The sequence below is a fragment of the Coccidioides immitis genome (assembly GCF_000149335.2).
Source record: "Coccidioides immitis RS genomic scaffold supercont3.4, whole genome shotgun sequence".
Lineage (NCBI taxonomy): Eukaryota > Fungi > Ascomycota > Eurotiomycetes > Onygenales > Onygenaceae > Coccidioides > Coccidioides immitis.
In genome coordinates, this window is record NW_004504311.1 from 36,266 (window position 1) to 872,182 (window position 835,917).

The window sequence follows — 835,917 nt, forward strand, 5'->3', positions numbered from 1 at the left end:
ATATCTATATCAATTAACTCCCCTCTTGCCTCATCAAACAAGCTTACCAGTTTTCACAGTGAATTTGAAAGTTGGCTTTCTTTCATAGTTTGGGCAAATTCATAAGCAGTAAATTCTATTGACAAGATCCCATATCTCTCTTGCCTTTATCTTACAGTCAATATTCAAGACATCTAGTTTCTTTTAAGCTTGATATTTGACTACTGCAGTCTCTGATTGTTAAATATGACAGGGTTCCTTCTTCTTGTATGTAAAGCAGCTCTAAAACATGAAATCTAAGAACTTCTTTTATCATCAGTATACAGATAGAATCATAAGCTTCTGAGGATTTTCTTCATACACAAACTGCTTCTCTTTTATATTCAAGAATTACAGAAGTTTCATCAGTTCAGACAACATTTTTCCAGTTTTCTAGAGTCTAGTTCTTATAAGCAAGGCAGAATCTGAGCTTTTTTTTTCTTGCAGATTTAGTTAAATCTGATTTTCAAGTTGGTTTGGTAATAACAAAGCCATATTTCTTAAAAATTCATAAAATACTTGAATGGAATATACCAGCTTCAAATACCAGAATTTCAGTAGATTTCTCCCTTCTTGAGCAGCTCTTAGTCATAAAGACAATGATTTCAGCTTCTTTAGTGCTTATTTCCTTCAGCCAGTCTGATCTAGAAGCATCTTTTATATAACTGAGAGAAATTCAACAGTCATTCTTAGAATTAAAGCCACAGTCTTTTGCTTGCTTTTGAATATTGTAGAGAGTAGAAAGAGAAATCTGGAAAGTATGAGAAACATCTAAGATAGAAATTCTATAAGAGATCAAAGTAAGAGCTTGAATTTCTATAACAAGCTTATTATGGAGAGAGATTTCTCTGGAAGGCATGGTGGACAGATTTGATGTTTGAATTTGGAGAGATTTGAATGAAAAATGGGAGCCAGGCTGTTTATTGAATAATAGGAGATACCTGCTACCCCACCAAATTTTGGTGGGGCAGCAGGTAACTGCAATACATTGAAACAAAATAGAGTTTCCGGGAACTTTTGTTCCACACCTCCGTACACTCTCTTACTATTAATTGCTTGATTTTGTAGATATATTATAATCTTTAGTCTTGTTTTCTGTCATGTTTACTTTTCTTTTTATATGTAGATTTATTTATCTTTTGATAGCTGTATTTCTTCTTTAGATAATTCTTAAGAGTTTCTTGTACATTTTTGAGGTTTTTTTTTTTAGATTTTCATGTCAATTTCTTAATAGAAAATTCTTTCCACTTCATCAGATAATACTTCTTGCAATAGTATATCTTCTTATTTAAGATTTTATCTATTTTCTATACATGATAGTTATCTATCAGTACTACAGGAGGACACATTAGCACCTTACTCTTTTTTATGTAGTATGATTTTAATAATAAAACATGAAAGACATTATGAATTTGATAGCTTGAAGAAAGCTTCAGTTAATATATATTATTTTTTATAGCCTCCACTACTGAGAAAGATTCATACTACTTATTATCTAGCTTCTTACAGAGACATATTATATATAAGTTCTTTAATAACAATATTATTTTATTATCAGATGCATAGATCTTGTCTTGATGTTTCTGATTATAGAATTATGCTTGATTTTTCTTTGCTTTTGTTAAATATTCTACCAGACTATTTCTTAATATAAAGATTATTTTCAGTCTTCTGTCAGATATCATCTGTACATCATCAGTTAACTTCTGAATCTTGTCTGATCTTCTAGATTTAAAGCTATATATTACTTTAAATAAGAACATGTGTATTGTAGAGTGTTCTAATCTGTTGTATACAAACTCTATATATATAAGTTAGTTCTCCCAATCATCTTATCTACAATCACAATAGATACAGAGATATCTCTTCAAGATCTTGTTCAGTATCTTTATTTAGCTGTCTGTTTGTAGGTGGAATATCATACTAAGTTTTTATGTAATATTATCTGAAAATCTGAAGTTCTTAAACATCTTTTTTTAGCAAGAGATTTTACTATCTTCAGTGCATTAATCTTCTTTCTATATACAAGAAAACATGCAAGTTTTATAAATTAATTCACAATAACCAGAACTATATTATATGGATTTCTCTTCTCTTCACTCAGAGAAAGATCTGTTATAAAGTTTATGAATATTAAATGTCAAAAATTACTAAGTGTCAGTAATGAAGCAAGCAGTCTATATAATTTGTGTATTAAAGTCTTCTCTTATTAACAGATTTGATATTTATATACATACATCTGAATATCTTATCTTATTAAATATTATTTGTATTTTTGCTGGAGCAAGGCAAATGTCTTCATCATATTAAAGTAATCTGCAAATAAGTTATTGTAATGAACTTGTAGTAGTTTCTGCCTTAGAGTCAGATTACTTGAAATATAGATCTTGCTACTCTTTATTAATAGATCTTATTTGTTAATTTTCCACTCTGACTACTGAGATTCTATCTCAGTAAATCTTGCTTGTACAAAGAGATTATTTCTCTGTGTCTGTAGCAATAGATTTAACACACTCTTAATTAGTTTATTATAGATCTTTTCATCTTTTATTACTGTGTTCACATATATACAGAAAATTCAGAATCTTCTGCAATTTCTATATTGAGTCTTCTCAGCATCTCTAACTAGTGTTTCTTGGACTAACTTAATTATTTTAACGCTACTAGATCTCTCCTGCACTATTTCTACCCTACTGCTTTGGATAGTACAAGCAGCACATACTTGAATATCTTCTTTATTAAAGAAAGTTTCTTTGAATGAGTTTTACTCTGGAATATTATTTACATATTATTATTTAAGTGTATATATAGAAAGACCAATATTCTCTTCTAGTTTGATATAGTTCAGTCTTCATAATAATGCATCAGCTAAGTTATGCTTTCTAGAGCAGTAAAGAATCTTAAAGTTATATACTTCAAGAACGTCAATCTATCTTACATGTTATTATTATGGTATCTTATTTGTGAACTTCATGAATAAATAAAGATTTGCATAATCTGTAATAATCTCTATAGAATACTTCGTTTCTTCTAAATACTGTCACTAATAAATAAATGCTCAGACAATGGCCAACATCTTCTTATTCAGCATACTATAGACTTGTTGGGCCTGATCAAACTTGAATAACTAGTAGACAACTGAATACCACTCATTTTCAAACAGCTATAGCAATATTATATCTGTAGAATGTTCTGAAGTATCTGTCTCCAGGTATATTCTTATATTCTGAATTATAGTGACAGATAATAAACTCTTCAGCGAAGACTGGCTGCCACTTATAAAATACTTCTCTAGCAGCAGATGTCAGAAGATATTTAATAGTCTCTTCTTTTATTTATTTTCACTGTCTTTTAAGAAATCTGTCACCAGCATCACAATAACTGAGTACTTTCATATAAACTTTCTATAGAAGTTCATAAAACCTGGAAATATCTGAATATCATAAAAACTTTGTGGCAAAGACCACTTTATAATTATCTGTACCCACTTTGAATCTCTGAAAAAATATTTTTATAGTCTCTCTACTACTCAGGCACTTCTGTCAGGACTTAATTATCATCTGACATGAAAATAGTATAAGAGAGTTTGTTCTTGATGTATACTACTTGGAGAAATCTACCTGCATTCAGAAGTTCCACTGTTTTCTCTGAGAATTAGTAATGCCACATCTTGTTCTTCCAGTTAATGTCCAGATTAAAGTCTTTCAATCATAGTATACTTAGAACTATATTCACATTAACCATGTTAATCACTACAAACATTTATCTTACCATCTTTGTGATCTCTATAGAGTTCATCATCATGAGTTGGGTCTTGTAGATATCATATCAGTCAGTCTCAGCTTCATTCAACATCTTGATAACTTCTATAAGCATCTCTGGTTGATTTCAATTCAATTAAGACACCAGTTTGTAGAAACTACTGTTTATTGTGATATCTGAATTCAACAGTATAGCTTGTTCCATGAAACCACTTAACAGTATAGTTAGTGTAATTAACAGACATATACTACATCTGCTTATCTTTTCTATTAAGTTAATACCCTGTCTTTCTAATGTTTAATCTAGATCTTGCATGAGCTTTACTGCTCTAGCCTTCATCTGATCTTTATTTTGTGCATCTGTTTACTGAGACTTATTAAAGCTATTTATACAGAACTTTACTTTATGATCTGATTGATTATATCTCAGACTGAGTTCTTTATTTATTTGTTATTTATATTTCTCTTTTAATATTTCAGAAGTGATTTTACAGATATCTTCTTTATTTGTAGAAAGCTTTCTTTATTATCTTGTTGTAACATATTTTTTTTTGAAAAGTTGAGATTTTCTGTTTCTTCTTATTTAAGTTCTTGTTCCACTAACTTTGTTTCTTCTTTTCTAGAATGAACTTAATAAGAATTACTTGTTCTTATAGTTTTATAACTATTTTTAATTGGTGTTGCAGTTTATCAAGTTCAGCTCAGATGATTGATCTGAGCTTTATTTATAGAAAGAGTACATAAAAGAATTCATCTAATAAACTGTCCAGATTCTGTTCAAGTTCAGTAATGTATATAAAAAATAAGAGTATAGACTGGTTCTCCTATTAAGTGATATCATGATATTACTATATTGTATCTTGACTGCAAGTTATCTTGAGTTCAACATCATTCTTACATCATATTTCAAACTTGTTCTATAATATAAGTAATTATTCTTCTTTTATTTTCAACATCTGCCAGTGTATCTGAGATTTATCATAAAAATAGCTGGACACTTAATTCATTCTGACAGCATCTGTTGCTCTGTATAATAATTTTCTTAAGTGAAAGTGCTGTTTTATTAAGACTAATCACATTTTACACTTGCCAAGTAATTTACTGTGGTAATAAGATGCTTTTAAAGATTTCACATTTTCAAAATTATCTGATTCCTTCATCAGTCATATCTGTAAGAGAAACTCTAAAAGGAAATTATTGTTTGCTAATCTCTGTTTATGTTTGATCTGTTTTTGCAGTCTGTATATTTCATTTTGTTTATATATATCTGCTAGATTCTTTTACAGATGTATCTTCTTTTCTTCAAGAGTTTCTTCTCTTCTAGTTTTATCTGATGTGTTTAAGAATACATTTTCATCATCTGTGTTGTTTGCTGGTGTTTCACTGATGATCACTCTACTACTTTCAACATCTTCATTGTTATTCATCTTCTTCATGTTGGTATTTATCTCTATCAGATCTGCAACATAGAGTGTTGTCACAGTTTGTCTTGTAAATCTTGTCAGCATTGTACCAATCTAGGTAATTATATATCAAAGAGTGTTCAGAATGTTAGGGGAGTCTGATATAGATCTCATGAATTGTTCTAGAATTTGAGATATAAAAGATCTAAGAAGATTTGATGTCCACAACTAATAGAAGGGAGTCATGCATAGAATGTATAGATCTACTAACTAGAAGACTGAATACTGAGATTCCCACAATCTATACAGATTGTGTGATTCTTATATGTTCAGAGTTATAGATTATGTGATGTCCTCTGAACATTTAATGTTGTCTGATGCTGGGTTGGTCTACATTTGTTTCGTGCTTGATTGGTCTATGTTTGTAACAAAGAGAAGAAATGAATCTATAATTAAAGATACAGGCTGATTCATACTAATTTAGTGAGATTCAATATATTTCTGGTACTAGTCTAATTACTAGCATGGTAAAGACTTTTAAGACACACCTCTATATATAATCTAAGAAAGCAAACAATCAGCTAAAAGGTTAACTAAATAACAAGCTTTTTCAGCAATCAGCAGATTAGATTACTTCTGCAGAAAGAAATATTCAAGATAATAAAAATACAGATAAAGATATGGCAAAACTTCTCTTATTTTATTTCTTTTCTTCAATACAGATTTTATTAAAGAATGCCAGAAATCTGAGATATAGACAGTAACAATTAGACAAGTAAATAATATTAACATCTTTACAACAAGTAAATCAACAGAAATTAACTACCACATACTAAAGAGAATATACAAGAGATGCAAGAAATAGAAACAAATATACAAGAATGAACAAGACACTCTTTTTATAACTTAGTCAATTCTTGTTCAAACTGGATAGAACTATTTCTTTATTTAAGAAGTTTTCCAATTTTTAAGTAAATTACTCTGCTGATTGCTGAGATATAAATGAGAATAAATAGTGCAAACTTTGTGCTTGTCAGAAATACTTCTCACACTATTACTCAGCAATTACAAGATCTTTTCATTTAAATTTTAAGAGACAATCTTAATAGTATTCTTTAAACAAACTACTAAATTTTCCTTATTATAACTCTATTATTTGTTGTGTTATTACACTTTTTCTATCTGAAAAATCTCTTACCAGATACTCTTTTATTTTGATTTTTCTTGTCAAGGCTCTTACTTATATTGAAATATGCCAAGTAAGCTAGAGTTCTTATCTTATCTACTCTTATCTTATCTCTCTACCTCTTCTTATTTGATCTTTGCTCCTCAGACTTCATACTAGTACTAAATCAGCTCTATTAACTTGATACTCTTGATATAGCTAAGTCAAATTAATCTCTGCAAGTTCTTAATCTCTATTTTTTGAAGAGTAGGCCATTCTTAATCTAGATTTTCATGATATTCATTCCAATCTATTGATGGATAACTTGATAATTCTCTGAAAAGAGTTTTTATAAAAGCATTGCATTTCTCTTTAAATGAGATAGCTTTATTTTCTATTTTATTTTCAGAGTCTGAGAATTCTAGAATAGAAGGTTTTTCTACTCTTTTTTCTTTAGTATATTTATATGCTTTAAAAATCTCTTTTTTCTTAAGTATTCTTTAGAAATTTATTCCAACAAGATGACTTTGCCTCTTAATAACATTAATTTAGTCATTTCTAGTTTATTGAAAGAACTTTAAGCTAACTTGCTTATTTTTTAGTTCTCTAAAGACTTTTGTTATAGCTTTTCTCTTAATTTTTAGCTCATTATTCTACTAAGACGGAGATCTTTCAGTTATTCTCTTTTTTGAGAATGTGTTTCTCAATGGAGATTTGAATTAGATTTCTTAATTTAATTACTTTAAATTCAAGTTCTGATGGAGTATTTTCTATTAAAGTTCATTGGAACTCTTCTTTTTTTAAATTTTGAAGAAGAGATTTATTTACTTTATCTCAATTAGCTTTCTAAAAGTTGTATTGATTTGAATAAAGTAAATTTTTCAACAAGATTTTCAATATTTAGTTTAACATTAAATTGAATAATTTTATAATTAGAATCAGAGTGAAGAGCTTCATCAATTCACCACTCATGTATCTTTTGAGTTAAGTTAGTGGAGAAGAAGGTCAAATCTATAATTAATTTGAATAATACATTTGGTCTGAAGAAGATTTCTCTGTTTATCTTATTTATTAAATTTGTATTATTATTCTCAAGCCATTCTACTGGTTTTTCTAACTGAATTGACTATATGTAAATTCCACCATAAATGATGAGCATTCATATCTACAGTAATAATAGAGTATTAAGAAGCTAAGATATTTACTAGTTCTCTCTTAATAGTTCAAAGATTTGAGTTATTCTTTAAATCTTTTTAATTATAGATATTTATTAGTTGTGTAGTTTCAAACTGATCGTATTTATTTTTGATATTTATAACTAGAAGATCATTACTAGAGCATATATCAGATCTTAAGCAGGATTGATATCTGAACTGTTTTCTAGCAAAAATAGCTACTCTAGATCTCAAATCTTTGTTTTCAGAAAGAATATAATAATATGTATTATAAGAGACTGTAAACTGATTATCTGAGCTGATTTATGATTCTTGAAATAATCAATTTTCTTTTCAAACTCAATATCAAGATATATATATATTGGCTTTTCATTTCTTCCAATATTATTCTGAAGAAAAATTAATTTTGAAGAAGTATTTAAAGTTTTATTTAATATAAATTAATAAATAATAATCTAGCTTCAATTTTCTTTTTAGAGATTACAACTTGATTTTTATCTTCAGAATCTGTTCATAAGATCTCTTAGAAATAGTTTTACTTGTGAAAAGATTCTGTTTAGCTCCACTAGTTACATCAATTTACTAGTATTTTATGCTGAATGATTAGATTTTTGGAAGAAAACACACTCTGTTCTTTTAGTTATATGATTTTCTAAACAATTACCATATTTTAATATAGAGTATATATATTTTCTTTTAGTAATCTTACAAATTAAGTATTCATATATAGTTATTTAATGTTTCTGAGCACAGATATCATATCTAGCTTCTTTTTTGCAGTTTAGTACTGTATAATTATAAATTTAATAGTTAAAGTATTATACAGTACTTCTAAATCTCTCTGACTATTTATATTTATATACTGTAAAAGTCTATCTAGTAATTATAACTATTTTCAGATTTTCAGCTATAGTAGTATTTTAAATATAAAAAGCAGCAGATGCATGTTTTTTCTGTATTTTAATTTCAGCAGAATATAGTCAGATTGAAGTTCTTTTTAAAAAACTATAATTAAAGATTTCTATCTCTTCTTGTAGAAGAGATAATTTATTCTCTATATTGAAGATTTCTGTAGAGATATCATAAACTATAAAGACTCTCTAGTATTTATCTTTTGTGAATTTTCATACTCTCTATATTAAGATTTATTAGATCTGAGAATATAGATATTGAAGTCTGCTTGTATTTTTAAAGAAAATTAGCTGAAAAGACTTCTGTTATTATTAGAATTAGAGATTAATCTTTAAATAACTTAGTAATTAAAGAAATACCTGATTTTTCAGTAATACTTACTTTAGTGAGGCTGTTATTTATTCTATTTCTAAAGAAGAAGACTTTGTTACTAATCTCTCCAAGTAATTAAGTATTTATCTTGACAACTAGTCCTTTTTTTCTTTAAAGAGCTTTGACTCAGAAGACTCTTTTTTATCTTCTTTATTATTTAATTTAGAAGATGAAAAAAGTAAAGAAGATTTAGCTGAAGATTTAGTATTTAATCAGTTTTTAGAGCAGAAGAGTATAATTTGAAAGTATTACTAGATACTTTTTCTTGAGAATAGATTTATGAAGTATTATTATTATTATTTTTAGTAAATAGTGCTTTTTGATTTTCAGGCTGTGTAATTCTTTTCTTAAGATTTAGCAGTTCAGAATTCTTAAAGACAGCAGTATCTTGTGTTTCTTGAAAAAGAAAAGATTTTTGAATACTCAAGATACAAGTATTTAGTTCTTTTTACACAAGAACATAATTCTTTTTCTAAGATTCTTTAGTAAGAAGATTAAGAATTGACTTTAAATCTTGCTGTCCAGATTCAGAAGAAGAATCAGAAGTAAAAGATATTTTCACTATATTTCAAGAAATACCTTCTTAAATAAGAAAAACAGAAAATAATCTTTTAAAATTACTTTCTTAAGAAAATCTTCTGAGATTATTTTATATCTTACTTGCTGAACTCAAACTAGTTCAGTTATTTTACTGAGAGCTGAAAATCTCAATATAATAGATTTTTCTTTAGTCAGAGTTATACTTACTAAATTCTGAACTAGTTTTTTGAGAGAACTAGTAAACTATATAGTTTTTTTTAAAAATTGTAATCACAGGAATAGCTTCTAGAATAAAAACTATAGAAAAACTATTGAAAGAGTAGAGAGCAAGAAAGCAAGCTAGTAAATCTAAGAGATATAAGTAATTATATCTTAAGAATCAGTTAGATTAATACTAGCAGATATACTTTTTGAGAAGAAATATTAAACTAGAGAGCTTTTTGCAGAGAAGCTTTCAGAAATCAGCTGAGAATATTCTTAAATTTAGTAGTAAAGACATAAGAATACTAGAGTCAATACTATAAAAATAAGATATATTCTGAGCAGAAAAGTAAGAAGAACAGCTAGTTTTTTCAGATGTAGCAGCATCAGAAAGCTAGTATATTTTTTATCAGATGAAAAAAGATAGCAAATCTGTCAAGTTAGTAGAAATCTAGCTTGATTTTTTTCTTAAATGCAGAAAAATTAATAAAAACTGCTTTGATTTGGAAAGTAATCTATATTATAGCTTGTTCCTAGTTCAGAAACTTAGTTACTATAAGTATTTGAAAAGCTATTTTTCACTAATTGATTCTGATTTCTCAGCTACCAAATAGTATAAAACATACTAATATTTACTAAAGATTGGTCAGAATTTTTTTCAGACTCCATAAGTACTCATCTGGCCCAGATAATATATTTTTTCTTATACTACAAAAAATCTATCCAGTACTTAAAGATAACTTATTTAAGCTATACTCTATACTATTTGAAAGAAGATACCCATTCTGAAATCTGGACAGAAGTTACTAAAGTTATTCTAAAGAAATTAAATAGAAAAACTTTAATATCAAAATCTTACAGAATCATCTCTCTACTTAATTACTTGGAAAAAATTATAGAGAGAGTTATTGCTTCTAGGCTTTCTTATTGGGTCTTCCAAAATAAACTACTATACATTAATTAGTTTAGAGATAACAAGCAATACTCTGCTATAGATACTTGTAATAGGTTTAGTATATGATACTTAATTAGCAAAAGTCAATAAATTAGTAGCTTCAGCTCTTTTTATTGATATAAAAGAAGCATTTGACTATATTTCACTAAATAGACTTTTAAAAGTCTTCTCTGATTTGCAACTATCTAAATTCCTAGCTATATAGATTTTTTATTTTATGCAAACAAGAAAAATCTAACTAGTTTTTGATGGTGAGAAACAACAAGAAAAAATATCTATAAATATTAGAATTTCTCAAGGTTTATCTTTATCTTCAATACTTTTCTCTATATATACTATATTCTTCTTTAAGAATGATAATGATTTAGATCTTAAGAATATCAGAATTTCTAGTTATATAGATAATACTGAACTTATTGTTTTCTTCTTCTTAATAGAACAAAACTGCTCTAAGTTAGATAAAACTTTACAAGCAATATCTAATAGACAAGATTCTTATGTAGTTCAATTTGATATGGAAAAAACTAAGTTAATCCACTTTACTAAATTATTTAGTGAAGATAACTCAGTTAAACTACATGATTAAGTTTTCAACCAAAAAAAAGCTAGTGAGATAGTTAGATATTTCACTTGACAATACTCTTACTTTCAAGAACCATGTTGAAATTAAGATATCAGCTGCTGAAAGAGTTCTTAATCAAATAATTAGACTTTCAAATACTGAAAAAGATTATATTTTTCAAGCTATAAGATAACTTTATATAGCTTGTATTATCTCAGTAGCTGATTATAGTGTTCAGATTTGATGAAAGAATTAAAAGAATCTTTTTAATAAGTATAAGAAACTTCAAAACTCTGCTTTTAAGAAAGATTCTAGAAGTTTTTAAAACTTCTCTAATTTATACTATAGAGATTGAAGCTGCTATACCTCCTGCCAAAGTAAGATTTAATAAACTATACAGAAATTATACTTATAGACTATTAAAAATATTAAAAGAATATGCAATCAAAGAAAGAGTATCTTCTAGCTTCTATCTTATAACAATGGTGTTGACCTTGATTGTAGAAGGTTTTTGGATTGGAATTAATCAGAATTAAATAATAAATATATTAAACAAACATCAACTAAAAGAAAAAGAAGAAAAATCAATAAACAAAAAAAATATTCAAGTCAACTATTCAGAATTTGTTCAATGATTTCAAATATATTATTCTCTTTAAAAACAAAGAGAATTAAAGTAAAATAAAATGCACTTTGGTCTGAAAATCTAGCTGATTTGATAGATATTCAAATTGAAAATTCAGATAAGAAAACAGCAAAAGATAATCATATAAATAGAATTAAAAATCTAGATAATAGATCTTTAATTCTCTATTCAAAAAAATTAAAAGCTGAAAAAAATTAATACGCTAGTACTGGTATATATAATCTACAAGATAATATTAGATTTTTATAGAATCTAGATAAATATTTTGAAGTCTTTAATACAGAATTGTTTGCTATAAATAAAGTATTTAAATTAACAAGTTCTATCTCTTAGTCTTAATTAAGATCAATATCAGATATCTGGATGTTTTCTGATAGTCAAGCTGGTATTCAGAGATTCATGAATCAAGATCTTAATTCTGGCTTATATTATCTTTAATCTATAAGGAAAACTGTTAAGTATATTAAAAATCAGCAAATTAATCTACATCTTCATTGGGTTCTTGCACATATAAATATATATAAAAATGAAGAAGCTAATCTAGCAGTAAAGAAAGCTACAGAATTAAATCAAGATTGTTCTGAGAGATATATATCTCTGACTTATATAAAGAGACAAATAAAAGAACAAGCAATAATAAAATAATATAAAAATCTTTTTAATAAAAAAAGTTGTACAAATTACTACTTTTAATTCAAAATAAAACTCAGATGATAGATACTCTTTCTATATCTAAGAAGATATAAGTCAACTATTTAATTAAAGCTTGATTATAAATATTTTAGATCTTATCTAATAAGATTATCTGACTACTCTTTTAATTTATGCTATTTCTACAATTATGTTGAAAATTCAAAGTATCTACTATTAGACTGCTTAGCTTATTATACTGAAAGAAGAAAAATTTAACAAGAACTTGATATTTCTCAACTATCTTTAAATTTTATTTTTGAAACTGAATTAGGCTTAAAATGGCTAGTTTTATTTCTGAAATGTACTAGAATAGCTACTAGATAGTGGCTTTCCCAAATATGCTAATTTTATTTCTTTTTGATTTGTATCACATTGCTACAAGAAATTTTATTTTTCTTTGAAATTAATATTATGTACTATCTGTTATTTAACTTTTGTGATGAAAGAACATCTTATATTATCTTAAAATACTTTGAGTTTTTTTTCTTTTTTCAGTTTCTACAATGTATACTAAGTAAATTCTAACAGAAAAGCTGTTAGGTAGTCTTTATAGTTACTGACTGCATAAGACTATAATGAATAATAATAATAATAATAATAATAATAATAATAAGTGGTTCAGTATTTTATTAGACTCTGCATATGCATGAACTAAAATCTTCAACAAGTTATTTATTATAGTCAGAATGTAGATCTCAGCTAGCTAATCACTCAATAAATTCTCTAGTTGTAAATGAAAATCAGAATCTTCATTGTTAATCAGATGCACTGAATATGACATAATCTGTAATCAGAGTTCAGATTCAGACTTTTTATACTGTTGTGATTTATTATTATTAACTGATTCTATAGATAGAGCTGCTACTGCTTCTTGTATAATCTTCTGCACTTTGATATCTTCTGGTTTAGAATAAGCGTCAGATAGAGTATCAGACAGAGTATTAGAAATATCTGAAAGACTTACTGTATTCTGTCCACAGTAATTAAAATAATACATACTAACAGAAAACTCATTCAACTTTAACTTCTCAGTTTGATTCTTCAGCTGAATATGAGATTTTACTAAAGATAAAATATAATTACAATCTTGTAATTCTCATAATAAATAAGCAAGCTATTTGTATCTTTAAAACTGTAAGACTGAGAATAATAAATAAAGTTATCTTCTTCAAAATATATAGTTCTGTATGCATCTTAAGTATCTTAAATATTATATATTTGCTTAAGATTTATAGATCAGTTTCTGTAGTAGTTAAGTTTTAAGTTACAGAAACAGTGAAAATTGCTACAGAATTTCTTTAAGATAAAGTATATAGAAATTAAAAAGAAAATTACTGTTCAATTGAGGAATCAGATATATTATAGCAAAGTTAAATATTAGAGCAGCCATAAAATATATTAAGTGTGCTACAGACTAACTGTAATATTCTAATCATCTAGACCTGTAGTTAACTCTAAGAGATACAAGATCAGCAATAATCTGCATTCTTCTGAGTAATCAGCTTATTTCAAAGAAATCAATTACTTAGTGGTATTGAATTTTAAAATGCAGGAGAATATGAATACAGATTTAAATAGTAACTTAAGCAGTTAAATGCACTTCAAGTTAACTAACTATATAATAGATAGTAAACTTTTTCAAAATTCAAGCATTTACTTTTATTCATTTTCAGTTCACTCTGAATTACAGTAATCTGATAGCCAAAATATCAGACATACAGAGCATGCTAGCACTAAAAAAGACAGCTCACATCTTTCTATAATCTTAATTATACAGTACTTCAAAAACTTAACATGTATTATTCAGTTCAAATACAAGACCAAAATCAAAGCATTTTCTGATTATATAAAGATTAAAAGACAGGTTCAAGTAGTAAAGTACAAGATATAAAATCAGATGTAATAAGTCTATATATTAATATTAAATACTAATCTGATTCCAGATATTGTTTAGAAGATGTTAAGTCTTGAGAACTGAAAAGTCAGAAATAACTTATATTTTTATGAAATTTTCAGGCACATATTAAATCTCTGTAAAGATTGAAAATGTAAGATCTTGAATAACTTAAAGATTAAAATAACATCTTTAAACTTTTAGTTATAATATAAACTAATCTTATTTACAGAATTATGTCAGAGAATATATTGAACTCAGCTTGACTAAGAATTTTAATTTCAGACTTTATAAAATAACTAATCAATAAAAGCTGATCAGCTATTTTGCTTAATTATTCAAGTGAAACTAATTCTGTAAAGTTTTTTACTGAATTAAGCTGTGTGTTAATTTTGAAAAGTCAGCTCTATAAGAGAAATACTATTTTGAATATAAGTTAATAATAAATCTTAATTGTCATGATTTCTGCTCTGATAGTTATAACAATAGAGGTATGTACAAATTTAGTAGCATATATAAAGCTATATCTTGATGATAATAATTTAAAATAGAGCACATTTACTTTATTAATCTATATCTGAAATTCTGTACTCAAGCTCTGAGACTGCTTAATACAGAAATTAGAACTAAGATATATTAATTCTGACAACTTTATTCAACAGAATATCTAATTAAGAAAGTTAAAGATTATTTAAGTTAAGACTTTATCAGAAATTCTAGATAGAGTTCAGTTGATATCTAGAATACTATTCAGAAAACTTAATTTACATTCAGCTTAGGCAGTATAAGCTCTGCAGAAGCCAGAGAATAATAATTCAGATAAGAAAAATTAAACTTCTTTGCAGAATATTATAGAGAATTATTTTAAGACTGTAATAAATTAGTTTGTCTGTTTAAAGAGAAAACACTAGCTACAACTAGTTGCAAGCCGCCAAAAAAATACAGATTCTAGTTAAATACATAAAAAGATGTCTTCTTAGATCAAAATTAATTATTAATTTGTGCTTTAAAATAGATTTCAGAGTTTAATATCTAGACTTTAATGCAATACTCTGTTATATCAATGCTTGCACGCACCAAATTTCACTATATTCAATATATATCTCTTTATTATTTGATGTAATCAGTTATAGAAGCTCTAAGCAAAATAAGTTAGTACTTAGTAGTATATAAATAAATACATTTTTAATTAGAAAATCTAATAAATCAAGCAGATATATTAGATATAATAATCTCTTCTCACACAAAATTTCTCTCTTCTTCTCTTATTTTCTTTCTTTTTGTTTCTTAAGCTTATTATATTTCTTATTATATTTTTCTTTTTATTCTAATATTAAGATAAGTAGTAGATTTCAGAATAAAATAAGAAACTGCAGCAAACTAAAAAATAATATATGTAGAAATAACAAAAAATAACTTCACAAATACATAAATTAACAGCAGCTCAGAACAAGTACTTTTCAATATTTATAAAGAAGAAGTTATAGTGAAAGCTCTCAGCTATTAAAGAAGAGTCTGCTATAAATAAAATATTTTGTAATTGCTGTTTATAATATATATATATAGTACACATTAACAAGTCTTATTTTTATAAGCAAGAAACTACAAAGATTTGCACTAATTATATAGAAGATAAAAAAGTCTGTACTTCTGTTTTTTTTAAAGCTATAGAAGAAAGTGACAGCATTATTATCTGATTATAATAATTTTTTCAAACTTAAAAACACAATACTCTAAAAAGAATTGAAACCAGTCTAGCAGAACAGATTACTAGTCTTAGTGAATTACTTGTCAAAATAATACTTCTGTCAGTTCAAACTAACAAATCTCTTTCTTTTTTCTTACTTCAAGTCTGAAGCTGGTGCTGTCACTTTAATAGTATTAAAAAAACTCATGTTTATTCAAGTTAAATAAAAAGAGCTTACAGAGCACATATTCTATTCTGTTAAGATAGATTAAACTGATTAAAGATTATACATTTAACTTATACTAATATAGTTATATATATAGAATATTAAAAGAATTTTAACCAATATTTACCAGAACTTAAAGTTTAATTATTTATCTTCTGCAGTTAATATACTTGATGTAATATCAGAATAAATTGAACTAACTTTAATATTAAATAACAGAAAAAGTAAAAGATAGAAGAAATTATCTGCAAATTAGTAATTAAGATAGATTAATTTACTGCTGCTCTGCTCTCTGCTGCATCTGCCTCTTCTCTTCTTTTCTTCACTCTAATCATATATTTGCTCTTTATTCAGTCATATTTGAACATATCTGCATTAGGTCTGTCTTTAACTAAAGGCAGTAAAGCTAATTTGCTCAAAACTATAATCAAGCAATCTGAATGAGCTCACTCTGATAATTTTTCTGCACTAGTTTTACATTCTGTTCTTAAACCAGAGACTTTAACCAGTGAGAAGGCTTCTGCAATTTAAAAAAAAAAATTATTACAATACAGGTTGTGCAGGTGTTGTATAAACACTTAATTAGTTTCTAGTAATTGAAAAGCTTTTGAATCAGATTCAAAATCTTCAATGGATTCATCATATATTTCAAATTCTATATGTTTCAGATTCTTTATATGTGCATTGTAAATATATAGTTGATCTATGGTTTCAAGCTTGTGATCTATAGTTTAACAGGTCATATCAGATAAATGTTTTCTGATAGTTGCTCAAAAAGCTCATTTTTCTGGTATGGGTCTGTATTTAGAGCATGTGACTGAGCTGGTGATCACATGAGATCACACCTGCATAGCTGCTTACAAAGCAGCTGGGATGGTGGATGACATAATCAATCAAGCAATCAATCAATAACTAATGTATTCCACAACCAAGTAGGACAACCAAGTGAGCAGGACACCAAAATACACATACAAATCTCAACTTTTTGCTTTCTTATATCTTAATAATATTGTTGAATATAGACTTTAGAGTTTAGATGTAGAGTATATAGACACTTAATAAACAGTATTATCAATTTGATTTATTTAACTCTATTATTTGTGAAGATACTTTGATACATGCTAGTAAAAAGATAATAAAATACTATAACTTAAGAAATAATTATTATATTTAAATAATTCTTATAATTTACAAAGTTTATTATATCTGTATAGTATCTTCTTCATTTTATAATGATCAGACATAGACTTGTTAAGATATAAGAGAGCAAAAAGTTGAGATTTGTATGTGTATTTTGGTGTCCCAACTCACTTGGTTGTCCCGCTTGGTTGTGGAATATGTTAACATTTTTGCTTGATCCCAGATTGTTACTATAAGTCAACCTACTGGCTTGTATTGCTCGTGCCGGCTTGTTAACCTGAAAATTCTAGCAGATGATGTGTAAAACTACCAGGACCTAGTGTTGAAGGAAAATACTACTACACTCTCATGGAGATCTTTGTGGAATATTCTGATCCAGATTCCGAAAGTGACTCAACAGTGTCAGCAATATACCCTGAGACTAGGACCCTTTTGCATTCTCTAGGGTCATCAAACAAGAATGTTTCTATTGTCTCCTCACCTTTACCATCATTCCCTGCAGAGTTGCATCATCTGTATTCTGCTTCAACCCGAGCAAGCATTGAGGATGACCCCGACATTCATGAGGGAAGACAGCGTACAACCCCACACAGTGTTGGTAGCTGGCCGACCCATATCTACTTAGAATGTTAGTTGGTCCTTTCCAATTTCCATAGCTTTTTGATTTTAACCGCAGAGTAGGGTATCCACCAACCACAGAGTTAGCCGTTCTTTCTACAATAATTTCTCAATATCAAGTTCAGCTCCGAGGCCAAATTGAAATCCATAGCCTACTATGCAACAATCTTGGTGTGCGGCTACCACTCCATGTTAGTTTATCACATCCTGTGGCATTGAAAAGTGAAGAGCATCCAGTGTTCAGTCACATTCTTAGAGATGAAATTCATGGTTCTGGAATCGAGGCGTATGTGCACATTTACCAATGGCATTGTTGTTGATTTGTTCAGAGGTTGCTGACTATGTATCACCCAGTTTTTATGTTCATATTGATGGGGTGGGCTGGGAGCCCAACTTCGAGAGGACACGATGGTTTCTTGTCTTGCGTGTTGGCTGTTCACCATCTGATGCTCTGCGTTGCTTGCTACAGATCTCGAATAAATCCCTTTCGATTTTTCATCAATCATCCCTGTATGAAACCTGTCATCAGGCCACAAATAGAAATCAAGGCAGGGATATAAATGTTCCCCGTGTGGTAGGAGAGCATCCAGGTTGTTTTCATATCTCCATTGCATGGAGTCTTCTTCAACCACCGTCTGAGGCCATGGGAATGCTCGAACATTCATCCTTAACGCAATTACTCCAGATCAGGATTCCCTTCACAACAGTCAAACTAAAGGTTGGGAACCGAATTGTAAATATTCCCCTGTTAAGTTCATAAAAATTGAGGAGTATTAAAACCATACTGTGTTCTAATATCAGGTTTCCGTATATATTGATTAAGGCACAAAGTCTAAACTACCGTATCAACTTCATACACGTCTGGACTACCCCAATATAAATGGATGGAGTAGAGCATGGACAAAGACCCTTGACTCTTGTAAAGGGATTGACCAAACTTCATGACTAAATAATGGTACTGAAAAGGCCCGTAACCAAGGTACACTTTTATGCGCATAATGCTCAATAAGTGTCGACTTAGTGATTCTTCAGTCTGCCACTTTCTAGGTCAAATTGACTGTCCAAAATATCTCGGGTCCCTTCGCTGATCTGTTGGTATAACCCTTTAGATGCTGCTAGCGAATCTTTTCTGATTGTCAGGCAATTGATATCCAAGAAAGTCGTGATTCGATGAATAACAAAGAAAGCCCAGTGCATATATGTCACGAAGGCGATGACCAAGTAGGCACGCAAGTACCAAGCCTCAAAATCTTTGTTTACCATAGGCAAGCCAAACCTCGGTAAATTCCCCAGAAAAGCGCCTCCTAACAAAGGAGCCATGAGCATAGTCCAAAATGGGAACGATTGACGGGTTAAATGAGCCAGTATTATTTTTGTCGTCATACGGCCGAAAACAAAAGATATGGTAACCGCGAAGAGCACAAGATGGTTTTCTCTTAGGAGGGTCGAGTGTGGCGAATAGAGCCAGGCAATGGTCGAGATTGAGGAAACAACGATTGGGGTCCATTCCAGGAACACGGGCAAAATAGGGAGGTTTCTGCGTTTCCGAGACCGAATAACATTGAGGATGCATGCGGGAAGGTGTGCAATCAAAAAAGACCCCAAGAGGACGACCACCCAGAGATCCAAGAAACTATAGTCGGCCAAAACTTCTCGATGGCCAAAGCATTCAGATAAGGAACTAGAATAAATTTCGGGGCCATAATAACCTGCCGCGATCATAACCAGGGTGGCAATAATCAAGCCTTCGGTTGGACCATTGAAATAACCCAAATATAATGTATGAGTATGATATGTCTCCCACGTTGAGAAGAACATGGGCAAGCAAGGAATTAGTGTAGTAAATGCACCGATCTTTGACGACCCTTGACCCATGGCTGCGGCCTCCAGGAGGCTAGCTAGTGTGCAGTTTAACGAATCAATTCCATGGCTGGGACATTTATGTATTAGTGTCTCATTCCTAAACAAAGAGTGACTAACACATACTCAAAGAGTTCACCAAGCCCACTAGAGGTACCGGTCCTCCTTGCCTGCTTGCCGTCCACATTGTCCATTGTGGAGTACCTAAAAGCAATTAAATGGAGCTCTAAATTGCAAATGGGGTTTAAGTGCAGCTCACATCCAAAGCCCAAGCGCAAAACTGTAGTAAACCCACGGTGGTGCCTATCATAACAAGTGACAACTTAGCAGCAGATATTGTGGTGTGAGAATTATTAGATGAGGATAAGAATATGGAGAACACACTGGCCCAACCAAGTCTGGTACAAAGACTTCAAGCACAAGCAGGTTTCCAATAATGAACATAAACCCAATCAGTGTAACCATATTTGGCGCGAGCCATAGGGGAAGCAACTCAACAAAAGCATTCCACTAGCAATCAATCCCATTAGCTAGAGGAGATGTAGGCTTTGGGATAGGAGAATAACATAGTGCTTCAAGATATATCGAGATATGAACGATTTATCAATGCTGGAGTATTTATATGTTTTTAAGGGTGATAATATTTCGTCCGACAAAGAGTCTGGAAACCCTGCAGTTTAATATACAATAAGCTGATTCTGTCGACATCACAGTTAATATCATGGCAAAAGTAGCTCACTGGTCATCCTTTTCCAGGGGTTCATTTTTTCTTAATAGTTCAGCAGACAGAGCCTTTTTAAAACTCAATATCATAGATGCCACAGGCCAACATTGAAGATTAATACATTTCAAATGAATGTGTCTAATAACGAAGGTAGAACAAGCAAAAAGGAACTGGGAGAAAGAGTTGCTGGAAAAGGGGATTCCTCTGAAAGTCTGGTCAAAATTTCATAAGGTCTACGGAGGTACGGAGTACGGAGTATTGGGATTCCAGGCCACTCCTATACAGCAGCCTGAAGAATCCATCCCGCTAAAATTTATTTCTGGCCGAGAAGTCTTTGCGCGCTAGTAACGAATGATTCTGGTTGTCACCAGCCAAAGCTGGCCTCTTGTTCTTGGCTGGGCAAAGGCCTGGAGGAGCTTACTAAGCTAACTCACTAACTTTAAATGTCTACCGAGCTTGTGGATGTGGTTGCAATCAACAACATCCGAGGTATCAAAACACCCCCATTCTCATTTGGTTCCTTCTAAGTTTGATTAGAAACTGATGTGAAAAGCAAAACTGACTCTTACTTGTATATCATCACAACAGGTTGTCATTTGTGGAACATTGTGGTTATTTATTTTTTTCACTATTTTCTCCCTTATATCCCCATATCGATAGAATGTCCTTTCTTGGTGGCGCGGGGTGCTCAGCTGCCGGCAACCCGCTGACACAGTTTACAAAACATGTTCAAAATGATACTTCCCTTCAAAGAGATCGACTTGTTGGTAGAAGCCTGGGCGGACTCCAAGAAGGCATGCGCTCACAAAGTATCATGGTTGGCCAAGACCAAGTTCGTGCTTCTCGCTGCCTGTAATGCAAGCTGGGAAACTAACATTCAATGCTACTGCTATTTTAGATGATGGATGAGTTTTTGCAACAAGAAGATCAGATTCCTCCGGCTGCGACACACCCGTTTTCCATGGAACAGATGCGACTGGAACTTGAGAATTTCCAAGCTGGTCCTCCGAGGACTGGATCCTCAGGTTGGGCTGCGGAATTTGACACAGTCAAGAACGCAAGAATGGACCCCGCTTTTCCGGGTCCAAAATCACAGTTGATGCAAGGAATTGGATTCTCTGCCAAAGAGTTTGCACATTTTTCGCACCAGAGTAGTCCGCAAAGAACCGCAAGCCCCGTCACATCAACTCCCGCAGTGCTGTCATCGTATCATCCGCAAAGGGGAATGGGATACCGAGGCGTTGGAGGTAACTATATGCCTATGATGGGCTCATCATATGGGCATATGGCGATTCACCAACAATCCTCAGCGCAAGAGGACAAGGGTAAAGGGAGGATGGTAGAACTTGATGATAAGAACTGGGAAGCCCAGTTTGCAGAAATAGATGCTGCAGGAGAAAAAGCTCTGGACGAAGAAGCAACCGCCGCAATGGAAGCTGAGCTTGATGATTTGGACAGGTCAGTTCCCGCTGAAACGGACGAATTTGGTCATTTTGAAAGTATTTGGAACGGGATTCAAGCTGAGACTGCAGAGCGCAGGCGAATGGTCAATGAAGAAGTCAATTTTGAGAACATGCATCTAGGCGAATTCGGCGAATGGGATAATTTTGACGGCAGCCTCAATACGCACAGCTTTAGGGACCCGCAGCTCGGTGACTACCTTTTCGAGGAGGAAAACAGTTACCGGCTGATCCCAAACCCTTTCGAAGAAGGGATTCGAATGATGAGAGAAGGTGATAACCTCTCTCTCGCTGTCCTCGCATTCGAGGCTGCTGTGCAGAAAGATCCTAAACACGTCGAAGCATGGACCATGTTAGGCTCCGCCCAGGCGCAAAATGAGAAAGAGAGCCCGGCCATACGTGCATATGAACAAGCTTTAAAACTAGATCCTAGTAATCTAGATGCTCGTATGGGCCTTGCTGTTTCATATACGAATGAGGGGTACGACTCTACAGCGTACAGGACGCTTGAAATATGGCTTTCCGTGAAATACCCTCAAATCATCAATCCGAAAGATATTACCCCGGACACCGAAATGGGCTTCACTGATCGACACTTGCTTCAAGAAAAAGTCACAGATCTTTTTATTCGGGCAGCCCAGCTCTCTCCGCAAGGGGAACATATGGACCCCGACGTTCAGGTTGGCCTTGGTGTTCTGTTCTATGGCGCCGAAGAATACGATAAAGCCGTCGATTGCTTTTCTGCGGCTTTAGCATCCAACGAGTCGGGTACATCAAATCAACAGGAACAACTGCACCTTTTATGGAATCGTCTTGGGGCAACCCTGGCGAATTCTGGCAGATCAGAGGAGGCTATCGAGGCGTATGAAAAAGCCCTTACTATCCGTCCAAATTTTGTCCGCGCAAGGTATAATCTTGGTGTCTCTTGTATTAATATTGGATGTTACCCTGAGGCTGCTCAACACCTCCTGGGGGCATTGGCCATGCATCAAGCGGTTGACCGCGGGGAGTCTTTCCCATTCTCTGAAGATGAAATCGCGGACTCCCATAGTACGCACAATCAGAGTACAAACCTATATGATACTCTGAGACGAGTTTTTAATCAAATGGGTCGAAGAGACCTTAGTGACATGGTAGTCAATGGCATGGATGTGGAAGTTTTCCGGAAGGAGTTCACTTTTTAATCAAAGTGTTGAAGCACACAATTGGTAACTCTAGGAGGTTCATTTGTTTAGCAGTGGTTACAGGTCATGACAATCTTATTAGAAGCAGTGATAGAATGGTGTGTTGAATCTAGTGTTAGTGGCTAGATCTTCAATGATTCTCAAGTTCCTGGTAGCCAAGTGTTCTTCAAGTTTGTTTAGATTGATTATTGGTACTGGAATGAGATTTCAAGCTTAATTACCTACCATTAGGCTTGATCTTGAATTTCTAACACTATATGCATAAAAGTAAAATCAACATGATTTACTTATTACTACTACTTTGCAGAAGTGTGTTAGTCTTTGCCATGCTCGTAATTACTTCTGTACCAGAAATACATTGAATTCTACCAAATTAGTATAAATCAGCGTGTATCTTTGATTATGGATTTATTTCTTCTCTTCTACGGAGTATATAACTTAGTATCTCACAAAGTACACATTCACTCCCAACATCTTGTGAGTGACTCCCAGCCCTTGCAAATGTTGTTCATCAGTGTAAGGGGTTTGTAGGTGAATCCTTACAGTTTTATTGACTCTATATTTTAAAGCTGTATATCTATAATTTGGAGCTTCTTTGAGATTCTAAATTCTTTACTCCGTATTGGTTGCTCAATTGCAGCTTCATTGACCATTTTATCATGATTGGAAGGCTAAGGGTTGGATTTTGAAATTGCAGTCATTGGGTGGTAAAAGTTGGGTGGGTGGGAAATGTTAGTTAACTAATTACTAGCGCGGCAAAGACTTCTGGGACGCACCTCCGTATTCATAGAGGCGCGTACGAGAAGTCTTTGCCGCGCTAGTAATTAGGCTAGTACCAGAAATACATTGAACCCCACCAAATTAGTATGGATCAGCCTGTACCTTTGATCATGGATTCATTCCTCCTCTTGTACGGAGTACATCCTCCCAAGTATTCATATCTCCAAGATGTAAAGCTGCTAGAGTCTCTGCAGCTTCTAATCTACTAGCTAAGCAATCCCTTCCTAGATCCTGCCGTTTTGAGATCAGATTCTTTACTGGAATCTATCTCTTTAGGGCGTCCTGATCACTTTGCATCTTTAACAAATGAAATATCAATTTGTTGGTTCTCTTGAGGCTTATAGCCGCGGTCTTTGGTTCGTTTTTCAATCACATGGAGGGTTCTAGCAGGAATTCCTAGAGCAGTAGAGACTTTGTTAACTGGTATTCCTCAAGAGACTAAAGAGCTTGGATGCGAATAGCAATTGGATGAAACCGATTATTTTCAGGCATTGGAAATTATAATTGAGATGAGATTCAAGGTGGTGATTGTTTTGAAATCAGAAAGGTACAAGTAGGTCTGTAGTAATTTGGTTGGGGGGTATTGTACTTTTGATACAGCTATAATTACTAGCGTGAGTAAAGACTTCTGGGCACCTCCGTACAGAGTACCCCTTTACTCGGTACTAAGTGGCGACTTTCCTCTTTCTTATTTTGGGGACTTTTTTGTTAAGCTCCCATCTACCATTTAACCTTCTCTATCTTCTATCATCCTGTATAGATATGAGTCCGCCGACCACATGTCCTACTGTTGGTCAGAGCAAAGCAATTAGCCCATCTTCTCGGGGCGTCAATATCCATGAGGCGCGACGAGCGAACAACTTACGCCTCAAGTCACGCTTGGAATTGATATATCAGAAGTATGGTAGAGATTTCGGTAATATTGGCGATGAAATTAATCTTCGGACGGGACAAATTGTGGTTGATAATGGACATCTTAATCAAATGGAAAATGAGCAAGATATTGGCGGGTGCTTTTCGAATAATCTTCATCCCCATGGAAAGACACATCGTGAGAAAGATATTACTGAACCTGTTACCCGTTTCACCGAGACGATTACCAGCTTACAACCGACTAAATCTCGCCAACCGATGAAGATGCACCTGCCCGAACTTGGTCGCCGCTGTCGACATTCTCAGCCCGCTTTGGCTAACGCCGATCAAGGACCAGATCAACTGCTAGATGGGAGTATTCTGAAAGTCTCGGCTGACTCAAATCCTGGAGAATATGAGGGTTATTGTATCTTGACGGGAAGTCGGAGTCCAACCGCGTTAGCCCCCGCTGTAGTGGGTGAACCCTTTTCTGCTGGTTTCCCAAAGCTCGAACAACCACGCTCAGAACAGATTGAGTCCGTCTGGGCAGCCCCGAAAAGGCTTCCAAGGGGTAGACAGCGCACGGGCTGGGCTGACAGAAATGCTCGCGCCCTCTTGGCGCCACAACCTGGACCAGATTCGGATTCCGACGATCCTCTACAAGAGAATAGTTCAAAAGCTAGAACAGTATCTCGTCGTCCATGCATATCTAAATATACCCACATGCGTCTCTCAACAAACAGGGGCTATGGTGGCGCCCAGCTCCCTCAAAAGAAGGGTTCTGAATTCCACTACAATGTGCTTTTGTGCGGGAATCAGCAAATTTCCGCTAAGCAGCACCGGAGCAATGCGCGTACTACCTTTGATCCTATTTCAAAAGTAATTACAATGGACAGCGAGTTTAATCAAGAGTCAGAAGAGTCCAAACGGCCTCTGTTGCAAGAGCGACCAAAAGTTGGGCCTCTTACTGCAGAGGAGATTAACTACTTGCTAGATCTACGGATGGTGAAAAGAAGATCATGGCCGGAAGTGCTCTCTGCAATGCCGTGGCGTAGTGCCAGGCTACTTAAGCACTGGTACTCTAAGCATTGCATCGAAGTTAAGAATATTCGGCCTTTGGATATCCGTGACTGGGTTTCCCAAGAAAAGGAGCGGCCACCGTCCGTTCAACAAGTCTCCCCGTTTTCTTTGGAGTCCGTACAACCCTATGACGTGTCCGTGGATAGGGTCCAGGGCAAGTGCAATCAAGGGAGTGGTGAAAGACAGTCTGGGACTATCAAGTTTCGGGATCCTTCTGTTGAACAGGCTATCACCAAGGAAGTGAGAATGGACGAGGATGATAACCTGAGGTCGCCTGTCCATTTATTACGGTATACCCAGGTGAAATCTTCAGCGCGCGCAGCAACGGATATGATAAAGTCTGAAAGCCCTGATCCGCTCGTCGACACATCGTGACGCAAGCAGCTCATTACCCAAGTGGGAGTGCAAATGCATTGCTCACATAGCTGTTACTGGAACAGAATGCAGAGTCTCGTAATCATGCGTTGTGATCCGGCAATTTTTGGAGGCTTGTTTCCTCAAGGGCCAATTCAACGTGCTGACTGATACTAAAAACATTGCTGTCGCTTCCATTGAATGCTAATTTCAAGAGGGTCTAGTGGGAGGTTAAGTGTCACTCTCAGCAGCAGTTGCCGTCAAAACGTCCTCGAGCTTGGTATTCATGGCACCTTCCACATTACCAGCACTTTCCCAAAATTTGGACAGATGCCGGGTTCCGGAGTCACACAAAATTGTTGCTATTCTATGGCCAGGGCCCAGTTTGATAGCTGTTTTGACTGCCGCAAAGCCTACATTACTTCCAGAATTAGTATATTCACTGCTAGAATCAAGCTCTGGGGTATACAGAAAATGGGCGTACAATTCACAGCGCTGCTGCTCCCCACAAAAATCCCATCTTTCTCCACCAACCATCTTGCCATAGCTATAGCTTGTGCATCGGTGACTCTAATGGCATCGTCGATTAACTCCCGCCCCGCTTCGAGATTCGAAGTTATCCGATTTATACCTATCCCTTCAACTACTGTATCGACTTGTTGTCTCCTTCTCGTTCCTTCTTTCTCCATAGTGTCAAACATCACCCCAAATTGTATCCGATTAAACAGTCCACTGCCTTGCGGGTCTGCAAGAACGACAGTCATGGCTGGAAGTCGAGGTTTCAGATAAAGCGCAACTCCGGAAATTGTACCTCCAGTTCCAGCACCCGACACAAACGCATCCAGCTTCCCCTCGCATTGCTCAAAAATTTCGGGCCCAGTTGTTTGAAAATGAGCCTGCCAGTTTGCGGGATTTTCAAACTGATCAGCAAAAAAACCATGGCTGGACTTGTCTGCTGCCATGGATGCCGCCGATTCGTAGTTGGAGATCTCTGACTTTCGAGATATGGAGTCAAAAGAATACGGCGTGGAGGCTGAGCTATAAGATCTCGACAGACATCGGGCCCTGTTTACGAAGTGACCCACTTCTACAATTGGGGCCGGGGGTACTTTATCGACCACGGCCCCTAGTTTCAAGAGCAGGTTCGATTTCTCCGCTGATTGATCCGAAGGCATGCAACTTCAAGTGGGATGAGCATACTTTATATGCGGCGCCCAAGAAGCAGAGGAACACGTACATGTGTGCTAAGTACCCTTTCGCTCTGGCCAAAGTTGCTAGAGATATGCCAGTAGATCCCACAGTACCTTCGTAAATTGCATACCCGGAATATGGAATCAAGAGCCCTTGTCTTTCGGCCTGTTCTCCCAACCATTAATATATGATTTCAGCCCGTAAATAATCACAGAATAGGGATATTCGCTTTACCGCTTGTATCATACTTAAAGCCACGCGGTCCTTTGGACTGCCTCCAGCACCATTGAGGAACTATGAAAGGGTCTGAGACACAACTGACCTTGGAAGGGTCACCGGGGCCACCTCATTTGGCATACCTCAGCTTTTGCCAATATATCACAGCCTGTTGCCTCAGACAAAGATTTTATGCGAATAAGTGGCGTATTACCAATGCAGCCTTCAATGCCATTGGAAATCGGAGGGGGCCCGTGGTTGAGGGAAAATCCAGCTGTTTTACTCTGGTTGCAGTCTGTGTCACGTTGTTTCTGCTGGCTAGACGAGCAGTAATAGATATCCCTCAAGCCAATAGTAGCTATTACACCAGCCAGAAATGCTACAGCTGGTATATAGAACTGTGAATAGTTTGACATTATCAATCTTAGAAGCTAATATTGATAGTAGCTTCAGAAATTGCTTTTCAAAATTTGCAGGTTTGAAGTTTTGTACATTCAAACTAACAAACATATTAGATTTACCTCTGTATTTAACAAGTCCAAACAAACTCTAAAACGTTTTTTAGTGCAAAACTGACTTTGATTCTTTGCCTTAAACAGTTTAAAAGCTACATTATGACCTCTTCATATATTTCTGCTTGTAAAAGCCTTGTAAATGAGCCAGTAAATTCTGTGAAGAAAAATATAATTATAATTATTATTATTCATTATAGTCTTATGCAATTAGTGACTGTAAAGACTATATAATCTAATAGCTTTTCTGTTAACTAGATTTTAATTAGTGTATATTATAATAACAAGATAATTTAGAAAACACAAAAAAATAATAAGATACTTTAAGATAATATAAGATTTTTGTCATGGGCTAGGCTGAAGTTACTAGCTAAATGAATGTATTACTTGGAGAAGAAAAGAAAAGAAGATAGACAAGCACATGTACTCTGTATGAGCATGATATATATACAATGTTTGTATGTAGCACTAGGCCAAAAGAGAAAGTAGGCACTAGGCTAAAAGAGAAGTAGTATGGAGATCTTTAGCATGGTATGAGATTAAGCGCTTGGCCTGAGAGAAATAGAGGTTCAATCTCTAATAATACTCTTTGTTAGAAGCTCTGAAAATGTTGTGAATGTAGGTCAACCAAGCATTGAATAACATTAAATGTTTAAGAGAATCCACATGACCTACAACTCTGAATGTATAAGAATTGCATGATTTACCATAAGGATTCGCCTGCAAACCCCTTACATAGATGAACAACACCCGCGAGGGCTGAGAGCCTTAGCTTGTGAGCTGTTGAAAGTTGCATGTGTCCTCACAAGGCACTAAGTCACATGCTTGCGAGCACACATAAAAGACCACCACTGCGTGAACCTCTTGCTGGGAGCCAGTGGCAATCTTGTCTACAAGTTGTATATAGCTGCCAGAATACCAGACCTTTTACCTTGTGTACTCTTTTGGAGAACTTCTACATTCTATGCATGACTCTCTTTCACAAGTTGTGAGCATCAGACCTACTTAGCTTTTTTGTATCCTCAATTCTGAGAATACTTACAAAATCTATGTTGGGTTCCCTAACAGGAAATGAACTTCAGTTGTCAGCTAGATAGCTATACAAATAAAACACTAAGACAAACCCTTGAAAATAAGTTTGGAGTAGGTGCTTGTCATATACACTGAACTTACTACAAACTTGACACAGACACTTCTTTCACAACCTAGTTAATTCTTGTTCAAAGTAGACAAAACAATATTTATTTGAAAGCTACTTTTTACCTAAGAGACTCTCTAATTTTCAAGTAAATTGCCCTGCTGGTTGTTGAGATATAAGTGAAAATAAATGATGCCAGCTTTATGCTTATCAGTAACACTTTTCACACTATTACTCAGTAACTATAAAATCTTTTCAACTGAATTTTGAGAGACAAACTCAATAATATTCTTTAAACAAATTATTAAATTTTCTTTATTAGTTATTATGTTATTATACTTTTTTTATCTGAAAAATCTCTTACTAAATACTTTCTTCTTTTAATTTTTCTTAAGACTCTTACTTACTTATATTTTATTAAGATATGCCAAGTAAGCTAGAATTTTTATCTTATCTACTTTTATCTTCTCTTTCTATCTCTTTTTATCTGATTCTTGCTTTTTACACTTTGTGTCAATATTAAATTAGCTTTATTAACTTAATATTCTTGATATGTTATAAATTTTGTAGCACAACAGCAGAGAACAAAAAACAATTGAATAAGACCTGACAAGATAAAATTACAGATTATTGTAGAGGAACTTTAAGATAAGAATCATGTAACCAGTAATAAAACTGATAAGCTGACTGATTATACTAAGCATGATAAGATTAATTGAAGAATATAGTAAGTGTACTGTAATAAAATAAATAAGATAGCTTAGTAAGTCTATTATCAGAGAAGTATTATGTATATAAGAATGCTTATTATCAGATATCTGATGAACTTGTTTATTGTGATTAATCTTCTTATCTATCTACCAGATATCTTTAAATTAGATACTTTTATATCTTGATTACTTTTTATACTATTGAAGTTCTGTAATACTGTATAACTGTATCTGATTTTGCTACTCTTGAAAAGATACTATAGTCTTACTCTGACTCTGGCATATTTGTATAGAAACTCTTTGTTATTAGAGCAAGATTGCTGACTCAATCAGAGCATTATAAACTATTAATTACTATTATTAGAGAAGCCTGATATAGATTTTGTAGGTTTTCTAAAATTAGAGTATGAAAAAGTTAAGTAGATCTGATGCTCACAACTGATAGAAGAGAGTTGTGTGTAGAGCATATAGATTTACTAACTAGAAGACTGAATACTGAGATTTTCATGATTTGTAAGTATTGTGTGATTCTTATATGTTCAGAGATATAGATTATATAATGTTCTCTGAATATCTAATATGATCTGATGCTTGGTTTTGTCTAGATCTATGTTTCTAACACTATTTCCCTCTTCAGATGCCTTAGTCTCTGAAGTATAGAACTACTGAGGTGGTTTTTCATATATCATTGTAGCTTCCCTATCATTGGTGAAGTATTATAGATTCTTGAATGTGCAGACTTCTGCATCTCTACTGCTTGACTATATAGATATTCTACATGTGTATTACTATCAGTTGCAGTAGACATTCTTCATATTCTTTATTATAGAATATTGATTGTTTTATTATAAAAGTCCAGTATTTTATCATATTATTATTTCTTTGTTTGTTTGCTTGTCTGATTATTATATTATTTATTATCTGTTGTTGTGTTTGTTTATTAACAAGTTATAGAAATAGCAACTTTAGTATATTATAGTATAAATATAAATAAAGATTTTCTTGCTCTTGTTCTTCTCTTCTTCTTTTTCTTGTTCTTTTTTAATTATGTTTGACTTACAGCTTTAATAATATTAATAATTCAGATTCCTGTCTTAAGTAAAAATAAAGATATCTTTCTATATTTTATGTATGTTTATTTCATGTTTACTAATTGCCTGAACAAAAAGTCACTATATATATAAAATATGAAAAAGAACTCTTGTAAGCATTACTTAAAATATGCTATCTGTAAATACTGTAATATATAAGATTTTTGGCTTATTTTCTTTGCTATTCTAATATAAGTATAAATTTATGAGTCTGTAATCAGTCTTATTCAAAAGTTGTTGTATCTTTATAAAAATTACTTAGATCTTGCTCTCATGAATTCTTGTTAAGCAACTCTTACAAGAGAGATGTATAAATTAGTATATAATTACTATGATTTGGACTTTAATATTATAAAGTATCAGAAGAGTTCAGTCAGAAAAATATATACTTTATATTATTATATCTTATTTCTAATTATAGATTCTTCTATAAAATATTGTTGTTGTTTAATATTATTATCAGATAAATTCTTAATATTTCTTCTGATGCTGTTTGCAATAAAAATGCTTGAGAGTCTTCACACTTTCTTACTCTTATTTAAACTGAAATGTTGCAGATTCAAGTTAAAGTAAGAAATATACAAGTATCTATTAATTAACTTGCTGTATGTTTGACTAGTGAAATGAAAAAGCTTTATGATATAATTAAAACTGGTTTTATATATTTACTTTATTATTTTTACTTGTTCTCAAACTAACTTCTGTGTAGATTAATATTATATCTTCTATTAATGATCTGACTAATGCTTTTACTTCTGGTTTTTATAGTGTTATGAAAGTACTTTATTCATCTTAATATTCTTTAACTGCTGTATCTTCTTCTGTAGCTGCACTATCTGTTGTGGTGCTGTCTGTAATCATATTATCTGTTTTTGTGACTCTGGAACCTTGTACATTATTAGCTGGTGTGCCACTATTACAGTCACACTTTGGAGACTTTTGTAGTATCTCTTCTTGTTACTAGTTGTTTGATTTTATGAGATGTAGTGGTTTTTGATTTTGCTTTTAGCCATATTTTCTTCTTTTGTATGTAGATTTATTCATCTTTCATCTCTTTTATAGATAGTCTTTAAGAATCTCTTGTGCATTTTCTAGATTTTTCTCAGATTCTCATGTTAATTTCTTAATAAAAAATTCTTTTCATTTTACTAGATAATGCTTTTTGTAATAGTACATCTTGTCATCTAGAATCTTGTCTACTTCTCACTTATGATAATTATCTACCAGTACTGCAGAAGAATATATTAATGTTTTACTCTTTTTCATACAATATAGTTCCAGCAATAAGACATGAAAGATGTTATGAATCTGATAGCTTGGAAAGAGCTTTAGTTAATATATATTATTTTCTATAATCTTTATTACTGAGAAAGATCTATAGTACTTGTTGTCTAATTTTTTACAAGAGCATAGATTTCTTGATAACAACATTACTTTGTTATTAGATATATATATTTTGTCTTGTTGTTTGTAGTTATAAAACTGTGCTTAATCTTCTTTTGCTTTTATCAAATATTCTATCAGACTATCTCTTAATATGAAGATTATTCTCAGTCTTCTATTATTATTATTATTATTATTATTCATTATAGTCTTATGCAGTCAGTGACTATGAAGACTATCTAACAGCTTCTCTGTTAGAATTTATTTAGTATACATTGTAGAAACTGAATAAAGGAAAAAATTTAAAGTATTTTAAGATAATATAAGATGTTCTTTCATCACAAAAGTTAAATAACAGATAGTACATAATATTAATTTTAAAGAAAAATAATAATTCTTGTAGCAATGTAATACAAATCAAAAAGAAATAAAATTAGCATATTTGGGAAAGCCACTATCTAGTAGCTATTCTAGTACATTTCAGAAATAAAACTAGCCATTTTAAGCCTAATTCAGTTTCAAAAATAAAATTTAAAAATAGTTGAGAAATATCAAGTTCTTGTTAAATTTTTCTTCTTTCAGTATAATATGCTGAGCAGTCTAATAGTAGATGCTTTGGATTTTTAACACAATTACAGAAATAGCATAAATTGGAAGAGTAGTCAGATAATCTTATTAGTTAAGATCTGAAATATCCATGACCAAGCTTTAATTAGCAAATAGTTGACCATATCTTCTTCAATATAGAAAGAGTAGATGCTTTCCATCTGGATTTTATTTTAAATTGAGAGTAGTGATTTGTAGAACTTTCTTTATTAAAAAGATTTTCAAACTACTTTATTATTGCTTGTTCTTTTATTTGTCTTTTTATATAAGTAAGAGATATATATCTTTCAGAACAAACTTGATTTAATTCTGTAGCTTTTTTTGCTGCTAGATCAGCTTCTTCATTTCCATGTATATTTACATGTGCAGGAATCCAATGAAGATGTAGACTAATTTGCTGATTTTTAATAGACTTAGCAGTTTTTCTTATAGATTGAAGATAATATAAGCCAGAATTAAGATCTTGATTCATGAGTCTCTAAATAGCAGCTTGACTATCAGAGAACACCCAGATATCTGATATTGATCTTGATTAAGACTGAGAGATAGAACTTGCTAATTTAAATGCTTTATCTATAGCAAACAGTTCTGCATTAAAGACTTCAAGATATTTTTCTAGATTTCATGAAAATCTAATATTATCTTGTAGATTGTATACACCAGCACCAGCATATTGACTTTCTTCAGCTTTGGATCCATCTGAATAGAGAATTAAAGATCTATTATCTAGATTTTTAATTTTATTTATGTGACTATCTTTAGCTGTTTTCTTGTTGGAATTTTCAATTTGAATATCTATCAAATCAGCTAGATTTTCAGACCAAGATGCATTCTATATTGCTTTGATTCTCTTTGTTTTTAGAGAAGGTAATATATTTGAAATCATTGAACAAATTCTGAATAGTTGACTTGAATACTTTTTTTGTTTATTGATTTTTCTTTTTTTTCTTTTTCTTTTAGTTGATGTTTGTGCAACATATTCATTATTTAATTCTGATTGATTTTAATCTAAAAACCTTTCTCAATCAAGATCAACACTATTATTATAAGATGGAAAGCTAGAAGATACTCCTTTTCTGATTACATATTCTTTTGACATTTTTAATAGTCTATAAGCATAGTTTCTGCATAGTTTATTAAACCTTACTTTAGCAGGAGGAATAGCAGCTTCAATCTCCAGAGCATAAATTAAAGAAGTTTTAAAAGCTTCTAGAACCTTTCTTAAAGCAGAGTTTTGAAGTTTCTCATACTTATAAAGAAGATTTTTTTGATTTTTTCACCAAATCTGAACATCATAATCAGCTACTGAAGTAATACAAGCTATATAGAGTTGTCTCATAGCTTGAAAAGTAAGACCTTTTTCAGTATTTGAAAGTCTGATTATTTGATTAAGAAATCTTTCAGCAGCTGATATCTTAATTTCAATATAGTTCTTGAAAGTAAGAGTATTGTTAAGCCAAATATCTTTAGTAAAGTAGATTAACTTAGTTTTTTCCATATCAAATTAAACTACATAAGAATCTTGTCTATTAGATATTGCTTGTAAAGCTTTATCTAACTTAAAGCAGTTTTCCTTTATTGAGAAAGAGAAGAGAACAAGTCCAGTATTATTTATATAACTACAAATTCTGATATCTTTAAGATCTAAATCATTATTATTCTTAAAGAGAAATATAGTATATATAGAGAAAAGTATTGGAGATAAAGGTGAACCTTGAGGAATTCCAATATTTATAGATATCTTTTCTTGTTATTTCTTACCATCAAAAACCAGTTGAATTTTTCTTGTTTGCATAAAATAAAAAATCCATATAGCTAGTGATTTTGGTAGTTGCAAATCAGAGAAGACTTTTAAAAATCTATTTAGTGAAACATAGTCAAATGCTTTTTTTATATCAATAAAAAGAGCTGAGGCTACCAATTTATTGGCTTTTGCTAATTGAATATTATGTACCAAACTTATTACAGTATCTATAGCAGAGTATTGCTTTTTTCCTCCAAACTGATCAAAATATAGTAGTTTATTTTGAGAGGCCCAATAAGAAAGTCTAGAAGCAATAACTCTTTTTATAACTTTTCCCAAGCAGTTAAGTAGAGAGATGATTTTTGTAAGATTTTGATAATAAAGCTTTTCTATTTGATTTCTTTAAAATAACTTCAGTAGCTTCACTCTAGATTTCTGAATGATATTTCTTTTCAAATAGTATAGAGTATAACTTGAAAAATCTATCTTTAAGTACTGGATAGATTTTTCATAGTATAAGAAAGAATATACCATCTGGGCCAGATGTACTGGTTTTGAAGCCTGAAAAAATAGAGTTCTTAATCTCTATTTCTTGAAGATTAGGCCATTTTCAATCTGGATTTTCATGATATTCATTCTAATTTATTAGTTGACAAGTTGGTAGTTTTCTGAAAAGAGTTTTTATAAAAGCATTGCATTTCTCTTTAAATGAGATAGCTTTATTTTCTATTTTATTTTCAGAGTTTGAGAATTCTAGAATAAGAGTTTTTTCCACTTTTTTTTCTTTGATATATTTATATACTTTAAAAATCTCTTTTTCTCCAGCATTCTCCAGAAATTCATTTCAATAAGATGATATTGCTTTTTTAATAGCATTAAAGTAGTCATTTCTAGTTTGTTGAAAGAACTCTAAGCTAACTTGCTTATTTTTTAGTTCTCTAAAGACTTTTGTTATAGCTTTTCTCTTGATTTTTAGCTCATTATTCCACCAAGACTTAGATCTTTCAGTTATTCTCTTTTTGGGAATATGTTTTTCAATAGAGATTTGAATTAGATTTCTTAATTTAATTGCTTCTAATTCAAGTTTTGATGGAGTATTTTCTATTGAAGTTCATTGAAATTCTTCTTTTTCTAGATTTTGAAAAAGAGATTTATTTACTTCATCCCAATTAGCTTTCTGAAAGTTATATTAATTTGAATAAAGTGGATTTTCAACAAGATTTTTAGTATTTAGTTCAATACTGAATTGAATAATTTCATAATCAGAGCCAGAGTGAAGAGCTTCATCAATTCACCACTCATGTATCTTTTGAGTTAAGTTGGTGGAGAAGAAGATCAAATCTATAATTGATTTAGATAATAGATTTGGTCTGAAGAAAGTTTCTCTGTCTATCTTATTTATTAAATTCATATTATTCTTCTCAAGCCATTCTACTAGTTTTTCAGCTCTAACTGAATTGACTATATTTGAATTCCATTATAAGTGATGAGCATTCATATCTCCAGTAACAATAGAGTATTGAGAAGCTGAGATATTTACTAGTTCTCTCTCAATAGTCCAAAGATTTGAGTTGTTCTCTAGATCTTTTTGATTATAGATATTTATCAGTTGTATGGTTTCAAACTGATTGTATTTATCTTTAATATCTATAACTAGAAGATTATTACTAGAGCATACATCAGATCTTAAGCAGAGTTAATATCTGGACTGTTTTCTAGCAAAAATAGCTACTTTAAATGTCAAATCTTTATTCTCAGGAAGAATACAATAATATGTATTATGAGAGACTGTAAACTAATTATCTGAGCTCATCCATAATTCCTGAAATAAAATATAATCAATTTTCTTTTCAAACTTAATATCAAGACATGTATGCATTCACTTTTCATTTCTTCTAACATTATTCTGTAGAAAGATCAATTTTGAAAAAGTATTTGAAGTTTTATTTAACATAAATTAATAAATGGTGGTCTAACTTCAATCTTTTCCTTAGAGATTACAACTTGATTTTCATCTTCAGAATCTGTTTCATGAGATCTCTTAGAAACAGATTTAGTTCTGGAAAGATTCTGCTCAGCTCTTACTAGTTACATTGATTTACTAGTATTTTGTGCTGAATAGTTGAATTTTTTGAAGAAAACATACTCTGTACTTTTAGTTACATGATTTTCTAGACAATTAGCACATTTTAATATAGAATGTATACATTTTCTTTCAGTAATCTTACAAATTGAGCATTCATGCATACTTGTTTGATGTTTTTGAGTACAGATACCACATCTAGCTTCTTTTTTACAGTTTGATGCTGTATGTCTATAGATCTGACAGTTAATATATTGTACAGTGCTTCTAAATCTTTCTGACTGTTTATATTTACAAACTTTAAGATTCTGTCCAGCAATTATAACTGTTTTCAGACTTTCAGCTATTATAGTATTTTGAATATGAAAGACAGCAGATGCATGTCTCTTCTGTATTCTATTTTCAGCAGAAGATAGCCAGATTGGGGTTCTTTTTAAAAAGATAAAGTTAAAAATTTCTATCTCTTCTTTTAAGAGAGATAATTCATTCTCTATATTGAAGATCTCTGTAGAGATATCATGAACTATAAAAACTTTTCAGTGCTCATCTTTGTGAATTTTCATGCTCTCTATATCAAAGTTTATTAAATCTGAGAATATAGATGTTTAAGTTTGCTTGTATTTTTGAAGAAAATCAGCTGAAAAGTCTTCTGTTGTTATTAAAATTAGAGATTGATCTTTAAATAACTTAGCAATTGAAGAAATAACTAGTTTTTCAGTAATATTTGCTTTAGTAAAGCTGTCATTTATTCTATTTCTGAAGAAGAAAGCTTTGTTACTGATCTCTTCAAGTACTTGAGTATTCATCTTGAGAATTAGTCTTTTTTTTCTAAAGAGCTTTGACTTAGAAAACTGTTTTTTATCTTTTTTATCATTTACTTTAGAGAGTAGAGAAGATTTAACTGAAGATTCAGTATTTAGTTCAGTTTTTAAAGCAGAAGAATATGATTTGGAAGCATTACTAGCAGATACTTTCTCTTGAGAGCAGCTTTGTGAAGTATTACTATTGTCAGTAGCTGTATTTTTCTGATTTTCAAGCTGTATAATTCTTTTCTCAAGATTTTGAAGTTCAAAGTTCTCAAAAACAGTAGTATCTTCTTTTTCTTTAAAAGAAAAATTTTTTTGAATACTCAAGATACAAGTACTTAGTTCTTTTTGCACAAGAATATAATTCTTCTTCTGAGATTCTTTAGCAAGAAGCTTGAAAATTGACTTTAGATCTTGCTCTTCAGATTTAAAAGAAGAATCAGAAATAGAAGACATTTTGACTATATTTCAAGAAGTATCTTCTTGAATAAGAAAATAAAAGATAATCCTTTGAAATTACTTTCTTAAGAAGATCTTCTGAGGTTATTTTGTATTCCACTTGCTAGTTAACTCAAACTAGTTCAGTTGTTTTACTGAGAGCTGAAAATCTCAATATAGTAGGTTTTTCTTTAGCCAGAGCTATATCTATTAAATTCTGGACTAGTTTTTTGAGAGAACTAGCAAACTATATAGTTTTTTTGAAGACTGTGATTGCAGGAACAGCTTTTAGAATAAAAACTATGGAAAAATTATTAGAAGAGTAGAGGGCAAGAGGGCAAGCTAGTAAATTTAAGAGATATGAGCAATTATGTCTCAAAAATCAGTTAAATTAATACTAGTAAGTATACTTTTTGAAGAGAAGTATCAAACTAGAGAGCTTTTTGCAGAGAAGATTTCAGAAACCAGCTGAGAATATTTTTAAATTTAGTAGTAAAGACTCACATTTAAGATGCCAAAGCCAATACTATAAAAATAAGGTATATTCTAAGCAGAAAAGTAAGAAGAGCAGGTGATTTTTTCAGATGTAGCAGTATCAGAAAGCTAGCATATCTTTTATCAGACAGAAAAGATAGCAAATCTGTTAAGTCACTAGAAATCTAGCTTGATTTCTTTCTTAAATACAGAAAAATTAATAAAAACTGCTCTGATTTGCAAGGTAGCCTATATTATAGCTTGTTTCTAGTTCAAAAACTTAGTTAATATAAGTATTTAAAAAGCTATTTTTCACTAATTAATTCTGATTTCTCAGCTACCAAACAGTATAGAACATACTAGTATTTAGTAGAGATTGGTCAGAATTTGCAGGGATCAATTTAGCTCAGCTATATCAAGAGTATCAAGTTGATAGGACTGATTTAGTGCTGGTGTGAGGCCTGGGGACCAAAGATCAGATGAGAAGGGGCAGAGAGATAAGATGGAAGTAGATAAGGTAAGATAAGAGCTCTAGCTTAGGTTGATATACCTTAACAAAATGTGAGTAAGCAAGAGTCTTGACAAGGAAAATCAAAATAAGAGAGTGTCTGGTAAGGGATTTTTCAGATAAAAAAAGTGTAATAACACAACAAATAGTAGAGATATAGTAAAGAAAATTTGGTAGTTTATTTAAAGAGTGTTATTGAGCTTGTCTTTCAAAATTCAGATAAAAAGATCTTGTGATTACTAAGTAATAGTGTGAGAAGTGTTTCTGACAAGATTGAAGCTTGCACTATTTATTTCCACTTATATCTTAACAACCAGCAAGACAATTCACTTGAAAATTGAAGAGCTTCTTAAGTAGAGAAATAGCTTTCAAATAAATATAGTTTCAACTATTTTTAACAAGAGTTGACTGAGTTGTGAAAAGAGCATGTGTAACAGAAAGTTACATAATTGTCAGACAATAGTTAATATCTTCTTATTCAGCATGCTATAGACTTATTAAGCATGATCAAACTTGAATAACCAGTAGTTAACCAAATGCCACTCATCTTCAAACAGCTATAGTAATATTGTATCTGCAGCATACTTTAAAGCATCTGTCTTCAAATATATTTTATATTCTAGATTATAGTATTAGATAACAAACTCTTTAGAGAAGATTATCTGTAACTTACAAAATACTTTTCTGACAGCATGTATTAGAAGAAAAGATTCTTTCTTTTATTCATTTTTACTGCTTTTTAAAAGATCTGTTAACAGTATCACAATAATTAAGTACTTATATATGAATGTTCTATAGAAGTTCACAAAACTCAGAAATATTTAAATATTATAAAAGCTTTATGACAAAGATTACTTTATAATTATCTGTGTTCACTTTAGATTCATCTTAATATCTTTGATATTAATGATATATTCAAGATACAAGATTATTCATTTTTTGAAAGTATACTTAGCAAGCTTTACAAATAACTAATATTTCCTCAGATACTTTATAACTAATCTAACATATTTCTCATGCTTTTTTTCTGAAGCCAAGAAGATAAGAATATCATCTAAATAAACTATACAATATACATCAATCAGGCCTGCCAGTACTCTATTAATATAAGACTGAAAGATCACTGATGTATTTAATAACTTAAAAAATATAATAAGATACTCAAAACTTCCAAACTTTATACAAAACATGGTCTTCTATTTATTCTCTTCTCTGATTCTAATTCAGTAGTAGGTATTATATAAATCTACTTTAGAAAAGTAGCATGCTTCTGCTAGCCAGCTTAGCATTTCATCTATTAACAGCAGAGAGTAATAGTTCTTTACCATGACTGTATTAAGATTACAATAATTAACACAAAGTCTGAGTTCTTTATCAATCTTAGATGCAAACAATACTAGAGCCCCTACCAAACTTCATAACAGATATATCTAACTATTACAAAGCTTGTTCTTAATATACTCTTATAGAATCTCTGTCTGCTTGGGTGATAGTTTATAAATTAGCATGTACAGAGGTTTACAGCTATTTTTAAGAATAATCAGATGACTAATCTTTATTCATTCTGGTAATTCTGCTACTTTTTCTTCTGAGAAAACATTTTTATAATCTCTTAATTACTGAGGCATCTCTGTCAGAACTTGATTGTTATCTGACATAAAAATAATATAGAAGAGTTTATTCTTGATGCATATTACTTAGAAAAATTTATCTGCACTCAGGAGTTCTACTGTTTTCTTTAAAGATTAATAATATTATATTCTATTCTTTCAGTCAATGTTCAAATTGAAATCTTTCAATCACAACATATCTAAAACTACATTCACATCAATGATATTAATTACTGCAAACATTTATCTTATCATCTTTGTGGTTCTCATGGTAAAGTAAATTAACTTAGTTTTTTTCATACTAAATTAAATTATATAAGAATCTTGTCTATTAAATATTGCTTGTAAAACTTTATCAAACTTAAAGCAGTTTTCTTTTATTGAGAAAGAGAAAGTAACAACTTTAATATTATCTATATAACTAGAAATTCTGATATCTTTAAGATCTAAATTATTATTATTCTTAAAGAGAAATATAGTATATATAAAGAAAAGTATTAAAGATAGAGATGAATATTGAGAAATTCTAATATTTATAGATATTTTTTCTCATTGTTTTTCACCATCAAAAACCAGTTAGATTCTTCTTGTTTGCATAAAATAAAAAATCTATATAGTAGTAATTTAGATAGTTGCAAATCAGAGAAGACTTTTAAAAGTGTATTTAATAAAATATAGTTAAATGCTTCTTTTATATTAATAAAAAGAGCTGAAGCTACTAATTTATTAGCTTTTGCTAATTGAATATTATGTACCAAACTCATTATAGTAACTATAGCAGAGCATTGCTTCTTTTCTCTAAACTAATTAATATATATTAGTTTATTTTAGAAGGCCTAATAAAAAAGTTTAGAAGTAATAACTCTTTCTATAACCCTTTTCAAGCAGTTAAGAAGAGAGATAATTCTGTAAGATTTTAATATTAAAGCTTTTCTATTTGATTTCTTTAAAATAACTTCAGTAGCTTCTCTTCAGATTTCTGAATAATATCTTTTTTCAAATAGTATAAAGTGTAAGTTGAATAATTTATCTTTAAGTACTGAATAGATTTTTTGTAGTATAAGAAAGAATATACTATCTGGGCCAGATGTACTGATTTTAGAGTCTGAAAAAGTAAAGTTCTTAATCTTTATTTCTTGAAGATTAGATTATTCTTAATCTGAATTTTCATGATATTTATTTTAATCTATTGGTGGATAACTTGATAATTCTCTGAAAAAAGTTTTTGTAAAAGCATTATATTTTAAATAAGATAGCTTTGTTTTCTATTTTATTTTCAAAGTCTGAGAATTCTAGAATAGAAGTTTTTTCTACTTTTTTTTTTTAATATATTTATATGCTTTAAAAATCTTTTTTTCTTAAGCATTCTCCAGAAATTCATTTTAATATAATGACTTTATCTCTTTAATAATATTAAAGTAGTTATTTCTAGTTTGTTAGAAGAACTCTAAGCTAAGTTGCTTATTCTTCAGTTTTTTAAAAACTTTATTATAGCTTTTTTCTTGATTTGTAATTTAATATTCTACCAAAGTTTAGATTTCTCAGTTGTTCTCTTTTTGGAAATGTGTTTTTCAATAGATACTTGAATTAGATTTCTTAATTTAATTACTTTTAATTCAAGTTCTGATGAAGTATTTTCTATTGAAGTTTATTGAAACCTTTTTTTTTTCAGATTTTGAAGAAGAGATTTATTTACTTCATCTTAATTAGCTTTCTAAAAGTTGTATTAATTTAAAAAAAGTAGATTTTCAATAAGGTTTTCAGTATTTAGTTCAATACTAAATTAAATAATTTCATAATCAGAATCAGAGTAAAGAGCTTTATCAATCTACTACTCATGTATCTTTTGAGTTAAGTTAGCAAAGAAGAAGATTTCTCTGTCTATCTTATTTATTAAATTTATATTATTCTCTTCAATAGAGTGGTATCTGGTTCCAGAATTTCCTGTTCCAGTCCCAGATTCCTGTCCCAATTCTCATCCCAAGAACAGGATTAGGTTGAAGCTCAGCTCAACAGAATAGGACCAGATTGTTTAACAGCATATTGGGATGGTTCCATAGAAGCTGGAATTGGAATGGAATTGAGACCAGAATCAAAATCTAGCTAATAGAATGAGCCTGGAACCTGGCCATGATAAAATAAAATAGAACCAGGATTTCAATATTGTATATGGGACACAACCAGTAAAGTATAGAATGAAACTAGAAATTTCAGTTTGATTTATATTATTAAAAGATAATAAAATTTAATAACAGTTCTAATATAATTTTATTAATTTATTCAACTTTAGAAAAGTAATAAAGTTTAGTAATATTCTTTATATAATTGAATCATATTGCAAGCTATTAGACTTTAGCTACTTGAGTCTATTTATTAATAATATTAATGCATTTTCTGTTTCTTATCTAAATTAAGTAGTGAATTTAGCAGGCTTGCAATCTCTTTCTGTACAATCTCTAAAGTATCTTGATCATCTTGATTATCTTAAATGACTTTCTTGATTAACTTCTCATGTAATAGGAGTGCTTTATCTAGTATATACATCTTGTCTCCATGTTTAAGTAGCATGATTCTCTTGATTGTAGATGCATGAAGCTGTAATTATTAATAATAATATGTATTTCAAGTAATATTGAAAATCTATTCTACCTCAATATTTGTTAAAGATACAGCCAGAATGTTTCTTGCTATCTGAGCAATAGTTAAAAAATCAGACTCTAGTATTATCTACTATTTCAGAATTAAAGCTTGAAATGATGTCAAATTCTTATTATTTAAATATTACTGTATTTTATTTTGGAAATTTGCTTGTCTTTAATAAGATCTCTCAAAAATTATTCACTTAATATTCTAGAGAAGTTAGTAGAGAGAAAATCAGAATAATACTTATAATAAATATATTGTTAGTATATTTTACACTTATCACTGGTTCAATTCTCTGAATTATATGCTCTTATGCAGTATAATAGATCAAGAGCAGTAACTACAGCTAGCAGCTCACTCTTTAGATACTTAGTATTATTATAATATTCCTGAAATTTCAAGTTGGCAGCTTTGATACCTTCTTTAATATTCTCTCTTATTATTAATTGTTAGATCTTATTCTTCTCTCTTTTTAAATACTGAAAAAGATAATTGTAGATTGCTTATACTAGATAAATTATTGAGTCTGTTGTTTTGAATAGTATCTTGATAAATTAACTGAATAACTGTAATAGTTCAATTATATACTCTATCTACTTTCAGTCATAATTCAATAAGTAAAGTCTTTAATATTTTGGTGATGAGTTCTGAATTTATAAGTTTACAGCTTGTTGAAGCAACAAGATATAAATATACATCTTATAGATAAAATTTCATCTTGTGTAAATATCTTGAATTATCTTGCACTGATTCTCTTGTTAATATTCTCAGAAATATGCAGCAAGTTAAGAGAAAATATTAATTATATTAGCAACAAGATAAATCTATTATTAAGCAAAACTTAGTAAATTAACTCAAGTATATCAAGACTGTTATCAAATTTTATTATCTTTCTAAGAGTATTTGCAAATGTGTTTGTTAATGATAGATTATTAGTAATTAAGCTCTTATTAAATATAGTAGATAGAGTATTATTATCTAGCTGAATCTTGAGATTGCAAACCAGCTCCCAAATTACAAGTTAAATTATATAAGTATGACAGAGTATTATTTTACTGTCTGCATTCTAATTAGTTATCTTGTTTAACTGCTGCAATGCTGGCCTTAACTAATATATAAGATGTACTCACATGATATTATTGTTTGATATATTATTACTTATAATTATAAGAAGATTGCTCTCAAGCCTTCATGCTGCTAATAATTATTAGAGAATCTCTATTATATTCTTGCCAGTATAAGTACTTTTTAAACTTTTAAAATTCAGTAAATACTTACAGTACTTTCAATTCTTTATAATATAATAATCATTAATTGCTATAAAGACAAGATTATTGAGACTTGTTCAATTATTTAGTGCTAGAGATATCTTGATTATTGAGTTATAGTTAAAGAGAAGACTTTGAATAGCTGATTGTATATATTATTTATAATCTGATATAATATTTCTTATATAAGTATCTGTAATATTATTATAAAGTTGAGCATGATTATTAATGTACAGAATGCTGAACTCTCAATAGTATAAAATAAAAGATTCAAGAATATTAATATTTGCACAGGCTGCTGAAGAAAATTATCTTAATTGCATTCAGAAACAGACAGATCTAAATCTGTTTAAAAATGTTTTGAAAACTGTTACTAAGATACAAGAATCATTACTAAAATTCATTGTATTTAAAAAATTAAAATTCATAATCTACTATCATGTTAATCAGAGTGTTACTCTGTTTGTCACTGATTTTAATATAATCTTTGCTAATTAAATACTTCTTCAGACCACTTGTGTTGTTTCAAGAAAAGCTTGAATAGCTAAGAAAGATTTAACAATACTTACAAATTATTTCTGAAGTACTCTTAGAATACTCTGTCATCTGATTAAATTTTGACCAAAAATCAGAATAATATTGCTTTATTTTCCAGTCAAGATTACCATACTTCTTATTCTTAACTAACTGAGCAGCTTTAGTAGTTAACTATCAAGTAACAAACAACTTATAATACTGCTCCTTCTACAATATAAATTGTTTTTTTCCATATTAAACTACAATTAATTCTGAAGAAATCTCTGTAGATTTTACTTGTTTGCTAGCTTCAGTTATTTAATTAAGTTTTTTTTTTTCATAATTAAATTAATTTTTCTCTGAGTTTTGTCTTAGTTAAAAAAGTAATAAAATTTGGTAACAGTTCAAGTAAAATTTGATAACTTCCAGCTAGTTAAATCTATTCTACTTTGTACAGTAATCAACTACAAAATCATCATTATTTACAAAATGAAACATTTTACTAATTTAATAGCACTCTATTCTCAAATTAATATAAAAAAAGAACTAAAAATCTAACTTTTTTCTCTAAATATTAATAATCTAATTATTATTTCTCTTATCATTTTTCTTACTATTGTTCTCATCAGAGAACACTACAATCTTAAAATTATCTTTCTTTATTTTCTCTGAAGCAGGCAGACTATTATTGTCTTCAATTAGACTCTGTAATTAATTCAGAAATTCTCTTATCTTCTTCTTAACTCTTTCTCTTAATATACTGACTACAGCAAGATAATCATGACTATAATTCATAATCTTAATCTCAAGCTTGACTATTATTTGTTGAAACCAGGCCTGCTTCTATACAGTAGTAGAATGCTGTAGCTAGCTTGTTTTAATCTAAATATGTCAGAACTGTTATCAAATTTTATTACTTTTGAATTCTATCTTCTTGTTCTGCTAAGCTTCATTCTTGACTTCTGTAATCTCTTTTTAGCAATACTTCTTCTCCTGTTCTCTCTTCTTTTGCTGAGATACCATAAGCTGGTGCTTATAGTACTTTTTTAACTTGCTTTTGATAAATTACTTGACTATCAACTGTTCAATAACTTTATTATAATTCTTTTCACTGCTATTCTGCCTGCAATAAATATTAATATAATTCAATACAAACTACTAAAAGTGCATACCACTTGTATTTAGCTTGAATTTTCTTTAGTATATTATAGTGTATCTTGTAATCTATCTCTTCTATCTTGAATATGTCTTTTTGATGATCTTTCAAGATCTGACAGTGCTCTCATGCCACACAGATCTTTTTTCTTGTTGAATATTATTTTGATCTCATCTTCATGATTGTATGCAATGAGTTAAATTAGAGACACTGTATAATAAAATTATAGAGTGTATTAACTAACTACTTGTATAAAATAATTACTATATATATTGTTTACATTCTACAGGCATATTGCTATAGGCAAGCTCAACACATTATTGCTATACTGGCTGCAGAATAATAACATAAAATCAGTCTCTCTTCTCTTCTCTTTCTCTTTCTCTTCTTCTTCTTTTTCTTCAGAGCTACTGTTGATAATTCTTTTCCTCTTTCTGATTATTTACTGCTCTGCAACACCTTTATACAAGAATCTGTACTATAACAAAATGAGTTGCATTAAGAAATAAGTGCTTGCAGAGTACTGCTCTGGCACATATTATTTACTGACAAGATGTTAGTTTTTCTTATGTGTGTCTATTTTATACAGCTGAAGAGAAGCAGCACAAGATCATATTGAAAGGATAGACTTTAAAGAAGAGTAATTAATATAAAGTTAATAAAGATATTAATCTTGATTAACTTTAACCAGAAGAACTTTTACTTCTGCTGCTCTGTTTATAATTGGAAGTCCAGTACTTGTATGTCAAAAAGTAATAATTTTTGGTAATGATTTTGATGCTAATTAATGAAATAGATACTATTAAGAAGATTTGTTACTTTCAGAGCTCTACAGAGCTAATTCTTCAGGTGACTCTGTTCCAGTAATTGATTCAGAAAATTACTTTATTCTGCTATCAAGAATATGAATATTGCTGGCAACATTCTGTTATTAAGTTACTTCAGAAGACTGTTAAAGCAATCTTGTACACTTTATTTAAGTGTAAGTTATTATTAGTAATAGTACTAATAATTATACTGAGTAATATAGGCTCTGTTATAGTAATAGTGCACTATAAGCATATTATGATCAATGCTAATAATATGAAGCTCATTCTTAATATCAGTATCATGACTGGATCAAACTATTTTGATCTGATTGATGCATCTAATTACTTTACTTCTGCTGCTCCTGTCTCTGCTATCATTATCTGCTGTCTGCATTCTGCTCCTGCTCTGCCAACTACTGCTGCTGCCCTATCATCACCATCACTATCCACTACTGTCTCTCTGCCTCTCCCCAGCACCAACAGGGTCTCCACCCATCAAATAGCAGGTATTAGAGTCTCTGTCCAGTTCACAGAGCCAGTTCTGGAGAAGCAGGAGAAGAAGAAGAAGAAGAAGAAAAAGAAGAAAGAGAAGAAGAAGAAGAGAAAGAAAAAAAAGAAAAAGAGAATTATAATAATAACAAGAATGATAATAATAATAAGAACAATAATAATAATAATGATAATAAACTTATCATTTAGACAGTTTCTGATTATTTACTAGCTTTAGTTATTACTTAGTTTTAATACTTTGTTTTTTTCTTTTACAATTAAATTAATTTTTCTAAGAGTTCCATCTTTATTAAAAAAGTAATAAAATTTGATAATGGTTCTACATAAAATTTGACCAGTTTAACTCTTGACATAATAAGACTGGAAAATTCAGTTCTATTCCAGTTCCACTATAGATCTGGCCAGAATGGAAAATGGGAGCCTATCTTCTCTGCTGGAATAGAACATGGAATATAATTTTTTATTTAAGAATAAGATCAGGAAATAATTTATGAGATAGGAATGGGAACAGAACCTCAAGCTCTTGAGTGAGATGAAACATAGGACTGAGATTTCATATTTAGGACCCTGGCTGTTTCTAAATTCAGGACTGGAATGAGCTTTAATAGAAAATGGAATCCCATTCTGGTCCTGAATACCAGCCTACTCTTCAAGCTATTCTACTAGTTTTTCAGCTCTAACTGAATTGACTATATTTGAATTTTACTATAAATAATGAGCATTCATATCTCCAGTAATAATAAACCATTGAGAAGCTGAGATATTTACTAGTTTTCTCTTAATAATTTAAAGATTTAAGTTGTTCTCTAGATCTTTTTAATTATAAATATTTATTAGTTGTATGGTTTTACACTGATTATATTTATCTTTAATATCTATAACTAGAAGATCATTACTAGAGCATATATCAGATCTTAAGCAGAATTAATATCTGAACTGTTTTCTAGCAAAAATAGCTATTCTAGATCTTAAATCTTTGCTCTCAGAAAGAATGCAATAGTATGCATTATAAGAGACTTTAAACTGATTATCTGAGCTTATTCATAATTTCTGAAATAAAATATAATTAATTTGCTTTTCAAACTCAATATTAAGATATGTATGCATTAACTTTTCATTTTTTTCAATATTATTTTTTAAAGAAAGATCAATTTTAAAGAAGTATTTAAAGTTTTATTTAATATAGATTAATAAATAATGGTCTAACTCCAATCTTCTTTTTTGAGATTATCATTTAATTTTCATCTTCAGAATCTGTTTCATGAGATTACTTAGAAACAGATTTAGTTATAGAATGATTCTGTTCAGCTCTCACAAGTTTTATTAATTTACTAGTATTTTGTGCTAAATAGTTAGATTTTTTAAAGAAAACACACTCTGTACATTTAGCCACATGATTTTTTAACCAATTAATACATTTTAATGTAGAGTATATATATTTTCTTCCAGTAGTCTCACAAATTGAGTATTTATATATACTTGTTTGATGTTTTTGAGTACACATACTACATCTAACTTCTTTTTTACAGTTTAATGCTGTATAATTATAGATTTGATAGTTAAAACATTGTACAGTACTTCTAAATCTCTCTAACTATTTGTATTTATAAACTTTAAGAGTCTGTCCAGCAATTATAACTATTTTCAGATTTTCAATTATTATAGTATTTTAAATATGAAAAGCAGCAGATGTATGTCTTTTTTGTATTTTACTTTCAGTAAAAGATAGCCAGATTGGAGTTTTTTTTAAAAAGATAAAGTTAAAAGTTTCTATTTCTTCTTTTAGAAGAGATAATTTATTCTCTATATTGAAGATTTCTGTAGAGATATTATAAACTATAAAAACTTCTTAGTGCTCATCTTTATTAATTTTCATGCTTTCTATATCAAAGTTCATTAGATCTGAGAATATAGATATTCAAGTCTGCTTATATTTTTGAAGAAAGTCAGCTGCAAAGTCTTCTGTTATTATTAGAATTAGAGATTAACCTTTAAATAACTTAGTAATTAAAGAAATAACTGATTTTTTAGTAATATTTACTTCAGTAAGACTGTCATTTATTCTATTTCTGAAGAAGAAAGCTTTATTACTGATCTCTTCAAGTACTTAAGCATTTATCTTGAGAACTAGTCTTTTTTCTCTAAAGAGTTTTAACTTAAAAGACTGTTTCTTATTTTTTTTACTATTTACTTTACAAAGTAAAGAAGATTTATTTGAAGATTCAGTATTTAGTTTAGTTTTTAGAGTAGAAGAATATAATTTGAAAGTATTATTAGTAGATACTTTCTCTTAAGAGCAGATTTGTAAAGCATTACTACTGTTATTTTTAGTAGATAATATTTTATGATTTTCAAGCTGAGAGATTCTTTTCTTATGATTTAGTAGTTCAGAGTTCTCAAAGACAGTAACATCTTCTTTTTCTTGAAAAGAAAAGATTTTTTAAATACTTAAGATACAAGTATTTAGTTCTTTTTGCATAAGAACATGAGTCTTTTTCTGAGGTTCCTTAGTAAGAAGATTAAGAATTAACTTTAAATCTTGCTGTTCAGATTCAGAAGAAGAATCAGAAGTAAAAGATATTTTAACTATATTTTAAGAAGTATCTTCTTGAATAAGAAAATAGAAGATAGTCTTTTAAAATTACTTTCTTAAGAAAATCTTCTGAGATTATTTTGTATCTCACTTGCTAGTTAACTCAAACTAGTTCAGTTATTTTACTGAGAGCTGAAAATCTTAATATAGTAGATTTTTCTTTAGCCAGAACTACATCTATTAAATTCTGGACTAGTTTTTAGAAGAACTAGCAAACTATATAATTCTTTTGGAAGACTGTGATTGTGGAAACAGCTTTTAGAGTAAAAACTATAGAAAAATTATTGAAAGAGTAGAGAGTAAGAGAGCAAGCTAGTAAATCTAAGAGATATGAGTAATTATATCTTAAAAACCAGTTAGATTAATACTAACAAGTATACTTTTTGAAGAGAAGTATCAAACTAGAGAGTTTTTTGCAGAGAAGCTTTCAGAAACCAGCTGAGAATATTCTTAAATTTAGTAGTAAAGACTCACATTCAAGATACCAGAGCTAATACTATAAAAATAAAATATATTCTAAGCAGAAAAGTGAGAAGGGCAGCTGGTTTTTTCAGATGTAGCAGCACCAGAAAGCTAGCATATTTTTTATCAGATGGAAAAGATAGCAAACCTGTTAAGTCACTAGAAATCTAGCTTGATTTTTTTCTTAAATGCAGAAAAATTAATAAAAACTACTCTGATTTGCAAGATAGCGTATATTATAACTTGTTTCTAGTTTAAAATCTTAGTTACTATAAGTATTTGAAAAGTTATTTTTCACTAACTAATTCTGATTTCTCAGCTACCAAACAGTATAGAACATACTAGTATTTAGTAGAGATTGGTCAGAATTTGCAGAGATCAATTTGGCTCAGCTATACCAAGAATATCAAGTTAATAGAGCTGATTTAGTGCTGGCATGAGGCTTGGGGAGCAAAAATCAGATGAGAAGAGGCAGAGAGATAAGATGGAAGTATGGAGATGCATCTCAGAAGTCTTTATGCACGCTAGTAATTATAGCTGTATCAAAAGTACAATACCCCCCAACTAAATAACTACAGACCTATGAGTACCTTCTGATTTCAAAATAATCACCAGCTTGAATCTCATCTCAAATAATTTCTAATGCCTAAAAATAATCAGTTTCATTCAATTGCTATTCACATCCAAGCTTTAGCTTTAGTCTCTTGAGAAATACTAGTTAATGAAGTCTCTACTGCTCTAGAAATTCCTGCTAGAACCCTTCAGGCAATTGAAAAACAAGCCAAAGACTGCAGCTATAAGCCTCAAGAGAATCAGTGAATTGATATTTCATTTGTTGAAGATGCAAAGTGATCAGAACACCCTAAAGAGATAGATTCCAGTAAAGAATCTGAGATATTGGATTTGATTCACAAGAATAGAGCTGGCTGAGAGAAATCTACTGAGATTTTTGCCTTTAAATCTGGTATATTCCAAGCTGATTCCCTTTGCAAAGAAGTACCTTAAAGATCAATTGAAGACTCTAGTGCAAGAAGATAGAGCACCAGCACATATTTATTTTGTGCAGAGAAAGTTATATAGTTTACATGGAATAAAGCAGCTGCTTTGGCCAGGGAATTCACCAGATTTAAATGCAATTAAGCCTGCTTAGATGTGGATGAAAAGATGTATGACTTCTTGTGAAGCTCCATGTGAAACCAAGACTGCAAGGGAGATTTGGCTGCAAGCCTGGAATGAGCTTTCACAAGAGAAGATTCAACAGTGAATTAAGTGAATTCCACATCACATTTAAGAGATTATATGGCTTGAGGGAGGGAATGAGTATAAAGAGGGTGGTTATAAGAGTTCTTGAAAGTATAAAGGTCAGTATTTAAAGGGAAAGATCTCAAAATAGCAGAATCTAGAAAGGAATTGCTTAGCTAGTAGATTAGAAGCTGCAGAGACTTTAGCAGCTTTACATCTTGGAGATATGAACACTTGGAAAGATGTACAAGAGAAGAAATAAATCCCTGATCAAAGGTACAGATTGATTCATACTAATTTGGTGGAGTTCAATGTATTTCTGGTACTAGTCTAATTACTAGCATGCGTAAAGACTTCTGAAACACACCTTTATAGATAAGATAAAATAAGAGCTCTAGCTTAGCTTGACACATCTCAACAAAATGTGAGTAAGCAAGAGTCTTGGCAAGGAAAATCAAAATAAGAGAGTGTCTGGTAAGAGATTTTTCAGATAAAAAGAGTGTAATAATACAGCAAGTAGTAGAGATATAGTAAAGAAAACTTGGTAGTTTATTTAAAGAGTGTTATTGAGCCTGTCTCTCAAAATTCAGATGAAAAGATCATGTGGTTGCTAAGTAATAGTGTGAGAAGTGTTTCTGACAGGCGTGAGGCTGGCACCATCTATTTCTACTTATATCTCAACAACCAGCAAGTCAATTCACATGAAACTTGGGAGATTGTTAGGTACAGAAATAGCTTTCAAATGAATGTAGTTTCATCTATTTTGAACAAGAATTGACTGAGTTGTGAAAAGAGAGTGTGTGTGTGCTTGAATGATCTTTATATTAAGAGATAATCTGGTAGAATGTTTAACAAAAGCAAAAGAAGATCAAGCATGATTCTATAACTATAAATAACAAGACAAGATGTATGCATCTGATGATGAAGTGATGTTGTCATCAAGAAACTTATGAATGATAAACTCTTGTAAAAAGTTAGATAACAAGTACTATAGGTTCTTCTTAGTGGTAGAAGCTGTAAAAAATAATGTATATTAACTGAAGCTCTCTCTGAGCTATCAGATTTATAATATCTTTCATGTTTTATTGTTAGAACTGTATTGCATTAGAAAGAGTAAGATACCAATGTGTTCTTCTGCAGTACTGGTAAATGACCATTATGAGTAGAAAGTAGACAAGATTCTAGATGACAAGATGTGCTATTGTAAGAAATATTATCTAGTGAAATGAGAGAGATTCTCTATTAAGAAATTGATGTGGGAATCTGAGGAAAATCTTGAAAATGCACAAGAAGTTCTTAAGAAATACCTATAAAAAAAGCAAAGTCATTCTAAAATAAATAAATCTATATATATTAAGAAAGATAGATATGATAAAAAACAAACATGAAGATCACAACATGCCTACAAAATCAAGAATTCAATAATGACAAGATGTATTATAAGTGTGCTTGAGATGTAGCTGTAACAGTAATAAACTGGCTATAGATAAGTAAGGCTTCAAAGTTGTGAGAATGTTTGGTATGATGACAGATGATACTGCAATGAAAGTAGATATAATAGACAAAGAATCATAAGAAAAATGAATTATGTCTATAATACTCTGAAAATTAAAGAAGACAATATTAGCTAGATAGTTAATGGAAGATATAAGATTGACTTAAACAAAAATTAGTCTGATAATAAGTAAAAATAGTAAAGAAAATCTACAAGACTGATTTCTATAATACTCTGAAGAATTTTGACTTTATCTATTAAATAAGTGATGAAATGATTAAGTGAAACTTAGATGTTTCTAATCTCATTCTCTATCTGGAACAGAATGGTACAGACTGAGATTGTTGGACAAGAAAGCTCAGAGAAACTATCTTTGATAGATTCTTGAGGTCCATGATCTTGATTTCATGATGTGATGCAGAATGACAGTGCTTTATAGAAGATTCTTTAAGATAAAAAATAGTCTGGCAGCAACACATTGGCAAATCCTGATCAGGCCCTCTATGCCCCACAAATTTTAGTCTAATTTTTCATGCTGTGGACAGTCTTAGTGCTCTTGACATCATATAATTGTTCTGGCTTTGCTCCAGGCCACATTTTTGATTTTCTTATTACTCTGAATTTGCTCTGGATGAGTTTTTCTACTTGTAATGGCTCTGGACCTGCTGGACTTCATCAAATTATTCTTTAATTATCTCTTTTACTCACTAGATCAAGCTTCTACTTCTAGCAGTACTTTGTACTCTTAGCTACTTGAAGTTCTGACTTTACATAATTAAATATAAGACAAACATTTTCATTTCTGTAAGAAACTCACTAAGATTTAATTTAGTTGTAAGTAACAAATCAAACTGTAAACATTATAAATTCTCAGAAACCCTTAATTATTTAATACTATATAAAAACTGTATATAAACTAGAATTTTTTTGCTTTCTGTTACTATCTGGTTTCTCATTCTTCTTATTTCTATCATTCATTTCATCTTCAGTTGAACACAGCAAGTTGCTCAGATTTATTAAAAGTAATTTATCAAGATTCATGCATTTCTCAGATATAATGAATGATGATGTATCTGATATGAGAACTCTTTTAAATAATGAATAATTTTGTAAAGATTCTTGCAAGCTTGAACCTGCTGGACAGACAAAATCTTGTAGAGACAGATCTGTATTTATCTCTAAAAGCATTTTAATAGAGTTTTCAGATTCTGTAGTTAACTACTTAACTGGTGATTATGTTACAAGAACTGCTTTGCTGATTATCACTAACTTTTTTAATGAAAGTAAGTCAAGTATTTGCTGGATTTTTTGCAGTATTAGATTATCTAAGCTCAGATTTATCATGTCTAACTATTCTAATTGCAAGTAAGTCTGTTCAAATACTTTGTAATAGAAGTTATTCACTTGTTTATATATAATATTCTCACTCTCATTTACTGTAGTATCATTCTTTATCTTAATATTATTCTCTGTCTCAGCATTAATAAAGATATCTGCATTCTCTGAAGATTCATCTAGCTGTATAACTAGTTTATTCTTATGCTTGCTAAAGAAATTCTGTATCATACTAATAATTTGAGAAATTATTTTATTCACCTGATTAAACTTGACAAAATAATTAAAGATATTTATATCATAAAAAATTCAAATCTGCTGTTTTTGTATCTGACTGAGATGGTCAACTCTATTTATAGTCTAAAGAGTTATATTTGTGTTAATTGCTGGTTTAATTATGATAATATCTAAGCAATAATAATGAATATTAATGCTGAGTGAGCAAGTACTATAAGTTATCACAAGAATTTTAATATTGCTAGTAGAGTTATTGAAGATATCTTGTATCTCTTGGTGTTTCTGAGATAACTGACCAGTCTATAAGAAAAGAATATTATACTTTAAAAACTTTAAAAAGACTTTAATATAAAATTTAACAGTCAGATATACTATAAAAACAAGAAAATAATGTTTCTCAGTATCAATAATCTTTTAAATAATCTTGAGAAAAGTTAGATATTTTGATATTGTAGCATAAAGAAATTCTGCAATCTATATATAGTCTGCTAGAATTTAGAAAATATTAGTATTAGTAATCATTCTGCTTATTAATTAGATGATTCCCTGGAATGAATGCTGTTTTTAATTAATATCTTGAGAAAGATTGTCTTTGTGCTTGTGGACTATTGACATGAATAGATTTTTCAAGATAAAAGAGAAGAACACATGTCTAAGTTATTAATAGATAGCTATATTAAAGCCTCTGCTGATATTATTTTCATTCTCAGAAAATTCCTGTATATTGCCAGCAGATTCTTTTTTTAGTAATGTAACAAGATGTAAATATACTTGATAATACTGTGTGAGTTGTCTAATCTGTATTATTTGATATTTAATTATTTGTACAGTATAACTAAAGATATTTCTGCTGATAGTAATGATTTTCTGTTTACTCTCAAGATTCATTATGTGGCTATAAGTTCACTCAAGCTGAATATGATTTAGAATTTGAGACTAGACAAGCATTATAAAATAAGATGACTTTCTTAAGGCATTTACTGTATTTGTTTGAGAAATGTAAAAGCAATTAAATATTACAAAATCTGAAGAAACTTGTGCTTTCAGTAATAAATGAGAGTCTTAATCAGATTAAGTTAAGATATACTGTCTTCAAATTTACTAATCTATCATAACTTGGAAACTGGATGGAAAGAATAACTCAAACTTAGAAAGATTAGTTAAGAAAATTATATGTTGCTTACTAGCATAAATGGGAAAAATAAATTTCTGGCAGCAGAACTATGTTTGGGTTCAAGTGCATGAACTATTCCAGACAAGTAGATTTATATTGAATGGCAAGATGATTGACCAGCTTGTGGTTATGATAACAGTTCTTAATTATTAATGAACAGAATATATAAGAAGTCAAAAGATTAATATATTATCTGCATAATCTGCAATATACAGTGGTGCATTTATTAATATATTACAAATTTATACTGGAATTCTGTATAAGATTTATAGTATAATTGAGGTGAAATTACCTGTAATATCTTAAAAGTCTTTGTCAAAAAGCTGTAATCTTGATAAATAATAAATCTACTTCATAAACAATATTATTTGTAGTGCACATGTTGTTCCAGCAACAGAAGACAAGTTTTTGCATGAAGATAAAAGACTTTTTTATATTAATAACTATATTAACTGAAATCAGTATACAAGTTTATATGATCTGAATTTTATAAACACTGGTACAGTACTAGCAAATAAGTTTTTCTCAAAACTTTAACAAGAGATAGCAAATAGAAAAGCAAAATCTGATAGAGAATCTGAGAAAGAATTAACTGAGTAATTAAAATATTCAAGAATACTTATCAGTAACTGAAAAGTTTCAGTAAATTATTAAATACATTCTTTTTACTGTTCTACTTAATAATATTGCAATGAATTATTTATATTAAAGATGAGATAGAACATCTTTATGATGATTATATAGTTAGTTGGATGGCCATAATATCTAGCTGTATGACAGATGTGCATATCTGTCAGAGTCTTGCCATACAGCTAGATATATATTTTAACATGACTTTAAGGCTCTGTCATCTATACTCTGTAACTATATTAGTGAAGATTAAAGTATTTTCTGCAGCTATATGAAATATAAAGTAACTAGTTATCTAACTGGCTAACTAGTTACAGAGTACTCTGTAACTCAGTTAACTAACTTGTTAGTTAGTCAGTTATATAATTCATAACATCTCTTAACTTCTTACAGTAACTTTACAGGCCCCAGTTCATGTTTTGCATTCTGGAACTTGATGAGTTGCATGGTTTTTTTTTAATTATTTATTACATGTGATTTAATTTGAGAATCTGTTATTTACTAAGTGATTTTCTTGAGTAATACTAATAATAATTCTCAGGAATACATTCTCCAGGCAAAGCTGTACAGCTAGCACCAGATTACTGAAAGTTAAAGATTGAAAAGTGTTAGTGATTAAACATAAACTGAAAATTAACTGTAACACATATTAATTACTATATTACTTTATTGAATGAGAGATACATCTACAACAGATATTTAAGAAGAAGCTTAGCATATAAAAGAACAGAAAGAAACTACTTGATATTATTTAATAAATAATTACTTAATATAATTCTATTTTTTATGATTATCTGACTCTCTAGACACAATATTATCTAACAGCAATAGCTCAGAAATGCAACAACAATCAAAAGTACTATTTATTCAGAGAAGAGCTTGCACATTTAAACTTAATTTCTTTATCAGATAGTAATTATTCTTAGTCCAACTCTGTTTCTTCTAATATTAATGTTGAAGAAATTATTGAGATACATAAACAGACTTGAAAACAACAGTTTCTAGATGCTACTGCAAAGCTTTAATGTATAGTTCTTACTGAGCAGAATACTAGCAGTAGCAGAATGAATGATACTTTGCTTGAATTAACAAATATAATTGTTCAATATTTAGAACAGAGAGGCACTATAATATATAGTGTAGAAGATCTTGTCAGCAACTATAAAAGTATGTCAAAGAAAAGAACAAGTATAGCAGATGACTCAGCTCTAATTTCATGTGTCTTCTTTTCATAATTAAGAACACTGCTTTAAAATAAGCTTGATCTTGACTGAAAAGATACTTAAATTTGGTACTTTGAGCTGCTGGACAATAAGCTGCTGAAAATCTGTAGAAAGTATAGCTGTTTTCTGATTTAAATCTTGACAGAGTATCAGATGATCAACTGATACTGCAATCTGAATATCTTGTCAATACAGATTAATTTAGTGAAATGATTGAGAGTGTCTGAACAAGAGTAGTGCAGATATAATATAATGGCAGATGTAATATCAGTAATATATCAAGTACTTCATCTAATAAATTAAATAAGATAAAAGCTAGAAGAATAAGTCTTATTATCTTTGTAAGATATAACAAGTTTCTAACATTATATGTTAGCTTTATGATATTGCAAGTTTTGTACAGAAGCACTTCATGAAAAAGACTTGTAATATTATAATGAAAAAACTCTCTAAATTAATAGCTAAAAAGTAGAAAGAGACTGCTGTAGATCTTCTTTTCAAAAATAGCTTTACATGTTTCAATTCAGAGAAAAAGATATATAATGTCTTTCTAAAGTGCCTATCTGATGAAATCTGCTATTAAGAAGCCTGGAATAGCAGAATGGCAAGAGATGCTTTCTGAATCTAATAGTATATATTACTGTCAGTCAGTTTCTCTATAATAGAAGTATGTACAGCTCTGCTGTAAATACACACACTATATATTTCTTTGATTCTCTGTCTGCTGGTTACATTATTTAAGTGTTAACATGTTTGTGCCACACTATCAAGAAGTATGAGACTGGTAGTCATGAATATATCAGATTTGAGAGCCAAGCTATACAGAGTAAGCTGCTTTACAGATGCTGAGTTAATTACTTTAAAAGCTAACTAGTACTGTACTTTAATAGATGTTTTTGAATATCTATAAGCTGTTTGAAACTGACAGACAGAAGAATAACAATTATATATTTGCAAAACTATTCTTGATAAAGTAAGAGCTTATATAGAATAGAATGCTTAAAAGAAGAGAAAGTCTGCTGCTGCTAATATTATTAATAAGTATGAGAATAGTTTGAATAATTTGGTGAAGCTAGACTTTGTGAAAGATACTGACAATAGTAATGAGTGTGCATTGCAGTATAGTGATATTGGAATTCTGAATAATAGTACTTTAGTTGGTCTGACATGAAGTTAACTCCAGTTTGTTAAATTGTACTAACAGATGTGAATCAAAAATATAGAAGCTTGTTGACATTAAGAATATTGACTTGGAGTATATCTATAATCTTACAAACAAGATATCTGATATTAATAAAGACAATAGAAATGACAGAAATAATAAGATTCATAAAGCCAACAGAGATAATAGAGATAATAAAGATGATGAAGATAATAGAAAGAGTAGTTCTCATGTTCTTGAGAATACAGAGTGTGAGAAGGCCAGAAAATAATAATTGATAGATAAAGCTTGCTAATCTAGTTATACAGCATAAAATAGTCAGGCTGTATAGTAAGATTAATAGTATTGAAGAGTGTATATAAGATTCTGTGTAATTGTGTTTTTCACATCAGTAGTAGTGAATTACCTGGCTGCATTACTAGATTTATTTTCTACAGTAAAGTTAAAAGCAGCATATTCATTATCACTTCTGATGTTAGCAGCAGCAGTATGAAATAAGATATTAATGCATTTGATGATAGTATTGTTTATATTAATTGTAATAATAATTATATAAGCAACACCATCAGTAGAGTGAACAAAAATATCAATAACATCTTTATTGCTATCATTAACATCAATATAAAAGAAAGCAGCTTGTGTGAATCAATAGAAAATAACAGATCTAGTAGATACAACAGAGTTGTTGAAAATAATAGCATTCACAGAATATACTAAATTAACAGCAGATATAGCAAAGGCACTTATTATATTAGAAGTTGCTTGGAATCATTACAGAGAAAAATACTTACCAGGGTGAGTTCAGGAAAGTGACATAAGCACAGACACTCTGGCTGCCCAGACACCCAGGGCTAGCCCTGGGCCTGGTAGGGATTTGCCAATACAGCATTTAATGGCTTCAGAGTTAAGTCTATAAAACTCTTACACAAGTACACTCATATATTTTATGCTGTATAGATGATGTAGATTGACTATATTAAAACTATAGTATTCTTCTTGAAGTCTTAAAAGCTGATAAATAAGTCTGATAGTGAATTCTGGAATCTATATTCATATTAGAATAACAAGAGAGACAAATAAAAACACATGTCACATATTATGACAGATTTGAGTCTGATGTTCTAAGCAATACACACATGATTCTTGACCGATATTCTATATATATGGTGTGAATTTGTCTAAGCAGTCTGTAAATATCAAGTATATGCAGATGGAATATAGAAGACCATCTTTCTTATTATAAAAAATAGAATCTTTTGATGATAATATTATAATGAGCTAGATTGAAAGAAATAATAATGCTTGCATCCAGACAGAGTAAAAGAAAAAGAAGAAGAAAAAGAGTGAAGAACTCTTTATTTATATTCATACAGCAATGTACTAAAATTGCTAGTTCTATAATTTGTTAATAGACAACACAATAATAAATAACAAGTAATATAGCAACCAGATAAGCAATCAAACAAAGAAATAATAATATGATAAAATGCTGAACTTTTGTAATAAAATAATTAATGTTCTATAATAAAGAATATGAAGAATGTCTACTACAACTGGTGATGATATGCATGTAGAATATCTATATAGACAAGTGATAGAGATGCAGAAGTCTGCACATTCAAGAACCTATAATACTTCACTAATAACAGGAGATAGCTATGATAATATATGAAAAAACCACCTTGGTGGCTCTATATCTTGAAGTGTAAGGCCTCTGGAGAGAAGAATAGTATTATGAATGTAGGTCTAGATCAATCTTGCATCAGATAATGTTGAATATTTGGAATACCATGTGGTCATATCTCTGAATGTATAAGAATTGCACAATTCTCATGAATTATGGAAATCTTAGTGTTCAGTCTTCTAGTTAGCAGACCTATATGTTTTACACATGACTCCTTTCTATCAGTTGTGGGCATTACACCTATTTAGCTCTTTCATACCCTAAATCTAAAATGAGCTATAGAGTCTATGTTGGGTCCTCTTCCAACATATTATTTAATATTATTAGCTGATAATGTTGTTCATATTTCTTCTAATACTGATGTTTAAAAATCTCTATATCTTCTTACTTCTCTTCATGGTAAAATGTCACAAATTCAGATTGAGATTGAAAATATGCAAGTATTTATTAATTAGCTTGCTACATATCTAACCACTAGAATAAAAGAACCTTATAATACAGCTGAAACTAATTTTGTATATTTACTCTATTATTCTTGTTTATTCCAGACTAATTACTGTATAAATAAACATTACTTCTTCTATTAATAATCTAACTGATGCTGTTACTTCTGGATTTTAGAATATTGTGAATGTATTTTGCATAATTTATTATTCTTCTGATTCTGTACCTGCTGTTATATCTTTGTCTGTTGCCACACTATCAGTTATAGTACTGTTTGTTGTTATATTATCAGTTCTAATAACTTCTGAATTATGTCTGTTTTTGACTAGCTTGCCTCTATTATAGCTGTATTTTAAGTGTTCTTGTAGTATCTCTTCTTATTATTAAGTCTTCTTTTTATATGTAGATTTGTTTGTCTTCTGGTAGCTATACCTTTTTTAAGGTTTTTCTCAGATTCATATATTGATTTCTTAATAGAGAATTCTTTTCACTTCACTAGATAATATTTCTTATAATATTACATCTTGTTGTCTAAGATTTTGCTTACTTCTCACTCATAATAATTATTTATCAGTACTATAAAGAGATGTATTAGTGTCTCACTCTTTCTTATATAATATAGTTTCAATAATGAGACATAAAAAATATTATAAATCTGATAGCTCAGAAAGAGCTTCAGTTAATATATATTAGTTTCTATAGTCTCTACTACTGAAAAGAGTCTGTAGTACTTGTTGTTTAACTTTTTATAATAGTATATTATTTGTAAGTTTCTTGATAATAATATTACTTTGTCATCAGATACATATATCTTGTCTTGTTGTTTATAATTATAAAACTATACTTAATCTTCTTTTACTTTTATTAAATATTCTACCAGACTATTTTTTAATGTAGAGATTATTCTCAGTCTTCTATTGAATATCATCTGTATATTATCAGTCAACTTCTGAATCTTATCTGATTCTCTAAATTCAAAGCTGTATATTACTTTAAACAGAGATATATATAATGTGAAGTATTCTGATCTCTTATATGCAAACTCTGCATACATAAGTTACTTCTCTTAATTATCTTGTTTATAATTATAATAAATACAGAGATATCTTTTCAAGATCTTGTTCAGTGTCTTTATTTAACTATCTGTTTATAAGTAAAATACTGTACTAAGTTTTTATCTAACTTTTATATGAAAATATAGCTCTGACCAATATTGGCTTGTAAAGACAGATTTCTAGTCTAAGATAATATTATCTGAAAATCTGAAGTTCTTGAACATCTTTTTCAGTAAGAGATGTACTATCTTTAGTGTATTAATCTTCTTTCTACACACAAGAAAATATGCAAGCTTTGTAAATTAATTTATAATAATCAGAACTGTATTATATAAATTTCTTTTCTCTCTCTACTTAAAGAAAGATCTGTTATAAAGTTTATGAATATTAAACATCAGAAACTACTGAATATTAGTAATAAAGTAAGTAACTTATATAGTTTGTGCATTAGAGTTTTTTCTTGTTAGTAGATTTGGTATTTATGTATATATATCTGAATATCTTATCTTATTAAGTATTATTTATATTTTCACTAAAGTGAGACAAATGTCTTTACTATATTAAAGTAACTAGTAAATAAATTATTATGATAAACTTATAGTAGTTTCTGTTTAAGAACTAAATTACTGAGAATATATATTCTGCTGCTTTTTATTGAAAGATCTTGTTTATTTATTTTTTACTCTGACTGCTGGAATTCTATTTTAGTAAATCTTGCTTGTATAAAGAAATTGTTTCTCTATATCTCTAGTAACAGATCTAATATACTTACAGTTAATTTATTATAGATTTTTTTGTCTTTTGTTACTATATTTACATATATATAAAGAATCCAGAATCTTCTCTAATTTCTATATTAAGTTCCCCCAGGATTTCTGACTGGTACTTCTTGAACTAACTTAATTATTATCTTGATATCACTAGATCTTTTCTGCACTATCTTTACTCTGCTGCTTTAAACAGTATAAGTAGCATGTCTTTAAATACTTTCTTTATTAAAGAAAGTTTCTTTAAATAAGTCTTATTCTGAAATGTTATTTGTGTCATGTTGTTTAAGTGTATATATTGGCAGACTGATATTTTCTTTTAGTTTAATATAGTCTGGTCTTTATAATAATATATCAGCTAGTTTATACTTTCCAGAGTGATAGAGAATCTCAAAGTCATATACTCTGAGAATCTCAATTCATCTTATATATTATTATTGTGCCATCTTGTTTGTGAAGTTTAAAAATAAACAAAGATTTGTATAGTCTGTAATAATTTCTACAGAATACTTCATCTCTTTTAAGTACTACTATTAATAAATAAATACTCAGACAATAGCTAATATCTTCTTATCTAGTATACCATAGACTTATTAAGTCTAATCAAACTTGAATAATTAGTAGATAACTAAGTATTATCTACCTTCAAATAACTGTAGTAATATTATATCTGCAGTATATTTTAAAGCATTCATCTTCAGATATATTTTATATTCTGAATTATAGTGTCAGATAATAGACTTTCTGAAGAAGACTGTCTGTAACTTATAAAACATTTCTCTGACAGCAAATATCAGAAGAAATAATTCTTTCTTCTGTTTATTTTCACTACTCTTCAAGAGATCTGTTAATAGCATTATAATAACTAACTACTTATGTATAAATCTTTTATAGAAGTTCACAAAACCCAGAAATATCTGAATATTATGAAAACTTTATAGTAAAGTCTACTTTATAATTATCTGTATCTGCTTTGAGTTCATCTTAATATCTTCAGTATTAATAATATATTGAAGGTACAAAATTATTTATCTTTTGAAAGCATACTTAGCAAGTTTTGTAAATCACTAATATTCTCTTAAATGCTTTATAACTAGTTTAATATGTTTCTCATACTCCTTCTCTAAGACTGAGAAGATAAACATATTATCTAGATAAACTACACAGAATATATTAATCAGATCTGCCAGTGCTCTATTAATATAGAACTGGAAGATCACTACTACATTTGATAATCTAAAAAATATAACAAGATACTCAAAACTTTTAAACTTTATACAAAATATAATCTTCTATTTGTTCTCTTTTCTGATTCTAATTCAGTGATAAACATCATATAAATTCACTTTAGAAAAGTAGTATGCTTTTGCTAGTTAGTTTAATATCTTATCTATCAACAGCAGAGAGTAACAGTTCTTTATTATAACTGTATTAAGATTATAATAATTAATACAGAGTCTGAGTTCTTCATTAGCCTTAAGCACAAATATGTTATGAATCTTGCAGCACAATGACAGAACACACAGAATGATTGGATGACACTTGACAAGGCAGAATTACAAACCATTGTGAAAGAACCTTAAGATGAGAATCATGTGACCAGCAATAGAACTGATAAGCTGACCAATTGCACTGAGCATGATAGAATTGATCAGAGAACATAGCAAACATATTATGATACAATAGATAGGACAGCTTAGTGGAACTATCACCAGAGAAGTATCATGTATATAAGAACACTTATTATCAGAGATTTAATAGACTTGTTTATTGTGATCAATCTTCTTACTTATCTACTAGATACCTTTGAATCAGATACTTTTATATCTTGATTACTTTCTATACTACTGAAGTTCTGTAATACTGTACAACTGTATCTGATTTTGCTACTCTTGAGAAGACTTTATAATCTTGCTCTGACTCTGTTATATCTGCACAGAAACTTTTTATTATTAGAGCAAGACTGGTGGCTTAACTAAAGCACTATTGAATTATTGATCACTACTCCAATCTGTTATTACTTACTGTGATACTCTTTGACTCTCAAAGATTCAACAGTGTCACACAAATACATAACATATTAATTACTTCTGACTCAGAAGAGAATATACCTGAGATTTCAGAGATTATATATAAAGAAAGAACTTTCTGTATCATGTTAAAAGATAAAAATATAATTCCACTTCATATCAAGATCTAACAGAATATAGAAACTATGTCTGCATTCAAAGCACCAGCTATTAATACTCAAGATCTTATAAATAGGATCTTGCAGCTTGAACAGATTATCAAGAAACTTGGAGAGCAGAATCATGAATTGAAAGATCATAATAAGCAGCTTGAGATCCAGATCATGATTATCTTATTCACTGGACAACAGAAAAAGAAAGATAAAGCTAAAGTTAATTCACCAGAACTCTTCAAGAGCAAACAGAGAAAATTACAAGCTTTCTTGAGTTAACTATACATCTACATGAATATGAAAGGCAAAGAACTCAACAGTAACAAGAACAAGATAATGATAGCAGTATTATATCTTTGTGAAGCAGTATTCAATTAGTTCATCATCTATCTGCAGAATTACTACAAGAAAAATGAAGATAATCAGAATAACAACATACTCAAGATTATTAATAGTTACAACATCTTTATTTAAACATTGAAAACCACTTTCAGAGAAGTCAAGAAACAAACTGTAGCAGTCCAGCAGCTATATCATATATGACAAAAAAAATCATCACAAGACTATGCTGTAAGATTCCAGCAAGTCTGTATTAATACTGATTAGAACAACAAAGCCTTAGCTAACACTTTCTATCAAGAACTATTTAATAAGATCAAAAACAAAATAGTGCAATTGGAAAAACAACTATACATTCTGACTAAAATAATTGAAGTGGCAGTCAGAATCAGAAACCAACTTTATGAATGAAAGATGAAAAAACAAGAAAAAGTACTATAAAAGAGAGCTAGTCTGTTAAATCATACAGGAAATCAAGATCAGAACAAGCAAGTACAATCAGATTCTTATAAATATACACTTATAAAGCTAGACACAACAAAGTTTAACACTCTTGATGAGAAAGAGAAAGAATGAAAGAAAAAGAAAAAACTATGCTTCTACTATATCAAGCTGAAACACTGAGCAAGATAATGCAGAGCAAAGAAGACAGATTAAAAAGACAAGAAACTCAGAGCAATCTTAAAAGAAAATGGAGAAGACTTTAAAGTAAAATAATATCTTTAAGTAACAACTCAGAAAGAGCAAACTGAAGAAGAACTTCAACAACAGTTCAGAAAGATATTCAAAGATCAAATTATGAAAGCTTATCTGAAGCTACTCCAGCAGCCAGAAAGTGAACCAAAATGTCAAAACAAGCTGAATGATGAAAAATGAAAGTTATATGAAGAATTATGTACAAGAATAAGAAATGAATCAAGTGATGATTGAGAGATTCAACTACTTAACTGCAAATATTATTACAGATAAAAAATGAACAAAATTCAAGATCCAAAACATAAGAAACATACTTAATACTCAATCTATAGATGTTCATGCAAACTTCACCAGAAACAACAAGAAGAGTTTAAATAATAGATACAGATTACAGAAGACTTTATGTATTACAGAGACTATAGCTGCAACATCAAAAATTATCAGCATTGCAGATGTAATACTGAGAAGAAAGAATGAGAGATATCAGACTTACAGAATATCTCATATATAAAATACTTAGATCACACCAGAATTTATTGAAGCTTTTATTACAAGACTAATTGCTCTATTCATCAAGATAGAAAGAATAATAAATATTATTCACAATCACTAAAGAAGCTGCAAGCAACCCAGAAACAAGATAACAGCAATGACAAAGAATATTGATTGAACAAGAAAGAAAAGCTCATACTAAAATTAAAAAAAGAGCTAAGCTGGAAAATACTAGAATTTAAGAAACATAAAGAAGATATCATAAAAAAATTAAGTCTTATAAAAAGTGAGATACTTGAAGAGAAAAAATACTTAACAGCAAGAACACTACAGATTCAAGGCAATCAATTATACTGAACAATATGTGAAGAAAACAACAGATTATTAGTGATAATAATGTGTGAACAGTACTGGAGTGAAAAACAAAAAGAGATAAAAGAATCAGACTACTCTTGCCATAACAAATTTAAGTATGAATGCCAATGCAAATTCCACAAAAATAAGAGATTTTGGAAAATGGCAAGATTTCTGCATGATTTAGAAGAATGTGAAACCTGTACAGAATGCAGAGACAACAAGTATATATAAAGAATACACAAGATCTGATATACTAATAAAGAAAATTGCATAATATATAAACAGGCACTCAAGACAACTCTTGTTAATTCAGAAAACAAGTAGACTATCATAAACAAGAGTCTGTAAGCAGTATGAATAGGCAAGCAAAACTGTTAGCCATTAATAAACAAATTTGTCATCTCAGAGTTACAGTAATCTTACTTGAATCAAAATGTGCAACAGTCTTAGTGAACTCAGAAGTAACTGGACTATTTATTAACAGAAGATTTACCAAATAAGCTGGTATTGTGAAGCAAATAAAGAAATACTTCTATCAGTTATCAGAACTAAAAGAAGGAACTCTGAACAGAGTTGAAGAAGAGATATACTTCATTAAAATAAGAATAGAACAATATTATGAGAAAGTGCATTTCAAAGTAACAAATCTAGAGAACTATAATATAATCTTGAAATACTCTTAATTGAAACAGCACAATCCAGAAATAGACTGGCAAGAAGAAAAGATTAGACTGACAAACTATAGATGCTCTCTTGAACCAGAAAGTCATGATCAGAGATTCATACTCAGAAACAACTTAGATAAGATACTGACTGTAATAAGTCAGGTCAATCAGAAAATACCACATGAAGAACAATCAATTAATATTACAAAGACCTATGAAAACCTGACTTATAACAAAAAAGCAGATCAAATAATAAAGAAATTCAATAACTTAGTGCAGCTGCAAGTACAAAAGAATGACCAGAATGAAGAAATCAAAAAGACTCTATCAAGAGAATTTTGAGAATACATTAATATATTTAGAGAAAAAAATCAGAGCAACAGCTTACCAAAGCATGAATTCTGAAACCATAAAATAAAGCTACAAGAAGGAAAGCAACTAACAAAACTGCTAATATACAGGTTAAACAAAAAAGAATCAGCTGAAGTGAAGAAATATATTAAAAACAATCTTCAAAAAAATTACATAAGAGAGTGAATATCACCAGCAGAATACTCAATACTGTTTGCATCAAAGAAAGATAAAACTCTACAACTATGTATGAATTATAGACAGTTGAACAGCATTATAGTCAAAAACTGTTATCTGATACTACTGATCAAGAAAGTGCAAGACAGATTGAGAGAAGTAACATGGTTTACTCTAATTAATATTAAAGATACTTATCATCAGATACAAATTAAAGAAAATGACAAATGGAAAACAAATTCCAAAACAAAATATCTTGATGATGTGGTTATATATACCAAAGAAGACTGAAAGAATCACACTGCAAAGATTAAAAAAGTACTAGAAAGACTACAGAAATATAATCTACCAGCAAAACTGAAAAAGTATGACTTCCATAAGAAAGAAATTAGATACCTCAGACACATCATATTAATGGAAGAAATACAGATGGAACCAGGAAAAATTGATAAGATACTATAGTAGCTGACACTAAAAGAAGTCAGAAAAGTGCAGATGTTCTATAGACTAGCAAACTACTACTAATAATTTATACATGAATTTTTGAAGGAAGCAAGACTGCTCATACAGCTATTCAAAAAAGACAAACTATTTAGATGAATAACAGAGTGCAAACAAGTATTTAAAGCAATAAAAAACAAATTCAGAAAAGAAGAAATGAGAAGGCACTATAATCTGACAAAAAGATGTATAATTGATACAGATGCATCAGGCTGCATAATAACAGAAAGACTATAATAATCAGATAAATAGAAAGACTGAGATTAGTCACATGCTATACAAGAACAATAACACCAGCTGAACAGAACTACAATATTCACAATAAAGAACTACTAGTAATAGTAGCATTACTAAAGAAATAAAAGATTAAACTACAAGAAAATTAATATTAAACAGAAATTATTCCAGATCACAACAATCTGCAATACTTTATGACAACAAAAGAGCTTATGAGAAGACAAGCCAGGTGGTACACAGATGTACTGATACACTATAACTTCAAGATAAGACACTGCAAAGGCATGGAAAATGCCTGAATGGACATGCTAAGCCAAAGACCAGATCTGATGAAAAAAGAACAAGATTCAAGAACACTCTTTAAAAAATTGAAAGAAATAAAGAATATGATTCTGGATCAACAGACATTAAGAGCAACAAGAATTATTACAGAAGAATCAGACATTAAAGAAAGAATTAAAGAAGCAATAAGAAAAGATGAATACATAAGAAAGATTGACAAAGAAAATAAAAACTTCAAGAAAGAAGATGGAATGATACTATATCATAAGCTGATATATATACTCAAAAAGGTCAGAAAACAAGTAATGGTATAAGAATATGATACAGTTACTTCAGAATATTTTGGAACTGACAAGATGATAGAGAAGATTATAAGAACTTACTATTGGTCAGAAATGTAGACAGATATTCAATAATGTGAGAATTGTACATATGAATTGGCGTGACAATGAATCTATAGAAGAAATTGTATGTGGAAAAGAGTATACAAGGTAAAAAATCTGGTATTGGCAACTATGTATGACTTGTAGACAAGATTGCTACTGGCTCTCAACAAGAAGTTCATACAGTGGTGACCTTTTATGTGTGCTCACAAGCACATGACTTAGTGCCTTGTGAGAACACATGTACTTCCAACAGCTTGCAAGCTGAGGCCCTGGGCCCTTGCAGGTGTTATTTATCTGTGTAAGAGGTTTGCAGGTGAATTCTTACAAACAATATATTAAAGAATGTGAGATGTGTGCATGAAGCAAAACCAACAAAAATCAACCATATGAAAAACTGCAACCAATACTACAACTGCAAGAACTATGAAAATTTATAGCAATGGACTTCATCACAAAACTTCTGAACTTAAAGAACATGAAAGAAAAGAAGTACAACTCAATACTAGTAATTATTAACAGATTAACAAAATACAGATACTTTATATCATTCAGAAAAGCAACAACAGCACCAGACACAGCAATGATAGTACTATAAAATATACTTGCTAATTACAGAATGCCAGAAGAGATAATTACAGATCAAGACACCAGATTCACAAGCAAATTCTGGACAACATTAATGGCACAACTGGAAATCAAACAAAAAATATCAACAGCCTACTATCTATAAACAGATGAACAGACAGAATAATTAAATCAAATCTTGAAGCAATATCTGCAAGAATATGTTAACTATCAACAGAATAATTAAGTTATGCTACTGCTCATGGCATAATTAGCTTACAATAGAGCAAAGAATGCTATTATAGAGATAACACCATTTTATATAAACTACAGCAAAGAACCAGAGATATAAAAATAATCAAGAATTGCATAACAAAAAGCTCAAGAAGCAGAACTTACAGTAATACAACTACAAGAACTGCAAAACCAGATAAGACTGGATATCAAATTTCTGAACAAGAGAATGAAGCACTACTACAACAAAAGATATTAGAAGGCATCAATCTTGAAAAAGAGAGAAAAAGTATTTTTAATTTAATGAAATATCAAAATCAAAAGATCTAGCAAAAAACTTGATTTCAAAAAATTGGGACCATACAAAATCACAAGATAAATCAGAAAAGTCAACTACAAACTTCAACTATCTAAAAAGATAAGAGTACATCCAGTATTTCATGTCTCATTATTGGAGAAAGCACTATTATACACTAAAGAGATGCCCACAGAGATTAACAAAGAACAGAAATATAAAGTCAAACAAATACTGAATTATCAGAAGATTAGCAGAAAACTTCACTATCTAGTGAAATAAAAAGAGTATAATATCTCAGAAAACATCTGGAAACTAACAGAAAATCTCAGAAATACCCAGATAATTATTACAATATATTATTAACAATACTCTCATTCAGCAAAGCATTAACAAACAAATCAGAGACAACCAGAAGAGAATCTGAAAAAGAAAGATTACTTAATAAAGCAAGCAGACTCTGAATCTCTACCTGCTTAGCTACTCTTTTCTACTTCTTCTTCTCAAGACATTTCAAGTTCTCCATGAACTTTGACTCAGATTCAAGAAATTTGCCAGCTCAATCACAAAGCAGCTTTTTCTGTTTTTGAAGATAAAGAAGACAAGAGAGAGTTTCTTACTCAGTATGCTTTAGCTTGTCCTGAGTCTTAAATAATTTCTGCCAATCAGCAGCAGAAGAACTATTATTATGAATACAATAATAATCAGCACAAATACACTTACTACATCAAGAAGAATGACTCAATTTTAAGCAAGTTTTACTTAATAAAGAGCATCAAGAGCAAGAAGAAAGCATTACAAATTCAGATTACTTAATAACAGAAAGAAGATTATTCTTGTGAATATTAGAAGCAGATAACATGGTGAAAGAAAATTATGAGAACACTCACTAAGAAGAAAGACAAGAGAAAACCAGAAACTCAAGAAAGAGAAAACACTCTTTTATACTCTAAAAAGTAACAGGCAGAGCAGTTGAGAATAATATACTGTAAAAAAAAAGAATAATATTATGAATTCTGCAGCATAATAACAGAACACACAGAATGATTAAATAATATCTGACAAGACAGAATTACAGACTATTACAGAAGAATTTTAAGATAAGAATCACATAACTAGCAATAAGACTGATAAGCTGACCAATTATACTAAGCACAATAGAATTGATCAGAGAATATAGCAAACATATTACAATAGAACAGATAGAACAGCTTAGTGAAACTATCATCAGAGAAGCATCATGTATATAAGAACACTTATTACCAGAAATCTGATGAACTTGTTCATCATAATCAATCTTCTTACTTATCTACTGAATATCTTTAAATCAGATACTTTCATATCTTGGTTACTTTTTATACTACTGAAGTCCTGTAATACTGTACAACTGTATCTGATTCTGCTACTCTTGAAAAGGCTCTATAGCCTTGTCCTGACTCTGTTACACCTGCACAGAAACTCTTTGTCATCAGAGCAAGACTGCTGACTCAACCAGAGCACCATTGAACTATTAATTACTATTCCAATCTGTTATTACTTACTGTAATACTCTTTGACCCTTAAAGATTCAAGAGTGTCACACAAATACATAACAAAATAATACTGAAGTCTCTGCCAGATTTTATAATAAATATATTTAACTCTTACAGAGCTTGTTCTTAATATACTTCTATAAAATCTCTCTCTGCTTAAGTGATAATCTATAGATTAGCATGTACAAGAACTCACAGCTATCTTTCAGAATAATTAGATAACTAATCTTTGTTAATTTTAATAACTTTGCTACTTTTTCTTCTGAGAAAATATTTTTATAGTCTCTCAATCACTCAGGCACTTCTGTCAGAACTTAATTATTGTCTGATGTAAAAATAGCATAAGAGAGTTTATTCTTAATTTGTACTACTTGAAGAAATTTACCTGTACTCAGAAGCTCTACTATTTTCTCTAAAGATTAATAATGTTATATCTTGTTCTTTCAGTTAATGTTTGAATTGAAATTTTTTAACTACAGTATATCTAGAACTATATTTACATCAATTATATTAATCACTGTAAATATTTGTCTTACTATCTTTGTAATTCTTATAAAGTCTATTATAGTGAGTTGAATCTTATAGATACTATATCTGTCAGTTTCAGCTCTGTTCAACATCTTAATAACTTCTATAGATATCTCTGGCTAATCTCAGTCCAATTGAGATACCAGTTTGTAGAAAATACTATTCACTATAATATCTGAGTTCAAGAGTGCAGCTTGTTCCATGAAACTACTCAACAGTATAGTCAGTATGATTAACAGACATATACTGTACTTGCTTGCCTTCTTTAGTAAGTTTATACTCTGTCTTTCCAGTATTGAATCTAGTTTGTACTTGAACTTTATAACTCTAGTTTTTATTTAGTTTTTGTTTTTTTTGTCTATCTGCTGAAACTTATTAAAGTTATTTATACAGAACTTTATCTAGTAGTCTGATTAATTATATCTTAGACAGAGTCTCTTCTTTATAATTATTTATATTTCTCTTCAGATATCTTTGAAAGTAGTTTCACAGATATCTTCTTTATTTTTAAGAGTTTTTCTTTGTTATCTTGTTAAAACATACCTTTTTCTTGAAAAGTTAAGATTTTTTATTTCTTCTTACTCTGATTCTTGTTTCAGAAAATTTGTTTCTTCTTTTCTAGAATAAATTCAATAAAAGTCACTTGTGCTTGTAGTTTTGCAATTATTTTTAATTAGTGCTGTAAGTTATCAAGTTTAATCTGAATAATTAATTTGAGCTTTATCTGTAGAAAGAGTATGCAGAAGAATTCATCTGATAAATTGTTCAGATCTTGTTCAAGTTCAGTAATATATATAAAAAATAAAGATATAGATTAGTTTTTCTGCTAAGTACTGTTGTGATATTGCTGTATTATATCTTAATAGCAGATTATCTTGAGTTTAATATTATTTTTATACCATATTTCAAACTCATTTCATGATATGAATACTTATTCTTCTTCTATTCTCAATATCAGTCAGTATATCTGAGATTTATTATAAAAATAGCTAGATATTCAGTTAATTCTGACAATATCTGTTGCTTTGCATAGTGATTTTCTTAAACAAAAGTACTGTTTTATTAAGACTAACTACATTTTACACTTATCAAGTAATTTGTCATGATAATAAGATGTTTTTAGAGATTTTATATTTTTAAAGTTATCTGATTTCTTTATTAGTTGTATCTGCAGAGAAAATTGTAAAGAAAAATCATTATTTACCAGTCTCTGTTCATGTTTACTAATCTGTTTTTGCAGTTTACATATTTTATTTCATTTATATATATCTGCCAGATTTTTTTACAAATATGTCTTCTTTTCTTTAAGAATTTCTTCTCTTCAAGTTTTGTCTGAAATATTAAGAAATGCATCTCTATTGTCTGTGTTCTTTGCTGATATCTTACTTATAGTAACTCTACTGCTATGAGCATCTTTATTAATATTCATTTTCTTCACATTTATTTCTATATCTGTCAGATCTGCAACATGAAGTGTTGTCATAATTTATCTTATAAGTCTTGATAGCATTGTATCAACTTAGACAATCATATATATAAGTGTTCAGAATATTAGAGAGAATCTGATATAGATATTATAGATCATTCTAGATTTTGAAGATATAAAAGAGCTAAATAGATGCAATGCCTATAACTAATAAGAGAGAGTTGTGCATAAATATATAGATCTGCTAATTAGAAGACTGAACACTGAGATTTCCATAATCTGTAAGAATTGTGTAATTCTTATACATTCAGGAATATAGGCCACATGACATTCTCTGAATATTCAATAGTGGTCTGATGCTGGATTGGTTGAGGCCTACATTCATAACACAAAATAAGAACTTCAAAAAAGAAAATGAAATAATACTATATTGCAGACTGATATATATACTCAAAGAGATCAGAAAGCAAGTAATAGTACAAGAATATGATACAGTTACTCCAGAACATTTTGGAATTGACAAAACAATAGAAAAAAACACAAAAGCCTACTATTAGCCAGAAATGTAAACAGATATTCAACATGTCAAAAAATGTGAGATGTATGTATAAAGCAAAGCTAACAAACATCAACTATACAAAAAACTACAGCTAATACTGCAACTGTGAAAATTATAAAGATTCATAGTGATAAATTTCATTACAAAACTCTCAAACTTAAAGATTATAAAAGAGAAGAAGTACAACTCAGTATAGAGATGTAGAACAAAAGTTCCTGAAAACTCTATTTTGTTTCAACATATTGCAGTTACCTGCTACCCCACCAAAATTTGGTGAAGTAGCAGATATTTTTTATTATTCAATAAACAGCTTGACTTCTTTTTTTTTCAAATCTCTTCAAATTTAAATATCAAATCTGCCCAATCTGCTTTCCAGAGAAATCTCTCTCTATAATAAGCTTGTTATACAAATTCAAGCTCTTACTTTAATCTTTTATAAAATTTCTATCTTAAATATTTCTTATACTCTCCAGATTTCTCTTTCTACTCTTTATAATATTCAAAAGTAAGTAAAAGACTGTGACTTTAATCTTAAGAATTTCTCTTAAATTTCTCTTAGTTATATGGAAGATACTTCTAGATCAGGCTGGCTGAAGAAAATAAGTATTAAAGAAGCTGGAATTGTTATCTCTGTAATTAAGAACTACTTAAAAAGAGAGAAATCTACTGAAATTCTGATATTTAAAGCTGATATATTCTATTCAAGTATTTTATAAATTCTTAAGAAATACAGCTTTATTATTGTCAAACTAACTTAGAAATTAGATCTAACTAAATCTGCAAGAAAAAAAAACTCAGATTCTGTCTTGCTTATAAGAACTAAACTCTAGAGAACTAAAAAGATATTATCTGAACTAATAAAACTTCTGTAATTCTTAAGTATAAAAGAGAAGCAGTTTATATATAAAGAAGATTCTTAAAAGCTTATAATTCTATCTATATATATTAATAATAAAAAAAGTTCTCAGATTTCATGTTTTAAGACTACTTTATATATAAGAAGAAGAAACTCTGTTATATTTAAGAATTAAACACTGCAGCAGTCAAATGTCAAGCTTGAAAAAAACTAAATATCTTAAATATTAACTGTAAGATAAAGATAAGAGAGAAATAAAAGCTTGTTAATAAAATTTACTATCTATAAATTTACTTAAATTATAAAACAAAGTCAACTTTCAAATTCAGTATAAAAACTGACAAGCTTGTTCAACAAGACAAGAGAGAAGTTAATTAATATAGATATCAGAAAATGTTAAGATTCTATTATCTTACTATTAAATTCTTTAGTTAATCTGATACCTTTTTTATTTTAGAAGATTTTTCTTGCTAAATTATTCTCTTTTGTTAAGAAATGCCTTGAATTCTAATTCAATACTATTATTCTAAAAGATAAAGCTCCAGCATATACTTATTTTTACTAACAAGAGCTCTATAATATACATAAGATTAACTACTTACTTTAGTCTGGCAATTTATCAGATTTAAATATAATTAAGTCTGTCTGGATGTAACTTAAGTAATATACAACTGCTGAAGATATCTTACAAGAATTTAAAACTGCTGAACATAAATAAAACAAGATCTGAAAAGAGCTGCTATAAATAAAGTTTCAACAGTAAATTAAGCAGATTTTATATTATATTCAAGAGATTATATGCTTAGAAGAGGGTAATAAGTATAGAAAAAGTGGTTATAAGATATCTTATGTATGAAAGAGTCAATAGCTTAAGAGAAAGCTTTTTTAACAGCAGAATCTTGAGATAAAGTTTTAAGCAGCTGATCTAGAGACTTTGGAAGCTGCTGAAGCTCTAGCTGCTTTATATAATTTAAGTAGAGAGAATTCTTAAGAGAATACTGAAGATGAGAATTTGAAACAGCATTCAGATAAAAGTGACTAGTTAATTTCAGAGATACTTTGAGTTTTCTAGCATATTTGATGAAGTAGTAGATATTTGTAAAACAGTATTATCTGTATAAGCTTTCTGGAAACCTTTGTTCTACACCTATATGCTAGTAATCACTAATATGAGGACTGCAACTGCAACTCTTTGAATGCTGACAAACTAGTAGAAGGTTGTTCTAGAGTAAAGCTTTAAACTCTAGACAGAGAATTTGCTAAAGAGATAAATATTTATCTGACTCAGAAGCCTATTATGTATACATAGTGAGCCCTCACCCTGAACCCCCTTTCTAGAGCCTGTCTTAGTATTTTGTTATTATAGATACCTAGTTGGCAACAGGGATTCTCTGTCTACAGCATCTATTTGAGCTTTTAATATAATACTAAGATCTACAACATCTTTAGCTCTTTGGAGATTTACAGTTAAAGCTTTCAATAAATAATCAAACAAACAAACAATTAACCAAACAAACAGACAAATAAATAAAGAGATAGAAGTATACTAGAATGGTAAGCTCAAGCTTCAGTAAAGAAGTCTGAAGATTAGACTAAAGGTTTATAGCATGAAGATCAGAGAACATGAGTTCTGCAATAGTAATCTTAAAGAAAGACTTGCTCTGTGTTCTGAAGAAGAATACCAACTGTATGTATATAATGATATTGCAGGCTATAGATAGTGAAAGATTTAACATGCAGTGACTGTGAATTAAGAGAAATGAACTACAGAAATGTGTTCAGAAATTAGATATACAGATCAATATCTTAATACTGGAAAAGAAGAATCTCTAGCAGACAGTTCTTAATCTGGTGATGCAGTCTTAAGCTAGTAGTGTTGAAGGTATTGGTGGGAAGAAAAGCAGCAAGATAACTGATTCTAATTCTTTCTCTAATAAGAAGAAGTCTGTATTTGAGTATTAGATCTTCTGAATAAAAAACAAGTTGCAAATTAATAATGATCACTTTGCTAATAAGAATAGCAAGATTGCCTATATTGAGAGCTAACCAACAGAAAATGCTGTGAAGTCTCTTATCTCTTGAATGTAAATTGATCATCTAGAAAGATTTACTATAGTAAATAAGATTTTTTAATATCTAGTAAGCATATATAAGAATTTAAACAAGATCTAAAAGACAAAATCTAACTACCAACATCTCTACGTAAAGAATAGAGATAACTATACAGGCTTTGTGACCAAATTCCTTTACTTAACAGATGAAGCTAGAGTTAACAAGAAGAATTATCAAGATGACTTTTTGAACAAGATTTTGGATAAAATAGTAGTACTGTTCATCATATTTTGCACAAATCTAACTACCTTTCAAGAGATTTAAAAAATATGCTTCCAGATAGCTTACTTATTGAGCAGAATCAGCAGTTGAAAAGAACAGCAACAACATATATATAAAGCACATGGAGTAAAACTTTTCTACTTAAAGCTTGTTAGCTTAAAGTCTGTTAATTCAAAGTTCACCATTCTCTTATTCTGTAGTACTATCTCTAAGTGAGCAGATTTCTCTATAAAGAATGATTAAATTAAGAATGCTATCTGTTACAAATATAAGAGGAAAAAGCATTTTTTAAAAAACTATTCTCAGAAATCAGATGCACAGACAGTTGTACAAGAGATTAGCTTTGAATCTGAAGTTAAGTTAGAAAAAGAGAAAGTCTGAGAAAAGTCTTTCTAGATAAATTGAATTTAAGCAGATTGATAGATGAAAGACTTTTTGTTATATCTAATAAAATAGTTATTAATAGACATACTATAATCATAAAATCACTAGTTGACTCTAAAGCAAACAGATACATATTTATTGATTAAAGTCTTGCAATAAATCTTTTTGCCAAATAAGATAGTTCATCACTAAACAGGCTACACCACTCAATGAGCCAAATTTTCCACCACTAAATTTCTCCAACATTCAACATTCAATATGTGACAACATGGTCAACAATGCCTCAATTAGGCTTGCAATTGAAGATCTTGAATTGCAAGTGATCCTAAATTACACTGTAACTGTGAGAAAGTACTCAGTTAACTAAGAGACCCTGCACCAATAGTATAAAGACTTGCAACTTGCTCAGAATGAAGCAATCTCCTGATATAAGAAAAAGCTTTCTAATATACAGAAGACAGAGCTTCTGAATTATATAAACAAGCTCTCTAGCTGCAGCCTTGTCATTACATCTCAGATTCTACAAAATATCATACAAGAAATGACAGAAGAGAATGTTGAAATCAACTAAGTTAATTAATTTTACAAGCAGCATAATAACAAGATTAAATACATTTATCTCAAAGTAATTAATGAAAATAAACAGGTAGCAGATAACTATCAGTGCTTTAAGCACTTCTATATGCTTGTAATTTGATGATTTATTTGATTAATTGTGATTGCAGTTGTTGATGCTGGTTAACTAGTTAACTACTTACAGTTGGAGCAGAAAATTAATTAATATAATTTTAAGCACTCAAATATCTATAACTTTAATAAAAAAAAATTTCTTTTAAACTTCTGTTATGCTTTAAAGCAATTAGTCTCTATTGAAGCTCTACAAGCTGAAAAGAATGCTGCCACCTAGAATAGTAGTCAGAAATTTCTCTTATTGCTCTGCTCAGTTTCTGCTGAAGAAATTACACTATCTTCAGCTCTTATTTACCAGAGTGAATTGTGAGATCTCCAGAATATATAGTGAAGTGAGGTATGATGGGATGCTTTGTCAAAGTAGGCAAGTTGGTTGAGATGGTGAGAGTGCAAGAATGAAAAATCACAACATAGTAAGGATGATAATAGCTGAGTAGTAAGAACAGAGAAGCATGACTTAACAGACACCTAAGCTCATAAGAAATAATAGTACTAAAGAGCCTGTACTAATACAGGCAGCTTTAATGAGAAACAGTAGCAAGCTTCATGAACAAGAGATCTTCATATTCTCTAACTAATAACCAAACTAGCAATAAAGAATGAGTGTGTAGAAAAGTACAAAGGTGCACAAAGGTATTGAGTGAGATGCAGGAGCTATAGATGATTTATATAGCTCAGAGATAGTAGCTGGGGAAGTTTTGCACCTCAAACTAGAACAATCTTTGTTCTAATATGATATCAGAATTCCTACTACATTTTCTCCTGGCTTTTAATATTGGCATTCTCTGACAACAGGCAACATATGAAACAAAACAAAGACAATTTAGTAAAGAAAATAAGAGGCTAAGAATTAGTAACAATCTGGTAAGAAAAGAGATAGAAAATAAGAATAAAGAGAGTAACAGCAGTAATCTCTAATAGTGATTATCATGATTCTCTTCTTCCATCAAGTTCTCAGAAGGAGAAGAAGGCTGAACTGATGCTGGATTAATATTGTTGTGCACATAATGCTAATAGAATTTGTTACCAAAAGCTTTCTTTTTAATTTGATATATCTTGATAATGGCATCCAAAGCAATTTGTGTAATCTTTGGATACCAGTTATTAATGAAGTTCTGAGTCTTCTTCTCTTCTGGTCCAAAGAGGGTATCAAGCTCCTCAATCACTATAGAGTTGTTCCATCTAATTTGATCTATCAAGGCATCTGATATAGCTTCTAAGTCTTGCAATTGAATAGCAGTAGGGAATTAATATGGAACTGATGCATAATAGTTTGAATGGCCAGAAGATAATGATGATCCTGAAACTAGATTTCTATATGTAATGGAGAGCTGTAATCAGATACCAGCTTTATTAACTTCAAGATGTTCATGGTTCTTCTGGATTACCACATACCAGAGTAGTATAGTACACCAGACTTTTTTGCATGGACTGTGAGCTCCATGGGGCAGCAGAGAGCTTGTAATTCAGATATTGCCAGATTTGCAAATGATGTCAGTTCATCTAATACCAAATTTTCTTTCATCATCTTTAGTATACATTGTATTCTTAATGTGGTGAATATAGTCATTGGTGGATAAGCCTCATTCTTTAACTAGTTCTCACCAATTCTCTAGATGATTATGCATTCCTGACAAGATTTCTGTGCAGTCACTGGACTCTTCTGCTGTTAAGATCAAGAATTCTTGTATCATATTAATGCCTCTTCCAGTAGTAATAGCATCTGGAACATTAATATTGATATGGCAAAATCCAGTTTTATCTTCTGACTTAGCATACTTGGTGTAATATGGATAGGAGATTAATTTCCAAGCATGGTCAAGTCTTGTCAGCATGTATTATAGATAGTACACAGGGTTCTGGTGCATGAGTTGTTAGCCAATACTGTAGTACATTGTTCTCAACCATCCATAATTGTCACAATCTCTCATCATTCACTAATGATAGTAGTACATATTTTATTCATTATTGACCTGAGTGAGTACTGTAGTAGTGGCATCTTGTAACTTATCATTCCACCAGCATATTAGCTGGAGAATAATGACAGACTCAGTAGTCTCCCATTTCTTCTGAAGATTGCTGGTAGTGAACTTGTTAACTCCAGTAATCTGCATGTATTAGTTAAAGTTGAATGTTCTCATGTTTGCAACCAGAGAGATAATTGACTGATGTTTGAATTTGTAAATGCCTAAAGCATCTTCAGCTCTAGCTGATCTATTTGCCAAATGAAACCAGAGGTAGGTGCTGTTATTGATCTTGACTGAGCCAATATTGCAATAATTTCTATGAATATGAGTCAAACAGTTGAGAAGCTTCTTTCTATTAAGTGTGTGAGTCTGCAACCTAAGTTTTGAAGTTATTAGTTTTGCATGATTATAGTATAGATAGATATCAGCTTTCTTATCACTAAATGCCTTTTCTAATTACTTCAGGATGCAAATAAGCTCCAATTCTGAACATGTTTTGATACTCTTTATCTTTTACAGAAGTTACTGTTCAAATTCACAGCAATAGCAAGTATCAAAGTGTACTGTTATGACAGATTCTTTATGCTTGTGTTGAGATATCTCTTCATCACTTTCAGAAGAAATAACAGACTTGTTATTGTTGCCTAAGTCTTGGAGAGTTTGATGTGCCAACATGGCTGCAATTCTTTTACTGCAGTACTTCAGAGCTTTTGATTAACTGAATGAATTAGCCAGCATGCTGGTGAATTCAAATGGCAGCTGTGATTGGCCAGTTTCAAATCCACATGATCTAATCAACATTGTGCTATATATAGAAACTCTCAACATGTTGTGGCTATATGACATAGATATTCCACTCATTAAAACATCTCTTAATGATCTTGAAGACTGTGGTTCTTCCAGTAGATCTTGAGAGCTGCTTGCAGTGAGAGAACTCCTAGCAATATTCTGAATTAAATATTGGGAGCTAGATGACTGTAAAAGAGTTAACAGCTGTAGAAGATTATAGTTGCTAATAGTAAGACCCTATCAGTATAAAGCATTTCTTGAAGAAAGTTTGCATATACAGTCAACTTTTTTGTCAGCTGTAGTATAATTACCTGACAATATAGCTAAGCTCTAGCAATGTCCAGCTTCTGTAGTATCTAGTCTTCAGAGCACTGTGCTGTTAATATTATTGGTGAACTTATCCCAATTCTTATAGACATTTAGAGTATGGCAAAGCTTTTGTGCTGCCCACAGACTCTCCACTTTTGATTATATTATATTAATTCTGTCAATACCTCATGTAGTAACAAGTCTATTCTTGATCTTTTACATATCAATACAATATTATTTGACATTCAAAGTAATCTTTCAAGCATTATGGAAATCAGCTTCAAAATTGGCATGTGTAACATGTTGCCAAGCTCTGGATCTTTCAACATATTGATAGAAATGGGCCACTAAGTCAGTAATCACATCAGTTACTTGCATCAGTGCATTCATTAGCTTGATCTGTAGGCTGTAGCAAAAGTGCAGAGCTTGATTATTGATGTATTTCATAGCTGCTGTTAGATTATTGAAGAAATGGCCATCCAGATTGACTTCACTGTCTCTGGTAATAACCAGGCCTTGATTTTCAGATACAGGAGCTAGAGAAGGCAAGTTGCTTCATCCAGCCATTTTGAAGAATATCAGTAATTCAAAAAGAATTGCAAATGTCAGAATAACAAAATAGAAAACAAGAAGAAGTGATGAAAATGTTGAATCTGTAAAAAGAATTAAGCTTGAATGTAAAAGACAGTAAAAGCTTCAGAAAAGAAAAATCAGTCTTTAAATATCTTCTGAAAAATTCAGAAAAAGTGAAGACTTCTGCAAATAATAAAGAAAGAGAAACTTCCCAAATAAGCAAGTAAAAACTTTACTTTGCAGGCAAATAAAAGAAATCTTCTAAAAGAGCAAGTAAAAACTTCACTTTTGCAAACAAAACACAATAAATTAAATATTTTATGAAGATATAATAACAGCAAAGCTTCAGTCATCTGGTATAACAGTTAATAATCATGTTTGCTCCATTTCTTCTTAATCATTTTTATTTTTGCTCTCACTCTGACCTTGGTCATCCTCTTTATTCAAGAAGCTAACATCTAAGAAACTGCTAGAGAGAATATTAGGCTGGCTTCTTGTGATATATCTTTAAGAAACATTCTCCATCTCTTTATCTGAATCTGCTGAACTATTACTGAGCTGCTTCATTCCAGATCTTATAAGATACTTCTTTAATCTGCTTTCTGCAATAGATTCTTTAATTTCAGTGCTGTCTAACTCTTCAAGATGATAGAAATCTAGTTCTTGATTGGCAGACTTAACTCTATAGAGTTCTAGTTATTAAAAGTGCAGAATGTTGTTTCTAGACATATTCTGTTCTTTTTTGATATTGTGAAGCAAGACAAGATCTCTGGATTGAAGAGGGTTAGTCTAAATATTATAAGTATTATTAAAGTATTTCTTATTCTTAGTGTACATTTGAAGCTGATGATGTGCTGCTTTCAGAATATTCTTATCTTATCATTCAATTTAGCATGCATGCATCAGAAGAAGGTCTTCAGTTGTTCAGATATTTTACTATAGAATTATTTGCCAAGTGAAAATCTCAAGTTCAACTGGAAGAACTCCCTTCTGGCCTATTAGCAATCTATAAGAGAAAATACCAGTACTAGTCTTAGTAATCATTTGATCTGTCATCAGAATTGCAGAAAGGTATTTAATTCAATCTCTTTCAGTATTATTGATGGCTTTAGCTAATCCATCAGTCAAAGGCTTATGACCAACTTCCACCATACCATTTACAGAAGAATTATAGAGCAAAATAATAATATGTTTGATGTTGAATTTCTTTAGTAAGATCTCCATAACATTCTTATTTTCTGGTCCTTCATCCATAACAAATTTGGCAGGCAGGCCCCATCAACAGATGGTATTCTTATAAAGAAATTTGGCCACAGCTTCAGCTGTTACCTTCTTCAATGCTCTAGCTTTCACTCATTCAGTGAAGTCACATCTTGCAACAACCAAATAATTTCATCCTCAACAGAAAGACATGTATTTGATATTCACTCTAACTTTCTTCTAACAGATAGAAATTCAGATAGAATAAAGCTCTTCACTTAATCTTTGCAAATCTCTTTATTAATATTGAGAACAGTGCTTCACATAAGCAGACACATCTTTATACATTTCTGACCACCAGTATCAAGCTTGTAAGATAGAGTATGTTCTCTCTCACTCTTTATGGTCAAATTTGTCATGCATTATATGTAAAATTTGTTCATATTGTTCTTTGTTGTTCACAACACATCTTAGAGATACACCAGATTCTACTTATCTAAATAATTAATTAGTCTCCATCATATATTTAATTGCTTTCTTTCAGAATCTCACATACTCTTTTTCTTCCATGCCCAATAGTTTTAATAGAGTGATTAGATATCATGCAATTTTCTCCAATTCTTCTGAATATGTGGAGTCCAGTATTCTAAGGTCTTCACTATTGAGAGCTTGGCCAGCTAAAACTCTTATAGAATTTATAAAGGCAAACAGATCTTCATCTTTTTTAGATTCAGATTATTCTCCAGTATCTAGTTCTTAGCAAGATAGTCTGTCAGCAGCTGTGTATTTCATTCCAGAAACATGTTTAACAGTAAAGTTAAAGAGGCATATCCAAGCTATTTAATTAGTAATCAAAGCTTCTGGAACATCTGTAGCAGTTCTATTAAGTTGGGCAACAAGAGTTTTTGCATCAATTTTCAAGGTAAAGGGTACTTCATAAATATGGTGTCAGAATTTCTTGAAGGCTTTCAAAACAGCTCTGCATTCTCATTTGCCAGCATCATATGTTTTCTCTGAATTATTCCATACTCCAGATTCATATTATGCAGGATGTCAAGCCCCTCATTACTTCTGAATAATGCATTCTCCCTATTCTAATCTACTGGCATCAACAGCCACAGTAATAAGCAAAGAATCTTGTCCATAATTGATTGGAAGAATGATAGAGAATGAACATAACTTTTCCTTCAAAAGCATAAAGATATTGTTTTGCTCTTCAGTTCATGACCATATAATATTTTGTCAAAACAGATAATATAAAGGTTTGATTATTTAACTGTAATGCTTTATGAGTATTCAGAAATATCCAGCAAGCCCTAGAAATTCTTGTAATTCTGTAACACTTATAGAAGTAGGCCAATTTGCAATTTTAGCCATCTTAGCTTTCTCAGGTTGTCATCTATCATAGTTACAGATCCATCCAACAACATTAACTCCAGACATGCAGAATTGAGATTTGGTGCCAGAGATTCTAGTTCCAGAGATTTCAACAAGTTATAAAATATAGTTCAGGTTCTGCAGATGATTATAAACAAATCTTCTTATTTCTGAAAGCACTTTAGTTTCATCTTTAATATACAATCTCTTTACTTCAAGATCATCTATAAAGGCTCAAGCAATCTCTGGAAAAACTTCTTATATAATCTTCATTATTCTGTATTGGGCTTGAGCTGGCAAATTTATTGTTACTTGAACTAAAGTTGTATAGCAAAAGAGCCCAATAGAAGTTACAATGGCTGTCATATCTCTGCTCTCTTCAGCTAATAAAAAATTATCATATCCAGAGAACAAGTCATATAGGCTAGCCATAACAAGTCTGCTGAAGTCTTTAGCATATTCATCAACACTAGAAGAAATAAAAGCATCTCAAATAGTAACTTTATTGTACATATGTGCTGTGTTGACTAAATAATATTTGCCTTTCTGTTTTTTTGTAACCAGAAAATAGAGATTGATATATGAACCATGGCAAGACTCTAATGTTTTAGCTTCTAACTTGTCCTGAATAATTTTAATTAGCTTATCATGTAGAGCATGAGAAATTTGGTAAGTCTTAGTCTGTCAAGCTTCATGAGACTCTGTCTTAATAACCTGCAGAGGCAAGCATTCAGGATGAACACTATATAGCTTTGAATAACCATGCCAACACCCCTTCACATTTATAAAGAACTGATATGAAAAATTTCTTCTCTTAACTTGTTAGTTCAAATCTAATTTTGAGCTTCTTAATTCTCTCATTTGTTAGCTGTTCTCCAACAGGAAAAGGCACAATTCTAGACCTAATATAATCATCAAATTTACAATTAAACACAACACATTTCTTCTCAGAATAATACTTATTCAAACAAACATTCACTCAATTATCTAGGTCTTTCAGTTTGCTTCCATCAGATTTTCCAGATGCTAATAGTTTTATCTTATCAGCTTTCTACTTATAAGCAGTGCACACTCTCCAGACTTCTGAAGAAGACAGCTTGATGTCTCAGTCACTATTAAAAATCTCAACTTGACACAATTTCTTCATAACAAAATCATGATTTTTGTTCAGAGATGTGTAAATTGATCAAGCACTTTATGAAATAGGTTTTCAAATTAAGCTGGAATTAATATCACATGTGTAATGTTCACAGTGAGCTATAACACTGTCCAGATTGGGAAGCAGAGGACAGAAAATCCAAACTTCTAATGCAAAATTATTCTTGTCCTCTGATTGGTTCATTTAATTCATCAGCACACTGGTCAATTCAATTAGACTTAGTATGCTTTTGGATTCACCATCACCAGAACTATGTTTCTTCTTATCACTATAGTCACCAATGCCAGTACTGCTGCCAACACTCCTAACTTCTCTATTCTTTTCAACCTCCTGATCTTCAATCTTCTCATTATTAATTCTTATACCCATCATCTTCATCACATTTTCTTCATTCTCATCAGGTCTTGTATCCACAGGCACCTGCCTGATTAAATATCCATTGAATGATTTAAATAATTGCTGTTCAATTTATTAGTTACATATCTTATGTTGCTTGAGCTTGGCTTAAAGTCTTCAAAAACTAGGCAACATATTCATTTCTTGTTATAAATTTCACAGTTCACTTCTCCATTATCTGAGGTGTTGCATCCCCAACAGATAGCAAATTGTCAAGATCTTTCAAGAATAAGTTGCTGATCCCCTCTCTCAAATATAAGAAAAGAAGTATAGATAATAATATCTCCAATCTGAACAGATACTTTGTCACAAAATGTGTAAAAAGAAGCAACTTCTCCCATTTGAATAATCATGGTCACTTGCAGCTTATTTTCCATCAGCAGATTCAACATTTCAGCATACTTTCAAGATAACAAATTAATTTCTGAACCAGTATTGATCAACACCATTAATTCTTGTTGGTTTATAGTGACTGGTGCATATAACAAACACATTCTATATACTGTTTTGAATTTTGGTACCATGGGCTTTAATGTAAGTTAACTGGAATTGATCTTTAGCTCAGGCTGAACCAGTTTGGAGACTCCAATCTTTGCATGGCTTTTGCTAGTACTGTTATTCCAATCTGATCTGAAGAACACTTGATAAAGCTTTGGTGATACATCTATAAGCTTCTTAACTGACACTTCAACCTTTCTATTGAGAATTTGACCCATTAATTCATTGGCATCTGTTGAATTACAGATCTGAGAGAATAAATAATCTGTTGCAAAATATCTTGATCTTTGTTTCTCTACAGTCTTGTTCTGAATTTCAGGCTTCTTCTGATTGATCAGTTCAACATCTTCCATGATATCATCATCAACACTAGCTTGATTATCCTGGTAGATAATAAATTGTCCAGTACACTAAGTATAGAGTGTTGCAATCTTAGCTTTTTAACTGTTCTTAGCTTCTCCAACAGTTTCAATATTGACTAATGTTCTTTCTTCCAGTGGTTCATATTTCTTATCTGAATTAGATTCTCCATCAGACATTAGATATGCAAGTTGTTCTGCTTGAATCTTTACACTGATTGAATTTGCTGGAGATGTCTTTTCTTACTGATTGATCTTCTTTTTAGAGCTTGTCAACTTTGGAATCATCCATTCATCCTCTCCCATAGACTGTACAATATACATGTTTGGTATTCCAGATTTAGGAGTGACAACTTGATAGTTTTAACCAGGGAAATCCATGCACAAGTTCCCTTTATCATCAATATAACAGAACCCATTATTCACATCAGATTGGTATTTGTAATACTGAGATTGACAGTGTTCATGTTTTCCACAGTAAAAGCATGAGAAATATGTTGAAATTTCTTCAGTTCAAGCTTCTCCTCAGCCACTAGAACAATAGCTTGTCATCAGCAAACTATTTCAAGTCACATAAGAATTGACTAATTGCAGTTGGGTGTTCTCTTGTACCATTACAGAATTAGTAGTTACATTTGTTGTATAATTTGATATGGGTTTTGAAGGCTCTTCTCTCTGCAGCATATAGTACTGATTGGAATTCTCTTGTATCTGATTTGACTGTACTCTCATGGTCAATGTCAAATTTGTAAACTTGTGGGTCATCTTTTCAATTGCAGCTTCAATATTAGTGCTCTTAGAGCTCTTGACTTTGAATTTTGATTCAGATTCTTCAGTCTTTATAGAACTAGCTGTTTTCTTTGGAGCCTCAACTGTAGAGGGTTTGTTAGCTAATTGATATCACTCACCAAGCTTTTTCATTTTCTTCTACTTCATTTTATCTTCTTTAAAGATCTTCTTATTCCCTTTATACTGGTCAATCAAATTCATGGTCACTCAAACAACCTTTCTAAAATCAATAGATGACATATCATCTAAAAGATTGAGCTTTGCCTTGTTAATAATCTTATTTCAGAGCTTCTTGAGCAGCCTCTGAAGAAACCAAAATATCTTAGTAAATTCATCAAGCCTTCCATTGGCTTGTACTGTACTGGTAATAGTAGTGTATTCTCAAACATAGGTGTGAATGTTGCTATTTCAAGCATGTAGTTTCTTTGTAATTGCTTGAAGATAATTCCAACAGTGAATCTTGTAAGTAATGTTCTGATCACAAAATTCATGAATAATCTCTTTAGAGAATACTTCCCAATTATCTTTCTTGTAGTCTTCTGAGATCTTCATCCATTTTCCAATCCATGTAACACAGTACCTAGTCAACCATTTGATAATGTTCTTAAAGTCAATTATTCCATGATTCTTGCACATTTGATAAAATCTTTCAATAAACAAGGTAGCATCTCTGCCATCAAATCAAGGTGCATTTGCTGTGCCAGAAAAAGGCATAGAAATATGGGAGTGAACCATAATCCTTCTGTCCTCATCTTGTAACATAGTCACATATAATCCTGTAGTATCTTCAACTATAGTTGATTCTGATCCTGATTTCTTGATTTCTTGATCTTTAGTCATGTCACACAGTATGTTCTGTTATTTCTTAATGATTCAATATCTTTTCAAAAAACCTATTTATCAGGCAAGCTTTAGATAAGAGCTATTCAAATCTAAGCTTCTTAACCTTATTTCTAAACAAAAACCTGATTAGTACTGTATTTCTAGTTCATAAGATCTTACCTTGAAATAGTGTATTGCTTCATGTGTCTCAGAATTTGTTTTTCTTCCTTGGCAGCCACCAAATCACCACATCATCATCTTCAGATCTCAGCTTGGTCACCAAATAAAGCAGAGTATGATGGGATGCCTTGTCAAAGTAGGCAAGTTGGTTGAGATGGTGAGAGTGCAAGGATGAAAAATCACAACATAGTAAGGATGGTAATGGCCAAGTAGTAAGAACAGAGAAGCATGCCTTAACAGATGCTTAAGCTTATAAGGAATAATAGTACTAAAGAGCCTGTACTAACACAGGCAGCTCTAATAAGAAACAGTGACAAGCTTCATGAACAAGAGATCTTCATATTCTCTAACTAATAATCAAACTAGCAATAAAGAATAAGTGTATAGAAAAGTACAAAGGTGTGTGAAGGTATTGAGCAAGATGCAGGGGCTATGGGTGGTTTATATAGCTCAGAGATAGTAGCTGGGGGGGGTTTTGTGCCTCAGACTGGAACAACCTTTGTCCTAATATGGTACTGGAATCCCCACTACAATAGCTAAATAATTATAATAAAAGCAAATAAGTCTACTTTGGAGCTTTAACAACTGGTTAGAGCAATAATAAATATGAACTGAAGTGATTGAAACAGATTTTCAATCAGCATACTAAGAAACAAGCTGGTTGAAAAAGATATCTGCTTCTACTAGATAAGCATTCCTCTCATATAAATATGAAATTTATTGAATATACTGACTACAAAGATTCTTCTTATAATTCTTTCACTGCATTCAACCCATCATTCACAACTTCTTGATATTGAAGTCTTTAGACCACTGAGCAAGGCATATTTTAATAAGCTGAAAGCACTACTACATCATGAAATAGACTATATTTAAATGACAAAAAGAGATTTCTGAAGACTATTCAATATGGCTTAGAAGAAGGCTTTGACAGTTAAAATATGCTTGCTGGCTTTGCAAAGACTGGAATTAATTCTCTGAATTCTTAATATTAACTATACTGATTTGAAACTGCTCAAGCTTTTATATTGTCAGTTAAATCTTCTATTTCTAGTAATATGCAGTGATGCACCAGCTCTGACAAGAGATTAAGACTATATGTCTCTGATACAGTCTAAATTCACAGAGTATTAAATAGATTATCTAAGCTAGTAAGTAATTTGCTCTTTATAACAAACTGCTGAAACATAAGAATCAGTGATTAAGATTAAGTCTAGTGATGAAGAAGTAACATCACAAGCAAGGCAAGCCCCTAGATCTACTTAATAAGAATAATTCTAGTCAAGTATAGTTCTAATCTCCAACAAAGATTCTTAAGACATGCAAGTGTCTGGATGAAATAGAGACTGAAAAAGCTGATAAAATTACTTAAACATAAGAAATAAAGCTTTAACAGAAGCTTCAACAAAAGCAGACTGCTAAAAATATTAAAGAAAGATAAATTAAATAGAAGAATGCTTGTAAAAAAACCTGCAAGCAATAAGAAAATGAAAAAATCAAATATACTAGATAAAAAGAGACATAATATATTACTTGTGAAAAGAAGAAGACTTTACAACTAGCAGAGAAGAAAAAATAAGTAATTGAATATGCTGCTAAACACTAGTAGTTAGAGCTTCAAGCACCAGCTTTAAAGTACTGTCAGAAGAATTCTTCTACTAAAGAGTCTTATTATAGAGAGTCTATACAATCTTTTAAAAGAGGAAGTAAGAGCTTTACAAGCCTCTCTAGCAAGATATTAGACTCCCAAGCTGAGAAATCTACTGTTGACATTCTTTTAAATTCTTTTCTATCCACTTTCTAAATCTCTTGCTCTGGCTGCAATATTAGGCTGTCTATCTGTTTATTTTCCTAACTATACTAACTTCTATACTTCAAAGAACATATTCATTTAATTTTAACAGCTATTTAATAATAAAGATCTGGTTGTTGAGATATTTAATAAATTTGTTGTGTAGAGCATTTGGCAAAATTTAGCTTATTAGTGGTGTGGCTTGTTTAGTGGTGAACTATCTTATAGATTGCATCTGAAAAGACTTCCAGAAGAATGTTAGACAAAAAGCTTTGAAGAGAAGAAAGAAAGACTCATCATGCATCTTATTTAAGTTTATCTTTGAGTAGATAGAAGAAAGTCTCTGAACATTTCCATACTGCTAATAAATTGTTGTGTATTCACGTGACACTCTGAAGTTCTTGAGGTATTACAGTAAGTAATAACAGATTAGAGTAGTAACCAATAGTTCAATGGTACTTTGATTGAGCTAGCAGTCTTGCTCTGATAATAAAGAGTTTCTGTGCAGGTGTAACAGAGTCAGAGCAAGGCTATAGAGTCTTCTCAAGATTAGTGGGATCAGATACAGTTATACAGTATCACAGAACTTCAGTAGTATAAAAAGTAATCAAGATATGAAAGTATCTGATTCAAAGATATCTAGTAGATAGATAAGAAGATTAATTACAATGAACAAGTCTATTGAATCTCTGGTAATGAGTATTCTTATATACATGATACTTCTCTAATGATAGTCTTGCTAAGCTGTTTTATCTGTTTTATTATAATATGTTTGCTATATTCTCTGATCAATTCTATTGTGCTTAATACAATCAGTCAGCTTATCAGTTCTATTGCTGGTTACATAATTCTTGCCTTAAGATTCTTTCATAACAGTCTATAATTTTGTCTTGTTAAATTTTATTCAATCATTCTGTATATTCTGCTGTTGTGTCACAAGATTCATAACATTATCTTTTTCTTTTACAGTGTATTGTCTCCAACTGCTCTGCCTGTTAGTTTTTAAAGTATAAAAAAGTGTTTTTTCTTTCTCAGATTTCTGATTTCTCTTGTCTTTCTTCTTAGTGAGTATTCTCATAATTTCTTTTCACTATATTATCTGCTTCTAATGTTTGCAAAAATAATCTTCTTTCTGTCATTAAGTAATTCAGATTTATAATGCTTTCTTCCTGCTCTTGATACTCTTTATTAGATAAGACTTGCTTAAAATCAAGTCATTCTTCTCAGTATAGTGAGTATGTCCATGCTGGTTGCTATTGCATTCATGATGATGATTCTTCTGCTACTGATTAGCAGAAATTATTTGAGACTCAGAATAAGCTCAAGTATACTAAGTAAGAAACTCTCTGTCATCTTCTTCATCTTTAAAAACAGAAAAAGCTGCTTTGTAACTGAGCTGGTAAATTTCTTGATTTCAAGTTAAAGTTTATAGAGGATTTGAAACATCTTAAGAAAAAGAAGCAGAAAAGAATAACTAAGCAGACAAAAATTCAGAGCCTGCTTACTTTATTAAGTAATTTTTCTTTTTCAGATTCTCTTTCAGTTGTCTTTAATTTATTTGTTAATGCTTTACTAAATGAGAATATTATTAATAATACATTATAATAATCATCTGAGTGTTTCTGAGATTTTCTGTTAGTTTTTAGATGTTTTCTGAAGTATTATACTCTTTTCATTTCACTAGATAGTAAAGCTTTCTACTGATCTTCTGATGATTCAGTATTTGTTTGACTTTATATTCTTGTTCTTTATCAATCTTCATGAGCATTTCTTTAGTGTATAATGGTGCTTTGTCCAATAATAAGACATGAAATACTAGATGTATTCTCATCTTTTTAAGTAGTTAAAGTTTATAGTTAACTTTTCCAATCCATCTTATGACTTTGTATGATTCTAATTTTTTAAAATTAAGTTTTTTACTGGATCTTTTGATTTTGATATTTCATTAAATTAGAAATACTTTTTTCTCTTCTTTCAAGATTGGTGTCTTCTGATATCTTTTGTTATAATAATACTTCATTCTCTTATTCAGAAATTTAATATCTAGTCTTATCTGGTTCTGCAGTTCCTGTAGTTATATTATCATAAGTTCTGCTTTTTGAGTTTTTTGTTGTGCAATTCTTGATTTTTTCTGTATTTTCAGTTTCCTGTTATAATTTATGTAGAATAATATCATTCTTATAGTAATATTTCTTGCTTTATTATAAGCCAATTGTATCATGAGCAGTAACATAACTTAATTATTATGTTAATAGTTAACATATTCTTACAGATATTGCTTCAAGATTTGATTTAATTATTTTGTCTGTTTATCTGTCTGTAGATAGTAGGCTGTTGACATTTTCTGTTCAATTTCCAGTTGTACTATTAATGTTGTCCAGAATTTACTTATAAATCTGATGTCTCAATCTGTAATTATCTCTTCTGGCATTCTGTAGTTGGCAAGTATATTTTGTAGTACTATCATTACTGTGTCTGGTGCTGTTATTGCCTTTCTGAATAGTATAAAGTATCTGTATTTTGTTAATCTGTCAGTAATTACTAGTATTAAGTCATACTTCTTTCTTTTCATATTCTTTGAGTTCAGAAGTTTCATGATGAAGTCCATCACTATAAATCTCTATAATTCTCACAGTTGTGATATTAGGTGCAGTTTCTCATATAATCAGTATTTGTTAGCTTTACTTTGTGCACATATCTTACATTCTTTAACATATTGTCAAATATCTGTTTATATTTCTGGCCAATAATAAGTTCTTGTAATCTTCTTCATTATCTTATCAGTTTCAAAATATTCTGCAGTAACTGTATTATGTTCTTGTACCATTACTTGTTTTCTGATCTTTTTAGATATGTATATGTGAGAATCATATGTGTGGATCAGTGTGACAATAAATCTATAGAAGGAATTGTATGTAGAAAAGAGTACATGAGATAAAAGATCTGATATTAGCAGCTATATATGACTTGTAAACAAGATTGCCACTGGCTTCCAACAAGAAATTTATACAGTGGCAGTCTTTTATATGTGCTTGTGAGCACATGACTTAGTGTCTTACAGAAACACATGTACTTCCAATAGCTCACAAGCTGAGAGTCTGAACTCTTACAGATGTTATTCATTCATGTAAGAGATTTACAGGCAAATTCTTACAGATTCTCTTCTCTTGTAAGTCTTAGTCTCTTAAGACAGCTGTTTCATTAAAAATCTTCATGAGTAGAAAAACAAAACCTCTTGAGAAAAATAAAAATTTTCTCATAAGAAAAAGAGTACAGTCTTACTAGAGATGTAATATCAATACAACTCTAATAGTACAACACAACATAACAACACAACAGAGCTCAATAACATAATAATATGTAGAGAGTCTCTATTGTTCTTACTAGCTCTGTATTACTATTAGATAATAAGTACTAGCTTAAGAGAGAGCTTTCTCTTGCTTTCTCTTTCTCTTCTTTTCTTTTCTTTCTTCTCTAGTCTACATTATGATTACTGAGATAAGTGAACTCTTCAAGCACTGCTTCATATAGAAGACAGACTTGCAGAAGATCTCTGATAATTAGAAGAATCAAAAATAACTTTACTTAGATATTCTGTATGCTTGATCTTGTGACCACAAGTTGATGAGTTCACTCTTGATTGCATCTTTACTTCATGTGGTTATAAAGTTTTGTTTTTGTGTAGAGTTTGATTTGCAGGAAGACTAATACTTGCTAGAAGTTTCTGCAGGTTTACAATCTTTCTCTCTTTTCTCTTGTAAGTTATCACTACTCTTCTCTCTTAGAAGAATCCCCATTCTCTTCTTTACAGAAGAAGTTAGGCCTTCAGTAAGTAGTCTTGAGAATTTGAAAAGTGTTTGTGACTGATAGTTCTAGAGTATTATTACTTCTCTCTCTCTTTCTTCTTCATCAGTTGTTACTGCTCTCTCTTCATCAGCTCAAGCTGTAAGTACTTCTCACAAGCTGGTATTGATTTGCATGCTGATGAAGTTAGAATTCTGCTCTGTCTCTCTTCTCTACAGTTGTTGCTGCTCCAGCTCTAGCTAGAAATGTAAGTATTCTTTATTATATTTCAGTTTACAGCTAACCTTCTCTAGATTATTGTTGCTGTTTCCCCTGCTCCAGCAAGGTTTGTGGGTATCATAATTTTGTAGAGTGCCTGAAATTGTTCAGCACCTCTTTTGTAAGACTGAAAATAATGATTTCAGATCATCTTCACTCAAATACTACCAGCTACTACTTTTACTGGTGCTTTGCAGGCCAATCTAGTGATTCTCTCAGGCCTTCCATCTCATACTGGAGCACAAGCTTTGTCTGTCTGTAAAAGAGTATGATGTTGCAAGCTTATTTAAAAACCTATGCTTATTACTGGTTTAAATAATTCAAACCAGTTAGCTGTTCATGCTCAGCTTCACAAGAGTATTCTCATGACTCAAGCTGGAGTCCAGTTATCATCAGGACAGAAGTGCTTCACCTGCAAGAGAGCTTAGCAAAACTATAATAATATAGTCTTTATAGAGTGCATCTCTGCAGGCTTGAATCAAAAATATAATAACTATCTATATTATAAGCACCTTGCTTGCTCTTTCCAGCAGTAAGATTATAGATAGTTGTTACAGATCTTTACAGAAGAAAGCTAGAGACTTTTATATAGTCTTTAGATAGTTCTTTTAAAATTAATTTAATTTGATTTAATTATATTTTTTCTCTCTCTAACTTATTTTCTAGTTCTACTACCTTCATCTATCTCTTTTGTGAATCAGACTTGTCTGAATTTCTACTATGGAATTGTTGGAGTAGCTTTCTCAGTGAACAGACATTACTTACAGAAACTCATGTCTTGTTCTTCTTATTATCATAATCTTTCTAATGTACTCTGTACTACAGCTTGTAATTTTCTCTCTTTAAGTTAATTATCTTACAGATCTAATACTTCTTTTTATTCTTATTCACCTCACAAACTTCATGATAAGATAAGCTATTAATTTCTTTGTGGGTCTTGTGCTTGCAGAGCAGAGATACATGAAAGATATTATGAGTTTGCAGATCTGGAGACAGCTCCAGTCTGTAAACTCACAAGCCTATCTTCTTCACAATTCTACAAGGCTCATGCCTCAACAAATTTAATTTTTTGTTAAACTATATGGTCTTGATATTATAAAGATCAAGCTACATCTTATCTTTCATCTAAAAAGTCTTTACAGTGTGCTTCTGATTATAGTACTTCTTCTGATAGACTTGTTCTTTACAAGTAATTTCTTGACCTTCTTACAGAGTAATCTTATTGCCTCTGCCTGATTCTTTAAATTCTTGCACATATAGTTATACTCATCAGAGTCCAATAGATCTGTTTGTGAATTCAATCTATATATCAGCTGAAAAGATGATTTCTGTATGAAGATCTGTTATAAATTATTGTATGTGAACTCTGCTATTGGCAACCACATCATCCAGTCATCTTAATTATAACTAATATAGCTTTACAGATACTGCTCTAGCACATTATTCAGTCTCTCAGTTTGACCATTAGTTTGCAGGTGGAATGCTGTACTTATTACTCTCACAATCTTCAAGATGTGAGTTAAATCACCCTAAAATTCACTTATAAACAGAGATTCTTGATCTGTTACTATACTTGCAGGTAATTTATGTAATCTCACTATCTCACAAACAAAGAGATAAGCTAATTTCTCTGATATTAGCTTCTTTATTGTAGAGATAAAGTGAGCTATCCTTGTGAGCCGGTGCACTATAATCAAGATACAGTCAAACTGCATCTTCTTAAAATTCAGGCTCACAGGGAGATCTGTAATAACATCTATGCTAACAAATTCTCAAGAGTAATTCAGAATTAGTAAGAGTGATAGTTCTTCTTGAAGTTTTCTGCAAACTCTTCTTGAGTTCTGGCAGATTCCACAGGCTTTACAGCACTTCTTTACCAGTTCTCTTATTCTTAGTCAAAAATATTTGTAAGCTATAAGCTTATACATTCTTGCTGTAGCAAAATGCATTACAAGAGATAGATTATGATGATATCTGATCAGCTCTATTCACAAGATCTCATTCTGAGGGATGTACATGCAATCATTTCTATAGAGAATGCTCTTCTTCTCTTTTCACATTATGAATTTCTTCATGCCCATCTTAATGTCTTTGTGGATCTCAGCTGCATAGTTATCACTTTACAGTAGGTTTGGCAATAATGCTAACAGATTAGAGCTGCTCTTCTTATAAGAATTCTTCTTACAAATCAGATCTTTAATCTTTTGAACCTGTATTGCAATCTTCTTCACTTTGCACATGTCTTTCAAGACAATCTTTACAAGTAGTTTCTTGATTACAATTCAAAGTTTTGTGGAGATAAGTTGTGCATTCTCATCTTCTCCCTCTTCTCTCTAGTTAAGAGAAACTTGAACTGTCAGTTTCAACTTTTCTGTAGTCTCTTGCTTCTTCACAAGCATCACTCTTAGTTGATTTGCAGTCTCATAACCCTTCATGTTATCTAAACCAGTCTTTTTGATATAATTAGGTCTTTATAAGAGTTCATCTGCCAGGTTCTTGGTTTCTTTTATATGGTCAACCATGAATCAAAAGGCTGTTAGTCTTTGTATCCAGCAGATCTGTCTTTACAAGAGGTCTTGAGTAGTCTGAAAATAGCACAAGCTATCATGATCTGTAAGAACTTGAACTGGTGTTCACAAGCCTTTTAACCAGCAGCATTAATATCTAAATAACTCTATAATCACAAGCAGTTCTTGATCATAAATGCTATAGTTTATCTCCACAGATTGCATCTTTCACAAATAAAACCTAACTGGAACCCAAATGCCATTCTTTACCAGCTGTAATAGAATACCATATATTATAAAGCCAGATGCATCTGTTTTCAGTCTGATCTTCCATTCTATATCAAAATAGTGAAGCATAACAGCTTCTGTAAATACTTTTTTTAGATCTATAAAGACTTTACAATCTTTCTCAGTCATGAAAGTGTTAGTCTTTCTTCTTATTTTTCTTCATGTACACCTGCTTAGCTTTGCTTCTCCTCCCTTTAGAAGAGCAGTCAGGCCATGAGCTATCTTAGAGAATCTTGAGATGAAGTGCCTGTAAAAGTTCACAAATTCTAAGAAGACCTGAATCTCTTTCTTACTGGTTGGCTCTGGTCAGTTAAGAATGATGTTCATACAGCTCTTCTTTATAAGAACACTCTCTGGTGTTATAATATATTCAAGATAGTCAATCTCACAAGCATTAAACTTGCACTTCACCAGCTTATAATAAAGATTTGTATTCTTGAATATCTTAAGTATTAATTTCACATGCTTCTTATGGTCTTTCTCACAAGTTAAGTACACAACCACATCATCAAGATAGACCACTGTGAACACATCTAGATATTCACTAAGTGTCTTTACAATATATGATTGGAAGGCTGCTAGTGTATTCACAAGTTCAAAAGACACTATCAAGTACTTAAATAGTCTCTGTAGAGTTCAAAATGCAGTCTTCCACTCATTCTCTTCACAAATTCTTAATCTATAGTAGGCATTCTTGACATCTAACTAAGTGAATATTACAGCTCCCACAAGCTTATACAACATATCTTCAATTAGTGGTAGAGAATATCTATTCTTGATCATTTTTGAATTCAGATCACAATAGTTTATACACATTCTTAGTTCACCATTTTTCTTGAATACAAACAGAATGAGTGCTTCTACAAATGACTTGAAAGAGCAGATAAATCTATAAATTAGTATACTGCTCAGATATTTATAAAGAGTTTCTTATTCAGCTTGCAAAAGTCTGTATGTTCTTTCAAATTCTGGCTGCTTTTCTGGCTCAAGATCTATAGTCAAATCATCTTTACAGTATTGTGGCAGCTCTCAAGCTCTCTTATTACTAAACACTTTCACAAGTTTACAGTAGGCTTCCAGTATCTGAAGATCTAGATCTGCTGTCACCACCTGTTCTGATTTACAGAGAGTTATTACATAAATGAGCTTCCCTCTCTTTACTAGCTCTGAGAGATTAACTGGTTTAATCTTCACAAGCAGATTACAACATACAGTTTGGAACTCTAGTCTTAGTTCTCTGAAACATATCTTGAGATTGTGTTGCTGCAGTCAGCTCAAATTTATTAGCATCTTATCTTTTATATTTACAACTATTACTTGTTTATGGAATAACTGCCAGTTTTTCTGAGAGTTACAGACTTTAAAGAATATATTTGCAATCTCTTCTGCAAGAGAAATATTCTTATAATCTATAGCAGTTTCAATCTCTATAGATATCTTGTACACCTCTAGTGCTAGCTTCATAGCTAATTGTGAACTAATTACTAGAAATTGACAATTAGAGTCTATTAGTGCTGACCAGATAATACTTCTATCAGTTGGGCTTTACATATCTAGAACAATGAGAGAGAGAGCAAAAAAACTTTTCTTGAACAACTTTATTATATTAATTCTATCTACTTACAGCCCTTTAATTTTTTATTTACTACTCTTCTTCTTGAGACAGTCTTTTGCAAGATGTTTTTTTTGATTACACTCAAAGCACTTTTCTTCTTTTCTTAAAACTATATAATTCTTGATAAGATCTTTTCTCATCTTCTGAGCAGATCTCTAAAGTTGACTTCATCTATTTGCAGTCTTGAGTCATCAGTCTTTATATCTTTACAAGCACTTCTAATTGAATTAATAGATTTTGTATGCAAGACATTCTTTTCAAGAGCTGCTATCATACTTGATCAGAGTCAGATAGTCAGTGCTACTATCTTATTAATATCATCTGATATTTCCAGCTGTTTATCCAGTTTAGCTTGCATGGGCTCATTCAAGTTCTCTATATATAGATTTTTCTTTATTTTTTTAAAGCTTTCAAATTCTTCACTAATTTCTGTTGCAAGCTCTAGAAATTATTAATAGTAAGCTTGGTCAATTTCATTCAAGCTCTTGCAAAGATTAAAGATTACTTATCAAGAGTTTCACATATAGTTTGCTGGATCTCCTAGTCTTATATATAGAAATTTCTTGAGATTATTCCAGTTATTCTTTAATGAGTTATTTTTACAGTAAATCTTTCAGAGACCTTTTTCAATGTAATCAAGTTCTGTAAGAATATATACAAAAGTTTCCTCATCATTTAATTTGCTTGTATTATGAGTGAATTCAATACTGGAGATAAACCACCAATATTTTGTATAGAAGTCAGTCTGATAGAGCTTTGTGTATTATAATGGTCTCAAGACTGACAGACAATTCACAGGTGTTGAGTTGAAGATAATCATATCAAGAGATTCACTTCACAAGTGCTTTTGAATGCTCTGGAGAGTATTTAACTTTTCTTGCTATTTCATCATTCTCTTTAGTAGTTTGGTTTTCTTGCAAAGTTATTGGATTTTATCTCTTGATGCTAAGATAGACTCTCTCTCTGAGGTCACAATACTAGTTTTAGTTTCATTCATAGTTGAGAGAGCTGAGATAGTTTCAAGATTTATCATCTTCTTGTGAACTTGGGTTTGTTCTTCAGATAGATTTTCTGCTGGTGTCTCAGGTTCACAAGCTTCAGGAGATTGGCTTCTTCATGTTGATACCATTATCAGGCATTATTAAAGAAGAGTGGCAAAATGTGAGAATCATACATGTGGATCAGCATGACAATAAATCTATAGAAGGAATTGTACATAGAAAAAAGTACATGAGGTAAAAGATCTAATATTAGCAGCTATATACAACTTGTAGACAAGATTGCTACTGGCTTCTAACAAGAGGTTCATGCAGTGGCAGCCTTTTATGTGTGCTCACAAGCATATGACTTAGTGTCTTGTGAAGACACATGTACTCCCAACAGCTTGCAAGCTGAAATCCTGGGCTCTTGTGGGTGTTATTCATTCATGTAAGAGGTTTGCAGGTGAATCCTTACAGTATATCAGTCTATAATATAGTATCATTCCATCTTCTTTCTTGAAGTTTCCATTTTCTCTGTTAATCTTTCTTATATATTTATCTTTCTTTATTGCTTTTTTGATTTTTTCTTCAATATCCAATTCTTCTGTAATGATTCTTGTCACTTCCAACATCTGTTAATTCAGAATCATATTCTTTATTTCTTTCAATTCTTTAAAGAGTGTTCTTGAATCCTGTTCTTTTTTCATCAGATCTGGTCTTTGACTTAGTGCATCTACTCAGACATTTTCTGTATCTTTACAGTGTTTTATAATCCTGAAGTTATAGTGTACCAGTATGTCTGTATACTATCTCACTTGTCTTCTTGTAAGCTCTTTTGTCATCATAAAGTATTACAGATTGTTGTAGTCTGAGATAATTTCTGTCTGATATTAATTTTCTTGCAGTTTGATCTTCTATTTCTTCAGTAATACTACTATTACTAGTAGTTTCTTGTCATGAATATTATAGTTTTGTTCAGCTGGTGTCATCATTCTTGTGTAGCATGTGACTAATCTCAGTCTTTCTTGTTTGTCTGGTTGTTATAATCTTTCTGCTATTATATAATTCAATGCATCCATGTCAATCACACATTTTTTTATCAGATTATAGTGCCTTCTCATTTCTTCTTTCTGAATTTGTCTTTTATCACTTCAAATACTTGTTACTATAGCACTCTATTGTTTACTTGAATAGTTTGTCTTTCTTAAATAGCTGTATGAGTGGTCTCACTTCCTTCAAAAATTCATGTATGAATTATCAGTAGTAGTTCACTAGTTCATGAAACATTTGCACTTCTTTAACTTTCTTCAGTATTGGTCACTATAGTATCTCATCAATTTTTCCTGCTTCCATCTGTATTTCTTTTATTAATACAATATGTTCAAGATATCTGATTTCTTTCTTATAAAAGTCATACTTTTTTAGTTTTGCTGGTAGATTATACTTCTGTAGTTTTTCTAGTACTTTCTTGACTTTCACAATGTGATTCTTTCAGTCTCTCTTGATGTATATAATCACATCATCAAGATATTTTATTTCAGAATCTTTCTTTCATTTGTCACCTTCTTTGATTTATATCTGATGGTAGGCATCTTTAATGTCAATTAAAGTAAATTATGTTACTTCTCTCAATCTGTCTGGCACTTCCTCAATCAGTAGTATCAGATAACAGTTTTTAATTGTAATGCTGTTCAACTGTCTGTAATTCACATACAATTATAAAGTTCCATCTTTCTTTAATGCAAACAGTATTGAGTATCTTGCTGGTAATATCAACTCTCTTATATAATCTTTCTGAAGATTATTCTTAATATATTTCTTCACTTCAGCTGATTCTTTTTCATTCAACCTGTATATTAGCAGTTTTGTTGGTTGTTTTTCTTCTTGTAGCTTTATCTCATGATTTCAGGGCTCATGCTTTGGTAAGCTGTTGCTCTGATTTCTTTTCCTGAATACATTAATGTATTTTGAAAATTCTTTTAATAGAGTCTTTTTAATTTTTTCATTTTGGTCATTCTTTTGTACTTACAGCTACACTAAGTCATTAAAGTTCTTTATAGTTTGATCTGCTTTTTCATTATAGATCAGGTTTTTATGAGTCTCTTCAGTATTAATCAATTATTCTTTACATGGTATCTTCTGATTAATCTGACTTATTACAGCCAGTATTTCATCTAAGTCATTTCTGAGTGTAGATCTCTAATTATGACTTTCTAGTTCAAGAAAGCATCTATAGTTTGTCAGTCTAATCTTTTCTTCTCACCAGTTAATTTCTAGGTTGTGTCATTTCAACCAAGAGTATCTCAAGACTATATTATAGTTCTTTAGATTCATCACTTCAAAACACACTTTCTTATGATGTTGTTCTATTTTCATTCTAATAAGATATGTTTCTTCTTCAACTCTATTCAGAGTTTCTTCTCCCAGTTCCAATAACTAGTAGAGATATTTCTTTATTCACTTCACAATGCCAGCTCATTCAGTAAATCTTCTGTTAATAAATAGTCCAGTCACTTCTGAGTTTACTAAGATCATTGCATGCCTTGATTCAAGCAAGATTACTGTAACTCTGAGATGACAGATTTATTTATTAATGACTAACAGTTTTACTTGCCTATTCATGCTGCTTACAAACTCTCATTTATGACAGCCTGCTCATTTCTCAAATTAACAAGAGTTATCTTGAGTGCCTGATTATATATGATGCAATTTTTCTTGTTGGTACACCAGATTTTGTGTATTCTTTATATATACTTATTGTCTCTGCATTCTGTACAGATTTTACATTCTTCTAAATCATGCAGAGATCTTGCTATTTTTCAAAATCTCTTGTTTTTGTGAAATTTACATTGATATTCATACTTGAATTTATTATAGCAAGAGTAATCTGATTCTTCCATCTCTTTTTATTTTTCACTCCAGTGCTGCTCACATGTTGTTAGTGAAGATTGATTTAGAGAAAATTACTATTATTAGTAACTGGAAGATTCTCACTACAGTTCAAGAGATTTAATTCTTCTTGAGCTTTTGCAATTTCTACTGAAGATTTATGTAGTCATACAGTTTAATCTCTAAGCTGCTTCACCAGCTGATCTGAAAGAATTCATTATTTAAATGAACAGAACAGTGCAAACAGGCCTTTAATTAGCTAAAGAACACACTAGCTAAGACTTCAGTTCTTTGATATTATAATCTAACTCTTGAAACAAGAGTGGAGACAGATGTATCTGACAGTATAATTAATTAGTAAAGTTCTCTCTTAGAAGTTTGAAAATAGTTAATAGTACTCAGTTATCTTCTATTCAGTATCAATAAGCAGAGCAGAACAGAACTACAAGATTTATAACAAGAAGATATTAGCTATAGTATATACTCTATCAGAATAATATGCTGAACTAGAACAATTATGACAGAAGAAGAGATTCAAGATCTTTACTGATTATAGAGCATTAAAGTACTTTATAACAAAAAAGAAGCTGAATGTCTGACAGGCTTGTTAAACTAAATTTCTATTCTGATTCTACTTTGTCATTCAATATTGGCCTGGAAAGTAGAATACTCTTGCTAATACATTAAGCTACTTTAAAATTCAGAGATATCTGAAGAATTTTCACCTGCAGCTATTACTAAAGCCTGAGTGCATTAACTTCAGAATTCAAAAAGAATAACTGAAGAAAGTTGACATGGTTATTCTGAAAGAAGAGAATATAGTGCTGATAGATCAGATTCTGACTGCAAATTGCACAGCCAAATTATTAAAGAAATAGCAAGACCAGATAAAGAAGAACAGTAAATAAAGTATAAAGAATGAACTACTGTACTTTAAAAGCTGTCTTGTCATTTTAACAAAAGAGAACTTTAGTCTGAGAATCTGGTTACTTAAAGAGATTCACAATCAACTCTTTATTGCACACCCAGAGAAGAAAAAGACTATAGAGCTAATTAGTAAAAGATTTTATTAACTTAATTACTAGATAACTATCTAATCTGCTAGAGAAGTAAAACACTCTGAAATAAGACTTCTGAACTATTGAAGCTACTGCCAATCTCTAAAAGACTTTAGCAGCACATCTTTATGAATTTTATAAAGACTTCTATAACAAAGCAGAGTTGTAATACTATTCTAGTTATTGTCTGCTGACTAAGCAAGAAACTAATATTATTGCTAACAATCTGCAAGATAAATGCTGTAGAACTTGTCAAGCTGTTTCTGAAAGAGTACTACTGGTATTATATAGTTCTGAATATCATTATTTCAGACTGAGAGTCTTAGCTTATTTTGAAGTTCTGAAAGAAGATTATAAAGATTCTGGATGTTAAGCTGAAGCTCTTCACAGCTCATTATACTTAAACAGATAGGCAGACTAAAATCACAAATTAATATCTAGCCACATGTCTGAGGCTATATGTTAGCCACTACTAGAATAACTGAAATGATCTTCTATCTATAATAGACTGCCTGGCATGGGTGGCTCAATGGCAACAGCACCACCTGGCTCAGACTGCCCTCTCCCAGGGGCGGGGGTTCAAGTCCCTCTACAGGCGCTACTAATGCTTTTTTGCCTGCCAAAGAAGGCAATAAAATTCACATAGTTTCAGCTCTATTCTCAACTAAAAGCCAGGGGCCCCTAGAGGCCACCTTTAACTGGGGAATAGCTTTGAAAACCACCTGACTGGTTGAAACCCTTGCTACCCCACTGTGTGCAAGGTGGGGGGGGGTGCTTGGCCACTAGCTGTGTGCTTGGTTAGTGGCTGGCAGGAGGAACTAGCTAGACAGGGCACTCTGAACCTATCTTGGCCCTCCAGAGCTGTGTGTGTAGGTCCTAGGCCCCTGCTTAGTGATAATATTAGGGCTAAGTCTTAGATACAGCATGGAGAATAGGCTATAGGATAGGTGGTTAGTTCCAGGGGGTGACTGGGCCCCCTGGGGCAAGACTGCAATAGCCAATTGGTAGGCTGGGATGCTGAGATTGGTAGCTAGAAGCCTAGAGCTTGGGGGGTTCCAGGTGGGCAGCGGCCCCTAGCTAGGGAAGCAGAACCTGCTAGGAGGCCTGACAGGATAGATGTAGCAGTTGGTTGCTATAGGCATTGTATATAGCAGCTTAAGGTGCAAAGCCTTCAATAGAAGAGTTCTATCTCTCAGTCTCAATCAAGATCAATATCAGATATCTGGGTGTTTTCTGATAGTCAAGCTGCTATTCAGAGACTCATAAATCAAGATCTTAATTCTGGCTTATATTATCTTCAATCTATAAGAAAAACTGCTAAGTCTATTAAAAATCAGCAAATTAATCTACATCTTCATTGGGTTCCTGCACATGTAAATATACATGGAAATGAAGAAGCTGATCTAGCAGCAAAGAAAGCTACAGAATTAAATCAAGTTTGTTCTGAAAGATATATATTTCTTACTTATATAAAAAGATAAATAAAAGAACAAGCAATAATAGAGTGATTTGAAGATCTTTTTAATAGAGAAAGTTTTACAAATCACTACTTTTAATTTAAAATAAAATCCAGATGGAAAGTATCTACTCTTTCTATATCTAAGAAAATATGATCAACTATTTGCCAATTAAAGCTTCATCATGAATATTTCAGATCTTATCTAATAAGATTATCTGACTACTCTTTTAATTTATGCTCTTTCTGTAATTATGTTGAAAATTCAAAGCATCTACTATTAGACTGCTCAGCTTATTATACTGAAAGAAGAAAAATTTAACAAGAACTTGATATTTCTTAACTATCTTTAAATTTTATTTTTGAAACTGAATTAGGCTTAAAATGGCTAGTTTTATTTCTGAAATGTACTGGAATAGCTACTAGACAGTAGTTTTTCTAAATATACTAATTTTATTTTTTTTGATTTGTATCACATTGCTATAAGAATTATTATTTTCCTTTAAAATTAATATTATGTCCTATCTGCTATTTAACTTTTGTGGAGAAAGAATATCTCATATTGCCTTGAAATACTTTGAATTTTTTCCTTTATTCAGTTTCTACAATGTATACTAAGTAAATTCTAACAGAGAAGCTGTTAGGTAGTCTTCATAATCACTGACGGCATAAGACTATAATGAATAATAATAATAATAATAATATCTATAATAGATCATGTGGCAGGCCTAGGCTAGTACCAGAAATACATTAAATGGTGAATTCTGCCAAATTAGTATGAATTAATTTGTATCTTTGATTATAGATTTATTTCTTCTCTTGTACATTCTCTCAAGTATTTATATCTCTAAGATATAAAGCTGCTAAAGTCTCTGCAGCTTCTAATTTACTAGCTAAGCAATCTCTTTCTAAATTCTGCTGTTTTGAGATCTTTCTCTTTAAACACTGATCTTTATACTTTCTAAAACTCTTATAATCACTCTCTCTATACTTATTCTCTTATTTAAGGCATATAATCTCTTGAATATGATGTGGAATTCACTCAATCTACGGTTGAATCTTCTCTTGCAAAAGCTTATTCAAGACTTGCAGCCAAACTTTCTTTGCAGTCTTGATTTTGTGTGGAGCTCCACAAGAAGTTATACATCTTTTCATCTACATTCAAGCAAACTTCTGATAATATTCTTCTAGTTATCTAGAGTCTAATTCTTATAAGCAATAGCAAATTTCAGCCTTTTCTCTCTTATAGACTTAGTTAGACCAGGTTTCCAAGTAGGTTTAATATTAATAAAGCCATAATACTACAGAATTCACCAAATACTTGAGTGCAATATATCAGATTCAAAGACAAGAATATCAGTAGGTTTCACTTCACCAGCTCTATCTTTGTGAATCAAATTCAATATCTCAGATTCTTTACTGAAATCTATCTCTTTAGAACATTCTGATTACTTTGCATCTTCAATAAATGAAATATCAATTTGCTGATTCTTTTGAGACTTATAGTTACAATCTTTAGCTTGTTTTTCAATTATATAGAAAGTTCTAGCAGAAATTTCTAGAGCAGTACTCTGTACAGAGGTGTGGAACAAAAGTTCCCGGAAGCTCTATTTTGTTTCAACATATTGCAGTTACATGCTGCCCCACCAAAATTTGGTAAGGTAGCAGGTATCTTCTATTATTCAATAAATAGTCTGGCTTCTACTTTTCATTCAAATCTCTTCAAATTCAAATATTAAATCTGCCCACCATGTCTTTCAGAGAAATCTCTCTTCATAATAAGCTTGTTACACAAATTCAAGCTCTTGCTTTAATCTCTTATAGAATTTCTATCTTAGATATTTCTCATACTCTTCAGATTTCTCTTTCTACTCTCTATAATATTCAAAAGCAAGTAAAAGATCATGACTTTGATCTCAAGAATAACTCTTAAATTTCTCTCAGTTATGTGAAAGATACTTTTAGATCAGGCCAGTCAAAGAAAATAAGTATTAAAAAAGCTGAAATTATTATCTCTGTAACTAAGAGCTACTCAGAAAAAAAGAAATCTACTAAGATTCTGATATTTAAAGCTAGTATATCTCATTCAAATATTTTGCAAATTCTTAAGAACTATGACTTTATTATTATCAAACTAACTTGAAAATCAGATCTAATGAAATCTACAAGAAAAAAAAAACTTAGATTCTGTCTTGCCTATAAGAACTAGACTTTAGAGAACTGAAAAATATTATCTGAACTGATAAAACTTTTGTAATTCTTGAGTAAAGAAGAGAAGCAGTTTATATATAAAGAAAATTCTCAGAAGCTTATAATTTTATCTGTATATATCAGTAATAAAAGAAGTTCTCAGATTTCATGTTTTGAAGCTGCTTTATATACAAGAAGAAAAGACTCTGTTATATTTGAAAATTAGAGACTGCAGCAGTTAAATATTAAGTGAAAAAGAAATTAAATATCTTGAATATTAATTATGAGATAAAGACAAGAGAGAAATAAAAGCTTGTTAATAGAATTTATCACCTACAAATTCAGTCTTGCTTTGCTTTTTGTGGAAACTCAGAGCTAAGCTGAGCAAGAGAAAAACTTTGCATCAGATTGGAGAAAATTCAAGACAAGAAGCTTAAGGCTAACTACATAGAGACTAGTGTCTCAACACAATGTCCAAAAGTAACTAAGTAATCCCCCCAAACCTAAAAGGGTTAGGGTGCGCCAACAGTGGCTTGGTACTAACCTGGGAAACAGTCTGAGAGAAGCCTGACAAAGGTGGTGACTTTTCTGTCGTGGTTTGAATAATCAGGTAGTTTCGCCGACACAGGGATTTTTCTGATTTATGCCCAGTTGCTGACCCAGTATCTCCTGTTGCAAATTCACGTGTCCTGATTTGCATTCTCAAACAGAGCGGCACTCTTGATTACCCATGACCATTTGTCTATGAGTTATCATCGTTAAGTTGTCAAATATGCCTCAAGCACAGCCAGAGTTGAAGAAGGTATTACTGGTCCAAGCTATGCTTAGCCGGATTGCTGTGCTAATGCTGCTGTACAGTACATGGAAAAGCGGCTCCTCATCCAAATCAATGGTAATCGCAGGGTCATTGGTGTCCTTCGTGGCTATGATGTTTGTGATTTTCTTGTCTACTATTTTCCCTCCTAATCACATTTGCAGATCTGACTTCGCGCTAGGTATTTATGAATATAGTGTTGGATGAAGCGATTGAAGAAAAGACTGGTGGCGAGAAAGTGCGCTTAGGCATGGTGGTAAGGATCGCATTGAAATTATGTTCATGGCATGACATGCTGATAAGATAGGTAATTCGTGGGAATTCGGTTGTTATGCTTGAGGTAAATATTCCCCGTCGTGCTCTCAAGTGTTCAGGATGGGGATGCTTATTGTACATCACAGGCTCTCGAGCGAATAGCAGATCGATAATGCATACTCCGGACTGATTCGGCAGGTTTTGGTGAACAACATTCAAGAAAGCGCAGCCATGCGTTGACGAAACTCAGACGCGTCGGGAAGCTCATTCGCGAAGATTATCGTTCCAGGTTGACAGGCTACTACATTCGATAATAGCTATAAAGTTTTAACAAGGTTTCAGAGGCCCTTTAAAGTGATATATCAAAATGTCATGTTGATTGAAATTCATACGACAGGGCAAGCTCGGCTTTTATTCGCCCGTCACTAAACAAGCCATCCATGCATAGCTCCACGCGCCGTCCATGAGGCATCCTCGAGGAAAGAATTGAAGAGGATGCACTATGTGTGGGGGATGTCAGGGTTATAGGGTGCTTTTATCTTGAGTTTAAGTTTTGGAGGCCTTAATGGCGAAGACACATCAGCGTTCGAGGGCGAAGGCATAAACGCAAGTTTTGGTACTTTAAGCGTTATCTTTCGGCTAGTCACAGTCGCATTTCCATCATCGCGCTTTCTTTTATCGAGCACCTGATTAGTCGAAAAACCCGTATTTATTTTGGACTTTGCGATGGAATATGTTCGAGGTCGGTTCGATTTTGAAAACCTGACCTTGCCCTATAAATAGCCGGAAGTCAGCCTATGCAAAATTGCCATTCTTTCAAGCCTTTAATGACCAACCTTTCCTATATGTTCCGCCTTCCAGTATCTCGGATATTTCAGAACTACCATGACCTGGTGGGCAGGTTCATACAGAATTGTACAGAGATAAAGGAAATCGCTGAGTTCAGTAACACCAATGCAAATCGAATTGCAGGCCGCCCACAGACCCTCCTTTAAAGCCGCATTCTCTGAAAGCTCTTGCTTCAAAGCATGAATTGCACCAGGAATGGTTTGTCTGCGTGCAAGCTTGGCTCTCCGGGCATCAGTGGAGGACTCTTGCTCAACAATGAGAGAGTGATCAAGGGGTGATTCGGTGAGATCATCATCTCTACCAAACGCGACAGTTGCAAGGGTTATGCCGAAGGCACGATATAGCTCCCGACGCATCCATGCTGATGAATCCGTGGACATTACATATAAAAACCACTTCAGAAGTTCAGGATGCTGGAAATTATCCAGGTCAAGTAGTATCCGGAACGCGTCCAGGCGAACTAAATCAAAAGTACCGATACGAGTGTACGGGAGGAACTGTGCCACGTCGAAGTCAAGCACCCTGTGTTCTTTCATCAAACGTCGCAGACAATCAAGTGCCGTTCGCGTATACAAGTTCTGGAAGGAGCTTGTCCACTCATCCATTCGCTTATATCGGTTAATTTCCGCTATGCAATCTAAATAAAGCTGGTCCTCAGCTTGGCGCTCGAGTTCCTGGGTCATATCTAGTTTGGATTTGGTGTGAATGCTTTCCTTGCCGCCGATCAAAGCATTCGCAATAGACCGCATGAGCGCAGCGACATAGTAGCAATCAGAAAACTAATAGTTGTGTTAGCATGCAATATTGCCACAATTATTATGATATCCATACCTCATTGTTCGAATTGTCATTGAATTTCAATTTTTCATAAAGAAATCTCTTTACTCGCATGGGGCATCTACCATTCCGGTTTCTCACTTTTGAGATAGCATTTGGTATCGCTATCTGAAGAGCGTAGGAAGACCGGTCCGAAAAGTTATTTGACCGCGTCATCGGTGAATTTGGCAGGCAAAACAGCTCTTGAAAGGCAGTTTCAAGGTGAAACAGACCGATCCAATCCACGTCCTCCTTTGCATGCTTCACCAACGCATGAGCCGCAGCTGTTCGAATTCCGTGGAAATATCTGCTATCCATTAAAGTGCGAGCGAAAATTGTAGATATCAGAGGATGTTCTCGTTGAGCGGCCATGTATTGTATCGACTGTATGCAATTAGCAGCAGCCATAAATCCAACCCGAGAATTACTCGCCTCAAGTTGTGCCACAACGTCACGGTCTTGTTGGAGCTGAGAGAGGTACATATATCCCGGCATCGTAAGGGACATTTTGCAGATCCATTCAAAATCCGCATCCATACGAATCCATTCATATGACTCCTGGCCCATTCGGTCCTCATCTTCTTTCGTCCATTCCACGAGTCGCCATTTCAGTATTTCCTCCTCAGACTGGAGAACATCACCTAGACAATACAGTAAAACATCATCCTGAGCCTCGGAATTCGGATCAACACCTGACGATGCCGCCGCTCTTTCTCTTTGCCGCTTGTTGCGCTTAAGGCGTTTGTATTTCGTATTGTAGGGGATGTCAAACTTGGTGACAGCTTCTTTAATCTCCACGATGTGTTCATATGGAGTGCCATCCGCTTCGTGTATTCGGATTGTCATAGATCCGGTAAAGACATGTTGCAAGGTTCCGGCATAAATATTTTGGAGCTCCTCTTTTACATCTCTCATGAACGTAGACTTCTCAAGGTCGCGAGCACTCAACTGTTCTGACTGAACTTGTCGAATCATCATCTCAACAACAAGTTTCTTCTTGTTAAACCTCTGTGTGGCCACAAAACGGGGACATCCTGCGCCATAGACCCACTGTTGAAAAAAGGCATCTAGTTTAACATGTCCAAACCTTTCACAAAGCTTTTGAAAAAAGATTGTTGTTAAAGCACTGTTAGGGATATCACCCATTCGGCAATTTAGGAATATGCGAGAGAGAATTCGCGAAACAGTTGCTTTGCCACTTGCCTTTGATAATCGACGCTCCAGGATGTAGAGAACCAGGGGCGCCTTTAATGAAAGAAATTCATATTCAGACGAATCCAATTTGAGAAGTGCTCCTATGTGCCAGATTGAGGGACGAGCAATATCAAGGTCACAGATTTTATCTGAAGTTTGCTTTAGCCGGAACCTGAATTCGTTATTTCCACACAGCTTCTTCATGAAAGTATCTGTTATGTAATATGCCACACCAATGGTAACCCAATTATCTGTTGGCTCTTTGGGAATTATGTTCACCCCCATCCACTGAGAGGCTAATGCATGAACTAGGCATCGGGTAGAATCGTATAATGGATCAAGAATCTCATCGGGAAAGAGTAGTCGATTGCTACACATCGATAGTGCAGCATACGGAGAAGTGTCCCACGGAGCACTATCAACAAAGCACAACTTGTAGCTTGAAAAGGGATAAGAACCATAGGTTAAAGAGATAAAGTCCACAGCCTTTGCGAGAGGAAAACAAGTGTTTCTCACTTCATCTGCCCGACCTGGAAGGCAAAATGCATGGACTGGGATGGCATTCTGGCCAAGCTGCTCGTCTTCATCGCTTTCACGAAACTGTGTGAGGTTGACATATTCAAAAGGACCAATTGCGAAGCCAATTTGCTGGGCGGATAATGGCGTGTTGCAAGAGAACGAGGATACTTTTTTGGTCAAGTCATTCGTGTCAATAATCTCATCAGTCATATCACCGGAGCAAACAACAACCATGTCCATGGATTGATCATCACAGGTTATTTCCCTTCCAGTTATGTTGCCCTTTTGACGGGGAACATCGCGCAAAGTGCGGGGGCACCGTATGCAAAAATCCCATGTGCACCGTACTGACAGGTCTTGAATGCAAGGAAATAAACAGCATCCATCACCAGTAATGGTTGACACCGTCGTAAAGGCATGTGGATAACGCCGATCAAAGCTATCCATGCCAACAAACTGAATTCCATCTCTAGGGCGATCGAGTGAAAACTCAACTTCAACAGTAATTGGAGTAAATCTCGCAATCAAGGTATCTGGTGGCTTCGAACCAATTGGAATATCTGCTGATTCCTCAATATTACCACCGGCTCGTAATGGAATCTGAGTTTGCCCGTCGAGGGACAACGGGTCGAGCTCTTCAATTCGGATTGATTTCGGGATGATGACAATAATCTCGGGTTCTGGAGGAATTGACAACAATGGATCGACACGCGATGACAGTTTGCGGTGTTGATGGACACCATAGAGTTGCAAAGATCGATAGGGGTCCACGTATTTCACAGTTGCTGGTTTGCCGTTTATGCTCAGGCGCTTCAATTCACCCTGACGAAAATTCAATCGTATCGCTTTTAAGTCCTTATGGAGGGGATGGATGATAATTTCTGTCCTGCCTTCTAACGTCTGGTTCCCAAAGTCGACATCAAGCTCGACATTTTGGTGTGCCACAGAGTAGCCCAGAGCTGGGCTTGCTTGGGTTGGCATATCTCCCACACTAGGCATCCTTATCACCTTTCAGCTCGGATCACATATGAAACGGAAGTTCACATTTTAAGTGAAAGAGTGACTCTGGAAGAGGTAATATGAGGCAGAGGATTTAGAAAGTATGGAAAAAGAGAAAAAAGCCAAGAGAAATGATTTGTATTGAGCACTGACAAATTGAAGAATAGCACCATAATTACCCCTTACAGAGTACTCCATACTGGATGATGCATAACTAGGTACAGAGTACGGAGTACTACGGTGTCCAGAAGTCTTTACCCACACTAGTAATTATGGCTGTATCAAAAGTACACTACTCCGTACTCTGAACATACAGAGCTTATTAGTATAGTTACTTCTATAAGCTTAGATGTTTATTAGAGTGCAATCTCTCTTGTTATTACTACTCAGCCTATGACTACTACTATACCATTGATGCACACATTTCTTGAGCACTTCATCCTACTCACCAAGTTGCCTTCTTAGAGTCAATCAAAGATTGATCACAAAATAAGGGGGGCCAATAACATTTCTCTAAGGTAGTTACTCTATCTAAGATAATCGAATACCATGTAGTTACAGACCTCAGCCCTGTTTTAAGCACTGACATGGCTTCATTATCATTAAGGCCAAAAAGCTTCACATCATCTTAATACCTTTATCAAATATTTTCTTCTTAAACCATATCTTTCTAAATCATGGCTGCCCAGGATTATATCCGGGAACATCAGCTTCAGGAGTCATGTCCATACCACCACCGAAGCTGCCAGCTTCCAACGACTCGAAAAACCCCGGACTATTGGGATATGTCCTTCTTGGCATGGGATTTGGTCCATTTTCGGTCCTCAGAGATCCTATCGTAAACTGCGACTGTTGAAGCTGCTGTGGATCCGAGCTTGTCCGAGCTTCGGTAGTTGCATCAAATGCTGTTGATTGGATATATGTGTCCCACGCCTCCTGTACATCCAAAATTAGCGACGTCAAAGTCTGTCTAGGTGTGTGGTGGACCATTGAAACCAGCAACAGGAGGGTGAATATACAAAGGTCGAGACATATGCGTGGAGACATCCAACATACCCAGTCTAGGTTAAATGATTGCATGTCTGGCATATGTCCAAATATACCGAAAGGGGTTGCGGAGGTGTGGGGAGGGCCGTGGTCAATGCTCTCTATGCTGCTCCGTTGCAACTGTTGCTGGATGTTTGGATCAATTTTGCCCATATTCTCACAGACCTGGGGGGGGCTTGTTGGACCCAAAGGGGTTATGCCACTGCTAAGAAGCCCCAGTGTCATTGCAGCAGTTTGCTTTTCATCTTGTGCATCAAGCACTTGCTCTGAATGCGATGTTTCGGAACATTTAGAACTTTGATTCAGCTGCTCCAGCAACATACCCAAGACGACCGCCGCTTTCCATGCATCTATGGACTTGTCTTTTAGCTCGTCCCATATATCTCTGGACCTTCGAAGGGCCGCCAGCATCTCTTGTTGCCTCTGAACATCCTTGCTGTATGCCGTATTATACAGTGGTTCAGAGCTATGAGATCGATAATCGTGATATAAATCGAGGGCTATAATTGTGCTGGCCATCAAAAAGTCGTGAGAGCTAAATGAGCTAGAGTACCATGTCCGATGGCGCAATTTTCCATTAGGGCGTGATGCGCCATGCAGCATGAGTTGGAATCTCAGTAGCTCCATGGAGCTGTCGATACATGTACGACGAGAGTAAATGTAACGCGGGTTTTCGCGTGCGTGGTTAAGGAACGGTCGGTGGAGGACACATTGAGCCTTGTGATAAATACTCATAATCTAGGTGATAGCAATTAGTACAGAGGACGTCCATAAAAGGCTACACAGCAACGTACACCAAATCTGCTCATGATCAAATACGCGGGATCTTTGTCACACTCGGAAATTGGCTGGACGTGGAGATGCTCTGGGACTAATTCCCGCGCTTGGCGCAAAGCCTTGTCTATTTCCATAACTTCTTCGTATGTGGAACCTTTCACTTTTTGGGAGTGCTCCAACACGCGGCCGAAAACAAACGCAAGGCGAGTTTTTGCAACGAGGTATGAAACTGGTGTTGGCTCATTGAAGGGTCTTCCGGGCGGTAGAGCCGTGCTATTCTCATCAAAGTCATCGTCATGTAAACTTCGCGGAATATCGGTGTCGCTATCCCCAGAGCGGACCATACTGGGCAAGCCTACTTGAAAAGAGAACAAAAGATCTGCGCATCGAATAAAACTCCAAAGCCGCCGACGCATTTCGCCTTGAAATACACTGATATTTGGGAACATATTTGCATCCCGATGGTAGCCCATCCGCATTGCTAAACGAACAATTATACCGACTAGAACCCATAGTGAGACTTGCGCATCACTAGTTTGTGAATATTCACCCTGAAGGTGGAGAACTAGAGCCTCAAGGACGTAGCGGTGCGGTTTTGTGTAGTCGGCTAAAATGAGACATTGGGCCATTGAAGATTGATATGATCCAGCAATATCCAATGATTTCTCTCGAAATTCAGGGGGTTCATCTTCGTCTCGGTGGTAGGACAACACTGCTAAGCGCATCATTGCAAAGACCATCCCTATCCAAACAATGCTCGTGTTTGATGGATCTTGCCAGTGCCTCGCATACTTCGAAAGAGTTAGCTCCTTGACAGCAGCAATGGATGATTAGCCCTTCACCTCTTTCTTGAAAGTCGGCGCGTGTATAAGGTCTGAAAAGGTCAGTATGTCGATTGCAGTATTTCGGACGGGGGAGCGCACGTATTGATGGATCGTAGGTATTGAAATAACGAGCAACTAGGATGTCAGTCGTATATTTCGATGGGAATGATGACATTATTTCAGCCTTATTCGAAGGTTTCATGGCACCAAAAATAAGGGCGGAGCTTGGTAAATCTTGCTCGCTATTCGCAGCTCGTACCTTTTCCATCTGCTCTTCGATTTGTTTCTTGTGTGTCGACCAAAAGTTCTTAACTTCTACTATCTAGCTAGGGTCAGATTTGACATGTAAATAGTCTTCAATCCGCGAAACTTACATCGTTAAGAATGGAGGTCCAGTGAGCCTCGCTGACGTAGTAGGATTTCTGATTTTGAGCGTCAACCTTCATTATCCCAAACGACTTAGTTACCTGCTCCGTGTCACTCTCTTCGTCCCTAGCAGTTGCCTCACGATCATCTCCGCTAAGGCCGGAACGATGTCTATCGTGCAGCGAGGAGAAGCCAGGGTCTCCTGATCTGCCTTCCCTTACCGGTGCGGCACCGGTGGACTGCGACCCATTCCTCATCAATGATAGTACCAAGCTTTCCAAGCGGTCGATACGACTTTGCATGTCATCCGGTGTTCCTAGCTGTAGTTGGCTGCCATGATTCCGTCTCCTGGCATTAGGTTGAGCATATGTACAGGAAAGGGCATCTCCTCTCTTTACGCAATTCTCGCAAGGCACCGCGCGGTTGCACTTTAGCCTAGTTAATAATTTAAACCTGGCTCAGTTTTGTATTTGGACATCTAAACGGGGGAGGGTCTAACTTTCGATTTCTGCATGGGGCGCAGGACAATGGGACACGGTTCCGTCTTCGCACCACTCGTCCATGCGGAGAATGAGTACTTGCGTTCGACGACGTGACAGATGGTGGGGTGGGTGCCATTTCTCAGTCCCACCTTTTTGGCATCTGGGAAGGTCGATGTGTGAGAGAAAATTTGGATGAATAAACATGCAAGGGATATGTCTGCCTTTGAGAGAAACTTCGACAGACCAAAGAGGATACGGCTTCCTGGCCAACTTTGTGAGCTACACACGAGGTCATCAGCGACAGGCCAAGCAGGGATAACTAAATGGTACATGGAAGAACGGTCATGGCCTTGGCTTTGCTCAAAGTGAACATATGCAATCCTGGGGTAAAGTAGTTATCTTCTTGTTTCCACATCAACTCATGGTCAAGATCTCCCATGCATAGCCCCAAGGGTTGGACGATAATTACAAGCAAGAAATTGTGAGGCTATAACTAAGTCTCTGGACTAGTTAACTAGTTAAATGGGAATTATGGGTTATATGAGGCGGGTCTTTGTGAGGTTCTGACACACCTTACTCTGTCCAGCAGTTATGCCAAGCTTTCAATAAGTTCTGTAAAGTTTGATAATCTGCATCAATTTTGTAAAATCTCTTGATCTATGAAGTGTAGACAGTAGGAAGTACAGACAGGTACCTGTGTACAGTGCAACAAGTTGGGGAAATATTAGTGTGAGAACATAGCAAGTTAACATTTCCAACCACCCAATGACTTTTACCACCTGGCACCTAATAACTGCAATTTCAAAATTCAACTCTTAATCCTTCTGGTTCTTTCAATTACAATAAAATAGTTAATAAAGCTGCAATTAAGAAAGCAATAAAAAAATGTGAAATTTTAACAAGCTTTTATTGCTGATTTATAGCTTTAAAGTATAGAGTTAATAAAACTATACTTATATAATAATTTAAAATCTTAGAAGTCTTTTAAAGTAAAGTTTTTTCTTTTCATTACAAATTCTTAACAAATTTACAAAAAAAAATTCTTCTTGATTATTTCTTTATCCAGAGATTCTGTGCAAATTAACATGGTTTCTAAGATAAGTTTTTAGTATCTAATTTATATATTCTGTAGATCTATTAGTTTCAAAGTGTATAAATTTAGTTATAAAGAAATATCTCTTAATCTCTAGAGGCTAACATATATAAGCTTATAAATTACTTGTAAATTATAATTATTTCTTAGAGATAATAGCTATAAATAGTTTATAGTAATGAAAATTTATTTACTTTACACAGAATAATTAATTAATAATTATAATACTGTATTAATAAAAGTCAGCTTGGGTTCTTCTTAATATACAGCTATAATATAAACTTCTTGAACTTTAAAGTTAATATTATATCTATAAATTAATTTTTATATAATTCTTACAGAAAAGTTATTTGAAGATTTATTATTATTGTTTTTTATTATAGTCTTATACAGTTAGTAATTATAAAAACTATCTAACAGCTTCTCTGTTAGAATTTACTTGGTATACATTGTAGAAACTAAAGAAAGAAAAAATTCAAAGTATTTCAAGATAATATAAGATGTTCTTTCTTTATAAAAGTCAAATAACAGATAGAATATAATATTTAATTTTAAAGAAAAACAAAAATTCTTGTAGCAATATAATACAAATCAAAAAGAAATAAAATTAGTATATTTAAAAAAGCTACTATCTAGTGGCTATTTCAGTATATTTTAGAAATAAGACTAGCTATTTTAGACACTTCATACTCAAACAGAGTACACAAGATTGCTCAGTCAATTCTTGTTCAAACTGGACAAAACTACATTTATTTGAAAGCTATTTCTTATCTAACAAGTTCTCTAATTTTCATATAAATTGCTTTGCCAGTTGGTAAGATATAAGTGGAAATAAATGGTGCCAGCCTTGTGCCTGTCAGAAACACTTCTTACACTATTACTCAGTAACTACATGGTCTTTTCATCTGAATTTTGAGAGACAAGCTTAATAATACTCTTTAAATCAAATTCTCTTTATTATATCTTTACTATTTATTGTGTTATTACATTCTTTTTATCTGAAACATCTCTTACTGAATACTCTCTTATTTTGATTTTTCTTGTCAAGACTCTTGCTTACTCACACTTTGTTGAGGTGTGCCAAGCAAGCTAGAGCTCTTATCTTATCTACTCTTATCTTATCTTTCTATCTCTTCTTATCTGATTTTTGCTCTCTAGGCTTCATGCTAGCACTAAATCAGCTCTATCAACTTGATATTCTTGATATAGCTCAGCTAAATTGATCTCTGCAAATTCTGACCAATCTTTACTAAATACTAGTATGTTCTATACTGTTTAGTAGCTGAGAAATCAGAATTAATTAGTGAAAAATAACTTTTCAAATACTTATAGTAACTAAGTTTTTAAACTAGAAACAAGCTATAATATAGGCTATCTTGCAGATCAGAGCAGTTTTTATTAATTTTTCTGCATTTAAGAAAGAAATCAAGCTAGATTTCTAGTAACTTAACAGATTTGCTATTTTTTCCATCTGATAAAAGATATGCTAGCTGTCTGATGCTACTACATCTGAAAAAATCAGCTGCTCTTCTTACTTTTCTGCTCAGAATATATCTTATTTTTATAATATTGGCTCTGGCATCTTGAATATGAGTCTTTACTACTAAATTTAAGAATATTCTTAGCTAGTTTCTGAAAGCTTCTCTGTAAAAAGCTCTCTAGTTTAATACTTTTCTTCAAAAAGTATACTTGCTAGTATTAATCTAACTGACTTTTTTTGAGATATAATTACTCATATCTCTGAGATTTACTAGCTTGCTCTCTTACTCTCTACTCTCTCAATAGTTTTTCTATAGTTTTTACTCTAAAAGCTGTTTTCACAATTACAGTCTTTAAAAAGAACTATATAGTTTGCTAGTTCTTTCAAAAAACTAGTTCAGAATTTAATAGATGTAGCTCTGGCTAAAGAAAAATCTTCTATATTAAGATTTTCAGCTCTCAGTAAAATAACTGAACTAGTGTGAGTTAACTAGCAAGTGAGATATAAAATAATCTTAGAAGATTTTCTTAAAAAAGTAATTTTAAAAGATTATCTTTTATTTTCTTATTCAAGAAGATACTTCTTGAAATATAGTTAAAGTATCTTCTACTTCTGATTCTTCTTCTGAATCTGAACAGCAAGATCTAAAGTCAATTTGTAATTTTCTTGCTAAAGAATCTCAGAAGAAGAATCATGTTCTTATGCAAAAAGAACTAAATACTTGTATTTTAAGTATTCAAAAAATCTTTTCTTTTTAAGAAAAAGAAGATATTACTGTTTTTGAGAATTCTGAACTTCAAAATTCTGAGAAAAAGATTATACAGCTTGAAAATTAGAAAAGAGTAGCTACTGACAGTAGTAATACTTTACAAATCTGCTCTCAAGAAAAAGTATCTACTAGTAATACTTTTAAATCATATTTTTCTGCTCTAAAAACTAGACTAAATACTAAATCTTCAGTCAAATCTTCTTTACTCTCTAAAGTAAATGATAAAAAAGATAAGAAACAGTTCTCTAGGTCAAAACTCCTTAGAGAAAAAAGACTAATTCTCAAGATAAATACTCAAGTACTTGAAGAGATCAGTAACAAAGCTTTCTTTTTCAGAAATAAAATAAGTAACAGCTTTACTGAAGTAAATATTACTGAAAAACTAGTTATTTTTTCAATTACTAAGTTATTTAGAGATCAATCTCTAATTTTAATAATAACAGAACATCTTTTATCTGATTTTCTTCAAAAATATAAGCAGACTTGAATATCTATATTTTCAGATCTAATAAACTTTAATATAAAAAGTATGGAAATTTATAAAGATAAGCACTGGAAAGTCTTTATAGTTTATAGTATCTTTACAAAGATCTTTAATATAGAGAATGTATTATCTCTTCTAAAAGAAGAGGTAGAAACTTTCAACTTTATCTTTTTAAAAAAAACCCAATCTGGCTATCTTCTGCTGAAAATAGAACACAGAAAAAATATATATCTGCTGTCTTTTATATTTAAAATACTACAATAGCTGAAAATCTGAAAACAGTTGTGATTGCTGGACAGAATCTTAAAGTTTGTAAATACAAATAATCAGAAAGATTTAAAAGTACTGTATAATACTTTAACTGTTAAATCTATAAGTATACAGTATCAAACTATAAAAAAAAAGCTTGATATAGTATCTGTGCTCAAAAACATCAAACAAGTATGCATGAATGCTCAATTTGTGAGATTACTGGAAGAAAATATATATACTCTACATTAAAATGTGCTAATTATCTAGAAAATCATATGACTAAAAGCACAGAGTGTGTTTTCTTCAAAAAATTCAACTACTCAGCACAAAATACTAGTAAATTAATGTAACTAGTAAGAGCTGAGCAGAATCTTTCCAGAACAAAACCTGTTTCTAAAAGATCTTATAAAACAGGTTCTGAAGATAAAAATCAAGTTATAATCTCTAAGAAGAAGATTGAAGTTAGACTACTATTTATTAATCTATATTAAATAAAACTTTAAATACTTTTTTAAAATTGATCTTTCTTCAGAATAATATTGAAAGAAATGAAAAGTCAATGCATATATATTTTAATATTGAATTTGAAAAGAAAATTAATTATATTTTATTTCAGAAACCATGAATGAGCTCTACAGTCTTTCATAATGCATATTATTGCATTCTTCCTGACAACAAAGATTTGAGATCTAGAGTAGCTATTTTTGCTAGAAAACAGTTCAGATATCAACTCTACTTAAGATTTGATATATGCTTTAGTAATAATCTTCTAGTTATAGATATTAAAGATAAATACAATCAGTTTGAAAGCATACAACTGATAAATATCTATAATTAAAAAGATCTAAAGAACAACTCAATTCTTTCAACTATTAAGAGAGAACTAGTAAATATCTCAGCTTCTCAATACTCTATTATTACTGGAGATATGAATGCTCATTATTTATGGTGAAATTCAAATATAGTTAATTCAGTTAGAGCTGAAAAACTAGTAGAATAGCTTGAGAAGAATAATATGAATTTAATAAATAAGATAAACAGAGAAACTTTCTTCAGATCAAATTTATTATCTAAATTAATTATAGATTTGATCTTCTTCATCACTAACTTAGCTCAAAAGATATATGAGTAGTAGATTGATGAAGCTCTTTACTCAGGCTCTGATCATAAAATTATTTAATTTAGTATTGGACTAAATACTGAAAATCTTGTTGAAAATCCACTTTATTCAAATCAATACAACTTTCAGAAAGCTAATTAAGATGAAGTAAATAAATCTCTTCATCAAAATCTAGAAAAAAAAGAGTTTCAATGAACTTCTGTCAAATAATAGTCAAGCTTGAGATCAAGATCATAACTTATAATTATGATTATCTTGCTGTAGTTAATGTGTCAAGAGAGAGAGTTAAGAAGAAGATAAGAAGATTTCTGAGTCAATTATAAAGTTTAATAAAAGATAACAACAGCTCACCTGCTCTAGAGAAGATAAAGAAAGATGATTTTAAGATTGTAGTATTCTCTGATAAGAATAATAAGAAGAACTATAAGATGAATGATAATTGAGTTGTTGATATCTAGAGAAGAAAGTTAGATTTTTAATTCTTTTTTTATATTAATTTGAGAAGAGAGTGTTATTAAATTAGCAAAATATTTTATTTTTCTGAAGAAAAATGTTTTATTTTGTAAATAATGATTTTGTAGTTAGTTATTGTACAGAGTAGAATAAGTCTAACTAGCTGGAAGTTATTAAATTTTACTTGAACTGTTACCAAATTTTGTTACTTTTTTGACTAAGACAGAACTCAGAGAAAAATCAACTTGATTGTGAAAAAAAAAATCTAATTAATGAACAAAGCTAGCAAATAAGCAAAATCTACAGAGATTTTTTCAGAATTGATTATAGTTCAACATGAAAAAAAATAATTTATATTATGAAAGAAGCAGCATATTTGTTACTTGATGATTAACTACTGAAGCTGCTTAGTTAGTTAAGAATAAGAAGCATGATAACTCTAACTGAAAGATAAAGCAACATTATTTTAATTTTTGGCCAAAATTTAATCAGATAACAGAGTATTCTAAGAGTACTTCAGAAATAATTTGTAAGTATTGTCAAATCTTTCTCAGCTATTTAAGCTTTTCTCAAAATAGTACAAGTAATCTGAAGAAGCATTTAACCAGCAAAGACTGTATAAAAACTAGTAACAGATAGAGTAACATTCTGGTTAATATAATAATAGATTATGAATTCTAATTTCTCAAATGTAACAAATTTTAGTAACAGTTCTGATATCTTAGTAATAATTTTCAAAGCATTCTTAAATAGATTCAGATCTGCCTGTTTCCAAATATAATTAAGATAATTTTCTTCAGCAGCTTGTGCAAACATTAATATTCTTGAATCTCTTATTTTATGCTATCAAGAATTCAGTATTCTGCACATTAATAATCATCCTCAATCCTGCAATAGTATTACAGATATCTACACAAGAAATATTATATTAGATTATAAATAATATGTACAATTAGCTATTTCAAAATCTTCTCTTTAACTATAATTCAATAATTAAGATATCTTTAACAGTTAATAATTGCACAAGTTCCAATAATCTTGTCTTTATAGTAATTAATGATTATTATATTATAAAGAATTAAGAGTACTGTAAGCATTTACTGAGTTTTAAAAGTTTAAAAAGTACTTATATTAGTAAGAATATAACAGAGATTCTTTAATAATTATTAGCAGTATAAAGACTTGAGAGTAATCTTCTTGTAATTACAAGTGATAATATATTAAACAATAATATCATGCAAGTATATCTTATATATCAGTTAAGACTTGTATTGCAGCAGTTGAACAAGACAATTAATTAGAATACAGACAGTAAGATAATACTCTATCTTACTTATATAATTTAACTTGTGATTCAAGAACTGGTTTGCAATCTCAAGATTCAGCCAGATAATAATACTCTATCTACTATTTTTAATGAGAGCTTAGTTACTGATGATCTAGCATCAGCAGACATATTTGTAAATACTTTTAAAAAGATAACAAAATTTGATAATAATCTTGATATACTTGAGTTAATTTACTAATCTTTGCTTAACAATAGATTTATTTTATTATCAATACAACTAATATCTCTTTATAACTCACTGCATGTTTTTGAGAATATTAACAAGAGAACCAGCACAAGATAATTCAAGATATTTATATGAGATGGAATTCCATCTATAAGATGTATATTTATATCTTGTTGCTTCAACAAGCTGTAAACTTATGAATTCAGAACTTATCATCAAAATATTAAAGACTTCACTTATTAAATCAGGACTAAAAGTAAATAAAGTATATAATTGAACTGTTACAGTTATTCAGTTAATTTATCAAGATACTGTCCAAAATAATAGACTCAATAATTTATCTAGTATAGATAATCTACAATCATTGTTTCTAGTATTTAGAAAGAGAGGAGAACAAGATCTAATAATTAATAACAAGAAAGAATATTGAAGAAGCTATTAAAGCTGCCAACTTGAAATTTCAGAAATACTATAATAATACTGAGCATTTAAAGAGTAAGCTGCTAGCTATAGCTACTACTCTTCATTTATCATATTATATAAGAGTATATAATTCAGAGAATTGAATCAGTAACAAGTATAAAATATATCAACAATATATTTTGAGATTTTACAAAAAATATTATAAGAAATATGAACAGTCAAGAGAAGTAATACTTAATATAAATAATATATATTTATTATAAGTATTATTCTGATTTTCTCTCTGCTAACTTTTCTAGAATATTGAGCAAATGATTTTTAAGAGATTTTATTAAAGACAAGCAAATTTTCAAAATAAAATAAAGCAATATTTAAATAGTAAAAATTTAATATTATCTCAAGCTTTAATTCTGAAATAGTGAAGAATGCTAGAGTCTGATTTTTTAACTATTACTCAAATAGCAAGAGATATTCTGATTATATTTTTAACAGAAGTTAGTGTAGAACAGATTTTTAATATTACTCAAAATACATATTATTATTAATAATTACAGCTTCATGTATTTACAATCAAGAAGATTATACTACTTAAATATAAAAATAAGATGCATATATGAAATAAAGTACTTATATTATATAAGAAGTTGGTCAAGAAAGTTATTCAAGATAATCAAGATAATCAAGATATTTCAGAAATTGTACAGAAAAAGATTGCAAGTCTGCTAAATTTACTACTTAATTTAGACAAAAAACAAGAAATATATTAATATTATTAATAAATAAACTCAAGTAGCTAAAGTCTAATAGCTTGCAATATAATTTAATTATGCAAAAAGCATTATCAAATTTTATTATTTTTCCAAAGTTGAATAAATTAATAAAATTATGTTAAAATTATTATCAAATTTTATTATCTTTTAACAACATAAATAGAATCAGAATTTTCAGTTCTATTCTACACTTTACTAGTTCTGTCTTATATATAATATTGAAATTCCAGTTCTATTTTATTTTATCATGGCCAGGTCCCAGACCCATTCTATTAGCTAGATTTTGATTTTAGTCCCAATCTCATTCCAATCTCAGCTTCTATGGAACTGTCCCAATATACTGTTAAACAATCCAGTTTTATCTCATTAAGCTGAGCTTCAACCCAATCCCATTCTCAAGACAGGAATTGGGACAGGAATTCAGAACCAGATCAGGAAATACTGGAATCAGATACCACTTTAGATCAGATCTTATAATACAAATCTGCTTTTATACTTTATCTTGATACTTATAATATTAAGCTCAGCCACAATCTATAATTACTATCTACATCACACTAAGATTGAAGAAAAAATATACAATAAGAAATAATAAGAGAAATAAATAGCTTCTGTTAAAAAGCACTTGTAGTTCTCTTACACCTATATTGTACAGTATAGTATGTTTCTTTCTTTAGTTACATCTTATTGAGGCCTACAAACTCTGATAGATTCTGATACTTTTCAACATCAGTCTATAGTCATGTATATGTAGATAGCTTAGTTCCCTTTAGTTCAGAGAACTCAAGCAATTTTATTCTCAGATCACATCTGGTAGTATATTAAAAAATTACCTTTGTCAGACATGTATCTTTATAATACATCTCTGACAGAGTGGTCAAGATCTTGTTCTATAATTTGAGAATTAATATGCAATTAACCTTAGTTATTCTCTGATACAGAATACATGAATGTCTAATAAAAACTCTTTATAAAAATCTGCATTCTTATTAAACTCTACAAGAGTATCTCTTTACAAGATAAATATTTATCTTGTTTCTTTTAAATATTTGATCATCAGAAAACAATACTATTGTCTATAATAGCTTTATAATTCTTAATATCTTTGCAAAACTTATTTATTGTTACTTTTTTGTGAAATCTCATCATGGCAAACCTTAACTAAAACTTCTTAGTTTCTATCTTCAACTCTTCTGATATTATCTTATTTTCTACACCTGAACCCAATACTTTGAACCACTCAGTATTAGCTTTTACTATAGACATCCTGTGTGCTGTGCTTTCTGATAACTTAACATCACATGCAGTTTATAGTCAGCTTAACACAGTCATTAATACTGCCACCACCAAAAGTTAGTATATTAGTCTTCAAGAGAGAAGAGTGAGAGCTGATATGGAACAAAAGTGTGATTTAAAAGAAGACATTCAACATCTGAGAAATGAGATGAGTGAGAACTTGAATTATCTAGTGAAACTCCAAATAATAACACTTGCATGATATAGTGCTTAACTAGAGAAGTTAAAATCAAAGAACAGCAAGTCTTCTGCTTAAAAGTCTCAGAATTCAAGAAACTCAAAAAATACAGTAAAAAGATAACTGATAATATAGCTAACAAGTAGCTTTTCTAATACTGATTGTACTGGAATAAAGAACTTATCTTCACTGAAAAGACTGCAACTAACACTCAGAAAGTTGCTTTAGTATTTACTTGACTTACAGATGATGCTGCAAGAAGATAAGCTACTGAAGAAGATTTAGCAGACTGTAATTCAAACAATTATTATATGTCTGATATATAGCAAGGTTTTGAAGACTGGATCATCATCTAATACTTAGAACTCAACATTAAAGATAATAAAAATAATTAATAAGTGTTAAACAAAAGAGAGATGTCCAATCATATATTATTAAGCTTGATCAAGTATATATTGAACTTGAGTACTTACTACTAAAGTTTATCTATATTCAGTTACTGTTAGAAGAACTAAAAAGTAACATTTTAACAAAGTAAAAGAGGGAATATTACAAGTCAATAATAAAAGATAAGATTGTGAAACTTCTGAAAGAAATTAAAGAATTTCTGAAAACATCAAGAAGTAGAACTACTCAGAGAGATCTTGACAAATCTAACTTTAATATAATAAATCTTAGTGTGTTGGCTTCTATTCTTAATAAAGAGAAGATAGAGAAGATTAATACTTTCTATCAGATCTTAAATTTTTCAAGAAAGAACTCTTGAATCTGATAACTCTAGTGCCACCACAATAATGCATGTTATAATTGTAGTGTGAAAGATCATAAATCAGTCAAATACCTGAATGAAACTGACAAAAAGAAGAAAGAGAGAAAGAAGAAGAAAGCTAATACTAATTCTGAATCAGAAAAAGAGTAGAGCTAGTAAATATAGAGATACTTACTAATTCTCTATATAAGATCTCTACTTCTGATGAGATTTCTGATCTTTCTGATCTACTGAACTTAGCAGAGACTCTCAAGACTAAATTGCTTACTATTTCATTTGATATCAAACATGTTAATGCTGCAGAATCAGAACAAATGCTCTATTGCATAAAGATTATTGTGTCTAGAACTGACAGAAATGTCAAGATAAAGATCTTGTTAGATTCTAGAGTATTAATCAAGTTTATTAATAAAGTTCTAGCAGAAAAAATAGAAGTTAAGTTAATTCTCTTTCAGAAAGCTGTCAAACTACTAAATGAAAAATATATATAATTAAACTACAGAACTTATTTCTATCTTAAACTCAGCATTTTTAAATACTGCATTGCTGCTAGAGTTCTTGATAACTTTAATTATAAACTGATCTTGAGAAGATTGTGGCTAGAAACTTGAAATTCAGACATAAGTTAGAAGTCAGTGTGCATGAATATCATTAATAAGTAAAAACAAACACACATAATATTGCCTTGTAATATATGATAGTATATTAATGCTAATAATCTCAAGCTGAATCTAATAATAGATTATCAGTTAGCTTGTATTTTGTAAAAAAGGTTAACAAAGTGTTATCTTTATGTTCTAAAGATAAAAAAATAAAGAAAAAAAAAAGCAGAAAAAGAAGAATACTTCTGTCAAGAATTTAAAGTTAAGAAAGTTACTTAATAAGTATAAGAATATCTTCTGAAAGAACTTACTATCAAGACTTCTATCAGACCAAATATTCAAGCTCAATGTTAATACTAGAGACACACTATTAATAAACATTCATGTATACTCACTATTGCAGGTGCTTCTCACCAAACAGAAGTACCAGATTAACAAGATGTTGAAACAAGAACTTATATAATCTTTTGCAAGTTCATGAGAATTTTCTGTTCTTTTTGCTAAGAAGTCTAACAATGTCTGATGATTGTGTGTTAACTATCAAGCATTTAATAAAGTCATCTGGAAAAATACTTATCTGCTATCTAAAATCCAGAAGCTGTTAGATACTATCAGCAATGCTAGAGTTTTATTAAAGATAGATCTTGTTACTAGTTTCTGGCAGGTTCAGATTAGTAAACTATCAGTAGAGAAGACTATATTCAACACACAATAGAACAAGTACAAATTTCTTGTGATATCTTTTAAATTTATAAATGCTTTACTCTTGTTTTAAATAATAATGAATATCATTCTTTTGAAATATATTGATAAATTCTGCTTGATGTATTTGGATAATATTATTATTTTCTCCTAGTTAGAGAAGAAATATTTCAAGCATTTTTCAAAAGTTTTTGACAAGCTTCACATACATATACTATATGCAAAAGAGAGTAAAGTGTATATTTCTAAAGAATGTGCTTGAGTATTATGATTATATTGTAGAAAGAGAAGTAATACAACTCTTATCTGCTAATGTGAATGTGATTACAAAATAATCTGTATTAAAGAATATGCATAAAGTCTAGCAGTTCTTGAATTTGGCCACATTCTATGGATAGTTTATTAAAAACTTTTCTCAAATTACAGCTTTTTTGCCAGATCTGTTGAGAGAAACCAACAAAAGAATAAGAAAAAAAAAGTTTCATCTAATAATCTGAAATACTATCTGTCACTTAGTATTTCTGGAATTATATGAAGTTGTGACAAAAGATTTTGTCACAATTTAACCAGATAGAAGCAAGTCTTACATGATTAAAACTGATGCTTTGAAATAGGCAATTGATTGTGCTTTTTATTAATTAGAGAAGAATGGATTTCTTTATTCTGTAGCATTTAACAGCAAGAAGCTTTCAGAAGCTAAGCTCAACTACTTAGTTCATAAGAAAAAGCTGTTAGTAATTAAATACACTCTAAAGATGTTCAATCAGTATATTAATAATAAAATACAGACAACTATAATTACTGATTATGAGAGTTTGCAGTATCTTCAGATAACTTACAAAATGTTAAAAAAACTTGCTTGTTAAATTACTGACTTTTAGAAATACAATCTTTTAATTTAATATCATCTTGACAAGAAAGCTATTATTTCTGACACTATTAGCAGGTGTTCTGATTTTCTCAGAACCAGCTCAGTCAATATTACTTAACTTAAGACCCTTTCTGCTCTCTATAGTAGTGGGAAGAAAGAGTGGCATGATATTATAATAATCTATCTTCAATCAAAAAAGCTGCCTGATAATCTGTCACTTCATCAAATAGTTTTGAAGATGAGCTACATATTCTAATATAAAAAATTAAATCTGTCCAATAGATATAAGAATATGCTTATCTGTATGTTTAACAAGAATGTGAAAGCACTGTATATTGCAAAACTCTTTTACAATGACTTGATCAGATGTATGCATAACAAATTCAGTTATTTAGAATGCTCTAGATTATTGGAAGTCATCTGATCTTACAAATATTAGTCTGATATGGAGAGAGATATTCAGAATGCAGTTAAACAATGCCTGTATTGCTAAGTCATTAAAGAATTGAAGAAGAATTTAGAAAGAGAAGAGACTTAACATATGATTGATATTTATATAAAGTCTTTTGAAAGATGAGATATTGATCTTATAGAATGATTACCTACAACATCTAATAAAAACTAGTGAATCATAACTGCTATTAACTACGCAACTAGTTAGCTGTTAGTGAAGTTTCTAAAAAAGGCAACAGATGAAGAAGTTATAAAGTTCATCCACAATAAGATATATATTAATTATGGTGCATCTCAAGAGTTGTTGTCTAATAATGACATCAATTTTCTGTCTGAAGCTGTTTATTACTATACTATACAGCTTCAAGTAAAGCACTGTATGACAATACTCTACCATTCATAAACAAATAAAAAGATTGAGAATCTGAACAGCACTCTTGATAGAATATTAATGAAATATCTTCTTAGAAAACTTACATGTCTTTGAGATAAATATCTCTTGCAAGCACTGTTTGCCATATATATTTGCCTTCATATTACAAATAAATAGAGCCTTTTCTATCTTCTATATGATGTTCACTCATGTATTTCTTCTGATAACAATGCTTCTATCTCTGACAACACATCTTTAGAGAATGCAGAAGAGAGAATTTGCAATATTATACATGTCAAATTAATAATAAATAAACTTCTCCTCAATCAGACTATTAAATTGAAGCATATAAGAGATGATATGGTCTGGAAAACAAATTTCAAGATAGAAACTTGAGTTCTTATACAAAATGAAGATTCTGAGAAGTTTTAATCTAGATAGTTTGATCTGTATAAGATGATCAAAACACATTTACTAGAAACATACACTCTAGAGAAATCTGGCAGCAGAGTTCTAAAAAATCTTATCAACAGTACAAAATTAGTGAAAGCTTATATAGAGAATTCTGAAATGTTATAATTTTTGTCTGCAGTTAGTTGTACTCTAAAGAAGAAAGATCTGTCAGTTAAAAGATCTTTAGAGATAAGACATATTATAGATATATATAAAGACAATACTACTTTCTATTAAAAGCTGTCTATAATCACCAAGTACAAATAAAAGAAGCTTGAGAGTGAATTAGATAATAAGTCAGAGCCTAAGAGAGAGAAGAGAGTAGTTACATATAGTATTACCAGAAATAAAAGCTGACAGAAAGATGATAATACATTCAGTAGTAATCAGCTTTCTTACAGAAAGAGTAGTAGATGCAAAGCTTGTTCTTGTAAGAATGAGAATGATGAATTGAAATATTCATCACAATCAGAACAGAAGAAATCTGATAGTAAGCAGAGAGATATTTCTGATACTGTAGAATCTAACAAGAAAGAAAGTAAATACCAGTCTACTAACTTGTTTAACAGATTCTTTGCTGTTGTGGTTTAGTTAAGACTTATAATTACTATAGAGATTAGTAGTTGAATATTGAAGCCATGATAAATAGTGGAAAAAATACAAGACACTGGTAATCTTAAGAAAATTTCTATTATTTTCTATTAGCTAATTACAAATGAATATATTGAAATGAAACTCTGAAGAGCATAAAGTAAAGAAGTGATTCTGAAGAGTACAGAAATCAAAAGAAACAACTCTAAAAGAGAACCAAAAAAAATTAGCATGATTTACTATCTATAATCAGATAACAAGTCTTCAGTCTTCTTCTCTAAAATATTACTAAGTTCTTCAAGATAATTATTAATCTTCTGTAGAACAGTTTGAATGGCAGCATAAGCATTATGTAATGTCTTAATATTATCTTTAGTATTGTGCAAGGAAGAAACAAACTTCTGTAGATAAAAATATAGCTTTAGAGAAATCTGCTTGAGAGTAGAAGAAGATTTTGATGCTCCTCTATCAGAATCAAAAGCAGCAACAAGTTTAGTCTTTTAGTCAGAAGAAACATGTGAAGAAGTATCAAGAACTTTCTGAAGAGAAGAAGATTAATGTTCAGTAATTCTGAAATGTAGCAAGCAAGCATGAGAGAAGTTAAACCAGATACAGAACATACAGATGCTCTTTCTTACTACAAGATCAGACATACTTTTAGCAATAATGTATTGCAAAAAAAGACCATTATCTTTTATACAGGCAGTGCAAGAATAGTGCTTAGTACAATCTCAGATATAGATTATTACTGTGTTCATTTGACACCTCTTTCTGATAGACTTTACATTCAAGAACCTATTGTTGACAGAACTGCTTTGCCATTCTATCAGACAGTAAATGCTTAAGCTACTGATAGTGGTAGCAGCCTGAGTTGACCTCAAAATAAAGAAGTGATATAAGAGCAAGGTTTGATAGGTAAGCATCTTATAGATAAGAATTCCTGAGCTGGATATGGAATGCATTATATCTATAACCAGTTAGCAATAAGAAACTATTAGCAATAAACAAATAAGAGATTCTCATAATCTGGTAAGATAGTACAAAAGATTGTGCTTGGAACTGTCAGAGTAATATAATTATTCATAAAGTAACTAAATATTTTGTTTATGAACTTCTTTTTAAGATTAAGTAAGTGAGGATCCTGTTTCTTTAATCATAACTTTATGCTATAAGAATGTGTTGCAGGTGATAAATCTGCCTTCTTTGAAAAGTATGAAAACTCAGTTTCAGAGAGAGCTGTAATTATAGTCTGAGCTATTCTTTTAGTATTCTTTTCTAACTCTTCAATATGAAAGAGATTTGAGATCAGTTTGAGAAGATCTGAAGAAACTTCTGATTGTTTTTAAGATATTCTAACAGAAGAAGTAGAATCTTCTCATATATCTGAAGTTAAGAGAACTAATAGAGTTAATAAATATTTTATCAATAAACTATCAGATACTTACTATCATAGTTATAGATAGCTCTGCTATTTTTAGTGATCTTGATAAGATTGATTCTAGAGCAGAAGATTTAATGAAAGTCTTGATAGAACTTGTAATAAGAGTTTTGACAGAAGTTTTGATAGAATCTTTAACAAGAGATTTATTATTATCTTAAATTTTCTGTTTCTTCTTGAGTTCTGGCATGGGAGATTCTATAATATCTGTGTCAGATAATAACAAAAAAGAAGAGCCAGATAGAGACTCACCATGAGACTTTGATTAATGATGCTTAAACTTATACTTGTGCTTATTTGTTGAGAAAGTTTTTACTTCTGTAGAAGCTAGTATTGCATACGAGAAAGTGGATAGTTGGTCTGCCATAGTGTCTTTTGTTATAGATTTTGATAATTTCTGTTTATTTTCATTAGTGAAGATTCAGGAAAAAGAGAAGACACTATAGAGAGTTCATACAGTGATGATTGGAACTTCTATAGCCAAGAATAAATATAAAATTGTAATAATATATGTGATGATGATAATGAATAAAGTGAAAGAAGAGAATGCAATAAGAGAAGAGAAAGAAGAAAGAAAGAAGAAGAAAGAAAGAAAATATTATTAATATCTTATATATATTACTGGGCAGAAAAATTTCCTCACTAAGCAACAGTAACATCTGTAATAACACTTATTAATAAGTCTTATAAGTAATCATATGCACATATCAACTCTTTATAAACTTTTTTCTATCAGAACCCTTTAGAAGCTCAGCTAAACACTGTAGAAAGAGAATTCCTGTTGCCAACTAAGTAGCTATAATAATGAAATACTAAGACAGGCTCTAAAAAAAGAGTTTGGGGTAAAGGTTTGCTATATACACACAATAGACTTTCATGTCAGATAAACATTTATCTTTTTAGCAAATTTTCTGTCTAGAATTTAAAGTCTTGCTCTGAAACAATCTTTCACCAGTCTGCTATCTTAGTTTACAGAGTTGTAGTTCTCACATCACTTCTCTATAAGCTCCAGATATGCTCTTATACCAGCTGGTCATCAGTCTTCTCATCTGAAAGATATTTCTCTAGCTTCCAAGCACTCTGCCATTGCTCTAACTATTTTGGTGGTTCTGGCTTTGTAGAACTTATTATATGAAAGATATGAATCTTGTGCAGGCAATCTTTCAAGTTCTGAGCAGAATATCATGCATAATCTGAATCAAACCCTACTAGCTATTTAATTTAGTATTGAAGCTTTTTTCTATAGATTCAGCTCACCAGAATCTCATCCACTTCCTATTTATTCTTGTCATGAATTATAACAGAGTTAGAAAAATCTATACTCTGGTCAGAAAGCAGGTTGTTCACAGCTTTTCTAAGCTTATTCAGAAAGAACACAAAGTGAATTCTTATAAAGCTTGATGGTTACAGCTAGTAACTATTATTTATCTTCTTTACTATCTTAAAAAAGTCTTTATTCTACTCTGCTAGCTTTCTGCTTGGCCAGTCAACATTATAGTTCTTTAGTAATAGAAATATCTTATCCCTAATACTGAAATCAGATTTATGATAATATCTATTTACCTAAATCTTCATGACTCTCTGTATCTTTTTTATACTCTGTCAGATCTTACACTATATCTTCTGCAAGAATCTTATTTATTTCTAAGTCTTTTTCTGGCTGATTTTTCTGTTATGAGATAGTAAGATCTTCTCCAGTAGCTACTTTTTTCAATTAAAGAAGATTTTTAGTTTGTATTCATTCACTACTTGAAATGACAAGATTCTAGTACTAGCACTAATTATGACTGCTGCATAATCTATTATAGATAGAAGGCCATCTTAGTTATTCTGGTAGTAGCTAACATATAGTCTCAGACATATAGCTAAATGTTGATTTGTAATCTCAGTCTGCTTATCTGTCTGGATATGATGAGCTGTGAAGAGCTTCAGCTTAATATTCAGAATCTTTATAGTCTTCTTTCAAAACTCTGAAATAAACTGAGACTCTCAGTCTGAAACAATAGTATTCAGAGCTCTATAGCACCAGTAGTATCTCTTCAGAAACAGCTTGGCTAGTTCTACAGCATTCATCTTGCAGATTGTTAGCAACAATATTGGTTTCTTGCTCAGCCAGCAGATAATAACTAGAATAGCATTATGATCTCTCCTCATTATGGAAGTCTTTATAAAATCTATAGAGATGTGCTGCCAGAGTCTTTTAGAGATCAGCAGTGGCTTCAACAGGTCAGGAGCCTTATTTCAGAATGTTTTGCTTTTCCAGCAGATTAGACAGTTACCCACAAATGTGAGGATCATGACCCCATGAACTAAGATGGCAGACCAGTAGAAGGTTGTTCTGGAGCAAAGCTCTAAACTCTAGACAGAGAATTCACTAAAGAGATAAATGTTAATCTGATACGGAAGTCTATTATGTGTATATAGTAAACTCTTGCCTCAAACCCTCTTTCTAGAGCCTATCTTAGTATTTTATTATTATAGCTATCTAGTTGGCAACAGGAATTCTCTTCCTACAGCATCTAGATGAGCTTCTAACATAATACTAAGATCTACAACACCTTTGCCTTTTTAAAGATTCACAGTTAAAGTCTCCAACAAACAATTGAACAAACAAACAGATGAACAAATAAACAGACAGAAGTATATCAGAATAGTAAGCTCAAGTTCTAGCAAAGAGATCTGAAGATCAGACTGAAAGTTTATAATATAAAGATTAGAGAACATAAGCTCTGCAACAGTAATCTTGAAGAAAGACTTTCTCTGTACTCTGAAGAAGAATACTGACTGTATGTATATAAAGATATTACAGTCTATAAATAGCAGAAGATTCAACATGCAGCAACTGCAAACTGAGAGAAACAAATTATGGAAATATATTCAAGAATTAGATATACAGATTAATATCTTGATACTGAAAAAGAAGAATCTACAGCAGTATTACAAATATGGGCCTAGATCAATCTTGCATCAGATAGTATTAGATGTTTGGAACACCATGTGGCTATATCTCTGAATGTATAAGAATTGCATGGTTCTTATAGATTGTAGAAACCTTAGCATTCAGTCTTCTAGTTAGTGAATCTATATGTTTTATGCATGACTTTTTCTTATCAGTTGTGGGCATCATATCTATTTAGCTCTTTCATACTCCAAATCTAAAATGATCTATAAAGTCTATATCAGATTCTCTTCTAACATTCTGAATACTCTGACATATGGTTGCCTAAATTGATATAATGCCACCAAGACTCACAAGATAAGCCATAACAACACCTCATATCAATAGAGATAGAGACTAATATGAAGAAAATGAACATTAATAAAGATGCTAGTAGTAGTGAAGCCACCATCAGTAAGACACCAGTGAATGATATGGATAATGAAGATGCACTTCTCAATATTTTAGATGAAACTCAAAAAGAAGAAACTCTTGAAAAAAAGAAGACATGTTTGCAAAAGAATCTAGCAGACATATGTAAATGAAATAAAATATGCAGATTGTAGAAACAGATTAAATATGAACAGAGATTAACAAATGATGATTTTTCTTTAAAATTTCTCTTGCAGACATGACTAACAAAAAAATCAGACAACTTTAAAAATGTGAAATCTCTAAAAGCACCTTATTATTATGGCAAATCACTTGACAAGTGTAAAAGATGGCTAGCCTCAATAAAACAGTATTTTCATCTGAGAAAATCATTATAAAAAGCAACAGATGCTGTTATTATTATTATTATTATTATTATTCATTATAGTCTTATGCAGTCAGTGACTATGAAGACTACCTAACAGCTTCTCTGTTAGGATTTACTTAGTATACATTGTAGAAACTAAATAAAGAAAAAAATTCAAAGTATTTCAAGACAATATAAGATGTTCTTTCTCCACAAAAGTCAAATAGCAGATAAGATATAGTATTAATTTTAAAGGAAAATAATAATTCTTGTAGCAATGTAATATAAATCAAAAAGAAATAAAATTAGCATATTTGAGAAAGCCACTATCTAGTAGCTATTTCAGTACATTTTAGAAATAAAACTAGCCATTTTAAGCTTAATTCAGTTTCAAAAATAAAACTTAAAGATAGTTGAGAAATATCAAGTTCTTGTTAAATTTTTCTTCTTTCAGTATGATAAGCTGAGAAGTCTAATAGTAGATGCTTTGGATTTTCAACACAATTACAGAAATAGCATAAATTAGAAGAGTAGTCAGATAATCTTATTAGATAAGATCTGAAATATTCATGACCAAGCTTTAATTAGCAAATAGTTGACCATATCTTCTTAGATATAGAAAGAGTAGATGCTTTTCATCTGAGTTTTATTTTGAATTGAGAGTAGTGATTTGTAGAACTTTCTCTATTAAAAAAATCTTTAAACCACTTTATTATTGCTTGTTCTTTCATTTGTCTTTTTATATAAGTAAGAGATATATATCTTTCAGAACAAACTTGATTTAATTCTGTAGCTTTCTTTACTGCTAGATCAGCTTGTTCATTTCCATGTATATTTACATGTGCAGGAACCCAATGAAGATGTAGATTAATTTGCTGATTTTTAATAGACTTAGCAGTTTTTCTTATAGATTGAAGATAATATAAGCCAGAATTAAGATCTTGATTTATAAGTCTCTGAATAGCAGCTTGACTATCAGAAAACACCCAGATATCTGATATCAATCTTAATTGAGACTGAGAGATAGAACTTGCTAATTTAAATGCTTTATCTATAGCAAACAGTTCTGCATTAAAGACTTCAAGATATTTTTCTAGATTTCATGAAATCTAATATTATCTTGTAGATTGTATACATCAGCACCAGCATATTGATTTTCTTCAGCTTTGAATTCATCTGAATAGAGAATTAAAGATCTATTATCTAGATTTTTAATTCTATTTATGTGACTATCTTTAGCTGTTTTCTTGTCTGAATTTTCAATTTGAATATCTATTAAATCAGCTAGATTTTCAGACCAAGATGCATTCTATTTTACTTTAATTTTCTCTGTTTTTAGAGAAGATAATATATTTGAAATCATTGAACAAATTTTAAATAGTTGACTTGAATACTTTTTTTGTTTATTGATTTTTCTTCTTTTTCTTTTTCTTTTAGTTAATGTTGTACAATATATTCATTATTTAATTCTGATTGATTCCAATCTAAAAACTTTCCCCAATCAAGATCAACACTATTATTATAAGATGGAAAGCTAGAAGATATTCTTTTTCTAATTGCATATTCTTTTAGCATTTTTAATAGTCTATAAGCATAGTTTCTGCAAAGTTTATTAAATCTTACTTTGGCAGGAGGAATAGCAGCTTCAATCTCTATAGTATAAATTGGAAAAGTTTTAAAAACTTCTAGAACCTTTCTTAAAGCAGAGTTTTGAAGTTTCTCATACTTATAGAGAAGATTCCTTTGATTCTTCCATCAAATCTGAATATCATAATCAGCTACTGAGGTAATACAAGCTATATAAAGTTGTCTTATAGCTTGAAAAGTAAGATCTTTTTCAGTATTTGAAAGTCTCATTATTTGATTAAGAACTCTTTCAGCAGCTGATATCTTAATTTCAACATGGTTCTTGAAAGTAAGAGTATTGTCAAGCCAAATATCTAACCATCTCACTAGCTTTTTTGATTTAAAATCTTGATCATGTAGTTTAACTAAGTTATCTTTACTAAATGATTTAGTAAAGTGAAGTAACTCAGTTTTTTCCATATCAAATTGAACTACATGAGAATTTTGTCTATTAGACATTGCTTGTAAAGCTTTATCTAACTTAAAGCAGTTTTCTTCTATTGAAAAAGAGAAGATAACAAGTCCAGTATCATCTATATAACTAGAAATTATGATGTCTTTAAGGTCTAAATCATTATTATTCTTAAAGAGAAATATAGTATATATAAAGAAAAGTATTGGAGATAGAGGTGAATCTTGAGGAATTTCAATATTTATAGATATCTTTTCCTGTTATTTCTCACCATCAAAAACCAGTTGGATTTTTCTTGTTTGCATAAAATGAAAAATCCATATAACTAGTGATTTAGGTAGTTGCAAATCAGAGAAGACTTTTCAGAGTTTATTTAGTGAAACATAGTCAAATGCTTTTTTTATATCAATAAAAAGAGCTGAGGCTACCAATTTATTGGCTTTTGCTAATTGAATATCATGTACTAAACTTATTATGGTATTTATAGTAGAGCATTGCTTCTTTCCTCCAAACTGATCAAAATATAGTAGTTTATTTTAGAAGACCCAATAAGAAAGTCTAGAAGTAATAACTCTCTCTATAACTTTTTCCAAGCAGTTAAGTAGAGAGATGATTCTGTAAGATTTTAGTAGTGAAGCTTTTCTATTTGATTTCTTTAGAATAACTTCAGTAGCTTCTCTCCAGATTTCTGGATGATATCCTTTTTCAAATAGTATAGGGTATAACTTGAAAAATCTATCTTTAAGTACTGAATAGATTTTTTATAATATAAGAAGGAATATACCATCTGGGTCAGATGTACTGGTTTTGAAGCCTGAAAAAATAGAGTTCTTGATCTCTATTTCTTGAAGATTAGGCCATTTCCAATCTGGATTTTCATGATATTCATTCCAATTTATTGGTGGATATCTTGGTGGTTTTCTGAAAAGAGTTTTTATAAAAGCATTGCATTTCTCTTTAAATGAGATAGCTTTATTTTTTATTTCATTTTCAGAGTTTGAGAATTCTAGAATAGAAGTTTTTTCCACTCTTTTTTCTTTGATATACTTATATGCTTTAAAAATCTCTTTTTCTTGAGCATTCTCCAGAAATTCATTTCAACAAGATGACTTTGCCTTTTTAATAGCATTAAAGTAGTTGTTTCTAGTTTATTGAAAGAACTCTAAGCTAACTTGCTTATTTTTCAGTTCTCTAAAGACTTTTGTTATAGCTTTTCTCTTGATTTTTAGCTCATTATTTCATCAAGGCTTAGATCTTTCAGTTATTCTCTTTTTAGAAATATGTTTCTTAATAGACATTTGAATAAGATTTCTTAATTTAATTGCTTCTAATTCAAGTTCTGATGGAGTATTTTCTATTGAAGTCCATTGAAATTCTTCTTTTTCTAGATTTTGAAGAAGAGATTTATTTACTTCATCTTAATTAGCTTTCTGAAAGTTGTATTAATTTGAATAAAGTGGATTTTCAACAAGATTTTCAGTATTTAATTCAATATTGAATTGAATAATTTCATAATCAGAGTAAGAGTAAAGAGCTTCATCAATTCACCACTCATGTATCTTTTGAGTTAAGTTGGTGGAGAAGAAGGTCAAATCTATAATTGATTTAGATAATAGATTTGGTCTGAAGAAAGTTTCTCTGTCTATCTTAGTTATTAAATTCATTTTATTCTCCTCAAGCTATTCTACTAGTTTTTTAGCTCTAACTGAATTGACTATATTTGAATTCCACCATAAATAGTGAGTATTCATATCTCCAGTAATAATAGAGTATTGAGAAGCTGAGATATTTACTAGTTCTCTCTCAATAGTTTAAAGATTTGAGTTGTTCTCTAGATCTTTTTGATTATAAATATTTATCAGTTGTATGATTTCAAACTGATTGTATTTATCTTTAATATCTATAACTAGAAGATCATTACTAGAGTATATGTCAGATCTTAAGCAAAGTTGATATCTGAACTGTTTTCTAGCAAAAATAGCTACTCTAGATCTCAAATCTTTATTCTCAGGAAGAATGCAATAATATGCATTATGAGATACTGTAAACTGATTATCTGAGCTCATCTATAGTTTCTGAAATAAAATATAATAAATTTTCTTTTCAAATTCAATATCAAGAGATGTATGTATTGACTTTTCATTTCTTCCAACATTATTCTGAAGAAAGATCAATTTTGAAAAAGTATTTGAACTTTTATTTAATATAAATTAATAAATGGTGATCTAAGTTCAATCTTCTTCTTAGAGATTACAACTTGATTTTCATCTTCAGAATCTGTTTCATAAGATCTCTTAGAAACAGGTTTAGTTCTGAAAAGATTCTGCTCAGCTCTTACTAGTTGCATTGATTTACTAGTATTTTGTGCTGAATAGTTAAATTTTTTGAAGAAAACACACTTTGTACTTTTAGTCACATGATTTTCTAGACAATTAGCATATTTTAATGTAGAGTGTATATATTTTCTTCCAGTAATGTCACAAATTGAGCATTCATGCATACTTGTTTGATGTTTTTGAGTACAGATATCACATCTAGCTTCTTTTTTACAGTTTGATGCTATATATTTATAGATTTAATAGTTAAAGTATTGTACAGTACTTCTAAATCTTTCTGACTGTTTATATTGATAAACTTTAAGATTCTGTCCAGCAATCATAACTATTTTCAGATTCTCAGCTATTGTAGTATTTTGAATATGAAAGACAGCAGATGCATGTCTTTTCTGTACTTTATTTTCAGCAGAAGATAGCCAGATTGGAGTTTTTTTTAAAGAGATAGAATTAAAAATTTCTATCTTTTCTTTTAAAAGAGATAATTTATTCTTTATATTAAAGATTTCTGTAGAGATACCATGAACTACAAAGACTCTCTAGTGCTTATCTTTATGAATTTTCATGCTTTCTATATCAAAGTTCATTAGATCTGAAAATATAGATATTCAAGTTTGCTTGTGTTTTTGAAGAAAATCAGCTGAAAAGTTTTCTGTTATTATTAGAAATAGAGATTGGTCTCTAAATGATTTAGCAATTAAAGAAATAACTGATTTTTCAGTAATATTTGCTTTAGTGAAGCTGTTATTTATTCTATTCCTGAAGAAAAAAGCTTTATTACTGATCTCTTCAAGTACTTAAGTATTTAGCTTGAGAATTAGTCTTCTTTCTCTAAAGAGTTTTGGCTCAGAGAACTGTTTTTTATCTTTTTTACCATTTACTTTAGAGAGTAAAGAAGATTTAACTGAAGATTCAGTATTTAGTCTAGTTTTTAGAGCAGAAGAATATGATTTGGAAGCATTACTAGCAGATACTTTCTCTTGAGAGCAGCTTTATAAAGTATTACTACTGTCAGTAACTGCTTTTTTCTGATTTTCAAGCTGTATAATTCTTTTCTCAAGATTTTGAAGTTCAGAGTTCTCAAAAACAGTAGTATCTTTTTTTTCTTTAAAAGAAAAGATTTTTTAAATACTCAAAATACAAGCATTTAGTTCTTTTTGCACAAGAACATGATTCTTCTTCCAAGATTCTTTAGCAAGAAGCTTGAGAATTAACTTTAGATCTCGCTGTTTAAATTCAGAAGAAGAATCAGAAGTAGAAGGTATTTTAACTATATTTTAAAAAGTATCTTCTTGAATAAGAAAACAGAAGATAATCTTTTGAAATTACTTTCTTAAGAAGATCTTCTGAGGTTATTTTATATCTCACTTACTAGTTAACTCAAACTAGTTCAGTTGTTTTACTGAGAGCTGAAAATCTTAATGTAGTAAATTTTTCTTTAGTCAGAGCTACATCTATTAAATTCTGGACTAGTTTTTTGAGAGAACTAGCAAACTATATAGTTTCTTTTAAAGACTGTAATCACAGAAACAGCTTCTAGAATAAAAACTATGAAAAAACTATTGAAAGAGTAGAGAGCAAGAGAGTAAGCTAGTAAATCTAAGAGATATGAGCAATTATATCTTAAAAATTAGTTAAATTAATACTAGCAAGTATACCTTTTGACAAGAAGTATCAAACTAGAGAGCTTTTTGCAGGAAAGCTTTCAGAAACCAGCTGAGAATATTCTTAAATTTAGTAGTAAAGACTCACATTCAAGATGCAAAAGCCAATACTATAAAAATAAGATATATTCTAAGCAGAAAAGTGAGAAGAGCAGCTGGTTTTTTCAGATGTAGCAGCACCAGAAAGCTAGCATATTTTTTATCAGATGGAAAAGATAGCAAATCTGTTAAGTCACTAGAAATCTAGCTTGATTTTTTTCTTAAATACAGAAAAATTAATAAAATCTGCTCTGATTTGCAAGATCACCTATATTATAGCTTGTTCCTAGTTCAAAAACTTAGTTACTATAAGTATTTGAAAAGCTATTTTTCACTAATTAATTCTGATTTCTCAGCTACCAAACAGTATAGAACATACTAGTATTTAGTAAGGATTAGTCAGAATTTGCAGGAATCAATTTGGCTCAGCTATACCAAGGGTATCAAGTTGATAGGGCTAATTTAGTGCTGGTACAAGGCCTGGGGAGCCAAGATCAGATAAGAAGAAGCAGAGAAATAAGATAGAAGTAGATAAGATAAGATAAGAGCTCTAGCTTTGCTTGGCACATCTTAACAAAATGTGAGTAAGCAAGAGTCTTGGCAAGGAAAATCAAAATAAGAGAGTATCCAGTAAGAGATTTTTCAGCTAAAAAGAGTATAATAACACAACAAATAGTAGAGATATAGTAAAGAAAATTTGGTAGTTTGTTTAAAGAGTGTTATTGAGCTTGTCTCTCAAAATTCAGATGAAAAGATCATATGGTTGCTGAGTAATAGTGTGAGAAGTGTTTCTGATGGGTGTGAGGCTGGCACCATTTATTTTCACTTATATCTCAATAACCAGCAAGGCAATTCACATGAAAATTAGAAAGGTTGTTAGGTAGAGGAATAGCTTTCAAATAAATATGATTTCATTCATTTTGAACAAGGATTGACTGAGCTGTAAAAAAAGCATGTGTGTCTTGTTTGTTGACAGATGCTGTTAGAATTGACTGAGTATTCAGCTATTTTCATGATAAACTCCAGATGCATTAGCAGATATTGAAAATAAAAGAAGAACAAATATCTACATTATAGAAAAAGTTTAAAACATGATATAAGAACAATGTTAAACTCAAGATAACTTACTGTCAAGGCATAATATAATAATATCATAATACTACTCAGTGGAAAGATTAATCAATATCTTTATTTTTTATGTATATTGTCAAACTTGAATAAGATCTAGAAAATCTATCAGATGAATTCTTCTGTATACTCTTTCTATAAATAAAGCTCAAAATAATTATTCAGACTGAATCTGATAAATTACAACACTAATTAAAAACAGTTACAGAACTATAAGAACAAGCAACTCTTATTAAGTTCATTCTAGAAAAGAAGAAGCAAAGACAGAATAACAAGAACTTAAATAAGAAGAAACAGAAAATCTTAATCTCTTAATAAAAAGATATATTTTAACAGAATAACAAAGAAAAACTCTTACAGTTAAAGAAGACATCTGCAAAATCACTTTTAAAAATGTCTGAAGAGAAACACAAATAATAAATAAAGAAGAGACGCTGTCTAAGATATAACTAATCAGATTATAGAGCAAAGTTTTGTTCAAATAACTCTAACAAGTTCCAGCAAACAGATGAAAAAAACAAGAATCAGATAAAAACTAGACTTGCAAAGCTCATGTACAAATCAGGTCAGATGCTGGAAAGACAGAGTATCAACTTACTAAAGAAGGCAAGCAGATACAGTATGTGTCTGTTAACTATACTAACTATACTGTTGGATGGGCCGGGTTCATGGAACAAGCTGCAATGTTGAACTCAGGTACTACAGTGAACAGTATTTTCTATAAACTGGTGTTCCAATTGAACTAGAATCAGCTGGAGACACTTATAGAAGTTATTGAAATATTAAATAAAGCTGAAACTGACTGGTATAGTATCTACAAGATTCAACTCACTATAATAAACTTTATAAGAACCATAAAAGTAGTAAGATGAATGTTTGCAGTGATTGATATAATTAATGTGAATATAGTTCTAGATATGCTGTAGTTGGAAGATTTTAACCCAGATATTAACTGGAAGAACAAGATATAATGTTATTAATCTTCAGAGAAAACAGTAGAACTTCTGAGTACAGATAAACTTTTCTAAACAGTATATATTAAAAACAAACTCTTCTATATTATTTTCACCTCAGATGATAATCAAGTCCTGATAAAGATGCCTAAGTGGTTGAGAGACTATAAAAATATTTTCTTAGAAGAAAAAGCAGCAGAATTGCTGGAATTAATAAAGATCAGTTATCTCATTATTTTTAAAGACAGCTGTAAACCTTCATACATGCTAATTTATAGACTATTACTCAAGTAAACAGAGATTCTATAAGAGTATATTAAAAACAAGCTCTGTAAAAGTTGGATGCATCTGTCATGAAGTTCAGCAGAGTCCTCAGTATTATTTGCACCCAAGACTGATAGAGAACTCAGGCTCTGTATTAATTATCATAATCTTAATACAGTTACAGTAAAGAACCATTACTCTCTGTTATTAATAGATGAGATGCTAAGCTAGCTAGCAGAAGCACACTACTTTTCTAAAGTAGACTTCTATAATGTCTACCACCAGATTAGAATCAGAAAAGAGAATAAATGAAAGACCATATTTTATATAAAGTTTGGGAGTTTTAAGTATCTTATCATGTCTTTTAGATTGTTAAATGCACCAGCAATCTTCCAGTTCTATATTAATAGGGTGCTGGCAGGTCTGGTTGATGTATGCTGTATAGTTTATCTAGATGATATTCTTATCTTCTCAGTCTCAGAAGAGAAGCATGAGAAGTATATTAGATTAGTTATGAAGTATTTAAGAGAATATCAGTTGTTTACAAAGCTTGCTAAGTACACTTTCAAAAGATGAATAATCTTATACCTTGAATATATTCATCAGCAAATTCCTACCAGGCCCAGGGCTAGCCCTGGGTGTCTGGGTGGCCAGAATGTCTGTACTTATATCACTTTCCTGAACTCACTCTGGACAGGCACAGAACTCACTCTGGTAAGTATTTTTCTCTGCTATGATTTCAGATAACTTCTAATATAATAAGCATCTTTACTGCATCTGCTGTTAATTTAGTATGTTCTGTAAATGTTATTATTTTCAACAACTCTGTTGTGTCTACTAGATCTATCATTTTTCATTAATCTACACAAGCTGCTTTCTTTCATATTGATGTTAATGACAGCAATAAAGATATTATTAATATTTTTGTTTACTTTACTGATGATGTTGCTTATATAATTACTGTTACAATTAATATAAATAACACTATCATCAAATACATCAATGTTCTATTTTACACTGCTGCTGCTAACACCAGAGGTGACAATGCATCTGCTGCTCTTAACTTTACTGTAGAAAATAAATCTAGTAATGCAGCCAGATAATTCACTACTACTGATGTAAAAAATATAATTATACAGAATCTTATATACACTCTTTAATACTATTAATCTTGCTGTACAACCTGACTATTTCATGCTGTACAGCTAGATTAGCAAGCTTTACCTATTAATTATTATTTTCTGGCCTTCTTATGTTCTGTATTCTCAAGAACATAAGAACTGCTCTTTTCATCATCTTTATTATCTCTGTTATTTCTGTTGTCTCCATCAGTTCCATTATTTTTGTTGTTCTCATTATCTTCATTAACATCAGACATCTTGTTTGTAAGGTTGTGAATATGCGTCAAGTTAATATTCTTGATATCAACAAGCCTCTACATTTTTGATTTATATCTGTTAGTACAATCAAACAAACTGAAGTTAACTTCATGTCAGACTAACTAAAGTACTATCATTTAGAGTCCCAATATTACTATACTGTGATGTGCACTTATTACCATTACCAGTATCTTTCACAAAGTCTAGCTCCACCAAATCATTCAAACTATTCTCATACTTATTAATAATATCAGCAGCAGCAGGCTTTCTCTTCTTCTGAGCATCTCATCTCATATAAGCTCTTACTTTGTCAAGAATGATTTTACAAATATATAATTGTTGTTCTTCTGTCTGTTGGTTTTAAACAGCTTGTAGATGTTCAAAAACATTTATTAAAGTACAGTACTAGTTAGCTTTCAAATTAATTAATTCAGTATCTGTAAAGCAGCTTATCCTGCACAGCTTAACTCTCAAATCTGATATATTCATGACTACCAGTCTCATACTTCTTGATAGTATAGCATAAACATGTTGATGCTTAAATAATACAACCAGCAGACAAAGAATTAAAAAGATATATAATATATTCATTCATGGCAGAGCTGTACATATCTCTACTATAGAGAAACTGACCAACAGTAATATATATTATTGAGTTCAGAAAGCATCTCTTGCTATTCTGCAATTTCAGACTTCTTAGTAACAAATTTCATCAGATGAGCATCTTAGAAAGATATTGTATATCTTTTTCTCTGAGTTAAAATATGTAAAGCTATTTTTGAAAAGAAGATCTACAGCAGTCTTTTTTTGCTCTTCAGCTGTTGATTCAGAGAGTTTTCTCATCATAATATTACAAGTCTTTTTCATAAAGTGCCTCTATGCAAAACTGGCAATGTTATGAAGCTAACATATAATATTAGAAACTTGTTATGTCTTGTAAAGATAATAAGACTTACTCTTCTAGCTTCTGTCTCATTTGATTCATTAGATAGAATACTTAATATACTACTGATATTATGTCTGCCATTATATCATATCTGTACTGCTATTGTTCAGACACTCTCAATTATTTTACTAAGTTAATCTGTATTGATAAGATATTCAGGCCACAGTATCAGTTAATTATCTGATATTCTGTTGAGATTCAAACCAGAAAACAGCTGTACTCTTTACAGACTTTTAGTAGCTTGTTGTTCAGCAGTTCAAAGCATTAAATTTAAGTATCTTTTCAGTCAAGATCAAACTCATTTTAAAGCAGTGTTCTTAATTGTTGGAAGAAGACATATAAAATCAGAGCTGAGTTATCTGTCATGCTTGTTTTTTTCTTTAATATGCTCTTACAGTTGCTGACAAGATCTTTCATACTACATATTATAGTGCTTATCTGTTCTAAATGTTAGACAATTATATTTGTTGATTCAAGCAGAGTATCATCTATTCTGTTACTGCTATTATTCTGCTCAGTAAGAATCACATATTAAAGCTTTGCAGTAGTATTCAGAAACTATTGTTTTCAAGTCTGTTTATGTACTTTAATAATCTCTTCAATGTTAATACCAGAAGAAACAGAGTTAAACTGAGAATAATCACTATCTGATAAAGTAATTGGGTTTGAATGTACAAGCTCTTTTCTGAATAGATAACACTTTTGATTATTATTGCATTTCTAAGCTATGGCTGTTAGACAACATTGTGCCTGAGAAGTTGAATAATCATAAAAGATAGAATTATATTAAGTAATTATTTGCTAAATAACATCAAGTAGATTCTTTCTGTTCTTCTATATGCTAAGCTTCTCTTCAAATATCTGTTGTAGATGCATCTCTCATTCAACAAAGCAATATAGTAATCAATATATGTCATGGTTAATTTTCAGTTCATGTTTAATCACCAACACTTTCTAATCTTTAACTTCTAGTAATCTGGTGCTAGCTGCACAGCTTTATCTGGAGAATGTATTTCTGAGAACTATTGTCAGTATTACTCAAGAAAATCATTTAGTAAATAACAGATTCTCAAATTGAATTGCATGTAATAAATAATTAGAAAAAAACCATGCAACTCATCAAGTTTCAGAATGCAAAACATGAACTGGAGCCTGTAAAGCTACTGCAAGAGGTTGAGAGATGTTATAAGTTACATGACTGACTAACTAACAAGTTAGTTAACTGAGTTATGGAGTACTCTGTAACTAGTTAGTCAGTTAGATAACTAATTACTCTGTATTCTGTACAGCTGTAAAAAATGCTTTAATCTTTGTTAATATAGTTACAAAGTACAGATGATGAAGTCTTAAAGTTATATTAAGATATATATCTAGCTGTATGGCAAGAGTCTGACAGACATGCACATCTGTTGTATAGCTAGATATTATGGTCATCCAACTGACTACATAATTATTATAAAGATGTTCTACCTCATTTCTAGCATAAATAATTCATTGCAATATTATTAAGTAGAGCAGTAAAAGAATGTATTCAATAATTTACTGAAACTTTTCAGTTGCTGACAAGTATTCTTGAATATTTTAATTACTTAGTTAATTTTTTCTCAGATTCTCTATCAGATTTTGCTTTTCTATTCACTATCTCTTGTTGAAGTTTAGAGGAAAACTTATTTACTAGTGCTGTATCAGTATTCATAAAATTTAGATTATATAGACTTGTATACTGGTTTTAGTTAATATAGTTATTTATATAAAAAAGTCTTTTGTCTCTGTATAAAGACTTGTTTTCTGTTACTGGAACAACATGTGCACTATAAATGATATTCTCCATGAAGTAGATTTATTATTTATCAAGATTGCAGCTTTTTGACAGAGATTTTTAAGATATTGCAGGTAATTTCATCTTAATCATGCTATAAATCTTATGCAGAATTCCAGTATGGATCTGTAACATATTAATAAATATGCTACTGTATATTACAGATTATGCAGATAATATATTAATCTTTTAACTTCTTATATATTCTGTCTGTTCATAATCAAGAACTGTTATCATAATTACAAGCTGGCCAACTATCTTGCTATTCAATATAAATATACTTGTCTGAGATAGTTCATGCACTTAGACTCAAATGTAGTTCTGCTATCAGAAATTTGTTTTTCCTATTTATACTAATAAGTAATGCATAATTTTCTTGATTAATCTTTCTGAGTTTGAGTCATTCTTTCCATCTGGTTTCCAAGTTGTAATAGATTGATAAATTTGAAGATAGTATATCTTGATCTAATCTGATTGAGACTCTTGTTTATTACTGAAAGCACAAGTTTCTCCAGATTTTATAATATCTAATTACTTTTGCATTTTCTGAACAAATATAGCAAGTGTCTCAAGAAAGTTATCTTATTCTGCAATGCTTGTCTAGTCTTGAATTCTAAACTGTATTCAGCTTGAGTATACTTCTAGCCACATAATAGATCTCAGAAGCAAATAAGAAATTATTACTATTAGTAGAGATATTTCTAGTTACACTGTGCAAATAATTAAATGTTAAATGATACAGATTAAATAACTTGTACAGTATTACTGAATGCATTCACATCTTATTATATTACTAAAAAAAGAATCTGCTAATAACATACAGAAATCTTCTGAGAATGAAAATAATATTAGTAGAGACTTTAATATAATTATCTATTAATAACTTAGATATGCATTCTTCTCTTTTATCTTGAAAAATCTATTCATGTCAACAGTTAACAAGTGTGAAGACAATTTTTCCCAAGATATTAATTAAAAACTGTATTTGTTTCAGGGAATTGTCTAATTAATAAGCAGAATAATCACCAACACTAATATTTTCTGAATTCCAGCAGATCATGTATGAATTGTGGAATTTCTTTATACTATAACATCAAAATATCTGACTTTTCTCAAGATTATTTAAAAGATTGTTGATACTAAAAGATGTTGTTTTCTTGTTTTTATAGTATATTTAACTATTGAATTTCATGTTGAAGTCTTTTTGAAGCTTTTAGAGTACAATATTCTTTTCTTACAGACTGGTCAGTTATCTCAGAAACATCAAAAAATACAAGATATCTTTAATGACTCTACCAGTAACATTAAAATTCTTGTGATAACTTATAGCACTTGCTTACTTGATGTCAATATTCACTACTATTACTTGAATATTATCATGATTGAACTAGTAATTAACACAAATATAACTCTTCAGACTATAGATAGAGTTCACTGTCTCAGTCAGACACAAAAATAGCAGATTTGAATTCTTTATAATGCAAATATCTTTAATCATTTTGTCAAGTTTAATCAGATAAATAAAATGATCCCTCAAATTATCAGTAGAGTACAGAATTTCTTCAGCAATCTTAAGAATGAACTAGCTATATAGCTAGATAAATTCTCAGAGAATGCAGACATCTTTATTAATGCTGAGACAGAGAATAATATCAAGATAAAAAATGATACTACAGTAAATAAGAGTGAGAATATTATATATAAATGAGTGGATAACTTCTATTATAAAATATTTGAACAGACTTGCTTGTAATTAGAATAGTCAGACATGATAAATCTGAGCTTAGATAATCTAATACTGTAAAAGATCTGGTGAATGCTTGGCTTACTTTTATTAAAGAAGTTAGTGATAATCAGTGAAGCAGTTCTTGTAATATAATCACTAGTCAAGCAGTTGACTAAAGACCCTGAGAATTCTATTAAGGTGCTTTTAAAGACAAATACAGACCTGCCTCTACAAGATTCTGTCTGTCTAGCAGATTCAAGCTCACAAGAATCTTTACAAGATTATTTGTTATCTGAAAGAGTTCTTATGCTGGGTATGCCATCACTTATTGTGCTTGAGAAATACATGAATCTTGATGAATTACTCTTGACAGATCTGAGCAACTTGCTGTATTTAACTGGACATGAAATAAATAATGAAAACAAGAAGAATAAGAAACTAGATAGTGATAGAAAGCAAAAAATTCCAGTTTACATACAGTCTCTACATAATACTAAAATGATTAAGAGTTTCTGAGAATTTATAATATTTACAGTTTGATTTGTTACTCACAACTAAATTAAATCGTAGTAAGTTTCTTACAAAAATGAAAATGTTTATCTTATATTTAATTATGTAAAGTCAGAACTTCAAGTAGCTAAAAGTACAAAGTACTGGCAAAAGTAGCAGCTTGATCTAGTAAGTAAAAAAGATGATTAAAGAATAATTTGGTGAAGTCCAGCAGATCTGAAGCTATCACAAGTAGAAAAACTCATTCAGAGTGAATTTAGAGCAATAAGAAAATCAAAAATATGGCTCAGAGTAAAGCCAGGGCAATTATGTAGTGCCAAAAGTGTTAAGACTATTCACAGTGCAAAAAATTAAACTAAAATTTGTGGAGCATGAGGGGCCTGATTGGAATTTGCTGATGTTATTAATATCAAAGATATCAAGATGAATTCAAAGCAGGTACAAATAATTATAAAGTGGTTTTTGCCATAAAGCTTTCATAATATTCAGATATTTCTGGATTTTGCAAACTTCTATAGAAGATTTATGCATAAGTACTTGATTATTATAGTACTGTTAACAGATCTCTTGAAGAGCAGTAAGAATGAAAGAAAGAAAAAATCTTTTCTTCTAATATCTGCTGCCAGAAAAGTGTTTTCTGAGTTACAGATGATTTTCTTCAGAGAGTCTGTCATCTGGCACTATAATTCAGAATATAGAATATGTCTAGAGATAGATGCTTTGGAACATGCTGCAGGTATAATATTACTACAGCTGTTTGAAGATGAGTGACATTCAGTTGTCTACTGGTTATTCAAGTTTGATCAGGCTCAACAAGCCTATAGCATGCCAGATAAGAAGATGTTGGTCATTGTCTGAGTTTTATTTATTGATAGCAGTCCTTAAAAGAGATAAAGTAGTCTGTAGAGATTATTATAAATTATGTGAATCTTTATTTGTTCATGAAGTTCATGAACAAGATAGCATAATAATGATATGTAAGATGGATTAAAGTTCTCAAAGTATATAACTTTGAGATTCTCTACTGCTCTGAGAAGTATAATCCAGCTGATACACTATTATAAAGACTGAACTATATCAAACTAGAATAGAACATTAGTCTGCTGATATATATACTCAAACAATATAATGTAGGTGGTGTTCTAGAGTAGGACTTATTTAAAGAAACTTTCTTTAATGAAGAAGATATTCAAAAATGATGTGATATGAATGATGTTTCAGAGTGAAGCTTATTTAAAAAAACTTTCTTTAATGAAGAAGATATTCAAGAACATGCTACTTGTACTGTCTAAAGTAATGAAGTAGAGATGATACAAAAGAGATCTGATAGCATCAAGATAATAGTTAAGTTAGTTCAAGAAGCACCAGCTAGAGATACTGCAGAGGCTTAATATAGAAATTGCAGAAGATTTTGCATTCTTTGTATGTGTGCAAACATGGTGATGAAAGACAAAAAGATCTATAATAAATCAACTGTAAGCATGTTGAATCTGTTACTAGAAGTACAGAGAAATGATCTCTCAGTACAAGTAAGATTTGCTAAGACAGAATTCCAGTAGTCAAAGTAGAAGATAGACAAATAAGATCTTTTAATAAAAAGTGGCAGAATTTATATTTTCAGTAATCCAGCTCTTAAACAGAAACTACTATAAGTCTACTATAATAATTTATTTGCTGGTCACTTTAACATAATGAAGATGTTTGTCTTGCTCTAGTGAAAATATGAATGACACTTAATAAGACAAGATGTTCAGATATATATATGTAAATATCAAACCTGCTAATAAGAGAAGACTTCAGCATACAAACTATATAAGCTGCTTGCTTTATTGCTGACATTCAGTAGTTTCTGATATTTAATATTTATAAACTTTATAATGAATCTTTCTTCAAGTAAGAAAAAGAGAAATTCATATAATACAGTTCTGGTTATTATGAATTAATTTATGAAGCTTGCCCATTTTCTTGCATGTAGAAAAAAGATTAATATACCAGAAATAGCAAATCTCTTGCTGAAGAAAATATTTAAGAGCTTCAGATTTCCAGATAATATTATCTTGAACTGGAGATCTGTCTTTATGAGTGAATATTAATTAGAACTATATTTTCACATGAAAGTTAAACAAAAACTTAATACAGCTTTTCACTTACAAACAGATGATCAAACAGAGATACTAAACAAGATTTTGAAGAAATATCTCTGTATCTATTATGATTATAAACAAGATGATTGGAAGAAATAACTTATATATGTAGAGTTTATATATAACAGATCAGAATACTCTGTAATACACATGTTTCTGTTTAGAGTAATGTATAGCTTTGAATCTAGAGAATCAGATGAGATCCAGAAGTTAACTGATGACATACAGATAACATATGATGAGAGACTGAGAATAATCTTTGTATTAAGAGATAGTCTGATAAAATATTTGATAAAAGCAAAAGAAAATCAAGTACAGTTCTATAACTGTAAATAATAAGACAAGATGTATGCATCTGGTGATAAAGTAATGTTATTATCAAGAAACTTATAAATAATATGCTCTTGTAAAAAGTTAGATAACAAGTACTATAGACTCTTCTCAGTAGTAAAGACTGTAGAAAATAACATATATCAACTGAAGCTTTCTTCAAGCTATTAGAGTCATGATATCTTTCATATCTTATTATTAAAACTGTATTGCATGAGAAAGAGTAAGATATTAATATATTCTTCTGTAGTACTGGTGAATAATCATCATGAATAAGAAGTAGATAAAATCTTGAATGACAAAGTGTGCTATTGTAAGAAATATTTTCTAGTAAAATGAGAGGGATTCCCTATTAAGAAATTGATGTGAGAATCTGAGAAAAATCTTCAAAATGTACAAGAAGTTCTTAAGAATTATCTATAAAAAAAGTGAAGTCATTCTAAAATAAATAAATCTATATACAAAAAGAAGACTAGATGTGCTAAAAACTATCACATATAATGAAATCAAACAACTAATAATAAGAAGAGGTACCATGAGAGCACCTAAAATGCAGTTATAATGAAGATGAACTAGTCAAAAATGAACATGGTTCTGGAGTTGCTGGAACTGATAATATAATGATGAACAGTACTGCAATAGAAGTAGACTTAATGAATGAAGAAGTATAAGAAGAATAAATTATATTTATAATGCTTTAAAAATCAGAGAAGACAATATTAGCTAGATAGTTAATGGAAGATGTAAGATTAGTCTAGGCAGAAATTAGTTTGATAATAAGTAAAAATAATAAAAAAAATCTACAAGACTACTTTCTGTAACATTCTAAAGAGCTTTAGCTTTATCTGTTAAACAAGTAATAAAATAATCAAGCAAAACTTGAATATTTCTGATTTCATTTTCTATCTGAGACAGAATGGTACAAACTGAAATTATTGAATAAAGAAGCTCAGACAGACTGTCTTCAATAGATTCTGTTTCAGACACAAGATTCATAATCTTGTTTTTATGATGTGATGCAAGACAATAATGCTTTCTAAAAGATTTCTTTTAGTGTTTTGATGTACCTGAGTCCAGATTATGGTAATCATGCACCAAACTGCACATCTTCTGTATAAGAATAGCTTGTTGAGAATCAGTGAGATCAAGATCTAGATAAATCTCACAGAGGCACAATAATTTGTAGATGAGACTATTTACAGACTTATGAATCTATATTCACATTAGAATAACAAAAGAAAACAAGTTAAAATCTTGTATATTACAACATTTCTGTATAATATGCTCTAAGCAGTATTTACAGGAATTCTTTTCTTTATTTTACACACAAGACAATTTTTCTCCAAGATAATCTATAAACATAAAGTATACATAAATAGAGCAGGGAAAGATATCTTTGTCTTTATTTGTAACAGAAATCTGGGTTGATGACATGATAAAAATTGTGAATAAGAATAAGATTGCAAAACATGAAGAAGAAGAGAAGAGAAATAAGAACAAGAAGATCTCTATTTATGCCTATCTCATAATGCACTAAAGTTACTAGTTCTATAACTTGTTGATAAACAAACATAACAACAGACAACAGATAATATAGTAACCAGATAAGCAAACAAACAAAGAAATAGTAATGTAATAAAATACTGGACTTTTATAATAAAATAATTAATGTTCTATTATGAAAAATATAAAGAATGTCTACTACAACTGGTAGCAATACACATGCAGAATGTCTATATAGACAAGTAGTAGAGATACAAAAGCCTGCACATTCAAGAATCTATAATGCTTCATTAATGACAGAGAAGCTACAACAACATATAAAAAAACTATCTTGATGGCCCTATATCTTGAAGTCTGAGGCCTCTGGAGAGAAGAATAGTGTTATAAACATAAGTCTAGACCAACCTTGCATCAGATAATATTGAATATTTGGAACACTATGTGGCCATATCTCTAAATATATAAGAATCACACAATTCTTACAGATTGTAGAAATCTTAGTGTTCAGTCTTCTAGTTAACAGATCTATATGTTTTACACACAACTTTCTTCTATCAGTTGTGGGCATTGCATTTATTTAGCTCTTTTGTACTCCAAACTTAGAATAATCTATAAAGTCTATGTCAGACCTTCTTCTAACAAGCAGAAAGTTCTTACTGAAAGATAAGTCAGTTAAAGATGTATGAGATTCAGATGTTGCAGAAACAAATAGCATAATTACAGATAGCACCACAACAGATAATGCAGTTACAAAGAAAGATACAGCAGCTGAAGAATGTTAAAATAAATAAATGTGAGAATCATACATGTGAATTGGCGTGACAATGAATCTATAAGAGAAATTGTATATGAAAAAGAGTACATGAAATAAAAGGTCTGGTATTGGCAACTATATACAACTTGTAGATAAGATTGCCACTGACTTCCAACAAGAAGTTCATGCAGTAGTAGTCTTTTATGTGTGCTTGCAAGCATGTGACTTAGTGTCTCACAAGAACACATGTACTCTCAACAGCTTGTAAGCTCAGATTCTGAGCTCTTGTGAGTGTTGTTCATCTGTATAAGAGGTTTGCAGGTGAATTCTTACAGATTCTCCCCTCTTGTAAGTCTTGATTTCTCAAGACAGCTGTCTTATTAAAAATCTTTATAAGTAGAAAAACAAAACCTCTTGAGAAAAATAAAAATTTTCTTATAAGAAAAAGAGTACAGCCTCACTAGAGATATAATATTAACACAACTCTAATAACATAATATAATATAACAACACAACAGAGCTTAATAACACAACAATATGTAGAGAGTCTCTATTGTTCTCACTAGCTTCATGTTATTATTAGATAATGAGCACTAGCTTAAAAGAGAGCTTTCTCTTGCTTTCTTTTTCTCTTCTTTTCTTTTCTTTTTTCTCTAGTTTATATTATTATTATCAAGGTAAGTAGACTCTTCAAGCATTGCTTTGTATGGAAGACAGACTTGTAGAAGGTCTCTGATATTCTGGAAGAAAAATAAAAATAGCTACATCTTGATGCTCTATTTGTCTGACTGCAAGATTATAAGCTGGTAAGTTTACCTCTCATTGTGTCTTTGCTTTATATAATTATAAGGTTTTGTCTTTATGTAGAATTTAGTTTGTGAAGAGACTCATGCTTGCTAGAAGCTGCTGGTTTGCTCTCTTTCTTCTCTTTTTCTTGTAAGTTGTTGCTGCTCTTCTTCCTCAGAAGAATCTTCATTCCTCTTCTTTTTGAAGAAGAGTTGTCTGGATCTTTAGTAAGTAATCTTTAGAGATTGAGATATGTTTGTAACTAACAGTTCTAGAGTATTATTGCTTTCTCTTTCTTCTTTTCATCAGTTACTGTCTCTCTTCTGCCAGCTTAAGCTGTAAGTATCTTCTTGTAAGCTGACATTTGATTTATATACTGATGAAGTTAGAGTTCTGTCACTTTGTCTTCTTCTTCTGTAGTTGTTGCACCAGCTCCAGCTAGAAATGTGAGTATTCTCTATCACATTTCAGTTTGTGACTAATCTTCTCTAGATTATTATTGCTGTTTCTCCTGCTCTAGCAGAGTTTATGAATACTATAGTTCTATAGAGTGTCTGGAATTGTTCAGTATCTCTTTTATAAGACTGACAATAATGATCTCAGATCATTTTCACCCAATTACTGTTAGCTGGTACTTTTGCTGATATATTTTGGGTCAATCTGATGATTTTTTCAGATTATTCATCTTATACTGGAGCACAAGCTTTATCTGTCTGTAAAAAAACATGATATTATAAGTCTATTCAAAAACCTGTACTTATTACTGGTTTAAATAATTTAAATCAGTTAGCTGTCTACATCCAGCTCTGTAAGAGTATTCTTGTGACTTGAGCTGAAGTCCAGCTGTCATCAGAAGAGAAGTACTTCATCTGCAAGAAAGCTCAGTAAGATTATAATAATATAGTCTTTGCAGAGTGCATCTCTACAGACTTGAATCAAAAGTGTAATAATTATCTATACTGTGAGCATCTTGCTTGCTCTTTCCAGCAGTAAGATTATAGATAGTTGTTACAGATCTTTACAGAAAGAAAGCCAGAAACTCTTATATAATTCTTAAATAATTCTTCTTTTGAAATCAATTTAATTTGATTTGACTATGTCTTTTCTCTTTCTAACTTATTTTCTAGTTTCACTACCTCTATTCATCTGTTTCATAAACCAGCCTTGTCCAGGTTTCTACTATAGAATTGTTAAAGTAGCTTTCTCAGTGAACAGATATTACTTGTGGGCACTCATGTCTTGTTCTTCTTATTATCATAATCTTTCTAATATACTTTGTACTACAGCTTGCAATTCTCTCTCTTTAAGTTAATTATCTTGTGGACCTAATACTTCTTTTTATTCTTATCTGCCTCACAAACTTCATGATAAGATAAGCTATCAATTTCTTTGTGGGTCTTGTGCTTGTGAAGCAGGAATACATGAAAAATATCATGAGTTTGCAGATCTGAAGACAGCTCCAGTCTGTAGACTTATAAGCCTATCTTCTTCACAATTCTACAAGGCTCATGCCTTAGCAAATTCAATTTTTTATTAGGCATACAGTCTTGATATTATGAAGATCAAGCCACATCTTGTCTTTTATCTGGAAAGTCTTTATAGTATGCTTCTGATTATAGTACTTCTTCTGGTAAACTTATGCCTTCACAAGTAATTTCTTAGCCTTCTTGTAGAGTAATCTTATTGTCTCTATCTAATTCTTTGAATTCTTGCACATATAGCTATACTTCTCAGAGTTCAACAGATCTGTTTACAGATTTAATCTATATATTAGCTGAAAGAGTGATTTCTCTGTGGAGGCCTGCTGTAAGTTATTGTACACAAACTCCACTATTAGTAACTACATTACTCAGTTATCTTGATTATAACTGATATAGCTTTGCAGGTACTGCTCTAGTAAACTATTCAGTCTCTCAGTTTGATCATTAGTTTGTGAGTGAAATGCTGTACTTATTACTCTTGTAATCTTTAAGATATAAGTCAAATTACCTCAAAATTCACTTGTGAATAGAGATTCTTGATCTGTTACTATACTTACAGATAATTCATGCAATCTCACTATCTTGTGAACAAAGAGATGGACTAATTTCTCTGATATCAGCTTCTTTGTTATAGAGATAAAGTGAGTTATTTTTGTGAGCTGGTTCACTACAACCAGAATACAGTCAAATTGCACCTTTTCAAAATTCAGGCTTGTGGAGAAATCTGTAATAACATCCATGCTAATAGATTTCTAAGAGTAATTTGAAATTGATAAGAGTAATAGTTCTTCTTGAAGTTTTCTGTAAACTCTTCTTAAGCTCTGACAGATCTTACAGGCTTTGCAACACTTCTTTATCAGTTCTCTCATTCTTGACTAAAAGTATTTGCAAGCTATAAGCTTGTATGTTCTTGCTGTAGCAAAATGCTCTGTAAAAGATAGATTATGATGATGCCTGATCAGCTTTATTTGCAAGACCTTATTCTAAGAGATGTACATGTAATTATTCTTATAGAGAATGCTCTTCTTCTCTTTCTATATTGTGAATTTCTTTATATCTGTCTTAATATCTTTACAGACTTTGGCTGCATAGTTGTCACTTTGCAGTAGGTTTAGCAATAATGCCAACAGGTTGAAGCTGCTCTTCTTATAAGAATTCTTTTCACAAACCAGGTCTTTGATCTTCTGAACCTGCATTGTAATCTTCTTCACTTTGCACATGTCTTTCAAGACAATCTTTGCAAGTAGTTTCTTGATTACAACTCACATCAGCAAATCCCTATCAGACCTACTACGCCTTACAAATTTTAGTATAATTTTTCGCGCTGTAGACAGTCTTAGTGCTCTTGGCACTACATAATTGCTCTGGTTTTACTCCAGGCCACATTTTTGATTTTCTTGTTGCTCTGGGTTAGCTCTGGTTGAGTTCTTCCACTAGTAATAGCTCTGGGCCTGCTGGACTTCACCAAATCATTCTTTAGTTATCTCTTTTACTTACCAAGCTAAGGTGCCACTGCTGCCAGTACTTTGTACTCTTAGCTATCTGGAAGTTCTAACTCTACATATTAAAATAAATAATTTCAAGGCTAGTAGCATTCTCATTTTTTGTAAAAACTCATGAAACTACATTTAGATGTGAGTAAAAAACTAAAGTACATCATGAATTCTTGAAAACTCTTGATCTCTTAATGCTATGCAGAGGCTGTATATAAAGTGAAGTTTTACACTTCCAACTATTAGTGTCTGATTTCTTAATTTTCTTGTTGTTATTTTCTGTTCCATCTTCTGGTGCCTCATTTTTCTTGTTGTTGTTGTCTGTTTTATCTGAAGATGACAAGCTGTTAAGATCTATCAAGAGTGAATTGTCAAGATCCATATGTTCAAGCTCAACAATAGGTGGTGTACTGAATATTAGAACTCTGATGGGAAGAGCAGAGTCTTGTAAAGATTTGTGTAAATTATCTGGTGTCTTTAAATTGTCTTCTGTAATTTCTGTAAAAGCCTTATTTTCTGATGGATCTGCATGTTGTAGAGGCTGCTCTAGATCTGGCTTAACAGATATCTCATCACTAGGTTTCACTGATGATTGTGTTACAAGAAGAGTCTTGCTGGTTATAACCAGCTTCTTTAATGAAACTAATCTGAGTATTTGCTGGATCTTTTTTATAATGTTGTCATCTAATTGTAAGTCTGTCATGTCTTTATATTTTAAATGCAAACAAGTTTGTCCAAATATTTTACAGTAGAAGATATCTACTTGTTTATGCACAATATTCTTGATCTTATTTAGTGAATTTGCTGTAGTATTGTTCTGTATCTTGTTATTTTTCTGAGCCTTAACATCTTCTGGAAGTTCATTTAGTCATATGACTAGTTTGTCTTTGAGATCACCAAATATGTTCTGTGCCATGCTAATGATTTGGGGGATCATCTTGTTCACTTGATTAAATTTAACAAAATAATCAAATGTATTTGCATTATGAAAAATCCAGATCTGTTGCTTTTCTGTTTAATCAAGATGGTGAACTCTTTCCATAATCTGTAAAGTGATATTTATATTAATTGCTGGTTCAAGCATGGCAATATCTGAGCAGTGATGATAAATATTGATATCAAGAGAGCAAGTACTGTAAGTAATAATCAAAACTTCAATATTACTGTCAGAATTATTGAAGGCATCTTGTATTTTTTGCTGTTTCTGGAATAACTGGCCTGCTTGCAGTGAAAGAACATTATACTCAAAAAGTTTCAAGAAGATTTTAATATGGAACTCAACAGTCAGATAAGTGATAAAGACTAAAAGATGATGTCTCTTGATGTTCACAACTTTTTAAAGAATCTTGAGAAATGTTGAGTATTTCAGTATTGTTGAGCATAAGAATTCTGTAATCTATATGTGATTAGCTGGAATACAGAAAATGTTAATATTGATGATTATTCTGCTTATAAGTTACATAATTTTCTGAAATAAGTGGTGCTTTTGATTAATGTCTTGAGAAAGATTACTCTCACACTTTGCAATGGTTGAAGTAAAAAGATTTTTCAAAGCAAAAAAAAATAATGCATGCCTGAGCCAGTAATAAACAGTCATGTCAAAACTACTGCCAACATCATTTCTGTTCTCAGAAGATTCTTGAGTATTACTGACAGTCTCTTTCTTTAGTGTTGAAACAAGATGTGAGTGAATGCTGTAATACTGTGTCAGCTGTTTTATCTGTATTATTTTACACTTGATTGTTCATACACTATAGCTTGGAATGTCTCTGCTAATAGTAATAACTCTGTGTGTACTGTCAAGATTCATTTGGTGATCATATATCTGATGAAGCTGGATGCAGTTGAGAATTTGATGCAAAGTAATCATTGCAGAGTATGATGATATTAAATCATATTGAAAAAGCTGATTGTAGAGCAATGGGTGCAGAATATATAAGCAATTCATACTAGATATGAATGCTTTCTTGTAAATTTTGAGTGGGTCATTAATTGCTTGAAAATTGAAATCTGTATGTAAAGATTTCTTATTAATAAGCTGCATAAAATCAGATAAATTGGAGGCTCTATTCATTATAGAGATTGCTGACATAATCTAGATATGATCTCTTGGAATCAAGACAATGGTCTTGTGAACAGAGATTCTTAAATTCTTAACTTTGTGTTCTTCATCAAGTATCACATGTTTGAAGAAGTTTTTAGTTGGCTAATCAAGTTTTCTGTAAAGCTGCTGAAGCATGTCCCTGAATACATCAGGAGGTTCATCTAGCTGTATGATGGCATCTGAAGTCTTGTATTGTATGGCTAGATTATCAGGACTTAAATACATGTACCATTGCCATATTGAATATAATGTGATGATAACTGTTGTTATGATTTTTGAATTATTTTTGTTGAGCTTTTTGAATTTGGATTTCAATATGGTTTTATTGATAATGAACTTCTTGAGAATATTATTAATGATTTCTCTGCTGCCAAGAATACTGTAAAAAAGAATCAGTTGAATACTATCAGAGAAGAACTGAATAATCTGATCAATTCAATTGATGATCACTCTGTTCAGACAGATAATCAGAGTTAAATAATATGATTCAGTTGACTTTTGTTTTTTTGCTTTGAGAATTAAAGTGTAGTATTATACAGTTTTTTCCAGTCCTGCTTCATTAGTAAGAATTCTGTCTTTCACTGATGACAGCTCTTGTATTAATTTTCAAGCAACTCTGATGACTTGTCAAGGTTTCAGTATAAGATTTGCAATCATTGAGTTGTCAAAATCTACATTCAAGTCAGAACAAGTGATAAGATAATCTGGAGCTTCTGCTCTAGTTGTATTGAGTGTGTAATTCAGCTTAAAGAGAGTCTTACTGGTATTCTCAATAAAATCTTTGTTGTTATCATTGTTGTCACTTATTTTAAGATGTTCCAGATGTTTGGTGTTGATTATTAGCCTATTGTTAGATCTGTGCTTTTCCACAAATAGCATTTTGATATTGACAGCATTTTTAGTAAACTCTTCAAGTAAGGCTTTTCTCATGTCTTTATCCATAGAAGGCAAAGAAATATTAAAGCTAATTCTATGAATAATCTTGTTCATGGTTTTGATGGCATTGTTGATATTCTTCTTGAAATTAGTGTTAATATCTTTATTGGTAGAACTAATTTCAACATCATCTTGAAACTCTTTGCCAATAGCTATAGTAATAGCAGCCTTGGCTTCTATCTTTACAGCAGAGTCATCTTGTGCATTTGAGTCTGCATACTTTAAGATGATTACTTTATTATCTTACTTATGATCTTTTTCTTGTTTAAGCTGCTAACTGACAGATCTCATCTATACTATATATTTCAATAGAAGAAGAAGTCTATATATATTCTCAGAATTATCATCTTTAAATCTTCTCTTGAATTTTGCAATTAACTGCTGAACAGCTTATAATGATACTACAGTAGAAATGTCATCAGTAGACTCAAGATTCTCAAGATCATGATTAAGTGAAGAAATTTCTGCCTGTATTGTTAGAAGCTTCATTTTCTTCATTACATTAATATGAATTGAGATGTTAAATCTGTATGCAGGGCCAGTTCTACTGAAGAAATTGCTGTATTTCTTGTGAAATATAGTCAAAATATAGTTAATTTCATCTGATTGCATCCATTCTTGTAATATATCTGTTATTAGAAAGTCTAAATATTCTGCAAGCTTTACTTGATTTTCATGAATTTAACTATCATCAAGTACATGAACTCTGAAGATTGTACTTGAGTGAGGATCTTCAGTCTTGGCTGTCTTGCAGGTCTTTGGTGTACTTATTTTCTTTAATAAAGTTGAAGAATCCATTTCTCAAGCTAGACTAAACTCTATATTAGAATGATAACAAGTCACTTAGTATAGTAGATATTGGGGCATACTAGCTGTATGACAAGAATTTCAAGTTAGAAGATGTATTGCATATCTAGATATATAACACATAATATTATAAAAGAAGTCTTTAAATGATACCTAAGTTTAATATTAGCTTGTTGCTTATAAGAAAGAAAGTGCTTATAAAGCTTGTTTTGCAAAAAGAATCTTACAGAGAAGTCTGTATATTGCTAATCTCTAGTTAGCAAGCTTATAAGCTTTTTCAAGATTGAAATTCATGACTGTAGAGAGCTTACCTTTACTGATTTAGAGAGCTGGTGAGCTTGTAGCATAGCTGATGAGACTGTGTAGATTAGTAGTTAGAGAGAGAGTTGGAAGAAAAATTATAGCAACAAAAATAAAGTGTAAGCTCTTAGCCTAATTAGAAAATCTAAAACAACATGTCTCTGTACCATATGACTAGAAAAGTAGCATGAGATCTAATATTCTCACATTTGAAGTAGAAGCTGTAAATCTTCAGCAGTATTTCTAAAATACATGCTATATCTTATGACTAGATAACAGCTCAGTAGATCAAGTAGGCAAGCATGGCAACAAGAAAATAATATAGAATCTCTATATCATATTACAATATCTCAATGCTACATGTGTATTTCAGAATAACAAGTATAAGAAACTCTATAGCAACTAACTTCAATTCAAAGTCATGCATAATTATGATGATATTAAGCTTGTTCAGAGTATAAAAAATGTTAAAATCAGTAATAAGACTGGCATTCTTGGTAGCTTGATGCTGGAAATTGTTGAAGTAGACTGGCATGATTATGCCAGCATTGTTAATGATGCCATCAAGATGAGATTTAGCTGTCTCCCCCATCTTGATCAAGGTATGGAGGAGATCTCTCCCAGTGGAAACTGCTTTGTTATTGAAGTAGACTGGCATGGTCATGCTAGTATTGTTAATGGTGAAGATGATCTTCTCTGGTGTAAATTGTTTGGTCTTGTCTTTGAATTTAAGATAATGAGCTTGCTGCTCTTATTGATAATCTTGAAGAGAAAGTGTTTCATGTTGGCTTGAATCTTAATATTGTTGAATTTATAACTGATGAGATACTTGATATTAAAGTCTGTATTTACAGAGTTTATAGTAACTTGATTCTTTACAGTATCATTAACCAAATGCTTGATATCTGTAAAGGTAATAAATAATGAGGTAGTGTGATTTCTCTGATTATTTGCAATAGTTCTGATATGACAGAACCTCTATAAATATTAGCTAGATTTCTATAAAAGATGCAACATTGGTAGAACTTACTAAATACTGCTGTTAAGTAATCAAGCTAGTAATACTCTCTTTTCTGCAGCAGGAGCTGCAGCTGCAGCTGCAGGTTATAATTACAGCAGCAATATGACTAGATGTAATATTAAAAGTTATGAAAGACAGAAGAGAAGAAGTATTTATATCTTGCATGATACTATCAAGCTAAGTCTAAAATAAACTAGCTTGTAAATATTATTGTAATATTATAATAAAAATACACTACTCTGTAAGTAAGGCCAAAGTAAGCATAAAGTGAAGCCAGAGCAAGTATAAAGTAAAGTTTTTATTATTATATAACAATTTACTAGTAACTAAATTTTTAAATGATGTTTTTCTATTGCTGTTGTGCTGCTTGTAGCAAGTGAATCTTTATATTAAGTAAATTAGAGAGACTGTGTGCAAAATGTTAAGTGTTACTTAACTGTCTTCAAGAATTCCAGTCTTCTCAGACTGAATTAGCCACTTCAACAGACTCAGAGATTCAAGAACATGCTGATAATCTTAACACTACTGAAATCTCTACTGGTGAATGGGATTTTGTCCATGACAACTATAGTGACTGGTTGGCCAATATGAGGAAAGAGAACATTAAAATAAATAAGCCAGAAATCTTGTTACTTGAAAGTGCTGTAGCTAGCAATCTTTCATCACAAGAAGATTTGATTACAAGTAATATTAATACTGATGGCAAGAGAGAATGTACAGAACCTGCTATCAAAAAAAGCTCAAACTTTTATATTCTGGTTTCATCAGTTAAGCTTTCTGTTGCATCCACAACCCACATCATCACATATGAGATGACAGGTTAAAGAGCAGGTGTATCTGTTGATATTTAAATTAAATCTGATTCTGAATATCTGAAAGAACATAATCTATTTTATCCATTTTGTAGTAAGATTAATTATGAAATAGCAAGTTTCTTTTTTAAAGTAAAACTCAGCAAGAGAAATATTAATAACTTCTTGAAGAGCTCTTCTCTATATAGTATCACTACATAACTGAGTTTTCATAATGCAGACAAGTTCTTCTTGAAAGTTGCTGAGATCTTACATGGTCATACTGCAAGAAATTGGGTTCAGATAAATGTAACAGTTCTTTTGTCAGAACTAGATTTGCACTTTAAGATATACAAGCTTCAGTATCAGAAAGTTGAATATATTATTTGACATCTTCTTGACTATAAATTATTTCAGGAACATCTGATATATGAATTAGTACAGTACTTTAATCAGAGTAATGATCAAGTGTATACAGAAATACATACTGGAAATTGGTAGTGAAATATACAGAAGAACTTTTCTGATAATGCAACTGTAGTATTAGTATTGATTATGACAGACAAAATACAGCTTACTAATCAACATGAAGACTTAAACTTATAGTCTGTATATCTCTTAATTGAAAATTTAAGTAATATGGCAAGACAGTCTTATAATATAAATGGTACAATGCTTGTTGAATTTCTCCCATCACTAAAGAATGCATCATGGGAACTCAAATTCTGAGTATATTATAAGTTTATAAGAATTATACTGAAGTGTAAGTCTTACTTTAAAGCACTACAAGTTCCTGTTATTGCAACATATAATCTAGCTGTATAGCTAGATATATGCTGAATCTGTTGGCAAAATTGACTGACAGTTGGTTGAGTTAATTAGTACTTGAATACTTGTATAAAACAGGCTTCATGATTAAATGTGCTGATGAATAAGTTTGAAACTGTTTTTCTATTCTTGCTGGAATAATAGCTGACTATAAAGAACAAGTGTTGATAACTGAAGTCAAAAGTGGTAGATACTACATCATTTGTACTGTTCCACCTAATGCACAAGAGAATCTGACAGAATTCTGGCCAATGAGAATTCATGAATACATACTGGCAATGCTTCAGAACCAGCAGGATACAATAATAACCAGAAGACTTGATGAAATTTCAACAAGAATTAAAGAAATATGAATTCATGCTGTTCTGAACTTTATATGGCACCATTCATTGGTAAATGTTCACAATATTATGATGATTGACATTCTCCACCAATTGCTTAAAGAGCTAGTGAATCATTTGATTAACTGATTAAAGACTTTAATTAAGAATGTCTTCAAAGCAACCTGTCAAGAAAAGAAAGACTCTGATTCTATCATTACTATATCAGATGCTGGAGGTATTGCAAGACTTGATAAGTGATTTTGACAGATTTCTGTATATCATTCACTAAAGTACTTTAAGAAGTTCAGTACTATAAGTTAATAGACTGGAGTTCAACAGAGAGTAGTTGTGTAACAGTTAATTGTAGTAATTACTTCAATACTGATAAAGATAAAGCCAGCTGCTGTACTATTTGCTTGTGCTGTACTTGATCTGCTTTTTCTTGTGTGATATTGGTTGCATGATAAGAATACATTAAAATATATTGAACATACACTGTATTGAATTGACAGACTTAAATAAGCTTTTAGTAACTACTGAACAAATAACAAAGATTCTGCTGAGAGTGAGCATTTTAACTTTCTAAAGTTCCATGTACTTGTTGACTATATGTAATTTATCTGTAAATTTAGAAGTCTTGATGAATTTGACACTGAGAATTATAAGATATTACACAAACATTTAGTTAAAAAGCTGTTCAGTAGAACTAATAAATAAGAATTATATCAGAATCAAATAATTAAACACAACATCTGCTGCATGAACATAATATTAATTGAGAATACAATGCTTGATGATAAAATCCTGAATCAAGAAGCAGCAAGAGCAGCTAATGAGCTAGAAGTCAAGAACACATGCCTGTCAGAGACAGTATCTATATGTGACTTGGGATAGCAGATGTCTGAACTGAGTTCTAGAAATCTTCTCAAGAATCAACTCACTGCTGCAGATCTAGCCAGCCAATTGAAAAGTCTGAATAATGAATTTCTTGAGACACTTGCTGTATTTGTTTAGAAAATGTAAAAGCAATTGAATATTATAAAATCTGGAGAAACTTGTGCTTTCAGTAATAAATAAGAGTCTTAATCAGATTAGATCAAGATATACTGTCTTTAAATTCACTAATCTATCATAACTTGGAAACTGGATGGAAAGAATGACTCAAACTTAGAAAAATTAATCAAGAAAATTATGCATTGCTTACTAGCATGAATGAGAAAAACAAATTTCTGGTGGCAGAATTATATTTGGGTTCAAGTGCATGAACTATTTCAGGCAAGTAGATTCATATTGAATAGCAAGATGATTAGCCAGCTTGTGATTATAATAACAGTTCTTGATTATAAATGAACAGAATATATAAGAAATTAAAAGACTAATATATTATCTGTATGATCTGCAATATATAGTAGTACATTTATTGACATGTTACAGATCTGTACTAGAATTCTGTATAAGATTCATGATATAGTTAAGATGGAATTGCCTGCAATACCTCAAAAGTCTCTGGTAAAAGCTGTAATCTTGATAAATGATAAATCTACTTCATGAAAAATATCATCTGTAGTGCATATGTTGTTCCAGCAACAGAAGATAAGTCTTTATACAGAGGTAAAAAACTTTTTTATGTGAACAACTATATTGACTGGAACCAGTATACAAGTTTATATGACCCAGATTTTATGAACACTAGTACAGCACTAGCAAATAAGTTTTTCTCTAAACTTTAACAAGAGATAGTGAATAGAAAAGCAAAATCTGATGGAGAATCTGAGAAAGAATTAACTAAGTAATTAAAATATTCAAGAATACTTGTCAGCAACTGAAAAGTTTCAGTAAATTATTAGATACATTTTTTTTACTGCTCTACTTAACAATATTACAATGAATTATTTATGCCAGAGATGAGATAGAATATCTTCATGATAATTATATAGTCAGTTGAATGGCCATAATATCTAGCTGTATGACAGATGTGCATGTCTGTCAGACTCTTGCTGTATAACTAGATATATATTCCAACATGACTTTGAGATCCTGTCATCTGTACTTTGTAACTATAAAGTTAAATAAAAAGAATACATATACTTAACATGAAACAACACTATACTTATAAAGAAAACAGTAGCTCTTAATAAATAAAAGTACTCTGTATATTGATGAAGATTAAAGCATTTTTTACAGCTGTACAGAATACAGAGTAACTAGTTATCTAACTAGCTAACTAGTTACAGAGTAACTCTGTAACTCAGTTAACTAACTTGTTAGTTAGTCAGTCATGTGACTTATAACATCTTCCAATCTCTTACAGTAACTTTACAGGCCCCAGTTCATGTTTTGCATTCTGGAACTTGATAAGTTACATGGTTTTTTTTTGATTATTTATTACATGTGATTTAATTTGAGAATCTGTTATTTACTAAGTGATTTTCTCAAGTAATACTGACAATGGTCCTCAGAAATACATTTTTCAGGCAAAGCCATGCAGCTAGCACCAGATTACTGAAAGTTAAAGATTAAAAAGTGTTGATGATTAAACATGAACTGAAAATTAACTGTAACATATATTAATTACTATATTGCTCTGTTGAATAAGAGATGTACCTACAACAGATATTTGAGAAGAAGCTTAGTATATAAAAGAACAGAAAGAAACTACTTGATGTTATTCAGCAAATAATTACTTAATATGATTCTATCTTTCATAATTATCTGACTTCTCAGATACAATATTGTCTAACAGCAATAGCTCAGAAATGCAACAACAATCAAAAGTGCTGCTTATTTAGAGAAGAGCTTGTACACCCAAACTTAATTACTTCATCAGATAGTAATTATTCTCAGTTCAACTCTGTTTCTTCTAGTATTAATATTGGAGGGATTGTTGAAGTACATGAACAGACTCAAAAATAATAATTTCTGGATGCTGCTGCAAAGTTTTAATATGTTGTTCTTACTGGACAGAATAATAGCAGTGACAGAATGAATGATACTTCACTTGAATTAATAAATATAGTTGTCCAACATTTAGAACAGAGGGGCACTATAATATATAGTGTAGAGAATCTTGTCAGCAACTGTAAGAGCATGCCAAAAAAAAAAACAAGCATGGCAGATGACTCAGCTCTGATTTCATATGTTTTCTTTCAACAATTAAGAACACTGCTTCAAAATGAGCTTGATCTTAACTGAAAAGATACTTGAATTTGATACTTTAAGCTGCTGGACAATAAGCTGCTAAAAATTTGTAAAGAGCATTTGTTCTGAACAGCTCTTAAACAAATATATTGCTTAAAATGGCACTGCTTTCAGCTTTTTCTAACTGGTTTGAATAGAATTGAAGGATTGCTTTCCAATAAAAGTGATAGTTAGATGTGTATGTCCACTTCTGATAGAATAACTATTTGGCTGACTTTTTGAGTTTGTGTTATAAAGCAGATACATAGGAGTTCTGGCTTTAAAATAACTTATGATTGATGATTATTACCAAAAAGATTGCTAGTCTAGTTGCTAAATACTGAACTAGCATTTCAGAGACTTTAATTTCTCCAACAATTCTTCTTTTTTATTTCAGCATTCTGATACTGAGAATTCTCCTCTACATCAATAATTAATGCAAGATATTTCACAAGTTAATTCTCTTTAACTTGTTGTTGTTCACATATATTATACAGTAAATTAAAAGGTGTGTCAAACTTGAATTATTTTATATTAATAAGATTGAATACTGACTCTTATGTAAGAAATTATATACAATAGCACTCTTGATACAGAAGCAGAAGTTGCCATCACAAATCTAGTCAGACACTACTTAGTACAGAAGTGCACCTGCCACTTCTCAGATAGCAAGAAAGAGAATCAAACCAGTAAGTACTGCAAGAACTTTTCTGAGATTAAGTAAATAGTTGATGCAAGCAATAGACAGTTAAATACAATACATTAATCAAACAGTCAGTAGGTTCTCTGAAAAGCAGACAGAGTTAGTCAGATTTTAATAATGTGCCACAGAGATAATTGCTAATTTAAATGCAATTAATAAACAGAGATGCATCATCAATGTTACAGAATAGTATGATGCAAGAAGCAATAAACTTGATAAAAAATAGTAATATTAATATATTATTTGAGAAAGTAAGTTGCAATTACAATGCATCTGCTAGTGCTAACAATATTCAACATGATAGAAGCTATTGCAGATGGCTAAAGAACTTTAGTGGAATTTTGATACTAGAGCCAGAAGTACTGCAACTCTAGAAAATACAGTAGATATATCTTCCAGTGTCCAGCTGCCTGCTTCAAAGCATGTGATATGGCATGGTTCTAAGTAGTGTTGCCTGGTCAGATTACTGAATGCAGTCAATAAAGCAGTACTTTTTATTACAGAGTAATTGTGGAGAGTACAGCTGTTTTCTGGTTTGAATCTTAACAGAGTACTAGATAATTGACTGATACTGTAGTCTGAATATCTTGCCAATACAGATTAACTTAGTGAAATCATTAAGAGTGTCTAAATAAGAGCAGTGCAGATATAATATAATAGCAGATGTAATATCAGTAGTATATCAAGTACTTCATCTAATAAATCAAATAAGACAGAAGCTAGAAGAGTAAGTCTTATTATCTTTACAAGACACAACAAGTTTCTAACATTACATATTAGCTTTACAACATTGCAAGTTTTGCACAGGGGCACTTTATGAAAAAGACTTGTGATATTATAATAAGAAAACTCTCTGAATTAACAGCTGAAGAGTAAAAAGAAACTGCTACAGATTTTCTTTTTAAAGATAGCTTTACATGTTTTAATTCAGAGAAAAAGATATGCAATGCCTTTCTAAGATGCCCATCTGATGAAATCTGCTACTAAGAAGTCTGAAATAGCAGGATAGCAAGAGGTGCTTTCTGAATTCAATGATATATATTGCTGTCAGTCAGTTTCTCTATAATAGAGGTATGTACAGCTCTGCTGTAAATAAACACACTATATATCTCTTTAATTCTTTGCCTGCTGATTGCATCATTTAAGTGTTAACATGTTTATACTATACTATTAAGAAGTATAAGACTAGTAGTTGTGAATATATCAGATTCAAGAGCCAAGCTGTGCAGGATAAGCTACTTTACAGATGCTGGCTTGATTAATTTGAAAGCTAACTAGTACTGTACTTTAATAGATGTTTTTAAATGCTTACAAGCTGTTTGAAACTAACAGACAGAAGAATGATAATCACATATTTGCAAAATCATTCTTGACAAAGTGAGAACTTATATAGAATGGGATACTTGAAAGAAGAGAGAGCCTGCTGCTGCTGATATTATTAATAAGTATGAGAATGATTTAAATGATTTGGTGAAGCTAGACTTTGTAAAAGATACTGATAATAATAATGAGTGTACATTACAGTATAGTAATATTAGAACTCTGAATGATAGTACTTTGGTTGATCTGACATGAAGTTAACTCCAGTTTGTTGAATTATACTAACAGATGTAGATCAAAAATGTAAAGACTTGTTGACATTAAGAATATTGACTTGAAGCATATTCATAATCTTACAAATAAAATATCTGATATTAATGGAGACAATAGAGATAACAGAGACAATGAAACTGATGGAGACAACAGAAATAACAGAAATGATAGAGATGATAAAGATAATGAAAAAAGCAGTTCTCATGTTCTTGAGAATACAGAGCACAAGAAGGTCAGAAAATAATAATTGATGGAGTAAAGCTTGCTAATCTAGCTGTATGGCATAAAATAGTCAGGCTATACAGCAAGATTAATAGCATTGAAAGATGTATATAAAGTCCTGTATAATTATGTTCTTCATGTTAGTAGTAGTGAATTACCTGGCTGCATCACTAGATTTATTTTCTACAGCAAAGTTAAGAGCAGCATATTCATTGTCATCTCTGGTGTTAGCAGTAGCAGTGTGAAATGGAACATTAATGCATTTGGTGATAGTGTTATTTATGTTAATTATAATAGTAATCATATAAGCAACACCATCAGTAAAGTGAACAAAAATATCAATAACATCTTTATTGCTGTCATTAACACCAATGTGAAAGAAAGCAGCTTGCACAGATCAATGGAAAATGACAGATCTAGTAGACATAACAGAGTTGTGGAAAATAATAGCATTCACAGAATATGCTAAATTAACAGCAGATGCAGCAAAGATGCTTATTATATTAGAAGTTGTCCAGAACTATGGTAGAGAAAAATACTTACCAGAGTGAGTCCTGTGCCTGTCTGGGGTGAGTCCAGAAAAGCAACATAAGTACAGACACCCTGGCCACCCAGATGCCCAGGGCTAGCCCTGGGCCTGGTAGAAATTTGCTGATGCAAAGCTTTACAGAGATAAATTATATATTCTTATCTTCTCTCTTCTTTCTCTGGTTGGAAGAAACTTAAGCTGTCAATTTCAACTTTTCTATAATCTCTTGCTTCTTTGTGAGCATTACTCTCAGTTAGTTTGCAGTCTTGCAACTCTCTGTATCATCTAGACCAGTTTTCTTGACATAATCAGATCTTTATGAGAATTCATCTGCTGAGTTCTTGGTTCCTTTCACATAATTAACCATGAATCAAAAGGCTGTCAGTCTTTATATCCAGCAGATCTGTCTTTGTGAGAGAACTTGAGCAGTCTGAAAATAGTGCAAGTTATCATAATCTGTAAGAACTGAACTGGTGTTTGCAAGCCTTTCAACCAGCAGTATTAATATCTAAATAACTTCACAATCACAAGCAGTTCTTGATTATGAATGCCATAATTTATCTCTGTAGGTTGCATCTTTCACAAATAAAACTCAACTGAAACCCAAACACCATTCTTCACCAGCTGTAATAAGATATTATATACTGTAAAGCCAGATGCATCTGTTTCTAGTCTGATCTTCTGTTTTATATTAAAATGGTGAAGTATAATACCTTCTACAAACACTTTTTTCAGATCTATAAAGGCTTTGTGATCTTCCTCAGTTATGAAAGTATTAGTCTCTCTTCTTATCTCTCTTTGTATATGCTTGCTTAGCTTTGCTTCTCCTCCCTTTAGAAGAGCAGTCAGGCTACAGACTATCTTAGATAATCTTGAGATGAAGTGCCTGTAAAAGTTCATAAATTCTAAAAAGATCTGGATCTCTTTCTTACTGGTTGGCTCTGGCTAGTCAAGAATAATATTTATACAGCTCTTCTCCATAAGAATACTCTCTGATATTATGATATACTCAAGATAGTCAATCTCACAAGTATTGAACTTACACTTTGCCAGCTTGCAATAAAGATCTGCATTCTTGAGTATCTTAAGTACTAATTTCACATGCTTCTCATGATCTTTCTTGTGAGCTGAGTACACAATCACATTATTAAGATAGGCCACCACAAACATATTCAGATATTTGCTAAGTATCTTTATGATATATGATTAAAAGGCTGCTGGTATATTTGTGAGTTTAAAAAGCACTATCAAGTACTCAAATAACTTTTGTGAAGTCTGAAATGCAGTCTTCCACTTATTTTCTTTATAAATTCTTAATCTATAGTAGACATTCTTGACATTTAACTAAATGAATATTGCAGCTTCTACAAGCTTATACAATACATCTTTAATCAGTAGTAGAGAATATCTATTCTTGACTGTTTTTAAATTCAGATTATAATAGTTTACATATATTCTTAGTCTGTTATTTTTCTTGAATATGAACAGAATGAGTGCTTCTGTAAATAACTTGAAAAAGTGAATAAATCTATAAGTTAGAGTACTGCTCAGATATTTGTGAAGAGCTTCTTGTTCAGCTTGTAAAAGTTTGTATATTTTTTCAAATTCTGGCTGCTTCTCTGACTCAAGATTTATGGTTAAATTATCTTTGTGGTGTAGTGGCAGCTCTCAAGCTTTCTTGTTGCTAAACACTTCTGTGAGTTTGTGATAGACTTCTGATATCTGGAGATCTAGATCTGCTGTTACCATCTGTTCTGATTTATAAAGAGTTATTATGTAAATGTGCTTCCCTCTCTTCACTAGCTCTAAGAGATTAACTGATTTAATCTTTGCAAGCAGATCACAATATATAGTTTGAAACTCTAGTCTTAGTTCTCTGAAATATATCTTGAGATTATATTACTGCAGCCAGCTCAAACTTACTAGCATCTCATCTTTTATATTTATGATTATCACTTGTTTATGAAACAACTGCCAGTTTTTCTGAGAGTTACAGACTTTAAAGAATATATTTGCAATCTCTTTTGTAAGAGTGATATTCTTATAATCTATAGCAGTTTTAATCTCTATAGATATCTTGTGCATCTCTAGTGCTAGCTTCATGGCTGATTGTGAACTAATTACTAGAGATTAACAACCAGAGTCTATTAGTACTGACTAGATGATACTTCTGTCAGTTGAATTTTGTGTGTCTAGAATAATGAGAGGAAGAGCAAGAAGACTTTTCTTGAACAACTTCATTATATTAATTCTATCTACTTGTAGTCTTTTAATTTTCTATTTGTTACTCTTCTTCTTGAAATAGTCTTTTGTAAGATATCTCTTTTGATTACACTTAAAGTACTTCTCTTCTTTTCTCAAAGCTTTATAATTCTTGATAAGATTTTTTCTCATCTTTTAAGCAGGTCTCTGGAGTTGACTCCTCTTATCTATTTGTAATCTTAAGTTATTAGTCTTTATATCTCTGTAAGCACTTCCAACTGGATTAATAGACTTTATATGTAAGGCATTCTTTTCAAGAGCTGCTGTTACACTTGATTGAAGTTGGATAGTCAGTACTACTATCTCATTAATATTATCTGGTATTTCCAGCTGTTTATCTAGTTTAGCTTGCATGAACTTATTCAAGTTCTCTATATATAGATTTTTCTTCATTTTTTTAAAGCTTTCAAATTCTTTACCAATTTCTGTTACAAGCTCTAGAAATTGTTAATAATAGACTTGATCAGTTTCATTCAAACTCTTGCAAAGATTAAAGATTACTTGTTAAGAGTTTTATATGTAGTTTACTGGATCTTCTAGTCTCATGTATAGAAATTTCTTGAGATTATTTTAGTTATTCTTCAATAGATTATTTTTGTGGTAAATCTTTCAGAGATCTTTTTTAATGTAATCAAGTTCTGTAAGAACATACATAAGAGTTTTCTCATCATTCAATTTACTTGTGTTGTGAGTGAATTTAATGCTGGAGATGAACTGCTGATATTTTATATAGAAGCCAGTCTGATAAAGCTTTATATGTTGTAGTAGTCTCAAGACTGACAGATGCTTTGCAGATGTTGAATTAAAAATAATTATATTAAGAAATTCACTTTACAAGTACTTTTGAGTAATCTAAAGAGTATTTAACTTTTCTTGCCATTTCATTATTCTCTTTAGTAGTTTGGTTTTCTTGCAAAGTTGTTAAATTTCATCTCTTGATGCTAAGATAGACTCTCTCTCTGAAATTATAATGCTAGTTTCAGTTTCATCCATAATTAAGAGAGCTGAGATGGTTTCAAGATTTGTTATCTTCTTGTGAACTTAGGTTTGTTCTTCAGATAGATTTTCTGCTGGTGTTCTAGATTCACAAGCTTCAGAAGATTGGCTTCTTTGTATTAATACTATTGTCAGGTGTCACTAAAGAAGAGTGGCAAAATGTGAGAATTGTACATGTGGATTGACATGATAATGAATCTATAAAAGAAATTGTATGTGGAAAAGAGTATACAAGATAAAGAATCTGATATTAGCAACTATATATAACTTGTAGACAAGATTGCTACTGACTTCTAATAAGAGATTTGTGCAGTGATAGCCTTTTATGTGTGCTTGCAAGCACATGACTTAGTGTCTTGCAAGAACACATGTACTTTCAACAGCTTACAAGTTCAGGTTCTGAGCTCTTGTGGATGTTGTTCATCTGTATAAGAGGTTTATGGGCAAATTCTTACAATAAAGTACTTCTATAATACTCTGAAAACTGAAGATAACAGCATTAGTTAAGCTATTAATAAAAGACATGATATTAATCTATATAGAAATTAGTCTGAAATAAGCAGAGATAATAGAGCAAATATATAAAACCACTTTTAATTATATTATAAAGCTCTTTTATTCTGCTAGTTAAACACATAGCAAGTTAATTAATAAATACTTGTATATTTTCTACTTCAACTTGAATCTGCAATATTTTAGTTTGAATAGAAGTAAGAAAGTGTGAAGACTTAAGTATCTTTATTATAAATGGCATCAGAAAAAATATTAAGAATATTATCTAGTAATAATGTCAAACAATAATAATATTTTGTAGAAGAATCTATAATTAGAAATAAGATATAATAATATAAAGTATATCTTTTTCTGACTAAATTCTTCTAATGCTTTGCAGTACCAGAGTTCAAACTACAGTAATTATATATTAATTCACATATCTCTCTTGCAGGAGTTGCTTGATAAGAATCTGTAAAAGCAAGATTTAAGTAATTTTCAGAAAGATGTAATAACTTTCAAACAAGACTAGTTGCAGATTTATAAATCTATATCTATATTAGAATAACAAAGAAAACAAGTCAAAACTCTTATATATTATAATATTTATAAATAGCATGTTCTAAGCAATACTTACAAGAGTTCTTTTCTATATTTCATATATATAATGATTTTTTATTCAGGTGATTAATAAATAAAAAATAAATATATACAGAATATGAGAAGATATTTTTATTCTTACTTAAGATAAGAATCTGAATTATTAACATTATAAAAGCTGTAAGTCAAATATAATTGAAGAAGAACAAGATGTAAGAATTCCCCTGTGAACCCCTTACATGGACAAACAACACCTGTGAGGGCCTAGGGCCCCAGCTTGCAAGCTGTTGAAAGTACATGTGTTCTTGCAAGGCACTAAGTCATGTGCTCGTGAGCACACATAAAAGGCCATCACTGTGTGAACCCCTTGTTGGGAGCCAGTGGCAATCTTGTCTACAAGTTGTACATAGTTGCCAATATCAGACCTTTTACCTCGCGTACTCTTTTCTACATACAATTCCTCCTATAGATTCATTGTCACGCCGATCCACACGTACGATCCTCACACAAGAAGAAGAAGAAAAGAATAAGAGTAAGAAGGTCTTTATTTATATCTGTATTATAATACACTAAAATTGCTAGTTCCACAAATTATTGATAAACAAATATAATAATAGATAACAGATACTAATATAGCAATCAGACAAGCAAATAAACAAAAAAACAATAATGTGATAAAATATTAAACTTTTGTAATAAAATAATTAATATTCTATAATAAAGAATGTTTACTGCAACCAGTAGTAATACATATACAGAATATTTATATAAACAAGTAATAAAGATGCAGAAGTCTGTATATTTAAGAATTTATAATACTTCACTAATAATAGAGGAGCTATAATAATGTATAAAAAAACCATCTTGATAATTCTATATCTTGAAGTTTGAGGCCTTTGAGAGAGGAGATAGTATTATGAATATAGGTCTAGATCAATCAAGCATCAGATTATATCAGATATTCAAGAGATATCATATAACTTATATCTCTAAATATATAAGAATTATATAATTCTTACAGATTGTAAGAATCTCAGTGTTCAGTCTTCTAGTTAGCAGATCTATATGTTTTACACATGACTTCCTCTCATCAGTTGTAGGCATCAAACCTACTTAGCTCTTTTATACTTCCAAAATCTAGGACAGCCCATGAGACCTACATCAGGCTCCTCTAACACATGGCATTGAGAGCTCAGTTCAAGAAGAATAGAGGTTCAACTCTCTACATTTTAGCTTTACTAGAATTTTATATTATTCTATTGTAGATTGTGATCTGGAAGTAGATATTATTGTCTGAGAATTCTTAGTTACTTATGTATATATTCATGTTAATATCTTATTATTCAGAGCTGATAGTAGATTTTTTATCTGAATTATATTCTTTCTTATCTTATTTTGTATCTTTCTCATTATAGTAATTTCAGCTGCTGACTCTTATATTATTAATATATCTCTGATCTTCTTTATATATAACTCTACACTGTCTAGTAGAGCTTTTATTGTACTTTATATTAGATTTCTATTCTTATCTAACATGTTTAATCAGAATTTCTTAATAGCTTTGATATCTGTTTATATTTAGATTGTGTGATTGTAAATATTTTGAGACTGAAGACTTATCTGAGAGATAGTTTAGCTGCTTGCTATGCTTTTCTTGATATTGGGTAATATCTTGAGCTCTGGCAAGCAGATTGAGCCACTGTGTGAGCTGGATAGGAAGGCGGTTGTGGAGATATTTCAAAAATTATGTCTCGACAATATGAGGTAGTCTGCTACCCCGCTCGGGGGTGGATTACGTTAGCTGCTGACAAAGTGGCTGGGATGGTGGATGACATAATCAATCAATCAATCAATCAGCCGGAGAACACATCATATGAAGTCTACGGGGTACTCGGGAGTGTTTTCATAAATACATTGATGCTGGAGCTGATACTTTGTACCCTCATCACCTGTTCCAATTGCTGGGTGTGATGGCACCATGAACAACCACCTTGTTTGTCGACCAAGTTAAGCAACCCATACTAATCAAAAATAATGGAACATCTAACTGGTGCGCAACTAATTGCTCGCTCCCTCCATGACATTGGGGTGACTGTCATCTTTGGGATTGTTGGTATCCCTGTCGTTGAGATTGCAGAGGAAGCCATCAACCTTGGCATACGTTTTATTGCATTTCGAAATGAGCAGGCATGTAGCTATGCCGCCAGTGCGTATGGTTATATAACCGGCCGCCCAGGCATTTGTCTTGTTGTGGGTGGGCCTGGGGTGTTGCATGCAATGGCTGGGGTAGGCAGATCGCCAAACGGACATTCTTTCCGATCGTATTGCTGATGCAGCTGGACGAATTTAGATCGGAAATGCATCCGCAAATGCCTTCCCCCTAGTTGTCCTTGCAGGTTCTGCAGAAACCACCAGTGTTACAAAGGGAGGATTTCAAGAAATGGATGCAATCTCTCTTCTCACTCCGCACACAAAGTTCGCAGTCCGACCACCTTCGCTTGGTGCCGTCGGCGGCGCGGTTCGAGACGCATATCGGATGTGTTGGTACGGACGTCCGGGCCCGGCCTTCGTTGACCTTCCTGCAGATCTAATCCAGGCGAAATCGACTCGACCCCCTTTTTCTGTGTCTACAGTTCAAAGATTACCACCTCCGCCTAAATCAAGCGCTAATCCTGAGATGGTCCTTAAAGTGGCAGAAATTCTCAAACTGGCACGGGCGCCATTGGTGGTAATTGGGAAAGGTTCTGCGTATGCTCGTGCAGAGGTGTCCATCTGCAAGTTCATTGAACAGACCCAAATACCTTTCTTACCCACCCCAATGGGCAAGGGGGTGGTGCCCGATACCCACCGTTTAAATACGTCTAGTGCAAGAAGTACAGCATTAAAGCACGCAGATGTTGTCCTCCTCCTCGGAGCTCGTTTGAACTGGATCCTCCACTTTGGAGAGGAGCCTCGCTGGTCGTCATCAGCGAGAATTATCCAAGTGGATATCCACGCCGAAGAGGTTGGTCGCAATGCCGGGGATGCAGAATTAGGGCTAGTGGGTGATGTCGACCTTGTTGTCGAACAACTTTTGGCAGCTCTCGCGAATTGGCAGTATCGGTCGCCATCCGCTAGCCCCTCCCAATCATACAAGTCGCTTCTTAAAGTCTCTTCTATAAAAAACGAAAATAATTCCCGAAGGCAAGCACTCCAACGAACGCCTGCAAATGGGTTTTTGACGTTTCAGCGTGCGTTCCATATCATTAGAACAGTATTCAATTCGCTATCCTCAGCTGAGGAAGGAGATATTGTGTACGTTTCCGAAGGCGCAAACACTATGGATATTTCTCGCTCTCTCTTTCAACTGGAGCATCCACGACAGAGACTTGATGCAGGAACATATGCAACCATGGGGGTTGGCCTGGGGTACATTGTCGCAGCTCACGCTGCGTATAACCTATCTTCGACTGGTGAAAATCTCCAAAAGCAGAAAAAAATTGTAGCATTTGAAGGCGACAGTGCCTTTGGGTTTAGCGCCATGGAAATTGAAACACTTGCTCGGCAACAGATTCCTGCATTGATCTTTGTTATGAACAATTCAGGCATATATCATGGGGATACCAAGACAGAAGAAGAATGGCGGAAGTTGCAAAAGGAGACTTTCACGAACCAAATAAGATGCAGCGGCATAAGCAATGGACCTTCCTTTCAAACCAAGAAGGGACTTCGATCTACAAGCCTCCTTTACAATACCCGCTATGAATACTTAGCTGCTATGTGTGGGGGGAAGGGATTTTTTGCCAGGACTGAGGAAGAATTGGAAAAGGCAACACGGGAAGGTTTCTTGGAGAATGAGAAAGTTGTCATTGTAAATGTTATTGTGGATCCTGGAATTGGCCAGTCCATTCAATTTGGTTGGCAGACATCAAATGATAAAGGTAGTCAAGGGATGAAGTTGTAACAAATAGTGGACAAGAGTATAATTGGATACCTAAATGTGAGATTCAGTAAGCTACAAGGAGCATGTTTTGCACAGTGGATAAAATTTCTAACAATGTAGATTGACCATATCTTTGCAAAGGACTTATCCTGTACTCTCAGGCTGAGTTGGGATGGTAATGGGAAGCAGACTTAACTACAGAGCATTAGGACTGTTATTATGGGTTCCTAGTACTAGACAGTTTTCGTTGCTGGCCGAGAACCCTGTGTCTGATGTAGCTCTAAAACAGTTCACTGTGTAGAAATCAATACAAGAACATACCAATTGAATGTTTACAGTTTAATAAAGAAGCACTGTGCACCACACCATAAGCCTTGTGTAAAGTTCATACAAGAGTAACCCTACTATGTACTCCGTACAGAGGACTCTGTACCCTGTAGCGAATTTCATTTTCTGACTACCAAACTTTGCAAGACCATTTTTTGGTTGGGGTGTACGGAGTACGGTATGGAGTAGTTACGTAGTTACAGAGTAAACTTTGACATGATGTAAAAAGGAAGGTTGGAACTTTTTTTGATGTCACATGACAAGCTGTGGGCATTCCAAGAAACCGAAGATTTTTCTTCATCATATCAATTATTTCATTTCTGGCTTGAGGTTGTCAATTTTCCTCCTAAATTGATTGGATTGCTAGCAAATACTTGTTCTCCAACAAATATCAAAATGTTTAAAAATCCTTCCCCCCTTTTGTTTTGTACTCGATCTACTGACGAGATTATCTCTAGGTTTTCTCTCAGGCATGCTCTTTGTCGGGCTGTCTGTGCTCCTTACTCACAGCTTGCTAAATCTCGAACTATTACCACAATTCCTCATCGTTCAACAAAATTGGATCGGATAATTACTGCAGCCACTTTCCAGCAGAGATGGCTTAGTGGCAAAGTTCAATCCGAGCAGCTTAACACTCCCCTTCCCTACACACAAGAGCAGCAAAAAAAGGAGAATGGAACACCTTCCGAAGAATCTAGTTTTGCCATTTCTAGTGGGTCCCTTTCTGGTGACTCGAGCCGTGTGAATGCTACTCAGACAACTTCCGATGAACTTGACTCCGCGAAGGCTACTGAAACACCTGTTGACTCTCGTTCTGTGGGCCAACCACGCTTCTCAATAAGGCGACCGAAACCCGACGGATATATCGCGCCGAAATCTACAATTTACGTTGGCAACCTGTTCTTCGATGTAACTGCTGGAGACTTAAAAAATGAATTTTCCAAATGTGGCCCAGTTGAAGGAGTACGGTTGCTATACGATTATCGTGGGGTTAGCAAAGGGTAAGATTCCTCGCGGTCTAGTTATATTGTTTCAAGTCCATCTCCGTTCTATAATCTCTATTACCCTTGAAAGGACTAGGGCTAACGAGATAATTTAACTATAGATTCGGCTACGTGAAGTTTCACGATGTGGAAACTGCTGAAAAGGCAGTCGCTCTTATGCATGGCCAGCTTTTTGAGGGCCGCCACCTCGCGGTCAATTTCGCCAGGGTGGAGCTTGACAAACCTATGAACCATGACCCCACAAAGCCTCCTACGAGAACGTTATACATTGGAAATATACCATTCGAGATGACTGATCGCGATCTTAATGAACTTTTCAAGGATGTTGATAATATCATCGACGTCCGCGTTGCTGTTGACCGCCGCACTGGTCGAGCAAGAGGTTTTGTTCACGCCGACTTTACTGATATTGAAAGTGCCCGGAAAGCTTTCACCCTCCTCAGCACCAAAACCCCTTACGGCCGACCCCTTCGAATAGACTACAGTCATAGCAACATCAAGATACAGCCTGCCGGGCCTCCCAAACGGGATGATCCTGGAGCTACATTTGGCAGTGATTAGCCCATGCGCTCGAACTGATAGCATCTAGACAAGTTTATCAATAAGTCAGGTGTAAGTTCGGAACATGAACCTTTTGTATGGCTGCGGCAGCATTTTTTCCCCTTTCAATGGAGATATGAGCATTTGCAACGTGGCACAGATCAATGGACTTACACTATGGCGCATGTTCTATATGTTCTACACCTGATGACTTCCTTGCTTCATTGTAACATTTATTATATATGGCGCAGCTTCCCTATGATATTTTGGCATCTCCCTTTCATTAGTGTTGAGTAATTGACCTATATATGTATAATAAAATGGTTCTCGCTTGAAATAACTATACGCCTACAGCGTAGGTATGTTTAGCCATCCTCCAAAAGAGTTTTGCAGTGAAAGAGCCACTAGTAGACTAACTGTTGAGACTGGGACAGGTCAGGATTTCCCAACTGCCCTGAACTCAAGGTTAGGGTAGTGTCCGTTTCCAGGATTTCCCAACCTGGCCCCTGTCCCAATTCCTGTTTCATGGACAGGATCAGATTGAAGTCCAGCCAACAGAATAGAATCAGATTGTTTAACAACATATTAAAACAAATCTATAAGAACTAGAATTAGAATAAGATTAGAATCACAATCAAAATCTAAACTACAGAGTACATATTATTTTTTTGGATAATACCTGTGATACTTTTTCTCAAATATCTTGTACTATAATATTATAAAATATAATACTCTTCTCTGCATCTTGTCTTGCTTGTAACACTTTCTTATATTATATTATCTTTCTTTTAAGTTTCTCTAAAATGATTTATGCCTCTATCTTGTTAGGCTTCAGGCTCAGTTATCCAATTGTTCTGGATCTTCTCTTGTTATGCTACAAGATCTATAATACTTTTCAAAATTTTAAAAACCTACATCATAAACCTGAAGCAAAATTCTTAGATGTTGGCTTTTCTTGAATAGTTCGGCAAGAATTGCTTAATTATTCCAGAGCAGAAGAACCTCAAATATTGAAGGTATAAAGTAGATGTATATGTGAAGTAACTACTCCGTATACAGGGTAAATTACCTTCCAGAATCAGTTACATGTTATCCCAGGGACTTGTTGTTTGATTTTTACAAAGTAGTTTCTTGTTTTTTTCTTGGTTCTAGGTCCTCCCTGTTGCTAGTAAATCTGTAATAGTGTTTGTTGTCTTTATGGATAAACAAGCTCAAGGGTGAGTGAGCCATGATTCAGGCCTCGAACAACATCTCATACTAGTCTTTGTCAGGTATAATCCGGCCTTCCTTCCACAAGGCACTTTGCGTTTCAGCTCACAGATTGGATTGTTAATATGCTGTCGCCGAATTTCCCCGGGATCTCCTGTGATACCGAAATGGATTGGCAACGACCGTACGCGTTTTGTCGATGGGAGGAATACGGCCGGCTGACCCACGCTGTTAAACCTTTTTTTTGGAACATTTACGATTTTGGTGATTTTCCCGAGCAGGATCCCTCAGAAAGACTACAAAGTTCTATCATGAGAATAGACGATCAGCAGAAGAACAAAGCATGCGAGGAAGTGGAGACGAACCCAAGATAATCCTCCTTGATGCTCCCAATCGCAAACATATTTCGGACGTCATTTCGAAGTCCGATTAATTTGATCCTCAAGTTAGTACCCTTCTCAATTACCTGGTCCGCATTATCTGTATACTGCGGGGGAGTAGCATCTGGATCCCACTTGATCTCCGGAGGGATTAACTTCGGCTTGTTAGTATATGATTAAGCGCGACTTCAGCAAGAAGCCTAGACATACATGCTTGGATACAAAGACAGTGAGAGGGCCAACTTCTGCAAAAATACCTTGATTCTTGACAGATGTGACAATAGCATCCACCTGGAGTGTGTCCAAGTCAGCAAATACAACAAAAGTGATGAACAGTAAAGAGTAGACATACTGTTTCTCCCTTAAAGGGTTTCCACACAATTGCTCGATACATAATAGTGTATTCTGCCATACCACTACCAGGGATGATCCGTCCCTCAGATATGTCGTATGTATCCATCACACAAACTATATAATAATCTCCAGTGCAGATGCCTTCCACATCATCCAACAGCTTCTGAGTTAAATATTCTTTAACATGAGAGCCAAAGAATGATGGATGGAGGGTGAGAACATGCTCCAAAAAGTGGATGAAAAACATGATAAGCCAGGTTTAGGGGGGTGAAGCAGCACAGGTTTGTGGGCACAGTTTGGAAATAGCTATTAATGTAATCAGCTTTGCCCCGAGACCCCTAAGAGAGGAATCTGATGGTTCCTATCAGCCTTACTTGCACTCTGCAGAGTGACTGTAGACTCCGAAGGCCGAAAGGGTGTTGGGCTTGTAAAGAGAGGGAAGAAATCATTCACAGCTTGTCAATCTGAGCAAGGATTGTGAAAAGACATTTGTACTGACAAGGGTACCAAAGCTGAAAATACTTTCAATGGGGGGTTTAACATATAGAGATAGTGTTATCACCACCATAAAGAGAGGAATAGAAGTAATAATTGTATCAATGAGGAAATTCCTGGGCGCTCTATCCCAGCAAGGATCACTCAAGATTCATATCACATGATCAGTTTCACATGACTAGCTAGTTAGGTGATTTGGTCTTCCAGCACCTTGTTTGTTACATAATATAGCGTTCCAGGCAGGTAATTGTCATGTTAGTTTGGGTCTTTAGTTAGTTACCTCGGGCGTTGCACACATTAAGTCGGGCGGGCTGCCATCGTCACCGGAAATACCTAGACCCCCGATTACCTGGTTTCGAGGGATTACCACAGCTATTGTTGGCATCTCAACAACATTGACACTCACCCATTTCCATCAACCCTAGGCACAATCATCATATTTATACTCCATATTGTGAGAGACAGCCCAAATCTCAGTCATAATGCTCTTGAACCTTGAAAAGCAATTCAGATTTGTAAGTATTTTTGAAATCTCAAATGTAAATTATGGCCAATTGACTAATAGAAACTCCAACAGTATGGCTCATATCACCATAACCCTGTAAGTGTAGCCTTTTTTTTTTTTTTTGGCAGAGGTATTCCTGTTAACTGAGTAATCAGGTCAATGTTGTAATTCACATTATTTGTGTTCCCGTCATAATGCTTTGTATGCTGCTCCTGGTAAGTCAATCTCTGGACATTCCTTCTAGATCACAGCTGACACATGGTATTTCAATCAGGGGACTCTTGCACAGCCTTTGTTCCCTGTCCCAGAAGCTGTCGCTATTGAGAGTTTCCCCCCAAACCTTGCCACTGTTGCCGGTGTTGTTTATACCATTTTATACATCCTGATGGAGCCGGTAGCCGGTGCTCTTCTTGCGCCGCTCCTCCTGGCGGGTACTGCATTCGTAAACCATCTCAGCAGCACCCACGGGAATACAGCGATTTATTGGTCTCTCGCCGTTCAGGCCGTAGCATGGATTGCCCAATTCGTAGGGCACGGAGTCTTTGAAGGGCGCGCCCCAGCTTTACTTGACAATCTCGTTCAAGCGTTCTTCCTTGCTCCATTCTTTGTCTGGCTTGAGGTCCTCTTTTCTCTTGGGTATCGCCCGGCATTGAAAGCCCGTATTGATAAAGCAGTGGAAGTGGAAGTGGCTAGGTTTAACATATCGAAAAAAGGACTTTCTCCCAAGGCGCCGCAAAAATAACTATTTGTATCGGCAACTACTCACATTTGACACCTCCCAAGCGTTCGGGTTAGCATGCGACGTGGAACGCTTGCTGAGTATTATGTTCCACATACTCCGTATTGAGTATTCAAATTAAACCATGCCGCCTTTGCGTCATTTTACATTCTTTGACAGCTATCGGTTCCATGACTCTGAATCCTAGCAAATGTTGTTTGGAGTTCCGGAGTTCTGACCAAAACATAGTGGTTACTGCTCTCCCTCAAAAAGGATTCTTCGCTCGATCATCACGCCATTACTTGGTTATAACGAAATGCACCCAAATCCTCTCGTAGTTTCTCCCCATCAAAGCCCTCTCAAATATGCGGCTCTAACCAAGTTCCTTGCATAGCCGAGGAAAGATGCAGATCCAACCCAAAGGGTTGGTGGTTACTTCAAGGTAACATGGCGGGTTCACTTATGTATTAATTACCAACTGCTACTATAATTTCCATTGTAAAATTTACCTTCACAACCAAAATAAACCCGCTAGATTGATCAAGCCATCCTCCAGACACATCAAAAATTCCAACCTCTCCCGTCATATTTATCAAGCAGAGCTAATGTTAAATGCAAAACAGTTTCTGCTTTAATCACAAACGGTCATATGTTCTGTCAGAAGGATAAACTTGACTCCTGATGACTACTCTGTACTGTAAACCTGTTTGTATGGAGTATAATGTATATATATGTCTGGTACGGAGTACATACATACACAGGTGAACGATAATTATTGGTGGACTCTGTAATATTGTTACCCGGAATGAAAAATACGCTGTAGAGGTGAAGGCGCCTCGTCTCGGCAACGACAATTTTCCACTAGCTTATTTTCAGTTGCTCCCCAGACGACACACCTTATGTCTTCGAACATCCACAATCCTTTCTCTTCAGCCATTCTGGCCCCAGTCACCTTCTCCCTACTCAACACCTCATCTCTACTCCTATCTGATACTCGTCACAATGTTTAGAAACGCCTTACGGCAGTCCAGCCGCACAGTTACGGCAGTTTCTGCCACAGGAAGGATCGCAACGGTAAGAAATTCTCATCACAAAGTTCTACACCTTCATCGGCACATCTCCAATTGCTTCAAATTGTATCAAAAGTGGCATTTATGGAGGTCAATTGAAGCATTGTAGAGTCATTGAACGTGTTTTCTTTTTCTTTTTCTAATATATGTGTACTTATCTTGATAAAACTGACAATTCTTGATTTCGAATGCTACAGGTCCGAGCCGGTACCCCGAGCCCTTTGGCATCTGTGTCAAAGCAAGTTCGTTCATATGCTGCCGAGGCCAAGGCTGCGCCTACTGAGGTATCCTCTATCCTCGAACAAAGGATTCGTGGAGTCCAGGAGGAGGCCGGCCTTGCCGAGACTGGCAGAGTTCTATCTGTTGGGTATGAGACCATTTTGCCGCCCAATATCGGCCTTGATATCTCTTCCAGTTCATGTTCTAGACTGGACTCAGCTTAGGATTGGAAATGTACTAATTGTCTAAAACCAGTGACGGTATCGCTCGTGTTCATGGAATGACTAATGTTCAGGCTGAAGAACTTGTCGAGTAAGTTTAGCTATCATTCCTGAAAGCAAATTCCTCACCATATTTTCCTTTTCCCCCTTTTAGATTCGCATCCGGCGTGAAAGGAATGTGCATGAACTTGGAAGCTGGCCAAGTTGGTGTTGTTCTTTTCGGCTCCGATCGTCTTGTCAAAGAAGGCGAAACTGTCAAACGAACCGGCGAGATTGTAAGTGGAACTGGAGCCTTAAGATACGTTAAGTATCTAATAACTTGTTAGGTTGACGTCCCTGTTGGTCCTGAAATGCTGGGGCGTGTTGTTGATGCTCTTGGTAATCCAATTGATGGAAAAGGTCCCATCAAGACTACTGAAAAACGTCGGGCTCAGCTCAAAGCGCCTGGCATTTTGCCTCGCAAATCAGTTAACCAACCTGTTCAGACCGGCCTTAAGAGTGTGGACTCCATGGTTCCCATTGGCCGTGGTCAGCGTGAGTTGATCATCGGTGATCGTCAAACCGGAAAGACTGCTGTTGCCTTGGATGCTATGTTGAACCAGAAACGATGGAACAACAGTTCTGATGAAACCAAGAAGTTATACTGTGTCTATGTTGCTGTCGGTCAGAAACGCTCGACCGTTGCTCAGCTTGTTAAGACATTGGAAGAGAATGATGCCATGAAATACTGTATTGTTGTTGCTGCTACCGCTTCTGAGGCCGCTCCTCTTCAGTACATTGCGCCCTTCACTGGTTGTGCTATGGGTGAATGGTTCCGTGATAACGGAAGGCATGCTTTGATCATCTATGACGACTTGTCGAAACAAGCTGTTGCATACCGTCAAATGTCTCTCTTGCTCCGTCGACCCCCAGGTCGTGAAGCCTACCCTGGAGAGTAAGCAGTTCATTGATCCAGACTGCTGTGTGGCACTTCTGACATCCATTTAGTGTTTTCTATCTTCACTCTCGGCTATTGGAGCGCGCTGCCAAACTCAACGACAAACATGGCGGCGGATCCCTCACTGCGCTCCCTGTTATCGAGACCCAGGGTGGTGACGTATCAGCGTACATCCCAACTAACGTCATTTCTATCACCGATGGCCAGATTTTCTTGGAGTCAGAATTGTTCTACAAGGGTATCCGACCTGCTATTAACGTTGGGTTGTCTGTTTCCCGTGTCGGCTCGTCCGCCCAACTTAAGGCTATGAAACAAGTCGCAGGCTCTCTGAAATTGTTCTTGGCCCAGTATCGTGAAGTCGCCGCTTTCGCTCAATTCGGTTCCGACTTAGATGCTTCAACTAAGCAGACTCTCAATCGTGGTGAGCGCTTGACAGAATTGCTTAAACAGAAACAATATTCTCCAATGGCGGTGAACGAGATGGTCCCCTTGATCTACGCTGGCGTCAATGGCCATCTTGATTCTATCCCTGTCAAGAAGATTTTGCAATGGGAGGCTGATTTCTTAGCCCACTTAAAGGCCAACGAGGCGGAGGTGCTGGAGAAGATCGACAAGGAAGGGCAGCTCAGCAAGGACTTGGAGGCCCAACTCAAGGATATCATCGTCGCATTCAACAAGAGCTTCTCGTAAAATGATGTCAACCCGTTTTTCTCGAGTGTATAGAAGGGTAGCTCATGTACAATCCTCAAACAAACTGTTTCTTTAGCTGACGCCTCATACTTGACCAAATTTCTATCCTTGAATGGTTTTCCTTTTGTATTGTAGCAACCATAAAACTGAATTCCAATGTCCACTTTCTGTTGATAATTTTATTTGGCTCAAAAGGAAACCATTGTGCGCCGAATGTGAGTATCCTTATTCTAAGGTAGTAAAATGAAATAAACTAAATTCCAATGTACTGCAACTTATCAGGCCCAATATTGGGGCCGCTGGCTTGACGTAGACAAATATGATGGTGTCACAGCACTGGACGTAGGGCCACCAACACAACTACTTCAGAAAAGTTTGTTTTGCAATCATACAATTGCAATATAAAGCGACATGACCTCTTATTCCCACAAAAGCTGCAGACGGATTGCAATCCATTGACAGTATTCGATGACCTTTAAAACCATGGCAACCGATCCTGAATCAATTCCTGCTTCATGCAAGGTTGTCTTGTCTGGAAATGTTGCAAAAGGTTTACTCGAGGAGGTGCTGGAGGGCCGCAAAGCCCTTGAGAAGCCACCCCACCTTGTCGGCTTACTGGCAAATTCTGACCCGGCAGCGCGCATGTATGCAAATTGGACAGAAAAGACTTGTAAAGAAAAGTAAGCAACTATACCACCGTGTCTATAGGTTTCCCATACCTCCTTCAATTCTTTATATGGCAACCAAACAACCTTTACTGAATAAATTCTGCAGTGGATTCCGCTACTCTCTCCGTGAAGTGCATCGTGATGACATAGAGGAGACCATTCTCGCTGCCAACTTAGACCCTGACGTTGACGGGATTATTGTCTATTATCCAATTTTCAATAACAGACAAGATCAATACGTGCAGCAGCTTGTAGACATCTCGAAGGATGTTGAAGGGCTCAGTCACCGATACATTTTTAATATGTATCAAAACATACGATTTTTGGACCCTAAGCCGGGCCCTCAGCGGCAAAAGTCCCTCCTACCCTGCACCCCCCTCGCTGTGATTAAAATTCTTGAATATCTACAAATTTACAACACAATCCTACCATATGGAAACAGACTGTTTGGCCATACAATTTGCGTCGTGAATCGATCTGAAGTCGTGGGTCGCCCCCTTGCAGCTTTACTGGCCAATGACGGCGCGCGTGTCTACAGTGCGGATATCACTGGTATCCAGCAGTTTACTCGAGGGGAAGGCATAAAAAAACGGCGACATGAAGTTGTTGATATGGATGGATGGACGTTGGAAGACGCGGTGCCGCACTGTGATGTTGTTATAACCGGAGTACCGGGGGATTCATTCAAGTTTAATACCAGCCTACTGAGACCCGGAGCTGTCTGCATAAACTTCTCTAGCCAAAAGGTAGGAGGAAGTCAGGGACCCCTTGGTTTCCTAATATGCAGTCTGTTTTAAGACAGGAACCCAATTGCTTACTCTTTTTTATAGAATTTTAACCCAGATGTCAAGGATAAGGCATCCATATATGTACCTGCAATTGGGAAAGTAACAAATGTGGTTTTGCTGCGCAATCTTTTGGTACTTCTCCTTGTTCTTTCAAACCCCAAGCTCATCTAACATCTTTTGCAGCGCCTTGTGCAAAATCGAAGAGTTGATGATGTCCATCCAGCCGATGCGGTTGAGAAACCTGGCACACTTGAAGGTGTCAGCACGCCATCAGGGTGAGATGTTATGTTTTGAGTGGAGATTGTCCAGGTTGGCATATAAAAGGTGATTTTGCATGACATTCTTGTAATTGACTTATTATTCAAACGCGAGTGCCCCTTGTTATTGGCACTCAAACTTCTACAGGGACGGCGCTTGAATAATCATTCCCATTCCTCACCACTTCGGCTTCCAAGATACACAGGCATTAGCACCTAGGTAATAATCCTTATCACAAAAGAGACCTCAGAGAACACAGCAATACATTGTTCAATTAGATTGGGGAAGCAAAAGGCATGCAAGGACAAGAGCAGGAATTATGCTAAAAAGCATGACTTTGTGGATGTCATTTTTCATATTTTGCAGATAAAAACAAAAAAGAGCCCTAGAACCCCTAGCTATTGATTTGCTTCCTCGCTTTCTTGTTACATATTCAATTTGCTTCTAGGAGCTGACCATGGGATGCCAATCTCAGCTGCAAGCCACTGCCTGAATGCTTCACAATGAAATGTACCATCTCCAGAAAACCATTGTGTGAATGGCGCCACAGCTGTTTTCTCTTGCGGCATATTGCTTAAAGATGAGGTATGATGAATGTGAAGATGATATAAGGGAGAATGCTTTTTGGTCGAAGAGCAAATGCGAAGCTGTGTAGATGAGCAGTGTTAGTAGTGTAGATTTGCCCAAGTCAAGAACCAGGGTGAGCCTTACTCTTTCAATTTCATCCCCCGATCCCTCAAAAATCTGACCACCTTCCACTCCCCAGATCCAGAGAGTCAGCGCAAGGTTCAGCACAAAGTACGCAATTACTGCCGGGAGGATCCATGGTTTTGTAGCCTCCCAGCCTTTGGTATAGTCGATATAAAAAGAAACAGCTGCGATGCTCACGGCACCATAGCCTAATAGTAGTCTTATGTTGGACTTCGAATTATTTTCAACAAAGGTGTATGGATTCGGCAGCGAGGTGAGATACGGCGCGATAGCATCATCGGTGGTGCTCTTCAATTCTAGGACAATTAAAATAAGCCAAATATCCTGAGGAGTGCTCCTGATTCTAGCGATAGTCAGGAGCGTTAGACCAACCATACCATTGAGGGAGTATATAGGGACCTTGGGCAGGCTGGTGGCCATTTGTATAAATCATATATCTGTCCAATATGGCCAGTTTAGGAGCCTTGGTAGTAAGGAAACAACAGTCTTGATAGCAGCAGAATAGTTCAGGCAAGGAGAGTGGGAAACCTATGCTGTTATCCAAGGTCTTCCTTTGGAGTGCAAACCTCCAGCTGGCCTTCTGATTTTCCCAAAACAGTTAGCTCTACACAGTGGTGATCATTACAGTGCAGTTCGTCTCCCGTACAGCCAGATACGAATGAAGGAAATCTCCACGCAAGCATATTACTCCTTCCTTTATGCAGCTAATATATCCTGTCTTCATATATAAAGTACACGCTGGACTATCTCCTCATGTATGTGCTGGAAATGATGAACATCACACAGTACCTTCCAATCTGTTGTTTTTGCTTTCAGCTGCCTAGTAGTTATGGAGTACAGAGTACAGAGTATAGAGTACAGTCTGCCCATCTGCAACAAAATATAATAATCTATCGAATGCCAAGTACTCTGTATAAGTTATTTCCATAGTTTGGGTGAGGACTGTGATGTTGTGCCTCTATACCTTCAAAGTATGGAGTACAGAGTACTCCGTTTAACAGGGTAAAATTGCAATCCGCATAAAAATTACCGGATAATCTTTCCCTTCACTACGGAGTACTCCGTACGGAGTACTCCATAGCGTACCGTACCCTGTATTCCATTCTTCAAATGTCTTGGCAAAGGAATGTAATGGGCATACACTGTGGCTGTCCTCTGTACCTGCATCAGTTCATACTTATGTTACCAGGTGGTATGTTATTCCATTGATTACACAGAGCACTGGTCGCTTTGGCATTTGTGATTTTGCCATTGGGACTGCAACATTTCCTGGCCTGGACATTACTCGATTGCCAGTCGCAATGGTGTCTCAGAGCTCTGAGCAAATGATTCTCCGGGATCCAGCATTGTTGTGAGTAATGTCTTCTGCTTGCTGCGAACAGAACTAATGTTCATCTGTGGAGTTACTGGATCCTAATCCCTATTACTATTGTCATGGTATGTTCACTTCTTAACCCCCAGGGGTGTGATGATTATCTCAGCTAATGGGATTGTTTAATTCCTCATGCGATTAGATATTAACTGGTATCCTTCGCCACTATGCCACCGTACTGATGGCAACTCCGCCAAAACCGGCAGCAAGCCTTGCAGAGTACCGTGAGCGTCTGGCGCTGCTCCGTGGGGTTAACCTCCGCAATAACGCTTCTGCTGTCCTTACACCTTCTTCCCTTAGCGCCCGAAAGGCCTACCTTATCTGCTCGTATCAAAGCGGCGTCTTCCTGAAAGACCCTGATGCGCGAGGCAAGGGACCCCCAAATCCTATGACGGATCCAGCCGGTATGGACGCGATGATGGGTATGATGAAAGGGAATATGGCTATGATGATACCGCAGACCCTTATTATGGGGTGGATCAATGCGTTTTTTTCGGGCTTCGTTATACGTATGTCTTCATGTCTTGAACGACATTCTTAGCCTTCTTTGGCAACAAACTCATATTCAACTGAGCATAGTGAAAATGCCGTTCCCATTGACTATTCGGTTCAAGTCGATGCTGCAATCGGGGGTCATGACTCGTGATCTCGATGTGAGATGGGTGTCTAGTCTTTCTTGGTACTTTCTTAACTTGTTCGGACTGCAACCTGTTTTTGGTTTCATCTTTGGGAGTGATCATGGTGAGTCCGACTTCCCGCTTCCACAGATGTACGGTTCTTGGTTTATGGGAGATATCATTGGAAGTTAACGTGTTTGTTCTTTCAGCCGCTGGACAGATGATGCACCAAATGGGGCCGAATAATCCTGCCGCTGCAGTTAACCCGTTCGGTCCTGGACAAGATCCAGATAAGATGTTCTTGGCCGAAGCAGAGAACTTAGAGGTCATGGATCACCATTGTATTCTTGATGGAATTGAGGACCGCCTCCTCCAAAGGGTATCGTCCACTTAGGTGCATACAAGAATAGATAGTAGCAATATAGCAATTTCCAATTCCGTCTGTTCAGGGATAATATACACCATATAATAATAAAAGGTGGTGCCTTGCATGAGGTTTGCTATGATCAGCTTCTTACGATGTGGGCGTCAGTTTCCTTTCCGCTGAATTTCTAATTTCTGGCTGTGGATGCTCGATCACACCGTCCAAGATCCAAACCTCACCGTTGGAAACTTGGCCGGCAATTCTTTTGACTCCAATGTGGCCGGGATAAATCTAATTCAACAAAGTTAGTTCGAACCCAAACCAAACCCCCCGGGGGGGGCCCGGAAGGCCCTTATCAGTACAAAAATTGGGCTAGCTGGTGAGATTTTATCGAATGGGACCTACGTAGGATTTTCCAGTTTCGTCCTTTCGCCAAATCAATTTTTGACCTGCCAAAGTTGACGCCTCCTTTTCTTCAGACCATGTTTTAGAAGGTATTATATGAGCTTCGACAAACGTCTTGAGATTATCGGCGGCTCTTTCCTCGCCATTCTTCCCCACGTAAGCTTCCCTTTCTCCGAAATTGACATAGTGCCTAGTGCTTTCCCAAGGTTTGTGTGATAGATTCTCTATGGCGATATTCGTCGGTGCCAGAACTATTGCATTCTTCGACTTGTTCTCAAGCTGATTGGAAAGATATTCAAATTCGCGCGTTAAGGAGGCGAAAATATTGACTTCCCTAGTTTTGCTAAGGATATCCGATATGAGAGGACTATCGTGGGCAAGATCCGGAAACCCGCTTTGACTAGGCCCTTGATTGGAGACGTGAGGTATATCCGCCAGGTCTTCCATAGTGATCGGGAATTGGTGCATGATTTTCTTGGACTGCTCGTCGTCGATATGGTTTTTCGGAATCAGTCGACTTGGTTCAAAAGATTCAGTTCGGAGGATCCGTCGGCTCGACACAGATATCACCATAAAGAGTTTGAATATCATATACACAAAGAACTTCATGGTTATAACATGTAATTTGTTTAAAGAAGCTGGTGTGATGAGAACATAACTATGCAAAGCACAAATGGAGAGGTTATGACGCAATGAAAACACTTGCGGGCGGGAAGCCAAAAATATGGTCTTTGTTCGAGTTGCAACTCTTGTACGAAGTAATGTGCCCTGTACAGAGTACTCTGTACTGTAGTTACACTGTATAAAGTACAGAGCACAATACGGAGTAGGTTCTCTCAAAAAGCATTAGAAATCTTGGCATGGTACTCCGTACGCAGTATTACAATTCTAAGTCCAATGTACGAAGTACTCCGTAGATGATTTATGTAACCTTTGCACTTCGTAAGTACTCCGTATGTAAGTATGTATGTATTGTAGGAGTACGGAGTACAACTTCTGCATACCAGTAAGAATATACATTCGCCACAAGGAGTATAGAGCACAACCAGAGCCACTGCTCGGTGGTTGACTCGTTATCGATAAGTGATACCGCCCCTCACTTTTTCCTGACGCCGATTCTTACCAAGGGTTGATTCGCGGGGAATAACAAAACTTTTGAAGGAGAATGGCCGAACTACAGGAATTCCTATTACTGACTGAATCTGACAAAGCCGAGTCAATTCGACTCGCCGACATAACTGCGCAAAGTACGCTTCATTCCTGCTCTGCTGTCGCGTTTCCACGGCTGATCCAGACCAGAACTGGTCACAAAACAAGCAACCCTGATCGGCGTCGTGCAATCACTAGGCGAATACATTAATGACGAGGACTCCATTATACGGGGCAAAGCTGTCTCGTATCTAACAGCAGTGATAAGGGCGCTCCCGTCTAATTTCCTCTCCCGCCAACAGATCCAAGTTTTGGCAACCTTCTATTGCGAGCGGATTGAAGACGAGGGTGCCATTGCGGGCTTAAAGTCACTACAGAGCCTTAACCGCTTGGATAAGAATATAGCACAATTGATTGCTCGAGGGTAATTACGTCGTTACCAGCCAGGTTTCTCCCGTGAACCCTCTCTTTTAGCCGCTCCTCCCGCTGTCCGACCATCAGTCCGCTAATATACGAACAGGCTTTTTCAGCATGGCTCAAATCTCCAAAAACGCTCACAGTCTCAGCGTTTTCAGTTTCTTCAGCTTCTCAACGAGCTGATGCTCGGGCATCGAGAAGGTACCTCGGCATTCTGTCGCCTGCAAAACACCGCTGGGACTAACTGTCGACAGCTCTTCGAGACATGAAAGACGAGTCCCTTGTCGGTATGGTTAAGCTCATGGATGGAGAAAGGGATCCACGAAACCTCATGCTTGTGTTTTCCATCCTTAGGGTCGTGATGGTAGAGTGGGACATATCTGGTCATGCGGAAGTATGGCACCCCTTATTTCCAAACGGAATATTGCTAAATCTCCTTGAAAGACTCTCTTCGATTCCGTATACAGATACTTTCCTGTGACGTTCAGGTCGCATCCAAATGACCCTTACAAAATCACGGCCCAAGATTTAAAGGACCGTCTCCAAGATTGTCTTGCCTCGAACCAAGCCTTCGCTTCCCATGCATTTCCAACCTTACTCGATAAACTTGACTCAAATTCAAGCAACGTGAAGGTACCAGATGCCTACCATTTTTCCGAAGTCTTCTAACTTCGGGGTAGAGGGATTCTTTGAACGCCCTAAAAGCTTGTATTCTCTCGTACGAACCTTCAGTTTTAACGCGATACTCCATCACTATCTGGGATTCGTTGAAATTCGAAATCCTCAACGCGCAGGAAGACGTCCTTGCTGAAGAGTCTTTGCAAGTCCTGCAATCATTATCAAAGAGGCTCTCCTCCCACTCCAAAGCAGGAAACCGGTCATTTCTAGCCCATTATTTGAAACCCATTTTACAAGAATGCAATGAGCAGTTGCGGGAACCTCTTCAAAAGCAAGCGAAACCTGCCCAGCGAATATTAGCGTCACTCTCATCTGTTTCCTCCCCAGCATTTCGATTGATTTCGCAAGGCGCGATTCCTCCGCTGCTTGCGAATTATCAGAATGCCGACGGGGTATCAAAGCGGCGTGGTTTACTAGATGCTCTGGTTGGGCTATTTGACTCCGCCATTACTAATTTTGGTACGTGGATTGCTGCGGGCCCTGCTGAAACACCTGACAACCCGCTCTCAGAGTTTCGAGACCAGCTTATCAGGATGTTTAGTCAGGCCTTAATGGGTTCTGGGAAGGATGAATTAGCACTGCTGAAGGTAGCGCTTCGCGGAGTGTTACAAATTTGTATCCTCCGAGATTTTCTCCAGGACAATGAGGTCGGGATGTATGTGCAAGATCTTGGCGATATATTGCTGAACAAACCGTCCATTGAACGCCAAACAAGACAAGAAGTTGTTGGCACCCTCGCAGAGATCTCGAAACACAAGCCGGCACTGCTCATAAACATAACAATTCCAGCTTTCATAGCCAATCTTCCGAAGTCTAATAATACCCCGACTTCCAAGTATCTCGGCACTTTGGAGAACCTTGCACAGGTCGCTATTGACCAAGATGTGTTCTACACTCTTGTTACTGCACTGTTGGCTAAGTTGGAGACTATCCTTACTCCTGGAAATTCGAGCACACCGGCATATCCCAGGTCCATATTGATGACTATTTTGTATGCGATGGACCGAAAGGGTCTGGAGAACGATCCCCATATGGAATTGTATTACGAGGGGATTGTCCGCAACTTATGTCAAAAGGCCGCATTGGCAGCCCTTCGGGACGAACAGACATCGCTTCTAAGAGATTCTACCGTTCTTGATACACTTGGTCGTCTTTGCAATCTTATCGTCCGCTCCCTGCCACACCACAAACATCAGGAGGTTTGCGACAATGTGTACCGTTTATTTGTGGAACATGACCAATTCCCTACGGTCCCTTTACACGAAAATTCGACAGTATCCCAGAGACAAACTATGATTTTGTCGACATATCTTCTTGCAGGGCTCCCGAAGAATGGTATTAGTCTGACACATGACATGGCGGGTTTGCTCAGAAAGATCGCGCTGCTTGCTACGTCCGAGGATAGCTCCCCCATTCAGTTTGGGCTTGTTAGGCACCTGGCACTGCTCATTAACAAATTTCTGCCTACTCCCAACTTGGAGATAGCCTCCAGAATTCTATTCTCCTTAATGCCGGCGTCGCAAGAACAAGGAAAGGCTACTTCAGGTTTAATTCGGACAATATTTTGGATCTCGAAAGCTATCATATCAAGACTTCCTCCAGAAACTCCCCGAATTCTCTCGTCTCTCGTGGAATTACTCGCATCCTCGGATCCCCTTGTACGGGGAGCGTCATCTGAAGGCTTTCGCATGTTGCTAAGTGCGGACGATGTCTTGTGTACTGAGAATGGCGCTAACATCCGCCTACTTGCGAAACAGCGCGTATTCATTACGGTTGTTCCGCTTATTTCTGAAAAGGTTCGTGCACTTGCCACGTATGCGGGTGATAGCGCAGTACCTTCATCTGGACATGCTTATAGGAAGCAAGCATATCTTTCAGCTTTGTCTGGCATTTTACGCACGGTGCCCTCGTCACTTGTAATGACCCAGCTCTCAGTGCTTCTCCCGCTTCTTCTCCAGAGTTTAGATCTCACAGGCACCGATTCCCAGCCAATCAGAACAGCCACACTCGAAACACTCGCTGTAGTCATTCGTGAAAGCGGTGTTCATGTGATTGACAAAATCGGTTACCTGGAAGATCTAGTTACGAGATTGCTGCAAGCTGCGGGAACAACGGCCACTGATATCAGCAGGGGCGGTTATAACCAGGCCATCTCGAATACCCCAGAAGCCCGCCTGCGTGCCCTCCAATGTCTCCTCATCCTAGCGCTACCACAGCCAGCCGAAGGAGGTGGAGTCGCAAAGCCATCAGCTTTACTCCCATTTAAAAATCGCGTCCTCATAGGCCTGAAATGCATACTCGATGACCCGAAGAGGGATGTTCGTAAAACAGCTGTGGATGCACGCATGGTGTGGTTGAAGCAGGGTGGTGACAACCTAGGGAATGATAGTTAGGCTGCGAAAATTATTGACCCATGTGCACAAAATCATGAGTAGTTCAACTGTTCGTTGAACTTCTTTGAGGCTTGATATGGTTATTTAATAGTTACAATGCATGTGCTTAAATGGGTGTGTTTTAAAGAAGCAAAACAATTCAGGGATTAATATTGATTGAGTGGCATGAATGATGGTAATGATTCAATTTCACAATCACCATCAATTCAGACCTTAGGCATAGCTAACAGAAAGCTGGCGAAAAAAGAGCAAGCAAAGCATTGATTAACTTGTCAACAAAGCGACGTCGTGCTAGAGCCTGCTGCAAGATCTCGACGTGGTTGGTTAGTTCCTCGTCAAGACACAAGGTCCATTGCGTCACAGACATCTACCAAAATTCTCCTACATCCCCTGTATCTCTGCCGCTAATGCTTTCCAAGCAGTCAACCCCTTCCTGGAGCATACGCCCCTCCATGTCCCTAAGCGGCTCAGCGATCCCCACATTGGGATCAGCTGCAACAGCGAGGTTGGACGCGGCGGTGGCACTTGAAGCTGGAAAGCTTGTTCTTGCTTCAGCAGTAGGCCATGAATTAGCCCACCCTACCCCATCAATATGCACTGGAACTTGGGACGCAACCCGGTACATACTGGCCAAGCCATTAGACCCAACCCTTCGCTTGGTTTCAGACGGGTATTCGGTCATGATATTAGCGTCAATTCCCATCAGGTCCGCTGGTTGCCAATCCCATACACATGCACCCACAGGAAGGCTTCTGTTTGACTCCAATACCTTGTCAACGGCTGGGCTAACAATGCACGCTTCGTACCACAGTCTCGAATTATCAACCATTTCATCAGGGCTAAGAGCGCGAGCACGAATCAAAGTCTTATCGGTCGCCATCCGACCAAGGAGCAAATTCTGTACTTCCGTAATTTGCAGGTATAAGCCTCGCTCTGACGAGGAAGCACTTGTCATGTTGGATGGCAGGTTACAATGATTTTCACTCCATGGTTGTGCTTGCGGGTTGTACTTCACGTTCCTCACGTCTTCGAGGCAACGATGACGAGTTGTTCGCCGCATGAAGACCTTTGTAATATGGAGGATGTCAAAGTTGTCAAGTCGGGTGAACAATAAGACCTTTGCTCTACCAGGATAGACATAGAGGTTGGAAATGAGGGCCTCCACGGCACAATCGATCTCCTTATCAACCCCCGGAGCATATTCCTGCGCCCCCTTGATAACAACCCTCATATCCCAAATTTGCTGTGGAAAGTGTACGTTCACCGCTCCGAGAACAATCTCAGGCCTGGTAACAACAGTCATCCCGGTCTCGTTGACATTAATCACAATCGGTTGGTTGTTCTTGGTCTGGCAATGAAACTCATAGCTTACAAAGCGAACGGACGGATTTCGCGAAAACAAACTATGGCGAGAGTCGTTTTTCAAATCAAGCATATAGTCAATGTCTGCGCCGGACGAGGTGAGTAAATTCATGAATTTCGTGCCCGGCCCTCGAAGGCCATGCTGTGGTCGAAACAGTTTTTCCCATGTCTTCACATCAATCGCCTTGTCGACATAAATTTTGGGTACATTATGTATCAAAATTAACCCAAACTGGATTTCAAGCGAGACTATGCCGCTGAAGCATTGTGCTGCGGCGAGAAGAGGGTTCAGGGCAGTGTAAAGATCAGCTATGCGATTATTCTCACTAGCTCTCGGTTCTGCCAATTGTTCTCTCTGCCACTTACTATATTCCGGTGACTCTGCCCGTTTGGCGGATGCAGAGCGCCCTGTAGGAACAGGAGTTCCCCAGGCTTCCGCAATTGCGGCCTTTTTTTTAGCCTTTCGACTTGCTTTTGAACTGCGCCCGCTCCCGATATTTGAAGAGTGTTGCCTCATTATTTTACAGAAGACCCTCGTCTCCACTTCACTGACAGGTTGCAAACGCTCTACGATATGATCAGAGGATAGCATTTCACATTTAGAGCGGGAACAGCGACGTTGAACCCCACCGACATTTTGATCTGGGTTGTCCAGGGAATGGCCTTCTTTATTTCCGTCTGCAATCTTCGCCAGGTCCTGGCCAGGTCGTTCCACGTTCTGACTTTGTATGGGCCTTTGTAGAAACCCAGCCCCTTGTAGACCAAGGTCTGGATTCAGAAACCTAAAGCTCGTTTCCAAGTTAAAACTGGAAAGAGTCGAATCTCTTCTTTCTGTACCAGTCATATGAGAGATGATGACCAATTCGGAAGATGTGGGTAGTGGCACAGAATTATTAATCAGTGCTGCGTTTGGGAGGTCTGGCTTGTCAGGCGAAAACGTGGCTTGGCTGGGACAAGCGGGAACAAGGGGCGCCTGGTCGAATGCCAGCGTTGGGACAGCAGCGGCGATGGTATCAGAAGCATACGAGGTATCGATCAACTCAGATACTTTCGTCTTCGAACTCCTCAGAGCGTTTGATTGTGCGTTGAGCTCACACTGAGTGGTAGATAGATTTGGCTGAGAGGCCTCAGCGCCGGTTAGATTTGATCCAATGGACACAGGCATTGGGGCCTTGACGCCAAAGGAGTGCGGCTCTCGAGTTTGATGCAAGGAGCCTGCAGAGCTAGTAACCATGGCTACACGTTTTTTAAGGCCGGGGGCAGCAAGTAGTGGCGGAGTTGGTTCTGGTGAAGAATCATAAGCACGTAGAATATTCGGCCCAGAACATGAAGGTCCCACAACCCCGGCTTCGAAGCCATCGGCAACCCACTTATCAACGAGTGACACTTTTTCACGGCTAAGAAATGGATGTTTATCTCCTTCCGTCTCCTCCGATAACGTAATACGAGGGGCTGAATAGGTCTGGTAACACTGTGCTCCGTGGCGAGTGGTGGCTTCAGCAGTTGAAGGGGTATCCGGGAGATTATCAACATCCCCGAGTTCCGCAAACAGAAAATCAGACCAGATGGTTGGGCGCCCTTTTCGGAGCAGCGTGGGTCGTGGAGGAGCAGCAATATTTTTGGGCATCTCGCTGGTTTTGTTTTCTGAATTTGGAAATTCTATGACTGTCGCATACATTTTCTCAAACTGGGTTGCTCCCTTGACACGTGGGTCAACGAGAAGCCGTCGGAGAGCCAGATGGTTCAGACTCGCGTAAGTACGCAATCTCAAAGTGAAATCTTTACTGTCAGTCACATGTAGCATATTCTCAACATGAGACGATGTTGCAAGGGACTATTATTTGGCGACCGAGAGTCAGCCTTGCTCACTTCCAGTTCACACCGTAGGATAAGAGAAAGGGAAAGAAGAGATAACCAGCTTGACAGTCTTTACTTACTATAGCCCTATCCAGATTATCGAGCTTATGAACAGCGTCTTCAACTCGTGCGGGAACGATACTTGCTACTCGAATTCGCTTATTTTCCGCCTCCAAATCAATATGTGCTCCCGTTGCATCAGCAACTTCAGCCAACACATCATATGGCAGCCTTAAAAAGCATTCTACCCCGCCGGCTTTCGATTCCCAATGTTTGCCTGGGAGCGACATTGGAATCTCTTCTTGCACATCACTAGGCGTTTCCATGAGGGAAGCTTCATCATTTTCTGAGCTTGATTCGAAACCCCGCTCCTCCATTGACGGAGGTGCAACAATGCGGGTGATTTTGGGCCTCTGCCACAAGGTTATTAATGAATAACTACCCCATGCATGTTGATCAACATTGAAAAGTAGCGCGAGAAATACCTCTAGCAAATCATTGTCCTTCTCCTCGTCAATAAAAGACGCTAGTAGTTGACCGAGAGCGGAAATTTTTTCGGCGGTCCCGCTGCTGTCAACGATAAAGACCTGCAGTGACCCAGTCAGGGTGGTCATTCCTTAACACCTAAAAGGACATCTCTCACATCGCCCGGCTGTTCATATCTACAGGATATCCCTGTATCTTCGATGTTCCTTTAGATAATATTTGTGAGAAAAGATTTCGTCTCCTTCTCCTTTTCCTTTTTGGTTCGGGAAAAGCATTTGGTATGTGGAAGCTGTCATACTTAAGATTGTCTCTTATTTCAAGAATCTGGATATCAAAACCACCAAGCCAATCGATTAGCAAATTGTCTATTAAAGATAGTGTAGAATGTGCAAGAGGAATAATACCGCTTGAGGATTAAACTTCCAGGTAGAAGCCACGGTCAACTTCTGTCTTTCATCCATTTCAAATGGCTTGCAACTTCAAGCAAGTCGGGTGGATGGCTGCAAAGAACACAGGCCAAACAGGCTAGAGCACACCTTAAATATATAAGGTCACTGGCTGTAGGCAAACACCGAACACCGGATCTTGTGAGGGGGGCAACAAAATTAATGCCTGTATGACGACCTGTTCTGTTTAGGTAAGCGCTGAAGGGAGATTCGATATTGAAAAGCTTGCGTCAAGGGAAACTCCCGCTGTGTTCCTATGAATCACCTTGACATGCAGCAGTTAGGTATCTTTATGAGGGCACTGCAGATGGGGAATCAGAATGCATGAGAGATAGCCTTGAAGCTCTGCAACCAAAAGTAAGGAATTTCCCAGTGAGACAAATCAAACAAAAGTTTGCTTTAAGGTAATAAACAAGAGCACACATGCTGTGAGGCTTTTGGAAAGGGCAGGCTCAATTGCCAGAGTGAACTGTCCTGCTCATTATCAGCATTGCAGCAAACTTGCCTCCAGAGACAGAAATACCAGCAGTAGTTCTTATCGACAGGCTTTAACCCCAATTTTCAGGATTAGGATAATATTTGATTGCAAGAAAATCAAACACCTCATAAAGAATCCCCTCCGTGCTCAAGTGTGTGCATAGAAATGTAAGCAAATATATGGTTTCATAGTAACCCAGCGGGTTCGTACATGCCAACGTAGGGAGACCTTACAAAGAAAGGGTGTCCTTTCGGGTGGGCTGTTTCAAGGCACAGAAGATCCAAACATCATGGGCAAACCCAGTCCATTCCCGGAAGAAGAGCTCCCTTGTCGCGATAAGGCATGAATTGCCTTTCAACCCTCTCTAATTCTGGAATATTCATGCGGCGCGGCTCACCATGCCACACGCTAGTGTAAGCTCTTTCCACAGCTAGTTGCGGTGATCTTACACTGTGGAAAGGATGTAATTGGTACGTACATAAAAAATAGGAGCCTCGATTCCCGGGAAAGAGGTGGGTGTCCGAAAAGGCCACATCACCTTGACTTTTAAAGGGATAACAATATTGCCGAGACGGCGATGTCTGGGGACGCCATGAAGTTCGCAGTGTCGACATCGCTAACTATAGCGTAGTAGTTTCTGGTTCCATGGCCAATTTCTGATGTTCAGCCAACCTCCTATCAGCCGGTTTTTTCGAGCATATATATGCATTTGATGATCCAGGAACGTTGACAGAACACCAAGCCATCAGAAAATAGATATCCTGAGGTAGGGTATATAGGCCGAGATGTCTACTTGTCTTGGAGAGAGGCAGATGTGAGACGTAAGTCTGCCCTTTGAAACGACCCTTCACGGTCCCAAGGATGTTGTAAAATGACTGGTCTCTCAATGATGCCTACTCCAGCCCTTTAACCTCCTTCTTCACATTCATCGTCCATTTCATTTTCTCTGTGGTTTCCTTCGCCTCTGCAACAGCCTCATCGATCCTCGAGTCGTTCCGATACCCTCTCTCAACGATATCCCTAATCTCCTGCTCCCTGTCCGCCTTGTATTCTTCGAATATTCGACTGAACCGTTCCATACGATCGCGACCTGCCGCGATTTCACGATTTTTCTGCTCGATGATGACGTCAAATCGATTGAGCTGATCTTGTCTTTCTGTTTCTCGAAGGGAAAGTTCCCCCAATTCTTTGCGAAACGTGTTGAGTCGGGACTGATATTCCCGCTTATCTCTTAACCGGGCCTGGGACAAAGTTTCATACTGGCACCGTGCTTGCTGGGCTGTTTCTTGGGCTTCGGCGAGGGCCCGACGGTGTTCATTCCGCTCTTCTGTGGCCAATTGCGTGGTCCTCCGAGCATCTTCTTCGGCCTTTATACGTCTTTGTTTCTCGTTGAGAACTTCGGATTTTAAGTCATTGATCTTCCTATCCTTTCGCTCAACAGCTGCCAGATTCATTTCATACGCCTGCTCCGAGTTCCTTAATCGGTCTATCACGGTCTGCAGTTGTTGTTTTAGAGCTTCATTCATCCGCTGTGCTTCTTCGGCGCGAGACCGTTGGAGGCTACATTCACGAGTTAAGCGTGCAATGTCTTCTTGGAGGTTGTGGATAACGCGGCCGGATTTACCGGTCATGGCATGCCCCACCGCTGAGGACCATTCTGTCGCCGTAGACGTTCCGTTTGTCATTGTGGACGGTGAGCGAGACACTGCATCTGACCGATTGAAAGAGTCACTCGTAAGCTCCCAAAGAGTGTAAAATTAGTCGTACAAATCGGAAATGCGCACCCACCAGATATATTATCCGTTACAGTACTGGCGTGTCTTTCAGATGGCGAGTTCGTCGTGTCAAACAGGCCATTATATTGGTGCATATTTAAACGTGGTTCAATCGTATTGAGAGAGACTTGGGGCGGGGATTCTGCTAGGCAGGTGGTAGCGACCAATCGAGCGTCAGTAGAAACTCTTCGAATACCGAATAAGTTCTTGACCATTCTGACATGGTCCATTAAACTTAGGCAATGTGGCTCCAAAAAAAGAAGCAACAGAGCTGAGAAAGCGAAATGATGATCAGAGTTCTACTACCGCGAATTGAGTCCAGCTTCCACCTTTGCAGTTGAATCGATCAGGTACGGCGACTAGTACTTTCAATTCATTGTATAGACACCATTATAGAGGACGTGAATTTGTACTTCATCCAGACGATGGACGATATAAAAGGTAGTGCAAAAGAATGAACGTAGGGCTTGCATGCAAGTAAGCCTTGTAGGGCACGCGATCCCGGAATGTCCGGTGGAATCAGCAGGCCAACAGACCAAAAGCACTAAAGCATCAGGGAATGAATGTGTGTCAAAAAAAAGAGCGAAACCTGATATGTATTTATCTGCAAGTATTGTGACGTGGAGGAAAGTTTGGACAAGAAGAAAATGGTTCCTCGCTACTTTGTACAGAGTTCAGGTTCTTAGTAAATACATGCCCAACCTACATTTACACATATGTATCTAAATTGAGCGGCAGATGTGTATATACTTCCTGTAACTACATAGCAGATTTGAAATCTTGGGACTATGGAAACAAACCCATTTGCTCCATACATGTTCAAAAATCTTATGACAGTGTCAGTTTTAGTTGTTTCGTTTCACCCGCAAGGTGCTTGCATGATAATATAGCAAAGTGTAACATTAGAGCAAGGCTGTGAAATCAACTGACCAACTGCCAAAGACAAGCTTCTCTCAGTCACCACGGCGGTCATTCACTCGGCATAGGCACCAGGATAACACATGTCCGTAGTCGCCAGGGCTCAGAGGCACGGCTGCGACAAGCAGTGCTAATGAGATGCATTAATTCAACCGCCAATTGTCCTCTGTGCTCTATAACACCATACTTGGTTAATCAATTGTAACTGGTTTGTTTCTTTGAATATGGATTCACTCTACAGAGCACTCTGTATATGTATGTATAGAGTATTTGTAAACCAGTTCATAGATTTCAAACACCTATCTGATGAATGCCTGCATCAATTTGCTCCACAAATCAGTATGCTCAACCAGCCCATTGGCTCTTTTACAGTGCAATGCACCTTGTCCAAGCATAAAGTTTCGACCAGAACTACCCTATATTATGAAATAAAAGGTTTCCTACATCATGGAGAAAGATGAGAATCAAGAGCATCAATTGCGCATCTTCTGTTCTTTGATTAAAATAAAACACCGCAAAGCGAAAGCCTAAAGAGGGAGTTTCCATCCCCTTCATTTTCAATAAAACAAGTAAGTGATCACAATCCATAAATAAGCCCCATTAAGCACAGTTTCTCGCGAAAATAGCCATTGACAAAGAGGTATATCATAACAGAGATAAAACGAAATAAAATAAAAGTAACACTACTCTGGGAGTAGGAGGAAACAAAAGTCGACTAAATAATTCCTAGTTTAAATAAACAAATGCGGCAAGGCCACCAAGCGCAAGAGCAACAGGTCTGGACAGAATGGCCGGGGCGGCATTTGGAGTGGATGTGGGAGCAGAAGGTTCAGATTCCGTCGGAGCAGCAGTTGGAGTCAGGGTAACAGCCCTCGTGCTGCTAAGAGCAGGGGTGCTGATGGTCGCGTTCCGGGAAATGCTCAGGCTTGTACCCCTACTGATATGCGAAGTGGTGACACCAGTGGTGAGCTGAATCGTAGTGGGCGTGGCAAAGGTAGAAGAATAGGGGGTTGCACTCAAAGTTGCGGAGTCTGTGGATGGAATAGCACTGCCGGAACCACCCGAAATGGAGAAAAGGTTGGTATAATTGATGTCGGAGCCCTGGTTAATCTGGAGAGCATAGTCATCGCCGTCGACAAGCGAGGACGAAGGGGTCCAAGTATAGCTTCCTCCAGTAGCAGAAGCTACCGAGCAGCGCAGTTAGACATTTTATTGGGGTGTTTGAGGATGCCAAATACTTTGTATACTTACAGGTCAAAACAGCAATATCCTTGAGGTCATCACTAGGTCCTTTTCGCAATTTGATAGTGACAGGCTGTGAAAATTAGTATTGGCCTTGCAAGAATGAGGCAAGTGAGGTACAAGTATACCTTTGTCGCGTCGCCACCAGCCCATGTCACAGCCACTGGCTTGCCAACCTGGACATCACTTGGGAAAGATGTGAACGCCAATTCACTCTGAGCAACAGTGGAAGCAATCAGGGCAGCGGCTGCAAGCAAGGTTCTAAAGAAATGCATTGTCTCAACAGCTGAAAGGAGTGACGATTAGAAAAATTAATCTACGGTTTCGTGAGAATGATTGGGAGAAAGCGAATGTGCTAGATATAGATCGATTGGTCTAAGTGAAGGAGCGTAGAAGCAAAAGGAGCGAAAGTGCAAAGCATGCGAAAAAGGAGCGACGGTGCTTTCAGCAAAAGAGACACATGGGTGAAAGAGTAAAAGGTGCGAAGACCAGGAGCGTGCAGAGTTTTTGAAATTCCCTCGAAGCCTAAGATTGCACGAGGCATGGCAGGCTGGTTGCTGTTCCGCCCACGACGCTGATTGGGCTTTTCGCCCTGGTCACGCCCGACTTCTCCGCTATGAACGTTCAATAGCGGGAAGCGGACCATGGCGACGCGGAGTGGCTAGTCCCCATCCGGGAATCAGCGTGCCTGGGGAAGTTAATCCCTGCCGTTGGGGGACTCGCAGCTCAGGGGTAGTTGCATGCAGGCGTCGGACGGGCAGACGGCAAGGGACCCGACAGCTGCGTTCTCCGACGAAATGAGAATCGCCTGCTTCCATTTGGAAGAAAGGATAAAATCTCTTGACGACAGGGAGTACGGAGTATGTACGACATTCAACCCTTGGAAGAAGTTCAATGCTCCCTAATTAGTTGGGCCGACTATTCATGTACCCCTGAGGACTGGCCGGAATTCGAGCGATTCCCAGGTTTGTTGCTGTTGACCAACTTAACTAACCGAGAAGTTGGTCTGGCCGAAGGGTGGCGGCCCAGCAGCCTTGTGGGTGAGTGAGAACCGTCCAAGCATGCCTGTGTTCGGAGAGAAAAATATGAAAAAGCTCTTCCGTTTCCTCTCCAGCTTTCAAGGACGTTGGACATGGATAACTAGAGCACTGATGATAACCGATTGTGAATCGGTATTCGACTGGAGACGAGTTAGATCCTCCCCGCGCTGCAGCCAAAACTTTTTCTTTCTTTATTTCGGCTGGACTGCCTTGGTTAAAAAAATCTTCAACTGCCATGGACTGCCCCGCAAAACGCTTTTCCATAAAGTACCAGTCCAACCACTTCCATAAAACACCTTGTGCTTTGGCTATCGGCTAAATGCACCGAGTAGACTTGAGGAAGTCCGTAACCGTCGCCGTCAAGCTCAATGGGATTTTCGAACCTGGATTGCTGAAGCAGAATAGCTCTGGCTGGGTCTTGGAATTATTTATCACCGCGTTCTCTGTATGGATCCGAAAACGAGGAGCTGTCGGGGGTCGAAAGCAGACGCCCGTCAGCGTGTCCAGCTGCAGCAGCGCATCCGAAGCCCACGCCTCCTCGGCATTTGGGATTTGCGATCCTAGCTGCCTGCAACGCAGACAGTCCAGTGCTCTGCTCTTTCCGAAATATAGGGCGTACCTTCGACACGCGCCATCGCTGGCCATTGTCGATGGTCGTGTTCCATCTCTTTCGGCTTTTCATGCTGGTGTCCTAAGACATCAAGGATTTCACTCGTTTGTCCTGCATTTCACCCTATTCATGCCTCCGTTAACTCCATATCTATATTGTCATTCGCTAACCGCCATGTAACTGTGATATCCTATTGCCTGTTATTTCTCCCTCCCCGAAACAAGGGATCTTGATTGTTGGTCACTAGCTCCATGGATTCTGTGCAATATAACCCTCTTAACCCCAGCCTGCACCTTTCTCGAGGTACCATTCCGTTGAACGCACGGGCCAGATATTCTGAGGCCCATATCGACCGACCCCCATGTCCTTTCGGAGACCCGTCTCCTCGACATGCGCCCGATAGCGATCCCCTGGCATCGCCCACGGTCTCCGGAATGAATACGGTTACCTTTAGATCAGAGCCGTCCGAGACAATCATAAATATCCGCCATTATGCAGCTCAAGATCTAGCCACATGCCGCAAAATCATCGTTATGCTCGAATTGACCCGAATGCGCAAAGCTCGAAAAGGCATAGGACATTGGATTCTTTTCTGGAGACAGATCTACGACCCGGGCCTTGCCCAAGCAATGACCAGAGCCGTTACTCTCGTGTTTCTAGAAGTAGAGCAACTTTTCCGTACAATGGCACAACAAATGTGTTTCATAACCCGCAATGTTGGCAAGCGAATGGCACATTTGCGAACTATCCACGAAGCGAGAACCATATGGCGCCAGCTGGAACAGCAAATCATCTGGTTTAGAAAGATAAGACGATCTTGCGCGCAGATTCTCTTTGATAAATTGAGACGTGGCCTGGAGAACATCCCCGTCGATGTTCCCGATCACCTTTTCGATGACGTGAAACGAGGTATTTTTGCACTTGATCCTTTCGGCGACTATCATCCAGGAGACTCCATGGCCGAAGAATGGGATAAACACGCTGTCGGGAAAGAGTATGCAGAAGTCTATCTCAGGCAGCAGCCAGATCTGCCTTCCAGGCCGGGGTTCAACGGTGAATTCCAAGGAGCTCTCCATGCGGCATCCACGGGGCTTGATTGGTTCAGCAACGATGTTGGAATGACGTGAATATTCGCCGGAGCAATTGGGATGATTCAATGGGTGAATGCACAAATGCCGACGGATTACTCGATGCCTCTTCATTTTCGGTAATTATGGATCATATTTGGAGAAACGTTGATATTTCAAGACAGGGAAACACTTATTATTACCTTCTCCCTTTGTGGTTCGGCTTTACAATTGGTGGGCAACTGTTTGTATTAGTTATTTAGGTTTCCCTTTATTTTATTTTTTTCTCTCTCGCAAAGGAGCTGTTCTCGATTGATGCTTACGACACTAGGGGCTATTAATCGGAGAAATAAATTCTTCAGAGGCTTGAAACCTTTCCTTGACATCCACTGAATTGTATGTGCCTATTTGTACCGAGTACTTCAGATGAGATGTTAATATTAATAATGCATTTATTCAAACTCTTCAGCAAGACCTAGTTTTCACGGGTATAACACACAAGAAGATCAGAAAGTCTGCTCACTTCTCACTATTCAAAATTCCACAGCTGTCTGAAGATGTTTCCAAGCTCAGTGTCATTCCCACCGTCTTCCTCAAGTAGGCGATCTGTAAATATTCTCTTGGGAATCTGAAACTCCACCACAGGAGGTTTCTTAAACTGCTTCTCCTCGTTGCCCAACTCTGCGACTATTAAGGCCTGGTAAGAATGATCCAGAAAGTCTTCTAGATTATACATTTGCTTAGTGAACTGCTCGGATATGATTTTCGCTAGCGCCGCCACATTGGGATGATAGTGGGACTGTAACATTTCAATTTCCCAAAGACTGCTTTCAATAGCATCCGTGAGAGTTGGGTCCGATTCTAGGGGGTCAAAGGGATCGTCGATCCCTTCAGCGTCAATTTTAGCTCGGAGCGACTCATCACGGAGTGCACGATGTACCATGAATGTACACGATGGATGAGACTTGAGGAGGTTATAGATCCATGGTACGACTGCCACGATCGCTGCCGGGGGAGCGTTGAGCGCCAGCCGGGAGAGTCGCTTTATAAAACTTGCGACTAGCGTCGCTGGGAGGTGAGTTGATGATAGGAACGTATCGAGAAGTCGGAAAAAGCGGGATCGGTGTTTGGAGTGCAGGAGATCAGGGTCAAGGAGGGAGTACAGCTTAGGGTAAAACTGTGGATAGTCGAGATTCTTGTTCTGTATAAGGTAGAACAGCCCCGAAAGGGATAGGAGCGAAATCGAGCCACCCTGGTTATAAGAATCGGTAAGGAAGTCCATCAGGAGTTCTGGTTTCATAAACCAGGGGGCAATTTCGTGTGTCATCATTTGAAGTAGCCTCTTTCGCACAGATCGTTCTCGACCATTTAAGAGGACAAGCAACCAGGCGGATTGAACTCGTTGTTTATAGGAATTTACGGACATTAATGGGCCTTTGACCTTTTGGCTAGCTTTGGATATGTCGGTGTAAAAATTCTCGAACGTCTGATTTGTGGTAGGAGGTGTCCCGAGTTCAGAAAGAAAATAGATAACGTTTGTCAATGCAATTGCAGACGGTTTTACAGATAAATAATTTCTAAAAAAAGAGAAAAAGGGTTAGCAGAAGCCAGCAGGAAAGGAGACATTAGCGCACGTACGATAGCCGAAGTACTGTAAAGACACTGATATCATGATATTCCTTTAAATATTTTCTTGTGAACTCAGCTCTAGCTTGGTCACCGTCATCAGCCTCGATGAGAGCTGTGACGACGTCGTTGAAATACCCATCATCCCATACATTGTTCTGACCTCCAGCATAATGAGTGGAATGCTCTTTTGCGAGGCGCATACATAATGAAACTGCGGCGGCCTATAATGCCTTTAGAAATGCTTTCGAAAGTGTGAGCAATGAGTAACATACCTGGCTTGAAGGCCCCGAGTGCCGCAAAATGGTTATCAATGCCTTTTGATACTCCTGATATCTTTCTCTCAGCCAAGCAACCAATATCGAGTGCTGTTCGCTGGCGCCCTTTTGCTTATTGAGATGCCCGCCGGCCAACAGCCGACAAAAAACCCTACAAATAGATATTGCCACTGCTAGATTTGGACGGTCAACATTGAGCATCGACAAGAGCGTCGCTATATTGTTGTAATATTTGCGTGATTCCGAAATCTGCTCTTCTAGTTGCTGGATTGTTTCCCTTTCCGCATCTTCAATATTGCCGGTTGCTCGGCGCTTGTTTGCGATGGAGGTTGAACCCTTGCCATGCTTCTTCCTTTTTTTCGGAATGTGGATCGCATTTATCGAATCAGACATAGCTGTGACAATGGTCGAATCTAGCCTTCACGCGCCCACAAAAGACTGTGTGGTATATATGTACATGCTTGCAACGAATAATTCGGTCCGGGACGACTTTGTCACTGAAAAAGCGATAACGCGCCTTTCCATTTGAGGTTAGCGTCCTCCTCGACATCCGAAGTTCAGAACCAAAACCATCAACTTACACCCGTCCAACGATCAGTCAAGTTTACCGAATTCCACGCATCACAATGGCGTCGCGATTGGCAAAGAGCGCTCTTGGTAAGTTAGAATGCTTTATTAGGGACAGCTGCATTACTCTCTTCTAGTCTGCTGATGCAATTGGGGTCTAGGCGCTTCCCGTCTCCGGCCTGTCCTTTCTACCCGAACACTTCCCGCCGTTTCGCCCGTCACCGCTCGATTCGCATCCAATGTTCCGGTGGAAGACCCAAAAACCAAAGCTCAATCTATCATCGATGCTTTGCCAGGAAGCTCCCTTGTGTCAAAGACCGCCATTTTATCCGGAGGCGCCGGTCTGGCCATAGCCGCGATTAGCAACGAACTTTACATCGTCAATGAGGAGACTATTGCCGCCTTCTGTCTTCTCAGCGTGTTCACGGCCGTATTCAAACTCGCCGGCCCTATGCACAAGCAATGGGCTGAGTCCCAGATTCAGAAGCAGAAGGACATCTTATCCGCTGCTCGTGCTGACCATACCAATGCTGTTACGCAGCGTATCGAGAATGTCAAACCATTGAGTGAGGTTGTTAACATCACGAAACAGCTCTTCGAAGTCTCAAAGGTACTGTCGTCCCAAAGTGGATGTCTAAAAGTAATTAGAGTCGTGTAGCTCATTAGGTTCTAGGAAACCGCACGACTGGAAGCTCAAGCCTATGAATTGGAACAACGCACTGCCCTCGCCGCAGAGGCCAAGAGGGTCCTTGACTCCTGGGTCCAATACGAGGGCCAGGTCAAGCAACGCGAGCAACGCGAGCTGGCCGAATCTGTTATCGCCAAGATCCGGAAGGAATTGGAAAACCCCAAGCTCCTTCAGCAAATTTTGCAGCAAAGTGTTGCCGATGTTGAGAGTAAGTGATTTCCAAACTTATTTTAGAGATATTCTTTAACAACAGATGTGACAGGGATCGTGTCATCCAAGGCTCAATAGGTTTTCTAGGTTATGTGATTCAAAGCACCAAGGCTTTCATTTTGTGTACAAAACTTCAGAATTAGAAAACCATCCTAGATTTATATGAATCTTTGTTTTGACAATAAGGGCATTGAACATGGTTTTCTTTCTTCTTTTCTGCTGTTGCTATCTCATGATAACTAACGAGAATTCCAAACACAAGCCACCAACACTGTTTCCAGAATTGAAGTCAAACTAATATTCCTATGCTTGCAAGTGTTTCTTTATCATCCTTGTGCTTGATACACATTCAAGTTTTTCTGTCAGTTTATAATTCAATGTCGCTCCAATTTGTTTCGAGCCGCTGGGCGATTAACTTTATCAACTGGGTCTGACTCTACTCTCTGGGTGGACAGTCCTCGAAACGTGCGTACTTGCTCAATTGGGAGCTGTATTTGGTGCAGAAGCATTCTACTCACCAGTGTCGCAGTGTAGGATGCCTCAATGTGTCTAGCACAGTGGAAAAAGTGGGAAATCGACCCCGAAAGATCAGTTTTATTTATAGACCGGCCAACTTAAGAAGTTGAAACCACGGTGAACAAAGCAGTTGACTGGACTCGAGCCCTAGTTAAATTCCACAACGATCGTCGTACGGGCCCGGCGCCCACAAGTCCTTGTATAGAGGTGATTGTGTGACACTCGAGGACCCGTTGATGGAATTGAATAGAGTACGGAGTAAGTACACATTTACCTCGAAAGGTGTGGGACCGAGCAACTTCAAATGCTGATATTGAAAGAGACACCTCCATGGTTACAGAGTGAGTAGGCAGCAGCCAGAGGAGGATGTGATACTGCAAATACAGTGACTGATATTTAGCTTGTGATATAGCGAGTGTAAGGCTCAAGGCAAATAAATAATCGAAGATGATTTTCGGAACTTTCTGACAGCGTCGACCGAATATTCACAGGGTGCCAAAATAGTTGCTTATTAGCTTTGCATGAAGGTGGGGTTCATAGCGCCCATCCTCCGCATATCAGACAAATAACTCCATTAGGTACGGAGTACATCGTTAACAACGTCTCGCTGCGCCATGCCGCCATGGCCGCTGCAGCGTAAGTGCTTATGGGCTGTGGCTGGCAAGGATAGCGATACCACAAGCTGAACGCGGTGTTGTTCCTCTTTTAAATAACTGATGACGACGCCAGTTGGATCCTTTTTGTATTTTCCTGTCTTCTCTTTTGCCCCATTCGCGTCATATGTTTAGACACTCTTTACTCTGTACTGCGCTTGAATATAAATCTCAGGGCCTTCGACGTATTATTTAGAGACTAGAGAAACCCATTTGTCGCAGTTTCGTCTTTGAGGAGAAACTCGACCCGTTAGGCGCCAATAGCTAAATATGTCTTTGAAAGGTCTTCTACGAAAGAAAAATAAAAGTGACAACCGCCCGCAGGCATCCTCTACTGGTCTACTGGCGCCACCGGAATTCAAATTCATTAGATCGGATACATATACGCAGGAAGACATCGAGCCACCTAGTTTTGGCGACTCGCCACTGACAAGTCACTCGGAAGCCAGATATGCCGGTTCCTTACACTGTTCGTCCAGTGCCTCCAACAATGGATCTCTTTGCCATGAGCAGTCGCCGCAAAGGGAGAAGGATACGAGGCGTATCTCTCACCGTCTGCGTTTGGGTCGAAGGTCCAGATCTGGCAGCGCTTCTTCCGTGAATATTCCCACCGACCTACCGTCGGTCGCAAATGATAGTGATGCACAGGAGCGAGAGGCTCAATGGGAAAAGCGAGCGACACTGTTGGCGCAGGGGCCCATTAGCGTGAGGCCGTCATCACCTCTGTCTCCCCATCAGCGACCGCGAAGCCCCAGCACTGGAAGATTAAGTGGTCGGGAGGATGATGTAAGTATCTACGTTCAGGCAGGCAGATGTCAAGTCCCATGTTTTACTCATCGCTGGATACTTGCAGGTGGATATCCAAGAGGCTATTCGACTACACGAGGCAGGGGGTAGGATGCACCACAGCTGCGTTGTCTTGGGATGACTAGCAATTAATATCGAAGCCCATTACTGACGTCCCTGGATTGGCAGAGCTGACCAGGTCAACCGAGATGTTCAAGTGCCTTGCCGACCCAAACGGCCAAAATAATGCGCTGAGCCAAGTCCTTTACGGCCTGGCGCTCAGGTCAGATTCTCCAACATACTAAAGATGGCTATAAATCGCTGAATGATTTCCTTTAGGCACGGATGGGGATGTGAGCGTAATCCTGAATCGGCTGTCACATATCTCTCGGCGGCGGCAGCAAATTGCGCCTCCATTGAAGCGGAAGCGTTAAACGCCGGAATAAAAAAAGGCGGATCAGCAAAAGGCGAGCTAGTTCTAGCCATTTTTGAGCTAGCCAACTGTTTGCGTCATGGCTGGGGCATAGCAAAGGATCCAGTGGCTGCCAGGCAGTATTACGAAACTGCGGCCAATCTAGGCGACACTGATGCGATGAACGAAGTTGCATGGTGCTATCTTGAAGGATTCGGGGGGAAAAAGGATAAAGTAAGTCTAGGAATACACCTCGGAGAGAGGTGCGCTGACTCCTCGAATAGTACGTAGCTGCAAAGTACTATCGTCTGGCAGAAGAGAATGGAAGTAAAACTCTTGGTAACACATGGTAAGTGTATTAATGCCTCAAAATTTCCTACAACTAACAAAAATGTTACCCATATCAGGATATGGAAAGAAAAATACAATTCCAAATGAATAGACCCGTTTCGGTCATGGTATATCGCCATTTATTTTGTCTTGAGAGTTTCGGGCGTATATGCCTCGGGGTTGCTTCACTTGGAATTTGATTTCAATAAGCAATAATGACTTGGCATCTGTACACATTGAAGATTATTTCATTTTTGTTGGGCGTATTCATGTAGGCCTGCAATATTGGGAGACTTAAGGGTGGTACAATATCTTTATGCATAATCATTTTTATATAGTCTGCATGACATTCTTTTGAAAGCATACCTGAACAAAGTATTCGAGAAGAGTAAAAAGCTAGTGAAACTGGGGTGGCAAGCTTATCAAAATAGGCAAAACAAGCCCAGCCTATCTAGGGACGTGGGATGGTTAACTAATAGAATGTTATTCCTCCAGGACATTGGCGATCCTCCCAGAAGATTCACTACTTTTATGGATATTGTTGTCCAATTTTCAGTTGTGAGGAGGAATCAAGGGCGACAACCAATCCTTTCTAACCTGCAATTTATTTTTTCTTTGCAGGTTCCACAAAATTTGATGTGAATAAGTGTTCAGAATGGGTAGGAGACAACCATCGAAGTATCATCCATCCTAGGGAGTCTCCTTTCTCCTGAGCATTGCCAGCGAGAGATAGTACAAAGGTGCAGGCTTAATCTGACCTGAAGTTATTAAAAACAGACGCCAATCGTTTGTAGTCCTCAAGAAGCTTTGGGATTTCTCCAAGTGTGAGTTGCGCAGCATCTTCGAGCTCCATGAATCTCTTTATTGGAGGAGCCACGTCGGCAATCGAAACCTTTTCTTTTCCAAATCCAGGTTGTCGCTCCGGTGATCGGGAGCTTTCCTCCGGAACGCCTATAACTTGACTGGATTCCGTTGAACTCCTGCTTAAACCACGGATCATTCCAGGGATATGGTTCAAAGGATTAAGGGTATTACCAAAACTTCTCATCGAGCCAAAGGCAGGGCTAGATGTTTGAGCGTTTGACGAGGCGAGACTGGGCGTTGAAGGCTTGCTCGAACTAGGGTTGGAAGCATCCGAGTCCGCTTCTATTGGTCGAACAGTGCGGTCGCTAGGTGGCTTCCGCCCGGCAACAAGGCTAGCTAACCTATCATCGAGTCGAGGTCTTGGAGAAGCTGATTCTCTGGCACTGTTGTCACATTTGGCAGGGCCGTCTGCATAGGGGAAGTCAACCGATACCCCGACTGGATTATTGACTAATCGACGGGCGTCATCAAGGGTTTTCGGCACTAGGCCAACATCCTTTGTTCCTTCTCCTTGTTTAACCTGTACTTCCTTCAGTCGGCCAAACAGAAATTTGAAACTGTTGTCAAGTGTGTTGCTAATATTTTTGATACCTAGATCAGCGGTATTGCGTACTATATCATTTGCCGCCCCTAAGGCTTTTGCCGGAGGCTGGAAAATACTGCTTAGACGGTGATGTGGAGCCACTGCTGGTTGTGACTTCGATAGGGTGTCTGTTTTCAGATACGAAGAGACATCACGCTCCTTGTCAGGGACTGTACCTATTGTAGTCGACGGAAGTGGTACAAGATCGCCGGTTTCAGGAGGCAGGTCGCAAGTAGTCGAGACCAGAGTACCATTCCGTATTTCATCCGTGCTAGTCAGATCAACGTTCTCCAAGAAGCTAATGGCCGCCTCCAGATTTGTGAGACAATATGCAGTTTCCCCATCAATTCTGTTGGCAGCGCGGAACCGTTGAATAAATAAGAGGTTGCTGATAACGTTCATTCCTTCCGGTGGCGACGTGACGAGGGCGAAAATGAGTGTGGGAAGAATTTCATCGGCTGAGGAGGACGAAGGCAAAACTCTCGTTAAACTGTCGACAATGGCCTTGTGAGCCGTAGTGAGATGCTGCAGCTTCCCTAAGGGAAACTTTGCATCGTTCATCTGCATTAGACTATGACGCGCAGCTGCAAGCCAGTCATCGGACTGTGTGGTTTCCTCGTTCTTATCGTCGATATCGACCCCAAGATCTTTCAAACCAAACCCTATGACGGCCAAGGCGGCAGTTTTCGAGCGTAACTTCTCATCCCTTACCTCGTCTAGCGTGCTTCTATGACGCCAGATTTTGTCATAGACGGATTCACACGCACGTTTTTCTATGGCTTCTTCTAACGCTTGGCGCTTGTATTGGAATAATTTTCGCGTTCGTCGCCTTTCAGTGACCTCTGTCGCCGTAAGCATTTGCTGTTCTCCAAATATTTTACCGGAACTATTTCTATCTCCTTTTTGGGAAGAAGCAATTTTCGATGTAAACGAATATTTGGAGTTGCTTTGGGAACGGCTGGGAGACGGAGATTCACCACGGCGAAGACGAGACGCTAAAATTGAAATATGAGTCTCAACATGCGAGGAAGCACGAATATAGAAGTCCTGAAATAAACTGGAAAGTTTGTCTATTGAAGGTGGAGTGTCGTAGACCTTAGCGCTCAAGGATTCAACAAATCTGCAAGCCAGGGTCAGCCGGTTGTGATTCCAGTTCTCCAGGCTCAGGAAACTAACCTATCAGTCAGGCTGATCATTTCAATAGGAAGATCATCAAAGCGTTCCAAACAGCTTTTGTCTTGTATTTGTAGAAGTTCATCCTGTTCCTTATTTCCATTGGCCGACTTGATTGAATCCTGCTTCTCAAAGACATCGGGTTCTCCATCAGCGGGAAGCGGATTGAAAGGTGCAGCCACAGGATCCATTGATTCAAGCCCCACGACTTGGTCAACAGTCGGTAGGGTAATTCTCGAGAACGGATTGGTCATGGAGGGCATACTTTGGGTGCATGAAGATTGACCGTTGGATTGCGATAAGGGAGCATCAACCCGAGCTGGTGACATAATCCCAAGTGATTGTCGAGATTTTAGCACGAAAAGGTGTTTCAGACTATCTTGAGACACTCCGTGGTAACTCGGGATGGTACCTTGCTCCAGGACTTATCGAAGCTAAGGAAAGACAGAAGTACGTTGTCGTACCACCGGCCATCACATAGCAACAACAAAAGAATTAGGTTGGAACTCCCAAGGCGAAATGATACCTCAAAACCCGACCCTCCTGGTGCATCGATTTAACGAGGAGAAAGACTTAAAAGATATCCTTGGTACGGAGGAGAGGACTCGGTCGTCGGTGAAAGGCACGCGTCGTGTTGAAGCTTCAGGATGCACGCGAACGAGGGAGCTCAGTTGGCAAATTGGGTAGATCAGGGAGTTGGCAAGTTGCATCATGTTCTCTATCGGACTCCGGGCTCCTGGCACGAAGTTCGACCCGCGTGCGAACAGAGGAACTGATCATGGGAGTATGCCAGCCGGTTTGGCTTTGGCAGGCGACCCAATGCCTGGTGGATGACTAATATAATACTAACATAGTGGTTAGCAGAATACCCCGTACTCCGTATGTTTTTTAAATATCTTGAGAATTTATATAATGTTGCTCAGAAAATTTCTGACAATTTCTTTTAACTTTTAAAGCAGGAATTGTAAGTTCCAAAGTTTCTTTTATTTTTATTGCAAACTCGTGGCATCTTTACATGTCAAAGTGGGTAGATTGGTAAATTAGATATACACACTTGGATTTGGTGAGCTGGGAAGTATAAGCGATTACCTAAGCTATAACGCCTTTGCTGGTTACAAGCAGAGCGGGTAACGGAGGACAGAGTTCGGGGACGACTCCGGAGTAATTCCTCCGTACCTCAAAGTTCTGTTGGGGTTGTTAACGCCCAGGCAAGCATGTCGTCACTCCATCTTGGCAGGATATCTCCCTTCAAATGCACCACCTAACGGTCCTTTCTCTTAACAAAGTCTATGCATGGATGATATATGATGACACCGTCTCAATGGAAAGACGATATCTGCACCTCTCAGCTCGCCATGGTGGCCTGTGCGATCTTTCTTCTTCTGCCTATCTTCTCACCGGTTGTTTTTGCAACCGGCTTAGAAAGTCATCGAAATCTTCAAGTCCCTTTTGTTCAGCCGGAGGATCTAGGATTCCTTCCGCAGCGATCACCGCAAGGTCATGAGTTTGTACGTGATTTTCTTCGCCCTTTTTTTTTGCCGGTTCTTTTTTTGGTTTTTTTCTAACCCGAACCTATTATCAGGCGTTACGCCACATCTTTCATCACGGCACGTATCAATACCCACTTCTACATAAACGGCTCGACGTTAACCCCGAAACGAAAATATGGGTGGCTTCTGAAGATGGCGCGAAACTGGAGTTTTCTCCCCATTTCCGGGTGTCGTCACAGCCCTCCCAGATCCAGCGGCTTACCGATCGACGTGTTCAGGTGATGGAAGCACGACTCTCAGCTGCAAGGACGCCAGAAGTATTCAGCACTTTATCCCCGCCAGTATGGACGATAGATGAATTGCCTGGACCTAATATATCCGATAAAACGACGGTCCTTAACCTCGCCAAGATGACCGCAAATGCATATATTATGGAACCGGGAGCAGAGAGATGGGAGGACGTTTCCGGTCCATTTAACCAGTCATTAAGCTTCGGATGGGAAAAGGACGGCCTCCGTGGCCATATATATGCCGATCAGACAAATTCAACAATTATCATCGCATTGAAAGGAACTTCCGCCGCGTTGTTTGACGGTGATGAAACTACCACAAATGACAAAATCAATGATAATTTGTTTTTCAGCTGCTGCTGTGGTCAGGGAGGTCAATATTTCTGGAGACAGGTTTGCGACTGCTATTCTTCCGCCTATACTTGCAATTCAACATGCTTGGTCTCGGCTCTTGTGACTGAAAACCGGTACTATCGGGCCTCCCTTGATCTCTATGCTAACGTGACGGATATATACCCGAATTCGACTGTATGGCTTGCTGGTCATTCTCTTGGGGGTGCGGTATCGAGTCTCCTCGGGCTGACTTACGGTTTACCCGTTGTAACATTTGAAGGAGTCCCCGAAGCCTTACCTGCTTCACGACTGGGCCTACCGGTGCCTCCAGGAACCGACCCCAATACTCCACAGGCGCGTGAATATACTGGAGCCTATCATTTTGGCCATACAGCTGACCCGGTATATATGGGCACGTGTAACGGAGCCACTTCCTTCTGTACCTTGGCGGGTTATGCCATGGAATCAGCTTGTCATACCGGGCAAAGATGTGTTTACGACACTGTTGGAGACCTGGGTTGGCGTGTGGGTATCGGGACGCACAGGATTCTCAACGTGATCAGCGACGTCATCGAGAGATATGAAGATGTCCCGACTTGCGTACCGGACACGGAATGTCGTGACTGTGCTCTATGGAAATTTTTCGAGAGTAATGGCTCACATCCAATTCCACCAAGCAGCTCAACAACGTCCCCCACTCGAACGCGGACGTCGACTTGTGAAACGCCGGGATGGTGGGGTTGTCTGGATAAAACGACCACAACTGGAACAACTACGAATGTAATCACTACCTCAACAAGCACATGCAAGACCCCAGGATGGTTTGGTTGTAAAGATCCCACAACTACCTCTTCCGTCCCATCCGCCACCCCTTCTCCAACTCCAATCATCACCTCAATTTCCATGCCTACTCCAACCAGTACTACATGCGAAACTCCGGGGTGGTTTGGCGGCTGCAACGATCCCCCTACCACTGCGACGAGTAAACCTAACTCGTCTTCCCCTTCAACTAGCACCACCTGCACCCGTCCGGGTTTCTTTTGGGGCTGTTGGGATCCCACCAGCTCGTCGGAGACGCCCACAGCAGCATTCTCCTCCACCGCAACCCATACAAGCTGCGCTTCTAAAACCTGGTTTGGTCGAAGTTGCACAACCCCAGCTCCCCGGTGACAGTTTCGCCACGTCAAAGTGAAAGCTCAAAGTAGACCGGATAGTCGGGGAGAGATGGACATCTCAAAGAATAGGGCTGATTAGACGACTCCTCGTTAGCCTATGTGTGATGATGTTACGACTTTGCCGCCGTGGTGCCTTGAACCAATCTATTGCTGCTGTGTGTTTTGAATATACCCCTTTTTCCTCTGAGGCGTTTTGAGAGCGGTTATGCCCATCGGATTTTAAATATAGCGCGATGATATATTGCTTGTGAATCGCGCTATTTCGGGCAGATTGCTTTGGAAGAATATGAACTCTTATTGATTATTTGTTTAGATTTACAATTAGATATATATGTTCAAGAAACTCCAATGCAAGAAAAGGGAGTTGCCAACCATCTTCTCACCCTTGGGCTCCTAGAGGGATCCTCTACTTTTTTTCGTTGGGATCAATACAGAGACAATTTTACTTGACGGAGTACTTATCTTCAGCGATCCAGAATCTAACTACACATCGTAGTTTCAATTTGGTGCGATTATTTTTTTAAAAAAAAAAAAAAAAAATATTGTACCATGGTTTTTGTCCTAAGCTTGGTAGATACTCAGGACACAACCCACACCGTTGTGCCGAGTATGTTCTCCCCAATGCGGCAAAGAAAGGATGAAAGTGACAAGATAGTTCAAGGGGCGGGCCTCTGAAATTACTTTCTGTCACCTGCCAACGACAGAATCCCGCCCCATTTTCCTCCTGCAGATTTCGAGTCCGTCTCGGTGATGGAATGGTTAATTCATTAAACTGGAGCACTTCTTGTGTGCAGGATACGAAGCGCCACGCCAACAAAGACTAAAGATCCGCGAATTCTCGTGGTGTTGTTGAGCATTATTGAAGCTTGGCCTCGATAAACTAAGTGCGTGACATTGCGGTTGTTAACTCCGTGCTGTACTTACGGAGTAGACATGGTCGGCGTTTGTCCAGCACGGCTGCGGGGGGGTTCAAGACTTGATCTACAGTTAAGGGAGCTAACTACCTGTCACAATCGCTAGTGATGCCCCTAGCAGTCGGGAACTACGCTATGTGGAATCATCATTAGGATAGGGGAGAACTCTTGCATCCTTGGATTCGAAAAATTCTCCTTGAGTAACAGCAGCGTCAGAAAACACATTTAAAATAAGGCTTTCGTGGTCTTCTTTGAACCCTGCTCGTTGGAGCTGTGCAGCATAAATCCAGTTGTCTCGCCGAGTGGTTGGGTCATCGACTATTGAGATCAAGAATTTTAAAAGGAGCAGCTCCAAGACAGTGTCAAAATCTGGCTTGCTAAGTGATTCTTGGCTTCCTATGAATTAAATAGCTATGGAGATTGCCTTCATCACAATATCTGGCAAGTTCACTTCTCACAATGTGTCCTTTGCAACATGGATTTCCTTTTGTCCTTGGAACTGACAAGATGCAGATTCTTCTCAAGATGCTCGAATACGATATGTTTCCAATTCAATCGAGGATCTTCTTGGATATCAGCCCCATGAAGTCATCAACAGGTCTGGATGGGAATTTTTACATCCAGATGAAATTTCACTGGCAAAAGGGATTTATCAACGTGCAGTCCGTCAAGACAAAGCTGCAGCGTTGAACCATTTCCGTGTCAGACACAGAGCGGGCTTTTGGGTTTCTTGCGAGTGCGTATTTACCGTGGTATGCAACACTCTTTTCGCACGGACGACAGTTTGCCGAGAAGGATTAAAATGTAAAAGTAAGCACTTGTGCAAACCGTAACTTGTCTATACCGGATATTAACAACCAGCCAAAATTCCTTTCGATTCGAAGAGCGTGTCGCTGCTAGTTATGTGGTGAGAAGGCTTCTCTCCTCTTCGCCATACGATCCCCATTATCGTATGGTCTGTTCTCTTTCCAGCAAATTCTCACGGTCATCAAATTCTTCGGTTCCTGAACCACGTGCAGCCTTGGTTCTAAATCGGTTTACCCGGTCCTCAACTATCGTTTTTGCGACTAGTAATGTAGCAGAGATCCTAGGTGTAACTCCAAACCAGCTTGTTTCACGGAGCTTTTATGCTTTCGTGGAAGAATGTTGTTTGACACAAGCGGCCCGATGTCTGGAGGAAAGCAAAATGCATGACACAATTGCATACCTGCGCGTTCGGTTACGAACTATGCTTGCAGAATACGATGATGAGCCTGAAGTTATTGAAAAGGTCGACGAACTCATTGGAAGAAATGGTTATGAAACCGAAGGTGGCTCTCCCGTATACTTGCCCGGCACGATCATTAGGGATAGTGATCGGAATCCTTGCAACTTCCGCCAACACGACCTCCATTGCAAAACATGCAGTACGACATCGGAAACAGCTCAGAGCGCTCGGGAATCCTCGTGGCCGGAAACGTCACGGCATGCGGAAATCGAAGCCGTAATTACTTGCGCATCGGATGGCATAATCGTTGCTCTAAGGCGTGCCCGACCACTCATCCCAGGGCTTATCCCACCGGAGAGCTAGTCAGTGTAAGCAAACGATGTATCCAATTTACACTCAGCGAGTCGGCCAGCCCTCGACTAACGTAGTGTCAAAAAGGCTTTAATGCGAGCCACCATAGAGTTTCATAGGGGAAAATTTCACTTTGAATGTGTGAGGGAGCAGGAGGCGTTAGCAGTTATAGAGGGCCCTCCGCCTCCCAATTCCATGGGTCGTCATGCGCTTTTATATTAGAAAACCAAGATCTTCAAGTTTTGGGGTTCGATCTTCCAGCATTAATGGATGTAGAATGACCAGATAATGCTTAACTATATATGTACAGTGCTTCGATAGGGATAGCAAGAGCATCATCCTGGGCCTTTTTCTTGCGGCTATGCGACAGCTCCATGCTAAATACTCTGTACCTCGTTGGTTTGGTAACTAGCTTTTTTCCCTCCAGCTGTGACGTAAGAAGTTACTGACTAATTAGTAAACGAGTTACTCGTGATCACGCCAAGCCTCCGGGCCTGAAGTTTATTTGTAAGCATGTGCTCCGTAAACAAGGTTTTAAGATCTGCGTCCCTAGGGCAAAGACTTTCCCGCCAATGCAACTGCCCTCTGCCTTTGCCTCTCAGAAATGCCCTCGCCCGTTTGATTTGGATTTTTCTGTGCCTAACAGTGGCCACCGGTACTCCGTACAAACTTCTAAAGTCGATGGCAAAACCGCGAAATGTTATCAATTCTCTGTGGAGCTGCCATCTCCAGCCATGAATTGCTTTGAAATCAAATCCCCACCCGCGCAATGCAGCGCCGCTGGTTCCATTGTTGGCAGTCTCGCCTTCGGGGACAGAGATCGAGCGAAGTTCCGATAATATATAATAGTGAAATAGTAGAAAAGATATAAAGCCATAGTTAACACCATATCTGTAGAATCTCGGAAAGTGTCATTCTGTCGTTTCCTCTTGTTCTCGAGAAAGAAACTCGCGCACCCTCTCCTCTCCCCTTTTGCACCGGTCTTCCCCCCGAGAAGCAGTCCGATAAATCTCAAGTTTTTATCCAGCATCATGGTATCTATACCGAAAACCGTTGCTCTTGTTATTGGAAGTACACGAGTTCCTCGTGTCGGATCTCGTGTGGCGTCTCTCCTCCTCGACAATCTCCGGCCGAAAGCCGAAAAGTCCAACATCAAGCTCGCAACCGTTGATATTGCTGAATTCAAACTACCCGTTTTCGACGAGAATGTGATTCCAGCAACAGTTCCTGCAAAAGCATCGTTCGCCCATGATCACACCAAAGCTTGGAGTTCCGAAATGGAAAAATACGACGGGTATATTGTTTTAAGCCCAGAATATAATTTTGGACCACCTGGAGGTCTCAAAAACGCCATTGATTATTTGTACAATGAGATCAAGGGGAAACCCGTTCTCATCGTTACATACGGAGCAAAGGGGGGCATTTTCGCGTCCGAGATGTTGGACAAAATCTTTAGCGGGATGGGGTTACAAGTTTGTGCAACGCGGCCATCCCTACCTTTCCAGGGACCAGATATCGCCTCCGCTATGTCAGAGGGGATACTGGCTGATGCGACGAGACAGGCGTGGGATCAAGGGAGGATGACAGAAATTTTCAAAGGGTTTACCGAGTTGGAGCAGGCGCTCAAGGCGAATTCAGCATGATCAGCGGGGTTCAAAATTCAGTCAGTCTAGATATGCTGCTTCAAGCATTTTCATCATTTGGGATCCTGTTTGGAGTTATCTGGGAGCACCTGTGCACATATTACATTAGATGTGGGATGGATACACCATAGGTGCAAGAAATGGGGAGTACCTACTTACAGTGGATATAATTATAACATGCTTCATCCATAGAAGTGTCGAGGGGTGAATTTTGTTCCTGTGGGTGTACATATTGAAAACCATGGCTGGACCTTGGACAGAGGAATAGTATCCGTTGTCCGCAATCATGTTGCGAACAGGTACTCTGTACTCCGTACCGTGCATACACAACGACGTGGTGACCTTGTGGCTGGTGATTGGTTGGAACAACTTTCGACCCTGTCCCGAGCACGTTGCCAACTAACTAGCTCACGGCGGGAAGCGCCCTTCCTGACATCTCACACCCGTGCACACAAGCCCCGCGAGTACAAATCGCACATGGCGGCATCAGAAACTCTGACTCGATGAAATCTGGCTTTGCGATCGAACATCTTATCGTGATGCCGGGTACCTTAAAGCTTACTCTGTCGCCCTGCTGGCCCCTGTACGGTCCTGCACGCGGTGAACAGGGCGGCATAAGACAATCACTGGGACAGGAGGCATATGCTACCATTGAGACCGGGACGTCTGATTTCTCCGCTCTGCTGCAAGATACATGTAGCTCCGTCCCCGCCATGTCAGTGGCATGTGTTCATTTGATAGGACGAAGCTCAAATCCAGTTTTGTGGTGTTTCCGCAGCGAAGATCCAGTCGCGGAACCATCTTACCCAGCACCATTAAATTGGATTTGATTCCCTCAGCCCCTATCGTCCTTCTTTTTGTCTCTAATATTTTGTGCTCCTTGATTCTCCTGTTGCCAGCCACGCCAACATCCTGCCTGGTCGACTTTGCAGCAATCATGCGCATCGTTGGCAGCATCTTCTCACTCCTAGGCCTACAAGGCCCCAGCACCTTGTACATTAAAATTGCCGCTGCTGGCATTTTAGTGGTGGGGTTCATTTTTTTCATATTCTTGCTTAATATTCGCAATCCAAAGACAAACTGTAATGGCTTTCTGTTCTCATATGCCACTTTTTTTTACGCCAACTTCCTCAAACCATTTAACTTTGCAGAAGGGAGGAGTCAGAAACATGCGCTGGAAAGTTTCTACGGAACGCAGGTGGCTATCATCCGGAGAAGAGATCGATCTATGCAACAAGAAGTCCTGAGCCGCTAATCTCTAGTCAGGCCAATATCTATGATTCTACCCGCAAACGTCTTCTCAAAGGTAGAGAAGATATGCTCGGGTTGCTGGCTGGCCAGTTGGAGTTCCAAGCTAGCCAGAAAAACGACCCTCAAAAAAAGCTGGTTTGGGTGGATGTGAGTTAATATTCCGTGTACGCATAGGACGCGGTTACTTACTGTAATCGAAAACAGATCGGTGGTGGAACCGGGTATGCTTGAAAGCTGGATATGGTTCCAGGGCCGTTTTTAACAGTTCCCCAACAGTTACAACATCGAGGCCATGGCCGCGTTTGTGCCTGTTGAAACCTTTTTCAGCCATGTATATCTGGTTGACCTCTCGCCATCGTTGTGTGAAGTTGCGCGACAAAGATTTGCCCGGCTTGGATGGAAAAACGTATCCGTAGTCTGCCAGGATGCACGGGAGTTTCGCCTCCCTACTGCGCCCAGTGGACATGGAACTAGCTCAGACGATATGAAGGCGAATTTGATAACCATGAGCTACAGCCTGTCTATGATTCCTGGTGGGTTTTCAATGCACCGCTTAAACCTAAAGCCATTTGCTAAGGGTTGGATCCTTGGTAGACTATTACAGTGTTGTTGATTCCTTAACCTCGCTTCTAAGTCCATCGGGAATTGTCGGCGTATGTGATTTTTACGGTGAGCAGCAGATCTCTTCCTAGAGGAATTTAGCAGCTAATGGGCACAAAGTACAAAGCATTGTTGATTTATCAGCCAGAAATTATACAGGTGGTTCATTTAATCGCCATGTCAATTGGCTTGGAAGGGTATTCTGGCGCGCCTGGTTTGATGTTGACCGGGTTGGACTCGAGCCGGCGCGAAGAGACTACCTTGAATACCGATTTGGAACGGTCATATCTTCTAGCGAAAGAAACTATCTCCTCGGTGGTATTCCATACTACATATTCATTGGATGCCACAAACAAAGTACGGAAAACCCCGAGGCATTGGCGAAGCTCGATGCTGCTTACACGGAATCACCTTACCTTTCGCCCACACGTCACCGCAAAGAGTTGTCCAAAGCAGTTGAGCAAAGCGTTCCCGGGATAAGATCCAAAGCATACGAAGCAGCCATTGTCAATCTAAGCTCCAACTTGCCGCTACCTTCGTCGTTCTACCAGCATCACCATTGGAGGATCTGGTATGATGAGCTTCATCCCAAACATACCCAGTTCAATAATGAATATATCTACGCTTTCACGTGGGAGGACCCCCGGGTTGACCACCGATTACTGAGAATTGGTAGTGACGACGTGATTTTGGCCATCTCAAGTGCTGGCGACAATATACTTGACTACTTGCAATACAGCCCGCGAAAAATCCACGCCGTGGACCTCAACCCGAGCCAGAACCATCTACTTGAGCTTAAAGTAGCAAGTTTCACGGCTTTGAGCTATCTTGACGTCTGGAAGATATTTGGGGAGGGCAAACACCCTCACTTTAGAGAACTCCTGCTTTCTAAGCTTAGTCCTCATCTCTCCAGCCAAGCTTTTCAATTCTGGTTAGACCACTGCAACGTTTTTACCTCTACCTCTGGAAAAGGTCTATATGAGACCGGTGGCTCACGTTATGCTCTCAAAATGGTTCGCTACCTTTTCAACATCTTCGGATTGAACTCTGAGGTTAAAAGGCTCTGTGAGTCACAAACCTTGGACGAACAGCGTGAATTATGGCCACGGATTCGAAACATATTGCTGAGTAAACCACTGCATTGGGCCGTCGTTGGGACAGAGTGGTTTGCATGGAAAGCGGCGGGGGTCCCACCACCCCAGAGGAATATGATAATATCTGATTACATGACGAGAAATGGCCTATCCGGTGGGGTAAAACAATCATCAGATGTCAGCGGTCAGGCTATATGGGAATATGTCGTTGACACGCTGGATCCCGTTGTCAACCACACATTAATCAGCGACGATAACTACTTTTATTTCCTATGCCTACAGGGCAAATATTCAAGGCGGTATGTTCCCTAGCACCGTACCCAAAATTCGGTGCTTACAATGCCCAGTTGTCACCCAAGCTATTTAACACCCAAATCACACTTGAAGTTGTCCACTCCGGGAGCTTTTGATGGCTTGCGTATTCATACAGATGAGATTAACGAAGTTATCGCGAGAATAACTCCTGGAACGCTTACTATTGCTGTGGTAGGTTTACAATTTACTCCCAATCGTTCCATACTAAATCTGACTCTGTGAACTTTAGATAATGGACTCGATGGATTGGTTTGATCCGGAAGGTACCGCAGCAGCTTCACAGGCAAGAGCATTCAATCAAGTCCTTAAAATGGACGGTCGTATCCTACTACGGTCCGCGTCGATTGAACCCTGGTATATTAAAATTTTTGAAGCCAATGGATTTTCAGCCCGGCGTGTAGGAGCTAGGTTTCCCGGATCATGCATTGATCGGTGAGAAAAAATATTTTCCCCTATGTTGAGCCGATTCAAGCGGTCGTTCTGACAACAAACCCGCAGTGTGAATATGTATGCATCGACGTGGATTGTAACGAAGACTGTGGAGTTGTTTCTAAATTCTACAGAATCAGTACGCCCGCTGAAACAGAGAACTATTAGTGTCTCATCAAGCAGTGTGGATGATCTCGAAATCTGAATTTGCATGGGCAGTATTCCTCATACTTCTGAGAAACGTTTTGCGGGGGAGTCTGGAATCATGGTTCTGTTTTTACACTGAGCTCGACTTTGCTGTGCACGGATTATGCGTCAACGCTTCAATAATCAACTCTCCCCCAAAATTCCAGCAAAGCTTTGTCTGTTATTTACGGCAGTCTGTGTACACGTATGCATGTCATGAGCAAAATACGTCAACTGGTGTCTTGCAGACTGCACTCCTCGGGGAACTTAGGTATAATGCTCCATAACCAGCTACATATAGTACCTACGTCTAGATGTCCTTAGTCATGGAGAACTGTTAACCAAATTGACACCTTTCTTGAAGGAAATTTTTGATTTTTCCATGCAAGGTGCACACTGAGTCTGCAGATACAAAGAGATTGTCATTCTTTGTCCTTGATAGTGTTGATCCAGGGGCAATGTGCTTGGAGCCGACGCTCGCCAATATCCCTTTCGCCTTTCCAGCGAGGGCAAGTCCTTAGCCTACATCGCCTCACTCCCACCCACGGGTAAGTTCCGAGTCGTTTGCCACTGCATGCAAAGGAGGAGGAGTCATCTCGGACACATGAGTTAGAGTTCCAGCACCCGAACCCACGGGTCGGGGTCCCTTTCCTGCCTAGCGCCTTCGCCAGCGTAACCCTGACCGCCGGCCAAGTTCAACCAACGGCCCCGATCAGCTTGTGAACCAACATTTTTCAAAAGAACTACTCGTCAAGTCGAACTCCGACCCCTGTCGGCCTGTGAATACAACCATGCACAGAGAAAACATCCCGTTCCCGTATCAGCACATTCGGACTCACAGGAAGGCCAGGGCTTCTGGGCGGCGAACCCTTTTGAGTTTACGACGGTGGTCTCCACAAGTAACCATCCGCTGTCGCCGAACGAGAACTTGAAAGAGACCGTGAGGCTCTCAAAATGCACCCTTGTCTTATATAGACCCCCTCTCCCCCGTTATCCCAAGGCCGTAGAAACACGCTTCTACAATTATAAACCCTGTTCTCAAATCTGATCCATCATACCGAAAATGTCATCCGCAACCTACGAAATACTCCCGATCTTAGAATCCGATCTCGCCAGTATCAGCGAAATCGAAAATCTTGCCTTTGAAGGCGAGGAAGTCTCGCGGATAGTATTTGCTAGCCCCAATTCAGCTACAAAAGAGTTCCGCATACAACGGTTGAAGAAATCATTGACCGAAGATCCTACTACTCGGTTTGCAAAAGTCGTGATTGGCGGAAAACTCGCCGGAATTGCTCAATGGAACCTTCATTTAGATCCGAATTGGCATTTGAAAGATGAGAAGAAAGAGGAGGAAGGGGGCGCTGACTCGCAAGATAAGAAGAATAAAAATTTCCCCCCGGGTGCAAATGTAGAAGCCTGTGAGGAATTCTTTGGCTGGATGTATGGAGCAAGGAAGAGGATAATGGGGGGACAAAAGTTTCTTCGTATGTTTTGCCCTTTTACTCTCTTGGAATTTTGAAAAGAAAGAGGAGCGAGCGTTCCTCCCGACTAACATTATCGTTGGTAAGTTCTTGCGCTCCTAATCACGCGGCCGGAATTCCAAGGTCGTGGCGTCGGATCCGCACTATTGAAAGATGGCCTTGCCGTTGCGGATAAATACAATATTCCTGTATGGCTTGAAGCTTCGCCTCGAGGGTACCCTGTATATAAGAAGTTCGGGTTCCAAGATGTTGAACATTTCGATCTGGATTTGTCCAAATACGGTGGAAGCACCGTTTCGAGAACCGTAGGGATGCTGAGACCCTCAAAAGGAGCCACTTCAAGTGCTTAGTCCTTTGCTCGTGGAGAATCCATGCCAGCAGCAGAGTATGCCCGCTCGATATATGTTGATGGTAGATAGTACAAAGCAGCCAGATCTAAGTGATCAACGCATTCCATTGTCTAAAAAATGCCTACCGACTCTAAAGATTATGGTGAAATAGAGTGAGTGACTATAGAGCGAAGAAACTGATGTCCAGTATTCCCCCGGATGAGAGAGACCTTACAAATACATGGGTTCACATCAGTGTTCAAATCCGGCGACGATGACCCATCTGAACATTGAGACATTAACTAATTCGATTCCATTTTCCCAAATTCATCCACTACCCACTGGCAGAATTCTTCCCACGAGGCTTTCCACTTCTTCATTCTATCCGCGCGAATTCCGTTCCCACCATATCCGTTATCAATGTCTTTGACCCAGTCCGCCTCCGTCTGATCCTCATGTACTGCCCAACGAACACTATTCTCCGCAAGGCAGCCCAAACCAGCAAGTCCAAGATTCTCCCATGACTGGAGGGCTTCCCAAAAGTCATGGGTCATGCCGGAGGTTCCTTGACCTAATAATGCGGGGTCATCATTGCTAAGCGACGCCGAAATCCCTCTCGCCAGGAGCGCGGGTAAAGGATGAGCTAGCACTGTAGATGTCAATCTAAGAACTTCATTTGATATAGGGCAACTTTCAATTAAAATCCTCTTCTCTTTGACAATTTCGATCAAGTCAGGGTGTTTGAAAAGCGAAAACCCATGGCCAAGCCTTCGAGTCCCAAACAAGATGGCATCAAAGAGATTCTCATCTGTACTATCACCATCTCCAAGGCATTCACCAGCGTGGAAGAGGAAGGGAACCTCAAGCTCTTCTTCAACACATTTCTGACGGAACCAAAGGATTTCATAGGAGAGTTCCTTGAGGGTTTTACCAAGGTCTTCCTGCCCGACGAGATCGAATCCGGCTATCAAATCTGGATACTGCTTTTTCGCCCTGATGCAGTTTTGCATGCCTATGAGCCGTAAGTATAAAAAGGGAATGAGAGAAAGTATAACAGAACGCATACTTCTTAAGATTGCTTCTGCCGAATTGAAGCGTAGTGCAGTCCAGATGATTCGTGCACCCCAGAAATCTCTCCCTTCCTCACTAGCTTTGAAACTTTCAATTTCTTCGGCAATGACTCCAATCATTGAACAAAAGTCGTCTTCCGTGGTGTCGCTGTTTGCTTTTCTATATGGACACGCAAATGCATCTCTAATTTCCACCCACTGAACGCCATCCTCTGCGAGGGTCTGGAGCAATTTTCTTATAAGCTTTCGAAGGATTGGCTCGTAATAAATTATGGAGTGAATGATAGGAAAAGCGCCTTGCATCTTCCGCCAAATAGCATCGACTCCGAGGTGATGCTCGATCGCTTCCTTTTCGACGATAGAGCACCGGTCTTTCAGCCATGTAATGAAGCCGGCACGTCCGTCTTTCGGGAAAGTTTCCGCCGCGACAGCCGCTGGGATCAGGGTATTTGGGGAATATTCGGGAGTCCAAATCGACAAGCCTGGTTTAGTTGATGCCTTTGAAAAACCAAAAAAAACGGAAGCAGCCTGACACGCCGTATCCGATGTCAACGGTTGAGAAGCATAAAATTGCATCCCCGGAGTGTCTAAAGCCACGTTGAACAACCACCCCAGGTCAACCATAGCAGGCAAATGAGAATGTAGTAACGCTCCTTTTGGGAGCCTTCTGCAAATGCGCCAAAGATTCGTGGACTCCATCCGCTCTTTGGCGAGGCTAAACATCATACCCGGGAAGAGTTCAGCATCATGATCTCCCTGGGTCCCGGTGTGACGCCATAGTCTTTGTTGCTCTTCTGCACGGATGTGATGGACGATCTCGCATGCTTTTCGGGCTGTTGGGCTCAAAGTACGACGGAATTCGGCATCTAGGGGCATATATATTAGATTAAGAGCATACCTAGGAGAAGCCAACGAGGGCTAACCGCTCCGATGCTTCTTCTCCTGGGAAATCAGTTCCTTTCGCTTTATAAGGTGCTCTCGCACAGATGCGGATACATGATGTGAAAACCCGGCCAGAACAGGGTCTTCCATGCCGTGCACCAAATGAAGTATAACACCCGAGACTTTCAGTTGGCAAGAGAAGGAAGAAAACCGACGGCTTCTTGCAGATATGTGATAACAAGGAGTTAGATTTGACTACTTAAATGTATCCTCTCCGCAGCCAGAACTGAATGTATTTTTGTCAGTGCCTTGGGGCTGCGGCAGGGAGGAAGCTATGAGTTGTCATAACTTTGTTGGATGGATCCTGGTACGAAGGAGTTAAATGCGAAAGCCGAGTTGCATTTGACTCGTTGGGGGTATCGCGTTCTCGCTCTGCGGCCTGATAGTTAGATCCACATATAGATTAGGTTCGGAGTATCTACCCCGTACAACAGTTACATTTGCTTGAGTCAACTCGAGGTCTTCGTAGGCTTGTCAGCTGGTGAACACACGGCGAACTCCGCAGACAGCCAGCAAGGTCTTCAACAATGAGCGGATAATTAAGTTTCTAAGTACGGAGTAGTTCCTCCGCAACAACCGGTAACTAGTTAAAAGCATCACACATTGGCTGAGGCTCTCCAATTGCCGATCGTAACTCGTAGTGACCCCATTGTGAAGCAACTCTGCGGAAATGTTAACACCTGCAAATTGGAAGTTGGGTCTATGTACCCCGGACTTGACAACATAACTTTGCTAGGAAAGTGGACAACATCTCCAAACGTTTCTGTATCCAGTCGGTGTTAGTACGACGGGTGATCTTTGCTATTGGACGCTGAAGTTGAATTCTACATGATTTAGCCAGCGCCTAGATCTCATCAAAATAGAGAGCCGGTTTTAAAGAACGTTTGGGCGTTGCAGTTGAAACTTGCGAGCTATGATATCACTATTTGCCATTGACATCGCTCCTATAAAATACCCCCATCTGGTCAAAAAGAATCGAAGAGGTTCAAACCGCACACCTCCAGTTTTTGAAATAGCAGCATTGACCATTTTCAGTTCTCAAAAAAACGTCCTTCTATTTAATCGTCTTAACATAAGCGAATACCGGACTAACAGGTCATGGCTGGCTTTGGAAACACCTGGGGTCCCGGCGGACGCCGCGACCAGCCCAACTGGGAAGATGAAATGCAGAGTGGCACCCAGCAAGACTATAATGCTGACGAGGGCATTCGGTCGGATCCCATGTCCGAATCATCGCAAAAGTATTCCAGCGGCCATGGCCAGGAGTACGACCAACAGCACACCGCCATGCAAGGAGGTGGCAGAGCTCAGGGTGAAGATTGGGGTGGAAGATATCAAGGCGGAACTGCCCAAGCGTATCCGCAGACTGAAAGCACACAGGGTGGATATGGTCAGAGAGGCATGGGCGGACAAGGAATGCACAGTTCGTCCAGAATTGGAGAAGATGAGCCGAGTGACGAGAGGTTTATGGGTGAGCATGGCAGTCAGGGGTTCGGAGAGCACCAACAGCAGGCTGAGAAAGACTCCAAGCCTAGTAATGAACCTGTTACCCAAATAGAGCGGATAGTGGATAGATACTGATGACTTATGTGTAGGTGGTATTCTCGGCAGTATCAGCAGCCTCGGGGATAGGGCACAAAGGGCTGCGGAACGCAGGTTTGGTGGCGGTTCTTAATTAGCCATTGGTGCGGAAAACAGAATTGTTTCAAAAACTCTTTATATTAGTGTATATCACCACGATTTCTTGATGGGACCGTTTGCCCAGGACATTGAATGAAGAATCAAAAATCCGTCGAGAACTGCAACACGGGATGCTTTCGGCTCCCTTAGTTGGCATGTCGAAAGCTATATTTTTATTTCCAATGCACAGAGCATCCCCCTAACCACTGTGGGGTATATTGATTATATACAGTCGTAAAAGATACACGCCGCAATCCAGCGGTTACTCATTGGACCATTCTGGCTTCTTCTTCTCGGCAAACGCAGTCATTCCTAATCCATTTTTAGTAATTGCAAACTTTACCTCGAAAGTACTCCCTGGGGGCCAATGGTAACATACCTATCTTTTGATCTTTGCTGCCGAATAACCCGTGGAAAAGGCGTCTCTCGTAATCAACGCCCTCTCCCAACGACAGCTCCTGGCTCTTGTTGACAACTTCTTTTGCGGCAACGACAGCGACACGACTGTATCCGGCGATAGTGCTGGCGGTTTCCAGTGCAGCTGCGAGTAATTCATCTTTTCCACCGTCGACGACCTTAGCGGCCACCCCCCATTCTCCGGCCTCTTTCCCACTGAAGGTATTTCCAGTCAAAATCAATTCCATGGCCTTGCTCTTTCCAACGATCTTAGTCAAACGCTGAGAGCCACCAGCACCAGGGATGGTACCCAATTTAATCTCGGGCTGGCCGAAGGTTGCCTTGGATGTGCAATAAATCATGTCACACATCAGTGCCAATTCGCACCCACCGCCAAGAGCATAACCAGAAACGGCGGCAATGACGGGAGTGCGGATTGAGTTGGCCAGATGGGACCAAGGGGCAATAAAGTTGTTCGAGTATGCTGCAGCGAACGTTAAGGGTGCCATTTCCTTGATATCGGCGCCAGCTATAGCATGTCAGCTATACATGGAACTCTCTCGTCTGATCTCCAGAATGGCTAAATACCAGCAAAGGCTTTTTCACTGCCAGTGATGATTATGGCACCAATGTCTTTATCTTCGTCATATTTCGTCAGAGCTTCATTGAGTTCATGGAAGAGGGGGCTGCAGAGTGCGTTTAAAGCCTTGGGTCGGTTAAGAGTGACTGGAAGGACTGTGAGTTGGAATTCCAAATGTATACGCGAGCTGCCAGATTGGCGATTCATTCAAAAATATAGCAAAGGGCCGTCACATACTCAATCCCACTCCCGGCTTTGGTGTAGAGGTCAAGATATATTCATACGCTGCAGAAGCTGGAGAAGCTGTGGAAGAGAACCTCGCCCGGGCCAGGTATGACGTCAATGGGACTGACGTTCGAGAGGCAACAAGCCTTGCACATCGGTTTGAAAACATTGTGATCGATTGCGCCGGAAAGACAATACTTGACAAATTCAACGGATGCTCAATGGCTGCAGTCCAGATGCTCTCATCAACAAAACAACCCGGCGTCCATCCATGGATGTTTCTCCCGGACCTACGGGGAGATTATCCGAGGCCAACCGAACCCTTGGCATCATCACGTGAAACTTCCAGCCACGTATTATATAATCCAAAGTGAGCCACACTAGGTCATATTTGGCCAAGTGAAGCTTGTGGTTGAGTGGCTGATGTTCTGTTATGTGCTTCGTGGCCACGCCAGGGCCGCCCAGGAATTAACTCCTTGTCAGCAATCGTACGGAGTAACTCGTGAAATTATCGCTTTCGGAGACGCCTGTTGTTTCTTCATCGTTGTTTATTCATTGCGGAAGTATTGTTCTAATTTAGCCTTTCTCTTCTCGCTTTACTCTTGTTGAATCTAGGCTCTGAGCCGGGACCTTTTTCGATTCGAATAAACAAAGTGGATTGGCTATAATTCGTTTCTCTCGTCTCCAGTAGCCATGGATGTGCCAGAACCCGATCAGACTCCTTTTACCGCAGTGACGGCACAAACATCGAGAATAGCGCAAGTAAGCTCCATTCTTAGCAGATGCGCTTGCCCTATTCCCCGGGCGTGACATTCTAGCCTTGTTTTACGAAGCCTTGAAGTCGTCGAGCTTGCTGATGGTTCCTCTGTGATAGCAATACCAAGCTTATCTCGATGCATGCACACCATTCACTCTTTATCGATGGCTGGGAACGGGCGCCCTGCTTTGTATATTCTTCCTAAGGATTGTTCTCGCGCAAGGCTGGTATATTGGTATGCGATTTTCCGCTCTCTTGACGGCCGTTTGAGATCGATTGTTCTGTGGGGTATCTTTCGCTAAATCTCGCACGATGTGCTGCAGTTGCCTATACCTTGGGAATCTACCTTTTGAATCTCTTCCTCGCTTTTCTACAACCAAAATTCGATCCATCCCTCACCCAAGATGAAGGTCTGGAGGATGGTGAGGCTCATGCGTCTTCGCTTCCAACAAAGCAGGATGATGAGTTCCGCCCCTTTATCCGACGACTCCCCGAATTCAAGTTTTGGCATTCCGCGACGAGAGCCATCACAATTGCTTTCCTCTGCTCATGGTCCGAGATCTTCAACATTCCCGTTTTCTGGCCGGTGTTGGTGGTCTACTGGTTAATCCTCTTTAGCCTGACGAGTAAGTCTTCATGGGTAGTCCTAGGTTGCAACGAGCGTACTTCTAACGGTAAATGATTCGATCAGTGCGACGACAAATCCAACACATGATTAAATATCGCTATGTTCCCTTTTCTTTCGGCAAAACGAGATATGGCCGGACTTAAACGCTATGGAAAACTCAGTAAGGATCAATCAGTTTTTGCAGACTGAGCGGCCTTGCTTCAATCTGGCGCCCGCTTTCAATATTACGGTTTTGGTTATGGGTGAGGCACACGCATTATGAATATTCCGTTTGTTCTGGGCAGACCACAAGCAAGCAAAATAGAGGGTCATTCAACTTTCTTGTACAATATGTTCACGCCGACATGCTTTACATGAGCAGGATTCCTAATATCCTGGTGGATGCTTGTGCGTTAATCTTCTGTGTCTGCTTCATATTTTCCCCCACCCCCTTAACATTTTGTTCTGTTTCAATCCTTGAGGGTGGATTTATTATTAAGTTTCTTAATTTCTTTCTCTTCCCTTACCCTTCAAATGAAGTTACAATTTTCACTTTCTTCTTTGATGTTTACGACAGGAGGAGTTATATTGGATTTCCATCTGCAAACACTGACAGAGATTATCTTGCTCGGACTTCTGTATGACTAAGTTCACTGTGGGCCATATTTCTGAAAGCCCGCTTTATCTCCCTGGGCATATCTTGGGACAAACCTGGAACAAAACAGTTCTCACAGTGACTGTGAAACAGAACGTCAGTTTCAGAAGCAATGGGCCTACTCTGTCGGTCCCAAACCCGAAAACAAGACTTGATTCAAGTTTACACGAATCGATAAGTGGAGGAAGCTTGTTCTAGGGCCAGGATCCTTGCCTGGTGACAGTCTATTAAACAGGTCAGCCTTGAACCTGATCTGGCTGCATTGTTAGTCAGACTCTTGGGTACAAGTGCCCAAAATTCCAGCTTCTCACCCTTGGTTGCTATCAGGATTATAAATTTTCCCATCGTCATACCTAGAAGTTACCGCCATGTTGCAGGGAAGAGAACGGTGCATCCAGCTCAACTTGAGAGAGGGAGAGAGAGAGAGGCCCATGTGCAAAGGATATGAGTAAAAGCCACCCTTGACAGGGATAGTTCCCCTATCTCGCATCCGCTTGTATTTGCAATGGTAGCGTGGGTTCCCTAACTCTTTCATGGCTTCTTTGGGTTCAACGCTCGCTGGCGCCCATCAGATAGAAACTTGGAGTAGTATTCCATGGAGGAGAATGATTGCTAGCCTGGCAAAGGATATTTCCGCTTGTGAGACCCGTTCTTTTGTTGGTGTTGTAGTCCATAAAAACAGCAGGGATGAACCACCCTGCAAAGCCACAATAACTAGTCAATGCACACCAGCAAAAGCCAAAAAAAAAAAAAAAGGAAAAATGCTCAATCTCAGCTACAGCCAGCTTTTCTCTCTCCTTAAATTTTGTTGGCATTCGTTTTGCACTATGGAGTAATAATTACCAAACCTGATTCAATACTCCGTTTTCTACTGAAAGGGTTTGTCCCTACCATCCCGAGACCGGTGGATTCGTTCTCTTGAGCCACTTTGGGCCATCTTTCTACTATTATTTCCGATTTGTTGTGGATACCATGGCACTTGGCCTCATCGATGTACCGTCATGGTTGGCATTGGTCGAGATCTTCATAATGCAAGCTACCACCGTGGCGGTTCTGGCATATGCACCGAAATCAGCCATAAAGATCCGTATTAGTGTGACTATCTTGACTGTATTCCTTGCAGCACATATCCACTGGATTTTTCCATACAACAACTCTGCACTTAACCACATGGTACTTCCTTCGGTTTGGGGCCAGGTTTTGCACCTAATCAATGCTTTGCTGGTAACAAATATCGAATATGTGAACGAAATGAAATGGAAAATGAAGGCGGGAAAGGTCAACGCGATATCTAATAGAGGGTGGGACCGGATTGTTTGGGCATGGAATACAATTTGGAACGGCCGCTGGATTGGGACACGCTGGGAGGAAGAATGCATACGTCGAGATGTGAAGGAAGGAATCAATGGTGTTGAAACCGTGAACGGGAGCCACAAGAAGGGTAAGGGTCAAAGTATTGGTCGCGTAGGGTTTGCCATGCGCAGATTTCAAATATCAGTTGCAGCGTACTTGGTTTTGGATTTGCTTGGCTGGGTAGCCTTGCCGCAAGAAATCATAAATTCGACCTTTACGGTGGAAAAGCAGTATGTCTTTCGCAGAATGACTGAAATATCCCTCGAGGAACTTGCGATTCGGACCGGATCAGTGATAGGTTTTGCTGCGGCCGCCATGGCCATGATTGTCCAGCTGCATGCCTTCGCGTCTGCAGTCATCGTGGGATTGGGAATTCACGATCCGGAAGAATGGCCATTGATGTATGGGCGTATCTCGGATGCCTGGTCTGTCAGGCGATTCTGGGGGTAAATGCTGTTCCCCGGCTCTCTTGTTAAACGAAACCAAACATAGCTGACAACTGCACAGTTTGGTCTGGCATCAGCAGCTGCGTCGACCCTTAGTATCATACTCGGAGCTTCTCACATACAAGGTACTACGCATCCCGAAGCGCAACGGGATATTGGCCAGATATGTCCGTGTAGGTTTCGTGTTCGCATTGTCTGGGATTCTGCACGTGGTGACGGACCATACGATGGGCATCCCCGTTCGAGAGTCGGGAGCCATGGATTTTTTTTTGACCCAGGCTTTGGGAATAGCTCTCGAAGATATATTGTTTACCACTCACCGATTTAATGACGAGCGGCTTCGACGCGGCCCAAAGGTGTTCAGGTCCAAAGCTTTGGGCTATCTCTGGACCATGGCCTTCTTTGGCTGGACAGCGCCCGTCTGGACGTATCCGGCCATGAGACACTCTTCTCCCCAGAAGATCAAACCCGTGCCTTTCTCGGTGTTCAAATATTTGTTCGGATGAAAGAAGGTGAAACCAAGCGACAATCCATTCCCTTTTTTCTTATTTCTGCGGGTAAGCTTGAATGCATGAAAAGGATGGCATGATGCTAGAGAGAGAAATATAGACGACAGGAGAGTAGCCAGGAATTGAACACTGTAGAATTCTCAGCAATCCAAACCTCGCCTCTCACATGATTGAATAATATGAAGCAATTGGCTGTGAGGAATCGGAGTGTGCTCTATTAGGATAGGAATGATGTGAGTGGTTGATAACTCGTAATTGGACAGTGTTTCATATAACTACATATTGCCATTGTGTCATCCTCTGCGGTTCATGTTCTTCCTGCGCTGACAGCTGGACTGAAGTTAAGTTAACCTTTTCAATTCTCATTAACATCATCCCAGCTAACCAACTTAAATTGCCTAGTTAACTACATAGTTTGAACTAAGCCGGGAAGGCTGTGTGTGATGGGCAGGAACCCCTGGTCCCTGTTCCAAAGTTACCTAACCTAATCTGAATAACTAGCAAGCTTCAGGGGCCGTGATATAGCAATATAGCTGCCCTGTCCTGCGTGCAGACTGGGGAACATATATATATATATATCTAATGAATGTACGGAGTACGGAGTACTACATTAAGTTTACCCACATGTAGTTGTATATATAGCACATATACTAGAGTAGGGTTTATGGTACTAATTTCCAGGTATTAGGCACTGAAGGCCGATACAGAAAAACATCGTGGCATTATCCTAGATTAAGCAATTACCTCGTCTTATTACACAGTAGAACATACATAGCAACTTGTCACTAACCCAGTTTCGGTCTTTTAGAGGGGAGAATGCAACACAGGTCATTTGTAGGGAGACTTGATTAAAGAAAAAAAATGGCAGCTATACCAGTAAGGTTCATAAGGAAAACCAGCACAACTTCCATGCCTTATTCAAATCTCTTCATAAGTTCTTCTCCGCATATCAGACGTTTTAAAGGCGTGGCTGGGAAATCAAGGCCTCGGTGGCTTTCTCGATGCGAGCACCCAAGTCCTTATTCACGCGGCTGAACATGCCATAAGTTCGCTTACGGACAGTCTCCTGAGCATTGCAAAGGTGCACAGAGACATTGTGGACGAAGTTGTCCTGCTGCCCAGGTTGGCGGCCGAGGACATTCCAGAGTCCGTTTGCTTGCACATAGTCTTCATCGGTGACTGGAATCTGTTTTGCAAGGACTGCTCCGGCCCACTTTTCATGTTCTTGACTTGCCTTGACTGCATTGAACTGCAAGCGACGGAAGGAGGACGGATAGTTCGGGTTTGCACCGTAGTTTCCATTGACGACCATAGCACCATCGCGTTGGTAAGGACTGAAGGCCCGGAGTGGACAGTTGACGGGGATCTGGGAGTAGTTGGTGCCCAAACGGTGTCGGTGGGTATCAGGGTAGGAGAATAGTCTGGATTGCAGAACCGGGTCGGCAGATGGCTCGACACCGGGAACCATGTGAGACGGGGAGAAAGCAGCCTGCTCGATCTCGGCAAAATAGTTTTCGGGGTTCTTGTTGAGGGTGAGGCGTCCGAAGCGTCGAAGAGGGACTTCACTCTGGGGCCAAACCTTGGTCAGGTCGAAAACGCTCCATCGGAACTTCTCGGCCTGCTCAGGACTCAATACTTGGACGTAGCAAGTCCAAGATGGATATTCACCCCTCTCAATAGCCTTGAAGAGATCTTCAGTGTGCCAGTCGGGGTTTTCAGCTGACATTTTGTGTGCCTCCTCGTTGTTAAAGGTTTTGTTGCCCTGATCGGTCTTGCAGTGAATCTGAACGTAGTTGAAAGTGCCATCGGGCTTAATCCACTTGTATGTGTGGCCAGAGTACCCGTTCATATGGCGGTATGAATAAGGAGTGCCTCTGTCGCTGAACAAATGCATAACTTGGTGGATAGCCTCCTGATGGGTCGACAGGTAGTCCCAGAACATGGTTGCATCCTTCAGATTGGTCTGCGGGTTTCTCTTCTGGGTATGAATGAAGATCGGGAACTTCGAGGGGTCACGCAGGAAAAAAATAGGCGTATTATTAAACACCCAGTCCCAATTGCCCTCTTCGGTGTAAAACTTCACGGCAAATCCACGAGGGTCGCGGGCACTGTCGGCGGATCCCTTCTCTCCGCCAACGGTGGAGAAGCGAGTTACAAGCTTAGTCTTCTTCCCCACGCCCTTCAACATATCGATAGTGGTCTGTCCAGTCCACACGTTAGAAGGCCCATCATTCGTTTCTGGTCAGGCAACTGCACTCACAATGTCACTAATATCATCGGTAACTTCGAATTCGCCATAAGCTCCAGCTCCTTTGGCATGGACTACACGCTCTGGAATCCGCTCGCGATCAAAATGTGCCAGAAGATCGATCAGGTGGAAATCCTGGAGCAGGAGGGGTCCGTTTTCGCCGATCCTCTGGGAAGACTCCGGATCCATAACCTGAGCGGAAGACATCAGTACACTGATGGATAGGGAGAAGCATTGACCTGTATTTAAAAGGAACTCACCGGGCAACCCTGCGAGGTGGTATATACGGGAACCTCATTGTAACGGTAGGTGGCTGTGTGAAGAGCAATATGAGCATCAATGGCACAAGAGGGTACAAATTGAATCTACATACAATGGTTGGCCTTGTCGTCTGCACCCATGGTGGCGGCTCTGATGGGAGATCTAGCTCACAAAGGACCGGGGAAGTAAGGGGATAATATATATGTATGTATGTATATAATAATACGCAAAAAAAAAGGGATGATATGCTGCTGCCAAAGGGGCCCGATAGATCAAATCTGCCTCGAGGAGAGAATGAGAAGTCAAGCAAAGGGAAACCAGGCGCTGGAGGAAGGCGGGCTCTTTATAGTCGATATTTCCATCAGAGGCGAAGGTTTGGCTTGATGTTATTTTTATGCAGGGAGGAACGGATGGTCGGGGGGAAGGCCAACCACGGGTGGGGCCAGAGTGCGGGGAAAGGCAGATAATACTTTTCCTTTTTTTTTCCTTTTTTTTTTCCTTTTTTCCTTTTTTGGGAACAATGGAGAGCCGAAAGCGCACTCCGACCTCCGGAGGCTTGGGGGCTTGAGCGAAAGTTACCTGGCGCCTTATGGCAGCACACTGCACAATCTGTGTTGTCTGCCCACGAGAACATTACTCCAAGGGGTGATGAGCGCCATCTACACCCTTTCCAGCAGGGTAGGAGGTATGGAGTACTCCGTACTCCGTACATACGTGTCGCTTCCATGCGGTGGAGCATCAGCAAGTTACCCGCGGCAGTGAAAACTTCGAGCGGAGAACGGCAGCACACAGCGCGTTATAGATTATCCCATACTGTGCGGAGAAGCTCTTTATAAAAAGGGGCAGCCAGACCTACCAGACAGTGCCTCATGGCCAGGGCAAGTTATTTTTTTTTTTTTTTTTTCATTTTTGTTGTGTTTGGGGACGCCAATGTCGCCGAGTTAACGGCGAGCTCGTTGCGCCCGTCCGGCGTCATGTCAGTGCACGAAATCGCCAAGGGCTTGAGAGTTCGGAAGGGTGCTACCGAGAGAAGTAACTCGATCCCCATCCCCGTCTTGGAGGTTGCTCGCCCTTTGCCTTCACCCTCTGCCCAGGCGGGCCAATCAAGTGAGAAGGAATTGTCAGGCCCCGCAAGTCCCGCGTCGCGCTCCACACACCACTGGCAGAACCGCGGGACTTCATTGGGGGCCGGAAGCTGATGAACTGGCGTGCGATCTTCCGTCCCACGGCGCGCGCATCCTGTCACCGTCTTTAGGCGTGAGACTTGCCTCAGACTCTCCACAGACACGGTTCGTGTGTTGAATTGGTTTTTGGGTTTTGACCTTGCCCGATCGGCCCGATTTTGGGGACCCCTATGCCTATCTTCGGAGGGATGACATCACTTATCCCCTTTTTAAGCGTTGGTTGTATCGAAGGTGACCTCGAAGATATGGACTGGGCGCCTGAGACACGTTTGAGCGAGACAGGAGTCACGCGTCAGCATTTCTCAACGTCGCCTGATTCGTCAATCGGCTTTCAGATTTGACTTTCCTTTTCGCGCCTTCGGTCCTGGCTCAACTCAAAACATCCAAGCGCAGAATTCACTCTCAGTCGAAGTACTGCGGATGGCGTACGGGACATTCCGCTTCGGACGCGCCGACAGAGCATGGAGGGCCGTTCACTGAATCGGCTTCGCGACTTCTCTGTACCTCACAATGTGCTCTGGAACTACTCCGTACCCTGTAACTAGTTGAATGCACCTTCAACAGGCGCCGATTAACTGCTAGCTAGGTAGTGAGCTCTACCTCAGCAAAGCGTTACAATCAACACAGAGTATCTCCAAATGTTCTTGTCCACGCCACCCTTACTAATTCAAAAATTCACAAAGGTCCGGAGCTTGGAGTACGGCGGCCGGGAGAACTCTGTTCAAACCATAGTTACCCAAGAAAGAGAAGCGTCTATGTAGTGGGAATTGTTTCATTTGAGCCGCAAGTTGGGGTTGACCGTTGAGGGGACTCTCAACGGTCAACAGGACCCTCTACGGAGTACGCACCATTGCAGAAAGGACATCACCATCCACCCACAAGGTATCGTTTGCGGACCTTCCACGCCGAATATCTTTATAGTGCCGATTAGCTATATGACTAAATTACCCGATGGCGTTGAGAGCCTCTCTTGGCCACCGTCAGCGGACGCAAAATAAAACTTTGGAAATTTGAAATTTGATCAAACTTCGTAGAGCAAAGCTTCTGCGTTTGACATAAAACAAACACTCAATATTTGGGCTTGCCGAACGGGGTACGGAGTCGGTGCTGCGTACGGGGAATCGCGATTAATAATTCACAGAGCTCGAATCCTTCTTCCAAGAAAGAGATTACTTGGGTGCTTGGAGCTGACTGGCTAATCAATGATGGCCACAAATTCTAGATCAGTCTGGATCATCATCTCTTACATGAAAAATGAATGAACTTCTTGTTCCAGCTTTCTCCCCTGAGGGCCATATGCTGGGTGCTCACCCTGCATTGCAGGCCGTCACTAATTATAGTGCATACATACCCCGTACGGAGTACGGAGTATGGAGTACACGGTGAGTATCCTCGCCACCTCAAAGCTTTGAAACCGGAAACTTTGTTGCCTGGTCAGCCCATTCTAGAATCGACCAATGTCGCACTCTCAGTTTCGCTTCATCGAGTGAGATTTCAAATCATCGTTCTGGAAGCCAGCGCGATTTGACTTAGAGTTCTACGGGTCAAGCCTAAAAGTCCCAGGGCGCAAATTATTCCTACAACTGCTCCTGACGGAGTAATCCATCAGCACTTCCCTCGTTTGGATCAGAAGAAATGAATATAGAACTCAAGGCAATATCTCGGATAAAAAATTTATTCCACGGAACAGAAATACCCGGTCGGATAAATTGCTCTTTCCTCCCGGTCGCCGCACAATACCGGCTCTTAACTGATGGGTTTTCGTTGGAGACGGCATCTAGGCTTGCCGACATTCGAAGCGATCAATTTGGGACCGTGGATGCTTTGCTTTAAACCCAAACTTCCTATATCTAGCATCAAAAATCCCTCCGTATGTGTACTCGCTGAGGCGCAAGGTCGGATATATAAAGACGGATATAGTGAATGTGTCATGGCCTGTATTAAAGAAAACGCGCCTTCACAAATGCAGGAAACTATGCGGTGGAATAACCGACAGGAGCTATGCGTAATAGTTCCTTAGTGATGAGCAATGCAGAAGCTAGGTAACCTGGTCTCATGAATTTTCTGACTGAACAGTTTGCTGTAGGCCCGTCAGCCGTAACCCGAAACAGGAAATAGCGAATATACTTACCACCAACCAATCCATACCTTCGTCAATGCCTTTACCATCAATAGCAGAACAAGCAACTATACTCCAATTCCTGTCTCTCAGTTCACCCAACTTCAACGCCTCTGAAATTTCTCCAGCGCCCTTGGCACCTGGTTGATCCTGCTTGTTTGCAAAAACCAAAAGGGCCGCGTCACGGAGTTCCTCTTCATTTAACATTGCTGCTAGCTCATCTGACGCTGTGCCTAGTCGCTCAATATCTGTCGAGTCAATGACGAATATAACGGCGGCTGTATTGGCGTAGTAGCATCGCCAGTAGGGGCGTATCGACGTTTGTCCTCCGAGATCCTATATGAGACACAAGTTAGCCTTTGATTACCTCAATATTCCAGCCTCAAGCTTTAATGGAATTGCCTAAATGGCGGAGATCACATACCCAAACGTTGAGATTGAGATTCTTATATGTGACAGATTCGACATTGAATCCGATTGTAGGTATCGTGGTTACAACCTCGCCAATCTAAAATAATTCATAGCTTCTGTCAATACTATACGGCTGCCTGTTGCTCAGCTTCAAAATGCAGTCTTGTGAATCTACCTTGAGGCGATAGAGAAGTGTCGTCTTCCCAGCATTGTCCTAGTTTCTTTGTAAGCACCCTTTGCTCTCGGCTTCTCGGGGAAGAGTGCATGTATCGTACAAGTCCCAGAATCAAGATACGTATTTCTTTCTTCGCCCACCATCCAAAGGACAAGAGTCTGGAGAGCGATCCACCCATCGTTGGACGTTGTGCAGCGAGAACTATAGGAAGGCCGGCGGGCTCGCACCGAAAATGACAGGTGTTTCTTAGACAGTCCAACGAAACGTTGAGAATTCTTCTATTAGTCCACGCCGTTAGCTTTCCAGGTTAGAAAATCGCACGCTGCGCAGGCTACTATGTATCGGGTTTTTGGGGCAGAGGACGGTTTAGGGGTACATTCAACACGCCGGTCGGTGACGGCAGGATATCCCTAAGGTGCGGATGAAAGTCGGAGCCCTAAAGGAAAGCGTCAAAAGTGTTGCCAGATTGTAATAGCAGGAGTGATATGAGAGTGAAGGTTGGCCTGGAGCTAGTTTGTATAGTTTTCTGTCTTTTTCGGAAGATGCCGAATGATACTTTGCAGGAAGCTGGACCAAAGCTTCTTGCTGGATGCCGCACCAATCAAGATGGTTCTACCGACCTTTGTCTCGACGTTGTTTGCCAATGGGACCTCGTTCACTTTCAAGCCCATTCACTCTACATCTCCTTGAACTTTCCGTGCCACAGTAGTGATTCTGGATTTTATTCTCATTTTGCATAGCATTGCAAGAGTCTCACTGTTTATCTCCTACGTCGATTTTCACCTCCATTCCTCCATCCGGTATCGCGCCGGCGTTCGCGGAGGGGTTCTCGAAGATCCGGCTGTTCATCATGGTGGGAAAAAAGTCCGGGAAGGCCATCCTGAAGGAGGAAGGTTAGATTATAGCCTACCCTGGATCAATGACGTTGGAACTGACTCCTTATTCCGCAGGCCTGGAGCGGACTGATAATAATATGGAGCTTACGAGCTGGCCGCAGGTCGTCGCCATCAACCAGAAGAATTACTATACGTGAGACTTACCCGGAATGGCAGCAGTATGATTGCTGTGGACTCTCTAAGTAAAAGCTGCGGCTAAAACATAATGATGCTGATTCTCCTCTCCTATTTTAGGGAATACCTGAAACGAGACGACCAGATCCTCGCTTATCGTCTACAAAATGAAGCGGCGAGAGATCGGATGGCAAAAAATGCTAAAGATCGGGATAGAGCCCTCGCGATCAAAAATGAAGTACCACTCCCTGAGCCAGAAACCGAAGCCGACGGGGATACCACGATGGTCGATGCGAGCGGAGAGAAGGTGCAGGAAGTAGCAGGATCCAAGACGATCGTGATCCATGTTGGGAGCCAGAATTTGCGAATTGGTCTCGCAAGTGACGCCTTGCCAAAAACCGTCCCAATGGCTATAGCGCGAAAAGCAGAGGAGAACGAAGCGGAACAAGATGGTGGAGAGCCCAAGCCAAAGAGGTTGAAGTTAGATGATGGTCTACCTATGGAACCTGAAAAAATGTTCGGACCTGAGGTAAGGATAGCCAGAAGCTACGGACTTATTGATTAGCTTTGTTGACATATGCTCGTACAGTTTGCTTCGAAGTACACAACGATGTGCGCGGAATTGAAGGCGCATATGCGCGCCAACAAGAGGAGAACACTTCCAAACTCAAAAGAGATGGTTGTCAACTACAACCGAAGAACGCCTCCAGAAACGATCTCGGAGCACAATGACCCTATGAGGATTGAATGGACTACAGTTGGGCCAAATGATGCACCTGAATATATTGTCGGAGAGGCCGCCTTGAGAATTCCAGACTATTCCCAGCCTAGATATAAACTCTTCTGGCCAATTCAGAGTGGATGGTGTAATGAGAGAGATTACGATGACAAAAATATGTTGTTCTTGGATATTTCTCTTATCATGGAAGACGCTATTAAAACTCAGCTAGGTCTCACGCGCAAGAAAGATTGGGCCCAATATTCATGCGTTTTCGTTATACCGGATCTTTACGAGAAGGCGTACGTCACGCAAATCCTTGACATGTTAATGCGTGAATTTGGCTTTGGTCGAGTTTGTTTTGTGCAAGAAAGTCTCGCGGGCACGTTTGGTGCCGGATATACGGCTGCTTGTGTGGTTGATATCGGAGCACAAAAGACTTCCATCTGCTGCGTGGAAGAAGGAATGTGTATCGAAAATTCCCGTGTTAATCTCAAGTATGGCGGAGCAGACGTCACTGACACATTTATCAAAATGATGCTTTTCGACCATTTTCCATATGACGAGATCAACTTGAACCGACGATACGACTTCTTACTGGCCGAGGAGCTCAAAAGAAATGTCTGTACATTGAATGAAACGAATGTTTCCGTTCAAGTATTTGACTTCCATCTCCGAGCTTCAGGGCAGGACACGCGGAAGTACACGTTCAAGGCTTATGATGAAGTTATACTAGCACCAATGGGGTGGTTCCAGCCCGAAATCTTTGATCTCTCCAATAAGTTAAAAGGAAGGAGAAAACTTATTGCCCGAACATACGACCTCTATGATGGACAGCCGAATGATCCCGTGTCCGCAGCTCAGACAGCAATCCTCACAGCCATTGCTCCACCTCTTCCAACTACTAACAGCGACCTCTCACTGAATGGGAGCTCAAACGCGCCCGCAGATGTCCAATCTACACCAGCTAGGTTTCAACATAGCAACCCTCTAAACCGCCTCCAGGATCTTGAAGCGACCCCACGCTCATCGGCGGCAGCTTCGCCAGCTCCAGAAGTCGCTGCAACTCCTCAGGGGGGCACGTCGACACCTATCCCTACGGGGCAAAGTACAGCTGAGGTGAACCCCACCCGACGGCCAACCGTCGATGAAAGGGACGATATTTTACCTATTTTCCCTCTTGATGATGCCATTTTCACCTCGATTACTCATGCGTCGCGCCTTGACAACCGACGGTTTACTGACTTCCTGGGAGGAATATTGGTTATCGGGGGTGGAAGCCTTATCTCGGGATTCCATTCATTCCTGGAGGAACGGTTGCAAGCCAAGCATCCGGAGCATTCCAACTCCGTCCTTGTTGGAGCACCCCCGCGAGAACTTGATCCCCAGGTCGTTGCATGGAAAGGGGCCAGCGTTTTCGGAAAACTTAACGCCACGAATGACAGCTGGATTGGCAGCCTGGAATATGATCGCCTTGGCAGTCGAGTAATGACTTATAAGTGCATGTGGAACTGGTGATAGGTCTGTAATATTGATCTGCTTTAACTAGATTATTATTGTTAAGAATGTCATGCTCAAAGCTTCTGGACACCAGTCCTTGCACGCCGGAGCCGTCCACCCGGTCACCAGTGGGACAAGGAACAATTTATTTCCGGCACCGCTCTCTCGTGAATTGCGTTAAACTCCTTTTGGGATAGTCACTATAAGCGGTATAACGAGGCAAAATATCTGGGATCAACGGCCAGCGACCACAGTAAAGCTCGACGACAAACTGCGATCGGCCAGTAATCGCTTCGTCCTCCGTCCCCATTAGATTTTCGACCTCCTTGCCTAGAGCCTGGTTGAACGAAGCTACATAATTTTTGACCTTTATTTTTATCTTCGGCGGTAGCTCTCGGCACCTTTGTCTGCGAATTACTTCGTCCTTGATCCTTCCCCTCGGCCACAAGAGCTTGAACTTAATTGCGCTCGTTGCCTTGTGCTCTTCTTCACATTACAAGTCGGCTTCCGCGACCGCACAATGTCAAAGTCAAAGAACAGCGGCCCCGGGGGCTATCATCAAGAATATATCACTTCACTTCGCTATCGCAATGATCTTCCCGTCCCTGATATGCCTCCTAAATTCCTGGAGGTCCCGCATGAGGGTCTAGAGCACTTCCTCAGTCCCGGGTTTGTAGCGAATATGGTGCGTCGCGAGGAGCTAAATATTGATGTTGATGCAGAAGGAGGAATGCCTATTGACCTGGTCGGAATTCCGGGTTTACACTTGGGTGATGAAAGTGGTAAGATACTGCTTTGGCCGCCTCCTTATACTTTTTACATCAATTTTAACGTATTCCTCTCAACTAGCTATCATGGCTCCGGAGAACCCCCCTCTCCTTGACCCAGCTGATCTGCCTCTACTTATGACCCCTGACCAATTGAGGAACCCAGCCCCAAGGAATGCGAATGTGAGCTTTCTTCGCAGAACTCAATATATCGCCACAGCAGGATCTGGACGGAGTGTGGATTCGAGGATTGCGCCGGGAGGATCCAAGCACAAAGTGCAGAAACCGAAACCATCGCGAGACGACCCGTCGCACATCAAAAAGTATATTATTAAAGGATTTGACATCGCATATCCAAAGAGTAAGCATACAGGAGAGGATACAGAATCACAGATTAGAGGCTTGCCTGCCACTAAGGCGGAGCTCGATGCCTGGGCAAATCTCGTGCATCCAGATAATCCAAACTTAAAGCCAGTGGGACTCTTCCCTATTATTCCAGATCTTGACGGCTTTCCGGACCCTGGTGGCTTCTTACAATTTAAATTCGATAAAGCCCCGGTTCAAGCTTCCGCAGGGAAGCGTGATGACCGTATGGATGTTGCAATCCTGCTCCCATCAGCCCCAGAAGAAAGAGTTTGTCAAGAACATGCTTCAAAAACGGCCCTCCACAAAGCCAACCCGAGTCTTTACCCCGACCCTGGACCGATTCCTTGGGATTATGATCTTTTCCTGGCTGAAAAAGAGGGCTCAGCGAAGAAAATAAAGAATAGTCTGAGCCTCTCAAACCCCAACAGAGATGATGCTGATAACTACACCCACGAGGGACCAGACGGAACCAAATACCACCGATACGACCGTCTTCGCACTTACGCGACTAGTACACAGGTCCTAAACACCGACCAAAAGTACAAAGATATCGGCCTTGTCCTCTTTGATCCAGCACAGGCAACCCAAGACACTCGTCTTACTCAGAAAGCAGCATACTACTACCCAATCTTGGGCAAGACTCGCTTGAAGCCCGAACGTTCCCGCACGATTGCCCAGGCTGGCTTGGCCCCTACTCGCGCAAAAGCAAAGGAAGAGCAAGTGCATCAAATCCAGGTTTCGGTTCGTGACCCGAACCCAGATGAAACGTACAAGAGAGCCAGCCATCGGGCGCAAGTAGATTCGAAGTTTGCAAAGAATATGCCTTCTCCGCCAGCCTCCGCTGAGGAGGTGATCAAAGACGATATTGATGCAGAAGGTGATGAGGTTCACTCGCCGTAATCGGTCGTTAAATTCTCTTTTTTGTCTGTGGAATGACAGCATTGATCTCCTTCCAAGAGCTTTTCTTTCACTAACTTTTCTCCATCGAATTCCGCTGAAGCATTTGATCTGGGGAGGCATTTTCATGTGGCCTTTTTCGTACTTATCTAGATAATTGGCGTTATTTCCTTTCATTTTTCAGCAGGAAGTCGTACCGAAATGCGTGTACTATTAGTGAAGTCGATTCTCACTGGATTTAGGGATGGGTCTGATTTAAAGGAGAATCAAATATTTATTCCGATGTTTATCTGCTAGTGAGCAGTCCTTTTCCTGCCCGTATTTAAGCAGGCTAAAGTAGAAAGGGACGCTAGCTATATTGAAACCGTGATGAAGCTATAAGTTTCCACGATTCCCCGATTTTGCCAACCTTTCCTTGACTAGATATTCTCACTAAAGTTGCTATTATCCTGAGAAGAGCCGTCACGAGCCCTATCATTTGTGCCAGAAGAGACTTCCTGACTAGTCATCTGCGTCGCCTCCGAACGGCCGGCGGGATTCTGCCCATGGATGGTATCGCCGAAAGTGATCGGGCGACCAGCGGTAGCCTCATTTAAGAGGGATCCCAAGCGGGCCTCCCGTCTCTGTAGCCTCTCCGCCCTATCTCTTTCGAGCCTGACGACCTCCACGACGCGCCTGACAACCCTAGAAATGCACAAAACAAATATAGCCCCTAACACAACCGTCTTAGAGATGTACTCTCTATCCATAAAACTGGGATTAACAAAGCCTCGGCCCTGGTTCATATAATGCTGAGCTCGTGAATGGTGTTGTTGTCCTTCCTGGGCAGCTGAGGGTGGAGAAGAAGATTGGTAGGTATAAGTAAAGGAAAAAGCAAAGGGTAGAATAGAAAACGAAATGCTAGAAGGACCGGGGAAAGAGTCGCTCCCTTTAGTGGCGAATTTGTAGATCAAAAGCAGCAAGACAGGGACGAAGAGAGTGCCAAGGACTACTTGCAGAGTCGCTACAAGGGATGAGGATACGGGGCGAAAAGCGGAAAGGAAGAGATCGGCCCGGGGGATAGTGTAAGGAGACTTTAAGGCCCTGGATGGTGGCATTTGTTAGCCAAAATCATTCAGCCCAAATCAAGTGCGGTGGCAATGCTTCCAAAGCCTTCGCGACAGGACAGGAACATATCCTTACCATTCTCCAGATTCGAGCTTTTTGATCCACCTGGTAATAATCTTGAGTCTGTCTCTCGCAGTAGTAACTGGAAGAAGGGTATATCGATCCTCCTCAGGTCTCGGGAGAACGTTGGCAAACCAGTAAGAAAAAGTTCGCAAATCCGGCGGAGGTGGTCCATATAACTTGTAAATTCGATCATCAAGCCAGGTTGCTTTGCTTGCCCGGCATTTAGCAACATACGTTAATCCAATTTGGAATAATCGATGGGTGGAGAGACGGTCAATTTCGTCTTTGGGGTCATGCTCCACGGGCACTGGCAGCCCAGTCTCGGATGCCTCATAGGCTTCTTCTTGTGCGATCGACACGTCTTCAACGCGTTCTATCTTTCCCACGGCATAGCCATCAACGACGGTGCTTTCCAGCACCTTGAATCGATACTTACCCGTAGAGCGTATGATACATCTTCCATCCGGAAGTGGGCTAAACCGATCTATTTCAACCAGTGTCCCATATTCCAGAAACGGTGCGTCATCTGCGACATCGTCTTGCGTTGATGCCGTACTCTTTGGCGCCACTATGCCAAACCTGCGATTTCCACTCTCCATAACACGGCGAATCATCAGTCGGTACCGAGGCTCGAACACGTAGAGGAAAGTTCGTGTAGATGGGTAAGCAAGGGTGCAGATAAACAGTGGCACATTTGTCTCATCAAGTTCTCCGTTTCCGTCTACCTTCAATGCTTCTCTCCGTTCTGCTAACTGCTCAGGGAAGAAAGATGAGATTAGCCCGTCAAGACGCAAGTTCACTGGGCTTGAGTGTAAATAGCCAGATAGCTTCCTGCGACAAACAGGGCACAGGTCTGAATGGTTCAGTATTCGCGCCAGGCACAGGCGACAGAAGCTATGACCGCATGGAGTCGTACACGGGTCAACCATGAGGGCCAAGCATATGTGACAGTCCAGCTCATTTTTAATAGATCGCTGCACGTCCCGGAAAACCTCCAACTCGAACTGGTCCAGCGACGAGACGGGTTCAACCTCGGAGACATACGTGATATTTGCATCATATGGTAATTGGCCCTGCCCTGCGAGTCTGTACATCGCAGCAAACGTGCTCCCGTTGGCAGAGGACAGCGGCAGGGCTTGATCGTCAAGTTTCAGCCCCAGACTTGTAGGGTCAACGGTTTCGACTGCAAATGCCGTATCATGGCTTGAAACGGTGTTGCTTAAGAACAGTTTATTCATTCGTCCCGCAAGGTTCTCGATGACTTTGTCTAGGGCCACAACAAGACCGCAATCAGCCAATGAATGCTCTGCCCTACATTCCATTGGGTTTGTCTCCAGGCCACCAGTTTTCTTGAGTGTACAGTAAAAGCCTTGCTCTCGCTCTTTGTTAATGGGATAAGTGATATGCTTCCTGGTATGAGAGGGAGGTAAACATCCTTGACAGACGGTCTCCTGGCAAGGTAGCCTCACGGGGGATTTCAACAGGTGAGAGCACAGCCTGCATTGGATCAGGCGAATAATTTCTCGAAGCTCATTGACCGAGGGTGTCGTATTATCCAAATTCCTATTGCTTGCCATGCTTTCCGCCAACAAATGAGAAAGGATCTGGGGAATCTCCTGAAACCTGGAAATGAGAAAGAACAGAGCCACAGCATATGTCAGCAAAATGCTGATAGAAACAGGTGCTTAACCAGTGCGAGACTGGACATCAGGGACGCTTGGTGACATGTTGATTGTTTCCAACCGGCACTGACGTTTGCAAACATTTCAATTCATCTGTTGAGCTACGAGATGAGTGCCTGATCACGTGCAGAGAGACAGAAGACAGCGCGGAGCAACATCAGCGCATCACCATATTGTAGTTAGTAGTTCGATAGTATGGAGTAACTAATCAGGGGTAGCTTTGCCCTGTTTGTAGGTAATTTCCTGGCTGTCATGCTAAAGTACCATCTACTTTTTTAAGGATACTCACTAGGGAGGCTTGTAGAGAAGTAACTACGTATGAATAGTGCAGTTTGTTTGCGAAAATGTTCCTTAAAGTACGGAGTACTGGGTTGGTGAACAATATCGTCCTCAGCGGATGTTGGTTAGTTAATTGCGTATACGCGTTCATGGATGGCAGCATGACCGGCTTAGAATCAAGAACAAGCCGCTATTTTTGAGTGACTATGATGTCGCCTTGGGAACCTGCGAATGTCGGCCGGGCTGATCCGCCCGTTGGTCCAATGCCTTGAGCTGCGATCTGATGGATGCATCACGTGTTGAGAATTCACGCCTGGGTGAGGTCGCATCCCATCGCAGCCAGATCTTCCCTCCAGTTCAACAAGAGTATCAGCTTCATTCACCTCTCACTCCATTCGCTAGCACATTAATCTGTTGAGGATCTCTTCCATTTTGACTCTTACTTCAGATAACTGCGATCTCCACAACTACCATCTTTTATTCACAATCCCCCACCAGCATCCTCTCTTCCCCTCATTATATCATTGACTAGCAGCCTTGTCTCTCGATTTCGGGCCGAATCATCCACCCAAACCCTGCCGGTTCTTGGTAGCTCCAATGCGACACCACAGTGCTTCCGCCAGATAACCGCGACACCGGGGTTTCTGGATGGAGACCCATGGCTGCAACGTACAATCGTACTTCCTCCGCTACGCCGACTCAGAACCGGGCCTTGGGCGACAGGCGGCCTTCCTCTAGCGTGGGCGATGGCTCGACAGATGGGAGCTGGCATGACGATGTATCCGGATCTCAGCGAAATGCCTACCCGCGGTCTGTCGGGAGTACCACCAGTGCTCCACAGGTTTCCCTCGCTCCCTCCAGCATCCGACCCGGGAGCTTCAGTTCGGAATTAAGAGTCCCAAGCGTATCGAGAAGTGCGACTCCAAAACCGGATTCCGTGTATAACTACCGAAGCAACGGCGCAGCCGACGATGGAGAGCCTGCCACCTCAGAACAACGACAAGCCATCATTCGCGGAAAGCTGGAGAAAGAGCTCAAAATCAGGAATGGGACGGAGAACATGCTGGAGGCGCTCTTGGCAAAGAATCTGAAGCAGACAAAAGAACAAAGACTACGGGTCGAATCTGAGCTGAGTTCATCAAATCGCAAAATTGCACAGCTTCAACACGAGCTCGAGGAGGAACTACAGAGAGCGCACACTCCCGATCCATTGACTTTCAACCGCCCATCGAGCCTATTCGGCGTGCCAGTAGGCCGATCCCCTTCGCGAGCTACTCAAACCACTGGCGACACCTTCGACGACGACGAGGAGGATGATGTCAGTGAGAGCGAGTCGCCCACGTTCGTCCTTGCTGAGACTCTTCAAGAGCTGGAGGTTGAGGGGATGTCACCAGGATATTACGTTGAAAGGGCAAATAACCTTGTGGAACTTTTCAAGCGCCATCCGACTTTGAAGTATGATTTGAAATGGTCTGTTTTTGGCCTGCGGATTCAGGTGATGTTGTTGAGCGATAGTCGCCAAGTCGTGGCAGCTGGCTACAGACTAACACGCTACGCAATTGCTGATCGACACTCCATCCAGATAATCAGATCGTTTAATACAGATGCGCTGGCAATCTGTTCGCTGGTCAAGGAGTCAAAGGCCAGCATGGAGCGCGAGCAGGCGCTGAAATTCATTCGTGCCTTCCTGGATGTTAAAGATGGGGTTTATGAAATATCACGGGCTGTCGTCCGCACGCTGGTATCTCTTGCAGAGCATAGGGACGATCGCCTGAGGAGTATATGCATTATGACCTTGGCTGAGATACTAGTAAAAGATCCTGGGCTACTCGCTTCTGCCGGTGGAATTGGGGTGTTAAACGATGCATTGTGCGATGGTAGCTTTGCTGCATCCGATACTTTGGCCGCAAGCTTCATCCACGCACTGGATTCTCCCAGCACTAGGCAGTACCTTAGATCAGGATCGGAACTGGATGGGGTGTTTGCTACCTTTACTGAGCCCATGTCTGAAGCTGAAAGAAGCACCAGACTTAATGCCTCTGCGAAGGCAATTTCCACTATGTTGAAGACTTGGCCAGGACTCCTGACGCTGGCTCAGAATAAATTCATGCCTCTCAGATCTCTGATGGACTCCTTGGAATGCCCAGAAGCTTCGGTACGACACGTAATTCTTGAACTTCTCTTCGACGCTTTACGGATCAAACCTCCTTCATGGTCTTCATCTTTCCTTGCTGGTCGGCGATTAACCACATACGGCAGAGCTGGGGTTGCGAGTGTAAGGGGCTCCGAGCAGGACTTCAAATTTCACACATTCTATGAGCCGGAAGATGGCGTATTTGACCTCACTGCGCATTTTGCATCCTTAGTCCTTGCAATGTTGATCGAAGCTGGCTTGATCAAGGTAACCTCCCCGTCACAGAATAAATGCAAAAATTTTGCCGTTTGAAAGCGCTAACTCTGTTTTGCCCTAGTCCCTAGCTGTCTTGGTTGAAGATGAGCAGGACATAGGCCTTAAACGGAAAGGCATATTGCTCCTAGCAGAGGTGCTAAAGCGTGCTTACCGCTCCCTACCGCAATCGGTATGCGCGCATCTCCAGGTCCTCCCTGACAATGTACCTTCACGAATGGCGAACGATATGTATGTTCATCGTGTATCCGCCTCGACTATTTATCAAATGGAGAGCATCAATCGTACGATGACACGATCAACCTGGATGTCATCTGGGCCTGGGAAATACAACCCAGAAGCGGATATATCGGCTTCCTTTCTCAATGCAGAACAAGGGAAGCCGAAACTAAGCCCAACCATGGATGAAGCTCAGTTCCGAACAGCCATTATGAGCACACATGTACTGAACTCTGTGAATTTTATGAAGTGGAAATGGGATTTGATCCACAACATCATTGAAGGCCCGCTGACCAACCCAAAACGTCTTGACGAAGCTATTAAGGGATCCAAATTCATGAAACGCCTTGTAGGCTTTTATCGTCCCTTCAAGTATAGATTCTCAATGATCCGCAACACCAAGCCAAATCAGCGCTACGTTAGGACCGGCTGTGCCTTAATGCGAACATTGATCCAGACTCCTGAAGGGTCAAAGTATCTCGCAGAGAATAAATTATTAAGGCAAATCGCGGAATGCCTAGCTCAAGTGGATCGAACGAGCGGCCTGACTTCCTCTTCACCTGTTTTCTCTCGGAATCAGATGATGGATACCCTAAGCTGGGGTTATTTTGCAATGTTGGGCACTTTAAGCAGCGATCCGAATGGGCTCCATATGATGGAAAGATGGCATATGCTCAATATGTTCTATCACATAGTTGAGTTGAACGATCGGAGTGACCTCGTACAAGCAATACTTGCCAATATGGATTTCACACTAGACAGCCAGCTTCGGTTAATGCTACTCAAAGCCTTGACAATTGGCACGAAAGATATTCGCATCTTCGCAACGCGGGTTTTGCGCAAGTATGTTGTGGGTGGCGTGGAGCTTACGCCGGCTGTGGAATGGATTATTATGCTTCTTATCTCCCAACTCTACGATCCTGATGTTGCCGTATGTCAGATCGCGATGAAAGTTCTTGAAGAGGCTTGTAACCAGAGAGATCTGCTCGAGTATGTGGTCCAATGTCGCCCATCTCTTGACCATCTCGGCGAAATTGGGGCATCTTTATTGCTTCGATTCCTTTCATCTTCTGTCGGGTACCATTACTTAGATGGCCTCGACTTTGTCCATCAAGAGATGGATGACTGGTTTCTCGGCAGAAATGACGCATATGTTGGCTTGGTTGAAGCATCACTATGCCGAGCGTATCTTGATCAGCCCCGTCGGAACAGCTCAGTCATTGAGGATCTCGTAGATATGCACGATACGGGCAGGGCGCCACCACACTTTTATAGAGAACTGGCTCGCACTAAAGAAGGTTGCAGACTGTTGGCTGATTCTGGTCAGTTTGACGAGTTCGTGGTTACAATTCAAGACTACGATATACAGGAAGAAGACCCCGAGGTGCTGCAGAGGGTCAAGGGGGCATTGTGGGCTGTTGGACACCTTGGGTCGATGGAACTTAGTGCCCAATTCTTCGAAGGAAGCCCTGTTTTTCAACTAATCATCAAGATTGCGGAGCATGCAGCTGTGCTGACTATGAGGGGTACAGCTTTCTTTGTGCTGGGCCTTATCTCGACTAGTAGACATGGGCTTGAGATGCTCATTGAAGCTGGATGGGATGCTCCAGTGGACTACAAGGGTCAGTCTCTGGGTTCATGTATGCCTATCAATCTGGAAAGGATGTATAAGGTGCGTTATTCCGACGTTGATGGACTCCGAAAACGTTGAGTAATGGGTTATTAATTGATGTCAGATTTCCTTTGGCCCCGTTGGATCCAATTCCAAGGTGAACGGGACAGCAAACCAGAGATACAAATCCGCTGTGACCGATTCGGATCCGATTAACCAAAAAATCTTGAACCTTCTCGTGGATATGGGAAATACGGTCCTTTCAAAGCGGGCGGCTGCCGACCTACAGAGGTGAGACGAAGTTATTGATAACCACATCCTCATTTTTAAACATTTTGCTAATTGAGTTCAAAATAGCATCAAAACAAAACATCCAGATCACTTTCGGCAAACACAGCTTTTTCGAAACACCTTAGTTATCCTTGAAAGCCATCATTTTCGACTCCCCGCCCGCCGTTTTGCGCTAGACCTCTTCGATAAGAGCGTGATGGGGCGAATTGTTTTAGAAGATGATTTAGAACTCGATTCGGACAGTCTCGCATCGGACTAGACTTCTTCACTGCCATTTTGCCATATTCGTCTTTACGTATGTATTTTATTTGAGGGTTCACGTCATTGTTGCATGCACGTCTTTTTTGTAACGATGATTTTCAGGTCGTCAGATCAGATTTCTTCTGGTTGCTTGTATCTATTGTACCTTAGCCCTGGCGGTTTGGCGTTTGGTGGCTTTTCGCGGGGATTGTGGCCTTGGAGTGATCAAGGGATGGAATGGTGTGATGTATGAAGCCTACGGAAACGATAACGTTATTTATGCATGCCTTCTCCGGGATGAGGGATGGGTCCTTCAAGGATTTTGAGGAGTCGATCAGAGGGATATCTTTCATGGCTCCTGAATACTTCCCGCTGTGTCACTGGACAGATTTGATGCGCTATAGACCAAATCTTTGTCAACTGATGAATGTAGTTAACACCATCCTTCCATTGGAAGGCTCTTGAGTAAAGAATCATGAGTTGCGCCACCGTTTCAGTGTCGTAGGTTTGAAGAACTCTAAAATGAAGTCACTAACTCCGGAGTACGGAGGTGGGCTTGGGCCATTCGCTTCCTCTGGTACGGCCATCGGCGCTCGCCGACAGCTCATCAGTGCCCATGCTTGCCCCTTTTCCACCCTCCCGCGCGCCGTGCTCCGAATTAATACCTTGTGACACGATAGACTGTGAAAAGGTTCGGTCTTTATGGCCACCTGCAAGTTCCAAACCTGACATCCCCGTTCGCGGACGTTGCTGGCGCTATTAGCGGGATGCCAAAGGCCCCTTTATGCTACTGTACCTTCCGGCATGCCCTGCAGTCAACCAGATCGAGTTCATTCCAGAAAGTGCGTGTTGGGAATTTTTGTTTCAGCATTTGATAGAGCTAGTTAAATCTCCTGACCAATGTGAGCTCGGCGGTAATCGTCCTCCGCTGTACTTTATATAAAGGGCTATAGCTACATCTCTCCTTCTCCCCTTTTCAAGCTTATTCCTCGAGACCCGGTTGATACCCTGCTGCAGATTATATTTAAAAGCCCAGACCTGGCCTTTGTCACTTCACCAAGCCCTATATATAACTCAAATCACCAGATCTTTTCTGTTTGGCACGATATTAGAGTTACTCTGCTCAACGATGGAGACCACCCTAGCCGCGGCACGATATGGAAAGGAGAATGTCAAAGTGTGCAAGGTTCACCGTGATACCACAACTGGTTGGCAAACAGTCACGGAAATGACAGTCAGTGTGTTGCTGGAGGGTGATATTGAAAGCTCGTATGTTTCTCCAGTGTTAGCTGCGCAGACCAAGCATTTACCTAGGAAGCAGATACACCAAAGCCGACAATAGCGTCGTTGTTGCAACGGATTCTATGAAAAATACCATATATATATTGGCCAAACAGCATCCTGTCACTTCTCCCGAGCTTTTTGCGTCTATTATCGGGAGTCATTTCATAGAGGCATATAAACATATTCATGCGGCGCATGTCCATATCGTTGCTCATCGGTGGACAAGAATGGCTATCGACGGAAAGCTACACCCACATTCATTCATGCGCGATGGTACGGATGTCCGAATCGCAGACGCCGATGTCATTGAGGGCAAGGGGATTGAAATCAAATCTTCGATCTCTGGCCTTCTCCTTCTCAAGAGCACAGGATCCCAATTTCACGGGTTCATACAAGATGAATTCACCACGTTGCCTGAAACCTGGGACAGGATTTTAAGCACAGAGATTGACGCGAATTGGACTTGGATGCCATTTGAAAACCTCGACCATGTCAAGTCCGTAGTTCCTAAATTCGACCGGGCCTTCTCTTCGGCGCGAGATATCAGTTTAAGGCTCTTTGCGCAAGATGATAGCGCAAGCGTGCAAAACACAATGTATAAAATGGCTAGTGAAATCCTTGGCACTGAGCCGTTGCTGAAAGCTGTGTCGTACTCGCTTCCTAACAAGCATTACCTTGAACTAGGCAAGTCACATCATTCGAACTTTGGTGGTCCATTCTGTTTCGCCGCGCTAACGATGCAAAGGTCTGAGCTGGCACAAAGGACTGAAAAATGTTGGTAAAGATGCAGAAGTATATGTGCCGACCTCGGCGCCGAATGGCTTAATTCAATGCACGGTTGCGCGTGGAACTGACCGCTACATACGGGCGACAACTTCAAAGCTCTAACCAGGGTCCTTGAGCCGTGATGCTGGACCTTTTAAAAACCTAAGTAGGAGCGCTGTACACCTGACTTGTTTAGTCCCGTTCGTAAATCAAATATCATACAAGACTTCAATCAAAAATCTAAGGTCAATATACAATACAATTGACCAAAATGTGATACTAGTAATACATAAACCCTCGCTCCTAGATACTCCGCATGTGATGCATTGAAATCAAAAAAGTTCTCACTGCGCTGCAGCTACTTCTCGCGTTCGCTGAAAAGCTTTCTTAATTTCAGGCAGTTCACCCAGTACGCTTTTTCCGCCGAATTGGACAATGTTTGCTTTGTATGGGTGGGCATGGCCTTCGAAGGCTGTAAAAATCCAGTCAGCACAGTTTCCAAATCTATCAAAGCTTCAATTTGCCCAGTCATCGCCCTCTAAAAGTCTTGAAGATGAAGACCGACAAAAGCGCACGCACCTTTTAGCCTGGCCATCCTCTTTTCTCTCAACTTATTCTTAGGTAGCATTCCCCGGACTGCTCTTTTCAGTACCTCCGCACCACCCCATTTCTCGAACATCTTATCCATCGACATAGATTTCAGACTTCCCGGCCTCGTCGAATGAGAATAGTATAGCTTCTGAAATCTCTTTTTACCCGTGGTGTGAATGTTCTTGCACCCGACTGCCACGACGTAGTCACCGCAATCGGTCGAGGGATCATAGATTGGCTTGTTCTTGCCCATGAGGAAGAGTGCTATCGAGGAGGCGACGCGGCCCAGACTCCGTGGATCGGAGCCTACATCTATATAGTGCCATGTTCGAGAGTAGGCGAGACGGGTCTGAACGCAGAAATATGGTCAGTAAGCTAATGGCTGGCTATTTTAATCTGGCGACATACTCGTCCAATGCTTTGCGACATAGCGAATTCAAGCGGTATTATTGACACATAAAGAGAATGCGGGACAAAACAAAAAGCACTGTGCACGGCAAAGACCTTCAAATGCTGCAAGCGACGAGCAAATGCTCAATTGACCGGGTACGATTCGATTATTCCTCCCGCCACTGCGTGGACTGGGCGATGGGGCACTCATTTTCTCCTTAGTATCACGTGACTGCTTAGCTAAGCTGCCCTAGGGGCACACTAAGCGAGCGCGCCCACCATCTCCGACTTTTGGAATATCGATTTGCGGCTCACCAGCGCGACGGCGACATCGACCTTTGACCTTCGACAACCTCCGATTTCTGCACGTCGAACCCAAGCCATCCGCCATTATATCTGCAAACATGGCTGCTGTTCCAAGCGTGCAATGCTTCGGCAAGAAGAAGACAGGTGCGAACTTTTTGTTACCCCGGTTATCTTGGCTTGGGGAAAATGGATTTTGTTTGACTGACATATAACGAGTTTAGCTACCGCTGTCGCCCACTGCAAGGTACGATGAACCCGCCGGGAGAAGGGAATTTTGGGAATAAAAACGGGTCTTGGTGGAATGTATGCTAAGAAGATGCAAATAGCAAGGCAGAGGGCTCATCAAAGTGAACGGCCAGCCGATCTCACTTGTCCAACCAGAAATCCTCAGATTCAAGGTACGCGCATGCCCCCGGAATACATAAAGAGGAAATAGAGTGGCAATAGAGGAAAAAGACGGTGTCGAAGCGAAAGCTACGATGGGCATACTTTACCTTGGGGGGCGCTACTGGGAAATCCGTTCTAATGCAATTCGGCCCATCTGGGATAAATAGGTCTACGAACCCCTCCTCATAGTCGGCCTTGACAAGTTCGCCAATGTCGATATCCGCGTCCGTGTCACCGGTGGTGGTCACACTTCCCAGATCTATGCCATTAGACAAGCCATCGCCAAGGCTTTAATCGCCTACTACCAGAAATACGTCGATGAGCACTCTAAGAACCAGCTCAAGCAGGCCTTTGTTCAATTCGATAGAACCCTTCTTGTTGCCGATAACAGACGGGCTGAACCAAAGAAGTTCGGTGGTCCAGGTGCCCGTGCTCGTTTCCAGAAATCTTACCGTTAAATCTACCTCCTGCGTTTGCGATGTGGTGGGGTTCGACGACTGGAGATGTGCCAGAGGATTGGTTGTTGGCGCTGGGACGGACGGGAAGAAAATGTCATGTCTCAAATTATTATGTTTTGTTCCTTTGTATGAAAAAAAGAGGAACGGAATAATGCTATCTGCGCAATGGCAAAACCATTTTCAAATCCAATAAAAACCCATTTTCCACCGTGGGAATTTATAATGTCGCCGCTGGTATACTATTGCCCTTTTTCTTGGGGTTCTTGCAACATACAGAGCCTGCTCAGGTCCCTGCCTCCCGGCAGCACCAGATATGCGACGGAATAGCGCTGGATTGTGGCTGATAGAAGGTATATCGGCTGGCTCTCTCACTGAGAAATGACGTTATAGTGTTAATATGTTATAGCAATCTGCTTATCCGTACACAGCACCCATCTCCAACGGGTTCACTACCTTCATCTGAAGATAGGGATCGTTTGTAGATTCAAAACCACTTCACATGATAAACCTAAGGGAACTACACCTACTATTTAAATGTGAACCAGAAGCATCGAGGTGTATCCCATTCATTTTCTCGTTGAGTATATCAATTTTTTATAGGCTATCAGATCATACCCTATCATTCATCGCTCGCGAAATTGTTTGTCGCTATCAAAATTGGTTAGTTGCGGCATAGATGGGTTTTTGGCCAAGAAACGTTTACTCCACGTGCAGGCGATGCGCTTATAGCTTTGATGAGAGAATATGTCATTGGTGCCTCGAAGTGTGAATTTGCGCGTAATTTGAAAGTAATGGCGACGCTAGAATGTGTTTCCCACGCCTTCTTTTGACACCATACGTCTAGCCAGAGATGCATGGTAAAGCGATGGTTGACCATGGAAAACCCTTTGCCGGAATCTTCATTGTGACGGCGTGTCTGTCATATCTATGTCTTCTCCTGGGTGTTCTGCAAGGACCGGCTCCTCAAGGTCGACGATAACTGGTGCATATTCGCCAGTTTCGTCCTCTTCCTCAGCACCGCTGAGCTCCATCTCTACCTGCTCTCCATCTTCCAGTTCCAGCATACCTCGCCGTACTATGGAACGTCTTGATAGCTCCCAGCCGTATTTGCTTTTAATCCAGTTCTCCAAACGCGCGAACTCCTTCTTGACCCTCATTTCTCCAGAGGCCTCGGATTCATCAACGGACTTTTTGAATTTAATGAGGAGACTCTTGAGGTAATTTCCACCATCATCTCCATCCATTTCGAACAGCCCCCCTTCGACATCTTCGAAATGGCACAGTTGAAGCCTGAGCAATTGTAAAACCTTGACGAAAAAGTCTTCTCGCTCCTTCATTGCGCTTTTGCAAGTGAGTATTAGACCCAGAAGCCGTTTCCACTGTTCTAAACTTGAGAAATTCATCAGGGTAAGCACCATCAAGAAGGTAAATTGTAGTTCACCCAGCACCTGCTCCTCCCCTGCTGCATCACTATTGACGTCGGATAGCTTGGGGGCTGGGATACCATGCTTGATTAGATCGCCTAGAGCCCACGAACGGTCCTGCGCAGCCTCCGTCCGCTCACGGCCTATAGCACCCTCTCGCCAAGTTTTCTTCAAATCAACAGGGATAAAGCGTAATTCTTTCTCCCGCTCTCCAGCAACCCCCATTGAATTCGCCATATCCGTGGTCGATAGCCCAGGGATATAATCTGTATCCCTCGATGCAGAGCTTCCGGATGTAATTGTCCAACGTTGGTCAAGAGAGTCAGACTGGCCCAAGATGCGGTCTAGGACCGATGGCGATATGGAACTTGAGAGTCTCTGCCAATCGCCTCGAGAAGGGGCACGCTCATGTTGATAGCTTATCGTATTCGCGCCATCTCCAACAGTCGTCGTCGGCCTCGCGTTCAATTGCGATTGGTAGGCTAGGAAGCCTCCAGAAGCCCAAATCCTCCCCAGATTGGCTCTTTGCCGCATCGCCTGTTGTCTCCCAGCATCACTATTTTCATCAACAGGAACGACCGCCTCCAGCGCCTTGTCCCATTTTCGCAATCTTATATCGATATGACTTTGGCGGGCGAGCTGGTTTGGACTGCCATTCTCTCCGACATAGAACCATTCACCGCTTCTAAGTGAGAAACTTTCCGTTGTACTTGTGTAGAGAAAGTGTGCGCCTGGAGGTAGGTCCTTCACTCCGTAGAAATTCGGGGTAGAGTTGAATGAGAAGAGGTCGATGCCGACAAGCGTTGTTGGAGGGAGGTCGCTGATGACAAGAGTAGGAGTCGGTCGAGGAGAATCCGACATTTGGCAAGATGTGGTGGCTAAGCCGTTGTCGACTCGAGTGATGGTGTGGCGACTAGGGACCAGCGCAAGATGTATCATCAGACTCCCGACAGAAAATAGCCTCCTGATGATTGGATAAATGGGAGATGGGAGAACTTAAGTGCAAGACAGATATCGGGCTTTATAGGGAAAATAGGTCCATTCCGGTCTATAGATCAAACGCAGACGGTGAGCGGCGGTATGTACTCCACAAATTGAGGAACTTGGCTGAGATTAAGACGTGAGCACAGCTACATTATTACCAAGGTTTACCTTAGGATAATATCCGGAGTACTCCATGTATAGGGCCAATATACAAAACACATCCAGTATTGAATAACGATTTAAAATGCTCAAGTATCTCGTTTGATTGGATTATATGAGGGCAGTACTAACACCCACATAACGTACACGAGCAAGAAATTTTGGGATAAAGAAAAAAAAGAAGACCAGGCGTTACTGCCGTTCTTCGCGTTTATTCCATCCACGTAATGCAAAAGGATAGCGCCAATGTATCCATGCATTCCATCCTCGCTCCAGCCGCAAACAGAGGTACGCAACATGGAGGCGGAAAGCGAAAGTAGACGACTCATAGACGACGACCACGGCGACCACCCTTGCGGCGAGTAGAATCGGAAGGAGTCGGGGTAACATCCTCAATTCTTCCAATTCTCATTCCGGAACGGGCGAGAGCACGGAGCGCAGACTGAGCACCAGGGCCAGGAGTCTTAGTGCCGTTACCTGTGGAGAGTAAGATGTTGGCATGTAATCATAAAAAAGTTTTTGTAGCTCTGTATAAATTGTCTGCTTGCATACCTCCAGTAGCACGGATCTTGATGTGAAGAGCGTTGATGCCAAGCTCCTTGCAGCGAGCAGCAACATCCTGGGCAGCCAACATAGCAGCGTAGGGGGAAGACTCGTCACGATCAGCCTTGACCTTCATACCACCAGTAACACGACAGATAGTTTCGCGACCGCTGAGCGCAAAAATCGGTCAGCATTCTCCTAGATTATTCATAATTCGGCCGGCGTCCACAATTTCTACGAACGCCGCGAGCACGGATGGAGGGCAACCAACCTGAGATCGGTGACATGCACGAAAGTATCGTTGAAGGAGGCAAAAATACGTGCGACACCGAAGACGAGCGAGCCTAGTCGGAGTCAGAGGGTATGATTGGCGAATTGAAGAGAGTAGGGGACATTACCATCTCCGGACAGAGGTCCAAGAGAGACGTTCTCGTTGGCGGGTCTATCGGTCTTCTTCTTTGGAGGCATTTTGGCTGCGATGGATGGAGGATGTTGTGGATAGCACAAGGAAAAGGGAGCAGCTCGAGTTCGTCTTCATGAGCATTTGATTTCGCAGTGGTCCGGGCATAGGGCTTTTCCCCGTGTGCCCTAACTTTCCAAAACGGCACTAGCTTAGTTAGTGAACTAGATGCTGACTAATCTCGCCGGCTTAAAATCGAGAACTAGCAAATTTTCTCCCTCATCCTTTTTTTTTTTTTTTATCGTCGCTTGTTGACTTTCATCCAATTGCCTCCTCTCTTTGACCATCACTGCTCATGTTGGAAGAGAATACCCAATGTTGGAGGAATGGCTTCCGTGCTTGGTATTACACAAAGACAGTAGAATTTCCGCTATGAGTCACTGAGTTACACACAACGTGCACGTTACGCAAGTTGCTGGATCTTAGGGACTCTGTTGGCTTCTTTTATTTCTTGTATACCCTTTTTATCTCTATCTCTGCTACTGAATTGCGGTCTACAAAAGTTTTCTTTTCTCGTGCAGACCAAGGTTACAGTCAAGCACTCCTCAAAATGGCGGGCCATACTTCTCACCCAAGATCCATTGGGATCATTGGGATGGGTGATATGGGAAGGATGTATGCTCAGCGCTTGAGCCAAGCGGGTTGGAGGTAAAACCCCCCCTTGCTGAGCCTCCATGCTCTCGTTTTCCCAACCAATACTATCTCTGGTATATGGTAAGTTCTGGCTTTCTTTTCATATCTTTCCTTTTACATGATGACTTGAGTGCATTTGGCTCGAGTATGGCTTGTTGTCGACTATGCCACCTTTCTGGTGTGCATGGAAGATACCTCGCTGTCACTGATGTAAACGCTCGCTACCTAACTTTTACCTTGTCTGATATCTGCATCTACTCTAATTATCTATTTCCACCCTATCTATTCACAGTTATGGATGCTAATCGAACCTGCTGGCTTGCTTAGACTTAAAAGACCCTCTAATACCGTGGGCTGATGTATTATACTAGCATTAATGCGTGCGACAAACCTACCAATTATGACACACTGAGGCAAGAATTCATATCCCATGTATGTCCACTACTACCATCAATCGACATTGATGCTCAATTCCTATTTTTTCTTCGAGTAGACAAATATCAATATATTACCCAACGGACATTTGGTCTCCAGAGTTAGCGACTACATTATCTACAGTGTAGAGGCAGAAGCCATCAACAAAATTGTGGCGGAGTATGGCCCATGTATGCAAATTTTATCGAATTCATAGTCTGTCAACAAATTTTATCTGACAATTTCAAAGCAACCAAAGTTGGCGCGATTGTTGGTGGTCAGACTTCCTGCAAAGCCCCAGAGCTGGCTGCTTTTGAGAACCATCTTCCTGGGGACGTGGAGATTATTTCGGTTCATTCCCTACATGGACCGAACGTGAACCCTAAAGGACAGCCGTTGGTATGCATTATTGCCGAGATCACAATCCGCGTCAGAGGCGTCAGTAGTAACCTCGCATATTTAGGTCTTGATTCAGCACAGAGCCTCTGACGAGAGCCTCAGGTTTGTTGAAAGTGTGTTTGCGTCTTTCGAATCCAAATACGTTTACCTCACCGGGGAGAGGCATGATCGAATCACAGCGGACACTCAGGCCGTGACGCATGCTGCATTTTTGAGTATGGGAACTGCGTGGCAAGCCAATAACCAATTCCCGTGGGAGATATCTCGATATGTGGGTGGAATTGAAAACGTCAAAATTAATATCACATTACGCATCTACTCGAATAAGTGGCATGTCTATGCTGGCCTTGCGATATTGAACCCTGCTGCCAAAAGACAGATCCGTCAGTATGCAGAATCAGTGACCGAACTATTCAAATTGATGTTAGGCGGCCATCGTGATGAGCTTAAGCGCAGAGTCAAGGCTGCCAGGGCGGCTGTATTCAGGTCTGATGCAGTGAAACAAAATTTGCTGCTAGAAGATGAAGTGCTTGATCGGTTCTCCCTGTCCCGGGGGCTGACAGAGAAGACGCCGAATAACCATCTCAGTCTGCTGGCAATTGTTGACTGTTGGTGGAAATTGGGAATTGTTCCCTACGACCATATGATCTGTTCAACTCCAGTTAGTCTGCTCTACTTAACCCCTATTCCAATCTTGATAGTTCCGAATTTTTAATGTTCTGTCCAGCTCTTTCGGCTTTGGCTTGGGGTGACGGAGTATTTATTTCGAAAAGAGGACCTGTTAGACGAAGTCCTCGATATTGCCATTGATGACAATACGTTCCGGTCCGACGATCTCGAGTTTACATTTGCCGCTCGAGTCAGACAGCCCTCCATCTCTGACCCTTGAATTCTTTTGATGCTTACAGTTTGCTGACAAATTTAACAGGCATGGTCTGACTGCGTTTCGTTCGGCGACTTTGAATCTTATCGAGATCGTTTCGAGAGAATACAAAACTACTTTGCACCTCGGTTCCCCGAAGCTGTCAGACTTGGAAATGAGATGATGAAAACGATCCTGGAGAAAACGGAGAAACCAGACATCCCACTCGCTGCACGTCAAAAAGTGCCGCAATAAGGATCTTCCACCAAAAATATGCTCACGCTACTTGCCACGCAGTCGGTGTCATTCCCGGCCCTCTACCTGGTGTAACACTCGCAAGAACCGCATTCGAATCCATACTCCGGTTTTTTCTGCAGTTATATCTCGGGAACTATTATGGTTTGAATGAATCCATGAGCACGGGGTTATCCTGATGACGGGATCTAATGGGAATAGCATCCCTGGCTGCCCTTTTGTATATTTTATGACTTATATATAAGGATTTTATGTGGGAGAGTACAGAGTGCTATTATAAAAACAGGGCAGATTGTTCGTTCTCGAAGCATTGGGCTCTTTGGACTGAATATAAAACGCGGCTGTTAAAACCGGAATAGAAACCACTTAGCCCTTTCATAACTCAGTCTGAACGACACAATGTAAGCAAGATATGTGGCATCCCAATGGTAGGGTGGCCTGGTGCTGTGCCAGGCCCGATACCGGTAGCAGGATATTCAAATCAAAATGAGTTACTTTGCCTTTATATATCGCCCTTGGAGAAAGTATTCCAAAAGACGACTTTTTGTTTAGTGCATGGGTCGAAAGCGCATTGACCCAGGCGCGATCGATTTCAAGGCCGCAGGCCCCACACAATAGAGTGTTTATTCTTACAGTAAAGCCTCTATATAACAAATCAATTTTGGAAGTCTTTTCAGTTCGTTATATAGAGGGATCCGTTATATAGAGCTAGCATACAAATACACTCTAATATCCTGCTGCTGCTGATTTTCAAGCCTCCGAGCCCCTAATCTTCTCTCATAATGATTTAACTGTTGAATTAGCTCTGTATCTCCCTTATCCTGCCGCTCTTCATACAAGTGAAGCTTTTCCACAATGTCATCAAGGCCTTGTTGGAGAGAGAAGGATTAAGAGCCTTGTGGGAGTGTAATTTCTTCTTCTGCCCAATCAAAATTGTGGTTCGGTGGGGCATTTTGGTCTTTTTGGCCTTTTTATAACGATATATTAAGAAATCTTGAGAGATATTCCACGAATCTCGTAGTATACAGGTTAACGAATATTTTGTATGGAGATTTAATTTTGGAAGAGATTTTCGTCCGTTATGTAGAGGATTCGTTATGTAAAGTGATCGCTATATAGAGGCTTTACTGTAGTATATCTTTGGGCAACTGGCGGTTTTCTGGCTTGTGGCTTAGCTACTGAAGAGAGAATTCCAGACAATTGAAAAGCGGTGGGAACGAGTGTCCAGGGATTGATGTCACAAACTACTTAGGCTGCATGCAACTGATCATCTGGGGTCCCTTCCGGGAGAGGATTGTCCCATGAATAAGGTCACTGTAACCGCTCTGTGCTCTCCACGGCTATGCTCAATCTCCACAGTTAGACAGATGCCAAGTTCCACACTTACGATTTCCAGGGTTGCACCATCACATTGGCAGGCCGAAGGTGCATCAGTATGTACACGAGCCGAACAAGGGTAAGGAAACACACACAGAGCATGGGGTACGGAGTACAGGCCACCCCTATCAAGGGATTCTCTTTCTCTCAAAAAAAAAAAAAAAAAAAAAAAAAAAGAAAGAAAGGAAAGGGGAAAGAAAAAGAAAGTAAAGATAAGGTGTTTGGTTGGAGAGTGCTGGAACAAAAATTATCGAACGTGAGATAAGCCCGAGATCTTTAACAATTGAACTGCTGGAACCCCACTGCGTTAGAGGCTATACTTATAGTTCAACTAAAATTGACATGGATGTCATCGATAATGCATCACTCTCCTCGGTGACGATCTCGCAGGGTTTGGCCGTGTATGATCCTTATCTGCTCCCCCTTGCCAGGGCTGGGCAAGCCAGACAGTGAACCTAAGGTCGTCAGCCTCGAATTTGGCGTAACCACTGCGTCCTGTTGTTGAGGCTTCCCCGTGTCAGGCTCAAAGGCTATGCTGTGGCTGAGATCTCGACTCTTCTTTAACGAGGAATTCGATAACTCAACGCAATAATGTTGAGTCCTATAATCCAGCCTATCCTCCGAAGCTTCGGTGGTTGCGAAAGGGCGAGTTTCAATCTGGATTATGGCTGGTTGTCGGAGCCCCTGGCGATTAGTGAATGAAAAACGCTTGACCCCCCCCTTGAACTCTTCTCTCAGAAAGCGGTTAGGAGGATGTTTCGTCCTGTTCGAACTCAGTGTCTTAAAACTTCCTGCGATCTTGAGCTGGAGGAGTTGCTGGGTTCGCAGTTCCTCCGGGAATCTGCAAGTAACACGCTGGGCTTGGCTTTGGGCATTATGGTCGACTTCCGCCCCTCCTGGAGTGAGCATCAAGCAGGGACACCACATTTAAAATGGGATAGGGTTAGCCAATTCTTCACATTGCATCGTACTCCCAGGTGAAGTTTCCATAATTTCGTACACGCCATGCGCCATGGATTATATTTGTCCCCCTCTTGATTCGCGGTCGAGGCCGCAGATCCTCCCAGCCGAAATTACGTACTGTATGTATGTACTCCGAGCTCCCTGCAGATATGATTTTTTTTCTTGATTGTCCTTTTATACCCCGGATCCAGGGTGAAATTGAAACGCGTCCTCCTCTCGACAGGGCTGCTCTCACTTAAGACCCAAGAGCTTATTCCGTCGCTGATCATTGGGATGTCAATACATAACACTCGTTCGTCTCCCAGAAGAGCCGCCATTTCTTCTCCTTTGTTGATTTTTTTTCGCTCGCAGTTTGAGCTCTTACCTTGTTTCTTTTCTTTTCTTTTCTTTTTTTTTTGTTTGGTCATTGAACCAGATACCCTAAGCCCGTGTGCAAAATGAGACTAGAGCCCTTGGGTTGGCCGACAGCGGTTTTGGCCTTTGGTAAGCCACATTTTCATTCAGTGCTATGGGTCTAAGAGCCTCCGTTGATGAATTGAGCCATCTAATGCTCGTGTTAGCATCGAGCGTTCTGGGCAACAGCATTCAATTCAGTCCTGGAGGCCGAGCTTCTGGGTTGAGCTTCCGTGTCAACGTTCCAACATCTACGGCTTCCTCAAGATCAGGCCCAATTTACTTTCAAATTTCAGCCCCGAACGATGTCCAATGGGTTGGCCTAGGCCAAGGAGCCGGCATGGACGGTGCCAACGTTTTCATGCTTTATTCCGCATCCTCCACAAATGTGACGCTGTCGCCGAGGTTAGCCGCGGGCTACTTCGAACCTGAAGTGAATCCGGATGCCAAAATTTCGCTCCTCGAAGGCACGGGGATCTCAGACGGCAGGATGGTTGCAAATGTCAGATGTGACACCTGCATGTCGTGGGAAGGAGGGATGATGGATCCTACAGATACTGCTAGCCCATGGATATGGGGTCTGAAAATGGGATCCTCCATTGATTCGTCGGATACTGACGAAGACCTCCAACAACATGATGTTATGGGCACGTTCACTCTTGATCTGACAAGGGCTGTCGGCGGCAGCTCCGACAATCCGTTCCAGGATATCCCTTCAAATGACCCCCCGCCCCCGACCTCCACCAATTCCAACGGCGCCGTGCCTGTACAGGGAGGAAGATCAGCAATCGAAATTAAACGCATCGCTCACGGATTGATTATGTCTATCGTCGTTGTGGTCCTATTCCCTCTTTTCGCGCTGAGTCTTCAAGTTATCCCCTCCAGAGCCACCGTCCCATATATCCATGCGCCACTCCAACTGGTCGCACTATGTTTGGCAATCGCAGGTTTTGGCATCGGAATCTCTTTGGCATTGGATCTAGGGGTTATATCTGGTTATCATCCGGTTATAGGCCTTATCATGATAGGAAGTTTGATCCTTTTCCAGCCCGCTCTCGGTCTACTCCAGCATATGCATTTTCGAAAGACAGGCGAAAGGAGTTCCTTTGGTGATCTTCACCGATGGGGTGGTCGACTTTTGATTGTCTTGGGCATCGTCAATGGCGGTCTGGGCTTCAAATTTAGTGGAATTGGTAATCCCACCGTACCGAGAGCAGGTGTCATTGCATATGGAGTGATCGCGGGCGTTATGGGCCTTGTATATGTCGCAATCGTCCTGGTGAAGTCTTTGAAACAGGGAGGCAATGCTCAAATGAAGCCCATTGGGTCGAATGGCAACACGCCCCCAAAAGGTTCGGCCGAACAAAGTATCACGCATGATACATAGTTTTCTCATACATGCTGTTTATTTTTTTATATTTTTTGTTAATGGCAAAACTTCGTTATCGCGCACCACTTCTGTATATATTCATGTTTTCTTTCTTCCCTATGGATAGAACCATTTGTCTTATCTAAAGCTATTTCAAATAGGAGTACTCCTGCGAGTATAATGGGTGGAGTCTGCTCGCTAGGGTTGACACAATCGATGCGTCGCAAAGTAGTTGGAAGTGGCATCAAAGCAAGGTTGCCGAGAGGAGCACCCCGATTACTCTGTACGGGATACCTGCCAAACAAGCTTAAAATTAAGCTTTGTGGGAAGTGGGCCTTGTGTTGCTGTTGCTCAAAGAGGTTTCCTTGAAAAGGAGAGTACCCGAAAAGATGGAGTAAAATGCGCTTTTGCCAGTATCATAACACCTGTGCATTTCAGAGCGCCTAAATCGCATGCAATTTTCGAGAAATAGACAAAAGAGGTACACACTACTTATCCCTGCTGCGACAGGTGCCTGACAGACTTTTTGCATGCACTGGAGCTAGTTATTTTAGTTGCAGAGCTTCCCATTCCAAATTCGCAAGCCTACAAGATGGAAAGCTTGTGCTGTTCCCGGTCCGCCCACACTTATATTCATGTATAGGGTATACCAACAAAGTAGGAGTGAAAGAAGTACTTTAGTAGTCTGTATAAAGTGTATAAAAAGCTGCTACTATGCGGAAGCTCCTAAGGAACAGTTATCAGAAGTTACTCATTTGGACACCTCAAACTATGGGAGTTACCAGAATCTAACGATATACTCCGTACGGAGTACAGGCTAACAATATACCCTCGGGTCAAAAAAGGACCACTCTCTCCACTCTAGCATTGAGTTAGTTCCTTGATCCTAAAACTATCCACAAGTTGAATCATTTCGATGCTAGCGGCCAGATAATGTCTTGTGGTTGATAGTTGCATATGCCAGAGAGTTGTCATTGGCAAGGGGAACCCCTGTTCCAGATTTGCTAACACTTGATTAGTTAGTGATTAGGACTCCATAGTTCGCCACCCGGTGCATCTTCGGGTTGACATTGAGCTGCTGGGTGACGGGGTGTGGACTGCTGTCTGATGTACTCCGTACCTGTTGCCCGAACCTACATCTTAACCCACTCCCATCATTACTCTTTGGTTAGTTAAGCAAGCAACAACGGCCCAACAGCCCTGCGCTAAGTTAACCTCCCGGGCTAACAAATATTTTGGGTAGCACTGAAAGCTCCCTGTAACTTCTCCAGATTGTTTCTTGTTCAGTTCAACTTCTTCTCACTATTGTTATTACTTTCTTCTCTTTCAGGGGAAAAAGTGGAAGGTATTCCATGCCTGTTGGTGTAAGTAAAAAGGCGGTCCGTTTTTTTCCCGGATTAATGATGTAGTTACAAGTCAACATGTTGTTACCTTTCACTTGCTTATAACCCAACGCCGCCTTCCTCTACTCCGTACTCCGTACCCTATCTCCTTTTTTCTGCCTTCAATTTCAACCTTGCACTGCCAACACTGACCATCTTTGATTTATCATGCCATAGATGTGATCAGGGAATTAAAACAATGGCACCCCGTCATACGAATGTAAAAGGCTCTTCTGGGTCTCTCCCAAGGTACGCGAAGCTCCCTTCATACGGCCCCGTTTTCATCTAGGTTACTTCTCTCGGAGCTCTCTCTGCTCCTGACACCATCCCCTTTACAAGATCAAGGCGAAGGCTAACTTTTGACCGCATACAGCTATAGTACTTTGTTTGATAGCGTAAGAATACCCGCAGTTACAATAACAGCTGACAGACACTTCCATGCTAATGGCATTCATCCCCTGCCAACACTTTCAGCATGAATTGTCTTCAGCCTCGCGACGTCCTGATGTTGCAACTGTGACGATCCTTAAGTCTGAATACGACTCATTGGTAAGTATGGATCTGCTAAATATTGCCTTGACCTATGAGGCTAACAACGAGTGGTGAAGGCGCGTCGGTCCTGTGAATACGGTATGTTTATGCCCCATTATCTAGGCCCTCCCTCGATTTCCGTCTAAATACATGTCTGCGGCGCCAGAGAGATTAAAGCAAGCTTTGATTCGTGGAGGCATACCGCAGTCATCTCTTGAAGTGAGGGCATCCCGCTTTAGACTGTCAGGAATTATCAACGCTTACTTCTATGCAAGACATTGATCCGTAGTCCCGATAATTCCTACGAGGTATCACAAGAAAACGAGAATAGTTCGAATTCCACTCTTCGCCATGACCAAATTTCTGCTTGTAGCTCTCCGAAGACTACCACGACCAAAAATCACACTGAGCGAGATGCTGCGTTATACTGCCATCCACAACGAAGCTCAGCAGAGCCAACCACCCGTTCCATAATTGACACACCAGGTCGCCCAGATTCTGATGACCATGACAATGTTTCAACCCCAAGTGATGGGAAGTTGGATTCACCATATTCTGGTGACGGGCATACGGTTGCAATGAAATGCCACGGGAATGGAAGTGATAATCGTACCATCGTGTTAAAAGGCATTCCAGATCGAACAACCCATTCCCACATTGTCGCTGCTGTTCGCGGAGGCGCGCTGGTAGATGTCTTTCTTCGCTCCAGGGAGCGTACTGCGAGCATCTCGTTTGCTGACAGCAGAGCTGCCCAGGAGTTCTTCACATATGCGAAGCGGCAGCATTTGTGTATCCTTGATAAGCCTGTAAGTTTGAGAAGGACAGATTTTTCGTTTTGATAGCTCACACCGTTGCCTTTTAAGGTTGATGTTTCATGGAGTGACCGCCAGTTCATTCTGTCAAACTATATCGCCTCTCAGGTGTCAAATGGGGCTTCCCGCAATATCTTGATTCGCGGAATCCACCCCAATTTGACCGAATCCCAAATCCGAGAGGATATGGAGCATATACACAATTTGGTGATTATTTCAGTTACGTTTACCCAAGGCAATGCATATATTTCCACAAACTCGGTTCAAAAAGCGTCATATGCTCGCAATTGCATGAGATCCCGCATGCCATATAAAGTTATGAGAATAGAGTACTATCCCGATGAGTGCGCAGAGCCGTTGCCACGGATCCAGCATATGCTAAGGAGGGAAACTCCTCGACCAGCCAAAAAATTGAATCCTATGGCCAATCGGTTCGAGATGCTGCATCTCGATGATAGTGACGCTGACTCTGACGGAACGGAGGAGTTGACAAGCTGTGCCTCTGTTACAGGCGGAGTCAACTGGGCGAATCCGATTGCTGTCTAAATGCTTATCTGGACATCTGCTGACATTCAGTTTCCCATTTTGCCCTCTCGCTCACTCTTGCATTATTGGAAGCATCAAGCTACTATTCAAAACTAATGTTCGGCCATCATACCCACCCTGTTCTATTCATCTAGAATGCCCTACTCCGTACAGCCCTTCCCTTTCTTTCTTCTCTCCAATGCCTTGCACTGGGTCAAAGCACCAAAGCTGTCCTGCCATTTTTGAAATTCTTCCTGTTAGATACCCAATATCTCTGTAGCTTTCCTGGTTTTATCATTCGAGGTGAGGAAGTTACTTGGGAAGGATGATTGCATTGTTTAATCTGATATTTCTTGTCCTGCTCTTTTCAGCAATAGTTTTTACTTCAATATATGTCATCTGCAGCAAGGCTAAAGAAGAGTGTGTTCATGCAAAAATATGATTCTGATTAACTATCATCAACAACAGACACGATGTGGAAGGGAGCAATATCTTCTTGGTAAACCTAGTATCACCCTCAGCTCTGGTTACACTTATCACACAGGCTTCATCTTCCACTGTGTACAGCTCCTCCTCTAATCAAGCAGCACAACATTGCCGAGTTGCCTGGAGCAGAAGTTGACTCACGTGACATTGTGAGATGATTGGGATGCACGCTAAGATAAGATAAGCACAAAGCACTCACATTGAAGCGAAAATCGAAAAACTGAAGTTCAACATCAAAAATTCAGTGTGGAGCAACCTCGACGCCAACAACTGCAAGCAACATCTTAAGGGTTCGTGCTTACTCCAAATAGTGTGTACCAATCTTCGCTGGGGATCTACAGCAATGTCCGTCGACGCTCGCACAGCGTACCCGGGGAGTCGCCCACCGGCCAATATGCAGGACGAATCAGACGTTGAAGAAGAGGCCCTCGTGAACAACTATAAAGAACAAGTGCACTTTGATGATGGAATGAGCGAATTGGATCGGACTACCTCACTGGGAGCTGCCTCGCAGACACAGGGCCTCCAGGCGCAGCTGGCAGCAGCAGCGACTCCATTGGAGTTTCAGGCCACCCTTGAGACGAAGTTCGCGAGCTACGATAATTACTGCAGTCTATTCCATTATATCTTGAACTCGGATGGACCAGTAGATCTGGAAGTCCCCTCTGTATGTTTTTTTCCTACTTCTTCCCGCGAGCTCGCGCCTTAATTGACTTGCGAGGTCGTGGGTCGCGCTCCTCATGTGGCTATGAAAGGGCGAGGCTAATCTGGATTTTATTTCTAGTACTACTGGGCATGGGACGTGATCGATGAATTCATCTACCAATTCGAGTCTTTTTGCCGCTATCGTAACCGGGTTGCTCGTACCGGCTCGAACGAGGAGGAAGCACAGCTTTTGAGAGAGAATCCCAACACCTGGGGATGCTACTCTGTCCTTAACGTCCTCTACTCCCTTATTCAACGATCTCAAATTAACGAGCAGCTGGCTGCTATAAAGGCCAATGAAGATCCCATGGCCGTCGCCGGAGACTACGGATCTCGCCCCCTCTATCGCATGCTCGGATATTTCTCTATTATTGGGCTGCTACGTGTCCACTGCTTGCTAGGTGATTTCAGCTTGGCTCTCAAGACTCTTGATGACATCGAGATGAACAAAAAGGCCATGTTTGCTCGAGTAATGGCTGCCCATTTCACAACCTACTACTATGTCGGTTTCTCATATATGATGATGCGCCGCTATGCCGATGCCATTCGCACCTTTAGTCACATTCTCGTCTACGTTTCGAGAACGAAAAACTTCCAGAAGGGCAGGGAGAGCTACGATGCTATCGCCAAGAAGAACGATCAGATTCTTGCGCTCATCGCAATCTGTGTCTCTTTCCACCCCACCCGATTGGACGACACTATCCACTCAGGCCTTCGCGAGAAGTATGGTGACCAGTTCATTCGCCTTCAGCGCGGTGGGCCGGACGCCCTTCCACTCTATGAAGAGCTTTTCCGCTCGGCATGCCCAAAATTCATCAGCCCAACCCCCCCGGATTTCGACAATCCAGCTCTTAACATCGATCCTGTGGATCATCATACGGCCGTCTTTATGGATGAAGTGCGCAACACGTTATACAACCCAACTGTGAAATCATATCTTAAACTATACACCACGATGGATTTGAAGAAGCTCGCTGGGTTCCTGGAAGTTGAGCCAGAGCAACTCCGCTCGTGGCTTCTCGTGAACAAGTTGCGGAGTAGACAGGTGAGATGGTCTGAGGGAGGCTTGTTGGAAGGTGAAATCGTCAACTCCAGTGACTTGGATTATGCCATCGAAGGCAATCTGATTCACATCAGCGAAACTAAGGCGGGTCGAAGATTAGTGGATTGGTACCTGCGCAACCTTGCCAGAACATACTAGATTGACCATCGAAGGGAGGATTTCATGAACGGATTAGGTGGTTTTTCAAGTTTACTCTGCATTCTACGAGATACAAGTCTGATGGTTGCCTCATGAGAGCCTGCCAGCTATGGATCTTTGTCTGATAATACTCTTTTGTACCTGTCATGAAGGGAAAGAAAATGTGGAGTTTTGCTTGGATTCTCGTGTCAAAAAGCGGTTTCCTATCCCCAAAAAGGTATCCTATAAAGAAGGTCATGGTTATAGTCCTTCTTTACTTCTTAGGCGCTTATGGTCCATGTTATTATGCTAACGAGTCTTGGTTTCATTGTTCGACGCCCTTCCAATAACAGTTTACATTGTACGGAGTAATTTTCCTGTTTTGGTAAAATTTTGATTGTTCTTTTTCTTTTTTTTTTGCGTCTTTACTTGGTTGTCTATGTCATGTACTATACAAATGAAAAGCATAGGAATAGATTGCCCAGATGCATTCCCAGGTATCTTCGATCAGACTGTCCCAATCGCTTTGGTACCTGGAGGCATAAGAGGGAGGAGAATGCGCCCTTAGGCAAATCCTGTAAATCAGTGTGAAGGCATCTGTCTCTTACATACAGGTCCTCCCAAACAGGTCTTTTGCTGTAAATTCCGGAGTATACTATCTTTTATCATCACTCAGTAACGTCGAAACTAGTACCGCATCCACAACTACTCGTCGCTCTTGGATTATTCACGACCTTGAACTGACTTCCTATCAGTTCAACCGTATAATCAATGGTGCTGCCTTTAAGCAGCTCAAGAGATGCAGAATCCATAACGACTTTCGCTTCTCCCGCGGATGTTTTGGAAGTGAGACCGGGGGATGACGATGCTTCCATGGGCGTGTCTTGGGTCTCTTCTTCAAAAACAGTATCTTCTTCTGGGTCGATTTTGGACCGTGGGTCGAGAGACATTATATACTGAAAGCCATGGCAACCGCCGCTTGTGACAGTGACTCGGAGATGGTCGTATGGTTCGGACTTAGAGTTCAGGGAGGATTTGGACGACGGGTCAGTTAATTGTCGGAGACGCTTATAGGTAGAACTTGTTAGCAACGGCAAGGCTGAACAGTGAAATGCCCAACGCAAATCCGGAATGCGAAGAAAATCTTTTCTGGGAAACTGAACACAAAAAAAAATAAAATAAAATAAAATACAACAGCCGGGATTCGCTGGTAGTGAGCCACCCAACTACTAGCCAGCCGGCAAGTGGCTTAAGTACGGCTGAGCGGACGGGAAGCCCTGTTTTCCACTTCCTATGGTCGTATGTGATTGTTCTAGAAGTGAATCCACAATATCATAGCAGTATGCTAAATCCCCTCTTTCTAAAACAAAGGCTTGAGATGGCCTTCCGAAGGCGGAATTTCTCTCTGCCTGAAAACCAAAACTAGTACCCACAAAGAGCATTTTAACATACCTTCGCTGCGCGGGGAGATATTTCAATCGTCATCGGATTTCCATCATCATCAACTCTAGGGTTTAGAGCCACTATTGTTGTGTGGTTCAAAGCCGTTGTGGAGAATGCAAGTCTGCGATCGAGCAAGGTGCGGTTGTCCCTCCGATGAGGGGGAAAGATTGGAAACTCTTGGGCGGCCCGCCAACGTGAGGAGGACAGAGACACACGGCCGGTGCCGGAAGGCACTCCCGACGATTTGAAGCCAGCTCTTGAGCTGCTCGATGATGCGAGTCGCTGAAAATGACGGGAGACGGTTGCGGCGGGGATGTTTTGGCACTGGACAAGGCGGGTGCCGGTAGAAAGGAGCGTTGGCGGTGACATTGTACGGGAAGAGCCACGCTCAGATGCAAAACAAGATACCTTCAGCCGAGCATCCAGAACAAGTGTGCCATGAAGTTGGTGTGTTTTGGAGCTTGAACTCCGCTCCTCAGGACGCCCAAGAGATGGGATTTTAGTAATCCCCGGCATTTTTAAGCTCAGTCCAACCAAGCGCTCCGATTGGATCCGCCGCCACACCGCCCTCTTGGCAACGGTTATGGCATTTTGGGCTCCAGCAATACAGAGGCAGAGAGATCATCAGCAGAAGGAATTGAAATTCAACTGTCAACAACTAGCAGCTAGAAATACATCTTTTTTTTTTTTTTTTTCTTTTAATGGCTCATAATTATACCTCACATTACCCTTTACAAAACTTGAATATGTGCCTTTCCGTCATCATTACTGTGAAAACCTCAAAACGATCGCAGGTGTTTTCCAGCAAGATCAGACCCCAGAATTAGCTACCCCTAACATAAGGAAGTACCTCGGTCATGGATAATATTTGCAACATCGTTTCTTAAGCAGCAGAGTTCCTGCGTCAGCTTCAAAGCCAGTTTTGGCTCACGATTCGCCTTCAGTTGCCCTAAAACTCGGGGAATTCTCTCCACATGATATCTGCAATACGATCCATTGGTGCTTGCATAAAGGCAATTGCTGTTTCAAAATATGGCTGAGTTGGCGCATTTGGATGGGCGCGTGTCGGCATCAAGATCTTAGTCCGCTCAAACCGCCTAGAAATGGTTTCGGATTCCGCCGGCTCCAAGACAGATTCCAGGGAAGGGATATCCTCTTCCTGTTCTTCATCAAAATGCTTGTTCAGATTATCCATGATGGAATCTAGCATGGGTAGATATCGCGGGTCACTAGGCTTCATATCTTGGAACTTGGCCAGCAACTCTTTGATCTAGTATATATTCCCCGTTAGGCATCCGACCAGACTCCAGAATCTCGAGCAGCATACCTGCTGGTTTTCACCCCTATCCTTATCGGCTATAACCTTGCCATGGTCCATGTGAGACTCGAGGGCCGGATACACGACGAGCTCCTCGGCCACGGCATAGCGGGCAAGCTCCCAGACGAACTGTTTTGTTGCTGTTCAGCGTAGGAGATATTTTGAAGTTAACTTCATCAAGAGCTTTACCTGGTTGCCCCAACGCTTCCTGGTGTCGTCATCCTGGGCCTCGATGATTTTTTGGTAGTGATCTCGCATCTGCTGCTGATCCGCCCTCATCACATCTGAAATGGAAGCCATTTTGTTAGCAGGTGCTTGTCAACCTCTTTGGATCATGTATAATCTGTGTTGTTAATGAGACGCAAATTTCTTTGGTGCCTTTGCCTCCTGATAAGAGTCTAAAGTATCCCGGAGCTCACCTCCTATCCCCGAGGGTGCTGGCTAATATAAGGTCATGTCGCACAGGTCAGCAGGCAACGAGCTCCGGGTCTTCACCTGGTATTCTTCTACCATTGGTAGATATTTCAAGGATAAGCTCTCATCACGTCATTGCTGTGAAGCTTCCAGAATTCAGTGATTGAGTTCTCTCGGGTCGTGCAAAACAGGTTCTTCTGCATGTTATCTGGATCACCACAAGCTTGTTGAGGAAAGGTTTAAACTTTAGTCCCATGGAGAAGTTACACTTTCTGCCGAGGAGCTCCTTAATCCTTTTCTATTTTTTTTCTTTTTTTTTTTTGAGTGCAGCTCCAAATCTGTTCTACCACTCCATTAACAGAGTATCCGTTGGGTTGGCAAGTCAGTTGCTGCACAAGATTAAGCTAGGCATACTTGATAGAAATATCTCAAATTCCAGCTGGAGTTGCCAAAAGTAATTCGGTATTGAACAGGAGAATATCGCGCGGGGCGGCGTCCGGCAGCGGATGGCTAAAGCCCACTAATATAAGGAGGCTTAACTGTTACCAAAGCCACATGTACAACACCCTTCTCCAAGCACCGTTTCACTCATCTGCAGACTTGAAATTGTTGTGCTGTGCACCCGAGTGAAAATGACACTTGTTGAAGTTGATTCTCTAGAGATTGTCGTTATTGTTGACAATGAGCTGGATGTCATGTCCCCTCCCCCACCCGATACCGTCCAAGCGACTGGGTTGATGGGCAATATAGCACTCGAATCTCCATATGACTTGCATCACCGAGGCGACGCTTCAAAGGAGCTTCGCATGGACAGTATCTGCTGCTCTGCCCATGGACTTTCAGTGATGATTGTAAGAACAATGCGTGTGGTACTTAAGCTGAGTGATACATGACTCTACTCATCAATATGTTTTCACAGACGGCGACTAGAGGAGATGTCAGGCATACAATATTGTTTGACACTGGCCCAGAAGAAAGCGTCTGGGAACGCAATGTTAAGCGACTCAGGGCCGATATTTCGACCATTGAGCGTATCCAATTATCGCATTGGCATCGAGACCACTCAGGTAACGCATATAGCTTGTCCCTATTTTAGCACGGTAATGAGACTTGAATATGTAGGCGGTATGCTTCGCGCGATACAGATGATTCGAGACGCACAAGCGGCGAATGGTCGCAGCGGTCAGGATCTCGTGGTCGACTTGCACGAAGCACGCCCAGACTACCGGGGATTCAGCATCGGGTCTGAAATAATTTCGCTTGAGGCAGACCCCACATTTGAGGAGATCGAGGATGCGGGGGCGAAGGTAGAAAAGACCACCTCCCCTCACACAGTCCTGGACGGCATGTTCCTTATCTCAGGAGAGATTCCGCGCATCACGGAATATGAGACCGGGTTGGCGCATGCGGTGCGCTTTGAGAAATCAACAGGTCAATGGGACAAAGATGAGATAATTGCTGATGAGCGGCTTCTTGCATGCAACCTCAAGGGTAGGACTGTTTATTGAACAGCCCATTTGGAGAGGAATTGACCTCCACCTTCGTGCGGCTGAGCGGAAGGCTAACGAATTGTCGGTGTCCACAGGCAAGGGTCTCGTTATATTTACCGGTTGCAGCCACGCCGGCGTCGTCAATGCATCGAGACACGCAGTGGATTTGGCCGGGAAGAATATTCCCGCCTACGCAATTTTCGGCGGATATCATCTTGCTGGAAGCGAAGCAGCCCAGATTGAGGCCACGGTTAAGGATCTCAAAGCACTCAACCCTAAGATTTTGCTTCCGGGTCACTGTTCCGGCTGGAGAGTAAAGTATGAGATCGAAAAGGAAATGCCCGGTCGTTTGGTTCCGCCGTCCGTCGGAGCCAAGTTGACATTCTGAATGAAGATGAAATCCAACACTCTGTGGCGGGGGATTTCTCTGGTAATGTAGAGATACTACTACCTAGCTGTTATACGATACTGGGAATTTAAAGACGGTATCCCAAACCCAGGTTTAGGAGGTGCTGCATGGAGTAGATACTACAGATCAAGAGCGCTCCCAGAATGAATTGTGGTGTTCAATTGAGGACGATAAACTTCCCTAGTTCACGGCTGGCAACGGCTATTGGGGCTTTGGGAGGTTGAGTTGGTCGGTGATTCATAGCGTGTGCATCCCTCAGAGACACGGAGTGCCTGGACCAAGAATTTGCCGAAAGTCAAAGAGATGACGCCTGTAACGGTGGATGTGGGGGTTGCAGAGTCAACACTGCCCTCTATGTTCTGCGACCGTCACCGTATATATCCTCGCGCTCAGAGGGGAAGGATAAGTAGCAGATATCTATCCATCGCCTCCTGAACGAGTTAATTCCTCTGTCCTGCTAAATCTATCAGCAAGAAGAGAAATCTTCCGTACTTAAGCTGGTTGTCTATAATAACAAAAAGGAAAACATGGTCGACAGTTCGAAAGCCCCTCTTCCTTTCAGAGACAGTGCTCTTTCATTCAAGAGGGAGTACGCAGAGTCTCTAGATGCTCAGGATCCGCTTCGCGAATTTAGGAATCAGTTCATCATTCCCTCAAAAGCAGATCTAAAAAGAAAATCCCTTGCCGTTGCCGAAGGAGGTGAGCTCTGCTTTTCCCCTTTGCCCCCTTGCTTCTGGCAGCTCAAATCCACACAAGCAGCGTGACTTACAGGATTTATAGAAAGCCCATCTTCAGATTGCATATACCTTTGTGGAAATTCCCTTGGCCTTCAACCGAAAAATGCTCGCATGTACATTGATCGATTTTTACAAACATGGGCGACCAAGGCCGTTCTCGGACACTTCACTAAGCTCGAAGACTCCCCTTTCCCTCCGTACATGGACTACGATGATGTTACGTCGAAGCTGATGGCTCAGGTCGTGGGAGCGCTTCCGAGCGAAGTGGCCGTTATGAGCACGTTGACAGGCAATTTGCACCTTCTTATGGCGAGCTTTTACCGCCCGACAAAGGAGAAGTATAAGATTATTCTTGAAGGGAAGGCTTTCCCTAGTGATCATGTATGGGCCGACCCTGACTCTCAACGTAATGTGGACTGTCCGAATTGCAGGCAATGGCTGATAAGCTGCGCTTTAGTATGCCGTGGAGTCTCAAATTCGGCATCATGGTTTCGACCCGAAAGATGCTATGGTGCTAATCGAGCCGAAGGACCTTAAAGAGCCTGTCCTTCCGACAGAAAGGATACTGAAAACCATCGACGAGCATGCATCCAGCACTGCTCTCATCTTACTCCCCGGCATCCAGTATTACAGCGGCCAGTATCTTGATATTCCAACTATTACAGCCCATGCGCACTCTAAGGGCCTACTTATAGGATGGGACTGTGCACATGCTGCTGGAAATGTTGAATTGAAGCTCCACGATTGGGATGTGGACTTTGCCGCTTGGTGTACGTATAAATACGTGAATTCAGGCCCTGGTTCCATGGGAGCTCTGTTCGTGCATGAAAAACACGGCCAAGTCAACCTGGAGAATAAAGAAGATCCATACAGACATCGCCTAACGGGCTGGTGGGGCGGGGATAAGAGCCTGAGATTTCTCATGGATAATAGTAAGTTTTTTTTCCAATGGCTTCAGGGCGCGGTTGATCGTCGGTTGATTAATGCAATGTCGCTAGATTTTGTTCCTCGCCCTGGTGCGGCTGGATTCCAACTTTCGAACCCTTCGGTCCTTGATATGACTGCTGTACTCTCTTCTCTCGACATTTTCGACAAGGCTACTATGCCTGCGCTTCGAAAGAAGTCCCTTGAGTTAACTGCATATCTGGAACATTTACTCCTCAACTCCCCGGAGGGTGTCCGACCCAGCGACGATCCATTCTCGATTATTACTCCATCTGATCCTGAAGCACGGGGTGCGCAGCTGAGTGTGCTATTGAAACCCGGGCTTCTCGACAGCGTATTTAGTCATCTCGTTGACAATGGTGTTATCCTGGATGAAAGAAAACCTGATGTCATCCGTGTCGCCCCAGCACCACTATACAACACATTCACAGATGTGTGGGATTTTGTTCAGATTTTCTTTGATGCCTGCCGCAAGGCAGCTCAGGAAAAGGATACAACAAGTTAGGTTGAAAGTATGTACATATAGTCCATTGGCTGTTCAAAGCGAAGTACAGTCCAAATTCCTTTAAGGGGGAACCTTTATTGACTGGGTGCTGGTCTACTTCAAATGTTATTTTCTAATAAGTTTCCTGTATGTTAGGCCACGGATAACCATGAGGTGTTGGTGTTATAATTCCACCATTAGAAGCCATTGAGGGAAACTGATCAGTCTCATCTATTCTCCAGATCAGAGGTTATCCGAGAAGGATTGGTTGTCCTAGTTTCTTACGGAGCTAGCTTGGTTATCATCAAAAACAAAAAAAAAGAAAAAAAAAGGAAAAAAAAAATGTCATACACTATATCTCTAGGAAGATCCTGCAAGGTGGCTGAGCGAGGTAATTTGGGTGAGCTTCTGCCCAAATTCTCACCCCCTTTGTCCTGCATTTTGCCAGCAGCGATGCCTGCAGATACAATGGTGAACGGAGTGGTACAACAATGGACCTGCATACATCGACAAACCCTGGTTTCTACATTGCAACCACTCTGTGTATGATGGGTAACACTCGACCATCTCCTCTTCCTTTAAAGTGTGGCCTGCAGTTTTCTCAGGCAACGGACCGGAAAGCGGCTTGCATGGACCCGAATATATGCCTAATACAGTACTACTCACTTCGCAGTAATGGAAAGACACATCCATCAAACATGTTTGTATGTATGTACAACAAGCCAGGTCTTGATCTTGCATGCTTCTTTCTCTTGTTTTGCGAGTCTGGCGCGGGAATGCATCGGCGGCTGGTTTCTCAAGGTCAATTATACCTTGTTCCCACGAACGCGGGACTTCAGGGTACTTAAGGTCGGGACTCTTCTCAATTGCCAATTATGGACTCCTCAATTCCTGGCTACATTCCGGTTTTGAACATGCAGTATATAAGAAGGCTTGAAACCAAGGCTTCCATCCATTTTCAAACCCAAACACGATGGATCCTCCTTTTCAGAGCAGCAATGGTACCACATTAGGGGATATCACATCAGCTGAAACAGAGTGTTCTCGCAGTTACACGTTTGTTGAGAAGGCCGAGCACAATTATAACCCTAATCTTCAGGAAGAACGTGTATAATCTACTTTTCCTTTGTCATTACGTCTGCATATTGTCATTTTGCGCATCATGGGCTGGGCTTTTTTCTCTTCTCCGGAAAACACCTTTCAGCACTAAATGTTATGGGGAGGAGCTTGAATGTTTCGCATGGGAGATGGACCTGACTGTCACCACCTATATGGTATGAAACTTGAAAGAAGCTGTGTTGTTGTTTTCTTGCTAACTAAGGGTATCCTGCTCTCCATCTAGGCCATGCAAGGATTGTCACCAACGTTCTTGGGAGATTTTGCAGATGCTGCTGGCAAACAACCTGCATACATCATTTCCTTCATCATATATGTTTCTGCCAATATTGTATTATCATTACAGAACAATTTTGGTGTTTTGTGCTCCGTTGCTTGCAGAGTGCTGGGAGCAGCAAGACGATTGCCCTAGCATCTGGGGTAGTGGCTGATATCGCTACTGCGACCCAAAGAGGATCATATATTGGCTATATAAGGGCAGGTTCGTTAATAGGACATTCAATTAGGCCCAAAATTGGCGGGGTTCCTACCCAATATTTGGGCTGAGAGCAATATTCTGGTTTCTTGTTATCATGGCATCCATTTATATTGTTCAATTCGCCATATTCGTCCCCGAAACGTCAAGGAATATTGTCAGAAACGGGTCAATTTCACCACCAGGATAGAATATCTCCCTGACATCTTACCTAGCCGAATGCAAATTAGAGCGACGTCCGGCACAGCCACCCGCGAGAGCGTAATGCGGAATTCCTAACCCGCTGAATACGCTTGCGATAGTGATTAGAATGGTTACTACGCTGATTTTATTAAGCAACGCGATCATTGTTTGTGGTTACTACGTGATTGGAGCCTCGATTCCAAAGATCTTTCATCACATATATGGACTGAAAGAGTATCAGAAGATCGGCCTTTCTTTCCTTCCCTTGGGGCTGGGCCCTGCGTTTACCTCGATAGCCAACAGCCATGTAGTCGACTAAAACTATAGGAGAATTTCCAAGAAGCTCAGTCATACCATCCACAAAAATAAGGAACGAGACCTGGGAAATTTCTAATCGAAAGAGCTAGACCAAAAATTTCTCTCCCGTTGCTCGTTGTCGCAACCTCTAGCATTCTCGCCTTTGGCTGGACCGTGAATTTCAACTTGTCAATCACTTTCCCGTTGACTCTGCTCTTTTTCTTCGGAGCTCCAACCCTCGCAGCGTAATACTCGGGACTCCAATTGTTGATCTGCATCCAAATAATGCAGCCACAGCCACGGCTGCGAACAATTTAGTTCGGTGTCTGCTTAAGGCGGGGGGGACGGTGGGTATTTTGCCTACAGTAAACTGGTTGGGTCGTGGATGGGTTTTTATTGTGGTGGCCCTGGCCTTGCTTACCACGGCTTCCATGATGGTCGCTGCCATCTATCTCAATCCAAGAAGAAGGGGTTGCGATGGTGCTGGTAAAGCAGAGAATTGACGCTCGGGGAAGCTGTTTATCCTATGGGAGACAGTTTGCTTGGGTGATATAATCCAGGAACCCAGAAATGTTATGCTCAAATATCATAGCGGCTGGCCAAAAATAACCACGTTTATGGTTCTCACGGAGAAATATTTCGTGTTCCTTTCTTATCTAAATGCAAAATACGCCCTTTCTAGGGGGACCCTTTCCGTCTCCCAAGCAAGCCAGTCTGACCTCGTAGTCCTAGTACATTTATTAGCTGTATTCAAGCTCTGGTAGTGTGGAAAGTCGGACATACGGTAACAAACCCATCGCATTGACCTTCCACACGCCCAACGCCAATAGCATAAGTTGCATCAGAACATATACTATCTTCACTCCAATCAATTGCGCCTTAATCCCTTCCGCCTCAAATTTGGCAAAGGCGGAATTTGTCGCTATCAGACCTTGGATAGGTCCCTTGAATAGCATGAAGACCATCATAATGCTAAAAATCTGTAGACTGTTCCCAGACATGTACATCATTATTGCGTTCATAGGTAATTGCTTTGCTGGTGCAAAGGCAATCTCCCACGCCTTCTTGAGCTTGAGAGCGTCGGTTTCACGGGATTTCTGTGCGGAAATGCTAGACGACGTCGAAGATTGCTGGGGGGATTTGGGCTGCAAAGGCGGGGTAGGATTAGGGGGATGTACTTGAATAGCACGGGAAAAAGGACCAAAACTCACTTGTTTTGAGCTGGATCGTGGTGAGGACGAGTAGCCTGGCGGATTCGGGATGTTCGCTTTTGATGGTGGTGGAGGCGGTGACTTCATGTCGATAGCCCACGGAGGTAGGGATACAGGTGGAACCATGGTGGTCGCTCGGGGAATAAACGTTTCGCAGATTCTTCGTGCAAATGTATAGGAGGGTAACGTGTTAGGTAGGATCGATAGCCGTGAGCTGGGGTTGCCGGTTGTCGCGTGTGGCCACGAGTTGGTGAGGTGGTGATGTTTTCGATCTGGACTGCGCCGGGGCCCCTTTGTCACTTGAAGGTTCCGTCTCAAACCAGCTGCTCGCTCTGTTCCTATTGTCTCACCGTCCACACCGAATTGGATCGGGAATCAAACCATTACCCTGATTTAGAGGCATGGAAGTGGCAGCTACTTTGTCCATCTCTCCGTCTGGCCATTTTTCGGTGTGATTTGCCCGGGCGAAAGCCAGAGGCAACCTTGCGATCTACTACGTACTTCCTTGTCACTACGTCCCTTGACGCAACCCCAGAGCTTTCTCCGCGGTTAAGCAGCGAACGAAACAATGTCTTCGAGCGGGGGAGATGCTAAGCTATTTGCGAGGGTAGGTCATCTGCCCATCTCTCCTACTGCCGTATTTTATCGCCCCCGTGCCCCGTCGGCCTTGTTCATCTTGACCACGCTTTACCGTTCTGCTTTTGCGGGAGTCTGGACTGCAGACATCTTGATCTTCTTCTACCTGCCCTTTTGACGACGCCTTTTCCTGGGATCCCCATGTTTGCTCCGAAGCTATTTACGCCACCGGCACATGCTGTTATAAATTCATGGACTCACAGTTCGCAGGGAAAGGTCAACGAGCTCCGTATGGAGCTCCATGGCGGAGGCAAAAAGGATAAGAATCACTCCGGAAAAAAGATTGCGTTGAAAAGGATCGTGGCAAATATGACAATGAGCAACAATGATATGGTTTCATTGTTCCCTGACGTGGTTGAGTGCATGACGATTCCGAGTCTTGAGATTAAGAAGATGTAGGGGATTCTACACTGCGAGAACTAGGCCAACGATGGATCAACGTGGCTAACGGAACGTTGAACCAGGTGCTTTCTGTTCCTCGTCAATTATGCCAGGACGAAACCTGATGTAGCATTGAAAGCGCTACCGTTATTGCTGGATGTATGCTTTTCCCGTAGTACCAGTTCATCCTGATGTGTTTACGAGCTAACAGAGAGTGTAGGATTTGAACGATAACAATCCTCTTATACGTGCTCTTGCCCTGCGAACCATTTCATATGTCCATGTTCGTGAATTCGTCGAGGCTACCGTCCAACCAATAAAACGGCTGCTCGATGACGGAGACCCATATGTCCGTAAAACTGCGTGCTTTGCGGTTGCGAAGCTTTATGACCACGACAGGAGAACTGTGGAAACATCAGACTTGATTGATAGGTTGAATAGCATGCTTAAGGATGAAAATCCAACCGTAGTATCCAGTGCCTTAGCCGCATTAATGGATATATGGGAAAGGAGTGAAGCCATCACTCTTACAATTGATTATGCGAGTGCGTCGAAGATGATATCTATTCTTCCAGATTGCTCCGAGTATGTCTTTCCCGCTTCAGACATGATGTCCCAAACTGACTTGCGGTTTAGATGGGGCCAAACTTATATCCTAGAAGCGTTAATGTCGTACGTACCACGAGAGTCATCAGAAGCGCTCTTGTTGGCTGAGAGAGTCGCTCCGCGTCTCTCGCATTCAAATTCTGCAGTTGTACTGACCTGCATCCGCGTCATTCTCTACTTAATGAATTATATTGCCGACCAAAGACAGATCGCATCCTTAGCGCGCAAGCTTTCGCCTCCGCTTGTGACTCTTTTGTCAAAAGGTCCTGAGGTCCAGTATCTGGCCCTTAGAAATGCAATTTTGATTTTACAAAAGCAACCAGAGGTTTTACGAAACGATATTCGCGTGTTCTTTTGCAAATACAACGACCCGATATATGTCAAGGTCACGAAACTTGAACTAATTTTCATGTTAGCAACCAGAGACAATATCTCCGTTGTGCTAACGGAACTGCGGGAGTAAGTCTTTGCTATTGTGCCGTTATTTATACAGTATTTTAACTTTCCATAGGTATGCCACGGAGATCGATGTGCATTTCGTTCGCAAAGCAGTAAGAGCGATTGGAAAATTGGCGATCAAAATTGAATCCGCTTCCAATCAATGCATCGAAACGTTACTAGAACTTGTCAATGCCAAAATTCCCTATATTGTCCAGGAAGCAACGGTGGTCATCCGCAACATATTTCGAAAATACCCCAATCAATACGAAGGCATCATTGGAGCTGTTATGAAGAATATTGATGAGCTTGACGAACCAGAAGCAAAGGCAGCTATAATCTGGATTATTGGACAATATGCAGACCGAATAGAGAACTCGGACGTCTTCTTGCAAGACTTCTTGGCAACTTTCCATGATGAGCCGGTGGAGGTCCAACTCGCACTTCTCACGGCGACCGTGAAATTATTCATTCAACGACCCACCAAGGGCCAGCAGATTGTGCCGCAGGTATTAAAGTGGTGCACTGAAGAGACAGACGATCCAGACCTCCGTGACAGAGGCTTCATGTATTGGCGTCTCCTTTCTACCGACCCTACGGCTGCAAAAGATATTGTAATGGGCGAAAAGCCACCTATCACTGCCGAGAGTGAACGGCTGGATCCCCGTACGCTTGAGGAATTATGCCTGAATGTTGGAACCTTAGCGACTGTCTACCTAAAGCCTGTACAACAAGTTTTCCGGAATTCAAGACCGAAGAAACTAGGAAACAGCCCTGCTCTACAAAAACTACCGGCAAACGAGAGTACGAATACGCCATTCTCGATACCAATATCTACTCTGCTTGCGGCGGGAAATAACACCAGTCCTCCGAACCTTGGTACCAATTCGGGGCTTGTGACCCCAGGAGGCGAAATGTCTGCTGCTGTGAATGCCGCGGATGTGTACTTTGCTGGAGTAGGTAGCCAGCAGATGGCAGCTATGAGTTTGTCTGGTGGTGATGCAGCAGGCGATGGGCTAAATGGCTCACAGCAATCGCCATACATCGTGAATCAGGCCGGCCAACATGCATACCAGCCGCAGGCAGTAGGTGGAGCGGCGACAGGTGAGTTGTTGCTTATCTGAGACTCGAGCTGAATTGTGGAGGTAATGTGCAGGATGAACTGGATAATCAGGCGGAAATCAGTTGTATATATAGCAAGCAATCCCTTGTGGCCTGTCCGATTTTGCATGGGAATGGCGCAACGATTTCGCAGGCGTGTTTAGAGTTTGTAATCCCTTTAAAGTACTCTGTATTGTGCCAGTAATTGTTGCTGGTCTTTTGAATTCCAAGAGCTTGCAGTAGGCTGTATTGTCCTGTGCGCACCTTTTGAGAGGCGTATGGTATGGCCTGTACAATGACAACAGCAGCCTCCATTCTTTTAACCCCCAAGGAAATTCTGTTATGCGGCTAAGAGTAAAACTAGATACAAGCCAGCTGTACAGGAAGAGGTATGATGATATGTCAATATGCATGCAGGGAGAAAAAAGAATCACAGAATACACACAAGCGGGAAAAGGCAGATTAATTCCAACTGGTGCCAGCGAGTGAATCAGAAAATTGCATCGTAACAACAACAGGATTATGCTGAGCTTGATCAAAATGATTCTTCAATTTCATGTGGTCTCGCCATCATTCTTTATTCCAATGTCCAATACATTGGGCATGGTAAAACCCTGAGAGCTCATTAGAGAGCGAGAGAAGACATAAGATCATGAAAGTTATGATTTCTCTCCATCCCAGCCAACCCAACTTCGAGGCATAACTCTCCAGACACGGCATTCTCCACTCTTTAAGTCACCCAACTTGAAACTTTCAATCTTGACTTTCTTGCTCTCTCGGCCTTGCTCCCACGCTCTAATTTTCTTCTTTGTCCCGTCCCAGTCAACAACAACTCCAACGTGATCAGGCTTTCCAACCTCAACATTATATTTTTGATGCATCGTTCCCCGATGACCTTGGAAACGAGCGTTGCGAAATGTGACAATATCACCGGGACGAATCTCATCATATTGCTGGACGGAAGCGTTGGCTAGATTGGAGTACACCGCAGCTCCGAATGCACGGGAACCAACCGGGAGAAGGGCATCGGAAAAGGGAGTGAGGAGGGACTGTACTAAACTATAGGACGTTCCGTCGCCGACAATTGTGTTTTGTTTGGAGGCTACAGATTCCGAAAGTCGAGATCCAAACAGAGCGTGGGCGTTTTCAAGTTGATCTTGACGGAGGCGCGGTGGCGGCGCCTCATGACGCTGTTCAAGGATAACGTCACCAGGATTCTTCGAATCGAACTGAACTGTGATAATCGTTTGGGAATAATCCATAAACAAAACATAAACGTCTTTGGAAATCGTGGTCTTGCCCCCTCTTTTGGTGGATGACGATTCCTCAACTTCGTACATTATATCTCTTCTATTTTGAAAGACAGGGGGAGGAGTATTGGGTTGTGTCCACCAAAATGTGCCTTCTCCAAGGTCGACATCACTTGCAATATAACCTTCCATAGGCGGCCGTTGGATATCCATAGACCTACGAGTATTGGATTGACTTCTGAGGAGGTCAACTGATCCACGAGAAGGCTGGCTCCGAGATGCACTTTGCAGAGAAGGCGGATTTGGAGGAGGAGAAGAGTGAATGGACTTTCTAGGCGATGATTCAGGATAGAAATCTTCCCCACCAGCTTCTTCTGAGGGTGACTTCGTGGCGGTCGGTGCACCCCGGGAAGGTGGGGCGGCTGGATGGGTATCATATCTATATGGATCGTATTCATCCTCATCGTGTGCATGATTCTTAGGAGGCGGGATAGGAGGGGGAGGCATTCTTGGCATGTCGATAGATTGTCGCATGGATCTTGGAGGGGGCGGAGGAGCTGCGCGAGGAGCCATGGTAGGAGGGGGAGGTGGGCGTATATCCACTGGACTTTGAGGAGATTGAGTGCTGAATTCATCCGTAATGGTGCCTTCGTCTACACTTGAATCACGTCCGTGCGCCTTCAGAGCATCTTTATGTTTGGCGCTAGAAGCAATGTCGGTATCATAATCTCCCTCATATTCTGTGATCTCCTCTTCTGTGTCATGGCCTGGGAGGCCGGTTTGCGTGCGCACACTCATTCGACTGTCGTTCGTTGATTTACGACTTACGGGAAAGGGCGGAGGCGGTGGAGGCGGGCGAGTTTGAGCAGCCGATGGCAAAGTAGGGAGCACCTGTGGAACAGGAGGTGGATGGCTTAAACGTTTCTCAGAAGTAGGGGGTCTCAAAGGTGGTGCCGCATCGTTCTTTCGGTCAGGTAGAACCGCAGCTGTACAGCCGTCGCTTGACTGGCTCTCTGCTTGTAAATTACCAGGTGCAGCAGAGAGTTCGTCGTCTGACTCTTCGCCGAGACTTGGAGACATTGTTCTCCTTGTTGGTGGCAGTGGGGCGGGGCGCGCTAAACAAGTAATCAGTGGCAGGCCATTTGGGCGTGATACTCAAGGGATCACTTACACTCTGGAGGCGGAGAAGGGCTGATTGGTCGATCTCCTGGCATAGGTGGCAGGACTGGCCTGGAATGGCCGGGCGGAAGCGGCGGGGAGCGTTCTGTTAAGACGGTTAACACAATGGTTTAAAATCTAATCAGGGACATTTAAAAATACCTTCTTGTGGTGGAGGCGGGGGTGCCCTCTGCATCTTGGGCTGCGAAGGATGTACATCGGCCTCTTCAGTGGTCATTTTGGGAGTTTGGACGGCAGTTGTCAACTGTGTATCTATCTCATCTCCCTTGATTTCAGTGGGAGACTTTATTGATTCTTGTTTGCGTGACTGCATTCCCGGCAGAACCATAACTGGGACCGGGGTTGCATATGCTGGAGTCGAGCGCTCTTCATCCGGAGATTTGGCTTCAGCACTGGCTGAATGGCTGGGTTGTGGCTTTTTATATCCACTACCTGACATGCCTGGTATGCCAGGTGGTGGACCAAACATACCCATCATGCCCATCCCGCCACTCATTTTCGCCATACGGTCACGAAGTTCCATTCTCCTTTTGATTTCAGGGTCAATATCCTCCTCTTCCTCCTCTTCCTCTTCTTCTTCTACGTCTTCGCCCTTAGCACCCCCTTGGTCGATCTGGTCTTCTTGTTCACCTTGAGTCATACCTAGGCCGTGCTTCGCTAGTTTCTCATCACCATCCTCCTTGCTAGCTGAAGTTTCCTCCGCTTCTTCGGTATCCCCTGTGCCGGAGTGGTCAGCGTCATTGGGATCACTTGTATGTTCTGGCGAAGGATGTGCAGCGCTCATCGTGGAGGGCAGAATAGGCGCCCGGTGTTGGGGTGGACCGGTATCATCACGGTGCTCCACCCCTGTGTGAGATTCCTTGGCTGTTTCCGATGTATCAGTTCTTTCTAATTCCGCACCAGGAACGGAGTCCACGTGGTCCGGAGCTTCTTGCGGTTCCACGCGTTTTTTCGGAGGTGGCTTCTTCGGCTTCTCTTTCTTTTGAGCTGCTTCTGCATGCCGTGCTGCCTGCTCAAGTTGCTGCTTTTGCAGGAGTGCAATTCGTTCTTTTAGAGAGGTAGGCTTGGGCTTGTCCTCATCATCAGCGGCTTCGGGTGGAGGAGGGGGTGATCGATCTGTAGCTAGTCTTTCTTGGTGGGGTTCCATAACCTCTGGGTCTTCTTCCCGCTTATATACCCTCTGGGGAGGCGCTTCGACTGGCATCGGAACGTAAGCATTTTTGCTTGGAGGCGGCGCAACAAAAGGCTTCTTGATAAAGGCGCTCGAGTTTAAAGTTGCTGCGCTTGGGTTAAATGGCGCTATTGGTGCCGCTGCAGGCTTATTAAATGCTGCAATTCTATCCCTGAAAGAAGTTCCTGTAGGCTTCTCGGCGATTGGTGGAGGCGGGGGTTTAAATTCCGTTCGCTGCGTGGCGCTCGTAGGTTGCTGCTGTGATGGTGCCTGAGGAGGGGGAGGAGCAGCTAATATGTGAATCTCTGCGGGTGGAGGAGGAACGGGATGAGGTGGTTTGGATTCGGTCTCCCTTTCAATCGATGGTGGGGCCTCAAATTCCGGACTTGGTGGTGCGGGGCTGCTGGCGACTTGAGGTGGTTGGGGAACGGCCTCGGCATGCAGAGGGTGTTCAGAGTCCTTTTTTGGCTTGCTTGGTCTTGAAGGTCGGGGTGGCGCTGGCGGTTCGTATCTTTCCACGAAGTTCCTAGGAAAGATGCCCTCCTTCTTGGTTCCAGCCTCATCTGTATACTCCCCATAATACCATTCTTCATCCTCCTCTGCTGTTACCGTAATGATTTGTCCAATCGAAAATGTAAGATCATCTTCATGGTCGGAGGTGTATTCAAATATTCCCTTAACAGTGAATGGAACTGCGGGCATTTGGGGCAGCGGGTCTGCGTGATAACAACTAGGAACCAACAGATGTCGCGTAACGGTTATGGAGCCGGCCTTCTCCTGGTCCTGCCGCCGAGATCAAACAACACCAGAGTCAATTGTAATTTGAGTCCAGATAGCAAGGCTATTCAATGATCAGAAGAAGATGTGATCCTGTGATTACTCTGAAACGAGGTCAGCGCGATTTTAGAACTAAGAAACTCCAGGAGGAAAGCACTCACATTTCAGACCAAGGTTTGGTGCTAGTGACAGCATGAATGTCAAAAGATCCAAAGGAACGCGGGTCCAGACTGACTTGCTCTCAGATATACCACTCTGTGATGTGCAGCAATGGTGAGGGAGGTCGTCGAGGGGTGAGGTGTTCGGGCGTTGCTCCACCAAACCAAACAGCGACAACAAGATAACCTAATCTGTGGCTCAGGCCATTACGCCACCTTCTTTTCCCCCCAAAAAAAAGGAACTTACGTCAGGCCAAACACACACTTTCACAGCTGTTACTTGTTTCTCGCCTCACATGGTTCTTGGTGCTTATTGGAACTGGCCCTCCCAGAGCTCCTTGATGCTGCTCACCGATCTTTCATTTTGTGCTTCTTTTCCTTAAATGGCTATCCTCTCCGGATAAACATCCGTTTCCTGTTCAAGCGGTCATGGATCCAGCGACCGATTCTCCTTCGACCAGCTCATCGGTCAAGACCTCGATCCCTGCCGTCCATGCTTGTTCGAGCACCGCTCCTAGCTCCATGAATTACACCCCGCCTCGCGGGAATACCCCCAATCCCCGTCACTTGGCCATCGCACTACACCATGCCCGCCATATCCAAGCTCGCAAAGACACAGAAGCGGCAATTCTATCTTACATTGAACTCCTGATGACCTTGCCTAGCGATCCTGATGCGGACCCCGCGTCGCCATCCGAAGAAGACGTGTCTACTTTCAAGTCGGCGCTGGTCCCGTTCCAGCCGTCAGATTACGATAATTTGATCCTGGAAAGGAACATCGACGGGCGATGCGGTTATACACTTTGCCCCAAAGACCACAGAAAAGAGGACCCGAAAGCGAAATTCCGCATAGTGTGGGGTCCAAAGGGGAGTGGACCAGGCGGGCGTGGGAAGGAGATGAAAGTCGTACCGAAAGAACAATTGGAGAAATGGTGCTCTGACAAATGCGCTGAGCGGGCTCTCTACGTTCGCGTTCAGTTGAGCGAGGAACCGGCCTGGGAAAGGATAGACAAGAAGAATATGAATCTGCTCTTGTTGGAAGAAGGGAGGGAAGGCCACCAGATAGATAGGAAGGGCAAGCAGCCCGTTACGAGCATGCCGACCGTGGAAGATAAGTTTCGGAATCTAAACATCGGCTCTTCGATAGAGGCGGAACAGGATGCACTTGGCTGCCCGCCGGGTAGACTGACCGTGAATGATGGAGACAGTTCCAGAGTGCTGGCGATGGAACGGGGTGACTCTCCTACAATTGCGTCTGACAAGGAGAGGGTGCCTGTACGCATCGTTGAAAAGGACTCAACAGCAGCGTCCGCGCCAACATTGGAGTCGGGTAGCATGCAGGGTGGTTCGATTGAGGGATTCCATCCGCAACTGCATACATACCGCCCACGCACCGAAACATCATATGACAACAATCCTCTAGAGAACGATGACATGCTCTTTTAACCGTAACGACACCCATGGCGTTTGTTGATGCGAAATACTCATAGCATATTCGGAGTTTTTGAGCCGGTTGGGTTAAGGACTAAGATCCAATTTCGGAAATGGCGCTTTGTTTCCAGGGCTTTTGAAATTCTTTTATGTACCTACCGTAATCACCCTACAAAGCGACGCAGCCTCGGTGCAAGACGAGCCAATCGTCCTTAGAGAAAAACATGAGGGATTCATTTTGGCAATCAAGCATCATCCCGTAGGGAATCAGCGACACCTTGAATTCATGGAACGTCATTGTATTTCATCTGCAAGCTACTACCTATAAAACGCCGCAGAAATCAAACGACATTTTCGTTAAACAAACCGCCATGATAAAGTCAGAGAGAGTTTATCTGAAGCGGCGTGGGCGCTCAGCCTGCTGGGCCTGGCCAACAGCAACAACGTTGACCTTGAGGGAATCGAACTGCTCACATTTAAAAGTTGATCATTAGCAAATTATCAATATTTCGTCGTCAGACAGCTTGTATATTCGGGTGAGAACCGAGTGTGAATGGGAAGTGGGAAACATACACCGAGGCTCTTGAGGAGATCTTTGGTATCAGTATCGACCTCGAGTTGACCGCTCTCGGTCTGGGAGATGTCCAAAGCAGAGATCTCTGGGACGTATTGATCCTTGCGCTCACGCTCCTCTTCTTGCAGCTTGAAGGAAATACCGCGGACTGGACCCCGTTGGATACGCTTCATCAGATGGGTAGTGTAGCCAGCGATCTACATTTGAAATTTGCACATTAGGCCAGAGGCTCTTGGAGAAGCCGAACATAGCGTCTCCAACATCTGAAAGGGCACTCACCTTGTTACGAAGACGCTTGGACGCAATGATGGCGATCTCATCGCAAATTCGCTTGTTGGTCTCGAAGTCGAGAGTGAGCTTAGGGTAGTAGCGCTCAATAATGACCTTGGCGGACTTCTTGACTGTCTGTAGATTTCACAAAATAAACGGGTAAGTCTCAACATTCAAATGCTCAGTGATGGAGCTATGTTATTCTCACCTTCGTTCTAACGCGACCCATTTTGGCGGTGTTGGCTGACTGCGCTGCAACGGTTGAGGTTGTCGGATCGTTCGTGAGGTTGCGGCAGTCGAGGTCAATATCTTTTTCGTGCTGTTCGCTTAGCTCACCACAGCGGACAGCCGATCACGTGGAAAAGCCCTAGGTTCATCACGTGATACCAGCGGGTGCCCAAAGTCCGCCCGCCAATGGAGGTTGGACAGATTGAAAGGCATGCTCAGATAATATAACAGTCAGGGCAAGAAAGGACCCGTCGACATGGCATCGTAGATCAAAAAATGAGGTGGAAATACGTTGCTTGCTTATAACTACACACTGACACTATAGTACATATAACTAAATCTGACCCTCAAGTGTCAAGCCGAGGGACGGATCTAAAGAGATTCTTTGGCAAAGAAACCGACGACTGTTGTGCGTCGGATACTCCGATAAGAGACTTAGCTGCTTCGGATGGCCGCCCAACCTGTAGCTCAACTCTGCCGTCTGATCGTATAGCGGCTCTTTCAGCCTTAACCCAATACTTAGAGCCACCAGGAGCATCCGGATCAGGACCGACAGGTCCCCCAAGCGACCTATTTTGTCTCCATCCCTGCGATTTAAGATCATCGACAACAATTCCACCAACACCAATCACCGTTCGTAATTTTTGAGCCCTCTTTGCGCTTAGAACACGGGCCTCGACTGGTTTGGGTTGCTGTTGCGGTCCAACAACTGGGTGGTTGTCCATATGCGCCTTAGTGCGAAGGTAGGATAGGCCCGCAGAAGGATGTGTTGTTGGAGGGCCATGCGTTACATATTCGGTAGAAGATATGTTTGACGGTCCAGCGGTCCAGCGACGTCGCGTGAGGTATTGATCAGGTACATTCGGCGGCGTGGCCAGATCCAGGAACTTGTGAATTTCTGGGCCGAGGGCCTCAGGATTTGCGCGCAAAGCTCTCAGAGCTGTTTCGAACTCCTCGTCGCTCAGTTCTTGCGACACCTGACGCTCTCCAATGGGTTCACCCCGATCTAAAAGGGCTTTTCGGGATTCCGAGGCCTTTCGTTCCGCAAGGACCTGACGTAGCCTCTGCAGAAACTGGGGTCTTTGCTTTCTAACGGATTTTAGATAATTCTGAAATTCAGTTTCCGTCTGACCTGCCAGCCACGGCCCCTTGAATCTGAATCGTTTTGCGTTTAGATCATCGACATTCTTGCTTTCGTGGGTGTTATCTGCACTTTTCTCAAAAACGCTTAAATGTCGCCCGCCCCCGGCAGCAGATGGAATACCGGTATTCAGCACGGTTGACAGCGGAAGAAAAAGTTCTTGCCATTTTTTCAGCGTGGTAGCGTGATCGGCAGCGGATTCAAAATCCGTGACATGCTCGAAAGTATCTAAGTGATTGACGCGAACGACGGGGGATGATGAGCTCTCGGTCGTGGACTTCGCCGGTAGGGGTCTCTTGAGACCCCAATCGCCTCTTGCTAATGATGAAGGTGGTGTTGCAATGGCAGCGCGGATCGGAAAAGGGAGTGTTGCCGTGTCGGATTCAACGACGGTAGAAGAAGAGGTGGGAGTAGCAGGATGCGACAGGCTCTGGGGTAAGGAGAAGAGACGGGACTTGCGAAGCAAATTCGCCGTTGGAGACAATCGGCCCGCCATCCTCACCGGGAGTACTTGCTTTCCTTGTTCTCCGCAGCTCGTGACCTGTCGAGATGGTCAAGATTCACAGTCTCCGATGCTCGATTTGGATTTTTCTTCGGCTGTGCACAGTGACCGGATGCGCCATATTTGACGCTAACCAAGCTCCTGACCACTTAACTTCGAGAGTCCATCGGGCCGATTGCCGCCGCGTCCAAATCAAACGCCCGGCGCCGCTCACATGCTTACGAAACAACAGCGATTTAAATCTGGTCACGGGGCGGTTATCGTTACCTGCCCTCGTCATTAGCAACAAATCCCATAGTGTTGGGGACATCCGTGTAAATGCCTTGCCCCTAGCTGCCTCCATTTAATGAGTCTTTCAATGCGGTAATCAATGTTTATCTCCCCAGAGGCAGATGCACTGCCGGTATTGGGGGTGTGATTTCCAACCATGTCACAATCATCATCTGCAACCGATGCGCTCCCGAAGCTCTTCCTAGAGCTCAAGTCGAAAAACGAGGAAACAAGGCTGCGAGCAGCGACTGAACTATACGATAATGTAGTAGCAGCGTCGAGAGGTGAGACCGATGAAATCTCCCCGGCCTTGTGCGCGCGATATTAACGAGCATTGTATTTTAGAGCTCCCGCAGGATAAATTCCTCGAGTATTATAACACGGTCAGCCAGCGAATAGCTCAGCTCGTGGTTACAGGGGGCGACGCGAATGAGAAGGTGGCCGGACTTCTTGCGCTTGATAGGTTGATCGATTTCGACGGTGTTGATGCTGCCCTAAAGACAACGAGATTCTCTGGCTACTTGCGTAGCGCATTGAGGAGTAACGATAATGCAGTGTTGCTTTATGCAGCCAGGTCGCTGGGGCGCCTAGCAAAACCTGGCGGTGCATTAACTGCAGAATTGGTGGAAAGTGAGATACAATCGGCACTAGAATGGTTGCAATCGGAAAGACAAGAGAATCGACGTTTTGCTGCCGTGTTGGTCATCAGGGAACTCGCCAAAGGCTCCCCAACTCTCATCTACGGATTCGTTGCGCAAATACTTGAACTTATCTGGGTTGCCATCCGTGATCCGAAAGTGCTTATCCGAGAGACGTCTGCTGATGCTATCAGCGAATGCTTTGAAATTATTTCGGCTCGAGATAGCCAGGTTCGCCATCAGTGGTTTGCGGGAATCTACGATGAGACGCTACTTGGTCTAAGATCAACGAACGTGGATTGGATCCATGGCTCTCTCCTTGCGCTTAGAGAATTGCTCCTTAAAGGGGCCATGTTTATGAACGAGCACTACCGCAACGCTTGTGAGATAGTTCTCCGGCTGAAAGACCACCGAGACCCCAAAATCCGGACCCAGGTGGTCGCTACAATCCCCGTGCTTGCATCATATGCTCCATTAGACTTTACGAATACTTATCTCCATAGATTCATGATATACCTACAGGCGCAGCTAAAGCGAGAGAAAGAGCGGAATGCCGCGTTCATCGCTATCGGTAAGATTGCTAGTGCTGTGGGGAACGCGATTGGTCAGTTCCTCGATGGCATCATTGTGTATATTCGTGAGGGCTTGACTCTGAAAGCGTAGGACCCCCAGCGATATCCATTGGGTTAGCACCGGCTGATGATATTTTAGACGCAATCGTGCTGCAGTGAACGAAGCTCCAATGCTAGAATGCCTCAGCATGCTATCTATGGCCGTGGGGCAAACTCTCAGCAAGTATATGGAATCTCTTCTCGACCCTATCTTTGCCTGTGGCCTGAGTAAAGCTCTCACTCAAGCTCTAGTCGATATGGCACATTATATTCCGCCTATCAGAGCCACGGTCCAAGAAAAGCTGCTCGACATGTTAAGTTTAGTTTTGTGTGGAAGGCCCTTCCAACCCCTTGGCTGCCCTGACAATCGCGCCCCGCCTATGCCGTCTTTTGTGAAAGAATCTGCACCGCCACCCCAAGAAGTCACTGACAGCGAGATTACCCTTGCCCTGCTAACACTAGGGAGCTTCGACTTCTCTGGTAAGTTCACGCGCTTCTATAATTTCTAGCTATATCTCACTCGAGTAGGCCATATATTGAACGAGTTTGTCCGCGATGTGGCTATAAAATACGTGGACAATGATAACTCCGAGATCCGCAAAGCATCCGCCTTGACTTGTTGTCAACTGTTTGTCCATGACCCTATTCTCAACCAGACAAGCAGCCATTCTCTCCAGGTTGTCAGCCAGGTTATCGACAAGCTCTTATCTGTAGGAGTTGGTGACCCTGAACCCGAAATCCGCTGCACGGTATTACAATCACTGGATCGAAAATTTGATCGTCATTTAGCCAAACCGGAAAATGTTCGCTGCCTTTTTCTCGCTGTCAATGATGAAGTGTTCTCCGTTCGAGAAGCAGCAATTAGTATAATTGGTCGTTTATCAAACGTCAATCCTGCTTATGTTTTCCCACCGTTGCGAAAGCTGCTTGTCAATCTTCTAACGGGGCTTAGTTTTGCAACGACGTCCCGTCAAAAGGAAGAAAGTGCTCAGTTGATTAGTTTGTTTGTCACAAATGCAACCAAATTGGTTCGCTCCTACGTTGACCCAATGGTCACGACTCTATTGCCGAAGACAACAGACCTCAATGCCGCAGTGTCAGCGACTACCATAAAAGCAATCGGAGAAATCGCAACCATTGGCGGTGAGGGCATGAAGCAATACCTGGCTCAGATTATGCCTATTATATTGGAAGCTTTACAAGATCTGTCCTCGCCCTCAAAACGAGAGGCCGCTTTGCGCACTCTTGGACAGCTTGCGAGCAATGCCGGCTACGTTATCGAGCCCTATAAGGAATACCCACAACTCCTTGCTGTCCTCATTAACATCATCAAAACGGAACAAGCCGGGTCCCTTCGGAAAGAAACTATCAAGCTCATTGGCACCCTAGGAGCTCTCGACCCCTACAAATATCAGGTACCACATTTCCCCATCTAATTATAAGTCCTATGCTCATTCATGAAAAGCAAATAAGCCAAGATACCCCAGACGTTCATCACATCAATGAAATCCAAGCAGTGTCCGATGTGTCACTAATCATGCAAGGGCTTACCCCTTCTAACGAGGAATACTATCCTACAGTTGTTATCAATACCCTACTACACAATATCCTAAGTGAGAGTTCCCTTGCCCAATATCACTCCGCCGTCATTGATGCTATCGTCACGATCTTTAAGACTTTGGGCCTGAAATGCGTTCCTTTCTTGGGACAAATAATCCCAGCTTTCATTTCGGTGATCAGAGATACGCCGGTCAGCCGCCTGGATACCTACTTCAACCAGCTTGCAATATTGGTTACAATTGTCAGACAACATATTCGCGCATATCTGCCAGAGATTATTGTTGTTATCCGCGAATATTGGGATGCGTCCTATCAGGTCCAGGCGACAATACTGTCTCTTGTGGAAGCAATATCCAAGTCTCTGGAGGGAGAGTTCAAGAAATATCTAGCCGGATTGATCCCCCTGATGCTAGAAACAATCGAAAAGGACAGTAGTCCACGGCGCCAGCCATCAGAGAGGGTTTTGCATGCATTTCTCGTGTATGGATCCAGCGCAGAGGAATATATGCACAGAATTGTCCCGGCGATTGTTAGATTATTTGATAAACAGCAGGCTCCCCAAAACATCAGGAAGTCGGCCATCGAAACCCTGGCGAAACTATCTCGCCAAGTCAATGTGTCTGACTTTGCATCCCTTATGATCCATCCATTGGCAAGGGCAATCGGCTCAAGTGACCGCACTTTGAGACAATCTGCTTTAGATTGCGTTTGCACCCTAATTTTTCAGATAGGTCAGGACTTTACGAATTACATCCAGTTGATCAACAAGGTACTGTATCCTTTTCGCAGTTTACAATTTCTAGCTACTAACGTTCAGCAGGTGCTCAAAAATAATCAAATTCACCACCACAACTACCAGATCCTCGTATCGAAGCTCCAGAAAGGCGAACCCCTACCCCAGGACCTGAATCCTGACGAGCAATACGGTTCTTTTGGTGACGACCAATCCTTTGGAGAGGTTGGTCAAAGAAAGATCCTTGTAAACCAGCAGCATCTCAAGAATGCGTGGGATGCAACTCAAAAATCAACTCGAGAAGACTGGCAAGAGTGGATGAGACGTTTCAGCGTAGAGCTTCTTAAAGAATCCCCGTCTCACGCCCTTCGGGCTTGCGCCAGCTTGGCGGGTATTTACCAACCATTGGCAAAGGATCTGTTCAATGCCGCATTTGTGTCATGTTGGACTGAGCTTTACCATACTTATCAAGAAGAACTAGTTCACTCGATTGACCTTGCCCTTACGGCTCGAAATATACCGCCGGAAATTCTTCAGATTCTTCTTAATTTAGCAGAGTTCATGGAACATGACGACAAAGCACTTCCTATTGATATCCGCACTCTTGGGAAGTATGCAGGCAAATGTCACGCTTTTGCGAAGGCCTTGCATTATAAAGAACTTGAATTTGAGCAAGACCAAAACTCCGGCGCTGTTGAAGCTTTGATTAGTATCAATAATCAGCTTCAGCAGTTCGATGCGGCGATTGGGATTCTCCGCAAAGCGCAAGCATATCGAGACGTGGAGCTAAAGGAGACGTGGTTCGTAAAGCTTCAACGTTGGGAGGAAGCTTTAGCCGCGTATAAGCGACGTGAATTGATTGATCCTGATTCTTTTGAAGTCACCATGGGAAAGATGCGCTGCTTGCATGCTCTTGGGGAATGGAAGATGCTTTCGGATTTGGCTCAAGAAAAATGGAATCAAGCGACCAACGACCACCGGATAGCTATCGCGCCTCTTGCCGCAGCTGCTGCTTGGGGCCGTGGGCAATGGGAACTCATGGATTCATACATCGGAGTAATGAAGGAACAGTCGCCTGATCGATCGTTCTTTGGTGCAATTCTTTCCTTGCATCGAAATCAGTTCAAAGAAGCGGCGGAATATATTGAGAAAGCTCGCAACGGTCTTGATACGGAGCTATCTGCACTGCTAGGTGAATCTTATAATCGCGCTTACAACGTGGTCGTCCGTGTCCAGATGCTCGCTGAGCTCGAAGAAATCATTACTTATAAGCAGAGTGCTGGTGATCCTGAGAAGCAAGAGGCCATGAGACAAACATGGAATAAACGGCTCCTAGGTTGTCAACAGAACGTTGAAGTATGGCAACGAATGCTTAAAGTCAGAGCGCTTGTTATTTCACCAAGGGAAAATTTGGATATGTGGATCAAGTTTGCCAATCTCTGTCGAAAATCGAATCGAATGGGACTTGCAGAACGCTCTCTCGCGTCCCTCGAAGCCGTTGAATCTTCCGAGTTTGGAATTCCACCAGAGGTGACTTATGCTCGCCTTAAATTTGACTGGGCCGCAGGCCGCCAGCAAGAGGCCCTCCAAGCACTCAAAGACTTTACTGCCTCTTTGACTGAAGAATATGGGAAATATAATTCCCTAGTTAGTGCCGCACGGGGCCAGCAGCAGCAGGCTGCAGAAAACAACCATATGACTAACGGGCAGACGGAACAAAGAGAAGCGGAGATAGCTGCAATCCGTCAACACCTTGGCGACCTTGGCAAATTCCGGCGGCTTCTTGCAAAGAGCCATCTCAAACAAGGCGAATGGCAGACAGCCTTACAAAGAGGGGATTGGAGATCCGAGAATGTCTGCGATGTGCTGAATGCTTATTCCGCCGCCACGCATTATAATCGCGAATCCTACAAGGCCTGGCATGCTTGGGCGCTCGCAAATTTTGAGGTGCTGAACGCCTTGAGTCCTCAGTCCAACAACGAAACAGTATCGATACCTCATCACATTATTAGCGAGCATGTAGTTCCTGCTATCCAAGGGTTCTTTCGGTCGATCGCACTTTCATCATCAAGCGCCCTCCAAGACACTTTGAGACTTCTCACACTCTGGTTCACACATGGTGGTGACGCAGACGTAAACTCCGTTGTGACTGATGGCTTCGCCACTGTTAGCATTGATACGTGGCTTGAAGTGACTCCCCAACTTATCGCACGCATCAACCAACCCAATCCTCGGGTTCGCGCTGCAGTCCACCGCCTCCTCGCGGATCTGGGGAAGGCTCATCCACAAGCTCTCGTATATCCCTTAACTGTGGCCACGAAATCCAATGTGGTTCGCCGTTCGCAATCCGCGATCCACATCATGGATAGCATGCGTCAACACAGTCCCAGGCTCGTCGAACAGGCCGAAGTTGTCAGCCATGAGCTGGTTAGGGTTGCCGTCCTTTGGCATGAACTTTGGTATGATGGTTTGGAAGAAGCATCCCGACTGTATTTTGCAAACCACAACGTTGAAGGAATGTTCGCGACCCTGGCGCCACTACATGACATGCTAGACAAAGGCGCTGAAACTCTGAGAGAGGTGTCCTTCGCTCAGGCTTTCGGCCGTGACCTAGCCGAAGCCAGACATTTCTGTCTTCTTTACCGTGAAACACAGGAAATTGGAGACCTCAACCAGGCATGGGATCTGTACTACACTGTGTTTAAGAAGATTGACCGGCAGGTCCGGCATATGAGGACCCTTGATTTGAAATACGTTTCGCCTAAGCTAAAGGATGCTGTCGACTTGGATCTGGCCATACCAGGCACTTATCAAAGCGGAAAACCTGTGATTCGAATCCTGAGCTTTGATCCTGTATTAACTCTAGTTCAAACAAAGAAAAAGCCGCGAAAGATGATTGTTAAAGGCAGCGATGGCAACTCGTATATGTACGCCCTAAAGGGTCACGAAGATATCCGCCAAGACGAGAGAGTCATGCAACTGTTTGGGCTTGTCAATACTCTCTTAGAAAAAGACAGTGAATGTTTCAAACGTCACTTGACTATTCAACGCTTCCCTGCCATCCCCCTATCCCAAAACTCTGGTTTGATAGGTTGGGTAACAAATACTGACACACTACATGCCCTGATCAAAGAGTATCGGGAAAGCCGGCGCATTCTCCTTAACATCGAGCACCGCATAATGTTGCAAATGGCACCAGACTACGAGAGTTTAACTCTTATGCAAAAGGTCGAAGTATTTGGTTACGCTATGGATAACACGACCGGCAAAGACCTTTATCGGGTTCTTTGGCTTAAGAGTAAAAGCTCCGAAGCCTGGCTTGAACGGCGGACCAACTACACTCGCTCGCTCGGCGTTATGTCAATGGTCGGATATATCCTCGGTTTGGGTGATCGACACCCATCCAATCTTTTGTTGGATCGGATCACGGGCAAGATCGTTCACATCGATTTTGGTGACTGCTTTGAGGTTGCTATGCACCGCGAAAAGTACCCTGAAAGGGTTCCATTCCGACTTACTCGTATGCTCACCTTTGCCATGGAAGTCAGCAACATTGAGGGAAGCTACCATATCACCTGTGAAGCCGTGATGCGGGTTCTTCGAGAGAATAAAGAGTCTTTAATGGCAGTGTTGGAAGCTGTAAGTTCTTCACTTGCCTTTTTGTTTTTTTATTTTTATTTTTTTTTTTTCGGATCGCGTGCGGTTGCTGACTTTCTTAACCTTTAGTTTATCCATGACCCATTGATCAATTGGCGACTGGGAGCCCGCGAATCTCCCGCACAGCCATCTTTCGCTGACCGTCGCCAATCAGGTGAACTCGATCTCGATCATCCACTACAGCCCGGTAACTTTACACGCCGCCGTCCCTCGATTCTAGACGGTGGCATTCTGGACGCTCAACAGGGTATTCCCAACGAAGCCAGAGAAGTGCAAAATGCCCGAGCTCTACAAGTGCTTGGCAGAGTTCGGGAAAAACTCACTGGTCGGGACTTTAAACCACATGAAGAACTTAATGTTAGTGACCAGGTGGACAAACTTCTTGTTCAGGCCACAAGCGTTGAGAACTTGTGCCAGCATTACATTGGGTGGTGCAGTTTTTGGTGATGGATGCCTCTGAACCCTTTCTTTTTCCTTTTTTTCTTTTTTGTATTTCTTTTCTCTTTTGTCCTTCTGGCTAGGAGCAACATTTCTTTGTGGAGTTTCGGATATCGTTTATGATGCCCATTTAAGCAGGCGACGGTATTTTGACGATAATGACATTTTATTTGCTACACCAAGGAAAGCTGCAGGGTGAGCAGTGCTCAGCCTGTCAGCTACTTTATTGTCCTAAGAGCGCTAACACAAAAAGTCACCATATGGTATGCAGGATGGCATTTTGTAGGATTTCTGCCACAACTTATCGATTTCAGAGCTGTAAGAGCGAGCAAAAGAAGAAGACTATAGACCATGCATAGGATCCATAGGTTAGATCGGTAAGGACATATTCTTCGATGTGATGGCTTTTACTCCATTGGAGTGCTGTGGCTTGCTAATTCCTGGTATGTACTTCGCATGTCACTTGTGATGGGCATGACAGACAATTTGTGATGGACCAAAGGCTCTCTCTCCTCAAGTTATCAAGTAGAGTTATCTTTGTTAGCACAGCAATGCCTGCACTCACCAAAGACCGCATTGGCTTTACCTAGTAGAGAGAATTTGTCTTATGCCAGTCCTTCCGCCATTTGTATTCTGGACTTATTATCCAGGTCTTGGTGCAGTGGACAAGCCAAATGAGATTGAACCAGGGAGTTAAAGGACATACGTAGAAGAATACTAAGCTGCTGGCGTTCGCATCTGTTGAACCTCCCAAGACCCCCCTAATCGTTGGTCTCTTGCGAACAGATGCCAAGACTGCCCAAGCAGCCAACTCATCGTGGCCGAGGCATGGGCGAGTCTGGATGTTGCTTGGGTCGTGATCAAGGACTTTGAAATCTAAAATTGTCATTTAAAAAGAAAACAAATCTCCCCCTGTACCATTAACCTTGCTGCTGTCAAGAAGTTGGACCTTGAATCTATCATCTAATAACTCGCTGATTGCTGCCCGCCCACCCCCTATGCCACCGTCCTCTCTCTGAAGATGAGTTCACATGCAACGCCAGAGCCCCCTTCTGGCTCTTCTAGCATCAAGCCGAACCCCATCCTAATCCGCGCCCTCTCGCTCTCCCTTTCTCCCAGGGAATACGAGCTCATCCACAACAGCTTGGTTAAGAGACTTCCCCCAAAGCTCAAAGGCCGGACGATCTCCCCTGATACTGTCACTGCTATCGCCGAATCTCGCGACCAATACACTACCGAAGCGTTCCGGTCTTCGTTGCGAGTATTCCTGGTTACGGGCGCCATAGGGAATATTGCGGAGATTCTCGCGAAACTCCTGCTAAAAAACCCGTAAGGATCTTGTCCAGTCTATTAAAAATACTACGTATAAGACAGGGAGGTTAACATAATTTGCAAGGCAAACTGCACCGAAAGGTACCATTTTCCGGCTGTCGCTTTCTCATTCTCTATTCGTCCTTGCGAATCGCCTCTTATATCGATTCTTCTCTCGATTGCGTGCCAATCTTCGCACCGAAGATGCCCGTCCATTTCGCAAACGGAATCCGCGCATAGCGAAGGCTTTGACTTGCAAATACACACCCGCCATCGGGGCCAGTCTAGCTTGCTTTATCCTTGGACTCTATCCACGGGCCCAGCTTCGCATAACGGCTGCGATATATACGACGACGAGGGCATTGGAGTTCGTATACAATGCGCTTCGGGAAAAAGGGTGGTTCCGGAATAAGCCATGGTGGGTTGGAAGCTGGCTACTCATGCCGCTCTCTTGCGCACAGTTGTTCCATGCATTCATTTTCGACAGAGAAACAATACCAAAGGTAGGCGGAACCAAAACTCTCGAGAAGCCCACATGTGTTCATTTCTTACCTTATGCGGTTACAGTGGTTCGGTGATTTTATCCTGAGATTTTCACCGGGATATATACAGGACCGTCCAGAGGGCTTTCCCACGGAATTACGCTGGCCAGACAAATATGAGACTGTTGACGCGTTGGCAAAAATTTCGGAATTGAAGTGGCCGTAAGTCGTCAGCCTGTCCAAAAATTTGCTTTCACTAGCTTATAGAAAGAAATAACAGCGCATTCATATCGCCTATTCTCCATCCTAACAATCCCAACACGCTACCTACGTCTCTCCAGGGAATATCGCTCATTACATCTCCAGCACATCCAGCGATGTCATCATTATCGTGCGCTCTCCTCCACCCGAAAACCCCGTCATGCCTCACTGCGTTTCTCCAGCAAAATCTCCTCTCCATCCCCCTCCTTGCGCGTTCCGTCAGCAAGGTTGCCCTAGCCTTATCTCTCCTGAAGCTTAAATCCTTTATAGTCCACCCAATCGCTAGCATCAACGCTTTATCTCGCAAGATCCTGTCCTGGACGGCAGTTCTATCAGCCGCCATCGGATCCGCCTGGGGTAGCATCTGCTTCTTCAACGGCGTTCTGCCGCGCTCTGTCCTCCGAACTCAGCGATTCTACCTTAGCGGCGCGCTCGCCGGGGCGCCATTCATGTTCTTTGGTGCCGCAGGCTATCGGTCACATTTTTTCTATTTCTTCCGTCTTGCTATAGCCTCGGCGTGGAAGGCCGGAGTCAAGCGAGGGCTATGGCGTGGATGGAAGGGCGGAGAGCTGTGGGTCTTGGCCGTTTCGTGGGCAGTGATAGGCGCTGTTTTGGAGAGTCATCCAAACGCGATTGCGGGACCAGGATTCAGAAAAGCTCTGGCGTGGATTCGCGGGGACGGATATACGGATCTAGCAGAGCTTCGGGCGAAGAAGAAGGGAAAGAAGCCAGCTGTGGAGTAAGAAAAAGCCTGAGTCTTTTTTGTTGCTTCCCGAATGTACTATTTAATTAATGATTGTCGATGTCGAAGCATTGTTTCACTTGGGAATTCTTTAGGCGTTGCTTACTTGTTCTCTTGGATTGTTATGACGAAATCGCAAATACATACTGTGAATATTCTCGGTCTATAGACTTTTTTGTTTTCTACGGAGTACTCCGTACAGCAGATGGAATTATGCAGAGCTCCATGTTCAGAGTTGACGGCCATTGGGACTGGCATGGGTTCATCAGGCAGCCATCTTGGCTCATTAGTTTGTTCATCGTCCCCCCTCCCCCCTGTTTTCTTACTCCACCCGAGAACAATTTCATCGTGCACATTGTTCAGAAAGCACCTGAGAAGTCCCACAACGATGAATGAAGCCAGTCTGTCTGCCTGGCGTACAAACGCTCCATTCTGGGACACCAGCATGGGCTGCAGTGGAAATGACTACTTCACTGTGCTTGAAGTACCCGCCCTCGAACGCATGATCCGAGTCCCTCCAGGCGAAGAAAAGTTCGGGAACGAACTCCGCGTTCTCGATCTCGCGACGGGAAATGGTCTGGTTGCTCACTGGCTGGCACGAAAGGGAGCGAGTGTTGTGGCGACTGATGGATGCGACGAGATGGTTAGATTGGCTGAGAAGAGGGGTGAGGGCGCCGCAAACGTGAAGTACCAGGTGCTAGATGTAACAGACAGCAAGCAATGGGAGGCATTCATTCGCGAGGAAGTTGAAAGGGTATAGATTATCTTTTCGCTGCGTCTTCCTTTTTTTTTTTTTTTTTTTCGAATAATGTTACCGTGATAACCCGATTTTGTCTATCTGACAAATGAAGCAGGGAGGCGCTTTCGATACTATCACCATGAACATGGCGTTTATGGACGTGGCTGATTTGGAGCCGCTAGCAGCAGCTTTGCCTAGAATCCTGAAGAGAAACGGAGGGATGTAAGTGCTCTCCATTTCAGCGAGTCTTTGGCATTTTAGGCCAGGGGAAGGGAAAAAAAAAAAAAAAAGAACAAGAAAGATGGCACACAACCTCAAGCAATTGTTTTTTTCCAAGAGGAGAGCATTGATGTACGTTCTGATAGCTTCGTGGCCACCCTTTTGCATCCTTTTTTTACAGCTGGCGCGATCAGAAGCGTGGAATACGCCGAAGACACAGAAACTGGACAGGAGGTGGCGACGCAGTACATCAAGCTGTCCAAATATCTTCATGTTCCACCCTACAAGGGTGTCGCGATGCAGGATCAACCTGTTTCACAGGTACGAGCTTGAACCTTTGTTGAATTGTTTTGACCATGGTTTCATCAACATTTGATGGCTGAGGTGAGATCATGGTTCCCTGAAGCCGTACTTCCACCGCCCCTTTCACCAGCTATTTTCGACCTTCTTTCGTGCGGGTATGGTCCTCGATGCACTGGAGGAGCCAAATTTTGACGCTGAGTATCTGAAAGGGAAGGATCTGGAAACCGCTTCGCTCCGGCAGTGGACTCAGATACCAAAGATTTTGGCTTTTCGTATGAAATTTGGTTAATCTTGCAATATATTAGATCCAAGAAAATGCTTCACCATATCTATACAAGCAGATGGCAGCCGTAAAGGGAGTAGGATGGCTTTAAGCTCTATTCGCTGGCCCAGATAAATCGATTCTGGTTAACAAGTAGAACAGAATTTTGAGATTTTGATAGTAAGAAGACAACAGGTTGCATAAAAAGAATCCAACTCATCAAAGAAGAATCATGGTTCGCTTGTCCTCGGGCTCTTACAAGTAAGAAAAGCCAGCCAGGGTCGGAGGAACGGAATACGACCAAAGAAAAAAAATAAAATAAAATAAAATAAGATAAAATGGCTCACAGGCATTATGCTGCTGGACACCAGATGCAGAAATGCATGGGAATATGGGGGGATCAGTAGCAAATAAGAGTGAGTACACATTGATGCACGCTCGGTTATTGAACAGCGAGTTGCTCTTGGACAAGCAGAGCCAAGGGACAGGGTTTCCAATTGCCGACGGACTGTTCCATGGCAGCAGCGAGCCCGTGTTGACAAGGGAGAGCCATCACTGATTAAGAAGGGCTGTCATTAGCTGGTTTTACTCTTATCTGCTGCCCAAAAGTCAACTATTTGATTGAGACACTGGTGTTCACAAAGCCAAATACATGGTGTCACTGTTGGGGGTATGGGAATGCGATGGACATCCATGGCGCCATCACGCACCGCAAACTTGATATCTCTTCGTTAGCTTGTCGGTTAACTGCACTAGCATCAAGCGAGATAGGGCCTAGAAAGGCAATCTGAAGAATTGAAGGGAGGATAATACTTAGGGTGTCCAAGCTTGTCAAGACAAGTCATGTAGCCTTCACGTCGATGGCTTGTTATATGTAGACTAACAGTCAAACCAGATGTTTTCTTTCTTTGTGTAAGTAAATACAGCTGTCATTTGCTTTCATCTAACCCGGTGCCTCCTTTTGGTGTCGAAGGTAAGTTTCCAATGACTCCTAGCCAAAGCCGGGGTATTCTAAAATTTGGCTTCCCCTCTTTTCAAGGGAGGGCCGCAAATATGGCAGGCCACTGAACACCGTATGTCTTCATCAACCAATTCGCATATTTCTTTTTTTTTTTTTAAAGTGTGAAGAGAAGTTAACTTATACTCAATATCCTGCTCGACCACTTTGCATTCCTGGAGTTCGTCTCGTGCCCGTCACTCGCAATCCTCATCTTCGGCTGCACCGGCCTGTGTGTCACATGCGTGGGCAGCATGCATGAGACATTGCGCATCGAGCTCTCCGCGGATTCCCGGTTGCAGTGTCCAGCCCATAACTAGTCGATAGAGACGAGGAAGCGTGGGAGAACTAGGGCCTGGAGCTATATGGGCTTGTTGTACACAGCGCTCCAAATATGGCGGGAAATCAGTGTGATGCATAGTTCTGTATGAAGGCTTGGATGCGGTGATTGTTGTCTCGAGTCACAACCGCTTCTGCTGACAAGTCGCTCAAAGCCATCAGTGTCAACAAACACCAGCGTGAGAAAGTCATAGTCAACTGCAGGTGAGGCGGTGAGCAGTGACTTGTCTGTTCATATGATGCACTAATCCTTTTCATTCCTTTTTTTTTTTTTTTCTCCCCCTCAACCCCCCCTTTTACTTATTGTCCAACCCATCTTCAACGAGCCGGGGCACCTAATCGGCACCTGTCGCAACCGCAGTCTGAAGCCATCGTTAACTAGTGGATGCGGCCAAGACAAAGCCTAATCTTAAACAGCTCCGAGGGTTCTCTCGACGATTCGATTGCGTTTTACCGAGATGCATGGAACACGATGGTGGATGGCCTGATTGGCCGCCCCGAGTGTTCTCCGGAGCCAGGCGTGTGACAAGCACGATCACGGCGGCTTCTTTGTGGCACGCTTGATGATCTCTTATTGGGGTGTGGGGGGTGTGATGCTTGTTGTTGTCGATTTAGGAATACTTTGATTCATGGCATTTGACACACACACAGGTGGTTCTCTGGCAAGGACATCATGTTGAAAATCAATCCGGGCTCTGCCGGTGTGACCGCAATTCGGCCGGAAGCTCTGCAGGACCAACGAATCGTGATGACGCCATTGAGATCGCAAGAGTTCTGCTGCGGGTGGGTTGCGTGTTTTCATGCCCGGCGGATGGCGGTGGTTGGGCAGGAGGGCTCCACGGGGATTGCTTGGGACGAAGGGAAAGCTAGTTAACGGCGAACATCCAGCCACAGATGAAGCCTGTCAAGGGTCGATGACGGCAATGGCGTCGGGTGCAAGATTCCTTAGCATGAGTTGTTACATATTTACGACGACCGGTTCGAACAGGCCTCTGCTGTGGCCAAAGCAAAGGAGTTTCACCGCTGCTTGTCTGGACGGGACTCGGGAGGCAAGTGATCAGTCGGTGCGGATTGCTTCGGCGCTCCATGGAGGCGATGATCACGGACAAGAAGAAATTCAGGTTTGATTTGACGGGGCGGGCAGCTCGAGCAAGCAGGTGGGCGGTTGCTGCTTTGCCCCAAGCCTTTCAAAACCAACTATATCTTTTTACGGTAAATCCTGCAGAATCGTTTTGAATTGCGCCGGCGAATATTCAGGGGGGAACGCCTGACGGGCGGTTTGTTTGAAGATTGTGCGTTCTACAGCCAAAAATTTTATAGTTATCTTAACTATGGGAGTATTATTGTGATCTATTTCGGTGCTCCATAGCAGATTCCTGTGCATTAGACAACGGGTACTCCGTACATTTTTAAACTCAGGGCTTGGGAAGAGCCAGGATCGGCAATTCAGAATGACGGGCCATGTAACAGCATCGGCAGTCAAAGTTGCAGTGTCATGATGGCCCTGTCCATGTGTTTGGCCGGCAGAAGGGGAGGGAGTTACATCTTATTTAACTCTTTGATTCCGGCCGCTCCGTGAGGCGGGCCATGGCTTTGTATTTATTTTTCGCTTTTTTTTTTTTTTTTTTTTTTCATTTGCCCTCTCCCCCAGCCAGTGCGCACGTTGAGGCTGCGGAGCCAACTATTATTTAGTTAGCGAGCAGTGCTGCAGCTTAAGGTTTGTCCCCCTTGTTGACCGCTAGTTGTGCTGGCTGGGTTGATGCCATCATCTTGCAGCAGTTTATCTCGCTCAGGGAAGAAGGGAAAAAAAAAAAAAAAAAAAACAAAAAGTTGACAGGAGAGCACAGGAACATACAAAACACCAATTGCTGCCCACTCCCCCGGCCCAAACAGCCCATTTGGGTTTCTCCAGGGAATTCTCTTCTGAGGTAATTAATTAGCATACATTTCCGACAATGCTCACCTGAAAATCAGCAGCTAATCAAATCACTAACTGGGAAAAAAAAGGGAGAGAAAGGGAACAAGAAAAACAGCAAGAGAGAGAGCGAGAGAGGGAAAAAAAAAAAAAAAAAAAAAAAACAAAAAAGTAGAAAAAAGAAAACATCTCATCCTGCAGAGTCCGGGTCATCACCAAACCACCCAGCCCTCATATGGCACGGCCGCGGCCAAAGCTCTCCCTCTGGACCCGCATCCGTCGCTTCTTCTACCTCTTCAGCAGCCCGCTCAAGCTCCGGGCCAGCATTGACCGGCTGCGCGCCCACCACAAACATCCCTACCTCGCCCTCCTGCGCCTGTTCATCCCCCTCCCGACATGGTACTTCCCCCTCCCTCCCGCCCTCTCTATTCGCGAACTATGGGGTAAACCAGACCTCCTGCGCGCCCGACGCGGCGACATCCACAACCTCTGGAGCATCCCTCTCTGGAGCGCGCGCGACACCCCGCTCCGCTCCCTCTACCGGCTCTACGAGTGCATGGCGTCGGGCGATTACATCCCCATGGGCACCGAGACGGAGTACTTCTGGTACCAGTCGCGCTGGTCGCTCAACCTCATCCCGGACCCGCAGGACACCGACCCGATCCGGTATGCGATACTGGCGTGCCTGGCCGAGGAACTGGTGCACGCCTTCAACTGGCGACTGAGTCTGGGGATGAGGCGCGACGGGAGGCACTTGTATCGCGAGAGGGACGAGGATCCGTATCCGCCGTATGATCCGGAGACGGTGGCCCCGTGGACGAAGAACGTGCCGCCAGTCGATGCGCAGTGGACGGTGGATTTGCCCGCCGACGTGGTGGATGCGGCGGGGAGGCTGGTGCTGGAGGAGGGAGGGGTGAACGAGACGTTTGCGAAAAGGAATATCGTGACGAATGTGGGATGGCTCTATACGATATGAAATGCTCTCATCTTTACATGTGTTTCTGGCGAATTTGTCTGGGAGTTGGGTGTGATTTGTGCAGCCATTTGATACCCGATGGTCCTTTTCGTCTGCTTGGTTGCTGGATGCATGTTTTCTCCTACATAGACTTTTCCTTTTCCTTTTTCCTTTTTCCTTTGGTTTTCTTTTCTCTCTTTTTTTTTTTTTTCTGAAGCACTCCTGCATATATCTCGTGTGTGCCTGTACCTTGACTCTATGTGTCTACCTTTTTAGTTCGTCTTCAATATTTCTTTGAACGAGCAGCCATGTCGTCACGCCGCCTCGAGGTGATGCGGGGCAATAAACTGGGCGAACTCCATCAGACCACAAGCTCTCCAACACGCTGTACATACACACATCTGCAAATGAGAGCCGCTTGCTCGATTGCTTCAGCACCGCCGCCGTGTCCGACATATTTCTGGGCCCAAATGTGTCGATGAGGCCCCCGTCGGTGTTCATGTACGAGACCGTTTTCGGGCGCCAACCTTGCATTAGTTACGCCAAAGCGCCACACCGCGCATCAGCAGCCAACCGGTTTCAGATCGATAGTCAAACTACCTGCATGCGAGGCCCGGGACTGAAGGAAATGAGAGGAGTACCTTTTCAGCTCGAAAGAGCCTTTTCTTTTCCGCCCCCCTCCCCCCGCAAACCCGTCAGCTACGCAGTGGTGCTGACCATTTGGTGCTACAAGGTAGGGCGGCGGACAGGGAAGAGTCGTCGTACGGTGATCTGTAAATTCTAAAACCCATCGCGTGCCGTATGACTTACTCTCTCCTCCAAAGCCTAGTCCTTAGAAGAGAATACTCACACCAACGGGCTGGGAGATGAACTACTCTTGCTACCGTCTCCTTGGTGCCGAATAGGGAGTCCGAATCAAGGACCCTGTGTTTTGAAACGCATTGACGATCCTTCAGTCCGGGATATCGCGTTTGTTCTTCCTCCGTCGGTTCGGCTTTCTTTTTTTATCGTGACACCGCTCCGGTTTCGTCGTTGACAAATACAATCAGCGCTCCGAAAGGTAGTGTCGATGCATCCCAGAAGCAAAGCCAAAAAGTCCACTACACGAGTTTTCTTTGTTCCCACGACCGACACGCGAAATTTCTTTTGGCATATCCCTACCATCCTGGAGCGTAGCGCACTTCTGGGAGGAAAGGAATAAAACCTTTGAAACCGGCTCTCTCTTTGTTTATCTCCCCTTCGACCCCAGTGACGGATACCAAGACACCATGCCGCTAGTCACTCTTGTCGTGTTTGCCTTTGTCACATTAGTTCAGACATTAGCTGTTTCGTCGACGGGCGATGTTTGTCAAATGCCGGAGGTATTATAAGACTAAATTTAAATTTCTTTATCATATCTTTAATAGAGTATAGGATGGTGATACTTGCCGGGAAATGACCGGTTGGGACGGCATCAAAGGAAAAGCCACAACCCCTGCCAAAGGTATGATAGCACTACCAAAGACTGTTATGGTTCAGGGGACTCACCATCAAGCTAGGCGGAAGTATCAGACGTTACAAGCACCCCGACCGAGGGTGCGACGGAAATGGATTTGAAGTCTACGGACAACGTTCCACTGCCATAACACTTAACATCACTGGGGTGGATCCCCGACACAGGAGAAATGGATGCGTTGACTCGTCGGAGTGTTGGAGCCAGGCGGAATACAGCCGCCGCGAGCGTCATGACTCCTGCTCAGAACCCGTCAGGAACACCTGCACTTTCTACGAAACCTGCCTCGAAGAGAGGGTCAGGTGCGGCCCCACGGGTTATCCCGTCGCCTACGGCCAGCACTACTGCCAAAAATTCGCCACGGTCCGCGGCAAATTCTCCGACAGGGGCCAGGTTTGGCTCACTGACACAATGTACTGTCTCCAGAAAAAGCTCGTACCCTACGCCACAGGCCAAAAGAACGAAAGCTGCAGTGAACTGAAGAAATATGCTTATGCGACGCATTCAATTTGCTATGTCGAATGCGGAGTGTGCGCGCTCCCACCGTCGGATTGGGTCGCCACCGTCGATACCATAGGCTTTAAGGAACTATTTGGTAGTGTGGATGCTCTCATTTCGATGCTAGAGACTGCTGATGGATGCAAGGACTTTTATCTATGGTTGATCAAGAAACTATAAGGTGATCGATGAGATACCTCGATAGAACGGAAACATCGTGCGTGGGTAGCAGACAAGCCACGCTAACAGGGCAATGAAGGAATTCAAGTGCAATGATGACGCAAAATTTGCGGAAGACCTCATCCTATCATGCAATCAACAAGCTCCTTTGCAAGATGCCCCAGGGGGAGGCTTATATCAAAGGACCTTGGAGGACATGGTGCAACGGCAAGGGAGAGCAGTGGCCCCTTCTACGCCATGGATACTCTTCTGGCCAGAAGTTTCCGCCATCACCGTTTTTTTTTTCTCAACCCCCAAAAAAAAGAACCAAAGCTCTCAAGGCAAAGAGAAGAATTTATTGCTGTATTTATGTCACTTATCTTGTTCAAGCAATTGTTTCTCAACAATAACCTGGGAAGAAGGTTCAAAACATAAAGTTTCATTAATAAATTCTAGACAACCAAGGCTCAAGTCCGGCCAGCAATGGTATCGAATCGTCCCACACAGCAAATCGCTTTGAATGCAAAATGTCGAGTTCAACTCATCTTTCAGACAATAGAAAAGGCCGTCAATGCTCGTCTCCACAGGGATGCTCCTTTTTTTTTTTTTTTTTTTTTTTTAAAATTAATACTTTTTCCCCCTTAATATGCCCGACAAAGAATGCATCATCGAAATATTTTCTCGTTAAAAGTTCGTTGGTATTCAGCTTCCACCCGATCCATTGTTGTGGCATCCGGAAGCACATCAAACGTATTCACATTCATTCCAGCAATGTAAGTCCGGTCCAACGGCCCACCATTTTTATCCCTCAAATGCTTCAGCATGGCAATGGCGTCCTGCATATCATGACTGGTCTTCCGGCCACGGTCGGCATGATGAATTCTCCTCAATTTCCTCTCGAGAGCCCACTCCATCGGGGCGGCCATGACGCATAGATTTGTGCCTTCCCAGAGAATAATATTCTGCTCTTCAGCTTTGCGGAAGAGATACTCTCTTGAGTTTCGCGTGACGAAAAGGGCCATGTCTTCATTGATCCAATTCTTGTTGAGGTGGAGTAGGTGCGCGACTTTCTCCATGGCGCCGCGCAGTGGTCGCTTTATATCCTCGTCCTGGGCCCATTCAGGATCAAGCAGATAGTCGATGTCATCGGTGCTCTTGCGGCTTTTCAGGTAAGACACCGCAACGAAGCCACCGGCTGTGATAATTTTGATGGGAGCAAAAGCCGAGAGAATGGGATCTTTTCCCATCTCCGTATCAAGTTTTGCAAGGCCTATGGACATGATGAGCAATCCGTTTGTTTCTTTCCCTCATTGTCAAAGAACTAAGCCTCTCCGGGGTGGGGGGTTTTCTACGCCCGGGGGGGAGGAAGTATGACGCATCAACCCGGCTCACATTCTTTTTAAGATATAAAAAGGGACAGTTACGAACCTTGTTGGAACTCCTCCGCATTCAATAATTTTCTACTGCCTGCTTCACCGTCCGCCATCTCGCCTTTCACACTTTCAAGCCAAACTTTCCCGCGGTTGCTAGCGGGCGGGCGTGCACAGACGCAACTCGCCAAACCCTGATCGGAGACGGGTTGCAACTAGATTGACCTACCTATGGTTTCTTTTAACTTCAGAAATATGTACACACGAACACAGATGAAAAGCGACCATGGGTTCAAACAGAAGAGAAAAGGGAAAAAGAAAAGAAAGAAGAGGCGTTTTACAGGGTACCTTGCGAGCGCAAGAGGAAGAGCATTGAAGAAAAAGAGAGGAAGACTCTAGGAAGAAAAAAAAAAAAAAAAAAAAAAAAGAGAAGGAGAAGGAGAAGGGGAAAGAAGGAAAAAAGAAATTCAAGCCAAAAAGAAGACAAGTTTCAACAGCCTCCCATCCGCCAACACGCTCACTCACTTCACTCGTCCCACGATCGTAGGAGTACCGATTCCACTGTCGATCTTCTCAACCCCCCTCGTTCCTTTTCTTTTAAAGTTCGAGGGTGTATCCCGTATCATGAATGGAAATATACATATATATATGTATATGCCCACACTAAACAAGGGCGAGAAAAGGGTTGGAACCTTGAAGGGTCGAAACCTAATCCTCGGGTATTTTGGCTGCGGGCCGGGCCTGATAGGGCTGCGAAGGTTTTTGTGGAGGAACGAAGAGATTGAAGTTTTGGGCGGGAGAGGGGGGAGGAAATTAGGGTGGGCGGGTGTTAAATGTCGGAAACAGCGGTTGCTCGAAGAAGAATCCCTCTTTTTACTTTACTTTTCTTTTCTTTTTCCCTTCCCCCAATGAATAATTCAGAAGAGAGTTGTCTGGCTGCGTTGGCTGTTCTTTGGCCTGGGCTGGTTCACATCGTAATCATGGTTGGCGTAGCCATGTGCGAGGATGGGATGATCTGATATGATAAGATAAAAAGGCGGGGCGAAAGTCACACGAGCCACTAATGGAATAGCCAAGATACAACCGTAACAGATATCCCCAAGATACACCGGCAAGAATGGCCGTTGGCGAGAATCGGAGTAAATGCGGACTCAATATATGACAGCCATGGATAGCCGTTGCGAGCAGAAAACAACGAAAAAGCGGCGAAAAATTCCACCGCATGAAGCAACCCCAACCGGCGTGCGGAATGGCGTCATTTTCCGGCCCCGAGGCTGATGTCATCCCGCACAGTCAAGGCAGGGTTGCTATTAATAGGCGGGATGATGAATCTTCCATTTCTATCCCAAAAAAAAAAAAAAAAAAAAAAGGGAAAAATACCAGCTGCTCACGACATACAGTGACTCGCTAGACCTGATTGCGCCAGATGGGTAGCTATCTAGTTACATGATGCCCTTGACCTAGCAAACACACACACACACACACACAAGGTTCAATCCTTCAACGTCTTGTCGGGGAAGCCAAAGTCTATTCCGAACGGCGGATAGACAAACCTTGTAAACCCGTTTCGAGATACCGATTCCGCCGTAAATTTTGCAATTATTTTCATATCATCCTCGTCCAGTTTAAGGAGATGGAGGTTGGCTTCGATGCGCGATGGTGTGACGGACTTTGAGAGGACGCAGGAACCACGTGCAACTGTGTAAAATAAAATTGACGACCCGAGTTAGACACCGGACAAGACGAGAAAGGAGATGCGGGGGATGCAACACATACCATGCCAGCTCAACAAAATCGTCGACGGCGAAACGCCTTTTCTCCTCGCAACTTCAACCACCGCGTCGCTCGTCATCAGCGGTCCGCCTGTGCTCCCCAGAGGGCTATATGCCGTGACCATGATTCCTTTCTCTCTGCAGAAATCAACAATCTCTTGCTGCGGCAGAAGTGGGTGGTTCTCGATCTGATTCACTGCAGGCACAACCGAAACGTGCTCAAGGAGCTGTTGAAGGTACTTGAGGCTGTAATTCGAAACGCCAATCGCCTTCACTTTGCCGGACGCGAGGAGCTTCTCCATGTCCTTGTAGCTATCGATATGGGACCGTGACCAGTCAATATCCCGGGATCCATCGGGGAGCTTGGGAAAAAGCGGGTGGTTTCCTGCAGCAAATCGAGTTAGTTTTACTTGTCGTGGACTCTCGTCGATGCTCGAGCGAACCGGGAGCTTTGCACACTTACCATTCGGATTCATCGGTGCTGGCCAATGCATAAGATACAAATCCACGTACTCCAACCCAAGGTCTTTTAAGCTTGTCTCTAGCCCTTCCTCTACCCGTCTGTGATACGTATTCCATAGCTTCGTCGTCACAAAAATGTCTTCTCGCCTGACTATCCCTTCCCTGACAGCCTGTGCAATTCCCCTTCCAACTTCCTTCTCATTCTGGTAGCATAGTGCGGCATCTATGTGTCTATATCCGACCTTCAACGCATGGTAGACTGCAGCTTGGACCTGTCCCGGGGCAGATTGCCATGTTCCTGTACGTCTCTCCGTCAGCCTCTAATAACCATTCTTCCACAGACTGTGCTGATGAGACATTATGATAAGGGTATTCCAACCTAATCCAAGGGCCGGGATCTCTACCCCTGTGTTTAGTGTGAATCGGGTACCAGTCACTTCTGTAGCCATGATCAACTGTGCACAAGCACTTTTCAATGAACGGAGGAAAAAAAAGAAGTTATCTTAGGAAAAAGGAGAAAGAGGAAAGAAAGGGAGCGAGAAAAAAAAAAGCTTCCCGGTCCCAACGGTTATAACCGCTAGATACTTTTCCGTCCTCCGTCGGCGGACCTCGAATCGACTTTCTTTGTCTTCAATGCCCAAGCCGAGCTGTGACATTCCCGTCTCACCCCTTTCACCCCCACCCAAGTTTCACGGCATGTCTTGACAATCCGGCCGCTTGCTTCGTAGTTATGTACGGAAGTACATCTTCCACGACAGTCAGCAATAGGCTTTCGACGGGATGTACTCGCCTCATCCATAAATACACATCTGATCTTCCCTGGATTCGGTAGGTTTGAGACTCAAAAAAGCTTATGTGCAGCCAAAGGGGGGATGTATTCACATTAAACTTTGGGTCATCCAGTTGCTCAACGCTTTTGGGCCACAAGGGTCCCAAGTATGAAGTTATGTACGGTGGATGTAGGTACCCCTCACTAAGGTAGCCCGGGCTGAAATTGATCCGATGCACTTACGGGAAGCCTCGTGCTCGTAGACCCCCTTTTGGCAGCTCGTGGGGTTTTTTGAAGGGGGACCTGGCTTATGGCCGCTGGGAGACTGTTCATGCCGAGCAATGCGAACTTTCTCTGCGAGATGGGCGGAAAAGTGACTAGTGGTCAACTGACTCAGCCAAAAGGGCTGCGCTTCCGCCGTTCTCTAGAGAATGGGCACCAATACGCCCGTCGCCGTGTTAAGACCGGTCGCAGGATATGTGACACAGTATCTGAAAACCGACGAATGCCACGATTCGGCTGTGCTCCCCAAGGCCTGCATATTCTTCGTGTCTGTACACCACAATATTCGTACACAATGCAGAAGTGGCAGCTGGCCTATTAGTTAATTATCGGTAACACAGAAATGATAATTCTCTGAGGATCGTGTGACATTGGAAAATCATAGCTTCTAACGAAAGCGTACAAAACACGATAAAACTGACCAACAGAGCAAAATATTGAAAACGGAGTGCGGCCCGCCTAAAAAGGGGCATTAAAGTTGGAACAAAAGAGAATAACTGCCGCAGACTTCGAATCAATCATCTAGAAACTGGAGAGCTCAAGTAATAAGGATATACACACCCCCAGTGTTGCGTGTTACCAATCGAGAACTTTCTGAGGGAAGTATTCATCGATAAGCTCGAGGTAATAAGGCTAGATTCTAAGTCAGCAAGGTGCCACTTCCTGGGTAGCCGGCAAGAGGAGGAATTGCTAACCTTGAGTTCTTCGACATTTAGGATATCGTCGCTCTTGCTGTACAAATCATAAGGGTTGAACGCTCGAACAGCTGCTAGCATATCCTTGTCATGTTCGTTCATCAACTCCGTGTATGCACCAGCCGCGTGCCACGGATAAAAGGAATGATAGCGGATCATCGCCAGCGCCTCGGGTGGAAGGGTGGATTGATCCTTCACCACATGATAAAGATACTCGTCATGACCCCACGAAAGCATCACATTGTCCAGCCCAATACCCGGGTAGTATATGCCGAATTTGGTGCCGTATATCTCATGTCCATAGTCCTCATTCTTCTCGAACGACTCAGATCCATAGATGATCCGATCATCAAAGGCACATCCCACCGGAAACGTATCTCCAACCACATCCCATTGGCCTTCAGCGCCGAAGAAGTAAAGTAGCTTTCCGAGATCATGGATAAGGCCTATGAGCTGCATCCATCGTGGTTTCCCATCACGTCGAATTGCTTCCGCAGACTGGAGCAAGTGCTGGATCTGGGAGAGCTCTGTGTCTGGGTCCGAGTCGTCAATGAGGCTGTTGAGCTTCTCTATCGCTTCCCAGACAGTGAGTCTGGCTCGAACCTTTGACCGAAACTCATTCCTGGCTTTGAGGTTGAACGCGACGGTTTGCTTCGTATGCTGCTCGAGGTAGAACTCCTTAACTCGGTCACGGGCTTCATTGTATCGTCTGAATTGGGATTTATCCTTGTCCTGATCGAATTGAGGAAGCTGGTAAATGTCACGCTCTTTAGCTTGATAGGCGTTGACCGCATCGATCTCATCACACAAGTCTTCGAGCTCTCGGGGACTTGGTTTGCCAACCACCGTATATACTACTCCTGGGGCCATGGTCCTCGTTACCCGGGGAAAGGGGATACGTAGGAACGACTTTTAAGGCCGACTTGCGCTTTGAGGATGCTCGAGGAATGGAAGGGAGTAAGAGCCGATTGAATAAACGATGATCTTAGCCCATTCCTGAGGAAGAAAAAAAAAAATTCCTGCGCGGCTAGGGGAGAAGATGCTATTATTATTCAACGGCCCTTTTTTGAGCTTAAAGGGCAATGAACGTAACGTGTGCAACATCCCGAAGCAAAATTCTGACTAAATATCAGAGTAGACACAACCAAAGTAGTATGAGGGGAATCAGAGTTTGATACAGCCGGGGAAGTCTGGCTGAAATAGCATCTCGCGCTTGACATGAGCTAGCCGACACACCGTTGGGGCTGGAAGCATACCATGGTGAAGCCAAAGGCGTAGTACCATTACTACCGTGAGTTTTAGGTGGGGATATAATGCAAATATAGAAAAAGTAAGCCTCTGCTTTGGATAAGTGCAGACGAGGGCATCCAGTACCGGGGGATGACTTGAGGCCAGCAAGATAGTAATTAATTCTGAGCAGATATCGAAGCAGTCGGTTATTGCTTCCTGCTGGCCATTCACCAGACGTCAGGAAACATGGAATTTTAGATTTGCCCTGAATTCTCGATCCATATTCTTCGCCAGGTCCCGATATCGTTGCTTGGTGCTCCGTGGGATTCCTATATGTAACTCTATTAGTCCCATGGTTGCAAGTATGTCAATCTCCGTAAGAGCGGATTTGATCGACAAATTTAGTTCCGACTCTGTACTTGCCACAGCCACCAAGGTCAACCTAGATAGGCCCCATGGGTTGAGGGTAGGATTGAAGATGGTGCAGTCTCCTCCTTGGAGATCAGAGTCTGGGGGCGGAGTAGTCCTGCCAATCTTATTTTTCGTCGGCCTTTGGACTCCATCAGTTGTTCACAGCAACGCCGATTACGGAGGTGTCCCCCCTACGTACGGGATATCTGTGAAAGCCCGGTGTGAGATAACTTAACACCCAAGGACACAGCAGAGGATGCATAACGATTTGCGGTTCTGCGCCTGTCCATATGGCTCTCCTGGTGGAATAGAAGAGGGAGGACGATATTTCATCGAAGGCGGAAGCAGTCAGAGGAGCATGTCCTCTGGGGAGCTCGCTTTTATTAAGACGTCGAAGTCACAATGTAGGCTTACTAATCGCGACTCGATAACGTAATCCACAAGCGAGCGAGCACCCCTAGTTATTAGTTAGCACGGCGATCGCTGACAGCGAGAGTAAACTTGGGACCTAAGCGTCCATGAGCCGACAGACTCACCGTTTAAGATCAAGGGTTCCCACTTTCTTCGAAAACAGCATGGCGAAGTTGGATGCTTGCCGTAAGTCACAGAGGCAGGGAAGGAAAAATGGTTATCAGGGGTATTCAGAACTTTCAGCTTGGTATCATCAATAATACTCTATTGGTACAATCGGATGTGCGTCTTTTGTTGTAAAAAATACATTTAGTAAACCCTCAAGAGTCTTTAAAGCAACCGGTCCAAAGGCTAAAAAGATGAGAGGAGAGTACACTAACCCGCGGGAAGGGAGCCGACGACAGGGAAATAAGAAATGTCATATGTATGTACAATGCATCGCTCCAAACTTGAACGTCTAAGACTGTCCAACAAAATCTCAAGAAACGGGTTCAGTCCATCTATAAAAGAAAAATTATATTAGGTCATGTCGATCGGCGCGAATTGCCTCCATCCGAACGATGACAAGCATAAAGGTGCAGGAAAGAGGGCTTGTTTGGGCGGGTAGAATTTTATACTATCACATCGGAAATCGGGGCCACAAACACGGTGAAAGCACCTCGCAATATCTCGCATCTCCTTCGATAGACCGGGGGCTAGAAGGAAAAACGGGTCGTCTTTCGAATAAAGGAAGTCTTTGATATTTCCTATCCGCCTTCAAAACGTTTAACGCCGATGCTATGCTCCAAAGAGACAAATATGGGAATATGATGTAACAGGGGTGTCGATGGCGCTCTGGCTCAGCGATTGAGAGTCGGAAGAGTGAAGAGGGTTGGCATGTTTCGACGTGCGGGCCGGGGTTGGATCCACTCCATTCTGACTTTCAGGACTGCTTCAATGTCGGTCATCTGTCTTTGTAAACTTTCGGGTTCCATCCTTCTCGTACTTCTTTGTCCATCTTTGCTTTGCGTTCCGCCTCCCTGACTTCCATTTCAATGCGTTCCCGAGCGCGGAGAATCTTGCTTTGCAGGTAAAAGCTACCTCCCTTTTTGGGGTCGTTCATGTCAAAGAGCTTCTTAAACCTCTCCATGGTGTGCTCCAGATTGGCCTCCCCGGCTTTGGGAGGCTTGACGTTCAAAATTTTGCAGGCTTCGTCTAGAGTCAAGCCGGACGATGCAAAGGTATTGGATACCGAGGATCCATTCTTCTGTGCATGAGCTGCATATTTCGAGGATGCCGATGCTTGCTTGTATGCCTCTGCAAATGCGCGGCCAAGCACCCGACTTCCCGTAACGACAATCTGCGTCAGAATGCGGTGCGCCTGAGAGGAAAAAATGGCCCGGTTAGCTGCGACACCTCAATCCAAATCAGGGGGAAAAAAGAGGGATATATACCATCTTGGATTGGCTAGATGAGAGAGGTTATATAAAGCAACCGGACTGCTACCCTCAATCCTCCGAGCTGAAGGGAATTGGACTGAATGGACGGTTGGTACGACCGTTCGCTATCGGCTGTCAACCGCGATGTTTGAGGCAAAGGCGAAAGATTTCGGAATGGAAACTTTATTCCGTTAAAATTTTGGGCGGCGCATTTGCTTAGTCATGGGCGCACATACCAGCTTATATCAGCAGCCTTGGCTTCACATGCCGGCGGACAGCTGTCCAGCACACGTGATGTGCAGTGCTGTCATCGCCGGGCGCACGATCAGACGAAACAAGGACAGCGCTGGAGTGGTGATCTCGCCTGCTTTGTGACTTGATGCCCAAGCTTCATTCTTGTCTGCCTGCCTCTACCCTCCACGTGCTGTGCCAGTAGGTACCCAGGATGAGCATACCTGGGCTTGTGAACGATCAGATCTGGGTTGTATGGCAGCTCTTGGTAGGTGCTATAGTTCCTCTTGTGCAACATATATCCCTCTCTAGAGCTCCCTTCAACCTCCACGCAACAGCAATATTCTCTGGATGTCGCTGTTCTAATGTACTGGTAGAAACGCCGTGGATAGCTTCCATGTCCCCAAGCTCTTACGCCCAAAACGACGGGCCCGCAGGGACGTCCCTCGCCGGTGACCCGATTCCGCCTACCGTTGCCGCTTTCTCGCCAACGAACATCTCCGGATCTTCATTAACCTCCAAACAACGCTCTACCATAATCGTACACAGGAAGTCGCCATTGCTTGTTGCAACCCCTCCCGCAGTCACCCGTGCCTTGGCCTACTCCCATCCGTTCTTGCTTCCCTTGAACCGGCTGGTCGGGCTATTATCATGGACGAGCGGAGACCCATGGGAAAGCTTTCTTCTTGTCGCTGCATTTTGGGCAACCACTCTGTACGGGGATGCTATTCTGCTATGGGCCGGACCGATTCTTGTGGTGATTGGCCTGATACTTGGCTTGTATTCCCGACGATATTCACCTCTCTCGTCGACGGGACTAACCGGAGAGAAACACGGACACCGAAGGGGCGACTCGGAAGCCACGCCCCAACACCATAAGACACTGGATGAGATCGTCGAATCCCTGAGGGAATTTACCATGAGATGCAATATTTTACTAGATCCTTTAATTGAATTCACTGATTTCCTTTCGACTCAGCGGACCGCTACCTCGGCTACAACTCGACCCGCCCTGACGGCTCTGCTAACGCGGATATTACTTGTCACGCCCGTCTGGATCCTTCTTACGCTTCCGCCGTTCTATTTGATCACTACCCGCCGAATTATCATTTCCGTTGGAACCGTCATCTTGACGTGGCATTCGAAACCGGCGCGCATCTGCCGGGTCATTCTCTGGCGGTCACTAACAGTGCGCCTAATATGCTCCATAATCACGGGGCTTCCATTCTCATCGCAGCCATCCAATAACACAACCAACGACTTCAAAATTTCGCCAATCCTATCGCTGTTATCATTTCGCCCTTTCCGTTCGAAGTCGACTCAGCAAGTGCCTGAGGTATCTACTACGAGAAGGCGGGCTGAATCACCAGGTGTCCGTTTCACATTTATCCTATATGAGAATCAGAGACGATGGCTTGGAATCGGATGGACGACTTCACTGTTTGCCTACGAGCGTGCCCCCTGGACGGACGAGCACCTGAACTCAGCCCCATCTAAAGACGAATTTGAGCTTCCTGAAGTTCAAGGTGGGAATTCAAGGTGGCGCTGGGTATCTGGTAGTGAATGGCGAATTGATGGAGTAGACCCAAACAGCAAAAGATCCGGCAAAACTGGCAAGGGTGGAGATACTGATGACGGTGGTTGGATATACTACGACAATAAGGTAAGATCCGGCCATTTAGGCGACGCGGCTCTCCATCGCGCTATACCTTATCCGGATCCCAATTTGCCAAGATGGACTAAAGCTAATACTTGTGACAGTGGAACGATGGCCGTCGTGGGCAGGATAGCTGGAATCGATACACTAGGCGTCGAAGATGGTGTCGTGATGCCGAGCTTGTAGAGGTAACCCCGAGCAGGGAAGCTACTCCACCCCCATCACCTCCAGCAGAAAGAGTACGTGATTCATCGCCATGCACGACCACTGGTCGCGCGCAGGACGAAGAAAACAACAAGCCTGGCATAGAGAACAAAAATGGTGTCAAACAGCGTAAGCGCCGCTGGTTCGGGAGCACCAGTGATATTTCCAAGCCGCCTTCGTCATCTCCTCCTGTCCCCGTTGGTGCTGCGTCGTCCAGCCTTCCAAATAACTTCGACAACGCGCTTTCTACATCCATAGATGAGAATACGAACAACAGCAGATGTACCGTCAAAGCCCCCAGCGTGGCCAGCACTCGCAGTGCTCCTCAAGCAGGTTCTCCTGGGACAAGAGGTGGTAGAAGTAGCTTTGGTGGTCGACGAGCAAGTAAGACCGCTAGTATCGCCACAGATACGGATCGGGAGAGTCTGACCCTGAGCCTGAGGGAGAAAGAAATCCAAGAAGCGGAGAATATGGTTGATCAATGGGACACCAGGCCTGGAGGAGCAGCAGAAAGGGCAGAGAGATCCTGGGGTCTAGGGGACGAGGCCCACATGGGGCTAAGCTGAATTTTCCCAGCTTCTACATTATGGTATGGTGCCTTTGGCTATTTAACGTCTATTTCTGGGTTTGGCTGTGCCCTTCCCCCCATTTTCGGAGTTCTGTTATTGCCTCGGCTGTTTGCCGCCTGCGTGTATTGTTATGCTTGATTTGGCATGTCTCGGTTCGATTTGCATTACTGGTCGAGTTAGCCATCGGAGCAAGGGCGAAATGAAGGGATAAGCGGTATTATGGGAATAGTTCTTATGGTCTCATAATGTAGTATGATTGTTGCGGAATGGCGAGATTCAATAATATCTTTCTTCTAACTTCATCAAGCCATGCCTATCATTAGCATTTATGTGGCCATCAAGAGATGACCACTAGAGATACCAAACCTTGTAGCCCTGGTGGCTGTGATGGATTCTTGCCCCGTTGCTCCGGGAGGATCCCACGACAATGTTCTTTTATCTCCATGGATGAGCTTTTCCATGCAGAACTTCATGATTGCTTGGCTGCTGCATAAGTTATCTCCATGCAATGACATCATCTGCTTCAAACCGGCTGGCATCCCATGCCCGTTCGCTGATATCTTGATCAGGACTGCTGGCTTGACTTTTCATACTTGTCCTTCGGTGTCGCAGCCGTGCAATTGAAGGGCCCAAGGTGGCCCAGTTTCTGAATACTCCTACGGCAACCTTCAAAAGTCTATCTGTGAGACTCGTGCTTGTTGGATAGTTAAGTGGTGATATTTCCGAACCACCAACACGAAAGGAACGCGTTGCGCATCCACATCATCACCGGCGGGTGGAGAGGTGCGGAGCACTGCAACATCTTTTGTCGCGGCCTATGAGTTGCCAACCTCTGCTCGGTCTCCTCGGCATTCCATGTCAGCCGCAGCAGCCACCAGGATTCTAATCCCAAAGAGCGGGATCAGCGCCCGGCCCCATTCTTTTGCCGAATAAGCATTGGCTTCCGTCCGATCCTCTACCTGCTGCTTTTTGCGCAGCGAGGCACTCGTTTCCTGTAGCAGGGTAAGCAACCCAGGCCCTATTTCCTCTTGGCTTCTGGGTTTGCTTGGAAAAACATCATCGTGATAACCTGGTATAAATGTTCTTCAGAGGGGCCTTTCATCCAATATCCCATCTCCCTTTGCTTTGCAGATGCAAACCCAGCAGGGTATTATTTTCGACAAAGGCTTTTAATGGATTCACTGAGAACTGAGAAACTAACTTCAAAGCACGCTATGATCGTCGTTCGCACGAGGTGCTGAACTTCGTATTCTTGGGGCAAACACTGCCACCATGGATGCCATCCTGGTCTCCTGTCGTGGCATAAAACCACATATCGACGCTCGCACTCGAAGAAGTGACACTCTTTGAGTGTCATTTCTTCTCCTATCTCGCGTTCAAAGATGATTTTTCCCAAGCTCTTCGGGACCAGAACCCAGGGCCGCTCTTGGTGGCCCAACTGTCGCGCGGGTCAATTCTTCCTCTTCCCAGCAGTCATCTTTTCGGTTCTATTGTGGATTTTCGTTATCGCTTCTGCTATATACAGCGTGGTGCTAGACAACAAAAGCGCCCGTGCTTTGAACGCTCCCATCTGGTGGCACAGAGTCTCTGATGACTGCACTATTGCTCAGTAAGTCACATCCCCTTGTGCTCGCCGAGAGAAGCATATTTATAGGCTCTCTTCCTGAATAATCTAGGGGACAAATCGTTGCGTTATTATTTGGCATCTGCTTTGAAACCGTCCAACTCTCAATCCACATTTTCCTTTTCTCAACAGGCAGACTCCACCCGATCACGGCGCTCGTGCTCTCCATCCTCTCCTTCGGCAACTGGTTTGGCTCCTCCTTTTATAGTCCGCTGGCTAATCTCGCAGCCGAAAGACAATTCCCAGCTACCTGGGAGACGCTGTTCTGGATACGTCAGGCTCTCGGATATTGCCTTCTCCTCCTGTATTTGGCGTATATTGTACACGCATCCATTGCTACACACAGGTGGCGGATTGCCAAGAAGAAGCGAAGAACAGAGGAGCAAGAGACAAACATAAAGTTGGAAGATATCGAATAATTTGTTCTGCATTGACAGAAGCCCTGGTTAGCTGGTCGAGGTTTCCACCATTATGAGCGCTCCGCTGGTCCATCAGGTGGTGAATTCTATTTTAACCAGATGATGGGTATAATGTGTAATGTGTAATGTCTAATATTTTAGAGATTGTTTGCAACGGTTCTTTCATTTAGATATGGCCTGTACCTAATGCTGGATGGGCGCAAGTGAGCGAGATCAATCGACCTTTCTTGCGTTACTTGAACATTAACAAAAATAAGAGTTGAAAAGACAACTGATCGTTATATTCATTCATATCCGATTCTTTGAGTAGGCGCAATATCTCCTGGAGTCGAAGTCGACCTCGCTAGAGTAAATACTCATAGCCGGCTATCGGCATGGGAGGTGGAAGCAAACGTTGGAGGGCTGTGATCGACCGGTTCTTGAAGCCACTTTACCATCCTTTGGACAGCTTTGATGGGATTCAAACCATCCGCTATCCAAAAGAAAAGAAAAAAAAAAAAAAGAGAACATTAATCCACAAATTTCATATCCGGATTTGGACGGGATGCCTGAATTCTCAGAAAACACAAGGATTCTCACGTACCGTAGCCGATAAACGGTCGATGGATCCGATATCCCATCATCTCGACAATCCGTGGGGGAATTTCTTTCAGTTTGCGAGGGTCAACGGCGAGGATTTGATTCTCAATTGGGCGAATCTATGCCATTAGGTCATATGAGCTTTGATGTCAACCTTCCGTGTATATGTATATGATCCCTCACATATGGCTGACAGTACTGTACTGTTGCGCTTTTTCTTGGTTTGGAGGAGTTATTGGCACCTCCGCAGTGCCATGTGGTACCAATGAAGTAGACAACGCTCCCTGCAGGGCAAACCATGGGAACGGTCTCTTCGTATTTTCCGCGCCTGTCAGCACCCCAGGTATGGCTGCCCGGGATCACACCCGTCGCACCATTTTCGGCGGTAAAGTCATCAAATGCTATCAGGATGAGTCAGCCCAGGAGCCTTTCGAATAGGCTTCGTGGGGGGAATACCGATGATGATGGCAGCGCCCAATGGCAGACGCGGGCGTGGAACATGACAGAATGCATCGTCTGGGGGAGAAAAAAAATCAGCTATGGGATAAACCTCCGATATGGATAGAATATCACATAATTATTGCACAATGAAAACTCATTGCAGCGTCCCAGCAAAGATCGTGGCATACCATGATGCATGTCCTGGTTCTTTTCGCCTGGATTGATCTGGATAGTGTGAAAGGAGGTGATATTATATCCCGGGTCCAAGAAAAAATCGTTTAACGCTAGGACTCGCGGAAGAATTGCGAATTTGTCAAATTTTCTTGTTCTGTTTGGTAGCCGATTGTCAGACGCCCGAAGCAGGATAGAAGTAAACAATATCCTCTGAACTCTTGACGGTGACGGGTCAACAAAGAGGGTGCGGCTCACTTATTCAACAGCGAATAAATTCTATTCGTGTTGAATCCTTCGAATGAATTCCTCCCAATCATTGGCGCTGAACCACTCAAGCGATCAATTTCTGCCTTCGCAGCTTCAGCCTCTTCCTTTGAGAAGCAGTTCTCAATCACCACATAGCCATGCTGAAGGACATGTTCCATGTTTGCTCGATCAACCGGGTCTTCCGGTAGCGGGTTTCGCATCATCCCGATGTTGCGGAGATGTTTGAATTGGTCTGCCATTTTCGATCAAGTCAAGTTCACCGTTACTATGTTGGCTCGTTTTCACAAAACAACCAAATCCCGTGGTTAATATTGTGTTAATATAGAGAATGGGAGCGATTTATGGTATCTTTTGGATTGCTCTTTACTTGGGTGCATTTATAGCATATGTTCCCAAACTAAGATCATGTTCTCCCCGCACTCTGGGGTAATTGGTACACACTCTCCGGCTCGACCGACGAAGATCAACTTCGATCGGTCCACTGAGTTGTGGTCATGGACAACTCTGGCAAAGTGGAAATGAACCTCGGCTCATGGCGGCGCGAGCTGGGGAGGTGGACTTGGCGCACTATGATATTTTTGCACCACGAGTGCCGGTTTAAGGAGTTGAGGGCAGAAAGGAAAAAGGTCCACGTTAAAAAAGATGCAGGCTACGGAGTACTCCGTAAGTAAACTGCTTGATCCTACTCCGCACAAAGCCATCAATGATGCACCATGCGGAGACGGCTGTGGCCCGGTTGTTCACTGCGAAGCGAGGTGTAGAACTCTGGCAAACCCGGCATACCCAACTCTCCGGACATCGCATCAAAGGGTAAAACATCGATATCAGATGAGAAGGGAAAAAGACCCGAAATATATAAACACCGCGAATTGTGAACAGGACACAGTGGTCCTCACTTGCTTCACGACTCGCTTCATGACTCGCTCGACAAACACTATTGCTTAAACAGGCTATGTATGATTTCGTCTGACAACGCATTGGCAGCTCGGCGCATCTAGCATTCAGTCGGTGGAATTTGCGAATTGCCAGGCCTTCGGTGAGTTGAGCAGAGGATGTTGCCAGACGGGCTTTGCGCAGTTGAAGGCCAGGCCACGTGATGATCGTGTCACCGCCCACGGCAAACCCGCACAGTTCAGCTTCCACGCCAGATTCATTTCCCTGTGAGCATGCTTCCCTGGCCAAAGTCATCTCCGCATGCTGTGGATGACAGGGATGTGGCATGCATTAGAAACGGTCTGACCGGCTCTCAGCGGACTAGCTTAAAACGACATATCCCTACTCCGTAGTCCTCGGAGGTACAGCTCGCTTGCTGCTTGAAGGTTGCAGAAAAGACAACGGTCGGTTCGATGAACAGCAATACCCCAGGCAAGCCACCTGGGGAAAAATATCTACGCCGGGATATTATCCCAAGCTCCATGGATGGCCTGACCTTGGTAGTCTGACGTTTCCCACTGACTTTTCTTGCCGACCCGGGCTGAACAGGACGACGCAGCAACCTTTGTCCCTTCTCCCCCCAGCTATCTACGGATGGAAGTTGTGTCCTTTGAAAATAGTCGATTGTTTAACTTATGGAACTGTCTTGGTCTCCCAACGTGGAGATATTGTGCCTTCACTTTCGTTGGGACTTTGCTGCTTTTGATATTGATGGAATTCAGCTTCGCCGCGGGGAATGATCACTTCCAACGAAAGTTTGAGGGGTTGCTGGAGCCAGGATACCGACGTGACATCGACAAAGCATATCCTGCCATTCTTTTCTGGTATGGGACTGATTTGTCTACGCGTCAGTTCATGTTTCTTGATGATTTATCAGACTCAGGAATGATTTATCCCTGAAAATGAGCTCAATAGCATGCTGTGCTGCGGTAACTTTTCTTGGCCTCATTGCTCAGACGCATAGATATTGAAGAGAAAGTTGAGATTTTTGTTTCGAAAATGAAATGCAATGTTGTTGTGATGTCCTGGGTTAGCTTTGTGCCCAGGAACTAACCAGGATGAGCTGGAAAGGAAAGTCACGCCCCAGAATTCTGCTGAGGGCACGAAATCGCCTTGGACATTGCCGAGGGAACTGCTCACTTCATTGTCCTGTTATTTGTGTGGCTAAAGTAAGCCGAGAATGTCCTCTGCTTTTTTCGCTTTCCCACGGAAAGCTCCTCCAGACGCCTAGGCAGTTGAATCAACAAGGGCTGACATCCTGAGAAATTGGCCAGACCTGGCTGTGGAAGACAATTAGTGGCTTGATTTAAATGAAAATGACGATCAACAGGTCAGCACAGTGGTTTTTCATATGCCAGGAATCCTGTATGAAGTTTAACATATGCGAGATGAACGTGTTCTCTTTTGCACAACGGAGAGCTTTAAACTCTTCCAGGTGATAACTCTAATATCAGGCAAAGATGGATGTGGTCTCTAACCTGTATGCCGAGATACCGGAGTGGACAACTCCACCCATGCTTCGAAGTCATCTCATAGATATTAGTTCCCTCCAAGATAGTGGTAAAATGATCGACCGTCGGGATCTGCTGTACGGGAAACGGCCAGTCGCCATGGGCTCCGACTGGACATCGTGAGGACGTTTCCAGATCTTTCTGAACGCGCGGTCTTGTTTCAAAGTGGCGGACAGGGCTTAGCGTGGAAGTGAATTTCTGTGAACCGATTGTAGAGACAATCGGTCGCTCCTTGCCCCTCGAGGCAAGTCTGTCGTTTCTCTCGTTCGCTAGCACCGCGATGATGCGGAGCTAAACACTCTCGTTACGTGGCGCAACGAGCAAGTGGCCGAGTTGCCGTCATGGCAATTTGATGAATCGGTTCCAATACCCAAGCTCCTCTACGGAGTATCAGCGAAGGGTTGTCCCTATCGGGCTCTCGAGATAGGAAGTCCATTTTGATGATTCCGTCCTCATATCTGATTGTTATCGCGGCCAAGAATTTCAGTAGTGAAGTCTACCCCGCGTATCCACGCGTTTGTTTCAGACGCTGTTCGTGAAATAGCTTCCATCGTGTGACAGCGATGCATGCATACATATGTATGTATGTATGCACGATGCAGCGGCCCTGACACCCGTTCGAGCGCGGGAAATCGAAAAATACCATTGGGGGACTGAACCGGGCCGAACCAAGATTCGAAACAGGCCGCGGGCTGAGGTGCAGTCCATACAGACATACATACATACATACGGAGTACTCCGTATACTTAAAATCTAAGGCGGAAACGTGCTCCATACTACCATCCCTTCAAAATCATCTGTTCGCTTAACTTCTGAGTTGGCGTTTCGCCTCGGAGATAGTGTGCATGTTACGCAGCGTTGCAAACGTTAGGGGAGGAGCCGTTAGCTGGATAGTAATGCAGAGTTTGACTGAGTTGGAGATACGATACGTGGCAACAGAGTAGGCTCAATTTTGGAATGTTTTACTTCCATCATGCAGCCTGAAATGACAGTGCTGATTGACTCCTGTCAGGGAATTCCACACCGGCAAAACTTTTAATCTTCTTTCCTCGGAATATGGCATGAGTCGATGTGAAGAATTCAAGGATGACCTCACTCTCCGGTACCCTGCCAGGGTGCACGGATCTCTTTAGTAAAATGGATATGTTTGTGGCATTTTATCATTTGGGAATGCATGGGCGCCCTAGGAATTCCTTCTTCTTGTATACCATATACTGGCTGTCACCTGGGATTGTGGAAATAGCAACATCTGATCACTCAATTCCGTCAAGCAGCAAAATCACAAGTGGCGTCCAGGGTGCATTTCGAACCTTGTCCCAAATCCCTGAAAGTATGCAGCGTATCCCTGATCAAAGCTCGAAGCTTGTCCACACAATCATCTCGGATGGCGAGATCGCATGTAACACCGTGATATTGAGACCCAGCATTGAACGAAAGTTGGCCGCAAGGGGCCTCTTGCTGATTTTGTCGATCGACAAAGATATTCCGTAACTCCAAAGATAGAAAAGACTCTTGGACGTGGACAAACTACTCCGTACATCTGCGAAATTGCTCGCGCTAGAAATAAAAAAGACAAAAGAAAAAAAAAAAAGGAGGCGCCAGCCTCGAAAACTGTCTCGCGAAGTATGAAACTAAAGCAGAACATCGTGCCCATCGTTCGATTTAGGGAGGAAAACAAAAAAAAAAAAAAAAAAAAAAAAAAGACAAGAAAAATTCGAAGAAGCCTTGTGGGTGATCGGCGGCTCCAGATGTTCGATTTCATCTCCACTCGACTTGAACACTAGTTTAGGCTGATATTAACCCTCGATGTAGGCTGCTCATCGGAATTGACTTTTCAAAAGGACCACTTCAAAGAAGGAGGAGAGCTGGAAATGCTTTGGGAGCACCCTGGAGTGTCCTCAATATCTCCGTTCCCGTATTTGTTTCACATTGTTCCGGGGTCAAGAGCCGCAGCCTCCCGCCATCACCGATCCAGAGTTAGCTGAGCTGCGGGTGTTTTGGGAGGCGTGCACGTCAATGGTTGGGGAGGGGAATGCTGTTAGCCGGAAATGTAGCACGTATGGACGGAGGGGGAGGGGGGGAGCTCTCGAATAAGATGAGCTGCGCAGATGGAAAACGCTGGATGCATGGAGGACGGATGTTGGCTCGAAGGATTTAGCCCTGATCGCGAAATTCTGGATGGGAGAGTTAGCTTGCTTGGAATGGGCGGTACCGGTACTGGGTGTGTATCGAAGTTACCGCTAGGCAGGTAGTAATTTAGGCAGGTCCCGCTTTGACGGAACCGGGAGTGGAGCCAAGGACCTAATTTGGGCAGCCGAATCGGGCAGACGCTAGTCCAAATATCGCCTAGTGAGGGACGACGCCCAAAGTTTCCCGCCAAATCGACGAATCAGCGCGCAGCTACGGCTGCTTAGGTAATGCCGCTGAAACGCCTGGCAAACCGGCGTTGGGGGTCGCATGCTTGGCGCGTCCAGGCGTGTCGGCTCCTGGCTGCCTGCCATCCCACCGATCGCAACGTCGACTGCGACAGCCCAGCTGTGTCCCTGCGCTATCCGGCGCCCTCGGAAGTCCAGTCGGCGTGGGAGGGATGTTGAAATCGCGCGCCTTTCCGATCTTGCTCAACGGGGCAGCGCTCGGCATTTCACGCAGACTGAGACACATCCCCGAGCTCTTTCGCGGCGACGGTCAAATGGGAGAGATCTCACGCCTCGTGTGCGGAATTTCTTGCTCTGGCCAGAGGATCAACGTAATAGGGCTCCCAACAAGCAGTTTCGTGCCGGAATAGCGTCAGGAGCGGCCGGAGTCTAACCCAGGGCGGGATACGGGTCGATATTCTCCGCTCAGGTTCTGATCCAATAGCGCATCTTGCACTCCGTATCCGACCCCGATTAATAATACCAACGTCGTTAATATGGAGCTAAAGTTAGTCTCGATGAGGGTGACGATGGGGTCTTGAGAGTGTGACGCCAAGGCCCACCAAGCGTCGTTGAAAAAGCGCCCGCCTGAGGGAGGTCTTTCGGTGGTGTGTGCCTTTGTGATGCCGTTGCTCCGTGTCCTATCTGGCACTCTGAGCTTTACCGAAGGAGAGCAGCAGACAGCATCCTAGCCCTGATCCCAGAGCGCTGCATTCTGGACTCCGGAAAACTGATCAGGGGCTCTCCCTCCGGTAGGGGAGTTAAATAGTTAACCCCCACTTACCCTCAAGTTGACTCCGTAGCATCGAGCAGCATTGAATATTTGGAACCAAGGCAGCTCGAGAACGCCAATTTCATTGGAGCAATTGCTTTTTGTCGCTCTCTTGTTTCTTTTTCTCCAATCCAGGCCCGACTCTATTGGCTTGCCCTGGGAGCATGTTTCCGCTGCGTTACACGCCAACTTTGCCCGAACTAAAGTCGTCAAGACGCCTGCATTTGAAACAGGAACCTCTTGCGTACGGCGCGGTTACAGTACAGAAAGTTAATTGCTTCAGCGGCGCCAATCTGCGTCTTTGAGACCCTCCCCCCCAAATCGCCAGCCTGATCAGGCAAAATCCAACGACACTCCATCCACAATCCTCTTCCTCTGCGCTCTTCTTCGTCTGTGTTTTCTTCAATTGTTGTTCGTCATAGAACAGTTCCAAGCTGGCTATCGAGTGTTGACACCGCTCCAACTTTAACAATCGTTCCAAAAAGCTTCCAATTGTCCCTTTTCAACCTCTCACCCTAATATTCCTCATAATCTTCGAGATATCTACTCCCACATGGATTCGTATTATGACCAACGACAGTGAATCCCTGCTGCTGCTTTTTTGAACTTGTTCAAATTTATCCAACATTTACGGAGTACTCCGTACATAGTATCATTTTATTCTCCTCTTTGAACTTGGTGCTCCCTCCCTTTTTTTCTTTTTTATTTTTAATTCTAATATCAGCGGATCGTGTGCGACCGTACCTTTTCCACCACACCCCCCCTTTACATTCCCATCTCCCTTTTCTTTTTTTTTTTTTTTTTCCCCTTTGGGGGGCGCCGGTTTGCGCTTTACGTTCACTGGCTACTCGTCTTCATCACAATTTGTGATTGTCGCTCCTTTGATAGACGGTAAATTAGATTTCCCGTCAGCCCACCACGGCGAAGAATTCGCCCATCGATTTGCCCTAGGCGCAGTCCCAGGAATTTCGTTCGCTTTATCGCTCAACAGACCAGCCCTTTCGCAGCGAAGTATCTTTCTATATTTTTATTCTTTTTGCATGGCATATTTTTTAGTCCTGAAGGTTTGATCGGAGAGGACAGGTCCTCTTGCATTTTCTCTGTTGGATCCCAGCAGCCGGTACGTTGCAGTCCTGAAACCGCGTCTGAATTCCTGTTACGCTTCCGAGAACTGACGACCGACGTTTCATATCTACTTTTAGTAGTCTTCTCAGCGAGAGTCTTTCCCTTCAAAATTTATTTCCCTGCTCGATTGCACGCTTGGATCGGTCCTTGGAAAGTCGCAAAGGATCGATACGCTTCCCCTTCTCAGATCACCTTTGGGGGGAAAAAAGGCACCCTCTCGCCTCGGTCAAATACATAGCAAGGAATGCTTGGAATATTCACTCTGTTGCATTCGAGGGACTATTAGCGATTAGTCCGTTAAGGGTGCATTGCACGCTGCGACTATGAATCGGTTTCGCACAAAGAAGAAACACAGGGAGGATGGAGACTCCGAGGCGCTTACACTTCCCTCTTTCACCGGAAAGCCATTTAGGAAAAAGAAGAACCAAATCGAGTCGAAATCGGAAATTGATCTTTCTACAGCCCTACCCTCTGCAGATGACTTTCGGACGAGTCTTTTGATGCCTAACTTATCGGCTCGATTTAGCATGCTTCGAGAACAAGATGACCCAACAACAAAGATTGGAAAGGCGAACGACGACAGTGTACTTTTTCCAAGAAGAGTCTCAAGGCTCAATTTGTTCCAGCATAACCCCCTCACGGACATAGCTGAAGTTTCCTCGCTCAGTGGTTCGGCAAGACCATCCCTCAATTTGGCCCGTACCTCCTACACGTCGGGTGAAGCCACCACTCCTTCCGAGGAGGACCATCCGAATAGTGTCCTGAGCAGGCCTAGGCCTGTTGAAGGAAACAATCTGTTTGGAGGACGCCAGAAGGTTTATAAGATTCCCGTCAAGAACAGCTCAACTGGCGACTCTGACTCGATGGAGAGGGGATCAAGCGGAAGTATGGGCGGCAAGGCGATCTATGAGAACGATATGCCTATGTCAACGTTTCAGAAGATCAAAGAGAAGGAACGAATGGAAAGAGAGGAGAGTCCGGACCTGCACGGAGTCGCCAAGCAGCTCGAGGACGAAATTTTATCACAATTACCAGGCGAGCATGGTACGCCTCCACCAAATGCCAACGATTCTCAGGCACTTCCCCCCGAACATGGATCGGCCTCTTCAACGCCAATAAAGCACAACTTCCCTGGATTAGATAGAAGTGGAACCAAAACGCGACGCTTGTATGGACAAGGCCTCGAGCTTCAGAATCAACAATCTTCGGCTCTGGATAGGATCGAAAGCTTAAGCAGGAGGCCCAAAGTCCCTGATCCTACACAGATAACCCGATCGCTCTCCAAAAGTGCTGCTAACTTGAATGAGAAATACCAAAAGCTCTCCCCAGTTTATGCTTCGTCCAATTTTCGCCCAAATAGCCCCCCTCTGTCCGCGTCCTCTATTTCAGGGAACGAATTAAGCAGGAAGGCCGGCCCTGCGAGTGGTGCTGGTTCTGGCCAAGGGTACCCAGGCGTTGCTCCCTTAAGCCCACCTTTGAGTGAAAGTGGAGAGGTGTCGCCCCTTGCGGCCGCCCTTCAGCCAGAAGATAGAGGCAAGGCCACGGCTGCAGGCCTATTCAATAAGCCATCGCATAAATATGATGAATCTCAATTTCAGCAGCGCCAAGTTCAGATGTTCGAAGGCAGAAATACTTCTCCCTTCCGGCGTCCTTCACCGTCTTGTGGAGGCTCCGAGGTCGAAAGAGGAGGGCGGTCGCGAGGTTTGTCGACGACCAGCTATCGTTCCAGGGCCGAGTCAGCAGCTTCGGCATATGGCGGTTCTCAAGATGGACGTCCACCCCGTTCTACCCCTAGCCTTCGAAGGGCTTCGCCGCCTCGGATGGGAAATGGAACGTTTCTGGCGAACTTCAGTGAAAGCGAAGCGGGTAGTGATGCTGAAGCAGAGGTTTGCCCAAAGTCGAATGTTGTGTCTTCTGCTCCAAAGTTGGATGGTACTCATGCAAGCTTAAGGAGCAGTACCGCATCGAGTGACTCTGCGATGTACAGTCAACCTAGCAGGTCCTATTCGACCCAATCTGAGCTCAAGCGTTCGGAATCTCGTGACCTTAAGACTATAAATGAAATTGAAACAGCGGACCCTTCGCTTTCATTAGGCGGCGGGGAGGAGGTCAAAAAGTCAAGAGATTCGCCAACTCTAGGACCATCAGAAACTGGGGGCCTAAGTGGCCTAATTCGGATGCATTTGAGGCATGACAGCGATAAATCCTCCATATTTCCTCCTCCTTCTCCAGGGTTGCCTCCTAGTTCTTTCGATAACCATCGCGCCCATAATCCCTCTCTACAAGCCGCCAGAGAATCAAGCCACTCTGCGAGCATTCACAGTAATCCCTGGGAACTAGATGATTGGGGAAAACCGTCACAAACCCCCGAAAGATCAAACCATTCTCCTCCGCGTTTGTCACAACACCCTGATCAACAGCCCTCCCAACAACAGGGAGGCTTTTCAATGATGTCTCTGCGAGCTAAGCAGATGCTTGACCAGGCAAACGCTCTCAGCAATCAAGGACACTCCCCAGACCCCGTCATCAAAGGCACGGGTCACAGGTCCTCAGGGCCCCAAGCATCGTGGCAGGAGGAGCTTCACCAAGGGCATCGACGAGGTGGCAGTTCAGAGACACAAATGGAGCGAGAGGAATTGGCGCACGAGTTAGCTGAACGACGAAGGAGAGTCCAAGAGAAATTGAAGAGCTTTGTGGAAACTGAAGGTAGTAGATCGACTAGCCCAACCTCTGGAGGTTTCCGAGACATTGGACCTGCAAAGCCTGGCAATGCATTCGCGATGATGAAGAACAAATCCAGCCGAACCAACGGCATGCATGATGTTCCCCACCCGAAACCGCTGAAAGTACTAGGCATGGAAAGCACTGCTCATAATGCTTCTGCACCAAACCTCGTGTCCAAAGGCGAACCTTGGCCTGATGAAGAGGAGAGGATGCTTCGTGACTACGGGAGACAGCCTCGAAACTCATCACCCCACATCGGTCCCCGGCATAGCAGACCACGTCAACCGCAAGCTCAACCTCCTTTCCGCGAGAGCCAGGATGAATCTAGAAATACTTTCCGCGACGGACCATCTGCACCTTGGAGGCACCCTCGGGATGTAAGGGATAGATCAACATCCGATGCCTCCGGGCGATCGAAGAGCCGCCCCAGGTATCGGGAAGACTTGGACAATTTTGGTAGAGGTGTGGACAGTCCGCAACACAGGTCCGCTGGGGAGGAAAACAAGCCTTATCGAGGACCCCCTTCTGGACCTTCTTCGACACGGCCTTCGGCTGAAAACGAACGCCTCCCATCCGATAGGTCTGGATCTTCGATGGGAGGTCGGTTACGGAGCAATAGTCGACCAGTGCCGCCTAGTTTTCCCGATGCTCGAATCCCACACCCTGTGCAGACAGGGCAGGCACTAGGGATCGGCTCCTCTCCTCGGCCATCACCAGTCACTCCTTACTCGGCCAATGCAACTCCGCCTCTATACGAAACCTCACCGCCGAATATTTCCATGGCTGCCTCGAATGCGTACGGTGGTGGCTCGGCACCGAACCAAAATGCGCAATGGAACCAAAGCCTGGGCGCTCACAAGAGAGTTATTGATAAATCGCAGATCTCTGAACCCAAATTTGTCTCGAGTACTTCCAACGTCCCGACTGTCGGACTCCCTCCGGGTGCCAGCCTCAGCAACGGAAGCTCTACGCCCCCGGTTCCGCCCATGAACCCCAGAAGACGTCGACCAACGGCGACCCAGACGATCCTGGGCGCCTTCAAAGGTTCTTCTGACAGACTTGACGGGTCGACAATGCCTGGATCCTCAAGCAAGTTCCCAGAGGAACAGAGCACGTTCTCAGACGAGGACAAGCGGTCTCGACCACGCCAGCGGCTACGCAAGATCTCAAGCGAAGGCGGGAATCTCAACGCCAAAGCGCGCCAGCAGGCGATGATGGCGAAATCGCCCGCGATGCCCCAAGTGCCAGCCCAGGTTGGAGGTCCCATGGAAGGAGGTATGTTCTGAGGGAGGTCGGGCCGAGCCGGGTATGTTCCTACTGGCATAGGTGTCTTTGTTTTTATGTATGTTTCCCTGGGGATATCTTTCTACTTTTTCTCTTCGATGTACCAATTTTTATCATAATCTTTTCCTGCTGTGTACTTTTTTTTTGTCCCGTTTTTGCCTTTTTTTCCCTTTTTCCACTTTGGGATATGGTTTTTCTTCTATCATAATACCCCTGAGAAACCCTTTATTTTTGGGATCAGTTTCTGTTTCACTGTACAAGTTACACTTTTTAACCGATTATTACCACACCCTTTTTTTTTTTTTTTCTTTTTTTTTTTTTAGAGAGGAGTTGTTGGAAGAAGGTTGGTTAAAATCGTTCCAACCAGCCCCCGACTACCACAAAATGTGAGAGGGCTTGAGAAAGTCCGCGGGGAATCCTCGTCCGGAATCCTATTGCACACGCTTAATCCCTTCTTTCACGGCCAAACTTTCTCTGCTTCGGGCTGGCTATGGATCGTGAGCGTCATTAAGGTCAGGGGATGATTTTGGGTCGGTTTTTAAGGTGTATCGGTAAAGGGGTTAGGGTTAGGGCAATGGAAGGCTGTACTTTGTACTCAACAAGTAGTATTTGAATTACCGAAAAGCAAAAAAAAAAAAAAAAAAAAGGTCATTATACAGAAGATTATCCAGGACAAATGTAATTTAAACGCTCCTTTCCCACCTCCAGAACACTCCGGCTTCCCGCGGCACAGAGGTATCACTACGAGATGCAGCGCGAGAAATCCTTTGCGTCACCCGCGGCTGGAACCACAGAGTCCCAACATCATCACCGATACAGAGTTCACAGGGCGCTGGGGGGTGCCTGGGAAAGCCGGCGAATCAGCGGCGAAGGGAGCATGCTGATGTAATTGGACAGGGAGAGCTTCGAGATGTCCTTTGTCTCTGGGTTCGCTGGCCTGATGAGCAAAGAGCACTGTAGAAAGCGATCCGTTATTCTGCTGGGGATGGCGTAGAGAGAAAAGAAAGAAAGGAAGAGAGAAAAGGGTCATCATACTTGGCACTCCACAGGGTGCAGCATCATCCCATGGGGGTAAAGTCAAGTAAGCTGATAGACGACATCTTTGCTAGGCACCTCAGAGCTGAGCAGATGTAACTGATAATGCAGCCGATCTTCTATGAGATGGGATAAGACGCTCTCTGCGCTTCCAGAGCTGGGGCATTTTCATTCTGGAAATGTGTGTGTGTGTGTGTGGTCGGTGCTGGTCGGTCGGCGCAACAGGCACCCTGACATCATCAAAAAATGCAAAATCCAGAGCACTGTAGCGATGCCATCACAGAGAGCGAGCGAGTGTGTGTGCAGCAGCAGCAGATACTCGCCAGGCCAACCGTGGGAAATGCCACACACCACGTCTCCCACACACCCGCACGTGTGAAATTCTTCAAAATTCATGCTTGTTGCTTCTGCTGCTCTTCCTGCTGTCTTGCTTCTTCCTTCCCTCTATCTCTCCCTTCACAACCACAACTACAATATATCAACTCTCATCCTCTACTCACTGACTCTTTCAACTGCAACTCATTCTCAAAGGATTAAATCTTGTCCCTATCGGCCTCTCCTTCTTCTTCTTCTTCTTCTTCTTCTTCTTGTTCTTCTTTTTTTAATTGTTTCTTTTGCAAAAGCAACCCCAAAATGAGTTCCACAGAGTCCACTGTCACTGTCACTGTGAGAAGCGCACAGCCCAGTCCCACCCCGCAGGCCATGGAGCCTACAGCCGACCAGGGAAAAGGACGCGACGACTGTGAGAAAACCACATTCCGGAAAAACGGGATAGTCTTTGGGCATCATTCCGACTCGTCGACAGAGACAGCCGTGCCTCCCGGTCCAACCCCTGCTACGCAGCAAGACAAAGCCAACGGTCAAAATAGCGACACTCAGCCGCTCATCCCTCACGCAGAAGGCTGCTATCTGGGATATGACCCTCCGGGTCCTCAGGGTTTTCTTAATGGTGGGTATTATGAAGCTCAGCAAACTTATCCGATGCAGAGCACACCGTATCATCCAGGTGGTTGCGCAGGGCCCCATACTGTGACTGGCCAGGGGTACTACTGGGGGGCCGCGCAATACCAGAATAGTGTTACAGCTCCGAGTCCAGTCGAAGTGGGATTTCATACAAATAACTTAGATGCGTACGGACTTCTCGCCGAGTTCCACCAGTCCCAGCAGGCCCGGCTTCGAGAACCTAATCATAGTGCTGGGCTTTACAGCAACGGAGCCTTGGCTGGGATGACTGAACCGTTCCGCTCTGATATGCAGCCTTGTGCGGTTGGCCCGATGCATCGAATTTGGGAGTATGGTCATCAGGGCCACATGGAGACTCGTGAGCCGCCGCCACCGGTTAAAGAAATGATCAATCATTTTCTCAATTTGTTCGTATCCGGTGAACGCACCGATTACTGTTTGAACCTGATGCCAACCAAGGAAGGAATCCGGCCACAGCTCCTTGGTGCACATAGTGTCGTTATGTGTAGGAACAAGCACTTAAATGCCCTGATCAAGAAAATTGAGGCGGGAGAGCACCCCAAAACTATCAACCTCACTGCTGAAAGGGGGTTTGCCGATACAAACGGCTTCTATGTCGCCCTTCAAAACCTGTATGGCGCCGTGCCGATGACCGAGCAGCAATTTAAGGAATCCTATCCTGGCAGTGCTGGCCAAATGAAATTTGCATTGTCGTATCTCAGCTCTGGGGCCTTTCTGGCGGACCGTGACATTGTTCACGGGGCCATCGACCTGATCAAGGGGGCTCTGAGCTGGGACAACGTCGAAACTCTGGTCCACTTTGGGCTCGTCCCCGGCCAGTATTTGATCGCCTGCAACGAAGAATATGCTCGGGACAGTGATTCCAATTTCCAGTCCGAGAGCTCAGGCGATGAAAGCGTTGACACTAGAACAAACTTCAGGATCGATGATACTTACCGGGCGCCAAGACCCGACAACCCCTTCCTGTCGGCGAAGACACTCAACAATGAAATGGTCAAGATATGGGCGCCCAGGCTCTTGAGATGGGCCCTTAGATTCATGACTGTTGATAGTGCCGCAGCGCGATTTGAATTTGACGCTGGAGCTCGACCGACAGTGACGCCGGATAGACTGGGATGGACCCAGGACGAGGATCACACGACAGCCGAGATGGAAGGGAGAATTAAAAACAGCACGGACAAGAATAGAGCCATGTCGGCGCTCCTTATCACGCTCCCATATAGATATCTCAAATATACATTCAGACTTATGCGCGAATGGGGGCTTTTGAGCGCGAAGCTTGCCCGGGAAGTGGTGGCAGAACGAGAACTGCGGTGTAAGAGCATGAAGCAGAAACTTGAATTGAACAGCAGGGACGAGAAGGGCCTGTCTCGACGCTCGCGTGGTCCGCTCGGATGGGAAGAGTTCGTCGTCGAAGAAAACGAGAACATAACCGTCAGCAGGATCTGGAAAGGAATTGGGACTGCGGCGTCAGCGGGCAAAGGGCCTCGTTCGGCGGAGCCGGGCCGCCCGAACGGCAAAATGTGACTCCCCTTTCCCTAGGCTAAGTCATGCTTCCTATTTTGAGTCGTCAATCTCTCGGAGATGTTTGCAGAGACAAGGAAAAGCCATTGTGATATTTTTGCTTCTTCTCCTCCTTTTTCCTGATCTTCTTTTGTTTCCTCTACCTTCTGCTTCTCTTTCTTCTTCTTCTTCTTCTCTTCTTTTTGAATGGAGAATTGAATTCCAGACGTAATATGTATTAATAACAGCCAGCCCAATGCAATTTCAGTTCTCAGGCAAGACTGCCAGCCATTCCCTACCGTATTGCGGACTATTAGGCGGTCTTTATGTAAAGCTTTCGTCGCTAAACGCAACTGTTGTCTTGACGTAATAGAGGGCACGACCAATCGGCAGCCGGCAAAATTCAGGGTTTCTCCGGCCCGCGTCTGCCGCATCTGGTTAGCGCGGAACCGGCCGGCGAACGCGAAGAAGAACGTGCGGGTTGATACGGGCTGGCCAGAGACGCGGAGTGGAGAGAGAGATACGAGGAGGCAGCGATGAAGACAAGGCTGGCCGGCGGCTGGCTAGTTGCGGGGAGGGAGTGCGGTTCAAGGGGGCTCGAAGAGGATTGATGTCTATTTAAGGAGGCCCTTATAGAGCCCCGGGTCCCCCTGAGGTTATTCTGCTCGCCATAGCTACAGGTACTGGGTGGCGGTCGTGCTGCGAGTGCTACTCTGAAAGCCTACTTTCCTGGAAATCACCGCAAACTTCGGCTGTGAAGGCCAAAGTGCTCTGGACTCTGTGGCTACGGAGGACAGGACGAAACCGAAAACCAAGGTGTCTCCCAGTGAGGTCGTTGAATTCCCTTAAATCGCATTTGAGCCATCATGGCCCAGGAGCAGCAATCCTCCCCTCCAAACCTCCGCCCTTACAACGGCGGCTGCCACTGCGGCGCCGTCCGCTACCGTGCCCTCCTGGACCCCACCAACCTGGGCGCAGCACGCTGCAACTGCACCATCTGCCACAAGAAGGGCGGGCTCATCCTCCAACTCTCGGACGAGACCCTGTCGCTGGTAAAGCCATCCTCCTACGACTCTGCGGAGCTGGGCGACTACACCTTCGGCAGCGGCTCGGCGCACCATTATTTCTGCAAGACGTGCGGTATCTCTGTCTTCTCGAGGGGTACGTATGTCATGGAAGGGAAGGAGGTGAAGTTTGTGTCGGTGAATGGGTTGACGGTGGACCAGGGGGTCGCGGATGAGGAGGGCAAGCTGGACTTGAGTAAAGTGAAGATTGGGTATTGGAATGGGCTTACGGACGATTGGATGAGTGGGATGAAGGACGCGCCGTATCCAGGCGGGTGTGTTTGATGATGATGATGATGATGATGATGATGAGGAGGAGGAGGAGGAGGAGAGCGTTGGCGTTCCATAGAAAGGCCATATTTTTCAAATTGGAAATCCCATATTTTGGGTGTTCTGCCAGCGATGAGACGATCTTCTTAGGCTTTTTTTTTTGTAGTTCTTGTTGACTGACGGTGGAGCTTGGGCAGAGGAGGGCTTTTTTGCGGTTCGCGACTGGAGCTACCAAAATTTTTGCATTTTGGCGACGGCGCTTCTCTCTCATCTGCCTACTGCCGGGGTTAGGATGAATACGCACCGAGTCTCTCTGCGAATTATGTCTCCGTTGACGATATTCTGGGTTTCCTGACAGAAACACGACCATTCTCGTACACATTCCTCCTCTACCCCGCCCCCGCTCTCGTCCACCGCCCGTTCCCACGCCTCTCAATGAAAGATCTCGACGAGGAAACGCTGTTGAACTTGTAAAGATTCTCTCAGCTCAAGAAAGGAGACCCTAACAAATGGCCAGCAAAGGAAAGCCGGAGATCCCCCTCTCCGCGGACCTCCCTCCGCTGATTATGGGCACCGCGACCTTCAATTCCCAATACAATGTCGACCCGTTCGCCCTTCCCACAACGGCTCTCGTCCATCGCGCTTTTTCCGCCGGTGTCCGCGCATTCGACACTTCACCCTACTACGGCCCGGCCGAAGAGCTTCTTGGATACGCTCTCTCTACACCCTTTGTCCGCGACAACTATCCCCGCCACAAATACCGTTTGATCACCAAGGTCGGCCGCCTTGCGTCCGCCTCATTCGACTATTCGCCGACCTGGATCAGACGTAGCCTGGCACGGAGTTTGTCGCGTCTGAACACCCAATATCTTGACCTGGTATATTGTCACGACGTTGAGTTCGTTTCGGCGGAAGAAGTCCTCGTCGCCGTGAAAGAGCTGCGCCGGATTCGCGACGAAGAGGGCACCATACGATATGTGGGCATATCGGGCTATCCGGTGGGCGTCCTATGTGACCTTGCGGAGAGGATACTCAGAGAAACGGGCGAGCCGCTTGACGCGGTGATGTCCTACGCGAATTTCACCGTGCAGAATACAAGATTGGTCTCGGAGGCGCTCCCTCGCCTTCTTGCGGCCGGTGTGGATGTGGTGCCCAATGCGTCGCCGTTGGGCCTGGGGCTGCTGAGACGCCACGGTGTGCCCATTGGAAGCATGGGTGATTTCCACCCTGCACCGGTTGGGCTGCGAGATGCGGTGAGGGAAGCGAGTCGGTGGGTGGAGGAGCAGGGCGAGAGGATTGAAATCATTTCCATACGTTACGCGCTCGAAGCTTGGTTAAGGGAAGGCTCGGCGGTGGGATCGCTGGGAGAACCATTGGCCTCTTCGTCGTCGTCATCGAATGGCGCTTCTAGTCAAACAGCTGCTCCTACAGGACGCAAACTGGGCATCAGCGTCATGGGCGTTAGCAAAATGGAGGAGCTTGATGAAACGCTTCGTGTCTGGCGGGAGATCATCGGTGGTCTTGAGGAGATAGTCGACATCGAGAACTCGGAGAAAGCCCTCACTGAACATGCTGATTCTGTGACCGTGAGACCCACCGCATCGCAGGATAGCTCACTTTCCATCCTCCCCGTGAGCGATAATGTTCCCAGCCACGAACGGTCTCATATTCGCCGTCAGGAGATCCTCGCTCTCGTCGCTGGGATACGGAAGGTCCTGGGACAGGAATGGGTGGATTTTACGTGGTCGAGTCCTGAAAAAGGTTTCACCAACCAACCTCCTCCGCCAGGCTACGATAAAGATATTAAATATTAAATATTGTCATTGGGACGCGATACGATTCTGATATGAGTTGAACAGATGAAGATGAAATCTAAACAAGTTCTTTAATCCTTGGCCACACAATTTCTTTTATCGAAATAGCACTCAGGATACTCCGTAAATAGTAATAGATACCACTTGTTAGCGCCATGGAAATAATGACCATGGCCATTGAAGAAAAAGAAGAAAAAGAAAGTCTCAGGGTGTAGTTCTCCTTGCCCATTGAATGATTCATTCCGCTCCTCTTCACGGACCCGCATATAGCGTATCCTATGATGAGAAGGAAAAGAAGTGGCCCAATCCGACAGCAGACCTGGCGAGTTGGAGGAAGAAAGGAAGCCATTTCCGCAGGCGGACCCAGTAGCCTATTGGCTAGATTGAGCGACGAAAACTGAGATAAGAATAATCCATGATCAAGGATGTGCTGGTGTTTGGTCAACTTCTCAATAAAGCATTAGAGAAAACAACGAACATGAGAACCGTATGCTTGTGACGCACCTGAACAGTGATATCTTTCTGGCCGGGTAGTCACATCTATTGTATAACCTAATAGTTAGCTAAAAGAGGGTGGAATGCGCCCCTCTTTCTGATCCGCGTTTGGTGAAAAGGTCAATTCCGTGCAACGGAATGGACGTCTTCAGAAAAGAAAAGAAAAAGAATAGGATAATAAGAATGGGAATTTGAGAGTTGGAGGGAAAGCTTCAGAAACTGTACTCCTGTAGACGGTATTCATTACATATAAGAAATCACAAATATCGATATGCAAAGTTTAATGTACCACCCTCTTGATGAAGGCCATAGCACAATCGCCATCACGTATCCCTGGAGAACAAATATTTTGTTGGGTATCACATGCATCATAGTCACCGAGGAACAAGGATATTGTCACCGGTGCAAGCATCCACGCAAGCACGCCAGACGAGAATTTTTGAGAATAACAGAAAAGAATATCTCATTTGCCTCAAGAAATAATAGAGGTAAGTGTGCAAGGCAAGCGGTATCTGCCTCGAATCCACGTTAAATTCATGACTTGTGTCGAATATCTGTTTAACTTGCTTGATGCTGCTCAAGGGTTTTCTCTCGAGCGAGAAGGTCACGGACCATCTCGGCTTCGTTAGAGTAGCCTCCAAGCTTTATTGCCTGTTCATGGGTAATGAATTGCGGGATCCCTTTTAAATCAGGCCGAAGTAACCTCAGACGCGAAGCACGGTCCATGAACTTTTGCCTTTTTTTACCGACTTTGGCAACAGGAGCCGCGTGTCCGGATAACTCCTGGCTCCCTATCTCTGGGGGTGGGGGCGGCGGTGGTGGTGAAATAGGGGGAGGTGGCGGTGTTGAGTTACCTGGAAGCAGTGGTAGAGGGACGGTATTGTGGTATTGAACGAATCTCGGGTGGTTTGCATAAAGTTCAAACAAGTGTTCGCGCTGTGTGTGGTATGACTCGTAGTTCCCACCAATGATTGATGCTAGCAGGCTGATATTTTGGGGAGGCAGAAAAGAGGCCGATCTGATATTTTGGCTTAGTGCGTGAAAAGCCTCAGCAAATGCTTTGAAAACCCGCCTGATCTCTTTTGTCGAGACAGAAATGTCGTTATCAGGGTTATTGGGGTCGATTATTGAAAGCCTATCTCGACTATTTGCTTGATAGATGTTTCGAGTGTGCTTGGGAAAACATAGGTTAGAAATTATAATGCGGGTGGGTGTAAGGCGAATACCTTGTGGAAATAGCCGGGTGGGTTGAGCTCGATTCCCACTGTAGAGAAGTCAAATTTGTTTCCATAAAAATCAAAGAAGTCCATAAGAACTCCTCCAAGGTTTGGTTCGGACATGCCGTGAGGCAAATGCTGAAGCAGGCTTGTCACCAAGCAAATAATGGAGAAGCCGCCTAAACCCCCAGTGGGAACCTCATTCAGGCCTCTGAGGAGCAAAAATTGTTTGACGACAGAGACAATAAGCGGCATGGCAGGGAAATGTTCTTTCCACTGTTGAAAGGTCCTATTTGCTGCCAACCCACTGTTGTTGTCGAAAGACAAGTCAACTTTCAGCCCTGTAAGGCGGTCTACAAATTTGATAATGGGGACTCTTGCATGAGCAATTGTCTCAATGGAGCCGGGAACAGCAATTTCAGTATCTCTGATGTATGCCGTAAGAGAATATATATCCTTTATCTTCTGGCACAAAAATTTCCTACCTTGGCGAATGAATGATCTCGACAGTAAAACGAGGTCAACATCCGCAACTGGAAGGTAAAGACCGGATGCATATGAACCAAAGGCATGTAGTTGCGATCCAGGGAATCTGTTTTGCATAAGTCTTTCGAAGCGTGTAATAAGATCAGTCCTGATTACGTCTTCGAAAGGTCTTGGCTTGACCCAGTGATAGAAATCAACGATCTCGTTTTGAAGTCTACATAAGTGTCAATTATATCAAGTGACGCCTGATATAACGGGGGAAGAAAAGAAAGAGGGACTCACGCGGCTCCCAAGTGGAAGGTCGCTTGTCGTGATCGATCAAACCACGGAGTTGAGTCTTGGCCAGCAATGGTACGATACGCTTGTATGATTGAACCATCCAGATTAAAACGCGTGTCGGGTTTCTCATATCGCTGACTCCTTGGTGCAGGCCCAACAATCTCATCATTTCGAGTACGCTTGCGATTTCCAAGGGCAGGATCTCCATTACGATCACCGCGCGGTCCGCGCGGGGCATTCTCTGGCGGCTGGTCCACTGTGAGGTCATCTGCACCTAGGGATATAAAATCCTCATTGGATTCAATGGCATCGTTCTCCTCCGGCTTCACTTGAGCAGCGATCCTCGCTTTGCGGATCAATTTCACAAAGTCTTTCTTCTTTCCCTGACTTTCATCGGGAGGTGGTAGCACAGTGTAAGGGTCAGGATTGGACCACCTGGGTGTAGTCGACGGTACTGTATTTTCCATGGCTTGCTTTTTCCTAGGTGGCTCACTGTCCTCCGCAGAGGAAACGTCCATAACCTCCTCGTCGCTATCAGTCAGGTCCTCGAGATTCATGAACTTGGGCTGCTGCTTCTCATTAATGTCGTTTGCGCCCAAAAACTCAGGAGTGGTTTCTCGCTGGGCTGTCAGCAGTGGGCGTGCGGACGTTCGAGGCGGATGAGAGCGAAAAGTGAACTCGTGTTGCGGCCGGGACCTTGCATTGTCCCGGTTGCCGCGAAACTCGTATGCTGTGGGCATTTTGTCGCGTTGCTCTGAAAGACTGTGTTGCTACCTCGCCCCCAGGACAATCATCTAGGCAGAGACACGAGGAGACTGCCGAGTTGATGGCGTTGACCGACACGTTCGACTTCTTGGTGGGATTCCGAAAAGGGCAACAAAGTCGAAACCCTACACGAAAGGCGGCGGTCGGTGGCAGTAACTAGTTAGCTGACTAACCAGCTAGTCCAGACTAACTAGGAAACTATGCCGAGGCTTCTGCCCTTCGCCGGGAAGCAATGCCGAGAATTCGACCGCCTTGGAACGGCTCACAAAGTCACCGTCCTGCACCACCGCTACCGCCAGCATCTGCCATCGGCCACCTCTGTCCGGTTCGACGCCCTGCTTCTGTATGACCCCAGATTCAGATCATCGGGCAATTCATTCCAAATACTTGGTAAACCTAGCTTTACTGCCATCGCTGCGAAAGGCGCTTGGAGTCGTTAGGAATCTGCGGGCAAACCGTCCTTCCAATCCGCAGGCTAGCTGACCTTCAGAGATATCTTAAGGTGCATAACTCCCTGCGTTTCTGACGCAAAGGCCTCTTGAGGCGGTTTATTTTCCCTTCGGGTCTCGCGGGGCTCGTTCTACGTTCGTCAGCTGATGACTGTCCACCTAGTTCTCTAAAAGTAGTCACCACCGATATGGAATGGCTTTCTCTAAAAATGACCCTGATTTGAAACGTAGTCCATCGCCGGGCTCAATATGATTTTTGTTCATAGAAAAGCTTATGGCTGATGGTCCATCCGTTGGGACAAGTCGAAGAGTCTCATAACCTTCTGAGCTATCAACTTCCATCTACTACTCTTTCCCTGACCATTAACGGCTCACCGTTGAGTTTTCTCTTACATCGGCAGGTTTTGAGAGGAGAGCGCATGCAGTGCAACCCGAGATTTCCCTGGTTATCTTCCTGTGCCATGGAACGAAGGATTTCCTGTCTGTGCCTTAGTATCGCACAGACTTTCTGAGGTCAGCTCTAATTACTCGAAATTGTCGGTTTGCCACTGCGAACCATGTCCAAGGACCAGTGGGATGCTACGCATGTCATATACTGTCCTACAACTGTGTCCCTAGATTTAAGGCGGTATGATCGAGTTACCCAAATCGGATATGATCAGTCGTTGGTTCTCTGGGACGTGTGGTGTCCATGCATTTATCCAGCTCAAAGAACAGGGCAAATTCTTCCTTTCCGTGGGATTACTGGCCGTGGATGGTCATATGGGAGAGAAAGGACATTTTCAGACTTGGGATGTAAGCAATCTATGCTTGCACACTACCGTGAATGGCGGGTTGGCGTCCTTGATGTCAGACGAACAAGAGGCTTCCAACAAATGTTTTACAGGAAAGGTGCATCCCCCAGAGCTGCAAAAGCGTTCGTCTATTGAACCCCGACATCCAATCCCATGCACGTTACCTTTGTGGTGGCACTCGGTATTACTTCACACGCCCAAATAAGGACTCCCGCGAGCCATCATCTCCCTGACCTTATCTACCTCTCCCGTATCTTTCGTCTACATCGCCGATTCCAGGCAAAAGTTGAGAAGATAGTAAGTGGTGGCTACAGGAGCGAGATACTAAGTATCTTACCGGATTATGTGCATGTACACACTGTCGCCTTGCAGCGGGTTTTCCCATTCTAAGTTAGGCATTTATTCCGCGGGCGAATATCTATAGAACCGGCAATACGATGATGGATTACGATATACCTACGATACAAAAATATGTAAGTTTCCGTGGAGTCTCCCGCGCATTTTGTGGGGTCTGCGGTGCGACCCTCTTCTGGTATTGTGATGCAAGGCCGGGTGTGGTCGGTGTCAGCGTTGGACAGCTCGATAATTCAAGTGGCGTCAGACCGGAAGGTTGGTTAGACTCGGCTCCCGCTAGAGTAAGTTTTGCTGAAGAAGAGCTCGACTGTGAACTAGTGTGATTGCTTGAAATGGGTGTGAGACCAGTCGAGGAGAGTGGTACGGTAAAGTGAGCCCGGCAATCGGACACTCTATCGTAGTAATGCAGCAGCATTACTCCGTACACCGCTTCGAAACCACCATCTTCGGTAACGATATGGCTGGGTCATGACAACGCAACGACGCCTCCCGCCTGCGCCAAAACCGGGATTTAATCGGGCCTGGATTATTCCAGGACCTGATTACGAAATCACGGCGTATCCTAAGTCAATGATCGAAACCTTGCCTGAGAGACCCCTGGAGTATCTCGTGATGCTATTCATTGGTGGAACTGCATTTCAGTGCGCGTTTTTAGCGTGAAACCCAGGACTTGGAGAACGTGAAGCGGTTGGGAAGGTTTCGCCCCCTCCCATGGATGGAAACGGGGGAATGGAAAGGCCTGAGCAGGGTTGGAAGAATAAAATATACCTCAGGCTGCTGTATATAAGGGGAGGGTGATACCCACCTCTCGAATTCCCATTTTTTTTTCCCATCAACACCTCTTCAAAATACGATCTTCACGGACTATCAGTCACGCTTGATAAAAACAATCAATTCGTTTTCTAACGCGGATATTTCTTACCCCACTACAGCAAACATGAGTATGCTCCACCCCACCTGGACTTTGGGAACTATACAAAAAGATCTCCTCTGCGTTGTCTGATTTCTTGCATATGTTCTTGTCCACGTCCACGTCATGTGGACCACCCAGTCTACAACAATTCTGAGCTGACCCGAAAAATTTTTTTTTTCTGATTAGGTGGATGTGGATGCACCTGTGGCTCCGCTTGTTCTTGTCCTTCCGGCGCCTGCAACTGCGTAAGTTACGCCGCTTTCCAGAAATACTTGCAACTTTCTTTCGCATCCCATTTTCCATCCCTCCTGGACTAATCGAGGTAAAGAAATAAATCATGCCGCCGGAGGCGCGATCACATATTATCCATCCCTCCAACCGGTGTAGATTATTATTCGACACGGATCCTCAAGTCGAATATCCGCGGTCTTCGTGTTTCTCTCTGGCCGCCGAACACCGAGTGCACAAGGAACCGACCGATGTCGAAGCCAAATGCGTCATGACGGAGAGTGAAAGGAAGGGTGCGGCCCAACTCGGGAGGTTGATTGATGGGTATTAGGATAGTCTCTGGACTGAGTTTATGATCGTGTATCTGCCTACATGTTTTTTTTTTATCGCTTGGCCTGCAATACGAAATCATAAGGATCGTTTGCTCCGTCCATATGTCTTCGCCATCAGTAACTCAAAACAAAAAAAATTCGCTTTTTGCTCCGTACTCCAATATTAAATTTCTCAACTGGACTTCGACGCCTGAACCAGTGAAGCCCAACTCTGTCATGCAGATCAGCGGCGGACGGGATCCGGACTCTGGGAAGAGGGAGGGATATTCCGGTTCCGACGGGCCCATCTTCGCTCTAGAGAGTTCGACTGGGCCGGCCTCCGTATCGTTCGATATGAGTTCCTTGCATGGGAAATCCTGCCTGCCCTCTTGCCTGCCTGCCTGCCTGCCTGCCTCCCTGCCTCCGTGCCTCCCTGCCTGCTTGACAGCGGCGGGCTGCCTGCGCTCGACAGGGACCCCGAGACGAGACGGCATCCCGCCCGCCCTCCGAGCTGGACATCGGACGAAACGGAGAATTTGGGTGGGGTCAACGCTGGCTCACGTGACAGCCCCGCAATCGCCTCGGGATTGGGCTTGGCGGCGACTTGGCACCTGTGCTAGCGCGGAGAGGGATGGCCAACGACAAAGAACTTCCGCCATCCATCCCTCCGTCTCCACACGGGCGCCCAAGATCTCCAGTTGCTTGTCAGGCAGGGTACGGACGGAGCAGAGAGGAAAAAGAAAAAATGCCACACAGGCTAAAAACCCGCAAAGGTCTCAAAACTGTGTCTGCATCAGCTTCGCCGCGCGCCCACCCCCCTCCCCACCAAACACCGTGGCATATGACCTCATCCCGGTGTTGAGGAGAGCGCCTTGTACTGCGTACCTGGGATGTAGTTTTCAATCCCTCCCTCACCGGATGTGACCTGCCGGCTCTCAGGGAAGCGAACGCCCCCCGTCTGTTTGTTGCTTACTGTTCTGGATCTCCGTAAAATATTTTTGCGTGTGTGACTCGAGGGAACAAATTGCTTTTTTGCTCCTCCAGAGAGGCCGCGATCTCTCCTTGCCCGGTGCAAGCTTCCACGTCACCAGGCTCAACACATAATCTTGGACCAGAATTTCTTTTGAATGGGTCCGATTTCTCGAGCAGCTGCCGACATGATTCGGGTGGTGGGCTGGAAACCGCGTTGACTCCCCTGGCTTGTTGGGAGCTCAGGTCACTTTCGAATATCCTGGTCTTCCCCCCGGGGCGTGACATGTTTGTAGATCGGCTGCCTCTCAAGATGTCTTGCGGCATCAGCCTTCAACACCGGCCTCCGGCATCCTCGAAGGAGTTGTTGCTGGCCACATAGAAGAAGGCCTTTGGAAAGAAAGGGTTAGGCTTCCGATGCTTTCCAACCAAACGGGATGTTCATCCCCTTTTTCTTTTTCTTTTTCTTTTTTTTTTTTTGACAGAGGAAGAGACAACAAAATATCCCCATACCCCACAAGACATTCGAGTTCTAGAGCTCCCGATGCGCAATGTTACTCGATTGGATCGTATGGCCTGTCTGCCGCTGCAGCCTTTCATGCAAGGCTGATATTGGAGAGCTTCTTCTCCACACTTCGCTATCCCACGCCCACAAGCCTATGGCTCGTCGTTTCGGAACACATGGGCGGCATGGTTAGTTCCATAGCTTGAGCCAATCCGCTCTGACTGCCTCATCATCGAACAAAGATACCCGCCAGAACCGTACACTCTCGGCTTACACTTGTGATCCTTCCGACGTCATCTGCTGGCAATGAGAACCGACCAGCTCGGAGAGCTGCCTGTCCTCGAAAAGACATAAAAGGCGCCTTCATCCCCCGTCAAAGTCAACTTCCTCTTCCTTCTTCATTCCCAAGCAACCGACTTACAAAGCAAATACTTCTCTAAACAATTTTAACTCTTTTTAAACGTTTTTACGTTCAAACTACCCAGTCAAAATGAATCCCTGCTCCTGCAACTGCTGCTCCGGCAACTGCAACAACTGCTCTTGCGGCTCCTGCGGCGTACGTTGACAACCTTTCCTTCTCCATCCCTTTCAGAATCACCTACTTACCCATTGATACCACAGCACTAAATAACTCGCTGCCTTTGAGCTAATGCTCTCCTCCATCTCGACAATCGCAATGTTTTGCTTCATTCACTCTGTGCAAACTCGAATCGAACTTTCCTCTCATCCCCTGATAGCCAAAAGTCCAGCGGGTGTTTGCAACTGAAGAACCTTTCGATCGTTTCGAATTCGACTGACCGTACCGACCGGGGTGCAATAGAGATGGCTTATGACAATTGACGGGTGTCTTTGGCTCTGATGCGATCTTATTTTTGGCTTTTCTGAGTTTTTCTCAGTCTTGCGGATGTTTTCTGACATGGTGGTCAGGTGGTGGATATTCTCTCATTTGTTGATACCTATACCAATATAATTTGCATGGCCAGCAAACTTCTCTTCCTCTTCTTCCATAAGTAAAGCTTTCAACACACAGTGACACCTGTTGAGCGATACACATAAGACAGAACGATTGGTGACAAGTATCAGTTGTGAACCTTCAAAATTGTTTCAATATTTCCTTGAAACAACTCAACACAGCTGAATCATCCTACTACTGAGAGCTGCTTCACTTCATCGGCTTGCACAGGAAGAGGTAGATTTCAATGGAAATCCATAGAGAAGTCACTAAAGCAAGCTCACTCCTAGATTGAACTCAACCATCTCGTCAAACGCACATAGTGAAAAATATGACACTGGTCTTGTCCCTCAGCCTCCTTCCTGTCTCTGGTGCTCCTCGTTTGTGGCTGCACTCTTTGATAGCTAACCTGTCTTGGAGACTGGATTTCCACTGAATGGCATGAAGGCGTGGATATTCTCACTAAGCTCATCCAAGCATGTGGCGCCCACAAGCATGAACTGTAAATTCACATCGATCGAAAATTTCCCCGCGTCGAGATTAAAAGGCCTTATCTGATTCGGCGCTGGCAAATGCATGGCATGACGCGCTATGTTGCTTAAGTTCACAGTTCGTCTGCTAGCCCGCCTTGACAGCAGAACTCACAAGCAATTAATCGCGCACTACTCTGACGAGGCGTCACCGGTCCTTTGATGACAGCATCCTGAAATCACACAGCCTTTTCCCCGGACATGCTCTCACTCGTCCCTGTTCTCCACACTTTCTGGTCATGCCTGTCACTTGTAGAGCCGGCGATCCAACGCGTGCGAGTGGCTCAGCCTCCCTCATGATGATTTCAGATAGATTAATTCAACGTTCATGCAAATCTTAGAATATTCCCAGATCCATCCCAAAACACGCGGGATATGCATGTGAATATTGCTTTTGCAAACCCCATTATTCCCCGTCTTTGCATCTTACCCCGGACTCTGCGCTGATTGGGCAGGTTGAAGCAGGATATTGCTGGATACCCAGCAGGGATACTAATATTATTTGATGCTAACTGAATGCCGGAGAGCGGCTTCTTTGATTGGGGAACAGGGGAAGATACTGGGTCGGAGAATTGTCAATATGGTTGCTTTTTTGCACTCCGGTTGCAATGAGTTGACGCTCGACGATTGGGCGGAGCAGCTCCATGCTGTTGCAATTTTCCGAGGAAAGGAAGAGAAGCTGGTTTCCCGATGCGAGCATTAAAAGGAATGGGGGAAAATAAAAGATTGCCCATCCCAAATATCATGTCTTGATGGAATGCTGCGATTGTCATATTGGTGACTGATCCTTTCAATTCACTTCCATCTTACTCGCTGACTTGTATCCATCTTGCGATAATAACAACTAGCATGCTGAACAACACAGTTGAAATTGTGGGAATCTCATCCAAAAAAGAAAAAAAGAAAAAAGAAAAAAAATTAAACAGACAAGGAAACGGTCCAAGCGAAGCTTGGAGAGGATGTTGACGGGAGTCAGCCTTGAGCTCGGTCAGCAAACATCCCAGCTGGCGGAGTTCCCGGATTTGCCCATAACGACGGCGGAATCACAATTCATCCTTTCCACCACTCATATTCTTCTCATCACTGCTGATGAGCTCACAGACCGCCGGCGTGGTCACATACATTGAATAGACGCACTTCTCATCCTCGGTAACTTTGACGATTTCATCATTCTCTCCACAGTCCAGCACAACTTTGGTTGATCTTGCCGGGCCGTTCCAGCATGTCTGACCATTCATAAATTGCAGCGCAACTTTCTCCCGCGGAACAATCTGCCCCGAAGCAGTAGCCTCGTCAACGGTCACAAAGGTAATTTTATTAAAGTTACCCATGTTCGTATCGCCTCGACCCTTTTTGGATTTCTGGGTTGTCCTATCCATCCAACAGAGCTCGTAATTGTATTCGCCAGAGTCCTTTGAAATGCAGCTGCCTTTCAGTGCACGGAATACGGAATCCTTGCCAAAATCCTTTGCGAGGTCCGTCTTGTGATCTCTCACAGAGTTTCTCAATTTGTCAAGCGAAGACTCTGCAGCGCTAAGACGGTCACGAGCATCCCGCACGGCTTGGGATTCACTCACGTCGCTATCCGTTTCAGCAAGAATACCGTTCAAGACAAGGAACGACCTTAGGTCTGCCAGTGTATCCTCTATGTAACTGGCGACGGAAGGTGGCAAATATGCCGCAAGCTTGTAGACTAATTGATCCATGAGCATACGTCGAAGAAAACCGATACGGAGATAATCTTACCGAGAGGGATCTCAATTTCGTCCTGCTCATTCTCCCACTGTTCCCAGTTGATGCCAGAATCAGGACCATCGGGCTTGGTGACTTCGTCAAGGTCCTGGTAAGGGCCTGTATTATCCTCATAGCCTGTGGCAACGTAATCCTCCCAGCTTCTCACGGCGCGCTTAACGCCCTCATCGTTAAAGTTGGGGTTGTATTCCTCTTTGAATTTCGACAGAATTCCCTCCAACGCAACGAGTCGATCATGAAGCCTGTCTTTCTGGAGGCGGACGTCTATCAAGGACGTCCGTAGCTCTTCAACTCGGTTCTTTGCAAGTCCTGCAAGAACATTGACCTTGCCCTGTTTCTTCCCCTTGGCGGCCTTCCCCCTATCCCTTGCTCGCACCTGATCAAGTTCTTTCTGGAGGTCCTTGACTTTGATTTCTGAGGCCTGGATTTCTACCTCCAAATCCTTAATCCGACCTTCCACCTCTTTTTTTAACCTGGATGCCTTCTGAACAAGCTCTTTCCGTTTCTTCATCGCGGCATTGAGCGATTTCTGCCTTGCCTCCTCTTGCTTCCTCCATTCCTTTCCAATCTCCTTACATTTGTTTTCACATTTTAGACCTCCAGGTTGCTCCCATTCATCACTTCCATCACAGCATATGTCATAGTCGCATACAGCATCATTCACACGTTGAAATGGAAGATATGCCGGTTTGTGTCCCTTGTTCTTGCAATAGAATCCTGGTAGGGCTGACGTTCGATTGCTCGTCTCATCACCAGGATCGGATACGAATGAAGGGGAGAGAGAAGATATAAAGGAACAGGCGGAGGTTCCGGGTTCGTCGCTACCGTCTGGGCAATCGCAATAGTTGTCGTTCACAGCGGAGAATGGAAGCTTGATGGATGGGTTTGATATACATGTGAAGGTCGAGGCATCCTTGTAATATTTGGCAACTGCTCCAGTTTGTTATATAGTCAGTGGCCCAAGTATGCAACCATTGATGAAAGGGCAGATGGCTATCATTGATGCGGACATACACTCAGGGCCAACACCGCGTGGCCGAGGGTTGGCAGTTGAAGCTGTCGAGCTTGTATATAGCGTGGCTAGGCTGAGAAGAAGGAAAGCTTTACTGGTGGGGGTCATGGTGGCAGCATTGAACTCATTACCGTTGCGAATGTCGAGTTTAAGTACGATTCGTCCCGTCTGGCGCGGCAATGAGGCCAGATACCTTGTTGTCTGAGCTCGACGCCCACTATCCTCATAGGGCATAGCGTCATTGCAAGCTCGGGGGGGTGGCAACCTCAGGGTCCTCAAAACTGATCGGCTGCACCACCACCACCATCACCATCGCCTCTCCAGCAATCGCCTTTTCCCCCGAAGATCCGACGCAGGCGTTCAAAATGGGTAATGATGGCGGAAGGTGTGTTGCATCTCGGATTTCTGTTGGCTGAGAATATTACTGACAGGGAATGACAGTATTCCAACTCGTCGGGAGCTTGTCAAAGAAGCCGCCAAAGCCCCTAGCGCATCGCAACTAAAAGAAGCCCAGCGTGAACAACTTGAGCATTTCTGGACAACTTGTCCGCTGTCGCATAAAGAACTTCTTCCACCAATAGTATCAGATTCAGTCGGAAATTTATATAACAAGGACACTATTCTCCGTTTTCTGCTTCCCGGAGATGACGTTGAAGGAATAAGCTCCAAGGCGGACTGCGAGGAGATCTTGTGTGGGAGGGTGAAGGGTCTCCGTGATATCGTTGAGGTTAAGTTTGAGGTTGACGATGTTGCTGTAGACGCCGAAGGAAAAAAGAAGAAGCGGTTTATCTGCCCCGTTACTAATAAAGAGCTTGGCCCCAGCGTAAGGTCTGTGTATCTTGTGCCGTGTGGCCATGCCTTCGCCGAAGAAGCTATCCGTGAAATGAAATCGGACAAATGCTTACAGGTTTGTCCCACTCTCCCCCCAGCCTAGGTATTCGCCACTTCTAACTACTTTTAAGTGCACCGAATCCTACCAGGAGGAAAACGTCATTCCCATACTTCCTACAAAAGAGGCCGAAAAGGAACGTCTCAAATCGCGTATGCAAAAGTTGGCTGGTGAAGGCCTCACCCATTCACTGAAAAAGGCGCCGGGTTCAAAAAAGCGGAAGAAAAATGGATCTGATCCCACTGTCGCCAAAGGCGAGGCCGTTATTGATGGTACAAAAACAAAGGTTTCGTCCGCTCCTGGTAGCGGACCTATTAGCAAAACCTCCACCCCCATCCCATCGACAGGCAGTGGAATCAAAAATGCTGCTACCGCAATGTTGACAAACCGCGTTTTGGAAGAAGAGAATGAACGCAAAAAACGGAGAAAACAGATGGGAAATAGCGAGGCATTGCAGAGCCTTTTCACATCAAGCTCGAAGAATCAGCAATCGAAGGACGGCGACTTTATGACCAGAGGCTTTACTATTCCGTCTGGAGCTAGGAGATGATGTGGTTGATAGCAGCCGCCGCGATATCAACATGGTGACTTGAAATTTATTAACCCCCGTCTAGGCTAGAGGTGCACTATTATGTGATTGCTTTGTGCATCCTTTGCACTACCAATGGCAACGCCCTTGACGTATTCATAACCAGTTTTGGACGTATGTGCGTCTATGGTTAGTTATGTGAAGAGGGCCCTAATGGCCATATTTTCAATTCATTCTTTGCTCTTTCCAGGGATCAGCATCCTCAAAATGTGAAGGCTAATGATCCTGGCTGCCCTGGTCTTTTTCTAGAGCTGAGGTCTACCCTATGGTATTGGTACATTTACTGTTTCAAGTACATGCTGTGCTGTTTTGAATTCATAGACCTTGCCAATGACAAAACCATGCAGGGGGGATGGCAGTTGTTTTTGCACCACAATAAGACCACATTGCAACATTTATATCCTTAACTGCCTGCTGTTAATTGCTGCTGGATCTTTTCTACTTGATGGAACTTTCCGTCACGTGCCCTATCTGAGACCGTGACTGCACCGGAGTTCGCATTTCTACATTGGGTAATGCGAGCAAAGCTCCCCAAATATCGACATCCTACCTCACCTTAGGAATTCACGCGAATGACGGCGTACTGCCCTGGTGAGACCACACAAAGAATCTCCAGTGTCCTTAAGCACTATCCTGGGAATATATTGCTATGATCTCCTATCTCCCTAAAGCTGTCAGGATCGCCCAAAGATACAACCTATTTCCTCACTTTCCCTAAGACTTTTGAAGTGACTGGGAGGTTTGATGTCCTTGTCTCCTCCTTTCGCGGGACAGCTGCCGGGATTGAAAGCTGACTCTTTTCAGGTATCTGGACGCGGATTTCCCTTTTTTTTTTTTTTTTTTTAAGAAAGAACTTCGACACGGTTTGCGAGATGTGCACTTTAAATTACTGGCTTTACGAAAAATGCCGCTGCGTCAAGTTCAATGAGTACATCCCATGCACCCACAGTCAGCGCCAGCCCGGTCGTTGTGTTAGAGTGAAACGGCAGGAAACTTCCCAACCTACTCGTTGTCCGGACTGCAAAAAGGACCGGGCCCGTGGTCGTGTTCACCGGTCGCTTTTAAGGATTTTCCGCTGATGATCGCGATGTTCTATCGGCATGATGGTCTCTGCGGCTTTCTTCGTCCCATCAACATGGATTTATAGGCCACAGCGTGCAGTCGTGGGACTATGTGTCGTCCGTCACTATTCTATGGGATATATATACCGAAGGGAAATTCTCATTTATATGGCCAGTCTTTGAGAATCGTTAACATCTGAGATCGAACGCGTCCCTCTCACTTGTTATACGGGGATCTAATGCATTTTTATTCCTTTTTATCATGGAGACATCGAGAGTCGCTAGTTACATGTACCTTCGTTTCGGAAGTCCGTCTACTAAGGAATTAAAATAAAGGGGCTAGTTCGTGTGAATCCCTTCCTAGGCTTTAGTGGTGTATCTCCACAGGACCATCTCCAAGGGAATATGTACTGCCTGTGCCACAACAACATTGGCTTTCTTTGGATTCCCTGAACCTATTTGGAGCAGATGCAGCAACTTCACCCATCAAGCACCACCTGTTCGATAGTCCTAAGGATATATATACTCACTATTACCTATACTTTTTTGTGACTAGGCTTTATTACTAGTATTCGCTTACGATTACGGTATCTATTGGAACATAAAGGGCTGCCAGGGCTTGCACTTCTACATTGCATCTACCTCCGTCCACACCATCACGACAGCAAAGCTACCACATCAAGATTCTGTTGAAGCAACATCAGCCCTGATTAATATCACTCTGCAACCTCAACCTTTCCGGACATCAAGCGAATTCGAAACTCACCAGGAATTCAGCTGCGATGTGTACCACGGTCGTTCTCAAACACGCATGCAACCACTCTCTTCGCGGAGGGGTCAAGATTTGCTCTCAAGGCGACAAGGCTGGAAACCCCTGCGCAAACATGGGTACAGAAACCAAATTTGTCAACGATTATTGCAGGGAATGTAGGCTGGCCGCCGAACCGGGGTATTGGTGGTGCTGGGATAAACAGTAGTCGAGACTTTTTATCTTTTTTTTATTTTTTTTTTTTTTGAAATCTGGTTGACGCTGGCCTCTGGCATATGGACACTGTTTGGGAGTTATCGTCATGCTGCTTGCGACGACGTATTGTGTGGTTGATATTCTCGCAGAAGCCATGATGCAAAAGGGCCCGCCGAAGACGTCTGCTAGGTCAACTGTCCATTCATAAGGTATACAGGCTGCCATTATAATGCATCTGGAGATACCGCGCCTTATTTAACTAGGTACCAATCGTACTTGTACGAACAAATGGGACTTTGAATATATTATTAATGCTTTCTTGACTTCAATCGACTTGAACATGTTTACAATCGACTTGAACATGTTTACAAAATTGTCTGGCTATATTTATACATACATAAACCGTATCCAAAGCTGAGCAGAAGCTCGAGTATAGGTTGTATTTTACATGGAAAACAAGAGGCTTCAACTACTTAAACAACTGAAACCATCAAAAGATGACCCAAGGAGTCAATGGTGTACAATCATGTGCTAACCCGTCCAGTAACAGGCAGACCTCTCTTAGTAAGCTCTTCCTCGATGATCTTCCATCGACCAACTTCCTTCTCATGGTCAATTGGGGTCTGTCTCCTATCAAAGATCTTCACGTTTGGAAGAGCCGCAAATTTCCCTTCCGCAATGAGAATATCGGCCAACTTAGCTGGCTTCGGTTTAGATGCTGCGGTAAACAATGCCAGCAGGCGGGATACTTTAGTAATAGATAGAAGTTCCGGATCGGGAATACGATGTCCAGTGAGCTGGCTAGCGCGCTTGAGGAACTAGAAAATGAAAGGTTAGGTGGTTTCTTTCTGTGATAAGCTTATATATACGTACAGCAAACTGGAATTCTCGGTCTTCGAGTGGCAGGGACAAGAAATCCAAATTTTCGGGCGTGCGGATTTCCAAATCGGTATTGTTAAGCTCTGCTAGTTTGCTCGGCTCGTGGGACTCGGAAACCGAGCTAGGACCCTCAGATTCGTCAAGATTCTCGGCATTGTCGAACTCTTGTTCAAGGTCAAAATCGCGAAAGAACTCCAGTAACGCCGCTTTTGCAGTCTCGCTAGGGAAAACGAGAGCATCGATTCCAGGCTGGCTGGCTGCTTTGACTTCGACGCGATTGATAAGTGCGAGTAACCGGTCCTCATGCTCCCAAATTTCGCAAACGCGCTCGAACGGCTTGTTAAGCTCCTTCATGATGCATAGTTCCACGACAGTCTGATGGAGGGCTGTAAGAATCTCGTCGCGGGTGGTAAGTTGACCTTTGTGCATGAATCTGTGAGAATGTTAGGATCACTCTCATCTTCTCAAAGTACGCTGAACTGATTTGGAAAAGCAACAAAGATATGCAGCTAAGATATGCAGCGTACGTACGCAACAAAAGAGTCGGCGGGTGTTGGAGATTGTTCCCACCACTGTCCGGACGATCCAACGTGTTCTAAGCCGTCCCACGTCGTTGCGGGAACGTACTCTCCAGCCTCGGTCGCGGACACTTCAGCAACGGATGCAGTTTCTGCTTCCGGGACATATTCTGGCTCTAGCTCTGGCTGCGGCGCTTTTGCCTCGCGCTGCTCGCGAGCTCTTTTCTCCAGAAAGCTCTCTCCACCATAAGGATCCTTCAGCCCTGGAGGATTCTCGGTTCCCCAAATCCTTCGTCGAACCTTTTCGCTAAACGGTACATTGTTGCTGTCAGAAGAATTGTGACGACGAGTTTGGTGGTGTATTATCGGCTGAGAGGTGCAGCGCGGGATGAATTGGCGTCTGCAGGTGGAGCAAACGTATCGAGCGCTGCCGACCCGATAGGGCAGCGCTTCCAATGGGGTTATTAGACGTGCTCCTGAAGGCATTGTGGCGGCGTTGAAGTTCTGGAGTTGAAGTGAGATTCGAAAAGCGATTTTGTCTGAACATTTTCGAAGCTTGTGGTCTGTTGCCAAGACTAAATCACGTGATCAAAGTTCGATTTGAATATTGACAGACATGACCTCCATCAATGTACTCCATGAGTGTCTATGGAACAGTGTCTCTGCGCTTGTGTAATTTACGATTCAACATAAAACGGCGAGATAAGTTCGATGACGCCTGATAGATATATATACACGCCATATATGCAATCTAGGGTATATAAAGTGACTATTTGACAGCACTGTGGACATCCTAAAGCAGGGGAAGTGTCCATCACGGTTCGTGTCAACTATGCAAACTGGAAATAGCGCTTTTCTACTCCGTAACGACGTAGAATATCCCTTTACTCCCTTACAAAGACTGACGCCATTCCCATGCCAGTACCAATACACATGCTCACAACACCGACTTGCTCACCCTGTCTTTCCAGTTCAGGAAGCAAAGTAGCCAACTGTCTGGCACCGGTAGCACCAAGAGGATGTCCGATAGCAATGGCACCACCCTTGGGGTTGACCTTATCCTCGTTAATGCCCAATTTCCGAACGCAGTACAGAGCCTGACTAGCGAATGCCTCGTTAATCTCCCAAATGCCAACGTCAGACACCTCGAGGCCGGTGTGCTTGAGGACCTTTGGAATAGCAACGGCCGGGCCGATACCCATCTCATCTGGCGCACATCCGGCAACCTGAGTAGAGACCCATTTTCCAATGATGCTGGAGGTCAAGCCAAGCTCTGTGGCGGTTGAACGGCGCATGAGAAGGGCCGCAGCGGCACCGTCGCTGACCTGCGAGCTGTTTCCTGCAGTGGAAGATCCCGTCGGTGAGAAAGCGGGTTTCAAGGTAGCCAACTTCTCTAAGGATACCGTAGGTCGAATACCATCATCCTTCGTGACAGTAATCTCCTCAGCTGGACCATCCGGCTTATCGGTGGGTATAGTCTTCGTCGTAACGGCGACAATCTCCTTATCAAACAGGCCATTCTTCTGCGCAGCGGCAGCCTTCTGATGAGACTTGGCCGAAAACGCGTCTTGATCATGTCTATTAATTCCATACCTCGACGCAACGTTCTCCGACGTGATACCCATCGGCATGATACAATCCCTCGCATCCTGCAGCTCAGACTCCTTCAACTCAGGCCATAAGACCGTAGGAATCGCTCTCGACCCATAGTTCCGCGTCATAGACTCCATACCGCCGCCGATACCCACAGAGATCGCTCCCACAGAGATAGAATGGGCAATCGTCGAGATCGCAGCCAGGCCGGAACTGCACTGCCGGTTAATCGTGTGGAAAGGGACCGTGTGCGAGAAGCCAGCGTGAATCTGAGCCATGCGGCCCGCCTTCGCGCCACCGAGCTCCTGCAGCACGCTGCCGATGCAGACATCTTCTATGAGGGCTAGATCAAGATTTGGGTTGGCGGCTAGTGTGGCACGGAGGACATGGGCGAGGAGCTCCTCGGGATAGGCGTCTTTGAACCCGCCCTTTTTGGCGCGGGTCACTGCGGTACGGAGGGATGAGAGGATGACGATGTCGGAGGGAGATTTTTGGAGGATCTGCTTGAGACCTCGCGGGACGGAGCCGGCCATGGCGACTGTAGTGGAAGAAGCGATGCTTCGGCGGGTATAAGCGGGGAGGATCGGGTTGGAAGCGAAGGGACTGCTCACACGGTTATGAGCAGAAGGCGTAGGGGGGAGGGAAATAAATGGGGAGCGAAAAAAAGGGAAAAGAAAAAAGGGGAGGGAGAGAAAGAAAGGTCAGGAAGGCTGAGCTTCAAACCCAGCAACAAATTGTAATACTATTTTGCATTGGCATTTGTAGGCGAGTTCTTCCGGGTTGTCTCTCGTTTTCGTCTGTTCGGCAAAATCCACGGCTAAAGACTCTACCGACGAGAGAACCGGGACAGCACAGGTTTGAGATTAACATCGCTTTGACAGTCATTACAACCTGTGCTTTAAGAAAATTATTCCCAATTAGACATTAGCATTTGAGTGTACAGAGTATGGCGAGCAGGCTCCCATCGCCAGGTTCAGTAACAGCATGAACAAGACCAGAGAGTTGTGTTGGCCGGGTTGTTTTGTATGCAACTATTAAACCGAAGCTACTAACTAGTTAAACTTCCGGCAAAATCCAAGCGCCGTCTCCGTGTACAATACCAATCAAGGCTTTTTTTCTAAATTTATTAAGTAAATTGTTGTCTTTTTTTGAAGAAAAAGAGAGGGAGAAAGGGAGAAGGAGAAAAGGAGAAAAAGAGAAGAAAAAAAAGCGAGAGATCGGATCAAAAGATCATGATATAGCGCAACTTTCAGCAGTTCAAGAAAGGAATGGTCAACGTCTCAGAAGATGAGAGTGTCTTCTTTCAGAAACAAAACGATTCACTCTTGCCAGGAAGTTCTGTGGTAGTTGGATAGATGCGTACTTGGACTCCCGGGCTTTCCTGCATTCTCTTCGTCAAAAATGGTATCACTGGTAGCATGATGGATATTGCTCTTGAATCCTCGTGATTCTCCGGCATGCTGAATGACACATATGGAAATGGTAGGGAAGTACCTACATCTGAGGCCTGTCATGAGCATGAGTGTGGCTGCATGGACTGTAAAAAGGAAGGCAATTGTGAGAATTTTCTTGCTTTGGCATCTCGTCTAATTCAGGAGTCCTGGAAGGAACAGCTCCCAGTGCAACAAGGACAATGCACGAACTTGCAGTAGACAATATATAATGCCAAATGAAAGTGAACAAGGGAAGCAACATAGCTAATGAATCTTACATTCTGAAGGTTGAGCAGCTATCATTCTGTGGGAAGGGGAAAAGGTAAAGAATGGTTACACTCACCACTATGGGCGTACAATTATCCAGACCCTAAAGTGAGCGTTTTCTGTGCTTTACAGTTGTGTTCATTCTACAAGAGAATGAACGGCACAAAGGATCTGGGAAGATTCAGGAACAACATTCTTCAGAAGCTCATAAAGTTAAAAATACAGTTGCATTGCCATCACCTGCGATCGCTCTCAGAGACATCTATCAGATCGCATAATGAAACTCAAGGAAGATATCAGAATGAATGTTGAAAAGCCCGCATAATTTGTAACCTCGGATATCCACTTGCAGTACCGACACCAGCTCCATTCGGGGTATTATCCGTAAAATGCATTAAAACCAGCCAGACCGTCTGTTTCGGGGGGCTATTGAGAGACACCAAATAAAGGGAATAATAAAGAAAAGAAAAGGAACAAAGAAAGCCAAAATGACGAAGCAATGAGAAAGGCTGCTTTCACTTTACAGTGTCATTTGGTGATAATGATATGACTGTAATGGCCAGGCACACGCTGTCGACATTTCTCACAGTCTGCTCTGAATCCCATAGCAATAGTTCGCTTTGGGAGAGGCTGAACCTGTGAGCGATTGCTCGAGTTAAACGCAGGCCTAGCCGGCGGCGCAGTCAAGTGATCATTATTATCAGCTGAGTTATTTTCTAGGGGCAAGGGCAAATGCTCAAGGTTTGTATCCTGTGACGCTTGCATTGGGTTCTGAGGTTGGTCGTGTAGAGATCCTGACGGTGGCACGTCGTTTTGCACGGGTGTGACCGAGATGAGCGGTGTGGACGGATTGTATGGACCGGAAAAGGTTCCTGCTTGGTCTGGACGCGATACTAGGTTGTCATCGGGGTCTGCTGGATTCACGAGCGTTTCATCTTCACTGATAGGGCTCGGAAGCCTTCTGGGCCGCCACCAACCTGCCTCGTCCGTCGGAACTGGCTGAGATGTGTGAGGAACTTGGGGTTCTGCTGGGAATAGAGTAGCATCCCTCATCATAGAGTCCGTGTTCATATTCGATGTAAAATGGCTAAATATTGGAGTGGCCGTGCGTCCTCCACTGACGCTAAGAGACCGATTGAGGAGAAAAGAAGGGATTGGAGATTCAAGGTTGCATTCCGGTCTCGATGGGCCCGACCCAGCAGACCACAGTGGTTGCGTGGCCGCAGACCTCGGCTGTGAGTCCGCCATTTCAAAGTCCGAGTCCGATTCCGCGTATGGCGTCCTCATGGAACTGAAAACTTGGGCGTGAAGGTCGGGATGCCGGTTCTGTGACAGGTCTCGATCACCATCTTGCATTAGGTCATCGTCAGACGACTCGGCGGGGGTAAGGGTTGAAGAAGGAGGGAATGGAGGGCCTGGACGGCTGTGGGAAACTATGCTCGTGTGTTCTAAAATGGGTGACGTATGGAGAGGTAGAGGCCGCGGTTTCTAGCAGATATGAATGGCTGTCAGCACGCACACTCTATCACTGGACGGAGGAGGAATGGAATAAACGGTGAAGGATGCCAGTTGGAAGGTTCCGGAAGCCCAGCCCACCTTCTTCTGCTGCATGGCACGCGCATGTGGCTCGTCAGTCTCGGCATGTTCGTCCTCCCTGTGCCTTTTGGCAGAGGGATTCAACATGGTAGTCTGATACACGCCTCTCAGCTATCAACACGAAATTGATCTTCAACTCGGAGAGATTATGTTCAGGCAACAGCTGCTATGACAGGTTTAAGGCCTCGAAGGCTCTGAATGAACGCAAGAGAGTAAATGAGTGACAGGGAAAGGAATGCGATAAAGTAGAGCTTGATACAAACAGACAGAGCTCTCAGTCTGTTTCGGATTGCATGTTGGGTTCAGAATCCCACATTTGATTTGTGATGAGGTGTGAGAGAGACAGAGGATCAACCAAACTGGGAGCTCTGGATGATGAAAGAATGGTAAACCAGGCTGCCTGTTGTGAGTGCAAGGTACACAAAATGGCAAGGGAGGGGCCCTGGGTGTTTGGAGATTGTTACAGAGTGTTAGCACGCGGCATCCAGCTGCAGGGGTTTCATGCGGTTAAGATGGTTTCCCCAAAAGCTTAACTACCACCACGGCTTGCCTGCCATGCACAAGTTGGGTCCGGGATACCTTACAGCAGCAATGGAGGGATTGCTCAATTAATAACAACAAGGTCTATTGGGTAAGGCATTAAGGAAAATGGGATTGTGTGACTACATGCTTCTGGAAAGCACATGTTCGCTTCCGGCCTGCTCTAACACTGTGCTGATGTATCTAACAGGGTCCAATGGGTAGAAAGAATTACAAGACACATGATGCAGAAACTTGATATTCTTATTGCGTGGCATCTCTGGTTGCACCAACAACCCCAGTGGCATCAGTAATTCCAGGAAAATACGGACTTTTGGCCCGATTCTAAATCCTGTATTCGAGCTCTTCTCCTCGGCTGAGTCTACTAGGCAGTTCAAGAGCTGCGTGTCGGTGCAGATACGCTTCAGCCGGGCCATGCAGTCCCCAGCCACCAGTACCTCACTTTTTTGCCCCGATTCGCAGCTCCGATTCCTGGTTGCAGTTGAGCCAGCAGGACTCCCTTAAAAAGTTTTGTCTGGAGGGTGTTGGCTAGACGGTTCGATGGTAGGAGAGGGCCACAGCAGGGGGGGAGGGGCACAGAGGAACTTGAATAAAACCTGGATGTCTGTACAACGTATAGATTGTAGTATCAATCACCTCTGAGCAGCCTTGTCGGTAGAGGAGAAGCCTGGGAGGGCTTTTTGTGTGACAGAGAGGTGTGTGCTCGCATTTTGACAGCCGCAACGGCGTGGGCGGAGCAGATCACGTGTTGATAAGAAAGTATGATATACGGGGTAATCCTGTAACCCATAGTTACTAGCGCATGACGAAGTGACTTACCTAAGCCTGCGCGTTGCCAAATGCTCACTCTTTGTGCTGGCCGGAGCTGTCAGCTTTACCCCCCCCACATAAATAAAATTAGAAATCGAACCTGGCACCTTTTTTTCCTTTTTGTTCCGGCTGTCATCTTTTGTGAAGAAACATCTCTCTCACTCACTTTGTTCACTCTTTCTCATGCCTACTGAGATAAAAGGGCTTCAACATCTTGCTTGAAACATCGTCTCGGCGTTGTAACTCCTCCGTTCTAATTTTGCAATCTCGGCCACACCAGTTTTTGTGTGAAACATCGTCGCGTCACAATGCCTTTGGGTAAGACTATGCCTGAGGTCAATGAAGACAGCAGAAGTGAGTTGGGCCTCATCTCGCCTGCAAGCATTGAAACCCGAAACTTATCTGTCAAACAGTCTTGGGCTATGACCCGTTGCTCTCTCCCCAATTCCTCCAGATTGAAGTTCGAGCAGTGAGTCATACCATATATTGGGGCGTTGTTCTCGGCAGCACTGACACCTTCTCTGCACAGCCTTCTCATGCGATCGAAACCGTCCGTTCCGGTCGCAACCAAGCCATCGAAGTGATCGAACAGCGCGATGACCGCCTTCTCGTCGTCGTCGGCCCATGCTCCATCCACGATCCCGATACTGCCCTTGAGTATGCACGAAGATTAAAGGCCATCTCCGAAAAGCTCAAGGATGATTTGTGTATCATCATGCGCGCTTATCTTGAAAAGCCCCGTACAACCGTCGGCTGGAAGGGTCTCATCAATGATCCCGACATCGACGGATCCTTCAACATCAACAAGGGCCTCCGCCTGTCCCGTAAGCTCTATGCCGACTTGAATGGCATGGGCATCCCAATTGCAAGCGAAATGCTCGACACCATTTCCCCACAGTACCTGGCTGACCTTATCTCGCTGGGTGCTATCGGCGCCCGTACCACCGAATCCCAGCTCCATCGTGAACTGGCTTCAGGCCTGAGTTTCCCCATCGGGTACAAGAACGGCACCGATGGTAACTTGGGAATCGCCATCGACGCTATCGGTGCAGCTGCACATCCACACCACTTCCTCGGTGTAACCAAGCAGGGATTGGCGGCCATTACCAAAACAAGTGGTAACGAACACGGTTTTGTAATCCTCCGGGGTGGTAACAAAGGAACAAACTACGATGCAGAGAGCATCGCAGCTGCTCGCCAGGAACTCCGAAAGAAAGGACAGCGCGAGATCGTCATGGTCGACTGCTCTCACGGAAACTCGAAAAAGAATCATCTGAACCAGCCAATTGTAGCCAAGTGTGTCGCCGACCAGCTCCGTAATGGCGAAGAGGCCATCATTGGTGTCATGATTGAATCGAACATGTATGAGGGTAACCAGAAGGTTCCTCCCGAAGGACCGTCCGGCTTGGCCAAGGGTGTCAGCATCACGGACGCCTGCATCAATTGGGAAATGACAGTCGATGTCTTGCAGGACCTGGCCGACGCCGTTCGTACTCGCAGAAAGGTCCGTGGTGCCAAAGCCAATGGAGTCAATGGCACCTCCTAAGCGCAGACACACACAAAAAGTCAAATGACCAGGGTTAAAATCAAAAAATCGATAGAGGGGATTCTTTTAGAAGCTGCATTTTGTTTTTCTCTGTGCCTGCATCTTTTTTTGTTTTCACCTTCCGTTCGGCCTGTTGTTCTTCATTGAAACCAAATTCTCCTGCATGCGAAAATAATTTGTTTCTTGTCACGCACCGGACTCATGATGATGACACTTACCTTTGGTTTCAAGGTTCATAATCTTTTTGACCTTTTTCTTTTTTCCGGGTTGCGCGGTTTTCAAGTCCACCTTTTTGCATGTTTCAACCAGGCTATAGAGCTCGCAAAATGATACAGTTCTCTCCCCTAAGGAAAAATAATAAAATCAAAACAGACATATATTCTCTGTCCATAACTGTGTTAGAATTGAGCTAGATCATGCCATTGTAGTATTCATCGGGCCGATTCATCTGAGAGAAAACAAGGCATCGGGAATGCTTCACAAACAATTTGTGTCTCACATACACCCACTCTCCGGAGAATTATGCACTGTTAAAATGCTCATGCTCAAAACTGATCCCACCAAAAAATATAGAGTAATAAAAAAAAAAAGCCACAGGGGGAAAAAAAATGACTATACAAATGAACAGCTTCAATAAAGGCAAGAGGAATCACAAGAGAAAAAAATTGTGGTTCGTGCCAGGGTGGTTATATATGGGACACACGAGAAGCGGGATCGTCCAGGGGTCAAAATAGCCGTCAGCCCCACTTTTTGTCGGATATAACCTGTGATTGTCGGGTATTTTAGAGCCACAAACTTAAGAGGAGAGGATTGACAGCACAAAAATTCATGGTGGAGCATCTTTGGCTGCTGTGCGCCTGCAGTGACATGGTGCCACAGGTGAATGCCTGTTGATACGCCCGCGGAATGGGGTTGGTGGGTTGGTGTTTGTGTGTCGGAGATTATGTGAACTCATGGTTTTTGACCTACATGTGTGCATCGGCCCTGGGAAGGAGATGTTTGGATGCCAATGGTAATGGTCAGGAAAGGATTGAGTTGTTACAGAGTAACGAGGGAAAACTTGATGGCTTTCTAGGCCAATCTGTTCTATCCTTTTTTTTTCTCTATCTTCGACTCTATTTTTCTCCTTTGGAGGCTCTTATCGTAACCTTCAAAGCTGGCCAGAGTCGTTTGGGTGACAAGGTTTTAGATGTGCCAGCTCGTTGACAAACAACGGCCTGCAGTTCAACCAAAAGCTACGGAGTACGGAGGACTTCGTACCTGGACCCCAAGCGACGCCAAGGCCAATTATGTTTTTGCGGTCTGGAGTCCCGTGTGACGAAATCTATGCCAAAAGAGCCATCTAGCAGCGATGGAGCAACCCCAGAGCCGTGTTACGTCTACAAGGGCCGGGTCATGAACTAGCCCTGCGTTCGTCATTCTCGATTGCAGCATGCTCAACGAATAGCTGATTACGGAGCTGGCCCCGATTGCGTTCAAACTAGGGAACCTCTAAGGTATCCTTTGAGATTGGTTCGAGCGTGCGCAATTAGACAGGGGATGTCGCACGTATTGGGCAGGGCCTACTCCTTGCACAAGTCTTCCAGGAGATCAAACATTCGTTTCTGAAGCGAGCGGAGTTCCTCCATCGACAGATTATCTTTCGAATTTCCTGAAGGCAGCTTTGCATGCCCCTTTTCGTCCGGTATGGTCGACTGAGGGTGGACAAGGCCATGTCTGATAGCGAAAAAAGGGATCCCTAATTCTCGCAGCTCTGCGTCGAGCGCTCTAGACATACTCGACATGGCACTGTATACCTTTCTATCGTATGTTTCAACTTCGGCCGCATCTTCTGCTGGGGTCTGCTGTTCATTAGTTCTAGCCTTCATCATCACAAGATACTTTCAATCAATTAACATGACAATTTTACGCACCGTCATCTCAGGACCCGTCGTAATTGCTCCGCCAACCGATCGTCTATAAGAATCACATCGCCACGTCAGCTCTAAGCATATACTATACGCTCAATTCCACCTTCACATACAGAACCTCATCGAGCTTCTCCTTTTTTTGCGCCCTCGTCTTCTGCTTGGCGAGAAGAGCCTCCCGTGCTTCCCACCATTTCTTTTCGTGATCATGCTGGCTCCGAATAAGCCGCCGAATCTTGGACTGAATGGCTTCATTCTGAGCAACAGCTTTCATTACAAATTTCAACGCCGCAGGCCATGCTGTAATCGACGATGGGTCTGGTAAGCTATCGAAAGGAGCTGGGGTGGATGAGTGTGAACACGGGTATTGATGACGTTCTGAGGGTGGTTCTGCGTATGGGAGGGCGGCTCCATCAACAACGGCCAACGGTGAGAAGTGCAGAGGGTCATAATCGTCGTTCAGGCTCCTAGGTCGCGCATGGTTCTCGTTTCTGTTGTCTGGGGCCTGGCGCGCTTGGGCTGGAACGAAGGAGGAGAGGGTTTTCAGGACGCTTGCAAGATCAGGAACTTGGCTCCCTCCTGAATCCATGGGTATTTCCAATGCAGTTTTAGGAAAATGCTAAACTGAGTCCGTTCCTCAAGACTCTCCGTGGACGCAGTTCACTGCTGCTAGTTAACATCGATCTTACGAAAACGGCTGACATAAGACTGTTGTGCCTTGGCATTCCCCGAAAAAAGTTCGTTCCGCCAACCTCCATCAGAAGCTTGAACGCCGAGTCGATGGATTGATTGACCTTATCCTAAGACCTGATCGCCAAAGTCCCTGTTTTCCCCCCATCATAGTTGAGATTATACAGCAAAGATGTCACGGTCCACGGCGGACGCAACTCGATTCACGGCGACCGCGCCTCATGCCCATTCCAAACCCGGATCTACGGCATCAAGATGGCCGGGGATGAAATTGGGACGCAGTCAGGAAAAACCCCAGCCTGCAACCGGGGGAGATAGTCAAGAGACCCCCAAGCAGAAAGTTGAGCGGCTTCGCGCGGAGGCTCGCGCCGCCCGAATTGCGAAATCGTCGTCACCAATGGATAGAATAATAGGACGGGGAAGAGTGTGGGCGGATCGGGTTCATAAAGTGACTGTTTTCACCATTATTGCGGCTTCTGGTATGGCTGTGATCTCTTTTGCAGTTGGAGTGAATTTATCGCTACGTTTTGAGCGGCAAAACCCATATTAAATTGACTACAAGTGCGCTGATGGACGATACTGATTAATAGGTATTGCTGGTATTCTCACTATATATTCCGCGACGTCATTGATATCACATAATCGCCGACAAAAAGCCCTATGGATCGATAGAGAATTGCAGAAGCTATTGGACGCCAGAAAGGCCTATGTCGCAGGAACCGCTACTCCTGAACAGATTCAGCTGTTAGAGAAAGAGAAGGCAGCCGACGAAGAAAAGAAGAGAAAAGAGGAATTGAAGAAGGAAACGACGTTTTACAAAGCTAAAAGCTGGCTATTTGGCGGCATGAAACAGGACGAGGTAAATGAGAGTGCAAGTGCGCAGCTTGAGACTGGGGAAGAAAAGTCAAAAATATTAGAGGCGATCAACGCAAAGGCAGCAGATGCGGTTGTTGCACCAACAGACTTGATTTCGCAAGAAAACCGGGGCGATCGGGGAACCGACGCTGCGCAAACAATCACGAGCGAAACAAAGAAAGGTTGGGCGAGTTGGTTAACAGGACGATAAGCGGAGCACACGATTCTATCCATTCTCTTACTGCATATATTTTACACTGCGCAGTCGTACCCGTCGAGAAGGAAACATTTACCGACCGCCACGACTGCCGCCAGTGGCCTTGACTCATTTCAGTGGGTTCTCAAATCTTACATCATTACTACTCCCGGTTACCTACCCGCTGTTCGATCTGAGGTTTGGTGCCCAAACCATTCTGAGCACGGTGGCTTGTATAGTATAGTCTTCGAATTTTGGAGCAGTTTTTGGCTTGAAGGTTTCCAGCGATGGGACGGCATTTGATGCTGCTTCTTTTTTTTAATTGCCACCTTACGGAATTCATTTCCGGTGAAGCTTGTTTGCTTTTGTTCTTTTTTACATAACCCATGACGGTTGGACTTACTTTTCCCAGACTCGCAACTCATCACAAAATGCCTCTTTTATAGCATAGCAAATCTAGGCGTTTTTGGGTAGGCAATGTTAAGACATGAAGTATGGTGTTAGAGAACCTTTGGCCATCTTTGCGCGGATTTTCGCGGCTGGCTCGGATGCTCGCTTTCTCCGCTCTAGATGACTTTCTTCAGCTGTTAGCCTACGTCTATCCATGTCAAAGTGAAGCCATTCGATGCTGGTCCCGCCCGAAAGCTGCGTCATTTGACTGCAAGGTGCATCTTGGACCGGCCTGCCCGTCTTCAAGAATCCTTGGTTCTGGCAGTCCATAAAAAAATGTCTCCGGGGACGGGGTCCTCCCTCCTGGTTGGTTGTGCTCACCCCAGCTCCCAGTCGCGGGTATCAATCTGACGAATCCAACATGGGCAGCGATAGCCCCTGTAAATCCGAAGATTTTAACCTTTTCTTTAAGACACCCAGATTGCACGGGAATTTCTTTTTTAGATCGAGAGACGGGTGGGGAAAGCAATGGGAAAAATGGCGCCAAATCGAGATAACCACCAGCAGCTGCTTTGTTGTCGTCGTTATTGACCAGAGACATGATAAAACGCCATCAGCGCAGGGTCCCAAGCAGTTCCGTGGTCCAACCCCATCATATTCGCTCTTCCATAGACAGTAACTGCATGAAGAGTCCCCCGTACTCCGTACATCCTACGCTGATCCCAGCCAGTTGGGAGAAAAAAGGTGCCTTCGCCAGATAATGCCGTTAACCGTTTGAGCACGGACTTGGTGCAAGCCTCTGGTGGCCAGAGAATGGGCCCTAGCCTAATCCGGCCACGGCTGGACCATATTTTCGGGACATCCCTCGCAATACAGGACGTTTTGACACTTGAAGAATCGAAATAATAATTGTTCGTGTTGAATTCCTCTTCATCTTCCCCTGGAGCTGCAGTTCATGGAGCGTACGGTGGGTTGTTGATCTGAAACAGGATGATAAGGGTCATAGAACCTGCCAGAAGGCGGCGGGCTTTCGAAAACGCGACGTTTCAACCTTTCCCCCCATCGCAATTTCAACCCTAATTTCTTAAGGGCGAAAGTAAGGCGCAAAATGTTGCGTATTGGGGATGGCATCCGCGATCAGACCGCTGCGGTACAGAATCACGTCAAGCCACTAAATATGCAGCTAGCGCTGGGGGACTGCGGCCTGTTCCCACATTTTGGCTCTGCGCGGTGATCTGATTTGGCGGGGGGTTCGACATGTCCGACTCCGCGAAGTATCATAACAGAAACGGCCTTTGCTCCGTAGCTGGAATGAAGCCCAACAAACTCAGGAGACGGCAGCACTGGCGACCGGCGTGGTCGAGGCGGCGTCCAGGGGCAGGGCCTGACGGCGGCGAAGAAACCCCAGCATGAAAGAAAGTGGCGGATTCTCTGGCGCGCTCCCCAAAGGAACGTTTCGTGGTACCGGCTGGGGACCCAGAGAGCCGGGATGATGGGGCCATGGGCTCCCGGCCCCGTGGACTCGACTTGCAGATATCTTAGCGTGTTTCTTCATCTCATTAGCGGTGATCTGTCCCTGGCTGGGGGTAAGGAAACGAGAGGAGGGCAAGGGAAAAAAAAGTCAAAAGAGAAGCGGCTGCCAGCAGAGCGGTCCAGACGAAATTTTTGGTGCTGGTGAAATAATGTTTTCCTGATTGTGTCATGATTTTAACGCAAACTTTGGCCTTGACTTTCGTCTCTCTTCCCCTCAGGACCCCGATGGTCGACAGAATAAAATTCCGTTTCCCTGGCCGCCCTGCCGTGCTCTTCACGATCTCAACCACTCGGCTATCAATTGTGCAGACTCATCAGTGGAATGGGTAAAAGCCGTTTTAAATCCACGCTTCCGGACACTCTGTCTCACATCGCGACCACTTTCTCGGATCTCACGCCCGTTTCGTCAGTACCACACCGCCGGTAACTCACCCCCAATTCCCCCTCGACAGTCCAACGGCGGGAAACGCAGAAAAAGGCCACCGAACCAAAAATTAAAACAATAAAAAAAAAACTGAAAAAAAAAAAAAAAAGAAAGAAAGAAAGAGAAGGAAAAAGGAATATTATTAATAATAATAATTCCTCATCCAACATATGTCCGTAGTGCATGGCCACGGATCACACTTGCTCCATGATAGAACCGGATAGCTCAGCGTCGGGTGACACCGAGCACCAGACCGTTGAGAGCGATTACGCCTCCATCGCCTCCACAATCCCGAACTACGTCTACCAGAATGGAAGAAGATATCATTCCCACCGCATGGATCAATATGTCTGTGACCCCTCCCCGTTCATTTTTGCGTCTTGCACTTCCGACAGCGTTTCAAAGTCTTACCTGGTGGCCGGTCTGACTGTGCGCTGTGCATAGCTGCTCCCCAACGATGAACGAGAGCAAGAACGTCTGGATTTCATCCATCATATATTCCGCTTAACTCTGGGAGGGGAATTGTGCTACGCGAAGTTGGACAATCCCCAGCGCATCTTGGACATCGGCACTGGAACTGGTATTGTACGTACTCTGTTGTGCCCCCGTTCTCAGACTCATTCTCTTTATGAACTGTAACACTACTCCGCCCAGCGGCTAACTCAAGACAATTGGTGTGGTATTAGTGGGCCATGGAAGGCACGAATTTTATTCTTCCCCTGATGAGATTGGGCCTGTATTGACTAGAGATTGCAGTCGGGGAGACCTTTCCATCCGCTGAGGTTATTGGAACCGACCTTTCTCCCACGCAGAGCAGTTGGTAAGTTGAAGTGATTCGCACCACCCAATGCAGTTCGCAACCCTTAATTCCTATTGGTTGTAGACGAGGAGAGACCATCTAACGGGAGAGGAAATCCAGGGCTCCGCCAAATGTGCAATTCTTGGTGGACGACGCACTCCAGGACTGGGTTTTTCCTGAGTCATCCTTTGACTTCATCCACATTCGCACCCTAGGTGGGAATATCCCGGACTGGCTATCATTTATGCAGAAATGTTACAAGTGAGGGTGTTCCCCAGATTCTATACTAAATCAATATTGCGATGCTGAACTTGCGTGAAAGGTACCTGAAGCCAGGCGGTCAGATAGAGATATCAGAGTGCCGACCGCGGTTTTGCTGTGATGACAATTCGTACCCCCAGGAATGTCGTACGCGGCACTGGATGGTGAGTTCATTGATCGAACATGTTACTTGGAGAAACAGCCATCCAACCACAGCTTCTAGAATGAGTTTGAGCGAGTGACTGCGCAAACCGGGCTTGAATTTGATCCATTTCCTCAATGTGCCGGCCGCCTTCAACAAGCCGGTTTTCAGGATGTCGAGGCGGTAGAAAGAGTAGTCCCTATTGGAACATGGCCCAAGGACAAGGCGCTAAAGACACGAGGACGTTATTTCATGGCGCAGCTTTTGGGTAATGCCCTTGAGACGTATACCCTCTCCTTGTTCACTCGCACCGCCGGCTGGACCCCGGACGAAGTGTATACGCTACTAAACGGCGTGACGGAGGAGGTTAGCAGGAACAAGATGCATTTATATACTCACTTGTGAGTGCCTCCCTATATCCTTTTTCTGCTTCTTCTTTGCGGACTCCTGACCATTTCCCCAGCGGTTTCACTGTTGGCAGGAAGCCATGGAATTGAACGACACTTCCTATATTCGAACAAAAAGTTAAACGTTTACCTTCTTTATTTTTTAAATTCTGCGTCATTTCGTGAGTAGGATCATGAACTGCGGAACCGAACAGAATTTGCCGAACTCACTGCAGAGACGCCGGCTTTGCACGACTTTGAACGAAATCATGAATCTCTTTCGCTATCTGTGCTGGTTTATATGGGAGATACCCCAGTGTCTGTCCATTCAGCTTTCGGGGAAGGACCTTTTTAGCATTCCTTTCTTCCCCTTCTCTCCTTTGTCTCTTTTTTCTTTTCTTTCTTTCTTTCTTTTTTTTTTTTTTTTTTTTGGTTTTTTTTGGTGAAGTTTTGATGACCTTTTTTCTGAAAAGCAATATCGGATTTGGGGGGCATTTTGATGATACCTGCACAGTTGCAACTTAGAATGTATGTACTATTTATCTTTCCCCTCTCTTTTTACGAGATTGATCTACCAGCCATGTAATGGGAAAAAGCAGGCGGTTTTGGTTTTATTGTTTCTATTTTTCTTCCACTTGTCCAAATCCTATCCGTTGATCGTTCGTACCTTTATATGAGCTTCGGTACATGAGGACATCGTAGTTTCACGGAGATCCTATTCTTTCTTCACAATGCGCTTCAAGGCGGAGCAGTCGGGATACGCCAGCTCCGCGCTGTATAGGACGTACGGCTAAGGGATCGAGGACGTGTCAAGATATATTCTCCCGCAATTCGACTTCGGGTTTTACCTTCTGGACTTTGAGCATATAATAGTGCCACATGGAAGTCACATCTTCTATATACGATGTCCTGCTGGCTCTGGAAAAATTGCTGGCTGGATTTTCATTCGTGTGGAGTAACCTGCCCATGATTTATTCGATGAAAACGTTTTTCAGCCTTAGCGTATCTTGCCATTGCCTATGAATAGCTACGTAGCTGCTTTGGCATCAATGAAATAAGCAACAGAAAGCTGGATGCTTGCAAGAGTTCAAGTTGTCGCAAGCATAAAGAGGTAGGCTGTGGTGAGGACCATTAACAGGGAACTTGTGCTGTCGCCAACAGGCTGGCTGGGAGCAAGTTACCTCGCTGGAAAGCTGACTAGCCTACTTAATTGACGATCTTTCTTACTGACCCCCCCAGACAAAGGCTCATCTCCTGGCATTAATTCTTATCATGCTGTCCGGCGGCTGGCTTCTCTCCAACGCGATGTTGCCCATTGATTTTGACATTGTTCGCACAGCAATGCATACCGAAGCAACCATCAGGGTGGAACCGATACGCTGTCCAGGTTCCCCGCGCGCCGGTCTCCTAAGTCCATTGAGCCACATCCAAAGCGGAGAACAGTTGAGATGACCCGAGGCGAGCTTACCAGCGCTGGAGGTCAGGAGGACTCGAATAGCCGATGAAACCAGCTACCTCCACCGCTAACTGGTCTAAGGGTGAAACTCAGAGGTCCCTCATCGGCACCCTATTTGGCCGACCACACAGGGACGCCACGCTAGACGATGTGGAGTTGCTACCCAGCCAGCCCGAAGAGCAAGAATTGCAAAGTCTACCAGCTTTTTTTTTTTCGTTTGGGGAGGGATCTGACCCTCTGCAAGAGGGGGGATTATCATGGTTACGGCCGTGTCGGGAATCGTCCACATGTGATACCGATGGCCAAGTTCACTCCATGCTCCGTGCGTACATGATAATGGAGGAAGAACCTGGATGGTTTGAAATGAATAATTACCCAGCTTGAACCGTGATTTTTCGTTCCCCCCGGCTTGTTTGATCGAAATGAAGGGCCTCCTGGCAGTGACCTAAAAGAGACATATATACCACGGTTGACGAGAAACTTCAACTACAGAAGCTTACTCTAACTGGTACTTAACTCTTTTGCTATTTGCCATTTCTATCCTCTATTCTTTTTTCCTGGCTGTGCTTCTTGCAGAATATCCAAGGGCGATCCATTCCAATCAGACGTTGGTCGCTCGACTGGTGTGACCGTCTAGCGAGCCTGTGGCACGAGCCTGTATAGTTTAATTTGGCGTGTCCATCATATTGAAGGTAGGTCGAGTGCGATGTGCTATAAGTTAGCGCACTGGCGAAATCTTTAGGTATCCGTGATTGACTTCCCATCAACGCTCTTGCTCCAGAAACAGATGCTAAATTGGAATTACAGCTTGATCCGAACCTTCACTGCTGGTAAGATGCTGTCAGCACTGAAAGATATTCCTCCTGGTCATCTCGCCCTTGGAGCCGCTGCGTGCTTCCTACTATACCAAGTTTACCTATATTTGACTTTGGGTCTTGCTCGCCGGAAGTTTATTCAGCAAAATGGTTGCCGACCACCTCCAGCATATCCTCATAAAGACCCGATCCTTGGACTAGACTGGGCCTTGAAAGGCATGAAATACAGCCGGTCCAGAACGTTCCTCCAAGGGACACAGAAACGCTTTCGCGAGCACGGCAACACCCACTCGCTAAATGTTATCGGTAAACCTGGTCAGTGTCCATATTGCGCCCCGACCACCGCGTTCTGTGACGGTGTTACTCATTATAAATCTATCAGCTATTGCTACGTGTGACCCGGAAAATATCAAAGCCACCCTGGCTACTAAATTCCAGGACTTTGACCTTTCTACTGTCAGAAAAAGACTTTTTCAACCGTTGTTCGGCAAGGGAATCTTCACAACAGATGGGGCTGAGTGGGAGCATTCCCGCGCAATGTTGCGGCCCAATTTTGTCCGTTCTCAAGTTGCAGATTTAGACATGATTGAGAGACATCTCAAAAATCTATTCAAAGAGATTCCAACGGATGGTTCAACAGTCGATCTCCAGGATCTTTTCTTTGATCTGACTCTCGATACGGCAACTGAATTTCTTTTCGGTGAATCAGCCTATACTCTGACCAAAAAAGATATGGGGTCTGGCGAACGATTCAGCGATATCTTCACCTACTGTACAGCCGTCATCGGACAGTGGGCACGGCTTGGCATATTCTTGGGGATCCCGGACAGACGATATCACCGGTACGCAGCTGGTGTCCACGAATTTGCCGATCGTTACGTTCAAAAGGCCCTTGAGAACTATCGTGCCCAGCAGTCCGGGATGATTACCAGCGACAAGACTTCAAATCGATACATTTTCTTGGATGAGTTGGTGAAATCTACCCAAGATCCAGTCGAATTGCGCTCCGAAGCTCTTAACATCTTGCTTGCTGGCCGGGACACGACTGCAAGTCTCTTGGCCTGCCTGTGGAACGTTCTATCAAAAAGGCCTGACGTCTGGTCCAAGCTCCTAAATGAGGTCGATGCGCTCAATAAAAAGAGACCATCGTTTGAAGAACTAAAGAATATGAAGTTCTTGCGTTATTGTGTAAACGAAGGTTAGTCGTACTTTCGTTACGATTTTTGGCCTACTTAATATACACATGAGATTATTCACCTTTTCTAACCAACTACATCTCGACAATTAGCCCTGCGACTGTATCCTGTGGTCCCTGGTAATACTCGAGTTGCCGTCCGCGACACCTTCGTTCCCGTTGGAGGGGGTCCGGATGGCAAATCTCCCGTGTTTGTGCCCAAAGGAACTCTGCTTAATTACAGTGTTTACACAATGCATCGACGGGAAGATATATATGGACCCGATGCCGCGGAGTTTAAACCAGAAAGATGGGAGAAATTGCGGCCCGGATGGGAATATCTTCCATTTAATGGCGGTCCTAGAATCTGCCTTGGACGTGAGTTTCCCAGCAGCCCCTTTAACAACTTGGCCTACTCCCTGATTGCATCTCTAATTCGTGATTTTACTTATAGAGCAACTTGCACTTACTGAAGCGTCATACACCACCGTTCGATTGATGCAGGAATTCCGCCACGTCGAATCCCGTGATCCTAATCCATGGGAAGAATTGCTAACGGTTACCTGCGCTAGTGCCCATGGTGCGAAGGTGGCTTTGAGGCCTTAAATCACCGTGCCCGCAGCATCCGGAATGCTGCCCTTTGTTCCTCCCTCTTTTTCATTTTTTCCGCTCTAGTTATGTACATGCGGTGTTTGTTGGCTTCCCAGGGTCTTTGACTTGCGGTTTCCATTGCCCCTTCTGTAGCATTGCTAGGAAACTGTTGCACTGATTTCAAGTAGTGAGGCCTATGGACCTTGGTACAATTTAACTTCATAGCTAATTGATGCGCGACATAAATGTTTATATGACCAGTTAGCTTATGCAATAAAATGGCATTACACATACCAGGGTGGCCTTTTCCCCATGTTTCCTGGTCAACGTACAGTTCTGCTCAGGATAAATGGTAAAAGTATCCAATACTTGTGAAGAATGCAACATGCTTTCTTTTTTCTCTGATCCACTAACTGGTCAACTCCTCTATGCAAGGCGTGTGTCAATGAATGATACCTTTTTATCCCCCGGATCCCTCGACGACGTGCGCAGCACCACGAGCGTCGCAAATGGCGGTAAGACTTCGACATCAGCTACACCAATCGCATTTGGCTTGTTGTCTGGTCAGGGACTGCATCGTATATGCAGGATCGAATCTTCCCGGGCGGCCCGTCTCCGCAAGAGCCGATCGGCGGGTGCATCGTGAGGAATTGACTGGGCTAAAATCAACTGATTATTCCGTACGGAGTACTCCGTACCGGAGTACAGTGTCAGCGAAGTCGTTATCACTCTGGGCCATGAAGCTAAGGAAACGTCGATTCGAATCAACCCGTCCCCGGTCGCAGCCTCGAAATGTCTTATTGGACAGCCTGTTTCAGTACCCTTGCGGGCGTACTTTGACTGTGGAAAGATTCCATTTCCCCTCCAGGGCACACGGACAGGCTAATGACTGGGATTTACCTTTACCGCCTTGCCATCAAGGTGCCTCGGAACGTCAAGAGCCAGCCAGACAATAGGCGCTGACACGGCGATCCCGAGGTCGCATTTTATGATACATGCAATAAGCCAGAGTAAATATCTAGGACTAGATGGCCCTAGCTCCTCTCCTCGGGATCTCCAGGATGCAGAGATTAGCTTAGCTTCAGACTTGACTGCTGTTGTTCACTGCATGTAGGAAGACATTTTATGAAGCTGCAAGGAATCTATGATGTTAATATGTTGTTTTCACTAACTAACATATCACACAACCTAGCTGAAGAAACCAATGGCGAATAATATTGAGGAGTCTCTCACAATGTTGCCCTCAGTGAGCGCACACACAGGGATGCTAGAGCAGTCTGTAGTGTCAATCCTGCAAATATTATAATTTAACAAAAACTTCATAAATGCACTTACCAGGCACACACCAATGGCAGAATAGAGTATACAAATCAGTTGTCCCCTTTCTTTTGGGGGGGGGGTTTAGTCATTCTCATTCTCAAACCTGAATTGTTCTGCGGCCTACAACACCCAGGACACAGATCACCCGGACGTATAGCCTTCCAATAGTCCTCAAGAGAGGATGCTTTTGTCACAAGACCCTATTTAGTAGCGTGATGCTGAAAGACATGCATCTGGTATATATGATCCATGGAGCCTGGGCTATGTGGTATAATCCGCGTCCCGAACGCATGATACCTTAGCTGCTGTCCTCACAAGCGCTCCCGGCTCTGCTGTAATACCTGTGTTCAACAGCATCCCAAATGCCCGAAAAGGACCGCATGTATCATCATCCCATTCATTGATTCAAGTTCACTCTCCCCTATGGAGTCCTCGAGTTGATACAATAACTTAAAATTGATGCTTGCTGGGAACAAATACAGGTCGAATATCAACTAACAAGTTGGTATCCAAGTTGAGAGTCAACTGTGATGGGGACCAGGCTATTAAGATTAGAACCCTGGAAGCTTTTAAAAGATGTGACGTTCCCTTAGGGTAGTTATGTCAATCATATTCACAACAACCTATGGAAGTTTCTGTACATCGAAGGATTCAAGACCGGTATTGGACTGGGACCCCTTAGGAAACAAGGCCCGTCCTATTAGGGCGAATCAAAATGGCCTCGGGTGCGTGTAAACGATAACTTGAGAGTTTTGGTGAATATGGCTATCTTCTTTTCGGTCCTAGCAAAAAATGATTTGAGACCAGGCGCCGAGACTCTCTTCGTTGGGTCGGAGTTGATTCGGTGGAACACAACAAGAGAAGAGTAGTATAAAAATATTTGGTACGCATATTATAAAAAATGTTAAATGTAGTAACTGATGCAATACCGTGGCGCCAAATAATGCATATCGAACAGGGAAAATGTGACAGTGAAAATAACAATGGAGGAAGGGTATCGGGTTTTGTATAAAGAAATATCAGTAGCCCGGGAGAGTATGAGCAATAATTTCCATGCTTGATGCCAGACGAGCGAGTAGATGTTTTTCCTCCTACAATAATGCAATCCCCAAACCGGAGTGACGTCGGCGGGAAAAAAGGTTGGTTGAAAACAAGCATACGGTGAGGATCTCGAAGGTTTCTAGGGAGTGGGCAAAGGAGCAAGCCGGACATGCTTTTCACTGGTATATCGACGCCGCCTATATCTAGATGCAAGGCATAAGAAGAGGATGGCACTTCAAGGCTAGGAAGAAGCCAGCAATGAAAGCGAGTTACGCCTCAAAAACTAGTTTTTATTCGTCATCGGGAACGGCAACGGCCACGGCCACAGCGGCGCCGATGATGCCGCCTTCTGGAGCTAAGTCAAGTGTGATAGAGCGTAATTGCTCAACTCGAGACGACGCTTTCTTGGACGCTATCGCGGAATCAAGGATCATATGAGAAGTTTCGGATGTTTTGGAGTCGAAAGTTAATTGGTTGAGATACACTTGACAGCGGGCTCTAAAATTCGGATATTTGTTTATGACACTGCCATCACAGGCGATGTTAACCTGTAGTGGAATGGGATCTTTCGTGCACTCCTTTGCGGGAATTTTGAGGATTTCTTCGTCGTTGGTCGATTCTGGTGTTGCTGGGAATATTGGTGTCTCACTTTCATTTCTCAGGCACCAGAGGCCATGGATTGCTGTTGCCAGGTATGCAGCAGCTCGCTGCGATACGCAGTGAGTGACCCTTTTTAAGAAAGCAAGGTCAGCCGGGGTTGGAGGCACGCGGAACTGGTGTTGTTTTTGAAGAAATGCCAAAGACGATTGGAAAGACGGCGACGTATCCTCCTCAATGTATGCTAGGATTGCGGTGTCGAGTGAATATCGTGGTTGCATCGAAGCCGGCATCTGTCCACCGAACAAGCCGGCCGTCTGAACAGCTTCTGCAGCGATGAGCCTGACAATTTCTCCCAGATATCTCCCGGTGCACATATACTCTAGAGGTTGATAGTCCGGTTTGATATGGTTGCGGTTCAGATCATCGTCCCAACGCGTCATCTGTAGCACCCTGCCCCCAAACATGCTGATCTCGGTATTGGTAATCACATGATCGGCTTTTGCGAACCACTCTGGTGATCGTTCTCCGTACTTATCGATTCCAATCGCATGAACTGGGAAATGAACCGCCATATTCGTTCCTGTTCCTAGGATAAGGGACATCCGAGTCGTTGGGTCCGTATAAGCACGGGAAAGGAGCGTGGCCGAACCATCATTGACAATGGCTTCTAGAGTAACGTTGAGATTACGTTTTCGACATGCTTCCATAATGAGCTCTCTTAGATCGTCGCCAACGGTGCCATCAGAGCAGTGGAATCCTTTCCCCATAGAAATTACCTTGCCACTGCGAATAGACGTTTGTTCAATAGGAAATGACCAGGACAATCCCATAGGTAAAGGCGCTGAATCTTGGCTATATTCTTCAGCACTTGGGGGGAGCATCTCGCCGATCTTCCGCGCCATCCAGTCAAAGAAAGCCTTTCCTGCTAGGGCCTTCACATCCTCGTCAATATGCGATGTTGCCATTTTCAGGATCTTTACGCCCTCATCTTTGCCAGCTAATTTCACTAGGGCGACTCGGAACGTTGAACCACCCACATCCAACGCGAGATAGGTTCCCTTTTCCTTACCAGACGGGAGAGAGTGGTTGAATGAAGGGAGCATGCTGATATGACTCGATTTAGCACTTGCGCGCAGTTGTGCACCAATTTCATTTGACATGAGTGCAAGATTTTCTGGAGAGAGGTGACCGAGAAAAAGATGCTCGACTTCTTGAACGAAGTCGTTTAATGATCGTCGGGTCCATCGGTTCCTAAAACTTCGTCGTTTCCGAGAAACTTCTTTACGGACGGATCCATGAAGAAGTCTATGGAGTATCCTGACAAGATCGCTGAAGAGTTTTTGCAGCTGATGCGCTGCCTTAATAAGATGGCCTCCCATAGCGAGAGAAAGGTAGGTTTGGAACCAAATCTTAGGTGGAATTAGTGGGAGTTGAAGCGCACCGAATCAAACGACAGTTTCCGATAACGAGCGACAGAGATCGATAGGCTGCGGGCGGCGAGTTCGTTCAATGGCGAGAAAGTCGAATTTAAACTGCCCAGCTGCAATTACTATAAGGATGGGGGAGGTATCGGGGCTCGAGGTTCAACTTTGTAGTAGGGTATTAATTTAGGGTACCACGGGGGAACAGGAACACGGAGAGATTCTCGGTAGGGTCGGGGAGACTCATGCCCGGGTAAATTCGAGCGAAGGATTGTAGCATGCAGAAAATGGAAGGGCAAAGTTACTGTATGATGATGGGTACTTAGGAAGGTGGTGAGAAGGTTGGGGTATAGAGTCAGAAGCCACCTTCCATCAACCCTGAATCAGTGTCAGGGGAATGTCGGGATGTGCATGTACCGAGTACACCATAACAGTAGGATTTCCGTGCAATCAAAGGGGTACCTTTTCCACTTAGGCAGTATGCAGATGTAGAGAGTCAGAGCGAACTTCAAAGATAGCCAGGGCGAATGGAGACGCTGTTATAGACGCCGCGTGAATGGAGAAGAGAGTCAAAAAAGCGATATCGAATAGCGTTGCAGGAGGAACAGGTTCCCCTCCGGCCCAAGCTTACAAGTAACGTTGGATATCAGATCAAAAGACTGAAAACTGCAGCCTGCGTTGCACTCCAAGCCCTAATCTTTCCCCGGCTGAGCACCGCAAGCTCTTCTTTTTCCTTGCCAGACGCTTCCTTGTCACAGCGTCACAATGCTCTTAGGTGTCCGACTCAAACAGCAGCCACTCGGTGTTCGGGTCAACCAAAGTTCCTCGAGAGCAGCTGGATGCACTAGAAAACCACGGTTCTGTTTGGAACAGAATCCATAAAGTGAACTCGCTGTCTTTTGTTGTTGTAACTTCCCGCTCTCCAAAGTGACCTTTAGGCTTGATGGTACAGTAGTTTGAACGTGTAACTGATCCACCATTTCGCTCTTCGAGTAGGACGGTAGGCAACCCGAGAGAGCTCGAGGAAAACACAACTTGGAGAAGAAGCACACTCTGCACTCACTCAAGAGGGCCCCAGCAAACTGGCAGGGTCGCACTGGCAATTTCAGAAAAGGAGCTTTGCAGTACATCCAACAAGCCCAACTCATACAACCACCACCCCCTGATTAAGTCAGAGTGCAGTTGTAAAGGTAGCAGTGGGACCAAGATGTCAAGACTTCACAGCTCTCGTAATGACTAGGGTGTGGAGAAGCTTATGTGAATGTTTAGCAGCTGCCATCGTGTTGGCCGTCACTCCATCAGTGGAGTGCTTGAGTTGAGGCAAGGTGACATCGGGAGTGGAAACTGAGGTCAAGACGCTGGCTTGCTGCCGACGCGTGTAAAAAAAAAATATAAAATATGTGGAGAGCCAACGACAACCCGTTTTTGGGAATTTCCCCGAAAATCGGTACTGCTGTAATTTTACTGTAACTGAACATGTTATGTAAGTTATGTATGAGGTTGTATTAGTAAGCACAGTAATTTCGTATGTATGGATGTATGTGTGTATGTAATTACCTGTCACTTTGTGTATCACTGTATTGCAGACCCTGGCTTGAAAGTTGAGGAAGGTGATGCTCATGTACACTTCTGCAGAACTGCTTTTGGACCTTGGTATAAGATTGATATCTGGAAAGCCTTCCTTTCTCTTTACATTATAGCTCTTATATACTATTTACAGGTATTGCTAAGGCTACAGAAGAGGGAGCTCACATATACATATAGATGTGCTAAATGTATGTACTATACAAAGTTGAAGTGTTGCGTAACAAAACCAAGTCAAATACGAAGTACAGTACAGCAGTTACAAAGTTACAAACTGTAACATGTCAGGAAATAACTTTGTAACAGTCAAGCAGCAACTGTCTCGAAACGTAACGTTGCACGGGCCATGCCTTGGGTGTCATTTTCGGGCTCTTTTGGTGGGGAACCTCCGAAGCTCTTCACAACAGCACCCGGAGCCCAGGGTAGTTTCTTCCTGATGCATGACCACACTCTATCTGACATGCTCCATCCCATTGTGCGCTTATCAGTTTAGCACCTGAGGCCTTTTCCAAAAGGGGGGAAATATTGAATGAATAAATGAATTAAAAAAACAAGGAGGGCTCGGAACATTCAAGTCCTGAAGCTTCACTCTGGAGCAAAGGGTACTCCAGCCAATGTAACATTACGCTACATCGACGAGTGTAACCCATGGATGCGACAGCCACACTTGCTTGGAGCCAAGACAAAACTCCACGGGCATAACACATACACACGCAAGAGTTCTCCTCGAAACTAAATCAAAGATCAAGAACAAAATAAAAGCCCACCAGAGAACCAGCTCCAAAACGCGCAAGATCGCCAAGACCCTTCCGATAAGATCATCTTATCTTATCTCGGATCATGGCGCGTTTCTGGGAGCGATCGGCATGACGTCACTAGCTAAGGCACAAAGCTTCCGGCGCTTCGGGAAGATCCGCAAGGAGGAAACTCTCGTGTGCGCATCATCACCGAATGACAGCCAGGGCAGTTGTCGAACCGGAGAGCACGCATTACCAACCATCCAGGTCACGCAGTACCTACCTATCCGGGAATATCGTTGACATCATCGTGGTGTCAGGCGCCCTTTCTCCCGGGCCGAGCGGCCAGGTCCGTCCTTTGAGGACTGCATTATAAATCTCCCTAGGCCTAAACAAACTTTTTGCAGCCAACCAGAACTTATCTCCCAAAATGTGCGCGTCCTGGGCGTTCCCAGGCCCAGGGTTGACGGTCAGTATAAGCTTGGCCAAGCATTGAATAGTGCTACCCCCTTCTCGGGTGTATACGAGAAAATTATCTTCAGGGTTTGCATGGAAAGCCCTGGGCTAGCATACTAGGGAATACTCTGTACTCCGTAGTTAGATCTAATACGATTCCCCGCGGTTTTGACTGCGCACACAAGACTAGCCTACATATTTAGAGTGGCATATCACGGGGATCCGCATCGGTCATTCGAATAGGCTGGGGTTGAAGCGATCAGCGTTATCCTCTATATAGACAGAATGCGCGTGCGATAGATCCCAAGAACCTCTTTTCATCTGATTCCCTTCAAATCAAAATAATCTATAACATTTCCAAATTCCTAGCAATCTTTTTTCCAACCGCGAGTGCTGTATATGCCGTAGCCAATGCAACAATCAGCACACAATTTTCATAGTGGAAAACATCCATGATAAAGCGGATTCTGGGGAACCGCAACAGCAAACTTCAACCCAGAATAGTTGCAAAAGGAAAAATGAAGAATCTCTACCTGCACTCCACCCTCTCTTTTCGTCTTCAGGCGGACAAGCCCTCGGGAATGTCTCTGTACTTTATCCGATATCCACATGTCTCTCTGTTGCTAACAGGCCCCACACCAATTTCCGCAATCCGGTTCTATTGTATGGAATGGAGACGGCAAGTTTCTAGGCTATCATTTCAATTAATAAGTCAATCTCAAGGATGAGCGCCAAACAAGTCTTAGTATACTATATGTTCAGCTTCGGGAGAGAACATTCACAACTGGAATATGAAACTGTATGTATACATAAGCACAACGATAAATATTGCTTACCCACCCTCTTGATATGCCCGCCATCCTACTTAAAGGGGCTTCTGTATCACAATATATCCCGTTGCTAACGCTCGAATGGGCCGAGGCAGCCCCACAGGTCCCTCCCTCCAGTGCGCCCGCAGATGGGCGTGCCCTACGGCCCACGGGAAGCCCGAGTTTGACACCACGAAAACTGTAGAGTACTTTGGGCCTAGGTCCCATTGCAAATTGCCATCATACTGAAACTCAGTGGAATTATACCCTTCCTGACTTGTGATGCAATAAAAAAAGCCAGTTTAATTGTTGAGCCAGGTTAAAAGTTCAAACGCCGTTTTGGGGACGTTCCCCATCTATCTCGAAGGCTGGAAAGGTAATTTAGATTTGTTGACCTAGTTACCTCTAATAATGCGGAACTTTGCAAAGAAAGGCGGTGGAGAGAAAGGCCCCGCAGTCCCCATAACCCCAGAGTCCACATGGAGGGTCAAAACCCCACCCGCATATGCTGTCTATCCTAAGCCTCCAAGCATGGTGGAATGTTTCAACTCCAAGAAGAAAAGAATACCATTGCGATAGCCCTAGTTTTGGGGGAAGGGAGAACTGTTGTCATTTTTCAACTAGTAGTGCCTTATTTGACTTCACATCGTGGATGAAAACGGCCATCCTCCGGACCAAAGAAACATGCAAAATGACGTAGAAATTTGTCCACATGGATAGTACGGACTAACCCGGGCAAACAGTGCTTGGAGACGGAACAGGTCGACCCCACAGAGGACCCGAGAAAAGGAGGCTACAGGAGGTGGTGGCTCGGGGTGATCCATTAATCCCCCGAGAAATGCAGGTGGCTTGATCGCCTGTCGCCGATCGACTCCCCCTCCCACACCTCAGCTCTTTCATTGTCTGGGCCGTCGGCGATGCCCGATGGTCGCGGGAAGCGGTATTGCCATAGAAGACCAATCAGGAAAAAAAAAAAAAAATATAGAAAACAAAATTAAAGTAAAATGGAATCTTTATCTTTATGCTTATTTTCGAGGGAAATTAAGTAGAGGCTCGAGTGTATGGACATAATCTGAACGTACACGTTCCTTACATACATCCATGTATGTATAAAAGTACACTTATCAAAATAATAATGCATTCGTGGGGATCATAAGTTGGGGATACACGGGGAGAGCGGGGTATGGGAAAGAGTGAGAAAGAGAGAGAGGAGGGAGAGAGTGAGAGAGGAGAGAGAAAGGATAGGGTTATGTATATCCAAGCAATCGCTCTCCGAGACCGCCGCAAAAAGGAAAAGTGTATATCCGAGAATGAATCCAGAGGTAATATCATAATTCCCCTATCTGTATCCCATGCAAGAAGGTTTTCCTCCAAAGGTTGTTGCTTATGCTATACCAAGATAAGAACGGCATGCGAAGATAAAACTCGCGGGGGAGGAGGACATGAATAGGCGGCTATTCATAACGCGTTCAAATAACATAAGATGATGTAAATCCAAAAAAGTAATTCGATAGGGAGGTACCACGCCAAAAAAAAACAAAAAATGTATAAAAAAAATAAATAAACGATGCCAAGATGCATACATCAACTTCCTTCTCCAGCAAAGTACCTTTTACTCCGGTTCCTCGCAGCGATGGCTTTGGGATCATCAGGCAAATTCATATGGTGCACCACATGCGGCCGGTAGACGGCGTCTACCGGAGCTTGCCAGTCATCCAATCCCAACGGGAAGTATTCGTAGAGTAAATCAGCTGTGTCACTGGGGTTCACGATATGTGGCGAAAGCAAAGGAGGTGCCAGCTGCTGTAGGGATTGTGCGAGTAAGGGCATATTTGCAGAGGTAGAGTATGTATGAGGCATTGCTTGGTTGGCGGTAACCTGCGGTGAGTGCTTCTGTAACAGGGACGTATTATCAATGGGGTGAGTGGTGTTCGTGAAGTGAGGAGCGGAGGTGGTGGCAAGGCTGTTGATGTGTACCGGGGTGGTAGGGGTGGCTGGGCTGGGAACGTCGTCTGCAAGGGACAGACTTATGGGCTTTGTGCTGGCACTGGTGCGTCTTCTTTTTCCTGGACGAGGTTGCTCGGGGCTCGACTTTGCGTACGCAGCAGAAGCAGCAGTGGGACCGGTGACCGGTGGAGCGGAGAAGGGAGTGGTAGAAGTGGGAGCACTTGTTACATGAGTCCAGTCAGGGAGGGTGGCAGATGGCGGAGGTTGCTGCTGCGGGGATGAGGGTTTGGCGTCTGTGTCCAGCTTAAGGGGTACCGGAGCCGGTGTTGGGCCCTGGGGAGATTTGCTGCGCTTTGCGGCTGCCTGATGCGACCGGGCAGCGTCAGCCGTGTTTGCGCGATGGAGAGCCGCCGCTTGGGCGTTCTTGCGGGAAGCGGCAGCGCTGCCGCTGAGTGGGAGGTCCTTGCGGGACTGGAAATTGCGAGGGCTTCTTCCTCGCACGATCACGGGGCCGGAGTGGGCTTCCGCGATGGGCACCTTGGTCCCTGTCGACAACGTTGCAACGATCTTCAACCGGACGACAAAATGCTGCTGTAGCTCCTTGCGTCGGCCATTGTTTGCCGTTGCGATGCGGAACTGCAATCGTTTCCAGGCGATCGAGAAGGTGGCGTAGTCGGAATCCAGGTCTTGGCCCGTCATGGTGTCAAGAGGAATGGAAGGAGGCTCCTTTTCGGTCTTATCTTCTGGCTGCCCGGTCGTGTTCGTCGCCGGAGTCTTCCAGGGCACCGAGATGATCTTCACCGAGTTTCCCTCAACAGATTCTGTGGCAGAGACCGTCAGCTCGTGTGCCAGGATGGGAATGCGATCTCCATGCTCGGTCAAAATGTAGCGTAGGCCACGAGGTAGCGTCACGGAGCCGGTGATCTGGAACAGGTTTCGGCGGTAGCAGGTCAATTCTGCGACTGGGGGTGGGATGTTGGTATCGGAGGTGGGAGAGGTGGTCCAGGGGGATTCTGCCAGAAAGAACATCCCATGAAGCTGGGCAGACATGGACAGGGACGTCTTCCGGAGAGAGTAATCCAAAAGCGTGAAGCCGTAGATCGGTAGCGAGAAGCTGAGCAGCTTATGATTATGATCGACGGACGAATCTTGAGGGGGTTGCTCTGGCGGAAGTGGCTCGAACTGGCTTAGGATATCGGGGAAAGGTTCGTCGTACTGGTTGCTCGAGAATCGTCTCATGGGGTGCGTCAGAGATGGCTGCGAGAAGCTCATATCGTCGCCGCTATCGAGAAAGGAGAAGTGTCAGCGAAAAGACCAAACAAAGAGCGGAACCTCTCTCTCTCTTTCCTTTGAGCTCCATCTGGAGGGAATGGAGCGGGATGGGACGAAAGCAAGGATGGGAGAGTGTAGACAAACCTGGCAAACGCTTCATGGTCGTATGGATGAGGGTGCGGTGGGATGTCCAACGGCTGTATCGCGTTCAGGTAGTCGACATTCTGCAGGTTCCCCATGGAGAGCGGACTGGCCAAGTAAGGCATGCTCGAGTCGTAATCCATGATGGGCTCGAATGGCGAGAGTGTCGAATGCATCGACGGTGACGAGCTTCAACTTGTTGTCACGAAGGAGGGGGGGTTTGTTGGGAGTGTAGACAGACAAGCGGAGCGGTAGCCGCGAGGCCGGCAGAAGAGCGAAAATACAAGAGCAGACTCCGCACCGTTTTCCCGAGCAATGGTTCGACTATGTTACCTTTTTTTTTTTTTTTTTTGGTTTATTCTTTATTAGCCGCCCTTCGGGACTTGCGCTGTTTTAGTTTAGAGCGGTGTCTAGCGCCGAAAGTAGTTGACGGACGGGCTGTGCGCTCCAGCAGACTAACGGGGAGGACGGGTGTAGGGTGTGGTGGCTATGGGAAAGGTAGGTAGACACACACACACACAGAGAGTGTGAGAGAGAGAGACAAGAGAGAGAGAGAGACGAGAGAGAGAGAGACAGGAGAGAGAGAGAGACAAGAGAGAGAGGGAGGGAGGGAGGGAGGGAGAGAGGGAGCGCGGGAGTGGCGGAGGGAATTTATCGATGTCTCAGCAGGACAGGACAGGACAGGATTAGATTATGTATGGAGGATAGGATAAGGATAGGGTAATGAGATAACGATGTCGACGGGGGAAGCAGGATGAAATAAGAGAAGAAAACAGGACTGGGGAGCGGCCCGGGCGGGAAAATGCGAGGATTGCGAGAATGGCAAATGAGCTTATCAAGATCTGGTTTCTGGACGAGCAAGGGTTCGCCGGCCTGCGTCTCTTTTTCTCGCTGCTGACGGTGGTGCTTGTGGTGGTGCTGCTGCTTGGTGCTTGCTTGGTGTTCGCTAGCGGCCGGGCTTGGTGCTGCCGACCTGTTAATAATGAAAACTGCCCTTAGACCGATTTTTTCTGTGGGGAAGAGAGAGAGGGAGCAGCCTAACCCGCTCACTAAGTTGATTAGCCAGGAGTTAAGTTAGTTTGGACGAGCCAAATCTCTCTTGGCCAGAGAGAGAGAGAGATAAATGAAAAGAGATAAATGAAGAGAGAGAGAGAGAGAAAAACGAAGAGAGAGAGATAAACGAAGTAGCTGGCTTCTTGATAACCGCATAGCAGCCCGCGCTTAACAGGCTGAGAATGGCGGAGTTCACTAGCCCGTCTCGAAGAGCGTCAAAAGACATTCGAAATCAACTCAACTCAAATCTCCCGCCTCGTCGAGCTAAGCCCAGTGACCATGTCGCAGTTAAGCTCTCCAGACGGCGATGATGGCGGTGGCTTTTGCGCTGGCCGATCCGCCCGTCGACAGCCGACCTGTGCTTGGTTCTCTGCTTTTTTCTACCCGTTTCTGCTGCTCCGTTCGCTCGTCGTCTCGCCTGCCCGAATTTACCGGCCAACAGACTGCACGCCCTGTTCTCGCTCCTCCTCCTCCTCCTCCTCCTCCTCCTCCTCCTCCTCCTCCTCTTCCTCCAAATTGTTGGCCCTGTATCATCCGTTCCCGCCTAAACCTGTTCCTTAGCACGCAGCCGATCGAGACTGACTTTCCCGACGAATTTAGCTTCTGATGGCGATCCCTGGGCAATCCCCACTTCGCGCTGCATGAAACTAATAAAGGCACGCGGTGGCTCCTGGTCTTAACTCAACGCCATGCTGCCCTTCTGGCTCTGTCTCGCTCTCTGTCTCTCTCTCTCTCTCTCTCGTCTCGAGTCTACCATTCTGATCACAATACTCCGTACTCCATACTCCGTACATAAGATGTAACTATATCACTCCGTACAAGATCCATCTTGGATATTGGATACAGATTCTACACATGATGGTCCTTGTTCCTCTTTCCAGCCCCCGCAAAATGCTCACTCCGTTGGGCGTATGCTCGAGAAACAAGAACCCTTGTCCCGCCAAGCATACAGGGTCATAGTTAGTAGTCCCGCATTATGATTTGTTTCTGAACGAGCCTTAAAATTGAATGTAAAAGGGGGAATGGAAGCAAGAGAAATAAAATAAGAATATGCTTGGGAGATATTTACAGGGTTGCGCCCGCATTAACTAACTCTCTTTGCCTGAAGAACCCCAGATAGCCATGCGATCACGCTTGGAAATGCCCACATCCTGTCTGCCACGATGACAGGAAAATAAAAAAAATAAAACATAAAAAAAAAGGGAAAACCTTCAGTACTCCTCGCCGCCCCGTCTGTGGGCTGCGGCCGCGTGGGGATAGCTAACTAGCTTGTTTCTTTGTCTCTCCTCGATTGCTGAGAAGGGCACATCCATGCCATTCTCGCACGTTGAGATTTTGGTTCTGTCTGCCACACGATGGGCCGCCATGCTGTGCCAGGTTCTCCCCTCCAAACATGGAGAATCTCCGAAGTTGGTTTGCTTTCTATGTATTTTATTCTTTTTTACGGGATGACATCAAAATTTCCCACCCAGATCTGTAAATTCTTATTTGCAGGCTACGGAAATAACTGGCCTGGAAGGTTTCCTCGTGGCCTCCCATCAACGGGTGTTTGAGACGATTTTGCCGCCGAGTCGCTGGGCTCCTCCCAACGCATTACATATGCTGTTATGTTGACAGGCAGAGCAAGGGTACACCTGGTCAAATGCACGTTTATCTCCAGTATCTTGACGAAATGGGTTCTGTTCATCTGATTCGTGCATGAAGGAGAAAGAGGATAGCCTCATCCATGGCGAATAGGCAAAGAGGCCGAGGCAGTCTCCCTTAAGCTTCTTTTTCTTCGCCACGGCCTCCCCCTCGATGGCTGTTTGACCTCAGATAAGAGGCAGAAGGAAAGTTCGGCTGTGTCTCACCCTCGTTCTAGAACTGCTCGCTAAAAGGAGCATCAGCTCGAGCCCGCCAGGCCTCAGCTTCTCAGCACGACGAAAGTGCGATGGCGATTGTGGATCATCAGGGTCTCCGCATCTCTGGAGGTGTGAGAGGTCACAAGATGATGATGATGATGATGATGATGATGATGATGCTTGTTTGGCTTATTTCTCTCTCTTCTCGCCCTCGCCCGCGTTCTGGGTTATGCTGCGGATGTCTGAACCGGGATCATTTTCAGCCAGACACATGGTTTTCTCAGGTCCAGCGGTAGGTTCCTCTCTCTCTCTCTCTCTCTCTCGGGGCGATAAGCTGTCAAGCATCATCGAGTGTTTATCGAAGAAAAGCTCCACCGGCGCTGCCAAAAGGGGACTAACGCCTTGGTTTCGGTTTACTCGGCCATCCTTTCTTTTTCGTTTATCAGCCCTCGGAAGGCGATTTTAAATGATCTGCGTGCAGGGGTTGGTGAACGAGGAGCTTTCCCTTTCTCATCAACCCCGGATTGTCCACTCGACCTGCTCTCATCGCCGATTCGCTGTTCGCTCCCTCCTCCCTTGCACGTATATTATCAACATCATCTTCTGATATCCCTATCCCCCCGGATGTTTGCCCCACAGCATTCCAACAGATTGATCAGCCAAACCGGCGCTGATCATTCCACCACACCATCATGGCGAACAAGGACAGGGACGCACAAACCCCCCCACCCCCTTCTCTCCCTCTCTCGTGATCCTTCTAGAACACGCTGCAGTTAGTAATCCATTTTGCAGGCGAACAACTATTTTCTCGCGCTGGGGGTTATTTTTGAGTTTGTGGGATTGGTCGGGGACATGGTATGCTCGTACATCATATTCGCTTCCCGGATATTATCATAATACATATACGCACCATGCCCCTGCATCCGAGCTCGTAAACTCGATAGTCCCTGTTCTCCCCCCCCCGGCCTCCGACTCTGAGATTTTCAGGACCAAAAAGACCATCCAGCATTTCCCTTTCCGTCTCTTTTGTTTTTGTTATCTGGTTATTTCCCTCGGAGCCCTAGCGTGTTGGGCAGCAAAAAAAAGGAGGGGGGGGGAAGGACTTGGGATCCAGCATGCCGGTTTCTGGCGAGTTTCGGCCGGCGTTTTTAACAATTCAGAAACAATGATGCAGGTCCAAAATTCCAAATTAGCAAGATCAAACGCATAATTGATTGACTAACTAACTAACTCTCTCTAATGAACCGGGCGCCTATGTTTTGTCTGCTGAAGGAGCACTCGAAACGGGGTGGAAGTAAACCTTCTGCACCCCTTGTGCCCACGAGAAATGCATCAGGAATTTAAGCTATCCGCAGTACGGATTATACACATCGCGCTGCGAGTTGTTCTGCAGCCGTCAAACTCACTAGCTAGCGAAGATCCGCCACGAAAGATTTTCCCTCAGTAGGGCGGCGCCTTTTAGGCTGTTTCCAGGATAACAGGAACCTTGTTGGCGGCGCGCGCGCGAGGGCATGCAACTCATGGATGACATGCTGGCCAAGGGGGGGGGGGGGCGGTTGGGAGGCGGGCGGTCTTCTTCCGTGGGATAATCACATCACCGCCTCTCGACCTGCCCACGCTCTTGGGCCTCCGTCGCGCGAGTCCTGCGAGTGCGTCTTCTGGCAAGGCGGTGTGTGTGTGTGTGTGTGTGTGTGCCTCTCCAGACTTTGATTCCCAGTCCCATGGATGAGGTGTATGTCCTTCCCCTTCTCACCAACCGCCAAGCTCACGAGCGATCTTCGACATTCGCTCTTCTTTTTGGCTTTTTTTTTATTTTTTATTTTTTATTCTTTTTTTGAGTTGGGGGAGGATGAAACCAGGGATTGGAGTTCACTAACTCTAGCTCTTTCGGCTCAGGAGCTTCAACTTTCGCGAGCACAAGCCAGGGGTGTCTGCAGCCGCCATTCCCAACTCAGCAGGTCGCAAAGAATAACGAGTTTGACGCCGAACACGCTCGCTGCTGTGTCCTCTCTCCTTTTTTTTTTTTTTTTTTTTTTTTTTTTTTTTAATTTTTGCTTCGCTTTTACCCCCACACACTCTCTCTCAATCGATCTCGTTCTCCCGCCAGGACAACAACTTCGCGCCGTCGGCCCCAGTGAAATCTTCCACGCAGATTCTTCCCATCAGAACGGCCGTTGAGCTAGTTAGTTAGTTATGTAGTTAGTGAGTTACTCCGCCAATCAGCAGCCCGCGCACCCCGCAATCTGCCCTGGCCTGACTTGGCGGGCGTCCGGCATTTTACGTTCCAGGATCAAATCATAGTAGCGAGTTCGTTAGTCCGCCAGATATTACTTGAGAGATTCCAGCGAAACAGGCGGTTTTATCCTTGAGGGGAAAAAAAAAAAAAAAAAAAGAAAAAGAAAAAAAAGGGTAAGAATTAAAGGAAAAGAAGGAATTTAACAAGGTTTTCCCCGCCAATCGAAAAATACACCTCGAGTAGCCGGCGGCATCCGCGCTCTATGTCTGATAACTTAACAAGGAGCGAGTGAACGGGTTCGCCTTTTTCGTTTCTCGGATAGACACAATGGCGGTTCAAGCTGTTCCTCCTGCGACAGAAGAAAAAAGCAGCACGTCGAATACGTACAGCGGGAAGTGAGGCAGAAACCCCGTCTATCGCCGTCGAGGCGTTCTGTTGAAGATACGAAGCAAGCGAATTTCAAAACAAACCATCCAATCTCTCTCGATGAAGGGGGGCACATGCTCGGAAATAAGTGTACAGATAGACACCGAGGTGGAATCGCGATCTCTACGAATTCAATTTCTTTCTTTCTTTTTTTTTTTTTTTTTTTTTTTTCCTCTTTTTCTTTTCCATCCTATTTTTGCTGCTGGTTCCGTATTATGGTTATTTTTATCCCGGACCAAAAAAAAAGTGTTCTAAGTAGTTATCACATGCATTTGAGTCGAGGAATTGGCGCCGACCCTGGTCCCATCTGTCGTCCAACCAACCCCTGGCGGGAAACTGCAGGAAGAGCGAAGGAGAGCGAAAGCGAAAAAAGAAAAAAGACAGAGAGAGAGAGGGGGGAACGGAGGGAGGGAGAGAAAGAGAGAGAGAAAGAGATCTGAGGTGCACCTCGCCGTATCTAATTACCGAGCACGCTTCTTATTCCATGCCTTCAGATGGGTTTCCCCGGGTACGAAGCCCAAATTTCCATGAATCTTCTGGAACACCGGCGGCCATATTATTAGTTTTGTCCCGTTCCCTCTGGACCAGTCACGGAGTCTCAAAATCTTCTCTGCTGCCTCAATAACAGCCAACCAGTACCTCTTCCGTCACGCGGGACCGACAATTTCACCCGCAATCCCTCCCCATCCGGCGTGTTCCAAGACCGGGTCCAAAACCCCCTCCCTTTCCATTTATCTCCTTCACCTCGGAGACGGGAGAGCGTCCCTGTCTTTGCCCCGTCCCATGGCAGTTCCGGGAAAGGGAGAATTTTGGACTAAAGCTAAATTGCTTCTAGAAGGAGTTTAAAACGCAAAACCCAAAGCAGAGGGGCGCTTCTGCTCTTTTTCTGGAAGGATTTTCAGACCTTCCAGAATCTGAATGGTGAAACTCTAACAAACCAACTAAATTCGAGAGTTAAACTAGTCAGTTAGTTAGTCAGTTAGTTACTCCGTAAGTTAGCTAAGTTAGTCAGTGATGTGGTTCTTGTGTTTTGCTTTTTTATTTTGTTTTGGTTCACCCACCACCTTCAAACACATGATCCATCCGGCCCTTAATCTGGGGGTTCGTCTGCTGCTGTTGGGTGAAGTGGATTATGTATTGGCGATGCTGTCATACCACAAGCCATGAAGCAGGGTGTTCGTGGGTAAGTTAGTTAACTAACCAACTCTGTAATGGCCACTGGTTGGCGATAAAGAGCTAGTTGAGCTGGCGATGTGGATCATGACGTTGAACTCTGCGAAATGGCCCGGGGGGTGAAGATGGAGAAATGGATGACGCCCCCATATCGTCAGCAGGGGAGCACAGAGTACGGAACTCGATTCGCTATTTTCTGGCGGTGAGCTGTTCCGAAGGAATAAGAAAATAAGAAAAATCAGAAAAATGAATAACAAAAAAAAAAAAAAAAAAAAAAAAAAAAAAAAAAAGAATCCCTCCTCCGTACTGCATACTGTGAGAGCTTTCCCCATAGATGGCCCGGCAGTTGACCTGCGCTTCTCCACACTCAGCTGTCCACGCGGGATTCTGGCGGTTGGGATCCTCCGGCCGGATAATATGTGCACAATCTCTGTGTGTGTGTGTGTGAGTGAGTGAAAAGGACAAGACGTCTGTGCTCCCAACATCCAGACCTGGCTTCTGAATAATACAGAATCGCAAACACTGCAGCCGGACATCAACCGCACTCTCCGTCCCCTCCCGTCGGATGATGGAGTTTTAGTCAACTATTATTCAACCTTCTTTCTCGTGAGCTACGATGGACGGTCGATCCTCCGAGTCCTGGCTCTGTATGACCAACTGCTAATGAACTTCGCTGCTCTATTCTCGCACGTGCGGGAATCGAGTCTGCTTAAGATCCTACATTGAAAATCATGAAGAGAAAAAAAAAAAAAATACGAACAAGACCGGCCTGATTGACAGCACTGGTTGCCTAAACTCCCGAAGAAATTCCCCACAAACGTCTTTTTCCCCCCTCTCTCCCCAGCGGTTCGTTGGAAAAAAAACTTTCGTTTCCCGGTGGCTCAGCACAAAACATCGAAAAGAGAACAAAGACCAAGGGTCATGGTACCCCGCGCTCTCCCGTATTCAAAATCAATCTCTCTCAGCCACCCTTTCGCCGAGCAGCCTAACAAACCCCCAGCTCACCCCCAGTTCTCCCCACAAACAATCCATCCCTATCAGCTTGGGACACACACACGCTCTCGCCTTTCTCCGGTAGCTTTCTGACGCGGTTGGATATCTTAGTCGACGAGGGACCTTGAATTCCATTATTGATAAGGCATCCTTTCGGCTCAAAGCAGGAAATATAACGCCTTGTGGATTGGGGGCCCACGCCGATGCGGGGTCGTGAGGGAGGCAAATGATGGATCTAACCAGAAATACCTTCTTCATGAAGTTACTCCCTCCTCCATATGAGATGGTCTCTTCGTGTCTTTTAGTTCCTTTGCCAATGTGTCTGATCATCAGGGACCCGCGATCACAGCCTGGAACACGAAAAGGAGAGTTGTGCAGCACCACAAAGTGTCCCACCGCAGGTCTGCCGAACGTAGTACATACACACATACCGAGTGCATACACTTGGTCCGACCATCCCTCGGGAGTCCAGCGCATCGGGCTTCGGGGTTATAGAACTCTCCTCTCTATCTCTCGCTTTTCAGTCAGAAATCAGGGTAGAAGTCTCCGCAGAATCGTGAGACATTTAACATACCCTGCCGTGTAACTGATAGGGCGAAGGGGAAAAAAAAAAATAAAATAGTAAATAATAAATAATAAAAAAAAATTAATAATAATAATAATAATAAACAAAGAAAGAAAATCGTCAAAAAAAATTCCCGAATCTTTGACAAAAGTAGTCATGTCCAGACGGTCTTCTAGAGGCAAACTGGATATCCAAAGCATGTATGTACTGTACATACAAACATACTTACAAAATGGGGTCGAAGCAAGACGATGCGATGCGATGGCCCCCAACCAAAAAGAAACCCCATCAAATTAATCTTTAGCCACCGTTACACCGCTTCCTATGTACGCCAGGCGTGTAAATGCTCCCCCTAGCGAATGGATCGCAAATAAAAATGCATTTCTGTAGCGGTTGATCGATTATCACGACGAAGTCAACATGTTCCAGGTGGCCGCATCACAGGTCACCTCCTCGAAGCTGTGGAGCGTAGAGAACCCCATGGCCGACAGACCATCGAAATTGCCGTCCCCATCCACCTGCCGCCAAATTGCCGTTAGCTAAAAAGAACATGTCCAAGAGGGCGCGCTGACCCGAATTTTACCCGGGTCTCTATTTTGGGGTGGTTGTTGGCGCAAAACTTTTTTTTTTTGGAAAGGGAAAAAGAGTTCCGGCGAACGCTGAAAAAGCCTCACACACATATATATTAATATGCAAAAGGCAAAAAGAATAAGCCACTTACACAATCCAGAACCACCGCACTGGCCCCCTGGCTACGTAATTGCTTGATTCCCAGTAAAATCAGGCCTTGAACGATGGTCGAATACTCCCCGGCAGAAGGGGAGATGACCGCTGAGGAGATTCCTCCACCCATAGGACGCGCCTCCTTCACTGTGGGAACGAATTCGGCCAGCGTCGATTCACTGGTGTACACAACAACAGTCCCCAAGATAGCGTCATCGCCATTCCGTTTAGCGCGAATGATTCCATTCGCAGAAGACCCACTTAACGCCATTTTGTATATCTCCATAACTCCCTGCCGTGAATTCGTCTTAACGTGATCGAGGATTGCTTCTGCATAGTCCAGGCCATAAACCAGATCGTAACTCACTTCCGCACTCTTCAAAGTTCGAGTAAGGCCTTCTGGTGGCGTCCACTCCCCCAGATTTGGGAGGATCATTGTGCAAACAGGTCTGGATAAAGACGTATTCCAACCCAGACTGGCGAACCACTGACGGAGACGTTTTCTCTCTACTGGGTTTCCTGTCGGAATACCAAGATATACCCCTGGGAGCCGTGAGCCCAACTGGAATCGCCTCACGCCTTGTCTCTGCATCAATGATCGAATTGCACGATTGTGTAAAGAGTTTCCAATCGACAGCTTTCGCCTCCCCGGATCGACGATCAGGGCGCCAATTACAGCAGTCCCAGTGGACTTGAAGAAGTATGTCGAGCAGAACCCATACAGCGCCTGAGTGCTGCTATTCCTGACAACAAAATGCGCCTCTTCAACATCAGAATTTCGTAACAAGAATGTATTGGATGTAACACCTGCAAGAGCCGATCGTTGGTTGTGCGTGCTGTCTTCGCGGATAGCGGTGAGCAGTTCGTCCAATGCGTTCGCATCGCGATCCTCATTCCAATTTTCTACAAGCCAATGCTGCCTTGACTGGTGAAGCTTCTGGCTGCGGCTCAAGGTGCCGGGAAGAACGCCGGTAGCCGTCAAATCTCCGTATAAAACCTTGACCAACGCCTGAAGAGCTGTTTCTGTAAAATCGTATGTGCACACATATGTTCCAATGGACTGATCTGTGGCAAAGTCATAAGGTGAGCTCACTGCCACTACCACAAGTGGTTTGGAACGCCTATCTCCATTTGCTGCAAACTGTGCATTGCATATCATGGCAACATGTTTTGTGAAGCCATACTGATAGAGGTTTCGGTTCGAGTCAGCGGTGACAACGATGACACCGCTTGCGCGATTAATAAGATTTTCGTGGACTGGGCGAACTCCATTGGCGGTATATGATGTATGGAGAACGCGACCGTTTCTATGTCGAGCTAGCGAGCGCCCAAATTCGCGAAAAACGCTCTCCCCGCTCATGACAGACGCACTGCGCTCCCAGGAGACTGTATCTGTGGAAAGAACCGTTTCTCTGCTACTTTCAGTGATTGAGAGGGACACAGCAGATGCGGGCAGAGGTTTGACTAAAGGTGTGAGAAGGAGAAGCTCTTCGTCGGGTTCCAGGACGCTGGTGAGTGGAAGGAGGTTGTTTTTGTCTCTGACGATGGTAATGGAGCTATTATAGGCCCTGGTGGATAGACTGGTGTGGGATGGTTGCATTTGGGAGAGAAGACTGATGCCGGCAGGGTTTAATGCCTTCTCCCACGATGTACAGCGGGCTTTCATGTCAAGAACTCTCTGCACTGATTGCCTGATCCGTTCTTTATTGATGATACCGTTCTCAACCCCAAGTCTCAAGCCATTGATTGCTTCTTGCTGAACTGAGAATGACCGGCAAAGGAGTATCAAGTCGCAGCCAGCTTTCATCGCCATTACCGTTCCTCCTCCTACTCCAATGTTGAAACTGAGCGCTTCCATTTCCAGGCATTCAGAGACCACGACGCCGTTGAAGTTGAGGTCCTTCCGAAGCAAGTCATCGACAACTTGCTCGGACAAGCAAGCGTGCATCACGTTCACACCAGCCGATGACATCGCGCAACCACCAACCATCATAGAATCAATCCCCTGTGCAATTGCGTTTCGAAAAGGGACAAGGGCACTCATGCTGAGCTGCTCAAGCGTGTCTGTGATAACAGGGACGTCCGTTTGGTTTCCTAGCACTTCAAGGTTTCCATAAGATGGAAAGTGCTTCCCACAAGTAACCAAGCCCGCTTCCTGATAGCCCTTCATGAACTCAACACCGTAGGCTGATACCTCTTGAGCATCATCCCCAATACTTCTGACTCCCAAAGGCTGACTTCTTGCGTTGTTCAAGACATCCAGGACCGGACCAAGGATCCAATTGACTCCGACAGCACTGAGCTCTTGAGCAGTGGCTTTCGCAACTTCCCTTGCTAGAGACTTCGATCCAGTAGCCGCGATTCCCATAGCGCTCGGAAATTGGCGGATATAGATCTCATCGAAAAGACTGTTGACGCCTCCATTCTCCTGATCGAGGCCAATCATGAGTGGAGCAGGGTGACCAGCATCCCGGGCAATAGTCTGAAGCTCTAACACGAGCTTTGTGGTTTCTTCTGCCGCTATCGAGACATTAGTTGTTTGTTGATAGCTTTTGTGTTGTGGGCTAGGTAGCAAAAAGGGGAAAATCCGAGAAGGAGCGTCGCCTGGATAGAGAGGTAGATGGAAGACCAGACAGAGAAGGACAATAGGCATGGATATCTACAGTGCATAGGGGAAATTGAGTTACAGCAAGCAAGAGAGAGGAGGGGGGCGGGCTGCACATTTAAGATTCTTGGCAGTCAGAATGATCGAACCAAGCCGATAGTCCTCGATAAGTGACCGGATCTGGGGATCGACGCTAGTTCCATCAAAGCCCATGACAAAGAGCTGGCCCATCTGCCTGTAGCCAATGTCTCCCATGGTGTACGGGTATGTCAGTCAGCCAGTTTGTTCTTCTTCCGGTTATCTGCCATGAAGATCAACACGAAAAAAATGAAAAGAAAAGAAAAGAAAAGAATAGAAAAGAAAGACAAAAAGAAAAAAGAAAAACAAAAAGAAAACATAAAATGTATTCCTGGGAAGTAATATGAAGAGAGGGAAATATAGAGATTAAAAAAAGGGAGAGAGAGAGAGGTGACATTGGGAATTGGATCCATTGTGCACGTCATCCCGACAAAGAAACAGGGCCTCGAAGCAAGGGATTAGATTTGCGACGGCAAATAAGCATGGCCCCAGTCAAGGATAGCAAATAGAAGGTGAAATTGCGCCAAAAGGCTAAGTTTCAGATCATTCGATTTCTGAGGGGACAAACCGGCACACATACCTGTCGAGCTCGTTGCAGTCCCATTCTGGGAGCGACTCTTCCTCCCTAGCCGCTGCCATGGCGGCGACGGGGGAACCCGTGGTGCCCTTCTCTTTCCAGCCGAATTGGTTCTCCCCGGTAAGCAAAAAAACGAATTTTACTTTAACGTCTGACGTGGAGGATCGGGGGGCGGGAGCGCTGGGGCTCAAAGGCCACACGATCTCTTTAAGATCAACAGCAGTGGAGCAAGGAGCTGTACAGTAAACTGGGGAAAACAGACGGGTCCAGAAGGGGCCAGGGGAAACCCGGGCCTTGCAGTAGCTATCGAGATGTAATGGAGGGGGAGAAATAGAATGATGCGGCAAAATGGCGCACTGGCTGCGGGTCTATAACAGTCACAGTGTGCAGCTTCAGGTGTACGGAGTAGCTAATGTTGACTGGCGTGGGGGGCAAAAACAATGAAACACAGCCAGTCTGACGGTACCAGCTTTCAGGCCAATCTCTTTGGATCTGGGCTGGAGCTGCCGAGCTCTGGGAGCCAGCTAACTGTCCAGAGAGGAGGCGGTTAAGCTGCACTCCATGCAGCTTCGCGAGCCCTTTTCTCGGACGTTCGACGGTTTTGCGGTTTGGACGAGCGCGGAGAAAAGTGGTGGCCGGCTTGCGGTGTGCTGATTGGGCGGGTTGCTGACATAAGGTCGCCAGCCAGCCGCAGCTTTGACGACTCGCGATGACGATGACCGTCAAACGGCGGCAGGGTTGGTTGTCGCCTGGGAGGACGACAGCGAGTCTCGCGGGAAGAAGTGTGCTGTCACCCGGCCACGCCTCCACCGGTCTCTCCAAGAAAAAAAGGAGGAAAAAAAAAAAAAAAAAAAAAAGAAAAAAAGAGGCCCTGCCGCCTCCCCTCCCGGTAAAACTCAACGGCAATCGCAGACGTTCCCTCCCAGGATCTGGTCGCAAGCGGCCCGTGCTACGCTTTGGTCGTGGTTAATTTCCGCGTCTGCCACGAGGCAAGCAACCAAGTCTTTGCGCTGGTCTGTCGACGACCATCTTGCTGAGTTAGAAGAAGGCTGCGATCTCTACCCATTCTGGCTATTGCCGGGCGCCATCGAGCGTCTCGCACATCCGATGAGGTTTGGAAGGTCGCTGGGTTTCTGGGCTGGCAGGAATATGATCGTGGGTGCTGAGGAATCCGCGATTTTGGCCTTGATCCCTGCATCCTTAAGGGCGCTTGGCTTCTCGCAATCTCAGATCTGAATTGCGTGATTATTCTGGCCTTTGACCTGCCTGTTTGGGCACACGATTCTTTCCAGAGAACAGATAGGTCGTTAATATGGGGCTCCCCGGGCCGAGATAGACCAACGAACGACAGTACCTGTCCTGCCGGCTATGAAAGCGACACACGTCAAAGGAGGAGCAGTACCAAGGGTTTGATTGCCACTCCAAGAGAGCTCTTCTTTCAACGTCCAATCTCTTTTTACTTTCTCTTACGGCCCTCCATGCCAGTTACTCAACACTGCAGTCTCTATCCCTTCGAACTTCGGTTACTCTCGAAACAATTTGTTTCTTCAACCGCTGGAATCGAATCGCAACTCGATAAATGTCATCGGGCTACGTGGTGTCAACTTGCACGGCTCGTTTTTCTTGTTTATACCGGGCAAGATACACTCCCGACGGATGCAATATCTCCGGGGGCTGAGATGATGATGATGATGAAAACTTGCCTCCCAGCCCGAACGACTAAAGCTAGCCATGATACAAAAGAGCCAGTTGAGAGTCTTGCTCTCGACATTGGTTGAGGGGATTCTCTCAGGTACTGAGCCGATCCTTTGAAGGCGCAACTTCCCCTTACATATTCGAACTCGTTTCCCATAGGGAGATTTAAAACTGACAAAAAGGTCAGGCGCACAGGAGAGTGCAACCTTGCAGTAGTGCATCTTCACCCTCCATGGCCTGCATCCTCTGATCCAGTCTCACGTCACCAGGGATTTGAGGGCCGGCAAGCTCCTCACCCTCAGGTTACCTCCTGTTTATATTGACTGTTTCCTCAGAATATGTTCAGTTCCACTTGAAATGTGAGGCCTGCTTCAGTGTAGTCAGTCTCGCTGTCAGCGCAGGGATTGCAGGCTCGGCTCTTCATGACGATGACCTCTACGCCCGCCACTGTGGGGCATGACTGGTGGGCAATGCAGCCGCTTTCTCTTTACGGATTCTCTTCTCCGTCCGTTTATGTTCGTCCTTTGGATTCCTCTGCAAAAATTTAGCGGCCTAACAGCGACCTCAGGGATCCGAATGAACTCTCTCAGCACAAACTTAAAAGGGTCTTCCCTGAGAGTGGTTAGCCTCCCGAGTGGCAATTCCGAGGATAAATTCTCTCTCGTCCCGTTTCCTTTCGGGGCGCAGCGAAGGTCAAAGGATGTTATCACAAGCCTCCGCTCAACGGCTTGTGTGGAGCAAAACTAAATATTCAACGTAGAATGTGCAGACTTTCAAGGAGTTGTATTTACCCACATTACTAATCGAGCTCTCTCAGGATTCCTGCGTGAAGCGGCTGGATCCGTTGAAATATAGAGGGCCGAGTGACGGCTCTTTCTCAACATTGGCTGAGGAATGATGACGTCCACAATAAGAACTGGCTAAGCAACTTCAGGCCGTACCTCACGGGCATCACCTTCAGTTCGCGGATTGCCGTCATCGGTCCCAGCGCGGCTGGTCAACCAATCATCGTGTCTCCAGCCCAGGTCCATGTCGTTCTCGGAAGTAATTGGCCGGGAACCGCTGTCAACGGTCCATTTTTCTGGGGCATCTCCAAGGAGTTACGGCGACAAATTATCGCATAGGAAAATATCTAAACAAGAGGATAGACGCTCTCGAAAACGGGAGGCGTAGTAAATACGTCACATACATAATATTACATACATCAACAACGCTGGTGAATTAAGTTATATACGCCGTAGTACTCCGTAGTTATATAAACGTACACTCCATACATCAGTCCGCCATCCTGCATAGTTGAAACTCTGGGGTCACTCTTCAAAAGTGAAGGGCGATTGACGGGCGCCCTATTTCGTTCAAGCTTGAGGGCAGCAACTTGATCTAATCACTAAAGGAGGAAAGTTGCGATCTTGCTGATCTTTTGGGAGCGACGCGTAAAGAGATCATATTTCAGAGGCCAAAGGCAATGCGACGTTACATATCAGCAAGCTAATAGATGTCGACTTTCGAGCTTGAGACTGTGACGTTGTGGTTGCACCTGAAGCATGGAATTCTCGATACGTAGTAGTTACACAGCAAATTACGGTCATATTACATACATGTACTCCATACGATACGCATTGAGAGCGTAATGGTATGTAATTATTGCACGGATGTTACCGAGATGGTAAGCCTTGTGTACCGTTCCAGCCCCCAATAGAAGAGGAGCTCATCCTCTAACATCAAAATGACGATGATCATGAACTAGGCATCAAGGACAGAGGAAACCCATCAGTATCCATACTAATGTGGAGACCGTAGATCCGGTATCCGTCACCGTTGGAAGCTTTAGATCCTAGTTCTCTGATGCAGAAAAATGATCATTTCAACGCAACCCCATCCGATTAGGCAAAAAGGGGGCGAGGAAAGGGAGGGTGCATGTGGGTGCGTAAAAAGCGCTCGATGGATCTAATCTCTCCCTCACAAATCTTTGCAAAATTTCCCCATTGGCGCGAGCGAGGAGACCTGGTTTGTCACAATATTGCCATCGTTACTTCGCGAGTAGATCGACCGTTTTTGCCCTTGGGAAACGGTGCCAACTCGGCCCGGGGGCCATTCTATACTTTACGTTGGAGTTACGTCGGAGTAATTCGTGAAATGCACACTTACTGGTCCTCCGCACCACGGATTCGATGGTAACGGAGATGGAGAGAGGACGTCCATCTGGGTAGGGATGGCTTTGGAGACTGGATTTCGGCGTGCACTAAATTACGGCATCCTTGAGACATGACGTTACTGAAGCTCAGGATAGGCTTTCCATGTCAAAGGATAAAGGGGGATGGGCCAAACAAAAGCTGCAGAATGGTCAAATATTGTCCAGAAAATGTACATACATACATATATACATTAATCAAAGTAAGAATTATAGACTTTCTAGCTGATTCTTTGGAAGTTGAAATTGCTCTCTTGCACAGCAACACATCATCACAGAGTCATCTTCTTTCACTTACCTACCCTCACTTTCCTTCACAACTCCAGCATCCTTTCATCTTCAAACTTGATCATCATTTCGGTCCCATCTGAGAAGCTCTTTATTCTATCTTCTAAAGGGATTCCGGAACAACTGTTAGCTCGCCGAGGCTCAGCGGCAAGAGACTGAATATTGACGCGTTCAACTACCTATCAAAATGTAAGTATCCTCCTGGGCTTTGTCGTTCCATTAACTACACTTGCTGTTCTGCAGCTAATATTAGTCTCTGCACGCGTGAAGGCGAGTCATCATCAGGAAAGACCCTCAGGCTGTGTCTGAGTATATCGCCGACTATATTGTTAGTATGTGTGGCCACAGCTCCAGTATCCCCTCACATCTTGAAGTTCAGCCTCTTGACTGTTATTTCTTTGTAGGTCGAATCAAAGCATTCGCCCCAACTGCTGAGAAACCATTCGTGTTGGGCCTTCCAACCGGCAGCAGCCCAGAGATCATCTATGGGATCTTGGTTGAGCGCTACAAGGCCGGCGATATCTCCTTCAAGAACGTTGTGACCTTCAACATGGTAGATAAACCCTTCCCATAAGCATCAGCTCCAGGCTACTAGAAACTGAGTTCTGTGTCGCGCAGGATGAGTATGTTGGCATCCCTCGGGACCACCCGCAGAGCTACCACACCTTCATGTACAAGCACCTCTTCTCCCATGTTGATATCCAGCCGGGCAATATCAACATCCTTAACGGAAATGCTCAGGACCTGGCTAAGGAATGCGCTGAATACGAAGAAAAGATCGCACGTGTGGGTGGTATCGATCTGTTTCTCGGCGGAGTCGGTCCAGACGGCCACATCGCTTTCAACGAGCCCGGTTCGAGCTTGAACTCGCGCACCCGCGTCAAGACCCTCGCATACGATACCATACTATCTAATTCACGCTTCTTCGACAACGACGTGTCCAAGGTCCCACGCAAAGCATTGACTGTGGGTATCAAGACCATCATGGATGCGCACGAGGTCGTCATTGTCGTGACCGGAGCGCACAAGGCAAAGGCATTGCAGAAGGGACTCGAAGGAGCCGTCAACCACATGTGGACCCTGTCTGCGTTGCAGCTTCACCAGCATCCTTTGATCGTCGTCGACGAAGACGCAACTCTGGAGCTCAGGGTTAAAACCGTTAAGGTAAAAAAAGCGCCTGACCATATTTTCTCATGATGCTCTCTTCCTCTACTGACCCAAGCTTTGCCAGTATTTCGAAAGCATTGAGCAGACCGGCACCGACGCTCGCACCCAGGGGCCGCCGCTTGTCCACCGCACCAAGCCTTACTACAAGCCCGTCACATCCAACGGCGATGTCAGCAGTCCTTCCCGGCCAGGTCTTGGTCTCAAGGTCGACACCGGATTCCAACGCCCGCTGGATGATCCTGACGAGCTCACCCCCGACAGCATGTCCTCCCGTATCCTGGATTCTGCCGTTGCAGGATTGGACGAGACCATGCTGAACGGCGACATTATTTTTGACCGCATGGGATCCCGAATTGTCACCAACGGTTAACTAGAGCGACATACGCTGTCAAATCAATGGATCAAAAATAAATAATGATGTGACGTCGAAATTCAAAATTCGTTTCCCAGAAAATTGAGAAAAAGACAAAAGGAAAAAAGTGAGAAAAAAATCACGATGCGTCCTCGCGACTTCCGAAATTTCCGTTACGTCCAGGGGATTTTCAGCACGCGCTTAGTTAAGTCCGGATTTCCAATTCTGCATCGATTTGAGAGGAGCGCGACATCAAGCAAGATAGTTACGCATTTCGGTTGGACGCATACGATCTCTTACGATTGACGACAATTCCATTCTAATTCGAGGTTGCGATCTTTTGTTTTCTTAACATAACCTTCTTTTGTTTTTTCCTCTTCTCCACCCCTTTCGCACTAACCGCTGCGCCAAGTCTGGTGCTCGTTGTGCGCTCGGCTTTTGCCCCGTAACAACAACGGCTGATTCCTTGAACCAACAAGGTGTGGATAAGGGGGAGTGTGAGGATCTTCTACACATGCTTAATTCTGGTCTGCTTAGTTGTCTTTTTCATGCCATTAGCTACTGATCACTTTGTATTGTAACAATTTTTTAAGATTCCCAACCTCCTTTTTTGCCCCTGCTAATAGAGCAAAAGATACCTGTATCATACCATATTAAAAGTTTCAAGAGATTCCATTTCATGCAAGGGGGGAGATATTTTTGTTTAATTTTTTTGCGTCTCGTTAGCTACTTCAATTCTTCAATTTTTTTCTTTTCTTTGGGCTGGTTTTGGTTGAATTGCTTTATGGAAACCAGCCAAACATGTAACTAACTGTGGAGTACATGTTATCCCAAGAGACCTGAAGGGAGCAAATCCAGGACATTTCCGTCAAAAGTGAACGAACCAGCAGAGAGCGGCCTGGTACAGTCAGGCTATACTATAGCTTTGTAAACACCGTCGCCACCGTCCCGCTCATGTCCACCAACGTACTCTTATTTCTCACCCACGCCTCGATTCCCCTTCGCCCATTCTCGACACCCACACCGCTCATCTTCCATCCTCCGACGGGCATCTCCGCCGGAGACTCCCCCCAAGAATTGATCCATGTAATTCCGGCATCTAGTCTGTCAATTATCTTATGCGCGAGATTGATATCACGGGTAAACACGCCTGCTGCTAAGCCCAAGGGCGTATTGTTTGCTCGACGCACGGCTTCGTCGATAGTATCATAGGTGAGGATGGACATGACGGGGCCGAAGATCTCCTCTTGGACGATCTTCATGTCGTCAGTGCAGTTGGTAAACACAGTCGGGGAAACCCAGTATCCGTCTCGAAAGGACGAGTCGAGGTTTGCGGGCGGGTGCGGGCCGCCGTAGAGCAGAGTTGCTTTGTCGTTATCAATGCCGTGGCGAATATAACTCATGACCTTTTCGCGATGTACGGAAGATGACAGCGGGCCGAAGTTGGTGTTTGGGTCCATCAGGGGTCCAGCGCGGATGTATCCCATCTTGCCGAGGAGCAGGGCCTCGAAGTCCGCCTTCATTTTCGAAGGCACGAACACCCTGGTTCCGTTCGTGCAGACTTGTCCAGTGCTAAAGAAGTTGGCAAGCATTGCACCATCTACAGCGCTCTCCAAGTCTGCATCGGGGAGAATAATGAGTGGGCTCTTCCCGCCCAGTTCCATAGTAACATACTTCATGTTTCCGGCCGCTGAGCCGGCGACCTTCTTCCCCGTCGAAACCTGTCCCGTGAACGACACCTTGGCGATAGTGGGGTGTGCGGTGAGGTATGCGCCGACATCACCCGCACCGTGGACGACATTGAACACGCCTGCTGGGAGCCCGGCCTCAGTGTATATCTGCGAAAGTACAAGTCCGTGGAGAGGCGTGAATTCACTGGGTTTATAGACCATCGTGTTTCCAGCGGCCAAGCAAGGCGCTGATTTCCATAGAGCGCTGTGCAAAGTTAGGAATCCAGCCTCTCAAAGATCAGAAACACACATTTCTCGAAGCCTCTTACATCTGAATGGGATAATTCCAAGCTCCGATTCCGGCGCAAACACCCAATGGCGCCTTCTTCGTATACACCCAGGCGTCCTCCCTCAACTGCGTGGTCTCTCCGTTCAACCCACCGCCGCTGATCAACCCAGCGTAGTACTCCAGCACATCGGCACCCGTGACGACGTCAACCGTACTCGTTTCCGAGAACGCCTTGCCCGTATCGAGCGTTTCGATCTGGGCGATCTCATCATTTCGCTCTCTCAAAATCTCCGCGGCCCTCAGAAGGATTTTGGCGCGGGTCGAGACTGGGGTTTTCGACCAGTCGGAAAACGCCCTCTCGGCGGATTTAACGGCGTTATCGACATCGGCATGGGATGCGACCTCAACAGACGCAAGGACGGATGCATCTGAAGGGTTTACGGTCTCGAAGGTTTTACCGGAGGTCGCCTTTCGAACTGCGCCGTTGTAGTAGAGTTGCTGTGTGGGAAAGGACGGCGTGTCCATCTTGCTCGGATAGTAGTTATATTTACTCCCGGAAATGAATTGAGGGATCCCAGCTCCTGCGGTTCTCCTTTTTTTTTTTTTTTCCACCTCTCCCCCACTTATGATGGGTGTGTGTGGTTCGGATAATATTTGCCGGACAGGCCTCGTTTTAAAGATCTGCAGCGAACGTTCCCAAGTTGATACCGAAAAGGTTGAGCTGCCGCATTTTCACGTGATATGACACAATCGGCCGGATCGGCAAGAGCGCGAATGTGGGTCCGCGCATTGAGGGCTTGGCGCCTGTCGTCCGACCGGGCGGTTTCGCTGCGTGGGGCCAAGAGTTGCGCCGAGCGAGGTTCGGGTTATCACCGCTCCGGGCGACGTGGTTTTGCTGGCACACTCCGCGGACTTCCCCGTAATTCCTTCAACATTGGTAATATAACATATTCTCCGAACATAGACACAAACTCACCCTTCCTGAAGTCGTTGCTGAAGCCCACTGCAGGTCGCTGGCAGTGTGCTCTCCTCCTCTCCGCTGCCGCCCGGACGCCTCCCGCCTGCCTGCGGTCAGAACGGCGGCTTGCCGGGGGAAGAGGCCTCGGTGGGGCGGCGGGCGGCAGCGGCCAATCACAATGCCTGGAGCAAGATTATCCGGCGGTCGCATGTGGCGGCCCACGCTGCAAAACTGGGGTAGTTTAACCCTTTGCGGCCTAGCGCCTACGTCGGTGGCTGGTTAAGCTTGGCAGGGGCCCACTTAGTGCGGTCCGATGTGACAGGTGATTGGCCAGTGTAGCAGCAGGGCGAGAGACTTTTCTGTGGCTTTGTCGTCGCCGCCAGATGCTCGTCCGTTTGCCATTATGTATTTAAATCTGATTCTCCCGCTGCGCGGCGTGTTCTGTGGTTCTTCTCTTCCTGCTCTATCTCTCCCTCTCTCTCTCTCTCTTTTTTTTATTTCGTAAAAGTAGGCTCCGCCATAAAAAGCTTTAGACGTTGTTTGCCCGTTGCATATCCGGCTACCTCCGCCCCGTGAGACCCTGCCTCTCGATCGCCGCTCTCTTTGTTTTGAAGAAAGTCGCCGATTGCTTCTCTTGTCGTCTCTTTTCATTTAGGATTCCTTTTCCTTGTCTTTTTCTTTTTCCTTTTTCCTTATTTTTTTTTTTTTTTTTTGGCCTTTCCTGGTCTGTGCGTATCGGGACCTTCAACAAGGTCTTGTTACTAGCTTGCCTGTATTCGTTCAACACGTCGAATCACTTCCAGGACCATGCCCGCAAAGACGACGACCGAACTTCCCGTCGGAGACGTGGACAGCTATGACTACGTCATTGTTGGCGGTGGAACTGCCGGCTGTGTCATTGCCAGCAGGCTGGCTGAGTATCTTCCCCGTATGAAGATCCTACTCGTCGAAGGCGGCCCTAGTGATTTCATGGATGACCGTGTGCTCCTTCTCAAGGACTGGCTGAATCTGCTGGGAGGAGAGCTTGACTATGATTATGGCACCACTGAGCAGCCAATGGGTACGTTTGAAGATGCCGTCTGTCATGACTGCTAATCTGTCCCTGCTCCCTCTCTCGCCTGCGCGGTAGTCAGGTTGGTTTGGGTGGTTTACAGCAAACCAGAACCCGCCTTTGGTTGAAACAACAACCTGCGGACGCCCAACAGGCAAAGCTTAAAAAAAAAAGAAATGCAGTAATCACTGTGTGACGTGTGGAACTAGGACTCACATGGAATTCTTTTTTGATGTAGGTAATAGTCACATCCGGCACTCTCGCGCTAAGGTACTTGGCGGCTGCTCCAGCCACAATACTCTGATCTCCTTCCGCCCATTCGAATATGACTGCAAGCGCTGGGAGAGCAAAGGTTGCACGGGGTGGTCCTTTGAGACCTTCTCCCGCGTCCTCGACAACTTGCGCAACACCGTCCAGCCGGTCCATGCCCGCCACCGGAACCAGCTCTGCAAGGATTGGGTCAACGCCTGCTCAAGCACCTTTGATATCCCAGTCATCGAAGACTTCAACAAGGAGATCCGTTCAACTGGAAAACTGACCGAGGGCGTGGGCTTTTTCTCTGTCTCTTATAACCCGGATGATGGCCGTCGTAGCAGTGCTAGCGTGGCCTATATCCACCCCATGCTGCGAGGAGAGGAGCACAAACCCAACCTTACTGTTTTGACAGACGCCTGGGTTTCCCGCGTCAACGTCTCTGGAGACACTGTGACCGGAGTGAACGTTACCCTGCAATCAGGCACCAAGCTTACCCTTCGTCCCAAACGGGAGACCATCATCTGCGCTGGTGCAGTCGATACTCCCAGACTCCTCCTACTCTCTGGCCTCGGCCCACGAGAGCAGCTCTCCTCTCTCAACATCCCCGTCGTCAAAGACATCCCGGGAGTCGGCGAGAACTTGATCGACCACCCCGAATCCATCATCATCTGGGAACTCAACCAGCCCGTTCCCCCCAACCAGACGACCATGGACTCTGATGCCGGCATCTTCCTCCGGCGTGAACCCCCCAACGCCAGGGACTTCGACGGCGACGCGGCCGACGTGATGATGCACTGCTACCAGATCCCCTTCTGCCTCAACACCGCCCGTCTCGGCTACGACACCCCAACCAACGCCTTCTGCATGACCCCCAATATCCCGCGCCCACGCTCCCGCGGACGTCTGTACCTCACCTCCTCCGACCCCAACGTCAAACCCGCCCTGGACTTCCGCTACTTCACCGACCCTGAGGGCTACGACGCCGCGACCATCGTGTACGGTCTCAAGATGGCGCGCAAGGTCGCCCAGCAGTCTCCCTTTAAAGAATGGATCAAGCGCGAGGTTGCCCCGGGCCCGAACCTCACCACCGACGAGGAATTGAGCGAGTACGGTCGTCGTGTGGCGCACACGGTGTATCATCCCGCCGGCACGACCAAGATGGGCGACGTCACTCGCGACCCGATGGCGGTTGTAGATCCGCAGTTGAAGCTTAGGGGCTTGAAAAACGTGCGCATCGCAGATGCGGGCGTGTTCCCGGATATGCCTACTATCAACCCGATGTTGACGGTTTTGGCCATTGGCGAGCGTGCGGCAGAATTGATTGCTCAGGAGGCCGGATGGAAGGGGGCTGCTCCTAGGCTGTAAAAAAAAAAAAAAAAGAAAGAAAGAAATAAAAAGGTGTTATGATTACTTGGGAGGCATTGTGACTTATTTTCATTTTTCTCTAATGAAGATATTCATGGATAGATATTGCGTTGCGTTGATGTGTCCTGGATGTATAAAGTTTCGATATATCCCGCCAATTATATTTTGGCTTTTTGGGTGCCCAAATGCTTTCTCGACATGCTTTGTTGTCCAGATGCTCTGGATAAAACGATGTGGTATCGGAGATTAAGGAGAGAGAAAATAAAATCAATCTACAAGAAGAGTTACATAGATATTGCCGTCCTGCATCTTCACTTATCCCACCAAGCTGTCAGTAGCGCGACTTCAGGTAGGACTGGTGAAATTCACAAGGGGGTGTAACTATAAGGAACATCTGCCCTTGAATAGAGCAATGCTTGCTTGAATTGATAAAAATCTCATAGGTAATAGAGAAATGCAAAATCTATATTTGATAATTTACAAGAGTCTTTTCTCTTTGTGCTCTCTATGCCTAGCCGTGTAACTATTCGACGAAGCGTGCATCTAGGTACTCTCTCATCTTCTAAGATCAAAGCAGCTTGAGCAATAAACCACAGAAGCAAATCACAAAGAGGGAGAGAAGGTGAACTTTCTTCTTTTGGTCAACGAAGAGACATTAGGGTATTTTACGCTGTTAAGATAGCAGAATGGAACATTTATGATGATCAATCTGTGCCGTGCTTAGTTCCCTAGGCCTTCTCAGCGTCAAACACCTTCACGCCGAACTTCCACACCTGGTCAACTGTCAAAGTTCCCAAGCCTCCATTCTCATCCCTTTTCTCTCCGAGCACAACCAAATCTGCATCAGCACCATGCGCCAGTGTACCCTTGGTCCCCAAGATACCCAACATCTTTGCAGGCGTCTCTGTCACTGCAGCAATGGCATCCACGGTCCTTGCACCGGCCCATTGTCTGAAATTGTTCACGCACTCGATGAGCGTGGCTGAACTTCCTGCCAGGCGATCCGAGCCCTCGAGAGTAAGCAATGCGCCCTTCTTGACGATCCGCTCGCCATTGGTCCAATCGTATATACCGTCTGGCATGCCGCATAGCCTCATGGCGTCAGTGACAAGGATCATCCCCTTCGGATGAGCGTTATAGGCGATCCGGATAGTTGTCGGATGGAGATGAAGGCCGTCGGCAATAATGCCGTAAAACGGTCGGTGTTTCTCGGACTGGCCGAGGAGACCAAAGACTCCCGGATGACGGTGGTAGAAGGGTCTCATGGCATTGAAAAGGTGAGTGATCATGTTGGCACCAGCATCGACAGCAGCGACAGCCTGTTCGTATGTTGCGTCGGAGTGACCGATGGAATAGATAATGCCCTGGGATTGGATCTGGGGGATGAGCGAGAGCATGACGCCAACCTCTGGGGCGGCAGTGATCATCTTAACGGGGATCAGATCGGTAGAAGCTTCATCGACACAAATATTCTCGGCTCCATAGCAATCGATGAGATCTTCGAAGCCGTTTTCCGCGGTAATCAACACCTCATGGCTGTGGATTCCGTTCTTTCCGGGACTAAGGAATGGCCCTTCAACGTGAGCACCGAGAGATTCAGCGCCGTCCTCAGCACGGCGGAGGAGACCAGAAGGGCCGAGAGAAGGGAGAACCTGGCCATTGTCAGGATGATATTCTGCTGGAGGATTTGTTTCCTCGGGATCAAGGCTTACCTTGGCATATACTTCTTTCTTCTGGCTGGTCAACGTGGGGAGATAGGACGTGATTCCCATTTTTATCAGCGCGTGATTTACGTCTCTTAGTCCAGCGTCATACTCGTCTTTGGTTTCTCGGGGCACGGAAAAGTCGAATCCAGCGGCGCCATTGATCTGTACTTCGATGAAACCCGGGGCCAAGATACGTCCCCCAAGGTCGATGACTTGATCGGGGCAGATATGATCCTCATAAAAGGCGCGTTGATCCTGAAGTATTTTGCCCGACACAGAGTCGATCCACAAGTCTTTTTCAATGAGCTTGCCGTCGATGGCAAGGCGGCAGTTTGTGAATTTTGTGACGCGAGGATGTATATCCCCATTCCGAATCAAGGATGGCATCGTCGCGTATCAACAGGTGAGTGGATGGTAATAACGAGTCTTGCGGGAGGAAGACTGGGACGGAAATAGCTAGGACTGCTGGAGAGGTAGCTTAGAGTCCTGGAAGTGCTCAACGTTAGCCTTGATAGGGAAAACGTTTGGAGGAGCCACTCACCCGCCAGCCAACTCGTTGTTTCGGGAGAAGAGGAAGAAGGTATTAAGAGACACGAGTGGAGGAGAGGAAAGGCGGGAGGGGAAAAGGCACCCGGGAACCATCCAGTGAATGGGCAAGATGAGGTTTGGAGACAACTTTTTTACATCAAAGGTTGAAAGGAAGCCTTGGAACTGGAAACTTTTTTTCTCGGTATTGATTTCTAACTACATCCTGAATAATGTACAGTACTTTCTGGGATCCGGGGGAAAAGGCGCGGGCGAAGGAAATTAACCTTGGATTCCTCAGAATCTGCCGCATCATTGTCGATAGCAAGGAGATGGAAGGAGACAGGGTGGAGGAGCGGATGGTAGCATGTCCTGCTTGGAGATGTCCAGATGGAACAGTCGTCGTGAGCAGCTCGAGGTGTTGATGTGATGTAAAGAGAGCACCTGGCGAAGCTTCTGGACGAACGCTGTTACCAGGCGGTTATGTCAGTGGCGTTTCCCCCCGCCGCTGGGTATTACGGTACTGTACAGGACCACCTCGCGGAGAGCGTTATGACCATACAGTACTTACCATACAACGCTCCCACAAAATACAACTTTACGTGACGGGTAAATACCTGTATTTCAAGACGGTCCCCAAAAATCCGCTGGCATGAATCTTAGCGCGAGCCTCAGCAGTACGGTGGTTTAGTATATGTAAAGCGCGGGTAAGGAGTGTAGCAGCTTTGGCTTGTTTCAAAAAGCTTGGTGAGCTCGTGAAGGAGCTCCAGCCTCGTACGCTTCGTTCGCTGTCAACGAAACAGTTTCGATGTGGGCGGCGTCAATGCAGCACCAACTCCCGTAACATAGTCCAGTCCACGAGTACTTTCCTGCTGCTAGCACAACACGCTGCTGAGGAGTTTTGAAGCGTGCAGAATAATGCTCCGACCGAGCTGGCGTTGGATCGGCGGTCGATGTAACGTCAGAGGGGCGCTAGGCCCGATGCGGCAGAGAGCTCCAGCAGCGAGAATGACGATTAGATAAGCCAGTGCTCGGCTAGGGATAACTAATCCGATGCCACGCTCGCCGTCTGGTTGCATCAAAAGGCAGGGCAGCGGGCGAGAGAGAGCGCGCGACAGCAGCGAGATGACGTGCAGACCGGACTCCAGAATCAAGATGTGGCAGCCGGGGGACAGCATGTTCGTCGGCTGTCTGTGCGAGATGCGCATAGAGAGTTTCAAACCTCGTGTTTTTCCTTCGAGCGAAGTGTCCTTTGTTCTGCAGTTGACACCATTACCCATGCAGTCCGGGGCCCAAAGCTCACTCACATTGCACCATACGACAGGGAGACACATCTGCACTGCCGGCGTAAAATCTTTTGCCTAAGTGCTAGGCGAACAGGATCGTGAATCTCGGTCTCAACCTGGTCCCAAAAGGTGACTCAAAAGTACTTGCAGAAAGCAGGACAAAAAAAGGCCATGAAGGGTCCTCCGCAGCAGAGCGATTAAATCACAAGACAAAGAATACATATCATCTTCGACGCCATGACCCACCCCGGGGTAGCTAGGTACATACTGGACATCCATACATTTTCGTGGAGTGGTTGGTTCTGTTTGCTCCCGAGCCTATGCGGAGAAACACCCGCGCTCTTCTCCCCCAGACAAACTCAAAATCGATTCCCCCCAGTTACTTATGGAGTACTCCGTATGAGAACTGGCATTATTTAGTGGTGGAGACGAAAAGCAACGGGGGGTCACTTAAAAGCTTGTTCAGCTTGCCTTTTTGAGGGTCAACCCGAAAGATCACTAGGACCTGGTTCATGACCCTTTGAAGCGGGAGTCGTGGTTTGATGCAGCTGTTCCAATCCTTTTCCTTCCTCTCATCAGCTAGATATTGCACCCGAGCGTGTGAATCAGGCAATAATGAAACATAGTCACGCACGCGAAATCAAGCCAGCCTCTATGTACGGTTAGTTTGATAGTTGCAAACTCGGTTGACTACTTGTAAGGTTAAATTAGCTAGCGGAAAGTTTACTCGACCATCCTGACTTTTGGCCCTGCGACTTGCTGCTGTCACCCTTGGGGGCGGACACGGGCCACTGTTGCCAGGACGGAACGCGAACAAAGTCTCCCGTCATCCTAATTTTCATTCATCCTTCTCGCTTCCTTAGTTAAGTGACCCTGAGCGAACACTGACCCTCCCAATTCTAACTCCTCCACCTTCATTCTCAATCTCCTCTTCATCTCCTCATCATCTCCTCCTCTCCAAGCCTCTCTCCTCTTTTCATCCCCCGGGCAAGACAAGACTCTTCCAAGGCACTCTGTTAGATGCTTTCCTTAGCTTGAATGCATCGCGCTTTGGCGTCGCAACTTCATGACCAAGCTCCTGGACTCTGCTCTGGCTCAGCTGCTATAGTTACACTGTAAGTGTAGCACTTTTGTGCTTTGTCAACCTAGCCCAACGACTGAACATACTAGACACATAGCAGTGTCACACCCGCGTCCTGTCAGTTTTTTGTTCTCATATCAGTAATAAAACTGCACACCCTCACTTCCTTGTCCTTTTCTTTTCTTTTTTTCTTTTTTCTTTTCTTTTTCTCTTTCTCTTTCTTTTTTTTTTTTCAAATATTAGTATTATTTATTTATTTTTTCATTCACTTGTTGACTGTTCTCTTTTGCTGCTGTCCTCCCTCTAATACAGTGTATGTATGTATTCCTTACAACAGCTACAGAATAATCCCTTTCTCCCTTTATTGTTCCAGAAGTATCTCTTTTCCCCTTCCTTGGTTCTTCAGTGCTATTCTTTCTTTTTGCATTTGAGTTTTACTATCGATCCAAAAGCCCATCTCTAAAGCCTTGCTAACTAAGATTAGTCCGATACTCTGTTTTAATACTGGGTTGCACAAGCCATCGGGCAACAGAAAGCGTCCTCTTGAGGCTAGGCCCCTGGTGGCGGCTTTTATATCCAAGTATACCCGGATAATCTAACCTAACTATCCTTTGACATCCACATCAACAGCAATGCCTGGCGCTGACGAGAAAAGACCCCCTTCCTCTGCTTCCACTCCTCCCCTCGAGGATGTGGAAGGTCATCATCATGCTCCTACGACTCGTGAAGGCAAACCGTGGATGTACAAGTCTCCCAAAATTGGGCCCTTGACTCTCCCCTGGTACGCGTCGCCGATCTCACAGCTTCTCATCGTCTCGTTTGTCTGCTTCTTGTGCCCTGGAATGTTCAATGCTGTCAACGGTCTCGGCGGCGCTGGTCAAGTTGATCCCAGTGACGTTAACAAAGCCAATACCGCCTTGTACTCGACCTTTGCCGTTGTCGGTTTCTTCGCCGGCTCCATCGCCAATCGACTAGGTCTTCGCACAGCTCTGTTCTTCGGTGGCTTCGGTTACTTCCTTTATGTAGCATCGATTCTTTCCTATAACCACAACGGAAATGTCGGCTTTCTTATCTTTGCCGGTGCTCTCCTCGGTGTCTGCGCTGGTTGCTTGTGGACCGCTCAGGGTGCCATTATGATGAGCTACCCCGAGGAAAAGTCCAAGGGCAAATTCATCTCTTGGTTCTGGATTATCTTCAACCTGGGTGGTGTTATTGGAAGCTTGGTGAGGACAAACAGCTCACTTTTGGACTCCTATTTCACCCAAAACTGACCGCGAATGAATGTTCCATAGGTCCCCCTTGGCCAAAATATTCACAGCAAAGCCAACGCCGTCAACGATGGGACATACATCGCATTCATGGTCCTCATGTTCCTCGGATTCATCCTTGCCTTTACCCTGGTGGACCCCAAGTATGTGCGTCGTGCTGATGGCTCTCATGTCATCCTCATGAAAAATCCCTCCTGGAAATCAGAGCTGCTAGGTCTCCTCGAGGTCGCACGCACTGACTACTACATCGTCCTCTACTTCCCTATGTTCATTGCTAGCAACTGGTTCACCACCTACCAGTTCAACGCTGTCAACCTTGCGAAATTCAATATCCGCACCCGTGCTCTAAATAATGTTCTCTACTGGCTCTTCCAGATGGTTGGCGCCTTTGTTTTTGGCTACTTACTTGATCTCAAAGTAGTTCGCCGGACAGTCCGTGCTCGCGCCGGGCTTGTTCTGCTCTTTGCTCTAACAATGGCGGTTTGGGGTGGAGGCTGGGCATTCCAGAAAGACTATGACCGAGCGGATATCAATGACCACACTCCCCGCATGGACTGGCAAGACAATGGCTATATTGGGCCTATGTTTCTCTATCTCTTCTATGGTTTCTATGATGCCGCCTTCCAAACCTGCTGCTACTGGTATACTTACTCTTGATCCTCTTGTTCTGTTTCTTAGCCTAAAGATGCTGACTATCAACTAGGTTCATGGGCTCCCTCACGAACAACGGCCGTAAACTGGCACACTTTGCTGCGTTTTATAAGGGCATTCAGTCTGCTGGTGCTGCCATCACCTGGCGGTATGTGGGCCCATTTTAGACGTGCCTTTTCTGCACGACTAGGAATTATGTACAGCTTGCTGATTTGTTGATAATATAGCCTTGACGACTTGCATATTTCATACAAGGTCTACTTCGGTTCTACTTGGGGTCTTTTGGCAGGATCTCTCGTTGTTGCGGCGCCCGTCATCTTCTGGAAGATTAAGGATACCATTGATCTCGAGGATGACCTCAAATTCTCCGATGACACCATCGAAGAAGTTGCCGCTACACATGTTTTGGAGGAACGCCACGAGAAATAGGCATTTCCCACGAGCGGTTTTAACTTTCCCATTTTACAACTTGTTCTTAATTCAAGGTGTCCTGTGTCCCGCTGCATGGATTGAACACGATATCATCATCACCCTAAGGGGCGCAAGATTGATGTGAATCTCGTGATTCATTCTGGCATTTTCGTTCTGGCATTTTCGTTCTGGCCGGAGAGAACCTATTCTTGGCTGGCGACACGCCACCCTTTTTTAATCTTGATTTTGCATTCGATAATAGTGTCACGCGATGCGGAAGAGCAAACAAAGCCGGCGACTCGAACCTTGCGGTACCTGTCGTGATCTAATCATGAGCCAATCCACTCTAATGTTAGCGTTTTATCCACTATTCCTGTCTCAAATGTTGTGCGCTTATTTTAGTCCAACAAGTTATCACCCTGGTCTTACGGTGAAAGTCCAATCTCAATAAGTAGAGTACGTCGTTACTCCCGACATAATTCGATATGGTGTTAATATAGTCATGCCTACTACGTCCTACATCAACCGTAATATTGTCCGCCATTTCATAGTGTACCGTGTAACCAGATTATGTAGGGTCCCCGGGTAAGGCGAATCTCAAGAACTGTTTCATTTTCTTTTGGCAATCTCTAGCTGGCCTAAGAAATGCGGATACACGTTTGCTTATCCCCATTCGGGTTCTCACTTGGGCATCATGTGTACCTCTACCTCTCGTGATGGGGTAAAGTCTATGCCATCGTTTCCAAAGACAAAAAGGGTAAAGGTAAAATGATTATTAGTTAATCTGCTTGATTTTATTAGGTAGAGAGTTAAACATTCCATGATCTATACACAAGGATGGGTTTCTCCCATGTCTCGGCTTTAAGATCTTAGCTTCCTGTTTCGGAGGGTAAGGGAACATATGGTTCTGTATGTGTAGACCTCCGTGGACCTGAAGTGCCGTAATTTCCATCGACCTTGACCTGGCCGGTGGCAATGTCCCACCCGTTCAAGGTGCGGTTGAAATATTGGAGGGACGCAAGGGGTTGATAGTCTATGAAAATGTTAGCAATGGAGTTCCTGCAGTTAGGCCGAAAGAAAAAGAAAGATGAGAAGGGAAGAGAGATGGGATATATACGTACAGGGTACTTCATGGCCGGCTTCGTAAATCCTTGAGAACGAAAAGTTTCCGTACTCTCTAATTTGCCCGTATTCAACGCCATCAACGAGCAAGGGGGCATACCCGGCTGCTCGGAATTTTTCCGCATGGGTATAGTTCACAGCAAGAGAAACGGCCTCTCCGCCAAACCAATTGCATATGTAATCTGCATCACCGTACATCAAGGTAACGCGCACAGGCATCTCAAGGATGGCTTCCAAATCTTCAATGAAATCGGGGTATCCCCAGTCGCCAGTTCGGCCGAATGCAGCGAAAATTTCAGGATTCGATGTTCTCGTATAGTTAAAGTCCACGCCAAGGGCGTTTTGCACCTTCGCTTGATTGAGATAATCTACGAAGTAATCCGGCGGAGTTGGGTCCTATGCATCTGAATTAGGAGTCTGTACTTGAGCCGTTTCGCTCAGGGTATTTGGTGACTTACTTCTCGCGGGTGACGGATGTCATAGACTCCTCGATCAGTGAACGAGTACCACATCCCCTCTATACAGCCACAATCAGAATCGACGCTCTAGATCATACTAGGCCGAGAACTCTCCGCTTACCAACATTATCGCGACACATGCTCTGTGCCCCGCTGCAATATGAGTAGGGAACGAGGGATGTTCGATTCAGTAATCTGCATACTGCTACCTGGTCCTGGCAACCGTTCGGCATAGAATTTGCCATTTTCATGTAATTGATGACGGTTTCATTGAGCTAGATGCGCGTTAGTTGCACTGGCAATGGTATCATACATGGAAGTCGAGAGTCATACAGGATGAATTCCATAGGTATTCTTTTGGGCGTATTCAATATATTGCGGTGCCTGCATGCGTAAGGCCTGTCAGCTTGCCTGAAAATGAGGGATGGATTGGAGAAGAAGAAGCTGACCTGGATTGCAATGTCAATAAGTCCATTTATGATTCCCAAGGTGTTAAAATCAAGCTTGACTCCATGAGCCCTACCCTGGTCAATTAGTTTGTTCTGTTCCTCGAAATACCTAAAAAACTATAAACCCGGTATCAGTTTCTCGACCAAATTCACGGCTCTGTTAAAGACACCCACGGTTGGACCATAATGCCTAGAGTTCATTAGCAATGACATGGAAATTCTTAAATATTGTAACTTCCTTACCCTCCATAGCTCTCCGTCCAGAGATTGAAGCTCTTGGACGTAATTTTCCCATCAAGTCGAGGCAGGGCTTTATAGAAAGCTTGCACCACGTTCCATGTGGCCTTTGCAGCTTGCTTGGTAGTTTCTTTATTCAAATTAGACCATGTTTCAAATTACCTCATGCAATGTAAAGAGTCATACCAATCTTAGAAGGGGTAATTTTGGGCCATCGGCCTGTGATACCATTTACTTCTGGTGGTTCAATTGATTCTGTAAAGTTGTTCATCGAGCCGACTTGTTTTTTCTCATAAGAGAACCCTTAATTCCAGGAATAAAAGCCATTAGTTTAAATCGGGCCATAGTTATCCATGTTTCAATGGGACGTACCAACACCCACGGGTTGACTGAGGAAGAGAAGATTCGACACTTCTGTCCAAGAGTAAGGATTGACCTTAGACTTGAGGTCTTCCGTGATATTGCAGGGCCCAAGTTCTAGGATTTTGTCAGCACCGGCCAATCCCACAACTTGCATGAGACGGATTATCCCAGAAAGCATAGCCAACCTTGAAAGAGGCCGATGAGCGAATCACTTCCTGGGCCGCCATTGAGCCAGAGTGTAACGGGTTTATTTGCAGGATCATGTCTCGCTTCAAAGAACCAAAAGAATGTATGCGAATCGAACCCAAGATCGACATATCCTGAGTACGAGTTGACTCCTGGAGTCGTCTCGCAGACTCCTTCCTTGCCAGGCTCTTTGTACCTGATTCGAAAACCATCGGGAGACCAAATCTCTTTCACTCCCTTTGGCTGGTTTGGCACCTGGCGGCCATGAATCTCTGAGGCCTGCCCTGGGAGCGCAGCACTAGCAACAAATGGCACAAATAGTGTCGTCCAGCAAAGGACGGAAGATATAGTCAACCCTTTCATAGCGATCACATAAACTACGGCGTCGTCGGCTCGAAGGCGGCTGCCAAATTTATCACACTTGTCCAGGAATTGAAAATTTTACCCAGGGCGGGAAACCAGCGGACACGAGGGTCCTCATATAGTTCTCGAGCGGGCGCGGGCAGCCGATTGTAAATTTTACCAGACCCTGGTACTCTAAAATAGGATAGGATTAGCTTGTTCGTGGCATTACATACAAACCTTACATATATGTATGAGATTGGTAGCGTTTAACCCGGTGCAAGGGAATGATTTGGCGGCAGACAGCCCGAATTTTCCATGCTCTGGTCACCCTTAAACTCATAGTGTCAAAATACCTGCTTTTGTGACGACAAAAAGAATCGAAGTTGGAGGTATGAGCATTCACGGAGCTCTCGAGATGTAGTCGCCGTTGGTCCTCCGTAGTAAAATACCAATGCCATCCTGGTTCAAAGAATGACGTTCTTTGGGTGCAATGCGATGGTGGCCCTCGCAGGAGCTGAAAATAATGGGATTGTTTTGAATCTGAAAATACAGCGCGGGGAAGATATTTTGCTCCCGAGGTTGGTACCACGTTACGGAATAATCCACACGGAATTGAGAATCACCCCCGGGTGTCCAGTGGCTGCTGGGGCCGGAAGCTCCGCAGCCTGGGGTACCCCAGAGCTGGGTATGGTGGAGATAACGGTCCCCAATCGTAGCAGCTCGCTTCCAGGATATGCGAGGTAACATCGCATGAAGTGGCTAAGATGGAAGAGGACAATCCCACGATGATCACTCCCACAACATCACTGCTTGGTCAATACAAGCATTTAATCAAGCATTCAGGCGTCGTTCAAGCAATCCTCGGTGATTTTGCTTCGCATATATGCATATCGATGTCCATTAGTTTAATTGTTGAGAGACTCGAGAAATATATATAACCGACGGGATGGGTCACTATTTCCCTGAGCGGAATAGCATCGATCATCCCTGCGGTGGAGTAATGCAGCTGAAGATCAACAACACATCGGCCAGCTGGGCCCCCTTGGGTGGAAAATGGGGAAATGAGTCGGGAGCTTTCCATACATTCCCGGCAAGATGACTGGGAATCATCAAGGTAGTTTCCAATCTGTGCAGTGACGAGAGCCGGGACCATCCCGCCGCACGGTACAAAAACCTTGGTCTTCCAAAGTCAGATGAATGAAAAGCTGTCAGCTTTTGTGTTCAGTGGATCTATGTTCACAAAGACATCTTGTATAGTCTGAAAATAGCACAAACCTATCACTGTTAGTTAGCACTATCCATTTTCCGGGCGGTTTGGCTTTGTCACGTGTAGAGTATTACTTAACTAGTTAACTAGTCATCAGGTCATAGTTAGCTAGCTTCCCAAGCACCATGGGACTTAGAGAGAATCAACCATGTTTACATCTCATATCGTGCCATAGCACAACAGGCTTCGCGGCCAGAATTGTTCCTTTGAGTTTGGTGTTTTGTTTTCTTTTGTACGGAGTAACAACGATTCTTCTCGGCCCTACTAACTAGTTAAAAGTTTCTCCGTGCCTGGTCTGACTAATCTCGAGCCCGCATCCATTCAGGAGCCGAAAGCGCCAGATATGTAACTTGGGAGGATGGAGGATTAACTCAGTCAGATACCATAGACATGCAAAGGTCTAACCAGATTTTGTGGGATTCATCATCATATCCAGGAATATAATACATGGACGCATGGAATGAGAGACATTAGAATCCGCCAGTTGAGGAACATGGAGTAGCTAACCACAAACAAAGATGAGTTTGGTATCAAGACACGCAGTGCATGCTCAATTGGGACAGAACCAGATGAAACTAAGAAATTCGTTAAGTGTTCAAAGAAACGCCCTTACTACCTAAGTAAGTCCACCTCGAACTATGCCTCAAGGACAACCTCGGTCATGAACCCTGCAGCGATTCCAATACCGTCCTGTTCCAACGGAGAGGAAACATCCAGTTCCTGTCTAGCTATCACCTCCGTGCTCTTCGAGTCCTGATCTGCGGGGGTTTCAGTGTTGTCGGCTACTGGGCTGGTAAATTCCCCAATCTCTACCGAAGTATCTTGCAGGTTTATCGTCGAATTCACGGGCAAGTTCCCGCTAGCCGCAAAATCACGAATCCAGTTCAAGTTCTCCAGCGATACTGGGTTGTTGTCATTGGAAAACGTAGTAGGAAGGCCGAAATCGAGTCCAAGCCCATCCTCAGTCGCGAATAGATCCGCGCCGGCATCGTCAAAGTTGATTAAGGCGTCTAAGTCGTTCTGCGTGATCTCGGCGTCATGGGCCATGTTCATGAACTCCGTAAGGCTTGGCTCGGGGTCGTCATTTGAGGAATCGAATAAATCTGTTTTGAAAACTTCATCGTTTCGGCTGTTCTGGGTGCTGCCGTTCTCGCTGCGCACCGAATGCGGCGGCGTAGATGCGAACACAGTGCCCTTTTCTTCGGGTCGAGAAAACGTGGGCATGGATAGAATCTGTGGGCTTGAGGCGGTATTCTCAGATACTTTGTCGGATTGAGCTTCGGGTGGAGGGGTTAGCGCGCCAAGGCGGGTATGCGCAGGAGCAACGGTCGCTAGTTTCGCCGGGGCCTCTGGAAGAATTTGCGTAGATACGTGGATGCCAGCCTTGCGAATCGCAGCCTCAAGGAACGAGGTAGCGAAATCTGCCGAGGCGTAGATTTCCCGGAGTCGCTGCAGGATCTGCATGCATCGATAGAACCGGTGAAGACTCGCTGCGCGAACACTGATGTCGTTCGACTTGATGTCCAACAAATGAATAATAACGGCTGGAAGTAAAACGGTGACTCCGGTTGTGGGCAGATAACGAGTCAAGTCCAAGCTGTGCAGCGTCTGAGCTATATTGGTTATCTCCACAGCTGCATGCCGGACTTTGGTGCGAGACAGGGCCTGTAACTCGACTTCTACCGTTGGGAATGGCGTCGCTGGGAGAACTTGGGGCCTGTGAAGTGCGCTCGAGGTAGTTAGGTAGACCATCAGCAGGAGCGCCCGATGTAGATAGATTACTTCATCTCCAGTTGCGAGGTTCGAAGGAGGCGGCCGGTACTGTGCCTCCTCTGCAAGGTTGGAAAACCATGCTTCTAGTTCGTCATCACAGCGTCTAACTTCACAAGTTTCTGCTGCGGACTTCTTCGGCAGCAACATCATAGTCGTCTCCGTTGTTCCGCCAAATTTGTGTCCGAGGACAGAATACTGGGCCGAGAGAACGTGACTGATGCAGAGACAAAGCTTTGCCTTCTCGATAAACATCACCGCCAGTTCTCTTTGGTGGGTCACATTGTGTGTCATTTCGAGATCCCCGAGAACCTGAAGAACTTCTGGGGATAGCGGTTTAAACTCGAAGTCGCTAACCTGGAGCATCGGGACGTCACAATCCTCATCTTTAATTCTTGTGGGTCGTCTCATTCCAAGAGCAATCAGGCGGTCCCTTGTATATGTGCTCCACCAAATACGCTTCCATAATTTCTGACGCTGAGGATTCATGTTGGAATTGGCCGGGTCCCGATGTAGACCTATTGTATGCGCCAAGGAAAGACTGACTCCCATCCAATGCCATGTATCCTTCTGGTCATCGGGCATTTCGTACCAATACGTCATGAGCAATAGCGATTGCACCAAGGAGATACGGTCAAGTTCATAGTCAAAGTCATAAAGCAACTATTTGAGCAGTCAGATTTATCTCAATTTTCGAAGAAAATCGGGGGGTTCAGAATATATACCCTTGCTCTTTGAAAGAACGCCTTTCGAGCTGCTTTCCTTGATTCAAAGCCCGCGGCATAAAGGTGTTTAATATCAATGAATGCGGTCGCGGCAAACATCACTGCTTGAAAAAGTAGAAGACTAAGCTGCTGAGAACCATCATTTCGGAAGATAGCACCCAAAAACTCGTCCAATTCTAAGAGCGGCATGTAGGTGTGTACCCATTTAAGGTAACTTCGGAGCAACTCGTTTCGAAGGGCAGGGTCTGGAATGGTTAAAGCGCCTTTCGCCTCCAGATAGTCGATATCAGCGCTCTGGAACTTTAGAGGCAATGGGCGAAGATAATCCGGAAGAGATCTTCTGAGCGTGCGAGGAGAAGTCGACTGATTCATTCGCCCCGACAGAAAATTGAGAATCTCGGGCTTGGCGGCGTTCAGATCTGAGGACGAAAAGGCCGGAAGAATGTTGTCTACGCTTGATAGCCGTTGACGTCGGCCACCATCTTTAACTCGCTGCCCTTGAGTTTGGTCTGAGATAGATCAGTCATTTCAATCTTTCAAGACGCCGAGAAACATTAGACGAAACCCACAGATGAGATGTGGCACATGTTGCCCCTTTTCCAAATCTACACCATGATTTCCAGGGGATAGCGGCAGCCCTGATTCTGGAATTGATGATGAGGGCACTCTGGTTCTGCTGTGCTTGGTGCCGAAAAGGAAACCAATTTCATCTGATACGTCCGCAGAGGATTCAGAGGAGGGTTTGTTGCCTTCTCCATCAGGCCGGGCTTTCCTATACAGAGAGCTCAAATATTAGCTCGCTGGCTCACAACCAGAAATAAAACTCGACATAATCATTCTAAAGTAAACGCTCCCGCTCCTTTGGTAACTGACTTCCTGCGCTTACTCTCCGTCACTATGCATTCCACCTCATCTAGACGGCAATTCGTACAGGGAGAACCGCTCTCCACAACGTCACATCTCACTTTTCGAGCTCTGCAGCAACAACATGCTTTCGATGCGCGCCTCTTCACCGGACGAGTCGTTCCAACAATCCCAGCAGCTGCCGCTTTCCGCTTATTTTGAGGCTGAACCGCAGTAACCTCCGCCGAAGCCATTACTTCAATCTCAAGTTAAATGTGGTGAGTTGTAACCGTCTAGCCCCAAAGTCGTATATGTCCAGATTGTTCCAATTTCAAAATTCCCAATATGTCAAGATCTGATGCGGTGTCTAAATGGGAGTTGATGTATTTGAAACCCCTTTTCCAGTCCTATGATCAACTCGCGAATAAAGAGGAGCGGAGAGGATCTCGATTTAAAAAAAAAAAAAAAAAAAAAAAAAAAAAAGAGGAAAGAAAGTGAAGAAGGTTGCAGAGAAAAGCAACAAAACAGGTTTACAACAAAAGCGAAGAGTTCGCTCGGGAATGCGGGGAGCGGAACTGGAAGCTTTTTAAAAATTGAGATTGAAAGATGAAAATACACTCCATTATACCCAGAGTGCTCCAGGCTGGGGCTGAGTGATATTCCCAAACTAGGCTTGGAAGTGTGAGGGTCCATGAAAACTTTGGCCATTATTGCCTCCCCCAGAAATATACAGAAACACTGGGGAAACTGAAATGTTTGTCTGTTTGAAGTGTCATGGTGGGGGTGAAAGCCCCCCTTTCTTGGGGGATATGGGGAAAGTAGACGATAATTGGCCCAGGGTTGAAGAAAGCTCCGTCCCAAGGTCCGAGAAGCGCGCGACTGGCCTGTAGGAGAGTGGCGTTCCCCTCTCATAGGCCGGGATGGCTAACACGGGAGCATTTTTCGTCGAAAGACCGCGTGAGCACCTTGGGGAATGTGGTGGAAGGTTCAGCGCTCCACTTGCAGAACCGCCGAAGTCCACTCCCCGATCCATGTGGTTCTGCTTGCTTCACCTGGTTAGTGACCTCCAGGGGCTGGTGCATTTCTTGGGAAAGTTCGAAGTCAAATCAGAAGTTGAATCTATTAGCGTGTGGATGCGCAGATTAACTAGGATGCCAGACTACGCTGCGCGAGGACCGAATTTGGTCCGGAAAAATGTGGACGGTCTGAGATTCAAGCACTTCGTTCATGCACATACACAAAATAGGACCAGCTCAGAATGCATCCAGGCAAAACCCTTCGCAGCTGCGAATTCGAGCTTTCGTCTTCGTTGCTGGGACTTATAACTCGGCCCGCAAAATCCCGAATCAACGCAACCTCGGAGAACGAGTGTCGCTGCAAGGCAGGACGGAAAGGGTCAAGACTTTCAGCGAGGATTAGGTACGGAGTAGACTGACAGGGATTACATATTTTTTTCCTTTCTTTTCTTTTCTTTTTTTAAATTTTTTTTTTTTCCCCCAAAAGAACAAAAGGGTCCACGGAAGATGGAGCATCTCGATTCTCAAGGGAATCTTCCGACAATAACGGCCTTCCCATACGGTCCGATTCAGGAGGTCGGCGACAAACAGGTCGTTGGGATCTGAGTGACGTGTGTCCATTCCACTAGTAAAAACTTAAAAAAGAAAAAAAAAGGAAAAAAATGTCTTCTCGACTCTCTCGCTCCTTGCTCCGTATGTAGTACATATCTCACTCCGGCGGTGGCGGTCGGATAACGGCACGTCTGTGAGGGAAGATGGAACTAAGATTGCGTCTTTCGTGTTGACAAGACTGATTTTATGATCTTCAAGCATCAACTGTTTCTTTTTTTTTTTTTTCCCTCTTCCGGCGCTCCCGTACAAGGTGACGAACCAGCAAGGTCAATTCGTGATTCCCACTGAATTTCAAATCTGGTCGGTCCGCATCTCAAGCGTTCCTCAGTCCTCAGAATGTATCAAAATTTCAGTACCACAATGATATCATGGGGTCTCTTGGGGAAAGGGAATATGGGCACACACGTTTGAGTTTGAACACAGTTGCTTTGAGCGGAACGGGTGCGGCACGGCAGCACAGGCAGCCTGGCAGGTTGTGTGTTCAATCGCTCCGGGCGTGTGTGCAAGCCCACTCTTCGGCGGCGATCAGCGTGGGTGGGCAGCCCGTCGTGAGATACTTCCTCGGCGGGCGACCGAGGATGCGTCGACGTTGGGTCGCGGAGCTAGTCCGAATATAGCAATTGCCAAGATCCGCCAAGAGGGTGCGGCGAACCTTCTTAGTCATCCTTACCATCGCCTCGAAGAACTTCGCCGTTCGGTGATCGCAGCCACACCGAGAGCTCCTCGCTGAGTTGCCATGGGCGCTGAGTTTTCTGCCTCCAAGCACGAGCCTGTGCCGGTTCGTATCCTACGCCAGCATGGTTGTGATGCCGGCAGGCCACTTTTCGAGCGTGGGGTTTTCGACTTGAGATCTCTGTAGTCGACCCGTCCAAAAACTCGCGAGCTTACCTGGAACGGCGTGCTCTTCGCATTTGCTCGAAACTGACTTAGAAGTATTAGCGTACCATCATATCGACGGCCAAGACCTAGGCTTGAGGCAACAAGGTTGGCAGCACGGCCCAGCCAGAGTGTTGGGATCTTTTCGAGTGGCCAGTCAGGAGAACAACGAGGCGACTTCCTCGACCTAGATCTCGCGGGCCACTTGGTACCCCATCCCACGGAGGGGAAAGCTAGTGCTTTGTACGGAGTACCCCGTACTTGTACCCTATATTTGATGAGCTACGGAATATTCAGCTCCAGGAAAGAAAAGGCGGGGGAGGGGCATCACCTTATTCAACATTTCACTCGCTTGTCGCCTTCTCTCTCGTCTGTTTCTTTGCTGACCTGTGCTGCTTCCTTCGTCGGCTCGTCCCAGGCTCGGCTAGCAGGATCCTTGGTCCACTCATGTTTAGTAGCCCGACGAAGGTATGGACGGTTTCTCAGGTCCATAACTTGATGGGAGTTCCCCACGTTGGGGGCAATGGCCTGTAGCCTGCACTAGGCCGAAACCTATCTTTCTTTCTTATTCTATGAGTGGAAAACCGGCACTGCACGGCGATGGAGCCCGATACATTAAACATCAACATGAAAAGTCAAACGTTCTCACTCTTGTCTTGTCATAGCTTCTTGTCGTAGCTTCATGATCAGCCCAACAACGGGAAACGACCCGCCCAGCAATTCGAAAACATGGTTAATCGCTTCATCCTTCAACTTGGAAGAAAAAAAGTGCCTTGACTTGTGAGTCAACTGTGCCAAGGCCGCTTTCCTCCACATTTCAGCCTGTCGGAGTGTTAGATCCAGACATTTAACTAAGGAGTGGCATTGTTGCCCCTTGAACCTCAAAAACGTGACTTGCAGGCGAACTTGGACGCCTGCAAAAAGCAACGTGGAAGATGTTTGCATCTCCTTTTCTTTTTCTTTTTCTTTCCCTTTCTTTTCTTTTTCCGCGATGTCTCATCTTTCGCATATATTTAAGAAAGCTAGAGCAAGCTTGAAAATCATTCAGAACGGCTTAGGTGGGCTGCATATCGACAAGCCGACCCGATGGCTGCGCTGTGCCGTTGATCTCATTTGGCCTGGCTATGGATATAATCGAAATGAAACTTTTTCCAACTCGGATGTCCTACCTATGTACCGTATATTGCTGGTGTGACTGGTTCCGCTTGGCCCGAAGAAGGAACATTCCTCCCTCTAGCTCAACAAATGCGGTGAATCCACTGTTTACATTTCCTCGCCCGTGCGCTCCTAGCCAATCTCAACTGTTTACAGCCCTAGCTATCGGGCGGGACCGGCTCTGATCCTTGACGCACGAAAGGAATTGAGAAATGGGGTTAGTGCAGAGGCCCGGGCCTGGCCCGAAGCCGCAGTGCTATTTTCCTTTTTGCTAGCATGGACTAGCGGCCACCCCGGCGTTCGAGTAGGTATCTCACTTAAACTCAACGGCAGCGCGTGAAACTCGGGCCAGTGTAGCTAAAGGGAGTACTGGGACTTTTCATACTTAAGTCTGCGCCGTTTTCATGCGGGTAGCTTAAGTGGGAAGACGCCATGGCGCTTCTTTGATCTCCATCTGTGATGATATACGAACATTTATATTCGCAGATCGTGCTTACAGTTTTGCTGGAAACTATGTTTTTGGCTGATATGCATGCCATTAAAAATAATTCGTCCGAGCCAAAGTGCCCCTATTTCACAGCGGATTTTGGCTCAGGGACTAACGTTGTCCCTTGTCTGAACATATGGTGTTGAAGCGCCAGTTAAAATCTAATTGATGTACGTATTGTACCACGGACTTGTGTTAACACTGTATACAATGTATGTACGGAGTATATATATATATATATATATCCGGGTTTAATTCCTATATACAGAGTATCAGGTAATATATACATATACCCGCCCCCGGGTTCATATAGGTATTTACATCCACATATATACACAAATGTACGGCGCCTTTTTAATATCCAAAAGAATGTCCTCTGAAGTGAAATACATGGACTCCATCCACGAAAAGAGAGACTTTGGAGGAGTCGTAAAGCAGTCAACAATGTGCGTGAAAGATATAAGCCGTATACGCGTCCCGATTTATATCTCATGTGGCCGTCCGCCGTTATCGAGAAAGTCCTTGGTTATTGGGCTTAGGGAACTGTTGTCATGTGCCAGCGCAATGTTCCAAAGACTACTATTGTCGGCGTCACACCGACCCAGAGTCCGGCTTGCGAAGGGAAGGACATCAAGTCGATTCAAAGACGGCTGATTTTAATCCAATGACGTAGCGTAAATAGAGAAATGGCACATATAAAAACCAAAACTTATACCTCCGAGATGTTCGAAACAATGACTAGCAGCAGATGTCGTAGCATGCTCCAATGTTTGGCTCGCCATGGGTATGAGCAGTTGAAGGATAGGTAGGCATGGCGGCATCTGCCTGGCGTGGCATTTAGCAAGGTTCGCCAGGGCGTTGGCACCATCTCTTGTCAACTATGATAACTCATTAGTCAATCAAATCAGGTCACGAGAAGGCGTCTAACGATTTACACACCTGGCTCGGGATCAGGTTCGCGTTTTGCAACTGGTGCACCAACACTACCCTCGACAGGAGCAGGAGCAGCTAGAACAATAGCTGTTGATGCTCCGAGAATAGCAAAAAGGAAGGTCAACAGCTTCATGTTTGCACGTCGTAGAGAACAAGGCCAAACGTTGGAGATTGAGAGATACGAAGAGGATCGGACAAGATTAATGAACTTGCTGGAATAGACACTTATTCTTAGAGGATAGCAGATTCCATCTAGTTGAGGAATCAATGTTGATTTATAGAGCCTCGTGGCCTTCGTATGTCTCCTTCTCGGGGGTCTCTTGAGTGGCTTTCAAGGTTGGGAGAGCTGTATGAGCCTTTTGGTCGCCAGATAAAGAAACCAAGTCTGATCTAGATTAAATCCAAAGATGAGAAGATAGACAACGTGCGAGATTGTCTGAGAACGGATGGAATATAATAGACGCACACGCCCGTTCCAAATGGTAGCCATTCGAAAAGGAGTCCCTCGCTCAGGATCCCTTAGCCACTTGACGAAAAGAAATCCCTCACGTAGAAAAGAATCCAGTGGAGATTTAACCCCATCGAAAGCAACATATCATGGCCCGTGAACATGCATCCTAACAAACCTTCCTCAGCGTGGCCACCTATGAGGTTCGCCATGTTGATATGGCCGGCCCGCGGAAACCAGCTCTGAGGACGTTTCGCCAAAGGAACATTCGCTGCGTTCATTGTTCAAACAATGGACGGAAAAACGACGCAATACCAAACTGCGTTGAATCTTCGGGTACGGTGAGATGCTCCCCAAGTTATTGATCTTTTTCCGCATTAGGGGCTCAATAAGCAAAGTTAGCCCTAACACCATACCCGATTAGGCAAATTTGAACGTCAATTGCAGGCGACATGCAATCATCATTCCAGGATCCTGCAAGCCTGTTAGCCCTTTCTTTGACAGAAATGTGAGCAACCAACTTGAGTTTCGATGGCTGGAGCTGCTAAGACGAAAGGTTGATGATGCGGATGTGGGAGAGTTTACTCTCTATCCGGTGTGTTCTGGCTTTAGCCAATGTAATATCACCATTCGAGCGCCAACAGTCTTCCATCGTTGGAAATGGCAAACGATAAACGAGTTCTGAGTATAATGTCCACATGGCTGTTTCTTGACATGTTCCCCCCTCCAAGGCGTAGCTGCAATGGCATCATTGCCAAGGAGGCTCGGTTCGTTGATCTGGGATAACCGCACCGATATCCATTTCCGGATCAAAAGCGAGACAAGGACCCAGAATTCAGCTATTCGTAATGAACATTTCACTGACTACTATCGAGCTTATTCCCTCGATAGAGATATTCTTGGTTTCGTCTGAACATCAGTTGCATGGAATCGAGTTGGAAAAATTGCCCCAAAACAATTTGACTTGCTACCAATATGTAAATTCCAGATCAAAATGAGTTTCCCAAGTTGTTAGAACTCTTCGAGGGAAACCGGTTGCGGTAGGAGGAGAATTGAAGAAAGAAACATAGCAATAAATTCGTAGGTGGCAAGGCGATATGTCACGCGATTTCCCATGTGGCTCGCCCCATCCACTGGCCGATGCAGGGAATGGAGAGGCCGATAGGAGGCAGACGACAAGCCGGTCGACCTAACGATGGGGCCATCCCCGAGGGATTTCAATTTTTTTCACGGTAAGAGTGTCGTAATATCTATCATCACCCTTTCCATAATTTTGCCACTAAGGGAAACGAGTTGCACCAGCATTCTCCCGTAGCATAAATAATGCCCAGTGTAAGGTGCGCAATGTTGGCTTAAAGTTAATCTTGGAATGAGTAAAGGCCCAGTTTGACCAGAGGGATCCACTGAAGCGGTATCGCTTTGTATCTCGCTTGCTATCTCCCCCTCTCTCTCTCTTAGCTTAGACGTCCTGCTGAGAGCCAGGATACCGATAGCGAAATGCACGCCATGTCCTTGAAGCAGCCATTGATCATCCGTCTAGCCATGCATGCAATGTTTTCGTATATGCAGTCACGTCCATAACCCCTCTCTTGTTCTATGTTCGAACATCTGACGTCTGGTCCTATGGGATTTTAGGTTCACAACTGCTTTCGCCAGAGAGCCGACTTTTCCGCAACCAATACTGCATGCAAAAAATGAACTTTGCATGCTCGAGCTCCAGACCTGGGGCCCTTCTATCCGTTTTCCCGTGTTTGCGTCACGTTTATCGGGGTAGTTCCGAGCGATCATGCAACAATGATAAAGCTCCAAAGTTGCCGCGTTTGCTTTTCCTAAAAAAGACGCGACAAGGCCCGAGGTCACGAGGACATAGGCCAGAGAGTCCACTACATGACCAAATCTCGTATCAGGTTTGGAGCTGAATCAGCCCAGATACTGACGCATTTGACAGTCTGCAAATCATGATATATTGCACAAGCGCAAACCCAAAAGCTTCCGTAATGCGCAAATTTTGGGAGGGTCGATGCAGCCTCCAGTGTCTAGAGGAGTGGTGGCACATGCCCAAGGTGCTAGGACGCGGGACCGAGCCATAAAATGGCCATCGAGACCAGCATATAATCAACTGATGATCTTCCGTGCAAAATTATTATGGGCAAGAAAATTGCACATTCGGATTCCGGCGACTTGATCGACTTTCAAAGCATGCAAGCAACACCGGAAGTCTCATTGAAAATCTGGTAGGCTCTCGAGTCGAACTCACTCCCTACATAGCTTGTGGGATCATTGGAGCAGAATTTCCGTGACCCCAGACTTGGCTCTGCCGCCGGTAAGCAATCGGAAGTCCAGGCCTGAACATCTCAACAGAGTGGGTGGGAGGGTCAACTTTTGAGGCCTTGGGGACTGTGAACGAAGCTATGCAACTTCAGGCCTATAAACAATTAGGCTAGGCTGCATTTTAACAGTGCTGTTGTTATTGAAGAGTTGCATTCTCTTTGTTGGAAGTTTGAGGCGGGGAGAGCCATATGTTCACGTGAAGCCAAGCAACAGCCTTCAACTGGGCATTCATCGTGCAGTTCCAAGAAGCTCCCAAAATTCGCCTGGTATACTGATTCTAGTTCCAGGCAACAGAAATTGCCAGAAGGATGGCTAGCAAAGAGCCAACTCACTGATATCTGATTTTCAATTGTGCCACACACCCTTCAGCGTGAATGCCCAAGATGCATTGGGATGGCTTTCCTTCCAGCTTTACCAGTCCAGCCACTGTTACATAACTCTTAACCTAGCAAAACTTCTCTTCTCCCTTTCAAAATTGAAGAAAGTACGGGGCCATTGAATTTCGGAGACTCGTGTTTGCCTTTGAAGAATAACCATAATAGGGAGGGCGTGTCCGGGATCAATACGAAGCGCGAGTTGTGGCTGTCTCTGGAATTATTCTGCCTGGAATCGCGGCTCGCGGTGCCGCTCAATAGTTGTGAATCCGACGGCTTGGATTCTTCTTGTAGGTCTTTTTTCATGCAGGATACAGGGTACGCCGCAATAATTCGTTAATTTATCTCACCTATTAAACCGTACCCGCCACAACGGCTGGCCCTGCAACAGAAATTATGAGTAGCCGAACTTCACCAGGCAACCGAAATTCAAAGCGACGGACCATAAAAGCGGCTGCGATTTCTCCCTGTCAGCAATGTTTAGTCGTCAAAAACGCTCTGATCATTGAATATAGCATCAATTCACATTTTTTGATACCTTTCCTATCATGAAGATCGCCATCGTCGGTGGAGGCATCAGCGGATGCGCCATCTATCTCGCGCTCAAAAAGCGCCTCCCCCAGCCGCCAGCTTCCATGGCGGAGCATGAATTTGTCATATTCGAGTCCTACGACACGACCCGGAATCTCGCATCCCAGCATGCTCCGGGTGAAACCCACTCCGCCTCTCTTATTGTGGGCGGAGGCATTGGGCTCCATCCCAACGGGGTCAGATCCCTAGAACGACTGAATGAAGATTTAGCCCGTGATGTTAAGCTTGCAGGGCACTGTTTTAACGTTCAGAAGTTTATGAGCTCTTATGGCAGGGAGCTCGCACGACTCCCTTGTTCGTCTGAAGATACGTATTCCATCTCGTTAAGTCGGCATGCTCTCTGGAGTTGCCTACGGAATTACGTCCCCGATGATCTTATTGTGACGAAGCGTGTTACTCAAGTCATAGCCAATTCGAATGGAAGAAGCGTCATTCAGTTCGCTGATGGAAGTCCGGACGTGGAGGCAGATTTGGTCATTGGTGCAGACGGCCTAAAGAGTCCTACCAGGAGAGCCCTATTCCCGGAGGCGAAGGAGGACCCTTATCCCCCGGAGTTTGCGTAAGCTGATAGAGCCCTCTAAGTCCAAACTGTTACTAAAGTTAATATCTACCCATAGAGGTTTAGTCGGTGTCGGTGGCGTGGTTCAAGGCGAGGAATTCAAATCTCTCGTCGAGCCATGTGCAATAAACTTCGTTTTTGGAAGGAATGGTTTTTTCGGATATTCTTTCGTGCAGTCCTTAACAAACCCATCGGAATACATTAGCTCCACATCGCAGTCCAAGACGACACCGAGCGACACAGTAATGTGGTGGTCTACCTACGAGATGGAATCATGCCCGGACCCAAGGGCAGTGGACAAAGAAGCCATCCTTCGTGATCTACACAACCGCCTCGACACCTGGAAGGATCCGATTATCCAGAAGATTCTCGGCACGGTCAATATCCAGACTATATTCCCTGTGAACACAACACCAGAACTCCCAACATGGACAAGAGACGGCGTCATAGTCATCGGCGACGCAGCCCATACACTTACGCCTACTAGCGGGCAGGGTACATGCCAGGCCCTTGAGGACGTCGAATGTTTCTCCATGCTGCTCTCCCACTTCTTGAAAAAGACATACGATTCCCTAAGCCATCCTTCCGCCGCTGCCTTAGCCCGAATCGAGAGGGAAACCATCGCGCAGGTGATGCAAAAGCACATGGAAATCCGTAAACCCCGAGTCCATGCGATCCAGGAAAAGGGAAAACAATTCGATCAGAAGAAAAAGAATTTAGGAAGAGTGGCCGAATTCATGATGTATTTTGGCTTATTCATAATGGGTAAGCTTGGTAACCCAAACATTGAATGTATGCTTTCCTCTGTGCAGGCAGTTAACTGGGGTGAATTACAATATAGGCAAGCTACCCATGCCTTCATGGATGACCGGATTGTGGACATATGACATTGCCGATGAAGTTAATTATGAAATCTCGAAGATGGGGGCTGAAAACCATCATTGACAAAAAAAGTATAATGTTTTTCTTTTCCTTTATTCCTTTTGTAATTTTTCCCCTAAGATTCCCCTCTTCTGGCAAGTTGTTCTGGTATAATGGCACAACAATACAAATGAATAGCTGTCATAATTCATGTTCATTTCATGTTCTCATACTCTGTACATAGCAAGGCACAAACCAAAACAAAAGGAATAGTATTCACAATCATCCACAAAAGCCAAGAGGTGAAGAAAAAGGGTTTGGGGGCAGGGAACAAAATAACACCTGTACTGTCTTGAAAAATTTGTTTTCACATTATGTGGAACATCCACCACAGTACAGACCATTACATTCCACCCCTCCCCATCCTCTCGATTGAACTCATAATGCCGCTGCGCGGCGCAAGAGGAGTTTTGCTCGGAATTCCAGTCGGGCCCTTATCGTCCTTGCTGTTGCTTCTCACATGACCTGCCGGCATACCAAACCTTGGGACTTTGGGCGTGGGCCCAAGAGAAGGGCGAGGTCGTATCCCACTCGGAGCGTTGGAGAAGCGGGCAATGTTACTAGCTGGGGGAGCATTTTCATTTGACGGAGCCGTAGGTTTCGCCGTCAACTCTAGGGTAGGCAAGGTCATTGGCAGAGACTCTTCTTCTTCCTGACCGACTTCAGTCCGTAGCACGGACAGCGTGCGTTCCCTATGGGGAGGAGGGGGTGGTGGCGACTCTTCCTTCTCCATTGGCTGTTGCTGCTGATGCTGCTGTTGCTGCTGTTGTTGCTGTTGCATAGCAAAAAACTCATCGACAACAGCAACAAGTTCCCCCTTTTCGGCGCGCTCGTTTTTTAGCTGCTCATTGAGTATTTCGTTGTCTTGTTTGATGGAGAGAATTTCCTGCTCAAGACCCTTAACCTTAGCTTCCAAGACGCGCTTCTCAGCCTCAAGGTTTTCATGTTCGCGCAACATTGTGGCATCTCCAGGTGATATGCTGGAATGAGCAGTAGACATAGCGTTGTCCAACTTCAACTTTTCATTCTCCTCCATAGCTTCTCTGAACCTTTTTTCTGCTTCTCTAACCCGCTTCTCCCATCGAGCTTCGTAGCTCTTCTTCAATGCAGCAACCTTGGTTTCGTGTTTTCCTTTGTATAAAGTGTGCAGTTCACGTGCCACTTTCTCAACTGCGTCTTGAACCTCCTTCGCCACCTCGTCAGTCGTTTTATTTTGAGAATTAGAAAGTGTGGTAGTAGTTGTCTGTTCAGAAGAGGTCTGTCTGACGGCTGAGAGTTGACTCTGTAATTCGACAATCTTCCCTTCAAGGTGTTCTTTCGACTTCTCAGCCTCTTCAACTCTATCGGCTAGTCTCTTTCTTTCGCGCTCGCCGTCCACAATTTCGGCCTTAACGCCCCTCAAAACACTCTCCATCTCCTTTCCACGACGTTCCCACTCCCGCTGCTCGGACTCCAGTGCCTCTTTCCGTGCTGCCTCATTCCGCACTTCTTCGAGAGCTTCACCGACTCGACGTTCAGCGTCGGCCACAGCTTCCTTCAAACTTGCCACTTCGGCATCTCTTCCACTTAAAGTCGCTTTGAGAGAAGATATCTGAGATAGGAAGGACGATTTCAAAGACTCTAGCTCTCTCGGAGTGATAGATGGAATCGAGCGTGGCGTAGGGACGGGGGGGATGTCGAAATCCAACAACGAGAGCTTGCTGGGGGATCGGAAGCGTTCAGTAGTCTTGAGTGGAGACAAACGCGGGTTACGACGAGCGGGGGACGCGTAACTGGTCTCAAGAGCGTACTGTCTATGCGAAGACCCATTGAGCTGGTCGGTAAATTCAAGCAAGTTGGGAGTATCGTCAATCCGAGGGTATTTTCTTCCAGGAGTCGGGGATCCATAGTCACCGCCTTGATCGCCCCAACCGTTTCGTCTGTAGTCTCGTTTGGCAGAATTTGGAGTCCTCAATATAGAATCTCCGAGTTTCGATGGGGAAACTACCTTCTTCGGGCTGAGCGTATTTTCTCTAGCACGTTTCAGTGGCGAATCCGCTCTCAACTTTGCGAAGAGGGTCATATCGGCATTGGGCACAGCCGAAAAAGTACTTAAGCACGTGTCATCTCCGGTATCGTAGCCCAAATGGACGTGACCCCCCATGCCATTCTCAACAGGACTTTCCTTTTCCTCATCTGGGTGGTACACGATGCTCATATTCTCATGATTCACGGTCATCCCGGACACTTTTCGGACTTGGACCGGTTCGGAGCGGTAGTGGATGATACTGCTATCTATATCAGGAAAGTGTACCACGTCCTTTTGTTCATCAGTGAAGGTAATGTCGGCCATGATCGGCGCGTGTTCCATTGTAGGCACAGGCGGCTCGTCCGGCTTAAAGTCTTCTCGGTCCATATTAACATCGTCCTCACCGGGGTTTTCGCCTTTAGGGGAGCCGCTGCCATCTTTCCGGGGGGCCATATCTCGTGTTAAGCCGGTGAGGTCGCCGGATACCATCTCCTGAAACGGTGAGCTAGGAGGCCATTCGTCGCAAAGCCCTTCTTCCTCCGCATCCAAAGTTGGAGAGGCTGTGTGCATGTCCTGTTTTAACGGGGAAGCATTCTCGTTGTAGATTGAAAAGCGCTTCTCTAAACTTCCCCGAGGGCTATTTGCAGACGGTTTCGAACTTTCAGGGAAGGAATCAACAAGGGGAGACCGGGCATTTTGCCTCGACGAGGAGAGGGGAGAGAGGACTGAGATCGGACTCGTCATGACGTATCGCGTGTATGGCGTTTGCCAGCTTGAAAGGGGGTTAAGTCGCGCGCTGCGATGCTATCAATGAGCACATGGGCCTCCTACACCAGTCGACTTGCTCAAATAGGGAGGGATCTCACCTTTATTCCTTTCGGTAGCATTTGCCTCATTTGGCAGATCAAGGGGTTCTTGTAGAATAGTCAGAATTGGCTGTCGAACGGACTGCGCTGTGTGACGACAAGCTTGACTGCCGGCGAGCTGAATGTTTTGGTCGCAACAACAAAAAGACATTCTCGACATAGCAACCAGACGTAAACAAAGCTAACACCGATTCGAACGCAACCCAGGGCTTAGGGCTGCGCTAGCAAACTTTAACCTACACATGTGATGCTTGGCGCTGACCTGCACTTGCATCATTCATCGCGGGAGCCACAGGCCGTGCAGGCCTTGAGTGCTGTGTCGGAACAGTTGCAGTGACAAGGCTTGCAATGATCCTCCTGTATCACCTAGGACAGTTTGGTCTGATCGCAGGACAGCCTTTGGTTGGAGTTGGCACTTTCGAAAAGCTGAGCATATGACCTTGGGAACGCTAGTGGCCCATTGGCTTTGGCTGTTGGAGATAGGATCCCGGAACTGCTATGACTCCGTACCGTGGGCCCGATTCAAAGATAGTGGCGAGCTCGAATCTCTCCACCGGGAAAGCCAGCATCTTGTGTCCCGCTTCGACACGAGCGTATGTATGAACACCTCATGATGACACGGGAGTGGGTTGTAGCACATGCCCATCTGGCTCCACCTGGACTGCAGTAGCGACGGGATTTTCGAGCCTGGACGGAGTCCTCCGTACCCATACTCTGTGTGTACAGTACATGCGAGACGCTTGTCTCAGCCCGCGTGTCCCTTGTCGGTGCACGCAAATCGGTCTTGCCGCCACCCGTTCGTGTCCCTATCTTTCCTTTTCCCATGGCTCTGGAACCTCAGCCGGCTAGCCTTTTCTCCCCCCCTCTCCCCTTCCTTTAAGAGCGGACGGTCGTCCCATGACCGAGAGATATTTGCTCATATCCATTATCTTCTTCCCTTGACTTTTTAATCTCCTGTGCTCTCACTGTGTCGAAGCAAGAGATAAAGGCGCTGGAGTAAGGAAATTGACAGCAAGATCAGAATAACTACAACAGACGTCATCGGCTAGGTTGAAACCTGCTTGACAGTCAGAGTTTGAGAAAGAGAGAGTCTCCTGGTTGCAGCAAGCAGAAGTCCTTGGCCTTTCAGGAGACGCGGGAACTGTCTACCGCAACTGCTTGGGAGGATTGCCGTAAGAATCATTGTATTTCCTAGAGAACATGAGATTAACACGTCAAAGAGGCCATTCCCCCACACATATTCCCAACAACACCAACGAAGGTTTCCCAACCCTCCAGCTCTTCATTCTCGGTGAGTGTCTCCAATCTGATATCTTCCCTTGGTCTGCATCCCGCTGACGTTGTTCGGCTTGCAGCAATATGTCGCTTTGCCGAGCCAATCGCGTTGACCTCCATATTCCCATATTCATGGGTTATGGTGAGGGACTTCGAAATCGGCGAGAAGTCTAGCGCTTCTTTCTATGCTGGCATCCTCATTTCTGCGTTTTCCCTCGCGGAGAGCCTGACGGGCGTGTTCTGGGGCAGTCTCTCAGATAAGGTCGGTCGTAAACCAGTCTTGCTCTTTGGCTGTTTTGGAACAATGGTTTCCCTGCTCATTGTTGGCTTCGCAACCAACTTCTGGGTTGCCCTGCTGGGCAGGGTGGTTGGCGGCGTTTTGAACGGGAATATAGGAGTTATTCAGACCATGGTCGGCGAGTTAGTCAAGAAGCCGGAATATGAACGTATGCTTGGCCTTCTCATTGCCTGATACTCTTCAAGTCTTATTGTATGCTGACTCTCTGTTTCCTTATTAGCGAGGGCGTATGCGGTCATGCCTTTTGTTTGGTCAATCGGGACGATTGTTGGCCCAGGTAGGTTTTCTCTATTTTTCCAGTTGGTATCAGAACACCATTAACAGTTTTGCAAAGCCATTGGAGGTGCCTGTTCAAAACCTGCTGAGACGTTTCCTTCTATTTTCCCCCGTTCAGGGTTATTTGGCATCTTCCCGTATCTCCTCCCTAACGTTATCTGCTCGGTGCTACTTCTGATCAGCATTATTGCTGGGTATTTATTCCTCCATGAAACCCATCCGGACATGCAGACGCGATATACCCGGATGGAAACCCATGAAGACACCGAATTTGGTACTGCATTAGCCGCCGTGGCTACCGCTGGATCACTCTCTTGCGCAAGTGCAGATTTGAGAGCAAAGTCTTACGGCACTTTCAATGATGTTGACATGCATGAAGACGAGGAATGGCATGTGAGGCCTGACGGAAAACTCCTTCCTTCACCAGAGCCCTCAAAGGTCTTTACACGTCGTGTAATAATGCTAATAATCGCTTTGGGCATATTTACTTACCATTCCATGACATACGACCATCTTCTACCTATCTTTCTCCAGGACGAGAAGAGCGAACCAGCCAAATGGCCAATATCTGGTCTCCCTCATGTTCCTGGTGGGTTGGGATTATCCACCCAGACTGTTGGCCTAATCATGTCTATAAACGGAATTATCGCGCTGGTAATTCAAGGTGTCGTTTTCCCGGTTTTCACGGAGTGGCTCGGTGTCTGGAACGTCTTCGTCCTCGTGACTATTCTCCATCCGATTGCCTACTTTATAGTACCATTCCTCGCCTTACTCCCATCCGGCATACTCTACCCTGGGATCTATACTTGCCTGACGATTCGGAATATCTTCTCAATTCTCGATTATCCCGTCTTGCTTATCCTCATCAAGCAAGCTAGTCCATCAAACTCGGTATTAGGGAAAATTAACGGGTTAGCCGCATCAGCTGGTGCTGCGGCGCGGACTATTGCTCCGCCGATCGCTGGATACCTTTATACCGTGGGTTCTCGCGTTAGATTCACCGGAGTCGCGTGGTGGGCCAGTGCTTTGGCCGCCATTGTCGGAGCGTTGCAACTCTGGTTCATGCACCCTAAAAAATATTCATTCGTCTCCATTACCACAGGCGCACCCGGTTATTACCAACATACTGAAACTCCAGCTCCCGAGATTGTGCATGTCAGTGTTGACCACCAGGATGCCGTGTAAGTGAGCCTATTTGCTCGATACCCTTGCTGCGTGTTAGACTTTGGCTTCTACCTCCTTCACTTGCTATTATTTAGCTTGGCCAGTTTTGATCCCGGTTATTCGGGTTTGGTTTAAAAGTTTCCGACTATTGACCCATTCGTTTAAACGTCCTTCGTTTTCTACTTGCGGAACGGCGTTCAAGGTGGTGGTCTCAAAACTGTGAGCTTTCTGCGCGATTCGGGCGATATTAGCAGCAATGTGGCGAGCATCATTATAGATAGCCGAGCCGTTTAAATTAAAAAGCGCCCAGTAGTACGGACTATATGTATGTACATCGGGATGTTGTGTCGCATTGTAAGACAAGTCGGGCTCCTGTGTATCAAGACATAGCATCATCCACCTAGAAGAGCAATTGCACAATGGAAATGTTCACTCGTCCTCTTTCCAGGGAAAACAGTTTTGCAAAAGAACAAAAAGAATAGACGGGGAAGAAGATGAAAAAATATAACTGAAGCCGAACGCGAGGGTCGAACTCGCAACCTTGTGGTTAATCCGCGGTTTTTATGAACCTTACGCATAAGAGCCACACGCTCTACCGATTGAGCTAGCCCGGCAAAGGAGATATTTCGGCATAAATCTATTGAAACTTTCTCTACCTGTACCAGATTCCCGCGCGAGTAGAGGAAACGAGATAGATATGTTGGTATAGTGAAACACGGCACCTTAAAGACCTCCAAACGCCCTGTTCTTCTTCTGATATATGTATACCATAGCCGATGTTCTGCTGCCGGGAACGCCAATGGGATAAATGTAAGCAATGTACATGAAACGGGAATTTTGGAGCCTCCTTTAGTTATTATCCTCGCGAGATGAGATAGGAATGTATAGTCGCCTTTCACGAGCGGCCTAGAATATTGGAGTTCGTCGTAAGTATATCAAAAATCCACCATGATTGAGACGTAAAAGAAAAGAACTTTGATCATTTGAGAAATCCAATGCAGAATATAAGTCAACCCGTACCTGAATCCACCTTTCCGCCCAAGGTTTCAATGCAGCCCAAACCAATAATGACACGGTAGCGACAATGAATATCAGCACAACGGCTTTGTCTTTATTAGATTCTCGTTCTAGACAGTCATAAGTCAGTTGTGTTGCATTCTTGGCTCTTTCCCCGGAATGTTGTATGATATTTGGACAGGAGGGACAAGACGCACGGAAACAAGTCGTTACAACATCATCCTCCTTCGCACCCTTGCACATCGGAAGGTGATAGTCCAGACAAAATTTGCGATTGCAGTCATTACAATTGGCCGCGCGGAACTTCTTGTCGTCCTTATCACCGCCGGTACTCTTGTTCTTATCGCCATGAGACTCCGCTGGTTGGACACCTGCGTTGTCCCGGGGGACGGCACGGTGGGAGAACAGAGATGGGGTGAATATCGAGCGTCTACCTAGCGTGGGATTTGAGGAGGTATGAGGCTTGGGCGGGCCAAGTGGGATGATGGTGCTATTGGAAAAGCAGGTACATTTGCAAAAGGAGGTTGGAGCTGTTGTTTGGAGTGGTGTGGTCAGCGCGTGATATCAGCGAGAGGGCTGGAGGAGGAAAGGGAGGACGTACTCGCAGCGCTGATGAAGGGTAGTGAGGACAAGAATATTAGGAGGAAGAGAGAGAGGGTGTGACTTCGTATTATCATTTTGGATATGTGTGTATTGGTGGATTGCAGAACAGGTTTCTACTGTGCTGTTGATTGATGATAATATTACAGTCTCGCTCGATGACCTCAGAACTCTTGCCTTGCTGACCGCTCTGCACTAAAATTCTTAACTAGTGGTATTGTAACCAAGTTACAGCGAACGGTGTGGAGTGACATGTATCTTTGATTCCATGAAACCTCCCTCGCACCAACCTCTTCTACCCCCAACCAGATCTCCCGCGAGTGCAGAGTAGCCCTGAGCGTTTTTGCGGCTTTCTTCTTTGTGCTACCAAATCCGCGGTAGCATGCACGCCTTATCCCTGGATAGCTCATGCTCTTGAGACCAACACATATGCAGCCCTCAAAGCCACAGCTTCAGGAAAATGGAAACAAAAGAAAAAGAGATCTGCAATCAGGATGGAATCCTTCAGAATGTACGGAGTACTCCATACAAGGATACCTCTCATTTTATAATATACTTAACAATCTTTCTGCTCTCTGGAACAAAACGTCATCACAGGGTTCTAGTATCCCCCTTGGTGGGGGCATGCCTTTGCCCTGTCATCCTGAGAAAGGTGTTCATGTCCACTTGCAAGCAATTGATGGAGGCCTTGGAAAATTTACACAAAGCCATAATTGTACACCATGGTTGGTGCTGGGCAGTGGAGAGCGCACAGGGCTGGTGGATTGTGCAGCTGAATGAGCGCATGCGATTTTTACGGTATAACAACGGGCAACTTTCTACAGGTATGGCTGGCACTTTCAAGTGTCTACGTTAAAGGCATTTGGACTAGTCTTACCAGGAGTGCTAATTACAAGGCACTTGGTCATCCACTAAAGCAAATTATAACATTTCTCAATGTCTGGGAGCAGGGAGGACTTGTTTGGCCTGTTGAAGCAGTGGAACAGCCTTTGCACTCGCCCTGGAAGCATTGATTCCTGGTATGATCAATGTAAAACATCCGATCCAAGTCATGACCTTGCCTCAACAATTGCAACAGTCACACGCAGACGAATCCCACATTCAGGGGCTGCAGGCTAAAATCTCTTGATGATCACTTAATTTGTACGCAGAGGAATGAGCCACAAAAAAAAAAAAAAAAAAAAAAAAAAAAGGACAAGGGGGGGTTGCAAATAGAGTGAAGAATTTGATCTCGTGGAAAAAAGAAGAAAGTTTCATTCATCATATTCTATTTCATTTCCACATCAAGTCAAGAGTATAATAGCCACATCGCAAACATTCTATGCATATGGTTTTCAACGTAGGACCCGTACGGGTTATTATCTTCCCCGTCGCCTATTTTCCCTTTGTCTTTTCTCTTTACCCGCCTCTCTTCGTCTCCTCTTCCAAGCACGGTTGTTATCGCCTCTGTTCTCCCAGAACCACTTCGAAAATTCGCTTTCTCCATCGGCCTCTGGGCCCTTTCGCTCGGTGGCTTTAGATAAGATGGTTGTTGGTTTCATAGTTCCGACGCCCCTGTCATTCCCTTCTGCGTCGACATCTGCACTGTCCTCCTCTTCATCTTCTTCCCAGAATCTAACTTTGCTGACGGCAGCGGTGTCAGGAGTAGGGGCACCGCTACGCACAGCGCGGATTTGCAAATCCATTTTTGTAAAGGGCGTCTGAGGTTCAGCAACAATGTTGCCATCGGCCCCATGGAGACTGGTCGTATAATCATCTTCGTCTTCGATGTCGCTATTTTCTTCGGCGTTGCCAAAAAAGCTGAACGCCGTGCTAGCCGCGGGTTGCGCCTTTCCGGGCGGGGTTGCTGCCGCCGACGCTGGCCGTTTGAACAGAGCTTCCAAGGGGTGGATTTCTTTGGGGGCATGCACGCACTCTGGGGTTGTGTCGGCCTGTTGAACCTCTTTGGTTGGGGGTTCGTTTTCGATTTCCTCCTCCTCATCGGAGTGAGAGTCCCCGCCATCCAAGGCTGAACTAGAGACGGCGGTGCCATCTTCGCTAGAGGAATTGCTCGAGGATGTTTCATCATCAACACCGTCAATGGAATCGTGACGATCCCTGATCTTTTCATTCCCTTGATCCACGCCGCCCTCGTCAGATAATTCAGAAGTAGAATCGCTGGAGGCTTCGTCCATTGCCAAGGTAGTCGACGAAGGTATATCGCCATTTCCCGCAAGTGATTTGTCATTGGAACTGCGCTTGGAGGTAGACCGCGACGGAGGAACAACGCAATCGTTCGTAGTTTCTTTATTTAAGGCCTCATCGCTAGAGGACGAGGACGAGTATCCAGACGATTCTTCTTCGCTTGACGATCCGCACGATGAAGTCTCGTCCTCACTAGAACTTGGAGCCCAGTTTTCGGTGATTTGAACCGAAATCTTTGAGACATTTCTCTTTTGCGGCCTTATCCGACTTGTGGGCTCCGGCTTGGTTTTCAGCGAGCTAGCTTCTTTCACGCTCCCACTTCGGTCAAGCCACCCTTTCCCGTCAACGTACTCGTTTGTCAGACTCTTCGATGACGAGTCCTGGCCGGTCCTTAAGAAGCTTGGATGGGTAGTCAACTTTTCGAACTCATGGACCACAACAGCAGCGGTGTCGGATGGCTTTCTTTTTCTTTTTTTATCCGCTTTGGAAAGGTCTGCTTTATTGGGGGGAGGCAGGGTCTGAAAGAGACATTCCGGGTTATTTGTATATTTAGATTTCTGAGCTTTCTTGCCCTTGCTGTCTTTCTTCTGCTCTTTCTTGTCGGCCTTCCGTGATCGATTCTCTTTATCGGGCGCCTCAGTCCATCCTCGCTTTACGCGACGCTCTGACGGCAATTCATAACCTTCGATGGCGTCATCACCAGCTTTGCGTTTTTTCGCCATAGCGGTATTGCAAGTTACCTTTGGGCCAGGATCCTTGGGAGAAGCGATGAGCTCCTCGAGCGGTATCTCCCTTCTGAGCCTAGCCTCCTGGATCCGGAGCTTCCTGCCTTTCAGGATCGAACCATTCAGCTTTTTAACCAACTTTTCCGCTTCGGCCGTGGGCAGCGTTACGAACCCATAATTACTCTCAGGGAACGTCTGGACGGTGTGGAAGGAGATGTCTGTTGCCAGGGAACGGGTCGTCGGATGCAGGATGGTATTGAGCAGAGCTGCGTCCAGGGGCGTGATGTGGAGTCGCTTCACCGGGGAAGTTGACATCGGGGATCGAGGCTGAGGGCAAGATAGGGGCTCTGCAGCTGTCATAAGGATTCTGGGTGTGCTCTGGAGGCCATCGCACCCGCTCTGTCCTCGCCAGCTGCCGTCATGCAGCACCACCAGCATTCAGCAGCTTGTATCTTCTTCTCCCAGCGAAATTTCGCTTTTTTTCGGGCCTTGACGCCCTGTAGCCAATCACAAGCAAGAAACCTTGAAATAAATTACATAATTGGAACTGTCCAATGGGAGCAACGGAATCATGTGGCGCCGCGTCAACAAGCCCCAGCTGAGGTAATCGGTGCCCGCCACCGCCAGAACGAGCAGGAACGCAAGAGAAATGGCCCAGCCGAACGCTTGTCAGTCGCCGGCTCGACGGTGAAGGAGGCGAAAACTCGATAACTCTCGTGGAGGCGCTGCCTGGCTGCCCATCTCCTTCACCACCTTCTCCCCTCCCCCAGCAGTCCATCACAAGCCTCCTCCAGGCCTGCGTCTGGGGTTCCCTTCCAGATCCTGAACCTACAAATCTCCTTTGTGCTCTCAATGCACACAACTTATCGTCATCCATGTCGATATTGGTGGATCAATGATCTTCCACAAGAGAACTGTTGTTACGGAGCTGCTTTAACGTGCAATTTGCCATCACTTGCTCTCAACGTTTATAATAAGGTCGTCCTACCCGCTTCCATGTGAATCTGGACTCCCCGTCCACGACGCATGTCATAAACTCAAAGTGATTCATCTGCCCAACACCCTCTGGACTCTCATTTCCGCCCTTTCGAGCCATCACTGCCATACCAACTCCTCCACTGTACTGCTATGCCTTCACCGCCATAACCTGCACGCAAAATCTTCGCTCATATGGCCGTTCTGCTTCCTGACAAACGTCGAGTACGTCCAAGGGTTACGGTACCTTCGTAGTCCGTGCACCTGTTCCGCGGCCCGCCACACGAACGAGGGCACTGCAGGCGGTCCACAGTCCCACCAAAAAATCCTCAGACTTTCCCCTTTCTTTATTTATAGAAAGCCTCGAATATTCATAGAGACGAGATCTCACTTTTCCTTCTTTCCATAGGTCGTCGTCGGGTCTCCCCTCCCCCTATCCTTCTTGGCCCTGGTCTGCTGGAGTTCCTAATTACCGCCCATATTCAGTATGGGAAACGCAGCGACGAAGGAGAGCCGGTCCTCGCAGGAACACTCCGCTCGGCATTCGCGAGGCGGATCAACCGCTTCCACGGCAGCATACGATCATTACAGGCCCTCAGATGGTATACATGCTAGCTCGTCCCGCGCTCTCCGCGGTGGCCGGTCTGATTTTGCTCTGCTCGGTCTCGGAGCTGAAAGAGAGCCAGTGGAGCATCGTCGCGAAACAAGACAAGAGAGAGAAGCTAGGAAGCGAGAAAAGGAAAATGCAGCCAGAATTAAAGAGCGCCAGCGCAGCATGAAGGAAGAGCATGTCGATGGTGGCTATCTGGTGACACAAGGGGTGTATGTTGGCACGGAGGACTTCAATAAAGCGATAGTAAGGCAGTTAATGGTACGGATTCCATCACATATTTGGTTGGTGATGGAGCCAATATTTTATTGACACTGGCATTAGATCGAACGACGCCTTGCCCCCTTTTGGAGAGGGTTGAATGATTTCTCGGAGTCATGGACGGAGCACCAGTTGATGGCCGCTGCTAGAGGGATGCCAATCCCCGCGCCGGATGAAGTGCCCCCCGAGCTGGAATATAAAATACCCTCGAAGTCTTCCGCGGAAAAACAGCCACCAGAAAGAAATCTCAATACCTTAATGGTCCCAATAACGTCGAGATCCCAGTCTTACAATTCGGATACGTCGTCGATTAATCGTACTATATCGCCCGCGCGGTCACCTGGAGCTCTGAGTCCGACAAACTCCTTTCTTAGAGGCCGTGCTAAAACGTTGGCCTCTCTGACGACATCTTCAAAAACGCCCGCATCTGATATGGCCCCTCGCGAACTTCAGCTTCCCAAGGACCCTTTTGTCAACGGGCAGCCGATCGAGGCATACTTGTACAAAGATGCTTCTGAATGCCCTATCTGTTTCCTTTATTACCCGCCTTATCTGAACAAGACGAGATGCTGCGATCAACCAATATGTTCGGAATGTTTTGTACAGATAAAACGTCCAGACCCCCACCCTCCCGAGCATCATGATCCAAACAATTCCGAAACCACCCATCCGGACGAGCCGGAGGGACAACTCGTTTCGGAACCTGCGGCATGCCCTTTCTGCGTCCAACCCGAATTCGGTGTCATGTATACTCCACCCCCGTTCCGCCGCGGGCTAGCGTATGCAGCCAGTCCTGGCGTCCATGCGCTTGCTAATTCTTCGGCTGCGTCCTCAGCGTCGTCGTTGGTCTCTGGGGGTGCCAACCCGGGTACCAGGCGGCGCGCTGTCTCGATATCTGCCGATTCACCCAGCGTGATAACTACCGACAGGGTTCGTCCAGACTGGGCCACGAAACTTGCTGCAGCGAGAGCGCAGGCCGCCAGAAGATCCGCCGCTGCCACCGCGCTCCATACGGCTGCGTATATGATGAATAACCCCGGGGGTCCAGGTGAGCCCAGGCGACGCGGCATGTTGAGAAGAACCGCTGGTCAAGATAGCCCAGGTGGCAGGACGGCACCTTCGCATGTAAACGCAATGGCATACCTTGCCGAGCGACGGGTTGTCACTGATCGCGACAACGCTTCTCCGGTTGATAGCACTACTAATCTTGCTCCCCCTCGAGCTAGCTCTCGCCGTAGCCGGATCGATGAGCTAGAAGAGATGATGATGATGGAAGCCATCAGGCTGAGCTTGGCTGCTGAGGAAGAACGACGTAAAAAGGAAGAGAAAGAAACCAGAAAAGAAGCCAAGCGTCGAGAGAAGGAGGCTAAGAAGGCCGAAAAGAGTGCAAAGAAGGCTGGGCTTGATAGCCAGAATCCGAGCAATCTTACATCGAGTACCTCTTCCGCCAATTCTGCTGTTCAAACAGCAGGTGGAGCGAATTCTGAACTCGACATGTCCGCGAACAAAGGCAAAGGCGTAGATCGTTCGGAGCCAAGGCCAGGTGTATCGACTGAAGCAGGCTCTTCGACCGAACCACCAAAGATTACCATAAAAGACCTCAAGGGCGAGCAATTCAGCTCAATGCTGGAAGGCTCAAGCAAAAATATGCATCTTCGCCACGTCTCTAGTGCCTCCTCTTCCAATTCCTCACTTGTTGAGTCTGCATTCGGCGAATCAATAGGCTCTGGAACGCCGCATAACGGGTCGAGTTCCAGTTTGGCCGCCATTCATGGATTCAGAAGCCTTGCCGCAATGATTGATGATACTCCATCGGGTGATTCTGGTGAAAGTATGAATCGTCCTGGAAGCACGAACGAACAAGTACAGGGAGCTCCAGCAGTAAAGGAGCCCTCCGAAAATTCTGCGCCAAACGAACCAGATCAAGTTACGCTACTATCTTCTTCCCCCTCTCTTGAACAAAAGGATACTCTGGGTAAAGAAGTGCATATGTCTTCAGCGGAGGTGCTTCCGCAATCAAGTCTAGGCACCGCAAGCTAGCTAGTCAAGACACAGGTGATGAACGTGCCTCTTCATGACAGGAGAGCTTTGAAGCGGCTGGCTACGCATATGTGCTGCTGATATAACCTGCAATTTTCTCCATTTTATTCCCTCCTTATGCTCCTTTCGAAGTTCAGAATACGACGAAGTTTGCTGATCCCGGGGAATCAAGCGTTCTTTTTTTTTTTTATTTATTTTTTGTGGGTCCTTTTTTCCCCTTCTCTTTCTCTCTTGCACCTTTTGATTCGTACTGTACTCTAGGTGATACACTCCGGGTTTTTTGAAGCGCTGATGTGGAGTTTTTTTCTTTTTTTTTGGGACGCGGGGATCCGGATGACTATGTTTTGAGGATAACTTTTGTGGCATGGCTGTTTCCAATTAATTTGTACAGGAGTAAATGCGGTGATTGTTTTCTCCTTTTCGTTTGCTGCTCTTTTGGCAATTCAATTTTTTGTCACCCGCTCCTCTCAAGGTGATTATTTGCAGCTGGAGAGCTTGTTCAAGGTCGATTTCAAATACAGTTCCACAGGGTATACAAGCTAACTCAAAGTTTTCTTTTTTGACTTGTATCAAATTTATCAAGGAAAAATGTATATTTTAACTTTACGAGGCTGTAGTTGGTGGTTGAATTTCCTCCTGGTTTAATTTGGATAGTTGGAGTAAGATCTCCTCCATGATGTGATATTGACATGGTTACACTACGCACCCCCCAGTTGGCAACTCGTTAGTTGGCAGTTGGCAGGCCTGCTGGCACACTAACTAGGCACCACACATCTGATCATGGACGGAAGTGCGTCAAAGGAACACTCTTTTTTAGTCGCTCTTGTTGCTACGGCGATCTATGCATCTTCAGCCATAACTGGAAAATTTGAATAAGGAAAGAAAAAAAAAGAAAAAAAGCCTTTCAGCATCTTCCAGGCGAAGACTGTCCTGAACCATGAATGTCAAAGCATGATTAACTGAACCACAGCAGACCCAAGCACAGTGGCACATACCATTTAGTGCGGTTGAGAGTTGGTCGGAAACTATGAATCCTCCTGAGCGGAACGCTCCCCCTGGTACGGTAAAACCCAAAATTCCAGGGCACATGGCTCTTTGGCTTTAGATGAAATTGGGATTGTTGACTTTGAATGCCTTTGCCCTTGTGGATAGGTGATCTGGAAAGCCAGCATGCCATGTCGGGCCCTACTCCTATCGCAAACTCGACCGATGTGAAGGACGGCGATGATGGCAGAACACCACCAAATTGTACTGCGACCCCCAGAAGAATCAGTGCAACAAGGATGCATGGCGAATAGAGACAACAAGTTCCCCTGGCTGACAGACTCGTTTGTTCACTGATAGATCCCTTACGTCACCCGCGTCCGATGACCGTCGCTGATCTACATTTGGAGATGGAGAAAGAGCAAGAGGCAGTTGTACGGAGCGAACACACGACCTCGATAATGGCTACATATGAGCTCCCTTCTAATATTGCTTATAGGTCAACCGTCTTACCCGTGAATTGAGTCTCTTGCGTCAGCAAACCGCGTCTGTTGCCTCGACTGCCTCCTCAACATCGACTAATGTTAATGATCTCGCGGATCACCAGCAAGGCCCCATTCTTTACAACCCGAGATCGCGAAATCGATCGTCCTCGACACTCAGTTCACGTAGTTTTGCGGGTGCCACGTCTCTGCCGATCGGGAGCGTGTCCGGCATCACCCCGTCGCGAGAGGGCGGTCCTCCATCACGCCAATCCCTAGACTATCATCGCGGAAACGCCAGTCGCGAACCGTCGATTGCATCCCGTGCTCCATCGGGCCACGCATCCCCAGCATTGTCGTCATCGTTCCAGCAGCATGGCGAACATTTCATGCCGTCGAGCCATCCTCACTCTCATTCCTACAGGCTGTCGCAGACTTTCCTCCCTGCGCCGGGCAGTTCTGGCCAGACGCAAGCTCCGAGGGAGGGCTCTCGTCGCGGATCTCTCTCAGCAACCCATGCAGCAGCACGGTATGAAGAGGTCTCCACTCATCGGGCCGAGTTGGAAGCTACAAAAAGGGAAAATGAGATGCTTCGCCGTCGTGTCAGGGAACTCGAGGCTACAATTCGAGAATATCGGCGATCAGAAGCGGGAGGACGGACCAGAATCTCAGAGGCGACCTCGACCCTTACGGCTGGCTTACGGGCGGCGTCGATCTCCAATGACCAATGAGGTGAAGGTAAAGGCTCTTCGACTCTGATGGGGGGTCCAGTATTCGGGTTTATGATGCTGTCGCTTTTCCTTTTACTCCAGCTGGATAGAACTTGAGATGGAGAAATTGTGATCCAAGGCAGATTCACTGGAATGTAATAGAATGTATTCCTTCCAATGCTACTCCGTTCATTGAATTGAACTGCATACCATACTCGGATAGTTTGTATCAGCGGAAATTACTAGATGATAGTAGAGAGGAATGGGTGCATCTGCCATCCCTCACGATCCCAGCAATGCCGTTATTCCCCAAAGCTGGAGGGAGAAACTCGCAGCGATTCCCTACTTTGTGACGTAGGTACCCTTCCCGCGACTTTACCGCAAAGAGATACAAATGCGCTCCAGAGCGGAGTCTTTATGCCAAATCGACCAATCAGACACGACCGCCTAGACTGTGGCTGGTGGATTCAGCAACTACGTCACCTGTGGCGCAGTTACTTTCACCCCGCCGTTCAAATCGTTTGTCATCTGGCTCGGAGCAATCCCCTAGAGATATATAACACCTGGGAATCTTGATTTTGTGAGGGGGGAAATATTCGCTTTCCACTATCCATCTTATTGTTGCCTAGAGGGAAATTTTTAAGCTGGCAAGCTGAGATCTTCAAAACAAAGTTGCTTCACCAGTCTCTACAGTCCATCATGTCTACGACGGTTCATGTATCCAATATTGCGTCTTCCACAAGCGAGAAGGAGGTGACAGATTTCTTTAGCTTTTGGTATGTTGTACTCCGTACGGAGTACGCCTCCGGAAATTTAACTTTTGGGTGAACATCACTAATGGCCTCTTCAGTGGAAAGATCACTTCGCTCTCCCTCACTCCATCATCCGGTGAAAAGGATGCCCCGCAATCTGCGACTGTGACCTTTGAGAAGGAGACGTAAGAGCACCCACTATCCTTAACTACTATTTGTCTACAATATACTCTATGATCAATGTCAATGTCAATGTCAATTAACAGACGATTTCGCTAATACCTCCTTCACAGCGCGGCAAAAACTGCTCTCCTTCTCGACCAGACCCAGCTCGGCCCTTCATCCGTCCACGTAACCGCCGCACGTTCGATTGACGAAATTGCGGGAGGCAAGGCCGCTGACGCATCACAAGCCAAAGACGAGAACAATCAAACTCTAGAACAGGAAGACAAACCTCGTTCGAGAATCTTCGCCGAATATCTCGCGCAAGGTTACGTCATCAGTGACAACGCTATCCAAAAGGCCATCGAGATCGATAAAAAGCATGGCTTCTCGAACCGCTTCCAGACCGCCTTGGCCAACTTTGACAGGAAATATCATGCCACCGACAAGGCGAAGGGGATCGATGAGAGCTACAAGATTAGCGAGAAGGCAGAGCGGGGATGGAGAGGTTTTAGCTCTTACTTCGAGAAGGCTCTCGATACGCCCACCGGTCGCAAGATTCGGGATTTCTACCTCAATAGTGATAAGCAAGTCCGGGATATCCATAGTGAAGCGAGACGTCTGGCGGATTTGAAACGGGAAAAGTCTCCGAGTGCTGAGGGGCCAGAGCAAAAGGAGCAGCCACCGGCGGTGCCTGCTGGTGATCCTGCTGCGAGTGAAGCCGCTCCGGCCACTGAAACAAAGGTTTAACTCTTCTACTTCTTTGCGTTACTGTGGGCACTTTTATCATTCCTTCAGATTCCCACCTCTTTTTTCCCCCCAAACTTCGAATATGTCCCTCTCGATACAGTGTAATCAGCAGGCCCGGGCTCTTTTTATATCCGGTTGTAATGTTAGCGGCTTTCGTGAAAAAAGGGTTTGCACTTTACTGCTCTTAAAACTATTCACGATATTAATAATAGTATGAAGAATCAATTTGATGCTAATGTGTTTAGAATCGCTTCTTTGACAGCCTACTTTCCGTATACCCCAACATGTCATCTCTGCAGGTGCATTGTCTTATCTCTCATATCCCGCAACATAATGTAACATATTGAAAGTTCAAGCAAAAATCAATGAATCTTCCCCTTCGCTATTTCCGCCAGTGGATGCACCGGATTGCTCTCTAAGTGTTCAACTCCTCCATCTGTCTCGCTCGAAGCACTGTCTTTCCTTCGGCTCTGGTCCTCCATCTCTTCCTTGGTTGGTTTGGCGTTCGCTGTGTGCGCAGAAGGATTGAACAGTGAGGCATGACCATTGTGGCTTTCCGCCTGGCCCGTCCAACCTGGGAGGTCGGATTGCTGGCGCCCGGTTTGCCGGGAAGGGGACGGCGATTGACGGCCTGCAAACATTGTGTGGTTGTCTGTATATGTCTCCCAAGCCTTGGTAAACTCTTGGACGTATCAAAGGAAGGGAATCGTCTGAGTTCGGGTAGAAGAAGATGTTTCTGAAAGGAGAGGCTTCAAGTTTATTGTAGTTGGGATGGTACTCAGAAAATGATTCTTTTTCTTGATGTTATAGAAGGATGTTTGACGAAAATATGCGCTGATTATCCGTACGCCTGCAAAGACTTAAATTACTTATAGAGGGGCGAATATCCTGCTTTCCATGGAGAAAGCTTTTCCCTCATTCCAGGTTTCCTGGGTTCCAGCTGGGTCGACTGTTGGAGTGTCCCCTGTGTATGGCGTCCAAAAGCAGAGCGCAACGGGCAAATGATCTCGTCCAGCCAGGGGAGCCTGATGGAGAATGGCATCACTGTGACGTCACTGCCAAAACTGTCCGCTGACAGATAACGGAAAACGGATTAATTGAGTTTCCGGCTGTCGCGGCTCAACGCAGGTTTCCCCTTGAACGGCAATTCGAGCTCGCTCTCAGTGTAAATGGCTATGTGTGTTGTACTTCTTCAACTCTCTCGAGGGACATTTTGCACAGGAAAATTGTCCATATTATGATCGGGAAAGGAGTTTAGACCCTTCTTGCGGTCATAACCCGTTTCATTTTTGGTGTAACTTTGAACTGCATGAGGAGCCAATGGGTGACATAAAACAGAACGCAAATACTTTGACAGAACTCACGCCTTGGGGGGTAACAAGAGTAACAAACATGGGGTGTCAAACTCAAAACGAGAACATTGTCTTTGCAAGATATCCCATCATACTCGCTCGGCCATTCTATCACTGTAGATTATTACTTTTTTGATTCGTCAAGACCCTCCGTTTAATTTTGCAAGCTCAGCATTTGCATTTTCAGCTGCCAGTGCGTGCGCGTCTGCTTCATCGACTACCCCTTGAATCACCTGCTGCTCCTCGGCATTGAGAATCTTGGTGAGATTCTCGTAGAGGTGAGGTTGGCTCTGTTGAAGATCTGAACATCTCGGGTCAGCGAGCAGCTTAAATGTGACGTAGCATTGTTACTCACTCAGAAGGGAAGTTTTAAACACGCTGTATGGTTCCACTTTGTCGAGAGGGGATTCTAGTAAACTCTCTTCGTCCAGCTCGTCTTCGTCGTCATCCGGAATAGTTGAAAGCTTTACCGCCTTAGCATTGTTGGTCAATCGGAACAACCATTAAAGATGTATTGTTTTCTTTTGGGGCAGAATCAAACTCACCTCTCGGTTCAAGAACTCAATATAGGCTGAGCCTTCGTCTCCAAAGTCGCCGTCAGCGCCGTCTGTCTCGTCCTGGTCTGTCCACTCCACCTCTCCACTCCAGTCGTTGTCGAAATCATCGTCATCGCCAGTGTCATCGAACTGCAAGTCAGATTCCTTTGTGGCTTGCTCTCGCACTGTTACATAGTCAGTACACCTGAAGCAGAAGACGATATAGCGGGAACGACATACATTTGACGGCGGCAGGCAACGTCTGGAACAGCCTGCTAATCCCTTGAAGAAGCCGGGGCCAGCCTGGCTGCACGCTCGCAGGAACGTCTTCGGCTCGCATCGTCAACAGAGCACTGATGGCAACGATAGATAGTTTCTTGTCATGCACCCTCTTAAAGCTGTCGATGTTGGAAAACCAACTGCTGAAGAACTTATTGGTCCATCCGTTGCTCTCCAGCACCTGGAGTGCCAGGAGAGGATTGTAGTAGATGGCATTGATAACCATCTCCATGAGGTGAATACGGTAAGATTTGGTCATAGCTCCATCGTTGGCTAGGATTGGCATCGCTAAGCTGATGAACACTGGGATATATTGATTCACATGGCCGCGCAAATTGAGCATGATCGCTTCACCGAGCTTGCATGCACAGATCCTGTCTACGCCGCCTGTCTTGTCATCGCGGAATATGTCTTCCACCATGCTTACAATGGCGGCAAGGTATTCAGGGTTTTGTATTAACATGGCAGATCCGTAAGTCACGTAATTGTCCAGGGCCGGAAGCATATCTTAACAAAAAGTCAGTCAACAAAATTAGAATCATGAAGTAAAAGACAAGGTGCGAACCTTCAAGATAAAGCTCTGCTCCTGTTTTAAATGTCTTGTGAACCAAGACAAAAGCTTGCCACATAGTTGGGGAGATAGACTTCGCCGCATAAGTGCAGGAATCGATGATCTCAAACACTTCATTATACAAGTCTGGGAAATGTTAGTTAACTCATTGAAATGTGTCCAAGGTCAAGAGAGTAGAGGGTACCATAGAGTTTGTTCTCGAGAGTAATGGAAATGATTGGCATCAAGATGGTTTCCAGATGCAAGAGCACATCCGGGGTGCTTTCGAGGGTCAGGATCAGGGTGCCAATGGTCTGCAAAACACCCAATGCCGTAATACTCTTGTCATCCAAGAAGTCCCCATACATTTCGTCTTCGCCTTTAGAATTCTTTCGATCGAGGAGATCCCGAATGATGCGCATGTAGGTGTCCCGTAGCTGTTCACACAAAGCAACGGCGAAGGGCGTCAACTCGGTTGAGAAAACCTCAACGAAGTCTTCCATAACGTTTGCCAAAGCATCAACATCGACTTCATTAGCCAGTTTAAGAAGTTGCTGCATGATTTGCGGAATATTCGTTTGCATAGAAGTGCGGATGACATTGTGACGGATTAAGGGTTGCAATGCAAGTGCTGCTTCAACTCTAACTGGCAGAGCACTGTCTGCCAAAGCATCCAAAATGCTTCTGTAAATAGTCATAAGATTGTTTGGATCCTGGAAATCGAGTTGTTCAAACTTCTCTAGAGTGTCGCAGGCACGAGCTCTAAGGTACCCATGAGGGCTGCGGAACTCTGGGAAGACATGGCGAACAAAGAAGTATTCGACCTGGTCGGCGATGGGACTCTTTTTGCCCAGGATGACAGAGGCTAGAGAACCAATCATGCGTAAAGCACCTTCCTTCTCGCGAGGCAGCTTTTGATCATCCGGCGCAGATTCGTATTTGCTCACAACGCTATTGACGAAGGTAAGAATCGAAAAGGTCTGCTTCTTCCGTGTCTTTGTAAGGGCGATAAGGAAGTTTGTCGCAGCTGCATCTGGAGCAGACACTTCTTCGAATAAATTCAGTTTACGATGAAGGTACTCCGCTGGGTCGGAATCGAACAACTCAATATCCTCGTCCGTCTGGCAGAGAAGCGGGAAGATAAGATGCGCAACCAGGTTCTCGATATGCGGTTTCAAATGGTCCCACACAGCCTTCGGTTTGACGCACTCTTCGAGGAAGACTAGAGTGTAATACAAGGCTGGCTTGCTCAACCACAACCCTCCTGACACCCATTTGTCCACTTGCTGGAGATAACCCTTCAAGATCTCAGGCGCGAAAGCGGTCATGAACATCTTGGCGTACTGCGCATAATCCGGTTTGCTAGACTTTCCAAGTGCCGATGGATTTCCATATCTGTAGAGCAAAAGATATGTTAAAATGATGATGTTGATGAATGTAAGACCAAAACCTGACATACCGGACAAAAAGACGGTTGAGGTTCGCATATGCCCACTTCTTGGATTTCCACCAATGGGTAAGTTCTCGGTCAGCGGGTTCTCCGGTCATCGAGCATGGAGGGGGCGTTTTGTCAATTATCCTTAAAAATAAAGTGCACCAGTCAACGGTGGCTTGGTCCGACATTAAATGCGAAGGCAGCTCCATCTAATTAGACGAAAGAGCGTTGAGCAGTCAGTCTTCACGGAACCCGTTATGGGAACATCGCGGGAACGTGGAGCCTCACATAGATAGCATGCTTGTAGGCCTTCATCACAGTTCTAAGCATTTCTCCGGCTTCTTCACTTTCTTCATTGACGAGTCGAGAACCGATATTCAATAGCTGAGGGAAGGAATGATCCACGATCTCATCGAATTCGGCCTTCTTATCATCCTCGGTTACCTTGTAGCTGTACACTCGACAGATGGCCAATAGACACTGAAGACCTGCGAAGACCGAGTTGACATCGCTGCCATTGAGCAACTGCAACGTGATATCCATAAAGTTGGGCCATTTCTCTGGGAAATCGTGTTGCAAGATCTTCGAAAGCATAGGAACCAACTGCGACCTAATGGGGGGCGGGGAGGACGCGAGCATGGGGAGTAATCTATTTCGCAGGGACCCTCGCTCCTCCTCTGGGATCGGCTTGTGGAGGGAATGATCTTCTTCGGGAGACCATCCTCGAATCACTCTGTTCTTCAGGTAGACGACGGCTACAACAAGTCAGAATCCAAGTGATATCGCGCTTAGGGATGGGATGGAGGGATTATTCGTCATACTGGATAGTCGAACAGCCTGGTCCTGCTCGGCTTGAAGGATATCGCACAGCGCATTCGGAAACCCAGGTTGGCTCTCAGCCTAGACGAGAATCAAGCAGAATAAACACGTTAGCAGATTTGGTACAACAAGCGTAACATGTTTTTCTGAGGGAAATGTCGATCAACGCACATATTTCAAGTCTAATTCTGCCTGTCGTCGAATATCCCCGTTGGCATCGAGAGTCGCCTGAATGCGGTCCCGTAGGCCTGCCACATCCATCTTTGCGGACCTGATAAACCCCCAGCACCGAGTCAAAGGCGATGAATGAGAAGAAGGTCAAATTATTACTGGAAGGCTGGGCCTCATGCAAGCTCGGGCTCAGGAGACGACCAAGGAGACCGTCGATTTGAGGGATTCAGAATTCTGGGGTCAGAATTGTTTGAATGCACAGATCGGCGGGGACAAGGATTTAGAAAAAAAATATTTAATAAATTGAGTGGTTCTCCTAAACTTATTTTTTTTTCCCGCCCGCTCAGGAACATCTTTTTATACCCAGTCGCTCCATGTCTACCAATAAAATCGTCAAAAAACCAGGAATAATCGCTACAAATGAGATCCAACGATAAATTCGCCGGCTGCCTGCCTGTCTATTTTCCTTGTTCTGTCTTCGTTGGCGCCCACACTGCATGTCGCGACACGCTTCAACAGTAAAACGATAGGTACATGAGGGAAAAGGGCGATTGCCCTCGCCTAGTGGATGAAGGAGGTGATTCCGATTTGACTACTCCCTTTGGGTCTCACAGCATAGGAATTCATTCAAGCGTGCTAGCCTCCTTGCACAGAGACCCCCAAGCAGGGCTCGAACCGAACAGAGGCGAGAACGTTCCACTAACGGCGTCATTTTGACACCTACCCCCCGTGGCGAAAGGCTCGTAAAAAGGTCTACATGTATAGAGAGGCGGCGAATATGACATCTCTCTTGATCATCTCCTGTGCTGTCTGCATTTTCGTGTATAACGAAGGATCCCCCACCAGTTTCGCGGCGCTCTTCACTTCGCGGCATGTTTCATCGAGACGAGTGATCACTCTCACGATTGTGCCCTCCATCACATCAGTTAAATCAGTGATGCGGTTGAAAGACATTCCTCGTGCCCATTCATAGACAACTTCGACAAGGTTGAAGCGTGGTTTGCTTTCAAAGTCGCCTGCGTCTTCGCTGGACAATATCACTTGATGTTTGACTTGAAGGTCGTTGACCCTATTAGAGATATCGATAATCGCTTCTTTACCCTTTTCTAGTCGCGGCGTCAACGTCGGAGCGTTCTCGGTCTTTTCTTCAAACACAAAGGCGGATAGAAGAGCAACGATTTCTTCGGGTTCATACTCGGCCAGGACGTTCTCGAGTATCAGTTCCGTGAGGACTAACTCGTCTGCCGAGTGGATCTGCGCAGGTTAGTCATTAAGTTATTGAGATGAGATAAAATGGTACGGCTCACCTCGCATGCAACTTTACCCTTGAGCTGCACCCTGCAGGCCTCATCAACGAAGCCAAGGTCTTTTAACACCTGTAACCGCTGCTCATAGTCTGGCAGCAATTGAAGGTTTTGATCTGACATCAGCTGTTTTAATTGCGAAATATTCTCCTTCACCTGCCACTCATCATGTTGCATTTCAAACTGTGTTCTCATATTAGCTTTCATTTAGCAGCTTGCCATCCGATCCTACTACTCACATGCTTCAAGAACTGGGGGCATTGAAAGCACTGGCATGACTGGGCGATTTCCAGTTGTTTCTGCCTCTCGTTTAAAACCTCTATAACCTGCAATTCCTTCATCCGGCCCCAGTCAAGCTCATCCCATTCAGCCTTTTCCCACGACGAAGCCAAGGGTATTAACTCTTTGTTTGCGATCTTCAATCCCTCTGTTCGATACGCAGTTAATAAAAGCCAATTAACCTAATGCATCGAGCCCAAAACTCACCCTTCTTATTATTTAGAGCGTAAGGCGGACCTCCAAACTTTACCACGGCCGACGTGACACATTCTAGATCCATAAGTGGGACCTTGCAAGTCTTCAGATGCATGTCGGAAGCTAATCTTGGCAGCGGCACGAAGTAATGCCGGAACATAGGGAGATACGGCAGGATATCACTAGGGTGACGGACTAGACTTTGAGGCCCAAATTCGAAGACTTGAAGCGAGGGTGCAGCGCCGCCGCTAACACCCTCTTTCGCCAGCATGCCGACTGTTCGCACACCATTCTATGGAGATGTCAGTAGAACACTTAAGAAGCCAACGTAACGACTTACCTTTCTATATACCACTACCCTCTTCGTTGCGAAGAGCCGTCTGCCCACCGGGGACGCCAAAAGGAGAGTGTGGAGCCTAACGGTCAAACGCCCAAACTCAACTGATGCTCTATGGCATGTTTCCAGGTCAATATCGCAGATGGCGCATGGTTCTCGTGTTATCTTTTCCAGCGTAGCTTCGGATATTTGCACCTGCTTCTGATGTTCAGGCAAGAGCGCCTGTGTGGCATTCTCGCTAAAGCTTCTCTTGATCATCTCCTCAATTTTCAGTGCCTCTACACGCAGAAGGTTCAAGATCATATTATAAGTGAGACGGAACTGGGAACGAAGCTTAGTAGGATCACCAAGAATCATCTTCTTCAAAGCCCAAATCGGAGGCGCCTCGTCTCGCCCGGAGGTGGCAATTATCACTGACCCAACAGTGTCAAGACCACGGCGCCCGGCTCTACCGGCCATCTGGGTATACTCCCCAGGAAGAAGGTCCCGAAATTGCCTACCATCATGCTTCCTGAAACCGGAGAAGACCACGGTCCTAGTAGGCAGGTTCAGCCCCATGGCGAACGTCTCAGTAGCAAATAGAACCTTAACGAGACCTCTGGCGAAGAGAATCTCCACAATTTCTTTGATAATAGGCAAAAGACCACCATGATGCACGCCGATTCCCCTGCTGAGCAATTCTCTCACTCTTCGAATCTGAGGGAGTCGTCTGTCCTCCACCTTTAGACGGGCTAACGATTTCTCAATGAGCATGTGGATCGAGCTCTTCTCGGAGGCCACACAAAAATCTTGATTAGATAGCGAATCCGCATTTTCCTCACACCGTTTCTTCGAAAACACAAAAATACATGCTGGAAGCATACTTTCTTTTTTAAGATGTAGCACAAGGTGGACCCATATATTTCGATCTTGAGCTGCTGTGGTGCGCCCGCCCCCTCGTCCGGTTCGCGCGATGTTGCCAATGCCTCGTGGAGCTGGCTGTCCTCGTCCTCGTTGCTGTGGGCCACCTCGCTGCTGACCGCCACCGCCGCGCTGGCTTCCGCCTCGTTGAGCACCACGTTGGGCACCACGCTGAGATTGTCCGCGTCCACGGTCAACGAACCCACCTCTCTGGTTAGCTTTGGCTTCTGCTTCCTTCTGTGCACGAATCTTATCACGCCCGGACAAAATGTCATCGGCTTGTTTCCAGCCACTTTCGATGAATCTCTTTTCAGCGTCGACAATTTTGTGCATGCTTTTGCCGGCCCAGAGAAAATGCTCCAAAGGCACGGGACGTTTGGGTGTAGAAATGACGTAGATATCTTTCTTCTTCGTCCGACCCACCCAGGATGCAAATTCGTAAGTGTTTGGCACGGTAGCGGATAAGAGAATCAGCGTGACATGTTCCGGAAGCATGATGATAACCTCTTCCCAGACAACTCCCCTTTCCAAATCGTTAACGTAGTGGACTTCGTCAAAGATAACAAATTCTACATCTCTTATCAAGTCCGCACCGCGGTAGAGCATACTTCTCAAAATCTCGGTGGTCATGATCAAACAGCTAGCTTCGGGGTTTATCTGAACATCTCCCGTTAAAATTCCCACATCGTCGAATGTATTTCTGAAATCTCGGAATTTCTGATTGCTCAGCGCCTTGATTGGAGAGGTGTAAATGGCCTTGGTCATATGTTTGGCAGCCAATGCAATGGCATATTCAGCAACGACCGTCTTTCCGGCAGACGTATGGGCCGCAACAAAAACGGAGTCACCATTCTCAAGGTGATAGACTGCCTCCTTTTGGAATGTATCCAACTCGAATGGATATTCTCGAGCCATATCAGGCACCAAATCGTAAAAATTCGTGATCTCTTTATTAACGTCCACCACATGAGCCCATTCTCTCCCGGCTTTCTTCGCTGAAGCAGCCAGAAGTTCCCCCCGAGGCTCCAAGGCTGGGTATTCAACAGGAAGCAAGGAATCAATGTCTTCTTCCTCATCGGAGGCCAATCCTTCGTCTGGCTCTTCTTTTTTGGGTCCACCATCGACTTCGTGTCCAGCCTCTCCGACCTCGCGATCCAGCTGGCTGTCATCTCGCTGCAACGCATCCTGCACATCATCCGCATCCCTCTCAGCTTCGGCAGCTTTCTCTTTTTTGAAATCCAACCCACGCGATAAACCCGGCGCAACTTCCAACAGCCCACCCTCAACTCCAAACTTGATAATTCGATCAAGCGAAGACTTCCCCGCCGCCGCGCTTGCCCGCAGCTCTTCAGCCTGCGCCTCAGATTCCAGAACAGAAATAGCCTCCACTGCTTCCAAACCGCCGGGCTCAAACGGATAAAACCCCGCAGCACCTCTCACAAACTCCGCCCGCCCAGCTGGCCGCCTGCGAAGCGACGTCGAGTTCTTCGCCGTTGCACTACCCGCAGGCACAGTGACTTCACGGTAGCGAGTAACCCTACCCTCCAGGCCCTCGCGGGTGAATCTGATAACTGTCCGGGTCTGGGTGGGCGCAAGCTCGAATAAATCTGCATAATCGACGGGAGCCTCCCAGCGCTTCTGGAGCCGGTTTAGCCATTGGGTGTTGAATCTTGGTGAGGGAGCCAGGAATTCTTCCTCCAGCTCCCGTTTGAGTTCCTCTGCGGATTGGGGTTGTCGCTTTCGCCGCTTGCCTTCTGTGGCTTCGCCGGCCCCGTCGATCCAGGCGTCGAGTTCAGCATCTACGTCAAGGGCTTGGGCGTTGATCTGCACCTGCTGCATGGCGGAGGCGAGGTCGCTGGCCATGTTTGGCCTTGGCTGGCTTTCTCTGGTCGCTTGGTCTGCTTTTGGTTTGCCGGGATAGCCTCTCCTTGAATGGCGTGCTAGTCAACTAATTTTATATCTCTTTAACTGGGTTAACTAGTTATTTATATTTTGTTGACATAGATTTAGGTCGTGAGCTGTATCTTAGGGTGCAGTGAAGTTGCTTGGAAATCTGAGCTAAAAGCGGCAAGTTTGACGAAATCCCAACTTTGAATTAAGGCAGCTCAATGAAGAAGCACGTCCAAAGAGCAAATCAACCCCCCCAAAAGAAAAGAAAGGAAAAGGAAAGGAAAAAAAAAGCAAAGGAGAGAGAGAGAGTCAGAGATGTCTTTTCATGTAATTATTTTGAATGAAAGCAATGTCTACATACTATTACTTCTACGACATCACTAGATGATAAATCTCAATTGCTGAGCACCAAGATGCACCTAGTTACTTGACCAGCCCGCTACAGCTCCCTTAGAGAATCAACTCCAGCAGAGAGATATAATTTTGATAAATAGCTGTCTACACCAATAAAATGACAATGTATTGATTCTATATTGAATGTAGGTTATACATGCCGTCTCACACTGATCACAAACTGTAGGTGATCGCAAGTAGTGACACACGACTTAAGGGTGACATGAGATCAAAACAGAGAAAATCCAGGATATTCCTCTAGAAAGATTGACTGAGGAAAGAAAAAAAAAAAAAAATCATGGGTGTAATTGCTTGCACCTAATCCCTGCCTAACCAGTGTCGCCTGCAATCTGCCATGTTCGTCCTCCATAAATCTCTCCACTGTCATTAATGATATATACTCCCATTCACCAAAGAAGATACCCAACATAGTCATCATAACTGATCATTGCCCGGAGATGCTTGCTAACCCATGACCCTGACATGCCATATGCAAGTAAAAACAAAGAAGATAAGAAAAAGGGAGGAGAAAAAGAGGAAAAAGACTCCAAATGCATCCAAAATGCATAGCAAACTCAGAGACCAAGATTTTGCCCTCCGATACTCCATAACAACGCCTTGGAACAAAATACGTGAAATTCGTCGACGACATGCAGAGCCTATGGCTTTTGACCATCAAATAAATCCATGGATTACCGACATGAAATACCAGGGAATGTCTTCCGGTCCTGAATATTAATTTGGTATTCAAAAATACCCTCCTCGGTGCCGATATACCTGGAGAAGAATTCCAATTAGTCACCGAACTAAAGTACCTCTCACTTATACAGATAGCTTACAGCGTCCGTCCATCTTCGCCCCAACCAACTCCCGCGGTCCCAACGCCCATTTCCTCTCGATTAGGGCGGTCCGAGAAGTCGCCCCGTAAACTCCTAAACCGAGGGTTGTTGCGAAGTTGGTCAAACTCCATAAGCCGACGATACTGTTGCTCCCACTGGTTAAGGCGCTGGCTTTCCTCGATGGCTGCACGCCGCTGGAGTCGTAGCCGCTCGGCCGCTAGATTCGTGCGTGTTTCAGCATTCGGGCCACCTGGAGAGTCTTGAACCTCAGCTGTGGCACCCGGCGGTCGCTCGGAACGGCGGGGTATGGACCTAGATCGGAGGCCACGCTGCCGTTGGCCAATTCCGTTACTTGTAGAGACTCCTAAGGAGCGGTCAAAAAGTACACGGGCTCGCGGGATAGCGATTTCGGAAGTACCCTCATGTCCATTAGAGCCAGAGTTGGCTCGTCCATTGACGTGGATGGCGGACGAAGTCGTTGCTGAATTGCTGGGAGTTGTTTCGAATGGGGAATCTGAAGGTGGCAATTGCGATGGGGACGCAGTCCATCGTAAAGTGATCGTCGGGTGAGGTATTAAAGCTGAATTGGGAGGATTAGGCTGGTTATGGGAAGACGAACTGTCCTGGGAGAGGACGACAGAACTACGGCGTCGTGGCTCACCTATACGAGTGCGCTCCAGATTACGATCCCTGATGTGCTCATGCCGAGGGAAGTGATCCGGCGGGGACGATGAAAGCGGTGAATGGCGACTACCCCTAGGAGGCGAAGAACCAGATCCGGGAAGCGGGCTTGCATACCTTGGAGCCCTTTGGGGGCCTTCTTCAATAGATGATGCCCATCTGGCCGTATTCAGAAAATCGATAATCTGCCGTTCCCTTGCTGTAAGGTCTCGAGCTAGCTCCTCGCGCATAGTTTGGCTATCTTGTTGGCTCTCGTGCATTCTCCTACGAAACATGCGTCCAGTACCCCGAGCATCTTCAGGTGACCGGGTTGGATCTCGAGAAGGTTCGTTTTCGCTTTCGGGTTCCGATCCTTCGCCATCATCAATTTTATCCAAATTCTGGGTGCGAATACGTTCGAGCCCTTCTTCTTCTATGTCCAGGTTCAGAATTTGTCGGCGAGAAAATGCTTGACGAATGTCTGCTACTCCCACTCGGCCATGATCTTCAACCCAAACAAGTAAATCCCAAGGCCGTGGAGAAAAGGTCATACAGCGGACCGCGCCGCCGTCAAAGAAGGACCTGGATGATCTAAAGACACATAGAACCTCTTCGCCGGCCTTGTAACCTTCCAAGTCAACATTGAGGATGGAATTCATGTCGAAAATCGTGATTATTCCACCCTGAGATCCAACTGCACATAGACTGCTACATGGCGAGAAGGCGATTGTGAAGCAGCACTGATCATCATAATGGGGGTCGGAGTCCAGGTCGACCTTCTTAATAAGAGGCCACTTCCATTCAGAGAGAAGCTTATCTCCATCCTGTACGGGACCGTGTTCATCGGTAATTGGCCGAACATGATAAAACCAGATCTGATTCGCATCTCCTACTGCTGCTAGGACCTTTGAATCCGGCGAGATGATGGCATAGTTCATGCAAATTGGATGGCGAATCGTTTCCAGCATCTCCTGCCGAGTTAGAGAGAAAATGCTTACGGTTTTGTCGTTATTGCTATCCCAACCGCTTCAATCAGCATGCCGCTCTTGATATAGAAGAAAATGGTGCTTGGTGGGGGGAAAAATAAAAAAAGGAGCTTTTACATACCTCAGGACAGCAACATCTTCATGGTCAAGGCCTTCGCGTGGGGCTGGCAGCTGATGGAGGGTCACGGAGTTGACGATGCTGCCGCCGAATTCCTGGACAATCACTTCTAGCAACTGTTCAGCACACCGCGTCTTGCCGTGGGTTTGAGAGAAAAGAGTTACCAGGTGCGCGTGGAGGTAGTCTCCTGAGGGGAGGATCTAGATCGAGAGGAAGCGGAGAATCGATATCGGCGTCGAGGGCGGCGGCCCTAGTTCGTGGAGAGGTGATTCCAGAGTCGCCCAGTTTGATGAATGCGCAATCACCGTTTTTGCTGCCTCCGATACCGATCCAACCCAACCCGGCGGTCAGGCATTTTGGCTCGAAGGGGATGACGGTTATGATTTCGCGTTTGCGAGACGAGATGTGGATAGTATATATGATCCTGCCTACAGCGACATAGATCCTGTCCGGGTCGGAGGTGCTAATATAGTGACGGAGTTGATGATGGCTGCAATTTGGGGGGGGGGCCCCATGTCAGCGAAACGAGTATTCAATTGAGCTATGAAGGGTAAGACGAACGAGTTTGGGATTTTGAAGGGAAAGAATCTTCGACGGTCAGGTAGAATAAGAGAGTCGGTTGGTCGATAGCTATTAGAAGGAGTGAGCATGGCTGTGTGGGGAGGGTGATGGGCACAGGGTTGTGCAACTGACAGCAATGCAGAGTCGAGCGTCATAGTCTTGCTTTTGGGCGGGCACGCGAGCTACGACATGGATTGCAGGAGGAGGAGGAGCATAGGGCAGCAAAGGCTATCGTCGGGAAACTGGTAAAATCGCGTCTGAGGGTCGGATTGATAAGGCGTAGACACCAAGAGAGATGATATTTCCTTGAACAGAGTCGTCAGAATTGGAGCGGTTCTGGCGGAGACTCCTTCGATGACGGCAGACGATGGCGACCCGGGGAAAGTCAAGCTGGCGTTGCAAAGTGAACCTAAAGATAACTCACTGGCTGGGGGTGGGCTGTCCCGTCACGTAACCGGCCAACCACGTAACTAACGCTACCGCGTGTATCAATAAAGCCGTACGCGGAGGTAACTATGTACGTTATGGCACATGGCGCTGCAAGAGATTGCCTTTCGTCAGAGGCAGGATGTGCGTGTGACTGGTGGAAGCTGTGTCTGTCCTGTGCGAGCCGACTGCGGAAGCGTGCTGGGTCCAGAGCAGCTGCCAGGTGCTGAAGCTACACCTCCCTGGCGGGTGCTCTTCTCACCCTGCCGGCTTTCCCTTGCTCCAGGGGACCCCGTTGCCCCGGCCCAAGCTTCAAAGCGGGTTCTGTACGGACGATACCGAGTAGCATCGAATAGTACTCCGTACCGAGTGCTGGTTGAAAAGTTACCCCGACAATACCACGTAACCGCCCCGGCGTCCGTAACGACTCCCGTAATTTTCACCTCACTAACTAGTTAAGTAATAGCGCAGTGGGGCTGACTAAGGAGCTGAGCTTCCGTAGTTATTACACTGCGAGGATAGAAGGATAGAAATTCCAGGTGCTGACCGCTGGGCGGGGGACACAACAGTTTGAATATAGCACCGCTGTCGGCTGTGATAGAAACACACATGGCTCCTGGATTGTCCCTGTAAAACTAAATCAACCATGTCCAATTACGCCCTCACTACATAGCCTGCAGAATGAGCGCGCCGGAGAGAGGATAACTATGGATTTTCAACCAGCGACACGCCCCATGACCCAATGCCCATTCAACTCAGCACAAGGCAGCCTGGCTATAACGAGAGAACCCGTGTAACTGCAGTTAGCCCACCTCTCTGCGTCTTCAAAAGAGATGCTCTCTCTCCCTCTCCCTCTCTCTCTCTCTGTGTACTTTTTATGCTCTCTGCCCAGGAGCAACGTCACGTGCTAGGAATTCTATGGACTTCGATTGGCATCGCCGGCACTGCGCTAGTCCGCAGAGGGTTTGGCGCCACGCCCCGGCCCTTGGTATTTGACCTTCAAAACCGCAAAATTTCTTCCTTCCCAAGAAATCCTTTTTTCCCTCTTCATCCAACGTCTCCGGACTCATCCTCAATTCCCCTTTCCATCAGTCCGCATCCCTCTTGTTGCTCCCTCTCTTCTTCTCTTGTATTCATAGTTCATTTTGCTTTTGTATTTTAGCTCGATTTATTAAAAGTTCATAATGCTCTCTTCCCGATTCTCGCGCGCGGTGAGTTTTTTCTTTTTTCCTTTTTTTCTTCCTCTTGGGCAAAAAAAAAAAAAAAAAACCTCTGCACTCAAAGAGCTATGGGCTGACTCCGAATTAGCTTCCTCGCGCTGCCTCATTCGCACGCTCTAACGCTTTCAAAGTTCCCTCCACCACCTTCAGAAGATGGGAATCCACGGAGAGCTCGGAGAAGGTCAAGGGTGCCGTCATCGGTATTGATCTTGGTGTGTAGTCCCTTGCGCCGTGCTTCTAGGGCAATTGAGCTCTGCAGAACACCACTGACCGCAATTACAGGCACAACAAACTCTGCCGTTGCTATAATGGAAGGCAAATCCCCAAAAATCATTGAAAACTCCGAAGGTGAGCAGATTTTTCATTTCCCCCCTTACGATGCTCCGTCCCTTTGCCGAGGGTAGAAGGTTCCAGATCTCCGAAAACTAACACTTGGGTAGGTCAACGAACAACTCCTTCCGTTGTTGCTTTCACAAAGGATGGCGAGAGACTGGTCGGTATTGCTGCCAAACGCCAGGCTGTCGTTAACCCAGAAAACACCCTCTTCGCCACAAAACGTCTTATCGGACGTAAATTCTCCGACGCAGAGTGCCAGCGTGACTTGAACGAAGTTCCTTACAAGATCGTCCAACACAGCAATGGTGACGCCTGGGTCGAGGCTCAGGGCCAGAAGTACTCTCCCTCCCAAATCGGTGGCTTCGTCCTCCAGAAGATGAAGGAGACCGCCGAGGCCTACCTTAACAAACCTGTCAAGAACGGTGTCGTCACAGTCCCTGCGTATTTCAACGACTCCCAACGTCAAGCAACCAAGGACGCCGGTCAAATTGCTGGTCTTAACGTCCTTCGTGTCGTCAACGAACCCACCGCTGCCGCTCTCGCTTATGGTCTTGAGAAGGAGCAGGATCGTGTCGTCGCCGTCTACGATCTCGGCGGTGGTACTTTCGATATCTCCATCCTTGAAATCCAGAAGGGCGTCTTTGAGGTGAAGTCCACCAACGGAGATACCCACCTTGGTGGTGAGGACTTCGATATCACTCTCGTCCGCAACATCGTCCAGCAGTTCAAGAAGGAAAGTGGAATTGATCTCACTGGTGACCGCATGGCCATCCAGCGTATCCGTGAAGCTGCCGAGAAGGCCAAGATCGAACTTTCCTCTGCTCTCCAGACCGACATCAACCTTCCTTTCATCACTGCCGATGCCTCTGGCGCCAAGCACATCAACGTGAAGATGACTCGCTCTCAGTTGGAATCTCTCGTTGATCCCCTCATCTCCAAAACCGTTGAGCCTGTGCGAAAGGCATTGAAGGATGCTAACCTTCAGGCCAAGGATATCCAGGATGTCATCTTGGTCGGCGGTATGACCCGTATGCCCAAGGTTACCGAGTCTGTGAAGAGCATCTTCGGACGCGATCCAGCCAAGTCCGTCAACCCAGACGAGGCTGTTGCCATTGGTGCTGCCATCCAGGGTGCCGTCCTCGCAGGTGAAGTGACTGATGTCCTGCTTCTCGATGTTACTCCTCTCTCCCTCGGTATCGAAACCCTCGGCGGTGTTTTCACTCGCTTGATCAACCGCAACACCACCATCCCTACCAAGAAGTCTCAGACCTTCTCCACTGCTGCCGATTTCCAGACTGCTGTTGAGATCAAGGTCTACCAGGGTGAGCGTGAACTTGTTAAGGACAACAAGCTGCTCGGAAACTTCCAGCTTGTTGGCATTCCTCCTGCTCACCGCGGCGTCCCTCAGATCGAAGTCACCTTCGACATTGATGCTGATTCTATCGTCCACGTCCACGCCAAGGACAAGTCCACCAACAAGGACCAGTCTATCACCATCGCATCGGGCTCTGGTCTCTCTGACTCTGAAATCCAGAACATGGTTGAAGATGCTGAGAAATACCGTGCTCAGGATAGCGAGCGCAAGGCTGCCATTGAAGCCGCTAACCGCGCTGACAGCGTCTTGAACGACACCGAGAAGGCCCTCAAAGAATTCGAGGATCGTCTCGATAAGACCGAAGCCGACCAGATCAAGGAGCGAATTGCTTCTCTCCGCGAGTTCGTCGCCAAGAGCCAGTCTGGCGAGGGTACTGCCACTGCCGAGGAGCTCAAGCAGAAGGTTGATGAGCTCCAGACTGCCAGCTTGTCCCTCTTCGACAAGATGCACAAGGCTCGCCAGGAAGAGAGCAACCAGCAACAACAACAATCCCAGACCGGCGAGGCCTCCGGTGAAGAGAAGAAGCCATGAATGTCCAGCTCGGTGTAAATGAGGTATCTCAAAAGTAATGCGCTTACTGAACGCTAATGCCTCCATTTGTACTAGTCTATTGTCACGTCATGGTTATTTGTTTTCTTCGTTTCGTTTCCTGTGTCCTTTATATCTAGCCTTTTTTTTTTATTCCCTATTGGCTCTTTCCATTTACCTGTAACCATACAAGCTCTGCTTTTTTTTTCCTCCGATATTTACGGGTATACATCCACGGGTGTTGGAGTTTTTTTCTTGGTGGTTTTAAAACATGAGACTTGTGTTTATCGTGCAAAAACTTTATGCATGGGTTCCGGAAGGGCGGGGAGTTCAAGGGCAATTTTTTTGATGGGCAAAATGGTTCTGGCTGGCCCGTTCAAAAAAAAGGATCAATTCTTTGTGCCTCCCGTGTCTAATTCATCCACGGCGTACTTCTATCTATACTCTTGAGAGCCTGCGATTGCGGCTTAGGTTCTTTGGAGGAAGGTCGAGGCCGTCTGTGGAATATAGGAATTCTCCTCTCCTGATGTATATTTTATGAATCTTCTGTTGATGAAATCATTCGATACTTCAACAAGTCCTTCCCAAACTTCAATGGGTAGATCATCAATGTGTAGGCCGTTGTTGCTATATGAAACGGTGCAGTAGGTCCACATAGAACAGATGTCCTTCCATCGCCTGCTAAACATGTAATGTACAGTAGCTTACGATACAAACCTCAGTCCATCGTTATATTCACTACGACATTCAAAAGACCGCAGCAAAAGTCTCTGAAGCCCAACTTTTTACTTTCTCAGCACAAGCACATGAACCACATACCCTGAGCCACTGCCCAAACCAGCCGCCTCTAAAACCTTATCCCTAACCCTCCACACCGCAAACTCAGCTAATGACTCTCGTAGCCAGTTCTCAAGTACCTCGTGAGAGCGTAATTGCTGCGCAATAATGCATATCGTTGGCTTCCCGTGTGCCAAATCCTCTCTTCCTTGATCTGCAGACGCGGATGTATGTGCCGCGAGGGACGGTCGGAGTCTGGCTATATCCACGCAAGTCTGGACGAATGGACTGATGAGTGCGTCATTGTATATGCAATCACATGAGAGGAGCAGGTCGAAGCCGTCCTCAACGACGCCGGTTATGCTTGAAAGCGTATCGGTCTCCCAGTCCAGGGGGACGAATTCGACTTTGCCGCCGGATTCTCCGCGGGCAGTGGGACTTCTGCTCGATGTGCTGGAATGGGTAACGTGCCTTGTGCGAGAGCGAGATTGGGATTCTGCGGGCGAGCGGTTCGCAGAGCCGGGGTACGATTTATGCCTTGGCTTCTGGGAGCCGCGACGGTGTTGGCGGTTGCGATCGGTGCTCCGGTCTTCCTGGACCGTATGGCGCCTCGTTACGTGATGATTCTCTTCGAGGTTTTCTTGGAATAGCTTTCGGACGTATTCCTGATCCGTTGCGATGTATTTCCCTACGGAAGGACCGAGGGTAAGTGCCAGAACGCCGGCGACTCCGCAGCCCAGCTCTATGACTGTAGAGTGCTGGTGAAGCATAGATGATTCCCATAGGATGTTATTGCTCGAGCAGAGCCATCGGGCAAAGAGAGGGGAGATCTTCCAAAGGACTAAATTATATCATATCTCGCGCGCGGTCGACCATGATCAGCAGGGATAAGGGAACCCTAAATCCACAGGCCAAGATTTATCTTGAAAGCAGGGGGGCCTACCTGCCCCCGTGGTCCCGCCCGCTCTGCTGGAGGAGAGCACTGTTGGCGACTGGTGGATCGTAAGATCCCGATTGAGCACAGAGACTTCGACAGTGTGTGACTGCGAGTTTATAAAACCCAGGTTTTGCGAAGGGATATCTTGCGAGAAAAGAAGAAACGCTTCTGTAATTTATTTCCAGGCTTATTATTATGATACTCCTCGCAATACCCAACAGTCGAGTTTCTTTGGAAGCGGGAGAGAAAAACCCACCTTCCTCTGCATCCTCAACCGGGTTGCCGAGGGAAAACAGGAGATCCGTGAACTGCATGTTAAATATTATGGATTATAGAAAGAAGTAAACGTCAGATGAACATTGATTTCGGATTAAATTTAAAAATATGCCCTTTTTCACATAGCATTTTGCATCGTAGGATCTAGTGCAGATGGTTGACGTTGTCTTAGGGTCCCAAGTGCAGATGCGAAGTTTTCTCGAAAGAACGCAACTCAAATCCTCCCAAACCTTCCTCTTGTCCACATGGTAAAACCCCCGGACTACTAGCAATATTAGAGCCACACGGAGTATCATTCAAATGTATGTTATACTTTCAGTAGATTTTAGCCTGAAAAGCTTTTACGGTTTGATCTACTCCGTACTCCGGACTTATGTAGCCCAAGGATTTTGTAAATACCCGCTCTTTGCATCCTTCGAGATTCCAAGCTTGGCCGGGACCGGCATTACGGAGAAGCATGACAGGATGCAAAACGGGATTGGCCGTGCGTAACTAAATATACGAGATCGCCATGCTCGCCCTTGTTCGACCGAGAAAAAAACATGATGCATCAACGTCCAAAAAGCCCTTCACGTGGGGACGATGTGCTGATCACCTCTTCTTGGAATAACCGCTCCGGTAAAACCTGCAGCATGATGGATTTGCTGTCTAATATAAATACAGGCTCACGGCCCCCTCCTAAAGGGTGGATGCAAGAGCGCATAAAGTAGTATCCAAAGCGTGCTGCTCGGGCAGACGGATAAGAGAGTTTTAAGAAGCCCTTCTCTCTATCTTCCTGCGATCGGATACACAGTCGCGCGCGCGCATCACCCCGCTTCCAGAGAGAAAAGCCCACCTGTCTTTGTTCGACTCAGGATGAAGCTTAACACCCGGCCAGTCATTCTCGTGGGCCTCTTGGCCCCCCTCGCATTCACCGCGCCCGTCGAGTTCAAAGCCGATGCTAACGCTGGCGCGCATACTTCGCTCACCTCGCGGGCGGATCCATGTACTCCGTCGCTGACGGACACATATGTATTCAAAGACTCCATGAAGACATTCCTGAAGCACCGCAACGCCAAAGACCCATCATGCTTCGACTGGAGCTCCGATAACTGCAGCAGCTCACCGGACAAGCCCATCGGCTTCAACTTCATTCCGTCATGCCAGCGCCATGACTTCGGTTACCGCAATGCGAAAAAGCAGAACCGTTTCGACGAGGCATTACGGAAGCGGATTGACGATCAGTTCAAGAGCGATCTGTACGAGGAGTGTAGTCAATACGATGGGTCAAAGAGCTGGAAGGGTGTGCATTGTAGGAGGATTGCAGATCTGTACTACGCAGCTGTGCGCAGGTGCGGAGATGGAAACTGTCTCGACGAGGCTTAGCCAGTCAAGGAGAAGGGGTTCTGGTGTTATTTTTTTTGCAAAGACTAGTAAATAGTTGATTCTCTCTGTATATAATTTGGCAAACCTTGAACTAACAGCGCGAACGGATTTTCTGAATCTCGCCAAGGCTAGCTTAGTAAGCCACAGACTTATAAGTTAACTTACTTTTTGCGGCGACAGTCCACCAATGAGACCGCACGATTCTAAGCGCCCGCCGCCGTCCAATCGCCGCCTCCAGGCTCGACATCCAGCAAACCTCAACGGGAAGAATCAGATCAACCCAGACGCAATCCCGCCAGCCTGGCCTAAGCTTTCTGGAATCCCATCATACCCTCCAATCATCCCTAAGCTTGCACTCAGGCTTGAATATGTAAAACACAAAGTGTTTCTAGCCCCCATGCAAAGCTCGAGAGAAACTCTGATTGATATGTCCCTGCAGTTGGCGGCGGCAAGCTGGATTGCATCCGGCTCCATGGTCCAGGATGTGAATTGTTCTAGGCCCTTGAAAGACACTGATCTCAGGACAGGTCTATTCAAACGGAGGACTGTGGGTTCCGACCCACCACCACTTCGGAGCTCTAGCTTCACAAGGGACTGTTTGGATGATAGCTCTTCTCAGGGCCGGCAGACTAGATTAGCGAGCCAGAGTGGCAAGAGACATGCAGGGTTCTCTTGTGCGAACACTCTGTCCATCAATGGACTGATGATTGGTGTGCCTGAATATCGAAGGGAGCTGGGCATGATTGCGTGCTATTGGACGCCTCAGCGCATCTTCAATCAAGGTCAAACAGTCTACAAACAGCTCCGCAGTGAAATGAGTCAAAAATAACAATGGTGTTGAAGCTCTGATGAAGCTTCAATAGATCCATCTTTGAAGATATATAACCATGGAATCTTGTTGGCAAGATTGCCTGTTTCCCCCTCTGTTGTTTCCTCCTTCAGCAATCAAAAACAACAAGATCTCATTTTTTTTTCTCTTGAGTCTATTTCCTTGGTGTCTTCCTATTTCATTTTGTCCTTTTTCTCTCTTTGGTTTGCTTTTGGCTCTCATTCTTAATTTCAAAGCTATCATTTAGCAGATATTTTACTTAAGTGCTTGCTTGTTGACACATTCCTCTCAAGCATACTCCTAGGACTGATTGACTCTGGAAAGTCATCTCCTGTTTCTGTTTTTATTTTTTTTTTTTTTTCGTTGCCATTACTACACGGTCTTTACGATCTCGCTTCTATACCTGGCCACGGTTACAAAACCCCCAATCTCTTTAACATTTCATATCATTTCCTCTTGCTGTTTCTCCTTCTTTTACTCAGTTACCCTTAAAATGGCTGGTTCTCAGTACGGCGCGATTGGTATGACCTTCAAGGTTGTCCGCATGCTCCAGGTCGTGTGCCTTATTGCGATCATTGGGATGACTGCCAATTTCATCTCGCAGATGGTGTCGAGTAATACCACTCCGCCCGAGGTCCTTGTTGGGACTATCAGCGTGGTACGTTGGAGTGGGCTTTTTCTACACAGTGGTGCGTTAAACTAATGTGACAGTCCAGACCTGCATTGCTGTCCTATACTGTGTTGTCACATTCATCCTGTTCATGGACAACATCCTACCGTTCCTGATCAATACTGGTCTGGATGGTCTTCATCTAATCGCCGTCATTGTTGTTGCCGTTACCGTCGGAAAGCCGCTGTCCTACGTAAACTGCAACGTCCTCGGGAGAGTCTCAAACGCTACGTCTTCGGCATACGCGTTTGCTGCCGCTTTGGGCAACAGCCTTGCCAAAAATGGCGACAAGATCAGCTATACCCACTGGGTCGGCACTTCTAAGCCAAACTGCCTTGAGATTAAGGCTATCTGGGGTCTAAGCATTGCTCTTTGGTAAGAAGTCTATGCCATTGTTGTTCTCATGGTATGCTAACGCAGTTCCAGCATCCTCTTCGCTCTATCTGCTACATGTAGCGTTGTCATGTGGCGTCAGCAGAGATCTGTCAAGCCTAAAGATGTTGAAGGTTAAGCCTGTCCTCCTGAGTCCGCTTCTCTCGGTCTGCATTGGGTCCTAAACGAATTCGTGGATTTTGATAATCCTGTTCTACATGCTTCCATAGATCATATAGCGGGTTGGAAACTTTTTCTGTCCTTTTTGTTTTATAAGTTATCATTTGTACGGGTGGCTTCCTTCCTCTCTTGAATATGCATTGTTGGTTTACTCATTGGCTTTTTATTTCTTTGTCGTTCCTGCATGTTGTTTGGGGTTGCCAGATGGCAAAAGTAATGATAATTGCGAGACATGTTTAGAGATCGAATTAATGGCTTTGGAGGGGGGAAAACAAAATTACGCAATACGTTGCAAGATATTAGCAATATAAAATTTTCTTTTGGATATACACTGCTTGCATCCATTTAATATTGATAATAGGTTATATCTAGCAAGTAATACAGAACATTCCAGTTATCCTACCCAACTCTATTAACCATGCTTCCCACATGATTCAAATATGAATGTCTAGACACCGATTTCCTCCGCTAAGCACCCAATTAATTCATAGCTAACCGCCTAAATATAGGCTTCAAACACTCCCACCCCCCAACATGCTGTTTCCCGCCTTGATCAACACATAAAGAGGTATGCCGACACTCCAACCGTACAAGCCCGTCCTTACATAGCTCATTAACTCTGAGCGTGCGCCCATGTACACCGCTGTATAAAGTACTCTCGCGCCGAGGTACTCCGCCGCTAGGATATTGAGTTCCTTAGTCGGGAGGTTTGACACATTTCCTGCAATCTGAGGCGGCATTAGAATTAGGATATATGTAAGAGACGGCGATTCTTACCATTGCAGCCGCAAATAGTGGCAGGCTTTCAAAAGCGTTGAGATGGGCACCGCGAGCGCGGCATAGTCGAGCCCAGATGTCTGCGGGGATTTTGTCGCGGAGGGAGTTGAGGTTCTCACGGGGCCTGTTCAAGAATGTTGGTATGGAACGGGGAAAAGAAGGGGGACGTGATAGTTCAAGAGTCACCAAAAAAAAAAAAAAAAAAAAAAAAAAAAAAGGAAGAAAAAGAAAAAGGGAAGCAAAGGACATACATTAGGTTTGAAGTCTTCCAGTTTGTGGCTCGCATCATTTTCCAATAGTAGTATCCATGCGGTAAGATGCCGAGGGCATAGGCGCCGACGATGGAGTGGTAAGTCCAATTGTTTGAGGTCTGCATGATGGCGGAATATCAGTGAGTATTTGAGAATTATTCACAGCAAGGTCTTTGAATAGGAAATTAAAATCAAGTAATTCTTGATCTTCTGATATTCCAAGGCAACGTAGGGCTGCTTGGGGAACCGAGACAGAACTCGGGGTATGGGAGTGGTTTATATACATATCGATGGAGACAGAGGCGAAGGAGCGGCATAACGCAGGAGCCATGATATATATAAATGTGCATGTATATACATACATAAGGTACCTAGCGATAGCTTGTGGTAATCGAGCTATGTATTCAGTAGTCGCCAAGGACATTTTCGTCATACTAACATTATTGCCTATCAAGACATTGGAAACTCGGAGACATTCCCTGAAAGCGGGAGTATCAACGGGTAATTGCAATATGCCATGTCGTTATGTTCTGTACGGCCAAGGCCGAAGGCTTGACACGACATAACGTTATGGCTTATCGGAATTTTGAGACGACCAAGTCAGTGAGCGGCCGAGATGCGGGCACAATGGCCCGGAATAAACTATTGGAGGGTCAAGGCGCGGGGATAGTTAACAAACATCGCTCTTGACCAGGCAGCATTTCTCCAGAATGTTAGGAGTTCGTGATAACTCCTCAAACTCTGGACGGGATAACCATCTATTGAACTAACCAACTGAGCCAAAAAGGATCAATCCTTAGAGGCTAGAGGCGCTCTAAGTCTAATACCATCTCTCTGCTAAGATATCCAACATCGGCCCCAGACGAAAATTGGAAGAACGAATCACTATGGCTTGAGGTGGCCGCCAACGAGAACTTGAAGGAAAGTTGAACAACGGAATGGTGTACGGGGAGTACATATGGCCGGCTGTTCCCTGCGTCAGATCATTCTTGGCATGCATCGACTGATGTTGGTGGTTGACTGGACGAGACTTGAGCTCATGAGTGAGTTAGTAGACGCCGCTTTTTTTTTGTTTTGGGGAAGCCGTTCGAGTCAGTTAGATAGCCAACATGGGCTCTCAGGCTCTATAAATATATCCTTGTTCAAAAAGAAAAAATAAAAATAAAAATAAAAATAAAAAAATAAAAAAATAAAGATTCGCACGCTACCGTTCAGCTTTCATACAATGCTGCCAAAGACAACACCAGCGAATTCATCCCCCGGTTATTATCCCATTTGCATCTTTGGCAATTCCTGAAGATGGCTCCGGCAGTAAAGCGAGATCCTACAGACCCCCGTGTCCAGAAAATACAGACCGTGATGCGACAGTTGAAGTCGATGATTTCAACGCAAAATCATTCAAACCCCGCTCCTTTGACGAGAGTGACCTCGACCGATTGAATATCAGACTGCTCCCACTCGACGTGGCCCAAGCGGACCAACTCCAGCCTTGTTTCTATGCACCTGTCCCTGAAAGCGAGCTTCCACAGGCTCCATGGACTGATATGGGACTTGTTACTGTGGATAAGCTGCAAGAAGCGCATCAACGCAGAGCTAGGGCGGTGGGTTACAACTTGAGAAATGCCTCGTTGTGGCTCAAGTCAAAGTTTTGGGACTGCGAACAGCTACACACCGACTAGAAAGGCTAGCTGTAGGACACACCCGATCCTTTTCTCCGCACAGAAAGCTCTGATCCTTCAACACTTTTCAAGACTAGCTATATAGCACCCAAGCTAATCATATCCGCTCAATAGGCTTCCCAGCTGCTACCGGGGGGTCCAAGTGGCATACTGGAACATTAATGCCGTGGAGCGAATTATGACTGGATCGTGGATGACCAGGTCGAGGCCCCATCCACGGAATACCCACATTGCAAAATCCAAATACAACACGACGCAGAGCCTGAAGATCCGTTGGCAAGAACCGAGGTCATCCCCAATCATTCGATGGAGGACGAGTTTGTGGAAATACCTCCACCATGAAATATTTCTTCTACGTCTGCCCTGCCTTTGTCCTTTCTCCGACATAGGGAACACAAAGAATTATGATCTGTTTCTAAAGTGGATGAGAAGTGACTCCGTTGGTGATAGTAATGCTTCGTTACCTGTTAAGGTCAACCCTGTACAGCATCCGGCGGTGCGTCGTCTTGCGCATAGGTAGCTGCTGGGTTTTCATTTTTGATATGAGGAATGATGTAACGAACAAGTTTTATGGATACTTTGGGATCATGGAATTAGGTGAAGGCGTTTTGGGCGGTTTCTAGTTTATCTGGCGGAACATCCGTCTGGATCTGTGGCCAGTCTTAATTCAATAAAGTATGGTCTAGGCCGATATGGAAGCTACTCTTTCATTTTGCTATCAATTATCAACACCCGATGGATGGTTGAGCGTTGCCTGCGAACGTCTACTCTTGACTGATGGCTGTGTGGTGTACGCTGTTGCCGATGATTCTCGGCTGCCAATGCCAGTATGAACCGAGAAGTATTAAGAGCGACACCTGCGCAAAAGGTAGCCGCTTAAGTCGTTTATACAGGCAGCATCGGTAACATCCTTGGCATATTCGTGACGGATAACACCTCTGAACTCATGGACCTTGAAATTAACCGAGTCAAGCGACTTCTTACCCCAGATACGCGACGACGAATTGGAGACCAGACAGTGGTGCAAGCAACTCGCGAGTGTCCCCCCACAGAAGACTGTTCTCCCATCTCAGTCGGTTGGTAAGGACTTGGCTATGAATAGCTCCGTCGATGACCGCAAATTGCCCGGGTCCGGGATTAAGATCGATGGTCTTTTCCAAAAAGCCAAATCATACAAGGGTAGGACACGAAATGAAATTAAGAGTCAATCGAGGTAGGATTCCTCGCTTCTGAGCGAGATTCCATGCCAGGATACCGCCGCGTGCAAGTGGGACTCGCTCTATCGCTCGTATAAGCTGCCATATGGAGGTGCGAGGTGCTATCTATTCGCAAGGAGAATTCCATGTATTATCGAACGGCGCGCCGTGCGCAAGCTGGGAGGGGAAACAGGCTGGGGGATTGACGGGAAAACAACTTGGGCAGGGGGATAAACCGCTTGGCTTGGTTTGCGTGCAAACCCGGGAGCGTGCTAATGTTTGCTCCTACGCCTCGGAGTTAAAGTTTATTTCCCGATGATCTGCTGATGATAAACCAACTGGAATGTCACCTCCTGCATTCTCAGGCGCAACAAGCCCACCGAACTGGCCGGCAGGCCAGCTTTAGCTTGGGCAGCTGTGCATTCCCACTGCGAACCAAAGGCCAAAAAGGCCAAAAATTCAATTGCTGTGCAAAATTAAACGGAACCCTCTGGGTGCACGCCGCAATGGGCAAGAGTAAATTACCGACAGCCAGGGGGAGGGGGGGTTCATGGATGATGGGCGAAGTGAGGAGACGGGAAGCTTGCCGTGTGCAACTCCGCCTCTATCCCCGTCAGGAGGAAGAGAGAAACACCATGTGGATTGGACCACAGAACTTGCCCTGGCACCTGATGTTACATCCTTTCCACGGTGCCCGATTCGCCAAGACAAACCAAGTCACTTTAGTTTTATAAACGTGCCCAGAAGAGACAGGGCCGGCACCGAAGCTGAGTGCACCTGCAAGGACCTGGCTTTGTTCGGTACAGGGGAGGGATGTTGTCGTTGATAAAGCTGCTGATCCCCCGGATTTCCCAACACTGTGGTGCTTTTTTGACTCCAGCAGCTGTGGAGGCAGACACTGAGACACGGACCTCAGCAACTGTGAAGGGAGTCTCCTTCTTGAGTGTGATGCTTTATTGATTTGGCTCACATTACATTCGTTTGAAGATGAAGGTATGTCAAATGCGCTTCTCTGCTTCAAATTGAAACTACCGTTGAAGCAAACAAAGCTCCAGATATAGGTTTCTAGAGCTGATTCCGTCGTGCAGATCGCTTCTCTCCTCCTCCTCGCAGGTCTCTGCCTGGCTGTCGACCCGCCACGCAAGCCTTTCCCACCCAGAGGCGGTGGCAGCAAGCTTTTGACTTACAACGAGACTGTCACCAGGCGCGTCATCTCACCGACAACCACCTTTGTCGACTGGATACCCGGAGAGGAAGATGGGCAATACGTCTTCCAGGAAAACGACGGAACGCTCATTATTCAAAATATTGCTACAAATAGAAGCGAAACGCTAGTTGGTGCCGACAAAGTTCCAGAGAACTCTTACAGCTACTACATTAAGCCAGATCTCTCCGCCGTTCTGTGGGCAACAAACTACAAAAAACAGTATCGGCATTCCTTCTTTGCGGATTATCACATTCTCGATTTGGAATCTGGCTCACTGACTCCCCTGGACAATGACCAAAACGGCGATATCCAGTACGCTGCCTGGAGTCCCAAAGGAAATGTTATCGCCTATGTCCGCAATAACAATTTATACCTCTGGAAGAACGGAGAGGTCACTCAAATCACGGAAGATGGAGGTCCAAATACTTTCAACGGTGTTCCAGACTGGGTATATGAAGAGGAAATTTTCGGTACTCCGTTTGCGTTGTGGTTTTCACCCGACGGCGAATATGTCGCTTACATGAGGACCGACGAAACTGGCGTCCCAACATACACTATCCCATACTACATGGATAATCAAAAGTTTGCCCCTCCGTATCCAAGAGAATTGGAGCTTCGTTATCCTAAAGTGTCGCAAACCAACCCTACTGTCCAGTTCCGCCTTCTGAATGTCGAATCCGAAGAGCAAAAGAATGTGACACTTGATGCTTTTGAGGCGGATGACCTCATCATTGGTGAAGTTAAATGGTTGACTGATGGTCACGAGAAAGTTGCACTCAGAGCTTTCAATCGCGTTCAGGACAGGGAAAAGATTATCCTGGTGGACAGTGAGTCCGGCGCGGGTTCAATCATACAAGAACGTGATGGTACAGATGGTTGGCTAGAAAATAACCAGGCTATCCGCTACATCGGTAAGATCAAGGGCGGCCGGTTCAACAGCAGAGCAAATTACTATGTCGATATCTCCGATATGGACGGCTGGAGTCACCTTTATCTTTTCCCTGTCGGTGAAGGAGAGCCCATCCAACTCACCCGTGGCCGTTGGGAGGTTACTGCTCTGAACCACGTCGACACTGAACGTCAGTTGATTTATTTCGTTGCCACCAAGCGCCACAGTACCCAACGTCATCTTTACTCGGTTTCATACCGCGATATGAAAATAAAAGCTCTAGTCAATGATCGTGAGGCTGGCCACTACACTGCTAATTTCTCTGCAAGGGGTGGTTATTATGTCCTCCACTACCAGGGTCCGGATGTTCCTTACCAGGAACTCTTTGCAACGAGGACCGGGAAGGCAATCCGGACAATTAATAGCAATGCTGATGTTGTGAACAAGCTCAAGGAATACAAACTTCCCAGAATTGACTATCTCGATATTCGGCTCCCATCAGGCGAAACTCTTAATGTGATGCAGCGACTTCCCGCCAACTTCTCCCCCAGCAAAAAGTATCCCGTGTTATTCACACCATATGGGGGACCAAACTCTCAACAGGTTCATGTTGGTTTCCAATCTTTTGGCTGGACCGCCTATATTGCATCCGATCCAGAACTCGAATACATCACCTGGACTGTCGATAACCGGGGTACTGGCTTTAAGGGAAGAAAATTCCGTTCGACGGTCGCCAAGAGACTCGGTGCTCTTGAAGCTGAGGACCAGGTCTATGCTGCCAAGGTGCTCTCTAAATTCCCATATGTAGACAAGGAGCGGATTGGCATTTGGGGTACGAGTTATGGAGGTTACCTCACGGCCAAGACACTGGAAACCGACAGCGGCCGTTTCTCCTTCGGTATTAGCTCCGCCCCTGTTTCGGACTGGCGTTTCTACGATAGCATGTATACGGAACGATACATGAAGACTTACGAGATGAATGAAGCCGGTTACAATGCCAGTGCCGTTCGCAAGACAGAGGGCTTTAAGAACGTTCGAGGAAGTTTCCTTCTCCAACACGGCACGGGCGATGACAACGTCCATTTCCAGCATTCCGCTGCTTTGTCAGACTTGCTCATGGGTGCCGGTGTATCACCCAACAAAATGGCTGGCACATGGTTCACTGATTCTGACCATGGTATCCGATATAATGGCGGCCATGCTTTCCAATACAAAGAGCTCACTATGAAACTCTATGAGGAGAAAAACAGGAAGTTCGATGAGGAGAAACACCAGTGGAGCAAGAAGGATTTGGAATTTGCTGCTTCTATCGGTATCTAATAGATTTGATCAAATCGATCCTTCTCTACCCGCATAATATTTTTTTGTGTTACAATGGGACAAGTTGGACTGTTATACTACACGTGTGCCTTTTGCGGGAGGCTTTATACCTTTCTGGGATATATTCATTCGATTTTCCTTTGGATTGTACATATTGACTCTTGTCACTTTCTACTTGCCATTATCCCATAGAGAGAGGCCTTAGACAGCACGACGGGATGAGGCAAAGCCTCCCTCCCCTTATCTCTGCAATGAAATTGTAGTGTTGAAAACTACTATCATGCCTACAAACCGAGCCTTTCTTGTCTTTTTTTGCCTTTTTTTTCTTTCCTTGGGGCGTTACGTTGTCCCTGGGCCGGGTTTAAGCTCATTGTGAATAATGAGGTAGGTGAACTCTAATTTAGATTTAATTGTGCTATCATTGCTCGAATAATTACTCCGCACACGAAGCAAGCCCTTGGAAAAAAAGAGGACCTCAATAATCAAGCTGTGGAAAAATTACAAACCTCTCTAGCTCACATACTCCAAAGGTTCAGCTCATCAGGTTGTTCTCCCCCAAAAACATTATTCCAATACTGATTTACCCTGTTGCATATTCCTGTCTTGTCTTTCCACGACTGGAATTCATTTTCCAGATTACACGCCACCCACTTGATCTCTTCCCAATACGCTTTCTCAGCATCATATCCAAACGCTTTAATGGTATCTTCGTCGACCAGCCATGCACGACTGTCGCTCCCATCGGGTTTATAGGTGGGCTTTGTTTCTGAGGTATTAGAGAATACGGTCGCGGGATTGAATTTGGGGAAATGGGCATGTATGAAAAATGCGCGTGGGCGAGCCAGGTGGTTGATTTGTGGGGCGTTCGAGCGCGGTGGTTTGGTATTTTTGTGTTTAAGAGCCTTGTATTCTTCAATAGGGTCGAACTGAACCATCGCAGAGCCAGCTATTTGGCCGTCTTCCTTGCGATGCCCAATGGGTTTCACTGGCTCGCTGACGGTGTAGAAAGGCTCGCCGGCAGCGGAAGCGGCTTGCACAAATGTTTCTTTGTCTCCCTCACCTGGGGCTCCTTGAGAAAGGAGGGAAAAATAATGCGATGGGCCGTAGTAGTTGTAATAGGTGGCTAGGAGGAGAGTCAATTGGTGATTCTTCTTGGAAATAAGGAACTCTCCCGTCTCAGAAGAGGCCCGAAGACTGATTGGGGGAACTGGGAGTTGGGAGATGAGGTAATATTGAGGTGACACAGTAGAGATCCAAAAATCTGGCCAGGTCACCATGCCCGTGCCCGTATATGGCTCGGAATCCAAAAGATTTTCCGGTTTATGCAGGGGAAAACAATCTGCATCGATCCAGACAATATCTTCAAATGAAGAAAATAGCATCGCAAATGCTTTTAGTTGATAATTTGCTACCTCAACTTTCGTTGAATTTGAGACCGCGGATTCCAGAATATCTGCCAGCACGACGCATTTTGCGTTTAGAACTGGGAGCACTTCGTTGCAAATCCTTGGCTCATACTCCGTTTTGTCTTTCAAAAACAGTTCGACTGGGAGCTGGGATCCCGTGCGGCGCAGCATGCGCAAACCAATGGCAAATACGGGAAGATATTTTCCGCCAGCAGCATACACTATCCCCCTCGTCTTTGGTACATAGACCGGTCGCAATCCCGGTGTCTCCCTGATTTTCTGGAGAAATTGTGAATGTGCATCGCGCATTTGCAGAATATCGGTATCTAGCATTTCGATGCGGACCGGGCGCTCTGGGGGATTGGCGGCGTCGAAACCGATCGCGCCCGTCGTGCCATTTCGTTTCGGGGAGGGACAATTGGGCGCCGCGGATTCGAGGACAGGAAGGAGTGATCTCCAGAAATCAACTTGTCGCTCAGCTAGCGTCCCAGCAGAGGCATGATTGCTGGTGGTGATGGAGATGGTGTTTTTGATGGTTGAGGAGCTGCCAGGGACGAGCAGCCAGAGGAAGAGGATGAGTCCTGTCAACGAGAGGATGAGAACCCTGGTCGACAGGGCGGAAGCATTGAGTAGCATCCCTTTATATCAAGGAAGCAGCAAGGCTACATATCCATTTTTCTCGAACTCGCTTCCCGCTCGCTTTCAAGACCGTTCCCCTGACAAGCAGCGTTGAGGCCGGCCCGACTAAGATCCGTTTGAGGAATTGATAGGTAAGGTTATTTACCTAACTATTATGGGCTAGTTAGTCCGCTTCCCATAGCGGCTAGCCAGATACGGAATAAACCCAGGCCGTGAGGGCAGGATTAAATAATCAACCCCCGGGCGCAAGATGGACGGCGAGGTTGAATAATAGCGGCAAGCAGGGGTCCAACGTCAACCAAGCTCCAGCTCGACCTACAGTACAACAGCGGCGGCGAGCTGGGAGGGAACGATAAGAGAAGAAACTCAAGGTTTCGGGTACCTCAGCCAGAGAACCCCGGAACTCACAACGTGGATTTCGCGGACCATAGCGGCCCCATACGTCTGCGTTCGCTAACTGGCCATCGCACAGAAAGTTCTGCCGAGAGAGGGATGGCAGCAGGGCTGCATTGCGCATTCAGTCGGGGTCTCCGCCCAATTACACTTAAATTCCATCTGTGGGCCACAGATATTCACTAGAATATTGATGGTTTGATTTTTCTAATTTCTGTGGTAGCCTGTTTTGTGCAAAGATTCAGGTCGCCGTTAAACGGTCGCCGATCTGGGTCGGGCTCCCGCTGACAAGCTTTTCTGCGGTGATTTGTATGACAGTAATCACAAATGCATTTGTAGATTGTTCTGATCTACGGAGTACTCCGTATAATTTTAATAATATAAAAGGGTGCTATTGCTGCCTTCAAGGTCTTGAAACTGCCTACAACTGTCACGATCCTCGACTAAATTATCTGTTAATTTGGGTCAGGATGTCAGCAGAATATCTAAATACTAATGTAGACCTTGAGTCTAATGAAAATGAGCACAGCTTTTTGATGAATGATACTGTTCATAGCTTCGCTTGGAAGGGTGTTACAGTAAATGTCAAAGATCGCCAAACGAAGAAAAGGAAAAGTATCCTCTCGGATACATCTGGCTATGTGAATCAAGGTAAGTTTTTATTCTTCTACTTGTATTTTTATTTTTATTTTTTAATAATGGAAGAATAAAATAAAATACAAAAGAGAATACCTTGCTCTTTGAAATCTGTGCATCTGGAGTGCTAACAACATTGAACAGGAGAGCTCATGGTCCTCATGGGGCCTTCGGGGAGCGGCAAAACCACCTTGTTGAACGTCCTTGCCCATCGAAACAGCAGTCTTGGGGCGGCGAGCGTCGAGGGGGATATCCTAGTAAACGGGAGAAAAGTGCCCCTAGAGACATTCAGACGCATCAGTACCTACGTTGAACAAGAAGATGTCCTTATTGGATCTTTAACGGTGGAAGAGACACTGTATTTCGCGGCCCAATTGTCGCTTTCCAGGTAAGCACGCATTGTTAACGGCGGTTATCATGTATTCTCTAACATATTACAGCTCAATTTCGAAAAAGGAGCGGTTACATCGTATTAAAAGCCTTCTAAACGCCTTTGGTATCCAAAATCAGGCTAAAACCTTGATCGGAACTCCAATTCAAAAGGGGATCAGTGGCGGTCAGAAACGTCGTGTGAGCGTTGCGAGCCAGCTCATCACTCGACCGAAAATCTTGTTCTTGGACGAACCTACGAGCGGGTTAGATTCTACTGCCAGCTTTGAGGTGATGTCCTTCGTAAAAGAGCTTGCTGTTAAAAACAAGGTGTGTATATTCTTCCACGTCGATTAGCTAGGAGTAAGCTAACGCTTTTACAGCTCATTGTGATCGCGAGCATCCATCAACCATCGACGGCCACCTTCGAAACTTTTGACAAGCTTCTGATCCTGTCGACTGGAAAAACATGTTATTTTGGGCCAGGGACTCAAATGAAATCTTACTTTGATGGCGCTGGGTATCTTATGCCCCTACAAACAAATCCTGCCGAATTCGTTTTGGATTTAGTGAGCACGGATTTCGCGAATAATAGGGACGCCGCATCCGATCGGCTTGGCCAAATTCATAATGTCTGGGCCAGGTCTCCAGAGGCCTCTCAGATCGATGCTGAGATAGAGTCTCACATGGGTATGGCCGAGAAATTCGAACACATTTCGACTCCAAAAGGCGGGAAGGTTGGTTTCTTGATGACTATATTGACTTTGCTTCATCGGTCTTTCATTAAGAGCTACCGGGATGTTGTTGCCTATGGTATTCGCATCGCCATGTATCTTGGTATGTATTCCTCTCCGTTCGTCTATCACGCGCCAAAGCTAACACTGTACAAGGGTTGGCTATAATGATGGGGACTGTGTGGCTGCGTTTGGGTAGTCACCAGGAGAATATTCAGCCCTTTATTAATGCTCTTGTGAGTGAACATTGCTCTTCCTCTTTTACGATCCCTGTTACTTACAATGCCACAGTTCTTCAGCTCAGCATTTATGTCATTTATGGCTGTTGCATATGTGCCCTCATTCCTTGAAGATAGGTCAACGTTCATCAAAGAGAGGGCCAACGGACTCTACGGTGCGACATCTTTTATCATTTCAAACTTCATCATCGGTGTTCCATTTTTATGTAAGTGGCTCTCTTCCTAGTTTCTTGGAAGATCTGTGCTAACTGTTCCATAGTCCTAATCACACTGCTTTTCTCCATTGTTGCCTATTGGCTTGTGAACTTCCGCGATGGTGCTGGCGCATTCTTCACATTTGTAATGTGGCTTTTCCTTGACCTCCTTGCTGGAGAATCTCTAGTGGTGCTTATGGCCTCACTGTTCCCCAATTTTGTCATTGCTCTTGCTCTCACCGCCTTCGCCAACGGCCTTTGGATGAGCGTTGGGGGATTCCTTGTTTCCCCGACCATCCTCAATGTGTTTTGGAAGTACGTCTTCCATTACATTGACTACCAGGCGTACGTTTTCCAAGGGATGATGGTAAACGAGTTTTCGAAACGGACATATGATTGCGCCTCAGGCTGTCAATGCATGTATCCTAGTGAGCTATCGGATCAATGTAAGATCGCCGGAACGGGAGTGCTCAATGCATATGGCTACAAGACTGGAAGAGAAGGGAAGTGGGTAGGCATTCTGATTGCGATTATCGCCGTTTATCGGTTGTTTGGGTGGGCGATGTTGATGCTGAGGAAAAAATAAGCGGCGATTGCTTTCCCGCTTTCTGGTTAAGGTTCACTGACTGTTAAGAACCATGTTAATTGACGAGTCTTCGGCAAGTTTTCCTTCTTCCTAATTAGGGTTGACTTTGTCCCGCTTCCATGGGTACTGCGTAGACTTAGGGATCAGAATAATTTAATTTTCTTTTCTTTTTCTTTTCTTTTCTCCTTCTCCCCTTCTCCCCTTCTCCATCGCCACGCCGATTGTATTCATGATAGCACTCAACTACTCTTTTTTCTCCGTCGTTGAGATAAGGCTGAAAATAACTACGTCATATGCCGAGAATATCCCCACCGGGAGCTCCCCGGCCCGGTCGTACCACGGGCTTGGCATTGTGGGAACTCGAAAAGTCAATATTCGAGCCTCGTGGTCCCCGATAGACCCCGATGGGAACCCCCTTTCCCTTGGGGCGGGAAAAGTTCCCTTCGCAATTCCTCGGGCTGGTGGATTTGACTTTGAGGGAAAAAACTTATTGTTGAAAACCGGGAAAGGCCTCGAGGGCGACTTGATTATTCTCGAAGTACGGAGTACGTTGGTACGTAGATAATGCTGAACATCTATATTTGTATTAACTGGGTATGGTTTCCGCGGAAAAAGAAAAAGAAAATAGTGACTTAATAATACAGCAGAAGAAGTAAACGAAGTATATCAGTGAATAGCCAAAGATCCGGCTTCTATGAAAAGTCATTGCTCAATGGGGATGTCTCCAAGCCAAACGTCACTGCTGATGATCGAGCTGATATCTGGACCCTGGTCCTCCAGTTCGGGAAACAACGGCTGTTGGATTCCAATCTCCAGAACCTCTCTCGCCACAAGCTTGATCTGTTTCATCACCAATCGTGAAATTACCCATGTAGAATTTAGTGCTTTGAGTTCTCCCACGATGAGGGCGATTCGGTCTCGCCGTGGCTGCAAACAGTTGGATGCCCTCACGGAGCATGCACAGAGCTGGACGATAGCGCTGAGTACGAGCCCACAGATGAAGAATGGAGTTTGCTTTATTATTGTGGATCGGAGCGCCGCAAGAGCAGCAAGATCGTTCGCAGCTTTGATGGATTTGATGGCGTGGGTGAGGTTTGTTGATGAAGCTGCTGCTATGCAGAGACTGCGTCGGGCGCAGGGGATACTAGCAGTGGCGGTGGGGGTTGATAGAAGGTTTGAGCGAGGAAGGTGGAGGTATATAAGCGCGCAGTTGATAATCATATGTGCCCGGAAGAGTAATTGGTCGACGGTGCCATCCGGGCCAAGGATATTTCTTTTGGAGTTCGGAAGATGATGGAACCAGCTACCGATGCTGGCATCAATTGATTCAACCTGGTCTGCGAGCTGGTAATCATCAATGGCGTAACCGAGATCCAAAGTTCGCTTGAGAATCCGGCCGGCTTCGACAGCGTAGCAAAAGGAAGAAAAATCTTCGTCATCATCTGCAAAAACACGATCATAGAAATGTGTCGGGGATGGTGATTCGGTGAGGTAGATACCCGCTGAATAGCTCAAGTCGTCACACGGAAGCAGCGTGTCCATCAGCGTACTATTGTTGATCTTCGAAGTCATCTGGTCAAAAGCACAAAACATGCCGTCAACAATGTACAGTTCCCACCAAGTGCGTCGGAGTGTTTCCACCCGCACAGGATCGTCACCGCCCAGAGTTGAGGCGAACGAGGCTCTGTTCATACCCATCCCAAAGGCCAAGTCAACAGCTGCCGAGAACGACTCTACACCATCGGCTCGTTCATCCCGTGCGTGCAGGACAATCGAAAATAGAAGAAGAGCTTGGACCTTGTAGAAAGACAGTTCAGTAGCCGCTGCTAATTCTGTCACAACGGACTCTCTGTATAAATCAGCCGACGGATCGAGTGTATAATGAGCGCCGATGAATCTCATAACCGCCTGTAGACATGGTGGAATTGGCGCTAAGCGATGCAGCAGATGTGAGGGGGGAAGAATCGGATGAGCGTCGTGGAAGAATGCGTAATAGTAGTCGAAAAGCAACCCATCTCCTTGTAGATAGGCGGAGGTGTCTGGTATCGTGAAGACGTCAGGGTCCAGGGAGATTCGATCGGTCGACATCAACCCCATTCGATCCAGCGATTGCGATAAAGGTATGCCTGGAATGGTCAAAGAGGGATCCAGGAACGGTGACTGAGGCGGCGCTATCGGGGTTCCAGCCGGCTGGGGTGGAGCCTCAGCGCGTGGAGTACGACCTATCGTCGAAGGGGCCGGCGGCTTGGAGCTTGGCTTATAACCACGGCGGGAAGGCGTATACTGACAGTCAGACTGGGCTTTGCGGCATCGTCCACAGACAGGGGTGCCACCGTCGCACTTGAGGTGCTTGCGGCGACATTCTAGACATGCCAGGGGCGCTGGTCTCACGGGATTAGGCTGTTTGCCGCTAGGATTTGTCATATTGTAGAACAACGTCAACGTCAAGACAGCCGCACTCCGTAAAGCAATGCAGATAGTAAACGGCGATGCGGAATATGGGGCCAAAGTTCTAAAAAAAAAAAAGGAAAGAATTATGATCTGAACCAGCCCATGTGCCCCCACACCCTCGAGAAATCAGACCTAGACGACAGTTGTAGGGAGTACAGGCAAGATCTGGCGAAGTTGAATCTCGCAGATCAAACAGCGGGGTGGCTTGTTAAAATTGCTCGAGAACGGGGGTCTGGCTTGGGATCGAAGATAAATCGGATCTTCATGCATGATATACCTGGGTTCCAGGTGATTGGTCCCAAACAAGGTCAATTCAATCCTTTGCTCCGATTTCTAATAACTTGCTTCTGCGATGGAGGAGTTGCGTCTAGACCGACCCAGCGGATTATGTAACGGGGCGACCCGAGCGACTCCGATTCTTTCTCGGCAAGTCACGTGGGCGATGCGTTCCGGCCAGGTTTGCCACATGCCTGGGGGAACCAAGGATTCATGTACGACGGAGCAAAGTTTGTTACAACTTTGCTACCAAAAGAACCTCCTATTATTAATGAAAGACCTCCTTTTTTCAACTTCACTCCTGTCTCGACGATGGTTCGTCCAATATGAGACCCGTGGCGGCTGCGAGGCCTCAAGCATTTTCTAGCTGTAGAATTGCTCTGTTGAAAGCTAAGGCCCCAGATTTCCACGGATGCAAAACGAGTGCGGGGTGTGGGCCAGAGCCCCAGACGTCAGATGTAAAGCGTACAGAGGAGCTATCCTTGCTGAATATGCGGGGTGATCGGTCGATACAAAGATGGTACATGTCCCGGGTGACACAGGCCTCCTGAGCGGATGGACGAGCTGACCGGAGCTGAATGGGCCTGAGCTGAGGACACGAGACACTCTGCCTATAAATTCGGTTCAAGGGCCCAATTCGAACGATGTCCAAACTCCCGATAGCTATATTAAATCGCAATTATCCGAAAAACTTCGCATTTCATCCTTCATCACATCAGAGAATCGACAACCTACCACTAGCTAAAAATGAGTACCATCCGTGGAAAGTGCCACTGTGGTCAGTCTGAATGGTCTGTGAAGCTCGCAGACCAGGAGAAGTCGCATATCCTCTGGTATAATCCAAACCCTTCGTTCTCGCCCGCCAGTTCCCCAGGCGAGTGAGGCGCATGGAGAAATTGAAGATACTAACTTTACAAATCTAGCCACTGTGATGCGTGCAAGCAGATCAACGGCGGAGAGTTCACCTTGAACCAAGTTATCCCGCAAGAGAACTTCAACCTCGAAAAAGGGAACCTATCCAAATACACGTACAAGGGAGACTCTGGTCCGCACAACCTTGCAAGGATGCTGATTAACCAGTGGATTATCTTACTAACATCGCTTGCGGGAACAGGGAACGATGTGCACTGCTTCTTCTGTCCAACTTGCTCTACCCACGTCTATCATCACCAAACTGTTCTTGGGAAATACATCGTCCGCACCGCAGCACTTGATGGTGCCAAAGGATGGCCGGTCGCTGCGGAAATTTATTGCAAGGATACCTCGGGATGGTTGCCAAAAATTTCTGATAATAACTTCCCTGCTGCCCCACCTGCATAAGCAGGAGGATGAAAACTTTTGGCGCTAGATGCATTAACCCGGGGTAAGTGGAAGAGCGAATGACGTATTTAGCATTTGGGCATTGAAGGGGTTGGGACAGGTGCAGAGAGACGGCCGTGGCAATGGAGTATTTTATCTACTGGAACCCCCCAGTCTTTATTTGATATCGATAGCTTGCAATGTACTCCGTAAAGAGAAAATATCTTACTCATGCCCCTTATTTCAGCACGGATACCAGACGCAGCGAAGGTGGTTCCCTTTTTTTCACACTTCCACAACCATTTTGACAGGGATCTTGGCTGTGATGTCATCGAGCAAGAGAAATTAGTTAACCTTATTTAAGGTTTAGCTAACCGGCCTAGCTAAAACTCTCAGCGCGTTTCCTTGGGAACGCGTCTTGTTCGGGACGCGACTTTCGGGACGTGGAGTCCAAGAAATCAGCGGAGGAAGAAAGGTCTTTTGCAATGTTCCCGGATTCGAAATAATTGCCCGCAATATTGTGAAACAATGTTGCATTGAATTGGTTCTCCTCGTTTTAGGGCATTTCCTTATCCGGTTTACATCCGGAGGACGGAGTTATCCTATCACGTTGTGTTGCCGCACAAACATTGCCTCTCCAACCTCCCTCCCACTCCGTCTATGTATCGTTAATGCATCGCGTTACGATCCGTGGTGCCGAACCATGAAAGCGGAAGCTGCTACGATTGGAATTCGATGACGAATCGCAGGACTCGCCTGAGATCGTGTCGATTAAGGAAAATTTCCCCTTAGAACTTGACGAACTTTTCCGAAAATGCGACCTTGTTCATTTCAATGCTGCCGACGATGGCTCAAATTCCGGCTTGACTGTGCAGGGCCTTAGTCCCGTTGGCCTTCCATTGTCTCCTCACGATGTGGCAGCCATTACCGATACCCGCTCCAGGAGTAGCTATGAAGCGAGGAAAGACGAACCGGATGGCGGTTCGACCACGAAATATTGGGAATTGGATGAAAGTCGGCTGGAAACTCAAACCCCCACATGGAAGGTAATCCGCCAAGCTGTTGCAACAATTTATTACTTTGAAGATTGGAAATCCTAAGTTCTGCCAAGCATGTCCGAATAGAACTTGGCAAGCTGCTCATTGACCAGGAGGGTGATTTCCCCCTTTCTCGCCAGAGTTAGCCTAGATTGGATGGAATATTCGGCACCCTGTTTACCTGTTTGCCATTGCAGCATAAGGGCCGAGAGTTCGTTCTCAGCCACGGTGGCCAAACTTGTACGTTAAAAACGACTCTACCTGTCGTTGTATCGAGCATCATTCAGGGTCTGGGTTTCCACTGTTACCATGGAGTTAGGCCGGTCACATCGGGGTGTAAAGTAGTTTTTACTTACGATTTGATATATGAAGGTCCTAACCACTCTTTCCTTCTCGTTTTGGTCAAATCCCACTCCGCAAGATGCCCTACGGTCATGGTCCCTCCCATAGGAGAAAGGGTGGAAAGAAGAAGAAACTGAGGAAAACTCAGGTTTCTCGATATCCTGTCATACCAGGTGCCTTATCTATCCGTCCATTGTGATCACTTGGGTCCAAAGGACAAGCAAAAGAATGTTTCTGCTGCGGTGTGTTTACGAAAATTGTGACTTCTGAATGTTTTTGGGGAACACAGAGCGAACAGCATAGGAAGATTCCGACTTTCGGCCAATCACTAAACTTAGTACCAATGGCATACTTTAAGCATCTATCATCTATCACCATTGACTGAGCCTTCGACTTGGCGCATGACAAGATCCTTGAGCGGCTACATACCAAGGCCATCGACTTCGTTAGACAAAATAATATCGTCGACGGGACTTCAGGTGACTGCGATCAAATCCAGTCTACCACAGAGGTGGTTGGAATTAATGTTTGCCGAGAGACAGTACGCCAACAGGGGGTCCCCCTTTAGCTTTCGACAGGTAATATACTCATATTGTCACTTTCAGGTCGTAATCATTATTCCCGGGCAAAAAATTTCGACCCCGGAACTTAGGGGAATGCCACGTTCATGACAGCAAGCAGTTTTCCAGCACTCCACTGCTTGCCTCCGTCTGCTGCAGCTTTTGTCTAGGCGATTCTCTATTTCAGTTGCGCAGCAAAACGGCTGGGTCAGCCATGAAGACTACGGGCTGCTTAACTACTAGGAAGTTGGAAATCTTAGAAGTGCAGATTTTGGTGCAGATAGCCGGGAACGAGAAGGCCTGGAAGCATGCGCGGCCATTTCGGGATGCTTGACTGGCGGCATCCGCCAAGTTTTCATCAATATATATTATCGCATAACTAACCTACCTCGACGTGGTTCGCTTAAGTCGAAACTAAAGCTCTGCATATGGCAACGATAATTTCTTTAATGTTATTTGCCTTGTGATCCCATTCGCTACGTATATACCAAACCAAATACCATGGATTTCCTTGGGAGAGCCGGCCAGTTTCTCTATCTTGAATTCTATTAACTTTGGTATCACTATGAATTTCAGGTCTGGGAAGCCTCATAAGGCTGCAAAGCACAAGAAAAGAGGCTGCATTCGGGCAGCAGCTCGCGGAGAAGGCATGGGAATACACAGGTGAGATTTGTAGCGCTGATGCTTAAGCTCCTAATTTCCTTATTGTCAACGATATTTTATATTCCAGTCAAATCCCCCAGCTAATGTCATTGTGGATTGCGAGCAGGCAAATATGGATGCATCCCCTTTCGTCCCGGGCCAATGACCCTGGCCCAGCCAGTTTTGGTTACTCGTGATCTTGCATAGCCGAGTCGTAACTGGACCCGCAGTGCTTGCAAGGGCAAAAGCCTTCGAAACCGTTTTCTGCAGCGAAACATCAGCATGCTGGTGGGAGATAACCTGCGCAAATCTATATTGCATGTTAACGGTAACGTTTGCTGGAGGGTTTTGTGGACCCGCTTCGTCTCACACCAGCCCGGAATGAAGCAGCAGCAGGGAGGCCGAGGAAAAATGATATTTAATAAAATCTCACAAGGTACAGCACAAATTGGCTCATAGATACTACTGGATCAATGATAATGTTTAAGGAAATACACGCAGAGAGGCCTTTCATATGGAGCCACGAACCCTTCCCTGTGACATCCAAGATCAGATAAACCCTCGATGTCCTCCCTTTGTACTGCTCGTTTGCCAACCTAGGTGGCTTCCTTTTTCAAAGCGCGGTCATGACTCGTTGGCGAAAGCCTTGTGTTCTGGCTTCTGGATATCCGCATACGTAATTTGGGTTCGCGGTAGCAGCCTGGTTTCGGGGCCGAATATTTAAAACTGTCCTCCAGAATCTGATAAGTGACCAAACCATAACCGCCACAAGACTCATACTCAAGCAGCAGAACGCGAAAACGAAAGCGTTGCTAACTACCTTTGGCCAGGTCCGGCGTTGCTTAGCTGCGTGGGGATGGACCGCTGCGATGCGGGATTGATTTTTCTTAGCCATGCCAGCCCATAGAATCGAAATTTTAACAAAGACGCCAAAAAATGACTTGTTATCCCAAAAGTGCCTCACCTTCCTTGTCATTTGATGCGTCTCGACGTTCACTAGGGGGAGAACCTCGGCTGCATTGCTGGTTCACAACATTACGGGCAGTCTCTCGGTCACCGGGACTGCAAAGCCTGAATATACAATGGTGAAAATCATTGCTAACGGGCGAAAGTACACAAAGACAGCTGTACTGAATTGGAACATTGCATCCAAGATTGGATTCTGCAACTTCAAAACATCGTGTCTGCAAATAATATTAACAAGGTTGTTATTTGGCATATAACCAAAAGAGATAACCTACCGCGCACTCCGGGATGTCGAGGCCCAAGGTGCGTGCCGCAATTATAGTAGCGATGAAAGCGCTGACAAACTTCATCACGAATAATGATCTCCCTCGATGGTTCAAAATAGTGCAAAAAATTGACTTGGCAATATCAATACATCAAGCCTTGAACCTGGGTTGGTGAATTAAACGAGATGAAAACAACTGAATGCCTTGGTATTTATGCTGTCAAGGAGCATCGACGCCAGAGGCACCGAGGCGGAAGTATTATCCAGAAACCTGCAGTGAATCAATGGAATTCATAACTGGCCGGGCACTTCCTAACACATAGGAGCTGTCTGATACAACTTGGTGGAACGACCCAGAAATGGACTGGCCTCTTTCCTCGGCTTCTCAACGTGATACAGCAACAGTCCTTCCGTTAAAGAGAAACATTTACCACATCACACATGATGCTTCTCTTCACCCTCCGTTCCTAATTCACGGGCCTTTATTGCAGATGCGCAGGAAAGATCGGCTGATCCGGGGGAACTTGTCGGTGATAGTGACACCGCTTATATACCCTGGCGACTCAATATGGCGCCTGCTCCACCATCCTGATTCCAAATTCAGTTTTGTTTGGCATATATCAGGCGTTCGAAATGCAGGGTGCGGGCGGGTGTGAGAGCTCTGAAAAAAAATTCAGACCACCATCAACACAACTCGTTTTGCACACCGTCATCTGCATGCGATGGTATCGAATGACGATGTCAGAAAGCGGAGGACGGTAATTGTCCGGGTTTTCCAGAGAGTCGTTCGTCTGTGAAACGTCGCAACGGGGATCTACGGCGCCCATCGCTGATCATAGCTATCCAGCGGTTTAGGTTGAGTCTCAACGCTACGAGTTGGAGAAAACATTGTTGATGACCATGTTCCATGTTGCTCGAAATGTCCCTGGCAGATACCACCAAGCAAGCACTGGTTCAAATCTGTGTACATGTATGTATGTACAGTACATATATACAGAGTACATACATTTGGTATCATATTGATGCCATGTAATATCAGCGTGTTCACGCACTTGTAACAACTCTCATGGATACTTGTGTAAGGTGATATCCAACCCAAGACTTGTTCCGTGTTAATTTCTTTCTGAGCAATAGTACTCATGGCATTTGAGAAGGAAATCGCCATGCAGCAGTCCGATGCTGTAGTTCCCAATCTGCAAAAGCCTGTATCCAATATTGCTTGGAAGTGAGAGGAGTTACACAAAATCTGACACAGAAAGAAAAAACTGACCATCAACACATACTCAGCTGCAAGGACACTTTTGTGGTATTTTGTGATCAAGATGCGCCACTCCAAGCGCTTTAGGCTTTGATTCCTTAATGTATGTGCCCCAGACATATGAGCTGATGTGATTCAGCTTCGCAAATCATTTGTCACCATTCTGCCTCCCATGGACTTCTTCCAAACAACAATAATTGCACATGCGGTTAAAATCTCCAGCTTTTTCATGCTGCTATTATATGGCCCATTTTGTGTGACTTCATGGAATCTTTGTTGGCGATGTCTGAGAAAGCTTGCATCGACTACACTTCCGCTTTCCGAAGGTCACAATGGCCCACCCATCATCAGTCAAAAGGCAACTAAAAGTAGCCTTGCCTAAGGATAATGTAAAACGCAATAAAACTCTATTCCTCTCCCAAAAAGATAAGACAAAGGATCATGAGGCGACGGGACTCAGGTAACTCAGGGTCGCAGAGCACCAGAAATAAAAGCAATCCAGATTTTAACATGATCCATCCGACATGCCTCATCACGTTGCAGCCCGGACGCACCCTCGGCGGGATATATAAATGTGTTTCCATTGAAACAGTCGAATGGTAGCATGTCAAAGGGCGATGTCGCATAACCCGATATTCTAGGAACTAGGCGTCACCTTAGACAGCGGCATCCGGCTACCTTTTAGCCCGAGCTGACGGGCGGAATAATTGCAACTTCTTCTCCGGCCTGTATTATTCTGCCATTCGCATCGTCATCCTCCCCATCGGCATCCACGTACTCTAGTCCGACACTAACTGCACAACTAGACAGCACTTTTTCTTTTATACCGGGGTATCGCTCGTCCAGGATATCGAAGAGCTTGTGCACGGGCAAAGGAGCAGGAAGTGGTTCGGTCGCTTTACCGGTAAAGGAGAAAGCGCTGGCGAAATAGTGGATTTGAAAAGTCCCATTGAGTTGGGATGCGGCGGTCGACGGGTTGGAGATGAAAGCTGGGGAGGCGGAGGTGGACGCCATGGTTTCTGTGTGTGCAGGGTGTCTTCGTTTGATATGCAAATGGATAATGACCTTTCCGGCTCTGCGAAGGAAAAGAAGTTTTGTTTTTATCTGATCGCCAGGCTTGGCAGGAATTGCTAGGTGCGGGGGAAGTTGAGTGCGGGGTAATTTGTGCTCCATTCCCAAACGCCCTGTGACTGGCGAGATCCGACGAGACAGCAGTGGAAGCAGTCTGCTGTCGGGGATAGATGGCATTTGGGCGTGCTGACTTTTGATGACGATAGATGTTGAGATGCTTGCTGAACAGTATGCACAATTAAAACACTAAAAAATCATCATTTCCTTTAAGAGATCTCCCTATGTCGGCACTGGAACCACTATGTACTGATGTATGCGTATGTACGGAGGGAACATGTAGGTAGATGCTGAAAGCGCAGGCGTATGTTTGTATCACAGATTCAAGCATGCCTGGAATCCGGCCAACAAATCATCCCTAAGATCGGTCCAGCTCTCCAAGCCCACACTTAGCCTCAGAAGCTTTCGATCGACAGTGTCATCCGACATTGCGCGCCATTCGATCAAAGACTCAACCCCTCCAAGACTCGTAGCATGATGGAAGAATTTCAATTTCGACGGAATCGCACGGGCATGGCGTTCTTCTTTCATCGTCATAGAAAAAACCGGGCCGAACCCACCGGGCATCTGCTTCGACAGCCAAGCCATATCGTTTTCTTGTAGACTGGAGTGGAAAATCTCTTTCACAGCAGCCTGGACCACTCTCGCAGGATCATTGGCCGCGGGATTCGGCACTTTCAGCGCCTGGTCGAGGAATGCGACCAGCGACGTGGCATTCTCACTCTGCCGCTGGACTCTAACTTCTAGAGTCCTCAAGCTTCGAACACCCAGCCAGCTCTCCATATTCCCCATCATATTTCCCAAGTATTGCCTATCCATGAACAATTTATGCCTCCACTCATCATTCTTAGTCGCCAATACCCCGCAGAGCATGTCACTATGGCCACCTAGATACTTCGTGCCAGAATGCATGACCATATCTGCACCCCATAGAAACGGGTCCTGCAAGCCAGGAGGCCCAAAGGTACTATCCACAAGCAAGTAAGCCCCGCGCGAATGTGCTTTTTCCGCATACTTCTGGATATTAAAAGACGTCCCGTGCGGGTTCACGGGCGTCTCGAGTAGGATCAGGTCACCTTTTTCCAACTGCTCGGCGGGACAGTCGAGATCGATCTTTTTGAGGCCCGTGAGGCGGGAGATGATGCTGATGACGCCATGGCTGCCGTGGTAACCATTACCGACGGAGATGCGTTTCGGATTGAAAAAGATCAGGGCGGCGTTTAGAGCCGCGAGGCCAGAGGCGTAAGTGACGCTGTGACCTCCCAAGAGGGCGGAGACGATTGTTTCGAAGCGGGTGTAGTTTGGCGCCGTGTAGCGCGAGTAGACGTGGGATGTGGGGCTGGGGATCTCCTGCTGTTAGGATGAGCATTGTTAGTCGATTTCGGTGGAAAACTCGTAAGAATATATGGATTGAAGGCATAGTTACAGATTCCTCTGCTAATGGGACTAGTTCGTCGGGGTTATCAGAGTATCTAAAGGTGGTCGAGACGTGCAATGGCGGCGCAACATCCGTAACGACGTTGATGGGATCATCGGCATGTATGGCGACGGTGGCGTTGCTGCAACCGTTCAAATTGAGATCTTCCATTTTGCTGCGAATGCTCTCGGCCATTTTGGGATATTCACGGCGAGTTGTGGCCCTTACTTCGTCGAAGGTGAGAGTCTGGGCTTTATATAGTTGATTAAACGACTCCCTACCCTCGATACTAACGATGTGGTTGTCTACCCCTGTGAGGGGCCCGACCCGCTTCCGGGTGCCGGTATCCACGAATTAACTTTGAGTTCCTCCCAATGTTCATACGGGCGTGATCGGTCTACATAACGGATGTCGCAGGGCGCAAGAGAATTGGAATTTGTAAACGTCATATTGGATGGCCGTATGGATCAGAGAATGGGAAATGGCACTAGTACTCCGTACGGCTTAAGAAAAGAGAACGAAAAAAAAAAAGAAAAGAAAAGAAAAGAAAAAGAAAAAGAAAAAGAAAACACAAGAGAACATAGGACGGTACTAGGCCAAATGGCAAGCTCGGCCGTAACTCCGAGGAGATCCCACGATATTTTAGAAAAGAAGGATGCAGATAAAAAGAGACCGAACAGCTTGTATGGTGTCATCATATCCGACCCTGTGCCAACGCCCCCAGCAAAGCATCGTTAAACTCCAAAATGCGCCTGTAAATGGGGAGGGGAATCGCGACGCCTGCTTATCGCTTGAATGAACTAGCCCTTAGTGGACTTTTAACAGAGCCAGGTATGGCTGATTGAAAATTGAATCGATCTGCAACGTATATTAGCTGCTTTTTCTGGCAATTCGACGACAGGAGCGGTGACACTGGGATGGCCTACCGTTCTCAGAATCAAAATAAATCGTGATGTCATCGTGTTCACCAGGGTACTCTGGCATGTCCAAGCAGACAAACTCTGCGAACTCGTCATCGTTGCCTCTAGGGAGTGCAAATTTGGCATCCACAAGCTTGATTGCGTACTTGCCAGGCCGGGAGGAACTCTCGAAGTTATCAGTGCTCTTCAGCACAAAGTTCATGCATTTTCCATGGCTGAAGTCAGAGAAGAAGACCACAAGCTGGACAATCTTTTCTTGTTCGATGATCTGGAGTCGGGTTCTGCCAGCCTCCCACTTCTTATAAATGGGAACTACCATTCTTCTGCGTGATATGGCAAAGCTTGTGGAATATCTACAATAAAAGTGCTGTGAGCAACATATCCGGAATCGCAGGAGGAAGTGAGAAGGCATTACCCATCAAAACGAACTTTGAAGCCAGTTATTGCTTGTTGGAATGTATGTAAAGCTGCACAACAGTCAGCTATTGGATTTACAGGAGCAGGTAAGAAGATCAAACCTTGAACAGATGCAAAATTGTATCTTCTAACCAATGATTTCGAACTTGCGGTCTTTAGAAGACTAGCTAGTTCATCAGGCAGCTCCTTTGGCACCAAGTTTTCAGCCACTGCTATCGCCAGGTCATTCTGCGGTGGCCTATAGACAGTCATGGCAGTTTGAACATTAACATCAAGGCCAATTCTAAGATCACCCGGACCTAAAAGACATGAAATTAACATATATTATCACATATAGACAAAGAATAGGCCTCTTGAAATCCTTACCCAGATTAATCCTGTCTGTAACAGAGCCCCAGTTTGAACTGACAAACGCTCGTAGACGTTCAGACAGAATTGTAGGCGCATATCCATGGTCAGTAAGGCTTGGATTTTGGTTGATAACAGTAATACTTGGAGAAGTGAATTTTAATGGTGTCTTTGACTGCAAACCACCTGAACCTTTTTCAATTGGCTGCTCAATAGAGAAGGATTTGAGCGGTATTTCAGCAGTCTGCAATTCATCATCACTGGGTATGATGCCCAACAGCAAGGAATGCATTTTGGATCGATGCTCAGCATCAGAAAATGTTAGAATCATAGAGCATAGTGCATCACCATCTTGGACCTTTAACATCAGTGCTGGTGCCCCATTGTCACCACGCAGATATCCAAACACAACAGGAGCACCGTTTCCTAGGAAATGTGAGACACTGGTTAGACTCTTAACCTTGGGGCTTGTAACAGCAATGAACCGATAACCACGATGTGATTCGCGTGTTCCAGTACCCTCAGTAATTTTAACTGTCTTTTCAAAGAGTCTAATTCGACATCGTGGCGAAGGTTCTGGAGGGAAAGCTTTGGAGGGACGAGGGTCCATGTACTGGAATACATCTAGGACTTCTTCAAAAATCAACTTTTCACCGGCTTCGGGCTTAAAGCTAGCTTCAACTTTGCGTGAATATTCAACAATTTTCCATATCATATTAAAGTCAGGCTGTCTGAAGTGAACGTCCAACTCAAATCCTCTAGGAAGCTGGAGGCGCATTGTGCAGCCTCTCACGTGCCAGTCAACATCAGCCCATGTTGGTCCTTGCTTCTTATCAGCCTGGATGGTAATATTCACCAGCTCGCTCTGACTGGTGATAGTGGCGATAACATGTGAATCTTTTCTATTACGAGTAATGGACAACATACAAGGGATGGCGATTTGCTGAGAGGCATCGTCTCCAGAACTGATATGGGCCTCCACAAACATTCGCCCATAACAGAAATATCGGCTAGTATCACCCATGGGCATCACATCCCCAAGATCGGGGTGCCTGGTTGACATGTCGACAAGCATTGATTTCGAGACGGAACCAGACAGGATAGCAGAAATATCGGGAGCAAAGAACGGATACTTGATCCAGACGCTGGTATCGACTGACTGGAGAAGTGGAGGGGCGTCATTGCCAGAAGGAAGGATGTTGTGACGTTTCATTGACATCGCTAACCCTCGGAGATGACGGATCACGTTCTGGTGAAGGGTGATCAGATGTGCAATGCGTAGATCTCCGGTGCTTTTGGCAACAGATAGCATTTCATCAGTGCTTATTTTCCCAAATCTCGACAACTCGGGATGTTGAGGAACGATGGTCTGGTTTATCCACCAGGCTTTTGCCAAATTCACCACTGCCTGTTGTGACTGGTCGCCCGGCGACGCCTGAGAAGAATTCCCGCCCGAGCTCGAAGGCCGCGATCGTATAGAGACCTCTAACTCTCCACGGCCCTTCAAGAACCACCAGACGCACGCTCTTACCCACTCTGAAAGGGATGTCTCCATTGAAGGTTTTACGCTTTCGGCAGATAGACTGAACAGCTTGTTAAAGTGGTTCACATAGTCGGAAAAGTCCGATAAAGCGGTATCGCTGACCATGCTGGCGACGTTTCGTAAGTTCTTTGATGATGAGGAGTCCTTATCTTCGGTGAAGCTCTGGAAAGATTGTTGAGTAGAAGCGGTAGAGCTTTCTGGAGATTTGAGATATGGAGGAGGACGCGTTGTTGTGTACGAAGCGGGAGTGGCACTGGCGTGTGTGGGAGTGGGGTTTGCATTCGAGAATGGAGGGGAAGGTTGACGCGGTGCTTTATATGACGCCGGAGGGTTGTTTATGTGAGCGGAAGTAGGAGTTGCATTCGAGGATGGAGGCGAAGGCCGACGCGAGTGTTGGCTTTCATCAGGCAAGGCACTAAGGACACTCGACCAGAAAGATGGTGGACTAGATTTTTCCTCGGTCTTCGGTAGATCTGAAGCAGCTTGGGTGGGATAGGACTGTGCCGGCGAAGTCGTGTCCGTTGGTGAGTCTCCTTCCTCGTCAAAATGCTTCTGAAATGCGCGTCCTTCCTCAGCTCTCATCTTAGCCTGAACACGACGCGCAAACGAGTTCGGGTCAGAAGACTGCCTAAGCGATAGGCGAGAGCCACGCACACTCTCACCAAGCGAAAGGAGAAAGTCAGTGTCCTGGGAATTCTGCATGAGGAGTGGCTGCCACGGGACCTCCTGCTCTGAAACGGGCGACTGGTGTTGGACGGCGATTGATGGTGGAATGCCATGACGATAGGAATGAGGTTCGGACGGAGAATGTTCGTCAACGGGGGATGAGTCTGATCTGTCCGTAAAGGTGGAAGCGGAGGAGTTCGACCGGGTTCGGTATACGGCTATCATGTCCTTGGTCGGGGCTTCAGCCTCATCACCACCTTCGCCCATGACTTCAGGGGGATCATTGCTGAACTGGACTTTCAATCCTTTGCGGCGACGGCGCTTAACGGGGCTGGTGGTGTTGTGTGAAAGATAAGAGGAGTCGAGCAAGGGTTGCTCAACGTTCACATGGCTGCGCTGAGACACGGAGACATCGATCCGTGGGGATGGAACGCCGGGCCGAGGGGGAGCACGGGGCTGGGATTGGGGTTGGATGCGGGAGGAACCGAGAAAGTCATCGATCTGTGCATCGCGGACAGCTTTGGAGTCCTTCTCCTTGGAGAAGATCTTGTCCCGCCATTTTCGTGCTTTGGATTCGGCCACGGCGCTTATGCCATGCTCTGAGGTTTCGACCACCATCATTGATTGCGATCTTCAATGGTCAGGAGGGAATTTAAAGAAGAGAGCATTGACGTCCCGGCATCACTCTCGAAGTAACTTGTCACACAGGTGAAAGAAGAGCTGGGGGTGGTGCGGAAGAGGGAGGGAGGGAGGTCGGCTGGCAGGTAGAGGAGCGCTCACGTGCTGGTCATAATGGGGTAGTTTTAATGAAACCGGGGCTTTTTCTTGGAGGATCAGCAAGGATAAACAAACAGGCGCGTCGGGCAAAGAACAAACAACATCAGAGAAATGATCAGAACGTACATACAGATGGAATGGGAAGAAGAAGTGGACAGATTGGTGTTCAGAATAATGAAGAGGTGCCTGGAGCAACAATGGCACACACGCCTGAGGATCTCACAGGCCGTTTAAACGCCAAAACATGAAGTGTTCCAGGGTCTTGCAGCCGTTGCAAGGCCTGTCATTTGCTCCATGCAAGGCCCCTTTTGAGATAAATCTCAATTGATTGAAGTTGGGTTACGGGTAAATTAAAGTGATCTAATTACCACCAGCAGAGCCTGTCCACTCCGGTGGACATGGCTTGGGCCGAACCGTGGGAGCTGCATCGATTGGGAGAGTTTCTCCGCGCCCTCCAGCGTAGACAAGCCGAAGATGAAACATGGATTTTGGGCGGCCCCCTCCCCTTGGCCCAATCCTGGCATCCTGAAACGAGGGTCGCTGGTAAACCTTGCTCTCGGCCAACCAGCAATCCCGGCGGCACTCGCTACCGCCGATCTCTCCGTGCAGGTCGCGCGTACATATGTAACGAGGAGGGAACTATCCACCCCCTCGACACACTTATAAACTCCAAGTCGATATTAATTATATATGATTCATTATTCGCTTTTATTGACACATTCCTCAACTGGGTTCACCCCACAAAGGAAGGAAAAGAAGGAAAAAAAAGAAGACACTCATAGCATCACCTCTCGCGGTCGATTTCACCGGGAAGTCTGTTGATCCGCGTTCCTGTGGACCTTCACATAGTTACCGCGGGCGAGAGGTCAACATCGCTACGATCGCACGGCGCCTAGGAAGTCCCGATTTCTGCGTGATGGTGCGTGGATTATGATGTACAGTGTCGACGGAGCCGCGACATACAGAACTACTGCGTACGGAGTACTCTGTCCCCCACGGACTGTTCCTGGGTCCCAGCTAGAGGTTACACGGAAGATGAATGGGCAGATGTATGTACTGTATGGAGTACATCCTACAAGTAAGTAGCTGCTCTGTGCCATACGCAGGCTCCGTCCGTCCCTGCTCGTCTTTCCTCCCCGACGACAAAGACAAGGCCATTATCAGCTCCCCTCCAAGCGCACGGTGATTTGGCCCTTTGCAGCGGAGCGCAGCGCGAGCAGCGAGGATGCGCCACGACACGGAGGCAGGCTTGTGTGCGGATGGGTGTGGCTTGGGCCTTCGCTAACACGCGTCATCCGTCGATCGAGCGCCAGCACAATGCCAGCAAGCAGGCAGTTTCAGTCTCTCACCTCTTGGGGTTTATTACATATCTACTCCGTACTTCACTCGGTGGTGATGTCCCACTGTTGCAAATTGCCCTGAGATCCTGCTCAGCAAGATGGAAGGCCGAATCTTGGCGAGCCAAGCAAGGGCTTCTTTGTTGAATAACCCAGGTCTGCAACCAGGCCGTTGCCAGAAGTTTGAGACAAGATTCGACCAAGCCATGGGACCCGTCCACAAGTGACGATGCTTTCAAGTTTTCGGGATCCCCAAAGCAGCCGGAGCCCAAGGTGATTGGCTTCGTAATGAGCGGCCCAATTTTTAGTTTTGAGATTGCTTGTCCCTCAATCACAAGGCTGACGATGCCCTTTCTGTCCGCCAGCGCGATTATCTTGTTTTTTTACGAGCTCGCATTGGTAACCTATTTGCTCCCCGCGCACTACGTTGGGAAGCCACTAAACATAAAATTTATCACAGCCGCCTAGCATCCTGAGGCGGCTTCTCGCTTTGCAGGATTAGTTACTGCCTCGATCTCCCATCTCTATGGCTTGTCCATGCAAATACAATGCGTGCTTGCATGACACTGCAGTAGCGCTCATTCAATCTCACCCAGCGCGGCCTACAGGACCAAAGAGCAAGGACTTTTTGGCCTTGCATCCACTTAGCCCTGAGAGAAATCGCGATTTCCATCATGTAACTAAACTCCATGCTCCGTACTCCATGTCGACGATCGCAAAAGCTATTTTTATCTCATTATTTGTAATTATCATTCCTCCCAAGCCGAAAACTTGTGCGGGGAATGCGAGAAATCTGGAAAAAAAAAGTTCTCCGGAAGTTGCCGAAGATGTTAAAAAGTGCATAAAGTACGGAGTAAACTGGACATGTTTGTATGCTCTTGGCTTCGAACTGTGATTCCAGATCTCGGCAGGATGAATGTTGAGGCAAACCGATCGGAGGCCCTGTAACAAAAATAGCATATCAACGTCAGTCTCGTATCCTCCACTCCACTCCACTCCGTTTGGAATTCTCCACTGGATTCGCTTCCCAACTTCCCAAGCCATTTTTGTCCATTTGACTCTTGCTTGGGGTTTAATGCTGGAGAGTATTTTTCTCCGTAGGAGCCAATAAAGCCGTTCCACTCTCCAGGGCGAGGGTGCAAACTTCAAAGGGATGATCGGGCACTAGATTAGAGGGTCCCCGGGCTGAGGAGTTTGGAATCGTCTCAGGAACGCGCACCGTAGCTATCTTTGTGTTGCCTCCATCACAAGGATCACAGCGTAATCACATTTTTGCAATTGGATAATTTCATTAACTCACAGCCAAAGCGAGGGAGGACAGGAGAAGTCCCGAAGAGATCCTGGGGCTTTCTCAGAGGAGGTGCTAAATAGTCGATGGGGACGTGTCTCAGTGCGGAGGGGTGGAAAAGACGGATGCTTAGGCGTGATCTTTGTTGTAACTGGATAGTTTGCTGGTCAGTGACGCAGTTGGTGGAATGTGCTGGCAGCTCGCTCCGGTGTCTCGTCTCTCCTCCCACTGCGATTTGATACGCTACATACGAGCAAACTCTGGCCCGCAGCCGACATGAGAGCGACAAAGTGCTGATTATTTTTCCAGACTCGAAGCCGGGGGGGGGGTGTCTATTTTTTTGGCTTCTTCAAACGGACCCGGACGCCAAATTCGAAGCCTTGCTACTCCGTAGCTTGTTTAGTTATTCTTTATTCTTTATTCTTTATTTTTATTTTTTTATTTTTTTTCTTTTGGGATCTCTAGTTCTCCTTTGCGGCTGTGCGGCTGTGCGTTTGGATTAGCTCTTACAGATTCTACTCATCGCCCTTTGTCCTCAAGGTTCTTTTACTTTCTTTTTCTTTTTCTTTTTTTTTCCCCCCCAGTTTTTTTCCATTTTTATTTTATCCTTCCTTCTGACAGGCAGAATTCCTTGCAATCAAAGCTTGGAAAAAAAGCCCTTTGAATCCCTCCCCCTGGCTTGGTTTCCGCGTTGCTTTCGTCTAGCGAAGATCCGACCCGACAAGCATTTCGCGGATGCCCTTGGCAGATTGTTTATCATAACAACCAAAAGCTCCCCTGTCCTTCCCGGCAAAAAGCCCCCCCAAAACTTGCGGCCCACCTGAACGACTCATGAGATATTTTTGGTTTTCATGTCTCTTGGTGGAGTGAGGAAAAAACAAGGACGATTGTCTCGACGTTAGAAAGGGGGAATTGTGGCTTCGAACTGCGAGGAGGAGACCGTCCTCCTTTTGGAGGCCGTCTCATCAGTCTGCCGGTTGAAGTGATGAACGGTGTTGACCCTGGGCTGCCCGACTTGCCGATCGATGGACTTGACGGAATCTCACACGACTGTTCTCTCGAGGCTCGCCGGCAATGCTTTGCACCGACCTATCTCGCACCAGAACCCCAGTTGACTCGACACCGGATGGCTCGACAAACATCGCTGCTCGCTCACCACCGGGTGCCCCTCACCGTCTTCCAGGTGCTCTTCTTCCTCCTGGCACTTGTACCCGTGGACGCTGTGTTCGTTCCCTTTGATAATTGCCTCCCGAATTCGATAGTCAAGTCGAAGCCTGCAAAGCTACAATTCGTCCCCCTTTTCGTCACCGCCAGCCTTAATTCGTCGTCGGTAGAAAAGAACCTGACAGTTACCGTATACGGCAATGTGACGGGCCTTGCGACGGGGGGTGCATATCCGGAGCCAGATGATCCTGGATGGTCTGATCCCAATGTCACTCTCGGCAAGATCGTAAACGTCGACCAGTCAACGTTGAAATACACCACCCTGTTCTCCCATCTCGATGTGCTAAGTTTCACACCTTACAGAGCAGACCCGCGTCCGTTCTGCGATTCTGTCGTGCAAGGAGAATGCCCCCTGGGACCTGTTTTCAATGCAGATCCGTATGTCTCCCCCCTCCCGGTTCGCTAGGGCGCTGGGTGTAAAGGTTAACCTTTTTTTCAACTATAGAAATGACCTCCCGCAGCTACGAGCTTTCTCATTCTCTCACAACCTTTTCTCGACGTACTCATTCGCTTCTATCGTGCCGAACTTCGACGTTGTCTCCGGCGACGAAGCCAAAACCCCTCTCGCCTGCGTAACGGCTGATGTTACTCCTGATTTGGGGTCCCCGATCAAAGACGCCCTCACATACGTTCCACTAGTTATTTTGATATTAGTTGGTGTCGCTACGATATCCGCCGCTATATACAGTCCGTGGGGTACAACGGATATATTCCGGTGGACTAGCAATTATGGACGCGACGAAGACCTCCTACGTCTTGTCACTCCGGGTTTCGGTGATTGTTTACAATACATCCAATTCGTCATTTTGTCTGGCTCGTTGACACTTAATTATCCTGGATTTTTCCAGCCCGTCGTGAGTCACGTCGGATGGTCTGTCCTCATGTTCAACGAGAGTTTGGCCAGCCACGGAAACGGGACGCAGCCACTCCAAGATGGAGTTTACAGCGTCAATGGCACCTACGGACTTGACCGGATGAGACAATATATCGGTATGTCAGCAAACAAGGATGTATGGCTAGGCATGGTGGTCTGGCTGCTTTCAGTGCTCGCTATTATCACCCTGGTTACACAACTCGCTTTCTCGTTCCAATGGCTACACCGGAAGATAGCTAATGTCCCGGAAGAAGATCTCCGGGCGAAAAACTTACCTTTCACCCTCGGAAACGTTATTCGAATCGTTTTCATTTACTTTTTATTGCCGATTGTGTCCCTTTCTATGTTTCAGTTCGTGATTGCTAGCTCATCACCAGTGTCTACTGTTGCACTAGCTGCCGTTCTGCTTGTTTTCTTGATTCTATTTGCTGGTTGGTTCCTGGTTCTCATCGCTAAGACGCGCCCACGGTCCTATTTGTTCGACGATCTTCCCACAGTCCTCCTTTATGGCCCTTTGTACAACACGTTTTCGGACAGTGCGGCCCCCTTTGCATGGATCTCCGTTCTTCTTACATTCATCAGGGGCATCGCGGTAGGGGCAGTTCAACCATCTGGCATAGCCCAGATAGTGCTACTAGCGATTTGCGAGATCATCCTTGTCCTTACCGTTGCTGCATTTCGGCCTTTCGAATACCCAACCTCGATGAATGCTTATTACACTGTTCTGGCCGTCATCAAATGCATAACTATTCTTCTGAATGTCGCTTTTGTTCCGTCTTTGGGTGTTTCGAACAGCACCCGTGGTTGGATTGGTTACGTTATTCTCGTAATACACGGCGTTGTTCTGGTTTTCGGTTTTTTTCTCAATGCGATTCAGACGCTCATCGAAGTCATCGCACGATTACTTGGAGCAGGTGGGGAAGACGGTGTTGAAGGAGGAGCTGCTAGAGGCGGACTTTCTAAGGTATGCAATAACCCCTTCATGTTTGGTCATATTTTGGAGGACGTGCTAACCACTGAGAAGGTGTTTGGTATGCGCCAGCTCTCGCGTCGAACGTCCAGGCGCCGTCACATCCCCCGGTATAGCATCAATTCTGAAGCGGCAATGTTAGGCAGTGAAATGGAAAGGCCTTCAACACAATTGGATGGGGAGCGACCACGAAGCTTTTCGGGGAGCTCCGCGATATTTTTGGGTCGATCTGGGGCGGGAAGCAGGATGAGCACTGGATTTGAGGTCAGCAGTGTGTACGGTGTGGGTCAAAGTCGTGGAGATGGAAGCATGACCTACACTCCGACAACTCCAGGAACTGTCAGCGCCTTTTCGGGCCCTGGTCGACATCCAGGCGGAGCCGCGTCACCACGTGGCGGCCTTGTCAAACTGAAACACGCTGAGACGGTCGATCACTTCTACAGGCCTCCAAGGCAACGTCGCGCTACCCTTGATGGGATGTCGCCAACTAGCCGGCGACATAGCTCTTGGGGTGACTGGAATAAAAGAGACTCCAGCAACACAATTAGTGGAGACGAGATTCAAACGGTGGACGGCCCGTCAGGGTCTGGACGAGGAACACCGGCGCCAGCCTATCTTGGAGTTGCGAAAGATGATCCTGACGGAGACGACGACCCTGCTCAACCACGAACTGATTATGCCGTTCGTGAAGCTGATTTTTATTACCGTGTTCGCGGCCCGGCACTCTCCAGTGCCCCAACTCGAAAGCTCAAGACTGGCCCGGCCGATCCCACAGGCCCGGTTTCTTCGGCCACTGGATGGTTGCGGAATCTATTTAGAGGGAAAACTAAAGAGAAAGGAAGAGGGTTTGAGGTTGTGCGCAGTGCACGCGCGCCTCCACCTGGATTGATGCTTTCGGAAGAACCTGACGTGTTTCCTGAGCCTTATCGGGATGAACCCGAGCCTTCCAAGGATGCGGTACGAACCACAGAATCACCCGTGGACAGTGCCAAAAGAAACACAAAGAACCCTACGCCCAATAGTGGGAAAGCTCCTGCAGAACCTCCTTCGTTACCACCGATAACCACTACCGACAACATTGAGCTGCTTAGTCGTGTTGAGTCCACAAAGCAGCCCACGGAAGTTCAGGGTCTGCGAATACGGCCACCAACAATTCCAAGAAAAAGCTCAAAACGGCATTCGTCTGTGGATATGACAAGCGGGTCCGAAGGTGCACGGAAAACCGCTTCTACCTCACGTCTATCTATCGATCAAGAGTCTGCCGAAGCGAGACCAAAGCATCTTCAGCTCAGCCACGCCCAACAGACCAGTCGGTTGCCATTCTCTTCCAAATCATCGTCGACTCGTAGTGACCAGATCTCCTCGAACTCTGCAGGATCGAGTATCAACAACGCTTTGGATGAAGATCCGACTACTCCTCGTCCGGCCCACCGAAGAATGAGGTCAAGCCCTGGGCGATACGGCTCGACCAAATGGGCAGATCGGCCCTCCAGTTTGGGATACGTCCAGCAGCATCGGGCAAGCGATCATATTCACAATACGGACTCGTCTAGCCCGCCGTTTTCTGAAAGCACGGCGGAGATTGTCAAAGACCCTTGAACGCTTTCCTCGTTGAGTACCAGTTTCGATGGCTTCACGCTGCTGGTGCTCTTGGTATCCTTGACGATGCCTTTTCGAACACCTGGCGTTAAAGGGCTTTTTCCCGGAGAATGTACATACATCGGCGAAGCGTTGGCTTGTTCGAAGGCGTTTTCCTTTTGCGGCCTCGTATGATGACCTACCATTGGTCGGGTTTCTCCTTTGATCTTTTCTCTTAAACTCTTGTTCAACGTCATAGAAGGCAAACGGGCTTATGATTCCAGAATATCTTGCTTGTCTTAGTTTTCATTTTCCTCCTTTCCCTAATATTTACGACATACTTCCTCCCTTGTATAAATATTGTTTCCAGCGATGGCCCCGATGGTTATGATTTCTTCATGTATGAGAAGAATGGTTGAAAGAGAGCATTAATAGCAGATATCTTACATAGCTAACACTTGTTTATACCTTTGACATTCCTTTTTCCCGGCCTCCTTGGAAGCCGGTTAAGTTGATAAATGCTTAAAGAGCAGAGACAGGATCTTTTACTCAGCATGCTGATATCACTGGCGATAGCCAGCCGGTAGGTAGCGCGAATGCTATGGGAGCACAGGTGACGGTGGGGTTTCCTCGAATATACGGGGTGGAGTGGTATGTAACATCCATACATTCTTTGTATGTACGTATCATAAGTTCTTTCACGGCCTTTGGGTTTGGTTGTGAAGGGTGGTTGGCCAGGTTAGGCTGATCCGGTTGGACGAAATGGCCTGCGGTTGGTTCCCGCCTGATGGCGAGGGGAAGGGCAACTTTTTTTGGTGCCGTTCGGATCCTCTCGCATACTTCACTCTCCACCCAACGATGGTGCAATCCACTGGCAACTCTGCGTTGCAAAGAGTAATTTTCAATCGCCTCGACGGCTTCTTGGGGGACTTCAACGTTGGCGGTACCTCGTGCGTTCTCTTCTGAAACAGCTTGATGCTTGTCCCTCGAACCTCGTTAGTGGCCTTTTTTTTTTTTTGGGCCTGGCAGAGCACACAACCATCTTCACGTGCAGCTGTTGCGGAAGCTTACCGTTTGATCAAGTTTTGTGAGATTTCGAGGATTCTTTTCATCCGATTAACCCTACGGAGTACTGACGATCTTTCGCCGCGCTCCAGAAGCCTTCCCCCGCCGCTCGGCACTAGTTATCCAGAGCTGGGAGCGGGAGAATACGCTTCACCAGCTTCGCGGGTCAACGTGGAGTATCCTTACTCTGCAGCAAATGACTTCCCTTCGTCCAAACGACGGAGATTGATCTCTTCTCCTGCGGAAGATATTCGGCTATTGAACCCATATCTGTCTTCCGTTCACCGAGACGAACCCCTATCCCTTCCTCGACCTCATGCCCCCTCCTACGAAACCGCCAAGTTCCGGAGCCCTTCCTAGTGGTGATTTACAGGCAACTAGTGTGGCTCGGAGTTCCCCAGTCGTCACTAGAGAGAGGGGGGGTCCTCTGGCGAGGGCGATCCTCCCCGTGGTAGACTTGACGGGCGACAGTCCTGAGCTTCAGCCTATGACGGCCCAACGCAGACATAGTGCAAATGCTCAGACGTCTGATCTCCATGGTCAAACTTGGTCGGAGTTCTTGCAAGACCGGTCTTCCGGCGGTCAGGGATCAGGTGATGCGAGTTCTAGGAGCTCTCCGCGAACAAACCGAAAACGAAGATTAGCGAGTGCTGGGGATAATAGTAGTCAGCCAGAAAGAGTGCGAAGCTCGATTCCTGGAGGCCCTTCGAGTGCCCAACCAGGTCTTTCTAGACACGCTTCCAGGGCAAGAAGCAGTTTTGGGACTTCGACGACAGCATCTGATAATGGTGGTACTTCACCCCGAAACTCATCAGCAATGGCTCGCCAGCTAAATTCTTTGAGACACCGTGAGAGGAGTTTTACAGACTACACTCTCCCAAGATGGCAGCCTGATTCAGAGGTGTCTCATTGTCCAATTTGCCGGACGGCTTTTAATTTTTGGTATCGAAAGCATCACTGCAGGAAATGTGGGCGGGTTGTTTGCGCATCTTGTTCACCTCATAGGATCACCATTCCTCGCCAATTCATTGTAAGACCACCAGAATCGCGCAAACCACTACCCACAATTGCACAACCGATCTCAACAAGGGCGGAAATTATCAGCCTCATTCATGATGACGAGGAGGATGTCAACCAACCACCCTCATCTTCTTCTCGCCAGCATGAGCAGCAGTACCAATTTTCAAACCAAGCTCTTGGTGGAGGGGAGGAAGTTCGCCTTTGCAACCCTTGTGTCCCTGATCCAAATCCAGAACCTCCTCGGCGGTACAGTATCATGGAGTCGACTGGGCGTCAAAGGTCGTCCAACGTTACAGGCAATAGGCCTCACATTTCTCTTTCATCTTCCTCTCTTCGAAGCTCAGAGATATATGAACATTTGCCATCCTTCCATAGGCCTTCTGCTTCCCTTGGATCAGCTTCCTTTATTAATTCAGAAGCAGCCCGCGAACTCCGACGACACCGGGCTCGTATGACCGTATGTGGGCACCTCCTTTTAGGCCTTTTTATCGTTGCTAATATATATTATAGTACCATCCTGAAACATCCGGTCTACATCATACAAATGAAGCAGGTATGGGAGGCAGGCGATTACCATCCTACGACGCGGTTGATTATGCCTTTGGAACCACTAGTCCTGCATTTCCGCCTTCCTATAGGCAGTCTCAGGATGTGGAGGACCAAGTTCAGTTTCCTACTTCATCTTATTCTCCACGCACTGCTAGCGCTCTTGTAAGGATCCAGCCCTTGCTAGCTACGTCTTGTCCGCTTATGGATGACTGGATAATTAACTGAGCGTATTTGCAGGATTATCAGCAATGTCTCAATTATTCACCCGCATATTCGCTATCTCAACGCACACAGATTCACCATGATCATCACCGTCATCCACAATTAGATGCGAGTCGACCACTTCCTCATCCCCCTAGACAGCGGCCATCCCAGCGCATCGACGAAGCTGATCTCTGCCCAATTTGCAATAGAATGCTTCCACCTCAAGGACGAGATGGAAACGAAGAAGCACGAGAAACACATATACGCGGATGTATCCGTAGTCATAGTGATCGTCACGGAGCAACATCAGATCGACATTCCTCTCCCCCTCCTGGTAGCGGTCAGATGGTGCATTTCACAGCGACGGAGAAGGACTGCATCAGCCAGGACGGTACGTCGCAGGAATGCACCATCTGCATGGAAGAGTATGAAGTTGGTGTGGAGCTAACACGCTTACTTTGTTTCTGCAAATTTCATAAGTCTTGCATCGTTGGATGGTTTAAGCGCAAGGAGGAGTGTCCCGTGCATAAAGTTTTAGCTTAGATCCCAGACCATGCATGTGGTTGCATCATCCTGGGCGATTCTCCTTGCTTTTTTAAGGCCTTTTTGTCTGCAATTCTTTTGGAGTTTTTGCTTTTAGTCTGGTGGCTAATGAACTGTTTCTTTCTTTTGGATGGTGTTGGAGAGTCTATGCTTGCATAACAACCTGCTGGATTAAATGGTGTTCGCATTGAATATGGATCGGTTCTCCTTGGGATTCAATGGCGTTTGCAACGGGTGAACATACTAGGAATTTTGTGGCCGTTTGGGAATAGGTCCTCCAATACAGGATATATAGTTATTCTTAAGTCGCACAATGAGAAAATTATGCAAACAGTCCCTTTTCTTGCTGCGAACATTTTCCAAATACAAAGCAGCTCGCTAAAGAGTACAAGTTAGGGGTTCTTTGCTTGGCTTTGAGGGATGGAGACGGCTAAGGAGCTTGGTATCTCCAGACCCGCCAGATTTGCTGCTTTAACCACGGTCTCGATCAGCCTCTTGCCGACGAACCGTCTTTGTTCTCCTGTAAATTCACATCGTAATCAAGCAGCAGAACCCCAAACTGTGCTTATCCAGTATGAAGAAATCGAGAGCGAGATCCCCAGTCCTGGCGTTTTGTTGCCGGTTAAGGGTCGCGCTTGGTAAGATGCCTCGCTAGTTAACCAACTTACGGCGCGCTGAAAACGAGAATTGTTTCTGCCTATCCACCCACCGACGCCCTGCGACTTATTCGGTTCTCAGACAGTTTTCCCAGCAGAGCTTTGTGAAGAGATTCGCTTGAAGTTTCTTTTAGTATTTCCCTTCAAGGATAAAATTATTAACTAGCGATCGCAGCGATCCAACCCAACGCTTGCTGCAGCCCAGGCTCCCGCAAAACGTCGGCTGAACGTGTCATCGGTGCACCGACACCACCGTGTTCCGAGGTTGGACCGAGAGGTTTGCACCGCGTCGCCGACTGCAAGTCCAGCCACTGCGGCGTAATACTCCGTGTTACGGTTATATTTATCGATTCCATGTGCCGCTGTCCGGCATTGTTTTAGATGGACGTTGGCCGCCACATCAATCCATCTGCACAAACTGCCTCCACATCCGCGAATTCCGACCCGCAACCCCTTCCACACCACTCTCCTTCCGACTCTCCCCATTCACCTTACTCCGGTCAAGGGCACGGTGATAACCGAGCCGTTCCAGGGGCTGCGCCTGGGACGGTTACTGGGACTGGATCAAATGTTGGAGGGCCCGATTCGTTAGCGGACCTAAAACGGCCCCGAGCCTGCGAGGCTTGTCGACAACTGAAAGTCCGGTGTGATCCCGATACAAATCATCCAGATGGATCGTGCAAGAGATGTACAAAGGCGAATCGTCGCTGCATCGTCACGGTGCCGACACGCAAACGACAAAGGAAGGCTGATAGTCGCGTTGCAGAACTGGAAAAAAAGATCGATGCGTTGACTGCCAGCTTGCACGCGTCGAGAGCGCAGAATTCGAGTGGTGATCAGCCCGATCCGCCGTTGCGCCAGACGCTGGAACAAGAGGGACTCAGTGCACGCTGGTTGGGACAATTTCCGTCTCGTAACAATTCGTTATCGGGACCACAGTCGAATGGAGCTTCAGTGTTTGCGGGCGCGAAGAGACATCATAGCGGGGAGCTTAAGAAACCGCCAGTGAGCCGCATTTTTGCTCCACTGCCGGCGCGACACCGCAGCCCATCGGACGATGGACCTACGGGTGCGCACAATGCACATATGCGTGGGAGTGGCGATGGAGACTGGCCGCCGTTGTATTCTTCCTTTGAACCTGAAGCCAAACCTCGAGTGGAAAATGAATACAGGGATGTTATTGACCGAGGGGTTGTCGATATAGAAACTTCGACAAAGGCGTTTGAGCGTTACGTGAACGATATGGCTCCATCTGCTCCTTTTGTTGTGTTCCCCCCAGGCACCACGATGTCTGACGTCCGCCGCACGAAACCGGTTCTTTTTCTTTCAATTCTCTCCATATCAATCGCTACATTTTGCCCTCAATTACAGCTGCCATTACAGAATGAAACACACCGTGTATTTGCAGATCGAATTCTGGTACGGGGAGAGAAATCACTCGAGCTTGTCCAGGCTCTCCTCGTGGCGACACTCTGGTATCTCCCCCCGGACCACTTTGAGGAACTCAAGTTCTATCAATTTATTCATACGGCCGCTGTCATGGGCGTGGATATTGGAATGAACAGAAAAACCAAACCGAATTCCAAAGCTTCAGAGATGTGGAAGGAGATCTTTGGGAAACAAGTACTTATAGTCGACCCTAAGTCTCTTGAAGCGAGAAGAGCATGGCTGGGATGCTACTCCATGGCTGTCAAGTATGCTTCCCTTACACTCCTGGCTTTATGCTTCTCCTGAAAATCGTCGAGGAAGTTACTAATTTGTACAGTGCCTCTATCTCTTTGAGAAGACCACTTTTCGTACGCTGGCAACCCTACAACGACGAATGCATCGATATGCTCAAGACCTCTCCCGATGCATTGCCTTCCGATCAGACTGTGATTCAGTGGGTTAAACTAGCACATATTACGGAGGATGTTGGCTTCCAGTTTTCGATGGATGATCCTACCACCAATGTGAATATCACTGATCCAAAGATCCAATATGCCTTAAAGGGTTTTGAGAGACAGCTGGATGACTGGCGTAAAGAGGTGCCATCGGAGCTATATACTCGTAAGTCCGACTGATTTAGTTTACGCCCGGGTTTCCTATAGAGTTAGCAAGATTGACGGCCTAAATAGCTGTACTTGCACATCACGATCACATATTAAACATATATATGCACGAGATCGGAATGCACATCGACCATAACATCGACGACTTCAAACCACCATTCATCGCGGATATTGGCGAGGACAGTCCAGCCGACCTGGGTACTGCGGCCCATGTTGATGCATTGACAACTTGTTTAACTTCGATTCACAAATCGCTTCAGTTGTTCTGCTCCATTGGGCACCAAGACCTGATGTGCCTTCCAACAATCTACTTTGTCCGTATGACTTATGGATCGATTGCACTACTTAAGCTGTTTTCGTTGGTGATATCGTCTGGGAGCCGGCTCAGCCACATTTTCAATCCCGCAGATTTCAAAGTTGAATATTTCCTTGACAAGCTAATCCAGCATTTACGAGCATGTGGCGACACGGATGGTGGACGTCTTGGAGTTAAATTCGCTCTGATAATAGCCATGTTAAAAAGTTGCTACATGCGGAGTAAAGATAAACGGCAGCCTTTGGTCGTGCCTCCTTTCCTTCAGCCGAGAGATTCTGACGACGCGAATTCTAACTCGTTGAAATTATCCGGTCTAAATAGCAAAGTAAGTACTCGTCATTGCGTTGATGCAAGGGTATATATCTAATCACTCTGCCCGTAGGCTTCTGCGGATGGCGGCCCAACACCCTTGCATGTTCTTAGCGAAGTAGCCACAGGCCACCCGCAAGATGTGACTTCGAAGCAGGAGCAGAGTAACCAACATCAAGCACCACAAATTTCACCACCAGGTGAAGCCAGAAATCCCTCTGTGACCATTCATCCGAGCACCCATTCCGCACCTATTGATCAGACAGCTCCGACCACCAAGACAATTCCCTCCGATACACCAATGTCCGGGCCCACCGGTGTTCTTATGACTCCCTACATTAATCAACAAATGGGACTTGGGCCTATCTCGGCGTCTCATCCTGCCATCACTGCCGGATACCAACCAACATATAGCCAGCATCCAGGCTTCACACCAGCACCAGGAACGATGGAGGGGACAGGACAGCAGCAGGATGTCTGGTCGCAGGGATTCCTTCCGGATGCGGATCTTAATCTCGCATTGGCTCTTCAGGGCAATGTGTGGGATGATGACTTGTTTTCATTCGGGCTCGACTGGAGCGACAGAGCGTTTTGAATCGAATTTTATATATATAACATTTTTAATGTTTGGTCACACAATTTGCTAGTCGTGACTGCTGCCAGATCAAGAAATGGACGGACTTTTGGCGGATGTTGTCTCCCTTTCCCTTTGCCCCTTTTATTCTTTCTCCCTGTGGCATTTTTATGACAATAGTATGTTGTGTGTTATATCCAGCGTGGAAAAAAGTTTTATTGGTAAAGGCGGTATTGGTAGTACACTATGCTTCAGATACATTTCTCCCCTCCGGTGTTTTGGCTGGCACATGGATGTATGCGTCGACGATTGCACTGACAATTGCTCCTCTTGATTCCACTGCGATGAAGTTGGAAAGTTGCTTGAAAGTCTTTTAGCACCATTGTAATCGATAGACGATAACAAGATCCGACAGTGGAATGAAATTCACTCCAAAGGTATTCTGAGTCAGGGTTTGTACTAACACACTCGCCATAAAAACGGCCAAATCTCGAGGGAACTTGCATTCATATCTGCTACGATAGATGGGTACAGGCATCGCATCATAGGGATCTATACAATATGCATGCCTTTAGCCTTCAAATGAATGTTTGCGGGCACTGATGATGGGCCCATATCTATGAAACAGGATCAGCTGTAGCGGAGCAAGGGGCCGGGCTAGAAGATTGCGTGCTTTGTGACGGTTACCGTTTCCACAATCACGAATAGACGTTGGATCATTTTCCCAACAGAGGCTCATCTCTGAGAGAACTCTGAAGCACGCTCCTCCGGCTCTTCAGCTCAGCCGAATTTGGTGTCAACTGTCCGATGTTGGATTTAGGTCGGCTGGCCATTTCGGGCTGGATCATTTTTAGTCCGAGAAGCAAAGAAGGTTCTAATTTGAGGTCTGGGCTTCTTTCCCACCCTCCTCCGCTCACGTCCTGTCCAGGAGGAAGAGGGCCCATTGGCGAGATACAAACAGTAGCTCACCTCCATATCTTCGTTCTGCTTACCCATTGCAGCCGAGTTCTTAAACCTCACAGTCACTAAGGGCTTCTCACAACCGGAAACAGGGGCAGCTTTTACGCGCGAAACAAAGAGCATAGTCCCTGGACGGTTTGCCGGCCTCCTCGGTCTTTTTAATTATTATACTAACAACCGTTAAGACCTGGGTTGCGTACGGAGCCATTTTATTGCGGTGCAACAGAAACGTGATCTAGCGGATTTGACGTCGTACACCCGTCACACTCGACGACAAGAGGGTAGTCCTTCATGCCTTTTATGCCACCTATAGGAGTTTGGAATGGACCGCTGTGCGCTCAGTCTTGCAGTCAAATTCGAATTCATTGTTTATGAATCGTTCCAACTCGGATCGGAGAGTTGCATAATGACCCGAAGCGACATGCCATGTTTGTCATTATTCCCGAGGTCTTCGTGAACGCATCTAATATGCTCATTGGACACGGCCTGCCTAGAGATACATCCGCAGTCACCATGGGATGGGCCAGCAATCCGGCCTCGTATGAACGAGAAATTGCGCTTCAGTGGTGAGCGCTTTTTCCTACGCTCAACGATTCTTGTTTTCCCAAGTCAGAGCGGCGGCATTGCTATTAAGACCGAATATTATCCCACAACACAATGCTCTCTCACAATGCTCGATCGGGAGTGATTGACAGTTCACCCAGCCAATAGCTCCCTGATACTTTGTATTAATGTATCAGAACTGATGGTTATTTCCGTCCACGATACTGAGACGGGAACTCATTATTTTACTCTAAAGAGGAGTGATCCACGCGGGTTTCCCATTTTCCAAATTGAATGCATTCACCTTTGCGGTCTACTGCCCAAAACTGGTATGGTGCCTTCGCTGAATGTGATACTACAATGAGGTGGGTATGTTGTCCAATACCCGAAACTGGGCGGATGAACGTGGAGTTAACAAATGCCTCAAAGGAGCTGATGATATTTTTTACGTCTTTTACTTCTTGTATAGTCTCAGCTGGACCACCCAGGTCTCGATATCAGAGTGTGCTCATTCCACCTATACCGAGAGCTCGAGGTAAAAAAAAAAAAAAAAAAAGGACTGGGCAACTTCTCCTCGCTCTGGTTTGCTACCCCATGATTCTTTGATCCCTGATGCAGCGGAATGTGCCACCAGGGATTTGCGGTGGGGAAATGCAGCAACTTTCTCATCTGGGCGGCTCGGGTTACAGCAGCTCTTTCTCTCACCTCACCTTTGCGTGCGTCAAGGTGAATAGTGTTCCAGAAAACTGGCTGAGAGAGGAGGGGTTGAAAGTTCAAGCAGCTGGCTAATACTTGGCCCGAGGTTGCCGCGGGACCGGGTAGTTACTTACAACTAGAAGCGTCTTGCAGTCCCCGCTCGCCCTGTCGCTTGTAATCGACGCAAGTGAGAATTGGACAGCAAACAACCAGGAGGCCATCCGGTCTAGAAACCTTTGTTCGTGGAGCTACGACACCTGCCAACATAGGCGCATGCCCAGTAGATAATTAATATCGTCCAAGGTTAATATGCAACCAATGAGTGAAGAGAAACTTTGACGAGACGAGGGAAAAGGGCCAATCAGGACGCTTCGACGACTAACTAGCTCGAAGCTTCAATCGAGATCTGTGCTCGGGCGCAGATTGTTTTCAAGCGCGAGGAGGAATTTCCCGCAAACTCTCCGGCAAGCCGACTGGGGTGGGAGTTACAAGCAATTGGTTGCTAGCTGTGCATATATATAATTAAGCGTGGAGGCAATGACAGAAAACTCCCTTGCATCCTCAGATGGTGTTCATAAACATACTATTATCATATAACTACATACAACTTTTAAAGCGGATAATCTACTCCGTACGTCCAAATTTGATATTGTGGAATCCTAGCCTATCATGTCTGCCCTACCACAATACTTGACCGTGCAAACGAAAGGCATCTACCATGGCCTACCGGTCTTCCCTCAACCACTCAAGGGCCTCTCGGCCATCGTCACGGGCGCCAATGGCATCTCTGGCGATCATATGATGCGCGTTTTGGCTGAGTCTCCTGAACGATGGACCAACATCTACGCGATGTCGCGTAGACCACCGGCAGTGCAGAGAAAATGGGTGGCCAACTTTAAGCACCTTCCACTGGACTTCTTGAATAGTTCTCCCGAAGAATTAGCCAAGTCCATGAAAGATAATGGGGTCAAAGCGTACGGTCTTCATATGCAGAATCTGAAGAAAGATGGATCACCATTTTGATAACCCGTGTCTGGCCAGGGACTACGTTTTCTTCTTTTCGTATGTACAGGCTGAGCCGAAGGAGGGCCAGGGCCTGTGGTCTGACGCAGAGGAAATGACGAGAGTCAATGGTATTTTCCTGCCTTCGAACCTTTTCTGTTCTCAAGCATGATGCTCTGTCGCTGATGGTGCCTCTGAAGTCTCCCTCTTGCGCAATTTTCTGGATGCGCTGAAGCTTTCAGGAATCATTCCAAAGAGAGTTATGCTCCAGACCGGTGCAAAAAATTATGGTGTGCATTTGGGGCCAACGATTAACCCGCAGCATGAGTCTGATCCTCGAGTGACACTCGAATCGAATTTCTACTATCCCCAGGAAGACATGTTGTTCGAGTATTGCAGACAAACTGGTGCTGGATGGAACGTTGTGAGGCCATCGTCAATCCTAGGGGCAGTCAAAGACGCAGCAATGAACTTGGTATACCCATTGGGAGTGTTCGGCGCCGTGCAATCTTATCTGGGAAAGCCAATGGTCTATCCAGGTGACCTTAATTCGTTCCAAGCGGTGCAAGATATGTCCACTGCCATGATGAATGGTTATCTTGAAGAATGGGCGGTCTTAACCCCGGCAGCTGCAAATGAAGCTTTCAATGCTTGTGATAACAGCCAGTTCACGTTCGGCAAATTTTGGCTCAGGTTAGCGAAGTGGTACGGTGTAAGATATGAACTTCCAGACGAGAATGCGGAGTACCAGGTGGTTCAGACTCCATATGAGCCTCCGCCAAGAGGGTGAGGTTTTGTTGATAGCTACGGTTGCACTTAAAATAGTACGTGAACGCGACGGCTAATTGTCTGTTCCAGATTCGGCCCACGTGCAACGCATCGATTTCGCTATACCTTTTCGGAATGGGCAAGCAGGCCAGAAGTCCAAGCCGCTTGGAAAGATCTCATGAAGAAACACAATCTTGAATCAAATCCTTTCAGCAACGAGAAGAATCGCGAGAGAATCTTCGGCTTCGCTGACGGCATGATGTTAGGAGTGACAGCACTCCAATTCAAGTCAGTAATCCACATACATTTTCCGTATAAATCTTCGTCGCCATGCTCCGGAGCTATTTGTGGGAAGCTTGCTAACTCACTGGGTCGGGTAGTATGGACAAGGCTCACAAACTTGGCTTCTTTGGGACAGTCGACACTGTGGAATCCATGAAAAAGGTGCTGGAAGAGTTTGCAGAGCTCAAGATGCTTCCACCATTGCGAGAATCAACAGGCCCATCCCTATAAATTGTCCGGGCGTGCCAGTTCTCCAAAGAGACAAGGCTCAACCAGTACCTTTTATGTAGTCGTAACAGGCGATTTTTACCACTGCAACAGAGTCTTCAGGCCTTCCCTAGCCAGATTCTCCACAGAACAAGTGCATTTTGATTCCGGAATAATCTGTAGGTTCCTTCAATGTTAATTACTCTGTAGTTGAGGAGCATTCTGTGCAATTATTCCCGAGAGAGAACCTCCCGCAAAACAAGACGCGCACATGTTGGCCGCGTATTAGTAACCAAGACCCGTCAATGCTATGTTAACTAATTAACTTAACTAGTGGCTTGGCGCTTAGTAACCAACTACGTCATCTCGGGAGGCATCAGGATCTGCCCGGTGTACTTTTCCCCGAACTACCATGAACGTCGGCGAGGCAGAGGGTCAGAGTCCTGTGGATTATGGTCGCCAAATGCTGCAGACTGAAGCACACGAAAATATTGGGCGCCTATAATGTGAGCGAATGGAAAAGAATAGGTCAGGCCACCTTTCCACTTTCCTTTTTCAACCGGCCCGGGCGGTGCACGGGTCCATTCACGATTTGTATTTGTACGGAGAACATACCGACGGGCTCCGGGTGATCTGCAGTACATTTCTAACGGGAGACCATCTAGCCCAGATATGCGCGGCTGTAGTATACTGCCTGCTAGCAGCAGGCATTGTATTTGGCTATGCTGCACTCAAGCCGATTCTTATCATGGAGGGCGTTTATCGGGATCGCTGCACGAAAGAGGAGCTTGATCAGGGCGTCGAGGTCTGTTCCGAACAGGAGATTCGGTGTGTCCCTCCCAGCCATTAAACACCGGGCTAGTTTCATCGATTCGATGGGAGCGGCTGACGTTTTCTAGCTTGAATCTCATGTTCACAGTCGCCGCAGTTGTGACCAATATCTGTGCGCTGCCCGTCGGGGGCATATTAGACTCCTGCGGTCCTCGAGTTCCTGGTGCTATTGGAAGTATCTTGATTGCTCTTGGTGCACTTCTATTTGCAAATCCCGCTCATTTTCCATACGATGGGCGTTTAACGGGCTATGCTCTCTTCGCTATTGGTGGCCCGTTCGTATTCATATCCTCTTTCCATCTATCGAATACATTTCCAAAACACGCTGGCCTCATTTTGTCCATGCTGACGGGCGCATTTGATTGTTCGAGCGCCTTATTTTTGCTATTCCGCCTGGTACACGGGAAGGCGAATGGTTTCTTTACCATCAAAACTTTGTTCTTGATATATTTGATTGTGCCGGCGTTTATTCTTGCTTCCCAAGTCCTATTGATGCCGTCTCGATCTTATAGCACTGTGGGAGAATTACTCCAACATGCCGAAGAGACCCTCGCAGAGGACGAATCTGAAAATGGAGGTCACTCTGCAGATACCCAGGAACGCGACGCGGACTTGTCCCCACGATACCAACGTTTAATTTCTCAAATCAACGCTCTTATCGACGACCAAAACTCCCAATCGGGCTCTGAGTATACCTCGAATCCTGCATTCAAAGCTGACCCTAATTGGGGGGTAATGCATACCTCCTCCTCCCTTCAACAAATCCTTTCTCCCTGGTTCATCTTTATCACCATCTTCACTATCATTCAAATGCTGCGCACAAACTACTTTATATCCACTATCCATCCGCAATATGAATACCTCCTCTCGCAACCCAATCAAGCAAGGCAGCTGAACCACCTTTTTGACTTCTTCCTACCACTTGGCGGCCTTATCGCTATTCCTTTCATAGGAATCATCCTAGATCAGAGCACTCTACCCGGCATCCTCACTCTCCTTGTGACCGGTGCAACTCTCGTCGGTGTTCTAGGATGCATCTCAGATAGCCTTACCGCCGCGTACGCCAACATATCCCTCTTCGTTCTCTACCGGCCGTACTTCTACACCGTCGTGTCCGACTACGCCGCAAAAATATTTGGATTCCAAACATTCGGAAAGGTGTATGGATTGATTACTTTTCTTGCAGGTTTGGGGAACTTTTTACAGAGTCCTTTAGATATTCTAACGATCAAAATTTTGCATGGGAATCCTGTGCCGGTGAATATTGGATTGACAGGGGCTGGGGCCATTGCGGGCGGCGTATTAGCTTGGTTTGTTTGGTGGAGAAATAGGCGGTGGATGGGAGTTGGATCAGCCGCCTGCGATGTTGGTGAGACCGAGAGATTACTGCCCGATGCATTGAATGAGAGACGAGAGGGTTCTTACGGCGCTCTGAGGCGAGGTGAGGCAGCATGAATGGCTGTACATTTTTAGAGCATTCTGCTGGAAAAGTTTCATGTACAGTACCTTGATATTTGGCTAGACCACCTTAAAAAGTATATACTAAATACTTGATTGATAAACTCAGTTGATCGCGCTCAATGGATATAGACAAATAACAGATATAGATCCAGGCGGACAAGGATCCGCTCAATCAAAGCGCATATCCGCCGTCTCTTACACGGATATACAAATGACGTCAAACCTCAAGCAGTTTATACTTTCCTCCCTCGCCAGTGGGACCCTTGTAGTCTTCCAACGCTTTCTCCACCGCTTCCATGTATCCTATGACTCTCTCTTCGTTCCATCTTCTTCCTACGATCTGCACAGCGGTAGGCAGTCCATGCATAGCATTGGAATCATAATATTTCCAAGCTCCTCTCGACACGGTGCTGTCAGCACCAAGATCTTTAAGCACACGCTTATACGAATTCTTCTTAGCTGGCTTGCCGTCAGATGTAACGAGAGCATCCTTGACTTTATCGACGTGACCAACCGGAATAACACCGGCAGAGTAATCGAGCATGTTCCATAAGAAGGTGTAGCCGCAAGAGCTGAAACCGTCACGCATAGCACCGTGGGGAAGGGCGGGAGTAGCGTTGACGGGGCAGAGGATGAAGTCGTAGCTTTGCTCTTTGGCGTTCCACCAGTTGTGCCAGGTTGCGCGGAAGGCTTCACGTTGTGCAACGAGCTTCCAGAGCTCGGTAGATGTCTTGAGACCAAAGTCTTTGAGGAGATAGGCCCAGACCTTGTCGCGCTTGATGTAGCGGACATAGAGGTAGTAGAGGTAGCGGAACGGTCGGAACATGTTGGCATATTTGGTAAGCTTGTCAGCACCGGGATCGGAGGTTTCGCCGGTACGCATGTGGGAGTTGAATGTCTGGCAACCATCGGAGTTGAGAAGGAGAGAGGCGAGGTTGAGTCCGATTAGTGGAGTAGCCGTTGCCGGCGGTGTGATGTCGACGAGTGTGTGGCCGGCAGCAGCAAGGGCGGCGCGAGTGGTGTCAACTGCACGAGCAATAGCAGGCGTAGGTGGGACGACTCCTGTGCAGTTCTCTATTAGCTTATGTCCTGAAAATTCAAAACAAAGATTCGGATCAATATTACCGTCAGACTTCATCACACCAATCCTTAATTTTTTGGTCCGAGCATCATCCTCCTCCTCGTCTCTCCAGCTAATCGGATGTACAGTGTTATCGTACTTCCATGGTTTCATATGAATGACGGAGCGTGTAAAATAGGCCAAATCATTCAATGTTCGTGCCATTGGACTGAAAACGCTTGGTACACCTTCCTGGCCCGCCATGCTAGTGTTCACGCCAGCCTTGGGCCAGCGGCCAGTGCTGCATCGAAGGGAGTAGACTCCGCTCCACGCGGCCGGTACGCGAACAGAACCGGCAACGTCAGAGCCCACGCCGATGCGACCGCCCATGGCAATGATAGCGCCCTCACCACCGCTCGAGCCTCCAGGAGAGTACTCCGGCACATGGGGGTTACGGCACACCCCCCAGAGAGGGTTTGTAGACTCAAAGGACAACAAAGTTATCGGCAGAGCGGTCTTTGCATATGGAATGGCACCTGTGAAGAGAAAACGGTAACTCTTAGTCAAATCAAAATCTTTTGGGTCCGGATCATCAAAGCTGAACAAGCAAGTCTAACCATACCGGCATCTTTAAGCAGCTTAACCAAGCCTCCGTCCTCGGCCAGTGGTTGGCCTGTATTCTTCGTATATCCAACCGAAGTATCGAACCCCTTCACATGGATAGAGTCCTTCAACGAGACAGGAATTCCTGCCAAGGGGCCCTTCAGATTAATCTCTTGGTCTGCCCATTTCTCGGCCTCGGGAAGGAGAAGTTCTGTTACACAGTTTGTCCGTTCTTGAGCTTTGATAGCTACTTTGCCGTATGTCTGCAGGACAGCCCGTGCCGACACGGCTCCTTTCTGTACACCTTCAACAAGATCTTCGATCGGTTCGTCGATGATCGATCTGTCGAATGCCGTAAATGCGGAATGGTAGGCGGCGGGGAGGCTGGCAAAGCGCTGTGCACGCTGTCTCTGTTTCCAGTCCCTTTGTGCGACGGTCGATATTAGCTTGCGACAGGGGGATCGCGTGCATCGTTTGTCTGGTCTAGTACTTACCGGGCCCGGCGATGCTGGAAGTAATCGAATGGAGGAAGCATTTTGGGTGGTTGGTGATGGGAAGCCCGCCACTTGATGTCTACTTCCTACAAGGTGCGTGAGCATGGGAGAGGAAAAGGAGAAGGAGATCTGGACAGGGAATGTCGGAAGCTCTTTAAAGGAACGAGCGTCTGGGTTCGGCGTGTTCAGCGACTGGGCCGGTTGCGCCGAACCCGAGTGCGGGGAACTCCAATTTAGCTTCCAATCACCGCCCATCGTTCCCCATATCTCCGACAGTTGGCGCTAGCTAACCGCAGTAATTGGGAGTCGCGGCGTGGCCGCCAGCAGATCACATTGGACACGGCTAATAGCCTATTAGTAGCTACATATGGATGGCGTGCAAAATCTATGTATGTACACGACAATACTACTTCGCTTCCACCGGCGTCGTCCTCCAGAACTACTCTCTGGGCGGCTCTTCAACCGTTTCTTCAAACCCCTGAAAACCGGCTGCTTACATAATTTGAGCCTGTCAAGAGATTAACAAGGCACGTGACCTTTTTTTTTTTTTTTTTTTCCTTATCTGATCAGAACCACCTGACGCTTTCCCCGTTTTGGCAAGTCGATGCTGACCGGCGGGTCCCCAGCGCCAGCACAGAGCCCGCCGGATGAATTTGCCGATAGGAAAAGGTGAAAAAGAGGTGCACTGCTCAGTAGTCTATAGCATACCCGACATCCAAACATTAGTAGACGCAAGAAATCAGCCCTAAGTACTAGCTAAGACACATGAGATTGTCTCGCGTTGCGCTTGTAAATCGGGGAACTGTTCCATCCGGTCAGCAAGGGCGACAGGTTTTGGTCACCAGTCCTTTTGAATTCCCAATGTGCAGGCCATATAGACCTTTGAATCAATCCTTCAGATACCACGTTATTGGATCTGTGTCTTCTGGATATGGATACCACAGGTATTTCAAGGCCAGTAGTCACCCCCCCACCCTCCCTTTTTCCACAAGAATGACAGCCATCCAGAAAAAAGTCCAGACCAAGATTCTGCAAAAGAAAGTACTTCCTGTACCTAAAATATTCCAGAGGACCATCCTTCAATGAAAAGGCTCCATACAATGGCATCCCCTGTTAGGCAACACAAGAGTGGCATGAAACAGAACATCCAAACCTAGCATATATGTTCTGCTTGGAGAATGTTCTCCTCTCTGACCAGCTCTACTCACGTGAACTCTGTTTAGCTGTCTTTGAAGGGAGATGCCGCGAAAAACAACATGCCTTTCCGTCACTTTAACGCTGTAAAGCACGCGAAAATGTGAGTTGGACAGCTTGCTGTAAACAGGAGAGTCTGGACATGCAGGTATCCAGAAACTAAACATCCCCCCACGCGTCTCCAGATTCAATCTTTTCCATCTATCTTTCATATTTTCTTTTCCACAAAGAACCTGGAAGAGCGAGATTCCTTCCCAGTCGTCTTCTCATTCTTTTCAAGAAACCATCTTTGTTTTAATCAATCAAAGAGATCTGAGTTCACCATCAACAGGTCTTTCATCAAACCAGAACAAGTCTTTCAACCGTAGAATATCACAGAGTCAAGGTGAGTCTCCGCAGCGCAGGGGGGCCAGATACTCTATATAAGCCGTTAGCTAACCTCCCAGGAAGGCGATGTCTGTGCCAATTCATACCACTAAGAGGGTTTCACTCCCTTGCGGTGATATCATTGTCACCGCAGGGAGGGAAAATTACCGTGCCATGGTGCCACCGAGTGCTTCGTCTCTCCGAATTCTCGGCAGTCTGGCGGACTATTACGACGTGGCTGAATATAGAACGAACGGACGCTCGGCCCTCCTTAATGAACGTCCCTTTTTCACGTTTGGTGAAACGATCCAGAAAGGTCCCCACGGTGAACTAGTGGCGGCAATCCCCAACACGAGCGCTCCCGTCATCGACAAGCGTGGAAATCCGCTTGATCTGGCGCATTTTCCAGAAGGACTGCCAGTTCCGCTAGTTGAGTTAACCGAGACAGAAAGGATTTTTGAAGCCGACACGGACTGCAAAATTATAATCACTCCAGAGGGAGGTATATGCGAAGCAGCTCCTCCTGGCCACGGGTGGGTATGGTATAAGAAACACATGGAAGACCTGATGGAAGACGGAACCAGAATCAGAGTCTTTTGTGGAACCGGGATTGCTCCTGTGAAGGTCAATGAGACGACAGGCCAGGTCGTTAGCCGCCGGGTTGTTCATGGGCAGCTAATTTTCAATGAACAAGAGCCCGCATTTGGAACGTTCTGCGCAGTCCGGTATGCCACTTGGTATTATCTTTGGGGACAGCGAGGAGAGCATATATACCTGGCCCGTGTTGGAATTTGGTACGCGATCCAACGTGAATTATACGAATTCTGGAATGGACGCACATTCACCCACGACATGGACGCAATGGAGCCTGTGCTCACCGGCTATTCATCTGGCTCCTTTTTCAGAACGAACCTTTTCGGACATCGTTACAATTGGGGTTTCCTCGGAACCGACATGTCCGAAAATCCTAGCATCATCACTGGATACGCAAACCGTGCTGCAGGGCCATATCAGATGACAAGAGTTGTTGATTTTAGGGCTCTCTCTCCGGCGTACCACGGAAGCAACTGTGTATATGCACACCCGTGGGCATTCAAAGAGGGTGACGGTCAGTTGATGATAACGTGGTACGAGGATAAGCTATCAACTATTATCGCGGCGAAATTGCAGTTGAATATGCGTAAGTTAACTGACGGCCCCCTCATGCAATGCCTGAGAGGACAGCGAATAACAATCTAATCCAGTACACCAAGGAGGGTTCTGGAAGGATATATCTCTAAAGGAGTTGCCGGGTAAGCATCACCTGTCGTGTACTCATAAGCGAGAAGAAAGACAAGCTAAGAACGACACCAGCCGTGATGTTGAGCGAAGTCCAGACTCGAATCGCGTTAGTCGAAGCAATGGGCAAGTTGGCGCAAGTGCACCGTAAGAAATCCAAGAAAGCTTCAATAAAATATCCGCAGCTGACTGAAAGACAGAGGAAGTGGAGATTGACAACGATGGCGCAATTACCATCAAATTCGTGGGCACGACTCGGGACGCGGTCGACAGAGCGGCCAAGAACCTACGCGACTTAATTATCAACGTGTATGGCGAGCTTCTAAAGGAAGAGGGATTCAAAGAGCTCGGATTGCGAAAGCCTTCTTGGAGAGCTGCCGTGCGCAAACGGATCAAGGCATGGTGGAGGAAAATCCGTCGGCGACAAGATGATTCCGATGACGAAGACTTCTGAACTTCAGCATCTTAACGCTACGGCACATCCCTGGAATACTGGCGCCTCCCAACCCTCTTCCCGCAACGAGCAAGGGACAAGGCTGCAGCCATTCCGTGCTTCGAAGATGATAGTTTTCGCTGGTGGGCTTTTCATAGTGATTGACTCGATGGATGGAAGTGATTATTACTTTTTCTAGTTTAGTTTTTTCTCACGCCGCTGTATCTTTTATTAGTCAGTGAGTTAGTTAGTCATCAGTTTCGTGTCACGTGGTACTCGTTGCCACCGGAGCTTCGAAAGAATGGAAACTCGTTCATGAAATGCGACCAGCTCATCCTTCATTTACTCTCAAGCAGGGGGCTAGTTTTTCACCTGTAAAAAGGTCCTGAGAGTACTTGAGTTTTCCATTAACGACGATCCCAGTTCATCTGCAAAATGGCTAACTATCTCGCCTCTATCTTCGGTACCGAGCAAGATAAGGTCAGTGACTTCACCCTCTCCCTCTTGTTTCGAGTGCGATTGGCTCACGCGCATCATAGGTCAACTGCTCATTCTATTATAAAATTGGCGCTTGCCGCCATGGCGATCGCTGCTCGCGGAAGCATGTGAAGCCATCCTATTCTCAAACAATTCTCCTGCCGAACATGTACCAGAACCCAGCGTTCGATCCCAAGAACAAAATGAACCCTAGCCAGCTACAGAATCACTTTGACGCATTCTACGAGGACTTTTGGTGCGAAATGTGCAAATATGGCGAGCTAGAGGAGGTGGTTGTCTGTGATAATAACAATGACCGTACGTGTATTCTGAAAATTTGGCTTTCTATTCACTCGACACTAACCCCTCCCCGTTTCCTTCTAAGACCTGATCGGCAATGTCTACGCTCGGTTCAAATATGAAGATTCTGCACAAAAAGCATGCGATGCATTAAACTCCCGCTGGTACGCAGCACGGCCCATATACTGCGAATTATCACCTGTGACGGATTTCAGGGAAGCCTGCTGTCGATTAAACAGCGGCGAGGGATGTGTTCGTGGAGGCTTTTGTAATTTTATACATCGTAAAGAACCGAGTGCGGAGTTGGAAAGAGACCTGGAGCTATCGACCAAGAAATGGCTGAAATTGAGAGGCAGAGATGAGCGGAGTGTGAGCCGCAGCCCCAGTCCGGAACCGAGTAAGAGGAGACATTAAAATTATATCCACGCTGGATTCTGGTGATGTCGTCGTATGACGGAAGTCCGGGCCGTTTTGTGTGATGACAATGTTGATAGGGCGGTATGGAACTTGGGCAAGGCGTTCAGGCGACGGAATTGCACGCCTTTCGGCTTTCGGTTCAGGGGCAATTTAATTCAGAGCGCCGACTATTGTTTTATGCAGCGAATGGTACTGAGTGCTTCACAATAATGTATGTAGCTTTCGACATCTTCCCAGGAGACCAGCAATGTGCCTTGGTACCTGACGGTTCAGGGAGTTTCGTTATTTACAAGGGGGATGGATGGCTTGATTTTTGGTGCCATTTTCCTTCGCCATCATTTGGCGGCTCAGTCGACTATCAGTCTGTGCACCTTGTCGCTGGTGATGGAACTCATTTCCGAGGGAGCGGTTTGATGCACTTCTATTGGAGGTCACCATCCCTTGGCTTTTAGGCAGCATGGCGGGACTTTAGCCCAGCCGAATCAACATCCCTGCCCTGTTTGACGTCGAATCACTTTTGCGCCCTCACAGCGCCAATGCCGACGGAGTGGTGGAGGGGTCAACATCAAAACAGTCCACGTCCCGGGCATGGATTGCAGACAGATATACTTATTATATTCGGATGCAACCGCATTCCAGTGGCTCTCGTTGAATATCCGCCTTTCTCGCGTGAGTGCTTGATCGATTTCGCTTCTAAAATAGAAAGGCTCGTCGCGCGGCACAGAAACCCAGACCGCCGCATTTATCGTCGGACCGGCTGAATCGTACGGCTGACATTGCAGAATTGGGTGTCGGGCATTTTCTTCTGTCACTCTAAATCCTTGGACTCGAGGAGTCCATTAAGTGGAGGATCCCCAGGCTTCAGGTACATTGGCGCTGCAACAAACCACCACCTTGGTGCTTTTGTCTTCACGGTTGTCCGGGCAAGACTCGCTTTCGAGCCATATAAATAAGATACGGAAGGTCCTATAGTAGATCTCTGTACGGATATATTGCCCGAATGCTAGAATTGATCGAATACGCACCCATGGCATCGCAGGGCAACCCCACGCAGGTGCAATGGAGCTATCTGGTTAACCCAGATAAAAGCCCTACTGCTCAGCTTGAACAACTGTGTCTGGGCATTGCACTCTTCATTGTAATTATCCTAAACCTGTCTTACTCGGGAATCAACTGACACTTGACGCTGTAGTCAAACCTGACTAAATCAAATACTCGAGATTTGATGCCGGACAAACTCGCCGCCTTTTACCAGCAGGTTGGAGGGGACTACGACGATATCTTCCTACGCACTCCACCTGCCTCTCTATCCTTTATATACCAAAAGCTAGGTTGCTTCCACTCACTCCAGCCGACGTGTGATGCCTTTGAAGCGCCAACTATTCCTGCTCTTCTTCCACATGGTTTCGTCCGGTGGCAGACGATTCAGCTTTTATTGTGCCCTGAAGAGCATGCCTTCTTTTTGCAAGGGGCTTTAAAGAAATTCAATATCATCAACCCCGCCACCGGCGAAGTATTCCCTAAGGAAATCCCAAGGTCAGTATTTCCAAGTGGGCCAGACCCTGAAATAGTGCAGTGGCATGAATCCGTGACGCAAAAGCTGGAACAAGACTTCTGGGCAAGCAAAAGTGGGATTTTCCCTCGCCGCTCTTCGACAGACAATCGACCAAATCCGAAAGGCCCTCCTGGATGTACGACTCGTGACTGCTTCTCTAGTGAGCATCTAACATCGAGATCTGAGCAAAATGTCCCTGCAGGAATGGCTCCTCACCCAAACTTTCCATATCCCCGCTCGAGTACCCGGGTGATGCCTAATGACCCATCGCCGCGGAGCAAAAGCCCGGACGAGAATGCACGAAGGCGTGGCCAAAGTGGAAATGAATCAAGCACTGCAGTTAGAGAGAGCCGTTCTTCTCAGTCTTTTCGTCATGGTCGCCCATCACCCCCACAAGAGGGCAGACGCGGTCGGTCATGCACACCAAGTGATCTTCGCTGGTCGCAAGTAATGTCTGACTCCTTGGATTCGTCTGAATCTGAGTCTGAGAGTGTACCTCCTTTCCGAGAACCTTACCGGCATAGACCATATCCCACCGGGGCATCTGATCAACGTCGACATCCCCACGATGCCGGGATTTCTCGTCAGCGTCGTTGGAGCAAATCACCTCGCAGGGCCCAAGACTACGATCCAAGACAAGAAATACAATCAGATGATTTTCCAATGGACGGGCACTCTCGAAGATATCACTACGCCCACGCCTATCCCTCAGACGATGAAGATGAAGATGAAGACGACGCGGAGGAAGAGCTACGTCATAACATCCAAAAGGAGTTCATACCGGTATCAGCGCGACGCTACTCCCATCAACTCAATCAGGAGAGGTACACGGGGGAACCCCGTCCTCAGTATGACTATACCTACCGCACCACATCAGCGCCAACTCGCAGAGCCCTTTATCCTACTCCCCCAAATCCATCCACGAAACCTATTCGACCACGGAGCAAAGAATACCAGGTCATCCACCCTGACTTCACCAAACCCGATCCTCCCACAATACCGGCAGCTGGCTTCGCCGGGCCCCCTCGACTTCAGTCGCACTCCAGGACTCCTCCAGCTCCAGGTGGTGTTACATACACCCGATACTATGTTCCTCGAGTGGAATCCGAGTCGTATCATGCGCCCTCACGGTCTCGTCACAGTTCGAGACCGAGGAACGCAGGGCGAAGTCGAAGTAGAGGCCCCGTAGAACGGCCATTCTCATTGTCGGGCGGCTTGAAGTATCAGTCTGCTCCGGGGCCAGGAAAAAGGTATAGAACTGAGCGGGATTAAGTTTGTTGTCATTATGCTCCATTTATCCCTATTTAATTTTTCCTCTTTCTCTTCTCCTTATATTTCCTTTCTTTCTTCTTTCTTTTTGTTGAAAAAGCATACTAATAAAGAACGCGGATAAATTTCGACTAGGTGTCTTTTGCTGTTTCTCCAAACTCAATTCATGACATGCTTCCTATTTATTCCATGCTGTGATTGACTTTGCCTACTTGGATCCTTCGTCTTCCCCTTTCTGATGAGTTTGACGTCCATTATTGGTTTATTTTCTGGTTATTTGTGTATGACAGCCACACAGGGGTGGCCTTGATATACGACCGCAACTTTCATTTGGTTCACCTTTCATTTATGGCATTTCTCTTTCCCCTATAACCACTCTCAGCTCAGAATCAATCTTCATTATAAGTACGGTCCAAACAGCTGTCTTTGCGTGAAGCGATTTTAAAAATAGTGCCATGAAACAAACCACCCAAGCCCGGCTAATATAAGTGTCCACTTTGCTCCTTCACCACTTCCCAATCTCATTGCTCCACCCTTATCTCCGCCAGTGTCACCGTCACCGCGGCCTGGCCCCGGGTCCGGGCCGGGGCTCCCTTTTGCAATATCTCGCGCCCACACACACGTTAACCTCGTCTGAATCAGGTCTGACATATCACCACTAGGCCAGCTCCGTGTCGGTAGTGAAGAAGGGTAGGAGAGCAGGAAAATGGGTGTTATCTTGTTCAACGTGGCAATATATGACCCCGCGTCGTCCCGGCTGTGAGGATCCGAAGACTGGATGAAGAGGTATTGGGCGATGAGGCGTCGATCTCTAATGTCACTGGTGATGTTGTTCGAGGATAATATATCTAAGATGTTTGATTACAACAAGAGTCAGAGCTTTCAAGATTCCACACCCCGACGTATATAAGTGGTGAAAAGGCGGGAAAAAAAGGGAGCTGGAGGTCTTACCTCCAGCTATGTCAAAATTGAAACCCCTCACCTCTCCACAAGGTGATTTGTTGAGGCCCCGTCCATGCACCCTTCCCACCGCACTCCTCAGCTCATCTTCCATTTCACGGATCTTATCATCCCGGAATACACTTGAACAATCACCGTCCTCGTTCTCACTCTTTTTGTCTACCGGCTGCAAAACCACTGCACAAACGTTCCTTGGTACTGCAATATCATCATGGCCATCATGGCCGCGATCAATCCGCAATCGACCGTACAGCTCAAAGCTCTGGTGGACAATATTCTCAGTCTCCGAAACATTTACGTCCATTAAACGCGTATACCAGGTCCAATCCTCCTCATCGCCATCATCATCGTAGTCATCACGGTCCCTGTCGTCGTCGTCGTCGTCGTGGTCGTCGTCGCCATGCTCATGGTCAAGGTCATGATCGCGACCATCCCTTACCACTTTTCGGCCAGCATCTGCAGAATCAAATAAGAACGCATCCACCGTAAAATTTCCCGTCGCATTTGGATGCCGCAACGCCCCATCGTATCCTAGATGCGGAGAGCGACATGTTATCCCGGCACATATCTCGGCGGCTATTGTAGCGCACGGAACGACGGCCAGGACGGCAAGGCAGATGCGGTGTAAAGACATCATGTTTACCCGGTTGGCCGCCTCTAGGTGACATTAAAAGTCAAAGAAAAAGGGGGTTATGGTGTTCATTAAACTTGTAATATGTAGTACAGATATGCGGAGCACTGTGCGCTCCCTAGGCAGGAATCGGAAAGCTCTGAGCAGATCCACATCACGTCAGAACAAAGAAAGAAAGAAAGAAAAAGAAAAAAAAAAAGGAAGAGAAGGCAAAAGCCGAAGAAGCAGGGAGACAGAAAAGATATGATATGGATGCCTCGACGATCCTCCCAAGCTCGTATTCTCTCCATCTTTTCTGTCGTCTTTCCTACGTTTATCAGATCAGGAAAAGAACCAGATATCCTGCCGCGTGGGGGGTGGAAAAAGGGAGAGTACTCCATACTCCCTGATTTGTAGTTAGGGAATATTCATGGATCCCGCGACAGGGAGATCGGCTTTCAAAGGCGTTCTCCAACCAGAAAGCCAACCCTCCAGCTTCCGGCTGGTTTATCAGAGCCTCCCCTGGCCATACCCTGGCAAACAGACCTCCAAAACGATCGGCATGATCAACTCCAAATTTACCCTGGCCATGTCAGCCTTATCAACACACTATGTCGTCAGGAGCGTGGCGAGTATGTTCATGTTATGGAAACGACTTGGACGTAGAACGGGATTATGACGTTGGCAAACCCCTTGGCATCTGCTCGTCGGCTTGATCAACATGAAATACCTAGCACAGGAAATAAAAAGCACAGTGGGCGAAAAAAAGGAAAAAAAAAAAAAAAAAAAAGAAGCTGGAATGAGACTGAACCACGAATTTCTTCTACACGTACTCCATGGTTGCTTTTCAGAATCTAAGCCCTCGTAGAGCTTGTTCCATTATGCATTGGAATAACATGGTAATCAGAAAACAAAAAGAACAATTCCTCAAATCCTCCTTAAGCCATACAGTATTAAAAAGTCGATACAGCAAGTTTCACGCTCGGGAATAGTTTTGGTGCAAAATAAAACGCCAGCAGAAAGACATGCATGTCTAACGTCCTGCTACAAAAAGAAGGCAAAAACGCTTCCAGGAATGACATTACACATATGAACTAGTGCTCCAGGATGCGCAAACTTCCCTGCACGACAACATTCTCGAGAATCGACCCTGGTGGGATATCGATCGTGCTTCCCTCCGTAGCTACAATAATGACCGTGCCCTTGAGAGTAACGCCGCGTCCCAGGTTGACGGCTCCACTGATAGTAAGATGGTCAAGTTCCAGGATGCGAGGAATACTCGGGATGCGCTTCTGGAAATCTGAAACTTTCTTGAAGTCGGTGCCCAACTTGATGAGTGGGGCACCGCCGAATCGGTTAGGGTCAATGACCAGCTGGCCATGCTGAAGTGTATACAGGTCAGACTTGACCAGCATGAGATCGGAGCAAGTCTTCACTGGCAAGAAACGGCGACGAGGGACGTTCACACCATGAGCACCCTTGAAGAAACGGATTGCCGCACCGACAGCAGTCTCCAGCTGGATGATGGAAATATCTGCTTCTCCCTTCTTGTCCGCAGGGATGGACTTTTCGTTTGGAATGATCTCCATTTCAAGAGCACTCTCCTCCACCACGCGTTTGATGGCGCGGAGGTTCAGCCAGATATTATTGGTATTAAAGTACTTGAATTTCTTAATCGACTTGAACTCGTTCACATGCTCCTTGGGAACCTGGGCGATTTCAAGTAGGCGAGCCTTGCCCTCGTAGTCGATGATGGTGCCACCCTTGACATCTGCCTTGGTCTTGTCGGTCAGTTCCATAATGTATTCAGAGTTATTCGTCACCATGTGCTCCAAAATGCGCATATCGACGACTGCTCCGAGGTTGTCAGCATTGGACAAGAAGACAATCTCGACACCACGCTCGATCAACTTGTCAAGGGTCCCAGAGTTGTAGAGAGACTCAAAGACGTCTCCGTGGCCGGGGGGATACCAATCCGTGATCGGAGAGGAGTAGTCCTTGGGTGCTGGGAGAAGAGAGTCCTTGAGGACACGCGGGTAGCGTGATTGATTGAATGTGATGATATCGATGTTGTGACCCTCGTATTTCTTGATGATTGACTGGGTGTCGTCGTCGGTGTTGAAGGAGTTCATCAGGACGAGAGGAACGTTGACGTTGTAAGTACGGTTGAGGTACTCGATCTGCCTGACGGAGAGGTCGAGGAAGGACATGCCTTCTCTCACTTCAATGACGGACTTTGGACCAACGCATCCCATAGAAGTACCGAGGCCACCATTCAACTTGATGACGGCCAGTTTCTTGAGGTAGTCGACCGAAGCGGAGTTGCTGAGCTCGCTGTACTCGACGACCTGGTTTGGCTGAGGCGGGGCAATGCGATCCCAGGAGAGAACATTGCCCTTGGCCTTGTCGTTCAAGAATCTGCGGAAGAGGGAGAAGAAGTTGTCCATCTCAGCCTCGAAACGCTTCTTTTCACTGGGGTCTTTGACGGTGTCCGAGAGGGCATTGAGGGCGTTGCGCATCTGCGAAGCTGCGACGTTGGTGGAGGCATGCTCGAAGGCCTTGTCAAAACAGCAGGAATTCATTAGCTTGACTACACCCATAACGAACAATGTTTCTCTTCAGATTCACTAAGGAAATAAATAAAAAGAGAGAGAGAGAGAGAAACAGAAAAACGAATTGTTCGCAGAGAGGTGGCCGAGATGGCAGAAAGGTAGGTAAACACCGTCCTCCAGGGACTACCTAGACCTGCTCAAGGGGAAAACCTCCTCGACGGCAGGACGTTGGCACTCACCATGTGTGACTGAGACTTGCCATGATGCCTGACGAAGCTTCTTTCCTCGGCGGAGCGAGACTCGGTGTTTGGAGCGCGAAGGTGCGATGGAATTGCCCTGCTGGCCATCTTGGAGGAGCGGCTGGTTCAGAATATCGACGCGTTTTGAGCTGCAGAAGTTAGACCTGGCAGAGGGAGCAAAGCAAAAGTCAGTCTCGGGACGAATGGCTCACTACCGGGGGCGGTGCTGGAGGACGAGACGATTATATACGGCAATTGAAAACAGGGGAGTGAAAAGGGAGGTAAAATTGGTTTAAGATTTCGAGTCTGGCAGCATCCCTGGGGGGTGGATTTAAGACCTTGTCGCCGCCAGCAGGGAAAGCTTGGTAAACAGATGACCGCATCGTCGCAGCGTCTTGGCGGCGAGAGGGATGACGGAATGATGGGATTGAAGCACTCGCCCTGCCCCAATTGCACGGCATTGCGGTAAGAGAGATGTGATGCATATCGTGCACTCACCTTGATGGGACGAAAAGCTGGGCTGCTTGCTTTGCTGCTGCTGCAGTTTGGGGAGGGGAAAGAGTGAAGTGTTACTATGTAACTAACTAGCTAATATGCGGTTTGGATGTGGACTGTGATGCAACCAGCTTTGGCCCAACGACGACACACGACGAGCTAACTAGTTAACTCTGTATTCCGTAAACCAGCTCAGTTTACGGCTTGTCGGTTTCGGAGACTGAAGGACGTTGTGCGAGCAGAATAGCAGGTCAGAGCAGCAAATCCAAGTATTATAATCCAGCCCCCAGTCGATAAGGGGAAAAGGGGAAAGGGAGCTGTTTATTTTTGGGCCTTTTTTTCCTTTTGAGCTCCGACGAGCTAAAATCAAACCAAACCCACCAGATATCCAGCCAGCGAAGGTTTCCAATCCCCACCCTCCAATCTTAATAAATTTACTTGGAATTATTTGCCCTCCGTCGTTGTCCACTCGGCGCCTTTTCGAAGCACACCCGCTTCCGTCCCCCCTAGCAGCTGGGAAAAGGGAGGCCTGGCCAGCGAACACGCCCAGCGAGCTGGTTACCCACCCTTGAGTCCTTGAAAACCCCCCTTTTTATTCTCATTCATCTCGTCCCTCCCAAGGAGCACGATGGATTGCTCACTGCTATTTATAGCCGGTGACACAGCCGAATTGGCCCCTGTGGATCTCTCGCAGTCGACGCTTGAGCGGACTGCTTCGTGCTGCCTCCATCATTGGCCCATCTCCCTCCAGGAGCGAGTGCCAGATGTACACTCGACGATCGACGCGGATGTGCCCGTCGTCGTGGCAGAATAGACTACGGAGTAGTCGACGAGTTAAGCTCACTAATTAGCGAGTTAACGCGCTCTCGAGGGGAACTCACACAGCGATCGGATCGAATCTGCTTGTTGATCTGCGCCAGGTCTTCCGCAGTAGCAAGCCGTCATAGTTAGAGCAAACCAACCAGCAACGGCCAAAGAAGCCCAACCCTGGAGCTGAACTGCCGCTGCTCGTAGACACTACATACGCATTTACGGAGAACACACTGGCCTCCAATGCTCAGTACACGCCAACTAACTAGCTAGCTAACCCGTTCCACTCCCGCTTTCCAGTGAATCGTGAATTGGGTTTTGGGCTTGGCGTCCACAGACTTTGTCATCAACCAAGGACAAAAAAAATAAAAAAAAAAAAAAAGATATGAAAGGCGAGCATCCGAGAACCCCCCCGTTCACAGGCCTTCCTTGTGTGCTGATATTCTGTGGGCCTGCAAGGAACTTGTTCTTCCAGGTAAGCCAATCCAAACCTTCCCTCAATTGCACCAAGCAACTGTGGTGAAGCGTTTTTGTCGTCAATATCTGCGCTCTCAAGGACAATTTCGCGCTGACTCGCAGCCCCTCACCAGGTAGACAGGTCCACACAGCGCAATGGCCCAAGTTAATGAAGGCAATGAGCCTGGCCCCAGAACCCCAAGGCCCAATGTGAACCGCCGCTGGCAGAACTCTCCGAATTGGCGCTCAAAGGACTCCGCCGAACAACAAACCGAGCAACGCGGATCCGGCTCGAGGTGGGAGAGGGACTCCCGACCTCCGCAGCCCAGCTTCAATCGCACCAACCCCAGCCTCAATCGCACCAACCCCAGCCACAGGAATTCCAACCGTGAGCAGCCTACGAACGCTGCCCGCCCTTCCAACAGGGGTTCCGAAAACAGTGCCAATGTCCTGGTGGCGGCCCCCGATGTTCCGGCTTCGTTTGCCGAAGGAAGACGGCTGTACGTCGGTAACATGCCATATATGGCCAAGAAGGAGGACGTTGAAGCGTTATTCAACAGTGCTACAAAGCACGGAGAGGGATATTATCAAATGTACCGTCCTCCCACTGCTTCTGCGTTGGAGTCGCCTTTTGCGCCAACTTTCTTCCTACCTGTTTCCTTGAGCGAAGCGAATGCTGATCCTTAATGACTGGCTTTTCCCTGCCGTTTTCCCTTAAAAAGAGAGCGGATTGATATCTCGATTGACCCCTTCACTGGGAGAAACCCTTCGTTCTGCTTCGTCGAGCTCGCCAGCAAGGAACAGGCAACCCATGCCATGGAAGAGCTGGACGGCAGGGATATGCTCGGACGCCCGGTGAAGATCAAACCAGGTATTCCGAAATCACCAAAGCCTCAATTTGGTAGGCGAGACCCTTCAAGTAAAGAAGACGAGCGGCCGCGGCCATTCATATTCGATCGTTGGGGAAGAGATGATGCCTCGAGCCACTGGTACGGCGTTGCCGACGAAGGACGTCGTCTCTTTGTCGGAGGTCTACCCAGAATGCCAAATCAAGCTACGGCAGATTATGAGATTCAGAAGTTATTCTACGGCTTCAAAATGTGAGATTCTTATTTGTTCCTGCTGCTTTGTCCCCTTCCCCACTTCTTTTTGATCTCTTTTTTTTTTTTTTTTCGATCGCTGACGCATTTTCGCTCAACAGTGAAGCAATCAGTAAAGTCATATCACCGCATCCCTCCAAACGATCGCAACCAGGAAACCATTATTTCCTCTTCGTCGATCTCGAATCCTCTGAAGAGGCCGATAGAGCCATCAAAACCCTGGGTGGTGTGAGCGCCGTGTGGGGGAGTCCACTCCACATCAACAAGGCTCGGGGTAACTCCCAGAAGCCAGCGGAAAGGGATAAATGGGACGAAGGTAAACCGGGATCGACTGGTCGCCAGGATTGCGAGGAAGGAAATTCAGCCAGGTCTCAAAATTGGCGCACCCCCGTGCAACCTGAAGATAAACCAGACACTACCACCACCACCATGACCACGACTCCAGACACACTCTCATGACCTTAAGGGACTTAGGAGGTATGTTATAACACCCTTTTTGGGGAATACGTCATCACGTATAAACCCAATTCTTGGATAAGAAGACTATTAGGACATGCTATATGGATATATGAAAGTTATGATGCTATGTGACCATTCATTTTTTTTTTTTTTTTTTCCCATTTTTCCCCCCCTCTGATTTTGCTGTATCTGGCCTCTGAGGAGGTATTTCCGAGGACTCCCATCTTTCCCATTGGCATTTTCCAATCCAGAAACAGCTTTGCAATGCTAAGATGGGGTCTCCCATGTTAGGTCATACTTAACCCATCAACGTCGTCCTTATTTTGACGACCGTCGGAATGAGCTAGTCCATGAGGAGCTCTCACGCTTCCAGAGCTGACTTGTTGTGTATATTTTTTGATGGTTCCATTTTATCTTTGGATTCCGCAACACGAAGCCGTCTGTCTGCTCGCTGAACAATGCCATGCTGGGTTAAAACTCCCATCATGACTTCGATAATCAGGAATGGACGTATGACCCCTGCTGTTTAGGTTGCCATGGATTACATACACTTAAATGATAATCTATGGCTCCCTTGGAGTATTGATTGGCCCCAATCAGCATTAAAATCCCCTAAAATACCTCTTAACTGGTATCGATCGAATTTCTGATCATACCACTATGTAGTTATAGCTTATTCTCAAACAGAGGGGCCGTTCTTCCCCCTCTAAACAAGTCCAACATCTCCTTGCTCATCCACTGTTCTCGCGATTTGGCGATACCTCGTTCAACATCCACCATCCGATCTTTCTGCACGAGCAGCCCCATACCGTTTGCCTTCATGCCCAAGTCGACCAGGTGAGCAACAGCCAGGGCCACGCTCTCTGGCTTATTGATCGGGACGCCAATTTTCTCCATCTGAGCAGCCCATTCTGCCGGGTCGACATTCTTTCGCTTAGAAGGGCTAGAAATAATGGGCGTCACCGTGATGGCTGGCGCGACCACAGATACCGCGATATTCAACGTCGCCGTATCATTCTTCAGCGCGCGCATCAAGCCGACGATTCCTATTAATCGAGAAATGCCAGAGCAATGAACAATCCGATACAATTCCGCCAAAAAAAGGAGAGAGAGAGATTCGAACGAAAATAGAAAAAAATGGGGATGACAAGCATGGAAGGGTATAAATAAATGAAAAAGGTCTTACCATGTTTTGCAGCGCTGTACAGCGGCGCTCCCGCACTCGCCAAATATCCCGCCAGGCTCGCCGTCATCACGATACTCCCCGTCCTCTTCCCGCCTTCTACCATTCCAATCGTCTTCTTCATCCAATAAATCGCCAACTTCACCGTATCATTCGCCGCCGCTAGATCCACATCGTATACCCTCCGATCCGGCTCCTTCAACCCCCCAGTGCCGTCTAGTTCATCCCGGAAAAACTGGTCACCGTACTCCGCAATCCCCGCATTCACAAACACCGCGTCGAGGTATCCGAAATGCGAGACTGTCGCCGTGAACCCAGCGCGCTGCTCTTTCCAGACGGTGATGTTGCATTTGTGGAAGTGGACGCGACGGGAGTTTTGGGGACTGGCTAGCGGGGAGGTTGAAGGGGGAGGAGAGAGGTCGAGGATGGAGATGTTGTTTGTGGGTGAGAGGGAGAGGAAGAGTTCGGCGGTGGAGAGGCCGATGCCAGAAGAACCGCCAGTTATGAGGATGGTTTTGTCCTGGAGGGTTCGGAGCGAGGAGGGGGAGATGGTGAACGGCTGGGTGGCCATTGCTTTCTGTGTACGGAGTATGAGACTGTGATTTACTTGAGCTCGATGAATGCACGCTTCACAAAAGAGGTGAGGCTGGGAGTACGGAGTATGTACGGAGTAGTTTAGCTGCGAATTACAGGGATTATGTCGTTGGGAGCTCAACGCAGGCCTGGCGCGATTTACATGGATGTAACTTTGTACTCAACTAGCCGAGGTCTGCATGGAGATTTCAAGTGAAGCGGTGCAATTGTGCTTGAACGATGCCCTCTCCTCGCTCTTCGTTAGTTCTCGATATTTCCCAAACTGCAAAACACAAACGCAAAGCTATTGTATGGATCTCCGGCAGCGTCCCACCCGCCTTACCTCGGGTTGCGTCCAAACCCTCACTGTGTCGTGGTTTGCGCTGCGGGGAACCCGCGGGTGCGTTGTGGGGAAACTAGCTCTCGTTTCCCCTCCTCGAATAGAGCAGCCATCTACGGAGTGCGTGATATCAAGATGATACAACCTCAGATGAATGGGCCAGGTCCAAGATTCAGTTAAAAAACAAATCCCTATATGTTATCAACTATGGCCGTTTCATTATCCAGAAAAAAGGAAAAACCGCTCGATTTTTGGGTGAATCCAAAGCGCAAGTGGGACGAGCACAAAACAAGCCTCGACTTGGCCTTCGCAAAAAGATAAAAAAATATTAGCTATCCAAAGGGCCAGGGATGTACTGTATGACCGAGTTCATAAAACAGGAAATATTAATAGGACATATAGAAAGCTCATGGACAGTGACTATATAAAGAAGCGAACATAAAGAGAATTGTATATATCGGTTATAAATACCATAATCAACATAACGCCAACCCGAAATGACTTGTAGACCGAGAATCGGTTCAATGTATGCATGTAAAAAGGTAGGACAGGAATATAACAAAACACAAGCGCAAAGGAACCCCACCACATGGTTTAACTTAACTACCAGAAGAACTGATGACTCGCTTGGACAAAAAGCTTCTTCTGGGCTTTCTTGATTCTGGGCTATCCGGTTCGTCCATTGGCCCGGCGGTCGAGTGCGAAGTCCCTGGTCTTATCGACATGTTATCCGCTGGAGTGAATGTTGTCTTGATGTTAACCATCCCGTTTCCGACCTTGACACTGCGCTCTTTTCCGGCGTTTGAGCCTTGATCGTCCACGAAGAAGATTCCTTCGCCAAGGACCTGGTCTGAGCCGAAGGTGGCGTGGTCCTTGACCTGGATCTGGAACTGAACATCTGCAGCAACGTCCTTCACTCTGAAGGTCTCTTGGGCCTGGTCAAAATTGACTGCACTTCCTGAGCCCGCCTTGTGAGCTTTGGACTTATGGACTTCTTTCCATCCCTTGGCGGTAGACTGTTTAATCGTAACCCGGACATTGGTGGATGGTGGATAGCCAGTGGCGGAAACGACTGTGAACGTCGCCATTCCAGTTTCCCCCTTCACACCTGAACCACCGAAGCCAAGTCTTTCCCCAACCTGGGAGGCGGTACTTCGAGAACGGGAGTGCAGCTGAGACGACGCGATTGTAGAGGGAGGCGGTGAGCTGTCAACGAGAGCTGGGGTTTTTTGAGGCGTGGGAGTAACTTCAACATTTGGCACAACAGGAGCACCATTGCTTGGGGATGCAATCTCGGTGGCGGAAGAAGCATCAGAGTCTTCCTTGCCGTGGCGGACTCGCAAAATGCCATGTTTCAAGAATGAAGCACCTTTGACCACCCCGCCGCCAATCAGTCCAACAGTTTTCACTGGAGCACCGACGATCTTCCCGGGTGCAGCGAAAGTTCCAGAGAAGGTGGAAGAGCCTTGTCTGGATCGTACCACATAATCCGATTTGAAAAGGAGCTTCAATCGAATGGCACCTGATTTGCCATCCAAAGGAATGGACACTTCCTGTGAACGGAATGGGTCAAGCTGGTCCAGGGCAATCGAAGCTCCACCCAAGAAATCGGATTTTTCTCCAAAATCCCAGTCATATACATCGACCTTGAAATCTGCTGCAATTCTTGATGGAATAGAGCACTCAAACCACTCGTTCCAAGCGGGATGTAGCGTTTTCTTTTGAACCTTTGTTTTGAAAACATCCCTTCCGTTAAGCTTGAACTTGCAGTATGGGTCACTGAATCCGTTTCGATCTGCGGACGGTAAATCTGCAGCATCAAGAACATCGACCCGCAAATTGCCCATATTATTGATACTTTCTGAAGGATCCAGCGTCATCTTCACTGGTATATACTTCAGGCTCACTGTAACCTTGCTGACGGCACCTTCGCTGGACCTAAGCGTCAACTCGGTCGGTTTATACTAAGTAACTGTTAGCTGGACAACTTGTCAGGAAATCGGGCGATATCAATTTTCGCACCAAGCATTGTTGTAGTGTAGTAAGCGTCGGACCGCTGAGTTTCGCGATAGCGCCATCGTGATCGTCATCGCCTTTCGAATCGGACTTTTCAACCAAGCGAAGAGTTATCTTTGAAAATTCAAGTTCACGGACGAAGGCATCTCCAACTAAACTATAAGTGAGCAAATTATTCAAAGTTGAAAGGTTAACGATACTGACCATCATTGAAAGTAATATGTTTGGAGCGTGCCTTATTAGACGTGTAACATGGGAACGCATGATCATCCATTAGAACCTCAAGATGGACATCCTGCTGGGATAGCTGGCCTTCAATAATCTTGAAAACAATCAAACCGGATTCTGTTTAGAGTGTATTAGCACCACGAACCCCCCCAAATCGGAGCAACATATCCAATCGAGGACATACCGTAATTATGCACATCTTGTGATGTAATACGGATCTTCGGAACAACTTTTTCGGTCGGGGTTTCAGCTTCTTCCATTTCACCATTAGACAGCTGTTTGGACCTGGTTGTGTCAGCGCTTGGGCGGCCGTTGGCTTTGTCCTCCCCATTTGGTTGGGGTGGGCCGGTGGCTCCGGACCGCGCACTATCAATGCTCTTCCTGGTTTCCACAGCCACCTGGCCGTCCATAGCCTGCTTGGTTTTGGCTTCTTCCTCTTCTTCTTCAGGGTCTGCCACGTTGAGCGTCGGGTAAAAGGCGACTGTGTAATTGAGAGTGCCCTTAGGATTGCCACGACCTTCCAGACGCAGTGGGGTTGAGAGAAGCTGTTTCTCATCATCGACTTCGTATTGACCGTCTTCTCCCTCTCGAATGTAGTCTGCAGCAGACAGCTCCAACATCCCAAGAGGTCGATCTTTGCCAATGCTTTCTTCGTCCAGAACTTCCAGAATGATCTTTTCCCGAGGAGAGTGCATCGGAATATACACAACCTCGTCCCAATCAGGGTTCAGATTGTTTCTCCAGGTGACAGTGCGAGCCTTTTCTATTCCAGAAAGAAGTACCCTCACATAAGGATCAGATTTACCCATAGTTTCCACGTTCCTAAGGTTCCTAGCATTTTGCAGGTGGATTCGCATGACTCCGATCGGGGTAACATAGCCACCGCTGCCAACGACACCTTTGAGAGCAACAGGTTTCCACTCCACTTTCATTTTGGCGCGTCCAGTCTTTGCACCATTAAGATTAAACCATTCGCGTCCCTTTTCCATCATCTTCAGCATATCGTTCAGCTTGATCTGATAGGTTCCGAGGATTGGGTCAGTGACAAGGTCGCGATCATCCTTGATGATCAAGCCAAGACGAGCAGCTTTCCGGTCAGTAATAAGGACTTCCTTTGATGGGTTCGTGAAGATGGGGTTGTTCGTGCGCTTAAGCTTTTTGGTTATATGAATTTCCTTGCCGTTCAAAAGTAGAACTCCATAGGGATTTAGCTGCCCAACAAGACTCTTGGTTCCGTCCAGATCCTTGGCCTGTTCGATTGTGATCTTTGCAATACCCGTGTTCAATTCCGGCGGTGGCTCTTCCACCCCCGTTTCCGGATTCTTGCCTCCATGCATAACTGGGAAAAATCGAACATCCGCTTGTAAAGTTCCCCTGTGTCGGCCGTTCGCCATAATGTCGAGTGATAGGTTTTCATGTTCTGTGTCAGTTTCGAGTCCTTCCATCGGGAAAGTTGCAGTGCCAAGTTCCTTATCCTTCCGGAATTCGTTGAAGTCATAAATCTGCATAGTGAGTGAATCGGTGAAAGAGGTAATAATAATGTAGTGCGTCTCGTTCCATTTGGGATTCGTAGTTTCATGGACAGTTTTGGTTTGAGCGAGCGGAGTACGGCTGTTGATAGAAACGACCGCATACGGATCAGGGGAGCCGGAGAACTTGTCGGTGTTCTTAAGGTTGTGGGCGCCATGAAGGGTGACAGCGACGACTCCAATAGCCTGGTCTACCGGGTTTCCAGCAAGCATCTTTGCGATTTCGATGGGGAAGACGTTCGGGTCATACATCATGGGTGCGATATTGCTATGGATCTGGTCCTTGATGAAGCTTTCCAATCCGGGGATAATATTGATATCAAAGCCCAACAGGTCTCCTCCCAGGGGTTTGCATACGTAGTCAATTTCAGGTTCGCCCATGAAGGATACATCCACACGTTCAATATGTGGGAAGGGAATCTGGAGCTTGAATTTGACTCGCATTAAACCTGAGAAGGCGAAATCTTCGACGATCACGTCAAGGCCTTTGCTGACCACGCCCTTGCCGATACGGACCTCCAAAACAACCTTAGGGTTGATTTTGTTGCGAAGCTGGCGGGCTGTCAAGTCCATGGTGTCGTTGGGGGTGAAGCTGAATTTCCAGTCCATGAGAACGGTATCGACCTCTGTCTTTGGGTAGGTTTTAACATGCTCCAATCGCGGAGGTTTGGTACCTAGGATGAAGGTCTTCAACCGCAAACTGTCCAAAAATGAGGGCGTCGCCGTGCTGAGAACCTGGTCAACTGAATTGATGATCGTGTCACCGATAACCGGTGCATAGATAGGCCAGAACTTGACGAGAAAGCTGTTAATCCACTCGAGACTTTCTGTATCGGTCTCAAGTCGATTCTTAGCCAATTCGCGGTTGATATCGTCTCGGAAATTCCTTCGGGTACGGCGTATCGATGTTCGATAGTAAGTTCCACAGGCCGCCATGATGATAAACACCCATCCCAGACCACCACCGATAAGAGCGATGAACCATGAAGCAAGACAAGCAAAGACGATGATGCCGGCATTGTGATACCAATCTAATGGAATACATAGTGATCAGTTTTGAAAATATACTGTCAAGACAGCAGAAGGTCCATGGACATACCTCCAAATAGATTTTCGTCTAGTTTACTTTCAAGCAAGGTCTGGTGGTCAAGAAGAATCTCTCCCTCATCCACCTCGTCCTCCTTAATGTGAAAGCGGGGTGCCCACCCGGTTCGGTCTCTCGCCCATCGCTCCTCTTCGGAGAGTTCCGTGCTCGGCTTTGGGGGCAACGGCGATAGCTGGCCATCTGTCTTCCCCGTGGTGGGTGTCTTTCCGTCGACAGCGGTGCCGTTAATCTAGAAAAATACATGAGCCATTTACACAAATTATCGGGCGCATAAAACCCAAAAGGACTGGCTGTACGTACGACATCAGTGGTTACAGCAACCGGAGATGGCTTTTTGTCACGGTGAAAGTTTGTGGGAATGGTCTGGTGGAATTGTCGGCGAACTGTAAGCATCTTCCATAGTTTAAAGTACAAATTCGAGAGCTTCCTGAGCGAAAGAGAGTAGGGGATGATCGGGTTACCATTTTAACTTGCTCGTCCTTTTGTTCAGGAGTCGCATTGGGATCGAATTGGTAGGCAACTGAGCCGGCCTTCCTGCTCTTCTCGACGAGGATTCTTTCGGCGGTCTCTGGGGGAATGTTGGATTGGGGGTCCTGAGCAGCCTGGACGACTTCTTCCTGCTTCAGGTCACCCTTGAGAGGGTCAATGTGCTCAGCAGCGAGCGCCATTGTTCACAAGACAGATCGGTTGGCTGGACCACACAAAGATGCCCATTCGAATGCAGCGTCTTGCAGTCGAAATGAAGCTAAACTTGAGCCGTTCAATTCTGCAATTGTCCTAGGACTCCACAATCTCCCAGGAGTAGGAGCTTTGTGGTTACACAGCAATGTCTATGCGGGGAGGATGAGCTGAAGCCGGCGTTTTAAGGGAATGGTGACAACGGACCTGGACGAGAAAGAAATGACGACAAATGGGCACTTCAGCTCACTCTAGCCTAGCGAAGGAATGGAGGACAGGTCGCCCGTCACTCTAACGATGGCTTGATGGAGGGTAGATTCTTCGGCAATCTCTGCGTCTGCCTTCTCCCTCCTTTGGCTTTTCTCTGCTTTTTCCTTTTTTTTTCCTCTTATTAATTTTCTTTTTTTAATTTAGACTCCTGTCTCCCCTTTGTCTCTGGGGAAGAAAAAAAGTGACGGAGAAACCCCAAATCGTCATCAACCATGTAAAATATTACGCTAACGATTAATAGTCGCCCAAGTCTGCTCCACCCCGACTGTAATATTACCTGGTTCCAGCCACATACGGAGTACATACACAGCATCCACTCTATCTGCACAGCCACAGCTACGTTGTTTCTTTGAGGGGCGTCAATACAGGGCTCGTACGTAGTACATACATGCGAAAGATACAGCCGCCGGCGTGGTGTGAAGCCGGAAAAGGAGGCAAAAAAAGATGGCGATGTTCGCCTGCGAGAATAAAAAAGCATTTACGGCGTGTGGATGGCGAAACCAGCGGAATCCCACCCTGCGCAAGCCACTGGTCGTCCACTCTGCCTTCTGCCAGGGTCTGTCTGGTTGAGCTAAACTGCTTGAGTTTACCATAATCTCACCACGACTCCACACGAGTTCCATTGACCGGAAAATTGGCCAGCAGCAAAATCGTTTCTCACCTGTCACGCCCTTGTTGCCCGTCTTCCATGGAACAAGCTCCCGTTGCGGAGAACACGCGATGTGGCGAGAATTCAAACGAACGATGCCTGGTTATCAGATGCAGGCCCAAAAAAACAAGGGTTGCTCGTTTTGTACCACTTCCCATCGACGCGGCGACGCTTGCTTCTCGATGATTGACTAGCTCCTCTTGGCTAAACGATCGTATGGAGCCGTGCAAGTTCCTCATCTCCCAAGTGGCCAGCCCTCTTTTAAACAATGTTTCCAAAAAACTCCGTTGATCGGATCTGAAACTCCACTTGGCTCGCCCGCCCAGACTGACGTGCAGATTGAACAGTTGGCACAACAGATCTTTGCTCCGGAGGACAGAGCATTTATCTCTGGAGATGATGGGAATATTTTAAAACCCCAATCTCTTGCTCTCTCCTCCGTATTCGTGAGAGAGCTGCTGACAGGGACCCATTACGATGTAACCAGGGCCAGCAATTGCATTGGAGCTTCGGAGCACCAACTTTTCAGGGAGGCGGGGGTGTCATGCCGATAACCACTGGAAAAAGCCAAGAGACTGCGTCCGTGTGGAGGTGTGGCGAGATGCGTCACAATCACACATCCTCATGGCCATCAGATGGAAAGATCGGTCGAAGTGGCTGGGAGGAGAACGCAACATTTGCAAGCTCGCGTCGAGCAAACTCAATTGTGCATCTCTTGCGCGTCACATCCTCTAGGAAATTGCGCAGCCTGGATTGAGAGAGAGGGCTCTCTCCCTCCCCCGCTCTCCAAAACTGAGATACTTATGTACGGAGTACCTGATGTCGGTGTTTAACACAGATTCCAATCGATTTTCCTTGTCTGGGATTGGTGCAACTAGCACACCGCAACATACCCGCCCTTTATTGCGGTGCTAATATGGGAAATGTCCTGCCGTCCCACGGGATTTGAAAATGAAATGACCTTCAAACCGGTGTCGGGCAATCGAACTACATGCTGATAATAAAGCGTGAGTCTTTGCCTTGTCTTGGGCAACACACAAGAACACCACTTCACCAGAAACTTGAACAACAAGATGCCAGAACAGCTCCCGGAAGACATTCGAGGGGCCAGTGCGGAGTTGTTCTTTCAAACCCTGACAGCTGATCCACAAATGTTAGTGATTCTGGAAGTTCATTCGTTCTTTTTCCCAGTGCCAGATGTATTTTCAAATGGAAAGCTGGCGACCCGAAGCTTGCCTCGAATTATCCGTATTCTACGACCGGTCAAAACAGCAACGTACCCATGAGTCCAAAGTTTGACTTTGAGACAGGGGAACAAAGTACTGGTTATGAGCTTGATTGACATTGGCCTCAAAAGGCGCGAATTGCGGCCCAATGAGTTGCATTCCATCTTATCTCGATCATAGTTTACCGCAGAGAAACTCGCCTTATTGATACTAAGCTACCACATACCATACATATTGACATATAACCCTCATGTCAATATTTTCCTCAACTTTTGCTCCGTTGGAAATCTGCTTTAAGGCATTCCACGGTATTGTCTGACATCCGCACCCAAGTTGATTGCAGAGCTTCACCATACCACTGCATTCCAGCATGTCTACTGCTTGACCAGTATGCCGTGGAGAGGGAGGAACTTAGTGCTGACTTGCTTGTTCTCCCTCTAATCTTCTGGAGGAGCAAATTTGCAGTAGAATAGTCCTCGCCGTGGATGGTCCTAATGCTGTGATCGAATATGTCATCAAATGATCTACTGAATGACGCGAAACCATCAGATGCCTCATGGCCCTAAACACAAGCTGGCAATACGGACTCTCTTCGCAAAGGATCCAATGATCAAGTGACATATGGGTTACGCCCCAATTTAGCTCCATAGGAACGGACTATAGCTCTCCAGACGTTCATGGATCAGCTATGGAGTATAGGAAGCACGGAATTCGATGTCGTTCAATAAACGAAAATTCAGACGATTATAGACATTCTCCTGGGTGGCTTGGGAATATTATCATTAATGAGGTTTCACAATCTTGATCCAAGACTCAAATGAAGAACCAGCGCTGGTGATTTGAAGACCTTGCCGGCAACAATTCCCTAATCACAAAGATACGAATGCTACCATAAAATATTGAATTGATAGCTAACTACTCCGTACCTCATAGCAACTTAAATTGTTTCATAACAGAAAATTTACAATCCGCTGGACAAGAATATCAGACGGGGCATTAGCATGCTTAGCAGAAGAATACAACCCAAGGTGACTCTACCAACAGTACCACTACTACGGCATGAGAAATCTTGGCCTCTAAGCGTTGATAGTGCACGTTGCAAAAGCCAGTGCTTCGAATTAAACTTGTACTTTTGAGTGGAGTGAATTGATTTAAGAGTTGAAGCCTGAAAGTCCGCACCACTGCTCGCTTTGCAAAACTAGCGGGCGTTCCCGACGAATAGTGATATTATGAAGGGACGCCAGGCTAAGCAGGGTATTTGAATCTGCATTGGTAGATATGAGTGACAATAGGGTTAAGGGCCAGGTTAACCTATTGATTGAATCGGTGGCTTCAGAGATAATCATCACGTACGTACTGCATCGGATCACAATCGAGTTATTCGTTCATCAGGTCATCCACTTCGTCAACATGAACCCGACGGCTCTCCCGCAAGCAAACACACATTACCGGCCAAGACGAATCACGCCAGCCGCAATCAGCTTCTGGATCTTCATCCTAACAGTAGCATTCTTCATATGCTCCTGCAACGCGGCGGGGTCACTTCTCGCCTGCTGCAAGATGCTTTGCATGACTGGGTCTTGCACAATAGCCATAATCTAAAGGTTTATCACAATCAGTATTTGGTCATAGGAACTTAATTAAGGGACGTAGTCAAGTCATACCTCAGGATCGCGCTGAATCCTCTCAGCAGTCTCCGCTTCGGTCTCGCCAGCACGCGCGCTGAATTGCGCTTCCAAGGCCTTCTGCTGCTGTTGTTCGATTTCACGAGCACTGGACCCGCTTTCATCATGCTCGGCAGCTTCAGTACACACATCAAGGCACCTGTTGTATTCCTTCATGGCAAACAGTGCCTGTGCCTTTCTCAGGTATGCTCGAATAAACTTTGGGTCACGCTTGATCGCCTCGTCGCAATCCTGGACAGCCTGGGGGAACGCCATAAGTTTAATCAATGCAGCGGCACGGTTGCTATAGCCACGAGGATCGTCAGGAGCACGCTTTGTCATCTCGGTGTAGGCGTCAACAGCGGCTGGCCAGTCAGCATCCTTAAATTTCTGGTTTCCAAGCTCACGAGCCTTTTCAGCATCCTCGGGATTAACATAGGCGTCCTTCTCAGCCTTAAGCTGGGCCTTTTCCGCGCTTCGTAGCTTGGAAAGGATATCGGGCGTGCGATGTTCGGTAAGGGATTTCTGGTAATTGACAATAGCTTTTGGTAAATCTCCCAGCTTCTCGTATGATGAACCGATTCTTCCAAACGCCCTATTTCAAAAAGGTCAGCACAGGGAGAAAGGCATGGGTCGAAGCGTTGTGAGACTCACTTTGCGATAAGCTTGAAATCGGCCAACATTTCACGACCTTCAGAGATGGCTTTCTCGCAGGCCTCGATCGTCTGTTGGTACTCGCCCTTTTCGAAATAAGCGGCGCTGAGGTTGGTAAGGTAAGTAATATCCTTGTGTAATTCCCATGCCTTGCTATAATGTTCAATGGCAGCATCAAATTGTCGCTTCTTATAATTTTCTGTACCTAGATTTTTCTCCTTGTCGGCTGCTTCCTTTGCCTTTCGTTTTGCAATTGTCTCCTCGTCTTCAGGCTCGGGCTCGGGCTCTGGTTCAGGCGCCTTTTGAGGCTTTGCGTCTGGCATGGGGACATCCTCTTCGGCTTCCTTTGGTTGTCCACTGGGTTGAGCACCACCTTCGGGAGGAGCTCCGAACTGCATATCAATTCCAAGCAAAACGCTAATGACTTGAAGGAACCGAGGGTCACGCATCTCTTCGCCGATGCTGTTTGGATTCTGCGCTACCTTTTGAAGCTTGGCCATAAATGAGGGATCGGCAAGGAGCTGGGAGGTCTTGGGGTTGTTCGCCAGTTTCTGGATGAGCTGCGGGTCGTTGAACATCCGACCCAAGCCACCTGTTGGGTCTCCTGCGACGCCGTCTGCCCTAGCTTCAGCATCAATTGCCCGCTTCACGGACTCAAGACCGGATTTCGCCTGGGCATTGGCTGGGTCCAACTTGAGAGCCTCTTCATATGCATCATGGGCACCGACTGACATTTAAACATTATCCTATTAGCTCGATTGAACGGTGTACTTGGAGAGAATTTGGGACGTACCGAGATCTCCCAATCCATGCATCGCAGCGCCCTTTCGGCCCCAACCCTTGGGCCAGTCTGGCTTCAACTCGGTGGTTTTGTTGGCATCCTCGAGGGCTTTGTCGAAATTCTTAAGGGAAGCGTAGGCACCGGACCGGTTGGAGTACAAGACATGGTTGCTGGAATCGAGTTCAATGGCCGCGGAGAATTTCTCACTGCCTCGTAACCGGTCAGTAGGGAAATTGTGTGGAGGACGAGCGTGGGTTGGAATACTCACACGGCTAAGTTGAAGTCCTTCGCGGCGAACGCCTTGTTGCCCTCAGCCTTCAGAGCGTCGGCCATTGCGGACATAAATTAAATTAAATTGTCGAGTAGTCAAAGAACAAAATGCAAAATATGACCGTGTGAGATGTCGCGCCAAAATGGAATGCTTTGCGGAAGAGAGGATAGGGAGACGCGGGGAGATGGGAAGATTGGATGGTGGGAAAAGAGCGTATTGCGCTGAGCTTCTGGAAATTTCGAGCTCTCTCTTGCTTGGGGGTGACTTCATGCTCTGTGGGACTGGCCACCCAAACACAAGTAACTAGTTAACTACTCTTCGGAACTTAACTCGCCTTGAACCCAGTCTGCAGCTGCAGTCCACTTGCTACATCTACGGGGTGAAAATATATCGCTTTGGGTTCCGAATTTTGACCAAAGCAAGGCCGTATTTTGCTTGTTCCTGGAGGAAAATCGTGGCGCTGCCGATGAGCGGCTTCAACGACAGTAACTGGATATCTGCGATGCCGAATCAACAACCTTTCAGCAGTATGAGGGCGGATTCAGCCCTGCTTCAGATGCGCATGTTCGACCAAGTCCAAAATTATCATTGCGAACTACTTGCATGTCGACTTCTTCGCCCCCTACTTTGGCGTCTGGTCCTTTTGAACACTTTGCCAAATCGACCTGCTTGAAATAATGCCGTCTACACGCAGCCGATAACAACAACACAAAAAGCTCGCTCGCTGGCTCAGCTTCGCTTTCAATAAATTGACAAGCTTGGGCTATGTCTTCCGCCGTTGTTGAGTCATCCTCAAATCATCTCTGGCACGGAATAGTGACAGATATAGAGTCACTTGGCGGCTTGTCGGTTGGGGATATATATATATAGGGAGCTTACTCCAAATAAATACTCCGTAGTTGTATCTATAGAGCGCTCGCAACTATCTAGACGAGCACCCTCCGTAGGGGTTAAACAGGCGGATTCCCTGATCCTCCTATTACTTCCATCGTTGTTTTTGGACCAGATCAAAGTTTCGCACATTTATAGTGTTATCTCTCCGTGGCTAAATTTTGGCTCCTCCAAGCTTATACTCTCCCCCCCCACTTCCACCAAATAAAAAAGATAAAATATTAAAAAAAAAGTTGATGGCAGTGGACTGTCGACTTCTGGAGGTGCTTGTTTAACGCACCATCAGAGACACAAGTTAACACAGGTTGTCAGTCTCGTTTTCGGATGAAAGCCAGAGATTCGACTATGAGTTATCCTCTGCCGCCCCGGTGATTTTTTTCACAGCTCGGCCGTTCGAGCATTGTATCCACCTCCTCTCACGACATGGCCTCGTCCTCTTCAGCTGGCCCAAGGGCCAAAGCGTCAAAAGACGTAAATGAGCTTGCCTCGGTTCTTTACGATAAATGTATTTCGGGGTTTTCTGCCGATCACCTGTTCTACCAGCAGGACCTGCTGGGGTTGGGCGTTATTCCGAATAACGATGTGGCTCTCTTGATGAAATGCGCTCAGTCACTTGTGGACCAGAGCTTGTTCCGTCTGCTCCATGGTAAAGATGATCGGCTTGCTTGGAAGGTCGTCGAACAGTCAGATGCAGAGAAGTGAGTGTGTCTGGGCGGAGCGTCTTCATCCTACTAGCCAAAGAAGCAGAAGCTAATCGTCTTGCTCTCATCGCAGACTTCAAAACCTCAATGCCGAAGAACGCCTGGTGTATAATGTCATTCATTCCACCGGCCGCCAGGGCGTCTGGACCAAGACAATTAAAGCGCGAACCAATCTACACCAGACTATCATGAACCGATGTTTGAAGTCACTCGAAGCGAAGAACTACATCAAATCAGTACGCAATGTCAAATACCCACAGCGCAAGATCTACATGCTGGCTGGACTGCAGCCGAGCGAGGAAGTCACTGGAGGAGCTTGGTTCACGGATGGTGTTTTGGATGCAGATTTTATACACAGTTTGGGTGTTTGGATAGAGCGCTGGGTTAGCGCAAGGAGTTGGTACGATACCGAAAAGGCCGATCGGCAAAAGAAGAAGAGAAAGTTAGAAAACGACATCCCGAAGTCCACCGAATCCCAGTATATCCCCTATCTACCCTCATACGGAGGCTATCCCACCGTAATGGACATCACCAAAGCGATCAACGCTTCAGGCTTGACTCCTGTCACATTAGGAGAAGGAAGTATAGCGCAACTTCTCGAGATGCTTTGCTACGATGGCAGGCTAATCTCTCTCCGTGATGGAGCGGCTTACAAAAGTGTTAAAAAGCCTAATCAGATATCTCTCCAGCGGGAGCTCGGCCTCCAGGCCCCGGGGGCTGGAAAGGACACGTCCGATCAAGATCAGCTTACTCTCGGAAGTAATGGCATGACCGAAGTACCATGTGGCAGATGCCCAGTCTTCTCACTCTGTAACGAAGGCGGACCTGTCAATGCAGAAAACTGCGAATACTTCCAGGATTGGTTGCAAGCACGTCTTTCGTTCTAACTCATGTGCTCGAAGATATCTCTTACCGCACATTCCAACTTTGCAACGCATTCAATCAGTGTAATTCGACGGCATCAACACTAATATGACCTCGCTTCACGAATACCTGCAACCTAGCTATCGCACGTCTCATGCTAGCCGTTCCTCATTTTTACCTCCCTGCCTACTCTCTGGAGACGACAACTAAACCCAACTCTCAGTGATGTCTATACTCAGGGCTAGGTCGGATATCAGAAAATCTACAAAACTCGGGAAAGCCCTACAAAAAAAATGTTTGATATAATATTCTTGTGTCACAAATATACAGCATAGCGTCGGAGTTTGTTTCACACTTAAACACTGACATTTTGCTTTGGATGTTTGTACAACTATTGGGCAGTGTCAGGTCTAATGCCCAGAACAAATGAATAACATGTACTCCGTACTGGATGTTATACATGGAGCTGTTTTTTTTTGACCACTTTATTAAAATAAATATATCATGAATGAATTAGACGTTGATCATCATAACTCGTCATCCCATGTTAATGACAATCCGCAGAAGAACAGTAGCCAGACTGAAAATTCCCCAAAAAAAAAAAAAAAAAAAAAAAAAAAAAAAAAAAAAAAAAAAAAAAAAAAAAAAAAAAAGAAAAAAAAGGAAAAGAAAAGAAAAAAAGAAGGACAATGATAATCACTTGCCCAAATTCTTCCGACATTCCTCGCAGTACCATGTTCCAAGTGGCTCCCTTGTGAGCCCTACACACTTCCAATGGAACCATTCATACGGACAATTGTCATTGTCACAGGCAACCATGTCCCCATGGCTTACACTCCGGCAAGTACAATAAACCTTGGTATCCTCTCCTGTCTCATCTTCTTCATCCTCCATCTCTTCGTCAGAGTCCCTACCAGCCTGGCGGCGGGAAACATTATTCTCAGAGTCTGAAAGATCGGCGCTGCTAAGCATAGATTCATCCTCTTCTTCGACGACGCTTGTCGCCGAGGCCGGAGACCTCTTTCGCGAACCAGCATTAGCAGACACAGCTTTTAAACGACCGTTTCCACTAGATGAGCGCTTGGTAGCTTTTGTAGCCGCGGCACCGGCTTTGATCTTTCGCACTTGTTGATGAGGGGCGACCTTTTTAATAGTTGCTTTCTTTGTTACAGCCGTCGCCCTAGGTCCGGCGCTTCCGGCACGGGTGGCACCAGGGGTCCCACCTTTTGGCGTGCCAGGGCCCAAGGATGATTGACGAAGTCCAGAAGGGGCCGCCGGCAAATTCCCTATAGAGGCATTGAGCCTTCGCCGTTTATTCTCAGTCGCACCAGCAGAAGATTCACGATGGCGTTGTTGAAAATGTAAGGCGGCTGCAGGGGTGGCCGGGGCGGAACTCCTTCCACCTGTTCCACCCGTAGCAGATATCCCAGCGGCAGCCGCCGCAGCACTGTTTAGTCGTTGAAGCAGGTTAGCGGGCAAGGCCGCGTTTCCGGATGTCGGGTTGAGAGGAGAAGGATATGCGTCGGCCTGACCAGGTTCGTTAAACAGTATTGATTTGGTAGGATCGCGAAGTTGGCCTTTGGTGCCGAAAAGAGATGGAATAGGCGGGTCATTAGGAAGAACGCCATCGTTCTGTAAGTCGCGGATTTTGATGTCCAGCTTTTTGACGTGTCTGTCAAGAATAACTGCTGCCTTTTCGCTTAGCGCAATCTTTTCGTCCTGCAATGTCTGGCAACGGTCCATATTCTGAAGTATGGTGCTGCTGTACGATTCCTCCTTGGGGTTGAGCGAATGGCTGCCATTGAGCTTGATGAATTTTTGGAGACTAGCATCGCGGGAGTTTATTATAGCACGGCACTCCTGTATTATCTTGTCTTTGGCTTGTATTTCTTCCATCAAATGGTTGATTTCAGCAGGAAGGTTTGCCACTGTGGAATGACTGTTAGCTCTAAATAGAGAATAGACCAGTGAAAGATATTGTGAAGTGACTTACCATCATGGACAAACTGCTCCAGAACCGTGGAGCAGTCCTCGGTATGGGACATATCGAGGAACGACGCAACAAGACCACCAGAGCGATCCCAAAAAAACAATACACCGATATACAAAATAAACTAGCAAACTTGAAGCACCAGGCTGCTTTGAAGAGCGTGATCGTCTCGATATCTCCGGGGTGGAAGAGGTGATGGACGCGCCGGCAAAGAAAGTCGATGGCGCAAGGCAGAATCACACCGCCTTGACGCCGCCACGTGCACGAACCAACAAACTAACTATATTTGGATTAGCGTTATGGTTTGATGCTGGACGAAACACTAAGCCAAACTAGGGTTAGCGCCGTACCTCAGAAGGGAAGGCCTGCGATTGGCCGCCCAATTTTGATGGCCGGAGCCGCAGAGAACGCCAGACCGAAAACGCGCCGCCAGCACCGTCTCACGATCAATCTTCATCTCTTCTCGCGATCCATCCAAAGAAGTGTGCCATTTGTGGTCGCATACTGGCTCGTCGTCTCATGGCCGCTTTCGTTGGCCCCAGTCTCTCACCTCTCTAGATAGCCATGGCCCGATCCACTATTGTCCAAGAATACGGCGCGCCACCGATTCCAAATCAGACATTGGCCCTTGACGCCAAAACTGCAAACGAAGTCGAACATGACATCGTCAAACGGCCCAAGGGCTACCGTGTATCATGGCACGCTAATCCTGCTGTTGAACCGCATCACTTCGGCTCTAATCACCCCATGAAGCCATGGCGACTCACTCTCACAAAGCAACTCGTTTTGGCCTACGGCATGCACCACGCGATGGACTTGTACCTGTCCCGGTCGGCGACGTACGAGGAAATGGCGGAGTTCCATAGTACGGACTACCTCGAGTTTCTCACCCAAGTGATGCCTGCAGACATGGAGTCAACGGCCCAAGTCGAGACCCTCGCCCGTTTCAACTTTGGCGACGACTGCCCGGTCTTCGATGGACTCTATAACTATTGCTCGCTATACGCCGGTGCAACCCTAGATGCAGCGCGTAAACTTTGCAATAATCAATCTGAAATCGCTATAAATTGGTCTGGTGGCTTGCACCACGCTAAGAAGTCGGAAGCCAGTGGTTTCTGCTACGTTAACGATATCGTGCTTGGAATCCTTCAGTTACTCCGAATCCACCCGCGGGTGATGTATATCGACATCGATGTGCATCATGGCGATGGAGTTGAACAAGCGTTCTGGTCTACAGACCGTGTCCTCACGGTTTCTTTCCACAAATACGATAAGGAAAACTTCTTCCCCGGCACCGGACCTTTAGACAGCACTGGCCCCTCACATCCGCTCAACCCCGGCGCTCATCACTCCCTGAATGTCCCTTTAAACGACGGCATCGAAGACAACGATTACATTGCCCTCTTCAAAGCCATTATCGGACCCTGCATCCGCACCTACCAACCCGGCGCAATCGTCCTCCAATGTGGTGCCGACAGTCTTGGCTGCGATCGCCTCGGTTGCTTCAACCTTAACATCCGTGCACACGGCGCCTGCGTCGCATACACCAAAACCTTCGGTCTACCCACCCTCGTCGTCGGCGGAGGTGGCTACACCCCTCGCAACGTCTCGCGGCTCTGGGCTTACGAAACAGCCATCTGCCTCGAAGCCGAAAGCGACCTCAATCCCGTTCTTCCGGACTCCCTAAAGTTCCGCAATCACTTCCGTCCCGATTGCACATTATTTCCGCCTTTGTCGGAAATGCGGAAAGTTGAGAATAAAAATTCTAAAGCGTACCTGGACTCGTTGGTGCAGAGTACAATGGAGCAATTGAGATATATCAAAGGTGCGCCCAGTGTGCAAATGAGTGTGATTCCACCAGATATATTAGGCTTGAGGGAGGAAATCGAGAAGGAGCTTGAAGAGGAGAAGTTGTTGGGCGAAGAAGAAAAAGAGGATCGTGATGGTGCGGGTGTCAGCACGCTGGGGATTGGAGGGTCAAGACCTAGCAGAAGGAAAGATCAAGAGAAAGGCTTGGGGGTTAGAGGAGAGCTGTACACATAATGCGGTGGGTTTGCTTTGTTGGTTGTTCTTCTTTGGAGTTTGTGGTCTCTTCCTGGCGTATCTGGATGCAAATTTATTTGCTTGTATTTTCCTTTTGGGTCGGTGTTTTGGATGGCCAGGACCAGGAAACGCGTACGGACTGATGATACCTATACCCAGGGATGCTTATCAGAGGGATTTTTACACCGCTATCTTATACTGAATTAGATTAAAGAAAACTCATATTCCATCACACTAATTTTTTTAAGCTTTGTCGTCTATGATTATAGTGTCTACACAGGCTGAAGAAAAGCTCTGTGAATGCCCTTTTTTTAAAGGAAAAAACAAAATTTTGAACTTGGAACTTCATAAATCCCCTTTTCACCGCACACATGATGTAAATAGTTTCGTAAAGATAGTAAGATGTTCATCAAAATATCTGATGTAGAAAATGCACGTCAATCGTTTCCATGTCGTTACGCGATTTAAGATAACCATCTTTGGCCGAGCGTGCCTTTAGGGTTTATAGGCTGATTTTCGGCCAATAGGAGGAGATCGGAATACCTCGCCTGGGTATGATAACTCATGTAGTTCTTTGGCATCTTGCGACGCCATTGGGAGGCACGCTAAAGATATCAATCTCTCACTATTATCGCCACCCAACAAAACCGCCGAACGTGTCCTGGTTGTGGCATGCGAGCTCAGAGTGTTGTGTCCTGTTGAAGGTCATATCCGAGACATCACATTTCAATCCTGAGCATCAACAAATTCATCCACGCCTGACGATTCGGAATCTCTTCTCCTTGTTGGGTGGCCCTGGTCGCTGATTGTTGGCTGCAGAGGGTTCATTGTTAAAGATATCTGTTTCTGGCCTTCGTTTCCACTGCCGCTGAGCAAATCCACCAACTCTCCTGATCCATTGTTTTTCGTAGTTTCTCGCTGATCTGCAGCTCCATCATTTCCAAGGTCGATAAGGTTATTAGGCTGCTCCTTGGTGACTGAGTTGGGTGTACTGGAATGGTGAGATGATGGACAGTGTGCGGGAATATCAAACTGATGGTTAACGACTTGTCCTTTTAATATCGGCGCCACCGCCAAAATTTGACGTGTAGCCAACTTTGGGTCTTGTGAATCACTGAAATTATATCAGCACTGTGCTAGGCCAGGGTTCTTAGTATAACTCACATAACGGCATTCAAGATCCAGTCAAGATCCTCTTCTCCTTCTTCGGGGCCACCAGGTCCACCCTTGACGCGCCTGAATAGCCTTGGGCGCCATTCCACGCCCTTGTCGGCTCGCTGAGCCGCTTCTTCGCGTTGCCTGTCCTCTATTTTTGTCTTTTCTTCGGTAGCTACTTCATGATTCCTTGCAAGCAAGGCCTGGGTTGTTGAATGCCAAAGCCTTTGGGATTCCCGTGGCTCTTGCTCCTCAAGAGGCCGAGTGAGAGGTGGTGAATGCTTGGCATTTGTGGCGTTGAAGAGGAGCTCCCTTTTCCCGGTCTGGACGTCCACCCAATCAGCATGTGAGTTTGGAACCGGGTCGCAACATACTTACAGCCACATCCTTGATATACATCTCTCCGTTCCAGAACCCAGAGAGTTCATAGTATATTTCTCCGGTAGCTTCGTTTTTTATCGAACCTCCAATAGCATTATAGGTTCCGGAGAAGTAGCCTTTGGTTTTGAATTCCACGTCTGCGACCAGGTTGTTTTCAGGACACCTTACATAGCTGTGGTCGCCAAGCTCGTACTTCATTTTGCCGAATAATATTCCCCTCGCATACATATTTGGCTGTGTAACGATGCTACACCAGGTGTCAGCGAAGCCACAGAGACATTACTGAAGGGGAGGGTCTCGTACTATCTTTCACCATGGTTTTCTGTTCCTCGATTCAGAAATTGCAAAATAGCTATCCCTTCCATCATGCTTGCGGCGGAATTCCCCAAAAATCGGCTTCGCGGCTTTAAGGTACCGTCGATACGGATATGATGCTCGGGAACCATGAAGAAGTAGCTCGACTTGGGAGGATGGTGCGACGTCTGTTCCGAAATATAGTAGCCGTGGCTCTTATCTGGATACTCCCAGTAACATGTGTAAATTTCCCCTAGAATTGGATTCAAGGGCTTCTTGACACCTCTGTTTTCGAGGTTAGTTGTCCGTTATCTTGTCACTCGTAGATCAGCTAGGACATTATCACGTACGGAGGTTTGATATGCCAGCCGCTGAGATAAAATCTGACCACGGATACAAATCGCTGGAGTGGGTCGTCGATCTTGGGCATGTCGAGGAGAGTCTCCGGATGGGCCATAAAACTATTACAAGCGATCCCCCCATTAATACAGCCCTGTTCAACCAACAAGCAAGACCACAAGTATACACCGGGGAAGAACAACTCGACGTACTTTGTGATTCTCTCCAGCATGGAACGTGGCTCGAGGATAAACGTGGGTAGGACCACGCGACTCAAGTCTGCGCCGGGCCGTAGTTGTGAGATGATGTGAGACAGGACTGCGAGAATGCAACAGGCGATTAGCAGCTGTGGGTGGCAGAGCAGGTCTGATCATAGGAGAGCCGGTGTACTCACCATTGCCTTGATCAGGCTCCACGACCGTCTCATCTTCGACGCCAGGTGAGGTAGGCTGGCTCGATTCATCCGCGGTGGATGACTTGTTGCCTGCAGGTGCAAAGGAAGATAAAGTGTCAGATATGGGCCGCATGATGGTGCCAATTGGCGACACGGCGAAGATGAATCAAAAAGAAGTCGCACGGGCTGGCTACAGCAAGGACCTTCAAGACGCACTGTTTAACGAGGACCGGCGGGGAGTATGATGGCCGTGTCCCAGAGGTAGCTTGGGTAGCATGACGGGTCAAATGTTAAGTTCTGAATTTTAGATGATCTAGCTCAGACAATCGAAAATATCACGTCAAGACATCAAGGAATCGAATTGCTAGGAACCGGCTTTTGTTGACTAGGCAAATGTACACACGACAGTGGCGAAACGGTCGGCGATGATATCTGGATGCCTCTTACGTATGAGGTCAAGCGGGAAGAAAAAGAGATATACAAACGCAGAGGGTCAACTACCAGGGGTGTTGGGAGGGAATGCAACAGCGTGCTACGAAGGATCAAGAAGAGAGAAAAATTAGTAGTTATTATTGAGCTTCAAGAGAGAGGAGAGACTCTGCGCTGGTCACGCAGCAGTGCAATTCACTTTTGTTTTTTTGTTGAAAAAAAAAAAAATAAAAATAAAAAGGAACGGGCTGGCAAAGAAGAAGCTTTTGCGGGATTATCAAATGAGGGGCAGGCAACGGAACTAAACAACTAGAACCCGTTGGTGTTTGCACAAATTCCCCGGCGTCGTCGCCGCTCCGTCGGTGTTGCAAACGGGACTGCTGGCAGATCGCATTTGTCAGTGGATTTGAGCGGGAAGAATCTTCTTCCTTCTGGCGCTGGTTTTCTTTGAGAACCCATCTTCAGAAGCTTAGGGGTCTCCCCAGCAGGCCCCCGAGGCCCGAATTTCGAGAAGCGGAAGACGGAACCCAACTAACTACAGCCTCATCTAAATTTCCGTTGGGGCAAAATCCTCGGTCCAGGGTCCAGATTCCCTAGCGCTGGCTGTGATATCTGCATGGCTACGAGGCTAAAAACTGTCGTGTCCTAATTTATGTATGACAGCAACTGGGGCGCCAGTAAGATGCGACCACCTATTGAGCTCGGACCTTTGCAACCAGGGGCACGTCGCCATTCGTGATCTCGTGCACGAATGCCATGTCTGGCGCCTTTAGCATAATATGGAAATGTTCCACTGAATGAACCGACTTCAATGACTTCCAATTCTTAAACCACACCACCTGGAGCGAAGAATCAGTGTTCCCTGGCCGCTACCCAGACCTCCACGGCCATCGCTCTGAGGCTCCAGTCAACTCACCTGTTGTGACGGAACCTTTGATCTGAACACCCGTCCAACAAAGTCGTCAATCTCTCTCCTGGCCTGAGGGGTCAAATCATCCGTCGCGGGATCATCTTCAAGCTCGAACTTTGTCCACACTACCAAGTGTACGATGTCCTCTTCAACCCCATATGGCCAGTCATTATATAGAACCTTGTAGTCATCTATCATACATCCGGGAGTCAGCAGCACTCTCCCAGCGCACATGTAAAATCCGGACGGCCTGAATCAAAATGAGAGGAACAAGAAAAAAAAAAAAAAAAAGGCGAGAATTAGAAGAAGAAAACAAGATACACAAAACTGAGACAGTGACGTCTATATACGAACCTGAATGCTCAAAAGGACGTAAACTCTTGGGTTTCAAGTCATCCCAGCGCAGCCGTTCCTTGATGATAAAGTCGAGGACAGAACCATAAGTCGCCTTAATCTTGGCCATGTACTCGAGGTACTTTCTCAGGTGCGACGGCACACGGTGGAACAGATGGATTTGATTAGTTGCTGCGGGCCACGGTTAGTATGTAGTTTAATATATCGCGTGGGGCAATCAGTCACAGCGGAGGAGAAGGCTTCAACCTGTTATCTGCTTGACCAGCTGCCAATCTTGCCGGACGTATTCGGAGTCAGGGGTCGAAAGAATCTTGATCGATTTCTCTGGTAGGTTTCGAAGAAATTCTGGACATTCCGACGGCCATTGCTCTGGCGAGACGTTGACCAGCCAGTAAGGCAGCGGTTCTGTTTCCGTTATTTTGCTGGCGAGCTGAGTAGCCGCTGTGGCGGCGGCCGGGAGTTCATCGGTTGTTGGAATCGATGCGGGGGAACTGCAGTTTGGCATCTCCGGTGTCTGTTGGAACCTTGGGCATCTGGCAACGCGCGAAGCTGCGAAACGGACCAAATATTATGTCGATCTCTCTTCGTCAAAGGGGAGGCGTTGCTGGGCGCCATTTTTAGCCTTGCAGATACGTCCGACGCGGCGACAGGGAGGCGGTCCCACCGAGGCCTGCCAATGCGATTTGATCGGTTTGTGAAGTTCCTATCCAATCTACCACTAAATCGGTGTCAGCGTCAGCTCCGTCGCGGAAATACGACAGCTCTCGGTATTATTTAGTCAACTTAGTTATTGTATCCGACCAATGCAAAGTCCACTCTCATAACAAAAATGGTCATCTATACTGAGGGCTGCAAAGAATATATGGTAGCCGGTTAAGAGGCCTCCAAGCACTCCCGTAACATCTGCCCATTTTTCGCTAACACGGCTCACACACTCCTTTTTATCATTCCAACCTCTGGCCCATCAAGCCGAACAACCTTAACACCGTGACCAGCCAATTCGGCTTTCGTCTCGTTCCACACGTCCCCCTCATCAACACACCTAGTACCCTCCTCAATCACGTAGGCATTGAATCCCCTTTCCATCGCATCGATAGCCGTAAACTTGACGCAGTAACTCCCTGCGACACCCACCACAAACACATCCGTCACCTGGTTCTCCCTCAGCGCCGTCTCTAGGTCCGCGCTTGCACCCCCGGAAGCCACACAGTCCGTGTTCCCAAACGCATCCGCAAACGCAGAATACATCTCTACCCTCTCATCCATCCCTTTCCTGACTATTAAATCAAATTTCTCCTTCTCAATCCCAGGAAGTAGTTCCGCGCCGGGCGTGTGCTGCACGCAATGCACGGGCCACAGGCGCTGAGGCATGGTTATAGACTCCTTGCCTGGCGCGGGGTTTTTCATAGTTATATACGACTCGAATGGTTTGTTATTCGGTGCCGGGTGGTTTGTAGCAAAGGAGATGTGGGTCGCGGGGTGAAAATCTTGAGTCGCAATTCTGAGGACGAATCCCGGGTACCCAATTAGTTCGTTTATTAACGGGACAAGCTCACGTCCACCGCGAACACCAAGAGGATTCTGCAGCGACAGACAGCGGTTTTAATCAGCCTGAGAGCGTTCTGTTTGGGCATGATCAGAGCTTGCAGAACTTACCGGATAGCAGAAGTCCTCCTGCATGTCCACTACGATGAGAGCTGGTCGAAAGCCATTGTTAGCATCTGTCGCATCCATCTTTTTGACTTTCAACCAGCAGCTTGTCCATCAATTTATTGCGCCTTTGGGTCGCACCTCATCATCACCACCGTCAGCACCGTCAACGTCGTGATACGCAGCTTGCCCCCACCGTTGCGATGAAACGATGAGTGCTCGGCATTTTCTGATGACTAACGGGCAAACCCCGAGGCAAACCACCGTGTGACTGCTCCACTCTGCCTGCATGTGTTTTAACCCGGCTGAGGAATGATCAAGATTCTGCAAGACGAAAGTGGGAAGGGGGCGAATGGAGGATGCCAGCCTCATACCATGGCTGTGGTCATGAATATGTGACCGTCCTGCCTCAAATGCTATAGATAAAGTGAGGTTGTTCCGATTAGGTTCAATGGGAGAGAGTTAACTTGCGGTTACCGAGATGGCTTCACATGCCGAGGCTTAACCCAAGGAAGCAAATGTGAAGTGTGGAGAAGCTCAAAAGATCTATAAAAACATATACAACCTGATATCCCGATATAAATGTTCCTTTCTACCGTAGTCGAGCTACAGGAAGGACTAATCAGGATTTTATCTACAAGGCAAAGCATCTTACCCACTTCGAAGTGCACGGAATGGAGCCATCTAGCTCTACCGCCGGCTTCTTCCAAGGCCCACCGGTCATCCCTCCCTCGATCGAAGACGATGGCATCTTCCGTCGCGTGGTTTCCCTTCACCTTCCAAGCCCTATTCCGCAACATCTGTACCAAGACCTCACACAGTTCTCCAACTTGGTGCTTTCCAAGCCGATCCAGTCGCACATCGCTGATGCAGAGCGTAACTTGCCATCTGTAAAGCCTCTTACAACTTTTGGTGTGGAAAACAAGCAAGATTCTTTATTTACCGGTGAAGGTTGGCGGACGCTTCAAGATATCGGCATCAAAGAGGGAATCGTTGCGAGTGGCTATGAGAAAGCAAGTGGTGGAGACCTTTGGAATAACCGGGTATATCAAAGCTTGAAATTTTTCCTCTGGGTACCAAGCGCAGCGATGGTGACGTGTCCCAGTGCGATGACGGATGGAGCAGCTTGTTTATTGGGGAGGCATCTAGACGGAGAGAATGGAGAAATATTCGCGGAAGCTCGGAGACGACTTACCAGTCGCGACCCGTCCATTGCGTGGACAAGTGGCCAGTGGATGACGGAACGTAAGGGAGGGAGCGATGTCCGTGGCACGGAGACGGTAGCCAGAAAACTTTCAGGGGCGGAGAAACTGGAAACGGACGGCGTGGATGCCCATGGTATGCCGCTGGGGCCGTGGCGCATTGATGGGTTCAAATGGTTTTCATCGGCGACCGACGCCAATATGACCATACTGCTTGCGAAAACAAGCAAGGATGGAGCGGTGAGCGCATTTTACGCCCCGCTGCGCAGAAGAGTAAGAGGAGGAAATAGCGAAACTGAATTGAACGGGATCCGGATTCAGCGACTCAAGAACAAATTGGGCACCAAGCCCGTACCTACAGCAGAATTGGAACTCAAAGGCATGAGGGCATACCTTGTCGGAAAGGAAGGCCAGGGAGTCAAAGAGATCTCTACCCTCCTGAATATAACCAGATTACAAAACGCTATTGCGGCTGTAAGCTACTGGGGCCGCGGCTTGGCCATATCGAAGGCTTATGCAAAGGTGAGAGCGGTGAGAAACACGATGTTGATGGATATGCCAGCACATGTTAGAAAATTGGCACAAGACCATGTGAAATACGCTGCCAACACGCACTTGACATTTCTCGTGGCAGCTCTGTTGGGCGTTTCTGAGGGCCAAGAAAGCGGGCGTACGCCCGCAGCCCAAGCGAACATCGTTCCTCAAACTCCACAGCAGGCGCATGCCTTATTGCGCCTTCTTACACCCATGGTCAAAGCGCAGACAGCGCTTCGAGCAATTAAGGGAGTACGCGCATGCATGGAGAACCTTGGCGGTGTTGGATATCTTGAGAACGAAGATCCACTATTCAATATTGCGCGAATCTTTAGAGATGCGTGCGTTTTGAGCATCTGGGAAGGAACCACAGATATCATGGCCGACGACGTCGTCCGCGTAGTCAAGGGAAGAGAGGGTCCGCAATGCCTGGCAGTCTTAGGTGCTTGGGTCTCAAATGCACTAAACGTATCCAATTCCAAGGGATTCCACAATGAAGGCCGACAGCTCCAGCGGGTATGGGAGCAGTGGCTTACGGGCGTCAATAACAAGGATAAGGAGCAGCTGAAATGGGAAGGGCGAAATTATCTGCGGGACCTCGAGCATGTTGTTTGTGGCTGCCTCCTGATTTTGGATGCATCAAGAGATCAGGATGACATTGCGCGAGAGATTGCCAGGCGCTGGATCCTTGGAGACGATGCTTCGCAAGGGTCTTGGAAGGCACAAGCTGCATGGGATAAGCGCATTGTATTTGGCGCTGAGCCCAGAAACTCCCGATTGTGAGAGTATTATGGGCGCTTCTTGCATAGAGAGCACAATTGATCTGTTAGCTAGCACATACTCCGTACAAAGCAACGTCTATGATCTATAGTCTCACCATTCCCTTTGCCGCTCATCTCTTCCTGACCTCTGGGCTGTCGCTGTTTGACGGTGATCGACTTTGATCCCAGCTTGTTCCCGACCTTGGGGCATTTGTCCGTCGCCACGTGATAACTAGTATAGGAGACTAACCCGATTAGGGGTAGTGCGCTTAGACAGGCAGCGTTCTTAAAAGGTAAATTCGACTTCGCTTCGAAAACACCACCACCATCGCCAACGTAGAGCTTCATCACAGTCATGGCTAGGGATCGATAACCGCCACAAATATTTCCGGACTAAAGTAGATCCAGTTGCTTTTAAGGTATGGTAGACTGTCGAAATTCTTCTTATCTTCCCTTTTGTCCCTTTCGATTGTATGATGAACCTGTTTATTGGAGCTGTCCTACTCTACCTGTGAGGAGAAAACGACTATACGCAACTTTAATCACTCTGATCCAGCTATAATTACTCCATAAATCATATCAGTAAATTGTTCATACAATACTAGACTTGCTAATTGTCATTTTCTTAGAGCTTTTTTGACGGTATCCCTTCGCCCCAAGCGCCCAGCCGGCTCTAGGACTTAACTCGCATCCGCTCCACCATTGCTGAAAAGGGCCAATTCGCAAGAGACAGTTTGCCATGAATTCAGATCCTCGCCTAGCTGGCAACGCCAGTTCAAGATCAGTCACTCCAAACCCTCCTCCGCCTCCTCCGCCTCCACCTCTACCAGAAGAGCTTCAGTCGATCCCATCAGCACCATCCCAAGCGCCTGATGGCACCGTAGAAAAACCATCCTCTACCCCTCCACATCCCACTTCTACATCCTACAAGCTCAAATTCTGCACAGTATGCGCGGCAAACCAAAACCGCTCTATGGAAGCTCACAACCGCCTCGCCGCTCCCCCTTCGTCATATCCAGTTATCTCATTCGGCACGGGGTCATTGGTCCGCCTCCCTGGTCCGACGATCACCCAACCAAACGTGTATAACTTCAATACTGTATCATATTCTCAAATCTACGATGAACTGCAATCCAAAGACCCGCGGTTATATAGGAACAATGGCGTCTTACCCATGCTTGATCGAAACAGGAGTGTTAAATGGGGACCGGAGCGCTTCCAAGAGTGGCTCCCTGGAATGCCACGCTTGGATCATGTATCACGGGGTGATAAAGGCAGCCTTGGGACAGAAGGTGGTATTGTTGATGTGATTATCACATGTGAAGAGAAATGCTGGGACGCCGTGGTGGATGATTTGATGAATCGCGGCGCGCCGCTAAATCGGCCGGTTCATGTCTTCAATGTCGATATTAGAGACAACCACGAAGAAGCATTGATTGGAAGCAAGGCGATCCTTGACCTCGCCGACCGATTAAATGAATCTGCCGACCAGGAACGAAAGATAAACGGGATTGATGGCTGGGATCAGGGAGGTGGTGCAGCTCGAAAGGGATTTGACGAGAAAGTGCCTGAGATCCTTGCCAAGTGGCAGGAGAAATGGCCTAATCTCCCTGCTTTATGGACTCTCTCGTGGTTTTGATTTATGATATCCTCGGCGGCATGGCTTTTGGTGCAATTTTCGGTCTTCTAGCGATGGAGTTATGTGTTTCATTTTTCTTACCCTACATCAGGCTTCGGGAGAACAAGGGCAATTTCGATGGTGACGACATGGGATAGATGATTGCTTTTCTGGTTTTGATTTAATTTTGATATGCCATTCGTGGCCCTGTATCTTCGAGAATCCTTCACAGCTGTCACCACAACAGCGCGTTCCTCATCCACTATTAATCGGACCTTTGTACATCAACTTTCATCCTTCTCAACTTTTGTCATGAGCTTATGTTCGTGGCCTAACTCGAGTATTATGCGGTTCGATGTTGCCCCCAGGCCAGCGGTAATACCTGACCCAGTCTTGATCGACTGCCTTCTATACAAACTCGAGACGTGAATTGTTCAAATTGAATATTCTCTCCACTTCCAACGACGGATACGAGCAGGAATCATCCCGTTTGGTCACAAGGGAAGGTAGTCGGCCGTATCAGACTGAGAGCGGCGGGCCTGCACCATACTTCTTTTAAACCACGGGTTTGAACCATGCCGACGGTTGTTCGGTCACAACGACGAGCTTTGACACCATATCTTTCCGTCATCCTTCGTTTCACAGTTCAAGTTTGGCCCAGTTCTTCGTTAATCTTCATACCAGTTCTCGGTGACTTCGTACGTGGTCTCTCCCCTAGTAAAAGCTCCCTTCTCGTCTTGTACCATTTCTCTAGCCACGCTCGCCTGTCAGCTTGTGTCATTCCTTCTACCACCAACGCAAACTCTGTCGCGTTCTCGTAGCCACTCTCCTTCGCCATACTACAAAACTGTCTCCTCATAACGTCCTCAGGTGGATGATACTTGAACCTGACCAATTTCCCATCCCGGGTTAGTGCCGAGAGTGACGATGAGCTGGCATCGCCTTGGGACGCCTGGAATACTTGCTCCTTGCCTATATCGCCGCCATCATCGGCCATTTCTGCGCGACGGCTGAGCTGTTCTTCGATCTTCGATGAGCCAATAACCTCTGAATTTTCGTGAGTGTATTCCACACCAGCACTGACTAGGATAGCCTGAATGGGATCATGCCTAGCCGGCGTAACTGAGCGATCTTTTTCACCCCATTTTTTAATAGCATCGGAGCCGTCTTGAACTAAGGCCGCTAACTGGCTCATTGCAGCATCCTCAGTGTATGCATCAGTGGATTCAAGGGTTTTGTTCTCATCATCTCCTCGTTCGTCAATTTCGAAGTCAACAACGTCAACGCCGGCTTTACTCTCTGCAACATTCGTCTTGTTGACGATATCCCTCAAAACGATATTATTATCCTTATATTCAAATAAGTTGCGAAGACCGAAAATTTCGCCTTTTTGGTCTTTCTTTTCTTGCACTCCTTTGAAATATCTTCGTTCTGTGCTTGCGTTATATCCGATATTTGCTTGTTGTTGCTTGTATATTTGTCGGGCATAAACGATCTCTTCAATCGTACCGGCAGACACCAGCCGGAATACCTCAACGTCTCTCCGTTGGCCTATACGATAGGCACGGTCCTGTGCTTGCAAGTCATGCGAAGGATTCCAATTCGGATCGACAACAACCACTTTGTTAGCTGACGTGATATTAAGGCCGACACCGCCAGCCTTTGTGGATATGAGGAATACAAATTGCCGAGGGTCCGCGTTAAAATCATCAACAACCTTAGCTCTGTCCTCGTAGCTCATTGTGCCGTCCAAATAACTGACATTATAGCTGGTATGGTTAAACAACATCTGTAGCATCCTCAGCAGCCGAACACTGTGAGAAAATACGAGAACTTTGTCCCCGTTCGCATGCCACCATTTGAGCAACTTCTTTAAAACTTTCCATTTCCCACAAAACTCGGGATTCGAATAATTGAGGATCGAACCTCGAGTGCGATACAACTCGCGCCATTGATCGGGTACTGCAACCTCTAGCATAGCAAGATCTTTCTCTTGCTTTTCTTCTGGGTCAGTTGATTGTGGAATAAGCGTTGCGAGGTGGTTGCATAACTTCTGTAAATTGGAAATAGCTGGAAACACGTAGTTCTGCCACGGTCCGCCACCAGGAATTCTCTTATAGCAGCACCATCCCGCCTTCTTCTTTGAGCCACATGGACAGGGGTCAGAAGACATCTTGACGCATTCGATCATGGCGCTGTCTAGCAGGTTCTCATATGCATCTGCCTGAGTTTCAGTGAGTGGGCAGAACACGACACGATCACTCTTCCTCGGAAGTTGATCTGCGATTAGCGTCTTCATGCGTCGAAGAAAAAATGCAGGGAGAAGATTTTTCACCAGTTTCTTCGCCGTTTTCCGGGCTTTGCTGAGTTGATAGACTGTGGCATCATGAGACTGGCCAATTTTTAACGGATCGGAAATCGTGGTCTTCCACGTTGAAGCCGGACCAAATTTACCAGGATTTGTCCAATTCAAGAGGGTCCATAGCTCTTCATACTTGTTTTGAATCGCGGTCCCTGTAAGGCCGATGCGACACAAAGCATTAAGTTCATGCATCGATTTTGCCGTCTCTGACCTGCGATCTTTCATGAGATGACACTCGTCAGCTACAACACAATCCCATTCAACCATATTTAATGAATCTTTGTTCATGCGATAGGTAGTGTATGTGGTAATCAGAATCTCAACCCTCCCAGAAATGGCAGATTGCAGAGCCTCTTCTTTCGTGTCTCCGTGATATACTTCAACAGACCACCACCCCCAACGGCTAAGTTCAGACCGCCAGTTCTGAATTAGGGTGCCTGGGCATATAATCAAGGATCTTGGATACCAAATGCTGTCTCCTTTTCGCCTGATTTTTCGCATACGCTTGGCATCTCTCTCATCGCCGGTCTTCCCGTAGGCAGCCGTCAAGAAAGCAATAACCTGTACCGTCTTCCCAAGGCCCATATCATCCCCAAGGATACCACCCTTTTGGTAAACGAACAGCTCATGAAGGAAGCTTGCACCTTCCACTTGATAATCTCGAAGCCACTGCGCAATCGGAGCGGGTACGAACCCCAATGAATACGGAAGTTGTATGTCCTCATACTTCCGACAGGGATTAATATTCGTAAACGAAGGCTTTTCTCTCAAGTCCTGCAGGCGCTCATCATCCGAGAATTCAACACTCTCATAATCCGGCGGTAACCTCAAGCCCGCCTCCAGGAGACGTTCTCTCCTCTTGTCGAACTGAGAGCGACGCCTTTGCAAATAATCGGGGAGAGCATCTTCCATCGCTTCACCTTCAGAAGACGCCTCACCGTAACTTTTCATTTGGCGAGGCTTTTCACGAATATGCCCCTCATTGTCATTATCCTTCCGCTCCTCGCGGCGGCCGACAATAGAACTGTTCTGTGCACGTTTCGAATTCCGTTTCAGCGCGGCGGATCTTTTCCGCTTCTTTCTATTCTTAAACTGCAAATAAGTGGTTTCTCCGTCGCTGAAGAAATCATTATCGTCATTATTATCATTTTCCGCACTCGGGGTGTCGGACATGTCAATGATGGGGTTGTCCCCGTTCCCGACGGCATCGTTGATATTAATGTTACTTGGTCCCTCCCTTGGTATAGGATCTGTCAATCCATCATCCTCGCTGCTTTGTGTGGAGGCATCCGAATCGTCTATTTCCCAGTGATTGACCATCCTGGCTTGTCACGAACCCTGTTTGAAGACTTGAGTCGAGAGGCGGGACGGTGCTGCGAAACGCGAAACGCGAAATCAACCTCTCCAGTCAGATGCGGTATCACGTGATCATATCCAACAGCTTCTTTCGAATGGCGTCTTCGAGGATCTTTTTTAGTCATTAATTAACTAGTTACCCGCACGAACTCCATCGGTATCGATGTCTGTCTCAAGCGCCCAGAGGTATCATCAGAGGTAGATCTAATTTACAGATTTTCGAAACAGGGATCGCCAGAAAGCATCCACCCTGTGTAGTTCAGCCTCTCATACCCAAGCAAATCGACGAATCTTTGTGGAAACCAGACTATGTGAACGTGAAATAGTTATGCCTCTAGGTAAAAAGAATAAGTACGTGTCGTAAGAGTGTTTGTGCGGCGGCAGGTAAGAAACTGCTAGAGAAACCGAGAAGAGTCCATCCATCACCCTGTCCGTCCTGGAAGCACCGTACCAGCTAATGCTGAATCCGAAATAACACATGGCCCATGGCAATGATCCCCTCGAGTAAAAAGTCGGGCAAATTCAAGAGCGACGGCATACTATACGGCCCAAGACAAGCTTTATGTTAGTTCCACACCGAAAGCACGAGCAACGCTGATATTGACACAGCCAACTTTTCTGGCTCTGTTTAACTGGCACGCGACAAACCTTGAAACGTTGGCCCGTTTCGCCCAGGCGCATGAAATGGTCGCACCAAGCCAAACCACCTCCATATGTTTTCCTCGCATCAATATCAAAACTAATCTCCTTACACTGTCAGCATGGTGGAGCTTTCACTAGATGAGAAATCTATCATCAAGGACCACCCTTTAACCCACTCACTTAATGATTTATGCAGCTTGCTGCAAGAGGCAGAGAAAATCTATGAGTCATATCTAATTTCATCCAATGGTGCCATCAATAGTCTTGACCAACTCTATCAAAATGCGCTTTCAAACCTCCTTCATGCTCTTTAGGGAGGGGATGCAGCCTTCAACCTTCAATCATGAATTGCTGATCAAAATGTGGATTCAGATTTGGCAGACTTATTTAAGCGCGTCTGGCAAGGCCACCTCTGCTATGATCACTGTCAACTGCTAGTCTGGCTTGTCATCCAAAAGGTAGCTGACACAGCCATGTCATTGTCACAAAAAGGACCTGAGCAGATGTGTCAGCTGGTGGAAGGGAGGATATTTGAAGAGATTTGTTGGTGCACCTTTCAAGATGTGGAGGGCTTCTTCACCAAATATTTTGCAGGAAAGGATTGGAGTGTGAGGGCAGATGCCATCTGTCAACGCGTCCTGGAACTCAGCAGTGCTGGTGAATGGGCCAAGTTCCCTGATCCCGCGGTGCAGAACGCTGTCTTTGACTGGTGGCTTTGGTTCCAGGACAATTTCCTCCAGAAGCCTTCGTGATTCCCCAAGTGAGTACAGAGTGTGTTGGTTTTCCAATCTCTGCCGCCTCTTCTCTGGCTTCCACCGCCTCTCTGACATGAAGCCCCTCAATCCTCCTCATGTTAACCTGTTGCCATTCCTCGGCGGCTTTTGATGGGTCCTTATACCAGCAGTTTCTAACCGCATGGTCACCATTGAAATAAGAGCACGGGGGGTCTTTTCGGTTCTTTGAATCTGTAGTCAAATTGGCCCAGATTTCCCAGAATCAGGATCGAAGGGACAATCCACGAAGACATTATGGACAGGAGGCCTATTAAACCAGATCAGAATGATTGCTAATAAATATCAACAGCTCTTATCTTCGCCAATTTTTCTGGCCTTGAATGCACAAAAGGAGTCATCCCAGAGGCCCAGAATGGAGATATGCCTGCAAGTAAAGCAACCTTGGGTAACTCATCATAAAATGGTAGAATATGCTATTTGAAGAGATTAAACGGGCTTTTTGGTGTCTGCGACGCACGCAAATACCAGCAATGATCATCAGGGCTTTTCTCATGTCTTTGGTACCAGGTACACTGTTTTAGAGTTGAAGTGCAGAAAGGTTCTATCAGATGTTGTAGTGTGAATGGCACTTAGTGATCAAATTGGAATATCCTTCTTTGGTCCCTTGGATAACCTGCACAGGTTAAGAGTCTGACTATCCTATGCAGTTGTCAGTTAGAACGTCACAGGGTGAAAGTAGACAATGACTGTCAGGGCCAATATAAATAATAGCATTATTATTATTAGCTTCTAATCTACTCAGTAACTATGTAATTAATAATATATTGTACCTGTTTTTATCCTGCTTTTCCTAATTTCTTTTCTCTTTTTTTTTTTTTTTTTTTCTTTTTTTTGGGCCCAATGTTTCTTTTCCCATATCTTCAATGACTTACATGATTATGATTAATTAGAGCCATCTATTTCCAACAATCCAGCAATCCAGCAATACCCCATTACTTACCTTATACATTTCCCTCCACTCTGGAAGCTGTGCACGAAGATAAATGAGTGAATTGTGCGCTTCAGTTTGTTATGTCTGGGAGGGTATATTCCTGAAAAGTTGCCAAGGACAGGCCCCATAGAAGTCATCTTGAAGCAGATCCAATATTGCCAACTCTCCAAGGAAGTAATTAGTGATACCACTCCCGACCTATAAGCCTTTCAGTCTTCACTTGACTCGTCCACGGGTGTAAAAGAAGTTCCTCGGCACTGCTTCGATCGCCTGGCCTCCAGCACAGCATTCTCCTGATGAAGTCTAAAAACACGGCTTTTTCGTTCCCTTGAACACGAGAAAGAAGGCCTTCCCAAGGAACACTCTCGGGTATCAGTTCGGGAGATAGAAAGTTGCCTTACCAACCCATTAGCTGGGTAGTTAAGTGGAGAATAGTTTGAAGATTACCTTTATCATCAAAATATCGATGGGTATCTGACCCCCGAGCAAGAAGATCGTTTGGTGGATGCCCGAGGAAGCCGATGAGACGAGCAAGATGCTTCCTAGCTGAAGCTGCGTTCATGCTAGAGATTGAATCGAATGGGTTCTTTCCTTCAAGCAAGTCCCAAATCTACCGCGATAGCTTAGCGTCATCTCCAGAGTTTGGCAGGAAATTCACTCATACCATGACGCCGAGATTCCAGATATCGGCACCATAACTCCACCCCGCCCCAATGATTACCTCTGGAGCGCGGTATGGAAGGGATTGGATTAGATGCTCATACCGAAAGCAGTCATTTCCAGCCACCGAAGCTCCAAAGTCAGTAATCACTACTCTTACCAGGTCGTTGAGATCGCCGGCCTGGCGCGAAGTATATATTGTCCGATCTTCGAGTTTCTTCTGAGGCCGTGGTGTTTTCCGTTCGGCCCGCGCGACAGCTTGGGGTTCCCACCTCCCCAGAGTTAACCTTATGCTTTCCGGCTTCAGATCTTGGATATCTATTAGCGCCGGGAAATTGATACAGAACAATCTTGTGAACTGATAAGGTACCTGTGTGGATGAAGAGGCACTCGGCGTGAAGGAACTCAAGGCCTCTGAGTATCATTCTGGTGACAGCCTTCAGGAGATTCAAAGGAATCCTCCCTTCTAAGCGCTGCTTTAAATCTTCGAGAGACTCTCCCAGGGGATCAGAGATGGTACAGAAATGGACTCCATGCGGCCCATTCAGGTTGAAATAGTCTTGTAGTATGTGGGCGTACTGGTGTCCCGTAATCCCGGCCGGCTTGCTATTGACGAGGCGTGATTTGGTCCCTTGGAGAAGCTGGGAGACTTGGAATTCCCTTTCAGCAGCACTCTTGACATCGTCAGGGTTCGCATTTACTTTGACGGCAACGTAGCGTGCCGAGCGCCAACGCCATCTATTCCGTCAGTGATAGCCCTTGAGCAAGGATGGAACGGAACACACTGGTGAAGATCTTTCGCCAACCAAATAGTTGAGTTGGATGAAAATCCAAGTTTTGCAACGACTTGGTATCTCTCATTGAAGATCTCTCCGAGACGCACGGGGTAGAAGTGATTTGGGCTGTAGGAAGAGCTGCATTCCTCCTCAACAGGAAGACGTTCCGGCAGAGCTTCGGCGATAACCGTGCTCATCCGGGAAGGTTTGGTCCGGAGATGCCGCTCGAAGGAAAGTTTCAAATGCATTAAATGGCTCATTGTCACCAAATTAATCAAATCAAATTCTAGATGATATGACTATAATGAATAGCACGTCAATGGACAGGGAGAGAAGAGAAAAGCATGTGTGTTTTCCGCTGCGGTCGTCTACTCGTAAGATGCGACGGAGCGCACGGCGGCTGGCTGCCCGCGCTCTTGCTGCAAGACACCCAGTCGCGGCTCCCCAGCATTAGAGAAAGCAGGCACAGTAGTAGTAACCGCAATGGCTGGTCAACGCCTGCTATGCGTGGCATCTGTGCCGTCCAAATCGATGTCGCAGCTTCCCACCGTCCGAGACATCGTATGCTGCCTTCTTTTCCCCCCCGTTCCGAGGCTGATCATGCTTCCGGAGTGATCCCTGGTATTCTTGCGGGCGAGCCAGGACACTTGGAGATTTCAAGGGCCTAAGTGTGGACGAGAAGGGCCAGGCCATAAAAGCAAAGGGAGCACATGCAATCCAACCACAGAGAAAGAGCGGGCTGGCGGCAATCCAATAGAAGGCAGAACGATACTGTGTATGTGGAGGACTACGCTTAACTATATGCTCATGATGTAGTTAAGTCTTGAGGGTAAAATCCCGAACTTGACATCTCTCTGATGAAACCTGAGAGGCGAAGTTATTTCGGGAGAGAGGGTAAAAGAGGATAAGGTACAAAACAGGTATCAATGTTGTCGCTCCGTCAACCCAACCAACCCGATATCGACGAAAGAGTGTGGCCGGATTCGGTAGATCCATGACCACTGGCTCACACTTCTTCTGTATGACGGATTACCCGATCAACATGCTCTCTCGCAGGCCATACAGAGATGAAGGATAACAGCAATTGCCCCGATGAATGTCAAGCAGCTTTGGGGATGGTAGATCAACGGCGCGATTTGGGGAGCAGCCCTGTGGACGACACCTCAGGCCGTCCTCGGGCCGACTATAATCCGAGGAATCTTACCTACCTAGCCGCTAACTATCCATAATCGCAAAACAAAAAGCCCAGCGAAGCGACGGGGAGAACAACGCGCCCGCCAATCCGTCCAATACGCTGGAAATCCCACCGAGGAAAAAGCGGGATCTGTCACAATGCCCCTCGATACCTCTACAACCTACCGTCTCACCCGACTCCGTCTCGATGGCCGAAGATGGAACGAGCTTCGGCTTGTCCAAGCTCAAATCTCCACGAACCCAGCTAGCTCCGGTTCTTCATATCTCGCAATGGGGAACACCGTCGTGGTATGCAATGTCCACGGTCCCGCCGAGGGAAAGCGATCTGAAACTGCAGGTGGAGGGGGAGGAGCTGTGGTCTCAGTGGTTGTAAACATAGCCGGGTTCGCGGGTGTTGACAGGAAGAAGAAAAGCATGATGGCTGGCGGTGGAGGAGGAGGAGGTGGTGGAGGCGATAGGTAATTCTATTTCAAGCCATTTTTCCCGCCAATTGAGACCCGGCTTGGACCTTTTTGTCTTTGTTACAATGAATTCTAACTCCTACAACTTAGACAAGCTACGACTGAACTCTCGTCCGCTCTGCGCGACGCTTTCCAACCACACCTGCATACTCACATATACCCTCACAGCACGATATCAGTTCATGTCTCGGTGCTCTCTTCTGACGGCTCCATATTTGCTGCTTGCATAAACGCCTGTACCCTTGCCCTAGTGGACGCCGGCATCCCCATGCCAGGCCTCCTCTGCGCGTGCACAGTAGGCATGAGTGGCCGTGCCTCTACTCCCGCCGCGGAACTCGCCCAGTCGCGAGTAGGCGGAATAAACGAAAGCTTGGATCCGCTGCTCGATCTATCTCGCCCCGAAGAACTAGAGTTGCCGCACATGACGGTCGCAAACACGAATCCAGTTGCGGGTGCTTCAGAAGAGGGCGAAGAGGAGGAGCAGATGCTTTCTATCGTGCGGATGGAGTCTGGCGTCCATATATCGTATTTGGAGACCGTGTTTGCGGTGGGAATTGACGGGTGTAAGCAGGTGAGAGAGATATTAAATGGGGTTTTGAAGAGCGCAGGCAGGAGGGTTCTTGAGGGAGAAACAGGCTATCAGGCCGGTATGGATATGGAACCGTGAAGAGTGGGGTGAGATTCGTGAGGAAGCAACGTAATTACGATCGATCCACGCCCCTTGATGTGATACAGACGCTGTCGAGTGGGGTGGGAGAGAAGAAAAAGATCTTTTTGTTGCCCAATGGGATATGAAGGCGCCGGGACCATTTGCCCTTCTTGACAAGCCTAGGGAAAACTCCTCCCCCGCTTCAGGCGATCCCCACAGCTTCCGCCACTTTTTGAACGATAGTCGGATAACTGCCCATTTCCGTGTCCCCTACTTGGTGCTACCCGAGTGGGGGGCGACTGGCATCACTGTTGCTATCGACAGGTGCAGAAATATCGGCCCATCGTGGCATATAGCCCTGAATATTTTATGGCTTATGGCTCATCGGGTCGTTTTCTTGTCGATGATCACATGCGATAGAGGAACGAGTGGGGAATTTTATTTTCAACCAGCGCGGAATTGGGAGGGGATTCACAAGGTATTCGACCGTCCCAAGGGTCAGAAGTCATCCATCACAGGCCTAGTCGATATCAAGCGGTGGTGCCACCTGCCCAGCATGGCGAGGGAACCATATAGCCCATGGGTAATGCTATAGAAATCTAAACATCAAATCCAGTTAATGTTCCCATCGTCTGCATTTGGTTTAAGTTGCAAATTGAACATCCACAACACTATGCTTATGATGCGCAGTTGAGCGAGCATCTCGCCCTAGATTTCATCATTTGAGGCCTCACATTATCAACTTTCCTATCGGAGGTGGTGGTGCCATTATGTACTCAATGTGAGCTATCAAGAAAAGATTAGTGCCATGTCTCTCATTTGGCTCAAGGTTTGCTTTAAGAGTGGCATCAAGCAAATATTTGTGACTACGTGTATGGCAGCATCCTTGCTGGTGTCGAATCTTGCGACCATGACAAGAAATCTGGACCAAAAAAAGACTTCTGGAAGAGAGGTTGTTCCATTGCACCATTACACTCAATTAGATTCCAAAGAGCAAATAATACACCATAACTTATAGCATATCATTGACTAGACTACCAGTTATGAGAGAAGGTTTTCCACCTGGGTGCCCGTTCAGAAGTCGAGGACAATTTAAATCAGCTCAACAACTAGAAAGAGCTCCCGGTATCAGCGGCAAGGGAAAGCGGTAAAGCACAGCTGAGAAAGGTTTGGAAAAGGCGGGAAGCCACAGCGGATGGCATACGTATTAATTGGAAAGTAGTCTTAGCTTTTGGTCGTTATTTAAAACAGCCGCCCCATATGTATCCCGTTTCGTCCGTTACATCCTATCCTTTTCAAGATTTGGGGGCCAAATGGCAGATTTAGAGCTGACCGCAGTCGACGATGGTTGGCTTGGTCTTGGTGGTGATGGCGCCGGAGCTGCTGCCAGTCTTTTCGATGTTCATGACAGCCTGCAGGGACTCAGGGTTGGCAACTTCACCGAAGACGACGTGCTTGCCGTCAAGCCAGCTAGTCTTCTCGGTGGTGATGAAGAATTGAGAGCCGTTGCTACCCGTAGTAGTAAGATGTCAGCGACGACTATCCAAACGTACATCAACGAAGTCTCTCGTCGACCAGGGATGTAGCTTACGTGTTAGGGCCGGCATTAGCCATGGACAGGATACCAGGGCCGGTGTGGGTGCGCTTGAAGTTCTCATCGGCGAACTTGTCACCGTAGATGGACTTGCCACCAGTGCCCTGGAAACAGATGTCTTGGTCAGTTGCAATTTCCGAATGGGCGTGGTTTAGCGATTGGAGAATCTCACATTGCCGCGAGTGAAGTCACCGCCCTGAAGCATGAACTTGGGGATGATTCTGTGGAAAGAAGAACCCTTGTATCCGAAGCCCTTCTCGCCGGTGCAGAGAGCACGGAAGTTCTCCGCAGTCTTTGGGACATCCTCATCGAAGAGGTTGAAGACGATCCGCTCAGTCTTCTCTGGAGTGAGAAAAAACAGCAGTATTAGTAAGTTGAAGGGAATGTGAGACCAATTGATGCTGGGAGGGGGGATGTGAACAGCGATTCTGCCCTTAGCTTTCGCTGGAGTGCCATAAAGACAATTCACGAGGCGATATATCAAAAATATGGATAGGAAACTCTCAATTACAAAAAAAAAGAAAAGAAAAGAAAAAAAAAAAACAGGAGCAGCGTGAAAGGGAGGATGAATGAACAACTTACTAGCCCCCGAGAGATCGGTGTATTCGACGTCGAAGAAAGTCTTGATCGTCATGGCTGCGGAGGAAGCGTGAAACTGTCGAGAGAATTGGGAGTTGTTCTTGGTGGAGAGATTGATGGAAGGACGAGCAATGGGTCGAAGAGAGGAAGAAGAATAACGAGGAAGAGAGCGGGAGAGAGCAGCACTTGTAGACGAAGTGACCAGAGGCGGGGTAGCAGAGAGCAAGGTGGGGCAGCGCGCAAGGAGGGGCATTTTTTCCTTGTTGCGGTTTGTTTTCCGTCACGTATCGTTCGGCGGTTGTCGGCGCAGATTAGATAATCGGCCCTTGCTTTCCGGGTTACGAATTGCGCTAGGCCTAAGCGGGTTTGGCGTCTACGGCAACCGAGTTAGCTCAGACACGACACCTACTGGGAGTGAAGTTGAGGGAGACTGAGGATCAAGAGCTGCATGCTTCTTCCAGTGGATGTTCCGGGGGCAGCAGTGCACAAAAGCTCATATGCGGCGGCTTTACCCGCACTTCTGGCACCTCTGGCACTCAATTGACTGCACTTTTGGGGCCTTTGGAGCTCCATTTGAAGCTCCGTGCGTGAAAAGCAGAGCGTAGCGAGATGGCTTGTATCAACAACTTCTCGTAGCATTGATAGCAATTGGATCGTGTGCGGTATCAATAACAAGAGAAATAGCTGTTACGTACCTTAAGATACTTGTGGAGTTTTTCCAAGGATAACGAGCAATCAATGTAGCTTATGTACAGCACCAGAGGCCAGTTCAGATGAAACGCGCCGAAAAATACCTGTTGTGCACAAAAAACCCTCGGAAGATATATACTCCGAAACGCACTGATTATGTAATAAAACGTTGCGTGGACTGGACTTGAGCAACTAAACATACGCAAAGCCTGCCTGGTGAATGAAAATGGACACTGCTGGCATAAATACACATTTAGTCCGATCGAACACAAGATATCAAATACACTTAAAAGCCCGGTGACACAGAGTGTCCGGTAACCAACGAACTCGAAATCCTAAAGAGAAAAAGCGAAGCTGGAAACGACAATGAAAGAAGAATGAAAAATAGGGCCATTGACCCTCGGTAGTATAGCATAATGGGCTGAAACAAATACTTTAAGGGGAATAGCGCCCAGAAGTAGAATCTAGGGAATAAGACAACAGTGTTGATGAGGTGCAACAGAACGCTGAAGAGATATCATAGCCCAAATAATAACAGACGGCTCAGATCATGAAATTGTCCGAAGCAGGCATAAAATGAAGACAGAAGTCGAAAAAAGTAATCGAGAGAGCCCAGCCAGAACATAAGAAATACTTAAAGTAAAAAGAAACCCCGGGGGGATAGGGACTCTCAAAATGGAATAGAGAGAAAAGAAATCGCAAGGCTGCATAGCAAAGTTGAAGAAAGGTTCGATAAACTCCCCATTACCACCACTTATATTCATCGAAAGTCATCGTCATCCTGACTTTCCATCTCCAACTGGTCCACCCGCTGCACGAGCTCCTTTGTTTCGCGTGCAATCTGGAATGCAATCGGAGGCAACTTGGCCGTCACCTCACGGATCTGCTCTGGGCTGCTACCCTGGTCACCCGCCTCTATCAGCTTGTCGCAACAACTCGAGAGCAGCCCGATCACCGGCCCCGCACGCTCCCGCAGAGAACGATTGGCATTAGGCTGGGCAATTGCGTCCTCGGTACAAGAAACGACGTTCTTGACCACGTTGGAGATGGATGTGATGTGGGTTCTGACAACGGAAATATCGTCTTCCGCGCGAATACTAGCCACCAGGGCCTGGATCGATTGAATAAGGCCCTCTGTTTGGTCCTCAAGGTATACCCTAAGCTCTCCCAGCTCTCGATCAGAGCCTCGCTGGACTCCGAAGCCGGATTTCGTCCCAGAACCACCGAAGCTCTGGCCGCTTGCTCGCGTGAGTTTTGCGCTTGCGATGCGGGAATATGTTTGGCTTCGTGAGCGTAATGAAGGTGAACTTATCGCGCTATAAACGGACTCATTCCCGCTGAATCTGGCCTGGCTGGGCGCCGTGCTGAAGTAGCCTGGCGACTGCATGGGGGCCAGGTTATCCAATTCATCCTCCTCTCCCAACTCATCCTCAGGAGTTGGTCGGACCTTAACATTGCGAATGAGATCGACCACAGCGGCGGTCAGATGCGAGGCCGCCGCATCAAGAAGAGAGACGGGGGATATGCCGTTGGAATTGGCAAAGTTCTTCGATGCAGTTATTAGATTATTAGCCGTAGCAGACACTCTACTTTTGGCTCTGATACGGGGTTGGCCGTAATCATCTCCTTTCTCATTTGCCACTTCGATATCCCGGATCATAAGCCGCACGGCGACGACGACCGCTTTCATCTGCTCCAGAACCAATGGCGGTTCATTTGACCGTGCAATCCGTAATAATTCGTCAATGGCCATTTGGAATTTCGTAATATGCACATCTTTGACCAGGCCGTCAGGCTGCGTTAGTTCGTGCCCTTTTGTGAAAACCGTGGCATCCTGAATGTGGCCGGGTAATCCAAGAGAGGAAGACCGCAAATGACGCTGTTTGGTCTTCATTTTCGCGTATCGGTTCTTCCACTGCTTCACTTCGTCCTCTAATCGGTGAACCTCTCGTGTCAGATTTTCCTCGCGTTCCCAGTTGGCATCGCTTGCCAGAGCCCTCATTTCTTCTAATGAGCTTAATGCCTGCTGTCTCACTTGGTCTGTGATTTCCTGCTGCTGCTGAAATTCTGATTTGAGGGCCTGATGCTCTTTGTCCAGCTGCTCAAACTTCGCTTTCCATTCACCACCGTCTGACTCTGCAACTGCAGCGGCCGTGGCGGCTGCCACAGCAGCAGCAGCAGCAGCAGCAGCATCTGCTTCTTGTCGGGTTTTCTGCTGCTGTTCTTGCTCTAGGCGCATCTGCTCAAGATGTTCCTGCATTTCCCTTTCCATCGTTTCCTGCTCTCGTCGCGCGTTTTCAAGTTCATTCCGAAGAGACTCGTTCAAATTCTGGGCATCCGACAATTTATTCGTAAGCTCATTTTCGAGATCTTGCCACTGCTTTTTCTCAGACTCCAACACCTGCGGGTAGTGAGTTAGTCGAAAGATTCCACCCCAAAAAAAAAAAAAATGGGGGGGAAATAGAGTACATTTAAGCTGTCTCCCTCACTCTTGCGAAGACCGTCAATTTCCTCCTCTTTTCCTTTTAATAACGATTCCAACTCTTCCACTTTGGATTGTAACGCCGACACTTGCGCTTCAGCATCCTGGAGCCTTTTGGTATCAAGTTCGGAAAGCCCGAGGGTTGCAGCGGTTCCTCTTCTGCTATCCAGGACTCTATCCAACGCAAAAGCATCACTCCGTCTGTTATCGTCATCGTCATCGAAGGCAGCGCTCTCGTCGTCCTCAACAAGCGTACTCTTGTTCGGCACGATCGTATTGCTCTGGAAAGATTTTTGGTAGGGCGCGTTTTCCGGTATCGTCTCTCCATTGATCCCCAATCCTGCTCCCGCACTCAGTGATCCCTGTCTGGGAGGAAATCGACCGCCCGGTGGACCAGGCGGATACCCTCTACCTCCGGGACCGGGCGGCGGTCCTCGTGGTGCAGACCGCGGCCTACCCGGTCCGTTAGGCTCGGGGCCAGGGCCGTAACGACCCCGAAGGCTAGGCGCGGGACTCCCGTGACGACTCATATCGTGGCCTACAAGGTGCGGGTACCTCCGTTCATAATCACAAAGCACATCCATGGCAAGTTCCCTGAACCTTTGTGTGTGCAGCAAGGCGAGCCTCTCACGAGCCTGGTTCCGCTTCGCGTGAACTTCTGGGCGAGGGAGTAGATGCGGCGGTAGGTCTACACGCGGTGCGCCAGGACGATTAGCAGCTGCAGCGGCCAGACGGCGTTGAAGTTCGTCGTAAACATCCGTACTCATATCAAGAAACTGGATCGGCGACAGGCGTTTTAATTTATCACGTGCGCGGGCGGCTTTTATCTCGTTCATGTCGTATTCCTTGGATCCCTGTAGGAATCTCTTCAAGAGAGCGTAATGTTGCGATAGGATCTCCTCCATCCGGCGATGTCTCCGACTATTTGGGTCCGACAGCGTTCCGTCGCTGGCTCTCGATCTTGGCGCCGACACGATCGAGCTCGGAGGGGAAGGGTTCTGGGGCGCGCCATTGCTGCGGAGGGGCGGCGCGAGACCGTTGGTATCAGGAGGATTCGATCCAAGGGCGTTGTACATAAAGCCACCTGACGCTGGAGGCGTGGGCAGGTTGCCATGGTTCGTGAGGTTAGGCGAAAGAGACGGTTCCGACTTGCCGCTGGACTGATACTGATTGATCCCAGACCATTCGCTTCCATCCATAGAAATTGTAGACATCGTTTATATTCCGAAAGCGTCGGCCGTGACAACGGGAGGTTAGGGAGGATATCGAAAGGGCGGCTGAACGGGCGAACCGTCATTCAAGCGTTGTCGATTTGGGCGATCACGGGGGGAGACAAAACGCGATTTGGGAACCAAGGGTGCGACGAGTCTAGATTCGAAGTTTATCGTACACGTATATGTATGTAGAATGTATGTACTGCCAGATGTAGATGTTAGACCCCCTCTAGAACTGCAAACCCTCGCATTCTGTTAACACATTGCCGGCTCGTTGGCGGATGGGCGCATCAAAAGAAAGACCTTGGTAAGTGAAGGGGAAGTTAAAAAAAGAGCGGATCGGGGGTCTGTCCAACAGACACGCGAGAAGGGTTGTCGTGCAAGTCTCCGCCGTGAGTTTCTGTCTCTCTCTCTCTCTCCGTCTGTCTGTCTGTCTGTCTGTCTAGCTCTCTACGGGCTCTTCTTGATCAACAACTTCGGGTTGCTCCGTTCGGATCCAACGACGTCTCTCGGAAACCCGGGAAAATAAAGATAAATGACAATAAGATACAAGAAAGCAACGAGATCAACGAATGAACGTAGGAAAAGAAAAATTATCTGCCAGATCCAGTAAAAAGAGCGAGAGAGGGAAAAGAAAGGTAGAAAATCATTAAGGACCGCAGAGAAGAAAAAAGGGAAAAAAGGGACCAAAATAAAAAAAAAAAAAAAAAAAGAAAAAAAGGAAGAAAGAAAAGGAAGAGTGTGAAAGTAAAATAATACCCCGTAGCTAGTTAACTAGTTCAGCCCAGCGGCAATTAGGAGCAGCCGGCCTTGAGGTCTGGCTGGCTGGCTGGTTGGCTGGTTGGTGCTGATGATGCTGATGATGCTGCTGCTGCTGCTGGCGGTGCTGCGGGCGAGTTTGTCGAGCATTTAACTAACTAACCAACAAATAACAAAAAACAGCCTTTTTGTCTCCTTTTCGACCCCGGACTGCACGCCCGCGATCCAATCAGCGTCCCGCCCTGGGTTTACATAAATGCGACGCGGCAGCACATCGCGGTCGGCTCTGGAGAATTCTTTTTGTTGGGCGGGGGGGAAATAAATGAGGATAATGAGGATCCAGAAGGGATTATCTTGTTTAAAATGACTTCACTTGGGTGATGGGATGGGAGTGGCAGGGTTGATGGCTTTTATGGACAAGGATTCACAGTTGCATTCTGTTGCCGTGACTCTGACTCCATCTGCCTGGGTGGACGAAATGCGCATTAAATTGACCAAACGTCCAACTCTCTCTCTCTCTCTCTCTTACACTCACTCACACACACACACACACACACACGCAACTCATAACTAGAATAAGCCAATCCTTCTCGGGGTTACAGCCCATTTCAGGAATATGCAGTGCTTTGGAAGACAAGAGGCTCTCTCTCACACACACATGTTTAATTGGACTGACCGTTTCATTTGTTTATCATCATTAGACATGGATATATCTCCTCCATGTATTTGTCTCATCCTAAAAGTTGACACTGTTCTCAATGCTAAACATTACATCTGCCTCTTTTTTTCCATCTTATATACACTTGCTCATGGTAGCAGAAACCAGTATATCTTATATTATAAAACCTCTAAAGGGGTATGTGGGAGCACAACCGAATATCGCACCACGCATCAAACCCCAGAACAAGAAACTCCGGGAGATAGAGAAAAACAACTAGAAAAGGAAAAGAAAGAAAAAAAAGGAAAAAGGCATAATATCCTCGTCATCATTTTTTATCCGTCAACGTCGTAGCCACGGCGGCCGAAACGGGGGTCATCGACCGTGTCGGTGGAGGAGCTGCCCGGTTGTGAGCCATGTGTGCCCTGACCAGGTGTCCTGCGGCAAGGGCGCTGCAGAGACTGAGCTCTCCGGCAAGCACAGCGGCACCCACGATGCGTGCGAGACGACGAGCGTTGTCACCAGGGGTAGTTGGGTGAGAGCCACGCACACCCAGGAGTTCGAGCATCGCGGATTGTGCTTCGAGGATGGTACCGCCTCCGATCGTGCCGACTTCGATGGACGGCATGGAAACGCTGATGTGAAGATTACCGTTCACGCTGGAAATGACAGGTCAGCATGGGTCCTTTTGCTTTATTAATACGTAAAAAAGCAGTCCAAACTTACTTCTTCATAATAGTGATACAATTGCTACTCTCCACATTCTGAGCCGGGTCTTGACCGGTGGCGAGGAACAATGCCGTGACGATGTTGGAAGCATGAGCGTTGAACCCACCAACGCTGCCAGCCATGGCGCTTCCGATCAAGTTCTTGCTGATATTAAGCTCGACCAAGGCATCGACGTTGCTCTTTAAGACGCTCTTCACAACGTCTCCTGGGATGACGGCTTCTGCGACAACAGACTTGCCTCGACCATCGATCCAGTTGACAGCCGCGGGCTTCTTATCCGTGCAGAAATTTCCGGACACGGAGATGGTGGCCATATCCTCGAACCCAGCTTCCGTGGCCATGACATGAAGGGCCTTCTCAACACCTTTCGAGATCATGTTCATACCCATGGCATCGCCGGTTGTCGTCTTGAATCGGATATACAGGTAAGTTCCAGCAAGAGCAGTCTTCATAGACTGGAGTCTTGCAAAGCGACTCGTTGAATTGAATGCATTCTTCATGACGGTTTGTCCTTCCTCTGAGTCAAGCCAGACTTTGGCAGCGCCCGCACGAGCAAGACTTGGGAAGCCCACGCACGGTCCTCTGGTCATACCGTCACCGGTGATAACAGTAACTGCACCGCCTCCGGCATTGATGGCCTTGCATCCGCGGCTCGTACTAGCTATAAGGACACCCTCTGTTGTTGCCATAGGAATGAAGAAGCTCTGGCCATCAATGGTCAAGGGTCCTGCAACTCCTAGCGGGAGAGGGAGATAACCAATGACGTTTTCGCAGCAAGCACCGTGGACAAGAGAGTAATTGTAATGCTGGTAAGGAACCTTGGAATATTCAAGGGATCCGGTCGTGGCTGAGGTACTCGCGTTTCTTGACACAACCGCTCTTCGAATCTTAACAGCTCTTGTGAACGCATCTGTGCGGCTCATGCCTTCACACTCCATAGTCTTTTCAAGAGCATATCCGGGAATCTTGCCTCGAATTGACAGGTCAATAAGCTCTTCATCATCCAAAAGGTAAGCAAGCTTGTCTTTCAGCATTTGTTCGCATTCTTCACGGGTCCTGACCGAGCCGTCTGCCTTCACAACTGGTTGTCTGACCACAACTGGCTTGGGGAGAGGTTCAGGTTGTTGTTTCTCGGGTTCTTTCTCTGTTTCAGGCTCTTTTATGCTCCAGCGTGCGGCGTTGAAGAGATAGCCATTCAAAACCAAGCTCAAGGTCAGCGCGGCAATGATCCATTTGCTGATTATGGGGTCGTCCAAGCTCTTTAGGAGACTCTCGATAACCCTACCACCAACGACGTCTGTATACTCAATATCGAACACACTAGTATCGGGCTCTGCATAGTGAACAGACGGGTACTCGAGCTTATACTTGATGGGCGGCAGAACCGTAACTACTGTCTCTAACCCCTGGCTCTTTGCGTTCACATAGATCGCATCGAGGCCATTTTCAGCGACTTTGAATGGGTCGATCGGCGCCGGTGCTAGGACGTTGGACAACTTTGCCAATGCTGGCATAATCTGGCCATCCTGTCGGCTGCGGAAGGGAATGGTGCATAGATTGAGGACATTGACCAACACAAAGCCTCCAACCATGAGGAACTTAAACTTGGGGACACTACTCGCCCTGACTTTTTTGCCGAAAATACCACTGGAGCTCACGTTTGAGCCTTGGCCGTTCTCTCCTCCATTCACCCTTGGCCAATCGTTGCTCGAAGCGACATTTTCTGCAACGCGACGAGTAATTCCATCTTCTTCAAGGGCTTTTCGAAGTGCCACATGGCGTTTAATTCGGTTAATCTCAAGCTTGATGCAAAGGATTGTAGTGTAAAATGTGAACAGCAGCGCGCAGTCAAAAAATAAAATCCAGGCAGCGAGAAAGCAGAACTGTCGAAGGCCTCCTTGGACGCCAGAAGCAGCACCGATCACCAAAATACCGATCTCTATGCAATAATCTCTAACGATCTCAAAGCCTTTGTTCTTAACAGCATGTTGGATCGCGTCTTGGATGGATCGGACAGGAGGAGCCTTTCGAGCATCACTCCCTTGACCCGCAGCGCTTTGGCTGGAGCCTCCCAAAGATGCCGAAAGTACAGCTTTGGTGAGGATAATCGGCTTCTCAAATCCAATTGTAACAACAAGGAATGGCAGCCCCTCAGAAAGCAGCACCATATTGATCGGAACACCGAGCTTGGTAGTGACGAGTAAGCCGAACAGGAAAGCGAACCCGCCAGAAATGAGTACCGTGGCAGCAAGCCAGGATTTGGATCCAAGTCGTCTCATAGACAGAAACAAAGACACAAAGGTAAGATGCATGGAGAGGTATCCCAGAACCATGATAAGTATGTCAATCGTTTCCGCATGCTAGCCCGGTCAGTGGCGGGTTATCTCTAGCCTTGGATTACTAGCATAAGACATACCTTTAATAGGTCAATAAAGGACGTCCAGGCTTCGGTCAGCCAAATTCGCAAAGCGGCGCGCGAGCCAGACACTGGGCTGCGAGCGGCCTTCATTATCCATCTCTTTTGCTCCGTTCCATCTTTCAGACCGGATGAGTCAGGGATCTCTCGTACAGCTTGAAGGAAGGGAGATATTTCATCGTAAGGGACCGCGAAAGCAAGAGAAGAATCCTGCGAGATTGGAGCCAGGAGGCTAGGGGTATGTGGAACCGAGCGGGCTGAGGAATTGGGAGGGAGCGGCACATTCTCCGCCAGCGGAGCTATCTGAGGCGAACGGGCCGAAGAGTCAGGGAAAACGAAAGTGGTCAAGGCTAGATGTCGTGCAGCCTAATGATAACCCCAAAGCGTTAGAACTTGCTAGAAGAGCAGCGTTTGCGTGGGGATATGGGATGGGACGTACGTCACTGTCTCCCAGCTTGAACGTATCGTCGACTTGCCATCTCCAGCCCGTCTGCTGGCCAAGTCGTAGGTTTCTTCCACCCGCAAGAAGCGTATCGACATCGAGGTAGCCGGGACTATAATTTGCTTGCTTCACAGAATCAAATAATGTACCATCCAGCAAACCCACGTATGTAGTACTCGCGAGCAGAGCAATGACGACGATCGTATGGATAGGATGGAAGCAAGCTCGACGCGAAACCACCTGCAGCAGCTTCGTCACATGGCGATTCATCCATCCAGCATCCGCAGAATCGGCAGAGGTGACCTCGCGAAAACGACGAGGGAGCAGGGAGGAGCCTCTCATGACGGGCTCCTTGTTGAAACGCTTCGCTTTTCCCCGCCCGGATATCTAGGGAAATTTGAAAATAGGAAATTCGGAGTATAAGCGACCAGAAAAGATGCTAGCGTATGATGTTAGTTCAGACTTTGACGAGATGCGGTCTCAATCAGAAACAGTCTTTTTCTTTTCTTTTGTTGTTTATTTAAAAAAAAAATAAAAATAAAAATAATAATAAAATAATAATAATAATAAAAAAGGAATATTTCGTATCACGAAGTACGGCACGAATGAAAGGAGCAATTGAGAAGGTAAATCTTTGGTATGGATGACTTACCTCTAGCTAAAAACGAAGGATACGGCTGGACGATTGCGATTGACCACATTCAAAACATGAATCGGAAGCTCTAAGGCTGGGAGGACCGTGGCTAAGAAGGCTTTGTTAAGGCAACAGAAGCGGACGAGGGTGGATGAGTGGCGAGGGCGTTATTTGGAGCTCTGCGAATCCGGATCTAGGACAGAGACATGGCGAGGAGACAGGCGGAGGAAAAGCAGAGGGGAAGGCGGAGGGGAGGAGGAGGAGGAGGAGGCCAGACTCTGGGGAGTCAGGTTTATTATCTGAGGGCGGAGAATTAATATCTTGGTGATCTCAGCGCAGCTTCGCGAAGTTTGTGCCCCCTTTCACCCAGCGAATCCGCAGCCCAGCCTGTGATTAGCTAAGCGGGGGCCCGTTTTGTTGGGACAAGAATTACCGCTAAAACAACGCCTCTTCACACCACAGAGGGTGATCCCCGTTCGTACCCGGTACATACATACATACATGCCTCAAGCAGGTGGCAGTTAAATAATGGCTGGCTGACTCCCAGAACGACGCAAATATCTCAGCCTTGTGATCCAAGCAACTCCTGCTCCAGTGCTGTTAAGAATACATAATTATTGAATCGCAGCTCTCACAGACCGCTTCAGCTTCCGCGTCGCGCTTCTGCAAAAACGAAAACGCCGAGACGCTGGGGGTATCAAGTTACATACTAACCCAGGACCTTGGTAACCACATTGCATAATTTACGTACCGTCACTTGAAACAAATCTCGATCGTCACGAAGATCTTTTAAATGTGTTGACGAGGATGTTATGTCTATTTATGTGAAAAGGAAAATTCACCACGGGGCCTCTCATTCGAGGCAACGTCTACCCCCCCGACGAATTCGTGGGTTGATCTTTTGGGCCAGTACGGAGTACTGATAACTGCTTTTCCTCCAGTTTTAATCTAGGCCTAATCGTTGGTTGCAACCAGGGCCCCCCGGAGATTGCCAACAAGGCATTCACAAAGGTTTGAATTAGCCTCATACTGGCGTCCAAGCCAATCAGTTGTACGTGCAGGTTCGTACGGAGTTCGGGGCTGAGGTTTGTTATGCAATAGTCTATTCGCATCTGTTGAAATGGTCTATATGTGGCGACCTACGGTGACCTGTGCAGGTCGAGCAGCTTGAGAGACGACCGAGATTTCGGGAGTCCATACCTTGGAGAAAGCGACATGACAAGCCACCATAACCTTGGTCTCTCCGAATCTACGATATTATTTGGCATCCATTCCATCCAAATAGTTATGATTCCTTGAAAACTAGTCAGCAGAGGCACGCAGCGTACAGCATACAGTGATGCGCGAGGGACATCCGGAGTCCGAAATCGACTGGGGGGCAGGTGAGGGGGAGCAAGAACTAACACAAACATACTGTTGCAACAAATGTGGACGAGAGTACGGAGTATTCTGTGGAAAATAAAAAAGTTTCAGTCGAGAAAGTACCTGGTACATCATCAGATCATCAAGCTTTCACCGGTGTAGAGCTTGATTCCGCTGTTCCGAAAACAGAACCTTGATTTTGAGACAAGCGAGCCTTTGGTTCTTCTCCCGCTTGCAGTTACATTGAGGATTTCAGGAACAATACTAACACGCTGTCATTCAAGGCATGTGACCTCCTTCACAAAGTTGGGCGTGGCTGTCAGTTGAGTCCTTTTTCCATTGCGATGACTGTAAGACTGTTGGAAGTAAACATTATGTGTATGGACAAGCATATATCCTTGGTAAACCTCAGGCGTTCGGCACCATCCCCTTGACGGCAACTGAACTTGTGCAAGACTCTCAATGAAGCCGCCCCTCTGAATGCCGACATTCCTCCATCCACGCGTGGTCGTGGCCGTGCTTTTTGTGGGCGCGACTCGTGAGCCTCGCGCCAAGACCTCGCACAGGGAGCTCGAAGCTGATTGGTCACAGACTGGTCCCTGGCCACAGAGGCTCCAACGGCCAATCAACGGCTCCGCCAAGCCAGCGTTTCTGACGACATCCGCCATCGCGTTTCACACCGTCGAGCAACACCACACCAGCACGGGCGAGCACTGGCAGCAGCACAGCGGCGGCATGGGCACTGAGTGGCACTTGATAGCCGCCCGAGGAGGTGTGTGGAACCAATCACCCCTACACTAGACACTGGTGTTTGTGGTTGCATCCCGCTGGGGAACTTCACCTAGCAGCCAAACGGACTGGAACATCACCCATGCCAATGCTTGTACGCGCCTCCAGGTCAGATTCCGGGGTTATTTCTGGCTCTGAAAGCAACGGTGCTATCCAGCTCCTTGAAACGCTATGTTCCTGCTTCTCCAAGGCCCTGTCTGGCTGATGTCTAAAACCTGAAGATCGGTTGGCTTTGGATCATCCATTGTTCAATCTCTTCAGGGATGTTGGAATAAGTATCAAAAAGCATTGATAGAGATGTCAAAATATTCTATTTTGCAACAGGAATCCAGGCTTCCAGGGTTGCCCTGATACCCTGGCAATTTGGTCCAATGCGTTGTTATTATATATTGGAGTCATTGAAGCCTTCTGGCACCTTCACAGGCTGCTTTTTGAGTCAATTGTTCTCAATGTGTATTGTCCACATTGTTACTCATCATCATGATTGATGAATTTTCTGTCAGGTATTGTTAATTATTTTTTTAACGGAATTTTCACTCTTGCCTTGTACAGCATTCTGTTTCCTTTATAATGAAGTAGATATTTCTCTCACACACATTCCTTCGTCAAGAGTGCATACTTTCGAGTCACATAGTTGATCTGATCCTTTGTTTGCCCTTAAATTCATAAATTTGAACAGTTTTTGAATCGCTGGCCGATTCCTTTTTTTTTTATTTATTTTCTAGTTGACAGCCTCGCAACCCTTCTCGGTAACACTGTCCTCTGCTCACACCACCCCTCTTTTCATGTTTCGAAACCAAACCCAAAGGTATTATTCAAGCATGCTGTGTGCGAAAATAGACCCAAGCAGGGTCTTGATGGTCCTTTTGTTCTCTTTTCTACTAGCACCGACTGTGACGGGTCACAGCTGGGTAGAGCAACTCATTAATATTGCTCCTAATGGCACCTTTATTGGCGAGCCAGGATACCCTCGTGGGAACGTCAAGCGCAGCGACCCAGGGTTTGGCGATCCCAAAATGACATATCTTCTTCCTCCCAACACTCGGCCCGCCGATTCTGGGATATCAAAAAGTGACAAGATTTGCAAAGAAACACAACGCTCTCCTAAACAAACAGAAGGAAGCCCACGATTAAAAGCAAACCCTGGAGCCGCTATCGCTTTAAGGTTTCAAGAGAATGGTCATGTTACTCTACCTGAAAGCCAGCCTGGAAAGCCAGATAATCGCGGAGACGTTTACGTATACGGAACCACCGATCCTCGGCCTGATGACACCCTTCTATCAATTCATAAAGTTTGGAATTCCGACGGCACCGGAGGCGATCGGAGAGGGATACTACTGTCACGGCAAAATTTCGACGACGGCAGATGTTACCAGATCAATGATAAGCCGATTTCAAAAGAACGTCAGAAGAAATTTGCTCATAAACCTAACGAACTGATGGGGGCGGATTTGTGGTGCCAGCAAGACATCGCTCTGCCAAAAAAAGTCCCTACCGATAAACCCTACACGCTCTACTGGGTGTGGGACTGGCCTACTGCACCGAATGTCGACTCCGGTCTTCCCAAAGGCAAAGCTGAAATCTACACAACTTGCATGGATGTCGATATTGTCAAAGACCGGATCTTTCAGAATTTGAACGGGGGTGATGGGAAGAAGGAATATGTTAAAGATCAGCCCCTAGAGAACGCGGCTATCCCCTCACAAATTGCTGAGCTGAACAATGGGTTGGTGATACCGGACAAGTCAGGCGGTGCGGGCAAATCGACCTTCAAAACCGTAGCCCGACCATCCACAAAGGTCAGCCAGAACAGCCAAGGTCTTATGCCAACAGGTATGCCATAAGCTCAAATCCATCTTCCCTTCAAAAAGGAAAAAAAAGAAAAAAAGAAAAAAAAGGACAAAGGAAAGTGAAAAAGAAAAAGAAAAAAAGACACTAACGAGACGCAGGAGCCTCTCGCTTATCCACGGCCCCGTCAGGCTCGATAACCGCTCCGCCATTCTCGAACACCACCGCTCCCTTTAGCTCTCGACGAATGTCAAATTCGGGAACCGGAACAGTTCCAACTGTTACACAGACTATGGCGCAGCTCGATGAAGCCGATGGCAAAAGTCAGCGAGATAGAAATGCTCCACAGTCTTCTTCGCCCAGGCTCCCTGCCGTCCAGCGTGTGCGATGGTTCATTGTGTGGTAGACGGAAATAGGTGACTTGAATGCGCTATTGAGCTCTCTAAACTGGCGGCAAGGGCTCGCAGGTTCGAGCAAGGTTATTCATACATTACATTTCTCTCGCGCTCTCTTGGAAGCTTTGCATCTAAACGTGTTGAGAGCCTATTTATTATCTATTGTTAACGGAGTATCTACAAGTTCCAAATCTGGTTGTATTAGCACTTAGGCCGGAGAAGACTTGCATGGATATGCGAAATCAGCGAGTCCGGTGTGTTTACACTGCTAGGTTGATAGTTTGACCGAATGAGAGTTAAAAAAACATTGATCCCGCTTAAATTCAGTATTTTTGCACGTGTAAATTCTAACAGCGACTTTCTCAGTCAAAATCGCAATAGCAAGATCGGCTTTCTAGGAGAAAGTGGTGGTTAAGAGATACTATCCAAGTCGTAGAACATATTCTGTGGCAGATGCTGGCTCCACGGCCTCGATGGATATATATGGTGGGTCTATGGCTTCCATGGAATACGAAATAGAGCTCTGGTACGGAATATAGGCGCCCTTTTTTTCTTTTACCGAAGATCGAGAACTTTTTGACGCGATGATGCGACCACTTGGCACACTGACAGCGCACACGCGAGGTGCAGCAGCTTACCAAATACATACTACTTAGTTAACGCACGTCGCTGAGGCTTACGTGCATTTTCCAGAAAGCTCATCCTGTGCCAAGGATGTCGCAGCAAGATTTTTGTGGATGCAGATTCCAACCAGGGAGGAAGTGATCTGCTTACGAACGTAGAAGAGTAGACTGAATGCTAGGCACGTATGGGCCTGCTGGTCATGACGGGCCCCTCCTATTATAAAGTGCCGATAATCAGGACTCGGATATGTATATTCCATTGCATCGTCGATAGAAAGCAAGGATCGATATTTACTGGAAAAAGCGATTGAAGTTGAACGAAGAAAAGCCACGCCACATCGTTTTTAGTTGGTTGCGTGTCGACTGATCCCGCTTATCGGTCAGAGATGATCAAGAAGGCGATGGGGATCACGAAAGCAGTGTGGGCAGGAGTGGAAGGCTTGGGGCAATTCGCAGGTCTCGAGGTCTCTTTATTCCTGTGCACATGGGGACTGTCGACGTTAGCAGTTGGAAGACGTGGTGAAGAGGGTGCAACTCCGTAACTCCGTTATCTGCAGTCTATCCTGGGGAACAGCCGCTTAGTTCTATTAACTATGTACTCATTTATATCTTCCTCCGCTGCGGATGGTCGTCGATCCGGCCGTCCTCTTGCATCGCGCTGGCTGATCATTGCGAACCCGTCCGGACGTTGATGCCGACGGCGCTGCTATTTATAGCCGGGCCAATCGTGGAGCGTGCTCGTTCCCAAACATCGTCTCGCGCCTTTGGCTTTTTCGCACCCCTGTGCCGCCAGATGAAACTCGCCGGTGGTCATAGCTGGCTGGCCGGGTTAGTGCGGTGTGTTTCATCTCTCGTGGCCGCCTGCTCGCCCGCCAATTTGCTCGATCGCTGTTTCAACTGGATTTTTCTCACTGTGTCGTCGAGAACTTCCCCAACCCTCTCCCACAGACGTTTGTTTCAACACAGCCCTATCGCTTCGAGTTAGTGATCTGGCTAGGCGACTGCCTGAGCGTCCCGGCCACGCGGTGTTTTGTTTGGCGTGGGCGCTTATTCAACAATCGGGGGTTGACTTTCTGTCGCCTTGGACCTCCACCCTTCTTCGGCTGTTTGTTTCACTCTCCGGGACACCATCTTATTTTTTCTTTTTGGAGTGGATGCTTGTGATGACTTGCATAATAATTTCTGAAAGCCTATTCTTCTTCAATCAACAGCCCTCAACTAATCTCTTGTACGATCTCCGACGCTTGCTCGGTGTTCCTTTGAGAGGGGAGACCTCCCCCTAGCCTGGCGCGCTCACTCGCTTCATGAGCCTGGCAGGTTAGCGCATTGCGAACCTTTTTTTTTTTTTTTTTTTTTTTTTTCCCCTTCCCTTCCCTTTCCCTTCCTCATTTCTGAAGCCGTAGAAAGAGAGGCAATCCAGTCGCTCAAGGTTTGTCATCCCCTATCCTTTTTTTGCCCTTGTTGACAACTTCGAGTCTAAGCAAACTGAGACATCTTCAACCATTCTAATGTCCTTTGTCTTCGGCAGGTCCTCTCATAAATTGACCCAGAGTACCGGCCAGTTTGCGCCTCGATTTGCCCTCCTCCTTAACCGTGTCTTGCTCTCCTCAGGCCAATTCGTTCCTATCGAGTCTTCTCTTGGATGGCGAAAATGGCCACCATGATAACCTCTCCCTCTTCGGCCCCGCCACAACTCGATGCTTCCTCCCCACCCACCCAGCTGTCAAAACGGTCATCTCTTGCCGCTCCCACAGCCCCAAGACGTCAATCCTATGGGAAAAATCGCATGTCCACGCATTCTGTCGGCTCCATGAACCGTTCGCGTCCCGCCTCGCATGCCTTCCCCTATTTTCCTTCCAGCCTTCCCTACGCTCTCGTGCGCGACTTTGCGTATCCACCCACACACCCTCTACATTATGGAGCGCCTCCAAAAGATTCAAGCGTAACAACACCAGTCAGCGAATCGCGACGACTGTCAGATCCACCCAGCTCGTGGGATGCGGTACGCTCAACATGGCCTGCTCCGCACTGGAATCCTGAAGCCATGTATGGCCAGCAACAACTCCCCGCGTTGGCTTTTGGAGATGGCCCGCCGTACAGCGAGGACGAAGATTTACACAGCCCCATCGTGACAACATCGAAACACCGGAAACACAAATCTGACTCACGGAGAACCAGAAGCCCTGCGAGAGGGTATATGGGGCCTAACTCCGGTCAGGAGAGTGACAGAGGCGTTTTTATTGGAGTGAATGGGGATGGCAGCGAGACCTACTATGTAAGAGGCGATGATTCTGCCGAAGATGGGCCAGGAGGAGAGTATGTCACATACCCAGCTGATGGAGGAAGCCAGTCATACCTAAGTGCTGGTTCCTATGCCCATGGAATGCAAAGCAATTCACACTTCACCACCTCAGTCCAAGGCCAACCTCACGGCGGCGACTTTGAGCTCGAGTCTGATGACGATATTTCTGATGACGAATGGCGTGATCCCTCTCGATACTCCCGAGATTATCAGTTCACCATTGTTTCACCCGATGAAGAGATGCATGGAAAAGCGGTTGCGCTTTTCGATTTCACCCGCGAACACGAAAATGAGCTTCCATTAAAAGAAGGCCAAGTTATCCTAGTCTCCTATCGGCACGGGCAAGGTTGGCTTGTCGCAGAAGATCCTAGAACCGGAGAGAGCGGATTGGTGCCAGAGGAATTCGTCCGTTTGGTTCGTGATATCGAGGGGGGATTAAACAGTTTGAACGGGGCCCTGAACACATCGCTGGACAGCCCAAGTGCCGATGCAATGGAGTTAGAGACATCGCAGGCCGAGCCTATTTTATCAGGCACCCCAGCAAATACGGATGCCGTAGCTACTTTAAACGGTGACACCGAAGCCGAGAGTGCTAATGCAACGACCGCCGGCTCTCCAGACCAGGAATCGCCCGAAGGCTTTAACACGGATAAGCCAAAATCAAAGGATAAAGAAAAACACCCGCCAGTCGTATCTACTTTTTCAACAAGCAGCCGCGACTTAGCTCCATACCCATCACATCTCCTCAGCGGGCATCAGCACAGCAGATCTACACCGCCTCAAATTGAACATTTCAATACCGATATCAATGAACCAAAAAAACAGTCAAGACGATCAAAAAGCATATCCAAGCAGGGATGATCAGGCTAGTTTTATGTTCTTTTATGGATTTTCATGAAAATCTGCAGGGTTGATTTCTGCGGCTTTGCTTCATTTTTCCTACTCTTTATTTCACAATACCCAGATGTTAAAGCTGGTAAAATGGCACAGGAACTTGTTAGGAGGATGTGGTAAATACCCTTTCAATTTTTCTTTTCCCTTGTCTCTTTATTCTTGATATGCTCTGTGGCCCGTCCTGTGTTTTGGCAGCACATCATTCTCACTATGTTTATCCAGTGTTTTATGTGTTCAGCCTGGGATTAGCCAAAGATTCATGGGAGTCATGTTCTGCTTGTGACAATTTCCTCTTTGCCCTTTTTTGTTTTCCCTTGGCCCGACTCCCCATTTTTGCTGCTCTTTGACATTTTCATCTCCCCTTCTTTTTTTTTCCTTTTTTGCATGTTCATTGCCCTCTTCTGTGGCTTCACGATTTCTTCTCTTCAGTCACCATCCACCTCCTGCCTCTTTATATTAGAGTACTGTGTACGATTCTTACAACAACAGATTAGTCTCCCTTGTCTAGGTACAAGGCAATACTACTCTTATTCATCCAGACTTAAAGCTTGTAAAGATATCCAATATGCGAATGTCTCTTTGTTGTCCGTACAAAGTTCAACTCCCTATCTTTGCCATTAAGAGCCAAGGATGAGACCACTTTCGACAAATTAAAAAGACTCGAAGTAAAAAACGCTGTGTGTGGTCGATGACTGACCGCGCACCGCATAAACATTTTATATATATATATTTTCAAGAAAAAATGGAAAGATAAGATGGAGCTTCCGTCCTTTACCTCAAATCATTCCAGCAGGGTCTTCTTCCAATGGGAAAAGGAGTCAAAGGCGTTGATTGGGGTTTTAGTGTGTGAACTTCTGGGGGATTCTGATCTTGATGGGTAGGTATCGAGGAGCATCTGAGAGCGGGAAAGGGGAATCGTGAAAGAAAATGTCTAAGCCCCATCATCCTTTGTTTGTAGTTCAGGTCGAAAACTGGCGGAGTGAAGGCGAGAAATTGTCTTCTCTTTCAGCTCCCCAGGCCTTCAAACCAGATAGCAAGCAGTACCTGTCTAGAGTTAAAGGACTAGTAGGTGATGAGATCCCTTTTAGCAGATTTAAGTGAAAGCTGGTCACTTCAGCTAGGAACACGGATGTGTACTTTGATCTTGGAAAGCATGGAAAGCAGACGCGGCACATTTTAAAGGAGGCTTGGGCTCGCTAAAACTATGCAGGAGTTATAAAATGTAAATGTGACAATTAACATCTAAGCCGAGAACATAGCGAATCGGATATTGGCAAAATGACAACAAGAATCAAAACATGGAAACACAAACAAGCATCGTGTTCCGAATGTACGTAAACAATAGGTTTTTTGACTCGGTCGCGTATCAACCCAACAAATCGTCCAATCCATGTCCAACAGGCGTATTTCCTGGCTTCTGTTGCTGCTGCGATGCGCTCATACCTGTGCTACCAGTAGTGTTACAGGTAGCTGACATTGTTCCTGCTGGCGTTCCCCAAATACCAGCACTGGCTTTCTCTTTCGCCATGCTGGCCAAGTTGGGACCCTTGTTCTGGGTTGCTGCGGTGGACTTGATTCCAGCGTTGGCACTGGCCGAGGACCAGAGGCTCCCGAATACGTCACCGGACGCTTTAGCAGCGGCGGCTGGGGCTGGCTTGCTGCTTGCAAAAGAAGAACCACCCGATGGGGTTTTGATACTGGACTGGGATTGCTGAGCTTGGGGCACGGGAACGGAGGTGAAATAATTTGGTTGGACAGCCTGGTAACCCATTGGCTTAAGAGGCTGGGGATGCATGTTTGGCGAAGTCATATTTGGTGTGTGTGAAGCACTGCTTGAGACGGAGGGAGTTGGAGGCATAGACGTAAGGCCCATAAGTCCATTCAAGTTTGCGCCTTGCGTCCCTGAGACTGGCTTCGGCGCCGCAAATTGCGTCTGAGATGGCATGGTCGATGTGGCTGTTGGAGGTGGGAGGGAAGCAAATTGTGATTGGGGTGCGGTGGCTTGTGTGGTTGGACTTCCGGATTGGAATTCGTCAAAGTCATCGTCCTCAATAGGTTGCGAGGCAAGGTCAGCCAGGCCATTATTACCCGCGGGCTTCTTTCCGGCCGATACTGAACTCTTCTGTTGTGATATCGAAGGGGCGGATGGTGCAGGTTCGTCCATGTCACCAAAATCGACTAGATCGGGCTCAGGGGCCTTCGGTGGTTCCGGTTTCTTTGTTTCTTGCCTGGATGCCGGCTGGGTGCTCCGCTCAGTCCTCCTTTGAGAAGTGGAATAGCTTCCATCATCCTCATTTTCATCGTACTCCTCGAAACGGTTGCTTCGTCTACCAGGGTCGTTGAATCCGCTCGTGTTGCCGCCAAAACCCCCACCGTCACCATAAACACCACCACTGTACCCTCCAAACGAAGCATCGTCACTTCCAAAACCGCCGTATCGAGAATTGCTCGAAAAGCCACCCGAGAAACCGCCCATACCACCTTCGATGCCGCCAAATTTGTTCCTATTAGCCTTAGCCTTCTTTCGCTCTGCACGGATTGCATCAACATCGCCCAGCAGTTTAGCCAATTCCTGGGCACGGTTACGAACGTTGACACCTTGATCTTTGCCGTTATTATCGATATAGTGGAATTGGCGCAGCATACGAAGGAGCGAAATATGAGATCGCGCATCATCGACAACTCGTTCCGAGCCGTTTTTGATCAGGAATTCAAGAAGTTGCAAAGCCTACAAGATGCAAATCAATTAGAATCGAGCCATTGTTGGCTGATTGCTGCGTATAGGTATTGCGTGCCGTACCTTGTAGATCTGCCTCCATTCCTCTGCCGTCTTTTCTGTAAACCGCCGATAAATCATAGGCATAATTTCGTTGAGCAATTGGCTACAGTCGCATGTCAATTACCATAATTCGATAACATAAACACCGGTTTCCAAAGGGAAGGGGGGAAAGGGACTAACTAGCTGTGTGTTCCATTTGCAATTTCCTGCATCAGCGTCGACGAAGCTCCCCACGGCTCATTATTCGTCGCTTCACGGACTTTCGCCTCCATTTCGGTGTAATTCATCATTGCTACCGGAAGAAATCACCGTCAGCGGGGGGCGAACCCAATGCACATAAATCCAACGCCTTTAGAAGTATCTCCTCGTTCGACCCCTGGGGCCACCACCGAGATCCGTCGTCCGCATGGCGCACAATACAACGGGTGAACTTACCATTCTGTACTTTCCGCACCCCCGCCTTCACATCATACATGGTCAGATTAGAAATCTGATCTTTGAGTGAGTTGAAATCCATGGTCAAGGTATTAAAACGACGAGGATCGAGGACTTGAATCCGGCGGCGAAGTATGGATGGTACGGGTCAAGGATAGACTTGCTAAGGGGGGGAGGGAGTTCCCTCTAATCTCCAAACCAGACGGTGAGTGGTTGAAACAAGAAAGTTCAAAACATGAACTGGCGATGTAGGTGCAGGCGGGTGCGCAAGGCGATTGAATCTGCTTGGCCAGCAAGGTGACGATGGAGCCGATAGTTCTTCGCTTGGAGAGACATCTTCAGCCAGCGTTTCGCGGAGCCCAATTTTAGCGGGCTCTGGCAATAAACTCACCGCCCGCCGGCCAATCATCCCGTGCAATTCCCGACCGCAACACACGCTTTCTGACTCCACCGATCGCCGCGTCAACCATCTTCACGGCTGTGTGTATTTGGTCGATTGAGTGCCAGCTACGGAGTGCACGCATACATACCGCGATACGCTTCTGGACGACTACTTGATCTCCCTTGAAGAAACCCACCCTCTCCAGTTCTTTTTCCCTTTTCACCCCGAACAATACGCTAAGGAACGAGAGACCCTTTTTTGTTTTTGTCTTTGGGATTCGGCTATCCCGAAGAACCCGCCAGCATATCCACACAGGTCCAGGGTATGGACCAACATAGTAAAAAGGCAAAAATCATAACCATAAAGAAGCAATGAAACCACAATTGGAAAAGGCCAGCATTGGAATACACTGAAAAGAATGTATTGGTTGGATCGCCCCTGTCCCGCCTCCTCGCTACACCGGATGGAAGCTAATGCAGACTGTAACCAAAACCCCCCTCCCTCCCCGAACAAGAATTTTGATAGAAGGGAAAGGATGCTTAGAGCAATAATTGATAAACAGGAAAAAAAGGGCAAAGGATAAAAAGAAAATAGCCATATACCGGTAATGGGTATCTTGGTACATACTCCCAGAGTCAACCCGAGCCCCACCGTACTACTAGTCATATCCCATAAATGATCCGTCGCTTCATTCGTTATAGAACTTCTTCATGATCAAATGCAAAAATAAGTTAACGTTCACCCGCAGCTGCCCTTCGAAAAAGTCCATAAACTGCGTGTTGTTGAATTGTGCCTGAAGCAAATCGTCAAGAGGAACCTGGGCGTTTGCACCGGGAATCATCATATTCCCGCTGCTGCCGTCAATCATGAAGACACCAACTTCGTTACTTGAAATTGTAAGGTCCACCCGATCCCATTGGCGCTCCGTGTACCCTTTCCAGTGAACAAGCACCCCCCTATCTGCCAGATTGCGGGCTGAATATTTGTACGACCCGAACTTCAATACTCTCCCGGACCGCTGTAGTTCGCGCTCATGGTCCCACTGCTTTGTGAAGGGCATCAGAAACCGCTTCTTGCCCTTCTTGTTTTGGAGAGTAATCATTGCTTGCTCAATATAGTCGTTGTACGTTTTTAGCTGCTGCTCAAGGTACACGGCTTGGTCGTGTAACCTTTCGAGCGTCAGCCGAACGCCTTCAAGCTCACGCTGCCGCTGAATTCTCCGGCGATGCTTTGTCCTAATGTCGAGAGCAATTTCGTTTAGGAGATCTTGATAGTGATTATGTCGTGTGATTCTTCCCGCTTGCTCGAGTCTAACGATATTTTCTAGGGCTGTTCTCTTCAGTTCAGGGTAGCTCATGGAACCAATATCCACAAGCGTGTTGGCATCAGAGTATGCTGCCCGTTTCTGGCTGTTGTGGGAGAATTCGTCCTGGACAAGAGTCTCCCATCGTTCTTCATCCTCTAAGGTTGGGGGTTTCACCAGAATCTCCATCAAGTTCGCCCCAGATTGCACTCGAATGATATACAGAATGCATCGTTTCGTCTCCATAAGGAGCGCTTTGACTTCTGCATCAGGGTCTGCCGTGGGTCAGAATGCCTGCTCTTATTCTCCTTTACGGGCGAACGACTCACCTTCGACATTGTGGAGTTTGGGCGTCAGTGTAAGGCTTATCTCTGACGAGCTGACGCTCATGAGCTCGCTTTCATTGCTTTTCACACTACCAAGGTCGCGAATAATTTCTCGCAGGGTGTCATCTTGGCCACAGATATATGATATCTCCGCGGCGACAAGTTGATGGATCGAAAAAATATCGGACATCTTGATGTACAGAGTAGGCTTTGTCTTTGCATATAGGTCATTATACTCGTCAATTTCAAAATGCGCCTCGGCATCTTGCACGGTGATAACTATAGGGAGATCAGCATAAATGGTGTCGCATGGGTGGGTAAACACTTACGATTGCCCCAAACGGACCCAAGTCGCTGGATCGATTCGCCAATATACGCGTTCAACGGTTGAAGGTATACGTTATCATTACCAAACAATCGACCAGACGCAACCTGGGCCATAACCCTGCTGATTTCGCCCAAACTGCGCTTTTGCTCTTGCGTAAGAGCATGGTTGACAATGCCAGACTTTTCAGGCTCCATCATTGCAGGTAGGAGATAATTCTTCCAAACCCATTGACCCGTAATCTGCAAAAGGTAGCCTTGATCCTCACCTTCGAACTTTGCAAGGAGACATTCATACATCTTTTTGGCAACAAATCGAACACCAAACGGCATCCGATGGAGCAATTCCTCCAGAGAAGTAAAGACCTGATCAGCAATATCTCGAAGGTCCTGCAGATTTCTGATAAACGTGGCTCTCGTTTCGGGATCCTTGATTGCCTGCTCCCTGGGGACGTCCGGTGGGCGTCTGCTGCGGCGTCCTGTGCGAAGCTCTTCGTTATTGATGGCAGACCGGTAGATCTGGATCGGATCGCTTTCCAAGTCCAACTCAGGGTTATCGATAATGTTTTCTTTGACAACTTGGCCTAACAGATCCTTCATATATTTTCGGTCTCGCGGCGATTTGGTATATGCGCCAAAAAGTTTGACCCAGAAAGAACTGCACCTGAGGTAGTCTTGAACAGAAGTGCATATATCGGTTTCTTCTTTGATGCATATCACAAGCAGCTTCAAAAGGTAGTACTCCTCACGTCTCTTCTGAGCATACCCAAATAACCCCATGATGAGATGCTTGATTCGCTCGTTTTCTCTTTCAGGAGTCGCGAGCTCTCTCAGTCTTCGGAATAGTTTTGCCAAATATTGAGGTTGGGTCTGGAGAATGAAGAAAAGCTCTTGATAGTATTCGAGTTTCTTTCTCGACGTCTTGTTGAGCGCCTTAAGGTCAAAGGGATCTTTCGATGATAAATCGGCATTGGGTAAAACGGCGCCGACGTGCCCGCCAAAGTGCTTCTGATGTCTTACCACCTCATCCAGTGTAATCTTGTTCTTGACCAGGAGGGCGATTTTGATGTCCAGCTGAGTAATATACTGATCTGCCATCTCATTTTGCCGAACCTGTTGCACAACCGTCTTCCTAAGGCGTTCAAATTCGATTTCCTCATCAAAATCAAAATCACTGTCATTGAGAAGATGGACGAATCCCTTGATCGTTCCAACGGGAGGGTTTTTCCCACTCGTTAAACTTTTATATGCTTCTCCTTGGATCTTTCCCCTGACAAAGCTCTGAACTTTGATGACCTTATCCATGTTTTCACGATAAAATCTTTGTTTCTCCGCGAAGCGCCTCCTCACCAAAAAGCCTCTAATAAATGACTGAAAGTCGGTCATAACCTCTTCTTCCGCCTCAAGATCAGCCAGTGCATTGCCAACATCGAGCCGCAGCAGCATGGCTCTGGAGAGGGCCTGTAGCTGGACGATTTCGTCGGTGTTCTCGTCGAGTTCAATAAGGAGATTACCAATATCTATACGAACAATGGCGGCCCTTGAAAGCGCTTGAAGATGCGTAATCACAGAGGCCTCTGCAAAGAGATCCCTACAAACTTGATCGAGCCGACTGCGCAGAAGGAAGGCCCTGCCGAGTGCCTGAAATGAAGTAACGGTCTCCTCATTCTCTTTGAGTTCGGAAATTGTTGTGGAAAATATTTTTCGGAGGGCAGAACCCCTGACTGCAGCTTGTATCTCTATAATTGATGGAGTCTGGTCCCGAAGTTTCGCCCGGAGTTCTTCCAAATCTTTTCGCAGCGCAGACCCACGGGCAGCCGATTGAAGTGCAATCCATGTGTCTGCCATATTCTCCAATGCTTTTTCCAGGTCCAATTTCCTTCTGCGTGCGGTGAATCCCCTCGCGGCCGCTTGCACCGTAATAATCGCCTCAGTTTCCCTTTGGAGGCTCGAACCATCCTGTGAAAGAGCATAACGCGCTAGCATTCCCCGAATTGTTGCTTGAAGGAACTGGACGCTCTGCTCAGCATCATTTTTAAGATCCAAGGCATCCTGCTGAAGCGCTCGTCGTTTTAGCATCCCCCTTATTGATGCTTGGAGGCCCTGGATATTTTGGCCAGCCTCCATTTCAAGATCCGAAATACCCTGCTGAAGGGCTCGTCGCTGCATCATTCCCCGGACTGCAGCTTGAAGGAGCTCAGTGCTCTGGACAGCCTGCATTTTGAGGTCCGTGGTGTCTTGTAATATAGCGCGTCGCGTCATCATTCCTCTAACGGCGGCCTGAAGGAATAGCACTTCAGACTCGGCGTCCCTAGTTTCCTCGTATTGGTCATATGCTACTTTTCGCGCTAAAGCGCCCCTTATAGCTGCTTGGAACAATTTGATACCCGGTTCTTCTTTTTTTGCTCCCACCCTGAGGATCTGAACCTCGGATCTGGCACGTTTTGCACGAATCAAACTTTGCAGTTTTAATATCTCGGGCTCAGCGGTTGCACAACCAATTTGGCGGTCCTGCCAGGTCCTTCGAATCAAGAAACCACGTGTAATAGCTTGCAGGTCTACAGCAAATCGCCGCATGCTTAGCCTATAGTCCATGATTTGCCTTGTCCAATCCCCACGGATTCTTGACTGAAGGTCGATGAGCATTTCCTCGTTGTCCCAGAGATGTTGCATCAGATTTCCAAGTTTCAGCCTTAGCAGAGCACCCTTCATTTGCGCCTGGAAATCGGATATCGATCCTTCGTTCTCGCGTAGCTCACGGTCGATCCTTTCTTCTTCTGTTTCGACGGGTTCTGGCTCGGGTTCAGGTTCAGGCTCAGCACCAAAGCTTGCACCCATTCCGGAGAAACTGGGCATAGGAACACCGGCTTTATCGAGCCCCCGTTGGGTTTGTTCAAGTTCATGGTGTTCGAACTCAAGCTGGCCGACTAAGTTTCCGATTCTAAAATCGATAACGCCCTGTTTAAATAGAAGCCAAGACAGAGCGTGGATGCAATGGATAACCTTGGGAATGTTCTTTTTCTCGTACAAGTCGATCAACTCAAAGCGGAACACCTCAGGGAGCTCAACCTCATCTAAGAACTGAAAGAAAAGGGCAATGTTATCAGAATGGCGGAACTGTAACTTAGGATGTCGGAAAATCCGGAATATGCGGTGAGGATATAAGGCCTGGACCACTTCTGCTAGTGTAACCCCATCGCGGAGCGCTTCTTCCAATTGAACGATTGGGGCAATTGGCTTTTCGATAACGTCCTCAATCCACTCCTTGGCTTCACCGATATGACAGAGGTACTCGTACGCCTGCAGAAATTGTCGCTGTTTGTCCATCCAATCTCTTTGCGACCATAGAGCGGCATTTGATTTTTTTGCAACAGCTGCTGTCCTGGATCCACAGACTGAATCAGTTCTTTTTAATTGGCGCCGGCCTTGCAGTCCAACAACAGAGGGAACGGGACTTGTGATTGAGAATTCGTCGTCTTCGGACTGGGCAAATTTGGACAGTGTTCGAAGATGCCTTGTGGAGGATCTACCCAGCGATTGGAGTTCAGGGGCTGTAAGTGCAGCGGTAAAGGATGAATGGTTCGGAGTTGAACGTGTGCGCGCGTGGTATGAAACCCGTCTATGGTTCTCGTCCTGAGGGGGCTTATTTTCCTCGCTTCGATACGCATCGTACCCAGGTTCCTTACGGACGATATCGTGCTGGGGAATAAGGTCGATCACTGTTTGACTTTGAGTATGGCACGAGCCTTTGATTTTCGGGGGAGTGCCATTGGGCGCCTGCTTGAGAGGCCGCAAAGACCTACGAATATTTTCGTAGGCTTCTCCGGGGTTAGGCTTGCCATCAAACTCCCTGCGGCCATTGAGAACGCGTGAGCCGCGATCTACCTTATGCTCTGGTGTTCCAGGTCGATATGTGCTAGATATATGGGACGTGAGCGTACTCGTTCTGCTTGGGGTAAACGAGTTCGAGTATATCGAATAAGCGGACGAGTTGGTTGAGGCAGTGGAATCATGGCGCAAAGGACCCGCAGACTGTGTGGACAAATCTGATCGTGTAGGCTTCAGAGAGAGGTTGTATGACATTTCGATCAAAGAGGATGTTGGCCGGGGAATGAGCGCAGCAGCAAGAGAAGCCTATTCCTTTCAATCGCGCGCATACCGGCTCATACCCTAGGTTGTTTGTAGTCTGCGTGGAGCGTGCGATCAACGTTGTGCACAGAAGAGCAAAAGCGCAGGGCGGCGATGATGTCCTTTGAGAGTAGAACTGATTCGTCAACAAGCCTTATGCAAGACCGCATCTCTGCAGAACTGAACTGGGAGCTCAACGCAAGCCACGGGTGGTTGTTGATGGACGTGGGGGGGCAACATCAAAACAAAGTACCAGAAGCGGTTAGGCGCAGCGCCGGCACTTTCTTCCGACTCCGATTAAGTCATGTGACTTACGCGGCAACACGCGGCTTACCTCAGCAGCAGCTCTTGAGTTAAACTGGTTAACTAGGTTGTCTCTTTTCTCCCTCTCTCTAAAATATGTAACTATATGTGTAAGTGGATGGCAGTGATAGTAAGAGATAGGATGCTCAGTGCCGGTGCCAGGGCTTCTGTTAAAAAGAACATTTCGTCTTTTCCCGCTGTGCGGTGTGAGGCGGCAAGCTCGCGAGCTGTGTGTTGCGTGGAGCGATAAGAAGCCCCGATAAGATCCAGCTTGCGCCTTTAGCGCCTGGGCAGGACCCCACACACCAAGCACCAGGTTAAAAAAAAAGTGATAAATTCTGGCCTCGCCGACTTTTCTCTCTCTTCCCTTTTTTTCCTTTCCTTGGGAAAGCCGCTTTCTCCCCGTCAGCAGAACGTTTCATTTTGTTGACGGTATTCTCTTCTGATCCATCTTTTTGTTCTCCCGCCGTCGCCGGCAAAAAGACCGTATAATTTCTCACATTTTCCTTCGTCATGCCTATCTCCAATGGAGACGCCTCTGGCAGCGCCGTCCAGCGCCTGGGCGGGAAGGTAGAATTTCCCGACTATACCAAGGCCCTGGAGGTCTTGAAGACCGATTACCAGAACCGCGATGGCCTGGATATTAAGGATTTGCTTGATTCCAACAAGCGTGGAGCTCTAACCTACAACGATTTTCTGGTCCTCCCTGGCTACATTGGTATGCACGATTCTGGAGCTTCTTTTTCCACCCATACGTAGCAAGTAGCTAATCTGTTCTCGTTCCATCAGGCTTTCCCGCCTCTGATGTTAACCTGGAATCACCTGTCACAAAGCGCATCTCCCTGAAGGCCCCATTGCTCTCCTCTCCAATGGACACCGTCACCGAGCACTCCATGGCAATCCATATGGCTCTCCTCGGTGGTCTTGGTGTCATCCACCACAACTGCTCTGCCGATGATCAGGCTGAGATGGTCAGAAAGGTTAAACGCTTTGAAAACGGCTTCATCCTGGACCCTGTTGTCATCTCTCCAAAGACAACCGTCGCTGAAGCCAAGGAATTGAAGGCACAGTGGGGTTTTGGGGGATTCCCAGTCACCGGTATGTCGATTGATTCCACTTTCAACCCCGATTCCATCCCTCCTCCTCCTGTTCGATGATGTTATCAAATCTAAACCTTATAACTTTCGTTCAACTGAACCAACGAGAGTTGCTGTGTGGAGAATGGATTAAATCCTGAGAACCCCATGTGAAGCCTTTGCTTTTAATTGGATTTATTTACTTGCTTCTTTTTATCACCGATATCTAATTAGATTGTTGCAGAAAACGGTACCCTTCGATCCAAGTTGGTTGGCATTGTCACCTCCAGAGATATCCAATTCCACCCTGATTTGGATGAGCCTGTCACTGCCGTCATGTCGACCGATCTCGTGACCGCTCCGGCTGGCACAACCCTAGCAGAAGCGAATGAGGTGCTTCGACGCTCAAAGAAAGGCAAATTGCCCATTGTTGATACAGATGGAAACCTCGTCTCCCTTCTCTCCCGGACTGATCTTATGAAAAATTTGCACTATCCATTGTCATCTAAGTTACCCCACTCAAAACAACTAATCGCTGCTGCCGCCATTGGCACTCGCCCCGAGGACAAGGACAGACTAAAGAAACTCGTTGATGCCGGCTTGGACATCGCTGTTCTGGACAGCAGTCAGGGAAATAGCATGTACCAGATTGAAATGATCAAATATATCAAGCAAACCTTCCCCGAAATTGATGTTATCGGTGGAAACGTCGTCACCAGAGAACAGGCCGCTGCCTTGATTGCCGCTGGCGTCGACGGATTGAGAATTGGAATGGGCAGTGGCAGCGCCTGCATCACCCAGGAGGTTATGGCCGTGGGACGTCCACAGGCCGCTGCAGTCTATAATGTTACTCAATTTGCCGCCCGCTTCGGTGTCCCCTGTATTGCGGATGGTGGTATCCAGAATGTTGGCCATATCGTCAAGGGTCTTGCCTTGGGAGCCACTACTGTCATGATGGGAGGCCTCCTTGCCGGTACCACCGAGTCCCCTGGAGAATACTTCGTCAGCCGAGAGGGTCAGCTGGTAAAAGCCTACCGTGGTATGGGTAGCATCGATGCCATGGAGGAGAAGAAAGCCGGAGGAGGTGCCAAAGGCCAAGCTTCAAACACTGCCGGAACAGCCAGATATTTCTCCGAAGGCGACCGCCTTCTGGTTGCTCAAGGAGTTTCTGGCTCCGTCCTTGACCGTGGTTCAATCACTAAATTCGTTCCTTACCTTATTGCTGGTATCCAGCATTCCTTCCAGGACATTGGTGTCAAGAGCCTCCAAGAACTGCATGATGGTGTTAATAAGGGAACCGTCAGATTTGAAGTTCGCACCGCAAGCGCTCAGGCTGAGGGTAATGTTCACGGCCTCCACAGCTACGACAAGAAGCTCTATTCTTAATTGCTGGTACTGAATTTAGATATTAAGTTTTGGTATTTTATACTCCAAGGACATCTTTTTAATGGTTATTCTCGGAGGGTTGTGGCGTTTGCTGCAAGCTATTTTGAAGGCCAGGAGTTTTCAAGGGTTGGGGATGTGAAGGATTATGAACGTTGGCTTCCTGCCAGCGGTACAAATAAAAGTCTTACTACAGGATAACTAAACATTGGTGTGAATGAGAGGAATTGTCTCCTGCATGCGAGTCTCCTGAGACCATCCAGGAGGAACCCCGTAGTTTGCCGAGGCGTCTGCAAAGCTAATGTTGAATTTTCAACTCGACTATCTAGCACTTTGTCGTTGGCGCATCAAACCTTTTAAGCATCCTCCCTTGGTACATAGCCCTCAGGAAGCTCAAGTCGTTTGGAGCGCTCCTTTGAGCGAGCAAAAGGCGATTTATACGGAGCATGGAGTAATCATCGATGATACTCCCGTATAAGAGAATGTCCCGTTTCGATTCTTTCATTCATGGAGATGTTAACTAGGATAATATCGGAGTCAATCAGTGTTCTGAGACTGGTGAGCTGTACGACTGGTTCAGCGGCGGCGAGGAGCTGGCAGAGGCGAGTGGGAGGCATGGTGACACTCGGGTTGAACCTTCCCGCTCAAAATGATTTAGGCAGCGAAAAGTGGTCTCATTAAACAGTTCAAGTGGTGTTAAAATGTAGCTATGTACAGAGTAGACACAATATATAATCCACCTGACCATACGGCATCACGTCGTGCTAGGCCTCACAGAGAAGGGCTTCGAGAGCCCCTCGTATACAAGCTGCCAGTTCGCCAACAATTGATTTACAAGCCTCGCAAGACACCTACATCCCTACCGGCCTTCTTGCAGCAATTCTTGAAGCAGGTAGGGTTTCGGCCATCTTTCCAGCAGTGATATGTGCTAAAAGTGGTATCATAGTGTTTCTTATGACATTTCTTTCCGCACTTGTAGGTTGGGTAGACAGCTCCCACCTTGTGACCGTTCTGGCAGAAGTAGCAGTTCCCTGCAATGGCCTCAAGTGGGAGAAGCATGAGGAAGGCAGCGGCGCAATAGGAGAGCTTCATTTTGGCTATTTCTGGTCGACAGTTAGAAATGAACGGAACCTTGACTCTTCAAGTCGGAGACGTTACCTTCACAGCACCTAGATGCAATGATCACTTTAGAGAACAGAGATGTATCTTGATACACTCGACACTGGCTTAGCGGACACTAGCGAAAATTAGAGCCTATCTTTGTGATGGAGGAATGAATGTCCACTTTACCTGTTCTGAGGATGAAGGCCGTTGCTGGAAGGACAGGAGACTGGATCCTTCTCGGCCTTTATATATACGCTCTACTCCGTACTCCGTACTCCGTCCCTCATGCTCATCGTTTTCGGATTAAACAGAAAAAAAAAAAAAAAAAAAAAAAAAAAAAAAAAAAAAAGCATCTCGGGATTTCAAACGATCAGAACACCCTTCGACCCGCAGAATACGAAGGTGCGGCTCTGCCAGCTCATGATCAGAGCCTGAAAATGGCATGAATCATTTCCTCTCAATCACGATACAATTGGATCGCCTTGTTCATCTCCTTATTTTTAGAAAAACCCCCCCACTGGTTTGAATGTCATTGGGAAGCGTGCTACCCTAATGGCGCGCGGGAAGCGAGGGCGAGAGGATGGTCACTTGTTAGGGTCCTCTCTCCTCCACCCACATTCAGGATCCTGGTCCTAATCAGAGGAACGACAGGGGCACCACCTGTTGCGGGAGGATTCAGCAGATTAAAAAGCGTCCCGCCCATCAAGGTTGAGGAAGTCTCAACAAGAAGCGCGCACTTCTGGTAACCGAAAACTGCGGACGCTAGATTGAGAATGAGCATGATCGGCCGATGCGCCTGCACGAACCTGGTCTGGAATAAAAGGAGGAGGCTCTTCACCATGTTGGGGACGGAGGATACCGAAGGTTTCAACCCGCGTTCGAATGTTTTCACCGGGGCTGTGGGTCCTCCGCTTGACGCTGAACCTATCAAGCTCCCCTGAACGACAATTTCCCCCTTGCGGTGCACAGCTCAGAAACCGCGGCGCGGAAATTTACTCTCCGACCCCGATCTTGATCGAAGGGGAGGCTACGAGAGACACCAAGGGGGAGCTGTCGAATTTGGTGGGTTGACAGTTCGTGCTGTGAAGAGGCTCTCCCCGGCTAGTAACACTCATAAAGGACGTTCTCTTGCGATGTCGCTGTTCACGAATCAGGAGCAGTTGTTGCCGTGAGAGAGAAACGCGCCAGGCGCATAAGGCGCCAGCCTGGAGCCGCACACTGCGGAAAAGATCAAACCTTCTTGCGGAATTTCAGGGACAAACCCATGACTCCAACGATGATGGATGCGACTAACAAAAAAAAAGCAAAGCCAAAAAAAAAGAAATGATAGATAGTCGGGACACAGAAAGCTTGTCGACCAAAAAGATATCGACCGACGCAGGATTCGAACCTGCAATCTTCTCCAAGTTCCAGCATCAGCTCACCGGAAAGAGACGCCTTACCATTAGGCCAGCCGGCCTACGCAAACTTTAATTATGTCCCGCGACCGCAGCTTTTCTACCCGAAGCGAACATATATCGACACACAGATTCAGCCATGACCACCCATAAGCTGTCTGAATCTGTGCTCGATAAGATACACAGTATCATTCTGGAATTACCATCTGACTTTGCTGATTTAGCAGACCAGTACAGCCCCTCGCTGGACACATGCTATCCCAAGCCTTCCAAGCACTATGCAAATTCGGTGACTGTTATATCTGTTATGACGTGAGCTAGCACTTCATAGGCAGCTGTCATGAATGATATCGCAGCAGACGGCTGTCTCATTCCTATTGCAGGCACATTCTTGAGCTTTGTGCCCTACGCCACTGGGGGCGTTTGCCTGTCTCCTGTTGTCTCGTGTCCGTCTAGAAATTCGAATTACCCCCAAGACGTTTCTGACCCCCTATTGACTTCTAGGGAACATACGGAGCTCGCTCTCCTATTGACCGAGCCATAGTAATCTATGCAACAGGTAGTCCAGCAGATAGTTCTACCTACTGTCTAGTTCTTTGACAATCATGTGGCTCTGCTACGTCGGCTGATAGAAAAAGAGCATCAGGCGGGGTTTCGAATGGATATGTAAACCTCTGCATCATAGCAAGAGAGAATAATGTTGAATATTGCTAAATGTATCTGCTGCGGGGGCCATTATATTCAACTATACTGAATTGACGTTCGGGGGATTTTATGTCCTTAGCTTGCACCTGCGTCCGGTTCTCGCCCTTCATATCCGTTGTAGGGGGCTTGTATTGGTTCCGGGTTATCTGGTCAATAACTTGTAAATCGCAATTAGCGAGCACTGACTCAGGGTAACTATCTATCGGGAACGGGGTAGTGATTTCAAACATAGACGCCTGAGTGTCGTTTACCGTTCAACAAAAGCGTCGGGCGGTGAGAGCCCCGAAGATCTGAACGTAATCTACTCCGTAGTTAGATGCAGATCAGATGCTGACTTCTGGAATCTGTTTGTGCACATTAATTCTAGATAGGACATGCGCCAGCTATTTGTTTTCCGCTTAGATGGAGGAGCCCGGAGCTGTCACTCCTAGGACTTTGGTGGCCGACACTGCTGAGGAGACCTCGGCAAACCTTGTGTGGCTTTCCCCGCGAATCAACCAAGGCAACTCGACCACTAGTTAGAAGGCCATGATACAAGCTGGCCTGGGGCGGTGACCTTCAAATAAGGATGTTCTCCTTCGTTCCTGTTGGAGAATGCCAGCTTCTCGTCTCGCCCCTACGTTCTTCTTTCTTCGCATCCCTTGAGCATAGAGCCATTCTCGGAGTGTGTCGACAGTATTGGCATCAACCTTTACGCGCGACGCCAATTGGCAGATCCAAAAGACTTCCTTACTCAACGGTACGCAGGTTACCGCAGTATCGCACCATGGGACCGGAAGCGAAGCCCAAGGCGAAGATCGATTACAAGATACCCAGGCCGAGCTCGAGGTAAGCCTGAGATTGTAGCGCGCTAAGAACTGCCATGCGGCGCGTGTCGCCTGCGTCTTGCGTCGGTTATCACGGCTAAAAGTTCGCTTGCAGCGTGATCTTGATCTCTCCGAAGAACGAAGTCCTCCTTCTCCACCGCGTCAAGACCTCGTCCTCATTTCCCTCCGCCCACGTGTTCCCCGGAGGAACAATATCCCCCCAAGACGGTGACTTCCCTCCGGCCGGCCACCCGGATAGCCACGATGAAGGTATCCATTACCGTAGAGCTGCGATTCGCGAGCTGTTTGAGGAGAGCGGCATCCTACTCGCAAAGAACAGCATCACAGGTCAAATGATCCGCGTTAATCCCGCAGAACGGGAAAAAGGGCGGCACGCCATTCATATGAACGAGACTACCTTTGATCAATGGCTGAAGGGTCAAGATACCGCTGCGGTGGCTGATACTGGTCAGATACACCCAAACCAAAGTGCTTAGTCTGAATGAATGATTTCGTTGACCGAAGGCACTCTAATGTGTTTCTTTTTATAATAACTAGACCCTCTCGTCCCTTTTTCGCATTGGATAACTCCCCAGAGGAACCCGCGTCGTTTCACAACTCAGATGTACCTTTACTTCCTACCGCATTCGAACGGAGGTATCTCTGATATTGCTGGAGATACTGAAGTACAGGTCCCTTCAACAGATGGAGGCATCGAAATTACAGAAGCGCAGTTCCTCCCCGCTACAGAGTGGCTCCGCCGTGCCAGAGTGGGAGACATCATTATGTTCCCACCGCAGGTTCTACTCCTTGATTTTGTTGCTCAATTCCTGGATAAGCCTGGTCTAAATGGAACCAGTCCACAGAGTATCTCGGGAGAGGAGTCAACCAAACGGCGAGCCGAATTGGTCAAGTTTGCTCATTCCGGAAACCCCCCATGGACTCACAAGTTTATTTCGCCTCATCCAATAGGCAATGTTCCTGATGGTAGACAGATCCTCGATCTCAGCCAACCCGGACCCGAACTCAAGGGCACCGATAAGAAAGGGGAAATAGACCGAGTTGTGCTCGCTCGCTTCAACAAAGAAGGCCCGAGAGAGGTTGAAATCCGATGGAGACGCGATGTTCTGCCTAACGGACCTGCTAAGAGTTCACTGTGAATCTGGTCGATATCTATGTACATACGTATACATTTAGGGATACCCCAATATTAGAGTAGATGTTTAGATACAAGAATGTGTATATACTCCGTCAACCAATGGGCACAAATAAGCTCGCTCCCGTACTATGGATTTAGGCGTATCGCGTAATTCCACGCACTGGCACGACTGATCACCACGACCTGCTGACCTAAGCGTTCGGCCCCGGGTCACATGACGCACAATCCCGAAATGGATCGCACACACCAAACCGAGTCGCAAGCGAAAAGCAAACGGCCAGCGGAACAATCACCTTGCGATTCGACCCCCCACGAGCAAAACCTCAACTCTTCCTCGCACCCGTCACCACTACCGACTCGCAGACTCAAGCAGATCCGCCAAAATGGAGAACGAGAAGGGAGAAATCGTCGATCTGTGCGTATACACCACCTCTCCTCCCCCCGAAAATCCTCCCCCGCCAAGAATCACAAAGTCCTGAAGGAGACTCGAATCATATCTCGACAAGTGTTTTTTTTTTTTTCCCTCCTCAGCCCTTCGCTAACCAGTTTTTCGTTTGCGAAATAAATAGCTACGTCCCCCGCAAATGCAGCGCTACCAACCGCATCATTAAGGCCAAGGACCACGCCTCCGTGCAGATCAGCGTCGGAAAGGTCGACGAGAACGGCCGTTACACCGGCGAGAACCAAGTCTATGCTCTCTGCGGATTCGTGCGAGCCAGAGGAGAGGGCGATGACAGCCTTAACCGTCTTGCTCAACGGGACGGTTTCTTGAAGAACGTGTGGAGCGCAAGTGCCCAGCGATAAACGTGTTGTTGCGCTGGAAATATGAAAATTCGGGAATGGGTTTTTGGGGTATGTGATGTTTCTTTTCCATCGCGAGGATAGGTTTCGGGTGGTTGAAACAAGCTATTGAGTTTAAGAAGCCATGTTCAAAAGGAGGACTAGGAAAATGCTGACATTATACCCTCATGCGAATAGGTTACTTCGTGAATATTTCTACGGGTCGAAAGAGATCTGGGTTCGCTGGAGTTTTACGATAATCGTTCTGTTCTAGCTTGTACCCGCTTCGGGGGTTCCTACACGACGAACATGAATTAAAAAGGCATCACATAAACCCGTTTCCCAAAATACTTTCGCTTTTCCCTTTTCTACCTGGTCGTCAGGTTTCCATCAATCATCAATATTGCCTTGTCGCTGCTAGCTAGACCCCGTTGCATGTCCCTATTAAACGGATATGTTTCGTTATCCCACGTTATCCACGAAGAACATAATTCAAATCAACCTTTCCCGTGCCTCTCTTGAGTTTTGCCATTTTTCTTTTTATTTTTTTTATTTTTTTTAACCTTGTCCTCATTTCGTAGTTGACCTTTTAGCCGGCACATCAAGGCTTCCTCACTCCACGCCTAAGAAGGTGTGGCCTTTTCCACTATGAGTGAGGAGGTAGAATTACTCAATCATCCAGCCGGGATATGAAATCTGCCTTCTGAAGAGCTGTGGCGATCAAGATTACACGTCGGAGCACAGATACGGGCGGGACATTCTACATCTTTTCTATAATAACTATATTCCGAAAGTAGACGTTCAAGGTGGCCTTGAATAAGCACGCGCCTCAGAATTTGCAAAGCTAGGATCATGGAATATAAATTTGAATGAGAATCGTTCAATTCATCACCATCTAAGAGGGCGCTGTCTAATCTTTCTCTAGGCGCACAGCAGGGTTCGATTCAATGAAGTTGAGATCTGTCTTGTGGCCGAGAAGTTCACGGATGTTGCTCACACCATATCTATAAAAGCATTAGTAAATATGCGGCATCCGCGGATAATGGCAAAAGGCAAACTCACTTGATCATCGTTGGTCTCTCCAGACTCAAACCCCATCCGTATACTCTCATATCTTTAGGCAAACCCATCGGCTCCAACATCTCAGGTCTGAACATGCCACTGTTCCCTATCTCAACCCACCTCTTCAGCGTCGGATGATAACCAAAAATCTCCAAGCTAGGCTCAGTGTATGGGTTATAAGCAGGCTTGAAACGAAGCCCGTGAATACCCATCTTCGCGAAGAAAACCTCCATAAAGCCAATCAAGCCACCCAAAGACAGGCCGAAATCAGCAATGACACCTTCGATCTGGTGGAATTCCGCAAGATGCGTAGCGTCAACAGCTTCGTTGCGGAACACCCGGTCAATACTAAAGTATCGCGCAGGGCGTGGGTTCTGCGCTAGTTTGTGAAGCATGTATGCGGATACAGCAGTAGTGTGTGTTCGAAGGACAAGACGAAGTGATTCATCTGCGCACCATGGGTATCGGTAGCCGATTGAGCCGTATTTACCTGTCTCATGCACAGCATGGATATCGTTCCAATACCGCTCATAATCTAATGGTTTTACCGAATCGCTTTTTGTATAACTGGCTGGGTTCGAGTCTCTTGAAACATGAGGATGATCTTTTGGATCGTCACGCGGCTTGTCGGCAACTGCAGGGTCTGAAATATAAAAGGTATCTTGAAGGTCACGGGCAGGGTGTTGTTGAGGGACAAAAAGGGCGTCGAAATTCCAGAATCCGGTCTCGACGAATCGATTTGTAGGCATCTCTTCGAATCCCATTTCAAAGAAGATTTGTCGGAATTCATGACGCACTTTATTCAAAGGGTGGAATGCGCCGCTAGGAGTCACCGCACCCTTAGCATTGAAATTGTAGGGTTTGAGCTTCGCCGTCTTCCATGATCCATCAGCGAGCATTTCCACTGTGAGATCCGTCTGCTCCTTAACGAACTCCCTAGCATATTTTGGTCCCTTGGATATTCTATAGTTGATAACCTTCTGCATCGTAATAAGCTTTCTTTTCCGCAAATCTGCTAGGACCTTCGCATCCGGGAATGTCTTTGTTTTTTGGATAGTATGCAGCTGCTCTCGTGCCGTATCCTCGATCGAGTCAGCAACCGCTCTTAAAGTATCCTTATCCTTCTTAATCCATCCTTTTTTAAAGGCATTGCCAGCGCCGACCTTGGCTGCATCTTTCCCGACGACGTTTGGTAGTTCAGCGATCTTCAATCCGTCCAAGGCAGCTCGGACCGCTTCGAAAACCTTTGCTTCATGACTGCCATTGGCGACGATTCCTTCGGCTTCAGGGGATAAGATCGCTTCTTCTCGCTCTAGAGTTTCATATTGGACCATCTCTCTCGAACCCAGGCGGTCGAGGGCAGACTTGACGGACGTTGGTGGGGCTGAGGGGAAGGCATCGCTGGAGAGAATTGGCTTGTCCGTTGAGGCAAGGGCCTCCAAAACTTGATGAGTAAGATCGGAAGCCATTGTCGCGACAAAGGGACAGACAAAGAAATATCTCCAGCGCAAGGTCCTCGACCGACTGGGGAATGTGCTTGCGGCGTGGCTTGCAGGCCTCCTCGTCCGATGACTCTTCAAATTTATCGGGGAGGCCAGGGCCGCCAGATGCGCAGGGGCTTTGTGTCACGTGATTGTGACGATTTATCTCGGAATTTAGTCGGGCCGTGAAACCCCCGGGCTGCACCCTTTCCAAAGGCTATGTATCCGTAGCTCATTTTTCAAGCCATGAAAACGAGCAATTAGGTCGAAACGCATCGATCCAGAGCAGAAAGACGTTCCTGACCTTTGTTCAAGTTGCTTTCTTCCAAGACCAAACTTCTCAAAAAGGTTATACATGATGTATATGTTTGATATTGTTAAATATTCCTTTGGAGCCATATATCATATACAGTGTACTACTTAGATTACCGGCATTCCATTTGGCCCCGTCCTGCTGCTGTGTCCCTATCGTTCCATAGTCCCATATCATATAAACCAGGGGTATCAACAGCTGTTCCCGGCATTCCCAGCAGCCGAGAGGATAAAATTAAAGAAGGGAGCAAAGAGACAAAAACCTCCCGACTCTGTTTTACGGTGAAACAAACATCCCAAGTTCTCCATCTTCTACAGGGAAGCAGAGCCTTTCCCCTTAGAAACCCCTTATTCGACCCACAAAAAGAAAAAGGAAGATTGAGGCCATACCTGTGCGCCTATAGCGACTGTTTCCCACGCGTTTCAATCGGAAACAAACACATCGCAACAAACGCCGCCAAGAACAACCCTCCGCTTGCATATATTGGAGCATTTGGATCCCGATCTCCTGCATAAATAGCCACAATGGGTGCCAGCAACCCACAGATACGATTCAAACAGCTTGCGATTCCCGTTCCCGTTCCACGGTTCGGAGCAGGGAACACCTCGGGCGTGTACGCATACAGCACTCCGTACATGATATTTTGGAAAAATGCCTCGAGACATGTGCATGTTAATTGAGCGTTCGGGTTCTTAGAGATAGTGAAACAGAAGAGGATGACACCGGTGATGCATGTTGAGACAGCCATAGTTCCCTTGCGCCCGATATAGGGGATGTCGACGGTATAACAGGCGAGGATTGAACCGGGAACGCCAACGATGGAAGTGATCGCGTAGTTACGATAGACTAAAACCATAGATCAGTATCCACGCCAAAGTCAAAGGAGTTGAAGATTTATATAACTTACCAATTGAGACGGGGGTGGATGCTTGGTTCCCAAGGTATTGAGGCAAAAACGCGTTGAACAAAGGGTAAGCCATACCGATTGTAGCCCAGCAGAACCACAACAAAAGAGCTATAGATGTGGGTTAAAACACATTTTAGTGCTGCTCAAAGGTAAAACACTACGTACTGGTAATCCCCAGCCGCTTGGTTGCAAATAAGGGGGCAATCCGGTCGGCGGAGAAGCTTGCAAGCTTCCTCCTAACCATCTCCATTGGACTCAGCTTCTGGGAAGTAGTCTCTTCCTCTGGAAAGCCGCCGATCTCATTTAAGATGTCCACGGTCAACCAGGTCTTTGTTCTATTTTTGTAGGCAATAGCATGCACAGTTGCCACTGCTTCGTTCTGTCGACCCCGTGAAAGCAAGAATTTCGGCGATTCGTAGAGATGGAAAAGGAAAAAGCGGCAAATAAACATAACGAAAGTAATCGCTCCGAGGGTGATGGTGAGATATCTCCAGCCCATGTTGTCTTCCCTTCGGCACGGAACGCCAGAGGGACATGAGTAGTTTGGGATGAACCCCCATGCCACGAGACTATGTATGAACATTAGGTACAAGTCTTCTCACGGTATTGTGACGGGCTTTGCAAAATCAAACCTTCCAATGAGTTGTCCAACGGGCCACCAAACACTGAGCATGGTCAAAAGGTTCCCTGATGCAAACGGTAAGAACTCGAGGAACAATGCTCCGTCAACTGGCAAATTTCCTCCCACGCCTAGACCTAAGCACGCATACATGGCACAAACACTATCCAGACACGACAATTAGGGCGAGGAACCGGGCTCTGTTTGCAATTTTGCAGCTTGACTCACCCAACCCAAGTCGGACCTCCGCCAGCAGCAAGGCCGAACACGCCGCAAAGCAACAAAGTCATGTTGAAAGCGAGACGTCGACCAATGATGTCCGAAGCAGTTCCCCAGACGACCGCACCGATGCACAATCCGATGAACAATGCACAGGTCGTAAATCGTACATGCGACTCGGAGATTCCAAACTCTGCAGAGAGAGGGGGCAGAGTCAGAGCAACACCCTGTAACATAGAGCTGTTAAGAAATTTCAAATATTTTCGGTCTACCATGGTTAAGCGGGGCATACCTGCAGCCAGAGACTGATGAACAACGGAACTGAGTGTTAGTAGAATCGTCATAACCACCGAGGAGATTGACAAGAAATACTATTCTGCGAGGCTATTCGTTAACTCACTTGTCTGCAGTCCAGCCAAACCCACAGAGAACGAACAATTCCCATTGATATCGGCCCATCCCAATATCCTGGATAGCCCGGTTAATGACCTTGGATTTCCCTGAATACCATGCATTAGATCCATCTTCTCACAAACCGCTGCCGGGTGTTTGGGATGTACGTCTGGGAGGAATTGCCGGGAGCAGCGCCAAGTGAAATGGCAAAAAAGGGAGGTTGTTGAGCAGGAAAAGGCAAGTTGTCTGCACTCAGGCTTTCCAAAAGAAAGAGTCAAAGGACAAAACAATCAACATGCGCTGCAAAACGTACGATCATAAGCAGTATCGTGACCAGATGCAGCCACATCACTCTCTACCTCTGCTTTCAGTGCTTCAAGGGTCAATGATGTGCCGGCTTGAGAAGTCTGAATCGATCCTCTTTCCGCCAAGCTTTCATCGGATTTCTTGTCATCGGCTGCTGGCGATTGACTATTTTGCTCCTCGGCTAGAGGAATTAGGACCCCCGGGTATTCCAGAGCATCGTGCTTTTTGAGCGGATTCACAAAGAACGGCATGATAGCTTATATATATGCTTATACGGGTCTCCAGTAATGTTGATAAAAAATTGCGCTAGTCAACACGATTTGCTGCGACGGAGAGTATTAATTCGTGGTGTATTCGTTGCAACTGGTACAGGCGTGAATAGGCGAAGCTCTATGTATGTACGCTGCTAGGAAATGCTGCACCGGGCACGAGTTGGATGTTCCTTGAAGCTGCACTTGGGCAAAGGCTCGCGACGTGTTCGCTGGAAGCTCCCCCTGGTCGCTCTGGGCTGAAGAGAGGAAAACGCGGAAATCGTTTGAATTTCGGTATGCGAAGGATAAACTGAAGTCACAGACTCAAGTGATTCCGGATCACTCGTAAGAGCTTAGCGCACGGGCACAAGGGTAAACTGGTGAAAGCGTCGAGAAATGAGCTCAATTTTCTCCTGCTAGACTCTGCAACATAGATACAGTAGCTTTGAACTTTTGTATCCCCCCGGGAGTATATGGTCGACTTTTGTAGAGCCAAATCCTGCTGAAATGGGCCGAAACGTATGCGAAGGAACTGAGGTTTATCAGCAATCTAAGGATGGATGGGATGTGCTTTTTGTACACCCTGCAGTCGCCGTCGTCACGAAATTAAACTCCAAAAGATCTTTTTCTTTGAAAAGGACGCCAACTTAACCCAGCAGAAAGACAAGCCCTCATTGGTGATTTCGATGATGGGCAGCGGGATGCGGTGGGGAGTGGGGGATCGTACAGTGCTCAGGGTGATTGTTATGTGGGCTCGTATTTTGCGTGATGGTTCTTTGAAATTTTGAAGGCTATCGCAGACTTGGTGGTGGGTTGGGCTCTTCGAATCAGTTAAGCAATTCAACGGTAATTTGCGCCTATCGAAGCGCATCGGTTTCTTCCCTGTCCGCCACTCCTGGGGGGACATGTGAGTTGACGTTGGTGGGACAAAATTATGGGAAGGTGATCCATTCCACTTTGCGATTGGCCCAAACCGTGGTCCAAATTGTTTGATGGGTGCGGATAGTCGGCAGCTCGCCACACGGATGATTGTGCAGCTTGGGGTGGCGATGCCTCGTGTGGTCAGGGCAGCGTTGTTGCACATTGGGAAAAGAGCTGGCGATCATCTGCGGGCGATGACGACGGGGGCGCATACATACATATGTAGCACCGGTGCAAATTAGCGCGGTGGAAAGTCAATGCTCATGCAGCGCAACCCGATAGGCTAGCTGTCCAGGGGCCCGGATCCAATTACCAGTTTTGTATTTTAGGTTCCCGCAGCCATTGGCTGGATCAAATTATTTTTGGCCAATGGAACTCCAACTAAAATCGAACGGAAATCAAGTGGGCCCGATCCATTCGCCAGAATTTGGGGGTGTGGAGAAATGTCACATGCGCCGACCCCGGGCAAGCGCCTTCCGTCAGCAACGGACGGCTTTTGGCCTCTCTCTTGGCGACGGCTCCCTCCCCGTCCCAGTCAGGGAAGCCAATCGAACCGTCTGCATTCACGAGAGGGCTCGTATCGCCGGGGAATACAAAATGGGTTTGGAATCCAATCTCAGATGCGAGCAGCGGCAGAAAGCACTCGAGCATGTTGAGGCGCACAGGCCCAGCTCGAAAATCAAGCGATGTCCGTAGTACTCCGTACTCCATACCCCAATCAGAGACGGATAATAACCTTTTGCGGTTGAAAGAAAAGGATAAGAAATCCGCAGGTCCCGCTGTGGGACCAAATCAGCAAAAAATATTTTCGGCTGGTAAATTTCTCGCGACTCGGCCAGTCAACCCGGTGGCGTATCGATGGAGCCGTGTATTCGATAACATATGTGCGGGAGATGTGTGGTAGAAAGAGTGCAACTTCGACTCACATGAGACGCAGGTGGAGTAAGGGACGGAGAGTCGGCTGTAACGATGTGCAATAGCTGAAGGATAAACATATATATATATATATATATATATGTGCATCGAGTTTGCGCTGGTTGGAAGCTCTGTGCATGGTTCGCGAGGTCTTCAGAGAAGCATTGACCACTAAGGGTGGCGCAGGCTCTGAGTTGTTCCCCTATATACCCCGTACGGAGTATGGCGGTATGTGTTGTCCTGCTCAAATTTGGTACTGACCTTTCCTTTTCCGCTGCCCAAGATGCGGGAGCCACGGCGTCATATTGTTCGTCTGAGTATGGAGTAACATAGCGGCCGTTGCGGAGTACAATGAAAGAGATAACACCGCGTGGACCTGATCTGTGCACCATTACTGTCGAAAGGCTCACTTCCCAAACACTGACCGCTCAAAAATGAAATTCAATGGCCATGGATTGGAACTTCTCACACCGGATTTGGAGCTGAAGAAATGTGGCCCGCCAAAGGGTGGAACGCTTCCACAATTCGAATCAGTTCTCTGTCCATGCACCCGACACGCTAGAAAGCTTGTCATCATCATCCCGAGATGGCTGGAGGCAGCAGCAGCGTGTTGTTCTCAATTTTTCTCTTCCGGGGAGGCTTCAAAGAGGCACATGGCATGGGAATGCTGAGGCGCTTTTCTTGCCATTCATCACTGAAATATAAACAGCCTATAGCCCAGCCTCAGTACTCCCGTAGTCAAAGCGGATCCGCGGGCGCGGACACGAAAAACACCCGTCAAATGACGATCCCTGAGTCAGGATCCGCCTGGAAGATTGGAGTTGACCAAGGCGATAAAAGCAGCGACGGGCAAAGAACGTGCGGTTCGGCTCTTAGCGCCTTGGCAATCTTCCCCTTCGGCGATGAAAAAGGCCATCGCGCGGAACAATTCCAGAACGAAATCGATTGAACGCCAGCGCCGAGTGCCCGCAAAGTTAATCAGTTCGAAGTCGTGGTCTGCTACGAAGACCGCATCAATCCCGCAAGCTCCCTCTTGACCGCAAACTCCGGGAGGAGAACTCTACGCTGGCTTGGAATCCGAACTCCCGCACAACGACACAGGGTTGAGCTTTTTGGAGAATCGCGATCCCCAACCGAGAACCAAGTCGCCGACTAGCAAAAAACGAAGCAACTCGGCAGACTGTGTCCGCCGTACCCTGAATACATATTCTTTTTCTTTCTGCGAAAACCATTGTATCTGCATTCCGTCCACGGGCCCCGCTCGCAGTTTACGTACAGAGCATTCCTCCATCCTGAGAGGACGTTTGTAGGAAGAACCGGTGGAGGTCGAACGTAACCATGGTTGATCTCCGGGTAAAGACAAGCCCAATCAAAACCGCCGCCTCGCGGTCCTGCAATCACTATGTACAGTACGGGTTTGGGGGAGCCCCAGGCGTGCCCCGAGGTCGGAATTTGGGGAACAAAAGCCTTAGTCTGTGAAGACTTATCTCCGGGACCCGGTGGCTAAAAGCGGCAACATGCTCGAGATTTGTTCCCGATTCTGAAAAGTAGGTTCTGATATTATCGCGTATTTCAGGTCTCATATCACTTTCTGGTCTTAATAACTATGGGGTAAGGCTGACAGCCCATTCTCATGCATAGACCTACATCTAAAAAAGGGTGGAATTGCGTTGATCCTTGCTGACGCCTAATTTACTGCATGCTATTTTGAGAGAACAAAGAGAGAGTTTAGTGCAATGGCGCTGGGTGATCCTCAACGTGGATGTGCTGAATCTGCAAAGGAGGGTTCACAACATCAGCCCCAAGACGCACTTGGTTTGCAGCAGGATTTCCCGCCAATATCTTGCTCAATTTTCTCGGAGAAGCAGCCAACAGAGACAGGTCACGAAGTACCGCAATTCGTCCCCATCACAACCACCGACGAGAAAAATGGAATTGCGGAAAAAGATTATCAACGCCATGCAGAAAATGGTCGTCAGAGCACGGAAGACGCATGCCAGCTCTCCTCCTCCCAGTACACCAGCGCTGACGGTGGCGCGCCGTTAAGTCCGCGAATGTCCACGGATCCTCAGGGGAATACCTACCCCGAAGGCGGGAGAGAAGCCTATGTGGTAGTAATAGGCTCCTTTTTTGCCCTTTTCGGCTCCCTGGGCCTCTCCAATACGATAGGAACATTCCAGGCTTGGATTTCCGTCCACCAACTCAAGGATTACAGCCAAAGCTCCATCAGCTGGATATTCGGAACCTATACCTTTTTGATGTTTTTCGGCGGTCTTCAGGTCGGCCCGGTCTTTGATGCGAAAGGTCCCAAGTGGCTCGTCCTGGCCGGCACCATTTTGACCGTCCTTAGCGTCGCCCTTCTCGGCTCATGCGAAGAGTACTGGCACTTCATGCTTGTATATTCCATCATAGGAGGCATAGGAATCACGCTCGTTTTCACACCTGCAATCGCCAGTCCCGGTCACTTCTTTTACCGCTTGCGAGGACGTGCCACTGGCCTTGCTGCCACCGGGGGAAGCATTGGAGGAATTGTCTTCCCGCTCATGCTGGATAGTTTATACGCGAAAGTCGGATTCGCATGGGCTACCCGCGCTGTGGCATTGGTCAGCCTTGTCACGATGTCGGCTGGCTGCCTTCTGATGAAATCTCGGTTGCCAAAGAAACGTGCAACCAAGGAAAATATCCTCCCTGACCTGCGCATCCTGATGGAGCCTGTTTTCGCGTTCACCACGGCTGGGATATTTTTCATTGAATGGGGCCTCTTCATTCCCATCACATTCATGACCTCTTACGCCCTCCATCATAATATGCCACGCGGATTATCCTATCAGCTGCTCGCCTTGCTCAACACCGGTTCCTTTTTCGGCCGCTGGATCCCTGGATTCACCGCAGACTATATGGGACGCTTCAACACCATGATTGCGACAGTCGTGTTGTGCCTCTTGTCCACCGCTTGCCTGTGGCTTCCCGCCGGAGACAGTATAGCCATGATGGTTGCCTATGCCCTCATCTTCGGATTCGCCAGTGGCAGTAACATTAGTCTGACACCGGTCTGTGTCGGACAAGTCTGCAAAACAGAAAACTACGGTCGGTACTATGCAACAGCATACACTGTTGTTAGCTTTGGGTAAGCACCACTCCAATTTTTTTTTTTTTTTTTTCCCTTCTCCTTCTCCTCGACTTTGTATAACTGGATACTGTGAAGGTACTAACCTGAATGAATCACCTAGAACCCTGACCGGAACACCCATTGCGGGGTCAATCCTTACCCGTAACGGCGGTGATTACTGGGGCCTCATCACCTTTACATCCTGCTGCTATTTTGCTGGACTCATCTGCTTCATTATTGCCAAAGTCCTCCGAGTCGGATGGAATCCACTAATCATCGATTAGATACTTAACCATATGCTCATGAAGTTGTCGCAAGATGGAACAAAACGAAGCCACGTAACCTAGACTAATACTAACAAAATTAAAAAGTTTGAGTAGAGATACATCTCATGGGGTAGTTTAACTCCAAGAGACACAAAAAGCAAAGAGGTGTTTTGGCAACTCACATTGAAAATTTAATTCCTCCTAAGTTAACTAATCAGCAGCTAATGCTCGATGTATGCTACTGGTTCTCATGATAGATTTTTGAACATCATACCTTTCGTGCTTGGATAGATTAACGACAATTGAATCTGTTTCTTTATTCATTATCTATTCTCAATACAGGATAATAATTGAGAAGCCTTAATCTAGTCCATCGGCTTGTACAGACAACAAGCTAAGTCGCTGAGCCGGCACTGTATCAAATCAACACTTGCAACAAACGGCGATGCATTGTGGGGGGTGTGAAGTCGGCATCTGATAAAATAGCATAAATTGCGGACCCGACGAAACAAAATCCTTCGACATCATCATTTTAATGAATATTCACCATCTCCGCCCAAGGCCTCACCTTTGTCACTGGTCCTTTATATGTATGCTTTGCGTGCACGAAATAGTAACCCAGCGCACAAATCACTACTCCTCCAAAGATTGCACAGCTCCAATTCATCGTTTCCAGACTTACCTCCCGCTTGAGCGGGAAGAATGCACAAACCCACACCACGAGAAGGAAGAGGATCGCAAGGGTCTCCACAATGCTTGCCCATTTACCCATGCTCCACCGCGCAGGCGGTAAAGGCTCCCCACGCCAGCGCTTAAGACGTACGCAGGCAATGGAAATGATATAGGAAGATAGGAGAGAGGCAACACCAAGAGAGAGGATGGCGTTGAAAGCAACAACTGAGCCAATGTTGATGAGCGCAAGTAGGCAAGTTATTATAAAGCTAACCAAGAGCGCGTTCAATGGGACAACAAAGCGGCGGTTTACCTATTGGCAAGTAAGCTCTTGTTTCCGGGAGAAGCATGAACAGGAAATACCTTTGCGAAGAAGTGTGGAAATGGGACTCCACCGTCACGAGCAAACGCATAAAGCTGCCGTGACGTTGAAGCCACATTGCTGACAGCACTGCAGACCTGGAGAAGCATGATGATTACTGTCATGCCAGTGGTACCACCAACAGAGCCAGTGGTTTGCAGAAACACATAGATGAATGGAAAGCCATGGCTGTGCTTAAGAGCTTCCTGCGAGCTCGGGATACAAAATACGTATGTGATGAGCATGATAAAGCCGACTATGCCATTTAGGGCCAACGTTCCTAGCATTGCTACTGGCAATGTTCGCGAGGAATCTTTAATCTCCTCGGCTGCGCGCTTCGTGTTAATGTAGTCCGATCCAACCTAAGCTTAGAACGTACATACCCATGTGAACAGCAGCATCAGGGCCTAACTCGGTGTCAGAACCATTGATTTATCCTTGTCATGGCTTGGAACTAGATACTTACCTATAAGAGCGTAAACAGGACCTACCAGGCCGAGGATGCATGCCCCGGCCCTACTCCCCCATCCACCGTTGTCTTCTATGGTGCTAAACACCTTAGATGCTGAATTCTTCTCACCCTTCACCCACAAGGGAATTAGGATCCCGAAGAAACCCAAAACATAAAAAACTAGCATGGTACCCTCAATCAAAGGTAGCCTGGGGGCAAGCACGGTATTGAAGATCATCGCAATGAATGCAACCGCTATGACGAGGAGCGTCCCATGCCATGGTTGTGCTATATATGTATCAGGGTGATTTATTTCAATGATCCCAATAATCATGTTGGCGACGGTATAAGCAGATCCCGCAATGCCTGTATGCCAACCCAGCACACAAACCCAGCCGCTAACATAGCTAAGGAGTTGCTGATATTCATTGGGAGCAAACTCAGAAATCCAATGGTATTGTCCTCCCGAGATTGGAGCCCTGTGTGACATTAGACGATGGATCATGTATCTATAGAGAACACGAAACTCACATGGAGGCCATCTCGGCCATGGACAAGATCACAAACGCAAAGCCAATAATCCCGGCAATATAGCTGTACACCATCCCACCAATTCCGCCATTGGTCAAGCCAACGGAACTCCCACTGGGTGAAGAAAGTGTTTAATTCAGAAGGCAATATAGTTAACGGACACAGCGAAATATCACTCACAACATCACTGACTCCCAGGTGGCCATGAGGACTGTCGCGAACCCTAAGATGGTAAAGAATCGGAAGTTTCGCTATATCAACGGTCAAGAAAGATTGCATATGATACCAAAGCATAACACTCCTCACATTGAGCTCCTGGTGTACTCCGGCCCGCCACATGTCCTTTTTGTCCTGCCATGTCCCACCACTTTCCTTCGCAATACTGTCATCCTGGGTCTCGTCGTCCACTGGGACGCTAGAAGCACCGGTCTCCGTTTTTAATTCAGCTGCTAATGTATCGGGCATGATAATAGTTCAGGCCCAGGGATGATAAGAATTGAGAATTGGGTTATCACCGGAAACCGAACGCGATGTAGGAAGAGTTCGTAAATCAGGGAGAAAAGAAGGAGGAAAGGCCAGATCTTTCCCAGAATTCAGAAGAGAACTCGGGAGGAATTTCGGTCCACTCAGCTGGAAATGTTTCGTTTTCGTCAGCCCTGTGGATGGATATGTATTGTAACATCTTGCTTGATTGGCATATTACAAGGGAATGCCGGATCCGTTGTGTAGGCGGTGAGAAAGCGATTTATCAGTCACCTCACTCGCTACGGAGTATAATCACCCCCTGTCAAAAGAAATTGTGCTGAATTCCGGGCCTGTCGGGTGTAGAACATCCCTGTGTTCCCGGGAGGCTGGGCGGAAGGGTACGAATGTAAACGGGATATCGAGTAAGTGAACCGGGAAGCCGAGTACTTATAAAAAGGGACATGGCTCACTCTGGGAGTGTGACTCGCACAATTTAGAAAGAGAGAGGGGACACAGAGCTCTGTCATATCAGCATTTGCGCTGGGTTATGGAGAGTACAACATGCAAGAGTGTTAAAAAATGCCTGTTGGATTTCCTGGGTAGACGCATTCCTGCGTTGGCGGGACGCTGGGGTATTGACGCGCTCTCAGCGGTATGACGAAACGATAGAATCCATCCCCTTAAGGCTAAATGCCATACCCGCTAGCAGAACCTATGAAGCCGTCGAGAGCTTGGTCTGCCAGCCCATCGAAGGTGTGGTCGATGAAAATTTTTCGTCTTCTCGCCTTCTCGCCTTTTCACAGCTCCACAGTAGCTATGGTACTCCTGTTTTGGCACTCCGCACAAAGCACAGAGTCCTCCGTACATAAAATAGATATTTTACTGGATACCTTGGGCTGGGCCCCGTTGTGCACGAGGCCTCCGTCACGTAGTCGATCGTCCGAACGACTGGGATTCCCCTGCGACCGGAATCGCCTATAGCAAGTCCAGAGTTAATGTTGGTTCACGAGCTAAATAAGTTAAGCTTCCCCAGGCCTCGACCTGGGAAGGTTACACCTTTTGCACTCGATCGTGACCACAGATATCCCGAAAATTGAGCTTCCACTCGTCTGATTTCTCTTGTTGCCGCGGATGTTCCAGACGCCCTTTATGTCCGCTGAGTTCAGAGTTTCAAGGCTGCCGTAGTTCGGCCCTAGTTACAATGTCGATCCTGCGACTATTTCATAGCCAAACGCCAAAAGAAAACAAAAAGGCCACCAAATGGTCTTTACTCCTGAGGGTCTGATAATTGGCCGGCTGGGAGAGGCCGCGAACCTTCCCGTAAAGTTGCGTGCCCAAGGCTGCTGACCACTGACTCTGGCTGGATTGGGTGACACAGAAAGATCGTCCTGTGATAATTTCGATGAAGAAATCGTATTAATTCCGAACGCCCGTCCTTAATATCTCTTGAAGCTCTCTCGAGCTTCTCGAGGATTCCACACTTCATCTTGCAGATAAAGTCTTTTGCGATGGGTTCCGCAGTGATTCGCTTCTTGCCGCTCTTTGGCCTTGCTCTCCTCAAAGTCCCTACCAGCAGTGCGCTTTCGATTGATAAAGAAGTTATCACTGCGGACGTATGCATTATCGGAGGTGGATCGACCGGAACATACGCCGGTGTCAAACTCAAGGATGAAGGCAAAAAGGTAGCCATCGTCGAGCGCAACGATTATCTTGGCGGGCATATCGGAACGTTATACGTGGATGGCGAGCCCGTCGACTACGGCGTTCAGGGTCTCTTCAACACCGAAACAACGACGAAGTACCTAAATCGGCTCAATGTACAATATGAGCCCCTTTTACCCGCAACACTCGACAACAGATACGTTGACTTTCGAACGGGAAAGACAGCGCCGTATGATGGGAACGTTGTCAACATAACGGCGACCCTGCTGTTATATTCTGCGGTGGTTTCGAAATTCGAGGGGATCGCAGATGGAAGCTTCAACCTGCCCGACCAGGTTCCAGATGAACTCTTGATGCCTTTCGGTCAATTCGTCCAGAGGTACCACTTGGAGGGCGCCCTACCCCTGGTTTGGACATTCGCTCACGGCTCTGGCAACATGCTGACCGCTCCCACCCTATATGTGCTCCAGCTTTTCGGACAGCCGCATGTCAACGCGCTCCTGCGAGGCTACGTCCGGGCGAAACGTGGAACTGCCGAGGTTTATAAAAAAGCTGCTGAGGTCCTCGGGTCAGATGTCATCTACAACAGCCAAATCCTGAAGGTGACACGTTCTGACAGCGGGGTCACAGTTGTTGTACGTACGAAAGATGACAAGTTCAAGCAGATCCGCGCCAAGAAGCTGCTGGTCACGATGGTTCCCACTCTTCGCAACCTCGATCCCTTTGATCTCGACCAAAAGGAGGAGTCTGTCTTTCGGCAGTGGATGTGGAAGAATTACTACGTCGGCATCGTGAAGAACAGCGGCCTCCCGGAGAAGGCAAGCATCGTTGATGTGGACCCAACAAAGGCTGCTTCCCTTCCACATATGCCTTTTGTCTGGCACTTGGATTATATGGGAGTCCCCGGGTATCACGCCGTCAAGATCGTAGGAGACTCGGAGTTCACGGAGTCCGAGGCCAAGGAGCTCGTCCTCGGTGGTATCAGGCGTATGGGTGCTGCAGGAACTTTTCCAATCTCAAATCCCGAGCTTGCCACTTGGAGACGTCACATCCCATTAACCCTCGCTGTTTCGAATGAAGCGGTGAAGGGCGGATTCTACAGAGATCTGTATGCATTGCAAGGCCACAAGAACACTTTCTATACGGGTCTTTCGTTTTGTTCGGATTATTCAACGTTGCTTTGGGATTTCACGAACAAAGTGCTCGAGCAGATGGGCGTATGAGAGCCGGGAAGGATGAAGCGGACCGGGGCGTGGAATGCGTTTTGCGATCTCTCATTGCATCTTTGATTAAGTGATTGTACTTATTTCCAAAGAGTTAGGTTTGCTAGTGTTAAGTTACGTTAGTGCACGCAATCTCTGGAAACAGGCGAATGCATGAGCAGATATAGAAACCTGTCGATGTCCTTTTTTTTTTTTTTTTTTTCCTTTTTTTATCTTTTTGGCGCGTTTCGGTCTATGCCAGCTTCTTGTCTCCTGTAATTATGGTTTTCGCTTTCTTTGAGCTAGGTATTTACATCTTTTTAAATCCTTCACCGGAACCAGACAGCGTAGGAAGCTGACAGATAAAATGTTCGGTTAAAGAAGCCGAGCTGGGATCGCGACAACAGTACATCAAGATGTCTCCAAAAGTATGAAGATAAAGTTTCCTCCTTCAGAACGCGAGGCCTCAAACCGCGGGTCTAGCTGAGGTTGACCGGTGTGCCGGCCACCGTTCCCACCGGCCACATTCACCGGAACGTCGCGGCGATCCCATCTTCCGAGCAGGGCAGTGCTACGGAATGATGGCGTTCTAATAATTAGTTTACAATTAATCATAAACCTCAATCTGAAGATGTGTTGCGGTGGGGATTCCGGTTGTTCCGATCCGAGGCTCAACTCTTATCCCGAAATATGCCCGCTAGAGAGTCCTTTTTCTTTTTCTTTTCCCATAGATAGATTGCAAACAGATAGAGAATCATGCTTATAAAGATGTGATCTTACAGTGATTGTGAGACCTGTACGGAGTATGTTTAGCTAAATGGTTCTTAGTTGGCCTCATATCGTTTTCTCTCCTTTATTCAATATATCTTGAGCACATCACCCTATCGCTGATTTATTTGGACTGTAGTACCCAGTTACAAAGAATAAATAACCCCATGCCCATGCATGGCAAGGCTTTGCAACCACCTCTGTTGTGTCTTCTTGACGGGCCATTTGGAAGTCGGCATCTAACTGCTTCAATGCTCCTGAAGAGTGAGGTTCTGATGTTTGTTTCTGTTGTTGCCTCAATCACTGCTGGATAGTACCATCAGGGAGTTAGCCCTCGCGATTTTATCTTTGGTTCCACCGGCGTCTCCTTTTTCTTTTTCTTTTCTTTTCTTTTCTTTTCTTTTCTTTTCTTTTCTTTTCTTTTTCCTTTTTTTTTTTTTTTTTGGTTGGGGGGGAGGCGCTCTGGAGGCAGCAGGACTGCATGATTGCATGTACTCACTCTCTGCCTCCAGCGCTACTCTTGGATGAATGCAGGATTTTGGCAAAATCCAGGTTTCCTCTTAATTATATAGTGAGGTATCTCAGCGTACAATTTTATATCAGTTGCTTGATGGGCGTATACTGCCTACATTCGTCCTTAGTTTTCTACGATGAACACCAATAATACCACTTAATGGGCGGCGAAATGGAGTTTTAAGAGTTGGAGAAATTTGACGACAAGAAAACACAGATAACCGAGGTGACCATTTGGAGCTGCGAGACATGATCGGTGGAGTCTGTGGTGCAGTTGCGTCGAAGCAGACATGCTTTTAACCATCCGATCGATACTGTAGTCCGGCTTGGCATGGTCACGGCCAGCCATCCGAGCTGATCCAACGAAGCAAATCGAAACCTGGTACTTTATGCGTGGCGACCCGCCTGCCAAACCCCCATCCATGTTAACCTTAAACACTCCAACGTTTGACCAAACCCATGTCATCCAGCGACCTCCTCCGTTAGATCGCATGTCTCCGAAACCAATCTCCATCCCAGCCAGGGCTGAAATGCTGCCTTATGATGACGGTAAATCAACGCGTGTGACCCTGGCAAAATTCTGGATCAATATAGCCGTGCGAGATGGTCTGTGTTGGCCAAAACCTGCCAACTCCCCGGCTCAAGGGGATCTTGCTCAGGTTCCAGGAAATGTGACTGTTGCTTGCGTTGGTACCCAATCAGGTCAACACTTTCCCGAGATAATGTCTGCTTTCCTCCGTCAGCTCGCTTCACTCCAAGAGATAAGGTCTCCAGAGTGAATGCCAGTGATTTGTCCTAGGAAAACTCGTCACGTCGCAAAGATTGATCGAACGAGAGCAACACCGGTGCATTTCTATGACTACACCTGTGCTGTACTCTGAAAGGCTTCTCAGCCCGTACTCCATCCTCTGAACGCCGTAAGTGTGTGCGGAAAAGCCTGTGTGCTTTACCATATCCCATGGTCAATCAGCTGACAAAGGGAAAAGAATAAGAGATGTGGTGAGAGGTAAAATCGGGTCGCTTTGGGGGTACACAAGCGATGCAACGAATGACATTCGGGTCATGCTCGACGTGTTGTCAATAAGCCTCTTCTCGCCTGGGTGAACCCTTTGCCAGGATTCGGTACGGCAACTGGCCGTTTTGAAGGTCTGCTGCATCTGCGGTGGACGGCTGTTAACAGCTGCTCCGTCTGCATGCTGTTTAGTATTTATCGGTTGGAGAGTTTTTGCAAGATTTCGCTAATTCTCGGACTGCCCCACTGCCTATTTTTGGTCGATACGGGAGCCATACGGATCCCGACGCAGCGTCTCTGGTGGAGGGCCATCGAGAAATGACCGTATTTTACCTGAGACATTGTTTTGTGAGCGCGGACGTCGGCCATCCCAACTGGGTAACGCTGGACGTCGCTTTGATCGATCGCAGTCTCGACGCAGAAAAGCTCACGGCAACAGACACACCGGCAGCCATTTCCCCAGCAAAGTTTATCCTTCCGGCCGTCAGCATGGTGAGTTAAACTTCATCTCTATTGTGAGCATCGCTAAAAAATCCTTTTAGTGTCTTGATCCCATCTTGGCATCAGAGAAAAGACTTGTGCAGCGCTAGCTCCTGGTTACCATGGACACCTCCCAACGGCCCACATCAGCGCTCTCTCACTTCGGCGGATTGTTCTGTGCCTATAGCCGTCCAACGTATGGGTGCTCGAGACAGGACGCTCGACTGTCTTGATCCTTTGACACTCTCACGCTCCAATTCGCAGTGCGAGAGCTTCAGAGCTTCACGTGGCGAGAGAATGTTTCTATTCTTGTTCCTTGGGCGGCATTGTCACCAGCTGAATAGCAGGCCCTCTGTCGACTTCAACTCGGGTTGATGGCTGGGAACTTACCAATATTAAGACATTGTTCCACTTTGGCTCCAGCCTCGCCTCCCGCCTCCCGCCGCCGATGATGACATTTCCTTGCGCTATTATGGTTCCTATGGGGACCGTTTGGAAAACAGTGCAAATGTCCTCCATGAATATATATACAGAGAAAAATGCGTGTATATATATTGCTACCCCCGTGCCCGCCTTGTCTTCGGTTTTGTCAAAATTCATATTTTACCTTTAGGACATTCGTTTTACCCCAAGTGACGCAAAGAGAAACTTTCGCTGGATCAGCGGTGCAGTCGTTCGTTTGACCACAAACTGTAATATATCCAGTCGCTTCTCTTTGAGGGTTGCATTTATCTCTTCCATTTCACGAAATGCGGTCTCTCCACCCAGTCTTGCTAGGTGCCTTTGTAGGCGTAGCATTCGCTTTTCCGGGTCGTCACTACTACCCGACTTCCCCGTTTCCCACGGGCGGAATCACTCATCAGCCTCCGTTATCAACAGGCGATGGTGTTGGACCCGGTCCGGGCCCTCAACCGACGCCCTCGGAGAATAATCCACCCCCTGAAGTTACTACGGCAACTGATACCATCACAAAAACAACTTTCATCCCTTGCTCAACGCCCGTTGCCTCAGGGAGAGGCACCACCTGGTACAGCACATGGCTTACAATGTCAATCTATACGACAACCACGTGCTATCCAGTCACTCAAACCCACACGCCGCCTCCACCATCAACTACGCCTCCTTGTGAGGGAGAAAACTGCCACGGGCCGCCTCCGTCTCTGTCTCTACCTCCTCAATGTCCGACCCAAGCCACTGTTACTGTGACAGTAACCAAGACGGAATGTGGAGCCGGATGCATTCCTCCCACGTCTACTCCAGAGATGCCATCGCCGTCTGGGGAACCGGGGCATCCTTCACCACCTCCCTGCCAACAGTGCTCGACCTTCACGATCACTGATATTCATAGTTCAACAATGACCATCGTGGTTCCGCCTCAGACACCTTCCGTCCATCCCACTCCATCGAAATCACCCCCACCATTCTCTCCTCCCCCAGGAACAGGAATTCCTCCACCGTCTACGACAAAATCTCAGCCGCCAACCACCGGGACAAACGTCCCTTATAAGAGATACGGCCAGCATCCAAGATACTTTTAAAGCAGCATCACTGAATTATATACATACAACAAAGTGATGTATTCAATTTACAGGAAGTTCTGCTTTGTTTTCCCATTTGCATGTTAAGCGACTACAACTTTGCTTATTAGTTTACTCATCTTTTCATGTTTGCATTTTATCCTCTAATGTCAGCGTGCATGAGCGTCTGTCAATGTCTCTCCTTCTCTTGCCCTCGTGATTTAAATTTGTTTGCATACCACAGTTTATGACCCCAACCATGCTGTCTTTAATGGATATGGAGATATGGAGATATAGCCTCCTGGGAAGTCGATTACGCTCCCTTTTGAAATAATGCTGCTTCTGTGAAAGCTCGAGATGTTAGGTACTGAGTACATTAGGTAGTTTGCGGAATAAGACCGTGAAATCGAATATCTCGGAATCTAGGCCCTCCGTCCTCAGGTCTATTCGAGGACGGGCCGTCTGCTGGGTAGGCGCAATGATTTTTCTATTCGCTCCCATCCATAAAGCTGTCAAGCCGCTCATAGAGCTCCGTTTACCAACTTCGTATAAGGGTCGCACACTGGCCCCGACACTGAAAGCCATGGCAGGGAATAGAAGAGGAGACAACTCTCAATTCACAATTGACATGATTATTGCCGAAATAGAGGGTTGGAAACCCCTCTGGTGGGTGTTTCTGCCCCGGAATTATTCCAGTAGCTATAATGTGAACAAACGGAACTTCGGCACCAACAAGAGAATTCACTTCACTCCCAAACAAAAATCTCGGAGCAAATCAATTCAAGTAGCGTAAACGGCCATGGCTACTTATTGAGTTGCCTTTTCATGCACTACTGGTCCAAGTATGCAGTGAAATAGCGGAGCTTCCCAACTTCGATTGTTGACGCCCACCAACCCATCTGACATCTAGGTCTGATGATTTCGATGTAGCCATCACGCCCTCAAATCCAAATCGTTCCCGGTACATAAGTCTCTCGGGATGTGGGTGGGGCATATAAGTTTGAGGATATCATTTCACAAAAGCCCGGGCTATTTGATTGGTATGGTCTGAGACATTTTCCGCGGCACGCGCTTTGGCAGGTGTGTTTTGGTCACCCGATGGGGTTATACCTACCTTTGTTTCTTCCCCCTCCAAGTCTTCGATGATGGAAAAATACGAAGCACTGGAGCTGAATCAACCTCTTGTCTCGATCACTGCAAAGGGTTTTTGACCAGAGCCTCGACGTTTGGCCTAGAGCATAGATAAAAATACCCCGTATATATGCTATCTAGGTTTCGTTAATGGACTCTTCTAGCCGGTTTTGGCAAACCAATCAATGGGATTGACTTTAAAAACAAGTCAGAAATACTGCCCCCCCAGCTGGCGTTGTCGAATTGTCAATTACTCAGCGTCGATGGATACGAAAGCCCCGTCTGGCCGCATCGCAACATGACAGGCAACGTCGCTTCAACCGTGGGATCGATCACGAATACTTCAAGCTATGTATTGAAATTCGAGTAGCTAAAAACAAAGCCCAGGAAAGAGGTACTGGAGGCCCAAATCATAATAAAGCGTGGCAAAATTTTTGACGGCCCAAGCCTTCGTTAAAGTAATGATTGATCCGTGCCCAAAAGTTGCTTGCACTAACCTGATAGCAGTCATTTGTGACTCAAACATCATATTGCACTGGGATATATCAATCCACCTAATGTATAAACGAGAGTAAGCAGGACGAAGGGGGAAAAAAAGTAAAAAAAAAGATGCCCTCTGTTCCCAAATCCTCATCCCACGGAGCTTTACCGAAAAAGTAAGATAGTTATCGGGGTATGCGAACCAACACATACATACACTGCAATCCATATTTCGCCCAAACACCGTCCAACGGACTAAAAATAGGAGCGTAGACTGTCATGAAACAGATAGCCCATTTCATGATTCGAATAACCCAACCGGCTCAGTTAGAAAAGAAAGGTGAAAAAAGAAAAGAAAAAAGAAAGGAACACAAGAAATAATTGAAAGGAGAATTGGGCATAAAAAACCGATGATCAAGAAATTAAAAAGCTCGTAAAATATATCCGCAGAAACCAATCCTTTTCCATCGCAGCAGGAAACAAAAAAGATGTCATCGTAAGAGTAAATTAGGTTTATAGCAGCATTCAAATCGGAAAACATAAGCGTGAATCAGGGGTAGCATTTAACTGCTATTTGATCGCAAAATCTGCTTCACAAGGAGTGTTAGACTCAACCATTGGGGTTAAATGGGATATTACTCACCGGCTCAGGAACGCTGGTTCGATTGGTGGCGGTAAGCGCACGAGACTCGAGCGATGGACGTTGATGTTTAGCCTCTGGCGATGACGCCCCGGCAAGAGTACTTGATGAATGGTGGCCTCCAAATCTTGAATCCTTGCCTTTTTCGAACAAGGGGCTACCAAGTGTCGCGCACTTGAGAATGGTCTGCATCATCTGGTTTTGTTTCAGCGGTTTGGCCAGATACTCGTCCATTTGAGCCTGTAGACATTTCTCTCGGTCTCCCAACATGGCGTGAGCAGTTAAAGCAATAATCGGCGTGCGCTGTAGGCCGTTTTCTTTCTCCCACTCACGGATCTTGCCTGTAGCCTCAAAACCTCCCATGATAGGCATTTGAACGTCCATCAAAATAACATCATAACGATGTTGCTTGACAGCCTCAACGGCAGCTAGACCGTTACTCACGACAGTCACGCCGTGATTGCATTTTTCGAGTATTTTAACTGCAACCTTTTGGTTGACGTCGTTATCTTCGGCCAGCAAGATGTCAAAGGATCGGGTATTATCCGTTGTGAGAGGAGTAGAGCGTCCTTCAAGTGCTGGAAGCATGCCATTACCCAGATCAATAGGCCGGCACGGAGTAGTCATATATGACGTGATACCCAGGTCCAGAGCCGACTTCAAACTAACCGACACAACAGGGCATAAGAGGACAATCGGAATGTATTTGAATTCGCCAAATGTTCGGAGAGTCCGTGCCGTCTCGACGGAATCAACAATGATGACATCGTATGCATGACCAGATTCCTTTCCTGATGAATCTTGGATTTCTGGGGGAGGAACGTTAGTCTCGCTGCGAACCACAAGTGGCTCCAATCCTAGTTGTCGAAGCATACGCGTGATGCTCAGAGCATCGTCGCCTGTTTCGCCTTTATCGATGAAAAGCACATGGTGGTTCTGATACGGCAAAAGCTGTGGTAAAATCACGTCAAGAGACTGATCAGCCAAGTTCACTTTGCAAGTAAAATGGAACGTGCTGCCGTGACCGAACTCTGATGTTACCCAAACATCTCCTCCCATCAGATTTACTAATCGCTTCGAAATAGATAATCCAAGGCCAGTTCCACCAAACTTTCGGGTTGTTGATCCATCGGCTTGTTGGAATGTGTCGAAAATCATATCCAATTTATCTTCTTCAATGCCAATACCAGTATCTGAAACAGAGAATTCAAAGGCATATTCCTCGTCCTGGCAGAGTTCTCTTGTCGACTTACTAATCGTAAGTTTGACTTCTCCATGCTCTGTGAATTTGATGGCATTTCCGACCAAGTTCAAAATGATTTGTCGCAAACGGAAAGGGTCTCCAATAACGTAATCCGGAACGGAACTGTCGACCTGGTATGTGAGGTTCAGGAATTTTTCATTCGCCTTCACAGCTAGAGTCTTCAGTGCGTTGAATACGGTGCCTCGCATCGTAAATGGAATGCTCTCGATGACCATCCTGTTCGCCTCAATCTTTGAGATATCGAGAATATCGTCGATAATTGTTAATAAACTGTTGGCAAGACTGTGCACAACATTTAGCATTTCACGGGGGTATGGTTTTAGATCATCCGTATCAAGCGTCAGCTGAGTCATGCCGATAATACCATTCATTGGTGTTCGGATCTCGTGGCTCATGTTGGCCAGGAATTCTGACTTGGTTCGATTGGCCAATTCTGCAGCCTCACGAGCCTGTGTGTTTCGCTGGATACTGTCACGCAAGTTCGAAACCATCTTGTTGATCTTCCGCTTCAACTCGTCCATCTCACCGGACGCATTCACAGTGATTAATTTAGTGAAATCTCCATCGGTGGCCGCATCGGTAATTTCTCCGAAAGCGCGAACTTGAGCTGTAAGGTTGTCGGCCATGGTGTTGACGTCCTCGGTGATCTCTTTCCATCTACCGGAGATGCCTTCAACGTTGGCTTGACCACCCATCTTGCCATCCACACCAACATCACGCGCGACACGTTTGAGTTCGTGAGCAAAGTTAGCAAGCCGGTCCACCATGTTATTGATCGTATCTTTCAAGGTAAGAATTTCTCCTTGAGCATGCACTTCGATTTTCCTGCTAAGGTCACCCTTTGCAATAGCTTGGGTGACATCTGAAATGGCACGGACTTGGATTGTAAGATTCTGCGCCATGGTGTTGACATTGTCGGTCAAATCTTTCCATTTGCCTTCAACATTATCTACCTTCGCCTGACCACCCAGGATTCCGTCAATTCCAACCTCACGCGCGACCTTGCTGACTTCGAACGCGAACGTATTCAATCTATCCACCATGCTGTTGATAGTGTTTTTCAAATCTGAAAATTCTCCCTTGACATCAGAGGTCACCTTCTTCGTAAGATCTCCCCTAGCCACGGCTGTGGTAACATCGGCAATTTCTCGGACTTGAGTCGTCAAATTCATAGCCATTCCGTTGACATTTTCGGTGAGGTCCTTCCAGGTACCCTCGACATCATGAACGGTGGCTTGACCGCCAAGAACGCCATCTGTGCCGACTTCCTTCGCAATTTTCGTAACTTCTTGGGCGAACTGTTTGAGTTGATCAACCATAGAATTGATGATTGTCTTCATGGCGAGAATTTCGCCCTTGCAATTTGCCTTGACTTTTTGTGTAAGATCGCCCTTGGCCACAGCAGCTGTTACGGTTGCGATGTCGCGCACTTGGGTACTCAGATTTTCGGCCATGGCATTCACATTGACAGTCAATTCATTCCACATGCCTTGGACGCCGTCGATTTGAGCTTGTCCACCCAAGACACCTTCAGTACCGACATCGCGAGCGACGCGAGTGACTTCTGTAGCAAAAGTGCGGAGCTGATCCACCATGGTATTGATAGTTTGTTGAAGTTCCAGAATTTCACCTTGACCCCAGCTCTTAATCTTTTGGCTGAGATCACCGTGAGCGACAGCAGTGGTAACCGTTGCAATCTCGCGCACTTGATTTGTTAGATTGGAAGCCATGAAGTTAACGTTGTCAGTCAACTCTTTCCAAATACCGTGAACACCGGTGATTTGAACCTGTCCACCAAGGATACCCTCGGTTCCTACCTCCCTCGCTACCCTTGACACTTCGCTTCCAAAGACTTGAAGTTGGTCCATCATAGTGTTGATGGTGCGCTTGAACGATGTGATTTCAGGGTCCATTTCAAGTTGGTGGATCTGGACTTTCATTGAAAGATCGCCATTAGCAACCTGAGTAATAATACCACCGATTTCTCGTAAAGCTTTCTGGAAGGCCTCATTTGCCTGTTGATGCTTCTTCAACTCGCGTTCCAAAACACGGACATCTTCATGTTCAACCTTCACCAGCGCCTGTTGTGTGCGTTCCTCCTGGTGCCGCAATTCCTCTCGCACTTGAGAAATGATATCCTTTTGAAGTTGAATCTGTTCGGCTTGCAGCTGGACTCGATTTCGCAAGTAGCTGATGTTATCTTCATAGTTGTCCTCGCTATCGCTATCTTCGTCGTTTACTTCATCACTATTATCGACGGAGGATTCGTTGTTTTGTCCGTTTTTTAGACTACGAGCGCTCATTAGGCTGGAGGTACGTCCAGATCGACGGGATGGAGGCTATAGGAGGTATGGTTAGACATGTCGGCAATAAACGCAGGGTCCAAAAACTTCAGACGAAAACAACTCATAATAACTTTTGTTCATAAAAAACAAAGGCCGGAGGTTTAAAGGAAAAGCTGAAAGCTACATGAACGATGTTAAGCTTACCACAAAGGTTTGCATGGTGTTCACCCTCCGAACCAAGGCGGAAAGCTCTCTTTCCAGAGCAACCTTGCCTTCAGAATCCTCCCCAGGCAGTTTTACCTTCACCGAGTCAATACCATTGGTAGGCTGGGTCTGCTTGCGCCCGTTGAACGGCAAAGAAATGGATTCAGGAACATCTTTGGCCAGTCCTTGGATTATAGCGGCGGCGGCCGCGAGGGTCTCATCGCTGGAAGCCATCTTGCCTTCCTAAGAGGCAAGGTAAGTTCTACCTCCCCCCTACCGTATATGCTCGATGGATATGAAGACGAGGACGAGATAGATAGATAAATAGATAGATAGATGCGTGCGTGCGTGCAACACCAACTGCGCTAAAGGAGTGGAATGGACATGGGTGGCAGGACGCAGGTCAGAAAACGGGAGTCCAAACTCTGGGTTAAAAGAAGGATGAGGATCTTAGGATTTTGGAGAGTATGCGAGGAAAGCGATATTGAAAGTGAATTTTGGACAGTGAGAGAGCCTGGGGAAGAGAGAGAAGATGTCGAGAACGGTATTGCTTCGTCTGGGGATGCGGAGGAGGCTGCACTCGCTCAGGTTCAAGAGGGCGGATGAGGTGCAACGAGGTGGGCGGTTGTAAAATATCGGCTCTGTAAGGAGTTTGTATCGCCCAAAAGGCCGTAACTGAGGACACAGCGCTAAACCTTACGTGGGCTAGCTTGGAGTCCTGGACCCACCCGATCCGCCTGAGCTTGCTTGCGGGCTCTCCAGGAGAAAGGAACCGCCGCGCCCTGGGGGGTTCAGGCCAGCGTGCTCGGTAAGGCAGAGACGATGCGAGGGGTTGTGCTATTATTCCGTCATTATCCTTATAAAAAAGCAGCCATTCGGTATGCCCAGAGTGGCGACCCTGCGAATGTGATATCACCTGCAGGCCAGTCGGGTGTCTGTTTTTGGCGAAGATCGGTGGTAAGTAACTAAACTAAGGTTAGGTAGGGTTTCCGACAAAATTACCGAACACCATTCTGTTGTCGGATCACCCTGCGCAGAACCCTGTACGCCCAGCGAAACCCGTATTGTTGGTTACCGCCGGATACGGGTTATGTAAGTACGGGCCTAACCCGACGTGGCCAAGCGTCATCGGCCATGCACTGACCACTTATTTTTATCTGAATCTGCATCCTAAGGTAGGTAGCCGGAGGTTGGACTAGAGGCTCTGGTCGTCAATGAAGGATATCCTAGGTCTCTTTCCTATTACTGCCCGAGATTACCGTGGGGTTTTGTGACTGGGTCTTTACATGTCTCTGCCCCGTCGCACTGGGCACCACAAGATAACTTCTGTGACAGCGCATCCTGTCGCCCAATGCTGAGTTCCTTGTAAGCCCTGCCGGGACGCCAGAGGCAACTCAGATGCATCGCACCCTACTTTCGCCCGTGAAAATCTTGGAAAATGTAGGACTGGGAATTCCATACCGCTTTCCTTTAATTTGTTGGAGACTTCTTTGAGCAGAAAATCTGCTTTGTGTGCGCTGTCTACAGTGGGACAGATTTCGCGCGCTGCCGTGCATCCATTAAATGTGTGGCCGGCTATTGACCCCCAAGTTCAAGATCATTGGCAGGAATTAAAATCCACCTCATCATCAGACCACACAAAAAGCAGGTTGTGCGTGGACGGAAAGGCATGCTATTAGTATGAACCCCGCGGTAATAAGCTAGGACTTGGGCCACATTTAACGTGCCATTCCCAGCCCTGCCAGATGGCGCCTTTGGCCCCGAGTCCTCAACCACTGGTAGTGTCAATCGCTTCCAAATCTGCCGAGTCCAAGTCCTAAATTACGGGCCTCAAACATCATCGTAACTGATCACCATGAATCTAGGAAAGGCCTATGGAGTGTCATCCAACTTTTCCCTGATACATCCAGGCTATCCCGACATTGTTTTTCAATTTTGATGCAATGGTTTATATCCTATCGTACTACACCGTCCGTCCATTAGGTCTTAGGATCCTAAAAGTGCAAGCACAAAAAGCGTGGTGATTGCGACTATGTGCCAACGGTGGCCATCAGCGCCCATCGCTGATGCTTGATCAACTTCCACATCATCCTCGATCCAACGGCAATGGTATCAAGACCAAATTAAGGCCGCGACATAACCGTACTAGCTATCTGGATACGCAGGTGAGATATTATCAAGAGTTTGGAAGGATTAGGATCCTGCGTGATCGGGCGTTGTAAATTGGGCGTTTTAAATAGTAGTGAAGAGGCATATTCAGATTCAATCAGCCGCAGTGAGTGGGATTGAGTATGTACAAGAGCCTCTTATACAGATCAATCCGGAGACATTCAGTTAATGAGCCAACGCAGGCAGTGATGCACTAAATTTGTGGGGAAAGGAGCTCAGCCAGCAACATGGTACTCTCTATTTCCAATATCTTTCACATTGGGTCTCTCTATACCTGGAGCTTCTCTTCCAAATAGGGCTGCCAATCTCATCCCTAGCTATCTTTTATAATATTATCAGCATACAATCATCTCGTAGCTTCAACTATTAACTTCTCTAGGGACAGGGAGAATCAGGACTTCAAGCTATTCTCTATTGCACCTGTCTGCATTCAGCATCTGCATCAGCTTACCCCTAAGTCTTGGGGTAATAGGTTGGGGGTCTAAGGTGAGATGTTGTCGAGTCTCAAATTCATGAAGTTCCTTCTGTCTAATGTGTCCTCTTTTATTCCATTCAGGACTAGTTACCCATGCTCCTTCATTCTAGTGCTTAAAACCTATCCGAAGAATGCATCAAGAAACAATAAGGGCTGTGTAGTGAAGTTTTGAAGAGAATCTTTCCACGAAATGAAGTCCCGCTTCCCCACCTGGGACGGCATATGTGTACCATATTTAAAAAGAAAAGGGAACTTGAATTGAAGCAAGTAACTCTTCCATGCAATGATGCAAAAGCCGTTCGTGGGGTTTCGATATGACCTTCATGCTGAACTCATATGCCATGCTAAAAGGACACAAAGATCCATGGCCAATATTTATAAATTGGCGTTGGAAAAAAAAAAAAAAAAAGGAAAAGGAAAAGGTAAAAGTATGTATACTCTGGTATCTACAGCCCAACTCTCGCGTGCAGTATCGAATGGCGCAGATGGCGCAAATGCAAAAGAAAATACAAAATAACACCGGAAAACCAAACCCGGACGTCAAGCCCCAATAATTGAAGCCTTTAGTTTCAAACAAAAGAAAAGGGGAAGATAGAAGGGACACCAATTTTCGGAATTTTTTTCTTGTTTCTTTTTTCCTCTTTACGAAGCGGCCTGTCCTAGCCGCCGTCCTCTCCTCTCCAACAAGGTCGCATTGTCGAGACTCAGTTCGAAGGGCTGGTTCGCCGATATAGCCGCAGTCTCCCGTGCCGCTGCTGCAACGGCGGCGCTGTGTTGTCCATACCCGCCAGGTTGCTGATAGTGATGATATCTGCGTCCTTGACCCGCACCGGCAGCTGCTTGTCTTGCCTGTGCGGCGGCACTCGGCTGCGATGATCCCAAGTTTGTTGCACGGAGCTTTGATTCCATTCCTGCTACATCGGTAGCATCTGTGCGGCGGACCTTGGACGGGAGAGAGGATGTAGCAGCGGCATAGTTGTCGTGGTCGTAATAAAGCATTTCTTCATCATCATCATCGTCGTCGTATTCATCGTCATAGTCTTCTGTGACGGGATTGAGGTCGCCCCGGTAGGGTCCTGCCATGTTGGCACCACGGTAGCCTTGTTTGAAATTTTTCCGCCGCTTGGCTTCTTCTTCTTGCCTATGGACGGCGTATCCGACATCGAAGACTTCACGAAGGTTTATTGCGCCGGGGGAGCGGAAATCAACCCTTTTATCGTTAAAAGGTGTCTCGAGAAGTTGATTTTGGATCGCTAGAGGGGTAGCTAGTGGCGGGGCATCCTCCGCTGCGTGCGTCTCCTCGTTTGTTTGACGGATCCATGGGTGGTTTAGGAACTCACGAATTGTGTAGCGTTTTTCGGGATCGACCGTAAGTAAGTGTGACACAAGATCTTGCGCAGACTTTGAGATATCATCCCACCAGGGGGACAAGAATGTATACTGGCCACGCGCAACCTTCTCGGTCAAGGTCTGGATACTCTCGTCGTAGAACGGAGGAAAACCGCACAGAAGTGTATAGAGAACACATCCCAGGGCCCACATGTCGACGCTCTTCGAATATTTCTCGTCTTTGACAATTTCAGGAGCCGTATAACCGACCGTGCCACATGGTGTCATTGTTTCACTGTCCCAAATGACCTTTGATAGACCAAAATCGGCAACTTTGATCGTGCCAATTCCGCCCGCACCGACTCCTGGGATGAATTCTCCTTCATCCACCTTGTCTTCTTCACCAGGGACGGGAGGCTTGGGATTTTTTGTCGGGACATGAGGGATGGAATAGAATAATAGGTTTTCAGGTTTGATATCGCTGGGAAATTATCAGTATCACGTCGGGAATACCAAGGACTGGTGTCTGGGGCTTACCGATGGACGACCCCGGACGTTTCATGCAAATATTCTATCGCCTTTGCAACCTGAACGATGACATGACGGCTTAGATTCTCGCTAAAGTAGGTTAAACGAACGATCTGATGGAATAGCTCGCCGCCGGGGCACAATTCAAGGACGATGTAGTAGAATTGTCGAGATTCGGAGAATTCGATCAACTTGACGATATTTGGATGATCTAGCTGGCGCATTATTTGAACTTCTTTGAGGATGTTGGCTCGCTACATGGCAAATAGACTATCAGCTCACGGAACACAGTAAGAGCTGACTTCTTGGCATCTTAAGAGGCAGAATTGGCATTAAAGGACCCAAGAGCCAACCCCAGAAGGATGAGTGGAGGCTCACCTCTACTACATGAGGCTTCTTTTTGAGGTCCGGATGAAGATGACGATCTCCCTAGAAAAGGACCGCCAAGTTGGCACTCGATAAACCAAATAAACCCCCTTTTTTTTTTTTTTTTTTTTTTTTTTTCTCTTTCTTTTTTTGTTTTGCAGCAATAGGAAGGCAAACATTCTAACAAGCGAATTGGGTATAACTAGGAAAGAAACGAAGAGCAAAGGGTGATTCCCGCAGGTGTTATAGAGGAGTAATGTTTGGGGGCGCGTACCTGTTTGGCGCTCATCTCGAACTTGCGAACCACCTTGATCGCGACCTCGCCGTATTTTCCTGTGCTGTCCCGAGCGCGGTACACATTGCTGAACGCACCGTCGCCCATCTTCTTTAGTAGTATCCAGCGCTCCAGGCCCGGGTAGGAAGGCATTGTAGAGCTGTTCAATTTCTCCTCGGCAACAATCTGTTCGATCTCCTGTTCATGGGCACGAGAGGGTTTCACGGTAGCGGCGGATTCCTGCTGCGACGGCTGCGGGTGTTTCTGGTCGTACTTCGCGGCCGTGTGGTCAAGGCCACCGAACCCGGCATATTGTGGCTGCTGTGACTGTGGTTCTCTCTGGCGCTCCACGTGGACGGCGGTGACATTGGTGGTAGGTTCGCCATGAGGGGTACCAGCGCGGGCTTGTTTCCCATGGCGGATGAAATTTTTAAGGCTCTGTATGGTACTCATGGTGGATTTGGCTGCGTGACTCGCATGGATGATGGGAAGAAGAGCAGGGAAAATCACAAGGAAGACTCCCCTTTCTAGGGATGGAATCTCGGAGACAGGTAAACGGTTGTTGGTGCTAAGAGTTGGAAAGGTGACTAAACGGGGTATGACGACACCCGGGGGGGGTTTTGAGAGGGATGGGTGGACCTGGGTCGCTGACTGTCAGTCCTCTCTCTGTGTTTGGCCCCAAAATTTGGAGCGAGAAGGGTGGGAGGAGTCAACCAACGGTGGGAAAAGGCACGAGAGGGGAAAAAAAAAAAGGAAATAAAAAGGGAAAAGAGAGAAGAAGAAGATGACTACAGACCAAGCAAGCGTCAAAAGGCCGCGAATCGAAGAAAAGAAGGGTTGTTGACTCGGGCTGTCCTAGAAGCAGCCTTGTCCTTCTGGCGGGCAACAATGAAAGTAGAAAAAGTTGTTTTCTTTTTTTCACAGGGGATTTTTCCCAGGCAGAGAGGAATCAAGAAAATTTCGGAACCTGACTTTTGATGCACTGCTTGCGGCAAAATTCTATGGAAGATACAAGGGTGGACAGGCGGGCAGCGATGACGATTAGTGATTAGTTTGCTCGCCAGCGCCGCTTGAGACAGCCGGCTGTCCGCCCCACCGCCAATAGGGGGCGTCGCTGGGCGCCATTTCCTGGGGCACTCCGCGTCACTCTCCACGCCGCCGATGAGCCTTCAGTGCCGGATGGCGTCTTTTTGGTTACTCCTTTCGTTTTTGCCTCCCTTGTCCAACTTGGCTACGCACCGCACACATCCAAACATGTCCTGTTGAAGGAGCTTTCTGCTTGAACCGAACAAGAAACGATCCTCTCTACGCCTTTTGAAGGGGGCTCTGGATCACAACACAGCATCATCCAGCAGCTATAATGAAGCGCACATTTCCGGTGTTGTGAAATCCAAACAAAAATTGCCAGCCAAAAAAGGCTTGGGCAAAATCCAATGCCCGAACAGCTTCCTTTCCATGTAAGTATGTAAGCCCCTGCATGTAACTAAGCACGGCCAACCAATAATGGCCCTGTAGTTACCACTCTGTGATCGACAACGAGTCCACTGTAAATGGATCAAAAAAGGATCTCCGAATCGAGGATGCCAATAATAGTAGTGTGCGGAGTATCCGTACGGAGTTTCTCATTTCCCATCTCGAGTCCGCGGAGAACGACCCGAAGCGCAGCTGTGGTGACGGCGATTCAGGTGACCGCCGATGTCATAGCGCCAAGCCTCATCGCGAAAAAAGAGCGGAACGGTGGGAAAAAAACGCCCGGACGCTGACGGGCGGGTGTCGGCAGCGACATCGGCGGGCATTACCTCGAAGGGGGACGGCGATTCAAGAGACCAGATCCCTTTAGGGCGTTCAGACGGGGGGTTCCTCGGAGCAGCCGGTTTCCGCCACTGGCCTGGGCTTCCTGCTCTCTCCGCCGATGACCTTTTCCCGGATTCCTCTCGGGCCGCCCCGAAGCAAGGCTACCGGTAACTGCCCGAGACCAGCTTGAATTCAGACTCGCAGTTGCATAAACCACCTGCGGTCCCTGTGACCTATAACTTCAGGATTGTGGTTGAATGGCCTGAGCTGATCATTTCTGCAAACCTAAGCCATGGTAACTACCATGTGAGACTGTGGCTGAAAACCTTTGTGGTGCTGATAGCCACATCGCTATGATTTGAGCCAACCAAAGCGATGGTTACAAAAGTCACGATGGTGGAGTCGACAGCCCTGCTTGAAAACAGCGGCTTAGGGCGAGACATTGGGTGGTTCCTCATTGAGTCATTCTATTCATAGAGCCGGATGGGTCATGATTTCTCGCTCAGAGCTCGTGGCGTGGTCATGATCGAAGTGTTTCCACCACTCCCACCGAGGCTCGGGAGCGTGACCAAGCGTGAACAAGGGTCGGCGCGAGAAAACCATCGATACCTCGCCCGTGTCCCAACAATTGGTTTCTCCAGATGTACTTATATTGTCTCACGGCCTTCAAAAATATGCCGGGAGAGAGCCAGAGGCCGCCTCCCATCCTCGGAGCATAGGAAACTTTCACACGGATCTTCAAATGTAGTATTTACGAAAGTTAGCAAAGATTAGAGAAATCGGGTGCTAAAGGGCTAGATAAGGCTAGTCAAACCATGCGAGTTTCTTTAGAAGCTCTGGTCAGCAGGTAACATTTAAATAGTTGAGGGCGGGAGCAAGAAGGGAGGAAAAGGGAATTCTTGAGCGAATAACCGGCTGATGTGATAACACTGATTGCTCATTCTCGAGCTTTATGTATAAAATTTGCCAGGAGTGATAACCGTTTATTACAACACCATCTACTTAGTTACCCTGTACTAATTCAAAACAAATAAGAATTCCACCCTTCCATCTGACCATCCAGAGGAGGGAGAAGTGCCTCAGAATCAAGTTCCGTAAAACGAACAAATGTTGCAGGTCCGCCTCCTTTGACCTCGACGTCTCATCAGAGATCTAGGTCTGTCCCCAAAGACTCAATCATATAACCCAATAGTGAAAGGAGGTGATGAGAATCCCTCCCAGTCCCTCTGGTTGTTCGGACCACCCTTCCATCTAAGTGCTGTGGCCTTCAAGGTGAATTTCCCTTCGGCTATCGATTTACCATCTGCCAACAGCGCAGAAGGAACAGAAACAAATTCCAACGATCCAGAGGGAATAGGGCCGAACGCAGGGTGTATTGTGCCATTAAACCATGGTAACTGATTTGGGATCCATCTTGCCTCTGGCTTCCATTAGCAATGCAACAGCACCAGCAATATATGGAGTGGCCATTGAAGTGCCAGACATGATTCCATATGCCCCTTGAGCTGTTGGGATTGTGGATAGGATTGACCCGCCTGAAGTAGAGATAAAAGGAGCAGGATCCAACTCCAAGGTTGGAGCCTAGGAACTGAAAGAACTCATAGATCCTCCAGACATTGTGTTCTCTGTTTCAGAATAGTGCTGTACTATTTGCTGTGGACGGCTAAAAGTGATCTGGAGCTTCTCACCATCCAATACTTTGGACTTGAAATCGTCGCCTTGAGTCCGATTGACATTGCCAAAGCCAGACACAGAGTCTAGCCCCGAATCAATTATCATGTTATCGGGAAAATGGGCTAGGATATACTCTGCTCCTCTGCTCGCCAGTTCATCCAAGGTATCCAGGCAAAATGGAGCCAATACGATCATATTATCCAACCCAGTGGTATTGGATGGCAGGGGCGGGCAATTGAAAAATTGGATGTCCAGGGCCGAAAGAATAATCCCAGGTCCAGAGTTCTTTTGTATCGATGTCGAATGGAACGCTTGACTGATATCCGAAATAGCTTTCGCTTGCATTGTTGATAGAATAATTTCCAAATCAGTGTCAAACCAGAGATCTTCGTCCGCCATGATCCAGGATGTTAGTCCCGGAAAAATGAGGACGGCTGAATGTTAATGAAACTGCCGCTACCGCAGTCAGCAATGGAAATCTTTGGTCTGCTATTGTCGGCAGAGACGATTCCGGGGAAGCTGAGGGCATGAGGCACGCCTGTTGCAACCCAAATCTCTGCTCACGAAATAACCGCGCGGGTGAAAAATAACTAACTTGTCTGAGTACTCCGTCTGGGGGTTCGCAAACGGTTTAAAAAGCTTGGCGGGCGATCCTTTATCAACTCTGGCTGCAAAGTAATTGCTCAGCGAGTCTGGGAGTCCAGGCTCTCGTGTCAGAACTTTTTAAAGCTGATCGCCCATCCGGAAATTCAGTGTAGTGTGTACCACATAGCTCTGCGAGGATGGCCTGGGATTGGCTTTACAGATAATCCGGCAGGTCTGACTTCAAGGAAATGTTACCTAGCTCATTTTTTAGTTGTGCAGTACATAGCAATGAGAGATGTGTTTACGATGCCGGCTTTGATGGGTTGAGCGCTTTTCCCCCTCCATCTTTCAAATATGCTCTCCATTTCCTTTATTAGATGCGCAAGCGGAGCTCTCACAATCCATTTTCTAAACGCCACAACCATTGATCATAACCATGTCAATCCCTCAGTCTCCCGCCTTGAAAGAAACATTGGAGAGCCGGCAGAAGCTTCATTCTCCACCGGACGAGAAATATGACTCTGAGACAAGTCTACGCACTGTCAGATAATCTTCGAAGACCAAACATACATCGAAATTACCAAGGGGAGTATCATGAAACTGAAGGGAGATAGAGATGATCACCTATTTCTTGCGTATTTCTTTGAAAATGGACATCGCTGCAGGAATCTGATAGGGCGGCCTCAACAGGGGCGCCAAGACCGGCACCAGGAACTAACAACGCGGGGGAAGTGAGTTCCCTGAAGCCGCAAGGGATCAGCTCATGACGTATGTAACTGACGGTTCGTCAGTGAGCAATACGCCTCGTCACAGTAAGCCAGGCTTACTGCTCCATGTGTTCATCCTCTCTGCATTTTGATATTAGCTATCGTCCGACTCTCACGGCATCCTGGACACTTCCCGACCAAAAGGTCAGGGTAGGTATACTCTTCCCCGTATCTCATCCCTAACACTCCATGAAATCTCCGAAGGGGCGGAAACAATCAGCCGAATAGATTCGAACCGAAATGGGGTGATCAGCCACCTTTGATGCGTTTATTTCCCCCCAAGGTGAAATTGGAGTCAAACCTCCTAAATTTGGTAGCATCGACTCTAAGAGGCAACGGGCGCGGGCTGAGGAGATCTAGCATGAGTGCATCTTCCACTCTTCCATCGCGCTGATATACCGGGCCATATAGATAACCGGTGTGGGCCATTGTCCCTTCCTTGCCTTTCAGCGACTTGTCAACGCCGTTTCTTTGGTGCTTTTAATTCGGGGTCAAAACAATCGCGGTGTGGGGGGATGCGAATACTCTGGCATCCCCAGACCAAAAGGGCCATGAAGACTTGGCTTTCATCAACTTCCACTCCAGTGCCAAATTCCCTTTAAGCGACAAAATTGTGGCGCCGTAACTGAAACCCTGCAAAACGGGTTTCGACATGCGGGTCAACAGGGTATCTTCGTCCGAGCACGACCGCCGCCACAGCCAGCAGCTAATGGCCAGGGACGTAATCCTCCATCCGAGAATCAAGCCGGCAAAACATCTCCAACTGGAGACGCCTTCCCAGTTTTAATGAAAGGGGATGGGTTGTCTTAGTTTCATGTGTTGTAAGGGCATTTGCAACTGAATCGTGTGTCCATACTCGGATAAACAGGACAATACTTCGTGGGACTCGCGGCCACTTCTATACACCCGAGAAGTGAGGCGCGGCATCCCGAACCGCTACAGCTCGGATTCTTGGAACCATTGGAGTGCAATAGCTCTGTGTTCCAAGCGATATTGACCAGACAAATGTCCCCATAAACCATGCTGGATCAAGCCAGGTCCTTTTTGAATCGTCCCACAAATTCATTGCAGTGGCAAGGCTGTTAGACATCCAGATTGTCTCTAACCTGGAACAGAAACCGGTGCTCTGTCCGTTGGTAGTGAATGACGTGCAGAGCTGCCATCTTCATACTTCAATGTCAGAGTTTCAGATTCGTGGGGGCGTGCAACCACGTGGACGTAATTGCATGATTTCCAATACGGCTTAGCTCTATTTACGTAACCATATCTGATTGGGTTTGCGTTCGACCAAGAAGCTTAATTAGGTTTAGCTGTGAGTGTTATTAATGGACCCAGTGCGTGTAACTAAGATGTAACCGTATCTCCTTTCTAAGTCGTCATCATACCATGATCATCAACTCAAGCTTCAGTCACCCTCCGTCTCCGTCCATTCCTTTTCTTCTCAAGTCTCTCTCGCTCTCGACACGCCCCCCAAAAAAAAGAAAAGAAAAGAAAAGAACAAAACTTGTAATTTTTCCTTTGGATCCCTTCCGGACATCACACTCTTGTCGTGCAAATCCCGTACATCTGCCCTGTGCCAACCTCCGTCCTCGCACGCCGCTTTTTGAACGCTGCTCGTTGTCTGGAGGGCGAATACCACCCGGAACTCTGAAAGAAGGACCCCCCCGCCCCTGTGGAAGCTTCCCTTGAGTTATTTGGCTTTGCTATATCGGGATCGAGGTTGGAAAGGGCTCACCTACTCGGCTGTCTCGCTATGGGATGCCGTGTTAGGTATATCCTGAACACACTCTTCGATCGAGTGCTATGTTCATAGTGGTGTGCTCTCGAGATATCGCCACAGCTTTTGAAGCCACGATCTGCCAGTCACGTTTATCGTAATAGGATATGCTCTCGCCAAGATAACAGCAATGGATATATCCCAAAGCGTGTTGCCAACGGTATCTGTCGATAGACCACACCTGAAATCTCACAAGGTGCTTCCGAGAAAGAGGGATGTCACCCACGATGTCGAACTTACTTCATCTAACGATAGTGATGGCCCGCGCGCTGACAGCCCTCTGCTAAATGGATTTATCTTTCCTCAACCCGCACCGACCCTACCCCTAACGCCACCGTCATTGACACTCGAATCGAAAAAGCAGTCGCCGCTAACCTTGCCTATTGACGCTTCACAACCCCAAACGTCCGATTCCACAAATGCAACACCAACACGCCAAGCAAACATTCTGACCCCAGATATAACACCACCACGGTCTGCACCGGATGGCCGCAAACGACCTGCGCAGTATCGCAACTTCACATCCATGTCGTCCAAAGCCGAGTCCTTCAAAACTGCCCGTGAGGTGTTATCTTCAGATGACGATTTAGAAGGTATAAATGGAGCTGGGATATCTGCTTTGCCACCGCCGAAATCTCTACTACCTCTCCCTCTGGTTTCGTACGATACAGTCGGTAGTCCTGGCCACCACTCTAGCTTGGGCTCTCAAGAGAGTGCGTTACGGACGAAGAAGGAAAATGAATCAGCATGTTCTCGTCGTTTTGATGCCTTTGACAGAGATAGGAAAGAGCATGGCCCTGACAAGGCTGATTTACCAAGAGCAAGGAATCAACGGCAAAACAGAGACATAGTGAATGGTAATAAAACGTCACCGGGAATGAAATCCTGGGAGGAATCACGTCAAGGACTAGAATCGCAAACTAATCGCGAAAGGCCTCTGCGGGAGCGACTGAAGGAAGGAAAGGGTGTCGTAACTAGCGCCTCTATCGAGAAATTTGCAAAGGATATTGGGTGGCAGGTGCCTGAGGACCGTGACAAACATTCTTGCCGCCTTTCAGCAGTATCTGCATCATCGACAATTGAAGCGATTATCATCGATTCTCCGCCTCGAAAGAAGCAAACCTTGCGTCATACCGGAAAAGCGGAGTCCTTACGTTCCGTTAGTTCGCCGGCTTCCCATTCGAATCGCGATATGTCACGAGGTTTAGAGCAGGGGCGTCGCCTAGTTCGTAAGAATGCTCGAATAACTGACCAGGACCGCTCTAGCATTATGTCTGACATGTCTCTGGCATTGACCACGGCCTATCCCAAGCCAAAAGAAGCGGAAGAAATCATCCCGGTTGTGGTCATCCCTCAGCGGCGATCGTCCCTAAGATCTTCCACATGTGGCAGCAGGGAGCATTCACGGACTCGTACCATAGTTGAAAATCGTCGGCCAACCACGGCGCCTGAGGGTAAAAATTCATCCCATGCATTTTTTGACTTCCCAAGAAGACGACGTACTATGTCTGAATCGTTCCCTCACCCGCGAAGGTCAAGTGATACTGCTCGCCGAGCTATAACTTCCCGGCCTAGGATTCCGGCAAGGCGGTCGTCTCTATCAGCACCCACCAGTAGGACCGCATCTCGAACAACATCGCTTACTTCCGATAACTTGCAGCAGTATCAAATCGCACAAGACACCCAGTCCTTTGCACACCAGAAATCTCAAGAGGGCCAGGAAAATGTCCGAATTTTAGACCCAGTTGCTTTGAAAATTGAACAGTCGGTACCCAAAGACGTTAATACTCAAGATAACACCGAGAACCGTCTTTGCGTTGACAGTCATTATAATGACTCCTTATTACAAACTCCTTCTTTGCCAAAAACACCATTTCAGCACTCAATTCAATCTTTGTCGCCTGGCCCTATAGAAATCTCGGAGGCTCGCGCTATACCTTTCTTTGTCCACAACAACAAATCACTCTTACTAGTTGAACAATACACGCAGCCCGAGTCTCGTGCGGTACAAACGCTGCAAACTTCGCCTACGGATTTAGAGGTGACTTTAATTGACACACATACGTCTATTATGGAGCCCCAACTTCAAGCAGCTTGCATTAATTCCCCGCTTCGGAACCCGAGACCACCACCGAAGCCTCCAGCACTTAAAGTTATCCCCCCAACACCTCTTGAAATAAGTAAACACCGGCCTAATCATCTGCCATCGAGCAGCACAGAGAGCAGCAACGGACTTGCACGCCGCTGGGAATCTCTGCGTCGCACCTTCAGCACTAAGCAGTACTCCAATACCGGGGAGCTAGGTCAACCTGTTCATAAATTTCGGAACCGCAAAGCCGGGAAGGACATTGATAGCAAGCTCCATCCATTCTGGCGGCCACGGGAATTCTGGGAAGATTTCAAAGATTCGGACACTGATGGCGAATCCGTCCAGCGAATGCCTATATCTCAGAACGTCCGCCAAGCCGGCGATGTATACATTGGGAATTCTCTAGGTATACCGCAAAAGCGGATCTTCCAAGGCCCGCTGACGCTCATACGTCGGGTCTCGAATCGAAGTCGGCTACGAGCACCGCGCCGTAGGAATGACAGCCATACTAGCATTATTAGCACCACTCTTCCTCTCTCTGATCGACCTGCCCACGATCGTGCTCTACCATACTTCCTGTCTTTCAGCGAGATGCAAAATTGGATTGCTCGAACTAAGCGTAGAAAGGCGCGGGAGCGACTCGAGGCGAAGAGAAATAAACTGCGACAGATGATCAATATGAAGGCGACTGTGAACCCTAGCTCAGTCGAATCGGACTATCCTCAACCAACCAGGTCCGCATTTGATAGCTGAAACTTTGCTGTGCCATACCCTGTTGGGATTATCCTCCCTGGTGGATGTGACATTATTATGATTTACGATGTTACGATTACTTACGAGATATGTGCCTTTTGCATTCGTCTTTCCCTTTATGTTCATCATTTTCTCATTTGAATGTTGAAGTCCCCCACCCCCCCTCTTTTTTTTTTTTTTTTTTTTTTTTTTCACTTGTGAATTCATGTGCTTTGCTTCGGATTATCAAGGAGATGTAACCCTTTACCCTTTATCCAACACATATGATGTGATTAACGACTGATGTTTGATGAGCTGTGTTTCCGAAGTCATTTTGGCATTTCTGTTTCAATGAGTTTTATCGATTTGCATTTCCTTTTTTCTTCTTTGGCAGTCTTTCAGTCTTGATGTGAATTTCAAACGCAGCAATGTATGGGCTTTTTTGATTCACAGAATAAAGACCTCAGACTAGAAATAGTTTATAACATTCTTTAATCCGAAGCTCCTGACCAGTATATCTCAGAAATTCCAACAATGCTGCGCTCGATTTGATAACAGGCTCAGTCTCTCGGCGAATCGCAATGTGGCTGATCGACACTTGTGGTAAGATTCTTAGGGTGGATAATGGCTCTCGTCACGAGAGCATACCAACTACCGTACTACATGTTGAATCCTATAGTACTGGGCTTCTCTGGATCAGCGAATTGGAATCCTATATGGCAATTGCAAAGAGGTAAAGGCCATCTGGATATGTTAGTCCTAGCTAATTACCCCCTGATTGTCTACTCGATCATGTCTTATGACCCTCTTTTCCACGGTCCGGATGGGCCCCCTCACAGTTGTCCTGCTGACTCCTCAAAAAAATTCTTGATGGTTGCTCTATCATATGCCTTGAGCTGTACGAAGTACGGAGTACCTCTCTACTCCCTTCGTTACACTCCCCAGCAATCCTGACTATAAACCCCTAAGAACATCCCTTGTTTCTCCTTTGCAATTCAGGTCATAACCTGTGAGTTTGTGACTACTAGACAAATTTTGACTCCATGCAAAACTAGGTGTGAACTCGAGGACTTGGGCATTGCTCAAATATAGATAGGAGCCCTCAAAAGCAAATATATATAATGCATATATATAAGGACCTGGAAAGCTATAAAAGACAGTTCATAGTTTGTCGTCATGCTCAAGGCGTTTTCCCCTTTAAAGGTTGGTAAACGCAAGTTCGTAAACAAAGCCAATGACCAGCTTCCCGTGTTGCTCTACGTGGTCGAAGTTGACGTTGCCGATGACATCATTTGTCGTGTGAATGCTAGGGTTGGAGTGTGGCTGATCGGCCTCGAAAATGAATGCTGATGGGTAGCCATTCCTGGTGGCAGACGCGTGGTCGGAGCAGGCGTATCCACAGCTGGAGTTGACGAAGGTTATATCAGTGTACTATTTGCAGGTCAGTAAGTTTTAGCCTTATCTTCAGCGGAGAAATGGCGTCTCCAAGCGGAACAGGGATTGTGTGCTGAGAAGGGGGGGGCATTTCATCTTACTCCTCTAATGACCAGTCTACAGAACTCGCTCAAACCAGCATCGACGTTGTCAGTGATCACGCCGAAAGCTTCTGGCAATCCAGCACTCTCTCTACGTCTGGTGAATCCGGTCATATCTTGGTTAAGCATGGCCTTGACAGCACGGCCTTCGGACCTGTATCGTCTGAAAATGTCTTGTGAGCCGAGCAAGCCCGCTTCCTCGCCAGCATACCAGTGAAATTCAATCGTGTTCTGCGCCTCTCCCTGGGCAATTTTCGGCGATGTCAAAAGAGCACGGAGAGCATCAAGGATAGTGATCGAACCGCTTCCATTATCGTCAGCTCCGGGGGCACGGCCATTGGTGGGTGATCTGCTGTTGACGCTGTCCTGATGAGCACCAACCACGATGGTATTCCTGCTCCTTCCAGGAATGGTGACGATAATACTAGGCTGCTGGAAGTTATGCGAGAATTTCCTCACAGTCGCACCGCGTCTCGCTGCTCCTGAGTTCGAGACAATCGCATTGGCCTGTTCGAACAGCCAATTTGCGGATTGTACTCCGGTTTGCGATCTGTAGTAGCGATTGTGGAAAGAAGAGAACCTCTCGAGGTTCCTCCGCATAGTGTCCTTAGACAAACGGGCTGCCAGAGGTTTTGCTTCTGCCACATATCTCAATTGCGTAGGAAATTGGGCAAGGACTTTCTCGGCGGCAAAGCTAAAGTCCAGGTCCTGTTCGTCTGTAATGTCGAAGAAGTCGATGTGTTTCTTCCAAACAAAACGGGGTGTCAGCTTGGTTGCACTAACGACTTTCTGCATCATAACTAGCTGTACGCACAACGTACGCCGATGATGCGACGCGCAGGATGTAGTTTATTAAAAGAAAGAATATGCATACCTCTTTTAGTTCGAACTTCTCGGCCTCTGTAACCCAACGGGTTTCTCCAGGAGCGGTTTCAATCAAGAACTTCTCCGTTGCGTCAACCGGCTTGAGTGCCCAAGCTGAAGGGCAGACAATGGCGCTCAGCGCCAGTACAGCAAGAGTCTTCATGTTTAGATAGCAAATTGCTAAGAGGGCCACAGATATTCCACACTGGGTTCTTGTGACAACAATATTGCAATAAGTGTCACAGGGAGCTCCAGGACCAGAATCAGCAACGGCAAGACGCTGGGGGTTTATATGAGCTGTGGCATTTTAGGCTCTGCGAAGGAGCCATGAAGGGCTCACGCTCCCGCCGCAGTCATACTCAATGACACCCTATGAAATAGAGCCTTGAGACCCGTTGTTATCCGAGAAAATGCTTCTCGTAGGATCCCACTAGGAGCACTTCAGGCGGGCCGGATAGGAGTTTCGGCGGCAGAGTCGCATGCCCCGCCCATATCAGGCGGTCAAAAACGGAAGCATGGGCAGTATAACCGAGGGCTGATTCTTCATTTGAAGGCCGAACTACATGCGGGCCCTCCTATATATGTAATTAAGCGCCCAGGGGACCTATGTGGATCACTCCCGAAAAGGGTTCTGCTTTCTAGAAAAAGTCTAGAACAAGCCGGATAGACCGCAGCTCCCCAAGGGAGGAAGACTCCTTCATTGAGTCTGTTAACAGGATCACGCCGCTTGAGGTCAGGGGGTTATGCAGGAGGCAATAACGCTGCCTTCGGTAGAGAGTTGGAACACTGGGATGTGAAATGGAGACCGAACCGTTCGGCTTCTCTGCGGAAGTGACGGAGGGACCAAGCCGGGCATATGATGACCGGGAAACCCCCGCAATGCACAGTCGTCCCGTACGTCTCTGAGCCGAAGCCATTCGGCGTGGGAGTGAGCCGGTCCAATGCCCATGGGGAGAGATTCTCTTCCCGCCGAGCATGTCTCAGTTTTGATTGATCGAGATTAGATTTGTTTTTTCTGATGATGTAGATGAACCTGAACGTCTGACAGGAATCCCTTGCAGAAATTTCTCTTGGCCTCTGTGGCGCGGCTTGTCCATATTAAATAATATGAGGATTTGTTTGGATCAGCAGGGCGGAGGGGGATGGTTTGAGGTCAAAGGCCAGCAAGGAAACAATTTCTGGGTGCATTTGATCCCGCCTATCTCCGACGAACGGGGCTGCAATGGAACCCAGCTGGAGGGCCTCTCTTGGCTAAGGCCATTCGCCCCATGCTTCCCTCAGCACTTGTTAAATCTTGGTCAGCCGAAATCATCAAGATTTGTCCAAAATTTGTTCAAAAAAGAGAGGGGGTTTGCATGTTCCCTCCAATTCTCTTCGATGTCGAGAATGACCTGTCGGTTTCGACGAGAACCCCTCCCGGCAAAGTGGTTTAATTTCCCTTCAAAGATTGCATGTTTTGGAAATCAGACCATACTCGACACTCTAAATAGAAATTTGCACTGTGGTTACATTCGAATGCTTGGTTTCCCCCAAATTCAGAGGCACCAAGACGTCTGGTCAGATATGTATCGTATTAGGGTCATCTACTCCGTATAAGGTTTGGGGTTCCGGGGTAACAGACCAGGGGGAGCTTAACTTATTCCCCCTCCCATGACCATGTGATAGTACGATTGGCTTCTCTTAGGGTTACCTTTCGGCAAGGACACAGCATTTGACAAGCTTCCACGCTGATCAGTGGGGATCTTTGCTGCCCAGAGGGAGTGTGCTATTCGTTCTCTTGGATGGCACAGAAATCAGGGCCCTGCAACGTCAATAATTGGTGTTCGAGTTTGCGCGCCCGACCATATATTTTACGTCCTCCATGGAGGGAAAGCATTGATAAACCACGGGCTGGCGTGCAAATGCCCTTGGAGAAATCATGGCATCGTACGGAGTACGGTTTCGGTAATATCATGAATAAGGTGTGTTACAATGGATCCCCGGGGAGCGGGAGAATGCACTCTCTCAACGGGTAGTTGTCGGCTTTTAAAGCGGCCTGCTTGGGGGGAACACCCCTATTCGGCCGGTCCGTTCTAAGCTGGTCACTATAATCTGGGGAGACTGCTATTTCGCCTTCTGAGTTAACAGATGTCGTCTTTTTGACGTTCCATCACAGGAAAACATTGAAGCGTAGTTTGAGAAGAAAAGAAAGGATAAAATTAGGATACATACCGGTGAAGATCTCGAGGCCCTTGTTTCAAACCGAGTTCCTTTACCCGGATCTGCGATCGCGTGGCCCTGCCATCCCAGCGCGACTGTCATGACATGAAGATCTCCCGATGATCAGCAAGAAATTCATGGAAAAGACTCCGAAAGCTATGATGAACCTACGTACGTGCAAAATGTGTTTTGTGGGTTTTGTTCCTGGATTTACACGGTAGGTGTTTGCAACGCTCGAATTCCGCACTCAATATAAAAATGGAACTGCATATCCCTCAAAGTTACGACGAAAGTTTTCCGTAAAGAGAATCACACTCCGCGATCACACGCTCCTCGTGGGAGCTGCTTCTTTAACCATTCGAAGATCTTTCATTTCCTGCAAAACCTTCTCGCCATCGAGAAACGGCTGGGGTACGCGTGAGGCATCGAACTCAATGACCCGCAACTCGCGATCCTGGTTACGTTTCGCGTTCGACCCGGCGGTTCCGGCGTCGTTGGAGCAGACTGGCATTTGGAGCTGGATTTCTGCAGCTTTAGAGGCGGGGTTCAGGAGGCGGGGTACTTGTTTGGACGGCTTCGGGAGCGGCTGTTTGGCAAGTAGATTGCGGCGTGGGGTGGTCTTTGGAGATTGCAGCGACATAATGGTCGGGCAGACTTAAGATCACTGGGCTTAGTATATGGAGTAAAGCGATGAGCACAAGAGGCAGATTGACACTCGGTGCTCCGTAACTGCGTGATGCTCCCCCACACACAAAATGCGACCTCCGCCTTTCTCGGCGCTGGGCGGAGACTTTGGGAGGCGAGCCTTGGCATAGATTTCACGTGATGCAAACCGATTAAATAATCAATCAATCACCTGATCTGACGTAAAGTCCACGTGACGCGCTAGTCCCGATACGGGAAGCGACGCCTCGAGAGAGTCGAGTCGATTTGCGATGCGGTGGATCGACCGCCCGACATCGGCCTGAGTCACAGCCAGAACTGCTTGTCAAACCAACCCGGCGGCACAGAAGGAGACTGCGCGCAATCAGGCCGGTCGATCTACGGCTTCATATCGCGATTGGACCGCCTGCCGAGGGGCCCTTTTTTTTTTTTTTTTCCCCTTCGGCGGGTGACGCAAACTGGGGGTGGGAAAGGCCCCATCGCCGTGGGCTCCCATCGGTGGAATCCTTGGAAGAAAAAAAAAAAAGAAATTCAACAGGCCCTTACCGATCTACGGAAAAGCTTCTCGCCTTTGGGACCTCCCCGCCGGCTTCGAGGGGCCCAGAGGGATCTTTTTTTATCGACTTAACTTACCCCGCGGTCCACAAACACGACGATCAGTGTGGCGGCTCGAGCAGCCAGCGACAGCCACAGAGCCCGTGGCATTGTCGCGGGCGGTCGTGATGGCAGCGGTGTCGGAGATGCTGCAGGGGAGGAGAGTCGAGGTCGAAACAAGGGGTTAACGCCGGCAGACATGCGACCCACTACGTCAGATAATGAGAACGATCTTGCCTCCAGCCCGATAAGAGGCCCTGCGAGCGTCCTGGGCGGTGCTAGCGGTGGTGTGACGACGGCCGGAATCAATCCTGGCAAACGGCGCCATGTGTCAGTTGGCGGGCAGAGTTGTTCACCAGGAAGTGCGAATGGAGGTGAGGAGGTCGAGGGGCAGGAAGAGAAGAGGAAGCATCCAGTCAAGAGAGCCTGCAACGAGTGCCGCCAGCAGAAGGTGAGCTTTTGCGATTTCCCGGCCCTTCCATTCTTACCCTTTCGCCTCGATGCCTGCAAGAGCATTGCTGACAGGCCCTTCTGCAGCTACGTTGCGACGTGATTCAGGAACCATTCACAACATGTACCAGATGTCGCCGTCTCAAGCTGGATTGCAAGATCGAATCGAACTTCAAACGGATTGGGAAACGGAGCAGGAATGCGGAGATGGAACGTGAGCTCATCGAGCTGAGGAAACAAATCGCCAATGCAAACGCAGCCGCCAATGCGCACCATTTTATATCGCAGCATCAGTCCCCGACCCAGGCATCACCACCACCGCTGTCAATGACTTACGGCCCTGCTATGCGGGCCGTCCCACAAAACTCGGCCCTGTTTTCGGCGGATGAATATATGAGGCCCCATGAAGCTGTTGCATCGCTTCTTGACCTAAGATCAGGTTTAGATTCCTCCAACTTCTTACGAAGTCCAAGCGGGCAAGTGGCAATGCAAAAAAGAATCGAGGATGTGTCTGTCTCTCAGGAAAAAGTCGGTGACTTATTTGGCCGGTTTGTTTCTCCACCTATACGATACCCCAGCATTACCCGTGTCTTCTAATTTCGCTGTAGATTCTTTACGTTTTACCATCCATTCCTCCCTTTCCTCGATCGAGATGAGCTACCCGAGGACTATTTTTCCACTTCTCCCTTACTCTTTTGGACTATCATTAGCGTAGGCGCTCGTCGATATCAAAGCGATGCGACTCTGTTAAACTCCCTCGCTGGACCTGTCATGAGATTGGTGTGGAGCACCCTGGCGGATGTCCCACAAAGCTATCACATTGTCAAAGCGTTGGCCTTGCTCTGCACCTGGCCTTTTCCAACGAGCAGCACGTCAACTGACCCGACTTTTATGCTATGTGGGATGATGATGCAGATGGCCTTGCAGATTGGATTGCATCGGCCGTCCCATGCACAAGATTTTACCAAGTTCAGAGTAGAATTCAGAGAAGGGGAATTGAAGGATAGGATAACCACGTGGGCGATCTGTAACATCGTGTCCCAAAGGTACTTCGTCCAATCTTACCCTGTAGTCATTTTGGATTGTAGGACTGACCTCTCTTTTCTAGGGTCGCAACCGGTTATGGGCAGCCGCCTTCAACATTATTCGACTGGACCCTGTCTTCTGGAGAGACCATAGACTCCACTTTTAGACTTCTCCCCGATATAAAATCAAGGCTGGACATAGAAAAGTTTTCCGACAAAGTTACAAAAGCGCTATACAGTAGCCATCGGGACCCCGTCGGCGTGGTTAACGACGAAGAAAGAACGGTGATGACATCAGTGTTATTAAGGGACTTCGAGGACTTAGAAACCCGGCTCCATTCTCAACAACAAGATCGTGCGTATCACAATTCCAAGGCAATCAGCACACAGCTAACCAAACTTTCACAGCACTTACAAACATGTATCTTCGAGCGGCTGGACTCCATTTGCATTTGTCAGTTTTCTTCGATGATCCAACGACTAAGAACTACCTCCAAGGGCTGTCGTCACTTTATGTTGCAACCACTGTCTTTCTCGAGGCCGCTTTAGGCCTGGATCACTCGGGAGGTCCCGGCCTTACATATAGCTCTAACTACATTTATCAAATGACCCTCGCCGCTGGATTCACCTTGCTTAAACTGTGCAAGAGCTTTTTTGCTGTTCACATCGATATGGACTACACCAAGTCGCTGTTTAATCGGACCATCTGGGCCCTCCGCAGTATGTCCGTTTCTAACAATGATCTGCCTGAGCGTTTGGCCGAAGTACTTGCACAGATGTGGAAGATGGGCAGCTTGCCCGCCCCTCAGCAATCCAGCAATAAGGGTTCCGGCCAGTCAGAGAAGGATGATACTCTGCGATTGAAAGTCCGTTGCCGAATGAGCATGTCGCTTGTCTACGACTCTGTGTGGCGTTGGAGGGAAGATTTTCAGGCACAAGGCAAGAATTTAGAAAGTAGGTATCCTTTCTATGAATGTCTTTTTTTTTTTTTTTTTTTTGGTTAAATGCAGAGGGAGTTGCCAAGGCAGTTAACATCATTTTCGCAGCCTATCTTAAAAACCCGACAAACCCCGATTCAGGCCCAGATTCCTCGTCCTCTTCAGTTTCGCACCTACGAGCTTCTACTTCTACTCCAGGCGCGGTTGGGACTGCGGATCCTAGTCTTGCACCGGCTCCGCTACCCCCATCAACGGCGATTGGAGGTCTTCCTCCAACGGGAGGAAATCTTCCCGCCGTTGGTGGCTTGCCAAGCGGGTACTTAGAGCCAATGTACGAAGTTTTCGATCCATTGAACTGGATCTTGGATGGTTTAGTAGATTTTCCAACCTCCTACAATTCGGTCCAGGGGATAGAAGCCCAGGGGGCTGCATAGATTTTTTTTTTTTTTTCCGGCTAATCTTTGCCGTATTTCGCACGTCTTGAGCATCGGAAAGTATAATTAACCTACTCCTAACGGCCGCCCTTTTGAACAAAGTGTAGTTCCTAATCCTATATAATAAAGGCTGGCGCACAGGTATTTTTGCTTGAGCGATAGCTATGATAACGATGTTATGAGCTTCCTTTATCAATTTCACAGCATTTCTACAGAGTACAGGTGTGCTGTTTGCTTTTTACCAGGAGTATCATCCGTGGCTGTGAATTGGAGCTCATTCGCAGGCAAATAAGGGGGTGACGGTCTCCAAGATAGTCCGAGCGACATATAACGATTCGGAGAATGAAATTAAAAAGAAAAGAAAAAACGGGGGGAAAGAAGGAAAGGAAAAGATAAAGAAGTATTTTGAATTACGAAGCATTAGATGAATCACTGGCAATGCCATGATTTCCGCGTGAAATAGTTCCGCTCCGCTCCGCTCCGCCCCGCCCGCTACTCTTAGCAGCCACCACCACCACAGCCTCCACCACCACCTCCCCCTCCGCAGCCTCCACCTCCACAACTGCTGCAACCGCCTCCATCGCAGCCGGCCTCACAAGCGCCCAAAACTACATCGAGCGCACAGGTCCCAGAGACACAGTCCGCATGCTCACCCTCTTCTATGGGGATACAGAGCGGGTTACACGAGTACATTTCGCAATTGATGGACGGATCCGGCCCATAAGGAAGGTAAAGCGGTACGAAGACAGGGCACCCGTATACCATTGCCATAGCACCGTATGCCCTACTTGCAGCTCCAGTATCATTGTCCGTGTTCAAGGATATCTTTTTCTTATTACGCTTCTCCCAGCGTCTTGTCGCTCGTTGATGGGCATATTGGAGTTTCAAAGCCGTCGGATCCAGTAGACTGATAGCCCTGGATCCTCGAAAACGCGTATCGATGGAATTATGTGCCGAGATATGTGGACTTTTGGTTGGGTCGGAAGGAATGTCTGGTTGATCGTGGAGGCCGATAGCATTCTCCCGGATGGAGGAAAAGCGCCCATTGGAACCGTTTGATTCACGGATTGCCTCGCAGTACCAGCAAGTACATTGGCTGTATACCTCGCCGTAAGCTGCCTCGTAAGCTTTGGCGGTCCGCTCAAAACCGTCAGATAATTTACTTGACTCGATTTTGTCATCATGATTAATAAATTTCCCTGCAGTCATAGTAACAGAGTAAGTGAAGTAGCGCTGGGGAGAGAGCTGGTGGGTGTGCCATGCCAGGTCGACATCGAGGGTTGGAACAGCTACGACCTCGGTATTGGAATGTAGGATCCGGAAGAACCGCCTATATTTTTCGATGATGCGCTCCATTGTAAAGTCAAGAGTTGGGGAGTGGAGCCAATCGATATCGTCCATCTTTCCAATAAAAACTCCTTGGCGAATAACGGCGCCAATGAGGTCAAGAGCGAAGGGCGAAGAATTATCCCAATATCGAGACATCATCCTCCGAACGGGAATTTTCTCTTCCCTAGTTAGCTGCCCTGAAATAGAACCGTTCGCGGTGGATCTGGTTCTAGGGGACTTCAAGGCCTGTTCAATCAAATCCCGAATATCTGATACCGAAGCACCAGGATTCTCTCGGAAATTCAGGGCCGCGCGGAGTTTGTTTTGGAGACAATTCAGGATTAATTTGCTGGGAAATAGGACAGAGTGCTTTGCGCGGACCGGTGTTTGCGGCACGCCTTTGAGCGATAAGATGGTCCCGGGCATTGGGATTTTTAAATTGGCAAGCTTCTCCATATCGTTTAGGAATTTCACCACACGAAGCCTTTCGTGGTCAAATTTAAAATAGCACCTGGGACATATAATTTGGAAGCCTCTATCGGCATAACCAGTGCAATTCTCGAATGGCGCTTTGATGGATCCAAGTTGAGGCCGCTCTTGCACCCAGGGAACTTGCAAATTGGTTCGGCATGCCGGGCAACCTACAATCTTATAAGGCGAATCGTGAAGATTATCCCACGAACATGACGTTTTCGATTCAAATCTCTCCCGTGCGCCGTCACCCGGCCTGTAATCGAAGGAAGAGCTGTCTATGGAAGAATTCACCACTTCCCATGGCATTCCGGCTACCCAGACACTCATCTTCCCGAGACGGAGACAATCTTCAAGGTAGTCCCTCGGATTAAGCATATATGCATGCCACACCATGAGCACGTCTGGGAAACGGCCTGATTAGCAAAGTGAATACACTCTATAGAAACAGCTGAAAAAAGAATAGAAAAGAAAAGAAAAGAAAAAAAAGAGAAGGGGGGGGGGAGGGGGGTTGTTTGCGACTTACCCAAAGGTGGCAAAACATCCATGGTCCAAATGACCATGTTCTTCCATTGTGGAGAATTCTTATACTCTGGGTTACTAGTAACATCGTCTATCGTCGTCGCGCCCTGACATCCACCAGGCCCATCCATTGGGAGGGTAAAAAACCACTTTTCAAATCGGCTGACCGCCCGAGCAACATATACCCCCCATCTCTTCTCCCTGACCAACGCAGTGATTTTCGTTTTCTGCTCTTCTGGTGTCTGAATATGAAAATGATCTGCTTCGTAGAGACCGAAAAGGCCATCTGACTGGGAAATAGTATCGCGAAGGTCTGCAAAGGCGGCCAGGAGCTTTAAATGCGCGATGCACTCATCCACTATGATTAGCGCAGAGGGCCGTCCTTGGACCCGGGGAAGCTCAAAATTGAGGGGCCGCATCCCCGGCAGCGGGATTTGCTCAGTGAATGGAGGTGGGTTATCCGAAGGCGCTCTCGGGGGTGATTGTGGCCTTTTGGTTGGACTCTCCTCTCTTCCTGAAAACAAGTCTTTGAACATGGCTGCGTACCCTGGGGCTCAATACAGCCAAAGTATCAAGGCTAGGGAGGCGGGAGAACCTGCCTGTCGAGCTGAGGCTTTCTTAAACCAGTGCAGAAAATCAATGCCAATCTTGATGTAGCAGTAGATGCACAAGCAGAGCGATCTAGATTTAAATGAAGCGGGATATCAGTATCACAAGTACGTATATAGCACCTTGCCAATGCGCCAGGGATGCACAGACCTGTGCCGGTTGATAGGTTGGGAAAAGGAACAGCCATAACCGCTGAAATCGCTATATATGATACTGATTCCGGAAACGGGCTTGCCGCTCACGAGACAAAACTGGCTATGAAGCCCCGGAGGGAGAGGCGGACTCCAAGGCACCACGACCCTAGAAATATCAGCCTTACATGGGGAGGCCCAGACAATTTTAGCTAGGGTGGAAGTTAGCGGGTCACCAGGCACTAGCTAACGAAACCAAGTTCTCGGACAGTTGGTTAGGCAATTCAGAACATGCATGCAGCTCCGCACTATTTTTAGCTGAATTAGATAGTCAACTGGGTAACGAACCAGGGCACCGCCCCATGATCCACCGAGGAAGGGTGACCAGCGCTAATGGGAAATCATGTTTGCGAACAAGGCAGCGTTGGTGTAACACGTTACTAAAACATCGGCATTGCACGGAGCATGCAAAAGACTGCACATGGAAGCAAGAAATTTGCTCATGTAAATCAGCCTCAAATTCGAGCGAATGTGGTGCCATTGCCTCCCTCTTATACGGAGTACTTGGGAAGCAGAAGCACCCGACAGAACCGTGAGCAGGGCAGCGTCGCTCACATATACCGACATGCTTTGTATGGGCACTTATTCAGCCATTATGCAAAGTATAGGGATATCCATAGCCCAAAAAACCAAAAAAAAAAAAAAAAAAAAAAAAAGGACAATAACTCTTCCCAAAGACGCATTCATATCGTCATCAATATCATATCAGAAGGCGCAACTAAAACTGACCATTTTCGCAAATAAAACGTCCGTGAGGCCTTAGCCTGGCCCCTTACATCCTTCTTCTCCAAACGCCTCTTTGAATCCCCAATTAAACTCGCAAGAAGCAAATACCAAATCAGTAAGACCATAAAAGTATATACATATGCGTACATCGCACCAAAGATTAAGTAATTGAAGGCAAAACTTGTAACTGGTGCCCCTGCGTCACATCACAGCGCATTTGCCGTCCCTCCTCCCACCTTGACTACCTCCCTCACTCAGCCAATCGCTCGACTGTGAACCCAAAACATTCCTTCCGGTACGTCTATCGCGAAGACCGTAGTTGGCCAGAGGCATGAGCCTCCCTGCGTCTTGCGAACGGGAGCGGGATCTCTGGACACCGTGGCTTCTGGCGGCTAACACATGGTCCGCGCTTAGGGCAAGATTGTTGCGCTGATGTACGCGCAAACTACTCGCCACCGGATTACCATGTGATGCCGGGCGAGGGTGAGGAGAGCCGTGATGCAAGTTATTGGCTTGTGGTCGAGTATTATACCAGCTTCTACGGGTTTCAGCCTCGACCGGAGTGGGTGGGAGGGACCGCATATTGAGAGCATTTCGGGTAAGCGGTGCGGTGTGAGGGGGGGGAGGTACAAGAGATGCGTTCTGATTTTGAATTCTGGCCTGCATGGGCCCTTGGTGACTTGTAGTGGAGGTAGAAGCCTGACCGGCAATCGTGTGCGAGGAAGGGCGGAACTGCGTGGTCTGTTGTGACGCGGGAGCACTCTGGCTATTCGCGTTATGTGGTTCTGATAGTAGAACTGGAGCGTTCTGTAATGGCGATGCTGTGTTGGGGCTACGTGCGGAATAATTTGACGCACGATAATTTGTGTTCAACATCGGGAGGGGCGGGCGGGGAGTTGGAGAAGTATCGGGAGGTTGCAAGAGAGTGTTCGAATTGCGATTTACTCTTGTCGAGGAACGATGGATAACCGACTGCGCCATAGATTCTAAGCGGGACGTCCTTGAGCGCCGCAGTTGATTGCGGCCTACATCGTTTCTGGGAGTCGGCTCGGTCGCAGCCGGCAAGAGGGTTCTTCGTAAGTGCTCTGGCAGCGGAGCTTCAGCATTCGGCGTATACGGCGGCGGTGGTGGCACCCAATTGTCTGCATCGCTCTCATGCGGAAGATATCGAAACCTTCGACCGTCCGATTGTACCTGCCGGGCATTACTGTATCGTGGATCAAGGCGATTTGTAGCAGCCGACGCTCTGTTTATCGTATCCCTAGACCGTGGCGATGAATTATTATAAGGGTTGTCTATCAGCGCAAAATCCTCGCCTTCGTTTGCAGGTGAAGTAGGTTGCAAGCGCTGGTTGCGCCACGGTCCGCGCGGCGGATTCATCGAGGACGGATCGCGACAGCCACCAAGCCCACGTCGACGGTTCATATGGGTCCTTCTCCTTTCAAGCTCGACCTGCTGGGCTAGATTCGAGCCTGGTTCTGGTAACTTGGTGGGCTCTACCTCTCCCAATTCGATCGTTATCTCGGTTTCCTTGCCGTTCGACGGAGAATATTCAAAGTCGTATATCAGGATTCTTCCGCCATCGATTGGTAGCATGTCTCCAGTTGCTGCACCCAACCATGAGCTGACCCCGCCAGGGGCTACGGCTGCTAGCCTGCAGAGTTTACGAGACATGGTATCTCCCGAGCCCTGGTCATGAACCCATTTGATGGCCGAAATACCGCCTAGAAGGCGCAAAGAGGTTCCATGGACGAAGGTTTTCGCCCCGTCGATGGTTTTCTTGAGACGATTGAAATTTGTTGCGACCGATCCCGATTTCCAAACCGGGACTTTTTCTTGGCCATCCGCAGCGTCCCCTAGCGATGAATCGGTTGATGCGTGGCTCTCCATATTCGGAATTCCATAGACCCACAGTTCGGATTCCCAGAATCCCACAGCCAGGAGCTCCCCGTTCCCGCTAGCAGCGGGGAAGATGTAGGGTTTCGGTTCATCCCTGTCAGAATCCGGTCCCGGTCCCACAAAATATATCGCCTCTGCATTCGGGCTATCGATCGGGGCTAGGCAAAACGCTTTCGACTCAATGTTGTACCCGGCAAACCACGGCGAGCCGTCACCTCCTTTTATGGATGGAATCAACACTGCATGGCTATAGCCTTCATGCACCTGTGGGAATAGAATTTGGGTGGTCCACAGTCGGCTCTCTAACTCTCGAACTGAGAGATCAACGTCAGGATCATTGCACAGTGGGGGGGAGATGGTGACGAAGCTGGAGTTCCGTAGATTATTGGAAGCTCCGAGCAGCATTGATCCGTCACAGCAAAAAGTTAGGAGATCCACGCCGACGCATCTGACGGCCCTGCGAGCAGTGGACAGAACGTCCTCTCCGATGGCGTAGACTTCGATGCCTCCATCATAAGCAACAGCGAGAATTGCTGCATCTGGTGAGAATGCAAGCGCACGGGGTACATCGCTCAATCCTATGCTTTGCACCAGACGTGCGGTGCCGCCGTCTGCGAGTGTATATATGTGTGCCTGGTGCTCCGAGGACACCATGGCCAAGACGGTCCCTTCGTCGGCGATGGTGGCTATGAGAGGGCGACGCATCGTCTTCAGCTCGTGACGTACTGAGATCGGGTCCATGGTCAGGTCGATCACAAAGATCCTTGAGGAACTAAGCGCGAGCAGCTGCCGGCCTTTCGCAGAAAACTCGAAGCGAAAAGCTTCCCCCTGTGGAAATGCAGACGACGAACTAGCTGACACCGAAATCAGATTTACTAACGTCCGCCTTGGCCGAAGGAACACATCAAAGGCATTCCTCCTTGCTTCGCGTGTAAATCTGCTTCTTACAGTTTTGATGTCATCCGACGCCGACAGGCTCGAAGCAGGGTCATGGCTAGCAGAGCCTGGGGTACGGCAGCCCAGGAGGTGATGATGGTAAAGCTTGGAGCAAGTGGAAATCTCTCTCCATTTCCTGTTGAGCAACGCGAGAGAGGCGAAGACATTTGCATCCACCGTGTAGAGGATCCTGATTTGACCAAATAAGCATACATAATCCACCACCACCACCACGACATCGAAGGAGTGGGGATTCAAACAGACCGTTCGATGACGTCTCTAGGAAGCCTGCTAAAGGCATTAAGCTGAGGATCCTTTTTCCCCTCTTCAGCATGCCACGCGGTAGAGCCGCAGCCAGCTACACGGCGAGGGCGAGTTCTGCGGGGACCCGGGCCACTTGCCCTGCGCTCTGGGCTGCACGCACGAGAGCATTGCTGCTCGCTATGATTCCCGTCTCTTGCTGGCAGCGTGACGGGGTCAGATTCCATAGTCCTGTCGAGCACGTCCGATCAACCATCATCCATAATAGCGGACTCGCGCAGCGATTCGCATCGGTCCGTGGCTCGAAGAAAATCAGAGAACTCCGATCCTTGAGCCAGACTTGGCGGCCCGGTCGTCGTCAGTCCGTCCGTCGGTCCGTCCGTCGGTCCGTTCGTTCGTTCGTCGCGGACACTCCCTTTTTTTTTTTTCACGGTGCCGGTTGATGGGGGTTGTTCACGAAGAGAGTGACAATCCACAGCGCAGCAGCCTGTGCTTCTGCCAGCGAGCGGGTTTCATAGTCGACGGCTCGACGGAGCAGGAGAATGGGATGCACACAGAGAGAGAGAGAGAGAGAGAGAGAGAAGGGGAGGGAGAAGAGAAAGAGAAGAGAGAAGAGAGAAGAGGACAGCGGCCGCTCCGCCTGTTCCCTCGTTTTGGCGCAAGGATTAAAAAAACGCGGCAGACTGGCAGCCAAAGACGGTTTAGCGTACTGAACAGCCACCGCTAGTCAGACCAATCACAACGCGCATCCAACAGCGGGTAATCGACGCTAGTCCCAACCAGGCATGGTTTATGATTACCTCATGTTGGCTCACGTGATATTCACAATTGGCCAATCGGAGGCGACGCAGCGGCAAAGATGTAACATCGGAATATCGTCAGACGAGCGAGAGAGCGAGAGGGAGAGGGAGAGAGAGACAGAGCGGCATCGCGTCATAAGGAAGCTGTGCTAGACAGACAGACAGACAGACATGGCAGCCCGGATCCCATCATAATGGATGTGTGTGCGCTGCCTCCCATCATAGCTGCTCTGCGTCCCCGTCCCAATCCAATCCCCCTCCCCTGGCACCCATGACTTTTTCTCCCGCTCAACTGATGATTCTCTGCACCGTTGGTCTGCCATCCCGCCGAATTCCACCAAGCATAGACGCTCCGAACCCGCTGATGGGCCCGGTTTGATACACCGGCACCCTTTCCCTTTCTTTTTTTTCCTTTTCTTTCTGTCTTTTTTTTATCTTTTTTTTGTTTTTTTTTTTACTTTTGTATATAGAATTATGTCATCTTCAACGACAACTTCTGCGCCCGCGCCCAAAAGCGCGCCGGCATATACAATCAGTACGGGTTCCAGGCCGTACCGATCTCACAAGGTGAGAGCTTGCGATCTATGCCGGAAAAGAAAATCCCGGTGCACCGTGGATCTGCCCGGCCAGTCATGTCTTCTATGCCGGATTCAGGGTGCCGATTGTCACTACAAGGAGGACCCGGCCACAACGGGATCTTCGCTGCACGGAAACAACAACGGCGAGACGAAGCGGTGGTCTCCCGCGCCAACTGCTCCTGTCCAGCGAAAGCTTAAAAGAAAATATGAAGACTCTTCCTTGGATCAGCCGCCCGCGCGGGACATCATGTCGATTCCCTCTGTGACCACCGCCTCACAGCCTCCGGTCACCCATCGGCACGACCAGAATCCCGAGCACCGCAAGCATAACGGGCTGGGCGGATCCATGAATGAATCTGTACACATCATTGGACCGGTTGCAGCCGAGGACGCGCAGGTCATAGAACGCTACATGCCTTCCGAAAGGTCCAAGAAAAGCCCCGACGATAAAACCCCATATAATGTTTACTCTAACGACCCACGAAAACCCATCCTCTACACGACTGTCGCCAGGCAAAGACAAGGGGTCCGCTGCAGCGGCGTTCCCGGAGAAAACCAGAAAGATATCATTGAGCAAATCTTAGGTCCCTTTAAGCACGACCTTGTCACAATGTACGTCCTTTTTTTCTTTTTTCTTTTTTTTTTATTTTTTAAACGAAACCCTATCCCAATCTAAGTACCCTCTCCTCCCACCTCCCGCCTTCTAACCTTGTATTTTTGATCAGATTTTTGGAGAAGATTAATGCCTCCTTTCCGCTCTTCGATGAATATGTTTTCATGGAAGCTTATAAGGCTGGGGACGGAAGTCTACCGCCGCCTCTAATGTGCCAGGTATATGCCATGTCTCTCATTTACTGGAATCAGTCGCCGGTTCTGGCTCCACACCCCAAACCCGACATCAGATATGCGGTGAATCTCGCCGTTGCTGCTCTTCATGAAGAGTTCTCGGCTCCTGGATTATCGACATTGAGTGCTGCATTGATTGATCTGACTGGACGACCAATCTTCTCCATGACCGGGAATGCCATCAATACGGGACGTACAGTTGCGCTTTCTCACTGCCTTGGTCTGAATCGCGACCCTAGCAGCTGGAAGCTCTCTCCCTCTGAGAAGAATAATCGCATCCGGCTATGGTGGGCTGTAGTTATCCACGATCGATGGTGAGTGGTCTCCACCCTCCCCAAAAAGAAAAATAAAAACAACCCGGTCCGTAGAAATGGGAGACCACCTGTCTGACATGGAGGATTTCAGGGCGAGTTACGGGCACGGAGTGCCTCCGCAGATCTGCCGAAATCAGTACGATGTCCCACTCCCCACGATAGACATGTTAGTCCCACAAACTGGCGCCAGCCAACAAAGGTTCCGGGCGGCACATGGATATATCTTCCTGTGTCGTCTCACCGAAATCCTCGGTGACCTACTCCCCTTGGTGTATGGTCTTCAACCGAAGAACGCCAAGGAGACATCGAAAACTGTAAGGCGGATGAGAACAGAGCTGGACAGGTGGGAGGATTCACTCCCCGAGTGGCTGAGATCTCCTCACAGTGAAAACGGCGTTCCAACATCCGGCTCGAGCAGCCTGCAGTTGGCATTTTTGGCAGTGAAAATGCTTGTCTGTCGAATAGAGCTCCAAGTATGGTTCAATTCTTTTCCCTCCCCCCCCCCGGCAGGGGGCCCATTTTCTCTTGAAGCCAAAGCTAATCTGTTTCTTCGCAAGGAAATTAACCACTCGGAGAACTCCAATCCTGAGGCTCGACGTTATTTCCAGACAGAATGTAGGAAAGCAGCTGAGGATATAGTGCAGTTCTTTCTTTCTCTCAAGAGACCCCATTTCCAAGAGTTTTGGATGTCATGTATGTCTACTCACCCGATCCTCCGTTCGTCGCGCGGTTCTCAATTGCTAACTGTCTCTCCGTAGACAGCGCATACCATCTTACGTCAACGGCCACGTTTCTTTTCCGCTGTGCGTTGGAGACCTCTGACCCTGATATCGCAAGATCTTGCCTAGCAAACGTCGACACATTCTTAAGCGTCCTCCGGAGAGCTCGGGCAGAGCATGAGTGGGATGTCGCAGATATGTGCCTTGATCACTGCGAGAGGATCTTGAGCAAGCACCCGGGAATCAACCATGACGATCCACAACCCTCTATCGCGCCTCCCTGTGATGTAACTGACACGCCCGTCTCGATGACCATGCCGATGCCGGAGACTCCTTGCCATAATGACATTGTTGGGGATATGATGTCCATATCGGGGACGTTTGGCGCGATGGACGGATTTCCGTTTGACATGACCGGGATCTGGGACGTTCCCGGGCTTCAGGACCAGGAGAGCCACTTCATGAATATACCAAGCACAATGTGATAGATAAATAGGGATACTTCTTTATTGATCTGTTTATTTTTTTTTCTGTCTCTTTCCCTGTACATGTATTTAGCTGACGTTCTTGCGTCCACTGCGTCTTTTCTTGTTTTGCTCCTTTTTAAGTGTACATACAGACAAGCTTTGTGATAATTCAAGACACCATACTCCGTACCCCGTACTCAGTTCTCCTCGCCGTCTCTAGATAGGAAAAAGGAAAAAAAGAAAACAAAAAAAAGGAAAGGTGGAAAAGTTTCCCACGGGGCCGCAGGCAAAAGCAGTGCGAGAGTGCACTAATGCCGGTCGAATCTCGTATCAAAGCTCAGGCCAACCGGCGATTCAGCGTTCTTCAACGCCGGTCGGCGTTAGCACAGACACGCATTCTCGGCAATAACCAGCGATTAACTCGGTTTCTTTCTGCGAGCGCTGGCCAGGCGAATGTCCCCCGAACTCGCAGCAACCATATGGCTCCAACTAACCCTCCACGGCAGCAAGAAAAGGATCGTAATGCCTCCCCGCTATGCGTCTCCGGTGGTCGCAGAGTTTCCCGATACCGTGTCTCAAGTTTTCCGCCTCTGTTTTCCGTAGTTCTGGAGGAGACAAAAGATGAATGCTGATCGACCTGGCTCATGGCTTATTCCTTAACTACACTTATCTAAAGAATTGGGTGCTAGTTATCTGCTGTATGCAAAGAGTAGTAGTTACCAACCCCGGTATGAATAGTAGAAAGGCGATTCCCATCCGGTCGTGGAAAATCATGACGAGCATCGCGGCCGTGGGAGTTGGCTCTGTGCCAGCCATAGTGACAGGCCTATAACTCGGGGATAGGGAACCTGTACTGGTGTTGGCCGGCGGTTGGACAACGCCGAAGGTCGTATAAACGGCTTATCCAATATTTTTGCTGTATCAGGGTTAGCACCGTAACCTGCTACCGGCCGGGGATGAACGATTGACCCCAGGGCAGTGTATCTTCACTCGGATCTTCCCCCAGAAAGCGTGCAGATTTCCGTTTTGCAGCCAGCAGACCAGATTCCCGCGCACCTATCCAAAACAAGCTGGCTATCCCGCACTCTCTCTGCTGCCTTCCCCCACACTAAAACGCAAACCCCACGGGGAAGCTTGACGGGGTCTTGCAGTCTCTGTTGCTCTGGACAATGGGAAAACCAAGGCCTATATAAAGAATCAATTCCCCTTTCCTCGGGCTCCAGAACCCCCCTTGGAAAGGAAGCGGCGGGAAAGGCCAATCGCTGAGTTGCATATCAATTCATCCCCTGGAACGGTTTCCACGGGCACTTAACACATACTGCACACAATCCCTGTCGCAATCTTTCTTGACCCCATTATCCTTGTTAACTCTGACACGTCTGACCAACGACCTCACCCTTGGTTCACATTTTCCTGATACCAGATACTCTAGATATCGATAAGCTCTTTTGCTCCGGACGCAGTCGTCCAGTACCGACCATGGCGCCCACCGTCGCCCAAGTGGCATCAAACGGACATAGCGCGGGAAATGACGGGGGTTCTGGCTCGAAGTGTCTCTACTCCGCGCAGACCAACTTGCTCGCTGCGCAAAAAAAAGCTTCACATGATTTCCGCTCGGATGTCGTCACGACACCGACGGAGAATATGATGCAGGTAATTATGAAAAGAAATCAATTCCTTGGGAAACACAGAGCCGGGCAAGTGAAAGCCCCGGAGTATGTACCTTGCTCGTGGCCAATTACATCCTGCGGGAGCTCTTGCGGGGTCATTTTTGATTCTGCATTGCATGTATTGTCAATATTGGGAGTTTGCTTCTGCAGCTGGCTATTTGCTTTTTTTTGCTTACGTCCCTGTGCGGTTAATAGTGCAAATTCGTCTCTCTTTTGATATATTTTTTATTTCTCGGCTCACCGATAATTCCCAGGCCATCATCGATGCAACGTTCGCAGACGATGTGTTCGACGAAGGCGGTGATCCCTCCGTCACGGCCCTTGAGCAGAAGCTCGTGGAGCTCACGGGCAAAGAAGCCGCCCTCTGGGTGCTCTCTGGGACCATGGGCAATCAGATCTGTCTACGTACACACCTGACACAACCTCCACATTCGGTTCTGCTGGACCATCGAGCACACATTTATACGTGGGAAAGCGGCGCGCTGCCGGTGATGTCACAGGCGAGCGTGACTCCAGTTCACCCGGCAAACGGAATCCATTTGACGTTGGAGGATGTGAAGAAGAATATGATTCCCGAGGAGAACTGTATGTGATCCACTCCCAGTGCCCCTGGCTCGTGAAACTTGTCTGATTCAGATTTCCAGTCCATTTCCCACCCACCCGGGTCGTGGCTTTAGAGAACACCCTCAATGGAACCGTGTTGCCTCTGAAACATGCAAAGGAAATCTCCGACTACGTCCGCAGCTATCCTGTCCCTCCGGGCCAGAAGCCCGTCGCCATGCATCTCGATGGAGCACGGGTTTTCGACGCTGCGGCCGGAGAAGGAATCGATATAAAAGATTACTGCGCCTGCTTTGACAGCATTAGCGTATGTCTTGCAAAGGGTGTTGGTGCGCCAATCGGTAGTGTAATCCTTGGCTCCAAACCATTTATTGCGCGAGCAAAATGGTTCAAAAAGATGTTTGGTGGTGGAACAAGACAGGTATGGGCTCTCCATTTTCCCCATTTCCCCAAACTTTCAACCAAATCGATAAAAGGGGGGAAACAAGAGAATGAATGGAAAAAATATGAAAACAATACGAAAAATGAAAAAAGAGAGAACTAGGCTGAATAAAACAAATTTAACAGCCTGGAATGATGGCCGCGGCTGCTCACGCGGCCCTGACAAATTCCATTCCTCAACTGCCCCGCGTCCACTCACTCACCAAATCCACCGCCGCCCGCCTCTCCGCGCTGGGCTACACATTCTCGTCCCCGGTGCAAACAAACATGATCCTTCTTGACCTTGAAGCCGCGGGAATCCCCGTCGCGGCGTTCGTGGACTACTTGACCGAGGCTGGTGTGCAGGTGTTCCCCACACCAAGATTGGTGTTTCACTATCAGACAGCCCAAGAAGCGGCGGACAAACTTGTCGATGGGCTGGGGCTGTTGATACAGGATAAGAAAGCTGGGAAGGACCTGGTTGCGAGGAAGATGACGGGTGGCTATGCCAAGGGTGGTTCAGAGTAGGTGAACCTGGGGCGTGTATCCTCTGTGAGACTCCAGCAGAGGGTTTTAACTTAATGAACATGCATGGTGAATGAGTATGAATTGTCTTTTTAGTCGTACAACTTTTGTTGTTCAGACAGTACAGCAGAGTTGGGTTGATGATATTGGGATAGCTGCTAGACTAAACATAGAATGAGGCCCATCTGTTTATCTTTGGCAGGCAATTCAAATAGGCAGATATGAATTGAAAAATGGTGGATATTATAAAGTGTGTTTTCATTTCAAAATATGGTACATAGAATTTCCAGTTGTATGGGCTAGACCAGGTGTCTTGCTAAGAGAACATGAAGGGAAAATGTGTCAATATGAACTCTAATGAGCAAAGGGCTAGTAAAAATGGACGGTGGGAAACTGAAAAAATAACGATGATGACTCCAGGTCCAAACCCACATTAAGGCTTAGAGAGGAGAATAGGACAAACACCCAAAAGACGGAGTAACCTAACCGCCAGCATGCACGCGAGACCCCAAGACAAGATAAGCAGGGTGTATGTGACCCCCCAAAAAAAAGAACTTCCTTTTATACAAATGGCAGCCGGTAGGAACATTAGTCTTCACATCATCATTTGTCCCCTCTCATGATCACCGGGGAGGCACTTCAAGGGTTCATTTCTTCTCCTGGCCGCCACCTCCAAAGAAACTTGTGAAGCTATTTTTCATCCCTTTCATCTGCTCATCTCTCATCTTCTCTTCCTCTGCAGCCATCTCGGCAAGCCATTTCTCTCCATTTTCTTGGATCTCCTTCTCAATCAACTGGTATTGCTTTTGGCCGCGTTCTCGGATCTGGTCCCAGAGCATCTTGCCCTGCTCCAAGCCCTCAGTGGTACTATGATCCAACCCATCGATAGCCGTTCCCATTGGCTTGATACCGAAGAGTGACGCGATGCTGCCGATGCTGTGCTTTGGTCTCTTGGCGCGTTCTTCGGCTAATTGTTGTTCAAACTTCTCACGCATGATCTTTTCCCGTCGAGCGAATTCGGCGGGGATGTACGTGCCCTCGAAGGATTTCAATACAGTTCTGACGTCATCCATACCCATTCCCGCGACGTATTCAAGGAAAGGAATCAGAGCAACAAGGGATCTATCTTTCGGATCACCGTTCCATTTAGGAAGGATGATGGCATTCTCGGGTTGGCGTTTAGCGTGGGGCTCATGGGTGTCGATCAAAATGACCTTGGAGAGGTCACGGTTGAGGTAAGAGAGATCCTATCCAAGGTTAGAGAAAACGGTCGAGTGCGCAGGAATACAAAGGACAAAAAGATACCTTAACATATTCACCATCCTCGTATTTCGTGGCTTCTCTGAATAGCGGCCAGCGGATGATTCGATAGGGATCCAGCTTGCGAAGCACTTGGTCGGCCATCATGCTAGGAACGGTGGTGAAGAGGACGAGCTCGTAGTACTGATTAAGATACCGGAGGAAGTAGTCAACTCCTGGGCGTTTAGCAACTCGCCATCCGTGTTCCCGAGTCCATTCGCTGTGAACAAGAAGATCTTCCAAACTGAGCACCAGTGTGTATGGCTGCCTCAGCGCGGGATCCTCTTCGGGCAAAAGCTTCTCAAAAGCTGGGTCTTTGTAGTAGCTTGTCAAATCATCGAAACGTGCCTTGATACGGTTAAAGAACAGGCCGGATCCCCAGCCCGAAGGGGCATCTGGATGGGCTTTCTCCTCTTCCTCTGTAGCCCAGTCTCGACCAAGATATATCGTCCCAGCGAGGCCAACGCTGAGCATAATGGCATACGTCAGGTTTGCAAGTCGGGTGCGACGGCGGTCAAGAGAAGATACATAGGCATTCTTTGGAATATCACCACCGCCGCCGCTCTCATCTCCAGCGCCACCCCTTTCGGGATCTTCTGTGAGGTTCAGGCCGGTGGGACCACGGCGTCTTGATTTGGCAGCCAACTCCTCGGCTATCGTAGACGGGATACCTCGTGTAAGATCGGGAAGAGGCTGCTGCGGTTGCTGCGCAGACTCCGACTCCGAGGCATCTTTCGTGGGACGGCTCTCTGTCTCGAATTCGGTCTGGTTATTTGAAAACTCCGGGGATTTTGCACCGGCACCGGATGGCCCCATTTGGGCGTGGCTCACACCAGCGCCAGCACCGGTAGACTGTGGAGCTTCATTCTGTTGCGATTCGGGGTTTGATTCAAATTCCGTCTGTTCTTCGGAGAAGTCCTTTGGTTTCGAGGGATTTGGTGGTTGGGAGACGACTCGTGGTTTTTGAGAGGGATTGACATGAGAGCTAGATGAAGGGGCAGACGAAGGGATATCGTAGCCATGGGGTTTGTGGTTTTTGGCATAATACCTTGACTGGAGCGTTGTGTAGGATAATCTGATAGAGGTGGGAATCGCTCTGTGCCTCATCAGAGGCAGAGCAGCACGGCTGAGCATCTCGGCGGAGTGCTATTCACATCAATTAAAAAGTAGAAACAAGCTCTGTGCTCATGTTCTGGAACCACAGAGCATTGATTGAGAAACGGTGGGAGGACTGGGGCTGGATGGCTGAGGGCTGCCTCTCCGCGGTCAAAAATTTGGAAATGTTCTTTGAGCTCCAACCTGGCTGGCTACGGCTCTCTCCAGCGGCCAAGCGTGCAATCCCGTGATGCTCTGTTTTTGGTTTAGTTAACTTTAGTGGAGTCGAACTACAAAAAGGCATATCACAAAAACTTTCAGTCTTTTTCTTTTTTCTTCTTTCTTTTTTTTTCTTCTTAACCAAAATGAAAGTTGAACAACCCAGACAATTGAAATTTGACACCTTGCATGAGAAAAGTTAGTTTCTCAATTGGTATGCATTGTGTTGTATTAGCTGGGGAGACCGAGGTCTAGTTTACTGGCCGTCTTACCCCCAAGAACGACAAGTGAGATTCCAATCACCATGTCGTCCCGTTGGTTTCGATACATGCACTTTAACAATAATGATAATGATTTGTCTCTTGAGTCTCTCGGAATCTGATGGCTATTCGGAATTCCACTACGCCCCTGTGACAAACTTTAGCTCTATGCAGCCGTGACATGGCTCGTGGCTATGGTTTAAGGACCGCCCGGCAATCGATCACATGATTCTCTAAGATTCCGTCAATGGTAGCACCTCACAGCAGATGCTTTTTTTTCATTGCTTTTCATACTTTTAGTCACAATTTTGATTTGTACCCTGACCGGACCAGAATAACAGGCTGACTAGTCGTTCTGTGGCTGAACCCTGATGGAAGAAGCCCGTGGATCATGATGCATCTCAGTTTTAGGCGGAGATTGTTGTCATACCATTGTAGATGAATCACCTTGTTATCCCAGCTCACTGGTTGTACACTCACAGCGCTTCTATTAAATGGAAAAGAAAATCAATGCCAAAAAAAAAAAATTCACCACCTTGACCTATATCATAGCTCTTCATCAGTTTCCATCTTGTCAACCTGCTGCTCTGCCTTATTTGCTTCCCGAGCTAGAGAGGCTTCTTTATCAATCATTTGCCGCGATATGGCCACAATGTTGTCTTCGATGAGCTGTTGACCGACGTCTTGAATGTCTGTGTGTATATAAATTGAGAAACAGGGTCCGGACTCAACAGGGATTAAAGAATTACTTACGCTTCTTCGGGTCCACCTTTCCGACATATCTCGTCTTAAGCTGATCCTTTGTGAGCTCGGTCTCCTCTTTCACTCGCTTCTCGTATCCTTCTGCAAGGCCAACAAGTTTCTGTAGTCTCTCGACATTCTGCTCTCCATCTTCACGGAAATTCTTCATCTGCAGGGCGTCCGTCCAAACATGCTTGTGTAGATTCATCAACATATTTTCCTCTAGCCCAGTCTTTCGATAATTGATAGCGATGCTATAGTAATGTCGGTTCAGACCGTGGATGAGAGCTTGGATCGACGGCTTGTTGAGGTGGCCCAAATTGGAAGTGGTTTGACGAGGCTCTTGGCCCATTACAAGAGTTTGTGGCGCGATCAACCGGAATGCATCGATGACAACTTTTCCTTTAACAGATTGAATCGGGTCAATGACGACAGCGACGGCGCGCGGAGTAAGTTGTTCGAAGGACTGTTGGGTGTTGATATCGACCGAGGAGAGCCAGCATCCAAAACCAGGATGGGAGTGATACCATCCAACCACTGTCTCTGGTCTACATGTAGGTTAATAACGTTCTGTCACGCTTGGGAGGGGGAAGAAACTAGATCTATCCGGCCGTCAACGAACCTTCCTGTTTGTCGGAGCATGTCCATCATGTTTGTCTGAAATACGGGGTCGACTGCCTCAACGCTGACACCGGTACCACTCTGCGGCATAGCAAATACGTCGACGACTCTAACAGTATATTCGTCCACGAAGTCTCCGAGCATCAAGCCCATGACCTCCATTGGCACACCGGCACGACCATGCCGCAGCATCTTTAAGAGGGCGAGCGAAGAAATGTGGACAGTCTCTGAATTGTCTATGAGGTTCGGGGTATCCTGGAACGGGCAATTTGTCAGTTCCGACATGGAGTAAAGTCATGCCCCAGGGTCGAGGCTTAAAAGACAACTTTCGACCAGCTGCCACAGTCGAAGAGCAGGCAAACGTACCCCACTGGGAGCAGCATTCATACCCATCCCCTGGGCAGCTTGGAGCATTCGACTCAGGCGCTCCATTTTGAATATGAGACCTGTCTAGCCTTGCGAGCAGTAGGGAGAGAGGAAAACGGGACGGGATGCAATATCCACGCCCAAAGGGCAAGCTAAAGGGAAGCTGTTGGAACAAAAGAGCGGAGTGGCGCGGGTGCTAGAGAAAGAGAGGCGGCGAGATAAAATGGACAGGGAGCCCAGAACGGTCTGCTGCCCTAGACGGAGTTAAGATGGAGGTTTTGGATGTCGTCGTGCAGGTGTGGTTTCTGACTGAGCAGATGGAGCAGCGCGAGTTCGTCCGTTCTCTCCGTCCGCTGCGCTGTCCAGGTTGCCTGTCTGGATCGCAGCCACAGCAGGCGAGGCGCGAGAGCTGTCGACGGGCCAATCAGAACGAGGATACTCATTAGTCAGCAGAGGCCAAACCTTAAGCTTGTGGCTCCGTCAGTCAGGTGCCCGGCGGCCAATCAGCGGGCGGTGCCGTACTTTGTGCTTGTTCCCCCCATGAAATCATCCGCGCAGCAGGTCTTCCTCTCTCTCGGCCCCCCGTAGTAATTCTCTGCCTTTCTCACTCCGTTCTCCTCGCATTCACTGCTGGCTAATGTGCCTGTGCCATTCTCTTCTATTCAGCGCTCTGTTCCAGTCAGTCAATCCTAGACTCTGGCACTTCACTGCTTGCTCCCACTTTGTTCAAATTTCACTCCGCCCCCGTTGCCCTCGTCGCACGCACGTTTGATAGCAACTAAGCGCTCCCGATTTGGCCGATTGCAGCCATGGCTGGTCTCGGTCCCATTGATCTTTCTATGACGAATGGAGCTGCTGAGAAGAAACGAGTTGCTTATTTCTACGATTCCGACGTGGGCAACTATGCTTACGTTGCTGGGCATCCGATGAAGCCTCATCGGATTCGAATGACCCATAGCTTGGTCATGAATTATAGCTTGTACAAGAAGATGGAAATCTACGTAAGTTGCGTCTGTACACATCCCTTTAACTTTTCTTCCTTTCTTTTTCTTTTTCTTTTTTTTTTTTTTTTTTTTTTGGTTGCCCCTTTGGGGTCCTTTGCGTACGTGCTGCTGGCCCGGTTTTGGGTAAATTTTACTGACGAGGCTTCCCCTTCAGCGCGCCAAACCGGCCACCAGGCTAGAAATGACACAGTTTCACACTGATGAATATATTGACTTTTTGTCCAAAGTAACCCCCGACAACATGGAAAGCTTTCAGAAAGAGCAGCAGCGATACAACGTGGGTGATGATTGCCCCGTATTCGACGGGCTCTTCGAATTTTGCGGCATCAGCGCCGGCGGCTCCATGGAGGGCGCGGCGCGCCTTAACCGGGGCAAATGCGACATCGCCGTGAACTGGGCCGGTGGTCTTCACCACGCAAAGAAGAGCGAAGCCAGTGGCTTTTGCTACGTTAACGGTAAGTTGTTTCCTTGTTTTGTATGCCCTAACTTCCTTGTTGACGTGCTCAAAAGACATCGTTCTCGGAATCCTCGAGCTGCTTCGTTTCAAACAGCGCGTTCTCTATGTCGATATTGACGTACACCACGGTGACGGTGTCGAAGAGGCCTTCTACACGACCGATCGCGTTATGACCGTCTCATTTCACAAGTACGGTGAGTACTTCCCGGGCACGGGCGAACTCCGCGATATTGGTGTCGGTGCCGGGAGGTATTATGCAGTGAACGTTCCGCTGCGCGATGGTATAAACGACATCTCATACAAAGGAATTTTCGAACCGGTGATCAAGAACGTCATGGAGTGGTATCGACCTGAGGCCGTCGTCCTCCAGTGTGGCGGTGATAGTTTATCGGGTGACCGTCTTGGTTGCTTTAACCTCAGTATGAGAGGCCATGCCAACTGCGTGAAATACGTCAAGAGCTTTGGACTCCCGACCATGATCTTGGGTGGCGGCGGTTACACCATGAGAAACGTTGCCCGTACGTGGGCATTTGAAACTGGTCTGCTTGTCGGGGAGCAGCTGCCCACGGAATTGCCCTACAATGATTACTATGAAGTAAGCTCCCCACATCCTTTAATAACCACGCTTTGCTAACGTGTTGTTGAAAAGTATTTTTCGCCCGATTACGAACTGGATGTTCGGCCATCCAATATGGATAATAATAACTCTAGAGAATATATCGATAGAATCCGGAAGCAGGTCATTGAGAACCTGAAGCGTTCCGCCCACGCGCCTTCCGTGCAGATGACGGATGTTCCCCGTGACGCTTTGGTCGATGGCATGGATGACGAGGCCGACGCTATCCTTGACGATCTGGATGAGGACGAAAACAAGGATACGCGATTCACAAAGAGACGATTCGATCAATATATTGAAAAAGAAGGTGAACTAAGCGAAAGTGAAGATGAGGAGATGGCAGCCGAGAATGGTGTCCGCCGCCAACCCAATGGCACAAAGCGGCGCAATCAAGTCAATTACCGAAACTTAGAACCTGAATCTGGAATGAACAGTGGTATTGCCACTCCTCGCGATGCGTCTTCCGTCGCTGATGAGGAGGTTTCTGATACGAAGATGGACGATGTTGGAGATATTGATATCCCGGATAAGCGCTCACCTACCCCCACTGCGGAACCTTCAACTCGACCTGAATCAAGGATAGAGACGGAGGAGCCCTCCGTTCCAGAGCAACAAACAGCCCCCACGACTGAAAATGAAGACAAAATACCGGTAGCATCTCCTCCAGTGTCGCCACAGGGGTCGGCACAACCGAATGGTGACGAGGATACCAATATGGAGGACGCAATCGTCGAGCCAGAGCCATCCGAGCCGCCAACGGCCCCCAGCGAACCTTTGGTCGCCACTCCCCCCAAATCACCTCAACCTGAAGCTTCGGCCCAATCAGCCACATCTCCTCACCCCGCAGAACCTGAGGAGGGTCCTGCGAATGCTGAGTGACGGATGCGTCTACTTTACGACAATATGTAGCTCCAAGACATGTACTCATGCGGCATTTGATTTTCAAGGTCTGGCGCCAGGAGAAATACTAGGCGAGGTTTCATCATATGAGAGTTCTAGCAAGGCGTGGAAAAGCGGCTTGGGGTGGTGGGTAATCGACTTTACTTCGGCAATGGGGTTTTCTCTTCATGTTCTTGTCATATATCTACTCCGTATAGTGTCTATGTTATTTTTAGTTTCTACGGCAATGTAAAGCGTTGTGTCAGCCCATTTCACTGCTCTTCCAGCGCTCGGCCACCCGATAAGCTTTGCGATTAGGGTTTAGGGCTACTCACGTGGTCAAGACAGAGCCCCGTGACTCCGCAACACGCGCCAAGATTTTTGGAGCCCACACTAAGCGAGCACCGAAGCTGAGGAAATTGAATATCGCCAGCGAGGGAATCGAAGCCAACACCCTGTCCTCGATACCGCGACCTCTCCAATCCCCCGACTTCGAGTATCCGCCGACCGTATATTTTCCCTTGTCTGTTGGGTCGTCCAGTTAATAATTCGCCAAAATGTCTAAGAGAGGGTGAGAATTGATGGTCCCACTTGTTCGTTTTTACTAGATGGTTAGGTGAAAGAGGAGGTTACAATTCGTTATGAAAGAGAAAAAGTCGACACGAGGCCGATTGATGGAGATGGGAACTTTATCCAGTTTTTACCAGCTGGATTTAAATATGAGAACGAGAAAATGCTGACATTTGGGGGTTTACTTAGTCGTGGCGGTGCCCAAGGCAACAAACTCAAGATGACTCTCGGTCTGCCAGTGTATGTTCCCTCTCTTTTTGCGAATTCCCAGATGTATTGGTCCTCCGAAGATATTCAGGCGTGCGAAATTTGCGAAGAAAAATGGGGGGGTGAATCGCATGGCGCGTTTTGAAAGATACAACGGGGGAAGCCCGCGAACAGTGAAGTGTGATGGGACAGAAGACTGATTCTCTACGAACAGTGGCGCCGTGATGAACTGCTGCGATAACTCCGGCGCTCGAAACCTTTACATCATCTCCGTGAAGGCCTGGGGTGCTCGCCTCAACCGTCTTCCCGCTGCTGGTGTCGGTGACATGGTTATGGCGACCGTGAAGAAGGGAAAGCCCGAGTTGAGAAAGAAGGTCATGCCCGCTGTTGTTGTCAGACAGAGCAAGCCATGGAGACGTCCCGACGGCATTTACTTGTACTTCGAGGATAACGCTGGTGTGGTGAGTGCTTCCTGGACTGGTGATATTCGATCGCTCCTGCGTTGCTATTACACGAATCGCGCAGGGTTTACTAACTATACCTTTTTGTTGCAATGCAGATCGTCAACGCAAAGGGTGAAATGAAGGGTTCGGCTATCACAGGTCCTGTTGGAAAAGAAGCTGCCGAAATGTGGCCTGTAAGTTGAAGCTCCACGACATTTTCTATACCGTTGTTTTGAAATACAGTATCCGGCTAACCTCCCTAATAGCGTATTGCTAGTAACTCCGGCGTTGTGATGTAAATTGGGATTCTCAAAATAAAATCATGAATACAAATTCTAGGCGTTTGATGTGATACGCAAATTCAATATTCCAATTCTCAAATTTCCAGGATCTTACCGTGTGTTTATTCCATCTACATGCTCCTACGGCCTCCTTTTGCCTGTGCTCAAATCACTCGCTATACCGTTCGCGCCCGACAAAAGGAGACTAAGGGACAACGCCATCGAGTAAGTCGAGTCGACGTCCTACATTCATTGTAGGCGGTGCCGTACGTGAACGTTGCCGATGGTTACAGATGCGCTCCAACGATTATTGCTCTGCCAATGCTCTCGAATGCCAGGATGTTTATGCTGATTTGTTTTTTAATCGTATCTCAATACACCTCCGCAATAGAGACACTTTAGGCACTCATCCGAGCCTCGTCATGCCATGCTTCAGAAGGGCTTCAAAACGCAAAAAAAACGCTTTTAGAATTGACCATTAAATTTCTCGGCCGAAGAGCTGTAATTACGTGACATAGGTCAAGTATCGTATGTACCCAAGTCATTATATATATATATCCAATTACTACCCAACGTTTGCTCCAGTCGCCGTTCCCTTCTCAGTATTGACAACCATCCCATTCTGCTTTAGCATTGGTCTGGTCACTGAACCCGGGACTCGAGATGCCTTTGGGGGAGAATCGCTCTCTCCAGACGGAGTGCTGGCTCCATCTGCCAAACACAAGATCAGCCAAGCCATTAACATGCCCAACGTTATCACGGCAGCAATGTGCACTATCCACCAGATATGCTGTACCCCCAACTGGCAAGTAATGATGTCATATTTCCATTCCATGACCGAAGGATCGGCGTCAAACCAGAGGGATAGAAGGCCTGCGTTACCGCCAAACTCGCCCATCATAGAGCGAAGGGTGACTTCCCTAACCGAGGGCGTAGATGGTGAAAGGTGATCACTAATGAGTTCCGGTGTATACCGTTGCGCGTCCCATGACCAGCCCGCCTCAACGTCACTGCTTGAATTCTCCGTATCGCCAGATGTGTGATTGACAAAGTGGACAACGTCGCATCCAGTATGGTCATGGCCAGTCAAGATCAACCCTTTTCTCCCTCTGCCTCCGGCGGGAGCGTGAGCATCTCCGCTCATTCCGAAGATGCCTTGGAGAATTCCCACGCGACTCAGATTGTCGCTGATATGGTTCTGCTCCCGCAGTCCTCCTTTTTTGAACCGCAGCTCGCCTTCGACTGGCCACTCATCGTCCTGGGCGAAAAAGTCAAAATGTGGAGCATCGGTGCAGACGCCTGCTTTTTTATGGAGGGGTAGATGAGTGAGAAGGAGAGTGAAGGTGCTTCGGTCCTCTACCGGACGGGAGCGATAAGAGATCACGTCGTTTAGAAAGGTATAAGTTTTGTCTTGTAGTGATTGCCTGAGAGCCGGGGTGTCGAGAAGAAGGCTGTCAAGAACGATGAGGTGCAAGGATGGCGTAGGTCGTGCATTTTTGGCGGAAGAGTCATTCATTACAGGCAGAAGATACTCAAATCGCATATCCCAATTATGTCTTCCAAACTCCCTCTCGAAACGCTCAATGCGTTTCTCCGAAATATCTCCCGCATAGCCAACGTCATGATTCCCAGCAATGCTGATAATGCGGCTTGACCAACTCGTCTCTTTGCCGGAACGGGGGTCTGGAAGTCTCTCTATCCTCTCATCCCCTGCACCGTACCCATCGCTCCCCGTAATAGTGATCTCATCATCAACCCTCACGCCCCCCTTAAACACCCGATTCCAATACCTTCTCGTCCGCAGACCAAATTCTGTATCAGACACCCACTGGCTCCCAATCAGATCTCCCAAAACCGTAACGTGCGTCGGCCTCGTCCACCAGGATAGCGTTCGATAAATATGCGCAAGGTAGTAATCATTGCCAAACAGATCTAGTCGTTTTCGCGCGGCGTCTAGAGAACGAGGGATATCCACGACGACTATGTCCTTCGCAGCCTTGCTGAGCGTAGCTCCACGCTCACTCCACGTTGATGCAGAGACAACTCGCGTCCAGTGTCTTTCAAGATGGTTCGTAAACCCATCATTGGGCCCGGGGAGCGAGCTATCCCCTTCGATCTGCGGGTCGGCTAGAACCAGGAGCCGAAACGGCGCTGGAGGAATCACCCCCTCCACAAAGTTATTACCACCATTTCCACTGTCGCCGTCGTCATGTCTGTAGCCAAAATGTTCTTTTAAAATATTCGTAAATGCGGTCGGCGCGGGAGCGGAGTCGGCAAGACTAAGGTTGGGTACGGGGAATGCGCAGCCGTGGAATACGGGATACAGATATAGGTAGACGAGTGATGCTATTGATAAGGGTAGCAGAACGGAGAGAACTCGCTGGAGCACATGGCGGAGTAACATAGATATACACGCATGGACGCTGCGAGCAGTTGTGTGCCATGCGTTGATTCCGAAGGAGCAGGAATTTTTTTTTTTTTTTTTTCAAGGGGCAGTTTGGCAATGGCGCTCTTAGCCAGGGTTGTCCTTGGCTCAACGAAAAAAGACAACCCCAGTGCAAACTCGTTATCGGCCACCCGCCAAAAAGATTCTACGACGCAACGGTCGAGGGCCAAGCATTCCACGACAGCTACTCTAACTTTATGTTTAAACAAGTCAATCTATAAAAATATCACATTATCAGGATATTGAGAATACAGTTAAAAAAATAGCTTGATTAACTATCATACATCTGCCGATCATAAAAGGGTTTCTTGACATTGAAAGAAAAATTTCTCACCAACTTATCTCAACGCAAATATTAAAATAACCTACAATATCGTTAAAAAAAAAGGAAAAAGAAAAAGAAGAATGAGGTAGCATCCTAGCCTAGGAACTCCATTTAAAGAACAAGAATATCTCCTTGTCTTCTGAAATATTGAATAAATTCAAGTTCATGGCCACACGCATCATAACTTAAAAAAAAAAAAAAAAAATTTCGAAGGTATCGGGTATATCTCAGTCTCACATGGCGCCGGGTAAGTATCCCAACGCCAGTTTGCACATAGTAATCGAGGAAATAAAGCGGAATTTAACAAGAATTAAAAAAAAAAAAAAAAAAAAAAAAAAGAAAGAAAAATTGAACTAAACAGGCGGCATACGAGGACAAATATTTCGAGTCGCTCCGCACACACAGGATAGAACAATATCGAAGTTCAAACTAGGTTGAATAAGAACGGGATGGAGGCGATTCGGCGTGCAAATTAGAGCTTTCCGTCTCAATGGCCTCTTTATTAAGCTCATCTAGATCTTTGCGGCTATCAGACGAGAGTACTTTATCACCATTGGATGGGGGACTCTTTTCTTTAGATTCCGACTTTAAGTTTTGTTTGCTCTTCTGGTTCATTAATGCTGGCGGACGCTGATTCATCTGGCGAGCCTGCCTCAAGCTAACTGTTTTCTGTTTGTTTGTGGTTTTCACAGGCAGGTTGAGGTCTCGCTCAATGGTGGCCTTCATCAGAGCCGCCATCCATAACCGTCCTTGTTGAATATTGTCAACTTGGAAATAGTGAACTGCTGGCTTTGTGAATTGTACAGCACGAGAGAGCCCGGCTTTCGGTGGAACGAGTTTGAAAATAAATGGCTGATCGTCTGGATTTGCCTTTGGTCGGGGGCTCTCAGAAGTTGGATCGGAATCAGTTGGCACAACTTGCGAACCGTTCGAGTTGGTTGGCGATGTTGGCGAAGCCTTCGCTCCAGTGAGAGTTGCATGAAGAGAAGTTATCGTATCATTATCTGCACGGAAAACGCGGTGAGACGATATGTCGATCAGTCCTCGCTCTTCAGTATCGTCTTCTGAATAGTAATAGGAGAGCCGGCGTCCACGAAGGATAAACAATCGTGGCTTCCAAGCAGCCATCAAATTCGACGACTTCTTCTTCATCCATCCATAATAATCACAGCCTATCATCTGTTCTTGCGGAGTTTTCTTTTCTAAGCCACGTATATACGCGCTTGTGTCTCTCTTCGTTTTTGTCCTCTGGGAAGGAGTCTTAGGCCCAAGGGCCAAGCTTATACCCGTATCTGAAACTTTCGACGAGGCATCGGTTCCCTCCATATCAAAGCTTTTAGAAGTACCGGATGGTGTGGTGGAATTGGTGCGGGCCGGTGATTTGGGGAGGTCCTTTATAGGGGAAGATGACGTCGAGCCCAGCTGAGCCTTTTCGTTGCCTGTCACTGCATCCGAGATGGCACGGAGACCGATAGCCCGGCGAAATTTAGGGGCCATACCCTTACTTTGAGAAGCTATCGGAGATGAGCGGCCTGAATCATTGTGGGGTTTCGAATGAAATGACGACAAAGAAGAAAGGATCCCACCACCTGAACTACTGTCCTCCAAATTGGTAACAGTTGGAGAATGGGAGTCATCGTCAACTAGTACCCGACGTGAATTGGCCTCTGCGGAAGAACCTCCAGTATTACCGAGTTTTCCAAAGGCTGAAAAGTATGGGGCAAACTCCCTAAAGGAATCCACACTGCTAAACCTCGAGTGTCGCTTGTTATTACGGCCCTTTGCATCCTCGGTTGCGCTGGATTGTCTTGAGTGACTCAAACTTCGACCTTCTGAATCTCGTTTTCGCAGAACATTCCGGGATTTCCTAGCATCGATTTCACCACCAGAAAAGTACCCTCTGTCTAGGTCAGGAGAATCATCAGTTGCAATCTCTTCAGTTGTTGCATGGCGACCATATCCATGGCTTTGGTTTCGGTCCTGAGCAGTGGTGGTCCCCAATGCAGTTCCTGGTCGCGAATCCGTGCCCGCTTTTATCGTCCATCCCCGATCAAATGAAGATTTCTTTTCGTGAGGGTTGCTTGCCATTCTAGAAGACGCACTTGTTAGAGGTCTCGTGGTGCGGGCGGATGACCTAGAGGCCTCCTCTGTCGATGAGTGCCGACGGTGGTAATTACTCTGCCTGATAAAATCCGGCGAAGGTCGCGACGCACTGTCACGAGTCCTCGGGCGGCTAAATCCAGCAGGGGGGACGGGAGACGGCGCCGCCCGACTCTGATAGCTTGAGAAAGTAGAACCCCTGGACTGTCTAGTCACAGGACGATGCGCTTCACTAACACTGGGGATCCGCGGCAGGAAAGAGGACGCTGTCCCGGAACGGCTTTGAGAGCGATCGTACTCCGCCGGCGAAGCCCCGCGTCCAGAGTACGTGGATATCGATTGTCTAGGATGTCCAATACCCTTGACCTCTTCCTGGAAAGCCTTAACTATGTGCCAAGTTTTGAGCCGTCGACCCATAACACCGAAATCAAAATCCTTCATGTATATGAATTCTTGGTCCATCTCAAGTAGGACGTCTCCCGTTATCTCTTGCTCCTTGAATATTTCGCAGTGTTTTGGGTCTGCACCAAGCTCCCGGAGGCGTTCAGCGACCTCTTCGTGACCCCAACGCCTGACGTCTGCCTCAGTGAACCCGCTGTCTTCCTCTTCATCTGTTTCAGCTCCGTGAATATAGGAAAGACGGTGATCCACATGGCTGCTGTATTCACTGCTGGAATCATTGAGGCCTCGGTGGGGTTCTTGTGCAACAACACTCTGCCGTGGTGTACTAAAATTCGTAATGTGCTCGTCGATTACGCTTAAAGTTTCATTGAGCACTGGGCTGTCCTCGCCATTAAGGTGTGTAACAATTGTCTCGCTGATCGTTCTTTGAATGTCCGGAGTCCTTGAGGAGGAAGTCGGGTTCGACGGGGTTCTTGATAGTGCTTGCGAATCCATCCCGCTGTCCGTTTCAACTCCGGTTGGGGCTTTGGTTTCGATTGCACTGGTATGTCTTGACACCTGAGGGGTGTCATTGTCATTTGAAACAGGCGACTCCAGCTCGGAATCGTAGTCCGGCTGTCCAGATGCATCTGTCGCTGAGGTGGTCGTGGCGCCCGGCGGGGCCGGTTTGCTTTGGGTCTTAACACCGATGTTTGGAGCAGTGGTGGTGTACACTGTATTATCAACTTTGTCAGAAAGCACAGCACAGTAGATGATTGGGAAAAAGCCTCGTACCGCCGGGAAAGAGACCCGTTTCATTATTTGTTACATGCCGCCCGAGAAACCAGCCATCACCAAAGCCGTCGTCCAGCTCCAACAGTTCCACTTTATCTCCTCGTCGAAGGGTGAGTTCATCGGCTCCACGGGAGTCAAAGTTATCTAACCATCGCACTGCTTGTTAGCAAGAAACGGTGCAATAAAAATGAGTGTCGGATTCTACTGACGGACGACTAGAAGGATATCGCCAGGTTGCACTCCACGGGGCGGTTGTGCACTCTGAGACATGGTATTTGGAACGGGAACAAGTGAACTGCTAAGGCAACCTTAAACCGATATCTTTACGGACACCAGGGTGGGAAAGAGTTCACTTCCAAAGCAGCATTTCGAAGGCGGATAATGATTCAGGAGGAGGAGGGGAGCAATGCAACAATTCGGAGAGTTCCCGTGATATCAAAAAGGGTTCTTTAGGCGGCAACACGCGCTAACGAAAAGCTTCTGCTGCTTGAGAGGACCATATAAACACGCGGAGTCCAACCCGACCCGGCTATCAATTGCAAGGTTTCCGAAATGTAAGTCCCCCTCCGGGAGGTGAAAGAGGAGATGATATATTCCAAGCGTATCAACAAATGAGTGGCACAACGTATAAAGGAGACAATTAAGCACGGAGCGACGGCACAAGGCTGCGCAACACAGCTTATCAAATGGGGTGCGCTTCAGGTCCGTGGGCAGGCCAAAGAACGGAGGCGGAGTTGCACGCGGGTCAAATCTCAGTCGGAGCTTCGAACGGGCTCAACGTAGAAGCAAACGTCGACGAGATCAGGGGTCCGGAGACAATTGGGAGATGCGAGACAGAGGGAGAGGAGGAGGGACAGATGGCCCACGAATTTCGAATTTTTAAACAACGGAACCGCCAGCCAGAGCAACGTGGGACGACAAGACGTCGGCGTTCGATGGTCGGCTTATATAATACAAACTTGCGGCGGAAGATCAGCTTATGTAATATAGACCATTTTAGTGCGGTGAAATTTACCCCACTGGACGGTACTAGCGCGTGACAGTTGCGGGCGCCACGCTAGAGGTATTTGGAATTGGCCAATGGAAGGCGGTTGTCTATTACCTGACCCACCCGCTAGTATGGCAGCTCACGCGCCAAGGCCAACCGCCGCAGTTGACATATCAGATTGCGAGAGGAACACTGTTGAGTTGAGAGCCTGCTCGCTTGCTCCAGAATAAATCCTGGTGCTGCAATCCCACCAGCCTCAATGGAGGAGGGAGGGGAAAGCCTGAGACCAAAGCAGTCAGGTTGCTGACCACCTGTGCCTCTGAAAAGGGGAGAAAAGATCCCCTTCTTTGATGAGATGCACAGTAAAAGCTCCAACACACAAAGTTGCTCAACTTCAATGCTATCACTTCACTCTCGCACCCACGTCAGGTAAATAAGCAGTTCGTGAATTGAGCGTGTTGCTATGAATTCCATCTTCACTTCGCCTCCTCACATTCGCTTTTCTGAAAAGTACAGTTTACCTGGCCCCTCCAGCACATCTACCTACTTATACCCTGGTCAGCCCTGTTCTCCATAAGAAAGAGATTTCGCTAACACCACCTGAATTACACGGCTAGGCTGCTGGTGTTTTCTACACCCGTGTCCACTGTCCCTTGCACAATACTATGAACTCATGATCACTCGAACCAAGATCAAAAATGTCAGACCAATCATTGCTGAGAAGATCAAAGGTTACGCGCCGTCCACCAGGCAACTGTCCGACGGGATCTCAGTCCACCGATGTGTCGATGTCACTTGCAAATGCAACAGCCAGTACGTTCCTCGGTGGCCACCAGAGGTCTTGGATGCAAGGTCCCTCTGCAACAGCTCCAAATCACACCTCCCAGACTCCTCTGAGTCCCGTAATATCAAAATCTCCCAAAAAATCCAACGATAAAGGTGCTGAGGGAACGAATTCTGATATAGCCCAGCTGCTATCGCCACGATCCCCTCCCAATGAGGAGCCGTTATTACCCGTCCCCGCAACAGAACCACAGCCCCCGACTTACTCTCCAACTCAAATGCCGTTGCGTCCCGAAGCTATGGCTGCGTCGCATTCCTCGGTCGTGATTGTGTCGCGGTCCCCAGAGTACTCCGGACTTCCTACTCCGCGTGATTTCCAGACAGCTCCTTCGCCAGCTCCTCCGCGAAATAAACCTGGAGCTGGAGCCACAATCAATGATTCTCTCCTGGAGTCCAATGTCACCAATGACAAGTCAGCAAATCCCCGACCAGACTCGACCAATTTGCACCGTAGCACGCCCAATAACGATCCAGTGCCTGCTACAGCCACGACCCAAAGTCCACCTCTAGGTCACGTATCCCACGGGAATAAGCGCATGCGGACCGGTGAGACCATTTCGTCCAACGCAACAGCCCCTGTCCAGCCCGCAGAATTCACCCAATCAGGCATCCGGGTGCCTGCCAATCAGCCTCCGGTTCATAGTCAGTCTGTGGAGGACCGTCCAGTTTTCTCGGTACGAGCGGGACCAGAGTCCCATCTGATAACAGGTTATGTCGATCAGGGTATCTCTCGCAACATAGAGTTTTTGAAATCTAAAGCCACACCTCATGAGCGTGGCCGCGTGGAAACACTACAACAGGCTTGCAACACACATGACCTTTTCTTCCTTGCTCTTCACCAGATACTTTGCCTGTATCTTGTGTCCCCAGACTTTCTTCATGGTCTTCCAGGCTTTGGACCGGATCAACTTGCTGGATTGTTATCAATTAAAGACGACTGGTTTGCACAGGGTCGATATTTTACTCCTTTCTTGACCTTATGCTGCAAGTTTCCTAGAGCCTTCCTGGAGCTCATGCATAACAGCCGAGCATACATGCAATCAATAGAGTCAGTTTTTTACTGTCTCCCCCTCTTGGCAAAGGGGTGGTCAGCTTTTGTGAATACTATTATTCAGCGCCGATATCCTCCGCTCATTGATGAGCTAGTGTCCAAATTCGGAGTACCATCGACCCTTATTCAGCACTCGCTATTCATTAAATGCTGTAAGCTCATAAGCTCAAATCGTGTTACGGAATGGTCGCGCAGGGTTGAAACTATTTTTAGACAAGACAGAGCTTATTATGATGCACGGCTTGCCAATTCACTGGCTGGGAAGCCTGTACCAGCGCAGCAGGCTCATAAGGAAAACGAGGGTATTGTGCGCGAGTATCAAAAGGCTTCCTCGCTCCTCGAGAAGCCCGCCGGACCTGGTGCTTCAGAAACTACGAATCTTACGTCCATTTCCACTACTTCAACCCCTGCAAATGTCCATTTCCAGAGTGCGGCGCCCCCTACACAGGCTCAGTTCCCTCAAACATCCTATCAACACCGTCAAACTATCCCTTCCACCCAGCCTCAGGCTCCACAGCAAGCCGAGATGCGAATACCGCAAGGTCAGAACCTTCAATATTCTTACATTGTGCACCCGCGTAATGGAGTACGGTTCCAATATATTCCCAATGCTGCCTTCCAACAAAAGCGTACAATCGGACTCAGACAGCATTCAACCCGTGTTGCGCCCGGGCATACGATTCCAGCCCAACCTCAGATCCAGCATCCACCCAGTGGCTCCATAAGGGCTAATTCTGGAGTGGCGGTGGAACAGCACCTACAGCATGCACCCCAAATCGCGCCTCAACATGGACATTCGAACCAATGCCAGTGTACAATCAGCGGCATCAGGCAAGGCAGTTTCAGGGCAGGGGCTCAGCCAGCTCTGGCACTCCAGAGTTTGACAGTTCCCCAACCCGCAAATGTGACACAGTATTCCCACGGACTTAGTTCTGCCTCCCCGCAGTTTGTCCTATCAAGCTCTCCCATGCCGGTAGCTCCGAATATGCCTATTGTGGTTCAAGCTCCTCAGCGTGTCCCCGTCACCACGCATTCGCGCTCTTTCCCCAACCCGCCTCCTGTGAGGCCCACGCCGTTGCTTCCTCCCCAAGGAGCTATCACAGCAGAGTTATCAAATCCACATCCTTACTTAGTCGGGCTACACCAGATGCACTTGAGGGTGAATACCCGGGAGTTAGTCGACAATCAAAGTGCTGATCCTTCGAAACTTCTCTTGACCTACATCCACTCTTTTGCCCTTCCTCCTTTCCGCCTTGGAAGTCGAAGGATTAATTTCTCCGGCAACATAAAATTAACCTCAGAAGATTTTCAGAGACTTCCGGTCCGAAAATCGTCACCGGAACAAGGCTCTCCTGTGGAATTTCATACGTCGGGAACCCGTTCTTACCAGCTGAAATGTGTCAGGATTAAATCAGCCGCAGAGGGGATATCCGGTGGAGAGTGGGCGTCGATGGACTGCTGCTGGCCCAATGCGATATACATTCATGTTAATGACACGGAGCACTTTGTCTGTCGCAAGTTCCACAATGGCAAGGATTTGCCTGTTAACATCTCCTGCTCTCTGAGACCGGGTGATAACAAGATCGCTCTAACAATTTTGCGCAAACCGGAGGAATGCACCTCGATTTCCTACGCTGCTGCTATAGAGGTCCTTGAAACCAAGGAGCGTGGTTCGTTACGAAACGCTATTGAGGTTCTCCCGAAAGCCACCGCTCTCAACCGTATCATCAAAAAGCTTCAAGATGCGATTGCCAATGACGATGAAGTCGTTATTGTTGACGATTATATTGCAATTGATTTGGTTGACCCTTTTATGGCCCGTATTTTTGAAACTCCTGTTCGTGGCAAGCTCTGTTCGCACTGGGAATGCTTCGATCTTGACACTTTCCTCGCCACTCGTCCTACAGGTACTGGACACAGTATGGCGGAAAATTGGAAGTGTCCAATATGCCGCAAAGATGCACGGCCTCAGTCATTGCTAATAGATGAATTCCTTCTTGACATCCGTTCTCAGCTGGTTCAGAAAAATCAGCTTGATGAAGTAAAGGCCATTCTGGTCAAGCTGGATGGTACTTGGATTCCGAAAACCGAATCAGACCAGCAATCGCCGGTAACACACAAGAAGGAGACCAGCATTCCTGGGATCGCCGCCCCTGAATTTAGGAACCCCCAAACGTCAATGAAAAGGCCAGCACCGGAGATTATCGAAATCGATTAAATATCCGATTTGCTTGTATGATTGTTCTCAAACTTATGATACCCCAAGATCCTACAGCGCTGCGTATCTTGTTTTCCCAGTCTGAGACGCATTGGGCTCACCTTGCTCTAGAACCGCATCACCGTGAAAAGATTTTTTTTTTTTTTCTTATAGTCACGTTCCTTTCTGCCTTATTCCTTCTTAATTCATTTGGGTTGGATGCGTCATAAAACTGGGTATAAGCGTGTTTGTGGCAGGAAAAGCTAGACACCGGCGCCCTCTGCTATTTTGAAATCTGTTTTGCGCTTCTTTTGCTGACTTTTCTGCATGTGCTTTTGTAATGATGCTTTTCTTCAATACGCATGCGCTTTGTGCCTGTCTTCCTGAGTCAAGCCGGCACCTAGCGGTGCTTGAAATGATACTCGGTGCAATCTTGGCAGGCGACACCGCGATGCATGGACGTACATACGAAAGTCGGGGCATAAAACATTACTCTCAGATGAGAAATATTATTGCCAGACGACTATAAAATCCAGAAATAAGGAATCAGAAAATAATGGTACTGTAGTATAGATTAAAGAGTACATATCGAACGATATAAGGGCTGAAGATAAGGATCAAAAGGAAGGATCCAGCCTTCCTCCGCTCATATTTGATTAGGAGGGGATTTTATACATGTTAAATCCGAAATGGCGAACCGCATGATTAGATGAGAATTGTTTCTCCATCTTCGTTGCTCCATTTCTGCGCTCCCAAATCTCAACTTCTCACCTGTCTCGCGTGTTTCACCAGATTTTCGATAACGCCGTTATACGCCTCCTTCTCGCCGACCTGACCATCTCTCTTCTTCAACCAGTATTCCAGCACCCCACTCGCCCGGACCGTCATTTCTTCGAGGATCTTAATATGCTGCTGCATCTCCTCGTCCGTGAACCCGTCCAGCGCGGCATCTGTGGTTGCACATAATCGTCGCACGGCGGATAGATCCAATTCCGGTGCCGACGGCTGCCCACGGCGACGACGCGAGGGACGGTTGCGCGATCCAGAGCGCCTAGTGTCGGTAGATGTGGATGAGCGGGCTGTTCGATCACTGCCCTCATGTGATTTCTTGGGGTTGCTTCGCAGTCGCCTAGATGCATCGTGGGAGTTGCGGGTTGTTTCGTCGATTGTAATTGAGGGAAGGACTAACTTCTTTTGTTTGGATGCGGGAAGGATTTCGTCGAGGTCAACGGGTACACCAAGGGAGACAAGGAAGAGGCGACGGATGCGGGATTTCGTCCAATTTGGAGGTTGGAGTGGTGGTGGAGCGACTAGTTGTGACCAAAGTGATAAGGAGCGTTCTGTGCTGAATATTGCGGAAGAATCGGGGATAGGGTCAACTGGAGGTAGTGTGAAGAGGCTTGCCGATTTGGGGAAGAGATCATCAAGGTGATCCGACGTAACTTCCAGGAGGTTCGATAGCGAGTCAATAGAGTTAAGGTCTAAAAGAGCAGGCTGCATCTAAATATGTCAGCGGCAGTGCTTTAAGATTTATGACCACGGGAGGCATTCAGGGCAGATATGGACAGTCTAAATAAGGCCACTCACAGCCGACGTAGGAGAGGTCTCCATTGGCGTAAAGCCGCCCTCTGTATGCTCGATGTCGATAGCAGCATCTGAAGGTGCTTCCTGAAACTCATTATCGAAATCACCAAAGTCATCGTGTTCCGCGTCGTCATCGCCCTCTTTAAAATCGTCGAAGTCCTCCCCAAGTGGTGCATTTTCTTCATCATGAGCAAGACCATTCCCAAATCCACCGGCTATCGGGCTAGAATTCTGGTCGAGTTCTTGTGAAGAGGCTCTACCTCCGGGCAAAGCGGTTGAACCTGGTTTCGTCAATCGTCCTTCTCAAGTCTGGCAGGAGGATATGAAAAACAGGCTGGCTTACCATCGATATCTTGCACATCTTCCACGACATCGGCAAGTGCATCACTTGGCCTCCGTTTATGGGCAGAAAACGATGATGGCGAGGATATCCTTTCCGGTGGAGAATCCACACGGGACAGCTTTGTCTCAGGAAGAGGAGAGGTAGAAGGACTCTGTGACAGGGTTTGTGAAGCTTTAGCAGATAGTTCGGGGTCCCATTCACCCATTTTATAAACCAGATCGAGAACTGCATCCATTTTCCGAGCTTTATATGCCGGAGTCCCGGGTTCGTCGCTGTATCTTGTGTCGTCGTCTGGATCCACCTTCTCGACGACAGTGAGTGGTATGGGAGTGCCGCCAGGGCTAAGGGGCACGTTCACGCAAAGGCTTTTCACCTCTTGAGGCTGAGGAATGTCAAGTCGTGGAAGTCCAGTGTTGTTCCGGCCTTCGGATGCATCGGAGAAATGTTCATCATCACTTTCGACAGCTAAGGACGGAGGAAATGAGCAACAGTAGATATGCCAATCCGTGGGAGACTTACCGGATTCCTGGGCTCCGGGGTCCTCCAACTCCACACCCTTTGGAGGAGGTTCCAGCAGGACACTTGGAAGGCGGGAAGTGGTGGGTTCTGTCATTGGTGGTGGTGAGAGCCGTCCGGTGACGGAGAAGGGGGGGTATAGCTATGGACGTCGAAGGGGTCAGGAGACGGGGTAGACAGTCAGACAGAAAATTCTGCAAATCATCGGAGGGTGGAACGCGGGAAACATGCCATCCTAGAGGAGAGGAGAACAGAATAAGAATGAACAAGACCAAGAAGAAGAACCAAGGACAGGATGAGAGGAGCGAAACGGCTGTTTTCTGGCATTTCCAAGTTCGGCTCTGCCGTTGCGGAGAGCGATCTAGACCGCAGGTACGGGCAGTACAGGGCAGCGCAATCTTACCGCCCACAATCCGCACCGCTACCGGTAACGCTGCGTATCAAAATTACATCTCACTTCGTCGCTCTTCGAAGAACGCCTGAACAAACGAAGGACTGGACTGCAGCTCGACAGCGCCAGAGAGACCATCTTGACCTGCGCAGACCGCCGTGCCCGCAGCCGAGCCAGTCACTCGAGTCTATCACATCATCGCGCAACCGCCTTCTTTCTACACCCTGAGCCTCTCCTTCAGCTATGAATGTTTCGCAGTTTTAGCTAGCCAGCTGTTGTTTTCATTATTTATCCATCCCCAGTGCGCGAAGGTACGTGCTTAACTACACACTCTCTCTCGCTGGTGACACTTGCTCAACAGACTACTCAAACTGCTACACAGACGCGTGCCTCTCGAGAACAATGTCGAATCCATTCCAGTTCGGTAAACCCGCGACGACCAGCGGCGAGTCGACCGCTCCCAGCACTTCTCCCTTCGGCCAAAACGCTTCCGGTTCTTCTGGAGGAAGTGGGATTTTTGGCCACATTGGTTCAGCTTTGACGACTGGGCCAGCCCAATCACCCATGTTTGGAGGAGCTGCTACTACTCAACCTAGCTCTCTCTTTGGACAGGGCTCGTCGAGCTCCCCGGCCTTCTCATTAAAACCAGCGGATCAGAAACGGCCGTCAGCTCCTATTTTTGGAGCCACCCCCAACAAGCCTGCCGAGTCTGGGCAGCAACAAGGCGGAAACCTGTTTGGAGAGGTTGGCAAACAGAGCTCTGCCCCTTCAATGTTAGGTAGCGCCACTCCTGCTCCCGCGAGTGGAGGATTGTTTGGGGGTTTATCGACCACTCCGGCCGGTCCACCTCCCACTTCTACCGGACAGCCTGCCTTCGGCCAAGCTCCTCAAAGCGCCGCCGGAGCATCTACTCTCTTTGGCGCCAAATCTGCCACGCCTTCGACAACAACAGCGTCGACACAGCCTACTGCCGCTGCCGGCGGAGGATTATTCGGCGGAGCCGCTAAGAGTGATTCCACTCCAGCATTCGGCTCGGGAGGGCTTTTTGGGAACATTGGTGGTGATAAGCAAGCTGCGACGAATCAAGCAGTAAAAGGAGATGGGAAACCAAATTTATTTGCTGGCCCCGCGTCAACACCGACTACTACCACGCAGGCGACCGGATCTTTGTTCTCGACTCCCGCAACGTCAGCGGAGAAACCCGCACCACCAGCCTTTAGTTTCCCATCCGCTACTACGTCGTCAGGTACACCAACCACTACTACCACTCCCACGGCCCCCGCGACCGGAGGACTATTTGGCGCACTCGGCACCCCGAAAACCTCTGCCCCAACCGATGCGTCGAAGACAGCCATCACACAAGCACCGCCCCCTTCTCTATTTTCACTCACTAAGCCTTCGGAAACTACATCGGCTGCACCCACACTAGGAACTACCGCTACAACTCCTGCAACCACCTCCGGCGCTACGACTACAGCCACTACAACTGCAACTTCTGCCCCCACAACTGGTGCCCCAACCACTACTGCTACCACTACAGGCACCACTACAGCTCCAGCTACTACCACTGCAGGCGCTACCACTCTAGGCGCATCCACAGTCGGCCCTGCGCCCCCCGCACAGTCACGTCTAAAGAATAAGACCATGGATGAAATCATCACACGTTGGGCAACAGATCTGGCGAAATATCAAAAGCAATTTCAAGAGCAAGCCGAACAAGTTGCGGACTGGGACCGCATGTTGGTAGAAAACATCACTAGAGCACAAAAATTGTACGCAAGCACAGTCGATGCAGACCGGGCTACACAGGAAGTTGAACGGCAGTTGGCAGCTGTTGAAGGTCAGCAGGACGAGTTGAGCTCCTGGCTCGATAGATATGAGCAGGAGGTTGAGGCATTGCTATCCAAGCAAGTCGGTGCTGGAGATACACTGCAGGGACCAGATCAGGAGCGTGAGAGGACGTAAGTTGCTACCTAATTGCGAAATAGAGGTATGCTGCAGTGCTAATTTCTTATCCACAGCTACAAACTCGCCGAACGTCTCTCTGAGCGTCTCAATGACATGGGTCAAGACCTTACCAGTATGATCGAAGAGGTCAACTCTGCATCCGCAAATTTAAGCAAGACCACGAAGGCAGATGAACCTGTGCGTAGCATAGCTCTTACCACCCTTATCTCTTCCATGACATCAACGTATGATACTAACACATCATGTAGATCTCCCAAATCGTTCGCATCCTCAATTCACATCTCTCCCAACTTCAGCTCATCGACCAAGGAACCGCAGCTCTGCGTGCAAAAATAAACACTGCCCAGAAGGCCGGCAGCTCATTCAATGGGCTCCAGAGTCAATATGGTGGGTATCGAAGTGGAACGCCTGGGAGCATAAGTGGAAGTGCTGCCGAGGACTTTTACCGAGCGTATATGGGCCGGCGGTAATTTTTTTTTTTTTTCTTTTTTAACTTCTGGGTGAAATTTCAATTGGATTCTTTCTCTCACTCACATTCTTCACTTCTTTTCCCCCCCCCCCCCTCTCCTTGATATCCAAATTTTGTGCTCAAAGGAATATGGATGGATTGTTTGTAACAAGATTGTGGTTACTAGGTATGGAAATTCTTTTTAAACTGCTTTATGAATTTTTTTTTTTTTTAAAGATATAGGTTAAAAATGAGCCTGGACCATTTGCATATGGGTTTCTAGAGATATGTCAAATCAACAAAAAAGAACAAGTTACAAAAGGAAGTAAAAAGCATTGCATGTGATATCCAGATAAATATCTTTTGCTAGAATGCAGCGGCATCCCCATGGGTCCACGATCTACAGAGTATACCTTTGCCCAAAGGCCATCCATAAACCCGCTACTAAACAGGATGCTAGATTTATATCTGTTCTGGCTGTATTTAGACAAGATGCACATAGGCTATATACACATCGCCCTGGAAAATCCAAGCAATTAATTTTTCTTTGTCTCTTCTTAGCGTTACGCTTTATACCATAACAAACATTCATCAATGGCTAAGAGTGGAGATGCATGAAAAGTAGCCACCAAGGTTTTATACCAACTCGATTTCGAGGCTCATTGCTAAAAATGGAGCATGGTCTATCTTAGTGATGTTCACCGCCTTGCTGCTTGGTGAGCTCGTCACTGTATATTTGGGACAAAAGCAATCGGTTAGTGGATTTCGTAAGATAATGCAAACTTTAACTGGGGAGCAAGCTTCTAAGAAAGTAGGGAGGAGAAACGTACATGTGGGCATCAAGCTCGTCAAGGTGCTTGCGCTGCTGCTTCAACTTCTCCTTGAGGGCACGGAGCCTGTGAAGAGCCTGGTTAGTACTCTACTTCCTTTATAATGATGATAGTAGCCGGCTTCGCGGGATATGAGAACATCCCAGGGACATCTTTCTTTTCTTGAGAGCAAACGTACTTTTCAATCTCCTGTTGCCTGATGAACATGTTCTCCTGTGCGGACTCCTTCTTGGTCCAGGCGTCACTGTGGAATTGCAAATACTGTCAGCGTTTTATTTTTTTAATTTTTGTTCAGTGGCTTCTCTATAATTTCTGTACGAACCCAGATTGGACGCCGCCTGGGCGGACAGCACCGGTATCACCTTCGCCCATTCTGGCAGCAGCAATGGAGAAGGATCTGTAAGCAGGAAGTCTGCTAGCTTGAGCGGCTCTGGCGATGGAGAGGCGGAGCATGGCTTTGAATGTCAAGAGGGTGTAGGTGAGATGGATGTGATTATATGGCGGTGGCAACTGTGAATTCGGATTGCAACGGGTTATTGTTAGCTCGAAGGATCAGGTAGTGGTCTAGTTACAAATGTCTGGCCACGTAGAGGACAATTGACATGAGAGCAGAGGTCTCTTCCTTACCTCGAGCTTGGGTTGGGGGGATTGCAGGCAGTTATGGGTAGTTCGCAGTGGCTCTGGCCGGAGTGACGTTTCCCGCCTTGATGTGCAGCTCAGTTGGCCAGCTGGGTGGCTTTCGAATGGAGCTAGGCCCAGATAGGCTTAGCGGCTATTCGCCCCGTCTGCCGCCGACGTCATGTGACGGGCCATTGGGGACGACGACATCATCAAATCTCAGCAGCCGGTGACTGGTTGGGGCCCTTGGACCAGCTTGATATGTGTCCGAGATTGCTCTGCCAGGGGTTATGGTGTCAGTGTCAAGTCCGGAGAATATCGTAAATTCTCCCCCCTGGGCCATCAATATTTTCAACACAAGATGCCTGTTAAGGAGTTGAGATTTATATTGTAATTTCGTACAGAGTAACAACTATATTACAATGCAGTGGATACGGTGGGTGGTCATTATTGCCGCCGAACTATTTATGGCCAGGTGTCAATAGTGTGCACCCGACGGTCTCCTACTCCGTTCGAGGAGCTGAGGGATACATGTGGCAAAATCGTGAGCCACGCTGCAAAGGGCTTCTCTTTGATACTGGGAGGGTTTCAAAAAAAGAGCGTAGGGTCTACCGGGCATTTATAACCAAATAAGACGTTTTGACGCTCTTAAAAGCAAAGCAGGAGAAAAGACGGCCCCCAATTCCGGAGATAAAGCGGCAAACAAGCCAATGTTAAGCTCTTGATTGACTACAATAATCTCAGGGCGTCCCGGGACTCCTTTTTTTTTTTATTTCAGGTTCCACCGGGGCGGGCTTGGAGCATTCCACAGCGTTGGCACTTCAACCAAAAGGTGAATGCACTTGCGCATGGCCGGGCCAGCAAGCCCCGGGGTCGTGGTTCCCAAGGGGCCCCCAACTTGCCCGAGCTCCCTCCCATCGACCCTAACGAGCGTTCAAGGGGCGTCGCTCCGTAACCTGGTAGTGGGCGCTGGGCTGCATTACCTCATTGCGAGCCACCCTGCGGCGCGTGTGATTGGCCGGCCCGCGGGCTGCATATGTAAGCGGCCGGTGCTGACTGTACACGCAGACGGCGCTAGGCCCAAAGCGGACGGCCACCCAAAACATCTCCACCTCCCCTTTGGCGTATTACTCCCAGTCAACCTCGTCCAACAAAACCTCACTTGCTTCCACCATCTTCCATTGCTCTTCTTCTTCATCTCCATCATCAACCAACGCCCTCTCCGTCTCCTTTGCTGATTCCGCGATTCTTGATCCCCCTTCCCTTACCATAGCCCAGCTTGCCTTCGCCTCTGGTCGTTTGCTCTTTTTCTCGGTAAGCCACTTTCCTGTCGACATGTGCGCTGCCCACGAACGGGGTCACCCTTTCTCACAAGCCTCCTGCCTGCACCCTGTTCCTGACGCACAATGCCCGCCCATGAACGCCTCTGCTGCCTGAGTCGCCTTCATTCCCTCCTGGCTCTTCTGTTTGTCTGCCCCAAATTTGACCTCATCGTCACCCTGTGCGATGGCGACGAGGCTCCATCTTGCTCCTTGGTGCTTCGCCCTCGACCACCCGCTGCAACCCGCCCATATCAAACCACGACCACCACCTCAGCCTCTGTTGAACGCCTACACATTTATCCTTGTTGCGTGTTTCGTGTTCCTCGTGATTCTACCTATTTTTTATTTTATTTTTTAATGTCGCGTTTTTCTCCCTTTTTTTTTTTTTTTTCTTTTTTCTCCAGGAACTTCCCCTTTACTTCAATTACCCCTCCTTGAGTTGCTTCCTTTCAGCACCGGCCGCAGTCCACGCTTGAACACCCCCATCAAAACGCGTATAACCCGTTCATATACTGACTCCATCTGACTTAGTAATCTCGATTCATCATGGGTATTGAAGATGCGGTGTACCTCGCCAAGCTCGCCGAGCAGGCTGAGCGCTACGAAGGTCCGTACAGGCACCGCGTCCTCTGCGATCTGCTCTTCCAGAATCATTGACATGGTGCCACAGAAATGGTTCAAAATATGAAGGTCGTCGCTTCTGCGGATAAGGAACTGTCGGTTGAGGAACGCAATCTTCTATCTGTCGCCTACAAGAACGTCATTGGCGCCCGCCGTGCTTCCTGGAGAATTGTCACTTCCATTGAGCAGAAAGAGGAGTCAAAAGGAAACGAGGCACAAGTGACTCTCATTAAAGAATATCGCCAGAAGATTGAGTCCGAGTTGGCAGAGATTTGCGAAGATATCTTGGACGTTCTCGATAAGCATTTGATTCCATCTGCCCAAAGCGGCGAATCCAAGGTTTTCTATCACAAGATGTAAGGCGTTCCCCCCTTCCCTGTCGCCCACGATATGCGCCTGGGTATTTGAACCCGGACTAACTACGTCACTGCTTACAGGAAGGGTGACTATCACCGTTATCTTGCCGAATTTGCTTTGGGTGACCGCCGCAAGAAGTCTGCCGATAACTCTCTCGAGGCCTACAAGAATGCCACTGAGGTTGCCCAGACTGACTTGGCCCCAACCCACCCCATCCGTTTGGGTTTGGCCCTGAACTTCTCCGTCTTCTACTATGAAATCCTCAACTCTCCCGACCAGGCTTGCCATCTCGCCAAGCAGGCTTTTGATGACGCCATCGCTGGTACGTATTTATGTCTCATATTCTGGAGTCTTGATTAAAAACTAACCCCGGCTAACGCTTTCTTACAGAACTTGACACCTTGAGCGAGGAGAGCTACAAGGACTCCACTCTCATCATGCAGCTCCTCAGAGACAACTTGGTAAGCTGCCCACACTTGACCCAGACGTTCATGCGCATAAGAAAGCTAATTTTTGTGCTCTTCTTTTCTATCAAAAGACCCTCTGGACTTCCTCTGAAGCTGAGCCGGCCCCTGAGTCTGCTGCTGCACCCCCTGCTCCCGCCGAGCAGCCCAAGGAGGGCGCCCCTGCCGAAGAGCCCAAGGCTGCCGAGTAAAGTGTAAAGTTGGAGGGATTTTTCTAGATCGGACGGTATACAGGGAGCACTGGTTCCGTTTATCACTTTGTTTGCTTGAACTGTTTTACTCCCTTGCTTTTCCCGGTCTTTTGCTCGAGATGTTTATTCGCAGCTGATGGAGTCCGACGGGATATTTGGTGGTTGTCATTAAGACGCGTCTACAAAAAGAGACAAAAATTAGTTTTTAACAGTGGTAGAAACTCAAGTTCACGCTCATACTCGAAAACAAAAAAGAAGCTTGTTGAACATGTAATACTTTTACCCCATGTTGGCTGCTCCAGGATTTTCTTTTTGGTGTCTGGATGTAGTTATTTCGATGAACAATTGATATTGATGCTTACCTGCATCGCCAGTCAGCGTCTACCACCCAATGAACTCCTCATACCTGCGATAGTAGCTTTCGCCTCGAATTCCCATTCCTTGGGGCAGGCATCGCGGGGATAAACTCTCGCGAGGATGTAGTCCTGGCAAAGGTGATACCAACATCAACAGCCCCATTGACCGTCGTTAGCTTTTCGTCCGCATTTTCGTAAGATTAGTAGATACTAACAGACCCTCGAACGCCAGACCCCCTACCGATTAATTAAACGGACCAGAAGAAAGAACGCCCGTCGAACCCGAGAGCCTATCAATTACATAGCAAGACAATGTGAACTTAACTACTCCGAATCCGACGGTCTCATTTCAGCGCTATGCGCAGCCGCTTTGGTTCCTAGCCAGCGACACTTTTAAGGCATAATACAAGCTTTTAATGGCGACAGGGACCATGCCATGTGCGCACGAACGCGTGTTGAGGGCTATTTTTTTAACCAGCAAATCCTAAGCCCTGCATGGAATGGACCTGTGTCTTTGCGTATTTGGTCAGTGGGATAGACGTCGTTCTCCCGCTTTTCCCTGCCTCGTTGGACCCGCTGTGCATGGGATTTTCCCTTTCTTCATCTCATTCTCTCTTTCTCGCTCCTTTCACCAACCCCCCAACCCCTGTCCGTCAGCTGGAGCGATGTCTTGTGCAGCCTCGCCGCGGTTTTCTTCAGGCAAACAACCCCCCCCCCCCCCCCAAAACTATGTAACTACGTCATGATATGGTCCAATATAACTCAGCATCACCAGTTTTCCCCCTCGAAGAAAAAAAAAAAAAAAAAAGCCTCTCCACTTGCAGAAGGATTCAGAAGTGGCACATGACACTCCAGGGGGACGTTATTCGATCGGGTGTCTCAGGCGAGGAGAACAAACGAGAAGTGACGATAAGGAGCGAGAGAATTAAAAACGCAAAATCCCTACTCCGTACCAGCCATCTAACCGCCCGCCCATGACATCACTCCTAGCCGTACTCCGTCATCAGATCACGGGCAGCTGTTTGAACAAGCCCAGCGATACGCAGTCCAAAACACACCCCCAGTGGGCTTTTCCTTTTTTTTTTTTTTTTTTTTTTCCTTCAACTTATTCCCAGCGCCGAGAGAGGCAAGTTTCAGCCTCGCCAGGGGTTGCGTGGGATCAGGATCAGATCACACAGCCGCGTTTGGCGGATATGTCCCATTTGCCTGCATGTCATCGGCCGATTTCCAGGGCCGTTTTTGTTGTTGCCGCCGGCACAGGTGCGGCGGGTTTGGATGTCAAATCGGACAAAAAGACCTGCAGGCTGCAGAAACATCCCAGGCACACAGTCACTCCTTGGCTATGATAAGTATGGCAATTGGATGGCTTCAAAAACACCCCCCCGTTGGATGACATCAGAACCCAACACGATTGCAATTCAACTCGCTCCCGTGCTGGTTACGGAGCGCGTACTCAGCTGGGGGGGTTAGAGGAAGGGTTGGATCTGGGGTTTGTTTGCATCGTCGCCCGCCGCCTCAAAACTCCCTCCCCCAAGTTGAGTCTCCGCTTAGTCACGAGTTTGTTCTAGTTACGGCTCTTCTCCAAGACATTCTCGATCTCTCAAGCAAAGCTGGACGTAGTTCTTAACGCTGCTTTTCTTTTTTCTTTTCTTTTTTTTTTTTTTTGGGGTTTTCTCCCATCCCCGATATCAACATTGGCAGCACGAACTACACTACTCCGTACTCCCGTATGTCCATGCGTATTCCCTTATCCATCCCCTCCGTAGCGTAGTCCCATACCCAAACCCAATATCTCACAAATCCCGCCTCCCGCCCCCCGAAAAGCAAAAGCAAGCAAAAAAAAAAAAAAAAAAAAAAAAAAAAAAGAAAGAAAGAAAGAAAAAGGGAAGCAAACAGAAAAGAGTTCATCAAACCACGCCAACCCCCCCTCCGAGGAATTTCAAAACAGCCCACTTTTTCGCAAGATCAAACCGAAAAAATCCACGTACGTTAATCTCCTTCACCCCGCTCTTCTCATGATTCCCTCCCTCCTTTACTCCGTACAACGCTTGGACCAATTCGCCGTCCGTTCTTCCCAAGGAAGTATCTAGCGCAACAATAACTCCCGATCCATGGTTGAACGACCGTCGGGGTATGACGTAGCCGTTGGGATATCATCATCGCCGGGGAGAGGGGAGCGAAAATACTATATGGCGGCGCGGCTGCGATCAGGCTGAATGGAATGGGCCCGGTAACGTTTTTCCTCCTCTTCCTCTTTGCCGTTTTTGCCGCCGCCGCCACCCAGCTAGCAATCAAGACTGGCGGGGGGTGTTTGGAAGAGTTGCCAAACAAAAACAAAAAGCGAAGCGGAAAAAGAAAAAAAAAGTGACTCCCAGGAACCACCAAGGTCCGAAGTCTCCAAAGATGTCATCTATCAGCTGACGGGATTCTCTGGTTGTAGAAACACAGGTACGTTTACAACGGCGGGCTGAAAGTGAATGGACTAGGTAATTTCCTATTGTTTCTCTTCTCTCCTTTTTTTTTTCTTTTTTTATTTTTAATCAAATAATAATGCATTGCGCTCTTGCTTTCTAATAGATACCTTTGGCTAAAAATAGGCACTTTGTTGAGAATCGATATCAAAAGCTCGCAGCCAGAGCAAAAAGAAAACAGCCAGCCAGGAAGGTCAAAGCGGTAAAAGTAAGCCAAAAGAAAACCAGCTATAAGAACATATCTGAGTTATCAAGCAGATAAAAAAGCTGCAACAGATATAAGCAGGATAAATAGCAATTTTGTCAGTAGAACGTAGGTTAAAAAAAAAAGGGGTGGAACCCTAAATCATAATCTTCAAACAGCTGTCACCGGGTGAGAAGCGAAGAGATAAACGGGGGAGGGAGAAGGGGGGAAAAAAAGGGCCATCGAAACTCAGCAAGAAAAAAAAGGAAAAATGCCAAACAAGACAAAACAAAAGAAGGAAAAAAAAAAAAAGAGGAACAACTCCATCTGCTCATTCCAGAAAGTGACCCGAATCTCTGCTTCGAAACACGGCGAGTAACAAAACCGGGCTTTGCTACCCCATGAAAAAGGACCTCTAAGACTTGGTAGACCAAAAAAATAGAAAGCAAACCAAAAAAAACAACACCACAGCGCAGAGTAAACAAATGTCAAGTGGTACACAAAGAGACGCAATGCAGCCCACGTGTGGAAGCGCGAGAGGTTCTGCATGTCGTTGGTGGTCCATCCACAGAGGCCAGTGGAGCCGGGCGCGTACAGACGAAGCGGCTGAACATGACTCACAAAAGATGGGGTTTTGCTGGCCGGCTGGCTGGCTTCCAACATGCCAAATCAAACCAGAAGGGGAAACAGATGGAGACCCAACAGCCAAGCACAGAGTGCCACCATCCCAGTTCACACGCACACAGACACCCCGGTGTAATCCATTTGCCGAACGCAGGCCATACCTTATTTCACCTCCGGCTGGCAGTTTTTTAGGGTGAAGGATGATGAATCCCCTTCGGTCATATGATAAAAAAGGAGTTGTCCAATATGGAATTTTTTTTTTAGCACATGGGATATACCATTGGAATTACACGGCAAGACAACATTCGTACCCGAGTTTGCTTATGAAAACAAAGGAGGAAAAAAAAAGGACACCCGACTCCCGCATAGGAACGATGACAAACGTAGAAATGGATGCAAGGATCAGAAAGCGGAAACATGGCCATCTATCATTGTGGGCTGAAGATAAAGCTTTCCGCCGTGATTCGCCGAGAGATGGTGACGGGAGGCTGCGTCGTCACATGGAACACGAATTTCCTTGTCGTTGGGGAAGGGGATGTGGCAAGAAGACGGGCGGGGGGAAGAAAAATTAACCCAGACTGTCCTTGCGTGGTTTGCTACTCGAATGGGGACTGCAGTGGCGAGGAATGACACAAGGGTTCCGTGTCGGACAAATAGAGAGGGAAGATCGTTGCTGATGCCGAACCGGATTGGATATCTTTCGCTCAAATAGGGTGAATCCGGCTATAATGGTGTTTCCATTGCAAGGTCATCAGGCAACCGGGTCCAATGACGAAAACGCAGAGCCTCCACTGGAAGAAATACACTGACGGAAACGGATGGCGATCGAAACGTTCGGGTATCATCAAGGACTGGCCGATGGAGAAAAACAGAAGCTTTTATCCGCGAGCGCAACGGCTTCATGAAATTAGGAGATTAGGGTGGCGTATAAGCTGAGAGAGAATTGAAAAAGGAGCTCGCTAAATGCGATCGGAAGGTCATAACGCGTAATAACGTCATAAAAGAAAAGGCCCAGAAAAGGGAAGAAAGAAATGGAATAAAAAAAGGACAATAAAAAAAGTGGTCAACCCTGGTTTCAAAGTCCTCTTATCACCATGGCCGTTTCATTCCCCCGGAAGGTTTGGTGTGTGTGGTACGAAGGAAACAACACGACCTTGGAAAAGGTGCGACAGGTGGTCCACCTGCCAGTTGTTGCAGCGTGCGAAAAGCGTACTACTTGTGATGCTTTCTCCCCTTTGTGTGACCGGACGTGGAGGTCAACTCAGCCCTTGCCGACATTGTGCGCGTCAGCCCTCCAATGTAATCCTGTAGAAACCTGTTTTCGCTCTCGAGGCGATCATGATCAGATTTGACTTCATCGATACGTTCAGCCAAAGCCTGTAAGGAGGACTGTAATGTCTTTGCTTGTCTAGATTGCAGGGAGAGAAGTGAAAATAGGAGTTAGCCGACAGCTTGTCACGCCTTATGAGTGAGAGAGAGACCCAGGATGGGGCTTCGAAGTCGGGCACTCACTGTTTGAGAGTCTCTCTCGCCTCTCTGCTCAGTCTCTCAACATCGGCGGAGTTCCTGCGAGGACTCATGGCACGAGCATCATCTGGCGGAAATTCTTCCTCCTCAATTTCAATCTCGGGGTGGTCACGGGGCACGAGGATGGAGGCACTTGGTTTACGCGCCAGGCGAGGGCGATCGGCTCTCGTCTTCCGCTCGTTTTCGCCGTCGGAGCAGGACGACGAGGGAGAGAGGGAGGAGGAGGTGTGGACGGAATTATCATTGAGGTTATTTGTGGTGGTGGTCGCATCGCCAGTTGCTGTGTTGAGGGTGGGAGATGGCATTGTGGGAACGGGGCGAGAGGCACTTTGGTTCAAGACTTCCGTTCCAGCTGCCATACTCGGCGGAAAACTCGCTTGACGTAGGAACCCCTTGAGACGGACGTCTGAATCCCGACTGCTTCTTTTTATTTTTATTTTTTAGTTTTCTTTTTTTCTTCTCTTTGTTTTTTTTCTGATGAACAGGGAGCCGGAAGAGACAGAGGGGTGTCGATGAGGGTTAGAGGGGGCAGGACAGATCAGAGCGAGAGACAGTAGTGGATAGTTGAAAGAGGAAGAAATGAGACCTGTCAGGAAATGCTTTGTAAGAGAGGATGAGGTTGGAAATGGGTTATTGATTATCAGCGGGGAGGGGGGGAAGTCGGGGATGAGTGTGAGTGAGTGAGTGTGAGTGAGAGAAGCGAGAGGTGCAGTGTTGGTGTCAGTTGGCGAGAGTGCGAGGAGAGGAAGAAGAAGAAGAAGAACGACAGCAGAGGCCGAGCGAGAAGAGGCGCATTTCTCTGGGAGGGTAGGTGAGGGCCAGTAGCGTGATTTTTCGTCCAGGGCTCTTAGTGTTCAGGATTATGGGTCGAGGGATGGAGGAAGGAGAGGAGAGGTTGGCTAGGGGAGTGAGGGCGGCGAAGAAGAAAGACGATCACCATAAGAGAGGTTTAATATCGACGGCGCTGGGGCGGGAAAGCGTCTGGCAGTGGTGGCAGTGGCAGTGGCAGGCGGGTGTCCTTGTAGCGGCGGGTGCGTGGGCGTTAAGTGGAGGCCGCCGGTGGTGCTAATCAATAGCCTAACAGAGGGCCTGCTGGGTAAAGTTCCAACTCGCCCACCCGCCGCCACCTGTGCTTCCGACACATCTGCAAGCCAGCTGTGAGACAGGAGCCAGCCTACGTTGAGTTATACTCCCCTCTCTCTTATTCTTTTTTTATTTTTATTTTTATTTTTACTTTTTTTTTGGGACAGATATTTACAATGCGAACAACTCTGCGACAATGTCGTCTTACAGCGCAAATTATGCGCTGCGTGTGTCCATCCACACGGTGGTGCTCTGCGTGCGCCAACCCACTTCCCGTTCCTCACCGCCGCCGAATCATCAAATCAAAAATCCCCGCGACTCAAGTCCACCTTTTCTTTCTTACACTTCTCCCCCCCCCCCCCCCTTCTTTTACAAGGCTGATGAGCTTTCGTGTTCACTACAGAGTGCCTGCAGATTGGAGAGCAGCTTGAACTGTATCCGACTTTCCTTTTTTTTTTTTTTTTTGGGGGATGTTTTTGGTTCTTGTGTGACTTTTCTTTACTCTCTCTCATCAAAGTAACTTCCTGGTTGTCCATGTCGTGCGTCAATGTCAGACAGCTGACCAGTGAACGCTTGCGCCGCCGTTCTCCGGGTTTTGATCTGCTGCCGGTTATGGTTTAGCTAAGAGGGGTTGCAGAACCGCCGAAACAAGTATGGAATAATATAGGGAGGGCATGATAAGAGAGCTGCTATAATAGCACAAGTTGATGGGTGGGAGACAAACAGAAAGAAAGACCTTGGGTGGGACGGCGACCTCCAGCGATCCCGACATACACACACTACCACATAGTTAACTGTATGTAGGTCCACGAATGTAGCGTTGCAGAATCCGCGTTCCCAACGGCCTCTCGCAGCCGGACGGGAGGGTGATGTTATCTGGGACTACCCACAGCAACGAGGCGCGGAATCAGCCATTATTGGACTCTATTCTCCACGTTGGGCTGCGTGTACGCCTCCATGCACAGCTCACGAAGATAGACCCGCCACAAACATGGGACATATTACTGCCACCGATTCCCTCAAAAAGGACCAAAAGGCCAAATAAACAATAAGAAAAAAATATATAAAAAAATAAAAAATAAAAGAGAGACAACTGCAAAAAGAAGGTGAGAGACAGGATGGCTTGTGGTTCCAAACTATCGAAAACTGTATTTTGACTTGCTTCCCAGCGAAACCCGGTACCGGATCCTGGACGGAACTTAAGCATGTACAGAGTTTGTACTCCGTACAGGGCAATACATACATGTGTCAACATATGTACACTTCTCATCTCCTCAGCTCCCGGATCAATTAGCCGGAATAACAAAGTCTGAGTACGAAGCACTGAGGACATAAAAAAGAATAACAAAAGAAAATAAATTAACAAAACCAAAAAAAGAAAAAAGAAAAAAGAAAAGGGTGAGCTCAGAAGAAGGGGGGGAAAAAAAAAAAAAAGAAAAGTGTCGTCGTCGTCACGTCAACTCTATGGGCGTGGCAGGGCGTGCGTCCATCCATACGCTGGACAACAGCATGCCGAAAAGAAAAAGAAAAGAAAAAGAAAAAAAAAAGACGCTCAGCGGGTACATCCAGCCGAACATCGCACCTTTTAGCCTCATCCGAACTTTCTTTCGATTTTATTTTCGCGTGGAATCGGGTAGTATCGCCGCCTCTCAGTGGCTCCAAAGCGCGTCTTTTTTTTTTTTAAGTTTAATCTTTTCCTGTTAAAAAACAAAAAAATCCGTTCTTGACGATGGGGCAGATTCGAGCAGGGAGGGGACCCCCTGGAAACGCCCGTGTGGATGGCATCATTGGGCCTGCACAGAGTGGGGAGAGCAAGGGAAGCCCCAAGGGCAGCCACCACGAGGCCAATCGACGGCGAAAGTTTGCTCGCTGTCCTCTCACTTAAACACGCACGCTTTCTTTGACATCTTGAAGCAAGTCTCTTGAACGGCGTTCCGGCCCAATATGCCTTTGGTAAGGCACAAAAAAAAAAAAAAAAAGAAAAAGAAAAAGAATGTCACACATCGATCTGATAGCTGACAGCTGTCAATCCATGTGATGACTGGTTTGGTGTCATTTTCCCCAGAGACAAAGAGACAGATTTTGCATGGATTCCCCTTCTTTTTTTTTTTTTTTCTGCGTGTCGTTAATCGGATATCGCCAGCCATGACCTTGGGTCTGCCCACCGTAAACCTTGTTATCTCTATCTCTCTCCTTTTTTTTGTCCCGGACTATTTGACATTGTGGTCCGGCAAGACAATGGTGTCGCGGGGCCTCATGGCCCATTGGAATACCTTCAAGCATGAACATTGATTAATAGTGTGAGGCCGGTAAAGCCCGGATACTTTACCTCGTTGATTATCGAGCCCTGAGCGTTTCTACAGACAAGATGTTGAGCCGATGCTTTTCCGAGAAGGAAAAAAAAAAGGATAATAATTTGGATCAGTCGATTTTCGTCCCATTCCGAAAGGGGGACCGCGCATCATCCATCCTGTCAACTCCCGGTCGTCTTCCAACACACGCACACAAGGCTCTGAGCAGAGTTGGGGCCTGAGCCCCGCTTAGATCACCGGAGCCCTCTTTCGCCCAGGATTATCTGAGGTGAGTTACGTATCCGTACTTCGTACCAGATATTGTGTGCAGAGAACGGAGTATAGGTGGATGTACTGTACACTCCTCGAGACTGGCCACTGTCAAATAACTTTACAACAAAATATCATCGAAAATGCCACAACTGTATGTTACATATACATTCTCTGTACGGAGTTCATACCGTCATCTTCTCCAGGATTTACAGGGATGCCACCAGAATCCAGCACCAAAACCAGGTCTAAAGGACCCTTATCTCGTTTACCAAATTTAATAAAACACGAAAATCTGTCAGCTCGACTAGCGAGGTCGTTTTCCCTTCCATTTTTCCTCCTCCAGATCTGGAAGTCGGGGGGGTTTCTTTGTTAAGACAGAATCCTTGTGCAGATCCACTGTCGAAGACGCAAGCTGTTTCACCCAGATGTCCATACCACGGGACTTTCCGTATGTGATTTGCAGGAATGAGGTGCGCCGTACTTTGTACTCTGTATACATTTTATTCACGTTTCAAATCTGTATGATTTTATATCTCTCGCAGACCGAGGACACTCGCCGTGTGTACGACGGTGATGGACCTCGGGAATTTGAGCGATGATCCAGAAACCCAAGGACATCATGAGATGTTATGTATAGTGGGGATGGGTATCGATCCGAACCTACCAGATTATATTGGACTTAAATCTTCTTTGTGGTCACGCACCCTGAATGTTTCCCCTGACCATAACCGGCCGAATCACAGCTAAGTCTACCAGTATACAAATATGCAGTGTTGCCCATGACTTCTGCTGGCCACGAGCGGAGCTTGGCCAGGTCCACGGGCCGTGCAGCTGGGACGGCTTCGCGGTGCTTCGGGGGGGTTGTCCCTGGGCGGGGGTGGACTCGGCTCGGGGAACTTGGCTTTGGTCAACTCAACGACGATATTATTTTGAAATTTTGGTGATTTGGATTGGTTATACGAGATTTGTAGTGAGGCAAACCTGGCAATCGAAGCTTAACTGATCCTTTGGCGTGTGAAGATCATAGAGGAAAAGCTTTTGCCGGTAACTTTCCGGGCACATGCCGCACAAAAATGAGGTGTTCAAAAGGGTAAGTAAGTTACATTCGTACTTTGTCATTGTACGGACGGCAAAACACGTAGAAACGGGAAGAGAAAAATGGTTGTTCCCATGTCGAGAGCATGCAAAAAAAAAGGCTGCTGAAGCTACGGCGGTGGGGGAAAACTTCTTCCTGAGACGGGACAGAAAGTGATAGCCCGCGCAAGACTTTCTTTTTAAGTTGCTATGTATTCGACTTCCAGGATTCTTCGAGAAACACGGTAACCGTGTGGAGGGGGGGCGGGGGGGTGTTCCGCGAAAAGAAAACGTCCGATTCACGATGATAGGCGGGATCGACGATGCGGACTCTGAAATGCGGCGGAGCGTGTCGCCTCAAGGGAAGAAAGAGGGAAAAGGAGCCAATTGATCCGGACGGATTCCACGGCGACGCTTGATGTAACAAGTTGCCGATCAATTCTTGTCAATCACTGATCGTGTGGAGGGCTCGAGCGACGAGCAGTGACTTTGCCAAGGATGTAGTGCCAACATCGGTCAAGCTGGACACGAAACCAGCTTTGCCAGACGAGATGTAAAGTATCTCTTCCGTACAGAAGTAAATCAAAGCCAAGGCATCATCGCGTTCTTGGTGATGCGACTCCAGTCAACGCACCTGTATTGCGACCTGGCTCTTGACAAAATTCTCCATTGTCCTCGACGCTTAAGCGCGTTGGAAAAAAAAAAAAAAAAAAAAAAAGGATATTAGTGCTATATATAACTTTGTTTCTGGAAAGAAAAATTCTCAGGGGGCTGCCGGCAATCATGGAATCATCGGTGGAGGCCGTGATTGGGATACAGACAGAACTGAACCGGCAACGGCCGCCTTTCTTCCCCCTCCAACAGACCGTTTTTGGCAAGGAGTCTTGCAGGAAAACTATTCTGTGATTGGAAGACAGCGTCTTCTTGTGTGAATTCTAAGCTCCCCAAGTTAAGTTGAAGTCTTGGAAGTAACTTGGCTCTTGTGCGAGTTGATATTAGTTTTGAACCCACCGCCGTGTGCGCATTCCAGCCAAAAGTGCGTGGAGAAAGGTTGCCGGCCGCCGCGACTCGTGCTCTAAGCCAGAAGGAGCAGCTCCTGGCACTCGGCAACACTTCCTCCCGGCCAAGGACTGGTGCCAAGCCCCGCTAGCCCCCGTATTGGCTCCGCTCCCACGCAACACGTGGACAATTAGGCCTGTCGACTGCTTCTCCAGGTGATCTTCCGTCTCTTTCATTGTGGAAGAGGGCTTCAGGATTGTCACCATTTTCCAGTGGGCTGACAGCGGAGGCATTGACTCGTTTGTCACTCTGCTGCTGAAAGAAGAGGACAAGCACAGATCGATAGTCAATCCTGAGATGCACACTTGCTTCTCTGCTTCTGACGCCCTTGTTATATGTGGGATCAAACGGGCGCAATGCAGTGCACGGAATCACCCGCTGGCGACGGCATTCTCCTTCTGTGGCTTGTCACTTGCTTTTGGACGGGGTAACTCCGACTTAACCTCTTGATATCTTTAACTTGCATGGGCGGACAAAACTAGTCCACCCAATTGCTGGCCTTGGAACTCCCTTCCCGGCCCCGTTCTTAATCCACCAATGGGTTGCTGTGGAAGCCGAGCGATTGTTCGTGCAAGGCCAAACGGAAATCACACCCTCCAACACTGCTCATTTGCCTGCATGTATGTATGTCCCAGACTTCGACCAGACATATGTACGTAAGTACGTAAGTCCGGACGTTCATACAAGATATCCGGTCACAATGTGTTCCACGTTGATGGAATGCTCATTGACTGGCCGCGAATGCCGAACCTCCAGCCTTCGTCCTCCGTTGACGAAGTACATTTTATCAAACAACCGTTGTCGCACTCCGCTGGTTCTTCATCTTCATTGATTCTCCTTTTCCCTTCAGGAGATGAGTGCCATATTGCTGGGCGGTGAGGCTGGTACCAAGGTCGCCTGAGACTTCCTGGGACGAGTGCTGAACCAGTCCCCGGGCATTCGGCTCTTCATAGAGTATTCCAGAATTCATTTCCTAGATCACACGTAGGTCACGCATGTCTGCTTCGCACGCGGTTTCCCCGTACAGCGCCCAGGCGTTCACGGTTTGTTTGAAAGCTGCTGGCAGCTATCCACAGTGCAAGTCCGTTTTTCGAAAGAAGGCCGGCAGGTACTAATCATCAAGAAATGGAGAAATCCATCCAACTGTCATTGACGATTTCGTGGGGAGGGACACGTCGGCTTGCACCTTGTCCTCGAAAAATATAGGAGCGGTGAGCAGTGCGACCTGAATGGTTTATCATCGGTACAGGGCTCAAGTCTGCAGACATTATGGGTCACCTGGCACTTCTTCGCGTCTAGAGACACTCGTTCGACGACGACAATAACTCAAAGTATGGACTTCGTATGTACACCCAATATCGTCAAGCAATCGCCGTGCATTGTTCTGCTCATTCAGAGCCCGTGATACAAGTCTCTTTTGTCGATCAGCCCCGAAACGAACGTACGCCAACTGTGGGGCCCACTGCATGATGCTGCTTTTTCAGCTGCATGCATCATCTCTCCGTCATTTTTTTTTTTTTTTTTTCAAGCTTAAAACCGACGTTTTACAACCATTGCATTGGCCCCTTTGACGCCCAAGACATCGTGCCCCAGCTGATTGAAGAGGGACTGGAACTGATGGTCTTTTTCTCAAGTCGAGATAACCTGGTCTGGTTACGATCTGGCTTTGGAAAATTATTATCGACCGATCAATGATGACTGGGGAACGCAACTCGTCAGACCAAGCTGCAATAGAGATATGCATGGTTTGGAATAACCGAGTCATGAACAAAACATCTCCCCTGGCTAGGCCTGTCGTCGAGTCTCCTCCGTATGGGCCCTATTTTCGCCAATTATTCATAGCGGCTGTGAGACTGGCCTAACACGATTGCTTTCGACAGGGAATGATAGCCGGCGGCTTGCTTAACGGTCTGCAGTGAGTGACGTTGTCCCACACTGGGGAACAGTGGGTACGACCCCCGCGAGAATGACGCTCGGGTAACAGATAATTATTTTGAGACTCTACAGAATGGAAATCGGGCCTCTTGATAGGAAAGACGCCAAATGAACCTGCTTTAAAAAGGTGTCATTTTCAAAATTTGCGTTAACTTTGATGTCTAGAATTTTGGAACATTCCACACATACCTTTTAATCAAACGCTGACAGAGGCTCTATGAGGTAGCCTTGGATGTGAGTGATCGTTGTTCGGGAATCCAGTGATATCATTCTCAAAGATCTCGAGACTTGGAACAGCTCATACATGAGGAGCGTACCATCGGATGTTTCGATCATACTGGATAGTAATAAAAATACACTATAGACCATAGATCATACTGCTGCTCTATGGGATATGCGGCCGGCATTAATTCACAGATGATTATAACTTCAAGTTGACATCACGATCAGGCCAGATGGCACCGACGATTGTGGTATGTTGCGCTCCCAAAACCAGCTGCGTCCCCGTTCTTCAGACGAGGAAAACTCCAGCGAGGTCCTCAGATACAGTGCACCGCAGAACCAAGTCGGAGGTGGTGACGTGCAGAAGAAGGAGAATCCCCCTTTTGGGCGACGTCTTGCCGGGGCTAAGAAAATTTGCCGAATGCCGACCAATGGACACCACGTCTACCTTCAGACCACGAAGGGCAAAAGCTCATCTCATCGCTTGCAAAGATATCATGCTGGAGGAAGTTCAGGACACTCGGACGCTGCTAACTCAAGAGTACCTATCGGAGCGCATCTCCTGATAACGGTCCTGGCCTGCCTGCCTCGAATCTACGTATGTATTTAGGACTTGTCTTGCCTCATCAAGGCTCATCTCCTTGATGTGAATAGTAATAGAGAACAGGGTAAGTTCTATTCATGGATTCGTAATTCATTAACGGCTATATACGAGAACGAATGGACATGCACGCAGCACTTTCAAGAATGCGCTAGTCCAAGCACGAAGCAGCCGGCATCCACCAGGGGTAAGCATACGCATACGCACTTTTTAAAGGCTATATACAGGAATAGCACCATGACCATGGGCGGCAGTGTGTTTAGGATAGCGTGCGGCTTGCAGGGTGCATATCAATAATGTAATAGGAAAAGGAAACCAACTCTATTTCCAAATACCCCGGTTATAAAAGTATAGAAGGATTAAATCTAGAGAGAATCACCTCTATCAGACTCCTTGATCGTGAGCAACAAGATATGAACACTCTCCTTAAGCGTTATGTCCTTGAAAGGATAGAGAAGGTGTGGTTTCCCATTGGTACAAGGCTCGGAACACCGCCATTGCGCCAGCTTGTGTTTCGACTGTCCGACCGCGACCACGGTCGTTTACATCGCGGACGTCCGCTTGATGTGCCTTGGTATCCATCGATGACATAGGCTCGTTGACTTCGTTTCTCTTCAGTAAGTCTCGGATCCTGTCACTACCAAGGACATCAGGGCCCGGACGTCGCGGGCTCAGAAAATCAGAATCGGATTCTGTGCTGTTTAGGTCGAGGTAATCGACCGCACCGAGAGGCAGCACAGACGTCTCTATAGGGTTGGGCTCCTGATCAGGATACTTCCTCCCCCACCACATTCCAAACTTGCCCTCTTCGTTTCGAGTCATGTATGCGGCATCGGCGTTGTGCTTGAGCCATTTCCCATAAGAAGCACACCGTTTTTGATGTAATTTGAAGGTTTCTTCCCAGCCTTCACCGTCGTGAGCGTCGTCAACGTTGTGGCTGACAACTTTTTCAAGGAAAAGTTTCTCCTGGGGCCTTAATGGGCGACAAAACTCCGCAAAATGCAGGAAGAAGATGCCCTTGAACGTTTGGCTATCCTGGCTACAGGTGCCTAAACTGTCGCATGCATCCTCGAGGACCCCTCCTCTCCCTAATCCTTGCCATTGACGGCCATGAGTGTCGGGCCAGCCTGTTGACTTCATGACTTTGGCGATGAGATCATGCCCATCATCCAAGTAGGCCACGGATCCAGTGGCGAGCCAGAGGCCCCTCAATCCGCTGAGAATGATGCCTTGGTTGTAGGTATAGAGCATCGTGTTCAAAACATCGCATCTGCCAGTGCCGGGGCTATGCTCGCTCCAACCACTGATGTGGAAACCATCTGCATACAACCCATTCTGACCGATCATGTTCGAATTTTTCAGCCAGGTGTACGCTGTGGTGGCGGCTTTGAGGTGGGCCGGGTTGCGTGGAATGGACACCCAATCATCGTCAAAAGTTGTCTTGGTTGAAACAGGTTCACGGATAGTATCGCCAGGGAAGTAAAGATACATCCCAATGCTTGCCGAAACGAAAAGTTCATTCGTGACTGCGTTTTTATACGGAACCAGCCACGGGCTCCAGATCATTCCACCGCCGCAGAGGGTGGTGTCCCACCCTTTAGAGGCAAGGTCGTAGAACACGCGAGATCTATGTGCTGCCGGGATTTTGAACTGGTTCCCATGCCAGGATCCAAGCAGAGGATCTTTGTGATTAGAGGGTGATGGGTAATGCAAATCTGAATGCAAGTTTTGGAACTTGATATTTTCCAGCCATTCGAGCACGACCCAGAGCATGTCGTCATTAGCTTGCAATCGTAGGCCGAAGAAGTTTTCTCCATACCAGAACGCAGTAGCTTGGTGAAAATAATAATTGATAAGATTCTCGTATTCCAATACTTTAAGGGATCCCGGACCAGAATCATCAACCCCGCCAGCCTCTGTGGATCCAGGAGTACAGCTCAGCAAGTAGTTAATGGAAGAAGAGATTGCAGAGAGAGTCGCAGAAATCTGCGTTCCCATGACGGCGGCGGTCCAGTCATTAGCCGATGGCCATTTTGCTTGCCATATCACAAAGTACTCCGTCTGCATCACACTCATGGCATTCAGCACCCAGCTCAAGGTGCCCGTGGTCTCGCCGGGATCCTCAGGAAGGGGTTTCTGGGATCCGTCATCGGAAAATAGACCATCTATCGGACCCGCTAATTGCTGCCTAGCCAAAGGACGTTGCTGTCCCTCTAGAAATAAATGATCATCCTGACCTCCAACGGCGTGGTGTAGCGGCTTTGCCAGCGTGATGCCATCGCAAAGGAAAAAAGTGACCGAGAAGAATGCACAGAGAAAGAGTGGAAAGGAGCCTCTCCATAGACGCGGATTGGAGAGGAGACCCATCCTGCTTTAGGAAACGAGGGAATACTGTAGGTAGGGGATGAATATTCTCTGATAATTGCCACGAGAAGACCGAGTCACAGTGGCTTGACAGGGGCCGAAGCAGCCTGGACAACCGGATGGCCAGCCAGCAGCGAAACTCATCGAAAAGGATCAGGAGGGGCCGGCCGTGCGAACAGCATTGTTAAGGAGCAGGGACGGATATCCGTGGCCGTGGGAGTGTTTCTCTTTCGCCCCATCATGCCATCTCTGACGAAAAGCACGATCCCCTCCCTCCCTCACTCCCCCCGGCCGCTTTCTGCGTCTCAACCTGGCGTTGCGGGGAAAGACCCCGGCCTCGGTGGCTTGGAAGCTGGAACCCTGCCACTCATTCGCTGCGGGCGTGGCGGTGGGTTTCAGCAGATTAGTCATCCCACTCGCTGCTTTCATCGCGTTCCAAAACCCGAAACGACGGCGCAAGAAGCTCACCCAAAAAAAAAAAAAAAAAAAAAAAAAAGGCCTGCTGGAGGGTAAGGGAGTAGCAGGTAAGCATGCGTTATGGTGGTCTAGATGGCCCCAAATTTATGGGAAGCCGCACCTGGGTTCTGTTTGGTTCAACGCAGCTGGGGCGTATACTTCCAACCCCTTACCATTTGTGCCTAACCATTCCCTTTTACACACTACGGCAACGAGGGATGAACGCTGCCGATTGCTAGAGGATTGGACAGGAGGGCCTTTCCGTTGCATACCCTCTTGGATGGATTTGCTACTGGTTGCAAGGTGAAGCGGTCATTGCTATCCTAAGTGGCGGACAGGCATTGTTGGGATGGTGTATACACAGATATGTGCTTGTTGAACCGAAAAAAGTGATGTGCCTATTCCAAACTAAGCATCATTAAAGATTTCATTTAAATTTGGAAATCATAAATTGTTTCTACAACTGAACTATTAGCTTTGAAACTGGTAGTATTCCGTTGGCCAATTATTAACATACCTAATCATTTTATTCATCAAGCGCCGACCTGTCTTCCTCACCACAACGCGCGAAAACACAGCACGGTGCAGTGATTAAGGAAGACAGAGCCGGCCCAAGAACAGGTGCGCCAACGCTATGCTCAGAATCGTGCCAACCACGCTTGGTGAGAAGAATCTCGGACCACATCACAGACGTAGCTTTCTTTACGCGCGTTCCCATGCGGCATGTCCAGACAAGTAGAAAGATCCCGTATCTCCTGCAATGTAAACGTCATTTTGCGTCCTCTGGCAATCATTTTACTTTATTCCTCGGTTCTCTTTCAAAAGGCCCTGTTGCTTATATAGCGAGCGTGCTTAGTTCCACCGTCACTCATTAAGCCTTGTCTGCCTCGGGGCTGCGACTTCGCTCTCGGCTTCGACTTCTTCCCCGGGTGCCCCGGCCGCGATTTCCGTTGCCACCGGCCCATTTGCCCTTATTAGACGCCGGCGCTCGCACAAAAGCAAAATCAACTTCGATGGTCTGGTCGAGCAGCTTTGTGCCGTTGAGAGCTTTGATAGCGGCCTCCGCTTCGGGGAGAGTCGTGTATTCGATCAGCGCGTAGCCCTGTGGTAGTCAGATGGTCAGATCGACGCCAGGAACCAGTTTTAATTTTTGCTTGAATCTTCATAGGGACGCATTGGGTAAATCTTCCTTCCCCCACCTTCACATAACCCGTCCTACGATCCAGATTCAAGTTGAAATTCTTGATCTCTCCATAGTCGGCGAATAAGTCGGTAACGTCTTCCTCTGTAGCTTCCTCGTGAATATTGGTCGCTAGAACGATCCATCCCTCTATGCTTCTAACGGCGACTGCACCGGCGCGGGTGCGTGTCTCCTTGCCCGTGAAGGACGGTCCGCGGTCGTCCGAGGCGGGCTGGTCGATATCCATCTCAGAAGCCATCTTTATGGATAGTAGGCAGCAAACTTCGATGCAAAGAGTATCTCTAGGAACGTGGTAGGTCTCAAGAAGTCAAGTCACGCTGCGGCAGATGAAGCCTTCTTAGCAAGAGATCCGGTGCTGGAAACATCATCACAGCGAGCAAGGTCATGATGAGTCAGCATTCTGGTTCTGAAGCCCCCCTGAGGAGCACTGGCTCATTATCCTGGCATCCGCAGCTCTTCCTTGGTATATCTCCTCCAATTCCGGAGAATTGTAAACTAAGTGCCTTTTGTTTCAAGAACGCAAGTGATGGATACACGACGGTAGAATGAGGCCAGCCTGCTGCTCCGCTAAATCTGGATCACTGCTATACTGATGTATTCCACACAGAGCACAATAGTTCACATTCATCTGGATTTTATTCTTGAGATGATGCCTACATTGGGATACCCCTCTTCTCGATTTTAAGAATTAATTCACATACTGCTTCGGACATGGTTCCTCTTAACAATTCGCATCCGCTCCAGGCACATATACACAACTCGGAAGCTATGAGCCGGAGTGATAGCACTACGCGAAAGCTCCCACTGTCGAGGCGCTTGAATGGCCACAGGACGAGTGCCTACGGGTGCCCTCCAATGCTACCCGTATATGGCGGGCTCGGAAGGCTGCGACGGGACGGTGAAGCCTTTCCCCGTCTGCCCAATTGCCGCTTCCTCATTTCAATGCTGTTTGATATCTAACTCTGGCAGCTGCGCCATCTGAGGTCGTTGTGCACCCTGAAGTTTGCAAGATTCTACCCGTCTCTGCTTACGGCTTCTGACTCTTCCTAATGTCTCGTGTATATTTGCCACTCGTTTAATATTCGTCTTTCAGCAGCCTTTATGAATTTTTCTTATTATTATACAAACCCAACACTTTGCTAATGTATTTCTTACCAATCCTAAGATCAGTGATACTCCTGATCACACTTACCTGCCTCCTGGGATCTCACTGTTCCTTTGCAGCCAACACCGGAGACTGGAAACCCAGGTCAATATATCAGGTTTTTACTGACAGGTTTGCTAGGACAGACGGGTCCTCAGCAGCGCTATGCGACCCAAAGGAAGGCGTAACGTGTGGTGGGACATGGGGAGGAATAATCAACCACTTGGACTATATCCAGGGCATGGGATTTGATGCGATCATGATTTCGCCTGTTACTCAGAATATAGATGGTAGTGTTGAGTATGGAGATGCCTATCACGGCTACTGGCCCAAGAACATCTATGAACTGAACGATAATTTTGGAACCCGCCAGGATCTTCTCGATCTGAGCAAGGCCCTTCATGATCGAGGAATGTTCTTGATGGTTGATGTCGTCATCAATAATATGGCATACATTACGAACGGTGGCAACCCAGACAAGGCCATCGATTATTCAATCTTCGTCCCTTTCAATAGCGAAGAGTATTTCCATCCCTACTGCGAAATTACTGACTACGACAATTACGACATTGCGCAAAAGTGCTGGACTGGGGACAAAATTGTGCCATTACCCGACCTGAAAACCGAGGACGACACCGTCACCCAGATAATGAAGACATGGGTCGAGGCCCTCATTACTAACTACTCGATTGATGGTCTTCGGATAGATGCTGCGAAGCATGTGGATACGAGGTACCTGAATGAAGTCGTGAGCGCATCAGGTGTCTTTGCGACGGGGGAGGTTTATGAGAGAGATTTGGAGACCGCTTGTGGGTATCAGAGACACATCCAAAGTGTCCCAAACTACCCTATCTACTACGCCATGATCCAAGCGTTTGGCAACGGAAATATGACGGCGCTTGTAAGACAGGTAGAAGACGCAATGCTGACATGCAACGATACCTTCGCTTTGGGTGCTTTCGCGGAAAACCACGACCTGCTGCGGTTTCCATCCTTCAACAAGGACCTTTCGGTAAGTGCCGCTTATCAAGAATGAGGATCGTGCACCAACAGCTGAATGTATTACAGCTGGCTAAAAATATCATCGCATTTACTATCCTTTCAGATGGAATTCCAATGTTCTACCAGGGCCAAGAACAGCATCTCTCAGGCGATGGGACTCCTGCAAATCGTGAGGCTCTTTGGCTTTCAAACTATGACACGGATGCCCCTTTATATAAATTTACGGCCTTGGTCAACAAGATACGTAAACAGGCCATCCGCGTGGACCCCGATTACCTTGGGCACCAAGTCTATCCATTGGCCGACATGAACGGAATTTCCTCGTTTCGTAAGGGAAACGAAGGCCGCCATATCATAGCCATTTACTCAAGCCACGGTGAAGATGGATTTAGCCACCAGTTGAGGATCCCGAGAAGTGGTCATCAACGCCTAGAGTTAACTGAAATTACCACTTGTGAGAACTATACCCTTGATCACTGGGGTGCGCTGCAGGTGAAAGTGGAGAATGGCTTGCCTAAGATATTTTTCCCTGCGAATCAGATGGGAGGCAGCGGGCTATGTGGATTTGGGGATTGGCCTATTCGCGGTTCAAGAACGAAAGGAAACGGCGTGTCGCCCAGTGAGGAAACGTCCTGGGTGACCGAAGTCCACGAAAATCCTAAATGGGGGAGGAGACCGGGTAGGCTGGGATCAAGGCCGCCCGATAAGCAGCAGAAGTCTAGGTCCAGAAGGGCGTGGAGCGACCCATTGGGGTGTTTGTTTTTATTTGCGTTGGTAGCATTCCATTTGACCTGCGGATGAAGCCACAGTGTCGTACGGATTGCGGATACTCCTGGCGGTTTCATGGTGTTTTTGGGGGTAACAATCGGATTTTTATTTACTTGGTTTTGGGTTCATTAGGGGAGAAGAAACGCTCTATTATTAGAGTATGATGCACTTTCTGCGTTTGGGATAGTATTTTAGTTTTGGAACTTGATGGACTGAGCGGAGATTGGTTTAATTCCTCGTCTTTAAGGCCAATTCCTCGAAGCTGGCCAGGTATTAAAACATGTCTATAAAAACTGCGCCACCAAACGAACAAAGTCGAAAAGGCAGAAGGGCACAAACAACAATCGCTGGGAGCCCCGGAAATCAGAAATGGCTTCAGATGCAAATTAACCATTGGACGTTCCCCGCTCAGACCGAATGAGTTTGTCCAGCCCGAGGGAAGCCTCCCCATTGAAATGACTCATCTCAAATAAATGCTCCGTAATAAATACACGTATTTATCTTTCTTCAAAATTCGGCGTTAAGTCCCTTATCTCCGGTTGTTATTTCCTCTCATTCCCAAAATCTGAACCATCCGAATGAAGATGTTCAAGAAATCCAATTCGAGACTGATGCTCTCGTTGACCACATCCCTCTTTACAAGTCCGCGTTCGGCCATACGAGCATGGTAGAGAATCTTCTGGATATCGTAGAGTGTAAAGCCGCCGAAGACCGCAAGACCACCGTACAGCCAGATGCGCTCAGACCACATGAGTGTTCGGGTGGCCGTGGCCGGGAGGACTAAGGGAGCGAAGCCGGAGAGGGCAACGACGCAGACACCGGCGAGCAGAGGAGCTCCGAGATATAGGTACTTCTCCTGCTTGGCGGTGGCACCGACAAAAGCGATGGAACCCATCATGCCGACGGTGTATAGGCCAGCGCGGGCAAGAAGGGCGGGCTGGAGGAACATTAATGGGGAGAGCACGGCGGCTTGTGCGAGGTTAAAACCGGCCCAGAGGGCATATTTCTGGACGTAGCTGTGCAACGATCGATGTTAGTACTGATGGCGGTTTCCTCTAACGGAGGAGAGCTCGAACAAGAAAGAGAGTACTTACTTCTCAGGGCTGGTATAGAAAGTGCCGTACATAGTTCCAATGCTGGCCGCCAAACTCAAGCCGATAACCGCCCACGGGTTGGCTTGCATGAGCCTATACGACCATCCACTTGTATGTAGGGCGCGTGCCGCAATACCAATAATACCCACCCCCAAACCCGTGTGCATAAACGTATCGTTCAAATAACTGCGCTCATACTGCGGCATCCCGCCATCTTCCCGTGTTTCTCGGTTGAATATCAGATTCGTTGCCACGATTGTCCCGCCTACGATGGCGGCACCGTAGAGGAGCTTCTGAGTTAGATTTCCCCGATCTTGTACCTGGTACGACTGTTGCATATACGTGCGGCGGAAAGCATCTCCGAAATTCTGTCGGGCTTTGGCGAAGGAGGAGGGGAGAAACGGGGTGGAGGAAGCCTTCGCGGATTGCTTGGGCCCATTGTGAATGAAGCGAATTCCGGCTGTGGAGTTGTTGATGGACTTGGGGATTTGGCGGAAGGCCGCTGACACGGCAAAGGGGCGCCGGAGGACAAAAGCCATGATTGTGAGCGACGTTGTCGAGAATAGCTGCGGTGAACAAGGCTGCAGAAGCCGGCGAAGAGGAAGTTATAAAGCGAACCGGAATTGGAAGGAAATCCAGAGCTGGTGACGTCGAGGTACTATTAGTCAGCGGCTGCGGTGCCCCGAATGTTCTGGTAACTAAGAGGAGGAATATACGGAGTAGTTAATGTACAGCTCAAAGTGTGTTGAGCTTGTTAGGTAATCCAACTACTCCGTAAGTTATTACCAGAAGATGCAAAAAAAGGGCAGGGTAGGGCTTCATGGGGCGTTTTTAGACCTGATAAATCGCGGCTACAGTACTCCGTATAGTGGCTTTTGAATTTGGCTATTGATACTAGGGTTTGCTCAGGGTACTCCGTACAGTCATAAAGAGTGATAATAAGAACCGCAAGCCGCAACCCCGCTAATCCCATTGCCCCCGTCTCTCTTCCGCTCTGTAAGGATGTCCCTTATCGAGACTCACCACCTCTCCTACCTCCCTGAATCCCATCCGGTACATGTCGCGCTGTATCGCGATCTGCAGAATGCATCCTTTCTCCGGGAACAGCTTCTAGCTGGAAACACTGAATTTGAGTATGCATTCATTGATGCCAGCATGGTATGCCCCCTCGAATATTTCTCCTCCTTGTCGCGGAACTTAAACGGTTGTTTGCTGGATGTATATATCTATATCGGCTTTACATGGTTCATGTCTAATTGCATCGGCGGGTAGATCTTCTCCCGAAATCATATTTTTGCAGCAATATTCAGAGCAGTTCGCGATTACATCAATAACCGTCTGAAATCGAAAAATGTTCACTCGGAAATAGTATTCTCGCTAGGAGGTAGCAACAATGTATGCAATAGCCCCCTCCTTTCTTTTATTTATTTCTAGGGTGGGATCTCGCCGGATGCTAATTTCGAGGGGTCGAAAAAACAAAGATTGCCGATGCATTTCGCAGATTCGGCATATCAGAGAGCACGCGAGATCTTCTCGTGGTAAAAGTTTCAACCGCACCAGAGATCACTCACGAGAGTGTATCCAAACATCTGGAGCACAACATCAAAGCTCTCCCTTGCCCTTTTACAGAGGAGTCCTTGGCTTCAATGACCGATAGGGCGAGGCTAAGGAAAGTATACAAGTTTGGCTCGGTCGGAGCTGACACGTTTAAAAGGCTGGACGAGGTTGAGCAAGGCAAGAACGGAAGTGAAACAACAAAGGAGGCCGCCAGGAAACACATTGATATGCTTCTGATGGGGGCAATAGCTATAAGAGGTGCGACATGATCGCCTTGGATATTCGGGAGCGTTCAATTGGTTTCCAAGTCATAACGCCATTAGCGACAAATGGTATAGTGCGCTTCTATCATTAATCGTCAACTTCCTGGACAATGAAGAATCATCGTCGAGCACAACCAAGATCCAACGCCTAACCATCGCCGTAAATCCCGCAGTAACCAATCTCCAAGAGCCTAAGAAATGAGTTTATATCGCAGGTTGTCATCATAATGGTTTACTTAAAAAGAAAAGGTATTCCGACTAAGTTGGCTTTTTCCAAGTGCAACATATACCCTTGCTCTCACACCATTCTCTCACGGTGAGTCTGCTAACTTCCCTGTCTTCCCCAACCCGATCTAATCCTTCGGTGTTGAGCCAAACGGTTAAGTCTTCCAGCCAGATCGGATCGTACATGAGAATCTTTTCGAGCCAGGTCGGTCGCTTCATTCCATTAATAGCGGTCATTCGTGGTTGTGCTTTTATGGCTCTGGTTATTTGTTGGTTTATATCAGAAGGGTCGGACGTCTTTTCTTCAGTACTAGCTTGAGAGATCGTTCTTAGAAATAGGGGACTCCCGTCAGGAATGGAATTGGCGGATAGTGGATGATAATTGGTGGAGGATGTGCGATTAAGTGACCCTAGATAAGTATCTTGAAAGTCATCACCACTTTCTTCGCTATCCGGAATCACAATAACAGGCTGGGATGAGGCTTGGGTACTATCATGTGGGAGATAAGCGTGGTTAGGTCTTTCCTGACTGCAATCGACTTGTTTTGGCCCAGCTTTAGCACTGTGAGATGTAGACGAAGTCGACTGTTTCTTTTGAGGCGCTTTTGAGGCGCGTTTAGTTGTATGCGAAGCGTTGCTTCCTCCAGTATCGCATCTAACTACGTTCTTCTGTCCGCTAGCATGAGAGTCAGGAGGGTTCGCGTTGTTTGCTGGCAGTGATGTTGGAGCTGAGTTTTTGTGCTGGCTTTGCCAGCATTTTTCCAACAGCGATATCATTTTCTCACGGCTCTTTATCGGCTTGAATCCAAATGCAGCTACCTTTTGAGCCAGCTCTGCTGTGGTGAATCCTCGAAAACTCGGCATGGTTTCAATGTAGGCAGATTCACTGCTGGCAATTTCTCTGGAAGATAGAGTTTCCCTTTCCGGCACAGCGGGATAACCTGCCTTCTCTGAAAGGTCTTCGCACAAACTAGGAACAACTAATTGCCCCGACTCCACGCCAGTTGATTCAGTAGTTGTAGATGTTGTTTGAGACGGTTTGCTTCTATCATTGATCGTGTTTTGGCTAGAAAACCCTTGATTAGAGGCGTTGGTAGAGGTGGACGGAAGTGTAAGTGTGGACGATTCATGGGATTTTGGAGTATCGATGTTAACCATATCCACGATCTCAATATCGGCAACTGATCCATCTAAGTCTCTCCAACCGGCAGCCCATAGGTTCCTTGAAACTTTATATTTGGAAAGTGTAGAGACAGAGGTTCTATCACGAGCAGATTGCCGGGAAGATGCCGGGGCTGAAGGCACCCCAAGCTTATCCTCGTCTGAAGAGACTCGCTCCAGCTGGCTTGAGGTTCCGAAAAGGTACACCTGGTCCTCTAAAGATTTGAGGGCATCTGTGGTCGGCGCAACTTTGAAGTCCGATACCCCTGCGGGCTTCTTGTTCCCGCCTTTCTTGGTCTGGGACTTTGACCGTTTCCCGGAGGGTCTTTCCGTTGTGTCAACTGATGGAAAGGATTCTACAGGGGAATCTTTAAGTCCGTATTGTGCTGTAGAAAGTGATGTGATCGTTGTAACTTTACGAGAACGCCTGCCCTTTGTGCCGTTGACTTTTAAAGGGCATTTTCCTGAGGATTTATTTGAACTTCCCTCAGATGAGGAGCTGTTCGTAGTCCCTTGGAGGAGCTAGAAACTGTATCAGCAAGCCATTAAAGCACATCATGCAGCTTATCACCTTACATCCAACTGCCGTTTCCTCGTGGGGAAATCTTCGGGAAATTCATTTTTCATGGCCAAAGGCGAGGTTTCTGCGAAACCGTAACGAGATACCAAAGAAGTAAACTTTTGGGCTTCACGCCCGGGTATACTAGGTGGCGATGAGCCGGAATTTGCGGTGAGGTCGATAATAGATAAATTCGTGTCCTTTACTGGCGTCCAGCTATACTTTCTCTTCGTTGCAGGTTCAAGTTGTAGTCCCTCGTCCTCCCAATCCGCCTCTCCCGGGTTGGCTTCCTTAACCAAGGTTGGGATTCCCTTCCTTTGTGGTTGTGGCAAGTCCGAGGATTTCGAGGCCGCTGTTGCTGAGGCCTTAATTGACCGACCAGTCAAGATCCTGTCAACGAGATCACAGCCTTTAGTTCGCTTCTGAGCGCCAACTCCCTTCCTCCTAGTTTGCTTTGCCAGTAATTTCGGAGACAATCTCTCAGCTAGTGGCCTGGGCCCCCCGCAGGGAGTCAACTGCCCATCACCAGAGAAATTATCCCCTTCTGCATCCTTTGAGCTTTGCAGAGTTCTCACGGGCACATTTTCTCTTCCCGGACTTGAAGCTCGGACAGCGGGTGTCTTATGAACGCGCTTGACAGGACAGCGTATTGGATCAGCCCCACTAACATCAGGCCTTTTAGGATCTGCATATTCTCCCAAAATCGATCTTAAAATCGACGATGCCGACGGCTCTGAGTGCGTCGAATTAGTGGCGACCGGGGTGGTCGAAGAGCCGAAAATTTGGCTTGGCGAGGGTGATCGGGTTCGATGGCGGGTCAAGTCGAGATGGGACATTATTTAGTACTGAAAATTGGATAATTCAATCCAGCATAGGAGCCGGATAGATCATTTGCCTGGCTCTGACCAGGTACTCTCGGCTCGTTTCGTCGAGCGTTGTGGTTGAGCTGCTGGTCTTGGCGGAAGTTGAGATTCTGCCAGATGCGGAAAAGCGGCGCTGTCGTCGAGGCAACAGGCAGCCTCGTGAAGTCACAACCTCCCTCCATCATCATCTGCGCACATCCGGGATCAGAAACGCAGGGGCATGCACTCTCGTGTCTTACTCTTTTGGCACTTGAGTTCGCGCAACAAATATTTCTAATTCTAGCGAATGCCTATGCTTAACTACATTATTGTTCTCGTCGACTTGATATAGAGAGCCATTTCTCAAGCGAATATCGCGCGTACCCTGTCCAATAGTTATACGCCGCCATACTCCCTATCCTTCGCCAACGCCGAGAACAAGACGCAGAAGATTTTAGTTGATTAAACAGAAAAGAAGGGAATGGAAGCCAGCGTCGAGACCCAACCACCAATGTAGCCGGAACTCCATTCAAGTCGACCGGGGATAGCGAGAAGGCCGAAAAAGCACTGGAAACTTTTCTCTATGCCTGTCACCGTAGCAAGGGAAGTTTTACTGATAACGCTTCTTTCAGTTCGGAGCCGTTTAAACTAGTGGCGCCGTGAATCGCCATTCCCAAAGGGACTTGGACTCGGGGGTTCTTCTTTGGTTTCGGGCGTGCGATTCGTCTGGGCAGCAGGCTGCATTTGACCCCGATATGGGGGCGGCGTGAAACCTGGCTGTGGTGGCATTACGACGTTTGGTCCACTCGGAGCTCTCATAACGGGCGTCATGGGTGCTTGTGTCGGAACTAGAATCGGGAACCCGTTGTTTCTACCATTGGCTTCCATCGGGTTATACCCGTGTGACAACGTGCGCCTCATCACCGGTGCAATGGATGCGTAGGGAGCTCCGTTTGTAAAGCTCCGGCTTTGGTTGCTCGCAAATGGATCTTGGGAACCAGGAACCTGAAAGCCGTGTGTCGGAGTGTTGGTTTGAGCCATTGGCCCAAACTGGCTTTGACCATTCCCTCCGCCACTTAAAGATGGACCTGCTGCGTTTGTCAGCGATTTTCCTTCAGAATACATCCTACGATGTTCGATAGAGTTGGACTAACGTCGTGGAGTCGCATAAATGCTCTCCGTTCCTGGATACACCGGAGTATTTTGTCTCAGGAGCTGAGGTCCCAAGCCTTGCAAAGAAGAGTATCCCACCGTACCAGTCTGGAAGGTACATGTCCAATTAGCAAGTGAGAAAAATTAGGATTATTTCTTGCCAAGGCCCTTTACCGTTCCATATACCCCGGGCTGAGCGACGGGCCTTTGACCTGTGATGCCGCCCATTGGCGGCCGCATCCGTTCAAGTTCTTGTCTGAGCTGTTGATTTTCTTGTCGTAATCGTTGATTGTCAGCTCTCAAACGCTCAAACTCCCCGCGAGTGTATGATTCTCGCGTAATCGGATCTGTCTGAGTGCAAGCGGAGTTACTGGCACTACAGTTGGCACAACCCGTTGGGTTGGAGTCACACTTCATTTTCCGAGCCTAGCAAAGTGGTAATATCAGCCTTTGCGACATTTAGTTGCTATTGCTGGGGGACTCGTGCTATCCAGTAGCAGGAAGCTAAAGGCACAAGCAGCCGCTTTACAACACATTCGCATTGTTCAGAAGCACAGGATGCCGTATGCCAACATTTCCTTGACTAAAGGCTTTCTGTTGGTCATTGAAAGGGATTAGGGGCCATAATGGCTTTTTATAAATTCTCTTCCACATGTTCAACGCCCCGATGAGGATGCTCTTGACAACACCTGTTGCTGTTTAAAGCAATGCAACGTGAGAGACAATGACATACCTTGCAACGATCGCATGCCTGCCCAGTTCTATGAGTTCCTGCCATCTGTCCTTGGACCATAGCAGAGTAATCAGGTTCCGGACTGTTCTTGCTTCGCCGTGGCTTTTTAGTAGGACGACGACGTGTGGTAGAAGATGGAGCTGGAGCCTCTTGGGCTTCGGGTTGCTTCTCTTCTTCCCCGTTCATCGCCTCTTCGGCTGTCTGGTCGCTGCCTTCGAGGTTGATGAATGCTTCCCAATCTTCTTTCTTTTGTTGCTGTCGCCCGTTAGGAGATTCCTGTGCCTCGCGTTTGTTAGATGAAGTCATTCTCTTTTTTAGGTATGTTGTTGATCCAAGGCGTTAGATGACGCGAAGTGATATCTTGGAATGAGAAGGAATCCTTGGAGACACTGCTGTGTATGTTGTTGTTACAAGGTGCTAGATGACGCGAAGTGATATCTTGGAATGAAAAGGAGGCCCTGGAAACGCTACTGTTGACAGCTCCCAGGAAGAGAAAGGCTCAGTGAATTTCCACAAGCGGCTGTGGAATGAAGTGAGAAACCTTTCAGCTGAATGTCTTGCTAAAGTGAGAAAAAGGTGGAGACTGGCAAAAGCAGATTGTTGTTATGTTCTGGAGCAATTATATATTCTCTTCACTGAAGAAGGAAGAGCACGTGAGGCATGTTGTGTGAAAGCTCGCGGAGCTTCCCGCCCTGAACAGAACTGGCATGCTGCTTAGCGCGAAAAAGAGGAGGCAGAATGGACATTCTGTTCCTCAAAAGGGCCAACAGGTGAAGTCCTTTGATGTGCTTTGTGCACACCAGGAACTAGAAAGAATGATGATTGTTCAGGGGCCCTGAAAGATGCCCAGGCTCTGTCTATACCCCTTTTGGAGCAGAAGCACTATATCAAGGCCAAAACCACAGGAGAGAGTGAGTATAATCTGAGAACTTCTTTGATATATAGAAGGAGCACACTAACGCTTGACCAGTGATTATTTCATCCTTCATAAATTTCTTCACCCTTTGCTTTGAAAGCACAATCTGCATTGTTCATACGATAAGTGGTTGACTATGAAGACAATGCCCTGTTCATCGTATATATGAACAATGAACAGGCCTACAGATAGATAGAGGAACTCCCCACAGCATGCCTTATGATGTCTTTTAGATATGTGAAGATGAGAACCATAGGAACTGCATGCTGTTATAGGGATGCCGCCTCACCCTTACCTACAGCTTGAGTTTTTATGAAATCCAATGGCTTACAAAGTGAGTGAGGGCCAGCATGACGCTTTGGGCATACAGTCAGGGCGTCTTGATACGGTGAAGCCCACAAGTTCCCTAAGCATCGAATTCCCCTCAGGTGGATTAGGCGGAAATGAAAACAATTATGTACATCCACCTCTCGTATGGAACTGGATGATAAGCATGTATTATTCCACCTTTGCGTGAAGGTAGATGGCGCACTGGCAAGGGTGAAGACGACGGTTTTTGGATGCATGAGCCCATATCCCGATAGTTGTGTCCAAGCTGGGGGAACTGATTCAGTCTGATATATCTACGGTCTGGGACTAAAACAACACACTTTCTTCAACGAGGTTCCTAGCAATAAAGTAGCTTCGGATGACTCCTTTTCAAAAGCTCGGCCTACATGGACCGAGTCTAGGTTTAGTCCTCGTGATTCTCCTCATTCGAGTGTACTCCGGGCAGATGAGAACAGATTGATCAAAAAAAGGAAACACCGTAAATGCATGCTGGGCGCCATTGACTGCGTAACATAGTATCTACTAGATACCTAAGTTAGGAGACTTAAGCATTTTTTGGCCTGACTCACTCGACTCCTGCTCCTCGGATTTTTCTAACCAACGCCGATACAGACACGAATGTATGCAAAAGAATGAACCCAAATGAACTTTGTAACAGGCTTAGCGGTGGCCAACAGTGAATGTGAAATCAAATATAGAGGGATGGGGTCCATATCGCTTTAATATGCGTGATGCAGCAAAGAAATGTGCCATTGCCAAACCATCTAATCAGGATGTGAAATGTCAAGATAAGTCTTGTACATAAATGTCGGAAGATACAAGGAGGAGGTATACAGAAGTGAAAAATGCTCATGTCTCCAACGTTTGATGGTCGTCTCAGTCGTTAAATTCATGGGTAAATCGTGTTGAGGGATGGATATAGATCCAAAACGGGTGTTGTACGTCCAAAAATCCAAATCCTGGGATAGCCACTTAACCATCGAGTGCCTGGCTCTGGAAACACAGTCAAATCATGATGGCTCCGCAAATGTCGTACTGGAAAAGCGGTCTCTCCAAAAAAATAAACTAAAATAAAATAAAATCGGGAGTCAGGCTTGCCGCAGGTAAACACGGTTTTGCACAAGCTGGAAAGAAGGGGGTTTGAGCCCCAGAAAAAAAACGATATCGTTATCTGAGCAGCTTTTCGTTGTGCGCAACGGTCACAAAACGTATTCTATCGCTGAACCTTTGGTGGCAGCCAAATTCGAGCCACGGAGTTAAGTTCTTACACTGGCTCACGTCGAAAACCCGAAGCATAGTGCAACCATCTACTACTGACTCCACGCCTGTGCCGGTTACTCGGACGCATCCTCGAACAGATAGCTCGCGGAGAAGCAGGAGGTGTAAGCCAATGGAGCGGAGTGAAGCATCAGAAACTGCTGAGCCGCAAAAGGAGAGATTAAGATGAGTAAGCTGCGGACAGCCAAGAGCAATGACTTCAGTTGCGGTGTCTGATAATGCGCAGCAAAAAGACTAAGGCTTGTTGTCAGCTTTAACCGAATGGAGGGTCATTATTGAACGGTGGACATTACCAAATCGAGTTCCTGCAGTCCTTTCGCAGCATTAGTAAGGTACACAATAGCATTGTCAGTCAAATACGTGCAATCTGCAAGGCAAAGTTTTCTTAAGCGGAAGAATTGCGTATTGCCCCAATACTGAAATCCTTGATCAGTAATGGTTGTGCATCGTGTCAGGTCAACTTCCTCGAGGCGAGAAGCAGCATGGGCGGCAATATGATGCATAGAACGGTCCGTAACGTGCTTGCAATAAGATAACGTGAGCCTTTTCAGATTAGGGCAGCCATACACTGCACCAGCCGATGTTTGAATAGGAGTTTGCATCGGACCCTTATGTGCTCCCTTTCCATTCGGCTGCTGTGGCGCCTGGGAGCCGGGGACAAACCACCCAATTACCCGTGCCAACAACGTATCACTAACTTTCCTGCAGTTACTAAGATCGATTTCTTGCAACTCCTTGGCTTTGTTTGCCATGTCAAGAATCGCTGGAGCGGTGACATCCCACACACTTTTCATCCTTAATGCTCGAAGGTTGGCTCCACATGCGTTCGCCAAGGCATTGAATCCTTCGTCAGTCATATGGAAGCAATTGTTGATGTCAACAACACGAGGTCTGTCACCAATGAATGGGCAAATGAAATCCGTGATAACCTCGTCTGTAATTTTTCGATTATAAATGCTGAGATCAAGGAAATGGAGCAGATGCGGGGATTTTGTAATGAGATTAGACCAGTGACGGGAAACTGAGCGGAGACGGAGGAGATGATGAAGTTCAAGGTGCTGGAGAATTGTAATGAGAATATCATCATTGAAAATTCCGCGACTGTTTCCAAAGCTAGGCCTAAATATCGGTTTGAATGGGCTTAGGGATGACTGTGGGAGTGCGTTCGTTTGCTTAGAAGGTGATAGGCTGCGCGGAGAGCGATTTAAACCAGGAGCTTGAGTGTGCTGATCTGCTGCGGTACCGTCTTCGGGAACAATTGGAGCAAGAGATCCCCGACGTGATCTTGCCCGCATGTTATCTAAATCGACGCTCAGATATGGGTCAGGATCTGATGGTCTCAAAACAGACGCATCCTCTAATCGGCTTGGTTTGTGAAAGCTGTCTAGGTCACTTTCTGTTAAGGTAAGGAGAGGCATTGATTGTCTCCGGGCAGCCGGCATAACCGGCTCTTGAGAATCAAATGTAGAAACTTGCGGCGCATCTTCCATGACAACGTCGCCGCCCGATGCAGCTTCCAGTCTCTTCTTGGCTGTGTGCTCGACCTGCTCCTTGATATGCCTAGGGCAACGCGCCCAGAACTCAGAAAGGACCTCTCCGCTTATCATTAAGCATTCTACTGCGGTTACAGAGCGGACAGTAGCAGTTCGCCGCGGCGCCAATGACAGACTGACGACCTCTCCAAAGTACTGCCCTTGTCTCAGCCTTGCTTTTACTTGGACACCACGATGGCTTTCCGCGTCTGCTCCTCGACGGGCGGCGCGAGAGTCTGGCCGTTCGTTAATGACCTCGACTTCTCCCCGCACTATAAAATAGATCTCTCGGCCCTGAGAGTCTTGCCGGATAATATCTGTAAAGGGAGGAAACGTTCGCGGCTGCACGTTCAAGCCGAGAAAGTGAAGAATATCTGGGGGAAGTTGGGAAAATAAAGGTAGTTCCTTTAGAAGCATTCGAACATTCACGAGCCCATTTGCTAGAGCACTCGACGTGGACCCTTCCGCTAAGCCGGGACTGGGAGATTTCCGTTTCTTGCTTATGATATCGAGACGGCGCTCATCGTCCAAGCTCATATCCCCGGTGAAGGCTTCATGGAGCCGTTTAGATCCACGGCGCTCACCGGCGAGGCGCTCGGGTCGAATAGGTAAAGGCTGGGCCTGAGTTTTCTTCTTCTCCAGAATCTGCAGTCTTTCTTCAGCTTCTTCTCTTATTGCTCGTTCAACTTCAGGAAAACGTGGAAGGATATTCTTGAAGTCCTCTTTGGTCAGCACCACGAGCAAGCATCGGGTGCGCGCGATGATTGTCGCCGTCCGGGGCCGATCCATAAGTATGCCTATTTCTCCAAAGAAAGCGCCCGGCTTCAATTCTGCGTATACACTCTCTCCGTCGCGGGAGGTGACGGCCACCGCACCCCGAACGAGCCAGTACATGGCCTTGGCTTCATCTCCCTCCGTCAATATATAGTCGTTCGGTGAGTTTAGTTGCGGCCGCAAATGCAGGCCAATCTCCGCGAGGAAGGATTCTGGGGTGGACTGGAACAGAGGAAAGGAGCGTAATCGGTCGATCAAATCCAGAGGCATGCCCCGGATCTGCGAGGCGGCCAGAGGGGATGGGTGGAGGGGGCGGGAAGGGTTAGTTTCCGAGTTGAAGGTCCTGATCAGAGACATGGGGTCGGCGCCCGCTGTGGCGGACTTGCCAGCGAGAGGAGAGGCGCTGGCGCCTCTGGTCATGCGCCTCATCATTCCTGGCATTCCAAACCCAGAAATCAAATCTCAAGCTGTCTGGGGTAAACTGCTCGGCATGGCGATTGGGCTAATCGACGGCCCGGGGAGGGGGAATCTGTGCTAGGTGGAGGCGGGATGCGAGTAAAGGTGGGAGGGAGATTCTGCTGATAAGTTGCACGAGGGAAAAGGTCAGCTCGAGGAAGAAAAAAAAGGATTGAGTGGACGAGAATGCGAGAGGTCGAGGAATGGATCCTCTTGGAGATGTCTGACACGGAGAGGTCTCCACTCGCCAGGCCCAATGGATGTGGTTGATGTGCATCTGGGCTTACCGTTGCACTTGCGGATGGCGACCTTGGTAACTTTGCCAGAAGTCTGTGACGCAGCAGGATGAAACAACCCCAAGGATGATGGAAATCAAAAAATTTGATAAAAGTAAGCAGTAATTATTCAGAGACCAGCAAGTTGGACAGCTATCTCTCTTGTAGGCATGGGCACAGCCAACAGTGATGGGAGGGGAAATGATAGTCACACATCAAAGAGACAGTCCCAGCTACAGCAAGCTGACTGTTTACTGACAATACACTGCTACCAAACACTATTATATCGCTGAGCCATCAAAAAGATCCCCCTTTTTTATAACCAGACGGGACAACGCCACAGCACTAATACAACAATAAACAAGCAAACAAAGCCTCTGGAGCTCTGAATGACTGGTCACATTCTGCTCGCTGCCCGTTAGCAGCAACATGGAAGCCATGGCGGGCCTAGAGCTCTCCCGCCAGATCTACAAGTGCATCGAGCGGCTGGTCCTACGTCCAGAAGACAGCTTCTGTCTCGACTGGAATGGCTGCGCCATGGAGCCGGAATGGGGGAGAGTGTGTATCTCGGATGATTGTGAGCTTGGTTAGGCGGAACACCAACTCCTACAACAGATCCATAGTGCAAAGACATGGGTGTGTTCTTAAAACCTTGGATTAGCTGTTCGATCCTGAAGGGAGTATTGGCAGTTCAGCTATTAATACCACTGTCCTTCTCTAGATGTTCCAGAGATGTTCTACGGCTCGGATCTGGGGAACAAGAAGCGACGCCAAGTCGGAGCTGAGATCACTTCATTTGCGACTAGCGCGTCTTGGAGTTGAGTTTCACTATTTTAACTATCGTCAGGATTGGTCTGCGTTGCCGAGACGCATACAAATAGATTTTAGGTTAACAGAGCAGCAGCGTCAATGCTTTGCCTTGGGAACACGGAGTGCTCCGTACCACTCGCAGAAATCAACCCGTCTGGGGCTGGTGGTGGCCGTGGTGGTGGTGATGGTGGTGATGATACTCAGCGGAAACGTTGCTGGCGGTTTCGGGCTGCCTCTCTTCAGCGGGGATCCCCTTCCCGCCGGCCTTCCCGCCTTTCGCTGTGGTGTCTTCCCTCTCGAGTCTCCTCAGGTCATCTCCAACCCGAGGTGGGTTCGCTCCCACGCCCTCAAAGCCGGACCCTTCATGCTTTCTGTGCTTCTCTCCACCATGTCTGTACTCTACCGACGACTCTCCTTCCATTGCATGCCCCAGTCCTTTGTTCACATCTGCAGAGCTTGCTCCCGTCAGGGTGGAGGCAGCAGTGGTTTTGACCGCTTCCTTACCCTCGGCTTCCTCGACGTTTTCGTTCATTGCCTGGCCCGGGATCTCCTCTACCGGATTGGGCTGGAAACTTCTGTCTGCCGGTGCTGTGCCTGGGGGGAACGTCTCTGCTGCGAACTCTGGGGCATGGTCGCTTGGCGATGCTTTGACTCCGGGTTTGTGCTACACAGTGCCCAGGTCGTCAACACCTAACTCGTCCCTGGATAGTTTGTGCCCCAAAAGAGCCAATAAATAGGTCCTCGACTCACCTTTGGGGATTCCAGATGTTCACATTTGTGATGATGCGGGTGGAACTGGCCGTGGATATTGTGGATTTGTGAGGCACTCATTTTTGAAGATATAAAATCAATTTGTGATGTCTTCGGTGAACTATGGCCTGTAGGTGTGGTTGGTATCAATTGACAGTGATGAAATGCCTCTCATTCGGCTATTTCACATAAAGGGCCCCATATACGCCTCTTCATATACCATGTCAAGATGAGGCCAAGTTTCGTCTCTCTGCGGTCTCGTTCAGGACACCCAGTGCATATCTACACCGTTGGCGGTGACGTCACCCGGGCGACTGGTGACCTCATCTTGGACTTAGGTGGCCAGCAGGCCAGCCGGTAGATGCAGCAAAGCAGCGAGCTTCCAAGCTCGTAGCTTTATCGGGCGGCGCTTAACGTCTTTCCGAGCTAGACCCAAAGGTCTAGAGGTTTAACAAGGTCCACACATGCAGCCAAGGTGCTGGCCCCTTTTGGCCTAGTGTCGACTTTTGTTTATGATACAAAAAGGGTGCTCCAACAGAAGTCGTACATGTATCAATCCAACTTCCAATAACCATGCGGATCTACAGCGGAGATCCAGTTTGCAGTCCATCATTGCCGTCAAATCCTTTAGGAAGCGCCTCTCCAACGAGGCCATCGCAGCTCCATCCGTAGCTTGCAGTTATTCTGTCACTATCAAGGCTACAAGGCTTGAGCTCAACATTACTGGAATAAAATAATGATCTCATCGTCCAACAAGAAATTTAAATCATGATCCTGAGCATTATGATGCCATAGGTCAGTGAAATCTTCACCGCTCAAAAAGCTCCCTGTGAGACGTATATAACAGAGCTTTATATCCAGCGAACCCAGCTTCCTTTTCCCTATTCTCGAGCTTAGTCTAGATCTAAATACGTCCCAAAGAACTATTGAAATCCGAACAAGAAAATCCTACCACAAAAGAAGACTTTACAAAATGGAGCACCGTACCGAGCAACTCTCTTCTGAGGATGCTGCCAACAAGGCCCGTGGCTACAAGGCGTATGTTGACTTAGATAGACTCGCTATCGAGACCCCTTGTCAGGTACTAATGTACCATCATAGTGCCATGCATAACCCCAGAGTCTCCGAGCCGGCCAAGCGACATGCCGAAGAACGACTTCACGATATTGAATCAACCGGCCAGCTTGAGCAGAGAGACGAGGAAGACAAGGATCAAGGGAACGTCGCTAGAGGCCTGAAAGCGTAAGAAGTCTTTGAAACTTCTCCACCCGGTTTGCGACATCTCTTGCAGCTATGTTTTTTAACATATGCAAAAATTTTAGTGCCGCCCACAACCCAAGAGTCTCCGAACAGGCGAAGCACGAAGCAGAGGAGAGGCTGGAGAGGATGGAACGCGAATAAGGCGACGGAATTCTACTTGTTCAACGTTGATAATAACTGATTTCCTACTTTGGATTCTAGTTATATCATGATATGGTAGTGCTACTACAAACTCCCCGCCTACCATTTGCCAAATAAGAATCTCTTTCAATTTTAAATTTAGGATATTAAGAAGCCATGTCTGTGAGTAGTAGGAATACACTTAGCAGGACGACATGACACAGTGGCCTGGGCACAATTCGAGAACCGGCCCCAGTGGCACACATCTACAGTTCAGGGTTCATACCAGAGGAGAGAGTTAAAGACTCGGCCATCCAGCGCCAGAGAAGTCAGGGATAAATTGTACACGCATGCCATAATTGCTTGATGGCACGCACCGCAGTCCAGTGTAGAAGCTCGCAATCCATCCATAAACATCCATCCTCGTCTTCAAGTACGCCAAAACAGTCAGACCAGTACTCAATCACCTCGGGATCGACGTCCAGCCCATTTGCCAGAAAGTAAATCGATGCTGGCCCAAGGTAGTAGCGATACAGCTGATACTCGGGAGTGTCTTCCAGGCAGAAAACCCCGCGTGGGATGCGTGGCCTCGTGCGACCCGGATTAGACCGTACAAAGACTTCCTTTCGGGGGTTATACATCGCTCGGCCCACATGAAGCAGACGCTCACCTCCTATATCGAGGTCAAAATATAAAATTGTCTGCCACCTGCCTTGCTGCAAGTTCCTCCCTGGGAAGAGCTCTTCATCGGATTCATCGTCAGAGTCAATATCTGAGCGAATCAGAGTGTGAAAGGATTTACCATCGACGGGCGATGCTGAAACTGGCGTTTGCCGGGCTTGGTTGCGGTGGTGATGGCGTGTCCTCCCACCAGCATAGGTACCTTCGGTTGCGGGTGCATTTGGTTGACTAGCCGGAGGCTGAGAAGAAGAGCTTGCTGCGTGGCCCAGAGGGACGCTCTCCGAATAACCTGGAAGGTTCTCATTGAATGTCTGGGGCATTTCGAAAGATATCTTGGGAGACGTGATCGATATGAATTGTCCTGTGGGCCTGTAAGAACGGGGAGCGAGGCTGCGTGTTGAAGCAGAAAGAGTGTTTGGGCGTCAAGAAGAATAGATATTCCTCAAGACCCTTTTTATAGGCCGTGCGATTTTCAAAAAATACCAGCGTGACAGAGTCACCGGAATCGCAGGTCCCAGAACAACCGTCCGTTTCAACCAAAAGAGTCACTGGATGACGGTCAATCGATGGATTCACCGTCGTCAAACTAGGAGAAGATAGTCAAACAGTGTCGTACTGCTTTCTTAGTCACGTCCACGAAACCTATCGGTGACCCAAGCAAGATACCTCGGCTTATGTCCTTTTGCTACTGCAAGGGCGTCTTGGGCCAAGCCATACGCGAGACTCAGCTTCAAGCCCAACTTTGCTGTCCTTGCAGCGGTGTAGACATCGTGGCGGGCTATAAATCACCATTGTGAGTGAGGCCTAATGGAACAAGATAGCATTTACCAAATCGAATAAGACATACCAAACAAGCTGTAAATTCCCGAAAATGTCAAACCCGCAGTCACTGTGGAAAGGAAATCCCTATTGCCGTGACGGGCTTGATTGATAATTTCCTCCAGGAAGGAAAATCCCATGACCCCCACACTCAGCTTCGTACCAAGCTTTATTCCATCTTTCAATCCTCCAACCATTGAAACGTAGTTCTTGCTTTTGTGGTACTGATACCAGCCAGCCGGGCTGGTGGGAAACCGGTGGGCATTTTCGGCACGAAATCGAAATGCGGCTTTGGTGCTCCCGTGCGAGAACCCCAGGCCTATACCGGTCCCAAAGGCCACGGTTGAGGCCAAAAATCCGTTCGGGCCAAGTTTGAATCCGACCTGCGGCGGAGGTTGCTCTGCATCGAACGTCGGCAACGAGGCGTCGTCGTCTCGGTGAGGAGCATTCGACTCGTCAATTGGCTGCATGCTTGCCCTGTCTGTAAACTATCGCTCTGCCAAATGGACAGCTCACACCGTAGACTAACAAATGGATTGTGGAATTGAAGGCTGCCTGGTAAACCTGTCTGACGGCTTGGTTTTTCGTCCTTTCTGTTGTTTGCGGCGAGAAATCCTCCAGCCGGAGTTTGCTCAGTTTGCTCGACGCTAGCTTGCTCGGCTTCCGCTGTCACGCCAAGAGCTCTCGTGCTCCACGCGTCGCTCCGGGTAGCGAACGATCATTCCGGCTGTCAAGAGGTCTTTTTGAGCATGGTATGGAAGCAAAAAGTTCGGAATGCGTTCACTGTTAAGATTGCCGTTCTAATTACTAGGTACGCAGGCAGGAATAAAACCCAACCCGCTCAGCTGGACGCTACGGTTCAAGAACCATAATGTTACTATCCTACTCCTCGTGTCGCCGGCGGAACCATTTGACAGTATTAAAAAGACACTGCTAAAAGCTCTCAAAGAACGAGGAATTGATGAAATAAACGGAGTCCAAGTCCCTGAAGACCCTTCTGGGATCGAGCTTGGCCTTCCCGTTGATAGAAACAATTTGGAGAAGGGCTGGGTTTTGCTCCAAGTCCCCACGGAGCGGAAAGGAGTGAAACGAGATGCTGCTGGAACCAAGAAGAGCGTAGTCAGTGACAGTCCACAGGGAGCGGATTTGCGCGACTCCCAGGCTGTGGCGTTCCGGTTCCGTGCGACAAAAGATGAAAGCCAAACCGAGAATGGGCTTGAAATGGAGATTGATGACGCGGGATGGGATGTCTTGATTCCTACCTATGCTGATGAAGACGAAGAGGAAGGGGAGGGGTTGGACGAGGATGAGGGCGAGCGCGAGGGTGAAGATGATGATGAGCAGGACGACTAAAATGATATCGACTACTATTTTGAGGACTGTGACTACGGGCATTTTGGTGGGAGTTTGGGTTAAGTGGTGGGCCCCCCAACAAGCGGTTTCAAGGTGTTCAGCAGCTTTGTTCACTATATAGGGTCATGGTTTAATATATTTTGAACATCGCCGGGGTTACTCGATGTGACCGTGTCTTGCGGTGCAAATCCTAGGCTCAAAGCTAGGCGCGAGTAGGTAAAGCTGCGGTCGATAGGAGGATGCTCAAAACCTGATAAGGTTCATAGAAACGGTGTCAATTGTATGAATTGGTTGTGTATGTACCGGATTGAGGGGGGAAAAAAAGTAGAGAGTGCGACACCGGCAGGATTCGAACCTGCGCGCCCGAAGGCAATGCCTAACTATTGGAGGTAGCAGGGCACCGCGTTAACCACTCCGCCACAGTGTCGGATTCGGTTGGTCTATTACCCCGATTCTCCACCCTATACCGCTATTTAGAGTTTACCGCCTCCTGGTTGTCGCGACAACTCACCCCGTGCTCCGTACCGAAAACTTTCAGCCGTGTTTTCCAACCATATCAAGCCGAAGAGCATCAACACGCATGCGATAGCTAGACGCAATCCTCTTATATTGACCCTAACGCATTTTACTTCTTTTCTACCTTTGTATTCTCTGTCGCCTCTTTACCCTTCTCTCGATTCAGAACTGTCCTTAGCTCTGCAGCCGTGCTTAGAGGGATTGTTTACACTTTCTCCTTGGCGGCATGGCTGCCACTGGCGGCGCGTCCTCGATCTCCGTGACAGTTAGAGTGCGGCCATTTACCATACGCGAAGCTGCCCAGCTTACCAAATGCGATGATGGACCATTGTTCCTCGGCGAAGGCTCCCTGGCTGGTATATCCACGCCAAAGCTCCAGCAAAAGGGGATCCGATCCGTGATCAAGGTGGTGGATGATAAGTGCTTGTGAGTAAACAAAGGGTTTTGAGTCGCAAATCTGCCCATTGGCATAGCTAATGCGAAGCCTGGTACCAAGGGTCTTTGATCCTCCAGAAGACAACCCGGTGCATAGATTCTCCAAAAGTGTCGTTCCCAATGGCAAGCGTGTCAAGGATCAAACGTTTATGTTCGACAGGGTGTTTGACGAAAACACAACGCAGGGGGAGGTATACGAAGCGACGACCCGCAATCTCCTCGATAGTGTCCTTGATGGGTACAATGCCACAGTGTTCGCATACGGAGCCACCGGATGTGGAAAGACTCACACGATCACCGGAACTACTCAACAACCCGGCATTATATTTTTAACCATGCAGGAGTTATTCGAACGCATTGCTGAACGATCAGGCGAAAAAGTAACAGAAGTGTCCCTATCATACCTTGAAATCTACAACGAAACCATCCGAGACCTGCTTGTCCCAGCAACAACAAAAGGAGGCCTAATGCTCCGAGAAGACGCCAATCAGTCAGTCTCTGTGGCTGGGTTGTCCAGTCATTATCCACAGAACGTCCAGGAAGTGATGGACATTATTATGAGAGGCAACGAGTGCCGAACCATGTCTCCAACGGATGCGAATGCAACATCCTCACGATCTCACGCTGTCCTGCAAATCAATGTTGCTCAAAAAGACCGCAACGCCAGTATCAATGAACCACACACCATGGCAACTCTTAGTATCATCGACCTCGCCGGAAGTGAACGCGCAAGCGCTACCAAGAACCGAGGAGAGCGGCTTATTGAGGGAGCAAACATCAACAAGTCTTTGCTGGCTTTGGGCAGCTGCATTAATGCTCTCTGTGATCCACGGAAACGGAACCACGTCCCTTATCGTAATTCAAAACTCACGCGATTGCTCAAATTCTCTCTTGGAGGCAATTGCAAGACTGTCATGATCGTTTGCGTTAGTCCGTCCAGCCAGCACTTCGATGAGACCCAGAACACTCTTCGATATGCGAATCGAGCCAAGAACATTCAGACCAAGGTCACCAGGAATGTGTACAATGTCAATCGTCACGTGAAGGACTTCCTTGTGAAGATTGATGAACAGATGGCTCTAATTAATGAGCTGAAACAGCAGCAGAAAGATTACGAAAACCTTGCGTTCGCAAAATTTAAAAAGCAAGCGGAGAAGAAAGATGGAATTGTCCAGGAAGGAATCTCCCGGCTTCGCAGTGCATACGAACATGCGGCTCCTGAGAGGGAGGAGAAAGTTAATAACAAATTGCGTCTGAGACAAGTCAGTCGTCGTATCACATTGCTTTCCTCTTGGATAGCTGCCTTTGATGGTGTTTGTGACAGCAGAGGCTGTAAGGGTGGGCTGGGCAACCTCCAGGCGATTCGCAAAACTGCCCAGGGCATCCTTCTGGAGTTAGAGGGTAGCCGTCAACATTATCATCAACGATTGGCTAAGTGCAATTGGGAGCGAGGTTTAAACTCGGCCCTGGAAAATGGCATTAAGCAGCTCAGAGAGGTTGATGCGAGTGATCATATGGATGTAGAGAACCTTAAACGAGAGGCTGAGCTTCTGAAAGCGCGGGCGGAAAGAGATGCATTAAGTGCAGTCTCGGAACAAGAAAAGACAGGAGACATGGAAACGGTGCAAATGCTCTTGCAGGCGAATTTCGAGACGATTGCCGCTATTGAAGACATCACCCAGCTTAGTGAAAACGAAGCCATTGAAATTGGCAAACATATTCTCGGAAAGCTTCTTCAAACCTGCACTACTACCACATCGCAGGTCGTCAAACCTGATGGAAGTCCGATTCGCCTTGCACCCGTTTCGACGCCCAAGCTTGGCAGTCCGAAGAAACGAAAGAAGTTCAGCTTGGGGGGTACAGCCGCACTACCCAGACCGGTTCGTCTCTCCTTGGTATCAGGTACATCTCAGTCACCTGCCAAGAATTCTCCGAGAAGACGGAAAGCAGCTGCGCCGAAGAAGGCGGTGGCGTTTACGCCGAAAAAGGCACCAAAGCCTTCAAAGAGATCTGTCAGATGGAAAGACGACGTTGAAGATGGAGCATTAGCTGAATTCGAGAAAACTCCGCGGAAACACCAGGCATCACCGGAAGCTCCATCATCATGTGAACCCACCCTACCACCAGCTCCCACCATGGCGTCGTCTATTCCACTACCGACTTCTGGGGGCTCCAGGGAATCCTCACCGGCTCCGGCTCCGGCTCCACCAGAATTGAACGCAATCCATGTGAAGAATAGCAGCAGATTCAAGACTGGCTTCTTATCCAAGAGACCGAGCGGATCTCCAACGCCAGTACCCCCCACTCTAACAAAACTTCCATCCTCTGATAGTGAGAGCTCACCTCTTCGACAGATCGAAAATAGCAACTTTCTCAACCGGCAGTCCCTTGATCGATCCAGCGGGCACTCCTCCGAAAATGAGGAGAACTGGAAAATAGACAAGCTTGAGGCGATGCAGATCACCACGGCCATGAGACGCATCTCCGGAAGCTATGCGGGAAACCTCAGGTCCGGTACAGCCATCACTCGAATTCGCCGTCGCAGCCAGAGTCCCACTAGTGCATCGTCCAGCCCTATCAACAGCGAAAATACGATGTTCACAGCATCCCAAGCGAGGCGCATGGTGAAAAGCGAAAAGGACCATGATCTCAGAGTTAACGTACTGAGTCCTCGAACGCTCCCCGTAATGAAGAATCCCGGGCAGCGAAGAGTCACATCCGCAGAGATCAAACCCCGTGAAGCTGCAATTGCGGGCCGAGAAAACGTTCGATTCAGCGCAACGGCCATTTCTTCTGGCGGAAGTTTGCGAGCGAGCCCTCGAGGATCTGCAAGCGGGACGTATCGGTAAATCTGGGAATTGGTTTAATTTTTTTTTGTTTCGTTTCGTTTTTGTCACGAGAGTCGGCGCATCGTGCATTGGGGGACTGCTGGGGAAGGAAACATGTTTGAGTGCCTTTTTTTTTTGAGTCCCTTTGTTCGCTCTTCGTCGATTCATACGGGGTGACTTTCTTTCGTCTTTAATCATTTTGTTTCATTCTCATGTGTATTCTGAATATTGTCTTTTGGGTGTCTTTGTGTCTGTGTATTTTAATGGACGAGGCGGGCCATCATACATAATTTTATTTGGGCAGATTACAATTCCGTCCGCATCTGCTGCTTCGATGCCCTGTCGAGAGTCAGGCACCGTTTTTGGATGGCGGTTGACTGCACTATCCGCGGCTTTCGCGATGATGTAATCCTTGAATGTTCCTAACCGCAAGTCGCAAGGGTGGCGTTTCGTCGACCTGCGACATCTTGGAAATCGGGAGGGGATGCCAACTGCCCAGGACTGAGACATCACGCATGGAATCATTTGCGGGGACCCTTTTTATCGATAAATCACCTCGATCCTAAATATATAACTGATTGACTTGTTAGTTTCAGTACTCCCCGCGTATCTATCAACTCCCTCTGCGTTGCGTTTCGTTCGCTCTCTATTTATAAAGCACACTCCCATTTCCTACATCCCCTCGTGGGCCTTTTCAGGACCTCAATTCGCCATGTCTCTGTTCTCGCGTCTCTTTCGGCCATTCTCCTCCACCGCCAATACCTCGCTCTCCGTGGGGCCGGCAGAATCCCTCGCCGCGCTGAACTTTCCCGCAAACGCACAGAAGGCCACCATCGCCGCGGGCTGTTTCTGGGGGGTCGAACACCTGTTCCGGAAACAGTTTGGGAACGGGAAGGGTCTTCTGGATGCCAGGGTGGGATACTGTGGAGGAGATACAAAGGTGCCTACGTATAGAAGTGTGTGTTCGGGCATGACGGGGCGTATGTAGACTATACATCTCCTTACAGTTGCTGTGAATCCTACCCTCCCCCGCCTTGTCGTCTGTTTTTTTTTTTTTTTTTTTTTTTTTTTTTTTTTTTTTTAAGCTGTTTCTTGTGGCCTGGTGTATCCTTGGGTTTCCTTTGCTTTCCTCTACGGGAAGCGAGTGGAGTACTTGATATCACTTTGTATTTTATTAGTGTTATTATTTTTTGTTCTTTTTTCTGGGATGGCGTGGGTTTCTTTGTTCTTTGCTGATCATATATCCGATACTTTTTTTCTTTTTTTCCCTCTCCAGACGCCGAAGCGCTACAGATGGTATTCGACCCGTCCGTCGTGTCGTATCGCCAGCTTTTAGAATTCTTCTACCGCATGCATGATCCCACGACGCTAGACCGACAAGGCGGAGATATCGGGACGCAGTACCGTAGCGCTATCTTCACGCATGACGACGAGCAGCAGCGCATCGCCGAGAAGATCACGGATCAGGTGAACAAGGAGTGGTGGGGGAATAAGGTGACGACCGTTGTGACGCCTATCGGGCAGTGGTGGGATGCCGAGGATTATCATCAGCTGTATCTGCATAAGAATCCAAGCGGATACGAGTGCCCTGCGCAGTATGTGAAAAAAAAAAAAAAACAAACCTCCATTTGCATCTCTTTTACGTGGGTTGCGAGCTTCAAGTGAGAATGATTCATATACTGACCTTTTTTTTCCCCCTTCATTTCGACAGCTTTGTGCGAAATTTACCACCGCTTTCCTAAAAGGCTTTATGGGGATCCTGGCGTCATTCGAGGTCCAATGGCTGTCTGACAGTAAACTGTCCCTAGACAAAAAGAGGTTTGAAATGAATAGCGAAAGTCCTCTTTAATAAAAGTATGTAACTATGTACATACACAGTGCTTATACATAAACACGATTTATATACCCAATCTAAGCGTTTGCACACTTTACTGAATTTGTCGGACAGGAGCCTGGCTATCAAAGGTCATCTTGTCTCCTGCCACTTCGATGTACTCTATTTGTGCTAAAAGTTCATTATTGTTGCTTCCCGAAGGGCCTATTGGCATCCGTATTGAAATGGTCTGGTGCCGTGTAGATCGTCACCCGCGGAAGAGTGTACGACCCGACTATCGCTGCCCACGGTTGTGCAAGCCAAGGGCCATTGAGAGCGTGCGTAGATAGGGAAAAAAAAAAAAAAAAAAGAGGACCTCAGGCCATTTTAGCTGAGTGCCAGTGTCCGTGATCCTTTTGGCGCTGAAGGTGCGGATCACAAGAGAGGAAAATGAACTAGTGGATATGTGCGGAATGTCAAGGTCATTTGAATACGCCCGCCCAGCCGGCAGATCCACTGATCCGCAGCAGCACCGCTTGCGCAGGATAAACTAAATGGACGTCTCAGGAGAGAGACACACAGAGAGAGAGAGAGAGAGGTTTTCTTTTTTGCAGGTGAGACGTGTTGGCTTGTTCCCCAACGAAAGAAAAAAGAATACTAAAGCAGACTCAACATGCGAGTTTGGCGACAATGTCTCCGTTCTCCCGTCATCATCATCCAGTTGCCGCCCGCAGGTCGAATCTCGACATAAGTAAAAAAAGAAAAAAAGAAAAAAAGGAAAAAGGAAAAAAGGAATTCACATCGGTTGCCGTGCCCAAATTACGGTTAATATTCCTTGTAGACCACATGGCGCGGGTGCTGATTGGTGCCCCGTTTCCTCTCGTTCGACCTGTGATTTGAGCGAGATGCTGCCTCTTTCAGTCGGGTCTAGAATTCAACCTGCGAGAGAGGCCGGGGTCTGGGCCGAACTCTGGAGTCCCGGGATTGGCGAGTCGGAATGCGTGACCAAGCCCGAAGCGACACACCGACCCGGCCGCGGTGCAACAACGACTTTCGGTTCCTTTTTGCGAGCTACATAGCAAGTTACCTTGAAGGGAAACTAACTACTTGCCTCGTGACGTCGAACTATGTTCCCTATTAGGCAGGCAAAGGTACGTTTTTATATTAAAGAAAAAAAAGAAAAAATTAAAAAAAAAAAATAAAAGAAGCAGAAGCAGCAGGTAAAAGAGAGCAATGGCAGGAAGCAGCAAAGCAGAGCAACTATAATGAATAATAATAATAATAAAGCAGTGTGCAAAAATCAACCCTTTTTTTTCAAACAAGGCAGCTACGAAAGGTTGGATCCTGCCCGGTTTTGATGACGCAGCCAAAAAAAAAAAAAAAAAAAGAATTCCGGGAAAGAACGTTGTGGGGAAAAGTGGGGCCCCGTAGCTAACTTAACTTGTTAACTAACTACAGTGTAACTACTCCGTAGTTAACTATTCCGTACTAGTTATGTAGTTAAGAGATAAGATAACAAGACAAATGTCACCGGAAGTACCTTTAACTCCGCTGTGCCGGTGACCTCGACCGGTCTCTGCACGCATCGACGGGGTGTCACTAGGTAGATGTACACGCATGCACCTCGTGTCCGCCGCGGAGTGCGATGGCGACGACCGACCTAAACCGGAGCACGGAGCACGGATGAGTACCAGCAAAGCAAGCAGCTACATAGCAGAAGGACGGGGAAACATTCCCATCGGGGGACAATAACCGGGATCAAACTGGCCTTACCTGGCCTAGCCGGTACTATCCCCTGTCGCACTCCTTCAGTTCCGCCATCCTGTGTGCGAGCTTGCGCCGTCCGCTGCTGGGTGATCCGCATCGATGGCCAGGAAGTCGTGCGGAGAATGGCACAGAAAACCAACTTGACGCCCTTTGTGGTCCCGGGGGTGGTGATGAGGTGTTTCTCCCCCCGGAACCACCGCGTCACGAGCGCGCTCTTAACGTTTTGGTGGCGGCGTGGCCTGGACTGGTTCCTCGACAGCCACTGCCAGCGTGTCTCCCTCTCCCTCTCCCTCTCTCTCTCTCCCTCTCCCTCTCTCTCTCTCCCTCTCCCTCTCTCTCTCTCCCCCTCTCACTCTCGCTCTCACTCTCGCTCTCTTCCCCCCTCTCACTGTCCGCCCGTACACCCAGACAAGCATTGACTGTCCTCTCTGGCTGCAATTTTCGGGCGAGAGCGCGTGAGGCACATGACGTAGACTGGGAGCTCTCCATCCAGGCCAACTCCAATTCATAGCAATCCAGATCCCCACAACATATACACACACACACACACTCTCTCTCTCTCTCTCTCTTTTTGCTGTTAAATATTGTCAAATCTCCTCTTATATTTACCTGCCTGGCCTTGTCACAGCTATCCAAGAAGACGACAGAAGAGATCGTGCTGCAAGAATGAGACCAGTTGCTTTTACCTACCGACATGGCTGGTCCCGCTACACCAAGATCCAAAGCACGGGGCGCACATTCCAGCTCCAGCTCCTGAATCATGTCAGATATGTCCATCAGGGACAGCGTCAGCAGTCTGACCTGTCTTCTACCTCAGGTCCTACCTCAGGGAGGTTCTCCTCAGGTCTTCCCCGTACCATTGCTCCTCCAAAGTCCATCTTCTCAGTGGCTTCCCCGCCCGCCCTCACTCTAACCCCTTCTCCTTCCCCGCTCTCCATCTTACCTCTGTCGGCTGTTCTGCGCTCTTTGTTGATAACCACAGTCTCTTCATCCCCGTCCCTGCTTGCCCCTGCTATAGGTGTAATGTCGTTGATAGCTAATTCCAAGTCTTCAATCCTGAATCCTGATCAGAACTTCGCCCTGAAGTATGTCATGGCAAACACCATATATGCGCAATTCTGCGCCGGTGAGACCCCTGCCGAAGTACGCCAATGCGTCAGGCAGATAAAGCATCTTGGGTATTCTGGCGTGATCCTGGGCTATGCGAGAGAGATAGTCATGGATGAGCGTGAAGCATCTGCGATGGGGCAGAATGCTGGAATTCAAATTGGCACTGCGCAGAAGCTGCAGGAGGATATCTTTGCATGGAGGGATGGAACAATCGCAACTGTCGATTTGGCCGGGGAAGGAAGTTTCGTGGCGGTCAAGTTCACCGGGGCTGGGCGGAAGGCCGTCCAGCAGCTGGTCAGAGGAGAGCGTCCGTGTCCGGACCTTGAGCAGGCAATAGCCGCTATTTGTGATAGAGCTAGAGACCGCGGAGTGCGGTTGCTCATCGACGCGGAACAGCAGGCGGTGCAGCCGACAATAGACGAGTGGACAATCGAGTACGCACGACGGTACAACAATGCGCCCAGCCGCCAAGCGTTGATATATGGCACCTATCAGGCTTACCTGCGCTCCACCCCGTCCACGCTCGCCAAACATTCAGCTATCGCGCAGTCGCAGGGCTTCGTGCTCGGCGTTAAATTGGTGCGGGGCGCCTACCTTGGGACTGAACCGCGACATCTCATCTGGGATACAAAGGAGAAAACAGACGAGGCTTACGATAGTCTTGCCAAAAGTGTGATGAGACGACAATATGGCGAATTGCTTGTTAAGCCTCCCAACGGGCCGGGATCGTTCCCCGAGGTCAATCTCGTACTCGCGTCGCACAACCGCGCCTCCATCCAGCGAGCTCTGAATATCCGCGAGGAGCAAATTCGACGGGGGGAAGATCAAATTGAAATGTCGTACGGCCAGCTCTATGGAATGGCAGACGATATCAGCTGCGAACTCGTCCAGCAACGTACACAAGCTCAAGACTTGAACGGAGGCAAGCTGGAGATCCCAAAGCCGTATAAGGCGCTTATATGGGGTACCGTTGGGGAGTGCACGAAATATTTGCTGCGAAGGGGAGAGGAGAACCGGGATGCCGCTCTGAGAACGGGGGATACCCGTAGAGCCATGGTGAAAGAGCTCAAGAGACGATTGTTGGGAGGGAATTAAAATGAAGAACCTGGCCTCTTCCCTTCTTTTGTCCCTTCTTTTCTTCTTTTTTTCCTTTTTTCCTTTTTTTTTTTTTTTTTTTTTTTTTTGATGCTGCCAAAATAGATATAATTAGACAGTTAATGATCGATGAGCAATGTGATAATGAAAGTTATGTTTAAATGCATTTCTTTGATGTCTCGCTGCACGCTTTTTGATTTCTGGGTACGTTTTCCTGTCTGCTTTCGAGCAGCCTGCATTGTGTCCCCCTTTTTTTGAAAACAAAAGAATTTTTGTCGTTAAAAGCTTTGAGAGCTCCACGGCTCGGTCGAATAATTTCCTCAGGGGCGGAGAAGCAGCGTTTTGAATGTTTGCAGATGTCAAATATATATATTTATATATATATAAAAAAGCAAAAGAAAGCTGTTTTCTTGATCCTCACTCCTACAAAGAATGTCAGTTAATCAAACATGAGAAGCTATTCAAAGGACATATCTTTCAAAGGATGTTTCTGCTTTTGAAAAACAAAAAAAAAAAAAAAAAAAAAAAAAAAAAGAGAAATTGGAAGGGAGGGAGATGAGCGTACAAGTTTATCAGAAAAGAGTCAAGGCAGTAGATTGCTTGTTGATTGCCCTGCTGCGCGCAAATCCGCCACATGGCTGGCTCTAAACGCGTAAAAAAGGGGGTGGGTTACCGTTACATAAAACAGTCTCTCCCTACGGAGTACCTCATTCAAAAGGCCGGGAGATATCCGCCATTCTCTAAAAGAAAACACAACATACAAAGTTAAGATAATGGTCTGCTGGTTTCCCTCTCTGTTCCTGCTTTCAAGACTCTTCTCGAAGCGTTATTTTTATTTATTTATTTTTTTTCAATTATACTTTGAACTCACTGGTTATATATTTGAATTAATAGTGGGAAATCCCCACTGAACACACGAAGACACACATTCCCTCTTCTCTCCTGTGTGGCTGGCAATGCCTTATTGTCAAAGCTGGATTGTGGGAAGGGCCGGGGGAAAAGAGATTCGGTTAGATCTCTTCCCAAGATAGTTGCCGGGAGGTTTCTATGTGCCAGTATCACACAAGTAATTGTTTTTTTTTTTGTTTTTTGCCGCAGCGACACATCTGTCACTTGAACATCCGATTGCATTCACAGTTGTCTCTTGTTGCTGAGGAGTGTCAACGTTCATCAACCTGCTTAACCTTTCAGTCATTATCACACTTTCTTGCAAGCAGAATTTGTTCAACACCTGCTTGTCAGCATTGGCTTGGTGATATTTATTTCAGCTTAGGACTATCAGCGTCCTTTTAACCCTCAGTGAATTTGTTGTCGTCTTTTCGTGTATCTTCTGTTGCCGGGCCGTCATTGGGTTCACGTATACAATCAGCTCGCATCAACGCCCCTCTCAGAGAAGAACTGTTAGTCTTTTCTTTCTTTCTTTCTTTCTTTCTCTCTTTCTTTTTTTTTCCAAACCTTCTCTTTCCATTTCTCCCATCAACTGCTGAAACCGACTTTATTATACTGCGGCTCAGCAAAAGAAGCGAAATCGGCCCGCAAGCAAGATGGCGCAAAGGATCGATGATGCCATGGTGGATGTCATCAACAAGATGAACGACATCACTGAGCACGTAAGTTGTCCTTCGAGCGCTATTTCTCCCCTCAGGGACCCGGAAAACGATATGCTGATGGCCAATACAGCTTCGGGCTCACGAGTTCGTGGAGTCCGCAAATAGAATCGCACGAAACGTCCATGAAGTTATCAACATCTTCACCAACGCGGTGATCAAGTTTAACGATGACCAGATGATCATGCATCAGGTATAGTAAAAGTTGCCCCGTAGGGCAAGAAAGAAAAAAAAATAAAAAATAAAAAACGCGAGGCTGTAAAATTTACTGACGATTCGTTTCAGGCTAATCAGGTCGCACCGCGGGCCGAGCCGTCAGCTCCTAAACAGGTAGCTAACAAGAATGGCCAGAGCTTGATGTTATACTCGGACGTCGCGCGTCAAGCTCCAGGCGCAATGTCTGGCTCGAGCTCTGCCCAGGTCACCTCCTCGGGGACCGTTAAGACCGTTGTAGGTGCACTTGGGCTCACTGCGACTATTCCTTCTCAGATCAATCCCGTTGTTCCGGTTGGCCATCCGCCGATCTTGGACGTGGCCGAGGAGAAGGCGGCAATGCTGACTATCAGCGGTGTCTTCGGGCCTCATTCGCTCAATTTCCTGACCTCGAAGATCCGCGAGGGACCGCTCTTCAGCGTGGAGATCAATTACGCCCAGAACTTCGCTGAAATCACTTTCCAGAAATCAGCTCACGCGGTAGCTTTTCTGGGACAGGAGCGAAGCAAACGTGCAAGAACCGGATCGGGTTTGTTCGGTGCCTCTTATAAGATTGTCTCTGCGGCAGAATTCGCCTGGGACAAGGAGATTCGCAAGATGGAGGCCAAGCCTCGTGAGCGGCGCAGATTGACATTCGCTCGTGGAGGTCTCCTTGGGGGGAACTTGACCGTGAAGAAGATCCTGAACGACATGGGACAGCTAGTTGGAGCCGAAGCAATCGAGTTTGTTTGGGCTTTCAATACCGGAAATGGTAAAACACCCCCCTCCTTCTCTTCTTTTTATTTTCCTGTTTCCCCTCATCTTCTCTACTCCCAAAGATATCTCACTGGGGTGTAAGGAAGCTAATGTGCGTAGTGACCGCCGTCTTCAAGAGCGTTGCCACGGCACGCACTGTTCGCGACCATTTCCTCGCTCTTGCCATCCACAAATCCAACCCGTACTATGACGTTCAGGTCACATTCTCGACGGATCCGTGCGAGAAACAGCTGAACCTCGAATCTCAAATCGGTGTGCCGCAGCATCGTCGCAACCGGGGACGGAGAGCCGGGGCATAAGTGAGTACCACGCAGCCTCATTTCGTGAACTGCCCGCATTGATTGACAACTTGTCTCCCCAAAGTTGATTTGAGTCGTGGGATGGATTTTACGGGCCCGTGCTTGAGGTTGCTTGTCTGCTCAGTCCTCTCGTGGCCAGATGTTCAGAACCCTCGACGATGTTTGTAAAGGAGTTATTTTTTTTTTCCCTTCCCGGTGGACCACTTCCTTCAAGATTGCTTCAGGGAATATCGTCGAGGTTATGGCTAACTGGCCGCTCTGCTGTTTTTTCGTGGTTGGATTTCTGTTCTCTCAGCCGTCCTGTTTTATTTATTTTTTTTTTTTCTCCCCCTTCCCACTTCCACGGGGCATGGGGCTCCGGGATCCTCGGATCGAAGCTCCAGCCGATGTGGATGGGTTGGAATGACTTGGATGCGGAATGTCCATTTCAGGGTGGTGATATTATGTTTTATGAATAGCTTGAAATCACCACCGGTTGAATAGCAAGTCTTTACATGCCATTTTCATCTTGCCACCATTAAACCAGACACTTGACTTTGGTTGAAAGGTAAAAGAAGAAACGTTGTGAAGCCCAAAAATCAGCAGGAAGTGGAGTTTTTGTTCAGCCTAACTAGAACACCACGTGAGCTAGAGCTCTACCTCGAGCGTGAAGGGAAAGACTACGCTGCGTCACGACATATGAGGAGTATGTCTGCTCGGTACTACTCCCGACTACCATGTGCCCCCGGGATACGGATAGTCATATCGCGGCGGTTGTGCCCATTCCTTGCCGTCGAGATACTCCACCCACTTCTTGTCGACCAGCTCCCTCATATCGAACCGTTCCTGGTCCTGGTCTATCGTATGGGCATTGACACTGAGATACCCCTTCGACCCGGGTTCCCACTTCTCCTCGCCCATTCTCCATATTCTGGCCATCTTCCCCTCGCTCGGCTTGCCCAGCTTTGCTTCAAGATCGATCTCCTCATTCTGACCGTTCGTACAAACGGTAAAGCATCGCACGCCGCAGGTGGGGCAGAAGCGCCAATCTAGGTTCTTTTCAAAGCAGGTATAGTTCGAAAGTTCCGCTGGATCTGACGGGGAGAGTAGAACGAAGTCCTTCGCGGGGTTGGGTAAACGCATGTGGAAAATCCCCATCTTGAGGCACGTCGAGCAGTTGCACTTGTAGAACCGCATCGCGTTCTTCCGGTCAATCCCGGGCCCGATCGGCGGAGGTATAGTAGCGAAGGCGATATAACGCACTTTGCCGCAGTGGCAGGAGCCGTGGTAGCCACGGCGGTTTGGCGAGGGGTCGGTGGAAGACATCTTGTCGGCGGTGAGTGACCCTCGTGGTGGTGCCAGATGGGGATTCGCTGATCCAGCAACTCCCGTGAGAATAAATACAAACGCGACATCGCCAGGCAGCAGCGGGACGACGCGCTAAAACCCCGCATTCTTCAGCTGGGGATCAGCGAAGCGAGCGGGTCGGGAATGCAAGTGATTTTAAATCAGCCGCTCGGACCGACATTTGCTCTTCATTTGTCTGAACTTCTGACAATCCTCTGCTCCATCACAGTGTGAAAATACTTTTCACCAGCACACCTGGCACACTGATTGCACGCGTATCACATGATTTTGTTTTCCATGGACGACCTGAATACAGCACTAATTTGAGCTTGTCCGTTTTGAAATTGATAGATCACGAAAACCAGGGTTTAAAGAAAAGTATTCCAGGTGGGCAACCATTCCAATCAAAATGATCTTTGTTTTAGGGAAGGGAAAAAAAAAAAAAAAAAAAAAAAAGAAAAGAAAAGAGTAAAGAAGGAAAGGAAGCAATACTACAGAGTATTTCCTGGTGAAACCGTCACACCATCCTTGACAGAGGCAACCTGGAGCTGAAAACAAGCTCGATGTTCGACGTATGGGGGTTTGCTTGCTTCCTGGCCATGTACGGGTGAGATCGGGGAGACACGTCGATGCCGTTGCACCCCATCAAGTCAACTCTGCTTCAAACGGCATGGATTCAATATATACTCCGTAGACCAATATACAGTTCCGCGTTCCGACATCGGCGCGGCTTGTCGCTCAACCTCTCTTGCTGATAGTTTTGGAGGGAAAAAAAAAAAAAAAAAAAGAACAACAAGGATGAGGGGCGAGTTGAAAAGGGAATTGGAACTGTTGATGGGTTGTGGTGTCAGGTTGAGTTAACATCGGAAAAAAAAAAGAGAATGTCACAAACGGTTTCGCTTCAACCAACGCCCTGGATCGAAATGTCTGGGGGGACGTGGAAATGTTTCGACGCATGAGAGGCGCGCTGGGCGGGTCCCGCCTATACATGCTTCCGGGACCCACGGCAAGCCAAACCAAAACCCCCCGCAGCAGCCAAAAACTCTGGAGATTACGCCGTTTCCTGCATCTTGTTGGAACGAGCCGCATCCGCCAAAATGTATGACGTCCAGGCAGAAGAAGACCATCAGCCATCGTGATGCAGAGGCATCCTGTTCATATGATTCCCGCCCTCTCCCCCTTCTTTTTTTTCCGGGGTGTGACTGCTGGGCGATCGAGGAGCCGCGGAGAAAAACCGACATCTACGCACCGCGTCACACCAAGGGGCATCGGATGGGGTTTCTGGTGAGACGTCTGTCTCTGAAGCCGGTCGGGTTAGTCACACCCCAAGGAGGCGATGTTAGACAAGTCAGGCCATGCCAAACGTCTTGTGACGAAACAATACCACGAAAGTTGGCTAAACGACAGCCCGAAGAGACCAGCCTTTCCGCCTCCACGTACCCCGGGGAAGAGGCGGCGAATGACCATCCGAGCTCTGTCTCGAGTACAGTCCGCCCTGTATTTTTAAACTCTTATTTTTCTTTTTTTTTTTTTTTTTTTTTCCTGTATTTGTCCTATGCGAGTGAGACATCAGGTGGCATGAGAAGTGGCCCCGCTAAACCTAAACGGACGAAAGTCGCATCGAATCCGCCCGCTGATTGGCTGCAGTTGACGAACTCTCCCCTCAAATCGGCTGCGGACTTTCCGCGCCAAAATGCTTGTTCTGCCGGATATTTCGGATGACGGCGGTTCTGATTGGCTGTGGCTTCAAATTCTATTGCCGCTGATTGGTGGAAGCCTCACCAAGGCAATTGACTTTGGAATTTCCGTGGGCTCTCCTTGGCGTGGTATCAGAAGACACCCCCCTGAATCCTAGCTTGCTCGCTCTCGCGTAGGAGAGTGGCAGCCGGTAGCAAAGTCAGTCAAGTCACAGCCTGTCAACTCAGTTTATATCATGCTCGCAGTGGGCCCTCCCTGGCATCTTCCTCGACCCTCATTTTCCCAGTCCACTTCCGCCTTTCGTTTTTTCCTCTTCTCTCATCCCATCCCATCCCATCTCGTCTCCAGAGGCAGCAGTCACTCGTTTCACGCTCTCTCCCCTTTGCAGATCGAGCCTCATCTCTCTCGTCCTTCTTCTTCTTCGTCTTTGCTTATTATTTTTATTTTTATTTTTTTTTTTTGTGTTTCCTTTCGGGCTTCCGTCTCCTCCCATCGTTCCTGCCTCCCGCAACCCCTTTTTCCGGGTTTCCCGTTTCGCAGTCCCTCGTTGTGGAAGTCGCGCTTTCCCCCCCACCCAACAATAAAAACTTCCGTTTGCTCTTTCCCGCTTCGATCTCCACTTAAAACTCCATCGATCTTTCCCTCCGGCGCAAGTGGTCGGTCCTTCCCAGATCGTGCGTCGAAACGGGAACTTTTTATATCTTTCGGGCAAATCGTTCATAAAAAACAATATCCAATACATACATCACACACACCTCCCTATACATACGGTCCATCCCATTATATTATATCAGTCTACATCGCCAGGGGCGCGGAAAACCCAAATCCCTTTGGACCACTGCTTCCTCCCCCCGATCTCCTCGCCATGACTCGTCTGCTGGCATACGCACTGGCTTTGGCCCTTTCGTCGCAAGCCTTCGTGGCCGCCAAGCCGCAGAAGTGCGGCCCAAGCCAGAAATGCCCTGAAAGCGCTCCGTGCTGTTCTCGTGGGTGAAACCTTTACTGACCCCGACTCCGTATGCTTTTGCGCCGGAGCTCGATCGTTAACGTGCTATCCTTCATATAGAATACGGAGACTGCGGCTCCGGTGCATACTGCCTCGGTGGCTGCGACCCAAAATGGTCCTTCGCAATCGACTCTTGCCTTCCGGCGCCCGTATGCAAGAGCAAGACCTACAGGTGGGATAACCTTGATGGCGTCGCCCCCAACACAAAGTACCTTGGCGATGCGAGCAAGGCGGACTGGGTATCGAGTGGCGAGCCGTTGACGAGCGACGGCAGTCTCATCTTGACCATGGCTCCCGATACCGTTGGTACGCTCATGGCCAACAACCATTACATGTGGTACGGCAAGACCACTGCTCGGTTGAAGACTAGCCGTGGCAAGGGCGTGGTCACTGCGTTTATCCTCCTCTCCGACATGAAGGACGAGATCGACTTCGAGTTTGTCGGCGTCGATTTGCAGAATGCTCAGACCAACTACTACTTCCAAGGAATCACCGACTGTCAGTCACATTTCCTCTTCTCCCCTGACCTTTTTTTCGTAAAAATTCTTGTCCTTGAGAACGGCACTCACATATTGCCTGCAGATACCAACGGACAAAACGCGTCTGCTTCTGACACCTTCGATGAATTTCACACCTACGAGATCGACTGGAAGCCTGAGTCGATCACGTGGTCCATCGACGGCAAGCCCGTCCGTGTCAAGAAGAGATCTGAAACCTTCAACAAGACCTCGAACCAATACGCCTACCCTCAAACTCCGTCCCGTGTGCAACTCTCCCTCTGGCCGGCCGGTCTTCCAAGTAATGGTGAGGGCACTATCGAATGGGCTGGCGGGCTTGTTGATTGGAACCACGAAGACATCAAGAACCACGGCTATTACTATGCTCTCTTTGACGAAGTCACCGTCGAGTGCTACGATCCCCCAAAAGACGCCAAGGTTGAGGGCAGCAAGTCCTACATCTTCACCGATGAGAAGGGAACCGAAGATACAGTCAAGATTACCAATAAGAATACCGTTTTGAAGTCATTCCTGGGCAACGGCCGTGACACCGATAAGGATTATCCATCCGCCAGTGGAACCAGGAGACCCAGTCAGACCAGCGATCTTGCAGTCGTTCCCGGTTTGAGTGGTGCCGGGCCCGGAGCTGATGGGAACCGAGGAGACAGCGACGGCTCCGACGGTGGTTCACCTAACGGCGGTAATAGACCAAACCCCACGGACTTCTCTCAGGGTGGCGACCGGGGCAATGAGAGCAGCGGTGCGTCACCCCAAAACGAGCAAGTGCTGAAAGGGTCCCTGTTTGCAGTGCTTGTGGCTCTTGTGGTCCTTGTTACCATGTAATATTTCTATGCTCTTTTTACAGTTGTATATATTTTAGGGAAAAAATTCTTTTTTCCCTCACGTCTGCTTGCAGTTGGGATACTCGATTGTTAGAGCTATACGCTTTAATTGACGCTTTTTAGCTTACGGAGTACTTGAATGTCATTTTCAGCATGGCGGTCTGCACCATTAAATAGGTACTAATAATGATTCAGGATAAATACCATCATCAGATTAGCAATAACTGGCCTCTCTACTTCTTGCAGCTGATAGCTCTCAGGTTGCTGGTCGAATTTTCAAGCACTAATCACAAACAGTTTTACTCTCTTCGACATTATAGCAGCATGCGTGGGTAATCCATACCAATCCCCACCTGGATTCTGCCATTCTCATCCGATCCGGGCCGGCCTTGTGGTATATCAGCTGCGGGAAACTTTATTACGATTGGCAGTACATCAGTGCTGATCCAAGAACAAAGTTGGGTCGAGGAAATTTGTGGTCTAAAAACTGTTGCAAAGTGCTGGTACCATCTGGCTTGATATTCTCTACAATCTGTACTCTGTTGAAAAGAGCAAACATACACCAGCCGGCCCAACCTAAGCATCCTGTGGGCGTAACTAGTGAGTTTGGTTATAAACCCCCCCCCCCCCCCCCCTTTCTGTTCAACATTTCAAAAGCTGACAGGGAATATGAAACATGAATCCCACCCCCTGATTGATCACAGACAAACTGATTTGCAGTTGTCAATTCTTCCGGGTTTTGAAAGTATCTATCCTGTACTATGGACTCTTTTGACAGCGAACATTTCTTCCTAGGGTAAGCACCTAGCGGCTGTTAAAAATGTTATGTGTTTGTGCATCTTTGTTTGTTGCCAGTGTCCATTTGCTCAGAGCAAGCAAAAGGAACAAAATCCTCATCTAAAGTGCTATGGAACTTAGCCAACAAGAAGAATTCAAGATTCTTTTTGCTCTTGAATTTCTTTTCTCCTTTCTTTTTTGGGGGGGGGTTCTTCTAAAATATTTGTTTACGGGATTTGGGATGAGATTTTGGTCACTACACTACACTACCCAAGTGGGTTTTGATCCATTCTTGGGGTCAGCCTACACTGAGACAGTTCTGCGATTTATATCCCAGAAAAGCTCTGCCTTTCCGATACCCAAACAAACAGATATCAAGCAGGCTCTCAACAGGCCCCTTCGATGTGTGGACCAAAAAAAGCACAATTTGGTTTACCCAAACACCTCTGTGCTATCGAATGATATTTACTACATTCAGGGAAACATGCTCCTCTTTGCCAGTTGGATGAGAGACCCAATTGATTATGTGAAGCCATAAATAGCATGCTGGATATAAGTCCCGAGGGGTGGGGGGGTTCTTTGGCGGGGATTGATTGCCGAAATTGTCCATACTGGCTTTCTCGTTCGTTTTCTTTCTTGAGACGGCAAATATAACTAGCGGCCAGGCCTATGAGAGAGGGCGGTTTGCCTGTGGCTTTTGTCTACAGGAATTCTCAGGATACAAACACAACATATCCAAGATGGAGATATCCTTCAAGCCCGTTCTCTTTGTTTCATCTTTTCCTCGTTAAGTGTAGGACCTATCCGTATGGCATATTTCCCTGTCAACGCGGGTAATCCAACAGGAAAAGCCATTATCATCAAGATAAGGGCAAGAGAATCTGCAAACCACAGCTCATCAGCTGAAAAATTTTATATTTATATTTATTTTATTTTATTTTATTTTATTTTATTTTTTCTTTCTATTTCTCCACTCCCCTCACCATTGGAAGACAATGTGCCTCTATAACCGGGCAATTTACTCATGCAACCACTTCGACTACATCCTCGCCTACAACTGCTACGACGTGTTCTTCCAACTCCAACGGATAAACGACTCCTGGGAACGCAGTAACTACGCTATTCCCTTTGAGCTCAGCCCAAACTGCAGCCCTTCATTGACAAACATAATCGGCCCGATTTACTCCCCACACCCGTGTGATGTCTGTCTTCGGAGGGATCGAGAAAGAAGGTTCTTTGAAGGCGCGAGCTGCTTTTTCGTGGGCACGGGGGGAAGAACTTGAACTTCGCTTTTCCCTCCTCCCCCTTGTTGCTGGTATGAAGAAAAGAAAAGAAAAGAAGCTGGGCCGCTATCTTTTGGTGGGCAAAGTCATAGAAACGCCCAAGGGCCAAGTTGGGTGGGCAGGAAACCACTCTTGTTCTCTTCAGTCCCGTGCTTTGGTTGGAACTGGAGGGGATGAGCTTCTCTGCACGGGATGATAGACATGGTAATATTTGGCGTCAATCTTGATGCAGCCGTCCCCAAAGAGGTGATATGAAAGGGGAGGTTGGAATTTTGGTTGAGACCTGTGGAAGGGGATAGCACACGGACAAGGGTGGACAATGGCTTTGATATCGCTACGCATCAGGAATGGCTTTTTTTTTTTTTTTTTTTTTTTTTTTTTTTTTTAAGAAAACGCAGCTAGTTCCGATCCAGCTGCAGGAGGAATCAATAGAACTCCTCAGAGGCCTCTGGGGCCATCAATGCAGCTAAGATAGAGAAAACTTAGAGAATTGTGCGTACTTTCTAATCAGCCAAGAGAAAAAGAAAACACACTTGATATTACATCTTGTTCTCCAATATAATGTCTGATAACAAGATTGACGATCGAGACTCAAGCTAGGGGCCCCCGTGTCTCTACAAAATGTATGTAATCATTGGTTTGATAAAAGAACGCCGTACACTTCGCCAGATAAGATCCAAGAAAAGAAATAAGATCCTAAAAAGACACCGGAAACAAGAGAAAAATGCACGTGGGCCAGAACGAGGATATCTCCACCAGATTAAAAGCAATGGTTCAGTCTTGTAGGAGACCAATCAATAGGTGAGCGCTGATTCAATGCACCGCTCCGCAACCACATCCTCCACCGCCGATATAATTGACGCTTCTCCCAGAGAGACTACGTTTCTTGAAGTCGCCATGGTAGGTATCGAGTTCATCGACGACGACATCATCAGCTAATGGTTCGCCCATCCAGGCGTAATCGTAGGTGGCAGCTTTTGGACTAGTTTGAGTCTCCTTGAGTTTTTGGGTGATTGCATCAAGATCCAAGTCGAGATATTTAGCTAAGAAGTCGCCAACTTCGGTGTTTTCGTGATTACCGACAAGATCCAAGGCGTCTTCTGGGGAAGAGGCGTAGATATTCACATCCGCAGCTAGTGCAAAGTATAAGTCAGATAGCTGCTTTGTAGAAAATATAGAAAAAAAAAAAAAAAAAAAAATTCACAAGATAGACCTACCGGAATGTCCATGAGTTGACCATCCTATCTGGGCTCTTCGGCTGATCATGTCAGCGAAAACATACGCGGCCGGCACCGGGTCGCCGGCCTGGAGGAGTTGGTCGATTTCGGAATTTTTCGCATCAAATATTCCAAGTCCCTTCTCCACGAATTGTCGACGTACGTACGCACGCTGCTCCTCCTTGGGCACGGATTTTCCTTCGTCATCAAGGTAGTTATAGAGCTTGGTCTCTAAGTACTCAGAGGAATGTGTGGCATTCTCAAGGACACCTGGGAACCATTTGTAGTCAGGATACGACTCATGAAGCTGCCGGGCCGCCGATAGACCTCCGGTCTCGTGATCCGATGTGCTAACAAGCACACCGGGGGTAGAGTCTTTTTCAAGGAATTCCAGGACAGCAGCAAAAGCTCTATCATAAGCTAGGACTTCATGGACCTGGGCGGCAGGATCATTGCCATGGCCAGCATGGTCAATACGCGAACCTTCAATCATAATAAAGAAGCCCTTGTCGCTATCGCGTGTGGCATCGCTTAAGGCTTTCAAGGCCGTGCGAGTCATTTCTTCCAGAGAAGGATATATGTCGTTTTGAAATCGACGGTCAATTTCGAATGGCACATTCTTTTCCGCGATAAGGCCAAGTAATGGAAGCTGGGCCGCACTGCCCATTTTAAGTCCATCGAACCCTTCACGGTCATCAATATATGAAAAACCTTTAGATTTGGCAAGCTGCACAATATCTCTGGCGTCACCACGACAGCTGCCAGAAGTAGTGTTTGGAAGGAAATGGCATCTGCCTCCCCCAATGATAAGATCAACCTGGCGTCCCAGCGGGTATTCTCCGATTTGGTGCTCTGCAATCAAGTCCTCATACGAGCGCATGTTGGCATGGGAAGAAAAGCAGGCGGGGGTGGCATCTGTAATTCTCGTTGTAACCACCAACCCTGTCATATACCCAGCCGCCTTCGCTGCCTCTAGGACGGTCCCGCATGGGCTATGGTCGGGCAGCACAGAGATAGCACCGTTATAACTCTTCTTCGCACAAGAAAATGCCGTCGCGCCCGCCGCAGAGTCCGTAATCAAGCTAGACGATGATCTTGTTCGAGACTGTCCGATATGATGCTTATCCAAAACGAGAATATCGTCGATGGGAAGGCCATCCCGCGATTGCCGGAAGCTCCGTGTCATCGACAAACTCGTAGGGCCCATTCCATCAGAAACCATGAAAATAAGATTCCGTTTTCCTGCCGGCTTATCGCCGGGGGCCAAGCTTCCTTCATGTCTACCGGTCGACTGCTGATGCTGGTACACGACTGCGAGGATGATAACGGCTGCAGTGGCTATTAAAGCCCAGGAGAACAATCCAACTTCACGCCAGAATGATGGACCACGGCCGCGCTCGCTTCGATGAGTCCGCTGACCGGTGAGGAGGGCATCTTCTTCGGCATCGCTTCGTTCCGGCGAGTGGTCGGAGGGTACTAGCAAGGGATCGTTCCGGGACATTATGACGACAGTCGTCTAAACGCAGAGCGAGGTTCGGGTGAAATCACCCGGGGAAATGACTGGATATTATAGGAGCGAGAGGCATCCAAGTCACCTCATAGTAAAAGGAGATTAAGGCCAGGAAGAGAGAAGGCTACTGTTGAGGTTGATGATGCTGATACGGGCGCCTCTCCCGGCTGTTGAACCTTGGTTGGTGTCACTGGCGCGCCAAGCCTCCCCGTTTGGTCATTTGACGGCTCAGGCACATTGGAACGCGGGCGACCTTGGAAGGCTTTGATATTTGATAGATATATGTAATTTAGTCTCGATACGATTTATTTTATTTTACTATCCGAGAGCTCAGCTATTTAGGATAGTTAGCTTATCCACTCCGTAATTAACGAACCATCCAGGCCATAGTGGAGATGCGCCTCCCCAAAAAAAAAAAAAAAAAAAAAAAAAAAAAAAAAAAAAAAGGCACCGGATTTCCTCCAATATTCGTCTCGCCGATTTGAAGGAAAACATAGCCCTGCCGTCTTTACAATTCTATCTGTACACTTCGACAACTTGTAGATAAACCTCAAAACACGCTTTCGATCCGTAGAGTATACAACTCCCTCTGCATTGGCACTAACCTTCCCGTCCTAGAGGAATCAGTGCCGCAGCAACTTCTCGAACTCCTCGCTCCGTAGCAAGAAGATTAAACTGCGCAGCGGCGTTTCTTGTATCTTGTATCTCAATACGTATTCCGAGCTGGTTAATATGCCTTCTCGTCTCCGGCGAAATAGGGCGAATAGTCCTACCAAGACCAAGGATAAGCAGGTCTACACGAAGAGCAGAAAGGAGTTAGTAAAAGTCAGCGAACCAAAAAGATATCACATCTCCTCCCAGACCAATTGAACAAGCAGGAAAAGGACATTCTCAACCCACCAGGCTTCGGCCACACCAAACTCAAAACACCCCAGGCCTCTTCCGCAACCTCCCACTGGCCCTTCTCATTGACCATGGCTCCCTTCCCAGCCTCCCACGGCTTCCACGCAAACACCTCGCCATCGACCAACAAGCACCCACTCCCATCGGTAATCTTAACCCCATTATTTAGATGAAACCCATCTTCCAAACAAGCATCAATCGCCGTGGATGGAGCCGCAACGTTGGCAAAGACATCCAACGCCCCAAGATCCGTCCGCATGCTCGTGTTCGTGTCCGAGTCTTCCGGCGGCGGCGGCCCGCGGTAGCGGGATTTCGGCTTCAGGTCTGCGGTGGTGAGCTCAGTGCGGCGACGGGGCTGTGGCGGCGGGGCCCGTCGTGGAGGCTGAAGGGGCGGTTGCCTGCCGTTGCCACCATGGTTGCTGCTTTCCGGGCCATTCAGGGCGACCGAAGAGGATATCGCGCGGTGTTGCTGCAAAATCGGCACGATGAAGGGGGGATTGGCGGGTCGGGAAACCGGACACCGGCGGAGATGTGGTTGTTGCGCAATGGCCCCTTCGAACGACGTAATGGACGCTCGCAATATCCGAAGGAGCTGGGTGGATGGAGAATGCATCTTCGGTGTATTTTGTGATTCGTGTGAAAAATGAGAATGCAAGAGTACAGCATGCACCTCGGACGTATGTACGTATGTCTCGTCGCCCCAGCGATGGGGTAGTTATTATCCCGCGCGGGCGAAAATGTTCCCGTTGGTCGCGGCTATTGAAGCAAAAATCGCTGTGTGTTGCGGGAATTGGAAGAAGTGAAGGAAAAACAAAGTTTTTTTCCCTTTTTCTTTTTTTTTTTATTTCCTCCAGCGAGTGATGCACAGCCAATGCTTTTGTTGCCTATGTCACACCTCTGCAACGGCTAATGAAAGTCAAGGGCTCTGTATCACCTCGCAAGAGTACATACATATTTGAGACAATGTTCCACGGAACGGGACGAATTTCTACTGTGCTCAGCAGCCAAGCGTCGGTGGGCCTTGGCGTGCGCCATTCCGCTCCGCTTGTGCTTGGCAGTCCATCCCTCCAGACATCCTCCCGGGGCTTCATCGCGACCCCAGCGCAATGGCCCCAGGCGACGAGAACTCTTCTTTTTACTGAATACAAGCCGAACAAGAAATGTATATTGTAGCAAAGTGATGCATTTTTTTTTATTGACGCGCTAACTTTAACGGTCATGGAACTCAAGAATTCTAGGCCTTCCCGCCCCCCACACTCCCCGGAAAGATAATGCGCAGAAAAGGCAGTTGAAATTAATATTAAACTGTCCTGTCCAGAGAAGGAAAAGAAAATGGATATGGATGGCCTAGGATGCGTTCGAGTACAGTAAAACAGCATATCGAGGAGAAAACATCATGAACTTCGTCCCAGTGCTTTTTTTTTGGTAGAAAGAGAATGCCGTAAAAGAAAAAAAATCAAAGACAAATGACCTTGACGCCTCCGATGATGAACCGTTGGTAAATGCCATGAGTTGAATGCGCATTCAGCATCAAGTAGAAATTCGTCCCTCGTTGTCTCCTCCCCTCCTTGCTCTCCTTCCTCATGTCCGTCTTAACCATCGTTCGAACTGGAATATTATGAAGCAGCGGAATTTAGTGGCTTTGGCCCTTGGTGTCGGAGATTTTAGACGACCGCTGGCCCAAAGATGGACGCACAGGCTTTGGGTCCGTGGCTCCATCGCCGCCGACGTTTTCATCGTCTGACTGGCTTGAACTGTCCTCACCTCCTGCTGTTGTGGACGCAGTTCGCAGACGCTCTGCACGAACCTGCAGTACCTGCGCCTCTGCCGCCGCGCGCTGTGCTCGGATTTGCTTTCGCCACATGCTGGCATATCGTCCTCTCATCGCGAGCAGTTGCTCGTGATTCCCCTTTTCAATAACTTGCCCGTTGTGAAGCACAAGAATCTGGTCAGCAGTAGTTATAGTGCTTAAACGGTGAGCGATGACAAGCATTGTGCGCCCCTTGGATAGAGTAGACAAAGCCCCCTGGATATGTTCTTCTGTGTCAGTGTCAAGCGCAGCGGTAGCCTCGTCAAGTAAGATAATGCGCGGGTTTTTCAAAATGGTGCGTGCAATAGCTACTCGCTGCTTTTCACCGCCACTCAATCGAAGACCACGCTCTCCAACCTTAGTTTCGTAACCATCTGGGAAGGTAAGGATCCTATCATGAATGCTAGCAGCGCGGCATGCATCAAATACATCTTCATCAGTTGCCGACGGGTTTGCATATTTCAAGTTGTACATCAGAGTCTCATTGAAAAGGACAGTATCCTGCGGAACAACGCCAATGTGGCTACGAAGAGAGTCAATCGTGATGGTGTCAACATCGCGGTCGTCGATCAAGATATTTCCTGAAAGAGCGTTGTAGAACCGGAAGAGAAGACGGAACACTGTCGATTTGCCACCCCCGGACTCCCCTACAAGAGCTGTAGTGGTTCCTGGCTCACAGTGGAAAGTCAAGCCATTCAACGCCGGTTTGCGGCAGTCATATGCAAATTCAACATTGTTAAATTTGATATCCCCAGTACAACGCGACAATGTGGACGCTGAGGGACCATCAATGACAGTTGGCTGTTCTCTAAAGAGCTCCAGCATTCGCTCCGAATTAATCAAGGCAGATTGAATTGACCGGTAGAATGTGCCAAAGAAATTCAATGGTCCCTGAAGCTGCGCCATGTATGTCAACAGTGCCACAAATTGGCCTACCTTGCGCTCTCCTGTGGCTACTTGAAATGCAGCAATAAAACAGGTTATCATCAGTCCCAGCATGAAGACAGTGTTCTGAGTTGTGTTCAGCAATGTGAGTGAGAAGAGAACTTGATACTCTGCCTTCTGAAAGTCTTTGACAGCATCACGATAACGGTCGAATTCGTATTGCTCGGCGTTGAAATATTTCACTGTTTCATACGACACCATTGAATCATTTCTGCAGCAAATGTTAGGTAAAAGGGAAAAAAAAAGAAAAAAAAAAAAGCTTCTTTTCCACTCAAGGACAACAAAAGACAACTTCCACACTTACTTGACTGCATCCTCCTGTCTGTTTGCATTGACCATCTGTCGCCGCATCTCTGCTCTCCATTGTGCCAGGCGAACTGTCACATAAAGATAGACAAAAGTGACCACAGTTACCACCAGGGCATAGTACACGTCAAATGCGATAGCAAAATAAGCGACCGCAACGCACAAATCAACAAGCATGGGCACCACCTGGAAGGTCACTTGCTCCAGAAAAGTATTTATGGAATTTCCTTTGTTCAATGCTGAAATCACCTCGCCAGTTTTCTTTCCAAGGTGAAAATCCAAGCTAAGACCATGCACATGTTCAAATGCTGCAGTAGAAAGTTCCATATAGGAATATTGACTGACTGGAATCCAGAGGAACGAACGCAACGATCCGATCAAACCTTGATTTCCTTGCAGCCAGCGATAAAAGACGTATAGGCATATTCCTCCCCAAGGAATATAGAAGGATTCGCCCCCATCCTGAGAAAGGACGTTTGTTATTGTACCGATCTGATGCGGCACTAGGACGTTGACTACTCGTTGCAATATAACAAGGCCAAAGCAAAAGACCACTGTCAACTGCAATCGGCGAGATTTTGAAGGCCACAGATAAGGGAAAAAAATGGAATATCCACTGAGATATTCCCACCAACTAGTTGAAGGAACGGAGACTGGTCGAACCCAAGCGGCTTCTGCTTCAACGGGTTTAGGGTTCTGAGCTTTGGAGTTTTGGTGAGACGATCCGTACCCATTCGTACCGTTGTTAATGGCAGATGCGGAGCTCAGCAATCTTGTTGTTTCTGTGGACTCGCCGGCCCCATTGTTGTTGTCCATCCAGCCAACAGAGCTAAAGGTATACAGCAGGACAATTCCCACGAAGGCCAAAAGGCGAACAATGGCGACGACGACCTCTGTTGATTCCCATCCAGTGATGCTTTTCCTAATAGGACCACCACTCGGATCACCGATGGCCGGTTCATGGTGAGGGCCTGTATACAAAGCGAGATGCGCGGCAAGGATAGCCACTTCCAGAGGCACAGCTAGCACCCATGGGTACAGTTGTGCGAAGGTTGGAGACGGAGTGGTATCGACCAGAGATACCAAGACAATGGCCCAAGCGAAGAACGAACCCACGATATAGATCTAGCAAGTCACACGGTTAGCACTTGATAATGCGAGCGTCGACGGGGTTTACGTACCACGACGGATTGTCCTGCCCACCAATGCTCTTGGCGATAGAAGATGGTATGGACCATGGTCAAGGCTGCATCGGCGACAAAGGTCAACAGCACGCCGACCGAGAGCCATTTGAACGCGAGCTTTGTCGTGGCCGAGAAATCTGGTGCCAAGCGGGTTGTGACCACGGCCGTACTCCGCATGCGCCTGGGTAGGGGTCTGCCACCAGGGCCGGTCGTAACAGCAGCATTGCTCTTGATGTGTTTGGCGGATATGATCGAGTTTGCTACAAAGGTTATAGCGAAAACAATGACGATGATTATAGGTGAACTGGTCTGCAGGTACTGCAGGGCGCTTCTGAGGGTTTCATTCTCGATCTGGTCCCGCAGGCCGTTGGCAGTAGCAACAGACTCCATATTTCTATCGAGCCTGGTGCTTATCTTTCTTCAACCGTTATTGTGATTGGGCAGTTTCCATGATACAGGGTGTGTGGTCGTGAGTGGGAAGACGAAAGAATGGCGCGAAAGTTATTGACTGGAAGAACTGGCACGCGCAAACGACAGTAACCAAGTGGGATATCAGGTGGGCAGGGGGCACAATTCTTGAAAGGGTTTATGACAGAGTCCGGCACGAGGCAAATGAGCGCAGTTGAAGAGCCCTTTTGTGTTTCTTCTTCTGAAAGGGGGTCTGTCCCGAGAGAAGAGAAGAGGAAAAAAACAAGAAAATTAAGAAAAATTTGCGAATCAACTGGAGCAAGGACCGGAAACCCCAGGGCAGAGCGCGAGAGAGAGCGAGAGCTGGAGGAGCAGAAGAACAATTAGAGAGCTGGCAGAAAGCGAGGACGCGTGTGAGGTTGTGTGAGGAGCAGTTCAGGAGCACGAGAGGTGAGAGGTACTTGGGAGGGGGGGATTTTATGGAAAGCGTGAAGATAAAAAGGGCGGGGAGGTAGTTACCCAAACGTCACTGGAGGTGACAACTGTTGCGGGATGGTGGTACAGAGGGAGAGCACAGAGGTGAAGGTCAGGGCGGACAGGCAGGCAGAGAATAAAGAAAAAGAAAAATAAGAGAGGCAGGGAGAGTGAGAAGGAGGAAAAGGAGAGGTACTGTGTGGGTTTGAGGCAGAAAAAAAAGAGAGGGAGAGAGAGAGAGGGTGGCGTATCTGAAGATGGAGAGATGATGTTTAAAAAAAAAAGACAGCTCCAACTCAATCTTGGTCTTCTGACTGGCGCGGAAAGACCCCCCAGAAAGTCAAATATCGATCACCGGCTGAGCAATGGAACAAGTTGTGGCGAAATGGCAAGGCGACTTCACGTCAATTGACAGCAGAGCCTGACGACTTATCTTCTTTTTTTGGCTTAAACAGGACTGCACGGTCTCGCAGTGTATTTCCTCCCAAGATTCAACCCTCCCTCACCCTTCCTCCAAATTAAAGCCTCCCACACACAATCCAAACTAGCTCTTGTCCTCAGTTTCCGCGTTGTGGGCGGTGAGTGTCTTGCGACGGAACCAGCTTTGCCTAGCTACTAATTAGCAGCTTAGCCCAGGGCGGTGAGACAGGGGCCGCCAGCAGAATTTCCGCCGGGCTGGATGCATGCCCACGCACCGCGCATCATGCTTCTACCGGGTGCGGAGCAACCACCGAGCTTCGTCGTGGAGGCTCCAAGAATTGAAAAAAAAAAAAAAAAAAAAAAAAAAAAAAAAAAATATGGAAAAAAATAAAAATGGAAAAAGAAAAAATAAAATAAAAATGAAATAAAATATGTGGCCGTATGCATATGGTCTGGACCTGGGGGCAAGGGGAATACTACATGTTGCAGGGATTGACAACAAATTCCACACCCTGGTCCACGCTCACCCTGTCGTATGGGTTCAGGCACATCTGCGACTCCACGGCTTTTGAAAGCTTTCTCACGGAGATATCTCCATGCCAATCAGATCCGGCTCTGCCACACATATACCGTACGGAGTACATCACAGTATGTTGTGTGTTCTCCGTGTGTAAATTTACCTTCTTGGAGCCACGCAGGAGTGGTCTGCCGTCTGCCGCCCCGCGGGGAGCGGCAAAGCATGAAACTTTGAAAAGTATCAGGATATATTACCCGTTGTGTCTGCGCTGGGCGGTTTCGAGCGCAAATTTCCCTCCCTTTCCACGATTTTACTTAACCACGACGTACATCCCATCCAACTGCAGGGACTTTATTCGTGCGATTGGTTGTTTCTTGTCCTGAATGATAGTAAGCATGCTCGGCGCATTTCTCTTTCTCGAGCTAACTACTATCCCGGCGAGAGGGACCATTCCATATCCAGTTAAACGGCAATTGGAGGATGACACGTCAGGCGGATCGAATTTTGCACTTTTACATCATCGCTCCTATGATATCACTCTAACTCGAGACGCAAGAACCGATTGCCTCGACATTGCGGTTGGTGGGCTTTCGGCCTTGACCCTCTTCCTTTTTTTTCCTTTTCCTTTTCCTTTCCTTTCCTTTCCTTTATTTTTCCTTTCTTTCGTTTCCTTTTTCTTTTTTTTTTTTTTTTTTTTTGGTTGTTGTTTTCTTATTTTTTCGAGGATTTTCTAGCGCGCCTAACAAGGCTTCTAGTACTTAAAGACAGGGATACTAACCGAGACTTAACGAGAAGATCTTTGAGGTTAGGTCGCAGTTATTCTTCTTGAATTGCGAAATACGAATTGATCTGCAGATTCATCCAGAGCAAGCCTTTTCATTTGGTACTTCGGTTAGGAAAGACTTGGTGGGACAACATCATGCTCAGCCATCAGGGCATCTGGTCAAATTATAACTAATATTGCAGGATTGCTTCTCCAGGCATCCTTGCTCGGCCCACTCGAATTTATGTTGAAACGAACCTGGTATTATGCAGAGACATTTCTTCGTCTGCACGTAGGTACGGAGGACATACATACTGTACTCTACATGCGTGGGGAGCTGCGGAGTAACTACGGCATATCTGTTGAAACCCCCAGTGGGGCATATGCAGCAATGACCCAGAGCTGCTCAGGAGACCAATGTCTGGGGTTCCAAATCCATACTTGAACCCATGTCAATGAAGCTCTTCAGGCCGAGCGAGGGACGAACCGCCCCATAGAAGTGTCCATGGGTATAGTTATGCACGTATATGATGGCGGAAAGGGCCGTTTATGCCCCACGGCTATCGGGAGTTAACTCTGGAGTTGCAAGCACGGAGAACAAGAAGACAAGGCCGTTTTGTGCCCATACTTGGCCTAAAGCTTGGAACAAGTCCTAGCCCACCCAACCCAAAAGCAGCGCTGGGACAAAACCTAATATCAAGGGTCCAGATTTCACAGACAACAAGGCGATAATTGATTTCATGTAATTTAGTACTTCGTACGGAGTACTCCGTACTCCGTAGTGAGGAGCAGCTTTTCCCCGATGGAGCCCCTCTGGCGCAGGTATCGAGATACCCGACGAAACCCCCCATGAATCCCAGGCTGTTGAGCCCAAGCGCGACGACTGACGGAGGCTTCTAGACGCGATGGACCAGAGGCTCGCAGCCCGTTGTCTCAGTATCGCGCGCTGGCCAGACCGGGAGCCGGTGCGATCGCAGCGCTTTGCTGGATTGCCACTCCCCCAGCGCCAAGACGGTGCGAGCTAGTGTGAAACCTTAAGCTGACCGTGCGGGAGCTAATCACGTCCAGCCGATTCACAATCTTCCATCGAGAAACCAACCTCCGAACGACGCAGCAGAGGCGCACATGACTCCGACCGTGTCGCCTTATCCCACCAGATGACAAGCTGTGCCTCCGTCCCGCGGCTCGAGGGAAATGGATCGTCGGTCACTTCCAGCTCGCTCGACCCCGCCACCTGAGCACATGAAATGATGACCGACTCTCCGCGGAATCAAGGGTCTGCGGCGGACGCAACTCCTCCGCCAGCACCCCCACTCCCTCCTGCTCCCCCTCCATTGCCGCCGCAGCAAAGATATGCTATCAGAGCGACAAGCGCGTTCGCGCGGTTCGCCCATCCGTTCTTCTACGGGTCACGTCCGCCCAGTCCCCAGCAAAACTCGCCGCGCGTGACCAGCACCATACCTGCGGGCTTAAAGCACTCTGCTTCCACGTAAGTTCCCTCGTTGCCTGGCCCCGTCTTTAATCGGTTCCCTAATGGTTGCGGTATGGTGAGATCCTTGTGCCTGACTTTACCCCTCTTTTCTGCAGGGCTGGAGCTTCTCCTATAGTGTCCCACAAGACCGGCATTCCGATCGCTGCCCTTGACGTATCTCCCCAGCGCACGCATGCCATCCTCGCCGGTAGAGAAATTTTGAAAACGATCAGAGTGACGCCCGATCACTGTTCCGAAGAGGTCAATATTCGTTCAGCCATTATAGGTTATTCTGCAACCCACAACGCGTCTCCGGCTGCGCTCTCGTCTAAGCATAAGGAGCAGTTATCGGCAAGGGATGTGAAATGGTCGAATGGGGAATACGACCAAGTAATTGCAACCGCTGCCACCAACGGCCGGATCGCCGTGTTTGATTTGAACCGCGCTGGCGTAGAGTTGGGCCGTTTTCATGAGCACACCCGTCAGGTTCACAGGTTAGCCTTCAATCCGCATAGGGGCGCGTGGCTCCTGTCAGGCAGTCAAGATGCGACAATCCGGATGTGGGACTTGCGCGTTTTGTCGGGCACAAGGGGCGTTGTAAACTTCGGTAGCAAACATCGTTTCAATGGACATAGTGAAGCGGTGCGAGATGTCCGTTGGTCGCCTGCCGATGGGGTTGAATTCGCTACAGCCACGGATAGCGGTGCGATTCAGCGGTGGGATGTACGCAAAGAGAATGCCCCTTTAATGAAAATCAATGCACATGAAAAGCCATGTTCTGCAATTGACTGGCACCCGGACGGAAAGCACCTGGTGAGCGGCAGTGCAGACCGACTCATTAAAGTCTGGGACTTCTCATCGACAGATCGGAGGCAGAAACCGTGCTTTCAGCTTCGCACTCCTCAATCAGTGTCGAATGTCAGATGGCGCCCGGCTTCATGGGCTGGAGACGATGCGGATACCGGGGATTGGCAATCTACGCAGGTGGTGACCGCTTACGATCAAGAAGACCCGCGTATTCATCTCTGGGATTTTCGAAGGCCACATCTTCCCTTCAAGGAGTTTGACCATTACAGTCGCTCTGCAACTGACATGTTATGGCTCTCAAGTGAATTGCTCTGGTCTGTAAACAGCGAAGGGGTGTTTACACAAGCAGATATAAACCATGTGCCTCAGGTCATCCAACGACATAGGCCTTGTGCCGTGGCGTGGAGTCCAACTGGTGATATCGCATTCGCTCATCAACGGGCAAGGAGATGCCAACCTAGCACTAGCTATAGTCTGGCGGAATTCCTTGGGCATGATTATAACTCCGGGTCGAATGAAAAGAATGCTAGTTTCACTGATGATGCAGTCGATGAGCCTTCACTGATGCCTCATCGAAAGCGACCTAATAGAACAGCATACTCCAGGTTATCCAAATCACTCAGCGGCGCATCTTCTATCTCAGAAGATGAACCACCGCAGGTTGTCTCTCTTGAAAAGGCTGTTGCTAAAAGTGGATCTTATGAACCAACAGAAACTGGGATGATTGGACGGATATCTGGTGTCACGCTTGATCAAGACATCTTCACATATCTTGCCCGAAGCTATTCATCTCTGTTGACCAGTTATTTTAGTCAAGGCGCTTCGCCCACAGCAATAAAACTATTTTTGGACAGTTTCGATCATAATGCGGCACAGGCTGAACGTGTTGGTTTGTACAAATTGGGCCGAACCTGGAAGATTGCCAAATATGTTGTTTCAATGGAACTTACAGCTCGTGCCAAAGAACAGCCAATGCTTGAAGAGAAAGCAAATGAGAAACCATCATCCCAGAAGGATGAGCAGATCGGCGAAAAACGACCTGTAAATAAGGAACCACTGACTGGAAAAGTTTCGAGCCGGTTGTTCGAAGGTGTTGCTGAGGCAAAGGGTCAAGCGCTCACGGCCGCCGAGCTTGAAAATGGATCTGACATTGCCACTCCTCTAGCACGTCCGAAGTGTGATGTCCCAGTGGGTAAATCTGGCGGTGATAAAGAGGCGGGCCTAAGAGACGATCCCCCAGAGCTTGCACCGCTTCCACCCTCGGTTTTGGGGCATAATCAGTGGTCAAAACAGGCGGCTACACAGGATGGGGTGCCTGATAATGTTAGGCAAAGTGAGCCACACTCAACGGACGAGCCTCTCCCCGCTTCACAGAGCTTGTCGCCTGACCGATTGAAAGTGCATGAGCCTGCTCAGAAGGAATCGCTCTCCGGCGGTAACAGGTCTGCGCCGCGTGCAATTGCTCGTCGTGCAGACTGGAGGCTTCAAGATGAGGGAGCAGTTGAGCCCCAAGATGATCGACAGAAAAATGATTATGATCAGATAGCGGAGGAGAAAAAGACCGCTTTGCGGGAATATAAGCCGATCTCTAAAGATGTATTGTCTCTGGATACATTATCCCGGGGGGGCACCAGGCCGCCTCAACCGATGACATATGCTCGGCATGACTCCGCTGAGAGCTTTCCTATGTTTTCCGCCTCCACGGATAGCTCCCACCGTGCAAAATCTCTTGCTGACGAAGCTACTTCTCCTCAGAGGAAACACGATACTTCTAATTTAGGGGAGAGCCCCTGGTCGGCGGTTGGAGACAGTCCGCTACAAACTATCCCGGAGCTTCAGGATAATTCTCCGTCAAAAGGCAGAGAAAGAAATGAGAGCGATGCATCATTGAGTGGGATGTCATTTGAAGACATCCTGCCTGATCTGGATAGCATTCATCTGGAACGGCCTGCCGCGCCACTTCCGTTCATTGTGCAGTCTTCTCCAATCGATAATTATTCAGAAGAACACTCACCGAGAGACCAGCTTGCTTTGCTACACGCCCAAGCGAATCCTGAAAGCAATATTGCTGCATGTGAAGGAGCTCAGAGTGAAATCACGAATTTTCCTCTCTCGGTTAAACCTGTATACCCCCCCTGGAGCCCGCAGTCGATGTTGAGGGAGGTGGTAAAATATTATTCCTCCAACTCCACTGTCGACCTAGTCAGTGCAGTCCATTTTTTGCACAAGCTGCATATCCTGTTTCGTTCTCTTGACGATATTATCCCCTACGAAGAACGGCAATCGATACTTCAATCGTACAACGAGCAGCTTTTACGCCGCAAAATGTTTATTGAAGCCGCTGAGGTCCGACTTCAATGCGCACCGACTTACCCCGCTGTTTACGATTATGCCCAAAAGGACTCTTACATTAATGTTTATTGTTTTCAGTGCAATAAGCCATATGAAAACTCAATTCGTAATAATAAACTGTGTCAGCGCTGTAATGTTGCACAGTCGCCCTGCTCGATCTGCATGAGCCGCAACCCACCGGAGGATTGGCTTATGCAAGCTTCTGATTTAATGAATACCTTCGGCACAGAGCCCAAGTCCAATTCACCATTCTCGGCCGCACAGTCCCGGTCGGAAGTGGATCCGGCGAAGAACGCGGCTGCCCTCAATCCCTCCGTGCCTAATAAGGGAGAGCGCGGACTTTATCATAAAACATCCGGAAAATGTAGCCTAACGCTATGGTCTTGGTGTCAAGGATGCGGCCATGGCGCGCACACTGCCTGTCAGATCATCTGGCTTACGGAATTATCATCTAGCGAAGGTGGCTGCGCTACTCCCGGCTGTGGACATGATTGTGGGCCTGGCCCAGTACGAGAACGCGCCCGTGCCTCCAAAAAGACGGCGCGGGATCTGCAATCCCTACGTAGCTCAAGTGTATCCTTTGCGAAACGGGACTCCTGGACTGCAGGGGAAAGCAAGGCTGTTGAAAGGGTCAGGGGGATGCTGGGAGTCGCGACTGCTTCTGCCTCTGCCTCTGGAACTGCCGCGTCGTCGCCTTTACCTGTCGTTGCTGGGAGTGGTGGTGCCTCGGCAGTGCTGTCTCCGAAGAAGGTTAGACTAGTTACGCCTGGGGAGCAGGGGAAGAGGCAGGATAGTAATACTAATACTAGTGGCAGAAGGGGCGGAGGAAATATTCTAAAAGGCGGAAAGCGAGGACGAGGAAATTAAAACCCCCTTTGAGATTGTCTCGGTTCTGAATTCGAGAACACAGTCCGTGCCATCCTGGAGTGTTGCTCCCCTGGTTTTCTCGATCGGCTCCTGTGCGTTCTGTCCCCGCAGTTTCAAAATGGGCGCCTGTTCCCATCTCTTTTGCATTATCATTTTTATCTCATTCGTCAATTTTTTTGCTCTTATATTTGTTGTATTCCCCCTTCTTCGCTGGAGTATGTATAGGCGCTAGGGCAAGGAAAATGGCTTACCCAGTTTATGAGCATGGGTGGACATAATGCGCCCGGTATTGATGGAGCATTCTATTTCTTAGCCTTATTTCCTGGGAACGAGTGAGGCTTCTTTTTTCCTTGCGTGGCTTTGCTACCTTTGCATGGTGGGCAGGTTTTGTTTGCTCTTCTGTGTCACATCCTACTTATCCTACATTGACGCTTCATCTTGTATTTTTAAGCGCGATAGGGTGGGCCTCAATGCTTGAATCTGAAGTCATATGCACTATATGATACCTAATGAGTCACTCCAACATGCTGTGAGAGGGTCGTAGCAGATTGTATGATTGATTGATTGATTGATTGCGTTGGGCGTTTCGCCGTTCTGGCATTAGCTTACTTCGTACGGTTGGGGCGGGACCTTGGAAGTGTTGCGCAAGTTGATGGTGCCTGAACGCTGGTGCTCATGGGAGTACCATTGCCTTATCCATGTACAGCACATCGCTTCGGCCGTCGAGTTGACTGTGTGCCCAACAGCTTTCACGGCTCTGATGACAGTCGCGGCGGCGGTGACGTCATGGCCTGCGCGCAAGAAAAAGCTTAACTAAGCCACATTCTCGCCGGAGCCTGGCCAATGAGATGCCGTATGGAAAGACAAACATTTCTTCCAGCAGTGAGATATTGACTGGGAAAGCAAAAAAGGAAAGAAAAAAGGAAAGAAAAAATTCGAAAGGCACAGAGTAAATATGGGTATATGGAGTATTTCATCATTAATCAGGCAAGGCAATTCGCTAAGAGACAAACTAAATATCGAAATCGAACAGCTGAAGGGACACACTTTGAATGGCGTGATTGTCAAAACCTTCTCTTCTTCTTCGCAGGGCCACTCTTTGATTCCAACTGCCGCCTTAATTCCTCTCGTTTTCTGTTCGCTCGTTCTTCTGGAGTTTCGTTTGTTGGTACAGACCCTTCTTTCTGGGGAGCTTGGATTTGCGGTGTTGGAGATTTTGACCGTTGTGGAGCTTCTGATTGCTCCGTTTTTATGGATATCGGGCCGTTTCCCTTGTCGGATGCTTCATCTTTCCGGGTAGCTGTTGAGGGGATGATGGCCTGGCTCTTTGTTGCAGCTTGTTTACGGGGTGATTTGCCGCCCCCAATCACACCGAGCTTGCTTTCCCGTTTCGCCATTTTGGGCGCGGTAGCGTGAGAAGATTCGACTTGGTCATGCGTGGATGTGTCATCTATGTTTTCTTGAGGTGATTGTTTGCTTTTGCTTTTGCTTTCCTCCGGTTTGGGCCCCTTGTCCTTTTTCTTGCCACCTATCTGCCCAAGGACTCGCCCGGCGCCCGCCGTTGTTGACTTGTTCTTTGGAGGTGGCGAGGGTTTGTCGCTTTCTTCGCGGCCTGTTGACTTCGACTTTTGTGGTTTGCTTGGACATAATGCAAGATCTGCTTCATCCGTTGATAGCTCCTGCGCCAATGGCTTCTTTGTAAAGGCACCAGGAGGGACATCCGATTCTGTTGAACTATCGGAATTTGTGTCTTCGACCCTCGGAGCTTTTAGCTTTCTGCCACCAATTCTCCCAAACCCGCTTGACTTGGCCTTCGGCTTCTCTGGTTGCATTGAGAGATCATAGCCAGTCGAACCCTCGGCTGGCAGTTCCTTTTTTGACGACTTAGAGCCTATGATGCCAAGACCCTTGGATCTTTTTGTCTGCTTTGGCGGTGCAGTTGGTCGAGGTGGTTCAGGGCTTGCAGTGGACTCGCGCGTTTTTCCCTTCCCGAGGGATGGTATGCTCTCGGGTTCGCTGCCTGCTAAGCTAGGAGCTCGTGGGCGTTTTCTAAAACGGGGAGGCGTTTGGCGAGTCTAGCTTTGTTAGCGACTTTGAATTTCCTCTCGAACTCGGACTCATTTACCTACCTCAAAATCATCGTCACTTTCAGTCGAAATTTCTTCCGCTGGCTTTGGCGGTGGTTTCTTCGTAGCTACTTTATGAGACGCAACAGGGCCCATGATAGCAGAATCCGAATCCCGAATTCGAGTCCACCAATCATCATTAATATTCTCCACTGTCTCCAAATCAAGCGGAGATTCAGTGGCCGAAAAGTCCTTGATTATAGTCTCTTTTATTGACTCATTAGGAGTCTGCTCCATACATTCTGAATTCCAAGCATTCTCATCGAAGGGAGCGACGCCTTTAATCATCTTTGACGCCTGTGAAAATACTGATTCCCTGCGACCGTGTCTCGCACCAGTCAGTGTTGGAAACACCGTGCTGAGGTCAATCCCAGAGGCCTCTATTTTATCACACAATTTACCCAGCGCCCAATCTTTCTCTCTCAGCTTGTCAATAAGTGATCGCATCCGCGATTCCGTGCTGGCTGCTTCCCTGAGAACTGGCAGAAAGACATGTTTTGTAAAAGCCGCTTGGGGTAGCTGGGATAAATCCATTTTCCATGTCAGAGGCTCCAGCGGCGAGGGCAGGTCTGTTTCTGTGGATAGATTGAGACCATTCCCATGCTTCTGCCCACGCAGGGAAAGTCTAGATCCTTTCTTTCCACTTAGTGCGTCGTCAATCTTTTGAAGTAAAACAAAATACTGGTCATCGTCCTGGTTAGGGTCGATGGTAGTGTCATATTTCGATGAGTTCACAAGGATCTGCTTGCGAGTAAGACATTCGGACCAGACATGCGCCAGATCTGTGAGGAGAAGTTCGTAGCCATTTGAGCCGGTGGTAAAGCTGATGTAGAGCGCAGGGCTCAAGCTCTGGCCTTCGAGCGGCAGTCTTTTCCAGAGTGGCCGCATTTCCAGAAACACAGTAGTAATCAAAAAGAAAAGGCAGCTGGAACAGTTTTCAAACTTTTGGACAGCTGTTCCTTTACAATTTATAGCGCTGCATATATGCAGCCTAGAGCTGATGCCTAAGTTTACTTTGCGCAGTACTCAAACTCGTCGTCGGGGTTGAACGGGAAGGTTTCCCGAACTCGGCTGTGTTTCCCATTTTCCCCAAGACTCTATCGAGACCAGGAGAAGGAACCGGTGGCCCAAGACCAATCCTGGCGCCGTCAGCATCACCACAACCTGCGAATATGTCCTCTACATCTCGCGATAAATCCGGATCAAAGCGGAGTCGATCTCGGTCTCCGCCTTGGAAGCGCCCTGAAAAGATCCGTCACGTCGATAGGACCCGCGCGAACGATGGCAATCGACAGCATTGGAGCATGAAAGAACAAGCACGACTCAACCAACTCCAGGAAGACGAACAAATGCGCCAGTGGGTTGCGCAAGAGGATACCTTTGTGCTTAGACAGGCGAAAAAAAAGGCTGAAATACGGGTAAAAGAAGGCCGAGCGAAGCCCATTGACTGGCTTACGGTCACCCTGCGCGTTATCGATCCGACCAGGAACCCTCTTGACGATGAAATTCCCGACTCCGAACTTGATCTAGTGGATCCTGAAGGTGTTTTTGAGGGCTTGTCTGTTTCCCAGCTGATGAGTCTTGAGCAAGATATCGACACATTTCTCAAGCTTGAAACCAATCCTGATAATCAAGAATACTGGAAGGCATGTTCTCCAAAAATACCGCACAGTATCAACAGACTAAGACTGACTTAATTATCTAGACCATGAACGTGATTTGCAGGGATCGACGACAGCGGGCCGAATCTACGGCGCCGGAGGATAGGGCAGTGAGCTCCGTTGCCGCAGACATTAATCGAATATTGAGCCCCAAGTCGTACGAGGAATTAGCCACCCTTGAGGTACAAATACGAAGAAAATTGAATTCGAAGGAGCCGATTGATACGGATTACTGGGAGCAACTATTGAAGAGTCTCACGGTTTGGAAAGCTCGAGCGAAGCTCAGACGAGTTTATCAAGCCGTAATTAAAGGAAGGGTCGAAGAATTACGGAAGCAGCAGCGGGAAGAAGCAGTGAATGTGCAAAACAAGCTGGCTCCTCTTGCGCCATATGAAGGAGCTGGTACCACAGGAATGTCTCCGGAAGAGGAGGAAACAATCCGGGAGCTTGATCCAGAACCGCTTTTGCAGCTCCAATCCCAAGATAAATCCCTTGAAATACTTGACGAGAAGTCGTTCCTTTCTCGAGTGGTACGCTACAAGTTTTGAAATTATGTTATTCACGGTGCTAACCCTAGGATAGGCATCTGACCGGAAGAAAATCCTGAAAATGGGCTACGCGCCATTACGCCAGCGATCAGCAGACAAGTCAGGACCTATTGTCTCTCATACTCAAGAATCGTCCACCATCTCTGCGGTTGCGCCTCGCTTTATGTCAGCCCCGAATGATGACTTTTCCCAAGCCACCAAGGCCCTCTATGAAAGAGAGGTTGCCAGGGGTATTAGCGAGAACGAAGAGATTTTCGCTGGCGAAGAAGTTGTAAACACAACGGTCAAGCCAGCTTGGGCTAATAAATATCGGCCCCGTAAACCGCGATATTTTAACCGCGTTCAGATGGGCTATGAATGGAATAAATACAATCAGACTCACTATGACTATGACGACCCGCCACCGAAGGTTGTTCAAGGATACAAGTTCAATATATTTTATCCCGACCTTATCGATAAAACTAAAGCTCCAACCTATAAAATAGAGCGTGAGCATGGAAGAAAACGTGGTCAATCGTTCGCGCCTGCTGGGGAGGAAGATACGTGCATCATTCGTTTCATTGCAGGTCCACCGTATGAGGATCTTGCCTTTAGAATCGTGGATAAAGAATGGGACTACAGCGCCAAGCGAGAAAGAGGCTTCAAAAGCACTTTCGAAAAGGTAAGCATCCCATTTTGCGCAATGTAGTTGGACAGTATTTTAACATAGGCTGTTTTCTACAGGGTATTTTACAGTTACACTTCCAGTTTAAAAAGGTACGTTCTGTTGAGGCTGTTAAATTAAGTCAAATCTCTAACAGTAATCATCATAGATTTACTACCGCAAATGAGGCCATTGTCCCAGTGAAAAGGATTTCGACCCAGCATTTCATTGGTTGTATGCAGTTGTGTTGTACACCAGTTGTGGCATCCCGGATCAGCCAATCCGTTACGATCCCTTTATGTCGGTGATGAATATCGGGCCGATTTCTTTTTTATTTTGGCAGCAATATATTTAAGCAGCAGGGACTTAGCCGCCATGCAGATTTGGGACACTGTACAACTCGCCTCAGGCTTATAAGTATTAATATTCAGTAACTCCAAGGCTTCTGAATATAGATCCAATGCTAATTCTAGCATCGCAAAGACTTCAAATGCGTGCCGAAACTTTAGGATCTTTTCGCGCCATTCCCTTCGAACGAGATCGGACAGTGAAATAAATGCCGGGTCGCCTCTCTTATGGACAAGCTGATCGGATGTTTTGGGTGCAAGCAAACCGGTGGCTATTTCTCGAATTCTGGGGTACGTATTACACTCAGGTGGTAATTTGATTCTCAAAGCATACATATGTTCTATTGGGATCTTCATCTTGAACTAGTGGCCAGAGATTTTTGGAATCTGTTACATGTGCCTCTCACACGCCTGATTCTTATTGGTTTTGTGGGGGATGATCTAGAAAATAATAAGGCTTCCAGAAGCTTTGTCTGTCCACTATTTAGTGGCCTCAGCCACCTGCTGCGCTACAGTTCTGCAGAATGTAACTAGTGACAGATTTCCAATCCTCATGCAGCTTCCCGTGCGCGCCCAATCCAGCATCACTATGCGTTGACCTAGGCAGTTTGACACATTTCTATTCCTTTCCCGGTTCTACCACGCTACTGTAGAGGCGGATCTTGGCTATCCCTGCATAATAATTGGCCTTACATACATATGGACTGGTTGCTGTTCCACAAGGACTCTACCTTCAGGCTAAACACCATGTTATACTGAATTGCAGTCTAACTTCTGGATACTTATTCTTTGTTTGCTCCTTTTCTATCATTCCCTCTCAACGGCTTGCGGGGAGCAAGCATGTATCCTTGTGCCCCGTCCCATGCTGTAAGTTGCTTCAACTACTTGCTTTTCTAATGCTCCATTTACTTGCGGAAGACTGCTGATTTTCTTCCTTAACTTAGTCTCACAAGCCCTGTTCTTAAATATCTTCTCCTCAATTTAGTCACACGTTCATAGAATCTGTTGACCCTGGTTACAATTTGAACAAAGTGACTTGCGTGGTTCAGCTACGCCAAAGAGGAAGATGGAAGAAGTTCCCATGTCTCATTCTGTTCATAGTGCACAGGCACATACAACTTGCACCCCTTTAAACATAACGCGCCTGAATGAGAAATTGTCCTTGCAGCAACCATCATTCTCTCTTGAACCTGTTTCATCTCCAGCTGGCCCCATTGATGAATTCTCTCTTTCGCATTTTGCCATAAACATGCTCAGCTCAAGGGACCTTTCAGAAAACTATAGTTCACATTCAGTGCAAGATTCTCTTTCCGATCCATACACTTGGGAATTCGACATGAATGAGCTTTCCGGCGATTCTGGGCTCTTCTATCACCAAGCTCCAGATGTTTTAGAAAACATACCCTCTTCACCATCCCGCTTCGGACATGCTGAATACGAACATGAAAGCTGGATTGATATCAACAGATCATTCCCTACTCCCGAGAACATTGACCACTTGGCAACATTTCAAGATTTCCAAACCGCGCATGAGCACCAAGAGTTGAATTCTCCTGTGTCGGTTCCCGACAAGGAAATCGCTCCATCTTACGATTTGCAAAGCTGCATTGGATCTTGTCCGTCATTTGAAGGCTCCACTTCACGGCCCGGGAGCGCCGTTTATTCATACTTTACCACCGATAATTCAATGGCGTCCAGCCCATTGGGGGATTTGCTGCCGTTGTTACAACCACGCTCTGTGCCTGACATAGGAATCGGGCTCTCCGAGGAAGATTCAGATACAGATGGTATTCCATCAGATGAGCCGTATGCAATACTGATCTGGAAAGCACTTATGTCTGCCCCCGGGCACGGCATGGTCCTCAAAGAAATCTACGAATGGTTCGAAAAGCACACCAACAAGGCCAAAGACCCAGATTCAAAAGGTTGGCAGAACAGTATTCGTCATAACCTCTCCATGAATGCTGTAAGTTGCGTGAGTCTCGTCAATCACAGTTTCATACTCTAAAAGTCCCCATAGGCATTCGAAGCGGTTCGAGAAATCTCCTCCCCTGGAGGATCGCCAAAGAAATCCGGAAATGTTTGGGTTCTCACTGAACGAGCGATAAAACACGGCGTGCAGTCAACAACAAGGTACAGGAAGCCAGGTATCCATAAGAAGACTACAAAGTCTGAACAACCGGCGCCGCAGCGGCAACGATCGGGAGCAAAAGGTGGACGCGCAGCCAAAAAAGCAGCGAAGTTTAGGCGAGCTCTCCAAGAAGCACAGAGAGCAGGAGAAAATCATTCTTCTTCTCGCCACATGCAGTCTGACAACGCTGAAGGCATCGCGGCCTATACGACGCACGGCGAACAGGAGCAACCCATATCTCCAGCGAATCTTGAAATGAATCTTACTCTAGGAGGTTACAATTTTAGCGATCTCTCGGGCTGCACTGACCTCCCGCCTGAATCTCCAATTTTCTATCACAACATACGCACTGGCGGAGGAGGGTTGATCCCCGATTGCTCTACCCTGGATAGTGAAACGATTGGCTTAGATTTCAATTCATTTATGTAGATTTGACTTTTGTGGATAAAGAGGAGCCGCTTTTTCCCCCTTCCCGCCATCGTTTCCCTAATTTGGAGTTGCTTTTTTCCTTGCCTTGCAAACGTCGCCTTCCTGCAGTCAGATGCATAGTATATCTATTTTTTAAGTTCTTTGCGGAGTACTGCGCATCTTCTTCGCATTTCAGCTCGTTTACTCTGGTGGGGGTGTCGGTGCACTTGGAGCATTATGTATTCCGGGAGTTGTCTGAACCCTTTGGGCGTTGGCATAACGGTCCATGTTGAAAGGCCCTTTTCGCATCCATGGATGACTCGACGACGCATACGGCCAGCTTTGAAAATACGTCCTCCTTGCATGTAATGATTGTATGATAGTGTTTAGTTCTTTGAAAATTTTTATTCTATGATCTGCGCTGGAGAGGTATGAGTTATCTCACTTTCAAGATTGGAAACGAGGCCAATCATGATAGATAGCTGGCAGAACTTGATATGGCTCAAATTTTGCAGGAAATCATCATCATTCGGGATTAGAAGATTCCAGTAATGTATCTACCCTACCCAGAACCTTTGAGAGAAGATGCCGGGTTCGTTCAGGCTTCAAGGGACTCTATATTCCTGGAAACATTATCATTCGAGATGAAGGTGCAATATAACCGTGTTGATTGGTTTCCGCCGCATTGCGCCAGCAATCTTCATGTAAGGTCCCACCCGGCCGTCCCTTGCCCGTGAAGATAATCCCTCAGTTGACCGCTGTCGTCATGATGTGCTTGGACGCATTTCCCGACAATCCCCGGCCGCCTCTTATGGGAAACCTGAAGCCAATACTTCATGCTTGACAGTCCGTGCAACTTGTCTCGGATCGAGAGGCTCGTAAACCACTTCTTTGGTCGAGGTCTCCTCAATTGCATGGTCCGTCGATGGTAAGTTGCGGAACGCAAGAACGAGATGCGGTGGCGAGCGACAAGCTATCCTCCTTGTCACTCGTAGGGCAGCGCCTGGGTTAACAGCACGATAGCGCAACAGTCGTGGAAAAACTTAGTGGACGCTAACTGCTGCACCTCGAAATGCACTCTGCGGCGGCTTGGAGGTATCCAAAGCTAAACTCGGCGGTTTCCTGTCAGACATCCCCAGCACGAACTATGGTTCTGACCTGACGGGTCGATGCAAGCTCGAATGGTGATGGCCACTTGTTTGACTGTCCTTGTGCTCGAGCCTCGAGAGTGTAAGCTGCAGCCCTCTCGGCCACGTCGCCGGTGGTTTATTGGTTCTGTCCTAGGCTAGGCAAGGGTCCTGTTGGTAACGATTCGATCCTAGACCGATAAGGAAATATCCTATGTTCTGTAGTTTTCTCCCTCAAGTGCGTGTGCTCTCCGCAGGCTAATCAAGTGGATGGATGTGCATCCTGCGCCAGTTTCATCGTCGTTGTCTGGACTGCGCCATCCATGCGTTTGAATGGGCCGGATCTGCCATCCGTCCACGAATATGTCCCGATCCATGATTCTCAGGGTCCTCGCCTGGTTTCAATGAAACAAACATGTCTCCGAAGTTGATCTATCCAAATCCTCAAAAGCCTCGCAAGATCGGCACCGATTAAAGTTATTGTTATTTACTCGGTTCGACGAAGACTTACATGTGGGATGCAAGCCTTGAATACACAAGAACCAAATGCGCGTGCCGCCCTGCATCCCCGAACGAACCATGGAAAGGTGTCTCCATGCAATAATGAAAGTATCTTCGATTGTTGCTCGCAAGAACGACGTACCGTATGTCCATACATACATTCGTGCATTGAATCCAGGAGGCTTCGTATTTTGAAACCGACCAGTACCAGTATCTTGAAGACCTATCTCCAAGTCTTCAGCCAGGTCACGACCGTATGGTCAACGCAAGTTCTCAGACGGGACGGATATTCGAACGGAGGTGCAGAATACAACCTCTCTGGCTTCAAGGATTCCCTCAGTACTCCGTCGACCAACTTGCGATCCGTGGCTGCATTTAGCGGCCCGATCCAGAACTTACTCCGTGTCGTACCGACCTTTCGAAGTTCTGCAGGATGGACATACAAGTTATCGGACGGAAACGCGGAATAGCTACCCCGTCCATCCGCAGCCTGTCTTTTCTAGACCGATTTAATCCGTTGCTGCAACGAGACAAAAACGGCTGGGCAGAGAGTGTGTCAATGACCCGGGTCTTCAAGGACGTTGGGGTCGGATGAGCAATGCGGCGTCCACGGCCTAGTCCAACGTTTGAACAATATCTAACAAGGATTCGACCAGGGGCAACCGCGCCTCATCCATACCAGGTTCAAGTCTAATCAAACATGCGTTTGAAACGTACCTTCCTCTTATCGTGAGCGAGAAGTTTTCGATCTCGTGAAGTCTATTTTTGAGGGTCCATGGTATGCATATGCCCTAAACATGTCGCTTCGAGATCTTTCGAGTTGGGCTAAGAATACCCCTGTGTTTGGGACTTTGCAATTGCCTCGATATCGTGGGACGCTCGGAGATGTGCCCTCTTTCCTCTACGCCGTGGCCAGGTCTCAGATGATGTGCCACTGGTCTCTTCGAACGACGGTTGTGGTCGATCGGTACATGCCCCCTCTTTCTTGAGCATCTTTGGCAAGCTGGAGCTCTTCAGAAATGGCTGCCACCCTGCAGAGATGATCGCATCCATGCAGGATTAGCGATGTGTGTAGGTCTCGACGCATTCCGGTGGGCCAGAGCCGTAGAAACCCGCTGCTTGCTTCCTCCCATAGTCCCCATTGTTCAGGGAATGAGAAGGTCCCTCCCTGCGATTTTCTTCTTGCACATACCTCCAAAGCACCAAGCAAAGGATGGCAGATACTCATTCTTCTGCTGGTTTTGTAGGGAACATAGTCATTAGCGTGGAGCCACTGTCCTCTACAATGGGCACAGGTCCTTCGTTACGGAACACAGATTAATATGAGAAGCCTTGGAAGGCTGTTGCTCGGCACTCAAAGATCCTTGAATGGAAGTCCAACTCTACTAGCCTTTCATGGCGCGAGCATCTAAATTTACCTGGATCATGCATCCGAAATAGCGAGTTTTTGTGGCACGATATTGCATGTTAATCGATGATAGGACTATTAGCCGCCATCAATTCGCTGTGCCATGAATAGCGCTGCAGTTTACCGGCCATGTTGCATACGTACAGAGCACCGAATGAAAAACTGCAGCGAGATCCAGAACCCAACATGACTGAGAAAGCGTCTTCTAGCTTGACAGGCATTTCTTCGGACAGCTGCCCCCCCTTTGTGTGGGCAAGCCATGCCAAGTCTCGTTATTGTGCATTCAAAGGGCAGTCTCATCCAAGATGCGCAAAACGTGAACCGACTCGGAATTCTCTACGGAGCATACCGAATGATGTAGGCCGGCCAGCGGGCATCTGTTTCTGATATTTCGTCAAAAATCTATATTTGTCAATCCATGCTTCACCGTTCCAAAAGACTTGAGGCTGTTTCGCCCAACCGAGTGCAAGTACAGAGTCAGGACTTCAAAAGGTAATTGAAGCTCTTAGTGATCGATAGGTTGGCCACGCTGAAACTTTATGTTCAAGGTATTGTAATTCTTTGGCACTGCTGGTTTAATGACAGCCAACAAAATGAAGCATCCCATAAATAAAATAGGGCCATTAACTATTCCCCCGTAACAGGATTTCATTGGAAAGCTCGTGCAAGCAGGTAAGATAAGCATGGTTGATTGCTTCGTTATCCCATGCCATGTATGTCCCAGAACTCCGGTGCAATCCAACGTCATACCAGACCCATCACCGTATCCGACAACATTTTCTCATCCCTTCATCGCTTCTTCGCCGAGGCAGCGGCCTTCTCTTGCGACTCCTTCAGAACCTTCTTGACGATCTTCTGCTCTTCAATCAAGAAAGCACGGACGATCCGGTCCTTGACGCAGTTTCCGCAACGGGAGCCACCATAGGCGCGGGTGACATTCTTCTTTGGGCGGGAGATCTGGGAGTATTCACGGGGACGAAGAGCGGGAATCTTTGGTCAAGAACCATCAGTATCGCATAACCACCATAGTTTCGCAATCCAAACCGCATTGTTTCCAAAATATTGCGCCCCCAAAATTATCCCCAAATCGAATTGTAAAACCAGCCAAAAGGGAGACTCACTCCTGGGAGCTTGATACCGCAATCACCGCATTTTGGTGCGGTACCCTTCTTCTTGATGTGGAGGTATCGAAGTTCACCACCCGGAGTCTTGATCACACGGACCTTGTTGGACCGCGTCTTGTACCTGGTAGCGCATTCGATTGTTAATTTCACTCTGAATTTCATGTCGTAAGCCTGGTGATCGTGAGAGGTGCACATACGGGTTCCTTCGTCGCTGGATAAAAAAAAACCTCGGTCAGCATATTCCCTCAATTGGTCCCCCGGAATGACACTTTGAACTCACGTATTGGAGTCTGGTATTTCCCATTTTGACTGTCCTCTAATCTCAGCGACTTGTGAGATTCGGTTCTGGAGGATGGCGGTGTCGTCGTTGTCGTCGTCGATAAGATTTCAGTGAGCAACCCCGATTTGTGTGGGTTGCGGGCTGGATGCACTAAAATTTTGGCGAGTTAGCGCTAACCCTAAAGTAGACTAGCCCATGCCAAGATCCGACGTCGCCACTTCAGGGAAATCTTTCAACGCGCATCGCCTTGTCGCTTTATTGAGAGGTCTCGATGGGATGTTTATCTCGACAGTTCACCTTTACCGTCAATTTGCCCTCTTTTTTTGACTTTAACCACCTTTTTGTTGTTTTGGCGTCCCTGTGCGCAATATTCCAGAGGCGCCCATGGTGAAACTGACGTGAGGTGTTCATATCATCGACGCGAAACACAGTCCTGGTTTTGCAGCTTGATTACCCATAATGGCTTCACTGCCTCCTCCCCCGCCCCCAGGATGGGGTGCCGGAGCTCCCCCTTCCATGCCACTTGCTCCTCCGCCCCCCGGATACCGACCACCAGCCGACCCAAGAGTCGCCAAGTTCGAGCAGAAGAAGAAGGAGTGGCTTCGAACACAGCGGAATCGGTTCGGGGAGAAGCGAAAGGCAGGATTTGTGGAAACCCAGAAGGCCGATATGCCGCCGGAGCATTTGCGAAAGATCGTGAAGGATATCGGAGATGTGTCCCAGAAAAAGTTCAGCACTGATAAAAGAAGCTACCTTGGAGCGTTGAAGTTTATGCCGCATGCTGTATTGAAGCTATTGGAGAATATGCCGATGCCATGGGAGTCTGCTAGAGAGGTCAAAGTGCTCTATCATGTGAATGGCTGCTTGACCCTTGTCAACGAAACTCCTCGAGTGATTGAGCCGGTCTTCCATGCGCAATGGGCGACTATGTGGGTCTGTATGCGACGGGAGAAGAGCGACCGAAGACATTTCAAGAGAATGCGATTTCCGCCGTTTGATGACGAGGAACCTCCCTTATCATGGTCGGAGAACATTGAAGATGTGGAGCCCCTAGAGCCCATTCAGATGGAGCTAGATGAAAGTGAAGATGGCCCGGTATATGAATGGTTCTATGACCATAGGCCTCTTCTTGATACACCTCATGTGAATGGACCTAGCTACAAAACGTGGAACCTGAATCTCCCCCAAATGGCGACCTTATATCGACTCAGTCGGCAGCTTCTGAGCGATGTGGTGGATAAGAACTATTTCCACATGTTCGATTTGAATAGTTTCCTAACAGCAAAGGCCCTCAACGTTGCTATTCCGGGTGGCCCAAGGTTCGAGCCGTTATACAAGGATATAGACCCTAACGACGAAGATTTCGGTGAATTTAACGCTATTGATCGCATCATCTTCCGAGCGCCAATTAGAACTGAATACAGGGTCGCTTTTCCCTATTTGTACAACTCATTACCGAGAAGCGTGAAGCTGTCGTGGTACTCTCATCCTCAAGTTGTATATGTTCGAACCGACGATCCGAATCTTCCAGCGTTTTACTTCGACCCCGTTATTAATCCTATTTCTTCTCGATCGGTCGCTCCAAAGAACATCACCGTTAGCCACGAAGATCAAATCTTCGGTCCGGGAAACGATGAAGATGATTTCGAGCTCCCTGGTGATATTGAGCCTTTCTTAGCTGACGAAGAGCTATATACAAGCGAAACAGCGTCAGCTATTAGTCTGTGGTGGGCTCCATATCCGTTTGATAGACGTTCGGGTAAAATGGTACGAGCACAAGATGTGCCTCTGGTGAAGCAGTGGTATCTTGAACATTGTCCCCAAGGTCAGCCCGTAAAGGTTCGGGTGTCTTACCAAAAGTTACTCAAGACATATGTTCTCAATGAGCTGCATAAGAAAAAGCCGAAAGCTCAGAACAAACAAAATCTATTGAGAGCCTTAAAGGGAACGAAGTTTTTCCAGCAGACCACCATTGATTGGGTGGAAGCTGGTCTTCAAGTTTGCCGTCAAGGTTTTAATATGCTAAATTTGCTAATCCACCGGAAGAACCTGACATACCTGCATTTGGATTACAATTTTAACCTCAAGCCCGTCAAAACCTTGACAACTAAAGAACGTAAAAAGTCTCGCTTTGGAAACGCGTTCCACTTAATGAGAGAAATCCTCCGACTTACCAAGCTGATCGTCGACGCCCAAGTTCAGTATCGCCTTGGTAATATTGATGCTTTCCAGCTTGCAGATGGAATACTCTATGCGTTCAACCATGTCGGCCAGCTTACCGGAATGTACAGATATAAGTACAAACTCATGCACCAGATCCGATCCTGCAAAGATCTGAAGCATCTAATTTATTACCGTTTCAACTCCGGCCCTGTAGGAAAGGGCCCTGGCTGTGGCTTCTGGGCGCCTGCATGGAGAGTGTGGCTTTTCTTCCTCCGTGGAATAATCCCTCTTCTGGAACGATGGCTTGGAAATTTGTTGTCTAGACAGTTTGAAGGCCGACATAGTAAGGGAGTGGCAAAGACCGTTACCAAACAGCGAGTTGAGTCTCATTTCGACTTGGAGCTTCGAGCGTCTGTGATGGCGGATCTAATGGACATGATGCCAGAGGGAATCAAGCAGAACAAAGTCAATACAGTCCTTCAGCACCTTTCAGAAGCGTGGAGATGCTGGAAGAGCAACATTCCGTGGAAAGTACCCGGTCTTCCAGCTCCAATCGAGAACATTATTTTGCGATACGTTAAGAGCAAGGCGGATTGGTGGATATCGGTCGCTCATTACAACCGTGAGCGAATTCGGCGCGGAGCAACCGTTGATAAAACAGTGGCTAAGAAAAACCTTGGTCGTTTAACTCGTCTATGGTTGAAAGCTGAGCAAGAGCGACAGCATAACTACCTGAAAGACGGCCCGTATGTATCTTCTGAGGAAGCTGTTGCTATCTACACTACCACCGTTCATTGGCTTGAATCCCGCAAATTTTCACCGATCCCGTTCCCTAGTGTATCCTACAAGCACGACACAAAGATTTTGATTTTGGCCTTGGAACGTTTACGTGAGGCATATTCGGTCAAAGGCCGTTTGAATCAAAGCCAGCGAGAAGAACTTGCTTTGATCGAACAAGCCTACGATTCCCCAGGCACAACTCTTGCGAGAATCAAGCGATTCCTTCTTACTCAGCGAGCGTTTAAAGAGGTTGGTATCGATATGAACGACAACTATAGTCATATCAACCCAGTTTATGACATCGAGCCTATCGAGAAGATCACCGATGCATATTTGGACCAGTATCTATGGTATCAAGCTGATCAACGCCACCTTTTCCCGTCCTGGATTAAACCTTCTGATTCCGAAGTGCCGCCGCTTCTCGTTTATAAATGGGCCCAAGGCATCAACAACCTTTCAAATGTGTGGGAGACCGCTGACGGCGAATGCAACGTCATGATTGAGACGGAGCTTTCGAAAGTGTATGAAAAGATTGATCTTACACTTCTCAACCGCTTACTCCGTCTCATTATGGACCATAACTTGGCAGATTATATCACGTCTAAAAACAACGTTCAGCTCAACTACAAGGATATGAACCACACTAACAGCTATGGTCTAATCCGCGGTCTCCAGTTCTCCGGCTTCGTCTTCCAATACTATGGCTTGGTGATCGATCTACTCCTGCTCGGGCTGCAGCGAGCCAGTGAGCTAGCCGGTCCACCCCAGAGCCCTAACGACTTCCTACAGTTCAGGGATCGAGCAACAGAAACCAGACATCCGATCCGTCTCTACACGAGATACATTGACAAAATCTGGGTATTTTTTAGATTCACCGCCGACGAGTCTCGTGATCTGATCCAACGGTTTTTGACCGAACAGCCCGACCCGAACTTTGAAAATGTTATCGGTTATAAGAATAAAAAGTGCTGGCCGAGAGATTCTAGGATGAGACTGATGAGGCATGATGTCAACCTTGGTCGTGCCGTGTTCTGGGATTTGAAGAATCGTCTTCCAAGGTCTATAACTACAATTGAATGGGATGACACGTTTGCGAGTGTCTACAGTCGGGACAACCCTAATCTTCTCTTCTCCATGTGCGGATTCGAAGTGCGTATCCTTCCAAAGACTCGAAACCAGAATGAGGAATTTTCGGTAAAAGACAGCGTCTGGTCCCTCACAGATAATTCCACGAAAGAGCGAACTGCGTATGCATTCCTTCAGGTCACGGAAGAAGATATCCAGAAATTCAATAATCGCATTCGACAGATTCTTATGTCCTCTGGGTCGACTACGTTCACCAAAATTGCGAACAAATGGAATACCAGCTTGATTGCGCTCTTCACATACTACCGTGAAGCTGCAGTCTCGACTGTTAACCTCCTAGATACCATTGTGAAGTGCGAGACCAAAATTCAAACTCGAGTGAAGATCGGCCTTAACTCCAAGATGCCTTCTCGTTTTCCTCCTGCGGTGTTCTATACACCTAAGGAATTAGGAGGGCTAGGCATGATATCCGGGTCGCACATCCTTATCCCTGCGAGTGACAAACGGTGGTCCAAACAGACCGACACTGGAGTCACTCACTACAGAGCGGGAATGTCACATGACGAAGAGACGCTTATTCCTAACATCTTCCGTTACATCATTCCGTGGGAAGCCGAGTTTATTGATTCACAACGTGTCTGGATGGAGTATTCACAGAAACGACAAGAGGCCAACCAGCAGAATCGACGACTGACTCTCGAGGATCTGGAAGACAGCTGGGATCGTGGTCTTCCACGTATTAACACTTTGTTCCAAAAGGATCGCAGTACGCTCAGTTTTGACAAAGGTTTCCGTACTCGTACGGAGTTCAAGACCTATCAGTTGATGAAGAGCAATCCTTTCTGGTGGACCAGTCAAAGGCATGACGGCAAACTGTGGAATCTCAACGCCTACCGTACCGACGTCATCCAAGCCTTGGGAGGCGTCGAAACAATCTTGGAGCACACGCTTTTCAAGGCAACCGCGTTCCCTTCCTGGGAGGGTCTCTTTTGGGAGAGAGCGTCTGGCTTCGAAGAGTCGATGAAATTCAAAAAGCTCACAAACGCCCAAAGATCCGGTTTGAACCAGATTCCCAATCGTCGCTTCACTCTTTGGTGGTCTCCTACCATCAATCGTGCCAATGTTTACGTTGGTTTCCAAGTGCAGCTGGATCTTACTGGTATCTTCTTGCATGGCAAGATCCCAACTTTGAAGATCTCCCTGATCCAGATCTTCCGAGCACATTTGTGGCAGAAAATCCACGAGTCGGTTGTCATGGATCTTTGCCAGGTATTCGACCAGGAACTCGAGCAACTTGGCATTGAAACGGTTCAAAAGGAAACTATTCACCCGCGTAAATCCTACAAGATGAACAGTTCTTGTGCCGATATCCTTTTATTCGCTACACATAAATGGAACGTCACACGCCCTTCACTTTTATTCGATACAAAGGATGTGATCGAGGCCACAACGACAAACAAATTCTGGTTGGATGTACAATTGAGATATGGCGATTACGATTCTCACGATATCGAAAGATATGTCCGTGCTAAGTATCTTGATTATACCACGGATAGCATGAGCATCTATCCCTCGGCAACTGGACTGATGATCGGTATCGACCTGGCATATAACCTGTATTCTGCGTATGGCCAGTACTTCCCTGGTTTGAAAGCTCTCGTCCAACAAGCCATGGCCAAAGTTATGAAGGCAAATCCAGCTTTGTACGTCCTAAGAGAACGTATCCGCAAGGGTCTGCAGCTTTATGCGTCGGAGAGCAACCAAGAGTTTCTAAACTCTCAAAATTATTCTGAACTCTTCAGTAACCAAATCCAGCTATTCATCGACGATACCAATGTCTATCGCGTCACTATCCACAAAACCTTTGAAGGCAACTTGACGACAAAGCCTATCAACGGTGCCATTTTCATCTTCAACCCGCGGACTGGCCAGCTCTTTTTGAAAATTATTCACACAAGCGTTTGGGCCGGACAAAAACGTCTGGGTCAGTTGGCTAAATGGAAAACCGCAGAAGAAGTGGCGGCGCTTATCCGATCTCTACCAGTTGAAGAACAGCCCAAGCAGTTGATTGTTACAAGAAAGGGTCTTCTTGATCCTCTTGAAGTGCATCTTCTTGACTTCCCAAACATTTCAATTCGAGCTTCCGAGTTACAACTGCCATTCCAGGCCGCCATGAAGATTGAAAAACTCGCAGATATGATTCTTCGGGCAACGGAGCCACAGATGGTACTGTTCAACTTGTATGACGAATGGCTAAAGACAATCTCGTCGTACACTGCCTTCTCCCGGTTGATTTTAATCCTCCGAGCACTGCATGTCAACATTGACAAGACCAAGATTCTCTTGCGTCCAGATAAGAGTGTAATTACCCAAGAGCACCATATCTGGCCTACCCTTTCGGATGAGGATTGGATCAAACTCGAAGTTCAGCTCCGTGATTTAATCTTGAACGACTACGGCAAGAAGAACAATGTTAACACCCAGAGTTTGACCAGCAGCGAAGTTCGGGATATTATTCTTGGTATGGAGATTAGTGCACCGTCATTACAGCGTCAGCAGGCCGCCGAAATGGAGAAGCAGCAACAGGATCAAAAGCAGCTCACCGCCGTGACTACCAAGACACAAAACGTACGCGGGGAAGAGATTATTGTTACGACCACGTCTCAATACGAGCAGCAGTCCTTCGCCTCGAAGACAGAGTGGCGTACACGTGCCATTGCGACATCGAATCTTCGGACACGGGCTAACAATATCTATATCTCGTCCGAGGACATTCAAGAGGATGGACATTTCACGTATATCATGCCAAAAAATATCCTCAAACGATTCATTATGATCTCGGACCTCCGGGTTCAGGTGGCTGCGTTCTTATACGGTCGCTCACCTCCCGATAACGCACAGATCAAGGAAATAATAACCATCGTCATGATACCACAAGTTGGGAACACTCGAGACGTTCAGCTGCCCCAGCAACTGCCAAAACACGAATATCTCAACGACCTTGAGCCGCTTGGAATTATCCACACCATGTCGGGCAACGAGCCATCGTATATGACCGCTATGGACGTTACGCAACACTCCCGTCTAATGAATGCGCATCCATCATGGGATAAGAAGACTGTGACTATGACAGTATCTTTTACTCCGGGCTCCGTTTCCTTGTCTGCATGGTCGTTGACTCCTCAAGGCTATAAATGGGGCGCTGAGAACAAGGATACGAGCTCAGACCAACCGCAGGGATTCTCGACCAGCTTTGGTGAGAAGTGTCAGCTACTGCTCAGCGATCGTATTCGTGGCTATTTCTTGGTTCCTGAGAACAATGTGTGGAATTACAGCTTCATGGGCAGCTCGTTCAGCAGCGTGGAGAAGAGACCTGTGTACGTCAAGGTTGACACTCCATTGCGATTCTACGATGATCAGCACAGGCCTTTACATTTCCAGAACTTTGCCGAGCTAGAGGATATCTGGGTAGATCGGACTGATAACTTCGCGTGATCTCCTCGTTTCATATTCTTACCGTTCTACTTTGGTTAGAAGAAATACTTCAAATATTGTATGGCGTTCTAGCAATGCTTTTCAAAAGGGGACCGTATTTTTCATTCAAAGTCGTTATATTTGGGAGATGATTTCATGTATTTTTAATACCACGGAGATTGAGACTGGCAATGATATGTATTCTAGGCAGGTTAAGAATAATGTATTAGTGACGAAGGGATTTACATCTCTATGATCATGTACCTGCGCTGCGGGTGGGCTTGTTGCCGTGGCCAGCCAGTAATTATTCATGATTCCTCATCGAATCAAACCTCCAGCCAAACGGGGGGCGCATTCTAAGGTTTGGATACCTCGCGGACTCGTTATCCTTCGTGGTGACGGAAAACCTTGTGACGGCAGATCATATCTGTACCCATACTCCATAATCCTACAACATCCTGCAATATTAACCAGCTCTCACGCCGGACAAAGTATAAAAGCAAAGATACAACCTAATCCCCCACGCTTCACCAGAGTTGTGAAAAAAGTTCCGATGCTCATTTCAGGTCAGGAACATCGACCGAGCGCCTCATTCTTGGACGGGTGTTTTATTAGTTGTTTAGTTCGCATTTCCCCGCGCATTTTGGGGGTTCTGTCTGTAGTGCGTGCACGGTTGGGGGGGGGAAAAAAAAAGGAATCCCTGCCCAGCCCCCCAGACATTAGGTATCGCTCGATCTTCAGGGCCAAACAGCGATGGCCTTCGACTTCCAATCCAGCCTTCACCGCCTCGACCCTGAACACACGTGGGGGATCACGCGCCTGATGGGTGGGTTTGTCAATCTTCACTGTTCGGGCCGAGAAGCAGACGCTATGCTCGCGGGAAGGGGTGTGTGCTAGCTGCCGAAGTTCCGGAAACGGCGGACGATATTATGGAGTAGGCGAAAGGTCGCGCGCCCCGCGGATTGGGCGGTATGGGAGCTTGATATCGAAGTATGCTCCACCGTACGTGGCCAGTGTGGGCGAAAGTGCGCCGTTTGATCAGGCGAGACAGGTAAGTAATGGGTCTTCGTTCTTTTTCTTTTTTTCTTTCTTTCTTTCTTTTTTGGCTTTTTTGCTTCTTCTTCTTCTTCTTCTTCTTCTCTCCTGGTGTTTTTCTTTTTTCTTTTTATTGTTCTGTGGTTCTCTTTGTTTTGCTTTTCTCGGTCTTTTTCTTTTTTTTCTTTTTCCTTTCTTTTTATATATATTCCGCGAAATTCGTTTCACTGAATCGCATATGCGTAGAAAGTCGAAGCGAACGCTCTGCGTCCCTTCGCCGGACCTCTAGTATCAGCTTTCTCAAACAACTTACCCGTTGTGCCCGCATTGATATACCATATCTCATGTTTTGATCCTTGAAGACCTGGGTAGTCTACCTCCCTTGCTGGATTACCTCTCGTGTTCTTCAGCCCTAGCGGGCAAGTCATTCACAGACAATGAGTCTTGTGAATATGTTGGGAAGAGCCTGCGAAAGTTCTTCGCGTATCTGCATTCAAGGAGTACCTTCGATGGAATCGTCGCTCCCTTCGACGGCGAGCGGGATCTCACTTCCATCTGGAACCCAAGCATGAAAGCCGTGGTGAGAAGCGTGGCTGTTGCGCCCATCAGGGGCTACCTGCATGGCTTTGGTATCCCTGACCCCGAAGGGCTCTGTCAAGTTGTCGAAAAGGACTTTGAACGGCAGGAATTCTTTGAAGACGAGGGCTGTTTTTCCCTCGGAGACTTGTGGCCCGGTGGGATCCTGGTTGGGGGGCTTTAGGGGGCTTAACGGTGGATATTAACATCGGTGTTATCGACTGGGAGTTCGCTGCTTTGGGAAGAGGAGCAAATGGGAACATGGCGCAGCTGCTGGCCCACTTGCACCTCTACCTGATTGCTTGGAAATTCTCTACGGGTCAAAAAGCTCGTGTTCCCGCGGGCATTGAGCGTCTGATGGAGACGCTTTGTCTTGAATATTACCACTACAACAGCCGGAAGGCCAGCCTCGACTACGGAAAGGAGGAGCTAGACAACGTGGATCACCCCGGGAGAGGCGATTCTAGGGAAATACCGGTTTGGCAGCAGGTATTCAGATCGGCTCTGATTCTTCATGGGCGCGAGATGATTAATAATGCCGTTGAGACTGGTTGGGGCGAATTCTACGAGGACGGGAGCAAAGAGGGTGAAAAGCGATTGGTCCAGCGCATGATAGGCACCGGCGTCCGGTGTATTCAGCTTGCCGGGGCGTCGATTAATGGCTTTATCCAAAAGGAGCATTTCGAGGATGTGTGCCGGAGCAGGGAGGCCGCGGTGATATCTGCATTGGTTCTGAAGCGGGATAGATTATTCACGAAGGATGATGGGGCCTGAGGCTGAAACCGATTAGACCAGATGTAATACTTTTTTCCTAACAATACTTTGTTTTTCGCCACCGGACAGCGGCCGGAGAGCATGAGATTTTTTTTATCCAAGGGGGGTTTGCCTGGCCGTCTCGTCTGCTCAGGAAAGAAAAGGGGCTATCTCAGGCAACTCCTAGGCAGAAGAGGGTGCTATCGGGGGCAGGCAGGGAGCTAGTCCGTAACGGGAAGGTAGATTTCGGAATAACAGATGTTCCGGAGCGGCTCCCGATAGGATTCATGCGGCTAAATCGATAGTCGCGGCGAAAAAAAAATAAATAAAAATAAAAATAAAAACAAAATTACAAAGAGCTCTCGAAATTGCAGAAAGAAAAAACGGGCGATGCACTGCAATGTGAGGGGAGTCGAACGGGCTCTCTTTGCTCGTTCTCGTATTTCAAAACCAGCCAGAGCTACCCTCCCACACCCAAACCCCCTCACCAGGACAAGACAATATCATTTCCAGCGAAATGGGATTGTCTTGCATTCTCATTTCATCACCGATCAGACAGCGAACTACAAGGTTCTCCCATTGCTGATCGGATAATTAACTATGCAGCGTGTGGATATTTGTTTTTCCAGCGTCGAGTCCGGCCGTGGGCCTCTCTGTTCGTCGCAGAAACCCGCATGGATCTTGCTCGCCGGCGTGTTTTGACCCTTTCGATGTGGCGCAAAAATACAAATAAAAATTCCAACGGCAAAGAGCCCCCCTTCAGGCTTCCTGGGGGGGGGGGGGTTGCCAGCAAAAAGGAATCTTGTGCGTGCTTAGCGTGGTTAACGTCTGGCCGGGGTCTTGATCCTCCACCATGTGGCGCCGAACTCAAAAATCTTAAGGTAACGGGGGTGGGCATAATTGAACTTACGGCCACGAGACTTTCATGCACAATGCAAGCCAATCGAAATCCGGCCTTGCGGTGCCTGAGAAGATCAGAAAGGGAGAGAGACAGGAACCAAAAACAAAAAAAAAAGAAAAGAAAAGAAAAGAAAAGAAAAGAAAAGAAAAAAGAGGAGGACAGGGAATGGGAGCCCGCCCACCTCCAAAACCCGCTTGTCAGACCCGGGGGCGAGGGTTTTGGCCCTTGAAATTTGATCGTCTACCCTCAAAAGGGAACGGAGCCAGTCGTCCGAGTCGTTTAAACTCAATCTCAGGAAAAAGCACCAAGCTAAGCTACGAAATACATAAAACTCACTAGCCGTGCGGGGGAAAGTGACCTGGCAATCATGATTCTTACCCGTTGATTGATCCCCAAAAGGGCCGCTTCCGCCCTGATAAGACTGGTGATAGGCAGGCCTGGAGAAACAAATCCCAAGCCCCAGTCTTCTCTTGGCGAGGCCCTTCGCAACCTTAACCGCTTGCTTGTCGAAACACTGGTCTGTCCTGCCAGTGTCATTATACAATAAAATGTGCTCTATTATGCTATGATGGTGGTGTCGAACTTTTTTTTTCCCTCTCTGAAGGTATGTGTATGTGTGTGTGGGTACATAACATCCTCTTCTCTTGTGCATGAGTTGCATGTCCCTCCATGCCGGGGTCCTGAGCAGAAATTAAAGACGCACTTTCGGAAAAAGATGATTGGATGGCTCATTTTCGGTCTCCCATATCCGACATGTCAGGGTTGATTTAACTTGATACAGGTCACGAACGCATCATTTATCTCTGATTTGATTTACATACTTGACTTTAATAACTTTTTTTTCTTTTGCTTGTTGTGCCCATGAGCAAACCAGATTGCGGAGGTAACTCTGTGACCCTGCATGGAGGGTCCTGGACGCCCATCAGCAGATCAAGCTTGGGGTTCGCGAACCCGTTCCCGCTAGGGGGAGGCGGAATCAGGCCGAATGCTTTCAATTTCGGGAGAAATGGAGTAAACTCCCAAAAAAATGAAAAATTTTCTTCTTATTCTTTCAGGGACAAGTCCCGACGGGCGGCTCAAAAAAATTCCCCCCAGAAGGGAAAAAAAAGAAAAAGAAAAGAAAAAAAGAAAAGAAAAGAAATGTTGAAAGGGAAAAATATTGCGATTGGGCACCGGCATGAGGTAATAACTATGTACCGTACCTGATCGTCGGCAAGGAGGAGAAATACCTGACAGAAGGGAACTGGGGATAGCGTGCACTGCCAGGGATATCGGCTGCAGGCCTTGTGTGGATTAGGGCTGCCGACTAGCAAGACGATGATGCCGAAAGAAAGCAGGACAGTCTGGGCACGATCCTTGTGCGTTCGGGGTATCACCGATTTGATTGATGGATGTCGCTTTCTTTTTTTGCTTTAAGACGAAGATTTCAAAAGAATGGTCGGGCCGGAAATGAAGAAAAAGGCCTCCATAGTGGCGACTCACAGCCTTGATAGTCTGCATTGACAGCTTCGTTTTACCTGTCGCGCTTTAAAAAAAATAAATAAATAAATGAAATACAATAAAGGAGGGCGGGAACAAAGGAACACTGAGAGAGGAGACAAGGAACAGCATTAGCGAAGAAGAAAAAAAAAAAAAAAAAAAAAAAAAGGTAAAAAGAGGGAAAATGAAAAAGTGATGATGTTGTTTTGGGAAGTGGTCAAAGTGTTCTTCGATGCCAGGTTTAGCTTCCGAAGAGCATCAAAGCTGACCAGGATAAGGATTGATCGGTGTCTTAAAGATGAAATGCCTGTCTTTGCTAAGGTCAACAAAGAGCCACAAACTGCTGACGGATCTGCCGTCGGGACTCGGAAAGGGGCATGAACTCTTTCTCCCGGGCCCTGGACAGGATGATTCCTTTAACGTCACATCCCGAGAAGGCTTTCAACCAAATCTGGAGACAGTCTGTAACTGCATTTCCCTTTTTTTATTTTATTTTATTTTTATTTTTTTTTTTTTTGGTCCCTTTCCGAATTTCTCTGAATTTTTCGGCATTTTTTCTTTACCTCCCCCCAAAGCTGGCGATGCCTGTCCGCGCCAGATGAGGTTATTGCAGGAAAAATGCCTGCCAGCTGGGCTGATGTAACTACCTTATCTCCTACCGACAGGCAGAGACGGCTTAGACCAAAGTCAAATTAAGCAATTTACTACCAACGCTCTCTGGGGGGGGCACTGAGAGTTTTCCAGGGGGAGGATCCGCCTCACACACTCTCTCTGCATCTATATGCACCTAGACATGCACTTCCCCATATCAAGAAACGGACGCAGATAGAATATCCTTTTCCAATCAGTCTATCAATCGCAAGCATCTCCCATCGCTGCAAGCAAGATCGACTAGTTGAAACGTAATAATGACATGGAAATATGACAAGCTCCCAGTATTGGGTTGCTGGAATTACCGGGATGGCCGTTGATGAAGTTGGAATTAAATATGATGACAAGAAGAGTGAAAATCTATTTCTGGATCAGAGGGAATCCTCTTTTCCTTGTCTCCCTTCCTGCAATTAGGGTTGGCATCGTTCAATAGTTTATGTTGTTAGTTGGCCTTTCTTTTTCTTTTCTTTTCTTTTCTTTTTTTTAGTTTTTTCTTTTTATTTTTTTATTTTTATTATTTATTTTTATTTATTTTTGTTTTTTGGGGGCTCCGCAAAAAGAAAAGATCCTTAAAAGAAAAGATCCTTGTGGGCCGACGCAGCAGAGAAAAAGACAACAAAAGTTACAAGATGGATGATGGACAAGGGCAAATTTGAAATGTTTACACACATATAGCTGAACCGACCACGCGACCTGGCCAGGGGAATCTGCTGTGGTTATTTTTAGGTGATCTCTGGCCTAGGAATTACCGAAATGAACAAGCTTACGAGATGGAGAATGGAGAATGGAGATGACGATGATGCTGAGCGTTGACGTTGTGGCGAGGAGTGTCGAAGCTAGCCAGGGGATCGGCCCTCCACGCTGCGATGCTCTCCACGTTGTCGAGCTCGTGTCAATCACACGGTCCACCCTGACACGTGAAGCATCATTAGCTCTTGGTTAGCTGGTTAATTACATAGTATAATGCCGCCGCCGCTGCTGTTATTGCGGTGTTCCTGCGGTTATTTCGCCAGGCGTTGGGCGATTTCAGCACAATTAGCCGGCTGCGAACAGGTGCAATTTCGCTATGTTTCATTGTCAGGACAGCAAGGCCGGAATGAGCCTATGGTCAGTATGTAGTTGTGTATGTATGTATGCAGGTACGGAGCTTGGAGATGGAGCCGCTTCCCTCGGAACCTCCACCTGGAGGGATGGATGAGGGAGGGAGCTCTGGCATGAGGACGCAGGCGTGTGTGCCGAGCATCGTCATCCGCTGGTTCTGGCAACATTCCAGAAATCACAAGCAAGCCGAAGCAGAAACGGCCCGCTCGCTATTAGTTGGCTAGCTGGCGGTGGAGTCGATGCAGTGCAGATGCTGTCTGTCGATCTGGCTGCGGAAGCCCATCTCGTGACGCTCTAACTTCTCCTCTTCTGTAACTTTGGCGCGCTGGCCAGCTAGCTCGTTACATTTCGACTAACCATGCGCGCTCTCTCCAAGACGATACAGGAGCAGTTCATTCTCTTCCCTGAATGGTTCTTTCTGCGAAATCTCAGCATGGCCTCTGACAACTGTGAAACACGGCGCCGGCCTGGGCCAATTTGCTGCTGTAACAAGACCTGCTTTTACCCCTCTCGCCCGCCACCACACCCACGCACCGCGCTGCTGGGATCAAACGCTCTGCTGTCTCTCTCTCTCTGCCTCGAGATTCCCAGTGAAGCTGCGATTCCGCGAAATTGGGTTGGAAAAATGAATGAAGTTGAAAAAAAAAAAAGTCGCAATGGGACATCCACGGCTTGTTTCTTCTGTGTTTACAGAGTACCTGGACATATATGTCCTCTCCCAACCCGAGCTGAGAGCTTCTCCTCAAGCCCTCGCATCCCGGCAGCAGGTCAATCGCTAATTAAACCTCGATTGTGCAGCTTTGAGCCACCTTGGCCCACTCCTGCCCTGGCCCAGTACAGTCATACGTACATACACAACCTGCATGCTCGGCTCTCCATTTGCCTCTTCAGCTTAGGATTGGAACAGAAAGCGCCGGGCTGCTTCACTAGAGCCCTCCATGAGCCCTCTCTCTGGCCTGCCTGCCGAGGGTCGTAGTCTTGTCCCCGTTTGCCGTGAGGCTACCTGCTGCTAACGGCACGAATTACTTCTTCTCTACATGTCCCTCCGGCTCTCCATCTCTCCCTTGACCCGCGAATCTGAGAAGTAACCTCACTGATCAGCCCTTTTAATACCGCCCGGTCGCTTCATGCACGGTATCCCAAACCGCGACCAGGCCTATTTTTTTTTCTCCTGCTCGTTCCTGTGGAGCCTCAAATCTGGGTTGAGAATGGATACCTGGGGGATCGTTATTTATTACATGCGTTAGGTCTACTTCCTACACGCACACCCCCGTACTCGTTATGCCTTACGATTCGTCCGTTGGGGCTCTGATGTAGGATTGTCGCCTAGAACTCGATGGAATCCGCCGTCAGGTTTTAGCTGCAAAACTAATCACGGCAGCGTCTCCGGGCAAAACGGTGTTTCTCTCCCACGCACACGCCTCGTGGCCTCACTAACACGCACCCGTCCTGCCACCCGGGCATTGACGAAGGGACGGCGTAAGGTCCTGGAAATTTCACCCTCGCCCCAAGCATCAATTTTATTTTGTTCACTTCTTTTTTATTTTTATTTTTTTTTATCTAATTGCCTTTGTCCTTTCCTTACCCTCTCTTTTCTTAATCTCTAATCTTATTGTGATGCAAGCGGGCGTGATCCGTAAAATGAACCTCTCTCATTACGTTTCTCTCCCAGCAATCAAGCACAACCTATCCGATCTGTCCAGCATCCACATCCCGGCCACATAATACTGCTATAATATTACTATTTACCATCTCCACCACGGTTCCTCTGCCCGAGCATATAATAATAACACACAACTATGCACAACTCGTGTTATTTTTCCCTTGTCATCAACAATCCTCGACCTCGTCACAGCAAATATACTAGGAGCTCTTGACCATATCTCCTGTTCCTTTCGTGCTGGCTTCAGTCCACCCGACCATATTACCCCATATTATATATTTTTTTTTCCCTTTCCTCCCTGTCTCTTTGCATCTCTTATCCTTCCTATTCTGTTTGTTTCTAACCTTTTATTTTATTATTTTTTTATTTGATTTTTTTGTTTCTCTAATTCTTAGGACCCTTCTCTCTCTTCTCCCCTTCCCCCCGCTTCCCCGCCTTTTTCTCTCTTTCCGGGGAGCTGCGCGTGTGTTGTGCATCCCCGCTGCTCGTCGCGTTGAGCAGCTCTTTTTAGTTCCATCCGTTTGATCCCGGCAACAGGGTGAGCGGCACCACAATTCCAGGATCGCAACGAGGGAGCTGAAGAACAAGCTCGATTGCGCAAGGTTTGAAGACGACGATCTTGTACGCGGAAATTTCTTTTGGAGAACTGCTTGCGCGCGTGCTGA

At 45.0% G+C, this 835,917-nt stretch overlaps 275 protein-coding genes, 4 non-coding genes and 1 pseudogene across 287 annotated transcripts; 144 read left to right on the forward strand and 136 right to left on the reverse strand.

Moving 5' to 3' along the window:
• The first annotated feature begins 17,369 nt into the window (after positions 1–17,369).
• On the forward strand, positions 17,370–18,731 carry CIMG_13347 (uncharacterized protein). The gene is made up of 5 exons (XM_004445962.1): positions 17,370–17,493; positions 17,574–17,978; positions 18,032–18,159; positions 18,225–18,254; positions 18,323–18,731. Exons 2-4 carry the CDS (start codon positions 17,699–17,701, stop codon positions 18,228–18,230), a joined length of 414 nt encoding a protein of 137 aa, XP_004446019.1. The 5' UTR covers positions 17,370–17,493; positions 17,574–17,698; the 3' UTR covers positions 18,231–18,254; positions 18,323–18,731.
• On the reverse strand, positions 18,709–20,747 carry CIMG_11293. 2 transcript variants are annotated; one of them, XM_004445963.1, is made up of 6 exons: positions 20,568–20,747; positions 20,395–20,498; positions 20,213–20,338; positions 20,088–20,131; positions 19,955–20,032; positions 18,709–19,898 (listed from the first exon to the last, which is right to left on the reverse strand). In XM_004445963.1, exons 1-6 carry the CDS (start codon positions 20,590–20,592, stop codon positions 18,986–18,988), a joined length of 1,290 nt encoding a protein of 429 aa, XP_004446020.1. In that variant the 5' UTR covers positions 20,593–20,747; the 3' UTR covers positions 18,709–18,985. The 2 variants fall into 2 exon arrangements, with proteins under 2 accessions (XP_004446020.1, XP_004446021.1); XM_004445964.1 differs by having other exon boundaries at positions 20,213–20,498.
• A 317-nt stretch (positions 20,748–21,064) lies between these two features.
• Positions 21,065–23,491, forward strand: CIMG_04272 (peroxisomal targeting signal-1 receptor). The gene is made up of 3 exons (XM_001244830.2): positions 21,065–21,384; positions 21,451–22,010; positions 22,092–23,491. Exons 1-3 carry the CDS (start codon positions 21,214–21,216, stop codon positions 23,194–23,196), a joined length of 1,836 nt encoding a protein of 611 aa, XP_001244831.2. The 5' UTR covers positions 21,065–21,213; the 3' UTR covers positions 23,197–23,491.
• Positions 23,492–24,738: 1,247 nt separating this feature from the next.
• Positions 24,739–26,283, forward strand: CIMG_04273 (uncharacterized protein; the record flags this gene model as incomplete). The annotated part of the gene is made up of 1 exon (XM_001244831.1): positions 24,739–26,283. One exon carries the CDS (start codon positions 24,739–24,741, stop codon positions 26,281–26,283), a length of 1,545 nt encoding a protein of 514 aa, XP_001244832.1.
• Positions 26,284–26,493: 210 nt separating this feature from the next.
• CIMG_04274 (cysteine synthase 2) lies at positions 26,494–28,085 on the reverse strand (the record flags this gene model as incomplete). The annotated part of the gene is made up of 5 exons (XM_001244832.2): positions 26,494–26,675; positions 26,747–27,441; positions 27,500–27,618; positions 27,688–27,747; positions 27,813–28,085. 5 exons carry the CDS (start codon positions 28,083–28,085, stop codon positions 26,494–26,496), a joined length of 1,329 nt encoding a protein of 442 aa, XP_001244833.2.
• A 19,380-nt stretch (positions 28,086–47,465) lies between these two features.
• Positions 47,466–47,863, forward strand: CIMG_13348 (uncharacterized protein; the record flags this gene model as incomplete). Its single annotated transcript, XM_001244833.2, has 2 exons — positions 47,466–47,670; positions 47,718–47,863. The coding sequence occupies 2 exons, from the start codon at positions 47,466–47,468 to the stop codon at positions 47,861–47,863; spliced, it is 351 nt and encodes a 116-aa protein (XP_001244834.2).
• A 10,992-nt stretch (positions 47,864–58,855) lies between these two features.
• Positions 58,856–59,498, forward strand: CIMG_13349 (uncharacterized protein; the record flags this gene model as incomplete). The annotated part of the gene is made up of 4 exons (XM_001244835.2): positions 58,856–58,891; positions 58,956–59,038; positions 59,167–59,221; positions 59,289–59,498. The coding sequence occupies 4 exons, from the start codon at positions 58,856–58,858 to the stop codon at positions 59,496–59,498; spliced, it is 384 nt and encodes a 127-aa protein (XP_001244836.2).
• A 5,894-nt stretch (positions 59,499–65,392) lies between these two features.
• On the forward strand, positions 65,393–65,638 carry CIMG_13350 (uncharacterized protein; the record flags this gene model as incomplete). Its single annotated transcript, XM_001244837.1, has 1 exon — positions 65,393–65,638. One exon carries the CDS (start codon positions 65,393–65,395, stop codon positions 65,636–65,638), a length of 246 nt encoding a protein of 81 aa, XP_001244838.1.
• A 39,730-nt stretch (positions 65,639–105,368) lies between these two features.
• On the forward strand, positions 105,369–105,451 carry CIMG_15082 (annotated as a pseudogene). The gene has a single exon. The product of its transcript is annotated as a tRNA-OTHER (tRNA).
• Positions 105,452–109,142: 3,691 nt separating this feature from the next.
• Positions 109,143–110,341, forward strand: CIMG_04293 (small nuclear ribonucleoprotein SmG). Its single transcript, XM_001244851.2, has 5 exons — positions 109,143–109,301; positions 109,358–109,429; positions 109,495–109,569; positions 109,621–109,653; positions 109,715–110,341. The coding sequence occupies exons 1-5, from the start codon at positions 109,272–109,274 to the stop codon at positions 109,739–109,741; spliced, it is 237 nt and encodes a 78-aa protein (XP_001244852.1). The 5' UTR covers positions 109,143–109,271; the 3' UTR covers positions 109,742–110,341.
• CIMG_04294 (transcription initiation factor TFIID complex 127kD subunit) lies at positions 110,069–114,086 on the reverse strand (the record flags this gene model as incomplete). The annotated part of the gene is made up of 3 exons (XM_001244852.2): positions 111,249–114,086; positions 110,405–111,196; positions 110,069–110,341 (listed from the first exon to the last, which is right to left on the reverse strand). The coding sequence occupies exons 1-3, from the start codon at positions 113,943–113,945 to the stop codon at positions 110,069–110,071; spliced, it is 3,762 nt and encodes a 1,253-aa protein (XP_001244853.1). The 5' UTR covers positions 113,946–114,086.
• A 342-nt stretch (positions 114,087–114,428) lies between these two features.
• Positions 114,429–117,904, reverse strand: CIMG_04295 (C6 transcription factor). Its single transcript, XM_001244853.2, has 7 exons — positions 117,459–117,904; positions 116,968–117,394; positions 116,693–116,915; positions 116,612–116,643; positions 115,787–116,560; positions 115,002–115,730; positions 114,429–114,881 (listed from the first exon to the last, which is right to left on the reverse strand). The coding sequence occupies exons 1-7, from the start codon at positions 117,575–117,577 to the stop codon at positions 114,621–114,623; spliced, it is 2,565 nt and encodes an 854-aa protein (XP_001244854.2). The 5' UTR covers positions 117,578–117,904; the 3' UTR covers positions 114,429–114,620.
• Positions 117,905–146,855: 28,951 nt separating this feature from the next.
• CIMG_13351 (uncharacterized protein) lies at positions 146,856–147,389 on the reverse strand (the record flags this gene model as incomplete). Its single annotated transcript, XM_001244856.1, has 3 exons — positions 146,856–147,056; positions 147,124–147,226; positions 147,307–147,389. The coding sequence occupies 3 exons, from the start codon at positions 147,387–147,389 to the stop codon at positions 146,856–146,858; spliced, it is 387 nt and encodes a 128-aa protein (XP_001244857.1).
• A 15,834-nt stretch (positions 147,390–163,223) lies between these two features.
• Positions 163,224–163,823, reverse strand: CIMG_13352 (uncharacterized protein; the record flags this gene model as incomplete). Its single annotated transcript, XM_001244859.2, has 2 exons — positions 163,224–163,744; positions 163,811–163,823. The coding sequence occupies 2 exons, from the start codon at positions 163,821–163,823 to the stop codon at positions 163,224–163,226; spliced, it is 534 nt and encodes a 177-aa protein (XP_001244860.2).
• A 442-nt stretch (positions 163,824–164,265) lies between these two features.
• Positions 164,266–165,297, reverse strand: CIMG_13353 (uncharacterized protein; the record flags this gene model as incomplete). Its single annotated transcript, XM_001244860.2, has 2 exons — positions 164,266–164,338; positions 165,047–165,297. 2 exons carry the CDS (start codon positions 165,295–165,297, stop codon positions 164,266–164,268), a joined length of 324 nt encoding a protein of 107 aa, XP_001244861.2.
• A 14,787-nt stretch (positions 165,298–180,084) lies between these two features.
• On the forward strand, positions 180,085–182,179 carry CIMG_04305 (2-hydroxyphytanoyl-CoA lyase). Its single transcript, XM_001244863.2, has 2 exons — positions 180,085–180,462; positions 180,527–182,179. The coding sequence occupies exons 1-2, from the start codon at positions 180,211–180,213 to the stop codon at positions 182,117–182,119; spliced, it is 1,845 nt and encodes a 614-aa protein (XP_001244864.1). The 5' UTR covers positions 180,085–180,210; the 3' UTR covers positions 182,120–182,179.
• Positions 182,180–182,757: 578 nt separating this feature from the next.
• Positions 182,758–184,594, forward strand: CIMG_04306 (nucleic acid-binding protein). Its single transcript, XM_001244864.2, has 4 exons — positions 182,758–182,823; positions 182,884–183,426; positions 183,531–184,328; positions 184,404–184,594. Coding segments are annotated over exons 1-3 (1,005 nt in total). The 5' UTR covers positions 182,758–182,821; the 3' UTR covers positions 183,991–184,328; positions 184,404–184,594.
• A 508-nt stretch (positions 184,595–185,102) lies between these two features.
• Positions 185,103–186,494, reverse strand: CIMG_04307 (RNA polymerase II subunit 7). Its single transcript, XM_001244865.2, has 4 exons — positions 185,911–186,494; positions 185,769–185,849; positions 185,544–185,713; positions 185,103–185,484 (listed from the first exon to the last, which is right to left on the reverse strand). The coding sequence occupies exons 1-4, from the start codon at positions 186,157–186,159 to the stop codon at positions 185,475–185,477; spliced, it is 510 nt and encodes a 169-aa protein (XP_001244866.2). The 5' UTR covers positions 186,160–186,494; the 3' UTR covers positions 185,103–185,474.
• A 346-nt stretch (positions 186,495–186,840) lies between these two features.
• On the forward strand, positions 186,841–187,922 carry CIMG_04308 (uncharacterized protein). The gene is made up of 5 exons (XM_001244866.2): positions 186,841–186,922; positions 186,985–187,008; positions 187,068–187,127; positions 187,187–187,816; positions 187,880–187,922. The coding sequence occupies exons 1-4, from the start codon at positions 186,890–186,892 to the stop codon at positions 187,652–187,654; spliced, it is 585 nt and encodes a 194-aa protein (XP_001244867.1). The 5' UTR covers positions 186,841–186,889; the 3' UTR covers positions 187,655–187,816; positions 187,880–187,922.
• A 602-nt stretch (positions 187,923–188,524) lies between these two features.
• CIMG_04309 (ATP synthase subunit alpha, mitochondrial) lies at positions 188,525–190,944 on the forward strand. The gene is made up of 6 exons (XM_001244867.2): positions 188,525–188,704; positions 188,898–189,067; positions 189,175–189,231; positions 189,295–189,415; positions 189,467–190,074; positions 190,128–190,944. Exons 1-6 carry the CDS (start codon positions 188,633–188,635, stop codon positions 190,765–190,767), a joined length of 1,668 nt encoding a protein of 555 aa, XP_001244868.1. The 5' UTR covers positions 188,525–188,632; the 3' UTR covers positions 190,768–190,944.
• Positions 190,945–191,154: 210 nt separating this feature from the next.
• On the forward strand, positions 191,155–192,903 carry CIMG_04310 (methylenetetrahydrofolate dehydrogenase). The gene is made up of 4 exons (XM_001244868.2): positions 191,155–191,447; positions 191,542–192,181; positions 192,266–192,355; positions 192,407–192,903. Exons 1-4 carry the CDS (start codon positions 191,236–191,238, stop codon positions 192,500–192,502), a joined length of 1,038 nt encoding a protein of 345 aa, XP_001244869.2. The 5' UTR covers positions 191,155–191,235; the 3' UTR covers positions 192,503–192,903.
• On the reverse strand, positions 192,701–193,764 carry CIMG_04311 (signal peptidase complex component). Its single transcript, XM_001244869.2, has 3 exons — positions 193,570–193,764; positions 193,193–193,488; positions 192,701–193,128 (listed from the first exon to the last, which is right to left on the reverse strand). Exons 1-3 carry the CDS (start codon positions 193,610–193,612, stop codon positions 192,907–192,909), a joined length of 561 nt encoding a protein of 186 aa, XP_001244870.2. The 5' UTR covers positions 193,613–193,764; the 3' UTR covers positions 192,701–192,906.
• A 601-nt stretch (positions 193,765–194,365) lies between these two features.
• Positions 194,366–195,575, forward strand: CIMG_04312 (uncharacterized protein; the record flags this gene model as incomplete). The annotated part of the gene is made up of 5 exons (XM_001244870.2): positions 194,366–194,543; positions 194,596–194,629; positions 194,707–195,073; positions 195,144–195,305; positions 195,391–195,575. The coding sequence occupies exons 1-5, from the start codon at positions 194,494–194,496 to the stop codon at positions 195,573–195,575; spliced, it is 798 nt and encodes a 265-aa protein (XP_001244871.2). The 5' UTR covers positions 194,366–194,493.
• A 14-nt stretch (positions 195,576–195,589) lies between these two features.
• CIMG_04313 (FAS1 domain-containing protein) lies at positions 195,590–196,711 on the reverse strand. Its single transcript, XM_001244871.2, has 2 exons — positions 195,951–196,711; positions 195,590–195,836 (listed from the first exon to the last, which is right to left on the reverse strand). Exons 1-2 carry the CDS (start codon positions 196,557–196,559, stop codon positions 195,696–195,698), a joined length of 750 nt encoding a protein of 249 aa, XP_001244872.1. The 5' UTR covers positions 196,560–196,711; the 3' UTR covers positions 195,590–195,695.
• Positions 196,712–197,055: 344 nt separating this feature from the next.
• On the forward strand, positions 197,056–200,867 carry CIMG_04314. 2 transcript variants are annotated; one of them, XM_004445973.1, is made up of 7 exons: positions 197,056–197,197; positions 197,250–197,523; positions 197,620–197,717; positions 197,771–197,910; positions 197,961–198,149; positions 198,197–200,110; positions 200,326–200,867. In XM_004445973.1, the coding sequence occupies exons 1-7, from the start codon at positions 197,116–197,118 to the stop codon at positions 200,335–200,337; spliced, it is 2,709 nt and encodes a 902-aa protein (XP_004446030.1). In that variant the 5' UTR covers positions 197,056–197,115; the 3' UTR covers positions 200,338–200,867. The 2 variants fall into 2 exon arrangements, with proteins under 2 accessions (XP_004446030.1, XP_004446029.1); XM_004445972.1 differs by having other exon boundaries at positions 198,197–200,709.
• Positions 200,707–204,774, reverse strand: CIMG_04315 (uncharacterized protein). The gene is made up of 6 exons (XM_001244873.2): positions 204,697–204,774; positions 204,591–204,616; positions 204,450–204,498; positions 204,292–204,393; positions 203,887–204,219; positions 200,707–203,783 (listed from the first exon to the last, which is right to left on the reverse strand). The coding sequence occupies exons 1-6, from the start codon at positions 204,751–204,753 to the stop codon at positions 200,955–200,957; spliced, it is 3,396 nt and encodes a 1,131-aa protein (XP_001244874.2). The 5' UTR covers positions 204,754–204,774; the 3' UTR covers positions 200,707–200,954.
• A 522-nt stretch (positions 204,775–205,296) lies between these two features.
• Positions 205,297–207,569, reverse strand: CIMG_04316. Of its 3 annotated transcripts, XM_004445975.1 has the most exons (3): positions 207,298–207,569; positions 207,005–207,133; positions 205,297–206,927 (listed from the first exon to the last, which is right to left on the reverse strand). In XM_004445975.1, exons 2-3 carry the CDS (start codon positions 207,084–207,086, stop codon positions 206,110–206,112), a joined length of 900 nt encoding a protein of 299 aa, XP_004446032.1. In that variant the 5' UTR covers positions 207,087–207,133; positions 207,298–207,569; the 3' UTR covers positions 205,297–206,109. The 3 variants fall into 3 exon arrangements, with proteins under 3 accessions (XP_004446032.1, XP_004446031.1, XP_004446033.1); XM_004445974.1 differs by having other exon boundaries at positions 207,005–207,561; XM_004445976.1 differs by having other exon boundaries at positions 205,297–207,136; positions 207,298–207,393.
• Positions 207,570–208,367: 798 nt separating this feature from the next.
• On the reverse strand, positions 208,368–210,044 carry CIMG_04317 (extracellular matrix protein). Its single transcript, XM_001244875.2, has 3 exons — positions 209,280–210,044; positions 209,161–209,224; positions 208,368–209,093 (listed from the first exon to the last, which is right to left on the reverse strand). Exons 1-3 carry the CDS (start codon positions 209,424–209,426, stop codon positions 208,636–208,638), a joined length of 669 nt encoding a protein of 222 aa, XP_001244876.1. The 5' UTR covers positions 209,427–210,044; the 3' UTR covers positions 208,368–208,635.
• Positions 210,045–210,494: 450 nt separating this feature from the next.
• CIMG_04318 (uncharacterized protein) lies at positions 210,495–212,058 on the forward strand. Its single transcript, XM_001244876.2, has one exon. It carries the CDS (start codon positions 211,053–211,055, stop codon positions 211,926–211,928), a length of 876 nt encoding a protein of 291 aa, XP_001244877.2. The 5' UTR covers positions 210,495–211,052; the 3' UTR covers positions 211,929–212,058.
• A 242-nt stretch (positions 212,059–212,300) lies between these two features.
• On the reverse strand, positions 212,301–214,184 carry CIMG_04319 (ribosome biogenesis protein Noc4). Its single transcript, XM_001244877.2, has 3 exons — positions 213,770–214,184; positions 213,507–213,718; positions 212,301–213,445 (listed from the first exon to the last, which is right to left on the reverse strand). Exons 1-3 carry the CDS (start codon positions 214,163–214,165, stop codon positions 212,398–212,400), a joined length of 1,656 nt encoding a protein of 551 aa, XP_001244878.2. The 5' UTR covers positions 214,166–214,184; the 3' UTR covers positions 212,301–212,397.
• Positions 214,185–214,369: 185 nt separating this feature from the next.
• CIMG_04320 (ATP synthase subunit 4, mitochondrial) lies at positions 214,370–215,904 on the forward strand. The gene is made up of 4 exons (XM_001244878.2): positions 214,370–214,429; positions 214,501–214,949; positions 215,013–215,235; positions 215,290–215,904. Exons 1-4 carry the CDS (start codon positions 214,399–214,401, stop codon positions 215,313–215,315), a joined length of 729 nt encoding a protein of 242 aa, XP_001244879.1. The 5' UTR covers positions 214,370–214,398; the 3' UTR covers positions 215,316–215,904.
• Positions 215,905–216,416: 512 nt separating this feature from the next.
• Positions 216,417–218,297, forward strand: CIMG_04321 (uncharacterized protein). The gene is made up of 6 exons (XM_001244879.2): positions 216,417–217,192; positions 217,260–217,299; positions 217,382–217,475; positions 217,532–217,838; positions 217,889–217,953; positions 218,012–218,297. Exons 1-6 carry the CDS (start codon positions 216,677–216,679, stop codon positions 218,040–218,042), a joined length of 1,053 nt encoding a protein of 350 aa, XP_001244880.1. The 5' UTR covers positions 216,417–216,676; the 3' UTR covers positions 218,043–218,297.
• On the reverse strand, positions 218,233–221,425 carry CIMG_04322 (VPS9 domain-containing protein). Its single transcript, XM_001244880.2, has 2 exons — positions 220,558–221,425; positions 218,233–220,501 (listed from the first exon to the last, which is right to left on the reverse strand). Exons 1-2 carry the CDS (start codon positions 220,881–220,883, stop codon positions 218,683–218,685), a joined length of 2,145 nt encoding a protein of 714 aa, XP_001244881.2. The 5' UTR covers positions 220,884–221,425; the 3' UTR covers positions 218,233–218,682.
• Positions 221,426–221,835: 410 nt separating this feature from the next.
• CIMG_04323 (triglyceride lipase ATG15) lies at positions 221,836–224,216 on the forward strand. Its single transcript, XM_001244881.2, has 2 exons — positions 221,836–222,062; positions 222,137–224,216. Exons 1-2 carry the CDS (start codon positions 221,859–221,861, stop codon positions 223,835–223,837), a joined length of 1,905 nt encoding a protein of 634 aa, XP_001244882.2. The 5' UTR covers positions 221,836–221,858; the 3' UTR covers positions 223,838–224,216.
• A 383-nt stretch (positions 224,217–224,599) lies between these two features.
• CIMG_11294 (uncharacterized protein) lies at positions 224,600–226,561 on the forward strand. The gene is made up of 3 exons (XM_001244883.2): positions 224,600–225,197; positions 225,270–226,331; positions 226,402–226,561. The coding sequence occupies exon 2, from the start codon at positions 225,709–225,711 to the stop codon at positions 226,324–226,326; it is 618 nt and encodes a 205-aa protein (XP_001244884.2). The 5' UTR covers positions 224,600–225,197; positions 225,270–225,708; the 3' UTR covers positions 226,327–226,331; positions 226,402–226,561.
• Positions 226,562–227,345: 784 nt separating this feature from the next.
• Positions 227,346–227,957, forward strand: CIMG_04326 (NADPH-dependent FMN reductase; the record flags this gene model as incomplete). Its single annotated transcript, XM_001244884.1, has 1 exon — positions 227,346–227,957. The coding sequence occupies one exon, from the start codon at positions 227,346–227,348 to the stop codon at positions 227,955–227,957; it is 612 nt and encodes a 203-aa protein (XP_001244885.1).
• Positions 227,958–228,388: 431 nt separating this feature from the next.
• CIMG_11295 (betaine lipid synthase) lies at positions 228,389–232,182 on the forward strand. Its single transcript, XM_012358397.1, has 9 exons — positions 228,389–229,155; positions 229,224–229,355; positions 229,413–229,429; positions 229,485–229,741; positions 229,803–229,877; positions 229,929–231,201; positions 231,250–231,388; positions 231,447–231,649; positions 231,716–232,182. Exons 1-9 carry the CDS (start codon positions 228,682–228,684, stop codon positions 231,849–231,851), a joined length of 2,706 nt encoding a protein of 901 aa, XP_012213820.1. The 5' UTR covers positions 228,389–228,681; the 3' UTR covers positions 231,852–232,182.
• Positions 232,183–232,376: 194 nt separating this feature from the next.
• On the forward strand, positions 232,377–233,861 carry CIMG_04329 (uncharacterized protein). The gene is made up of 2 exons (XM_001244887.2): positions 232,377–233,316; positions 233,401–233,861. The coding sequence occupies exons 1-2, from the start codon at positions 232,896–232,898 to the stop codon at positions 233,661–233,663; spliced, it is 684 nt and encodes a 227-aa protein (XP_001244888.1). The 5' UTR covers positions 232,377–232,895; the 3' UTR covers positions 233,664–233,861.
• CIMG_04330 (CECR1 family adenosine deaminase) lies at positions 233,786–235,871 on the reverse strand. Its single transcript, XM_001244888.2, has 3 exons — positions 235,636–235,871; positions 234,709–235,578; positions 233,786–234,654 (listed from the first exon to the last, which is right to left on the reverse strand). Exons 1-3 carry the CDS (start codon positions 235,742–235,744, stop codon positions 233,945–233,947), a joined length of 1,689 nt encoding a protein of 562 aa, XP_001244889.1. The 5' UTR covers positions 235,745–235,871; the 3' UTR covers positions 233,786–233,944.
• A 752-nt stretch (positions 235,872–236,623) lies between these two features.
• On the forward strand, positions 236,624–237,461 carry CIMG_04331 (uncharacterized protein). The gene is made up of 2 exons (XM_001244889.2): positions 236,624–237,188; positions 237,250–237,461. Exons 1-2 carry the CDS (start codon positions 236,753–236,755, stop codon positions 237,327–237,329), a joined length of 516 nt encoding a protein of 171 aa, XP_001244890.2. The 5' UTR covers positions 236,624–236,752; the 3' UTR covers positions 237,330–237,461.
• Positions 237,430–238,788, reverse strand: CIMG_04332 (enoyl-CoA hydratase). The gene is made up of 4 exons (XM_001244890.2): positions 238,548–238,788; positions 238,319–238,456; positions 237,714–238,259; positions 237,430–237,646 (listed from the first exon to the last, which is right to left on the reverse strand). Exons 1-4 carry the CDS (start codon positions 238,702–238,704, stop codon positions 237,597–237,599), a joined length of 891 nt encoding a protein of 296 aa, XP_001244891.1. The 5' UTR covers positions 238,705–238,788; the 3' UTR covers positions 237,430–237,596.
• Positions 238,789–239,014: 226 nt separating this feature from the next.
• Positions 239,015–241,081, forward strand: CIMG_04333 (golgi membrane protein Rer1). The gene is made up of 4 exons (XM_001244891.2): positions 239,015–239,297; positions 239,410–239,527; positions 239,616–239,918; positions 239,984–241,081. Exons 1-4 carry the CDS (start codon positions 239,229–239,231, stop codon positions 240,061–240,063), a joined length of 570 nt encoding a protein of 189 aa, XP_001244892.1. The 5' UTR covers positions 239,015–239,228; the 3' UTR covers positions 240,064–241,081.
• Positions 240,519–241,089, reverse strand: CIMG_04334 (uncharacterized protein; the record flags this gene model as incomplete). Its single annotated transcript, XM_001244892.1, has 3 exons — positions 240,519–240,636; positions 240,677–240,778; positions 240,866–241,089. 3 exons carry the CDS (start codon positions 241,087–241,089, stop codon positions 240,519–240,521), a joined length of 444 nt encoding a protein of 147 aa, XP_001244893.1.
• Positions 241,090–241,526: 437 nt separating this feature from the next.
• CIMG_04335 (uncharacterized protein) lies at positions 241,527–242,859 on the forward strand (the record flags this gene model as incomplete). Its single annotated transcript, XM_001244893.1, has 2 exons — positions 241,527–242,353; positions 242,415–242,859. The coding sequence occupies 2 exons, from the start codon at positions 241,527–241,529 to the stop codon at positions 242,857–242,859; spliced, it is 1,272 nt and encodes a 423-aa protein (XP_001244894.1).
• Positions 242,860–243,560: 701 nt separating this feature from the next.
• Positions 243,561–245,675, reverse strand: CIMG_04336 (catalase). The gene is made up of 4 exons (XM_001244894.2): positions 245,484–245,675; positions 245,371–245,423; positions 245,123–245,302; positions 243,561–245,062 (listed from the first exon to the last, which is right to left on the reverse strand). The coding sequence occupies exons 1-4, from the start codon at positions 245,509–245,511 to the stop codon at positions 243,821–243,823; spliced, it is 1,503 nt and encodes a 500-aa protein (XP_001244895.1). The 5' UTR covers positions 245,512–245,675; the 3' UTR covers positions 243,561–243,820.
• A 607-nt stretch (positions 245,676–246,282) lies between these two features.
• CIMG_04337 (uncharacterized protein) lies at positions 246,283–246,955 on the forward strand. The gene has a single exon (XM_001244895.2). It carries the CDS (start codon positions 246,346–246,348, stop codon positions 246,568–246,570), a length of 225 nt encoding a protein of 74 aa, XP_001244896.1. The 5' UTR covers positions 246,283–246,345; the 3' UTR covers positions 246,571–246,955.
• Positions 246,956–248,211: 1,256 nt separating this feature from the next.
• On the reverse strand, positions 248,212–249,757 carry CIMG_04339 (ADP-ribosylation factor-like protein 1). Its single transcript, XM_001244897.2, has 6 exons — positions 249,624–249,757; positions 249,361–249,538; positions 249,261–249,299; positions 249,099–249,182; positions 248,687–249,010; positions 248,212–248,635 (listed from the first exon to the last, which is right to left on the reverse strand). The coding sequence occupies exons 2-6, from the start codon at positions 249,436–249,438 to the stop codon at positions 248,609–248,611; spliced, it is 552 nt and encodes a 183-aa protein (XP_001244898.1). The 5' UTR covers positions 249,439–249,538; positions 249,624–249,757; the 3' UTR covers positions 248,212–248,608.
• A 188-nt stretch (positions 249,758–249,945) lies between these two features.
• Positions 249,946–252,577, forward strand: CIMG_04340 (chromatin remodeling complex subunit). Its single transcript, XM_001244898.2, has 4 exons — positions 249,946–250,153; positions 250,211–250,289; positions 250,391–250,799; positions 250,860–252,577. The coding sequence occupies exons 1-4, from the start codon at positions 250,111–250,113 to the stop codon at positions 252,504–252,506; spliced, it is 2,178 nt and encodes a 725-aa protein (XP_001244899.2). The 5' UTR covers positions 249,946–250,110; the 3' UTR covers positions 252,507–252,577.
• Positions 252,578–252,777: 200 nt separating this feature from the next.
• On the forward strand, positions 252,778–255,435 carry CIMG_04341 (RNA polymerase II-associated factor 1). The gene is made up of 2 exons (XM_001244899.2): positions 252,778–253,270; positions 253,338–255,435. The coding sequence occupies exons 1-2, from the start codon at positions 253,009–253,011 to the stop codon at positions 254,519–254,521; spliced, it is 1,446 nt and encodes a 481-aa protein (XP_001244900.1). The 5' UTR covers positions 252,778–253,008; the 3' UTR covers positions 254,522–255,435.
• Positions 253,409–257,265, reverse strand: CIMG_04342 (ATP-dependent protease; the record flags this gene model as incomplete). The annotated part of the gene is made up of 2 exons (XM_001244900.2): positions 253,409–255,601; positions 255,701–257,265. The coding sequence occupies 2 exons, from the start codon at positions 257,263–257,265 to the stop codon at positions 254,938–254,940; spliced, it is 2,229 nt and encodes a 742-aa protein (XP_001244901.2). The 3' UTR covers positions 253,409–254,937.
• A 783-nt stretch (positions 257,266–258,048) lies between these two features.
• On the forward strand, positions 258,049–262,906 carry CIMG_04343 (cytosolic regulator Pianissimo). The gene is made up of 4 exons (XM_001244901.2): positions 258,049–260,050; positions 260,121–261,947; positions 262,012–262,178; positions 262,245–262,906. The coding sequence occupies exons 1-4, from the start codon at positions 258,308–258,310 to the stop codon at positions 262,435–262,437; spliced, it is 3,930 nt and encodes a 1,309-aa protein (XP_001244902.2). The 5' UTR covers positions 258,049–258,307; the 3' UTR covers positions 262,438–262,906.
• Positions 262,907–263,253: 347 nt separating this feature from the next.
• CIMG_04344 (urate oxidase) lies at positions 263,254–264,786 on the forward strand. Its single transcript, XM_001244902.2, has 3 exons — positions 263,254–263,687; positions 263,740–264,386; positions 264,448–264,786. Exons 1-3 carry the CDS (start codon positions 263,548–263,550, stop codon positions 264,588–264,590), a joined length of 930 nt encoding a protein of 309 aa, XP_001244903.1. The 5' UTR covers positions 263,254–263,547; the 3' UTR covers positions 264,591–264,786.
• CIMG_04345 (mitochondrial 54S ribosomal protein YmL23) lies at positions 264,636–265,603 on the reverse strand. The gene is made up of 3 exons (XM_001244903.2): positions 265,467–265,603; positions 265,047–265,407; positions 264,636–264,939 (listed from the first exon to the last, which is right to left on the reverse strand). Exons 1-3 carry the CDS (start codon positions 265,485–265,487, stop codon positions 264,812–264,814), a joined length of 510 nt encoding a protein of 169 aa, XP_001244904.1. The 5' UTR covers positions 265,488–265,603; the 3' UTR covers positions 264,636–264,811.
• CIMG_04346 (40S ribosomal protein S16) lies at positions 265,466–267,022 on the forward strand. The gene is made up of 4 exons (XM_001244904.2): positions 265,466–265,898; positions 265,976–265,998; positions 266,081–266,152; positions 266,309–267,022. Exons 1-4 carry the CDS (start codon positions 265,853–265,855, stop codon positions 266,597–266,599), a joined length of 432 nt encoding a protein of 143 aa, XP_001244905.1. The 5' UTR covers positions 265,466–265,852; the 3' UTR covers positions 266,600–267,022.
• Positions 267,023–267,148: 126 nt separating this feature from the next.
• CIMG_04347 (AAR2 family protein) lies at positions 267,149–269,061 on the reverse strand. Its single transcript, XM_001244905.2, has one exon. The coding sequence runs from the start codon at positions 268,960–268,962 to the stop codon at positions 267,499–267,501; it is 1,464 nt and encodes a 487-aa protein (XP_001244906.2). The 5' UTR covers positions 268,963–269,061; the 3' UTR covers positions 267,149–267,498.
• Positions 269,062–269,207: 146 nt separating this feature from the next.
• CIMG_04348 (40S ribosomal protein S14) lies at positions 269,208–270,209 on the reverse strand. The gene is made up of 4 exons (XM_001244906.2): positions 270,108–270,209; positions 269,981–270,053; positions 269,719–269,879; positions 269,208–269,643 (listed from the first exon to the last, which is right to left on the reverse strand). Exons 1-4 carry the CDS (start codon positions 270,175–270,177, stop codon positions 269,492–269,494), a joined length of 456 nt encoding a protein of 151 aa, XP_001244907.1. The 5' UTR covers positions 270,178–270,209; the 3' UTR covers positions 269,208–269,491.
• Positions 270,210–270,422: 213 nt separating this feature from the next.
• Positions 270,423–272,953, forward strand: CIMG_04349 (prephenate dehydrogenase). The gene is made up of 7 exons (XM_001244907.2): positions 270,423–270,817; positions 271,174–271,234; positions 271,296–271,407; positions 271,467–271,615; positions 271,680–272,276; positions 272,343–272,474; positions 272,544–272,953. Exons 1-7 carry the CDS (start codon positions 270,720–270,722, stop codon positions 272,730–272,732), a joined length of 1,338 nt encoding a protein of 445 aa, XP_001244908.1. The 5' UTR covers positions 270,423–270,719; the 3' UTR covers positions 272,733–272,953.
• A 1,519-nt stretch (positions 272,954–274,472) lies between these two features.
• On the reverse strand, positions 274,473–275,123 carry CIMG_04350 (uncharacterized protein; the record flags this gene model as incomplete). Its single annotated transcript, XM_001244908.2, has 2 exons — positions 274,473–275,005; positions 275,081–275,123. The coding sequence occupies 2 exons, from the start codon at positions 275,121–275,123 to the stop codon at positions 274,473–274,475; spliced, it is 576 nt and encodes a 191-aa protein (XP_001244909.2).
• Positions 275,124–275,255: 132 nt separating this feature from the next.
• CIMG_04351 (cellobiose dehydrogenase) lies at positions 275,256–277,049 on the forward strand. Its single transcript, XM_001244909.2, has 2 exons — positions 275,256–275,555; positions 275,633–277,049. Exons 1-2 carry the CDS (start codon positions 275,510–275,512, stop codon positions 276,850–276,852), a joined length of 1,266 nt encoding a protein of 421 aa, XP_001244910.1. The 5' UTR covers positions 275,256–275,509; the 3' UTR covers positions 276,853–277,049.
• A 1,100-nt stretch (positions 277,050–278,149) lies between these two features.
• On the forward strand, positions 278,150–280,521 carry CIMG_04352 (uncharacterized protein). Its single transcript, XM_001244910.2, has 8 exons — positions 278,150–278,198; positions 278,394–278,465; positions 278,590–278,611; positions 278,691–278,765; positions 278,825–278,846; positions 278,914–278,966; positions 279,023–279,553; positions 279,611–280,521. Exons 2-8 carry the CDS (start codon positions 278,416–278,418, stop codon positions 280,103–280,105), a joined length of 1,248 nt encoding a protein of 415 aa, XP_001244911.2. The 5' UTR covers positions 278,150–278,198; positions 278,394–278,415; the 3' UTR covers positions 280,106–280,521.
• A 276-nt stretch (positions 280,522–280,797) lies between these two features.
• On the forward strand, positions 280,798–282,955 carry CIMG_04353 (eukaryotic translation initiation factor 3 subunit L). Its single transcript, XM_001244911.2, has 2 exons — positions 280,798–281,237; positions 281,355–282,955. The coding sequence occupies exons 1-2, from the start codon at positions 280,914–280,916 to the stop codon at positions 282,474–282,476; spliced, it is 1,446 nt and encodes a 481-aa protein (XP_001244912.1). The 5' UTR covers positions 280,798–280,913; the 3' UTR covers positions 282,477–282,955.
• Positions 282,956–283,123: 168 nt separating this feature from the next.
• Positions 283,124–284,414, reverse strand: CIMG_04354 (iron-sulfur cluster assembly accessory protein; the record flags this gene model as incomplete). Its single annotated transcript, XM_001244912.2, has 2 exons — positions 283,124–283,522; positions 283,908–284,414. The coding sequence occupies 2 exons, from the start codon at positions 284,412–284,414 to the stop codon at positions 283,124–283,126; spliced, it is 906 nt and encodes a 301-aa protein (XP_001244913.2).
• Positions 283,641–283,756, reverse strand: CIMG_15512. Its single transcript, XR_001099885.1, has one exon. It is a non-coding gene; the product is annotated as a 5S ribosomal RNA (ribosomal RNA).
• Positions 284,415–284,520: 106 nt separating the features above from the next.
• Positions 284,521–285,651, reverse strand: CIMG_04355 (HHE domain-containing protein). Its single transcript, XM_001244913.2, has 3 exons — positions 285,406–285,651; positions 285,226–285,345; positions 284,521–285,168 (listed from the first exon to the last, which is right to left on the reverse strand). Exons 1-3 carry the CDS (start codon positions 285,514–285,516, stop codon positions 284,848–284,850), a joined length of 552 nt encoding a protein of 183 aa, XP_001244914.2. The 5' UTR covers positions 285,517–285,651; the 3' UTR covers positions 284,521–284,847.
• A 566-nt stretch (positions 285,652–286,217) lies between these two features.
• On the forward strand, positions 286,218–287,653 carry CIMG_04356 (metallo-beta-lactamase superfamily protein). Its single transcript, XM_001244914.2, has 4 exons — positions 286,218–286,481; positions 286,550–286,697; positions 286,753–287,121; positions 287,216–287,653. The coding sequence occupies exons 1-4, from the start codon at positions 286,263–286,265 to the stop codon at positions 287,506–287,508; spliced, it is 1,029 nt and encodes a 342-aa protein (XP_001244915.2). The 5' UTR covers positions 286,218–286,262; the 3' UTR covers positions 287,509–287,653.
• Positions 287,654–287,881: 228 nt separating this feature from the next.
• Positions 287,882–290,038, forward strand: CIMG_04357 (kynureninase). The gene is made up of 4 exons (XM_001244915.2): positions 287,882–288,228; positions 288,310–288,647; positions 288,724–289,198; positions 289,265–290,038. The coding sequence occupies exons 1-4, from the start codon at positions 288,057–288,059 to the stop codon at positions 289,714–289,716; spliced, it is 1,437 nt and encodes a 478-aa protein (XP_001244916.2). The 5' UTR covers positions 287,882–288,056; the 3' UTR covers positions 289,717–290,038.
• A 396-nt stretch (positions 290,039–290,434) lies between these two features.
• CIMG_04358 (uncharacterized protein) lies at positions 290,435–291,407 on the forward strand. Its single transcript, XM_001244916.2, has 2 exons — positions 290,435–290,969; positions 291,038–291,407. The coding sequence occupies exons 1-2, from the start codon at positions 290,927–290,929 to the stop codon at positions 291,355–291,357; spliced, it is 363 nt and encodes a 120-aa protein (XP_001244917.2). The 5' UTR covers positions 290,435–290,926; the 3' UTR covers positions 291,358–291,407.
• Positions 291,408–292,249: 842 nt separating this feature from the next.
• Positions 292,250–293,357, reverse strand: CIMG_04359 (chaperone EMC4). The gene is made up of 3 exons (XM_001244917.2): positions 292,978–293,357; positions 292,550–292,911; positions 292,250–292,494 (listed from the first exon to the last, which is right to left on the reverse strand). The coding sequence occupies exons 1-3, from the start codon at positions 293,101–293,103 to the stop codon at positions 292,419–292,421; spliced, it is 564 nt and encodes a 187-aa protein (XP_001244918.2). The 5' UTR covers positions 293,104–293,357; the 3' UTR covers positions 292,250–292,418.
• Positions 293,336–296,388, forward strand: CIMG_04360 (AP-2 adaptor complex subunit beta). Its single transcript, XM_001244918.2, has 6 exons — positions 293,336–293,584; positions 293,824–294,008; positions 294,078–294,153; positions 294,215–294,579; positions 294,631–295,059; positions 295,112–296,388. The coding sequence occupies exons 1-6, from the start codon at positions 293,546–293,548 to the stop codon at positions 296,160–296,162; spliced, it is 2,145 nt and encodes a 714-aa protein (XP_001244919.2). The 5' UTR covers positions 293,336–293,545; the 3' UTR covers positions 296,163–296,388.
• A 47-nt stretch (positions 296,389–296,435) lies between these two features.
• Positions 296,436–300,788, reverse strand: CIMG_04361 (SH3 domain-containing protein). Its single transcript, XM_001244919.2, has 4 exons — positions 300,678–300,788; positions 298,710–300,620; positions 298,561–298,653; positions 296,436–298,504 (listed from the first exon to the last, which is right to left on the reverse strand). The coding sequence occupies exons 2-4, from the start codon at positions 300,439–300,441 to the stop codon at positions 296,799–296,801; spliced, it is 3,531 nt and encodes a 1,176-aa protein (XP_001244920.1). The 5' UTR covers positions 300,442–300,620; positions 300,678–300,788; the 3' UTR covers positions 296,436–296,798.
• Positions 300,789–301,021: 233 nt separating this feature from the next.
• CIMG_04362 (uncharacterized protein) lies at positions 301,022–302,350 on the forward strand. The gene has a single exon (XM_001244920.2). The coding sequence runs from the start codon at positions 301,104–301,106 to the stop codon at positions 302,118–302,120; it is 1,017 nt and encodes a 338-aa protein (XP_001244921.1). The 5' UTR covers positions 301,022–301,103; the 3' UTR covers positions 302,121–302,350.
• A 33-nt stretch (positions 302,351–302,383) lies between these two features.
• CIMG_04363 (40S ribosomal protein S17) lies at positions 302,384–303,231 on the reverse strand. Its single transcript, XM_001244921.2, has 4 exons — positions 303,158–303,231; positions 302,959–303,084; positions 302,679–302,876; positions 302,384–302,571 (listed from the first exon to the last, which is right to left on the reverse strand). The coding sequence occupies exons 1-4, from the start codon at positions 303,176–303,178 to the stop codon at positions 302,497–302,499; spliced, it is 420 nt and encodes a 139-aa protein (XP_001244922.1). The 5' UTR covers positions 303,179–303,231; the 3' UTR covers positions 302,384–302,496.
• A 197-nt stretch (positions 303,232–303,428) lies between these two features.
• On the reverse strand, positions 303,429–304,888 carry CIMG_04364 (uncharacterized protein). Its single transcript, XM_001244922.2, has one exon. The coding sequence runs from the start codon at positions 304,812–304,814 to the stop codon at positions 303,525–303,527; it is 1,290 nt and encodes a 429-aa protein (XP_001244923.1). The 5' UTR covers positions 304,815–304,888; the 3' UTR covers positions 303,429–303,524.
• A 250-nt stretch (positions 304,889–305,138) lies between these two features.
• Positions 305,139–312,906, forward strand: CIMG_04365 (phosphatidylinositol 3-kinase tor2). The gene is made up of 6 exons (XM_001244923.2): positions 305,139–305,374; positions 305,436–306,387; positions 306,440–306,819; positions 306,868–307,754; positions 307,805–312,271; positions 312,359–312,906. The coding sequence occupies exons 1-6, from the start codon at positions 305,248–305,250 to the stop codon at positions 312,734–312,736; spliced, it is 7,191 nt and encodes a 2,396-aa protein (XP_001244924.2). The 5' UTR covers positions 305,139–305,247; the 3' UTR covers positions 312,737–312,906.
• Positions 312,907–313,748: 842 nt separating this feature from the next.
• CIMG_04366 (uncharacterized protein) lies at positions 313,749–315,691 on the forward strand (the record flags this gene model as incomplete). Its single annotated transcript, XM_001244924.2, has 4 exons — positions 313,749–314,056; positions 314,124–314,541; positions 314,606–314,742; positions 314,801–315,691. The coding sequence occupies 4 exons, from the start codon at positions 313,749–313,751 to the stop codon at positions 315,522–315,524; spliced, it is 1,587 nt and encodes a 528-aa protein (XP_001244925.1). The 3' UTR covers positions 315,525–315,691.
• Positions 315,692–315,894: 203 nt separating this feature from the next.
• CIMG_04367 (uncharacterized protein) lies at positions 315,895–317,094 on the forward strand. The gene is made up of 4 exons (XM_001244925.2): positions 315,895–316,277; positions 316,378–316,484; positions 316,628–316,802; positions 316,888–317,094. Exons 1-4 carry the CDS (start codon positions 315,912–315,914, stop codon positions 317,071–317,073), a joined length of 834 nt encoding a protein of 277 aa, XP_001244926.1. The 5' UTR covers positions 315,895–315,911; the 3' UTR covers positions 317,074–317,094.
• Positions 317,095–319,055: 1,961 nt separating this feature from the next.
• On the forward strand, positions 319,056–319,509 carry CIMG_04369 (uncharacterized protein; the record flags this gene model as incomplete). Its single annotated transcript, XM_001244927.1, has 2 exons — positions 319,056–319,165; positions 319,212–319,509. 2 exons carry the CDS (start codon positions 319,056–319,058, stop codon positions 319,507–319,509), a joined length of 408 nt encoding a protein of 135 aa, XP_001244928.1.
• A 689-nt stretch (positions 319,510–320,198) lies between these two features.
• On the forward strand, positions 320,199–321,680 carry CIMG_04370 (uncharacterized protein). The gene has a single exon (XM_001244928.2). The coding sequence runs from the start codon at positions 320,533–320,535 to the stop codon at positions 321,271–321,273; it is 741 nt and encodes a 246-aa protein (XP_001244929.1). The 5' UTR covers positions 320,199–320,532; the 3' UTR covers positions 321,274–321,680.
• A 915-nt stretch (positions 321,681–322,595) lies between these two features.
• Positions 322,596–323,837, forward strand: CIMG_04371 (uncharacterized protein). The gene is made up of 2 exons (XM_001244929.2): positions 322,596–322,735; positions 322,791–323,837. The coding sequence occupies exons 1-2, from the start codon at positions 322,687–322,689 to the stop codon at positions 323,420–323,422; spliced, it is 681 nt and encodes a 226-aa protein (XP_001244930.2). The 5' UTR covers positions 322,596–322,686; the 3' UTR covers positions 323,423–323,837.
• Positions 323,838–324,066: 229 nt separating this feature from the next.
• Positions 324,067–325,517, reverse strand: CIMG_04372 (uncharacterized protein; the record flags this gene model as incomplete). The annotated part of the gene is made up of 3 exons (XM_001244930.2): positions 325,297–325,517; positions 324,830–325,009; positions 324,067–324,671 (listed from the first exon to the last, which is right to left on the reverse strand). The coding sequence occupies exons 2-3, from the start codon at positions 324,885–324,887 to the stop codon at positions 324,067–324,069; spliced, it is 663 nt and encodes a 220-aa protein (XP_001244931.1). The 5' UTR covers positions 324,888–325,009; positions 325,297–325,517.
• A 631-nt stretch (positions 325,518–326,148) lies between these two features.
• CIMG_04373 (glycerol dehydrogenase) lies at positions 326,149–328,097 on the reverse strand. The gene is made up of 4 exons (XM_001244931.2): positions 327,385–328,097; positions 327,007–327,303; positions 326,548–326,928; positions 326,149–326,469 (listed from the first exon to the last, which is right to left on the reverse strand). Exons 1-4 carry the CDS (start codon positions 327,452–327,454, stop codon positions 326,264–326,266), a joined length of 954 nt encoding a protein of 317 aa, XP_001244932.1. The 5' UTR covers positions 327,455–328,097; the 3' UTR covers positions 326,149–326,263.
• A 28-nt stretch (positions 328,098–328,125) lies between these two features.
• Positions 328,126–329,889, reverse strand: CIMG_04374 (inositol oxygenase). Its single transcript, XM_001244932.2, has 4 exons — positions 328,752–329,889; positions 328,618–328,689; positions 328,479–328,553; positions 328,126–328,366 (listed from the first exon to the last, which is right to left on the reverse strand). The coding sequence occupies exons 1-2, from the start codon at positions 329,619–329,621 to the stop codon at positions 328,633–328,635; spliced, it is 927 nt and encodes a 308-aa protein (XP_001244933.1). The 5' UTR covers positions 329,622–329,889; the 3' UTR covers positions 328,126–328,366; positions 328,479–328,553; positions 328,618–328,632.
• Positions 329,890–330,218: 329 nt separating this feature from the next.
• CIMG_04375 (uncharacterized protein) lies at positions 330,219–330,969 on the reverse strand (the record flags this gene model as incomplete). The annotated part of the gene is made up of 4 exons (XM_001244933.2): positions 330,219–330,538; positions 330,592–330,691; positions 330,807–330,849; positions 330,929–330,969. 4 exons carry the CDS (start codon positions 330,967–330,969, stop codon positions 330,219–330,221), a joined length of 504 nt encoding a protein of 167 aa, XP_001244934.2.
• A 62-nt stretch (positions 330,970–331,031) lies between these two features.
• CIMG_04376 (mitochondrial import inner membrane translocase subunit tim16) lies at positions 331,032–332,357 on the reverse strand. The gene is made up of 3 exons (XM_001244934.2): positions 332,237–332,357; positions 331,789–332,163; positions 331,032–331,731 (listed from the first exon to the last, which is right to left on the reverse strand). Exons 1-3 carry the CDS (start codon positions 332,237–332,239, stop codon positions 331,726–331,728), a joined length of 384 nt encoding a protein of 127 aa, XP_001244935.1. The 5' UTR covers positions 332,240–332,357; the 3' UTR covers positions 331,032–331,725.
• Positions 332,358–332,580: 223 nt separating this feature from the next.
• Positions 332,581–335,188, forward strand: CIMG_04377 (peroxin 23). Its single transcript, XM_001244935.2, has 3 exons — positions 332,581–332,720; positions 332,830–334,115; positions 334,214–335,188. The coding sequence occupies exons 1-3, from the start codon at positions 332,708–332,710 to the stop codon at positions 334,877–334,879; spliced, it is 1,965 nt and encodes a 654-aa protein (XP_001244936.1). The 5' UTR covers positions 332,581–332,707; the 3' UTR covers positions 334,880–335,188.
• On the reverse strand, positions 335,185–335,984 carry CIMG_11297 (uncharacterized protein; the record flags this gene model as incomplete). Its single annotated transcript, XM_012358398.1, has 5 exons — positions 335,185–335,195; positions 335,244–335,368; positions 335,476–335,558; positions 335,713–335,874; positions 335,952–335,984. 5 exons carry the CDS (start codon positions 335,982–335,984, stop codon positions 335,185–335,187), a joined length of 414 nt encoding a protein of 137 aa, XP_012213821.1.
• Positions 335,985–336,264: 280 nt separating this feature from the next.
• On the forward strand, positions 336,265–336,925 carry CIMG_04378 (uncharacterized protein; the record flags this gene model as incomplete). Its single annotated transcript, XM_001244936.2, has 2 exons — positions 336,265–336,491; positions 336,559–336,925. The coding sequence occupies 2 exons, from the start codon at positions 336,265–336,267 to the stop codon at positions 336,923–336,925; spliced, it is 594 nt and encodes a 197-aa protein (XP_001244937.2).
• A 356-nt stretch (positions 336,926–337,281) lies between these two features.
• On the reverse strand, positions 337,282–338,800 carry CIMG_04379 (phytanoyl-CoA dioxygenase; the record flags this gene model as incomplete). Its single annotated transcript, XM_001244937.2, has 6 exons — positions 338,375–338,800; positions 338,134–338,273; positions 337,961–338,020; positions 337,688–337,905; positions 337,509–337,623; positions 337,282–337,397 (listed from the first exon to the last, which is right to left on the reverse strand). The coding sequence occupies exons 1-6, from the start codon at positions 338,623–338,625 to the stop codon at positions 337,282–337,284; spliced, it is 900 nt and encodes a 299-aa protein (XP_001244938.2). The 5' UTR covers positions 338,626–338,800.
• Positions 338,801–339,005: 205 nt separating this feature from the next.
• CIMG_13354 (uncharacterized protein) lies at positions 339,006–340,321 on the forward strand. The gene is made up of 3 exons (XM_004445980.1): positions 339,006–339,546; positions 339,637–339,723; positions 339,869–340,321. Exon 3 carries the CDS (start codon positions 339,914–339,916, stop codon positions 340,217–340,219), a length of 306 nt encoding a protein of 101 aa, XP_004446037.1. The 5' UTR covers positions 339,006–339,546; positions 339,637–339,723; positions 339,869–339,913; the 3' UTR covers positions 340,220–340,321.
• Positions 340,322–343,230: 2,909 nt separating this feature from the next.
• Positions 343,231–344,375, reverse strand: CIMG_11300 (uncharacterized protein; the record flags this gene model as incomplete). Its single annotated transcript, XM_012358399.1, has 5 exons — positions 343,231–343,480; positions 343,640–343,747; positions 343,808–343,932; positions 344,029–344,172; positions 344,265–344,375. 5 exons carry the CDS (start codon positions 344,373–344,375, stop codon positions 343,231–343,233), a joined length of 738 nt encoding a protein of 245 aa, XP_012213822.1.
• A 40-nt stretch (positions 344,376–344,415) lies between these two features.
• Positions 344,416–349,501, forward strand: CIMG_04381 (uncharacterized protein; the record flags this gene model as incomplete). The annotated part of the gene is made up of 3 exons (XM_001244939.2): positions 344,416–345,136; positions 345,219–349,140; positions 349,473–349,501. The coding sequence occupies exons 2-3, from the start codon at positions 345,465–345,467 to the stop codon at positions 349,499–349,501; spliced, it is 3,705 nt and encodes a 1,234-aa protein (XP_001244940.2). The 5' UTR covers positions 344,416–345,136; positions 345,219–345,464.
• A 1,316-nt stretch (positions 349,502–350,817) lies between these two features.
• CIMG_04382 (uncharacterized protein) lies at positions 350,818–352,695 on the forward strand (the record flags this gene model as incomplete). Its single annotated transcript, XM_001244940.1, has 1 exon — positions 350,818–352,695. The coding sequence occupies one exon, from the start codon at positions 350,818–350,820 to the stop codon at positions 352,693–352,695; it is 1,878 nt and encodes a 625-aa protein (XP_001244941.1).
• Positions 352,696–353,167: 472 nt separating this feature from the next.
• On the forward strand, positions 353,168–354,325 carry CIMG_11301 (uncharacterized protein). Its single transcript, XM_012358400.1, has one exon. The coding sequence runs from the start codon at positions 353,538–353,540 to the stop codon at positions 354,018–354,020; it is 483 nt and encodes a 160-aa protein (XP_012213823.1). The 5' UTR covers positions 353,168–353,537; the 3' UTR covers positions 354,021–354,325.
• A 42-nt stretch (positions 354,326–354,367) lies between these two features.
• CIMG_11302 (L-galactose dehydrogenase) lies at positions 354,368–356,031 on the forward strand. The gene has a single exon (XM_012358401.1). It carries the CDS (start codon positions 354,515–354,517, stop codon positions 355,817–355,819), a length of 1,305 nt encoding a protein of 434 aa, XP_012213824.1. The 5' UTR covers positions 354,368–354,514; the 3' UTR covers positions 355,820–356,031.
• A 476-nt stretch (positions 356,032–356,507) lies between these two features.
• CIMG_04384 (topoisomerase TRF4) lies at positions 356,508–359,129 on the reverse strand. Its single transcript, XM_001244942.2, has 3 exons — positions 358,300–359,129; positions 357,541–358,231; positions 356,508–357,487 (listed from the first exon to the last, which is right to left on the reverse strand). Exons 1-3 carry the CDS (start codon positions 359,034–359,036, stop codon positions 356,873–356,875), a joined length of 2,043 nt encoding a protein of 680 aa, XP_001244943.2. The 5' UTR covers positions 359,037–359,129; the 3' UTR covers positions 356,508–356,872.
• Positions 359,130–360,067: 938 nt separating this feature from the next.
• On the forward strand, positions 360,068–360,981 carry CIMG_04385 (uncharacterized protein; the record flags this gene model as incomplete). Its single annotated transcript, XM_012358391.1, has 2 exons — positions 360,068–360,426; positions 360,729–360,981. The coding sequence occupies 2 exons, from the start codon at positions 360,068–360,070 to the stop codon at positions 360,979–360,981; spliced, it is 612 nt and encodes a 203-aa protein (XP_012213814.1).
• A 496-nt stretch (positions 360,982–361,477) lies between these two features.
• Positions 361,478–362,280, forward strand: CIMG_13355 (uncharacterized protein). Its single transcript, XM_004445981.1, has 3 exons — positions 361,478–361,599; positions 361,758–361,816; positions 361,900–362,280. Exon 3 carries the CDS (start codon positions 361,909–361,911, stop codon positions 362,128–362,130), a length of 222 nt encoding a protein of 73 aa, XP_004446038.1. The 5' UTR covers positions 361,478–361,599; positions 361,758–361,816; positions 361,900–361,908; the 3' UTR covers positions 362,131–362,280.
• A 3,515-nt stretch (positions 362,281–365,795) lies between these two features.
• Positions 365,796–367,938, reverse strand: CIMG_04388 (protein kinase C substrate; the record flags this gene model as incomplete). The annotated part of the gene is made up of 3 exons (XM_001244946.2): positions 365,796–366,759; positions 366,813–367,748; positions 367,833–367,938. The coding sequence occupies 3 exons, from the start codon at positions 367,936–367,938 to the stop codon at positions 366,110–366,112; spliced, it is 1,692 nt and encodes a 563-aa protein (XP_001244947.1). The 3' UTR covers positions 365,796–366,109.
• A 203-nt stretch (positions 367,939–368,141) lies between these two features.
• On the forward strand, positions 368,142–369,715 carry CIMG_04389 (uncharacterized protein). Its single transcript, XM_001244947.2, has 3 exons — positions 368,142–368,215; positions 368,272–368,737; positions 368,793–369,715. The coding sequence occupies exons 1-3, from the start codon at positions 368,196–368,198 to the stop codon at positions 369,267–369,269; spliced, it is 963 nt and encodes a 320-aa protein (XP_001244948.1). The 5' UTR covers positions 368,142–368,195; the 3' UTR covers positions 369,270–369,715.
• A 2,142-nt stretch (positions 369,716–371,857) lies between these two features.
• On the reverse strand, positions 371,858–373,216 carry CIMG_04390 (uncharacterized protein; the record flags this gene model as incomplete). The annotated part of the gene is made up of 3 exons (XM_001244948.2): positions 371,858–372,151; positions 372,207–372,645; positions 372,744–373,216. 3 exons carry the CDS (start codon positions 373,214–373,216, stop codon positions 371,858–371,860), a joined length of 1,206 nt encoding a protein of 401 aa, XP_001244949.2.
• Positions 373,217–373,335: 119 nt separating this feature from the next.
• CIMG_04391 (acetyl-CoA C-acetyltransferase) lies at positions 373,336–374,930 on the reverse strand. Its single transcript, XM_001244949.2, has one exon. The coding sequence runs from the start codon at positions 374,854–374,856 to the stop codon at positions 373,615–373,617; it is 1,242 nt and encodes a 413-aa protein (XP_001244950.1). The 5' UTR covers positions 374,857–374,930; the 3' UTR covers positions 373,336–373,614.
• Positions 374,931–376,551: 1,621 nt separating this feature from the next.
• Positions 376,552–378,054, reverse strand: CIMG_04392 (uncharacterized protein; the record flags this gene model as incomplete). Its single annotated transcript, XM_001244950.2, has 2 exons — positions 377,620–378,054; positions 376,552–377,511 (listed from the first exon to the last, which is right to left on the reverse strand). The coding sequence occupies exons 1-2, from the start codon at positions 377,704–377,706 to the stop codon at positions 376,552–376,554; spliced, it is 1,047 nt and encodes a 348-aa protein (XP_001244951.1). The 5' UTR covers positions 377,707–378,054.
• Positions 378,055–379,091: 1,037 nt separating this feature from the next.
• On the forward strand, positions 379,092–380,908 carry CIMG_04393 (3-deoxy-7-phosphoheptulonate synthase). Its single transcript, XM_001244951.2, has 3 exons — positions 379,092–379,323; positions 379,383–379,438; positions 379,499–380,908. The coding sequence occupies exons 1-3, from the start codon at positions 379,278–379,280 to the stop codon at positions 380,513–380,515; spliced, it is 1,119 nt and encodes a 372-aa protein (XP_001244952.2). The 5' UTR covers positions 379,092–379,277; the 3' UTR covers positions 380,516–380,908.
• A 1,169-nt stretch (positions 380,909–382,077) lies between these two features.
• On the reverse strand, positions 382,078–383,011 carry CIMG_04394 (uncharacterized protein; the record flags this gene model as incomplete). Its single annotated transcript, XM_001244952.2, has 3 exons — positions 382,078–382,395; positions 382,429–382,471; positions 382,539–383,011. The coding sequence occupies 3 exons, from the start codon at positions 383,009–383,011 to the stop codon at positions 382,078–382,080; spliced, it is 834 nt and encodes a 277-aa protein (XP_001244953.2).
• A 170-nt stretch (positions 383,012–383,181) lies between these two features.
• Positions 383,182–384,753, forward strand: CIMG_04395 (uncharacterized protein). The gene is made up of 2 exons (XM_001244953.2): positions 383,182–383,591; positions 383,703–384,753. The coding sequence occupies exons 1-2, from the start codon at positions 383,285–383,287 to the stop codon at positions 384,176–384,178; spliced, it is 783 nt and encodes a 260-aa protein (XP_001244954.2). The 5' UTR covers positions 383,182–383,284; the 3' UTR covers positions 384,179–384,753.
• CIMG_04396 (uncharacterized protein) lies at positions 384,644–385,154 on the reverse strand (the record flags this gene model as incomplete). The annotated part of the gene is made up of 2 exons (XM_001244954.2): positions 384,644–384,747; positions 384,935–385,154. 2 exons carry the CDS (start codon positions 385,152–385,154, stop codon positions 384,644–384,646), a joined length of 324 nt encoding a protein of 107 aa, XP_001244955.2.
• A 1,539-nt stretch (positions 385,155–386,693) lies between these two features.
• Positions 386,694–388,209, forward strand: CIMG_13356 (methyltransferase; the record flags this gene model as incomplete). Its single annotated transcript, XM_004445983.1, has 8 exons — positions 386,694–386,858; positions 386,955–387,095; positions 387,197–387,209; positions 387,267–387,330; positions 387,430–387,570; positions 387,632–387,734; positions 387,794–388,113; positions 388,176–388,209. The coding sequence occupies 8 exons, from the start codon at positions 386,694–386,696 to the stop codon at positions 388,207–388,209; spliced, it is 981 nt and encodes a 326-aa protein (XP_004446040.1).
• Positions 388,210–390,389: 2,180 nt separating this feature from the next.
• On the forward strand, positions 390,390–392,428 carry CIMG_11305 (cytochrome P450 alkane hydroxylase; the record flags this gene model as incomplete). Its single annotated transcript, XM_001244957.2, has 4 exons — positions 390,390–390,684; positions 390,752–391,567; positions 391,658–391,921; positions 391,998–392,428. The coding sequence occupies 4 exons, from the start codon at positions 390,390–390,392 to the stop codon at positions 392,147–392,149; spliced, it is 1,527 nt and encodes a 508-aa protein (XP_001244958.2). The 3' UTR covers positions 392,150–392,428.
• Positions 392,429–392,579: 151 nt separating this feature from the next.
• Positions 392,580–393,090, forward strand: CIMG_04400 (uncharacterized protein; the record flags this gene model as incomplete). Its single annotated transcript, XM_001244958.2, has 2 exons — positions 392,580–392,649; positions 392,723–393,090. 2 exons carry the CDS (start codon positions 392,580–392,582, stop codon positions 393,088–393,090), a joined length of 438 nt encoding a protein of 145 aa, XP_001244959.2.
• A 948-nt stretch (positions 393,091–394,038) lies between these two features.
• On the reverse strand, positions 394,039–397,697 carry CIMG_04401 (hexokinase-1). The gene has a single exon (XM_001244959.2). It carries the CDS (start codon positions 396,472–396,474, stop codon positions 394,786–394,788), a length of 1,689 nt encoding a protein of 562 aa, XP_001244960.2. The 5' UTR covers positions 396,475–397,697; the 3' UTR covers positions 394,039–394,785.
• Positions 397,698–401,162: 3,465 nt separating this feature from the next.
• On the reverse strand, positions 401,163–403,681 carry CIMG_04403 (transcriptional regulator PacG/VIB-1). The gene is made up of 2 exons (XM_001244961.2): positions 403,466–403,681; positions 401,163–403,331 (listed from the first exon to the last, which is right to left on the reverse strand). Exons 1-2 carry the CDS (start codon positions 403,636–403,638, stop codon positions 401,687–401,689), a joined length of 1,818 nt encoding a protein of 605 aa, XP_001244962.2. The 5' UTR covers positions 403,639–403,681; the 3' UTR covers positions 401,163–401,686.
• A 1,122-nt stretch (positions 403,682–404,803) lies between these two features.
• On the reverse strand, positions 404,804–405,158 carry CIMG_04404 (uncharacterized protein; the record flags this gene model as incomplete). Its single annotated transcript, XM_001244962.2, has 2 exons — positions 404,804–405,040; positions 405,099–405,158. The coding sequence occupies 2 exons, from the start codon at positions 405,156–405,158 to the stop codon at positions 404,804–404,806; spliced, it is 297 nt and encodes a 98-aa protein (XP_001244963.2).
• A 5,599-nt stretch (positions 405,159–410,757) lies between these two features.
• Positions 410,758–411,818, reverse strand: CIMG_13357 (uncharacterized protein). The gene is made up of 3 exons (XM_001244964.2): positions 411,759–411,818; positions 411,434–411,690; positions 410,758–411,307 (listed from the first exon to the last, which is right to left on the reverse strand). The coding sequence occupies exons 2-3, from the start codon at positions 411,659–411,661 to the stop codon at positions 411,143–411,145; spliced, it is 393 nt and encodes a 130-aa protein (XP_001244965.2). The 5' UTR covers positions 411,662–411,690; positions 411,759–411,818; the 3' UTR covers positions 410,758–411,142.
• Positions 411,806–416,532, reverse strand: CIMG_11309 (beta-N-acetylglucosaminidase). The gene is made up of 4 exons (XM_004445985.1): positions 415,736–416,532; positions 415,194–415,312; positions 412,471–414,992; positions 411,806–412,267 (listed from the first exon to the last, which is right to left on the reverse strand). Exons 1-4 carry the CDS (start codon positions 415,792–415,794, stop codon positions 412,154–412,156), a joined length of 2,814 nt encoding a protein of 937 aa, XP_004446042.1. The 5' UTR covers positions 415,795–416,532; the 3' UTR covers positions 411,806–412,153.
• Positions 416,081–416,968, forward strand: CIMG_04409 (uncharacterized protein; the record flags this gene model as incomplete). Its single annotated transcript, XM_001244967.2, has 4 exons — positions 416,081–416,130; positions 416,269–416,377; positions 416,417–416,469; positions 416,659–416,968. 4 exons carry the CDS (start codon positions 416,081–416,083, stop codon positions 416,966–416,968), a joined length of 522 nt encoding a protein of 173 aa, XP_001244968.2.
• CIMG_13358 (uncharacterized protein) lies at positions 416,555–418,618 on the forward strand. Its single transcript, XM_004445986.1, has 3 exons — positions 416,555–417,942; positions 417,996–418,190; positions 418,245–418,618. Exon 1 carries the CDS (start codon positions 417,211–417,213, stop codon positions 417,508–417,510), a length of 300 nt encoding a protein of 99 aa, XP_004446043.1. The 5' UTR covers positions 416,555–417,210; the 3' UTR covers positions 417,511–417,942; positions 417,996–418,190; positions 418,245–418,618.
• Positions 418,619–419,785: 1,167 nt separating this feature from the next.
• Positions 419,786–422,263, forward strand: CIMG_04411 (the record flags this gene model as incomplete). 2 transcript variants are annotated; one of them, XM_004445987.1, is made up of 5 exons in its annotated part: positions 419,786–420,095; positions 420,177–420,238; positions 420,311–420,459; positions 420,525–421,070; positions 421,138–422,263. In XM_004445987.1, coding segments are annotated over 5 exons (1,065 nt in total). In that variant the 3' UTR covers positions 421,444–422,263. The 2 variants fall into 2 exon arrangements, with proteins under 2 accessions (XP_004446044.1, XP_004446045.1); XM_004445988.1 differs by lacking the exons at positions 419,786–420,095; positions 420,177–420,238 and having other exon boundaries at positions 420,239–420,459.
• On the reverse strand, positions 422,107–424,034 carry CIMG_04412 (betaine aldehyde dehydrogenase). The gene is made up of 2 exons (XM_001244970.2): positions 423,425–424,034; positions 422,107–423,360 (listed from the first exon to the last, which is right to left on the reverse strand). Exons 1-2 carry the CDS (start codon positions 423,907–423,909, stop codon positions 422,343–422,345), a joined length of 1,503 nt encoding a protein of 500 aa, XP_001244971.1. The 5' UTR covers positions 423,910–424,034; the 3' UTR covers positions 422,107–422,342.
• A 23-nt stretch (positions 424,035–424,057) lies between these two features.
• Positions 424,058–424,552, reverse strand: CIMG_11310 (uncharacterized protein; the record flags this gene model as incomplete). The annotated part of the gene is made up of 2 exons (XM_012358402.1): positions 424,058–424,279; positions 424,361–424,552. The coding sequence occupies 2 exons, from the start codon at positions 424,550–424,552 to the stop codon at positions 424,058–424,060; spliced, it is 414 nt and encodes a 137-aa protein (XP_012213825.1).
• A 541-nt stretch (positions 424,553–425,093) lies between these two features.
• CIMG_04413 (choline oxidase) lies at positions 425,094–427,308 on the forward strand. Its single transcript, XM_001244971.2, has 2 exons — positions 425,094–425,402; positions 425,632–427,308. The coding sequence occupies exons 1-2, from the start codon at positions 425,150–425,152 to the stop codon at positions 427,011–427,013; spliced, it is 1,635 nt and encodes a 544-aa protein (XP_001244972.1). The 5' UTR covers positions 425,094–425,149; the 3' UTR covers positions 427,014–427,308.
• Positions 427,309–427,457: 149 nt separating this feature from the next.
• CIMG_04414 (N-acetylglucosamine-6-phosphate deacetylase) lies at positions 427,458–429,462 on the reverse strand. Its single transcript, XM_001244972.2, has 3 exons — positions 429,261–429,462; positions 428,726–429,205; positions 427,458–428,665 (listed from the first exon to the last, which is right to left on the reverse strand). The coding sequence occupies exons 2-3, from the start codon at positions 429,104–429,106 to the stop codon at positions 427,742–427,744; spliced, it is 1,305 nt and encodes a 434-aa protein (XP_001244973.2). The 5' UTR covers positions 429,107–429,205; positions 429,261–429,462; the 3' UTR covers positions 427,458–427,741.
• A 2,417-nt stretch (positions 429,463–431,879) lies between these two features.
• CIMG_04415 (uncharacterized protein) lies at positions 431,880–434,396 on the forward strand. The gene is made up of 4 exons (XM_001244973.2): positions 431,880–432,834; positions 432,904–433,520; positions 433,583–433,678; positions 433,758–434,396. Exons 1-4 carry the CDS (start codon positions 432,244–432,246, stop codon positions 433,957–433,959), a joined length of 1,506 nt encoding a protein of 501 aa, XP_001244974.1. The 5' UTR covers positions 431,880–432,243; the 3' UTR covers positions 433,960–434,396.
• A 327-nt stretch (positions 434,397–434,723) lies between these two features.
• On the reverse strand, positions 434,724–437,597 carry CIMG_04416 (carboxypeptidase 2). The gene is made up of 11 exons (XM_001244974.2): positions 436,756–437,597; positions 436,580–436,684; positions 436,394–436,510; positions 436,214–436,337; positions 436,145–436,160; positions 435,971–436,087; positions 435,855–435,905; positions 435,643–435,796; positions 435,522–435,580; positions 435,063–435,459; positions 434,724–434,974 (listed from the first exon to the last, which is right to left on the reverse strand). The coding sequence occupies exons 1-11, from the start codon at positions 437,117–437,119 to the stop codon at positions 434,811–434,813; spliced, it is 1,668 nt and encodes a 555-aa protein (XP_001244975.2). The 5' UTR covers positions 437,120–437,597; the 3' UTR covers positions 434,724–434,810.
• Positions 437,598–438,747: 1,150 nt separating this feature from the next.
• On the reverse strand, positions 438,748–442,424 carry CIMG_04417 (C6 transcription factor). The gene is made up of 4 exons (XM_001244975.2): positions 441,737–442,424; positions 441,433–441,635; positions 440,864–441,372; positions 438,748–440,801 (listed from the first exon to the last, which is right to left on the reverse strand). The coding sequence occupies exons 1-4, from the start codon at positions 441,958–441,960 to the stop codon at positions 439,005–439,007; spliced, it is 2,733 nt and encodes a 910-aa protein (XP_001244976.2). The 5' UTR covers positions 441,961–442,424; the 3' UTR covers positions 438,748–439,004.
• Positions 442,425–442,626: 202 nt separating this feature from the next.
• CIMG_04418 (uncharacterized protein) lies at positions 442,627–443,125 on the forward strand (the record flags this gene model as incomplete). The annotated part of the gene is made up of 2 exons (XM_001244976.2): positions 442,627–442,909; positions 442,953–443,125. 2 exons carry the CDS (start codon positions 442,627–442,629, stop codon positions 443,123–443,125), a joined length of 456 nt encoding a protein of 151 aa, XP_001244977.2.
• A 690-nt stretch (positions 443,126–443,815) lies between these two features.
• Positions 443,816–444,659, reverse strand: CIMG_04419 (uncharacterized protein; the record flags this gene model as incomplete). Its single annotated transcript, XM_001244977.2, has 3 exons — positions 443,816–443,936; positions 444,005–444,478; positions 444,598–444,659. The coding sequence occupies 3 exons, from the start codon at positions 444,657–444,659 to the stop codon at positions 443,816–443,818; spliced, it is 657 nt and encodes a 218-aa protein (XP_001244978.2).
• Positions 444,660–446,142: 1,483 nt separating this feature from the next.
• On the reverse strand, positions 446,143–446,991 carry CIMG_11312 (uncharacterized protein). The gene is made up of 2 exons (XM_012358403.1): positions 446,792–446,991; positions 446,143–446,730 (listed from the first exon to the last, which is right to left on the reverse strand). Exons 1-2 carry the CDS (start codon positions 446,916–446,918, stop codon positions 446,690–446,692), a joined length of 168 nt encoding a protein of 55 aa, XP_012213826.1. The 5' UTR covers positions 446,919–446,991; the 3' UTR covers positions 446,143–446,689.
• Positions 446,992–447,146: 155 nt separating this feature from the next.
• Positions 447,147–448,171, reverse strand: CIMG_11313 (uncharacterized protein). Its single transcript, XM_012358404.1, has 2 exons — positions 447,819–448,171; positions 447,147–447,707 (listed from the first exon to the last, which is right to left on the reverse strand). Exon 2 carries the CDS (start codon positions 447,645–447,647, stop codon positions 447,417–447,419), a length of 231 nt encoding a protein of 76 aa, XP_012213827.1. The 5' UTR covers positions 447,648–447,707; positions 447,819–448,171; the 3' UTR covers positions 447,147–447,416.
• Positions 448,172–449,191: 1,020 nt separating this feature from the next.
• Positions 449,192–450,199, forward strand: CIMG_13359 (uncharacterized protein; the record flags this gene model as incomplete). Its single annotated transcript, XM_001244980.2, has 5 exons — positions 449,192–449,296; positions 449,502–449,556; positions 449,693–449,830; positions 450,014–450,048; positions 450,107–450,199. 5 exons carry the CDS (start codon positions 449,192–449,194, stop codon positions 450,197–450,199), a joined length of 426 nt encoding a protein of 141 aa, XP_001244981.2.
• CIMG_04423 (extracellular salicylate hydroxylase/monooxygenase) lies at positions 449,856–452,243 on the forward strand. Its single transcript, XM_001244981.2, has 3 exons — positions 449,856–451,088; positions 451,147–451,853; positions 451,930–452,243. Exons 1-3 carry the CDS (start codon positions 450,487–450,489, stop codon positions 452,031–452,033), a joined length of 1,413 nt encoding a protein of 470 aa, XP_001244982.1. The 5' UTR covers positions 449,856–450,486; the 3' UTR covers positions 452,034–452,243.
• CIMG_04424 (uncharacterized protein) lies at positions 452,145–455,230 on the reverse strand. The gene is made up of 2 exons (XM_001244982.2): positions 454,884–455,230; positions 452,145–454,813 (listed from the first exon to the last, which is right to left on the reverse strand). Exon 2 carries the CDS (start codon positions 454,759–454,761, stop codon positions 452,353–452,355), a length of 2,409 nt encoding a protein of 802 aa, XP_001244983.2. The 5' UTR covers positions 454,762–454,813; positions 454,884–455,230; the 3' UTR covers positions 452,145–452,352.
• A 585-nt stretch (positions 455,231–455,815) lies between these two features.
• On the forward strand, positions 455,816–458,327 carry CIMG_04426. 2 transcript variants are annotated; one of them, XM_004445991.1, is made up of 6 exons: positions 455,827–456,055; positions 456,104–456,174; positions 456,239–456,420; positions 456,565–456,604; positions 456,677–456,733; positions 456,791–458,327. In XM_004445991.1, the coding sequence occupies exons 3-6, from the start codon at positions 456,298–456,300 to the stop codon at positions 457,915–457,917; spliced, it is 1,347 nt and encodes a 448-aa protein (XP_004446048.1). In that variant the 5' UTR covers positions 455,827–456,055; positions 456,104–456,174; positions 456,239–456,297; the 3' UTR covers positions 457,918–458,327. The 2 variants fall into 2 exon arrangements, with proteins under 2 accessions (XP_004446047.1, XP_004446048.1); XM_004445990.1 differs by having other exon boundaries at positions 455,816–456,055; positions 456,239–456,604.
• Positions 458,277–459,618, reverse strand: CIMG_04427 (uncharacterized protein). Its single transcript, XM_001244985.2, has 4 exons — positions 459,515–459,618; positions 459,111–459,443; positions 458,917–459,023; positions 458,277–458,802 (listed from the first exon to the last, which is right to left on the reverse strand). Exons 1-4 carry the CDS (start codon positions 459,588–459,590, stop codon positions 458,746–458,748), a joined length of 573 nt encoding a protein of 190 aa, XP_001244986.1. The 5' UTR covers positions 459,591–459,618; the 3' UTR covers positions 458,277–458,745.
• CIMG_15083 lies at positions 458,409–458,510 on the reverse strand. The gene has a single exon. It is a non-coding gene; the product is annotated as a tRNA-Lys (tRNA).
• A 1,124-nt stretch (positions 459,619–460,742) lies between the features above and the next one.
• On the reverse strand, positions 460,743–462,737 carry CIMG_04428 (uncharacterized protein; the record flags this gene model as incomplete). The annotated part of the gene is made up of 1 exon (XM_001244986.2): positions 460,743–462,737. The coding sequence occupies one exon, from the start codon at positions 462,735–462,737 to the stop codon at positions 460,872–460,874; it is 1,866 nt and encodes a 621-aa protein (XP_001244987.1). The 3' UTR covers positions 460,743–460,871.
• A 377-nt stretch (positions 462,738–463,114) lies between these two features.
• Positions 463,115–466,877, forward strand: CIMG_04429 (protein SIP5). The gene is made up of 2 exons (XM_001244987.2): positions 463,115–464,268; positions 464,332–466,877. Exons 1-2 carry the CDS (start codon positions 463,885–463,887, stop codon positions 466,306–466,308), a joined length of 2,361 nt encoding a protein of 786 aa, XP_001244988.1. The 5' UTR covers positions 463,115–463,884; the 3' UTR covers positions 466,309–466,877.
• A 291-nt stretch (positions 466,878–467,168) lies between these two features.
• CIMG_04430 (uncharacterized protein) lies at positions 467,169–468,704 on the forward strand. The gene is made up of 4 exons (XM_001244988.2): positions 467,169–467,366; positions 467,461–467,556; positions 467,653–467,726; positions 467,792–468,704. Exons 1-4 carry the CDS (start codon positions 467,336–467,338, stop codon positions 468,503–468,505), a joined length of 915 nt encoding a protein of 304 aa, XP_001244989.2. The 5' UTR covers positions 467,169–467,335; the 3' UTR covers positions 468,506–468,704.
• Positions 468,705–469,025: 321 nt separating this feature from the next.
• Positions 469,026–470,498, forward strand: CIMG_04431 (actin cytoskeleton protein). The gene is made up of 3 exons (XM_001244989.2): positions 469,026–469,260; positions 469,335–469,421; positions 469,530–470,498. Exons 1-3 carry the CDS (start codon positions 469,184–469,186, stop codon positions 470,146–470,148), a joined length of 783 nt encoding a protein of 260 aa, XP_001244990.1. The 5' UTR covers positions 469,026–469,183; the 3' UTR covers positions 470,149–470,498.
• Positions 470,351–471,106, reverse strand: CIMG_13360 (uncharacterized protein). Its single transcript, XM_001244990.2, has one exon. The coding sequence runs from the start codon at positions 470,787–470,789 to the stop codon at positions 470,511–470,513; it is 279 nt and encodes a 92-aa protein (XP_001244991.1). The 5' UTR covers positions 470,790–471,106; the 3' UTR covers positions 470,351–470,510.
• Positions 471,107–471,360: 254 nt separating this feature from the next.
• CIMG_04433 (nonsense-mediated mRNA decay protein) lies at positions 471,361–475,574 on the reverse strand. The gene is made up of 10 exons (XM_001244991.2): positions 475,291–475,574; positions 475,122–475,200; positions 474,589–475,055; positions 474,325–474,509; positions 473,071–474,260; positions 472,881–473,012; positions 472,277–472,822; positions 472,046–472,221; positions 471,856–471,964; positions 471,361–471,801 (listed from the first exon to the last, which is right to left on the reverse strand). Exons 1-10 carry the CDS (start codon positions 475,378–475,380, stop codon positions 471,641–471,643), a joined length of 3,135 nt encoding a protein of 1,044 aa, XP_001244992.1. The 5' UTR covers positions 475,381–475,574; the 3' UTR covers positions 471,361–471,640.
• Positions 475,570–480,210, reverse strand: CIMG_04434 (antiviral helicase SKI2). The gene is made up of 5 exons (XM_001244992.2): positions 477,409–480,210; positions 477,081–477,360; positions 476,834–477,021; positions 476,598–476,777; positions 475,570–476,544 (listed from the first exon to the last, which is right to left on the reverse strand). Exons 1-5 carry the CDS (start codon positions 480,166–480,168, stop codon positions 476,044–476,046), a joined length of 3,909 nt encoding a protein of 1,302 aa, XP_001244993.1. The 5' UTR covers positions 480,169–480,210; the 3' UTR covers positions 475,570–476,043.
• Positions 480,211–481,020: 810 nt separating this feature from the next.
• Positions 481,021–484,113, reverse strand: CIMG_04435 (uncharacterized protein). Its single transcript, XM_001244993.2, has 6 exons — positions 483,885–484,113; positions 483,753–483,821; positions 483,356–483,681; positions 483,195–483,300; positions 481,428–483,101; positions 481,021–481,365 (listed from the first exon to the last, which is right to left on the reverse strand). The coding sequence occupies exons 1-6, from the start codon at positions 483,905–483,907 to the stop codon at positions 481,281–481,283; spliced, it is 2,283 nt and encodes a 760-aa protein (XP_001244994.2). The 5' UTR covers positions 483,908–484,113; the 3' UTR covers positions 481,021–481,280.
• Positions 484,114–485,238: 1,125 nt separating this feature from the next.
• On the forward strand, positions 485,239–488,211 carry CIMG_04436 (hsp7-like protein). Its single transcript, XM_001244994.2, has 4 exons — positions 485,239–485,389; positions 485,487–485,610; positions 485,681–485,746; positions 485,839–488,211. Exons 1-4 carry the CDS (start codon positions 485,363–485,365, stop codon positions 487,638–487,640), a joined length of 2,019 nt encoding a protein of 672 aa, XP_001244995.1. The 5' UTR covers positions 485,239–485,362; the 3' UTR covers positions 487,641–488,211.
• CIMG_04437 lies at positions 488,105–489,781 on the reverse strand (the record flags this gene model as incomplete). Of its 2 annotated transcripts, XM_004445994.1 has the most annotated exons (5): positions 489,608–489,781; positions 489,358–489,519; positions 488,457–489,255; positions 488,346–488,375; positions 488,105–488,264 (listed from the first exon to the last, which is right to left on the reverse strand). In XM_004445994.1, exons 1-5 carry the CDS (start codon positions 489,663–489,665, stop codon positions 488,105–488,107), a joined length of 1,209 nt encoding a protein of 402 aa, XP_004446051.1. In that variant the 5' UTR covers positions 489,666–489,781. The 2 variants fall into 2 exon arrangements, with proteins under 2 accessions (XP_004446051.1, XP_004446052.1); XM_004445995.1 differs by having other exon boundaries at positions 488,105–489,255.
• A 701-nt stretch (positions 489,782–490,482) lies between these two features.
• CIMG_11316 (secretory phospholipase A2) lies at positions 490,483–490,992 on the forward strand (the record flags this gene model as incomplete). The annotated part of the gene is made up of 1 exon (XM_012358405.1): positions 490,483–490,992. One exon carries the CDS (start codon positions 490,483–490,485, stop codon positions 490,990–490,992), a length of 510 nt encoding a protein of 169 aa, XP_012213828.1.
• A 187-nt stretch (positions 490,993–491,179) lies between these two features.
• On the forward strand, positions 491,180–491,821 carry CIMG_11317 (uncharacterized protein; the record flags this gene model as incomplete). The annotated part of the gene is made up of 1 exon (XM_012358406.1): positions 491,180–491,821. One exon carries the CDS (start codon positions 491,180–491,182, stop codon positions 491,819–491,821), a length of 642 nt encoding a protein of 213 aa, XP_012213829.1.
• A 145-nt stretch (positions 491,822–491,966) lies between these two features.
• Positions 491,967–493,086, forward strand: CIMG_04439 (uncharacterized protein). The gene is made up of 3 exons (XM_001244997.2): positions 491,967–492,479; positions 492,538–492,866; positions 492,918–493,086. The coding sequence occupies exons 1-3, from the start codon at positions 492,315–492,317 to the stop codon at positions 493,000–493,002; spliced, it is 579 nt and encodes a 192-aa protein (XP_001244998.1). The 5' UTR covers positions 491,967–492,314; the 3' UTR covers positions 493,003–493,086.
• A 256-nt stretch (positions 493,087–493,342) lies between these two features.
• CIMG_11318 (uncharacterized protein) lies at positions 493,343–494,648 on the reverse strand. The gene is made up of 4 exons (XM_012358407.1): positions 494,434–494,648; positions 494,072–494,190; positions 493,821–493,944; positions 493,343–493,771 (listed from the first exon to the last, which is right to left on the reverse strand). The coding sequence occupies exons 2-4, from the start codon at positions 494,107–494,109 to the stop codon at positions 493,556–493,558; spliced, it is 378 nt and encodes a 125-aa protein (XP_012213830.1). The 5' UTR covers positions 494,110–494,190; positions 494,434–494,648; the 3' UTR covers positions 493,343–493,555.
• A 578-nt stretch (positions 494,649–495,226) lies between these two features.
• On the forward strand, positions 495,227–497,128 carry CIMG_13361 (uncharacterized protein). Its single transcript, XM_001244998.2, has 2 exons — positions 495,227–495,761; positions 495,865–497,128. Exon 2 carries the CDS (start codon positions 495,929–495,931, stop codon positions 496,268–496,270), a length of 342 nt encoding a protein of 113 aa, XP_001244999.2. The 5' UTR covers positions 495,227–495,761; positions 495,865–495,928; the 3' UTR covers positions 496,271–497,128.
• Positions 497,129–497,686: 558 nt separating this feature from the next.
• On the forward strand, positions 497,687–500,650 carry CIMG_04442 (dipeptidyl-peptidase IV). The gene is made up of 2 exons (XM_001245000.2): positions 497,687–497,939; positions 498,035–500,650. Exons 1-2 carry the CDS (start codon positions 497,934–497,936, stop codon positions 500,360–500,362), a joined length of 2,334 nt encoding a protein of 777 aa, XP_001245001.1. The 5' UTR covers positions 497,687–497,933; the 3' UTR covers positions 500,363–500,650.
• Positions 500,651–500,746: 96 nt separating this feature from the next.
• On the reverse strand, positions 500,747–502,410 carry CIMG_04443 (alpha-1,2-mannosyltransferase). The gene has a single exon (XM_001245001.2). The coding sequence runs from the start codon at positions 502,402–502,404 to the stop codon at positions 500,878–500,880; it is 1,527 nt and encodes a 508-aa protein (XP_001245002.1). The 5' UTR covers positions 502,405–502,410; the 3' UTR covers positions 500,747–500,877.
• Positions 502,411–503,270: 860 nt separating this feature from the next.
• Positions 503,271–505,558, forward strand: CIMG_04444 (ABC transporter; the record flags this gene model as incomplete). The annotated part of the gene is made up of 7 exons (XM_001245002.2): positions 503,271–503,451; positions 503,581–503,824; positions 503,877–504,135; positions 504,189–504,642; positions 504,696–504,775; positions 504,831–504,984; positions 505,038–505,558. The coding sequence occupies 7 exons, from the start codon at positions 503,271–503,273 to the stop codon at positions 505,556–505,558; spliced, it is 1,893 nt and encodes a 630-aa protein (XP_001245003.2).
• Positions 505,559–506,112: 554 nt separating this feature from the next.
• Positions 506,113–508,322, reverse strand: CIMG_04445 (C6 transcription factor). Its single transcript, XM_001245003.2, has one exon. It carries the CDS (start codon positions 507,980–507,982, stop codon positions 506,261–506,263), a length of 1,722 nt encoding a protein of 573 aa, XP_001245004.1. The 5' UTR covers positions 507,983–508,322; the 3' UTR covers positions 506,113–506,260.
• Positions 508,323–508,606: 284 nt separating this feature from the next.
• CIMG_04446 (uncharacterized protein) lies at positions 508,607–509,805 on the forward strand. The gene is made up of 3 exons (XM_001245004.2): positions 508,607–509,118; positions 509,209–509,330; positions 509,400–509,805. The coding sequence occupies exons 1-3, from the start codon at positions 509,033–509,035 to the stop codon at positions 509,603–509,605; spliced, it is 414 nt and encodes a 137-aa protein (XP_001245005.2). The 5' UTR covers positions 508,607–509,032; the 3' UTR covers positions 509,606–509,805.
• Positions 509,806–510,435: 630 nt separating this feature from the next.
• Positions 510,436–511,057, reverse strand: CIMG_13362 (uncharacterized protein; the record flags this gene model as incomplete). The annotated part of the gene is made up of 3 exons (XM_001245005.2): positions 510,436–510,680; positions 510,803–510,858; positions 510,978–511,057. 3 exons carry the CDS (start codon positions 511,055–511,057, stop codon positions 510,436–510,438), a joined length of 381 nt encoding a protein of 126 aa, XP_001245006.2.
• Positions 510,918–511,994, forward strand: CIMG_04448 (uncharacterized protein). The gene is made up of 3 exons (XM_001245006.2): positions 510,918–511,205; positions 511,322–511,504; positions 511,569–511,994. Exons 1-3 carry the CDS (start codon positions 511,192–511,194, stop codon positions 511,573–511,575), a joined length of 204 nt encoding a protein of 67 aa, XP_001245007.2. The 5' UTR covers positions 510,918–511,191; the 3' UTR covers positions 511,576–511,994.
• Positions 511,995–512,231: 237 nt separating this feature from the next.
• Positions 512,232–513,481, reverse strand: CIMG_11319 (uncharacterized protein; the record flags this gene model as incomplete). The annotated part of the gene is made up of 5 exons (XM_012358408.1): positions 512,232–512,475; positions 512,694–512,761; positions 512,842–513,161; positions 513,247–513,349; positions 513,407–513,481. 5 exons carry the CDS (start codon positions 513,479–513,481, stop codon positions 512,232–512,234), a joined length of 810 nt encoding a protein of 269 aa, XP_012213831.1.
• Positions 513,482–514,731: 1,250 nt separating this feature from the next.
• On the reverse strand, positions 514,732–515,902 carry CIMG_04450 (molybdopterin synthase small subunit CnxG; the record flags this gene model as incomplete). Its single annotated transcript, XM_001245008.2, has 1 exon — positions 514,732–515,902. The coding sequence occupies one exon, from the start codon at positions 515,900–515,902 to the stop codon at positions 515,336–515,338; it is 567 nt and encodes a 188-aa protein (XP_001245009.2). The 3' UTR covers positions 514,732–515,335.
• CIMG_04451 (cystathionine gamma-synthase) lies at positions 515,747–517,487 on the reverse strand. The gene is made up of 2 exons (XM_001245009.2): positions 517,209–517,487; positions 515,747–517,135 (listed from the first exon to the last, which is right to left on the reverse strand). The coding sequence occupies exons 1-2, from the start codon at positions 517,392–517,394 to the stop codon at positions 516,098–516,100; spliced, it is 1,224 nt and encodes a 407-aa protein (XP_001245010.1). The 5' UTR covers positions 517,395–517,487; the 3' UTR covers positions 515,747–516,097.
• Positions 517,488–517,983: 496 nt separating this feature from the next.
• CIMG_04452 (uncharacterized protein) lies at positions 517,984–522,170 on the reverse strand (the record flags this gene model as incomplete). The annotated part of the gene is made up of 6 exons (XM_001245010.2): positions 522,001–522,170; positions 518,903–521,911; positions 518,638–518,835; positions 518,535–518,586; positions 518,126–518,472; positions 517,984–518,057 (listed from the first exon to the last, which is right to left on the reverse strand). Exons 2-6 carry the CDS (start codon positions 521,712–521,714, stop codon positions 517,984–517,986), a joined length of 3,483 nt encoding a protein of 1,160 aa, XP_001245011.1. The 5' UTR covers positions 521,715–521,911; positions 522,001–522,170.
• A 98-nt stretch (positions 522,171–522,268) lies between these two features.
• On the forward strand, positions 522,269–523,675 carry CIMG_11321 (uncharacterized protein; the record flags this gene model as incomplete). The annotated part of the gene is made up of 5 exons (XM_012358409.1): positions 522,269–522,486; positions 522,720–522,789; positions 522,888–522,919; positions 522,977–523,121; positions 523,364–523,675. The coding sequence occupies 5 exons, from the start codon at positions 522,269–522,271 to the stop codon at positions 523,673–523,675; spliced, it is 777 nt and encodes a 258-aa protein (XP_012213832.1).
• Positions 523,676–525,099: 1,424 nt separating this feature from the next.
• On the forward strand, positions 525,100–529,617 carry CIMG_04454 (uncharacterized protein). Its single transcript, XM_001245012.2, has 3 exons — positions 525,100–526,097; positions 526,165–527,557; positions 527,618–529,617. Exons 1-3 carry the CDS (start codon positions 525,481–525,483, stop codon positions 529,160–529,162), a joined length of 3,555 nt encoding a protein of 1,184 aa, XP_001245013.1. The 5' UTR covers positions 525,100–525,480; the 3' UTR covers positions 529,163–529,617.
• Positions 529,618–530,022: 405 nt separating this feature from the next.
• On the forward strand, positions 530,023–532,858 carry CIMG_11323 (FYVE zinc finger protein). The gene is made up of 4 exons (XM_012358410.1): positions 530,023–530,136; positions 530,225–531,683; positions 531,737–531,937; positions 532,013–532,858. Exons 2-4 carry the CDS (start codon positions 530,523–530,525, stop codon positions 532,520–532,522), a joined length of 1,872 nt encoding a protein of 623 aa, XP_012213833.1. The 5' UTR covers positions 530,023–530,136; positions 530,225–530,522; the 3' UTR covers positions 532,523–532,858.
• Positions 532,859–533,066: 208 nt separating this feature from the next.
• On the forward strand, positions 533,067–536,903 carry CIMG_04457 (C6 transcription factor). Its single transcript, XM_001245015.2, has 4 exons — positions 533,067–534,872; positions 534,944–535,227; positions 535,296–535,870; positions 535,928–536,903. Exons 1-4 carry the CDS (start codon positions 533,560–533,562, stop codon positions 536,447–536,449), a joined length of 2,694 nt encoding a protein of 897 aa, XP_001245016.1. The 5' UTR covers positions 533,067–533,559; the 3' UTR covers positions 536,450–536,903.
• A 241-nt stretch (positions 536,904–537,144) lies between these two features.
• CIMG_11324 (uncharacterized protein) lies at positions 537,145–537,511 on the reverse strand (the record flags this gene model as incomplete). The annotated part of the gene is made up of 2 exons (XM_012358411.1): positions 537,145–537,348; positions 537,398–537,511. The coding sequence occupies 2 exons, from the start codon at positions 537,509–537,511 to the stop codon at positions 537,145–537,147; spliced, it is 318 nt and encodes a 105-aa protein (XP_012213834.1).
• Positions 537,512–539,201: 1,690 nt separating this feature from the next.
• Positions 539,202–540,910, forward strand: CIMG_04458 (uncharacterized protein; the record flags this gene model as incomplete). The annotated part of the gene is made up of 5 exons (XM_001245016.2): positions 539,202–539,601; positions 539,669–539,760; positions 539,830–540,415; positions 540,488–540,685; positions 540,778–540,910. The coding sequence occupies exons 1-5, from the start codon at positions 539,297–539,299 to the stop codon at positions 540,908–540,910; spliced, it is 1,314 nt and encodes a 437-aa protein (XP_001245017.1). The 5' UTR covers positions 539,202–539,296.
• Positions 540,911–541,312: 402 nt separating this feature from the next.
• CIMG_04459 (MFS transporter Fmp42) lies at positions 541,313–543,172 on the forward strand (the record flags this gene model as incomplete). The annotated part of the gene is made up of 3 exons (XM_001245017.2): positions 541,313–541,414; positions 541,552–541,714; positions 541,786–543,172. The coding sequence occupies exons 1-3, from the start codon at positions 541,339–541,341 to the stop codon at positions 543,170–543,172; spliced, it is 1,626 nt and encodes a 541-aa protein (XP_001245018.1). The 5' UTR covers positions 541,313–541,338.
• Positions 542,413–545,412, reverse strand: CIMG_04460 (acetamidase). Its single transcript, XM_001245018.2, has 4 exons — positions 545,336–545,412; positions 544,861–545,264; positions 544,304–544,774; positions 542,413–544,240 (listed from the first exon to the last, which is right to left on the reverse strand). The coding sequence occupies exons 1-4, from the start codon at positions 545,374–545,376 to the stop codon at positions 543,396–543,398; spliced, it is 1,761 nt and encodes a 586-aa protein (XP_001245019.2). The 5' UTR covers positions 545,377–545,412; the 3' UTR covers positions 542,413–543,395.
• A 1,570-nt stretch (positions 545,413–546,982) lies between these two features.
• Positions 546,983–548,627, forward strand: CIMG_04461 (uncharacterized protein; the record flags this gene model as incomplete). The annotated part of the gene is made up of 4 exons (XM_001245019.2): positions 546,983–548,075; positions 548,140–548,187; positions 548,249–548,320; positions 548,374–548,627. The coding sequence occupies 4 exons, from the start codon at positions 546,983–546,985 to the stop codon at positions 548,625–548,627; spliced, it is 1,467 nt and encodes a 488-aa protein (XP_001245020.2).
• A 324-nt stretch (positions 548,628–548,951) lies between these two features.
• On the forward strand, positions 548,952–550,787 carry CIMG_04462 (splicing factor U2AF 35 kDa subunit). Its single transcript, XM_001245020.2, has 3 exons — positions 548,952–549,086; positions 549,146–549,401; positions 549,469–550,787. Exons 1-3 carry the CDS (start codon positions 549,042–549,044, stop codon positions 549,795–549,797), a joined length of 630 nt encoding a protein of 209 aa, XP_001245021.1. The 5' UTR covers positions 548,952–549,041; the 3' UTR covers positions 549,798–550,787.
• An 8-nt stretch (positions 550,788–550,795) lies between these two features.
• Positions 550,796–552,826, forward strand: CIMG_04463 (uncharacterized protein; the record flags this gene model as incomplete). The annotated part of the gene is made up of 3 exons (XM_001245021.2): positions 550,796–550,938; positions 550,993–552,605; positions 552,760–552,826. The coding sequence occupies exons 1-3, from the start codon at positions 550,828–550,830 to the stop codon at positions 552,824–552,826; spliced, it is 1,791 nt and encodes a 596-aa protein (XP_001245022.2). The 5' UTR covers positions 550,796–550,827.
• A 239-nt stretch (positions 552,827–553,065) lies between these two features.
• On the reverse strand, positions 553,066–554,221 carry CIMG_04464 (uncharacterized protein; the record flags this gene model as incomplete). The annotated part of the gene is made up of 2 exons (XM_001245022.1): positions 553,066–553,472; positions 553,576–554,221. 2 exons carry the CDS (start codon positions 554,219–554,221, stop codon positions 553,066–553,068), a joined length of 1,053 nt encoding a protein of 350 aa, XP_001245023.1.
• Positions 554,222–554,867: 646 nt separating this feature from the next.
• On the reverse strand, positions 554,868–557,681 carry CIMG_04465 (UTP-glucose-1-phosphate uridylyltransferase). Its single transcript, XM_001245023.2, has 3 exons — positions 557,484–557,681; positions 556,986–557,149; positions 554,868–556,752 (listed from the first exon to the last, which is right to left on the reverse strand). The coding sequence occupies exons 2-3, from the start codon at positions 557,091–557,093 to the stop codon at positions 555,289–555,291; spliced, it is 1,572 nt and encodes a 523-aa protein (XP_001245024.1). The 5' UTR covers positions 557,094–557,149; positions 557,484–557,681; the 3' UTR covers positions 554,868–555,288.
• A 1,221-nt stretch (positions 557,682–558,902) lies between these two features.
• CIMG_04467 (ribonucleoprotein) lies at positions 558,903–560,455 on the forward strand (the record flags this gene model as incomplete). Its single annotated transcript, XM_001245025.2, has 3 exons — positions 558,903–559,339; positions 559,469–559,846; positions 559,948–560,455. The coding sequence occupies 3 exons, from the start codon at positions 558,903–558,905 to the stop codon at positions 560,303–560,305; spliced, it is 1,173 nt and encodes a 390-aa protein (XP_001245026.2). The 3' UTR covers positions 560,306–560,455.
• Positions 560,456–560,971: 516 nt separating this feature from the next.
• CIMG_04468 (uncharacterized protein) lies at positions 560,972–562,059 on the reverse strand (the record flags this gene model as incomplete). The annotated part of the gene is made up of 2 exons (XM_001245026.1): positions 560,972–561,351; positions 561,492–562,059. 2 exons carry the CDS (start codon positions 562,057–562,059, stop codon positions 560,972–560,974), a joined length of 948 nt encoding a protein of 315 aa, XP_001245027.1.
• A 494-nt stretch (positions 562,060–562,553) lies between these two features.
• Positions 562,554–568,361, reverse strand: CIMG_04470 (membrane bound C2 domain-containing protein). Its single transcript, XM_001245028.2, has 8 exons — positions 568,165–568,361; positions 567,741–568,109; positions 567,580–567,672; positions 567,274–567,508; positions 564,830–567,205; positions 564,622–564,762; positions 564,424–564,569; positions 562,554–564,365 (listed from the first exon to the last, which is right to left on the reverse strand). The coding sequence occupies exons 2-8, from the start codon at positions 567,945–567,947 to the stop codon at positions 563,001–563,003; spliced, it is 4,563 nt and encodes a 1,520-aa protein (XP_001245029.2). The 5' UTR covers positions 567,948–568,109; positions 568,165–568,361; the 3' UTR covers positions 562,554–563,000.
• A 1,127-nt stretch (positions 568,362–569,488) lies between these two features.
• CIMG_04472 (uncharacterized protein) lies at positions 569,489–570,750 on the reverse strand (the record flags this gene model as incomplete). Its single annotated transcript, XM_001245030.2, has 6 exons — positions 569,489–569,624; positions 569,770–569,863; positions 569,931–570,016; positions 570,157–570,317; positions 570,431–570,664; positions 570,733–570,750. The coding sequence occupies 6 exons, from the start codon at positions 570,748–570,750 to the stop codon at positions 569,489–569,491; spliced, it is 729 nt and encodes a 242-aa protein (XP_001245031.2).
• A 237-nt stretch (positions 570,751–570,987) lies between these two features.
• CIMG_04473 (heat shock protein) lies at positions 570,988–573,653 on the reverse strand. Its single transcript, XM_001245031.2, has 5 exons — positions 573,470–573,653; positions 573,214–573,407; positions 572,421–573,147; positions 571,767–572,361; positions 570,988–571,700 (listed from the first exon to the last, which is right to left on the reverse strand). Exons 1-5 carry the CDS (start codon positions 573,541–573,543, stop codon positions 571,548–571,550), a joined length of 1,743 nt encoding a protein of 580 aa, XP_001245032.1. The 5' UTR covers positions 573,544–573,653; the 3' UTR covers positions 570,988–571,547.
• A 917-nt stretch (positions 573,654–574,570) lies between these two features.
• CIMG_04474 (DNA-directed RNA polymerase III subunit Rpc34) lies at positions 574,571–576,461 on the forward strand. Its single transcript, XM_001245032.2, has 2 exons — positions 574,571–575,061; positions 575,138–576,461. The coding sequence occupies exons 1-2, from the start codon at positions 574,787–574,789 to the stop codon at positions 575,949–575,951; spliced, it is 1,089 nt and encodes a 362-aa protein (XP_001245033.2). The 5' UTR covers positions 574,571–574,786; the 3' UTR covers positions 575,952–576,461.
• Positions 576,462–576,624: 163 nt separating this feature from the next.
• CIMG_04475 (PHD finger domain-containing protein) lies at positions 576,625–577,973 on the reverse strand (the record flags this gene model as incomplete). Its single annotated transcript, XM_001245033.2, has 2 exons — positions 576,625–577,856; positions 577,922–577,973. 2 exons carry the CDS (start codon positions 577,971–577,973, stop codon positions 576,625–576,627), a joined length of 1,284 nt encoding a protein of 427 aa, XP_001245034.2.
• A 509-nt stretch (positions 577,974–578,482) lies between these two features.
• Positions 578,483–580,210, forward strand: CIMG_04476 (histone deacetylase phd1; the record flags this gene model as incomplete). Its single annotated transcript, XM_001245034.2, has 1 exon — positions 578,483–580,210. One exon carries the CDS (start codon positions 578,483–578,485, stop codon positions 579,959–579,961), a length of 1,479 nt encoding a protein of 492 aa, XP_001245035.1. The 3' UTR covers positions 579,962–580,210.
• On the reverse strand, positions 580,160–583,034 carry CIMG_04477 (oxysterol-binding protein). The gene is made up of 8 exons (XM_001245035.2): positions 582,741–583,034; positions 582,525–582,614; positions 582,343–582,448; positions 582,142–582,252; positions 581,801–582,076; positions 581,495–581,744; positions 581,126–581,439; positions 580,160–581,075 (listed from the first exon to the last, which is right to left on the reverse strand). Exons 1-8 carry the CDS (start codon positions 582,799–582,801, stop codon positions 580,688–580,690), a joined length of 1,596 nt encoding a protein of 531 aa, XP_001245036.2. The 5' UTR covers positions 582,802–583,034; the 3' UTR covers positions 580,160–580,687.
• A 561-nt stretch (positions 583,035–583,595) lies between these two features.
• On the reverse strand, positions 583,596–584,838 carry CIMG_04478 (uncharacterized protein). The gene is made up of 4 exons (XM_001245036.2): positions 584,464–584,838; positions 584,218–584,388; positions 583,870–584,054; positions 583,596–583,792 (listed from the first exon to the last, which is right to left on the reverse strand). The coding sequence occupies exons 1-4, from the start codon at positions 584,720–584,722 to the stop codon at positions 583,646–583,648; spliced, it is 762 nt and encodes a 253-aa protein (XP_001245037.1). The 5' UTR covers positions 584,723–584,838; the 3' UTR covers positions 583,596–583,645.
• A 149-nt stretch (positions 584,839–584,987) lies between these two features.
• Positions 584,988–586,200, reverse strand: CIMG_04479 (isochorismatase family hydrolase). Its single transcript, XM_001245037.2, has 2 exons — positions 585,874–586,200; positions 584,988–585,798 (listed from the first exon to the last, which is right to left on the reverse strand). Exons 1-2 carry the CDS (start codon positions 585,949–585,951, stop codon positions 585,145–585,147), a joined length of 732 nt encoding a protein of 243 aa, XP_001245038.1. The 5' UTR covers positions 585,952–586,200; the 3' UTR covers positions 584,988–585,144.
• Positions 586,201–586,541: 341 nt separating this feature from the next.
• CIMG_04480 (uncharacterized protein) lies at positions 586,542–588,704 on the forward strand (the record flags this gene model as incomplete). The annotated part of the gene is made up of 2 exons (XM_001245038.2): positions 586,542–588,382; positions 588,623–588,704. The coding sequence occupies 2 exons, from the start codon at positions 586,542–586,544 to the stop codon at positions 588,702–588,704; spliced, it is 1,923 nt and encodes a 640-aa protein (XP_001245039.2).
• Positions 588,705–589,103: 399 nt separating this feature from the next.
• CIMG_04481 (RNA polymerase II subunit A domain phosphatase ssu72) lies at positions 589,104–590,003 on the forward strand (the record flags this gene model as incomplete). The annotated part of the gene is made up of 1 exon (XM_001245039.1): positions 589,104–590,003. The coding sequence occupies one exon, from the start codon at positions 589,104–589,106 to the stop codon at positions 590,001–590,003; it is 900 nt and encodes a 299-aa protein (XP_001245040.1).
• Positions 590,004–590,628: 625 nt separating this feature from the next.
• On the reverse strand, positions 590,629–593,664 carry CIMG_04482 (DNA excision repair protein; the record flags this gene model as incomplete). The annotated part of the gene is made up of 1 exon (XM_001245040.1): positions 590,629–593,664. The coding sequence occupies one exon, from the start codon at positions 593,662–593,664 to the stop codon at positions 590,629–590,631; it is 3,036 nt and encodes a 1,011-aa protein (XP_001245041.1).
• A 797-nt stretch (positions 593,665–594,461) lies between these two features.
• On the forward strand, positions 594,462–595,094 carry CIMG_13363 (uncharacterized protein; the record flags this gene model as incomplete). Its single annotated transcript, XM_001245041.2, has 2 exons — positions 594,462–594,591; positions 594,814–595,094. 2 exons carry the CDS (start codon positions 594,462–594,464, stop codon positions 595,092–595,094), a joined length of 411 nt encoding a protein of 136 aa, XP_001245042.2.
• Positions 595,095–596,245: 1,151 nt separating this feature from the next.
• CIMG_04484 (CMGC/SRPK protein kinase) lies at positions 596,246–597,763 on the reverse strand (the record flags this gene model as incomplete). Its single annotated transcript, XM_001245042.2, has 5 exons — positions 596,246–596,463; positions 596,515–596,677; positions 596,732–597,036; positions 597,098–597,465; positions 597,513–597,763. The coding sequence occupies 5 exons, from the start codon at positions 597,761–597,763 to the stop codon at positions 596,246–596,248; spliced, it is 1,305 nt and encodes a 434-aa protein (XP_001245043.2).
• Positions 597,764–598,835: 1,072 nt separating this feature from the next.
• CIMG_04485 (exosome complex endonuclease 1/ribosomal RNA processing protein) lies at positions 598,836–600,421 on the forward strand (the record flags this gene model as incomplete). Its single annotated transcript, XM_001245043.2, has 2 exons — positions 598,836–599,155; positions 599,249–600,421. The coding sequence occupies 2 exons, from the start codon at positions 598,836–598,838 to the stop codon at positions 599,823–599,825; spliced, it is 897 nt and encodes a 298-aa protein (XP_001245044.1). The 3' UTR covers positions 599,826–600,421.
• Positions 600,422–600,594: 173 nt separating this feature from the next.
• CIMG_04486 (peptidyl-prolyl cis-trans isomerase) lies at positions 600,595–602,429 on the reverse strand. Its single transcript, XM_001245044.2, has 4 exons — positions 601,984–602,429; positions 601,574–601,743; positions 601,399–601,505; positions 600,595–601,316 (listed from the first exon to the last, which is right to left on the reverse strand). Exons 1-4 carry the CDS (start codon positions 602,231–602,233, stop codon positions 601,130–601,132), a joined length of 714 nt encoding a protein of 237 aa, XP_001245045.1. The 5' UTR covers positions 602,234–602,429; the 3' UTR covers positions 600,595–601,129.
• Positions 602,430–603,430: 1,001 nt separating this feature from the next.
• CIMG_04487 (cell polarity protein) lies at positions 603,431–607,026 on the reverse strand (the record flags this gene model as incomplete). The annotated part of the gene is made up of 2 exons (XM_001245045.2): positions 605,140–607,026; positions 603,431–605,071 (listed from the first exon to the last, which is right to left on the reverse strand). Exons 1-2 carry the CDS (start codon positions 606,364–606,366, stop codon positions 603,431–603,433), a joined length of 2,868 nt encoding a protein of 955 aa, XP_001245046.2. The 5' UTR covers positions 606,367–607,026.
• An 815-nt stretch (positions 607,027–607,841) lies between these two features.
• On the reverse strand, positions 607,842–612,301 carry CIMG_04488 (hydroxymethylglutaryl-CoA reductase (NADPH)). Its single transcript, XM_001245046.2, has 5 exons — positions 612,023–612,301; positions 611,368–611,809; positions 610,929–611,294; positions 608,510–610,872; positions 607,842–608,442 (listed from the first exon to the last, which is right to left on the reverse strand). The coding sequence occupies exons 2-5, from the start codon at positions 611,710–611,712 to the stop codon at positions 608,112–608,114; spliced, it is 3,405 nt and encodes a 1,134-aa protein (XP_001245047.1). The 5' UTR covers positions 611,713–611,809; positions 612,023–612,301; the 3' UTR covers positions 607,842–608,111.
• Positions 612,302–613,846: 1,545 nt separating this feature from the next.
• On the forward strand, positions 613,847–614,747 carry CIMG_04490 (uncharacterized protein; the record flags this gene model as incomplete). The annotated part of the gene is made up of 1 exon (XM_001245048.2): positions 613,847–614,747. One exon carries the CDS (start codon positions 613,847–613,849, stop codon positions 614,165–614,167), a length of 321 nt encoding a protein of 106 aa, XP_001245049.2. The 3' UTR covers positions 614,168–614,747.
• Positions 614,748–614,976: 229 nt separating this feature from the next.
• On the forward strand, positions 614,977–616,349 carry CIMG_04491 (uncharacterized protein; the record flags this gene model as incomplete). Its single annotated transcript, XM_001245049.2, has 2 exons — positions 614,977–615,988; positions 616,105–616,349. 2 exons carry the CDS (start codon positions 614,977–614,979, stop codon positions 616,347–616,349), a joined length of 1,257 nt encoding a protein of 418 aa, XP_001245050.2.
• A 2,022-nt stretch (positions 616,350–618,371) lies between these two features.
• On the forward strand, positions 618,372–620,703 carry CIMG_04493 (SH3 domain-containing protein). The gene is made up of 2 exons (XM_001245051.2): positions 618,372–618,390; positions 618,490–620,703. Exon 2 carries the CDS (start codon positions 618,604–618,606, stop codon positions 620,122–620,124), a length of 1,521 nt encoding a protein of 506 aa, XP_001245052.2. The 5' UTR covers positions 618,372–618,390; positions 618,490–618,603; the 3' UTR covers positions 620,125–620,703.
• A 610-nt stretch (positions 620,704–621,313) lies between these two features.
• CIMG_04494 (golgi to endosome transporter) lies at positions 621,314–623,651 on the reverse strand. The gene is made up of 4 exons (XM_001245052.2): positions 623,372–623,651; positions 623,117–623,228; positions 622,958–623,039; positions 621,314–622,885 (listed from the first exon to the last, which is right to left on the reverse strand). Exons 1-4 carry the CDS (start codon positions 623,451–623,453, stop codon positions 621,524–621,526), a joined length of 1,638 nt encoding a protein of 545 aa, XP_001245053.2. The 5' UTR covers positions 623,454–623,651; the 3' UTR covers positions 621,314–621,523.
• Positions 623,652–624,019: 368 nt separating this feature from the next.
• Positions 624,020–629,789, reverse strand: CIMG_04495 (Ras GTPase activating protein; the record flags this gene model as incomplete). The annotated part of the gene is made up of 3 exons (XM_001245053.2): positions 624,020–625,331; positions 625,386–625,661; positions 625,712–629,789. The coding sequence occupies 3 exons, from the start codon at positions 629,787–629,789 to the stop codon at positions 624,442–624,444; spliced, it is 5,244 nt and encodes a 1,747-aa protein (XP_001245054.1). The 3' UTR covers positions 624,020–624,441.
• A 739-nt stretch (positions 629,790–630,528) lies between these two features.
• Positions 630,529–632,837, forward strand: CIMG_04496 (inosine-5'-monophosphate dehydrogenase). The gene is made up of 3 exons (XM_001245054.2): positions 630,529–630,855; positions 630,927–631,235; positions 631,458–632,837. Exons 1-3 carry the CDS (start codon positions 630,651–630,653, stop codon positions 632,597–632,599), a joined length of 1,656 nt encoding a protein of 551 aa, XP_001245055.1. The 5' UTR covers positions 630,529–630,650; the 3' UTR covers positions 632,600–632,837.
• Positions 632,838–633,427: 590 nt separating this feature from the next.
• On the reverse strand, positions 633,428–634,541 carry CIMG_04497 (uncharacterized protein; the record flags this gene model as incomplete). The annotated part of the gene is made up of 2 exons (XM_001245055.2): positions 633,428–633,693; positions 634,289–634,541. The coding sequence occupies 2 exons, from the start codon at positions 634,539–634,541 to the stop codon at positions 633,428–633,430; spliced, it is 519 nt and encodes a 172-aa protein (XP_001245056.2).
• A 528-nt stretch (positions 634,542–635,069) lies between these two features.
• On the reverse strand, positions 635,070–635,159 carry CIMG_15084. The gene has a single exon. It is a non-coding gene; the product is annotated as a tRNA-Arg (tRNA).
• Positions 635,160–636,319: 1,160 nt separating this feature from the next.
• CIMG_04498 (NUDIX family hydrolase) lies at positions 636,320–637,768 on the forward strand (the record flags this gene model as incomplete). The annotated part of the gene is made up of 3 exons (XM_001245056.2): positions 636,320–636,630; positions 636,724–637,076; positions 637,167–637,768. The coding sequence occupies exons 1-3, from the start codon at positions 636,371–636,373 to the stop codon at positions 637,766–637,768; spliced, it is 1,215 nt and encodes a 404-aa protein (XP_001245057.2). The 5' UTR covers positions 636,320–636,370.
• Positions 637,769–638,053: 285 nt separating this feature from the next.
• Positions 638,054–639,207, forward strand: CIMG_04499 (40S ribosomal protein S21). The gene is made up of 3 exons (XM_001245057.2): positions 638,054–638,182; positions 638,337–638,619; positions 638,746–639,207. The coding sequence occupies exons 1-2, from the start codon at positions 638,151–638,153 to the stop codon at positions 638,569–638,571; spliced, it is 267 nt and encodes an 88-aa protein (XP_001245058.1). The 5' UTR covers positions 638,054–638,150; the 3' UTR covers positions 638,572–638,619; positions 638,746–639,207.
• Positions 639,208–639,411: 204 nt separating this feature from the next.
• On the reverse strand, positions 639,412–641,169 carry CIMG_04500 (phenylalanine-tRNA ligase, alpha subunit). Its single transcript, XM_001245058.2, has 2 exons — positions 639,610–641,169; positions 639,412–639,551 (listed from the first exon to the last, which is right to left on the reverse strand). The coding sequence occupies exons 1-2, from the start codon at positions 641,076–641,078 to the stop codon at positions 639,458–639,460; spliced, it is 1,563 nt and encodes a 520-aa protein (XP_001245059.1). The 5' UTR covers positions 641,079–641,169; the 3' UTR covers positions 639,412–639,457.
• Positions 641,170–641,442: 273 nt separating this feature from the next.
• Positions 641,443–644,098, reverse strand: CIMG_04501 (sugar transporter; the record flags this gene model as incomplete). Its single annotated transcript, XM_001245059.2, has 8 exons — positions 641,443–642,249; positions 642,311–642,418; positions 642,476–642,879; positions 642,943–643,092; positions 643,158–643,375; positions 643,441–643,453; positions 643,549–643,648; positions 643,855–644,098. The coding sequence occupies 8 exons, from the start codon at positions 644,096–644,098 to the stop codon at positions 641,801–641,803; spliced, it is 1,686 nt and encodes a 561-aa protein (XP_001245060.2). The 3' UTR covers positions 641,443–641,800.
• Positions 644,099–644,696: 598 nt separating this feature from the next.
• CIMG_13364 (uncharacterized protein) lies at positions 644,697–645,182 on the reverse strand (the record flags this gene model as incomplete). The annotated part of the gene is made up of 1 exon (XM_001245060.2): positions 644,697–645,182. The coding sequence occupies one exon, from the start codon at positions 645,180–645,182 to the stop codon at positions 644,697–644,699; it is 486 nt and encodes a 161-aa protein (XP_001245061.2).
• Positions 645,183–645,360: 178 nt separating this feature from the next.
• Positions 645,361–646,167, forward strand: CIMG_04503 (uncharacterized protein). The gene has a single exon (XM_001245061.2). The coding sequence runs from the start codon at positions 645,389–645,391 to the stop codon at positions 645,713–645,715; it is 327 nt and encodes a 108-aa protein (XP_001245062.1). The 5' UTR covers positions 645,361–645,388; the 3' UTR covers positions 645,716–646,167.
• A 353-nt stretch (positions 646,168–646,520) lies between these two features.
• On the forward strand, positions 646,521–646,883 carry CIMG_04504 (uncharacterized protein; the record flags this gene model as incomplete). Its single annotated transcript, XM_001245062.1, has 1 exon — positions 646,521–646,883. One exon carries the CDS (start codon positions 646,521–646,523, stop codon positions 646,881–646,883), a length of 363 nt encoding a protein of 120 aa, XP_001245063.1.
• Positions 646,884–647,549: 666 nt separating this feature from the next.
• Positions 647,550–649,327, forward strand: CIMG_04505 (MFS monocarboxylate transporter; the record flags this gene model as incomplete). Its single annotated transcript, XM_001245063.2, has 2 exons — positions 647,550–649,061; positions 649,165–649,327. The coding sequence occupies exons 1-2, from the start codon at positions 647,671–647,673 to the stop codon at positions 649,325–649,327; spliced, it is 1,554 nt and encodes a 517-aa protein (XP_001245064.1). The 5' UTR covers positions 647,550–647,670.
• A 514-nt stretch (positions 649,328–649,841) lies between these two features.
• Positions 649,842–651,789, reverse strand: CIMG_04506 (amino acid permease; the record flags this gene model as incomplete). The annotated part of the gene is made up of 7 exons (XM_001245064.2): positions 649,842–650,294; positions 650,345–650,670; positions 650,726–650,749; positions 650,809–651,272; positions 651,325–651,438; positions 651,505–651,575; positions 651,631–651,789. The coding sequence occupies 7 exons, from the start codon at positions 651,787–651,789 to the stop codon at positions 649,842–649,844; spliced, it is 1,611 nt and encodes a 536-aa protein (XP_001245065.2).
• Positions 651,790–652,761: 972 nt separating this feature from the next.
• On the forward strand, positions 652,762–654,923 carry CIMG_11329 (FAD-dependent oxidoreductase). Its single transcript, XM_012358412.1, has one exon. It carries the CDS (start codon positions 653,298–653,300, stop codon positions 654,672–654,674), a length of 1,377 nt encoding a protein of 458 aa, XP_012213835.1. The 5' UTR covers positions 652,762–653,297; the 3' UTR covers positions 654,675–654,923.
• Positions 654,924–656,121: 1,198 nt separating this feature from the next.
• CIMG_13365 (uncharacterized protein) lies at positions 656,122–657,083 on the forward strand. The gene has a single exon (XM_004446002.1). The coding sequence runs from the start codon at positions 656,324–656,326 to the stop codon at positions 656,711–656,713; it is 390 nt and encodes a 129-aa protein (XP_004446059.1). The 5' UTR covers positions 656,122–656,323; the 3' UTR covers positions 656,714–657,083.
• Positions 656,122–657,536, forward strand: CIMG_13366 (uncharacterized protein; the record flags this gene model as incomplete). Its single annotated transcript, XM_004446003.1, has 2 exons — positions 656,122–657,438; positions 657,489–657,536. The coding sequence occupies exons 1-2, from the start codon at positions 657,265–657,267 to the stop codon at positions 657,534–657,536; spliced, it is 222 nt and encodes a 73-aa protein (XP_004446060.1). The 5' UTR covers positions 656,122–657,264.
• A 508-nt stretch (positions 657,537–658,044) lies between these two features.
• Positions 658,045–659,416, forward strand: CIMG_04510 (uncharacterized protein). Its single transcript, XM_001245068.2, has one exon. It carries the CDS (start codon positions 658,176–658,178, stop codon positions 658,962–658,964), a length of 789 nt encoding a protein of 262 aa, XP_001245069.2. The 5' UTR covers positions 658,045–658,175; the 3' UTR covers positions 658,965–659,416.
• A 1,120-nt stretch (positions 659,417–660,536) lies between these two features.
• Positions 660,537–665,181, reverse strand: CIMG_04512 (DRK1 histidine kinase; the record flags this gene model as incomplete). Its single annotated transcript, XM_001245070.2, has 3 exons — positions 660,537–661,144; positions 661,198–664,797; positions 664,948–665,181. 3 exons carry the CDS (start codon positions 665,179–665,181, stop codon positions 661,118–661,120), a joined length of 3,861 nt encoding a protein of 1,286 aa, XP_001245071.2. The 3' UTR covers positions 660,537–661,117.
• A 298-nt stretch (positions 665,182–665,479) lies between these two features.
• On the forward strand, positions 665,480–666,270 carry CIMG_04513 (uncharacterized protein; the record flags this gene model as incomplete). The annotated part of the gene is made up of 5 exons (XM_001245071.2): positions 665,480–665,564; positions 665,635–665,755; positions 665,870–665,904; positions 666,001–666,122; positions 666,178–666,270. The coding sequence occupies 5 exons, from the start codon at positions 665,480–665,482 to the stop codon at positions 666,268–666,270; spliced, it is 456 nt and encodes a 151-aa protein (XP_001245072.2).
• A 1,555-nt stretch (positions 666,271–667,825) lies between these two features.
• CIMG_04514 (CAMK/CAMK1/CAMK1-RCK protein kinase) lies at positions 667,826–671,081 on the reverse strand. Its single transcript, XM_001245072.2, has 4 exons — positions 670,885–671,081; positions 670,089–670,727; positions 669,458–669,702; positions 667,826–669,401 (listed from the first exon to the last, which is right to left on the reverse strand). Exons 2-4 carry the CDS (start codon positions 670,539–670,541, stop codon positions 668,234–668,236), a joined length of 1,866 nt encoding a protein of 621 aa, XP_001245073.1. The 5' UTR covers positions 670,542–670,727; positions 670,885–671,081; the 3' UTR covers positions 667,826–668,233.
• A 440-nt stretch (positions 671,082–671,521) lies between these two features.
• CIMG_11331 (uncharacterized protein) lies at positions 671,522–672,656 on the forward strand (the record flags this gene model as incomplete). The annotated part of the gene is made up of 6 exons (XM_012358413.1): positions 671,522–671,545; positions 671,653–671,773; positions 671,869–672,049; positions 672,128–672,188; positions 672,360–672,525; positions 672,631–672,656. 6 exons carry the CDS (start codon positions 671,522–671,524, stop codon positions 672,654–672,656), a joined length of 579 nt encoding a protein of 192 aa, XP_012213836.1.
• Positions 672,657–673,265: 609 nt separating this feature from the next.
• CIMG_04515 (uncharacterized protein) lies at positions 673,266–673,955 on the reverse strand (the record flags this gene model as incomplete). The annotated part of the gene is made up of 2 exons (XM_001245073.2): positions 673,266–673,417; positions 673,481–673,955. The coding sequence occupies 2 exons, from the start codon at positions 673,953–673,955 to the stop codon at positions 673,266–673,268; spliced, it is 627 nt and encodes a 208-aa protein (XP_001245074.2).
• Positions 673,956–676,389: 2,434 nt separating this feature from the next.
• On the forward strand, positions 676,390–679,527 carry CIMG_04517 (uncharacterized protein; the record flags this gene model as incomplete). The annotated part of the gene is made up of 1 exon (XM_001245075.2): positions 676,390–679,527. The coding sequence occupies exon 1, from the start codon at positions 676,816–676,818 to the stop codon at positions 679,525–679,527; it is 2,712 nt and encodes a 903-aa protein (XP_001245076.1). The 5' UTR covers positions 676,390–676,815.
• A 442-nt stretch (positions 679,528–679,969) lies between these two features.
• Positions 679,970–682,068, reverse strand: CIMG_04518 (leucine aminopeptidase 2; the record flags this gene model as incomplete). Its single annotated transcript, XM_001245076.2, has 3 exons — positions 679,970–680,937; positions 681,042–681,845; positions 681,916–682,068. The coding sequence occupies 3 exons, from the start codon at positions 682,066–682,068 to the stop codon at positions 680,704–680,706; spliced, it is 1,191 nt and encodes a 396-aa protein (XP_001245077.2). The 3' UTR covers positions 679,970–680,703.
• A 2,358-nt stretch (positions 682,069–684,426) lies between these two features.
• CIMG_04519 (uncharacterized protein) lies at positions 684,427–684,744 on the reverse strand (the record flags this gene model as incomplete). The annotated part of the gene is made up of 1 exon (XM_001245077.2): positions 684,427–684,744. One exon carries the CDS (start codon positions 684,742–684,744, stop codon positions 684,427–684,429), a length of 318 nt encoding a protein of 105 aa, XP_001245078.2.
• A 608-nt stretch (positions 684,745–685,352) lies between these two features.
• On the forward strand, positions 685,353–688,426 carry CIMG_04520 (C6 transcription factor). Its single transcript, XM_001245078.2, has 6 exons — positions 685,353–685,812; positions 685,899–686,359; positions 686,420–686,857; positions 686,920–687,191; positions 687,245–687,790; positions 687,883–688,426. The coding sequence occupies exons 1-6, from the start codon at positions 685,561–685,563 to the stop codon at positions 688,206–688,208; spliced, it is 2,295 nt and encodes a 764-aa protein (XP_001245079.2). The 5' UTR covers positions 685,353–685,560; the 3' UTR covers positions 688,209–688,426.
• Positions 688,272–691,407, reverse strand: CIMG_04521 (uncharacterized protein). Its single transcript, XM_001245079.2, has 3 exons — positions 691,290–691,407; positions 690,535–691,211; positions 688,272–690,412 (listed from the first exon to the last, which is right to left on the reverse strand). Exons 2-3 carry the CDS (start codon positions 691,064–691,066, stop codon positions 688,707–688,709), a joined length of 2,238 nt encoding a protein of 745 aa, XP_001245080.1. The 5' UTR covers positions 691,067–691,211; positions 691,290–691,407; the 3' UTR covers positions 688,272–688,706.
• Positions 691,408–691,996: 589 nt separating this feature from the next.
• CIMG_04522 (F-box domain-containing protein) lies at positions 691,997–695,713 on the reverse strand. Its single transcript, XM_001245080.2, has 2 exons — positions 695,156–695,713; positions 691,997–695,081 (listed from the first exon to the last, which is right to left on the reverse strand). The coding sequence occupies exons 1-2, from the start codon at positions 695,377–695,379 to the stop codon at positions 692,258–692,260; spliced, it is 3,048 nt and encodes a 1,015-aa protein (XP_001245081.2). The 5' UTR covers positions 695,380–695,713; the 3' UTR covers positions 691,997–692,257.
• A 713-nt stretch (positions 695,714–696,426) lies between these two features.
• Positions 696,427–699,066, forward strand: CIMG_04523 (C6 transcription factor; the record flags this gene model as incomplete). Its single annotated transcript, XM_001245081.2, has 5 exons — positions 696,427–697,142; positions 697,256–697,690; positions 697,782–698,163; positions 698,248–698,383; positions 698,449–699,066. The coding sequence occupies 5 exons, from the start codon at positions 696,427–696,429 to the stop codon at positions 698,892–698,894; spliced, it is 2,115 nt and encodes a 704-aa protein (XP_001245082.2). The 3' UTR covers positions 698,895–699,066.
• Positions 699,067–699,837: 771 nt separating this feature from the next.
• Positions 699,838–702,055, forward strand: CIMG_04525 (threonine aldolase; the record flags this gene model as incomplete). Its single annotated transcript, XM_001245083.2, has 4 exons — positions 699,838–700,529; positions 700,801–701,131; positions 701,191–701,528; positions 701,675–702,055. The coding sequence occupies exons 1-4, from the start codon at positions 700,356–700,358 to the stop codon at positions 702,053–702,055; spliced, it is 1,224 nt and encodes a 407-aa protein (XP_001245084.1). The 5' UTR covers positions 699,838–700,355.
• A 230-nt stretch (positions 702,056–702,285) lies between these two features.
• On the reverse strand, positions 702,286–704,591 carry CIMG_04526 (mitochondrial import inner membrane translocase subunit tim50). Its single transcript, XM_001245084.2, has 2 exons — positions 703,358–704,591; positions 702,286–703,299 (listed from the first exon to the last, which is right to left on the reverse strand). Exons 1-2 carry the CDS (start codon positions 704,483–704,485, stop codon positions 702,700–702,702), a joined length of 1,728 nt encoding a protein of 575 aa, XP_001245085.1. The 5' UTR covers positions 704,486–704,591; the 3' UTR covers positions 702,286–702,699.
• A 579-nt stretch (positions 704,592–705,170) lies between these two features.
• On the reverse strand, positions 705,171–706,957 carry CIMG_04527 (26S proteasome regulatory subunit rpn11). The gene is made up of 4 exons (XM_001245085.2): positions 706,654–706,957; positions 706,289–706,542; positions 705,679–706,214; positions 705,171–705,617 (listed from the first exon to the last, which is right to left on the reverse strand). Exons 1-4 carry the CDS (start codon positions 706,717–706,719, stop codon positions 705,472–705,474), a joined length of 1,002 nt encoding a protein of 333 aa, XP_001245086.1. The 5' UTR covers positions 706,720–706,957; the 3' UTR covers positions 705,171–705,471.
• A 289-nt stretch (positions 706,958–707,246) lies between these two features.
• On the forward strand, positions 707,247–709,879 carry CIMG_04528 (histone deacetylase RPD3). Its single transcript, XM_001245086.2, has 4 exons — positions 707,247–707,654; positions 707,812–708,112; positions 708,168–708,709; positions 708,764–709,879. Exons 1-4 carry the CDS (start codon positions 707,463–707,465, stop codon positions 709,607–709,609), a joined length of 1,881 nt encoding a protein of 626 aa, XP_001245087.1. The 5' UTR covers positions 707,247–707,462; the 3' UTR covers positions 709,610–709,879.
• Positions 709,880–710,044: 165 nt separating this feature from the next.
• On the forward strand, positions 710,045–711,518 carry CIMG_04529 (60S ribosomal protein L23). Its single transcript, XM_001245087.2, has 5 exons — positions 710,045–710,180; positions 710,369–710,419; positions 710,601–710,847; positions 710,946–711,023; positions 711,096–711,518. The coding sequence occupies exons 1-5, from the start codon at positions 710,167–710,169 to the stop codon at positions 711,126–711,128; spliced, it is 423 nt and encodes a 140-aa protein (XP_001245088.1). The 5' UTR covers positions 710,045–710,166; the 3' UTR covers positions 711,129–711,518.
• A 157-nt stretch (positions 711,519–711,675) lies between these two features.
• CIMG_04530 (uncharacterized protein) lies at positions 711,676–713,514 on the reverse strand (the record flags this gene model as incomplete). The annotated part of the gene is made up of 1 exon (XM_001245088.1): positions 711,676–713,514. One exon carries the CDS (start codon positions 713,512–713,514, stop codon positions 711,676–711,678), a length of 1,839 nt encoding a protein of 612 aa, XP_001245089.1.
• A 796-nt stretch (positions 713,515–714,310) lies between these two features.
• CIMG_04531 (polarized growth protein) lies at positions 714,311–717,427 on the reverse strand (the record flags this gene model as incomplete). The annotated part of the gene is made up of 3 exons (XM_001245089.2): positions 714,311–717,096; positions 717,158–717,301; positions 717,367–717,427. 3 exons carry the CDS (start codon positions 717,425–717,427, stop codon positions 714,311–714,313), a joined length of 2,991 nt encoding a protein of 996 aa, XP_001245090.2.
• Positions 717,428–717,843: 416 nt separating this feature from the next.
• CIMG_04532 (uncharacterized protein) lies at positions 717,844–718,197 on the forward strand (the record flags this gene model as incomplete). The annotated part of the gene is made up of 1 exon (XM_001245090.1): positions 717,844–718,197. One exon carries the CDS (start codon positions 717,844–717,846, stop codon positions 718,195–718,197), a length of 354 nt encoding a protein of 117 aa, XP_001245091.1.
• Positions 718,198–718,384: 187 nt separating this feature from the next.
• On the forward strand, positions 718,385–722,257 carry CIMG_04533 (uncharacterized protein; the record flags this gene model as incomplete). Its single annotated transcript, XM_001245091.2, has 2 exons — positions 718,385–718,655; positions 718,763–722,257. The coding sequence occupies exon 2, from the start codon at positions 718,844–718,846 to the stop codon at positions 722,255–722,257; it is 3,414 nt and encodes a 1,137-aa protein (XP_001245092.1). The 5' UTR covers positions 718,385–718,655; positions 718,763–718,843.
• Positions 721,736–724,981, reverse strand: CIMG_04534 (uncharacterized protein). Its single transcript, XM_001245092.2, has 4 exons — positions 724,683–724,981; positions 724,164–724,628; positions 723,824–724,101; positions 721,736–723,730 (listed from the first exon to the last, which is right to left on the reverse strand). Exons 1-4 carry the CDS (start codon positions 724,774–724,776, stop codon positions 722,996–722,998), a joined length of 1,572 nt encoding a protein of 523 aa, XP_001245093.2. The 5' UTR covers positions 724,777–724,981; the 3' UTR covers positions 721,736–722,995.
• Positions 724,982–725,180: 199 nt separating this feature from the next.
• CIMG_04535 (nuclear pore complex protein Nup62) lies at positions 725,181–727,542 on the forward strand. Its single transcript, XM_001245093.2, has 4 exons — positions 725,181–725,381; positions 725,453–727,031; positions 727,092–727,215; positions 727,287–727,542. The coding sequence occupies exons 2-4, from the start codon at positions 725,473–725,475 to the stop codon at positions 727,506–727,508; spliced, it is 1,905 nt and encodes a 634-aa protein (XP_001245094.1). The 5' UTR covers positions 725,181–725,381; positions 725,453–725,472; the 3' UTR covers positions 727,509–727,542.
• Positions 727,543–727,923: 381 nt separating this feature from the next.
• On the reverse strand, positions 727,924–729,382 carry CIMG_04536 (uncharacterized protein; the record flags this gene model as incomplete). Its single annotated transcript, XM_001245094.2, has 6 exons — positions 727,924–728,214; positions 728,317–728,382; positions 728,495–728,560; positions 728,639–728,826; positions 728,944–729,065; positions 729,370–729,382. 6 exons carry the CDS (start codon positions 729,380–729,382, stop codon positions 728,175–728,177), a joined length of 495 nt encoding a protein of 164 aa, XP_001245095.2. The 3' UTR covers positions 727,924–728,174.
• A 321-nt stretch (positions 729,383–729,703) lies between these two features.
• CIMG_13367 (uncharacterized protein) lies at positions 729,704–730,271 on the reverse strand (the record flags this gene model as incomplete). Its single annotated transcript, XM_004446004.1, has 2 exons — positions 729,704–729,857; positions 730,066–730,271. 2 exons carry the CDS (start codon positions 730,269–730,271, stop codon positions 729,704–729,706), a joined length of 360 nt encoding a protein of 119 aa, XP_004446061.1.
• CIMG_04538 (14-3-3 family protein ArtA) lies at positions 730,086–732,818 on the forward strand. The gene is made up of 6 exons (XM_001245096.2): positions 730,086–730,248; positions 730,788–730,863; positions 730,927–731,233; positions 731,315–731,556; positions 731,625–731,695; positions 731,773–732,818. The coding sequence occupies exons 2-6, from the start codon at positions 730,803–730,805 to the stop codon at positions 731,887–731,889; spliced, it is 798 nt and encodes a 265-aa protein (XP_001245097.1). The 5' UTR covers positions 730,086–730,248; positions 730,788–730,802; the 3' UTR covers positions 731,890–732,818.
• A 2,015-nt stretch (positions 732,819–734,833) lies between these two features.
• On the forward strand, positions 734,834–735,905 carry CIMG_13368 (uncharacterized protein). The gene has a single exon (XM_004446005.1). The coding sequence runs from the start codon at positions 735,386–735,388 to the stop codon at positions 735,719–735,721; it is 336 nt and encodes a 111-aa protein (XP_004446062.1). The 5' UTR covers positions 734,834–735,385; the 3' UTR covers positions 735,722–735,905.
• CIMG_04540 (bZIP transcription factor) lies at positions 735,750–737,944 on the reverse strand. The gene is made up of 2 exons (XM_001245098.2): positions 737,037–737,944; positions 735,750–736,932 (listed from the first exon to the last, which is right to left on the reverse strand). Exons 1-2 carry the CDS (start codon positions 737,408–737,410, stop codon positions 736,737–736,739), a joined length of 570 nt encoding a protein of 189 aa, XP_001245099.2. The 5' UTR covers positions 737,411–737,944; the 3' UTR covers positions 735,750–736,736.
• CIMG_11333 (uncharacterized protein) lies at positions 737,914–739,179 on the forward strand (the record flags this gene model as incomplete). Its single annotated transcript, XM_012358414.1, has 3 exons — positions 737,914–738,082; positions 738,136–738,208; positions 738,939–739,179. The coding sequence occupies 3 exons, from the start codon at positions 737,914–737,916 to the stop codon at positions 739,177–739,179; spliced, it is 483 nt and encodes a 160-aa protein (XP_012213837.1).
• Positions 739,180–743,618: 4,439 nt separating this feature from the next.
• CIMG_13369 (uncharacterized protein) lies at positions 743,619–744,299 on the reverse strand (the record flags this gene model as incomplete). Its single annotated transcript, XM_004446006.1, has 3 exons — positions 743,619–743,804; positions 743,857–743,942; positions 744,110–744,299. The coding sequence occupies 3 exons, from the start codon at positions 744,297–744,299 to the stop codon at positions 743,619–743,621; spliced, it is 462 nt and encodes a 153-aa protein (XP_004446063.1).
• A 1,347-nt stretch (positions 744,300–745,646) lies between these two features.
• Positions 745,647–748,181, reverse strand: CIMG_04542 (glycosyl hydrolase). Its single transcript, XM_001245100.2, has one exon. It carries the CDS (start codon positions 747,954–747,956, stop codon positions 746,016–746,018), a length of 1,941 nt encoding a protein of 646 aa, XP_001245101.1. The 5' UTR covers positions 747,957–748,181; the 3' UTR covers positions 745,647–746,015.
• A 383-nt stretch (positions 748,182–748,564) lies between these two features.
• On the reverse strand, positions 748,565–749,928 carry CIMG_04543 (RNA-binding protein 8A). The gene is made up of 3 exons (XM_001245101.2): positions 749,609–749,928; positions 748,927–749,511; positions 748,565–748,866 (listed from the first exon to the last, which is right to left on the reverse strand). Exons 1-2 carry the CDS (start codon positions 749,846–749,848, stop codon positions 749,281–749,283), a joined length of 471 nt encoding a protein of 156 aa, XP_001245102.1. The 5' UTR covers positions 749,849–749,928; the 3' UTR covers positions 748,565–748,866; positions 748,927–749,280.
• Positions 749,929–750,752: 824 nt separating this feature from the next.
• On the forward strand, positions 750,753–753,529 carry CIMG_04544 (alpha-amylase AmyA; the record flags this gene model as incomplete). The annotated part of the gene is made up of 2 exons (XM_001245102.2): positions 750,753–751,766; positions 751,823–753,529. 2 exons carry the CDS (start codon positions 750,753–750,755, stop codon positions 752,555–752,557), a joined length of 1,749 nt encoding a protein of 582 aa, XP_001245103.2. The 3' UTR covers positions 752,558–753,529.
• On the reverse strand, positions 751,830–754,273 carry CIMG_04545 (bax Inhibitor family protein). The gene is made up of 2 exons (XM_001245103.2): positions 753,619–754,273; positions 751,830–753,540 (listed from the first exon to the last, which is right to left on the reverse strand). Exons 1-2 carry the CDS (start codon positions 754,155–754,157, stop codon positions 753,054–753,056), a joined length of 1,026 nt encoding a protein of 341 aa, XP_001245104.1. The 5' UTR covers positions 754,158–754,273; the 3' UTR covers positions 751,830–753,053.
• A 207-nt stretch (positions 754,274–754,480) lies between these two features.
• On the forward strand, positions 754,481–756,243 carry CIMG_04546 (protein CGI121). The gene is made up of 3 exons (XM_001245104.2): positions 754,481–754,776; positions 754,891–755,013; positions 755,100–756,243. The coding sequence occupies exons 1-3, from the start codon at positions 754,621–754,623 to the stop codon at positions 755,442–755,444; spliced, it is 624 nt and encodes a 207-aa protein (XP_001245105.1). The 5' UTR covers positions 754,481–754,620; the 3' UTR covers positions 755,445–756,243.
• CIMG_04547 (structure-specific endonuclease subunit SLX4) lies at positions 755,697–758,264 on the reverse strand (the record flags this gene model as incomplete). The annotated part of the gene is made up of 2 exons (XM_001245105.2): positions 757,401–758,264; positions 755,697–757,346 (listed from the first exon to the last, which is right to left on the reverse strand). The coding sequence occupies exons 1-2, from the start codon at positions 758,217–758,219 to the stop codon at positions 755,697–755,699; spliced, it is 2,469 nt and encodes an 822-aa protein (XP_001245106.2). The 5' UTR covers positions 758,220–758,264.
• A 218-nt stretch (positions 758,265–758,482) lies between these two features.
• On the reverse strand, positions 758,483–760,416 carry CIMG_13370 (uncharacterized protein; the record flags this gene model as incomplete). The annotated part of the gene is made up of 4 exons (XM_001245106.2): positions 758,483–759,313; positions 759,380–759,485; positions 759,552–759,803; positions 760,111–760,416. The coding sequence occupies 4 exons, from the start codon at positions 760,414–760,416 to the stop codon at positions 758,874–758,876; spliced, it is 1,104 nt and encodes a 367-aa protein (XP_001245107.2). The 3' UTR covers positions 758,483–758,873.
• Positions 760,417–761,624: 1,208 nt separating this feature from the next.
• On the reverse strand, positions 761,625–765,381 carry CIMG_04549 (cyclic nucleotide-binding domain-containing protein; the record flags this gene model as incomplete). Its single annotated transcript, XM_001245107.2, has 2 exons — positions 761,625–762,868; positions 762,928–765,381. 2 exons carry the CDS (start codon positions 765,379–765,381, stop codon positions 762,524–762,526), a joined length of 2,799 nt encoding a protein of 932 aa, XP_001245108.2. The 3' UTR covers positions 761,625–762,523.
• A 928-nt stretch (positions 765,382–766,309) lies between these two features.
• Positions 766,310–767,462, reverse strand: CIMG_04550 (uncharacterized protein). Its single transcript, XM_001245108.2, has 2 exons — positions 767,232–767,462; positions 766,310–767,145 (listed from the first exon to the last, which is right to left on the reverse strand). The coding sequence occupies exons 1-2, from the start codon at positions 767,310–767,312 to the stop codon at positions 766,627–766,629; spliced, it is 600 nt and encodes a 199-aa protein (XP_001245109.1). The 5' UTR covers positions 767,313–767,462; the 3' UTR covers positions 766,310–766,626.
• Positions 767,463–767,764: 302 nt separating this feature from the next.
• Positions 767,765–768,769, forward strand: CIMG_04551 (uncharacterized protein). The gene is made up of 4 exons (XM_001245109.2): positions 767,765–768,026; positions 768,093–768,269; positions 768,333–768,473; positions 768,554–768,769. Exons 2-4 carry the CDS (start codon positions 768,205–768,207, stop codon positions 768,630–768,632), a joined length of 285 nt encoding a protein of 94 aa, XP_001245110.1. The 5' UTR covers positions 767,765–768,026; positions 768,093–768,204; the 3' UTR covers positions 768,633–768,769.
• Positions 768,652–769,634, reverse strand: CIMG_11338 (uncharacterized protein). The gene has a single exon (XM_012358415.1). It carries the CDS (start codon positions 769,610–769,612, stop codon positions 768,941–768,943), a length of 672 nt encoding a protein of 223 aa, XP_012213838.1. The 5' UTR covers positions 769,613–769,634; the 3' UTR covers positions 768,652–768,940.
• A 46-nt stretch (positions 769,635–769,680) lies between these two features.
• CIMG_04552 (uncharacterized protein) lies at positions 769,681–770,678 on the reverse strand. Its single transcript, XM_001245110.2, has 3 exons — positions 770,140–770,678; positions 769,899–770,070; positions 769,681–769,840 (listed from the first exon to the last, which is right to left on the reverse strand). Exons 1-2 carry the CDS (start codon positions 770,579–770,581, stop codon positions 769,916–769,918), a joined length of 597 nt encoding a protein of 198 aa, XP_001245111.1. The 5' UTR covers positions 770,582–770,678; the 3' UTR covers positions 769,681–769,840; positions 769,899–769,915.
• Positions 770,679–770,819: 141 nt separating this feature from the next.
• On the forward strand, positions 770,820–771,788 carry CIMG_04553 (uncharacterized protein). Its single transcript, XM_001245111.2, has 2 exons — positions 770,820–770,863; positions 770,931–771,788. Exons 1-2 carry the CDS (start codon positions 770,861–770,863, stop codon positions 771,462–771,464), a joined length of 537 nt encoding a protein of 178 aa, XP_001245112.1. The 5' UTR covers positions 770,820–770,860; the 3' UTR covers positions 771,465–771,788.
• A 10-nt stretch (positions 771,789–771,798) lies between these two features.
• Positions 771,799–771,891, reverse strand: CIMG_15085. The gene has a single exon. It is a non-coding gene; the product is annotated as a tRNA-Ser (tRNA).
• A 140-nt stretch (positions 771,892–772,031) lies between these two features.
• On the forward strand, positions 772,032–775,264 carry CIMG_04554 (kinesin family protein; the record flags this gene model as incomplete). The annotated part of the gene is made up of 2 exons (XM_001245112.2): positions 772,032–772,406; positions 772,477–775,264. Exons 1-2 carry the CDS (start codon positions 772,207–772,209, stop codon positions 775,262–775,264), a joined length of 2,988 nt encoding a protein of 995 aa, XP_001245113.1. The 5' UTR covers positions 772,032–772,206.
• A 691-nt stretch (positions 775,265–775,955) lies between these two features.
• CIMG_04556 (peptide-methionine (S)-S-oxide reductase) lies at positions 775,956–776,985 on the forward strand (the record flags this gene model as incomplete). The annotated part of the gene is made up of 3 exons (XM_001245114.2): positions 775,956–776,223; positions 776,520–776,838; positions 776,955–776,985. 3 exons carry the CDS (start codon positions 775,956–775,958, stop codon positions 776,983–776,985), a joined length of 618 nt encoding a protein of 205 aa, XP_001245115.2.
• A 2,504-nt stretch (positions 776,986–779,489) lies between these two features.
• CIMG_04558 (proline oxidase PrnD) lies at positions 779,490–781,028 on the forward strand (the record flags this gene model as incomplete). Its single annotated transcript, XM_001245116.2, has 1 exon — positions 779,490–781,028. One exon carries the CDS (start codon positions 779,490–779,492, stop codon positions 781,026–781,028), a length of 1,539 nt encoding a protein of 512 aa, XP_001245117.2.
• Positions 781,029–782,572: 1,544 nt separating this feature from the next.
• CIMG_04559 (uncharacterized protein) lies at positions 782,573–784,102 on the forward strand (the record flags this gene model as incomplete). Its single annotated transcript, XM_001245117.2, has 5 exons — positions 782,573–782,638; positions 782,709–782,828; positions 782,921–783,599; positions 783,704–783,903; positions 783,968–784,102. 4 exons carry the CDS (start codon positions 782,573–782,575, stop codon positions 783,901–783,903), a joined length of 1,065 nt encoding a protein of 354 aa, XP_001245118.2. The 3' UTR covers positions 783,968–784,102.
• Positions 784,103–784,614: 512 nt separating this feature from the next.
• On the reverse strand, positions 784,615–785,208 carry CIMG_04560 (uncharacterized protein; the record flags this gene model as incomplete). Its single annotated transcript, XM_001245118.2, has 1 exon — positions 784,615–785,208. The coding sequence occupies one exon, from the start codon at positions 785,206–785,208 to the stop codon at positions 784,615–784,617; it is 594 nt and encodes a 197-aa protein (XP_001245119.2).
• A 964-nt stretch (positions 785,209–786,172) lies between these two features.
• CIMG_04561 (uncharacterized protein) lies at positions 786,173–786,736 on the forward strand (the record flags this gene model as incomplete). Its single annotated transcript, XM_001245119.2, has 2 exons — positions 786,173–786,328; positions 786,548–786,736. The coding sequence occupies 2 exons, from the start codon at positions 786,173–786,175 to the stop codon at positions 786,734–786,736; spliced, it is 345 nt and encodes a 114-aa protein (XP_001245120.2).
• Positions 786,737–787,136: 400 nt separating this feature from the next.
• On the forward strand, positions 787,137–789,508 carry CIMG_04562 (cell wall glucanase). Its single transcript, XM_001245120.2, has 3 exons — positions 787,137–787,913; positions 787,994–788,431; positions 788,516–789,508. Exons 1-3 carry the CDS (start codon positions 787,793–787,795, stop codon positions 789,271–789,273), a joined length of 1,317 nt encoding a protein of 438 aa, XP_001245121.1. The 5' UTR covers positions 787,137–787,792; the 3' UTR covers positions 789,274–789,508.
• A 2,378-nt stretch (positions 789,509–791,886) lies between these two features.
• Positions 791,887–794,200, reverse strand: CIMG_04563 (alkaline phosphatase). Its single transcript, XM_001245121.2, has 2 exons — positions 792,550–794,200; positions 791,887–792,465 (listed from the first exon to the last, which is right to left on the reverse strand). Exons 1-2 carry the CDS (start codon positions 794,048–794,050, stop codon positions 792,146–792,148), a joined length of 1,821 nt encoding a protein of 606 aa, XP_001245122.1. The 5' UTR covers positions 794,051–794,200; the 3' UTR covers positions 791,887–792,145.
• A 459-nt stretch (positions 794,201–794,659) lies between these two features.
• Positions 794,660–795,575, reverse strand: CIMG_04564 (uncharacterized protein; the record flags this gene model as incomplete). Its single annotated transcript, XM_001245122.2, has 2 exons — positions 794,660–794,853; positions 794,960–795,575. The coding sequence occupies 2 exons, from the start codon at positions 795,573–795,575 to the stop codon at positions 794,660–794,662; spliced, it is 810 nt and encodes a 269-aa protein (XP_001245123.2).
• Positions 795,576–796,132: 557 nt separating this feature from the next.
• CIMG_04565 (heavy metal tolerance protein) lies at positions 796,133–800,227 on the reverse strand. The gene is made up of 3 exons (XM_001245123.2): positions 799,205–800,227; positions 798,022–799,148; positions 796,133–797,928 (listed from the first exon to the last, which is right to left on the reverse strand). The coding sequence occupies exons 1-3, from the start codon at positions 799,595–799,597 to the stop codon at positions 796,596–796,598; spliced, it is 2,853 nt and encodes a 950-aa protein (XP_001245124.2). The 5' UTR covers positions 799,598–800,227; the 3' UTR covers positions 796,133–796,595.
• Positions 800,228–802,895: 2,668 nt separating this feature from the next.
• Positions 802,896–807,799, forward strand: CIMG_04567 (WD repeat protein). Its single transcript, XM_001245125.2, has 3 exons — positions 802,896–803,278; positions 803,377–805,400; positions 805,467–807,799. Exons 1-3 carry the CDS (start codon positions 803,037–803,039, stop codon positions 807,284–807,286), a joined length of 4,086 nt encoding a protein of 1,361 aa, XP_001245126.2. The 5' UTR covers positions 802,896–803,036; the 3' UTR covers positions 807,287–807,799.
• Positions 807,800–808,237: 438 nt separating this feature from the next.
• On the reverse strand, positions 808,238–810,384 carry CIMG_04568 (uncharacterized protein). Its single transcript, XM_001245126.2, has 2 exons — positions 809,416–810,384; positions 808,238–809,361 (listed from the first exon to the last, which is right to left on the reverse strand). The coding sequence occupies exons 1-2, from the start codon at positions 810,298–810,300 to the stop codon at positions 808,351–808,353; spliced, it is 1,896 nt and encodes a 631-aa protein (XP_001245127.1). The 5' UTR covers positions 810,301–810,384; the 3' UTR covers positions 808,238–808,350.
• A 185-nt stretch (positions 810,385–810,569) lies between these two features.
• On the forward strand, positions 810,570–813,183 carry CIMG_04569 (cactin). Its single transcript, XM_001245127.2, has 6 exons — positions 810,570–811,058; positions 811,118–811,603; positions 811,656–812,282; positions 812,345–812,377; positions 812,434–812,681; positions 812,748–813,183. The coding sequence occupies exons 1-5, from the start codon at positions 810,585–810,587 to the stop codon at positions 812,449–812,451; spliced, it is 1,638 nt and encodes a 545-aa protein (XP_001245128.2). The 5' UTR covers positions 810,570–810,584; the 3' UTR covers positions 812,452–812,681; positions 812,748–813,183.
• Positions 813,184–813,677: 494 nt separating this feature from the next.
• CIMG_04570 (uncharacterized protein) lies at positions 813,678–815,171 on the forward strand (the record flags this gene model as incomplete). The annotated part of the gene is made up of 2 exons (XM_001245128.2): positions 813,678–814,577; positions 814,632–815,171. 2 exons carry the CDS (start codon positions 813,678–813,680, stop codon positions 815,169–815,171), a joined length of 1,440 nt encoding a protein of 479 aa, XP_001245129.2.
• A 390-nt stretch (positions 815,172–815,561) lies between these two features.
• CIMG_11342 (uncharacterized protein) lies at positions 815,562–816,338 on the forward strand (the record flags this gene model as incomplete). The annotated part of the gene is made up of 4 exons (XM_012358416.1): positions 815,562–815,579; positions 815,690–815,854; positions 815,998–816,078; positions 816,198–816,338. The coding sequence occupies 4 exons, from the start codon at positions 815,562–815,564 to the stop codon at positions 816,336–816,338; spliced, it is 405 nt and encodes a 134-aa protein (XP_012213839.1).
• Positions 816,339–816,856: 518 nt separating this feature from the next.
• Positions 816,857–817,248, forward strand: CIMG_11343 (uncharacterized protein; the record flags this gene model as incomplete). The annotated part of the gene is made up of 2 exons (XM_012358417.1): positions 816,857–816,921; positions 816,984–817,248. 2 exons carry the CDS (start codon positions 816,857–816,859, stop codon positions 817,246–817,248), a joined length of 330 nt encoding a protein of 109 aa, XP_012213840.1.
• Positions 817,249–817,603: 355 nt separating this feature from the next.
• Positions 817,604–818,317, reverse strand: CIMG_04571 (uncharacterized protein; the record flags this gene model as incomplete). The annotated part of the gene is made up of 4 exons (XM_001245129.1): positions 817,604–817,809; positions 817,971–818,013; positions 818,197–818,261; positions 818,311–818,317. The coding sequence occupies 4 exons, from the start codon at positions 818,315–818,317 to the stop codon at positions 817,604–817,606; spliced, it is 321 nt and encodes a 106-aa protein (XP_001245130.1).
• A 353-nt stretch (positions 818,318–818,670) lies between these two features.
• Positions 818,671–819,701, reverse strand: CIMG_04572 (60S ribosomal protein L34). Its single transcript, XM_001245130.2, has 4 exons — positions 819,591–819,701; positions 819,508–819,521; positions 819,308–819,431; positions 818,671–819,176 (listed from the first exon to the last, which is right to left on the reverse strand). The coding sequence occupies exons 1-4, from the start codon at positions 819,612–819,614 to the stop codon at positions 818,976–818,978; spliced, it is 363 nt and encodes a 120-aa protein (XP_001245131.1). The 5' UTR covers positions 819,615–819,701; the 3' UTR covers positions 818,671–818,975.
• Positions 819,702–819,860: 159 nt separating this feature from the next.
• Positions 819,861–827,355, forward strand: CIMG_04573 (pre-mRNA-processing-splicing factor 8). Its single transcript, XM_001245131.2, has one exon. It carries the CDS (start codon positions 820,050–820,052, stop codon positions 827,112–827,114), a length of 7,065 nt encoding a protein of 2,354 aa, XP_001245132.2. The 5' UTR covers positions 819,861–820,049; the 3' UTR covers positions 827,115–827,355.
• Positions 827,356–828,696: 1,341 nt separating this feature from the next.
• On the forward strand, positions 828,697–829,478 carry CIMG_04574 (uncharacterized protein; the record flags this gene model as incomplete). The annotated part of the gene is made up of 2 exons (XM_001245132.2): positions 828,697–828,835; positions 828,889–829,478. 2 exons carry the CDS (start codon positions 828,697–828,699, stop codon positions 829,476–829,478), a joined length of 729 nt encoding a protein of 242 aa, XP_001245133.2.
• Positions 829,479–830,020: 542 nt separating this feature from the next.
• On the reverse strand, positions 830,021–830,895 carry CIMG_11344 (uncharacterized protein; the record flags this gene model as incomplete). The annotated part of the gene is made up of 4 exons (XM_012358418.1): positions 830,021–830,225; positions 830,368–830,422; positions 830,603–830,672; positions 830,737–830,895. 4 exons carry the CDS (start codon positions 830,893–830,895, stop codon positions 830,021–830,023), a joined length of 489 nt encoding a protein of 162 aa, XP_012213841.1.
• A 2,377-nt stretch (positions 830,896–833,272) lies between these two features.
• CIMG_11345 (uncharacterized protein) lies at positions 833,273–833,887 on the forward strand (the record flags this gene model as incomplete). The annotated part of the gene is made up of 3 exons (XM_012358419.1): positions 833,273–833,426; positions 833,528–833,599; positions 833,715–833,887. The coding sequence occupies 3 exons, from the start codon at positions 833,273–833,275 to the stop codon at positions 833,885–833,887; spliced, it is 399 nt and encodes a 132-aa protein (XP_012213842.1).
• Positions 833,888–835,917: the final 2,030 nt, after the last annotated feature.

Bases quoted from the DNA above. Each gene is read 5' to 3' on its own strand.
- CIMG_04522 (XM_001245080.2), bottom strand. From the start codon at position 695,379: ATGGAATCTGACCCCGTCACGCTGCCAGCAAGAGACGGGAATCATAGC. The intron at 695,082-695,155 runs GTCTGTTTGAAT...TGGTCAAATCAG, and splicing joins CCTAGAGACGTCATCGAACG to GATCCTCTACACGGTGGATG.
- CIMG_04401 (XM_001244959.2), bottom strand. From the start codon at position 396,474: ATGGGAGGCCATCTTATTAAGGCAGCGCATCAGCTGCAAAAACTCTTC.
- CIMG_04395 (XM_001244953.2), top strand. From the start codon at position 383,285: ATGTCACGGTCCACGGCGGACGCAACTCGATTCACGGCGACCGCGCCT. The intron at 383,592-383,702 runs GTATGGCTGTGA...ACTGATTAATAG, and splicing joins CACCATTATTGCGGCTTCTG to GTATTGCTGGTATTCTCACT.
- CIMG_04540 (XM_001245098.2), bottom strand. From the start codon at position 737,410: ATGGCAGCTGGAACGGAAGTCTTGAACCAAAGTGCCTCTCGCCCCGTT. The intron at 736,933-737,036 runs GTGAGTGCCCGA...CCTGCAATCTAG, and splicing joins GCGAGAGAGACTCTCAAACA to ACAAGCAAAGACATTACAGT.
- CIMG_04573 (XM_001245131.2), top strand. From the start codon at position 820,050: ATGGCTTCACTGCCTCCTCCCCCGCCCCCAGGATGGGGTGCCGGAGCT.
- CIMG_04330 (XM_001244888.2), bottom strand. From the start codon at position 235,744: ATGGAAGACCCTGTTCTGGCCGGGTTTTCACATCATGTATCCGCATCT. The intron at 235,579-235,635 runs GTTAGCCCTCGT...ATATGCCCCTAG, and splicing joins GGAGAAGAAGCATCGGAGCG to ATGCCGAATTCCGTCGTACT. The intron at 234,655-234,708 runs GTATGCGTTCTG...TACGGCTCATAG, and splicing joins GGCAGAAGCAATCTTAAGAA to GCATGCAAAACTGCATCAGG.
- CIMG_04550 (XM_001245108.2), bottom strand. From the start codon at position 767,312: ATGAGTGCCTCACAAATCCACAATATCCACGGCCAGTTCCACCCGCAT. The intron at 767,146-767,231 runs GTGAGTCGAGGA...GGCACTGTGTAG, and splicing joins AACATCTGGAATCCCCAAAG to CACAAACCCGGAGTCAAAGC.
- CIMG_04359 (XM_001244917.2), bottom strand. From the start codon at position 293,103: ATGGTTCCACCTGTATCCCTACCTCCGTGGGCTATCGACATGAAGTCA. The intron at 292,912-292,977 runs GTGAGTTTTGGT...CCGCCTTTGCAG, and splicing joins CACGATCCAGCTCAAAACAA to CCCAAATCCCCCCAGCAATC. The intron at 292,495-292,549 runs GTATGTCCGACT...TAAATGTACTAG, and splicing joins AATGCGATGGGTTTGTTACC to GACTACGAGGTCAGACTGGC.
- CIMG_04352 (XM_001244910.2), top strand. From the start codon at position 278,416: ATGGCACCCCGTCATACGAATGTAAAAGGCTCTTCTGGGTCTCTCCCA. The intron at 278,847-278,913 runs GTATGTTTATGC...CTGCGGCGCCAG, and splicing joins GCGTCGGTCCTGTGAATACG to AGAGATTAAAGCAAGCTTTG. The intron at 278,967-279,022 runs GTGAGGGCATCC...CTTCTATGCAAG, and splicing joins TACCGCAGTCATCTCTTGAA to ACATTGATCCGTAGTCCCGA.
- CIMG_04565 (XM_001245123.2), bottom strand. From the start codon at position 799,597: ATGGAGTCTGTTGCTACTGCCAACGGCCTGCGGGACCAGATCGAGAAT. The intron at 799,149-799,204 runs GTACGTAAACCC...GTGACTTGCTAG, and splicing joins GGGCAGGACAATCCGTCGTG to ATCTATATCGTGGGTTCGTT. The intron at 797,929-798,021 runs GTAAGTGTGGAA...CATTTGCTGCAG, and splicing joins AGACAGGAGGATGCAGTCAA to AAATGATTCAATGGTGTCGT.
- CIMG_04454 (XM_001245012.2), top strand. From the start codon at position 525,481: ATGAACGGTGTTGACCCTGGGCTGCCCGACTTGCCGATCGATGGACTT. The intron at 526,098-526,164 runs GTATGTCTCCCC...TTTCAACTATAG, and splicing joins CCTGTTTTCAATGCAGATCC to AAATGACCTCCCGCAGCTAC. The intron at 527,558-527,617 runs GTATGCAATAAC...ACCACTGAGAAG, and splicing joins CTAGAGGCGGACTTTCTAAG to GTGTTTGGTATGCGCCAGCT.
- CIMG_04363 (XM_001244921.2), bottom strand. From the start codon at position 303,178: ATGGGTCGCGTTAGAACGAAG. The intron at 303,085-303,157 runs GTGAGAATAACA...TGAAATCTACAG, and splicing joins TGGGTCGCGTTAGAACGAAG to ACAGTCAAGAAGTCCGCCAA. The intron at 302,572-302,678 runs GTATGTTTCCCA...AAATGTGAGCAG, and splicing joins ATCTCCTCAAGAGCCTCGGT to TTCGATTCCCTCAAGGTCAA.
- CIMG_04358 (XM_001244916.2), top strand. From the start codon at position 290,927: ATGTTTCGCATGGGAGATGGACCTGACTGTCACCACCTATATG. The intron at 290,970-291,037 runs GTATGAAACTTG...CTCTCCATCTAG, and splicing joins TGACTGTCACCACCTATATG to GCCATGCAAGGATTGTCACC.
- CIMG_04474 (XM_001245032.2), top strand. From the start codon at position 574,787: ATGGCCTCGTCCTCTTCAGCTGGCCCAAGGGCCAAAGCGTCAAAAGAC. The intron at 575,062-575,137 runs GTGAGTGTGTCT...CTCTCATCGCAG, and splicing joins GAACAGTCAGATGCAGAGAA to ACTTCAAAACCTCAATGCCG.
- CIMG_04323 (XM_001244881.2), top strand. From the start codon at position 221,859: ATGATGACACCGTCTCAATGGAAAGACGATATCTGCACCTCTCAGCTC. The intron at 222,063-222,136 runs GTACGTGATTTT...ACCTATTATCAG, and splicing joins CACCGCAAGGTCATGAGTTT to GCGTTACGCCACATCTTTCA.
- CIMG_04308 (XM_001244866.2), top strand. From the start codon at position 186,890: ATGCTCTTGAACCTTGAAAAGCAATTCAGATTT. The intron at 186,923-186,984 runs GTAAGTATTTTT...AAACTCCAACAG, and splicing joins TTGAAAAGCAATTCAGATTT to TATGGCTCATATCACCATAA. The intron at 187,128-187,186 runs GTAAGTCAATCT...TATTTCAATCAG, and splicing joins TGCTTTGTATGCTGCTCCTG to GGGACTCTTGCACAGCCTTT.
- CIMG_04568 (XM_001245126.2), bottom strand. From the start codon at position 810,300: ATGCGGCCACTCTGGAAAAGACTGCCGCTCGAAGGCCAGAGCTTGAGC. The intron at 809,362-809,415 runs GTAGGTAAATGA...TAACAAAGCTAG, and splicing joins AAAGTGACGATGATTTTGAG to ACTCGCCAAACGCCTCCCCG.
- CIMG_04503 (XM_001245061.2), top strand. From the start codon at position 645,389: ATGGAACTCCAACTAAAATCGAACGGAAATCAAGTGGGCCCGATCCAT.
- CIMG_04362 (XM_001244920.2), top strand. From the start codon at position 301,104: ATGGATCCAGCGACCGATTCTCCTTCGACCAGCTCATCGGTCAAGACC.
- CIMG_04460 (XM_001245018.2), bottom strand. From the start codon at position 545,376: ATGCTTCCTCCATTCGATTACTTCCAGCATCGCCGGGCCCG. The intron at 545,265-545,335 runs GTAAGTACTAGA...CGTCGCACAAAG, and splicing joins TTCCAGCATCGCCGGGCCCG to GGACTGGAAACAGAGACAGC. The intron at 544,241-544,303 runs GTAATATTGATC...AGAACTGCACAG, and splicing joins TGGTGTGATGAAGTCTGACG to GAGTCGTCCCACCTACGCCT.
- CIMG_04546 (XM_001245104.2), top strand. From the start codon at position 754,621: ATGTCCCTTATCGAGACTCACCACCTCTCCTACCTCCCTGAATCCCAT. The intron at 754,777-754,890 runs GTATGCCCCCTC...ATCGGCGGGTAG, and splicing joins CATTCATTGATGCCAGCATG to ATCTTCTCCCGAAATCATAT. The intron at 755,014-755,099 runs GTATGCAATAGC...GAAAAAACAAAG, and splicing joins CGCTAGGAGGTAGCAACAAT to ATTGCCGATGCATTTCGCAG.
- CIMG_04348 (XM_001244906.2), bottom strand. From the start codon at position 270,177: ATGCCTCCAAAGAAGAAGACCGATAGACCCGCCAACGAGAACGTCTCT. The intron at 269,880-269,980 runs GTTGGTTGCCCT...TTTTGCGCTCAG, and splicing joins GTGCATGTCACCGATCTCAG to CGGTCGCGAAACTATCTGTC. The intron at 269,644-269,718 runs GTATGCAAGCAG...TACTCTCCACAG, and splicing joins CAAGATCCGTGCTACTGGAG to GTAACGGCACTAAGACTCCT.
- CIMG_04320 (XM_001244878.2), top strand. From the start codon at position 214,399: ATGGCGTCGCGATTGGCAAAGAGCGCTCTTG. The intron at 214,430-214,500 runs GTAAGTTAGAAT...ATTGGGGTCTAG, and splicing joins ATTGGCAAAGAGCGCTCTTG to GCGCTTCCCGTCTCCGGCCT. The intron at 215,236-215,289 runs GTAAGTGATTTC...CAGATGTGACAG, and splicing joins AAGTGTTGCCGATGTTGAGA to GGATCGTGTCATCCAAGGCT.
- CIMG_04443 (XM_001245001.2), bottom strand. From the start codon at position 502,404: ATGCTACTCAATGCTTCCGCCCTGTCGACCAGGGTTCTCATCCTCTCG.
- CIMG_04500 (XM_001245058.2), bottom strand. From the start codon at position 641,078: ATGGCTTCCGATCTTACTCATCAAGTTTTGGAGGCCCTTGCCTCAACG. The intron at 639,552-639,609 runs GTGAGTTTGCCT...ATGCTTTTATAG, and splicing joins GAGAGACCAACGATGATCAA to ATATGGTGTGAGCAACATCC.
- CIMG_04488 (XM_001245046.2), bottom strand. From the start codon at position 611,712: ATGAGAGGCTCCTCCCTGCTCCCTCGTCGTTTTCGCGAGGTCACCTCT. The intron at 610,873-610,928 runs GTATGTCTTATG...TGACCGGGCTAG, and splicing joins CCTTTATTGACCTATTAAAG to CATGCGGAAACGATTGACAT. The intron at 608,443-608,509 runs GTAAGTTTGGAC...TGTCATTTCCAG, and splicing joins TGTATCACTATTATGAAGAA to CGTGAACGGTAATCTTCACA.
- CIMG_04496 (XM_001245054.2), top strand. From the start codon at position 630,651: ATGCCTATCTCCAATGGAGACGCCTCTGGCAGCGCCGTCCAGCGCCTG. The intron at 630,856-630,926 runs GTATGCACGATT...TCGTTCCATCAG, and splicing joins GGTCCTCCCTGGCTACATTG to GCTTTCCCGCCTCTGATGTT. The intron at 631,236-631,457 runs GTATGTCGATTG...AGATTGTTGCAG, and splicing joins TGGGGGATTCCCAGTCACCG to AAAACGGTACCCTTCGATCC.
- CIMG_04331 (XM_001244889.2), top strand. From the start codon at position 236,753: ATGGCTGGCTTTGGAAACACCTGGGGTCCCGGCGGACGCCGCGACCAG. The intron at 237,189-237,249 runs GTAATGAACCTG...ACTTATGTGTAG, and splicing joins TGAGAAAGACTCCAAGCCTA to GTGGTATTCTCGGCAGTATC.
- CIMG_04355 (XM_001244913.2), bottom strand. From the start codon at position 285,516: ATGGCTTCCATTTCAGATGTGATGAGGGCGGATCAGCAGCAGATGCGA. The intron at 285,346-285,405 runs GTAAAGCTCTTG...GCAACAAAACAG, and splicing joins GGAAGCGTTGGGGCAACCAG to TTCGTCTGGGAGCTTGCCCG. The intron at 285,169-285,225 runs GTATGCTGCTCG...AATATATACTAG, and splicing joins ATAGGGGTGAAAACCAGCAG to ATCAAAGAGTTGCTGGCCAA.
- CIMG_11323 (XM_012358410.1), top strand. From the start codon at position 530,523: ATGCCCCCTCCTACGAAACCGCCAAGTTCCGGAGCCCTTCCTAGTGGT. The intron at 531,684-531,736 runs GTATGTGGGCAC...TATATATTATAG, and splicing joins GACACCGGGCTCGTATGACC to TACCATCCTGAAACATCCGG. The intron at 531,938-532,012 runs GTAAGGATCCAG...GCGTATTTGCAG, and splicing joins CACGCACTGCTAGCGCTCTT to GATTATCAGCAATGTCTCAA.
- CIMG_04345 (XM_001244903.2), bottom strand. From the start codon at position 265,487: ATGTCGCAAAGCATTGGACGA. The intron at 265,408-265,466 runs GTATGTCGCCAG...TTCTGCGTTCAG, and splicing joins TGTCGCAAAGCATTGGACGA to ACCCGTCTCGCCTACTCTCG. The intron at 264,940-265,046 runs GTGCGTGCGCTT...GGATTTTTACAG, and splicing joins GAGGATGGCCAGGCTAAAAG to CCTTCGAAGGCCATGCCCAC.
- CIMG_04403 (XM_001244961.2), bottom strand. From the start codon at position 403,638: ATGCATTCGACACTCTCGCCATTCGAGCCCATCATGGATTACGACTCG. The intron at 403,332-403,465 runs GTTTGTCTACAC...CTTTCTCGATAG, and splicing joins GACCATGAAGCGTTTGCCAG to CGGCGACGATATGAGCTTCT.
- CIMG_04384 (XM_001244942.2), bottom strand. From the start codon at position 359,036: ATGCCCACAGCATACGAGTTTCGCGGCAACCGGGACAATGCAAGGTCC. The intron at 358,232-358,299 runs GTGAGTCCCTCT...ACACTTATGTAG, and splicing joins ACCTTCCACTTGGGAGCCGC to ACTTCAAAACGAGATCGTTG. The intron at 357,488-357,540 runs GTATTCGCCTTA...TGTTTTCCCAAG, and splicing joins CACCCGGCTATTTCCACAAG to CACACTCGAAACATCTATCA.
- CIMG_04360 (XM_001244918.2), top strand. From the start codon at position 293,546: ATGTCTTCGAGCGGGGGAGATGCTAAGCTATTTGCGAGG. The intron at 293,585-293,823 runs GTAGGTCATCTG...CACAGTTCGCAG, and splicing joins ATGCTAAGCTATTTGCGAGG to GGAAAGGTCAACGAGCTCCG. The intron at 295,060-295,111 runs GTAAGTCTTTGC...AACTTTCCATAG, and splicing joins GTGCTAACGGAACTGCGGGA to GTATGCCACGGAGATCGATG.
- CIMG_04434 (XM_001244992.2), bottom strand. From the start codon at position 480,168: ATGGCCAGCGACCTCGCCTCCGCCATGCAGCAGGTGCAGATCAACGCC. The intron at 477,022-477,080 runs GTGAGTTTTGGG...CGTATCGAACAG, and splicing joins CGCTCTAAATAATAAGAAGG to AGGGATTGAAGATCGCAAAC. The intron at 476,545-476,597 runs GTGAGCCGTACC...TAACCTGCGCAG, and splicing joins AGGGTAAAGTTGCATGCGAG to ATCCACTCGGCAGACGAGTT.
- CIMG_04431 (XM_001244989.2), top strand. From the start codon at position 469,184: ATGTCTACGACGGTTCATGTATCCAATATTGCGTCTTCCACAAGCGAG. The intron at 469,261-469,334 runs GTATGTTGTACT...TGGCCTCTTCAG, and splicing joins ACAGATTTCTTTAGCTTTTG to TGGAAAGATCACTTCGCTCT. The intron at 469,422-469,529 runs GTAAGAGCACCC...CCTCCTTCACAG, and splicing joins GTGACCTTTGAGAAGGAGAC to CGCGGCAAAAACTGCTCTCC.
- CIMG_04309 (XM_001244867.2), top strand. From the start codon at position 188,633: ATGTTTAGAAACGCCTTACGGCAGTCCAGCCGCACAGTTACGGCAGTT. The intron at 188,705-188,897 runs GTAAGAAATTCT...CGAATGCTACAG, and splicing joins CCACAGGAAGGATCGCAACG to GTCCGAGCCGGTACCCCGAG. The intron at 189,232-189,294 runs GTAAGTTTAGCT...TCCCCCTTTTAG, and splicing joins CAGGCTGAAGAACTTGTCGA to ATTCGCATCCGGCGTGAAAG.
- CIMG_04527 (XM_001245085.2), bottom strand. From the start codon at position 706,719: ATGGAGCGCCTGAGTCGAATGCTCCAAGCTGCCCAGGGGATGGGTATG. The intron at 706,543-706,653 runs GTACGTTTGCCT...TGCCCGTTCCAG, and splicing joins TGAATGCTGCTCCCAGTGGG to GATACCCCGAACCTCATAGA. The intron at 706,215-706,288 runs GTTCGTTGACGG...ACCTACATGTAG, and splicing joins ATGCTCCGACAAACAGGAAG to ACCAGAGACAGTGGTTGGAT.
- CIMG_04361 (XM_001244919.2), bottom strand. From the start codon at position 300,441: ATGCCCGCAGTTCCATTCACTGTTAAGGGAATATTTGAATACACCTCC. The intron at 298,654-298,709 runs GTATTTTTAAAT...CCGTCTTAACAG, and splicing joins CCCGCCTCCACCACAAGAAG to AACGCTCCCCGCCGCTTCCG. The intron at 298,505-298,560 runs GTAAGTGATCCC...TTACTTGTTTAG, and splicing joins CCCTTCTCCGCCTCCAGAGT to CGCGCCCCGCCCCACTGCCA.
- CIMG_04572 (XM_001245130.2), bottom strand. From the start codon at position 819,614: ATGGGAAATACCAGACTCCAATAC. The intron at 819,177-819,307 runs GTGAGTCTCCCT...TCTTGACCAAAG, and splicing joins GCGGTATCAAGCTCCCAGGA to ATTCCCGCTCTTCGTCCCCG.
- CIMG_04479 (XM_001245037.2), bottom strand. From the start codon at position 585,951: ATGGATGCGACAGATGCTAACAATGGCTTTCGACCAGCTCTCATCGTA. The intron at 585,799-585,873 runs GTAAGTTCTGCA...CTGTCGCTGCAG, and splicing joins AGGAGGACTTCTGCTATCCG to AATCCTCTTGGTGTTCGCGG.
- CIMG_04499 (XM_001245057.2), top strand. From the start codon at position 638,151: ATGGAGAACGAGAAGGGAGAAATCGTCGATCT. The intron at 638,183-638,336 runs GTGCGTATACAC...CGAAATAAATAG, and splicing joins AAGGGAGAAATCGTCGATCT to CTACGTCCCCCGCAAATGCA.
- CIMG_04552 (XM_001245110.2), bottom strand. From the start codon at position 770,581: ATGCAGCCAATTGACGAGTCGAATGCTCCTCACCGAGACGACGACGCC. The intron at 770,071-770,139 runs GTATGTCTTATT...GGTGATTTATAG, and splicing joins GGGAATTTACAGCTTGTTTG to CCCGCCACGATGTCTACACC.
- CIMG_04569 (XM_001245127.2), top strand. From the start codon at position 810,585: ATGTCCTCTACATCTCGCGATAAATCCGGATCAAAGCGGAGTCGATCT. The intron at 811,059-811,117 runs GCATGTTCTCCA...TTAATTATCTAG, and splicing joins ATAATCAAGAATACTGGAAG to ACCATGAACGTGATTTGCAG. The intron at 811,604-811,655 runs GTACGCTACAAG...ACCCTAGGATAG, and splicing joins AGTCGTTCCTTTCTCGAGTG to GCATCTGACCGGAAGAAAAT.
- CIMG_04470 (XM_001245028.2), bottom strand. From the start codon at position 567,947: ATGGCGCTCGCTGCTGAGCACATTGACCCTCTCAAGGGTGACCTGAAG. The intron at 564,763-564,829 runs GTATGTCCTCGA...CACTCTAAACAG, and splicing joins ACAAGATGTGCATAATTACG to AATCCGGTTTGATTGTTTTC. The intron at 564,570-564,621 runs GTCAGTATCGTT...CTTATAGTTTAG, and splicing joins ACATATTACTTTCAATGATG to TTGGAGATGCCTTCGTCCGT.
- CIMG_04389 (XM_001244947.2), top strand. From the start codon at position 368,196: ATGGGTAATGATGGCGGAAG. The intron at 368,216-368,271 runs GTGTGTTGCATC...AGGGAATGACAG, and splicing joins ATGGGTAATGATGGCGGAAG to TATTCCAACTCGTCGGGAGC. The intron at 368,738-368,792 runs GTTTGTCCCACT...ACTACTTTTAAG, and splicing joins AATCGGACAAATGCTTACAG to TGCACCGAATCCTACCAGGA.
- CIMG_11318 (XM_012358407.1), bottom strand. From the start codon at position 494,109: ATGATGCGAGCCACAAACTGGAAGACTTCAAACCTAAT. The intron at 493,945-494,071 runs GTATGTCCTTTG...ATTCTTGAACAG, and splicing joins TGGAAGACTTCAAACCTAAT to GCCCCGTGAGAACCTCAACT. The intron at 493,772-493,820 runs GTAAGAATCGCC...ATGCCGCCTCAG, and splicing joins CACTATTTGCGGCTGCAATG to ATTGCAGGAAATGTGTCAAA.
- CIMG_11295 (XM_012358397.1), top strand. From the start codon at position 228,682: ATGTGTTCATTTGATAGGACGAAGCTCAAATCCAGTTTTGTGGTGTTT. The intron at 229,156-229,223 runs GTGGCTATCATC...ATCTCTAGTCAG, and splicing joins AAAGTTTCTACGGAACGCAG to GCCAATATCTATGATTCTAC. The intron at 229,742-229,802 runs GTGGGTTTTCAA...GATCCTTGGTAG, and splicing joins CAGCCTGTCTATGATTCCTG to ACTATTACAGTGTTGTTGAT.
- CIMG_11301 (XM_012358400.1), top strand. From the start codon at position 353,538: ATGGCCCAGGAGCAGCAATCCTCCCCTCCAAACCTCCGCCCTTACAAC.
- CIMG_13360 (XM_001244990.2), bottom strand. From the start codon at position 470,789: ATGTTTGCAGGCCGTCAATCGCCGTCCCCTTCCCGGCAAACCGGGCGC.
- CIMG_04433 (XM_001244991.2), bottom strand. From the start codon at position 475,380: ATGGATGTGGCAGGCCTACGGGACCGCATTCAGGCGACTCTCGATGCC. The intron at 472,222-472,276 runs GTATGTCGTTCC...ACTATGTAACAG, and splicing joins GTTGCCTGCCGCCGTCAAAT to TGCGAGAGCAAGCCACAAAG. The intron at 471,802-471,855 runs GTGAGTAACAAT...CGAGATGTTCAG, and splicing joins GTTTAAAACTTCCCTTCTGA to ATCTTCAACAGAGCCAACCT.
- CIMG_04367 (XM_001244925.2), top strand. From the start codon at position 315,912: ATGAATGAAGCCAGTCTGTCTGCCTGGCGTACAAACGCTCCATTCTGG. The intron at 316,278-316,377 runs GTATAGATTATC...CAAATGAAGCAG, and splicing joins TTCGCGAGGAAGTTGAAAGG to GGAGGCGCTTTCGATACTAT. The intron at 316,485-316,627 runs GTAAGTGCTCTC...ACGTTCTGATAG, and splicing joins CTGAAGAGAAACGGAGGGAT to CTTCGTGGCCACCCTTTTGC.
- CIMG_11312 (XM_012358403.1), bottom strand. From the start codon at position 446,918: ATGAAGCTGTTGACCTTCCTTTTTGCTATTCTCGGAGCATCAACAGCT. The intron at 446,731-446,791 runs GTGTGTAAATCG...GAGTTATCATAG, and splicing joins CGAACCTGATCCCGAGCCAG to TTGACAAGAGATGGTGCCAA.
- CIMG_04493 (XM_001245051.2), top strand. From the start codon at position 618,604: ATGGCGAAAATGGCCACCATGATAACCTCTCCCTCTTCGGCCCCGCCA.
- CIMG_11302 (XM_012358401.1), top strand. From the start codon at position 354,515: ATGGCCAGCAAAGGAAAGCCGGAGATCCCCCTCTCCGCGGACCTCCCT.
- CIMG_04514 (XM_001245072.2), bottom strand. From the start codon at position 670,541: ATGAGTACCATACAGAGCCTTAAAAATTTCATCCGCCATGGGAAACAA. The intron at 669,703-670,088 runs GTACGCGCCCCC...TTTGCCATGTAG, and splicing joins TCGAGATGAGCGCCAAACAG to CGAGCCAACATCCTCAAAGA. The intron at 669,402-669,457 runs GTAAGCCCCAGA...ATAATTTCCCAG, and splicing joins ACGTCCGGGGTCGTCCATCG to CGATATCAAACCTGAAAACC.
- CIMG_04462 (XM_001245020.2), top strand. From the start codon at position 549,042: ATGGCTAACTATCTCGCCTCTATCTTCGGTACCGAGCAAGATAAG. The intron at 549,087-549,145 runs GTCAGTGACTTC...CGCGCATCATAG, and splicing joins TCGGTACCGAGCAAGATAAG to GTCAACTGCTCATTCTATTA. The intron at 549,402-549,468 runs GTACGTGTATTC...TTTCCTTCTAAG, and splicing joins CTGTGATAATAACAATGACC to ACCTGATCGGCAATGTCTAC.
- CIMG_04364 (XM_001244922.2), bottom strand. From the start codon at position 304,814: ATGGCGGGCCGATTGTCTCCAACGGCGAATTTGCTTCGCAAGTCCCGT.
- CIMG_13368 (XM_004446005.1), top strand. From the start codon at position 735,386: ATGTCAAGTGGTACACAAAGAGACGCAATGCAGCCCACGTGTGGAAGC.
- CIMG_04535 (XM_001245093.2), top strand. From the start codon at position 725,473: ATGTCGAATCCATTCCAGTTCGGTAAACCCGCGACGACCAGCGGCGAG. The intron at 727,032-727,091 runs GTAAGTTGCTAC...TCTTATCCACAG, and splicing joins GATCAGGAGCGTGAGAGGAC to CTACAAACTCGCCGAACGTC. The intron at 727,216-727,286 runs GTGCGTAGCATA...CACATCATGTAG, and splicing joins CCACGAAGGCAGATGAACCT to ATCTCCCAAATCGTTCGCAT.
- CIMG_04423 (XM_001244981.2), top strand. From the start codon at position 450,487: ATGAAGATCGCCATCGTCGGTGGAGGCATCAGCGGATGCGCCATCTAT. The intron at 451,089-451,146 runs GTAAGCTGATAG...ATCTACCCATAG, and splicing joins CCTTATCCCCCGGAGTTTGC to AGGTTTAGTCGGTGTCGGTG. The intron at 451,854-451,929 runs GTAAGCTTGGTA...ATTACAATATAG, and splicing joins TTTTGGCTTATTCATAATGG to GCAAGCTACCCATGCCTTCA.
- CIMG_13358 (XM_004445986.1), top strand. From the start codon at position 417,211: ATGCCAGTTACTCAACACTGCAGTCTCTATCCCTTCGAACTTCGGTTA.
- CIMG_04494 (XM_001245052.2), bottom strand. From the start codon at position 623,453: ATGGATTTCAACTCACTCAAAGATCAGATTTCTAATCTGACCATGTAT. The intron at 623,040-623,116 runs GTTAGTCCCTTT...ATGCGACTGTAG, and splicing joins GCAAATGGAACACACAGCTA to CCAATTGCTCAACGAAATTA. The intron at 622,886-622,957 runs GTACGGCACGCA...TGCATCTTGTAG, and splicing joins AATGGAGGCAGATCTACAAG to GCTTTGCAACTTCTTGAATT.
- CIMG_04562 (XM_001245120.2), top strand. From the start codon at position 787,793: ATGACTCGTCTGCTGGCATACGCACTGGCTTTGGCCCTTTCGTCGCAA. The intron at 787,914-787,993 runs GTGGGTGAAACC...TCCTTCATATAG, and splicing joins AAGCGCTCCGTGCTGTTCTC to AATACGGAGACTGCGGCTCC. The intron at 788,432-788,515 runs GTCAGTCACATT...TATTGCCTGCAG, and splicing joins CTTCCAAGGAATCACCGACT to ATACCAACGGACAAAACGCG.
- CIMG_04374 (XM_001244932.2), bottom strand. From the start codon at position 329,621: ATGGCCCCAGGAGTAGTATATACGGTGGTTGGCAAACCAAGTCCCCGA. The intron at 328,690-328,751 runs GTTAGCAATTCC...CTTAGAATCTAG, and splicing joins TAAATGTCGAAGAACTCAAG to CCTTATTACCTCGAGCTTAT.
- CIMG_04391 (XM_001244949.2), bottom strand. From the start codon at position 374,856: ATGGCCGGCTCCGTCCCGCGAGGTCTCAAGCAGATCCTCCAAAAATCT.
- CIMG_04317 (XM_001244875.2), bottom strand. From the start codon at position 209,426: ATGCATTTCTTTAGAACCTTGCTTGCAGCCGCTGCCCTGATTGCTTCC. The intron at 209,225-209,279 runs GTATACTTGTAC...TAATTTTCACAG, and splicing joins CTGGTGGCGACGCGACAAAG to CCTGTCACTATCAAATTGCG. The intron at 209,094-209,160 runs GTAAGTATACAA...GCTGCTCGGTAG, and splicing joins GGATATTGCTGTTTTGACCT to CTTCTGCTACTGGAGGAAGC.
- CIMG_04427 (XM_001244985.2), bottom strand. From the start codon at position 459,590: ATGATAATACGAAGTCACACCCTCTCTCTCTTCCTCCTAATATTCTTG. The intron at 459,024-459,110 runs GTGCGTCTTGTC...ATGACTGTCTAG, and splicing joins TGTTGTAACGACTTGTTTCC to AACGAGAATCTAATAAAGAC. The intron at 458,803-458,916 runs GTACGGGTTGAC...CCAATATTCTAG, and splicing joins GGGCGGAAAGGTGGATTCAG to GCCGCTCGTGAAAGGCGACT.
- CIMG_13347 (XM_004445962.1), top strand. From the start codon at position 17,699: ATGGAGATCTTTGTGGAATATTCTGATCCAGATTCCGAAAGTGACTCA. The intron at 17,979-18,031 runs GTTAGTTGGTCC...ACCGCAGAGTAG, and splicing joins GACCCATATCTACTTAGAAT to GGTATCCACCAACCACAGAG.
- CIMG_04478 (XM_001245036.2), bottom strand. From the start codon at position 584,722: ATGCCAAACTGCAGTTCCCCCGCATCGATTCCAACAACCGATGAACTC. The intron at 584,389-584,463 runs GTTGAAGCCTTC...CGTGGCCCGCAG, and splicing joins GCTGGTCAAGCAGATAACAG to CAACTAATCAAATCCATCTG. The intron at 584,055-584,217 runs GTTCGTATATAG...GATGTATGATAG, and splicing joins ACGTCCTTTTGAGCATTCAG to ATGACTACAAGGTTCTATAT.
- CIMG_04313 (XM_001244871.2), bottom strand. From the start codon at position 196,559: ATGAAGTTCTTTGTGTATATGATATTCAAACTCTTTATGGTGATATCT. The intron at 195,837-195,950 runs GTAGGTCCCATT...TTGTTGAATTAG, and splicing joins ACGAAACTGGAAAATCCTAC to ATTTATCCCGGCCACATTGG.
- CIMG_04415 (XM_001244973.2), top strand. From the start codon at position 432,244: ATGCCTGGCGCTGACGAGAAAAGACCCCCTTCCTCTGCTTCCACTCCT. The intron at 432,835-432,903 runs GTGAGGACAAAC...AATGTTCCATAG, and splicing joins GTGGTGTTATTGGAAGCTTG to GTCCCCCTTGGCCAAAATAT. The intron at 433,521-433,582 runs GTATACTTACTC...ACTATCAACTAG, and splicing joins TTCCAAACCTGCTGCTACTG to GTTCATGGGCTCCCTCACGA.
- CIMG_04329 (XM_001244887.2), top strand. From the start codon at position 232,896: ATGTCATCCGCAACCTACGAAATACTCCCGATCTTAGAATCCGATCTC. The intron at 233,317-233,400 runs GTATGTTTTGCC...ATCGTTGGTAAG, and splicing joins GGGGGGACAAAAGTTTCTTC to TTCTTGCGCTCCTAATCACG.
- CIMG_04526 (XM_001245084.2), bottom strand. From the start codon at position 704,485: ATGCTCAGCCGTGCTGCTCTGCCTCTGATGAGGCACAGAGCGATTCCC. The intron at 703,300-703,357 runs GTATCTTTTTGT...AACCTTGGATAG, and splicing joins AGGATGGTGAATATGTTAAG to GATCTCTCTTACCTCAACCG.
- CIMG_11294 (XM_001244883.2), top strand. From the start codon at position 225,709: ATGGTCTGTTCTCTTTCCAGCAAATTCTCACGGTCATCAAATTCTTCG.
- CIMG_04306 (XM_001244864.2), top strand. The intron at 183,427-183,530 runs GTAAGATTCCTC...ATTTAACTATAG, and splicing joins TATCGTGGGGTTAGCAAAGG to ATTCGGCTACGTGAAGTTTC.
- CIMG_04414 (XM_001244972.2), bottom strand. From the start codon at position 429,106: ATGCCATCCTTGATTCGGAATGGGGATATACATCCTCGCGTCACAAAA. The intron at 428,666-428,725 runs GTAAGCCTTGAT...GACAATGGCCAG, and splicing joins AGAAAGAAGTATATGCCAAG to GTTCTCCCTTCTCTCGGCCC.
- CIMG_04436 (XM_001244994.2), top strand. From the start codon at position 485,363: ATGCTCTCTTCCCGATTCTCGCGCGCG. The intron at 485,390-485,486 runs GTGAGTTTTTTC...ACTCCGAATTAG, and splicing joins CTTCCCGATTCTCGCGCGCG to CTTCCTCGCGCTGCCTCATT. The intron at 485,611-485,680 runs GTGTGTAGTCCC...CCGCAATTACAG, and splicing joins CGTCATCGGTATTGATCTTG to GCACAACAAACTCTGCCGTT.
- CIMG_04412 (XM_001244970.2), bottom strand. From the start codon at position 423,909: ATGGACACGCCGTCCTTTCCCACACAGCAACTCTACTACAACGGCGCA. The intron at 423,361-423,424 runs GTAAGAGGCTTC...AACTTTGCACAG, and splicing joins TGGAATTATCCCATTCAGAT to CGCTCTATGGAAATCAGCGC.
- CIMG_04346 (XM_001244904.2), top strand. From the start codon at position 265,853: ATGGCTGCTGTTCCAAGCGTGCAATGCTTCGGCAAGAAGAAGACAG. The intron at 265,999-266,080 runs GTACGATGAACC...AGATGCAAATAG, and splicing joins CCGCTGTCGCCCACTGCAAG to CAAGGCAGAGGGCTCATCAA. The intron at 266,153-266,308 runs GTACGCGCATGC...TGGGATAAATAG, and splicing joins CAGAAATCCTCAGATTCAAG to GTCTACGAACCCCTCCTCAT.
- CIMG_13355 (XM_004445981.1), top strand. From the start codon at position 361,909: ATGCCGCCGGAGGCGCGATCACATATTATCCATCCCTCCAACCGGTGT.
- CIMG_04319 (XM_001244877.2), bottom strand. From the start codon at position 214,165: ATGTCTGATTCGATAAATGCGATCCACATTCCGAAAAAAAGGAAGAAG. The intron at 213,719-213,769 runs GTATGTTACTCA...AAGGCATTATAG, and splicing joins ACTCGGGGCCTTCAAGCCAG to GCCGCCGCAGTTTCATTATG. The intron at 213,446-213,506 runs GTACGTGCGCTA...CTCTTTTTTTAG, and splicing joins TTTACAGTACTTCGGCTATC to AAATTATTTATCTGTAAAAC.
- CIMG_04341 (XM_001244899.2), top strand. From the start codon at position 253,009: ATGTCAAAGTCAAAGAACAGCGGCCCCGGGGGCTATCATCAAGAATAT. The intron at 253,271-253,337 runs GTAAGATACTGC...CCTCTCAACTAG, and splicing joins ACACTTGGGTGATGAAAGTG to CTATCATGGCTCCGGAGAAC.
- CIMG_04542 (XM_001245100.2), bottom strand. From the start codon at position 747,956: ATGGGTCTCCTCTCCAATCCGCGTCTATGGAGAGGCTCCTTTCCACTC.
- CIMG_13354 (XM_004445980.1), top strand. From the start codon at position 339,914: ATGGAAGTTGTGTCCTTTGAAAATAGTCGATTGTTTAACTTATGGAAC.
- CIMG_04351 (XM_001244909.2), top strand. From the start codon at position 275,510: ATGAGACTAGAGCCCTTGGGTTGGCCGACAGCGGTTTTGGCCTTTG. The intron at 275,556-275,632 runs GTAAGCCACATT...TGCTCGTGTTAG, and splicing joins GACAGCGGTTTTGGCCTTTG to CATCGAGCGTTCTGGGCAAC.
- CIMG_04339 (XM_001244897.2), bottom strand. From the start codon at position 249,438: ATGGGTGGATCGCTCTCCAGACTCTTGTCCTTTGGATGGTGGGCGAAG. The intron at 249,300-249,360 runs GTACGATACATG...CAAAGAAACTAG, and splicing joins GTATCTTGATTCTGGGACTT to GACAATGCTGGGAAGACGAC. The intron at 249,183-249,260 runs GTAGATTCACAA...GAATTATTTTAG, and splicing joins CACTTCTCTATCGCCTCAAG to ATTGGCGAGGTTGTAACCAC.
- CIMG_04534 (XM_001245092.2), bottom strand. From the start codon at position 724,776: ATGACAGAACCCACCACTTCCCGCCTTCCAAGTGTCCTGCTGGAACCT. The intron at 724,102-724,163 runs GTAAGCCAGCCT...TGACGAAACCAG, and splicing joins AGATGTGCAAGATATCGATG to GTTCAACCGCTTTGCCCGGA. The intron at 723,731-723,823 runs GTGAGTGGCCTT...ATTTAGATGCAG, and splicing joins AGACCTCTCCTACGTCGGCT to CCTGCTCTTTTAGACCTTAA.
- CIMG_04545 (XM_001245103.2), bottom strand. From the start codon at position 754,157: ATGGCTTTTGTCCTCCGGCGCCCCTTTGCCGTGTCAGCGGCCTTCCGC. The intron at 753,541-753,618 runs GTAAGTACTCTC...ATCGTTGCACAG, and splicing joins TTCTATACCAGCCCTGAGAA to CTACGTCCAGAAATATGCCC.
- CIMG_04416 (XM_001244974.2), bottom strand. From the start codon at position 437,119: ATGAAAGGGTTGACTATATCTTCCGTCCTTTGCTGGACGACACTATTT. The intron at 435,906-435,970 runs GTCAGCTTCTTC...TTACGCATGCAG, and splicing joins TTATTGACATTGCAATCCAG to GCACCGCAATATATTGAATA. The intron at 434,975-435,062 runs GTACGTATATAT...ACATTTTCATAG, and splicing joins AGCCGGCCATGAAGTACCCT to ACTATCAACCCCTTGCGTCC.
- CIMG_04370 (XM_001244928.2), top strand. From the start codon at position 320,533: ATGGCACGGCCGCGGCCAAAGCTCTCCCTCTGGACCCGCATCCGTCGC.
- CIMG_04305 (XM_001244863.2), top strand. From the start codon at position 180,211: ATGGAACATCTAACTGGTGCGCAACTAATTGCTCGCTCCCTCCATGAC. The intron at 180,463-180,526 runs GTAGGCAGATCG...GGACGAATTTAG, and splicing joins TGTTGCATGCAATGGCTGGG to ATCGGAAATGCATCCGCAAA.
- CIMG_13361 (XM_001244998.2), top strand. From the start codon at position 495,929: ATGACTGGATCGTGGATGACCAGGTCGAGGCCCCATCCACGGAATACC.
- CIMG_04315 (XM_001244873.2), bottom strand. From the start codon at position 204,753: ATGGATGAAAGACAGAAGTTGACCGTGGCTTCTACCTGGAAGTTTAAT. The intron at 204,617-204,696 runs GTATTATTCCTC...TTTGATATCCAG, and splicing joins GGAAGTTTAATCCTCAAGCG to ATTCTTGAAATAAGAGACAA. The intron at 204,499-204,590 runs GTATGACAGCTT...TATTATCTAAAG, and splicing joins GAAATAAGAGACAATCTTAA to GAACATCGAAGATACAGGGA.
- CIMG_11309 (XM_004445985.1), bottom strand. From the start codon at position 415,794: ATGGCAGCGGCTAGGGAGGAAGAGTCGCTCCCAGAATGGGACTGCAAC. The intron at 415,313-415,735 runs GTATGTGTGCCG...CATTGGCTACAG, and splicing joins GACTGCAACGAGCTCGACAG to GCAGATGGGCCAGCTCTTTG. The intron at 414,993-415,193 runs GTGCAGCCCGCC...ATGTCTCGATAG, and splicing joins GACTGCCAAGAATCTTAAAT to CGGCAGAAGAAACCACAAAG.
- CIMG_04424 (XM_001244982.2), bottom strand. From the start codon at position 454,761: ATGACGAGTCCGATCTCAGTCCTCTCTCCCCTCTCCTCGTCGAGGCAA.
- CIMG_04439 (XM_001244997.2), top strand. From the start codon at position 492,315: ATGGCTGGTTCTCAGTACGGCGCGATTGGTATGACCTTCAAGGTTGTC. The intron at 492,480-492,537 runs GTACGTTGGAGT...GTGACAGTCCAG, and splicing joins TTGTTGGGACTATCAGCGTG to ACCTGCATTGCTGTCCTATA. The intron at 492,867-492,917 runs GTAAGAAGTCTA...ACGCAGTTCCAG, and splicing joins GGTCTAAGCATTGCTCTTTG to CATCCTCTTCGCTCTATCTG.
- CIMG_04477 (XM_001245035.2), bottom strand. From the start codon at position 582,801: ATGCTACCCAAGCTACCTCTGGGACACGGCCATCATACTCCCCGCCGG. The intron at 581,745-581,800 runs GTACGAGACCCT...CACCTGGTGTAG, and splicing joins GAAAACCATGGTGAAAGATA to CATCGTTACACAGCCAAATA. The intron at 581,076-581,125 runs GTGAGTTATACT...ATATAATTTCAG, and splicing joins TGGATCTTGAATGCCGTTAT to TGATTCACAAGACCCAAAGT.
- CIMG_04543 (XM_001245101.2), bottom strand. From the start codon at position 749,848: ATGGCTTCTGAGATGGATATCGACCAGCCCGCCTCGGACGACCGCGGA. The intron at 749,512-749,608 runs GTGGGGGAAGGA...TGACTACCACAG, and splicing joins GTAGGACGGGTTATGTGAAG to GGCTACGCGCTGATCGAATA.
- CIMG_04520 (XM_001245078.2), top strand. From the start codon at position 685,561: ATGCGACCCACTACGTCAGATAATGAGAACGATCTTGCCTCCAGCCCG. The intron at 686,360-686,419 runs GTTTGTTTCTCC...ATTTCGCTGTAG, and splicing joins GTCGGTGACTTATTTGGCCG to ATTCTTTACGTTTTACCATC. The intron at 687,192-687,244 runs GTGCGTATCACA...AAACTTTCACAG, and splicing joins CCATTCTCAACAACAAGATC to CACTTACAAACATGTATCTT.
- CIMG_04347 (XM_001244905.2), bottom strand. From the start codon at position 268,962: ATGATACATCTTGCGCTGGTCCCTAGTCGCCACACCATCACTCGAGTC.
- CIMG_04393 (XM_001244951.2), top strand. From the start codon at position 379,278: ATGCCTTTGGGTAAGACTATGCCTGAGGTCAATGAAGACAGCAGAA. The intron at 379,324-379,382 runs GTGAGTTGGGCC...TCTGTCAAACAG, and splicing joins GGTCAATGAAGACAGCAGAA to TCTTGGGCTATGACCCGTTG. The intron at 379,439-379,498 runs GTGAGTCATACC...TTCTCTGCACAG, and splicing joins TCCAGATTGAAGTTCGAGCA to CCTTCTCATGCGATCGAAAC.
- CIMG_04486 (XM_001245044.2), bottom strand. From the start codon at position 602,233: ATGCCCCTCCTTGCGCGCTGCCCCACCTTGCTCTCTGCTACCCCGCCT. The intron at 601,744-601,983 runs GTAAGTTGTTCA...TTCTCACTCCAG, and splicing joins CACCGATCTCTCGGGGGCTA to AGAAGACTGAGCGGATCGTC. The intron at 601,506-601,573 runs GTGAGATTCTCC...ATCTGTTTCCAG, and splicing joins GTGACTTCACTCGCGGCAAT to GGCACTGGTGGCAAGTCCAT.
- CIMG_04521 (XM_001245079.2), bottom strand. From the start codon at position 691,066: ATGTTCAAAGACTTGTTTTCAGGAAGAGAGGAGAGTCCAACCAAAAGG. The intron at 690,413-690,534 runs GTAAGTCGCAAA...GCCGTTTCCCAG, and splicing joins GGATGTTTTGCCACCTTTGG to ACGTGCTCATGGTGTGGCAT.
- CIMG_04413 (XM_001244971.2), top strand. From the start codon at position 425,150: ATGCCCGCAAAGACGACGACCGAACTTCCCGTCGGAGACGTGGACAGC. The intron at 425,403-425,631 runs GTACGTTTGAAG...TTTTTGATGTAG, and splicing joins CACCACTGAGCAGCCAATGG to GTAATAGTCACATCCGGCAC.
- CIMG_04446 (XM_001245004.2), top strand. From the start codon at position 509,033: ATGAGTACCATCCGTGGAAAGTGCCACTGTGGTCAGTCTGAATGGTCT. The intron at 509,119-509,208 runs GTATAATCCAAA...TTACAAATCTAG, and splicing joins GAGAAGTCGCATATCCTCTG to CCACTGTGATGCGTGCAAGC. The intron at 509,331-509,399 runs GTCCGCACAACC...TTGCGGGAACAG, and splicing joins CACGTACAAGGGAGACTCTG to GGAACGATGTGCACTGCTTC.
- CIMG_11313 (XM_012358404.1), bottom strand. From the start codon at position 447,647: ATGGTGTTAGGGCTAACTTTGCTTATTGAGCCCCTAATGCGGAAAAAG.
- CIMG_04457 (XM_001245015.2), top strand. From the start codon at position 533,560: ATGGACGTTGGCCGCCACATCAATCCATCTGCACAAACTGCCTCCACA. The intron at 534,873-534,943 runs GTATGCTTCCCT...TAATTTGTACAG, and splicing joins TGCTACTCCATGGCTGTCAA to TGCCTCTATCTCTTTGAGAA. The intron at 535,228-535,295 runs GTAAGTCCGACT...CGGCCTAAATAG, and splicing joins GCCATCGGAGCTATATACTC to CTGTACTTGCACATCACGAT.
- CIMG_04272 (XM_001244830.2), top strand. From the start codon at position 21,214: ATGTCCTTTCTTGGTGGCGCGGGGTGCTCAGCTGCCGGCAACCCGCTG. The intron at 21,385-21,450 runs GTTCGTGCTTCT...CTGCTATTTTAG, and splicing joins TCATGGTTGGCCAAGACCAA to ATGATGGATGAGTTTTTGCA. The intron at 22,011-22,091 runs GTCAGTTCCCGC...TGCAGAGCGCAG, and splicing joins GAGCTTGATGATTTGGACAG to GCGAATGGTCAATGAAGAAG.
- CIMG_04357 (XM_001244915.2), top strand. From the start codon at position 288,057: ATGGTCGACAGTTCGAAAGCCCCTCTTCCTTTCAGAGACAGTGCTCTT. The intron at 288,648-288,723 runs GTATGGGCCGAC...GCTGCGCTTTAG, and splicing joins AGGCTTTCCCTAGTGATCAT to TATGCCGTGGAGTCTCAAAT. The intron at 289,199-289,264 runs GTAAGTTTTTTT...CAATGTCGCTAG, and splicing joins GAGATTTCTCATGGATAATA to ATTTTGTTCCTCGCCCTGGT.
- CIMG_04430 (XM_001244988.2), top strand. From the start codon at position 467,336: ATGAATCCTCCTGAGCGGAACGCTCCCCCTG. The intron at 467,367-467,460 runs GTACGGTAAAAC...CCTTGTGGATAG, and splicing joins TGAGCGGAACGCTCCCCCTG to GTGATCTGGAAAGCCAGCAT. The intron at 467,727-467,791 runs GTACGGAGCGAA...TATTGCTTATAG, and splicing joins AGAAAGAGCAAGAGGCAGTT to GTCAACCGTCTTACCCGTGA.
- CIMG_11338 (XM_012358415.1), bottom strand. From the start codon at position 769,612: ATGCCCCAGACATTCAATGAGAACCTTCCAGGTTATTCGGAGAGCGTC.
- CIMG_04465 (XM_001245023.2), bottom strand. From the start codon at position 557,093: ATGGCCAGCAGGGCAATTCCATCGCACCTTCGCGCTCCAAACACCGAG. The intron at 556,753-556,985 runs GTGAGTGCCAAC...TGTTTTGACAAG, and splicing joins GCAAGTCTCAGTCACACATG to GCCTTCGAGCATGCCTCCAC.
- CIMG_04343 (XM_001244901.2), top strand. From the start codon at position 258,308: ATGGCTGCAACGTACAATCGTACTTCCTCCGCTACGCCGACTCAGAAC. The intron at 260,051-260,120 runs GTAACCTCCCCG...GTTTTGCCCTAG, and splicing joins TCGAAGCTGGCTTGATCAAG to TCCCTAGCTGTCTTGGTTGA. The intron at 262,179-262,244 runs GTGAGACGAAGT...AGTTCAAAATAG, and splicing joins GCGGCTGCCGACCTACAGAG to CATCAAAACAAAACATCCAG.
- CIMG_04445 (XM_001245003.2), bottom strand. From the start codon at position 507,982: ATGACAAATCCTAGCGGCAAACAGCCTAATCCCGTGAGACCAGCGCCC.
- CIMG_04314 (XM_004445972.1), top strand. From the start codon at position 197,116: ATGGCCGAACTACAGGAATTCCTATTACTGACTGAATCTGACAAAGCC. The intron at 197,524-197,619 runs GTAATTACGTCG...ATATACGAACAG, and splicing joins GCACAATTGATTGCTCGAGG to GCTTTTTCAGCATGGCTCAA. The intron at 197,718-197,770 runs GTACCTCGGCAT...AACTGTCGACAG, and splicing joins GATGCTCGGGCATCGAGAAG to CTCTTCGAGACATGAAAGAC.
- CIMG_04321 (XM_001244879.2), top strand. From the start codon at position 216,677: ATGTCTTTGAAAGGTCTTCTACGAAAGAAAAATAAAAGTGACAACCGC. The intron at 217,300-217,381 runs GTAGGATGCACC...CTGGATTGGCAG, and splicing joins TCGACTACACGAGGCAGGGG to AGCTGACCAGGTCAACCGAG. The intron at 217,839-217,888 runs GTAAGTCTAGGA...CTCCTCGAATAG, and splicing joins TCGGGGGGAAAAAGGATAAA to TACGTAGCTGCAAAGTACTA.
- CIMG_04417 (XM_001244975.2), bottom strand. From the start codon at position 441,960: ATGGCTTCGGCGGAGGTTACTGCGGTTCAGCCTCAAAATAAGCGGAAA. The intron at 441,636-441,736 runs GTCAGTTACCAA...CTCTCTGTATAG, and splicing joins ACGGAGAGTAAGCGCAGGAA to GAAAGCCCGGCCTGATGGAG. The intron at 441,373-441,432 runs GTGGGTTTCGTC...GATCTATCTCAG, and splicing joins ACATGTGCCACATCTCATCT to ACCAAACTCAAGGGCAGCGA.
- CIMG_04336 (XM_001244894.2), bottom strand. From the start codon at position 245,511: ATGGGTGCAGACGACAAGGCCAACCATT. The intron at 245,303-245,370 runs GTGAGTTCCTTT...TCTTCCGCTCAG, and splicing joins CCACCTCGCAGGGTTGCCCG to GTTATGGATCCGGAGTCTTC. The intron at 245,063-245,122 runs GTGAGTGCAGTT...TGGACTGGACAG, and splicing joins CCGATGATATTAGTGACATT to ACCACTATCGATATGTTGAA.
- CIMG_04365 (XM_001244923.2), top strand. From the start codon at position 305,248: ATGTCACAATCATCATCTGCAACCGATGCGCTCCCGAAGCTCTTCCTA. The intron at 306,820-306,867 runs GTAAGTTCACGC...TCACTCGAGTAG, and splicing joins AGGGAGCTTCGACTTCTCTG to GCCATATATTGAACGAGTTT. The intron at 307,755-307,804 runs GTACCACATTTC...ATTCATGAAAAG, and splicing joins TCGACCCCTACAAATATCAG to CAAATAAGCCAAGATACCCC.
- CIMG_04307 (XM_001244865.2), bottom strand. From the start codon at position 186,159: ATGTTTTTCATCCACTTTTTGGAGCATGTTCTCACCCTCCATCCATCA. The intron at 185,850-185,910 runs GTATGTCTACTC...GACACACTCCAG, and splicing joins AACCCTTTAAGGGAGAAACA to GTGGATGCTATTGTCACATC. The intron at 185,714-185,768 runs GTATGTCTAGGC...AACAAGCCGAAG, and splicing joins CTGTCTTTGTATCCAAGCAT to TTAATCCCTCCGGAGATCAA.
- CIMG_04473 (XM_001245031.2), bottom strand. From the start codon at position 573,543: ATGTCCGCAATGGCCGACGCTCTGAAGGCTGAGGGCAACAAGGCGTTC. The intron at 573,148-573,213 runs GTACGTCCCAAA...TTTAAATGTCAG, and splicing joins GCATGGATTGGGAGATCTCG to TCGGTGCCCATGATGCATAT. The intron at 572,362-572,420 runs GTGAGTCTCACA...TTTTTGAAATAG, and splicing joins GATTTCAAGCTTATCGCAAA to GGCGTTTGGAAGAATCGGTT.
- CIMG_13365 (XM_004446002.1), top strand. From the start codon at position 656,324: ATGCGTGGCGACCCGCCTGCCAAACCCCCATCCATGTTAACCTTAAAC.
- CIMG_04295 (XM_001244853.2), bottom strand. From the start codon at position 117,577: ATGGCACCCACCCCACCATCTGTCACGTCGTCGAACGCAAGTACTCAT. The intron at 116,644-116,692 runs GTGCGCTCCCCC...TGACCTTTTCAG, and splicing joins TACCTACGATCCATCAATAC to ACCTTATACACGCGCCGACT. The intron at 116,561-116,611 runs GTGAAGGGCTAA...ACTCTTTCGAAG, and splicing joins CGCCGACTTTCAAGAAAGAG to TATGCGAGGCACTGGCAAGA.
- CIMG_04567 (XM_001245125.2), top strand. From the start codon at position 803,037: ATGATGACCGACTCTCCGCGGAATCAAGGGTCTGCGGCGGACGCAACT. The intron at 803,279-803,376 runs GTAAGTTCCCTC...TCTTTTCTGCAG, and splicing joins TTAAAGCACTCTGCTTCCAC to GGCTGGAGCTTCTCCTATAG. The intron at 805,401-805,466 runs GTGAGCCACACT...ACCGATTGAAAG, and splicing joins GCCTGATAATGTTAGGCAAA to TGCATGAGCCTGCTCAGAAG.
- CIMG_04510 (XM_001245068.2), top strand. From the start codon at position 658,176: ATGCGGTCTCTCCACCCAGTCTTGCTAGGTGCCTTTGTAGGCGTAGCA.
- CIMG_04344 (XM_001244902.2), top strand. From the start codon at position 263,548: ATGGAGACCACCCTAGCCGCGGCACGATATGGAAAGGAGAATGTCAAA. The intron at 263,688-263,739 runs GTATGTTTCTCC...CCTAGGAAGCAG, and splicing joins GAGGGTGATATTGAAAGCTC to ATACACCAAAGCCGACAATA. The intron at 264,387-264,447 runs GCAAGTCACATC...AACGATGCAAAG, and splicing joins CAAGCATTACCTTGAACTAG to GTCTGAGCTGGCACAAAGGA.
- CIMG_04310 (XM_001244868.2), top strand. From the start codon at position 191,236: ATGACCTTTAAAACCATGGCAACCGATCCTGAATCAATTCCTGCTTCA. The intron at 191,448-191,541 runs GTAAGCAACTAT...TAAATTCTGCAG, and splicing joins GAAAAGACTTGTAAAGAAAA to TGGATTCCGCTACTCTCTCC. The intron at 192,356-192,406 runs GTACTTCTCCTT...CATCTTTTGCAG, and splicing joins TTTTGCTGCGCAATCTTTTG to CGCCTTGTGCAAAATCGAAG.
- CIMG_04371 (XM_001244929.2), top strand. From the start codon at position 322,687: ATGACCGGTTGGGACGGCATCAAAGGAAAAGCCACAACCCCTGCCAAA. The intron at 322,736-322,790 runs GTATGATAGCAC...CCATCAAGCTAG, and splicing joins AGCCACAACCCCTGCCAAAG to GCGGAAGTATCAGACGTTAC.
- CIMG_04551 (XM_001245109.2), top strand. From the start codon at position 768,205: ATGGAGCACCGTACCGAGCAACTCTCTTCTGAGGATGCTGCCAACAAG. The intron at 768,270-768,332 runs GTATGTTGACTT...GTACCATCATAG, and splicing joins AAGGCCCGTGGCTACAAGGC to TGCCATGCATAACCCCAGAG. The intron at 768,474-768,553 runs GTAAGAAGTCTT...CAAAAATTTTAG, and splicing joins GTCGCTAGAGGCCTGAAAGC to TGCCGCCCACAACCCAAGAG.
- CIMG_04340 (XM_001244898.2), top strand. From the start codon at position 250,111: ATGGTGGGAAAAAAGTCCGGGAAGGCCATCCTGAAGGAGGAAG. The intron at 250,154-250,210 runs GTTAGATTATAG...CTTATTCCGCAG, and splicing joins GGCCATCCTGAAGGAGGAAG to GCCTGGAGCGGACTGATAAT. The intron at 250,290-250,390 runs GTGAGACTTACC...CTCCTATTTTAG, and splicing joins AACCAGAAGAATTACTATAC to GGAATACCTGAAACGAGACG.
- CIMG_11329 (XM_012358412.1), top strand. From the start codon at position 653,298: ATGGGTTCCGCAGTGATTCGCTTCTTGCCGCTCTTTGGCCTTGCTCTC.
- CIMG_04429 (XM_001244987.2), top strand. From the start codon at position 463,885: ATGGGAAACGCAGCGACGAAGGAGAGCCGGTCCTCGCAGGAACACTCC. The intron at 464,269-464,331 runs GTACGGATTCCA...CACTGGCATTAG, and splicing joins CGATAGTAAGGCAGTTAATG to ATCGAACGACGCCTTGCCCC.
- CIMG_11293 (XM_004445963.1), bottom strand. From the start codon at position 20,592: ATGAACCCCTGGAAAAGGATGACCA. The intron at 20,499-20,567 runs GTGAGCTACTTT...ATTAAACTGCAG, and splicing joins CCCCTGGAAAAGGATGACCA to GGTTTCCAGACTCTTTGTCG. The intron at 20,339-20,394 runs GTTATTCTCCTA...ATTGATTGCTAG, and splicing joins GATATATCTTGAAGCACTAT to TGGAATGCTTTTGTTGAGTT.
- CIMG_04538 (XM_001245096.2), top strand. From the start codon at position 730,803: ATGGGTATTGAAGATGCGGTGTACCTCGCCAAGCTCGCCGAGCAGGCT. The intron at 731,557-731,624 runs GTACGTATTTAT...GCTTTCTTACAG, and splicing joins TTTTGATGACGCCATCGCTG to AACTTGACACCTTGAGCGAG. The intron at 731,696-731,772 runs GTAAGCTGCCCA...TTCTATCAAAAG, and splicing joins AGCTCCTCAGAGACAACTTG to ACCCTCTGGACTTCCTCTGA.
- CIMG_04373 (XM_001244931.2), bottom strand. From the start codon at position 327,454: ATGGCTACAGAAGTGACTGGTACCCGATTCACACTAAACACAGGGGTA. The intron at 327,304-327,384 runs GTTGGAATACCC...AGAGACGTACAG, and splicing joins GATCCCGGCCCTTGGATTAG to GAACATGGCAATCTGCCCCG. The intron at 326,929-327,006 runs GTAAGTGTGCAA...GATTTGCTGCAG, and splicing joins AGCACCGATGAATCCGAATG to GAAACCACCCGCTTTTTCCC.
- CIMG_04435 (XM_001244993.2), bottom strand. From the start codon at position 483,907: ATGACGCTCGACTCTGCATTGCT. The intron at 483,102-483,194 runs GTATGTAAAAGC...CGGTTGGGATAG, and splicing joins GAAGATGTTGCTGTCCTGAG to CAATAACGACAAAACCGTAA. The intron at 481,366-481,427 runs GTAAGCTATCTG...ATTCTTCTCCAG, and splicing joins GGCGAAGATGGACGGACGCT to GTATATCGGCACCGAGGAGG.
- CIMG_04293 (XM_001244851.2), top strand. From the start codon at position 109,272: ATGCCTCAAGCACAGCCAGAGTTGAAGAAG. The intron at 109,302-109,357 runs GTATTACTGGTC...GCTGCTGTACAG, and splicing joins CACAGCCAGAGTTGAAGAAG to TACATGGAAAAGCGGCTCCT. The intron at 109,570-109,620 runs GTAAGGATCGCA...CTGATAAGATAG, and splicing joins AAGTGCGCTTAGGCATGGTG to GTAATTCGTGGGAATTCGGT.
- CIMG_04377 (XM_001244935.2), top strand. The intron at 334,116-334,213 runs GTAAGATCCGGC...TACTTGTGACAG, and splicing joins GGATATACTACGACAATAAG to TGGAACGATGGCCGTCGTGG.
- CIMG_04332 (XM_001244890.2), bottom strand. From the start codon at position 238,704: ATGTTTTCAAACCGATGTGCAAGGCTTGTTGCCTCTCGAACGTCAGTC. The intron at 238,260-238,318 runs GTATTTAGCCAT...GACATGCTATAG, and splicing joins CAGTGAAAAAGCCTTTGCTG to CTGGCGCCGATATCAAGGAA. The intron at 237,647-237,713 runs GTATGTTACCAT...AAAATGGATTAG, and splicing joins CAGCAAAGATCAAAAGATAG to GAATGACTGCGTTTGCCGAG.
- CIMG_04528 (XM_001245086.2), top strand. From the start codon at position 707,463: ATGGCTGGTCTCGGTCCCATTGATCTTTCTATGACGAATGGAGCTGCT. The intron at 707,655-707,811 runs GTAAGTTGCGTC...CTTCCCCTTCAG, and splicing joins ACAAGAAGATGGAAATCTAC to CGCGCCAAACCGGCCACCAG. The intron at 708,113-708,167 runs GTAAGTTGTTTC...CGTGCTCAAAAG, and splicing joins TGGCTTTTGCTACGTTAACG to ACATCGTTCTCGGAATCCTC.
- CIMG_04563 (XM_001245121.2), bottom strand. From the start codon at position 794,050: ATGTCCCGGAACGATCCCTTGCTAGTACCCTCCGACCACTCGCCGGAA. The intron at 792,466-792,549 runs GTAGGTCTATCT...ACTTTGCACTAG, and splicing joins GTCAACTCATGGACATTCCG to CTGCGGATGTGAATATCTAC.
- CIMG_04311 (XM_001244869.2), bottom strand. From the start codon at position 193,612: ATGGCCACCAGCCTGCCCAAGGTCCCTATATACTCCCTCAATG. The intron at 193,489-193,569 runs GTATGGTTGGTC...TAATTGTCCTAG, and splicing joins CCCTATATACTCCCTCAATG to AATTGAAGAGCACCACCGAT. The intron at 193,129-193,192 runs GTAAGGCTCACC...TCATCTACACAG, and splicing joins CGGGGGATGAAATTGAAAGA to CTTCGCATTTGCTCTTCGAC.
- CIMG_04318 (XM_001244876.2), top strand. From the start codon at position 211,053: ATGGATTCTGTGCAATATAACCCTCTTAACCCCAGCCTGCACCTTTCT.
- CIMG_04426 (XM_004445990.1), top strand. From the start codon at position 456,298: ATGGTGAGGGACTTCGAAATCGGCGAGAAGTCTAGCGCTTCTTTCTAT. The intron at 456,605-456,676 runs GTATGCTTGGCC...TTTCCTTATTAG, and splicing joins CAAGAAGCCGGAATATGAAC to CGAGGGCGTATGCGGTCATG. The intron at 456,734-456,790 runs GTAGGTTTTCTC...AGTTTTGCAAAG, and splicing joins CGGGACGATTGTTGGCCCAG to CCATTGGAGGTGCCTGTTCA.
- CIMG_04356 (XM_001244914.2), top strand. From the start codon at position 286,263: ATGACACTTGTTGAAGTTGATTCTCTAGAGATTGTCGTTATTGTTGAC. The intron at 286,482-286,549 runs GTAAGAACAATG...ATGTTTTCACAG, and splicing joins ATGGACTTTCAGTGATGATT to ACGGCGACTAGAGGAGATGT. The intron at 287,122-287,215 runs GTAGGACTGTTT...CGGTGTCCACAG, and splicing joins TCTTGCATGCAACCTCAAGG to GCAAGGGTCTCGTTATATTT.
- CIMG_04529 (XM_001245087.2), top strand. The intron at 710,848-710,945 runs GTGAGTGCTTCC...GTTGCAATGCAG, and splicing joins TCGAGGATAACGCTGGTGTG to ATCGTCAACGCAAAGGGTGA. The intron at 711,024-711,095 runs GTAAGTTGAAGC...CCTCCCTAATAG, and splicing joins AAGCTGCCGAAATGTGGCCT to CGTATTGCTAGTAACTCCGG.
- CIMG_04316 (XM_004445974.1), bottom strand. From the start codon at position 207,221: ATGGACCATGTCAGAATGGTCAAGAACTTATTCGGTATTCGAAGAGTT. The intron at 206,928-207,004 runs GTGGGTGCGCAT...TCAATCGGTCAG, and splicing joins TGTAACGGATAATATATCTG to ATGCAGTGTCTCGCTCACCG.
- CIMG_13357 (XM_001244964.2), bottom strand. From the start codon at position 411,661: ATGCGCTGGACTCCCGAGGGATGGTCGGACCAAGTGTATGCACTCGGT. The intron at 411,308-411,433 runs GTATTTCTGGTT...ATGGAATTCAAG, and splicing joins GGAGTAACTTCATGAAGAAG to GTCCCTCGTCGACTAAGATA.
- CIMG_04322 (XM_001244880.2), bottom strand. From the start codon at position 220,883: ATGTCACCAGCTCGGGTTGATGCTCCCTTATCGCAATCCAACGGTCAA. The intron at 220,502-220,557 runs GTTAGTTTCCTG...CCTGGCTTGCAG, and splicing joins ATGATCAGCCTGACTGATAG to ATTTGTTGAATCCTTGAGCG.
- CIMG_04333 (XM_001244891.2), top strand. From the start codon at position 239,229: ATGGATGTGCCAGAACCCGATCAGACTCCTTTTACCGCAGTGACGGCA. The intron at 239,528-239,615 runs GTATGCGATTTT...GATGTGCTGCAG, and splicing joins CGCGCAAGGCTGGTATATTG to TTGCCTATACCTTGGGAATC. The intron at 239,919-239,983 runs GTAAGTCTTCAT...TGATTCGATCAG, and splicing joins AATCCTCTTTAGCCTGACGA to TGCGACGACAAATCCAACAC.
- CIMG_04353 (XM_001244911.2), top strand. From the start codon at position 280,914: ATGTCCGTCGACGCTCGCACAGCGTACCCGGGGAGTCGCCCACCGGCC. The intron at 281,238-281,354 runs GTATGTTTTTTT...TTTTATTTCTAG, and splicing joins TAGATCTGGAAGTCCCCTCT to TACTACTGGGCATGGGACGT.
- CIMG_04451 (XM_001245009.2), bottom strand. From the start codon at position 517,394: ATGGCCGAGAGCATTCGCAGCAAAATGGAAGATCTCAATTTGAACGGT. The intron at 517,136-517,208 runs GTAACTATGCCT...TCATCCTAACAG, and splicing joins TCCCATTAGCAGAGGAATCT to CAGGAGATCCCCAGCCCCAC.
- CIMG_04349 (XM_001244907.2), top strand. From the start codon at position 270,720: ATGGCGGGCCATACTTCTCACCCAAGATCCATTGGGATCATTGGGATG. The intron at 271,408-271,466 runs GTATGCAAATTT...ACAATTTCAAAG, and splicing joins TGTGGCGGAGTATGGCCCAT to CAACCAAAGTTGGCGCGATT. The intron at 272,475-272,543 runs GTCAGACAGCCC...CAAATTTAACAG, and splicing joins AGTTTACATTTGCCGCTCGA to GCATGGTCTGACTGCGTTTC.
- CIMG_04337 (XM_001244895.2), top strand. From the start codon at position 246,346: ATGTCAGTGCACGAAATCGCCAAGGGCTTGAGAGTTCGGAAGGGTGCT.